Raw genomic sequence first — 935,624 nt, 5'->3', positions numbered from 1 at the left:
CTGCCTATGTCTTTTTAAAAATGCGCATGCGGATGAGGACTCGGCGCTGAGATGCATCCGCTAAATTTATATAATTAATGCTAGACGTAGCCAGCGTTGTTACGGATCCAGCAGCGGAGCACTCAAACCTTTGCTTGCGCGAGTGATGCGATAAAGCTTTCTTCTCCATTGACTGCTGTGGCGAAGTAACATTAGAATTTTTTATGTCTAGCCAGATAAATATGGAATGTCTTCAGGCCAACTAATACTTCCGAAACCATAGCGCAGCACGACCGGAGCCGTAACTGCTAGATTTGCGAGGCAGCTAGGCGCAACCGTTAAAGAAACACACTAGGGTGCCTCGATGTCCTCCTGGCCCGCCGCTCCTTTCAGGGTGGAGACATTCTTTGACGGCGCCGGTGCCGCCAGAACCGGTTCGTTCTAGCCGCCGCCGCCATGTTCATGCCCGCCGCGCGCGCTGCACTGTGCAGGTGGTAGAACGTTGCTGCGACGAGTTCGCTGGGTGTCGTCGGCACAAAATGCCCGGCTGCTGCGTGCCGTTGTGCAGTAATCACTCAAGGAATGGTTGGCGAATGTTTCAGTTCCCAAGAGATCCAAGAAGAATTTTGTGGACTGCAAGGATCAAGCGGGACAAATGGCAGCCCACGAACACCTCGTGCATATGCAGTGTGAGTACTGAAGCGCTTCGTGGGAATTATTTTTCCGACGTGGACTTTCTTAAGCGTTAGTGATGATCGAAGTAGATTGCGTATAATGTTTCCTGGTAGTTAACATTGGGCTGACAAGTAGATTACCAGTTAAGCAAACTAGTAGCAGTAACATTAAATTGTTTACAAAAAATAACATCTCGACTGTCTCCGTCATGTTCCGAAAACCTATGTGCGCGTCTGTGTTGTTTATGGCGTGGTGTGTTGCGCGTTCGTTGATGTTTTTCAGCTATACGGTGCTGCAGGCGAATCAATTTGAGTCGTTCATCTCACCCTTCCGGGCGGTGCAGGACAACCAGGAAAAAGCTGGTTGGAAAAAAATGGTGCGCCCAAAGTTCGACAATGTTCTGGCACCCTGTAGTATAACCATTGCTAATTAACGTTACTTGGACGTTACTCGCACGTGCAGAATTGTTTGCGTAACATAATAGTGCGGTTTTAAATGTAGCAGTTGCAGTAAAGTTCGGAAAATGTTTAGGAACGTACGAAACACAGCAATTGTAGGCGTGTGAACACTGGTCATATCTTGCGAAGGAAATAAATTTTACGACTTTCTATGAACGCGCAGGCTCATTTCGAAGAGGACAGCTTCGAGCAAAACAAAGCAGACGGATGGAAAAAACTAAAGCCAAATGCGGTGCCCACAGTGTTTTCCTTCAGACGTAAGTTGTTCAATTTTTCAGCGTGTTCCATATTCATCTCTCGGTAGGAGGTGGGGGGAGGGGTCGTTCTTAAGCTGTTGCTACGTAACTTATATATATATATATATATATATAAGAACAAGGGCGCCGGGCACGAAAAATTAGTGACCCTGACCGAAAATGACATTTTGTCGCTCTAAGCGTGTAACGAATGTAACAAGCGGTGCTTTCGACAGAAAAGTGAAAAGACATTAAGAAAGTCGTTCGTTGCATGTACCGCTGTTGAATAATGCTGTTTATGGGATGAATTTTGATGATATCCTTTGTTTTCGCAGCTTTGCCTCGTCACAGAAAGGCACCAAAGGATAAGACCGGACCCGCTGTCCTCTCGGCCCTACTTGAAGATCAACACGACATAGCCACTGATGATCATGAAGCTGCGATGGACCCAATGTCGTCACCAGGCAGGTTTGAGCTGACTCAAGGACAGAATTGCAGCCCACACGACGCCAGCTCAAGTGCACTGGTAACAGACGAAGCAGGTCTGCAAGTCTCAGCCAGTGGAATGAATGCCGGGGTCTCTGACCTGCAGTCTGCTTGTACCTCTTGCGCAGAATTAAGTAAGCAGCTCGCAGACCTGACACGGAAATACTGCGAACTTCAAGAATTGCGTACCCAGGCAAACTCAACAATCCAAGGTCTCCGAAAAAAAGTTAAGAAGCTCGAAGGTAACATCGAAACATTCGGAAAGAACATCAAGTTCCTTAACGAAGACCAAATACAGGCACTGTCGCGCAATAGCAACAAAGGGAGTACTTGATCCCCGCAAAGTGTTAAGCAAGCACTTCAAATTAAATTTTCATGCGGGACGTCCGGCTATGAAACCTTAAGGAAACTCGGGTACCCGCTGCCAACTAACAGAACTCTGGCGCGTCGCCTACAGGCACTCAGTTTTCTGCCCGGTGTTCTGACTGACGTGATCGACCTGCTAAAAACGAAAGCGGAGAGTATGCAAGACATTGAAAAAGACTGTGTTCTGCTACTAGACGAGATGGAGATTGCCAGGGGCTATGAGCTTGATCACGCTGAAGATGTTGTTCTTGGGGGAAAAACTTTACCTGCAAAGCCGGATGAACCTGCCCACCATGCCTTGGTGTTCATGATAGGGGGTCTTAACCGGCGGTGGAAACAAGTGATTGCCTATCACTTTACTGAAAGGAGCATAGACGGCCTTATTCTCAAAGACTACATATTGAAATCGTGAAAGTTTGCGCAGATATCTCCCTGAGGATCCTCGTCGTCACTTCGGATATGGGTTCTTCCAACAGGGCAATGTGGCGTGAACTGTGCTTCTCTAGCCACAGGAACTCCAACACCATATGCTCGATACCACATCCTTGTCTAGAAGACAAAGAACTCTTCTTCACTGCAGATGCTGCACACGTACTTAAGAATATCAGGGGCCAACTTCTGAGTTCTGTCGTTTTCACCATTAGTGATGGAACCAAGTGTCAACATGACCTACCCTCAAGAGAAGTAAAACTTAAGCACGTGCGCGCAGTGGTAGACTTTGACAAAAAACGGGAGCTGAAAGTCGCGCCAAAGCTCTCGGACATCCACGTGTCGAACGGCCATTTTACGAAGATTAAGGTGGGAGTGGCCGTTCAGTTTTTTCGAGAAGCTCCTGCCGGGATTCGGTACTTGATAAAGCAGAAGATCTTGGATCCGGAGGCGGAAACTACAGCGTGGTTTTTAGAGCTTGTCTTTAAGTGGTGTGCTCTTATGTCATCACGACACCCATCAACTGCCTTGAGTCTTGAACACATGGACAAATATCACGCAGCCATAGACGTATTGTGCTTGGCGTCTGAGACCATTCGGGGAACAAACATGGGGAGCACATCCCAATGGAAGCCCTCACAGGCGGGTTTCTTGATAGCCACAGCTGTGATCATTCGCCTGCAGGATGTCCTTCTAAGAAGTGAAGGCTACAAGTTCTTCCTCACGAGCCGATTGCTCCAGGACTGCTTGGAAAATCTATTTTCGGTTATACGTCTCAGGAAGCCTGTTCCAAGCGCCTACGATGTGAAGTGTGCGTTGAAGCTTGTTTGTGTCAGCCAATTCTTCTACACACCGTCAACGACTAGCTACGATGTCGATGACGCACAGTACCTGATCGACCTGCTGTCGGCAGGTATGCAAGAACAAACGGCAGCCGAGATTGAAGCTATCGACGACTCGGAGATCCCCTTTGTCGAAGAGGTAACATCAGCTGAGTGCGAGATTTTGTTTCATATCGGTGGGTTTCTTATAAAAGGGATCCTCAAATCTATTGGCCACTGCGAGCAGTGCAAGCCCGCACTGTTAGGCTCAAGCAGCAGTGAGCATGCGTACTTGACGTCCCTCAAGGAATACGTCTCTGAAGGCAGCAACCTTCGTTACCCAAGCGATGCAGTCATGCTGGTTCTCAAATCTTGCGAGGAACATTTTAATAGTATCACCACCTGGACGGAAAGCGTTTTCACCATGAAATCTCCTTTGAAGGCTGTAACCGCATACTTGACAAAGATGTTGCGGTGGGGCGTAACGGGCGCCTGTCAGGAACACAAAGAAACAGTGGAAAAGCTCCTTGTGTCAAACTACGCGAGACTGAGGCTGCGTGTGCACTTGCGTCAAGCCGCGGCAACGGGACTTGACGGGCATGCAAGCAAGACGTGTGCAGGAGTGAGCCTACAGTGAACACTGAAATTAAATTTTAATGCATATCGCCAGAATTCAAAAACTTTCGTTTCATTTGTGTTACTCTTTTAATATAGTTTACATTCATGTGTTTATTCTTACTTTGCTGTGCGTGCTGATTTTTCACCTTGTGTCTGTACAAGGTATCCGCTTTTTTTCCAACTGATCGAACTGAGCTGCAAGCTGACATTCTAATTTATTTTGTCCAAGTTAATTCAAGGCTTCATTGTAGTTTCTGGTCGTTGGTCTGAGATCTACGAAAGACCTGTGGCAATTGACACCTCCTGACAGCTGACATAATAAAAACCTGCATGGCGACCCAAACGTCGTGACCGAAATCACGTATCTACTCGTCACTTATTGACCTCGTTTCTTTACCACCGGCATCTTCTTATGCAATAGGAATTTCCAGGGCTGCATACCAACATGCTCACAAGCAACACAGGTTCACGGCGTAACTCTTCGCGAAGAACAGAAATGCAGGCAGGGTAGCAATTTTTGCATTCCTCTATGAACGCTTGTGTTTAACGCATCATTTCCCACTGTAAAACAAAGGGATTGCCGCGCAAATTAATTTCTGTATTTACAGTTCGTAAACAAAACACGCCAGGCCACTGATCAATGGTTGCAACGCGCTTTACGAGGGTACTTCCAGACGACAGCATTAAAACAACACTAAATAGAAACAGGGAGTTGAGCTGACATAAAAGAGGGGCCCTAGGGAAGGCGCACATATTTTTTCGGTGCAAAAATATTTCTTAATAGTAGAGAAATTCGTAATCGAAGTAATCAAAAAAGCGCATTGCTTCCGTCAAACCGCTCATCCACACGCGCGCCAACAACGCGCTCCTCGCAGCGGGCAAGAACATGGCGGACGCCGTAGCAGACGACGCACTTGTCTCCACCCTGAACGGAGCGGCGGGCGAGGAGGACATCGAGGCACCCTAAAACACGCGTGCTCGCCGCGACACACTGTGAAAAATGTATAAAGCTTAAAAAGCTTCTTTCGTTATTTCTTCACTTGATGGCGCTAGCTTCTTTACGAAAACTATTCACGTGAAGCGGCGCGAAAACGGAAACATACGAACTATAATACGGCCGCGCACGTGTGTCTCGTCTGGTCGGGAGGCTGGAATATGCCGCGTCTCGTCGCCAGGGCGGCGTGCAACGCACTCTTTGCGTAGTGTTCCTGTATATGCTCCCGCAGGGAGCATATACAGGAACACTAGTTTTTCCTAAAGCCCCTCAATTTTTCAAAAGCAGCGCCATTCTTAGATCTTTCCGCCAACCCGCTCACCCTGGCGCGACCTCCTCCACGCCTCCTGTCGCCCCATTCTCCGCCGCTCCCCCATTGGCCAATCTGTGTCACGTGGAAGCAGGCGCCGCGCTTTTGTGTATTTTTTTTCTTTCCAGCGCGGAGCAGGCGCCGCGCTTTTGTATATTTTTTTCTTTCCAGCGCGCGCCGACCTCCATTGTTGGGCCTGCGCGACGAAAGTACGGCTGGCGGACTAACGGAGTGCGTTAGCCTAATAGAATGTGTAGGGCCGAGAACTTAATTGCGACGCCATGCTGCTGCCCCTTCGGTTGCCGCAACAGACACAGCGAGGGCAAAAAGCTTTTTGCTTTGCATGCCGTCCGGCGGGCGCACCGCAAGAAGTGTGGATTCGCAGGATCGGGCGGGCTGACTTCGACGAAGTGGCAAAGAACGCACGGCTTAGTGAAGTAAGGGCCACGGCTACTCACAACCTCTTATTTCGAGCCTAGTTCAAGTCTTCCGCTTCGAGAAAGTGTGTGTTTAAGCTCTGCGTAGTCTTTAGCGCGTTGCTTGACTTTTTTTTTCGAATGTGCTCTCTTTCCCAATCGAAAAAAAGCAATTGAAACCATTTGGAAATATCAATGGGTCCAACTGGAAACGGCAATTTCCAATTGGACCAAGTGTTTTCTCCAACAGGACCATTTGGACCAGTTAGAACGGCCAATTGGTTCATATGGAAACCCTCCCTTCCAATTGGGCCAGATGGAGTCTCCAGCAGGACCATTTGGGTAAATCCGCATTGCCACATGGTCCAATTGGAGTTATCAAAACCATTTGGATAAAATTTAAATGAGAAAATGTTAATGTCTCTTGTGTACAAAATTTGCAGATTTCTCTTTTCCTTTTGAGATTTCTCTTTTGAGATTTGGACGCGAGATTCGAGATTGGATTCGTGAGATTGGAAGACACTATTTGGCATTTGAAGGGCAAGTAAATGGGGAACAACCGTAAAAAAAAGTGGTCGCGATGTATTGATCATGTTAAACAGTAAAAAAAAAAAAACTTGCACTTTTTTATGTGTTTCTTAAACACACGACTCAAACAACTTTTAGGCATAATGCAATTTGTAATTTAGCAATATTGTTTAAATTTTATATTTCACATCTCTGAAATAATTCTTCCTTGGAATTAAATTTTGTCTCAGCGTCATTTTTCCTTGGTGACCGAACGGGACAGCATAATCGACATCAACATTAGCAACATGTGCTCGTGTGTGCAGCAACCATGGCAGCAACAAAAACAGTCGTGCATGCGTGCTGCACTACATTCTGCCCTTTGTCCTGATCGCCTTGCGTGCTTCGTGCGGCACGAAATCGACAAACATTTGGCAATTGTGCCAGTGACAGACATAAAGAACTTCAAGCCTGACGACGACTTTTCGGCGGGTTTTTATATGGTGAAGTGGACAAACGCGGCCGGCACGTGTGTTTCATGTAGTTTCGTCTTGCGGTTAAATGCACGCATCTGCAGCTGGCCTGTGACATAAAAGAGACATTATTCAGGGTGCGTTTTGAGCTCCACCAGAAGTTAGCACATTCTCGACGCTTTTGCAAGGCTCAATATGACTTACGATGCAGTCTTTTAGCTTCGAATGTACGCCCGCATGTATTGATTTGGTTTGTGGTGATTAACGTTTTTAACGTTCCGAAGCGACTAAAGCTAGGATGCAGGTCGTAGTGGATGGCTCCGGATAACTTTATCTAGCTCGCCTCGGTATGTTTAACGTGCACTTTGATCGTAGAGTCGTACGTGGGCCGGTAAATTCCTGGTTGGCGTTTCGTAATACTCGCGCGGGCGCGCTAGCGCTGCTTTAGAAGTTGGCGCCTCGGCGCGATTGTATTTCTTCAGTAAATTTTATTTACTAGTTGTAACACCTTGTCATAATTTCGTATTATTGACGGCGCCTCCAGGGCACCAAAGTGGCAACGGGAACACCAAAGCTAGAACCAGGGCTGGATGGGGCTCGCCGAAGCCTGTGCATGCCAAGGGGTTATAAATAAGATCGCGGACAGCCAATTTTGTATGCGAACACTCCCTGCGACGCCTGCATTATTGTAATGTCACGTGCTCTTCAGAGGCCTCCGTTAGCCATTACATGTGCCCTCCTGGAGCAGTACTTAAAAAAACAATATCGTCACGGTTACCAAAGCACCCCGCAATGAAAAAAACGGCCCTTTTCCCCTGCGGGGTGCTTTGGTAAGATTGTGACCGCACACAGCCATTCCGGCTGTGTGCGGTCAGCGATCTTTCACATGCCGGCCGAACAAAAGTATCCTGCAGGTACGTAAATGAACCTACGAAACCACGTACACATACTTTCACGCTGTCAACAACTTTGGTAATTACGAGCGTGTTTGAGTACACCGCGTGCTTGCGTCGTGTTTCAGCAACACGAACTCTCAACGTCGCGCGCTTTACGCCTTAAAGGGGTTGAGACACCAAATTTTGAGGCTATAAAGAGCATGTTGTAGGCTGCTTCCGTATGCAAGGACACCCAGAACGAGGTATTGGACGCTGTAAACATTTCAAAATAATTTTAATTGAGCTCCAAAGAGTCATTAAAAACTCCTTCTCGTAGTCGAGACCCATCGCTAGCGCGGCAGTTACTACGTCACAGAGGAGGAACGAAAATATTGACGTCATAGCACACCAGCACAAAAACGTGACGTATGATGAGTAGCGATGAAATGCCGATTACGGAGCCTGCTGAGCCGAGCAACCGAGCATAGCCTCCACTACGACCGAGCTACAGGCATATAGAAATCCTTTCTTAATGCAAAGAAGGGGTAAGGCGTGCAGACACGGACACAAGAGGAGAGAAGTGGACAACACGAACGCCGCACGCCGGCCCGCGAACGGCAAACTGCGTGCGGCGAGTTGCCCTGCGGACGGGCCTTTACACGTTTGAGTGTAACACTAGCCGGCCGACTCCGAAAGGGACCAGGATATGCGGCGTTCGTGTTGTCTGCTTCTCTCCTCGCATAGTCGCGTAGTTCGGCAGCTCGGAGCGGACTCTCCTTCGCTTGGCCTTTCCACGTTACCGGCCCGTCCACGTTACCAGCACGGAAACTCGCCGCACGCCGTTTGCAGTTCGCGGGCTCCCGTGTGACGGCGGTTTTGCTCGCGAACGGCGAGATTTCCTTGCCGTAGAGAGGACGGGCCCAGGACCCATTTGTGCGGCAGCCGTACGGCGAAGCGGCCAATCAGCGACCGAGGAGTGGTCGCTCTGGCATCGACGGCAGCTTCACCGCCTCTGATCGTTCGGCGCCGCCGATATCGTCGCTAGGCCTTTTCCGGTTCACTTCAAAGCTAGAGCTTACGGCGCTTCGGAATGAATCACCGACTCTCACAAGCCGCAATATTTTCTTACCGTTGTTGTCGCTCTTCGCAATAATTATAATAATCACGACATGCACTTCGAATCGCCAGTGGTTGACCCCTGCTGGCAGAGCACGCGTATGCGCGAGCAGACGACGCAGCATAGTTTTACGTCACTATTTTTTGTGGGCCACGTGACCAAGCCATGTTGCGTTTCCTCCTCTGTGACGTCATAGCATCCCCCGGAGCCCAGAAACCGAAACCGAAATCGCTCGGTATAATAATGCTACTATTAAATTATTTATCGGATATATATGAATCCCGCTGTGTGTATCGTGCTCCCTGAAGCATGACGCAACGTTTGAATCAACAAACGCATGAACGAAAATTTTGATGTCTCCACCCCTTTAAATACACCTTGAATAATGGTCCTTTTCTCTATTTCTTCCGAAATTCCAGCACGAAATTCTAAAGGCCAGTTACCGACTGACGAAGAAAGATCTCGATTGAAAAACTGCTCCGCAGGGCTCGAACGAACTTTTCTGCGGATTTCCTCCCGTAGCGTGTTAGCCGTCGTCTGCTACGGCAGGCCCACCACCGGCGGCGTCACCGTCGAGGCCGCGCCGAGCGGAGGCCGCCTGGGCAGAGTCTGAGGTCTATATACCGGCATTCCCATGCATACCGCAGCGCAGCAGCGCCAGATTTCCCTCTAGGTAATGCAGTGAGAAACTCTATGTGTTAAAAGATTCGGTCCCTAGAGGTTCCCACTTTTCCGGCCCAGCTTTTCCTCTAGAGTTGTTCTACTAACTCTATGGACAATGCAGAAGATCTGCAGGAATTAATGGACATATGTGGTACAGAAGGAGACAGATTAGGCTTGAAGTTTAGCAAAGAAAAATCAGCAGTTTTAATAACATTTGCGGCGAGCATAAGATACAGGAGGCCACGCTGGAGATAGTCGATAAATACAAGTACCTTGGGGTGTGGATAAATAATGGCATTGAGTATCTGACAGAGTACGAAAAATATCTAACGACTAAAGGTAACAGAAGTGCAGCGATTATGAAGAGTAGGGCACTGTGGAACTACAATAGGTAAGAGGTAGTACGAGGGATATGGAAGGGGGTAATGGTACCAGGCCTGACTTTTGCCAATGCAGTTCTATGTATTCGAACAGAGACCCGGCAACAGTTGGAAATTAGGCAACGTGGTTTGGGTAGGCTCGCTCTGGGAGCACATGGCAAGACACCAAATCTTGGAGTGCAGGGGGATCTGGGATGGTCTTCTTTCGAGGGCAGAGAGGCTAGTAGCAAGATAGCATTTGAGGAGCGATTGAAAAAAAAAATGGGGGAAATTCGGTGGGCTAGGAAGGTTTTCAGTTACTTATACACGAGGAATGTTGACACGAGGTGGAGGAAGCGAACTTGAAAATTGACAAGCAAATACTTGGCAGTAGCGGGGGGGGACAATTCTGCCACACAAAAATAATCGTCATCTGCCTTGATGCGTTTCCTTTCTTTATCGCTGCGAGCCCAGAACTTTCCAGTAACGAATGGCACGCGCGTTATCAGCATAGAACAGTTTACACACTTTGGAGTGCCCCTTCTGATAACGCGCGTGCCGTTCGTCACTGGAAAGTTCCGGGCTTGCAGCGATAAAGAAAGGAAACGCATCAAGGCAGATGACGATTATCTTTGTGTGGCAGAAGGGGCAAGCCAAAGGGTGTAAACTGTTCTTAGAGTGTATCAGGCGTTCAGCCGTTTCCTCCTCCTCTCCACACGCCTCGCACACCAAATCTATCTCCTGGTATCTGGCTCGGTACGTTTTAGTGCGCAGTACACCTGTCCTGGCTTCAAACAACAATGAGCTTCCCTTAGAGTTATCGTAAATATTTTCTTTGGCTATTTCTTGCTTAAACGTCATGTATGTCTCTAATGCCGATTTGGTTTGCATCTCTGTACTCCACATACCCCTCTCTGTCTCCTTAACCTTTTTCTTGACAGATGATTCCTTACTTAAGGGGCAAGCCAAAGGGTGTAAACTGTTCTTAGAGTGTACTTGCTTGTAAACAACTTCACCCTGCAGTTGAATCTAACGGGGAACTATTCAAAGCTTTGGGTTTTAAAGACAGTGAAAGTAGAATAGACTTTGAACAGGTAGAAATAACTAAACGGAGACTATCTGATTGGTTGATAATATCAACGCAAAAGTAAAGGAGTAAATAAATAGGTATGCATGCATATAGAACCATTAAAGGTTAGGTGGCGCGCGCCGCCGCCGCCCGATTCAAAGGGTTGAGCCTCAATCATCCATCCATCCGAGCGGCTTTGGCCGCGCTGTTCTAGGCGCGCCGTTCGCCCAGCCAGTTGTCAAGTGCGCGCGGGCAGGGATTTGTGCGTGATTTGTTTGTGCCTCTTGATGCACGTGTGATAATGCCGACAAAAAAAGGTCGCACGTGTTTCGTGCCGCTCTGCAAAGGTGGCTAAAAGTCGTTGAAAGAAAAAGTGTCGTTCCGCGCCCCGTCCGACCCTCATCGGTTGCAAGAATGGGCTCGAAACATAAAGCGAGATGACAAAGCTCTCGACGAAACCTGTGTCGTGTGCTCAAGGCATTTCGACGAACGCTACGTTCAAAGGACGAGATAAATTGCTACTTTGTCCCGGCTGTTAGATTGAGCCTCTCTCACCTGGCTACACAGTATGGAAAAGCGTATACTTCTCGAAACCCTGCACTGTGACGACGTCCAATATGAAATACTTGCCTACAATGCAAATAGTCAAGAAAGCTTATTTTGAACCAGTTCAGCAGGCAGCATAAGAAACGACTAGCGACTTTGAGACAAATAAATGCAAGGAAGCGAAAATCCCTCGACTTATTCCGCCCCCCCCCCCCCACACACACACACAAAAAAAGAACTTTCAACAAGACCGTCAACCTCCGGGCACTCACGCAGTCCCTCCCAACTATAGTGCTGGAGGAGAAAATCGGAGGCCTTCCTCCAAAGCAGCGCCTTGGTGTGAAGGCATGTTTAGGCAGCTTCCAGAAAGTCAACCAGGGGCATGCGGTTCGATCAGCTGTGGGTGTTGGAATGTATCCTCATGCGGATGAGGAGGATCTTCCGCATTTGCAAAGGGACAACGTCAGAAACATGGAAACGACAGAACGGTTTTTAAAACTAATGGAAAGACTAATTTTTATAATGTCGTCTAGAATCCCATCAAAAGGCCTTCGTGCTGATTCAAGAAGTGCACAGTTTTTGAATGAGTTTATTGTTTTTCTCAACGAATGGGAGGGATATGCTGCACAGCATGGTGGCGGCTTTTTAAGTGCAGGAACTGCCCTTGGGCTGCGTGTAACGCTGCAAAGCACACTGCCGCTTGTAAAATACCTGACCACGTCCCTGCAATACAAGTACTTAAATTGTTGACCAAACCTAAGCCAAGACAGGATGGAGAATGTATTTGGTATTGCGTGCCAGCTGCTTCGGTTGCAATGATCATCCAATAGTGGGGCAGTTTTTGATAATTCAACAACCTGGCTTTCTGCAGCCTCGCAAAGCCACCAAAAGGAGCAAAAGTACCTGCAGAAGTAGTGACTGCCCTCTTGCAACCATCTTATGTCCCCAAAGAAAAAAATGCGCGAATAACTGAACTTGTCGATAATTTACGTACTGGATGGCGGAAACTTGGCTTCTGCTGCATGCAGAGCTGCTCGAGGAGCACAGCAGCCTGAGCGATCCTCAGGGCTGTGTAGACAAAAAAAAAAAAAAAAAGGGACAGCAGACTAATTTTTTTTATGTATACTATAGCTGGGTATGTTGTCAGAAAAATCCTTAAAAGATTTCCTTGCCCTGAATGTGCAACTTGTTTCAGCACTTTGTCTTTGCAAGCCGAGTCAAACAACAATGCCTCGCTTACTCGAAATTTTGACCATGGAGGCTTAGTTTATCCATCAAGGCCAATTGAACAGCTCGTAGCAAAGCTTGAGGACGCATTTACGGTGTTTTTCAGTCGCAATAAGCACGCAGATAGCATGGTCAGCTTTCTGCATTTTCTTCAGCTGCGAGGGGCATGGACGTTGAATTACGGCAGAAGTGATGAAGTTTTACGCCTTGACTAGGATGCATTTTCTTGTAAAGTCAGTAAACAAAGAGCGCAGCGATAAATAAAACAAAAAATTACCGACGATTACGTTACTTCCTAATGCGAAATTTGAGCGCAGCAAATAAGCTGTTTCACCTTTTCGATAGATTGAGGCAAAGAAATCGAGCAACACATGTATGCGCTATCACAGAATTTTTTTTTTATATTTCCCGTACTCCTGGATCATCTCGACGGCGGCGACGGTAAGCTTCTGCTTCGGCGGCACGCACCTCTGGATTCTGACGGCGACGGCGCTGGGCCTCTGCTCTGGCAGCTCGTTTAGCAGCAGCAGCAGCAGCAGACGGAGGACTTCCATCGGTCGTCTCGCTCATGGCTCAGAAAGAACTGGCAGATAATTTCGCAGTGGCGAACGGCAGCGGCAATTTCGGCTCGGGCGGTGCACATATACAGATCCGCCGCCACCGATCTGGCTCTCTGATTGCCACCGCACAGGGCGAACGGCAGCGGCAATTTCGGCTCGGGCGGTGCACATATACAGATCCGCCGCCACCGATCTGGCTCTCTGATTGCCACCGCACAGGGGTTGCATTGGAGGAGGAGCGAAGAAAGGAATTAAGTTCGAGCCGGCGCTTTGACAACCGGAGACTCGCAGGAAGAGGGGGGAGGGGGGCGGCGTGTACACCCAGCGGCAAACGATGGGGGCAGAAGCGCGCGCAGCAAGCGGACAACACGATAAAGGGAGGAGGGAAGAGATAGCAGCGACTGACTGATGCCGCTGACGTCGATAGTGAGTCAACCCCAGCTGCGGAGTTGGTTTCAGGGACAACGCCGCCGATGCCGACACAAACAATATGATACCCTCGCTTCCGCAGCGCTAAGAACCAGGTCAAGCCGTGGGAAGGTGGTCACGTATTCGTCGACGTGCCGGGGCCTACGTGAAATAACCGGCGCGTCGGCAACTGAAGAGCACCCTATCCGCCACACAAGAACAGGGGGGGGGGGACCCTTTCCTCCTCTTTCTGCATGGCGGCGACGGTGTTCTATGCAGTCACGTTATCTTGACTCTCTAGCGGCGTCAGCGGCATCCAGCGGTATCAGTCGGTCGCTGCTAGCGCTGGGGGGATGAAAGGGGGGCGGAGCTGGTTACGAGGCCGACGACAACGCCGACGACGACGCGAAACCCAGGAACGGACGCCAAAGAGCTGCGCTCTAAAACAAAAAAAGCTGCTGAAGATTAGGCGCTGTCGGTAGCCTCGCACAGGGCACTTCGCACAAGGAAAGGCATTAGTATATTGTTGCCATGGAACCTTGTGTAATAAAGACATTCCACCCTGCAATTTGTCCCGCTTCATTTTCGTTTCGGTATCATGTACAAGATGTGTTCTGATGTGTTTTTACGCTTCTTTACGGCGCAGTAGGTCGGGCCCGACGTGACGTACGCTTGCATTTGCTCCTGCCGCGGCGGCACGCTGTCGGTGTCACAGCTAGTCCGTGTCGAATCTAAATGACAAGAGAACCTGTGCCAGAATTTGCACTGTCTTTAGCACCTTAACGCCTTGTCAAGACAGTGACAGCAGCACACACACGATCAACCGACTGAACCAGAGAGCACTACCCCCATAAGGGCTTCAAATTGCGCCCGCCCGCGCGCCAGCGGGCGGTAGCGCCATCTGCCTTGCGCATAGCAAGTTATTACAGCTGCGCCAGCTCGGTCTTGACACTAGGAAAACCTTCTAGCCTCTATATTTGTACACTTTTCCTGCCCACCTTTTCTCCTCCAGTGCTGGGAGTCTCTGTACTCCCTCATTAGGGGTGTTCCCGTGCGCTCCTAAGGTCAACCTGCCTACACTTCTCCGTCTCGTTTCCATGCATGCCTGAACTTCCGATTTCATGCACAGTACTGAATTTCCGAATGTGAGGCCAGGTACCATAACCCCTTTCCATACGCCCCTAACCACCTCGTACCTATTATAGTTCCATAGTGCCTTGTTTTTCATTACAGCTGCGTTCCTTTTCACTTTTTCAATCATAATTTTTTCCTGTTCTTCCAAGTACTTTTTGCCCTCGTTTAGCCATATGCCCAAATACTTGTATTTTTTCAACATGATCAATCTTAGTGCTTTGTATTTCCAATGGTTCCCCCCTTTCTTCATTGTATACTATTATCCCAGACTTCTCTCTACTGAATTGCAGTCCCAATTTTTCTCCCTCCTCTCCACATATGCTCATTAGTTCCTGTAGCCCTACTCGGGTGTCAGCAAGCAGTACAATATCATCTGCATACATCAGTCCAGGACATGTAATGAGGAGGGAAGATAACCGATGGTCATTAAGGGTTACGGACTGGATCCCAAGGGAAGGGAAGCGTAGCAGGGGGCGGCAGAAAGTTAGGTGGGCGGATGAGATTAAGAAGTTTGCAGGGATGGCATGGCCACAATTAGTACATGACCGGGGTTGTTGGAGAAGCATGGGAGAGGCCTTTGCCCTGCAGTGGGCGCAACCAGGCTGATGATGATGATGACATCAGTCCGGCTAGACTTGAGCTACTTTCTGCCCTTCCAGCATATAGCTTATGTCTGTTCCTATTGTGCTCTGTTCTAGTCTCTTTTCCATTTGGCTAATGTAAATCATAAAAAGCAGGGGCGACAATGGACAGCCCTGCCTGAGACCTCTTCTTACTTTAGCTGGCTTTGTAGTTTCCCCTCCCATGTTATCTCTACCTCATTATCTGTATAAACTTGTTGTAGGAACCCAATCACCTTTCTATCTAGACCATATTCCCTCAACTGGCTCCATAACTTTTCTCGCTACCAAGCGGTAGCGGGGGGGGGGATCAAAGCTGCAAGCAGGGCGGCCCGTGGGTTGGGGCCGCAGAGACCTGCGCGTGCCAGGGGGTGTTCGCATAAAAAATTGGCTGTCCGCGATAGCGGACAGCCGATCTTGTACTGATCTTATAGCTGATATTATACAGCCCCAACCCACGGACCAGTCCAGCTTCTAGCTTTGATGTCCCCGTTGCCGCTTTGGTGTCCTGGAGGTGATGACAATAATGCGAAATAATGACACGTTGTTTTCATTAGTAGAAACATGATCGAATAAATATAATTGCGTCGCCCCGCCAACTTGCGATGCTAAGTTCAGAACTACCGCACCCCGTGACTTCTGCCGGCGCGCCTAGGGACAAGCGCATACAACGCGCGCCAAGAAACTCCTCTGCAGAACCTAGGCAGTCGTATTTTCAAGGAGCAAAACTCCCCACATTTCCTCTCTCGCACCCGCTCTTACTCGCGCATGCGCGCAAACGTCCATCATCTCCGCAAGTGCCACGCCCCGCTGCACTTGCTAGCAATCGGAAATACGCAGCCCGGCTAACTACTCTTTTGAAATTCCTTTTGCAATTTCATCGATGCGGACGGCTCCACGTTTTCAAAGATAATAAATGCACCAAATGAATTCTTAATAGGACCATGTTGTGTTGCTGCACGGCACAAGTAATCTGGTGCGCAGTTGCAAGTTTATAGGTGCAACTGTTAGTGAAAAACAAATGAATATAAACAGGTTAATTTTCCACTATGTCTAAACTGGCGTATAACCACATGAATACATGACTGCCGCATGTGCATCTGAAACCATGAGCACATCAGAATTGGATTTATTCACTCTTTCTCTGATGCATGAGGAGCAGTGGTTGCAAAAGAGAAATTTGGGGACTTTCGGTGTCATTCAGAAACCTGCCACGATCGAGCTGATAAATTGGCTGCTAAAGTTTCACTACTAAACAAGTGCGATTCTCAGCCCCTGCAGCCGTAGCATTACAATGCGGGCTGACCTTATGGGATAGCACCCATGCGCTGCACAGTATATCACAGCATATCTGAGACCACTTTATAATGCATCAATACCCTGCAGACACAAGATTTCGCGTCAGGGTAAGGAGATAGCATGCACTTACCTACGTTGGTGCATCATACACACTTTAGTAATGATTATTTACATTTAGACGATTCACACAAGCAGCTGTAAACTTGGACAACATTGTTTTACAGCAAAGATATATATGACTATAATCTTTAAATTTCTTCATCTCCATAGCCAAAAACTCAATCACAGCAGAAGGTGCACGCCACGTGCGCCAATGGGTTCCTTGCAGCACCACCAAATGGCGCTCACCTCGATCCAAGCATCTGCGGAGGCAAGCGGACGCGCTGAAGTCAGAGAAGCGCAGAGCAATATATTAGTTTTTAAGAAAAAATCAGAAACACGGATCAATATAAATGGGCGGCTAAAGTGCACAGTTATCTGTACTTGAGAAGCATGCACACAGAATGGAGGAAGACGTCAAGAAGGTTGGCCACCAAGTACAGGGTAATTGAAAGTGTACATAGACAACCAGGAGTCATCAGAAAGAAAGTCGGAGAAACAGAGACAGGGAATTGGATGCAAAGAATGGAAACAAAAAAGACCATGGAGTTCCTAGGTATACTTGGTAGGTAGACCACGGAGATTTACAGGAATATGAAAAAAGAAATTAGAAGGGAAAATCTGTACAATAACATGAAGGGAAGTGCCTTGCTATTTGACTCTAGCTGGTTGCCTAAGGACAAAAACCACGGGGGAAGGAAAAAGATAGGAGAGAGCGTCACGTCACGCAGCCAGCCTTGGCAAGTGTACGCTCCGTGACTCCAATCCCTTTGCTCAGTGCATTGCTCAGTGTCTGCCCAACACGTGACCTCTTGTGTTGAGATCACAGAGCAAGAATCGAGGTTTGCCGAGACATTTGGTGCCCGATAGTTGGTTCTATACTCTTTGGGTAGTTTTTAATCGATACACGCTTGGCCAGCAGCTGCTCGGCTGCTCTGCTGGTATCTCTGGTCACATGTTGGGACGACATCTTTGGCTTCAATCGCATTGTGCAATGCTCCCTCCCATGGAGGAAGGGAAAAAAAATATAGGAGTGAGCATTATGTCATGCAGCCAGCCTTGGCAAGCGAGTGCTCCGTGAAGCCACAGTGGTGGCCCAACACGTGACCTCTTGCATGGAGATTATGGAGCAAGAATCGAGATTTGCTGAGACGTTTGGTTCCCTGTAGCTATGCCAGAGTTTTTATTCGGTGCATGTTTGTTCGGCTGCCCTGCCGCGGCTTTGCCTGCAGAGCGGGAACACTGAAACCAACCGCACACTTTGATGTGCGATCACATGTTGGGCCGACATGTTTGGCTTCAATCGCATTGCGGTATGCTCCCCCCTATGTTTTTCAGTGCAGCTATGTTGGTGTGCCATCTCCTTTTGAGTCTCCAGTCAGCTCGCCGGAGGAGATAGCATGACCTTTGAACTTGCATTGCAACGAGCTGCTGAAAGTGTGTGCTGCTGATGTGCGTCAGAACAATACCTATGAAAATTCTGTAATTTTAGTGAAGCAGATGCACCCCTGTGTTTTATGGTGGCACATTGAAGAAGACAAAGGCCCACGTCATGATTGCATGAGTGTCTCTGTTGTTGGCTGACACTCGCTCACAAAGGGATGAAATTAAGAAGTTGGTCGTGGTGTGTGAGGCGCTTCGATCTACAAATGCTGGGATAATCTTGGCGCATGGAATGTTTTTCGCACCAGCCATATCATCACTGTGATCAAGCTTCATTCCCTTCTTTACATCGCTATCTCTCTTCCAGCTGAAACATATCACAAGAAGCCAACAAACACTGACACCAGTGTTTGTTGGTGTCAGTGTTTGTTGGCTTCTTGTGATATGACTAATAAAAATCGGGACCCTCGGTTAACCCCCTCTCTCCTCGTTTATTCCAGCTGAAACAGTAGCAAGGCACAGGTGCCACACACAATGCATATCAAACCAACTATCGTGTGACGTCCAGGAACAAAAAATTAGAACTTACCTAGACCGTCTAAATTCTGCGAATGCAGGCAACGGCGGGCTGGGCTGAGCAGACTGCATGCCCAAGTACAGTACATCTCCCTAGTCCCTACAGACGCAAAACCAAATACAGTACTTAGAAGGATCTAGGGCATGGTGCCACGGCGCTTCGGTGAAACAGTACCTAGAAACGTGGTATGTACGTGTGAGTGGCACATGGTGGCGCAGCAGTCGAGCACGGGACTTGGGGGTAAATAGAAACACGCGGCCAGCGTAGTCTGTCTTTGGTTGTTGCCACTACTATGGACGTTGTGACACTGTTGTGGCCTTTGAAGCGAGTGGTGCCCTCAAGGTGAGTTGGTAACACCCCAACACACTGAGCAATGAGGTGCATCGTTCATTCTTGAGTCTCCCCAGATGCTCAGCAGATGGCACTTTGCACTGTTGGGGATAAGAAGCTTGTATTAACTCATGTGGAGGGATGCGGCGAAAGGGATGGTGTGATGAAGAGGTACGAAAGCATTGAACGTGTGCAAAACAGCTAACCGACTGCACCGAAAAGCAATGAAACCAAACCCTCTCTCAAAACCTGGCAGGAATACCTGAATTGCAAGCAGGCTGCGCAGGCAATCGTTCAATGCAAGGTTGTCGAGCACAACAGCAGGCAACTCCAGTTGTTCATCGCGGAAGGGCACAACGGGGCCAGGAAGTTCTGGACATACGTGGCATCGCTGGACAGGAAGGTTGCTACCCCACAAGACAGCCGGTCTCTGACATTGGGAAGCACCTTACAGACCACATGCACGAGCTGTGCAAAGTCGACAATGCTGAACCAGAGATTGACTCAACCAAAGAGCAGCGTATATATGGATACCAACTTAGCAATGATGTCAAGTGGCAAGTGACACGTCCAGCCCTTGACAGCGCGATGACACATATTGGAACACACATGGCCAAGGGGCTGGACGGCATACCGGCAGGTCAGCTCAGGTGCCTCAAAGACAAGGCAAGGCAACATCTGGTGGATATCTTCTCGGACATCATGTCAGGTGAACCAATTCCTGAGGATTGGCTATGTGGACGAGTCATCCTGGTACCGAAGAGGGGAGGAGATGCAGGACTACTAGGAGACTACAGACCACTTACTGTGACAAGTGTGCTGTATCGAATCTTCGCACAAATATTGAAGGCATGAATGAGTGCCTGGGTTGGACACGGCGACAAGCTGACAGAACTACAGAACGGTTTCCGCAGTAATCGGCACTTTGAGGACAATATATTTATGCTGACACAGGCAATTGAAATAGCACGCAAAGAGGCTAGAGGTCTGTACACCTACTTTCTCGATGTCGTCAGGGCCTATGATAGCATACCAAATGGGCCTATGTTTCACCAAATGACACAAATTGTAATTCAGCAGTGTAGCTTTTAGGGTTTGTTGGTGCATGATTTGAATAGTAATGAATAGTGTGCAGAGGATGAGACAGTAAAATTTAGACATACACGAACAGTATGAAGGTTGGAAGTTAGCGCTCATACTGTTTGTGTGTGTGTCTGAATTTTACTGTCTCGTCCTCTGTGCACTATTCATTACTATTCAAAGACACAAATTGGAATGTCAAGAATCTGCTGTGCTGGCTCTACATGGGTAAAACTGCGCTGGCTTGCTTTGCTTAAGCCCAAGCCGAACCAGTGGCGCTGAGACGAGGTCTCCAGCAGGGATGCCCACTGTCGCTGCTGCTGTATGTGCTGCATACAGATGGCCTGGAGAGTATGTTGAAGGAAGTTGGGTGGGGATTCTCGCTCCTTCACACGTATGGTGGAACACCAGTGACATGGAGGCTTCTGGGCTTGGTCTATGCAGATGTTGTTCTGATGGCTAACAGTCTGGACGACCTCCAACATCTCGATTCGCTGTCAGCAAATCATCTCTCCAAACTTGGACCCAGCTTCAATGCCAAGAAGTCAGCGGTGCTGGTACTCTCGGGCCCAGACAAATCTGCGGCTGCGTCACTGCCTGATGGCAGACAGATACCAGGGAAGATAGAGTATAGATACCTCGGTGTGTTGCTGAGCACTTCCAGCAGTGTGTGCCACCCACAAGGAAAATGTTCAGCAAGCATCGCGCAGAGCTGTGAACATGTTGCATAAATGGAGTCTCTGGAGATGCAACCGCTTCCTGTTGGTTCAAGAAATGTGCAAGTGTGTGCATGTCCCAGGCCTCTCGTTTGCCAATGCAGTGCTCACTTTCCAGTCAGGCACCAGACAGTGGCTGGGACGAAGACAACAAGAGGTTGGTCGACCGCCATTGGGCTGCCATGGCCACGTGGCCATAGAGGCCGTTCAGGGTGATGTTGGCTAGTCCTTGTACAAGGCCAGAGAAGCCAGAACCAAGCCGGCCTACAAGGGCCCGTTACATCTCCTAAGTGACAGAAAGTGGGCTCGGCGCATGTTCAGATACACTAGCTTGACTGCAATGGGCACTTGGTAAACTGCGCGGGTGCACACCCTGCACTGGAAGTGTTTTCAGAAAACCCGTGAAGCAAGCAAGGAGCGCAAATGGGCCCATTTCAGGAACAGGTGTGTGAACAGAATGAACAATGGCAGAGAGTGATGTGCCCCAAGTCAACCTTGATGGTTTACCACAATCACAAGAGTGATATAAGAAAGGAGCGGCTGTACGACAACGGCAGCAGTGGTTTGCTGTTCGAAGCATGGGCAGGGGCACTGCGGACAATTGGTTACCGTCGCCATTTCGATGGCTCCACCTAAGTCATGAGTGCTTTGTGCCTAGTTTGCGAAGGGGAGGAAGAGACCACCGACCACCTTGTGCTTCGCTCTGCCTGTGTGTTCACACCAACGAGAGGACACCACACTGTCGCAGGCACTGGGGTTTGCAGATCCAAGTGGCTCAGTGCAGTGAACTATGTGGCTTGGACAGTGGTGGTGCAACTGAGGGGATGCATACAATAACGGCGGACTAGCACTGTAGTGCGTGTGTGAGCGTATGTGGAATTTTTTCTTTTTTTTTTCTTTTTTTCCTGTTTAATTCTTTGGCTAGGGCATATTCGATTTGCGGTTGATGCAAAGGGCCCAGCCACATTTCATAGTCATCACCATCATGTGTTGAAGCAATGCCGGTACAGGAGGGTTCGGAGTGCTCCCACGCACATTTCAAAGAGTAGTGCACTCCCTGTGTCATTGTCGGAGAAGTTCGCCATAGCTGGGCTGGACTTATGTGAGCAGTAGAGCTCCAGGGTCGGATGTGCAGAGGCGAGTTCCATCTGGTGATGCTGCAAGGAGCCAAGCGGTGCATGCTTTCTGCTGTTATCGGTTGAGTTTTTTGGCTATGGAGACGAAGAAAACCCGGGATCCTAGTCATATACAGCTTCACTGTGAAAAGCTCACTGAGCCACAGCCCAACTGTGCAAATCTCTGCCTATGCATATTGTAACGCACAGTTGAGTGACGGTACTTTAATCAATCTACCTTGGGCGAACTTGTGCCCGACAAAGAGCTAAACGAGAGCCTCGCTAGAATGTCCACAGTCTTTCCGCAAGAGACCCACACCTCTTCTTCTTCCCTCGTGTCCCGCGCTGATGGCACGTTGCTCCGATTGCGCGTGCCTTGTGGGCCCGTGTTGCCCGCTTCACTGCCGCTATCTTTCGCAGGTAGCAGTAAGCAGCTGGACGGACGCAGGAGGCGGCTGGCGCGTAATTTGAAATCATCTTGCGTCATTGTCCTCCTTCCAAGAGTGCATCGTCCCGATGCGCATACAGAAGGCGGTGGTTTCCAGACCTTCAGGAATTCGCAATGTTTGTAGGCGGAAGCAACTCTTGCCTGTCGTAGTACGGTTTCATTCGGACGACATGGATGATTTCTGTTCGATGCCGCCGTCGTGATGAGGTTACTTGACCTTCTGGAGCAACTTCGTAGTTCAATGGACTGATTCGGCGCATTATCCTATACGGGCCAAAATAACGACGAAGAAGCTTCTCTGACAGGCCGCGCTGCCAGGTCTCTGACAGGTCTCATCTACTGGTAGCATTGCATCTAGGGTTGTGGTGACGGTCCGGCCAAAAACGAGTTGGAAAGGTGTCATTTGAGTCGTCTCTTGCACAGCGGTATTGTACGCAAACGTGGCGTACGGTAGTATCCTGTCCCATGTTCGGTGCTCCATGTCCACGTATATTGATAACATATCAGTCAGTGTTCTGTTCAGTCGTTCAGTCAGTCCATTTGTCTGCGGATGATATGGGGTGGTTTTTCGGTGACTCGTGTGCGTCAATTTCATGATGGACTGTGTCAAATGGGCAGTAAAAATGGTTCCTCGGTCCGTGATGAGAACTTTAGGAGCGCCATGCCGTAGTACTATGTTAGTGACGAAAAAATCAGCGACTTCACTGGCCGTTCCCTTGACAAGAGACCCTGTCTCGGCATATCGAGTTAGGTAGTCAGTTGCAACTACGATCCAACGCTTTCCCGATGACGATGTGGGAAAGGGGCCAAGTAAGTCCATTCCCACTTGTGCGAATGGAGTTTCCGGTGGCTGTATCGGTTCTAGGAAGCCTGCTGGCTTGAATGGTGGTATTTTACGTCTTTGGCAGTCCCGGCAGGTTCTTACGTAGTGTTGCACAGAGTTCAATAACTTTGGCCAGTAATACTTCATGCGGATGCGTGTGAATGTTCTGCTCACTCCTAAATGTCCTGCTGATGGGTCGTCGTGGCATACTTCCAATATTTCGAGTCGTAACTTTGAAGGTACGACGAGCAGAAAAGTCTCTGCACTATGTTCAAAATTTCTTTTGTACAGGACATTGTTTCTCAGGACGAACGACGACAAGCTGCGGACAAAAGGTCGTGGAATGTCAACAGGGTGTCCTTCTAGGTAATCAATGAGCAGGCGTAAATCCGCGTCGGATCGCTGATGCTGAGCCATTTGCGATGTTGTCACAGCTCCTAGGAACGGGCAATCGTGTTCATTTTCCCTAAGCATAGATTCCGTGTATTCAATCGGTGCACGTGACAAGCAATCAGCATCACTGTGCTTGTGACCGGACTTGTATACGACCGTTATATCGTATTCCTGCAGCCGTAGACTCCATCTAGCTAGCCGTCCAGATGGGTCTTTGAGATTCGCCAGCCAGCACAATGAATGATGGTCGCTGACAGCTCGGAAGGGTCGGCCATATAAGTATGGTCTAAACTTGCTGATGGCCCATATCACCGCGAGGCATTCTTTTTCTGTGGCTGAGTAGTTCACTTCAGCCTTCGAAAGTGTTCGACTAGCATACGCAATGACTCGTTCCTCTCCGTTTTGCCACTGAATGAGAACGGCACCGAGTCCTAAATTGCTTGCGTCTGTGTGAATATCAGTTTCGGCTTCCTCGTCGAAATGAGCAAGAACTGGATGGTTCTGAAGACGCTTTCGGAGCTCATTGAAAGCGTTCTCCTGCTCATTCAACCAGACGAAAGGCGCGTCTTCCTTTGTTAGCCGCGTTAGTGGTTCGGCGATCCTTGAAAAATTTTTGACGAAGCGTCTGTAGTAGGCGCAAAGTCCTAAGAATCGCCTAACAGCCTTTTTGTCGGTTGGTTTTGGAAATTTCTCCACGGCCGCAGTCTTCTCAGGGTCCGGGCGAATGCCTTCTGAACTGACGACATGGCCGAGGAAAAGAAGCTCGCGAAAGCCGAAATGACATTTCTGCGGTTTTATCGTCAGACCTGCTGATCTAATAGCTTTCATCACAGCCCGCAGTCGTTCCACATGCTGCTTGAAGGTGGTAGAAAAAATTACGACATCATCAAGATAAACGAGACAGGTTTGCCATTTCAGACCGGTGAGCACAGTGTCCATCATCCGCTGAAACGTGGCAGGTGCGGAACAAAGGCCGAATGGAAGCACTTTGAACTCATATAGTCCGTCTGGCGTCACAAATGCCGTCTTTTCACGAACTCGTTCGTCCACTTCTATCTGCCAGTAGCCGCTTTTGAGGTCCAGGGAGGAAAAGAATTTGGCATCTCGTAGTCTATCTAGAGTGTCATCGATTCTTGGAAGTGGGTACACATCCCGCTTTGTGACGGCGTTCAGCTTACGATAATCAATGCAGAAGCGCAAGGTCTGGTCCTTTTTCTTTACAAGTACCACAGGCGACGCCCACGGACTTGCCGACGGCTGAATTACATCATCTTTCAGCATTTCCTTAACTTGACTTCCTATAGCTTCTCTCTCTTTTGGTGACACTCGGTAGGGATGCTGGCAAATAGGCCTCACTGATTCGTCGACAATTATCCGATGTTTGGCAATAGATGTCCGCCGGACTTTGGATGACATTGAAAAACATTCGGCGAACTCTCTTACGAGGGCTTCTATTTGCTCCTTCTGTCTGGGCGATAGACCTGGTTCGATGTCAATGGCTGCAAGGACAGAATCCGCATCTTGGAATTTTGATGTTGAAATCTCTGGGATGCTCAGGTCTGTAACTTGGACGAAGTTATTAAGGCTGGCAATAACGGTTCCTTTCGCAACATGTTGCACCTCATTTCCAAAATTAGTGAGGAAAACGTTGGCACATCCACCACGCAGCTGAACAAGCCCTCTTGCCACGCAGATCCCTTTTTCGAGTAGGAGACTGGTGTTGCTGTCTGCAATTCCTTCGCAGTCACTGAACGCGTCGCTTCTTACTGCGACGGCTACGCTGGATCTAGGAGGAAGCATCACGTCGTCATCGGCAATATAAAGGGCGTCGAATTTTTCTTCAGTGTTGAATGCTGCGATAGCGTGCTTTGTTGAAAAGGAAACACATGATTCCCGCAAGTTGATTACAGCGCCATTATCCTGCAAGAAGTCCATGCCAATAATCAAGTCTCTTGAGCACTCGGGAAGGACGATAAAGCTAGCGACGTACGTGAAGCCTCGTATTCCTATTCTAGCCGTGCACTTGCCAGCGGGGTCGATGAGGTGTCCTCCTGCGGTGCGAACTTGTGGCCCTTTCCATGGTGTCAGCACTTTCTTCAATTTCCTGGCAAGCTCACTACTTATTATCGAGTAATCTGCACCTGTATCCACTAACGCGTTCACTTCGTAACCGTCAACAAACACACGTAAATCGGAACCAACGTCCCTCTTGTGGCACTGGTTTCTGAGTCCCTCGTCGTCGCTCGGAGTCATCGATGGAGGTTCTTGTCTTTTCGCGTCGGCAGCGACCTTACCTCCTGAGGTCGCTGACTCTAGTTTTCCCGAAGCGGGCTCTGTGAACGGCGTCTTGGGGAGCTTGAAGACGGGCGGGGGCTCGGTGACCGATGCCTAAACGGCGCTGCTGATCGAGGTTGGTGTTGCTGGTAGGCGTATGGGGAGCTCTGACGAGTGGACAGGTATTCTTCAATTTCCGAAGGACGCTCACCATTTCGGGGGCAAGGTGCGTTCACCGGAAAACCACGAAGCCCTGCCTGGCGATAGTGACACATTCTGTACAGGTGGCCAGCCTCCCCACAGTGGTAGCAGAGGGGTATTCGGTCAGGAGTGCGCCATACATCAGCCTTCCTGAATCTTCTCTCGGGTAGCGGCAGTGTATTTCGAGGCATCGAGCTATTCATAGAGGAAGTGGCGGCGACGTCAGCACGTGCGGGAGTTTGCCGCAGCACATCGGCATATGAGACGCTCGGTTGGCGCAGTCGTAGCACTTGGGGCTGCGCACTGAGCTGTGGTTCTCGGACGACCTGCCTGACCTCTTCACGAACCAGGTCTGCCAGGGAAGAGGGCGTTGGAGCGTTCTGGTCAAGCCGTAGCCGCTGGAGCTCTTCTCGCACTACAGATCGCACGAGCTCTCGTATGATGTCCACGCTATTTCCAAAGACGGCTGGAACTGTGTCTACAGAGGTGATGTTCATCTCCCGGTTGTACATTCTTGATCGCTGTTGCAACGTGCTTTCCATTGTTGTCGCCTCTGCACGAAACTCAGCGACGGTGCGCGGCGGGCTCCGAACCAACCCTGCAAACAGTTCCTGTTTTACGCCGCACATTAGGTGACGTAGTTTCTTGTCCTCGCTCATGTTCGGATCGGCTCGGCGGAATAGGCGGGACATGTCTTCTACATACATGGCCACGCTTTCGTTATTACGCTGGTTTCTTGCTTGCAGGGCAGCTTCGGCCCTCTCCCTGCGGTCGGTACTCGGGTAAGTTGCCAGCAACTCCCGTCGGAAAGCATCCCACGACACAAACGTCGCTTCGTGGTTTTCAAACCACGTTCGAGCGCTGTCCTCTAATGCGAAGTAAACATTTCGTATCTTGCGCTCTCCGTTCCATCCATTGAACTCAGCGACGCGCTCAAAGCGTTCCAGCCAGTCCTCTGCGTCTTCAAATGTGTCGCCGTGGAAAGGCTCTGGCGTCATTGGCGAGTTGACCACGATGTGAGTTGGCGTGGTTTGAGTCGTCATCTCGGTAGCGTTTCCGCTAGCAGATGCTGACGCTCCGATAGAAACCGGCAAAGGGGAAAACTCGGGGGGCTCACCACGTAGGCGACGACTGCTGCGTTGGTGAACAGGAGTCAACTCGATGGGTCCAAGTCGCCGTGAGTCCGGGCTCCTTTCTCTGGCTTGAGAAGGGCTTGAAATCATACCCTGCAGCTCCACCAAATTTGTAACGCACAGTTGAGTGACGGTACTTTAATCAATCTACCTTGGGCGAACTTGTGCCCGACAAAGAGCTAAACGAGAGCCTCGCTAGAACGTCCACAGTCTTTTCGCAAGAGACCCGCACCTCTTCTTCTTCCCTCGTGTCCCGCGCTGATGGCACGTTGCTCCGATTGCGCGTGCCTTGCGGGCCCGTGTTGCCCGCTTCACTGCCGCTATCTTTTGCAGGTAGCAGTAAGCAGCTGGACGGACGCAGGAGGCGGCTGGCGCGTAATTTGAAATCATCTTGCGTCAATATCATATTTATATCTCCTTGAAACATAGGTTCCTAGCATGTAAACTTGGGGTTGTCTACATTCTATAGTAGCTCCTTGTGCTATGCTCACTGGGAAGTGGGTAGCATGTGAAAGTGGCAAACAGAGGCCTCAGGAGAGCACCTCAGATTATAATAAGGTAGGTGGTACAACATCTCCATGGCACCCAAGAGGCAGTAAGGGAATCAAAGCTAGAACCAGAATGCGAGTAAACACAGTATGTGCATCCATTTTGCAGCGTTGCTGTGTTAACTTCTACAGTGTACCAGGATCACTGAAACAGACTGCTGGTTGCACCTCCGCAGTCCATGTGCATAGAGAACAGCTCATACAAAGAAGTGCATCTTGCTGCTAGGCGTTCGCCACAGGCACTAACCATTTCGGCTAGTGCCACAGTGGTGAGGCAACAATCAAATCAGGCAATCACCTTTTCTGGGCATTTCGTATTTTACATGATAAAACATGTCTTCAATTTTCATGAGTGAGTGATGCAGGACTGGTCACAGTTCAAATAATATGAATGACACATTGATTGAAGCAGAGGTGCTGATATTTCGGTATCTTCATGCATGCACAATTTACTTAGCCAGTGCAGTGTGTTAACTGATTGCATACTTACTTTCTGTGGCATCATTTCTAGTGTTTTGTGTGTGCAACCTTTCTGAAAAGCTTACACAATGCCCTGTTACTTTAAACATACCTTTCTGACAAGAAATTGGTAACTCACATAAATGATAAGCAAATGCGACTTGCTAGTACTCAACTGTCAGGGCACCTGGTGTTTCACAATGGTCGTGCATCAGTAACCAAGAGAGGTCACTTCTCAATTTCAGAAGGACACACACTTTTGGCTACAATTATTCAAGCTTTAATGGCCCAAGCTTGCAGCTCTATGCTGACTCGTACTACAGCCCCCAAGACCAGTGCCAATAAATAATAATGTTCTACCACTTTCCCCTACAGAGACCAACAGCTTGAGTTGTCAGTGCAAACACAGTGGCGGTGTGACTAGCACGGCAACTCCAAGGAATGCGTCAAAAAAAAAATTTCATGTGTACTCCATAATACTTGGGCAACCAATAGCCTGTGCAATAGTGTCAGAACTCCTTTTTCAAACATCATGGAAAGGCTCTGTTGCTTGAAGTAGGACGTTAGGATGTACAAAGCATTGCTAAGTGCACAAGACACTTTGTACAATTTGTCCTGCCTTGTACACTCAACGTGAACATGCCATTTTATGCTATTAAACAGCAAAATGCCCATTGTTTTCAATGAGTGCATTTAGAATACAGTCCACTAACATTGAGCTTTTGCAGATGGTGGTGCTTGAAGTTCTGATTGAAGTCGAACTGCTGTGACTCAGTGCACTAGAGTTGCCGTTGACAATTAAGAGCAAGGTAACGGCTGGATGATGTGTGTGAGGGCTAATCTATTGCAGCTACGTGATCAAATGCAGCTGGCTATCCAGTGCTGGACAAAGTGTGAGATGCTCCAAGACAAAACATGGTAATGTGGGTCCTGTCAGAGCAGTGCATTCTTCTACAGTGTAAACATGAGCCCAGTCACAGCAGTGAACATGGAAACTGTGCACGCTACACTCCATAGTGCCTGGATAAACCCAAAATGCTGAGGCAACATGAGATGTCATGTAAATTATGCCAAACTCTCGTTACACGACCCAGACAACCTTTCAAATACATCATTCAGGAGGCAGCATATATGCCACAAACATTTCTGATGTATGTGCACAAAGATTTGTGCAACAAACATGTGTAACTGAAACTCTAAAATGACCATCAATATACTGCATAGATCTGTGTAATAGCCACAAACAGAAACAATGAAAATACACACACTGTGTTTTTCTTTAGACTACAGAATTTTCAAACATAGTCCATGGAAGAAAGCACAATTTTAGTCCTTGTGCTGAATTACTTCGAAAGGCTAACATTACTTGCATGAGAAATTGAAATACATAATCCCTTTTATTTTTACTTAATATGCCATAAATTACTTTATGGCAAGCTATGAACAAGAAGGAAACCAAGGGCCCGATTTTTATCAGTCATATGATAAGAAGCCAACAAACAAAGACACCAAGGACAGCAGAGGAGAAATTACATGTACTTATTAATTGAATTAAAGAAATGATAAATTAATGAAACTGAAAGTGGATGAAAAAACAACTTGCCGCAGGTGGGGAACTCCCACAGCCTTCGCATTTCGTGTGCGATGCTCTACCAATTGAGCTACCGCAGCGCCATTTCCCCATCCACTTTCTTGGGTATTTTGTTTCCTAGTAGAACCCTGGGAGTGTTAGCCAGTGCCACACTTCACAGCCGTAACGGCGGATGTGGAACATCCTTTTTTGTTCCAGATGCTACGTGTGCATGATCTTTTTGGCTGAAGGCAACTGGTTAATAAACCCACACATGCCACCTGAAGGCATCAATACTGCCAGATTCGAGGCCTCGCTATGTAATGAACAAGAAGAAAGGAAACCGAGGGCCAGATTTTTATTAGTCATATCATAAGAAGCCAACAAACAAAGACACCAAGGACACGTTATGGCATGTTATGGAATTGGCATGTTAAAATTCAGGAATTGTAAGTGGAACAACAGCGTACTTTTACAACAAGTTTGATGGCATACATCTCAAAATTGGTGTCATCCTCATAACTGGTTCCAAGTGGATGTGCCTTGAAATCTGACCGGCTACAATGCTTAAATTGCAAAATGTGCCATAAGGTAATTAGTTGATTATGCATTTCGATTTATTGTGCAAATAATGTCTGCCTCTTTGAGCAATCCAGTTCAAGGATTAGAATTGTGCTATTCCCACAGGCAGCTTGAAAATTTTTGTGTCAGTCTAAAAAAAAAAAAATTGTGCAAAAGTTTATGTTGGTCAGAGCAGACGCTGTATAAATTATTGGGTCAGGGAACACAAGAACAACATTCTGATTAAAACGCAATCTCATTTAGCAGCTCACTGTAATGTGTATGGTTGTAAGGTCCTTTTTTTTTTTTAAATTGATGTTAGCACAAGTAGGCAGGAAGCCACAAGGCCTGTCACATTGCAGACATTAATGTGTGCATTAGTCAGCCATCAGTGACACTCATGGACAAAGAGGTATAATATCTGTCAGGGAATTGACTGTAATTCTGCGTTCACGTATGCTCTGGCGAATCTAGTACTATGTGACTGCTAGATTAATATTGTTGTAGCCTTTGTTATCTTCTGGGTGTTATTCTGACAAGTATGACATCACATGATTTCCATAATGAACTTCAGCTGTGAGCGAGTCCTCGTCCTGGCTTCTAACTTGTCCCTTCTTGCTCTCTCTACTTTCATTATGAAACTGAATATTTAATACTGTGGTTTTACATGCCAAAACCACAATCTAATTATAAGGCCAATAAAACCTTAGTTGAAAGTCAGCGCTTGTCCAGTCTCGACCTGTTCTTACTGCGCTGTGTATTCTGCATGATGATTATAAGGTCGCAAGGGACTCTGGATTCATTTTGAGCACCTGAGGTTGTTTAGTGTAAATACTGGGGGGTTTTCGCCCTCGTCGAAATGTGGCCCAGATGGAAAGCTCAGCAGCACAATGCCATTGCCGATAAGCTACCACATTCATTATGAATGGAAACCAAATCACCACACTTGCTGTATTATACCACAGTCAGGAAGGCAAATTTAGTGACACCTTGAGTGAGTGTCAGTTCACTGCAGTGAGTGTCACTTTGATGGTGCACTGCTAGATGTGGAATGAAAGTGCCATTTGGAATTGATGCCAGTGTCAATATGTAAATGAGCCAGCACATTATATATTGTTATTTTAGTAAATATTTGAAAACTGGCAAACAACTATCCATTATCACGAGCAAATACCAAAAGCGACTGCATTCAACACCCAAGCGATGCGCTTCGCATTTTGTAAGTCCCGACAGTGGCGCCGATGCCTGAAAATGATTCAGATTTTGTTGACAGATGAAGAATGGCTGTTTCCATAAGCAGGGGGTTCTTAGAACATTTTGAAACGCAAAGGAAACTGGTATTAGAAATAGTAGTGACTGTCAGCTGAGTATTATTTTACTCATATTTGATACAGTGCCATCAAGGCTACTTGGATTAATGCACTCATAGACAAGTGTCACTAAATGTTTGACAGCCACTGAATAGCAAAGTGCACTCACTCAAAGTAGCACTACATGTGACAGGACTCTTGCTTTGTCATGTGATCTCCAACATTGGCTCGGCTCACCCACAGCATAAAGGCAGAGTCTTATCGCACTTGGGCTGTGTACAGAACATTGTGGCTATGAAGAAAACTTGCCTGGAGTGCCCATAATTGTGATAAAAACACTGTATATAAAAAGTCGAGGTGTGGCTATTACACAGATAAAATTGTCATCCTTTTTTTGGTAACAATTTTATCACAAAATTTAACCAGTTTGTTTTCACAAAATGAAACAATGTAGATGTGTATAGGGTCAGATAAGTAACAAGAGCAACTTCAAGGACGACTTTCCAGCCTCTTGACATGGATAAGCAGGGTCTGTTGCTTGCATCACATGGTGCTTTTCATGTCCTCACATTAGTCGTGGCATGTTAAAATTCGGGAATTGTAAGTGGAACAACAGCATTCTTGGCAAGTTTTATGCACATAGTCTAGTGTGCAGCCATTAGAAGAGTCTATATAGAACTGTTATCTGGAAATCACGGTGCCATCACATGATGGAGGGTACAGATGCAGGCTGGCCCCAGTCTCTCATGCAGTAACAAAAGAGCAGTAAAACATAATAAATAAGTAAAATCGTGTTACATCAATGGGTGCCATTGGGTAGCAGCTGTGGCTGGTCCCAGAGCCCTTTGTTCACTTGGAATGTCTCATGAGCATTGGAAAATAAAGCAAAGTCAACTGGACCACACTGTACACAGGATGTCTACCAGACGGTGGTCTCGGTACGACCCGTCTCGCTGTTCACACGTGACGTCTGGCTGGCCGAGCTGTACGTGTCACTGATGGTTGGCAATGGGTTCTGCGCAGACAGGCACAGGCAAGCAATTACAGGAGAGGACAACCACCTTCATTCGCCAGTAAGAAAACAAGTGCTGACAAGAAAGCACTTGCAGGTATACTTCACTCGAGCCCAAAGGTATCTCAAGATACAACATGGGCGTTTGCCAGCATGAACAGAATTATGGGCTTATTACTGGGTGCAAGAGCGCAGACACAAAAAGCCACAATGGAAGAATGCACAAAAAGCCTGAGAATGAGCATGTTTATAAAGCAATATAACCATTATTTCCTTATTTCACAAGGCGCCTTGCATCTACTTTATGACATTGCACAGAGGACAACTTTGATGAGGCTCATAAAGATCTCCCAATAGTATTTATGGTACTTAATAGAAAAAACGATTCCACAACATGAGAATGCACGGTTGAGCAGTAGAAGCAAAAACAAATGCTGCGCCAATCAGCACAGCTGGCATAACATGTACTAGCTAACGTTCAAGCTATGAGTGCCTAAAACTGAAACCGGAAGTTTTATTCAGTTGTCCACATTAGCCACTTATTGTGCTACAGTCAATTCGGCCACTGGGCTCTATGGGAGTGCCTGCTCTTTTTGAATTTGTTTCTCTATGCATTAAGTTTATGCTTTCCACTATAGTGAAGGCAATGGTTTTCTGAGCAAGTTACTCCACTTTGCGGTATCAGGTATGTGTGTTTCTAGCCTCTTTCGTGGGCCAATCCCAAAGCAGTGCAGTCTAAAAATGTGATCCGTTCCCAAGGCTGTGTGCAGTCTATATGTAGGCCAATCCTGAAGGTAGTGCAGCCTAAAAATTAGGCCCGTTCCCCTGGGTGTGTGCAGTCTAAACATGTGCGCCGATTTCGAAGGTAGTGCAGTATGCAGTATTAAAAAAATTCAGCAGAACTCGGTTGACGGTGACTGTCGATGGTAATGAATTTAGCATTGGAATCATATAGCAACACAACGTATTGCCACCATCGAAACAAGTTATGTATGAGAAATCTACTGCAGCAGGACTTCTCTTTCGCACTTCGATGATGATTTATTGGCATCCCCTTTGAAATGGGGCAGTGACAAATAGTCACCTAGCCTGCTTGAGTTAATAAGGTACCATATTTACTCGATTCTAATGCACCCTCGATTGTAACGCATACTCGTTTTCTGTGACCAACAAAAAGGAAAAAAAAAACATCCTCGATTTTAATGCGCACCCGTTTGGTGTGACCTAAAAAGGATAAGTCCTTCGCAGTACCGTGTACCTCATTCTTTCATACAGAAATACAACTTTCGCTCATTTAGAAAAACAAAGATTTACTCCCAATACACTAAAATTGCGATAAATAACAAAGTTGCAGTTTCGCACAAAAGGTGAAGCATCGACTGTGATGGCAAATTAGTAGACAGCTACACGAAAAGTAAGGATAGTAGTTTTATTGGCCGTATAAACATTTAAACATTCACTTACTAACTTAAGTAACAAGCGTGGTGTCATGCATAAACAAGCAAAAATGAACACGTTTCACTCAATGACTGCGGAAACTCTTTATCAAAACACTTGAGTGAGGAAGTGCGGTAGCAGGTGCGAGCGAATTGACTTTCGTGCAGCCTCTCACTTCAATGCGAACTAAGCAATGAGAACACAACACAGTGCATAGAACACAGCTTGATGTGTATGTACACACTGTCTCCATCGCAGATCCCTTTGAAGATAGGGGGTGCGCGGGCGCGATGTATGCAGTGGCCGCCTGAGTAGAACACTTCTTTTGTTTGCACCAGTCCTGCACACAAGTTTTGGGAACTACGAACACCCACGATATGGTCCGATTTCCATCCATCTCCGCATACGTGATTACTTTCCTTCTAATTGTGGCATCGTGATGAACTCCACGTGTCTTCGCAGTCGGCACTTCCACGCTGATAGAGCAAACAGAGAAAACAGGAACACGGACAGTGAACTAGCCTAAGCACACGTACTACAGCACATGGAGGAAGCTACGGCAGCTAGGCTCAAAGCGCATACAAGGCAGCCATATTGAAATGCCGATGGCGCTATGGTAATGCAGATTCAGGGTTGTACTAGATTCTAATGTGCACTCAAGTTTTGAACCCATATTATCGGAAAAAGAAAGTGCGCGTTAGATTTGAGTAAATACGGTATGTTCTACATCCATGATAGAGTGTACAACCGCGACTGAACAAGGACGTAGAAAGAAACAGATACACATGAGACACTGCTTCACTTTCAACTATAGATTTTATTTTTGCACGCATTGGTAAATATATACCGTACCAGTGGAAACAAACGTGACAGCAAAAAAGAACATTCAGTGGTGCATGTTGATGAACTGTACAAGTGTGCAAGGTATGGTGGAAACATATACTGTAATGGTTACAAAGATGAACTGAGGAATTGTCAGATAGCGACGCTGATAGCTTGCTCATGCACCTTTCTTCTAATTTTGCAATTGCCTCCACAACCTCCCTTGTCATCCAGCTATGAGCCCTACACAGAATGGAAGTACTTTCAAACATGGGTTTGCAGGAACAATCTCGGCAATGAATACCCAAATGACCCGAGATTACCCTAGTGACATTATATAAATGCTCTTTTAATCTCTCGTTGATGCATCTGCCAGTTTTACCAACATGCGTTCTTCCGCACGAAAGTGGTATGGCATAGACAACATTATGAGTGCAGGTTACAAATTGTTTGCGATCTTGAGTAGAACATGCGTGCCTTTTGTTATTCTCTGTATTAACCTGTAAGCATAGCTTCTGAAGACGCTCAGGGGCAGACAAAATCACGTCCACCCCCAATTTTGCCCCTATTCTTCTGAGATTATGTGAAATGCAATGAATGTGTGGTACCACAGCAACTTTCTTTGCTTTAGCAGTGGCACTGCTTCCATTCGATGCGTTTTTACACTTCCTGCTTAAGCCCTCCGCGACAGAGGTGAGCATACGCACTGGGTAACCAGAATCTGTCAGGCGCTTGGCCTGATCTCTGAAACTGGCTTCCACTTTGTGATCACATGACTTCGTCAGAGAATTATTGGAACACGGTATTACTACTGCACGTTTTACACGAGTTTTAAATGAGCGGAATGAAATGGTATGACTAGCTTAATGCCTCTCAGCTGATAAGTCCAGCAGGCCTATTGTGGGGAAAAGTACAATTCCAAGTCTAAAAACCTTATGAGATTGCCTATGGGGACTTCATGTGTCAACAACAAAGGGTACAACACTTCAGTGAACGAGGTTACAGTTTTTGAAACCAGCGAGTCAAAATTGTATGATTCATTAATCAAAATTACGTATCAAAAAATTGTCAACAAATCTGAACACTTTCATGACATCGGTGCTATTTTTCAGGCATTTATCAAGAACCTGGTCATGGTTAGCTAGATATAAGTCACATAAGCACGGAGCAATACATGAGCCATTGCATATGCCATCTTTCTGTTTGACAACATTTCCCTCCCAAGTCGCGCAAGTCCAGTTAACATAAAAATGAAGAAGTTCTAAAAATCTGTCGCAAGTCATATCAGAAGCGTTTTGAAATCGAAGCGCTCCAAACTTGTCAATGCAGTTAGTTACACTTTTCATCACGTCATTTTGGGGGAGAGAATAGTACGAGACCTTTAAGTAAATAGAAAAAGGGACAAGGTTCCTGTCGTGACAGTCTAAAGAATTCCATCACTTGTTCAGACTTAGTTACCAAAAATGGGTCGTTGATTGGCAAGAGCTTTAAGCACTTTTGTAAAAACATCGCCACAAATTTCTGCCAGGTTGCTTTGTCTGAAACTATCACTCAGAGGGGACATTCCAGCTTGTGCGTTTTTGCTGAGAAAAACAATTCAAGATCCCCCTTTGTGCTTTTTTCGATAGACCGGGCTCATAGCAGGATGACAAGGGAGATTGTGGAGGCCTACGAAATTGCAAAATTAGAGGAAAGGTGCATGAGCAAGCCATCAGTGTCACTCTCCGAAATAGAGATATGATTCCTCGGTTTATCTTCATAATCATTGCAGTATACCGTATCTACTTGCATAATGATCGCACTTTTTTGTAAAAAAAATTGCCGCAAATTCAGGTGCGATCATTACGCGGGTTAAATTTCTCGCGAAAAGAAAAAGATTTTTTTCATCCCGCATTTGCTGCGGGATGGCAACAGGTCAACAAACAGGCAGCTGCCACTGTAACAGTGCAGGACACCAAAACAAGAAATGGCGGCCGGCGGAGCAAGCCGAATGCGCCGAACGTGATTTTTTTCTTCTTGTAAGTACATTTCATTTCATTTCATTTTATTACCTTAAAGACCCCTTGCGGGGTATTACATAAGGGGTGGGTGGTACAAAAATACAGGAGGTTGCCCACTATCTTATTTTGAAGACAGAATACTCGTTACTTCATCCACGAAGGCAGACGAGGTGGTGATGGTAGCGACGTGGTGGGGAAGGCCGTTCCAGTCTTCAGCTGTACGATGAAACAATGATGACGAGCAGGTGACAGTGCGTGCGCTAGGGCGAGCAACATTTAGTGGGTGGCCTGTGCGCAGCGATATGCGTGAAGGTGGTACAATGTAAGGTGCGTGGCGAAGCGAGCTGGTGAAGAATTTATGGAATAATGATAAGCTCGCGATACGGCGACGGTGCGCTAAAGTGTCCAAACCAGACTCTACTTTTAATGGTGATACGTTGATATCATATGAGTATGCCGAGTGAATGCATCTTACGGCGCGGTTCTGCATGGATTCTAATGCGTTGCTGAGGTAAATCTGGTGAGGATGCCATATGGGTGATGCGTATTTGAGTTTTGGCCTAACCAGTGTTTTATATGCTAGTAGTTTTACTTGTGGAGGAGTGTTGCGGAGATTGCGTTTCAGAAATCCCAAGGTTTTGTTAGCAGATGATATGATGTTAGGTATATGCGAGCACCAGTTTAAATCATGCGTGATCGTAATGCCTAGGTACTTAATAGAGTTTACAGTGTCGATTGGGGTGTTATTAATTGTGTAGACAAAGTCATGCCGATTACGGCTGCGGGAAATTGACATAGATTTACATTTATTATTGTTTAGTACCATTAACCATTGATCACACCAGGCTGTAATGTTGTTCAGGTCATATTGAAGATAAATGCAGTCATTACTATTAGTAATAGTTCGATAGACAACGCAATCATCAGCAAACATACGAATCTGAGAGGAAACATGCAATGGAAGATCGTTAATGTATATTAGGAACAGGAGGGGACCTAAGACTGAACCTTGGGGTACGCCTGATGTTACGGGAAGAAATTCTGAGGTAGTATCATTAACACTGACGAACTGTGATCGGTTACTAAGAAATTCTTTTATCCATGCTAGGACATTGGGGCGGAAGTTCAAGCGAGAAAGTTTTAATAATAAGCGTTGATGAGCTACTTTATCAAACGCCTTTGCAAAGTCAAGAAAAATTATATCGGTCACAGTGTTAGTATCGAGATTTGAGTGTAGGTCATGAAGAAATGTAGCTAATTGAGTGTCACATGACAGCCCTTTACGGAAGCCATGTTGCGACGGATGAAAAAAGTTATTACTGTCTAGGAAATTCATTATGTGTGAGTATATGACGTGTTCCATTATTTTTCAAGGGATACTAGTTATGGATATTGGACGATAATTTAAGGGTGAATTACGGTTACCTGATTTATAGACTGGAACGACTTTGCTCTTTTTCCACTCGTTAGGAAGCGTGCCTGATGATAGTGATTGGGAATACAGCAGGGTTAAATACATGGCAGAGATGCGCTTCGTGTTTTTTAAAAGCTTTGACGTGATATCGTCAACACCAGCTGATGAAGATAATTTAAGATTATCAATTAGTGAGGATATTCCATCTGGCGAAAAAATAATATCCGGCATTGGAGTCATGGCAGCAACAGTGAAAACAGGAAGAGGCACGTGTGGTTCGGTAGTGAACACAGATGAAAATGCATTGTTAAACAGTTTCGCACAGTCAATATCAGGTAAGATTTCACCATCTTTTGCAATTCTGACACCAGGGGATGACTGGGGATTGATAACCTGCCAAAATTTTTTTGGGTTACTGCTGAGCATGCGGGGTAGGTCTGAATGAAAAAATGAGTGCTTCTGTTGCCGGATAGCTGTCAGGTAGGCGCGTTCAGATACATAGTATTTTTCCCAGGAGCTAGGGCTTGGCCTCAGTTTAGCGAAGCGAAACTGACGTTTCTTTTTGTTTTCCAGTTTTTTTAGTGCGTTAGTGAACCATGGTTTATTGCGATTAGAGCGAAGTAAGGTGGTTGGTATAAACTGCGCAACGAGGTTAGTCATCTTATTTTGGAAGAGTAACCAGTTTTCTTGTATTGAGCGATTTTCAAAACCTAATTCAAATGATTGATAGAATGCAATTAGTTCGCTGTTTATGGTGGTATAATTCCCTTTTTCATACAGGCGGATTGTTTTCTGATCTGAACGACGTACTGTAGGTGAAAATGAGAAACCAGTGTGGATTACTTTGTGATCACTTATTTCGCGTAGGTAGCTAATGGAGGACATGCTTTCAGGGTGAGTGGTTAGCATGAGGTCTAGTATGTTAGCCGAGACATGAGTTGCACGTGTTGGCTCTGTTATCATCTGGGAGAGGTTAAAATTAAGGCAGATATCTAAGAATTCTCTAGCTCCTGTCGTGCTAGTAACTGGGCTAGAATAATTTGACCAATCGATATGTGGGTAATTGAAATCCCCAAAGAGCAAGATGCAAGCGTTCGGGAATTTTTTTGTTAATTGGTTCAAGGTGTTATTCAGATGGCGGGGAAAGTCAGGATTAGCGTTGGGGGGACGATAACAGACGCCAAGAAGTAGTAGCTGCGGATTAGCGCGAATGATAAGCCACACAACTTCTAGGTCAGTGGCCCCATTAACTGTGGAGCACATTAGATGTTTTTTTACTGCGATAAGAACGCCACCGCCCCGAGTACCCTGCCTATCTTTACGAAAAACATCGAAGTTCGGTAGTTCACTCAGAACTTCACCGTCAGTTATATCATTGGCAGTTATATCAAGCCAAGTTTCAGTTAGTATGAGTAAGTCACTGCCAGACGAAGATACTAGATCTGATACTTGTTGCCTTTTCGGAAGAAAGCTTCTTATGTTAGTAAAAATAACAGAGATTGAAAAAGGATCTCGGGGGACAGGCAGAGCACGTCGGGACGAATGCTGGTGACAACGCGATAGCTTGTCATCGCGCATTGAAACAGTTTCTTCCATATCAGTAATGAATTTTATCGTTAATATATTGGCAGGTCTGTGGCAATAACGTAGCCATGTCCACTTTGAGGGGACAGAAACAGAGATGGGCGTGCTTAGCTACCAGTGACATAGAAACACATGGTGGTCATGCTGCGGAAATTGTGGCATTTGTCTTCACTACTAGCTTAATATGGCATGTTTCCGCTAAGGGTGATGATGATCATATGTGGTGTTTCATGATGCAAGGGCCAGGTATGGCCAAAGAGCGCCATGGCAAATGGTAATTTTAACAATGTATTGTGAAAGGCGTGGACAGTGAATTCATCATGGTAGATGTGACATGGCTGCAGAAGGGCCCAAAAACTGTCGCTGTAAATAGCGTAAAATATATAGGTCCTAAAACGATGACACTGATTAGTTAGGGACATGGGCGATGGCACTTGGGTTTCGTTAAAAACATGATGCAATAAAAGAAAACATAACAGCGACAGTAGAGCTTCAATCCACTAAGGGTGGACGAATATCTTAGCTATGTTACAAGCGTCGGCGTATGGATAGGGTACACTTCCAACGTATCAGTGTAAACGTGGCTACTATCGTTGCTGCTCGCGATTCGTTGCGTGCCCACAAGTGCAGGCGAGAAGAATCGAAAGGTGCCTTTTTTGTTGTTGTTGGTTGTTGACCACAATCATTATAAAGCCTACAAATAATAAAAACAAGGCAACTTTGGTTGTAGCTTTTTTTTTTTTCATGGAAGTGTGGAAAGTGATGAAAGGAATAAAATGGGGCATCTGCTTAAAAATCTTTGGTGCGTGCAGACCGCTTGGTATGTCTTGAAGACATACCATGCATAGCATTCGACAGCATTCGACAGATGGTAAGCGTGATCATCATTAGCTAGACTTGGCACACGACATATTGCTGTGGCAAGTTCGGGGTGCGATCATTACATGGGAAAGAAAAAGGAATAGAATTTTGACGAAAAAATTCAGGGGTGCAATCATTATGCGAGTGTGATCAATATGCAAGTAAACACAGTATGTTTTCACGATGCCTTGTACACGTGTACAGTTCATCGACATGCACCACTAAATGTTTTTTGCTGTCACATTTGTTTCTGCTCGTACGGTAGATATTTATCGATACGTGCAAAAATAAAATTTATAGTTGGAAGTGAAGCGCTCTCTCTGTGTATCTGTTTCTTTCTACGTCCTCGTTCAGTCACACTTATACACTCTATCATGGATTCTAACCAACTAGCCCACCGACGTGTTTTAACCAAGTTCATTTGTAGTACATAAAGCATTCCACCATGGTATCTCGTTTAACCTTGCCACATTGTCCCACTGATTGTTTCGGCAGCTTGGAGAGCTCGCATGCTCGGTTTCTGCATCTGACACAAGATTCTGCCACCTGAAATTCTCGCATTATTCGGGTGCTGCCAACCTTCAACTAACCACGGTATTCGAGTCTGCAAACTGATGTGCTCGGAATGGCAGCGACAAGTGGGAATGTACAGAGAAAACTTGCGGCTACTTCTGGAAACTGCAACAAGTGGGAACACATGGCGAGAGTTCTTCTCCCAGACCATCGACTGCACGACGGAATTCCTATGGCAGCATGCTCTACCAAGCCCGAGACAGGGATTACAGAAGAAGCCTTCAGCATCAACGAGCCAGGTACACATCGTCGGTGACGTGGCGCGACCAGACGAGGTACAGCAAGTACTCAAATGTGGGCCAAAGTTTGCGACTCAGCCAAACAAGTCTGCTCCCGATCTGTTGGCAATGGTACGACAAGTCTCAAAGTGAGTACCTGAAGCCGAGTCGGAAAGGTGTGTATCAGAGGGAGTGGATGTGCTAATGCGGTCCCGTCCCCTTAGGGAAAGATTCTCCTTCAATAAGACTATTAAGTTCATGAAAGACAATGCGCTCACATTTATCCCTGTGGATAAGGAGGGTGGTTTCATGGTGATGAACAGGACGATGTATAATTCAAAGGCTCATCAAGCCATTTCGTCAACTTTCAGGGTCCACAATGACATAACACTTAAGAAAGTACAAAATGAAGTAAAGAAGCTATGCAAAAGCTTCAAACTAGATGGCTTATCCCAGTCTATCGAAAAAAGCACAAAGGGGGACCTTGAATTGTTTTTCTCAGCAAAAACGCACAAACTGGTATGTCCCCTCCGGGTGATAGTGTCAGGGAATGCAACCTGGCAGACACTTGTAGCGACGTTTTTACAAAAGTACTTAAAGCTCTTGCCAATCGACGACCCATTTTTGGTAACTAAGTCTGAACAAGTGATGGAATTCTTTAAAGACTCAAGACAGGAACTGTGTCGCTTTTTCTATTGACTTAAAGGACCTGTACTATTCTTTCCTGCGGAATGACGTGATGAAGTAAGTAACTGACTGCATTGACAAGTTTGGAGCAGTTCGATTTAAAAACGCTTCTGGTCTGACTTGCGACAGATTTTTAGAACTTCTTCGTTTTTATGTTAACTCGACTTACACAACTTGGGAGGGAAATGTCAAACAAAAAGATGGCACATGCAATGGCTCATGTATTGCTCCGTGCTTACGTGACTTATATTTAGCTAACCATGACTAGGTTCTTGATAAACGCCTGAAAAATAACACCGATGTCGTGAAAGTGTTCAGATTTGTTGACAATTTTCTAATCATTTTGATTAACGAATCATACAATTTAGACTCGCTGGTTTCAAAAACCGTAACCTCGTTCACTGAAGTGTTGTCCCCTTTGTCGTTGACACATGAAGTCCCCATAGGCAATTTCATGAGGTTTATCTTTGTAACCATTACAGCAGTATATGTTTTCACCATGCCTTGGGATTGTACTTTTTCTCGGTTTATCTTTGTAACCATTGCAGTATATGATTTCACCATGACTTGGGATTGTACTTTTTCCCACAAAAGGCCTGCTGTAGTTATCAGCCGAGAGGCAATAAGGCAGTCCTACCATTTCATTCCGCTCATTCAAAACTCGTAAAACGTGCAGTAGTAATATCGTGTTCCAATAATTCTCTGACGAAGTCATGTGATCACAAAGTGGAAGCCGGTTTCAGAGATCAGGCCAAGCGCCTGGCAGATTCTGGTTACCCAGTGCGTATGCTCACCTCTGTCGCGGAGGGCTTAAGCAGTAAGTGTAAAAACGCATCGAATGGAAGCAGTGCCACTGCTGGACCAAAGAAAGTTGCTGTGGTACCACACATCCATTGCATTTCACATAATCTCGGAAGAATAGCGGCAAAATCGGGGGTGGACGTGGTTTTGTCTGCCCCTGAGCATCTACAGAAGCTATGCAAACAGGTTAATACAGAGAATAACATAAGGCACGCATGGGCTACTCAACATTGCAAACAATTTGTAAGCTGCACTCATACCACTTTCGTGTGGAAGACCGTACGTTGGTCAAACCGGCAGATGCATCAATGAGAGATTAAAAGAGCGTCGATATAACGTCACTAGGGTAATCTCGGGTCATTTGGGTATTCAATGCCGAGATTGTTCCAGCAACCCATGTTTGAAAGTACTTCCATTCTGTATAGGGCTCATAGCAGGATGACAAGGGAGATTGTGGAGGCCGACGAAATTGCAAAATTAGAGGAAAGGTGCATGAGTAAGCCATCAGTGTCGCTATCTGAAAAGGAGATATGATTCCTGGGTTTATCTTTGTAACCATTGCAGTATTTGTTTTCACCATACCTTGCACACGTGTACGGTTCATCAACATGCACCATTGAATGGTTCTTTTTTGCTGTCACGTTTGTTTCCACTCGTACGGCATATATTTATCGATGCATGTAAAAATAAAACCCATAGTTGAAAGTGAAGCGCTGTCTCTGTGTATCTGTTTCTTTCTATGTCCTTTTTCAGTCGTGCTTATACACTCTATCATGGATTCTAACCAATTTGCCCGCCAATGTGTTTTAACCATGTTCTACATGCTTTTCATTCTAGCATTTCTGTATACATCTTCTTGATATATTTTCTATTCCTCAAAAACTTCAGCCTCTACTTTGTACTGCTACCTGTCCTGTAACGGATTTGGTTGTATCAATCTCTTGGCTGCTTTTTTCCCACCAACACCCTTAACATCTCTTGCTTATCTCGACTGCTGACCGGTTGATGCTTCCCTCCTTGTTTAAATCCAAGTGCTTCTGGTAGGTGTGCGTTAGCTATGGGTCTCACTGGGTGAATCTCTTTGCATTCCATTAGAATGTGCTGAGTGGAGCAAATATTGCGAATATTTGCACCAGTATGCTTTCTGGGGAGTCTCACCCGTGCTATTCGGACAAAGGAACGACAACACAGTAGTGCAAACAATCACAATGGCATTTATTGCACCTTTCAAACACTAATATCTACTAGCTGAATTGCTATCCACGAACATGCCAATGGATGTTCGAGAAATCGAGGAAGTCCAACTCACCGCGACCGGATAGCGAGCGAATACGTTCGCCCAATGCTGGACGCCAACGCCTGGTCGTTCATGTGTATGGTCACGAGAACGGTGGCACATTCGAACAATCACGTTCGTCCATTCCAGCGTAGGCCTCGCAAGATGGTGTCGCAGAAGCATGGATTGGCACACGCGCAGGACGTCCGCGCCGCTTTCCGACCCCAAGCCAAAGAGTAAGATCCTACTCCCTGTCGTGCCTGACTAACCTAGCCGTTATGTGGCGCTAACAGCGCAACACTCATGCCATCTCTCGTAATGCGCTGTAACCAGACTGTGCTGACACTAAGCTACATGGAGAAGCTGGATCATAGGAGACACGAGACATGTGGGGAAAACGGCACATTAGGGGGCACATGACAGTAGCGCATCCCCACAGTTTTTGCCCTCAGGCAACCAGCTCGAGCCTCAAATAGCAATGCACTGCTCTTAGTGTTATCGTACAGATTTTGCCTTCCAATTTCGTTCTTCTCATTCTTAAAAATCTACAAGTCCCTTTTTTGTTTCAATTTTTTGCATACAATTCAATGCCTCTGTTTCTTTTCGATGACTCCTGGTTGCCTATGTGCACTTTCAATTACCCTGTACTTGGTTGGCAACTTTCTTGACCTCTTCCTCCCTTCTGCGTCCACACTTTTCATGTACAGATAGATACTTGTGCATTTTAGCCGCCCGTTTATTTTGCTCCAAGTTCCTGAGTCTTTCTTCAAAACTAATCTTGCTCTGCGCTTCTCCGACTTCAATACAGGCCCAACCTATGTCACCCTGCACTGCCTCATTTGTGGTTTTACCATAGGCTCCCAAAGCCAACCGGCCAACTGATCTATGGTTAACTTCCAACCCTGACAAGATATCCAATTTTAAGCACAGAATGACATTTGTGAATGTCAGCGCTGGCCCCATTACTCCTTGCCAGATTCCATGCACCCCATGCACCACTTCATATTTATTGTGGCCCCACAGTGCTGTGTTTCATTATTGCTGCATTCTGCTCATCCTTTAATTTCAGATTATCTTGGTGAGTGCTTGAGTAAGTATTTCTTTCATTTATGTATACACTAAGGTACTTATACTGCTCGATTATGGGTATGACTTGCTGTTCAATTGACACCACGTAATTACTCGTCCCTTCATTAAAAATCATATTTTGTGATTTCTCTGTGCTAAACTTAAGCTCATCTTAAAACTTCTTGTGCGCAAACAAACAGGAATGAAGAATAGAAGAAACACAAGGACGAGCGCTTTCTAACAACTGGTTTTATTTTTGAAGAACCACCTACCTAAATACCCACAGATCTGCGCGATCTAGTCAACAGAGCACGCCTATAGCGCATATAATACATACAGATCTGCGCTGTCAAGTCAAGAGAGCACGTCTATAGTAAATATAACACTTGTGATAAAAAGACGTGGACCAAAGCCACCTGGTCAACATAAAAACAGCAAGGTGCATGAAACAACCACTTACGATAAAATGCGTTAAAAGATGTGATGATAGGAGTGAATTTTCTTTATCCAACAATGAAACAGAAGGATGGCTGATGCATTTTTCTTTTTGTTTTTCAATCCAGTGTGCTTCCACAATTTCCCTCGAGGTTTGATTCCTATGCCTATACAAAATGACGGTGCTACTAAGACAAGGTGAGCAATCATGTTTTTGGCAATGCATTGCCAAATGCGTACTAGCACGACCTTTCAGACTGGACAAGTGTTCCCTTAACCTCGTATTAATGCATCTCACAGTCTGACCCACGTACACATGGCCGCATGTCATAGGGATCTGATAAACAACGTTCTTTGCGCAATCAACAAATTGGTTCTTGCGCGGATGCTTAACACTACATTCTTTCTTTCGAACTTATTTTTAACCTTAGAGCACACACTACCTATTTTGTTTTTTGCCGTAAATACCACTTTTACTGCGTAACTACGAGCCACCTTTTTAAGTCTGTGTGAAAGGCCGTGCACATAGGGAATCACTGAAATCTTGGAAGCTACATCCTTCTGCCTTTGATTCTTTTTGCATTGCCCTTTATCCTGTTTAAGTTTTTTCATTCGTCTAGCGCACGACGCCAGCATTACAGTGAGCGGGTGCCCAGCCTTTCTCAACCTATAAACTTGCTCAAAACATGCAATTTTTACAGTTTGGTGACATGAATTCAAAAACGCTGACTGGAAACATGAAATGACTATGCCGTTCTTCACAAACCTGGAATGGTTTGAGGCATAGTTCATTAGCGGTTTTCCACCTTGGAGTGAGAATGACCAACACACATGTTCTGGTAGGAATTCTAACTTGATATCAAGAAACTGTAGCTTATTATCTACCGGTACTTCAGAAGTAAATGTTAAGCCCTTGCCCGGAGAATTAAAGGCTTCTACAACCCTATTCCTGAAAGCACCCTTGTTTACATGACAGCCTAAAATCAAGTAATCATCGACATATCTGTATACCTTATTCACTACACCTTCTAAATCTTTGGTCAACTCTCTGTCTATGCTTCCCAAAAAAAATGCTACTTAGGATGGGAGCTACCTTTGACCCGATGCACACACCCCTTGCCTGTATATACGTTTCCCCACAGAATCCTACATGTGTATTCGCTAAATAAAAATGAAGGAGTTCAAGAAAGGATTCAACGCCCATGCCGCACATGTTGCGGAATGACACCTCGTCATTCTCATTTGTTATGCAATCTTTAACACTGCACATTAGGGGCCCATGCGGTAAGGAATAGTAGAGATCTCGAACATCTATGCTGAATCCCCAGCTGCAGCTTGTACTATTTGATGCCAGAAAATTCACAAGGCCTTCCGAGTTTCTCAATAAGTACGGATCCTGTACTTCTGAGGAATTCAACATTTTTTGCAGGAACTCCGCGACCATAACCTGCCAACACCCTCGCTCGGACACAATTGGCCTAAACGGAATTCCTTGCTTGTGGGTTTTTGCTGTAAAAAATATCTCCAATTTCATTCCTTTTGAGTTCTTTACATGTGACGCAAGCTTTTCTTGGTCACATTTTTTCAATAGCTCCACCACCTTCTTTTTTACATTGTCTAGATTCACGTCACATTTCTTAAAGCACTTGTTCACCGCTAGGAAAGCCTTTTCTAAGTAACAATCATTTGGTAAAACAACCAGAAATCCTTCCTTGTCTGCTTGAACAACACGCAGATTATTCTCAACCAAATACTTAGCAGCCCTATCAACATTGGGTCTGGATCTATCGCTTACCGAAGCTTTGGCCACCACGTCCACACATTCCACCACACATCGTTCTTTTTCTTTCTCTGGTACACTCCTGGCAATGTCCCTTGTAAGTGCTAACCTGTCGACGATGTCGATGCTTGGTTCCATGCAGAACTTCGGCCCCAACTTGAGTGCCTGTTGATGGTTGTTCTTCCACCGTTGCACCCCCTAGTAATAGAAGGCGTCCCTCTGGCACTTCCCTTTTCTTCTTCTTCGGCAATTTTCGACGAACATCGTTCCATATAGCCTCAGTCACAATATTTGCCTGTCTGCACCAGTCCCGAAAAGCCTTCACGTTGAAAAGACCATCGGAAACAGACGAACAGACCACCTTTAGACATTCTTTGAAATGTCTAACCTGTCTCCGACTCTCTGATCGCAAGATCTTGATCATTCTTCTCCCGTGTCCAGCAGACGGGGGCAACCATCCGGTCACTAACAACACCTCATCAGGGCATTTCCCAAGTTTCAGGAACCAGCTTAACACCCATGCTCTGCACTCACAGACCGCCATAATAGGCACCAGAACTGCTGGGTTGTTTAAGCTGTAGTTCGGACAAGTAGAAAGAGGGCCGGAAGAACTAGAAATGAACTGAAGCATAACTGCGCCATTAGTTTTTTTTGACAGGGCGAGTCGGCCTAGTTGGAACAGATTCATCTTAAGACTTCTTGTGTGCAAACAAACAGGGACGAAGAATAGAAGAAACACAAGGACGAGCGCTTTCTAACAACTGGTTTTATTTTTGAAGAACCACCTACCTAAATGCCTACAGATCTGCACGATCTATTCAACAGAGCACGCCTATAGCGCATATAATACACACAGATCTGCGCTGTCAAGTCAAGAGAGCACGTCTATAGTAAATATAACACTTGTGATATTTACCGCTAAAAGACAAAGAAGTCGACCGTCGAGCTTACTAAAGGTCAGTCCGAGTTGAAATCAGATATGAAGGATGTGAAAACCAGCCAAAACGCAATTGAAGGCAAGCTAACCAATATTTTCTGCCATCTTGAATCACTTGAAAATAAATCTGAAGCACTAGACACGTTTTGCAATGATTTCGCCATAGTTCAAGGAAGTGCTGAACGGTTGAAAAAGCAGCAGGGCACCATAGTCTCGTGCTTAGATGACTTGGAAGACAGATCAAGGTGGAATAACTTGGTTTTTACGGCACACCCGATTCCCATGTGTCATGGCTGCAAACTGAACAGAAAACTCTGGATGCCCTGTCGTCAGTGATGGGAAATGCCTTGCCACCAAACTCAGTTGAACGGGCGCATTGAATCGGGACTTTTTCAAATACGAAATGTCGTCCGGTTACAATGAAACTATCAAACTTCAAAATTAAGGAGAGCATACTTTTGTTGCGCAGCCAGCTTAAAGGTAGTAACATTTCAGTATCTGAGGACTTCTCGCCTGCGACAAGGCTCGCTTGAAAAAAGCTTCTCAAATTTGGTAAAAATTACCAGCCTAATTCCCCCTAACTTAAAGTATGTTTTAACAAGCTTTTAATTGATAAACAATGTTTCATGTATGATCCAACAATTGACAGCGTTAAGCGAGTGAAAAGTGTTGTTCATGCAAGCGCACCTGACAATCTGCGTCGTCATCCTACTACATAGCAATGCGCAAAGGGCAATGGCATATCTTTAACACCACAAGCCTCCGTGCTTGTTGCAAATGCTAGAAGTGTGTTTCGCAAACGCGAGGAACTTGAATCGCTCATCGATAGCTGTAATGCTGGTATTATTGCATTGACGTAAACGTGGCTACAGCCCCATGTGCAAGGCTGTGAAATCTTTAACTTGTCTCGATTTCGTATCTTCCGTTGCGATCGCACTGATCGCAAAGGTGCAGGCGTATTACTCGCTATTTCAAAATCCCTGCAACATCATCAAGTCCACATTCACTGTAACCTACGAAAGGTAGAAAGGTAACTACGAAAGGTAACTACGAAAGGTAAATTCGGCTAGAGATGAGTTCTACAGCTTGAATCTTGAAGAATTTATTTCTAGCGATCCTAAAAAGTTCTGGCTGCATCTAAGCCAGAGAAAACAACAGATACAAAGCATTAACGTCAACGGAATTGAAATAGAGGATGCGCACTGCATTGCTGAATACTTCAATGTATATTTTCAAAGTGTGTTTACAGAACGTGATCAGTGTGAACTTTCCAGTGCAAGTAGCCCATCGGTAGATAATATTTTAATCAGTCGCGAAGGTGTCCTGGCATTGCTTCTAAATATAAATATTAAGAAGTCAGCTGGGCCCGATAACATTCCTAATGCTTTCTTGAGGCGATATTCTGAGCAATTATCTGAATTCATTTCTAATCTTTTCCAGTTATCCTTAAAATTAGGTGCAATACCATCAGTCTGGAGTAAAGCACGTGTTGTGCCGGTACACAAGAAAGGAGACCGCCAATCTGTTTCAAATTACCGTCCAATATCTATTACTAGCTCGTGTTGTAAGCTATTGGAACATATTGTCGCTGGTTTTATACAAGAGTTTTTGAAAGATCATAGCATACTATCACCTTTTCAGCATGGTTTCAGGAAAGGACTCTCCACTGTAACTCAACTCGTAACAACCGTACATGAGCTATCCCGCATACTTGATTTATCTGGACAAATAGATGTGCTCTTTCTGGACTTCAGCAAAGCTTTTGATAAAGTTCCCCATGCAAAGCTATTACATAAATTAGTTAAAATTGGACTCCCATTTGGTATCATACAGTGGATATGTGCTTATCTCAAAAACAAAGAACAGTTTGTTGATATTAGGAATTGTACTTCCAGTGCACGTCAGGTCACCTCAGGAGTCCCTCAGGGCAGTGTACTAGGACCATTGTTATTTTTAATCTATATTAATGACTTGATTGATGTTATTCCAGGTAATGTGTCCATACGGTTATACGCGGATGATTGTGTTATCTCCAAGGAAATTGTATCCTATGATGATCATTTTGTGCTGCAAAGATGCCTTGCAGAAATCACTGACTGGCGTTCTAATTGGGGAATGGAGCTCAATGCGGAAAAAACTGTACTTTTACGCGTAACAAGAAAAAAATCAGCTAGCATTTTTCCGTACCAACTTGGAAATAGAACTGTCCTCGAAGTCGACAAATACAAATACCTTGGCGTTACCCTCAACAATAAGCTTACATGGTCAACTCATATCTCGGATGTTTGCTCAGCTGCGCTAAAAAAATTGTGGTTCATAAAAAGAAAGCTTAAAAACGTGCCTGTAAGGACTAAAATGTTAGCCTACAGTGCAATAGTGAGATCAAAGTTAGAATATGCTTCTGAACTCTGGGACCCGCATACCATGAAAGACACAAAAGAACTTGAGCGAGTACAGAGAAAAGCAGTGAGATTTATTTACGGGAAATATGCCAGGAAGGATTCGCCGTCCTCAATAATGTTACAAAATAGAATACAGAGACTCGAAATACGCAGAAAAATTAATCGTCTTGTACTACTACATAACACTCTTTCTGGAAAAAATAATATGACGCTACCAGCTTCCATATGTCGGCCTTCTACGAGGAGAACACGACACAGTCATGAGTATTTGCTTGCACCGATCTTCGCGAAAACAAATGCTTACAAGTACAGTTTTTTCCCTCGAACGGTGAACGATTGGAATTTACTTCCCATTAGTGTATTTCAGTCTAAAGATTTCATGGCTGCATTGCAAAATCATTTTTGTGCAAGTTAGCGATGTTGACGTTATCATTTGTGCTTCTTTAGTGCATTATGTTCATTTCATGTTGCATTGTATACGCTTTTCTGTCTTTTCTTGTTTGTGATATGCCCCTCCTGCTTGGGCCAAAGTATTGGCCTGCAGTATTATTAAATAAATAATAAAAATAAAATAAAACCTGGAAGTTGAGTGTGCGTGCATTGATATCCGTTACTGTAAAATTACGATTGTTGTTTACTACCGCACTCCATTTTACCCATCCACTTTCACTGCTGCGCTTCACGATGTGCTTAACATCCTTACTTTGCGGCATCCTTTGAACCCCATCATATTATTGGGGGATTTCAACTTCCCCAACATATGCTGGACTACTGAACCTCCGCACTGTTATCCATTTTCCTCACAAAGTAACGACTTTCTTGATCTCTGCTCTTTGTTTTCATTAACACAATTAGTATTAGAACCAACTAGGATCTTGGAAAGCACTACTAACCTCCTTGACTTAATCTTATGCTCTCATCCTGACATAGTTGCCAATGTTTCAGGCTTACCGGGCTTAAGTGATCACCTGGGTCTTTCTTTCAACATATTATCTCCTTTGATAAAACCAATTGTTGAAAAAAATAATTTACCACCACAATAGGGCAAACTTTGACGCTATTAATATTATACTAGCTAATTTTCTTAATCCTCTCCTAAGCCAATTTGATGATCGCACGGTTGATGAGAACTGGACCGTTTTCAAAAATAAAATACATGAGCTCACCGACAAGTTTATTCCATCAAGTGTAATATCGTGTAATGTTAGGAAACCCTGGTTCAATTCCAAGTTAAAAAGGCTTTCCAACAGAAAAAAAATGACTGTATCGAATAGTGAATAAAAGTTCACTGGAATCGAAATAGGACGCTTATAAGGAGGTGAACAGTACTTACACAGAAGCTATAAAGCTTGCCAAAAAGGCATTCCAAGTACACACTTTGCCTACAATGCTTGCGAATGACCCTAAAAAGTTTTGGCGTGTTATTAAACCTTCCAAAGATAATTCAGTCACATTGACTGATTCCAGTGCTTCACCGGTGCCCAAAGATGTATCCTTAATCCTTAATCCTTAATTCTCTGTTCTGTAACAACTTTGTCATATGTGGTAACCCTGTGCTTCAAACTCTCGAGTATTGCAATTACCCACCTATGGACTTTATTATCATTGAACCTCTTGGGGTAAAAAATGTAATTAAAGATCTAAAGTTATCGTCAAGTCCTGGTGCTGATTTGGTTAATGTGAAATTTTGAAAAATACTGTTGTTTATTCATCTCTTCTACTTTCAAAAATTTTTCAGCAATCCTTCGATACCCATCAGCTACCTGCAGATCGGAAGGTGGTCCCACTTCGCAAGTCCGGTAGCAAACATTCGCCCCTCAACTACCGCCCCATTTCCCTCACCAGCATTCCTTGCAAAGTTCTTGAACATATTTTGTAGTCACATTTAGCAAAGCACTTAGACAATAATTCATTTTTTACAAAAGCACAACATGGTTTCCAAAAAAACTTGTCTCGTGAAACTCAACTTCTTTCTTTTACTCATAGCCTTTATCTTATTCTCGACAAAGGTTCATTCGCTGACTGTGTTTTCTTTGATTTTTGCCAAGGCCTTCGACAAAGTGTGTCATAAATTGCTTCTATTCAAACTTAGTAAACTTCATCTTGATCCTAACCTGTATGCATGGCTTGAGCATTTTCTCCTTAAACGGTCACAGTATGTTGTGTCAAGCAATCATATGTCCCCATCTAATCCTGTAAATTCTGGCGTGCCCCAAGGATCAGTTATAGGCCCTCTTCTTTTCTTAATTTACATTACCGATTAATCCAATGACGTTTGTTCTAATATTTACCTTTTCGCAGATGACTGTGTTATCCTCCGTGAAATCTCGAACAAATCTGATAACAAATTCTTACAAGATGATATAAACGCTATCTCTAACTGGTATGACGTATGGTTAATGCAACTTAACTTAACTAAATGTAAATGTATGCGTGTAACTCGCAGCAATATTCTGCCACCAAACTATTACCTTAGTCATACTCTCCTAGAGGTCGTAACTATAAATACCTAGGCGTCCACATAACCTCGTCACTTTCCTGGTCATTGCACATCGACAATGTAATTAACAATACTAATCGCATGCTAGGTTATCTTTGCCGAAATTTTTCTTCTGCTCCTACATCATTAAAATGGATCCTATACAAAACGCTTATTAGGAGTAAAATGGAGTAAGCCTCACCCATCTGGGACCCGCACCTTGAAACGCTTATTCAATCACTTGAACTAATCCAAAGCAATGCAGCACGTTTCATTTGTAGCAATTACAGCTGCACATCAAGCTTAACTGCCATGAAAAACTCTTTACTGCTTGCTCCTCTCTCAGCCCGGCGTAAGTGCTTTCGCCTTGCTTTATTTCATAAACTATATTTCCACAATTCCTACCTGTGCAATAATCTTATATCATCTCCTACCTACATTTCCTCTCGCATTGATCATAGCCATTAGGTTGGTATCATGAAATGCCGCACCAGAACCTGTAAATCATTTATTCCTAGGACCTCTCAGGAATGGAACCACCTTCCCGGTACAGTTGTTGCAATCAAGGACAACTCAAAGTTGTGTTCTGCCTTATCAGACATCATCACTCCTGGATACAATTAACTAATCAATTTTGCTGTAATAACTAACCATTTCTTGCTGCTTTGTTTATTTACTTGCATATTTTTTTACCCACTCCCCTCTGTAATACTTCGGTCTTGAGGGTACAATAATATAAAATAAAAATAAAATGCTACTGGCCAAGAACCTGAGCACTGCTGATGATGTTATTATCCCCTCAGAGCTACGACGAGCTACACAAGCAGCGAGTTTTGATGAGGCCTCCTCCTACAACACATGCGTCGCTCTCCAGCCTGGCCATTGGTTCCAGCCAAGTGTCGCTGATCATGCAGATCAAGGCCTTTGTCTGCTAAGAAGCCGCACGGCAGCTCCCCTAGTACCCTTCACCCAGGCACCTGCTAGTCCTTTGCCGTTCACTCTGCATAACGTCATTCAAGGGGAAGTCCCTCACGCACTGCCGGTTGCTCCCCAATAGCCACTTGTTGCCGCTCCGCTCCCTTATGCTCCGGTAACTTTGGAGCCATGCCAAGACCTGATACCACTTTATCAGCAGCTCGTGCACACACTGCCCTTCTCATCCCGTCTCCTGGATCGGCCCTCCCATTGCCAACCCGTGGTTACAACATGACAATCAGCCTATATGCTTCACATGCAGGTATTCCATACACGTCGCAAGGTTCTGCCGTTGTGTGCAAACAATCAACAGTGATCTATGGGTGCCTCGATACCCACTAGAGTCCAATGCACACTACACTCTATCCGACCCACCGCCAACTCGTACCCAGACTGATTGTCCTCGCTTCGACCATCGCTTCTTGCCATCCTCACGTCACCAGTCGCTTCCACCGATGCATCGGCGGCCCGTATCTAACGACGAGGAAAACTAAGAGAACTGCGCAAAGTTCGAAATGACCAAGTCCTCGTTCCTTGCCTGTTAATGTTATGACATGTTTGTCAAAGGTGTTGCTACAGTCACTCTTGTTGACAGCAGCACAGCTGTTCCTGTTATGGATGCCAGATTTTGCTGCTGACTTTGTAAGGTCATGATGCCCCTTTCTGGATTGTCAGTTTGGACTGCAAGTGCTGAACCCATCGAACCAACTGTGGCATCTACAGCCCGGGTGATGATTCAAGACGCTATGTACCCTATAGAGTTTGTATTTCTCTCATTGTGCTCCCACACAATTATTATAGGATGGGATTTTCTGTCTTGCCACAATGCTATAATCGAGTGCACATGCGCTGAGGATCAATTCACCCAACTCGGTGACCTCGCCTTCATTGATCCTCATTCTTCCACTAAACTTGTCATCAAGGAAGACACCAATATACCACCGTGCTCGTTGGCACTCATACCAGTCTCACATAGTGCTATTTCCGATAGAATGGTCTCCTTTCTCGCTGTCAGACCTCTTCATCGCCTGCAAAGCCTTTCGTCTGCTTTTGCTGCTTTTGACCTTGCTGCCGGTTTCAGCACAATGCCCGTTTACAACCTGCTTTCATCGCTGTTCTCATTTCTGTGTCACGAAGGCCTTCGCCACATCGACATCGTCGATTCTATGGGTATGGTCTACGTCCCCGATGAGTCATCCTCTATGCCGTCCTTGACCTGAGCACACTCTCCACTCCTGACCCAACTCTACGGATGTCTTCAGCCCCTTAAAGGGCCCCTTACCAGGCACCATAGCAAATTTTGGTTATACACTGGAAGTTGTTACGTGTCCTCTAGGGAGCGTTCTGCTGCAAAAATGTTTCAAATCGGCTCATTAATAGCAGAGATGTAAATATTTCAGCGCCACGAACCCATAATTTCAGCAGACGGGCTCCACTGCCAAGCAAGTCCCCACTCGCCCAGCCTAGCCTTCGCAAGCGAAATTCCTTCCCTGCGTTTCCCCATACCAGACCTCGAGGATCGCGTGATGCATACGTCACCGGCCCCGCCTTCATTTTTCTTTCTCTTTTTTTTTTTCCTGTGCTACGCATTTCCGCAGACCGCACCGTGCTTGAGCTGTTGTCTCATTCGCGCAGCGCATGGTTTTGTGCGCTGTCACAAGAAAACATGACTAGCAGTATAATTCAGTGCTACACGAACACTGAGACAGAACAAGTGGATCGCAGAGTGTGATCACGTGCTGGAACACGGTAGAAAATGGCATAGTTTCGGTACTTGCGCACGTGACCGCATGACCGTGGGAACATGCAGACAGAGCAGAAGTATATCTCTCTTGCTTCGGTGCGAAGTAAAACGAAAAACATGCAGACATTTCATTTGTGTGTTTTATTATTTCTCAAAACTTCAATTCATCAATTCAAGCAACAGATCACACAGATAACAGATGTTGTCTTGAATAATTCTCGAAGTCACGTGTCACTACGAGCGAAGTCACAATGCGGACACGATTATGTAGGTGCAGGGGCACAATTACGTCACCGTTCGGCTTGGAGCGTGGCGGCCGCGAAGAGAAGAAAAAACGGCGTTCGGTTTGAAATTTCAGATCTTTCGGCAGCGCATAGCGATATAATACTTTGCAGACATGATCTTTATCGTGCCATGTATGCTCTGCGCTTGTCAGCTCAAAATGGCCAGACCTAGGAGGGGCCCTTTAAGTGCTGAAGATCTGATACCTCCACAGCGATCCCAGCTTCTTACCATTCTGCAGCACTTCCACACTTACAACTTTGTGCAAGCATCCTTAGGCACACATCAACAGTCGAGCACCATATCGACACTGGCTCTCACTCACCACTGCGCCAACATTCGTATTGCATATCCGCTACGGAACGCTGCGTAATTGCAGACTACGTCGATGACATGCTCCGTCGAGGCGTAATTAAATCTTCACAAAGCACATGGGCTTCTCCCGTGGTACTTAATTGTCACAAAGAAAGACGGTTCTATATGCTTCTGTGTAAATATTCAGTGCCTAAACAAGATCATGCTGAAATATGTCTACCCACTGCCGCACATTGATGATGCTCTGGACTGCTTACAAGTCACCAAGTTCTTCTCATCATTGGGCTTGTGTGTCAGGCTACTTGTAATATCCTGTTCGGTATCCAGTTTCGGTTTCGAATGGTTATGATCGTTGGCGCCACTCCATGCCTAATGCTGTAAGTGTGCCCTGATGTATTTCCTCTCCCCTCTCCGGAATAAACCGATCCTTTGTCTGGTCCCTGACTCAAGCAGTCCGGCTCTTCTTTTGCGGCGCTGCGTGCCATGGGCATTAGCCTCATGCCGTAGGTCCCGCGTCCGGCCGCCCCATCGAAGCTACTACAAACTGGCGATGAGGTAAACCGCTTGCTCTACAAGCTACTTGCCTTTGCCGTTATACTGCTGCTCCTATCCTGCTTCCGGCATACAAGACGCTGCAACTATGTCAACCTCAACTGACCTGCCTTTGTTCTCGGTGCCTGGCATGGCGTGCGCACCCCCCATGCCACCTTTCCTTGCGTTAGCCGGTACTCCTTTGGTACCATGGTTCATGTTGAAACATTCTTTTTGCATGTTTCTCCAGGAGACCGGCTGCGAAGCACTACAAGACGAGAGGAATAAAGCCATTTTACTCAGTAACTTAGGCTTTGAGGGGCAGCATCTCTACTGCGACCTGGTGTAGCTAACGGACCTGACAACTGTAACTTTCAAAGACATTCTTCGCCTCTTCGACCGACATTATGAAGAAAGCACCAATCCCTTGGTGCATAGTATTATCTTCAGGGACAGAAAGCAACAAGCCGGGGAAACCTTTCAAGACTTCGTCACCGCATTACGAAGGCTAGCGCTTGCTTGTGCGTTCAATGCTTGGCACGACGAGCCTCTTCGCGACCAAATCTTGCCAGGCGTCGCATCAGCAAGAATACGGGAAATATTACTCTATGAAGGATCATCCCTCATGCTCAAGAAAGCCGAGGAAATTGGATAAAGCATGGAGCAAGTTGACAAGGAACTTCAAGTTTTAAACAGCTCGTCTGTCCAGTGCATCTCGGCGCAATGCCAAGATGGTGTCGACAGCCATCACCTTCCTTGCCCGGGAGCACAAGATGGCGGTTCCCACCACCCTTCTTCCTCGACCCGGCGGGTTCAAGATTGCGCTCAACGGCATGGCGGAAAGTCACAACCTGGGGAGGCCTGTCCCGAACTCTGCGAAGCCAGTCGAGACATTGCAGTCCATTGCTACCAATGTGGTTCACCTCACCACATCGCATTCGATCCAGGCTGTCCGGCCAAGCACGTTACCTGCCATGCGTGCGGAAAGTGGGACATTATGCTTCAATTTGCTGTTCGAGCAACCGAACGCATCGACAGTCCCCTGCTCGAACTCAGCTTGTTTCTGCTACCGCCGATACAGAATACAGAATACAGTCCCGTCTGTGGGCCCGGCAGCAAGCTAGCGGTGGCCCGTGCTAACGTTCCATGCTTCTTGCTGGTGCAGTTCCTCGGACTTTGGAGCTTGCAGCTTCTGGAGCCTTCCAGCTTTCGCACCCTGTGCCCAGCATCTGTTCGCCAGGTTAAGTCCAGGCGCAACACTTCCGCTGTATGGGTGTATTGCGGTGGAGCCAGTGGAGCCATCCTGGGCTTCAAATCACCGGCTCACTGACAGCACATCGCGGTCTGCACACTTTGTACATGGCCACCGACTATATCTGCAAGCATTGTGGCTTTCACTCAGCCATCTCAACACCGGAACCACCCCTGTGCATTCCGTGCATGCGTAGAATTCTGTTAAAAAGCTACGCCTGAGCAACGCGCCCTTTAGTGGGCCCGGCAGTAAGCTAGCGATGGCCCATGCTAACGTTCCATGCTTCTTCCTGGTGCAGGTAACAAACTCTTATTGTCTTTACGCAAAGCCTAGTAGCCATTGTGGACTCTTTGTGCTGCTGGGCCCACGGCACTTTTGTTCCATTGTGTTTGATTGTGCGCATGTGCTGTTACAGCTTCTCATGCTAGCTGGTGATATCGAATCTAACCCCGGCCCTGACAAAAAGATTCTTAATGTTTTGAAAGAGCTGCAATCTGGGCAGACGGTAATGCTAGCGCAACTAAAGTCTATTGAAAAAAAAACTAGTTGATCATGATAAAACGTTCAGAGAATTTAAAGCATGGCTAGACAAAATTGAGACAGCCTGTGCTGGTATTGACAACATGCAGATTGAATTGGGCAAACTTCATGATATAAGCACCAAAAATACAGCACAGATAGGTGTACTGTGTGCCTGGATAAACGATGCCGAAAATAGATCCAGAAGAAATAATCTTGTTTTCTACAGCATCGAAGATAAACCAAAAGAATCATGGTCTGATTCTGAGAAAATCATTATTGCACATTGTAAACAATATTTAGATGTACAAATAGAACTGAGTGATATTGAGTGTGCACGTTGCATTGGGTCTTTCTAAACTGGAAAGTGCAGGCCTATAATTGTGAGGTTCACTCACTTTAAAAACAAAGATCATGTCCTTTCTTGGGCTCGGAAGTTCAAAGATTTGAGCTATGCCGTTGCACAAGATCTTGCCCCAAGCACGCGCCTTGCCCAGAAACGCCTCATTGAGTTTGGAAGGGCCCGTAAACTGCGGTACAAGTTGCGACATGAAAAGCTCATCGCAGGTGAAAAAACCTTCTACTTCGACCACACTTGTAACCAGGTCATTGAGGAATGCCTTTAGCCATCATTGAGACCAAATTGTACACCGCATCCACGGAACTGTCAGCCTTTATCATACCTGCTCGTTAACATTCGAAGTGTTGTTCCCAAGCGTGATGCACTGTGCAGTCTAATAGGCTCATCTTCTTGCGATGTGTTACTACTAACAGAAACATGGCTTAACACATCAATCGATGATACCGAAATTTTCCCTTACCTCTCGCCTTTTGACACTTTTTGGAAAGATAGACCCGATAACTAACGCAGTGGGGGTGTATTAATCACCACTAAGCGAAACCTACATTGTTCACTTGTAAACCTCTCTTCACAACTGGAAATGATTTGGATTTGATGCATTGCTACACACCCGCACATTCTGATTGGTATTTGCTATCAGTCTCCTAGTATCGACAGTTCCTTCACGCCTTCAAGAAGCCTTAAATACGTTAACAAAAACATATCCTAACAGTCCTGTCCTTCTGTTTGGTGATTTTATTTTTCCAACTATTGATTGGTCTGATACTGCCTCTACATTATCTAAAAGCAGCTCCGCTAGCGATTTCTTAAACACGTGTATAAAATTCGGCTTAACGCAGCTCGTCACTGACTCAACACGCGTTACTGCTCACTCGTCCAACATCCAACATTTTAGATGTTGTATTAACAACTCACCCTGATAACTTTACCCCTGTCACCTTATTGCACGGTTTGAGCGACCACCTTACAGTACATATTTTGTTTCATCGCAACATACTAAAGAAAAAAAATAATAAAAAAACACTTACAGTCTATGATAAAGGGGAAGCATGAACTGTCAGCATGAACTGAGAATCATCTGAGTACTTCGATACGTTCGTCGCTAACTTTCAACTAAATTCTCTCAAGTCGAACTGGCTGCTTTTCAAAGTAGAGATGCATCACCCTTATACATCTTTACATCCCCACCATTAAAATAACAGAAAGAACAACATCACCATGGTTTAATGTATCCCTCAAACGGCTAAACAATAAGAAAAACCGGCTGTTTCGATCAGCCAAACGATCTAATTCTTCTTCTACATGGCAGAAATATTATGCAGTCGAGAAAGAATATGACAAGTTACCCTTCAAACTAAACACAAGTTTCTTTCTAGCACTTTACCAGCAGTGCTACAAACTAATCCAAAGCGATTTTGGAAAACTATTAATCCTCATCAATGGAGTGAGATTTCACTTAACAATAGTTCTAGACTTCCGATCCCTGAGAATGAGGTTGCAGATCTTCTTAACACAATATTTAGTTCGGTTTTTACTAATGAATTACCTGATGGCTTGCCCGATTCACCATACTTCGTGTATCCGCTCATGCAAAATATCGCATTCGATCCCACTGGCATTGTCAAAGTAATTGAATGATTGAAGAACTCGTCATCCCTGGCAGTAGACCGTATCAATGCCAAAGGGCTAAAAAATGCTAAACATGTGTGTAGCCTGTTTTTATCGCTCATATTCCAGGAATCGCTTAACAGTGCTTCAATTCCACATGACTGGCAGGTGGGCAACGCCATCCCAGTCTTCAAGAAAGGAAGCCGATCATCACCGAGTAACTACCGCCCTATTTCCACAACAAGCGTGTCTTGTAAAATAATGGAACATATTTTATACTCGCATATTGCAAACTTCCTAACAGCTGTCAATTTTTTTCACCCAAGTCAACATGGTTTCCGAAAAAATTATTCCTGTGACACCCAAGTTGCTCTTTTCTTGCACAACTTACATATAAACCTAGATCGTAACAACATCCCGATTGACACAATATTTTTAGATTTTGAAAAAGCGTTTGATAAGGTCCCCCATGGTCGTCTCTTAATAAAGTTATCCCATCTTAACAGTCATCCTTGTGTTCTAAGCTGGATTTGAGGGTTTTTAACTAACCGTCAGCAGTTCGTATACGCTAACTCACACTCTTCATCCTTAACATCCGTGCTTTCAGGCGCACCTCACGGTATCGTACTTGGTCCCCTCCTTTTCCTTGTAATATTTTTTCTCATATCCGACTCTTCACAGATGATTGTGTGGTTTACCGAGCAGTTACTAACCCCACCGACCATTTGGCGTTACAAAATGACCTATTGCGCATATAAAACTGGTGCAACACTTGGCTCGTGTCATTAAATGTAGCTAAAACCGTGTTAATGCTGTAAAGGGGGGTTTATTCGGCTCGTAGAGCAGCAGCGACAAACTCAGCAAGCACTAGCAGGTAGGGCACAGCCAGTGAACGAACTGGGTACGCGCCATGCGATGGCAACGGGGCTTTTCAGCCTGCTGATCTTCTTTGTCACAATCACCCCTGGAAGTGAAGAGTAGCCATCCTGGCGACCTAGGAAGAGGTGGGCGGAGCGTAATACTGCTTCAGCCTGTCAATGTGCACAGTCTCTCGCCCCCGACAATGCAGATCGGGAGATGGCGATACGGGTTCGACAATGTAGTTCACTGGTGATGTTTGTGCAAACACGCGGTAGGGCCCGTGGTACTTCGGAAGGAGCTTGGATGAAAGGCCAGGAGCAGCAACAGGTGGGACCCAAAGCCACACGAGTGAGTCGACGGGGAAGGGGTGAGAGGGAGGATTGAGGTCGTGGCACTCTTTTTGGCGGCACTGTTGAGCAGACGTCAAAGAATGGGCCGGTTGTCGGCATTTCTTGGCGTGCTGAGCAACCGCAGAAACAGGTGAGCATTCAGCAGGGTCCGGTCGGTACGGGAGAACCGTATCAATGGTGCTGGAGGGATGACGGCCGTAAAGCAGAAAGAATGGTGAGAATCTGGTAGTGGCTTGAGAGGCAGTGTTATATGCGTAAGTAACGAACGGAAGTACAAGATCCCAGTTGGAGTGGTCAGAGGCAACATACATTGATATCATGTCACCAAGAGTTCTGTTGAATCGTTCTATTAAGCCATTGGTCTGTGGATGATAAGCCGTAGTAGTGCGGCGAATAATTTGGCATTCAGATAGGAGTGACTGCAGGACGTCCAAGAGGAATACACGGCCCCAATCGCTCAACAGTTCACGAGGTGCACCATGGCAGAGAACGAAGTTGTTTAGAATGAACGAGGCGATGTCTTTTGCTGATGCGGCAGGCAAGGTGACGGTTTCAACATACTGTGTCAAATGATCTACGGTGACAACAATCCATCGATTGCCAGCGCCAGTAGATGGAAGAGGCCTGTATATATCAATGCCGACATGGTCAAATGGCTGAGCTCGGCAGGGAAGTGGTTGGAGAGGTGCGGTGGAGAGATGCGGGACACATCCACGTCACTAGCAGGCAATGCAGGGGCATACGTATTTGTGGATGAGGGTGTACATCCCTCGCCAATAATATCGTAGACAAAGCTGTGTGTAGGTTTTTTGACACTTCGCAGTGACCACACTGCGGGTCAGAATGAAAAAAATCAAATTAAATCATATTTTATTCTCCAGCAAGTTCTCCATCAAAAGCAAGTTCTCCAGCAAAAGCGCAGCATAAATCTTGTCGTAGGTGGCGAGGCACTACTAAGAGCCATGTGCGGCCGTCATTGTGGTAGTTGCGGCAGTATAAAAGTCCGTCGCGGATTGTGAAATGCTGCGCCTGTCGGCGTAACGCTCGAGGTGCCGAAGTTACCGGAGGATTTGACAAAAAGTCGAATATCATGACGATCCATGGGTCTTTTCGTTGCTCCGATGCCATGTCCAGGATGTCAAGTGGTGAGATGTCATGTCTGTCGGTAGAAGTGCTGCTGTCTGAAGTAACTGGGGAGCGCGAGAGGGCATCGGCGTCAGTGTGTTTGCGTCCAGAGTGATAGACGACGCGGATATCATATTCCTGGATTCGGAGGGCCCACCGAGCGAGGCGGCCCAACGGGTCTTTTAGGGTGGACAACCAGCAAAGAGCGTGACGATCCATCACCACGTCAAAGCGTTGACCGTACAGATATGGACGAAATTTTTGAAGAGCCCGTACAATAGGCAGGCACTCTTTTTCTGTTACTGAGTAATTGGCCTCAGGTTTGGTGAGGGCACGACTGGCATAAGCGACTATGTATTTGGCATTAATGTTCTTGTGTTGTGCAAGCACGGCACCAAGGCCGACACCACTGGCGTTGATGATGATGATATGTAGTGTTTATTGGCGCAAGGGCCAAGTACCACTGGCGTCAGTGTGAAGTTCTGTAGGTGCGCTTGGATCAAAATGGTGCAAGACTGGCAGAGACGTGAGTAGGTGACAAAGAGTCGTAAAGGCATCATCAGAGGCTTCCGACCAAGCAGAAAGTTCATTGTCGCCTTGGAGAAGTTGGTTTAGTGGTGCAATCACAGTTGCAAAATTGCAAAGTAGGAGCATAGGCCAATGAAGCTGCGTAGTGCTTTCAAGTTAGTGGGCTTCGAAAATTCGGATACGGCGCGAAGTTTAGCAGGATCAGGAAGAATTCCTTCTTTGGAGACAACGTGGCCTCGCAACCGGGTTGACGTGGCCTCGCAACAGATGTGACGATGCAGAAAACAGATTAAGACGATCAAACTTATTATTTTTCGGGATCGAGGATGACGAAAAAGAAGATTGGGCCACGTCTGAAGAAAAGATTAAGAAGTTTTGCGAAGAAAAACTCGAACTTCCCACAACCAGTATGCAGTACGAACGGGTTCATCGCCTAGGAAAATATTCTACTGAAAAAAAACGGCCCATAATCGCAAAACTGTGTTCATTTAAGGACAAGCAAAGTATCCTGTCCGCAGCACGTAAACTTAGGGGGACAACATTTTCAATTGGTGAAGACTTCGCGCCATCAACACGTGTTGCTAGAAGAAAGCTGGTAGCTTTTGCCAGGCCACTTGAAAAGCCATTTAAGTTGGTGCTCGACAAGCTATATATAGACAAACAAGTATATGTCTATGACACCGCTAGCGACTCAGTAATACAATCTACCAGATAGCTAGACACAAGCCCAAGCTCGCAAAATGATCAGCTGCCTTTCTTGCCGCAAGCCGCTCTCTCGCTCTCAGTGGCCTACACTAACATCCGAAGTTTGCTACCTAAACGCGATACACTTTGTGGTTTTTTAGACGATAGTGACTCTGACATAATAGTACTAACTGAGACATGGTTGAATCCAGATATCAACGACAATGAGATCCTGCCAAGAAATAATATTTACAAAATTTATAGAAACGACCGCATCGATAGGCGCGGTGGGGGTGTACTTATCGCCATTAAGAAAACCCTTCATTCATATTTTATCGATTCAGGGTCATCTCTCGAGATTGTGTGGGCTGCTTTTTATGTGTCCTCCAGTGCTGTACTTATTGGCGCCTGTTACCGGGCCCCAGATTGCAACCATTCCTTTTTGAATGACTTGCGGGACAGTGTCACTAAAGCGCTCCAGCTGTGTCCATCCAACCACGTTTATCTTCTTGGTGATTTCAATTTTCCGCTTATCGACTGGGAACATATGTCATCTTCATGTCACGCGTCTCTGGAACTAATCAATCTAACGTTAGATTTCAACCTGTTCCAAATAGTGAAGGCCCCTACACGGACTTCCAATATCTTGGACTTGGTTTTCACAAACGCTCCTGACACTATTACTTCCATTTCAAATATGAGTGGCTTTAGTGATCATAACCTCATCCAAATAGCTGTTAGCATCCTGAAGCCCGTGTCTGGCACAACAACTAAACAAATTCGCGATTATAACAGAGCAAATTACGATGAGATTAACTCCCAACTAGAAGAATTTTTTTGCCAAGTGCTACTACCTTCATTTCATTGTCGATCCGTAAACGACAACTGGGTGCTCTTTAGAGACAAATTAACAGCATTAGTAGACCGTTACGTCCCGATAATCTCCATAACTAACGACAAATCCAGCCCTTGGTTCAACAAGACTCTTCGCAAACTAAAGAATAGAAAGAAGCGTTCTTATAACAGGGCTAAACGCGTACGCACTGCTGAGGCTTGGCAGACATACAAAGATAGTTTAAACAATTACTGCTCAGCGATATCTTCCGCCAAAGATAAATATTACTCTCAAGACCTACCATCGCTGCTAACTTCCAATCCTAAAAAATTTTGGCAAACCATATCTCCGACAAGAGATACTAACACCATAACTCTGCACGGAACAGAAAACATACCTATTTCTAGCTCCGATTGCCCCACCGTATTCAACACGTTTTTTTTCATCTGTTTTCACTCAGGAGGACGTTTCCAATGTTCCAACTTTTCCTGAACTTGATGCCGCATACATGGAACCAATCGATATCACTGTTGAAGGCGTTAAATTACTCATTAGTAACCTCAAAATATCTACTTCCGCCGGTATTGACAACATTAATTCTAAGATTTTAAAGAACACCATTACTGCCTCAAGCAAGATCTTATGCCATATTTTTCAACAATCCCTAGCATCTGGAAAGTTACCCACCGATTGGTTGATAGGAAAAATAATACCAATTCACAAATCTGGAGATGTTCATACACCTGACAACTATCGGCCCATATCTTTAACCTGCATATGTTGCAAAATGCTCGAGCACATAATCACTTCCCACGTGTACAGCCACCTAGAAGCTCACAATTTCTTTTTTTCTAATCAGCATGGTTTTAGGAAGGGATTTTCTTGTGACACGCAATTGTTCGAACTAACGACTGACTTGCACTTTAACATGGACTGCTACCTTCAAACTGACTGTATCTTTCTTGACTTTTCTAAAGCTTTTGACCGAGTGCCCCACTGTCGCCTAATATCTAAATTATCTGCCTTACGACTTGACTCTTTAACATTATCCTGGATTCGTAATTTTCTTTCTTTTCGAGAACAGTTTACTGTTGTTAACAATTTCTCTTCCCCGCCTTCTTCTGTTAGCTCTGGTGTGCCACAAGGCAGCGTCCTCGGCCCCTTGCTCTTCTTAATCTACATTAACGACTTACCCACCCAGATTACTTCCTGCATGCGCCTTTTTGCCGATGACTGTATAATCTACCGTCCTATTCACACAACTGACGATCACTTGAAACTTCAAGCAGATCTTAACCTTATCGCTAACTGGTGTAACAAATGGCTCATGACACTAAACTTTACAAAGTGCGAGGTGATGTGCTTCAGCCGAAAATGTGTAAATTCTAAATATTCGTATCATCTTAATAACACTATGCTTTCCCACACTTCATCATATAAGTACCTTGGTGTTGTTCTTACAGAGAATCTTTCATGGGCCCCACACATCACTTCTACATGCGCCAAAGCATCACGTTCTCTAGGCTATCTACGACGCAATTTGCGAAATGCCCCGCCAAACATTCGAAAACTCGCTTTCCAAACATTCATTTTGCCACAGTTAGAATTCGCCTCCCCAATTTGGTCCCCTCATCAAAATTACCTAATAAATATGACGGAAATGATACAAAACAGAGCAGCCCGGTTCATATCGCGTAACTACAGTATAAACTCGAGCATTACACAAATTAAACTAGACCTACTGTTGCCGCCATTAGATATCCGCCGTAACATCGCGCTTCTGTGCTTATTCCACAAATATATTTACACTAATAAACGAACCCGGTTGCAACTACAAATACCCCACTCTTTTTCACGCAGATTACATAATCAGTTCAGTTTCAAGCGCATATACGGTAAAACAAATGCATTTAATTCATCGGCACTACCATGTGCCATCAGTCTCTGGAATGACCTCCCTGATAACATAGCCTCCATATCTAATCCCGACACGTTCCGCTCTCAGTTACTCACGCTTTTCCCATTTAATACCGTTCACGAGTGACCAATCTAGTGTATGTTATCGTGCATTTTTGCCATGTTGTATATCATTTTCATAAACGGTATTCCTTTGCTCTGTTAACAGTAACAAGTGTTCGTGTGCCTTCAGATATTGCTTTGTATTCCTAGTGCCTTCAATATTGTGTAACATGGTAATCTTTTTATAGCACTGTTCCTATTAGAAATTTGTACTTTTTATACCTCTTACTGTTCAATGTGCCCCCCTTACTTTATGCCCTTCCATAGGGCCTGTAAGGTTCTTTTGAATAAATAAATAAATAAATAATATAGTCAGTTTTCAAGCTGCAAATCGGCACTTCTTTAAGTTAAGCTGGAGACCAACCAGCATTCCGGAGACAGGTCAAAACTTGATGTAAACGCCGAAGATGGGTCAGAAAATCAGGGGAAAAGACTACAATGTCGTCGAGGTAGCAGAGGCAAGTATGACACTTCAGGCCGCGTAGGATGCCGTCCATCATGCGTTCGAAGGTGGCAGGCGCATTGCACAGACCGAACGGCATTACAGTGAATTCATACAAGCCGTCTGGTGTTACAAATGCGGTTTTAGAACAGTCAGCGTCAGCCATGGGCACCTGCCAGTAGCCAGAGCGGAGATCTAAGGAGGGAAAAAACTCTGCTCCTTGCAAACAGTCAAGTGCATCGTCAATACGTGGCAACGGGTATGCATCCTTTCGGGCAATCTTGTTAAGCCTTCAACAATCGACGCAAAATCGTATGGTGCCGTCTTTTTTTTTTTAACTAGGACGACTGGTAATGCCCAAGGACTACTAGAAGGCTGGATGACACCGCGATTGAGCATATCGTTCACCTGGTCATTGATAACGCGTCTTTCAGTTGCCAATACTCGGTAGGGACGCTGTCGAATTGGTGCATGGCTCCCAGTGTCGACAGTGTGCGAAACAGTCGTTGTGCGGCCGAGTGATGTAGCTTGGCAGTCAAAAGAGGAAGAGAAGCCTTGGAGCAAGCAAAGAAGTTCGTCGCGCTGCGTCGTCGTAAGGTCACTGGCAATAGCTGGCATAAAAGAACGCGGCAGTGACTGAGGAGGCGATGCCTCGAAAGCAGCAAGATAAGTGGAGTCGTCCATCGTGTCAAATATTGAAGATGAGGTCAGTGGCTCTGTTCTGCCAAGGCTTTCACGGCGGTGTAAAGTAATTGGTTCAGCCGATGGGTTTGAGATGCACATGAGAGGGGTGCCAGCTTTGAACTCGAGGACGGCGAACGGTGGCGAACTAAGAGTTCGGACGGAGCGAAGAGTACTGTGCCGTCATCTACAGATTCGCAAGAGATACTGACAAGAGTGGAAGACCAGGCAGGTATAATGGCACCTTTTGAAACAGCGATTTTGCGACAATGGTCCTTATGGTCAGTGATAATATCGGTCGAAAACTGAAACAGCTCGATTTCAGCGCGGGCGCAGTCAATGATCGCATGAGGTGTGGAGAGAAAGTCCCAACCTAATATGATGTCGTGTGAACATGATGGCAACACGATGAAGTCTATGATATAGAGGACCTCCTGAATTACGACACGAGCAGTGCAGGCGCCGGATGGCTCGACGTGCTGCGCGTTGGCAGTTCGAAGAGACAGTCCAGAAAGCGGCGTCGTCACTTTTCCTATCTTGCGACAAATACGGGCAACTATCGCTGAAAGTACAGCGCCGGTGTTGACAAGTGATAGCGTCAATGTTTCTTCTATTGCGACTTCAATAATGTTCTTCAGGGAAGTGTGAGGCCTTATACATTTCGTTGGCACCGCAGTTCTCGCCTCCTGAACTGCGATATTTAGTTTTCCTGGCACAAAGGGCTCCGCCGCCGGTGCATGGGGGAAAGCGAGCGGCGGCGAGGAGAAGGTGAACGGTGAGCGGCAGAGAATGCGATGCCGAAGGCAGGAGATTCAAAGGTGTCCGAATAGTTGCGGCGCTGTTGGAAACGTGGCACATATGGACGCACATTGTTGGGGACGTTCGGTGTAAGCAGGCGACAGTGACGTGCCACGTGTCCAGCACGGCCACAATAAAAACATATCGGACGGTTGTCTTCCGTGCGCCAATGGTCTTGAGGTCGTGCATAGTGCACCAGTGGACGGACTGGAGGGGGTACAGGTGGGCGCAAAGGTGGGCGAAGGGGGCCGTAGATCTGTGGCACAGGCCTCATCGCGACTTCGGCGGCCGTCGGAGCCTGCTGAAGAGAAGGCAAAATGTGGTCGGCTACCTGCTCCTTGATGACAGATTGGAGAGCGGGCGCCAACGAAGTACTCAGCTGGCTGTGAGCAAGTGGAATCAAGGAAAGCTGACGAGCCACCTCTTCACGGACGAACTCCTTGATCTGTAGCAGCAGCGAAGTGTTATCCGGGGCAGCCAAGCTCGACATAGAAGTGGCCTGAGGTGTAGATTGGCGGGTGGCTACGCTTTGTTTGTACAGTTCGTCGAAGCTTTGACAGAGACTGATGAGTTCAGAGACTGTCGAGGGATTTTTCGCCAACAGCATCTGGAAGGCGTCGTTTTCAACGCTTTTTCAGATATGGCGGATCTTCTTGGCATCAGCCATTGCGATGTCAACGCGGTTGCAGAGGTCGACAACATCTTCTATATAGCTTGTAAATGTCTCCCCACACTGTTGCGCACGCCCACGCAAATGTTGCTCGGCGCGAAGTTTGCGAACCGCGGGGCGCCCAAACACCTCTGTCACATTAGTCTTGAAGGCCGTCCACGTCGTCAGATCACGTTCGTGGTTGCGGTGCCACACGCTGGCGACACCGCTCAAATAAAATGACACGTAATTCAGTTTTTTGGTGTCGTCCCAGTGGTTGTGGATGCTCACTCGGTCATAGTCAGCAAGCCAGTCTTCTACGTCATGGCCTTCAGTACCAGTGAAGATGGGTTGGTCGCGTTGACGCAACGGGCTGGGGCAGACCACGGTAGTGACCGGGGCAGCGGGTTGTGGTTGTGGTGGTCCTTCTTCCGGCATTATGAAGACGGGGTGCAGTGTCCAATTACGAAGTTCCAGAATTCCGGTTGTACCCAGCAGCTCCACCAATTGTAAAGGGGGGTTTATTCGGCTCGTAGGGCGCAGCCAGCGAACGAACTGGGTATGAGCCACGCGATGGCAATGGGGCTTTTCAGCCTGCCGATCTTCTTTGTCACAATGTCTATTCATCGTCGTCGTAATTACGATATGCTTAATCATAGCATCAATAACATGCAGATTTCAACAACTGATTCATTCAAATATCTTGGTGTGTATATCTCGCATGACTTAACTTGGACCTGAACGAGAAGAAAGGGGGTTAACCGAGGGGCCCGATTTTTATTAGTCCTATCATACGAAGCCAACAAACACTGACACCAAGGACAACATAGAGGAAATTACTTGTGCTTAATAAATGAAAATAAAGAAACGATAAATTAATGGAAATTAAAGTGGATGAATAAACAACTTGCCACAGGTGGGAACCAAACCCACAACCTTCGCATTTCGCATGCGATGCTCTACCAATTGAGCTACTACGGCGCTGTTTCCCCATCCACTTTCTTGGGTATTTATGTGTCCTAGTCGAACCCTGGGAGTAGAACCATGGGATGCGAAGGTTGTGGGTTCGGTTCCCACCTGCGGCAAGTTGTTTTTTAATCCACTTTAATTTCCATTAATTTATCGTTTCTTTATTTTCATTTATTAAGCACAAGTAATTTCCCCTACGTTGACCTTGGTGTCAGTGTTTGTTGGCTTCGTATATTAACTTGGACCTATCATGTTAACCACATAATAAATTCTGCTAATCGTACTCTAGGTTATCTATGCCGTAACCTTTTCCTCGCTCCTCCCTCTATTAAACAACTTGCTTTTCTAACCTTTGTGCGGACCAAGCTGGAGTATGCCGATGCTATTTTTGACCCCCACCACAGTAACCTTATTAACGCCCTCGAGTCAGTTCAGAACCGCGCGACACAATTTATTCTGTCAACTTATTCCTATAATTCAAGCATCTCAGCACTAAAAGCCCAAATAAACTTACCCTCTCTAGCCTCACGCCATAGAATAGCACGTCTTAACCTTTTTCATAAATTTTTCTATTCTTTGCCTTTTGACAACCCGTACATAAAAAGAGCACATCGCATTACCCGCACCTATCGCTCTAACACAGTATATCCCCCACAAGCCCATACTGTGACTTTTCAGCAATCATTTTTTCTGCGCACAACACGAGACTGGGATGGCCTGCCCACCAAAGTTGCCACTATCATTGACCCACTTGCATTCAAGAGGCTGATCGAAAATATGCCTTTGTAATAATTTGTAGTATCTTTGTCACAACCCCACCCCCCTCCTTCATGTAATGTCTCAACAAGAGACCTTTGAGGAAATAAATAAATAAATAAATAAATAAATAAATAAATAAATAAATAAATGCAGTCTTGTCTGTGCTTACAATTCAAGCACCGAATTCCTGTCCAGCAATAATTTACACCGAAGTCCTCATTGCGAATACTACACTAAAGCTGCTCGTGGATCTAGGAGCTATGGCGTTGCTGAATAAATAAATAAATGCAGTCTTGTCTGTGCTTACAATTCAAGCACCGAATTCCTGTCCAGCAATAATTTACACCAAAGTACTCATTGCGAATACTACACTCAAGCTGCTCGTGGATCTAGGAGCTATGGCGTTGCTGATGAACAGCTCCCTATACGAATAATATTTCAAGGTTTTTTTTATCTCCTTCGAGTCTTCGACTCAAGAATTATTTGCGGCAAGAAATTTTGCATTCAGGGCATTTCTCCGTGCTCATCAAGCACCGCAACAAGGCTGCAGTAGTGACATTTCACATCACGAACCAAGGCACTTCTCTTCTAGGCTTAGACATCATTCAAGCTTTGGGCATTGACATTCAAGGGTCTTCGCTCACATGTCAACAAGTATCGGGAGTTCCAGCTGACCCAAGTGTTCAGCTTTCATCTCTTCCGCACAACGCTCCAACAGTTCGCTCATTTGTTCTCAGGACAATTGGGACTTGTAAAGGGCTTCGTTCACGATGCTCGTCTTCGAGCATCAGTGCAACCAGTCTCAGCGAAACTGCGTCCTCTACCCTTGGTTCTCCATGAGCAAGTCTCCACCAAACTGCAATGGCTGGAATCAGCTGATATCATCGAACAAGCCTCAGCGCCCGAGTGGATTTCTCTGCTTGTCGTGGTTCGGAAGAAAGACAATTCCATTTGACTTTGCGTCTATCTAAGAGAACTCAAAAAGGCTATTGTCATCGACGCCTTTCCACTGCAGAGGGCTGACGAACTGTTGCATCAACTCGCTGATGCTACTGTCTTCAGTAAGTTGGACTCACAGTCCTCTTATCATCAGTTCTTATTGTCCGAGAAAAGCCGTGAGCTTACTACATTCATCACTCACGATGGTCTCTTTCGCTTTAAGCGTGTGTGTTTCGGATTGGCATCTGCGCCTTCCGCTTTTCAGCAAATAATGTCTTCTGTTTTAAAAGATTGTCCAGGCACCTCGTGCTACCTTGATGATGTTCTTGTGTGGGGTCACACTCAACGTGACCCCGACAGAAACTTGCAAACTGTCCTATCCAAAATGAGTAATGCAGGCATGCAGCTTAACCACAAGTGCGTATTCAGTGTCCCTGAATTAACTTTCCTAGGACATAAAATTTCCTCAAACGGCATTTTGCCGATAGATAGGAAAATCCAGGCAATCATGGAGGCACCACAGCCTAAGGATAAAAAGGCTCTACATTCATTTCTGGGCCTCATGGGATATTACACTAAATTTAGCCCGCAGTATGCTGGCTTAGTGGAACTGCTAAGGAAACTCCCAAGGCAAGGACAAGCCTTTGTTTGGGATAGGGATACTGAATACAGCTTTCAGGCGATTAAAGACGTACTTGCATCAAGCCCAGTGGTACGCATGTTTCAATCGAATCCTCCATTCTGAGTAACAGTTGATGCTTCTGACAGCCTCGGAGCCGTCCTCCAGCAAAAATGCGGAAATGAGCTCTTTACAGTAGCTTTTGCATCTCGTACGTTATCTTTCGCAAAACAACAGTACTCCATGGGTGAACAGGAAGCATTAGCATGTCTGTTTGCATGTGCACACTGGCATGTTTACTTGTGGGGTAGACAGTTCACACTACGAAGTTATCACCAAGCTCTAGTCACATTACTGTCTTCAAAGGGTTCTGGACAGCGTCAATTAAGAATTTCAAGGTGGAGTGCAAGATTACTATATTACAATTTCACCATTGAGTACTGTAGAAGTGACCAAATGTCGTTGTGGATGCATTATGGCACTTACCTGTTCCTCCCAAATCTGAACCAGCACTAGATGAGGAAATAATGTCTTTGGTTTCGGCATGTATTACAAAGGAAGAGTTCCAAGCAGCTACACAGGCCGATCTAATTTGCCAAGCATTAAAAGAAAAAATAGTAAAAGGATGGAGGAATGCAGCAGATCTTCTGCCAGAATTACAGTGTATGCGTATGCTGCTGGGGGTACAATCTGAATTGTCCTATGTGGATAATCTGCATCTGAGAGGTGAACGTATCGTTCCTCCTGCTTCCTTGCCTCAGAAACTCCTGTCTATAGCTCATCAGGGTCATTTAGGCATCACTAAAACGAAGCTCAGACTGAGAGGCATCTACTGGTGGCCTCACTTCACTTCACTTCACTTCACTTCACTTTATTACCTTAAAGGCCCCCGGGGTTGGGGGTGTTACATAAGGGGTGGGTTACATGTATAAATGATAATAAACAAAGAAAACACGTAATGAACATAAATTATTCGCTGTTAAATATAGTAATTATACAATTTAGAAATTTGGATGTACAGATGATTGCGGCGATGTCGTGCGGAAGGCCGTTCCAGTCCGGGGCTGAGCGTGGAAAGAATGAAGATGCGAAAGTAGCAGTGCGCGTACGAAGCCGTGCAACTTGAAGGGGATGACCAATGCGGGGGGAGATACGTGCCGGCAGATTGATGTAGGGCGGATGACGAAGTGAGCTGTAATAAAGTTTATGAAACAAGCACATACTAGTAATACAACGTCTACAAGCTAGAGATGTTAAACCTGCCTCTGCTTTTAATGATGATATACTAACGTTATATGAATAGCATGAATATATGAATCTTGTGGCTCGACTTTGTACTGATTCTAGGGAAATTGTTAGATAATTTTGGTTAGGGCTCCAAATAGCAGAGGCGTATTCTAATTTAGGATGGACAAGTGATTTGTAGGCAAGTAGTTTTACGTTTTGTGGGGCATGTCGTAGATGACGTTTTAAGAATCCAAGGGTTCTGTTAGCGGATGATATGATTTTTGTGACATGTGCGTTCCAGGTTAGATCATTGGACAAAGTTACGCCGAGGTATTTATAAGTGTGAGTTAATTCTACCGTGGCGTGCGAGATTTTGTATGAGAAGAGGAGAGGATTACGTTTTCGGTTAAAAGACACGAGTTTACATTTATTGGGGTTTAGTTCCATGAGCCATTGGTTACACCAGTCCTGTACGCTGTTTAAGTCATTCTGGAGGGCGAGCTGATCAGAGGTGTTATTGATTGTGCGATAGATGACACAGTCGTCGGCGAAAATACGGATGTTACAAGAGACATGCGTTGGTAGGTCATTAATGTATATTAAAAATAATAGCGGGCCAAGGACTGATCCTTGCGGGACACCTGATGTTACGGGAAGAGGACTAGAGGCTTGATTACTAACGTAAACATACTGGGTGCGGTTAGCAAGGAATTCACTTATCCACTGTAAAATGTTAGGATGAAGGTTTAACCATGAAAGTTTTAGTAGCAAGCGTTGGTGGGGTACTTTGTCAAACGCTTTTGCGAAGTCCAGGAATATTGCATCAGTTTGAAGGTTACAGTCAAGGTTCATATGCAAGTCATGGATGAAAATAGCCAATTGTGTATCACAGGATAGGTTTTTACGGAAGCCATGTTGAGCAGGATGAAAAAAATTAGTAGAGTCAAGAAAATTCATTATGTGGGAATAAATGACATGTTCCATGATTTTGCACGGCACGCTTGTTAAAGAGATGGGGCGGTAGTTAAGGGGTGATTCTTTGTTACCTGATTTGAAGACCGGAACAACCTTCCCCACCTTCCAATCGCTGGGAATGCTACCTGTGGAAAGTGATTGTGCAAAAAGTTTTGATAGATACGGTGCGGAAGCATGGCCAGTATTTTTGAGGAACTTGGGGGTGATTTCATCAGCACCCGCTGAAGATGACATCTTGATATTTTCTATAATACATATAATGCCGTGCACAGAAAACGTGATTGAAGGCATAGGCAAACTTAGGTTGGTAGTTGCGGTAGAAAGTGGCATATCGGTTTCGTGTGTGAAGACGGATGAGAAAGCGGTGTTAAAAATATTTGCACAGTCAATGTCACTTGTCATCTCGCCAAGTGGGTTAGCTAGTGTGATGATCGGAGCCTGTTGAGGATTTAGTACTTTCCAGAACTTCCTCGGGTTATTTGTTAGGATCTTGGGGAGGTCAGTTTGGAAAAAATCGCGTTTGGCATTACGGATAGATTGCAGGTATGTTGATTCGGCTGTGTAATATTTCTTCCAGGCGCATGCGCTTGGGTTGCGTTTTGCTGCACGGAAAAGTCTCTTTTTTTTGTTCTCGAGTGTCTTCAAGAGCTTTGAAAACCATGGTTTGTTGTGACTTGCACAAGATGTGATGGTGGGAATAAACTTCGCGGTGAGTTCGGCAATCTTAGTTTTGAAAGTGAGCCAATTATCCTCCAGGGATCGATCATCGAAACCCGTCTCAAAGTTTGAAAATGACGCCGTCAGGTGATTATTAATTTCTTCGTAATTCCCTCTGTCATAGAGGCGAATTGTTTTGTGGAAAGTTTGACGCGATTCAGGGGTGACGGTGAAAGTAGCGTGTAAAACTTTGTGGTCACTGATTTCGCGGAGGTAAGTAAGCGATGATAAACTTTCTGGGTGATTAGTAAGAATAAGGTCCAAGATGTTGGAGGATTCATGTGTGACTCGTGTGGGTTCAGTTACTAACTGGGTGAGATTGAAATTCAAACAAATGTCAACGAAGTTAGTTATTTCGGTGTTGCCTGTTGGTGTTAGGTTCAGCCAGTCAATGGAGGGGTAATTAAAATCACCAAAAAGAATAATGCGCGCGTTGGGATATTTGCCAGTTATTTGATTCAGACTATCGTTTAACTGCGAAGAAAAGATTGGATTACTGGAGGGGGGTCTGTAGCAGACGCCTAGTATGACGATTTGTGGTATAGAACGACAGATTACCCATAGTATTTCAAGCTCCGATTGGATGTTAATAACAGAACAAGGCAACAGCTGGTTAGTGGCAATAAGAACACCTCCTCCTCGTGAGCTCTTGCGGTCCTTGTGAAAAACGTTAAATTGCGGCAAATCAGCCAAAACTTCCGGATCGGTGACGTCGTCTGTTAGCCACGTTTCTGTTAGTACGAGTATATTGCTGGCAGATGAAGAAACAAGATTACAGATGTGTTCACGCTTTGGGAGGAAGCTACGTATGTTGGTAAAGATAATAGAAAAAGAAAGATTTGGCAGTTTACCGCGAAGGCTTTTACAAGGAAGATTAGTAGTGCGGCGATAAGTTGTATGCTATGAGATTTCATGTACAGATTGTGATGACTCGTCGAATGCATAACGTTTAGTACCGACACACAAGGTTTTGTAGCGCAAGGAAAATTTAGTGGTAGTAGCTTTGGCAAACTTTACAAGGTGCTTTCGCGCTTCTCGGACAGGGCGTGAAAAGTCCTCTCCTATGCTGTAATCGGTGCCCTTTAACTTACGGCCGTTTGAAAGAATCAGCTCCTTGGTTTTATAAAATGTAAATTTGACTATTATGGGTCGTATGCGATTAGCAGAATGGCGCCCGAGACGGTGAGCCCTTTCAATTTCTTTGGGGTCAATGGATAAGTTTAAGTGATCACGGCACAGGCGGAGGACTGTTTCTTCAGATTCGGGGTATGTTTCGGATGCATTCTCATCTTTAATGTTGTAAAAAATTAAATTGTTACGTCGTGAGCAATTTTCGGCATCATCCAAACAGGCTTCTATACCTCGGATTTCTTTGGTTGTTTGGGTGGTGTTAGCGCAAATGGTGTTTATGTCGGTGCGTAGGGTTACAACATCTTGATAATTAGTTTCCAGGGCGGATAACCTGTTACTCAGATCAGAAATAGCTTGTACCGTAGTAGTAAGTTGATTTCTAAGTCCTTGGACCTCGGCGATTAAATGTGACTGTCCATCAGACAGTTTCTTCAGTTGTTCTAGCACCTTTTCGGGGCCTGGGTTTGATTCAACGTCGCCAGCCAAGAGCAACAGGGTAAGCATGACATCAGCACATTCGAGAGCAATAGAAAGGCAGCACTGTGGGCTCGGCAGCTGCAGGAGACAGTAGTTGTTCGATTTTTTTGCGAAAAGAGAGTATTGCTTACTAAACTGCGTAGCGAAAACGAGTGGGTTGGATGACTGCATCGTGGCACAGCCACCGAGCCCACAGAGCACCGAGCGCGGATGAAGCGCCTTTATAGTCGTTGTGTCTGTCGCTGTTGATGACCATGGGAGAGTCCGGGGGCAGTCGAGGAATAGCAGAGGTAGCGCCGCCGGGCAGGCTGAAACTGCAGGCAGCTGTGCAGCAAGGCTGGCGGGAGATTTGAAATGAAGGGATTTGATGGCACAGGTGGCATGCGAAGGGGCAGGAACCAGGGACAGGAATAGCATCTGGGTGATGAGCGGTGCAAAAACCTGCGTAGCGAAAATGAGCGGGTTGGATGACTGCATCGTGGCACAGCCACCGAGCCCACAGAGCGCCGAGCGCGGATGATGCGCCTTTATAGTCGTCGTGTCTGTCGCTGTTGATGACCATGGGAGAGTCCGGGGGCAGTCGAGGAATAGCAGAGGTAGCGCCGCCGGGCAGGCTGAAACTGCAGGCAGCTGTGCAGCAAGGCCGGATGACTGCATGTGGATGACTGCATTGTGGCACAGCCACCGAGCCCACCCACCCACATGAATAGACAAGTCGAGGAACTTGTGGGAAACTGCTGTGTGTGTCAACAAGCAGATAAATTTGCCAAACCGTCTTTTGCTCTATCGCAACCTGTTGAATGCCCATTAAGACCATGGGAAAATTCAGCCACAGACATATTAGGCCCTCTTGATGATGCTCCACAGTATGCACGTTTTGCTTTAGTCATTGTTGATTATCATTCCAAGTGGGCTGAAGCTGCTTTTATGCCTTCAGTCACATTCGAAGTCATCATATGCAGTCTTATGTTCATATTCAGTAGAGAAGGATTTCCTGATGCTATAGTGTCCGACGATGGACCACAATTTGTTTCTGCAGATTTCCAGAACTTCCTAAAGGAGAGAGGCATTAGGCATTTCTTGTCTTCTCTTTACTACGCACAGGCCAATGGCCAGGCAGAAAGATTTAAACGTGTCCTGAAAGAGTTCATACAGATTGCTATTTTGGAACAGCGGGACTTCAGGTTGGTGGTCTCGGAATACTTGGCAATTTACAGGTTTACTTCACACATGACTACCGGTGTGTCTCCAGCTATGCTGCTCCATAGTCGTCAACCACGAACTCGTCTGGAGATCGCAAACATGCCTCCAATTCATCCTGAATTTGCTTCTCCAAAGTTGCGCCAGGAAGTGCAGAGTAGAGTATGTAAAAAACAGGAAAATGCCAAAAAGTATGTAGATCGTCGTCACACAATCAAATTTCCTCAGTTTCAGCCAGGCGATCTTGTTAGAGCACGTACCTCACGGAAATCTGGTCCTAAATACTTCAGTTTGTTCAAGATTTATCGTAAAGTAGGTCGAAGTACTTTCCAGCTTCAAAATGGCGAGCGTTGGAATGCTTCTAAACTGGTGAAGTACACAGTACGTCAGGATGAAATGACAAATGAATGGAGTCATTTCAATGACGACACATCCTTTGAGGATAGTTTTCTACCTTTTCTTCCAGTTCCTACTGGTACCCGTTTTCCTGCTGCATCCACTTCATTACAACCACCTGTTTCACCACCGTGACTGGGTTCACCCCATGCAGAAAGGTCTTCTGAACGTCCGTATGACACTCTTTCCCAAGACACAGCTCCTGAAGGCACTCAGGACACCTACAAACATTCCAGTTCCTGTACAAGTAACAATTCCTCTGATCCTACTCTACAACCTGAACCACTCCTCCATAGGTCTACACGTCATAGACAACCTCCGGTACGGTTTAAGGATTATGTTTCCAAGTAGCTTTCTGCCTCGGTTTATTGTCTACAGAGGTTTCAACCCTCCCATGCGAATTCGGCTCTTACGCCAGAATTCTTTCCTTACATGCTTGTTAGATAAATATTACACAAGTAGTATCCTCACAGGGGGAATCACCAACATTGTTGCAGTGCAAAGTGCCTTATACACACAGTCTTCAACCATAACAGCCTCAGAGCGAATGAGCCACCCATCAGTGTTGTCCAAGGGGGCACACGAATGTTTGCATTGCTTCTTGTACTCAATGAATTCTTATCATGTATAATGTGCACGTGCAAGTATGCACGTCTTGTCCTCCCAAGACTGGTATTATCCGAACTTCAACGCAATTGTGTTCATGAACTTGTGTTCATTTTCAGTGTCTTCATGTTGTATGCTTCTTTCTTTAAAAATGGGGGAAGCCAAAGATGTCTGCTTAGAAAAAAAATAAAGTCTGTGATAGGTACAATTACCTGAATTTTCTGTTGTATAGAGATGTCATCACCAAACACCTGTGTTACAGTGCATACCATGTGGTCTCTAGTCCCAACTCATTTCAAGTTATTAACACGTAGCATGTAGTGTGGCGCACTTCCATTGCATTTTTTTTTTCCATTAGGCCAACACTAAGAAAAAGGTTACCTTTTTCAGGTAGCGTAGCAACCGAAAGTGGACCTGGAAAAGCCCTAATGGTGAAACAAGAAATGAAATTGATTTCATAGTTTCTGCCGATCCCAACATAGTACAGGATGTAGAAGTGATAGGTAAGGTAAAGTGCAGTCAAGTGATGGCTAGGATTCACTTCAATTTAAGGAGAGAAAGAGTAAAATAGGTAAAGAAGAAACAGGTCAACCTAGAGGCAGTAAGGGTAAAAGCCGACAAATTCAGGCTGGCACTTACCAACAAATATTCAGCCTTAGAACAGAGAGATGAAGATGACACAGAGGTAATTAATGAAACCACAAGTAGGTTTCAGAGGCAGCAATTGAAGTGGGAGGCAAGGCACCAAGACAACCAGTAGGCAAGCTCTCCCAAGTAACAAAGGACCTAATAAAGAAACGACAAAGAATGAAAGTGCCCAACTCAAGAGATAAGATAGAATACACAGAACTGTCAAAACTGATAAACAAGGTGAAAATCAGTGATATTCGAAACTATAACGCGAGAAAGACTGAAGAAGCCATAAAAAATGGACGCAGCGTGAAATCAGTGAAAAAGAAACTTGGCATAGGATAAACCAAGATGTATGCAGGGAAAGATAAGCAGGGTAATATTATCAGCAATCTCAAAGGTATAGTAAAAGCAGCGGAAGAATTCTATACTGACCTGTACAGTACCCAGAGGAGCCAGGATACCTCCATTCGAATCAGTAATGAACAGGTTGCAGAGACTCCTCCTATAACTAGCGATGAGGACAGAAGGGCCTTGCAAGACATGAAACGGGGAAAATCGGCAGGAGAAGATGAAATAACAGTAGACTTAATCACAGATGGAGGAGACATTGCTTGGAAAACTGACAGCTCTCTGTACGAAGTGTCTATCCATTGCAAGGGTCCCAGAAAACTGGAATAATGCAAAAATTATACTAATCCACAAAAAGGGAGATGCTAAAGAATTGAAAACTATAGGCCCATTAGCTTACTCCCAGTATTATATAAAATATTCACCAAAATAATCTCGAATAGAATAAGGGCAATACTGGACTTACAGGCTTGCTTCAGGAAGGAATACTCTACAATGGATCACATCCATGCCATTAATCAGGTAATCGAGGAATCCGCAGAGTACAATAAACCTCTCTATATGGCTTTAATAGATTACGAAAAGGCATTTGATTCAGTAGCGATACCAGCAGTCGTAAAGGCATTATGTAATCAAGGAGTACAGACCGATTATATAATACCTTGGAAAATATCTACACAGATTCCACAGCCACTCTAATTCTACACAAGAAAAGTAGGAAGATACCCAAAAAGAAAGGGGTCAGACAAGGAGACACAATCTCTCCAATGATATTCACTGCGTGCTTGGAAGTATTCAAGCTATTAAACTGGAAAGGCCTATAGGAGTAAGGATCGATAGCAAATATCTCAGCAACCTTCGATTTGCCGATGACACTGTTCTATTCAGCAACACTGCAGACAAGTTGCAACGAATGATAGAGGATTTTAACTGAGAGAGCGTAAGAGTGGGGTTTAAGATTAATATGCAGAAAACAAAGATAACGATGAATAGCTGGGCAAGAGAACAAGAATTGAGGATCGGCAGTCAGCCCCTAGAGTGTGTGAAGGAGTACATTTACCTATGTCAATTAGTCAGAGGAAACCCTGATCAAGAGAAGCAAACTCATAGAAGAATAAAAATGGGTTGGATCACATACGGCAGACATTGTCAGCACCTGACTGGAAGCTTGCCATTAGCATTGAAAAGGAAGGCGTACAATCAGTGCATTTTATTGGTGCTGACATATGGGGCAGAGACTTGGAGACTGACAAAGAAGCTTGAGAACAAGTTAAGGCCGGCGCAAAGAGCGATGGAACGAAGAATGCTAGGCAAAGCGTTACAAGACAGAAAGAGAGCAGTTTGGATCAGCGAGCAAATGGGTATAGCCGATATTCTAATTGATATTAAGAGAAAAAAATGGTGCTGGACAGGTCATGTAATGCACAGGTTAGATAACCGTTGGACCAGTGGGGTTACAGAATGAGTACCAAAAGAAGGGAAGCGCAGTCGAGGACGGCAGAAGACTAGGTGGAGCGATGAAATTAGAAAAATTTTCCGGCCGCTTGTTGGAATCGGTTGGTGCAAGACAGGGCTAATTGCAGATCGCAGGGAGAGGCCTTCGCCCTGCAGTGGACATAAAATAGGCTGATGATGATGATGACGAACAAAAAGGTATAAATGATGCATGGTCATAAGTCAAACCTTAGTCATTGTATAAGTGCTTACACTTCTGTATTCTTCTGTAAGTCATGACTCTTGCTTCTTACGTGAGGAGAGAGAGTGGCACATTTTTCTTTCAAGGGAAAGGTGATGTAATATCCTGTTTGCTATCCAGTTTTGGTTTCGAATGGTTATGACCGCTGGCGCCACTCCGCACCTAACTCTGTAAGTGTGCCCTGATGTATTTCCTCTCCCCTCTCCGGAATAAACTGATTCTTTGTCTGGTCCCCGATTCGAGCAGTCCGGCTCTTCTTTTGCGACGCTTCGTGCCAGGCCGTTAGGCCTCATGCTGTAGGTCCCATGTCCGGCCACCCCATCGAAGCTACTACACTATTGGCAGATCCCGATAGCAGAGACAGATCACCCAAAAAACTGCCTTTGTTACTCAAGATAGCCTATACGAGTTCACCGTCATGCCTTTTGGACTTTGCACGCACCTGTTACATTTGAAAGGATGATGTATAATGTTCTGCACATCCTTAAATGGAAGTTCTGTCTGTGTTACCTTGACAACATCGTGGTGCTTGCCCCTGAATTCGTAACACGCCTGCACCACCTTCGGCACATATCGAGTTCTTTGATCAATGCTGGTCAGCAGCTTAACCTCAAGAAATACCGCTTTGCCACACACAAGTTGACAATCCTCGGCCACAAGGTGTCAAAGGATGACATTCTTCCAGATACCGACAAATTACAGGCCGTTTCTGAGTTTTATAAGCCCACTATACTCTAATTTCCGGCACCTCATTTGTAATTTTGCATGGACCCTATCACCCCTCACGTAACTGCTTTGTGGAGCCAAAGACCTCTCATCGTGGTCCCCTGCCTGCGACCATGCATCTACCACCTTGCACTGTCTTCTCAAGACACCACCTATACTTTGCCATTTTGACCCTCAAGCTCCTAACTGAAGTACATACCGACACAAGTGGTGTAGGCCTTGGTGCTGTGCTTGCACAGCATCATCCTGGCAACACAGAATATGTTGTGGGTTATGTGAGCCGCACCCTGACTAAGGCGGAGGGCAATAATAGCGTCAGGAAAAAGGAGTGCTTGGCAATCATCTGGGCGCTTGGCAAGTTTCCTCGGTATTTATATGGCCGCTCCTTTGATGTAGTAACCGACCACCACACATTGTGTTGGCTTTCGAATTCAAAGGGTCGCTGAAACGGTTTGGACAAATTTTGCAGATGCGTAGAGTGCAGCTACGGTAAAACAGTAACGGCACAATGAAGTGCCTCATATTAAGAGAGGTACTGACGATTACAAGTTACCCTCTTCCCTTGCCATGCTTTTTTTCACTGACTCATTTACCGAGTGATTGGGGCTAAGCTCCATCTTCCCTGGCTCTGTGTCATGGTGTGGTGCCATGTTGTCTACTTCCGTTTGTCTTGGAGCCAGCACGCGAAGCCTCTCCAACCTCTCTGCCAGCCGCCTAGCCATCTATCTCCCATAAGAGCTATCCAAGCAGCATGCATTGCGGCGTTCAGTCACAGTGCCAAGTGTGTCTGGTTTTTCCAGTAACCACAGGCAAGCTAGGCATTTGGACAGGTGGGCGGAGGTGTAAACTAAAGCCCCTCCAAACTATGCAACTGCGATGAAGGGGCTTTAGCGTAAATGTGTGTGGCCTGAGCACAGTGTACTAGAAGGCTTTGTAGTGGGCTTAGAGGAGGGCGTTGTTTGATGTGTTGAATGTTGTCACCGAGAAGTTGTAAAGAGGTTCCTCCTGAAGCTTTGCTCCTGTAGCTCCGGGACACGGTGGGTGCCTAGCGGGCGGCGTTACTTTTACCATTTCACTTCGAAGTAGGCTGCCAGTTTCTGCGCTGTTTACCGGGCAATTATTTTTAGGATACCCCGACACTTTCGCAGGAATAAAAAAGAGCAATTCTCCAGACCACTGCAGACGGCTTGAGGAAGATCGCACGTCATTCCCACGATAATGTTAAATGTCTGCCCAAGTTTGTTCTTACATTCATTACACTTCTGCAGGAAGTTTAATTTGCCTATGTCACTGCCACAGCCTAACCATACACAAAGGGTTGACCCGCTACCTTCATCATGTCGTGTGCTCTAACTGCATCGAGTTTGATTGTTAAACTACCATGATACATCATGCGGCTGCAGGAAAGTGAACTTGCCATGCGCTCACACAGACTCCGAGACCAATTTGTTCAGTGATTATGAATATGCAATTTCAAATGCTTTGTCTGCAGCACTCGTGCATGCTCGCCTTTACAAGACCATTTTCTTACAATACAAAGCATGAGTAAATTCGCCGAAACAAAGAAGCATTTTTCAGAGCATGTATAAACATTTTATTTACAGTAATATATACAACACATTGGTCAGGCACATCTTGCAAAAACATAGCAGAACAGCATTGCCATTTGTTGGGCGTGTTGGTAAACTGACTTGGAAAGCATATTTAGCGCCAGGAAACAGTGGCCCCCCTCAGTGGCCTTCAGTGCCCCTCTTCTCATCTATGCCAATTGCCAAGCTCGGTCACTTTCCTTCTACATTTGCTGCAAGCATTTGCCCAACGAAGTCCTGGGGTTGTTTGGTAGCCTTGCTCCTTCCATTGGCCATGGCATCAGAGTCCTAAAGATAATGAGAAGTGAGTGGCAAAGGCAAGCGCGGGTGGTGAAAGGTTTGCTGAGAGCGACGCTGGACACTCCAGGGAGACAACAAGGTGCCTGCAAGTGCGGAAGTGGAGCGACTTATTAGCGATCATCAGCAGCGGCCCGGAATTTCTGTGGCGGAGGACCTTACCCGGCCTACGCACCAGCATCCCTAAAAAGAAACCTACCAGACCTTGTGGCATCAGAACCTTCGGCGAGGTTAGTCTTCCAGACTAGGTTGAAGATGTTCTTGAACTTGGCCCCAAGTTCGCCGTAGAACCAAAGGTGAGCGCGCTGGAACTTCTAAACATTGTGCGAAGGATTTCAAAGTGCTCCCCACAAGGTGAAGTGAACCAATGTATCTCTGAAGGGGTCGATGTGGTCTCGCGTGTGGAGTTCTCTCACCCGTACTCTTGGGACAAAGGAACGACAACACAGTAGTGCAAACAATCACAAGGACATTTATTGCACCTTTCATAGATCAATGCCTGCTAGCTGAGTTGCTATCCACAAAACATGCCGATGGGCACGCGACAAATCTAGAAGTCCGACTCACCGCGACCGGATAGCGAGCGAATATGTTCGCCCCATGTTGGATCCCAACACCTGGTCGTTCGCGTGTACGGTCACGTGAATGGTGGCGCGTTCGAAGGCGGCCACGCGAGACGGTCTCGCAGAAGCATGGGTCAGTGCACGCACGGCACGTCCGCACTGCTTGCTGTCCCGAACCAAAGAGGAAGCGCCTTGTCTTTCGGCGCCCAAGTAACCCTGCCTGTCGGCGGCGTTAGCAGCGCAACACTCGCGCCCTCTCTCCTACTGCGCCTCAACCACTCCGACCGCCGCGGGCACCAGGCCACGCGGCGAAGCCGGATTACAGGATACGCGCCGTGCGGGAAAACAACATATCAGGGGATGCGTGAAAGTCGCGCATCCCAACACGCGCAACAAACCGATGGTCTCATGTGTACCGGTTACGCGCGCAACTTCATTTTTGAGGCAGAACAGACTGTGTGTTTTGCCAGCGGACAAGGAAGGTGGCTTTGTTGTCCTCAAGGAAGGTGATTTTAATACCTGCCCTGCGATTGCCTCTGTGTTCGACCAGTGTAGTAATGTATCTCTTAGAAAGATCAAGCTAGAAGCAAAGCGTCTTTGCAAGAAGGCAGACCTTAGTCAGTTGGTCCGTGAAATTGACAACGCGAAGTCTGGTTGCCTTCGAATTATGTTTAGTGCGAAGACGCACAAACCAGATTGCCCATTAAGGGTAATATTTTCAGAAACAGGGCCATGGCAAAAAAAGTTCGCTCTTTTCTTGCAAGAGAAGCTCAGAATTCTTAATATTGACAACCCATTTTTGGTTAGAAGCTCTGCAGAAATTGTAGATTTCCTGAAAGAAAATTTTGACAACAGCTTGCTCCTTTGACATAAAGGACTTGTACTACTCCTTACCTCAAAAGAAACTAATAACTTGCACAGAAGAATGCATAGACGAGTATGGCGTGGTTTCATTTCAAAATGCAGCCGGTTTATCAATTCAGGGCTTTTTAGATATGCTTAGTTGCTACCTTCACTCGACATATTCAGCATGGAATGACGACATATTCATTCAAAAGCAGGGGGATTTGCATCAGTTCATGTTTGGCGCCTATACTAAGCAAAAAAGGAAGGAGGTAGGGGTAATCCTACACAGCCTAAAATCCTCCTGCAAGCCTAAAACAGTCATGACATACCAACTTGCTCAAACTGCCACACTTTTGGCCTATACTAAGTGACATTTTTCTAGCTCACCATAACAAAAACCTGTCCCGTACCTTGTCGGAGCACAGGGTGGTTAAAGTTGTCAGGTACGTTGATGACTATCTTGTCCTTTTTGAACCAGACGCATGTTTTGCAGTAGGCAAGCTTTACGAAGTTTTTCTGCAGGCCTTAGCCCACTTACTCTCACGATTGAAGAGCCCACCAATAACGTGCTGCGTTCCTTAGATATTCAGGTTGAGTTCATGGAACGGCACACGTGCTGGGAGTATAAACCTAGAGCTAATAAGCCCCTATTGCCTTATCGGTAAGCCCACTCAAACCTCGTCAAGAGATGCATTGCCAACTTATGCTTTAGAAATAAAGAAATCTTGCCACCGTAAGATCTATACGAGTCTTATGGATCAGTCGGGAAGGTTATAAGCAGCAGGGTTTCCGGAATCGGTGCAAGTTTCGGTCGTAGAAGGGCTGCTAAAAAGGTGAGGGTCAGATAGCACAATTTGGGATGCGGCAAATCAACGGATGGAATGCAGAGGGAAGGTAGTGGCAGTGCCCTACCTGCATAGAACGGCACATAGTCTGCAAGCCAGGTGGACATAAAAGTGGTCTTTTCAGCACCAGAAAAGCTGGCAAAAATATGTTGATTAACGGACCCATACCGTAAGCCAGCTGTCGGATGCTCTACGAATCATCGTAAAGCACCAGTGGGTTGCGTAGAAGCTGTTGTTTATGAGCTCCCGCTGTTCTGTGGGAAGAAATACATCGGACAGACAGGAAGGTGTCTTAATGACCGATTGGGAAGAAATACATCGGACAGACAGGAAGGTGTCTTAATGACCGATTACGGGAACGTAGCCTTAATGTGAAAAATAAGCAATACGGTCATCTGTCAACTCACTGTCAGGAATGCAGCTGTGCGCCGGTGTATGGATCCTGCCGGGTTCTTGCGAAGCAAAGATAAAGATGTGTGAGAGATTATTGAGGATCAGGCTATCTGTCGGAATAGCGATACGTGTGTTAGTGCCCCTTCGGTCAACTTGTTAGATAAGGAGATGGCTTTTTTGGATGGTTAAGATTTGGATGAGGTGGTGCCACTGTGCATGGGTTAAATAGGGGTGTTTCCTGAAAATCAAGTTGTTCAAGTTAGCGCATTGTGGTGTTGTCTCCCTTCTGTCCTTGTTTGCTGGCGCTAAACATGCTTTCTATAGCAGAACAGCTTGCAGAAGCCAAGCAGCATCCCAAACAAACGTTCACAGAATGCTAAAGTATTCAGTGAACAATTTCTCAAGTGTTTCAACAAAGCAGAACAGTGCCCCACGTGGATACAATAACCCTCCCTTATCCCTGAGCCATGTGAAGAGTGCGACTTCTGAGCACTCCTCACAGGCTGGCATTGTCAAAGTTTGCTTGCAAACTTCACACTTAGTCTTTAAAACACATTTTCGTGTGACATAACCAGCGGCAAAATATGTTTACCACGAGTCGCTCTTATCTATGTGCTGGTTGTAGTCATCGGAAGAGGTTGGGCAGGTTCGGGAGAATCGTGGGGATGGCGTCTTACAATAGCAGGGGCTTTCTGCGAGGAATATGTGTTTCCTTGCCATCAATTACATGCACATAGTCTCTGATTATGTACATAGTCTCTGATTATGTATCGTGGCTCGAAATGTAGCTGATAGACTGCACGTCTCATCCAATACTTTATCTGCATGGTGCAAATTCTGTTTCCATTGCTTTCTTTGTTCTTCGTCTTGCAGAACATTGAACAAGGATGGCTACAGTGTGCCTTTCACGTGGCTGTATTTACCCCGTATGACACCTGGGCGCGAAACAATAGTTGCAGTGCCGGTTAGGCATTTTCGCCTACCTTAGACACACGTCCGTGATGTTGGTGACACGCAGAGACAGGCACTACACAGAAAATAAGCACGCGGCAAGCGACAAAGTCGCAGACATCTGACCCCCACTGCAGCATAGCACAAAGAAACACCGCATGCAAGACGGAGCAGGCGACTAGTGAGTTCAGGAGGAAGCTGCTGCAGTGCCTCTAGTGGGCGCACTGGCAGGCAACAGCAGCCGCTTCAGTGGAGAGCATTGGAAGGATAGGCCAGTGAGCCCACTACAAAGCCTTCTAGTACACTGTAGCTTGAGTGACCTGCACAGTGCAGCCACCTCATGGCACAGAGCTTAACCAGCCAAACACAGAGCTACTATTGCTGTAGTCAAGTGTAAAACATCTTAAAACATTTAAAAACTTGTGCTCATGATTAAGCTCCTGTCAAAAATTTACACCAGCAGCAAAGCAGAATACACTTGGTTACCGCCATATTAGCTGTGTGTTTGTCTGATTGAGCTCTGTGCCAGCAGGTGGCTGCACCATGTAGGTCATTCACGTTTACGCCTCCACTTATCCGGTAAAACACCCAGTCTGCTTGTGCTTACGCTGGTTTACCTGAATACCGGACATGCTAAAACTCTCTATTGTGGTAGTAATCATTCTGCGTGGAGTGACAGCTGCAAATGCATAGATTCTGGCACCGATCAGATACTGACAGCCTGATGCACTGCAGCCACTTTGCTCGTATGCCGCTTTGCAGAGGGACACGATGTTGCAGCTTGACGTCGTCGATCGCTAGATTTGCAGCCCGCAATGTAACAAAAGCGATCCATGGTGCTTGTGAAAATATCGCTCAAGACCAACACTGACCAAACAGCTCACGTCAACATGGAGAACACTGTAACACAAGCACATGACACTTGCTGTGTGCCGGAAGTGCTTGAGTGTGGTGATAAGTCGTTGTGTATTCCCTTTCGGTTACATTTTTTTTATAGAAACAAATTAACCAACATTCCAACTATTACGAACAACAATTGTTCTCCATAAAGGTGGAAAAATTACGGATGATGCCACCTGGGTGGCCAATCGGATAGCTCGCCCAACTGATGTCAATTCGGCTAACTACATCAATAGGGAGGGTGTAGCTGAAAACTCAGGGGAGTGGCGCCGCTGTGATCGGTAGCGATGCACATATTTAAAACCTTGTAATAAATTAGTACACGCTTTATGCAGAGTGCTTAAATGCACTTAATGATCAGAAGGACCTACCCTAAAAATTCAGTTGTTTGTACAAAATCGTCAAAATCGTTCCAGGGTCCCTTTAGAAAACCCACCTGGCAGCCTCGCTCTTAGGGCCCTGTGAATCTCGGAGTATGACACACGCGTGGTGTATCATTCTGGGCGGAAGCATTTCAACGCTGACACTCTTTCCCGCTCTCGCCAGAGGTCACCCATCAGTGAAACAGCACGTTGAAAGGTTGCTTGCAGCAGGTTTCCCTCGCTCAGTCATTAAGGCTGTTCCTGAAGCCAGTTTGCAGAAAGTAAAGGGTCTAGCAGGCCAGAAGTCACCGACATCATAGCGAAGAAAGCAAGTAGAAGTAATACGATACATTCATAATATCCCCCACAGCATTAAGAAGATGGTGGGAAGGCAAGGTGTAAGCGTTGTGTTTTCTGCACCTTGCAAATTGGCTAGCTTGTGTGGGAGGATTGGAAACGAGAGGAAGAAGAGAGGGGCCTGTAAAGTTAAACACGTGACACCCTTCATCAAGTGCAACACTGGGGTTGTTTACCGCATTCCGTTGGCTTGTGGTAAAGTCTATATAGGCCAGGCAGGTAGGTGTGTTAATAAGCGCTTACAAGAACATAACCTATCCTTAAGCGGGTACCAGGGATGCAATTCGGCAGTTCATTACCGTGGCTGCATTAAGTGCAAAAAAAGTGCGCCACTGTTCGGTCGTGTGACCATTGTAGGGAAGGGCAAGACCAGATACGAACGCGAAATCTTAGAAGCTTTTCACATTGGATATGAGAAAGAAATTTGTGTCAGTGATACGTCTTTGTGTTTAACAAACAAGGAACGTGCTTACCTATCGAGTAGGTAAAATATGATTAATCAAAAACTGACATTCATGCACAGGTCTTGGGAGGAGTAGAAGTTGCGCATGGGTCGGCTGTTTTCACACGGTAATGTATCTTCAAAATGTTATCTTTGCACATGTCTTGGGAGGAGTTGAAGATGCACATGCGTTGGAGGTTATGTGCAGCAATGTAGATTTCAATAAAGTACAGTTGAAAGTCCAGCATCCGTCCATGTCTAATGCCTTTTCCTTGTGTGCACGTCCTTTGTGTTTCGCTGGTAACCTTTTTTCAAGTTCATCATGCAGCAACTGGTCCAAGAGCTTGCGCTAATGTCACTCATGAGTCTCCCTGTGAGTGCACATTGTCGTTCCTTAAACTTTGAGGCTACTGCTGCTGAAGAACACAATTACCCCTCGACTGCATCTCTTTTCAACTTCCTCTGGGATGGGCCTCAACAGCTCTGGCTTCTCGAATGCTTTGGGGCCAAGTTCTGCATTTTGCGATCCGTGATCAGCTCCTTTACTGACACAAGAGGGATGGCCCCAGAGGGATGTACGTGGTGGCTTGTCATCCCAAGAACCTTAAGATCAGAGATCTGCTCCTCTTTGCACTACAAGGCCCAGTGTGGCCACGCTAGCATTTTCAAGTGGTACGAACGACTTTGGGCACCTGTACTATTGGTGTGGAATGTACACTTTCATTTGGAACTTCATTCGCCCTTGTTGTAAATGTCAGCGCCGCAAATCTTCATCGTACCTCTCAGCCGGTAAACTCCAACCCCTGCTATGCCTGTCTCAACCCTTTGATTGTGTCAATCTATATGGGCTTTTTTCCCTTGACTACATTCGCCGACTGGTGGATTATAGTTGTCTACCATTTGACAAGCTATGCAGAGACTGCTGCCCTACCAGCTACTAGAGCCTAAAATTGCCACTTTTGTACTGTGCCATTTTGTGCTTTGTCATGGAGGCCCTTGTGAACTCCTAAGCGACTGAGGCTGCGCACATGTACTGCCTACCGCCAGCAGACCACTGGTACCAGGGAACACTTGAATTGCACCCTTGCACTACGACACCGAGCAGTAGCCTACTATGCTGTACGCCTCCAAAGGCAGCCACTACCAATTAGAGTGCTTCCAAATGTTGTCAAGCAGACACGCAAGGCGGGAAAACCTTCCCACTGAATCAGAACCGCATCGGAGGTGGGAATTTAAACTGTTGTTTTCAGCTCGCTTCGGCACTTCCGAATACTTCCGGAGCAGCCAACACGGCCACTGTGTCCACGTGATCCCTCATGCCACGTCACGCCGACGGTGGCGCCAGCTTTTCCAGTGGTGAAGCTCCCCCAATAGTGTATAGTAACACGGCAAGAAAGAGAGTTCATTGAAGCTTATCACAACTATAAACTTGACTGCGAGAAGTGTGCAAGCATGCCATCGGTGTTCCCAAGTAAGAAAGAGCTTGAATTTTTTTATCAATGTCGCAGTGCATAGTTAAAGTGATTATCGTGTATATATGTTGTGCCGCAATTGTGCATGTTCAGTACGGACTTGGGGGACATATGCTTCAGTAGTTAGTCCAGCCACCTTCCTGTCGCTTTGTCTATGTCTGCCTCTTGATTTTTTCCCTTTTTCAAGTTTGTTCGCATTCTCCTAGCAGTATTACATTAATTAAAGAAAACCTTGGCTGGTAAACACTAGCACAATGCCACTTAGCAATGAAATTAGAACTTTTTTCTGAATTTACTCTGGTCTCACAGGAATAAACAAGAACTTGTACATTTTTCCACCTCATTTCATTCCTTTACGATGTGATCATGAGTTTAAACATGCTGTCGCACTGATGTTTTCCAAAAATTATTCTTCCCGCTTACTTCAATGCACTGGATAAGCCTCCCAAGAATATTGTTCAATGTAAAATGTGCTCCGACTTTCAGTTGCTTTTATCGTCTAACCTGTCGTAAACGTATATCATTGTGCTTCGTGCACCAAACAATTATTTTATTTTCTATGATGTGAACACGCCTGTCAACCTCTTGTTACGCTTTTTCTTCTTTTTTCTTTCTTTTTTATGTTGCATTTGTACCTTCCTGTCTGCTTTTTTGAATCAGCTCAATTTTTGCTCATGTCTTTTCCTTTTCACTACAAATGTCCCCCTCTGCAATAATGCCTTGTGGCGCTGCAGGTGCCTGTATAAAAAATAAGAATAAAAAGGATTGAAAGGGGGGATTTACTACACCGTGATGACTGACATTCTTCTGAAAGTGCAGCTGCCAGACATCATTGTCACCTACTAGTACAAAGAAATCACACACTTTTGAAGTGCATGATGCCCAGCAGGGGAACCTCCACTTCTTCACCTTGTGGGTTTCCGCAGAACTATTACGTAAACTCTTGCCTTTGCTTCGAGTTGTTGACAAATTCGACTTTGCCCTGCTATTTGCTAGCTGCTTGGTTAGCTCAGATTGTAGAGCGGTTGCCTTGGAAAGGCAGTGGTCCTGGGTTCGAGCCTCGGACCAGGACGAATTTTCCTTCAACTGCGAGGCTTTTTCTTTCGAGGAACTCATATGAGTTTCCTTTATAGCAATTGCTACGAATGGGTGGATGTCTGATTTTCCCTTTATTAATTACTGAGTAAAAAGAGTTGCGTCATTCTCGTCAACACCTTTCCGGCTGAAAAGACAGCCTTTGCTTTCTTTGGGGGTGGTGAATTCTAATGTTTCCACTAGTGGCATCATGATTTGTTCCCGGTCACAACTGCAGACAAGAAGTCGTCACCCTCGTTGTGATACCGGATCAGATGAGTCAAGGCAGCACCAAACTTCTCCGTCTTCTGGCAGTGGTTCAAAATCTTGGGCATCCATTGCGCACACAAGAGCCGGTAACCGAGATGTTAATGAATTATGGTGGGAACCGAACCGTGACTGATGTTCACAAGATCTGCCAGTTCATTGATGCTTATCCTCCGTTTCTGTCTAATCAGCTCATCAACATTTGCAGTTGTGTTGGGGATGATTGCACGGTGGCTTTGGCCCAGTCTTGGATCGCCTTTGCAACTTTCACGTCCTTCTTTGAATCGTTTGCTCCAACGCTTCATAGTGACCAATAAAATGCAATGTTCAATGTACATGGCAGCCATACCGCGACTAATTTCTTTTAGGAAACACCTTCAGCTCTCAAAAACCTTACAACACCACGCTGTTCAACTTTTGGAGTGTCCATTATGTCACGCAACCATGTTCAACCCAGTGTATGAGAGCACTAAAGGACTTTTATCCTCACACCTGTGTGTCGCTTTTGTAAATGAGAAATGCCTGTGTGCTACGTGCATGCTTTGCAGATAATGAACAGAACCATTATGGCACGGGGTTGGTTGGCTCACTTTCGTTTCACTCGCCCTCGTACATTAGAAATGCGAAGATACAATGGAATGTACAAATGCGAAGATACAGCTTGATAAAGGGCAAAAAAGTCTCACTGGAAACAAAGTTCACTGTTTTTTCAAAACTTTTTGTGCGCAAACAAACATGGACAAAGAAGAGGAGCAACAAAAAGTTTTTACAAAATGAGTCTGTTCCAACTAGGCCGACTAGCAGTTATGCTAAAGTTCACTGCACGTATGCACAAAACCTCGCAATAAGATATTTAGGCAAATATACATGTAAGTCTCTAATAAATCTACATATCTAAGAAAAAGTCAATATATATGATGTATCAAACAAGGCAAATAAACATGTTGTGCAACCACAGATTCACAGAACACAGCCCCCCCCACTCCCCCGATGTATCGTGCGCAACGGAAGGCGGCGCGCTTCCTTCCCGCTTCTCACCCTTGCACACACAAGACTGAGCCACCATCATCGGCTCACCCATGCTGCCCCCCTCCCCCCTTACCCTTTCACTCGCACATACAGCATGCGGCGCACAGTCACGATGTTATCGGTCTTGGACTTCATTTATATGGAACATGAGGGTGGGGGGGACGGCGACAGCAGGAATGCGCCTCGAGCTACTTTCGCAATAATATAATAAGAGTCTCCGCCAACTGAAGTGTCCCGTGACCCATTACTTTCCACAAAAGAAGAAGTAACAAAATCAAACTTTCACCACGTGACAATTCACTGCGCCGCAACAATGCCTTTTTTTTTTTCTTTTGTGGGGCAGGGGGTGTTGAAATGAAATAACGCAAAGGAAAGCATGTTGGCTACAACCGAATGCCTACTTTGGGCACCTAGTGTGGCTACCGAAGGAATATAGAAGAAAACGTGAGATGCCTTGTCCACAGAGAACCATATGCATACTGCTTGGTACCCTAAACCTGCGAGAAAATTTTCCGGAGAGGTTGCGCTCAAGCGAACTTGTTGCAATCCGTCGAGTCCCCGCAGTGATGGTGGCGAGCGACCATGCATTGTTTCTTCTTCTCGTCTGCTAGCCAGAAAATGCCCAAAACTCTGCCTGGCGAAAATACACTCGGCCAGAGAAAAACGAACGCACATCAAAGTGCACCATGCGGTGGTCGATGCAGCACGAGAAAAACGCATGCCCTCTGGCTGGTTCGGCAGCTTGCGGGTAGTGAGAACCAGAAAAAAAAAAGAAGATGAAGAGGCTCAATGTGTCCTCGCGAATAAAAGTCCAAGTAGAAAAATAAATACGAATGTAGTTACCTCTGCTGGCTTTAGTGTCTTGACATGGATGCTTTGGTGCAGGTGAAAAAAAAATGATGATATTCTTTTCTGTGACATGACGGCACAAATGAACTACCATAACGCTTTGTCTCATTGGACCTCGCTGCATGTTTTATCAACTTGTATGATGGTGTCTTGATTTGGCTTGTCTCGTTGTATGATCCTATGTACGACTTTCGAAAAGTCAATGCACTTTTAGCATCAAATATGTTTATAACAGCCTTAAACCCACAAAGTTCCAGAATTGAAAACCTAAAGCACGGTGTTGGAAATGTTAATGCACCTTTCGCATCAAAAGGGTATGAGAACTTTATACCCATAAAGTTTCAGAATTGAAATCCAAGCGCTCCCTAGATTCCGCAGCTTCCGCGAGATGCCACGACGAGCCCGCTTGTCATCCAAACGCATTTGAAATTTTGTGCTCGGATGGAGCTCCTTGTGTTACGATATGCGACTCCCGGTGCATGGGCGTTGCCATGAAATCCAGTCAAATTTCACAATGTTTGCACTAAAATGTCTTTTTGAGCATGAAAAGGTCATTCTAGACAAAATTGAGCATGATTTCCAGCACTGCGTGGTTGTTTTGGTCGACGGCGCATGACATCCCGAAAAAATTTCAGGGGAGGGGGGGGGCTGAAGCTCCATAAGCCCCCCCCCCCCCCCCGGCTATGCCCCTGCCTACAAACTAGATCCACTTTTGGCATTGTTCCTCGTTGAAGTTGAAAGTAGAGAAAGATTGCTGAGAGTAAGGAAGACAGGGGCCCTAAGAGGAAAAGAAAACAGGCACCCTCATCGCCAACTTTCTTCCTACTGCATGTAACTTCTGAAGTGAAGAAACATTGTGTGTTCTGCAGTTCAGCCAGTTACAGTACAGAAATCTGCAACAGTGAAATCAGCCTTGAGGAAAGGATGAAAAAATTTCAAAGAGACAATTACTATTTTTGCTACGCCTTCTGCGGACATCGATCTAAAGGCTGTCATTGTTGAGTGGTGTGTGGAAAGTGGAAAGAAACATACATTACATCTATATGCGATCCAAGATGGCAACCAAAGAAGGCACAGGTCACAGTTTGCACACAACTAACCTGAACTCCATGCACAATCAAGTCTTGCTTAAAACTTACAGGCTATGGGCTATACGAATACAATGTTAGGACTACATTCGAGGCATAGTGGATGGAGATAGCCATCGCACCTTAATTCAGGAGGACATGTCTAGAAACCTGTGTCTAAAGGAAGTTGGGAATACTCATATTCATCTCCGTACATTTCGAAAGGCCACCTCAGTCCCACAGGAGCACTGTGTAGCACAGATATGCCTTGAAAGCTAGTACGATTACAAGGTTTACTTTGTACGGACCAGCCAACGTTAGATTATAAAAAATACTACAGCTGAAGCAGAAAAATACTAAAATTTTATAAAATACACCAAACACTGACTTATAAAATATACCAAACATTGACTATGCAGCATGGTGTTTAATTGTTTTATGTTCACAGACTTAATTCTGTAGGCATGCTGTGAAAACGATCTGTTCTTTATACAGTCACAGCAAGAATTATCTGTGCCACAGACAGAAATGTTTATGAAGTTTATTTATACAATCATCACGTAATGACAGCCGAAATCTATGGTGGCTTTATATATTGGTTCTATAAGTTGGCGTCGCTGATGACGGTAGGTGGGAATAATCGACGGGTCTGAAAACTCATGCTCTGGAATTCAGTCTACGACTGCATATATATTGTTTTGAAAGCAGTTCTGCTTTAAACTAGAAGCAATGAAATATTGTAAAATTACTGGTGTCAATAGGACAATCTTAAACAAGCTCTAAACATTAGGCATTTTATGATAAAATTGTAGAAGTTGGCAGGTATGTTTACAGAAGCCATTGATATGGCTTAAATTTTTAAAGACATAATCCAGGCACTAGTTGAAAATGGATTTGTGAAATCTAATACAGTGGACAACTAATCACAGACAAAGTCTTTTTACAAGGAACGCCTTCCGTACCTGGAATCTGACTCCTCACAGGGGCGTATCACCTGTGGAAATTCTTAACTGGAGAGATGCGACGCCAAACCAAAAACACCGACTTGGTTGCTCTGGGTTTGGTTTTCAGTTAGATGTTCCAGGGCACAATTAACATCCATAATTCACTACATGTCTCTGTGAAAGAGAGAGAGAGAGAGAAAGGAGAGGAAAGGCAGGGAGGTCAACCAGTCGAGCACTCGATTTGCTACCCTACACTGGCAGTGAGGGAAAGGGGAATAGTAAAGAGGGAGAGGGAGCACTGAGTGCGTGTGGGAAGATGCACAGGGACACTATAAGTGGTCGCTTAAGACGGTGCACTTGAAGTAGTATACTACTGCACGGATCGCTTTTCGTACCAGTGACGGGTGTGGCCACAGTCCGAGTATCTTTGACTCGTAGAACAGTCTCGAGTCCAGTCAGTTTAAAGTTGTCCGCAGAGGGAGGCACTACACATCGTGGTGAGGGCAGGTACACAATAGGTTCTTGATGGATTCCTCGCACCAATAGGAGTTGCACATCAGGCTCTCAGCCATTCCCATATGATAGGAGTAAGCGTTCATGAATGCCACTCCCAGCCACAAGCGGCATAACAAAGTTGTTTCGCCGCAGGAAAGGCTAGATGGCAATTGTAGCCGTAGCATGGGGTCAAGCTTATGCAATCGGCAATTGAAGGCACTTGAACTCCAGAAATCATGTGACTTTTCGCGTGCGAGCAGGCGAAGTTCCCTGGCAGCATCCGACCTCACCAAAGGTATTGGATGCGTCAGGGTGTCTTCGTGGGCAGACGAGGTAGCCCTGTCAGCAAGGTCGTTGCCAACGATGCCACAGTGAGCAGGAATCCACAGAAAGATTATGTTGTGCCCTGTTTCCAGAGCACAGTGGTGTACTTCCCTGATGTCGGATATCATCTGCTTATAAGTTCTGTGATGTAATGCAGACTTGATACTGTGAAGAGCTGCCTTAGAGTCACAAAATACGACCAATTTCTCTGTCGGCTCTTCAGTGACATACGTCATAGCGGCATGGAGAGCTGCAAGTCCTGCCGATGTACATGTAGTCATGTGTGACAATTTAAATTTAACGCGAGTAGCTGACGGCCCTCAACCAGTCATACAGAAGACGTACCTGCTGCCAAATTTCACAACAGAGAATCTGACACATTCGCCGCACGTGACCAATGGACTCTTGACACTCCCGAAGAGATCCGCCACATATAGAGGAACGTGTCCATCCTTCAAGCAGAACAAAAGCATCCTTGCACGGCACACAGCAAACGCCATGAGACTGACCAGAACAGCAGGTTCAGGAGATGACACGGAGCACAAAAATCAGGGCCCACAATAGAAGAAAGATAATTCAGCCCAATGTGCTGGCGGGCTAGTTGCTGTGAATCCTTAATTACTTCGTTTAGCACAAAACAACGGACACAAGAAAGACGACAGGACAAGGCGCTGCTCTCAGCTGACATCATTTTATTGCGTCACTATTGCTGTTCTAGTCAGTCACATAGCATTTGCTGTGTGCCATGCAAGGATACTTTCCTTCTGCTTGAAGAATGGACACATTCCTCAAGATGTGGTGGGTCTCTTTGGGAGCATCAAGCCTTCCATTGGTTACGTGTGGCGAATGTGTCGGATTCTCCGTTCTGAAATTTGGCGGGAGGCACGTCTTCTGTACGACTGGTTGAGAGCCGTCTGCTGCTCGCAGGATGCTTCTATTGTGGCCGAGAGAACGTTTCGTTTCTACAGACGTCTATCAACTCAGACTACAGAATTCTGGTGAACACAGCTGTTGCTATTGCTCCAGTCCACACTCCGCACTAAAAGGAAAAAACACAACCTGTCATCGCTGGTTTTCAGGTTCTCGGTGACGTCGGGCTTCCTGACGAAGTTGCAGAATTGTTAAAGAATGGGCCGAAGTTTAGCACAGAACGAAGAATTCCTGCACATTAGCTAATGGCCTTGAACAGGTGCATCGCAAGGAAAGCAGAACTAGAAGACCAAGAATGGTGCCTCCTGGATGGAGTGGATTGCCTTCATATAACTGTCACCAAGAACGCGCCACCTTCGACAGCTGTGATCAAGAGAGTAGTATCTTTCTTTAGAGACAATGAACTTCGGCTGTTACTGAGTGACAAGGAGGGCGGTTTCGTGATGGCTCCAGCTGCTGTCTTCAACAAAAAAGACATTCAGGCTGTCGACACGAATTTCATTCTGGCAAACGAGAAATCTCAGAAGGTAAAATGCTAAGCTGTTTCTTTGTTGGAAAATATAGGCTTCACCAAGATTGTGAAAGATGTCAAACAATGCAAGGTGCTTGCTCTAGAGGTTTTTTCACTGCAAAAACGCACAAAACGGTAGTGCCGTTCCGTACAATAGTCAGTGAAAATAACTGTTGGAAGATTTTGCTTAGCCGCTTTTTGCAAAAACAGTTGAAGCATTTAACTGTTGATGGTCCTTATGGCATAAAGAATTCTTTCAGTGTTGTTTCCTTTCTGGAAGACAACCATTCAGTAGTCGAAATTTTTTCTGTGGACGTTGAAGATTTTTATTACTCAATACCACACAATGAGCTATTTCATTGTGTGATAATGTGCATCGAAGAAAGTGGCGGGGTGGATTTTCACAATGCAACCTGGTTGTCCTTGGAAAATTTCTTGTCCCTTCTCGAATTTTATCAAAGTGCAACTTTTACCTGGTTCGAAAATAAGCTATTTATTTTTAAAAAATGATGTGTGTGTTGGTTCTCGTGTGGCACCTGCTCTTTGTAATATTTTCTTATTGTTTGTCGACTGCGCTCTTAAGAGTGCGTTAGTCAATGACTTCATTCAAATTTTTAGATATTTTGGCGATTTTCTTATTGTGATGAAACAGACTAACAACGAATGCTACATTACGGTGGCTGATATTTTAACTCTGTTCACTGACAATGGCAAAGGTTTAACTTTCACACATGAGCTATCTAGGGATGGTAAACTCCAGTTTTGAGATTCGCAGCTATCCTTACAAACACGCCACGCCTGTTGGATGCACTCACCACATGCGCGTAAAGAACTTTTAGTAAAGCAATGAAGGGGGCTAGTTGGTGAACGTTCATGGTTATATTGCGCTCAGTTTTACACAGACAATATTAAGTGAAGGACGGGACGTGGACGGACGTAGCGCAAACTACCAACTGTTTATTACTGTTAAAGAACGCACTTATATACAAGGAGATATGGTGCGGGGGGGGGGGGGAGGATATAAAAAGATAAAAAGTTTGAAGAAACTAACATAACTACCTGTTTCAGATATGTTGACGATTATTTGGTATGCATGAAAGAAAACCAAACCGATCCATTTAGCGTAGAAACTGTCATCAGCATGTTCAAAAAAGCGCATGAAGGTTTAGAGTTCACGTACGAGACTCCTACCGAAGGTCGATTGCAGTACCTTGACATAAACATTAGACTCAGAGGCTCCCACATCTGCTGGTGCTACAAAACTAGAGGAGAAAAAGAAATCCTGAGGTATGACTCTTGCCATTCTAAAATCATAAAAAGAGGCATCGCCAAGGCTTGCATCAGTCAAGCAATTGAAAAATCATGCCGCCATGCTGTGAGAGAGAGTATCGATTTGCAAGTAAGCCGCTTAAGAAACAGTGGTTACCCGAACAGCATGGTGGTGCAAATCTGTGAAAACTTGTTGCCCGAAATCAGAACCAACAGGAAAAGGCAGAAAACACAGGAAAAAGAAAAATTGAAAAAACATGTAGTGTTGCCTTACATCCATGGCTTGTCACATAGGATAAAAAAGACAGCCCAATGCCATGATGTTCAAGTTCTGTTCTCCGCCCCGCAAAAACTTAAAGGCATGTGCAAGAGGGTGAACGCAGGATCCAAAGAGGCCAATCCTAGTGCTACAGCGTGTCAGACTAAGCACGTGAAAAAGTACATGGAATATGCTACTTCAGTTGTTTACCAAATCCCACTAGATTGCGGGAAAGTATACATCGGGCAAACTGGACGTTGTCTAAATGATAGGTTACGGGAGCGCAAATACATGTGCCAGCTTCTGACAACACCTAGCAACTTGGCTGCACACTGCAAACAATGCAAATGCTCTCCGCTACTAGAAAGCACCACAGTCATTGGCACATCAAAAACAAAAATGGAGAAATATGGGAGGCACTTGCGATAGCTAAAGAAAAAGAGATGTGCGTAAGCACTCCATCCATCGCGCTTATCGAAGCTGAGGTCGAGTTTGCCAGGGCGAACGGGTGCAAGTGAACGATGTATGCCTGACCCGAACTGTGATCACATGTCATCGCCTTGTCATATATTTTTATATCCCCCCCCCCCCCCATGCCATATCTCCTTGTATATAAGCGCATTCTTTAACAGTATTAAACAGTTGGTAGTTTGTGCTATGTCCGTCCGCGTCCCATCCTTCACTTAATATCTTCTGTGTAAAACTGAACGCAATATAACCATGAAGGAACTTTTACTTTATGTGTCTGTGCACTCAAAGATTGTGAAACGGGCCATTGCTTTGATGTGTCTAGAATCTTCGTTAATGAAATCCTGTCATCACACTGCGAACCAGAGTTTCATTGCTCAGTTAAATAGGCTACAGGCTGCAGGTTACCCAAGTGTGGTGGTGACGTCAGTCTCTGAGGTATTGCTTCAGAAACTGAAAGGGAAGCGTCACAAAAGTAACTGTGTTACACAAAAGAAGAAACCTGAAGTTGTGCCTTATTGCCATAGAGTGGCTCACAATCTAAAGAATGTCGCCACTAGATACCAAATCCCAGTAGTGTTTTCTGCTCCTCAGAATCTGTCTATGTTGTGCAGCCGTATTTCAAAAACAAGTAAAACGCCAGATTGTGAAAAGAACCACGCGAAGGTTGTAGATTGTAGTGTCGGTGTGGTATATAAGATTCCATTGTCGCGTGGCAAAGTGTATGTAGAACAGTCAGGCCGCTGTGTTAACAAGTGCCTTAAAGAACATGAGCGATCCATACCAACAGGCACAGGTTCCCATTTAGCTTAACATTGTAAAATATGCAAGTGCAAAGCTATGTTTCATGATACTACGATTTTGAAGAAGAGCCGTGACACCACAGCCCGAGAATTATCAGTAGCTTTTTTCACACAGTCAATGGGTTTGCAGTGCATTGGTGTGCCTTGTTTAACCTTGTACAGCGCTGAATATGGTTTTTTTGGCTTCTGTCACATGAGTGTGCTCTGGTGATCAGATGTCATGGTGGTTCCTGCACATGGTGCTCACTGCACATGTTCTTCTGGATTCTGCTCTCTATAAAGGAGTGCGCAATAAAATGATGTAAGTTGAGAGTAGCGCCTTGTCCTGGTCGTCTTTCTTGTGTCCGTTGTTTTGCGCTAAACAAAGTAATTCTGGCTGTAGCAGTCACCACAGGGCAGATGAAGGCTTCGCCACCAGTGTATAAGATGACTGTATGCACTCTTGACTGTATGGTGAAAGCTTTCGTATACATATATACGTGTGTGCATACGACTGAGCAGCTTATCCATTCTCCTTGGCTCAGCCTTCAAGGGAGTGCAAGATGGAGGTGCCCCGTGTCTAGTTGCCTTTCCAGTGAGAGAAGCGACCAGTTTTTCATCATTATCTTACCCCTCCACGTTCTAAGCGCTGTCAAAGGCAGCCGAGATGGCTTATGCCTTGCCGGTTTCACGGCTGACTGCGCATGTGCGATTCCGGAACTACAAGGTCAGAACCGTTTAGAAATCGTTCTATATTGAGTTACCTATTGCGATCAGCTCACGGACAAATCGCAGACAAATCAAGGACATTTTTAGCCACGTAGGGCCCTCGGGGCTGTACTTGTCGGCGATAAAGTAGCCTCGCTGTCTGTTGGATTATCTGACAGAGCTATGTCGAATGCTCTGTTGCCATAGTTGGAAGTTCGAATCCCGCTATAAGAGGTTTCTTTTTTTAATTTTCTTTTTCATTCTTTCTTTTTATACAATGGCGAGCTTGAAATTCACCTCCTCCAGTGCACAACATTTGCAGGCTTGGAGTGACGCCTGTCACCGGCAAAAGATGCCGAGAGCGAGTGGGGCTTTACTAATCCAGGTACAACCAAATTAGGAAGACCCACTAAGCTTCAACAAGACACTCCCTCACCAGAACAGGAATTCGCCTCCCTGGTGCAGTATTCGGCCACCCCCTCCCATGTGGCTCACTCAATTACCCAATGACCCTCAGTCCCCAGCAGCTGCGGACAAAGACAAAGATAATGATATGATAAATAGCTGGACAAAGGAACAAGAGTTCAGGATTGCCAGTAGGCCTCTAGAGTCTGTGAAGCAGTATATTTACCTATAGTTGGATACAACTTTAGAAAAAAGGGGCGTTTACTCCTCCGAGGCAGATGCACACTAACATCCACCAATGGGCATGCACTCTGGACCGACGTCATGCGCCGGACGGCCGGTGACCCCGCCATCGGAGAAGATGGCCACCCGCGCTTCGAACTGGGCCAAGTCGCGTCAGCTGTGCGCGTCAACGCCTCGTCACAGTGAATTCTCAAACTGTTTGTGATTGTCTATCATGCCGGAAATATTACTGTGAGCTTACGATACGGCATTTGTGCCGCGTGCATTTATTTTATTTATTTATTTATTTATTTATCATACCCTCATGGCCATTACGGCATTATAGAGGGGAGTGGTTACAAGCAAAACGGGTAAATTCAACAAACAGGAGTTACTAGTGCAGAAAATTATGTATATAAATATGTATAAACAAAACTATTTAACAAATGGCACCTAGATATACAATGTTAGCTAAGTCGTTTGTGAGTACAGGTTGAACAATATGAAAAAAAGGTTCCTAGTTATACAGTGCTAGCTATGGCATTCTTGAATAATAGGTGATCTGCGATAGTGGCTATCGAGGCGTGATTTAAGCCGTGATCCGGCAAAAAAACATTGCAGCGAGCATCGCTGACGCTGCACTACGCTTTGCCCGAAAACAGGATCCCCACGGCGACCGCTGCAAACACACATCCTGCCTGTTTGTTTCATGTCTTTTTTATTTTGCTCCTGAGTGAAGTTACGACGAGAAAAGTTTGCCAAAGTCTGGTGCCTACTGTCAGCGGCGGGTGTGTTCGTGTACTGTGTCGCTGAGTTTCTCGTCGGACGAGGTGAAGTGATGGAGCAAAACCATTCTCAGGAGAAATGAGAAAAGCGTGCGCACATGAAACAAACCTACGAGCGTCTCAACAGAAAATATTTGCAAAAGAAGCCTCCAACGCAAAGATTTGTCACCGTCAAATTAGCGTGAACGATCGTTGCCAGCAGTGAGATGGCCGAGCGTCTAACGGTGGTGTTCGAGCGTGGTGTAGCACCGTCGATTGATTGCTTTCCACCAGTGCTCACCGCATGCGCAAGCTGTAGAATGCGTGCTGTGGCACAGTCACGCATGAGTTGTGTTGCCAGCGCTCGATAGGGTTTCCCACAACATAGCTTCGCGCTGCTTTTCGATTCTCGTGATATGTTGCAATTAAAAATTCCCAAGACAGTGTTAAGAGAACGGTTAAAAAACAACGTATGAGAAGGTAGGCACAGCAGCTTGTGAACCCGCTCCTATAATACCTCTACCCAGGTCTGTTTGTAAATGTGTGTATGTTTTCTTGCGTTTGTCAATTTTTTTTTATTTCCCACATTTCTTTATATTTGAGTTTTTCTTAGTTTTCGCGTTTGTGTGCCTGCTTCCATGCGTGTTTGCACTTACTCTCATTTCTGTCCTTTTATTTTATATTTGTTTTTGCTAGTTTTTTTTCAGCAAAGTCTTTACACATTTTCATTAACAAATCTCATTCAAAGCACTAACTCCTGTACACTGCAGGGCTGGCCTCTTCCATCTCATTAAAACCTTTCTCACTGGTCTACCTTGTCTTCTTAATCTGCCTACTCGCTGTGTTTTCTGTTCTTGCTTCTTGTGTTGTTGCTGCAATGTGATTAACCAACTTGCTCAAGACAAATTTTGATCGCCTATGAAAACAGATAGGTTTAGAGATACATTTTCTTCAAAGCGTCATGTGGGTTGCACAGCAACTTTGCCTCTTACCTCTGTTCATGCTTATGCATCAGTACATGTGGCAGCTCGCCAGAAGTGCACATGAAAGGCTGCATATTGCAACTTTGCCTCTTACCTCTGTTCATGCTTATGCATCAGTACATGTGGCAGCTCGCCAGAAGTGCACATGAAAGGCTGCATATTGCGAAACAACACCTTGATGTGCTGTTGCATTTTTCATGCATTCAGTCTTAGTAAACAGACAGTTTCGCTGCCCATCACATATGATGGTAAAAATGTTCAACACGAATAACATTGTGCAGTGGGGTGTCATTTCCTGTCTGACGCTTTCGTCGTTGCAAAGACTTCTTTCAGTGAATGGAGCCCAGCAAAGCAGTGCACTGAGAGCTTTTGCAACTTTCACCATTTATTACTTCACAAATGTCATTGTCTGAACCTGGCTGTCCATCGCTATGCCGATGGCTTGTGAATTAAATAATTGCCTCAGTAAAACACGTTCAACTTCACTCAGCATTTTTTAGTACAAACAATGCTAGCAGAGCTATTCAGGGCGAATAATTGTGCTTACATTGGTGCTACTTGCCTGATCAGATAAACAAATACAACAATGGCTGCAGCATGACTGTGATTTGATGTGCAGACTGCAAACGGTGCCTTTCAAGCGTGCCCTCGACTACTGCTATTAATAGTTATCCGAATGAGTATTTTGGGCCTCGCTAAGCTAATGATGTTTGATAATTGTTCTCTTATTCGCATTACTTGCCTGGGCCAGGTAACAAAAATAAACAATGCCACTACATGAATGTGTGTTTGCATGCGAACTGCTAAATGTGGTGGTCAATTTCGCACTCACTACTGCTGTTTCACCTACAATGGCTACGACATGGCTGCGCTTTGAAGTGCAGATGCTAAAGGTGCCTTTGAAGCATGCCTCGACGACTGTTATTTCATCACAGGGCCCGTCATGCTCGTAGGTGGCTGCCCAATAGAATATTTTGGGCCTTCTGACATTGGCATTATTCATCTCAACGGGCTGGAAAAAACAATAGGGGCAGCACAACTCGACGCAAAGCACAATGTGCTTTGGCGTGCAGGCTGCTAAGAGTGGCTGTCACTTTCATGTTGACTACTGCTTTTTCGGGTGAAGCTGGACAGTGGCTGCCCAAATGAGCATTTTGGGCCCCACATAGTTATTCAGGGTTAATAACTGTATTTGCATTCAGATTTTCCAGCATTTCAACACGTTTCCATGCCAATTCTTATATTGAGCACGATCTGTGCAGGTCGTTGCTTTTTCAGAATTGGGCTTCCATTAAAGGAAATATGTCACCAAATGAACTGCTTATTTATTTGAGAGGTCACAGGAGAATGCTTGGCTGCTGCGAACCCACCGGCAAAATTTTGGTAGCCCTAATAAGGGCTGTTCTTTTGTTAATAAGAAGCTGTTATGCGTCATCGAGTGGCTCAATGCCGGACAGCTCGCAGTCGGAGTCGCTTTCTTCACTGTCATCTTCACCCACTTGTATGATGATGGGTTGGATGCGGTCACTTCCAGACGTATCAAGCCTGAACTTTGCCTCCAGGTCCCATCACATGGTGAAGGTTCTTCCTTCAGTCTTCTGCCGTTACGTGTTTGATTTTTTCCCTCAAGACGTTGTCGACCATGGACAGCTTGAAGTCTCTGTTGTCCACAGCGATTCTATTTTTCACCTTTGCCCCCACGAGCTCGATAGGATTAAATTCGCAGTGGTACAGTGGGAGCCTGAGTACAATGCAACCACCCCTTTCAGCTGCATTGTCTATGATGTAGCTCAGAAAGCATGGCTTCACAGATGCTACCAACTCAAGCAGCTGCTTTCTAACCATCCTTTCGCTGTAGGTGATGTTTTTGCTTTTGAGCCACTCCTGTATTTTTTCCTTCTTCCAAGCTGTCATTGGCAATTTCTCTTCTCTCCGGGAATGGTAAGGTGCATTGTCATATGCTTCTTAAACCTTGACCAATCAACTGTACGCAGGACAGTAGAGGAGCATTGCTAAACTCCACTAATCTTTATGTATGTTGGAATATGGTCACTTCCATGTGTCTCTACATGCGTAAACCATTGAACGCTCGAGGCAAAGCGCTGTGACACCAAAGTTAAGTTCAACCAGCTACTATAGATTGTGCCGCGTAGAAATGTAGGGCTGCCGTCATTCACACAGCACATATCACGGTCGGCAGCAAAGGAGGCAAGACTCCTGGCTCTGGAGTCTAAGTACTTCCCCATAGCTGGTGATGCATGTTAAAGTCACCAGTGGTAACCTAGCGGCCATTGGTCCTTAGTAATATTTTCTTAAGTCTTTTGCCATCAAAGTGACCCGCTGGGGATATGTAGGCTCCATTAGTGTAAATGACACAGCCTTCTTTTTGACATGCAGGCAGATATATTGATTGTCGTCATGAGGCTCTACCATGCTAGCGACATATGTAAAGTCTGTACGGATGTACATGATTATTTTGGTGCACGCACCGCCTGTGGAAGAGACGAAAGATTCGTAACCAGACAGTCTAAATGGAGTTGATGTATTTGGTTTGCAAATTACCAGTATAGGGAAGCGATTTGTAAAAAAAGAATTGGCAAAAGTCAGCTATACAGGTCCCGAGACCTCTGGCATTTCATTGAAAGATCGGCACACCTTTAACTTCAGTGCGGAAGGGGACTACTGGTCGAGCCATAGTGCTTAAACAATGTTAGCAAGCACTGGATTTAGTGCATCCAGTATTTGCAGAGCATTTTTAGCAGCTGGTGTTTGCAGCTTGTTTAGTATCATGTGGATTGTATTAATTAGCGATTGCAGCATTACAGCCATCTGCCTGTCCTGGTCGCACAAATCACCGACGGTAGATGCTGGGAGTTGTCCATCAAAAGTTTGCTGTGATTCTGTTGGTGATTGCTGTCATTTTTGTAGGGTCGGCCAAGATTCGGCAGATGTTTTCTTCTCAGTGGCCTTGTTCTTCGTGGGCCTTTCCACAGTGCCTGGCCTGGGCGGCTGAGGAGGAGGTGGTGTTGTAGGAAGTGGCATGCGCGTCGCAGACGCAACAGCCTTCCTTGAGCAACGTCTGCGATGGGAACGTCGCCTCATGATTTTATCGGTGGCTTCACGATGAGATGAATGATCTCTCACTATTTCTTTCAAGATGACGATTTCCTTCTTAACTTCTTTTTGCTCGCTGGCTCTGCACAAGCTGGAAGTCGTTGTCGGAAGAGTCCTCATTGCTGAGAGAGAGAGTAAACATATGTGTCCTCGCTGTCGCTCTATTGACCGATCCGCTTCCTGGTGGTGGCCGCCACCGTTGCCAGCAGATGTGTGGGGTGGTGCACTGCGTTCACGACCGAGCAGGGAGCGAGGACCAGTGGATGCACTTAGATTTTCACAGAAATAAACCGGAGCTAGAAAGAACAGCACTGTGTCAAAAAAACACTTCGTCTTTCCTTCAATGCGTCCTGAGGGTAAGCACCTCTTGTGAAGCGGCAGAAAAACTTGCCCGAAGGTTTTGGGATTTGGAAAGTGTAGGAATTTTAAATCAACCCAAGGTGCCCTGTGAGGAGACAGAAGTGGTTTTCAGAGAATTTGAACGTCAAATCAAGGCAAAGTATGACTGTTACAAGGTAGCACTTCCTTGGAAAGAGAACTGCTACCAACTTTCTGGTAACTACGGTCAAGCAGACTAATCAGCCTTGGCCTAAAGACGCTGCACACTCCAGAATTTAGAATAGAATATCACACTCCTATGTGAAGCTACATGGAGATAGATGCTGCTGAAAAATACAAAATGAAGGAGACTGCAATCAGCAAGTTTATTTTATGCTGAACCACGCCGCCCTGCGTTGTGACTAAGAAACAATGAAGCTGCGAGTTGTCTAAATAACAAGGTTCTACATTGTTAAATGGCCACCTTGAAAAGGGTCCATGCCTCCTCTCAAATCTTATAAGGTCACTGATCTAGTTCAGGGCCTACTGGATGGCTCTGACAGCGGATATTAGAAAAGTATTTCTGGAGATGATTATCAGAGAAAAACAGACGTGTTGCTGTTTACATGGTTCCAACTTCAAAAGTTTACCCTTGAAAGACGAACCAATTTCAGAAAATTATTCATCAAGGGAGGTGGTGACGCGATGCTAGAGACAGAAAGCAAATGCTGGAGAACTTTTGGAAGCGCTGGAGGAAAGATTGCCTTCTCTCGCTCAAGTCTGCTCATACTTTTGATAATCAGACTCGGAGTGTCACGTTGGGGCCTTACTATGAAGAAAGGGCTCCAAGAGAAATGGGGCAGAGTTGCTAAGCTGTAAAATGGAAGAGGGCCACATCAGAGCCTGCATGGTATGGTGACTGATACAGCTCCTTTGTTCTCTGGAGTTCTCTTCCTAAGTTTCTCACTTCTAGGGCCAGGAGGTTGTCTCATTTCTATCTGTCTCGATACATCTTGCACTTTGAGCAAGTGTGGCTATAAGCTAATATAAAATACAGCAAAATCTTAACTGCAAGAGTTTATATATAATAGCAGTTTCCAGGTAATGTGCAATCAAACTGCAGCAATGTTTTTAAAAAAGTGTATAGCCAGAAATACATGACATTTTTCAATGAAATGCAGCAAATAAGTGCAGATTGGAGCACTAAAATGACGAGACTTCTTGTTTCGAAGCCTCTCCGTATGACACTTGTGATTGTAATTACACTGCGAAATTGACTATATGCACAGAGAGAGAAATGAGCCGATGCAAGGGGCTTGCTTTTATTTTGACGTGGAGGCATTAAATGGCCCATTGAGCAGAAATTCTAGCCGCCATCATCAGTAGCAGCGAAACAGAACGTAAATTTCCACTGGCTGCGATGCCACGTCACAAGCGTGCCTCGACGGAGCAGAGTGGGCGAATAGAAACACCTGCTGGGCAGTAGTGCGCCAGGCGTCGTGAGGGGAGAGGGCATCACTGTGACAGAGCAGATACGGCAACACAACGCAAAACATCTTCGATATGCAGCGAAGTGTGGCCGAGAACAAGGATGTCTGTTGGCTTGAAAAACGCGAAGCGGAGTGGCATCGGACAGCGGTGATGAGCCCACAAGGAATGTACTGAACATTTAGCACAGAAATGCCAAGTGTAGATTCGTCCATCCGATGCAGTGACCTGCAAAACTCGAAGGACCACTCAGCGGCATCCAATTGGACGTTAATGCTTTTGCATTCACAATAAAAAATGCTTAGATGTCCTCGGATATTTATTACAATTGCTTTTGGGAGCAACGGTTCACATTCAACAACTTTTTAAGTAGGCCAACATTTTCCAAATACACTGCATGTGACGTAGTCGGCTTCATTCCTGTACTTCAGTTTTGTTATTTTATGCATAGAGTCCAGAGCTGATGGACCCAACAAAACTCCCATAAAGATTCAGAATTCTGAAGCTATATTTCTATTCTAAATGATGCAAGAAATGTGTTAAAACTATGGGTGTTAGAATAGTGAAATTTTCGAAGTGAATTGAATAGAAATATTAAATAAAAACGACTTGAAATATTGAATCGAATACCAAATATTTTCCCATTTCCAAACAAGGTGAAATATAAAGCTTGCATGGAGCACATTTGCAATAAGAAAAGAAAGGACAGCATGAGAGAAAGAAAAGGCTTATTTACTTTATTTGACACATGCATGCAAAGCCGCTCCTACCTGGACAGCTGAGGAGCTTGTATTAATGACAAAACTGCTTTCAGTTACCTGGTGCACCATATGACAGTGAATTCATGAAACAAAAGAACAGCACGTGCACACTGAGAGCAATACTGCAGACCTTTTTTAAAAGGATATGGTGATTTAGGCAAATAATAATTTGCCTAAACCATGAGCACAAATTTGTAGGCTGCCTAAAAGCGAGGCATTATTATACGATACCATCTGCTTCATGCGTTTGCTTACAGGGTGCCTAGCAAATTCCATTATTCAAGATTCCCCCACTTTTTTAGGTTTTCTATGACTGTCACCAGGAAAATTCCATGACTAAAGAATAAACAACATTGGAAGACTGTCACTGTTTTTCAAACAATTTTTCTTACAATGTCCAAGGAACTAGGCAATCCAGATGACACAAAACTTTGGGGAAAATATGCAGCTTACACCAGGAGCAGAAAAAGTTCCTAGCTCTGTGTGTTAAAGGATACCTGCTCAAGAAGTGACTTATCTCAGAAGTATTTGGGTGAGAGCTTGTTGGCACAGATCATTCATTTTAATCCCTCAATCAACCAATGGCCCTCAGTCCCTAGCAGCTGCGGAGCACCTGACCAAGACAGCCGGTCAGATCTGTAACACAGCAGAGGGCGTTAAGAATCTCTGGACCTGGACAGGCCACCACTGGAAACCCGACTCTGGCAACATATAATACACAAACGCTCTCGAGTGAAGCTAGCTTAGCAGGACTCTTTGAGGAACTGTCAGAGGCATCGTTTGGGATATCATTGGCCTTTGTGAGGTTAGAAGAACTGGTGAGGCTTATATAGTGCTGACTAAAAGCCACGTCCTGTGCTATAGAGGACGCCCAGATAAGAAGCAATACGGGGTAGGATTCCTAATCCATATGGACATAGTGGGCAACATTGACAAATTCTACAGCATTAATGAGAGGGTAGCAGTAGTCGCAATGAAACTAAATAGGAGGTACAGAATAAAAGCAGTACAAGCCCACACTCCAACCTCCAGTCATGATGATGATGAAATAGAACAGTTTTATGAAGATGATGAATCAGCGATGAGAAAAGTGCTAACTCAATATTACCACCTGCAGCAGTGGAGACAGTGCAAAAGAAGAAACAGGAAGGACAAGAAGGAAGAAGTGCGCATGCTACCCTTGGCCGCTCGATAGCCTGGTCCCAACCGCTGTTGCTTTTCAGGAGCCAGCTGTCCTCATTAAATGTCGCCAGTCCTCTTTGAAGACACGTGACAAACTGGTGGAGGTGCTGGGAATTCTCAATCATGCCGCAGACCCCTCCTAGGAGTGGAACCACCAGCCCAGTGTCAATAGAGACTCCCGTTCATCGGGCCAGCCGCACGATCAGGGGACTGCCTCCAGAAGACAACACAGCGATTCCAACAACCTCAACTGGTATGGATAGTGCGAAGATGAGCCTGTACACACTTCAAAACCCATGGTTTCCAAAGCCGTTCCATGGCGACTTGTCAGAAGACATCGAAGACTGCATGGCCGACTTTGAGCGCATGGCTGAGTACAACGAATGGGATGACGCCACTAAACTTAGAAATGTCTATTTTTACCTGGAGGATGGTGCACATACGTGGTTTTAAAATCATGAGGAGCAATTGACGTCGTGGCCCGAGTTCCGCCATCAGCTACTAGATACCTACGCTAGTGCTGATTGCTGCGAACGAGCAGAACGAGCGATCCAGGCCTGCGTCCAGCTTCCCAACGAAAGTGCCCCCGCATTCGTCGAAGACATGATGCACCTGTCCAGACCAGCAGACACTGCTATGACCGTGGACAAGAAGTTGCGTCACCTGATGAGAGAATTGAAGGAGCAGCTCTTTGCTGGTCTTGTGCAGAGCCCTCCATCATCGAATTTTTATCTGAGACTAAGTATGGAGAGGATGCTTCAGCAGCGATCGAGCTTCTACCAGCAAGTGAATTTAACATCTACTTCCGATATTTTCACGGTGACCGGAAGCAACAATGACAACCTCCGAGAACTCATCCGCACCGTTGTGCACGAAGAAATACAGAAGATTTACGGCGCGTCACAAGCTGCGGTGAGCTCCATTGCAAATGTTGTAAATTCAGTCCACCTTTCCTCTTGCTAACACTGTGCCTGCACCGACAACACTGCCGTGCGACCTACGCAGACCTGTGGCTCCCTGCTTCGTCACCCGTGCTGTTTGTTCATGCCGCTCATCCGGTTGCACTTTCACCAGCTCAACCGCTACAATACATTGCAGAACACGCATTCAGCGTTTCCACCTGCCGCTCCTCCTCATGTGCTTCAGCCAGAGCAGCCAGTGCATTACGCCGACGACCAATGCATGACCCCTCCGAAGTCGGATGTTTGGCGCCCACCGGACCACCGTCCTCAGTGCTTCCACTGCGGTGAGGCAGATTATTTGTACCGCCAGTGCCCATACCGACGTCTCGGGTTGCAGGGCTGTTGCGGGGATTTTCTGCCTACTCGCCACCAGCCTGAGCTGGCCAATGACCCCTGCATATTGAACATTACCTGGCTCAACAGCGCACGCTACCGTCTACTGGACGACAGTCACGCTCGCCATCACCAAGGCGATTTTCACCACCACCCCAGTGATATTTGAGCACACGATCGCTAAGTCTCCACCAGGAAAACTAACAACAGTGACCTTTGGGGGCGAGGCTGCTGGCAGTCGACACACTGAAGACCTCTGATCGACGTGAACAAAGACGGGCACTAATCCAACATCAACAGCAGCTGAACGGAATGACCAGCTTTCGCTCGAAATACCGGTGGTGATCGACGGTTACGTGGTTAGTGCTTTAGTGGATACCGGTGCGGACTTCCCTACTTTAAGTGGGAAGATGGCAATGTTTCTAAAGAAAGTAATGACTCCTTGGCATGGCTCACAGATTCGGATGGCTGGTGGTCACGTCATTACTCTGCTGGAAACCTGCACGACTAGAGTGCGGATCCGAGGATAGACATTCGTGGCCAGCAGCCAGGGCCGGATTAAGAAAAATGGGGGCCCTGGGCTAATGCGCAAGCAGGCCCCCTTTCCCTATACTGACCCGCCCCCCCCCCTGTCGCCTGCTATGCTACTGGAAATATGCCATGTTTCATTTTAATTGCACCAAATTAAGAATGAAGTGCGATGACGTGCGAATGAGTGAGATAATATTATTATTGTTATTATTATAAGGAAAACAACAAAACTTGCTTGAAACGCGTGCTGTTGTAAACACCAACACATATGTTCACTTTGTGATTAATCTGCATTCTGTTTTCATCAAAGCTAGGCTTTAAGGAAAAGTTTAGTGCACTCAAGACGAACAAGAACATAGAAAAGACAACACAGCTCAGATGTCGATCCTTCTGAAGCTAGGCTTTGTATGCATCACTAAGTTTAATCCCGTGAGGAGACGCATGCTTGTATGGAAAACATTCTTTATTAAAATTCAAGCATCAGACTGCAGTAAACGTTATACACGTTATTCTATAATTATGCATAAGACATATACAATACTTAAGGCAATACAAACACCATAAAAATGCACTAGAATACAGATGAAAATTACAAACTGTAATTAAAAAACATTATTTGAAAATATTTTCGTTAAAGGTAAGACAAGCAAGGACGACACCAAATTGATGTGGCACTATCAAAAACAACAAAAATACAGTTCTTTATGAGCACACTAAATATCACAAGAAGAACACACAAGAGACGAACAACGAAGATTTGCATATCTTGAATTACACTGCTCAGCGTTTCATTGGCAACATGGAGGCTGGGAGGCGACACAACGAACTTATTGGAACTATTCATGTATAGCGCAAACAGTCCTTTTTTAAACTGGCATCTTTCGCCCCTTCGCTTTGGGCGAAATCAGATATAGTCTGTTCGAAGGATAGATCGCGGAGGAGGTCACTTTCAATGGACATGATAGCAAGCGAGTTCACCTTGTCGTCAAGGAGGCTCGAACGAAGGTGATTTTTTATTAGCGAAAACTTGGAAAACGATCGTTCGGTCTCACAGTTTGCCACGGGTATGCTTAAGTACATTTGCAAAGCAATAGAAAGGTTCGGAAACACACCAATAAGCTTTCTTTCGTGCAGCAACTTCATTATTCCTAGGGGACTCGTGTCCTGGCACACAGAGTTGTGCAGAAAGTTCGCAAACTGAACGATTTCAACGGAAAAAGCTGGCTCCAAATCATTTTTGTATGTTTTCACCAACTTCTCAGCCTGCTGTGCCAGAGAGGCCTCGCTCCCAACTTCTGTCAGCAATTTCAAGAATCCGAACCTTTTGCAGAGTTCAGTGTAGGCAGCCTTTCACACTCGCAAAGCAGAGCCTAGACTGTGAAGTACAACATTGTAGGTCTCTATGATAAATTTTTTTCTACCTTGTAGCGCACTATCGCTTTTTCCGTCCGGGTGCTTACTCAAAATGATGCGTTTACCCTCATCCTGATAACATTGATTGGTACTTAGCATGCGTGCTCTCTCATCGAAGGTGTCAAAGAGAGGTTGCAAAGAATTAACAAAGCCTTCTAGAGCTCAGCAGGTCTACAGCAGTTGAGAAATGTCTAGGCCTGGTTTCTGAAGTGCTATGCTCGTTTTGTCAAAGCACTCCAAGATTTCACTCCAAAAAATCGCCATGAATGCAATTTCTAGTTTTGTCATTTTCTTGAAGAGAGAGTGCACTTCGTTCCTAGTGTCACCGTTTTCTTTCTCGTTCTTTGATATAGCTTCTTCATCATCATCATCATCAGCCTGGTTACGCCCACTGCAGGGCAAAGGCCTCTCCAATACTTCTCCAACAACCCCGGTCATGTACTAATTGTGGCCATGTTGTCCCTGCAAACTTCTTAATCTCATCCGCCCACCTAACTTTCTGCCGCCCTCTGCTACGCTTTCCTTCCCTTGGAATCCATTCCGTAACTCTTAATGACCATCGGTTATCTTCCCGCCTCATTACGTGTCCTGCCCATGCCCATTTCTTTTTCTTGATTTCCACTAAGATATCATTAACTCGCGTTTGTTCCCTCACCCAATCTGCTCTTTTCTTATCCCTTAACGTTACGCCTATCATTCTTCTTTCCATAGCTCGTTGTGTCGTCCTCAATTTAAGTAGAACCCTTTTCGTAAGCCTCCAGGTTTCTGCCCCGTACGTGAGTACTGGTAAGACGCCGCTGTTATAAACTTTCCTCTTGAGGGATAATGGCAACCTGCTGTTCATGATCTGAGAATGCCTGCCAAACGCACCCCAGCCCATTCTTATTCTTCTGATTATTTCAGTCTCATGATCCGGATCCGCAGTCACTACCTGTCCTAAGTAGATGTATTCCCTTACCACTTCCAGTGCCTCACTACCTATTGTAAACTGCTGTTCCCTTCCGAGACTGTTAAACATTACTTTAGTTTTCTGCAGATTAATTTTTAGACCTACCCTTCGGCTTTGCTTCTCCAGGTCAGTGAGCATGCATTGCAGTTGGTCCCCTGAGTTACTAAGCAAGGCAATATCATCAGCGAATCGCAAGTTACTAAGGTATTCTCCATTAACTCTTATCCCCAATTCTTCCCAATCCAGGTCTCTGAATACCTCCTGTAAACACGCTGTGAATAGCATCGGAGAGATCGTATCTCCCTGCCTGACGCCTTTCTTTATAGGGATTTTGTTGCTTTCTTTATGGAGGACTACGGTGGCTGTGGAGCTGCTATAGATATCTTTCAGTATTTTTACATACGGCTCGTCTACACCCTGATTCCGCAATGCCTCCATGACTGCTGAGGTTTCGACTGAATCAAACGCTTTCTCGTAATCAATGAAAGCTATATATAAAGGTTGGTTATATTCCCGACATTTTTCTATCACCTGATTGGTGATAGAAATCAAGGCAATACAAGACTGTATTGAAATTTTTCAGAATGGCCTTACATGATTCAGTGTGTCTTGACCACCTGGTCTCAGAGAGACTTTTCAAAACAAGCTGCTGGCCAGTTCCGCCCATGCTGTCCAAACCTCCATTGCTTAGGTGAGGCAGCAAAGAACACATACAGTCTCTGAATTACAGTGAAAAATTTGACTGCCTCAAGGCAACTGTCAACGCTACATGCGCCAACTAAGTTCAGTGAATGACCAGCACACGGGACGTAGACTGCCAATTCGTTCAGGTGTTTTGATTTGAACTTGCAGTCCTTTGTATTTTCCTGACATATTACTCGCATTATCATAAGCTTGGCCCCTACAATCATCAATTGAGATGCCATTGGTCGCCAAGAGGTACATCACGGTATCGAAAAGATACAAGCCGGTATGCGGTTTAATTGGAAAAAATTCAAGAAAGCGTTCATACACTTTCCCATTTAAATAGTATCGTAAAACAACTGACAGCTGATCAACGTGAGTAAGGTCTGGAGTCGAATCAACAATTAAAGAGAAGTATTTTGCGCATTTCACTTCATCAACGAGACGTTCCTTGACAGCCTTTGCCATATGCTCGATAAATTCATCACAAATGGTTTTTGACAGATACGATGGGTGACCTTTTTCCTTTGTTCCCGTAGCGTCTGATGTGCTCCTCTAGAAAGGGATCAAAACTGGCAATGGCCTCAAGCACTCCCATATAATTGCCATTTCTCGGTGAACCAAAAATCTCCTCACTGCCCCTAAACGCTGGGTTGTGCTCAGCGAGAAGCTTAACTACAACGACTACGCGCTTCAACACCTCTGTCCAGTAAGTGGTCTCAGTGACAAGATGCTTAACCAGCTCCTTGTCAATTGTGCTGCTCGAGTTAGAGCGGGCGAGCCATGCTGACACGTAGTTCCGGTGCTCTAGGCTATTTTCATGTGTGCAAACCTTTTCTTCTGCTCTTTTCCGATCAGAAAAGGCGTGCGTGGTGAAAGCACCGGGGTTGCTTGAAATCGAAAATAGTTTTCACATGAAACAGTAAACGGAACCTTTGGACTCCGAGTACATTAACCAGTGTCGCTCGTACGCCTCCACATTTACAGCCTTTCACACGAAAGGATGAGGTGACATATAGGGTTTCTGAATTTTGTATTGCCTTTCGGAAGATGGAAAATTTTCTGCCCGATTTTGAAAAGACAATGGTCCTTTCTCAAAGCATACACTCCAAAAGCTGCCAGTAATAACATCCGGGCACTTATCAGGGTCACTTTGGAGAATCTCGCAACGTACCTCTTGCTGCGGGGTTGTCTGTACTTCTCTGTTGCCACAACGAGAAGCAGTCTCATTCGTCCTCTCGAGGCACACTTTGTGGGTGGGAACATGATTATTTGAAGCTAAACTAACAGGAAACAAGTGAGTCAGTTCTTGGAGTGTTATTTCCTGGCGCTCGTCAGTAGAAGGAGGCTCATCGGGGAGGTTTGGCACCTGTTGATCAGCAGTAGTAGAAATCGGGTGTGGCGGACCGGACACCTAGAGCCTGTGGCAGGGACCCGGCTGAGTAGCATAGACGTTGCTGACTCAGGAACAGGACAGGGCTCAGTTAGCATCGGTTGCTCAGAAATATGGACGACCGAGGTTGCCACCGTTTTCACAGGATCCAGACAACCAAGATGAGTCAAACCTTGCTTCTTGCCAGGAAACAATGGTGATGGAGTTGGGAAGTCCTCCACAGAAGCACAGTCGGTACTATTGGGAGTTCGACACGGACTCTGGGTAGAGCGATCTTACTGCTCCGTGGAAGCTGCATTCAGTAGGTATTCTCTTTCTAACTTCGCCTTTCGTTAAAACGCACCACTTTGATGCTTCCAACTGAGCATTTTCGCATGAATGGATGTTAATTGTTCACCAGGCACTTCGTCAGTCTGACGCGACCGCAGGTGTCCAACGGTGGCCGCCCCGATGACTGGCGCATGCTGCCTGGATGGTCCGTGGCTGGCCGAGAGTGGTGCGTCCCCCGGGAGCTCCTCAGCAGGTGGGCTCATGCAAGCTTAACCGGCTGCTTGGGGATGAATCGCAGCCCGCTATCAACTTCCTTCTATAGACGCGCGCCACGTCTGCTGTTACTAGCGCCAAAGCAGGTGTTTACATACGCATAGAGTTGCTTGTACAAATGCCCTCCTTCTCTGTACAAACTCACTCCTTCTCCCGTTCCCGTCTCGTCTTCCTATTGGCTAGGAGCAATCATCTGTTCTGGGAGGTTCTCGATTTTTCTTTCACCCCGTTGATGCCAAGTGCGAGAACGAAGGGGAGAGGGTGACTCATAGCACAGGCGAAGTTAAGCGCCCTCCATTACCTCTGAGTCGTCTTTTTCTACTTCTTCCTGGAGAGTTCGGTGGCCAGTCTGACCTACTTTTTCCGTCGAGCGTGTGCGAGGGTGGTGCAGCCACTAGGCAGGAATGGGCCCTGGAGACAGGCCTTTGTGTCCAGCTCTCCAACTTCCCCCTTCACTCTTCCACAACCCTAGCCCGAACAGTGAACATTCCATGCCCCACGGCACGTGGACAAAAAGCATGTGTGACGTCTTCTTTCCTTCCCTGCCTAGACTCTGCCATCAGACTCATCATCATCTACTATCGGACTCATCCTCTCCCGCCCAAATTACCATCACGGTAAAGAAAAGTTGAATGGGAGGCACTGTTGGGTACTGCAGCACATTCTTTCTATGAGAAGGACAGCGGCGGAACTATTTGAGAGGTGGAGGGTGGCGTGGTGGTGACGAGGGGCAAGGGAGATTTAAGTTCTCATCCCACATTACATGTTTTAAGTGTTTCCCCCTTGCCCCTCAAGTGAGATTTAAGTTCTCATCCCACATTACATGTTTTAAGTGTTTCCCCCTTGCCCCTCCTCTCCAGACAGCACTGGACAGACGGACTGACAGGAAACCACAAAAACTCTTCCAAGCAAACGCACCTCGCTTCGTAAGAAAGAGGGTCCCGCCGGGGTGGCGGGGATTCCTGTTTTTGCAGCTCGACAAGCTCTCCCCAAATGATCAGGCTAAACGCATGCTGTTACATTAGGCGGGGGGCTCCAACTACTTGTTATGGTTTTCTCGCTTCATACATGTTGCTCGAAGTTCCATTGCCCATGGTTCCATATACTAAGAAGGTTAGAATAAATAGGCCCCCTTCTCCTACTGTCTGAGGTGAGGCCCTGGGCTGCAGCCCCCAACAACCTGCGGCAAGTTGTTGTTTTTCATCCACTTCAATTTCCTTTAATTTATCGTTTCTTCATTCCACTTATTAAGCACAAGTAATTTCACCTATGTTGTCCTTGGTGTCAGTGTTTGTTGGCTTCTCATGATATGGCTAATAAAAATCGGGCCCCTAGGTTAACCCCCTTTCTTCTCGTTTATTACATAACGAGGGTCTCGAATCCGGCAAAATTGATGCCTTCAGGTAGCATATGTGGGTTTATTGACCAGTTGCCTTCACCCAAAAAGATCACGTTCTCGTGACGTCTGCGGCAACAAGGACGTTCCACGTTCGTCACCAAGGTCTGTGAGTGGTGGCGCTGGCTAACACTCCCAGGGTTCTACTAGTACACATATATACCCAAGAAAGTGGATGGGGAAACAGCGCCGCGGTAGCTCAATTGGCAGAGCATCACATGCGAAATGTGAAGGTTGTGGGTTCAGTTCGCACCTGCGGCAAGTTGTTTTTTCGTCCACTTCAATTTCCTTGAATTTATCGTTTCTTCATTCCACTTATTAAGCACAAGTAATTTCCCCTATGTTGTCCTTGGTGTCAGTGTTTGTCGGCTTCTCATGATATTGATGATGTAGTAGTCTTTTCTGAAACATCTTTATCGCCTGCGGAATGTGCTAGAAGTGATCTGATTGGCTGGTCTTGCGCTTAAACCAGAAAAGTGCCACTTTGGCTATGAAGAGATCAAGTTTCTCGGACACGTCGTAAATGCCAGAGGAGTCCGACCCGATCTCGACAAGCTTGCCGTGGTAACAGCTTTACCTCCTCCGGCCGACAAGAAGGCTGTGCAGTGTTTCCTAGGCTTGTGTGCATATTATCGCCATTTCATTGAAAACTTCTTGCAGATAGCTGAACCCCTGACTCGCCTTACAAGGGACGACACGCCATTTGCCTGGACGAATGAGCCTGGATGGATTTTGATGACGACGCTGACACCGAGGTACATAGTGATGCCAGTAGCAACGGTCTTGGTGCAGTACCCGTCCAACATCATGATGGCAATGAAAAAGTAATAGCTTATGCTAGCTGCTCCCTACTCTGCTACAGAACGCTTGCCAGAGTGCGCGAGATGTATTACTGGCCCGGGGCTTTAGGCAAGCATCAAACAGTACGTTAAAGGTTGCCGCGAATGTCAGCGGCAAAAGTCACTGCCTATGAAGCCCGCCAGGTTATTGCAACCCATCGAACCACCTCATAAGCAATTCGACTAAGTCGGCTTGGACGTTCTTGGGGTTTTTCCTCTGTCAACCGATGGCAAGTGGGCGATTGTCGCAACTGACTTTTTAACCCACTATGCCGAGACAGAGGCGCTCCCACGAGCCACGACTTCTGAGGTAGCGCAGTTCTTCATGTGCCACATTGTATTGCGTCATGGTGCCCCATCCACTGTAATCACACACAGAGGGACGGCGTTTACAGCACAGTTCATGGATGAAATTTTTCATTTGCACAAAGGCATTGAAAGACTACTGCTTATCACCCGCAGTCCAACAGTTAAACAAGACCATCACAGACATGATCTCTGTTACATCGACGTCCACCACAAAACATGGGATCATATGTTGCCTTACATGACCTTCGCGTATAATACCGCCGTACAAGAAACAACGCACTTTACACTATTTTGTCTCCTTTACGCCCGCGAAGTTCAGACGATGCTGGACGCTATGCTGCCATGTCAAGACGACGAGCGTCTAAGTACTAATGCTGAATAATTTGCTCAGCGCGCTCAGGAAGCTCACCAGCTTGCACAGCTGCACATCGGTCAGCAGCAGCACGCAGATGCAAGGCGTTATGACATCCGCCACAGACAAGTATGCTACAACCCCGACGACCAAGTGTGGGTGTGGACTCCTGTTCGCCGCCGTAACCTTAGAGAAAAGTTGCTCAGCCAGTATTTTGACCCATACAAAGTGCTGCGCAGCATTAGTGATGTGAACTACGAAGTCGTTCCAGACAGTGCAGCTCAAACAAGGCGTAGACAACAACCTAGCCCTGACAACGTTCACGTTGTACGCATGAAACCATATGCCGCATGTTCATTTTTCTTTTTTAATTTATTCATTTTTTAAAAATATTTCGGCTCATATGTGCAGCTAATGCAGTTACCCCTTTGTTTCTTTACACTCTGCATGTCATGCTCCACCTCTGCTGTACTTGTGTCTTTCCTGTGGCTGTCACTGTGTTCCTTGCGCCAGCATCTGCAGTACATAGTGGATGTTATTGCTGTTATTATTTTTAAATGAGAGTAGTGCGTTATGAGCTCCATGCCATAGAAAAATCCGGGTTTGCAGTCTTCCGATTCGCCCGTGAGCGAAAGTTTTCGTGTATACAAGTGTACAGCTAAACCTTGTTGAACCGTAGTTGGCCGGAGCTCGGAAGAAGTACGGACTAAACGGTAGTACTGCTTGACCGAAATAGCATGAGATCGCCCACTTACCTGTCAAAAACGGAACTCGGAGAGAGTGTGATGAAAAGGAAAAAAAAAACATGCATTATTTATTCAATTTGCGCGACAAAAGTGTTATTCTCTATTGATGCCGCGGAGGCCTAGCAGCGACGACAGCGGCCTCAAACTAACTGAAGCTGCGAGCCAGCTTTTCAGCCAGCCCCCTCTTCTCGGCAAACACTCACATGGCAGATTGCTTGTTGGCGTTTCATGTTCTCCGTGCACGCGGGCGGTAGCGCTGCAGAAATCGCAGGGCGATTTTTCATTGCGGGATGCTGTCCTCGTCATGACGATCGCATTCATGAGGCTGACGTAACGTGCAGCCTCTGCCACAGTCGGGCCTGAATTGCCCGTGCTGTCGCTTTCAGTATCGTCCTCATCCCTGTCGCTAGGCGTCGCTTCGGCAACAACAGAGACAACGATGGCGAAAAGTCGAACCTCATAGCTGACATCTCTTCGCGGTCGCAGCAGCGCTGCCGAGCAACAACTTCGCATTCCAAATGCCCCACACCGTAGCCAACAGTAGATCCCTGTCACATGCCAGCGCTGACTTCTTCGCGTCACGTTTGATAGCACAAATGATGCCTAATTTTTCTTCTATGCTGAGCACCCGGCGTCTTTTTTATCCGAGCTTCAGCATGATGCGAGTCCTTCTTTGCACGACACCACAATGCTCTCTGGCACGGTACCAAAATGATGTTGACGTAGCTTCACGCGCAAATGCACAGGGTGCTTGGAGGCCATTCTGATCTCTGAGGCTTGTTCTGCCGGGCCATGTTTGCGCAACGAAAAGTGGAAACACTACATGTTAACCGATACGTACGCAATAGCCTGGTACGGTTTATGCAGATAGAAAACACATTATGTTCAATGGCCACTGAGTTGGGGATTTGACTTTACTACTTTTAAAACGAAACTACTGTTTAAGGGGTACTCTGAAACAGCAGAAGCTTGGTGTGGGCGAGTTGGTTTTGCATACTTGATGAAAAGAGCGCTACGAAGACGCGGACTAAAAGAACAACATGTACGACGGACAAGGCGCTACTTCCAACTAAATGTTTTTTTTGAAGAAACAGGACTTTAAATAGATACAACCAAGAATGGCCCATCGTGACATCACGACCTCCCTATCTCATTAGAAAAGCTATCTCTTTTTCGGTAAGCGTCACTGAAGGGCAACTAATGCACGTGCCCTCGGCCTTTGCAATGTAAAAAGCTTCTAATATCTCCCGTTCCAGTCTAGACCGTGCCAGAAACCTGGTGTCGCGAAGATACGATGGCAATTGTGACGTTTACAGTGTTCTGCCAGATGGCCTCTCACATTGTTATTTACGGCCCAATTGTGCTCACGCGCCCTTTCATTAAAACACCGTCCGGTTTGACCGATATAAACCTGTTGGCAACTTATGGGTATCTCATACACGACATTACTTTTGCAAGCAGTGTACTGCGCTGCATGTTTCTTAGAGCATGATTCGGGTTTTGCTTTTGTCATCATAGGGCATATCTTGGCCAGCTTACAAGTTGCACTGAAGAGAAGATTGATACTGTGCCTTTGTGCCACCTTCTTGAGGTTGTGGCACACCCTGTGCCAATAAGGAATCACATGTAATCTCTTCCTATCAAATGGCTTTTTTGTGTTAGTGCCCTCTCTTGCCTGTTTGATCTTTTGAAGAAGCTTATCGCAAACGCTAGAGATCAAGAGTGAAGGGAAACCGGCTAGGCGTAGCCTTGAAACTTGGTTATTGAAACTGATTTCTATTTTGTGCTTGCAAGATTTGTTTAGCGCTTCTTTACAAGTCATTGCCACTCCTCGTTTTACTAGCTTGGAGTGCGCAGTGTCGTATGAAATTAGCTGCTTGTTCAACCTCGGCTGGTATTCGAAACAGACATGCGTGTTCATCAGAGTGAAATTGAGATTGAATGAACACGCATGTTATCAAGTTCAGATAATCACAGACAACACGCAGATAATCAAGTTCTTTTTTCCCGAGTACAACAGAAGGAGCACTGACACAGTAATCGTTTTCATTGGAGATACAAAATGCTTCAAAAATTTCCCGGTTTTTCTGATTGCTATAATTGCGCAACACACATGTTCGTTTGAAAAATGCCTTGCATGCTGGCTTGTGCGAGCAACGGCAAATGTGGTCGGCTAAATGTCCAGCGCCACTTAGTGAAGTAGCATTCCTGCGATGCTCTAGCAGGCGTTGATTCAGACCGCACCCGGTTTGGCCAATATAGCATTTAACACGGGCGAGGGGAATACTGTACACAGCACCAACGTCACATTCAACAAGGGCTTTGGTGTGCTTTATTTTACAGGCTGGCTTCTTCTTGGATTCATTCCCTAGGCGACACATCCGTCCCAGCTTTTCCAGTGCTGAAAACACAACACGCACCCCGCACCTGTCGCCAACCTTCTTGAGGTGGTGAGAAACCTGGTGCCAACCTGGCCCTATGACAGGGCGCTGTAGCGGCCGTGCGTCTTTTTTCAGCCTGCGCCTCCCAGCAACTTTTACCTCGTGAATCTGGCTCTCTACCACCGAGGCCACGATTTCTCCGAGGAACACAGCCTTCTCCAGACTCCAGAAAGAAAAAAAACAAAAAAATTTTTTTTCACCTTTTTCATTTTTAACTTTTTTACGTTTTTATTAATTTTTTTTCTTTTGGTTTCAACACCTCTGATGAATGTTGCCGGTGCACTAGCAGCGCCCACCCCTCTCCCCCCTCCCCCTCTCCCAGCGTACATAAAGCCCCGTTTTCCGTGAATAAAATTCAGTTGAAGTCTGCCGTTCGTGTTGTCCTTCTTTTCTCGTCCGTGTTCAATTGTGTGCTGGAACGATGTTTCATAATTCTTTGACAAAACATGCTTCATGTAGAGCAAGCCCTGCGTACAAACAACTGTACTGCGGTAGAAGGTTGCACTGTCTTGCAAGCGCATGCAAGGGCTAAGTGTGCACTTGCATTGAGCCTGTAGCTAATAATGCACAAAATTAATTGACTTATTCCTTTATTAAGGTGATTTAAAACAAAATTACTGCGTAAGAAGGTTGACTTGCGGTGCGGCAAAGAGCCTGATAGCTTTGCAGGGAGCCAACCTGCATGAATATGAAACAGTCATTTTCCGTGGCTTTACTCCTTAAAATAAGACATTCCCTGGCTATGCCAGGATGCTAAACACTTAGTAGCTGCTGCACAGCAACTGCAGTTCTCCTCTAGAAGATCTGTAAGAAACAGCGCTCACTGTGCATCTCAACACCAGTAAGTGCTCCTATATTTGAAGGCAATTTTGACAATTTCAAATCTCGAATGACATATATGAGTCAAATAACCAAGAATATTTGATTCATATTAAACATTTCTGACAGTCGCACACCCCTAATCAAAACCAAATTTTCAACAGACCAAATTATTTGATGACAGATGCTTTTAAACTAGGGAGGAAAATACTAAAGCATATTTTATCAAGCTGGCAGAGGACAGGCGTGTAAATGTAGCATCTGTAGCCCTCCTGAATAAATTTTCTGTGAACGCATAAATGCATCCCATTCATATGCATAAAGCTGCAGTTGCTATTTTAACAAAACCACTAGTAGTGCACCTGTTCTATGTGTATGATTTTTTTTCCTTTTGTGTGTGCGTGTGTGTGTGTGTGTGTGTTAATTATGTTAGGGCTAAAAACAGTCTCAGAGTTTGAGAACTAAGAAGGTGATGAAATCAATATGCACTGAGGAGTCCCCATGTGACACAGCTGTAATATTTGCTTATATGGAGTCGTAGTATGAATAATGCAGACTTGAAACAATGTATATAGTGAGCATGGTCTTTCTCTGTAAAATGGAGCAAACAGCATTCTTGAAACATTACAATTTTGGAACAGCCTAAATGCTAGGCCAGCATGAGTGGCCCTTGGCACCTAGCTGCAATCATGCAACAGTTGAACATGAGATCAGCATACCCGCTTGAGGCGAAGTGGAACCCCTGGTGGTGGACGGCGTGGCCCACAGTCACGCACATCCGGGTTGGAGAGGCTGGAGAGAAGTTCAGCAGGCTGGCAGCTGGAGCACTCGCTTGTGTTGCCTTCCTCTTCAGACAGGTTACCCTCCGAGCTGAGTGTGGAGATAGACTGGCCACTCACTGCCTGTCGCATCTGCCTGTAATCAGGTGAAAGAACATTCTTGCACAACTTTTATAATTCAAACAATTGGTCACGTGCAAACCCATACTGCCAACAGGTGCTGCATGGCCTACTTGTGCACCACAAGAGAGATGCTTTATTACATTGGAGATTGCAGGGCCACAAATGAAGCCCAAGAGCCATAATTATCTTGATTTTGTCTTGCAACAATGTTATGAGCAGTTAGAGGGACAAAATGGACGTGGAACAATAACAACATGGATGTTATAAAAGGAGAACATGGACAACTTGTAGTAATGGTTAATCACATCGCCCTTTCACTAGTGCTCGTGCTAGAATGTTGCTTTGTTCAACATACTATTTAGATGTGTACTTGTTTGTCTTTGTCGGGTGACCGCATTTCACCGTCTAACAAACGTTATCGTTCAATGACGGATGTGCCTGCATGTATCAGAAGTTTCTTGAATGTTACTGATGGTTCTATCTATTGTCTGTTGTCACCGAAGCTTGTGTAATCTGACTGTATGTGCAATGAGAATTTTGTAGTACTTTCTGGAAGACACATGGGCACCAGTGATTACTTTAGAACCTTCGATGACTAATGTATAAAAGCTGATGCATTTGACCCACAGATCAGACTTTCGCCGGTCGCCAACTGTGTTCGCTACTATCATGCTTTGGGTGTAGCCTGTTTTTCTGAGCACAGATTTGCCCAATAAAGAGTTAGTTTCACCATTCACAGTTTTGCTAGTGTGTTCTTGACCGTCACTACCACGTGACATCTGGTGGAGGTGCTTTGCGTTCAAGTACCAGACCTACCCTGCCGCCTTCATTATTCTCCAACAGTGTTCACGAGATGTCATCCTCAGCATGGACTTCCTGAACCAACACGGTGCAATCACTGGCTTGAAGTCGAAATTGATAACGCTACCTGAAGGTCAAGCGATACCGCCGGAGAGTGCGCTTAGTAACCATGCCTTGAGTGTGCTCGAAGATCAAGTCAGCATCCGGCCTTGCTCCAGCATTGTTATTTCCGTCGGCACAGAAACACCTGCAGATGTAGATGGCATCATCAAGGACGACCAATGTCTACTGCTTGCTCGACCGTGAAATATGCGTCGCAAGGGGGATAGCTCGACTGCACGGAGGACAAACGGAAGTGATGCTGACAAAATTCAGAAGTACATGTTGCTGGGCTAGTCGGTTCATATTGCTGAGTAGACGAACTTCAGCCAGAAGTTCAAACACATAAACAAGCGCACAACGATTGCATACATGGAAGAAATTGTGGAAATCAGCAATGTGTTTGTCCTCTCCAATTCTACCGCATTTATCTCGAGACCATAGTTCCCGAACAAGACTTCGACATACGAATACGATTTATTTCATGTTTGTTTGAAACATGGGGAGATGGAAGAAAAAGCTGCTGAACAGCAGCTTGACAAGCTCTCACCCCCAATAAATCCAAGTATCCCCATGAGTGAGCAGCAACAGCTCAAAAGTCATCTCTGACAATATAGACTTTTGACATCATCGAGGATTCAACAAACACCAGTTGCGAGACATTGCATAATAACCGAAGAATCCACTCTACCACTACGCCAGAAGCCTTACAGAGTTTTGACGTGAAAACTTGAAGCTATACGGCAACAAGTCGATGAAATGCTGCGCAACAACATCATCTAGCCATCAAAAAGCCTGTGGGCATCTCCTGTATCCTTGGTGAAGAAAAAGAACGGAACCCTACATTTCTGCATCAATTATCGTCGGCTGAACAAGATCACAAAGAAGGATGTATACCCACTCACATGCATAGACGATGCATTAGGAATGCATCGTCAATAAATCTCAAGACTCGCTACTGGCAAATAGAAGGTGACGAGAGGGATCGCGAGAAGACCGCCTTCATTACTCCGGACGGCCCCTATGAGCTCAAGGTCTTGCCATTCGGACTGTGCTCAGCGCTTGCAACGTTCCAGCGTGTAATGGACGTGGTGTTAGCAGGATTGAAGTGGCAGACCTGTCTTGTCTACTTAGATTACATCGTTGTCTTCACCAGGAATTTTGACAATCACGTTAGGCGACTTGGGAGAGTACTAGAGGTCATCAAGACATCAGGGCTAACTCTGAAGCCAGAAAAGTGCTACTTCCCTTACAATGAGCTTCTGTTTTGGGGCCACGTCATCAGCAAATCTGGAGTTCACCCTGATCTGCAGAAGACATCTGCCATTGCTAACTTTCCACAGCCCACCGACAAGAAGGGAGTGTGCAGATTCCTTGGCTTGTGTGCCTATTACAGATGCTTTGTCAATAACTATTTTGTGAATCGCTGAACCATTAACTTCTTTAATGAAATCAGACATCAATTTCAAGTGGGAAGCACCGCAAGTTGAAGCCTTCCAAGAGCTTAAACAGCGCCTGCAGTTACCACCAGTGTTTGCCCACTTCGACAAAGGTGCCAACACCGAAATCCACACCAACGCAAGTAACCTAGGCCTTCGCGCCATCTTAGTCCAAAATGGACTTGACAGGGTCATTGCTTACACTAGTTGGTAGCTGTCGAAAGCAGAAGCCAATCACTATTATTGCCATAATTTGGGCTACCACGAAATTCCACCCTTACCTTTATGGCAGGCCTTTTAAAGTCGTCAGCGACCACCAAGCCTAGTGTTGGCTGGCAAATTTAAAGGACCCTTCACGACGCCTCGCACGATGGAGTCTGAGACACCAGGAATTCGACATAGCCGTCGTCAACAAATCTGGACGGATGCACTCTGATGCCGACTGCCTATCACAAGTCCCCACTGACCTGCCACTGCAAGACCCTGAGGATGATGATGCCTTTCTAGGAACAATAAAGCTGAAGACTTCAATGAACAGCAACAAGCGGGCCTGGAGCTAAAAAACCTCATCGAGTATTTGGAAGGCAACACCGACGTTGTCTCTAAGGCATTTAGGCGAGGATTCTCTTCATTTTCCCTGCAAAACAACGTCCTCGTAAAGAACTTCTCACCAGTCCACGCCAACTACCTTCTTGTTGTTCCCTCATCACTGCATCTAGAAGTATTGCACACTCTACATGATGACCTGATGGGCACCTCGGATTCTCCCGGACATTATTGAGGATACAGGAAAGGTATTACTGGCCGCGCCTGACTTTCGACGTTGCCCATTATGTCAAGACATGCTGAGACTGTCAGTGACGCAAGACACCGCCGACAAGACCAGTGAAATTAGTACAGCCGATTGAGCCTCCTTATCAACTATTTCAGCAGATAGAGATGGATTTGTTGGGACCCTTTCTAATGTGAACATCTGGAAATAGGTGGATCATTGTGGCTACAGACTACCTTATCCGCTACGCCGAATCGAAAGCTCTGCCTATAGGTAGTGCGTGTGAAGTTGCTGAATTCTTTGCCAAGAACATCCTGCTGCGACATGGTGCCGCAGAAGTCCTCATCACCAACAGAAAAATGGCTTTCACTGCAGAGCTCACCCAAGGCATTTTGCAATACAGCCAGACAAGCCACACGAGCACAATTGCCTATCACCCGCAGACGAATGGTCGTACGGAGTGACTGAACAAGACCTTCAACGACGTGCTTGCAATGTACATCGACGTCAAGCGCAAGATGTGGCATGCCGTCCTGCTGCACATAACCTTCACTTACAACACGACAGTGCAAGAAACAATGCAGATCATGCCGTTCAAGATGGTTTACGGAAGAAACCCCGCGACAACTCTTTGACGGCATGCTGCCGACAAAGAGAATCTTGATGTTGCAGCCTATCTCCAGCACGGCGAAGAAGCCTGACAGCTCACTCGCCTGTGCATCAAGAATCAGCAGAGGACCGACAGCCAACACTACAATCTTCGACAACGCCCTACCGAGTACCAGCGTGGCGACTGTGTTTGGGTATGGGCTTCGATATGCTGACGAAGACTTAGCAAGAAACTACTGCGACACTATTTCGAACCCTACAAGGTCAGTCGACGTATTGGGGCACTGCGCTGTGAGGTCGTGCCAGACGGCATTTTGTAATCACAGCAGTGCCGCGCACAACCTCAAGTCATCCATGTGGTGCACCTTAAGCCTTTCTATGCCTGCTGACGAACTTAAGGACTTAGTTTCTTTATTGCTTTGTTATTTTTTCTTTATTATGCATAGTTTTGTTTTCACTTTCATGTTTCTTTGTAGCATTGGGACAATGCCGTTTAAGGTGGGGCATTGACACGTGTACGTGGTTATCTTTCTTGGGTGATGCGCTCCACCGTCTAACAAATGTTATCACTCAGTGCAAGACGCGTCTGCATGTATCGGAAGTTTCTCGAATGTTATCGATGGTTCTCCATTGTCTTTTGTCACCGAAGCTTGTGTAATCTGATTGTATGCACGACGAGAATTCTGTAGTACTTTCTGGAAGATACGCGGGCACGGCGATTACACTAGAACCTTTGATGACTCATGGATAAAAATTGACGTGCTTGACCCGCAGCTCAGACTTTTGACAATCGCCGACTGTTAACGTTGTGCTTTGAGTGTAGCCTGTTTTTATGGGCACAGGTTCGCCCACTGAAGGGTTAGTTTCACCATACACAGTTTTGCTACTGTGTTCTTAACAGTCACTACCATGTGACATTATGCTATGAGCTGAGTATGGGCCCCACCTGCTGAGAAGCCATGCGCCGACAGTGAGTGGGAGTGTATTATTGCACAGCTTATTTATACAGTGCTAGTATAATTCCCATCCATGTTGTTAGGTATTACTGAGCTTACATTATTAACTATAAATGGGTGTTTCGTGCTTACAACTTGTCCCTGTCTGTTTCCCATCAGCCAGAATCCAGTAGAGTGGCAAGTTGGGCGAGTTGGTGGAAGTTCATCTTGTAATTAGGAGGGTAATGTGCTATAAGTACATGGACAACATAAGTATAAGTGGACAGGGCGCCCGCAGACTCTGCGATGCCTGCCCAGGCAGCTGGTTAGTAAGCTGGAAGGGGTCTTTGTTGGCTGTAAATATAGCAGAATTGCCTCTCATAGTGCCTGGTAGGCAATAAGCTTTGGTATCTAACAAGGCAGGCTCCCTGTTTACCATCCAGAGAGGAAGCAAAAGGGAAGGAGGTCGTTAAAAAGTGGCCGTGAAACGACGACAGCCGTGATAGTTTGTCGATGGCTAGCGTTGGACAGTATATCAGCAGATGTTGGTTTTGAGTGAAAGAACTCACCAGGCTGCAATAATGTAAAACTATTCCATGCTCTTTTTATTCCAAACCTACCATTAGCCCTTCATGATTGGCACCCAAAGAGGACTTGTTGGACAATACAAGGGGAAGCAACCTGTTGGCAGAAGCACACTCTGCAGCACTGCATACTAGAGAATGAATAGTACACTATATTGATGGGCTGCAAACACAGGGCATCCTCTGCAGTACGTCAGCCAAAGCCATTGAGCAGATTCCGATCCAGCCACCAGGACAAGCTCACTACAGACCCCTTTTGTTGACAGCAGCAACTATGAGGGAGTCCACTTGAATAACGGTATCATTGCGGCACAAAGCAGTAATCTTCCGACTTTTAGTTCTTTTTTCTTTCTCACAGGTTTTTATTTTTCACTTGATCTTTTTTTCTTCCTTTGTGTGTGTGCATGTGTTTGTATATCTGTGCTCTGTGCATGGCGACTCGATCTAAAGGGGAAAACCAACTTAATACTGGGTGATTCCACGAGAGATCGAGCATGCATGTCTGTTTGATATTTTTGTTTTGTGTGCTTTTCTTTTTATGTCAAGTAGGAATGTTCAAACTGCATGGAACCGAAAATTTTATTCCCGAAAAGCGCTCCCAGCAAGCCAAAAAGATATATGAAGGTCGCGGCACAAGCGTCCTTTTATTACCTACCACAATATCTTTTTTATTTCATGGCCGAATTAAATGCAAACAAAAAATGTGTCAAAAAACCTTTCTGTTCATTTTAACACGCTTCACAGTAAATTAGTTCCATGCATTTTTTTCAAGCTGTCTACGAATGAAAAAAAATGTACAAAGATTGCAAGCATGGCCCAAATCAGAAAAATTTTGTAACTTTGATGCGTCATGGCGCGTTTTCTATTTTACATAGAAACTTGAAAAAAGTGTCAAACATCGAACATTCTTTTTGCAACATTTACACAAAATATTATTTTCCCACGTGAAATATAAGAAAAGAAAAAAGTTAATTAGACAAGTTAAAAAAAACAAAAAACTCATTTTCAAAAAATAAAAGATAAATAAACTCCAGTTTTAATTTTCGAAAAAATGTTGGATACAATTCTGCTCATGTCGGGCAAAATGTGGGTGCAACATGTTTCCTCCTTTGCTTTATTTGCAAAATATAATGGACCAAAGTGGCTCATGTTGAGCCTGCTGGCTTAAGTGCCATGATGACTCATTCCAGTTTGTTAACATTTACTCAATGTTAAAAAAAGAAAAGGCAATGGTTGTCACAGATGAGGAAGGTTTACCTGCGTTTTTTATTATGGCAAGAACAGAATACGTGCTTTCTGCTTTGTTTTTGGGGACACAAGAGAGAACAAACTCGACAATACATGTGATGCTCAAACAAATTTATTGCTTGTCCTTTGCAGTTAGTATTTAAAAGGGTTTAATCACTGTCAGCTGGCTAGCGGCAGTTGTTACAACGGACAACGCATGTCCGCTTGACTGATCGCGGGCACACATTAAAAGTTGCCATTCCTGGCACATGCGGCATTGACTTCTGCTGATGATGCTTCTCGATGGCTGCAGCAGGCACATGAAGCAGGGCCACATTCTTGATCTTGCTGCTAAGTTGGGAGACCATCTGGTGTGCAGACTGAATGGAGGCAGCGCTTCCAGACCTCAGGATCTGCAGGGAAGCTTGGTGTTTAAGTAGTCCACCATCACAGGCATTTTTCCTATGAGGATAGCAATAGGGGCTTGTTGGTACGGCACATCTTATTTTGTTATAGCGCAAGCTTGACACGGACAAAAGAAGGCACATCTGACACACACACAGCGCTACTTTCAACAACAGATTTATTTCTCGTTCTCGTCACTATATATACACCCTCGACCCGTCATACATCACGTGTAACATTTTTGGAAAAATAAACAAAAGATATAAACTGGGAACCAAACGTAGGCAGTTTCTTGACTCACATATTCACAGACATGTACACGTTCAACGCGAACAAAAATAATTCAGCTCTTTTGAAGATAATGAAATGGAAGGTTTACTGACGCATGTGTCGCCGAATGTTGATATGTGTCTGGCTTCTATTATCAAGCGTGTCATTTCACATCTGCTTCTACTCATAATGACTGTTTCTTTAAATCTTGGTTTGCACTTGCATCTCTGGCAATGGATGGCAAGAAAGCCATCAGCGGCCACGTAGTTAACTTTGTTACTGTGTTCTCGTAGCCTGTCATTTATGCATCTGCCTGTTTGACCGATGTAGGATTGTCCACAGCCGAGAGGAATACGGTATACCACACCGGCGATGCAATCAACAAATTTGTTTTTATGTTCTTTTTCGCATGCGCTACGTGGGATTCTTTCTGGCCTTGTGTTTTTACAGAGGCTGGCCAATTTATTAGGTGCCGAAAACACAACGTTGATGCCGCTCCTTCCAGCAATCTTCTTTATTCTATGGGAGAACCCGTGTATGTAGGGGATGACAGCAACCTTTCTGACATGAACAAAAGAAAGGTTGCCATCATCCCCTATATACACGAGTTCTCCCACAGAATAAAGAAGATTGCTGGAAGGAGCGGCATCAACATTGTGTTTTCGGCACCTAATAAATTGGTCGGCCTCTGTAAAAACACAAGGCCAGAAAGAATCCCACGTTGCTCATGTGAAAAAGAACATAAAAACAAATTCGTTGATTGCATCGCCGGTGTGGTATACCGTATTCCTCTCGGCTGTGGGCAATCCTACATCGGTTAAACAGGCAGATGCATAAATGACAGGCTACGAGAACACAGTAACAAAATTAACAATGTGGCTGCTGACGGCTTTCTTGCCATCCATTGCCAGAGATGCAAGTGCAAACCAAGATTTAAAGAAACAGTCATCATGAGTAGAAGCAGGTGTGAAATGACGCGCTTGATAATAGAAGCCAGACACATATCAACATTCGGCGACACATGCGTCAGTAAACCTTCCATTTCATTATCTTCAAAAGAGCTGAATTATTTTTGTTCGCGTTGAACGTGTACATGTCTGTGAATATGTGAGTAAAGAAACTGCCTACATGTGGTTCCCAGTTTATAGCTTTTGTTTATTTTTCCAAAAATGTTACACGAGGTGTATGACGGGTCGAGGGTGTGTATATAGCGACGAGAACGAGAAATAAATCTGTTGTTGAAAGTAGCGCTGTGTGCGTGTCAGATGTGCCTTCTGTTGTCTGTGTCAAGCTTGCGCTATAACAAAATACGATTTTTCCTATGCCCAGTAGCAGAAAATACCCACCTTGCAGACGTATCCTTGGAATGGAACAACTCATACAACTGGTACCTATTTTTAAAATGGCTCACTGCACCATCGCTGACATATGTTACGTGACAGTAAACAGGTGCTTTTTCATCTAATGCTTTGTACACTCTGTTTAGGGCGTAGCAGGTGTGCACTGCGTCGTGATGCATGTCGTCGCTTATGAGAGCAAAGCTGTGTGTTGCTTTCCTTGTTGTGGTGACACAGGTGAAAGTGGAGATTTGTTTCTTGTGCCAATGCTCCAATGATGTTTCATTTGAGAGAAGGACTGTCCAGTTTTCCGCAAAATCAAAATGCAGAACAATGCTTCCATGCTGCTCGCGCTTCTGTGCCTCAGGAATAGCCATAGCTTGAGTGTGGCGTATGTATTTGTGAAGAATCCATTTGGTCATCCATTTGCCAAGCTCTTTCACAAAAAGGGTTGGAGACGATGTCTTCTTGATCAAGTCAGCGCTTTCCCAAACAACAAATGTGACCTTGTCCTCGTCGATCATTTCCAGACTGGCCAAAGTGGGGCTTTCACTCCATGGGCAGTGCTCGAATTCACCTAACAAACAATCTGCGGTTGGGGAGCCGCAAAGACACAATGCTTTCATGCCTTCCAATGAGATTTCCATGCCGGTTACATTCTCAAGTGCGGAGACACAAAGGTTGACATTAGCGCAATAAATTCAAATGCAAACCTCTTGCTATGGTCCGAGCAGCACCCATTTTTGACGCATGCTGTAAAACTTTGACAGGGTGATAGCAGTTTCAGGGTGAGCTGCTTTGAACATCTGGAATGTCTTGCGGATAGAGTGTTTCATAAAGCGCTTTGAGACGTACTCTCTCTGGCCATTCCTCATGGCTGATATAATGTCCTGCTTGTTTGGGCTCTGCCGAGAGCACACAAGTTTATCCTTGGTGAAGTAGTCGAGCACGGCTTGTACATCCAATGGGCTTAACCTCGACCTTGTCTATGGATCAAAATCTGACCACATTCTATGCTTCCCATGCCAATTTCAGGCCTTTCTGAGCATGTACGTTGCGCGACAGCTGGAATTGCCTCTTGAATGTGTTTGCTTTCAACTTCTGGTGGCACAATGGTTCAGAGACGGAGACGCTCTCGATAGGACCTTGAAGCCTCATATACTTGCTTCAAGCTATTTAACCAGCCAGCGCATCCACGACATTCTGTCACAGACAGTTCAGGTATACTGATGCTTCCGTATGCAGCACTTAAAGTTGAGCGTATCTTCATCACCCTGACACTTTTAATCTCGGCCCGTTTTCTCTTTCTGTAAGGTTGTCATCTGTGCTTGTAAATTGAAGATGGTGGCTTCAATGGTGAAACATCAGAAGAAAGGTGCACGTACTTGTTCAAGTCGTCAATCGCTTCTTCTTCCTGAAGGAATGCCTCGTCTGCTTCATTGCGGGTGTCACTAGAGGAAGACAGGATTTCCTCGAGGCGCATAAAGCAGTGCTGGCAGACATCGTCGGTGTCACGAATATCCTCAGCCTCTTGCAGTAGCTTGCGCAGGGAGGCAACATCCAAAATGTTTCAGCAACGAAATATTTTTTTCGTAGCAATCTTCTTGTGAACAGATAAATAATCAGCACAGAATACTCAGACCGAGCTATGAGCTGCATGCATCACATGTGTATTGAACAGCTAGACCAAGTTGAAATGTTTAGAACGACAGAAAGCTGAGCTAGTTGGTAAGGATTCATTATGCAAAAAAGAAGTGAGGCGTGCAGACACGACACAAGAGTAGAGAAGTGGACAACACGAACGCCGACTATCAACTGAAGGGAGCACTGAGGCGAAAAAAGAAAGAAGACACAAAACTCATCTGCGCATGCTCAGGAATGGTAACACCACGTGTCAGTCGGGTACACGTGCCGGTCTACGTGAGAGATAACTGTTAAGGTACTTAATCTCTTCCTTATGTAAAGTAATTGAAGGCTGACTCATGCACACACTTCCACCATTATAGATATGCCATGCCTCTACCATAAGACGCGTGTCTTCATTCTTATGCCTGTACAATATTGCGCATTCATCTAACTCTGGCGTGCAGTAACAATCTCGGCAATGTAGCGAAAGATTAGAAGGCGATCCACCAGTTAATGACCTTTTATGTTCCATTAGCCTCTGATTGATACACCGTCCCGTTTGCCCTACGTAGAACTGGCCACAGCTAAGGGGAATTTTATAAACCACACCCATACGACAGTCAGTAAAACAGTTGTTCTTATTGTGCTTCACAGGACAAATATCTGTTCGTTTTTTGCCTTTTACCCCCTCCTTTCTTCTCTGTACGGCAGCGCATATCTTACCTAGCTTATTGGGAGCAGTGAAAGCAACATTAACATCATATCTATTTGCAACTTTTTTAAGCCTGTGCGACACTGAATGAATATACGGAATAGCCAATACTCTTTTTTTGCTATTACTGCTTTCTGTAATCACATCCGTCCCTCTCGAAACAGACTTCTTTAGGCGCTCAACCACAGTGGCCACTGCTACGCTAGGATAACCTGCTTCTAATAGGCGCCGGACCTGCGCATTAAAACTGGCGCTCATTTGTGCATGCAGGATCTGGTGAGGGAAGGCTTAAGGCACGACATGGCAATTCCGTTTTTTACTACTTTGGAATGCTTGGATTGAAAGTTTAGCAACGGCTTCGAAGATCTTGGGGAGTACCGCCAACAAACATGATTTTGTTCGAAGATCAAGGAAATACCAAGAAACTGAATTACGCGTCGCTGAGGAAATTCCTTGGTAAACTTTAATCCTCCTCCATAAAGTTTAAATTGCTCACTTACTGAGGTAGCAGCGGAATCGAATTCTTCCCTATTGCAGAAAATCAGGTAATCGTCAACGTAACGAAATATCTTGATAACGCTATCACCTAAAGCTTTCTCTAAGCAGTTGTCAACCTTACTCAGGTAAATGTTGCTAAGAATAGGGGCAACCTTTGAGCCAATACAAATGCCTGATTTCTGCAGAAAAACGCCACCTCTCCACCCTATCAGCGTCGACTTCAAGTACATTGAAAGATAGTTCAGCACAATGTGTTGGCAGGCTAGTTGGTGCGGATCCATAAATACTTCGTTTAGCGCAAAACAACGGACACAAGAAAAGGCGACAGGACAAGGCGCTTGTCCTGTCGCCTTTTCTTGTGTCCGTTGTTTTGCGCTAAACGAAGTATTTATGGATACATTGAAAGAATTTCTAGAAAAGCTCCCGTGGAAACACCGCATCTGTCAATAAAAGCCGACTCTTGCACTTGTTCTTTAATGCACTCATTTAGGGAATTTAGCAACCCGCCATGCGGCAAGGAATAATACAGGTCATCGATATCCATAATAAAAGCTGTACAATCACCAGGATTTTCCTCTCTCAAATACTGAACTAGGGCCTGAGAATTACGTAAGCAAAAGGAGTCTGAAAAAACTAATGAAGCTAAGCAGTTCTGTGGGTAACTAGCGACACAGACCTGCCACGTCCCTTTCTCTGACACTATAGCACAAAAAGGAATTTCTTGTTTATGGGTCTTGGCCAAGAAAAACAGTTCTAAGGTGAGGGATTTAGCTTTCTTGACATTACAGACAACCCTGTCAAGATTATGTCTTGACAAGAGGTCAACCGCACGTTGCTTAACTACCGAAGGCTTGAGTTTTACTGGCTGTAAATTCTTTTCTATGGCTGAAATCGCTTTTTCTGAAAACATGTCATCTGGCATAATTACGAAATAACCTTCCTTGTCAGATATTACTGGTCGAAGTTTATGCTCCACAAGGTAATCAACTAACAGTCGGACAGGGTCAGACGTCTTAAAATGAGACTTTGATTGTTTAATGCTAGCAATGCAATCCGAAATACAGCGTGAGCGTTCTGCTTCCGGGACGAACCTGGTTATGCAGCGCGGTATGCTTAAAAAGTCAACAGGTTTTATGTTAGGCTTAAAACAGTGCTTAGGACCTAAAGTAAGGGTTCTTCTATGGTTATCACTTACGATGGCGTCTCCAAGAACCAGTACGTTATTTGACGGTGAATTATTAGAAAGGTGTTTCCTCTTACTTTGTTGAAGCTCTGGAAGTTTCATCCGCCATAGGAAGTCCACATGTTGCACGGCTAACTTATTCCAACTGGCGTAGGGGCGGTTCCAATGGCGACCGCCTCCCAGGGCCGCGCAACGGACCCTTAGACACTCCTGGTAGAGCCTAACTTGGCGCCGTGATTCAGTGGAAAGAATAGCTCCAATCCTCCTGGCATGCCCAGTTGATGGTTGAAGGAAGCCGCACATCATTTGAACTTCCAATGGGACGACACGATTACGACTAAACCATGACATGGTTCTAGCGCGGAACATACATATCGCAATTAAGGAAGCTAACGAAGCAGGATTGTGCAGATAAGTAGGGGAACATGGAAAAGGGCTCAGAGTACTAGAAATGAAGCTTAGAATGACAGAAAGCTGAGCTAGTTGGTAAAGATTCATAATGCAAAAAAGAAGTGAGGCGTGCAGACAGGACACAAGAGTAGAGAAGTGGACAACATGAACGCCGACTATCAACTGAAGGGAGCATGCCAGCATATGCCAGAATGTATATTAATTCCACTTCCAACACAACAGATCTTTGGCCTCATTTTATTGACTTCCGTTTCCAAAAACAAATATTTTCTCATAACTTGGTATGATAAACGCTCAAAAAATAAACAAAAGTGAGAAATGCATGACATGTACATAATTACTAAAAAACACAAAAGTTCACAGACAGTGACATAAAAAAAGTACTCAAGAAAATGTGAACGCCAATTCTGTACACACATATAAAAGATTCTTATATACTGCCCTCAAGACCAAAAGTGCAGAAGAGCTTCTGATATGCGCACTGAGAGTTTCTGACATACTCAGTGAGATATTGCACAAAACTGGACGACGGGTATGACATAGTCATGAAAACTAAAGAAAGAGAAAATTCACTGGTAATGGAAAAAACAATGACATGCATAATACCTAAAAAATAGAATAAAATGCTAAGATTGTTTGACTGACAGTCATACAAAAAAAAAAAAAAAACAAGAGCTTACTTATAAACCTGCACAAAAGTATATGAAATGCGTAACACGTTCATTACTACTGAACAAAATGAAAAAGACATGGCAGAACAAAAATAACATTGTACTACAAACGGAAATACACATTATCACATTATTTTGCACTTGGCCACAACTTGAGTAACGGTGGCAAGGGGGAACAGAAGGTAGTCAGCTTTTGCAGCAGTACATAGAAGACTTTCGCAGAAAGGCCTATTCCTCAATCAAAGACCAGGTAAAATATTCCAACAACACGACTTTTCTTTCACCCCGAATGCAATGCTTAGCGGTAAAATTACGTCACTTAATACACTAAGTCGTACCTACTGGGCAATCCTTTGTGTAATAAACAAGAACTGCAAAAATATGCATTTAGGACACTTGCAATGCTCATGCTTTCCAGAAGAAAAAAAAGCGTATGAAGCCTACACATGAAGGTCGTTTGCGTGGTTTTCCCAATGGCGATTACTGAGATAATACACAAACACAAACAGTAATTTTTCATTTGTTAGTATGTTTGCAGAATGTGACACACAGAAAAAGCACAGAGCAGGAATGGAAAGCTGGGCAAGTTACTGAAGTTGCAGAATGAGACTTGGCACAGAAAAACACAAGTCATAGACCAGGTGACAATGAGGAGGAACAACTATTTGTCAGCTTTCGCTACCGGTAAGAGGTAAGGGTAGCACAGTCAAGGTGCAACAATGTCCGGAGACTCATGGAGCACACAAATGGACAGGGCCATGTTTGTGTACATGTGCCTTCTGATGTCTTTGGGTCTGCATGCTCACCTGTTATCTTCAGGCAACCGGAACAACCTTGCAGTGCTTGTTTTTGAGGTATTCGTGCACCACTGCACGATGCGCGGCGGTGCGAGCTGTGAAACATAGCGGAGCACAAGCACACAGCTATGGAGGACCATGAAACTGGCGAAACAGCCCACACCGGTCAATGCACAGCAGCGCACGATTCCCGATAACAGCACATAACGAAACATGAAATGTCATGCAGCGGGCTAAGCTGGTGTCTGGCCGGCGCACGCACGCAGAGACAGTCGAAGGTGAGGGAGTTGCGAGAGAAGGCAAGGGGAGAGGAGTTGAGAGGAGGGGCGAAAGGGCACGGCTTCCTGGATCGGCATGCGCAGGAGGTTGTACAAGAGAGGAGGATTTGCTTTCCCGCTTTCCTGATGGACGGCGCCAATTACCTCTGCCATCGGAGCGGCCGAGTTTCCGAGGCTGGATGCCACTGCCAGTCACCGCAGTCTTGTGCGACTTGCACACAGCGCTCAGCCGCATCCTGGTGAAGGGCTTCCTTCTAATAAGCAAGTTGTGCCAAGCGACCACGGCGTGCCCAGCAAGCACCCACGTTCCCCCGAGACATCATCATCACCAACAGCCTATTTTTATGTCCACTGCAGCACGAAGGCCCCTCCCTGCAATCTCTAATTACCCCTGTCCTGCGCCAATTGATTGCGCCTATAAATTTACTAATTTCATCACGCCACCTAGCTTTCTGCCATCCTCGACTATGCTTCCCTTCTCTTGGCACCCATTCTGTAACCCTAATGGTCCACCGGTTGGCTATCCTATGCATTACATGGCCTGCCCAGCTCCATTCTTTTTTTCTTAGTGTCAATTAGAATATCAGCTATCCCTGTTTGCTCTCTGATCCACACCCACCTCTCTCTTCCTGTCGCTTAATGCTACACCTAACATTCTTCATTCCATTGCTCTTTGCCCAGTCCTTAACTTGTTCTTGAGCTTCTTTGTTCAACCTCCAAGTTTCTGCCCCATATGTTAGCATAGACAGGATGCAGTGATTGTACACCTTATTTTTTTAATGATAGTGGTAAGCTTGCAGTCAGGATCTGGCAATGTCTGCCGTATGCACTTCAACCCATTTTTATTCTTCCGTAAATTTCCTTCTTATTATCAGGATCCGCTGTGAGTAATTGACCTAGGTAAACTTGCTCCTTCACAGATTCTAGACGCTGACTGGCGATCTTGTTCACGTGCCAGGCTACTGAGCATTATCTTTGTCTTCTGCATATTAATCTTCAACCCCACTCTTACACTTTCTCTTTTTAAGTCCTCAATTTCCCCTGAGACATGCACCTTACTATTTGACGCCAACTTCAACGGCACCCAGGCGCACATACTGTGCATGGAGAGAAGCTGCCTGTGATCCTTATGTGTGATATTCAGCGGCAGCAATAGGCGGGGTCACTATGGCCACGAATTGAGAACATGTGAATGCAAGAGTGCAGGCTACACCTCTGTCTTGTGTCTACGGACAACTGCAAAAACAGTGATCAAGTCGAGACCCTCGAACACTTGCTTTTGCAGTGCAGTGCTTTCGAGGCAGCATGAGAGGAAGTCGGGCTGCTACCAGACGCACGGGCTGCTACCAGACGCACGGGCTGCTGCCCATGCATGTGCGACTCGACTCGCACGATTTCGGTCCAATGCGAACAGAGCAACAACAGTTCTCAATAGCTGCATGCATGGAGCTCTATTATTTGCTTCAGCAAACATCACTACTACCGTAGCTTCTATTTTGCACATCGAGCACGTTTCCATGCAGACCAACAAATCTGAGGCATTGTGTTACAATGTAAGGCAGCTTTAGAAGCTTGATGCGAAAATTTAAGAACAAATGAGCAATTTTTCAGGTCACTTAGCTCAGGTTTGAAGTGTACGTCACTGCAAAAAGAAGCTCAGCATAGGTTTTGTGAATGCCGTCAGGACGAATATCCAAGGGTGCAAAAACTCTCTGACTTGGCTTTGTTCATTCGTGGCAGCACAGTGTAGTTCACTGTTCGCTGGATGATGAAGGTGATTGTTGAATTTTAGAGTCCTGAATGTCATGATCGCTGAGCCTCACAACATATACAGCCGGCCTGCAACAGTGCCTTAGACGAGATGGAGAACGAGATCAGTGTTGCCAAATGAATATGCACTCTGAATACCCTCTATTGTAATGCTTAATCTGTTGCAAGTATTGCCTTGAGCATGTGCTAATTGTGTGACCTTTCAGTTGGCGTGTTTCTTTTGATTGCACCTTCTGTCCATGTTTGCACGCCTGCACACCTGAGAAACGTGAAGAAAGGGGATTAACCGAGGGCCCAATCTTTATTAGTCCTATCATAAGAAGACTACAAAAAAACACCAAGGACAACATAGGGGAAATTACTTTGTGCTTAATAAATGAAATAAAGAAAGGATAAATTAATGGAAATGAAAGTGAATGAAAAAACAACTTCCTGCAGGTGGGGAACGACCCCACAACCTTGGCATAACGAGTGCAATGCTCTACCAATTGAGCTACCATGGCACCGTTTCCCCATCCACTTTCTTGGGTATTTGTGTCTCCTAGTAGAATCCTGGGAGTGTTAGCCAGCGCCACCACTCACAAACCTTGGCGGCAGATGTGGAACATCCTTTCTGCTGCAGGCGTCACGAAAATGTGATCTTTTTGGGTGAAGGCAACCAGTCAATAAACCTACACATCTACCCGAAGGCATCAAATTTCCATTAATTTATCGTTTCTTTATTTCAATTATTAAGCCCAAACTAATTTCCCCTATGTTGTCCTTGGTGTTAGTGTTTGTTGGCTTCTTATGACCTGAGAAACGTATCTTTTGAGTCATTGTTCTCGCAGACGGGGGAAAAAAAACTAGTTTACACAAAAAAATTGTTACTGAAAATCATTGTTGCTGCCGAGGCGTTTGCACTAGCAGATGGGTAGAACAAGGGTACAAACATGGCCGCTGCCATAGTAGGTATCCCAATAATGCCCCAGCGACCTCCGAGTAACAGAAGCCAATCTCTATAGTTATGCTATAACTGGCTGCATGCACCAGAAACATGCCGTTCAGTAGACATTGTATGGCCTCCAAGATTGCACCGGAGAGATCCACAGGTGTGGCTACCTCTCTACAGCTGGCGCCAGCAGCACGAAGGCCCACATTGCACAGATCAAGTTGGAAAATATTCACATATTCAAGAGCATCCACTGTCTCCGACCGACCTTTTTTAAGAATTACTTCTAAATGCTCTCCATGGTTGTATACAGGTCACCATTGGGGCAAATATGTTACTGGAAGGCATTGCCTTCCAGTAACATATTTCATACTTGCTTTTTTGCAATCATGGGTGGTATAAACATTGATTTAAATTCAAGTAACTCTTATATGCTAGAGAATTTGCAACTGTTCTCTCAACACATAGTTGCATGAAAACTATTCTGCAGAAGGAGCCGGCACACATTTTTGTGTTGTCACTGGCTATGCGGATTAGTTTACTGGAGTGAACTAGAAATGCAAACAAATACAGATAAGGCCTATGATGTCTTCTTAAGTTTACTTTGTACCTGCTATGATGCAGCATTCCCTCTTTAAAAAATTAGCTGCTCTGGAAATGTTGAAAACCTCTTGTATAAATGCAAACAGCATTTAATTTAAAGGCATCTCTACCGACTGTCAGCCTCTTGATGCTGTCATGAAATTCACCAATTTTGTCGGTGAGCCTGTCACAGAAGGCAACATTGACATCTGTCATAGAGTGTCAACTGCAAAACAAAATGTTGTTCGGTTCGAACAGTGAGAGAGAAGTGAAACTCACTTCTTGTAAAAGCTATGAAAATATGGATTACAAAGGCTGCAATGGAGTACAAAACAATCAGCACTGTGTACATAAACGAACATCTAAGTCACAAGAACAAGCAGATACTTGATGCTGCCATAGCAAAAAAAGAGACAAGTTGGCTGGAAGCATGTGTGGACAAAAGAACGGAAAAGTTTTCGTATGTCATGAAGATAGCTCCCCTGTGCTCTGACTCACCTTCCCTGAAGTTGTGCACTGATTACTGACAATGCTCAAGAGCCATGATAAGCCTTGAGAGCATTCTTCTAGTTCCTTGTTTTTTTATAGTTATTATTTATTCGCACCACGATGGGCTGCAGCACCGAAAAACCTCAAAACGGTGTGAAACAAAAACTGCTTAAGCCTTGCTCACCATTAATGCGTGATCACTGGAAAATAAGCACGATGATCTCAATACACTCATCGATTCTACCACATTCATTTTGACACAATAATGGTCTCGGAACCTTGGTACATGCGACACTGTTCTGTTTCCACGTCCTGATTATCCAACTTCTCTACTTAACCATGTGCAACGAAGGGGCCGTGGTGTGTTCTGTTGGTCAGTTCTGCCCGCAAGATGTAAATCCTTGAAGAATTTTGTGTCTCAAATGATTATGATGAAATATTAACTTTGCAAAATGGCTCAAAGATAATATCTGTAGTTTACCAGTCTGCTAACACTTGGCGTCACTGCTCATTTGATTTCTTTCAAAATCTATTAGAATTTTTTAATTAAAATTTTGTTCATATTACAGTTTTTAGTATACAGATATACAGAAGGAGGTCCCATAGTCACTGCACCGGGACCTTCTACGAAGAAACAATATGACAGTCAACAACTCGAAGTAATAGTAGCGCACCAATAAGGTAGTACACAAGAAAAAAAAAAAAGGAATGTTAACAGAACAAAACACTGAATTAATTGCAAAGAATAACAAGGTTTTAGCATATCTCCTGATAGCAAGGCAAATTAGTGTAACAGAAAAACTGTATGCGTATGAAAAAAGAGAAGTCATTGGTATTGTTACAAGAGCACTATATAATGGATACAATAAACCTTCTCACAAGTATGTTGATAATAAGTGCATTTTTAGTTCTCTTTTAATTCGTTATAAAGTTGTTGCATTTTTTATTATTAGTGGTAGAGTACTCCATATTGATATGGGAGTGAATTTTACAGTCTGCTTACCATAGTTAGTGTGGACCCTTGGTAGAAGAAAATTGTTATTCAATGTGAATCTAGTGGTGCTATAAATCATCAGGTTGGATGGTGAAAATGTGATTGGTGGTAGCGCATTATTCACAATTCTGTAGAAGAAAATACCGAAGTTGAATTTGGTGAGTCCAGAAATGGTAAGGATCTTGCTTTCGTGTAGTAGGGATTTGGCATTAGCAAAGCGTGAACAGCAAGTAATAATTCTTAAGGCTTGGCTCTAAACTGCCTGGAAAGAGGATATTTAAGCGTTTTCTGACTGTATATTACCATAAGTGATATGAGAGTGAACAACAGAGTGGTAAAGTGAATGTAATGGTGGCACATGCAAAGCAAGGGAATGTTTTAATTAATATGCATATACCATAAGCTATTATCTTTTTAAATGCATAAGTATTTTTATGCTTACCTAAACGAGAAAACCGCCCGTGCTGTAAGACAATCACTTTTGAGATTGAGCCCATAGCAGCGAGCGACTTTACCTTTCTGCTGCCTGCCTTCGCTTCAACGCAAATGAAGTGTCGAGAACAAAGCGCTTACAGAGGTCTTAGCACATGCCGCACTCCACCCATTTCGGTGATTGCTTTCAAGATGCAGGCCCGCGCATCTCTCTTCCACGCTAAGTAAGCGGCAAGAACACAGCGCGCCAAGCTATCAGCAGTTGGCACTCTCTGTTGGCATTGTGGTTCACTTTCAAGATATGGCCCGCGCGGCCGTGCCATATGCAGTTGCCGGCGGAGCACGTTTGGTCACGGTTCATAATGGTTTGACACGGAGGATAAGGTGCTAAAGAGCGATAATGGCTTATAATGATCGGAACAAGAGCGCACCTGGCGCTGCCACCTGCAGTACTTTGCTTGCGTTTTCAATGCACCTTGCGCCGCTGTCCGCACCAGTTGATGTCGCTACAGCGCTGTTGTTTGTACTGGCCAGATCAAGTTTCATAACACTGATAATGGCACCGGGCTGCGTGGAGATGAGCAAGTGGCACAATGCTTACGCATACTTAGCCAACTCCCAGAGAAGGTTCTGCATGAATTCTTTATGTGAGCAATATGATTCTGATTATTTCAAGTTACAGTCAAGTAGAATGCCCAGGAAAGATGAGCATGAACTTGGAGGAAGACAGTGGGGACGAAAAATGATGGGTGGAATGGATTTTAAGTTTCGCTGATGGGAAGTAAAACAACAAATTTAGTCTTGGTTGCATTAAGAGATAACATGTTATCATTAAACCTCCTTAGCTCATTTTCTAAATCAGCATTTAGTTTATTAACAAGAGATGAAATTATAGTGGTATCATCAATGTACAGAATGCATTTTGTGGAAGAAAGAAAGTCAGGTAAATCATTAATATAAACCAAAAACAGAAATGGCCCCAGCATGGAGCCTTCAGGCACACCGACAGTGACTCACTGTTGAGAGTAAACATTAGAAATAGAAACATCTTGCACTCTGTTATACAAGTAGCTTTTCAGTAGCGAAAGGGCAGGACTGCAAATGCCAACGGCCTCGAGCTTAGCGAATAGGATATTTTGATTTATGCTATCAAATGCCTGCATTAGATCAATCAAAACCGAGCCTGCGAGAAATCCTTTGTCCAATAATTTTTTAAGTTGGTCAGTAATTTAGATGAGTGCCAGCTTAAGCAGGGTGACCCCATTGATTCCAGTGCTCGTCACTTTTAGGTTATTTATAACATTAACAATTTCTTCTGGCATTGTGGGAAATAAGGAGAATGTTAAAATTTGTGCCACAAAATAAGTATGTACTATTCATTCTCACAGAGACCTAAAAATAGATAATTTATCAGTTTTCAAGGTCTTTTATCAATCCTCACATGTTTAATAACGTTATAATACCTGCATCACTGAAAAAACTGGGAGCTTTCTTAATCTCTTTATTACCAATGCAGACAGTGCAATCGTGTCAAGTGGAACACTGGTTTATGATATCAATGGCCATTTCCCTATCTATGCTTTTATTTCTGATGGAAAAAAAGGGGGGAGCACCACATTCCTCTTGTACCCAAGATTTTACTGATTGTTCCCTACAAAGGTTTCGAACAAAAGTTCAGAATTATGCTGGGAGCCATGTTTTATTGAATACTGTTATAGATAGCATGTACAAAGTGCTTATTGTGAACTATAAGCTATCTACAAAAAGAACTTCTCGGATACTATGTGCAGCAAACCCAAAAACCCAAAAACCCGGCGACGAGTACGACCAAGATGGCGTGCGAAATGGAAGTGGCCACGTCACTGGGAGACAACATGGCGTCAGCACCGAGCATCGGCAGTCTCGGCGGGCGCACGTGCATTGAAGTTCACGGAGAGGACATTACACTGGAAGAAGCCGAAGGCTGGTCGGCCTCCGGCAAGCGCATCAGGCAGATCATGGTCGGCAAGGAAAATGGTGAGTCCACCGCCATTACTCACCAGTCTAGACCCAAGACTAGGGCCAGCTTTGATAAGAGAGTTGCAGCCTCGATAACGAAAGCGGCGAGGATGCCGACAGACATGCCGAAAGACGACACCAAGATAGTCATGAGGCCACGTGGAGGTCTCAACGTAGCGAGAACTGAGGTTTCAATAATTATGTCGGCAGTCATGACGGCGGCTCGAGTAACGAAGGAAGAAAGCAAAGCAGACACCATCTGCACGAACGCGCAGCAAAACATCATCGTGGTCAGCACCCCGGACGAGAGGCGTGCCACGCTATACTCTAAGGTCAAAGCCCTTAACATTGGAGGCAGGACATACGAAGTCAGCGCTTACCGAACGGCGCCGGACGGCACGGTCAAGGGAGTCATCCGAGGCATAGCCGTAGACGACTCCCCGGAGGAGATAGCCGAAAACATCGTGAACCCGCGCAACCCCCTAGCGGTGGAGGCGCACAGAATCGGCAATACAACCACGGTGATAGTACTCTTCGCAGGACAGAAAGTACCAAACTACGTCAAGTATGGCTCGATATTAGTCAGGTGCAGGCTTTACCGCAAGCACTTTGACGTGTGCAGGCAATGCGGCAAGGTCGGCCATAGAAGAGACGTATGCCCGAATCCCAACACCAGAGTGTGCTTCGGGTGCGGAATCGTGAACCCCAGCGAGGATCACAAACACGAATGCAAGCCCAAGTGCAAGCTCTGTGGGGGACAGCATCCAACGGGCGAGAGGGAATGCAAAAACAGGTACAAGATGCCGTACGTGGTCAAAAAACGGCAATGGGAACGCAAGATGAAAGCCATGCAGCAACAACCGGATCCGGAAAGCTTTCCGCCGCTGCGAGCGCCATCTGCCGAGAGACCCCGCGGGGAATCGAGGCAGCGCGACAGCAGCCGCACGAGGGACAACAGCAAGGGAGGCAGGAGCGCCAGCTGCCACAGACCGTCGCAGTCGAGGGAGAGAGTCGCCTGGGCCGACGCAGTCAAGGCAAACATAGCAGATAAGAGACAACCACCAGCGCAAAACGCCGCGAAGAAGATCCAAGAAGAGAACGGGGTGGTAAAAGCCCTGAGAGACGAGAACGAGATGCTAAAGCGGAGAATCGCCGAACAGGACGCAACCATCAAGGAAATCAACGAGAAGCTAACGACATTAATTGGGTTGCAGCAACAGCCGCAGCTGCTGCCGAAGCCCGCGCACGAGAGGAAACAAGAAGAGATAACCGAGGACGAACCAGAGGTCGCGGTGGACCCGAGAGCCACGAAAGAGGCGGGACCGGCTCCCAAGAGGAGAGCCATAGAGGGCGCCAAAGAACGAAAGATAATGGAGAGAATCGAAAAACAGGACGACAGACTCGACCGTCTTGAGGCGACCAGCAAGGTAACCAACGAACGCCTCACTACGCTCGCGCAAAGAGTTCAGCAGATGACAACGAACATACAGAGCACGATCCAGAACATGATGGCGCAGATGCAAGCACAGCTGCAGGCGCAGATACAGGCACAAATACAAGGCATGGAAGCACAGATCATCGCCAAACTGCAGCAATCATGGACGGGACAGCACGTACAGCAGCATCCACAGCACCAGTGAGAGACCTCTTGGTCTGGCACTGGAACTGCAACGGCTTTACCGGCAAGAGAGCGGTGCTGCAGCAACACTTGCAGCAACTAACGAGGAAACCAGACGTCATAATGATTCAAGAAACACACAGCGAAAAGACGCCGAGATTACCTGGCTACCGGTCGCACGACAGCCCGCCGAGCAAAAGGGACACGTCCAAGGGCAAGGGCAGAGGGGTCTGCACCTTCGTTAGGAAAGGGATCACCTTCATGGAACACGAACTGATCGGCAAAAGCGCCATCGAACACTGCACGGTGGAAGTAATCACGGGCAAGAGGAGGAAGGAGAGCACTTTCCTGGTGAACGTCTACAGCAATCCGTCCCACGGACAACAGAAATTCAGGGCACTCTTCCACAAAGCGAGTTCAGTCGCGGGGAGCAATACGCTCGTAGTGTGCGGAGACTTTAACGCTCCGAGCCAAGACTGGGGCTACCACAGAACGACGGTCAAGGGGAGAGAGCTCATGCAAGACGCCACTGACGTGGGACTGAACCTAATCACGGATCCGGCCTTTCCCACCAGGATCGGCACATCGGTTACGAGAGACACCACTCCGGACCTTACCTTCGTCAAAACCGACGGAGGATCGAGAGAAGCAAAATGGAGAAACACGGGCCAAGAGCTGGGCAGCGATCACTACATCGTGGAGGTCGTCGTACCGCTAGAACGCCAAGGCAACAGCGGCATAAGGAAGCATCGCATTACGGACTGGGACGCCTTTCGAAAGGCGCTACCCGCGGTGCAACTGGACATTACGGACATCGAGCAATGGGCGGCCAACGTCGTTGAGACGATGGAAGGAGCCACCAAAGAGCTGGAGACGGACGAACGGATAGACAAGATGGACAGTCGGCTGGCCCACCTGATAGAAGCCAAGCAGTCCATAAAGGCGAGGTGGCAGAAGCGGCGAACCAACCGAAGTCTAAGGAAGAAGATCGCCGAGCTCAACAGGCAGATCGAGGTCCACTGCAGGGTGCTATGCACCCAACAGCGGAACGAGGCCTGCAACGAAGCCGACGGACAGATGCACAAGGGCAAGACGTGGAACATGCTGCGGCACCTCCTCGACGAAACCAAGACCAAGGGCCACCAACACAACAACCTGGCCAGAATCCTACACAAGGCAATCTGTGAACACGGGGAGGACGAGGTCAAGGGGCGCTTGGACGCCAAGTACCTACCGACCACCCCCACGGAAAGACACCCGGATTACCAAGGCAACGAGAACGAGACGCTAGATCGAAACATCCAGACATGGGAAGTCAGAGTTGCCCTGCAGGATCTCAATGGCAGGTCCGCCGCGGGTCCCGATCGAGTGACCAACAGAGCGCTCAAGAACCTCAACGAAGCGGCCATCGAAACGCTCACGAACTTCTTCAACAAGTGCTGGCAAGAAGGACGGCTGCCCAGGCAATGGAAAGCAGCCAAGACGATCCTCATCCCCAAGCCTGGCAAGCCGCCCAACATAGAGAACCTCAGGCCGATCTCGCTCACTTCGTGCGTGGGAAAGGTCCTCGAGCACGTTCTCATGAACAGGTGGCAGCGTTACCTGGAAGAATCGGAGCTTTACCCAAATTCCATCATCGGGTTTCGAAAGAAGCTCGGGACGCAAGACGCCATGATCTTACTGAAGAACGAGATCATCGACGATACGATGGGCACCAAGGACAACAGAGCCATACTCGGGCTGGACTTGCAGAGCGCCTTCGATAAAGTGAGGCACTCGGCTATCCTGGCCCAAGTATCCAGACTAAACATGGGCAGAAGGACATACCAGTACATCAAAGACTTCCTGACGGAACGGACCACCGAAATCTGCGCGGGAGACCTGCAGCTCGAAGAGAAGAAGTTGGGCAGCGTCGGAACTCCGCAGGGCTCGGTGATCTCCCCGCTTCTCTTCAACCTCGTGATGATCGGGGTGGCCAACCGGCTAGAAAGAGTAGCGGGAGTCCGGCACACCATCTACGCCGACGACGTTACGCTATGGGTACCGGGAGGAAGCGACGGACACATCGAGACAACGCTGCAAGAAGCGGTCAACGCCATCGAGGAGCAGCTGGGCGGGTCTGGACTTGTTTGCTCTCCGGCCAAGTCAGAACTGCTGGTGATTCCACCGACAGGAGCGGGCAGGAAAAGAAAGAACATGGAAGTCAAGTACGAGCGACCACAGATCACGGTCAAGACAGCGGGAGGACAAGTGATACCGGAGGTCGAGAAGATTAGAGTGCTCGGGCTGCTCATCCAGCGAAATCGAGTCAACGGTGAAACGGTCAACAAGCTCGCGGGCAAAGCGGCCGCGGCAATGAGACTCATCAAGAGGGTGTCCAACAGAAGAGCGGGGATGAAGGAGGAGAGCCTGACTAGGCTCGTTCAATCCTTCGCAGTTAGCCATATAACGTACGTGGCCGCCTTCCACAACTGGAGGCCGAGCGAACGTAACAAGATAGACGCCACCATACGCAAGGCGTATAAGGCGGCACTCGGCCTCCTCGGAAGCACGAGCATCGAAAAATTCATGGCGCTGGGAGTCCACAACACGCTGGACGAAATAGCCGAAGCACAGAGAACGGCGCAACTCGAGCGTCTCTCTGAAACAAGAACCGGAAGAAAGATACTGCGGGACCTTGGCCTCGAGCCGAGGGAAGGATAGCAGCAGAAAGACGTGCTTATACCGGATAGCCTCAACAGAAAGCTCAGGGTCTGCCCGATCCCGAGGAACGTGAACCCCGAGCACAACAAGGAGCGGAGGTTGGCGAGGGCCAGGGCTCTTGTGGACCTCCACGCCAGAGAAGAAGGCGCCATCTACGTGGACGCGGCAGAGTATCGAGGGAGCAGCGACGCATACGCGGTGGTGGCTGTCGGGGCATCGACGGGTGCAACGAAGACCGCGGCGAGCGTCCGGACTCGAGAGGCACACCGGGCGGAGGAGGTGGCCATCGCCTTGGCCGTCTCCGACCCCGGATGCACTACAGTGTTGTGTGACTCTAGAACGGCAGTGAAGAACTACGCCAAGGGTAGGGTATGTAGTGAGGCTGCGCGCATACTGCGCAAGGCCGAAGACATCGGACGCAAAAGCGCTGTGGTGATCAAGTGGTTTCCGGCCCACATGGGCAGTGACGTGTCGGAACGCGGGAACGTGAACCACAACGAGACGGCCAACTCGGCCGCGCGAGGACTAACCAACCGCGCGGCTGCAAGCACGGCCGACTCGGAGTGTTGGTCACGGTGCAGTGCCAAGGACAAGATGACCACCTTCAACGAAATAGTGAAGTGGTACAGACTTAACAGACAGACTATGCCGCCACCTCACCCGGGGCTTACCCGGGAGGAGGCAGTGTTATACAGGCAATTACAGACGGGGTCCCTGCTCACCCCGGTGCTAGCTAAGCACGTGTGTCCGAGCGTGTACGCGAGTGACGTGTGTAGACTGTGCGCTAAGGAGAGAGCCACCGCGGCTCACATCCTTTGGGACTGTAGTAGAAATGCACGAGAAGCCAGTGAGAAGACAACGATCCCGCCGCGGCTAGAGGCTGCAACGAGGACCTATGACCAAGATACACAACTAAAGGCCGTCCAGCAGGTCTCGGCAGCTCTAGAGAGGCAGCGACCTCGCGAAACTGAGGAGAAGGGGGGAGCACCCCTAGGAAGGGGATGGCGGCCCTCTCGGATCCGCGGAAGTAGCGAGGAACCAAGACCTCGAGGAGCACAATGCACGAGACTGACGTAGTGGCCGCGTCGCGGTAAAAGCTTGTCCTCCCTGCGTGGAGGGAGCCTAACCGACTCTGCAGGCATATTTACTAAAGTTGTTCTCTCTCTCTCTCTCTCTCAAAAATATAAATAAAAAGTTATCTTCACAGGCAGATAAATTTAAAAAACTGCATAAACTGGGAATTTGTGAAAACTAAAGATATTGTTACGTGTAGAAAGACACAGACAGAAGAGACTATTTAAAGGCTATTTACACTGGAGCCAGAGCGCCAGGCCAACATTCGCTTGTGTCAAGGGCACAGACCCACTTCGTCATTCTCGTGGCGGCTCGTCCCTTCAGCATCGCTCGATGATATCGTAATACTACCCCCCGGCGGCAAAAGCACCATCACGGTGCTGTTAAATACCCAAGGCGCGTGGAGAGGTGTTGGGCTTGAGTCGGGCGATGTGGACAATGTGACTGGTTGTCACAGTGGAGGACGTAGTGGGCGTGGCTAGAACGATTTCATAGGTGGCATTGGTCACTTGGCGGAGCACGCGATATGGGCCTGTGTAAGTGGAAAGCAGTTTCTCACAAAGGCCAACTTTACACGATGGTGACCAAAGCAACATGAAGGTGCCGGGCGCAAAATGGACATCACGGTGACGGAGGTCGTAGCGTTGCTTCTGTTTGCCTTGAGATACTTGTAGATGAGCGCGTGCAAGTTGGTGAGCATGGTCAGCATGGGCGATTGCAACCCGGGCATAATCACTAGTTGAAGATGTGGTGGATGGAAGCACAGTGCCCAGTGGTAGCGTCGGTTCTCGGCCATACAAGAGGTAAAACGGGGAAAAGCCAGCAGTTTCGAGACGGGAAGAGTTGTATGCAAAGGTAATGTAAGGTAGAGCCAGGTCCCAGTCACGGTGGTCCTCTGAAATGTATTTGGACAGCATGTCTGTAAGGGTGCGGTTCAAACGCTCAGTGAGGCCGTTCATTTGAGGGTGGTAGGAGGTGGTAAATTTATGCTGCATTGAGCAGGCAAGCATGATGTCGTCAATGACTTTGGCCAAAACATACGGCCACAGTCTGTTAGCAATTGACGCAGAGCACCGTGCATCAAAATGATATCATGTAGGAGGAAGTCCGCAACATCAGTTGCGCAGCTGGTCGGAAGAGCGCGGGTTACAGCGTAGCGAGTCGTGTAGTTCACCGCGACTGCAACCCACTTGTTTCCTGATGTAGATTCCGGAAATGGGCCAATAAGGTCTAAGCCGACACGATGGAAGGGCTCGGCAGGGATGTCAAGCGGCTGTAGGTAACCAGCGGGGAGCTGGGAAGGCTTCTTGCGTCGTTCACAAAGTTCACAAGTGGTGACGTAACGTCATACAGAACGGGCAAGGCCCGGCCAGAAAAAACGGCGACTTACACGGTCATAGGTTCAAGATATGCCGAGGTGGCCTGCCGTTGGTGCGTCGTGAAGCATTTCTAGAATGGCGGAGCGGAGGTGTTTAGGTATTACAAGTAGGAACTCAGAGCCGCCGGATGAAGGTTACGATGGTAGAGAGTACCGTCGTGAAGGACAAAGAGGTGTAGAGTAGCATCGGCCGGAGAGTGTTCAAAACAGTCGATGAGTGCTCTGATGTAGGCATCACGACGTTGCTCATCGGCGAAATGAAGCAGCTGTGATACAGAGAATACGCAAGCAGCACTAGTAATATTGGAGGAGTCAGAGTCGTCAACAGGGTAACGCGACAAGCTGTCAGCGTCTTGGTGCAGGCGGCCAGACTTGTACACCACGGAATATGAAAATTCTTGTAGCCTCAAAGCCCATCGACCAAGCCGGCCTGTAGGATCTTTTAGCAATGAGAGCCAGCAAAGAGCGTGATGGTCAGTGACTACAGAAAGAGGGCAACCGTAAAGCTAAGGACGGAACTTCACAACCGCCCAGACAACAGCAAGGCATTCTTGTTCCGTAATGGAATAGTTGCGCTCCGATGGTGCTAGGAGGTGGCTCGCATAAGCCGTAACGCTATCTTGGCCACGCTGACGCTGGGCTAACACGGCACCTATGCCATGATTGCTGGAATTTGTACGCAATTCTGCAGGGGCATGAGGGTCAAAGTGGGTGAGAATGGGTGGTGAGGTTAGAAGAGTGACGAGACGAGAGAAGGCGGCGGCTTCCGAAGTACCTCACGAGAATTGTACGCCTTTCTTCAAAAGATTAGTGAGGGGTCTAGCAATTATCGCAAAACCTGGAACAAAACGACGAAAGTACGAGCACAGCCCTACAAAACATCGAACGTCTGTGGCTGTCTTCGGAACATTAAACTCTCGGACAGCATGAGTTTTGCCGGGATCAGGCTGTACTCTGGAAGCGTCAACGAGATGGCCCAGAAGAGTAATTTGTCGGTGGCCAAAACGACATTTGGACGAGTTAAGTTGCAGCTTTGCCTTTCGAAATACGTCAAGCATAGTTGTTAGACACTCAAGGTGAATGTGGAACGTTGGCAAGAACACGATGACGTCGTCGAGGAAGTAGATGCATCTGGACCATTTGAAACTTTGGAACAAGGAGTCCATCATACGCTCAAAGGTGGCAGGGCCGTTGCATAATCCAAACGGCATTACCTTAAATTGGTATAGGCCATCAGGTGTGATGAACGCGGTTTTTTCTCTGTCCATATCGTCAACAGCAATCTGCCAGTATCCAGAATGAAGATCAATAGAAGAGAAATAGCTGGAACTGCAGGCAGTCAAGGGTGTCGTCTATACGTTGGAGCGGGTAGACGTCTTTCTTAGTAATGTTGTTCAGATCACGGTAGTCTACACAGAAGCACCACGTGCCATCCTTCTTCTTAACCAACACCACAGGTGACGCCCAGGGACTCAAAGAAGGCTCAATGATGTTTTTATCTAGCATTTTGTTCACTTCACTTTGTATTACTCGGCGTTCCGACGCAGAAACTCGATACGGTCGTCGGTGAATAGGTGTAGCATCGCCACTAAGAATCTGATGCTTGATCGCGAGCGTCCGGCCGAAAGGGCGATCGCCGAAGTTGGAAATATCTTGGTAGGACGATAATACTTGGCAAAGGTCTTCAGCCTGCGCAGAGGACAGGTCCGTTGAGACCATTATCTTTATGTTGAGATCGGCGCCAGAGGCTGGCGCAGGGGGCCTGCTGAGCTCGCAAGAACCATCGGTCGATAATGCTGCCACGTGATGGTCGCCGAGACAATCAACGTTGGCAAGGCAAATACCTTGCGGTAGAATTTGCTTTGCCAATCCAAAGTTTGTGGGGACCCCTTTTGGGACCCCTGTCTCCTGTGCACGCGCGACTTGGGCCATTTGGCCCCGCGATCGCTGGGGACACGCAGTTCCAAGCCTCATTTTGGATAGCGTACATTCCCCGCGGCCGCGGGCGCCGGCGCGACGCGGAGCCTGCTGCTTGCGCGCGTGGCTCACGTTACGCCGTGCGCCGCGCGTAAGAACAGTGCCTGAGGAGCGGGCCCCTCTCGCCCTCTCTTCGGTTTGTCTCTCCTTCAGCATCGGAGGTGCGCGGGCGCTTTCGCCCAGACAGATTGACTTTCGGTGCTCATGGCTGTCGGACGTGCGGACCCCCTTGGTCGCGCGCCCCTCTGAGCAAGGCGGCCCCCTTTTGTGTGGCGAACCTGCTCGGAAGAGCCAGCGTGGCGGAGCAGACTTCCCGGGAGCTTTCACCCGTAGTCTGCGACTGCCACTCCAGTGCCGTATTCCTGTATTGTACTCGCATTTTGTACGTAGCAGGGAATAAACCCCCATTCGTTGGTGCCACGGCTAGAGTCGTCTCTACGCCTTGCCGGTGAGTCAGCGAACCCGCCGCGGCGCCCCTTTTGCGTGCGCTGCGGAGTGGGGACGAGCTACGTGTCTCCTTAGACCTTAGCTAGCCGGGTCCGGGCACGTTAGCCCGAAGCCCCACATATCTGGCGCCCAACTAGGTTTCGGCATGGCGTCGGAGCAGGCCCCCTTGCGGCCCCCGTCGCAGCCTGAGTCCTTGGTTGCGGACCTTCTGTCGTTTGAGGCAGCGGACAATGCTGTAAGCTTCAGGGATGCTCTTCGTGGCAACCCCATGCTATCAGATGCCAAGTGCGACCCCCTAGCGACGCCCATTGGTCAGTCCGTTCGCCCAGCGGCACCCTACGGTCCAAGCAGCGTGAGCCCTTTAACTGCTCAGCTGCTTCGGCGTTCTGCCGAGCAGGAGCCATCCCGCTCCGCCGGCGACTGCGATCCGCTATCCGGCCTCAGTTGGCCTGGAGGGCCACCTTTTCGCAGCACCGTCGGCCGACCTCCCATAGGCCCGCACAACATTTTTCCGCCGTTCGCCGGTCCCTTAGGGCCATGAGCGGGCACATCCCGGCAGGCACCCTGTGAGCCTCGCCCGGACCAATCGCCGCTGCACAACGCAGCCGCCCAGTTGCTGTCATCGCTTATGGAAATGGCGCAATCTCAGGCTAGCGTAAGGCCTCCCGTGGTGGACCCTAGTCCCCCTAGGCCTGCCCTGCCGAGCAACTTCAAGGTACATATTCCGACGTACAGCGGTTACTCAGACCGCATGAGCGCTACGGAATACCTGGAGTCTCTATGCCAATACCAGAAAGCGATGAGGCTGGAAGACAGCGTGATTATATATAGGCACCATACTGCCTGTCTCGCTTACCGCCCAAGCTGCGTGGTGGTACCGCTTAGTCGGACAGCGCGCTCGTAGCATGAAGGAGTTTAGGACGCTGTTCAGCCATGAGTTCCTCCCTCCTGACTATGAGCGACGCATGCGGCGCGAGTTGGAGCTTCGAACCCAACACAGGGACGAATCTCTGCTCGAGTACGTGAGAGCCATGCAGGAGCTTTATCTCCTAGCAGAGCACTCGGCGTCGAACTCTGAGAAGGTGGAGCGGGTGATTCGGCAAGCCCATCCAACCTTCGCCGCTTACCTTCCAAACGGCCGGTTCCACGACCTGGACGATTTGGCCGCTGAAGCGAAGCGTATTCAGGGTGACATTCTGGCCGCGCGGGCCTACCGCCCGCCGCCGCCAGCGTCGTTGTCCCTTGAACCCCGGTGCGCTTGGAACGGCGGCAACGTGCTTACGCCCGCCCCTTTCCGGCTAACCGACGCAACGGCAGCCCTCGTTGGAGAAACGGAGCGAGGCGCGTGGGAGCTCTCTGACCGCGCTCTTGACCCTTACTCGTATGCCAGGCGGGCGCACACAGTCGCCCAGCCCGGCCGAGCACGAAACTGGGACCGCCGAAGCGGCCCGGCGGTGGAAACTGATACCAATGCCCACGCGGCGCAACAGAAACCACCGCCGGCGAGCAGCTCCGCCTGCACGCAGCGTCGTCTGCTACAAGTGCAATGAGACGGGCCACATTGCCCGGGAGTGCACAAACCGCCGCGCTACCGAAGGGCACAATCGCCCGACGGGAAACGGCGTGCGCCGCCGGTGACTCTGCCTTCGCCGGCGGTGCCTGAAACAAGGGGTTCCTTAACCCCGATGGCGTGTAGGGTCGGAATTGATGACCCGTCGCCAGCCCCCTTCCTTGCGCTCACGATCGCTGGTCGAACGTTTGCAGCGCTACTGGACAGTGGCGCCACAGCCTCGCTGTTCGGGGAGGAAGTTTTGGCTCACTTACGCCGGCACTCAGTCCGGCTGCGAGCCTGCAACACCGCCTTCCATCTCGCGAGCGGTGCGGCTACCTCGTGTGGCTCGGCGAGATTGGTTGTGCGCTGGGAGGAGCGTGTACGCCGTCACAGGTTCGTGATGTACCTCCCTGGTCTGTGCGTACCCGTGATAGTAGGCCGAGACTTTCTGGCCCGCACTGGGATCGTGATAGACATTGCGAACAAAGGATACAGGGAGGCCCCTGGTGCGCCCCTGAAACCTTTTGCGCATTTCCCTGTCGCTTCGGTGGCACCTAGAGCCCCAGGCGCGACACCACGGCAGGAGGAGGGGCGAGTCCCGTTGACCCCCCAGACTCCGGTTGTCACAAAACCCGCTGTACGCGGCCCCTCGTCGGCCAGCGAAGCGGGCAGAGCTCGTTGCGAGACTCATTCTCCCGAGCCGAGCGCAGCGCTAGCGGATCGGATTTCATGTAATCCTACGATCGCAAGCGCGCGCGGCGAAACGAACCGCTCGCTGCCGCCTTTGCCTGGCAGTTTGTCGGAACGTGAGAAGGCGCGCCTGTCACCGCTGCTGAACCAATTTCACGCGATGTTTACAGATCGGCCGGGACGCACCACTCTTGTGCGACACCGGATCGACACAGGCGACGCGCTACCGTGGAAATGCAATCCTAGGCCCGTGAGTGTGGCCAAGAGGAAAGCTATCGACCTCGCAATGGACGAAATGATCGAGACTGGCGTAATCCGCCGATCTAATAGTCCGTGGGGTTCTCCGGTAATGCTGGTCCCGAAAAAAGACGGCTCCCCTCGTCTTAGCGTGGACTACCGCCGACTCAATGAAGTCATACGGAAGGATGCTTACCCTATGCCGAGCATTGACTCAATCGTGGCGATCCTAGGTGGTGCACATTATTTTACCACTCTAGATGCTGGCCGCGGTTACTTGCAAGTGCAGATGGAGCCAAGGGACGCGGAGAAAACCGCTTTCACCTCACATAGAGGCTTGTACGAGTTCACTCGCATGCCCTTTGGCTGCTCGGGCGCTGCAGCGACTTTCCAGAGGTTGATGGACAGAGTTCTGGGAAGGGCAAAATGGCAATACGCCCTAGCCTACCTAGACGATATTGTCCTCTTCTCTCACACCTTTGAGGAACACCTCCGCCACTTGGAGGACATCCTCAGAAGGCTGCACGCTGCCGGGATCACTCTGAACCCAAAGAAAGCTCACATCGCAGAGACCCGTGTCTCACTGCTGGGCTTTACAATAGAGCGAGGCCGTGTTTTGCCAAGCGAGGACAAGGTCTGAGCTATCCTCGAGTACCCAACGCCGGCGAACATACAGGCCCTCAGTTGCTTTTTGGGCATGGTGAATTACTACCGCCAATTCGTGCCCAACTGCGCCGCTCTACAGGCTCCCTTGACCTCGTTGTTGAGGAAGTCTACAAGCTGGAGCTGGGGTCCGGAGCAAGATGGTGCCTTCAGGGCTCTCTCTAAAGCTCTTGTGGACACAGCCGAGCTGAAGATGCCCGACCTGAACAGGGAGTTCGTAGTCCAAGCTGACGCGAGCGACCTGGGTATAGGTGCGGTGCTGCTCCAAGAACATGAGGACGTTCTTCGGCCAGTGGCCTTTGCCAGCCGGTCGTTGACGCCCGCAGAGCGTAACTATTCCGTGACCGAACGTGAGTGTCTAGCGATAGTGTTCGCTCTGCGTAAGTTCGATCACTACGTCGACGGAGTGCCTTTTGTTGTTGAAACGGATCACATGGCGCTCACCTGGCTGAAGCGCTTGGGCGAGCCCTCAGGCCGCCTCGCGCGCTGGGCATTGACGTTACAGCGCTACAACTTTGTTGTTCGCTATCGGAAGGGGAGCACAAACGTGGTGGCCGACGCCTTGTCGCGCGCCCCCATTTCAGACCCGGACATCTTTGACTGGCACCCCTCCGCGACAACGCTTCCGAACGAAGCCGGAGCCCTTGTCTCCAAAGGCACGGAAGGAGCGAGTTCAGGCGGCTGTGCGGCCTATAACCCGCCGTCGCCGGGCGAAAGTGTGTACCTGCTGGACCCTGTAACGTCCATGGGTATCACGTACAGCAGACGGGAGCTGCTGGAAGCTCAGCGGAAAGACCCATTTTGTCAGCAAATCGCTGACGAGCTCGAAAAAGAGCACAGCTCCGAGAGGGAGCGAGGCGGCAACGCCGATGGGCGCAAATTGACAGCTGGTATTGCTGCTGGTGCTGGGTGCGACGCAGCTGGTATTGCTGCAGGCACGTTGGATTCGTATCTGCTGGATGCTGATGGAGTGCTCCTGCGCTATCTCCCATCTGAAGAGGCTCCTAATGAGTCCTTTAAGGTGGTGATCCCCCGCAGTCTACGGAGGGCCACGTTGAGCTATTTGCATGACTCGCGGTTGGAAGGACACGCGAGTGGCCGTAAGACTTATCTTAAGTTGTGCCGCTCCGCAACCTGGCCAGGCATGAAGCGTGATGTACTTCATTACTCTCGCTCGTGCCGCGTGTGTCAGAGTGTGAAGCCCCGTGGTGGCAAACCCCCCGGCCTCATGCAGCCGATCGACAGCCAGCTACCCTGGCAAATCGCGGCCTGTGATGTTATGGGACCTTATGGAACTGACGATTGACAAGAAAGAGTCGAGGAAGAGAATTTGTCAGCAGCTGCTCATGCGATATGAACAGGAAGGTGACAACTTTCTTCACAGAATTGTTACTGGCGTCAAGTCATGGACACAGCATTACGATCTGGAAACGAAGTGTCAGTCGGTGGAGCACCACTGCATGTCCTCTCCTCTGCCAAAAAAATTCAGTTGTTCCATCTGCTGGCAAAGTGTTGTTGATCCTCTTCTGGGATTAGGCTGTCGTGCATACTGAATTTCTGCGGAACGGTCAGACAATAAACTCAGAGTGCTACATTGACAACCTAAAGTGACTGCGGGCCAGATTGCAATGCACTCTCAAAGGTACTGTAAACAGGAAATTCTGCACCACAACAATGCTCGTCCGCACACAAGCCACGAAACTTGGGGAGCACTGCAGTACCTGAGGTTCATGGACATTTTTTTTTTATCCTGCCTATAGTCCGGATCTTGCGCCCTGCGACTTTTGGCTCTTCGCCAAACTTAAGGATCACCTTAAGGGCCAACACTACAGTTGTGACGTGGAGGTGGAAGCAGCAGTTCGGCAATGGTGTCACCGCAGCCACCACAATTCTTCCCCGACGGCATGAAAAACCTTTTGTGTTAGCGCAAGTGTGTTGCCCATAATGGGGACTATGTTGAAAAATGATGCCACCATTTGTAGCTGACATTGCAAGCTTTCCACTGATACCTGTATCAGTGCTATCTGTCAAACACAAATAAGGGTATCACCTTGGAGGCATTACTTTCTGTATCGCCCTCGTACAAATGGATACACTGCACTTGCCCTAAAGGCAACATCATGCACAGCCTGCACTAGCTTCAAAATCGGCATCTTACACCACTGGCCTCTTTGCCAAGATGAAAACTGGTGAGTAGTACAAACTCCAACAGCCTAAGCCCTGTCCCAAACCCATCAAAAGCTTGACTCAGAAGCAGTATAGTAGGCTTTGAGCCTATTGAGGTTTACAACATCACTGGACGCCAGAATAGAAAGCAAGGTAGAACTGACGAGCGCAATCTCGAAGATCAGCTGGTGTCACAGGGCGGCCGAATAGGCGCACTCATACCCAATTTACTAAGGTAATTGCAAATAGAATCAGGAAAACCTTAGACTTCCGTCAACCAAAGGACCAGGCAGGATTCCGTAAAGGCTACTCAACAATAGACCATATTCACACTATCAATTAGGTGATAGAAAAATGTGCAGAATATAACCAACCTTTATATATAGCTGTCATTGATTACGAGAAAGCGTTTGATTCAGTCGAAACCTCAGCAGTCGTGGAGGCATTATGGAATCAGGGTGTAGACGAGCCGTATGTAAAAATACTGAAAGATATCTATAGCGGCTCCACAGCCACCATAGTCCTCCATAAAGAAAGCAACAAAATCCTAATAAAGAAAGGCGTCGGGCAGGGAGATACGATCTCTCCAATGCTATTCACAGCGTGTTTACAGGAGGTATTCAGAGACCTGGATTGGGAAAAAGTGGGGATAAGAGTTAATGGAGAATACCTTAGTAACTTGCGATTTGCTGATGATATTGCCTTGCTTAGTAATTCAGGGGACCAACTGCAATGCATGCTCACTGATCTCGAGAGGCAAAGCCGAAGGGTGGGTCTAAAAATTAATCTGCAGAAAACTAAAGTAATGTTTAACAGTCTCGGAAGAGAACAGCAAAATACAATAGGCAACGAGGCACTGGAAGTCGTAAGGGAATACATATACTTAGGGCAGGTAGTGACTGCGGATCCGGATCATGAGAATGAAATAATCAGAAGAATAAGAATGGGCTGGGGTGCATTTGGCAGGCCTTCTCAGATCATGAACAGCAGGTTGCCATTATCCCTCAAGAGAAAAGTGTATAATAGCTGTGTCTTACCAGTAATCACCTACGGGGCAGAAACCTGGAGGCTTACGAAAAGGGTTCTACTCAAATTGAGGACGACGCAACGAGCTATGGAAAGAAGAATGATAGGTGTAACGTTAAGGGATAAGAAAAGAGCAGATTGGGTGAGGGAACAAATGCGAGTTAATGACATCCTGTTGAAATCAAGAAAAAGAAATGGCCATGGACAGGACACGCAATGAGGAGGGAAGATAATCGATGGTCATTAAGAGTTACGGAATGGATTCCAAGGGACGGGAAGCGTAGCAGAGGGCGGCAGAAAGTTAGGTGGGTGGATGAGATTAAGAAGTTTGCAGGGACAACATGGCCACAATTAGTTCATGACCGGGGTAGTTGGAGAAGTATGGGAGAGGCCTTTGCCCTGCAGTGGGCGTAACCAGGCTGATGATGATGATACCCAATATTTTTGCAGGCTCTTTCCTTGCTCACGTGTACTCACACTACACACTCACATTCCTACTCATGTCCGCCTATATTTACCAACACTCACTCATAATCTCTTCCATTACCTGCACCCACTCACTCACATACATACTCACAGTCATCAGCACTAGTGTTCATATGCTCATGCCAACATGTGATTTTTATTCTCTTATAATGATATAACTGGCATTCACTTCAGCTCATACTCACTCTCACCTTTCTTCACCTACTCTACCTGTGAGATGAGTCAGGGGTTGCTCATAAGCATCTGACCCATGCCTGGCAATGGGCATTGGGAAAGGAGCTTCTCTGAAACATAATGCGAAGGTGACCACAGAAGCACCAGCTGAAAACTACGTGTCACGGCAGTGGACATTGTATAGAAGCTGCTGAGCAGTTTGCAAGACCATCAGTCAAGTACGGGCAAGCTGGCGCTCATGGTTAGCCAGGGAAATGGCGCAGCGCACGGAGTCGCTTGTCGAGATAACAGCAGAAGGGAGTGCAATGTCAAGGGGAAAGGTTGGTTCGCGACCATATAAAACATAAAATGGAAAAAATCTGCCAGAGTCAGGATGAGAAGAATTATCTGACATAAGGAAAGGTAACGTCCCAGTCGGCTCTTGGAAACATACATGGACAGCATATCACTGAGAGTACGGTTCAACTGCTCTGTCAGACCATTGGTTTGAAAGCATATTTAGCGCCAGCAAACAAGGACGGAAGGGAGACGACACCACGATGCGCTAACTTCAACAACTTGATTTTCAGGAAATACACCTATATAACCCATGCACAGTGGCGCCACCTTATCCAAATCTTACCCATCCAAAAAAGCCGTCTCCTTATCTAACAAGTCGACTGAAGGGGCACTAACACGTGCCACTATTCCGCCAGATAGCCTGAGCCTCAATAATCTCTCGCACGTCTTTATCTTAGTGCTTCGCAAGAACCCGGCAGGATCCATACACCGGCACACAGCCGCATTCCTGACAGTGGGTTCACAGATGACCGTATTGCTTATTTTTCACATTTTGGCAATGTTCCCGTACGTAATTGGTCATTAAGACATCTCCCTGTCTGTCCGATGTACTTTTTCCCACAGGACAGCGGAAGCTCATATACAACAGCTTCTACGCATCCCACTGGCGCTTTTCGATGATTCATAGAGCATCTGGCAGCTGGCTTACGGTACGGGTCCGTTAATCGACATATTTTTGCCAGCTTTTCTGGTGCGGAAAAGATCACTTTTGTGTCCACCCGGCTAGCCATTTTTATCAGTTTATGTGCCATTCTATGCAGGTAGGGCACTACCGCTACCTTCCTTCTACGTTCCGTCCCTTGATTTGCCATGTCCCGAGTCGTGCTATCTGACCTGCACCTTTTTAGCAGCCCCTCGACGACCAAAACTTGCACTGATTCCAGAAACCCTGCTGCTGATAACCTTCCCGATTGATCCATAAGACTCGTATAGATCTTATGGTGGCAAGACTTCTTTAGAGCATTTCCAAAGCATAAGTTGGCAATGCTCCTCTTGACGAGCTTCGAGTGGGCTGACCGATACGATAACAGGGGCTTATTAGCTCTACGTTTATACTCCCAACACGTGTGCCGTTCCATAAACTCGAGCTGAATATCTAGGAAACGTAGCATGTTATTGGTGGGCTCTTCAATCGTGAGAGTAAGTAGGCTAAGGCCTGCAGAAAAAACTTCGTAAAGCTTGCCTGCTGTAAAATGTGCATCTGGTTCAAAAAGAATGAGATAGTCGTCAACGTATCTGACAACTTTAACCACCCTGTGCTCCGACAAGGTGCGGGACAGGTTTCTGTTATGCTGAGCTAGAAAAATGTGACTTAGTATGGGCACCAAACATGAACCAATGCAAACCCCTTGCTCTTGAATGAATATGTCGTCATTCCAAGCTGCATATGTAAAGTGAAGGTAGCAACTAAGCATATCTAAAAAGTACTGAACGGACAAGCCGGCTGAATTTTGGAACGGAACCACGCCATACTCGCCTGTGCACTCTTCTACACAAGTTATTAGTTTCTTAATTATAAGTTTCTTAATGACTGATTATGGGAACATTGCCAAAATGTGAAAAATAAGCAATACGGTCATCTGTCAACCCACTGTCAGGAATGCGGCTGTGCGCCGGTGTATGGATCCTGCCGGGTTCTTGCGAAGCACAAAGATAAAGACGTGCGAGAGATTATTGAGGCTCAGGCTATCTGGCGGAATAGTGACACGTGTGTTAGTGCCCCTTCAGTCGACTTGTTAGATAAGGAGACGGCTTTTTTGGATGGGTAAGATTTGGATAAGGTGGCGCCACTGTGCATAGGTTATATAGGTGTATTTCCTGAAAATCAAGTTGTTGAAGTTAGTGCATTGTGGTGTCGTCTCCCTTCCGTCCTTGTTTGCTGGCACTAAATATGCTTTCAGTTTACCAACACGCCCAACACCCAACAAATGGCAACATTGGTTTGAGCATGGTACGAGACGGTCAGCTTGCGTTCAGTGGATAAGGAAGGCAGAATGTTGGTGATAGCTTGGAACAAAAATTTACGACTATGGTCAGTAAGCATTTATCGTAAAGTTCCATGAAGCAAGATAATGTCATGCAAGAGAAAGTCTGTGACGTCAGTGGCATAACTGGCAGGGAGAGCCCCCATGTGATGGCACAGCAAGTGGCGTAATCAGCTGCCCAGCTGCCCACTACCCATATGTTCCCAGAAGATGACGTGGGAAAGGGGACTGAGGAGATCTAACCCAACACGGAAGAACGGTTCCACAGGGATAGTGATTGGCTAGAGATGACGGGCAGGTAGCACCTAAGGCGTACTTCTGACACTGGCAGAAATCACAGGCAGCAACATGGCGTCAGATGGAGCGAGCGAGACTGGGCCACTAGAAGAAACGGCAGATGCAGTCGTATGTGTGTGATACCCCAAGGTGTCCTGCAGTGGATGCGTCATGGAGCTCAAAGAACACAGTCCGACGTAGGTGTCTAGGCACAACAAAAAGAAAAGCATGCTCGTCGGTGTGGTAGTTCTGGTGGTATAGAATGCCGTCCTGAAGGACATATCCGCGAACAGAGACAGAGGTAGGTGAAGAGTGAAGACGCTCAAGGAGTGCTCACAATGACAGAAAGCTGGGCTAGTTGGTAAGGATTCATTATGCAAAAAAAGTGAAGAGTGCAGACAGGACACAAGAGAAGAAAAGTGGACAACACGAACGCCGTTCGTGTTGTCCACGCCTCACTTTTTTTGCATAGGGAGTGCTCACAGCAATGTTAGCGAAGGCAGACAGAAAATGACAGTGCTGCAGTCAGGTGTTGGCAGGCTCATTGACCGGGTAACGAGATAGGCAATCAGTGTCTCTGTGGAGATGGCCAGACTTGTACATGACTGAATAGGAATATTTTTGTAAGCGTAACGACCAGCGACCAAGTTGTCCTGGGGCGCTATAACGTAAAGCTATTCCAAACTTTTCTATTTCAATTCTGCAATCAGATCTCCGTGATTGGTCACAAACTTTTTTGGACCACCCCCACTTCGCCTGTCGGTCACGCGACGTCACGAAAACCATGATAGCTCCCCATCTGATATGACGTGTGCACACGGATTATGCGTGATTGTACTGAACAAAAGAAAAACAGTTCTTTCCGATTCGACGCCTTTTCTCCATTAGGCCTCGGCTATTGGTCAAAAGCTTTAGGGGTGCACCCACTTCACCTCTCTGTCACGCTACGTCACAAAACCACGAAGACTCGCCGCGTCAAAGTGACGTGTACGCGTTAAAGATGCATTAATATGCCAAACAAAACTGAATTTTCTTCTGAATAGCTGCAGGCTGCCCCATTCCGAAAAGAATAAAAGATGGCTGCTGCCGATCGCTCAAACACTGGCTACTCAGAGCTGTGGGTGAGCATGGGTTTATTTCCGTACAGTAAAACTTTTTGCGTGGCCGTGTAACGTTTTTGAGCACTTTTTCCATGTTTACGACTTCCTTCTGCCAACTCTTTTTTGCTGAGGATCCGGTTTAGCAGCATTCTTAATCTTCCATTGAATGCCGCCTTGATTTTCGACCAGCCACCGCAAAGGAAAGCGGACCAATTGCAGACGCCGCCACTACCCTCTTCATCCGGTTATCAATTTTCAGTGCACTGGCTCGGCCCCATTGAATCCCTCCCCACTTGAGCGTGCTCCTCGCCTTTTTTTCAGCCAATTAGATAAGACACGCCGCTCAGTGCAGGCAATGTTATTCGTTCCTGCAGTCAACAAAAGTGACCTCCTATAGATAAGGAGAGCGTTTGATTGGTTTTTTCAGACAACCCTGCGGGTCACCGCCCGATGCTTGCATCGGCGTTTACGTAAATTTGATGTCAGGAGATTGGAATAAAAACATATTGGAATAGTTTTACGTTATAGGGTTCCTGTAGGATATTTCAGCGGGGATAACCAGCAGAGCGTGTGATAGTTTGAGATGGTAGAAAGGGGTTACACATATAAGTATGGGTGGAACTTCACAACCGCCCAAATTAGGGCCATACATTCATGCTCAGTTATGGTATACAGTTGAAACCCGCAATAACAAAACCCCGCGGCAACGACATTCTCGAAACAACGATATATTTTCATATCCCCGGCGAACACCCATAGGATTCAATGCATTTCATAGCTCTCAACAACGAAATGTCGCTGTACTACAATCTCACATCAACAAAATTTGACGGAACGTAACCCCACGTATTAACTACTCGCACAAGGCTTGCAGGCTCTAAAATGTGCTCAAATGCAATTGCTTTGCACTAAAATGGCATAAAATACCATATCTTTTATCTGGGCAGGTTGCACCGGTTTCTTTTAATGGTTCTAGTTACACTAATATGTTTGCTTTGTATTATCCACTTTGTGTGCTTGTGTGCCCCGCGGCTTCATTCATGCCAAAAAACTGTGCAATTGTATAAAAAACAATTTCCCCACCTGCATGGTCCTTCGTGACCGCAATATACTGTAAATAAATAAAAATAAATAAATAAACAGGGTGCCTACCAAGTTGGCATTTCCAAATTCCCTGAGTTTTCCAGGTTTTCCCCGAGTGCCTTTGCAAAATTTCCTGAATGACATAGAACTCTGTTCTATGTCAAGACGGGCTTGACACCATGTCACTCGATGCTGTCACTCTCTAGTAAGCATGCTAAAAATTTTAAAAACGACTTAATCCAGTTTGAATACTAAGCAGTAGCGCTTATTTTATTAAAAAAAAAAGAACAGAAGAGAGGGGTTAGTAGAATACACAGCGAATAATATATCTTCGAAAAAAATTGTAAAACCCGTTACAAATCGAGTTGAACATGTTCAAATACAAATAAAAAAGGAGATGCATACAGAAACAAATATTTTCAAATATGAGCTATTTCTATCAACTGATAGCGAGCTCAATGGTACGAGGCCCGAACTTTCCCACAAGTGAGATTCTCTCTCAGCAGCTGGAAAGTCAACCTCAACTGTCCCGACATATTCTCAGCCTGCGCAACACCCTCAGTGTTGCGTTTCACTGTTTTAAAGAGTTTATTTTGGTTTGGATGAGGGACACCTATTTCGGTGTCGGCCAACACTTCGTTTTTTGAGCTCAATCTTCTTTGAAGAAGAGGCAGCACACTTTCTTTCCTGTTCATTCCTCAATGTGTCGGTCCTTTCTGTTCTCATCCTTCTTCTGCCATGTGTTCACCCCATGGAACATTTGAAGCATCTTCTTTGTCAGTTGTCGTACACTGGCAATTCCTCCAGCCGATGACACAGCGTCAAAGATGATTCGTTATGATTCATCTCTGTTAATCGGGCCAGCATCAGCACGACTTTTGTCCCCTTTCAATAATATGACAGCAAATTTTCCTTGATAGAAGCACAAATTCCCTGAGTTGTCTGTGAGTATTTCCAGACTAGTCTAATCCCCAATTCCCGGTTTTCCCGGTTGATGGACACCCTAAATAAATAACATTACACCTGCGTGGGCGCCACCATTTTTGTTTACAAAGACAACCAAGTGCCGGGAGCGATTGCGCGCACAGGAAACCCGTCATGGCCACCATCTTGTTTGATCACTCATTCGAAGCAACGTTTTTAGAATCTAAAAACATTGGTTCTAAGTGGCACACATGTTGCATAGCAATGAATAGTATGCAGAGGACAGGACAGTAAAATTCAAACACACGAACAGTACGAGCGCTAACTTCCAACAAATTTTATTTTTCACATACATCACTTTTATATGTCCGAAGAAGGACTTATCATTTATAAACCGGTATCAAAGTCTCAGAAAATCTAGCTCTTTATTGCAGAGTAAAATAAAAGGTGTGCTCACACATGTTCGACCTGCTCTGTTTATGGCAAGATAAATAGAGCAGGACGCACATGTGTGAGCACACCTTCTATTTTACTTTGCGATGAAGAGCTAGATTTTCTGACACTTCCGATACTGGTTGTACAGTGGAATCTCAATGATACAATCACAGCTAATACGAATTTCCGGATGATACGAATTTTTCTGTGGTTCCGGCCGAGCCCCATTACTTTGCAACGTGCTAGAGAATGGTTGTTACAAATCAATTTTCGACCCGCGTCGGCTGATACGAAAATTACCGAAGACACTGGAAATTCTAAAGTGTGCTTGGCGAAAGCCAGATGCTGCTGCTGTCTGCGCTCTGCTTCCCTGGCTTTGCTGTTCGGTGACATAGCCAGTTGCTGCTGCCGTCTGCGCTCCAGTTCATTCACTTTGGTGTTCGGCGATATCGCCTGTCGCTGCTGCCGCTTTCGTTCTGCTTCCCTGCCTTTGGTACCCAACGATCTAATCGGTCGCTGTTAGCGTTTCCGTTCTGCCTCTCTTGCTTTCGCATCTGGTGACATGTTCAGTCGCCGCATGCGCATTCACTCCTTGTTCTTCTGGCGTTCGGTGTTGGGGGAATCCGGCATCCGCTGCCGCTTCCCCGAACCGCTTGGCGCAGAATCACTGGGCCGCTTCGGAGCCATGCGTCTCACTCACTCGACTGCAATGGGACATCTGTCGAAGGAGCGGCGGTGCAGCTGCCACTGCCGACGCATGGCCAACGTGCGCGCGCACTCATTCTACCACTATGTGACGTCACGGTTGCTATGCACAGCGGCGCCTCCCACCGGCGCGCCGGTTGCTAAGGAGAGGAGGAGGTTGTGCCGCTGCGCGGAGGAGAGGCCACAGTTGGCACGATTCCAGCGCACGGATGGACGCGACCGCGAGCATGAGCCGAAGCTTTCGCCTTAATAAACGCCGCCCCACCGGCTGCCGCGAAAGAGAACAGCGCGAAGTCACGCGATTTCTCCCCTTCTGTTTTGGTGCGGAGACGCGGACGCGGCGCCGAATGGCGCGGAGGCCGCGACTGGGCGCGAAGAGTTTGAAGCGGTGGCACTTTTGTTGCTTTTGTGCTTTTCCACGTGCCATTGGACGGAGTAGCTGGTGTGCTTTGGACTGCATTCTTTGTGTTAGACGTGGACGACAGTGAAGGTCCACCACTGGCGGCTGAAACGCTGCACGTGCTCGAAGTTCTGAGGCGTGCTATGGCCACGGATGAAATCAGTGACGACACGTGCACGCGTTCTTATGGATTTAAACACTCTGCTAAGTGACCTGACAAAGAAAAACAGGCAGAATGACATTAAAGACTTGTTCTTCAAGAAATAAATGCTTTTTACGTACGTGTGCCTGAGTGAGTTCACCTCTGACTCTGTAATTTAGCTAGTTTTAATAGTTTCGATGATATGAATTTCGGCTAATACGAATATTTTTCGTGACCCCGTGAGATTTGTATCATCGAAATTCCACTGTATAAGCGATAGGTCCTTCGGGCGTATAAAAGTGATGTATGTGAAAAATAAAATTTGTTGGAAGTTAGCACTTGTACTGTTTGTGTGTGTCTGAATTTTACTCTCCTGTCCTCTGCGCGCTATTCATTGCTATTCAAATCATGCACCAACAAGCCCAAAAATGAAGCTACGCTGCTGAAACACATGTTGCTACTGGCATGTGACGACGGTTTTTGCACATATAGTGGAGTGCTTAATGTGTGCCTCGGTGAGCAAAATGCAGCAAGAACAAGGAAATCCACGTCCCACCGACATGGAATTGTTTATGGCACTTTAGATGGCGGTCAGAGCATGGAGTGCCAAGCATCGGGCCTTGATTGAGTGATCGTCCGGGAATACACATTCCTTGCTTCAAGAATGCTGGCTTCGGTGCCACCCTACAGGCATCGCACCAGACGTAGATTTGCGTGAAGGGGCCGTAATCTCGATCAATTGCCTTCAGGTATATGAGATATAATCACTTTTGCGCATGGCCCTAGCAGCGTCGGCGCCTACAGGCACCAGCATGTGCTGGAGAAATGCTGCTGTTTGCTTGGAGTGCTGTTGCTCTCCATCCGGTGCCGAGTTACGCAAAATCTCGCAAAAGTGATTGTATCTCCGAAAGCAATTGACCGAGAATATTGCTCCACGACAGTGCTGGCACTGCTGACAGACGCATGCAGCGCACTTTGTACTGTTGGCAACGCAGTTCTATATCCTCGAGCAAAGCTTGCCAAAGTAGGCTAATGGAATTTTGACAGTAAAGTTTCGTTCTGTGATGCATTACCTATCTGTGCTGTCTCATTTTGCAACAACGAAATTCTCACGAATGCGAATTTTTTCGTGTTATCCCCCTGCTTTTGCTATTGCTAGGTTTAACTGTAGTTGCACTTGGAAGTTTACGCCGAAAATTTCAAAAAATTTATTTTGGAACGAACAAATTCATTTCTTTTGCAGTAAGCTAAACAGAATCATGAGAATATTACACAGACACCAACATGTTTTACTCACTATTGTGAAACTAAATGTGTATAATTCACTGTTTCTATTTACATTAAATTATTGTCATTCAATATGGGTAACCACTTCAAAAGAAAATGTCAATAAATTGAAGATATGTCAAAGACATGCAATTTGTGCTTTAGCAATTATTTCCTTAGAGACCACACTTCAATATATTTTTTCAAATACAGAATAATCTCAGTTGAATTTATTTACTGATTTCAACTAGCACATTACTAAAAGGAAATAACTACATGAGCTTGTTTAACCAAAACCAATCGCGCACTCGCATATAATACGAGAGCTACAGACCTTTGGTTAGAACGCTTTTGTCATACAAATTATGGGCAACAATCGGTATCATATCAAATTGCTGCTCAGTTAAAAATCCTGATTTCTATTGGACTGAACCTGGAAAATACATCCACATGTTCCTTTTTCCTTCATTTTTTATCAGAAGAAACACTTGAATGATTCTTTCTTCTTTATCTTTTATTTCCAAATAAACCGACGATGAAGTGCTTAGTTTTTGTCAGTTGCAATTTTTACTGTAAACTTTTCTTTTTCTTTTGTTTTTGGTCTGCATTCCAGTTTTATGCAGTTGTATTTTTTGTATTTATTTTTGTTACTTGTGGGGATCAAGGTGCCTTCCCATGCCTCGTACCCCAGCTCGCATGTTGTGCTTAGGTCGATCTCAGGAAACCACCACTGTAACGGCAATATGGCAAACAAGGCTAACATGCCAGAGCTCATTTTCCACCATGCTTCTCCCTCTGGAGTCGAGTCACCACGCAAGCGTCACCGGGACGCGCCCTGATTGTGCTCCCCCCCAGGCACTCTCTCCAACTGAGGTCTCTTCTGCTGAGCATCACCACGGCAGATGATCACATCAACGAGGTGGTTACATAGGACCTTTGCTCCCGCAACTTCTCGTTCTCGCTCTTGGTGGACCACTTCCCGGTTAGCCCTAGTGCAGCGGGTGCGCGTACTCTATCAGTCTTGTAATGAGCCTTTGCCCATAAAAGCCGTGACTGTCACACTGTGCTGTATTTTGGGTGAATAAACCCATGCTTGTTGGTGACTTGACTCTGGAGCCTCCTCTGCGCCATGTCAGAGAGTCGATGAATCCTGCTGTAGTGCCTTTGTGCATTGCGGAGTGGAGGAGTGTCATGCCCTTTCCTGACCGTCGCTCGTAGGGTGAGCCTTGTGCAAATCCATCTCCCCATACTAAGGCTTTGTACCTTCTTTTAGCAAAAGCTTTTTCACACTTGTACGTTTTCTTAGCGATTTTATTACATGGCGTCATGTGTTTTCTTCTCACTTTTTGTGTTCTTTATGCAATGCTTATACTTATTGCAAGTCACTTTGTACGTGGGTCAGTGCTGCTCACTGCCGAATTGTACCTTAGGGGGCTGGGATTAGTCAAGCTGCCGTTTATGCAGCTTTTTCCCATTACCTCCTTTCTCTTCTTGAGATCCATAAATTTGATTGACAGAGTCATGGATTGATTATTTGTTTTATAAAAAAAGTCAATTACGGCAATTGTCAACATACCTTTTACTTCCGAGTACTGCACTATACAGTAGCGCCTCATTCACATGTTAAAAAAAAAGAAGACGAGAAGAAAATGCCCTAACCAGAAAAACGTATGATTTGAAGTCACTAAAAAAATTCAGTAGACTCAACTGTGCTTGACGTCCACGTAGTGCGAAGCACGTGAATTGTTACACCATGAGACCCCAATGCACACCAAGCTGGTGGGGTTGAAGCGACCCGAGATGCGCACTGTCATTTTTGAGGCTTCGGCAAGCCTTACATTTACGCTCCTCGAATTCAGCGGCTTCTTTGGACAGGTCATTTTGGCAGAAAGTTCTGACATGCCCACTTGGTGAGGATCACTGCGGCATGAAAGGCCAAAGTACGCCGGGCTGGTTGGGCTGAAGTGGAGATTTGGTGGTACCAAAAAAAGAAGTTGAGTGCATGCCAGCATTTTTACGTAGGAGCCGTTTCACATGGGCAGGTGACTACTCAGGGGAAACTGCTATGGTAGGAGCCTACTGCTCTTAATTACATGTGTCTCGTGCCTTTGCTTGTTCACATGGGATCTAGCAGCCGAATAATTTATCATACTGACACGTGAACTCGTTTATCTTTTACGGGTGAGGGCTTTTAACATCTAAAACATGTTATCACTCAGTGCAGGACGCGTCCACATGTATCGCAAGTTTCTAGAATGTTATCGATGCTTCTATCCACTGTCTGCTGCAAATGGTGTAGAACTTTGTGGAAGGCACGCGGGTCCCAGCAGTTACTCTGGAACATTCAACGACTGATCTATAAAAGCCGACGCGCTTGACTCGCTGATCAGATTTTCACGATCGCCGACTGTGTTTGCCGTTGTCGCGGTTCTTTAAGTGTAGCCTGTTTTTGTGGGCACAGGTTTGCCCAATAAAAGTTAGTTTCGTCTTTCACAGTATTGCTACTGTGTTCTTCATACGTCACACCACGTGACATCTGGTGGAGGTGCTGGGTTTTAGCGGGATTGAAGTGGCAGACCTGCCTTGTTTACTTGGATGACGTCGTCGTCTTTGCCGAAAATTTTGACGATCACCTTAGGCGGCTTGCGACAGTACTAGAGGCCATCAAGTCATCAGGGCTTACTCTGAAGCTGGAAAAGTGCCGCTTTGCTTACGATGAGCTTCTGTTTCTAGGCCACGTCATCAGCAAATATGGAGTCCGCCCCGACCCGCAGAAGACAGCTGCCATCGCAAAGTTCCCGCAGCCCATCGACAAGAAGGCAGTGTGTAGATTCCCTGGCAAGTGTGCCTACTATAGGTGCTTTGTCAAGGACTTTTCACGCATCACAGAGCCGCTAACACATCTAACCAAATGTGATGTCGAGTTCAAGTGGGAAACGCCGCAGGCCGACGCACTTGAAGAACTCAAATGACGCATGCAGTCGCTGGTACTTGCACACTTCGACAAGGACGCCGATACCGAAATCCACACTGACGCCAGTAGCCTAGCTAGGCCTCGGTGCCGTCCTAGTCCAGAGGAAAGACGGACTTGAACGGGTGATATCTTGTGCTAGCCGGTCGCTGTCAAAAGCGGAAGGCAATTATTCCATGATTGAAAAGGAATGCCTCGCCATCATTTGGGCTACAGCAAAATTCCGCCCTTACCTATATGGCAGGCCATTCAAAGTGGTCAGCGACCATCATGCGTTGTATTGGCTAGCTAACTTAAAGGACCCTTCAGGACGGCTGGCGCCGTTGAGCCTCAGACTGCAAGAATATGATGTCCTAGTAATCTACAAGTCCGGACGAAAACACTCTGATGCTGACTGCCTATCACGCACCCCCATCAATCCCCCGCCGCAAGATGACAAGGACGACGACGCCTTCCTTGGAATAATAAGCGCGGAAGATTTCACTAAACAGCAACAAGCAGACCTGGAGCTAAAAGGCCTCGTCGAGTATTTAGAAGGGAACACCGACGTTGTCCCTAAGGCATTTAAGTGCGGATTGTCTTCGTTCACGCTACAAAACAACCTACTCATGAAGAAGAACTTCTCACCAGTCCGCGCCAGCTACCTTCTTGTTGTTCCGTTAGCGTTGCGTCCAGAAATACTGCACGCCCTACATGACGATCCGACCGCTGGACACCTACGATTTTCCCGGACACTATCGAAGATACAGGAAAGGTATTGGCCGCGCCTGACCGCCGACGTCGTCCGTTATGTCAGAACATGCCGAGACTGTCCGCGACACAAGACACCACCGACAAGGCCAGCCAGATTACTACAGCCAATCGAGCCTCCTTGCCGACCATTCCAGCAGATCGGAATGGACTTGTTGGGACCCTTTCCGACGTCAACAACCGGAAATAAGTGGATCGTCATGGTGACGGACTACCTCACCCGCTTCACTGAAACTAAAGCACTGCCGAAAGGTAGCGCAGCCGAAGTGGCAAAATTCTTTGTCGAAAACATCCTGCTGCGACATGGCGCCCCAGAAGTCCTCATCACCGACAGAGGAACAGCCTTTACAGCAGAGCTCACCCAAGCCATTCTGCAATACAGCCAGACAAGCCATAGGAGGACAACTGCCTACCACCCGCAGACGAATGGTCTCACGGAGCGCCTGAACAAAACCCTCGTCGACATGCTAGCAATGTACGTAGATGTCGAGCACATGACGTGGCACGCGGTCCTGCTGTACGTAACCTTTGCTTACAATACGGTGGTGCAAGAAACAACCCAGATCACGCCATTCAAGCTGGTTTATGGCAGGAATCTGATGACTACTCCAGATGCCATGCTGCCACACGTCTAAGACAAAGAGAATCTTGACGTCGCCACCTATCTCCAGCGCGCTGAAGAAGCCCGACAGCTCGCCCGCCTGCGGATCAAGAACCAACAGAGGACCGACAGCCGACACTACAACCTTCGACGACGCTACGTCGACTACCAGCCTGGAGACCATGTTTGGGTTTGGACCCCTATACGCTGACGAGGACTGAGCGAGAAGCTTTTACGCCGCTATTTCGGACCATACAAGATAATCTGACGCATTGGCGCACTCGACTATGAGATGGTGCAGACGGCATTTCGCCATAGAGATTCATATTAGTAGACCTAGAGGGAAATCTGGCGCAGCGATCGTTCAACCACCATGGGAATGATGGGAAGTACAGGCTTCGGATTGGCATTCTATTGACTGGCAAACTAGTCTACGAGTATTTTTTGGCAGTTTTGGTTTCGCTTCAAGCACAATTGCTATAACCTGCAGTGGGACAGTGCAACGCAAAGCTTTCTGCCTTTGTTATGTTGCTCAAAGTGGCGATAGCGCGATGGGCCAGCTTCTGGGACGATGTTTGTGTCGCGGTGCAGTGTCGAAGCTCTGACGAGGAAGCAACGGCATCGTAAACGTTGAAAGAACATGTTTTGAGCATCTGGACCTTTGTTTGTTAAGTGTGTTAGGTTGGCGCTGTAGCGTTACGTGCTTTATGAAACTTCAGAATAGGAAAAAGAAGGCACTACTGACACAAGACAGTTGCACTTCTAGTGGCTTGACAATCAAATTTTATTGAGGGCTTCATTATGCATTGCTCATTTACGTGCTCACTGAAATGCGTGTTTTAGGACTTTGAGAACACAAACTTACTTGTGGTAGGAAAAATTGCTGCTTCCTGGCTGTAGTCTAGTGTCGCAAAATGGGTAAGTGCAAAGCCACGCCATAACGCTTTGGAACCAGTACGTCAATATGAAATATGATGAAGCATACTCGTAGGAGGCAACTAGTGTCCTAGCTAGCACTGCAGCAGACGTGCTTAAAAGTACTTGGAGACGTTCAGCAATCGTGACAGCCGATGCAGCCTTTCGAAAGAGCGAGAGAGTTCGCAAGTGCCTGTCGTCTGCGAGAAAAGTCTCGCATTTGCAGCGAGCAGGCGTCGTAGCAGACGACACTTGTAGCATTCCGCTCAAGGGCGCAACACTTTCTCACACTACATTTTTATTTCCAGAAATACTTGATGAGAATTTTTGTATAAGTACATGCACGGTTGTTATTGCTGTTGCAAAAATAAATAAATAATTATTCTTTGGCATTAAATCGGGAACAGAATCACACAAGTATGCATACCCTAGTGTGTCCTGGTGACAAACCATAGTAAACCATGCTTCCATCTCAAAGTGATACAAAGTTTATGTAGCGTGTTGTACATTATATAACATATTGCAGAAATCAAATTAGATTCTATGCGATAATATTCGAGTATAACTTTGTTTACTGCGCCGCAAGCAAACGCCACTAGTCTAAAGATCGAAGTCAATCCGAAGCCTGTACTTCCCATCATTCCCATGTAGGTTGAGGCAACGCTCATGAGAACCCCCGTAGACACTAGCGCCACATTTCCCTCTAGGGTATGTATTTAGAAACTCTATGCATTTCGCTATTACAGCGGTGCTGCTCACGACCTGAAGTAGTTCATGTTGTGCGACTTAAGCTGTTCCACCAGCGCTAATGAACTTTGGGGACGTCGCATAGCTGAACTTTGGACTTTTTTTGGATTGTGTCACCTTGGGCTTCGTTTTTTGTTGTTTTGTTACTTTGTTTAACAAGTAACCTTTTTTGTTTCACAGTCCTGTTATGTTTGTAGCATCGGGACGATGCCTTTTGAGAGGGGGGAATTGACACGTGAACTCATTTATCTTTTACGGGTGAGCGCTTTTAAGGTCTAAGAAATGTTATCGCTCAACGCAGGACGCGTCTACATGTATCGGAAGTTTCTATCCGCTGTCTGCTGTCGCCGAACCTTGTGTAATCTGATTGCATGTATGCACAACACGAATGGTGTAGAACTTTGTGGAAGGCACGCGGGTCCCAGCGGTTGCTCTGGAACATTCGACGACTGATGAAGATGAATAAAATTTTTATTTGATTTGATCTATAAAAGCCGAAGCGCTTGACCCGCTGATCAGATTTTGATGATCGCCGACTGTGTTCGCCGTTGTTGCCGTTCTTAAAGTGTAGCCTGTTTTTGTGGGCACAGGTTCGCCCAATAAAAGTTAGTTTCATCTTTCACAGTATTGCTACTGTGTTCTTCGTACGTCACTCCACGTGACAATACGATCACAGTTTGGCGGTGTAGTGAACATTGGTGCCTAAAAATCTTACTTTCAGGGAACGTATGAACCAATAAAAAAAAATAAAGAAGAGCAGCTGTATTTGGTCATTTTTTGTGTTCTCAATCTCAAGTTTCTTAACACTGGTGCTGGGTAACTGTACGAAATGGGATTGTATCAACAACGTTCTACTATATTGGCAACAATTATGGATTCTGAATATATATATATATAGATAGATAACTCTTTGACAGGCAGCAGAGGCTCACTGTTTGATACACAACAAACCTAACCTTAGTGTTTTTGCTGAATATGATCTCTGATGTGTATTTCATAAGGCACCTAGGATAAGAAATAACTATGGACCTCTGATTTTCAAACATACTATAATATTGTTGCATCCAAGTAAACAAGTGAAAAAAAAAAACAGCGGCACATCCAGACAATCTGGCTGCAATCGCCATTAAATCTGAAGTAAACTGAACTACAACACTGAGCAAAAGTGTGTAAACAAATTTTCTGTACTACTGGTGTTACAAAAAAAAATGTTTAACAACTACTCTTTCTTCACGAAAATATCTTGTAAACTTTGAAAAGTTTCCTAAGATCAAATTATTTTATCTTTGCATGAAAAAGAACCTCACAACACTTTTTTTTAGGTATCTGGCTGTTAAGATTTTATGCAAATCCCTCAACCATTCAGATTCTTCGCTCCAAAATTACTTGACACTATGACAATTCACTTCAAACCAAAAAAGATGGCACCACCAAATACTGAGCGCAGACCCAGAGGTTTACAGTGGTGTCTTACCCTTGTCGTGCAGTGTATTCATCATCCACTTCACCCTCCTCTTCAGAGGTAGTCAGATCCTGCGCCAGGGTATAACAACACCTTCAGAAAAGAGCTCATTTCTGTTTTGGTGAAATGAGGTAAACAAAACAGAGTGCACCATTTGTGTCAAGTCTAATTTTGTATTACACAGGTATCCAAAGAATGTTTATGCCACAGTTATACCAATGCTTGTAAACGCTTTTGCATGATGATGCAGTGTGCTGATACATGGACACCTTATGAACTGCTAATGACAAGTAATTGGACAGCAAGCCACTTAAACAGTTCTAAAACTCACAAATGTCTCAAGAATAAAGCCAAAACAGAATTTCTTTTTATGTTGCATACCACACAAAATCTGTTTCCGAAATCTCGTTTCGGCAGTGCAAACATCTAAATAACCACTTGAACATCACACATCGATGCTTTTTAAGCTTTAAAGCCTGAATAAATATGTACTGAACATTTCAAACCCAGAAACAAAGTACATTTCAAACCCAGAAACAAAGTTTGCAGGTTAATTATGGAACATTCTTCATGAACTTTCCTTCAATGAAATGTGTATGCTCGGTAGCACAAACCTTTAGATATTTTTAATTTTGCAACTGCCAATGGAATACTCAATGAGATGAGCAATTTCGGCAGCCAGAACCTCAAGAAGCTGTGAAATGTTCAGAACCACCACCCAGACCAGTTCATAACAGTCACTTTGTTTTGCTCCAATCGATGCTTAACCCTTTGTGGTACAGTGGTACAAATATGTACCACTTTTTGGGCACGTTTCAAATGCCCATAATGAAACAACTGTTCAAATTGGAACCAATTTTACTAGTGCTGCCATCTACCAAGGCATTTAGAAAGCTTTATGGGCGTTTTTATTTTATTCCGCCATGTGGCGCGAAGAGTAACTTAGTTTTTGCAAATGTCTTCATTGCGGTTCAGTACGTGCTGCTGTGGCGTGGGAAAAACTCACTCAAAACGCTGCTTCAACATGGCTACTAAGTGCCTCCTTTTACCCGTTTACTAAATGGAACCTAGTGATTCATCTGCAACCATATACATACATTGAGGGTGCCCTAATTGTTCACCGTTTTGAATTCTATGTTCTGGACTCGCTTTTGGCTGGGGTTGTTAGGCCTAAGTGGACGGCTATCGCACCGGTCAAATCGCACAGGCCGTGCATTTGCATTCTTTCTGAAAGCGGAGGTAATAGCAAAGGATTGTCGCCCGTAAAAGCAAGAAGGCGACGGCAAGCATATGGTAGGAGTTCCTGACGACATCAGACTTCTCAGCCAAAATCGTCACCCGTAGCGGTCGGCCTGTCGACAGAGGTGCAGGTGGGGCTCCATGACACAGCAGCAAGTTCGAACGAGCTTTCTGTGCAGCAAATGCCAAGTTCCGCTATGTGTCGAATGTTTTTAGCCATTCCAGAAGTGATCAGCAGCATTGACTTTGTAAATATCGTTCCTGTTACACATTGTCTCTTCATTTTAAACCGCCTGCGGACAGCGGTACAAATGTGTACCACATTTCATTTCTTCTAGTAAAGTCAGTGGTACATATATGTACCACTTTTCTTTCGAGAACTGCTGCACCATGTTTCTTGAAAAACGTGTCAAACATTTTCTTTTGCCCTGCTGAATGTTATTCTTCAGATTTTATGAACGAAATTTCAAGGAAAAAGTAGCACCTCACAAAGGGTTAACTAGTCACCAGACTGGTTCACAACAATGCCTTTGTTTTGTTTCTCTAGCTTCATATGGTTTCTCCTTCCCTTATATTGCATACCGGCTGATGTCGATCCAGTGAGCCAGTTGCAGTGCAGTCAGCAGAACAATTTCTTTTCTATTGTCATTACACAGATGCTCAAGGCGCGAAGCTGTCTCGCTGAGGACACAGGCACTGTCAACAAACAGTCAACATTCTGTTCAATAGGCTCCGTGGTGCACCAGGCCTGCCTTGCACTGCTGGCATGAACGCTCACTAACATTGATTTATTTATTTATTCTGAATACCATAAAACGCAAATGCTTTGTAGAGGGGAGTGGGTTACAAGGGAACAATAAGTTATACAAGTTAAAAAAAAAAGAAACGGTAATGCAGAAACCACTGAGACAGATCACAAAAAAAAAGTAATGATAAAACAAAAAACCATGTGATACAAACAAAATGACTCGCTATATAGCTCATTTAGTTGCAATGAAAAAATACAAATAAGGATTGTCTGAACAAATAATGATCCAAGTTGGAAACAAGATTGGTGGGAAGGTGGTTCCGGTCATGCGAGGTGTTCAGTACGAGTGTAGAAATGTGTTTGTTTGAGAGGATGTACACCCAACTTTACTAATGTGGTCAACCCACGATGAAAGGTATGTAGGTGCAGGGATGAGCTCAGTGTGTAGATGATGATGGTAAACTATGAAATAAGCATAAGCGAAAAACTTTTCTGCGTAATGATAAATAAGACAATGATAAACTGGCTTTCATTGTTGTTACGCTGGATGCACAAAAATAATTCGCTAGTATGAAACGAGTGGCATTGTTCTAAATCAGTTCCAAGTGCATTAATAATCACCGTGAGGATCCCAAACAGCAGCAGCATATTGTAATTTGGAGCACACAAGGGTTTTATAAAGAAGCAATTTTAATACTGTTAGAGACTTAATATAATTTTGATGTAATTTGATTTCTGTTATTAATTATTAGCATGAGTTTTCGATGTTTGATCAGACGCTATATTGATTCTGAGATATCAATAGCACGAAACTTGAACGTTCAAGTATAGTACTGTTAAGTTTATAAATTGGATGGTGTTTGTTTGTGTGAGAAACACAAATGAATTTGCACTTATTATTGTTTAATTCCATAAGCTACTTGTCATATCAATCCATTATAGAATATAAGTCTGATTGTAACATATGGTCATCGTGCTCACAGCAACTTTTTTATATATAACACAATCATCGGCGTAAAGATGAATATTAGAAGAAACAATTTGGTAAATCATTAATGTAGATTAAAAAAAGCAATGGGCCTAAAACAGAACCCTGAGGCATGCCAGATTTGACACATGTTGGTGAAGAATCGTGATTGTTAATCGTGACATACTGAAGTCGATTGGCAAGAAAATATTCTAGCCATGCTAGTAGTTTACAATCTAGATTCAATGCTGAAAGTTTGACCATAGGAAGTGCATGGCATACTTTATTAAATGCTTTGGTGAGGTCTAAATATATGCAGTCAGCTTGGGAACTTCTGTCCAGTATGGCGTGCAAGCGATCTGTGAATAGTAGTAGTTGTGCGTCACATGAGCAGGATCGGCAGAAACCATGTTGAGCACCTGTGAAGACGTTATTTGAGTCTAAGAAGTTAAAAATGTTGAGTACAGTATAAGCTCCATAATTTTACAAGAAATACTCGTTGATGAACTTGCCCGGTAGTTAACCCTTTAAGTGTCAATGATGTAAATATACGGTGCTGCGAACAAGTCCAATATGGTCAATGCCGTACATTTACGGTGCCGTGTGTACGTTTAAAAGGCACGCCAATTTCCCCATTTTTCCTTTCTTGGCATGTGCTGCCACAGAAGAACTTCACTTTGGCCTAGTTGGTATTTACTGCATATCATACTGACCGCAAATAAAGACGGGGACAGAGGGCCTTCGTGCATACGCCTTCGTGCATAGTGTTCGCAGACAGCGTTTCCCAGTAAACATTACGGTTACATACGCTCCAGTTGCCAGGAAGCATGAGAAGAAGTCAGGGACCTTTGAATGTTATCGCGTTCCACTCTTAAAGGTGAAGCTTAAACGTCCTCTAAATTTTTTTTATCGATAAAAGTCGATTTAATCAAAGATGGAGGAGACATAATGCTTGGAAAACTGGCGGCTTTTTATATGAAGTGTCTATCGACTGCAAGGGTCCCAGAAAACTGGAAGAATGCAAACATTATACTAAGCCACAAAAAGGGAGACGTTAAAGACTTGAAAAAATATAGGCCCATTAGCTACTCCCAGTATTACCGCCCGTGCTGTTTATGTGTTCTCTCCCTCTGTCCCCGTCTTTATTTGCGGTCAATATGATATGTGCTGCCACTATGTGGGAATACAGGAAATTTTTTTCTCGCACCTCCCTCTCTCAGTTTTCGTTTCATGGTTTGTTTTAGGGCTAGATTGCTCCAGCGCATCTATATACTATATACTATTTTGCCCCATTTATTGGCTATCACACGCTTGCGCAATGTTGCACATCTTAATAATATATGGTGGCCATGAACTGGTTTTATGCGATATTAAAGCGAACCTTTCTCCCACTGGTTTTGATGCTGCATTGGTTGGACTGTGTAGAGAGTGGTCTGCTGTCAACAGAGTCGTCGCACTGTCGGCAAGACTATCAGTTGCAGCAGCAAAGTAGACTTCACATAGATAATTTAGAAAACATAATTCAGTTACGCGAAAATTCAAAGAAACCCTTCTTTTCAGCATTTCTGCCATTCTCAGACTAGCCGCCATGTCCGCCATTTCTGCGCGCCGGCACGCAGGTGTCTTGGAGGCCACGGAGTGGCGTGCCCAGTTCCTTGCAATATTTCCAACTGGTGCTTGCCTCCGTCGCATCGCAGCCCACGCAAGAGGCCGCATTCCTACCGCAAAGCCCGCCTTCGTGCATAGCGTTCGCAGACAGCGTCCCGGTAAACATTACGGTTACATACGCTCCAGTTGCCAGGAAGCATGAGAAGCAGTCAGGCACCTTTGAATGCTATCACGTTCCACTCTTAAAGGTGAAGCTTAAACGTCCTCTAAATTTTTTTCATCGATAACAGTCGATTTAGTCAAAGATGGAGGAGACATAATGCTTGGAAAACTGGCGGCTCTTTATATTAGGTGTCTATCGACTGCAAGGGTCCCAGAAAACTGGAAGAATGCAAACATTATACTAAGCCACAAAAAGGGAGACGTTAAAGAATTGAAAAAATATAGGCCCATTAGCTACTCCCAGTATTATATAAAATATTTACTAAAATAATCTCAAATACAATAAGGGCAACACTGGATTTTAGTCAACCAAGGGAACAGGCTGGCTTCAAGAAGGGATACACTACAATGGATCATATTGACACGTGTACTTATCTTTATCGATTATCGACCTGATTATGTCATTAATCAGGTTATCAAGAAATCCACGGAGCACAATAAGCCTCTCTATATGGCTTTCATAGATTACGAAAAGGCATTTGATTCAGTAGAGATACCAGCAGTCATAGTGGCATTATGTAATCAAGGAGTACTGAATGCTTATGTAGATACCTTGGAAAATATTTACAGAGGTTCTACAGCTACTTTAATTCTACACCAGAAAAGCAGGAAGACATCTATAAAGACAGGAGTCAGACAGGGAGACACAATCTCTCCAATGCTATTCACTGCGTGCTTAGAAGAAGTATTTAAGCTATCGAACTGGGAAGGCTTAGGAGTAAGGATTGACGGCGAATATCTCAGCAACCTTCGGTGTGCCGATGACATTGTTCTATTCAGCAACAATGCAGACGAGTTACAACAAATTATTGAGGTCCTTAACAGAGAGAGTGTAAGATTGGGGTTGAAAATGGATATGCTGAAGACAACGATAATGATAAATAGTCAGGCAAAGGAACAAGTTCAGGATCGCCAGTCAGCCTCTAGAGTCTGTGAAGGAGTACGTTTACCTAGGTCAATTAATCACAGGGAACCGTGATCACGAGAAGGAAATTCATAGAAGAATAAAAGTGGGTTGGATCGCATACGGCAGACATTGTCAGCTCTGACTGGAAGCTTACCATTATCATTAAAAAGGTAGGTGTACAATCAGTGCATTTGATAACAAGTCAAGAACCGCGCAAAGAGCGATGGAATGAATACTGCTAGGCATAACGTTGAGAGACAGAAAGAGGGTGGTTTGGATCAGAGAGCAAACAGGTATAGACAATATTCTAATCGACATCAAGAGAAAAAAATGGAGCTAGGCAGGTCATGTAATGAGCCGGTTAGATAACCGTTGGACCATCAGAGTTACAGAATGGGTACCAAGAGAAGGGAAACGCAGTCAAGGATGGCAGAAGACTAGGTTGAGCAATGAAATCAGGAAATTCGCAGGCGCTAGTTGGAACCAGTTGGCGCAGGACGGGTAATTGGAGATCGCAGGGAGAGGCCTTCGTCCTGCAGTGGACATAAATCAGGCCGATGATGATGATGCTTGGAAAAATATTTTTGAACTGCCAATGTGAAGATATTATCGACATGGCATGAAATCATATTTTTGGTTGCCAACTCACGAATTCATGATAATGAAATGAAATTTTGCTCTCACTGAAATTTACTTTTTCCAACTGCCCGATAATTCGGAAAATTTTTCAGCCCCTTCTGCATAAGAAAAGCATGTTGGCAAGTGTAATTCTTTGCATGAAAGGTTAAATTTCAATACAATAAAATTTTGATATAATGAAGCACTACTTTGATATAATGAAGCAAAGTGCTGATTTTATAACTTCGTTATATCAAAGTATCATCATCATCATCATCGTCCTAGCTACGCCCTCTGCAGGGCAAAGGCCTCTCCCATATGTTTCCAAATACCCCGGTCATGTGCTAATTGTGGCCATGTCCCTGCAAACTTCTTAATATCATCCGCCCACCTAACTTTCTGCCACCCCTTGCTACGTTTCCCTTCTTTTGGAATCCAGTCCGTAACCCTTAATGACCATCGGTTATATTCCCTCCTCATTAATGTCCTGCTCATGCCCCCCCCCCCCATTTCTTTTTCTTGATTTCAACTAAGATGTCATTAACCTGCATTTGTTCCCTCACCCAATCAGCTCTCTTATCCCTTAACGTTACACCATCATTCTTCTATCCATAGCTCGTTGCGTCGTCCTCAATTTAAGTAGAACTCTTTTCATAAGCATCGAGGTTTCTGTCCCATAGGCGAGTACTGGTAAGACAGTTATTTTCCTGTCAAATACTTTGTTATGTATTTTTACAGGTATGTACGTGACTCCAGGTCAGTTTATCGGTGCTGTAAACACTACTCTGTTATACACTTTTCTCTTGAGGGATAATGGCAACCTGCTGTCTCACATGTCTGACACATAATGCTTTTCAGTGTTGGCCTTACAGTATGTCGCTACATTGGTTCAATGCAAATAGCATTAATGTCAACATTAATCGTGAGATGGGTGCAGTGTTAATTTTTTTTCCTCGCTTGGGAAAACCTACTCCGATTTATTTCTTAACTATGTTAACCTTGCATTTAAAACTATCATAACCTTGCAGTTAGGAAATCGCAATCATAAATGCTCCATCTGGAGGCTTATACAAAAGTGGCAAAGCGCGTTTTCCATTAATGCAATTAGCATTCTTACGATACTTCACACGCTTTCTGGTAGCTGCGTCTCTAACAGTTTTTCTAAAAGCTTAGGTCGCTGGGACTCAATGGATAGACCATAGGGCTGCTGTGCTGAGGGAACAAAACCAACCCTCGGACCAACTTGGGTCACTGGATATGTGCCACTGAGTATTTGTTGCTCTTCAATGACAAAAAAAAACACCCTTTAAGATTTATATTTTTATTCACCATATAGTCATACCCTACCAAGTCATCGTCCGTATGCAATGCGAGTATCCTGACATATGTTCTTTTTCTGTTGAATACTTTGTTACATATTTTTACAGGTATGTATGTGACTCCGGATCAGCTTCTCAGTGCTGTAAATGCTTCACTTCGAAGTAATTTCTTATAATCTCTAAACACGTGCCGCCGCAGACCAGGTGTTTGAAGGTCACAGTATTTTGGAATATTATTTTTATTCACTGTATAGTCATAGCCTACCAAGCCATCGTTCCTATGCAGTGCGAGTACCGTGACATATGTTATTTTCCTGTCAAATACTTTGTTATGTATTTTTACAGGTATGTACGTGACTCCAGGTCAGTTTATCGGTGCTGTAAACACTACGTACACTTCTAAGCAATTTCTCGCGATCTCTAAACACGTGGCACTGCAGGCCAGGTGTTTGAAGGTCACAGTATTTTGGAATGTTATCAATTTTTAGCCACTATAGAGCCATAGGCTGCTCGTACGTGATTTGTGTATTCACCAAATAATTTTCTTTTCGTTAAGTGGATTTCGTAACATTCCCAGAATGCTGCGTGGTCACTTCATATATTGTGCTGCTAGTTATTTATTAATGCTAAGCTGAACACAAAACTTTGTTGTTTCCAACCAACGTGCAGGCTCACCTTGAGGCAGGCAGCTTTGAGCAGCACCGAGCTGACAAGCGGAAAAAGCTGAAGCCGAATGCCATTCTTTTTCAGCGGCAAGCTGCTGTTTCATTGTGCATCAATGATTCTGTGCAAACCTATATGCTTCATTACTGCTGTATATTGCAATCCGATTCTGCTCGTTCGCATTGTGTAACGTGTGCTGCTGGATTTGCTGCATCCCTGTGTCTGAGGTATTTTGTAAACATCAGTCATGCGAACCCAACAGATAGCAGCAGTACAAGGCTAGACTAAACGGTTTCGAAAATTAAGATGATAGATGGAGTTCCTCGTGTCGTGAGATTAGGCAAAGATCAGTATACTTCCAACCTGTGATGCTCCTTGCAGCTTGTGCAAGCTTGTGATGCTCCTTTTTTTGTACTGCAGATTTACCTCGCCAAAGAAAAGCAGCAAATGATAGGGCAAGACCTGCTGTGCTACTGGAAGCATGCCAAAAACAGGCAACATCGTTTCTACGGCCATGAATTCTACACCGCTCGCAAGCAAACAGGTGGATCCAGCTTCATTCGTAGATGCCGCTGAGGTGTGGCGAGCACGGAGCTATCCTCTGCCGATGCACTTGCAGGGATATCTGAAAATGCACAGCTGAACAAAAAGCTCTCAGATATGGGCAAAAAATGCAGACAACTCAATGAGGTTCCTAAGAAGGCCACCTTCACAATTCAAGGTCTAAAAGAAATAAGGTAAAGAACTTGGAAAACAACATGGAATTATTCGGACAGCATTTGAAATTCCTCAATGATGACCAACTGCAGGCACTTGGGCGCCAGAGCAAAAAAGGGAAGCACTCTGCCCGCAGAAATGATCAAGCAGGCACTTCAAATAAAGTTTTCGTGCGGGAAAACAGGTTACGAAACCCTGAGAAAGCTGGGCTACCCTCTGCTGGCCAGCAAAACTCTTGTGTGTTGCCTTCAGGGCCTCAAGTTTCTTCCTGGAATTTTGACAGAAGTGATCGACGTTTTCAAAATGAAAGCAGAGAACATGCAAGATATTGAAAAAGACTGTGCCTTGTTCTTGGATGACATGGAAATCGCTCACGGCTATGAGCTTGATATTGCTGAGGATGTGGTATTGGGGGGGAAAACTCTGCCAGAGGAGGCAGATGAACCTGCTCACCAGGTGTTGGTGTTCATGGTGGGAGGTCTGAATACAAGGTAGAAACAAGTCATCGTCTACCACTTCACCGGAAGTCGTGCAGAGGATCGTATTCCCAAGGACTACGTCATGGAGATAGTGCAGCTCTGCGCTGACATTTCTCTCAGAATCCACATTGTAACTTCCAACTTGGGGGGCCTCGAACTGGGCTATGTGGCGCGAGCTTGGATTCTACAGCCACAGGAATTCTAGTACCGTATGCTCAGTACTTCACCCCTGCCTGGAAGGCAAAGAGTTGTTTTTCACCACAGATGCTGCACACGTGCTAAAGAATATAAAGTCACAGTTGCTTACATAGGAAGCGTTCATTCTCAGTGATGTCTGTCTGCACAACCTGCCATTAAAAGAAGTGAAAGTGGACCACGTGCGCAGTGTGATACAATATGATGCTGGTCAAGAGCCAAAAGTCGCCCCGAGGCTCTCAGAGTTGAACACTACGAGGGGCCACTTCACCAAAGTGAAAGTGGGAGTTGCTGTCTGCTTCTTTAGGGAAGTTCCTACCGCAATTCGGTACCTCATCAAAGAAAAAGCTATAGAGCCGGAAGCAGAGACAACAGCACGGTTTTTGGAGTTGGTATTGTCACATTGTATTGACCACCAAGAACACACCAGGAAAACTGTGAATAGCGAAACTAACTTTTATAAGGTGAACTTCTGCCCACAAAAGCAAGTGACAATGAAACTACAACGAAAGCAGTGAACACAGTAGGTGATTGTCAGAAATCCGATCAACGGGTCAAGCGCGTCAGCTTTTATACACGAATGATCGAAGGTTCCAGAGAAATCACTGGTGCCCACGTGTCTTTCAGAAAGTACTACACAATTCGCATCGCGCATACATGCAATCAGATTACACAAGGTTCAGTGACAACAAACAGCAGATGGATTAGCGCATCCTGCACTGAGCGATAACATTTGTTAGATGGTGAAACACGGTCACCCGATAAACATAAACAAGTACACTTGTCAGTAATCAGCTGGTACACCCTGATGTCTTCCCGCCACCTGTGAGTTGCTCTCAGCTTTCAAGACATCCAGAAGTATCACGAAGCAATTGAGTTGCTGAACTCAGCACTTGAGACTTTTTAAGGAATGAAAATGGGAAGCACAGCACAGTGGAAGCAGTGGAAGCCTTCATGGCAGGTTTTTTGATAACAACAACAGTTGTTCTTCGTCTGCAGGATATTCTCTTGCAGAGTAAAGAATGTGACTTTTTCCTCACAAGCAGAATTTTACAAGACTGTCTCGAAAATTTGTTTCCAGTGGTGTGCATCAGGAAGGCTGTTCCGAACGCTTATGATTTGAAATACGCCTTGAAGCTTGTGTGAGTCAGCCAATTTCTTCACACACCAGGAACAACAAACTACCAAGTCGGTAACATGCAGTACCTCACTGACGTGCTGTCAAAAGGTAAACAAGAGCGTGGAGAAGTGGAGGCCGAAGACATTGACGACTCTGAAATTTCATTCATTGAAGAACTTGAGACAAATGAATGCAACATCCTATTCTACATCGGTGGTTTTCTTATAAAAGGGATATGCTGCCAGCTGTTGCAGGATGCACTCAGTGCAACACTGCCTTGTTAAGGTTTAGGTGACAGCGAGGACACGCACCTCACCCTTAAAAAATACAGACGTAAAGGTGGCAAACTTACATATCCAAGTGAGAATGTTTTGCTGATGCTGAAATCATGCGAAGAGCATTTCAGGGGCATCATAAGCTGGACTGAAAGCTTGCTTCACTTAAGGTCCCTTTTGCTGGCTGTGACTGAGTATTTGAGAAAGATGATGCACGCTTGCATGAAGACCTGCTACAAGCACAGCAAGTGTCCCGAGAAGCTCCTGATGTCGAGTTATGCGAGCCTGAGGTTTCGCATACATCTGTGCCACATTGGTGCGAACGGCATCAACGAACATGGAAGCAAAACATGTGCCAGGGTGAGTCTGCAGTGACTGATAAACTGGACTGGTTTTTTACTGTGTGTATTGGCAGTTCTTTTCTACTTTCAGAACATTTTATTGTTTTATTATATTATTTTGTAATCATAGATGTGCCCTTGTTCATGAGAAAATACCACATGCGCAAATAAAAGAATCATTGTGATCTTTGAGCTGATTAAGGCTCTTATTTTTGCAAGGAGGTTATTTGCAGTGAAAATAATGATTGTCAGATCGATACAAGACACAGCCTCACTGAGTCGGAATGCATCAGTAATACTTCCCTGCTGATTGGATTGGGTGCTTTTATATATAAGGCAGATCTGAAAGATCTGATCAAGGCAGAAAGATCTGATCAAGAAATGCCAATGTATGAAACCCTCTAACCCTACAGCTAGAATAGAACTGGCAGAACTTTCCAAGTTAATCATAAGCGTAAGACAGCTGACATAAGGAAGTATAATATGGATAGAATTGAACATGCTCTCAGGAATGGAGGAAGCCTAAAAGCAGTGAAAAAGAAACTAGGGATCGGCAAGAATCAGATGTATGTGTTAAGAGACAAAGCCGGCAATATCATTACTAATATGGATGAGATAGTTCAAGTGGCTGAGGAGTTCTATAAAGATTTATACAGTACCAGTGGCACCCACGATGATAATGAAAGAGAGAATAGTCTAGAGGAATTTAAAATCCCACAAGTAACGCCGGAAGAAGTAAAGAAAGCCTTGGGAGCAATGCAAAGGGGGAAGGCAGCTGGGGAGGATCAGGTAACAGCAGATTTGTTGAAGGATGGTGGGCAGATTGTTCTAGAAAAACTGGACACCCTGTATACGCAATGCCTCATGACCTCGAGCGTACCGGAATCTTGGAAGAACGCTAACATAATCCTAATCCATAAAGAAAGGGGACGCCAAAGACCTGAAAAATTATAGACCGATCAGCTTACTGTCCATTACCTACAAAGTATTTACTAAGGTAATCGCAAATAGAATCAGGAACACCTTAGACTTCTGTCAACCAAAGGACCAGGCAGGATTCCGTAAAGGCTACTCAACAATAGACTATATTCACACTATCAATCAGGTGATAGAGAAATGTGCGGAATATAACCAACCCTTATATATAGCTTTCGTTGATTACGAGAAAGCGTCTGATTCTGTTGAAACCTCGGCAGTCATGGATCAGGCATTATGGAATCGGGGTGTAGACTAGCCGTATGTAAAAATACTGAAAGATATCTATAGCGGTTCCACAGCCACCGTAGTCCTTCAAAAAGAAAGCAACAAAATCTCAATAAAGAAGGCCATCAGGCAGGAAGATACGATCTCTCCAATGCTATTCACAGTGTGTTTACAGGAAGTATTCAGAGACCTGGATTGGGAAGAATTGGGAATAAGAGTTAATGGAGAATACCTTAGTAACTTGCGATTCGCTGATGATATTGCCTTGCTTAGTAACTCAGGGGACCAATTGCAATGCATGCTCACTGACCTGGAGAGGCAAAGCAGAAGAGTGGGTCTAAAAATTGATCTGCAGAAAACTAAAGTAATGTTTAACAGCCTCGGAAGAGAACAGCAGCTTACGATAGGTAGCAAGGCACTGGAAGTGGTACGGGAATACATATACTTAGGGCAGGTAGTGATCGCGGATCCGGATCATGAGACTGAAATAATCAGAAGAATAAGAATGGGCTGGGGTGCGTTTGGCAGGCACTCTCAGATCATGAACAGCAGGTTGCCATTATCCCTCAAGAGAAAAGTGTATAACCAGCTGTGTCTTACCAGTACTCACGTACGGGGCAGAAACCTGGAGGCTTACAAAAAGGGTTCTACTTAAATTGAGGATGATGCAACGAGCTATGGAAAGATGAATGATAGGTGTAACGTTAAGGGATAAGAAAAGAGCAGATTGGGTTAGGGAACAAACGCGATTTAATGACATCTTAGTTGAAATCAAGAAAAAGAAATGGGCATGGGCAGGACATGTAATGAGGAGGGAAGATAAACGATGGTCATTAAGGGTTACGGAATGGATTCCAAGGAAAGGGAAGCATAGCAGGGGGCGGCAGAAACTTAGGTGGGCAGATGAGATTAAGAAGTTTGCAGGGACAACATGGCCACAATTAGTACATGACCGGGGTAGTTGGAGAAGTATGGGAGAGGCCTTTGCAATGCAGTGGGCGTAACCAGGCTGATGATGATATATAAGGGAAGTTTAAGAATGCAGGAGGTCTGTGACAGTAGCCACATTGTTTATTACTCTATTTCACTCTCTACCCTCCTAGAGATCTCTAAGAAATTCTTTCCCTCTCAATGGTCCTGCAAAAAAGAAATGCAAGATTCATTTATGTGGACGAAGTTTCACACTCTCCATCAGCTTGAAGAGAAAAAGAGCAATCTGACAAACCTTGACACTCCCTCCGTCAAGGTTTGCTCTTTGCCAAGACCTTGACATGCGGAATGTTGCCTACAGACTGGAAAATTGCCAATGTTGTTCCTATTCCGAAGTCAGGACCTCGAAAATCTGTGTTTATTTATCGACCGGTGTCCTTGACTAGCGTACCTTGCAAGATCTTTGAGCATGTACTTTTTAGCAATATCATGACTCACTTAAAATTGTTTTCCTTGTTGATCCCTCAGCAACACACAAACACACATTTTGAAGTGGTTTTTCTTGTATTACTCAGCTTACAGAATTAACGCACGACCTAGCATCCACTCTTGACAAAGGGGGATGCGTAAATTGCATCTTTTTAGATTTCAGGAAGGCTTTTGACCTAGTGCCCCATTCTTTGCTGCTTGAAAAATTGTCGTGGTACAACATAAATAAAACGGTTGTTGAATGGATAAAAGAATACTTAAATTGTAGGACACAACGCGTAGTCGTTGGAGGTAGGCTGTCGCACGGTGTTGATGTGTCATCGGGGGTGCCTCAAAATTCAGGTTTCGGTCCGCTATTGTTTTTGTAATACATGAATGACATTACCGTTGGCATATCATCTTTCATCCGATTGTTCGCAGACGACTGCGTTTTGTATCGCGTTATGAAAGGTCCCGATGATTATAATGAACTACAGAAGGATTTAGACAAGGTTGCAGAGTGGTGTGATAAATGGGGCATGAGTATAAATCTTGGTAAAACTGCGCAGATGTGCTTTACGAGACAAAGGTCAGCAAATGTATATACGTATAGCATTAACAGGACAAATCTTACATCCATGTATGAATAGAAATACCTTGGGGTGCACTTGACCCCTCAAATATGCTGGCACCGTCGTGTTAACTATATAATTGCTAAGGCATGTAGAGTTCTTGCTATGCTATGTAGAAATGCGAAATGCTTTCCTTTAGAAACAAGGAACCTGCTTCACAAGACTACCATAAGACCAATACTGGAATATGCTTGTACTATCTGGGACCCATGGACTGCGACAGACATAAAGAAACTAGAAAGAGTACAAAGCTTAGCAGCCCGTTTCGTGGTTCAAAATTATACTTGGTATTTTAGCGCATCCCAAACAAAGGAAACATTAGGCTGGAATACACTTCAAAATCGTAGAAAAACATTCAGGTTAAAATTTTTGCACAATATATATAATTCTAAAACCGACCTCAATCGTGATAGCTACATAAGGCCACCGGAGTACACTTCTGGCAGGCGCGATCACCCACTTAAGATTAAAGAGTATAGATGTAGAACGGAGCTTTCTAAGATGTCATTTTTTCCTAAGACGGTCAGTGAGTGGAACAGGTTGCCCCACGATGTTGTATCGCTATCTTCAAGTGATGCCTTTGCTTCAGCCGTATGACTTGCAATTTCTTTTTCTCTGTACTTTGTGCTTGCGTCAACAGAACTGCTTTGTTTCACTTCGCGCATATACGGTTATGCTCTGCTTCTTTTTTTCTTCTTTTTGTTGTGTCGGCGATTTGCCCTGATCTGTAAATTATTTTTTTTTCATGTATTCTATATTAACTGCTTTTTGTCAATTATATATGTGCTTCTCTCTCCCACTGTAATGCCAAACTGGCGCTGTGGGTACTGTGATAAATAAATAAATAAATAAATAAATAAATTTGTCAGAGCTATGAGGGTATGCACCATAGCTGGTGAAAGAAAGCAGGTTCAAAGCGTGTAAGATGGGTCCCAAGTGCATAATGAGAAAAAGTAAATCGAGTGGCTAACAGGTCGCACGGGCACCGAGCTGTGTGATAAGTTGCGTTGACAGGAGACAGCGTGCAATGAATAAATTAATGTGGCTTGAGCCTGCAAACAGTCTATGAGCACAGACGTGCGTATTCTCACCAGTCTCTTTCGTGTGAAATGCCTCTAGTTGTAAAAAACTGATGCTATATGCCCGTGCCAGCACTGCGCTCTGTAGGAAGTGAGATCCGTAATGGCGGATGAAGAAGCAGCCGACACGGTTGTTCCCACCTTGTACGGAGCGAGAGAGAAACCATTCAGACACCCCAAGTGAGAAGTACGGGAGAGGAGCCTGGCTCCATAAACGGCTTATGCATGAAGCGTTTGGGCTATATGGTGTGTCACTACATTGCATTGTGTCACTGCTGAGGAAAAAATCTTTTCCTTGCCTGAATCAAGTTAGCAGATATACAGGCTGCCCCAAAACGGGGCGTTTATGTTGAATGACAGCTGCGAGATCGTTCAGCTGAACCGATTAGCACCCATGCGTTAATTCTCTCAGGAACTGGTACGCCTTTTCGCAACAGCCACGACTTTCCAGCAGCACAATCATTCGGAATAAGAGTCCTCACTTGCATCGGCGCCTCACCTTCAAGGCTTCAAAAGCGCTGTTATGCGTTACGTTCGAATGGGAACGGCCATTCGATATTTTTTAAAAGTTAATTCTCAAGTCGAATACAATCTGATTAGCAAATACCATTTGATTAGACTATATGTTTCTAGTTCATTTCACCTGCTGGCACGTTGAAGATCGCCAGACAAGCAACGGAGATAACATTGGTAAAGACTTCCCGGTCTCCCCAATTCAGTCCGAGTGCATATGCAGCATATTTTCCCTAACACTGTTGTTTATATTAACATCCAATAATTGCTTTGATCACTTTTTCCGAAAAGTCAATTGGTTCACCAGGGGTTGGTGCAGCTTTTAAAAGAAACATGCTTATTCCAGTCCGGAGTTTTCACTTTTTCAATCAGTGCATTTAGAATATTTGATAATTTTTCATATATGTCCTTGATTATATATATATATATAATATGTATCCTTAGATTTACCTAGAAGTGCATTGGCCATCTGCATCTCTTCGCACCACACAGTCAGTCAACCTCGTTTATTTCACTGTAATATTATTTCCTTTGATCATTGCCCCTGATCGATATTTTGCCAACAAGAAGAGTGCATAAAATGGCACAATATTAATAAAATTTTCTTTCATAGCTTCATGTTGTAGATAGGTGGCTTCTGTGGAAAAAATTATGCGTTATTAGAAAACCGTGTTAAAAATAGCAGTTCACCCGGCTAAATCTAAAAGAAGGTATTGGATGACGAGAGTCGCAGGTGCACCAAAGCAAGCAAAACCACAAAAAATTTTACTGCCCAGACTTTCGGCGAGAAAAACTGCTTGTCTGCGCTGGCGTCCACGGAACGAACATGCGCTCGCTAGCAGACAACGCACTGGACGACAGCAAAATTGAAGGCGTCATGTTGTATAACCCATGCGTCAAACATGTATACGTAGCAGAACGGTGTCAATATAAATTTGCAGTTGAAATAAAGCACCGTTATAAGAGTGAGTGCATGCAATTGGTCTCAGTGCCCGCAGCAAAATTACAATGAATATACTGCGAAGCAAGTCTCCGGCCCAGTCCAGTTCGCTCGCAGCGGCCTCAAAAAGTTTTTTTACATGCGGTTTTCATTGCATGGTTTGTTTTAGAGCTAGTTTGCTCCCGTGCGTCTATATACTACCGCTTGCGCATGGGCGCACAGGCGTGCGGGGGGGGGGGGGGGGGCGGCGGTTTCGGTTTTGTTCCGCGGGTGGTTTCGGCTTCTTGCGCTTGCAAAACTGATGGCTATCTCGTTACTAATCGCTCAAAGGGCGACCGCCTGTCTCTCGCTCATTTAGTGCTCACAAGGGTGCGCATCGGAAGGATGCCACCGTGCATGCATTTCCGCGGCTTTTTTTTTTTTTTTACACTCGTGAAAACTAATTGTCTCTGGTTGGTGATAAGATGAAGATTAGCGGAAGTTTGTCACACGTTTTGCTTTTTTGACGGACACGCAACCACACAGTTTTCTTGAGTGCACGCCTACGCAGTTCTATTATGCTATGGATGTACATATTAGTGTAAGAGCAGGAACATTTGAGTCTTGGAAATATTCTCGTGTGCGCATTTTCAAAGCTTGAACTATGTGTATAACAATGCATCAAATTTTTAATTCTTATAACTATTTCCTTTTTTTGTTGTTGTAGTTCATTACTGAAGAGTACATATATACCAACTCAAAATATTTTTTCTCACTTTATGGTCACCCTAAAAAAATTACGGTAAATGTTTTTCGAAATAAGTCCCTCAGAAGAATTGGAATCTGCAATAAAAAAAATCGACCCTGGGCAGTCGCATATGGCAAAAAAAATCGACCCTCAAAGGGTTAATCTGCATTTAATTCAGCTGCGAAATCGGTAAATACTGTGGTAAGCAATAGGATGACGCTCGCACTGCCACTTTCAAATATTTTTTTCGCTCGCTGGAAATGCCTTTTGGGAATAAAATTTTCGGTTCCATGCCGTTTCAATATTCCTACAAATAAAAAAACCCGGCAAAAGAAAACTATCAAGCAGAAACGCATGTTTGATCTCTCGTGGAATCACCCTGTAGTGTACTGAACCTGGCTGCTATGTCCAGCAGATTAGTTGAGCAGTGCGGCGAACCCTGAGCATGAGGAACACCATCTACCGAAGTACAGAGGTGCATATAATTATCAGTAACAGTACATTTTCTAGTGCACAAAAAAAGACACATGACTGTAAGAAATGATGCGGACACAAGCACTGTGTCCATGTCGTTCCTTTCAGTCCTGTCTCCCTTTCTGTGCACTAAAAAGTTTACTATAGATTATCAACATGCCCAAGTATATGCTCTTTCTATATACGAGTGTTAGCTAGTTTTGGGCATTCAGTTGTTTGGGTTTTGTGAGATGGCAATAAACTGATATTGCCGATGCCCGCCTCGTTATGCCACTCACGCAACATAACACTGGCAATCAAGATGGGATTCATCCAGCGCCAAGCCTAAGCGAGTCACTCAACTGAAATTGCCGCCATGGAAAGCTAGCTCCGATGCCTACCTGTTCACAATGACAACCACCACAACAAAGTGGCTCGACTCTTTTGTTCTCGCTCACCTTGAAGACTGGGAGGACTATGCGTAATGTTACTAGTTTTTTCCGGAGGCACAGCGCATTATATACGCTGGCAAGAAGAGGTTGATGTTTCTCAGCAGCTGTGGTCCCACGACGTTACAGTTGGCCAAAGCATTTTTGGCACCTGCCCAGCTGAAAAATACCCAGTTTGAAACAATTCTTATTGTGCTGCATGGTCACCTAGTGTACAAGCCACCGGAGCTTCGCAGGCTATATGAATTCCACTGCTGCGACCAAGCATCGAGCGAGTCTGCCACCGCGAACCTGGCTGCCCTTTGAACCACGGCGCAGCACTGCAACTACTAGCAGCGACTGCTAGCAAAAAAGGTGTCCCTCACCAGTGTTGTCAAAGCAGCAGTCGCCACCAAGGCCATTGCCCAGGAAGCCAGCTTACCCTTGCTCCAAAGCCCAAACACCCCACAACAATTTGAGCCAGTGCACCAATGGATGACGACAGTCAATGACGGCGAGCAAGACGCTGTCGAATAGGATGTTGTTCAGTTGCATGCTTGCTAGCCTCGGTCAGCGACGGGACACTGAGAGACTGGTCAACAGCTCCTGTGCCAGCTATGGGGGCCCACACGAATGCTGCCTGTGTCAGTTTTGTGACACCCAATGCCAGGGATGTAGAAAAATATGGGCAAAGGAATGTAGAAAAACCGGGCACATTGCTATAGTCTGTCAGTTCTGGGTGCAGCTTGACCTACATTGAAATCCCGATGCCGAAGGCCGGATGCACCGTTTCAAGACCACTCCCCAAACAGACATCTCATACTGCGATGGCCTGGTGGTGACTGTTATCCATGGTATGTTTCAGCCCGCCAAGAAGAAGATACATGTGAGAGTCAGAATCGAAGGCGCACAGTGTAAGACGGCAGTGCACTCAGGATCAACTTTTTCTATCATCTCAGACACCACAGCTAGACTTATTTTTCCTGAGGACTGTGTCCCAAAGCTGCAGCCCTTGACATCATGATGAGAGACTATCAAGCCAACCATATTGCTGTGCATTGAATGGGTACCATCCAAATGCAGTTCAACAATTTCGACGGCCCACTACGCCTGGTCAAGGGCGAACACCCTAGCCTTCTCGGGCTAGACCGGTTTCTGGCATTCAGTATCGACATCACGAGAGTACAACATATCGACCAGCTACCAACATCATTTGATAACACATTCTGAGATTTTGCCTCTGTGTTCGACGGCACACTGGGTTATTACAAAGGACCACCTGTGCAGTTTGCACTTAACCCTGAGGTTGTGCCTATCCACTTGAAAGAAAGAATGATTCCTTTAGTGCTTCGACCGAAAATTGACAGCAAGCTGGACAAACTGTTACAACAAGGAGTCCTGGAGCCAGTATAACACAGAAAACCCCTATTGTTAGGCCACTGAAGGCAAATGGGGACATCCGCATTTGTGCAGACTAAAAGTGCATAATCAATAAAACATTGCAGCAGCAGCACTCGTATCTAGTGCCAGTGGTCAGCCACCTGCTGGCATCACTCTCTGGCAGAACTGTTTTTGTGAAGCTAGACTTTGCATGGGCATACCAGCAGCTTCCAGTGCCTGATGAATTTGCAGAGTCACAGACCATTGTGACTGACTTATCAGGGTGCTTTCTGCATCCGCCGATTAAAATTTGGGGTCAGTGTCCCCCTTAGCCTTTTTCAGAGTTTAATGGAAAACCTAATGCACGGACAACCAGGTGTCATTCCATATTTTGATGATGTCCTCATTTCGGGAGCATCACACCAGGAATCACTCAGTCAGCACCAACAGGTCCTCCAGCGGTTCCAACATGTGGGGCTCAAGGTAAAAAAAGAAAATGTAAGTTAGGAGTGACTCAAGTAGAGTTTTTGGGTTTTTGAGTTGATGCCAAAAGAATCCACTCCATTTGGCCAAGACTCAAGCCATCCTTAATGCAGCACAGCCCTCGAGCCAAGCCGAGCTGCAGGCCTTCCTGGGCCTTCTCAATATTTATCATAGATTCTTGTCACACAAGGCCACTATGGCAGAACCCCTGCACCGTTTGTTGGGTATGGAAGTGCCGTGGCTGTGAGAAAACCTACAACAGATAGCGTGTCGCAGGGTGAAACAACTACTGGCATCCAACCAGGTTCTGACACGTTATGAGCAGGAGAAGCCAATCATCCTCGCCTGCGATGCGTCTCCATATGGAATAGGAGCAGTGTTGAGTCATAGAATGCCGGATGGTACAGAAGCACCAAAGACATTGTCCTCTTCAAGGACACTGTCCTCTATAGAGCAGAACTATGCCCAGGTTGATAAGGAGGCACTCACTGTGGTTGCGGGAGTAAAGAAGTTCCATGACTATGGAGGTCCAGCCCGTGTCAAGCTCTACACTTGGCGGAGCAACCAGCAGCAAGGCATCAAAGTACAGTGAACCTGAGGGGCAGCCAACAGTTGTGCTACATACAGACGACATTGGAACACCTCGGCCAGCAACGACTGAGCAAACTGTAGAACCGCCAGGTCCATGCCATTTGCAGCATTGTGGGAAAACATGCCAACACCTTAGGGACTTTGTACTGGCATTGGCCGATTGTTTTGTCCGGACTAAGGAGGAAGGAGTGTTATGTACTGAACCAGGCCGATAAGTCAAGTGGAATAGTTTAGCAGTGCACTGAAGCCTAGGCATGGGGAGCACCATCTACCAGCGTACAGAGGTGTATATAGTTACCAGTGTTACCAGTTTTGGGCATTCCGCTGTTTAGGTTTGGTGCAATAGCAATAAACTGATGTTGTCGATGCCCGCCTCGTGATGCAACCCGTGCAACATTACAGCTTCCACCATTTTCTGTCACGACATCGTAGTGCACAAGCCTAGCTCTACACAACCGAATTATTTTAACATTCTTATTCTTCTGTGCCTGTGGACTGCTTTTCTTTCTGTATTTACTTTTTTAAGGGAGGGTGAAGGGGATTTTTTTCCCCTAGTTTTCAACCTGGTTGTTTATCTTATTGAAATTTTCCAAAGTGAATATTTCTGAACAGGAAATTTGTACCTGTTCTATTCTACTAATGTCTCATCACACCATACCTGCTGGCAAGGGCCAAGACGAGTGGGCGACTCATCACTGTCAGTTATGGCCCGCTTGTTACGCACAGGTAATGCAGGGCAGCAATCCTCCTCTGGAACGCTGGTTGTGTGCTGCTGCAGCACCACGCGTGGTGCCTGGTTGCTGTTCAGGTCCTTCTCCTCGCTCTGGGGCGAGGCCACTGACGGTGGGGAGCTGCTGCTGCTGAGGAGCTCCAGGACATCGGTCTGTGTCTCACTGTCAACCATGCGGCAGCCACTGCTGCCCGAGCCGCTGCGGCGGTGTGTGGCCCTCCGGGAACGTGCCTTGGTGGATGGCGATCCTGCCTGCTCCATGGGTTCTGGACTGCACAGCATAGTTCACTGCTTGCTGTCAACATTAATTTTTATAGCCACCATGCATTCTAACTACAGAGATGGCCTCAGTGATTCTAGCACAAATAAAACTGATTTACTGTACACAACATTCCCAACAATTCCAACTCACATATCCCAAAATGTACACTAGCCCAATGAAAAATTATTACACTGCAATGTCAACTCTCGTGAGTGTAGAGGGCGCTAGGAGCACTCCAAGAATAGGGTGCCTGAGTGGCCTTTCCCTCACTGCCGCTCCGTGCAGGGTGGGGACATTCTTTGAAGGGGTAGTTGCCACCTCGACCAATTTTTATCAATGGCTGCTGCCATTGCGGATCTCACTTCGCAAAGCGACAGGTCGAGGAAGGAGCTGCGGCCGCTTGGTTGCTCCCTTCTTCAGTGGAACGACTGGCTGCTGCATGCCCAGGTTCACCAACAATCCCAGAAATGGTTGGAAACTTTACTTTTTTCCAACAGAGCCCAAGAGAAAGCTGCAGTGGATTGTGAAGATTAGGCAGGACCTCGCCGACATGCTGTCAAAAGCTAAACAAGAGCGTGGAGAAGTGAAGGCCCATGTTATCGATGACTCTACAATTTTATTAATTGAAGACCTTGAAAAAAATTAATGCAACATCCTATTCTACACCGGTGGTTTTCTTTTAAAAGGGATATAGAAAAAAGACACTTTGTTGTTAGTCAGCACTGTCGTCTGCATCCCTCTCTTCATCCTGTTGTTTAGCGCTGTTTACTGTTCATGATATGTTGCCATCTGTTGCAGGATGTGCGCAGTGCAACACCGCCTTGTTCGGTTAAGGTGACAGCAAGCACGTACATCTGACTCTTCTTAAAGAATACAGATGTGAAGGTGGCAACCTTACATATCCAAGTGAGAATGTTCTGCTGACGCTGAAACCATCTGAAGAGCATTCCAGGGGCATAAGTTGGACTGACAGGTTGCTTCTCTTGAGGTCCCCTTTGAAGGCTGTGAGGCTGTGACAGTACGAGTATTTGAGGAAAATAGTGCGCCCTTGCGTGAAGATCTGCCACGAGCAAAGCAAGTCTGCAAAGAATCTCCTGATCTCGAGTTATGCAAGGCTGAGGCTTCACATACATTTGGCCACAGTGGTGCGAACGGCGTCTATGAACGCAGAAGCAAAACATGTGTCGGGGGCATCCAGTGACCAAAAAAACTGGACAGTTTTTTTTTTTTATTGAGTGCATTGGTAGTTTCTTTTTCTTTCAGAATATTTTATTGGTTTATTATATAATTTTGTGCTCATATAATTTTGTGCCCTTATTCATGATAAATTACCCACATGCACAAATAAAAGAAGTGTGATCTCTGAGCTGATTAAGGCTCTGATTTTTGTAAGGAGGTTATTCTCAGTAAAAATTATGATTGTCGGAGTGATACAAGACACAGCATCAATGACGCGAAATGCATCAGTGATACTTCACTGCTGATTGGATTGGCTGCTTTTATATATAAAGGAAGTTCAAAAATGCAGGAGGTCTATGACAGTACCGACATGTTTATTGCTGTGGTATTTCCCTTTCTACCTTCCTAGAGATCTGTAAGAAGCGCGAATTGCTGTGCCAGTTTGTTCAACTTTAAAGTAAAAGAAACCACCGAAAACCAAGATGCAGGACCAGAAGGTGACACACACACAGTCCCCGGACTGATTTATTGAAACATCCACATACTTTTAAACACTGCTTTTCCTGTGCAAGTGCACATGCAAAAGAAAGAGACCAATCAGACACACTGAAGATGTCAAACAAACACCGATAAAAAGTGCCACACTTTCTCTGTGATAAGCACAGATCGGTCGCTTATGCAAACCCACTCATTCTTTTTGATATGAAATGCTTCAAGCAGTTTGTGCTCGTGCTTTAATTTCCCCCTGCTGATGATGCTAGTGCAGTGAAACAAAGGACTGCAGTAGTTACAATCTTTCACATGCAAAGCTAGGTTGCTCCCTGTGCCTGATTGCAGCATTTAGTTGTGTTCTCTGAGGAGTTCATTTAAACACTGCCCCGTCTGGCTGATATATACTTTGCCACAAGACGTCGGAATTGAATAAACCACCTCCGCAGCGCACTTAGTGAACTTTGTTTGGTGCTTGGTTTTGCAAGCTGAATCTCGTTCACAGGCAGAGATGCGGGTGCAGAGGCCGGAAAGCTTGCAGGGAGCTGAAAACACCAAGTTAACACCAAATTTTTGGGACACTCTTTTCAGCATGTGGGAAACCGTATGAAAGTAGGGGATAACCTCAATGTTTCTTGTCTCTTCTAATTGGCGATCGGCGTCCACACGTGGTTTCTTCATTTTTCTTGCCAGTGTTTCACCAACATTAGTACAGACGATTTAAAACCAGAAGTTTTTAACCGATCCCTCTGCTCCGCAAGGCTTTGCTACATAACGTGCGGACAACTTTTTTTCAATGCGTTCATGAAACACAGATTCGCAATGCTGCGTTTAACCTATTTCGAGTGGACTGATTCTAAAGGCAAAAGTGCTTTTTTAGACCAGGGAGCCTACTTCCAACACACGTGTCCATCAGGTGAAAACACAAGTTCTAAATCTAGGAACCTAATGGTCTTGTCAAAAAGGTTTTTTTTTTTCCTCTCAATGGTCAAGCAAGAAAAAATGCAAAATTCATTTATGTGAAAGCAGTTTCACACTCTCCATCAGCTTGAAAACAAAAAGAGCAATCTGATAAACCTTGACGTTCCCTCCGTCAAGATTTGTCAGAGCTACGAGGGTATGCATCACAGGTGGTGAAAGAAAGCATACTTAAACCTTAAACCGTGTAAAACCATGTAACCGTGTACTTGTAACCATGTAACCGTGTACTTAAACCATGTAAGATAGGTCCCAAGTGCACAATGGGAAGAACTATGCTGAGCAGCTGACAAGCTGCACAGCCACCGAGGACTCCACTGAGGAGAAGTTGCAGCGACAGGAGATAGCGTGCAACAGCTAAATTAACGTAGCTGAGCCTGCAAACAGTCTATGAGCACAGACATGCATATTCCAACCAGTCTATTTTGTGCAAAATGCCTTTGGTTGCAAAAAACTCATGCTATACGCACGCACCGGCAGTGCACTCCATTGGGAGTGAGACATGCAATGGCAGATGTAGTATTAGCAAACGACGCGGTTGTCCCCACCCTGTATGGAGCGATGGCGAGACCATTCAGGCACCCTATCCTAGGAGCCTACAAATGAGGCAGTGTAGGATGACATTGGTTGGGCCTGTATTGAAGTCAGAGAAGCGCATAGCAAAATTAGTTTTGAAGTAAGACTTAGGAACATGGATGAAAATAAATGGGTAGCTAAAGTGCACAAGCATTCGTGCCTGAAAAGTGTGGACACAGAATGGAGGAAGAGACCAAGAAAGTTGGCAACCAAGTACAAGGTAATTGAAAGTGTAAATAGACAACCAGGAGCCATCAAGAAGACAGAGAAACGGAGACAGTGCTTGGATGCAAAGAAAGAAAACAAAAAAGACCATGGACATTTACAAGAATGGGAAGAAAGGAATTGGAAGGGAAAATTTGTATGATAACACAAAGGGCAATGCCTTGCTACTTGAGGCTCGAGCTGGTTGCCTAAGGACAAAAACATAACGAAGCAAATATTTACGACGAGATGAGGCACCTGTGTGCTGCAGCAAAAATCCAGAGACCAATCAACACATCCTGAAGAAATGGATGTGTGTTACCCATAGGTAACATACATCTTCCAGAAGCGCTTGGACTTAAATTGGACTGAAACATCAACCGGTCAACAGGTGAGATAAGCAAGAGGCATTTATAGAGTGCTGTTGGAACAAATGCAGGAAAGATATTGATACACCTGGATCCGTTACAAGCATAGGTAACGGTACAAGGTAGATGGAGAAGCTTTGAGGAAAAGAAAATAGGTTAAGGAGATATATACAAAGAAGCTAGAATGAAAAGCATGTACTATAGCATACTTGATCAACTAAGGCAGGCTATGTCACTGCCCCATTTCAAAGGGGATGCCAATAGATCATCATCAATCACCATCATGCATATAAACAATGAAGTAAATAAAGGCAGCGTCAGTAGCCATCCAGTGTGGTTCGTGCTCACTTCTCTATTGAGATAATCGACCAAGCAACCAGTCACTACCCTCCTCCTCTCCACAGGAAGCTGCACTGAGCGCAAGGAAGCAATGCAGTGCTGGAGCACAAGAGAATTTGAACAGAAGCACAGGATTTCGTCAGGGTACCTGGTTTGCAGGCACTGCCCAATTTCGACTTTGACAAGTCAGGCAGTTGGACAACATGGCTGGAGAAGTATGAGGATTATGCTTACACCAATGACATCAACAGAGGCACAGAAGAGTGTATGTCTCTGCCTGGTATGTTTGCTTGAATCGACAGGAATGAATGCTCAATGACGCCTTGCAGTGCAAATACAAAGTACATTAAAAAAGTGCATCAAGTTGAACTATAGAAACACTTGTTTGGCAAATAACCAGTGTTGCAACTGTTGCAACAGGTGTGTTGTTATTAGACACAATAGGCCGACCTGGGATTTCTGCTGTAAATATTTCTTCGACAGGAACTTTATGTATTTTAGGAAGAAGATGTTTTAGGAAGACACGTTAGTGCACGCAAAAGTCAGCCAACAGCATTCCCCGTAATAAAAGCATGTTGTTGCCCCAGGTGCAAAACCTGCAGGCACCTCCAAAGTGACATTAAAATTAAAAGCACCGCAAATAGCTATACACACGAAGTCAAATCTAGCTTCACTTGTACCAGTTCGGATGTGATTTATATGCTTGAATGTTCCTTTTGTAAGAAACAATATATCGGTGAAACAGGACAATCAATGAATATCAGAATAAACGGACATCGCGCGGACACAGCTAAAAAGCTTCCCAAAGCCATCGCCGAGCATTTCAACCAACCAGGTCATAACTTTGATGAACTTAAACTCTACATCTTACAGTCAAGTGTCCGTTCTGAACAAGAAAGAAAATACAGAGAATCATACCTTATCCATAAGCTCAAGACATTGCAACCAATAGGCATAAATGTTTCAAAGGGAGCTTTAGAATCTATTCACTATGCTGAATTTCAGGCTATACACAACAACACTTAGCTTGGTTTCTTAGCGTCCCCCCCCCCCTATTTTCTTTTTTTTTTCCCTTTTTCTTCTTTCCATATTTTCTCCCTTTATTTATTTATTTATTTATTTATACCATTTTAGTATTTCTTTTTTTTTTGTGAGCGCCAGTTTATGCTGCTCCTATTATCTCTTTCACAGATACGATAGCCTATGACCACCAGTGAAACAGGTAATAGAGGGCTGCTGTGCACGCCGTTGACACGGCGGCTGACACACGGGCGTTGACACGTGATTGACAGACGGCCGATCGCTGGCCTTGTGCACAGCATTTCTTTATTCTCAATTCAACATGCTAACACACCTTCGCTTGTTGCCGCACCCACCAACCTTACCCTCTCCCCTTTAGAAGAACCCCACCTATATATACTGTGGCGAGGAAAGCATATGTCGCCTTGAAGAAGACAAATCCAGTTGTCGAAACGGTGGCTCCTGCTTTCACCTTGTTCTCATTTCGCTCATCCTAATAATTGGTAGGTGTGAGTATGGCAAATTCACATGCCTAAGCTCACCAAAATCAGAAAGGCACAAAGTGTACCAAGACATGCACTGCACAGGATTGACACAAAGAAAAGTGGACATTTATTCTGCACACTTCCCATATACTCACGCCTGGTCACCAACCGGCGTGACATGGTTGCCAGGCACAATAAAAGTTCTGCCAACACGATACACCTTGCTCCTTCTGAAGGCGAAAAAAAGTTGAGTTTTGGCAGAGGAGGCTTGTTTCCTCGGTGCATGCTTGGTAGGGGCAACCTTGCTTTCAACCTGGCCTCTTGAGCTCCAGCCAGGAGCTTGCACATCTTTTCTCACATCAGTTCTCTGCTCAGAAAATTCAGGCAGCCTTCCTCTTATCTTCCTTTCCATGAGAATGAATGTGTGTGGTTTAGTGGTGCAAGGGCCAGATATGGTCAAAGAGCGCCAAGACAGTGTTAGTGATTTCGCGGTGGAATGATGGCTGCCCATGAGGACCTGGCATGATGCTTCACTGCTTTCAAGGAGTGCCGTTTGGCAGTTTATCAGGCCAACAGAGAAATCTTCCTTTTCCAAGCAGGGCTTTTTCACTCAGCACCTTCTTAATTGTGCCCCTTTCTCAGTCAGCCTGTTGGAGCAGGGAAACCTGGAGCTGGAAATCACATGAGAAAAGTTGCATTTTGACGCAATAGTGTTAAGGGCCCCGTGTCGCAGAAAATACGGTGTTGGATGTCATTTCAGCAAAAAGATTTTCGAACCACCCATACCCAGGCCCTCCATGTGGGAGGAGGAAGCTATTGAACTAATTGAATTCGTCAAGGTAAAATACGTAAAAAAATTGTAAGCCTCGACTTACAACCTACAGACATGATAGCGTCGGATTGTAGTTTGACTATACAGTCGAACCCGGCTATATCAAACTCACAAAAAAACGCCTATTAGTTCGATATAGAGCATAATTCGATATAAGCCTGCTAAAGGTTTCGATGTCATAAAAGCACATACCATTTCTAAAATCACTTTATTGATGAAACTAGCTTAGTTTCACACGAAATAGTCCTGCATTTTCTTCTGCTTGGGCAATTTCGCTGCCTGCGATGCACGCACTTCTCCACATTGTCTAAGGAGTCGGAGCAGGTGAGGCCGCAACCTTCCGCATTCGTGCAGAAGCACCAGACTAGTGCAACAGCACCAATCACTTCGGAGGATGTGGGCGAAGGGCCGTCATTGCTTTCCTCATTGTGCCCACTTTCCCTTGTGCTCGGTACGATGTCGGCAGTTTAGTCTTCGTTTTCGGGCTCTCCCGTGGTCGCGACACCATCATTTGCGCTCACAAACTCGTCCACCGTTGACTCTTCAAGGGCTTCCGGAAATTCTGACAGCTCGCTCCAAACTTCGGCAATACCGGCAACGGTTTCGTTGCATTCATCAGAATTTACAGTCATCACCAAGCACGCGGAAGTCGGCACGGCTGAAGCAATTTTGGACAAACCACTTGTACACGGCCGTGCGTACGCGTCGGGCGCCACGGGTACCGGGTCGTGAGTTTGGCCACTTTAGCCCTAATCTCCCCATTATTCTTCAAAATCGTACCGAGAGTGCTCCTCAGAATCTTGTACGCTGCGGGGACATCCAACTTCTCACCGCGTTTGATCTGATTTATGATTTCGAGCTTCACAACGAAAGGTGAATTCTGCTGCTTCATTGCGGCAACATTGCCGGAGAAGGCCAACAAGGCGCACACACAATGAACAAAAAAAAGCAGCGAGACAACTTGCACTTTCGTCATCTTGCACGACGAGGGCACAAGAGCCCCTGATTGGCTGTTTGAGCAAGCATTGCGGGTGGGCCAAAATAATTTTTTGCAGGGGGGGGGGGGGGGGGGAGGGTGTCGATGGCTCGTCCAAGGGAGTGCGGTCACAGTAAAGAGAGCGGTTGGATGGAGCTGCGCCGCTGGGTTTTCCCACTACCGCGAGGGAAAGCCAACTTCCGGGGGCACTTTCCCCCGTGTGATGTTTTCGATATATCGGGAGTCGCTGCTATTTTTGTTCAATGTAAGCGTAACTTTTGCTATATATACTCATTGTAACTATACCGTGACCAGAAATTGTTCGATATATAGAGCAACTAGATGTAAACGGGTTCTATTAGTCGGGTTTGACTGCATGAGAAAACATAATTGTGTTATGTGAAAACGACCTACACTTTCAGTGGGCACGTCGGGCCATTGACGAGCATGTGGCTTAAACCATTCTGCTACCCTGTACAGGTGCTTGCTGATGGCCTGGCCGGATCAAAGATAGCACAACTGCCACAGCCTGACCAGTCTTCAAGAAATGCAATTGACCATCCCTATCGGCCAAACATCGCCACGTGCACTTGGACCACAACTACGACCCTGATGCCACGTCACTGCTTTCACGACGCCGATCCTTCGCTGTTTTGGGACGCGTCACTTGAGTGTCCACCTATTCTTCACGGGACGTCGACGCATCGATTTATAAGGGAACAGCTTCAGAGCTACGCTTTCAGCTGGCATGGCGGACCATCGTCGAGCATGTGGCTTAAACCGTTCTGCTACCTCGTGCAGGTTAGTAACTGCTATAGCCCGGTTAGAAGTGATTGTCGCGGTCTTTTGGTCTTGCCGTGCCCCCTACGGTATGCTTCTATTGTCCATGATGTGTACTACGTATGCTTGCTGCTGATGTGCGGTGACATCGAGTTAAATCGTGGCCCCACTGATGGCAGCAAGACCTCTATTGAAGCCATGCTGAAAGAGTTGCTGTCTGGTCAGAACAACTTGGCAGCGGACGTGAATGCGCTCAGGCAGCAACAGAATAAGGTGGAAAACATTATAGCTGATTGGGGAGCCAGATTCACTGAATTAGAAAAACGAGCCTCGCATGTAGATGACCTTGAGCATACAGTGGGATCACTGGAGGCGAAGTTGACTGATCTGGAGGATAGGAGCAGGCGATCCAATCTGGTAGTGTTTGGCATTCCGAAGGATGCCGGCGAAACTGAACCTATTCTTAAAAATAAAGTTCTTGACGAGGTGTTTTCTGCAAAGCTTGCTGTTCCTTGCAAATATGTCGGCAGAATTTATCGTCTTGGTAACAAAGGTAACAAGAGACCAGTCATCATTTACTTCCAGGATTTTACCGAAAAACACCTTGGTCTTAAAAAGTGCGTACATATTAAAGGGTACTTGAATATTGTGTACTATAAAATAAGGAGCAGTGGGGCTGTGGCTATGAGAGAGACAACTACGACAAGAGAGAAAAACCTTGTTTCGGTGCTCGATCGACTATACTACCTCTCGCTGCTTTATCGTTCTAGTCGCAAAAGCTTACTGCCCAAAGAGCTTCGCGACATTTGGTGGAAGGTGCTGGATCTTTTGCAAAACTGGAACTTCGAAGCTGGACAATCCCTGCCACATCTCCCATGCCTGAGGAGACTAGTCTTACCGAGCCACCCATGGCACCGCCTCCGGTCGTCTGTCCTGGTGCGCCACGCCAACGGGATCCTCCCATATGCAATGGCACTGACAATCATGACGTAGAGGACTGGCTGTCATTGTACAACCGAGTGAGTGCTCACAACAAATGGTCTGAAGCTGACAAGCTTGGCTACAAACAATTCTACCTTTCCGTGGTCGCCCATCCTTGGTTCCGCAACCATGAGGCTGGCTTTTCCAACTGGACAGCATTCTGAATGACACTTCAAGAAGTCTTCGGACGCCCTGCTGTGCGCAAACTTCGGGCTGAACAAAAGCTTCGCTGTCGTGCCCAACAAAAGGGCGCAACTTTTGCGAGCTACATTGATGATGTAGTTGACATTTGCCAGGGTATCAACCCAGATATGACCGAAGATGACAAGTGACACGGTCAAGAACATCTTTAAAGGCATAGAAGATGATGCCTTCCAAATGCTCTTGGCAAAGAATCCTCAGACGGTCAACGACCTCATAATGCTTTGCCAAAGCTATGAGCAGCTGCGCAAACAGCGGCTTTCTACACGCCGAGCTCTCGCTCCGGACGTCGCGCTTTCAGCTCTGAGTGATGGTGTCTGTTCTACTCCTTGCAGTTCAGCAATTTTCGACCAAATCAAGGAATTTGTACGAGAAGTGGCACGCCAACTTTCTCTTCTGCCAGTTAGTCCAGCCTCAGAGTCGCCCTTGTCTCCCGATCTCCGTCAGATGATACAAGAACAAGTCGCTCACGCAGTACCATTTGCTCATCAACCGCCTCCTATGCCTGTTCCACTTATGTACGCTGCCGTTGTCGCGAATCCAAGGCCTCCGTCTGCAGGTATTCAATCCAGACTTACCAGTGCCTTTCCCTCACCTCCGCAAGCAGCTGCAACATATGCACCTACCCCCCCAAGCAGCCACTGGCCGCCACAGCAGCCCGTGCGCCCACCTCGCCAATATTTCCATCAGTCTCCGCCCACTGTTCTCAATCCATGGCGCACCCATGACAACCGGCCTATCTGTTATTCGTGCGGCCTACCTGGGCATGTAGCACGGCTTTGCCGCCGGCGCGGATGGTATCCTTCAGATTCTCCGAGAGCACAAAGCAACGGTTTCGACTCTCCGTCCCGTTCTGCTACTGCCGCTCAGCCCTTCGAAGCCTCGCCTCCTGCATCCCGAACCTTCAATACCCATCGGTCTCTGTCTCCCCATCAGCGCTCTATGTCGCCGCTTATCCGTTGACCTGAAGCTTTCAGAGAGGAAAACTAAGGACCGCATTCCGGAGACAAGAACTGTGATCTCAACGAACTCCTTAAGACCTCATTTATTTCCTGCGAATGTCCTTGAAGTTTATGCAGAAGACATTGCCGTTCATGCGCTTGTAGACACGGGAGCAGCAATATCTGATTTCGGACCAGCTTCATGTTACTCTTCAAAAAGTAGCAACGCCATATTGAGCCATTTCATTATGTACAGGAAGCGATGCACCGATTGAACCCTTAGGGAAATGTACCGTGCGTGTTGTTATAAGCGGCGCTTTATACCATGTTGAGTTCGTTGTCCTGCCTCGCTGCTCTCATGCCATGATTTTAGGATGGGACTTTCTGTCCTCTCATCATGCCATTATAGATTGCGCCCGTGCTGAACTCGCGCTGTCGCCATTCGGTACCAACGTTTTTGAAGATACTGATGATGCTTCCGGTCGTGTGTTCATCACCACCGACACTGAGATTCCTCCATACTCTGCCGCAGTTGTACCTGTTTCCTGCGTTGGGTTTTCCGACTCCACAGTTCTTTTCACGCCGTCTAAGCTTGTTGCTCGCCGCCATCCTATCTTGCTTCCTTTTGCCCTTCTTGCCATTCGACAAGGTTCCAGTGCACTTTATGTATCGAACCTGTTTCCTTGCCCTGCTAGCCTGCTCCACAATGAGTGTCTTGGTTATGCCGACGAAATCAAACCAAGCTTCCTTTATGATGTGCCTGACGACCTGGCTTCTCCTCCGGTTGATGTTCTCGCCCTTCAAGTTTCTCCTCCCACCCTGCTGTGTGACCCAACATTTTCCCAGTGTATTGATCTCAACCTCACTCCAGTGCAACACGCCCAGATCGTCGATCCCCTAGACCGCTTTCGCATGTCATTCGACCTACAAAAATCTCGCTTAGGCCGTACTTCCACTGTTGTCCATCACATTGACACCGACAACCATGCACCTTTACGCCACAGGCCGTATCGTGTATCCGCCACGGAGCGTAGCATCATTGCTGAGCAAGTTGGAGACATGCTCCAACGCGGCGTCATACAACCTTTGCACAGTCCCTGGGCTTCTCCTGTAGTGCTGGTAAAAAAGAAAGATGGCACAATTCGCTTTTGCGTGGACTACCGGCGACTCAATAAGATCACCCCCAAGGACGTTTATCCAGTACCCCGTATTGATGACGCGCTAGACTGCCTCCAAGGCGCCGAATTCTAATCATCTTCAGACGTACAATCCGGGTACTGGCAAGTGCCAGTGGCGGAGTCAGACCGTCCAAAAATGGCCTTCATCACACCTATTTCAATTCACTGTGATGCCATTTGGCCTGTGTAACGTGCCTGCCACATTTGAAAGAATGATGGACAACATCTTGCGCGGCCTCAAATGGCAGGTATGCCTGTGTTATCTGGACGATATCGTTATCTTTTCACCGGACTTTCCTTCCCACTTGCTTTGACTTGAACGCGTCCTCAAGTGCATCACCAATGCTGGCCTCCAGCTTAACTTGAAGAAGTGTAGCTTCGCTGACTGGCAGCTGGTCCTCCTTGGCTATGTCGTGTCGAAAGAAGGTGTACTCCCTGATCTGGCGAAACTACAAGCTGTTGCCCAGTTTCAGCAGCCAATGACCTTGAAAGAACTGCGCAGCTTCATTGGATTAGCGTCATACTTCCGCTGTTTCATCTTCAATTTTGCCATCATAATAGCACCTTTAACGCAGCTTCTTCGTGGTGGCCACAACCTTTCGACCTGGTCACCGGATTACGATGCCGTATTCACAAAGTTGTGTCGTCTGTTGACGTCACCACCAATCCTGTGCCATTTCGACCCAAGTGCTTCAACTGAAATACACATGGATGCCAGTGGCATTGGCCTTGGTGCCGTTCTCGCTCAGAGAAAGGCTGGCTTCGATGAATACGTCATTGCCTTCGCCAGTCCTGCACTCACTAAACCTGAATCAAACTATTCTGTAACAGAAAAAGAATGCCTCGCTATAACTTGGGCCATAACCAAATTCCGTCCGTACCTCTATGGCTGCCCATTTGACGTGCTAACCGATCACCATTCGCTGTGCTGGCTGTCGTCCTTAAAAGAACCATCCGGTCGTCTTGCTCGATGGGCCCTTCGACTGCAGGAGTACGACATTCGAGCGCTGTACCGTTCTGGCCGAAAACTCTCGGATGCGGATACCTTGTCTCGTTCGCCACTAACAGACGAGGTTAGCTCCCCGAAAGCCTCATTGTCAGAGTCTTCCCTTGCTGCCACGGACATTCTTCTGGAGCAGAAGAAAGACCCATGGATTGTGTCCATGCTGCGTTTCTTGTCCACCCCATCGACACCCGCAACCAATCGCGCATTACGTCGCCAAGCACATCACTTTTCCATTTGCAACGGGCTCTTGTACCGTCGTAACTACGTCCCGGACGGCCGCAAATGGTTGCTTGTCATCCCTCGGCATCTGCGTTCGGATATTTGTGCCGCATTCCACGACGATCCCCAGTGCACGCATGCAGGTGTATGGAAGACATACGCGCGTCTATGCCTTCATTACTACTGGTGGGGGATGTATAGATTCCTCCATCATTATGTCCGCTCCTGTCTTGTTTGCCAACGTCGTAAAGATCCCCCTCGTCGTTCAACTGCCCCATTGCAGCCTTTGCCTTGCCCAGCACGTGCTTTTGATCGGGTAGGCACCTACATTTATGGACCTCTGCCAACCACATCAGACAGCAATCGCTGGGTAATCGTGGCCATCGAGCATCTTACGCGCTATGCAGAAACTTCCCCTTTGTCTAGTGCTTCTGCACGTGACGTCGCCTGGTTTCTCCTGCGCCACATCATCCTTCGCCACGGAACTCCCAGGGAATCGCTCAGTGGCAGAGGCCGCGTCTTCCTCTCCGATGTCATCGAGGCTCTCCTCAAAGAATGTCGCATCATTCATCGCACCACTACTGCGTATCATCCGCAGACTAATGGCATGACCAAGCGCTTTAATCACACTCTTGGTGACATGCTGGCTATGTATGTTGCATCCGACCAAACCAAATGGGACGATGTTCTACCTTTTCTGACCTACGCTTACAACATCGCCACGCAGGCTACCACAGAATTTTTTCCGTTCTTTCTCCTGTACGAACGCAAACCTTTTTCCACAATGGATACTACCCTTCCGTACCACCCTGACACCACGGAAACCACTACCTTATCTGAAGCTGCTGCACACGCAGAAGAGTGCCGCGAACATTCTCGTATATTTACGTCAAAAGACCAGCAATGCCAGAAGCACCATCGAGAAACTTCCCATGCTCCTGTATCCCATGCTCCTCGCTCGCTGTTGTGGCTTTGGGTTCAAGCCCCTACCCCTGGACTGTCACCGAAACTCGCGTCGAAGTACCAGGGCCCGTACCGCGTGGTCAACCAAACGTCTCCAGTCAACTATATTGTGGAACCCCTCGAGCTACCTTTGGATCATCGCCGTCGAGGATGCGAAATTGTGCATGTCCAGCATCTCAAGCCCTATTATGATCGCCTGTGTTGTCCTACCCGTAGGTCGTCGGCACGGCTTCCTTTTCCGCAGGGGAGATAACTGTACTATAAAATAAGGAGCAGTGGGGCTATGGCTATGAGAGAGACAACGACGACAAGAGAGGAAAACCTTGTTTCGGTGCTCGATCGGCTATACTACCTCTCACTGCTCTATTGTTCTAGTCACGAACACTTACTGCCCAAAGAGCTTCGCGACGATTGATTCAAAACGATTACTCGCGCAGCACACTAAGTAAATGTAAACTCTTGTGGGATAGTGCTAAAAGTGAAAGAGAACCAGGCAAGAAAGTTCGCTTAATTAATGATAAGATGCGTGTTAACAATGAACTATTCATATTCACATGAGATGACAGTAAGAACTTGAGGATAAAAATTGACGGTCATGAAAGTACTTCAAAAAATTCATGACTTGCCTACGCTGGCACTTCCCCTGGTGCTAAAGAACTGAGAATTTTAGACATCAACGCCCACAGTGTCATTAATGCCCATGTACTTGTGATAACAGAAACATGGTTGCATGACAATATTGAAGATGCTGTTGTCTTTCCTCCATCTTATCGAGTGTATCGCCATGACAGGAGGTGTACTAGAGGGGGCGGGGTAGCAGTTTTGGTAAAAGAAACTATATCTGCTACTCTGTTATGTCAGGCCGATAACTTGGAATCTATTACAATAAAGCTTACTTGTTGGGATAAATCATTTTTGCTATTTGCATTTTATCGAGCACCTGACTCGCCCCCAGAATTCTTTCGTGAGCTTTTTGAACACATGGTTTCACTCACAAGTGATAAAGTACTTGTAGGCAACTTTAACCTACCAGATATTGGGAGAATGGGTTTTTCTGCACCAGGATTAATTCACACTTAGGTTACTTACATAACATAATTCGGTCTCACAATCTACAACAAGTTGTAAAACAGCCGATGCGCACCTATGGTACGTCAGCAACCATACTTGACCTCGTTTTTGTAATTCCTTCATTAGAAAACTTTTTTGTTTCAGTTGAACCTGGAATTTCTGATCCTAGTCTGGTATATTTTTCTTGTTCTTTGGAAGTGGCTTAACACCAAGAAATGTAAAACAACCACTGTTAAAGATTTTTCTCGTGCCAGAGACGAGAGTGTCTTGGAAAGCAGCAGCGGCGACATCATAATGTGCAGCATCTGAATCGCTTCTTATTCTTGTACAGGCAAATTTCCCAGTTTCATCAGTCCAGCCCACCCCGCTTGTTACCCTCACCTACCAGCTGCATCATTCCTGAGACCGACGACATGTGGGTTCCTCTGCACCTGCACATGCCCACCTTCTGGGGACAGTCTACCTGCTTCCGGTGGCCCCTGCCTATATATACAATCCGATATCACTGGACCGTCAAAGCAGCAGCAGCGACAGCCATAACGTGCAGCATCTGAGTCGCCTCTTATTCTTGTACAGGTTATTCCTGAAACTACAGTACTTTTGCATTGACATATTATTTTTCTGCTGTCGCTGCTGCTGCTGCTCTGGTCTTTCATCCAACATTGTACTTTGTTCGTGTGCACCTTTGCCGAATTGATTGTGTTTGTGCCCGCTTTTGCCTGATAGTGCTGAGAATGGGTGGGAAAGATGACGCCAAAGAGATAAAGGATCTGTCTAGACAGCTTGAAGCCTTCAAGCGTGACATGCGAACGGAGATGAGAGAACTGAAAGACAGTGTAAAATACTGTGCTGATACATGCGATGAAGTGAGCGAATTCAAAAAGGAATTCATAGCCTTAAGGGATGAGATTAAGCAGCTACTCAAAGAAAATAGCACCCTAAGGGAGGAAAATGAAAAACTGACACAAAGAATCGAAGACCTTGAACAGTATCAAAGACTGAATAATCTCGAAATCAGGGGGATTCCAAAAACCGAGAAAACAATTGACGCCATGGAAATGGTTGAAAAAGTAGGCGCGGCCCTTGAAGAAATCCTCCGGGAAAGTGACATTGACACATGCCACTGGGTCCCGACACCGAAACAGGATGTGAACAACATTGTTGTCCGCTTCGTCCAATGAAGGAAGCACGATGAATTGCTCGCCAGGGCCAGAAAGAAGTGGCTGACATGTAAAGAACTAGACCTAGATTCGGAAAACGCGGTGTATGTAAATGAACACCTGACACAAACAAGAAACTGCTTGCAGCCACGTGCAAGAAGAAGTCCGAGGTAAAGTGGCAGATCGTTTGGACATGAAAAGGACGAGTGTGGGCACGGAAAACTGAAACTTCAAGGGTGATCTGCATAACTTCCCTAAATGACCTAGAAAAAATGGCTTAGAGAGCGAATAGGCCCCACCCTCCCTACCAGGAACGCATACACTACATCTAAAATTATCTTAAGATGGGATTTGAATTAGTCAACGACACTTATTATGATATCCTTCGTCTCAACAGAGAAACCACAGGTTTAAAAAGTTTTTCGACTATGCATATAAATGCCAGAAGTATAAGGAACAAAGTAGACGAAATTCAGTATATGATGTCGACAATAGAAAATAAATTTGATGTTATATGTTTCACCGAAACGTGGTTATCACAAAACGACCACATACCTATTTTTGATGAATATCACTCGCAGCACATAACTAGAATCAATCAAAGGGGAGGTGGTGTAGCTATGTACATAAAAGAGAGATTACATTTTACAGTAGTGGAGGAATTCTTTAATTACTGAACACGTAGAATGCCTTACTATATATATAGGAAAGACCATGACATCAGTAATATATAGACCTCCTTCTGGCGAGAAAGAAATATTTAGCAATTTTTTAGACGCGTTGCTATTGCACGCCTGTTTTAGCAATGAACCTGTGATAATCATGGGAGATATAAACATAGACATGAGCTCACATGACACGTGGGCAAGGCATCTGAAATCAATTGCCATGCCTGCACAAATCACATTAAGTTACCAACCAGAGTTACAGAGAATAGTGATTGACATCTATGTTACAAACTTAAATGAAGATGAAGTACTTGCCGGTGTTCTTACAAGTGATATAAGTGACCATTTACCCCTATTTTCTTTTACCAATTCCACTAACATTCGTGTTACCTGGACACCTTGTCATCGTCGAATAATAAATAATTTTTCGTTACAACACTTTCGGGAATTAATTGTAGCTATAGACTGGCAGGCGGTCTACAATAAAAGTGATGTTAACGCAGCTTTCAACATTTTTCTTTCCAGCATACAAACTTCGTCTGAATCGGCTTTCCTGCTACGATATGAACGTAGCAGAAATAAGAAAGTACGAAAACCTTGGATAAACCGTCATTTGTATAATGACATAAAAAAAGAAAAATGCGATGTACCACCTTTTCATAAAAACACGTGATCAAGAACAGTTGGTGACATTCAAAAAGTTCAGAAATCACCTACAAAGCAAACTGAAGAAAGCTAAACAAGATTACTATCTACAACTGTTTTCTAGCATACGTAACGAACCGAAACTGATATGGAATGCAGTGAATAATATAACAAGTAGAAAGTCGAGTATCGCGTCCCAGATACCATTACTGCACAAAAGTCAAATGACGAGCATGAATGAACATTTCGTTCAGGCTGGTTCATGCACATCGAAGGGAGGCGAAAGAAGAGTGGTTCATGCAATCGACATCTCACTGGTGACCAGCTCCATTTTTCTACAACCCACAGATAGCGTTGAGATGCAAAATCTGATACACAATATGAAGAGCACAGCCTCGGCCGGACCCGACCGAATCAAACCGGAGCCGATCAAATATGTCTCAAGCTTATATTGTTAATTTGTCAATATCTTCAGGAATCTTTCCAGATGCGCTAACAACCGCTCGCATAACACCAGTCCATAAAGGTGGTGCGAAAGATAAAGTCTTAAGTTACAAACCAATTTTGGTCTTAAATATATTTTCAAAGCTTTTCGAAAGCGTCGTGGTTGACAGGCTGTGGTCTTGACTAAACACAGTGTAATCTCAAAGTACCAATATGGTTTCCAAAAGAATAAGTCAGCAGAGCAAGCCCTTCTAGATATCAAGGATAAAATAATTGAGAACATCGAAAAACAGAAGGTTACACTTGGCCTTTTTCTAGATTTGCGGAAGGCTTTCGACTCGATCGATCATAAAATATTGCTACGGAACAGCCGCCACAGTGAGGCTGAACTGAGGAGGAAGAAGACGACGTGGGCCCCGCATGATATAGCGTCGTCATTTTGGCCTTCTGTTAGCTTCCCTGTAAATAAATTTTATATAGTATTGGGCTCCAGCTACACGTAACAATATTATTCCATAAACTAGAAATCTACGGAATATGCGGCGTCACTAATGATTTAATAGGAAGTTACCTAATGAATCGAAGCCAATTTGTTCAGGTAAGTTCTATTACCTCTGACATTTTGCCTATAAAACAGGGTGTACCTCAGGGCTCAAAACTTGGCCCACTATTGTTCTTAAATTATGTAAATGATATTGTACGAATACCCGACTCACCTGACTTGGCAATGTATGCCGATGATACCAACGTGTTTTTTACATCCAGTGACACTTCTGAACTTTCTGTCAGTGTTAATGCGTATCTAAATCGCTTATCAGTTTGGTTGAGCGCAAATAGTTTTGAATTAAATACTGCAAAAACAACATACATTTTATTCAGGGCTCATAACAAGAACATACCTAATGACATTAACATTAATTACAATGATACAGCAATTAACCATGTCCAAGAACAAAAATTCTAAGGCGTTTGGTTTGACGAACATTTATCATCGAGTTCGCATATAAGGATGCTATGCAATGACCTTTCTAAATCTGTCGGTATCATTAACAGGAGAGCCCAGCTGATTCCGCTTTGGCTCAAACAACAGTTATACAATACTCTCCTTTACTCTAAACTCTGCTATGGGGTCCTGGTTTGGGGTACAACTTCAAAAACAAACTACAACAAATTAATTATTTTACAGAAACAAATCCTTCGTATATACTGCAATTACCATGGCCATTTTGCAGACCTTGAAACAGCTCCATTATTTCAACGCTACTCCCTCCTTCGAGCAGACAGAATATATTATAAGAAACTTGTGATGACCATACACAAACAAAAATTATTCACCAAAATAGACAACGATGAAATACCTCATTATTCACTGCACCGGAATACCAGACACCGAAAACAAGAACAAATTATGGTAAACAAACATTCATATATCATTTGACAGAAATTGTAAACAAGGTAGGAGAACTGTTAAACTTTAGTGCTTCAGAAAGCTCCTACAAAAGACAGCTTAATGCATTATTACTCGCCGATGACATTTGCTAGCTTTCACTAATTATTAACATTTTCATTTTATTGCATCTGTGTGTAGGCATGTATGACCTAACAAAGAGTACATAATGATAGAATTTGTGCTAATGTTTATGTGGCTTACTGGTTCTAATGAACAAATATTGCAATCATTTTTGTTACTGAAATTATGATCTCTTATGCGAAATGTATGTACGTTATATGTGTATTCATTTGTACTGATTTTATCCGCTGTTGTAACCGTTGGGTCTGGGACCTCTGTCAGGCCTTCGTGCCTTTAGTCCCAGTCTCCCCTCGCTCGGACGAGAAATAAAGTAGATATGATGATGATGATTATCTTGAACAATGCCTTGATAACTTTCACGGTAACAATGCTACTGTGCTTTGGGATAAGTTTAAAGAAATTATCACTAACTGCCTTAGCAACTTTATACACAATAAAACAAAAAAAAACTTCTAAGAATACTCCCTGGATAACGAGAGAGATCTTGCACCTTAAAAGAAAAGTTAAGCGCTTAAGACGCCCATGTACCTCACGTGTTTCAATTCACGAAATCCAAAATAAACTAAACCAAGAAGTACAGCAAGCTAAGCGCTGGTATTTTCACCATACCATTGCCAAATTTTATTCAAACAACACCCAAAAAATTTTGGGCTTTTCTAAGCACAAAAACCAAGTCAACTGACCAAATTGTTCACGAGGGCCATGTCATTGTCGAAAAACAACGTATCGCGGAACACTTCAATAATTATTGTCAGTGTGTTTTTCAAATTTCTATGATGGTATAAACCTGAACTGCATGTCATGTAACTCGACCTCTGATATTGTTTTGCAACCGGGTGTAGTGTCAAGGTTGCTGAACCTCAAAGCTAAATCATCTTCAGGACCAGACAACATACCGAACGCTTTTCTGCGCAGGTATGCTGAAGCGTTAGCCCCCTTTTCTTGATGCTATCTTTCATTCCTTGTTATCTTCAGCTAATCTTGCTACAGACTGGCTAACTGCACATGTTGTTCCCATACCGAAAAAAGGTGACAAAACTCTAGTAACCAGTTATCGTGCGATATCATTAACTTCATCTCCTTGCAAGTTAATCGAACATATTATAGGTAATGAAATAACCAAATTTCTAAGTGACAACAACGTATTGTCTCCTCATCAACATTGTTTCCGGAAGGGTTTCTCTACTGTGACACAATTAACCACAATTATTCACAACTTTGCAAGTGCTCTTGACAAGTCAAGCCAAACTGACGTAATATTTTTAGACTTTAAAAAAGCGTTTGAACTTGTTCCTCACAATAAACTTATAGAAAAATTACAGTTGATAGACCTTCCAGCCTATATTATTAACTGGGTGGCGGCTTATATGTCTAATTGCAAGCAGTTTGTTTCAATTGATAATTACTCTTCTAACAAACTTTCAGTAACCTCTGGAGTACTTCAAGGTAGTGTGCTAGGGCCTTTACTATTTCTAATATACATAAACGACATCACCAACTAAATTTCTTATCCTGTTCAAGTTAGACTATTTGCTGACGATTGTGTGTTGTTTGTTGTTTAACGAGGTTACTTGCCACGAAGGTCAATTAATGCTTAACTCTGACCTTCAAAACATTCTTTCCTGGTGCAGTCAGTGGGGCATGAAATTGAACAGAGAAAAAACTGTTTACATGTCCATAGCAAAAAAAAAAAAATGGTGTTTGTCTATAACCTCGGCTCTGAACCGCTGACCAAAGTCAGCCAATATAAATATCTTGGAATCACAGTAACCAGTGACCTCAGCTGAAATAGCCACATTTCTAACTTATCTAACTCGTCTTTCAGGAAGCTTTGTCTCCTCAGGCACTAACTAAAGCACGCTCTCTCTGGTACTAGGTTACTGGCTTACACTTCACTCATCTGACCAAAACTAGAATATGCATGCATTGTGTGGGATCCCTACAAGAAAATTAACATTAAGGCTTTAGAGATGGTCCAACATAAAGCTGTCAGGATTATCTTTTCTAAATATAGACTAAGTGACTCTTCTACTAGCCTAATGAATCAACATAATATTCAAACACTACAGCTACATAGGAAAATACGACTGAAATTTCTTTTCTTGCTTAAAAACAACTGCTTGTCCCTCCACCTACAGGCTTATGTTAAACCACTTACAGCGCGTCGAACACTGATTCTTAAACACCTTATAACACTCGAACTAACCTCTTTAAGTTTTCCTTCTTCCCGCGCACTGCAACAGATTGGAACAGCCTGCCATTATCACAATTGATAAGCACTGATTCTACTGAACGCATGTGTCTTTAATGTTAATGGTATTTCTATGTCAGCAAGCCTTGTTAATGTTACTCCATGTGATACTGTTCTAATGTTTGTCAAGTTGCATCCCTTCAGAGTTACTTCTATTAATCTTACTTAGTCGTCGCTTTCATTTTTTCTGATCATTACATATGTTGCATTGCTTTTGTATTTCTTTCTCATGTGTGTATGCACATATATATGTGTATATGTAAATATTTATGCATTCTGACCCTCCTGCTTGGGTCCCGATTTGGGCCTGCAGTATTGTATAAATAAATAAATAAAACTAAATGAAACCCCGTTTCCAGCATTTGTACCGTTGATAGACCGGCCACAGCGTCTGCCATTTGCACGCGCTGGCACGTATCTCGGGGGCCACGGAGCGGTGCGCCCGGTTCCTTGCTATACCTCCACATCGCACCCCACGCAGGAGCCCGTGTTTCTACCAGAAAGCCAGCCTTCATGCATAGCGTTTGCGACCTGCGTCTCCTGGTAAGCATTATGGTTACACACGCTCCAGTTGCCGGGAAGCACGAGAAGGAGTCAGGGAACTTTGAATGCTATCGCGTTCCACTCCCAAAGGCAAAGCTTAAGCGACCTCTATATTTTTTAGCAAAACTGCAAAATATGCTGGATGAGAACTGTGGTCCTCCATCAGTACACACTTTAAGGGCAATGCCATGACATGCAAAGATCATAGCCAGTTTTTCAATTACATTGCAACTTCCCATGGGGGAGAGGATCACAACTTCAGGATAGTTTGAGTAGGCACTGTATACAGCTAGGCACGTTTTTCCTGAGCATATGAACAGATACACTCCAACTCGAGCCCATGGCAGTAGGGGAGGCCCTCGTTTAAGCAGCGGTTCACTGGGTTGCCTGTATGCGAACCGACGACATGTGGCGCCCTTTCGCTCGAAAATTTCTGCTGCAATGCCTAGCCACAACATTACTGTCCTTGCCATCCGTTTACATTTGCCAATGCCCACATGGCCTTAGCGTAGCCGGTGCAGCATCTCATTCCTGAGTGATTTTGCTATGACCACTCTTGAGCCACGTAGAAGTATGCCTCCTATGCATGAAAGTTCTGCCTCGAACAAACCTAGTGTGCCCATGCTATCTGTGCCATTTTGCAGTGCTTCAATAACTTGTACAAGCTCAGGACATTCATTCGTTGCCTTTGTCAGGTGGTGGGCAGTGGACTTGCTTACAAGCGTGGGCAGCACAGCCACTGCATGATTGGCTACGTCTTCTAGTTAAATTCTAGGGGTGTCCCCATCATCATAGCAGGTGATTCGGGATGGCATGTCAGACAGGGCAAGGTCCTTTCGGGGAACATACTGCACTGAAATGTCGAAAGGCACTAGTTGCAGAAAGAAGTGCTACAGGTGGGGGGGGGGGGGGGGGTGTAGCATATCCCAGGGGGTTTTTTAGGCTATAGTAATGACAGGCTGGTGATCAGTATAAACACTGACCAGAAAGCCAATGATGAAGTCCGGAAATTGTTCACATGCAAATGTATTCCCAGGGCTTCTTTCTTGATTTGAACATACCTGGACTCTGCGCCTGACAGTACGCACGAGGCATATGCAGTTGGTCGCCAGTCCGCATTGTGGGGATCGAGGTGCCTTCCCGCGCCTCGTCCCCCTAGCTTGTGCACGGTGCTTAGCTCGATCTCCGGGAACCGCTGCCGAAACGGCAACATGGCAGCAACGGCTAGCGCGCCGGAGCTGATTTCCTGCGCAAATCATGCTTCTCTCTCCCCGGCTCGAATCACTGTGCAAGCAAGCGTCACCGAGACGCGCCGATTGGCCTCCCAAGTGGCTGCCCCTGGGCGCCCTCTCCACTCGAGCTCTCTTCCGCTGACCGCTTTATCGCCGCAGCAGATTCTCACAGGCCTACAATGAGTTCGCTACATAGGGACATTTGCTCCTACAACTTCCCATTCTCCTGCTTGGTGGACCGCTTTCTGGTTAGCCCTAGCGGAGCAGGCGCGCATACTTGATCGGTCTTGCGGTGAGCCTTCGCTCGTAAGTGCCGTGACTGTCGCACCGCGCTGTATCTTGGGTGAATAAACCCGCATCTGTTGGCAATCTGACTCTGGAGCTTTCTCTGCGTCATGTCGTAGAGGCGACGAACCCAGCCGTAGTGCCTTTGTGCGTTGTGGAGTGGAGGAGCGTCGTGCCCTTTCCTGACCGTCGCTCATAGGGTGAGCATTGTGCAAACCCACCTCCACATAACTGGTGCTGAACTCGGTTTCGGCGTGGCATCAGAGCAGGCACCTGCACAGCCTTCGTTCCCGCTTGATCCCCTGGCTACAAACTTAACTTTCTTTGACGTGGACGACACCAACAGCATGAGGTGTCGTCTGCGCTTTTGGCCATCAGGAGCGATCCCTTCTTTGGACAGCCCTTTGGTGATGTCGACCGCTCGGATGTGTACCCTAGTCCAAGCCAGGCAAGTTTTGGGTTTCCTCAACTGAGATGCGCGCGAAGCAGGTGCATACTAGCCCCTCCGACATGCTGTTCCCGCTCACTGGCCCCTTTTCATCCTGAGCGGAGTTGAGTACCCCATGTTCCGTATCGGAGCCACGCCCCCGTTTAGATGCTGGCACAAACCAGTTCGCCGGCCTCTCTTTGTCCCGAGCGCAGTTCAGTGCCCAAGGTGCCGCATCGGAGTCACCCTGCTTAGATGCTTTAATGCATACACAGCTGGCCTACCTCTATCCCGAGCAGCTTTCTCTGATGAATGTGCCATGGTCCACCCTCCCCACTCTGCCACAGGTGCTATCTTGCTGGATTGTGTTTGTCCCGAGCACAGTTTGATGTCCAGTGTGCCACAGCTTCCTCGCTGTTGGTGCAAAATCACTCACTGGCTTCTACTTGTCCCAAGCGTAGCTGGTAGGCAAGCTCGAGCGCGAGCCACCCCGCTCAGCTGACAACTTCGCCACGCTTTCCGACTACTGCTTGCCTCATGCGCAGCTGAGTGACATTTTTGACATGCGTGAGCCACCCTACTCTGCCGTCGATCCGTTTGCCAGTCGTGTGAGGCCTCATGCACCTGTCGGAGCAGCAACCCAGCTCTCCTCTATGCCGTTTACTGGCCCCTCAGGGTTGGGCGTGCATTTGGGAGAACAGGTGCCAGCTTGACCCCTCTCAGGCCACCGCGCCTGGCCTGGAGCAAACCCTGCTGCACACCACAGCCACACAGCATCTCCAAGTCCTGCTGAAAGTGGCGCGCTTGCAGCCTAGTGCTCTAAAAGGAGACCTCCAGTCCCCTCAGCCAGGCATGCCAAGCGGCCTACAGGTACCTGTCCTGAAGTACAGCGGTTATTTGGACCGCATGAGAGCTACGGAGTACCTCGAGGCACTGCACCACTATCAACAGGCAATGCAGCTGGACGACAGCGTCATGCTAGGCACTGTATTGCCCATATTGCTAACAGTCCATGCGTCACGGTGGTACCGACTTGTCGGCCACCAAGCTCATTCGATGGAGGAGTTTAGGACGCTTTTCCACAGTGAATTTCTCCCTTCTGATTATGAGTGCCACATGCGTCACGAGCTAAAGCTTCGCACCCACCACCTCGATGAATCTCTGCTAGAGTATGTCAGGGCTATGTAGGAACTCTATCTTCTTGCTGACCCTTTGGCATCTGAAGCCGAGAAGGGGTGATAGGCCATTCAACAAGCCCATCCAACCTTCGCCGCTTACCTTCTGAGTGCCCGTTATCATGACCCAAATGAATTGGCCTCTGATGCGAAGTAGATTCAGGGCGACATACTGGCAGCGAGAGCCTACTGCCCACCGTCACCGCCCTCCGCCTCTCTTGAACCTCGTTGTGCATGGGCTGGTGGTGACATGTCACCTGTAATTCTCTGAAATACAAGAGGTGGCCTCGACCACGAGAGAACACCAAGATGCGCGGGACCTTTCTGACCGCACTCTCGACCCGTACTCACACGCCCGGGTGCACTGTTCTACCCCGCACGACCAGTGAGAATGCGAACCCCGTGCCCTGGTGCACGAAGGGAAATCCAATCGCGGTGCCTATTTGGCTAGCAAATGGAAGCTACCTAGCGCTCGAGACGTTCCCAGGGCCCCTCAATCAGACCAAGCCATTGTTTGCTACCATTTTCATGAACGTGGCCATATTGCCCGAACATGCAAAGCGTACCGCCTGATGCAACAGCCTCCTCACCCGTCGGGAAACGGTGTGAGCCACCGGTGAGTTCCCCCTCACTGGCGGCGATAGCAGGAGAGCATGGTGGTGAAACGCAACCTCTGGCTCTGATGGTGTGTTGCGCTGGAACTGACTCTTCCCCCATGCCAGCATCTTTTATCGCCCTTACAATCACTGGTTGGCAGTTTGTGGCCCTGCTGGATAGTCGGGCTTCCGTCTCACTGTTCGGCGAAGAGGCTGTGGCTCATTTGCATCGGCGTTTTGTCCACATTAGAGCCTGCGACACTGCCTTCCACCTCGCGAGCGGCACGGCTACCTTGTGCGGCTCTGTGCAGTTGGTTGTGGCTGGGAGAATCGTGTGTGCCGTCAGCACTTGGTACATCTCCCGGGTCTTTCTGTGCCGATGATTCTCGGACGCGACTTCCTTGCAAGCACAGGTATCATGATTAATGTCACAAGCAGAGCCTACAGGGCAGGCCCTTCTTGCACCCTTGCTCTACTCCCGCTAGCCGCAGCGGCCCCTCAGAGGCCGGATGCTACGCGAGAGCAGGAGGAGACCTAGTGCTGCCCCCTTGGCTCGTGTCCCTCACTACGCCGCCAATACTGGCCCATTGGCCAGTATGGCGGAAAATGGTCGGTGCGAACTGCTTTCGCACGAGCATTGTGCTGCTATGGTGGTCAAGGTGCCAGCTACACCGGCAACCACCCTGTTAAGCCGCAGCTCGGACTGCTCGCTGCTGCCTTTGTCTGACAGCTTGTCGCTTGTCGGTGCATGGGAAGGCACACCTGTCATCACTGCAGCCTTGTTTCTGCGCAATGTTTACTGAACAACCAGGTTGCACCTCTCTTGTGCAACATCGGATTGACATAGGCGATATACTGCCATGGAAATGCAATCATCGCTCCGTTAGTGTGGCCAAGAGGAATGCAATCGACCCAGGCATTGGATGAGCTTATCGAGACCGGTATTGTCCAACGCTCAAACAGTCCCTGGGGTTCACAGGTGGTAATGGTCCCCAAAAGAGAGCTCTTATTGACTCTGTGGAAACTACCGCCAGCTGAACAAGGTCACGAGGAACAATGCTTATCCTATGCCTAATGTGAACTCAATCGTGGCTAATCTAGGCGATGCATGCTATTTCACCACCCTGGATGATAGCTGCGGCTACCTGCAGGTTCAAATGGAGCCGACTGATGCGGAGAAAACTGTGTTCACCTCTCACCGAGGCCTTTACCAGTTTACCCGTATGCCATCTGGCTGCTCTGGAGCTGCAGCTACGTTCCAGAGATTGACTCACCGCATTCTGGGGGATGCTAAGTGGCGCTTTGTGCTGGCGTACTTCGATGATGACGTCGTCATCTCTCGAACGTTCGAGGAGCATCTCCGACACCTGGAGGACGTCTTCGAAAGGTTGTGTGCCAACGGGTTGACTTTAAACCTGAAGAAAACCCAAATAGCTGAGACTCGCATTTCCCTATTGGGCTTTACCATTGACAGGGGTCATGTTCTGCCGTGCGAAGAGAAGGTGTGAGCTATCCTTGAATACTCAACGCCAGCGAACAATAAGGGCCTTAGGTGCTTTTTAGGAATGGTGAACTACTACAGACAGTTCATCCTGAATTGTGCCGCTCTCCAAGTTCCCTTGACCATACTGTTGAAAAAGTCGGCACAATGGAGCTGGGGTCCTGAGCAGGAGGGTGCCTTTCATAAGCTATCCCGAGCTCTAGTGGATGCAGCCGAACTGAAGCTGCCCGACCTCAACAGGGAGTTCGTTGTCCAAGCTGACGCGAGCAGCCTGGGCCTTGGGGCTGTGCTGCTTCAGGAGTACAACATTTATTTATTTCAAAATACTGCAGGCAGCAATGCTGCCCTAGCAGGAGAGGTTTACATCAAGTGCAATGACAAAGATTTCACAAAGGAATCTACATTTTCACAATCAACAACAGACGCTGGCAGACAATTACACTCTTCAATTGTGCGCGGAAAAAAAAGACTTCTGAAACATCTTCGTCCTCGCAAACTACGGGCGGATAACATTCGAGTGGTTAATTCTAGAAGACCTGTGTTGTGCGCGGGAAAGATAAGTTTCGCGCGGCAGACCGATCTTGTTCTGATAGATCAAATAAAGCATTTTTAGTCTTGCAATCTTTTGGCGGACACAGAGGGTTTCCAGATTCAGTCGCTGCAACATACCAGTAACAGATGAAGAAGACCGATAGTAAGATACAATAAATTGAGCCGCAAGGCACTGAATTCGTTCTACTTGTGCAATATCTTTAACGTAGTATGGGTCCCATACTGTGGAAGTGTACTCAAGGACTGGTTGTACTAAAGTGCAGTATGCCTTGAGTTTAACACTTGACGGTTAGTCTTTTAATTTCCTGCGCAAAAAGCAAAGTTTATTCAACGCTGTTGTACAAACGTTCTTCAAATTTCTGTTCCATTTTAAGTTGCTTGTGATAGTTAGTCCTAGATATTTGACAGACGTTACTGATTGAATAGTTTTATTAGCAATGTGGTACGTATGAGACAGTGGCTTTTTCTTTGGGGTTATTGTCATAGCAACTGTTTTATCAAAATTGATTTGCATACCGTTTCATTCGCACCAGTCCACAAGTTTGTAGAGGCTATTGTTCAGTAGTGTTTGGCAAGAGGAGCTATTGACAACACTATACATCACGCAGTCATCAGCGAACAATTTTACTGTAACAGAATGATCGATGTTAGAAGCAATGCCGTTTATATAAATTAAAAACAACAGAGGACCAAGCACGGAACCTTGTGGAACCCCAGACAATACCAGCAGATCAGCAGACCTAACACCCGCACACTCCACAAACTGTGAGCGATTATTCAGATAAGCCTGCAACCACAATATCAATCTCTCAGAAAGCCCGCCATCCCTTAATCTGTAAATGAGTCAAGTGTGTGGCACACGATCAAAAGCTTTTGACATGTCAAGAAAAACCGCATCTACCTGCCTACAATTATCTAGAGCCGAAGCAAAATCATGTATAACCGAAATTAATTGCGTAGTTGTTGAGACAGTCTTCCGGAAACCATGCTGATACTCAACGAAAAATTTTTTTTATTCAAGGTGCTGAGATATAAGGTGAGCTATTACATGTTCAAGCAATCTACAGCATGTGCTTATTAGAGAAATTGGTCTGTAGTTACAAGCTTTGAGCCTGTTTCCTGATTTAAGTAAGGAAACTACTCCTGCCGTGAGCCAATCTGTGGGTAAGGAGCTTTGGTTGAGTGACGCGTTGAACAGAACATAAAGTACAGAACAGAACATAAACAGAACAATCTCTGAGTACCGTACAAGGAAGGCATTCGGTATGCCGTCAGCGCCGCGTGACTTTTTCATTTTTACATTTAAAAGAAGAGAAAGTATTCCTTCACTACCAAGAACTAGGTCAGGCATTGAGTTTGCAACGTGCGGTAGGTCAGAGTATTGCGTTCGTAAATATTGAACATTTGGTCTTGTAAACGCTTGGTGAAAAGTAGTGTTGAATTCATTTACAATTAAAGTAAGGTTTATACACATGTTACCATTAGTCTTCAGATAATTCACACATGGTTGGGAACCTGACAAGTAGCGCCAGAATTTCTCGGGAGATTCCTTCAACAAACTGTAAGAGTTTGGCCATAAAATTTACTATGTGCAAGCTTCAATTTAGTAACCAGCTGTTCTTGAAGGGCGGTTAATGCTGACGTAGTTTGACCCTTCCTTTTTCGTTTAATACGCCGCTTTAGATGGATTATGTCCCGACTAATCCATGGGTTCCAACGTTTTGTAATCTTTCTATGCAAAGGAACAAACCTGTCAATGCATGATGACACTAATTTCTTGAACTCGTTCCAAAGATGAGAAACATCGCCACCATGTTCAAAATCAGAAAGCGAGAGATGCATTGCATCTAGGACTGATTCATCATCTGCAGCAGAAAAGTCACGAAAAGTTGCCCCCGAGGAAGGCATTTTTGTGCTGTTAATTTTTAGAGTAACTTGAACAATCTTGTGGTCTGAGATACCATAGGCAGTAATAACTGAGTAATCTTCAGGAAAATTTTTCAGAAATACAAGGTTGAGAATCGATTGCACAGTTGCAGTGGTGCGAGTCAGAATAGTGACTAATTGTTTCAAGTCATGAAAAAATGAAGAATCAAGAAGTAGGCGTGCATTGTCAGCATCATCGGGCCCCGAGATAGCGAGTGCATTCCAGTCTATGCTTGGCAAGTTGAAATCACCAGTGAGCACCAGCTTGTGATTTGGTTTGAGCGTGTACTCTAGGTAAGCGGCCAGTGCTTCCAGGTTTGACACATTGCTTTTTGGTGGCCAGTAAACAACGCCAAACAAAGTAGAAATATTTTTGTAATTGATTTTACACCAGGCACTTTCATGGTTTCGAATGCCCTCAAGCTCGACACATTGTACTTAATTTTTTGCTATTATAGCCACACACCCTCCTCGTCCTTTGCGATTGCGTCTTATTTTGTGGGAAGGTGGAATGATTTTGTGATCATTAATATTAGGTGTAAGCCATGTTTCAGTTACGGCAAGTATATGAGGGTTGTGAAGGAAAAAAATGTCTTCACGCTGATAGGACTTATGGCAAGACTTCTTGCATTAAGCAAGACAATTCGGAGTTCTTTCATTTTGGGTCAGTTGGATGTCCGTGTAGATCTGGATTTATCAAGCGCGACAACCTGCGAGCTTACTTCGTCCCATTCGTATATTTTGTTGTCTACACGTAGCCAGTCATAGCAGAGTGAAATTTTTCGCACCTCATCTTTAAATTGCTTACCATACCGCCAAAGATGAGAACGCTTAGTCAGCGTAGCCTTACAGTAATCGTAACAGATCGATATACCTGTTTTCTTGAGCTTAAAGCAATTCTTCAATACATCTTAAAACTTCTTGTGCGCAAACAAACAGGGACGAACAATAGGGGCAACACAAGGACGAGCGCGAACAATAGGGGCAACACAAGGACGAGCGCTTTCCGCGCTCGTCCTTGTGTTGCCCCTATTCTTCGTCCCTGTTTGTTTGCGCACAAAAAGTTTTAAGATGAATCTGTTCCAACTAGGCCGACTCGCAGTTATTCTTCAATACACACACTTTTTCACTGTAGTCAAAGAAACTAAGCAAGACAGGCCTAGGTTTATAGCTGATTCTACCTATTCTGTGTATCTGTTCGACTGTGTTGGTTGCGACACCTAGTTTTGCACAAAATATGTCATCAAGAACCCGCTTTCTCAAGTCACCAGGGCTCTCATTTGTTGGTTCATCAAGGCCAAAAATTATAAGGTTCCTTCGTCGGCTTCGGTCTTCCAAGTCATTTAACTTCTTCTGTTGATTGCTTATAGTTTCTTTCAAAGAGCTGACCTCTGACCGTAACTGAGCCAGTTGCTCTGTGTGTTTTACAATGACAGTGAGTACATCGTTTAGTTTATTGAACCTATTGTTCATTGTTTTTTTAAGAGACGATTGTGAAATAGAAACGCTGTTTATCGAGGCCTGCAAGGTTTCTTGCATGTTTTTTAACATTAGCTCAATATCAGAAGGCCCGGGATTCACTTCTACATCCCCAGCCAGCAGTAGCAAAAGTACATTCCACGCTTCATCAATCAGTGACAAACATACAGCCGGGCATGGCAGGACAATAATGAACCTATTATCGTTACGAAAACAGACAGATGAGCGTTACGCACCAACCTGTACAAAAAGGAGCAACGGATTCATTGTTGTGTTCAAGAAAGTGCCGCCGTGCCCTCTGATGTGGTATCCGTCCGCATAGCTTATATATCCCAGTGGCGGCACTGATATCACGTCTGGCTGGTCTGACCTCGTCATGAAAGCCCGTCTTCTGTAGGTGAACACGTGGTCTTGAGCGTCGGCTATTGTTGTCGTGATATCCAATGTAGCACGCACTGGTATGGACGCAGTCCACAGCGTGACCTGTACCACAAGGAGCAATGGATTCATCATTGTGTTCACGAAGGTCCTGCCGTGTCCTCTGATGTGGTACCTGTCGGCATGGCTTATATATCCTAGTGGCGGTGCTGATGTCACGTCTGGCTGGTCTGACCTCGCCATGAAAGCCCGTCTTCTGTAGGTGAACACGTGGTCTTGAGCGTCAGCTTTTGTTGTCGTGATATCCAATGTATCGTGCACTGGTATGGACGTAGTCCACAGAGTGACCTGTACAAAAAGGAGCAACGGACTCATCGTTGTGTTCACGAAAGTCCCGCCGTGCCCTCTGAACATTCTCCTATCAGTCGCCTTCGCCAGCCGGTTACTTAACGCCGCCGAGCGCAACTACAGCATGACTGAAAGAGAGTGTCTCACTATAGTTTTTGCTCTTTGGAAACTCGACTGCTACGTTGACGGAGTGCCGATGGTGGTGGAGACGGATCACACGGCACTCACCTGGCTTAAGAGCTTATGCGAGCCCTCTGGCCTCTGCAGCGTCAATGCCTCGCGAGCTTGGCATTGACACTGCAGCGGCACAACTTATTGTGCACTACTGGAAAGGGAGTTTCAACGTGGTGGCTGAAGCCCTGTCGTGTACCCCCGTTTTGGCATTTGACCCTTTGGTCCGTCACTCCCATGAGCATTTGCACCAAGCAGAGACCGGAGCCTCAGTCTCCGATGAATCGAACAGTGCCAATTCACATTCAGTAGAGACCGGAGCCTGTGTCTCCTGTGTCTCATGGCTAGAACGGCACGACCCCTGATGGAAAAGGGATCTCCAGATTGCCAGCCTCAGGAGAGGACCCCACTGGTTCCTCTGGTACCGTCTTCAGCAGGCAAGAACTACTAAAGGCACAGCAGAGCGATCCATTTTATCAATAAATTGTTGACGGGCTCAACGAGCCGAGCTCCCAAGAGGAGCGGGGCAGCAAAACCGTCAGGCACACACGGACAGCTGGCATTGTTGTTGGTGCCGAGTGCGACGCAGCTGGTACTGTTGCGGGCAAGTTGGATACGTATCTGCTTGACACTGACGGAGTTCTCCTGCGCTATATCCCATTTGAGGTGGCTCCCCAGGAGTCCTTTAGGGTGGTGATACCCTGCAGTCTAAGGAAAGCCACCTTGAGCTATTTCCACTACTTGTGGTTGGCCGTACGTGCGAGTGGCCTTAAGACTTTAAAAAAGTTGTCCCACTCCGCTACCTGGCCAGGCATGAAGCGTGACGCTCTTCACTATGCCCGCTTGTGCCGCGTGTGCCAATGCGTGAAGCCTTGCGCAGGCAAACCCCCTGCGCTTATGCAGCCAATTGACAGCTAGCTACCCTGGCATGTTGCGGCCTGTGACATTATGGGACCCTTTCCCAGAAGCCGGAAAGGCTACGTTTTTCACCTGGCTTTCACAGATCCCTTCACGAAATCGTTTGAACTTTGTCCCCTTCGGAAGTTAACGGCACGGGCAATCTGGGACAAGTTGATCGAAGTCTTTAACCGCTTCGGCTTTCTGGCGGAGCTGATATCGGACAACGCATCCTACTTCACGGCTAAGTTGTTCGTGGGTGCGTGCGCTGCCTTTGGCATTAAGCACTACAAGACAACCACATATCACCTACAGGCCAGCCGGACAGAGCGGATTAAGTGAAGCCTCAAACTCTTCCTCGCGGCCTTTGCCTAGTAACACAGGGATTGGGATGTCTGTCTTAACAAGACAGGCTTCTCCTTGCGATCCACGGTGAACTGTTGGATTGGGTAAAAGCCCGCTTTCCTCAACTTCGCGAGAGAGGTGCCAAACCCCATGGACTGCATTCTGCAGACTGGCAGCAGAGCATGCACCACAAAAGCCGGCCTTTCCAGCAATGCGGCAGAACTGTGCTCACGGTTGGAAGCGGCCCTTGACCTGGCCCGTTCCAACCTGGCAAAAGTGTGAGCTGGACAGCAGGCCCAATAAGACCGGTCACATGGGGATGTGCACTATGGCGTCGGCGATCTTGTCCTCAGAAGCAACCATGTCTTGAGCGATGCTGCGAAAAGCATCTCTGCATTCCTGTCGGCTAAATGGTCGGGCCCGTACTGAGTGGAGACCAAAATGTCCTCTCTGGTATACAAGCTGGCTGAAACCCAAGGGAGACCAGTGGGTGGTCCACTTGAAATCTTGGACCTCAAACCTTTCGTTGCCTAAAGCAGCGACTGGGGAAACGGGGAGGCGGTCAAAGAACCACAGGTAAACCGTGACACGGCTGGGCCTAGGCCACGCCACCAGTACAGCCAGCGGAAGCACACCTAGACAGCTTTCCTCTCACCAGCCAGTAGCCAGACTTCATTACCTACCGAGCAGCTGAATGGAGAAATGCAGAAACAGTGCATGGGCACACATCGAAGCAGTGACATACACTTGTGGCCTAGCGTTCCCTCTTATGTGTTGCCCAAGGCTCAGCCTGGCAAAAGCCTCTTCTTGGGCAATCAGCCAGGCAGGCACCTTTCTGGCAAGCTGGCTATGCTGGAGGGCTTTTCCTGTCCTTTCCCCAGCGTCGTCCAGTCTTCTTCCTGCACCTGGTCCCACTGTGCTGCCAGCCTTGCGAACCATGAGGTCAGCTGTCTTTGGTCCTGCCGCCGTGATCGACTCCTACCTTGAGGGGGGCCACGAACTTGTGCCAGCCTTGCCTCCTGCTGCCTAGGCCGCCGCTCACTGTGGCTGGTGCGCCCAGTCAAGTGCTAGCCCCTGGCCGAGAGTGGTTACTCTGGTTGCTGCTGCTAGCCTGGCTGCCAGTCATCCTGGTCTACCGTTCCTGTCAGCATGCAATCCGAGAAGCCCAGTGACTTTCATGGTGGCCGCTGCGCCAAAATGGCAGCCATGCCTCGTTCATCCCTGGCAGCTCCTGTCCGGTGGACCTTAAGCATTGCTGACTGGCCCACGGTGCTGCTCCACCCCGTCCTTCCTGGGCTGACAACCCTTCCTCCTGGCAGTGGGCCTTTTCTGGTGTGTGGAACTTTTGTGACCAAGGCTGGCACCCCTGGCTTCACATCAAGAGAAGCGACACCTTCGCCTCTTTGAAGTGGTGTGGCACCTTCTCCCTGACCTGGTTCTTATGATGATTGTGACACCCTCTTGCACTTTGCCCTGTTGGCTTAGCCCACTTTGGCTGAGCGAACCTTGCCACTTGGCCTAGGTCAGCTTCCTGTACAGGCTGGTCTCGGTCTTTAGGAGGGGAGAATGTGGGGACCAAGGTGCCTTTCTGCGCCTTGTCCCCCAGCTCATGTGTTGTGCTTAGCTCGATCTTCGGGAACTGTCGCTGTAGCGGAACATGGCGGACACGGCTAGCGCACCAGAGCTAATTTATCATGCAAACCGTCCTTCTCTCTCCCTGGTTCGAATCACCACGCGAGCAAGTGTCTTGATTTGAAAATTATAACAGTGCTAACACATGCAACCACAAAAGAAAAAGGACGAGACACACTCTTGTGGTTGCATGTGGTAGGTTAGGTTATAATTTTCAAATCAAGTATGCACCAACTCGCCCAGAAGGAAGTTTTGATGAGCAAGTGTCATTGGGATGCACCCTGATTGGCCTCCCATGTGGCAGCCCTCGAACGCTCTCTCCACCTGTGATCTCCTCTGCTGAGCGCTTTATCGCCACGGCAGATGCTCACAGGCCCGCAACGAGTTCACTACATGAGACCTTTGCTCCCGCGACTTCTCGTTCTCACGCTTGGTGGATCGCTTCTCGGTTAGCCCTAGCGCAGCAGGCACACATACTCGATCGGTCTTGCGGTGAGCCTTTGCTCGTAAGCGCCGTGATTGTTGCACTGTGCTGTATCTTGGGCGAATAAACCCGCATTTGTTGGCGATTTGACTCTGGAGCTTTCTCTGCACCGTGTCGGAGAGTCGACGAACTCTGCCGTAGCGCCTTTGTGCGTTGCAAAGTGGAGGAGTGCCGTGCCCTTTCCTGACCGTTGCTCGTAGGGTGAGCCTTGTGCAAACCCATCTCCATGGCTTAATGCGGTTGGAGAAGAGTCACACCAACTGCAAAGCTCAGTGCACCTGCTGTGACTTTTGACTTCCTTGCAGGATCAAAAGTGCTAGCACTTGAGCTGATGACAAGGTGTTCCAAAGCCCTTTTTATTTTTTGTCGTGCACAGCTGGCCATTTGGAAACGCAGACACATTTCAGTAGAGCACGCAAGTTCTGTCTCCTCTAACAAGTTGAATATGAATCTAACAAAGTAATTCACTGTGCCCAGCATATTTTGTATACCTTATTTTGATGTTGGCAGAATAAGGTTTACCAGACACCTGACTAGTTCTTTTGGTCTGGCTTGATCCCATTCTCAAAGATGATGTCACCAAGAAATTTTACTTCATTAGTACTAAAGACACATTTTTCCAGGTCGAGCTTCAACCCAGCTGCTCACGCTTGCTGCCAGAGCTACGCACAGGTATTTGTTGTGTTCCTCCTGAGTCACGCCCCACACTAGCACATCATCGTAGTACGCATGCGTTCCTTTAAGGCCATCAAACACCCTATTCATGACTTTCTGGAATACTTCACTGGCCGAAGAGATTCCGAAGGGCAATCTAAAGAACCTGGACCTCCCAAAGGGCATGCTGAAGGTACAAATCTTGGATGACTTGTCATCCTTTGGCAGAAGCCACAGTTTGCATCTAGCTTACTGAATACTTCGACCCCTGCCAGCTCAGCATCAATTGCATCTTGCAATGGCAGCTGGTAATGTTCAAGTTTGATGTTGTGATTGATGTGTCTAGGGTCTATGCAAATGTGGAGGCAGCCACCTTTTTTTTTGCACAATCACAACAGGATTCACCCAGTCCGAGGCCTCCTGTACTTAGTGATTATGCCTTGGTGCTTCACCCACTGCAGTTCATTGCAAAGCGGTTCATGACGAGCATGGGGGATATGGTATGCTGGCAGTGCGATGGGCTTTGATCCTTCCTGTAGGCATATGGTGTATGTGTTGTCCTTGATGCAATCCAGGCTCTTAAAAACTTCCAGAAATTCAGTCAGGACTTGAGCTTTCAGGCCACCAGGCTTGTGAACCTCTTGAACTCTCGCCACAAGCCCGAAACGTTCACTGGACTGGAGATCTAGCAACACTTGTTTTCCTTTTTTGACTACAACAAATTCCGTGAGCTCCTCTATGTTCCCTATGCAGAATGGAATGATTACAGTACCAGAAATTTGGAGGGTGCTTAAGCTTCGCCTTTAAGCGTGAAATGCGACAGCATAAAAAAACTCTTGACTGCTTCTCACGCTTCCCAGCAACTGTAGCTTATATAACCATAATGTTCACCGGAAAACGCTGGTGGCGAACACTATGCATGGAGACAAGCTCTCTGGTAGAAATGTGGCCTCCGAGGTTTGCACGTGTGCTAAGACGCTGTGGCCAGTCTATGAATGGTAGAAACGCTGAAAAAATGGTTTGCGTTTGAGTTTCCGCATAACAGAATTATGTTTTCTCGTATATTCAAATTACAATCCATTGCTATCATGTCTATAGGTTGTCTGTAAGTCTTGCCTTGCACTATTCTATAGCCATGTCTAGGGTGAGGTTGTGGTGGCCCGACTATCACCTCCAAAGCTGGCGAAGAAGAAGATGGGCTCATGTGCAGGTAGTGCGAGGATAGAACATGCTGGCGCGCTCGACCTGAGCGGCTGCGGTGTCGGCGACTCCCGAGATCCCGCTGCATCATGGCTGGCCAGCCAAAATAAACCGTGGCTACGACAGCTACCTCTTCGCGCCGCCTCCCCCAAATTGGTGACCCGGATGTGATGCCTAGCCATGCCAGTATCAGCACACCAACTCTACCAAGGTGAGTGACGTGGCGTCATGCAGTCTGACAGACGTCTCATAGTTGTAGGGTGTCCAGGAATTCTACATCGACATGTTCGACATCTGTAACAAGCATGTGACGCCCCCTCAGGCATAATTTTCATTAGCCCGCCAGGCTCAGTGGCCTGCCCGGCTCGGTAGGCAACATTGGTCATCACACCGTAATAAACACCGACGAGCACCGCTGCTCGCGGTCAGTCATCGTTCGTCACCACCACGCTGCGAAGCGTATGTTTAACGGAGGGTGCCTCGAGCCCTCCCTTGTTCACGAAGCCGGGCGGATCGTGACACTGGCGACGAGTACCCATGGAGTGTCCCCTGCCGCCGCGAGCGGCGAAACACTGCCCCCCGTTGCTGTCGCCATGCCACGGTACGGCAGGCTCGAGCCGTTCGAGGGAGATGGGTCCACCTGGTCAATTTACGAGGAACAAGTCCACGAGTTCTTCCGGACAAACGACACACTTGAGGCCAAACAGCGAGACATTTTCCTGGCCAGCTGCGGGACCCGCATCTTCAGTCTCCTGCTCAACCTTCTCAAGCCAAGATGCTGGGTGAGCTGCTCACCATACCGCGTTCGCATTTCAACTCGGCACTGTCCACACTAATGGAGTATTTCCGCTTTAACAACTGGAGCCACTGGGAAGGAGAGACCCTCGGGCAGTTCGTTGCTGCGCTACGAGGGTTAGCGAGTGCCCGAGTTTTCGGGGACCAACTGGACTCTTGGCTCCAGGACCATTTCGTCTGCAGCATCAACAAGCCCGCCATGCAGACACGACTGCGGGAGCTTCCCGGCCCCTCGCTGGATGATGCCGTGAAGGCAGCACTGGCAATAGAAGCTGCCACCAAGGACGCCGGCAAGATTTCCTGTGAGACTGGCTCACCATCAGCGGAAGTGACGGTCAACAATTTGGTGACTAAGGGCAGTACCTGCAGTCACTGTGGTGGTGCCCATTCCCCCTCACAGGGCCAGTTCTCTCAAGCACAATGCTTCATGTGCGGGAAAACTGGGCACCTAGCACGGGTATGCCGAAAAGGGAGGACGAACAGCAAACAGCAGCAGCAGTCTCGTTTAAGCCCAGGTACCACACAAGCCCGCGGCCAGGGTAGCCGTCACAAGGGTACGCGGCGGGGGCGTGCGGCAGCAGGCTCAAGTTCTTCCGTGGCCAGGACCCGTAGATTTTCGACATGTGGCACACAGGCCTTGTACCATCGTCTGTGCTGCCGTACATGCTGAGTGTCGAAATCTGCAGGCACCCCATTTCCATGTAGCTGGACACAGGGGCCAGCATGTCTGTCACGGCTGGGAAACGGTTCAAGTGTACTTTCTCCAGCGTGTGCATCGAGGCTTCGGGCGTGATGCTGCACAGCTACTCCGGGCAGCTCTCCCAGGTCCAGGGTCAGGCACAGGTCAGCATTCGCTTTGGCGACAGGAAGGCAACCCTTCCCCTTTACTTAACCAAGGGGTCGTCGTAGACGCTACTGGGCTGAAACTGGATTCATGTACTGGGCGTTCGTCTGCCAGAGTACCAGGAAGCCAGCCTGAATGTGTTGAAAGATGTCCCCAGCCTCCTAACCAAGTTCAAGTCCCTGTTCCAGCCAGGGGTGGGCACATTCGCCGGCATGACGGCTGGCATCTATGTACCTGATGGGGCCCGGCCACGTTTTTTCAAGCCTCGCCCACTACAGTTCGCCCTGACGGACAGGGTCACCCAGTAGCTGCAACTGTTACAGGGAGAGGGCATCCTGGTGCCCGTCAAGATGTCTGAATGGGCCGCTCCTATCATACCAGTCCTCAAGCGAGACGGCAGTGTCAGGATCTTCGGGGATTTCAAGGTTACTATCAACCCTGTCGAGAAGTACCCATTGCCCCGGATTGAAGATCTCTGGTCAGCGTTGTCCGGTGGACAGAAGTTCACCAAGCTCGACATCAGAGATGCTTACCAGAAGCTGGTGCTCCACGATGCCTCCCGGAAGTATGTCACAATATCGACAACTTTGGGGCTCTTCCAGTACACGCGCTTACCATTTGGGGTGGCGTCAGCCCCGGCCATATTTCAGAGGGAGATGGACAACCTCTACAGGGGCATGAGGCATGTGGTGGTGTACTTGGATGACATCCTAGTTACTGGCTGCGATGACGGGGACCACCTGCAGAACCTGCACAACGTCCTGGCACGACTGCAGGACGCTGGCCTCAAGCTCCAGCTGGAAAAGTGCATTTTCCTGGCCCCAGTGTTGAGCACTTAGAACATGTCATTTCCCAGGCTGGCCTAGCCCCGACTCCCCAAAAAGTTGATGCTGAGCTCAAGGCGCCTAAGCCCTAGAACAAGAAGGAGCTTAAGAGCTACCTCGGCCTGATCAACTTCTACAGGAGTTTTCTGCCGAACCTGTCGGAGCATCTACAGCTGCTCCATCTTCTGCTTCGAGATGGTCAGCAATGGGTCTGGAGGAAGGAGCAGGACCGGGCCTTCTATTGCAGTGAGGAGCTAATCACCAAGGCTCCAGTGCTGGTACACTTCGATCCTGCCAAGCCTGTCGTCGTGACCGTAGATGCTTCGCCGTACAGCATGGGAGCCGTCCTGGCGCACCGGGACAAGGATGGCCAGGAACACCCTGTGCCGCTTGATTCTCGTCGGCTTCATGCTGCAGAGCAATGCTACAGCCAGCTGTACAAGGAAGGTTTGACCCTCATGTTTGGTGTCGAACGATTCCACCAGTATCTGTGGGGCCAAAAGTTTGAGGCGGTCACGGACCACAAGCCGCTATTGGGGCTGCTGGGACCTGACAAGGCAGTACATGTGCAGCATCTCCTTGAGTGGTACGTTGGGCTTTGAGGCTGGCAGCTTACAGTTACCAGCTGGTTTACCGTCCGGGAAAGGACCTGGGACCTACTGATGCCCTGAGCCGCCTGACCCTGCCAGAGGTGCCTGATGCTGTTCCGGAGCCTGCTGAAGTGTTCATGCTGGAGCACACATACCCGGAGGTGCTCTCCAGATCTGTGGTATCGCAAGCGACCACCCAGGACCCAGTCTTGTTTCAGATGGTCAAGGCAGTGTCCTGTGGGGAGGAATTGGTTCAGCAGGCCTATAGCCACAAGGCCGCTGAGCTGAGCTTGCAGCAAGGCTGCCTACTGTGCGGTTTTAGGGTGGTGATCCCACAAAGTCTCCCGTCGAGGGTCCTGCAGTTACTGCACGCGGGTCATCCTGGCGTAGAAAACACCAACATGGTAGCCTGGTCCAATGTTCGGTGGCCCGGCCTGGACCAGGACATCGCTCACATGGTGCAGAGCTGCCAAATCTGCCAGGAGCATGAACAGGCCTCACATCATGTGGAAATCACCCCCTGGCCATTCCCACAGAGACCCTGGTCCCGCCTACATGTGGATTTTGGGGGACCCTTCAAAGGCCATTACTTCCTGGTAGTGGTGGACGCCTTTTCGAAGTGGGTGGAGGTTCTACCTGTCACCACTCTATCAGCAGGCCTGACCATTGCAGCGCTGCGACAGGTCTTCATCGCCCAGGGGTTGCCACACGTCATCGTGTCCGCCAATGGTCTTGCTTTCGCCGGCACAGAGTACCTGGCCTGGTCGACGAAGAAAGGAATCTGCCGGATGATGGTTCCGCCATACCACCCTGCTTTGAATGGTGCAGCCGAGCGGGTGGTGCAACCCATCAAGGAGAAGCTCAAGAAGAGCAAGACTGGGGATTTCCGGACGCAGATTGCCCGGATACTGTTTCAGTACCGGAGCACACCCCACGATGTCACTGGCCGGGCCACCTGTGAGCTCCAGCTGGGTCGGACGGTCAAGACACCCTTGGATATCTTGCATCCGGACTTCCGATCCACAGTGCTCCTGAAGCAGCTGAAGCAGAAGCTGGCTGCTGACCGAGGGTGCCGTCCTGGGCCTTTGCCGGAGTCGGGAGCTCCAGCTTTCGCCAGGCACTTCCGTCCTGGCTCACCTTAGTCGCCGGACAGGTGGTGGCCCCTGCCAGCGCCTCATCTCTGCTCATCCGCATGCCAGACGGGGCCACGTGGCACACACACGCCGACCATGTTAGGCCTCACCTCGGGACCTGGCCAGCACCCTCGACTGCCACTTCCGACTTCCAGCCCACAGGAGGACTAGCGGCAGCACCAGTAGCTTCCAGGGGAGCACCACCCACCTCGGAGACGGCAAGCGTTGCCAGTGGTGAGCTGAGGCGCCCATTGGACCGGTGTCGAGCCCACCACCACTCGCAAGGCCGACGACTGCTGACCCTCCGGAGGGAGCGAGGCTGTCTCAGGAAGCACCTGGTGTTGCCACACATGGCCCATCAACACCGGTGCCCAGGCAGAGTACTCGACGGCGGAGGCCACCGGACTGTCATTCGCCTGGGTAGCAGGCGCCGTCGACCCAGCTAAGGCAGCCTCGCATTTTGAAGTTGGACGTTTGTTGCCGACAAACAAACTGGGGGTAAGGGGGTGTAACAGCATGTTATGCCTCCTCGGGCATAATCTTCGTTGGCCCGCCAGGCTCGGTAGGCAACATTGGTCACCAAACCGCAATAAACACCGATGAGCACAGCTGCTCGCGGTTGGTCCTCGTTCGTCACCACCACGCTGCGGAGCATCTGTCTAACGGAGGGTGCGTCGAGCCCTCTATTGTTCACGAACCCGGGCGGATCGTGTCTGGTTCATCTGGTTCATCCAGGTGGACAGGCACGTCCTTCTCAACAAGGTTCCATCCTCCGGATGTGTTCCAGGCTCCGGTTGCCATCCCCTGGTGCTAACTTCTACAATGACTTGTGGGCAGCCGTTCTTGCTCACTACGTCACCTCAAGCGCTCAGTCTCCACCAGCTGGCGCTCCGTCACAATAGCTCTTGCCATCTGAACCATCGCGTCATTACGCGTCTTGCGTCCCGCAGCGCCTGCGTCCACCCCTGTCGATCATCAACACGTGCCGGTACCAGCATCACACCTCTACTCGGTTCGCGAGTTTCCTCCCTACCTCAAGGGCAGCTGCACAATGACTCTTTCCAAGGAATTCACTGGGCTAAACGCAAGTGCTTTCGGGTATTCTATGGCCCACCACTCTCCTTCCTTGGATGTTCCTGCAACTTTCCGTTCGGAGGCCCCTCACTCATCACCGATTCAAAGGCTCTCCCACCGGCTCCACTAGGTGAAAATTTTACTTTTGCAGGCACAGCGACGCCCCACAACATGACCTTCGCGATACTTTCAGCGACTACTGCAACCCTGATGCTATCGGCATTTGACATTTAACTGCAAGCAGCAGCAGGCACACCTTCCTATGTTCTGTGCTCCCACCTTCCATGGATGCATGGTCTACCGTTTTACAGGAGCAGCTGTGCCATCTGGTTTCTTCAGCTCGAGCATCACTTCTATGTCTAAATCGTGAGTGACTGACACTTGCGCTATTTCCACGCAAGTCCCGAGCTGCCAGATGGTCTACTTTTAGGGCTCCTACTTCTACAGGTCCAGGCATCAGCATGAACTTGTGACAGGTCGCTATTTCGCACTATGGTATCACCGTGGCTGTGCCTCGCTCACAACCTACGCTGCCAGTGCTGCCTGGTACATCTTTCCAGCATTGCATGAACCTGACACTATCAACGACGAACACCATCTGCACAATTTACCTGGACTCCTTCACCCACTGGACTTTACCATTGGACTTTATTTCAATCGCGCTACGTACTAGGGAGGGGGGGGGCTGTAGCGGTGCGACTATCGCCTCCAAAGCCAGCACAAAAAGAAGATGGGCTCACGTGCAGATAGTGCGAGGATAGAAGACACTAGCGCACTCGACCTGAGTGGCCGTGGTTCTGGCCACTCCCAAGATCCCACAGCATCACGGCTGGCCGGCCTAAATAAACTTGGGCTATGGCGGATGCCTCTTCACACCGCCTCCCACAAGGTCCTTCTCTCACAGGAGCTGGCTCCGGAGTCATTTGTCTGCTTTACCCAGCTGGTCACGAACCATTCAGTCTTTGAGGACTCTGAAGTTGCAGTTCTGGGCTTTCAGCTGAGCTTCTGGACTACGACATCATAATCAGGGTGTCTACCAAGTTGACATTTCCAAATTCCCTGAGTTTTCCAGGTTTTCCCCCCGAGTGCATTTGGAAAATTCCGAGTGATGCAGAACTATGTTTTATGTCAAGACGGGCTGAAACTATATTGCCCAATGCTATCACTCTCTAGTAAGCATAATAAAAAATTATAAGAAAATGACTTCATCCAATTTGAATACTAAGGAGTAGTGTTTATGTTATTCAAAAAGAGAATAGAAAGAGGGGTTAGTAAAATGCACAGCAAATAAAATGTCCTTGAAAAAAATTGCGAATCAAGTTGGACATTCTCAAATACGAATAAAAAGGAGATGCATACAGAAGCAAATATTTTAGAATATGAGCTACTTCTATCAACTATCAACTTCTATCAGTGGTATGCGGGCCAAACTTTGTCACAATTGAGATTCTCTCTCAACAGCTCGTAACTCAACCTCAACTATCCTGACATACTCTCAGCCCATGCACAATGCCTCAGTGTTGTGTTTCACTGCTTTAAAGAGTTTATTTTGGTTTGGATGAGGGACACCTGCATCTCAGCATTAGCAAACACTTTGTTTTTTGAGTTCAAGCTCCTTCAAAATGGTGGCAGCACGCTTCCTTTCCCGTTCATTCCTTAATGTGTAGGTCCTTTCTGTTCTTGTCCTCCTTCCGCCACTCGTTCGCCCAATGGACCATTTGAAGCATCTTCTTGGTCAGTTGCACAGTCCACGTCTGATTTTTCGAACTCCCTAGGGGCTGCGAAAACGTCCAAAAAATCGACCACTTGGAAAAAATAAATGCATGTCATGTACTGCCCTTAATGGCTCAAACCGCCACAGGTACTTTCGAAAACGCTCTGAAGGCCTTTTGGTGCTCGTACTGTGACGGGAAATACCGGGTGCACGCGTGTGTAATTAAAGGAATACATACTGTGTCCCGTGGCAATAGCCCCTTCCCACGCTTGTTATGCATCCCTGCAATACTTTTGCGTATGCTTCACCAAGTAACATTTCTGTACATAGGTAAAGCTGACTTTCGGGAACCGTCACTATGCAACGCACCATGCTTTCCAAGCTTCTAAGCCAATAGCGAGGACCACAAAGGCGGAGCCTGTGCCATTGCTGACAGCAGCGAATTCTTTCAATAAAAAACACAGCACCCAATGGCAAGAATCTTCACAGCAAACTTAGAAGCCGCTATAGACCGTTTCATCAGCGAGGAGGATAGGGCGCGCGGAGAGCCTTTCCTCCTCTCTGGCTTGGGCGATCCGGCGCGGCGCTGCTTGAAAGTATTGCTGTCGCGTGCTGCGGAACGATTTCGAGATGTTTTAGATCGTACTTTGTGAAATTTACGCCATGTCCGTTCATATAAGGTCGTCAAGGAAGTCTGTCGATGGATCGGTAACTACAGTAGGCGGGAATATCTCTTGGGGGCGCAAAAATGTGACACGCTTTATCAGCCGCGGTGTATGCACATTATCAGTCGCGGTGTGTATGTGTTGTGAACTATTTTGCTTATATCGGTTTTAATTCAACAAAGAAAACCGGTGTCTCTGTATTAGCAGCATGAAATGGTAAATCTGCTCACTATCTGCTCGCTTGGCGTATAGGGAGTAAAACATAAAGCATAAGAGCGCATGCTCGTGAACGGCCCCCCCCCCCCCAACCTAAGGCAACTAAGAAACATCTAAGCGGCAGGCGCTATCAAATATTTCTGATGCACCGGCATCATTCTCGCACATTTCAAGGCTAGTAGGCTTCAAATTACCATATGTCTACGCTAGCCTTTCTGCCTGAGGCCGATGCATGGCGCTGCTCAACACAGCGATTACTGCGTTCGGTGAACCAGCACGATACATATGTAACCTGTGCGCTTCGGCATTGCCTTTTTGGCCTGCATACAGCCATAATACATGAGAGGGATCGCATAAAAAGAATGCGATGCCTATTTTTGAGGACAAAATTTCCGTAATACATGTGAGTGCTTCGTAGAGAACGGAACGAACGCAACCGAAAAAAAAAATTCGGTTGTCATCCTCTTTCTCGAAAAAGCAAGATAAAACAGGCTAATGTCGCAGTAGTACCTCGCATACTCACGCCGCACAACGTTTATAAATATATAACCGCTGATGCCGTATGCTTGGACCATGCGGTATATAGAACAAAGATAGTGTAAGCATTTATGCGGACTTCATCTTCATCTGTACAAAGTCATCATCAATCATCGGCTCGTGTTCGTTTTTGCGTCGGCGCCATTTTTCCTTCTTGGAATAAAGCGTCGTCTCAACCGTGGTATTTCAAGTGGTGGAGGCGCTTTAAGATCCCTTCGACCTCAATCCACTTCAAGATCTCTCCTGGAGCTACGTTCGGGACGCCGCTTACGCCAAGAGGCCGCCATGTCGCAAGACCAGACCGCAGCATCCACCATCTCGGTTCAAGTGCCAGCCACCCCCAATCCCAGCCCTGCCAACAACCGGTATCGCGACCCTGAAATCTTCTCTGGCTTGCCTGGTGAGGACGTTGAAGACTGGCTCGACAACTACGATCGTGTCAGTGAATACAACAACTGGAACGAGACGTCGAGGTTAAACAACGTGCCCTTTTACGTCTCTCAAGTAGCCAAGACATGGTTCCTGAATCATGAGAGAGACTTCCGTGATTGGTCATCTTTCAGGGAGCAGCTACGGCGTATTTTCGGCACACCCACGGTTCGTTCGGAAGTTGCGAAAAAGAGGCTGTCTGAGCGCGTCCAGCATTATGGCGAATCGTATACCTGGTACATTGAGGACATCCTCGCGCTTTGCCGCCGTGTCGACAGTGCCATGCCAGAACCTGATCGCGTGCGACACCTTCTTAAGGGTATCGGATCTACTGCCTTCAATGCACTCGCCGCTCAAAACCCTTCGACGGTGTCGGACGTCGTCTCCGTCTGTCAGCGCCTCGACGCCCTGCAGTCAATCCGCTTGCAACCGGACTTTTCCGACAACCCCCTGGCAAACAGCATTGAGCTCCGGTCTATCATTCGAGCCATAATTCGTGAGGAATTGCAAGCGCATGGCTCACCCCCTTGCAGCAGCGCTCACATCCAACCTGCTTCTACCGACCTGCGCGGTATTATTAAGGAAGAATTGGCCTCCCTGCAGAACGCCCAGCATACCAACGCTTCTCCTTGCCCACAACCGGCTTCTTACGCCCAGATTGCTGCAATGCCAGCTGCGCCGTCTCCAATAACACCACCTGCGCCTGTTCACGATCACCTGGCACCTTTAGTGACCCGAGCTCCGAACCCACCTTACTACTCTGCCTGGCGTTCGTCGAGACCTATCTGCTACTACTGCGGCTTTCGAGGACATATCTCCCGGTTTTGCCGACGCCGCCAGCAAGACGAACGTCGGGGTTACGCGGCCTTTGAACGCGATGAATGAGCCACCTCCTCGCGTTTACCGCACTTATGACGATAATCCTCCCGTTCGCCGATCTCCATCTCCGGCCGACTTCTCCAACACCGCACTCAACACACGTGCCTCGAGACGCTGCTCCCCATCGCCGCTCCGACGTTCTGTTTCGCCACTTCGACCTGTCTCCCAACTCCATGTCCAGCGACCGGAAAACTACCCGGGCAGTTTTTGGAGGGAAAACTGCATCGCCGCGAAGTGCTCCAAGTCCTCCTGAACGTCCTTCGAACATGTTATTGGTGTCTGTGGAGGGTGTGCCTTTGTTAGCTCTGATTGACACGGGAGCTACTATATCTGTTATGCGCGCGGACCTGTGCTCTCGTCTGCAGAAAGTGAGGACGCCTTATATTGGATCATCCTTGATTGGGGCTAATGGAGCAATCATTCGACCATCAGCCCAATGTACAGCACGCGTCTTCATTGATGGTATCTGTCATCACATTAAGTTCGCGGTTTTATTCCCGTGCGCTCATGAACTAATTTTAGGTTGGGACTTTCTCTCGTCAGCGTCCGCTTTAATCTCTTGCCGTCAACGTGTAGTCCATATGAGCGAGACAGTTCATTGCAGCGGGAGTACCGATGAGCCACGACTGCGTTTTCTCACTGCTGCCGATTCTGTACTGCCTCCCGGCCACGAGCAAGTCATAAGTCTCTCTTCTACGGACATCACCAATGGCGACGTGTTCATCACTCCTTACGGTCGCTGTCTTGCCCGTGGGATTGTCTTCGCTTCCTGCCTGGTGCGGTTCAAAGAAAGCTCTGCGTTAATCATCGCTTTAAATGCGACCACTGAGACAATCCTCCTACCTCAAGGCTCCGCAGTGACCTGTTATGTGGATACCCAACCAGTCTCCCTGCTTCCTCTTGCCGCCTCGCAAGCTCTTCCTCAACAGGACAAATCTGCTTCATCTGCCCTTACTTCCATGATAAGCCCTGACCTTACTGCTGCTCAACATGAAGCGTTGCTAAAATTGCTCACAAAGCACCAGGCCTCCTTCGATATGGATACTTCGTCACTCGGACAGACTTCCGTTGCCTTCCATCGTATCGACACCGATGGCCAGACTATTGTACGCCGTCGTCCCTACCGAATCTCTTTGGCCGAACGCAAAATCATCGAGGAGAACGTCGCCGATATGCTGAAAAGAAACGTCATACGTCCCTCCGCCAGTGCTTGGTCATCACCCGTCGTTTTGGTGCAGAAGAAGGATGGATCGGTACGATTTTGTGTTGACTACCGTGCGCTAAACAAGATCACCCGTAAGGATGTATATCCGATGCCCCGTATCGATGACGTCCTTGATTCGTTGCAAGGCGCGCAATATTTCTCCAGCCTTGATCTTCGCTCCGGATATTGGCAAATCCCAATGCACGAAGCGGACAAAGAAAAGACCGCCTTTTCTACTCCGGATGGTCTTTATGAGTTTAATGTAATGCCTTTCGGTCTATGCAATGCTCCCGCCACATTTGAAAGAATGATCGACACGGTTCTTCGCGGCCTCAAGTGGAAAACTTGTCTATGTTACCTCGACGACATCGTCGTGTTTTCCTCGACTTTCACTGACCATCTCCAACGCTTAGATGAAGTGCTCACATGCCTTTCTAATGCCGGACTTCAACTAAACACGAGGAAGTGCCGTTTCGCTAGCACAACGATTAAAGTCCTGGGTCATCTCGTTAGCAAAGACGGCATCCAGCTTGATCCGGATAAAATTTCCGCGGTGCTCAACTTTCCACGTCCACTTCGTGCAAAAGAACTGCGCAGCTTCATTGGGCTCGCCTCATACTTTCGACGTTTTATCCGGAACTTTGCCAGCATTGCCTCGCCCCTCCACAAGCTCCTTGTTAGTTCCAGTTCCTTCGATTGGAACGATCAGTGTGAAGCCGTGTTCCAAGAACTCAAGCGCGCACTAACATCCCCACCTGTTCTTTGTCATTTTGATGACAAGGCGCCCACATTAGTGCATACTGATGCCAGCGGTCACGGAATTGGTGCCGTACTGCTGCAGCGCGACCACGAATTTTGCGAAAAGGTTGTTGCATATGCAAGCCGCACTCTCACTTCTGCGGAAAAGAAGTACTCGATAACCGAACAAGAGTGTTTGGCTGTTGTCTGGTCTATTCAGAAATTTCGTCCATACCTCCACGGTCGACATTTCACGGTTGTGACCGACCACCATGCCCTATGTTGGTTGTCGACGATCAAAAACTTGTCCGGGCGCCTTGGCCGCTGGATACTCCGATTACAAGCATATGATTTCAATGTCATATATAAGTCCGGACGGAAGCACCAAGATGCCGATGCTCTTTCACGATGCCCATTACCACCATCATCGGAGCACATCACATCACCTTGTCAAATTGGCCGCACGGAGGACGCTTCGTCTATTACACCGATTTCTTCCTTGACTTCATCAAACCGCCTTTCAGTGCTTTCCACTCACCAGCGCGCCGATTCCTATTGCCATAGTATCATCAATCGCCTTAGCGGTGTTTCATCTCCACCCAATGCCAGGTTACGGAAGCAACTCAAACTGTTTAAGTTTGAAGACGACCTGCTCTACCGGTACATTTTTCACCCGGAAGGCCATCGATGGGTTCCCGTTCTACCGCGCTCTTTTCGAACTGCAGTTCTGCAGGCCTCACACGATGACCCTACGTCAGGCCACTTGGGTTACGACAAAACACACGAGCGCATACGCAGCCGATTCTATTGGCCAGGCCTTTCCACGAGCATAGCTAGATATGTTGCCTCGTGCACGTTTTGCCAACACCGTAAGCGACCTACTACTGCTCCGGTCGGGACCCTACAACCACTTCCCTGTCCAGCACAACCCTTCTCTGTCGTCGGCATTGACCTTTTCGGGCCACTCCCACCTACTCCAGACGGCAACCGATGGATCGTCACTGCTGTTGACCATTTGACCCGGTACGCTGAAACAGCCTCAATACGCTCAGGAGCTGCCGCAGAAGTAGCGGCCTTCTTCTTGCAGGCTGTCTACTTACGTCATGGGGCGCCTCACGTTCTTTTGAGCGACCGAGGCAAGACATTTCTTTCAAGCACTCTTAATCAAGTTCTGCAAGCGTCCAACACCGTGCACAAGACAACGTCTAGCTACCACCCTCAAACCAACGGCCTAACAGAGAGATTTCATCGCACGCTGTGTGACATGCTATCCATGTATATTCAACCTGATCATCGTAACTGGGATGCGATTCTCCCATTTGTAACATTTGCATATAACACGTCTGTTCAACGGACCACCGGATACTCTCCGTTTTTCTTAGTATACGGCCGCCACCCAACCTCATCACTCGACGTTTCTTTCTTCTCTGGCCCCGTCAACGCTTCACCATTCATTTGCGACCAGTTTGTGTCTCGTCTTGCCCAATGTCGTCGTCGCGCCCATATGAACACTGAAGCCAGCCAAGACGATCGCAAACATCGGTACGATGCCTCTCATCGTGTCGTTTCCTACCGCCCTGGTGACGATGTGCTCCTATGGACCCCTGCGCGAACACCCGGTTTATGTGAGAAGCTTGAGTCTCGATATCTTGGCCCCTACAAAGTCATCGAGCAGACCTCGCCGGTGAACTATCGAGTTACACCTGTTGAGACCCCAACCGACCGACGCTGCCGCGGAACAGAGATCGTGCACGTTTCTCGCCTGAAACCCTTTCATCTCCGTTCCACTGTCTAATGTGCGGCCAGGCTGGCCGCTTCCGTCCACGGGGGAAATTAGTGTAAGCATTTATGCGGACTTCATCTTCATCTGTACAAAGTCATCATCAATCATCGGCTCGTGTTCGTTTTTGCGTCGGCGCCATTTTTCCTTCTTGGAATAAAGCGTCGTCTCAACCGTGGTATTTCAATATATGTAATCCAGCACATACCACTGCTTAGGAAGCCCGCGCAGTTCGTAAACAGTCCCTTTGCTGGACAATCTTAATTCAGACTGTAAGGTATGCTGCTATTACTTGCCAAAACTATTTTATTCAGGGGCGGAAACCTCATCCATCGAACCAAGTATGGTTGTGCAATGTAACCTGCAGCGAACAGTTTGAACGCTTGTCAAAGTATAACAGCAGAACTCCTATCGTAGCAGAACGGTACCCACGCTGTTACGATCGTCGCTTACGTTTCATGGCTCCTAAACCGCAGCTTTGAAATAGAGGATAATGCTGCAATAAGGTCACATTAGTGATAGGAACATTCAGAAATACACAACTGAGCTCCGAGGCCAATTGTAGGCTCAACTATGCACGCACACGTCGTGCTGCGTGTTCCGCCCACCTCAACGCCAGCAGAAATTTCGGCCATGACGCCTTAAACCACTTCAGCACGTCTCACAGAACCGTTTACCACGTAGAAAACGCGCGTTATACAAAATAGGCCGCACGACCGCGAAAACAAACGCCAGAACCTACCGCCAAGCGTATACCTGCCATGCAAAACATCGCTTTCACCCAAGCCAGTATGGCGTTGCTCATAGGCGGCGCCACTGCGTTCACAAAATGGCGGCGCCTAAGAAAAAACGGTCTATAGGCCTAGCGTTGCCGCAGTGGTGACTACGGCTGCTAGCGGATCTGTGTGCAAGAGCTCCGGTTCGAGGCGGCAAGGTAATCAGGGGTCGAATCTTAGAACGGTTCGGTTGGGGAACCGTTCTTTTGGCCTCACCTGATTGGCCTAAATTTTGATTACGTCACAGGTCGTCAGAGGCAGCGGGCGGTATCGCAATTTTCGAATACGTCACGCATCTGTCAATCATCTTCAAAGCGAACCGGTCGTAGGAACCGGAGAAGGGGTAGTCCGCTTTGGGTTCCGTTGCTGTGGCTTGGCTGTTGGCTTGTGACCCTGGCCGCACGTGCCGGTCGCGCACGCATGCGTTGGTTGCTTCGGAGGCTATTACTTGCCTTCGTCGTCTGCTTGGCGTTGCTCTTTCGGTGTCGACCACGGCTGGAAATGCGATACGCTTTCGAAGAAGTGACGGATAATGAGTTGCACCGCCCTTGCTGGCTTTCTAAGTAGACCTTTTGCAAGCTACGCTATCAAATGGAGGAGACTCGGGTGCAAGCGTAGGAGTGGCCATGCCACGCAGAGGAAGGGATATTGCGCGCTGCGGTTCATCGCCGCCGGCCTGTAGCTCACAGAGCTCAGTCGGACGCGAAGCAGTAATCGGAATTGCCTAGATCTCTGCTGCCGGCATTGTCCACAAAGTTGCTCTCGCAATTACTGTGTTGGCTGGTTGAAGGGCTGGGTCAGCTTTGCCGTGACTTCAGCTTCAAAGTCAATGCCAAGGAGATATTTGCATGGTGAGATCGAATTCCCAGTGCTATCACCAGTGTGAATAGCTCGCAGATCGCCGTTCTGCAGTCAGAAGGGTTCAACCTAGGCTGGTTTAGCGCTTCCTGCGTTCGGCTGATAAAACTACCCAGGTAGCACACAAAGTCTTGAAAACGTCGTATTAAGGGATTCAACGTCTGAAACGGATTTTTGACCAAAATCGACGCATCAAAGACGTTCCAAACAAGATAGCTTAAAAACGAGGGGTGAATACGTTTTGATAACGTTGGAAGCCAGACAGCTTAAAAACGAGGGGTGAATACGTTTTGCAAACGACTCAAAACGCCACCGCCACGCCAGGGCGCGTCAGCCTCTTTAGCAGCTTCTACAATATTCAACAACCCATCAACGCGATACAACCTTGCGCAAGGTGGCGATACCGTCGTCAAATCATGTGACCAAGGTGGCCGCGTGATTCGTGATGCCGGGCAGCCGGGCGAGCCGGGCATAGTCGCGTTGTCATGGCGTCGTCGTGTCACCGCACTCGCATTGCGCTGTGGTGTGTTTGCGGCTGTTCTGAATGTGCTGCCGCTGCCCTTTGCTATGTAAGTGTTGCAGTGTTTTGCTGTCAAGAAAACGATATTTTGTGATCAGTTTGGGTTGCGCGATATGTTTGTGTGGTTTTAATTAGGAAATCAGTAGTGTTTTCAATTGTTATGTGACCAAGGCGGCCACGTTATTCGTGAAGCCGTGCATAGTTGCGTTATCGCACTCGCATGGCACTATGGTCTGTTTGCGACTGTTCTGAATGTGCTGCCACTGCCCTTTGTCATGTAAGTGTTGCAGTGCTTTGCTGTCAAGAAAACGACATTCTGTGATTAGTTTGGGTTGTGCGATCTGTTTGAGCCGGGCATAATAGCGTTATCGCACTTGCATTGCGCTGTGGTATGATAGCGGCTGTTCTGAATGTGCTGCCGCTGCCCTTTGTCATGTAAGTGTTGCAGGGTTTTGCCGTCAAGAAAACGACGTTCTGTGATTAGTTTGGGTTGTGCGATCTGTTTGTGTAGTTTAATTTGGAAATCAGTAGTGTTTTCAATTGGAGGGCGCGGAGTGGAGGGCACTAATCAGCTCTTGAAGTTCATTGTCATGTTATGTGAGGTGCCTTTTCACTGACGCTGTAATTAAGGCGTTAAGGGCAGTATAAGGACGAAAGTTAGAGGGACGAAATCGTGCCTGTGTGTCCCTAGCGTCGGGGTCGGCCGCTATGCGTGATCCTAACAAGAAAGCATTTTGCACAATGCGAAGAAAGGCGGCAAAATTTCTGTCTGTGCGCACCTTGCCGATCTCTGCAATAGAGCCGTCATCGTGGTATTTTAGTCTCCCGTTTAGCAAGAGTGTTGCAGACAAGGGAACTGGTTCAAACAGGCTTTTTTTTTTAATGATTCAGTACTAGTGCAGTATCCCAAAAGGTGAGGTCAAGTGCTTGCCCTATTTTCTTCCCTCGCGCTACAGCGCACTGACAGAATTTTGCGTGCACCATACCGTTCTTTTATCGTTTGCGCTTCAGGTTCTTGATTGTGTTTTCGCCCCCTTTACCCACGTGATGGGTATTTCATGGTATTACCGGGTACCACATGTGTCCATATATTGTGTCCAATATATGAAACGGCCAAATTCAATTTTATTTGACGCCTCAAATGGTAGTAATGTATTGAGTCCCTTGTAGCTTTGTGCTTGTTATCAATTTTACTATTTGGCGAATCGATACAGCATGCACGCTGCATAACTCGCTTGTGGGTACTGCATACGTGAGTCGAGTATGCCCTTGGTATAAAATAACTTGTATGCTTTAGGTAGTACGATTGTTTGCAGTTTGGGACATGTGTCGGATTGTACGCTGTGCGCCCTTTGCGCTTTACGGCGGCCTGCCGAGTTCGTGCAGGTGCCATGTGTGCGCATGGAGTTCGCGAAGCGCTCTCGCAGTTTTTTTTTTTATATATATATACATGTGTTCTGTTCGCGCGCTTCGCACAACAGGGCATGTCGCAGTTCTTTGTCCTTGTGCAACACATTTTCCTAGCGTACGTCTGTGCATTATTTGATGCAGGTTTCACACGGGGCTCTTTTAGCCGCTATCCAGTCCGTTACAAATCGAATTTCTTGGTCGTGATTGGCTCCTCTGCGCAAGCTACGAGAGTGAGCCAGTTGCATCGATAATTTCGATCCGGATCTGGCTTGATCGCGTTCGAGAGTGGTCGTGTGACACTGGTTTTACACATGGCTCCCACATAGGGAACACTTTAAGTTCAATGCTACTGAATGAAGAGCAAGTGCATATATATGCCAGTGGTGGTATGTGGGCAAGTCTTTCTGGTGAAGCCAATACTTGTGCATTCAAAACATTTCAATTACCAGCGTAGTGCATCAATGTGTCTACTTCGACAAAATGGAGCACCACTGCAGATATCTGAGCATACCTGTCCAGGGCAGCAAGTGTGTCTACATTGAAACCACTACCAGCATGTGCGGCAGTTCTATTTCCAGCAGCGGGACTGCACAATAATCAGTAGGGTGCTCTCAAGCTGTTCATCTATGAAGCTCTGCCTGGACTGTGTGCCAAATATTTTTGGACGTAAAAGTGGGGGTGAATTGGTAAACATCAGTGGAACTGTGCCTGGACTTTGTGGCAAATGTTTTTGGATGTGAAAGTGTGAGTGAACTGGCAAAGAATTTGCTCTGGGCTACATGTGTTAAATATTTTTCTCATTCAGAGTGCTTCTTTTTACTTTAGGAGACTGGAGATGTGCGCAAAGTGTGACATGTCAGTGTGTAAATAATGCACTTACTGGTTTGCAAATTATTTGTTGCAACTTTATTTTTGCCAGAGAGGTACAACTTTGCCTCTTGTAAAGGGCTTTTTAGATAAAACACTTACTATTTATTATGACCATTGCTTCCTTTGTTACACAAATGCAGCTTCCAGTGCATTCCAGTTTATTTCCATGTTTATGTAAGTTTCTAATATGAGGCTTGCATATTCATTTCTCACGTTCTGGAGTGGCAAGATGCAGCATTACTGTCTCATCGTTCGCTCTACTACAGTAGTGTTCACTTGTTACACTGAATCCCCCGTTTAAGTATACTGTACTAATTTCACTTTATTGCGTTTTTGTTGTATGGTTATTTTTTCTCGCCATTACCTTCTTTGATATATCCTAAAGGAAATATTTCCAATTTTGCATTGTTCCCTTTTTTTTTATTTCTGTCACAGGATTGTTTTATGATGGTATGCGGTGGTATTTCTTTTTGTGCACTTTTCAAGCTTCTAGATGATTGGTAACATTGCTTGGAGGCAGTTACCATCCAATTCATACTCTTCCATTTTTCAGTCTACTTCTTCCATTCGCTCCAATGTCACTTCTGCATAACTCTAGTCCATCTAATAGCACGTGCTCTTTACTATGATAAATTAGACACTTTAGTACACTCCAGGTTTTTCTGTTCATTTTTGTATGTGTACTTGGAATTTTGTTTATGTGCTAGTGAATGTTCACTTTCGAGTTCATTACGAATCCTTTCTGCGACTTTTGTCATTGTTGATGTACTTTTACTTGTATTTGCATTTCTCACACAGTTTGTTCGAACCTTGCATAAGCATTACATTTTAATAAAGTGTTTTTGCTTTGTCACAATTTTCTCATTTCATGCACTCTTGGCATGAAGGGCTTGGTCTGGCCACCTGCCAAGACGTGGCCATTTTTTCTTTGCAGGATATCATTCCCATTGTGGTTGTAAGCATCGTAGCTTACTAAAGGTGGTATTAAGGATTTATAATTCCTAACAGGCTCATTTTCGTGCGACTTGGTATAGGATGCGCCGGCCATGCGGGGAACAGTGCTTGGCACTGCGCCATGGCTCTTACAGTCAACACCGACGCTTCTACTCATCTGGGGCGCGATTGGAGATCGTTGTTCGAAAAGCCCAATCAGTTTCACCTCACGCGATTGGCCTAGGCCGTGCCGACGGGTGCGGCTGACGACGTCTGCGCGGCATAGGCCAGTCGCGTGAGGCGAAACTAAATGCGTGTTTTGAACAACGATGTCTGATCGCGCCCGTCACCCGCGAAAATCAGCTTCAGATGATCGTAAACCTTTCAAGACCGCTTCTAGAGCAGCTTTTTGATAACGTCCTAAAAACGTTTAGAAATTGGTTACGAATAGTTTTGGCAAAGGGATTACTTGTGTCATTCCCAATCCTATTTCTAGACCAGCTTTTCGAATATGTCTTGCAGACCTGTTCTAGATCGTCTCAAGAAAGTAATTAAGCCGGACATTAGCAGAGATATACGACGTTTTCCCGCCGAAGTTCTCTCATTCGTGTCTTCTTTAACCCGTTTTTATCGTCTTGGATAAACGCTACGAAAACGTTACATATCTCTTTTGTGCTACGTGGGTATACAGTCAGGACGGGAAGGTATTGTGGAGCTCTCTTATTTGGCTGCCCTTTTTTCTCTAGTTCGGGAGTGCCATACTTTGTTTCTCAATTTCACGGCACAGCGCGCACCGTCAGCACCACACTCTTCGATTTGACTTCGCGCAGGCAATGCAGGGCCCGTATACCGTAATGTTCGATTTAAGTTCCACTGCTTCTATCACGCGACGCGCCGTGGGGCAGATTGCAGGGATAGCGGCAGCGCAGCGGCGAGCGAGTCATGTCCGAGCCGATGACGAAGGGCGAAAAAAGAAGGAAAATTTGTATAGTTGGCTAGTAAAGGTGTCCCTAAGAACCAGTTCACGGTTTTGTCGTGCTAGCTACTTGAGAAGTGCTGGTAGTGCGTTCCTGTTGCATGCATTGTGCGAGCTCCTGGTAGCAGACGACATAGCCCTGCGCTCTGCCAACTCCGTGGCCAACTCATTTACGCTTACGATACCGCCTGTGGGCTGAGAATGAAAAAGAATGACATTAATAAATTACTTCTGCATTGCGTAAACGCCCGACACCACAAGTTTATATTTCAAAACTTGGCGTATAATATTGAATTTATATTTTACATTCATTTAGCAAGCAGAAACATTCTGTAATTCCTTGATTAGCACATCATATAATGACGTACACTTCAGAGGTGGCACCCTCTCATCTATTGGTCGCGTGCTCCCCTTCTTCCACCGCCGGCTTGGAGTGGCACATCTAATGACGTAAGCGGCGAAGCGGACGGTTCGTATTCCGAACCGTTATAAGGTTCGGCCCCTGAATGGCAGCGGTGGTGGCTTTGTTTAATGCCGTTTCGGACCTGCGGTAACGGCAAAACGTCCGGAAAATCGGACGGCTAAGTTCTTGCATCCGAAATTTCAGACGTTCTGATAAATTGAATCTGTGAGGTACGCGGTGGTGCCGCGAAGCCGTCCAAATGATCGGGAACCCGGAAAGTCGATAGTTGACTGTACACTGGCAACTCCATCAGCCGACGACAGGACGTCCGACGATTCATTACGATTCCTGTATGTTACTCGAGCCAGCATAACCGCGGCTTTCGACCTTTTCAATAAAATTACAGCTAATTTTCCCTGATAGAGGCACAAATTCCTTGAGTTTTCCAGACTACTCAATATCCCTGAGAATTCCCGGTTTTCCCGGTTGGTAGACACCCTGAATTTAATTCACTTTGTCCTCCAGCGATAGTTGAAAGGCACTGTAGATGTCAATTGCCTCCTGGCCTGTGACGTGCAGGAAGAGCTTTGTCTCCTACATGCTCGCATGCTTGGGCGTCGTTGACATGGCCGTGAAATGGAGCTGGCGAAACTTGACCCAGTTTTCCACGAGTGAGGTGGACCACAGCAGGTGCTGTGGAATGGAAGGGCTTCCATTGCACTGGCTCTCACGAAAAAAGTACTGGCTTAACTTTTGACACCATGTATCGAGACATGCACTGCACAGAATTGACATGAAAGAAAAGATGGGGGTTCATTCCGCGCACCTCTTGCCAATGCCTCCTTTACTAGAAGCCCGCCGTGTTGCTCGCTTTCCCATTGTAGCGGCCACGTGGTAGCAGCGGTTCCCTTAGTTCAGCGTAAATTCCGTGAGCCGGCGCTCATTGCCTTTTCAACTTCCGGCGGATGGGGCAGCAACGGCTGAGTGCGCGGATATCTGTTAGCGAGCGTTATCGCGGGCCTCCGAGACGGTGACAGATGCCATTGTAATCTCAGAGGCCGCAGCACATGACCTAAGTTGCAGGCGTTCGCCATGAGAGGCGCTCGTTGCATTTTTGCGGAGAAGAGAAAAGGGAGAGGGCCCGGAACCGAGATTACCGGACAATGCGGCAGGCATCTAGTAAAGGAGGCATTGCTCTTGCGTACTAGCACCTGGGGCCGAATCTTATAACGGTTCGGAATACGAACCGTTCGCTTCGCCGCTTACGTCACTAAATGTGCCACTCCAAGCCGGTGGTGGAAGAAGGGGAGGACGCGACCAATAGATGAGAGGGTGCCACCTCTGAAGTGTACGTCATTATATGACGCTCTAATCGAGGAATTGCAGAATGTTTCTGCTTGCTAAATAAATGTAAAATATAAATTAAGTATTATATGCCAAGTTCTGAAGTAAAAACGTGTGGTGCCTGGCGTTTACGCAATGCAGAAGTAATTTATTAATGTCATTCTTTTTCACTCTCAGCCGACAGGCGGTATAGCAAGCGTAAATACATTACGCTTGCAACGCTATGTCATTTGCTACCAGGAACTCGCACGATGCACGCAACAGGAACGCACTGCCAGTACTTTTAAGTAGCGAGCGCGACAAAACCGTGAACTGGTTCTTAGGGACACCTTTACTTGCCAACTATATGAATTTTCCTTCTTTTTTTGCCCTTCGTCATCGGCTTGGACATGACTTGCTCGCCGCCGCACTGCCCCTGCGGTCTGTGCCACACAGGGCGTCGCATGATAAAAGCAATGGAACTTGTAATGGAACATTACGATACACGGGCCCTGCATTGCCTGCGCGAAGCAAAATCGAAGAGTGTGGTCCTGACGGTGCGCGCTGTGCCGTGAAATTGAGGAACAAAGTGTTGCACTCCCGAACTAGAAAAAGAAGGGCAGCCAAATAAGATATCTCCACAATATATCTTCCCATCCTGACTGTATGGTTTGATCAGCCGAACGAAGGAAGCGTTTAACCAGCCTAGTTTGAACCCTTCTGATTGCTGAACGGCGATCTGCGAGCTATTCACGCTGGCGATAGCACGGGGAATCCGATCTCACCTTGTAAATATCCCCTTGGCACTGGCTTTGAAGTCGAGGTCATGGGAAAGCTGACTCAGCTCTTCTACCGGCCAACACAGTAAGTGCGAGAGCAACTTTGTGGACAGCGTTGACAGCTGAGATCTAGGTCATTCCGATAAATGCTTCACGTCCGACCAACCTCTAGGAGTCAGGCCAGTGGCGATGAACCACCGCGCGCAATATTCTTTCCTCTGCGTGGAATGACCACTGGTACGCTTGCACCAGAGTCTCCTCCATTTGATAGCGTAGCCTGCAAAAGGTCTACTTAGAAAGCCGGCAGGGGCGGTGGAACTCATTATCCTTCATTTCTTCGAACGCGTATCGCACTTCCAGCCGTGGTTGATACTGAAAGAGCAACGCCAAGCAGACGACGAAGGCAAGTAATAGCCTCCGAAGCAACCAACGCACGCGCGCGCGGCCAGGGTCGCAAGCCCACAGCCAAGCCACAGCAACGGAACCCAAAGCGGACTACCCCTTCGCCGGTTCCTACGACCGGTTCGCTTTGAAGATGATTGACAGATGCGTGACGTATTCAAAAATTGCGATACCGCCCCGCTGCCTCTGACGACCTGTGACGTAATCAAAATTTTGGCCAATCAGGCGAGGCCAAAGGAACGGTTCCCCAACCGAACCGTTATAAGATTCGGCCCCTGGTTGCCAAACCACACAACATGGTTGCCAGGCACAATACCGGCTCAAAGCAGTCTTCATTTATCAATGCAGTGCCTTGAAGAAAGACAGAAGAAATAACAAAACACAGCGGAAAAAGAAGTAAAAAATTGCTACAGCCACTCCACGTTGTTGATAAATATAGAATTAAATGCAAAAACTGTGCGCAGCTTGCACCAGTGGTGCAAGGCTGGAGTCAACAGTGGAGCTTGTGATCACTTAGCCTTTACGCAGCTTGCCTAAGTTGTTTGTAGGTTTTGTGAGGTTTTGCTAAGTTGTTGGTAGGCTTGGCTAAGTCATTTCTAGGTTTTCCGAGGTTATGGTAGGCTTGGCTGTGTTGTTTCTAGGTTTCGCAAGGTTATGCTAGGTTTTGCTAAGTTGTTGTCTTGGCGGGCTTGACACTGGAAGTTTTCAAGCAGTCGCAGGCCAGCATCGCTTTCTCAGCAAAGTCGAGCTTTCAGGCGTTGACTCTCGCATTCCCAGGACTGAAACTCCGGATCCTCGACTCGGCGCCGCCTCTTCTCAGCTGCAGCTTCGGCGTGATGTTCCGGTTAAGCTCAGTGGTGACGCATCGCTTCTCGCTTGGCAGTACAGTGCTCTTCCTAGTAAGCCGCTTCTTCTTCGGGCGTCTGGACTTGGCAGCAGCACAAATGCATGAAGTAGAGGAGGCCAGAGGTGTGTGGCCACACCAGCTGTTCAGAGCTTTAACTCGCCTGTGACGTCCCGACTCCGCCCTACGCGCACTGGGTGCGAGGAGGTTACATGGCTCGGTGCTTTGGCAGGTGGTTCCTAGGCAACGCGAGGTAGTGCACAGCTGGGCTGAGTTTTCTGGTAATGCTCCACGGCGGAACTAAAAGCTTAAACAGCTCTTAACAGACTTAGATGAGCCAGGTGGTTGCTGGCTTGATGGAACATGCTTATAACGGCACGTTTTGAGGAAAGGACACAGAAAGGATGCACGTAGGAGAGTCACCGAACTTCAACTGAGCTTTACTGCGGAAAAATTACACGCGCAGCAGTTGCTGCATAGAAACATTAGAAACAACATTGCCACAGCACATTTTGTCAGCTTAAAAGTAGATCATCATGTCTCACTTCACTATGAAAGTCTTGATCTGCGTTAGATCAAAGACATATTTCTAACCATGCTATAACACATTCTACGCTCTTCATATCCGTGGACTTTGATACTTATTGTGAAAATATATCTTTTCTGTTCTGTTTTCTTGATAAATTAAGTGATGCGGTGCTAATGCAACCTTCTCCTTTTTTTTTTATACAAGATGCCTTTAACAATTCCCTCTCTTTTTGAGCCTTTAAACTCCAGAGTATACAAGTGTCTCTGTACACTCGAGTACAAAGGTACCTTTTGCAATGGTCAGCCAAGTGACCCCCCGCTACAAAAGGCTGCACATTTGCTCGATGCTCCCTCAAACGGTCATTAAGACATCGGCCAGTTTGGCCGACGTAACATTTGCCACAGAAGAGCGGAATGTGGTACACCCCCTCCTTTTGGCATCTTGCAAAGGGCACAACAGGCTTTTTTCCGTGCTTTTGCGAAGTGCGTGCACAGTTCACTGCATGGCACGTACACGCCAGTTTCTCAGGGGCAGAGAAGACTATGGGAACGTCGCACTTTCCAGCCACTTTCTTCAAGCCGTGGGAGAGGTTGTGCAAATAAGGCACCACTAGGGGCTTACTTGGCCGTTCTTTCTCAGCTCAGATATCCTCAGATATCCACTCTTTTTAGCCCAGGTTTCTCAGATATCCGCACAAAGATATCAAGCGAATATGTTTGCCCCTGCCAGTACACCAACTCCTAACTCATTCACGAGTGCAGTCTCACAAACAGAGGCACACACGAGCGAACAGGAAGGCATTCACAGGACAGTCCTGCGGAGCACCCCGTCGAGCACATGCAAGGTTCATTCGCAGACACAGAGCTCCCGCAGCCAAAGAGGAGGAGGCAATTTCCTTGCGTGCCCGAGTATCGCCACCTTCAGGTGGCGTTAGCAGTGAATCACGCACCATCTCTTGTAAGACGCAAGTGCAACCAATAACGCCATACGCGTTACGTGGGGAAGGCACAAGCGTAACCCCGACACCGCACGAGCTATGCAGGGAAGCCGGGTACTGGAAGACATGAGTGCTATGCAGAGAAAACATGAGAGGACGCGATAGAGTCAAACGTACCCACACGTGAACAAGGGCGCGCTTAGCAAGGAGGGGGTGCATCTCCTCCCCTCTAGCCTCGCCGTCAGTGCACACATAGCAGCTGGGCACATACACTCTCGGAGGTAATGTGCTGTCTTCCCATAGATTAAGTGCTGAAGGTCTCATAACCAGGTCCCGAACAATCTTAATGTTTAATGCTAGAACGTTATCTAGTGAGGCGAGTCTAGCAGTGCTATTGGAGGAATTAGAGGGCAGTAAATGGGATATAATAGGGCTCAGTGAAGTTAGGAGGAAAAATGAAGCATATACAGTGCTAAAAAGTGGGCACATCCTGTGCTACCGGGGCTTAGCGAAGAGACGAGAACTAGGAGTCGGATTCCTGATTAATAAGAATATACCTGGTAACATACAGGAATCCTATAGCATTAACGAGAGGGTGGCAGGTCTTGTGAAACTTAATAAGAGGTACAAATTAAAGGTCGTACAGGTCTACGCCCCTACGTCCAGTCATGATGACCAGGAAGTCGAAAGCTTCTATGAAGACGTGGAATCGGCGATGTGTAAAGTCAAAACAAAATACACTATACTGATGGGAGACTTCAAGACCAGGGTAGGCAAGAAGCAGGCTGGAGACAAGTCAGTGGGGGAATATGGCATAGGCTCTAGGAATAGCAGGGGAGAGTTATTAGTAGAGTTTGCAGAACATAATAATGTGTGGATAATGAATACTTTGCTAATGCTAACCCTGGTATCATACAAGATGTGGACATGCTCGGCAAGGTGCGCTGCAGTGACCATAGGATGGTAAGAACTCGAATTAGCCTAGACTTGAGGAGGGAATGGAAGAAACTGGTACATAAGAAGCCGATCAATGAGTTAGCGGTAAGAGGGAAAATAGAGGAATTTCGGATCAAGCTACAGAACAGGTATTCGGCCTTAGCTCAGGAAGAGGACCTTAGTGTTGAAGATATGAACGACAATCTTATGGGCATCATTAAGGAATGTGCAATAGAAGTCGTTGGTAACTCCATTAGACAGGATGCCAGTAAGCTATCGCAGGAGACGAAAGACCTGATGAACAAATGCCAATGTATGAAAGCCTCTAACCCTACAGCTAGAATAGAACTGGCAGAACTTTCCAAGTTAATCAAGAAGTGTAAGACAGCTGACATAAGGAAGTATAATATGGATAGAATTGAACATGCTCTCAGGAACGGAGGAAGCCTAAAAGCAGTGAAGAAGAAACTAGGAATAGGCAAGAACCAGATGTATGCGTTTAGAGACAAAACCAGCAATATCATTACTAATATGGATAAGATCGTTCAAGTGGCTGAAGAGTTTTATAGAGATTTATACAGTACCAGTGGCATGCATGACGATAATAGAAGAGAGACTAGTCTAGAAGAATTTGAAATCCCACAAGTAACGCCGGAAGAAGTAAAGAAAGCCTTGGGAGCTATGCAAAGGGGGAAGGTATTCAGGAGGTATTCAGAGACCTGGATTGGGAAGAATTGGGGATAAGAGTTAATGGAGAATACCTTAGTAACTTGCGATTCGCTAATGATATTGCCTTGCTTAGTAACTCAGGGGACCAATTGCAATGCATGCTCACTGACTTGGAGAGGCAAAGCAGAAGAGTAGGTCTAAAAATTAATATGCAGAAAACTAAAGTAATGCTTAACAGTCTCGGGAGAGAACAGCAATTTACAATAGGCAGCGAGGCACTGGAAGTCGTAAAGGAATACATCTACTTAGGGCAGGTAGTGACGGCGGATCCGGATCATGAGACTGAAATAATCAGAAGAATAAGAATGGCCTGGGGTGCGTTTGGCAGGCATTCTCAGATCATGAACAGCAGGTTGCCATTATCCCTCAAGAGAAAAGTGTATAACAGCTGTGTCTTACCAGTACTCACGTACGAGGCAGAAACCTGGAGGCTTACGAAAAGGGTTCTTCTCAAATTGAGGACGATGCAACAAGCTACAGAAAGAAGAATGATATGTGTAACGTTAAGGGATAAGAAAAGAGCAGATTAGGTTAGGGAACAAACGCGAGTTAATGACATCTTAGTTGAAATCAAGAAAAAGAAATGGGCATGGGCAGGACATGTAATGAGGAGGGAAGATAAACAATGGTCATTAAGGGTTACGGAATGCCAAGGGAAAGGGAGCATAGCAGGGGGTGGCAGAAAGCTAGGTGGACGGATGAGATTAAGAATTTTGCAGGGACGACATAGCCACAATTAGTACATGACCGGGGTAGTTGGAGAAGTATGGGAGAGGCCTTTGCCCTGCAGTGGGCGTAACCAGGCTGATGATGATGATGATGAACACTCTAAAGTTCCAGCAATCACCACAGAGCACAAGAAATCAAACATGCCATGTTCCAGCATGATGTGCATAAGTGGAGCTACTGTTATTTGATTGCATACTTTGAGTTGTGTTTTTTCTTCAAAGGACGCTCAATGTGGTTAAATATTTGACCTATAAATGTAGCTGGAGTAGGCGATAAGCATAGTTTGTGGGTAATTTTTGCAAAATGAGTAGACAATTGTTTTTATTGTACTTTTGTTATCAAAGTATGTGCTTTATTGCTTGAATCAATGTTTTGAGACCTCACTGATGTGCGATAAGCAGCAGCCCATTGGCAATAATTGCATTCCATGTCGTTCATCGATTCAAATTATATGGCAGTAATATTTGCGAAAGGCGTGGTTGTTTCCTTTAAGCAGCATCACGCAGGTTTGTTTTAAAGATGTCATCTTTTGATAACAATAATATCTCAGCCAGTTTATGCGTCCCGCTTTCAATTGCCGCTGCCGTGTTTAATGACAGTAAATTTTAATCAGCTGTGTCGTTTCACTGGCATAACGGCTCCACAGCTTTCATTGTTAGTGATTTGCTGCATCTGGCTATGTAATGATGTGTTGCTTGAAAAAAAGGTGCTAGCTAACACAAAAATTCATCGCTGGAACCGAATACAGTCTACTTGGAGACCACTCACGAAAGCGGATTAACCTTGCAGCCTGTGGGCGCATGCATTGGTGAGTAAAAACACACTGCTTCCCAATTTCAACTGTCAATTTCTTTTCATGCGAGGCGGATAAAGCAGATTACTGTAGTAATTTCTTAAAGCTGCAAGACTTGCAGCTATTCAGAAGTGCAGGTTGTACATTCCAATGACATTTTCTAAAACTCCTTATTTCCCTCACATTTATAGAAACTAATAAGTTTTGCTATCAAAGGCAATTCAAACAAGGCTCTTGTTAAGTAGAACCTTGTTGATACGTTCCCGTTAAGTGTGTTTTCCCAGCACCAATGTTCGCAATCGAGACCATAAAAAGTCACCCAATAGTGGTACGCTCATTTTCTACCAGTTTATACATTGCTGGAAAACATTATTTTTCAACACTAACGTTCAGTACATCACCAAACTGCGATTGCATGGTACGTTTTCTGGCTACTACCATATGTACTCGCATAAAGATCGCACTTCTTTGTCAGAAAAATTGCCGCAAATTCAGGGGTGCGATCATTACGCGGGCTAAATTTCCAGCGAAAAGATTAAACTTGTTTTCATCCCGCATTTGCTGCAGCATGACAACAGGTAAACAAACAGGTGGCTGCCACTGTAACAGTGTGGGCCACCAAAACAAAAATGGTAGCCGGCGGAACAAGGCGAACTCGCCAAACACGATTTTTTTTTCTTTTCGTGAGTACATTACGTGCATTGAAACAGCTTCTTCCGTATCAGTAATGAATAATATCATTAATATCGGCAAGTCTGCGGCAATAATGTAGCCATGCCCACTTTGAGGGGGCAGAGACAGAGATGGGCGTGCTTAGTTGTCAGTGACATAGAAACATACAGCGGGTATGCTACGAAAATGCGGCTTTTGCCTTCACTACTATCCTAATTCGGCACATTTCCACTAAGGGTGGGCGAATATCTTAGCTGTGTTACAAGCGTCGGCATATGAATAGGGTACACTTCTAATAATAATATTTGGGGTTTTACGTGCCAAAACCACTTTCTGATTATGAGGCACGCCGTAGTGGAGGACTCCGGAAATTTTGAGCACCTGAGGTTCTTTAACGTGCACCTAAATCTAAGCACACGGGTGTTTTCGCATTTCGCCCCCGTCGAAATGCGGCCACCGTGGCCAGGAGGGTACACTTCTAACGCATCAGTGTAAACGTGGCTACTATCGTTGCCGCTCGTGATTTGTTAAGTGCCCACGAGTGCAGATGAAAAGAATCAAAAGGTGCCTTTTTTGTTGTTGTTGACCACAACCAAATAATAAAGCCAAGGCAAGTTTGGTCGTAGCTTTTTTTTTTTAATAGAAGTGTGGAAAGTGATGAAAGAAATAAAATGGGGCCTCTGCTTAGGAATGTTCGGTGCATGCAGACCACTGGGTAAGTCTTGAAGAGTCATTCACGTAGCATTTGACAGCATTCGACAGATGGTAAGCGCGGTCATCATTAGCTAGACTTGGCACATGACATATCACTGCGGCAAGTTTGGCATGCGATGGGAATGAAAAGAAATCAAATTTCGACGACAAAATTCAGGGGTACGATCATTACGTGAGTGCGATCATTATGCAAGTAAATACGGTAGATCCGATGTAAACAAGAAAATGTGCGAGGCATGCACGATTGAAAACAGTATATAGCTGCTTGCCATGGCAGCTTAACCACAATACTTGCTTGTGCCCGTCTCACATGAAAAATGCCGGCGCACATTCAGTTTCTCATTTCGGTACCAGCAAATCTTTGGAGTCGTCGCATGTGGCATCCACAACTATCACCGCCAATCCTATTGCCATAGGCGCCGACTAAGGAGGGGGCTCCGGGGCCCAAGCCCCTCTGGAGTTTTCCAAGAAGGGGGGGGGGGGGGCTGACCGCTGCGGGCGGTGCCGAAGCCCTCTCCCCCGATACGCGCACACACCTAAGGTGTCGTTACCAGAGCTTTCTCACCCACATCACTTGAGGTTTCTTTTTACTTTCCTTGACCTTTTCACTTAAAATTTTAATGGAACTAATAGCTTACTGCATCATTGTTGGCGCAAAAGTACATGGCTTTTAATTCATACTTTCACTTAATTTCTGCAAATCCAGACAATAGGAGGACATGCACATTAGAAGCACTAGCGGCGGCTGCCTCATCTGTACTTTGTCACTTCGACGTTGCTATAAGTTTCCACTGTAAATACCATGCATATACACAATATATATATATATATATATATATATATATATATATATATATATATATATATATATATATATATATATATATATATATACACACAGGACAAAGTTTATTATATTTTTGAAAAAGATAGAGGTAGCCAATTAAGAATTATTCCTAAAAATATGGCTAGCCTATGCCTAGAGAATGAATATGTTGCTGTATATTCACCAGGCTTCAAATTGCTTTGCGTGCTTTTTTGACCATGAAAAATATCTATGGACTTCAGTGACCTCTTGGGCAGAATCTTTTATAAATGGCGTGTGAAATGCATGTGAATGTTGTGTGTCTCAGTATTGCGTCTCTTTCCAGTAAGCAATGCTAACGACTCATGAAAAAAACATTTATAATAATTTACAACATTTATTAGGGATGGAAACATTGTCAGTTGCATGCAAAGGTCATAAATATATGCAGGGTGTACCAATTAACTACCATTTGCCAAGAATTTAAAGAAAGACCAATGCATTACTCGAAGTAAACCTAGTGCACATTGTTTACAGTACAGTGAAGTAGCTGCCAGTAAATTTTTCGTTACTGAGATTTAATTAGGTAATTGTAATTAATTATTTATCTCAAGACTTCCTATCCTAATTATCAAAGTATGAATTAGGCATTTTCAGGCACAGGCAAGGGACATCTAACTGTGGTATATTTAGCAACATACTAATTGCGTACAAATTTTTTCCGCCTGATAAATAAACCCTGTGAAATATGAAAAATACCACGTGACTGCGCTCCCATCTGGATCATAAAGCTGTGCCTTCGAACAGGCTCCCTCTGAGTTATGCAGAACGAAATAAAGGAAATAAAAAAAAAATCGTGATCGAGCTGGTTGGTGCCTTATCTGCCACACCCGGGCCGAAGTAACATGTCGCATTTGGCGTTAGTTGGAAACAAGCTGTGGTAGCTGTCGTCTTAGCATAAATAAAGTGCATGGATGTTACTTTTTTTTTTGCCATGAAACCTATCACCACAAAAGCGAACTGATAACGTCAGTGCAAAGGTTTAAAGGTGCATTTTGTTTCGTCCCAGTCGTCATGTCTTTCTCTAATGAGCAGAAGGTAAACATGATCCTTGCCTTGGGATCTGCAAATGGCAACAAGAGGAAGGTCACAACTATATATATCATTCATGGAAGTGTGACGGTAGACCAAACGCATAGACTATCATCAGAAATTATGAAAACCCGAGACAAACTGGCAGCTTCAAGAAACAGCAGCGAAAAACTCCATCTTTGAGTCCTAGCCTACGTATAGATGTTCTAGCATTTATGGCCTCAAGCCCTCACTCTAGCGTGTGGGACGTGGCCGCCCAGGTACCAATTTCCAAGTCATCAGTTTGGAGGATTCTAAATGATAGTCTTTCGCCTGTACCACCTAACCAGCACCAGTGCTTAGAAGATAGGGATCTGTAGAATCGTCTAGGTTTCTCAAATTGGGCTCTCACAAAAGCCGACAAGTCGCCAGACTCTTTGAGCAACATATTGTGCACAGATGAAGCCAATTTTTGCAGCGGATAGCGTTATGTGAACAAAATCCTTGAAGTGAGTGGATAAGTTTGAAGGTGGAAAGTTGAAGGTTTGTTGGTGGTATCAGCAAGATGGGGCACCTGCACACAGCAGCAGCCGAACATGAAACTGGCTGGATGCGACTTTTCATGCGCAATGGATTGGAAGGCACGGGCCTGTAAATTGGCCGGCTAGGTCACCTGACCTCTCTCCGCTCGATTTCTTTCTTTGGGGTTATATGAAAGATCGTGCTTAAATTATTGAGATGGACGTCAGATTAGTTCAAGGCAAGGATAACGGATGTCTGCCATAGAATTCCAGGGTCGGTCATCAAGAAAGCCACTGCAGATGTGATAAAACGGACATAGTACTGCATAGCTGAAAAAGGAGACCTATTCGAACACGTCCTCTAGGCTAGTGTTCAACGGAGCTTACGAATTCATAGATAATAAAGCACACCGAAATCTGATGTGTGTGCGTGTGTGTGTGCGCATGCATGTGCACGTGTATGTGTTGTCGAGACATCCTGATTGCCAATTCGGCTCATTTAGAAGTGCTATATATACTTTCTTTAATGCATCGGTTTTGCCTTTTCTCTACACGTTAGTCGCTTCCCAGTCTGTTTATTTCGCTTTTACTTTTTTGACACGAACCTGTTTTTGCAGCGTGTATACACTTTCATGAAAAAGAAAATGGTCCACTTTAATTTGGCTTTGGTTCGAAGCAACTTTCTGGTGCGAAATAAAGCTTCGCGCGCACTCTTTCGATCCGGTGCAAGCAAAGACGAGATTTTGAAACATTTCATGCCTATTACATTGCTTTTCCCATTTTGTGCGTGGTCAGTGCAGTGCTTTGGCCACGTTATCAAGTGGCTTTTGTTATCAATGTGATCAGTTGGCCTTGAGAAATTGATAATAAGTGTGGGGTAGAAATAGCTGCGAAGTCGCGAAACCTGCTGTTGGTGCTCCTTCCTTACCATTATCAAGGTGATGCGCTGTCTCTTCAGGTTTGCGACAGGCAGCACAGTTAACTGCTTTCAATCAGCTTATTTAAGGGTGCTGCTTTATGATGCGAGTGGGAGTGCACTCACATGGTATTTTTCATACTTGGTGAGATTTTTTTGCCAGTCGGCAAAAATTGTACGCAATAAGTACGTTGCTGAAAACACCACAGTTAGATGTCATTTTGAGGTGCCTCCCAATGCCTCATCGACACTTTGAAAATTAGGGCAGTACTTCTCGAGTTAGATAATTAATTGCAATTGCCAAAATTATTATTGGTGCCATATGACTCCTTCTAGTCAAAGATTGTTAAATAAGGAGTAGCGATGCTCTGCTTAGAATCGGCTCTCCACAAGTCATGTGTGCACAAGATGCAGCTTGCCTTTGGCAATCAGATTTCCCGTCTTAAGACGGCAGGGTTCCCTGACTCGATGGTAATGCCAGTGGTGGAAACCCTCCAGCAGAAGATAAAAGGATCTAGGAGCAAAGCAAGGGTGAGGACGACTACTATGGCCGTAAGACCTGAAGTGGTACCGTATATTTACAGGGTCACTCACAACCTAAGGAAAGTGGCAAGCAGGTTCCTCCCATGATCCTAAAGGAAGGCAGGGCTGTGGCAAGAATCATACCAACCCGTATGCAAAATGCAATGTAGGAGTTGTGTACAAAATCTCCCTAGCGTGTGGCAAGTCCTACATAGTCATATCATGAGAAGCCAACAAACACTGACACCAAGGACAACATAGGGGAAATTGTGTTTAATAAATGGAATGAAAAAACGATAAATTAATGGAAATGAAAGTGGATGAAAGAACAAATTGCCGCAGGTGGGAACCGAACCCACAACCTTCGCATTTCGCGTGCGATGCTCTACCAATTAAGCTACCGCGGCGCTGTTTCCCCATCCACTTTCTTGGGTATTTATGTGTACTAGTAAACCCTGGGAGTGTTAGCCAGCACCACCACTTACAGACCTTGGCGGCGGACGTGGAACGTCCTTGTTGCCGCAGGCGTCACGAGAATGTGATCTTTTTGGTAGAGCATCGCACGCAAAATGCGAAGGTTGTGGGTTCGGTTCCCACCTGCGGCAAGTTGTTCTTTCATCCACTTTAATTTCCATTAATTTATCGTTTCTTCATTCCATTTATTAAGCACAAGTAACTTCCCCTATGTTGTCCTTGGTGTCAGTGTTTGTTGGCTTCTCATGATAAGACTAATAAAAATCGGGCCCCTCGGTTAACCCCCTTAAGTCCTACATAGGGCGGACAGGACAGTGCCTGAATGATCGAGCCAGAGAACATGAATATAAGTTTACAAAAGATGAACTGGCGCACTTGCCTGCGCACTTGCCTGCGCACTTGCCTGCGCACTGCAATGCCTGTCACTGTGCACCTCTTTTTAAGGAGATAAAGATTCTGGGGAGAAGCCAGGACCACACTGCCTGCGAACTGATGGAGGCTTATCACATAAAAAAGAAAGGCCAAGACTGTGTTAGTAACACTTCCATTAGGTTGTTTCAATCGGAAATAGATTTTTTTTATAATTAGTTGCCCTGCTAGGCTGATGGGTGTGTTTGCTGCATTCTGTGCATGTTCTATTTGTCTATATATGCCCACGGGCTGCCGTGAATAAACAGTTGAAAGTTACCGCCTGTACTGTTTTTGTGTTCTTTTCCTCTGTCCCCGTCTTTATTTGCGGCTAATACGAGATGCCAAATTAAATCTCAGTAATGAAAGAATTACTGGCGGCTATTCCACTGTACTGGAAACAATATGCACTAGGTTTTTTCTTTAGTAACGGAACTGCTTTTTCTTTAAGTCTTGGTGCATGGTAGTTGGGGAACACTGTATAATTCACTCATTAACTGAAATGAGACCAAGCCGGATTCACTCGAAATAAGGATCAACAGCAGTCATGTGCAGCAGCACCTCTACTCGGACTCGCAGAAGAGAGAGAGAGAGAGGCTGCAGTTTCGCCGGAAAGGCGAAGCAGTTTTAGTGGTAGCCAAGTATGCCACAATAACATGAAGGAAGATTACACCACCAATTGGACTCGGGCTGTGAAATTGAACTGTCTCCTTTTATGAGGTCTTGTATATACTCATACACGCCGTCACTTCAGTGCTCAATTCTTTGAGGTCACACGAAGTTTGTTCAAGAGCATAATATATATATATATATATATATATATATATATATATATATATATGGGTATGTGTGTGTGGAGTTTGGAAAGCTGGTCAGGCCCCAGCCCCCCCTGGAAAAATGAAAACTTTCCTCCTATGCCTATTGCAATAAGCATCTTCACTGATCCGTTTCACAGCGTGTGGTGTGGTCAGAAGCGTAGCGCATGCTTTTAAAAAGTGATAACCAAAACGCGCTGCCCTTCCCTGGTGCAGACTGCGATCGTACACGGTTTTCAGTTGCTAGATTCCATGTGAACAAGAAAAGGCATGAGGCATGCACGATCGAGAACAGTATTGGGGGCGAGCTCCACCGATGGAGAAGCTGGCGCCACTGTCGGTGTGACATGGCATGAGGGATTATGTAGACACAGCGGCAGTGTCGGCTGCTTCAGAGGCGCCGAAGCAAGCTGAAAATGAAAGTTTAAAGTCCCAGTTGCACTGCGGTTCTGATTAAGTGGTGAGGCTTTACTGCCTTGGGTATCTGCTTGACAACATTTGAAAGCACTATAATAGGTAGTGGCTGTCTTTGGAGGCGTGCAGCATGGTAGGCTACTGCTCGGTGCTGCAGTGCCGGACGTACGCAACGGAGCCTGGTGTCAGCCTTATTCATATGTGGCCACAGGACAAGGAGCTGCGTGAAGCTTGGCTCGCGAAACTTAGAACTGGCAGATAGCCATCGGCTGCAACTCGGGTATGCAGCAAGCACAGACGCAAGGAATATTTCTGCTACGGCGCCGGGACTGCGATGTTCAGTGAGTAGCAGAAAATGTGTACTGAGACGCTTGCCCATGCCCGCTGCCCGGCTAATGTCGTGACGGTTTGGTCTACAAACTTGTTGATGATAGATACTGGCAACTTCACTGGAATGGAAAGGGAGCACTAAGACGTACATCAAAGAAAGGCATGGCATATGGTCATGTTTGTGTTATATTGAATTAATGCACTGGATTACGAAAAAGAAGCAGAGGGAAACTGCATGCTGAGAAGACCGATAAACATAGAGTGCGACACAACTTGAGAAATAATATTGAATTGTCCAAGAATTTAGAAGACAAAAAAAGAGTGAATCGTCACGACGGCACATCACAGTTGCCTTAGGCATCGAAGTCTTTATAATGAAATTATTTTTTAACATTTCTGATAGCGTCCATGCAACAATGGTTGCTAGTGTACTGTTATATGCTGCGGCCTAAAGCTCACAGCACGGTGCGAAAACGCGCTCACAGCGAAAGCAGAACATTGTGCACAGACATGCCTGCAGATGTGCAGTCGGCCGCTGCAACCCCGTGCGATCACTGCATTGAGGTTTCATTCTTTTATGCTCCACTTGGTTATACAGACAACCCACTATAAGACCATATTTAACATAGTTTACTCTCAGCAGTCGCCTACCTTTCACGCTAGAAGCCGGTTCGAGAGACTCTATCGCAGCGACCACGTGGAGTGGCGTTCACTGTACATATTCGGTAAAGAGATAGCGTCTGTAAACGATTCTGTGCTTTCAGTTTGCCCAAGATTATTATATCAACAGTCAAAATCTTTCCTCGTTTGGAGAGTACTTACATAAATGTTCAGGACAGCTGCCGCGTGGTATTTTTATTGAGCACCGTAAGCAAAACCCATGAGGAGCGCACTGCATGATCCCTCATACTACGCAAGGGAGGCGCTTCCAATAGATGGTGACTCCGTACGTCCTCACCCCCAATATAGATGCCCATCTCACGTGAAAATGACGGCGCGCACAGTTTCTTATTCCACTACCAACAAACCTCCACTCGGGTTGTTGCACACCACATTCACAGATACCGCCACCAAACCTATTGCAATAAGCATCTTCACCTATCTGTTTTACAGCGCGTGGTGCATAGTGCCATTGGTAGCGTACTGCATGCTTTCAGTAGGAGATAATCCAATCATGTCACCGTTCCCTGCTGCAGGTGGCGTGATGTGGGTATAAGATTTCCCTTTGGAGGCATTTGGCATCGCCCACCAGCTCGATTTCGTTTTGGTTTCCTGTTGCCCCCTTAAAACACCATGCAATAGGAAAACAACAGAATGCGTCTCAGGCCGCCAGTGCACCACCAGCTTGACGCATGTTGGCGTCTCGTGCCGCAACGATCTGCCCCATGCTTCGCATTACGTAGAGGTCAACAATAGTTGAGTCTGTCAAATTGTTTAGTTACTTCGGATCATGCAAACGTTTTCCCGGTTAGTATGTCTTTTCCCGAGGTTCTACTGTATTTTGTCACGTTACTAAAATTCTTCACATAATGTCGCAATGTCAAAAACAGGGGTCGTAGAGCGCTATTTAGGAGGCACAGTGGCAGGTCGCCTCTTTAACACTGAGCGCAGCTGTGACTTCTTCTTCACTGCGCCTTGACCAAACGGTCATGCCTATTCGCCTTGTCCTCTTCTTCATGGAGTACTGGTGCGGCATTTGCGTCCCTCCGAAGGAAGCATCGTCCTGATACGCAATTCAATCGGGACACTGGGACAATGGGACATAGTAGAACAGGACAGAGCGACACACACACACACACACACAAAAAAAAAAAAAAATTGGGAACAACAACAACAAAAAAAGCAAAAGTTATGTCGACAGGCATGGCTTCATCCGTACCACATGCACTACTTCGGGTAAGTGCTTGCGGCAACTGGAGCCATTGTCACTGTCGGGAACGACCTCGTAATTCACTTTGCTCAGGCGGCGGATAACTCTATATGGCCCAAAGTACTGTCTTAGGAGCTTTTCAGAGAGTCCATAACGGCGTATGGGTATGCCGACCCATACTTTGTCACCAGGAGTGTGAAAAATGGACCTCTGTCGAAGATTGTACTGTTTCCTATCTTGGTCCTGCTGAATGCAGATACGTACGCGGGCAAGCTGTCTGGCTTCTTCGGCGTGCAGAGTAAATTTGTCAACGCCGGTAGGTAGGTCGTCAAACTCGTGCGGCAGCATGGCATCCAGCATTGTCGTGGCTCTGCGACTGAGGACCAAGCTGAACGATGTCATTCCAGTAGTTTCCTGTCGAGCGGTACTGTAGGTGAATGTTACGTATGGCAAAATCTGATCCCAGTTCTTATGTTCTACGTCGACATACATGCAAAGCATGCCTGCGAGGGTCTTATTAAGACTGTTCCGTGCCGTTCGCGCAAAGAATATGATCGAGCCAAGTGTCAGTCAACACAGAACCCCGTTGCTTTATTTGCTGAACTATTTATGCGTTGTGGGTAGGGGAGGGAACACGTTTAAGATAGCTTTTGAGGGCATGTCCGTTGATTCCATCGTTAGTGGGCATGCGCAGTAATGCCGAGTTGAACATGATGCGCATGTCTTTATAAAACACGATACATCCTCTTTTCTGTACGAACACGAAAGTGAAAATATTATCGAACGGCATTGCGAGAGGTTACGAACATTGCTAAAAATTGCTGCCATATTGGAGGCGCTGTGGCAGTCTTCTTTGCCATGTCGATCTCCTCAAAAGCGGACTTGTCTCATTTGATATCGCCGGTGCACCTTCGTTTGATGACGTATGTTGGTTTACAATGCCGTCGTTGTCGCTTTCGTCGTCCGTGGAATCTCCGGTGGATGACTCCATGCTGAATGGTTCGGCTGTCGCAAGAAGGTGCTGCCGGTTCCGACGCAGCATCTTGCTGTCTTCTGTCTCTACTCGGTAGGACCTTGGTTGCTCCGCTCGCATCACTCTGGCTTTGGTATCCCATCGGTCTCCGTGCACTCGCGTGACTTGTCCTTTCCGCAAAGGATCCAGGGAGCGTCTCGGTTGTTCCGTCTGTCGATGCTTTCGCACAGACGTGCTGGGTACTTCCGCAAAATCAGGCAATGGCGTTCGAAGCCGTCGACCAAATAGCAGTTCACCTGGCGATCTGCCGTCTTCCAGAGGACATGACCTGTAACTGAGCAATCCCAGCCAGAAGTTCTCTCTTTCTTCGGTTGTTTTTTTAAGGATTCTTTTAACCACCTGAACCCCTTTCTCGGCCAAGCCATTTGAGCGTGGAAACCGCGGGCTTGAAGTGACATGCTGGAAATCGTATCTTTTTGAGAAGAGCAGAAACTCGCGGCAGGAGAATTGCGGTCCGTTGTCAGTGCACACTTCTTTTGGTATGCCGTGTCTTGCAAATATTGCGCTTAGTTTATCAATCACACCGGCTGCTGACGTGTTCTGCAACTGCTCAACCTCGGGAAAATTAGACAATGCATCATACGCACAAAGATACAATTTCCCAACGTACTGGTAGATGTCAACACCAATCCTACACCAAGCATGTGCAGGCACAGGGCGGATAAGAAGGGGTTCGCTGTGTTGCTTGTAAGCGTGCTTCTGGCATACTGAGCCTTTTTTAATCAAATTTTCGACATCAGTGTTCATACTAGGCCAGAAAACTGCACGTTCTTTGCACTTATTTAGTCCCATGTGGCCTTCATGGATTCTTCTCAACATTTCTTGGCACATGCTGGTTGGCACCACGACCTTGCACCCTTTTAGTAGCACCCCGCTTACTGTTGACAGTTCACTTTCGAAATGCTTAAGCCATCCCTGCACAGGTTGGTTCTTCTGAAGGCACGTGACGACACTATGCAAGTAGCTGTCATTTCGTGTTTCTCTTGATAGGCGCTCTAACGTGGCATCACTTACAAGTGACGATACAACACCTACGGCGTGAATCTCGATGTCTTCTTCTGCTTCATCCTTTTGCGGTTTCCCTACAGACACACGTGACAGCAGGTCTGGCAACATGAACTGCTTTCCTGGAACAAAGTGCAGAGTGAAATTGTATTTTAGTAAATGTAGGAAGAAGCGCTGCAGTCTCGGTGGCATGTCAGCAACTGCCTTTTGCGAAATATTGATCAGGGGGCGGTGGTCTGTTTCGAGGATGACCGTGCGTCCATACACAAAATGGTGAAATTTCTCGCACCTGTATACCACAGCTAACGCCTCCTTCTCAATCTGCGAATATCGTTTTTGGGTGTCGGTGAGTACTCACGAAGCATATGCAACAGGTTTCCAAGCGTCGCCGTAACGCTGTAGCAATGCTCAGCCGATGCCATTTTGCGATGCATCCGAAGCTATTTTAGTGTCACGCATCGGGTCGAAGATAGCCAGAACTGGCTGGCTGCTTAAAGTTGCACAGATATGGTTCCATTCTGTGGCATGGTTATCCGTCCAATCGAAAACACTGTCTTTTCTTATCAGGTCTCGGAGTAGCTTAGCTTTTCTGCGAGTGCCAGTACAAACTTAGTGAAATAGTTGACGACACCTAGCATTCTATGAACTCCTTTCTTGTCCCTCGGTGGCGGTAGATGTAGAACTGATTCGACGGAATCAGGGCTTGGCTGTATGCAATTTTTGGAAATGACATCGCCAAGAAAAGAAATTTCTGGCATGCTAATTTCACATTTCGAAGCATTGAATTTTAATCCCGCCTTACGCGCGGACTGAAGGACTGCTCGTAGCCTTTCGTCGTGCTCTTTTCTTGAAGAGCCCCACACTAGGATGTCGTCGACGTACACACATACACCAGGAATCCCGTCAAAGATCTCGTTCATGTACCTTTAAAATAATTCGGATGCTGACGCTATGCTGAAAGGAAGCCTGAGGAAACGATAACGCCCAAACGGGGTCGAAAACGTGCAGATCCTGGATGTTTCTTCATGTAACGGTATTTGATGAAATCCAGATTTGGCGTCTAGTCGTGAAAAATATCGCGCTCCCGCAAGCTCGGCTTCTATGTCATCGCGACGAGGCATCTGTAAGTGCTCCCGCTTGAGACCTTCCTTAATTTTCCTAGGATCCATGCATATACGTAGCTGACCGTCCTTCTTGACGATAACTAACGAATTTACCCAGTCTGTTGGCTCTTCAACCTTGGCAATGATGCCTGCCTTGAGCATCCGGTCGAGTTCAGCCCGCAGTGGTTTCAGCAGCGCCAGGGGTACTCGTCTAGCCATCTGGACCGCCGGTACGGCGTCTTCTCGCAACACCATTTTGTGCAGCCGCTGAAGGCATCTGGTGCCGGTGAAGACGTTGTTGTATTCCTGCATGAACTCTGTAGTTCCCTTTGTCGTCATTGCATCAACCGACCTGACGAAGAGCCCCAGGCGCTCGCTTGCTTCGAGACCAATAATCGCGCGTCCCTTCTTTACAAGGAAGAAGTCGACTTCAGTCGCCGTCTTGCCGACTGTGACCTTCAATCTGGCTACCCCGAAGTGCTTGATGATTCCTCCCCCATAGGAGCGTAGCACTGAATTACTTTCTCTTATTTGTGCCGCGGGCTGTAGTGCGCGGTACATACCATAGGGCAGAAGGTTGGCTTGTGCACCGGTGTCCACTTTCAAGTTGATGTGCTTGCTGCCGACTAGTGCTTCTGCTACCCAGTCACGATGGCTTTTGACAGTATCTACCGATACGTTGAGAATCGTGAAGTCTTCGTCAGCATTGACTTCTGCCACTTGCCTGTTGCTCTTGCATTGCACAGCAAAATGGTTCTTGCCTCCGCATCGTCTACAGGTGGGTCCAAACACCGGACAATTCCTCGAGCCGTGCTCCCGACCACACCTACTGCATTTAAATACTGCGGATGCAACGGTTTCCTGTGGCCTTGCTTGGATACGGTCAACTTGGCGCTGTTCACGTGCCCAAAGTTGATTTTGTGCATCTGACAACTCGGCGGATTTGCAAACCTGCTCAGCTTTCGCCAGTGTCAATTCCTTGTCCTTTAGCAGCTTCTGGCGCACTTTGACGTCGCTCGTTCCAAATACAATTTGGTCAAGGATCATTGAATCTTCCATTACACCAAAGTTGCATGATTTCGCCAGGTGCCTCAGGTCCCCTGCGAATGGTTCAAAGGGCTCACCTTCTGCTTGGACTCGTCATCGAAATAGGTGCCGCTCATGTATTTCATTCACCTGCGCCTCGCAGTACTCATCGAATTTCTTGATAATGGTCGCATAGTCCATTCTTTCGGCATCTTCAGTGAAAGTGAAGTTGTAGATTTCCAACACATCTTCGCCACCCAAACTGAGCAGTAAGGCAGTCTTCGTGCTGTCATCCCGAGGCTTGTCTCTTGGCACTGAGGCTGCTAGGAAAAGCTCGAATTTTTGCTTAAAAAGCTTCCATTGTTTGGCAATGTCGCCACTCAGGCGTAACCGTTCAGGAGGCTTTAAGAATTCTATCACGGGTGGCCACGCACTTCTGACACCATGTTTCGTGCCGTTCGCGCAAAGAATACGATTGAGCCAAGTGTCAGTCAACACAGAACCGCATTGCTTTATTTGCTGAACTATTTATGCGTTGTGGGTAGGAGAGGGAACACGTTTAAGATAGCTTTCGAGGGCATGTCCGTTGATTCCATCGTTAGTGGGCATGCGCAGTAATGCCGAGTTGAACATGATGCGCATGTCTTTATAAAACACGACATAAAGACGCTCGGTTAGTCCGTTTGTCTGGGGATGATAAGCGGTTGTTTTCCAGTGGCTGGTACCACTGAGTCTGAGAAGCGAGTCAAGAAGTTCGGCAGTGAAGGCAGTTCCCCTGTCTGTGATGACTACTTTTGGGGCACCGTGCCTAAGGACGACGTTCTCAAAGAAAAAATGAGCTGCGATGTGTAGCTTTCGTCTCTGCGTAGTGCGTCAGGTAATCGGTGACAACAATGATCGATCTGTTGCCAGCTGTAGAAGTTGGAAATTGGCCCAGGGAATCCATTCCAACTTTAGCAAATGGCTGGCCTGGTACCATGACCGGATGTAAGAGACCTGCGAGCTTGCCGAGAGGCGCTTTGCGTCTTTGGCAGTCCGCACATGTTTGCACGTGATGCTTTACAGCAGCGGGTAGCCTTGGCCAGTAATACTTCCGACGGAGTCGGGACAATGTTCTCGTGTAGCCTAAAGGACCTGTGGTGGTCTCATCGTGGCATGCTTTTAGTATTTCTTTTCGAAGTGATGCCGGTACGACAAGCAAGTATGTGCTGCCACTGTCAGAAAAGTTCTTACAGAGAACATCATTCCGCAGACAAAACGACAGCAGTCCTCTGGCATCAAGTCGCAGAACGTCTTTACTTCGGCCTTCCAAGAAATTAATGAGTGGGAGCAGCTCTGGGTCATGGCACTGCTCCTGTGAAATGGTGACAGCATCGATGCCGCCCAAAAATGCAGCGTCTGCGTCCACGTCATCAGTACCTGCGGACTTGACGGGTAACCGCGAGAGGCAGTCGGTGTCGGTGTGCCTCTTGCCTGATTTGTAAATTGTGGTCATGTCAAACTCCTGGAGCCTAAGACTCCAGCGCGCCAAACAGCCAGATGGATCTTTCAGGTTAGTCAGCCAACAAAGAGAACGATGATCGCTGACAACCTTGAATGAACGGCCGTACAAATATGGGCAAAATTTGATAACCACCCACACCACAGCGAGGCATTCCTTTTCGGTAGTCGAGTAGTTTTCCTCCGTACGAGAGAGAGATCGGCTAGCATAGGCAATTACTTTTTCGGAGCCATCTTGCCATTGAACCAGTACGGCACCCAGACCAACATTGTTCGCATCCGTGTGAAGTGTTGTAGGAGCATGCTGGTCAAAGTGTACAAGAACAGGAGGCGTTTGCAGGCATTGGCGTAGTTCGCTATAAGGTACTTGCTAATTTTCCCCCCACAGAAAGGGAACATTGTCACGTGTCAGGCGTGTTAACGGTGCAGCAAGACATGAAAAGTTGGCAATACAGCGCCGGTAATAGGCGCACAACCCCAAGAAGTGCCTCACTGCCTTCTTGTCGGACGGTGTGGGGAACTTGGCCACAGCGTCTATTTTGGCTGGATCAGGTCGTATACCCTCGTGACTGACGATGTGGCCGAGGAAGCACAGTTCACTGAAACCAAAATGACATCTCTCGGGCTTTAAAGTCAGACCAGCCAAGCGTATGGCTTGGAGAACAGTGAGTAACTGGCTTAGGTGCTCCTCAATGTAGCTGAGAACACTATGACGTCGTCTAGATAGACCAAGCATGTTTGCCACTGCAGACCTGATAGTACGGTGTCCATTAAATGCTGAAAAGAGGCAGGCGCTGAGCACAAACCGAAAGGAAGGACCTTAAATTCGTAAAGACCGTCGGGGGCAGTTTTCTCGCGATCTCTCTCACCGACCTCAATCTGCCAATACCCGCTTCGTAGGTCCAATGATGAAAAATAATGTGCATGCCGCAGCCTGTCCGGCGAATTGTCGATGCATGGCAGCAGGTAGACGTCTTTCTTCGTGACCTGGTTTAATTTACGGTAATCGATGCAGAACCGCAAACTGCCGTCTTTGTTTTGGACTAATACCATGGGTGACGCCCAGGGACTTTTTGAAGGCTGTATCAAACCATCCTCAAGCATCTTCTTCACTTGTTTTTTATCTCTTCACATTCCTTTGGAGCTACACGGTAGGGATTTTGTTGAATCGGCCGCGTAGTATCATCTGTGATGATACAGTGCTTGGTCAGTGGTGTTTGTTTGGCCTTTGATGTAGTCGAAAAGCAATCTTCAAACTGGTGTATCAGCTCCAATAGGCGTTGCCGCTCCGAAAGCGACAGGGTGGAGCTAACGTCGACAGACAAAGGTGGCGAGGGCGGCAAGATAGTTTCTTGTAGAGCGAAACAATCTTTCGCTTTGGTGATGTCGTCGCAGTACGCAATTGCGGTACCCTTCTGGATGTGGCAGCATTCGTTGCTGAAGTTTGTGAAAAGGACTTCCACATGCCCATGAGTCATGTTGAGTACGCCTCTAGCAATGAAAACATCTTGCGTGAGCAATAGTGCAACAATTTGCTCCGCAATCAAATCCCCATGGTAGGGCTTTTTGCATGATACAGAGACAAGGCGGCTGGATCGCGGCTGAAGGGTCACATCGTCGGCGATTCACAAATGCTTGTGTTTCCCGTCATTCATCATGTCGCCATATGGGCTGGCAGAAAACATCACTATACATTGCGGAATGTTTATGACTGCGCCATGATCTCGCAGGAAATCCATCCCCAAGATGAGGTCTTTGCAGCAGTTAGGGAGAATGACGAAAGTGGCGACTAAGCTGGAATCACCGATGTGAATTCGGGCGGTGCATGTTCCCTTTGGTGTCATTAGCTGGCCCCCGGCACTTCTTATGTGGGGCCCTGTCCCCGGTGTTTCACTTTCCTAATGTGGTCGGCCAGCTCTTGCCGCATAATCGAGAAGTCTGCGCCAGGTTCAACAACTGCGGTAAAGTGATGTCCATCCACCAGAATTTTGAGATCAGCACGCGCAACGTAATCGGCGTGAGTATTCGTCATCGTCATGTCGTCTTTGTCGGCGTTGGCATTCGTCATCGTCATACCGTCTTCATAGGAAGCGTGGGGAGTATTTTTAGGTCTGTTTGATTCAGCCAAGTTTCTCTGCACTTTTTGCACCTATTCATGGTCTACTGCACCCAGACCTTCGATACACTGAGGTGTAGCGGTGCACCCTGCACTCCAGTGCTCAATTGAATGGGGTGCAAGGCAAGGTGCCGCCCCGGTGCAGTGAACCCTTGAACCTTGCAGCGAGTGGGTGCAGCCCGGCACACCCTAACTGGCACCCCCTGCACCCTTTCGTTTGTGGTACCGTGCACCCTTTTCTGAATCGAACAAACATTTTGGCGTCTCGATACAATTCCCCCCTGGAGGTCGCTGCTGTTAGTTTCCCTGGCACAGACTAGGGGAGCGACCACCCCTGCCGACGTCAGTGGTGAAAGTCTGGAGGTTTGGGGAAGTGTAATGCACAGGTGATGGGGACTGCCAGCAACAACGTGGTGAAGCTGCTTGGAGGGGTGACACCTGAACACTGTTTGGGGCACGATGGTCGTTAAAGTGCAGAGAAGCGGCAGGCGAAAAGGAGCCGGCTCCAGCATCTGGATGGGCTCAGTAACGAGCAATGTGGCCTGGTTCGCTGCAATGGAAGCAGAGTGGTCGACAATTGGCCACATGCCACAAGTCGGTACGGCGAACTGGAGGTCGTCTCACCGACTCCCATTGCCACCACGGCATGGGAACTGGCCGTGGCTGAAATGGCGTGACCGGCGGCGAAGGGGCAGGACGTCGGACCATGTCAGCATAGGTCGGCGGACATGTTGCTGGACATGGGGCTGGTGAAGAGAAGGCTTGCTGCAACTCCTGGTGCATGACTTCGGCGACAGAAGTGACCGGCGACTCTGTAGGAGGAATGCCGAGGGCTCACAGTTTTTCACACAGGATGTCTTGAATCATGTCCCGTAAAGAAGTGTGGTCAATAATCTGAGCTGCAGAGCTGATTGGCGTGTTGGTAAGTATGGACAGCTGGGCTAGTTGGCTGTGATTAGCATTATGAAACATCGTTTCAGCGCACAATTGAACACGGACGAGAAGAGAAAGACAACACGAACGCCGGACTTCACCTGAATTTTATTCAGGGAAAACAGGGCTTTATGTACACAGGGGCAGAGGGGGGGCTGCTAGTGCATAGGACCACCAAAAAATATTTCCTTGGTCTAGGCAACAGTCATCAGAAGTGTCAAAACAAAAGAAGAAAGGAATAAAGCAAAAAGTGAAAAAAAGGTGAAAAAACCTTTCCCTCTTTTTTACATCACTTAGTACAATCTTGCTCATCTCCCGCCCTACCTAGCTGATTCGACACACCCGTTTGCCCTGAGATAATCAAGTTCTTTTTTCCCGAGTACAACAGAAGGAGCACTGACACAGTAATCGTTTTCATTGGAGATACAAAATGCTTCAAAAATTTCCCGGTTTTTCTGACTGCTATTTTTGCGCAACACACGTGTTCGTTCGAAGAACGCCTTGCATGCTGGCTTGTGCGAGCAAAGGCGAATGTGGTCGGCTAAATGACCAGCGCCACTTAGTGAAGTAGCATTCCTGCGATGCTCTAGCAGGCGTTGATTCAGACCGCACCCGGTTTGGCCAATATAGCATTTCCCACGGGCGAGGGGAATACTGTACACAGCACCAATGTCACATTCAACGAGGGCTTAGGTGTGCTTTATTTTGCAGGCTGGCTTCTTCTGGGATTCGTTTAGTAGGCGACACATTCGTCCCAGCTTTTCCAGGACTGAAAACACAACATGCACCCCGCACCTGTCACCAACCTTCTTGAGGCGGTGAGAAACCTGGCGCCAAAAGGGCACTACGACAGGGCGCTTTAGCGGGCGTGCATCTTTTTTCAGCCTGCGCCTTCCACCAACCTTTACCTCGCGAATCTGGCTCTAGACCACCAAGGCCACAATTTCTCCATGAACCCAGCCTTCTCCAGACGCCTTAGCTGGGCGTCGACGCTGTCACGAACTTGATGTTCACATGACTTCTCTAGAGCAGAGCGGATGCAGTTTTTTGCTATAGCTCTTTTTATGAGCTTCGAGTGGGCCGATTGATAATTAAGAATTTTTTTTTTTTCGACCATGGCTTGTACTGCCAGCACACGTGCGCTCCATGAAAAATAAGACACACGTCGAGGTACTGGATGCGACCATCTTGTGGCAGTTCGTGCGTGAACTTCATTCCAAAGGTGTTACTAGCAAAAATATCGAGAATATTGCTTATACTATTGCCTCTATCCTGAGCATCAGTCGTATTCACTACCACGAGGTAATCGTCGACATATCTAATAACTTCCTACACGCCTGCGTTGTAAAGGGACGCTTGAATGCGCTTGTCAATACTTGCTAAGAAAATATCACTTAAAAGTGGTGCTAGGAAAGAGCCAATGCACACTCCTTCTTTATGGATAAAACAACTGTCATTAAAAATGATAATGGTGGATGAGAGATAAAAGGATATTAGCTCTAAAAAATTGTCGGTTGATAACCCAGTCATGTTTTGGAAGGCCACTGGTGCCATGTCTTCAATGTGGCTTCTAACCGCGCGGAAACAGCGTGTGTTGGGCTGGCGGTCGAAGTGGCAGCAACGCTGCTGAAGCACCTGCTCAATGACAGTTGCTTCCTTGATGAATTCGTCGACTGATATTGGCGGGTTTTGTACAAGACCTGCAAAGAGTGGTTCCTTAATTCCCCTCATCAGATGACGCATTTTCTTTGCCTTGGTCATATCGGGGTCAGTTGGACGAAATAGACCGGCCATATCTTCCACATGCATGGCGACAGTTTCGTTGGGTTTCTGTACCCAAGCCTCAATAAGTTGTTGCACGTAATTGCGCCGGTCTGAGCTCGAGAACATATTGAGGAGCTGGCGACGAAAATAGCTCAATGTTTGGAAGCTCGCTTCCCTGTTCGTGTACCATGTACAAGCCCTGTTTTCTAGTGCAAAATAAGCATGGGAGAGTTTTTGTTGGTCGTTCCAGTGATTTAGCAGAGTGACGCGTTCGTACTGGTCAAGCCAGTTCTCAACATGTTCAAAAGCATCGACGTGGAATATTTCAGGGATGTGAGGGTGGTCAAGAGTCACCTGGGAAAGGATAACCACGGTTTGCGAAGGAGGAAGAAGCACCGATGATGTAGCCAGGTGGGAGTCGCAACAGGAGGAAAGTCCGAGCTCAGGCCGAGCAGGCGCCGCCTGAAACGGTGCACTGGAGTCGTGACGAGAGGTGGAGCTTCGCAACTGGGCGGAAAGTTCCGAACAGGGGTTGCCCACATGAGGTTGCAGGTTCCAGCACCTCCACCAGTATGCCAACGTCAAAAACAGGGGTCGTAGAGCGCTATTCAGGAGGCACAGCAACGGGTCGCCTCTTTAATACCGAGCGCAGCTGCGACTTCTTCTTCACTGTGCCTTGACCAAACGCTCCATGCCTACTCACGTTGTCCTCTTCTTCATGGAGTACTGGCGTGGCAATATAGTACCGCATAAATAATAAATAGGTTTGCCTGTTTGTGCATAAATGATCCACTGCAATAAATTCACAGCACATCAGTGCCAAAGTACTTCCAGTGATACATTTATTTTATTTGCACTTGAGACATAAAAATGACGTGTTTATTACTAGTATAACACAGAAACGATTGTCACCTAATCAAGGCTCGACTAAGCCCTGTCCACACAAAATCATGATTCAAAGAAATTCATATGCAAAACAGTGTTTTATAGGCGCTATCCTGTCATGCAGCGTTATCATGGGATCTGTTCTCAATTGGACATGAATCACAAGCTCACCCATGCTTCCACCATAGTAATAGAGGCTGTTTTTTGTTCTTCTGACCACAGCCTCCCAGATGCTGCTCATATTTGTTCATGCCTTTGCACACCATTGTTTCTGGATATACCTCAAGTCAACAGTGAATGTGTCACCGCTAGAAGTATGCTCAAAGGCCAGCATCCTCACAAGGTATGTTTATGAACACTTAATCTGGAACCGTGATCTGTTCATTTATAGTAATTTTTTTTGTTTCATGATTTTTTACTTACATGTTTGTTATGGCACTATCACTTCTCTTTTCAGGAAAACAGACAAAAGAAAGATTATTGGTCTGCAACCTGCCCACACCGAGCCATAAGCAGCTCGACGGTCACCGTCATGACAACAGGTTCTTTTTAACACGCTGCTTCACCATGAACTGTTTGCAAGTTTCCCAGATGGAAGGGTGTGGACCCTATACAAGACAGCAGCGGTCTACAGTTTTGCACTATACAGAAGATAAATGTTATAATCTGGCATACAATCTCACTTGTTTTTAATGCCATTTAATGACAAACAGAGAAGTAACATGCAACTTGTTTCTTTTCTAGTCATTACAACTGTGGTGACCTGAACAGAAACAATGTAGCACATTCCTACTAGTTAATGCACAAACTCTGTCATCTGGTCATTGTAAATCAGCATACTTGGTGGGCAAAGCCACCAAGTATCCCATGCTACCTCACAGCATAAATTTGTTACTTGAAAATGCAAAGCATTTTAAAACGATCAAAAGTGCTCAATGCAACTTTGAGGAAATGACACCTCATGGTGACTGAATCTCTGGCAGTCCCTCTTACATGGTTCGTGAACAGTTAGCATGAAGTCAATAACTAGGCTAGCCCTGCTGGTAAAATAGAGCTGCTAGAAAAGGCAAGTTCACACAATCGGCCTACTCCACATCTCACAAACAAGACACATAACTAAAACAATTTTTGTTTGTCTTCAAACAGCAGATGATAAACCTGAGCGCATTGTGTTCCCAAAAACCTTTTGAAAAATACTCGGAGAATAGTAAGTTCGAGTTAACATTCAGCCAATCAACAGTGGACGAGCAAGGGAAGCCTCAGTGTGGGAACTTGCCTTCGTCACGGCCCTCACAAATGTGTTTGCTTGTTGAAGCTCCAGGCCGAGCACCCACTTGTCAGGGGTGGAACAGCCACTTCACCTTTCGGTGCAGGTCCTGGCGCAGGCAAAAAGCCGATGCGGAGCAGCAACAAGCACATTTTGTGCAGGGTCCAACACAAGTATGCTTACCATATACCATGCAAATTTTAACTGATATAGTCAACATGTTGCGGAAACTGGTTTGTGGGAGGCTTACCCAGCAAGCGCAGTCAGGAAAGGATGCGACGCTCCTCCACACCGCGACACACAAAGGGTACTACAGCCAGGTTCGTTGATACGGCGCAGAGAAGGCACCATGGGCAGATCATCAACAAAAGTGGGTTTATTAACTCAGGGTACAACACAGTGCGAAAGTCACGGCTTGTGGGAAAAGGCCCAACGCAAGACACCGATCGAGTAAGCGTGCCTGCATTGAGCATGACATCATGCAATATAAGCATATTGTGCCATGCACATTAGAGAGTTTTTGAAAAGGGCCCCAAAGGTTTCACGGCCGAAAAAAAAGAAAAAGAAATTGCGTCAGCGCCATGCGCGAGATGCAAAATTCACGTTCGCGTCAGCAACGCTATTTCACCGAAAAAGCAAAGCAACAAAAACTCGACGCAAAATTTTTGCGTCAATGAACACGATGGCACTCATTGAAGTTATGGCTCTCGCTGTGGCCTGTGTACCCATCGCCTCTATTTTTTCAATGCCAGTGCAATCGCTCGTACCCCAATGGGAGCCGTTGGGCTGCCTTAGTTCAATGTGTTGCTGTGATAAGACACTACCCGGAGTGTACGACTGCTCGCATCATGTGCGAGTTGGGCCTATGGTTAGCAGGGGAAGAAGCATCACCTGATTTGTGTACAAGAATAACTTTGCAACTTTCCACTCAGCTGGAAGGCGACCCGACCCGTGTGAAGTGATTTTAAATATGGGGTGAATAAATTTACGTACGGGTTCAGCATACTGCTTTAACAATATGCTTGGGATATTATCTGGACTAGTATATTTTTAGAAAAACGAGAAACTATGAAAATGACAAAGATTTATGTACCGTAAGCTCGGCTACTAAATCTCGTTTGTCGATGCCACAAGTTGCATCCACGACGGAACTGCTAGAGAAGTCGTCCTCGTAGGATGCTTCGCAGGCAACCTCGGCACCACTGAAGACGTTGTCCTCAGGGGCGGTCAAGTGCCCTCGATATACAGCATTTCTTAATTTAAAGGGCCCCTCACCAGGCCCCAAAGCAAATTTTGGTTATATGCTGGAAGTTGTTACGTGTCCTCTAAGCCGCGTTCTGCTACCAAAATTTTTCAAATTGGCTCGTTAATAGCCAAGATAAAAATATTTCAGTGCCACAAACCCATGATTTCAGCAGGCAGGCTCCACTGCACAGTGAGACTCCCTCTCCACTCACCTCCGCCCCGTCTAGCCTTCACAAGAGAAATTCCTTCCCTGCGTTCTCCCATGCCAGACCTCATGCCAGATCTCGAGGACTGCATGACACATACGTCACGAGCCCCGCCTTCACTTTTCTTTTCTCCTCGCTCTTCATTTCTTTTTTTTTTCGACGATGCGCATTTCTGCTGGCGGCGTTGCGCGTGAGCTGTTATCGTTTCGCACAGCGCACGATTTTGCGCGCTGTGCACAAGACACATGACTAGCGGTATAATTCAGTGCTACATGAATACTGAGGCAGAACAAGCAGATCTCAGAGCATGATCATGTGCAGGAACAGGGTAGAAAATGGCACAGTTACAGTATCTGCGCATGTAATTGCACCACCGTGGGAACAAGCAGATGAAGCGGAAGTACATCTCTCTTGCTTCAGTGCGAAGTAAAACAAAAAAAAGATGCAGACATTCCATTTGTGTGTTTCATTATTTCTCTAAGCTTTAATTCGTCAATTCAAGGAATAGATAACACAAATAACAGATGGTACCTTGAATAATTCTCAAAGTCGTCGTCGTCGTCGTCGTCATCGTCATCGTCGTCGTCGTCATCATCATCATCATCATCATCAGCCTGGTTACGCCCACTGCAGGGCAAAGGCCTCTCCCATGCTTCTCCAACAACCCCAGTCATGTACTTATTGTGGCCATGTCGTCCCTGCAAACTTCTTAATCTCATCCGCCCACCTAACTTTCTGCCGCCCCCTGCTATGCTTCCCTTCCCTTGGAATCCAGTCCGTAACTTTTAATGACCATCGGTTATCTTCCCTGCTCATTACATGTCCTGCCCATGCCCATTTCTTTTTCTTGATTTCAACAGGATGTCATTAACTCGCATTTGTTCCCTCACCCAATCTGCTCTTTTCTTATCCCTTAACGTTACACCTATCATTCTTCTTTCCATAGCTCGTTGCGTCGTCCTCAATTTGAGTAGAACCCTTTTCGTAAGCCTCCAGGTTTGTGCCCCGTAGGTGAGTACTGGTAAGACACAGCTATTATACACTTTTCTCGTGAGGGATAATGGCAACCTGCTGTTCATGATCTGAGAATGCCTGGCAAAGTCATATGTCACCACAAGCGACATCACACTATGGACTCGAGTACGTAGGCGCAGGGATGTGACTATGTCAGCCTCCGGCTTGGAGTGCGGCGGCCACGAGGAGAAGGAAAAATGGCATTCGGTTTGAAATTTCAGATCTTTACACGGCGCATAGCGATGTAATACTTTTCAGACGCAATCGTTATGACACAATGTATGCTCTGCGCTTGTCAGCTCAAAATGGCCAAAACTGGTGAGGGGCCCTTTAAAGCGAGCCTGGATAATAACCAGACTGGCTTTATGATGGGCACGACCAGTCTCACAGCAATATCCTCGTCAGGTGTGTAAGCACCGCAGATGCTCTTTTGATGCCAAAAGGCATGAACTTAAACTGGTGGAGACCTGACTGTGTAGCGAAAGCAGTCTTCGCCTTGGAATCTGTAGATAAAAAGCCCTGCCACTACCCTTGTTGACAGATCCCACTAGACATGTGAGGGCTCAGAAAAAAAAAAAGTTAATTTTTCAAAAAAACTTTTTTTTCTAGTTTTTTTTTCCTATGGCATGAAGAGTGGAAAAAAACAAAGGGGTCCAATTTACCCAATAAAATGAAATGCATTGGTGTGAACTGTGTGAAAGTTAAGTTAGTGTCACTTTGTGATTAAAACATTCAGGTAGCATACTGTTTCATCAAATTCGCATGACATTTTTTATGATGGTAGTTTGGTGCATCTCCACCATTTGTAGCTCTGAGAGGCAACCTCTACATGCGTCACTTATCCGCCCTTTTACAATTAGAAGACTACAGAAAGGACTGTTGCAGTAATGAGCTCACTCACAATGATCCAGATGGCTTCAAAGGCTTCGTAAATGTATTGCCTGGTCTTTCCATGCACTCTGGGTTGGTGTGCATGCAGAGTTGATGATTGTTCTTGAAGGAGTAATGACAGGAAAGCTTTGTCTGATTTCTTCATTGGATAACAGTCAATGCAGTGATGGAGCCTAAACTGCTTGAGAACACAGCAAATTATTATGTAAGTTTATTCGAACAAGTTCAAAATGCACTCCAAGTGCAGCACAGCTTTGCATGTGAACAATCAGACTACAGTGAAATCTAGATATAACGAACTTCAGGGGAACAAACCAAATTGTTCATTATTCTGAAAGATCGTTATAGTGAAAGCCCTAAAATTAACCATTCCGCCCATCAACCCATATTGACATGTCTACTTGTTTATCTTTATCAGGCGACGCCGTTTCACCGCCTAACAAATGTTATCGCACAGTACAGGACACGCCTGCATCTATCGGAAGTTTCTGGAATGTTATCGATGGTTCCATCCACTGTCTGTGACCGAATCTTGTGTAATCTGACTGCATGTGTGCACGACACAAATAATGAAGAACTTTGTGGAAGACACGTGGGTCCCAGCGATTACTCTGGAACATTCGATGACTCATGTATAAAAGTCGATGCGCTTGACCCGCTGATCAGATTTTGACGATCGCCGACTGTGTTTGTCGCTCTCACCGTTCTTTAAGTGTAGCCTGTTTTTGTGGGCACAGGCTCGCCCAATAAAAGTTAGTTTCGTCTTTCACAGTATTGCTACTGTGTTCTTTATACGCCACTACCACGTGACATCTGGTGGAGGTGCTAGGTATAAAGAACACAGTAGCAAAAAGCCGGAAAAGCACCGCTTCGCCTACGATGAGCTTCTGTTTCTTGGCCACGTCATCAGCAAATCTGGAGTCTGCCTTACCGACAGAAGACAGCTGTCATCGCAAAGTTGTAGCAGCCCATAGACAAGAAGGCAGTGCATAGATTCCTTGGCATGTGTGCCTACTACAGGTGCTTTGTCAAGGACTTTTCCCGCATCACTGAGCCGTTGACAGATCTAACTATATGTGATGTCGAGTTCAAGTGGGAAACGCCGCAGGTCGACGCATTTGAAGAACTCAAACAATGCATGCAGTTGCCACTGGTACTTGCGCACTTCGATGAGTACGCCGATACAGAAATCCATACTGATGCCGGTAGCCTAGGCCTCGGTGCCATTCTAGTTCAAAGGAAAAAAGGGCTTGAACGGGTGATTGATTAAGCTAGGTGGTCGCTGTCAACAGCAGAAGGCAATTATTCTACGACTGAAAAGGAATGCCTCACCATCGTTTGGGCTACAGCAAAATTTTGCCCTTACCTATATGCCAGGCCATTCAAAGTCATCAGCGACCATCACGCATTGTGTTGGCTAGCGAATTTAAAGGATCCTTCAGGACGGCTGGCGCGATGGAGTCTCAGACTACAAGAATGCGACATCACTGTAACCTACAAGTCCGGACGAAAACTCTCTCTCTAATTTCGATTGCCTATCATGGGCCCTCATTGACCCGCCGCCGCAAGATGATGAGGATGACAATGCCTTCCTTGGAATATTAAGGGCGGAATATTAGGCGCACAACAGCAACGAGCAGATCTGGAGCTAAAAAGCCTCGTCGAGTATTTGGAAGGGCACACCGACATTGTCCCTAGGGCATTTAAGCGAGGATTCTCTTCGTTCTTGCTTCAAAACAACCTACTAGTAAAGAAGAACTTCTCATCAGTCCGCGCCAACTACCTTCTTGTTGTTCCCTCAGCGCTGTGTCCAGAAGTACTGCAGGCCTTGCATGACGATCCGACCGCTAAGCACCTCGGATTCCCCCAGACGCTATCGAGGATACAGGAAATGTATTTAAATTTGGAAGGAACAGCGCCAACTAAGACGCTTGTCCTGTGTCATTCTCCCTCTCGTGATCGTCTTAGTTGGCGCTGTTCCTTCCTAATTCAAGTATGCACCATCTAGCCTAAATGAATGTTGTCCTGAAGGAAATGTATTATTGGCTGCACCTGATCACCGACGTAGCCCATTACGTCAAAACATACCGAGACTGTCAGCGATGCAAGACACCACCAACTAGGCTAGCAGGATTACTATAGCCAATCGAGACTCTTTCCCGACCATTTCAGCAGATCAGGCTGGATTTGTTGGGACCCTTTCCGACAGCAACAACCGGAAATATGTGGATCGTCGCGGCAACGGACTACCTCACCGCTTCGCTGAAATGAAAGCTCTGCCGAAAGGTAGCGCAGCCGCAGTGGCGATATTCTTCGTCCAGAACATCTTGCTGCAACATGGTGCCCCAGAAGTCCTCATCACCAACAGAGGAACGGCCTTTACAGCGGAGCTCACCCAAGCCATTCTGTAGTACAGTCAGACAAGGCATAGTAGGACAACAGCCCACCCCCCTACGACGAATGGTGTTATGGAGCGCCTGAATAAGATCCTCGCCGAGATGCTAGCAATGTATGTTGACGTCGAACACAAGATACCGTCCTGCCGAACGTAACCTTCGCTTACAACGCGGCGGTGCAAGAAACAACACAGATCACGCCGTTCAAGCTGGTTTACGGCAGGAACCCGATGACGACTCTCAACGCCGTGCTGCCGCACGTCACCGACGAAGAGAATATTGACGTCACCACCTATCTCTAGCGTGCCGAAGCCCGACAGCTCGCCCGCCGGCGGATAAGAACCAGCAGCGCACCGACAGCCGACACTAGAACCTCCGACGACGCTATGTCGAGTACCAGCCCAGCGACAGTGTTTGGGTTTGGACCCCAATACGCCGATGAGGACTCAGTGAGAAACTATTGCGACGCTATTTCAGACCCTACAAGATCATCTGACGTATTAGCGAACTGGACTATGAGGTCATGCCAGACGGCATTTCACATTCACAGCGGCGTTGCCCATGATCTGAAGTGGTCCACGTGGTTCGTCTTAAGACCTTTTACGCACGCTGACGAACTTCCTTATTTTTTTGTTTCTTTATTACGGGTGTTCTTGTTTATTACTTTTGTTTGTTTGCAGCATAAGGTCGATGCTTTTTAAGAGGGGGGTATTGACACGTCTACTTGTTTATCTTTAGTGGGCGACCACGTTTCACTACCTAACAAATGTTATCGCACAGCGCAGGACGCACCTGCATGTTGCAGAAGTTTCTGGAATGTTATCGATGGTTGCATCCGCTGTCTGTGACTGAACCCTGTGTAATCTGACTGCATGTGCGCGCAACACGAATAATGTAGAACTTTGTGGAAGACACGCGGGTCCCAGCAATTACTCTGGAACATCCGACGACTGATGTATAAAAGCCGACGCGCTTGACCCGCTGATCAGGTTTTGACGATCGCCGACTGTATTCGCTGCTGTCGCCGTTCTTCAAGTGTAGAGTGTTGTTGTGGGCACAGATTCGCCCAATAAAAGTTAGTTTCATCTTTCACAGTATTGCTACTGTATTCTTTATACGCCACTACCATATGACAATATGAGCTATCCATGAAAACGTCGCTGTTGGCTCTCGCAATGAGATGTTGCCATTTTTCATAGATGCTGCTGCCACGCACCACTGAAGCACTGTATAATAAGAGTGACGCACGCAAAACAGATGCTGACGTCAAGAAAACTACCAACAAAAAGGTAGCTCCATGTTGCCTCCAAAGTGCAATGTTTCTTGCTTTTTGTTTGTTTTTCACATTTCTTGGCGTGGACACTGCAACTGTCTCGCTGAAGGCAGACACCTGAACTATGTAAAAGCGTAAGCCTGTGTAAACGACACCGTCTGGAAAGTACAAAGTGCGACCGTGTGGCACCCCTGCAAGCAGAGGTCACATTTTCTGCGTGCGTAGGTTGGATGGCTGCAGAAAGAAGGACAAAAGAAAGAGGCATGCATAGAAAGAATGGTGAAAGAAGGAAGAGACGCGCCTCCGATGCTAGGCAACACTTTTCTGGGCAGAGCATGTGCTCGCAAAACCTGATGCGTCGTCGCCTCCACTCGCCTGCATTCTTCTTTTTCTCAGGCGCCATCTCAGGTTTTCGAAACCCATGCACCGTGACATCTGCTCTCTACGCCTTGTCGTCTGCTAGTGTATTGTTTCGGCTGATGTGAAGAATACACTGAAATATAAGAATACCCAGATTTCGGAATATTAGTTCATTGTACTGAGGCATTGTTAACATCACAGGGAAACTGAATAGCGATTGTTATTCTGAAAAGTTCAGGATTCTGAAGTTCACTGTACTGAAATACTTTACATTGACACTATAAGAAGTCTGCAGAGGATTTCTGAACAGTTCATTAATATGAAAAGTTTGTTAATGTGGTGTTTGTAGTAATGAGGCTATAGTGTATTTACGTCACCAAAAACTGATGTGTTGGTCTCATGACACCAGACACTACTGACGCATACACATGCATGCTATGACCATGCCGCCGAATGCTGACTTTATTTAGCCCTCGACGGGTCAAGAGGGGTGAGCGGGTTCCCCTGCATTTCCAAGAGAAAGACACAACTGGAATGGGAAATACGGACATGCTCATTGTATGGCCTTCAGTCATCACACTGGGCAGACTGGAATGCCATTTAGTTGTTTGTAATACCACGTCACCGCCACCTGCACCTTCGATGGCTAGAATAGCCCCCTTTTCTCATCCAAAGCTGTGCTGCACTTGCTGCACATTTCGAGCTGCTTGCATAAAAGGTGCTATAATTAATTATTTGTGGCTTTCAATTTCGACTAAATGAAGCTTCGTATTATAATTATGGACTCGACAGTTACCTAAACAGCACGAAAATTGGGAGACAATATTTTCGTGTCATACTTCAGTACCCCTTTAGTCTAATGTAAACTTTTACACATGAGCCAAGAGGTTAGCAGTTCTACCCATCATTTTTGAGCCTGCGTCTCTTGGCGTCAAAGCAAGGGGAAAACCTATTTTCGTGTCATATTTCCGTACCCCTTTAGTCTAATGTAAATTTGTGCACATGAGCCAAGAGGTTAGCAGTTCTATGCATCATTTTTGGGCCTGCGTCTCTTGGCGTCAAAGCAAGGGGAAAATCTGACTTTCCTCATAGTGGTCCAGAAAAAACTAAAGTTCTGGAAGTATGCAAAGAGTACACCAGCCTCCCCTCACTAATAGAATAAAGGTGCACAGCTTTCATGGTCGGTAGGCAAGAATTCTGAAAGCTACCAAGAACCCCCAAATGAATAAAAGAAGCTGGTTATTCTGGGCTTGGCAGCACCATTAGGAACACGATGCTAAACTACGTGCTCTTCCTTCTACAGGTGTTCTTCGGACTTCACGGAACTGGCAATGCTTCCCTGTCGAGTAGTTGTGATCATCTTGCCACAGTGCTGATGAGATTGGCTGACCGACAACACGTGCATGCCGAGTCATTTCTGACAGCACCGCTGGACCCATCAATTCAAGGTGAAACACCACCTACGTCGTCTCCGGAGGATCCTTTTGGTGCACCAGTGACACCTGGCATGGCAGCGGAACAGCGTAAAAGGCCCAACAGGCATCGTGCGCACTTCACTGGGCTTGGCAGCACCATTAGGAGCACAATGCTAAACTACGTGCTCTTCCTTCTACAGGTTGGTGACAAATGGTCCATTGTTAAATGTACTAAGACTAGTCATGTTGGTCTAGTTGTGCTGCCAAGCCCCCAGTGCATATTGTCTTGCTACCTACAGTCTGTTCGTGTAATTGTCTTGTTACTGCAGTTCAGTGACGATGTCGAAGAAAATCCAGGTCCTGATAAAACAGATCAGATATTAATGGCCACCAACGAAATTAAGACATCGCACTCGGCTCTTGATACTGGTCTTAAAGATGTGCAGCTAAGACTTTCGCACATAGAATCTATGTTTACATCACTGAAGCTGTGTCAAGAAAAAGTAGAAAAATGCGAAGAAACTATTTCCACCATGTGGAAAGAGTTCATGCAGATGCGCAACAAAATTGATGACCTTGAAAATAGAAGTTGCCGAAACAATATAGTTACATATGGTTTTGAGGAAACTGAACAGAAACCAGAAGCACTGGCACAGCAAGCGCCCAGGGAAATACTTTCTGAAATGTTGGGCATCAAAGCCAAATCCATCGAGCATGCGCGTAGAATAGGTTTCAAGAAGCCTAACCACAATGGACCGGTGGTACTGCGCTTTCACGACTTCACTCAAAAAATGTTCGTATTGCGTAACTTATAAACTGACACATAAACCCATATCCATCTCTGAAGATTATTCAAAGTCTGTTCGAGAAACTCGGAAGAAGCTGTGGCAGGTGTCTGCGTTGAATCGCGGCAATGGAGCAAAAGTGGCTCTAGTCTACGACAAGCTTAACATCAACAATGAATGCTTTGACTGGCATGAAACGGCAAATAAATTATAGCTGTGAAACATGCTCCCACCCCAGGTGGTGGAAAGACAAGCTCTTCTAAAGCGTGACAGGGAACAAAAGAACCTTTTACATTATTGTGTTTTAATACAAGAAGTATCGTAAACAAAATACAGCCGTTTGAAGAACTGTTTCTCTTGTACAGTCCCAACGTGGTAGTGATTACAGAAACGTGGCTAAACCCCGATATCCATGACTCGGAGATAGTGCCGTCATCCACGCACTCCTTCGCACAGATCGAGAAGGTTGGGGTGGGGGTGTGGCCATCGCCCTTAAAAGAAACCTGTCTTTCCAAAAAGAAAATGGCATCGCTGGCCACGAAAGTGTGTGGTGTAGGGTTCTTATTAATAAGGCTTCCGTATTGATTGGTGGTGTCTACCAGCGACCGGGTGCCCCTGACGATTACCTTCTACAATTACAAAATTTTCTTCACAGTTGTGTGAATGAGTAAACTAAAGTCATACTAATTGGGAATTTTAATATGCCAAGAATAGACTGGGGTAGTTTTACAGTCAAAACAACTGAAGTTAAAGGTTCAGCCACCCTTTTTGATACAATGTTTGGTTGCTCATTGACACAGCTAGTGACAAAACCGACTCGCCTCCAAGGGTCATCACATTTGGTGCTTGACCTTGCTTTTGTGTCCAGCTTTTTAACACCAGAAATAAACACTGGAGAAGGGATATCTGACCACAACCTCATTCTACTAACACTTCATAGCCTGGGTAGCAGCGCGTTGCATGCTGGTCGAACAACATGTATCTCAGTTAAAAATTATGGCAAAGCGAACGCCGAAAGCGTTAAGACTTCCTTGAAGCATTGGAGGATGATTTCTTTAATAAACCGTCAGGTGTTGTTGATCTATGGGGGAAACTAAAAAAAATGGAATTGCGCATTGCGAATTAACCTTTATACCCACTAGGCTTAAAAAAACTAATAGAAAAATGCCGTGGACAACGAGAAGTATAATCTACCTCAAAAGTTCCCTGGGCGCGAGCAGTAAGGCAACGGCTAGGTCCACTTTCACAGCTCACACCGGCGGGCTCGCGGATCACTTTGATTTACCACAGCCCTCAGCAGAAGTTGCGCACTACGAAAAAGCGTCTTATTCAGCTAATGAGTGCCTTTTTTCCACTTTAACGCGTGCGTTCACGCTATAGTCGCACCTCTCCGCTTGCCAGCTCGGTGGGGAATAAGGTCCCTCTGCCTACCAGCGAGAAGCGGCGACTAAGAGCGCTTTTTCGCAAGTTATACCGGCGAATGCGCGGACTGAGATCCACTGTCTTGCTCGGTTGCGCTTGCTGTGTCTCTTCCTCTTCCCAGTTGCCGCTTCTGGCAACAAGACGTTTGAGGTCAGAAACGTTCACTGGACCGCCGGATGGTCTACCGTTTGAGTCCACTAGCTCATACACAGGAGGTGGCATTTTGGTCTCCACTTGGTATGGGCCCGACTACTTGGCCGACAGAGAGGCTGAGATACCCTTTGTTGCGTCACTCAGCACATGATTGTGCCTGAGGACGAGGTCACCTACTTGATAATATACCTTTCTGTGCGACAGGTCGCATTGTGCCTTCTGTCCAGCGCGTGCTTTCGCCAGGTTGGTGCAGGCATGAGAAAGGGCCTTGCTCATCCTAGCGCACTTGCACCGCGTAATCGGAGAGACCCGATGCAGCGACGCTCGCCACGCTGCCGGTTCGCAGAACGCGATTCATAGGGTTTGGCAGCTGTCTCCAGAAGTTGAGGAAAGCGGGCGTGTACCCAGTCGAACGGTCCACCGATGTGCGCAAAGAGAAACCTATCTCACGGAGACAGGCGTCCCAGTCCCTGTGTTGCTGGGCAAAGGCCGCGAGCAAGGGCTTCACATTTTGGTTCATCCGCTCGGTGGGATTGGCCTGAGGGTGATAAGTCGTTGTTTTGCGATGCTTTATGCCAAAGGCTGCACAGACATCGACGAACACCTTGGCCATGAAATAGGACGCATTATCAGTGATCAGCTCTGCCAGAAAGCCAAAGCGGGTGAATACCTCGAGCAACTTGTACCATATGACATGTGCCGTTAGCTTCCAAAGGGAAAAAAGTTCCACCTACTTCGTGAAATGATCTGTGATGGCCAGCAGGAATGTGTGACCTTGCCGGCTTCTTGGGAAAGGTCCCATGACGTCACAGGCCGCAATTTGCCAGCGTAGCTGGCTCTCGATCGGCTGCATGAGGACCGGGGGTTTGCCACTACGGGGCTTCACACTTTGACACACGTGACATGAGCGAGAATAATGAAGTACATCACGCTTCAAGCCTGGCCAGGTTGCGGAGCGGCACAACTTAAGATAAGTCTTACGGCCTCTTGCATGTCCGGCCAACCGCGAGTAATGGAAATAGCTCAAAGTGGCCCTCTGTAGACTGTGGGGAATCACCACCTTAAACGACTCATGAGGAGCCTCTTCAGATGGGATATAGCGCAGTAGCACTCCATCAACATCCAGCAGATACGAATCTAATGTGCCTGCCACAATACCAGCTGCGTCGCACCCGGCGCCAACAGCAATACCACCTGTCAATTTTCGCCCATCGACGTTGCCGCCTCGCTCCCTTTTGGATCTGTGCTCTTTTTTGAGCTCATCAGCGATTTGCTGACAAAATGGGTCGTTCCACTGAGCTTCCAGCAGCTCCTGTCTGCTGAATGCGATACCCATAGACGTTACAGGGTCCAGCAGGTATGCACTTTCGTCCAGTGACGGAGGCTTATTGGCCGCATCGCCGCCTGAACTCGCTCTGTTCGCGCCATTGGAGACACAGGCTCCGGCTTCGTTCGGCAGCGTTGTCGCGGTGGGGTGCCGGTCAAAAGTGTCTGGGTCTGAAACGGGGGCACGCGACAGGGCGTCGGCCACCACGTTGGTGCTCCCCTTCTGATAGCGAACAACAAAGTTGTGGTGGTGTAACATCAATGCCCAGTGCGCGAGGTGGCCAGAGGGCTCGCGCAAGCGCTTCAGCCAGGTGAGCGCCATGTGAACTGTTTCAACAACAAAAGGCACTCTGTCGACAAAAAGATCCAACTTGCGCAGAGCAAACACTATCGCTAGACATTCCCCGTTCGGTCACGGAATGGTTACGCTCTGCGGGCGTCAACTACCGGCTGGCAAAGGCCACTGGCCGAAGAACGTCCTCATGTTCTTGGAGCAGCACCGCACCTATTCCCAGGTCACTCGCGTCAGCTCGGACTACGAACTCCCTGTTCAGGTTGGGCAGCTTCAGCTCAGCTGTGTCCACAAGAGCTTTAGAGAGTGCCCTGAAGGCAGCATCTTGATCCAGACTACAGCTGCAGCTCGCATACTTCCTCAACAACGAGGTCAAGGGAGCCTGTAGAGCGGCACAGTTTGGCACAAATTGGTGGTAGTAATTCACCATGCCCAAAAAGCTTCTGAGGGCCTGTTTATTTGCTGGCGTTTGGTACTTGAGGATAGCTCGGACCTTGTCCTCGCTTGGAAAAACACGGCCTTGCTCTATTGTAAAACCCAGCAGTGAGACATGGGTCTCTGCAATCTGAGCTTTCTTCGGGTTCAGAGTGATCCCGGCAGCGTGCAGCCTTCCGAGGATGTCTTCCAAGTGGTGGAGGTGTTCCTCAAAGGTGCGAGAGAAGAGGACAATATCGTCTAGGTAGGCTAGGGCATATTGCCATTTTGCCCTTCCCAGAACTTTGTCCATCAATCACTGGAAAGTCGCTACAGCACCTGAAAAGCCAAACGGCATGCGAGTGAACTCGTACAATCCTCTATGTGAGTTGAAAGCGGTTTTTTCCGCATCCCTTGGCTCCATCTGCACTTGCAGGTAAGTGCGGCTAGCATCTAGAGTGGTAAAATAATGTGCATCACCTAGGCTCGCCACAATTGAGTCAATGCTCGGCATAGGGTAAGCATCCTTCCGAGTGACTTCATTGAGTGGGCGGTAGTCCACGCAAAGACGAGAGGAGCCGTCTTTTTTCGGGACCAGCATTACCGGAGAACCCCACGGACTATTAAATCGGCGGATTACGCCAGTCTCGATCATTTCGTCTATTGCGAAGTCGATAGCTTTCCTTTGGGCACACTTACGGGCCTAGGATTGCATTTCCACGGTAGCGCGTCGCCTGTGTCGATCCGGTGTCGCACAAGAGTGGTGCGTCCTGGCCGATCTGTAAACATCGTGTGAAATTGGTTCAGCAGCGATGACAGGCATGCCTTCTCATGTTCCGACAAACTGCCAGGCAAAGGCGGCAGCGAGCAGTTCGTATCGCCGCGCGTTGCAATAGTAGGATTACGTGAAATCCTATCCGCTAGCGTTGCGCTCGGCTCGGAAGAATGAGTCTCGCAACGAGCTCTGCCCGCTTCGCTGGCCGACGAGGGGCCGCGTACAGCGGGTTTTGTGACAGCCGGAGTCTGGGGGGTCAATGGGACCCACCCCTCCTCCTGCCGTAGTGCCGCGCCCGGGGCTCTAGGTGCCACCGAAGCGACAGGGAAATGCGCAAAAGGTTTCAGGGGCGCACAAGGGCCCTCCCTGTATCCTTCGTTAGCAATGTCTATCACGATCCCAGTGCGAGCCAGAAAGTCTCGGCCTACTATCACGGGAACGGACAGACCAGCGAAGTACATGAACCTGTGATGGCGTTCATGCTCCTCCCCAGCGCACAACCAATCTCGCCGAGCCAAACGAGGTAGCGGCACCGCTCACTAGATGGAAGGCGGTGTTGCAGGCTCGCAGCCGGACTGAGTGCTGGCATAAGTGAGCCAAAACTTCCTCCCCGAACAGCGAGGCTGTGGCACCGCTGTCCAGTAGCGCTGCAAATGTTTGACCAGCGATAGTGAGCGCAAGGAATGGGGCTGGCGACGGCTCATCGATTCCGACCCTACACGCCATCGGGGCTAAGGAACCCCTTGTTTCAGGCACCGCCGGTGAAGGCAGAGTCACTGGTGGCGCATGCCGTTTCCTGTTGGGCGATCGTGCCCTTCGGCAGCACGGTGGTTTGCGCACTCCCGGGCAATGTGGCCCGTCTCATTGCACTCGTAGCAGACGACGCTGCCTGCGGGCCGAGCTGCTTGCGGCGCACTGCGCGGCGGTGGTGGTTTCTGTTGCGCCGCGTGGGCATTGGTATCAGTTTCCACCACCGGGCTGGGCGACAGTGCGCGCCTGCCTGGCGTATGAGTACGGGTCAAGAGCATGGTCAGAAAGCTCCCACGCGCCTCGCTTCGTTTCTCCAACGAGGGATGCCGTTACATCGGTTTGACAAAAAGGTGCGGGCGGTACATTGCCGCCATTCCAAGCGCACCAGGGTTCAAGGGACAATGATGCTAGCGGCGGCGGGCGGTAGGCCTGCGCAGCCAGAATGTCACCCTGAATACGCTTCGCTTCAGTGGCCAAATCGTCCAGGTTGTGGAACCGGCCGTTTCGAAGGTAAGCGACGAAGATTGGATGGGCTTGCTGAATCACCCACTCCACCTTCTCAGAGTTCGACAGCAAGTGCTCTGCTAAGAGATAAAGCCGCTGCATGGCTCTCACGTACTCGAGCAGAGATTCATCCCTGTGTTGGGTTCAAAGCTCTGACTCGTGCCGCATGCGTTGCTCATAGTCAGGAGGGAGGAACTCATGGCTGAACAGCGTCCTAAACTCCTCCATGCTACGAGCCCGCTGTCTGACTAGGCGGTACCACTGCGCAGCTTGGGTGGTCAGCGATCCGGGCAGTACGGTGCCTATAATCATGCTGTCTTCCAGTTTCATCGCTTTCTGGTATTGGCATAGAGACTCCAGGTATTCCATAGCGCTCATGAGGTCTGAGTAACCGCTGTACGTCGGAATATGTACCTTTAAGTTGCTCGGCAGGGCAGGCCTAGGGGGACTAGGGTCGACCATGGGAGGACTGACACTAGCCTGAGATTGCGCCATTTCCATCAGCGACGACAGCAACTGCGTGGCTGCATTGTGCAGCGGCGATTGGGCCGGGCGAGGCTCACAGGGTGCCTGCCAGGATGTGCCTGCTCGTGGCCCTAAGGGACCGGCGAACGGTGGAGAAACGTTGTGCGGGCCTATGGGAGGCCGGCCGACAGTGCAGCAAAAAGGTTGCTCTCCAGGCCAACTGAGGCCGGATAGCGGATCGCAGTTGCCGGCAGAGCGGGATGGCTCCTGCTCGGCAGAATGCCGAAGCAGCTGAGCAGTTAAAGGGCTCACGCTACTTGGACCGTAGGGTGCCGCTGGGCGAACGAACTGACCAATGGGCGTCCCTAGGGGGTCGCACTTGGCATCTGATAGCATGGGGTTGCCACTAAGAGCATCCCTGGAAGCTTACACAATTGACTGCTGCCTCAAACGACAGAAGGTCCGCAACCAAGGACTCAAGGCTGCGACGGGAGCCGCAAAGGGGCCTGCTCCGACACCATGATGGCCCCATGTTGGGTGCCAGATATGTGGGGCTTCGGGCTAACGTGCCCGGACCCGGCTAGCTAAGGTCTAAGCAGACACATAGCTCGTCCCCACTCTGCAGCGCACTCAAAGGGGCGCCGCGGCAGATTCGCTGACTCAGCGGCAAAGCGTAGAGACGGCTCCAGCCGTGGCACCAACGAATGGGGATTTATTCCCTGTTATGTACAAAATGCGCGCACAGTACAGTTGCAGACTACGGGTGAAAGCTCCCGGGAAGTCTGCTCCGCCACGATGGCTCTTCCGAGCAGGTTTGCCACACAGAAGGGGGCCGCCTTGCTCAGAGGGTCACGGGACCAAGTGGGTCCACACATCTGACAGCCAAGAGCACCGAAAGTCAATCTGTCGGGCGAAAGCGCCAGCGCACCTCCGATGCTGAATGAGAGAGAAGCCTAAGAGAGGGCGAGAGGGGCCCGCTCCTCCGGTACTGTTCCTACGCGCGGCGCACGGCGTAACGTGAGCCGCGTGCGCATGCAGCAGGCTGTGCGTCGCGCCAGCGCCAGCGGCCGCGGGGAATGTACGCTATCCAAAATAAGGCTTGGAACTGAGTGTCCCCAGCGATCGCGCGGGCGAATGGTCTTGTCATGCGTGAACAGGAGACAGCGGTCCAAAAGGGGTCCCCACAACGTGCCAAAACCACTTTCTGATTATGAGGCACGCCGTAGTGGAGGTCTCCGGAAATTTAGACCACCTGGTGTTCTTTAACGTGCACCTAAATCTAACTACACGGGCGTTTTCGCATTTCGCCCCCATCGAAATGAGGCCGCCGGGGCTCGGCCGCTGGGATCGAATCTCATGGCTGGGATTCAATCCTGCGACCTCTTGCTCAGCAGCCTAACACCATAGCCACTGAGCAACCACAGTGAATGAATAGCAAGTATTTCATGTGCTCTGTATGTACGTGGCTATCATTATCAGCATTGCAAATCACATTCCAGGTTTTATTGCTGATCATTCACATATTGCGCATGGTAAAACCCTATGTATTTATTCTTTCACTGCTTCATGAATAAACTGTTGTAAGTCAGCGCTGTGTGCGTGTCGCTCTCTCGTGTCGTCTTTTTTGTGCTGTGTCCTTTTCCAATTATACGGCGCAGTGGACTTTGACAGTGCACCCCACGCCAACGGCAGTACGACTTCACCATCAGCGAGAGTGAACCAGTGTAGAGTGCTGGAACAGTCCATCCCAGTTAAAGCGTCACGACGGCAAGCTCCATGGAAAACTAAGGTTAACTGTACATCACGGGTCAGTTTGCATGTTGAGTGCATTCCTACCAGGTTTTTCTATAATCACACGCATGCTATGGCATTAATAAAGGGAAAATCAGACATCCACCCGTTCGTTATATGCTATGGCATATAACCGTCTCATCAATTCTGTTGCAAAACAGTCAGATGCAGTTACTTCAGATATGCCTTCAGTGAATTCCTCATTTCAGTGCAGTTCTTCTCATTCGTGAGTGCATTCTTATAAAGCTTGTAAAGTTGCTCGAATGAGTATTACATGTTCGGCCGAAAGGCAAAAGAGTCAGGCACCATTACTTATGCTGACTGACGTGCCCAGTTATACTGCATCGCTTGCAGCATCGACTGCTGAGCGTTTCACAGGATCTGAGGATTCTGTTCAGGTACAGTTCAACGTCCAGCTGTGGTACCCAGCCAAAATGAACTCCTTGCTTTGCCTGACAGGCGTGTGTAACTGAACCCAGTGGTTCAATGCAGGCACCTTCAAAACGAATGACTGATGTGCCCAGTCCCCATGCTTTCTCTGAAACACCTAACGCTCATGTCTCCGAGCCTTTGTGCTCACATGCAGTCCTTCATAAGTCTTCGCTCCCAGCTGTGCCTGAGGAGCACGTCAGTGAATCTTCGGATTCTTTTGGACCTTGTTCTTCGCCTTCAGAGTCGTCTGACGGGTGCTTCAGTGGGCCAGGTTCGCCTGGTGAGTGCTTAGCGGAGCAGCAAAGCTCAAAAGCAACTTCAGAGCTATTACTGGCACCTATGGATGAAATGCAGCTTCATGCACCGCAATTGCCTTGGAAAAGGCGGCACCAAAAACCAAGCTACCTTCAAGATTGTATTTCATGATCATTTCATGTGTTCATAATAAAGGGAAAATCAGACATCCACCAGTTCATAGCAATTGCTAGACATCCACCTTGCGGGCTTCTGCAGAACTGTTATTTCATGTGTTCATATTTTATTACTTGCATTTCTGTAACATACCTGGTGTTTTGTTGGCTCATTAAAACGGACGTTTGGGCAAGTTGGTAAGCTATATTTGAAACAGAACAGCACAGTTTTGACGGGGACAAGGGGGGAGAAATGACACGGACGAGCGCTGTTCGACACGACACGGCAGCGCTCGTCCGTGTCGTTCCTCCCTGCTTGTCCCCATCAAAACCGCGCTGTTCTGTTTCAAATTTTGTTGGCTGCTGCGTGGTACATTGTGTTCCATGTTCATTTTTTGTTATGTGTTTTTAATTGTAAAAAAAATTAAGTGCTCTATTTTGCTACTTTTTGTTCTTCAGGAAGGAGAGAGAGTTGGGAAAGGATGCCAAAGTAATGTATACCATTAACAGATGTATAATGATGCTTTCCCTGCCTTCTGTTCAATATGCCTTCTTACAATTACTATTGTATAATGTATGACATTGCTTCTCCCAAAAATTGTTTTCAAAGAGAGGGGGATGATGTTATATCAGGGTTTCGGTTTCGAGACCGAAACTTACTCGCCCTCGGGGGGCGCTGTGATAGCGACGCTGCGCCTATTTAAGGTGCCACGCTTCAATAAACTCAGCCTTGGTCCCTGTGTGTGTCTGCATCTCTCATCAGGCTGCTGTCCCGGCGTGCCCAACATGCTCGGCATGGCATTCTTGGTGGTCACACCGACATAACAATACCATGCTTCAAATGCAGCTTTTTTTTTTACCGTATTTACTCGCATAATGATCGCACTCGCATAATGATCACACCCCTGAATTTTGTCGTCAAAATTTGATTTTTTTTCTTTCCCATGTAATGCTCACACCCCAAACTTGTCGCAGCGATATGTCGTGCTAGCTAGTCTAGCTAATGATGATCGTGCTTACCATTTGTCAAATGCTGTCAAATGCTAGGCGAATGACTCTGGAAGACATACCAAGTGGTCTGCACGCACCAAACATTCTTAAGCAGATGCCCCATTTCATTCCTTCCATCACTTTCTGCGCTTCCATGAAAAAAAAAAGCTATAACCAAACTTGCTTATTACCAAACTTGCTTTATTACTTGTAGGCATAATGGTTTTGGCCAACAACAACGACAAAAAAGACGCCTTTCAATTCTTCTCGTGTGCATTCGTGGGCGCGCAACAAATCACAAGTGGCCACATTTACACTGATACGTTAGAAGTGTACCCTATTCATACGCCGATGCTTGTGACACAGCTAAGATATTCGCCCACCGTTAGCGGAAACGTGACATATTAGGATGGTAGTGAAGACAAATTCCGCAGTTTCCGCAGCATGCCCGCCATGTGTTTCTATGTCACTGGCAGCTAAACGCGCCCATCTCTGTTTCTGTCCCCTCAAAGTGAACATAGCTATGTTATGGTCGCAAACTTGCCAATATTAACGATATTACTCATTACTGATACGGAAGGAACTGTTTCAATTCGCGTAATGCGCTCAAAGAAGAAAAAATATCGTGTTCAGCACGTTCGGCTTGCTCCGCCGGCAGCCATTTTTGTTTTAGTGTCCCTCACTATTATAGTGCAATTGTGCAGCGGCAGCCGCCTCTTGACCGGTTGTCATCCCGCAGCAAACGTGGGATGAAAAAAAAAAAAAATTCCTTTCGCGAGAAATTTAACCAGCGTAATGATCGCACCCCTGAATTTGCTTCAATTTTTTTGACAAGAAAGTCCTATCATTATGCGAGTAAATACGGTATATCACAAGCACCATAGAACACAACAAACGAGAAAATCGCGACATCCGAATGCCATTCTTTTAGTGAGGGACACTTCGTAGTACAGTTAAACCTCGGTATAATGAAGTAGGTAAAATCGGCAATTTGCTTCGTTATATATAAATTTTGTTGTATTGAAATTCAACCTTTCATGCAAATAAGTACAGTCACCGATTGATTTTTCTTACATAGAAAGGGGCCGCAGAATTTTTCGAATTACCGGGCAGTAGAAAAAAAGCAAATTTGAATTAGAAAACAATTTATTTTGATGAATTTAGGAGCCGGCAAATAATGATACAGTTTCATGCCACGTCGACGATATCTTCACATCAGCGGTATGAATTAAGTGAAGCCAGCCACGCTTTCGCATGCACTTTGCCCCCACAGCTGATAGCGCCGCCCGCACTGAGACGACGCTATCATGAAAAGCGCCGGCAGTGGGGAGCAAATGCTTCGTCTGCCTCTTGCGCCAACGAGTTGCCGGAACTCAAGATTACGCGACCTCCAATACTAAACACGCGGTAAGGCAGCTTACATAATGCCATGTCGTCTGAACACGCCTATTCTTTGAACATGAGTTAGATTACTTCTAAAGCAGGGTGCATAGACGCGTATGTGCTCAGCCGTGCTTATAGCCATGCGTAGCCACGGCCGAGACACATGCCAACTTATCCCCCCTGCCCCTTGCACGCAATTGCTTGCATTAATGCGAGCTCGCTCCCCTCCCCCTCTTTCCCTTTGCTCGTGTGAGAAGGTGGCACTCAAGAAGCCACCATCTTCCTTGTCTCACCCTCGCACACTTTCACTTGCACCTAAAACACAAAGTGCACGAGGTGCGATAGGATCTTATAGCACTTGGACTTTATAAAGAACATGATGCAGCTCCACTTCGGTGGTCACTCTTGTCATGCTGCATGCAATTTCAGAGGTGCGTTTGCAAACAGATGTTTATAACTCAACCATTTGACCATCTGTGTCCATGGAAGTTCTCATTTACTGTCTCGCATGCCTTTGTGGCGGAAGCGAAATTTCGTTATATTCAAATTGCATACAGATACACTTTGCTAAATTGTGGTCCTAAATACATGGTGTTCTATGTACAAGAGGTTATAAGAAGTTAAATACTTTGTTATATCGAGAATTTCGTTATATCGAGGTTTAACTCGCAGCTCGTATGAATAACAGAAAGGCTTGCAAATGTATGAACTATCAGCACCAGAAGCCAAGGTGAAAAAAACTGTTACTTCATTTGCAGCGTAGCAAGTCAACAAATGCATAGAAATCATAGAACTGAATCTGAACTGTGAGTTTTTATCTTATCTTATGTTAACATATCGGTGCTGATGATACGTACCGGATTGTGCCATTCATGGCTAAGTTGCAGTTTTCTGTATTTGTTGAACGACAGTCATTTCCCAACCACCATAATCAAAACAAACTGCGAAACTGCTCTTGGCACAATTCCAATGGATTTTCTCCTCTCCGCTTTCATTTTTTGGCGCTCGCATCCAACCAAATGCTGCAATCAGCATAACATGCAACGAAATTGTTGGTTGCATGTTGAGGGGGGGGGGGGATGAGTACAATTGCAATTTTCAGTGCACTTGACTGAAACTGCACTTTGGGAGAGACGAAATCACACCGTGTGAAACAGGCTCGAACGCCCTGACCTTCCAAACAATCTGCTTAGATGTTCCTATTGCTTCCTCTGTACTTTTAATAAAGCATGCTTCCTAATGTGCAGGTAATGACAGAAACTTTCTATAGTTGTGAATGCCAGGATGTGAAAACTGTTGGCAAGAAGGCTGTACGTTATTCACATAACTAATAGAAAAATATTCTATAGTCAATTCTATTCGCATCTAGCACTATTTGACTCATAGTCGATTCAGTCTGAAAAACTGCTATATGCGCACCCCTAAGTGAAGCAAATTAAGATTTTTGACTTCAGCAAAAACCTCAGTGGAGGGCTCCAGAACCAGCTGTGGTCCTCGGTTACTTCTCCTATGAAATGCAACCATCAGGTGAAACACGCATCTTGGGCGGGGTAAGTAACTCCAGCTATTTTCCAGCAAATGGTACTCATAAAAGCAGACTGTGTGAACGACCTCAAGGCATGCCTGCTGCCGTGCTTCTCACTCTAAGGCCATCCCCACTCGGTGGGGGAAGTCATTTTCAGTGTACATGGCAGGCCGCACCATGTGCCTTTCAATCCATTGGCCATGGTTCAGCATGCTAGTAAGTATATTCTAAGCACTACAGTATCAAGATGGTGGCATTGTGTCAACAAGCCGAACGATTCGAAGTGTGACGGCACCTCCCAAAGCCCGATATTCTACTCAATTTTTGCTGAGAGCATACTAGAAAAGTGTGGTTTTCCAAACTTGTACTTCCCATTTCTTTCTAATAAATATTACCTCCTGTGATTAAAAAATCACCAACGATTATGATACTTTCTAACCGGAAATTTGAAGGCAGCTTTATACGTGTTTTCATTTCATGATATATTGAGTCAAAGAATTTGAGAGACATGTAGCAGAGTTGGCAATCATTGAAAATTTGATCTGCGGGTCAAGTGCGTCAGCTTTTATACATGACTTGGTGAATATTCTAGAGTAATTGATGGTGCCGTGTGGCTTCCAGAACGTACTACACAATTCACGTCGCACATACAATCAGATTATAAAACAATCGCAAACCATGACAATCGAAACAAGCGTGAACGAGACCAAACCAAGCAAACCAAACAAGTGTGAGCGAGAGCTGACGCGAGCAGGCGATAGTACGAAATGAGCGGTCCGGCTGAGACCAGTTACGAGTGCGCATCGAGTGGTTGGGTGGGTCCGCATGACACTAGTTTCCCGCGCGCATGTCACTGAAGGGGCCGCTCTAGTTGGTCTCCACCATTGACGGCTTGTGTCTTTTCTATCCCGCTCCGTGTTTGCTCTTTCATCTTTCACTCTGCTTGTTCGCTTGGTTATGCCGCCACAGAATCTGATGCTCGTGGCAGGAACAGGCGCCTAAGAGCTACACTCTAAAAGGAACAAGAAATACCAACTTGCCAACTTTCAATACTACTGCAAAATGTGAGAAGTGGAGGGTGTGGTGCGCCGAGTAACCGCATATATATGCAACAAAGGCATACAATTGAATCTATATTAACTATTACAACCTGTAATACAAGGGCCACATATCTTTTCCAAAGTTCCAACTCAAACTTTTTGGATGCGTCCAAGTAAATAAAGTTGCGCACACTAGAAAAAACTGACATGGCTTCCAGTGTGTGTGACACGATCTCACGAAACCTTTATTTTACTAGTTTTATTCTTGCCCCTGCTGACACATAACCAGGGAGTTGAAAAAGCTGTAATCTGGTTTAACACAAGTGCGCTGACCTCATCGACAGACGTTTTCCCACTTGAAGGTTGCAAGATTAAAAAACACTACCAAGGTTTTCCCACAAACATGAACAGAATGTTTCAGTCCATGGTGCCTGTGTATGTTTCGAGTAGAAAAAGCGTGACGAAAGCTCCCTGCACAATAAGCACAGTGCATACAAACTGAACTAAGACAATGTTCTTGAATATCATTACAACAGGCAGAACAAAATGAAGGGATGGAGCCATGATACCTGGGAGGGTCCGAGGGAAGCCGGTAGGAGCGTTTCTTGCCAAACCGCTCTTGGGCCTTAATGAGGGGCCGCACAATGCGCTTCTTGTAGGGCCGGTAGCCAGAACCAATCTCCAAGCTCTGTTCTCGCCTGCAACACATGGAGTCCTTCAAGGAAATTGTAAGTACTAAAACACAACGCTATGGTATCCAGTGAGATAATCTGATGGATGCTATGACACTTGATCTTGTTTATCTGATGCTTAGAGGTGCCCTACAAACACTAGAGAGCATGAAAACATTTTACATGGATGGTGGCAGGACATCCTTTAGCGAACATTAACCAGCCCCTAAAAAAAGTTTGCAATAGATTGCAATAGTGGAATTTCACTGCAAAAGGGTAGAAAGTTGGGCGAGTTGGTATGGTAACATGATCTTGGATTGTAGCGCGAGGTTGAACACAGACACAGAAAGGAGCAGACAGGACGAGCGCTAACTCTCAACTAAATTTTCATTAAAACGAACATATATATATATATATATGGTTGCTGCGGTTTATATGTATATATGTTCTTCGTTTTAATAAAAATTTAGTTGAGAGTTAGCGCTCGTCCTGTCTGCTCCTTTCTGTGTGTCCGTGTTCCCTTTGCGCTACAATCCAAGATCATGAATTTCACTGCTTTGAAGTGCCGAATTTTCTTCCTTTATATGTACCCAGCACAGCTACCAATGAAGTAAACAGAAGAAACCTTTCGGTCAGCTCACGACTGAGTCTTTTTCGATGCCTGTGCACATGTGTTTGCAATGGGTTCCTCCGAATACCTTCACATTTCAAACAACTTTCATGATGGACACATACAGCCCAGAAGTGATCAAAATATTGTGCAAATACCTAATAGTATATATCGAATTGCATAAAAGAAAAATTAGAATATCGAATAGAATATAACAAAATTTTATGCAAGGAAACCAGGTACTGCACATGCTCAGGAGTCTACTTTTTAACAAGATTGTTGCTAGCTCCCAGTGTGTTTGGTACCCAGAAATTGTACAGCATTGTCTAATCCAAAAAAAGGGAACACCAAATTAGTATGCTGATTACAGGTCAGTTCATATACAAACGTGTGAAAAACATGTTTTCATAAATAGAATGCCGCAAACATCACCTGCTTTTTCCTTTGTCTAAACGAAATAGTGATGTTATGTTGACCAATGAGGTTTTTCATTTCAATAACAGGTCATACTGTGCAGCATGGCAATTGTATACTGCTTAGAAAGGGTTTGTTTTCCAGCTTTCCTCAAGAAAACAGAAGAGTTTTCCGATATTTATAGCAGGTGGGATCTGTGGGTTAACATCAACACGTCAAGGCCAAACTGTACAACACACACCATGTGACTTTGCATCACTACTCTGTGCTAAGGTATTGTTGGCGCAGCACAGGTCAACAGCATTCGCTCCAATGGAAAAAATAGCTGGTGCCTGTCATGTTCAACCTAGTTTTGTACCAGTCGACAATAACCAAATAAGGAGGTTCACGCAACAGGCCTCACTACATCTGTGTCGGATAGTCAGTGCACAAGTCAAGTGGCCTGTTTGCGCCTGCTTTGTAAACCCAAAGCTAGTTTTGTAACGGATTGCTTGAACCTACGAGGAGACCGATGCATGCCTATGAATGGTGTCCAGAACAAGAGGCTGCACCATATGGTGTGTCGATAAGATGGCAGCTGTGAATAATGTCAGTGCCATCCCATACACTTTATTTTGTTAGCAAGATGGTTTGTCGGCTTTCCGAGTGTCATGTGGCCTCAGCAAATAGATCTGTATCGATTCAGCACCAAACCGTAACACAGAGGGACTCTCAAAAACTTTTCAAGGCAGCATATTTCGGTCACAAGTTGCGTAGACTGACGGTCAGAGAGATAGTAAATGCAACAAGACTTGCAGCGATAGGTGTACACCAGTCCAAAGTTATTCAGTCGAGAAATGTCAAAATAGAAGAAAAAACATTATTATATTGCAGAAGCAATGACATATTGACATGCAGTTCGACTCAACAGCAGAAGGCCCAGCCACTTGCTATGGCTGCTCTTTATTAACTTTTGTGACATCATAGTCAGAACCAAGCAAATTTGCCGACATCATAAAACTACAGTTATGGCACGCAAGCGGCTGTAGTATGCAAACATAACACCCCTCCCCCCTTAGACAGACCATTACTAACAATCCGCTAATGCTAAAACATAGTGCCTCAAATTCCGCTGAACATTACAAACTCGCTGTGAAAGACGCAAGCACGGCCCTCGATTCAGTGACTGGTTCTGCGACGTCTTCGGTCAACATTGGTTGATGTGCAGAGGCGCCGTCTGAAAGTTGAACTTCTGTAGGTTGCTGCTCTACAACTTCACCATCTTCGGAAGTTCCACTGCTGTGCCCATTGGTTGTGGGGAACTTGACAGGCTTGCTCTCTAGTTGCCCTTCTGCGGCTGCCGGTTCTGGTGTCATGGTAGCCACGCCAATCCGATGTGAAAGCTGGTACATATGGTGGCAAAGTACTGAGCCATCCAGTAACACGACCGCTAGGACACCGGCCCCATGGATCTCGAGATAAGTGCCGCAATCAATGACAGGCCTTCGCTATAGTTGCGTGTGAAGACAAGATCTTCTGGCTGGAACATCGGTGAAGTAGGCATAGGTGCTGACAGCCAGGATTACCTATCGCAGCCCTGTCCAGATGCAGCCACTCCAGTATAGTTGACAACTGACGGGCCATTAAAAGTTCAGTCGGTGACCAACCTGTGGCCGTGTGCGGGTTTATGTGCTGCTGTAGCATGAAATCAGCCAGTCACTTTTCCCAGTTCTCGTATATAATTCGAGATAGGCCTTCTTTTGGTCATTTGCCTGTCCGTGTCTTTTATTCTGTTGTCCGTGTACTTTTTGCGCCTAAAACCATTTCTAAAAATCATTCTATCAGCCTCTCCATTCGTGATGAGGTGGAAGGGTGCCGATGTAACCTCACAGATTAGATTTACACTCAGAAAACTCTTGAATTCGAGGGACGCGAACTGCGCTCTGTTATCTGAGACGATTGCGTCCGGCAGTCTATGTGTCACAAATAGCCTCCACAGGACACCAATCATGGTAACGTTACTGATGATACACGAATGACCTCTAGCCATTTTGAATACGAGTCAACCACTACCAGGAAGGTCTGCCCCTGAAACGGCCCGGCAAAATCAACACCCAGTCGGGACCATGGTGTCCGGGTGGGCTACCAATGGTGGGCTGGTCCCTGTGACATCTCTGGCCGCACCTCCTGACATGCCTGGCAGCGGTGAACCCATTCTTCAATAGCAGCGTCCATTCCAAGCCACCACAAGTAGCCGCAAGTGAGTGCTTTCATCTTGACGATGCCTGGGTGTCCTGTGTGCAGGGTTTCAAGTATATGGAAACGTAACTTTTCCGTAACTACCAGTTTATCACCCGAAAGAAAGCAACCCTTGTGAGTGGACAGTTCATGTTGCCGTGAAATGAATGGCGCAAATTCGGCGCACACACAGTCCCTTAGCCAGCCCTTCCATGTCCAGTTCAGCACACAGGAAAGGGTGCGATCTTTTGCAGCACAGGTGGCTATGTCCGCAGCATGGAGCTGGCGCTCCGGAATCATAGTTCGGCAGAAGCGCACCGTCCGTACAGCGCTAATAGCCATCGTCTGCTTTTGCAGGAAACATGCTGCATATGATCCGACATATCAGCAAGAAGTGAAGGAGCAACACAAGGGCTAATCGGTGCATCACGTGACAATCGAGGCTACCACTACCACCTTCCAGAAAAGGGCGTCACCATGCCCCTAGAAAAGGTGAAGGAAAGGCTGGCACGGGCTACAGTTCGGCAGCAGCGCACCGTCCGTACAGCGCTAATAGCCATCGTCTGCTTTCACAGGTGAGCTAACTGTTTAGGAGTCGAGCGCTTTATTGGATTGTCGTGTGCGCTGCTGCCGAACAAAGGGTGTGTTGATACTGATGTATACTTGCTTTGTTGTCTGATCTAGTCAGGCAAAATGGATGTGAAACAGTTGTGCCGACAACTAGAGAATTTCAAGCGGGCCATGAGAACAGAACTCAGAGAAGTGAAAGACAGTGTAAATTTTTGTTTAACTGCATGCAATGGAATGCAGGGCCTCACGAAAGATATAGCTGATTTGAGGGCTGAGATCAAGAAGCTAGTGAAACTTAATGTTCATTACAAGGCGGAGAATGAAAGGTTGTCACAGAGAGTAAACGAACTAGAACAGTATCAAAGAGCCAATAATTTAGAAATTAAAGGCATGCCTGGTAGAAATGACGTCATGACAGTGATAGAAAGAATTAGAGTAGCGCTTGGCGAGAGCATTTCAGAAAGTGATTTTGACACGTGTCACTGGGTGTCAACTACAAAGACTGGCGTCAAAAACATTGTTGTGCGCTTCGTGCAAAGAATGAAAAGAAACCGTGTGCGCATGAAGGCAAGAAAAAAGCAGCTAACTTGTAAAGATCTTGGTTTCACCTCAGACAACTCAGTGTACGTCAACGAGCATTTGACGCAACAAAACAAAAAACTTCTCGCGTCTGCGTGACAGAAAAGGAAGGAAACAAACTGGCAATAAATACGTCTGGACTGCTAATGGCGTGGTGCTTGCTCGGAAAGATGAAGGCTTGCCCATTCTGCGCATCACCACTATTGAGGACTTATCTAAAATGACCTACATAATGATAAATTATGACACAAATCTGGCGTCTACTCATTCATCTGATCACCAAGTGACAGATACTTATTATGACATGCAAAAGTTGAACAAGGAATATTCTGGATGCAAGACGTTATCCTGTATACATATTGTCACGCACTAACGCAAGAGTAAGTAACTGTACAAGCAGCCAGAGGCGAAAAATGCCAGGCACTGAGTGACGGTTCTCCAGCTGGCGCGGGATCTTTGACTTCGTCGTCTTCTTCACCGTTTTGCTGGGCACGCAATGCTGACTGTTCGCTGGCTCAAAACACCAGGTGGCAATATTAATACAAGAAGCATTAGAAATAAGTTGGATGAAATTAATGAGTTAATACAATCAAAAACCGAAAAATTTGATGTTGTGCTCTTCACGGAAACATGGTTAACTGCAAATGATCCTGTTTCACAGTTTTCAGGGTATAGCTCGCATCATGTAAGAAGATGAAATAAAGCCGGTGGAGGGGTAGCAGTTCATGTTAAAGAGCCGTTGAAGTTAGTTGTTATTGATGAGTTTTCTGTTATTACTAAAACTATTGTAAGTGTCGTATATAGGCCCCCAACTGGAGACAAGGCCACATTTTGTAGTTTTATGGAAAGGCTACTGCTTCTGACCTGATCGACTAGAGAGACTTGTGTAATTATGGGGGATGTGAATGTCAAGATGATCACTGATAACGCATGGTTGCTAGAACTCAAAACATTGTTTTCTTGTTATGGCTGCAGTAATTACATAACTTCACCAACAAGGGTAACAATCAATAGTGCTACATTGTTAGACATATGCATTTCGAATTTAAATGAATGTGATGTCAAGTCGGGAGTACTAATAGCAGATGGTAAGTGACCATTTACCTGTGTTTTGTCTTATACCTAAAGACCCTGACAAACAAAACAATGACTGCAAACAGCGATTTTGCTGAATAATCAGATCAAATACTCTAGAGCAATTCCGATGTCTCCTCCAGTGTATAGACTGGCAAGAAATCTATAATGAAACAGATGTAAACAGAGCGTTTGCTCTGTTTCAACGAAATGTGCTCGCGTGCTATGATTTGGCTTTTCCACTTCATCCAGCAGCTTCTGGAAAGAAACATAAAGAGGCACGCAAACCTTGGGTCGACAAAGACTTGTACGAACGCATCAAAAAGAAAGATGCTATGTATCACACCTTCATCCGCACACGGCAGCCTGACCTATTCGTGACGTACAAGAAATTTAGGAATGAAATACAAGGTGATTTAAAGAAAGCAAAGTGTGATTACTATGAGCGCCTTTTCTTGAATATACGAAGCAATCTGAGAAAAATATGGGATGCCGTTAATGATATAACAGGAAAAAATCTAAACACGCATCTGCAAATGACAGGCTTAAACGGACTGGAAATAGAATGTGCGGAAATGGTTAGCTGCATGAATACGCATTTTATTAACGCTCGTATGAACCCTGCACACGTTGCAATTGGAAACGATCACAGGTTTTCCACAGCACGTGTATCAAATTCCCTTTTTTTGAAACCGACATGTGTGGATGAAGTGAGTGATCTTACCAAGACATTAAAGCATGATGTTTAAGCGGGCGTAGCCGGTCTCAGTCCTATTCCGGTTAAATATGTGTCACACGAAATAGGGCCAGTGCTCATGCATGTTATAAACTTGTCTCTTAGCACAGGCATTTTTCCAGACGAGCTTAAGATAGCGCGTGTCACATCAACTTATAAAGGGGGAAGTGCAGACCAATTATCGAACTACAGGCCAATTTCAGTTCTCACGGTATTTTCAAAATTTTTTGAAGGTGTTACCTATGCAAGATTTTCACATTTTTTTTTACGAAACACAACATTATTGCGCAATGCCAATATGGTTTTTAAAAAAATAAGTCAACTGAGCAAGCTTTGCTGGATATTAAAGATCGAATAATTGCTAACATCGAACAGAAGAATTTAACGCTTGGCCTGCTTTTGGACCTGAGAAAGGCGTCTCATTAGATTGACCACTATATCTTAACTGAAAAATTGGAAAGATATGAAGTATGAGGTGTTGTAAATGACTTGATAAAACTTTATATATGTAATAGAAAACAGTTCGTACAGCTGGGAACTACTGCATCTGACATGCTTACCCTAAATCAAGGTGTCCCACAAGGTTCAAAGTTAGGACCGTTACTATTTCTAATTTATGTTGATGATATTACAGATTTACCAGGTTCACAAACGTTGGCAATGGATGCAGATGATACAAATGTGTTCTTTACAGCTGATAACACAACAGAATTACAGCAGTGTGTAAATTAATATACAACTTTGTTCTCTGACTGGTTGGCAACCAACAAACTCCAGCTGAACGCAACTAAAACAACCTAAATTATATTCTGGGCGCCTAATAAAAGAATTGAGGGTAGAATACAAGTAAAATTTAAAACTATCTTATTAAACAGGTTAAACAGCAAAAGTTTCTGGGAATACATTTCAGTGAAGAATTGTCATGGAATACACATGTAAATTCCCTTTGCGGTGAATTGTCAAAAAACATCGGTGTAATCTATAAAATTGCACACCTGATCTCTCTATGGCTGAAAAAACAACTGTATAATGCACTTATTTATTCAAAGCTTTGCTACGAGATATTGGTTTGGGGTACAACCACCAGAACAAATTACACGAAATTGATTACCTTACAAAAAAGAGTTATCCACTTATATGCAAATTACTATGGCCGTTTTTCAGATCTAAGAACCAGTCCACTATTCCAAAAATATGACATGCTGCCTGCGGACCGGATATATCATATACAAATTCTTCTAGAAATCCGAAAGAGAAATCCAGGCGCTTAATGTAGTGAATGTAACCTCTCCAGATATTCCTTGCAACACAGCTCACGACACACACCAAATGCAAGGACTAATTACGGGAAACAAACATTTCTCTATCAGTCCACAAAAATAATGAACAGTTACAGTGCATCTGTATCCTTAAACACTTCTTTACAGACATTTAAAGAAGAAATAAGAGATTGGTTAGATAGCGAAGATATATACTTTAAAATTGAATAAATGCGTGTAATTAAATGAAAAATGTTTCTGCCATGAATTACATATTTTTTCTTTTCAGGATTAACATATGATTTCATTTAATATATATTGTTGGGTTTTGTATTAACACAAATATGTTTGCATCCACGTGCTGTTCCCAGTTTTTTATTACTTTTGGCACACAACTAGGATGTTTTCTTTTTGTTTTTTTTGCACATGTTGTTGCTCTATATTGCTCCATAAATTCGCTGACGTTTATTTCGTGTATATATTCTACAATTTTAGCATACAATTAGAATCTGAAATGCTTACTTGTACTTAGCCGTTGCTGTACATTGCACTTTTGAAGAAATGAATGACCATGGACATTGCTACCATGAATTTTCACAGTAACCAACGCTGTTGTAATGCGCAAAATTGTGCATATGTATGTGATCTGCTGTCAAACCTGTCGGTCGTGGGGGCTGAGACCTTTCTCAGGCTTTATGCCTTTAGTCTCAGTCTACCCTCGTTTGAATTAACGAGAAATAAAATTCAATTCAATATTTAACAACATAGCGACCTCCGCCAGCTCAGGGTCATCCTGGTGCGGTTGCGGCAAAGGCAGCCTGCCTAGGCTATCCGCGTGGACCAACTGTACTGTCATCCACATCGATCGAGTACAGAGTACTGGTAGCCATTTAAGAAAATGGACTAATGCAGCATGCATCGCAACAACATTTGTGATGTCTGACAGTTGGGGACGAACAACCCAATCAGTGGCTTATGATCCATGTGAACCTGAAACGGGCAGGCGTACATGTAATCGTGGCACTTTTTCACACCTGCCACAATAGCGACTGCCTCCTTGTCGATATGCACATAGTTTCTCTTGGCAGCGGACAAGGTTCGCGAATAAAAGGCAATTTGAGCTCCAGTGCCATCTGGCTCCATACCGACATTAAAGCATGGCTCCAATACTGTACGGAGATGCATCACAACCAAGGATCACTGGTTTCCTTTCGTCAAAGTGTAGACTTGGTTGGATGCCAAGAGCCATTTCACACTGACAAAGACACTCTGTTGCACTTGACCTCAAACAAGTTGCATGCTTGTCCAGCAGGCGATGTAACTGTAACAAGCATGTGACGCCCCCTCTGGCATAATCTTTGTTGGCCCGCCAGGCTCGGTAGGCAACATATAAACCCCCCCACCGCAATAAGGCACCGCAAAAAACACCGACGAGCACAGCTGCTTGGCGGTCAGTCATCGTTCATCACCACCACGCTGTGGAGTGTCCATGTAACGGAGGGTGCCTCGAGCCCTCCCTCGTTCACGATCCCGGGTGGATCGTGACATTGCCGACGAGTACTCACGGATTGTCCCATGCCGCCACGGTGAAACACCGCCCCCCGTTGCTGCCGCCATGCTGCCTTACAGAAGGCTAGAGCCATTCGAGGGAGATGGGTCCGCCTGGCCAATTTACAAGGAACAAGTCCACGTATTCTTCCGGGCTAACGACACACCCAAGGTGAAACAGCGGGACATTTGCCTGGCCAGCTGCAGGACCTGCGTCTTCAGTCTCCTGCTCGACCTTCTCAAGCCAGCCATGCCATATGTTAAGACGCTGGGTGAGCTGCTCGCCATACTGCACTTGCATTTCAATTCAGCACCGTTCACGCTAATGGAACATTTCCGCTTCAACAAACGGAGCCGTCGGGAAGGAGAGACCCTCGGGCAGTTTGTTGCTGCGCTACAAGGGTTAGCAAGTGACTGTGTTTTTGGGGACCAGCTGGACTCGCTGCTCCGGGACCGTTTCGTCTGTGGACTCAACAACACCGCCATGCAGACGCGACTCCTGGAGCTTCCTGACCCATCGCTGCAATATGCCGTGAAGGCAGCGCTGGCAATAGAAGCTGCCGCCAAGACACCGGCGAGATTGCCTGTGCGACTGGCTCACCATCGGCGAAAGCTGCGCTCAACAAGTTGGCGACAAAGGGCAGTACCTGCGGTCGCTGTGTTGGTGCCCACTCCCCCTCACAGTGCCAGTTCTCTCAAGCACAATGCTTCACGTGCGGGAAAACTGGGCACCTAGCATGGGTATGCCGAAGGGGGAGGACGAACAGCAAACAGCAGCAGCAGCCTCGTTCAAGCCCAGGTACCACATAAGCCCGTGGCCAGGGTAGCCATCGCAAGGGTATGCGGCAGGGGCATGTGGCAGCAGGCTCAAGTTCTTCCGCAGCCAGGCTCCACGTCGTGGCCTAGGAACCGCCGATTTTCGACATGTGGCACACAGGCCTTGTCCCATTGTCACGGCCGCCGTACATGCTGACCACTGAAATCTGTGGGCACCCGATTTCCATGGAGCTGGACACAGGGGCCAGCTTGTCGGTCATGGCCGGGAAACTCTTCAGGCGTACTTTTCCCGGCATGTCCGTCAAGGCTTTGGGCGTGATACTGCACAGCTACTCCGGGCAGCTCTCCTAGGTCCAGCGTCAGGCACAGGTCAGCATTCCTTTTGGCGACAGGGAGGCCACCCTTCCCCTTTACTTAACCAAGGGGTCGTCGCCGACGCTGCTGGGCCGAAACTGGATTCATGCACTGGGCGTTCGTCTGCCAGAGTACCAGGAAGCCAGCGTGCATGCAGTGAAAGACGTCCCCAGCCTCCTAAATGAGTTCAAGTCCCTGTTAGAGCCAGGTGTGGGCATCTTCGCGAGCACGACGGCTGGCATCTATGTACCTGAGGGAGCCTGGCCAAGTTTTTTCAAGCCTCGCCCTTTGCCGTTCACCCTGAATGCCGAGGTCACCCAGGAGCAGCAACGGTTACAGCGAGAGGGAATCCTGGTGCTCGTCAAGACGTCTGAATGGGCCGCTCCCATCGTACCAGTCCTCAAGCGAGATGGCAGTGTCAGGATCTTCGGGGATTTCAAGGTTACCATCAACCCCGTCGCTACTGTCGAGAAGTACCCGTTGTCCCGGATTGAAGATCTCTGGTCAGCGTTGTCCGGTGGACAGAAGTTCACCAAACTTGACCTCAGAAATGCTTACCAGCAGCTGGTGCTCCAGGATGCCTCCAAAAGTATGTCACAATATCGACAACTTTAGGGCTCTTCCAGTACACGTGTTTACCATTTGACATGGACTCAACCCCAGCCATATTTCAGAGGGAGATGGACAACCTCTTCAGGGGCACGAGGCACGTGGCGGTGTACTTGGATGACATCCTAGTTACTGGAAGAGACGACAGGGACCACCTGAAAAACCTGCACAACGTCCTGGCACGGCTGCAGGATGTCGGCCTTAAGCTCAAGCTGGAAAAGTGCACTTCCTGGCCCCCAGTCTTGAGTACTTGGAACATGTCATTTCCCAGGTTGGCCTATCCCCAGCTCCCCACAAAGTTGATGATGTGCTCAAGGTGCCTAAGCCCCAGAACAAGGAGGAGCTTCAGAGCTACCTCAGCCTCATCAACTTCTACAGGAGTTTGCTGCCGCACCTGTCGGAGCATCTACAGCCGCTCCATCTTCTGCTTTGAAATGGTCAGCAATGGGTCTGGAAGAAGGAACAGGACCGGGCCTTCCAGTGCAGCAAGGAGCTAATCATCAAAGCTCCAGTGCTGGTACACTTCGATCCTGCCAAGCCTGTCTTCCTTACCGTAGATGCATCGCCGTATGGCGTGGGAGCCGTTCTGGCGCACCGGGACAAGGATGGCCAGGAACGCCCTGTGTCGCTTGCTTCTCGTCGGTTTCATGCTGCACAGCAACGCTACAGCCAGCTGGACAAGGAAGGCCTGGCCCTCATGTTCGGTGTCCAACGCTTCCATCAGTATCTGTGGGGCCGGAAGTTCGAGGCGGTCACGGACCACAAGCCGCTATTGGGGCAGCTGGAGACAGACAAGGCAGTTCCTGTGCAGGCATCACCTCGAGTGGAACGCTTGGCCTTGAGGCTGGCAGCTTACAGTTACCAGCTGGTTTACCATCCGAGAAAGGACCTGGGACCTGCTGATGCCCTGAGCAGCCTGCCCCTGCCAGATGTGCCTGATACTGTTCCAGAAACTGCTGAAGTGTTCATGCTGGAGCACGCGTACACAGAGGTGCTCTCCAGATCTGCGGTATTGCAAGCGACCAGCCAGGACCCAGTCCTGTCCCAGGTGGTCAAGGCGGTGTCCCGTGGGGAGGCATTGGTTCAGCAGGCCTATAGCCACAAGGCCGCTGAGCTGAGCTTGCAGCAGGGCTGCCTACTGTGGGGTTCCAGGGTTCCACAAAGTCTCCCACAACGTCTCCGGTCCAGGGTTCTGCAGTTGCTGCACGCGGGTCATCCGGGTGCGGAAAAGACTAAGGTGGTGGCCCGGTCCCATGTTTGGTAGCCTGGTCTGGACCAGGACATCACTCACATGGTGCAGAGCTGCCAAATCTGCCAGTAGCATCAGCGGGCCTCACGTCATGTGGAAATTACTCCCTGGCCGTTCCCGCAGAGACCCTGGTCCCGCCTACATGTGGATTTTGGGGTTACCTTTCATGGGCCATTACTTCCTGGTGGTGGTGGATGCCTTTTCGAAGTGGGTCGAGGTTCTACCTGTCATCACTCAATCAGCAGGCGCAACCATTGCAGTGCTATGACAGGTATTCGCCACCCAGGGCTTGCCAGATGTCATCGCGTCCGACAACGGTCCTGCTTTCGCCATCACTGAGTACCTGGCCTGGATGACGAAGAATGGAATCCGCCGGATGATGGTTCCGTCATACCACCCTGCTTCAAACGGTGCAGCCGAGCGGGTGGTGCAACCCATCAAGTAGAAGCTCAAGAAGAGCAAGACTGGGGATTTCCTGATGCAGATTGCCCGGATACTGTTTTGGTACCGGACCACGCCCTACAATGTTACTGGCAGTGCCCACAGTGAGCTCCTGCTGGGTCGAATGGTCAAGGCACCCTTGGACGTCTCGCATTCGGACCTCCGATCCACAATGCTCCTGAAGCAGCTGAAGCAGAAGCTGGCTGCTGATCAAGGGTGCTGTCCCGGGCCTTTGCCGGAGTCAGGAGCTCCAGTTTTCGCCAGGAACTTCCGTCCTGGCCCACCCTGGTCTGCCGGACAGGTGGTGTCTCCTGCCAGTGCCTCATCGCTGCTCGTCCGCATGCCAGACAGGGCCACCTGGCAGAGACACGCCGTCCATGTTAGGCCTCGCCTCGGGACCTGGCTAGCACCCTCGACTGCCACTTCCGAGTTCCAGCCCGCAGGAGGACTAGCGGCAGCACCAGTCGCTTCCAGTAGAGCACCGCCCACCTCGAAGATGGGAAGCATTGCCAGTGGTGCGGCGCCCGTTGGGCCGGTGTTGAGCCCGTCACCACTCACAAGGCCGACCACTGCGGATCCTCCGGAGGGAGCGAGGCTGGCTCAGGCAGCACCTGGCGTTGCCACACCCGGCCCGTCAACACTGATGCCCAGGCAGAGTTCTCGGCGGCGGAGGCCACAGCACCGTTACTCGCCTGGGTAGCAGGCACTGTCGACCCGGCTAGGGCGGAGGCAGAGCCTCGCACTTTGAACTTGGATGTTTGTTGTCGACAAACAAACTGGGGGTAAGAGGGTGTAACAAACATGTGACGCCCCCTCAGGCATAATCTTCGTTGGCCCGTCAGGCTCGGTAAGCAACATTGGTCACCGCACCACAATAGCATAGCTGCTCGGCGGTCAGTCATCGTTCATCCCCACCACGCTGTGTGGCGTCTGTGTAGCGGACGGTGTCTCGAGCCCTCCCTCGTTCACGAACCCTGGCGGATCGTGGCAGTAACAGTTCGGCAAATGTTGCCTTGTGGAATACAAACACTATGTGACAAAAAAAAGGAAAGGCAGAAGGAGGAGGAGAGGGCAAATCAAGCCTGCCTTATGTCAACATAAGCCGTGCAGGAAATTGTATTCAACATGAGATAAGGCAACAAAAGTGTCACTTACACAGTCATGGCCCTTTTCCTTGATCTGAAAGGCTTCTAAAAGCTCACGGCCCATTTTATTCTTGCTTCTGCCTGGAATCTTATTAATTTTGTTGAACAGTGGTCTATGTTCTTCACATGCAATGCAATGAGCGGGCAAGTGCACTTCTTCTCTTTTCCTAATTGATAATGCATGCTCCCCTGTGCGTTCATTCTCTTCTTTCCCCACTTCGTTTTTTTTGTCCCATGTGAACACTACCTATATATGTAGATTCGACACAAATAAACCCAGCTGATAGCATAATATTATTTTCACCTACATGCAATAATCCATTTATTATGCATCATCTCTAGTTCTCTTGATGCTATTCGTCACCAGCGTTTTAGTATTTGATAGGATGAAACTCAGTGAAATGGTTGTGCCACCATGTAAGCATGGTACTCATTAATCAAACTTAGTACAACAAATCATTCATGGGTTTAGGTGCTCGTGATTGGTAGGCAATTAGCAAAAACTTTTTGCTCTCTGTAATTAAGCTGGTCACTGCATTTCCTTTAACCAAAAAGCTCCTTCTTCTTGCGAAACCGAGGCGCATCATTTAATACGATGAATACATGCTTCCAAAGACATGTCAGTGTGATTGTAATCATACTCGTTATAACGAAACAGGATATAATAAACTAATGGATATAACGCAGCAATTGTGATTCCCCTTGAAATTTCAATAGATGCCCATGTATTGAAAACCTTGTTTTAACAAAGCCAAAATTTCCTCGCAATGGGTATAATGAACCTTCTTTAAGAGCGCAGCTTTTTGGCACCCGTTCTTGCATTTCCATCACCGCCGTGCCTCGCCATAACCAGCTTTGTAGCTGGGGCCAGCGTGCTGCTGGCACCATCTCTTGTGCACGGGGCAAGTCTTGCTCTCTTCGCTCCTCCTCCAATGCCACCCATGTGCGCCAGCAATCAGAGCGCCGGCTCGGTGGCGGCTGATCTCGAAGATGTGCTGCTGCCCAAGCCAAAACAAATAGCCACCACTGTTCGCCACCACGTGTACCCCTTCCCCCCTCCTTTCCTCTGTGGTGGCAACCACGCAAGAGCGTGCGGTGTTCTCCATTTGCCAAAGCACCGGCTCGGTATCAGCAGATCATGGTGCGTGCTTCCCAAGCTGAAATGCAAAGCCACCTTCAGTTCACTCGTTAGCAGCATCAGCGGCGTCAACCAGTCGCTGCCATCTCTTCACCGCGCAACGTTCCTATGCGCCTATGCGCTGCCTCCCGCAACCTCCCGATAAGCGAGGTAGCTGCGCCAAGCTACGCTCCGTTTGCAGCGGCTGGTGCGAAATGTCCCGCACCAGACGGATTGTCCAAGGCTCACAGACTGTTTATATTATAATATAATCCGTCGTCTATATAAGTAGTTTATTCTCAGCCAGTTTTTTCTTAGCCATGAGTGAGGCAACCAGTGTAAGTTCTTCGTCTGCTGCTGCTGCTAAACGAGCTGCCCGAGCGGAGGCCCAGCGCCGCCGCCGCCAGAATCCAGAGTTGCACTACACCGAACCAGGCATTGGTGCAGCAAGTCTAGCATATATCCATCTATTTCTCTGAGCACAAAGCTACCTTCATGACCATCAACTGGGAGTGGAGTGTTTCTTGAAAAAGTGAAGAATAAGAAGTTGTAACTGTACATACATGTCTTGCTTGAATTATTTGCCTCAGTATATAAAAAAGCCGAAAAAGCTAAAGAGCTACACTCAAATTTCGCACTAGGAAGTAACGTAATCATCGGCAATTTTTTTTTTCCGCGGTGAGCATTTACTGACCATTTTGGTATCCGTCAGGTCAATGTCTTACAGCGCGGGACATTCGCGTTTCCTGTGCATGTCTCCCGGCCTCCCCTTTCCCGTGGAACTGGTGCATCCGCCTCTTCTACTGCATGCATGGGGCAGCACCGACTGCGGTTTTGTTGTTGCTTGTCGTTGCCTCCGTGCCACGGTGTAAGAATAGGTTAGGTGAGAGAACGGTGCGGGGGCGACGCTTCTTGCGAAGAGGCGAATTAAGTTCTGGTTAGGAGACCCCTCCCCCCCGAGAGGTGGCGCGCGAAACTAGTGCCCGCCTAAAGCCCATCCACCCGCGCCGGGCTCGCTTGCTGCGCCTGCTCTTGTGTCCACGCACACCTGTGTTAGCGCTATGTGTTAGCGCTCCGATCTGCTTCATTGTTTAACGTACTGGTATGCCATCAATGAATCAATCAATGAATGAATCAATCAATAAATAAAGTTTATTTACCAGAAAACATGCGATGGGAAAGTGCTTTTTACCATACTGCAACACGGGTTATAAGTCCTGTAAAGAATAGCTATCGCTTTTTACGCCGCTGCACGACCAAGCCAGGCTTGACACCATCGAGACGTGGGATACCTTGCAAAGACCAGGTACTGCAATGCACAGACTGTGTTTGTGAAAAACATTTCATGGTCCACAGCTATTAATGGCCGCATTCTGATGTTGGGCAACAGGAGGGCGGGACTTACCAAGGATGCCCTGCACACTATCTTTGAAGGAGTGCTGAGTTACCTGACAAAGAAGATTAAGAGTCCTTGCAAGCAGTCAAGGCGGCAGATTTTCCATACAGCTTCCTCTACGTCTACACGTGGACCCAGCAACGTGGACCCAGTTGGCGAAGTCAACGAGAGCAGCGATGTCGTCAGGGCAAGTGACCTCTGCATTTCGTCACCATTCGAAGAAATGTTCTGCACAGCATCAACTCTGCGCCTTCCGACACCTTCCTGGGCGATGCATCACATTGACGTGGAAAGGTTCCGTGACCTCGTGTTCCACGACCCCTCTCTGCTACTCACAAGTGACGGTGCATAGTGTGCTTTTTAACTGAAAGTCTGTGCATGTGAAAAGTGACATGGCTGTGCAAGTGTACATATTCGGCAAACCGGTTGAATGCAGTACGCTAGGTATAAATAATTTTGCTGTGTCAACTTCCCAAATGGAGGATGTTCTAAAAACTGTTGACAACTTACACATTTGCCACGGGGGACTTAATATGAAGGACTTTCCTTCTGTGGCTCCTGAATGTGCTTTCATTGACTGCCAGAGTAAATGGAGGCATAAAAAGATGCCCACTGCTGTTACCTGCGGCAGATATATGTCGTGCATGCAGTAGCCTGTCTGATACTCTCAGAATCCATGCCGACCGGCAAGCTGCCCGAGCGAAACAGCGACAACCACTGAGATGCATCAGGCTGTCTGTGTCACTTGCCAAAAAACAGAAGGTTGACGCCTTGCATTGCGCAAGGGCTCTCTTGCTAAAGTCATGGGCACGGCTACTGAATCGCAACCGACTGATAACTAATCAACTTGAAGAGAGCAAAGATGAAATAATGAAATTGCAGGAGGAGAATGTCAAAAGAAACTGCAAACTCTTGACATTCCACCGATTCAGCTCCTTCTTGTGCAGGAATGTACATCTGCAGCTAAGTGCACAACAAAGAATAACAGGCGCTATACAGATGACTAGCAGCTCCTATGCCTCTTGCTAAACATCAGGGGCCTCACTACTTACTCATTCTTGTTAAGTAATAACATATTGCCCATGTCATGCACTTCCACCATAAGAAAGTACATAAACATGGTTGGGCTGAAATGCAGTTTTGATGATAATTTTTTTAAAGCTCTCAAGATTAAACTAGCAAGAAAGACACCCTTTCGTCGCAGAGAGATGCTGATTTTATATGAAATACAGGTCAGGAAATTGATGACTGTAAACTCGAAGACCATGATGTATGCTGGTCTTGTTGACTATGGAGACCAAGGTGGACAAAGTAATGAGCTGGCAGACCATGGTTTAATGTTCGCCTTCACACCTTTTGCTGACAGTTATTTACAACCTGTAGCAGTGTTTGCTTCAAAAGGAGCAACAAAGGGGACTGTCTTTTCACAGCTGTTGCTGCAGTGCATTGTGCACTTAAAACAGGCAGGAATTTTTGTTGATGGTGTAGTCTGCGATGGTGCATCTACAAATAAGGCCATGTGGAAGCAGCCCGGAGTAGGCGGTGCTCTAGGACATGTGGTTAATAGTTTTGAACATCCCCTAGATGCCTCAAGAAAAGTGTACGTTGTGGCAGACACACCTCATTCATTAAAGTTCCTTCGGAATCGTCTCTATGACAAGAAGATTTTGAAAGTAAATGGGCGGCTAATGAAATGGTCGTTTTATGATGCACTTCTTGTGGCAGATACCAAAAATGCAGCTGAACTTGGGGTGTGCCCAAAGCTTACATATTGTCATGTAGATCCTTCACATATGCTCAATATGCAGGTGAAGCTGGACACACAAGTTTTCAGCAACTTAGTTGCCAAGGGAATATCTTTCTATGCACGAAAAGGTGCACCTTAGCTTGACAATGTCGAGCCTATTGTGGACTTTAGCCTCTTGGGAATAACCTTTTTGACGCTCTCAATCTTCGCTTTCCCGCAGAAGGCCTTACACTTGGATGTAAAGATTTCCATGTTCTCGAGTCTGCGTGTAAGTGGCTAGATAGCTGGTAGCAGGAAGTTGTGAGGGGCAACATTCACAAAAATCTTTTTTTTTTAACACAATCTACAGCCGAAGGCTTGCATGTTACCCTTAAATCTGTTCAGGAACTGTCAGTATTCCTTCTGAAGGAGTGCGGTTTCAAGTACGTGCTGTCAGCCAAAATGAACCAGGATCCCTTGGAGTGTTTTTTTAGTATTATAAGACAAGCGGGTGGCCAAGATGAGCATCCCACATTCCCAACATTCCTGCAGCTTTACTGCATGCTTTCTCTTTATTCTTTATTAAGGCCACCATAGTTTGGCAACTGTGTAGTGTCCGAGAAAGAGCAGTCTGCTTTTCTCACCCTCAGCGACTTTAGAGAGGTGTTTAAATCTGCGGGTGTTCAGCACACCGATAAAATTCATGTCCTCAAGCAGAAGCTGTATGGCCTTATCAGTGAGGAAACCTGGGAGTGTGATGATGTGTTTGAGCTTGATTATTCGAATGCTGCAGTTATCGATTGCATTGTGTATTATGTCACTGGATTTGTGTCACAAAAGCTTGGTTCTCAAACATCCTGTACAGTTTGTAAGGAGGCTCTGGTTGGACAGAAAAGCATTTCAAGGCTACCTGAAGCCGACTTGGTAAACTGTAAAACGAGAGGAAGGCTCACGCATCTGAATATGCATCTGTTTTTTCTTTTAAACAACTGAGGAGCACTTCGCAAAACATGCTAGCGAAAGAGATGCATATGATTGCACGACTGATGCTGTGCTAAAAAACTTCAACTTCACATTTCCATGTGCTGCTCATAAAGAAAAAATGCTTGCTAAGCTCTTACACTATTATGTGTGCCTGCATATGCGGCAGTACTGCCGACAGTTGAGAAACAAGGATGTAAAAAAAAAGCCAGGACTTGCATAAATTGTCAAAACTTGTATGATTTCTTTTATCCGGGATGATCGCAATGTGTAATATAGTGCTTATGTGTAGTATACATGTGACTAACTTTTCTTTTGTGTGTGTGTGTAGTGTGATGTACACTGCCACTCTTACCAATGCAATTTTTCTGTATTGCAAATAAATTACATTTATGAGGTCAATGCCTAATTGCCATCCTCACAAATGTATACATTCTTCTCATGCACAAGACTATACACTGTACGTATAAAACTTAGATACAAAGTATGCGTGACAGACAGCATCGAATTTGTAGTTGCCAAAGACACGCAGACACTTTGTTTGGCACAACAGAATAAGGTTGCAAGGGTTATAACAGTTTATTAGCTGTTTTCTGAGCCAAGATGTTGCAACTGCTTCCTGTGAATTCTCTTAAAACCCGCGGCATTATTGCCATGATAGGTCGCTCATGAGCGGCAGAAAATAAAGTCGGTGTTATAACAGTAGCTACGCTTGACCGCCTACGACAGGTGACCAGGGCCAGTGAAAGCATTGCAGATGCTTATTCATGCGATAGCCGGACACAACTCACTGTTTCACCTTCGCAGCATATAAAACCAAACGCTAGCTGCTTGATAAAAAATGTGCTTTTACAATGCAGAACACGAAGGTGGCAAGGTCAAAGTATTGATTTTACTGGACAATTTGCTTTCGCCTCACAATGATGCCATCGCGAGATTAATCGGGCTTCTTGTTCACTTGGCCCCACTGGCCTCCCACCACAACCGGCCCTTACCGGGCCTCAGAGCGGAACAGCTCAGCCGGGCCCAAGTTGGTAGCGCCATCTGTTGGGGCACTTGAGAAGCAGAGCTTTGCCGCGAAGCGTAAAATGGTGGCGTCCTCTCACCTAAACTATTCTTACACCGTGCTCCGTGTGCATCGGCAATATCAGTGTTTCTATTAGTTTGTTTGTGCGAGTTCCCGCCACCAGAAAGGAGACAGACGTCAACAAACAGAAGCACAAAACAATATCAATTGAGCAGAAGGTGGCTATGCTGAATGCCGTCGAGTCCAGCGTGAAGAAGAAAAAAGTGGCCAAAGATTTCGGCATAGCGTTGAGCATGCTGTCGACAATTTTGAGCAGCAAAGAAGCTGTCACCAGTGCAGTCGCACGTGGCATAAAAGGTGACATAGAGAATCTGCGAGCCCCCACTTTCGAAGCTGTAGAGAAGGCAGTCTTCAAGTGGTTTTTGTAACAAGAGCGAGTGGCACTTCTGTGAGTGGGGCACTGTTGCGACGCAAAGCGAGGGACTTCGCATGCATCATGGGGCATGACGATTTTGTGGCGAGTGGCAGCTGGATGCAGCATTTCAAGGAGCGCCACGACATCGTCGGCAGGGATGTCAGCGGGGAAGCGCAGTCTGTCGACTGCGAAGCTGCAGTGGCGTGGGTGGAGACAAACGTTGGACAGCTGCTAGAAAAATACAGTGTCAAGGATTTGTTCAACATGGATGAGACAGCCCTGTTCTACCAGATGCTGCCGCAAAAAACCTTAGCCCTCGAAGGCAAACGCTGCCAGGGCGGTAAGCAGAGCAAGGTCCGCGTAACCATGTTGCTTTGTGCCAACACAGATGGGTCGGAAAATGTGGCGGCCCTCATGGTCAGCAAAGTGCGTCACCACGATGCTTCAAAGGCAAATGAAAGCTCCAAGTGAGTTATGTGTCCAACCGTAAGGCTTGGATGATGAGAGAAATTTTCGCACAATGGCCGCAGGAGTGGGACGAGCGGCTCGGCAAGCTCATGTCAGTTGTCAGTGATGGCAAGCTGCTCTGACTGCAGTTGGGCAGCAGTGCTCGCAGGATTCACGCCACTAATGAGTATTCTCTGTATGCAGCTGATCACATTCCTGGAATCTTTATCGCCGCGTGTCGCAAGGGGTACTGCCTACTGGAGCACTGATCAGACAGTCTAACCGATACAACTCGTGTCAACACGCGGCGCAGTCCTACCCCATCGACAAGTGGCTTGGTGCACGCCTGCACAGATGACGGGACTCTAGGCCATGGACAATATATGAGCCGGGACAATTCTGCTCTGACCGTAGTTTAGCAGCAGTGCCTTGCAGGATTCCCGTCACTAACAAGTATTCTTTGTACGCAGGTGAGGATTCATTAATTCATGTTAGTTATACTGTAGCTAGCCCTGCTGCCAAACACCAATGACCCTTTTGTATCTCTTTATTGCTGTTTTGTTGAAAGATGAGTAAGGAGCTAGACGTCTTTCAGCGAGAAATACAAAAGGAACTTCGCGACTTCAAGAAAAGTGTGGACTATTCTAGTTCAGTCTGTGATGACATTAAGCCACTCACGGAAGAGATAAAGTCGTTGCGAAAAGAACTCGCAGAAGCACCGAAAGCTAACAATATTCTTGTGATGGAAACAAAGAAATTACGCATGAAAGTTGAAAACTTGGAGGCATATACTAGAGCAAACAACCTTGAAATGAAGGGTGTGCCCAATCAAGGTGATCCTTCCAAAGTAGTCCAGAAAATTTGTGCAGCAGTTGGGGAACCCATCCCTTCCACAGATATTGATGTTTGTCACAGAATAGGAACTAAGCATCCCGATGTGATGAATATCATTGTACGCTTTATTCGCCAAGAAAAGCGAAATGCTATTTTTACTAAAGCCAAGAGAGCATGTCTTTCTGCTAACCAAATTGGCTTCCAGTCCACTGATCCTATATTTGTCAATGAAAACCTAACTCAGCTTGGGAAACAACTTCTGGGTGCTGCTATAGCTAAGAAGCGTGATGTTGAATGGAAGTACGTATGGACAAACAATGGCAAAGTTCTTGACAGGAAAACAGAATCATCGGAGGTGATGAGAATAGCTGAACACAATGATTCCAACAAAATATGTCATTAAGTATCAAACTGACACTTTTAGATGGCTCAATCTGCTACGAAATGGCTTTATTTGACAGTTGTCATTACTATGATGCGAACAGTTTTAACAAAGCGGCCAAACATATTGGAAAGCATTTCAGTGCTTTTCATCTAAATGTGTGCAGTATTAAAAACAAAATTTCTGATCTCAGCACGTTCCTTGATTCCTTAACGATAAAATTTGATGTGATATTGCTTTTAGAAACATGGCTCACTCCGAATGACGCTCCTTCACAATTAGACTATTACACATACAATGGTGTTACCAAGACTACCAATCGTGGTGGAAGATTAACCTTGTATGTGAAAGATTTTCTTATTCATGATGCCATCGATGAGCTAACTTTCGTGACCACTAGCCTCGAATGTATTACAATCCGATTAAAAACTATTGCAGTTACTGTAGTGTATCGGCCACCCGTGAGCAGAAAGTCTGAATTTCTTGATACCTTTGAAAGCCTTATATGTAAGTTAAACTTTTGCACATGCCTTTTTTTTTGACGGGTGACATAAATATCAACATGATAAGCGATGACGCAGTCACTGTGCAGTTTGAAACTATTCTGTCCCCCTATTATTGTTCGAACACTATTAGGCTGCCCAGCCGAATCATTGATCATAGCGCCACATTGCTGGACGTTTGCATCACAAACACACCAGCAAGTAAGATTGCTACAGGCCTTTTTTCACTTGACCTTAGTGACCCCTTACCAGTTTTCGTCCTTTTCTCTACTACACCTAAAGACCTAATTACACCAACAAAACAATGTATCAGGCCATAAACCAGCTCACACTTGAGAAATTTCACTCGGGAATGGTGCTTATGAACTGGTCTTTCGTTTATGCAGAACAAGATTCTGATCGCACGTATAGCGTTTTCTTTCACTATCTCAAAACCTGTTATGACAGCAATTTTCTTATGGTATCGCACGCATTAAACAAAAATAAAATTCGAAAGCCATGGATCAGCACGAGCTGTCACAAAAGAATCAAAATAAAAAACAAAATGTATTACAAGTTTGTTCAAACAGGTGACCTAGCGGCTCTAAAAAAATTCAGAACGTATCGCAATAAACTAAATGCCGACACACGAAAAGCTAAGATTTATTATGAATGCCTATTTGCAAAGATTTATAATGATCCTCGCAAACTATGGAATGCAGTGAATAATCTGGGACAATTTGTGGAAAACAAAACGCGTTTTAACATCAAAGCCCTCTCTCAAGACATGAGCGATGATGATGCTATAACGGCTTCGAATGACTATATTGCCCATTCCGGTGACTATTTGCCGCCTTCAAAACAGAGTATGTGGGAAAGAATCTCCAGTAGAGTGAGACAGCCTAACACAATTAGTTTAAAAATAATCAAAAATAACGTACAGCGCAAAGGACAAGGACAGCGATAGACGACATACACAGCGCTGACTTCCAACAAGATTTTATTGCGTTGCCACATCGTGTGTATATATACAAGAAGAGGCATGCGCAGAAAATGTACGACAGTCACAGGGGGTGTCCTAACAGCAAGTCATTGAACTAAGAACATGGTCACCTGAAAAAATAAAAACTACGATTACTATCTGTTTAGAAACGCAACTTCACCAGGGGTCAGCGCGATTGAGGGCGCACTAACGCAAATACTGCCAAGTTTTCTGATGAAATCAGCTTCCACAATTTCCCGGGTGAGCTGTGAGCAGTGTCTCGCTAAAACTTGCGTATCTTCAAAGAATGGCACGCAGCCGCAGTCCCGGCAATGGATGCCCAAGTGGCCTTGTACAGTGCTGCGGACGTTGTTACAATGCTCTCTTAGTCGATCGTTTAAGCACCTGCCCGTCTGTCCTACATATTTACTGCCGCAAGACAGGGGAATTTGGTAGACTACATTAGTTGTGCACGTCACAAACCGTTTTCTGTGCCCGACAGAACAACAACTCTGATGCGATTTAGGCGCGTTTACACGCTTACAGAGACTTGCCAATTTTTCCGGGGCTGAGAAAACGACTGTGATCCCTGCACGTGCAGGGATCACAGTCGTAGGACAGATAGTCGTAGGACATATGTCAACCATCAAAAGGTAATTTTAGGCGTTTGCTATCGTCCACCTTCCTCGTCACCCGCATTTACCAATGAATTGCATGATATAATTAGTACCATTACGACAAAGTTTCCTTCTACACCTCTTTTCTTATTTGGTGACTTTAATTTTCCTAATATAGTTTGGAACAGTGATATACCTAACTTATTATCTTCTTCTTCTGATTCAAAAGATTTCTTGGGTATTTGTACTACATTTTCATTAACTCAATTAGTCGCACAAGCCACGAGATCAACATCCACTTCCGCAAACATTCTCGATTTGATCCTAACCAATCGTCCCGATTATGCCTCTACCATCCATTACTTACCGGGTATCAGTGACCACTTATTACTAAATATTCACTTTAATACTGCATTTGTGAAACTTCCGAAGACTAAAAAAATAATTAGAGACTATAAGAGAGCTAACTTCGAAGCAATAAATAATGAACTCAGTCTATTTCTTAACATATTCATGAGTGATTTTGAAAATCGTAGTGTGCAGTCAAACTGGAACATGTTTTCGGCAGAGGTAAATCGCTTAATCAATAAACACATCCCAACCCGTACTATAACATGCAACCCGCGCGCGCCTTGGTACAATAATCATTTAAAACGACTATCCAACAAAAAAAGACGACTGTATCGTTCTGCGAAGCAATCACCCACTGACTCACGTTGGAAAGCCTACACATTAGCATCTAACACCTATGTAGCTGCACTCAAATGCGCTAAAGAAACATTCTTATCAACCACATTACCATCTATGCTGATAACTAACGTAAAAAAATTTTGGCGCGTCATACATCCACCTTCCGATGATTCTATCACTCTTAACACTTGCTCTGGTAACCCTGTTCCGAAAAACCTATGCGCAACTCTCCTGAATAATAACTTTGTTAAAAATTTCTCGTGCACAGTTGATATTGAACTACCTATCTTGAATGACTATAACTTCTTAACTATGCCTCCAGTGACTGTTGAAGTTCCCGGAGTTATTCGACTAATAGATTCCTTGAAGATGGATTCGTCACCCGGCTTTGATAACATCAGTGCTAAATTTCTGAAAAACACCTGCACTTATAGTTCCATTATACTAACCAAAATATTTCAACAATCACTCAACACATCTACTGTTCCATCAGAATGTAAAATAGGAAAAATAATTCCTTTGCACAAATCTGGCAGCAAAACATCACCTACAAATTATCGCCCGATATCATTAACCAGTACCTGCTGCAAACTGCTAGAACACATTATTTTTACTAAAATTGCGGATTTTCTTGAATCTAATTCATTTTTTTCGTCATCACAACATGGTTTCCGAAAATCATTCTCATGTGAATCACAATTATTAACATTTACTCACAAACTACACCAAATACTTGACTGTTCTTCTCTTGCCGATTGCATCTTTTTAGATTTTTCGAAAGCCTTTGACAAAGTATGTCATAAACTTTTACTTTATAAACTAAGCAAATTAAACCTCGATCATAACGTTCTCAAATGGATTGAGTCATTTCTCGCTAACCGTTCTCAATTCGTAACAGCTAATGGCCATGACTCACCTCATAGTGACGTTCAGTCAGGTGTGCCCCAAGGTTCCGTCCTGGGACCTCTATTATTCCTTATCTACATTAATGACTTACCTTCAGCAATAACCTCTGACGTACATTTATTTGCAGACGACTGTTTAATCCTCAGAAAAATAACTAACGAACACGACATCTCCCTGCTTCAGGCCGATCTCAATAACGTCAGCAAATGGTGCCGATTGTGGCGAATGGAACTCAACATTAACAAATGCAAATTTCTGAGAGTATCCCGATCTAACGATAATCTGCCTGTGTACTACTTGAATAACGTTGCTTTAGAATCTACTACCTCATATAAGTACTTAGGCCTACATATAACATCTAAATTAACATGGAATCATCACGTCGAATACATAATTAATCAAGCTAACCGCTTGATGGGATACTTACGCCGTAACTTTTCTCATGCTCCCTCTCCTTTAAAATTACTACTTTATAAAACCCTGTTACGGCCAAAATTAGAATACGCTGCAGCTATATGGGACCCTTACCACAAAAACCTAATACATTCCCTTGAACTCATCCAAAACAACGCCACTCGTTTTATTCTTTGGAATTACTACCGTGGTGCAAGCGTTTCTTCAATGAAATCGAATCTGGGTCTTCAACCGCTAGCAACACGTCGAAAAATTTCCCGCCTTTCATTTTTTCATAAGCTGTATCACCACCCTACACTTCATCCAAAATTCATGTCGCTACCATGTTACTTATCTCACCGTACTGATCATCATCATAAAGTTAGAATTGGTACATGTAACACGACGCACTTTTTACATTTATTTTTGCCACGTACGTCGAAAGATTGGAATGATCTTCCTACTGACATTGTTTCCATTCATAACAATGATCATTTTCGAAAAGCACTAGCTAACAATGTACAATAGCAAACATTTGTACGAACTGCTCCTGGTGTTTTCCTTTTTCATGTTTAATGTTACTTTTATACGTCATGTTCTATTACTGCATTTATCATACTTTCAGCTAACATTGTATAATTAGCAAATATTATGTATAAGCTCATGATTTATTTTCTTCTTATTTGTTGTATAACCCACTCCCCTCTCTAATGCCGAAAGGCCCTGAGGGTAAATAAATAAATAAATAAAATACGCAAGTTTTAGCGAGACACTGCTCACAGCTCACCCGAGAAATTGTGGAAGCTGATTTCATCAGAAAACTTGGCAGTATTTGCGTTAGTGCGCCCTCAATCGCGCTGACCCCTGGTGAAGTCGCGTTTCTAAACAGACAGTAATCGTAGTTTTTATTTTTTCAGGTGACCATGTTCTTAGTTCAATGACTTGCTGTTAGGACACCCCCTGTGACTGTCGTACATTTTCTGCGCATGCCTCTTCTTGTATATATACACACGATGTGGCAACGCAATAAAATCTTGTTGGAAGTCAGCGCTGTGTATGTCGTCTATCGCTGTCCTTGTCCTTTGCGCTGTACGTTATTTTTGATCATGAATTACCAACTAGCCCAAGCAACCACCCTAGTACAATTAGTTTAGCCCCAGTGACACCTTTGGCGGTATTAAGCTTGATAAATAGACTACGTAACAATGTCGCAACACGTTCTGATGAATTAAGCGCAGCGCCTCTGAAGTATGTTGCGGATTTCATCTCAAGAGCCCCTGGCTCATATCATTAATTGTATGTTCGTTTCTGGTCTTTCCCATCCGATGTGAAGCTTGTGCGTGTCAATGTATTGACACGTCAATGTAGCCACGTCAATGTATTGCTCTCGGCGCGATCAGCACTGAACGTGCTGTTGCTCATAACCATGCTATATTTATTGCACAAAATTCTTCCAATTTGTTTATCACTACTTACTAACAAGATACTATCCACCAAGAATGCTCTGAGAAGTTGTGAAGCTGTTTTTACCGTTGAAACTTTCAAACCTATAATTAACAAAATTCGCGATTTAACGAAATTTTTCACCGCAAGTACAACTTCATTATATCAAAGTTGCAGTACACATATATATGACGTACCACCAAGAGTTCAAACTATTATTTTGCATGCGACAAGCTGCTACTCTCAATACAGATCATACAGTTAATGATAGATCATCGAACAAGGTAAGAAATAGTTTTTTTTTTTCAGAAAATACAAGTTTATTTCTATTGGCAAAAAAGGTTGTTGATTTATATTGCAAATATGTGTCAGGCAAACATGGCATATCTCTTGTGTGTCTGCACCCGAGACAAAATGAAAGTAAGCGACGCAAACAAAGTGAATGGCAACAAAAGCAGCTCATATTTCGGAAAGTGCAAGAACGTGTGTGAAGATCGAGCCAATTGGATGCCATAGGGCAGGCAGAGCGTGCTGGAAATGCAGCGACGAAATTATTGCCACTTTAACAGCCTTCAATCTAATCCTCCAGTGAAAACACTTCATCTGTAGGACATCAGAATCAGGTCCCGATGTATGCACACTGTTTTGGAGACAAATAGGACATCTGGGGCACGATCGGAGATATTTTGTTCGATATGCATTTTGTTCGGTTGCTGCAACGTCACAATGTGGCAGTATGCAAAATTTGTGACAACGGGGCGGAGAGAGCAGCCAATCAGAAAGCAGTGACCTCCCCGGAAGTTTACTTCCGTCGTTTGTCGTCTGCTTGCAGACAGTATACTACAAAACGGAATGTTTCTCATCTTCCAAATGAATGAAATCTTTATCTAAAAAAATGTATTTTTTCTTCTCAAGCCCAAACACGTTTTCAAATAGTAGTACGTGTGACTACTGCAATTTATAACCATTAGTTTCTCTGAGTTGTCCCTAGGTGGTGTCGCGCACAGCGAGAAGAAAAAAGAAAAAGAAACGACGGGAAGAGTGGCGCACTTTTCAAGAGGCAGCGACAACATTCCAGTGGCTCGCTGGCACCGATGATGGGGGCGATTTCGCTGTACAACCAACGAATTATTTGTTTCGAGAAACGAAAACGATGCCGGAATTCACTTTCTGCCATTTCTTCAAACGCGTTTCACACCGCCACTCGCTCTCCTCCTTCCTCTAGAAATGCCAGAACAACAACCTAAGTTCCCAACGGAAGCGCTATTTTCTCGAATTAAATTATGGATTAGATCCAAACGTGCCATGCCGCAGCCGCCGGTTGGATCCAATCCAATCCACCAGACGCGCCATGCGAAGCCGTATGATCGCTCCAAACTTGCCAGCTCCCGTTGGGTTTGGCGCCTAGCAGAAGAAATGCTCAATGGGAGGATGATTGACAGGAGCGTGTCGTCATTTTGACGTCACCAAAAACGTGGCCGCGCCCCGCGACGTCGGCACGGAGTAGGCCAATCACGTGCGCTGGTAACCGAACGAACGCGCCGAACAACCATCTCCGATCGCACCCCTGCTGGACGTCCACTTTGGGGTATCCCACCACAGACATCCCAAGGATATCGCACACGGACCTGTTCCTACCAAGGATGTCCCAAGGATACTGCACATGAAGATTTTTTGGCACACACATGAATATTTGTCCTCCAAGAGGCTTTGCCGTTGAGTTTCCTTGTAATAGAATTATGTTTTGTTGCATATTCGAATTACAGTTCAAAGCTATCATGTCCGCAGCTTGTGTGTACGTCATACCTTGCAAATTTTCAGACATAACTTACTTTGGAAACTTCATTTAGTTCAATAAGCCACTTGTGCTTGGTGGAAGACCTGGCAGAATGAGAAGTATACTGCACATCCTCAACGCGCACAATGTATCTGTTCTTGATGAGTGAGCGCTCTTCCCATTGCATCTTTCACACAGCATGTGCTGCGAATGTAATAGGCACTACAGACAACACTGTGCGAAAGGATCTGGCATATGTCTGCAAAATGTCCGCAGCATGTCCCCATGATGTCTCTTGCAGACATGCAAGGTATGTCCGCAGGACATGTCAAGTGCAGCCAAACGATTGTGTGATGGACGTCTGCAGGATGTATTCGACACATCCCTAGAATATTGTCACGTGGTAGTGATGGTTAAGAAGGCAACAAAAGTGTGATTAACGAAATGAGCGTTTTATTGGGCGAACTTGTGCCCTCAAAAACAGGCTACAATCGAAGAACAATGGTAGCGGCGAACACACTCGGCGACCGTCAAAAATCTGATCAGCGGGTCAAGCGCGTCAGCTTTTATACAGCAGTCGTCGAATGTTCCAGACTAATCGTTGGGACCTGCGTGCCTTCCACAAAGTTCTACACCATTCGCGTCAGACAATGAAATCAGATAACACAAGGTCCGGTGACAACAGACAGTGGATAGAAGCATCGATAACTTTCCAGAAACTTCGGATACATGTAGGCGCGTCCCAAGCTGAGCGATAACATTTGTTAAGCGGCGAAACGTGGTCACCCGATAAAGATAAGTACACGTGTCATTACCCACCTCTTAAAAAGCATCGACCCGATGCTACAAACAAACGAAAGTAATAAAGAAAAGCACTTGTAGCAAAGAAAACAACAAAATAAGGAAGTTCGTCAGCATCCGTAAAAGGGTTTAAGGCGCACCATGTGGACTACTTCAGATCGTGCGCGACGCCGCTGTAAATGCGAAATGCCGTCTGGCCCGACCTCATAGTCCAGTGCGCCAATACGTCGGATGACCTTGTAGGGTCCGAAATAGCGTCGCCCGATAAAGATAAGTACACATGTCAATCAATAAGGGTCAAGTACACATGTCAATCAATCAGCGGGTCAAGCGCGTCGGCTTTTATAAAGCAGTCGTCGAATGTTCCAGATTAATCGTTGGGACCCGCGTGCCTTCCACAAAGTTCTACACCATTTGCATCAGGTGATGAAATCAGATAACACAAGGTTCGGCGACAAAAGACAGTGGATAGAAGCATCGATAACTTTCCAGAAACTTCAGATACATGCAGGCGCGTCCCACGCTGTGCGATAACATTTGTTAAGTAGCGAAACGTGGTCGCCCGATAAAGATAAGTACACGTGTCAATATCCATGTGGATGTCCACAGGAGAGCCACTGGACATCACTGTTGTCACTGGATATTCACTGTTTCAGAAACAAAAAGGACATCTGTCAGATGTCCAAATTTAGATACATTCTACCACAGACGTCTTGAGATTATTGTACATGGGTCTATTTCGGATATCCTACCACTGATGTCCCAAGGATATCGCACATGGACTTTCCTCGGCATACACATGAATATTCATCCTCCAAGAGGCTTTGCCTTTGAGTTTCCTAACATAATTATGTTTTCTCGCCTGTTTGAATTACAATCCAAGGCTATCTTGCCTGCAGGTCGTGTGTACATTGTACCTTGCGAATTTTCTGACGCAACTTACTTTGAAAACTTCAGTTTACAAATTTCTCACTTGCAAAGCTACTTCTTTCCCGCAGAACATGAGCATCACTATGGCTAGCAGTGACGCGAACAAATAATCATCATGATATTTTTTCTCTCTGTGTAATCTGACTTCCAAAAAAGTTGGGAGCTAGGAGCCAGATGCATATTTTGTATATTTCAGATTTCTTTTAGTCTCAGTACTTATACTAAAAAAGTAAATTATTTTTTTATTCATATTTCTTGAGATTTCACATAAGAATTCTCAAAAACTGTCTTTGCAGTAGTTACTGCTATGCATCCATTCAAAACACCAGTGATCAGGCTATAATTTTAAATATCACGGCATACGTTGAGACTACTACAGTCAAACTTCAATATATCAAACAGCATGGTGATCAAGAAAAAGTTCGATATAGTCGGAATTCAATATAGAAAATTATGTAAGAAACACAGGAAAAGCTTTTGCAAATCAATCGATGAACTAAGGGCGCAAACGGAGATCATTGTTCAGAGCGTGCGTCCAGTTGCCTAGGCCACACCCCGACTTCGCCAGCTGGGAGCGTGCGGTCGATTGCACCGCACGCAATTAGCCTAAGCAACGCCTCCTCTAACTATAAGAGGCGTTGGCCTAAGCCGCACTGACTTCGTTGGCCGCGCGAAGTCGGCACGGCCTAGGCCAATCGCGCAGCGCAACCAAACACGTGCTTCGAACAACGTTCCCCGATCAAACCCCAATCGTGGTACAGTAAATACTCACTCGAAGCGTCACACGAAGTATTTATTTATTTGGCTGAAAGTACTGCAGCAGTGTAGCCTGCTTCTCATTGAAAGCCGCGTGCTTAAACACGGAGTCCTCAACATAGTATAAGCAATACACAAGCGATAGGCCGGTCCCTTCTACTGCACCGCAGCAGCGGCGTAGAAGGGCCAAAGCAGCTACAGCCTCAGTCGAAATCGGGAGCGAGGCAACATCAGCGCTTTCGGAATGAACCTCGGCAGCGTCTTTATTTGGCCACTACTTCTGTTGCGATCTCCACGTCCGTCAATCGAAGCATTTTGAAACACTGTCAATAACAAAGTATTAAATGGCGTCTGACAAGGCATCTATGAGTGATCCCAGTGAGCGCGTGCTGTCGCGCATCCTTGTGGGTGCAAACCGCCAGTCCTCGCGAGGCGCGGCAGATGCAGAGCACGGCACTGAGGTGGAGTCAGTACGGCAAATGCAATGCATTGTTGACATTGTCGAACTAGCCAAGTCCGCGTGCATAAGTCGATACGCTCAAATGGAGCCCTTGGCAAGATCGATGTGTGCAGCTATAGTGCGCCGCAGTCAGGAATGCCCATCGCGCCACCGCTATCTTCAAGGGTGTTCCGGGAAAGCTCACCGCCGGTCAACAGAACGCACCTGGTCTGGGGTGGCGGAGTTCAATATATCTATTTTACGTCCAACCCCGTGCCAAAAAAAAATCTAAAATGCATGCAATGTTGCAATGCATGCAATGCATACATAGAAAGTGTTCGATATATGCAGTAATTCAGTATATCCATGTTTGATATATCGAGGTTAAACTGTATGTCTTGAAATAAAATGTTAAAACATAGAATCACCAAAAACAAGCACTTTTCTAACGGCAACAGAACAGCGAACATTGTTTAACTGCACTAACAAACGGACCACAGAGACAGCATGGGACAAGGACTCTGTGGTCTGTGTGGTCTGTTTGTTAGCGCAGTTAAACATTGTTCGCAAATATGTACCAACTCGCCAAACAACAAGTTCTTCTAAACTACATAGGCAACAAAATAGTTGACTGCATATGGGCACCAGCTGACACTTCTGGTCGGGATTGAATTAACCGAAAAGAAAATAGAAATAACCGAAGTCGAATTAACAGAAGTCAACTGTACCTAGGATTATTTCCCGATAGAAGAGTGTCCATGGCACAGTGCCTATTCGGAGTTTGTTACTTTTAATGTTCAAAATTGCAAGAAATTCAAGGAGCGAATTCATTTTCAAGGAGTACTAAGGGCCCTTGAGTCTCTTAATCCAAATTCAAGGATTTTAAAGGATTTCAAGGAGGTGTACAGACTGTGTGTCCTATGTGTACAACTATGTGGGTTAGGTGGACAGTTCACTAGTCAGCAGCCAAACCAACACTACTATAGAACGCCTTACTGAGTTTGTAGTGAAAGCTGTCTAACTGTTGCCACACTACTTTTACAAAATCGTGACATCTGTTTGTAATGAACAGTGAATCTGCATGAGAATTTGATTCCTCCTTAGAAAGAAAGACTACAGAAAAACATGCACTGCTTATGTATTGTTGTTATTCGAGCCCAGCATTGCATGACATGCATTTTTAAACTGCTCCTCTGAACTTCTTGTTTTGTTTCTTCCCACCCTGTAACAGCACGGAAGGGCTTAGAGTATTGTAAATAAAAAACAAATAAAAAGACCTTATGGAAGCAGCACACAACCGTAGAGTTTTTTTCGGCAGTTTGAGTTTAGCAGATAGATGAAGATGCTTATAGCAATAGGTTGGTGGCAAAAGCTGTAAATGGCGATGTGTGACAAGCCATGAGGAGATTTGCTGGTACTGGAATAGGAAACTGAGTGTGTGACGGCATTTTCATGCGACATGGGCAGGCGAATTCTGCAAGGATTCTCCCATTGCAGGCAATTACTGCTCTCGATCGCACATGCCTCACATCTTTTCTTGTTTACATAGGATCTAGCAGCTGGAAAACATATCATACGATTGCAGTTTGGCGATATTGCTACGGAACAATATTTCCAATGACGATGAGGTGAGCAGTGAGAAGACGATGACGATTGGAAGCTAGCGCGGGCTGTTGCCTCCTGGCCAGGTGCGGCGTATTCCCCTGTAAATATACTTGTGTATAGCTTTTCATCTGCGTCTTCCTACGTAACATATCTGGTGGAGGTGGATGTTCCCTGTACCTCGTCACGGAGCTTCGCAGTGGACGGTACGTCGAGCCTTCCTTCATGGCTCCCGGTGATGACAACTCGACCCAGCCACCTCCGACACATGCTGCCACTTCGACGACCTACATCACTCTCCCCGCTCCTCGTGATCCTGGTGTATTCTCAGGCAAAGATGGGGAAGACGTCGAGGACTGGATCAGCCTGTACAAACACGTCAGCCGCAATAACCGGTGGGACCCTACTATCATGCTCGCCAACGTCTTTTACCTCAGTGGCACACATCGAGTTTGTTTTCGGACGCACGAAGATGAGCTCACCAGTTGGGATTCGCTTAAGCAAAAGCTCCGAGACTTGTTCAGCAACCCTTACGGTCACCAACTTGCCACGCAGAAGGTGCTTTCCGGCCGTGTGCAGACTTTCCGGCAGTGTGCAGTTCCAGGCCGTGTGCCTGGAACTGCACACGGCCGATATTACCAGGATCGTGCGGCGTGAGATTGAGGCTGCCTATCCGGGTGCCTTCGACTCCAGACTCACAAACGCACCTGCAGTCACGGTTTCCCTGATACAGGCAGTTGTCCGCCAGGAGTTCCAAAACATGGGTCTTCACACCATCTGCTCGGCCCATCGCCCTGATACCCACCCGGCTTCTTCGATTCCACCCCGTCCTGCATCTTCTTACCCACCACGTTTCCGCAACCCATCTGAATGGCGCACGGCTGACGACAAGCCCATTTGTTTTCACTGCCATCGAATCGGGCACATTTCTCGGCACTTTCGCAGTCGCTGGACTTCCTCGACCCGGTCTCCTTATACTGCCTACTCTCGCCCCTCAGGTGGCCTTTCTCGTCCCTATGCCGCATGCTCCGATAATGCTGTCACTGATTCTCCTGCGCCCAACCGCCCCTATTCTCGTTCACCTTCGGCCCAACAATGACAATCTCGCTCTCCCAGCCCTGTCGCTCCTTTTCATCGACTCCCTTCGGACGCCGCTACCAGCCGGAAAACTAGACGATGCAGCACCTCGAGGTGACGCTGCATTGCTCCCTATGCCACCGAATCCTCTACTGACGTCGCCCACTCATCTGAACCTTCTTGACGTGCAAGTCGACAGTGTTTCTGTATCTGCTCTTATAGACACTGGGGCGAATTTGTCGGTAATGAGCGCTGACCTTCGTAACCGCCTGAAGAAAATAATCACGCCCGCCACAACGCCTGTTGTCCGTGTCGTCAATGGCGGAACAGCCCCCGTAATTGATATGTGTGCCGCCCGCATCTCCTTCGCCGATCACTCCACAATCGTGCTATTCACAGTCATCGCCCACTGTCCCCCCGACATCATCCTTGGTTTAGACTTCCTCTCCGCACATTTTGATCTCATTGATTGTTCCGCCAGTACTCTCCACCTTGACCTGCCTGTTCTGAATCCCGCTGAACCACACCCCAGTCGCCTCAGTTCCGTCGACTTCCTTCGCTTGCCACCTTCGGCACTGACTTACGTTGACTTAGTGTCATCCCAACCAGTGCCCGATGGTCACTACATTGCGGCTCCTATGCAAGACGTCCTACTTACACATGGGATCACAGTACCTCATACCGTTTTATCTATTACAGCGAATTGCGTCTGCCTGCCAGTGGTCAATTTTGGCTTGACGACACAAGTGCTGCCACGCAGGATGTCTCTGGGCCAGCTTTGCTCCGTCGAGGATCAATCAGTAGCATCTATTGTGGTAGACGACAATTCAGCCGCTCCTCCTCTACCCTCGCAGTTGGCAACTTGTACCATCGCCGACTTACAGAAAATGATTGCGCCCGACATGCCGTCCAAGCACACTCGTGAGCTCTACCGCAATCTGTTTTCCTACCACAATATTTTTTATTTTAACGATCGTCCTTTGGCCCAAACTACAGCTGTTAAACATCGCATTAATCCCGGCGATGCCCCTCCTATTCATCGCTGTCCGTATCGAGTGTCACCGGCTGAGCATCAAGTTATTCACGCAGAAGTTCGCAAAATGCTTGCCAAGAACCTTATTGAACCGTCATGTAGTCCATGGGCGTCACCTGTTGTACTGGTAAAAAAGAAGGATGGCTCATGGTGCTTTTGCGTAGATTATCGGCACCTTAACAGGGTTACCAAAAAGGATGTGTATCCCCTACCTCGGACTGATGACGCCCTTGACTGCCTCCACGGTGCTCGCTACTTCGCCTCCATTGACCTTCGCTCCGGCTACTGGCAGATTGCCGTGGACGATCTTGACCGCGTGAAGACTGCTTTTGTAACACCCGATGGTCTTTATGAATTCAAAGTGATGCTGTTCGGTCTATGCAACGCTCCTGCCACTTTTGAACGCATGATGGACTCCCTTCTTCACGGTTTCAAATGGTCCACGTGCCTGCGCTACTCGGACAACGTTACAGTTTCTCCCCAACGTTCGCTACGCACCTCGAGTGCCTCTCGGCAGTCCTGGACATGTTTCGTCGAGCCGGTCTGCAACTCAACGCATCTAAGTGCCAATTCGGCCGTCGCCAGATTACCGTCCTTGGGCATCTCGTTGACGCGAACGGAGTGCAACCAGACCCAGGCAAGATCCATGCTGTTGCGCACTTCCCTGTTCCGAAGTGTGTCAAGGATGTGCGCAGCTTCATTGGCCTTTGTTCGTACTTCCGCCGTTTCGTGAAAAATTTCGCGGCCATAGCACAACCACTAACCGAGCTTTTGAAAAAAGACTCCCCTTTCCAGTGGGGCGATAACGAGGCCTCTGCATTCTCGCATCTCATCGACCTTCTCACAGCGCCTCCTGTTATGGCCCATTTCGATCCTTCTGCACCTACCGAAGTCCGTACTGATGCCAGCGGTCACGGAATTGGCGCAGTACTAGCACAACGCCAGCGCGGCAACGACCGTGTTATCGCTTACGCCAGCAGGCTCGTCTCACCCTCGGAGCGCAACTATTCCATCACTGAGCGTGAGTGTCTGGCCCTAGTTTGGGCCGTTGCGATGTTCCGCCCATACTTATATGGCCGACCCTTTTCCTTGTCACACCTCCAAGAACATTCGTATACTGTCACCTACAAATCTGGCCGACTACACAAGCATGCTGACTGCCTGCCTCGCTACCATGCAGACAAGCCTGACGACACCAACAGTAGTACCGCCAACGGGATTTTCTCTGTGTCTGCGTTCGCTAACATCGCCAATGAGCAGTACCGAGAGCTATCGCTGCGAGCACTCATCGAGCGTCTGCGCTCTACACCTACCGACGCATCCGTTCGGCGATATGTCCTCCAGGGCGGCATTCTGTACCGAAGGAACTTCCTCCCTGACAGATCTGATCTTCTTGTCGTGCCAAAACCTCTACAACAGACTGTGCTCTTTGAGATGCATGACGCACCCACTGCAGGACATCTTGGGGTAACCCGCAGGTACAACCGTGTCCGCTGCCACTTCTATTGGCCTGGTCTGGCTCGCTCCGTCCGACGATTTGTTGCTGCCTGTGATCCCTGCCAGCGTTGGAAAACACCTCAGGTGCTACCTGCTGGCCATCTCCAGCCGATCACCGTCCCTGTGGAACCGTTCTTTCGTGTTGGATTAGACCTCCTCAGTCCCTTTCCCACGCCATCCTCTGGGAACAAATGGGTAGCCATCACAACTGATTACGCCACCCGATACATTATCACGCGAGCTCTCCCTACCAGTTGTGCCACTGACGTCGCGGACTTTCTCTTGCGTGACATTATCTTACTTCATGGCACCCCGCGACAGCTGCTTACTGACCGTGGTCGTTACTTCCTCTCAAAAGTTATCGCCGACATTGTGCGTTCCTGCTCCATTCAACACAAGCTAACTACCTCATACTATCCTCAAACCAATGGCCTGACAGAGAGGTTAAACCATACTCTTACTGATATGCTCTCCAAGTACGTTTCCAAGGACCACCACGACTGGGACATTGCCCTTCCTTACGTCACATTTGCGTATAATTCTTCCTGGCACGACACTACCGGATTTTCTCCATTTTATCTACTCTACGGTTGCAAACCGACCTTGCCCTTCGACACGGCACTTCCTCCTGCGGCGATCTAAACAAGCGAGTATGCGCGCGACGCCATCACCCTCGCCGACCATGCACGCCAGCTTGCCGGTGCTCGACTGACAGACTCGCAAACCACTCAGCAGTGTCAGTACAACGCCCACCACTGTGACATACACTTTTTGCCTGGTGCGCTCGTGCTCCTGTGGTCGCCCTCTTGTCCCGTTGGACTTTCAGAAAAGCTCCTTTCGCGATATACAGGGCCCTACCCCGTGCTGCGCCAGGTGATGCCTGTAATGTACAAAATTGCTCCTGTGAGCTCAACCTCGTCCTCTACTGTGCCATCTAGTGATGTCGTTCACGTCAGGAGGCTCAAGGCCTACTACACTGCTTCCGAGTCCAGCCTTTAGTCGCTCCGGACGGCGCTTTTGCTGCCAGGGGCAGTGCTACGGAACAGTATTTTGAATGACGAAGAGGCGAGCAGTGAGAAGACGACGACGACGATTGGAGGCTAGCGCGGGCTGTTGCCTCTTGGCCAAGTGCGGCGTATTCATTTGTAAATATACTTGTATATAGCTTTTCATCTGCATCTTCCTATGTGACAATATTATTACAGTAAATGTAGCCACATGAGTGGAAGAACACATGTGAGCAGAGGAAATGAGGAAGAGAAGAAGGAAGTTTTTCACCTTCTGAGGCTTGCCTTAAAGCCTGTTAAATAAATAAACCCCTTTTCTTTCGCAATGTACCAATATTGTTCCATGAACGAAGGATTAAGAACTGGAGACTATCTACAAAGTATATTTACAAAAGATAACTGCAGCGCTGGCCAGTTCAGCCGACAGCTCGAGAGCCACAGAGCATTCATTGTCTTCTTCGGGGCGCCCACGTGCATCATCCACAAGAAACACGCAACATGCATGTATCATTATCCCCGGCGGCAGAAGAACCGTCCCGGTGCGTCTAAGTATCGGTAATAACAGGAGAATAATATGGTTTCAGGCGTGCGACATGCACAATGTCAGTGGAATGTAGGGCAGATGAGGCACTAGTACTGACTGGGGCGATTTCATACGTAACTGGAGTCACGGCATGCAGCACTTAATATGGGTCATCATACCTTGCTGGTGAAGCAGCGCACTGACACGGACACAGTGAAGACACACAAGAAAAGACGACACTCGCTGCACTCACAAATATTTTATTTCAGAACACATACTTCATATTTATATACCTGCGCACCCTCAGGCGTCAAAAAAAATCAAGGCAAAATTAAAGGCATTTTCTAAAAAAATCATTTGCCCGCGCATACTTGGGCGTCATGAGGGAGCGCATACTCGGGCGTCATACTCGGGCGACACACTCGGGCGTGTCGCCCGAGTATGCGCGGGCAAATGTTTAAAAAAAAATTGCCATTGCAGCGAGTGTCATCTTTTCTTGTGTGTCTTCACTGTGTCCGTGTCAGTGTGCTGCTTCACCAGCAAGGTATGATGATCACTCACCAACTAGCCCAACTTTCCACTTTACTGAACTTGATATGGGCCTGTGTCCCAAGACATTTTCTGACAGGCCAACGGGCAAGTCGGGGACCACAGGAGTACCAGAGATCCAGGCGAAAAGTGAACGCCTCTGTGTTGGCAATCATACAAGCGCCGTGGCTTCTCTTGGAAGGTAAGGAGGCGAGCATGGGCAATTTCGCGTGCTTGGGCTGCCCTGGTGATGCGTCAAGTGCATACTCGCTGGTCTCTGATGCAGTGGATGGAAGGGATGCGTCCAGTGGCAATGTGGGTTCTCGGCCGAACAACAGAAACAACGGGGAATAACCGGCAGGGTCGTGACGTGAAGAATTATATGCAAAAGTGACATAGGGTAGGGCAAGGTCCCAATCGGTCGGACGAGACACACTTTGCAAGCATGTCTGTTCAGGTGCAATTCAGACGTTCTGTGAGACCATTAGCCTGTGGATGGTAAGACGTAGTCAGCTTGTGCTTGGTTGAGCAGGACTGCAGGATGTCAGTGATGACTTTAGAAAGAGATGTCCGACTACAGTCAGTGAGCAGTTGGTATGGAGCACCATGCTGCAGAATCCCGTCGCATAATAGAAAATCAGCTACATATGTGGCACAGCTTGTTGGAAGCGCTCTGGTGATGGCGTAGCGCGTGGCGTAATCTGTCGCCAATGCGGCCCACTTGTTGCCAGATGTGGATAGATGGAAAAGGCCAAGTAAGTCCAAGCGAACACGAAAAATGGCTCCGAAGGAATGTCGAGCGGTTGAAGGCGCCCGGCAGGGAGCATCGATAGTGTTTTTCGGCGCTGGCATTTTTCACATGCCGCAACATATTTCCGGACAGAGCGGGCAAGGCATGGCCAAAAGAAGCGTCGACGAATCCGGTCGTAGGTGCGGGAGACACCAAGGTAACCTGCCGTTAGTAAATCATGAAGTTCTTGTAGAACAGCTGACCGGAGGTGCTTAGGAATGACGAGGAGTAGGGCAGGACTATCAGGGCGTACATTGTGGTGGTATAATACACCCTCTCGGAGAACAAACAGGTGAAGGGACGAATCAGAAGGCGAAGATTCCAAGCCATCAATGATGGCGCGCAAGGTGGCATCACGGTGTTGCTCGTCAGCAACGTGTAGCAGCTAAGGAACGGAAAAAGCGGAAGCGTCGGCATCGGGGTCAGGGTCGGCGGGTGGTTCGTCCACTGGATAGCGTGATAAACAGTCTGCATCTTGATGTAATCGGCCCGACTTGTACACTACTGCATAGGAATATTCTTGCAGCCGCAGAGCTCAGTGACCAAGCTGGCCGGTAGAATCTTTGAGTGAGGAAAGCCAGCAGAGTGCGTGGTGGTCCATGATTACAGAGAAGTGCGTGCCATACAAGTACGAGCGGAATTCGGAAACCGCCCAGACAAGAGTCAGGCATTCACAATCTGTAATCAAATAGTTGCGCTCCGCTCCTATGAGGAGGCAGCTAGTGTAGGCGATAACAAGATCTTGACCATGTTGGCGCTGGGCTAAGATGGCTCCGTATACCGTGACCACTGGCAACAATACGCAGCTCTGTAGGAGAGGACGGGTCAAAGTGGGCCAGTATAGGTGGCGTGGTGAGAGTGTTGGTGAAGTAGGCAAAGGCAGCAATTTGAGCGGGGCCCCAAGTAAACGGTACCTCCTTCTTCAGAAGATCAGTAAGTGGTCAGGCAATGGCTGCAAAGTCTTTAACGAAGCGTCAGAAGTAGGAGCAGCGTCCTACAAAACTTCAGACGTCTTTGACAGACTGAGGTACAGGAAATGACATGACAGCATGAATTTTCCCCGGGTCCGGTTGAATACCGGAATTGTCTACGAGGTGGCCCAGCACTGTAATCTACTGACGACCGAAGTGACACTTCGATTAATTTAGTTGGAGCCCGGCCAGGCAGAAGACTTGAAGAACAGCTGATAAGCGCTCAACCTGTGTGTCAAATGTTGGCGAAAATACGAGAACGTCGTCTAGGTAGCAGAGGCATGTTGACCATTTGAACCCTTCAAGCAAGGAGTCCATCATACATTCGAACGTTGCTGGGGCGTTGCATAGACCGAATGGCATAACTTTGAATTGGTATAGACCATCGGGAGTGATGAATGCGATCTTCTCTTGGGCCTTTTCATCCACAGAAATTTGACAATAACCAGACCGAAGGTCTATTGATGAAAAGTAGTTGGCACCGTGGAAAAAATCGAGGGCGTCGTCAATGCAAGGCATGGGGTAGACGTCTTTCTTGGTAATGCGGTTTAGATGACGATAATCTACAGAGAAACGCCATGTGCCATCTTTCTTTTTAACAACCACTGCGGGCGACGCCCAAAGGCTCGATGAAGGTTCAAAGGTGCCTTTGGCAAGCATCTTGTTCACTCCATCTTGAATAACCTTGCGCTCTGAAGCAGAAACTTGATATGGCCAGCGATGAATAGGACTGGCATCAGCAGTATTTATGTGATGCTTGACAATTGAAGTCTGGCCCAAGTGAAGATTATTGAGGTCGAAGATGTCGTGGTAGGAAACCAAAAGGTGACACAGAGATGCTGCTTGTTCAGGCAATAGGTCCGCAACAATCATGGAACGAAATGTGGCATCACTGCAAATGGCATCCTGTGGACATGCTGAAGAATCTGAGCAGACGTCTACTGAAAACGTCATGACATGGTCAAACGTCGTGACATGAATGTTGATCTTGTTAATGTAGACATTGATGCCATTCATCGTGTGCGTACAAAGAGTGATCGACCAGCTAATGTCCATTGTCAGGTTTAATTCACGCCGAAAGCGCGACATGATCCTACAAGCCGCAAGAAAAAAATACTAACAACAACAATGCTTGGCGCGGAAAAACCTCAACCACTGTACATAAACAAACATCTATGCCCTGAATGTAAGGCACTACTCGCCAAGGCCCTCCGAATAAAGCAAGAGCAAAAGTGAAAATTCGCCTGGGTGTCGGATGGCAAAGTACTTATGCAGAAAACGGATAAGTCTAGGGTCATCAGCCTCACAAATGATGAAGATTTAGCCCGAATAGTGTGATTGCATATATTTGGGCTGCCTAACAGATGCAATTTTTAAATCAAAATGGCTTACACATCAAAGCAAATTGATGACCTCTGTTTGAACAAAAATGCGCCATTTTTCATTGCAACATACGCAGTTTAAGAAAAAACGTAAACCTGTTGACCTCATTTTTGTTGGTGCATAATTTCTTGTATGACATCATTGGAACAAGTGAAACTTCGCTTTTGAATGACTAAATCGTAGATATGCCAGGGTACAGATCAATATCCCGCCAGCATGTGTCATGTTATCGAGGGGGCGATGTTGCCCTTTTTGTGAGAAATAATCTAGTTTTTACAATACTGCCTTTGATTACATTCTCTTCCTGCGATATTGAAGTACTGCTTGAGAAAATAGAAACCGGTTATACTGTAGGCGTGGTCTATTGACCTCCTAACGTGAGCCTTGGCAGTTTTCTCGATAAAATGGAATCAATTTTATCTTGCTTATGAAAGTGCCAAGCTACGCAGGTTGTAATCGTTGGTGACGTTAACATTGACGTACTTAATCCAATACACAACGATTATTCTTACCTTCTTAAATAGTTGAATTTCCAAAATTTAATAAGTCAACCGAAGCATGTAACAAGCACTATGGCTACTCTAATATATTATGCAATGAAGAACATCGAGTCTGGAATTGATAGTGGAGTGTACAGTCTACCTCTTCCAGATCATTTGCCTATCTTCACGACATTTAACAGCCAAAGCCTAAAGAACAAAGATGACGGGAGGCTTATAACTAGATTAAATTATAGGAAGTTTAGAGATAAAATCCTTGAGGCTGACCTTGAACAAATGTACTATGATTATGTACACATAGAGTTTTCCAACTTAATTAACTTAATTAGCTATTTGATAAATGAGTAGCAGTACATATACTCGAAGTTCTTATAATCAGCCTATCTGTCCATGGATGACGACACAAATTTTGCAAATACTTAAAATAAAAGAATACTGGTATAACAAATGGAAGCATAATAGGAGTAATGCTTACTACTTAGGTCAGCACAGGACATTTCGCAACAAGCCGTGTCCATGATGAGGGTCCGAAAGAGATATTTTAATTCACAACGTATCAGACAACCTGCCAGCGATTCCAAACAACTGTGGTGAATAGTAAATGAGGTTACGGGTAAAAAGACAAAAAAGTGTGTTAATTCTCCCACTGTCGATGCAGACACTGTTGAAGACTTCAACAAGTATTTTACTACTGTAGGTCAAGCACGAGCCGCTCAACTACCACAGTTAAATAGTGAAGCTCCTCCCGCTCCTAATCCAGTAGTAAATTCGTTTATTCTAGGAGAGATAAAGCTCAGTGACATCGTTTCAAACATATTAAATACACCTAACAATAAAGCGTCAGGACCCGACAGCATTTCTGTAAGGGTGTTAAAGGAAAACATTGACATATTAGGCCCAGTTTTGTGTCGAATGTTCAATCACTCTATTACTTAAGCAATATATCCAAATTCTCTAAAAATTGCCAAGGTCATTCTAATCTACAAAGAAGGTGATCCATCTGACCCTTCAAATTATAGGCCAATCTCTGTTTTAAGCATAATCAATACTGCTTTTGAAAAAATTTTATCGAATTGGATGAAAATATTCCTTGATAAGTACAATGTGCTCTGCCATCAGCAACATGGCTTCAGACCTCGTTTCTCAACAGCTATTGCAGTCATCACCTTAACGCAAAAAATAAATATGGCTTTACAACTAAATAAACTAGTAGCTGTCGTCTTTTTAGATTTAAAGAAAGCATTCGACACAGTGGATCATCGCATCTTATTGGACAAACTTAAACATTGTGGCTTTCGAGGCAAAGTATTTGACTTTTTATCAAGTTATACGCACAATCAATCTCAGGTCGAGAAAGTCAATAACAAAACTTCTTCAAAACAAAATATTGTTACTGGAGTCCCTCAGAGCTCCGTATTAGGTCCGTTTCTTTTTTCTTTGTATATACATGACCTGCAACAAATTATAGACTCTGCAGAAATATTGATGTACGCAGATGACACATGTATTACAGTAACTGCGGATAATATTGTAGAACTTCGTCATAAGGTAAATCTAGAGTTAAACAGAATTTCTGACTGGTCTTGGCTAACAAATGAACAATTAACACAAAGAAAACAAAATATATTGTTTTTCAGTCACGCTTCAAAATAGTAGATACTACGCCTTTAAACATACATATAAATAACATCCCATTGGATCATACAAGTTCTTACAAATACCTTGGGGTAATTTTTGATAAGCACCTGCTATGGGAAGATCACATAAATAGCATCTGCTCCAGATTAGCATCTGATTGCTACGGCTTAACTCTAGCCCGCGAGTACTTTGACACATCAGTTTTACAACTTATTTTCCTTTTATTGAAAGTCACTTAAGGTATTGCATCGACTCGTGGGGATGGGCGTATAAAACCATATTAAATCCGATTATTAAGCACCAAAAATGTGCAATTAGAATTCTGTCTCATTCTAAGAATTATGATCACACATCCCCATTATTCCACCAATATCACATATTACCATTAGTCTATTACGTCAGCAGAGAGCGAGAGAGAGAAAAGGATGCACAGAAAAGCAGGGAGGTTAACCAGAGGCAGTTCCGGTTGGCTACCCTGCACGGGGAGAAGGGTTGAGGGGGATAAAAAGAGAAATAGAGTGGAAGGGGGAGATAGAAATAAATAGAAACCAGCACGAACAAAGCGTGCACAATACAGAGCTGTAGGCGGCGGCATTCTCAGAGTCTGTCGCAAAGCCCCGCAGACCGCAGGAACCTTAATAACGCGAGTAAGGCCTTTAGCGTGGATGTTCTGTGGGAGTACGGACCTAAAGTTTTCAGTTCTGATAGTGGACTGTCGTCCAACCGGTCCAGTACTCTGCACAGCACTTGTCTCTGAGCACTACATCGCGGGCAGACACAGATATGTGCGAGCGTCTCATCGATGTTGCATGTGGCGCACGTGGGGCAGTTGGCCATTCCAATAAGGAAAGGATACGAGTTCGTAAATGCAACGCCTAACCACAGACGATACAGCATGGTCTGTTCACGCCGTGGTAACCCAGGCGGTAGGTGCATCCGTATGTCCGAAGACAGTGAACGCATATGACACATGGTGAAAGCGTTCCTAGTCCCACAGAGGCAAAGTACATTCACAGGACGTCAGTCACAGCCCAGCCGCAGCATCTGTTTGCGAAAGCGGAATCAAGATACGTTGACTACTTTCATGTGCAGATCGGGCGGCTTCGTCGGCGTGGTCATTCCTGCCGATGCTGCAATGTCCTGGAAGCCATTAAAAGATTATGTTATGTCCCTTGTCAAGGCTGCGATGATACATGTGTCGAATTTCTGAGGCCAGTTGTTCATTGGGTCCGTGGCACATTGGGCTTTGTATGCACTGAAGGGCTGCCTTGGAGTCACTAGACTGTCCATTGTTGCGGTGGTTCATGATTAATGAAATCGAGTGCAGCACAGAGTGCCACAAGTTCAGCACCTGTTGACGTGGTCAAACATGAAGTTTTTAATTTGATTTCTTCAGATTTTGCCGGGATGATGACTGCAGCAGCTGAGCTGTTGAATTTTACCGAACCATCTGTGTAGACATGTTGCCGGTATCTGTGTACGTGGTGAATGTGTTCCAAAGTTGCTTGTTTTGAAGCTTGCAACGGCACTCTAGCTTCCTTTCTGATTCCCGGAATTGTCAATTGCACTTGTGGCCAGTGCAGACACCACAATAGATCTGATAATTCTGTAGCGGGCATAAATTCTGATGGCAAGTGAGACTGATGTCTGACAACACTTTTGGTAAAAGTAGAATGTGGCCTCTTTGCTGGCAAGCAAGCAAGATGGTGTGAGGTAATCCGAGTCAGGTGTCGGATGTGTGCTCTCAGGACATCTGTATCTATATAGACTGTCAAAGGAGTGTCTCCGGCAATGGCCCCTGTCGCAATCGATGACGTAGTTTTGGGGAGACCGAGACAAGTTCTGAGTGCTTGTGCTTGCACACTCTGAAGTTTGCAGATATTTGTAGTGCAAGTATTTCCTAGTACAGGTAAGCTGCACCGCAGGAAGCCCAAAACCAGTGCTTTATATAGTTGCAACATTGATGGTACTGTTGCGCCCCAGGACTTCCCGCCGAGAAATGCAAGAAGGTCCACAATGGCCACCAAACACTTTGTTATGTACGAGACGTGAGGGCTCCAAGACAAGTCCCTATCAATGATGATGCCAAGAAAGCGGTGCATTCGTCTGTGTCGTACAGTTTGGTCATTAATCTGCAAAGCATACCGGGCCATGGCTTTGCGAGTAAAGGCAACGAGTGCACATGGGGAAAGCTCAAGGCCTTGCCTTCTTAGGTATGTTGACACGGCCGCTGAAACCTTCTGAAGTCGTGCGCGGACTTGTAGACGTGTCACCCCTGAATCCCATATGCAAATGTCGTCTGCATATACGGAGAGCTGAACGGTTTGCGGTAACGAATCAGCGAGACCAACGAGCACCAGGTTAAGCAGGGTCGGGCTGAGTACCCCGCCTTGCGGTACACCACAACTGGTATAGCTAGACGGCGTTGGTCCACCTTCAGTCAAAATAAAGAAAGATCTTCCATTCAAATAGCTGCGTATCCAGCGAAAGGTGTGTCCACCAATCCCTACAGGTTCTAAGGCATCCAGAATCGCATGATGATGGGCATTGTCGTACGCACCTTTAACATCAAGGAATAAGGCCGCAGTGATTTGTTTCAGATGTTTCTGGTGCTGTACATATGTTACGAGGTCAATAACGCTATTTATTGACGAGCGTCTATGTCGAAAGCCAGCCATTACCCCTGGATAGATGTCAAATTCTAAGTACCATTCTAACCGTGTAATGATCATTCTCTCCATTACCTTGTAGACACAGCTGGCCATTGCTATCGGATGGTAAGATGACAATTCCAATGGAGACTTGCCAGGCTTGAGGAGTGGAACAAGGCGACTGGATTTCCATGTGGTAGGAACCAGGCCATCACGCCATGATGCATTGTAGGTCAAGAAGTGCATCTCTGGCCTCTTGACCAAGATTTGCAAGTGCAGAGTATGTGATGTCATCGGGTCCTGCTGACGAAGATCGTCTGCACCCAGCAAGTGCGGCCTCCAGTTCTTCGATGAAGAAAGGAGCGTCCATACGAGGATCTCGGGAGCAAGGGGGAACAATAATAGGAATATGTGCGCGAGGTGAATAGGTGAACGCCAGAGCCGCGATCCTTGCGTAGTAATCTTCGGCTACGTCAACTTCTCGGCATCCTTGATGGAGGGCTAGAGATTTAAATGGACGGCGCTGTTGAGGAGCTGTTCGAAGTCTGCGGACTGTTCTCCAGACAACTGCCAGAGGTTTACGCGGATCGAGAGACTCACAAAAGGATTTACAACGTTGATTTTGCTGCACAACAAGACAACGTTGAATTTTCTTTTGAATACGTCTGGCCTCTCTAAGGTTGTAAACTGATTTAGTCCGTCTGTACCGGCACTCCGCTCGCCGGTGGATTGCATGAAGGCTGTGTATTTCCGCATCAAAATCTGTGTATTTCTCCAATGGCCGAAATGGACGTATAGCATCCTCCATAGCCTTGGCAATCCGAGTTTCTAGTGTGGACGAAAAGCCTTCGTGGCATACATCTTCCATAAGTGATTTAAACACGGGCCAGTCTATTGTTTGTTTAAAATTGGATGAGACGGATTTGGTTAGGCCTTTATTTTTCAGGTAGGTAGGAATGTGGTCGCTTCCATGAGTTTCTATATCTGCGAACCAAAGTATGCGGCGAGTGAGGCATCGCGAGACAAAAACTAAGTCTAAACAGCTACTGTACGTGCGGCCGCGCAGAAACGTGGGACTGCCATCGTTTAGACAGCAAAGTTAATGGTCACAGGCAGAGGAAACGAGGTTTCTTCCTTTGGAATTTAGCTTGACACTTCCCCAAAGTGAATGATGTGTGTTTAAGTCCCCAACAACAATCCATGGACCAGGAGTCGCATCTATTATGCCACTCAGTCTCTGTCTGTCGAAATGACTTGATGGAGAAAGGTAAGCGCCCACTAGAGTAAATGAAAGTTCGCACTTTTTCACGGTCAAACAGATATACTGATTACTGTCATGTGGCAGCACTGGATGAACAATGTAAGTCAGTTCACACCGTATGTAGATGATCAACTTGCTAATTTCATTACAAGATGATAACACATAAGGTTCATAGCCTGAGATCCGGACGGGTTTCTGTACGTTCGGTTCACATATGACGATAATGGGGAATCGATTGGGGAAAATGTATTCACAAAAATCAGCAACACAGGATTTCAGTCCACGGGCATTCCATTGGATAATAACACTTCCTTGACTTGTCTGAAGGACAGCTGACGCGGTAGTGCCATTGTGTTCGCTATTCGAGGCTCGTAAGAACAGGATCCAGACCATCCAGCACTTGCAGTGCACCTAGAGCAGGTGGCGTCTGCATGTCATTTATCAACATGCGAATGACTTTCATTAGAGACTTGATTATAGCAATTACTTGCTTGTCTTGTCCTCGCAAGCGATTTGTGCCATCATTGGTGCGTTGGTAGTCCACTGTTGATCTTTGTTCTGCTGGAGGATGTAATGTCGGAAGTGCAGGCCAGGCGTTTGCAGAAGACGTGTTCAATGCATCACCAGACGCCATGTTGCTAGTGTGGGTGAGCGTCTTGGGAGCACCAGCTTTTGGCAGTAGCGTCTTTTTTACGATGGTCTCAGTATTTCTAGCAGACGACGATTGTCTGTGGAGGGAACGACGCCGTCGCACTTTGGCGGTGGCTACTCTGTGCGTCGAGTTGTCTCTCACCATTTGTTTTAGGACATTCAGCTCTGTCTTGTGTCTCGGGCAGTCTTTCGACGATGCTTCATGAGGACAAGAGCAATTGGCACTCTTGAAATCAGTCACACGGCAAGCATCAGCGTTGTGCTGCTCAGAGCATTTTGAGCACACGGTCGAATTTTTGCATATGCCACTGACATGCCCAATCTTCAAACAATTACGGCACTGAAGTGGTTGTGGAACGAACGGTCGCACTGGATGACAAAAAAATCCGACTTTCATGTGTGACGGCAAGCTTCCTCCCTTGAAGGTTATCCTTACACAACATGATTCTCCTAGGCGACGGATTTCAGTAATAGCAACATCTGCTGTGGCGGGTTTAACCAATATAGGCAGATTGTTGTTGTTGATTGACTCATCGACATTATAAATCACATCTGATGAAGTATCGCTGTCCTGTGGTATTATGGTGCGAACATTAATCTATCCCAGCACTCTGACTGTTCTCAAGACATCCAGCGCTGCTCTGTCCCTGACACTGATAGCGAGAATGTTGTTATGGGTGCGGATTCTCATATCTGTAATCTCATTCGGAAAATGAGCCTCCAGTGTAACAGATCTGGCTTGCCTGTTTAGCCGATTCAGGTCATCGGTCGGCGTCTCGGGCAAGAAGAGGATGGTATGAGCCATGTCACTGTTCTTTGCCATCGCCGTCGTCCTTGTTGAAGACGAGGAAGCAGTGACGATTCTCCTCTTTCCTTTTTGCCTCACAACTGTCAAGTAGTCACAGTCATCCGATAGACCCTCGTCCGAAGCAGAGTAGTACAGCATGGTGTCCTCGCTGTCTGTGTCGCTCATGAGGTGGTTGCGCTTCCTAGGAGTGCTTGACGCTGTGACGTCTGTCTCCTCCGGACGTCTAGCGAACTCCGTTTCCATTGCCGAAGGTCTCGGTAGCGGCGTCTCCAGAAAGCACGCAAAAACACTAGTAAAATGAGAGCAGTAGAAAATGGAGTTCCGCTCAAGAGCCACTTGTTCGTCTTCCGTCACGTCAGCAGAGCATTTCATTGGGTGTTTATAGGGTTGTTAGATTCAACCACCCATTCAGCTCATCCATATTTTACTCGTCTTTGCATTGTACAATAAATGTAACTGCAGGTCATTTTAATCTCGCACCGTGTAGCAATATACAGTCGCCGACCGATTTTCCGGACTCCAAAAATTCGGACATGCCCGATTATTCGGTCAGCTTCGCGGCACCGCCATTCTCCCCATAGGCCATAATGTATTACAACTGCCGAAAGTTCGGACACCTTGCAACCTCTTGTCTGATTTTTCGGACACTCCTTGAGCCAACTTGGTCGAGAGCACCACGCACCGACTCTGACCGGTGCATGGTTCGACTCATAGAGTTTCCAGGAAACTCTATGGTTCAACTTGCTGAACACCATTTTTGTTTTGAACGGAGCTTCCTTGCTGCCCCACGAAGTGGCGCTACAGGAAATCCCCGCTCATCATCATCGTTTCTGCCTGGTTCGATAGAGTGGCTCTGCAACAGTTCCAGTTTCAGCTTAGTAAGCCATGTCAAGACAATCCAGCAGCTAATTTGTTTCTTCGCGCACGACGCTGCGAGCAGGCCATGTTTTTTTTCGTTTGTGTGACTGGGGGTGTCGGCATGGTGGTGTTTGCTTTGTGTGCTGTGTCGAGGTTTCGGTGATCCAACGCGGCATACGGAAACATTGCGTCAATTCTCTAATGGCGCCGACAGTGCCCGCACAGACTTCGCTGGGGAATGCCGGCAAGCCGGTGCCGGGAGGCCTAAGATTTATCGCCTTCCGATGTGCTCCCTACTGACGCGGAAAATATTCTGCCGAGATATGCGCAGTGGTTGCGTTGCGACTCCGGACACACTCTACAGCAGTTTCACAGGTGCTGACACTGCTGTACTGATGTGCGCAGAACTCGACGACGGCGAGATCATTCGTCGGGTTTCTGCTGCACCGCCGGACGATGACTCTGAGTTGCAAGATGACGCATCATGTGCTACGCTGCCGTCGCATGCGGAGCGTGTAGAAGCAGTGACTGCTTTCAGCCGCCTATAGTGACCGTACGACCCTCTCCGAGATTCAGGCTTATCTGATTGCACGTAAACAGAACAGCGTGCAACGGCGCATTCACGATTTCTTCCAAGCCTACTGCCGAGCCCAATAAGTGCGTGGAAATAAAGGATTTCATTTTTTTTTCTTAATCTGCTTTTTCGGACACCTGTTTATTCGGACATTTCCGCAGTCCCCGTGAGGTCCGAATAAACGGTCGGCGACTGTATACGGAGAGCGTATGCTACAGTTCACAGGCATTAAAACCTGGAATGAACTCCCAACGGGAATCATTAATTCCTCGAACTTCCCTAGTGCCCTGAAACAATATTTGCTTTCTTTGTTAAAGACAGAGTAAATCATGAATTTTTTGGTAGATCTGTACAAAGCAAGAAGAATATTTTTTAGACTATTTTCTGCTTATTCTATGTAATTAGTATGACGCGATTGTGTTGTTTTGTTATGCATTGAAATGTCATATTCCTCTAGTTTTTGCTCATTATGTACATATTGAATTTCAAAAATTATATGCTTTATCAAACAGTTCAATACTAAGCGATATTGTTTGCAATTTCTTATGGGATACGTAAAATAAATTGACATCATAGTACACATCCTTACATTCAGATATGTATTCTCCTGTATTTGAACTGTGCCCCCTTACACTGTTCTTTGGTACTCTGATGTATTCACTTACTTTTAGTTTACTTGTGAATTGACAATCAACAACTTTGTATCTACAATTACTTTTGCTCTTATTTTATTCCTGCTGTGCTAAGATTTCCTTTATATATATATTTTTTTATCGGACCTTCAATTAGCCTTCGGCTACAGGTCTGACAAGTGGTTGTTACTTGTGTATAATAATCTGGAAAAAAAAATAAAGATCTTTCTATCTCCTATAGCACGCAGCATTGCAACCGATATGCCTTGGGGTGGAACTTCCTTTGTCACGCCAAAATTGATGATGGGGAGGCAAGTCTGGTTATCGGCGACGGTGAAGACAGAGTGGTGCACAGCGATATTGCGCATCAAAAGGACATCAGCAACAGGTGTGGCGATGTAAACACCATTGGACCCAGGAAAAGATGATAGCAAATCGACGAATGTCAAGGCTTTAGGTGGCAGGCGGACGAAGGCAGTCGTACTAAAGTTGTTCGGCAGTCCGGCACGAATATGCGCGAGTAGAGGAAGTTTGAGGCAAAGGGTACCGGCAGAACAGTCTATCAAAGCTAAATGCGCCGTAAGAAAGTCGAGTCCGAGGATTAGGTCATGGGGACAATTGGTCAGCACTGGAAAAACAACAGGAACATGGCAGCCGGCGATACTTATACGGGAAGTACACATTCCAGTGACGTCAACAGTGCTGCCATCGGCCACATGTACGGCCCGAGAGCAGGAGGCGTGAGAACTTTCCTCTGTCGACAATAGAGGTTACAACTCGTTATGGACACCTGGGCTCCAGTATCTATTAACTTTGTCAAAGGGACACCGTCGACGTGAACATCAAGTAAGTTCTGGTTCGTTGGGAGCATCAATGAAGAATTTTGACACGACGAAAATAATGCAGCACTACCTCCAGGAGCTGCACGGTCTAGTTTTCCGCCCGGGAGGGTCCATAATTGGTCGGTGACGAATAACGGCGTGGCTGGGGCGACGGGGACCGACAGTGCTGAGGTGACGGCGAGCGAGCAGGGCGACTGACATCGACGGATACGTCAAGAGGTAGGAGGCATACGGCGAGGTGAGTAATGATGCGAGTCGGCCTATGGGCGAGGAGACAGGTAAAAGGAGCTCAAATACGGTGAAGTCGAGGAGGTGCGGCAGTGGCAAGCGACGTGGCCAATGCAGAGGAAATGGAAGCAAATGGGCTTGTCATCCGGAGTTCTCAATTCGGTAGGGTTGCGGTATCTGGGAGGGGAATACAGATCGCAATGAGGCGTAGCTGTCGGCACCGGTCAGGTGTCAGGTCGGGAGACAGAGCAGACAGCAGGAAAACCTAGGTTTGCAAATTCTTGCCACACAGCTGCCTGAATGAGAGAGATCGCTGGGGCTGGTTTGTCAATGGTGGGGTCAAGTGGGTGTGGATGGAACGGCGCAGGACTTGTAGCCTTGAGCTCGCGGCGAACAATATGTGTGACGTGCTCATTTAAGGGTGGTAAAGCGATAAGGTCGACACAAGACGACGTTGCACGTGTTAGGGAGCCGGGAGAACTGTGGAATGATGTGCCGGCTTTTGGTAAAGCTCAAAGCGGCGGCATTCCTTGACAATGACATCAATGGTGGACACATTGTTGAAGACCAACAAGTTGAATGCGTCGTCCGCGATCCCTTTAAGTATGTGGCCGACTTTGTCAACCTCGGCCATTTCCTCGTCGACTTTCCGGCAAAGAGCAAGCATATCTTGTATGTACGAGACATACGATTCAGTAGAAGACTGAATTTGGTTAGCAAGCTCTTTTCTAGCAGCCAGTTGCCGACCAGTTGGATTTCCAAAGAAGTCGCTGAGCTTCTCCTTCAAAGCATCCCAGCTAGAGATCTCGTCTTCTTGTGTTCGGAACCAGACATGAGGAGTTCCGCCCAAGTAGAATAGGACAGTCGCTAGCATGATGGTAGGGTCCCAGCGGTTGTTTCAGGTAACACGCTCATACAGGCTGAGCCAATCTTCAACGTCGACATTATCTTGGCCAGAGAATTTGCCAGGATCGCGGAGATTACAAACCGTAACGTACGTTGTTGTCGGGGTCACAGGAGTAGAAGTAGATGAGGTGTCGTCACCGGGAACCATGGCAGAAAACAGGAAGGTGCGGCCGCTGCGGAGCTCAGTGGCGAGTACGGGGCACAGCACCTTCCACCAAAATGTTACGCGAATGAAGGATTAAGAACTGGAGACTATTTACAAAGTATATTTACAAAGGATAATTGCAGTGCTGTCCAGTTCAGCCAACAGCTCGAGAGCCAGAGAGCGTTCGTCGTCTTCGTCAGGGAGCCCGCATGCATCGTCCATAAGAAACACGCAACATGCATGTATCAATATATTGAATGTTGGTGCCGAAATACAGTGAAAGGTCGTTAATTCGAACTTCAATAATTCGAATTTATGTATAATTCAAAGCGTACGATTTGGTCTGGCCAAGCTCCACAAACGTCTATGCATAAAAAAGCCCGTTAATTCGAACGGGAGAAGGTTCCGCCACGGATAATTCGAACTACGCACCACCGTGCCGGCAGCTTGACGCCTGGCACACAAGAGAAACGCGCCTACTGCCTACACACAAGACTGCGTCGCCCTGCCTCCTCTCTGTTCTACGTTGACCTCCGAGACTTCTTGCCCGTCACAAATCTCGGGGCCTTTGCAAATCTCCTTTGCTGACTATGTCAACGTGGACGAGAGTGCAGTGGTGTGTGGTGCGCTGACATATGAGGACATAATTTGTCAGGTCAGAAGCGCTGAACCTGTCGCTGCCAGTGACGAGGAGGAGGAGGAAGACGAAGCACCAGTGCGGCCCTCCGCTGCGGAGGTCATGGCTGGATTGAATGCTGCCCGTTTCTTCTTCAGTTTTGAAGAAGGCGAAGAGGAGGCCTTCCACCACATTTGCTCGTTAGAGCAAGAAGTGCTAGCTGTCGCCTTCAAGGTAGAAAGGCAGACTATGATCATGAACTTTTTCAAGCATTCGATTTCTGACATGCACTACTGCTTCCAAATCACAGTGTACTGTTGTTCTCCCTCACTTTCTTTAGTTTGAACTTTTGTTAATACGAACTGAAGTGGCTTCCCCTTGCGGGTCGAATTAACGAACTTTTACTGTATAGTGTTTACCGGGAACTTCTAAACTGGTAAAAAAATTGCAGCAGAACCCATCTCACGATGACTGTCAACAGTAATGCATTAGCGTTGAACCAATACAGTGCCACAATTATTGTCATCATCGAAACGAAGTGGGTATGAGGTGTGTACTGCAGCGGGACTCCTCTTTTGCACTTTCCTAAGAACACTAGGCACCATCTAGTGCCACCACAGTGAAGGCTGCCCATGGCCTCCGATAAGCCTGATGCGCCAGTGCGTGCTACCGTTGAGAAACATGGCATGTGCGAATCTAGCTCCTCTCCCACGATTCTTTCTGGACACGGTGTGCCATCTAGTGGCACTACCGCAATGTCTGCATGCGCCCGCCGAGAAGAGAAACATGGCATGCCGTTGCCTGCAAATACTGAGAACTGTTCCCTCGCTTGCCGCAGAATCAGTGGCACACGCTCAGCAGCCCAAGTTGACGAGAGGTTCATTGAAGAGGGGTACATACCTAGTGCATTCATGGTGCAGCTCACTAAGGCGTAGGCGTGAAAGGCATTAGTTGAAAAGCAGCACATACTGTGTGTATCCCTTTGGACCCCCATCTGCAATTTATGTGCAACTTGAGCCATTTGCTTGAGCATTCAGTGGGCACATGCCATTCCAGCCTTGTTTTATATAGCGTCTGCCACCTTAGTGCTGTAACCTCCCGTACTGCACGCTCATTTTCTAAGTAACAGGGAATAAACCCCATTTCATTCGTACCATGGCTGGAGCAATCTCTACCTTTTGCCGGTGAGTAAGCAAACCCGCCGCAGTGTTCCTTTGCATGCACTGCGAAGTGGGGACAAGGTATGTGTCTCCTCAGACCTTAGCAAGTCAGTGCCGGGCTCGTTAGCCCAAACGCCCACAATACCCAGTCAGAGTGTCTACCAAGTTGACATTTCCAAATTCCCTGAGTTTTCCAGGTTTTCCCTGAGTGCCATTGCAAATTTCCTGGAGTGATGCAGAACTATGTTTTATGTCAAGACGGACTGAAACCATATCGCCTGATGCTGTCACTCTCTAGTAAGCATATGAAAACAATAAAAACGTGACTTAACCCAATTTGAATACTAAGGAGCAGTGTTTATGTTATTCAAAAGTAGAATAGAAGACATGGGTTAGTAAATGCACAGCAAATAAAGTGTCTTCGAAAAAAATTGCAAATGTGGTCGGACATTATCCAATACGAATAAAAAGGAGATGCATATAGAAGCAAATATTTTCGAATATGAGCTATTTCTATCAACTGATAGCAACCTCAGTGGGATGAGGCCCGAACTCTGTCACAATTGAGATTCTCTCTCAACAGCTCGTAAACCTCAACTGTCTTGACATACTCTCAACCCGCGCACGACGCCCGAGTGTTGTGTTTCACTGCTTTAAAGAGTTTATTTTGGTTTTGATGAGGGACACCTGCATCTCGGCATCAGCCAAAACTTTATTTTTTGAGCTCAAGCTCCTTCAAAACGGCGGCAGCAAGCTTCCATTCCCGTTTGTTCCTCAATGCGTAGGTCATTTCTCTTGTCCACCTTCCGCCACTCGTTCGCCCCAATGACCATTTGAAGCATCTTGGTCAGCTGCACAGTCCACGACCGATTTTTCGAACTCCCTAGGGGCCGCGGAAACGTCCGGAAAATCGGCCAGTTGGAAAAAAATAAATCCGTGTCATTTACTGCCCTTAGGGGCTCAAACCGCCACAGGCACGTTCGAAAACGCTCTGAAGGCCTGTCGGTACACGTATTAGGCATATCGGCGCTCATACTGTGACAGGAAATACCGGGTGCCTGCGTGTATAATTAAGGAATCCATACTGTGTTCCGTGGCCCCTTCCCATGCTTGTTATGCTTCACTGCAATACTTTTACGGAAGCTTCACCAAATAACATTTCTGTAGGGAGGCAAAGCTGACTTTCAGGAACCAGCATTATGCAACGCACCGTGTTTTCCAAGTTTCTAAGCCAATCGCGAGGACCACAAAGGCGGAGTCCGTGCCACTGCTGACAGCAGCTAATTCTTTCAATAAAAAACTCGGCACCCAACGGCAAGAAGCTTCATAGCGAACGTCGAAGCAGCTAGGCCTAGCGTTGCCGCAGTGGTGGCAACGGCTGCCAGCGGATCTGCGTGCGAGAGTGCCGGTTCGAGGTGGCGAATTAATCAAAATGGCAGTGGTGGTGCCTTTGATTATTGGCGCTTCGGACCTGCGGTCATGGCAAAACGTCCGGAAATTCGGACGGCGAAGCGTTCTTGCGTCGGAAATTTCACACGTTTTTATACGTTGACTCTATGGGGTACGTGCCTGGGTCGCGAAGCCGTCCAAATTATCGGGAATGCGGAAAGTCGCTCGTTGACTGTACACAGGCAACTCCTCCTGCCGACGAAAGGGCATCAAAGACGATTCATTACGATTCCTGTCTGTTACTCGATCCAGCATTACCGCAACTTTCGACCCTTTCAATAACATTGCCGCTAATTTTCCCTGATAGAGGCCCAAATTCCCTGAGTTTTCCCTGACTTTTTCTAGACTACTCAAAATCCCTGAGAATTCCCGGTTTTCCCGGTTGGTAGACACCCTGCCAGTGCATTCGTAGTGAAGCCTGCTAATGCATCGAGTTGCTGTCTTTGAGGAACCCTTGCGAAATTGGTTTGGTTCAGCTCAGCATTGGGGAAATTTATTAGATGTTTTTTGTCATTGTAGAGTGGCACATTTCCATTGGCTCATACCTAGTTACTCAAGTGGGCGACAAAGATATTCATTGAAGAGCGGCATACACCTACTGGCACATACCCAGTGCTACAAGTTGGCATCAAGGAGCTCGAACAGCGGTGTCTACCCAGTCCCGCATCTATAGTTACCCAAGTCGGCATGAAAGAGCGTTGTTGAAGAGCAGCATGTATGTACACATTAGCATATACTGTATTTATCCTAACATGCCCTTGATTATAACGCGCACCCGGTTTCCGTGACCAAAAAATAATAATAAAAAAAATAATAAAAAACTCGATTGTAACGCGCACTCGTTTTCCACGAGCAAAAAAAAAAAAGTACAATACTATGCACCTCGTGTTTTCATACAGAAATACTATTTTCTCTCATTTGGAAAAAAACAGATTTATTCCCAATACAGTAAAGCCTCGTTAAACCATACCCACTTAAACAGTACTTTAGTTTTAAAAGTAGTAAAGTCAAATCCCCGTCAAATGTGTTCTGTATCTGCATAAACCATATATCAGCTTATTGCGTATGTATCGATTAACACGTAGTGTTTCCACTTTTCGTCGAGCAAACATGGCGGCGCGTCATCTCTATCGCGTCGCCCCGCAGAACAACAAGCCTCAGAGATCGGAACCATGGATCAGAACAACAGCCTCCAAGCGCTCTGCGCATTTGCGCATGAAGCCACATGAACATCAACATCATTTCGGCACCATGCCAGGGAGTGTTGTGGCGTCGTGCAAACAAGGACTCGCGTCATGCTGAAGCTCGGATAAAAGAGATGCCAGGTGCTCAGCATAGAAGAAAAATTAGACATTGTTCGTGCTATCAAACGTGACATGAAGAAGTTGGCACTGGCACACGACAGGGATCTGCTGTTGACTATGGTTTGTGGCATTTGGAAAGCGAAGCAGTTCCTCTGCAGCACTGTTGCGGCTGCGAAGAGATGTCAGCTATGAGCTTCGACTTTTCACCATCGTTGCCTGTGTTGTTGCCAAAGTGTCGCCTAGCAACAGTGATGAGGACGACACGGAAAGCGACAGCATGGGCAATTCAGGCCCGACAGCGGCAGAAGCTGCGCTTTACATCAGCCTCGTGAATGCAATCGTTGCGATGATAACAGCACCCCGCAATGAAAAAGGCACCCCGCGACACCAACAGAGATACCACGCCTGTGCAAGGAGAATCTGCAATGCCAACGAGGAATCTGCCATGTGAGTGTTTGCCAAGAAGAGGGAGCTGGCTGAAAAGCTGGCTTGCAGCTTCAGTTAGTTTGAGGCCGCGGTCGTCGCTGTTAGGCCGCTGCGGCATCAAACGAAAAAATAACACTTTTGTTGCGCGAAGTGAATAAATACTGCATGTTTTTTCTTTCCCTTTTCATCGCACTCTCTCTGAGTTCCGTTTTTGACAGGTATAAGTGGGCTATCTCATGCTGTTTCGGTTAAGCAGTACTACCGTTTAATACATTCTTTTTCCGAGCTCCGGCGAACTACAGTTTAACGAGGTTTCACTGTACAATAAAGTTGCGATGAATAAAAACACAAATGGAAACGGCATACCTTCCCGCCAAGATTTTCACTGCGCTGGTACGAGTCGCGTGGGCTAATAGATATCACTTGTTGTCCCTATCAGACAACTCCTTATCGCTATCAACGGACCAAAGCATTTCATCCTCAGTGCCGTCCATGGCATTCAAAATCCCGCACTTTTCAAAGGCCTTGTTGACCATGGCGGATGGGATCGCGCACCATGCATCTTTCACCCATCCAGCAAAGTCCTGCAGCGAGGCAGGCTTCATTTTATTGGCGGGCGTGAATTTGTGGCAGCCACTGACAAGCCATTAGGTGTAGAGTGCCCGAATTCTATCTTTCACTGGCTTGTTCAAACACACATCGAGCAGCTGGAGCAGCAATGTCATGCCCCCGGGTATCACAAGATTGGTGTTGCATGCAGCCAGCTTGTCCTTGATGCATTGGTCAAGGTGGCACCTGAACGCATCGAGCACAAGCATCCCACGCAGATCCAAAATGCCGCCGGGTCTCTTTCGCCAAATGTTATCTATCTAGTCTGCAACCAAGACCGTGGCCATCCAACTTTTTTCATTTGCGCACAATCACGCACTCGGAAACACAATTACTTTTGGGAGCGTCTTCCATCTGAAGATAAGATACGGGGGCAGCTTGTGCCCATCCGCAGTGCAACAAAGCATTGCGGTGATTAGTTTTTTGGTGGCTGAAAGACAAAATGTGCACTTGCTTCGCCCCCTTCTTTTCAACGGTTGTGGAGGCAGGCATGTTAAAGTAAAGCGGCATCTGATCGGCATTTCCAATCTGTCCGAAGTGGTAGCCGTTTCTATGGCGCAGCTTCAAAACGTATCGCTGAAAACTGTGCAATTTTTCATCATATTCTTCGGGCAATTTTTGGCATATCCCTGTCCGCTTTCGAAGAAAAAAGCCTTTTCTTTCCATAAAATTTGATAGCCAGCACCTTCTCGCTTTGAAGTCACTCTGCATTAGCCCTTTCTGTGGGGCTAACTGCATCGCCCTTACTATGAGCAGATCGGTCGTCACAGGCCTCTGTGCCACTTGCTGCTCTTGCACGTATTCTGCGAGCAGCTCTTCTATTTTGGCAAAGTGGCCCTGCTTCGGTCCACTGAAACCTTTCCTTGTTGCTTCGCTGGCGAAAATATTCTCCTTCTGTTTGCGCCAGTCCCGCACACAAGTTTTACGAACTCTGAATGCCCGTGATGCGGCCCGATTTCCGTCTGTCTCTGCGCACATGATAACTTCCCTTTTAAATGCGGCATCATGATGGACTCGGCCTACCTTCGCAGTCGGCGCTTCCATGCTGATTGAATTAACACAGAAAACGGGAAGACAGGCGGTAGACTAGGTTACACCAGTGCCTGGTTACACATATAACATGGAGGTATGCACATGGAGGAAGCTACGGGAGCTAGGCTAGAAACACGTACAAGGCGGCCATTTTTATCATTCCGATGGCGATATGGTAACGCAGATTTAGGGTCGTACTCGATTCTAACACGCAGGCAATTTTTGGACCTGTTCTATCGGAAAAAAGGTAGCGTTAGATTCGAGTAAATACGGTACTCAGTGACCCAAGTTGGTCCCACAGTTGGCTTCAAACCATGTTACCTCAGCACAGCGGCCTGATGCGCTAACCACTTGACCACAGACTACCCATTGACCCAGATAGCCAGAAAAATGGTTAGATACAAACATACATAGATACAAACATACACAGATAGATAAATAGCCCTCAGGAAGTGTGAGACGTACCCAAACAATGCTAACACATTAAAAGCTTAAGTGAAATGGGCCATTTTCTGTGTTCTTGATAGCGAACATTGGTGCCGGAAAATCATACGAAATGGGATCGTATCAATGAGGTTCGCCTCTCAGGAATGGGCCAGCGTTCCCCACCCACCCTTCATCATACCGAGCTCTGTGAAAATCAATAAACTAAGGAGATTCACCCCTGTGCATGAGGTGAGGATCCCTTGGCAGAGACCACTCAACAGCATTAAGCTTGAGGAGTTGCTTCAAACAGTGGGAGAAAAGGTTGGACAAGTGTACTGACTCTGAGAGAGATTGTCCCCCTGGTGTTTGTGTGTGTGTGGTGGCACCACTGGTTTGGCTGAAGGCTTTGGCATGGGCCCTCAGTTCAAGTGTGACTATGGAGTGCTTGGCCATGGAATCCCACCGTATGATCTCACGCTCGCGCTGCTCCAGCTGCAGCAGGCAGGCTGTAAATTCCATGTAGAGGTTGTTGGTGCGCTCCAGCTTGCGCTCGTAGTGCAGCCGAATGTCCTGGGCATGGCGCAGCTCCTCCCGCCGCCGCCGGATCAGTTCCTGCTCACCCTGGGGTTGGCCCTCCTGGCGAATACTCTGCATGTAGCGCCGTATCTCCTCCTTCCAGCCAGCCTGGGCCGCAAAGTAGCTTTCTTTTGGCGTGCTCAGGATCTCCACAGCTGCTATGTCTAGGTGCATTAAGATGTGCCGGAATGAGGGCCGGTTTCGTGGCTTGGGGCTCCTGCACAAGACGACAGTATTACCGCAAGCAAATAAGCAACTCCATTCCATTGACCTGCACTTTCTCAACTGATGCAATTGCAATGCCACGTCCAAACTTCAGAAGAAACTGAATATATAGTTAAGCCTTGACATGATGCAGTCAGTAAAATCGGCACTTTACTTGGTTATATCTAAATTTCGTTATATAGTAGACTTCAAGTAATTTGAACATGATGGGAGTGGCAAATCTGACCGACTTATCTGGCCAGTCGAATTAAACAAGATGCAGACGAAATGTCAAAACACACTGCTGACTCATTTGGCAGTACTTGCCTGATTCTAACACGCCTCATGCACATGCTTTCTATGTGTCCAAAGTAGAAAACTAATGTAGAGATATCATTAAAGCTCCTAAACTAAGTAGAAATCTGGTGTGCACTCCATTTATTAGCATTAATAAAAATGGGCAAGGGCCTAATGTTGCACAGCAGCAGCCAGTCTCCTAACGTCAGCTTCGCCGCATGGTTTTTGATGTATGCTTTGCCGCAATAATTTGTGTTATGCGGTAAAGCATATGAACGCATGAATGCCAGATGAAGCTATGGCCATCTTGGTTAGCCCAGACTTTGCCCCCACAGCAACACACACTCGACGATGTGCAGCACTTGCTCACGAGGGAAGACCATGTCGCCATCCCTCTCGGCTCACTCTCATAAGCTTTCCCTCGCAGCCACAGCTAATGGTGAGCAGGGGGTGATATGATCTTGACTTAATATGGAACATGACAGTGAGAGGGTCCTGCAGCAACACTGCTCAGTTTCGGCAGTGGCTCTCTCGATTTGAGAGGTGTGTTCAAAAGCAGCCATATAGAATTGAACCACTTGGCCATCTGCATCCCCTATTTATTGCCTCAGTATTCTTTTGTAGTGGCAGTGAAATTTTGTTACATTGAAGTTTGTTATATAGATGTTTAATTGTATATTGCTGCACAAGGTAGTAAAGCACGCACACAAACAGCGTTGCTACAAGGCACATAAAAGATTCCCAAAGAGACCCATTTCTCAACAAGCAAACAAAGTTTGTCATTTTTTGTTTGTGTAATAAATTGAATTTATTTTAATTTACAATGTTGTCTAAGCAAGGTGTAAAAGGGTGAAAGTGTAGAGAATGTTATTTTTTTTTTATACTTTTGCGAAGACAGAATGACCTGCAAAAGCTGCAGTACCTTTTTTTTTTCTTTTTTCATGACAAAATACAGCAGGCACTGAAAAGTTTGGAGTGCTATAAAAATTTTCTTCAAATCAAAAATAGACATTTCAAGCAAATAAGGCAGACTAAAGTAGACGAGGGCCAGAGAAGTGTCTGAATGCTTCCTTTGAAATTCATAATGATTGTGCAAATTAAGTGCATGACCACAAGTTGCACTTGATCTTTTCAGTGATCCCACCAGACAAGCCAGGATGCGAGTACTATGACACAGTGAAATGAGTTGCTACAAGAGGTCATATATGATAAGGTGAATTGTGTCATGCTCACCAGCACTGGCGCATTAGCAGCCGGAACCCATCTGGGCAGGTGGCAGGCACAGGTAGGTGCAGGCTATTGTTGCCCACGCCCCAGATGATCGCATTGGAATCAACATCCTTGTACGGCGTCTCACAGTTGAGTAGCTCCCACATGACCACACCATATGACCTGCAAAACCCGCATGCCATTGAATGTCCCAAAGTGTGCAAAACAAAAAGACGGCGCTTGTCCGCTGTATAACACGCATGCAGAAAGGTAAGGCTGTACATAATAACTTTGCACATCCAATCTAGAAGTGACAACAGTATTGGTGCACAGTGCCGAACCCGTCCTGTGGCTTACAGACATGCAAAAATTGTGTCAAAAAGAAAGCAGACGCACCAGATATCCACCTTCTCAGAGCAGGGCTCATTGCGGATCACCTCGGGTGCCATCCACGCCACTGTACCAGCAAAGGACATCTTGGTGCTGCGCTCACTCCATTGTCGGCTAGTGCCAAAGTCCGAGATCTTGAGCACATCATTGTAGCTGATCAGGATGCTGTCACAATCAATAATGAAACACACATTTCAATATCTTCCAGCTGATATAGCATTAATGTACTACAGTCAAACCCACTTATAAGGTCCTTTGTGCCAAAACCATGATCTAATTATGAGGCACGTTATTGTGGGGGACTCCAGAATAATTTTGATCACCTGAGCATCTTTAACATTCATCCAATGTACGGCACACGAGTGTTTTTGCATTTCATCCTCATCGAAATATGACTGCCACAGCCGGATTCCGAGCACACGACCTCATGCTTATCAGCACAGCACCGTAGCCACTCAGCCACCACGACAGGTACTGATTTGAACAATATGTCAGATATAACAATGAGCAGCGATGCACCGTTATGTGTTCTATGGCGAAATAAATCGCTTACTACAATGCTCCCATGCTGCATTATCAGTTATAACAATTAAATGTGGCTACTAGGTGTGTGTGCCGAAAAAAATGCAATATCTTTGGAAAAAGATGTGAGCCGCCGCACCCGCCTGCATGCCCTTTGCCACACTCGCCTTTTTGCCACGCACATCAAATCGCCGGCCTCTCTCTCTCTCTTGAATGAATGAATGAATGTGTGTTGTTTAGTGGCGCAAGGAACGGGTATGGCCAAAGAGTGCCAAGACAGTGTTATTGATTTCGCGGTGGAATGATGAGTTCTGTGAAGTTGATATGACGTGGCTGTAGAGGGGCCTAAAAATAGTCGCTGTAAAGTGCGTAAAATCTACGTGCAATAAGATTATGCCGATTACTAATGATGAGTACTATGAGCCTTACACTACACTGCGGAAGAATGATATGATATGCAGAACATGTAAGATGCAAAGGTTAGCTACAGCACAACTATCCCAGCAGCATCCTCTAAAGAGAGGAAGTGCTATGAATGTATGGAACTAATAACATGTAAGACCACGTCTCTGAGGAAACCTAGGACTGTGTCTGTATTAAAAAGCGGTTCTGGACCGAGAAACATTGCAGGATGAAGAGGAATGTGCTGCCAATATGCTAAGGAAAAATGTATCTTTCTCTCAAATTCGGCTTCCCTACACTCCAATAGGACGTGGAGTATGGTCAGCCTCTCCCCGCATCTACCACAGGTTGGAGGCTCACTTCAGGTGAGTAGAAAATTATGGGTGCTAAATGTGTGTCTTATTCTGAGACGACAGAACAGGACATCAGTTCGGCGCGATTTTGTAGTAGAGGGCCAGAATCCTAACTGTGGCTTTATCAGGTGGAGCTTATTATCCGTTTGCACGTCCCACATGTGTTGCCAGTGACCTCGCAGCCTCCTTCGCAAGAAAGGCCTCAGATCTGTGACAGGCACCTCAGCGGTAGGGTTAACAGCTTGCGATGCGATTGACGTGGCCATCTCGTCCGCCAGAATGTTACCCTCGATGCTCCTATGGCCAGGCAGCCAGCCAGGCCCGTACCCAGGATTTCTTTTCGGGGGAGGGGGGGGGGGGCCCAACAACTCCATCATCATCATCATCATCATCATCATCATCATCATCAGCCTGTTTTATGTCCACTGCAGGACGAAGGCCTCTCTCTGCGATCTCCAATTACCCCTGTCCTGCGCCAACCCATTCCAACAAGCACCCGCGAATTTCCTAATTTATCGCTCCACCTAGTGTTTTGTCGTCCTTGATTGCGTTTTCCTTCTCTTGGTACCCATTCTGTAACCCTAATGGTCCAACGGTTATCTAACCGGCACATTACATGACCTGCCCAGGTACATTTTTTTCCTCTTGATGGCAATTAGAATATCGTCTATACCCGTTCGCTTTCTGATCCCCCCCCCCCCCAAACCACTCTCTTTCTCTCTCTTAACGTTATGCCTAGGAATCTTCGTTCAATCGCTCTTTGCGCAGTCCTTAACTGGCTCTCAAGACTCTGCCCCATATGTCAGCACTGGCAAAATGCACTGATTGCACACCTTACTTTTCAATAATAATGGTAAGCTTCCAGTCAGGAGCTGGCAATTTCTGCCGTATGCGATCCAACCTATTTTTATTCTTCTGTGAATTTCCTTCTCATGATCAGGGATCCCTGTGATTAATTGACCTAGGTACACGTACACATTGCAGTAGTACTCTGCAGATTTCGTGATAACCTGATTGATGACATAGATGTGATCCATTGTAAAGTATCTCTTCCTGAAGCCAGCCTGTTCCCTTGGTTGACAAAATCCAGTGTTGCCCTTCACAGTCTTTAGTGGCCGACTGGCGATCCTGATCTCTTGTTCCTTTGCCCGGCTATTTATCATTATCTTCATCTTCTGCGTGTTAATATTCTACCCCACTCTTAGACTCTCTCTGTTAAGGTCTCCAATCATTTGTTGTAACTCGTCTGCATTGTTGTTGAATAGAACAATATCATCGGCAAACTGAAGGTTGCTGTGATATTTGCCGTCGACCTTTACTCCTAGGCCTTCCCAGTTTAATAGCTTGAATTCTTCTAAGCACGCAGTGAATAGCTTTGGAGAAATTGTGTCTCCCTGTCTGACCCCTTTCTCTATAGGTATCTGCCTGCTTTTCTTGTGTAGAATTAAGGTAGCTGTAGAACCTCTGTAGATATTCTCACGTGAAGGACGAGTCAGTAAGACGAGAAGCTATTTACAGATTATATTTACAACAACGGTTGCAGCGCTGACCGGTTAGATTCACAGCACGAGCCCAGTTCATTCTTCCTCCTCTTTTCTGGAGTGATGGCGCCCATGCGCCTCGTTCAAACAAACAAATACCACACGCATGTAGCAATATTTTCTAAGCTTTTTAAGTAAGCGTTCTGTACTCCTTGATTACATAGTGCCTCTATGACTGCTGGTATCTCTACTGAACCAAATGCATTTGCGTGATCTATATAAGCCACATAGAGAGGCTTATTTACTCTGCAGATTTCGCGTTAACCTGATTGATGACATGGATGTGATCCATTGTAATTTATCTCTTCCTGAAGCCAGCCTGTTCCCTTGGTTGACAAAATCCAGTGTTGCCCTTATTCTATTGGAGATTATTTTGGTAAATATTTTATATAATACTGGGAGCAAGCTAATAGACCTATAATTTTTCAATTCTTTAACGTCTCCTTTTTTGTGTATTAGTATAATGTCTGCATTCTTCCAGTTTTCTGGGACCCTTGCAGTCGATAGACACTTCGTATAAAGAGGCGCCAGTTTTCCAAGCATTATGTCTCCTCCATCTTTGATTAAGTCGACTGTTATTCCACGTTCTCCTCCCGATCTTCATCGTTTCATGTCTTGCAGGGCCCTTCTGACCTCATCGCTAGTTATAGAAGAGTTTCTGTATCCTGTTCATTACTGTTTCTAAGTGAGGTATCGTGACTCCTCTGGGTACTGTATACAGGTCAGCTTAAAATTTTTCCGCTGCTTTTACTATATCTTCGAGATTGCTGATGATATTAACCTTCTTATCTTTTAGTGCATACATCATGGTTTGTCCTATGCCAGGTTTCTTTTTTACTGATTTCAGGCTGCGTTCATTTTTAACGGCTTCTTCAGTCTTTCTCATGTTATAGTTTCGAATATCAGTTATTTTCGCCTTGTTGATCAGTTTTGACAGTTCCGCGAATTGCGTAACGCTGTGCGGCCGCCAGTACCATACAACCGCGTAGAGCGCAGGACTCCGCGATTCTAGACGTACTGCGCTCACCGCGAAAGGTTAGAAAAACACCCACATAAGCACAGCAGAGAAGTGGCTAGGTGAGGCGGTTCGACCGATAACTGTAGAAGCATCATTCAAAACAAGTAATTGTTCTCCACTTTCGGCGGCGTTTTCTCTACTTCCTTTTTAAATAAAAAGATGTTGATCCATAAATATTCTCATAAACAACGGTTAACTTTTTTATTATTTGCTTTTGCTTGCGGTTTGGTTGTTGCCTTGGCTCTCTCCCTTAGTAGATCACTTAATTTCTCAACTCCTTGCGATGTTTGTTTCCAGTTGCCAATTTTGCACGAAAAGTGCTACACAATTAGGGAAAAACAGACGAGGTAACGGGCGACAGTCATCTTGCTTATGGGTTAAGGGTTATTGCAGGGTTTCATGATGGACTCTCATTCACATTATTTTATTTCCCACCTTATCTAACCCATATCACGTGTAGATGGTTCCGGGTATCTGCCAGCGTCGCGGCGAGTCGTAACTCAAGAAACTAATGAAGCAAAGGGAAAAGTTAAACGCAATTGTCGTTTTCTCTGGCCGCAACTCGTTCCATGAGAGTACAGACCAGCTGAGTAACAGCCGCATCCCCCTCCTGGTCCCAGGATCAGCCTAAACAAAGAAGGTTGAACTAACAAAAGCAACAGCTATGGGCGTGACTGTTGAATAGATGGTGACAACTGAACGCATCTCGAGTTAATTGCGCGGGTGCGGAATCTATGAGAAAACTGTCCTTCACATTACAAGAGAGGCCGATAACTACCGCCATCTAAAAGGAGTGAACAAGGCAGCATAATGCTGACCGATGAACAGCTGCCAAGTCTCAACATTGATTGGCGGCGCTTTAGGAATGTGTGAGGAGTGGTGGCGTGGGTGGGGGGCCCGGGCCCCCCCGGGCCCCCCTATATATATATATATATATATATATATATATATATATATATTATATGCCTGCACCCAGCATATAATGATATGCTGGTTGGATATGTATGCTTTACACAAGACGGAATAGAGTTCACTAAGTACAGGATTTTTGTGTGTATAGCGTGACATTGTGGCAACACACTCCACGCATACTTCTGCGCACCCTCCGTCTTCTTATCATCTGGCCCGGCATAACACAGCTGCACGCTGGACTGCATGGTCGATAAAACATAGTGTCACCGCCACGTCACCCGAGGTATGCGTCACCGACGGTGGCTTTAAAAACAGGCTGCCTGGCAGAGAAAGACCGCCCTCTACCTTCCGCTACTATGACGAACGTAGTGTTGGTATGCCCGTCCGCTGCAATCGTTAGTCGAATAAAGAAGCGTTACGTTTTTATGTTGGGATTCGTCCTTCGGCAGACACGACTTCCCACATCTGGTGACCCGGACAACGAACAACAACGCATCGCCATGGACGAACAAGACGCCCTTCAACAACAGCTGGAACTTCTCAACAGACAGCTTCGCACGCAGCAAAAGGTGATCCAGAAGCAAGAGCAACAGCTTCAGGAACGGCACGACCAGCTCGATGGTTCCGTGCAGCAGCATCCTGCCGGCTCCGCCGAGGACGTTACAACCCCGGCAGATGGCATCCCGCACGCTGCCCTGCACGGCATGTGGCGTGTCGCTGTCAAGCTTCCGCCGTTTTGGGCCGACTCGCCTGAGGTATGGTTCGCCCAAGTCGAGGCCCAGTTCTCCCCCGCGCACATCACACAAGACCGGACCTGCTACGATTATGTTGTCGCCCACCTCGATGCCCGCTACGCCAGCGAGGTCCGGGATATCCTTGCCAACCCACCAACAGCCAACCTTTACGAACACCTCAAGATGCAACTCATTCGCCGCCTGTCACTCTCAGAAGACCAGAAGGCGCAACAACTTCAGTCCGCAGAGCTTGCCGAGTGCAAGCCTTCGCAGCTCCTCCGCCACATGCGTGCTCTCGCGGGCAACATGGAAGTCCAGGATTCCTTACTACGAGCACTTTGGCTTCAACGACTTCCACCGCACGTCCAGGCAATTCTGCAGGCTCAGGTTACGCTACCTCTCGACCAACTCGCCGGGATCGCTGATCGCATCATCAAGGTCTCTTTGCCGCCGTTGTCGCCCACCGTCCAGGCTGTCGCCGCTCCGCTGAACACCATAGAGCTTGCGCGGTGTATCGACGATATCAACCGACAGCTCAGCTCCATTCAACGACGCCTGGATCAACACTTGCCGACGCGCCACTCGCAAAGCCGTGGCCAGGACACTACCCCATCGCAGCAGCCTGGTGACGACGACCGGTGTTACTACCATAGACGCTTCGGGGACAGAGCACGGCAATGTCGACCACCCTGCTCGCTAGAAACCAGGGAAACGCCAACAGCAGCTTGTAGCCACGGCTGTGAGCTGCCAACCTGGAGGCCGTCGCACCTTCGTCACCGACCAAATTACAAAGCAGCGGTTCCTTGTCGACAGCGGTTCCGACATTTGCTGGTACCCGCGAGCCCACCTTCAAGGTCCCCGTCCTTCTACGTCTTTCGAGCTCAGCGTGACAAACCGGTCCACTATCAAAACTTACGGCTCGCTCCGCCTGCACGTCCAACTTAAAAACCTACGCCGTGACCTTCATTGGAATTTTGTCATCGCCGATGTCACAGAGCCAATCATCGATCGGCTCGGACTTTTTGGCGCACTACAACCTCCTTCCGGACTGCCGCCACGACCGTCTCATCAACGCGACAACGGGACATTCTGCCCCAGGACAGCGAACGACTACCCACCAGCCAAGCATCAAAGTACTCAGCATCGAACATAATTCACCGTACCAAGCCATCCTCACCGAATTTCCCGGTTTGACGCGCCCCAGCGGGTTGCCACGCGACGTGCAGCACACCACCTTGCACTACATCCGGACCACCCCAGGCCCCCCGGTTTTCTGTCGCGCCCGTCGCCTTGCCCCGGACCGCATGCGCATAGCCAAAGCAGAGTTCGAAGCCATGCTCCAGGAGGGAATCGCCCGCCCCTCCGACGGCCCATGGGCCTCACCACTTCACCTCGTCCCTAAGAAGACCGAAGGCTGGCGGCCCTGTGGGGACTACCGTGCCCTCAACGCCCGCACAATTCCGGACAGGTACCCCGTTCACCACATACAGGACTTCGCCCATCGCATTTCCGGCTGCCACGTTTTTTCCGTGCTAGACTTGGTCAAGGCCTACACGCAGATACCCGTCAATCCGGACGACGTCCCGAAAACTGCAATTATTACTCCTTTCGGCTTGTTCGAGTTTCCCTTCATGAGCTTTGGCCTGAGGAACGCTGGACAAACCTTTCAACACTTCATCGACGAAGTCGTCCACGGCCTCGACTTCTGCTTCGTCTATCTTGACGACATATTGGTCTTTTCCCACAACGCCGAAGAACATCACAGGCACCTTCGTCTGCTTTTCCAACGCCTTGATGACCACGGCCTTCTCGTCAATGTCCCAAAGAACACGCTCGGCGCTTCAGTCATCAAACTCCTCGGCCATGAAGTTTCATCAGAGGGAACTCGACCCTTACCTGAACGCATCTCAGACATGCAAAATTACCCTCAACCAACCACCACTAAAGACCTTCGCCGTTTCCTCGGCATGCTGAACTTTTACAGGCGTTTCTTGCCACACGCAGCCGAGTACCAGGCTCCCCTCCATGATGCCTTGGCTGGTCTACGAGAAAATCAACCCGTCACGTGGACACCGGCTTTAACGGAACTTTTCGAAAAATGCAAAGCTGCTCTTTGCACCGCCACACTTTTCTCCCACCCTGTGCCAGACACTCCCTTGGGGCTCTTCACGGACACCTCTAGCATCGTCGTAGGCGCCGCCCTTATGCAGCACGTAGACAACACCTGGCATCCCTTGGCGTTCTTCTCCAAGAAACTCTCAGCTCGCAAAAGGACCCCTTCTGCGGCCAGTCCCACCGACGAAACCACGACCCCCGCGCTGTCGAGTTCGCCAGCTTACTACAGAGAACTTCTGGCGATATACGAAGCAGTTCAGCACTTTCGCCACATTCTCGAAGCACAACACTGCACTATCTTCACAGACCATAAACCTCTGACCTACGCCTTCTCTCAGCGCCGCGACAAACTCCCGCCGGTCCAGCAGAACCAGCTCTCGTTCATCGCCCAGTTTACCACCGACATCCAACATGTCAGCGGGAAGGACAATGTGGTCGCCGACACGCTTTCACGTGTGGCAGCTATTAGCCCTTCGCAGATAACAGCTGATGTCCTCACCGAGGCTCAGACTACGGACACTGAACTGCAGGAGCTTCTTAAGGGCGGGTCCTCGCTACAGCTGCAGCAAGTCCCTATACCTGAATCGACAAAGACTATCTACTGCGACATATCAACAGCACGAAGCAGGCCTTACGTGCCCCTTTCCCATCGCCGTGGCCTCTTTAACCAGCTACATAATCTCAGCCATCCTGGCATACGCGCCTCTGCACGCCTCGTGGCTGACCACTATGTCTGGCACTCCATGCAGCGGAATTGCCGCACCTGGGCGCGCTCCTGCATTCAATGCCAGCGCGCTAAAGTCACCAGGCATGTCACTTCACCACTCGGTGCATTCCCCCAGACCTCTGGTCGGTTTCAACACGTCCACCTTGATATCATAGGGCCCTTGCCTCCAGCTGGACGCTATCGCTACTGCCTCACCGCCATCGATCGGTACACTCGATGGCCTGAGGCATGGCCCCTCGAGGGAATCACTGCGGAAGACGTCGCCTCGGCCTTCTTCGCCGGCTGGATTGCCCGCTTCGGGCCCCCTCGCCGCGTCACCACCGACCAAGGACGGCAGTTCGAATCGCACCTTTTCCGGCTGCTCGGGCAGATCATCGGGTTTGAACGCTCGCGGACCACCAGCTACCACCCATGCGCCAACGGGATGATCGAATGTTTCCACTGACAGTTCAAAGCAGCCATCATGTGCCACCCGGACTCAACCTGGCCGGAAGCCATCCCCGCCATCACTATAGGTCTTCGCGCCACCTTCAAGCCCGACATTCAGGCTACACCCGCAGAGCTTGTCTACGGGGAACCCCTCCGCCTCCCAGGCGAATTTCTCGCTGCACCGCCATCCACCACCGCGACGTCAGATCCCACCGATTTCATCGCCCGGCTCCAACGCACTATCGCTACCCTCCGCCCGTCACCTGCAGCTCACCACTGTAAGACCGCCCCCTTCGTCTTCAAGGATCTGGCAACGTGCTCGCACACTTTTGTCCGCAACGACACCGTCCGCCGGCCTTTACAGCCACCTTACAGCGGACCCTACCCAGTTCTCCGTCGCGACGACAAAACATTTACCCTGTGCATTAAAGGGAACGCCGTCCGCGTCTGTCGACCGGCTGGAGCCGGCCTACACCGATTCCGCCGAACCAGGGAATACCAGTGCACCCACAGACGTTCATCCACGACCGCCGAAATCGCAGCCTGCTTCTGTCACTACACGCAGTGGACGTTGCGTACGCTGCCCAGATTTTTTCAAGCCCTGAGGGGTCTCCACTCTGCGGGGGGGTGATGTGGTCTCACACTTCGCGCATACTTCTGCGCACCCTCCGTCTTCTTATCATCTGGCCCGGCATAACACAGCTGCACGCTGGACTGCATGGTCAATAAAACATAGCGCCACCACCACGTCACCCGAGGTATGCATCACCGACGGTGGCTTTAAATACAGGCTGCCTGGCTGATAAAGACCGCCCTCTACCTTCCGCTACTGTGACGAACGTAGCGTTGGTATGCCCGTCCGCTGCCATCGTTAGTCGAATAAAGAAGCGTTACTTTCGAATAAAGAATAGTCTATTTAAGAAGTGCTTAGTTGAGAAGGCACTACCTTGTGATTCGAAGTTAGCACGTGTTACACCTATTCATAAGAATGGGCCAAGAAATGACGTTGAGAACTACAGGCTGGTGTCGTTAACTAGTATACCATGTAAAATATTTGAACATGTCCTTTATAGTTGTATAATGACACATTTGGTTAAACATAATCTTCTGCATTCTAGTCAACACGGTTTTCGGCAAGGTTTTTCTTGCTCAACACAGCTTGTTGAGTTCACGCATGAATTGGCTCTAGCAATAGATAAGCGTAAAGTAGTTGACTGTATTTTCTTGGACTTCAAAAAAGCATTCGATGTTGTTCCCCATGACCTTCTTATTAGTAAATTACAGGGCTATAAACTGAATGAATCAGTTATTGCATGGATAGCCGAGTATCTCTCTCTAAGACAGCAGTCGGTAGTTCTCAACGGTTGTTCCTCCGGATATGTTCCCGTGACCTCAGGAGTTCCTCAGGGCTCAGTTCTGGGCCCTCTTTTGTTTCTGATGTATATAAATGATATTACTATTGGCCTCAAATCTTCGTTCAGAATGTTCGCGGATGACTGTGTAGTTTACAGGATTATAGAGAATGAACGTGATTCAGAATACCTCCAGCATGATTTGAATGCAATATCATCCTGGTGTGCCCATTCAGAAATGTCGTTGAATGTTAAAAAGTGTGTTCACGTCATTTTTACGAGGAAACGTTCATACCAGTTGAATACGTATACCATAAATAGCGCTACTTTAAGCACGGCCAGGGAATATAAATATCTAGGAGTTTATTTAACGAGTGATTTGAGGTGGACTAAGCACGTTCACCACATCAAAGTAAAGGCTGCACATGTTTTGGGTTTCTTAAGGCGAAATTTCAGCGAACTTCCATTTAATTTAAAAGAGCAACTGTATTTCACTCATGTGCGCTCATTGCTGGAGTACGCATGCGTTTGCTGGGATCCGTATACCAAAGAGCTGGCCGATACACTTGAAAAAATACAGAACAGGGCAGTGCGATTCGTTCTAGGTAATTGGGATCGTGAATTTAGCATGAGAGAAAGCAAACGTAAACTTAAATGGGAAGAATTGAAAGATCGTAGACGAAACCTCAGGTTGAAATTTTTCCATAATATCTACCATTCTAAAACTGGAATCAATAAGGAGAAGTACATTCAAGAGCCGCCCTATATATCCCAAAGAAGGGACCACAGTCTCAAAATAAACGAATTTTCCTTTAAAGGTGACGTCTTCCGCTATTCATTTTTTGTTAGATGTATAAGAGAGTGGAATAATCTACCGCCTATGATTGTATCCAATGTGTCAAATGATGCTTTTTACCGCGCTTTGTGTAAATAGTTTCTTTATTGGTGTCAAATATGATGCTTATTTTTATGTATCCCCCTGCTGTAATGCCTCCAAAGGCGAAGCAGGTATCAAATAAATAAAAATAAAGGTAAATAAAAATACGTTTTTATGTTGGGATTCGTCCTTCGGCAGACACGACTTCCCACAACATCAAGGCCTTAACAACGCTTAGGGAGTCTGTATATATCGTTGATATTTGAAGTTTTTATTTTCTTATATGCTCGACAGCAGACAGTAATGCGTAGGCCTCGGCCGTAAAGATACTTGTTTCCGGATGCAGTACATCGGATTCTGAGAAGGATGGGCCGACGGCAGCATAGGACACCCCGACATTTGACTTCGAAGCGTCTGTGTAGAACTCTGCGCAGGAGTGCTTGTGCTGGAGTTCTAGGAAATGAGTTCGGATTTCGATCTCTGTTGCATGTTTTGTAACTTCTAAAAAGGATATGTCACATTCTACGACCTGCCACTCTCAAGGTGGTAACAACTTGGTTGTATGCATTATGCGAAGCTTGAGGAGTGGGACATGCATTTCATGACTAAGCTCCCTCACACGAAGCGAGAAAGGCTGTCTTACGGAGGGTCGATTATGGAAAAGTGTAGTACATGTCATATTGTTAACAGTGTTAAAACATGGATGTTGATGATTGGGATGTATTTTCATGAAATATGTAAGGCTGATGTAAGTTCTCTGTAGATGGAACGACCATTCATTTGATTTCGCATATAAGCTTTCAATCGGGCTTGTTCTGAAAGCGCCAGTGGTTAAGCGGATACCTAGATGGTGAACAGGATCTAGCATCTTTAGCGCGCTTGGGGCAGCAGAGTTATATACTACAGCACCATGATCCAATCGATACCGAATTAGGCTCTTGTATAGATTCATTCAACACTTCCTGTCACTACCCCATGTAGTCTGGGATGGAAGTTTCATTAAGTTCATTGTTTGTAGACATTTTTCTTTCAGATATTTAATGTGTGGAATGAAAGTGAGTCTATAGCCAAGTATAATAGCAAGGAATTTGTGCTCTTGGTTGATAGGTATTTGTTGTCCACACAGTTCTAAGCAAGGATCCGGAACCAGGCTTCTCTTTCTTGCAAAGAGAACACAAGAGCTTTTTTGAGGGTTGATTTTAAATCCATTTTGGTCTGCCCACTTGGACACCTTGTTCAAGCCATGCTGTACCTGTCTCTCGCACACTACGAGGTTACAAGATTTGAAAGCTATTTGAATGTCGTCCACATATACAGAATAAAAAATGGCCGGTGGTAACGAAGCACGAAGCGTGTTCATCTTCACGATAAAGAGCGTGCAGCTGAGTACGCCTCCTTGGGGTACTCCAGTTTCTTGTGTAAAAGGATGTGACAGTACATTGCCGACTTTCACCTGGACGGTACGATTGGAGAGGTAGGTAGCTTTCTATTAGGTTTAGCATATTACCATGAATGCCCATTTCTGACAAGTCTCTCAAGATTCCGTAGTGCCACGTTGTGTTGTAGGCCTTCTCCATATCAAGGAATATGGATAGGAAAAAGTGTTTGTGTACAAATGCGTCATGGATGTTTACTTCAATACGTACAAGATGATCAGTTGTGGAGCGCCCTTCCCTGAAGCCACACTGATAGGGATCAAGCATTTTGCTCAGTTCAAGGAAATGAATGAGTCGCCGATTAATCATTTTTTTCAAATACCTTACAAAGGCAACTTGGCAGGGCTATCGGGCGGTATCTTGCCACTGAGGAAGGGTCTTTGCCTTGTTTCAAAACAGGGACCACAATGGCTTCTTTCCATGCGGTTGGGAGGTATCCTACAGCCCAAATGGTGTTGAAAAGTGCGAGTAGTGTAACTTGGATGTCATTGTGTAAGTTTTTGATCATTTCATACATGATTCTGTCAGATCCCGGTGGAGAGCTCTAGCATGCGCTCAAGGCAGCTTTCAACTCAGCAATACTAAAAGGACGGTTGTATGGCTCATTCTGTCGACATTTTCTGATGAATGATGAATTCATTCTTCTATTTGTTTGTATTTGAGAAAGGATTGTGAATAATTTGTTAAACTTGACACGCTCTCAAAATGCTCCCCAAGTGAGTCTGCCTGGTCTTGCAGGGTATCGCCTTGTGTGTTTACTAAAGGGAGTGAATATGTTTGTCGCCCTCTTATCCTATTAACCCTGTTCCAGACTTTGGCCTAATCTGTATACGAGTTGATACTCGATAAGACCCTCTGCCAACTCTCTCTTCTGGCCTGTCGGCGGGTTCTCCTCCCTTGGGACTTTACTTTCTTAAAGTTGATAAGATTCTCTGCGGTGGGAGACGTGTGTAGCAACCCCTACGCTTTGTTCTGTTTTTTACGAGCGATCCTACATTCATCGTTACACTACGGGACACGCCGTTTGCATGCCAAGCCATTTACTTCTGATATGCATTTAGATGCGGCATCTATAATGAAGGCTGTAAAATACTGCACAGCAGCATCAATTCCTAAAGAAGACATGTCATTCCATGAAATACTAGTGAGAGTTGGGAATTTCTGCCAGTTGGCTGTATCAATCTTCCACTTAGAAGCCTGTGGTGGATATTCGTTTCTTTTATAAGTTCTTAACAGAATGGGGAAGTGGTCGCTCCCGTAACGATTGCTGGTAACATCCCATTCAAGTTCAGGCAGTATAGAGGGGGAAACTATGCTGAGGTCAACAGAAGAAAATGTTCTGTTTGCAATACAGTAATATGTGGGCTCCTTCTTATTCAGAAGGCACGCACCAGAAGAGAAAAGGAACTGTTCAACAAGACGACCTCACGCATCTATACGAGAGTCGCCCCACAGGCAGCTGTGCGCATTGAAATCGCCAAGAACAACATAAGGTTCTGGCAATTCATCTATAAAGGACTGAAATTCATGTTTATTTAATTTGTAATGGGGGGGTATGTAAAGCGAGCAAACAGTGATAAGTTTGTTTAGGAGAACAACTCGAACCGCCACTGCTTCAAGGGCCGTTCGTAGCTGTAAACGTTGACACGCTATGCTTTTTTGAATTACAACGGCAACACCGCCCGATCATGCGATAGCATCATCGCGATTTTTGCGAAAAGTAACATACTGTTGAAGTTTGTGTGTTTTGCTTTTAAGTGTGTTTCCTGTAAACACAGCACTTTTGGATTGTGTTTGTGGATAAGTTCTTGCACATCATCAAGGTTTCTAAGAAGACCTCTGACATTCCATTGAATGATTTGTGTATCCATATTTAAAGTAAATTGGTGCTGTGTGTACAGAAACGGAAGTGATGCCTTAGATTACAGAGCTCTTTCCAGGCCCTGTAACGGGGATTTTGCCCTTTTTAAAGCATTCAAGGGAGCCTCGCCACCCCTTAGGCGCTTGGTGTGCCGTGAGGATAGGTGTAGTGTCCATATCCTCTTGCGAGGTGCCAGACACGCGCTCTTGCAAGCGACAAGTTTCCTGAGAGGGTCCTGCCTCGGAAGGCAAGGCCCCTGCGCCCACCAGCCTGGAGGTCGATGGGGCTCCCTGAGGGATTTGGCTGCGCCGGCTGTTGCCAGCGCTGGAAGGGGCCGGGGAGATTGGGGCAACCTTGGCTGCGCCCACCTTCAGGGTCGAAGGTTCCTTCTGCTGGGTTGATGGAGCAGCGCTAGCTGCAACCGCCGCGGGGGCAGGTGGCGTAACTGCCGACTCACTGCTTGTGGGTCGGACAGCCGCCGGAGGCCGTTGTGACGCTGCCCCCTGACGCGCCACATCGGCAAAGCTGCTCTTAGACAGGTATGACGCCCGCCTACGTGCCTCCTTGAGAGATATGTTTTCTTTGACTTTCATTGTCACAATTTCTTTTTCTCTTTTCCAAGACGGGCAGGACCGCGAGTATGCGGCATGCTCGCCATCACAGTTAACACAATGTGGAGTGTTCTGGCACGTTTCAGAGGAATCTTCATTGTTACTGCACTTGGCCCATGTCAGCTGGCCTCGACAGTTCTGTGAACTGTGACTGAACCTTTGGCACTTAAAGCATCTACGAGGATTGGGCATGTATGGCCTAACACGAAGTTTGATACAACCGGCCTCGATGGACTCGGGAAGGACACTCGAGCCGAAGGTGAGTATCAGGTGCTTCATCTTGATCTCTTTACTATCTCGCCTCATCTTAATTCGTTTAACATTTATGGCATTATGTTCACTGAAGCCCTCCAAGAGTTCAGCTTCAGTGAGCTCTAGCAAGTCATCGTCCTAAACAACGCCGCGGGTGGTGTTCATGGTACGGTGCGGGGTTACTGTTACTTGGGTCTCCCCAAATGACAGAAGTTTTGGCAGTTTCTCATATTGCTTCTGATCTTGGAGCTGAAAAAGAAGATCACCGCTTGACATTCTCGACACCTTATATCCCGTACCAAAAACTTCCGTCAAAGACTTGGAAAGAAGGAACGGTGAAATAGTTCGCACTAGTTCATCTGGTTTTTTTGAGTGAATTACGTGGAATCGAGGGAAGTTGTGGACTTGTCGTTCGAAAAACTGAAAGACATCTTCGGTGGGCCCTCGTTTCTGAGGGCGATCAGGTAGTTTAGGAAAAGCATTTTCCATAAGTATAGTTGGGTTTTCGGCCGCGATGCCAACCACCCACCATAGAGCCCAACAGGAGGACGTGACAGAAGTTCCTGCAAGAGAAGCCCTGCCAACGCCAGCCGTACATCGCTGCTATAACCAAATACAGCATAACCAAGGCTGGCCAGCCACACACGGTTAACCCTTGCCGCTGGGAAACTAGGAAGTGAGGAGAAGACAGGAAAGATGGAAAAGTGGGAGAGAAAGACGAAGATTGGAGAGGAGGACAGGAAAAGGCGACTGCCGATTTCCTCCAGGTGGGTCAGTCTGGAGGTGCCGTCTATGTGAAGCCAAGGCCAAAGAGGTGTGTAACGACGAGAACCTGCCTTCAATTTTGAGCAAGCTAGGCGACGTCATAAGTGAACCCATTTCTGATTCCGATGTAGACATATGGCATCGTGTGCCAAGGAAAGACAAAGGATGTCCTAACATTGTCGTGCAGTTCCGCTCTCGAGCGAAACGGGAAGCGGTGATTGAAAAGGCCAGGAAGAGTCGAATTTTAAACTCTGATTTTGGTTACCAGAGTGCTGATGGTTCCAGTTCTCCCCCGGTATTTATTAATGAACACCTATGCCCCGCCTTGAAGAAACTTCTTGGACAAGTTGTTGGGCGAAAGAAGAAAAAAGCATGGAAGCACGCGTGGACAAAGGGCGGCAAAATTTTCGCGCGCAAAACAGACACTTCGAATGTACTGCACATATCTTGCGTTGCGGACATTGATAAGATGAAATGAGGATCCAGGAATACAAACATTTCTTTCAACCGCCATTCACATCGATGGCTAGTAAATCGCTGAACCCTGCAGATGTGACTAAAATTTATCGTAAGAAAACATGCACATCTTTCTTCCTGTTGAATACTCGGTCAGCGCGCAATAAGTCTGATGAGCTGTGTGCCCTGCTTTCATGTTTTGGCTTTCCATTTGATGTCATTATGCTCTGTGAAACATGGTACCGACACGAACACGAAGTAATACAGATACCGGGTTACATAAGACACTACTTAAATCGCTCAGTCAAGAACGGTGGAGGAGTACTCTTCATGGCCAGAGAAAGCTTCCAGTGTGATAAAATCGACGACTTTACGGCGGTCACACCGGACTTTGAAATTTTGACCGTCATTTATAACAAAAGCATATTTTCTGTTTTATATCGCCCTCCAGGCGGGAACGTGGCAAAGTTTTTTACATATATGGAAAACTTCTTATCCTGGATAAATGAAAACAGTTATGAACTCGTCCTGGGTGGTGACATAAATATTAACATGTTGAACAAAACACAGCTACGTACCGATTTCACTCGACTATTAGAAGTTAATGCATGTTTTAACACAATTACTGCTCCAACTCGCATTAGCAACGACTGTGAAAGTTTGCTTGATGTTTTTATTACAAACATTGAATCTCGAACTATTAACTCTGGAGTAATCAGCGCTCATATTAGCGATCATTTGCCAGTATTTCTTCTCTTGGAATCGTATGTCTCGGCTAAACAACCAAAGCAGTGTCCCCCATTTACTATTCAAGATATTAATCCGTCTACACTTGATGAATTCCGAACAAAAATATCAAAAATGAATTGGGTCGAGGTGTACAATCAGTCTGACGTAGATGCCGCGTACGAGTCATTTTTGCGTCTTTTCAAAAAGGCTTACTCGGAATCTTTTCATCCTAAAACACTGAAGCCTAGAAAAGCTAGAAAACCTTGGATAACCAATGCACTTCTGAATCTAATCAAGCAAAAAGATGCTCTATTCAAACGTTTTTTGGACACAAGAGACACATGCCATCTATTCGAATTTAAGAAATTTCGAAATGAGTTAACTGCTACTCTTAGACAAGCCAAGAAAGAATACCTTCACAGGTTGTTTAATCCTGAAGCTATAAAGCGAACGGATATCACGTGGAGAAACCTTAGCACAGTGCTTAACATTGGACGTCAGCATTCAGAGGGCGTACGAGAATTGATAGTTAACGGGGAACGTTCATCAGGCACGCATTTAGCAAACGCTTTTAATAATTATCTTGTGTCCCTCGTAAATAGTTTCCACGATCCATGCTCCGCAGAGTACCTCAATTCCAGAAATTGTGATAGTGCTTTTTTACTTCCAACTAGCGCCGAAGAAATTTATCTCACGTTCTCCGCTCTGCGAAATAGTAAAAGCTGCGATATTGATTACCTGTAAATACGCCCCGTAAAACATGTTTTAGATCTGATATGCTCAGCTCTTGAGCATGTGTATAATCTGTGCTTTGTCAACGGTATATTTCCCAAGTGCATGCAGCTCGCAAAGGTTACAGTGCTCTTCAAAGCCGGTGATAAAAACAACCTGTCCTACTACAGACGAATATCCATTTTGCCTGTATTTTCAAAATGCCTAGAAAAATTAATAACACTGAGAATGACCGCTTTCTGCAAAAAACACAATATTATTACTGACTGTCAGTTCGGTTTCCGGAAGGGTCGCTCGACAGAGTTAGCTCTACTAACACAAAAGGAACTAATACTACAAGCATTTGAGCACAATTTAGTGACACTAGGCATTTTCATCGATTTTTCAAAGGCCTTTGACACAATTAACCACACCACTCTGCTAACAAAACTTGAAATTTACGGTTTCAGGGGCCCCTTCCTTGGCTTAATCAAAAGCTATCTGCAGTTCAGGTGTCAAAGGATTTCAATAAATAACTGTATTTCCGATAACTTACCCATTCATTCTGGTGTACCTCAAGGAAGCATTCTTGGACCTTTGTTATTTAACATTTACATAAACGACATAATTAATATTGACACCACTGCCCGATTCATCATATACGCTGATGACACTAGTCTGTTCTTTACATCTAGTTGTGCAAGGAACCTGTTGGCTCTTGCGAACGCTGCTTTATGTGAACTTAATCGATGGAGTTCACTGAATTCCCTGTCTATAAATAAAAACAAGACAAAGGCTGTACTTTTTCAACCTAAAAACAAAAATGTCCACATTGACGGTCATTTGCTAATGGGTTCCTCGATTATCAACATTGTGCCATCTATTAAATGCCTCAGGGTCGTATTTCAAGAACACTTACTTTGGAATCTTTATACAGACTCAGTTGCTAACAAAATCGCTCGTGTTGTGGGAATACTAACGAAACTTCGATTTTTTCTTCCCTTGAGCGTCAAAAAATTGCTTTATAACTCTCTCTTCCTGTCCCATCTGAATTACTGTCATTTAGTCTGGGGAAACACCACGATGTCCAACATCACAAAACTTATTCTCTTGCAGAAGAAAGCAGTGCGCGCTATCGCCAATTCTTCATATGACGCTCATACGCAGCCCCTTTTTAGCGCCCTTAATTTACAACCGGTCACCTCCATATATCGTAGTATTTTACTCAAGCGTTTCACTACTTCGAAAAAACAGAACACGAAATTTTTCGAGCATTTATCTCTACTGACAATGAATTCTAACATTTACAACACACGTCACAGAGAAACATGGTACGTTCCTAAACCGCGCACTAACTACGGTCAACAAATGTTACGCCACACACTGCCATCTTTGTTAAACTCATTGGAAACTCAATAGACACCTATCTCTCCTTTTAATAGGCTCATTGTGTATTCCTTTTTTTTTCCTTTTTGCTCTGGTATACACTGACACCATGAACGCTTAACCAATTTTCTCTGCTTGTCAATAACTTATCATTTATAGATGTGAATTTGAAGGCTGTATTATTTGTGTCATTTCATACTATTCGCTTCCTGTAATACAATTTCTTGCAGCATTCTATCGTTGATTTTTTTTACCCGTATGCATTTCTGTTATACAATGTTCACTAATGTTCACTTTTTTTTTTCTCATTTATCCATTATTGTATGTTTTTGTTCTCTCTATTGTGCACAGTGCCATTTCTGTAGGGGGTACAGACCCCGTCAAGCCGAATTCATTTGGCTTTTTGTCTGTACTCCTGACATCTGTACATGTATAGATGCAAATAAACTTGAATTGAATTGCCTCCGCCGGGGGGCCTTAAAGGTCCACACTCAGCATCGGCTCAACCCCCAGGATCCCCCCTTTCCCCAGACATGGCTAAGCCGTGCACGGTTACACGCGGGAAGGTCCAACCCTAGTGTGCTCGTGTCCGTGGTGTCGCAACAGACCAAACGCCTGCTGACGCAGACGCCCCTGCGGGGGGCCGCTCTCTCTACCATGCCTACAATACACAAGTCAACTGTGCCGAAGGCACGAAGGCAGGTGCAGAGGCTTTCTGTCTTTCTTTTCTTTTTTTCTGGATTTTGCGCTCCTTTTCTTTTCAGCACAGGCCAGTAGCCAGACTTACCTTATTGTTATAGCCAATAATGCAGCATGGGAACATTGTAGTAAGTGGTTTACGTTACTTACTTACTTTACCAGTTAAAATGTTTGAATGTTCGTCCCCTCTGCTTATTCAGGCAACCTGTTTATTAGCAATTATCAGTTATAACAATGGTATTTTCTTCACACTTGACCACGGTCATAAGTGGGTTTGACTGTATATATTTACATACCTATAAAGATTATTCACACAACACACTGCTGCTTCATAGCTTTCACACCTAAGGGATTGTAGAAGGCTATTAAAGTTACAATTAGGTTCAAACATGTTGGCGTGCTAGTTGGTTAAAAACCATAATAGAGTGTATAAGCATGACTAAACGAGAACGTAGAAACAAAGACACACAGAGACAGCGCTTCACTTTCAACTATATATTTTTGCAAACATAGATATATATATATATATATATATATATATATATATATATATATATATATATATATATATATATATATTATATATATATATATATATACGTACACACACACACGCACACACACACACACCGTACAAGCGGAAACAAACGTGACATGAAAAAAAAACATACAGTGGAGCATATCGATGAACTGTACACTGCTAGAGCAAAGAAAGTTGCAGTGGTACCATACATTTATTCCATTTCGCATAATCTCAGAAGAATAGCGGCAAAATCGGGGGTGGACGTGGTTTTCTCCACCCCTGAGCGTCTACAGGAGCTATGCAAACAGGTTAATACACCGAATAACAAGAGGTACGCATGCTCTACTTAACATTGCAAACAATTTGTAACCTGCACTCATAACATTGTCTATGCCATTCCACTTTCATGTGGAAGAACATATATTGGTCAAACCGGCAGATGCATCAATGAGAGATTAAAAGAGCATCGATATAACGTCACTAGGGTAATCTCGGGTCGTTTGGGTATTCATTGCCAAGGTTGTTCCTGCAAACCCATGTTTGAAAGTACTTCCATTCAGTATAGGGCTCAAAGCAGGATGACAAGGGAGATTGTGGAAGCACGTGAAATGGCAAAATTACAACAAAGCGCGTGAGCAAGTTATCAGTGTCGCTATCTATATAGAGTGGGCTCGGCAGCAGCAAACCAGGCGGAATGCTGAGCAACCCTTTCTGCTTTGTGCTGCAGGTTGCAGCAGTCTTTCTCGGATGGCAGCTTACACTGATCGGCTATGTTTTAACGACTGAGCCAAGCAACCAGTGGACATGCACCCTAGAATCCAAAAGCCCTACATGTGCGAACGTGTACATCGATGATGTGGTATCCACGCAGGCCACCCTCCTCTGAACCTAACAATCTTGTTGAACTGAAAAAATATATGAGCATTCATGTTAAACAACGGGATCGGATTATTTTATCCGGCGATTTCAACGTACCGAACATTGACTGGAACTCGTTGACAGTTCAGAAGCAATGCGACAAAGCAGGCGAAGCAATTATTGACCTCGTATTTGCCTTCGACCTATTACAGATTGTTGATGACTTTACTAGGATATAAGGTCATACTAGATCCATACTTCACTTGTTTTTATACGTGGCATTCCTGCTTCTAATGCTAAATGCGAAATTTATGCCGGCATCTTGGATCACCAGATGGTACTACAAACGCTTTCTGGTGTATCTGTGAATGCAAATAAAACAAATTGTCATTTTCCAAACTTTTCGTGAGCAAATGATGTTTCAATAACAGACATGTTATCCTTTCATTTTGATACGTTTTCACGGAGTGACGCTAATGTAAACAATCTCTGGGACTATTTAAAGGATATTATCAAAGAATGTATTGATCGTTTTGTGCCGAGTATTGTAAAAAAACCAAAAAATAAAAAACCTTGGATAACTCGATTTATACTACAGCTTAGAAGAAAACTGAAAAGACTAAAAAAGAAAAAAGGCTGTATAACAAATTTCCGTGTACAAGGAATATCCACCTTAACCATTCAACTCTGAGATCAGGTTGCGAAAGATAAACATAATTATTATGGGGTACTATTGCCACATTTTATTTCGTCATCGCCAGAAAAATTTTGGCGCATGGTTTCTCCTTCATCCCGCAACTGCAACACTTTTGACAAGACCGCTCAAAAATAGCAAACGCATGTAACGATCATTTTTAATCTGTTTACACTAGAGACAACGATCTCATGCCCAATTTCAGCTCCGTCCTTCCGCCCATACCCAATATCGTCATTACCGAACAGGGCATACTTAATATGCTACTAAATATTGACATAAAAAGATTGTGTGGTCCCGATGTCATCCCAAATGAATTTTTAAAGCGGTATGCTGAGTGGGTGGCAAAGTGCCTTCACATATTGTTTTCGAAATCGTTACAGGAGGGAGAGGTTCCAAGAGACTGGACAATGGCTAAGGTGATACCACTACCAAAAATGGCAGCAAATGCTGTGTGAAAAATTACCGTCCCATATTCCCACATCCTATATGGTCGCCACGGGTATGTGCCAGGCGATGAGAACGACGCTGAAGTAGCGCGTAAGTAGAAAAACAGAGACGACAACGACGTCGCGTTGACTGCTCTCCTAAAGTGCTTTTACACGTCCTTGACACCGGCTTTCCCGTCTCCTACTAGGCTGTGACACTGGTGGAGGTGCGGGGTAGGATTGCCTCATGATCGGCACCCCTTCGCGGAGCCATACATCTAACGCGGAGTCACCCGCATTCGTCGAAACTCATGTTCACCGATACAGTCGCCGCCTGCTAGGCCTGACGCCCGAGTTCAACCCTTTGCAGGACCCTGCAAAAACGTGTTTACCAATTTCCGCCGTGGCCACTGCAAACCCATCGCAGGTGACGCTGCAGAATCCCAAGGTCCCAGAAACTTTCCATGGTGACGCTTTTGAAGATGTCCAAGATTGGCTGGACCAATCTGAGCGTGTCACCAGTTATAATGACTGGGGCTCCCAGCAAAAGTTGTCTAATGTCTATTTTGCGCTTCAAGACAGTGCGCGTACATGGTTTGTTAACTGGGAGAGAAATGTGACCACGTGGGATGCCTTCCGCACCCAGCTGCTAGACACATTCATTAGTAGCGACAGAAGAGGCAATGCGCAGCGCCTTCTCGGGTCCCGTATTCAAAAAACAAACGAGAACGGTGCCATGTTTGCAGAAAATATGGCCCGCCTTTTCCGCAGAGCAGACCCTGAGATGGCCAAAGAAAAACAGTTGCGCTAGCTCTTGCACGGAGTGAAGGAGGAACTGTTTGCCGGGCTCGTGAGGAACCTACAGCCTGGGATACATAGCGCAAAAAATGACACAGGGACAAGAAGGAACACAGGACGAGAGCTAACTTTCAACAATTGATTTATTGCAGCTGGTGAGTATATATATACTCACTGGGACGCCACTGCAATAGAACACACTGAAGGGAAGGAGGAAAAACCAGTCATGTGACTACTATGCCCAAAAATTCAAGTTCTTTTCCTTGATAAAAGTAAAGACGGCGTGCTAACGCACTCGTCACCTGCTCTGGCTATCTCAGCTGCTTCCACAATTTCCCTCGTAATCTTATTCCAGTGGCGATAGACAACAACAGTTTCAATAGCGGGAAGCATTGTGCCTTCGCGTCACATTTTCTACAATGGGCAGCCAGATGCCCATCTATTGCGATGCTCTCCACTTTGTTACTATGCTCCGCCAGACGTACGTTTAAACATCTGCCTGTCTGGCCCACGTAGTACTTCCCACACGAAAGTGGGATCTTATACACAACATTGCGAGTGCATGTAGCAAAAGGATCTTTGTGTGCGGTAGCGCAACCAGGCTTTCGTTTTCTCATGGCACAGCTCAACACACTCAACCTCAAGAGTTTGTCAGGTGCTGAAAACATAACGTTTACACCAGAACGTTTCCCAACCTTTTTTAGGTTGTGGGAAACCTTATGAAAGTAGGGAATTACCACCACTTTTCGTTTGTCCCTTTCTTCTTTCCTTTCTCTTTCGTCATCCGCTCTCTGCTTATCGCTCATGCGTGAAGTTAGTTTCCTTTGACGATGCAGGCCTTGAGCAACCGAGATAATGATATGTCTCGGATAGTTCGCTGCTTCCAGACGAGCCACCTGCTTACTAAGGCCTTCATCTAGCAAGTGAGCACATGACTTAGAGCGCATGACAGGAAAGAACGTACAATCCTTCTTTTTATGAGTTTAGAGTGTGCAGAACTGTACCTCAAGGGCGGCTTATTAGCTCTGGGCTCATATACCCAACACACCTGTTCAGCTTCGAAATGCAAACACAAGTCTAAAGACCTGATATTGCCCTGTGCTGGAAATTCAGTGGTGAACGTAAGTGGCCTATAATACTCATTGAATGAGGCAAGAATACAGCTAACAGCAGGGTTTGAACAGTCTAAACGGTAATCTACATGAGAACTGACAGCCGGATCAAGTAGTGATCTATCTAAAAATACCAAAAGAATAATCTACATATCTAAAAACCTTCACAACGCCCAAATCACCCAACCGCACAGCAAAAGCTTTGTCACAACGAGCTAAAGACAGGTCACTTAATATGGGCGCTATGCAAGAGCCTATGCAAACACCCTGCTTTTGCATGTAAATGTTATTGTCAAATTGAACAAAAGTGGACCTCAAATAAAATGATAAAAGCTCTAAAAACCTTGCCACACTAACACCACAAGCGTTAGAAAAAAGGACAGCGCCGTGCTCATCTATTGCTGCCTCAACACTGGACAGCAAACCCTCATGTGGCAATGAATAAAACAAATCTTTTATGTCAACAGAAAATGCAGTTAAACATTCGTTTAAAAAGTTTAAAAAGTTGATCACAGCTGAAGAATCTTTGGTAAGGAACGGATCCATGTTGAGGAGTCTCAGGCTATTTTGCAGGAATTCTGCGACGCGCTTCTGCCACGTCCCGGATTCAGAAACAATGACACGAAAAGGACAATCACCCTTATGGGTCTTGGCGGTGAAAAACATGTCTAGGCAGTCACTGTCCGTGCCACTGATTTTCTTTACAACGTTTGCCAAATAGTGGGCACGGAGTGGGCACGGCGAAAGCGCTGCGGGCAAGGTGCTCAAAATGCTACGTCTTTTCCTGGTACAGGTACTGCTGCTGTCAAGTACGCACGCATCTTTGCAGACTATCGCCGAGCTTCATCAAGTTTCAACAGAAGAATTCGTCACCAAAGATAACACATCTGGCAGCGCCGTCACCGTGTGGACGCCACAGGTACATGGATATCGGACGTCATCGACCGTGACGTTATCAACCCTTGACCCTATAAATTCGGCACCACATCCATCCGTCTTCAGTTGGCACGGTGCAAAATGCTACGTCTTTTCCTGGTACAGGTTAGTTATGTGTGCACCATACGATCTGACGATAGGTTTCTTGTTCTCCTGCCGTGCCCACGCACATGTCTAGGCTGTGCCTATAGCTGCTATTGCTCATGTATGCTGCTTGTTTGTGGAGATATAGAAATGAATCCAGGCCCAACAGTTGATGAAATGTTTCAGAGACTCATTGAGGGGCAGAAAGACATTAGGTCTCGTTTAGAGGCAACAGAAAGGGCTCTGGGGAACTTTGGTGATCGCTTGAATAAGATAGAGGCAAACATAAAAGATCTGCAGATGAAAACAGATGGGATTGACAACATAAGCATAGCTTTGAATGGTGTGCAGGATGCACTTACACGGCATCAGGCCAGACTCGAAGATTTAGAAGATAGAAGTCGGAGGTCAAATTTAATTGTTTTTGGCGTAAAGGAAGATCCTATTGAATCAGAGTCGGATTTGCGCAGAAAAGTTATCGATGATCTCTTTTCTGCTAAATTGGGTGGGAGTGCAGTGTCCCATCTGTCGCTCGAATCCGTAGACTGGGGAAAAGTTCTTCTAATCGCCCTGTCATAATGTACTTTCAGGACTATAGGGAAAAGCAAGCAGTCTAGAGCAATGTATCTAAACTAAAGGGAAAAAACATTAGAATAGATAATGACTACTGCGTGGAAACGTTGTGCAAACGAAAGCATCTTTGGCACAGTGCAAAACTTGAAAAAAAAAAGGCTGGAAGTAAGGTTTCCTTGGTTTATGACAAGTTGAAGATCGATGGGCTGTACTATAAATGGGATGCTGCTCTAAACTCTAGAACATTGATAGAGCGCAACACCACATCCTTATCTGAAAGGTGATCGATTGTCAGTTTCAAATTATCGGCCTGCTTCCATAACATGCAGTTGCTGTAAGATGTTGGAGCATATTGTAGCCGGTTACCTGCGAAAGTTCCTGAGCGATCATAATCTTTTGTCTGATAATCAGGACGGGTTTAGGCAGGGGTTATCCACAGTTACTCAGACTGTTTTGTCTGTACCTGAATTTGCAAGGGTGCTTGATATGTCCGGGCAAACGGATGTGGTTTTCTTTGATTTTAGCAAGGCCTTCGATAAGGTGCCACATGACAAACTTCTCTATACGATGGAATGAATGGATATACCATTTTTTATCATTTGATGGATTCAAGACTACCTTAGAGACAGATGGCAATATGTGGAAATTAATAAGACCGCTTCTAGCTTTGTTAATGTTCATTCAGGAGTTCCTCAGGGAAGTGTGCTGGGACCATTGTTGTTTTTAATATATGTAAATGATTTAGTTACGGTTGTTCCTGAAGATGTCTCTGTTAAGTTATTCGCAGATGACTGTGTTGTGTTTACACAAATTTCATCTGAACATGACCACAGTTCTGTACAAAAAGCAGTTTTTGCTATTGAAGAATGGTGTCTGAAATGGGCTATGGTACTTAATAGTGAAAAAACTGTCCTCTTACGTATAACTAGAAAAAAAGTCTCCCAGTTTGCTTCCTTACTTTCTTCGCGGCAACATGATTTTGGAAGTTGAGAAATATAAATATTTAGGTATAACACTACACAATAAGTTAAAATGGTCAGCTCACATTACTAATATTTCTACAGTGGCATTTCGAAAGCTATGGGTTTTACGAAGAAAGCTAAAAACTGCCCCTACACACATAGGAAAATTGGCTTACGAAACTTGTGTGCGGTCTTTACTTGAATATGCTTCAGTAGTGTGGGACCCATACACAAAAAAAGATATAATGATCCTTGAAAAAGTCAATAGGAAAGCGGTTAGGTTTATATACGGAAAATACAAAAGGGAAGACTCTCCCTCGCAGTTAATGATCTCAAATAACATTCACACACTAGAAACCTGCAGAAAGATTAATATATTAATATTCTTGTTCAATAGTTTAACAGGAAAAAATAAGCTCCAGCTTCCAGAGTGCATTAAGCATCCTCTAGTGAGAAGGACTCGGAGTGTTCATGAGCGTTCACTTGCTCCCCTCTTCGCCAAAACTAACAGCTTTAAGTACAGTTTTATCCCTAGAACAGTGCAAGATTGGAATTCGTTACTGGCATCTGTTTTTTCCTCACAAAATTTTTCTGATGCGTTACATCGTCTACTTACCTGATACGTAATATGTATGTTTTGTATCCTTCTGCTGCTAATATTGTATAATTTTATTCTTTTGGTTTATTCTTTTGGTATCCGTGTGCTGCTAATATTGTACAATGTTATTCTTTTGGTTTATTCTTTTGATAAATGTGGCTGCTAATATTGTATAAATTTTATTCTCTTGGTTATGTAACTATGTAAATTCATTCCTGCTTGGGCGAAGCAATGGCCTGCAGTATTCTGAAATAAATAAATGAAATAAATAAATTAAGATCTTCACACATCTGCTTAGCTCGCAACTTTACTTTCTTCAACGAAACACGTCGAATAGGATTAAAGGCAGCACATACCGCAGCACAGGCTTTATCACGGTAAACACCCTGGGAAAGCACAACGAAACCCCCTTTCTTGTCCGCAGGCAGGACTCATAGCCTGCGTTCCCAAAGTGTAGCCGCCACTCGACCGATCCGGTCACCCGTGCGCTCATGTCCCCCACAAGAGAGCACATTGACTCCCTGAGAAACACAGGCCTCACGTTCCTCCACTGGTGCCATCTTAGCCATATCACGGACGCAAGTCAGAAGCTCAGCGGGATCCTTCCGAGGCTTAACGGCGAATTTTGGACTGAAGCACAGAAACTGGCGAACTTCCTCAGGAACGTCGGCGTCACCTATAGTGTGGAGCCTGTCCTCACTAGGCGCGACCTTGTGGGAAGCCAAGGGACGAAGGGCGTCCAGAACGCCGTGCCAGAAGGTTTCAGTGGAATATGTCAACAGCCTTGAGTGTTCCCACCATCTTTGGTGTGCTCGCTTCACGTCGTCGTCACAAAAGATGCTTGCGTATAACCAGTCATGGTAGAAACCAGCCTGTCGACGCCACTCAGCACAGAAAATCTTGCACAACCTTCTGCCATGGTTAAAAGACGGAGGGAACCCCCAAGCATAGCCAGAATTGCAGGAGGTAAAATCCTGGACCGTACGCAGAACGAGAGGGCCCGAGCTTGAACCTCGGCATAGGCCGCACGAGTAACCAAAGAACAAAGATCAGGAGGAACAGCATAGGGAAGGCGCAAGGTACTAGAAATGCACTTTAGCAGGGAAGAAGTTTGGGCGTGTTGGTGGGATACATACAGACTGGGATACATAGCGCAAAAAATGACACAGGGACAAACAAGAACACAGGACGAGTGCTAACTTTCAACAATTGATTTATTGCAGCTGGTGAGTATATATATACTCACTGGGACGCCACTGCAAAAGAACACACTGAAGGGAAGGAGGAAAAACCAGTCATGTGACTACTATGCCCAAAAATTCAAGCTCTTTCCTTGATAAAAGTATAGAAGAAAGGGACAAACGAAAAGTGGCGGTAATTCCCTACTTTCCTAAGGTTTCCCACAACTTAAAAAAGGTTGGGCAACGTTCTGGTGTATACGTTGTGTTTACAGCACCTAACAAACTCTTGAGGTTGAGTGTGTTGAGGTGTCCCATGAGGAAACGAAAGCCTGGTTGCACTACCGCACACAAAGATCCTTTTGCTACATGCACTCGCAATGTTGTGTATAAGAACCCACTTTCGTGTGGGAAGTACTACGTGGGCCAGACGGGCAGATGTTTAAACGTACGTCTGGCGGAGTATAGTAACAAAGTGGAGAGCATCGCAATAGATGGGCATCTGGCTGCCCATTGTAGAAAATGTGACGTGAAGGCACCATGCTTCCCGCTATTGAAACTGTTGTTGTCTATCGCCACAGGAATAAGATTACGAGGGAAATTGTGGAAGCAGCTGAGATAGCCAGAGCAGGTGACGAGAGCGTTAGCACGCCGTCTTTACTTTTATCAAGGAAAGAGCTTGAATTTTGGGCATAGTAGTCACATGACTGGTTTTTACTCCTTCCCTTCAGTGTGTTCTATTGCAGTGGCATCCCAGTGAGTATATATATACTCACCAGCTGCAATAAATCAATTGTTGAAAGTTAGCTCTCGTCCTGTGTTCCTTCTTGTCCCTGTGTCAGTTTTTGCGCTATGTATCCCAGTCTGTATGTATCCCACCAACATGCCCGAACTTCTTTCCTGCTAATCGTGAGGAACCCACCGACGACAGTGGCCGAATTTATCAAGGAAGCTACCACTATAGAACGGGCATTACAGCAACAGTACTGCCAATGTGATCACAAGAGCTCGCCGGTGAATGCTTCAATTCTACCTGAGAGCTGCAGCACGCATCTGCGTGAAGTCATCTGAGAGATTGTGCGAGAGCAGATCCGGCAGCTCAGGATCTCTTCCATGGCACCAGCGGTGGCTTCTGTCGCTGATATCGTTCGGGAGGAAGTTCGAGAGCCCTTTTCGTCGCCCGACTGGCAGGTGGTGCCGTGACGAATAACCTACATGGAAGCTGTCTGTTGTCCACCTCCCGCCACTTCGATGCTGTTGACACCGTCGACCACTACGACGCAGCCATCACCACCACCCCCGGCACCCTATTTTCGACAGTCACAGCTGCCGCCAACTATGCCGCATCGCCGCCAGTCGATCACTGCGCCTCGTTTCTACAGTGAATCCCCTGCCGGCTACCAGCTTCGAAAGACCGATTTGTGCCGCACCGCTGACCGCCGGCCGCTATGCTTTCATTGCGGCGAAACAGGACATGTTTACCGCGCGTGCCACTACCGCGCGGCTGGGTATCCAAGATTTCCCAACGGCAATTGCCCTGTGCCTGATGCCGCACGTGGCTGCAATGGAAATTCTACAAACTTTCGGCCAGAAGGTTCAGCGACGCCTCGATCGCGTTCCCCTTCTCCGGCTCGTTACACCCCACCGACCCATCGCGATTTTTCCGACACCTCTAGGGGCAGGTCCCCTAGCCCGCGCCGGGGAAACTAGACGCAGCGACCTCCGGGGGTGAGGTTGCAAACCGGCTAGCTACCCAAGAGCATATTTACCGCCAGCAAACAAGGACGGAAGGGAGACGACAACACAATGCACTAACCTCAACAACTTGATTTTCAGGAAATACACTTAAATAACCCATGCACAGTGGCGCCACCTTATCCAAAAAAAACGTCTCCTTATCTAACAAGTCGATTGAAGGGGCACTAACAAACGTGTCTCTATTTCGCCAGATAGCCTGAACCTCAATAATCTCTCGCACGTCTTTATCTTTGTGCTTCGCAAGAACACAGCAGGATCCATACACCGGCGCACAGCCGCATTCTTGACAGTGGGTTGACAGATAGATGACCGTATTGCTTATTTTTCACAGTTTGTCAATGTTCCCGTAATCGTCATTAAGACATCTCCCTGTCTGTCCGATGTATTTTTTTCCACGGGACAGCGGAAGCTCATATACAACAGCTTCTACGCATCCCACTGGCGCTTTTCGAGGATTCGTAGAGCATCCGGCAGCTGGCTTACGGTACGGGTCCGTTAATCGACATATTTTTGCCAGCTTTTCTGGTGCGGAAAAGATCACTTTTGTGTCCACCCGGCTAGCCATTTTCTTAAGTTTATGTGCCGTTCTATGCAGGTAGGGCACTACTGCTACCTTCCTTCTACGTTCTGTCCCTTGATTTGCCATGTCCCGAATTGTGCTATCTGACCTGCATCTTTTTAGCAGCCCCTCGACGACCGAAACTTGCACTGATTCCGGAAACCTTGCTGCTGATAACCTTCCCGATTGATCCATAAGACTCGTATAGATCTTATGGTGGCAAGACTTCTTTAGAGCATTTCCAAAGCACAAGTTGGCAATGCTCCTCTTGACGAGCTTCGAGTGGGCTGACCTATACGATAACAGGGGCTTATTAGCTCTAGGTTTATACTCCCAACACGTGTGCCGTTCCATGAACTCGAGCTGAATATCTAGGAAACGCAGCACGTTATTGGTGGGCTCTTCAATCGTGAGAGCAAGTGGGCTAAGGCCTGCAGAAAAAAACTTCGTGAAGCTTGCCTACTGTAAAACGTGCGTCTGGTTCAAAAAGAATGAGATAGTCATCAACGTATCTGACAACTTTAACCACCCTGTGCTCCGACAAGGTACGGGACAGGTTTCTGTTATGGCGAGCTAGAAAAATGTCACTTAGTATGGGCGCCAAACATGAACCGATGCAAACCCCTTGCTTTTGAATGAATATGTCGTCATTCCATGCTGCATATGTAGAGTGAAGGTAGCAACTAAGCATATCTAAAAAGCCCTGAACGGGCAAACCGGCTGAATTTTAGAACGAAACCACGCCATACTTGGTGGCGCCACTGTGCATGGGTTATATAGGTGTATTTCCTGAAAATCAAGTTGTTGAAGTTAGCGCATTGTGTTGTCGTCTCCCTTCCGTCCTTGTTTGCTGGCGCTAAATATGCTTTCAGTTTACCAACATGCCCAACAAATGGCAATGCTGCAATTTATTTCTAGTACATCGGGCTCTTTTCTGTGTTCATCGTTAAATCCGTGTTCAGTGGCCCCTCTCCTCATCTACGCCAATTGCCAAGCTCGGTCACTTTCCTTCTACATTCGCTGCAAGCATTTGCCCAACGAAGTCCTGCGGTTGTTTGGTGGCCTTGCTCCTTCCGTTGGCCATGGCATCAGAGTCCTAAAGATAATGAGAAGTGAATGGCAAAGGCAAGCGAGGGTGGTGAAAGGTTTGCTGAGAGCGACGCTGGACGCTCCAGGGAGACAACAGGGTGCCTGCAGGAAGTGGACCGACTTCCTGGCGATCATCAGTAGCGGCACGGAATTTCTGTGGCAGAGGACCTTACCCGGCCTGCGTGACAGCATCCCTAAGAAGAAACCTACCGGACCTTGTGGCGTCAGAACCTTCGGCGACGTTAGTCTTCCAGACTACGTTGAAGGTATTCTTGAACTTGGCCCCAAGTTCACCGTATAACCAAGGTCGAGCACGCCGGAACTTCTAAGCATTGTGCGAAGGATTTCAAAGTGTGCCCCACAAGGTGAAGAGAACCGATGTATCTCTGAAGGGGTCGATGTGGTTTCGCGCAACAAACTGATGGTCTCACGTATACCGGTTAAGCGCGCAACTTCGTTTTTGAGGCAGAACGGTCTGTGTGTTTTGCCAGCGGACAAGGAAGGTGGCTTTGTTGTCTTCAAGTAAGGTGATTTTAATACGAAAGCCTACTCTGCGATTGCCTCTGTGTTCGACCAGTGTAGTAACGTATCTCTCAGAAAAATCAAGCTAGAAGCAAAGCGTCTTTGTAAGAAGGCAGACCTTAGTCGGTTGGTTCGTGAAATTGACAACGCAAAGTCTGGTTGCCTTCAAATTATGTTTAGTGCGAAGACGCACAAACGCGATCAACCATTAAGAGTAATAGTTTCAGAAACAGGGTCATGGCAGAAAAAGTTCGCTCTTTTCTTGCAAGATAAGCTCCGAATTCTTAATATTGATGACCCATTTTTGGTTAGGAGCTCTGCAGAAATCGTAGATTTCCTGAAAAAAAATTATGACAACAGCTTATCAGCTTGCTCCTTTGACATAAAGGACTTGTACTACTCCTTGCCTCAAAAGAAACTAATAACTTGTGTAGAAGAGTGCATAGACGAGTATGGCGTGGTTTCGTTCCAAAATTCAGCCGGTTTGTCCATTCAGGGCTTTTTAGATATGCTTAGTTGCTACCTTCACTTTACATATGCAGCATGGAATGAGGACATATTCATTCAAAAGCAAGGGGTTTGCATCGGTTCATGTTTGGCGCCCATACTAAGTGACATTTTTCTAGCTCACTATAACAGAAACCTGTCCCGTACCTCGTCGGAGCACAGGGTGGTTAAAGTTGTCAGATACGTTGATGACTATCTCGTTCTTTTTGAACCAGACGCACGTTTTACAGTAGGCAAGCTTCACGAAGTTTTTTTCTGCAGGCCTTAGCCCACTTACTCTCACGATTGAAGAGCCCACCAATAACGTGCTGCATTTCCTAGATATTCAGCTCGAGTTCATGGAACGGCACACGTGTTGGGAGTATAAACCTAGAGCTAATTAGCCCCTGTTATCATATAGGTCAGCCCACTCGAAGCTTGTCAAGAGGAGCATTGCCAACTTGTGCTTTGGAAATGCTCTAAAGAAGTCTTGCCACCAGAAGATCTATACGAGTCTTATGGATCAATCGGGAAGGTTATCAGCAGCAAGGTTTCCGGAATCGGTCGTCGAGGGGCTGCTAAAAAGATGCAGGTCAGATAGCACAATTCGGGACACGGCAAATCAAGGGACGGAACGTAGAAGGAAGGTAGCAGTAGTGCCCTACCTGCATAGAACGGCACATAAACTTAAGAAAATGGCTAGCCGGGTGGACACAAAAGTGATCTTTTCCGCACCAGAAAAGCTGGCAAAAATATGTCGATTAACAGACCCGTACCGTAAGCCAGCTGCCGGATGCTCTACGAATCATCGAAAAGCGCGAGTGGGATGCGTAGAAGCTGTTGTATATGAGCTTCTGCTGTCCTGTGGGAAAAAATACATCGGACAGACAGGGAGATGTCTTAATGACGATTATGGGAACATTGCCAAACGGTGAGAAGTAAGCAATACGGTCATCTGTCAACCCACTGTCAAGAATGCGGCTATGCGCCGGCTATTGAGGCTCAGGCTATCTGGCGAAATAGAGACACGTGTGTTAGTGCCCCTTCAATGGACTTGTTAGATAAGGAGACGGTTTTTTTGGATGGGTAAGATTTGGATAAGGTGGCGCCAATGTGCATGGGTTATATAAGTGTATTTCCTGAAAATCAATTTGTTGGAGTTAGCGCATTGTGTTGTCATCTCCCTTGCGTCCTTGTTTGCTGGCGCTAAATATGCTTTCAGTTTACCAACACGCCCAACAAATGGCAATGCTACCCAAGAGCCCCCATCTCCAACAATCGACGACTCTACAACTCCGACGACTCCAACCACGCCCCCTGTAACCGACGCCGTCAGCGCCGATCTTGTCGTTTGTATTGACGGCCACCAAGTGGCCGCTCTCGTCGATACTGGATCGCATTTTTCGATAATAAGTCAAAAGCTGGCCGATAGGCTGAGAAAAGTGAAGACGCCGTAGACCGGGCCCAACATCAGAACTGCCGGCGGCCAGTTGTTGACGCCGATTGGAAAATGCACAGCCAGAATAGTAATCGCCGGTGCAACCTTTGTCGCCACCCTCGTCATTCTCTTTGAGTGTTGTAAGGAACTTATATTGGGGATGGATTTCTTGAGAGAGTATGGTGCAGTGATTAATGTCCGTGACCTCTTCGTCACATTTTCTATGAGCTCAGACGACGTCGACCCTGCGGAACATCGACCCCGCTTACGTATCGCTGCCGCCGACGTCACGCTTCCGCAGCGAAGCTGTTCCCTCATACATGTAATCTGCGACAACTTGAACACCGGGACTGGCGTCGCTGAACACATCGACGCACTGGTACTGAGTCAAGGGGTTTCCATCGCCAGGGCCGTAATTAACGCACACGACGGACATGCTGAACTCCTGCTGGCAAATTTTACCAGGGAACGTCGACACATTGTTACAAGTCATGGCTGTTGCTTACTTCGACTAATTTACCTCAATACAGGACTGCCTCTCAGTGGAGCACGCGACGTCCGCAGTGGTTATGCCTGCCCTGTGGTTGACATCAGTCCCACCTTATTGCCCGTGGAACGCAACAGCCTTCTTGAGCTCATCGATGAGTTTAAGAGCTGCTTCTCATCCACGTCACGAGTTAGCCAGACGCCGCTCACTAAGCACCGTATCGTCACCGAAGCCGACGCCAGACCAATTCGGCAGAATCCTTATCGTGTAGCACCTGAAGAGAGCGCGGCAACACAAACACAAGTGAAGACCATGCTTGAGGACGGAGTTATTCGGCCCTCTAAGAGTCCTTGGGCATCGCCTGTCGTATTGGTGAAAAAGAAAGATGGCAGCCTACGCTTCTGCGTCGACTATCGAAAACTCAACAAGATCACAAAGAAAGACGTTTATCCGCTACCGCGTATCGACGATTCACTGGACAGGCTACGAAACGCACATTACTTTTCGTCGATGGACTTGAAAAGCGGCTACTGGAAAATAGAAGTTGATGAGAGAGACTGTGAAAAGACCGCTTTTGTGACGCCCGACGGACTTTATGAATTTCAGGTGCTCCCCTTCGGTTTGTGTTCTGCACCGGCAACGTTTCAATGACTAATGGACACGGTACTCTCAGGCCTCAAATGGCAAACCTGTCGGGTGTACCTCAACGACGTGATTGTTTTCTCCGTCACGTTCGAGGAACACTTACAGAGACTAAAGACGGTCTTTGAAGCAATACACTCAGCTGGTTTAACTTTGAAACCTGAAAAGTGCCATTTTAGTTTTGAAGAACTTCAATTTCTCGGTCACGTTGTTAGTCATGAAGGTGTCCGACCTGACCCTGATGAAATCTCTGCCGTCGCTAATTTCCCAACGCCATCAGATAAAAAGGCAGTGCGACATTTTCTGGGCCTTTGAGCCTACTACCGACGGTTTATCGCGGAATTTTCGCATATCGCATGGCCATTAACACATCTTACCAGAGAAGATGTCCCCTTCGTGTAGGGTGAAGACCAGCAATGGGATTTTGATGACCTATGGCAATGGCTGCAGACGCCTCCCGTGCTCGCACACTTTGATGAAGATGCCCCTACGATTCTCCATACCGACGCTAGTAATGTCGGCCTTGGCGCAGTGCTTGTACAGCGGCAGGACGGCACCGAAAGAGTGATTACTTACGCCAGCAGGACGCTATCAAGTATGGAGGCTAACTACTCTACTACAGAAAAAGAATGTCTCGCACTGGTGTGGGCCGTCCTGAAATTTCGGCCATATTTGTATGGTCGGTGTTTCACCGTTGTCAGTGATCATCATGCATTTTGCTGGCTGACTAATTTAAAAGATCCAGCTGGTCGGCTTGCGCGCTGGAGTCTCCGGCTCCAAGAGTTCGACTTCACTCTTGTATACAAATCGGGGGAATGACACACCGACGCCGACTGCCTTCCTCAGTCTCCTGTTGAGACTGCAGTGCATGACGACGCTGAGGCAGCTTTTCTAGGCGTGCTAGATACTGTGGCTGTTTCAGGCCAGCAACGCGAGGACGCAGAACTTGTTCCTCTTTTCGAATACTTAGAGGAAGAACAAGCAGCGTGCCTAGGTTATTCGCCAGAGGGCTGCCTTCATTCTGTTTACGCCACGACATTCTCTATAAAAAGAACTTTTCACGTAGCGGCAGCAGCTACCTACTCGTCATTCCCGCATCTCCTCGCAACGAAGTCCTACATGCCTGTCACAACAAGCCGACCGCTGGTCACTTAGGCTACACTCGGACATTGGCAAGAATTAGGCTAAAGTACAATTGGCCGAGACTTGCGTTGATTGTGAAACGTTACATACAGACATGCCTGGATTGCCAGCCCCGCAAAGCCCTACCCGGCAAGCCAGCTGGACAGCTGCATCCTGTTCAGATATCGCAAGCACCGTTCGAGCAAAATGGCATGGGCCTTTTAGGTCCGTTTCCACTGTCTACCGCCAGAAATAGATGGATAATCGTCGTCACAGATTACCTTACTCGATACGCCGAAACAGGTGCTATCCAACGTGGAACAGCAGCCGAAGCAGCGCGATTTTTCGTCGAAGCCGTCGTCCTAAGGCATGGCGCTCCTGCAGTGGTCATAACAGACAGAGGAGCAGCGTTCACGGCTGCGCTTCTGGATACCGTGTTGCGACTAAGTGGTACCACTCACCGAAAGACCACGGCTTATCATCCCCAAACCAATGGGCTGACGGAACGTATGAATAAGACTCTGGCAGACATGATGAGTATGTACATCGACGTCGACCACAAGAACTGGGACGAGATTTTACCATATGTTACATTTGCGTATAACACGGCTCGCCAAGAGACAACACGCGTGACGCCTTTCAACCTCGTTTACGGACGTGAAGTGACAACAATGTTGGACGCAATGCTGCCACACGAGTGCGGTGACGACGAGACTGGTGCCGAGGAGTTTACGCAATGCGCAGAGGAAGCCAGGCAGCTTGCGCGTTTGCGAATCCAAGAAGAACAGGAATACGATGCCCGATACTACAATCTTCGACACAGACCCGTCACATACAACGTCGGTGACCAGGTGTGGGTCTGGACTCCGATTCGTCGGTGGGGGCTGTCTGAGAAGCTCCTGCGAAGATACTTCGGCCCGTACACAGTTCTGCGCCGCATCAGCGATGTGAATTATGAAGTTGTCCCCGACAGCCATAACTGCTCCAAACGCCGGCGGCATCTGCCTGAGGTTGTGCAGTGCTTCGTATGAAGCCATTCATTTCCTCATGACCTCAACTTTGCACCGTCTGTGCACAGCCTCCGGCGGTTGGTGGATCGGGACGATGCCTTTTTTTTTTTCAAAGGGGGGGGGGGGGGGGGCAAATGCCACATGTGCCAGGTATGTGCCAGGCGATGGTATGTGCCAGGCGATGAGAATGACACTGAAGTAGCGCGCGAGTAGAAAAACAGAGATGACAACGACGTCGCGTTGACTGCTCTCATAAAGTGCCTTTACACGTCCTCGACACCGGCTTTCCCGTCTCCTACTAGGCTGTGACAATATCATTAATCTCAACCGCTTGCAAATTGATGGAGCACAAATACATAAGCACATTTCAGTATTTCTAGAGGAACAAAACTTCTTCACCAAAGAACAACATGGGTTTCGCAGGGGCTTTTCTACACAAACACAATTAATAGAAACTATACATGATTTCGTGGTTTCTATAAATAATGGAAATCAAACTGAAGCAATTTTTTTAGACTTTCGTAAAGCCTTTGATATGGTTGCTCACAATAAACTGCTTTATAAATTAAACTGGGTACTAGAAAACTCTAAGCTAATATCCTGGATTTCATCGTAAATTACTGACCGCCAGCAATTGGTATGTTTTGACCAGCATTGCTCAGGTAAAGTTTCAGTGTCGTCCAGTGTCCCTCAGGGCTCGGTGCTGGGACCCCTCTTTTTTCTCACCTTTATAAACAACATTGTTGACGACATCTCAGTTAAAATTAAACTATACGCAGATGACTGTGTCTTATACTCTGAGATTAAAAGCACACCTGACCAGCTAGTCTTAAATCAAGCGTTTCAAAGGGTTACATCATGGTGTGAAAATTGGCAAATGTCCCTCAATCTTGAAAAACAGTAGCAATGACAATTACAAAAAACTACCCCTCACTTATCAAAATCGCATCAATAACAATTTTCTTACCAAAGTTACAGAGTATAAATACTTAGGTCTCCTCATAACAAGTGATCTTAGATGGAAGAAACACACCGATCAAGTCACAGCAAACACATAACGCAAACTATTTTTCCTTCGCAGGGCTCTGAAACTGTCCGCTCCTACAGTCCGTCTTCTTGCATATACATCTGTCATTCTGCCTAGGTTAGATTACGCCATTGTTATCTGGGATCCATTCACAAAAATAAATATTGAGAAGCTGGAAATGATTCAGAAAAGTGCAGTTCACTTTATATACAATCGTTATGACTGCTGTAATAGACTTCTTAACCAGAGCTAACCTAAACCTCTAGCCCCGGGAAACCATCACTCACGTTTAGACTTTCTATATCAAATACTAGCGGGACATATTAAGGTTGACGCATCTACAGTTATTTGATTTTCCTCAGGCTATAAAACCAGACAACGGCATTATCAAACATTAACACCGTACCAAACACATAACAATTGTTTTAAATATTCATTTTTCCCAAGAATTATTCATGATTTGAATTTGTTAAGAAACGACCAAGTGTTACAGCCCTCCCTGGCTGAGTTTCTCTCAAGCTTGTGCATATAAATTTCATTCTTTATATATATTTTGCTCTTGTGCTTCGCTAACCTGCTTTGTAAATTTATTGCTTTATATGAACTGAGGGCGTGTATACTGTATGTATGTATGTATGTGCGTATGCGTTTATGGATATGTCATATCGGTATATATCTGCGTATATGTATATATAAGTATGAGTATTACATTGCATTGTATATATTTCTCTTATTTTTTCCTTTTTTTCTCTCTCTCTGGTCCACCAATATTATTGTATCAGATCATGTATCACTAATTTCCCACCCGACTAAAATCCCAACCAGGGATTGTAGTATTTATAAATATATAAAAAAATCTGAAAAGGAGATACGATTCCTCGGTTTATCTTTGTAACTATTGCAGTATGTTTTCATCATGCCTAACACACATGTATGGTTCATTGATATCCACCACTGAATGCATTCTTTTTTCCTGTCACGTTTGTTTCCGCTTGTACAGTATATATATATATATATATATATATATATATATATATATATATGCAATGGCGGCCGGACAGGCCGCCATTGGAATCTGAACCTGGCAACGTTTAACGTTAGAACGCTATCTAGTGAGGCGAGTCTAGCAGTGTTATTGGAGGAATTAGAGGGTAGTAAATGGGATATAATAGGGCTCAGTGAGGTTAGGAGGACAAAAGAAGCATATACAGTGCTAAAAAGCGGGCATGTACTGTGTTACCGGGGCTTAGCAGAGAGACGAGAACTAGGAGTCGGATTCCTGATTAATAAGGAAATAGCTGGTAACATACAGGAATTCTATAGCATAACGAGAGGGTGGCAGGTCTTGTTGTGAAGCTTAATAAGAGGTACAAATTGAAGGTGGTACAAGTCTATGCCCCTACATGCAGTCATGATGACCAGGAAGTCGAAAGCTTTTATGAAGACGTGGAATCGGCGATGGGTAAAGTCAAAACAAAATACACTATACTGATGGGCGACTTCAATGCCAGGGTAGGCAAGAAGCAGGCTGGAGACAAGTCAGTGGGGGAATATGGCATAGGCTCTAGGAATAGCAGAGGAGAATTATTAGTAGAGTTTGCAGAACAGAATAATATGCGGATAATGAATACCTTTTTCCGCAAGCGGGTTAGTCGAAAGTGGACGTGGAGGAGCCCGAATGGTGAGACTAGAAATGAAATAGACTTCATACTCTGCGCGAACCCTGGCATCATACAAGATGTAGACGTGCTCGGCAAGGTACGCTGCAGTGACCATAGAATGGTAAGAACTCGAATTAGCCTAGACTTGAGGAGGGAACGGAAGAAACTGGTACACAAGAAGCCAATCAATGAGTTAGCGGTAAGAGGGAAACTAGAGGAATTCCGGATCAAGCTACAGAACAGGTACTCGGCTTTAACTCAGGAAGAGGACCTTAGTGTTGCAGCAATGAACGACAATCTCATGGGCATCATTAAGGAGTGCGCAATAGAAGTCGGTGGTAACGCCGTTATACAGGAAACCAGTAAGCTATCGCAGGAGACGAAAGATCTGATCAAGAAACGCCAATGTATGAAAGCCTCTAACCCTACAGCTAGAATAGAACTGGCAGAACTTTCTAAGTTAATCAACAAGCGTAAGACAGCGGACATAAGGAACTATAATATGGATAGAATTGAACAGGCTCTCAGGAACGAAGGAAGCCTAAAAACAGTGAAGAAACTAGGAATAGGCAAGAACCAGATGTATGCGTTAAGAGACAAAGCCGGCAATATCATTACTAATATGGATGAGATAGTTCAAGTGGCTGAGGAGTTCTATAGAGATTTATACAGTACCAGTGGTACCCACGACGATAGTGGAAGAGAGAATAGCCTAGAGGAATTCGAAATCCCACAGGTAACGCCAGAAGAAGTAAAGAAAGCCTTAGGAGCTATGCAAAGGGGGAAGGCAGCTGGGGAGGATCAGGTAACAGCAGATTTGTTGAAGGATGGTGGTCAGACTGTTCTAGAGAAACTGGCCACCCTGTATACGCAATGCCTCATAACCTCGAGCGTACCGGAATCTTGGAAGAACGCTAACATAATCCTAATCCATAAGAAAGGGGACGCCAAAGACTTGAAAAATTATAGACCGATCAGCTTACTGTCCGTTGCCTACAAAGTATTTACTAAGGTAATCGCAAATAGAATCAGGAACACCTTAGACTTCTGTCAACCAAAGGACCAGGCAGGATTCCGTAAAGGCTACTCAACAATAGACCATATTCACACTGTCAATCAAGTGATAGAGAAATTTGCAGAATATAACCAACCCTTATATATAGCTTTCATTGATTACGAGAAAGCGTTTGATTCAGTCGAAACCTCAGCCGTCATGGAGGCATTACGGAATCAGGGTGTAGATGAGCCATATTTAAAAATACTGGAAGATATCTATAGCGGTTCCACAGCCACCATAGTCCTCCACAAAGAAAGCAACAAAATCCCTATAAAGAAAGGCGTCAGACAGGGAGATACGATATCTCCAATGCTATTCACAGCATGTTTACAGGAGGTATTCAGAGGCCTGGAGTGGGAAGAATTGGGGATAAAAGTTGATGGAGAATACCTTAGCAACTTGTGATTCGCTGATGATATTGCCTTGCTTAGTAACTCAGGAGACCAATTGCAATGCATGCTCACTGACCTGGAGAGGCAAAGCAGAAGGGTGGGTCTGAAAATTAATCTGCAGAAAACTAAAGTATTGTTTAACAGTCTCGGAAGAGAACAGCAGTTTACGATAGGTAGCGAAGCACTGGAAGTGGTAAGGGAATACATCTACTTAGGGCAGGTAGTGACCACGGATCCGGATCATGAGACTGAAATAACCAGAAGAATAAGAATGGGCTGGGGTGCGTTTGGCAGGCATTCTCAAATCATGAACAGCAGGTTGCCACTATCCCTCAAAAGGAAAGTGTATAACAGCTGTGTGTTACCAGTACTTACATATGGGGCAGAAACCTGGAGGCTTACGAAAAGGGTTCTGCTGAAATTGAGGACGACGCAACGAGCTATGGAAAGAAGAATGATGTGTGTAACGTTAAGGGATAAGAAAAGAGAAGATTGGGTGAGGCAACAAACGCGGGTAAACGACATCTTAGTTGAAATCAAGAAAAAGAAATGGGCATGGGCAGGACATGTAATGAGGAGGGAAGATAACCGATGGTCATTAAGGGTTACGGACTGGATTCCAAGGGAAGGGAAGCGTAGCAGGGGGCGGCAGAAAGTTAGGTGGGCGGATGAAATTAAGACGTTTGCAGGGACAACATGGCCACAATTAGTACATGACCGGGGTAGTTGGAGAAGTATGGGAGAGGCCTTTGCCCTGCAGTGGGCGTAACTAGGCTGATGATGATGATGATATATTAGAGGGAATGGCACTTGGCTGACAAGCATGATGCCTAAAACGCCGTTACTGCTATTGCAGATACTGCCGTGGTTTCTCGTCGGAATGTCGGAGAGGGACGACGGATGCCTTTTTTTCGTCGTCGATGCACAACTTTGCAGATATCCAAGCTTGGAGTGCGCATTTTCCGGACTTGGTGCCATGGGTGTGACGTCACCAGTGACCAGTCTACAAAAGGAACAACGCGAGAACATCGGCTTCAGAGGGCATGGCACTTGGCTGAAGAGCATGATGCCTAAAACGCCATTACTGCTACTGCAAGTTAGTTACTGCTTTAGTATCGTAGTGATAATATATGCTTGTTAGTCCTGCCATGCCCTCGTAGATGTTGTGCTATTTTGGTGGATTGCTGGTCAATACTGCTGTTGCTGCTGATGGCCGGGGATGTTGAGGAAAATCCAGGCCCAAGAAATGCTAAAATCTTGCAGGAAATTCTTGGACATGAAAATGCATTGGATCGCATGATAGATTATATCAGGAAAGAAAATGCAGAAGTGAATGCTAAAACTCATAAGATGCAAAGTGTGCTAGCCATGTTCGACAAAATGAAAAATAGATTAAATTGGAGACCACCGTACGAAAACAATCTGAAAAATTAATCGATTATGAAAATAGAAGCAGACAAAATAATCTTATGGTGTTTGATCTCACTGAAAGCACGAACGAGTCTTCACAAGTGTTAAATAAACGCATTGTAAATGATATTTTTCTAAAGTTCAGGGCACAGAAGTCACTACAGTGGAAAGAATTCACCGGATTGGCAAAGTAAACCCTGATAGACCAGGGCCTGTGATCGTGAAATTTTATGACCACAAGGAAATGAATACCGTGCTCAAAAGCTGCGCAAAGCTAAAGGGAACTTCAATCAGGATAAGCAATAACTATGCGAAGGAAACAGTGCAGATACAAAAGAAGTTATGGCAAAGTGCTGCCTTGGACAGGGACGCAGGCGCAAAAGTAGTTCTTGTGCCCGATGAACTTTGGATAAACGATCAGTTATACACATGAGATGACGTCAGAGACAAGCGCTACTTGCAGTCGGGCAAATGTGATACTGATCAAATGAAGCGAAGTGAGTGCATTGTATCAACTAAGTCAAATGGATCTGATAGCTCATGCAGCTCATTTAAGACACAATAAAAAAAGCTAAGATTACTCTCTTTTAATGCGTGCAATATAGTAAATAAGACTACGCATCTTGAGTATTTATTGCTTTTGCATGATCCTCACATAACCACTATAACTGAAACATGGTTGCATGAAAATGTACCGAATGATTGCACTGTTCCTCCCAGTTACAACATATTTAGAAAAGACAGAGACTCATGTGGAAGTGGGGTGTGTATAATAGTTATGAGTTCTCTGAATGCTTCGTTGATTGATTGTGAAGTACCAGAAACTCTCTGGTGTAAAATAACTCATGAAAGTACTGTTTTCCTCATCAGAGTTGTATATCGGCCACCTTCAAGCTCCCCTGAGTTTCTCGAAAACCTGAACAAGTTTTTATATTCTCATGTAAATGGGAACACTAGGTTGGTAATGACTGGAGATTTTAACCTACCACCTTTAAACTGGAAAAATTTTTCGTATAGTGGTGTGGAATCAGTAAGTGCTGAAAAAATACTAGACATTATGTTTACATACAATTTGAAACAAATAGTGCTTGAAGATAACAGAATTACACCAACATCAAGGTCAATACTAGACTTGGTGTTCCTATCGAATAAATTAAATGATTACAATGTAACGGTAAAAGATGGTATATCGGATGACAGGATGATCTGTCTCGATGTGCCTATCCGAGCAAGTAGGCAAATAAAGAGCTATGAGCCAGTAAAAATTAAGGACTATGCTAGGGCTGATGACACTTCGATTCTTGATTTTTTGGAGATCCAATTTGATACTTTCAAGAGTACCGCTGGTCTAAAAGCAGTATAAAAATTATGGCAAGAATTCAAATGTATTATAGGTCATTGCATAGACAAATATGTTCCATCACGGGTTAAAAAACAAAGCAGACAAGTCCTTGGATCACCCGAGATCTAATTCATATGAAAAGAAAAATTAAGAGATGGTGTAAAAGGAGCACATCGCCAGTGGTCTTGGCCAATCTAAAAACTGAACTCAAGCGTACTTTGGCTAAATCTAAAAACATTCTTTGAAAAAAACCTCAGTGATTTCCTCAGGTCCTAACCTCAAAACTTTTGGCGATATTTTAGCGACAGGAAAGAAATGCTTGGCGAAATTCATGTTGGAAGTGACATTATAAGAGAAAAGGATGAAATAGCAAACACTCTTAACAATTTTTTCCAATCTGTATTTGAGATCCCAGAAACTACTGTGAGTTTAGAAGAAGCCTTGCATATTCCCCCTACTGTTCCAATGGAAACGCTTGAAATCACCCTGCAAGGAATATTTAAGCAACTACTCAAGTTGGATATGAAAAAATCGAGTGGACCCAATAATGTACCTACAGTATTCCTCAAACGATATGCAGAATGGATGTCACATTATCTAACTGTAATCTTTTGAAAATCTTACACAACTCGCTCACTGCCGCAAGACCGGTGCACCGCATTCGTGATATCTGCATTTAAAGGAGGTAATCGAAGACAGGCAACAAATTACCATCCAGTGTCACTTACTTCAATTAGTTGCAAAGTCTTCGAACATATAATAGCAAAACACATACTTGGGTTTCTAGACCAGAACAATTGACTATATCTTTATCAACATGGCTTTAGGACCGGGTTATCAACTGTTACACAGTTAATAAACAATTCATGACTTTGCAGGTGCAGTAGATATAAGAGAACAGGTTGATGTGGTTTGCGTGGAGCTCACGAGTTCAAACCAGGTCGTGGAATTCGATGGGAACAAAAGTGAAAAACACTCGTATGCTTCTGTTTAGGTGCACATTAAAGAACCCCAGGTGGTTAGAACTGAACAGGGTGCCACATAATCATATTGCCAGAAGTAAAATGCCAGAATTTGTTTAATTAGAACAAATGAAAAATAAAGGAGGTAGCTGCATCCTTCTGCTTTTTTCTAGCGGTGTAAAGTGAAGAAATTATTATTCTCGATTCTGATTTTTGAGAAAAACATATTACATTTATCTTATATTTCATACCTAAATGAAATGCCGTTCCCAACTGTACGTCGGCACAACTAAGCAGCTTCTGTATAAAAGCGGCTACTTTCTACTTTCTGTTATCCGGTGTATTATCATAAGGACAATAATGAAGCAATTAAAGGAACGGTATGCCTCACATACACATAAAGATATTTGTAGATCTGCTCTGTTCATTGATGAACACAAGTGTGTTACCATATTGGGCACCCAGTTCTATTGTGTTGCAGACATGATGAGACTGTCAAAAAAATGTTTCCCTTGCCTGAATCAATGAATAAAGGGAAAATCAGACATCCACCTGTTTTTAGCAATTGCTACAAAGGAAACCCATATGGGTTCCTCGAAAGGAAAGCCTCAAAGTTGAAGAAAAATTCGTACTGGTCCGGGACTCGAACCCGGGACCACCACCTTTCCGGGACAGCCGCTCTACCATCTGAGCTAACCAGGCAGCTAGCAGATGGCAGAGTGAAGTCGAATTTGTCGACAACACGAAGCAAAGGCAAGTGTTTGACGTAGTAGTTCTGCGGAAACCCGCAAGGTGGAGAGAAGTAATGAATAAAGGGAAAATCAGACATCCACCCGTTTGTAGCAATTGCTAAAAAGGAAATCCATACGGGTTCCTCGAAAGGAAAGCCTCAAAGTTGAAGAAAAATTCATCCTGGTCCGGGACTCGAACCCGGGACCACCGCCTTTCCGGGGCAGCCGCTCTACCATCTGAGCTAACCAGGCGGCTAGCAGATGGCAGAGCGAAGTCGAATTTGTCGACATCACGAAGCAAAGGCAAGTGTTTGGCATTTGAGGAACCCGTATGGGTTTCCTTTGTAGCAATTGCTACAAATGGGTGGATGTCTGATTTTCCCTTTATTCATTACTTCTCTCCACCTTGCGGGTTTCCGCTGAACTACTACGTCAAACACTTGCCTTTGCTTCGTGTTGTCGACACATTCGACTTCGCTCTGCCATCTGCTAGCCGCCCGGTTAGCTCAGATGGTAGAGCGGCTGCCCCGGAAAAGCGGTGGTCCCGGGTTCGAGTCCCGGACCAGGACGAATTTTTCTTCAACTTTGAGGCTTTCCTTTCGAGGAACTCGTATGGAGGAACTCGTCCATGTCCTTACTTGTCCGTGTCTTTTTTTAGCGCAATTCCCTTCTTTAAGTATGTACGACCGACTCGCCCAACAACGTGCTCTCCTGAATTGTGCTTTCTTTTGTAGCAATTGCTACAAACGGGTGGATGTCTGATTTTCCCTTTATTCATTACTTCTCTCCACCTTGCGGGTTTTCGCAGAACTACTACGTCAAACACTTGCCTGAATCAAGCTAGCAGATTTACAGGCTGCCCCAGAACGGGGCGTTTATATTGAATGGAAGTTAGGAACATGTTCAGCAGAACTGATTAGCACTCACGTGTTAATTCTCTCAGGAACTGGTGCGCCTCTGCGCAGCAGCCACGACTCTCTAGCAGCACAATCATTCGGAATAAGAGTCCTCGCTTGCATCGGCCCCTCATCTTCGAAACTTCAAAACTGCTGTTATGCATTATATTCGAACGGAAATGGCTATTCGATAATTTTTAATTGTCTCAAATATGATCTGAACAGCAAATAACATTCAATTAGACTACATGTTTCTACTTCATTTCACCTGCTGGTACGTTGAAGGAGACGGCCAGACAAGCAACGGAGATTACATTGGTAAAGACTTCTTGGTCCCCCCGATTCAGTCCGAGTACATAGGCAAAATTTCCCAAACACTGTTGATCATATTAACGTCCAATAATTGCCTTGATTCCTTTTCTCGGAAAGTCGTTTGGTTCACCTGGGGCAGGCGCAGGTTTTAAAAGAAACACACTTATTCCAGTCGGGAGTTCTCATTTTTTTCAATCAGTGCATTTCGAATATTTGATAATTTTTCTCTTTTATATATGTCGTGAATATGTATGTCTATGTACCCTTAGATTTACCTAGAAGTGCACTGGTCATCTGCTTCTCTTCACGCCACGCAGTTAATAAACCTGGTTTATTTCACTATATTATTTTCTTTGATCACTGTCCCTGATCAATATTCCACGAACAAGAAGCACACGTATAATGACGCGATATCAATAAAATTTTCATATGTAACTTCAGGTTGCAAATAAGTGGCATCCATGGCAAAAAATTAGGTGTTACCTTTAGAAAACAATGGCAAAAATAGCAGTTCACCTGGATAAAACTACCATTAGTGCCAGCCTACAAGAGTTGCTGGTGCACAAAGCAATTAAAACCATAAAAAAAGTTTACTGCACAGACTTTCTGCGAGAAAAACTAGGCGTCCACCAGCACCCGCGCAAAAAACATGCGGACAACTTTCTGTGCTTATGAAGGGAAAGCTAGGGATGCGTGGCTGCTGCACATGTGTTACCACACCAAGTAATCCAGCAGCGTTTGACAGTGCTTTTGGTTGCTCGGAACGGACGCTGAATGGACACTGAATCGATGCAACTTCCACGCAGGACAGTTTCACGTTTCCCCAGATGCAGAAGGGAAAAGCCGCAAGATAAGTAAACCTACACACTGAGTGTTTTATTAACTTATTTAACTGTTGCTAATAAGATGTTTATGTTTTGTCTTCCCCAGCCTAAACTAACGTAGATCAAAACGCAGGACTCTTTTCAGATGCGCTCTCACTTGTGCGCTTTGCCTCCGTAACTTTCCCTTCATAGCCACAGAAAGTTGTCTGCAAGTATAGCAGACGACGCACTTGACAACGAGAGCAAAATTTAAGATGTCATGTTGTATACCCATGCCTCAAATATGTATATGTAGCAAAATGGTGTCAATATTGGTATATGCATATTGCGTGCTTCTTGTGGACGATGGACGTGGGTGCCCCGACGAAGACGACGAATGCTCTCTGCCTCTCGAGCTGCCGGCTGAACTGGCCAGCACTGCAGTTACCCTTTGTAAATATACTTTGTAAATAGTCTCCAGTTCTTACTTCGTTCGCGTAACAATATAAATTTGCAGTTGAAATAAAGCACCATTATAAGAGCGTATGCGTGCAATCGGGCTCAGTGCTCGCAGCGAAATTACGTTGAATCTGCCGCAAAGCACATCTCTGGCCCAATCCAGTTCGCTTGCAGCGTCCTTGCAAAATTTTTCCACATGCAGAGCCCCAGTGGGACAGCGCCATTCGACCCATTCGACCATTGTCTAGTACACTCTATGCTGAGTTTGCCTTGCGCACAGTGTTCTGTCATGCTATGCTTGTTTGTTTAGTTTGCATTACAGACAGTTCTCTGTTGGCTCCAGCAAGTCATTCTCATGAAGTTATAGATAGGCCGCGTCAAATGGAACCAAAGGTGCCCTCGCAGTGCAACTCCAAATGAGTCTCAAATCGCAGTCTGAATGAGCCCGACTCCGCAACTGAAGAGCCTGAACAGCCGCCTACCACAATGAGGCAGACATCATTGATGACCTGCTGGGCTGCGGTGTGCCGATTTCTGCCGCTGTTAGATTTGAAGACCTTGCAGACATCGACAGCACGGTTTCATCATGTGCCAAACTGAACAATGACAAAATAATTGAGGAAGTTCTCCCAACATCAAACAGCGACTCTGACTCAGATGACGATGTGTTGTGTGCTCCGAAGCCCTCCACATGCGGATCTGACTCAAGCCTTTGCGGTCCTTGCATCAACTGGCAGAAATACAGGCGCACTTGGTTGCACATAAGCGGAAGTGTGTGCACCAATGCATCAATCCCTTGTTCTATTAACGGTTGCCTCAAAATGTAAATAAAGTGATCTTTTTTGGATACATTCGTCCTTTAGGACATTCAATAGTTCGGACTTACTTATGGTCCCTGTGGAGTCCGAATTATCGGTCGCTGACTGTACAGTAAAAGCTCGTTAATTCAAATTCTGCTGGGATCCTATGAAAATTCAAATTATGCAAAATTCAAACTATCAAATGCCAGAGAAAAAAAAAATGCTCGGTTAAGGCGCGTATATAGTCCAACGTACCATGTGTGTGCGCACGCACATGCTACATCACGTTGGCGAGAAGAACAATGTCTACAGTACGAAGGACTGGCGCATCCAGCGTAACTGGACACTGCCAACGCAGTCCAATATGCCCGACGTCGAGATGGCTCTTGCTCCATCTGCGCATTCGTCGCACCAACTGCGCTGACCCACAATGCATGGCACGGAGAAGAAAAAAAGGTGCCCACGTCGCTTTGCTGACAGTCACAGGCAGCCGTTCAAAGCTGCGCGCAGGTTGGGAATAGTTCTGCACATGCTCTGAAGAGTGCAACCAGTGGCGTGCGCATCGAAGGCTGACGGAATTTCGGATGGCGCAGCGGAGGTGGCATACCATAACTGGCCAAAAGCGATGCACGCCAAAAACATCGGACTATAAACGTGCCTTTGCGCTGCCAACGCTCGCCACAAAAACAAGAGCTGCGCTCTAAAATGCACTCTTGAAACGCACCACAACCTGCTGAAACGTTGATCTCCGTTGTACATTTCGCAGCTGCAACGGCTGCACACTGCTGAGTTCCACTACACACATCATCATCAGCAGCAGCAGCAGCAGCCTATTTTATGTCCACTTCAGGACGAAGGCCTCTCCCTGCGATCTCCAATTACCTCTGTCCTGTGCCAACCGATTCCAACTAGCAACTGCAAATTTCCTCATTTCGTCGCACCACCTAGTCTTCTGCCATCCTCTCCTGCACTTCCCTTATCTTAGTATCCATTCTGTCCCCCTAATGGTCCAACGGTTATTTAATCTGCACATTACATGACCTGCCCAGTGCCATTTTTCCCTCTTGATGTCTATTAAAATATTGTCTATACCCGTTTGCTCTCTGATCCAAACCGCTCTCTTTCTGTCTCTTAAAGTTATGCCTAGCATTCTTCGTTCCATCACTCTTTGCGCAGTCCTGAACTTGTTCTCAAGCTTCTTCGTCAGTATTCAAATGTCTGCCAAATATCTCAGCACAGGTAAAATGCACTGATTGTATACCTTCCTTTTCAATGATAACGGTAAGCTCCCAGTCAGGAGCTCAAGATGTATGCCGTATGCAATCCAACCCATTTTTATTCTTCTCTGAATTTCCTTGTCATGGTCAGGGTTCCCTGTGATTAGTTGACCAAGATAAACGTACTCCTTCACAGACTCTAGAGGCTGACTTGCGATCTTGAACTCTGGTTCCCTTGCCCGGTTATTTATCATTATCTTTGTCTTCTGCATATTATTCTTCAACCCTACTCTTACACTCTCCCTGTTAAGGTCCTCAATCATTTGTTGTAACTCGTCTGCAGTGTTGCTGAAACTATACGCATACATGGCGCCAAACACGTATCCCAATGAAGATAACTTATTTGTTCTTACTAAGTGAATTTAAATATCAAGAGTAGAAAGCAGACTGTTACATGTGGCCTTTTTAGACATTACAGGTGCGTAGGACAACGTAGACCAAAACATTTTATGGGATATTCTGGAAGGGGAAGGCTTAGGTGACGATTGTCTACAGCTTTTGAGAGATTTAACTAGAAAATACTGTTTGCATTGAATGGGGAGGGATGAGGACTGAGGAGAAAGTTGATATCAACAAGAGATTGAGCCAGGGGTGCCCTTTATCCCCACTGCTGTTTATGATGTACATGGTGAGGATGGAGAGGGCGCTAGAAGGAAGTAATATCGGGTTTAATCTCTCATACAAAAAAGCAGGTATAGTAGTAGAGCAGCAGCTTCCAGGCTCATTTTATGCAGACGACATTGTGTTGCTAGCTATCAAGCAAAGTGATTTGCAACGTTTGACTAATATCTGTGGACAGGAAGGCAATAATTTAGGTTTGAAAATCAGGTTTTATGGCATTCAATGAAACCATGAACAGACAGTGACAATACAGGGCCAGGAAATACCTCGGGTAAAGGAATATAAATACCTTGGTATATGAATAAACGAAGGCAATAGATATATGTAAACACAGGAAAGAACAATAACAGAGAAGGGGAAGAGAAATGCAGCCATAACGAAACACAGAGCACTATGGGGACACAATACGTACGAGGTGCTCTGGGGTATTCGGAAAGGTGTAATGGTTCCAGGACTTACTTTTGGAGATGCGGTTGTTTGCTTGAAATCAGGGGTACAATCAGGACTCGATGGCAACCAAAGGTCAATGGGACGCCTTGCATTGGGCGCTGATGGGAAGACTACAAATGCAACCAAAGGTCAGTGGGATGCCTTGCATTGGGCACTGATGGGAAGACTACAAATGAAGCTGTGCAGGGGGATATGGGCTGGACAAGTTTTGTTTTTGAAGTGAGGGGAGCTTGCAGTAAAATTGATTATGAATAAGGACTGCGGAATATAGAAGAAAGTAAATGGGCTGGGAGAGATTTCAGGTATTTGTACAGGAAAAACATTGATTCATAGTATAGGAAAAGAACTAGGAACCTTGCCAGCAAGTATGCAGCTTGTAGGGTGGGCAACACAACAACAAAGAACATCAAGCAGAAAGTCAGAGAGGCTGAAATAATCGCATGGGTGGCAGCAATGGAAAAGAAACCTGCCATGAATAACTACTTAAGAAGAAAAAATGAAATCGGGAAACAAACAATTTATGTTAACTCGAGGGAAGCTCACTACTTTTTGAAGCAAGATCAGGATGCCTTAGAACACGCACCTATAAAGCAAGATATATGAAGGAAGAAGAAGCATGTGCTTGCTGCGGTAAACCTAGGGAAACGATGGAGCATATTTAATTAGAATGTGAAGATATCTGCCCAGCGGTCGATTTAGCCACCACTGGCCTGTTTGAAGCCCTTGGGTTTAGCGAGAGCAGGGGGAAAGTAAACATGTCCGCAATACAGATTAGTAAGAGGCGACTGGAAGATTGGTGGAAGAAGAATAGGGACACGACAAAAAACAGAGCTGTACCAAAACAATGTTCACTATTCCGTCCATCCGTCCAACAATGCTTTCCTTTGAGTAATAGCCTTGAATCTCAAAGGCTATGCTTTTTGGTACTGCGAGCGCCGATAAAAGTCACAGTTGCCTTGTTATAGACATTACCTGTTGGAGCTTCTCAGCAGAACACCTCGTAGAGGAAAAGCATAGCTTCCAAGATGTAACATGAACTCGTTCTTCATACTCCTCATACAGTGGCCATGCCAATCAATGGAAAAAGAGTTAGGGACCATTTTCCACCGTAAACTGTTTCAGAAAGGCAGACTTTGTGTGCCAGGCCAGGACTCCTGTGACAGTAAAACCAACACTGTGGAAGCCACTGACATTACCGAGGTCTGGGAGCACATCACTACTGATCATGACACAGCTGGTGCGTCGAAGGAGGAATTTCTAAGTGCAGGTAGTGCTGCCTCATTCTGTGGAGAGATTTTCGATGAGGCTATCATTGTTGCGACAGATTTGCGTGACAGAGATGACAGTGATGACAAGATTGATAATGGCCTGTCCTTGACTCCTACTATTGCCAATGTTCACGTAAAGTGCGCTGTTGTCCATTGAGCATCATGGTCTGTCCGCGGCACTGCGTGTTTACGCAGTGCCATGTCCGCATTTTTATCTTGAAGGTCCAGAGGCGTTGGCCATGCCTGGCCAGGCACAAACATGCCTCTCTCCAGTCAAGCCTAAACAAAGGGCCGCAGATGGAAAGAGCAAAGCTGCGTGGAGACACTAGTGTTGCCAACGTGCTTTCAAGCACTAGCATTACTTTGATTTGGGCAAGTTGGGTCACCTTGACAACTTTTCATAAAAAAGCGCTAAAGACGAAGACGAAGGAACACAAGCGTCAGTCCTGTCATATGTGTTCCTTCACCTTCGTCTTCAGCGCTTTTTTACGAAAAACTGTCCCTAGCACTCTCTACAACCATGATGGTGTGGAGTTTGAATTATCGATGGCGCTGCGAATTTTAGTGTGAATTAGCGGGAAGCGTTACACATTGCATTTAACACATTGACGGGCGGAATGTGGTGGCTACTTCGAATTGTCCAAAATTTTTTATTAACGAGTTGTGAATTAACGAGCTTTTACTTTATTTATATGTTATGATTGTATGTTGGACACAACAATCGCAAGTGGAACTCGCGTTTTCCATGCAGACTGAGCTTCACATTTGCATTGCGAAGTTCCCCTAAATGAATGATGTTGAGATGGGGTGAAAAGTTGGCCTACGCGATGTGCATATGCCACCATACCATGCAGCGTGTGCTGCCCACGTACCGATTGTAAAAGCCAAGGAGAGCATCGTGAGTTGGTGCAGCAAGCCACAAGATGGCACCAGCTGCTTTGCATATGCGTTGCACACCACCCACGATCGTGCTTCAGAGAAGCGAGAGGGGAAAAAAAGCAAAAAGTGAAAAGCAAAGTGGCACGGTGACGACTGTCCTTTCTACAATCTCTCTCTCTCTCAGCGGGCGCAGAAATGTGTGGTGGAAGCAGCGGACAGACCATGATGCTCAATGGACAACAGCGCACCTTACGTGAACATTGGCAATGGTAGGGGTCAAAGACAGGCCATTATCAATCTCATCATCACCGTCAGCTCTGTCACACAAATCTGTCGCAACAATGATAGCCTCATCGAAAATCTCTCCGCAGAATGAGGCAGCACTACCTGCACTTAGAAATTCCTCCTTCGATGCACCACCTGTGTCATGATCAGTAGTGACATGCTCCCAGAGCTCGGTAATGTCAGTGGCTTCCACAGTGTTGGTTTTACTGTCACAGGAGTCTTGGCCTGGCACACAAAGTCTGCCTTTCTGAAACAGTTTACGGTGGAAAATGGTCCCTAACTCTTTTTCCATTGATTGGTGTAGGGGCTGTATGAAGAGTATGAAGAATGAGTATGAGTCTGAGTATGAAGAACGACTGAGGAATATGGAAGAAAGTAAATGGGCTGGGAGAGTGTTGAGGTATCTGTACAGGAAAAACATTGATTCACAATGGAGGAAAAGAACTAGGAAGCTTACCAGCCAGTATGTGGCCTGTAGGGTGGGCAACACAGCAACAAAGAACGTCAAGCGGAAAGTCAGAGAGACTGAAATAACTTCCTGGGTGGCGGCAATGGAAAGGAAACCTGCCATGAATAACTACTTAAGAGGAAAAAACGAAATCAGGAAAGAAACGATTTATGATAACTCAAAGGGAAGCTCATTACTTTTCGTAGCGAGATGGGGATGCCTTAGAACACGCACCTATAAAGCGAGATATAAGAAGGAAAGAGAAGCATGTGCTTGCTGCGGTAAAGCTAGGGAAACTATGGAGCATATGGGCGTTCGTGTTCTCTTTCTCTTCTCGTCCTTGTTCAATTGTGCGCTGGAACGATGTTTCATAATGCTATGAAGCATGTTTTATTACAATGTGTAGATGTCTACCCAGCGGTCAATTTAGGCACCACTGGCCTCCTTGAAGCCCTTGAGTTCAGCAAGAGCAGTGGAAAAACAAACATGTCCACAATAGGGATTGGTGAGAGGCGACTGGGGGATGGGCGGAAAAGTAGGGAAACGACAAAAAACGAAGATGTACAAAAGCAAAGTTTGCAAAAGGGGATCAGAAAATTTGGTTGTGGGAGTTCATAGTGCTTTTTTTTGCTTTTTTGCTTTAACCTAAGTAGGACATTAGGAAGTATAATAGCAAGAGCTTGGTGGCGCAACCCACCACCCTGTTCCAAAGGGGACGCTCATAAAATTCATCCATCCATCCCATGTATTGTACATTCTGCTCCGCGTATAGTTCTTTATTCAGAGCATGTGTTGCGTCAGCACCCAATTTGGTGTTATGGCCAATTATTCTTGCCTCCTGTGGCAATAAGTCGTAAACATGACCACCATTACCAACACAAAGCGCAAGACCCTCTCACCTGAGGACCAGGCGGTGACCTTGGAAGTGATCTCGAGCGGAGAGAAGAAAAAGGATGTCGCCATTTATTTCGGAATATTGCAGAGCTTGCTCTCCACAATTTTAAAATCGAAAGATGCGATCTTCGATTCATTGAAGAGAGGTACTAATTCTCAGCGAAAGCGATTAAAAGTGCCAACATATGAAGATGTAGACAAAGTGGTCTTCGCGTGGTTCATGTCCACGTGGTCGCAGAAAGTTTCTTTAAGTGGGACTGTCCTACAGCAAAAAACGAAAGATTTTGCACGTATGCTTGGTTGCGACGATTTCATAGCGAGGGAAAATCAGACATACACCTGTTCGTAGCAATTGCTACAAAAGAAATACATACGAATTCCTCGAAAGCAAAGCCTTTGTAGCCCTTGCTACGAACAGGTAGATGTTCGATTTTCCCCCTATTAATTACTTCTCTCCACCTTGCGGGTTTCCGCAGAACTATTATGTCAAACTCTTGCCTTTGCTTTGAGTTGTTGAAAATTTGACTTCGCCCTACAATCTGCTAGCCGCCTGGTTAGCTCAGATAGTAGAGTGGTTGCCCCGGAAAGGCGGTGGTCCCAGGTTTGAGTCCCGGACCACGACGAATTTTTCTTCAACTGCGACGCTTTTCTTTCTAGGAACCCATATAAGTTTTCTTTGTAGCCATTGCTACGAGCGGGTGGATGTCTGATTTTCCCTCTATTAAGAATTGTTTTAGAAAAGCCAGATTTCACAAAGCGGTCACCGCCACATCTCTTGCAGAAGATAACAGCAGTGAAAAAGGCAGAAGTGCATTGCCCGCGCTTGAGGGCTTGCAAGAAGACCAGAAAGCCCTCCAGAAATAGTGGCAGCATCTTCATAGCAATGGCGTCATTACAGAGGATGTTGACCTGGATGAATACTTGCACCCTGACTCTTGCATCCTCGCAACAGAAGAGGTTACTGATGCGTCCATCGTGCGGAAATGTGCTAGGCATAAGGGATTTGCAAGACGATGATGATGACAGCGAAACCGACACTCAAGACCTTGGCGAACTCCCCATCCCCAACACCTGTGAAGTGCTTCACGTGATCGGCGTCCTAAGGCAGTACACGACCTTCCTACCCAAGCAGGATGTCATGCAAGATACAGCCAAACCTCGATATATCGAACACGGATATATACAATTATTACGTATATCAAACACTTTCTATATCACCTGAAAAATCGCATGCATTTTTAATTTTTAAAAATTTCGAACGGGGTCAAATGGGTCAAATGTAAAATGGATATATCGAACTCCATCACCCCAGACCATGTGCACTCTGTTGACTGGCAGTGAGCTTTCCCGCAACACCCTCGAAGACCGCGGTGGCGCGATGGGCATTCCTGACTGCTGCACACTATAGCTGCACACATTGATCATGCTGAGGGCGCCATTTGAACGTAGCGGCGTACGCACGCGTTGGCTTGGCTAGTTCGACGTCAACGATGCATCGCATTTGCCGCACTGACTCCTCTTTGGTGCCGCACTCTGAGCCTGACGCACCTCATGAGGCCTTGCGGTTTGCATCCACAAAGACACATGACAGGCTGTGTTGGCAGGTTTGGCTGTATATAGCTAACTTGGGCTACAGAAAAAAACTTTTGGCGTCGACTTGGGCGAGTTGGCCATGTGGCTATATTTGGGTTACTGAAGATCTGCGACTTGGCTTTGTTTGGGCTATACAAAGCACCCTAACCCACAGCATGGCAGTTTGGGCGAGTTGGTATGTCATGACTGTTTTAGGCTTATAGCGCAGCTCAGAAAGAGCAAAAAAGGATGGAAGTAGGGGTAATCAAAGGGAACAGAAAACAGAGTGAGTGCTAACTTCCAACTGATGGTTTATTTCGTGACACGAGACTACTAATACACTCGGCAAACCATATGACATCAAGAGATTACAAAGAAACCAAGCAACAAAACCGATAGTAACCAAGTGGCAACATATTCAGACAGTCTGTGGCTGCAGTCGGAGATACGCCAATTCATTGCTTGATAATGATAACGAAGGTGAGCTTACACATGCATGGCCCAGACCAATGATAGCCTTTGCTTCGATGATTTCTCTTGTGAGCTGATTACGACTGCGACCTAGAATGATGCATTCCTCTAAGATAGGTTCGCAACCACACGTTTTGCAGTGCTGCGTAAGAAACCCCCCAGCTGTAATACAATTCTTGGCATTGTAACCATGTTCGCGCAGCCTGTCATTCAGACATCGGCCAGTTTGACCAACGTAACGCTTTCCACACATGAGTGGAAAACAATAAACAGCACAATGTGCGCAATTAACGAACTTATTTTTGTGGTTCTTATCACAGGAAAGAGGAGCTACCTTATTTGGATTAGTGAGCGCGCAAATCCTCATGAGCTTGTTAGGGGCAGAAAACACTACCCAAACATTCGCTCGCTGGGTGATGTTCTTAAGATTATGTGAGATGGTGTGAATACAAGGGATGATGCTTGTCCTACCCCGAGTAGTTACAGGATTATCTGTGGGCTGGTTGTCTTTTCTACACTCTCTTAGAATTCGTTCTGCTATTGACACTTGTAGGGACACGGGATAACCAGCCTGCGAAAGCCGTTCACACTGAGAGGCAAAACTAGACGAAACACTATGGTGGCACGACTTTTTCAAAGCATTATTAAGGCAAAGGTTAGCAATGCCTCTTTTGACCAACTTAGAATGGGCAGAATGAAACAGAAGAAGTGGTTTGTTAGCACAAGGTTCATAATACCAACACATATGAATATCCGAACAAGCTAAGCGCAAATCCAAAAAGTTCAGTGTTCTCCGGCTGACCTTGAGACTGAGTTTGCCTCGGTAGTGCCAATAGTCCAAGAATGCCTTGCATCCCTTGACATTACCTACGCGCTCCCACAGGATCATAAGATCCGGTTTTTGGATTAGCGCTTAGCTTGTGCCCCGGTTTTGCAAGGACCCGGGTCTTACGATGGATTAGCGCAGTCCCGGCGAAGTCCCCATAGAAGCAATGCAATAAAAACCCCGGTTATCCGATGCAATTTTACGCCTGACCTGCGTTATATGATGACCCTCGCGAAGTGCGGGACGGAACGACAGATGAAAGAAAAGTGCCGGGAGTCTCCTTCTCCCTCATTATGCAAAATATAAGTGAGGCGTGCAGACAGGACACAAGAGTAGAGAAGTGGACAACACGAACGCCGACTATCAACTGAAGGGGGCACTGAGGCGAAAAAAAGAAAGAAGGCACAAAACTCATCTGCGCATGCTCAGGAATGGTAACACCACGTGTCAATCGGGTAAACGTGCCGGCCTACGTGAGAGATAACTGTGGATCGCCTTCTAACCTTTCGCTTCCTTGCCGAGACTGTAACTGCACGCCAGAGTTAGATGAATGCGCAATATTGTACAGGCATAAGAATGAAGATACGCGTCTTATGGTAGAGGCATGGCATGTCTATAATGGTGGAAGTGCGTGCGTGAGTCAGCCTTCGATTACTTTACATAAGGAAGAGATTAAGTACCTTAACAGTTATCTCTCACGTAGGCCGGCACGTTTACCCGATTGACATGTGGTGTTACCATTCCTGAGCATGCGCAGATGAGTTTTGTGCCTTCTTTCTTTTTTTCGCCTCGGTGCCCCCTTCAGTTGATAGTCGGCGTTCGTGTTGTCCACTTCTCTACTCTTGTGTCCTGTCTGCACGCCTCACTTCTATTTTGCATAATGAATCCTTACCAACTAGCTCAGCTTTTTGTCGTTCTATCCTTCTCCCTCTCTTCTTGGTGGCATCACCCGCGACGCCCGCTGTGCTGAAATAGCGCCTTTTCTTCTACACAATCACTTTCTCCCTCTCTTTTAGGTGGCATCATCCCTCGCGTTGGGAAAGAGCTTCTCTCCTTCCAGTTTTCCAGCAGCAGATTGCGGACAAGGTAGTACGGAGAGGCTTAGGTTTATTGCACGTGTTCTTCGTCGTAATCCTAGCGACCAGCGTTCAGCGGAGGTTTTGAATTGTGTGGAGTAACGCGAAGCACAATACCCCGAAAGCGGACCGTTCTGTCGCTCGGCAATAAGCTGAATATTATCGAGGAAGCGGGAAAGTGGCATAGAGCCACGAAAGTCGGCATTGCCCGGGACCTTAAGATACCCGAATCTTCGCTTGCCGACACCGCTGAGACATCGAACGAGGACAACGGCGACACCACAGATGCCGTGCTTGTGCCTACCACGTTCGCTCAGGTGCTATGGCACGTAGACCGCATCCACAACTTCATCTGTTCACGTGACCCCATAGAGGACCTCTTTTTGGACGCTGCCCAACTCGAGCGAAAGCTCTTGGTTCACGGATCAAACAAGGTCCAAAAGAAACTTACCGACTTTTTCTTAATTCGCGTCGGCTAGCGGGAATCGCGGCAGTGGGCAGTGGAGTGCCGTAAAGGTTCATTTGAATAAAGCATGATTGGTACCTATGCTGCAGCAGTAGTTGTTATTGCATTTACTCTTTTGGTAATTTCGGTCTCCAAGCCCTGCAGAGTATGTTAGTAATTTGCATTGAAGTTTCTCGTAAATCCGTTGCGCGAAATAAGTAGTATTTTTATAGGCATAATTTAGGTTCGAATTTTACAACGCCCACATTTTACGACGCTTTTTCGCAGTCGCGAGAAAGTTGTATAATCAGGGTTCCACTGTATATTTTAATATATTGTATCTGTGCATAGTGGTCACAGTGCAAATTTTTTAAAAATGAAGAGCAGTTATCCGTACTGGACGAATGCGAAAGCATTGCAATCACTGCATGATGCCACAACGCAAGGTCGTGGGTTAGACTCCCACCAAAGGCCGTGGGTTCAACTCCCAATAAAGGTTGTGGGTTCAACTCCCAACAAAGGTTGTGGGTTTGAGTGCCTTAATTAACTTTGCCTTATTTAACACCAAAGATTGTGGGTTTAAGTGACTTAATGAACTCTAAATTAGCTTTGCCTTAATTAACTTCACCTTTAACACCAAAGGTCATGGGTTCGAGGGCCTTACTTAACTCTATTTTCATTAACTGTGCCTTAGTTAGCTTTGCCTTAATTAATTGCAAAGGTCGTAGGTTCAACTCCCTTCAAAGGTCGAAGGTTCATAGTCCTAATATCAAAGGTCGTGGGTTTGACTCCCACCAAAGGTTGAGGATCCGTAGCCTTTTTGGACCATCGTTTGGGCCCACCAACAACGCCGGATTTTCCACCGCATGAGGCATTTGTTCAATGCTTTCGAATTAAAAAACGTTGAAGTGAAAAAATACGGAAGAAGTAGCCCCCAGTAGTGCTTCTAATGCACTTGTCCTCCTATTGGATTTGCCGAAATAAAGCGAAAGTAACAATTAAAAGCCATGCATGTCTGCGCCAACAATGATGCAGTAAGCTTTTAGCCACAATATTTTAAGTGAATAGGTAAGGCAACCGAAAAGAAACCTCAAATGATGTGGGTGACAAAGCTCTGGTAGTGACAGTTTTGGCAGGGCTTTGGCATCGCCGGGAGAGGGGACTGCCTTCCCTGGAAAACTCCGGAGGGAGCTTGGGCACCGGAGGGAGCTTGGGCACCGGAGCCTCCCCCCCCCCCCCACTCCATGTCAGCGCCTATGGCAAGGCTTCTTGTCAGAATAACACTGCGGTCACTAATGAATGCAGTCACCTTCTCAGTGTGTGGTAACAAGAGCTGCAAATGGTACGGGAAACACGATTTTGTTGCATGCCACGGAAATCGGAGGAGGAGGGTATGGCAAAAGCGTGAAAAAGCGTAGCGTCACACAAGAGGGACTCCGTGGCGAAGACCGCTATTAGATGGCGCCAGAGTAGTGCACCGTCATCTGTTCACAAATGGCATGCAGCGAGTGCGTCGACCAATACCATATATGGAAACAAAGCTCTGCATGAGCGGAGGTCTGTCTGAGCAGCTGCTGTGAATCGTGCCCATGCGTCACCTACACACTGTCTCTCACTATTTCCTGATTAGTGAGGCAGTTGCACAACACTACGCCCTGTTTGAAATGCGCTGCACGAGACCGATTGACGGCACCAAATAATATATAAACATGTATAGAGCTGCACTCAAATTTCACTTTAGAGTGTACGTAATCACTGGTGAATTTTTTTTGCATGAAAACCTACAAAGGTTTCAAAACCTGCACAATGGTTCAGTGTGTTGCCCGCCACAGCGGTGACAGGTGCCAACAGCATCTTCACCTCGAGACAGCCAGTGCATGTCCGCCGCCGATGCATGGCTAGTCAGTTGTTGCGCTGTGCGCCCGTGGCAGAGGCCTCCATAGCAGTGATTATTTCAATGGCCCACTCCAGAGTGAGAGCTTGCTCTTCCAGCAAACACCTTCTTTTACAGAATTACTAAGTCAGAAAAATGAAAAACAAGAAAAGGGAATTTATACCACAACGACTAGCACATTATGCACTTACACAACGACCTGTAAATAAAGTACCAACTGGCCCAGCTTTTGACTCTCCCGAAATATCTTTTTATTTAATGGTCTAGAATACGTGTACAAGCCGGTCTCTTACATTATTATCCAGTTCCTAACCAAACTCGCATGGGTCCACCTGTTTCTCAGTTCGGCAATGAAGTCCTTCGCTATTTTTCCCTCTCTTTGCGAGTGCTTGGCAGTAGAACTCGTAACGCAGAACAATTACAGAAGCCTTCGGCACATAGTACTTGTCAGCAGCGGCAGGCTTTCTGTAAGGGTGACGTTGTCAGGTCTCTTAATTGCCAGTAGTCTCCACAGTAATGAGTATGTTGGCCATCCACAGAAGCTTAGGAAGAGTGCTCATTTCTTGTCATCGGCAGTACCATTGGCGATGAAGTGTTGCTCCAGGACTTCAACATATTCCTCTCACTTTCCGGCTTCACCAGGGAATGCTTCCAATTTTGCCAAGACAGCTATCGGCGCGGGTGGCTGACAAATATTTAGAACAAAATAACAAAATATATGAGAAGGAAGGAAACCAAGGGCCCGATTTTAATTAGTCATATCAGAAAGAAGCCAACAAAGATGACAGCATGCAGGAAATTGCATGCAATTATTGATTGAATTAAAGAAATGATAAATAATGCAAATGAAAGTGGATTAAAAATCAACTGGCTGCCAGTGGGGCACAAACCCACATCTTCGCATTACGCATGTGATGCTCTTACCAATTGAGCTCTCGCAGTGCTGTTTTCCCACCCACTTTCTGGGGTATTACTAGTTAATAAATAATCATATCATAAGAAGCCAACAAACAATGACACCTAGGAAAGCGTAGGGGAGATTACTTGTACTCACTAATTGAATTAAAGAAATGATAAATTAATGGAAATGAAAGTGGATGAAAAAACAACTTGCTGCAGGTGCGGAACGACCCCACGTCTTCGCATTACATGTGGAATTCTCTACCAATTGAGCTACTGTGGCACCGTTTCCCCATCCACTTTCCTGGGTATTTATGTTTTACTACTAGAACTAATCTTGGCAAGTTGTTTTTTCATCCACTTTCATTTCCATTAATTTATCATTTCTTTAATTCAATTAGTGAGTACAAGTAATTTCCCCTAAGTTTTTCTTGGTGTAATTGTTTGTTGGCATCTTATGATATGATTATTAAATATCAGGCCCCTTGGTTGACCTCCTTTCGTCTCGTTAGTTAATAAATACATCCATTAGAAAGCGGCCAGCCTCAATGGCTGGCCAAAGATAAACTGTCGGCCCCTCACCCTGAGCTGACTGATATAGGCAGTAGAGTTACTGTATAAGCTCCCTTTAGGGAGCAGAGTTGTGCCTAAGTACGCCATCTTGGGTTCTAGTGCTATGCGGGAAAGCCAGTTGCCATACACGTACGAGACACACTCGCTGGGCAATGCTGAAAGCATTTTTTCCCCGCTTTTTTTTTCATAGTTTATTGTTTTGCGAGTACAAGTCAATCGCTCACCTCATGGTTACAAGAGTAGATGTTACGCTTGCAAGCCTTATTATCTAATGATTACTGAAAATACAGCATTGACGAACACAAGCTTACACTGGCACATGGTGCCAACATCTGTGAACCTTTCTGATTTCTATGTAAAGCATCAAATATAATGCTAAAGGCTTCCATAGATTACCAATAATTTTTATTAGGCATGCATAAGATCATGGCTCGTGCAGCTGAAGGACGTGAATGTGCGTAATTCAAGAAAGAACGCTGTCACGTCCAACATTCTTTGTGTATAAAGTTTGAAAGCGAAATACGATCCAGGTGAATGACAGGAGGAATTGCCTGTAAATACATTGCCATACATTGCCATAATTGCCAATACATTGTATGCATTGACCTCACCCCCCCCCCCCCCCCCACCACCACCACCACCACTATGTTGATTCTAACAATGCCAGTGCATCCTTGTCGCATTTTACATGTCACGGACAAATTTAGCCATGTTATAGGTCTCGTATGTAGCAGACACACATGCTGACTAAGGCTGCATGCATTACATGGTTATTGTACAAGTAAACTTCTCGCGGATACATTCAATTGTGGTACTTCTCCAGTACCATTTACCAGTACCAGTACCAATTTTGACCTTCTGGGGTTCTTTAACATGCGGCCAATGCATAGTACACTAGCGTTTTTGCATTCTCTCCACCCCCCCCCCCCTGAAATGCACTCACTACAGCCGGGATTTGATCCCGCATTCTCAGGCTTAGCAACGCAACGCCATAGCCAATACACTACCACGGCGGGTACAATGAAATCAGACTTGATGGTGTTTAATATTATGAGTGGTCAGCAAGTCACAAAACAGGAAAATGAGTTACCAAGTGTATGCAAGTACAAACACTTAGAAGTATGGATCAAAGGTGGAGAACAGAGGTGCTGGGTTTCACAGCAGGAAAAACATAAATAAATCTGCAATGTAAGATTGGCAAATAATGTGGCTCAATGTATGAAGCATGCCCCAGTTAAAAGAACAGGGTGCAGTGCATGAATAGAACTTACTTGGGTGACTTGAGGTCCCTGTGAATGATGCTCCGAGAGTGGAGATAGTTCATGCCGGATGCTATGTGCTTGCTCCACTCGACCACAGTGGCAGGCGGGATGACGCGGCCATTCTTGAGTGCGTCGTACAGTTGCCCATAGGGACAGTATTCCATCACTATACAGAAGCATGGCTCTTGAGTGCACACGCCCCTGCATCAAGCAAAAGAAGGACTGAAAATTCATACACAGATGCCAATTATAACATCTACAAAAATGGTATTAATGGCCAACTTTGGATGGTGCAACTGCACTGTGACAGGGACGTATAATTAGCAAAACAATCGAGGCTGCAACAGGCAGTGCAAATCAATGTTTACTCAGTGCAGCAGATGATGCTGCTGAGGCTTGAGCTACTATTTGCACGGCCAGTTATAGCAAACAAAAATACTGTGCCACAAAGCAAAGAATATGAAAACATGGCGTGATCCGACCTATCATTATGTTGTAATACAGTCGAATCTCAATAATTCAAATTTGAAGGGGCCCAAAGATTTATTCCGAATAAACAAAGTTTGATTAAAGGAAGCTCATTAATGGAGGACTTACGTGCAGTGTAGCGTTAGGTGGCAGATGTGCACTCAGCTAACACATCAGTGGCGCGTTTTGAAACTGTGGCTATGGTCCCACTTCTAAACAAAATTTTCACCACCGCGAAGCCACATGTCAAGGCAAATTTCACATATAACCCACACCCCGACCATGGCCTCCGATATTTGCACACACCAGCTGGTTTTCCTCTGGTTGTCCCAATCGCATGGAGAGAGTGCAATTTTCAGAGGTGGGCGTGGCTGGCTCCTCCTCCGCGCCGCTCGTAACCAATGGGTATTCATGCGTCGGCAAGGCTTTTGAGCCTAGCGTTCTGGTACAGCTGTAGCGGCTTGGATAAGGCAAGAAAAGAATGTTCTTGTGCTGCTATATTTTTCCCGTAGTAGTGCTCTTTTACTGATTTGGAAATGATAGCTCAAGGTGTACGAGGGGCAAAGTGCCTGCTGGAGTCTATTTTCTCAAATGTGTTTAACTCTTTCCATACCACGCCCACTGGGCATCATTGGACCACTAACAATGGTTTGAAACGCCGCTTTCGAGACCTTCCGAACCACTCACAGACACACTGCGCTATCAGACGTAATGGAGGAGAACTACATGTTTGTTTTCTAAGCAGTTGTCTTTTTGCCCGCCAGGCATTAATTTTTGAACGCACTCCGAAGTTTCATGATCATAAAAGCAGAAAACAAAAATTGCCGCCTGCGGGAGCAGTGCGCGCTTCGAAAGATCGCAGATCTTGTGTTTTCACTGCATCTGCAGCTGATTTTATCGATGGATCAGGCAGCAGTGAGCTTGAAGATGCTGCCTTTTCGTCGGACTTTGACTTTGAGAGCGATGACGACACAAGCCAGCCCGGAACATTGGTGGCTGCAGCCTGGTGTGCCATACTGCAGTACTTGCACTTAAATATTTGTAGTGGAATACCTGTTCAATGAAAAATTTTGATTGTTTTCGGATAGTGACTATTAGATGGCAATACATATTCTATGTCTCATCATTTTTGTCACATTTCTTTCTTAGTAGATTTAAGCATGTCTTTACAAACTTTGTTCAATTTTATCCCACAATCTTGATTCTCTAAATTTATATCTTTTTTATGACATACACCTTGTTAATAAAACTTTTATGCATGAAAAGTGCATTCAGTCTGCTTTTTGGTTATGTATTACATAAAATATAGAGTGCAGTATTTCCTTCAGAAAAAAAAGTCTGGTGTAACCTACAAAAAACACCTATTTGTCCCATGGCAGGAAATGAGTTAGCTACAGGTGCATACATAAAGCTCGTATAGGAATGGAAAATTTCAATGTATATGTGCGAGCGTTGTGCTGCCGATGAGGCGGCAGTCGGGCAATTTTGTGATGGGTCCTTCTTTTCCCTCGATACAGTCGTCCGGAGTATGGTGCACACCGCTTCGATAAACTTTTGACATTTCTGCAGTCGCAATGATTTTAGCAATTGCTTTATTCAAAATTAACCATGTAGTAAAAAAATAATCAGAACTCTCTCACAACATTTACTTTTTGCTTAAGGCTCACTCGGACTCGGACTCACTGAAATTCTACTCAGCAAGTATCACACTCCCGGGTCAGTATAAGTTTATTTATTTATCTACCCACAGCGCCACAGTGGCATTACAGTCTGAGTGACTGTAAGTGAGTCTGAGTGAGTTCACTCTCAAGTTAGTTTGCCAACCTATGCCATATCCACTCTCCATTCTCCTTTGAGCTCAGAGCTTTCGTTCACAAGGTCGTGATGACAATAAATCCAAATGAGGATAGGGCAGCCTCTCCAGAATTCCTATCTCGAGATGGCATCGAACCAGCTGGCTGATGTGACGAATTTCCCCATGACAAATTTTCTGATATGGCAATCGAGATTGTAACGAGTTGGCTCGTTCCTGCACCAACTAGCATGACAGCAGATACTATTCGGTTTTTCTAAGCTTCCGGAAACATGTGCAGGATTCAAAGGACACAAATGATTTGTGTAGACATCGTAGACATATGGGGCAGAGACTTGGAAATTGACAATGAAGCTTGAGACCAAGTTAAGGACCGCGCAAAGAGTGAAGGAATGAAAAATGCTAGGCATAATATTAAGAGATGGAAAGAGAGCGGTTTGGATCAGAGAACAAATGGGTATAGCCGATATTCTAATTGACATTAAGAGAAAAAAATGGAGCTGGGCAGGTCATGTAATGCATCGGTCAAATAACTGTTGGACCACTAGGGTTACAGAATGGGTACCAAGAGAAGTTGGAGTTGGAATCGGTTGGCGCAGGACAGGGGTAAGCGGAGATAACAGGGAGAGGCCTTCGTCCTGCAGTGGATATAAAATAGCCTGATGATGATGATGAAGCCATGAGCAGGTGTCAGGAGTCGGAATGCTTTAAAATGTTTCAGAGCTGCAAGCCTGAAACATTTTCAGCGACCTACGGGAGCAACAGCTGACAACCCCTAATGGCTTTAACATTCAAATGGGCTTCTTATAACACAGAAAGTAGCCCTGCTTGGGTTTGTCTGTACCTCATCAATATCTGTGCATGATTAAATAAAAAGGCTATGTTTCACGGGATGAGGATCATGTGTTTAATTTTTTTTTCTGCAGACATACACTCACTACATTCAAGTGAGTATGTAGAAGTGGAATGTCTTTGTGCAGGCTATATAGATAGGTTTATCATTTTATGAGTGAGGTTTCAAAGCTGGCTCACCAAAGAAGCCAGTTTCAAAGCAGTTTTGCCAGCTGGTATCGGCACTTGCTTTCATCCGTAAATTGCACCATCGTGATCTGGCGTGAAGCAATATGTAGCATGACCTGCCCACAGCAACGTGCTGCAATCACCTGTGTACTTAGACTGAGGTGCACGATAGAGAACCCCAAGTGGCCAAAATTATTTCGGAGCTCCATGCAACGGCATGCCTCATAATCATATCTTTTTTGCCTGTACACTCGGAATTTTGTACTGCAAAAGCAGGTATATGGACACTCCAGGCAATGTCATCGACATTTCCTCTCAGTTCCACTGAACGCCAGTTCTGCATCCAAACAAGGCAACAGCGCAAACACCAAGTTTAAGCAGCATGCACGTGTTACAAAGCAGTCTCACCAAAGCAGTCGGGGACTGCATCAGCGACCTCAATTAGCCCCATTTCCATACAGGTATCTCATGAAGAAACAAGGATGCCAGAACACCCTTATTACAGATGAACTTCACTTTGGCCTAATTGGGGTTCACTGCATATCATACTGACTGCAAATAAAGATGAGAACAACAGAAGAGAACACAAAAACGACCCTTATTACTTCCCATTTCAGGATATTTTACGCTCTGAGTAGTGTCAGTCATTATTGACGTTAGTAGGGTTAGAAGTGCCCTCTACACTACATCCCCCCTTGTCACAAAGGTGGACTAATTACAGGCTAATTACAGGCTAATTACAGGTCCAGTCTTCTTGGTGTAAAAATGCATTGACCCGATTGAGTGTGCCGAGAACAGCGACTTGGAGTCCCAGGGTTGTCTCCTCTGTCTCTGGCACTGGTGACAGGAGTCCTCCCACACTGTCAGTTGTCTCTGCTTTCTCTGGCACTGGTGACGGTGCCCTCCAACCAGGTGACCCGCTATGACCAGCAAAGGAGACAAGCAGACAACCGTTCCATTGAATCAGATCGGTTGGCGTTTCCACCACGTACCATCATGGATGCTGACCACAACTAAGCACTCAAGCAGCACACTTGGCATCTGTCACCCAGATGCTCTGGCCAGGTTGTAGACCCAGTAGTAGTTGAGCACAATGGTGGCGGTTGTAGTTCGTGGTCTGCCTGCACCTAGCAACCTTGTCACGCTCTTTGAAGGTCCTGTAGCCAGGCTGTTTCGGAGTAAGATGGTCAGGAAGTTATGGCAAACGGGTGCGCAGGCACTGAACTATCAGAAGGTGAGCAGGACTGAAGCCTGTTGAGCCAGGAGTGTCCCTGTACACCCGCAGAGCCATGTGACGGTCAACCTTCTTTTTCCACAGTTCCTTCACAGTTCACACTGCACATTCCACTTCCCCATTTGACTGTGGAAAAGCAGGGCTACTCGTGCAATGAGTAAAGCCATCTATTCACGCGAAGTCCGTAAATTCTTTCAACATAAACTATCGTCCGTTGTCGCACCGAAGAATTTCAGGCACACCAAATCGAGCCATCATGCTCTTTAACGTAGTAATGACTGATTTGCTTGGCGTTACACACAGAGTTAGTACTTCCGGAAACCTTGAATACTACTAATAGAACTACTAACACCAACTACTAATAGGAAGTCCTGACCTTCAAAATGGAAGATCTCTGCCCCTGCTTGTTGCCACAGGAGCCCTCTAGGGTATCCATCGGTATCATGGGTTCTGCCCTCTGCTGTCTCACAGTTGCGCATTGCTTGCAGTTTTCGACCACTTCCTTGATTCTATGGCTTATTCCAGGCTACCATACTGACTCGCAGGCTCTCGCCTTAGACCGAGCCACTCCGAGATGACCTTCATGTAACAATCGTAAGACCTCCGCTTGAAGAGCTGCAGGAACAACCAGTCAACCCCCTTTCAGCAGAAGTGAGTAGGCAACCGAAAGTTCACCATGGCATTTCCAGTACGCTGCCAAGTTTACTGGTAGTCTTGTCTTAGACAGCCAACTGTAGTTGCAGAACTTGACCAAGGTAGGGCAGATGCCATAAGACGCTTGATGCCTTTGCATTGTTTCCAAGTCAACGTGTGCACTTTCGTCAACGGTTTTCATGACCACTTACATGTAGCTTTGAAGAGAAGCAATTGCATCAATTGCAGCATTCGAAGAGGGAAGCGGAGCCCTTGACAATGTGTCGGCAGTAGCTACCAGCTTGCCTGGAATGTACAGTACCTTGAACTGATAGCGCATCAACTTGAATCGCAGGCGTTGTATTCAGAGTGGTAGCAAATCCACCTCCATGTCACCCAGAAGTGTTGTTAGCGGCTGGTGGTCTGTTTCAACAATGAATAGGAGGCCTCAAAGAAATTTGTCAAAGCACTGTATGGCCCAACTGAAGGCCTCCTTTTCCTTCTGGCTGTATATCTGCTCCGTCTTCGTGAGCGAGTGTGAAATCTTTCATCATCCACTCTCTGCTCATCGCTCATGCGTGAAGTTAGCTTCCTACGACGGTGCAGGCTTTCAGCAACTGAGATATCTCGGTTGCTGAAAGCCTGCATTGTCGAAGGAAGCTAACTTCATGCATGAGCGATGAGCAGAGAGCGGATGATGAAAGAGAGAGGAAAGAACAAAGGGACAAACGAAAGGTGGCTGTAATTCCCTACTTTCATAAGGTTTCCCACAACCTAAAAAAGGTTGGACAACGGTCTGGTGTAAACATTGTTTTTACAGCACCTAACAAACTATTAAGGTTGAGTGTGTTGAGCTGTCCCATAAGGAAACGAAAGCCAGGTTGTGCTACTGTGCACAAGGATCCTTTTGTTACACGCACTCGCAACGTGGTGTATAAGATTCCACTTTCGTGTGGGAAGTACTACGTGAGCCAGACGGGCAGATGTTTAAATGTGCGTCTGGCGGAGCATAGTAATAAAGTGGAGAGCATTGTAATAGATAGGCGTCTGGCTGCCCATTGTAGAAAATGTGACGCGAAGGCACCATGCTTCCCTCTCTTAAAACAAACTGTTGTTGTCTATCGCCACAGGAATAAGATAACGAGGGAAATTGTCGAAGCAGCTGAGATAGCTAGAGCAGGTGACAATTGTGTTAGCACGCCATCTATTCTTTTATCAAAGAAAGAGCATGAATTTTTGGGTGTAGTAGCCACATGACTGCTTTTCCTCCTTCCCTTCAGTGTGTCTGTTGCAGTGGCATCCCAGTAAGTGTATATATGCTCATCAGCTGCAATAAATCAATTGTTGAAAGTTAGCGCTCGTCCCGTGTTCCTGCTTCGTTCTTGTGTCATTCTTGCACTATGTATCCCAGTTTGTATGAATCCCACCAACATGGCCAAACTTCTTCCTCACCAAGAAACATCACAGCTTACATGCAAATTCTCTAGTCAGGAGTACATGCAGCCAACTAGAGCAGAGCATCTGCAACGGTGATGGGGGATCAGGGACACAATGTGGTTAAACTTGGGAAGGAGTTTGCACAAGGAAGTATGCTAGCCATGCTGGTTTTACGAGAGGGAGCTTGGCCATCAACATGTGTCAGCTGGGGATGTGGCACCTTGATCCTCATGTTGCTAAAGACCAGTCTGCAAAGGAGGTCAGTTGGCAAAGCAGCCAAAGAAAACCAAGCCACCTTAGCGAGATGGCCAGGAGCTTGCCTTGGACGTCTCAGTAAGACAGGTGATGCCAGATGGCTGGAATGAAAGGTCAGCAGTAGCAGTGAATGTGACAGTTCTTTTGCATGACACGAGTGCGCATGCACCATACCCTAGTGGAGAGTACTGGAAACGTTTTGAACAGCTTCGGTGGTTCGTGGAGCTGAGGACGCGCACATAGGTGTTCTCAGACACATGCGTATAGAATAGCTTAGGCAGCCTGCAGCATAGCCTATGTGGACATGAACTCATATTGACGATGCAGTGCCAATAACACATATTTGCCCTAGTGTTTCAGTAGATTATCCAGCTGCTCACAACAATAGTCAGTTAACGTGCAGTACCAGGTCAACTAGGTTCTAGGTACTAGGTACTAGGTACTAGGTACTAGGTACTACGACTAGGTGCTAGGTTCTTAGTTGAAATCAAGAAAAAAATGGGCATGGACAGGACATGTAATGAGCAGGGAAGATAACCGATGGTCATTAAGGGTTACGGAATGGATTCCAAGGGAAGGGAAGCGAAGCAGGGGGCGGTAGAAAGTTAGGTGGACGGATGAGATTAAGAAGTTTGCAGGGACGACATGGCCACAATTAGTACATGACCGGGGTAGTTGGAGAAGTATGGGAGAGGCCTTTGCCCTGCAGTGGGCGTGACCAGGCTGATGATGATGATGATGACGATGATGATGACTAGGTCGACATGACACTGATTTCGTCAAGAAGTCGACACGACACTGGCCCCAAATTTCAGCCATCAAGTGAGAAGACCATGTCACTGAGAGAGACACAGTCTTCTCGGATTGTCATAATAAGACCACGATGATGCCAATGCAACTGACAACAGCGAGCCTTTGTAGTGTGACAAACATTCATGCCAACGATGCCGACAAAACCAGTCTGCTGTACTGCCATGCGATTGGCTGCTGTGCAAAAACATTGAACCAACAATGCGATCACCACAGCAAGTACACTTGTATATGTATTTATCCATGCTCAAAGTGAGCCACAACATACTACTGAATTTGAAGTGTACAGTTGCTAGCCCTTGCCAGATGTTCACATTGAGTTTGAGCCGGTCCCGTCTCATTCAGCGCCGTTTAGGCCTAGCCCAGCCGCCAGGTTTGTGCATTACCGGCAGACCTGAACTAAAGGATAAGCAATTATGATGAAGGAAACTGCTTTTATAGCTCACTCCTAGCCTTAATAGCTTGAAATGAACCACTCCTGACTTCATACAATGCACACACGGCGCAGTTCACACCAACACAGGTACACGATTATTCTTTTTCCATGGCTGCCATGCACACTCGTTGGCGCTTTCATGAATGAAATGCAACTACACAGAGTGGTAGGTTTGTGTGCATTATGCTGACAAATTCCTTAGCTGTTGAGAGTTGCCAAACAACCAACAAGTGATGGATCCTTTGATACTGCAGCCTAAAAAAACGCCTTGCCCATTTGTCATGCGAGTACCGCAGGCATTGGCATTTTCGCTTGAAAGCTGTGAGCTGTAAATGAGCGCTAAATGTAAATGAGCTGTAAATGAGTAGAGGTTCAACAACATGCTGTCATGAAAATGAAGAATTAGACAGAAAACTAACTCTGTACTGGGTAAACATGCGCCCAGAAAAACAAGTAACATACAGGAAGAACGATAGTGACAAGCGCATGTATCAGTCATCAAAATCTGATCTATGGGTGAGCTATTTATACATGACTTGTCTAATGTTCCAGTGTAATGGCTGGTGCTCACATACTATTTTTTTTTATTCAGTTTACCCTACAGGCTCGGAGGAGCATTGAGTAGGGTGGGGGGGGGGGGGGTACAGAAAAATGACAAATATTTAACGCAAAAAAGGGAACTACATAGTAAGAGAAACAAATAAGTTTGTACATTGGAAAAAAGTAACGCTGTTAAACATTGTAAAAAATACATACAAATTCAAAGGAACACAATGGAAAACAAGTCCAAAGACAATACAAAGGTGAATACAATACGAAGTCGTACAACAAAGTCAAGCGAACATGTGAAGTTCCAAATGTTCACGAAATTTGGCAGGATCTTTTATTGAGACAATATTATTTGGAAGGCAATTCCACAGTGCGATGGTGCGCGGTAATGCAGAGTTATTGAATGACTGTGTGCGGCCAAAAATGCGCCTGAAACTGAGATGATCATGAAGTCGAGTAGATGTGCGAGAAGGAGTTTCAAGCGACAAGCGGCTGGACCATGAGTTATAGTAGTATTTATGAAAGAGGCATAGGAGAGCAACAGAGCGGCGGGAATCCAAGTCCGACAGGGGAACATCGCGTTTAATTTGGGTAATGTTAGATTGACGACTACAGCTAGAAGTTATAAAGCGGGCAGCACGATTTTGGATGGATTCCAATTTATCTATTAGGTATTGTTGATGAGGAAACCAGATCGATGAAGCATATTCAAGTTGAGGGCATACAAAAGTTTGGTAGGCCTGTTGACGGATGGTAGCTGGCGAGAGGTGCAGATGACGACGTAAAAACCCTGAAGTTCTGTTAGCTTTAGCGCATATCTTCTCGATGTGAAAGCTCCAGGCTAGGTTAGTACAAAAATAAATGCCAAGATATTTGTAAGTAGAGTCACGGGGAACTTCGGACGAGCAGATTTTGTAAGGAAACTTAGGATATGATTTCGTACGAGTGAAGGAAAGAATGCAGCACTTAGATGTGTTAAGTGTCAAAATTTGCCAACGGTCGCACCACTGATTAGCTAGGTGAAGGTCGTTTTGCAAAGTTAGGTGATCATCATGACAGTTAATCATTCTGTAAATGACGCAATCATGTGTAAAAAGTCATATGCAGGAGGAAATGTTGCTCGGTAAATCATTTATAAAAATTAGGAAAAGAAGAGGGCCTAGCACACTACCCTGGGGTACACCTGATGTTACAACAGACGTGGAGGAGCTAAAGTTATTCACAAATACGAGCTGGTGCCGATTAGATAAGAAATTGCGAAGCCAAGATAATGTTAATGAGTCAATCTTAAGAGCCATTAATTTAGCTATTAGATGACAGTGAGCAACTCCGTCAAAGGCTTTTGCATAGTCGAGAAAGATGCAATCAATAATTTTGCTGTTATTCATACCATAATGTAAATCTTACGTAAATTCCAATAGTTGGGTGTCACAAGACAACGCTTTACGGAAACCATGTTGATTTTGAAAGAAAAAGTTATTAGATTCAAGATGGTGGGATAAATGGGAGGCAATGATGTGCTCAAGAAACTTACAACAAATGCATGTTAGTGAAATGGGGCAGTAGTTACCAGGTGAGTGTCTGTTTCCATCTTTGAATATAGGAATAACTTTGGCTATCTTCCAGTCAGCAGGAAGAAGACCTGTTGATAAAGACTGCTGAAAGATGTAGTACAAAATCTGACTGGATATAGTTGACGTGTTCTTTAGAATTTTAGAATTAATACTGTCAATGCCACATGATGTAGAATCCTTTAGATCGTGTATTAGTTTTGAAATGCCTTCAACGCTAATATTTATAGGTGACATGAAGCGATAATGAAGGGCGGAGACACAGGGAATGGAGAAGCAGTCTTCATTGGTGAACACAGAACTAAAGAACGAATTGAAAGTTGAAGCATACTCCGATGCAGGGACAGGAACATTGTCAGCGTCATGTAATGTTACTGTATTACTGTCACGATCAGGAGAGACAGCTTGACAAAACTTTCTAGGCTTAGTGTGTAGAAGTGAGGACAAATCTTTGGAAAAATACTTCTTTTTGGCTTCACATATTGCTAGGCAGTAAGATTTTAAACAGTCCTTATATTTAGACCATGCCGAGGGACATGATAGCCACTTAGCAGAAGCGTATAACCTTTTCCTTTTATTTCGGAGTGATCTAAGTGATTTATTAAACCATGGGTTACGTTTGTCACTAGATATAGTGACTAGTGGCACATATTTGTCTACTAGGAGTGACATAATATTTCTAAATGAATTCCAATTCGCTTCAACAGAATTATTTGTAAATGATGGAAGAAACGTTTTCTGAAAGAAAACCTCAAGCTCATTGTTCACTTGTTCGTAATTTGCTTTGCTATAATCCCTGATAATCTTACGTTCAGCACCAGCGAATTTCAGTGGAACATAAATTGAGAACTGCAGTAGGTTATGGTCACTAAAGCCATCAAGTTGCATGACAGGGCTTATGCTATGTGGCTCTGTTGCGAGAATAAGATCTAATATGTTAGTACCGCGGGTAGGCTCAGAAACAATTTGCGTAAGATTGAACTCTAAACACAGCTCAATAAAATCACCTGAATCAATGCTCGACAAAGACAAGCGAGACCAATTAATATCAGGGAAATTAAAATCCCCAAATAGGTAGATTTTATTAGTAGGAAACTGTTCAAGGGACCTGGTAATACTTTTATGAAGATCGGACACGAACAAGCGGTCAGCGGCAGGTGGGCGATAACAAACGCCCATCAGTAACTTCCCGTATAATGTAGGACAAGCCACCCAAACTACCTCAAGAGCAGCGTCAGTGTCAATGAGAAAAGAAGGAATAGTTTTATTGATGGCCACCAACATGCCGCCCCCCCTTCTTATGTGGACGATCATGACGATAAATGGCGTACTGATTAGAAGTATGAAATAACTCGGAGTCACCTACATCTGCATTAAGCCAGGTCTCGGTTAGCAATACAACATTAGACATGCTATCTTCAAGATATGATTCAAGCAGGACACGTTTTGGCAACAGACTGCGGATGTTAGTAAATGATACTGAAAGTGAAGGTGCACATGTAGTTGATAGCTGCTGGGACTTTAGCACTGCGCACATCGGCAACTAGCTATCGAGCAGGTACTACAGAATCAGAACAACTGTCGTAAATATATGTGGCATTATCGATACGAAGTTTGTCGACATTCAGTTTATAAGAACAATTACGTTCTCTGCCAAATTGAAGCAATTTCCTACGTGCCTGTCGAATAGCTAGTGAAAAATCTTCTCTAATAGAGAGAGAGAGTAAACTTTAATGACGACCAGCAGTTCAGTCGGCTGGGCCTAGGCCTCCCACGATGGGACGTCGAGGTCTTGCCTCTTCGCCGCTTCGTAGGCCTGCTGGGTCGCCCAGAGTTGGTCGTCGAGATGGGAGCTGCGCAGGGCGGCGTGCCATCTCGACGAGAGGGTCACGGGATTAAGGTCTTGGTATTGATCTTTGCACTCCCATAGCATGTGGGGGAGTGTTGCCGATTCAGTTTTACAGACCTTGCACGTCTGGCTCGGGTAGATGTCGGGGTATATAGTGTGAGAGCGTGTGAGGGAGGGGTATGTATTCGTCTGTAACAGGCGAAGGGTGGTTGCCTGTGCCCTGTTTAACTTGCGGTGAGGGGTGGGGAAGGTTCTTCTTGCGAGGTAAAACGACTTTACAAGGTCGTTGTATCTTGTAAGGCGGTCGCGTCCTGCGGGTGCACCTGCACCATCTCCGGCACGGTTGACTAGTCCTCGTACCACGGAGTGTGTAACCTCGTTGAGGTTGGTGAGGTGCGGGTGGACAACGCCGGCGTGTGCTGGGATCCAGAAGAGGGTGATTTGATTTTCAGGCGAATGCGGGGCTTGTCGTAAGATACGGAGTGATTGATGAGAAATCCCAGTATTTTTCAGCTTATGTGCACTAGTGAGAATTTCCTGCTTATGCTTAAAGAACGTAAACTTGGCAATTACTGGTCGAGATTTATTTGAAGCAAATTTTGCCAGTCGGTGCACACGTTCAAACTGAGAACCGGCAGTTGTGATTTACAACTTATCTGAGCATAGGGCAATAATTTTTCTTTCTGTAGTCGACCAACTCTCTTTATCCTCGTCGGGGATTCCAAAGAACAACAGATTGCACCGTCGCATTCTGTTCTCAGCTTCGTCACAGCTTGACATTACTGCCAGAAGTTGATTGGCAAATGAGCCAGTTCCAGAAAGTACAACAATCTTCTCATCATGCATACAATCTGATTACACAAGCTGTGGCAACAACTTAGACAATAGATAGAATCAACAACATTCGAGAAAGTACATGCAGGCATGTCTTGAGCTGACTGATACATTTCAGTTAACAAGTGAAATCCAGCCCCAGGAAGAAGGACAAACAAGTATGCATGTCAAAACCGAGCATTAACCTTTTGAGGGTAGATTTTTTTCGCCACATGCAACTGCCCAGGGTCGATTTTTCTTATTGCAGATTCCAATTCTTCTTAGGGACTTATTTCGAAAAAAATTACCGTAATTTTTCTAAGGTGACCGTAAAGTGAGAAAAAGATCTTTTGCGTTGGCATATATGCACTCTTCATTCATGAATAACAACAATAAAAAAAGAAAAAAACTTATCAGAATTAAAAATTTGATGCACTTTTATGCACATAGTTCAAGGCTTTGAAAATCCGCACACGAGAATATTTCGCAAGTCTCAAATGTTCCTGCTCTTACGCTAATATTTACGTCCATAGCGTAATCGAACTGCATAGGTGCGCGCACTCAAGAAAACTAATAAAGGGAAAATCGGACATCCACCCGTTCATAGCAATTGCTACAAAGGAAACCGATACAGGTTCCTCGAAAGAAAGCCTCAGAGTTGAAGAAAAATTCAACCTGGTCCGGGACTCAAACCCAGGACCACTGCCTTTCCGGGGCAGCCGCTCTACCATCTGAGCTAACCAGGCGGCTAGCAGATGGCAGGGCGAAGTCGAATTTGTTGACAACACAGGAAGCAAAGGCAAGTGCTTGACGTAGTGGTTCTGCGGAAACCCGAAAGGTGGAGAGAAGTAATTAATAAAGGGAAAATCAGAAATCCACCCGTTCGTAGCGATTGCTACAAAGGAAGGTTTTTCTTCAACTCTGAGGCTTTTCTTTCGAGGAACCCGTTTGGGTTTCCTTTGCAGCAATTGCTACGAACGGGTGGATGACTGATTTTCCCTTTATTAATTACTTCTCTCTACCTTGCGGGTTTCCGCAGAACTAATACGTCAAACACTTGCCTTTGCTTGGTGTGTTGTCGACAAATTCGACTCCGTCCTGCCATCTGCTAGCCGCCTAGTTAGCTCAGATGGTAGAGCGGCTGCCCCGGAAAGGCGGTGGTCCCGGGTTCGAGTCCCGGACCAGGACGAATTTTTCTTCAACTCTGAGGATTTTCTTTCGAGGAAGCTGCTTGGGTTTCCTTTGTAGCAATTGCTACGAACGGGTGGATGTCTCATTTTCCCTTTATTAATTACTTCTCTCCACCTTGTGGGTTTCCGCAGAACTACTACGCCAAACTCAAGAAAACTGTTTGCTTGTGCGCCCATCAAAAAAAGCAACACGTGTGACAAACTTGCGCTAATCTTGATCTTATCACCAACCAGCTAGGGCAATTAGTTTTTGCGAGTCTTAAAAAAAAAAAAAAAGAAAGAAACGGAGACGCATGCACGGTGGCATCCTTGTATGCGCACCTCTGTGAGCACTAAACGAGCGAGAAACACGCGGTCGCCCTTTGAGCGATTAGTAACAAGATAGCCATAATTTTTGCAAGTGCAAAAAGCCAAAACCGCCCACGAAACAAAATCCAAACGGCCGCCCGCACGGGTGCACGCGGGAGCAAACTAGCGCTAAAACAAACCATGCAACGAAAACCGAGATAGGGAGGCACACGAAAAAAATTCCCTGTATCCCCAAATAGTGGCAGCACATGACAGAAAAGAAAACGTTAGGATATTGGTGCACTTTTTAAACGTACAGACGGCGCGTTAAATATATGGCACTGACCATTTGCGGACTTGTCTGTGGCGCCGTATATTTACGTCATTGACCGTCAAAGGGTTAAAAAAGCATCATCCTGATACTGCAAAACAACACAAACGCAAACAAACAAAAGCCCACATAATGAAGAAAAATTACAAAGCAACAAAAAAAGTCCAATTGTTCGTTAGCACACATACAATGGCTTAATTGAGAGTTCGATGGAAGCCCATCTGGGGTGCTATAATGTAAACCTATTGCAAACTATTCTATTCCAATTCTGCAATCAGTCTTCTACTATTGGTCAAAAACTTTTTTGAACTACCCCAACTTTGCCTGTCTGTCAAGCGACGTCACGAAAACCGCGATAGTTCCCCATCTGATATGACGCGTACACACTGATTATACATGGCTGGACCAAACAAAAGAAAAATAGTTATTTCTTATTCGATGCCTTTTCACCATTAGCCTTGAGCTATTGGTCAAAAGTTTTCAGGCTACACTCATTTCACCTGCCTGTCACGCGACGTCACAAAGCCGCGAAAACTTACCTTGTCAAAGCGACGTGTACGCTTTAAAGATGCATTAATATGCCGAACCAAAACTGGATTTTTTCTGAATAGCCGCAGGCTGCCCCGTTCTAAAAGGAATAAAAGATGGCTGCCGCCGATCCCTTGGGCAATGGCTACTCGCACCTGCCAGAGAGCATGGGTTTATTTGTGTACAACTCTTATGAGTTATTAGAGACCTTTAGCGTGTCCGCTATTCCGGCAAACCGGGACGGTTTGGGCGGATTACCAGATGGTCGGGGGTGTAAACGTGAGCGGCCGGAGCAGTGCAGCCGCCTGGTGTTGTAGGGCTCAATCAGACAAACACAGAACTAAAATTGTAGTAACCTACTTTATTATGCTTCCCTGCTGGTGCAAATTTTGGCAGCAGCGTAATTGTGTTCACAATTACGCCACTGTCGAAAACTTACACCCCAGCTAAGAAGAATATAGTAATTGGCTCTGTGTTTAGGTGGTTGAGCTTTGCACCGCCAGCTGGCGCCACCAATCTAGCCGCTCACGTTTACGCCCCCGACCATCTGGTAATCCGCCCAAACCACCCCGGTTTTCCTGGAATAGCGGACACGCTAAAAGTCTCTATTGCGGGGCCGTGTAACATTATCGAGCACTTTCGGCATGTTTATGACCTTGCTCTGCCAACTCTTCTTTGCTGAGGATCCATTTTAGCGGCATTCTTAACCTTCCGTTGCATGCCGCCGTGATTTTTGACCAGCCACATCAAGCCAAGTAAGAGAAAGCGAGCCAATCGCAGACGCTAGCACCACCCTCTTCATGTGGTCATCGATTTTCAGTGCACTAGCTCAGCCCCATCGAATCCCTCTCCACTTGAACGTGCTCCTCATCTCTTGTCAGCCAATTAGATAAGACAAGCGGCTCACCGTAGGCAATTTTATTCCTTTTTAAAGCAAACAAAAGTGACCTCCTATAAATGAGGAGAGCGCTTGATTGGTCTGTTCAGAAAACCCTGCGGGTCACCGCCCGATGCTTGCATTAGCGGTTACGCAAATTTGACGTCAGGAGATAGCAATAAAAACATATTGGAATAGTTTTACGTTATAGGCCCCCAGGTCGGGATGAAACATAACAAAGAAAGACGTGCACTGGCCAAATAAAACTTTTTAAAAACGAGACATTTCAGAACATCTTGTTTTTAAAAAGTTTTATTTGGTCGATGTATGTCTTTCTCTGTCATAGAATGACTTAAGACGCACCACATGGATAACTTCAGGTTGTGTGGCACTGCTGTGATTGCATAATGCCGTCCAGCACGACCCCATAGATATGTGCTCCAATACGTTCCACGATCTTGTATGGTCCGAAATAACGTCAAAGTAGATTTTCACTCAGACTACATCGCTGTATCAGGGTCCAAACATGGTCACCGGGCTGGTATTCCACATAGCAGTATTCCACCACCGGCATAGCAGATAAGGTCATCGGTGACCACGATGATGATGATAGATCGGGTTTTATGGCACAAGGGCCAAGTATGGCCAATGAGCGCCAGGCTAGTGTGAATGAGTTAGCAGTGCAATAGAGAATTGTGAGAGGTAGATATGACGTGGCTATAAAAGGGCCTTAAAGGGATACGGACACAAAAATTGGTGGGTGGTTTTCTGCGTCAGAACAAAAGTTGAACTGTTAAAAATGACGAATACAACAAGCTGCTTAGAAAAAAAGAACGAGAAACACCTTTCTTTTGCGATTTTCTGTTGCGCCTTGCCTCCAAGCGGCCGCCGGGAGAAGCTGAAACTTGACGTCATGACACCCCCGCGTGCCCGCGCGCGCGCGGCCAAGGTCAGCCACAGCCGGCGCAGTCTTTCCGGAGTGTCGATCCCTTGCAGCGTTTGTTTATCGCCGTCGGCTATGTTCGCACGTGGTCTGTCTGAAACATTATCCCCGTCAGCGCTCCATGCAGGTGGTGCATCTTACACGCGTGTTCGCACGGTCGTCGATCGGTATTGAAGCATTTCTTCGTAGCGGAAGAAAATGCCCAGACAATACTGCGTCCACGGCTGTTATAACAGCATTATCGGTCGTGACACGCCGTCGCGCACGTCTCCCAGAGACAAGGTGCGTGAACTTTGCATACGTGCCTGTCAGCCACCACACACAGCATGGCGACTTCTAAAAAATGGCTTCACTTGCGCGGACCACTTCGTCAACGATGCTTATGCGACCGGGCTAACCCGGCTGTGCTCAAAAGCCTTGGCATGCCGCTCAAAAGGCTCCTGTTGAGGCAATGCAATTCAAAGAGCGGGTGCTTAGTGACGGATTCGTAACTGTTAGCTGTGTTCGCCAACTTTTGTTGTTCTTGCAACAGACCCTCTCTCTTTCTGTATGCATGTAGCCGCAGCGGTGACCGCAGGAGTGCCTGTTGTAAGAAGGGAAATTACCCTTTCATTGGCTGTGCAAGAACAGATATTCTCGGCTTGTGACAGAAATTGTTTACCCTGCGGATGCATGTGTTTATCACAAAACAAAATAGTCATGTTGTGTGCACTCTCGCTGCGTCTAATATTGAACGACAGCATACGAGCGCTCTTTTAATTGATCAAATATACAAAACACAGCCAGTGAATGAACGCCAGACAACAGCGTACATGTGTAGTAATCTAAAATGCGCAGCACATTTATCTACATTGCCGTTTCACACGTTGCTTTTCAACCTCAAGCAAAAAATTACGGATTTTCATAGGTCTCTGCATAATCATGCGTCGGGTTTCATGACTTGGTTGTTCGCGCAGCATTTCCCTATTAAATGTCACAGCTAAAGGCTTTCCTTTGTCTATGGCCACAGAATCTATGTAGCTAAGTGATCTGGTCGACGGGTCCCTAGCGCAGCCGCCCATCTAAACGAGTTCAACCAGTAAATGGCTTCTAATGGCGTGAATGTGAAAGTAGCCGTAAACACAGGGCTAGGAAACGGCTGGAAAATTCTACACATGCCGTGCCTCGTCGCGTAAAAACGAAGTGTGCAGCGATCGAAAGCCGACAGCGTAGGTAAGCACAAAGCGACGAGCTACGCTACCTACGATTCAGCCGTAATAGCTCCCTTTCTGCCTCAACGCGGGTCACGAAACTGGGCACTTTGCATCCTACGTAACATAATTTTAGGAACTGCTGCTGCTGCACTTCAAGTTTACTAGAAAAAGAAATTAACATTTTGCTGGCCCGGACCGCCTGACCGGCACGTTCAAGGCCGCCTGCTCTTCTTTGCCGCTTGACGCGGAGGGCTCGTAACCGTAAGCGATTATATTTCTTGCTAAGTTGGAACGGTCCTCATCTACAGACGTGTACTCATCGCTGGTAGAGGCACCAGAACCCGAATCCATGCTCGCGATTGCGGCGGCGGCGCACCTCGAATGACCGTGGCCGGCCGGCTGGCTATCCGACGGGGGTGTCGTGACGTCACGCCTTCCAACTCGCTTGGGCCGGGCGGCGTTGCGCGCGCTCACAAAAACGCCAAAAATAAAGCCATCCGCTGAAAAATGAGCGAAGTGACTACTTGTTTTCGGTGTACTCGCACACTGAGGACTCATTTTCTGTATTATCGTAAAATGTTCAGATTTTGTGTCCGTATCCCTTTAAAAACAGTCGCTGTAAAGTGCGTAAAATATATGTGTAATAAGACCATGGCAATGACTAATGATGTATGGTACGAACACAAAAATACACTCTAGAAGGATAATACATATACTAAATATATCAGCAGTAAGAATTTATCAGAAGCACTACTGCCTTGATAGAGCCCTTGCAGCACAAGAGCCTGGGGGTACGTACTACACAGGATGAATGGATGGATGGATGTTATGAGCGTCCTCTTTGGAACGGGGCGGTGGGTTGTGCCACCAAGCGCTTGCTACTATATTACCTAATAGCCTACCTAGGTTAAACAATGAAAAAAGAAAAAGAAAACCCTATGAACTACCACGCCCAAATTTTCTGATCCCCTATTGCGAGCTGTGCTTTTGTACGTCTCCGTCTTTTGTCGTTTCCCTACTTTTCTTCCACCAATCCTCCAATCGCCTCTTACTAATGTCTATTGTGGACATGTTTGCTTTACCACTGCTCCCGCTGAACACAAGGGCTTCAAGGAGGCCAAGTGGTGCCTAAAATTGACCACTGGGTAGACGTCTTCACATTCTAATAAAACATGCTCCGTCGTTTCCCTAGCTTTACTGCAGCAAGCACATGCTTCTTCTTCCTTCTTATATCTCGCTTTATAGGTGCGTGTTCTAAGGCATCCCGATCTCGCTTCAAAAAGTAATGAGCTTCCCTTTGAGTTATCATAAATTGTTTCTTTCCTGATTTCGTTTTTTCCTCTTAAGTAGTTACTCATGGCAGGTTTCTTTTCCATTGCCGCCACCCATGAGATTAATTCAGCCTCTCTGACTTTCCGCTTGACCTTCTTTGTTGCTGTGTTGCCCACCCTACAGGCCGCATACTTGCTGGTAAGCTTCCTAGTTCTTTTCCTTCACTGTGAATCAATGTTTTTCCTTTACAGATACCTGAACACTCTCCAAGCCCGTTTACTTTCTTCGATATTCCTCAGCCGTTCTTCATACTCAATTTTACTGTGAGCTTCCCTCACTTCAAAACTAGTCCAGCGGCTCACAGAACACTACTATCGCAGCACCATCTTCTGGCGAGAGGATGCGCTACGAATTCCTTGGGCTGAAAACATGTAATACAGTGCCACTCAAAAAACCTAGAACTGCTTTGGTGCTAAAAAGCAGTTCTTCCTCAAGAAACATAATGGGATGAAGAGGGACATGATAGCGGTATGCTAGAGGAAAATGTTTCTTTCTTGGCTTCCCGACACTCCCGGAGGATGGGCCGCACAACACATCTACCACAGGTTGGTGGTTCATTAGCAATCAGCAAAAACTATGGGTGCCCTATGTGTGTCCCATTCTGAGATGACAGAATGGGACATGAGTATGCAGTGTTTTCATTGCAGAGGGTCAGAAACCTAACTGTGGCTTAATTTAGTGAAGCTTATTATTTGTTTCAGCATCCTACAAGTGTTGCCAGTGGCTTTGCAGTTTCTTTTGCAAGAATGGCTTCAAATCTGTTGCAGGGACAGCAGCTGTAGGATTAACCCTTTGAGGGTAGATTTTTTTCACCATATGCGAGCGCCCAGGGTCAATTTTTTTTTTTATTGCAGATTCCAATTTTTCTTCAGGACTCATCTCGAAAAAAATTTACCGCAATTTTTCTAGGCTGACCGTAAAATGAGAAAAACATATTTTGAGTTGGTATATATGTACTCTTCAATCATGAGTAACAATAATAAAGAAGGAAATAAACTTATAAGAATAAAAAATTTGATGCATTGTTATACATACAAGGCTTAGAAAATGCGCACACGAGAATATTTCGTAAGTGTCAAATGTTCCTACTCTTGCACTAATATTTACGTCCATAGCGTAATCGAACTGCGTAGGTGGGCGCACTCAAGAAAACTGTGGTTGTGTGCCCATCAAAAAAGCAAAACGTGTGACAAACTTCCGCTAATCTTCATCTTATCGCCAACCAGAGGCAATTAGTTCTCGCGAGTGTCCAAAAAAAGGCAACGAAAACGCATGCATGGCGGCATCCTTCCTATGCACACCCATGTGAGCACTAAACGAGCGACAGACAGGCGGTTGCCCTTTGAGCGATTAGTAACGAGATAGTCATCAGTTTTGGAAGCGCAAGAAGCCGAAAACGCCCGTGGAACAAAACCCAAACCGCCGCCCGCCTGCCCGGGCGCCAATGCGCGAGCAGTAGTATATAGACACGCGGGAGCAAACTAGCTCTAAAGCAAACCATGCAACAAAAACCGAGAGAGGGAGTCGCGCAAAAAAAAAAAGATTCCCTGCATTCCCACATAGTGGCAGCCCATGACAGAAAAGAATAAGTTACGAAATTGGCGCGCTTTTTAAACAAACAGACGGCGCCATAAATATATGGCATCGACCATTTTTCTACTTGTTCGCGGCGCCGTATATTTACGTCATTGACCCTTAAAGGGTTAACAGCGTGCTATATAATTGACGTGGTCATTTAGCCTGCTAGCACATTACCTTCGATATCTCTATGGCCAGGCACCCAGCATATAATGACATGCTGGTTAAATGTATACGCTCTACACGGAGCAGAATAGAGCGAGACAATTGCAGGATTTTTGTGTTTACAGAGTGACTTCAAGGCTTTTACGATGCTTAGAGAGTCTGTATATATTGCTACGGGGTAGTATTCCCAATGACGAAGAGCCGAGTAGGAAGAAGACGAAGACGACGATTGGAAGCTAGCGCGGGCTGTTGCCTCTTGGTCAACTGCGGCGTCTTGCCTTGTAAATATACTTGTAAATAGCTTTTCGTCGGTGTCTTCCTACGTAACATATTTGGTGGAGGTGGACGTTCCCTGTTCCTCGTCACGGAGCTTCGCAGTGGACGGTACGTCGAGCCTACCTTCATGGCTCCCGGCGACGACAACCCGACTCCGCCGGCTCCGACACCTGCTGCCACTTCGACGACCTACATCACCCTCTCCGCTCCCCGTGATCCTGGCGTATTCTCAGCAAAAGATGGCGAAGACGTCGAGGACTGGATCAGCCTGTACGAACACGTCAGCCGCACTAACCGGTGGGACCCTACTATCATGCTTGCCAACGTCGTCTTTTACCTCGGTGGCACACCCCGAGTTTGGTATCGGACGCACGAAGATGAGCTGACCAGTTGGGATTCGCTTAAGCAAAAGCTTCGAGACTTGTTCGGCAACCCCTACGGTCACCAACTTGCCGCGCAGAAGGCGCTTTCCGGTCGTGTGCAGACGTCAACGGAGCCCTACGTCACGTACATTCAGGACGTCTTGGCTCTATGCCGCAACATTGACGCACACATGACTGAGTCCGCCAAGGTCTCCCACATCCTCAAAGGCATTGCCGATGACGCCTTCAACTTGCTCGTATTTAACAACGTCGCGACGGTGGATGCCGTTATCAAAGAGTGCCGCCGCCTGGAATTCGCTAAAAGCCGACGTATCGACCAACAGTTTGCCCATCTGCCCAACACCCCAGTGACATCTTCCTGTGCCGACGCTCCTCGTCCCAACAACACTGGCGATGTTACCAGGATTGTCCGGCGTGAGATCGAGGCCGCCTATCCGGCTGCGTTCGACTCCAGCCCCTCCCATGCACCTGCAGTCACTGTTTCCCTGATCCAGGCAGTTGTCCGCCAGGAGTTCGCCAACATGGGTATTCACACCATCTGCTCGGCCCATCGCCCTGATCCCCACCCGGCTTCTTCGATTCCACCCCGTCCCGCACCTTCTTACCCACCACGTTTCCGCAACCCCTCTGAATGGCGCACTGCAGACGACAAGCCAATTTGTTTTCACTGCCATCGAATTGGGCACATTTCTCGGCACTGTCGCAGTCGCTGGAGTTCCCTGAACCAGTCTACATATACTGCCTACTCTCGCCCCCCAGGTGGCCTTTCTCGTCCCTATGCTGCCCGCTCAGATGATGCCGCCACCGATTCTCCTGCGCCGAACCGCCCTTATTCTCGTTCGCCTTCGCCCCAACGACGACAATCTCGCTCTCCCCAGCCCCGTCGTTCCTATTCGCCGACTCCCTTCGGACGCCGCTCCCAGCCGGAAAACTAGACGATGCAGCGCCTCGAGGTGACGCTGCATTGCTCCCTACGCCGCCAAATCCTCTCCTGACGTTGCCCACTCATCTGAACCTTCTTGACGTGCAAGTCGACGGTGTTCCTGTACCAGCTCTCATAGACACTGGGGCACATTTGTCGGTAATGAGCGCGGATCTTCGTAACCGGCTGAGGAAAATAATCACGCCCGCCACGACGCCTGTTGTCCGTGTCGCCGATGGCGGAACAGCCCCTGTAATTGGTATGTGTGCCGCCCGCGTCTCCTTCGCCGATCGCTCCACTACCGTGCTATTCACAGTCATCGCTCACTGTCCCCACGACATCATCCTCGGCCTCGACTTCCTTTCCGCCCATTCTGCTCTCATCGATTGCTCCGCCAGTACTCTCCGTCTTGACCTGCCTGTTCTGGATCCCGCTGAACAACACCTTACTCGCCTCAGTTCCGTTGACTTCGTTCGCTTGCCACCTTCGGCACTGACTTACGTTGACTTCGTATCATCCCCACCAGTGCCCGACGGTCACTACATCGCGGCTCCTATGCAAGACGTCCTCCTTACACACGGGATCACACTACCTCATACTGTTTTATCTATTACGGCGAATTGCGTCTGCCTGCCAGTGGTCAATTTTGGCTTGACGACACAAGTGCTGCCACGCTGGATGTCTCTGGCCCAACTTTGCTCATTCGAGGATCACTCTGTAGCATCGATTTCAGTAGACGACAATGCAGCCGATCCTCCTCTAACATCGCAGTCGGCAACTTGTCCCATCGCCGACTTGCAGAAAATGATTGCACCCGACATGCCGTCCGAGCAAGCTCGTGCGCTCTACCGCATTCTGATTTCCTACCAAGATATTTTTTACTTTAACGGTCATCCTTTGGCCCAAACAACAGCTGTTAAACATCGCATTAATACCGGAGATGCCCCTCCTATTCATCGCCGCCCGTATCGAGTATCACCGGCTGAGCGTCAAGTTATTCACACCGAAGTTCGCAAAATGCTTGCCAAGAACATTATTGAACCGTCATGTAGTCCATGGGCGTCACCGGTTGTGCTGGTAAAAAAGAAGGATGGCTCATGGCGTTTTTGCGTGGATTATCGGCACCTTAACAGGGTTACCAAAAAGGACGTGTATCCCCTACCTCGGATTGATGACGCCCTTGACTGCCTCCACGGTGCTCGCTATTTCTCCTCTATTGACCTTCGCTCCGGCTATTGGCAGATTGCCGTGGACGATCTCGACCGCGAGAAGACTGCCTTTGTAACACCCGATGGTCTTTATCAATTCAAGGTGATGCCGTTCGGCCTATGTAACGCTCCTGCCACTTTTGAACGCATGATGGACTCCCTTCTTCACGGTTTCAAATGGTCCACGTGCCTGTGCTACTTGGACGACGTTGTAGTATTCTCCCCAACATTCGCTACGCACCTCGAGCGCCTCTCAGCAGTCCTGGACGTTTTTCGGCGAGCCGGTCTGCAACTCAACGCATCGAAATGCCAATTCGGCCGTCGTCAGATTACCGTCCTTGGACATCTCGTTGACGCGAACGGAGTGCAACCGGACCCAGGCAAGATTCATGCTGTTACGCACTTCCCTGTTCCGAAGTGTGTCAAGGATGTGCGCAGCTTCATCGGCCTTTGCTCGTACTTCCGCCGTTTCGTCAAAAATTTCGCGGCCATAGCACGACCACTAACCGAGCTTTTGAAAAAAGACGCCCCTTTCCAGTGGGGCGATCACGAGGCCTCTGCATTCTCGCTTCTCATCGATCTTCTCACAACGCCTCCCGTTCTGGCCCATTTCGATCCTTCTGCGCCTACCGAAGTCCGTACTGATGCCAGCGGTCACGGAATTGGCGCAGTACTGGCACAACGCCAGCGTGGCCACGACCGTGTTATCGCTTACGCCAGCAGGCTCCTCTCGCCCGCGGAGCGCAACTATTCCATCACTGAGCGTGAGTGTCTGGCCCTAGTTTGGGCAGTTGCGAAGTTCCGCCCATACTTATATGGCCGACCCTTTTCCGTTATCACAGACCATCACGCGCTTTGTTGGTTATGCTCATTGAAAGACCCTTCAGGAAGACTTGGTCGCTGGGCCTTACGCCTCCAAGAATATTCGTTCTCTGTCACCTACAAATCTGGCCGACTACACAAGGACGCTGACTGCCTGTCTCGCTACCCGGTAGACGCGCCTGACGACGCCGACAGTAGCACCGCCGACGGCATTTTCTCTGTGTCTGCCTTCGCTAACATCGCCGATGAGCAGTACCGAGACCTATCGCTGCGAGTACTCATCGAGCGTCTGCGCTCTACACCTACCGACGCATCCGTTCGCCGATATGTCCTCCAGGGCGGCATTCTGTACTGAAGGAGCTTCCTCCCTGATGGCCCTGATCTTCTTCTTGTCGTGCCAAAACATCTACGACAGACTGTGCTCTTTGAGATGCATGACACACCCACTGCAGGACATCTTGGGGTAACCCGCACGTACGACCGCGTCCGCCGCCGCTTCTATTGGCCTGGTCTCGCTCGCTCCGTCCGTCGCTATGTTGCTGCCTGTGATCCCTGCCAGCGTCGGAAAACGCCTCAGATGCTACCTTCCGGTCATCTCCAGCCGATCACCGTCCCTGTGGAACCGTTTTTTCATGTTGGATTAGACCTCCTCGGTCCCTTTCCCACGTCATCCTCTGGGAACAAATGGGTAGCCGTCGCAACTGATTACGCCACCCGATACGCTATCACGCGGGCTCTACCTACCAGTTGCGCCACTGACGTCGCGGACTTTCTCTTGCGTGACATTATCTTAGTGCATGGCACCCCGCGACAGCTGCTTACTGACCGTGGTCGTAACTTCCTCTCGAAAGTTATTGCCGACATTGTGCGTTCCTGCTCTATTCAACACAAGCTGACTACCTCATACCATCCTCAAACCAATGGCCTGACAGAGCGGTTAAACCGTACTCTTACAGACATGCTGTCCAAGTACGTTTCGAAGGACCACCACGACTGGGACGTTGCCCTTCCTTACGTCACCTTTGCTTACAATTCTTTCCGGCACGACACCGCCGGATTTTCTCCATTTTATCTACTCTACGGTCGCGAACCGACCTTGCCCCTTGACACGGTACTTCCTCCTGCTGCGACCTCAACAACCGAGTATGCGCGCGACGCCATCGCCCTCGCCGATCATGCACGCCAGCTTGCCCGTGCTCGATTGACGGACTCGCAAACCACGCAGCAGCGTCAGTACAACGCCCGCCACCGTGACGCACAGTTTTCGCCTGGTGCACTCGTGCTCCTGTGGTCGCCCTGTCATCACGTCGGACTTTCCGAAAAGCTCCTTTCGCGATACACAGGGCCCTACCGCGTGCTGCGCCAGGTGACGCCTGTGACTTATGAAATTGCTCCTGTGAGCTCAACCTCGTCATCTACTCTGGTGTCTAGTGATGTCGTGCACGTCAGTAGGCTCAAGAGCTACTACACTGCTTCAGAGTCCGGCCTTTAGTCGCTCCGGGACGGCGCTTTTGCCGCCGGGGGTAGTGCTACGGGGTAGTATTCCCAATGACGAAGAAGATGAAGAGGACGATTGGAAGCTAGCGCGGGCTGTTGCCTCTTGGTCAACTGCGGCGTCTTGCCTTGTAAATATACTTGTAAATAGCTTTTCGTCGGCGTCTTCCTACGTAACAATATAATTGCTTTTTGAAGTTTTGATTTTCTTATATGCTTCACAGTTGACAATAGTGCATAGGCCTCAGCCGTAAAGACACTTGTTTCTGGGTACAGTACACCAGATTCTGAGAAGGAGAGACCGACAGCTGCATAAAATACCCTGGCATGTGACTTAGAAGCGTCCGTGTAAAACTCTGCGCACAAGTGCTTGTACTGGGGTTCTAGGAAATGCATTCAGATTTCCAGCTCTGGAGCGTGCTTTGTAACTTGAAGAAAAGGTAGGTATATCACATTCTACCACCTGCCACTCCCAAGGAGGTAATAGTTTGGTTGGAGGCATTAAGTGATTTTCGAGGAGCGGGACATCCATTTCATCGCTAAGCTACCTCACAGGCAGTGAGAAAGGCTGTCTTATAGAGGGACAAATTACGAAAAAGTATAGCACACATCATATCATTAACGGTACTAGAACACGGATTTTCATGATTAGAGCGAATTTTGAGAAAATATGTGAGGCTGATTTATGTTCTCTGCAGATGGAGTGACCACTAATTTGATTCTACGTATAAGGTTTCCATAGGGCTTGTTCTGAAAGCGCCAATGGCCAGGTGGATACCTAGATGGTGGACGGGATTTACCATCTTTAGCGCGCTCGGGGCAGCAGAGTGATATACCATGGCATCATAGTCCAGTCGTGATCGAATGAGGCTCTTGTAAATATTCATTAAACACTTTCTGTCACTACCCTATGTTGCGTGGGATATAATTTTCAGTAAGTTCATTGCTTTTAGACATTTTGCTTTGAGATATTTCATGTGTGGAATGAAAGTAAGCCTAGAGTCAAGGATAATACCTAGAAATTTGTGCTCTGTTGAAAGGTATTTGTTTTCCAGACAGTTCTACACAAGAATCTGGAACCAGGCCTCTCTTTTTTGTAAAAAGAGCACAAGAACTTTTATGGGGGTTGACTTCAAATCCATTTTTGTCTGCCCACTTAAACACCTTGTTCTGTCTGTACCACCTGTACACCTGTACCTGTCTCTCACATACTGCAAGGTGACAGGATTTGAAGCCTATATGTATATTGCCCGCATAGACAGAATAAAAAACTGCCGGTGGTAACGAATCCTGGAGTATGGTCATCTTAACAATAAAGAGTGGGCAACTGAGCACGCTTTGCTGGGATACACCAGTTTCCTGTATAAATGAATGCGACATTACATTGCTGATTTTGACGCAGAAGGTACGATTAGATAAATAGTTTTCTATCAGCTTTAGCATATTTCCACGGATGCCCATTTCCGACAAGTCTCGCAAGATTTCATAATGCCACGTCATGTGTTACGCCTTCTCCATATCGAGGAATATCGGTAAGAAAAACTGTTTATGTAAATATGCGTCATGGATATTTCCTTCAATGTACACAAGAAGATCAGTTATGGACCGCCCTTCTCTGAAGCCACACAGATAGGGATCAAGATTTTGTTGAGTTCAAGAAAATGTATGAGTTGTCGATTAATCATTTTTTACAAAGATCTTACAAAGGCAACTTGCGAGAGCTATCGGGCGGTAAGTTGCAACCGAGAAAGGGTCTTTGGCCTGCTTCAAAACAGGGACCACAATCACTTCTTTCCATGCAGATGGGAGGTATCCGGCAGCCCAAATAGCATTGAAAAGTGCAATTAGTGTCAGATGTGTATCAGTGTGTGCGTTCTTAATCATGTCATACATGGCTCTGTCAGGTCCCAGTGCAGGGGAGGTATTCTGTAAGAGTCCACCTAGTGGACTGTCCATTTCGGCCATTCCTGATTGGCTAGGGCCACTCGTCTCCTCCTCGCTCGTACAGCCGCATCCAATCAGCCGCGGCCGAAATGGGCAGTCCACTAGGTGGACTCTTACAGAATACCCCTCCAGAGCTCCTGCATGCGATCAAGGAAGCTCTCAACACAGCAATACTGAAAGGACGGTTATATGGTTCGTTCTGCCAGCATTTACGTACGAATGGCTTACATTCTTCTATTTGTTTATATTTCAGGAAGGATTCTTAATAATAAATTAAGATCGACACATGCTCGAAGTGTTCCCCAAGAGAGTCTGCCTGATTTTGCAAGGTATTTCGTTGGTCATTCACCACAGGAAACGGATGGATTTGTTGCGCCTTTAGCTTTTTTAAACCATTCCACACTTTTGCCTCCTGTGTGTACGAACTTATACTGGAGAGGAATCTCACCCAGCTTTCTCTCTTTGCCTGACATCGTGTCTGCCATCCCTGCGATTTAGTGTGCTTAAATGCAATGATATTTTCCGCATTTGGTGATCTAGGCAATCTGCCCCATGCTTTATTCTGCCTCTTTCGCACATCTCTGTAGTCTTCGTTCCACCAAGAAATGCATCTTTTAAGTAAAATGTCCTTTGTTTGTGGGATAAACTTTTCAGCTGCATCAATAATAAAAGTGGTGAAATATGCTACAGTGTCATCTATACTAAAATCGTTTATAAAATTTCGTGGTAGATAAGTTGGTTCTGTAAACTGCTCCCAGTCAGCCCCCCCCCCCCCCCCAATGCTAATTTCCACCGAGAAATATGGTGAAAGTTGTCATGCTGCATTACAGTAAACCTTGTTAATTTGAATTCCATGAGAATGCTAAAAAAATTCAAATTATACAAAATTTGAACTAACGAAAGTTGGAGAACAATTCGTTCGGTTAAGGGTTAAATATAGTGTGACGTAGCATGAGCGCGCGCACATGTTACCTCATGTTAGTGAGAACAACAGTGTCTATGGTTCAACGGATGGTGCGATGCACTGGCACAGCCAACGTAAGCGGACGTGGCCAACGCACTCCAACATGCCCGACGCCGAGATGGCTCTTGCTCCATCTGGGCATTCGTCGCGCCGACTGCACAGACCCATAATGCACAGCGTGAAGAAAAAATGTGCCCACACCACTTTACCAACGGTCGCAGACAGTTTAGCAGACAGCTGTTCAAAGCGCGAGTTGGCGATCGTTCTGCCCATGCTCCGAAGAGAGCAGTAGGCGGCACGTGAGTCGTACTATAGATGGGACGGCATTTCGGCTGGTGCAGCACAAGCATCATAGTGTGACTGGCTGCAGGCGACGCGCTCCAAGAACGTTGGACTATAAATGCACCTTTGCACCGCCGACGCTCGCCGCAGAAACAAGAGCTACGCTGCAAAATTCACTCGCAAAACGCACCACAGCCTGCTGCGACATTGGTCTCTGTTCTCAAGGCTGCCTGCTGCCGAGTTCCACTATACGTATAGGTGGCGTCCAAAAATGTATCCCAGCGATGCTTTCCTTTGAGTAAATGCCACGGATCTCAAAGGCTGTGTTTTGTGGTACTGCGAGCACCGATAAAAATCACGGCTGCCATCTTTTAGACATTAACTGGTGCCGCTCCTCAGCAGAACACCTCGTAGGGAAAGAGCATAGCCTCCAAGATGTAAAATGAAAAAAAAAAAAAGAACATTCAGTGCTGCTTTCACATTTTTACCTTGAAGGTCTTGAGAGAAAGAGAGAGAACCGACCTGCAACAGAGGCGTTGGCATGCCTGGCCATGCGCAAACGCGTTGCCCTACAGTTAGGCCTAAAGAAAGGGCCGCAGATAGAAAGAGGAAAGCCATGCGACCCGCACGTACCCGCACACTAGCACTCTCGCCGTCCACGATGGCGCGGGGTTCAAATTATCAGGGGCGATGTAGATTTCAATGTGAATTAGCGGGATGCGTTGCATATTGCTTTCAACATATTGCTGGCCGGACTGTGGCGGCTACTTCGAATTATCCGAAATTTCGAATAAACGAGTTGTGAATTAACGAGCTTTTACTGTATTAAGTTTAATGTGACAGGCAAGTGGTCACTTCCAAAAGGATTGTTGATGACAGTCCATTTCAGGTCAGGCAGAAGAGGCCCGGCCGGCAAAGAGTGTGGCTGCAGCTGTGCCCCCTTGGCGACAGCAGCAAGTTCTGCTTTGCCATCCATGAAGGAAGGCCTGCTGACATCCAGGTTGGTGGGCTCTAGGGCCTCATCTCTCAAAGCGAGGCTCACAAAGCGAAGACATCACTCACAAGAGCACATGTCCATCACCCCACAAGAGGCGATGGACATAACTCCCACCCAGACAGCGCTGACAGCACCTAAGGAAAGCGGGCTTTTCTTGATTACTCCAAGAAAGACAAACCTCACGTCACGGCACCGGGAAAGGACCCCGTGAGCTAATCTTCATCTCTTAAACACACAGCACAAACACTTTTCTCATTATGGAGACCCAAATACTACATTGAAATGTTAGAGGACTTCTTCATAACCTTGACGATATTAAACAGCTCCAACATAAACATAATCTAAAGCTGCTGCGTGTGCAAGAAATATTGTTTGTGTACAAATGCGACTCTAATGTTAGACTCAATGCAGACGAGGTAGTCTGTTGTGGACCTACCTTTGCTGTTACCACATTATTATGGAACTAATAAGTTATTCCTTTCTAAGAAATTAATCGGGCTTCTGTTTATAATTTTTTTTCAAACGTCTTACACTGCAGAGACAGCTAGTTAATGCAATTGGTCTGTAGATGCTCGACAAGGACGAGTGCTTTCCCTCCTTAAGGTTGGGAATTTTAATAGCCTCCTTCCAAGAGGCGGGAAGGTACCCAAATTCCCAATTAATAAGTATTAGACAGTAAAAGGAGCATCAGTAGAGTTTCAGAATGTAGGTGTTTTATTTATTTATTTATTTATTTATTTATTTATTTATTTATTTATTATACCCTCAAGGTACAGTTGTACAATGCAGAGGGGAGGGGCAAGGTAAATACCGAGGCAAAACACACAATAGTTTATTATAGAAAAACGACCTGACTGCATATACTACTATGCAGTCAGGCCCTGGAGCAGACCTACTACAGGAGTTAAAGGGGGATGTGAACAATTGCACAGATATTTAGAAAAACTTATAGGTTTATGTATCTTCTTGTTTTATGTGCATATTCTAAATTTGATTATTACAGATGAAATAGAAACCAAATTATGGCTGTCATAAGGACCAATTAGGCATGTCACCTTAGGAAAACTGTCACTTCAGAAATAATGAAGACTGATCATTTTTGTTAGATACCTCCTTCTAGTGCGTGATAAGGCCAGTTGCGTGTTTTTCATTACATTTCTGTAACAATGTCATCACTTTGAGGCTAAGTTCAATTTTTTTTGTTGTCCTTATGTTTCAGACATGTAACAATTTTCTGTGTTAATAAAAATTTAGAAATATAAAAAGTACCTTATCTTGTTCCTCACAAAATTTCAGCCCAGAAACTACTTTGAAAGCATATCTTGGTGAAGCACCTTGGAAATTATAGTTTTCCTAACGGTTTTGTTTTGCCCAAAAGTGCAAACTGAGAAAAATGAGCTCAAAGACTTCAGAACACACTCCTTTATTTTAGGACCAAAAATAATTAATCAAAGTACCATGCTCCATAGGTTGGACCCTCTTCTTCAATTCGAACCTGCTCTGTGGAAATTTCCTCAAGTTGTCTTCACTTTTTTTTCAGCTTTAGAGCAGTCCAGCACCCTTGTCTGTGTGCTCCCAGACAGGGGTGTCAACGTGCCTTTCCTTATTAGTTTTACTTTGCAGTCTGCTGTACTCTCCATGGAAGGTCTTCCATGATTAAAACACTAGAAAAACAAACTTTCTAACACAAAGATTCACTCCGTGTTGGTTTTCTTGCCTGCTCTGCGGCTACACCTAAAATACAGCGTTCATGGGCACTCTCCACGGCGAGCGTACGCCACTATAACAAGACAATTCATTTTCTTCTCTTCTACAGCGCACATTACAACCAAACTTGGCGATGTGCTTCTTTATACAACCAGGAACCCAAAATAACCAAAATTGGAAAATGCATTTTTCTGGTGGAAATTGCGATTTGAGCCCCGCATCCCCCCTTAAGCGCTATATGGAGTTCAGCTAAATTAAATGGCCTGTTACACTCCTGAGGTGACCTGCATTTGTGCTAAAGTAGCTTCCTCTCCATCAGCTCCTTCCACTTTAAAAATTCACTTGAATAATTCGCAGAACTAGGTACCCGGTCAAATTGAGCCTCTCGCCTGGCCTTCCAGGCAATTTCCGCTATCATTTACTAATGGAATCGGGCATGACTGTTGACTTTTTATTTTCCTAACCCTGTTCCAAGTTTTTCTTTTTTCTCGTCTGTATATGAGTTTATGTCTTCTAAGTACTTTTGCCAGCTTTTCAGCTTGGCTTGTCCGAGCATTCCCCTTCATTGTGACTTAACACATTTAAAATTGATCAGGTTTTCTGCAGTTGGAGATTTTTCTCAAAAGCCCCAAGCATTGTTTTGGTTCTTACAGGTGTCCTTGCACTCTTCATTCCCCCATGGGACGCGCTGTTTGCGAGAAGATCTAGTATTTGTTTGCGGGACGAATTTTTCCACTGCTTCTATAACGAAAGTGGTGAAATAAGCTACTGCATCGTCAATACTAAAATCACTTATAAGATCTCCTTATATACTGAAAAGATTTTGCGCCAAAAAACAACACACACAAGAAAGACGACACCACGGGCACTACTTCAACTGTTTAGTGAGGGTGAAACCACTCGACATTTATAGCCCTTCAAAACACCATGCATGCGTACAAGGCAACATGGAGTACAAGGTTTTATCAGAGTAGGCGCGATAGAAACTTCAGCTCAGCCTCGTAAAGAAAAACCGATGTATCACTAACACAGTTCGGACCTGCTTTCTTGATGTAGAAGGCTTCCAATGTTTCACACGATGTCTGATGCCTGCCTCTACCCAAAATCCTAGCATCGCGGAACCGTGGAAAACAATCGGTGCAAGCCCTGCAGTGATCCACAAGTCGCTCACCTTCATTATTTTTTATATGTTTTGCACGTTCCCTAAGTCAGTCATTGACAACGCCCCGCCCCGTCTGCCCAATGTAGGATTTCCCGCAGGACAGAGGAATTTCATATACGACGTTTGTGGCACACTTTTGCTGAGCTGAAGTTTCTATCACGCCTACTCTGATAAAACCTTGTACTCCATGTTGCCTTGTACGCATGCGCGGTGTTTTGGAGGGCTATATATGTCGAGTGCTTAAACAGTTGAAGTAGCGCCCATGGTGTCGTCATCTTTCTTGTGTGTGTTGTTTTTTGGCGCAAAATCTTTTAAGTATGCAAGACCACCAATTAGCCCAGCAGTTAACTCTTCTAAAGTAGATCTCCTTATAATATGTAGATTCTTTAAAATGATTCCAACCAACGGCGTCTGGTCTCCATTGAGGGACATGCGGAGGAAAGTTTTGTTGCTGTTTTAGGTTCAGTGTAATCAGTAAGTGGTCACTCCCAAGCTCCGCTCTAGTTTAGAAAAAAAGCATGGAAGATCCAAGAGCTAAATCTACAGAAGAATAGGAATTATGTGCAAGATTGTAGTAAGTGGGCTTTTTCTTATTGAGTAGGCACACACCGGAGCTCCTGTGAAAGTTCTCAATCAGTCAACCTCTCGAGTTAGATTGGGAATCTCCCCATAGGTTGCTGTGAGTAGTAAAGTATTAAAGCATAATATAGGGTTCAGGGAGCTGGTCAATGGGTCCATAGAGTTCTGTTTCGCTCAGGTGGTAGTTTGGAGTTATGTAAATTGAGCAGATGGCAACCAATTTATAGAACAGAATTTCTCGCATTGCAACTGCCTCGAAGGGTGTCTGAAAAGGGCAGGTGTTCGCAAGCAACAGTTTTGCTGACAACTCTGGCCACACTGCCGGACGAGGCATTAGCATCATCACGGTCTTTGTGAAAAATGGCGTATTGCCACAGACAGTTTGTCTGCGTATGCTTTAAATGAGTCTCTTGAGCACTTAGCACTCTAGGATTATATTTATGTAAGAGTTCCTTGACATTGTCAAGGTTATGGAGAAGTCCCCTGGCATTCTATTGCAATGTTTGCATATCCATATTACGAAATGTGTACATGCTGTGTGTTTAAGAGAGAAAAAGTGATTTAGCTTACAGGACAGCAGACGTTACTTAGCTTAGAGGGCCCTTTTTGGGCCCTGTAATGAGGAGTTTGTCTGCTTTGACACGGTCCCGAGACTCATGCCATTCCTTTGATGCTGGATGCGCTGTCTGGCTAGGAATTATGTCCATTGCCTCTTGCGAGGCACTGGACACCCACTCTTGGGAGCGGTGCATTCGCCATGAAGGCCTCACCTCAAGAGTTGAAGCCTTGGAGCCTACCAACCCGGAGGTCCCTCCCTCAGGGATGGTGAAGCAGTGCTAGCTGCTATCAGTGGCACAGCCACGGCCACACTTTTTATGGGCCAGGTAGATGCCGCTGCGGCATTGCCCCCTTACATGCCGCGCGTCAGCATACCCAGCAGTATGAAGACATGAAAAAATTTTTAGGCAAGAAAAAATCCTTTTTAGTGCGCAAAATGGAGGAACGAATAATGAAGGTGACAGGACAGAACACACCTTTTTCATCTTGTTCTTCACAGAGTCGCCTTCCTTCTTCCTTTTTTTCTGTGTTTTGCCCACTAAAAAGGATTTTTCCTCGTCTGAAGAATGTTCAAACAATCAGCCCAATGGCCACCGTTTTGCAGAAAATGTTCTCGCACTTCTTGAGAAGAGAAGTTCTCTTTCACCTTTAGTGTAATGATATATTTTTTCCCCGTAGGACATGATCGGGAATAAGCTGCATGACCACAGCCCTAGTTCACATAGCGGAACATACCAGTGCAGCTGTTGGAAGAGTGTTCTTGCTCACCACATTTTGCTCAAGTCAGCCAGCCTTGGCAGCTCTGCCAGCCATGGCCAAATCTTTGCCACTTGAAACTTCTACATGGACTGGGATGTACGGTCTTGCTCGTGTATTTGTGTACCTTGTTTCTAGAAATTCTGGTAGCACACTCGTTGCAAAAGTGAGGGTGTGAAGTTTTATAGGAATTTCTTTGTTGTCACGTTTGACTGTTATTATTTGCACTCTGACAACATATTGCTTCTTCCATTCCTCAAGTAGTTCCTCTTCGCTCATGTTCAAGGGATTATCATCTGATATCACATCTCTGGATAAGCGATGTGGGCTTACCATGATATGAACATTACCAAAAGACACGAAATTTGCCATGTTTTCATGTTGGAGCTTGTCACGTACCTCAAGCAGCAGGTCGCTGCTACCCATTTTAGTTACCTTGTATCTGGGACCCAGCATGTTGGTGAGAACTTTTGCAACAATGAAAGGAGAAAAGGTTCTGACTGTCTTTTTTGGGCTTCGACTATGTGTAATGTGGTAGCGTGGGAAGGGTTTCTTGCAAAGGACAAAAAATTGTAGAGTTTCCTTGGTGCACCCTCTTTTCAAAAGAGGGCAATCAGGCAGTTGGGGAAAGGAGCTAAAAGCCATAAAGAATCTATTTGATTTAAGAAACTATGCTAGCCACCCACCAATGAGCCCAACAAGGAGTTGCTACGAGACCCAAAGGAATTCAAGATGCCAGCTCTACATACTACTATAACCTAATATACCATACTCAAGGTTGGATAAATTACACAATGTTAACCCTTGCTGTTTGGAAAAATTGGAATTTAAAGGGAGCGAAAACAGTGAAGATGGAAAGTGAGAGAGAAAGTCCAAGATTGAAGAGAAGGACAGGAAAAAGCAACTACCAATTGCTGGCTGCGTGAAGCAGGCCAAAAAGGTGCGTTGCCAAGGCCAAAAAGGTGTGTTGCCAACACCAAGGGGCCTTAAAGGGAAACTGAAAGCTTTTCCAGAAAAAATAGTGAAGAGCAGTATGTCGTGGTTTTCAACCCTCTGAATTCGAATATTGCATCGAAATTGAGCGAAAGAAAGCGCAAACATATTTTATTTCGACGAAAAGTGCAGCAGCAGACACGCCCAGCTCGCGCGCCTCGTTTTTGCCTGTGATTGGTCGGGCGCCTCGTGACGTCAACAATGGTGTTCGTCCGGACCAACTGCTGCCGCTACACACGAAGCACGGTGCAAGGTAGTTTGGTGCCGTTTTGCTGAGACGATCATGCAAAAATTTTGAGAGCTTGCGTTTCTCTGAGGAGTTCGGCGTTAAGTCCAAACTCCACGAGAGTGATTTCGCGCGCGATGGTGACGGGCAACGGCTTCGAGCGACAAAACAGGCCGTCGCTTGAACAGATTGCTCAGTGTTGTCGCTCAATCACTCGTTTCTAGAAATCTAAAACTCGTCACTTGTCGCCCGGAAGTACTATGAGCGACTAGCCAATAGTGCAAAGCCGGAACTCGATGTACATAACTCAAATACTACTGTTTGTCGCACGGAATGAGCAAACTATTGAATTTTACACGTGCAAGAATAAGAACCTAGTGCAAGACCTTCAGAAATATTTTATGCTCCTTTTTCAGTAAAATACATCAACTTAAATTGATAAAGCATGCGTCACGCTAGTTTCGGCATGTATATTGCTACCCCCATACCAGGAAATCGTCACTCAAAGTTGTCGCTCGCGTGGAGTTCGGCTTGCTGGCGACAAGTGAACGCGACAGCCATCGCCTCGCTTGTCGCGCTGTCGCTGTCACGTTGCAAGATCACTTGTGAGGGGTTTATACTGCTTTACTCATGTACGAGCCGATTCCAAAGAGCCGGCCTCTCCAAGAAGCAAGAAATGCTAGTGCAAGCACTGCTTTCCACGGGAACGAAGGCGAAGTGTTAGCATTTCCTTGTGTTGGAAATGTTCTTTGGCGAGTATGTTTTTTGCTAAGCTGCATTCAGCGTTCCAGTGAGTACGTTTCCGGGCAAACAACTGTAGTGTTATGTTCCTGCATACCTCCTCGTAGAATGTAGACGGTGATGCAATCTTCGGCATTTGTGCGCTGCCCCAAAGCTCTCGGCAATCTACACAGACGGTTTAAATGCGGGAAAAGTTTACCGGCTGTTGTAGCACGTGTAGTGTAGAACCTTCATCAGCGTGCCACCTGCATGCTACTCGTAACCGGCGAATTCCGTCGGCTACGTGAGATGGTCGGTTTCTCTATCTGTGCGAGAGAAGGGGGAACGCAGCGTCCTGGCGTGAGCAGGCTTTCCAACACATGCAAACTTTAAGCTTGCACTGTGTTATGGTAGCTGCATGCAGGCTGTTTCACAACACATGTGCGAATAGAAAATTTGCGGCGCTTGGCGATGAAACCTGTGTCAAGGGTGGGAGATAAACATGCACCTTCCATTCAGCGTGCTAACACGAAGGAGAACCCAAAGCATGCATTATTGATAAACTCCAGTAGTAATCGTCACGGAAGTGGTTAGAGCACAACACTGTTGTTCCTGAGAGCTTGAAGTAGTTTCGCTTCAGAGCAGCCTCCCACTTAGCTGAAAGCTTCTTGTCTTGCAGGAACTAATCGAACATCGGAACATCGTCGCGGCCTCTGGTGTTCGTGCAACCGTAGGCTGCACAGAACGGCAGCATGATCGGCCTACAAGTTCAATTGATGCTGCGCACGTCAACTACCACTCCTATATACACACAAATAAAGGAATGTAGGGTCGAGCGCAGCAGATTAGGCTGGCATGCACGCAGAAATAAGCCCGGTCAGGCACGGTCATGGAGACTGCGAAGGAACGGAACACCAGTGCTAACGTCACTACGCCGCGGTTTCCGGTCTCCGCTCGCATCGTCAGCGTCAGCAGCAGCACGCGGCGTTCGACGGAGGGCGGTGCTACAGCGCAATGTTAACTGACGATTTTGTCGCTCCTTAGTGAAAAATCACCCCCAAAATTTTACCTGCATGGTTTATAAGGTTCCCGCATCCGTATGTGAGCGTCTTATTGAATTCGACAGACTCTTCAGCTTCTCTTTAGAGGTCCAAACAATCAGCATTGGCACAACCCCAGGATCAGCTTTTCCTCGGACACGGCTCAACCATGCATGCACAGTTAAGTGCGGGAGGGTCCAACACTCATGTGCACGGGTTTGTCGTGTCACAACACACCAAATTAACTCAAAAATCTAAAGAGTACAGTCACGCTACCTAGCAAATTTTTATGCATTATTTTCCGCCAGTCGTTATCATCAGGCCAGCTCCCTTAGACTGGAAGATTGCAGAAGTGATACCAGTACACAAAAGTGGTAGCAAAAACTCCACAGAAAACTATTGTCCAATATCATTGACAAGTATTCGCTGCAAAATGCTTGAACATGTCATTGCATCTCACATATATCATCATCTAGAATCAAATAATTTTTTCTTCATTAACCAACATAGGTTCAGGAAAGGCTTGTCATGTGAGACGCAGTCACTAGAATTCACTACAGACTTGCATTTTAACATGGACTGTAATCTTCAAACAGATTGCTTTTTTCTCAACTTCTCCAAAGTCTTCAACCGTGTGGCTCACTGCCATTTAATTTCCAAGTTACCGTTCTCAAATCAGACTGCTTAACGCTCTCCTGGATTTGTAACTTCCTAACAAATCGTCAGCAATTTACAGTCGTTAATAATTTTACGTCACCCCTTGCATATGCAAGTTCCGGTGTACCGCAGGGATGCATGTTTTCGCCGATTATTGTATATTATATCGACCAATTCGCAGCCATGATGACCATTGCATTCTTCAAGAGGACTTTCATCTCGTTACCAAATGGTGTGAAGACTGGCAAATGAAACTTAACTCATCTAAATGCCAACTAATGACATTCACGCGAAAAACATGAATTCATAGCTTTTCCTATTATATAAACACAAATATAGTATCTCAGGCATCAGCACATAAATATTTAGGCATAAATATTACACCGAGCCTTTCCTGGGCCTTTCACATTGCAACCATATGCGCAAACGCTCCCAAATCTCTTGGGTATATTCGTTGAAACTTGCGAAATTGCCCGTCTAACATCCGTAAATTAGCATTCATATCATTTGTACGCCCTCAGCTTGAGTTCGCGTCCCTTGTATGGTCTCCCTACCATGAATACTTAATTCGCATGTTAGAAGCCATCCAAAACCGAGCTAGTCGATTTATTTCCCGAAATTACAGCTACCAGTCAAGAGCATTACTCAAATAAAACTTGACATTTCCCTTCAATAACTGAGTAGCCGACGTGACGTAGCACTCCTGTCCTTGCTCCATAGATATGTTCACCAAATGAATCCATCAAACTTGCCACTGGAACGCGCGTCTTGCACATCCCAACGACTTTATAATGATTTAAGCCTCACTTGCATTTATGGCAACATAAACGCATTTAACTTCTCGGCTCTACCATGGGCGATTCAATTATGGAATTCGCTTCCTAACAGCACTGTCGCTCAAATGAGCAATGACAAATTCAGACTACTGAATTTACAGTCTTCATCATAACAAATATATTCATCTGTACATATGTGATGTCATTCATACGTGTCACATATGGGTCATGACTTTCTTTTGTTGTTGTTTCAATTTTGTTTCCTTTATGTGCTCGCGCTATGTACATTACTTTGCGGGAGTCTTACATCGCTTTTTATGTTACTGTGAATTGTACTTTTCATTCCTTTCCCAACAACTCTTTGTATTGATTTAGCGGTTTTATGTGTTACACTGTTTTGCAAGCACATGATCATTATAAACATTTTTAGCTCTCACATTTTTGCGTTCATGTATCTGTTTTCTTTTGTTATTTGTTCAATGATGCCCCCCTTACTCAATGCTCCCCTTGGGGCCTGTAAGGTACTTTGAAATAAATAAATAAATAAACAAATAAATGCCTGCTGACACAGACGCCCTTTGCAGGTACTGTGGTGTGTGCCAGTGGAATTGTGGTGCTACGGGGCTCTGGCACGAATGTGGCGGGGGGACCTGACAGTATGTGATGGCGGCTTAGGTCATCGCTCTCTGCTGGGGCTTCAGCGGTTCAGGGAATCACAATGAGTGTTGTATTTCTGGCCAAATGATGTCAGCAATAGATGCAACCTGGGGCTGCGACACTGAGAACATTCTTCGTAGTTATATGTGCACAACTACTCTTATCGTCTCCTGCAGGTCGTTGGAGCATACTGCTTGCACTTCTGCACAGTCTGGCATCGAGCGGCGATTGTATTGTTTAGTATGCATTTCCAGTGCTCTCTCAATCGTCGTAACCTCTGTTAGAAACTCTACTACAGTCTTGAGCAAGTTGTACACGAGCCCAGCAAAGAGTTTTTGCTTTACGCCTCGCATGAGGAATCGATGGGTCATTGCGGCGGAAAAAATGGGTCATATCTTCCGTAAAGATGGCAATGTTCTCCTTCAGTAACTGTATTTGGCTTTCCAGCATAACATCAGCCCTTTCTCTTTACTATACGACATTTGTGAAGGTCTGAGGAAAGGTGCTGCGAAACAGGTTCCATGTCATTAGGCTTAACACTCAATTCTCAAATCATGTCCGAGCAGCATCATCCTAAGAGAAATAGAGATGGTGCAACTTGTTCATTGCAGCTCCAGTTACTGACTGTCGCAAACCTTCTATAGGTCTCCAGCCAGCTTTCCAGGTCCTCAATCGATGGTTCGTAGAAGGTCAGTGGCTCTCTAGGTCGATGCATTAGGATCGACAACACTGGAGCTGTCATTGTGCTGTCATCAAAAAGAGAGCACAGTTGCCAGTGCAGTATATGTAAATCCTGAGCTCTCAGCCACACAGAAAGAGCATTCATGCAGTTTTTTATGCATGCTCAGTGATTGCTTTGCATTGCATCTACACCAAAAGTAAAATAGACCCACATCGCAAAGCGCTCTAATCTCCATGCGTCAGCACGTCTAGCAAGTGTCAGAAAAGGAGCAAAAGGCGATTCATTATCAAGTGAAGCAAATGCTCAATGACAACGTAATTCAACCCTCAACCAGCCCATGGGCGTTCCTTGTTGCGCTTGTGAAAAAGAAGGACGGCACTCTTTGGTTTTGTATGGATTACTGCCAACTGAACAAGGTGACAAAAAAAGATGCCTACATTCTTCCCCGCATTTCCAGGGTGTCATGCGAGATGCCCACTGCCATCTCCAGAACGCAGCCGGAGACAGATCTGCACTAGCCCTGCCACCTCATTCACGCCTTCCTCTTCCTTCACATTGCGGTCTCTCCGTTTCCAGCTCCACTTTTGCATGTCTCGAGGTCCACTTCCCTTCTTCTTTGTCTCGCTTTTCATTATCTCACATCCACAGACAAACTCATGAAAGTGGCCCATTTAACAAAGGAGCATATCCTGTTTGCTTGGAGTCCAGAGCCAAGAGACTCTAGACTGCCTTCAACATGCCTGATACTTCTCACTGAATTTATGAAATGAACGTGATTGCGAAAAAACTGCGTTCATAACCCCCAACGGCCTGTACAAAATTGAAGTGCTACCTTTCAGATTATGTTCAGCTCCCGCGATAATTCAAAGGAGGATGGACACCTTGTTGTCAGGTCTTAAGTGGGAATCATGTTTCGTCTATTTAGATGACGTCATTGTTTTTTCTCAGATATTTGAGCAACACTTGCGACTTCAGTCCATGTTTCTTGCAATACGCTCTGCAGGACTACCATTAAAACCTGAAAAATGTCATTTCAGTTATCGGGAACTGAAGTTGCTTGGCCCATTGTTAGTCGTGATGGCATTCAGCCAGACCCAGAAAAGAGTATAGCTGTTGCTGCATTTCTACCAGCAACCAACAAACATGATCTGCGCCGCTTCTTGGACCTTTGCGCATACTACAGACGCTTTGTGAATAATTTTTGCAAGATCGCAGAACCTTGACTGTCACGAATTCCAGCAAACTAGAGACAGACGTAGACAAGCCACACGTGCAAGATGAACATTTATAACTGAAAAAACAAACATCAAACAAAACAACTCAAAACAAACAATGCACACACTTCGGAACCCTCAAGCTACACTCGAACCTCGATATATCGAGCAGCGCGGTGATCACGAAATAGTTTGATATAGCCAAAATTCTACATATAAAATCCCGTAAAAATGCATCAAAAACTTCTACAAATCAATCGATGAACCAAGGGCGCAATTGGAGATTGTTGTTTGGAGTGCGCATTCAGTTGCACTGCAAATTAGCCTAGGCGACGCTGATTTCGCACGGCCGACGAAGTCGACGCGGCCATGAGACGTTCATTAGAGGGATCGCCAGCCGTTTGTGCACAGGCACGAGTAAGAGCGGGCGCGAGAGAAAAAATCTGGGGGCTTTTGCTTCTTGGATATATGACTCTGCCTAGGCACTACCGAGGAGTTTTCCTAGAGCATGTTGTAGGCGTTCGTCCTAGTTTGTCCCCAGGCATGCCGGCATTATGTAGTGGGGTCGAGTTTGCGCTCGGATGCTGGCTGCTGGCGCTGTAAAATAGGTGAAGCAGCGGGCAGTGCCGCCCGATTTGGTGACCGCTGTGTCGGACAGACTGTTTCACACCTGCAGCACTCATGCTAAGTCAGTCGTGGCGGATCATAGCTTTCTGACGCCTTACGGCGTTGTACCTTGTAAATAACATCACAGATGTTTCTGTGATGGCGGTGGCGACCATAGTAGAGACCGGGCCGCATATATTGAAAAACGTCGTGAATAAAGGGAAAATGAGACATCCACCCGTTCGTAGCAATTGCTACAAAGGAAACCCATACGGGTTCCTCGAAAGAAAGGCCTCATAGTTGAAGAAAAATTCGTCCTGGTCCAGGACTCGAACCCGGGACCACCGCCTTTCCGGGGCAGCCGCTCTACCGTCTGAGCTAACCAGGCGGCTAGCAGATGGCAGGGCGAAGTCGAATTTGTCGACAACACGAAGCAAAGGCAAGAGTTTGACGTAGTAGCTTTGTGTTGTCGACAAATTCGACTTCGCCCTGCCATCTGCTAGCCGCCTGGTTAGCTCAGATGGTAGAGCGGCTGCCCCGGAAAGGCGGTGGTCCCGGGTTCGAGTCCCGGACCAGGACGAATTTTTCTTCAACTATGAGGCCTTTAAACGGGTGGATGTCTCATTTTCCCTTTATTCATTACTTCTCTCTACCTTGCGGGTTTCCGCTGAACTACTACGTCAAATTGAAAAACGTCGCAGGGCGCAGTAGCGCTGAACTTAGCATCACAAGTTGGTGGCTGGACATAATTATATTTATTAAATCGTGTTTTTTACCAATTGTAACGGGTCATTATTTCGCATTATTGGCGGCACCTCCAGAATGCCAAAGCAGCAAAGGGGACACCAAAGCTAGAACCCGAACTGGTCCATGGGTTGGAGCTTGCCGAGGCCTGTGTGTGCCAGGGGTGTATAACATCGGCTGTCCAGTATCACAAAATTTTTTTATGCGAACACCCCCTGGGGCGCTTCGGCCTCCACGGCCCCAGCCCACAGGCCGCTCTGCTTCCAGCTTTGATCCCCCCACTACCCCTTGGGTGCCCTGGAGATCTTGTGCCGCCTGCTTTATTATAACCACAGGTGCTCTCCTGAGGCCTCTGTTTGCCGGTTACATGTGCCCTCCTGGAGCAGTGCTTGTAAAAAATCCGATCTATCGTCACAACGAAAAAAGTGACCTGCGACATATACGCCAGTCAGAACATTGCCCCTTCAGACACAGCGATCACCAAGGGTCGTCCGCACCCACTGCCTCACTGCACGGGCAGCCAGCGTCCGAGCGTAACTAAACAAATTCGACCACACTACACAATGCCGGCATGTCTGGGGACAAACAAATGAAAGAAACCTCCTCCGTACTGCCTAGGCAGAGTCATATATTCAAGAAGCAAAAGCCCCCAGATTTTCTCACTCGCGCCTGCACACAAACGGCTGGCGATCCCTCAAATGAACATCTCAAGGCGTGGCCTAGGCCAATTGCATGCCACATAACCGAACGCACGCTCCGAACAACAATTTCCGATCACGCTCCAATCATGGCAAAGTAAATACTGACTTGAAGCTTCACACAAAGTATTTATTTATTTGGCTGAAAGTACTGCAGCAGTGTAGCCTGCTTCTTACTGGAAGCTGTGTGCTTAACCACGGCATCGTCAACATAGTCTAAACAATCCACAAGCAATAGGCCAGTGCCTTCTATTACGCCACAGCAGCAGCGAAGAAGGGCCAAAGCAGCTACAGCCTCAGTTGAAGTCGGGAGCGGAGCAACATCAGTGATTGCGGGTCAACCTCGGCAGTGTCTTCATTCAGCCGCTACTTCCGCTGTGATCTCCACGACCATCAATCGAAGCATTTTGAAACACTGGCAATAACAAAGTATGAGGTGGTGTCTGCCAAGGCGTCTATGAGTGAGCCCAGTAAGCGCACGCTTTCACATGTCTTTGTGGATGCAAACCGTCATTCCTCACAAGGCGTGGCAGGTGCAGAGCGTGGCACCGAGGAGGAGTCAATGCAACAAATGCAATGCATCGCTGACATTGTCGAACCAGCCCCCGCACACTCTCAAGTTCCAGCGATCACCACAGAGGATGAAAAATCAACCACGGTGCATTCTAGCATGAAGCGCCCAAGTGGAGCTACTGTAATTTGGTTGCATACTTTAATTTGCATTTTTTCTGCTGGGGCCGCTCAAAGCAGCTAAATATTTGATCTATAGATGTACATATAATAACCGACAAACATGGTTAACATGTCATTTTGTTATAAAATAAGTAGACAATTGTTTTTATTGGGCTTCTCTTATTAAAGTCGGTACGTTATTACTTGAATAAAAGTTTTGAGGCCTCACTGACGTGTGATAAGCAGCAGCCCACTGCTATCGATTGCAGTACGTGCTGTTTATCGATTCAAATTGTACAGTGGTAACGTTTGCAAATGAGGTGGTTGTTTTCTTTAAAAAGAATCACGCAGGTTCATTTTAATTAGATAACAATATTATCTCAGTCAGTTTATGCGTCCAACATTCAATAGCCGCCACCAAGCGAACATATTAAAGACGGTGAATTTTATCAGCTGTGGCGTTTCACTGCCATAACGGGTGCATGCACGGCTTCTGTCGCGAGTGGTCTGCTGCATATGGCCGCGTAACGATGTGTTGCTTTTAAAAATTGTGCTAGCTAGCGTGAAAATTCGCTGCTGGAACCGAGCCCAGTTCGTTTGGAAGCTACCCACGAAAATGGATTAACCTTGCAGCCTCGTGGTGTGTGGACCAGTGAGTAAAAAAACACTGTTGCGCATTTTCTACTTTGAATTTCTTCGCATGCGAGGCGGATAAAGCAGATTCCAGTAGCCATTTCCTAAGGTGGAAAATAATAATTATAAAGTTATTGCTCTTCAAAGTGAATTCAAACAAAGCTTTTGTTATTTTGCCATGTTGCTAAAATTTCCAACACTGAGTACAGCATAAACAATAAATAGTTTTGGCTGTTTCTACATGAATGATGTGCTGCGATAAATTGACTGCACATTAGTGCAAATATACTTCCAGTGATAGTTGGATTAATTGCATTTGGTCCATAACAAGATTACTGTGTTTATTACGTAGTAGCTGGCAAACAATTTCACCTAATCCAGGCTTCACTAAGCAAAGCTTGCACAAGGACATCATTGAAAGAAATGTACACTCGAAATAGTGTTGTGTGTATGTGCTTTTCTGTCATGGAGCATTTTATGCACTGGTCTTAGTCTTACATGAATCACAAACTCACCCACACTTCCGCCATAGTAATTGAGGCTCTTCTTTCTTTCTACTAGAGCTTGCAAGACCCTGCTCATATTTGTTCGCCACTTTGGACTCTCATGTCTCTGGACGCACAAGTCAACAGTGAATGTGTCACCACTAGCCCAGAATCCTAGCAAGGTATGTTTCTGAACACTTCACCTATGTTTCACCATTTTTTTACTTGCATGCTTGTCATAGCTTCATCATTCCTCTTTCCAGGAAATAAACGAGAAGAAAGGGGGTTAACCGAGGGGCCCGATTTTTATTGTCATATCATAAGAAGCCAACAAACACTGACACAAAGGACAACATAGGGGAAATTACTTGTGCTTAATAAATGAAATAAAGAAATGATAAATTAATGGAAAGTAAAGTGGACGAAAAACAACTTGCCGCCGGTGGGAACCGAACACACAACCTTCGCATTTCGTGTGTGATGCTCTACCAACAAATCTACCGCGGCGCCGTTTTCCCATCCACTTTCTTGGGTATTTATGTGTCCTAGTAGAACCCTGGGAGTGTTAGCCAGTGCCACCACTCACAGACCTTGGTGGCGGACGTGGAACGTCCTTTTCGTCCTTTTTGCCGCAGGCGCCACGAGAGCGTGATCGTTTTGGGTGAAGGCAACTGGATAATAAACGTAATTTAATATAAATAAATAATATTATATATAAATAAACAAGTAATTTCCCCTATGCTGTCCTTGGTGTCAGTGTTTGTTGGCTTCTTATGATATGACTAATCAAAATCCGGCCCCTCAGTTAACCCCCTTTATTTTTGTTTATTTCATAACGAGGGTCTCGAATCCGGCAACATTGATGCCTTCAGGTAGCATGTGTGGGTTTATTGACCAGTTGCCTTCAACCAAAACGATCCCGCTCTCATGACGTCTGCACCAAAAAGAATGTTCCACATCCGCCGCCAAGGTCTGTGAGTGGTGGCGCTGGCTAAAGCCCCTCCATACACGTTTCCGCCGACCAGGTTAAGTACCGCCAACCTGCCCTCCTCCTCCACGCCCCTCTCCCCCTCACCCCCTTAGCTTCCGGCGTCAAGCGGAACTTACGTAGCTGCAGCTTCCTGTTCCGAGTGGAAGTGACACCAGGCCCCGCACACTCTCAAGTTCAACAAATGGCCACAGAGGGCGAAAAATCAATCGAGGCGCGTTTCAGCGTAAGCGCGCAAGTGTAGCTACTGTAATTTGGTCGAATACTTTAATTTGTGCTTTCTCTGCTAGGGGCGCTGAACATGCTGAATTTTTTAATTTACACAAACCATTGACATGAACAATCCAGGTGTCTAAGGATGTTTTTTTACCTCAGGCAAATAGGCAGTCGATTTTTTTTAATTTGGTTGTTGAAGCTGCTTTTTAGTCATAGCGTCAAGGTTTTTGTACTTGATTAACCACCGACAGCCGACAGCCTATTGGTATCGATGTGTTTCCTGGCCGTTGGCGTTCGAATACTACGGCGGTAAAACATTTTCGAAAGCATGCTGGTTTCGTCTGCGAGTCATTACGCAGACTTGCTGTAAAGAGGTCTACTCTTGGCAAAAAATAGTGCCTCATTTTGTTTAGGCGTTGATTATCATAATGAATGCGGCGGAGGTTGACGGAATACGCTTGAAGGTACGTTTTTATGCCGTTGATCTCCATAACACCGTAAGTACGCAAACCGATGTCACAGAACACCCGATGCATCATTGTGTGTTCTCCGTCATCGCTTGTTTGCTGTACGCCTACGAATTCTTCAAGTGTTTCATCCTCCTTTTGTCCTTGTTCTCTTGTGCTTCACTTACAGTATGTCGTTCCGTCAGCTGTAATGCGCATTTGCAAAACCAATACATTTGATAAGATGCAGTGGTTATCATAATTTCACTACACATGTATTAAGTTGGCACATATGGTTCAGATACAGATACCTGTATGCGGACTTGCACGACGTTGATGCGGAGATTAGGATAATTATGACACCCGTAAGGAAGAGGCAGCTGACGGCCGTAAGCTGTTGCGTTCTTTCCGCCAAATTACCCGGCCTGGTAGTGCTCTAAAGATGCTGTATAAAAGTGACACGCGGTGACAGGGAAATTATTATGTTTAGCAGCCGACTGTACGTTTTGTAGCTGCTTAGGTCTTCTTTCTTGTGCGTTTGTGCTACCCTTATTAATGAGCCATTTCTTGACTATGTTTTTGACTATGTAACCGCGTTTGTGTGGATACGTAGACGTGTGCTTTTTGTTGTACTTGTAGAATGCAAATAAAATATTTTCAAGCTTACTCAATCTTTGGTGTGTGCGTTTATTCCAGTCGAGGCCATCGTGCCACCTGGAAACCGCACTCTGTCAGTAGCCCTACACAAAATGCAACAGCTGGAGCGCGGCGGCACAACTCGGGGTACGGCGGCGTAATAAACGAAAAACCGCTCGGGATGCCCTTAAAAGTCAGTTCAGAGTGTGCCTTAACTCGATATGACTCAGCGCTACATATATTCTGCTGCGCCTTGATCGTGCTCCTGCCAGTTTGGTTGCTGTGTGGCAAACGTAGTGCCTACATACATATGTAGGCGCTACGTTTGCCACACAGCAACCTAACTGGCGAGAGCACGATCGATGCGCAGCAACCAGAACCCAGTAGGTAAAGCGACCATACTGTGCAAAACCCCGTTTCCGTTTCCTGTTGTACAGCGCCACCTGTGGTCACATACTTTAGTTCACGACGCCACCGCTACGCTTATTTCCGTAGCACTGTGGAAGGTACAGTTTCCCTTCTCTAAGTTTGTATAGGTGTTCTGTGGTGACACTTTGTTTTTTAGCGTTGTTTACTTTCGCGCCGCTGGAGAGGCTTTAATTGCACGAGCTGCGGTTGAAACTGTGAATGCGATTACATCCAAGAACTACCGCCTACTGTAACCAGCGATCTGCTCGTGTTCGCTGCTCCGCGTCAACCTGCGACGGGTTGTGGCACGCGCGACAAAGTACAGTGGAATGTAGTGCCTGGGCGCTTGGAGACCACTGCCATTTTTCGTGCATTTGGACAACAGCGACAGCGAACTACTACTTCAGCGGAATACACCAGCTTGTCCCCTTTGCATTCTTCTTATGGTGACTGCCGCAGCTCTGCTAAGCACGCGCGGGCGTCTCACCATCGTCTAACAGCAGTCAAAGCAGAAATTCCCGCAGCGCAACTACAGGAAGTGGAAACGCCGGAACCGGAAATTTTTAAACCGGAAATGCCGGAACCGGAAATACCGGAACCGGATTTGGTGTGAGGGGAAAAGGCGTCGCACAACAAAGGTTGTCGCTACTTAAGAAAGCGGGGGTGGCGCGTAGATGCAGGGGCTTTAGCACTGGCTAACACTCCCAGGGTTCTACTAGGACACAAAAATACCCAAGAAAGTGGATGGGAAAACGGCACTGCGGTAGCTCAATTGGTAGAGCATCACACGCAGAATGCGAAGGTTATGGGTTCGGTTCCCACCAACAGCAAGTTGTTTTTTCATCCACATTAATTTCCATTAATTTATCGTTTCTTTATTTTATTTATTAAGCACAAGTAATTCCCCCTGTTGTCCTTTGTGTCAGTGTTTGTTGGCTTCTTATGATATGACTCTTTTCAGGAAGACAGACAAAAGAGAGATTACTGGTCTGTAATCTGCCCATGCCAAGCCTTAAGGGGCTCAACGGTCGCCATAATGGCAACAGGTCCTCTTGTGGCTCACCATGAAATGTTTGCAAGTTCACCAAATAGAGGGGTGTGAGCCCTATTAGGAAAGCAGTGGCCTACAGTTTTGTATTGCATCGACCGGGAATGCTTAAATTTTACATACAAGCTTACTTGCATCTAAGGGCGTTTTATAACAACCGGAGAAGTAACACATTGAGCGCCAACTTGTCTCTTTTCGAGTCGTTATAGCCATGACGACCACAAAAGAAACAATTTAGCAAGCCCCTACTTGCTAATGCACAAACTCTGTCATCTGCTCTTTGCAAATCTGCTTGACGGGCATTACCACCAAGTATCACATGCTCCCTCACAACATTAATTTGTTTCATGAAAATGCAAATAATTTTAAAACCTTCAGAAACGCTCAATGCAGTTTTGAGGAAATTATACTTCATGTTGACTGAAACCCTGGCAGTCACTCTTCAGTCTATAATTCTCTCTTTTATTTAAACTACCCTCAGGGCCATATGGCATTCAAGAGGGAAGTGGTTACAAAGTAGTAGAGTAAAGCAAACACAGAAACAAGTGCAGTGGGTTCTGGTAACATAATGATTCTCCTGAGTATACAATGTTAGCTAATGTTTTGCAAAAAATTTGGTATTGGTGATGGCTACCATACTTGAGGGAAGGTGGCTCCAATCCCAAGATTTACGGGGGATGAAAGATTGAAAGAAAGACTTCGTGTAACATGAGTGAATTCCTACCTTACTGCGATAATCCACGTGGTTTGAAACATACTGAGGCCACAGTACGAAGTCGTCATGAAGTGTGATGTGATGGAAACTTTTATGAACTGTCAAAAGACGGGCAACTTTGTGGCGATTAGCTAGTGGAATAAGTCTAGGCTAGTTTTCAATGGAGGTTAAACTCACAGTACGGTTATAATGAGAAAGAATGAAATGAGTAGATTTATTTTGTACAAGTCCAAGTGGAGTAATAAGATTAACGCTACTGGGATCCAACATTGCAGATGCATACCATATTTACTCAATTCTAACGTGCCCTCTATTGTAACATGCACCCGTTTTTCACAACCAAAAAAAGGAAAGGAAAAACTCTCTCTATTGTAATGCGCACCCATTTGCCATGACCTAAAATAAGAAAAGTCCTTTAGAGTACTGCACACCTCATTCTTTCATACAGAAATACAACTTTCTCTCCTTTGGGAAAAACAAAGATTTACTCCCAATGCATAAAGTTGCGATAAATAAAAAAAGTCGCAGTATTGCCCGAAAGGCAAAGCATCGACTATGATAGCAAATTAGTAGACAGCTATACGAAAAGTAAAGATAGTAGTTCTATAGGCCATATAAACATTTTAACATTTGCTTACTAGCTAAATTAACAAGCATGGTGTAACGTCCACACAAGCAAACATGAACACGTCTCACTCAATGACTGTGGAAACTCTTTATCAAAATGCTGGAGCGAGGAAGTGCGGTAGCAGGAGCAACGGAATTGATCTTTGTGCGGCCTCTCGATTCAACGCGAACTAAGCGATGAGAACACAGCACGGTGCGCCTACATGCGTACACTCTTGTCTCCATCGTAGAACACGTTCAAGATAGGGCCCGCGCGGTCCCGTCATGCGTAGCAGCCGCCAGTGTAGAACGCCTCTTCTGTTTGCGGCAGTCCCGCACACAAGTTTTTGGAACTTCGAACGCCCGTGATGCGGCCCGATTTCCATCCGTCTCAGCACAGGTGATCGCTTTCCTTTTAATTGCAGCACTGTGATGAAGTCGACATGTCTTTGTAGACAGTACTTCCATGCTGATAGAGCAAACACAGAAAACGGGAAGACGGACAGCGCCCTAACCTAAGCCAAAGGAAGTATTGCCTAAGCACCTCTACTGCAGCACATGGAGAAAGCTACGGCAGCTAGGCTCGAAGCGCATATGAGGTGGCACTTTTGAAATGCCGATGGTGATATGGCAACGCAGATTTAGGGACATACTCGATTTTAACGTGCATGCAATTTTTGGGAAAAGTGCGCGTTAGATTCAAGTAAATACAGTATTCAAGTTTCGAGCATATTAGAGTCTTGTAAAGCTGTAGTTTTAAAGTAGACGGTGCTTTGGAAAAGTTGCGCCATAAGTACTCGAGCTTGTGATCAGCACTGTTAATGACATACTTTATATTAATGGTCCAATTTAAGTTATTTGTAATGTGCACACCAAGATATTTATATAACATGATGAAATCAAAGGGAATGTTGTTAAGATGGTAAGTGCTAGGATTAGAATTAGATCTGGATACGCGCATTATTTTACATTTGTTAACTACAAAAGGCTCATGTGCAGTTTGCATGAAATCAATAACTAGGCTAGCCCTGCACCTTAAGAGAGAGCTAGAAAAAGCAAATGCACACAACCGGCCTACTACACACTTCTAAAACATGACAAATCACTAAAAACAATTTTTCTTTCTCTTAAAACAACAGATGACAAACCTGAGCAGTGTGTTCCCAAAAACTTTTTGAAATATACTCTGAGTAAGTTTGGCTTAACATTCAGCCAATCAACAGTGGACGAGCAAGGGAACCCTCAGCATGGGAACTCGTCTTCCTCACAGCCCTCACAAATATGTTTGCTTGTTGAAACGATTTCTCAATTGAAATGTTCATCTCCTTGCTACCTCTTTGACTTGTTTGAATACACAAACAGAGATCTTTTTTTCAACATGATACCATAAACTGTTTGTAAAGATCTTTGCAAGCACTGTTGTCTCCACAATGTTCCTCGCTTTCCTACAAGTACTCCACTTGTGTTGAAGCCTTTACTGCTGCATCTGAGCACTAAATGTGCAGCAGAAATATCAAGAGCAGACAATGTATGATGTGAAATTTAGCATAACGTTTTTTTACCCCTAGACTTCTTGCCTCTCGCCAATGTGTTATGAAAACAATGGGACATTGCAGCTTGAGCTTATCTTGCTAGCAGTACATCTTTGCCGAGCCCTTTTTATGTTTCATTTTTTTAATATAGGTGAAATAGTTGAACGCAGACAATATACTATGAAACACGTTAAGCAGCACTGTACGCAATATAAGTATGAGGGTAGCCCAGCACAAATATCACTGTCTGAAGCTTCGTTCTCCCTGCTTTAGCCGAACACGATGAGAAAACTCAATTTCAGCTTTCAATTTCATTAAATAGATGACTATCTATGTTTCTGTGTGTTGTAAACTCAGTGACTGACAGCATTACCTCCACCTGACCTGTACAAAAATTGTGGGCATGTACTGCCTCATTCACCATCGACAATAAACAATGTAAGCTTATTTGTTTGAAGTGTTTTTTGCCAGTTAAGGCCTTTCAGTCATCTGGCGACATAATAAAGATATCTGTAGTCATGTTAGATTACCGTGCACACGAAAATTGCCCTGAAAGCAGTAACAAAATGCCCAAAACCAGCAAGCGTGTAGCGCAACGAGCACCACGAGCCGCTACCATAGCTGCCATATTGCTCACTACGTAATAATTATGATATTAGTTTTGTTTTGCTAGTGCCATCTCTCGGTCACATACTTTAGTTCACAATGCCACTGCTACTCTTATTTCCGTTGCACTATGGAAGGTACAGCTTCCCTTGTCTAAGCTTATATGGTATTCTGTGGTCGAACTAGCCAAGCAGCCGTGTGCGTGCGCTGCTACATTCAAATGGCCCCCTCGGTGCGATCGATGTATGCAGCCATAGTGCGCAGCAGTCGGGAATGCCCCTCCACTAACTTCGAGGGTGTTGCGGGAAAGCTCGCTGCCTGTCAACAACAGAGCACATGTGGTCTGGGGTGGCGGAGTTCAATACATCAATTTTACGCCCGACCCCATTCGAAATAAAAAATTAAAAATGCATTTGATTTCCCAGGTGATATAGAAAGTGTTCAATATACACAATAAGTCAATATATCCGTGCTCAATATATTGAGGTTCGACGGGATACAATATATACAGTCCTACTTGGAAATTAAGTCCTAACCAGTTATGTTGTAGCTCAGTTGTAGCAGTGTCAAGGCAGCCGCCGTGGCACAAGACAGGTCAGGTTGTCAGGTGGCTACTGTTGCATAGGACAGGTCCCGACGAATGGATAGCCGCCGTAGCACAGGACGGGCCTTGGTGCATTAGTGGCCGCTGTCGCACAGAAGTTGCAACCTGGTTAAGCCTGGGCTGTCTTCTGTGGCACAGGACAGGCCAGAACTGTAGCAGGAACTTGCCCAGGTACTGTGATGCACTGTTGAAGCACTCTAGGGGGACAGTGGGCAGGTGCGTTACCATTGGGTCCCCTTTCCAGGGTGCCTTGTGAGCCGCCCACTGCCATCTCCAGAGCACAGCCGGAGACACATCTGCACTAGCCCTGCCACCTCATTCACGCCTTCCACTTCCTTCACATTGCAGTCTCTCCGTTTCCAGTTCCACTTTTGCATGTCTCGAGGTCCACTTCATTTCTTCTTTGTCTCGCTCTTCATTATCTCACATCCACACACAAACTCATGAAACTAGCCTGTTTAAAAAAGGAGCATATCCTGTTTGTTTGGAGTCCAGAGCTAACAAATACCATCTCTGAGCTTTAGCAGCGCCTCCAGACACCGCCCTTACTTGGACACTTTGATGAAGATGCAGACACTGAACTGCTACTTATGCCAGACACATCGGGCTTGGTACAGTCCTCGTGCAGTGACAAGATGGCATTGAGCATGCTATTGCTTACGCTAGCCGCACATTAAAGGGGGACAAGGGTCCCCCAAATTTTTTTTATTCATGAACTTGATAAAATTTGGCATGCAGGTACAGTCGAACCCACTTATAACGATACCGGTTTTAACAATATATAGGTTATAACAATGAAAAGCTGCTGCACCAGCAACCTTTGTATGTTTTCTATGGGGAAATAACCCGCTTACTACAATGTTACTATAATGGTGTGCATCTCTCATGAGAGGTGCACGCCAGCTGCGTCGCCCTCCCACCCCTCTGAACACGAATGGGCTGTGCCCATAGCTCTGCGCTGCACCACCCTCTGAAACATGAATGGACCGACCCAACTGAGCTGACAACGCTGCCGGCACTGCTCTAAGATTACTCGCTGGGCCCTCATTCTGCGCAATTTGCAAACGGATTCAGTCACTCATGCTTGTCTTTGCACGCTGCGTCAAAGTCGTTCTTGGCCACGTAGTTTATCAGCCTCGTTCGACTCGCCGCTGAAACAGAACCTGGCTGATCTGTCGAAACGCACTGCTATAAATTTGGAAAAGAAGTGCTTCTAACCGATGAGGCGACCATCATGAACGTGCTTGCATCAGATAGCGACAGTGACGGCCACGATGGCAGTGCTGATGCGGTAGGGCAGGCTGCCTCAACACTGTCCCCGTGGGAAGTCCTGTAGCTGATTCGGTCCCCCATGAGCTTGTTTTCGCGAGGGACCTTCTGCTTCACTACGTGGAGCCCCTGGATGCCTTGGAGAAGGATGTTGGCAAGCTTCGCGTAAAACAAGCAAGGCTGACGGACATGCAGTTTTCTCGTGCAAGCCAGTGGGAAGTACGTGGCAAGACACTTGTGGCGATTTCGTCCCAGCGTTTCTTCTGGATATCTTACGTTGACATGCTGCAGTGCCAACCTTCCCGCATTTTTTAAAAGGTGCCTTTTGGGGCCACCAAATCCATGCCTCGGTGGAGCTCATATTTCACTTGCCACCCGTGACTCGTTTGTTATAGCAGTGCCATTCTTGAACGCCGACCGCTGCGGCTTGTCAACAAAACGCGATCAAAGTGCGCAGGAAGCAGAGTTAAACGAGTCAACGCAATCAGAAGACAGATGGAGGAAGGTAGTGGGGAGGAGAACTGGCCACCCCACCATTATAGTTTTCTCAAAATAGCTATGCCATCCCCCATTTTGAATTTTCTTTTTCATTTTGGTTATAACAATAGAATTTTTGTGGCACTTGAATATTGTTATAAGTGGTTTCGACTGTACATCACTGAATGGAGATTTCAAATATCTCATCTAGAAATGAAGATTTGACAAAATGTCATATTGCAATTAAAACAATGAGCAAAACAAGAACAAGGTAAAAGTGGGAGCCAAGGTTTCAACAAGCGGACTTGTCATTTTCAAGGCGACATATGCTTTTCTTGACACAGTACATATAGGTAGGGTTCTTCTAAAGGGGAGACGGGGCAAGGCGGGCGGGAGAGGCAACGAGCGGGGTGTGTTAGCGGCAAGCGTGTAGAATTGGATAGAAAGGTGTGCTATCCAACGTCGTTGGAGGAATGTGAGGCAGCACCGTGTGGCAGCCGGTTGACATGTCACTGTAGGTTCCTTTTTTCGTGGAAGGGGCCTGGGCAACGAGGAAGGGGGGATGAAATTAGGTTATTTCTTCTGGGTGGTTATAGTAATTTATAACTGGAAAAGTTATTTTTAAGTAATATTGTTACGTGTAGCTGGAGCCCAATACTATATACAATTTAGTTACAAGGAAGCTAACGGAAGGTCAAAATGGTGAGGCTATATCAAGCGGGCCCACGTCGTCTTCTTCCTCCTCAGTGCAGCCTCACTGTGGCGGCTGTTCCGTAGCATCACCCCCGGCAGTAGAAGCACCGTCCCGGTGCTTAATCTACACATCCGCGGTGCAAGGTGTCTGGTATGGCTGTAGTCTCGCCACCTGAACGATGTCACTTGCAGCCGACGATGACGCTGACGGGTCAGCGGGGTTGACTTCATACGTGACATCGGTCACTTGTCAAACCACACGGTATGCGCCAGTGTAGCGCGACAGCAGCTTTTCGGAAAGGCCCACACGTCGAATGGGTGACCAGAGAAGCACCAGAGAACCCGGAGTAAAGTGCACGTCGCGATAGTGGCAATCATAGAGGCGTCTCTGATGCTCCTGTGAGGCCTCGAGACGGGTGCGGGCGAGCTGGCGCGCGTGGTCGGCGTGTGCGATCGCGTCGCGGGCGTATTCAGCGGTTCAACGTGTGGCCGAGGGCAACAAAGTGTCCAAGGGCAACGCGGGTTCTCGGCTGTATAGGAGATAGAATGGTGAATAGCCGGCGGTGTCGTGACGCGATGAATTATACGCGAACGTCACATATGGTAAGTGAAGATCCCAGTCGTGCTGGTCGGTCGCAACGTACTTTGAAAGTATGTTAGTGATGGTCCGGTTGAGGCGCTCCGTCAGGCCGTTGGTCCATGGGTGGTAGGACGTGCTGAACTTGTGCTTTGTCGAGCAGGAGTGGAGGATGTCCTCGACGACTGCCGACAGAAAGCTGTGGCCACGGTCAGTGAGTAATTGGCGGGGAGCACCGTGCACTAAAATGATGTCATAGAGCAGAAAGTCAGCAACGTCAGTAGCACAACTTGTCGGAAGGGCTCTGGTGATTGCGTACCGCGTAGCACAATCAGTAGCTACGGCGACCCATTTATTTCTGGAGCCCGAGAGAGGAAATGGTCCAAGAAGGTCTAGACCAACACGGAAAAAGGGTTCCGGTGGGATGTCGATAGGCTGGAGACATCCAGCTGGAGGTGTGGAGGGCTTCTTCTGGCGCTGACAGGGCTCACAAGCGGCAATGTAGCACCGCACGGAGCGGGCGAGACCCGGCCAAAAGAATCGACGGCATACACAGTCATATGTGCACGAGACGCCCAAGTGTCCAGCCAAGGGAGCGTCGTGAAGTTGTTGGAGAACAGTCGAACGCAGGTGTGACGGAATTACAAGCAGAGGGTCAAGGCCGTGTGGATCGAGATTGCGGCAGTGTAATGTCCCCTCCTTAAAAAGAAACATCCGGAGAGAGGCGTCACCAGGCGTTGACTCCAGATGGTCGATGAGGGCTCGTAATGAAGGATCGCGGCGTTGCTCGTTGCAGATTTCAAGCAAATGGGACACAGAGAAAACGCAAGCGATGGCGTCCGCATCAGCCGGTTCGTCGACGGGGTAGCGGGACAAACAATCGGCATCCTGGTGCAAGCGTCCCGTCTTATATACCATGCAGAAGGTATATTCTTACAGGCATAACGCCCAGCGAGCGAGTCGTCCCATGGGGTCCTTGAGCGAGGATAGCCAGCAGGCGCGTGGTGATCAGTGATGACACAGAAGGGGCATCTGTACAAGTATGGACGAAACTTCGCAACAGCCCACACAAGAGCGAAGCACTCGCGCTCTGTGATTGAATAATTGCGCTCAGCGGGTGATATAAGTTGGTAGGCATAGGCTATAACGTGATCATGTCCACGCTGGCGTTGTGCTAACACTGCTCCTATGCCGTGACCACTGGCATCAGTTCGAATTTCCGTTGAGGCAGACGGGTCAAAGTGGGCCAGAATTGGAGGCGTGGTAAGGAGAGTAGTGAGCTGCGAAAAAGATGCGGCATGGTGAGGTCCCCAAGAAAATGGGGCGTCTTTCTTCAAGAGGTCGGTAAGAGGACGTGCGATGGTCGCAAAATTCTTCACAAAGCGTCGTAAATAAGAGCACAGCCCTACGAAACTATGAATGTCCTTGGTAGACTTCGGAACAGGAAAGTTCGTAACGGCGCGAATTTTTTCCGGATCAGGTTGCACGCCTCTGGCATCCACGAGGTGTCCAAGGACGGTGATTTGGCGGCGAGCGAAGTGACATTATGACGAATTCAACTGGAGACCGGCGGGACGGAACACGTCAAGTATCGCTGAAAGACGGTCTAGATGCGTGTCAAACGTGGGCGAATAAACGATGACGTCGTCCAGATAGCACGAACAGGTGGACCACTTGAACCCCTGAAGCAAAGAGTCCACCATTTGTTCGAAGGTTGCGGGCACGTTACAAGGACCAAAAGGCATCACCTTGAACTGATAAAGGCCGTCAGGGGTAACAAATGCAGTCTTCTCTCGGTCCATGTCGTCGACGGATATCTGCAAGTAGCCAGACCATAAGTCGATAGAAGAAATATAGGTGGCACCGTACAAGCAGTCTAGAGCGTCATCAATACGTGGCAAAGGGTAGACGTCCTTTTTCGTAATTTTCTTCAGGTGGCGATAATCTACACAAAAACGCCATGTTCCATCCTTCTTTTTGACAAGTACGACGGGAGAAGCCCAGGGACTACAGGAAGGCTCGATAATGTCCTTTGCAAGCATCTTTTTGACTTCCTCTTGGATAACAGCTCATTCGGACGCAGAAACACGATATGGACGTTGGTGAAGAGGGTTTGCATCGCCAGTGTTTATGCGATGGGTCACGACGGACGTTTGACCTAAGGGTCGATTGTCAAAGTAAAAAATGTCGTGATAGCCATCAAGAACGCGGCAAAGGGCTTCAGGTTGAACAGGTGTAAGGTCAAAAGAAACCATCTTCTCAATGTCGACGTCAGTACCGTGCGATGACGTCACGGTATGGGCTGAGCTGTGACGATCTTCCACTGTGAATGGCTCGATCTCATCATCATGCAAAGCGCTAATTATAGTCAATGAAATCCCCTGAGGCAGAACTTGCGCGGTTAGCGCGAAATTGACAAGGGGAAGGCAGGTGCGGTCACCAGTAATTGTCAGCACAGTGTGCGGCCCGGTAACACCATGTGTAAGTATAACTGCCGGAATTGGTGCGACTACGTAATTACCGTCAGGTACAGCTGGTGAGGACAAGTCGACGTGCGTCACAGATTGAGGCAGCAGGCGAATAAAATCCATGCAGCTCAAACGGCTTGGAGGCGGGTCCACAGGGTTGGCAAGAGGCAAGTCAAGGCGAAGTGAGCCGGCCGAACAGTCAATGAGGGCCGAATGATTGGCAAGGAAATCCAGACCGAGAATGAGTTTGTGAGGGCAATGCTCAATGACGGTGAAGAGAACGATGGTGTGTCTCTCAGCAATGGTGAGTCGGGCAGAGCACATGCCAACAATAGCCACAGTCCCTCCGTTGGCGACTTGTACAAATCGGTTCGGGGCGGGCGTCAGAACTTTCTTGAGCCGATGGCGAAGAGCAGCATTCATAATGAACACATGTGCCCCGGTGTCAATCAACGCGCACACAGGAACATTGTCGACGAGAACGTCCAACAGATTCTTGTTCATGGGTAAGGTGAAGCGAGGATTTTGAGCCAATGTCGTCTTTGCAGCTTCACCTCCAGAGGCTGCACTGTCTGGTTTTCCGGTCGGCGGTGCGGCGAGTAGGTCGGAGAAGGAGCACGGCGTGACGGGGGCAAACGAGATTGACGACGGGAGGGAGAAGGCGAGCGGGAGTAGCGGGGTCGTGTCAAAGCTGTCGCAGGGTCAGATGATGAAGCGGGCATAGAAGGGGCGAAGGAAAAGGACGTGCTAGAGGGGCGAGGGTGGTAATCAGGAGAATAGCGTATCAGAGAAGTCCAGCGGCTGTGGCAGTGGCGAGCGACATGTCCAATGCGTCGGCAGTTAAACAGATCGGCTTGTCATCCACAGTTCGCCATTCGGAGAGGTTGCGCTGTCCATAAGAGGAGTAAGAAGAACGCGGTGGGGACGTGTGTGGAGAAAGAGGTTCCGAGCGTATGGAACGAATGGATTGCAGGCCGACGTTGGACAACTCTTGACGGACGACGGCCTGGATCAAGGAGATTGTCACCGGAGAATGATCAGGTGACGTGAATGAAGGGGCTACCGGTTGTGCCGCTTCGACCTCACGACGAATGATGCAGGTCAAGTTGTCACATCCTGACGGCTGGTGGAAGAGGTCGTCACAGGATGACGTAGCAGCTGTGTTGGGAAGTCGCGTGATGTGCCGGGATACCCGGAAGCTTTTAGCATGCTCGAGATGGTGGCACTCCTTGAGGATCGCATCGATGCTGGTGACGTTTGTAAACACCTGTAAATTGAAGGCGTCGTCAGCAATGCCTTTGAGGACGTGATTAACCTTATCGTCCTCAGACATGGTCGGGTCAGCGTTGGCACAAAGGGCCAAGACGTCGAGAATGTACGACACGTAGGACTCGGTCGACGTCTGTACACGTGTGGCAAGGGCTTTCGTGGCATTGACTTGGCGACCGAACGGATTGCCAAAGAGGTCGCGGAGCTTTTCTTTGAAGAGATCCCAGCTCGAGAGCTCCTCTTCGTGAGTCTGGAACCATGAAAGTGGAGCTCCGTCGAGGTAGAAAAGAACGTTCGCAAGCATAATAGTCGGATCCCACCTGTGACTGGTGCTAACACGTTCGTATAAGCGGAGCCAGTCGTCAACGTCAGGACTGCCGACTCCGTTGAAAACGCCAGAATCCCGAGGGGGGGGAGACGGCAACAAAGGTCGGGGCTGCAGGCTGAGACGGTTGCGTAGATGAAGTGCCGCCAGCAGGAGCCGAAGTTGCACTGTCGCCGTTGCGACCGCTGCGAAGCTCCATGACGGGTACGGGGAACGTCCACCTCCACCAAATTAATGTTATGTGTAGCTGGAACCCAATACTATATACAATTTATTTAATGTTGTGTGTAGCTGGAGCCCAATACTATATACAATTTATTTACAAGGACGCTAGCGGAAGGCCAAAATGGCGACGCTATATCAAGCGGGCCCACATCGTCGTCTTCCTCCTCAGTGCAGCCTTACTGTGGCGGCTGTTCCGTAGCAATATGATGTACTTATTCTCAAAGGTCCAATCCCACACAGGCTAAAGGTCACAAAATTTTGATACGGTTATTTTACTGATCAAAAATAATTTTTGAAGTTGAAGACAAAAAGTTACCTAGCAGTAATTTGCTTACATACCACCTAATTGGAAATGTATTAAGAAAAGGTTTAGCCTGTACTTGAGTTGTTACTGAAACAAACTACTCAACCACTGAAAAGGAATGCTTAGCTGTCACCTGGGCGATAGGTAAGTTCCAGCCATACTTATACAGCTGTCTATTCAGAGTGGTTACTGACCATCATGCCCTTTGTTGGCTAGCCAATTTCAAAGATTCTTCAGGACATCTTGCTAGGCTGAGCCTTATGCTTCAAGAATTTTACGTAACAATCGTCTACAAGTCTGGCCGGAGGCACACTGACGCTGACTGTCTTTCACACGCTCCACTTGCAACGGCATCAAGTGATACCAATGACGACAGCCATTTCTTCTGCACTGTCAATATATCTGACTTCAATATATTTTACGTCAATATATCTGGCTCAGCAACAACAGGACGATTAAGAACTCAGACAACTTATTGACTATAAAAGCTGTGTGTGGACAAGCTAAAACTCTCCGTAATCTATCATCCGGAAAGCAGCATTCTGACCATATGAACGTTTTTTTTTTTTTGTTCTTTGTTCTGATGCATGCAGGCAAGTTCAGGGCATGGCCAGACACAGGGTGACAAGTTATTACGTTGCTTAACATACCGGCACCTACTAAGCTCACGAACTGCACGCAATGTGTCTCAAAATGAACAATTAATTTCCCAGCATATATTCGCTACATGTTCTGCAGAAAACTGTCTTTTGCACTCTCTAGGCAGTGCACTGCTTTTGGCACCTGTACTTTAGGTGCTGGCTGCCCACAAAAATGCAAGGTGGCTCACATTCCAAGTAAAATGACGTACGAATGTCAAGACATTTGCCCATAATCAACTTATGACTTCAAAAGCATCTGCCACAGTTGACCAAGAGGGGCAACTATACATAAGGCCACAATCCACATCCTCGCGTGTTAACCATCTTTGTTCTGTCTCCGCCAGCAATGCCTGTCGCCAGCAGCGTCAGCAAATGGACCTTGTCATTCTGTCCACATGTATGCCGATATTCTGCCCGCCTGCCCCGATCTTCAGGCAATTTGGGATTCGCACATACCTTGGCCCGAATCCATCAATGCTACTACTAATCTAAGGTGGGCCAGGAAGTCAAGCAATACGTGAAAACTTGCCATGACTGCCAGCACCGAAAGACTCTGCATCAACACCCAGCCGGTTTCCTCAAGCGTGTTGCCCGGCAACACAACCATTTCAACAAATGGGCATGAATTTGCTCGGCCCTTCCCCAAGTTTTTTGCTGGCAACCACTGGATCATGATAGTGATTGATTATCAGATTCAATATTCCAAAACCAGAGCCCTTCAGCAAGCTACTGCCAGTGATGTTGCATACTTTTTCATCCAAAACATCATCCTCCAGCATGGTGCAACAGCAGTAGTTGTAACCGACCGTCGTAAAGCTTTTACAGCACATATGATGCAAGACGTCACGACGCTTAATGGAACGATTCATTGCCAAGCCACTGCATACCATCCAAAGACCAATGGCCCTATAGAGCAGTTAAACAAGACAATAGCTGACATGCTTTTCATTTGTCGACAGTGACTACAAGAAATGGGACGATGTTTTGTCTTACGTTACATTCGCCTACAACAATGCCGTTCAAGAAACTACTGGGTTCACTCCTTTCTGGTTGCTCCACAACCATGAGGCAACCACCATGCTGGACACCATGCTCCTACCCGACCAATGCAACATTACCATTGATGCAGATCAATTTACTCGGCTCGCAGATGCAGCTATCAAGCTTGCATGCGAGCGAATTCAGAACCAGCAATACATGGACTCCCAGAGGTATAACACTCATCATCATGACGTTATCTACCAACCCTGTGATCAAGTTTTGGTACGGACCCCATTCGCCATCCCAGCTGGTTGGAAAAGTTACTGTACCACTACTTCTGTCCCTATAGAGTCCTGTGCCACCTCAGCGACATCAACTACGAAGTTCTCCATCAAGACACGACTCAGCGATACCTTTGTGTGTAGCAGATAGACATTGTCCATGTTTCCAGGATGAAACCGTACCACTCACGTTGACGAGGTCATTCTCATTTCTACTCTCCTTCATCCCTCTTGTGTGCCCTTCATCCCTCTTTCACTTTTGTGCCTTTTCTGGCTTACCTAGCGTCTTTTCACAGCAAGAAGAGTTATTTTGTTATTTTGATGGCTAATTTACTCTTGCAGCTGCAATTATTCTTCTGTGAAGGAAGGCTTGCTTTGTAGGCTTGATAATCTGCACATTCCAAATTTGTTTTATGAACCATTATCAGTGATGCGAGCACATAATGTTCTTTATTCTGCCACTGATATGCCCTCACAAGATAAGGCGCATAGGGCTAGGCCATTGGCTCGTTTGTGCTAAACTTCTTTACCACGAGGTTTATCAAAGACAAATGTATTATAACATACAGAAGAACCTCATTCATATGTTTTAGAAAGAACACTCAAGAAAAAAACATACAAACCCAGAAAACGTACGACCCCAAGTCACTAACAATTCAGCAGACTTGACTGTAGTTGAGATTCACATAATCTGAAGCATTGTGTGAGTCACTGCAGTACAAGACGCTGACGCACGCTGATCTAATGGGGCCCAAGTGGCCTGTGACACGCATTGTCATTTTTGGGGCTTCGGTAAGCTTATGCTCACACTATTCGAATTCGGCCTGGGTCAGCAGCTTTTACAGGTGGAGAATTTTGGTGGGAAGTTTGATGTGCCCATTCAGCAAGAATCACTGTGTCTAAAGACAACGAGGCTCATCGAGCTTGTGGGGCCCAAGCAACCCAATACACACATTGTCGTTTTAAGACAGCAATCTAAAACCGAAACGAAATCGAGCTGGCGGGCAATGTCAGAATATGATGCCATGACGCCACCAGATCAAAACATGATGCTCACTTCGCACGGCCTGCAGCAGAGAATGGCAGCACATTTGGGTTATCGCCTATTAAAAGCGTGTAGTACGCTTCCTGCGCCACAGGCTTTGTGAAATGGATAGGTGGAGATGTTTATCGCCATGGGTTAGCGGCGGTAGCTGTGAATGCAACGTGCAACAACCGGCAAGGAGATTTGCGGGTGCAAGAATAGGCAACCGAGTGTGTGGTGGCATTTTCACGTGACATGGGCAGGCGAATACTGTGGGAAAGTTGCCGTCGCAGTTGTCTACTGCTCTTGACCATGCATACCTCGCACCTTTTCTTGTTTACACGGCATCCAGCGGCTGGAAAACGTACAGTACAATTGCAATTTGGCAATATACTGAACATTGACGCCGAAAGAGGGTATTGTGCAGGACCATATTAACCAGTTAAAAAGAAGCTAATTGTATAAGTCATTTTTTGCATTCTCGAGCGCAAACATTGGCCCCGAGAAATCAAACGAAATGGGACCGTATCAACAAGATTCTACTGTACATAGTTGACAAAGAGCATGAGCCGCAGTCTAGTACCCAACCACAGTGCGTGTGGCTATAATGCCCGATGCTGAATTCAATGACCTCAAATTCTCTTTTAAAAAAAAGTAATACATTGCAACAAATAAAGTTACAAGCAAGCAACAAGAACAAGAATGGTGGGCACTGATTACTTTTTTGCCTATGGAGCGGCATCATGCATCAGCCCTCACTGCGTAAAACTACTGTGTAACCATGCAATCGCAAAGCCAGCATTCTAGCCTCACACACACCTCACAGTTGGCACGTAAAAATAAGAATCAATTTGCTTCTGTTGGCTGTCACAATGGCAGCCTCACTAGCTGTCACACCATGATAAACGAATGCAGCTAATGAATGGCAGCAGTACCATGTTTTGCAGTGTATTGCATGAAAGCTTCCCAATTTTTGCACAGTTGAAACTACATCGTGGCATAGCAGTGGCGCAATTTGGTTAGAACAAGACCCTTTTGGAGCAGCATAGAGCAGATTGGGGCAGTGTTTCCCCCCACTGCATCAGAAATTAACGTTGCAAAGTCCTGGACCCAGTTGCAGAACCATAGCAGAAACTGAAGGAGCTTGCGACCGCTGGCCGTGCTTCCTCTTCATTTGCAACAGTCAAGAAAAGAGAAATTGTCCAAAAGGGGCGCAGTGTTGAACTTTTTTGTTCAAATACAATTCAGTTCTGGAGGAAACAAAAAATGGTCTAAATTGGTTTCAACCAGCAAAATAAGAATTATTCCAGCAATACAGCTGAAATGTATTTGTAAAAAAACTCAATGGTGCACCTGAGCTGCAGAGAAAGACTTCAAAAAAGGTACGCATGCTGTTCTTCAGGCTGGAAGCATTTACAAATTGTGGAAGCACACCTCAGTAGCAACATGTCATTTATACCGCATCTACTTCAGTTTACATAGCAGTGTTATTAAAAGCAACCACCCAACTAGGAAGAGCTTTTTCATTTCCAGTGGTTAGCCTCTCACCATTTAAAGTATTTGACAGTCACTGATATCAAAAGCTCATGAGTCTACAGTGAACTCCCATTAAGACGAACTCGGTTAAGCTTAATTTTCGCACATAACAAACAACATAGGAACGTTCGTTTGGTTTTCATTGACTATATGCAAAAAAAATCCGCTTAAGACGACCTGCCTCAGACATGCTCTTCGGATAAGACGAACATTTAGAGTGACTGTCATCGCTACCAACGTGGAGGCTAGGTACATCGATGTGCCACATCCGGGGGCACGCGCATCACGGAACCCTACTGGAAGCCTGGGGTGCACATCACCCGTGGAAAGAGGCGAAAACAAGAGGAGGAAACAAAAAGAGACAGTGACAGTTCACTTGCTGAATGCAGGTGATACACAAGCATATGGGTGCTACAGAACACAAGAAGCTATTGGCCCTCGGTACGCCTACACTCTTAAAACTGTTGCACCCTTTGGGGTGTATATTTGCCTCACAACAATATTCGTCATCCATCTTGTTTGCATTTCCTTTCTTGAAAACGGTGCGCTCACCACTTTCCTGTCGAGAATGCTCTGTCATGCTGATAATGCGCATGCCATTTGCTACTTGGAAGTACTGGGCTCGCAGCATTAAAGAAAGGAAATGCGGGCAAGAAAGATGACAATTATTGCTGTGAGGCAAATATACACTCCAAAGAGTGCAACTGTTTTAAGAGTGTAGACTGTCTGCATCACAGATCGTATTCAAGACGGGCCTCACGCGGCTGCACCACATGCAGCAGCCGCCGGAGTAGAACGCCCCCTAGTACCATTCGCTTACTAACTAAATTAACAAGCATGGTGTCAGCACACACACAGGCAAACGTGAACACATCCCACTCTATGACCGCAGACACTCGCTGTCAAAACGCTGGTGTGAGGAATCACGGCAGCAGCAGTAGCAATCAAAGTGACCTTCGCCTGTCTATCGCTTCAATGCAAACTGAGCAACGAGAACACAGTGCACGCAAAGCTAAGAGCCATCGGCCCACCTAGACGGTGCCGTCCAAAGCAGATCGCATTAAAGATGAAGCCCGCGCAACCGTGCGCGGCCAAAGTACAACACTTCCCTACCTCCCCGGTGCCACATGCACAACGGAAGATGGTGCGCCCCCCCCCTCACTCCTTTCATCATTTGCACACGCGAGATGGAGCCGCCATCGTCGGCTCACCGTCGCACGCTTTCACTTACACACACCGCGTACGGCACGTGAGGACGATGTTATCATGAAATGAACTTGCTACATCCGCATTGCAAACGAAACCTAAAGCAACTGCCAGAGGAGCTGGAAAACATCATCCTTGTTTAGCTTGCACAACAAAATAAGATATGCCGTACCAACAAGCCCATATAGCTATCCTCATGGCCAGAGGCGGTCAACCCAGCACGCCTCTGCCTACCTTTCTCCACCACGACCCTTCGCCTCGTTTCTCTTTCCCCACTTTGCTGAACGTCACCTATACTTTTCTCTAGGCTGTGTTGCTTTGCCGCGTGCTCAGTGCACTCCTTCGTACTTTCGCTATCTCGGAGCCTGCACCAATGACCTGTGAGGCAGCAGATGACTGCTTTAACTCGCTAGTGAACTTTGTCCAGTAGCACGAAGGCACAGAAGGATTTTTAAGGTCATTAGGTCAAACGACATCATTTGTGGCTGTTCGCCAATTTGCACAGAAGTGCCAAAGATCCATCACGGACTGCATGAAACCAAACCAAACCAAGCAAGAGTACCACTTGAAAACAGCTTTCTATTAAGTTCAGCTAAATAAATGCTTTTTATGTCATTTTTCCCCCGTTTCATTTACCGTACTGAAGCAAGATATTTGGTTGCACCTGGTCCATGTTGCCAATTATTCTTCTGCTAAGACGAACTTCTGATAAGACGAACAAACTTTCATGGTCCCTTCGAGTCTGTCTTAAAGGGAGTCTACTGCATTACTAACATGCCTTCCTCCCGACACATTGAAAATCGCACGAATGGTGTCGCCCCTCCCAAAATGAACGCAAGCTTGTGTGCATATACAAATGAGGTAACATGGTTCAGCCACTAGCAATGCATGAATGAAAAAGAGAAGAGAAGGTGGCTGCCCTGAACCAAAAACCATTATTTATTTATTTTGGGTTTCGTTACAGAGTAAAAAAATATTGCTGTGTTCTGGTTCAGTTGCAGTGTTCCCTGAAGTGGGATACCTGCCAGGCTATGGCAACATGTAACAGGGCCTGTCACTGATTCGATGTCAGCCCTCACACCTTAGCGACATGTTTACCAGGATCGAGTCCTAGCAGTAGGATAAATTTGTCTAGGTGCATTTCCTCTAAAGGTGACCGTGGCCCATTGTCTTTTCTGGTGACTCAGAAGGGTTTGGGTGCGAGCTAGTTGGTGCGGATTATTCATATTTAAAACAGCGCCAAAAAACACGGACAAGGGAGGACACAGGACGAGCGCTGACTGCCAACAACACCTTTATTGGAGCCTGCGCAAATATATACAATTTGCAACGGGCACAAAGAGAGTGAAAGAAGAAGGGGAAGGTGAGTCATCGTCGGTCAACTCCTGCTGCGCATGCGTCAATAACATTAAACAATATAAAAGTAACCATAACATGGTGGACACAGGCCAAACTGATTAACTTCTAAGGAACTTAATTTCTTTATCACAAAATGCTATGGAGGGGGAACTAACACAGGTTGCTCCTAACTGACACATTGAAAACGCCTCAAAGATTTCCCTGGCCATCTGATTGGTGTACCTTTTCAACACACGTGTGTCGTCAAGGAGTGGTGAACAGCCACACTTTGCACAATGAACAGCCGGATTACTGCCAGTCTTAATCTTGACACAGTGCGCATGCTCACGCAAACGTTCATTGATACAACGTCCTGTTTGCCCTATGTAAGTGCTGCCACAAGACGTGGGAATGGAATACACTACATTGGTACTGCAATCTACAGGCTTGGCGACATGTTGCTTATTGCACAGTCCAGGTGTTCTCCGGCTTTCGTTGACCTTTTTGCAAATCCTTCCCAACTTGTTAGGCGCAGTAAACACGACCTTTACACCGGCCCGGCCTGCGGCTTTCTTGATGCGATGGGACACACCATGTATATACGGGATTGCAACAGCCTTGGTTAAGTCATCACCGGCTTCGCACTGTTTCTTGGGGGAACGAGCCTCTTGCAGTAAAACTTCTGCCAAGGATGACAGCATTTGTGCAGGATAGCCACTTCCTTTAAGCCGCTGGACTTGATTGGAGAGGCTGCTGGACATTTGTTTAATGTTACTGACGCATGCACAGCAGGAGTTGACCGACGATGACTCACCTTCCCCTTCTTTCACTCTCTTTATGCCCGTTGCGAATTGTATATATTTGCGCAGGCTCTAATAAAGGTGCTGGCAGTCAGAGCTCGTCCTGTGTCCTCCCTTGTCCGTGTTTTTTGGCACTGTTTTATATATGAATGGTCTTTTTTGGTCTTCTAGTAACACACGTTTTGAGGGCTGCAATGTTAACTAGATGGCTGACTGGCCTCCCTTTGAACTCAGCCAGCTCCACTCAACGTGGACCCATCCATTTGGCCAACAGAGAGATGCTAGCATCACTCATGATAAGGTTGTGCCTGAAGATGCCAACCTCGTCATGTAACCAGATGTAGGGCCTAGTGTCCAGCCCATGCCAGGTTGGAATGAGCCAGATCCAGCGTTGCCAGTCGACAGTCTGTGGGGTTTCGTAGCTCTCTGCCAAAAACCAGGAATATGGCTGTGTACCTTGTTCACTCAGGACCACAAAGTGTCCTTTGAAGATACAATTTATCTACACTGTTGAGTTGGGGCTTGGTGGCCTAACACACATGCCACTGAACCTCTTTGAAGTTATCTGGTAGTTGCTAGGTGGCAGTCTTTTGGGCATGATACCACTGCTGCAGCATTGTGCAAATTGCCTTGGAAATATATCTTTTGCATATAGTTTCTCCCCATAACAACATTAATTAGAATAAAAATGCATTCCAACCGCAGACTTTAAGTAGTCAAAGCACAATTTTTCAGACTCCCAAGGGGCCGCAAGAACATCCGAAAAAACAAATTAATGCCTTTTACTGACCCCAAGGGCTCAAATTGCCACAAGCACGTCCAAAATAGTGCTGAAGGCCTGCCAGTACACTTATTTGGCGCATCGGTGCTCATACCATGACAGAAGATGGCAGACGCATACGTGTATAAATAAGGAATACATGCTGTGTCCCATGACAATTTGAAAAAGGGGGTACCAGCGAAACAGAAAGGACGCGCACACAAGGAAAACGCATTAGACACGGACAGATGCTGGACTTTCAACTATACTTTATTGGAATTGACATTGCCGTACATCTTAAACTCCTCCCAAGACATGCGCATTGATACTAGAGAGTTTTAGTTTAGGGGACGCAAGCGGCTTGCGTACGCAAGAACTAGGGGCCAAGGTACTGCGCATGCGCAGATCGCTATGTCTGGGTCTGCGCATGCGCAGTACCGTCGCCCCTAGTTCTTGCGTACGCAAGCCGCTTGCATCCCCTAAACAAAAACTCTCTAATACCTTGAAAAGTACATTGCCGCACGAAAACAGCCGATGCATGCGCAACTTCTACTCCTCCCAAGACTTGTGCATCAACATCAGTTCTTTAATCACCTTTTACTTACCTGATAGGTAAGCATGTCCCTTGTTGGTTAAACATAAAGACTTATCACTGACACAATTTTCTTTCTTATTTCCAATGTGAAAGGCTTTTAAGATTTCCTGCTCATATCTAGTCTTACCTTGCCCTAAAATGGTCACACAACCAAACAGTGGCGCACTTTTTTTACACTTCTTGCAGCCGTGGCAATGAACTGCCACATTGCTTCCCTGGTTCCTGCTCAAGGATGTGTTATGTTCTTGCAGGCGCTTGTTAACACACCTACCTGTCTGGCCTATATAGACTTTACCACAAGCCAATGGAATGCGGTAAACAATACCAGTCTCACACTCGATAAAGGATGTCACGTGTTTAATTTTACAGGCCCCTCTCTCTGTCCCCTCGTTTCCAATTCTCGTGAACAGGCTAGCCAGTTTGCAAGGTGCGGAAAATACAATGCTTACACTTTGCCTTTCAGCCACCTTCTTAATGCTGTGGGAGATTTTATGAATGCATGGCATTACTTCTCGTTGCTTTCTTCGCTCTGATGTCAGCAACTTCTGATTTGCAAGACCCTTCACTTTCCGCAATACAGCTTCAGCAACAGCCCTAATGACCGAGAGAGGGAAACCTGCTGTAAGCAACCTCTCAATTTGCTGTTTTAATCTACACGCCATGCGGCCGATGCAGCTCTTCTGCACTCCGTCCAGAAGGCGTCCAACCGCTACACCCCTCTCGACCAGTTTAGACTGATTAGAATCATACTCCGTGTCGTGCTTTTCAGGCTTTGAAGCTATTGGTGAGGATTACAAAGGTAGAGTCGGCATCATTGCTAACAGTGGCAAATTGTTTTAATGAAAAACGCGGTATCCAACAGTAAAAAGCTTGGTTGCAAACGTCGAAGCAGCTAGGCCTAGCGTTGCTGCGGTGGTGGCTATGGCTGCCAGCGGATCTGTGTGCGAGAGCGCCTGTTTGAAGTGGCGAGATCATAAACATGGTGGCAGTGATGGCGTTGATCAATGTTGTTTCAGACCGGTGGTAAGGACAAAAAGTCTGGAAAATTGGACGGCGAACGGTTTTTGCAGCCGAAATTTCAGACGTTTTTACACATTGGCTCTAGGGGCACCATGGCGGTGCTGCAAAGGCATCCGAGTGATCGGTCGTTTACTGTACTTATTTTTCTAAACTGATGCAACCCACGAAACACAGGACCTCTTAAAAATGTTTTGAAATGACTACAAGCGGCTATAGATGTCTGGGTCTATGATAAGACTGAAAATAGAATTTCTAAACATAACCTAAGCACCTGGAATATGCTAGTACATATTCTACCTGTGGTAAAACCCACTACTGGTGTCACCAGAGTCAATTTTGATAAACCAGGTTGTCTACCAAGTTGACATTTCCAAATTCCTGAGTTTTCCAGGTTTTCCCTGAGTGCCTTTGCAAAATTCCCTGAGTGACACAGAATTATGTTTTATGTCAACACGGGCTGAAACAATGTCGCCCGATGCTGTGACTCTCTATAAGCATGTGAAAAACAAAGGAAAAAGACTACTTCATTGAGTTTGAATACTAAGGAGTAGCGTTTATATTATTCAAAAAGAGGATAGAAGGGAGAGGTTAGCAAAATGCACAGCAAATAAAATGTCTTCGAAAAAATCGCAAATGGAGTCGGACATTCTCAAATACAAATGCAAATATTTTCGAATACGACCTATTTTTATCAACTGATAGCAAGCTCATGGGTATGAGGCCCGAACTTTGTCACAATTCAGATTCTCCCTCAACAACTCGTAAGTCAACCTCAACTGTCCTGACATACTCTCAGCCCGCGCACGACGACTCAGTCTTGTGTGTCACTGCTTTAAAGAGTCTATTTTGGTTTGTATGAGGGACACCCGCATCTCGGCATCAGCCAACATTTTGTTTTTGAGCTCAAAATGGCAGCAGCACCCTTCCTTTCCTGTTCATTCCCCAATGCGTAGGTCCATTCTGTTCTTGTCCTCCTTCCGCCACTCGTTCGCCCCACGGACCATTTGAACCATCTTCTTGGTCATTTGCACAGCCCACGTCCGAAAAATCGGCCAGTTGGAAAAAATAAATGCATGTCATTTACTGCCCTTAAGGGCTCAATCCGCCACGGGCACATTCGAAAGCGCTCTGCAGGCCTGTCGGTACACGTATTAGGCATATTGGTGCTCATACTGTGACTGGAAATACCGGGTGCAAGCGTGTATAATTAAGGAATACATACTGTGTCTCGTGGAAATAGCCCCTTCCCACACATGTTATGCTTCACTGCAATACTTTTGCATATGCTTCACCAAGTAACACTTCTGTACAGAGGCGAAGCTGACTTTCGGAAACCGGCATTCTGCAACGCATTGTGCTTTCCAAGCTTCTAAGCCAATCTAGAGGACCACAAAGGCGGAGTCCGTGCCATTGTTACAGCAGCGAATTCTTTCAATAAAAAACGTGGCACCCAACGGCAAGAAGCTTCATAGGGAACATCGAAGCAGCTAGGCCTAGCGTTGCAGCAGTGGTGGCTACGATTGCCAGTAGATCTGCGTGCGAGAGCGCCGGTTCGAGGCGGCGAGGTAATCAAAATGGCAGCGGTGGTGGCTTTGATTAATGCCGTTTCGGACCTGCAGTCAGGGCAAAATGTCCGGAAAATCGGACGGCGAAGAGTTATTGCGTCTGAAACTACAGGCGTTCTGATACATTGACTCTATGGTGTATGTGGTGGTGCTATGAAGCCGTCCAAATTATCGGGAATCTGGAAAGTCGGTCGTTGAATGTACATTGGCAACTCCTCCAGCCAACGACAGGGCGTCAAAGACGATTCATTAGGATTCCTGTCGGTTAGTCGAGCCAGCATTACCGCGACTTTCGACCCTTTCAATAAAATTACAGCTAATTTTCCCTGATAGAGGCACAAATTGCCTGAGTTTTTCCAGACTACTCAAGATCCCTGAGAATTCCCGGTTTTCCCGGTTTGTAGACACCCTGGGTAAACGCATTCACAACGTCTAACTCAAGAACTATGGGAGATCTTTTTGTTTAAAAGTGCATAAAATTCCAAACAGCATGTTAAAAGTGCGGTGACCATTGGCTGCCACAGACAAATTGAACTCATAGGAAGCAACCTAATAAGTTGGCTTTAATGTTGAATAATTTCACGCTGGAACTTCCAACGATCAAGGGCGTGTTATCTTTTTCCACACAAGGCACGCACACGACGCCTGGAAACCATTCCTCTATGCTTGCACAGAAGGCGCTGACAGAAGCAGGAGCGAAACGCCAGTGTCCCAGTGATCATCAGTGATAATCGTGACAAGAGACCGTGAAATGAGAGGAGGAAGAATTGCCCTGCTAATTAAAGACTGCATATTGTTCAGTATTCTCCCGCATGTCACTGATGTCGAAACTATTTGGATTAAAACCAAACTTAATAATCGTACAGTATTCGTAGGTGCTATGTACAGATCACCAAACTCCCCAGTGAATGTCCTTAATAAACTAAGAAACCCTATGGACGCACACCTAAAGCACGAAGACATTATTTTATTAGGAGACTTCCAACCTTCCTGGAATTAATTGGTCGACACTTTGTGTAGAGGGGCATGACGTCCCTAATTGTGAACTACTTGAGATCGCTTTCTTTTTACGATTTGACATAGGTCGTCTCAGCTTGTGCGCGTGTGGGTCCAACTACTTCTTCAATCCTTGATTTAATATTCTGATCTGGTTGGTTGTTCCCATTTGTTAACATGTGTGAAATTGTTGAAGGTCTTTCTGATCATAAAGTGGTTACGATGACACTAGATGTGTATGTTAATATCATGCGCGAGAACGAGAAACTTCTGATTCCAAACTTTAAAGCTACCAATGACCTGGCAATACTGGAACATCTGAAGCAGCCATATTATTCTTTTTTGGAGTTGTGCAGATCATCTGGTACTACTGAAGAACTATGGAACTTTTTCCATGATATGACAACATTTTGCATACAACATTTCATTCCTGAGCGTTCTAACCATGCAGGAAAAAGAAACCCCTGGGTAACTCAGGAAATAATACACGCTAAAAGAAAGCTTAAACGTATGCGAAAGGCTTGCACCCTCCGTCCTAGTATCGAACAGAAACATGACATTCATCTTTTAGGTAAAAAGCTCCAGCATAACCTGAAGACGTCTAAAGTTAACTTTTATAACTCAACACTGAAATGATTTCTCAAAGAAGCCCCAGATAAGTTTTGGAGGTACTTGGATCTAATGGCTAAGTCGTGTAGCATGCACACAGACAAAAGTAGCCAGGATCAAGCAGAAGCATTTAACTCTTTTTTTTTCCTCAGTTTTTACCATCGATGACAGTATCTTGCCTACCATCAATGATTATGCAGACAGACTTCCTATTCAGAATATCAAGATTACAGAAGAAGGCGTTTTCAATCTGTTGCTTCTCGTTAATATAAAAAAAGTCCCGGTCCTGACGAAATCCCCAATGAATTCTTTTATAGATATGCCGAATGGACATCCAAGTTTTTAACACTAATTTTTCAATCATCCATTTCTAGTGGCTCGTTTCCCACTGCCTGGAAGCGCGAAAAAATTGTGCCCATACATAAAGGTGGTCCAACCTCTGGCACTAGCAACTACGGACCGATATTGCTCACGAGCACCTGTTCTAAAATGCTACAGTCGAACCCAGCTATATCGAACTTGCAAAAGAACGCCTATAAGTTCGATATAAAGCATAATTCGATATATGCCTGCTGAATAATTAGATGTCATAAAAGCACATACCAGTTATAAAATCACTTTATTGATGAAACTAGCTTAGCTTCGCATGAAATAGTGCTGCATTTCTTTCTGCTTGGGCAATTTCGCTGCCTGCGATGCAAGCACTTCTCCACATTGTCTAAGGAGTCGAAAGCAGCTGAGGCCGCAACCTTCCGCATTCACGCAGAAGCACCAGACTAGTGCAAGCGCACCAATGACTTCGGAAGATCTAGGCGAAGGACCGTTGTTTCTTTCCTCATTGTGCCCCCTTTCACTTGTGCTCGGTACGATGTCCGCAATGCAGTCTTCGTTTTCGGGCTCTCCCGTGGTTGCGACACCATTATTTGCACTCACAAACTCATCCACTGTTGATTTGTCAACAGCTTCCGGAAATTCTGACAGCTCGCTCCAAGTTTTGGCAACACCGGCGACGGCTGTGTCGCATTCGTCAGAATTTAGTCATCACCAAGCACGCGGAAGCTGGCACGGCTGAAGCAATTTCGGATGAACCACTCGTACACGGCCACGCGTACGCATCGGGCGCCTCGGGCACCGGGGCGAGAGTTTGGCCGCTTTAGCCCTAATTTCCCCTTTATTCTTCAAGATCGTCCTGAGAGTGTTCCTCGGAATCATTCATACTGCGGGGATACATCCGACTTCTCACCGCGTTCGACCCGATTTACGATTTCGAGCTTCACGACAAAAGGCAAATTCTGCCGCTTCCATCACGGCGACACTGCAGGAGAAGGCCCATAAGGCACACACATAATGGACCAGAACACACCGAGACAACTCGCACTTTCGCCATTTTGCACGACAAGGGCACAGCAAGCGCTGCGGGCAGGCCAGGATCCTTTTTTGCAGGGGGGTGTCGACGGCTCGTCCGAAGCAGTGCGGTCACGGTAGGGAGAGCGGTTGGATGGAGCCGCGCCGTTGGGTTTTCCTGCAACCGCGAGGGAAAGCCAACTTCTGGGGGCACTTTTCCGCTGCTCGACGTTCGATATATCGGGAGTCGCTGCTATTTTTGTTCAATGTAAATGTAATTTTTGCTATATATACTCATTGTAACTATACCGTGCCCAGAAATTGTTCAATATATAGAATGATTCGATGTATACGGGTTCGATATAGTCGGGTTCGACTGTAGAACACATTGTGTCAAAGTATCTGCTCAATAAAACACGTTGTGGGGCTAGTTGGTGCATAGCTTTCAATAGAATAAGCGCCAAAATTGACGGCACACAAGAAGAAATACAGCGCCTTGTCCTGTCTGTATTTCTTCTTGTGTGCCGTCAATTTTGGCGCTTATTCTATTGAAAAATATCTGCTCAACTATTTAGATGAATATAAATTAATTTTTCCAGGTCAACATGGCTTTCGCAGTGGATTGTCCACCATCACTCAGCTTATTGAACTTGTACATGACCTTTCTAGCACAATTAATGCCCGCGGCCAAACTGATATAATATTCTTATACTTTGCAAAGGCCTTTGACAAGGTGTCCCACAAAAAGCTTTTGCTTAAAATCAGTGTTACCTTGAAAAATTCTTCCCTTACGCAGTGGTTTACTTCCTACCTTGCACATAGAGAACAATATGTTCCACTGGGACATCAGCAATCTAGTTTATCTCCCTTGGTATCTGGAGTACTCCAGGGTGGTGTCGTAGGGCCCCTTTTATTCCTAGTTTTTATAAATGATCTGCCAAATGACATCACTACCCAAATAAGAATGTTTGCCAACGACTGCATATTGTACAAGAGAATAGAGTCACCAGGTGATCAGGCCGACATTAATCTAAACTTACAGAAAATTAAGAACTGGTGAGATCGCTGGCAAATGCAGCTTAACCCAACTAAGTCGGTTTTTATGTCCATCTCTAGAAAAAGGAATATTTTAAATTTCTCATACAGTATCAACGGTCATGAACTTGCTCGAGTTAAACAACATAAATACCTAGGTCTTATATTTACACCCGACTTGCGTCAGAATCTTCACGTAAATGAACTTTGTGCAAAAGCTAACAAAGTATTGTGGGGGCTGAGATGTAACCTGCACTGTGCCTCCCCTGAAATTAATATTTTAGCTTACAAAACCTTGCTAAGACCCATAATTGAGTACGCAAAAATAGTATGGGATCCCTACACCCAAAGTATCTGTCTAAAACTAGAGAAAGTCCAGTGCCTTACTTCTAGGTTTACATTTAACAAATACCGCCATTTTCGCTCTCCAACTGAATTATGTAAATTAGCAGAGCTCCCACCTCTGCAAAAACGTACGGAGTATGAAAGGCTTAAATTCCTGTTCTTAGTAATTCATAACCATGTGAAAATAAGATACGACAAGTACTTCCAAATCAAGACGCAGAAAACATCACGGCACAGACACATATGTATATACCTCTTTCCATAGTGCACAATGACTGCTTCAGGTATAGTCTTTTTTCCCAGGGCAATTCAGCAGTGGAACTCTTTGCCTGATTCAATTGTCCAAATAAAATAGGTTAATGCATTCTTGGAAGTAATACATTGCCTTATGTACCCTGATGCACCGTGATGTTCTGTACTAATATCATCATCATCATTTATTTTCCCTTAAGGACCCCTGTCGGGGTATTACATAAGGGGGGGGGGGTTACAAAAGATAAGGATAGAAACGCAGATATGGTTACAATTTCTTACAAAACTCAGCCTATGGATTCGTATTAGAACAAAAAAAAAGAGAGAAAAGACAAGCGGCACACTGAATAGAATGCAAAAGCAAATCAGCAGAACAGTCACAATGTGAGACAGCAATCGCAAAACAATGAAGGCACAGTACGGTCATTATAAGGTTAGGGTTTAAGGTGATCAGTAAGCAGCTGCTTGAAGATAATGGGGTTGCGCTTATTGACATCTCTATCTAGTAAATTGTTCCACTCTGCAATGGCACTAGGCAAAAATGATTGATTAAAGGAAAATGTTGAACCATGCAAGCGCTGCATGCTGCAAGAGTTAAAAAGGCGACGAGATGTACGGGTTGGTGGGATTAGAAGACTTCTATGCAGTTCAGGGAAGTTATAATTAAGTCGCTGGAAAAGGAACAGTTTTGCTATTTTCTGACGCAACATCAATGATTCGAGTCCTAGAGATGATTTATTTGCACTGATACTTTCTTCACGGCTGTACCTGGAAGTGATGAATCTAGCAGCACGATTTTGTATTGATTCTAATGTATTAATTAAGTAAGCTTGGTGTGAGCTCCAAATAGCTGAGGCGTATTCAAGTTTACTTCGAATGAAAGTTTCATAAGCTAGTTCTCTTGTGGATGAGGGGCACAGCGCAAGGGTATGTCTAACGTAACCAAGTGATTTATTGGTGTCGGTAGCCAATTTTGTTACATGGTCGGACCAGGTCAACTTGCTATTAATAGTGATACCGAGATAATGATACGATTCAACGGTGAATAGGGCTGTCTAGTATAAAAAGTACGGGTGATCCTTGTTGGAGTGTTTACAGGACACCTGCATAACTTTACATTAGGAGATGTTAAGTTTCATTAGAGAGTTGGAACACCAGGTTTCTAATAAATGTAAGTCTTTTTGGAGCATTGCATGGTCGGTTGGGCCTGTAATGCAACGACAGATTATGCAGTCATCTGCAAAAAGTCAGATATTGGATGATATGCCCTTAGGAAGGTCGTTTATAAAGATAAGAAAGAGAAGGGGACCGAGGACGGACCCCTGTGGTACTCCGGAGATGACGCTAGCAGTGGTTGAGCAATGACTTCCGACAGCTGTGTACTGGAATCGATTAATAAGAAAGCAATGGATCCATGACAGTACGAGAGGGTCGAGACCGAGGCATGAAAATTTGGCCAAAAGCCACTGATGGGAAACACAGTCAAATGCTTTGGCAAAGTCTAGGTATATGACGTCAGTTTGAAGTGATGAGTTTAAGTTGAGGTGAAGTTCAGTAATAAATTCAAAAAGCTGTGTATCACATGATAAACCAGGCCGGAAACCGTGCTGATTGTGAAAAAAGAAGGAATGATCACCGAGATGACATGCTATTTGCGAATATATTATATGTTCTAGGAGTTTACAGGGAATACTCGTTAGGGAAATGGGGCGATAATTGGAAGGATCAGAGTGGCTGCCTGACTTATATACTGGTACCACTTTACTAATCTTCCAGTCATTTGGAACTGAACTACGTATCAGTAATGGACTGGGTAAAAAATGGTGATATAATATATGGTCATATATAATAAGTAATATATATATAATATTATACTCAGCACTGAGTGACCCCTGAGCACTGAGTGGTTGTCTCGTGTCGTCTTCCTTCATCCGTCATTTTATTTAGCGCCTTCGTCGTACTTAAGGTGATGCATCATTGTTGTGATGTATTGCCCAAAAGCCAATCAGGGTCACATGAAGATATATCAAAAGTGATTGATCCAGCCCTAGAAGTGTTGCTTTGGGATACTTCTTTATCACCACTTCTTCTTTGCATGCTACCTGCTTACCCTGTACTATGTCATGTTTAAGTCTGAAAAAAAGGCAACAGCTAGACAGTGCAAAATGCAAAACTTGCTTTTGGTTTAACAATATAAAATGATATTTAACTTTTTACCTTATCATCATTTACCTGCAGAATGGAGAACTGTTTTAAACTAATTATATTGTTATACAAAAGCTACAGGAAGAACAGAGGAGAAGGAGAACGAAGTGCGCTTGTCATTGCAGTGGCTCGGTGTCGGCGCGGCTCGTTTTCATCAATTCATATTTAAATAAACACACCCCATCGTAACAGTTTTGGTGGACGGTGCGGGGTAAAACAATGGCGCCCCTGAAGAATGACGATGAACCGCTCGCAGAAGCGCAATCCGTGGAGCTTCGCCGAAGTCGCCGAATTGCCAGTCTGCCACCACCGATTGCTTCCGACAGTGACAACCCACCACCTTCTTCCAGCTACCCAGGGCAGCCCTACATCGAACCACGAACCTTCGCCGGAAAAGCCGGGGAAGACGTGGACAGACGGCTCAGCTTTTACCAATGTGCAAGCTGGTTCAATGGCTGGAATGCCACCGCCCAGCTTAACAACGTTGCCTTATTCCTCAAGGGAACCACGTCTGTGTGGCTTGAAAACCACGAAGAAAGCATGATGACGTCAGGAAAAGTTCGTAGATGAAATCAGGAAGTGCTTCGGAGATCCGGCAGCTAAAAAGAAGCGTGCAGAGCAAACCCTAATGCACCAAGCCCAAGTTCCCGGCAAAACCTGCACGACGTACATCGAGGAAGTGCTGAAGTTGTACAAGGCCCTGGACCCTCAGATGACAGAAGAGGACAAAGTTGGTCATCTTTTAAAAGGGATCGCTGAGGACGTGTACCAGTTCCTCATTGGAAAAGACAGTCTGGACTCCATAAGTGACATCATTCGGCACTGCTGTACATATGAAGCCTTGAAAGCTCGGCGTATCACACTGAAGTTCAGCTGCCTGGCCAACGTAACTGACGTCGCCAATGCTGATGTGATCCCAGCTCCATCCGACCTTGCGTCAGTTATTCGCTAAGTGGCGCATGAAGAGCTTGACCGAGGTGAGGTGGCTTCCCTCTTGACTCCGCGGGCTCGAGAGCCCTTTTCTCACTGCGACTTCCGCGAGATATCCATCAACGCAGTCTCCACAGACGCCTACAACTTCGCTCCTCGTTCAAGAGCACCAAATCCTACTATGAATGCGCATCCCAGTTATCAGTTCCACGATGGTTACTCACCCAGACCACCTGCAGTTTCTCAAGAGTGGGACGGCTGTGCCAGTTATCCTGCTACTGACAATTTCGGTGTGTCCCGCGAGCACCCCATCTGCTTCCAATGCGGTATTTGCAGTCATGTCGGCAGATTTTGTCCTCATCGTCGTCGCACGTCACCAACGTCCCATGAGCGACCGCGCACTTTTTATTGGCGTAGCAATCGGGACGGCGACGGGACATGCTGGCCTTCCAACTCTGATAGCAGGACAAACCACCAGGTGAATTCCTATAGTGAATCACCAGCTTCTGTGCAGAGCTTGATGCCACCGCCTTCACGCCAGCGCAAGTCTCCATCTCCGTGACGATGTCTCACGTCACCGCCTCCAGGAAACTAGGCGCGCGCACGCGCGACCAGTGGAGGTGAGGTCGCCAGTCATCAGCTACACGCCCGTATGCCTCTGCCAGTCACCATGTGTCATAACAAGATTCGTGTTTTAGTGAACAATGTTGCTACGTTGGCCTTAGTGGACACAGGAGCGAGTGTCTCCGATATCAGCCTGGATTTCAAAACCCGACTAGGCCGTAAAGTAATGTTTCTCTGCGATAACGCTAATGCATTTCGTGCTGTGAGTGGAGAGTTTCTCCGACTTATTCGAGTGTGCACAGCAAAAGTTTATTTCTTCGATAATGTGTATCAAGCCGAATTTGCAGTGCTTGCTCAATCCACTCACAACGTAATTCTTGGCCTCGATTTCCTACAACAGTGCAGTGCCACTGTTGACTGTAGGCCTGGCGTTGTGCCGCAGTTAGTGAAAACCAACTCAACCGTGGTGACGGTTTCGTGTGTAGCGAGCTCTTCCTGTCTCCTCTTGTCGACCAGCCTGCTACCTGTTACCTGCAACCTGCAACCTGCTACCATGTGCTCTCGCCGTCATTGAAGATGCTGTCTTACCGGCACATTCCTTATCCAGAGTTCGAGTTGCTGCTTGCAGTGTCAACGCCGATGCATTTGATGCAAGTGTTGAACCTGTGCCTTCGATGGTTGTGAGGAAAAGTGTGCTCGTACCTCGATGCGTCCTCTCTGTGGCCTGTGGAACAAATACACTGTGGGTGTCAAATTTAGCCTCCCAATCTGTTGTGCTACCCAACGGTATGCGACTTGCCTTTTTTGAAGTGGATACTAGTCTCAGCATAGGCGCTTTGACTGATGATACATCACATGAATCCCAAGAGCATGGGGCTGACCATGGTGTCACTGAAGACTCGTCGCCCTTATAATATAATCAACAAGTTTTCAGAGACGCGTCAAGCCCTGGTCAGCGTCCTTAGCAAGCATGCGTCATTATTTGATTTCGTGCAGAATGCTATAAAAGTTCGCGTTTCAACTACGCGGGCTCGCCAGAAGATCGACATGGGTCCGCGCATCCCATGAGGCAGAAGCTTTACCTCGTGTCCGCATCAGAGGGCAAGATCATCGTTTAACAGATCGACGACATGCTAGCAAAGGGAGTCACCCAAGATTCCTCTAACCCTTGGGCTGCGCCGGTCATCCTCGTGAAAAAGAAAGATGGCTCCTGGAGGTTTTGTGTCGACTAACGGCGTCTCAATTCTGTGCCGAAAAAGGATGTGTAGCCACTTCCCCAGATCGATGACGTTATCGACTGCCTTCATTCTGCATCCTACTTTTCATCTGTAGACCTCCGATCAGGCTAGTGGCAGATACCCGTGCATTCAGCTGACAAAGAGAAAACTGCTTTTGTGACCCCAGATGGCTTGTTTGAATTCAATGTCATGCCGTTTGGCTTGTGCAATGCACCTGCAACATTTGAAAGGTTTATGGACACGGCACTGCGCGGCCTGAAATAAGAGGTTTGTTTGTGTTATCTAGACGTTGTCGTCATTTTTGGCCGCACTTTTGCAGAGCACAACCATCGTCTGGACGTTGTTCTGACATGCCTTGAACAAGCTGCCATTACCCTCAACTCCAAGAAATGTCACTTTGGCCAACCAGAGGCGCTGGTACTTGGACATCTAGTCGACCAGCAGGGGGTGCGACCAGACCCACAGAAGGTCGCTGCAGTTAGCGGCTTTAAACAACTGCAATCACAACGCGTGCTGAGGAGCTCCTTGAGTCTTTGCTTGTACTTCCGACGTTTTGTGCCCAACTTTGCCGATACTGCCTACCTTCTGACTTCATTGTTGCGCAAGGATAACCCTTTCACCTGGAAGCAGATTGCGATACCTAGTTTTGTAAACTGAAGTTCCTGCTCTCTTCCTCTGTTCTTCTTGTAGCTTTTGGGTAACAATATTTTGCAGGAAGGTTCTCAGACTTGTATAACAAGTTGATAAGTGCCTTTTTAACTGCAAAACACCATATTTAATTTGAAGGCTGACTTTGTTGGAATCTGATCTGCGATTTAATAACTATATGCCACGAAATATACTACTAATCTTAAAAATCATCACATACATACCTTAAGAGCCCCATAATTTAAGAGAAAGGTGTGCTTAAATTTATTTTTAATGTGAGCCGAACTTCTTGCTTGACACATATTGCTGACTGAAGTTCCAATTTGCACATTCTCATTTCCTCCCTCACCTTTTTTTCCTCTTCTGTACAAATATTGCTTGCGTGTGTCTGCAAGAACTGCTGTGTTGAGACACAAGAGCCTTCACGTGTGGCCTCTGACAGCATGCTTTTGCGGGCAGTCAGTGCTCTCCTACGAAGGCTGGCCTGCTCTGGCAGTAGCGACAATCATCTTCAAGATTCATGCATGATCACTTTTGCTGCTATTTGTAACTCTTGCTAATTACACTTTCTACATCTCTTGTAATTTATTAGGTAATAAAGTTTGACTTTATTATTTATTTATGAAGGATGTAGCGGTGGCGTAGAGGTAGAACATCCGCCTCGCGTGCAAGAGGACCGTTGTTCGAATCCCAGTGCCGCACAATTTTCCACCGGATTAAAAAAAAAATCAGCGTGTTGATGAAATTGCATAAACAGGCCTGGAGTGTGGCCTGATCCTGGTGACCAGAACCAGTAATGCACTCCCTCATTAGAGCAGGATTGGCCACCCTGGTGCATTACTTGGCCACAACTTCCTATATGAACACAACAATCAAACCCCGGCCCTCAGTCTCCAGCAGCTGCAAAGCAACTGACCACGGTGGCGGTCAGAGCTGCGACGCAGCAGAGGGTGCAAAGAATCCTGGGTTCCGGATAGGCTGCCATTGGAATCTGAACCTGGCAACGTTTAACGCTAGAACGTTATCTAGTGAAGCGAGTCTAGCAGTGCTATTGGAGGAATTAGAGGGCAGTAAATGGGATATAATAGGGCTCAGTGAAGTTAGGAGGACGAAAGAAGCATATACAGTGCTGAAAGGCGGGCACGTCCTGTGCTACCGGGGCTTAGCGGAGAGACGAGAACTAGGAGTCGGATTCCTGATTAATAAGGATATAGCTGGTAACATACAGGAACTCTACAGTATTAATGAGAGGGTGGCAGGTCTAGTTGTGAAACTTAATAAGAAGTACAAATTGAAGGTCGTACAGGTCTACACTAAGGTCCCTCAATGATTCCAAAGTAGAGAAAGGTGTTGATCCAGCCGACGACGCCAGCGATAGGCTGATCAGTGACATGTGACCTTGCTCCGCCCCTTTGCCACCATGAAAGTTCCTGCATGCCAGGCAAAGTGCATGCGTTTCGCCTGTTGTGTTATGCACATTGCTGCGATAATTTCGTTCCGGGAGGGCCGAAATGCCTTGTTGTCATGCGGTTGGGTGCCGAAACCGCATGAAGGATGGCAAGAAGTTATTTTGCATCCCGCGCAGCAACCAGAACCTAACCAGAAAAAAAGTTTAGTTGCACAGAATTGGACGGAAGGGCTTTGAACCGTCGGTAACTGCACGACTGTGCGAGGAAAGTAACGTAGAGTGATACGAAGGTGCGAGAGAAAGTATACACGTGTGCGTGCAGAGCTGCAATAGTATTTCATTCGCACGCATGAATGTTGACTGCCGAAGTTTGTGGATATTATTGATTTTAATGCATTATGAGCCCGCCGACTTAGCAAGTGCAGTATGACCTGGCATGCAAGTAAATAGTGGGGCAGAAGCGCATTAACTCGCTCACAAATGTCCGCATTGCGTTACGCGCGATAAATAATCACAAATTTCATCAGCGAATTCTACTTTTACACTTTCCTGTGTTTGTGCGTGTGCTGTTAACCACACTTTACAATATGACCAATAAGTCATTTCCAACTCTGCATATCCTAATCGTATTTTGTGTATTGCATATGTGAATAAATATATTCCTAAGTGCCTGCATCACTCTGCTTTTAAAACAAATACTGCATAGCCACTGCTACTGGCCATCCAATAATAAAGTATAATACAGTATATCAAAGTACATTACATACACATGCGAGCTCGTTACTGCCAAGTTTCCCTTACACTCGAAGATGTTTCAGTAATTGGCGATGCCATTTTACTGATGAAAAACACACAACTGCAAATTAACATAAGAAAAATGCCAGAAGCGATACACGGATCACCAGCAAAACACAGTGCAGTAATAGCTAGGCTAATCCGCGTGCGTTTCCTATAAGGACCCTCTAATTCTTACAGGGCTTTAGCGGTGCACGGGGGCGAAAAGGCATAAACACAACAATGCAGGTCATGATTCAAGTTTACGTGGCGACATCTCACAGTTCACGGGAACAGTCAACCGCATTCACACACGCACACTCACTACGCTCTATGTAGGCGTGCCGTGAGATTAGATCGCGCTGGCAGCCCGAACACGATCGAGGAGACTCGCTGACACGATCCATACCGCCGCTTCAGAATGTTATGACAGTTGCACTGGCTCGTAGCACTAAGCCACAAAACACAACAGTCGTTGTGTAATCACTACACGACAGACACACTCAGCGGCAAGAAGACTGTTGGTGCACTCGTTTCCACACACACACAGGATGTTGTTTAGTCGCCGTGAAGGTCGGACGTTTCCGCGACGTTATGTTGAATGGTCCAAGTGACTGTCAGCCTTTTTTACACGAATTATTCGTTCAAAGTAACCTTTATGTGTACGCAGCACACTTACAAGCAAAGGAATTCGCAGAGCAAATGGGATTCAGCGCAAGCAATCATCAAGGCTCGCGCGGTGATTGAGTGCAAATGAACGAAAAGTAAACATGCGGAATCGAGGCAATCAAGCACTCATTCCACTCTCTTGAGCGTTTTTTTTTTTTCAGCACTCATTTGAAATGAAAGGACTAGATTTAAACGTTCGGGTCCTTCTTTCGTTTTTCACCACACTCAGGCAACAGCAGGTTTTATTTCTGCGCGTGTGCACATATATTCTCAGCTCGTGAATGCCGCGGCACCGCAGTTTAGCTTGGGCACCGTCTGCTACATGAACTTCCTAGGTGGCGCGCGCGGCAGATGTCGCTACCTTATTATAGAGGGACTTTAGTCTACGCCCCTAGATCCAGTCATAATGACCAGGAAGTCGAAAGCTTCTATGAAGCCGTGGAATCGGCGATGGGTAAAGTCAACACAAAATACACTATACTGATGGGCGACTTCAATGCCAGGGTAGGCAAGAAGCAGGCTGGAAACAAGTCAGTGGGGGAATATGGCATAGGCTCTAGGAATAGCAGGGGAGAGTTATTAATAGAGTTTGCAGAACAGAATTATATGCGGATAACGAATACCTTCTTCCGCAAGCCGGATAGCCAAAAGTGGACATGGAGGAGCCCGAATGGTGAGACTAGAAATGAAATAGACTTCATACTCTGCGCTAACCCTGGCATCATACAAGATGTGGACGTGCTCGGCAAGGTGCGCTGCAGTGACCATAGGATGGTAAGAACTCGAATTAGCCTAGACTTGAGGAGAGAAAGGAAGAAACTGGCACATAAGAAGCCAATCAATGAGTTAGCGGTAACAGAGAAAATAGACGAATTCTGGATCAAGCTACAGAACAGGTATTCGGCCTTAACTCAGGAAGAGGACCTAAGTGTTGAAGATATGAACGACAATCTTATGGGCATCATTAAGGAATGTGCAACAGAAGTCGGTGGTAACTCCATTAGACAGGATGCCAGTAAGCTATTGCAGGAGACGAAAGATCTGATCAAGAAATGCCAATGTATGAAAGCTTCTAACCCTGCAGCTAGAATAGAACTAGCAGAACTTTCCAAATTAATCAACAAGCGTAAGACAGCTGACATAAGGAAGTACAATATGTATAGAATTGAACATGGTCTCAGGAACGGAGGAAGCCTAAAAGCAGTTAAGAAGAAACTAGGAATTGGCAAGAATCAGATGCATGCGTTAAGAGACGAAGCCGGCAATATCATTACTAATATGGATGAGATCGTTCAAGTGGCTGAGGAGTTCTATAGAGATTTATACGGTACCAGTGGCACCCATGACGATAATGGAAGAGAAAGTAGTCTAGAGGAATTTGAAATCCCACAAGTAACTCCGGAAGAAGTAAAGAAAGCCTTGGGAGCTATGCAAAGGGGGAGGGCAGCCGGGGAGGATCAGGTAACAGCAGATTTGTTGAAGGACGGTGGGCAGGTTGTTCTAGAAAAACTGGCCACCATGTATACGCAATGCCTCGAGCGTACTGGAATCTTGGAAGAATGCTAACATAATCCTAATCCATAAGAAAGGGGACGCCAAAGGCTTGAAAAATCATAGACCGATCAGCTTACTGTCCGTTACATACAAAGTATTTACAAAGGTAATTGCAAATAGGATCAGGAACACCTTAGACTTCTGTCAACCAAAGGACCAGGCAGGATTCCATAAACGCTACTCAACACTAGACCATATTCACACTATCAATCAGGTGATAGAGAAATGTGTGGAATATAACCAACCCTTATATATAGTTTTCATTGATTACGAGAAAGCATTTGATTCAGTCCAAACCTCAGCAGTCATGGAGGCATTACGAAATCAGAGTGTACACAAACCGTATGTCAAAATACTGGAAGATACCTATAGCGGCTCCACAGCCACCGTAGTGCTCCATAAAGAAAGCAACAAAATCCCAATAAAAAAAGGCGTCAAGCAGGGAGATACGATCTCTCTAATGCTATTCACAGCATGCTTACAGGAGGTATTCAGAGACCTGGATTGGGAAGAATTGTGGATAAGAGTTAATGAGAATACCTTAGTAACTTGCGAATCACTGATGATGTTGCCTTGCTTAGTAACTCTGGGGACCAACTGCAATGCATGCTCACTGACCTGGAGAGGCAAAGCAGAAGGGTCGGTCTAAAAATTAATCTGCAGAAAACTAAAGTAATGTTTAACAGTCTCGGAAGAGAACAGCAGTTTACGATAAATAGTGAAGCACTGGAAGTGGTAAGGGAATACATCTACTTAGGACAGGTAGTGACTGCACATCCGGATCATGAGATTGAAATAATCAGAAGAATAAGAATGGGCTGGCGTGCGTTTGGCAGGCATTCTCAGATCATGAACGGCAGGTTGCCATTATCCCTCAAGAGAAAAGTGTATAATAGCTGCATCTTACCGGTACTCATATACAAGGCAGAAACCTGGAGCCTTACGAAAAGGGTTCTACTTAAATTGAGGACGACGCAACAAGCTAAGGAAAGAAGAATGATAGGTGTAACATTAAGGGATATAAAAAGAGCAGACTGGGTAAGGAAACAAACGCGAGTTAATGACATCTTAGTTGAAATCAAGGAAAAGAAATGGGCATGGGCAGGACATGTAATGAGGAGGGAAGATAACCGATGGTCATTGTGGGTTACGGACTGGATTCCAAGGGAAGAGAAGCATAGCAGGGGGCAGCAGAAAGTTAGGTGGGCAGGTGAGATTAAGAAGTTTGCAGGGACAACATAGCCACAATTAGTACATGACCGGGGTAGTTGGTGGAGTATGGGAGAGGCCTTGACCAGGCTGATGATGATGATGATGAAAGTTTGTTTATGTCACATGATGTGAAGTAGATGCCTTGCTACATTTTCGCTTGCAATCATGTTTTATGCACTGCAGGAAAAACTCGACATACAGTTCCGGTAACATGCAACATGCAAGGAATTCACTAAAGGGTGGTATGCCGAAGAACTGGCCCTCATTTCTGCGGTATGCTATACAAGCATATGGTGATACCATACAAGGAGCACCCACAAAGTAAGTTACAATTTACTTTTAAATGAGGCATGAACATCAGGGAAAAAATTATATTACCAGATAGAGTGATGCACAGAGCGTTTTTCCAGCTATGAACTACCCTTTATTTACTATGAATTCATTGTAGCACAGCGTTGCTTCGTATACTGGTGTCATGCTATCCTGCCGCCTGTAGCTGAAACCAGATGATGTAATTTTTGCCTGAACCACAGCATCAATGACAAAATGTTTCCCTGTTAGAAACTATTTCAGTTCAGTGGAGACCCAGCAGGGCAAAGTTTTGTGAACAATGACATTTTTCGTGCAGAGGTGGCATTCTTGTTTCAGTCAATGGGCGCACATTGGCATGATATCAGCAAACAATACAGAGCCTGTTTTATTTTCAAAATAATTCTGACAGGTGGCATTAAATTGATTGGTCGAAGTAAAATGCACTAATTGACCAATCAGGCTGTACTACACTATTCCTATAGTTCACATCTGGAAAAACTACCTATGCATCACCCTATTCGACAATATAAACTGATGTCCATGCCTCGTTTAATATAAAATGTAACTGTCTGCAAACTTCGTGTTACTGTAACAGCTGCCACAAAAATTTGAGCGAATGTCTAATAAAGGTCTTCAGTTCTTCTTGTCAAGCTGTCCATTAGCGCAACGTTAGCAAGGCTTACTGAAGTACTTTTAGACATCCACAGCTACAAAATGTCTTATCAAGACAGCTACTAGACTTCTGAATTAGCCATTCAAGACATCTTTTAGACATCAAATAGCTGCTTCTATGTTTCGTGCGAAGCAATTCAGAGAGTTTATAGCAAAAGCTCATGCTGCGGGTACAGGACAATTAGAATTCTACAGTTGCATGTCCCTAGAATTAAAATTTAGTGATAATTTAATACCAATTATTACAAAAATGTCCACCGCTTCCAAGCTGTCTCCTATTTTAGTTATTCTGATTCAGCTGGCCCTACACAAGGCAATGGAGTGGCAACAGTGTGAACCAAGCGCAGGAGGTGGCACATTACGCCGCACTCACTTGAAAGCCACAATGTTGGGGTGATTGAGTTTCCGCAGGTGGCGGATGTCAGTCTCGGCCAAGCTGGTGACCTTCTTGACAGCCACTGTTTCATCATGCAGCTGGCCGACAAAGACAGCACCTTGGGCTCCACTGCCCACAAACTGGAGATGACCGATGGCCTCAAAGGGGATCTCCCAACTGTCCCCCCCTGCACACAACACAATAATTCTATAGGCTCGGTTCTAGTAGTCGCTTCAGCAAAAATCTTTGCCCCAATATCTTTTAATTTTATCAAGAGAGAAGGTGCAAGCTGTCAAAAATCAATGCCGGTCAGAAATAGACTTTTCATTTATTTATTATTTTTCTTATTGCCAAGCTACGCTTCAACCTTTCATTTTCACGTATAACAAAATCAAGGCATTTCTCCAACCAGAAGAAAACTGTGAAAACTTGAGGTATGGTAGCTGTAGAGGTTTCATTTTCCCAAGTTTTGCCCTGGTGAAACAACAATCAAACCCTGGCCGAGTCAGCACCAGCTCATTCTCCACCTGCTGAGGTGAAGGCTACACTTCCTACTTATGAGAGGCTGACGAGAAAAAGAATGCTGTTTCACTGGCAAAAAAAAAAAAAACAAAAAAAAATGTGGCCAAGTCTCTCAACAGCAGTTACTGTGCCCCGACACTGATGCGGCCATGGACATGTGCTTCAACAAAAGCTTTGAAGAGGTTTTACAGGAGCTGGCCGTCCTTCGAATTCACTTTGAGACCACAGAAGAATCAAAAGAATTTCTGGAACACAGACAACTGAAGCCATATCTTGTCATCATACATTCATTTCTGTATAATGAATTTTCAAAAATAAAGCATTATTATAATTATTATTGTCGTTGCAGTGCAGAAAAGAAAGCCCAGTTGGAGGAGGAAGCTCGAAACACTGGTCTCTGCATTCTGGCCAAGTTTAACGCAAATTCATAGGTCACTCTTTTGGATCTGTCTGTCTGAACTTTATGGCAAAAAGTTACACCACTACAAAAAAATACTTTTTTACTGTGCTTTCAGAAATGAGCTCAACATACAATAGTGACACGTGTAGAAAATGCCTGGTTTTAAGGTTAAAAAATTGGTCCAAAATTTACAAATAAATACTGGTGCATAGGTCAGTATCCTGCCTAAAGGTAAGCTAAGCTGCGAAAAACTATTAACATAAAAACCTGAATATACTGATAGTGGGATGTTTCTATGCTTGCTGCCAGGTCTCACTGACCTTATGGTCTCACTGGCATAGCATGCAGGCCTAAGCAAATGTGTTGCCACATCCACTTTTGTGATGGTGCTGCCTTGACTCCAAGCCATGAAGTAAGGCACACAGAATAATGTTTTGGGACGTCAATATATTATGTAAGAGATATTAGGCTGGTCAAATATGGGATATTATAGGTGGGTTTCTACACTATCTTCTAAATGCAACTAATTTTCCATGTGTGCAATGCATTAGCGGTGCAGAAAGATAAGTAATTAAATTGAATTCTGGAGTCATACGTGCCAAAACCACAATTTTATTATGAGACACACCGTAGTGTGGGATTCTGGATTAATTTTGACCACCAGGGGATCATTAGTGTGCTCCCGATGCACAGGACATGGGCATTTTTGCATTTCACCCCATCGAAATGCGGCTGCCGTGGCCAGGCTTTGAGCCCACGACCTCGTGCTTAGCAGCGCAACACTATAGCCACTAAGTCACCGTGGCAAGTGCAAAAAGACAAAGCACATTAGCTTTTGCAGAGGTCACATCTTCCAGCCATGACCTTTGAGCAAAGGATTGCGCTACATCCTCCCTCAGTTGCCAATCTCATTCATCAGGTCTTCCCATATGCAGTTATACAGACAATTCAGGATATGTCCAGCTCGAAGGAAAGTGTAAAATAGTTAGATATGTATCAATCATTTGAAATATAAGATATGCCTATCTGAAGCTCATCCAACACCACTACACATCTCCAACAGTTTTCCAAGATTGTGAAATGCGGAAATTTACGAATTTGCTTCTCCAAGGCCGTGTCGAACGCATAAAAGTTTACTTAATTTTTGCACACGAATATCACAAGTCACTCGCACTGTGGAATGGTCTTTGATATACTGATCACATTATCATCATCATCAGCCTGTTTTTATGTCCACTGCAGGACAAAGGCCTCTCCCTGCGATCTCCAATTACCCCTGTCCTGCGCTAACTGATTCTAACTAGTGCCCACGAGTAGCGGTTTGAGCAACGAGAGTAGCGGTATGAGCTCTGTGTCGCAGAGAACCAAGTGACGGAGCCTTCCGATTCATTCGGGAGCGAAAGTTTCCACGTATACATACGTGTGTGTGTGTGTGTGTGTGTGTGTGTGTGTGTGTGTGTGTGTGTGTGTGTGTGTGTGTGTGTGTGTGTTTGTGTGTGTGTGTGTGCGCATGCATGTGTGCGTGTGTGTGTGTGTTCGTTTTCGCTGGTTTCTGTTTGTACGATTGTAGATCACATGTATTTGCAACTGATAAATTGCATGTATTGCAAGTACAAAGGCAAAAGGGACGTCAATGTATAAGCAATGCCTAACTGATCACAGACACTTATGCTGTAGCTTAAAGGAGGCATCGTATAAGTGCTTTCTAACCACAGAGCAAGGCCGCTTCAAAGGTCGCCTATTTTACGTGCGGCTCAGAACTATTGTTTGGCAGCCCGTCTCACCACTGAAAATTTGCCTTTGAGCGAAAGTCTCTGTCAATGCACCCTCCTCACATGCAATGTCTCGGCCTTGTGCAGCGCATCAGTACCAGTTCTGTCTTGTTCAGAAAGACTTCTCCGATGCATAAGACTGGCAGCTGAGACCATGAACTGTTAGGTGTACCTCCCTCCATATGCGGCTTGTAAATTCATGGAAAGTACTGAAACTTGTTTTTTTTTTTCATTTTCTTATTTTCTTTTTTTTTTTCCACACTACATTTAAGTGCTGTTCCAATTCACCGAAAATATATCGTGTAGCCGTGTTAATGGGCACTTGCAACGAGAGACTCCGAAACCACGATGTTAGAACCACTAAGAAATACTATGCCATGCCACCTGCCACCATCAGCGAAACCAGTACACTGCAGATAATTTAGGCATGTTTTCAGGCATTTGAGATATACTAAACTGACTTTAACTGACTCTACCGACATGCCTCACGCTGACTTTCTAGTGAGAGCCCCCCTCCTCCCACTTGCAAAAACAAGAAAACAAATTTGTAGCGCTAAAGGAAGAGAAAAAAGTGATGTGAAGGGTTGCAGCGTCACATAAACAAAAAGAAAAAATAACGTAACAACAACAGTTGCAAAGTTCAAATAGAGATTTTCATCAGGTAAAAAAAAAAAGGTTGTAATTTGCGTCCATTTATTTCTTCTACATTAACACTTATATTAGTTTTCCAGAGTTACCGTTTGTACTACTGTAGATCACGAGCATGCAGTTGCAATGGTGAAAGGTCATCGGTACGCCTGTCTAGCCTAGCCTAGCCGAGTTCACGGCAGCCTGCACACGTCAGATTCCAGAACATTAAGCCAGAACCGTTTAGAAATCATTCTATCCCTTTCAGCGGCGGTGTGTACAATTGTACACATTAAATTTGGCACCACGTCGCGCACGCTCCTTTGCTTCAAATTGGATAACACCACGTGAGCATTGCGACATGCTTCCTTAGTGGACAGCTAGCGCCATCTAGGTTTTTTACAGCAAAGCACAAGTCAAAACAATCACTCAAGATGGACGCCTCCACCTTTTATGGATCGGCATGTGAGTGCACTCCGATTATTTTTGTTTTTGCTCGCGTAAAATTTATTTACGAAAGTGATATTCATATCAGCTTAACACATACGGTTATGGCTTGCTGCAAACAAGAATTTTTTTCGGTTTTTGTTAAGGATGGCTCGGTGCCGTGCAGTGAAATATGAGTGTGTACAATTGTACACATGACGCCTTAAAGCTGTCTCTGTGCCGCTCTTGCGAGAGCAGAAATTGCTGGGTATTTTGGCCTGTGGTACGATTAGGGCCAACAGAATTCTAGGTTGTGAGCTCAAAATCGAAAAAGAATTGAAAAAGGAAGGGCGTGGAGCTATGACTTCAAGATTTCCGAAGAGGAAGACGTCGTCATTGTTCGCTGGCACGACACTGGCCCAGTCAACATGGTCTCTACAGTTCTAGGACTAGGCAACATCACTAAGGTGAAGAGATGGAGCGAAGCTGCCAAGGCACATGTCGACATCGATTGTCCGTAGGTAATCGCCGAGTACAATCAATTCGTGGGTGGCATCGACAAGTCCGACTTTTTGATGTCGCTCTATCCCCTGAAAGCAAAGACGAAGAAATGGCCAGTAAGAGTTGTCGCCCACTTCATTTGCTTCGCAGTGTGCAACAGCTGGCTTGAGTACATTTGTGACACAAATACAGAAGGACTGCCCCAAAAGGACATAAAAGATGTTATGGAATTTCAATCAGACATTGCACGCAGTTTGAGTTCAAGCAACAGGACTGCGCCAAACAGGAGGGGAAGACCAAGCATCAGCTCTCCAAATCCTGTCCGAAAATCACATGTCGGTATGCCCCTGCCAACAAATTCCACAAGGTTTGATGGCAATAACCACTGGCCCATTCACATCAGTGCCAACTTCCTGCAAAGGTGCTGAAACACAGGTTGTGCTTCAAAGTCTCGAGTTTGCTGTCGCAAATGCGGAATTTTCCTCTGCCTAAGTGCCACAAAGGATTGCTACTATGAATTTCACATCAAAAAGTAGGATCCGTCAATGCAGACAAGCTTTGATGCATTGTAAATACACTCTTAAGTGCTTTTGACAAGTTAACAGCACCTGACAACAGTTGTTCCCTGTGTAAGAGGCCATCGAGATAATTTATGTCCTGGAGGCGCCATGTGTACAAATGTACACATCACAAAAATGTTTGGTAGTCTCAATAGACATGTTTTCATTCATATCACTGAGTTTGGGTCGCTATTTAGAGAATATATTTGAAGGAACCACAATTTTTCTTTGTGTTTCTCTTAATTCGCACCTGAAGGGGCTATATCGAGCAATCAGGAAAACACATTTATTGCAGATAAATCAAAGAAGTTTTTAGGCACGTAGGGCCCTCTAGGTTGTACTTGTTGGAGATAAGGTAGCCTCGATGTTTACGGGATTATCTGACATAGCTATGTCGAATTCTCGGCTGCCATGGTCGGAAGTTCGAATCCTTCTATAAGCTTTTTTTTTTCTTTTTATTTCGCGATGGTGAGGTGAGGAAAGCGCGCATGTAGGCATATGTTTTGGCACCGCAGCCGATATCTTCAGGTTACGCGTCAGACACCCTGGCGAACCTCCTACTGCAATGCAAGAACACCTGAGCAAGCATCACAGCGACAAAACTACTAGCAGCAGACGCAGACTTAAACCTCCTCACTGAAACTTGAGAGGCTGCGATCTCCAAGCCGGACCTGGTCGACCAGCGTGAACTCGTCGCCCGGGCCAGCAGGGTGATCCAAGCCAGAGGATTCTTGGAATAAGGGCTACGAAGACATGGACTAAAAGAGGAACATGTACGACGGACATGTTCCTCTTTTAGTCTGTGTCTTCGTAGCGCTCTTTTCTTCAAGTATGCAAAACCAACTCCCCCACATGAAGCTTCTGCTCGAATAAGGGACCCTCCCACCTCGACTGACAAGTCACTGCTTCAAATAAAGGTTCATTCATTTCATATCATTTCACGATGGTGAGCTTGAAATTCACCTCCTCCAGTCCACAACAACTGCAGGCTTGGAGTGACGCCTGACATTGGCAAAAGATGCCGAGAGCAAGTGGGGCTATACTAATCCACGTACAACCAAATTAGGTAGGCCCACTAAGCCACTAAGCCACAAGACACTCCCTCACCAGAACAGGAATTGGCCTCCCTAGTGCAGTATTCGGCCACCCCCTCCCAAATGACTCACTCAATTACCCGATGGCCCTCAGTCCCCAGCAGCTGCGGAGCACCTGACCAAGGCGGCGGTCAGACCTGTAACGCAGCAGAGGGTGCTAAGAGTGTCTGGGTCCGGACAGGCCGCCAATGGAAACTGACCCTTGCAACTTTTAACACCCGAAACCTCTCGAGTGAGGCTAGCTTAGTAGGCCTTTTTAAGGAACTATCAGACATTGTTTGGGATATCATCATCCTTAGTGAGATTAGAAGAACTGGTGAGGCTTATACATTTCTGAATAACGGACATGTCCTCTGCTATAGAGGACCCCCAGATAAGAAGCAATACGGGGTAGGATTCCTTATCTATAAGGACACAGCGGCCAACATTGACGAATACTACAACATTAATGAGAAGGTAGCTGTAGTCGTAATCAAACTTAATAAGAGGTATAGATTAAAGGTAGTACAAGCCTTCGCTCCAACATCCAGTCACAGTGATGATGAAGTAGATCAGTTTTCTGAAGATGTTGAATTAGTGATGAGAAAAGTGCAAACTCAGTATGCTGTAGTAATGCACAACTTCAATGCAAAAGTGGGGAAAACGCAGGCTGGTGAACAAGCAATTGGCAACTACGGTGCTGATTCTAGGAATGCTAGAGGAGAGATGCTGGTAGAATTCGCAGAAAGGAATAAGCTTCGATTAATGAACACCTTTTTCAGGAAGCGTAGAAACAGAAAGTAAACCTGGAAAAGCCCTAATGGTGAAACTAGAAATGAAATTGATTTCATACTTTCTGCTGATCCCAGCATAGTGCAGGATGTAGAAGTGATAGGTAGGGTAAAGTGCAGTAATCATAGGTTAGTGAGGGCTAGGATTCACCTCAATTTGAAAAGAGAAAGAGTAAAAAATGGTCAAGAAGAAACAGGTCTACCTAGAGGCCGTAAGGGTAAAAGCAGACAAATTCAGGCTGGTAATTGCAAACAAATATGCAGCCTCAGAACAGAGATGAAGATTACATAGAGGTAATAAATGAAACCATAACTAGGCTGGCTTCAGAGGCAGCAATTGAAGTGAGAGGCAAGGCACCAAGGCAACCAGTAGGCAAATTCTCCCAAGTAACTAAGGACCTGATAAAGAAACGACAAAGAATGAAAGTGTCCAACTCAAGAGATAAGACAGAATTCGTGGAACTGTCAAAACTGATCGACAAGGTGAAAATAAGTGATATTCGAAACTATAACATTAGAAAGACTGAAGAAGCTGTAAAAAATGAATGCAGCCTGAAATCGGTGAGAAGGAAACTTGGCATAGGACAAACCAAGATGTGTGCACTGAAAGATAAGCAGGGTAATATCAGCAATCTCGAAGATATAGTAAAAGCAGCAGAAGAATTCTATACTGACCTGTACGGTACCCAGAGCAGTTAGGATACCTCAATTTGAAACAGTAATAAACAAGATAAAGAATGATTAAAAGAAGGCGCCAAATAAAACAACAGACGAAGGAAGGAGACACGAGACAACCACATAATAAATGAGGAGAGGGGGTTAACCGAGGGTCCCGATTTTTATTAGTCATATTATAAGAAGCCAACAAACAATGACACCATGGACAACATAGGGGAAATTACTTGTGCTTATTAAATGAAAATAAAGAAATGACGAGTTAATGGAAATTGAAGTGGATGAATAAACATCTTGCTGCAGGTGGGAACCGAACCCACAACCTTCGCATTTCATGTGCGATGCTCTACCAATTCAGCTACCGCCACGCTGTTTCCCCATCCACTTTCTTGGGTATTTATGTGTCCTAGTAGAACCCTGGGAGCGTTAGCCAGCGCCACCACACAAATACCTTGGTGGCGGACGTGGAACGTCCTTTTTGCCGCAGGCGTCATGAGAACGTCATCTTTTTGGGTGAAGGCAACTGGTCAATAAACCCACACATGCTACCTGAAGGCATCAATGTTGCCGGATTCGAGACCCTCGTTATGTAATAAACAAGGAGAAAAGGTTAACCGAGGGTCCTGATGTTTATTAGTTATATTATAAGAAGCCAACAAACACTGACACCAAGGACAACATAGGGGAAATTACTTGTGCTTATTAAATGAAAATAAAGAAATGATAAATTAATGGAAATTGAAGTGGATGAAAAACCAACTTGCCGCCGGGGGGAACCGAACCCACAACCTTCGCATTTCGCGAGGGTTGTGGATTCCGGCAACATTCCGGCAACATTGATGCCTTCAGGTAGCATGCGTGGGTTTATTGACCAGTTGCCTTCACCAAAAAAGATCACGTTCTCGTGACGCCTGCGGCAAAAAGGACGTTCCACGTCCGCCGCCAAGGTATGTGTGTGGTGGCGCTGGCTAACACTCCCAGGATTCTACTAGGACACATAAATACCCAAGAAAGTGGATGGGGGAAACAGCGCCGCGGTAGCTCAATTGGTAGAGCATCGCACGCGAAATGCGAAGGTTGTGGGTTCGGTCCCCACCTGCGACAAGTTGTTTTTTCATCCACTTCAATTTCCATTAATTTATCATTTCTTTATTTTCCTTTATAAGCACAAGTAATTTCCGCTATGTTGTCCTTGGTGTCAGTGTTTGTTGGCTTCTTATAATGAGACAACCACGTAGGCACACTAACAACTGAGCGTCTTATTTCTTGACATAGAAATATATAGCTGCTGTCAAGGATCAAAACAACAAGAAGAAACAGGGCCGTCATCTGCATCGCACACGGAAGCCACGATACGGAATAACTTCTAAGTGTCGCTCCCAAGATACGCCAGTTCCTTTGTCGAAAAAAAAAAACTGAGGCTTCACTGATACAATCATTACCACGCTTCTTGATCTCAAGCGCTTTCAATATCTCCCTTGTCAGTTGATCATCAGCTCTGCTCAAAATACAGGTTCTATCAAAATCTGGAATGCACTTGTGAGCCTTACAATGTGCACTTATATGACCGGAGAGCTGGTTTTCCATCTTATATCGATGCTCACGCAATCTGGCATTCAGACATCTGCCCGTTTGGCCTACATATGATGAACCACACGACAAGGGAACTGAATAAACTACTTTCTTTACATATCCGGAAACGTCTTCGTTTGATGTGTGCCAAGGTGAATGCAGGACATCAGGAAAATAAACAGGTGTGCGCTAAAAAACATGGGCAGAAACATGTCGGATGTGCAAAGAAAGTAGTTTATTCGGTTCCCTTGTCGTGTGGTTCATCATATGTAGGCCAAACGGGCAGATGTCTGAATGCCAGATTGCGTGAGCATCGATATAAGATGGAAAACCAGCTCTCCGGTCATATAAGTGCACATTGTAAGGCTCACAAGTGCATTCCAGATTTTGATAGAACCTGTGTTTTGAGCAGAGCTGATGATCAACTGACAAGGGAGATATTGGAAGCGCTTGAGATCAAGAAGCGTGGTAATGATTGTATCAGTGAAGCCTCAGTTTTTTTTTTTTTTTTTTTTGTGACAAAGGAACTGGCGTATCTTGGGAGCGACACTTAGAAGTTATTCCGTATCGTGGCTTCCGTGTGCGATGCAGATGACGGCCCTGTTTCTTCTTGTTGTTTTGATCCTTGACAGCAGCTATATATTTCTATGTCAAGAAATAAAACGCTCAGTTGTTAGTGCGCCTACGTGGTTGTCTCGTGTCTCCTTCCTTCGTCTGTTGTTTTATTTGGCGCCTTCTTTGTAATCATGTATCACCAATTCGCCCACCAGCATGTGCTCATGATAAAGAAACTCCTCCTATAACTAGCGATGATGTCAGAAGGGCCTTGCAAGACATGAAACAAGGGAGAGCAGCAGGAGATGGAATACCAGTCAATTTAATCAAAGATGGAGGAGACATAATGCTTGGAAAACTGGCGGCTCTTTGTACAAAGTGTCTATCGATTGCAAGGGTCCCAGAAAACTGGAAGAATGCAAATATTATACTAGTCCACAAAAAGGGTGACAGTAAAGACTTGAAAAATTGTAGACGCATTAGCTTACTCCCAGTATTATATAATATATTTACCAAAATAATCTTCAATAGAATAAGGGCAACACCGGACTTGCGTCAACCAAGGGAACAGGCTGGCTTCAGGAAGGGATACTCTACAATGGATCCCATATATGTCATTAATCAGGTTATCGAGAAATCCGCAGAGTACAATAAGCCTCTCTATACGGCTTTCATAGATTACGAAAAGGCATTTGATTCAGTAGAGGTACCAGCAATCATAGAGGCATTACGTAATCAAGGAGTACAGACTGCTTACGTAAATACCTTGAAAAATATCTACAGAGGTTCCACAGCTACCCTAATTCTACACAAGAAAAGCAGGAAGATACCTACAAAGAAAGGGGTCAGACAGGAAGATACAACCTGTGCAATGCGATTCTCTGCATGCTTGAAAGAAGTATTCAAGCTATTAAACTGGGAAGGCTTAGGAGTAAGGATCGACATCGAATATCTCAGCAACCTTCGGTTTTCCGATGACACTGTTCTATTCAGCAACAATGCAGACGAATTACGACGAATGATTGAGGACCTTAACAGAGAGAGTGTGAGAGTGGGGTTGAAGATTAATCTGCAGAATACAAATGATGACTAGCCGGGCAAGGGAACAAAAGTTCAAGATCGCCAGTCAGCCTCTAGTCTGTGAAGGAGTACATTTACCTAGGTCAATTAATCACAGGGAACCCTGATCATGAGAAGGAAATTATAAAAGAATAAAAATGGGTTGGATCACATACAGCAGGCATTGGAAGCTCCTGACTGGAAACTTACCATTATCATTGAAAAGGAAGGTGTACAATTAGCGCATTTTACCAATGCTGACATATGAGAAAGAAACTTGGAGACTGACAAAGATGCTGGAAAACAAGTTAAAGACCGCACAAGGAGTGATGGAACGAAGAACGATAGGCATAATGTTAAGAGACAGGAAGAAAGTGGTGTGGATCAGTGAGGAAACGGGTATAGCTGATATTCTAATTGACATTAAGAGAAAAAAATGGAGCTGGGTAGGTCATGTAATGTGCTGGCTAGTTAACCGTTGGACCATTACCATTAGGGTTACAGAATGGGTACCAAGAGAAGGGAAATGCAGTCAAGGACAGCAGAAGACAAGGTGGAGCAATCAAATTAGGAAATTCGTGGATGCCAGTTGGAATCGGTTAGCAGAGCACAGGGGTAATTGGAGATCGGAGGGAGAGGCCTTTGTCCTGCAGTGAACTTAGGTTGGTGATGATGACTGACGTAATGGTTCTGCAGAAACCCGCAAGTTGAAGAGAAGTAATTAATAAAGGAAAAATGAGACATGCATCCAGACGCAGCAAACTGCTACAAAGGAAATCTACACCGGTTCCTCGAAACAAAAAGCCTCACAGTTGGACCATTAGAGTTACAGAATGGGTACCAAGAGAAAAGAAACGCAGTCGAGGACAGCAGAAGACAAGGTGGAGCAATGAAACTGATCACAACAATAACTCTAAAAGCCCACATCGGCCGGACGTGAGACCACAGTACACCTCGCACGCATCCAAGTGTTTGTTGCGAGTTAATCAACACAAGGTAGAAATTAACACACCGCAGAAGCAAACCAGCCTGTACGGATATGTGCCATGCCGCCATCAGTGCACTTGCTCTGCGAGTCCCACATTAATATGCCCAGCCACGTGTCAGCTGCAACTCCAACAGCCTATCGTTATATACGGTCAATGAACCAGGCAGGCTGTTGTCATGTTTTGGAACCGACTTCCTGCTTGAACCAGTCATCCTTGCTTCTCGACCACCTTAATATGTCTGTGCATCAGACACTCCATGGTCCCTTGTCCCTTCATTTTTGGACCTTCTCCTTCGGCCACTGTCTTGGTGACTACTGATATATGCTGTTAGCTTCAAAAGTAGTTCCTAGCTCGCAAAACATCACAGTCTATTCCCACTAACATGTAACCATGTGAGCACGAATGGAACCCCCGCGTTCAGCACAGACCCAAAAACCGCACAGAGGTGAGCCTTGTACGCCACTGCCGCAATTTGGTATTTCTGCAAAGTGCAGATATGGCATGGTTAACCCTTTCTTGCATGAAGAAACATGACATGTGCGAATTACGGTCACTTTTAGTTTTCTATCAATGTGCGTTCAGAAAAAGCTAAAAAAAAGTGGGGGGAGGGGGGGGGGCAGACTTTCAAATGTTCATTTTACCAGATACAGAATGCCTACAGTGGACAACATGCACAGCAGCTCCAGTGAGTTGAGATGCGAAAAGTTTTCTTTTGCTCCAACAGGCGAAGTTACTGCCCCCACATTAACAAATGTAAGCTTGAATGCAAAACTTTGGATGGGGCACAAGTTACTCTGCATTATAGAACACGATAAAAAGAGTTTCTTTCACGGTAATGCGCAAGTACACCTTGCAGTGACAGTGGGGCCGGGAATTCATTTCAGAAGAGAGGGGGCACGTATTAGACTGGGAAGGAGGGGGATACGTGGCATAAACGACTTTTTGGCACAAGTTCTGATACACAGATATGCGGGGGGGTGAGGAGGAGAGGAGGGCACATGCCTGGTGTGCATGTGCCAGCATGTGCTTGCATTTTGCGCAATTATATGTCATTTTCCACTTGCCAATTTGTGCATTATTTCAGTTCTGACAAGAAAAATGATGATGATGATGTGTGTGTTTTATGGCGCAAGGGCCAGGTTTGGCCAAAGAGCGCCATGACAAGTGGTAATGTTGATGATGTATTATGGATGGCGTGCACAATGAATTCCTCATGGTAGATGTCACATGGCTGTAAAAGGGCCTAAAACCTGTAGCTGTAAGTGGCATAGAATACATAGTTCAGGGTGTCTACCAAGTTGACATTTACAAATTCCCTGAGTTTTCCAGGTTTTCCCTGAGTGCCTTTGAAAAATTTCCTGAGTGATGCAGAACTATGTTTTATGTCAAACGGGCTGAAACCATATCACCCGATGCTGTCACTCTCTAGTCAGAATACGACAAATTTAAAGAAAAAAGACTTAGTCCAATTTGAATACTAAGTAGTATTGTTTAGGTTATTCAAAAAGAGAATAGAAGGGAGGGGCTAGTAAAACGCACATCATATAAAATGTATTAAAAAAAAATTGCAAATTGAGTCGGACATTCTCAAATATGAATAAAAAGGAAAAAAATTAAATTATGGGTTTTTACGTGCCAAAACCACTTTCTGATTATGAGGCACGCCGTAGTGGAGGACTCCGGAAATTTCGACCACCTGGGGTTCTTTAACGTGCACCTAAATCTAAGCACACGGTGTTTTCACATTTTGCCCCCATTGAAATGCGGCCGCCGTGGCCGGGATTCGATCCCGCGAACTCGTGCTCAGCAGCCCAACACCATAGCCACTGAGCAACCATGGCAGCTGAATAAAAAGGAGATGCATACAGAAGCAAATATTTTCGAATATGAGCTATTTCTATCAACTGATAGCAAGCTCATTCGTACGAGGCCCAAACTTTGTCACAATTGAGATTCTCTCTCAACAGCTCGTAAGTAAACCTCAACTGTCCTGACATCCTCTCAACCCCCGCACTACGCCTCAGTGTTGTGTTTCACTGCTTTGAAGATATTATTTTGGTTTGTATGAGGGACACCTGCACCTCAGCATCAGCCAACACTGTTTTTTGAGCTCAAGCTCCTTCAAATCGGCAGCAGTATGCTTCCTTTCCCGTTCATTCCTCAATGCGTAGGTCCTTTCTGTTCTTGTCCTCCTTCCGCCACTCGTTTGCCGCACAAACCACTTGAAGCATCTTCTTGGTCACAGTCCACGTCCGATTTTTCGAACTCTCTAGGGGCCGCGAAAGTGTCAGAAAAATCGGCCAGTTGGAAAAAATGTCATGTCATTTACTGCCCGTAAGGGCTCAAACCGCCACAGACACATTCGGAAACGCTCTGAAGGCCTGCTGGTACACATATTAGGCATATCGGTGCTCATACTGCAACAGGAAATACCGGGTGCACGCGTGTATAATTAAGGAATACATACTGTGTCCCATGGCAATAGCCCCTTCCCACGCTTGTTATGCTTCACTGCAATACTTTTGCATATGCTTCACCAAGTAACATTTGTGTACGGATGTGAAGCTGACCATCGGGAACCGGCATTATGCAACGCACCGTGCTTTCCAAGCTTCTAAGCCAATCGCAAGGACCACAAAGGCGGAGTCCATGCCATTGCTGACAGCACCGAACCCTTTCAATAAAAAACATGGCATCCAACGGCAAGAAGCTTCATAGCGAACGTCGAAGCAGCTAGGCCTAGCGTTGCTGCCGTGGTTGCTACGGCTGCCAGCGGATCTGCGTGCGAGAGTGCCGGTTCGTGGCGGAAAGGTAATCAAAATTGCAGCGGTGGTGGCTTTGATTAATGCCGTTTCGGACCTGCAGTCACGGAAAAACCTCCAGAAAATCGGATGACGAAGAGTTCTTACGCCCGACATTTCAGACGTTCTGATACATTGACTCTATGGCACGTGGTGGTGCCGCGAAGCCGTCTAAATTATCAGGAATCCGGAAAGTCGGTCGTTGACTGTACACTGGCAATTCCTCCAGCCGACGACAGGGCGTCAAAGACGATTCGTTACAATTCCTGTCTGTTACTCGAGCCAGCATTACCTCAACTTTCGACCCTTTCAATAAAAATTACAGATAATTTTCCCTGATGGAAGGACAAATTCCCCGAGTTTTCCCTGAGTTTTTCCAGACTACTCAAAATCCCTGAGAATTCCCGGTTTTCCCAGTTGGTAGACACCCTGATAGTTGCTAAAAATAATGACGGTGACTAGGCAGTGATGTGGGCTATGGCAATGGGCTTTCGTTAAACATTATGCAATAAAACAAAACACTGACACCAGAGTTTCAAGAGAGCCCTTGAATGCAGGGCTGTTAGTCATGTGTTAAAATTTGCCTGGCCAAATAATTTTCAGGGTGTCGGTTTCGGCTAAAAAATCTAAGACTATTTGCAGTTTAAAAAATAGTTGGTCACTAAGAAAAAATGCAGGATGGAGAGGTATATTTTCCCGATATGCAGAAGGGAAATACTTTTTCTCTCTGTTTGTATTGCAGGGCACTGGATAAGAACATGGAGGACTGTCAGGCTATCGCTGCACCTACTACAAGTAGGAGGATCCCCGCCAGTCAAGAGGTAGGAGTGAGTACTGTAAGTGTGTCCTATTCTTAATCGGCAAAGAAGTACTTCCTTGTACCATGCCGTCTTGTCACTTATCCAATTCCGCAATTTTGGTTTTATAATGTGTAACTTATTCAATGTTTGTGTATCCCACTCTGCTTGCCAATGATTCCTTAATTTACGGCGCAGAAAGGGCTTTAGGTCTGTGGCAAGAATGGGGATATTATCTGTGGCACTAAAACTCACTGTTGTAGCGTTTTCGTCAGCAGCTACGTTGCCTTTTATACCTTCATGGCCAGGTACCTAGCATAGGAGAATCGCTTGGTTGCACATATATGCAGAGCATAACAAGCTATACAGCTCATTAAAAACCGAATTCTTATGCTTTCGTAAGCTAATTAGGGCTCTCACTACACTTAATGAGTCTGTGAAGACAATAGCTTTAGCAATATTTGTGAGCAGTATGGTTGAATAGCCTTAAGAATGGCATATGCTTCCGCTGTAAAGATACTGGTGTGTGGGTTTAGTGGTCCAGATGTTGAAAGTGAGGATCCCAGAGCTGCGTAAGCAACACCAGCTGGAGACTTCGAAGCATCTGTGTAAAATTCATCACGTGAGTACTTCTCCTTGAGTTCCAGAAAATGCGAATATGTGTGCCTCTGGGGCTCGTTTCGATATTTCTAAGAAAGAGATTTCACATTGGATAGTCTGCCACTCCCAAGGCGGTGGAAGCCGTGTAGGAGCCATTAGGACATTGTGTAAAAGAGGGACCCCTGTTTTTTCTGAGAGTGCTTCCAACCGGAGGGACAGAGGAGGCCTAGTGGCTGGGTGGTTACAAAACAGCCTAGCAGTGGACAAGTCGCACATAGTAGAATGACAAGGATGTTTAACATCTGAGTTAACTTTTAGGGCATAGGAAAAAGTTAAATATGTCCTTTGGTAGTGCAATGACCATTCGTTTGATTCGACGTAGAGGCTTTGCACAGGGCTAGTCCTAAAGGTGCCTGTAGCAAGGCAGATACTTAAGTGGTGAATAGGATCTAGCATTTTCAGAGCACTAGGTCCGGCAGAATTACTGACTATTGCTCCGTAGTGAAGGCGTGTTAATATTAGACCTTTGTACAGCTTTAGAAGGCACCACCTGTCGCTTCCCCAAGATGTACGTGACAAGAGCTCCAGCAGGTTCATAGACTTGAGGCACTTTGATTTCAGATACTTCAGGTGTGGTACAGAAGTCAGCTTACTGTCTAAAAGGATTCCTAGAAATTTGTGTTCATGGCTCACAGATAGGCGTTCTCCATTTAGATCTATTGCGGGGTCCGCCAGTATGCCTCTCTTGTTAGAAAACAGGATGCATGTACTTTTTTGTGGGTTTAGCTTGAAACCGTTTTGGTCCGCCCACTTAGATAATTTATTTATGCAAAGCTGTACTTGTTGCTCGCAGCTACTTAGGTTACATGATTTGAAACTTATCTGGATGTCATCCACATACACAGAATAAAACATAGTATGTGGTATGGCAGTCTGGATCGAGTTCACTTTGACTATAAAAAGAATGCAGCTCAGCACACCACCTTGTGGGACCTTGCGTAAATGGACGAGACAGAACGTTACCAACTCTAACTCGGAACGTCTGATTGGAGAGGTAACTTTGAATCACGTTCAGCAAGTTGCCTCGAACTCCCATTTCAGACAGGTCACGGAGGATTCCAAAGCACCAGGTTGTGTCATATGCCTTTTCCATATCTAAAAATACTGACAGGAAGAACTGTTTGTGGACAAAGGCATCACGGATATTTGTCTCGATGCAGACAAGGTGATCTGTTGTGGATCTACCCGCCCTAAAACCGCACTGAAAGGGATCGAGTATCTTGTTGCTTTCACGAAAATGGATGAGGCAACGGTTAATCATCTTCTCAAATAATTTGCATAGACAACAAGTCAGAGCTATAGGCCTATAACTGTTGGGTGAAGAAGGGTCCTTGCCCTCTTTGAGAATAGGGATTACAATTGCTTCTTTCCAGACAGAAGGAATGTAGCCGGCAGAGAACATGGAATTGAAGAGTGACAGCAGTGTTTTTTGGGTTTCAGGGTGTGTCTGATCATCTCATACATTACTCTGTCACTTCCTGGAGCGGACTTGTTGCAACAGTTCAGTGAGGCTTGGAACTCAGCCATTCCAAATGGACGATTGTATACTTCATTGGATGTGCCTTTCCCACCCACAGTCATCTGTTCTGCTTGTCGCCGGAATTTTAGGAATGTATCTGTGTAATGAGATGTACTGGAAATGTGCTCATAGACAGTCAGCCTGGTCCTCAAGAGTATCTGTTTGCGTGTTTACTAATGGTAGAGGATGAGTTTCGCGGCCTTTTATTTTGTTTACTCTGTTCCAGGCTTTTCTTTCGTCTGTATATGAATTAATACTAGAGGTGTATTTTTGCCAGCTTTCCCTTTTGGCAAGGCGGCGCATTCTTCTACCTTCTGATTTTATTTTCTTGAAGCTGATCAAGTTCTCGGTAGTTGGGCAGTCGTGAAGGCGACTCCAAGCCTTATTTTGATTTTTGCGGACTTCCTTACACTGCTCATTCCACCAAGGAATACGTCGTTTAGAGGGTGATCCATTCGTTTGAGGGATACATATTGATGCAGCATCAGTTCTAAATGCCATCAAATATGACATTCTGTCATCGATTGAGAGAGTACAGATGTCATCCCAGGTCAAATGTGTCAGCTCTCTGTATCGTTTCCAGTCAGCACAGTCAACCTTCCGACGGGGCAGATGTGGAGAAAAATTATCGCTTTTTGTTAATTTTAAGACAATTGGGAAATGGTCACTCCCATATGGATTTTTGATCACATTCCACTCCAGGTATGGCACTAGTGTACTTGATGTTATGCTTAAGTCAATAGATGATAATGTTTTGTTTGCCACGCTGTAGAATGTCGGTTCTTTCTTGTTTAGTATGCATGCATTGGAAGATAAAAGGAAGTTTTCTAATAAGCGCCCTCTCTTATCACAATGAGAACCTCCCCAGAGGGTGTTGCGTGCATTTAAATCACCTCCTACAATGTAAGGTTCGGGGAGTTCTGCGATAAAGCTCTCGAATTCTGTTCTGGAAAGTTGATGGCTCGGAGGAATGTAGAGAGAGCTAACTGTAACTAGCTTATCAAATAGCACGGCTCTGATTGCCACTGCCTCAAGGGGCGTTTGCAGATGTAAATGCTTACAGGCGATACCCTTATCAACTATAATAACAACACCGCCTGACGAGGCGTAAGCGTCACTGCAGTCTTTGCGGTAAATGGCATATTGTTTGAGAAAGTTAATATGTGAAGGATTGAGGTGTGTCTCTTGCACACACAGCTCCCTTGGATTAAAGTTGCGAAGGAGTTCCTTAATGTCATCAAGATTGTGTATTAGACCTCTCACATTCCAATGCATTACCTGTGTGGCCATATTGGAAGTGTTTTATGGTGTGTGTCAAGAGATATCAATTAGGCTGGCTCAAGGGACCTTTCCAGGCCCCTTGATGCGGGGTATTTAATTTTTGTTGGCGCGCTCCAGGGAGCAACGCCGTTTCTTCGGCGTCTGAGACACCGGAGAAGTTTTTGTTACATCCATTGCCTCGTCAGAGGCGCTGGATGACGCCCGCTCAGCAGGCACGCGCGGGGGTTTTTCAGGCCTGTATGCACAAGCAGTGGCCTTGGGACCGGCAGGCTCGGAGGTCTGCTGGCCCTTCATGGTAGGGGGTGGAAGAGCAGTGGCTGCTCCCACCAGGGGGGCTGATGGTGTAACTGCTGTCGCACTCCGTGTGACTTGCGTGGCCGCCAGAAGATGTGGCGCTGCCCCCCAGCGCGTCACATCACTGCAGGACGGATTCGACTGGTTGTGGACACTAAAACGCTTGCGCGCTTCTGGAAAAGAGATGTTTAGTTTTACCTTCAGTTCGATTATTTGTTTTTCTTTCTTCCATGATGAGCACGATCGTGAATAGGCGGGGTGGCCTCCGTCACAGTTAGCGCAGTGGGTTGTGGAAGAACAGTTGTCAGAAGTGTGGTCTTTAGATGCACATTTTGCACAAGTAGCACGCCCTCGGCAGCTCTGAGACCCATGCCCAAAACGCTGACTCTTGATGCACCGGCGCGGATTGGGAATGTACGGTCGTACACGTAGTTTACATTATCCCGTCTCTAATGAATCAGGTAGTTCACTTGTTCCAAATGTTATTATTAGATGCTTTGTTGAAATTTCTTTGTCGTCGCGCCTTAACTTAATTCGTTGCACCTTTACCACATTTTGGTCTTGCCATCCTTCCAACAGGTCGCTCTCACTAAGTTCAAGGAGGTCGTCATCAGAAATGACACCACGTATAGTGTTCATAGACCGGTGGGGGCCCACAGATACAGGAATGTCACCAAACGCAACAAGTTTGGTCAGTTTGCTGTACTGGAGCTTGTCACACACTTCCAGAAGAAGGTCGCCGCTTCCCATCTTAGTTACTTTGTAACCAGAACCGATTGCTTCTGTCAAACATTTTGCGACCAAAAATGGAGATATTGTATGGACTGTCTTGGTTTCGTGTAGACTATGTATTACATGGTACTTGAGAAATATTTCTTTTGGTTTTAAGAGAAAGTTTAAGGTTTCATCGGTGCGCCCACTCTTCAGGGAGCGATCAGGGAGCATGGGGAAATTTGAAGCCATATATAGGATTACTGTATTCAGCAGGAATGCCCGCCGCCCACCTCGGAGCCCAACCTTGGGACGTCACAGGATTAGAAAAATTCTATTCTGTGTACGCCAGCGGTACGTTCCCACTATAACCTAATATATATATACCCAAGACTGGATATATTACACAAGGTTAACCCTTGCCGCCAGGAAATAGGAAGTTAAAAGAAATGAACAGAAGACAGGAAAGATGGAATAGTGGGAGAGAAAGATGAAGAATGGAGAGGAGGACAGGAAAAGGTGACTGCCGATTTCCTCCAGGTGGGTCAGCCTGGAGGTGCCGTCTATGTGAAGCAGAGACTGAAGAGGTGTGTTGCCTCCGCCGGGGGGCCTTAAGGTCCAAACACCCAGCATCAGCTCAACCCCCAGGATCCCCCTTTCCCCAGACACGGCCAAGCCGCGCACGGCTACACGCGAGAGGGGCCAACCCTCGTGTGCTCGGGTATGTGGTGTCGCAACGCACTGAACGCCTGCTCACGCAGACGCCCCTGCGGGGGACAAGAAAAATGACTGACATCCTAACATACGTAGGCGGTAACTAAATTTGCTTTGACAGATAGCCTTTGTTTCGCATTGGCAGAAGCTGCTAGTGACTCATTCGATTGTTTTTCCTGTTAGCTCACTGGATAATATAATGAGCAAAGGCACGTCTAAAACAATCTGTTTGAAATTAGAAAGAGCAAAAACTGCATTGCGCAGAAAATGCTCACACACGTGTTGTTCTTATCCATGGTGTCCAACAGAGTGGACATTTTAGATAATCTGTTGTGAAGAAAAAGACCTTGGCTTTTCTTTGCCAAAATATTTACATCACTTGCCTGCGAAGGCTTCTTCTATCCAATTTAGACAATTATATGTACCAAAATTCAATGTCACAAGAGTTATAAGTAAAAGTGTTGGGACGAACATGGCATATCCCCTACGCCATCTCTGAAGCCAAGGTGGGGTGAAAGACTGCTTGGTGGCACCTTCTAGGGCTACTATAGAAAACTTCTGTTGTCCACTGAAGTTGGTATGCACAAGAGCTTCTCGGAAGCAATAAACTTGCTGCAAAAATTTTTGAAATTTGTCCACTGTAGTGGACAGCATGCAACAAACTGCAATATAAAGATCCATCCAAGTAGGGGGTTGGGCGTGGATGCGTTCTGGCCACTTGCAGAAGCCTAAAATGCTGTTTGCAGACAATACTTGCCTACAAGAAGAACAACCTGATCGTTTACGGGATACAGGAACATGACACTGAAACAACGGATAGCCTAACAAAAATACTACAAAACAATCTTTTCAAGGATAAGCTGGGACTCAGTGTTAGTGGCATGGAGAGGTGTCACAGACTAGGCAAAAAGAGTGAAAAAGGCCGCCCAGTGATAATTAAATTCTTGGGTTATCATGAGAAACTAACCATTCCCAGATCTTGTTCAAAGTTAAAAGGAACAAACCTTTCTGTAACAGAAGACTTTTCATTCAGAGTGGGTCAAATAAGAAAAAAATTATGGCTAAGTGTGAAACAGAAAAAAGGAAATAATGCTAAAGTGAAGTTGTCCTTTGATAAGTTAAGCGTGGACGGCGTAATGTTTGGCTGGGACGAAGCTAAAGATCAGCACTTTAAACTTACTAAAAAGAAATGAATTCACAAGATAAGCAGTAGGCCCTTCACAATTCTTAACATGAATTGCCGCAGTGTCATGAATAAGACTGTCCAGCTTGAGAGCACGTTTTTTTCACTAGACCCTGCCGTGGCTATACTAACCGAAGGTATTGCTGTATTGTATAAATCTTCCATTATGCTGCAGACAATGCCTGATGTTCTGGATGTAGAAAGCATATTTTGTAAATTATATGTGAATAATTTTAGATATATCCTTGCAGCTTTGTACAGACCTCCTAACTCGACTGTTGATAACTTGGAGCGCTTGTCAACTTATATGCATTCATGTGTAACATGAGAAGATAAATTAATACTAACCGGAGATTTCAACCTGCCAAATATCAATTGGGAAACTTTTTCTTCGTATTCAATTCAGAGTGCGGAAAGTGTTACGACTGATATAGCTTTTACCTTTGATCTACTACAAATTGTGAAGGATTTCACAAGAATTCAAAATGATTCAAGGTCCATTCTAGATTTGTTTTTGTAAGTGGCACATAAAAGACTTAAAAAATTAAATGAAATTATGGGGTTTTACGTGCCAAAACCACTTTCTGATTATGAGGCACGCCGTAGTGGGGGAACCCGGAAATTTCGACCACCTGGGGTTCTTTAACGTGCACCTAAATCTAAGTACACGGGTGTTTTCACATTTCGCCCCCATTGAAATGTGGACGTCGTGGCCGGGATTCAATCCCGCGACCTTGTTCTTAGCAGCCCAACACCATAGCCACTAAGCAACCACGGCGGGTACATAAAAGACTGCATCTCATGTACAGTAACATCCGGTATTTCTGATCACAAAGCAGTTGTCCCGACGTTGAAAAGTGCTTTAATCAATCGAACCAATAAGGTTTAATATTTTCCTAATTTTTCAAGAGCACAGGATGACTGTATAATAGATGTGCTAGCTTTTAACAACGATCACTTTCAAGGCCTTGATTGTAGTGTGAACGACCTCTGGCTTCTTTTTTTCAAAGGCCTCATTTTTTATTGTGTGGAATGCTTTGTTCCTGAAATAGTGAAGACGTCCGAGCCCCACAATCCATGGATTACACGGGAGACGTTACAGATGAGGCGGAAACTTAAGTGATTAAAAAAGGAACGCGCCAAAATAAAGGACGGCGAAGAACTGAAAGCCAATATTGATAACTTGTCCAAAAAAACTTCACGAAAAGATTGTCAACGATAAGGAGTATTATCACAGCACATTACTACTAGACTTTATCAGATCATGTCCCGAGAAATTCTGGAGGGTTGTGATGCTGGCCTCTTCGTCTTCCGACACCTTTATTATAAACGGTGAAAGTGTGCGGGATGGGAAAACTGTATGTTCTGCTTTTGATAACCATTTTAAGAGTGCATTCACAAATGATGATGGCTGCTTACCATGCTTTTCTGCTGAACTGCCTTCTCTTCCCGACATTGTTATTTCGGAAGAGGGTATTCTAAATTTATTGTTAAAGCTTGACATTAAAAAATCTCCAGGCCCAAATGATATTCCGAACTGTTTTCTAAAGCGTTATGCTGAATGGTGTGCAGAATACTTGTACATTCTATTTGTGAGGTCAATCAACGAAGGATCATTACCAGAAGACTGGAAAATTGCTAAAATAAAACCTTTACATAAATCGGGGGATAAATCTCGTATCAAGAATTAGACTGATTTCATTAACATCAACACCTTGTAAGCTCTTAGAACATATAATTCATAAACATATAACTGGTTTTCTAGACGAAATAACATTTTTACAAACATGCAGCATAGTTTTAGAAGTGGCCTTTCAACGACTACTCAACTAGCTGAAATCATACATGACTTTGCTAGCACTGTAAACAAAGGGAAACAAGCAGACGCGATATTCATGGATTTCAGCAAGGCATTTGATAGGGTGTCTCATGTTAAATTGCTTCATAAGCTAGGAGCTGTGCTTAAAAATGATAAAATATTAGCATGGATTAAAGCCTACCTTACAAGCCGCCATCAGTTTGTTACTGTAAATAAAATAACCTCTGATATGGCTGCTGTCAATTCTGGCGTCCCACAGGGATCCGTTCTTGGCCCCCTTTTCTTTTTGTTATATTTAAATGATATTGTCACTAACCTCTGTTAAAATCAAGCTTTACGTTGATGACTGCGTTCAGGACAATGAAATAACAATGGAAGATGACCAACTCAGGTTGAACAGGGACTTTAATAAGGTAGCTGAGCGTTGTAAATAATGGCAAATGTGCATTAACTTCGAAAGGCAGTGTATATGCGGATAGGTTTAAAAAAGAAGCCACTGCTATATCGCTATGGCACAGAAAATGCTTTTTTGTCAGAGGTAACGCAATATAAGTACCTTGGCTTGTACACAACAAAGGATCTTTCCTGGTCAAAGCACCTTGACACAGTAATAGCAAACTGTCGCGGCAAGTTGTTTTTTCTAACACGCATATTAAAGTCCTCCACACCAACAGTACATCTATTGGTATACAAAATTCTTGTTCACCCCGTTTTAGAATATGCTGTAGCTATATGGGACCCGTTCAATAAAAGCGATATTGGAAAGCTAGAAAGCTTACAGAAAAAAAGCAGTTCGATTCATCTACAATACATATGGGCGTAGTTCTATTACTAACTCTTTATCTCGGAGTGGCTTGCCTTCCATAAGTGATAGAAATCGTGTACGTCGTCTGAAATTCTTTTTCCAACTAATAAATGGTCACTACAACATCTACATGTCTCACATTATCACCTATACAACAGGTTACACTACCAGACAGCGACACTCACTAGCTGTAACTCCATTTACAACATGTGTCAACTGCTTCAAGTATTCCTTTTTTTCCTAGAACTATAGCAGATTGGAATAAGCTGGCTGATAAACTGTAAACTGGGCACGGTGAATCTATTAGGATGAAGCCAACTGAACTGCGTGTCCTGTATTTTCAGATTTTGCTGTGCTATGCCACAGACTTCACGGATGCTTCATGAACGGGCCTGGCCATCATAACTACTGACCATCGTTGCTTGCAGCATGCCACGCAGCTATCCTCGGATGTTATCATGTATGGACTGGCGCATGCATATAGAACAATGACGGCCCTCGCCCCCGCTGTGAAAACGGAGTGTGCTGGCTACTTAAGGGCAGTCGGCACCGAGGTTTTTCGTAGGCACGGCGAATATATTAGGATGAAGCCAACTGAACTGCGTGTCCTCTATTTGCAGGTTAGTAAGTTTGGAAAGTGCTTCAGAAGTGACAATAGGTTTATTGTTGTTGTGCCGTGCCCCAAAGCTTGTGTTGATATTGCCATGGCATGCATGTCAATGTTGCTGATGCTTAGTGGCGATATAGAGCAAAACCCCGGACCTAAGGTAGAGGATATGCTGCAGAAACTTTTGGACGGGCAAAAAGAAATGAGAGAAGACATAAAAGGAATTAAGGCGGACCAATCTTCCTTTTCTACTCAACCAGACAAGCTGAACCAAAGAATGCTTGAAGTAGAGAAGTATGATGAAATATTTACCCACCTTGAAACAATCTTGAAGGATATGGCAATCGCCATGGAAGCGCAACAAGAGAAAATAGCTGACCTGGAAAACCGCAGCCGTAGAAATAATCTTAGTGTTTGGAATTCTGAAAAGTGAAAATGAGACTGCTGAACAGATTGAAAAGAAAGTGCTAACTGATCTTTTCCGAAAGCGACTTAATGTTAACATAACCACAATGGAAAGAATACATAGGTTGGGTAGAAAGCAGGAAGGAAAAGTACGCCCAGTTATCATGAGGGTTTTCGACTACAAAGAAAAGGCTGCGGTGTTCAAGAACTGCAGAAAGTTAAAAGGGACCGGTATTTCTGTCTCGGATGATTATTCTATAAACAGGCTACGAAAGCGGAAAAATCTATGGGAAAATGCGAAAGCAGAAAGGGAACGGGGCCTAAGGTTCGCCTGGTGTATGACAAGATTGTTATTGACAACGAGTTGTATGCATGAAACGATGCGCAGTCTTGTAGAATAAAAACAAGCAAGAAAAACAAAACTGCACGTGAGTCTGAATGACACAGCAGAAACCAAACTCGAGATTTCACGCTAATAAATATTAATACTCGCAGCCTAGTGAACAAAACCACTGAATTTGAACACCTTCTTTTTCTGTATAACCCCGATATTGTCATTGTGACTGAAACCTGGTTGCACTTGGACATAGGCAAAAGCGAAATAATACCCCCCTCTTATCAAATTATCCGCAAGGATAATGAAACTCGTGGTGGTGGCGTAGCGATTGTTCATAAAAAATATATTGAGCTTGTGATGATATGCGAATGTCCCGATAACGAAAGTATTTGGTGTAGATCAATGCTGTGTGGCTCTCCCTACGTAACTGGTGCTGTTTATAGACCTCCTAATGCCCCACTTGCCTTTCTCAAATCAATTCACGACTTTTTGACTGACAATCTATCTGAAAACACTCATTATAGTCTCATTATAGCAGGTGATTTTAACCTCATTTGGGCCTAGTTGGTACATAATCCTGAACTTAACGTTACAGTGCAAACACCTAAGACGAACCACAAAAGGAACAGACGACACACACTGGCGCTGATGTGTGTCGTCTCTTCCTTTTGTGGTTCGTCTTAGGTGTTTGCGCTGTAACATTAAGTTCAGGATTTTAACCTGCCAGATATTCGTTGGGATGTGCGGCAGACGGGCTCAGCAGACTTGAAACACTGTGATGCTTTATTGGACATGGTATTTAGCAGAGATCTTACGCAGGTTGTTAATGAAGCAACTAGAATTGGACCAACCACACAGTCAGTGCTTGACCTTGTATTTATAGATAGCAGGATTACTAATTATGCCGTTTCTGTTCACAACGGACTTTCAGACCACAAACTTGTCCTACTGTGCATAAAGAAAGTGTTACCAGTCAAGCCTCACAGAGAAGCAATACACGTAAGAAATTTTGCTGCAGCAGATGATGTCAGCATCCTAGATTATCTGGAGATGGCATTGGAGACGTTTGATGAAGCAGCTGAGGTCAATACGTTGTGGCATAAGTTTAAAGGTATTGTCAATTACTGTTTGCATAACTATGTTCCAATGAAGATAAAAAAAGTGAAAAAGCGAAATCCTTAGGTGAACCGAGAAATCATTCAGTTAAAGCGGAAATTAAAATGTAGAAGGTAAATTAAAAATAAAGATCATAATGAGATTCGAGATCTTTCGATAATACTAAAGGAAAAGTTATCTACTGTGAAAGAACATTACTATTCCCACACTTTATCACGGTTTATGAAAGATTTGCCACAGCGTTTACGGCGGCACTTTGCTCCATCACGTGAGGATGTGAGGTATGTTACCAGCAATTAGTCTACAATTACAAACTTTGCACAAATTGCTGATATATGCAACGAATTTTTCCCTTCCGTGTTTGACCCTCCCCTACCATTGCCTGCAGAAATAAGAGAGAAAATGACTAATGCTCGTTCAGACATGCCAGACATTACCTTAACTGTAGAAGGTATACTTTCACTTCTTTTAGGTCTAGACACACAGAAGTCTCCTGGCCCAGATGGCATCCCTAATGAATTCTTGAGACGATATGCTGAATGGATCGTGAAGTATTTGCTGGTAATTTGCCGCGCGTCTCTTGAACAGCACAATTTGCTAAATGATTGGTTAATGGCACGAGTTGTGCCAGTTCATAAAACTGCGGACAAACATAGAGTTCAAGATTACAGACCCATTTCAGTTACATGAGCTTGCTGCGAGATGTTCGAGCATATCCTATCAAAAAGCTTTTTAACTATATCGAAAGCTCGAACATATTTATTTCTAACCAGCGTGGATTTAGGAGCCAACTGTCCACTATCACCCAGCTTGCAGAAACAGTACACGATTTTGCTCAGGTAATTAATGAAACAGGTCAGGTGGACAGAATCTGCCTAGATTTATTAAAAGCATTCGACCACGTTTCACACTCAGAATTGATTGGTAAACTACTTGATATTGGAGTTAATTTAAATAAAGTGGATTCTTTCATACCTTACTAACAGATCGCAGTACGTGGAAGTGAAAGAAAACAAATCGAAAATTCCAAAAGTAACATCAGGTGTCCCTCAAGGGTCTGTGTTAGGACCTGTATTATTTCTATGTTATATTAATGACATGACAGATGGCCTTAATGATAAGCTAATGGTTCGTTTATTTGCAGATGATTGCTTAATATACTCTAAAATCTCGTGTCTTGAGGACCAATTAAAATTAGATTCAGCACTAGAATCAATCACCAATTGGTGCAAGCGATGGAAAATCAAAATAAATTACGAAAAAACTGTTTATGCGCGAATAACTAGAAAAACAAGAAGTGTGTTACATTGCAATTACAAGTTAGATGGTAGACCAATAAAACAAGTGAGCCACTTCAAGTGTTTAGGCATTATGATATCAGATGATTTATCTTGGAAAAAACACATCACTAATTTATGTAATGCCACAGAGGTTAAACTTTGGTCACTAAGACAGAGGCTTAACTTGCTCCCCAAGAAGAATGAAGTAAATAAAATTGAAAAAATACAGAGGCATGCAGCAAGGTTTATTATGTCGAAATATGGGTGCACGGATTTTGTGACTGAGATGCTCAATCAACTATACCTGCCCGAGCTTTCATTGCGACAAAAAGCGGCTAGACTAAAATTCATTTATTTAATGACACAAAACCAATTCAATTTCGACACTCAAAGGTACTTACAAAAGAGAATGTCATGGATATCACGGTCCGTTAGGTCTAGCCACGAGGGCCAATATATGCCCATACCAGCAAAGGTTGACTCATTTAAGTACTCCCTCTTTCCTAAAGCAATTGAAGATTGGAATGCGCTACCACAAAGCATAACCGAAATTGATTCTCTTGAACAGTTTGAAAAATTTGTACTGGCCTATTATTCTTCTATGTAACCATCCTCTCACATTATTAGCTTTTTTTGTGCAATGATAAGCAGCATGTGCAACATGACATGATTGAAATGATCCTACGGGATATTGAAGTTTCTGTTTGTGATGTTGAAAATACTATTTTGTATGGTACATTTGTTGCTTGTAGTGTTCAGTGCCTGTTATATGATGCTTATATTCTTGTGTAAAATTGGCACATCTAAGCAGTTGTATTTTCTGTATTGATCTGTGTAGCGCTCGTGTTTGTAGCAATCTTTGAAGCTTATTTTATGATTACACCACCTTGTATCGGCCTTTGGGCAAACAGTATCAATAGATAAATAAATAAATAAATAACACAGGACTCATTATCCCTTTTTTAGACATATATTTATTTAAAAAAATTTTTTGCACTTGCTGAGATTGTTAGTGATAGCACTGTTTGAGTGTATGATTGGGAAAGATTGCTGAAATAACGTTGAAGCACTTGTTCTTGCACCTGTTTTTTGCTCTTGTGTGAAGCACTTGTGTGAAGGATTTTTTAGTGCAGTTCCCCCGCTTTTGTATTTATATTGTTTTGTAAACTTACTCATCTACCACGCTGCTAAGATCTTTAAGATCGTAGTATCTATAAATACAGAAATCTCCACTTCGGTATCTGATGCCCAAAGATTGTCATTCACATTTTCTTGTGGAATGTGCATCAAATTGGGAGGCCTTTCTTATTCTTGAAGGAGAATGGCAATGTACTCCTGCCATTAACGAATGGCCACAGTTTGCATGAGCCATCCATATGCGCAGGCGAGCTAAACTGTAAATTCATCATCATCATGATCATCACCATCATCAGCCTGGTTACGCCCACTGCAGGGCAAACGCCTCTCCCATACTTCTCCAACTACCCCGGTCATGTACTAATTGTGGCCATGTTGTCCCTACAAACTTCTTAATCTCATCCGCCCACCTAACTTTCTGCCGCCCTCTGCTACGCTTCCCTTCCCTTGGAATCCCTTCTGTAATTCTTAATGACCATCGGTTATCTTCCCTCCTCATTACGTGTCCTGCCCATGCCCCCCCCCCCCCCCATTTCTTTTTCTTGATTTCAACTAAGATATCATTAACTCGCGTTTGTTCCCCCACCCAATCTGCTCTTTTCTTATCCCTTAACGTTACACCTATCATTCTTCTTTCCATAGTTCGTTGCGTCGTTCTCAATTTAAGTAGAACCCTTTTCGTAAGCCTCCAGGTTTCTGCCCCGTACGTGAGTACTGGTAAGACACAGCTGCTTATAAACTTTTCTCTTGAGGAATAATGGCAACCTGCTGTTCATGATCTGAGAATGCCTGCCAAACGCACCCCAGCCCATTCTTATTCTTCTGATTATTTCAGTCTCATGATACGGATCCGCAGTCACTACCTGTCCTAAGTAGATGTATTCCCTTACCACTTCCAGTGCCTCACTACCTATCATAAACTGCTGTTCTCTTCCGAGACTGTTAAACATTACTTTAGTTTCCTGCAGATTGATTTTTAGACCCACTCTTCTCCTTTGCCTCTCCAGGTCAGTGAGCATACATTGCAGCTGGTCCCCTGAGTTACTAAGCAAGGCAATATCATCAGCGAATCGCAAGTTACTAAGGTATTCTCCGTTAACTCTTATCCCCAATTCTTCCCAATCCAGGTCTCTGAATACCTCCTGTAAGCACGCTGTGAATAGCATTGGAGAGATCGTATCTCCCTGCCTGACGCCTTTCTTTATTGGGATTTTGTTGCTTTCTTTATGGAGTACTACGGTGGCTATGGAGCCGCTAAAGATATCTTTCAGTATTTTTACATACGGCTCGTCAACACCCTGATTCCGCAACGCCTCCATGACTGCTGAGGTTTCGACTGAATCAAACGTTTTCTCATAATCAATGACAGCTATATATAAAGTTTGGTTATATTCTGCACATTTTTTTATCACCTGACTGATAGTGTGAATATGGTCTATTGTTGAGTAGCCTTTACGGAATCCTGCCTGGTCCTTTGGTTGACGGAAGTCTAAGGTGTTCCTGATTCTATTTGCAATTACCTTAGTAAATACTTTGTAGGCAACGGACAGTAAGCTGATCGGTCTATAATTTTTCAAGTCTTTGGCGTCCCCTTTCTTATGGATTAGGATTATGTTAGCGTTTTTCCAAGATTCCAATACGCTCGAAGTCATGAGGCATTGCGTATACAGGGTGGCCAGTTTCTCGAGAACAACCTGCCCACCGTCCTTCAACAAATCTGCTGTTACCTGATCCTCCCCGGCTGCCCTCCCCCTTTGCATAGCTCCCAAGGCTTTCTTTACTTCTTCCGGAGTTACTTGTGGGATTTCAAATTCCTCTAGACTACTTTCTCTTCCATTATCGTCATGGGTGCCACTGGTACCGTATAAATCTCTATAGAACTCCTCAGCCACTTGAACGATCTCATCCATATTAGTAATGATATTGCCGGCTTCGTCTCTTAACGCATGCATCTGATTCTTGCCAATTCCTAGTTTCTTCTTAACTGCTTTTAGGCTTCCTCCGTTCCTGAGACCATGTTCAATTCTATACATATTATACTTCCTTATGTCAGCTGTCTTACGCTTGTTGATTAATTTGGAAAGTTCTGCTAGTTCTATTCTAGCTGCAGGGTTAGAGGCTTTCATACATTGGCATTTCTTGATCAGATCTTTCGCCTCCTGCAATAGCTTACTGGCATCCTGTCTAATGGAGTTACCACCGACTTCTGTTGCACATTCCTTAATGATGCCCATAAGATTGTCGTTCATATCTTCAACACTTAGGTCCTCTTCCTGAGTTAAGGCCGAATACCTGTTCTGTAGCTTGATCTGGAATTCCTCTATTTTCCCTCTTACCGCTAACTCATTGATTGGCTTCTTATGTACCAGTTTCTTCCGTTCCCTCCTCAGGTCTAGTCTAATTCGAGTTCTTACCATCCTATGGTCACTGCAGCGCACCTTGCTGAGCACGTCCAAGTCTTGTATGATGCTAGGGTTAGCACAGATAGTCTCGCCGTTCGGGCTCCTCCATGTCCACTTTCGGCTATCCCGCTTGCGGAAGAAGGTATCCATTATCTGCATATATTTCTGTTCCGCAAACTCTACTAATAACTCCCCCCTATTCCTAGTGCCTATGCCATATTCTCCCAATGCCTTGTCTCCAGCATGTTTTTTGTCTACCTTTGCATTGAAGTTGCCCATCAACTGTAAATTACTCCCTGTTAATTTTTCCTCCATGGCATGTACTGCCCTTCAAATTTCATCTCTTGTTCGACATCTGCCAAAACAATGCTGTTTCAAATTTTTCAGCATTAAATGTTTCTAATGACGCAAGTGATCGCATCTCCATTAAAAGAAGCATACTTGCAGGGCTGCAGCACAGCATTGAATATTGAATGTGGCGGTGAACGGGAGTTCAATATACGTGTAGCACATTGCTATACTTTTGCATGAGATTTCTAAGGGGATTTTACACCAGTTAGATAAAGGCGACAATTGGATATACCTGATACAGTTGAACTTCGATATAATGAACTTCAATATAACAAAATTCTTGATTCAATAATGTATTTACCATATTATAACTTCTTGTCCATAGAACACCATGTATTTAGAACCTCAATATAACTGTGTTTGTACACGATTTCAATATAACGGAATTTCACTGCAGCCGCAAAGCAATACCAAGACAATAAATGAAACTTATGTGGACACAGATTGTCAGATGATTGAATTACAAGCGACTGCTTGCAAACGCACCTTTCTAATCATGTGCTGCATGACCAAGAGCAACCACCGAAGCGAAGCAGCGTCATGTTCTTTATAAAATCCAAGTGCGATAAGATCCAATCGTGCCTCGCGCGCTGTCTGCTTTGGTGCGAGTGAAAGCATGGGGCATGAGTGGACAAGGATGGTAGCTTGATGAGCACCGCGTTCCAGAGCAGGGGGAAATGGGGGAGAGGAATAATCTCATGGTAACGTGATTAAGCGTGCATGAGGGGAAGGGAGAGGAAGTGGGGGGCAAGTTAGCATGTGTTTTCCTTTCTAGTGCAGCCATGGCTGCCCATGACTGCCAGTTCAGCTGAGCACATACGCAGCCTGCGTGTCCCGTTTTAAAGGTAAATCTTCCATGTGTGCAAAGAGTAGGCGTGCCGAGATGGCATGGCACAATATGAACTGTCTTCCCATGTGTATGGTACTGGAGGTCGCATAATCTCAAGTTTCAGAAACGTATTGAAGCGAGAAGCAGACAAAGCAATTGCTTCACGATGCCAGGGCTTTTCATGATAGTTTCATCCCACTTTCGGCGACACTATAAGCCGCGGGAGTGGAGTGGGCACGAAAGCATGGCTGGCTTCACATTGTACTGTCGATGTGGAGATATCGTCGACACTCATATTTAAAACAGCGCCAGAAAACATGGACAAGGGAGGACTCAGGACGAGCGCTGACTGCCAACAACACCTTTATTGGAACCTGCGCAAATATATACAATTTGCAACAGGCATAAAGAGTGAAAGAAGAAGGGGAGGGGAAGGCGAGTCATCGTCGGTCAACTACTGCTGCGCATGCAGTAGCGCATCTACTGCTGCGCATGCAGTAGTGCAAATTCAAGTGCATCTGTCGAGGTTTGACGTTCACAAGAGAATTGCCGGAAAAAGGCCAAATCCGCTTCCTAGACCTCGCACTACACCTCCAGGAAGGGCACATGTGTTGGATGTATGCCCCGCGTTCCAAAAAAACACCTTCTCCCCTACACATCCAACCATTCTAAAGTGGTGAAGCGCTCCATCGCCCTAGGGGCCCTTAGAAATGCGGTCGTTCGCTCTTGCGACCACTCGATGTCCCGCAGCCTCTCCAATCAAGTCCAGTGGCTTAAATCAAGTGGCTGTCCTGAACAACTGCTGTCATCCTTGGCGGAAGTTTTATTGCAAGAGGCTCGTTCCCCCAAGAAACAGCGCGAAGCGGGTGATGTCTTAACCAAGAGTGTTGCGTTCCCGTATATACATGGTGTGTCCCATCACATCAAGACAGCCGCAAGCCGGGCTGGTATAAAGGTCGTGTTCACTGCGCCTAATAAGTTGGGAAGGATGTGCAAAAAAATAAACGAAAGCCGGAGAACACCTGGACCGTACAATAAGCAACAAGTCGCCAAGCCTGTAGATTGCAGTAGCAATGTGGTGTATTCCATTCCCACCTCTTGCGGCTGCAATTACATAGGGCAAACAGGACGCTGTATCAATGAACATTTGCGTGAGCATGCGCACTGTGTCAAGATTAAGACTGGCAGTGATCTGGCTGTTCATTGCGCCAAGTGTGGCTTTTCTCCACTCCTTGACGACGCGCGTGTGTTGAAAAGGTACAGCAATCAGATGGCCAGAGAAATCTTTGAGGCATTTTCAACGTGTCAGTTAGGAGCCACCTGTGTTAGTTCCCCTCCCATAGCACTTTGTGATAAAGAACTTAAGTTCCTTAGAAGTTAAGAAGTTTGGCCATGTCCACCATGTTATGGTTTCTTTTATATTGTTTAATGGTTTTGACGCATGCGCAGCAGTAGTTGACCGACGATGACTTGCCTTCCCATCCCCTTCTTCTTTCACTCTTTATGCCTGTTGCAAATTGTATATATTTGCGCAGGTTCTAATAAAGGTGTTGTTGGCAGTCAGCGCTCGTCCTGTGTCCTCCTTTGTCCGTGTTTTTGGTGCTGTTTTAAATATGAATGATCCGTACCAACTAGCTCGCACCCAAACCCTTCTGAATTGTCGACACGGCATGAAACCGTTATCTTTCGCAGTCAATTCTTAAATTCAACAAAATGAACTTTTTCTCATTGAAATTTACTTTGATTGCCTGATAATTCCAGATTATTTTGTGGCCCCTTCCATGTAAAAGAAATTCATTGGCAACTACTTATTTGCATAAAAGGTCAAATTTCAACATAAAAATCTTTCGATGGAACAAAGCAAATTGCCAATTTTGCCGACGTGGTTATATTGTCATGCAGTAGTGCTGGTAAACAACACAGTAAGAATACTGTGAATGACAAACTAACTTTTACTGGGCAAATCTGTGCCCACAAAAACAGCTTACACTCAAAGCACAACAATAGCGGCAAACACCGTCAATGATAATCGAAATTTGATCTGCGAGACAAGCGCGTCGGCTTTTATACATGAGTCATTGAAGGTTCCAGAATAATTGCTGGTGCCCACGTGGCTTCCAGAAAGTTCAACACAATTTGCGTCACTCGTACAGGCAATCAGATTACACAAGGTTCCGTGACAACAGACAGCGAATAGAACCACCGATAACATTTGAGAAACTTCCGATACATGCAGGTGCGTCCTGTGCTGAGTGATAACATTTTTTAGATGGTGAAACGCAGTCACCCGATAAAGATAAACATGTGTCAACATCAAGGTTTAAATGTATAACTGGGATTGACTGTACTATGAACCTCCCATGTCAGACAGGTGATCACATAGCTATCATCCTGCTTACCGTTCTCGGTAACAAGTTTAGCCCAGTCCTGTTGGTGAAGTTGGCTCAATATGTAGTCAAATCTCAATGCAAGAGATTATTGGGCATAATCAAGTCAACTGGCGTAATAGTTCTGCGGTACCCGTCAGATGAAGATGGTGTGCACATGTCACTCGCATTATCTCCGCAGCTAACAAAACCTTAGGTTTTCTAAAACGGAATCTATGGCACGTCCCACCAGATGTAAAATTACTAGCATATAAGTCACTTGTCAGGCCTAAACTGGAATAAACGTCAGCCATCTGGAACCCGCATCAAGCTATCCCACCAACGCATTAGAATCAGTTCAAAATCGTGCTGTTAGATTCATTCATACCTCATACTCATACGACTTCAGCATTTCATCTCTGAAATCAGAATCCGGCTTGTCAATGCTTTCATGTTGACGTCACATTTCCAGTCTTTCCCTGTACCACAAGTTTATCTTTTGTTCCCTTAATCAAGAGCCTTACATCACAGCAGCAGCACGCATATCTCCTTGCACCAGCCATCCACATCAAGAAGCGCGCCCACGTGTACAGACAACAACCTTCACAGCCTCCTTTTTCTTCCATACTGCCACAGACTGGAATGGCCTTCCCACCAACATCGCTACTACCACTTGTCCACCTTCGTTCACAGAACTTGTAACCGACTATTTTGTTAAATAATTATTTCTCACGATGTTTTCGCTATTTTATAAAAACCCACCCCTCATGAAATGCCCCTAAGGGGGTCTTTTATGGTAATCAACCGAACTGAACTGCGAAGTAATTAATAAAGGGAAAATGAGACATCCACCCAATTGTAGCAATTACTACGAAGAAAACCCATACAGATTCCTCGAAATAAAAGCCTCACAGTTGAAGAAAAATTCCTCCTGGTCCGAAACTTGAACCCGGGACCACTGCCTTTCCGGGGCAGCTGCTCTACCATCTGACCTAATCAGGCGGCTAGCAGATGGCAGGGCGAAGTCAAACTTAACAACTCGAAGCAAAGGCAAGAGTTTGACGTAATAGTTCTGCGAAAACCCGCAAGGTGGAGAGAAGTAATTAATAAAGAAAAAATGAGACATCCATCCAATCATAGCATTTATTACGAAGTAAACCCATATGGGGTCCTCGAAAGAGAAGCCTCGCAGTTGAAAAATTTGTCTTGGTCCAGGACTCGCACTCAGGACTACCACCTATCTGGGACAGCCACTCTACAATCTGAGCTAACCAGATGGCTAGCAGATGGCAAAGCAAAGTCAAACTTATCAACAACTCTTGCCTTTATTTGGAGTTGTTGATAACTTCGACTCAGTTTGTGTTGAAACAATAGACAGCATGAAGGTCACTGCTCCTGCCGCTCTTCCTTACGTCAGCATTTTGACAGCGAGTGTCCGTGGTCATTGAGTGTGATGTGTGCATTTTTGCCTGTGCGCGCTGATACCATGCTTGTTAGTTTAGTTAGCAAGCGTGTGCTTACAAGTTTACATGGCCGATAAAACTACAATCCTTACTTATTATGGCTGTTTACTAATTTGCTATCGGAATCGATGCTTCGCCTTTCTGCTGAAACAGCTACTTTTTTTCAACTGACCACCTTCTTTTTCACTAACTTTTCCAAAACACAGATAGTTTTCCTCTGCTTCTCATGGGCACGTGTGTGCGCATATAAGTAAGGAATGCGTACTAGGCCCCGTTAAGGGTCTACTATGAGACATGCATGGCAGGCAAAATGAGCACTCAAATCACCACAGCAACATCAGAAACAGCTCTGAATAGCTGCCATTATGCTTATTAGGTGTCTAGATGCTTGTACTGTGATTGGAGACAGTGCACGCGTGCCTGTATAATTAAGGAACACGCACTATGACCCATGACAGTGACACCTTTCTATTCTCAGTATGCTTAACCGCAATGAATCTGTATGCTTCACCGCATAACACAACTGTATTGCGGCGAAGCTGATTAGCTGAGTTTGAATTATTCGGCAAGGGTCAATTTTGAGATTGAGATAACGGAAGTTTGGGCCTGTAGAAATATATATGGATGCCAGACGGAAATTTCCGTCAAAAACGAATCAACCAAAAAATTGAATTAACCGGAATCGAATTAACAAAATTCTACCGTAAATGTTTTGCATTAAAGATTTCAGCACGTAGGAAGCTTTTATATCCTTTAACTTAACGCGAAATATGCACCAGTTGTGATTAGTCGAACGGTTTTCCAAATCTTCTTGGAATTCATTTGAAAAGTTCTGCAGCATTAGGTTCATGTTTTGCATAACGAATAATGAATCAGCATAATGAATTGAGAAGGAACACTGCACTACTTTACATCAGAAGCCAGCAAACACTGACACCAAGGACAACATATGGAAAATTACTTGTGCTTAATAAATGAAATAAAAAAACAATAAATTAATGGAAATTAAAGTGGATGAAAAACAACTTGCTGCAGGTGGGAACCGAACCCACAACCTTCGCATTTCGCGTGCGATGCTCTACCAATTGAGCTAAGGCGGCACTGTTTTGCCATCCACTTTCTTGGGTATTTATGTGTCCTAGTAGAACCCTGGGAGTGTTAGCCAGTGCCACCACTCACAGACCTTGGCGGCGGACGTGGAACGTCCTTTTTGCCGCAGGCGTCACGAGAATGTTATTTTTTTTTTATTTGGGTGAAGGCAACTGGTCAATAAACCCACGCATGCTACCTGAAGGCATCAATGTTGTCGGATTCGAGACCCTCATTATGTAATCAACGAGAAGAAAGGGGGTTAACTGAGGGGCCCGATTTTTATAGTCATATCATAAGAAGCCAACAAACACTGACACAAAGAACAACATAGGGGATATTACTTGTGCTTAATAAATGAAATAAAGAAAGGATAAATTAATGGAAATTAAAGTTAATAAATGGAAATTGCCGCAGGTGGGAACCGAACCCACAACCTCCGCATTTCGCGATGCCTTCAGGTAGCATATGTGGGTTTATTGACCAGTTGCCTTCATCCAAAAAAAATATCACGTTCTCGTGACGCTTGCGGCAAAAAGGACGTTCCACGTCCGCCGCCAAGGTCTGCGAGTGGTGGAGCTGGCTAACACTCCCAGGGTTCTACTAGGACACATAAATACCCAAGAAAGTGGATGGGAAAACGGTGCCGCGGTAGCTCAATTGGTAGAGCATCGCACGCGATATGCGAAGGTTGTGGGTTCGGTTCCCACCTGCGGCAAGTTGTTTTTTCATACACTTTATTATTAATTTATCATTTCTTTTTCATTTATTAAGCACAAGTAATTTCCCCTATGTTGTCCTTGGTGCCAGTGTTTGCTGGCTTCTTATGATGTGACTAATAAAAATCGGGCCCCTCGGTTAACCCCCTTTCTTCTCGTTGTACTACCTTATAGTCATTGATGGCTTCTAGGACATGTGCTTTTGCAATATCAGGGTTGTTTGTGAATAAAAGATCTAAAATGTGATAACAGTAGGTGGGATCATGAACTAGTTGCACGAGGTCATGGTATGAAGAGAATCAACACTGAAGGTGGTCGGCCCGGTAAATATGCGTACTAACGGGTGATGTTGACCAGTCTATGGCAGGGTAGTTGAAATCACCACCTATTATTAGGATGCAATTAGGGAACTTGTAACTAGCTCGACTGCTTCGTTAAAAAGGTTGGTACACTCAGGACGGCTGTCTCGTGGCCGGTAGCAGACACTTAAAACACACCATGGATTTGCGGCCACTGGTGGCAGATGTTCAACCTCTGCTCTTCGCTTTCTTTTTTTAGATTGGCGTGCCACCGTTCATGCTGCTCAAGTGTCTGGCTATTGCTCACCGCCAGACGTTCTGCGCAGTCGTCATCCTATCTGGCATCACCGGTGTGACTGTCTGGGCCGGTGATTCCACGTTCTGCGTTGTCAGTAGTGACAGCGCCACCAACAGCGCCACCAACAGCGCAAGATACTGCACCAAGAACCTACAACACCACTGGCTTGAAAACACTGCCCTGGAATTTGCTGCCACTGGTGGTAGATTCTAAACCTCTGCTTTTCACTATTTTAGGTAGGCTTCACATTTGTAGAGGTGGAACAGACATTTCATCTTTCGGTGCAGGTCCTGACACAGGAAAAAGCCAACTGGGGCAGCAGCAAGCATTTTTGGCACAGGTTCCAATGCATGCTTGCTTACCATACCATGAAAATTTTAACTGATACAGTCAATATGTTATGGACGCGGGTTCGTGCGAGGCTTACCTTGCAAGCGCGGTCAGGAAAGGACGTGACGCTTCTTCACACCACAGTGCACAAAGGGCACTACAACCAGGTTCGTCGATATGACCCACAGAAAGCACCACCAACAAATTGTGATGGAAATTGATTGTTGATGGAAATATATTGAAGGAGCTCAGGCGATTGCTGATGTGGCAAAGACAACAAAATTGGTCTTATTATGGTTAATCTGCAGCTTGTTAAGTTCACAGCATGTGAAAATTTTCACGACATCTTCGTTTAACTTACATGTTAGCATTGATATACAATTGTTAGAACTAAATATAGTAGTATCATCAGCATAAATAATACACTTCGATGAGGAGAGGCAACTAGGCAGGTCATTAATATAAATTAGGAAAAGTTGAGGACCTAATAAGGACCTCTGTGGTACCCCAATGTTAGTAGTAGCTTCTTTAGAGTAGTACCCAGAAATGTTAACTTGTTTTCTATCTTGTAAGTAACTGTGGATTAGAAGTAGAGGTGGACCAGTTATTCTGATGGCTTCAAGTTTAGCACAAAGAATTGTGTGATTGTGTCAAAGGCCTTGGATAGATCAATGAACATTGAGGCTGCAAATTTACCTTCATCAATCACTTTTATTGCAATGATCAGTAAGAGAAATAAGTGCTAGATTAGTTGAAAAACCAGAACGAAAGCCAAACTGATAAGGGGAAAGAATACTAAATTTATCTAAATATTTTGTTAGATGCTTTTCGATAAGTTTTTCAATAACTTTATTAAAAAATGGAAGAATGCAAATGGGTATATAATTCTGTGTAAGCCTGCGATCACCTTTTTTGAAAACGGGAATGACTCAACCATGTTAAAGTTCACGTGGAAAAACATAGGTTTTAAAAATGCGGTTAATGATAGCTGAGAGGACGTTAGCGATATTTAAGCGGTCATTTTAATGTGATAGCCGTTAATATTATTTAGGCCAGCACTAGTGGCTTTAAGGGTTTCAATTACTAAAATTACTCCATAAAGTGTTCAAAAACAAGAAAAGGGCTGACAGATGGAATAGCACACTGTGGTATAAACCGTCAACGATACCCCTGAATGCTTCCTAACCTCTCGCATACCCAACACGCTCCCCCGTCTTTCTTAAAATTTTGTTTTTCTCTTTCTTGTTCTTTCTCTCACTCCCCCTTTTTTTCTGTCTTGGTGTCGCCCTGGCTTCCCCCGCCTTTCTTTTCGTTTTTCCTTTTTTTCTCTCTTCTTTTCTTTCTTTTCTCCCCGCGTTCCCACTCTCCCGCTCTTGTCCCCTCGTCTTGGGAACGAAGCTCACAGATGTCGGACGACAGCGCTCGTTTCCTCAGAAGTCTCTCTTTTTAAACCAGCCACCAGTGACAACACCCGCACGTGACGTCACTGCACTAACGCTTTAAAACTAACACGCCGAGGATGACGAGGCCGCCTTTGACGAAGATAGGTCCTCCTATCGAAACGCTGGCCAGCCTTTCTGAGGCACCTTATCCCTGTTTACAAACTTTATCCATCAGGTGTTGTTGGAAAAAGGAAAAATGAATGAGGTAATCGTTTAAAGGATATGTTACAGCATGAAGCGGAATCAGAAGTGTTATTGAAGAAAGCATCACAAAAGGCATTTGCAATATCAAGCGGATTAATGTATACCATGTCATTGTCAATGATTCTCGAAATGACGCTCTGAGAGTTACAGTTTAAAAAGGTGTTAACTATTTACCACTTTTTTTCTAGTGTTATTACCACATTCTATAATTTCTTGTTCGTTATAATTTCTCTTTCCACTTCTCAGCTGTGCAGAAAGCGAGTTAGAAAATTTTTTATAATGGGCAAGCAGTTTAGTATTGAAAGGTTGCTGCTTTGTTATTTTATACAAATTTTCACGTGACCGCATTGCTTTCGGAAGGCTATCTGTAAGCCGTGGATTTTGTGGCGATACCTTTTTCTGCATTTTATTTTATGAGAGTGGCAATTGAAATGTTGAGATGTGATGAAAGTGTCGTTAAAATTACTTTCTCGAATGTAAAGGCAGTTTATAATAGTTTTACTTTCTGTATTCGCTACTTCATGAGGTGCCTGTTGTCATATTTATTAGAAACTAAACAAAGCATAAAGCATATCCACATGATGCTCCCATTGTTTTGTGAAGTGTTGCCTAGATTGCACTTAGAAAAAAGAATTTTGTATTGAACTGTCCATGTTAGTACTTTACCTTTTTCTTTTTAGTTTGGTCCTCCATGCTATACTTGGTGTTGCATTTCCGTGTTTCCTGAATCGCCGTACTTGCCTGCATTGCGACTATTTTTGTTATGTTCTATTCAACCCCCCCCCCCATGTAATGCCCTTTCAGGCCTTTAGGATACCCAAACAAACAAATAAATAAATAAGATCTTGCTTCTGGTGTGGACCTTTTCAGAAACCTCCTTAAACAGCCCAATTGAAGTAACACTTTCTTTTCAATGTAAACGACATGCTTCTTCATTAAAGGGGGGACGTGGCAATTGAAGTGGTCAAATTGTCAAAATTTTTCTATTTTCCAGTTTATTTATTATTATTTTTTCTCGATCCACGGATCTTCATTTACCTCGTGGTGAAATACTGTAACGAAATATGCGGTAGAAATCGAGTAAACAGCGCTTTCCTAGAGTGTTGTCATCAAAAGTTGCGAAAAAATCGGGCTTCGGAAGGGGCCGTCGCACCCCGGATAACTTGGCTATCCGTTGATACAGCACTGCCATCTTGGTATTGTCATAAAGAGGAGACATCGGAGCTCAAGATAGCCACAGCGACATATTTCTGCACCAAAAAATAAACCAGCAAACGCCAACAAAAAAAGGCAAAAGCGGCACTGTGATTGGCCGCAATAGTCACGTGGGCCACAGGGCACGCTCCTATTCGCTGTCGCAGATTTTAATTGCTGGCAAACCTCTCGTGCACATTTGCGCAGCAGCGAGCTATGCGTTCCAATCAATGTGACCGACGATTGTGGCAGCATAACACACATGTTCTGTGATGAGCCCCAAAGAAAGCAGGTTCCGAATGGCCCATGTGTAAGAAAGACCACAAAAGGCGTGGAACAGAGAGAGAAAACTACCAGTAGAAGCAGATGCCACTGGCCTTGTCGACAAGGCCCGACTGGCACATATGGGTGACTGGGAAAGCGTGTTCGAATGCGGTGCTGATGATGGGACCGTGGGCTGTGTTGATGGCGCATCCGCGTGCAATTGTGACGGTGCGTGCGCGTGTGGTTGTGACGGCAATGTGACATCGGCGAGAGCAAAAGTTCTTGCATGAAATATTCAGGTGCCGATTTCAACTCCAACTCTGACTAATGAAGAGGTTGCACAAAGAGAGGAGACAAGAGCGGACATTTCAAATACGCTGTCATCTACCTCTGCATGACGCATGGGCGCACAACACATCAAAAAGGCAACTAAACTGCAAGAAACTGCTGCAAGGAAGTGAAAAACTACATCAAAATGTAAAGAAAATGTGTCCTCAAAGGCAAAGGACTACATCCCAGGCAGGCTTTAGGTGCTAAAAGTAAATATTTAAATGTTTAGAACAAATTAAACTTTGAGCTCCGTTTTCTCAGCTTTCATTTTTTGTGCAGTTGCTTTCAATCATCCCAGTGATATTTCACAACGAATGAAGACAAAATCATTCTCTCTTTAACACTTAGATCCTAAAGGATTGATGAGTGCAATAAAGCTGTCCATTTTTATCTGCACCTTATAAAAAAAATTTATAATGGATATTTTTCAAAAGTCATTAGTAAGACAATATGCATAGGAAAGTTAAAAAAATATATTTTATGCTCATTTCAGCATTTATAAAATGAACGAATAGCTTTATTGCACAGAATTGGCCTTTGTGAAATGTTGATGTGGAAATCTTGGCGAACTTATGTTTAATTATTTCATTAATTTGTGGATGACTATTAGAGGTAGTCAAGTGTGTCAAGTGTTGTAACTAAAAAACTATAATAGATCGCACAAAACTACTTTCAGTTATATCAGCATGACAAATCACACCTGCATGCCAAATTTCATAAATTTATTTCCATAAATAAAAAAAAAAGTTTTCGTTGCCACGTCCTCCCTTAAAATCTGAGCTGAATATGACACCTAAATACTTAAAACGTTTAAAATGGGAATTTATGATCATTGACAATGTAGGCAGATTAGAGACGAAGCTTTGTACGAGTTACAGCCATAGCCACTGTTTTTTCATTATTTACTTTCATTTGCCAGGTTTTGCATCAAGCATGTACTTTTAATAGTGCCGAATTTAAGAGGTCCTCGTCACGGTGACTACGAATTATATGATATAGAATGTAGTCATCTGCTAATAGCCTTACGTTTACTAGAATGTCTCGTGTGATCTCAGTAATGAAAATCAGGAAAAAAGTGACCCTAGCACTGATCCCTGCAGGTTGCCCGTTTTCACTAATGGTGGTGAATCAGAGCCACCTATTTTCGACAGGAAAAACAAGCATCCATCCACTCAAGTGTTGTTTTTTTTTTTAGTGTAAGCTTAAGTTAAATGAAAAGCACTAAATGGGAAACATGGTCGAAAGCTTTTTCGAAGTCTAAAGAAATCATGCCGATTTTGTCTTGCTTGTCTAAAATGGCTACAATGTCGTGAATGATTTCCAGCAGTGGAGTTGTTGTTGATATCTCTTTTTGGAACCTGTGTTGCCAAGTGTTGAGCAGGCAGTTTTGTTCAAGAAGAAGGGATATGTGCTTGAATATACTGTGTTCCATAGTTGTTCCAATACAAAGACACAATGAAATGGCCTGTGCGAGGAAACATTAATGTGTTGCTTGTTTTTGGTATTGGAATAACAAACTTTCAGTCACATGGAAGTTCGCCTAGTGACAGAGACTTGAAAGAGATGATGCTCAAGAACTTGAAGCACCATATCTGCTGAAAATAAAAGCGTTTGGTATGTTGTCTATGTGTGGTGATGTCTTTGAGTCGAGGTTGAAAAGATGCCTTCCTGAGATCATCCATGGGAGGAATCTGCTCAGGTGCAGAGCTGAAGCAGGCTAATCCATTACAGAATATGTGCCTGGTTCGACTGCAGGTTGAGCTTGTGATTGCAGAGTGTATTGCATATAGGAACTTCAAGTGTATTGATGGCTGCATAAATACATTCGCCAAACCTGACAAATACTCTAGCCCACATTACTATTATTTCCATAGTAAGAGTTTCTTTGATAGATGGAAAACAGCCTTTTCAAAGTCAAAACATTATTGCTCTATCATTATATGCAGTTCACGCAAATGCTGATGATGCCAATGTAGTTCATCACATACACTACATTCCTGCACTTGCAAGGCCCCAATGACCATCGATTCACAGGGAGTGATTATTAATATGGCAAAATGTAACCAGGTTGCACCAAAAGCCGCAGGGTTATTCTACAAGAGATCAAACATGCGTGTCCGCTTAATATTTTTGTTTTGGCTGGTTTTTTTATATGTAAGAATATTCAAACTGCACGAAAACGAAAATTTTATTCCTCAAAAGCATTCCCAGCAAGCAAAAAAAACATATAAAGGTGGCAGCGCGAGCGTCCTCCTATCACTTACCACAATATTTTCTGCTTTCACGGCCGAAGTAATTGCAAACTAAAAATGTCAAAAAACTTTTATACTCATTTTAATACACTTCACAGTAAATTAGTTTCATGCGTTTTCTTATGCTGTTCACAAAAGAAAAGAATGTAAGAAAACTCCAAACATGGCCCAAATCAGAAAGATGTAATTTTAATGTGTCTTGGCACATTTTCTATTTTACACGGAAACTTGAAAAATGTGTCAAACATAGAACATTCTCTTTGCAACATTTATGCAAAAGATTATCTTCCTACATGAAACACAAGAAAAGAAAAATATAGATAAAGAAATAAGTTTTTTCAAAAAAGCTCATGTTCAAGAAAAAATTTTAAAAACTCTGGTTCCAATTTTCGAAAAAATTTTGGATGGAAGTCCGCTTATGTTGTGCAAAACATGGGTGTGATAATGTTTCCTCATTTGCTTTATTCACAAAATATAACGGGCCAAAGTGACCCATTTCAAACGTGCTGGCTTTAGTGCCGCAATGACTCGTTCCGGTTTGTTAACATTTACTCTCTCTTAAAAAAGGAAAAGGCATTGGTTGCCGCAAATGAAGGAAGGTTTACCTCTGTTTTTTATTATGGCAAGAACAGAGAATGTGTTTTTTACTTTGTTTTCTGGGACACAAGAGAGCAGAAACTCAATAGTACTTGTGGCGCTCGAACAAATTTATTGCGTGTCCTTTGCAGTTAGCATTTAAAAGGGTTTAATCACCGTCAGCTGGCTAGCGGCAGTTCTCGCAACGGACAGCACATGTCTGCTCGACTGATCGCAGGCACACATTCACACATGCCGTGACTGAATTGCCGGCACATGCGGCACTGACTTCCACTCCACTGACTTCTGTGACGATGTGCGTTAATGGCTGCAGCAGGCGCATAGGCAGGGCCACACTCTTGATCTTGCCGCTAAGTTGGGAGACCATCTCGTGTGCAGACTGAATGAAGGCGGTGCTTCCAAACCAGGGATCTGCAGGGAAGCTTGGTGTTTAAAGAGTCCACCCACACCGTCACAGGCATTCTTCCCATGCCCGGTAGCGGCAAATATCCACCTCGCAGACGTACACTTGGAGTGGCACAACTCATGCAGTTGGCAGCCTATTTTTAAAATTGCGCGCTGCACCATCGCTGGTGTAGATTACGTGACAGTAGACGGGTGCTTTTTCATCTAACACTTCGTGCACTCTACCTAGGGCGTAGCAGGCATGTGCTGTGTCGTGATGCATGTCATCGCTTATGAGAGCAAACCTGTGTGTTGCTTTCCTTGTCGTGGTGACACAGGTGAAAATAGAGATCTGTTTCTTATTCCAGTGGTACAATGGTGTTTCATTTGAGAGAAGGACTGTCCAGTTTTCTCCAAAATCAAAATACAGAACAATGCTTCTGCGCTGATCCCACTTCTATGCCTCATCCATAGCCATAGCTTGAGTGTGGCATACGTATTCGTGAGGAATTCATTTGGTCACTCATTTGCCGAGCTTTCACAAAAAAGAGTTGGAGACGCCTTCTTGGTCAAGTCACCGCTTTACCAAACAACAAATGTGATCTCGTCCTTGTTGAATATTCCGAGACTAGCCAAAGTGAGTCTTTCACTCCATGGGCAGCGCTCGCATTCACCTAACATACAATCTGTGGTTGGAGAGCCACAAAAGCACACTGCTTTCATGCCTTCCAATGACATTTCCATGCTAGTTACGTTCGCAAGTGGGCAGGCACAAAGGCTGACATTAGCGCAATAAATGCAAATGCAAACCTCTTGCTGTCGTGCAAATAGCAGCCATTTTAGACATTGGCTGCAAAACTTTGACAGGGCTAAGGTACTTTCGGGAAGTGCTGCTTTGAACATCTGGAACATCTCGCGGATAAAACGTGTCATAAACCGATTTGAGACGCACTCTCTCTGGCCATTTGTGATGACTGACACAACGTCCTTCTCGTTCGGGCTCTGCCGAGAGCACCCAAGTTCGTCCTTCGTGAAGTAGTCGAGCGCAGCTTGTACATTCAATGGGTTTAACCTTGACTTCATCTATGGATCAAAATCTGACCGCATTCTATGCTTCTTGCACCAACTTCGGGCCTTTCTGATCATGTAGGTTGCAACAGATGGGATTGCCTCTCAAATGTATTTGCTTTCAAGTTCTGGTGGCACAATGGTTAGAGACGCAGATGCTCTCGATAGGACCTTGAAGCCTCGTACACTTGCCTCAAGCTATTTAACCAGCCAGCGCATCCAGGACATTCTGTCACAGACAGTTCAGGTGTACTGATGCTTTCGTATGCAGCGCTTAAAGTTGAGCATATCTTCGTCACCGCGACGTTTTCAATCTCGACCCGTTTTCTCTTTCCGTAAGACCGTCTGCTGCGTTTGTGAATGGAAGATGGTGGCTTCAATGGTGAAACATCAAAAGAAAGGTGGACGTACCTGTTCTAGTCATCAATCACTTCTTCCTGAAGAAATTCCTCGTCTGCTTCATTGCGGGTGTCACTAGATGAAGACGGGATTTCCTTGAGGCGCGTAAAGCAGTGCTGGCAGACCTCATCGGTGTATCAAATATCCCCAGCCTCTTGCAGTAGCTTCCGCAGGGAGGAAACATCCAAAACGTTTAAGCAACAAAATTTGTTTTTCTTAGCAATCTTCTCGTGAACGCGTAAATAATCGGTACAGAATACTCGGACCAAGCTATGAGCTGCAGGCGTCGCATGTATACTGCACAGCTAGACCAAGTCAAATGTTTGTAGTGAACAGCACCAGACTCTTTCTGTAACTTTTTTTGTGCCGCTGTCGTGACTGAGCCTCCAGAATGTCTCACGCTTGCATGTTTTATGAACAAGGCCGTCTAAAGTTTTTCACGGTGAAAACGTGGGAGCCCCACTAGTTATCGAAGGTCAATGGCTGTCTGGTGCCACCAGCAGGGTGTCTACCAAGTTCGATATTTTCAAATTCCCTGAGTTTTCCAGGTTTTTCCTGGGTGCCTTTGCAAAATTCCCTGAGTGATGCAGAACTATGTTCTATGTCAAAAGGGCTGAAACCATATCGCCAAATGCTGTCACTCGCTAGTAAGCGTATGAAAAAAAATTTTAAAAGAAATGACTTAATCCAATTTGAATACTAAGGAGTAGTGTTTGTTTATGTTATTCAAAAAGAGAATAGAAGGGAGGGCTTAGTAAAATGCACAGCAAATAAAATGTCTTCGAAAAAACTTGCAAATCGAGTCGGACATTCTCAAATATGAATAAAAAGGAGGTGCATACAGAAGCAAATATTTTCGAATATGAGCTATTTCTATCAACTGATAGCAAGCTCAGTGGTACGAGGCCCGAACTTTGTCACAATTGAGATTCTCTCTCAACAGCTCGTAAATCAACCTCAACTGTCCTGACAAACTCTCAGCCAAAGCACAACGCCTCAGTGTTGTGTTTCACTGCTTTAAAGAGTTTATTTTGGTTTGGATGAGGGACACCAGCATCTCGGCATCAGCCAACACTTTGTTTTTTGAGCTCAAGCTCCTTCAAAACGGCGGCAGCATGTTTCATTTCCCATTCATTCCTCAATGCGTAGGTCCCTTCTGTTCTTGTCCTCCTTGTGCCACTCATTCATCCCACGGACCATTTGAAGTATGTTCTTGGTCAGTTGCACAGTCCGTGTCTGATTTTTCGAACTCCTTAGGAGCCACAAAAACGTCCGAAAAATCAGCCAGTTGGAAAAAATAAATGCATGTCATTTACTGTCCTTAAGGGCTCAAATCACCACAAACACATTCAAAAACGCTCTGAAGGCTTGTCAGTACACCTATTAGGCATATTGGTGCTCATACTGTGACAGGAAATGCCAGCTGAAAGCGTGTATAATTAAGGAATACATACTGTGTCCCGTGGCAATAGTCCCTTCCCACGCTTGTTATGCTTCACTGCAGTACTTTTGCAACAGAACTGCTTGTTGGCCTAGTTGGTGCTTGCTAAAAGAGATGTTTTTTGCCGCAATTGAACCCACACAAAAGGAAGACACAGAAAGACAACACAGGCTGCCCGTGTTGTCTTTATGTTTCTTCCTTTTGTATGTGTTCAATTGCAGCAAAAAACATGTCTTAATACTTTTGCATATGCTTCACCAAGTAACAGTTCTGTACGGAGGCGAAGCTGGCTTTCGGGAACAGGCATTATGCAATGCATCGTGCTTTTCAAGTTTCTAAGCCAATTGCGAGGACCACAATGGCGGAGTTCATGCCATTGCTGACAGCAGTGAATTCTTTCAATAAAAAACATGGCACCCAACGGCAAGAAGCTTCACAGCAAACTTAGAAGCCGCTATAGGTCTAGCGTTGCCGAAGTGGTGACTACAGCTGCCAGAGGATCTGCGTGCGAGAGTGAGGGTTCGAGGCGGCAAGGTAATCAAAATGGCAGCGGTGGTGGCTTTGATTAATGCCGTTTCGGACCTGCAGTAACAGCAAAACGTCTAAAAAATCGGATGGATAAGAGTTCTTGCGTCCGAAATTTCAGACGTTCTGATACATTAACTTTATGGGGTACACGGTGGTGTCGCGAAGCCGTCCAAATTATCGGGAATCCGGAAAGTCAATAGTCGACTGTACACTGGCAACTCCTTCAGCCGCAACAGGACGTCAAAGACGATTCATTACGATTCTTGTCTGTTACTCGAACCAGCATTACCGCGACTTTCGACCCTTTCAATAAAATTGCAGTTATTTTCCTTGATAAAGGCACAAATTCCCTGAGTTTTTCCAGACTACTCAAGATCCCTGAGAATTCCCGGTTTTCCTGTTTTTACCGGCTGGCAGACACCCTGCACCAGTGACCCCTACTGTTCTTGGTGTGGGAAAGCACATCAGCAAGGTGCTGGCAAAACATCATAAATTAGAAAACTTTGGCAGCCTTTGGCTCAGTCATAGCACACTGCTCTTTTTCGGGCAACTGAAATGCAGAGGTGAAAGTCAAGGTACGACAGGAAGACGTTATCTGTGAGCGATGCGGAAAACATGCTAACGGGAAACGAAATAAATGGCTCTGGAAATGACTCACACACACACACACACACACACACACACACACACACATATATACATATATATATATATAGAGAGAGAGAGAGAAACTTTATTTGTCAGTAAGAGATTTTAAGAAGGGGTGGTCGGAGCCCCCCAGTCCAGGGCCCCACTGGCCTCTGCCACCTGCCTGACCTGGCTAATAGACAGTTATAGTTTAGTGTATGCTATACCATTGCGTACACTACAACATAGTGGGTCATTACTGTGCATATGCAGAATGCTAAACGACCCACAGCGTATAATGTACGCACGCTATTTCTCAAATTTAGCGTTAGTGTCATTGTGTGGTTTGCGTAGTTTGCAGAAAATATGGTGGCTGTCCCGGCTACCCGCTTCAAATTGAATTTGGCGTTGCTTTTGTAAAATTCACTTCGTTCGTAGCAAATGACTGTGTAAACGGCTTTCGCTTAGTCTCAGACTGCTTGGAAGACAGAGCATTATGGATAACCTTGTGGAGTTTTTGACATCGCTTCTCGTTTCGAGCGAGACGAAGCCTAACGAAACATTCAAGATGTCGGTGCCACCTAATGAAACAGTCAGAAAATAGCCCCGACGACGGCATATGGCCTCTGAGATCTGAAGATATCACAGGGCAACTAAAACTGTAAAAAACGTGCGCTGCTTAGCATACGCTATACTATAGCGTATAGCGTACGTTGTAGTTGCGTTCACTATTCTATAACTGTCTAATTAAGGAGTTTTGTCCTGCCAAGTCGTAATGGGCGAGTTGTGCCTCCCACTCATCCATTGTTTCATTGCTATTTGGCCTATGAGGGCGCTTAGTGCACTCCTAGGTTACATGTATTAGGGTGCCTTTCTAAAAACTTATCTGAGTCATACTGGGGAAATAAGACTCAGATAAATAAGAGAGATTACTTCTAGAACAAACATCTTCCGGCACTCGATTTTTACCCCACACAATATCCCAGTGGAATCAGCTAAAGTAGGAAATTGCTGATAGTCGCACAGAAATATTGTTCTGAGCACTGCTGTTGAATTTATAGTGGCATGAATCTTTCTATTGTGGTGCTTTCTTTGTCTGATCACTTATGTATTTCATCCGTGCATATGTAACCCTGTGTATTCCCCCCTGCAATAATGCCTTCAGGTGCTGCAGGTAGCTGAAATAAATAAATAAATAAGTATTTAGCAAGGCACAGCATGTCGCATGTGGTGGTGATGAAGAAGGTTCCAGTAACCATTGCATGTGGGGGATGGTGAGCAGGACGTGAAGTTGCACCTCCATAATGGTACACCTGCTGATTATGGAAGTGCTCCCTTGCTAATAGATTAGCCTGCCTTGGCGCCGCAAGCAGGTAATTTACAGTGTGCACCATGCGGGTTTTGGCAAGGTCAGCCACAGCATGCACTCGCAGCGTCTCACATGCTGTTGAAAAGCGAATAATGGAGGCGTAAGTACGATGCCCACAGAGGTTGTAAGCTGCAAACTCAGTACACATTCGCACTTTCGAGTGCGGCAGCTCCCCCTGATAGCTTGGCATGCTATGTTCTCATCGCTTACTTAGCACTGAAGACAGACGCGCGGGCCCATATCTTGAAAACGATCTGCGAAACGGGCAGAGTGCAGTATGTGCTGAGAGCGCCGTGAGCGCTGAGTTCTCACCATTTCGTTGGCATTGAAGCGGCAGGCAGCACAAAGGCAAAGTCACTCGTTGCCGCGGGTTCTATCTTGAAAGCAATAGTCTTACATGACGAAGGGACGGACAGTTTTCTCATTCGGGAAGCATATAAATGCCTACACATTTAAATAATTAGGGTGCTTTGTATTGATTCCATTGTTCACTTCAAAATTTGGCTTGGCGGGTATACTGCCATGAGAAATACCACTTACTGTATCATTCACAACACCAACATTTTACAGATGCAGACAGATGTGGATTTTGTTAAAAAATTCTAACAAACCTTTGTAGGGCGTTCAAATTTTTAGTTGTCATTATGCACTGGCCCTAGGGAACCTGTGGCAGTGATGCATCAAAAGCGAAATACAGCTGCGTTTCGTCAATTGGACCTTGGTGGAAGCGTCAAAAGTGATGGAATTATCCAGCGGGTTGAATTAAAAGAAGGTGCAGAGAAAATATTGAAGCACATCACTGCTTTCTGTGGCAGCATTTACCCGATTCTAATGCCTCCCCCTAATCTAATCCACACCCTGTTCAATATAGAAAACCTCGTGCATCCCCAAATCTAACATGCACTCGATTTTATGACAAGAATAATGTAACATGGCATTGATTCTGGCAATCACAAAAACATGAAACCTTTAGAGCTAAAATTACTTCCATTAGTGCCCTTTACTCCAATATATGCCCAGTGGGGTGCACAACTTCAAACATGAAAAGAAGATGGCTTTGCGGCCTGTCAAAGCACCACACAGCCATGTATGTGATTAAATTTTAATAAAACAGCAACAAAAGAATCTGCGAGTGGCCTGACAGCCTTTATGGCCTTCTGTTCCAATGCAATGGTCTTTTGCTTCAGCTTTCCACTTGGATTGTCCATAGTGTCGTGAAACTGGCAAGACAGTGACGTAATCAAAGAGAACAGCTTGCACGCTGCAACAAGATCGAAGGTCTGTCATGGTTGAGCAGCACGTGGCACACCACCTGACACACCAGCCCCATCCACCATGCAGTCCAGCCATGGCCTAGAAGTGTATGGGGCACTAGCTGGGACACCTACAATGGATGTCATATACAATAGGACATTTGGTAAGCTCAATCCAGCTGCTATTCACTCTGTCAGCTCATTTCATTTTGACCGACTTTATTTTTATCCTTATATTGGACTTTACCAAGTGGGCTTAGTGGGCTCGGTGGCATTGCCACGATGCGTACCACTAACCACTGCTGTTCTTCATGCAGGTTTGGACATCAGTTATCATGCGAATGCTTCTGCCTCTTCTTGCGAAATCAATGAGCGTCGGTTTGGGATGATCGCACCAGTGCTTCGATGACGTGATAACATGGGATATCGGAACCAACAGGGATTCAACCCATCTGACGACGACGCCAGTGAAGGAATGGATCCTCGATGAAACACCACTGGCCCTGCTGCCATCGTCAACAACCATCCAGCTGCCTATAAAAGAAGAGCGACTACCCCTGGCACACTGTGGGCTCCGTGGCATTGCCACGATGCGGTCCACTAACCCGCTGCTGTTCTTCATGCAGGTCTGTGAACCAAGCTCTCTTTACGCTAAGAAAACCAATAATTATTTTCTTGTGCAGCTACCGAGCCCGGAGTGCTGCTTGTGTGTTGTTCCTGAGTGCCTTTGGGTTATCAGATGCCTTTTGTTACTCTCTAGGGATATTGAAAGTAATCCCGGTCCGGATTACGCCGCATTACTTGCCGAAATGAAGAAGGTATCCGCTGACCAAGATACAATTATCACTGAGATGCAAGATCTCAAAAACAAATACATGGCTACAACTGCATCTCTAGAGACTCTAAGTGAGAGACTGACGCACCTGAAGGGCAATTACGAAAGTTTTTTATCCATGCAAGCCGATATGCAATCCATACGGGCAGACAGTGAACGAATGATGCAGCTGGTTCATAAACTGGATGCCCGTGTAGGTGATGCTGAGAACTGGTCAAGGCGAAATAATTTGATTTTTTATGGCCTCCTCGATCCATCAGCATCAGAGCCATCAAACGAATCGGAAAAAATTATCTTACGCCACCGTTCGGATCATCTGAAAGTGCCGCTTGACCCTAAGGAAATAGAGCAAGTGCATCGAATTGCTCGGTATTCCCCTGATCGCAAGCGCCCAATTATAGTTAAATTTGTATTCTTTAAAACAAAGAAACCTGTCCATTCTAATGGCCGTAATTGTAAAGGCACTGACTTCGGCGTTGCCGAAGATTTTTTGCCGGCTGTTAGGAATGCCTGTAAACACCTTGTCGCCTTCGCAAAAGCTAAGTCTGTGCCATTTTCCCTACATTTTAAAATGCTATTCATAGGTTCCAAGCGCTACCTATATGATGAAGCTTTGCAGACGTTTAAAGAAGTATAGCAACCACTTCGTAATCAAAAAATAAATCGACGCCCCCGAATAGCAGTTGTATCACGCACTTCTATCTCCGTAATCTTTATTCACTTACGAAGCTTCATTGCAAAACGCGAACATGTGTCTAATCTTGTACTAACATCTAAAAGCAATGTGCTGGTACTCACGGAAACCTGGCTTAGTGACCATATTCCAGACTTGGAAGTGCTGGCTGATTTACCGAATTTTACTCAGAAGGGTTTGGGTGCGAGCTAGTTCGTACGGATCATTCATATTTATAACAGCGCCAAAAAACACAGACAAGGGAGGACACAGGACGAGCGCTGACTGCCAACAACACCCTTATTGGAACCTGTGCAAATATATACAATTTGCAACAGGCATAAACAGTGAAAGAAGAAGGGGAGGGGAAGGCAAGTCATCGTCGGTTAACTACTGCTGCGCATGCGTCAAAAACATTAAACAATATAAAAGAAACCATCACATGGTGGACACGGCCAAACTGCTTAACTTCTAAGGAACTTAGGTTCTTTATCACAAAGTGCTATGGAAGGGGAACTAACACAGGTGGCTCCTAACTGACACGTTGAAAATGCCTCAAAGATTTCTCTGGCCATCTGATTGCTGTACCTTTTCAACACACGTGTGTCGTCAAGGAGTGGAGAAAAGCCACACTTGGCACAATGAACAGCCAGATTACTGCCAGTCTTAATCTTGACACAGTGCGCATGCTCACGCGCACTGTGTTGTATGCCACTCCCTGCACTTTCACCTTTCCGCAGAATGCGCACTCAAAGAAAATTTCAAAGTTGCCGATGGGTTCAACCCTTCCAAGACCAAGAAGTTCGCCGTAGGCAGATGTGAGGAAGCTGGTCTCGAAAAATTGTCTAAGGCGATGAAGCGCTCCAAAGGAATGTGCCTTTTCGCCTTTTTTGCTGTTAAAACTCACAAGATGGGCCACCCCTTCAGAGTCATTGTTTCGGAAGTGGGCACTTGGCAAAAGTGCCTAGGGTCCTACCTTCTGGAAAGCCTCAGGCAGCTTCCAATAAATGACCCGTTTTTAGTGCGCAACTCGACAGAGGTAGACCAGTTCCTGAAGGAGTCAAGCATCAAAAGAGCACAGGCATTCTTGGTAGACATCAAGGACCTATATTATTCCCTACCTCAAGATGACCTCTTCGCCGTCCTGCAGGAAGGCATAGAAACGATCGGTGAAGTCCGGTTCCAGAATGGGGTTGGCACCAGCGTCGCCAATTTCCTGGACCTACTGCAGGTTTACCTAAGATCTACTGTCAGCCAGCATAATGAAGAGTTCTATGTGCAAAAGAACGGGATATGCATAGGCTCTCGTATTGCACCCATAATGAGTGATCTGTTGTTGGCACACTATGATAGTCTCCTCCAGGAGCAACTCAGCACAATTCCTGTTAAGAAGGTGTTTTGCTACGTCGACGATTTTCTGGTGATCCTTTCTGCACACCCTAATGAAGCCACAACCCTGGTCAACCAAGTGTTTGAAAAATTCAAGTGCATCTATCGAGGTTTGACGTCCACAAGAGAATTGCCAGAAAAAGGCCAACTCCGCTTTTTAGACCTTGCACTACACCTCCAGGAAGGGCACACGTGTTGGATGTATGCCCCGCGTTCCAAAAAACACCTCCCCCCCTACACATCCAACCCTTCTAAAGTGGTGAAGCGCTCCATCGCCCTAGGGGCCCTTAGAAATGCGGTCGTTCGCTCTATGCCACCACTCGATGTCCCGCAGCCTCTCCAATCAAGTCCAGCAGCCTTAAATCAAGTGGCTATCCTGAACAACTGCTGTCATCCTTGGCGGAAGTTTTATTGCAAGAGGCTCGTTCCCCCAAGAAACAGCGCAAAGCGGGTGATGTCTTAACCAAGACTGTTGCGATCCCGTATATACATGGTGTGTCCCATCGCATCAAGAAAGCCGCAGGGCGGGCTGGTATAAAGGTCGTGTTCACTGCACCTAAAAAGTTGGAAAGGATGTGCGAAAAAATAAACGAAAGCCGGAGAACACCTGGACCGTGCAATAAGCAACATGTTGCCAAGACTGTAGATTGCAGTACCAATGTGGTGTATTCCATTCCCACCTCTTGCGGCTGCAATTACATAGGGCAAACAGGACGCTGTATCAATTAACATTTGCGTGAGCATGCGCACTGTGTCAAGATTAAGACTGGCAGTGATCTGGCTGTTCATTGCGCCAAGTGTGGCTTTTCTCCACTTCTTGACGACGCGCGTGTGTTGAAAAGGTACAGCAATCAGATGGCCAGAGAAATCTTTGAGGCATTTTCAACGTGTCAGTTAGGAGCCACCTGTGTTAGTTCCCCTTCCATAGCACTTTGTGATAAAGAACCTAAGTTCCTTAGAAGTTAAGCAGTTTGGCCGTGTCCACTATGTTATGGTTTCTTTTATATTGTTTAATGGTTTTGACGCATGCGCAGCAGTCGTTGACTGACGATGACTCGCCTTCCCCTCCCCTTCTTCTTCCACTCTTTATGCCTGTTGCAAATTGTATATATTTGCGCAGGTTCCAATAAAGGTGTTGTTGGCAGTCAGCGCTCGTCCTGTGTCCTCCCTTGTCCATGCTTTTGGCGCTGTTTTAAATATGACCGAATTTTAATGTGTTTCGGAAGGATAGCACAACAACACGAGGAGGAGGCATTCTTATAGCTGTCAGTCAACAATTATCGTTTTCTGGTGTTAGCGTCATATCCTACTAGGAAATCCTTTTCATTTATTGCCACACCGCTCCACAAACAGTTCTTTTGGGCGTATGCTATAGATCCCCTCGCAGTAGCCCAGATTTTGCCTGTCAACTTAACAATGTACTCTGCAAACTAACTTTTCAATACCCCAAAGCTGACCTCCTCCTCTTTGGAGACTTTAACTTTCCAGATATCGATTGGCACAATATAGCTCTATCTTTAGTAAATCAGACAGAAGCAAGAAATTTCATTGATGTTTGTATTAATTTTAACCTCGCTCAACTTGTATCTGAACCGAAGCGCGTCACACAAGACACAGCCAACGTATTAGACCTAATACTAACAAGTCGACCAGACAGTTTATCATCAATTACCTATCTGAAGGAAATTAGCGACCATAAGCTTATTCACGCTTCCTTTCACTTTGCACCAATTCCACGCCAGAAACTTCAAAAGACAATACATCTTTTTAACAAAGGCAACTACGAGGCTATACGCAATAATCTGTACGACTTCTTTATTTCATTCGAGGCAACCTTTAACAAACAGGATATCCATACTAACTGGCAAAGGTTCAAAGAAAAAAATAATTGATATAGCTGACAGGTTCATTCCAAAGATAAGGGTTTCGAACGCAACTTCAGAAGCCGTGGTTCACCAATTCTTTGAAGAGACTTGATAATAAAAAAAAAAAACGTTTGCACTATGCAGCAAATGGCAGGACAAACACAGTCGCCTGGGATAAGTACTATGCAGCAGAATGCGCATATTTATCAGCTATTCTGGAGGTAAAACAGTCTTTCTCTCACGAAGATCTACCAAAAATGCTAGTCACTAATCCAAGAAAGTTCTGGCAGGTGATCAATTCTCGGGAAATAAGCAGTATTGCATTAGTCAACGAAAAACGGTGAAACGGTCGACGATGATGAATGTGCTAATCTTTTTAATACAGCTTTTGTGTCAATATTCTCCTATGAACCTAGCTTGTCATTTCCCTCTACAATTAACAACTCAACTAGTGTCATGCCATCAGTAACCTTCTTTGCCGATGGTATTTTGTCTCTAATTGACAATCTTAAACTAACATCCTCAGCCAGAATAGATAACATAAACTCAACAGTGTTAAAAAATACTAAAGACATCAGTGCTGCTTATTTGTGCTTGCTGTTCTCGCCATCACTCTCAACTGGCATCATACCACATGCATCTCGCTAACAAGCATACTTTGCAAAATCATGGAACATGTCATTTATACAGAAATTATGAAATTTTTAGATGCAGGAAACTTTTTTCATTTTTCACAGCATGGATTTCGCAAGGGATTGTCCTGCGAAACACAAGTGGCAGTTTTCCTTCATGATCTTCACACTAATCTAGATACTAAACAGCAGACAGACGCAGTATTCCTAGACTTCACGAAAGCATTCGATAAGGTACCACATCAACTACTATTACTAAAACTATCTCTGGCGAATGTGCACCCCGATATATTGCAATGGATTGAAGCTTTCCTAAGTAACCGCTCGGAGTTTGTCCTTATTAACAACAGCCCATCTGTTTCCCTACCAGTAACTTCTGGGATTCCACAAGGATCTGTCCTCGGGCCTCTGCTCTTCTTAATATATATTAGCGACTTACCTCTGCATGCATCCTGCAATATTTGCATGTTTGCAGATGACTGCGTCATTTACCAAACAATTACTAACATGTCTGACCAAATCTCCCTTCAGGAGGATATTAACCGCTTGCAACAATGGTGTGATTGCTGGTTAATGACAATTAGCCCAAATAAATGTAAAGTAGTGGTATTCTCCCGCCAACGTAACCCACTAGCTTACCCATACACAATAAATAATGTAGACGTAGAAACTGCACAGTCTTACAAATACCTTGGTGTTACCCTTACTAATGACTTGGAGTGCACATATTACTAACGTCATCTCATCTTCTAATAAATCCCTTGATTTTTCAAAATAAACGTAAAGCAGGCGCCCAAGCATGTGAAATTGCTAGCCTACAAAAGCATAATCAGACCTAAACTCGAATATGCAGGTGCCGCATAGAGCCCTCATCAAGCATATCTAAGCAATGCACTTGAATCAGTGTAAAACTGTGCCATAAGGTTCGTCCATTGAACATATTCCTATAACGTCAGCGTTTCATCATTGAAAAAAGAATCCAGATTGGTTACACTCGCTAATCGTCGTTGCATTTCAACTCTCTCTCTTTTTCATAAGTTTTATCATACTTCACTTAATCAACCACTACTGTGTACATTATTTCCGCTGCACGTATATCCCATCGCACTCGGCACGCATACCAAGTTGGCCGCCCTCGCACTCATACTACCACGTTTTCAGGCTCATTCTTCTTTCGTGCAGCAACAGATTGGAACAACCTGCCCCACCAAATTGCCGCCATAACCTGTGCACCTACATTCATGCAAAAATTAACAGACCATTTTTCAGAATAAAAAAAACATGTATGGGATATGCTATCTATGTGTGTACCAGATGGAATTATGCACCTAATTTTCACGTGTGCTGTATTTAAAACTTGTGCTCTGTTATCCTTAAACTGATGTATAATAAATATATGTATGCCCACCCCTTATGTAATGCCCCTATGGGGCTTTTAAGGTAATAATAAAATTAAATGAAATGAAATAACTCAAACTTGACTGGTTGGCACAATGTCAAATGGTGACCCCAGTCTTGACGGTGCTAGGTGACTGGGTCAAAGACGTATCATCTACTGCTGAAAATGCTTATTTTTGGTCTGCCCTAGGAAGACTTTTTCAAGCAAAAATGGCAGCTGAACTGAATAAATACCATATTTCCCCCATTCTAATGTGTGCTTTTCCAAGGAAATTCATTTGAAAATTGCCTGCGCATTACAATTGACTACAAACCGCACTTGCAGTATTTGCAAAAGCCTACCATCGAGCCAGCATCATCATCACCACTGTCATCACAGGATGGCAGCATGCCACTTTGAGGCTTTAATTGCAAAAGCTAAGCTAACAGCAATGGAGTTGCATCATGTGTTTGAGCCCTGTAGGACGAACTGATTAAGTGAGCCACCATTCCAATTGAGGTTCCAGTGGAGTGGTTCAAGGAATGTAGAATATCAAGTGGATTGCAAGGCACGCGACAATGCTGGGGTCCAGAGGCAGTGATAAGAAGCTGTCCAATATTGACGACCATAATGGACATTAGGTGTGTGTAAATTTGCATCCTACTTTGCTGGTTTCATCTTTTTCTGACTGTCAGAGAATCGGAAGCATGCTACATTTTCCTCATTCAAAATTGTGTGTGTGTCAGATTTCTATTTTGTTTAAGAGTGCTACTTTTATTTGCAATCATTTTGTTGGCCCTATCGAGGTCAAATAACCACTCACCGGGCCCCTGCCGGTCGTCAGCCTTGTGCAAGATGCTCCAGACAGGGCGGAGGCAGCCCAGCAGGCCGTCCAGCCAGCCAGCCCCCACTGCAGCTCCACCACCAGCCTCGCGGTAGGCCACCTCCAGCTGCGTGGCTGAGAGGGCCTCGGCGGCAGCGCGGGCCCCTTCTTCCTGGATGCAGAGCACCCTGCCCCCGCCCAAGAACAATTCGTGCAAGGTGCCCCTGCTTTCTTGTTGTACTTTGAGCAGCCTCAAATGCTTGTACTGTACACCCGTTTCTTACACCACGAATCCAATCCAACACTCACCCTAGGCCAAAGGTGTCTTCCTTGTCTGTGCTGCAAGAAAAAAAGAAGGCTCCCTCAAAACACATACATTGGCTTTTCCTGGTTACCACTGCAATAGATTCAATGCAAGCGTGTCAAGGGAAGACTGAGGGGCAGAGAGAAGCCTGACACATATCTAAATACATTTAAGGCTTGAGTCACACTGCCCAGTGGAACAAGTTGACAAGGCAAAAGAAAAATTCACTGTAAAATCAGTTCCCCCGATTGTTGCCACTCGTTGCAAAGAAAAAGCCTAGACTCAACAATTTCAGAATCGCAGATGGGAGAACTAGGGTGTCTACCAAGTTGACATTTCCAACTTCGCTGAGTTTTCCAGGTTTTCCCTGAGTGCCTTTGCAAAATTCCCTGAGTGACACAGAACTTTGTTTTACGTCAAGACAGGCTGACACTATGTCGCTCGATGCTGTCACTCTTCAGTAAGCATGCTAAAAAACAACTTAATCTAGTTTGAATAGTAAGGAGTACCATTTATTTTATTCAAAAGAAGTCAGAAGGGAGGGGTTAGTAAAAATGCACAGCGATAAAATATCTGAAAAATATGGCAAAACTCATTGCAAATCGAGTGGAAAAGTCTCAAATACGAATAAAAAGGAGATGCATACAGAAGCAAATATTTTCGAATATGAGCTATTTCTATCAACTAAAAGCGAGCTCAGTGGTATGAGGCCTGAACTTTGTCACAGTTGAGATTCTCTCTGAACAGCTCGTAAATCAACCTCAACTGTCCTGACATACTCTCAGCCCAAGCACGACGCCTCAGTGATGTGTTTCACTGCTTTAAAGAGTTTATTTTGGTTTGGATGAGGGACACCAGCATCTCGGCGTCAGCCAACACTTTGTTTTTTGAGCTCAAGCTCCTTCAAAACGGCAACAGCACCTTTCCTTTCCCGTTCATTCCTCAATGCGTAGGTCCTTTCTGTTCTCGTCCACCTTCAACAGCGCGTTCGCCTCACGGACCATTTGAAGCATTCTCTTCGTCAGCTGTACAGACAACGTCCAATTTTTTTGGACTCCCTAGGGGTTACGAAAACGTTCGTAATATTGGGCAGTACGAAAAAATGAATGCATGTCTTTTACTGCCATTAAAGGTTCAAATTTCCACAGGCACACCCGAAAAGGCCTACCAGCACACTTATTAGGCATATCGGTGATCGTACTGTGACAGGAGATGGCGGATGTATGCGTGTATAATTAAGGAATAGATATTGTTTCCCGTGACAATTGCCCCTTCGCACGCTTGTTGTGCTTCACCGTAATACTTTCACGTATGCTTCACCGCGTAACATTTCTGTATTGAGGCAAAGCGACTTTTGGGAGACGGCATTATGCAACGCGCCCTGCTTTCCTTGCTTCGAAGTCAATCGCGAGGACCACAAAGACGCAGTCGGTACTATTGCTTACAGCGGCGAAGTCTTTCAATGAAAAACACGGCGCCAAACGGTTGAAGCAGCTAGGCCTAGCGTTTACCACGACGGCGAGGTAATCAAGACGGCGGCAGTGGTGGCTTTGATTAATTCAGTTTCGGACCTGTGGTCACGGCAAAAAGTCCGGAAAATCGGACGGCGAAGGGCTCTTGCGTCCGAAATTTCAGATGTTCTTATACACTGACTCTATAAGGTACGTGGTGGTGCAGCGGAGCCGTCGGGCCTCCAGAAAGTTGGCCATTGACTGTACACTAGCTGGCAACTGTTCCAGCCGACGACATGGCGTCAAAAGACGATTCGTTACGATGTCTCTCTGTTACACAAGCCAGCATTACCGCGACTTCCGTTCCCTTTCAATAAAATTACACCTAATTTTCCCTGATAGAAGCACGAATTCCCTGAGTTTTCGCTGAGTATTTCCAGACTATTCAAAATCCCCGAGAATTCTCGGTTTTCCCGCTTTTCCCAGTTGGTAGACACCCTGGTTCAGAACCCATGTGATCGTCCTGCCTGTGCACCAAGTCTGCATGCAAGGATTTATTGGCCTGCTTCTGACATCACACACTACACAATGCCTGCCGGTGAAAACATCCACCACTGTGAGTGGCTAACAATCACGGGGTAGGACACACCTCCAAGTCGCAAACATTGGCACTCTGCCCTGGCCCTAAAAGAATGTATGAGCCACATCCCTCTTCCCCAAGCCTCAGCTGCGCAGCAGGGGTCATGGTATCAACCCAACAGATACAGGCATTACCTCTTGTTTCCACAGTTGATAACCTATGAGCAGGAAGCTAGCCGACCTAAACGCTAGTGTCTTCCCAAAATTAGTTTCCTGGTCAGCAGTGCACCTTGCTCTGTAGACACCATGGGTACAGCACACACTTTGCATGCTCATTTCTGCACATATGACTCATTCTATGCCAACTGGTGCACTTGACTATATCCAATTTTATTTTAACATCATTGGTATGAATACCTTTTCCCTCAAATATTCCAGGGGAAAAATATTTTTATATTGTCGCAATACAACGCGGACAGTAGACAGGGAGACGTTCAAGAGCCGCAGGACAACTTGTCCAAATACAAAACAGGCCAGAGACACGTCTTCTTCGTCCTTGCCGAAATCCCACTGACCCACTAGACGAAGTCCGTTAATGTCCCTATCTTCGTTGTCGTCTGCATAGAAGAATAGACGCGCCAATATGTTCGAGTGTCATTTCAATTTTCTCAAACCGCACAAAATCAGGTGGGAGAATAAAAACTTACACTATAATAGTTGGTAGACATGGTATTATTATTAAACAACTTAGGCACTATTCTTTTTTTTTCTGTACTTTGCTCATAAAAATGTTAAAAATATTGCATTTTCAAAGCTATTTGCACACAATGGTCAGATATGAAAGCCCAAAAATACTTTCATACAATTGTCAACATGTTATTTTCCACAATTTTATTTGTGCCTCAATGTCATGCAAAAGCCACAACACCTCGTTAAACTTGGAAAACACAGCATTTAGGCCTACATTTATGCATCCATAGGCAGTGTCATGCATCCACACGCAGGCCCATCCAACTGCAGATGGGAGATGCTATGCAGCTGTCCCACCTCTGCACCAAGGACATACGTGGTTGCAATATTTCACTTGTCCGTTTGGAATAAAATTATTTCTGTGGTGGCAGTGCTTACATAGAAATGTGCACTCTACAAGAGTGGACTGTGATTAGCGGTGGTCCAGCCCGCATATATACAAGTGCTGCATTCCGCAGACAAGCATGACCGGCAATGAATACAATGCACAGCTTCATACATCTTGCAGTTGCCCAGCGCTGACTTGCTCGCGTTATTAACGCAATTATACCCAATGACAACTTTCTGTGGCAGCATAGCCAAAGCTCGAAGTGCACTCTTTCTTACAACGCAGCTGCATGTAGTCCACAAATTTAAGAAGCTTCAGGCTAAGTAGCACAACACAAAGCATACCAATTGCTTTTTCTTTTTTAGATATTCGGTTGTAATAAATAAATTTTCTGAGTGAAAGAATTCTCGTTTCTTGCTGTTTCTGGCTTTCTGGTGTCCAAGATTGGTTTTCTTGATTTGATGTGTGTAGTGTGCGAGACAGTGCTGTGGTAAGAGAAAAAAACAAGAGGATGACAAAGAGTGCGCATGCCGAGGCAAATCCCGTGCTAGGTGAAAGACAATGAGATCGAAGAGCATCAGGCACGAGAACGTACAGCACAAGAAGATAACATAAAAAGAAAGGAATCCAATCAAAAGGTCTCATGGGGGCCAACTGCCTGTGAACACGAAACTTCGAAGGTTACCAATCAGGCAAAGAAAAATCGGCCAGAGCGGTAAGAAAGTGAAGAGTACTAGCGGAAGAGGGGGAAAGTTCCAGGACGCAAGGCAAGGGCGAAGGCCGGCCACTGGACCAGAAGCTGAAGACGGGCCGTAGGGTTCTGGACCCGAGCCTTCGGGACTTTATTCGACCGGGGCCCCCTGCCAACCTGTTCCCACGTGTTGCAGCTCTACCCGATTATGGACTGCTGCCCAAGGCCGGCGAACTCCGATGACCGCAGGCAGAGCATGAGCAGTCGGGCTATGGGCCTGAGTTTGCACCCAGCTGCCTGGCCAGAACGCCACCTCCATGTGCACGTCCCTGCGTCTCATCCCCAAGCCGGAGCTGCAACGCACTGGTTCGCCGGTCAACCACACAGACCTTTTGGCGAGACCAACGCCGCTTCTTCTTTCGTAGCCTCGCCTCCACTCCTTCACATCAACTGTTGCATGCAATTACACTCAAGGTCTGCCATAACTCGCATGGTGTAGATACTGTTCTAGCTTTGAGTGTAGTGGTTTATTGCTGTAAATTTCCATTGAGTGTTTACTTTATATTTCTTTTTTCACACGAGTTGCGTTAAAAGTATCGTGTACATTTTCCAAGAAACGGCTTTGTGCTTAATTGGGTTCTCGGAGGCTTTGCCTCAGGGAACCATCTGAAACAATAAAGAAAGAACCTGCATCACACTTGCCCCAGTAAACCAAGATTGCATTGCAGGGTTGCAGCAAGTGTGAGCAACTGTTTGTAAGCCGATCTGAATTCATCTATCAAGATTAAACTGTGTTGCACAATGTTTGTTTGACAGCATACGATTATGAAAAAAGGAGCAGTGTAGTGTGTAACTGATACAGCAACCAGCATAAGTGCGGTCCTATATGCAGGCAATGGCCACCTTAAGGGGGGCAACATCGCCGTGCAAAGCAAGTTCACCTGCTGTGCAAGCACAAGTGCACAACTAGAAGCAGTATGTAAAAGAAAGGGCCCATTTCAATAATTCCATGGCGTGGTAGGGTAGGTATTCTCGGTTGTTCACTGCTGCAGATATTTCATTTTATTTTCTTAACCCTTTGAGGGTCAATGACATAAATATACGACGTCGTGAACAAGTCCGAAAATGGTCGATGCCGTATATTTACCACACCGTCTGTACATTTAGAATGCATGCCAATTTCCTAACTTTTTCTTTTCTGTCATGTGCTGCCACTATGTGGGAATACAGGGAATTTTTTTCGCACACCTCCCTCTCTCGGTTTTCGTTGCATGGTTTGTTTTAGCGCTAGTTTGCTCCCACGCGTCTATATAGTACCACCCACGCATTAGCGCGCGCGTGCGCGAGTGCGGTTCTGGTTTTGTTTTCGCGGGCGGTTTCGGCTTCTTGCACTTGCAAACTGATGGCTATCTCATTCCTAATCATTCAAAGGGCGACCGCATCTTTCTCGCTCGTTCAGTGCTCACAGGGTTGCACATAGTAAGGATGCTACCGTGCTTGCGTTTCCGTAGCTTTTTTTTTTATTTTGACACTCGCGAAAACTAATTGCCTCTGGTTGGCGATAAGATGAAGATTAGCGGAAGTTTGTCACACATTGTGCTTTTTTGACGGGCACACAACCACGCAGTTTTCTTGAGTGCGTGCACCTACGCAGTTCGATTACGCTATGGATGTCCATATTAGATATTAGTGTAAGAGCAGGAACATTTGAGTCTTGCGAAATACTCTCATGTGCGCATTTTCAAGGCCCTGAACTATGTGTATAAAAATGCATCAAATTATTAATTCCTATAAGTTTATTTCCTTTTTTATTCTTGTTATTCATGAATGAAGAGTACATATATACCAATGCAAAATATTTTTTTCTCACTTTAGGGTCACCCTAGAAATATTGCGGTACATTTTTTTCAAAATAAGTCTCTAAGAAGAATTGAAATCTGCAATAAAAAAAATCGACCCTGGGCGGTCGCATATGGCGAAAAAAATCTACCCTCAAAGGGTTAAAGACCCCGTAGTAGGTGTATTACGTAAGGGGTGGGTATATAACATATTGTCACGTGGTGGTGACATTCAAGAACACAGTAGCAATACTGTGAAAGACAAAACTAACTTTTATTGGGCGAACCTGTGCCCACAAAAACAGGCTACACTTATAGCACAACGATAGCGGCTAACACGGTCGGCAATCGTCGAAAATCTGATCAGCGGGTCAAGCGCGTCGGCTTTTATACAGCAGTCGTCGAATGTTCCAGACTAATCGTTCGGACCCGCGTGCTTTCCACAAAGTTCTACACCATTCGCGTCACGCGATGAAATCAGATAACACAAGGTTCGGCGACAACCGACAGCTGGGTAGAAGCATCGATAACTTTCCAGAAACTTCGGATACATGCAGGAGCGTCCCGCGCTGTGCGATTACATTTGTTAGGCGGCGAAACGTGGTCGCCCGATAAAGATAAGTACACCCGTGAGCAAAAGTATACGGACCACGGGAGCGCGTGCCAAATTGCATCGACGCGCCGTCTACCGACGCGGCGCCTGCTGTCGAGAGGGCGGCTAGAGCAGCGGTGCACCTGCGCGTCCCATCATATTGCTGGCCTGACATGTAGCTTTGCCCACGGCCGCTCAATGGAACAGTGTGTTTCCATTGAGCGGCCGTGCTTTGCCTGACGTCGCTGTGGTGCTCGTAGACTAAACGTCCACTTGGCGTCGTTTGCGCTGCTCCGTCGCATCTGGGCCATAGTTTAGCGCAGTGGCTGCGGCGGGCACGCGCGTCTGCTGCGCTTCGCTTTCATTCTTTCTTCGGGGGAATTATCGCACGCCGCACTGCCTTCTCTGACGCCTTTAGATGACTCGCACAAAGTGGCCTTCTGCGGCTTTGTGTTATCTCGAACTGTTCCAATGCTTGCTGCCGCAGGTAGAAGCAAGGTTTTGCAATCGGTGTCCGCCGTCGCGTTAAGAATTAGAACTGAGCTGCAGGGGCTACTATGCTCCGCAAGCAGCAGGATGCTAAAAGGAGAAATTAGCGGCACCGTACTGCCTTTATTTCTTCAAACCCTTCAATAAGGCTTGAATAAGAAATGCACGCGATGGTGCCACTACAGACAGCAGCGACGACGCTGACACATGCGCGAGAATATAAAATCAGGTGCAGCTGTGCGGTGCACGCTGCCGTGAAGTTCCAATTACGGTTGCCTCCTTGCGAATCGGGCTGGGGTGACCGACCTGAATCACTGGTCGGGGTGACCATCGACAGACTGCGGTCTTGAGGGCACTTAGGACGAGCCAACGTGTTGCTGTTATTTTCGTAGATTATAATTTTCACAACTGTAGGCATGATTTCACTACGCTGTCAATTTTCCATAGGCGGCGATGACGCCTCGAAGGTGCCGTGGTTCCCGCTCGAAACACGATGCCATGAGGAGATCCCGACCAGTGATTCAGGTCGGTCACCCCGACCCGATTCGCAAGGAGGCAACCGTAATTGGAACTTCACGGCAGCGTGCACCGCACAGCTGCACCTGATTTTATATTCTCGCGAATGTGTCAGCGTTGCCGCTGCTGTCTGTAGTGGCACCCTCGCGTGCATTTCTTGTTCAAGCCTTATTGAAGGGTTTGAAGAAATAAAGGCAGTACGATGCCGCTAATTTCTCCTTTTAGCATCATGCTGCTTGGGGAGCATGGTAGCCCCTGCAGCTAAGTTCTAATTCTTAACGCGACGGCGGACACCGATTGCAAAACCTTGCTTCTACCTGCGGCAGCAAGCATTGGAACAGTTCGAGATAACACAAAGCCGCAGAAGGCCACTTTGTGCGAGTCATCTAAAGGCGTCAGAGAAGGCAGTGCAGCGTGCGATAATTCCCCCGAAGAAAGAATGAAAGCGAAGCGCAGCAGACGCGCGTGCCCGCCGCAGCCGCTGCGTGAAACAATGGCCCAGATGCGACGGAGCAGCGAAAACGACGCCCAGTGGACGTTTAGTCTACGAGCACCGCAGCGACGTCAGGCAAAGCTACATGTCAGGCCGGCAGATATGATGGGACGCGCATGCGCACCGCTGCTCTAGCGGCCCTCTCGACAGCAGGCGCTGCGTTGGTAGACGGCGCGTCGATGCAGTTTGGCATAGAGTTACTGTATATGCTACCGGAGGTAGCAGAGTTGCGCGTAGGTCCGCCATCTTGCCAGAGAAGCAACCAAGTCTATGCGGCGAAGCCGCACCGTTTTTGCAGGCGACATGCCTAGCGTATCGTCGATCGACCGTGGGCGCTTTTGCATCGCTTGTGCATCGCTATTCCGCCAAATCGCAAACAAAGCGCATCGAAACAGCTGACTTGATTAGATTGTGAAGAAAAAGGCGCTGCCCTTTTTTAGCGCGTGGCGTAAGATGCAGCGCGTATATTAATTTATTATTTTTTTTTAGTTGCATTCACCTGTGCACTTTCTCCGCCCTAATAACGTATGGGCACTCGCGTATCTAGAATAGACTGTGTATTCTATATACGCCGATCAGATGCAGCATTCGTGAACCGCGACGGTAACGATTAGATCGCACCGAATAAACTTAAGGAATATGGTGATGTTATTTTATAGATTCCGGAAATCCTACAAAATTTTCGTGCGAAAAAGCTACTTCACAAGGTAGTATAAGGTTCGAAATAAGATAGCGTATTAAAAACTGGACAAACTTTAGTAATTGAGGTAAACAATCAGACACTTTAATAACTTTCCTTCGCTTGAATACTGCTTGGCACTCAGGTTTTGTTTCAACAGAGATAAATACGCTACTAAGAGCAGAACCGTGCTCGTTAACATGTAAACAGTAACAAAAGGCACCGAGCCGCAACTATTTATTTATTTATTTATTTATACACATACCTCACAGGCTCCAACTGGAGTATTGCGTGAGGGGGGTAAGAGAAACAACATGTCGAAAACAGGAGCAAAAAACACAGCTAACAACAAATCAAACAATTTAAAAAAAGTTGAATCGAAATACGCCGAACAACATCAAGCAAACGAAGAACAAAAACACTCTGGACGATCAGAAACGCGCATGGCTCATCAAATTCCTGCAACAGCCTCTTGCAACTACTCTTTGCAACTACCTCTTTTTTTGGCAATAAAATCACAATGCGAATTTCAGAGAAAAAAACAAACACTAGTATATGCGCGTGCAAATATTTTGATATAGTGAGCTTTATCAAGTGGTGCTCTTTTACAAAAGGAACTGTACTAAATATAATGAGGCTCATACTTGCTTATGTGCCATAGCTCTCAACATGTAGCCAGTCTAAAATATTGCTGGTGAATCAATGACCAACCATTGCTATTTCGACTCTGGTACCCCATTAAATCTTGTGTAGGAACATATCCATCTACCAGCAAGCAATGGATATCAGCTACACCTGCAAGTGTGATTTCATTATGTGCCTTTTCACTGCAGGGATTCCAAAAGTAGCCTTCTGTGGGAGTGTAGCGAAAGTTTTTCTCACAGGATTGACATAGCTACATTATAGGGAATAATTCAAAACACAGTTAGGCCCTTACCGTATGTTAAATGACGACATTCATTCCTCTTGCATCCTGGTTCACATAAGCTGTAGTAGATTAAATATCTTTGCTTAGTAGTAACCTCTTTCATATTCAGAAACAACCCAAGCAGTGCATAATCATGAAAATGTGAGCTGGCTTTTTTACGGCACTTCTGTGAAAGCAGTGTGGTGCATCACACGCAGAAAACTGGTAATTCCAGCTAAATCTTCTGTATAACTCTACGTGCTTCCATTATTTAAAAAAATCCAGACTTGCAGTAGCTTTTAACATTCCAGCTGTGAATTTTTTTAGCACAGCCCAAAAAGCACGTAGCTGTTAGTCAAGCAATTTCATCTCATACACACGTGACGCAATAGGCAGTTGGCTGAAAATTTGTTTGTTCAGGTGTCTTTACCTGAGCACCCTTCACTAGCTTTACAAAAGAAGAAAAACAATTACTGCGGTAAGGTGTCACGAGGCAGGCCGACGAAACAAACGTGAGATGCGCTGCGCACGTTGCGTTGTTGCTACGCAGCTAGCACGCACGTGGACAGCGAACGGCAAGATCGGCCGGATTGAATTTGAATTTGACAGGCGATAACTTGTGTCAATCCAGTTCGCTGCAGCGGCGGCGTCGGGAAATACAAAAATTGGCCCGAACATCTGCTTCTCCGCAATGCACGGTTGCTTGGCTACCACGTGATGACGCTCTGCCAATAGAGGCGCTAGCGGCGTGATAAAACAGACGCGCAACTCTGCTACCTGCGGTAGCACATACAGTAACTCTAGTTTGGCACTAGTTTGGCATGCGCTCCCGTGTTCCGTATACTTTTGCTCACGGGTGTACACGTGTCAATACCCCCCTCTTAAAAAGCATCGACCCGATGCTGCATACAAACGAAAGAAGAACACCCGTAGCAAAGAAAACAACAAAATAAGGAAGTTCGTCAGCGTCCGTAAAAGGCATAGAGTTTCATATTAGTACACCTAGAGGGAAATCTGGCGCTGCGATCGTTCAACCATCATGGGAATGATGGGAAGTGCAGGCTTCGGATTGGCGTTCTGTTGACTGGCGAACCAGTCTACAAGTATTTTTTTTTTCAGTTTTGGTTTTGCTTCAAGCTCAATTGCTATAACCTGCAGTGGGACAGTGCAACGCAAAGCTCTCTGCCTTTGTTATGTTGCTCGAAGTGGCAATAGCGCGCTGGGCCAGCGACTGAGACGATGTTTGTGTCGCGGTGTGGTGTCGAAGTCCTGACGAGAAAGCGATGGCATCGTAAACATTGAAAGAACATGTTTTGAGCGTTTGGACTTTGGTTTGTTAAGTGTGTTAGGTTGACGCTGTAGCGTTACGTGCTTTATGAAACTTCAGAATAGGGAAAAGAAGGCACTACTGATACAAGACATATACAGTTGTACTTCTAGTGGCTTGACAATCAAATTTTATTGACGGCTTCATCATGCATTGCTGGTTTATGTGCTCATTGAAATGCGTGTTTTAGGTCTCTGAGAACACAAACTTACATGTGGTAGGACAGGTTGCTGCTTCCTGGCTGTAGTCTAGGCTCGCAAAATGGGTAATTTCAAAGCCACGCCATAACGCTTCGGAAGTGGTACCTCAATATAAAGCATGATGAAGCATACTCGTATGAGGCCACTAGCGTCCTAGCTAGCACTGCAGCAGATGTGCTTAAAAGTATTTGAAGACGTTCAGCAATCGTGACAGCTGACGCAGCCTTTCGAAAGAGCAAGAGAGTTCGCAAGTGCCTGTCGTCTGCGAGAAATGTCTCGCGTTTACAGCGAGCAGGTGTCGTAGCAGACGACACTTGCAGCATTCCGCTCAAGGGCGCAAAACTTTCTCACAATACAACATTTTTACTTCCAATAATACTTGACGAGTATTTTTATATAAGTAAATGCATGGTTGTTATATCTGTTGCAAAAATAAATAAATAATTATTCTCTGGCGTTGAATAGGGAACATAATCGCACAAGAATGCATACCCTGGTGTGTCCTGGTGATAAACCATAGTAAACCATGCTTCCATCTCACAGTCATACAAAGTTTATGTAGCGTGTTGTACATTACGTGACATACTGCAGAAATAAAATTAGTTTTTATGCGATAATATTTGAGTATAGCTTCGTTTAATGCGCCGCAAGCAAACGCCACTAGTCTAAAGATCGAAGTCAATCCGAAGCCTGTACTTCCCATCATTCCCATGTAGGTTGAGGCAACGCTCATGAGAACCCCCGTAGACACTAGCGCCACATTTCCCTCTAGGGTATTATTAGAAACTCTATGGTAAAAGGGTTTCAGACGCACCACGTAGACCACTTCAGATCGTGCGCGGCGCCACTGTGAATTCGAAATTCCGTCTGGCACGATCTCATAGTCCAGTGCGCCAATACGTCGAATAACCTTGTAGGGTCCAAAATAGCGGCGCAATAGTTTCTCACTCAGTCCTCGTCGGCGTATCGGTGTCCAAACCCAAACACGGTCGCCGGGCTGGTACGTTGACGAAGAGTCGTCGGAGGTTGTAGTGTCGGCTGTCGGTCCTCTGTTGGTTCTTGATCCGTAGGCGGGCGAGCTGTCGGGCTTCTTCGGCGCGCAGGAGATGGGTAGCGACGTCAAGATTTTCCCCGTCAGTGACGTGCAGCAGCATGGCGTCGAGCGTCGTCGTCGGGTTCCTGCCGTAAACCAGCTTAAATGGCGTGATCTGTCTTGTCTCTTGCACCGCCGTGTTCTAAGCGAATGTTACGTACGGCAGGACCGCATCCCACGTCTTGTGCTCGACGTCGACGTACTAAATTGCTAGCATGTCGGCGAGGGTCTTGTTCAGGCGCTCCGTGAGACCATTCGTCTGCGGATGGTATGCAGTTGTACTCCTGTGACTTGTCTGGCTGTATTGCAGAATGGCTTGCGTGAGCTCTGCTGTAAAAGCCGTTCCTCTGTCGGTGATGAGGACTTCTGGAGCACCATGTCGCAGCAGGATGTTCTCTACGAAAAATTTCGCCACTTCGGCTGCGCTGCCTTTCGGTAGAGCTTTAATTTCAGTGAAGTGGGTGAGATAGTCCGTCGCCACGGCGATCCACTTATTTCCAGAAGTTGATGTCGGAAACGGTCCTAACAAGTCCATCCCGATCTGCTGAAAACGTCGGAAAGGAGGCTTGATCGGCTGTAGTAATCCCACTGGCCTTGTCGGTGGTGTCTTGCGTCGCTGACACTCTCGGCATGTCTTGACGTAATGGGCGACATCGGCGGTTAGGTGCGGCCAGTAATACCTTTCTTGTATCCTCAATAGCGTCCGGGAGAAACTGAGGTGCCCTGCGGTCGGATCGTCATGTAGGGCGTGCAGTACTTCTGGACGCAGCGCCGACGGAACAACAAGAAGGTAGTTGGCGTGGACTGGTGAGAAGTTCTTCTTCACGAGTAGGTTGTTTTGTAGCGTGAACGAAGACAACCCGCGCTTAAATGCCCTGGGGACAACGTCGGTGTTCCCTTCCAAACACTCGACGAGGCCTTTTAGCTCCGGGTCTGGTCGTTGCTGTTTAGTGAAGTTTTCCGCGCTTATTATCCCAAGGAAGGCATTGTCGTCCTCGTCGTCTTGCAGCGGGGGATCGATGGGGGCACGTGATAAGCAGTCGGCGTCGGAGTGTTTTCTTCCGGACTTGTATATTACCGTGACGTCATATTCTTGCAGTCCGAGGCTCCACCGCGCCAGCCGTCCTGAAGGGTCCTTTAAGTTAGCTAACCAACACAACGCGTGATGGTCGCTGACGACTTTGAATGGCCTGCCATAGAGGTAAGGACGGAATTTAGCTGTAGCCCAAATGATGGCGAGGCATTTCTTTTCAGTCGTAGAATAATTGCTTTCCGCTTTTGACAGCGACCGGCTAGCATACGATATCACCCGTTCAAGTCCTTCTTTCCTCTGGACTAGGACGGCACCGAGGCCTAGGCTACTGGCGTCAGTGTGGATTTCGGTATCGGCGTCCTCGTCGAAGTGTGCAAGTACCGGTGGTGACTGCATGCATCGTTTGAGTTCTTAAAATGCCTTGGCCTGCGGTGTTTCCCACTTGAACTCGACATCACATTTGGTTAGTTGTGTTAGCGGCTCCGCGATGCGTGAAAAGTCCTTGACAAAGCGCCTATAGCAGGCACACATGCCAAGGAATCTGCGCACTGCCTTCTTGTCGGTTGGCTGCGGGAAGTTTGCCATGGCAGCTGTCTTCTGTGGGTCGGGGCGTACTCCTGATCTACTGATGACATGGCCTAGGAAAAAAAGCTCATCGTAAGCGAAGCGGCACTTTTCCGGCTTCAGAGTGAGCCCTGATGACTTGATCGCCTCTAACACTGTCACAAGCCGCCTAAGGTGATTGTCAAAATTTCCGGCGAAGACAACGACGTCAACCAAGTAAACAAGACATGTCTGCCACTTCAATCCTGCTAACACCGTGTCCATGACGCGCTGAAACGTTGCAGGCGCCGAGCACAGTCCGAATGACATGACCTTGAACTCGTAGAGGCCGTCTGGCGTGATGAAGGCGGTCTTTTCGCGATCTCTTTCGTCGACTTCTATTTGCCAATAGCCAGACTTGAGGTCCATCGACGAGAAGTATTTAGCATTGCAGAGCCGATCCAAAGCACCCCAGCTCTGCATCTGGACAACTCCACTGCCTCCGACCGTGTTAACCAACTCCATCTCATGCACCTTCCCCCATGCTACACTGCAGCACCTACCAGCCAGTGAGAGCGACGCAGCTGCAGCAGCAATCTCCTTCCCTTCCCTACGCTGCCAGTCCTCTCCTTCAGTCGACTTGCCGTCCAGCTCCTCTAGCGACAGCTCTGACAAGTCAGGCATGGGAGGCTGTGCACGCGGATAGGGAAGATGCACTGCTACCACCATCCCGTGGCACAATTCGTGATGGTGTCTCGCCTCCAGCTCCTCGTCCTGTCCTTCCAGTCATGCGCGTATCGGAGCTTGCCACTGTAATGTCACTCTCAACCTTTCTGCTACAAGTCTATTTTCACACTGTTTTTAATGACAAGAGCATTGTTGAAAACACTCAAGAAATACAACATTTGGGCAGTGTGGCAGGCTGCAAATATTGATAACAAAGAAGGCGCCAAATAAAACAACAGATGAAGGAAGGAGACATGAGACACATAGCCGCCTATGTGTCTCGTGTCTCCTTCCTTCGTCTGTTGTTTTATTTGGCGCCTTCTTTGTAATCATGCATAACCAACTCGCCCACCAGCACGTGCTCAGTGCAAATATTGCACTATGTCGTCATCAAAGTTGCATGCAGTTGTGTGTAGCTGTACTTAATTTTTTTCCTAAATCATGTCACGGTTAAGAAAATGTAAAGTATTGTGGGAGGCGACGCGAAGAGGTAGCAGTCGTAGTCACAGTTTATTTAGGCCGGTCAGCCATAGTGCAGCGGGATACCTGGAGAGGCCGACAACGCAGCCACTCAGCTCGGGCACGCTAGCGTGTTCTATTCTCGTGCTACCTGCACGTCAGCTTATCTTCTTCACCTGCTTTGAAGGTGGTAGTCGTGCAGCTACAGGAGCAAAGAAGAAGATCGGTTCTCGTGCAGATAGCGCAAGAATAGAACACGCTAGCACAGTCGACCCATGGCTGCTCCAGAGATCCCGCTGCACCCTGGCTGGCGGGCCTAAACACTGTAGCTACAGCGGCTACCTCTTTGCGCCGCCTCCCACAAACTGGTGACACCGGACGACCAAGCCCGGCCATGCTAGCGTCAACCCACAAATTGGCAATGCCGGACGATCGAGCCCAGCCATGTCAGCATCAACGCACAAATTGATGACATCGGACGACCGAGCCTAGCCATGCCATCGTCAGCACGCCTGACTCTACCAAGGTGAGTCACGTGGCGTCACGCAGTCCGGCAGACGTCCCACAGTTGATAGGTGTCCGCGAATTCTACATCAACATGCAGGTCATCTGGTTCATCCAGCTGGACAGCAATTTCCTTCTTAACAAGGTTCCAGGCTCCGGCTGTCATCCCCCGGCCATGACTTCTACGTGGACTTGTGGGCAGCCGACCTTGCTCACTATGTCACTTTGAGTGCTCAGTCTCCTACAGCTGGCGCTGCTTGGCAGCACTGGGCATGGCAGCAGCTTCAGCGGCAACATGCTAAGGAATCCCTTCTGTTTCGTACTGCAGGTTGTGGCAGTTCTGCTGCAAACCGAGCCATCATCATGCGGTTGTTTTCCCGCTGCACCACGCAGCAATGAAATCCTGGGGGCGTATTCGATGTCATCGACACGTGCCGGTGACATTTGCCTCATGGAAGATTCGTCGCCACCAACTATCATCACCGCATCTATGCAAACTGCATTTACGTCGGACCACATGACCCACTTCCCTGCTATAAAAGGCCAGACCACACCGAGCTTCACCGGTGGGCATGGCAGCAGCCTCAGCGGCAACATGCTAAGGAATCCCTTCTGTTTCGTACTGCAGGTTAGTCAGTACTTACCTACTAAATGCTATCGAAGCGATGATCGCTTCTTAGTGCTGCTGCCTTGCCCACTATCTTTTTTAAATGTTTTCAGTTATGTCATTTCTATGCCAAGTGACTTGCTGGTATGTGGCGATATAGAGGCAAATCCGGGTCCTAAAGAAAAAGAAATGCTTTCCGAATTACTGATTGGCCAGGCAAAGTTGACCACATTTGTGGAAGCCTTGCAGAGTTCTCAAAACAATATTGAGAAAAACATTTCAGCACTGACCAAACACATAGAAGGTTTTGAAAAACAGCTGGCTGGTTTGAACGCACTGAACAAACGCGTGAAAACAATGGAGGACACTGTTGCGAAGGTTGATAAACAGTTATCTGCTCGCATTTCTAAAGTCGATGACTTAGAAAATAGGAGCCGCAGAAACAATTTGGTTATATACGGGCTAACTGACGATGATGAAGAGACAGCAGCTGGGCTTGAAAGTAAGGTAGTGACTGAGGTCTTTCAGGCCAAATTAGGATTAACTGTCTCTGGCATTGAGAGGTGTCATAGAATCGGTCGCAAATTTAAAGATAAGAAACGCCCCGTAATACTCAAATTTTTAGACTACCGAGAAAAGGCATCAGCATTGAAATCCGCGCACAAACTAAAGGGTTCCGAAATATCAATCTCTGAAAACTTTTTCACCAGAACGCGAGAAATACGAAAGCACCTGTGGAAGAGTGCCGCGCAAGAAAAGGCTAATCGAGCCACGGTGAATACATTGTCCGCTGACAATGTAATGTACGGCTGGGATGAAGTTAAAGGTGCCCGTTATAAGCTGAGCAATAAAAATAACTGACCAGCACAAGCCCATTTCTAAATCACTAAAAATACTAAATGTAAATTGCAGAAGCATATTAAACAAAATTAGTAATTTGGAAGGAATTTTACTTTGCGAAGATCCTGACATCGTGGTCTTAACAGAGAGATGGTTAAATGATACCATTTACGATAGTGAATTTGTGCCGGCTTCCTACAGTGTACTTCGGAAAGACCGTGGTGGTAAAGGTCGAGGAGTTGCCATACTCTTTAAAGAATATTTAAATATATTGAGCATGCCTGAAGTGCCTAATATTGAATGCATTTTCTGTAAGGCATACCACAACAATGTCCGGTATATTGTAGGAGCACTGTATAGGCCGCCTGGATCGCCTGTCATAGTATTGGATAACCTTAAAGATTATATGACAAGCTTTATTAAGCTAAATGATCGCATTATTTTAACAGGCGACTTCAATTTGCCAGATATTGACTGGTCAACGTTCGCACTCAAAACACATAGTGATGAATCAAGTGAGGCAATGCTTGATATAGCTTTCTCGTTTGACTTGACGCAAACTGTAGAGCACCCCACCCGAATACAAGGGAATTCAAAATCTATTTTAGACCCCTTCTTCATTTCTTGAACAATCTTCGATGCAACTAAGTGTGTAGTGATACCTGGTATCTCCTATCACCAGGCTGTTCTCCTGGCTCTTTACGGCATGACTCTTGATAAAGTTTGCCCTCAAATGCATTTTAGAAACTTCTCCCGTGCTGACGATGTTTCCATTATTGATGCTCTTTCCTTTAATTTTGATGCATTTTGTAATAACACTGCAAGTGTTCAAGAACTTTGGGACCAGTTCAAGGCCATGGTACATGAATGTCAAATGCCGGTTATTGTTAAAAAGAAGACAAAAAACCCATGGATTTCTCAGGCTGAAGCGCATGAAACAGAAAAGAAAAGAAAACAGTCTTTCTCCGGGGTTGGAACAAAAAATAACTTTTCTTAGTTCCCAGCTGAAAAAGCAAACGGTCATTAACAAACAGCATCATTTTAAAAATCTTTGCCCAAGTTTATATCAGTCTCCTGAGAAATTCTGGCATTCGGTTTCCCCAACCTCAAAGACCCATGATCAGTTTGAAATCAAAGGTGTTCTGGTCAGTGATGCACAAGAACTATCTAATGTCTTCAATGAACATTTTAAGTCCAAATTTACTAACAATAATAACATCTTTCCAAATTTTGAAGCCTCACTGCCACCTTTGGAGGATCTTGTCATTAGTGAGCATGGTATCTTAAGTATGCTGCTTAACCTCAAGGTAAAGAAATCCCCTGGACCGGACAACATACCTAATGCCTTTTTGAAAAGATATTCACAATGGACATCTAAATATTTGTTTGCTTTATTTACAAGGTCCTTGTGTGAAAGTCGAATCCCGAGACGGGGGACTGCCAGAGTGAAACCGCTTCACAAAAGTGGAGACAAGCGATTGATCAAGAACTACTGTGCAATTTCGCTAACATAGACTGCTTGTAAACCACTTGAGCACATAATTCACAATCACATATCAAACTTCCTCGAAGCAAACAATTTCTTTACTAAATATCAGCATGGATTCAGGAGGGGTTACTCAACTTGTACACAGCTAGTAGAAACTATACATGATTTTTCCTCTTCAATTAACAATGGAACACAGATTGACGCCGTATTTATAGATTTCTCGAAAGCTTTCGACAGGGTCACTCACGAAAAGTTAATTTATAAGTTAGACACAACACTTCATAACAAACAATTAGTAAAGTGGATTTCAGCCTACCTTTTAAACAGAGAACAATTCGTTGTTTTTAACAATCATTGTTCTGACAAGCTTACAGTTCACTCTGGCGTGCCTCAGGACTCTGTTCTTGGGCCTGTCTTGTTTTTAATATATATTAATGATATTGCGTCTAACATTCCTGTGAAAATTAGGCTTTACGCTGATGATTGTGTCATTTATACAGAAGTAAGAAGTGTCTCAGATCAAATACTACTAAATAGCGCGTTGCAAAAAGTTTCTGCATGGTGTGAATCATGGCAAATGTCCATTAATTTTGAAAAAACTGTATTTATGAGGATTACTTACAGAAAGAATGCCTTACCGTTTGATTACAGCATTAATGATGTGACCCCACTTGCAGAAGTAGCAGAATATAAATATCTAGGGCTCTGGGTCACTAACAATCTCGGCTGGAACAAACATATTGATTTCATAACGTGTAACGCTTTTCGTAAATCGTTTTTCTTAAGACGTGCATTGCGGTTATCCACTCAATCTGTCCGCCTCCTTGCTTACAAATGTATTGTATTGCCTACCTTAGATTATGCTGCTATCATTTGGGACCCATTCACTAAGACTAACATAAACAAAGTAGAAAGGGTTCAAACGAGGCCTGCTCGATACATAATAATTACTGACGTACATTGATAACACATCTTTTAATCAAAGCTGGTCTGCCGACAATAAATGAGCGAAATCGTTCTGCAAGACTTAAATTCATGTGCCAATTAATTAAAGGACACTACAGAACTGAACTCACCCATTTAGTTCATTTTTCGTCTGGGTATGCGACCCGACAACGACATCAGCTAACTGTAACTCCTTTTCACATCCGTAATAACTGTTTTAAATACTAATTTCTTCCACGAACTATAACCGATTGGGATAACCTCACTAACAATGAAGTGTTGCAACCGTCACTGACGTTATTCGCTCAACATATTACCTAGTCTGTGTTACTGCATTTCATCACTTTACTGTTCCATTGTGTATGTTATTTTTTTACTGTTTGATATCTTGTTCAAATGTATTCCTGATGCTGGCTGCAGAGCTTCAACCTGCACCCTTATTTCTTTTGTTTACATTTTGCCATTTTTGTTAAACTGCTTAATTCTTTTTCCCACCCTGCTATAATCCCGACACCGGGATTGCAGTATCAATAAATAAATAAAATAAACAAATTAATAAACAGCTCTCGCCATATGAACCATTGTGTCATTCTGCGTCTTGCCGTCCCACATAACCTGCGTCTACCAGTGCCGATTGTCAGCATGCACCGGCTCCAGCAGCAGACTCGGTTTGCAAGCCTTCTCGCTAGCTCAAAGGCTGCTGCAAGACGACTCTTTCCAAGGAATTCACCGGGCCAAACGTAAGCACTTTCAGCTATTCTACAACCTGCCTGCCGCTCTCCTTCCTTGGACGTTACCGCAAGTTGTCCGCTTTTGGTTCGGGGGCACCTCACTCATCACCGATACAGAGGCTCTTCCACAGGCTCCACTAGGCGCAAATTTCACTGCCGTAGGCACGGCGACGCCACATGCACAACCTTCGCGATGCATTCAGTGACCACCGCAACCATGATGCTATCAGCATTCAAGATTTCACCACAAGCAGCAGCAGGCAAGCCTTCCAATGTTCTGTGCTCGCACCTTCCGTGGATGCATGGCCTACCGAAGTTTTGCCGGAGCAGTTCTGCCATCTTCGTTTCTTCAGCTTGAGAGTCACTTCTAGGTCAACAAAATGAGTGACCAACACTTGCGCTATCTTTATGCAAGTCCCGAGCTGCCAGACGGTCTACTTTTGGAGCTCCGACTTCTACAGGCCTGGACATGTACGAGAACCTGTAGCAGGTCGCTTCCGGTGCTGCCTGGTACATCTCTCTCGGATTGCATGAACTCGACACTACCAACGACAACACTATCTTCACATTTTACCTGGACTTTACCACTGAACTTTATTTCAATAACGCTTTGCACTAGCAGGGGGACCCTGTAGCAGCGTGACTATTGCATCCACAGCCAGTGAAGAAGATGGGCTCACATACAGGCAGCACGCAGGTAGCACTCAGCTCGGGCATGCTAGCGTGCCCAAGCTGAACGGCCGCGGTGTCAGCTGCTTGCGAGATCCCACTGCACTATGGCTGGCCAGCCTAAAGCTACCTCTTCGCCCCGCCTCCCCCAGTGTTATTCGTCCTGAAAGAAATATATTTTGAGGGGATTGATTTTGCCATAAAGATTCAATCATTCAATCCATGCCATTCAATCACCAGAAGTTGCTTTGGTGCTTTATGCAATAACTTAGTGCTGCAGTGCTTCCAAGTAGGTGGCATAAACTCTGTCATTACTCTGTGCTTGAATTAAAGTGGTTTAGACTATGTGCTGTTAATTATTTTTTTTTTTTTTCAGAGACTCTTATGGGCTCAAGCTCTTCAGTGTTTTCTGATGGAGACATTTCAAGCAGTTAAGTCTCCTCGCTTTATCACACTTCTTTCAACCTTTCTTCGTCAGTGCAGCATACACTGTTCAGTAAAATTGATAAAATGGTTTTGGGTGAATCACTATCGTCTAAGTTTTCATTTGGTATTGCCATATACTGAGCCCTCTGCAAAAGGGCTCAAAACTATGCTCTGTCAAGCAATAAGTGCATGCTGTGGTTTTAAGCCTGAATTTCTCTGTTTGTAGATTTATTTATTTATTTATTTATTTATTTATTTATTTATTTAAGGTACATCACAGGCTCTGGTCGGAGCATTGAGTGATCGGGGATTATACAATATGTGATGAGCATGAACAAGAACAAAGAAAAGTAACAGTAACAGTAAGCAGAACAAAAAAATGCATCATTATACAGTCTTAGTTTGTAAAATGAGTATATAAGCGCTCAGGGAAATTTTCACGGTTAGTGATTGAAACAATGGCATCGGGAAGATCGTTCCAAAGTGCGATGGCTTGTGGCAAAGCCGAGGAATTGAAAGCTTTAGTTTTACCAAATATGCATTTGATTAAAACACGTTGGCGGGCTAGTTGGTTAGAATCCATGGTAGAGTGTATAAGCGCGACTGGACAAGGACGTAGAAAGAAACAGATATACAGACACGGCACTTCACTTTCAACTATAAATTTTATTTTTGCACGCATCGATAAATATATACCGTGCGAGCGGAAACAAACGTGACAGAAAAAAAAAAAGAACATTGAGTGGTGCATTTTGTTGAACTGAATACATGTGCAAGGCAAGGGAAAAACATGTACTACAATGGTCACAAAGATAAACCGAGGAATCCTATCTCCTTTTCCGATAGTGACATCGAAGACTTGCTTACGTACTTTTGCTCAAATTTTGCAATCTCGTAGGCCTCTACAATCTCCCTCGTCATCCTGCTATGAGCCTTGTACAGAATGGAAGTGCTTTCAAACATGGGTTTGCAGGAACAATCTCTGCAGTGAATACCCAAATGACCTGAGATTACCTTAGTGACGTTATATTGATGCTCTTTTAATCTCTCGTTGATGCATCTGCCGGTTTGACCAATGTACGTTCTTCCGCATGAAAGTGGGATGGCATAGACAACGTTATGAGTACAGGTTACAAATTGTTTGCGATGTTGGGTAGAACATGCCTGCCTTTTGTTATTCTCTGTGTTAATCTGTTTGCATAGCTTCTGTAGACGCTCAGGGGCAGAGAAAACCACGTCTACCCCCGATTTCGCCGCTATTCTTCTGAGATTATGTGAAATGCAATGAATGTACGGTACCACAGCAACTTTCTTTGTTCTAGCATTCGCACTGCTTGCATTCGACGCATTTTTGAACTTCTTGCTTAAGCCCTCCGCGACAGAAGTTAGCATACGCATCGGGTAACCAGAATCTGCCAGGCACTTGGCCTGCTCTTTGAAACTGGCTTCCATTTTGTGGTCACACGACTTCGTCAGAGAATTGTTGAAACACGATGTTACTACTGCGCGTTTTACAAGTTTTGAATGAGCGGAATGAAATGGTAGGACTGGCTATTGCCTCTTGGCTGATAACTTCAGCATGTCATTTGTGGATAAAAGTACAATCCCAAGTCTAAAAACCTTATGGAATTGCCTATGGGGACTTCATGTGTCAAAGACAATGGGAACAACACTATAGTGAATGAGGTTACGGTTTTTTAAACCAGCGAGTCAAAATTGTCTGATTTGTTATTTAAAATGATTAGAAGATCGTCAACGAATCTGAAGACTTTCGCGACATTGGTGTCATTTTTCAGGCGTTCATCAAGAACCTGGTTGTAGTTAGCTAGATACAAGTCACTTAAGCAGGGAGCAATACATGACCCAATGCATATGCCATCTTTTTGTTTGACAACATTTCCTTCCCAAGTCGCGTAAGTCGAATTAACATAAAAACGAAGTAGTTTTAAAAATCTGTCGCTAGTCAGACAACAAGCATTTTGAAAACGAACCGCTCCAAACTTGTCAATGCAGTCAGATACACATTTCATCACGTCATTCTGTGGGAGAGAATAGTACAGGTCCTTTAAGTCAATGGAAAGTGTTGGAAAGTGCCACTAAAGTGTTGTCCCCTTTGTCTTTGACACATGAAGTCCCCATAGGCAATTTCATAAGGTTTTTAGACTTGGGATTGTACTTTTATCCACAAATGACATACTGGAGTTATCAGCCAAGAGGCAATAAGCCAGTCCTACCATTTCATCCCACTCATTCAAAACTTGTAAAATGCGCAGTAGTAACATCGTGTTTCAACAGTTCTCTGACGAAGTCGTGTGACCACAAAATGGAAGCCAGTTTCAAAGAGCAGGCCAAGCGCCTGGCAGATTCTGGTTACTCGATGCGTATGCTAACTTTTGTCGTGGAGGGCTTAAGCAAGAAGTGCAAAAATGCGTCGAATGCAAGCAGTGCGAATGCTAGAACAAAGAAAGTTGCTGTGGTACCATACATTCATTGCATTTCACATAATCTCAGAAGAATAGCGGCGAAATCGGGGGTAGACGTGGTTTTCTCTGCCCCTGAGCGTCTACAGAAGCTATGCAAACAGATTAACACAGAGAATAACAAAAGGCAGGCATGTTCTACCCAACATCGCAAACAATTTGTAACCTGTACTCATAACGTTGTCTATGCCATCCCACTTTCATGCGGAAGAACGTACATTGGTCAAACCGGCAGATGCATCAACGAGAGATTAAAAGAGCATCAATATAACGTCACTAAGGTAATCTCAGGTCATTTGGGTATTCACTGCAGAGATTGTTCCTGCAAACCCATGTTTGAAAGCACTTCCATTCTGTACAAGGCTCATAGCAGGATGACGAGGGAGATTGTAGAGGCCTACGAGATTGCAAAATTTGAGCAAAAGTACGTAAGCAAGTCTTCGATGTCACTATCGGAAAAGGAGATAGGATTCCTCGGTTTATCTTTGTGACCATTGTAGTACATGTTTTTCCCTTGCCTTGCACACATGTTCGGTTCAACGAAATGCACCACTCAATGTTCTTTCTCTCTCTCTCTTTTTTTTTTTTTTTTTTTTTTTTTTTTTTTGCTGTCACGTTTGTTTCCGCTCGCACGGTATATATTTATCAATGCGTGTGAAAATAAAATTTATGGTTGAAAGTGAAGCGCTGTGTCTGTGTATCTGTTTCTTCCTACGTCCTCGTCCAGTCGCGCTTATACACTCTACCATGCATGCGTTTGATGCTGAGGTGATTATGAAGGCGCATGGATGTACGTAATGGTTTTTCAAGTGGCAATGGGGATAGCATTACGCTGTGAATATATTTGTGTATTAAGCATGAAAGAGCAACAGAACGACGAAGACTTGATGTCTGGAGTGAAATGCCTAGCTTAATTTTTGTTATACTGGAATGGCGGTTATAGTTACATGAAATGAATCGAGCGGCTCTATTTTGTACGGCTTCCAGCGTTGAGATTATATACTTTTGATGAGGCGACCAGATGGATGAAGCAAATTCAAGCTGTGGGCGGACAAAGGTTAAATATGCCAATTCGCGTGTATGAGCTGAGCAATGACGCAAATTTTGACGTAAGTAACCCAGCGTTTGTGACGCTTTAGCACATATGTTGGTGATATGTAACTTCCATGAAAGGTCGGATATAAGATGCAAGCCTAAGTACTTATATGACACCGCACGGGGCAGTGAACCATTGTCTATTGAATACGTGAAGTTAGAAAGTGACTGTTTACGAGTAAAGGAAATTGTTTTGCACTTATTCGAGTTCATCATAAGCCAGTTATCACACCAAGTATAAATGAGGTTAAGGTCCTTTTGGAGGATCAAATGGTCATCATGACTTTCAATAGTGCAGTATACGATGCAGTCGTCAGCAAACAGTCGCATGCAAGAGGAAATGTTAGAAGGTAGGTCATTAATATAAATTTTAAAAAGCAAAGGGCCTAGCACGCTGCGCTGCGGAACACCGGATGTCACATCAGAAAAAGAAGAAGCAAGATTATTGATGACTGTGAACTGCTTGCAAAAAGATAGAAAGTTATGAAGCCAAGATAGCGTTAGGGAGTCAAGTCTAAGAGCAGATAGCTTAGCGATGAGGCGGCAGTGAGCAACTCGATCAAATGCTTTTGAGTAGTCAAGAAAGATACAATCAGTTTGAAGGTTATTATCCATGTTAAAGTGCAAGTCAGTGGTGAACTCTAGTAACTGCGTATCACATGAAAAAGATTTTTGGAACCCATGCTGGTTATTAAAAAAGAAGTTATTAAACTCGAGGTGGTTATAAATATTCCACGCCATAATATGCTCAAGCATTTTGCAACATATGCAAGTGAGCGAGATAGGGCGGTAGTTCTCCGCCATATTTCTGTTACCACTTTTAAACACTGGAATTACTTTTCCAACTTTCCAGTCAAGTGGAAGATGGCCTGTTGATAAAGATTGTGAAAAAATGTGATATAATATTTTGCTAGATATAGACAATGTATTCTTCAAGATTTTAGAACATATGTTATCGGGACCAGCAGAGGAAGATACCTTAAGGTTAGTAATTAGGCATGTGATTCCTTGAACTGTGATGGCAATGGGCTCAGTGTATCTAAATTCATGATCAGGAATAATGGGCATTTTGGAATGATCTTCAACAGTAAACACAGATGAAAAGAACCTATTGAATTCATATGTGCTCTCTTGATCTGACAGCTCGATTTGGTCATCTTTTTGTAGTGATATGTGATGGATAGTGCTGTCTGGAGCAATGGTTCGCCAAAACTTTCAAGGATTAGAAGCTAGTAATGAAGGTAGGTCGTGGAAGTAGTACTTGTCTTTAGCCGAGGTTACTTCAGCGCAGTATTTTTTAAACACTTTCTATATTCAGCCCATAAATTAGAATCGCGCGATTTCTTAGCACGTTTGTATAAGTGTTTTTTTCTGTTACGTAGAGTACGAATATATTTATTAAACCAAGGCTTAGATTTATCATTCGTTATTGTGACTAGAGGAACATACTTGACAATTAAAGCGGAAATGGCGTTTTTAAAAAGTACCCAGTTATCATCAATGTTACGATTTTGGAAGGACTGCAAGAAGGTTTCATTAAAGAACGCATCCAGGTCAGTATTCATTTTAGCATAGTTAGCTTTATTATAATCGCGAATCTGTTTAACCGTGACTCCCGTAAATTTTAAAGGCACGGTAATTTGTAACTGAAGCAGTTTATGGTCACTAAAACCATCTAGACAAGAAATTGTACCGACTGTTTCAGGAGCGTTAGTGAAAATCAGGTCTAGAATACAGTGGCGTAGCTAGGTCGTCTGGCACCCGGGGCCCATAGGTCTTCTGTCACCCCCCCGGTTGTAGTCGAGGAAGGCGAGGATATCGACAATTTCCGGGTTTCTTAAGACGTATATGACCCCCCCCCCACTGGCCCCTTGCACCCGGGGCCCACGGCCCCCCGGCCCCCCCTGTTGCTACGCCACTGCTAGAACATTAGTTCCTCGAGTGGCCTCTCTGACAACTTGAAATAAGTTGAAATCTAAGGTTAAGTTAATGAATTCAACCGACTTGTGACAAGGGGATGATAGCTGCGGCCCATCAATGTTCAGAAAGTTAAAGTCGCCGAATATGTAGATATTCTCAGCAGAATATTGTTTTGTTGCATTGTCAATCCCGTAACGTAATTCTTCTACAAATGATTGGTCATAATCAGGAGGAGGATAGCAAGAACAAATTAATAATTTGACAGATAAGGATGAGCATGCAACCCAGATAATTTCAAGGGCTGAGTTAGTGTCTATGATATGCGATGAAATATTTCGATTAACAGCTACTAAGATGCCACCTCCTCTTTTTTCGGTGCGGTCACGCCTATATACGTTGTACACAGGGCAATCATGAAAAACTTCGTTGTTGGTTATTTCGGGTCGTAGCCAAGTCTCTGTCAAAACGGTAATGTCGGAATGACTGTCTTCGATAAAAGAACACACCAGATCGCGCTTTGGGAGTAGGCTTCGAATGTTAGTGAAAGATAAGGATATGGACTGTACTGATGAAATTGATTGGGTTATTTACGGCACGTCTCTACAAGTACCGTTTTCTAGCTATCTTTGAGATGAAATGACCTTGTCAGTTGCATGATCATACATGTAAGTATTATTGTCAATACGTAGCTTGTCTATTGACAGCTTGAATGCTTTGTTTTGCATTTTGGCAAATTCAACCAACTTCCTCCTAGCAAGCTGCGTCGATGGAGAAAAGTCTTCTCGAATCGACAATGCAGATCCCTTAAGTTTGTGCGCAGATGCTAGGATGACCTGTTTATCTTTAAAGAAGCTTAGCTTTGCTATTATTGGTCTGCGTTTGTCCTCGGCGAACTTACCCAACCTGTGTACATGTTCAAATTGTGTGCTGGTTGTTTGTACGCCAAGTTTATCCGAACAAAACTTAATTATTTTCGATTCAGAAGCTGCCCAGTCTTCCTTATACTCGTCATCGTCCAAAAAATAGAAGGTTGCACCGACGCATTCTATTTTCTGTGTCGCCCGACTTGTGACAATGGTTTGCAGTTGCTCGCTGATGCTGCGCAGTGGACTGCCAACCTTGCTTATCTCGGCCATATTAAGTGAAGAAAGAGCGCTTTCAAGGGTTGCAACTTTGCTGGCCATGACAGCGACTTTAGCAGATACTGCTGTTTATTCGTCTTTGAGGCTTTTGACCTCCCCAGCGGTTGATTTTTGTTCTTCTTTAATAAGCTTAATTTGTCTATCAGTGGCATTCTGTTTGTCCTTTAAGCCACGTATTTCTCTTAATATTGCCTCCTGCCCACTGTCTAGTTTTCTAACTGTTTCCAACACAGATGCAAGCGTTTTTTTCAGAGTATCAAAGTCGGGTCCCGGGTTTGATTCAATGTCACCGGCGAGTAACAAAAGCATATTCACCAAGGCAGAACACAATCGTGAAATGACAGACAAGGCACGCCTAATACCCTCGAGCGGCTCCATTGGGCACGACACCGCTACAAGGCATTTATCGTCACTTCTAAGACAAGAAGCATACTTAAGGTAACTAACCTGCAAAAGTAGCGTGGGTGAGTTATGCATGCTGGTATCGGTGCCGTGCCCAAGGGATACAGTCTCCGGCGGGCGTTCATAAACGGCGCTGGTTTAGCGGGTGATGGCCATTGTTGAGCGTTGTTGCCAGATGAAGCTCCCAGAGGCATCCAGATTTGGCCAAATGAGCACCGGGGTAGGTGGAAGCTGTAATTCTTCTGCCGGGCCTCGCCACCAGGAATCCCGGGCCCAAGAGCAGATGCCGAATACGACAGTGGTCTGCAAAAGTAGCGTGCGTGAGTTATGCATGCTGGTATCGGTGCCGTGGCCAAGGGATACAGTCTCCGGCGGGCATTTATATGCAGCGCTGGTTGAGCGGGTGATGGCAATTGCTGAGCGTTGTTGCCAGATGAAGCTCCAGAGGCATCCAGATTCAGCCAAACGAGCACCGGGGTGGGTGGAAGCTGTAATTCTTCTGCCGGGCCTCGCCACCAGGAATCCAGGGCCCAAGAGCAGATGCTGAATACGACAGTGGTCTGCAAAAGTAGCTATGTGAGTTATGCATGCTGGTATCGGTGCCATGCCCGTGATGGAAAACAGGTCACTGCAGTTAATGAAATAAAGGAATTTCACTGGCTGAAGCGAATACCTAGGTCTTGAAAATGTCTTCAACACATATTGAAAATATCCTCGAATGCTCCTCTGAGGACATGCTGAGGCCGGACAAATATAATTCATAGGGATGTTTTGATGGTCACGTGGGGACCTCCTGAGGACTTCTACACATACGCGATTGAACGACCTGAGGTCATCGTGTTGTCTGGGAGTATACCTCAGACAGCAGATGGAAGATGCAACAGTTGCAGCGCAAAAACATCAAGAAGCATAATCCTGGATAGGTTAGGCACTTGGTCAGCCCGACAACTGGTTTTCTTCCAGAGTGGAAGACTGGCCCTCAGGGTTGTCCCAGTATAACAGATGTCCCAGTACACACTGAGTAATTGTACATGCACACACACACATACCCAGCTGCAGATGCACAAAAATGTGCGTGCACAGATGCAAATGAACCCGCACACACACAAATACACAGATTGACAAACACACGAGCAAACCTGCACACAGGCACAGACCTAAGCACATGCCCACAAACATGTATACACGCATGCACGTCCACACACTCACACTGCATATTTGTACACCCACAAACAGGCACACAAAAATTGCCAACCCATGCGCACAAACCCATACATACACACGACCCATGCACAAGCACACATACGCAGAAACGCGCATGTGCTCACACAAACAACACACACACATGCAGAAACATAAGCATACGTTGTGGAGATGGGTTTGCACAAGACTCGCCCTATGAGCGACGGTCAGGAAAGGGCACAACACTCCTCCACTCTGCAACGCACAAAGGCGCTACAGCAGAGTTCATGGACTCTCCGACACAGCGCAGAGAAGGCTCCGGACTCAGATCACCCACAAACATGGGTTTTTGACCCAAGATACAACACAGTGGGACAGTCACAGCGCACACAGGCAAAGGCTCACTGCAAGACCGATCGAGCATGTGTGCCCGCTGCACTAGGGCTATCAGGTAGCGGTCCAACAAGCGTGAGAACGAGGAGCCGTGAGAGCGAAGTCCCATGTAACTAACTCATTGCAGGCCTGTGAGCATGTGCCACAGCGATGAGGCACTTAGTGGAAGAGAGCTCAGGTGGAGAGGGCAGGGCACCCGAGGGCCGCCACTCGGGAGGCCAGTCAGGGGGCATCCCGGTGACGTATGTATCAAGCAGCTACACGCACACAGCTTTGCAACTGTGAGAAAAGCATTCCCTATTAAGTGTTCACCATTGTATAATGTTCTCATGTGGCAGTGTTGCCAGACGTCCTTGGCGCGCGGCCCCCTACCAATACATCTTCCCTTCTCTGGAGAAGCTGCTCAAAGCATGGAGGTCACATAGTCCCTCAGGTAGCCTGGAGGCCTTTGCACTCGCGTAGAGCGTCGTAGGGGCGGAGTCGTAGGGCTCACGTTTGGAGACAATGCAGAGGGTGGGTTGTGCTTTCCTGTAGTTGGCTCCTGGAATGGCCCTGCAGGTTCAAAGCCCTATGGAGTTTGTGTTCTTACTGGGCATGATGGCACGGCCCTGCACTTAACACAAGGTCCTGCAATTAGCACAAGGTCATCTCCCGGGAATGCCTCTAGTTCAAAGGGCTCATTCGTCCTTAGAAGGTGTTGTTGGTTTCTCTGTACTGTTAACCTCCTTCTGTGCGAACCCTGTAGGACCTTGGCGTCACAGACTGCTCCCCTTAAGCCTTAAGATCCCACCACCTGTCCAGGTGTATCCTCACAACATCTCCTTGATGTAGCATTGGGAGAGGTTGACCATGTGTTTAGTTCTGAGGTTGCTTGTGCACAGGATTTTCACTGGGGAATGAAAAGTCTGGCAGCCTTGTTCATCCATTCGCTGGTGGGGTTGTTCGGTAATTTAACAGTCCCACCCAGAAATCTTCGTTTGTGTTCTCACTTTTTTTTCAATAATCATTTCACTACTTGAACTCTTTTTCAGCTAAGCCATTGGACCTAGGGAACCATGGGCTGGATGTTGTGTGTACTATAAGGTCGTACTTGTCTCTGAACGCCTTGAAGTCACGAGAAACAAAGTGGGGACCTCCATCTGTGCAAACTTCCAACGAAATTCCATGACGGGCAAACATCATAGAAAGTTTGGCGACTACTGCCTTACTTCTTGTCTGGGACAAGCATGCAACTTCGGGCAAGTTCAAGTAAGCACAGTAGGCTACTAGCTCGTTCCGGCCACCATACCCACAAAGGTCAACGTTAATGCGTGCGCTGCCATGGTAGCTTCGGAGCTTCTCTTAGTCACTGAGGTCTAGTCACCACTCGCGCTGTGACTAGACCTCAGAAGGGAGAAGCACGGTTCGCGCAGAAGTTAGCTTCGGTGCACTAGCCATGTCCATCATGGTGCCATTGCAGTGGAAGTTCCCGGAGATCGAGCTCATCAGAATGTGCGAGCTAGGGGATGAGGTGTGGGAATGCACCTCGATCTCCACAATCCCCCCTACTAAAGACCAAGGCCAGCTTGAAAACGAGCCTGACTGAGGTCAAGTGACAAGGTTGACTCAAAGAGGGCTAAGCCAGCAGGGCAAAGTCCAAGATGGGGTTGTCGTCTTGATCAGGACCAGGTCAGGAAGAAGGTGCCACAGCTGTTTGAAGAGGCGAAGATGTCTCACCTCTTGATGCGAAGCCAGGGACCTGCCTTGGTCACAAAAGTCCCACACACCAGGAAGGGCCCACTGCCAGGAGGAAGGACTGGCAGCCAAGGAAGGTCAGGGCAGGGCAACACCATGGGTCAGCCAGCAATGCTTGAGGTCCACCGGACAAGGACTGCTTGAAACACACGAGGCATGGCTGTCATTTTGGCACAGCAGCCACCACGAAAGTCACTGGGTGGTGACAGGAATGGCAGACCAGGATGACTGGCATCTAGGTCAGCAGTTGCCGGAGTGACCACCCTCGACCAGGGGCCAGAGCTTCTTTGGGCAAAGTGGCCGCTGTGAGTGTAAGCCTAGGCAGCGGGGAGGCAAGGCTGGCATGAGTTCGTGGCCCCCAAGGAAGGAGTCAGTCACGGCAGCAAGGTCCGGGACAGCAGGCCTCATGCTCAGAAATAGACTGGAGGCATAGTGAAACCAGGCGCAGGGAGAAAACCAGGCAATGCAAGGGAAAGGACAAGGAAGCCCCCCCAGCATAGCCGGCTTGCCAAGAAAGGTACCTGCCCGGCTGATTGCCCAAGAAGAAATGCTGATTGCGCAAGAAGGAAGACTTAGGGAACACATAAAAGGGTATGCTAGGCCACATGGGCCTGTCATCGCTTCGATGTGTGCCCTTATCCCATAGCTGCATTTCTCCGTTCACCGGCATGGTAGAGAATGAAGTCCGGCTACCAGCTAGTGGGAGAAAGGCTGGCAAGCTGCGTTTCTACAGGTTCTACTAGTGGCGTCGTCGGGGGTCAGCTGTGTCGCGCTTTGCCTGCAGTTCGTCGGCCACCTCCCCCTCTCCTCAGTCACTGCTCCTGGGAACGAAAGGTTTGAGGTTTGAGACCTGAACTCGAACACCGACTGGTCTCCCTTGGGGGTCAGCCAGCTTGTATACCAAAGGGAGCATTATGGTCTCCCCTCGGCATAGGCCCAACCACTTGGCCGACAGGAAGGCAGAGATGTCTTTGGCAGCGTCACTCAAGACATGGTTGCATCTGAGGACGAGATTGCCGACACCATAGTGCACATTCCAATGCGACCAGTCCTATTGGGTCTTCTGTCCAGCTTGCACTTTTGCCAGGTTGTAACAGGCCAGGTCAAGGGCCACATCGATCTATGAGCACAGTTCCGCCACAAAACCAGAAAGGCCAGCTTTCATGGCACACACCCTGCTGTCAGTCCGCAGAATGCAGTCCATGGGGTTTGGCAGCTCTCTCGCGAAAGAGTGTATGCTTGGGCACATTCGTAATCTATAGTAACAACTTTTTTTGTGCAATAAACAAAAATTCTCTCTCCCAAAGTTCAGGAAAGATGTACCCAATCGAATGGTTCCCTGTAGACTGCAAGAAGAAGCCTATCTCGTTAATACACTGAGCACAGGCTGGTGGGCGAGTTGGTTATGCATGATTACAAAGAAGGCGCCTAATAAAACAACAGACGAAGGAAGGAGACACGAGACACGTAGGCGCACTAACAACTGAGTGTTTTATTTCTTGACATGGGAATATATAGCTGCTGTCAAGGATCAAAACAACAAGAAAAAACAGGGCCGTCATCTGCATCGCACAAGGAAGCCACGATACAGAATAACTTCTAAGTGTCGCTCCCAAGATACGCCAGTTCCTTTGTCGAAAGAAAAACTGAGGCTTCACTGATACAATCATCACCACGCTTCTTGATTTCAAGCGCTTCCAATATCTCCCTTGTCAGTTGATCATCAGCTCTGTTCAAAACACACATTCTATCGAAATCTGGAATGCTGGACAATGATCAACTGACAAGGGAGATATTGGAAGGGCTTGAGATCAAGAAGCGTGGTGATTCACGCATTCACAAGCACCTTGGCCGTGAAGTAGGACGCGCTGTCTGTTATCGGCTCCACCAGAAAGCTGAAGCAGTTAAAGGCCTCGGTCAACTTGTCCCAGATTGCGTGTGCCATTAACTTCCAATGGGGAAAAAGTTCAACCCGTTTCGTGAAGTGATCTGCAACAGCCAGGAGAAAAACAGCCTGACCGGCTTCTTGGAAAAGGTCCCACAATGTCACAGACTGCGACTTGCCAGGGTAGCTGGCTGTCAATTGGGTGCATAAGCCCGCGGGGTTTGCCCGTGCGAGGCTTCACGCATTGGCACACGCGACATGAGCGGGCATAGTGAAGAGCGTCATGCTTCATGCCTGGCTGGTAGCGGAGCAGGACAAATTTTTGAAAGTCTTAAGGCCACTCGCATGTACGGCCAACTGCAAGATGTGAAAATAGCTCAGGGTGGCTTTCTTTAGACTGTGGGGTATCACCACCTTGAAAGGCTCCTGGGGAGCCTCCTTAGATGGAATATAGTGCAGAACTCCATCAGTGTCCAGTAGATACATATCCAATGTGTCCCCAACAATACCAGCTGCTTCGTACTCGGCACCAACAGCAATACCAGCTGTTCATGTGTGCCTGATGGCTTTGCCACACTACTCCTCTTGGGAGCTTTGAACCCTTCAATGAGTTGTCGACAAAATCGACCGCTCTGCTGAGCCTTTAGTATCTCTTGCCTGCTGAAGATGATGCTAGTGGAGGTAATGGGGTCCACCAGGTACACTCCTCTCCCGAGGCTGGCAATCTGGGGATCTCTCCGCCATCGGGGGTCATGTCGTTCAAGCCATTGGAGACACAGGCTTCGGCCTCTACTGAGTGCGAATTGGTGCCGTTCGAGTCATGGGAGAGTGAGGTTTTGGTCTCTACTCCTTCCCCTCCTTCACCTCTCTCTCTCTCACTCTACATATGCTGAGGGGCGGTAATGGCTAGAGAAAGCGCCGCAACGTCGGCATACGTTAGTACCGAATGAGTGCAGGGACCGTCAGAGCACGGTGCACACAATGTGGATGTGATCTCTTGCTGAATGATGTCGCACAAACCAGTCAGTGGAGAAGGAACGGTACTTTACGGAGCACAGGACGAACATCACCCATGAGGCTCTTCACGGACAATGTCGCAGATCAGCGTGCGCAAGTCCATGGTCGAAGGGAGACGAATGACGGAAGTATCGGTCATAGCCAAAGGGAGTGGAGCTCCTCAAGTCGCTGGCACATAGTTATCACATCCTGGACGGTAGCAGGATTTTGCTTAGCAAGGGCATTGAAGGCGACAATGTTTATGCCTTTTATTATGTGGCATATTTGGTTGCTCTGGGACATGGTGGCATTCACACACTTGCACAATGCAAGTACATCCTCAATGTATGAGGTGCATGATTTTCCAGCGAAATGGATACGCTCCCCAAGCTTCTTTTTCGTGGCCTCAACTCAAACAACTGGGGCACCGAAAATCTGCCGAAGCTGTTGCGTGAAAGTCGCCAAGTCAGGAAGATCTGGCTCATGGTTCCAAAACCAGGTTTCCGCGACATTGGACAGGTAGAGCAGTACATTCCGTATTTCTGAGAACTGTCACACTTGTTGAAGTCGCTTACGAGGTTGTAGTTTTGGACCTAGTCCTCTACATCCTCCCCGCTGTTGGGTCTGGAGGACAATCCCAATTGCTGTCCCCCAGATTTTGGACCTTGCCGTTGGGTGTGGGAGATGGCCGAGGTTGAGGAGGACTTTGAGATGAAAACTGGAGGTTTATTTACATTATTTACAGTGAGAGTACAGAGAAATTAACAGTCATAAAGTCATTACAGGCCGGCAGCAACTCGGACGCTGCGGCCCGTGGTAAGAAGCTCGAAAGAGATGAATGAATGAATGCTCTTTTGCTGCTCCCAGTCTCTGGCTTTTAACCCCTTTGGTGTCTTGAAATCACGTCACGTTCAGCCAATCGGCAAACCCGCTCAGGTGGCATCATTTTTGGCCAATTGGCGAGCCCGCTCAGCTGGCTTCATTTTCGGCCAATGGTAGGTGCCCGTGCGAATGTAAGTCACACCCGGCACAGAGGGTCGCTCCTTGGGCTCCAATTGTCCGAGCGATTACTTGTCTGCGGTATTGCCTTCCTGGTCTGCAACTGCCGTCACAAAGGCGGACGGGGGGGGATTGCTCCCAGGGCTTCACGGTGCATTACGGGCGTTGTTGCCTTGCAGCTTGCAAGCGCCGTCACAATAGGCGGATGGGGGAGACGGGTTGTCTTCGAGCGACCATTCAGAGCTGCAAAGCAGCTTGGCTCGGGACCCACGTTACCTGGTGCCGTGCCAGGCTCCTGCTACACTTTCGGGAAGAGTCAAGCAGCGGGACAATAGCTCCACCTGCGGCGCACGAGGTGGGGGACGCCAACTTGATTGGACGTGCCGCGCCTCGGGAACGTGGTAGATGTGCTGCTGCGCTCCTTAATTAGGTGTGACGCGATTCGATGTGGTCTGGTGAACTCGAAGGAGGCTCAGGAAGAGGTCCTGTATCTAACACCGCGTAGACCAGCAATGACTTGAGGGTCGTGCCGGTAGCTGTCGATGGTCACAACGGAAGGCAAAGGCTGCAGTGGAGTAGTGGCATACGGATTTGCCTGGATTCGCTGAAGCGAGCATGGCTGGTGGTGTTATGCGGCGACCCAAGCGGAGCTCCAGTGAGAACATGAGAGATGTCTTGGGGAACGAAAAGCACCTCCACCACTCGTAAGGAACCGCTTTATTCCAGCCGAGTTTATGCTGCTACCACAAGGATCAAGCTGTGCAGCTGTTGATGATATGTACAGATCAAGATGTAGAATGGATGATGATATGTGGAGATGATGAAGTTCACAGTCAGGCAAGTGTTGTGCTCACAATATATATATTGTAAGCACTATTAACGTACTTTGTCGTTTTCATTTGTACATAGCCATCATCACCTTCCCTGCTCTTCTACTTCTTTGCGCGTGGGTTGGGAGCGTTGCCTTCTTTGGAATAAACAGCGCTTGACAACTTGATCGGTCTCGGTATTATACAGTGGTGGAGGTACGTCAGGACCCCGACGTCCTCTCGCGTTCCCGTCCTCCCTGGAGCTCCGTTCCGGTCGCCGCCTGCACCCAGCTACCCCTACAACAATGGACACTTCCAACCCCGGCCCTTCCGGCAACTCTAACCCTACCACACAGACGACCCCGCCTGCGGTGCCCTCTTGGACTGTGACGAGCCCTCAGCGCGATCCCCCTGTCTTTGCGAGACTCCGTAGTGATGACGTTGACGATTGGATCGACCACTACGACCGCGTGAGTTCTTGCAACAAGTGGAACGACACCCAGAAATTGAGGCACGTGGCCTTCTACTTGACCGGTATTGCAAAGACGTGGTATTTCAACCACGAATCCGACATCGCGGATTGGTCCACGTTTACCTCCAAGCTGCGGCAAATCTTCGCTTCCTCGTCTGGCCGTGCAGAAGTCGCCAAACAGAAGCTGGGAACGCGCCGCCAACTTCCCCAAGAGTCTTACACCTCATACATAGAGGATGTCTTGGCTCTGTGCCGCCGTGCGAATCCTAGCATGACGGAAGCCGAACGCGTTCGCCACATCTTAAAAGGCATTGGGCCTGTCGCATTCAACGCCTTAATCGTGCAAAATCCGGCTTCTGTCCAAGACATCACTTCAACGTGTCAACGCCTCAACGAGCTGCAGTCTATTCGTCTTCCACATGACAGCAGCGATCCTCAGGATCCCCATTCTCCAGATCTACGTGCTCTTATCCGCACCATCATCCGCGAAGAGCTTCAACTACAAGACCTAAAGCGTCCACCTGCTGCCTGCGCCCGAACCCCCACCTTCGACTTGCGCGAGGTCGTAAAGCAGGAGTTGACAGCGATGACTACACCCACGACGCATCTTGCTCCGGTAGCGCGCTCCACACCGACCTACGTGGATGTTGTTTCGCTACCCACCCCTACCGTGACTTCCATGCCTACTGGCGTTTCCTATGACCATTTGGCTTCGGTGGGAACCAGAGCACTTGCTGCGCCATCGTACCCTCAGTGGCGTCCACCTCGTCCGGTGTGTTTTTACTGTGGTATATGCGGCCATATATCTCGCTTCTGCCGCCGTCGCCTGCAGGATGAAAGACGACGCTATGCTGAGCACGAAAGAGACTGCACTCGCCGATCAGATGACTACTATCCCGGATTGTACTCGTTCCCTCAACAGCGTTCTCCGTCTCCTCCAGCTGCTCCCAATCTGCCTCATAGTTCCCGTTCGGCCAGACGTCGTTCTCCATCGCCTTACCGGCGCTCTACATCATCGCTTCGCCCCACTTCCCATTTTGTCGACCAGCACTCGGAAAACTAACTGTTGCAGTTTTTGGAGGGGAAACTGCTTCTTATCGGTCTTCAAAAATTCCTCCTGTTCGCCCGGCCAACATGCTTTCTGTGACTGTCGAAGGTGTTCCCGCGTCAGCTCTCATCGATACCGGTGCCGCCGTTTCTGTTCTTCGGAGTGATCTGTGTTCCCGGCTCCGTAAAGTAAAAACGCCCTATCTTGGACCTATTTTGCGTGGTGCTAACAGTGCATTCATTCACCCCGACGGTGAGTGTACTGTCCTTTGTACTGTCCTTTGTAGCAATTGCTACGAACGGGTGGATGTCTCATTTTCCCTTTATTCCTTACTTCGATCCACCTTGCAGGTTTCCGCAGAACTACTACGTCAAACTCTTGCCTTTGCTTCGTGTTGTCGACAAATTCGACTTCGCTCTGCCATCTGCTAGCCGCCTGGTTAGCTCAGATGGTAGAGCGGCTGCCCCGGAAAGGCGGTGGTCCCGGGTTCGAGTCCCGGACCAGGACGAATTTTTCTTCAACTATGAGGCTTTTCTTTCGAGGAACCCGTATGGGTTTCCTTTGTAGCAATTGCTACGAACGGGTGGATGTCTCATTTTCCCTTTATTCATTACTTCTCTCCACCTTGCGGGTTTCCGCAGAACTACTACGTCAAACTCTTGCCTTTGCTTCGTGTTGTCGACAAATTCGACTTCGCTGTGCCATCTGCTAGCCGCCTGGTTAGCTCAGATGGTAGAGCGGCTGCCCCGGAAAGGCGGTGGTCCCGGGTTCGAGTCCCGGACCAGGACGAATTTTTCTTCAACTATGAGGCTTTTCTTTTGAGGAACCCGTATGGGTTTCCTTTGTAGCAATTGCTACGAACAGGTGGATGTCTCATTTTCCCTTTATTCATTACTTCTCTCCACCTTGCGGGTTTCCGCAGAACTACTACGTCAAACTCTTGCCTTTGCTTCGTGTTGTCGACAAATTCGACTTCGCTCTGCCATCTGCTAGCCGCCTGGTTAGCTCAGATGGTAGAGCGGCTGCCCCGGAAAGGCGGTGGTCCCGGGTTCGAGTCCCGGACCAGGACGAATTTTTCTTCAACTATGAGGCTTTTCTTTCGAGGAACCCGTATGGGTTTCCTTTGTAGCAATTGCTACGAACGGGTGGATGTCTCATTTTCCCTTTATTCATTACTTCTCTCCACCTTGCGGGTTTCCGCAGAACTACTACGTCTCACTGCTCGTGTTCTCATCGACGGCATACGCCACCACATCGAGTTTATCATCCTTCCAACGTGTATCCATGAACTTATACTGGGTTGGGACTTCCTACATTCTGCTTCAGCCGTCATTTCATGTAGAGAGGAAGTTGTCCACATCACGGATACAGAGCTTGAACCTGTTGCGGACTCTTCACTTTCATGCGTGAACTTGGCCATCGCTGCAGACTACGTCCTGCGTCCTGGTCACAAAGACGTTGTAGCAGTAACATCCAGTCAGATCGCCGACGGAGACGCCCTAGTCGCCCCTTCTTCCCGCTGCACTTCTCGCGGAATTCTCATTGCCACCTGTCTCGTCCGGTTTTCACGTGGCCGCGCCCTTCTGTCTGCTTGCAACACGACCCCAGATCCTGTGATGCTGCCCAAAGGGATGACTATGGCAACCCTCGCCGACACTCAACCTATCTCTATAGTTACGCTTTGCCCTTCTTCATCGCCAGCACCAACCTCAGGTTTGGATGATTCTTTCCCTCCTCCAGCCATTCTTGGTTCTGACCTAACAGCCGCGCAGTTCGAAGCCTTAATGGTGGTCTTGGCAAAACACAGAGCCTGTTTCGATAGCTGTTCCCCTGTGTTGAGCCAAACTCCTGCAGCTACACACCACATCGAAACCGATGGTTCCACTATAATACGACGACGCCCCTATAGTGTATCGCCGTCTGAACGAAAGGTCATTGAACAACAGGTTGCTGACATGCTTGCGCGGAAGATAATACGACCTTCATCTAGCCCATGGGCTTCTCCCGTGGTCCTGGTAAAGAAAAAAGATGGCTCCATTCGCTTTTGCGTGGATTACTGAGCGCTCATTAAGATCACACGCAAGGACGTATATCCAATACCTTGAATTGACGATGCTTTGGACACACTACAAGGGGCGGAGTATTCCTCCAGCCTTGATCTTCGATCAGAATATTGGCAAATTCCGATGAACGAGACTGATAAAGAAAAGACCGCATTCGCTACACCGGATGGCCTTTATGTATTTAACGTGATGCCTTTTGGGGCCTCTGTAATGCTCCTGCCACATATGAGCGCATGATAGACAACGTACTTCGTGGTCTAAAATGGAAGACATGCCTCTGTTATCTGGACGATATTGTCATCTTTTCGCCTGACTTCAGCCAACATCTTCATCGATTAGATGAAGTTCTCAAGTGCCTTGCGAATGCCGGTCTCCAGATCAATACAAAAAAATGCAAATTTGCAAGCAAGACGATCAAAGTATTGGGTCACGTCGTCTCAAAAGATGGCATCCAGCCTGACCCCGAAAAGATAAGTGCCGTTCTCCAGTTTCCTCGCCCCCAGCAACAGAAAGATCTACGTAGTTTCCTCGGCTTGGCGTCATATTTTCGTAGATTTATACGCAACTTCGCAGCAATAGCAGCTCCTCTACACAAGCTACTGGTTACCGGTGCCTCTTTCACATGGACTAGCGACTGCAAGTCGGCTTTTCAAGCTCTTAAGCGGCATCTTACTTCCGGACCAGTGCTTTGCCACTTCGATAATCGAGCCCCCACCATACTCCATACTGACCCAAGCGCACAAGGTATTGGCGCAGTACTTCTGCAACGTAATACAGCATCTAAAGAGCAAGTCATAGCAAATGCCAGCCGAACACTTTCTCCAGCTGAACAGAACTACACCATTACTGAGCAAGAGTGCCTGGCTATAGTTTGGTCGATTCAGAAATTTCGCCCATACCTTTACGGCCGCCACTTCACCATCGTCACCGACCATCATTCTCTGTGTTGGCTGTCATCAATGAAAAACATGTCAGGACGCTTAGGACATTGGATACTCCGCTTGCAGGAATATGACTTCACTATAACGTACAAGTCTGGAAAACGCCATCATGATGCAGATGCATTGACTCGCTGCCCACTCTCACTCTCTCCCGGTGACGCACCGTTGTCTTCCCCACCACGTCGTTCCGATGCTACGCCTGCCTCACACCAACTCTCGATAACGCCCATGGACCAAGTTACGCTTTCATCACGCTCTGATTTCGTCTCGCTTCAGCGGGCCGACTCCTACTGTCGAGCTCTCATGGATCGCCTTAGTGGGTTCGCCGAACCACCGAACAACCGCTTGCGACGCCAACTTCGACAATTCCGCCTTCAAGGTGGCGTGCTACACCGCTACGTTTACCACTCAACAGGCCACCGGTGGGTCCCAGTTCTACCTCGCTGCCTTCGCTTGCGGGTATTAGAGGCACTTCACGACGACGTGTCGGCTGGCCACTTAGGCTTCCACAAGACTTACGACCGCATAAAGACCCGCTGCTTCTGGCCTGGCCTATCCACAATGGTGGCCAAATACATTGCCTCTTGTGCGTCATGTCAGCACCGCAAGCGCTCGACATCCCCTCCTGCCGGTTTACTACAACCTCTCCCTTGCCCGAACGCACCTTTTGAATTTGTTGGCATTGATTTATATGGTCCCTTGCCGTTGACACCCTCCGGTCACCGTTGGATTGTCACTTCAGTAGACCATTTAACAAGATATGCCGAGACTGCCCCTCTGCGATCCGGCGCCGCTTCTGAGGTCGCCGACTTTTTCTTGCGTGCCATCGTCTTGCGCCACGGGGCTCCTCGCGTTCTTCTCAGTGACCCTGGCAAGGCGTTCATTTCACAAGTTCTTGAGGAAGTTCTTCAGGCCACTAATACCGTCCACAAATCTACTTCTACTTATCATCCGCAAACCAATGGCCTTACTGAGCGCTTCCACCGTACGCTGTCTGACACGATTTCCATGTATATCCGTCCTGACCACACTGACTGGTACAAAATTCTTCCTTTTGTGACATTCGCATATAATACTGCTATTCAACGGACTACCGGCTACAGCCCTTTCTTCCTTGTGTATAGACGATCTCCTTCCACCATATTCGACAGAGAACTCTTTTCGCACCTTCTTCGCCTAACGCGTCGCTTCCAGAAGATTTTGCTGCCCGAGTTGCACATTGCCGTCAAATCGCCCGGCAAAGCACAGAAGCTACCCAAGCTGAGCGTAAGCGTTACTGCGACAACAAACGCCGTGACCTACGTTTTCACCCTGGAGACCAAGTCCTGCTTTGGACTCCACTCCGCACCCCAGGCCTCTGTGAGAAGTTCCTTCCACGCTACATTGGCCCATGCACCGTTGTGCAGCAAACATCTGCAGTGAACTATCTCGTCCGCCCAGTACACTCCGTCACCGACTGGCGCCGCCGGAATGCCGAAATTGTTCACGTCTCGCGGATGAAGCCCCTCACTCCCCATTTAGATAATCTCTAATCTGCGGCCAGGCTGGCCGCTTCCATGACGGGGGGAAGTTAGTGTAAGCACTAACGTACTTTGCCGTTTTCATTTGTACATAGCCATCATCACCTTCCCTGCTCTTCTACTTCTTCGCGCGTGGGTTGGGAGCGTTGCCTTCTTTGGAACTATATATATATATATATATATATATATATATATATATATATATATATATATATATATATATATATATATATATATATATATATATATATATATATATCAGGGTGTCTACTAAGTTGACATTTCCATATTCCCCTAGTTTTCCAGGTTTTCCCCGAGTGCCAGTGCATAGTTCCCTGAGTGATACAGAACTTTGTTTTACATCAAGACAGGCTGACACCATGTCGCCCGATGCTGTCACTCTCTAGTAAGCATGCTAAAAATTTTAAAAAAAACTTATTCCAGTTTGAATAGTAAGGAGTAGCATTTAATTCAAAAATAAATCAGAAGGGAGGCATTAGTAAAATGCACAGCGAATAAAATATATTTTTTTTAAATGATAAAACTCATTGCAAATCGAGTCGAACATTCTCAAATACGAATAAAAAGGAGACGCATACAAAAACAAATATTTTCCAATATGAGATATTTTTATCAATTGATAGCAAGCGCATTGGTATCAGGCCCAAACTTTGTCACAAGTGAAATGCTCTCTAAACAGCTGGTGCGTCAACCTCAACTGTCCTGACATACTCTCAGCCCACGCACAGTGTCTCAATGTTGCTTTTCACTGCTTTAAGGAGTTTATTTTGGTTTTGATGAGGGGCACCTGCATCTTGGCATCAGCCAACACTTCGTTTTTTGAGCTCAAGCTCCTTGAAAAAAGCGGCGTCACGCTTCCTTTCCCGTTCATTCTTCAATGCGTAGGTTTTTTCTGTTCTTGTCCTCCTTCCACTGCGCGTTCGCCCCACGGACCATTTGAAGCATCCTCTTCGTCAGTTGTATAGTCAACGTCCACATTCTTGGACTCCCTAGGGTCCGCGAAGGCGTTCGCGAAATCGGGCAGTTCGAAGAAATGAATGCATGTCTTTTACTGCCGTTAAGGGCTCAAATCGCCACACGCACATCCGAAAAGGCCTACCTGTGCACTTATTAGGCATATCAGTGCTCGTACTGTGACAGGAGATGGCGGGTGGACGCGTGTATAGTGAAGGAATAGATATTGTGTCGCGTGACAGTTGGCCCTACCCACGCTTGTTATGCTTCACTGCAAGACTAACGTATGTTTCCCCGCATAACATTTCCGTATTGAGGCGAAGCTGACTTTCAGGAGCAAGCATTATGTAACGCGCCGTGCTTTTCGAGCTTCGAAGCCAATCGTGAGGACCACAAAGACAGAGTCGGTGCCATTGCTTAAAGCGGCGAATTCTTTCAACGAAAAACACGGCGCCGAACGGCAAGAAGCTTAACAGCGAACGTTGAAGCAGCTAGGCCTAGCGTTACCGCGGCGGCGAGGTAATCAAAACGGCAGCAGTGGTGGCTTTGATACCTGCGGTCACAGCAAGAAGTCTGGAAAATCGGACGGTGAAGGGTTCTTGCGTCCAAAATTTCAGACATTCTTATACAATGACTCTATCGGGTACGCGGTGGTGCATCTTTTTCGTTCCAAGCTTAACTCAGACGCCTATTTTCTTGTCCTACGTGCATAGTAGGCCTGAAATCATATAATTTTACAAGATGACAATGGCCAGAAACTCAGTCCCCACGAACCCCAAATTAACCTGAAGTCACCAAAGAAGACCTTCTCTTCAAAAAGAAAAAGAAGAAACACGTAAAATGAGGCAGGCTGAAACGCCGACCGACGTGATGTGCAGTGAAGGCGAAACAAACACATGCTCCACACAACCTTGTGATTGTGCGGTTCAAAAATTTTTTTCTCGCTTAAAACAAAATTTACACCTTTAAATCTCTCTACATAGATAGGCAGAAAAGCATACTATGCAATGCTGACTAAGCCATATTTTTACTTGGAACGCTACATTGCGAAAATGAAGCCACAAATTGAGTCAGAATGTAACTTTTTTTCATTTTTGCCATGACATTAAAGAGAAGCTGAAAGCTTTTCCAGAAAAAATGAGTGAAGAGCAGTACGTCGTGGTTTTCAACCCTCTGAAATCGAATATCGCATCGAAATTTAGCGAAAGAAAGCGCAAACATATTTTATTTCGACGAAAAGTGCAGCCGCAGACACGCCCAGCTCGCGCGCCTCGTGACGTCAACAATGGTGTTCGTCCGGATCGACTGCCGCCGCTACACAGAAGCACGGTTCAAGGTAGTTTGGTGGTGTTTTGCCGAGACGGTCATGGAAAATTTCGAGAGCTTGCGTTTCTCTGAGGAGTTCGGCTTTAAGTCCAAACTCCACGAGAGCGATTTTGCGCGCGACGGTGACGGCTTCGAGCGACAAAACGGGCCGTCGCTTGAACAGATCGCTCGGTGTTGTCGCTCGATCGCTCGTTTCTAGAAATCTAGAACTCTTCGCTCGTCGCCCAGAAATGCTATGAGCGACTAGCCAATAGTGCAAAGCCGGAACTCGATGTACATAACTCAAATACTACTGTTTGTCGCACGGAATGAGCAAACTATTGAATTTTACACGTGCAAGAATAAGAACCTAGTGCAAGACCTTCAGAAATATTTTATGCTCCTTCAGTAAAATACATCAACTTAAATTGATAAAGCATGCAACACGCTAGTTTCGGCGCGTATATTGCTGCCCTCATACCGGGAAGTCGTCGCTCAAAGCCGTCGCTTGCGTGGAGTTCGGCTTGCAGGCGACGAGTGAACGCGACAGACATCGCCTCGCTTGTCGCGCTGTCGCTGTCGTGTGTAAGATCACTTGTAAGGGGTTTATACTTTACTCCCTACATGCACGAGCCGAGTGCGAAGAGCCGGCCTCTCCAAGAAGCAAAAAATGCTGGTGCAAGCAGTGCTTTCCACGCGAACGAAGGCGAAGTGTTAGCATCTCCTTGTGTTGGAAATGTTCTTTGGCGAGTATGTTTTTTGCTAAGCTGCATTCAGCGTTCCAGTGAGTACGTTTCCGGGCAAACAACTGTAGTGTTATGTTCCTGCATGCCTCCTTGTAGAACGTACGCGGTGATGCGATCTTCGGCATTTGTGCGTTTCCCCAAAGCTGTCGGCAATCTACACAGACGGTTTGAACGCGGGAAAAGTTTACCGGCTGTTCTAGCACGTGTAGTATAGAACCTTCATCAGCACGCCATCCGCAAGCTACTTGTAACCGGCGAATTCCGTCAGCTACACGAGATGGTCGGTTTCTCTATGTGTGCGACAGAAGGGGGAGCGCAGCGTCCTGGCGTGACCAGGATTTCCAACACATGCAAACTTTACTCTTGCACTGCGTTATGGTAGCTGCATGCAGGCTGTTTCACAACACACGTGCGAATAGAAAATTCGCGGCGCTTGGCGATGAAACCTGCATCAAGGGTGGGAAATAAACATGCACCTTCCGTTCAGCGTGCTAACACGAAGGAGGACCCAAAGCATGCATTATTGATAAACTCCAGTAGTAATTGTCACGGAAGTGGTTAGAGCACAACACTGTTGTTCCTGAGCGCTTGAAGTAGTTTCGCTTCACAGCAGCCTCCCACTTAGCTGAAAGCTTCTTGTCTTGCAGGAACTAATGGAACATCGGAACATCGTCGCGGCCGCTGGTGTTCGTGCAACCGTAGGCTGCACAGAACGGCAGCATGATCGGCCTACAAGTTCAATTGATGCTGCGCACGTCAACTACCACTCCTATATACACAGAAACAAAGGAATGTAGGGTCGAGTGAAGCAGATTAGGATGGCACGCATGCAGAAATAAGCCCGGTCAGACACGGTCGCGGAGACTGCGAAGGAGCGGAACACCAGTGTTGACGTCACTACGCCGCGGTTTCCGGTCTCCGCTCGCATCGTCAGCGTCAGCAGCAGCACGCGGCGCTCGACGGGGGGCGGCGCTACAGCGCAATTTTAACCTACGATTGCGTTGCTCCTAAGTGAAAAATCCCCCCAAAATTTTAGCTTCATGGTTTATAAGGTTCCCGCATCCGTATATGAGCGTCTTAATGAATTTGACAGACTCTTCAGCCTCCCTTTAAGCGAAAGTTTAGGTTTTATTTCTTATCAGAGTATTTTTATCACCTAGTATACACAGATAGCAAGTGCATATTGTGAAATATTCCTCATGAGAATGTTAGTTTTTAATAAAGAATATGAAACAAGGGGCAATTGTCGGCTTTTCCTTACGGCTATAAATTATATAAGTTAAAACAAAAAGTAATAAACAATAGTCATGAAAGAGTACCGTCGGGCGACTATATAAAAAAGACATTCGCAGCAACAGGTCAAAGCAATAACTTTGTAGAAATATTTCTGCCTAGCACAGTTTCACTTGTGTGCGCAACCTTCGAAGCGTCCTCACGGCATTAGAAATTTTTTTTCAAAAGAAGATCGCTTGAATAATTACTTCCCACACTGCGGTAACTGCGGTAGAACAGTATGATTTTTTTCAGTAGAATCGGAGATTGCTGAAAAAACACCGAGTACACTGATGGAAGGAATCATATATATATATATATATATATATATGTGGAGGTTGTACATCAAACAATGACAAACTCCCCAGATAAGAATGCTTTAACAACAAGGAGGATGCACGTTTTGCTGCCACTTCGCATTAAATTATGCTGTCGTCCTTGTGCTATATTTAAAAATGATGATATTAAAAGAAATTAGGATTTTGTTCATGAATTGATGCATTTATAGTATGTATGTCGATGACTAAGCTGGAACATCACTTGGGAAAATGAAAAGCGCTAAAAACAGTGCCATACAAAAACAAGACAGTGCACTATCATGTCTAGAAGCGTACGGTGAGGGGCTAGTTGGTATGACATTATGAGAACAAAGAAAAACTGCGCAAAAAAGAACAAGACATCTATGAGATTCCGCTGAGTTGTGGCAACGTGTATGTTGGACAAACAGGCCGCTGCATTAATATTAGATTATTAGAACATGCCAATTCACTAGATGATTCTAGAGAGGACAGCATCTTCCTAAGCATTGCAAGACCTGCAGGCATGACGGCAATGTTTGTACTTCACTTTTCGGCAGGACTAAGCTTGTCGGACGCGCAAGTGATAAGAAAGAGCGTGAAGTAATCGAAGCTTTAGAAATCGCGAGATTAGGGCTGGATAAATGTCTTAGTGAGGCTTCCATACATTTGTACCGCAAGGAGTTGGCGTTTCTAGGCTTGATTACATGATAGCGCCATTGGTCTTCGCGGTTGGTCCACATGCGTTCTGTTGTTGGTAGGACAGTGGCGTTGGAGCATTAAACCAGTTGTTAGTCTGCGCCTGTGTTGTGTGGTTCTTTCTCTGTCTTGTTCTTTTTTGCGCAGTTTTTCTTTGTTCTCATACTATCATGTGTCTTCTCGTTTGCAGGTCAGACTTGTCGCAGTCAAGGTAACAGTGGAGATCACAGTTTTTTCCAGCCAGACCTTCTTTTGAGTGGTATGGCCACGGCTGCGTGCAGGGAGAGGGTGGGCACTATTTTTCAAGTTTCCTCTCACTCAATTGAACTTTTGGCATTGTGCGCATGCTATATTATTCAAGATTTAAAAGTAAAGGAACAAAGCTTTGTGCCAGAATTTCGATAGTATCATATGATACAAGTTTCACTCACTTTTCGTGACTTGCTGTCCGACTTGTTTGAAGAGAGGTTTGGAAGCAACTTGTGATCATGGTATTCTTGTCATCACATGACGCATACTGTTATTTGATCACACTCGGGCACTGACGAGGAAGACAGTCCGATGCAGCGGCTGCTTCCAGTTTAGAGGCCTTTGTGAAAATTACGGCATCCACTGTTGGCAATAAAATAAAGGCCTATAGGTCCAAGAGATGTGAAAGCGTCATGTCTCCTGACACCCATCTATTCTGAAGATTGCTGAAACGTTTAGTTATAATGGGCTCTCCGTAGGAAGCAGCACGTGTTACCACCACATGGTAGGCGAGCCTCAGCTAGGCATCATCATCATCATCATCATCATCATCAGGCTGGTTACGCCCACTGCAGGGCAAAGGCCTCTCCCATACTTCTCCAACTACCCCGGTCATGTACTAATTATGGCCATGTCGTCCCTGCAAACTTTTTAATCTCATCCGCCCACCTAACTTTGTGCCGCCCCCTGCTACGCTTCCCTTACCTTGGAATCCAGTCCATAACCCTTAATGACCATCGGTTATCTTCCCTCCTCATTACATGTCCTGCCCATGCCTCCCCCCCCCCCCATTTCTTTTTCTTGATTTCAACTAAGATGTCATTAACCTGCGTTTGTTCCCTCACCCAATCTGCTCTTTTCTTATCCCTTAACGTTACACTCATCATTCTTCTTTCCATAGCTCGTTGCATCGTCTTCAATTTAAGTAAAACCCTTTCCGTATGCCTCCAGGTTTCTGCCCCGTACGTGAGCACTGGTAAGACACAGCTATTATACACTTTTCTCTTGAGGGATAATGGCAACCTGCTGTTCATGATATGAGAATGCCTGCCAAACACACCCCAGCCCATTCTTATTCTTCTGATTATTGCCGTGTCATGATCCGGATCTGCCCTCACTACCTGCCCTAAGTAGATGTATTCCCTTACCACTTCCAGTGCCTCGCTACCTATCGTAAACTATTCTCTACCGAGACTGTTAAACATTACTTTAGTTTTCTGCAGATTAATTTTTAGACCCACTCTTCTGCTTTACCTCTCCAGGTCAGTGAGCATGCATTGCAGTTGGTCCCCTGAGTTACTGAGCAAGGCAATATCATCAGCGAATCGCAAGTTAGTAAGGTATTCTCCGTTTACTCTAATCCCCAATTCTTCCCAATCAAGGTCTCTGAATACCTCCTCTAGCACGCTGTGAATAGCATTGGAGAGATCGTATCTCCCTGCCTGACGCCTTTCTTTATTGGGATTTTGTTGCTTTCTTTATGGAGGACTACGGTGGCTGTGGAGTCGCTATAGATATCTTTCAGTATTTTTACATACGGCTCATCTACACCCCGATTCCGTAATGCCTCCATGACTGCTGAGGTTTCGACAGAATCAAACGCTTTCTCGTAGTCAATGAAAGCTATATATAAGGGTTGGTTATATTCCGCACATTTCTCTATCACCTGATTGACAGTGTGAATATGGTCTATTGTTGAGTAGCCTTTACGGAATCCTGCCTGGTCCTTTGCTTGACAGAAGTCTAAGGTGTTCCTGATTCTATTTGCGAATACCTTAGTAAATAGTTTGTAGGCAACTAACCGTAAGCTGATCAGTTTATAATTTTTGAAGTCTTTGGCGTCCCCTTTCTTATGGATTAGGATTATGTTAGCGTCCCTTCCAAGATTCCGGTACGCTCGAGGTCCAGGCATACAGGTATATGACAGTTCAGCTAGGCAACTGGCCACAACTGTCTGGTGTTGAGTGATCCGGCAGTGACGAGACGCTTTCCTTATGTCCATAATTATCCACCAACTTCGTTCTTGGCGCCTTTTGCATGCGTCCCCCTCTCCTCATATCCATCACTCCACTCCCCTTTTTAACATTCTTTTCCGTTAGTCACTGTCACAATCTTCAACATTTACCATTTGTTGAACAGCGCGGTGGCTGCTAACATTCCTATATTTCTCTTTCTGCGTGAACTACAAGGCCACGCTGTTTGTTGTAGAAAGATCGACATTTGGGCGAGTTGGTACTGTTTGAACATCTTGAAGGGGCAGCGCAATGTGACGAAGACAGAAGGCAGGAACACACCGGACAGCGCAGCGTTGTTGTAGCAGTTTCTTAGCTTCCCTGGCCAAGCACTCCCGTCCTGATATATTTTGCGATGCGTAAATCAGCACCCTTTTAAAGCGAAACTGTTTTTTTTTTTTCTCGAAAGTTTGCCTGCATCGGGGGTGGTTCAGAGCGGGTATATACATGGAAAGAGCATGGCAGAGAGGAAAGAAGATGCGAGAAACTCGTTTGGACCTTTGCATAGTGTGAAATATGCACAATGCCCTCTGGAGTTCCCTGGGCGTCAATTGCCACATTAGCCTCTTGACAGCTGTAATTAGCCGTGAACACCCCCCACAAAACCCTGCATAAATTGCCATGCTTACCTTTCTAGTATACCCAAGTCCAGAGGGAACCTAGATAGATAGAATGGTAGAGAGGAGGGGGTAGAGGAGACAGAGAATGGGCAGAACTGGCGCAGTCGCAAAACGAGTGATTAACAGCCTTGCCACTCTTCGCTTGGAGTTCCCATACAAGGGGAGGGCAATAGGGAAAAGGTGACGCGAGAAGGCAAGGAAACGCTACTGCTATACACCTTTTTTCATGGGCGCCACCACATTGCTACGCAGTGGCGCCATCTATGGGCAGTCGGCATGCTGGCTTGGGCGAGCGCTCCATTTTTCATGACAGGCACACATTTGGCGATAGATTCTGGTGTTTGTTTTCGCGCTCACGCGGTCTATTTAGCATGATGTGCGCCTTCTACGCGCTAAATGGTTCTGTGAGACGTACTGAAGTGGTTTAAGTCGGTATGGCCAGACTTTCTGCTGGCATTGAGGCAGATGGGAGTACGCAGCTCAATGTGTGCGCGCATATATTTAAGCCTACAATCATGCTCGGAGATAAACTGTGTATTTCTTAATGTTCCATTCACTATTCTGACCTTATTGCAGTATTCTCCTCTAGTTCTAAGCTGCGGTTTAGGAGAAATGAAACATACGCGACAATCGTAACAGCGTGGGTACTGTTCTGCTACGATAGCAGCTGTGTGGTTATACTTTGACAAGCGTTCAAACTGTTTGCTGCAGGTTACACTGCATGACTGCTTGGTTCGATGGATGAGGTTTTCACCCAGGAATAAAATAGTTTTGGCTGGTAATAGCAGCATACCTGACTGTTTATGAACTGCGCAAGCGTCCTGAGCAATGGTAGCTAGGTGCTGGATTACAGACATAGCGCATGGTCCAAGCCTACAGCATCAACGGTTATGTATCTATAAACATTGTGCGGCATGACTATACGAGGTCGTATTGTGGCATTAGCCTGTTTTCTCTTGCTTTTCGAGAAAGAGGATGATAAACCAATTTTTTTTTTCGGTTGCGTTCATTCCATTCTTTACGACGCACTCACATGTATTACGGAAATTTCGTCCTCAAAAATAGCCATCGCATTCTTTTTATGTGATCCCTCTCATATATTATGGCTGTATACAGGCCAAAAAGGCAATGCCGAAGCACACAGCCTATATGTATCATGCTGGTTCACCAACCGCAGTGATCGCTGTGTTGAGCAGTGCCATCGGCCTCGTGCAGGAAGGCTAGCGTAGACATATAGTATTTTCAAGCCTACTAGACTTGAAATGCGTGAGAACAATGCCGGAGTATCACAAATATTTGATAGCGCCTGCCGCTTAGATGTTTCGTGGTTGCCTTAGGTTGGCTGTGCACAAGCATGTGCTCTAATGTTTTATGTTCTACTCCCTATGCCAAGTGATCAGACAGTGAGCTGATTTACCATTTAATCCTGATAATATAGAGACATCGGTTTTCTTTGTTGAATTAAAACCGATATAAGCAAAATAGTTCACAACACATACCCACACCCCGACTGATAATGCGCGTACACCGTGGTTGATTATTCGTGTCACATTTTTGCGCTGCCAAAACATATTTCTGCCTACTGTAGTTACTGATGCGCCGAAAGGCTTCCCTCACGACCTTATATGAAGCATAACTGCGAGTCGGCCTAGTTGGAACAGATTCATCTTAAAACTTTTTTGTGTGCAAACAAACAGGGACGAAGAATAAAGGTCACTTGAAAGGTCGTCCTGAAAGGTCGACCTGAAAAGTCTGAAATGTCACAGTCTGAAAGGTCGCCCTAGTATGCATTTGGCCAAGAACACTTGGGCACCAAAATAGGGCACCACTGTAGGTGAAATGAGGCGCACAACTCCTGCGGGACCCGCCGTGGTTGCTCAGTGGCTATGGTGTTAGACTGCTGAGCACGAGGTCGCGGGATCGTATCCCGGCCACGGCGGCCGCATTTCGATGGGGGCGAAATGCGAAAACACCCGTGTACTTAGAATTAGGTGCACGTTAAAGAACCCCAGGTGGTCGAAATTTCCGGAGTCCTCCACTACGGCGTGCCTCACAATCAGAAAGTGGTTTTGTCACGTAAAACCTCATAATTTAATTTTTAATTTGACTCCTGCGGGGACGGTAGAGTACCCGCCTCCCGTGCAAGAGGACCGAGGTACAAATTCCGGTGCCGCGCAATTCTCCACCGGAAAATTTAAAAAAAAAAAAACCGTGTGTTGAGAAAATTGCACAAACAGGCCTGGAGTGTGGCCTGATCCCGGTGACCAGAACCGGTAACGCACTCTCTCACCAGAGCAGGATTGGCCACCCTGGTGCAGTACTTAGCCACAACCTCCTATATGAATACAACAATCAAACCCCGGCCCTCAGTCCCCAGCAGCCCCGAAGCAACTGACCACGGCGGCGGTCAGATCTGTGACGCTGCAGAGGGTGCTAAGAATACCTGGCTCCGGACAGGCCTCCATTGGAATCTGAACCTGGCAACGTTTAACGTTAGAACGTTATCTAGTGAGGCAAGTCTAGCAGTGCTATTGGAGGAATTAGAGGGTAGTAAATGGGATATAATAGGGCTCAGTGAGGTTAGGAGGACAAAAGAAGCATATACAGTGCTAAAAAGTGGGCACATACTGTGCTACCGGGGCTTAGCGGAGAGACGAGAACTAGGAGTCGGATTCCTGATTAATAAGGAAATAGCTGGTAACATACAGGAATTCTATAGCATTAACGAGAGGGTGGCAGGTCTTGTGAAACTTAATAAGAGGTACAAATTGAAGGTGGTACAAGTCTATGCCCCTACATGCAGTCATGATGACCAGGAAGTCGAAAGCTTTTATGAAGACGTGGAATCGGCGATGGGTAAAGTCAAAACAAAATACACTATACTGATGGGCGACTTCAATGCAAGGGTAGGCAAGAAGCAGGCTGGAGACAAGTCAGTGGGGGAATATGGCATAGGCTCTAGGAATAGCAGAGGAGAGTTATTAGTAGAGTTTGCAGAACAGAATAATATGCGGATAATGAATACCTTTTTCCGCAAGCGGGTTAGCCGAAAGTGGACGTGGAGGAGCCCGAATGGTGAGACTAGAAATGAAATCGACTTCATACTCTGCGCGAACCCTGGCATCATACACGATGTAGACATGCTCGGCAAGGTACGCTGCAGTGACCATAGGATGGTAAGAACTCGAATTAGCCTAGACTTGAGGAGGGAACGGAAGAAACTGGTACACAAGAAGCCAATCAATGAGTTAGCGGTAAGAGGGAAACTAGAGGAATTCCGGATCATGCTACAGAACAGGTATTCGGCTTTAACTCAGGAAGAGGACCTTAGTGTTGAAGCAATAAACGACAATCTCATGGGCATCATTAAGGAGTGCGCAATAGAAGTCGGTGGCAACGCCGTTAGACAGGAAACCAGTAAGCTATCGCAGGAGACGAAAGATCTGATCAAGAAATGCCAATGTATGAAAGCCTCTAACCCTACAGCTAGAATAGAACTGGCAGAACTTTCTAAGCTAATCAGCAAGCGTAAGACTGCGAACATCAGGAACTATAATATGGATAGAATTGAACAGGCTCTCAGGAACGGAGGAAGCCTAAAAACAGTGAAGAAGAAACTAGGAATAGGCAAGAATCAGATGTATGCGTTAAGAGACAAAGCCGGCAATATCGTTACTAATATGGATGAGATAGTTCAAGTGGCTGAGGAGTTCTATAGAGATTTATACAGTAACAGTGGCACCCACGACGATAGTGGAAGAGAGAATAGCCTAGAGGAATTCGAAATCCCACAGGTAACGCCAGAAGAAGTAAAGAAAGCCTTAGGAGCTATGCAAAGGGGGAAGGCAGCTGGGGAGGATCAGGTAACAGCAGATTTGTTGAAGGATGGTGGTCAGATTGTTCTAGAGAAACTGTCCACCCTGTATACGCAATGCCTCATAACCTCGAGCGTACCGGAATCTTGGAAGAATGCTAACATAATCCTAATCCATAAGAAAGGGGACGCCAAAGACTTCAAAAATTATAGACCGATCAGCTTACTGTCCGTTGCCTACAAAGTATTTACTAAGGTAATCGCAAATAGAATCAGGAACGCCTTAGACTTCTGTCAACCAAAGGACCAGGCAGGATTCCGTAAAGGCTACTCAACAATAGACCGCATTCACACTATCAATCAAGTGGTAGAGAAATGTGCAGAATATAACCAACCCTTATATATAGCTTTCATTGATTACGAGAAAGCGTTTGATTCAGTCGAAACCTCAGCAGTCATGGAGGCATTACGGAATCAGGGTGTAGATGAGCCATATGTAATAATACTGGAAGATATATATAGCGGCTCCACAGCCACCGTAGTCCTCCACAAAGAAAGCAACAAAATCCCAATAAAGAAAGGCGTCAGACAGGGAGACACGATCTCTCCAATGCTATTCACAGCATGTTTACAGGAGGTATTCAGAGACCTGGAGTGGGAAGAATTGGGGATAAAAGTTGATGGAGAATACCTTAGCAACTTGCGATTCGCTGATGATATTGCCTTGCTTAGTAACTCAGGAGACCAATTGCAATGCATGCTCACTGACCTGGAGAGGCAAAGCAGAAGGGTGGGTCTGAAAATTAATCTGCAGAAAACTAAAGTAATGTTTAACAGCCTCGGAAGAGAACAGCAGTTAACGATAGGTAGCGAGGCACTGGAAGTGGTAAGGGAATACATCTACTTAGGGCAGGTAGTGACCACGGATCCAGATCATGAGACTGAAATAACCAGAAGAATAAGAATGGGCTGGGGTGCGTTTGGCAGGCATTCTCAAATCATGAACAGCAGGTTGCCACTATCCCTCAAAAGGAAAGTGTATAACAGCTGTGTGTTACCAGTACTCACATATGGGGCAGAAACCTGGAGGCTTACGAAAAGGGTTCTGCTGAAATTGAGGACGACGCAACGAGCTATGGAAAGAAGAATGATGGGTGTAACGTTAAGGGATAGGAAAAGAGCAGATTGGGTGAGGCAACAAACGTGGGTAAATGACATCTTAGTTGAAATCAAGAAAAAGAAATGGGCATGGGCCGGACATGTAATGAGGAGGGAAGATAACCGATGGTCATTAAGGGTTACGGACTGGATTCCAAGGGAAGGGAAGCGTAGCAGGGGGCGGCAGAAAGTTAGGTGGGCGGATGACATTAGGACGTTTGCAGGGACAACATGGCCACAATTAGTACATAACCGGGGTGGTTGGAGAAGTATGGGAGAGGCCTTTGCCCTGCAGTGGGCGTAACTAGGCTGATGATGATGATGATGATGACTTGGCCCTCTGGCAAATGCATTTGGTATGCATTTGCCAAGAACATGATTGCTCACCTTGTCTTAGTAGCAACGTCATTTTGTATAGGCATAGAAATCAAACCGCGAGGGAAATTGTGGAAGCACACTGGATTGAAAAACAAAAAGAAAGATGCATCAGCCATCCTTCTGTTTCATTGTTGGATAAAGAAAATTCACTTCTATCATTTGCTTCATGCACCTTGGTGTTTATGTTGACCGGGTGGCTTTGGTCCACGTCTTTTTATCACAAGTGTTATATGTATTATAGACGTGCTCTCTTGACTTGACAGCACAGATCTGTGTGTATTATATGCACTATAGACGTGCTCTGTTGACTAGATCGCGCAGATCTATAGGTATTTAAGCAGGTGGTTCTTCAAAAATAAAACCAGTTGTTAGAAAGCGCTCGTCCTTGTGTTTCTTCTATTCTTCGTCCATTTGTTTGCGCACAAAAAAGTTTTAAGATGGACCTTATATGAATGGACATGGCGTAAATTTCACAAAGTACAATCTAAAACATTCCGAAAATGTTCCGCAGCATGCAACAGCAACACTTTCAAGCAGCACCGCGCCAGGTCGCCCAAGCCAGAGAGGAGGAAAGGCTCGCCACGCGCCCTATCCTCCTCGCCCGATGAGAAGGTCTATAGACACAACAGCGGTTGTGCAGAAACTGGATAAACATAAGTTCTATGTACGGTAACATGACAACTACCTCCTCCCCCTTGGAACTTTCCTTCATCCATGTCACTCTTTCGGAGCCCACCTCCTGAAACTTGCTGTTCCGTGGGAAAGGGGGGGTCGTCAAAAAATTTGGGGGGGGAGGGGAGGATTCAAACCTCGGACCTCCTCCACACCGCAAAGTACGACCCTTATCGATGGTAAAGCCCAGTAGGGAAATGAGAGTCTCAGCAATTTTACATGAGTCATTGATTTGCTATTTTTATATAAATTTTAGTAATACTATATTTGTTATTGAGTGATGTTTTACTAATCAAAAGTACTGTATTTCAGATTGACACTGATGATGTTTTGCAAAAATGTCTAAACAATGTCCACCTGCTTTGGTCTCACTAAGACTGGCAGTATCGCAAATAAAAATAAAATAAATTTGTGCTTTCTTCGGTTAACCCGGTGGCATGCAACACCTCTAGGATGTCCTCGAGGTGTCGGAGGTGCTCCTCGAATGTTCAAGAGAACATGACAATGTCACTGAGGTACGCCAGCATATAGCAGCACTTAGCATCCCCGAGAATGCGGGCAATCTCTGGAACCTAGCTGCAGCTTCAGAGCAGCCAAAGGGCATATGGATAAACTGGTACAGGCCTCGGTGAGAAGTGAACAATGTTTTCTCCACATCAACCAGCTCCATCTGAACCTGCAGGTAGCCCGCGGCTAGCATCCAGGGTGGTGAAGTAGCGCACATCGCCTATATTAGCCACGATTTTAGTCCAGTTAGGCAAGGGGTAAGCATCCTTATTCGTGACCTCGTTCAGCCAGCAGTAGCCTACACAAAATCGAAAAGAGCAGTCTCTTTTGGGGACCATTAGCACCGGCGAAACCCAGGGACTGTTTGAGTGCTTGACAATACTGGCCTCAATAAGCTCATCCACTGCCTGGTCAATTGTCTTCCTCTTAGCCACACTAACAAGGCGCACATTGCATTTCCATGGCAGTGCGTTGCCTGTGTCGATCCGATATCGCACAAGAGAGATGCAACCTGGTCGTTCAGTGAACATAGTGCTGAAACGAGTAAGCAGTGATGACAGGTATGCCCTCTCGTGGACTGACAAGTTGTCAGACAAAAGTGGCAGTGAGCAGTCAGAGTTGCTGCTTAACAGGGTGGTCGCCGGAGTAGCCAGAACTTTGACTGCCGCCGTAGCAACACAATGCACGTGAGAAAACGGTTCGCACCAACCATTTTCCGCCGTGCCGGCCAAGGGGCCTGTCTTGGCGGCATGAGGGACACAAGCCAAGGGGGCTGCGCTAGGTCTCCTCTCCTCCTGCTCTCACGCGGCATCAGGCATGAGGGGCCACCGTGGCCAGCGGGAGTGTAGCAAAGGATTGCAGGAGGCCAGAAGGGTCTGCCCTGTAGCCTCCGCTTGCGAAGTCAATCACGATCCCCATGAGTGTGTGGAAGTAGCATCCGAGAATCACGGGTACAGAAAGACCAGAGAGATGCACAAAGCACTGACGGCACACGCAATCCTCCCAGCGCACAACCAACCATGTAGAGCTGCATGATGTAGCCATACCATTCGCGAGCTGCAAGGCGCTGTCGCAGGCTCTAATGCGGACAGAAGGCCGACGAAAATGAGCCATAACCTATTTGCTGAACAGCGAGACCAAAGTCCCACTATCCACCAATGTCACCAACAGTCGACCAGCGATCGTAAGTGTTCTGCACAGGAGCTGAGGGACGAGGCGGACTACCGGCAAGGCGGAAACCAAAACAATGTTCATTCCCACTCCCCAAAGCCCCTTATATACAAGGTCCTTTCAGATTGTAGTGCCACCTTATATACACAGGTAGCGACCTCTACAGTAAGGGCAATGACAGGCACCGGTGTGGGGGAAGCCAGTTCCAGCATGACACACCACTGGAAGGCATTGCCTGTTGATAGCGGTGCAGTGCCTCAAGGCTGAAGGTACTCTGTAGCACTCATGCGGTCTGAATAACCGCCGTAATCCGGGAGAGGTACCCATAGGCTACTCATCATGCCTGGCTAAGGGGACTGAAGGTTTCCCTGGAGTACTAGGCTGTGAATGCGCCGCTTACATCAGTTAGAAAAGCTGTATTGCTGCAGTGTGCTGCGGCATTTGCTCCAGGCCCGGCGTGGCTGTCTGAGAAGGGCCAACCTCAGCCTGTCCTCCCAAATGCACGCTCACCCGACCTTAAGGGGCCAGTAAATGGCATGGAGGAGAACTGAACTGCCGGTCCGACAGGTGCATGAGGCCTCACATGGCCGGATTGAAGGCGGAGCAGGGTGGCTCACACATGTCGAAAATGTCACTCAGCTATGCACGAGACAAGCGTCATGGCTCGCACTCGGCACTGCCTACCAGCTGCGCTTGGGATAAGGAGGCCAGCAAGCGGTTTTGCACCAACAGCGAGGAGGCTCAGATGTGGCACACTGGACATCGAACTGCGCTCGGGACAAACACAGGACAGCGAGCAAGCGGTGCGGTGCATTCGTCCAAGAAAGCCACTCGGGATAAAGGTAGGCCAGCTGTGTATGCGTTAAAGCATCTAAGCAGGGTGGCTCCAATGCGGCACCTTGGGCATTGAACTGTGCTCGGGATAAAGAGAGGCCTATGAATGAGTTTCAAAGCAACTTTCAAAGCAACTTTATTTCACAACTTTACAAGGTGAAAAAAGGTGGCCAAAGAAAAAGCTGCTACACTGCAGCTTGACTGCGCTGCAGCCACCCATCAGCAATGGAGACGAAACACATTTAGCATTACTAAACCTTCATAAAAAGCACTGTACCAGACATACAATGAATCCAAGATTTCATTACAATCAAACACGCCTCTCCAAGGACATGTAGGAAGTAAGAATGAAATAGAAAGGCTAAGTACTCACTCAAGAAAGACTAAGTACTCAAGAAAGACTAAGTACGGTGGCACCGAAAGAATGCGGTTAAACCACCTGCTGTTCTTTGTGCAGTTCTGCCTCCTGCGCACTGCATACTGCCTGGAGCACAACATGGTCACGGCGGCTACGTACGAGCACGGCGATCTCATCTGCCATCAACCTACTGATCAGCTTCTGTTGCCACCCATCAGACCACCTCATCATACGACAGCAAGCACAGAGGGCGCCACGCAGCTTCTGCATGTGGCGACATCGTGCGGAACCAGTATAAAGGGCCACTCATTGGAATACGCAACCACTGGGCACAGTGGCACCGAAAGAATGCGGTTAAACCATCTGCTGTTCTTTGTGCAGTTCTGCCTTCTGCGCACTGCGTACTGCCTGGAGCACAACGTGGTCACGGCGGCTACGTACGAGCACGGCGATCTCATCTGCCATCAACCTACTGATCAGCTTCTGTTGCCACCCATCAGACCACCTCATCATACAACGACAGCAAGCAGAGAGGGCGCCGCGCAGCTTCTGCATGTGGCGACATCGTGCAGAACCAGTATAAAGGGCCACCCATTGGAATACGCAACCACTGGGCACGGTGGCACCGAAAGAATGCGGTTAAACCATCTGCTGTTCTTTGTGCAGGTGAGAAAGGATTACGGCAAGTGTTACCGTTCAAGCGATCCGTTTCTGCTAGTGCTGCCGTGCCCATGGCTGTGTTGCTTGCTTGATGTTTTTTGCCTCCGGAAGTTACTGCTTTTAGGAGGGGACATTGAAACTAACCCCGGGCCCGAAGTTTCTCAAATCTTGAAACAACTTAAGGAAATCGCAGCTGATATTAAGGATATCAAAGAAAACCGCTTGGTAGAAATTGAAAAAAAGGTAGACGCTTTATCGAAACTTGAAGACAAGGTCACTTTATGCCAAAATCGGCTTTCACATATTAACGAAGTTGTCCTGACCCTTGAAAAGAAAATAGACGAATTGGAGAACCACAGTAGAAGACCTAATTTGATTATTTTTTGCCTAACCGAACTAGAGAGTGAAAACGGCGAATCATTGGAAACAGCCGTAAATAAAGGTATCTTTCAATAACTTCTCAAACTGAACCCGATAGCTATTGAACGAATACATAGATTGGGTCATCCGTCCACAAATAAGAAACGACCTGTCATCCTGAGATTGTTCGATACAAGAGACAAAGCGTTAATTTTTAAACAATGCCACAAACTGAAGAACACTGCTATATCAATAAGTGAAGACTATTCGCGAAAAGTTCGAGAAGTTAGAAGGAAGCTGTGGGCAAGTGCGAAAGAAAACCGCGAGAAGGGTGATAAAGTTTCCTTAGCTTTTGACAAATTATACATCAAAAGGACAGCTTATATTTGGAGCGAGGAAACAAATGAAAGAATTCCTGTTCTAAAAAACGATGCAGAAAAACCCTACCGCCCCACGACCCGTCGTCACGCGCTAGCGCAGAAATAGGCACGAGAGTTGCCGATGATCCAGACAATATATCAGAACTTTCGTGTTTAGAAATCTACGAACCCGTCATCCACAGAAATTCAGTTTCAGCCAAGGGGAAACATCTGCGTATCGTTAATTTTAATGCTCGTAGCGTGGTGAACAAGATAGATTCCCTAGAAATTCACTTGCTACAACACGATCCTCACATCGCAGTCATAACGGAAACCTGGTTGCGCAGCGATATAACAAATGAACTCGTTTTTCCACCCCATTACAAAGTATTTCGTAAGGATAGACTGCGCAGAGGCGGAGGTATAGCGGTTCTAGTTAAAGATCAAATCGGAGCCACGCTTATCGGTGATACTCCCGAACTAGAGTACCTATGCGTCAGACTATCGTGCTGGGGTCAATGCTTTGTGCTGTTCGCATTTTATAGACCACCTGATGCTACACCAGATTACTTGAATAAACTTAAAGACCACATGTCTCTCTACCAAAATAAGAAAATTTTCCTGATCGGCGATCTTAACTTGCCTGGTATCAATTGGGAGCTCCTCCAAGCAAACAATAAGGCCGATGCAAATGCTAACATTATTTTTGACATTATGCTAACACATGATCTTATTCAAGTGGTCAATGAACCTACGCGTGTGCAAGGGTCATCATGTTCTATATTAGATGTTATTTTTTTAAACCGAACCTTTTCTGAGCATACCGTGTCAATCGAAGATGGCTTATCTGACCATTACTTTATTGCACTTTCCTTGCCCATTGTCAAAACTACTGTTCCTAAAACTTCCAATACCAAATCTTTTAAAGACTACACCAGAGCGGATGACGCCAGCATAGTCGACTACATGGAAACTTGTCTTACGCACTTTGCAGATAGTGGTAGTAATGTGTCAGCACTTTGGACCGCGTTTACTACAATGTGCAGGCATTGCATAGATACATTCATACCCACTAAAGCTAAGAAAGTCAATAAGAGTATGCCTTGGATGACGCGTGGAATAATACAACTAAAGCGCAAAATCAAACGAATAAAAAAGAAGCATCCACGCACAGTCGTTATCACGGAACTCCAAAAACAGCTCTCATGTGCCGTGCGCGATTCAAAAAATTTTTATTTTTCCACAACATTGCCCAACTTTATAAAAAAACGCACCGGATAAGTTTTGGGGATACCTTGGCAATAGCAAGAAGACTATTACGGAACTTGCAGTTAATGGAACCATTCTTAACGACTTGAATGCCATCGCACAAAATTTTAACACTTATTTTCATAGCGTATTCTCCCGTGCACGATCAGGCCCACCTTTGAGTTCTGCAGTGTTTGAAGAACTTTATATCTTTCCCGGAGATCAAGCTAAGCACAACTTGCGAGCTGGGGAATCCCTAGAGCGTTCACACAAAGACACACACACCCGCAAACACTTCTACATATGCATGCACATACACACACTCATGTACATTATACATTGTACATGCACATACACAGATGCACAAACACATGCAAACCACACAAACACGCATGCAAAGCTAGCCGAAAAGCTGAAAAAAGGCATCTAGCAAGCAGGAACAGCAGTACACGACCGTGCCAGAGAGAACCAATCCGAAAGGCGGAGCCGACTGCGTCAAAGGCTGTTCCACCCAGAATGACAACGCTGCTATCGAGGCACCCTAGGTTCAGTCGTCACGCAGCAAAAGTAGACACTCCTATTTCTTGTCCCTTTTGCAGACGTCAAGTGTGATAAGTAACCACATGGCTGTACGCATGAGGGCACAACTGTCGCTTCCGTAATAAATAGGCGCACATAACTCCAGCCAGTCAGTGCAGTTCTCGCGCCCCACTCATCATATGTACTTGTTCCTCGTCTGGCCCAGCTATGCACACAAGCGCAGGGCCGATTGTCACAAGTGGTGACGAGGGTGAATCATGTCAACACCAGCAGCTATGCCAGCCATCAATAAATCAGAAGCTCTTGAAGTAGCAACCACAGATTAGACTGAGTACCACAAGCCAGTGTAGCTTTACTTTGCGGTCAACAATGTGCCTGAGACTTAGAAGACAGCCTTGTTCCTGACCTGCTGGGGTATAGAAACATACCTCCTTCTGTGGAGCCCATTCACACCAAACAAGTAAGCTGAAGAGATTTTGGACTTGATTTTCAAGGTACTCAGTAAACACTATATGCACCAAAAGTGTCTGAAGTTGTGGCAAGTTTCTAATTTTCTTTAAAGACACCGACATGCCGGCAAGCCCGTAAGCGATTTCAGCGCAGCCTTGAAAAACCTTAAGCCGAGACCCCACGTATGCGTGCGGACACGCGCAAGCTCACGTCCGCATGCCTAGTGCCTGCCGCGCCTCGCGAGTATTGGCAATTTGCATCCACAAAGACACGCGACAGTGCGAGCTCACTGGGCTCACTCACAGATGCCTTGGCAAGCGCCGCTTCGTACATTGTTATCGAGCGTATTGTCACGTGGTGGTGACGTTGAAGAACACAGTAGCAATACTGTGAAAGACAAACCTGTGCCCGCAAAAACAGGCTACACTTATAGCACAACGATAGCGGCGAACACGGTCGACGATCGACAAAAATCTGATCAGCGGGTCAAGCGCGTCAGCTTTTACAGATCAGTCGTCGAATGTTCCAGATTAACCACTGGGACCCGCGTGTCTCCCACAAAGTTATACACTATTCGCGTCTCGCATATGTGCAATCAGATTACACAAGTTGCAGTGAAAGACAGTGGACGGAACCATCGATAACATTCCAGAAACTTCTTTTACATACAGGCGCATCCTGCGCTGTGCAATAACATTTGTTAGGCGGCGAAACGTGGTCGCCCGATAAAAGCTAAGTACACGTATCATTACCCCTCTCTTAAAAAGCATCGACCCGATGCTGCAAACAAATGAAAGTAATAAACAAAAGCACTCGTAGCAAAGAAAACAACAAAAATAAGGAAGTTCGTCAGCGTCCGTGAAAGGGTTTAAGGCGCACCACGTGGACCACTTTAGATCGTGCGCGGCGCCGCTGTGAATGCGAAATGCCATCTGGCACGACCTCATAGTCCAGAGCGCCAATACGTCGGATGACCTTGTAGGGTCCGAAATACCGTCGGAGTAGTTTCTCACTGAGTCCTCGTTGGTGTATCGGGGTCCATACCCAAACACGGTCGCCGGGCTGGTACTCGACGAAGCGTCGTCGGAGGTTGTAGTGTCGGCTGTCGATCCTATGCTGGTTCTTGATCCGCAGGTGGGCAAGCTGTCGGGCTTCTTCGGTGCGCTGGAGATAGGCAGCGACGTAAAGATTTTCCTCGTCAGTGACGTGCAGCAGCATGGCGTCGAGCGTCGTCATTGGGTTGCTGCCGTAAACCAGCTTTAATGGCGTGACCTGTGTTGTTTCTTGCACCGCCGTGTTGTAAGCGAATGTTACGTACGGCAGGACCGCAGCCCACGTCTTGTGCTTGACGTCGACGTACATTGCTAGCATGTCGGCGAGGGTCTTGTTCAGGCGCTCCGTGAGACCATTCGTCTGCGGATGGTAGGCAGTTGTCCTCCTGTGACTTGTCTGGCTGTATTGCAGAATGGCTTGCGTGAGCTCTGCTGTAAAAGCCGTTCCTCTGTCGGTGATGAGGACTTCTGGAGCACCATGTCGCAGCAGGATGTTCTCTACGAAAAATTTCGCCACTTCGGCTGCGCTGCCTTTCGGTAGAGCTTTAGTTTCAGTGAAGTGGGTGAGATAGTCCGTCGCCACGGCGATCCACTTATTTCCAGAAGTTGATGTCGGAAACGGTCCTAACAAGTCCATCCCGATCTGCTGAAAACGTCGGAAAGGAGGCTTGATCGGCTGTAGTAATCCCGCTGGCCTTGTCGGTGGTGTCTTGCGTCGCTGACACTCTCGGCATGTCTTGACGTAATGGGTGACATCGGCGGTTAGGTGCGGCCAGTAATACCTTTCTTGTATCCTCAATAGCGTCCGGGAGAAACCGAGGTGCCCTGCGGTCGGATCGTCATGTAGGGCGTGCAGTACTTCTGGACGCAGCGCCGACGGAACAACAAGAAGGTAGTTGGCGCGGACTGGTGTGAAGTTCTTCTTCACGAGTAGGTTGTTTTGAAGCGTGAACGAAGATAATCCATGCCTAAATGCCCTAGGGACAACGTCGGTGTGCCCTTCCTAATACTCCGCCGCATCACGCATATCTCACCGCACCAGTCATTCCCTTCAAGTTGCCCGCCCACTATCACGTACTACTACGTTTTCAGCTTCATTATTTCTTCGAGCAGCCACGGACTGGAACGGCCTACCCCATGACATCGTCGCCATCGCTTCAACACCTGCTTTTCAAGAACGCGTAACAGATCACCTTCAATGTTAAATCACCATGGCTGTTTTGTTTTCCTTACTACAAATGTAATCCCACCCCTTATGTAACACCCCCTGAAATGGGGGCCTTTAAGGAATAAAACTGAACTGAACTGAACTCGACTAGGGCTTTTAGCCCCGGGTCCCCTCGTTGTTGTTCGGCGAAGTCTTCCGCACTTATTATGCCAAGGAAGGCGTCGTCATCCTCGTCATTTTGTGGTGGCGGGTCAATGGGGGCGCGTGATAGGCAATCGGCATCTGAGTGTTTTCGTCCGGACTTGTATGTTACAGTGATGTCGTATTCTTGTAGTCTGAGGCTCCACCGTGCCAGCCGTCCTGAAGGGTCCTTTAAGTTAGCTAGCCAACACAACGCGTGATGGTCGCTGACCACTTTGAATGGCCTGCCATAGAGGTAAGGGCGAAATTTCGCTGTAGCCCAAACGATGGCGAGGCATTTCTTTTCGGTTGTAGAATAATTGCCTTCCGCTTTTGACAACAACCGGCTAGCGTAAGCTATCACGTGTTCATGTCCATCTTTTCTCTGGACTAGGACGGCACCGAGGCCTAGGCTACTGGTGTCAGTATGGATTTCGGTATTGGCATGCTCGTCAAAGGGTGCAACTACGGGCGGCGACTGCATGCGTCGTTTGAGTTCTTGAAATGCGTCGGCCTGCGCCGTTTCCCACTTGAACTCGACATCACATTTAGTTAGCTTTGTCAGCGGCTCAGCGATGCGTGAAAAGTCCTTGACAAATCGCCTGTACTAGTAGGCACACATGCCAAGAAATCTACGCACTGCCTTCTTGTCGATGGGCTGCGGAAACTTTGCAATGGCAGCTGTCTTCTGCGGGTCAGGGAGGACTCCAGACTTGCTGATGACGTGGCCTAGGAACAGAAGCTCATCGTAAGCGAAGCGGCACTTCTCTGGCTTCAGAGTTAGCCCTGATGACTTGATGGCCTCTAGTACTGCTGCAAGCCGCCTAAGGTGATCGCCAAAATTTCCGGCGAAGACAACTACGTCTTCCAAGTAAACGAGACAGGTCTGCCACTTCAATCCTGCTAAAACCGTGTCCATCACGCGTTGGAATGTTGCAGGCGCCGAGTACGGTCCAAATGGCATAACCTTGAACTCGTAGAGGCCGTTTGGGGTGATGAAGGCGGTCTTTTTGCTATCTCTTTTGTCGACTTCTATTTGCCAATAGCTACCCTTGAGGTCCATCGACGAGATGTATTTAGCGTTGCAGAGCCGATCCAATGCGTCGTCTATCTGTGGGAGGGGGTACACGTCCTTCTTCGTGATCTTGTTCAGACGACAATAATCGATGCAGAAACGTAGGGTTCCATCCTTTCTCTTCACCAGGACAACAGGGGATGCCCACGGGCTTTTCAACGGCTGGATGATGTCGTCGCGCAGCATTTCGTCGACTTGTTCTCTTATAGCTTCACGTTCTCACGGCGAAACTCAGTAAAAACTCTGGCGGAGTGGTCGAGCGCACTCCTCGGTGATTATGCGATGCTTGGCGACTGGTGTTTGTCGAATCCTCGATGACGTCGAAAAGCAGCCTTTGTATCGTCGGAGCACACTTCTGAGCTGCTGTTGCTTAATCAAGGGGAGACTTGGATTATTGTCGTAGTCTGGTTCGGGAACCATGGTCGTCGGGGTAGATGCAGCGGAATCCGAGAGGACAAACGCATTACTGCTTTCCAGAATTTCCTCGATGTACGCAATCGCCGTGCCCTTGTTTATGTGCTTGAACTCCCGGCTGAAGTTTGTCAGCAACACTTCAGTTTTCCCTCCATGCAGTCGAGCAATCCCTCTTGCGACGCAAATTTCACGGTCTAGCAGTAGACGTTGGTCGCCTTCGATGACGCCTTCTACGTCAGCGGGTGTTTCGGTGCCGACCAAAATAACAATGCTGGAACGAGGCGGGATGCTCACTTGATCTTCGAGCACACTCAAGGCGTGGTGACTACGAGGGCTCTCCGGCGGCATCGCTTTATCTTCCGACAGCGTTATTGACTTCGACTTCAGGTCGATGATTGCGCCGTGTTGGTCCAGGAAGTCCATACCGAGAATGACGTCTCGTGAACACTGTTGGAGGATAACAAAGGTGGCAGGGTAAGTCCGGTCATGAATGGTTATTCTTGCCGTGCAGATTCCAGTCGGCGTGATGAGGTGTCCTCCAACGGTCCGAATTTGAGGGCCCTCCCATGCAGTCTTAACCTTCTTCAACTGGGCGGCGATGTTTCCACTCATTACGGAGTAATCAGCCCCTGTGTCCACTAAGGCAGTAACTGCGTGGCCGTCTAGAAGCACCTCGAGGTAGGTGGTTCTTTTTCTGGCGTTGCAGTTAGGTCTTGGCATCGAATCACGGCTGCGTCGTGTTGTACTGAAGTTGGAACGTCGCGTCATCCAAGTCGTCTTTCGTCGGTGTAGTCTTGGCTTCCTGATTTTGTCGGGACGGAGGCGTGTCATTATTATGTCGTCTAGATGGTCTCTTCGTCGTCTTCGGCGGAGGCGGAGGATCTTCATCAGTTCAACGAACAGCAACCGCACCTCCCTCGGTTGCTGCTTTTAGTTTCCCGGATATGGGCTCGCAAAGCGGCCCCGTGCTGGACCAGTGTATGGTCGGCGCTGCGGCGACAGGTAGCGGCCTGGTGACGGCGAACGGGACGGTCGTGGAGGGCTCCACTGAATGGCGGCGAGGTAGTCGGCGATATCGCGAGGTCGTTCGCCAATCTGTTGTCGCGGCGCATTAACAGCGAACCCTCGGAGCCCCATCTCTTGGTATGGGCATCGGCGGTAGAGGTGCCCGGCTTCTCCACAGTGATAGCAAAGCGGACGGTGGTCGGGGGCGCGCCAAACGTCGGTCTTGCTTGGAATGCCGCGTGGGGTGACGGGTTGGCGTGCTGGCGGCGGGGGTGGTGGTGGACGACGAAACTGTGTCGTCACTGGGCCCTGCCGTGGGCGCGGAGGGGGAACGTGACGGCGGGCTACAGCGGCACATGTCATCGCTTGCGACTGAGGCTGCGGTGATTCAGGGGCTAGACCGAGTTGTTGTTGTTGGGACTCCTCACATACGACGTCGGCAATGGAGGCAACTTGAGGCTGTTATGACGGGAACAGCTTCTGTAGCTCCTCCAGCACGACCGCTCGGCGGCGCTGCGGCGACAGGTAGCGGCCTGGTGACGGCGAACGGGACGGTCGTGGAGGGCTCCACTGACTGGCGGCGAGGTAGTCGGCGATATCGCGAGGTCGTTCGCCAATCTGTGGTCGCAGCGCGTTAACAGCGAACCCTCGGAGTCCCATCTCTTGGTATGGGCATCGGCGGTAGAGGTGCCCGGCTTCTCCACAGTGATAGCAAAGCGGACGGTGGTTGGGGGCGCGCCAAATGTCGGTCTTGCTTGGAATGCCGCGTGGGGTGACGGGTTGGCGTGCTGGCGGCGGGGGTGCTGGTGGACAACGAAACTGTGTCGTCACTGGGCCCTGCCGTGGGCGCGGATGGGGAACGTGACGGCGGGCTACAGCAGCATATGTCATCGCTTGCGACTGAGGCTGCGGTGATTCAGGGGCTACACCGAGTTGTTGTTGGAACTCCTCACGTACGACGTCGGCAATGGAGGCCACTTGAGGCTGTGATGACGGGAACAGCTTCTGTAGCTCCTCCAGCACGACCGCTCAGATAGTCTCACGCAGGTCGACGGTGGCCAGTGATTGAACTCCGGCGTAGCTTGTCGAATTCGTGCGGCGGTTGAATTGCCAGTTCCGCATTTCCAGTGTCTTCTCGATGGTAGTGGCCTCGCGAAGAAACTCGTCGACAGTCTTCGGTGGGCTTCGTACCATACCGGCAAAAAGATTCTCCTTTACACCACGCATCAATAGCCGGACTTTCTTTTCCTCGGACATTTCCGGGTCGGTGTGGCAGAATAGGCAGCTCATTTCTTCTGTAAAAATCGCGGTGGTCTCACTAGGCAGCTGCACTTGGGTTTCTAGTAGTGCTTGGGCTCGTTCTCGGCGTACGACGCTAGTGAATGTCTGCATGAAACCGCTTCGGAAAAGTACCCAGGTCGTTAAGGTGGCTTCTCTCTTCTGAAACCACGTCCTGGCAGCATCTTCCAATACGAAGAAGACATGTCGCAGTTTGTCATCGCTGTTCCAGCTGTTAAATGCAGCGACCCTCTCATACGTCTCAAGCCAGGTTTCCGGGTCCTCGAATGTTGAACCGCGGAACGTCGGGGGCTCCCTGGGCTGCTGCAGCACGACGGGGGACGATCGGGCTGCCATTGGGGTGGACTTGGTGGCAATCTTCCTGCTCGTCTCAGGTAGTAGTCCGTGCACAGGGGGCAGTCCTTGCAGTCGGCGGCTAGCACGCTGGTCTTGGGCGATGTTGGTTTTGTCCTTGGTCTTCAGGCTTGGATTGCGGCTTTGCGGGGGCGTTCGGTACATGAACGCACAAGCACCTCCACCAGATGTCACGTAGTGGTGACGTTGAAGAACACAGTAGCAAACACTGTGAAAGACAAAACTAACTTTTATTGGGCAAACCTGTGCCCACAAAAACAGGCTACACTTATAGCACAACAATAGCGGCGAACACGGTCGGCGATCGGCGAAAATCTGATCAGCGGGTCAAGCGCCTCGGCTTTTATAGATCAGTCGTTGAATGTTCCAGATTAACCACTGGGACCCGCATGTCTTCCACAAAGTTCTATATATGCAATCAGATTACACAAGTTGCGGTGAAAGACAGTGGACGGGACCATCAATAACATTCCAGAAACTTCTTTTACATGCAGGCGCGTCCTGCGCTGTGCGACAACATTTCTTAGGCGGCGAAACGTGGTCGCCCGATAAAAGCTAAGTACACGTGTCAGTATATCAAAATGCTTCAATATCTAAAACGTAATTCTTATATTTTTATAGCTGTTAGATCAACGCAAGAAGGAAAGAAGAAGCACTTTCTTGCACGATATAAATCTACTTCACTGAGAGTTGAACGTTCCGTGCCATAGCTGCACAGCCAGGCGCGCCGACACAAGGCAACCCAAGCGCGCGGTACGAGAAAGGAGCTGTTCCCCGAGATCACGCCGTGTTTCGACGCGTAAGAGTCATGCCGCACCGTCTGCGCATGCATGGGCGCATGAACACGAGCTTGCACGCGTCCGCAAGCGTACGTGTGGTCTGGGCTTTACAAACAACTGCAACTTTTCTACCTCTCGTGACCAAATTGTCTCTGGTATCAACAATGTAACTATGCCAGACCCAGTTGCTGGAAATTGCCGACCTAAACTTTGAGACAGCGAATAATACAGTCATCACTATGGAGGCAGCCAGAAACGACACCCATGCATTATGAAAACAAGAAACAAGCACAATGTCCGCACCTACCAAACTGACCCAAGCAACTGCAAATGCTGTGATGTCCTGACAGCACAATAGCCATTTCCACTATAGAAAGAATCACCCAACTATCCACTGAAGATTCAGCAGCAGTGTGCGCTACAAATACAGACAAAAGGGACAACTGGCCAGAGTACGCAAAACAAGAAATGTACAGGAAGAAAGTATTACGTGTCAGTGCTACGTCAGTATTAGTATGTCAGTATTACGTGTCAGATTATTCAAGAAATTTCTCATCATCAGGCCATTTTCCTTAGTCTCAATAATGTCAATGTTACCAAAAATAAGCAAAATTCACATTTTCTAAACTTTTCATGTGCCAATGACGAAGCTATTATTGATATGCTTTCATTTCATCTGCACAATTTCTCTAGCAGTACAGCTAATTTTAGCGATCATTGGGCTTCATTCAGGAAACTTGTCATCATCATCGTCAGCCAGTTTTATGTCTACTGCAGGATGAAGGCCTCTCCCTGCGATCTCCAATTACCCCTGTCCTGCGCCAACCGATTCCTGCTGGCATCCACGAATTTCCTAATTTCATCCCTCCCCCTTGTCTTCTGCTGTCCTCGACTGCATTTCCCTTCTCTTGGTACCCATTCTGTAACCCTAATGGTAATGGCCTAACGGTTAACTAACCAGCACATTGCATGACCTACCCAGCTCCATTTTTTTCTCTTAATGTCAATCAGAATATCGGCTATGCCCGTTTCCTCTCTGATCCAAACCGCTCTCTTTCTGTCTCTTAACGTTATGCCTAGCAATCTTCGTTCCATCGCTCTTTGCACGGTCCTTAACTCGTTCTCCAGCTTCTTGTCATCAGTCTCCAAGTCTCTGCCCCATATGTCAGCACTGGTAAAATGCACTGATTGTACACATTCCTTTTTAATGATAATGGTAAGCTTCCAGTCAGGAGCTGACAATGTCTACCATATGCGATCCAACCCATTTTTATGCTTCTATGAATTTCCTTCTCATGATCAGGGTTCCCTGTGATTAATTGACCTAGGTAAATGTACTCGTTTGCAGACTCTAGAGGCTGACTTGTGATCTTGAACTCTTCCTCCCTTGCCCGGCTATTCATCATTTGTATTCTGCATATTAATTTTCAACCCCACTCTCACACTCTCTCTGTTAAGGTCCTCAATCATTCGCTGTAATTCGTCTGCATTGTTGCTGAATAGAACAATGTCATCGGTAAACCGAAGGTTGCTGAGATATTCGCCGTCGATCCTTACTTCTAAGCCTTCCCTGTTTAATAACTTGAATACTTCTTCCAAGTATGCAGAGAATAGCATTGGAGAGGTTGTGTCTCCCTGTCTGACCCCTTTCTTTGTAGGTATCTTCCTGCTTTTCTTGTGTAGAATTAAGGTAGCTGTGGAACCTCTGTAGATATTTTCCAAGGTATTTACGTAAGCAGTCTGTACTCCTTGATTACGAAATTCCTCTATGACTGCTGGTACCTCTACTGGATCAGATGCCTTATCGTAATCTATGAAAGCCGTATAGAGAGGCTTATTGTACTCTGTGGATTTCTCGATAACCTGAATAATGACAAGGGTGTGATCCATTGTAGAGTAGCCCTTCCTGAAACCAGCCTGTTCCCGTGGTTGACTAAAGTCCAGTGTTACCCTTATTCTATTGGAGATTATTTTGGTAAATATTTTATATAATACTGGGAGTAAGCTAATGCGTCTACAATTTTTCAATTCTTTACCGACTCCCTTTTTGTGGATTAGTATAATGTTTGCATTCTTCCAGCTTTCTGAGACCCTTGCAGTCGATAGACACTTCGTATGAAGAGCCGCCAGTTTTCCAAGCATTATGTCTCCTCTATCTTTGATTAAATTGGCTGTTATTCCATCTTCTCCTACCGCACTTCCTCATTTCATGTTTTGCAAGGCCCTTCTGACCTCATCGCTAGTTATAGGAGGAGTTTCTGTATCCTGTTCATTACTGTTTCAAATTGAGGTATCCTGACTGCTCCGGGTACCGTACAGGTCAGTATAGAATTCTTCCGCTGTGTTTACTGGCTTCGAGATTGCTGATGATATTACCCTGCTTATCTTTCAGTGCATACATCTTGGTTTGTCCTATGCGAAGTTTACTTCTCACTGATTTCAGGCTGCGTCCATTTTTTACAATTTCTTCAGTCTTTCTCATGTTGCAGTTTCGAATATCACTTATTTTCGCCTTGTTGATCAGTTTTGACAGTTCCGTGAATTCTATTTTCTCTTGAGTTGGACACTTTCATTCTTTGTCGTTTCTTTATCAGGCCCTTAGTTACTTGGGAGAGTTTGCCTACTGGTTGCCTTGGTGCCTTGCCTCCCACTTCAATTGCTGCCTCTGAAGCCGGCCTAGTTATTGTTTCCTTCATTACCTCTATGTGATCTTCATCTGTGTTCTAAGGCTGCATATTTGTTTGCAAGTACCAGCCTGAATTCCTCTGCTTTTACCCATACTGCCTCTTGTACAACTTGCACATGAATGCATTGATCGATATGCGCCACTGATACATAAAAAGAATCATGTGAATGTTTGGGTAAGCCGATCTACTATACAAATGCAGAGAAAGTTCAAAATATTAAAGAAAAAACGACGTTTGGTGGTCAACCTCACGGGCATAGAGAAAAAAATTTCAGATTTGTCTTTTCAACTTGGAATGCAAGTAGTACATGACAAGGATAAATATTTTGGAATTTTGTTGCCTAATTTTGTTGCCAATACAGAAATTTTGGCGAACAATTTCCCCAACTTCAGCCAATGTAGACGCTTTTATGATAGATGGTGTTCAGCTTTCTGATGGCACAAGGATCCCGAATGCATTTAGTAGACAATTTCAGTCCTTTTTTATTAACGACGATAAGTTTTCCGTCAAATTTTGTGTGAACATTACCACCAATATCTGACATTGTCATAAATGAGCAGGGAGTCTTCAATATGCTCTTGAAACTTTATGCAAGAAAATCTCGTGGGGCTGATGAAATACTCAATACCTTTCTGAAAAGATATGTTGAATGGGTTTTTAAATACTTGCACATTGTGTTTTCCAAATTGTTGAATGAAGGACCAAATGACTGGACGACAGCTAGAGTAAATCCGTTACACAAAAAATGGAAGATGCAATCAATAATTATCGGCCAATATCACTAATTTCAACGGCTTGTAAATTACTTGAGCATGTAATTCATAATCATAATGACATGTGTACTTATCTTTATCGAGCGACCACGTTTCACCACCTAACAAATGTTATCGCACAGCACGGGACGCGCCTGCATGTATCCGAAGTTTCTGGAAAGTTATCAATGCTTCTATTCGCTGTCTGTTGTCGCCAAACCTTATGTTATCTGGTTTCATCGCCTGACGCGAATGATGTAGAACTTTGTGGAAGGCACGCAGGTCCCAACGATTAGTCTGGAACATTCGACGATTGATGCATAAAAGCCGACGCGCTTGACCCATTGATCAGATTTCCGACGATCGCCGACCGTGTTCGCCGCTATCGTTGTGCTGTAAGTGTAGCCTGTTTTGTGGGCACAGGTTCACCCAGTAAAGGTTAGTCTTGTCGTTCACAGTATTGCTACTGTGTTCTTCAACGTCACCACCACGTGACATCTGGTGGAGGTGCTGGGTAAGTCCTGTCATGAATGGTTATTCTTGCCGTGCAGATTCCAGTCGGCGTGATGAGGTGTCCTCCAGCGGTCCGAATTTGAGGGCCCTCCCATGCAGTCTTAACCTTCTTCAACTGGGCAGCGATGTGTCCACTCATGACGGAGTAATCGGCCTCCGTGTCCACTAAGGCGGTAACTGCGTGGCCGTCGAGGAGCACGTCGAGGTCGGTGGTTCTTTGTCTGGCGTTGCAGTTAGGCCTTGGTGCCAGATCATCGCTGCGTCGTGTTGAACTGAAGCTGCAACGTCGCGTCGTCAAGTCGTCTTTCGTCGGTGTAGTCTTGGCTTCCTGACTTTGTCAGGATGGCGGCGTGTCATTATGTCGTCGAGATGGTCTCTTCGTCGTCTTCGGCGGCGGCGGAGGATCTTCGTCAGTTCGACAAAAAGCAACCGCACCTCCATCGGTTGCTGCTTTTGGTTTTCCGGATATGGGCTCGCAGAGTGGCCCTGGGCTGGGCCGGTGTATGGTCGGCGCTGCAGCGACAGGTAGCGGCCTGGTGACGGCGAACGGGACGGTCGTCGAGAGTTCCACTGCGTGGCGGCTAGGTAATCGGCGATGTCACGTGGGCGCTCCCCAAGCTGTGAATGCGGTGCGTTGACAGCGAACCCTCTGAGTCCAATGTCGCGGTATGGGCATTGGCGGTACACATGGCCGGCTTCTCCGCAGTGATAGCAGAGCGGGCGGTGGTCGGGGGCTCGCCAAATGTCAGTATTCCTCGCGTAGGTGCTCTGGGCGACGGGTGGGCGCACTGGCGGCGGCGGAGGACGACGGAATTGCGGCGTTACAGGGCCCTGGCGCAGTCGCAAAGGGGGGCCTTGACGGCGTGCGACGCCGGCGTAGGTCATCATTCTCGCTGGGGCTGCGATATTTCTGAACTTTTAATTTCCCATAATGCACTATCTGAGTGTCAACACAGATTCAGAAAAGGTTATTCGACTTGTACACAATTAGTAGAGACTGTTCATGACAGATGCAATATGTATGGATTTTTCGAAAGTATTCGTTAAGGTGTCACACAAAAAATTAATTTTCAAACTATAGAACATGCTTAAAAACTCACAGTTAATTAATTGGATCTCAGCTTACCTCAATAACTGGCAGCAATTTGTTATATTTAAAAATAAATGCTTTGAAAAAGTTTGCAATTCGTGATTTATTTATTTATTTATTTATTTATACATACTGCAGCCTCAATGAGGCTATTGCAGGAGTGGGATGAACAACATAGAAACACTTATAACAAGCTTGCATGAATTGTTTCAGTGGTAGTGAATGGATATTGCCCGGTAATGAATTTCAGACTTGAATTGTTCATGGAAAAAAACTGTGTTTAAAGGAATCAGTGTTGGCAAAAAAGGTTGAGGTATTTAGAGCATGATGACTCCTCGTACATGAGGGTTTGGAAAAAGTCAAATAGTTATCTAGAGAGGAGAGGCGAGGAGAATTGATTAACGTGTGAAAGAATTTTAGGCATTCAAGTTTGCGATTCTCTGCAAGAGGAGTGAGACCAAGTAGGGGAAGAGAGTTAGACAGCGAAAATTCCTTGTCATACCTCCTACAAACAAAACGCACTGCCTTTTTTTGCACTTATTGTTTTTTTGACATCACAGTGTTTGTATGGATTCCATACAACGCAGATATATTCTAGGATAGGGCGAATGAGGGTTTTATATGTAAGAAGTTTAGTTTCTTGAGGAGCAAGACGCAGCGTATGATGTAAGTAACCTAGTCTTTTAAGGGCCTTGTTACAGGTGACATCAATGTGTTTCAACCATGACAAATCATGTGTTAGTAGGATAGCCAAATATTTGAATTTGAAGACCCTATTTAATGTAATATTGTTAAAGGCATAAGCAAGGAAGGAAGGGGATGAGCGTCATGTAAAGGACATGACAGCTTTGTAAAAGTTGTTATTCATTTGTCATGCTTTGGACCAGTTACAGAAGTCAGCAAAATAATTGTTATGGACAACATGATCAGTAGGAGATTTAATTGTATGTTATAAAACAATTATCTGCAAGAAGGCGTATTTTAACTGAGGTGTGTAGGGGGAGATCGTTAATATACAGCAGGGATAAAAGAGGGCCCAATATTGAGCCTTGGGCAAACCCTGATGCACCGCTTCTTTTATATATATATATATATATATATATATATATGACATTGTCAGTGACATACCTGTTAACATAAAACTGCACGCAGATGACTGTGTTAATTATTCCGAGGTAAAAAGCTCTAATGAGCAAATAACGTTAAATGCCACATTTCAAAACGTAATCGCTTGGTGTGACCCTTGGCAGATGCTTATAAACTATGAGAAAACCGTATTTATGCAAATGTCACATAAAAAGGAGCCCCTTATGTTCCAATATCATTTAAACGAAACATCTATCAGTGAGATGCAGCACTACAAGTATCTGGGGGTCTGGATTACTAATAATCTCTCCTGGAATAAACACATAGATTATGTTGTAGCCTGTGCTAACACTAGACTTTCCTTTCTAAGGCGAGCTCTCAAGTGCTCCACTCCTAGTGTTTGCTTGCTGGCATACAAATCCACAGTACTACCAATACTTGATTACGCAGTCATCATTTGGGATTCATTCACGTTGACTAATATAAACAAGATTGAAAACATACAAAAAAGGCTGCCAGTTTCGTTTATAATTGTTACGGTCGAACATCTGTAAGTACACTGCTAGCGAGAGCAAATCTACCGCCCATAAGTGAAAGAAATAGAGTTTCTCGTCTAAAACTTTTATATCCATTAACTAACCAACACTACAGTATAGACTAACAAATTATTATTTCTCTTCAGTTTATGCCACAAGGCAACGTCCCTATCTCCCTATTGCACCCTTTCAATCGCGCAATAATTGTTCTGAAAATTCGTTTTTTTCCTAGGGCTATCAGAGACTGAAACAGTCTGACTAATGATATTGTTCTACAACCATCTCAAGGGAGATTGAGGGACTCGATATTTGTTAATCAAGACCATATAAAGCCTACAGGCAATGAAGCCAATGAAAACAATGGTTGATTAGTTGTGGCTGAAATTGAAATGTAGAAAATAATGAGGAAAATAAAGTGCACAAAAAGATTACTTGTCACCAGTGGGAACCAAACACACAACCTTCGCATTACGCTTGCGTAGCACTACCAATTGTGCTACGGCAATGTCCATCGATCCAGCCACCATCTTGGGTATTTATGTGTACTAGATCTAGACCTGGGAGTGTTAGAGCCATGGTGGGCAAATGAAATACTTTTTTTTGCCCAATGACATCACATCACACAGGACCTTAGGAACAGACACGTGGCTAATAAATCCTCGTATGCTACCTATAGCATCGAGTTACCAGATTCAAGACCCTTGCTATGAATGCACAAGGGAAATTGAGGGAAGGAGTTCTGGCTTGCCCCTCCACTCGTAAACTAGTTGGTATGCCACTAAATTAGAACCGTGATTTGCTTCAAACTGGTCTGTAGCAACATGTCTTATCCAATTCATAGAGTTTCTAAATAAATACCCTAGAGGGAAATGTGGCGCTAGTGTCCACGGGGGTTCTCATGAGCGTTGCCTCAACCTACATGGGAATGATGGGAAGTACAGGGTTCGGATTGACTTCAATTTTTAGACTAGTGGCATTTGCTTGCGGCGCAGTAAACAAAGCTATACTCAAATATCGCGTAAAATCTAATTTTATTTCTGCAATATGTTACATAATGTACAACACATTACATAAACTTTGAATGACTTTGAGATGGAAGCATGGTTTACTCTGGTTTGTCACCAGGAGACACAAGGGTATGCCTACTTGTGCGATTCTGTTCCCGATTTAACGCCAGCGAATAATTATTTATTTATTTTTACAACAACTATAGCAACCGTGCATTTACTTATATAAAAATACTCATCAAGTATTTATGGAAATAAAAATGTTGTATTGTGAGAAAGTTTTGCGCCCTTGAGCCGAATGCTGCAAGTGTCGTCTGCTACGACACCTGCTCGTTGCAAACGCGATACATTTCTCGCAGACGACAGGCACATGCGAACTCTCTCGCTCTTTCGAAAGGCTGCGTCAGCTGTCACGATTGCTGAACGGCTTCAAGTACTTTTAAGCACATCTGCTGCAGTGCTAGCTAGGATGCTAGTGGCCTTGTACGAGTAAACGCTCAAAACATGTTCTTTCATAATTTACGATGGCGTCACTTTCTCGTCAGGGCTTCGACGCCACACCGCGACACAAACATTGTCCCAGTGGCTGGCCCTGCGCACTATTGCCACTTCGTGCAACAGAACAAAGGCAGAGAGCTTTGCGTTGCACTGTCCCACTGCAGGTTATAGCAATTGCGCTTGGAGCGAAACCAAAACTGCCAAAAAAATACTTGTAGACTAGTTCGCCAGTCAATAGAATGCCAGTCTGAAGCCTGTACTTCCCATCATTCCCATGATGGTTGAACGATTGCAGCGCCAGATTTCCCTCTAGGTATACTAATATGAAACTATGATCCAATTGGTAATGATTTTGCATATAACAACAGTGCTGTTACCCCATGGATGTGACTAATGCGGAACACTTCAGCATTCATGTCGTGAATGATGGATATTGTGCTGAATACTCCTATTGGCATTGCTGATGCACACGTTAGTAACTGCAGCCCACAGTATGTGGTATGTTATCAAACCAATCGGGCTTCTAGTCCAACTCCTTTCAAGCACGTCAGTCTGGATCAGCACAATCATGTTCATATACGCTCCTTTCCATTTGTGTTTCCGCGTTGAACATGTTATATTTATGGCTTTGTGATGTAAAGTCACTGCCGCCCTGCGGCCTCAACATTTGTGGCGAGACCTCTGCTAGCACGATTCAAGTGCATTTGCAATGCAGTAACTCACAGTTTGCACTGCAGCTTTCTATTAAAGGGACTTCATTTATTTCAACTACTTTATGCTCCCTTTTCAGTATTCGACAAAAGTGGTAACAAATTTGCAACCTGGCCCATGGCGCCTCAAACATCTTTGAACCGAATGTCCTTGGACTGAAATACAATGTGTGTGCTGCTAGTGTGTTCCTTGCAAGCGAAGCACACCTCGTTTGAAGCTCTCGCATTTACATTTGGGCCTCTTCCCAGTGATTAGGACAACGACGTTAGTTGCTTCATAATCAGATCGTGCTTTTGGCATGGAAAACCTCATAATTTAACTTTTAGTTAACGGCGTTAGCACCGAAAAATGTTCTCGCAGCCATATAGCTGACGACTGTATGGAACACCTTCAGGCAGTCTCACATCTGATGGTTGCAGAGCACGCCAGCTGCAGTGCGCCAGCCAGGTGACTGCGATGCCAGGTCGGTGCTTCAGGCTGCTATAGGTTCACGAGCTAGCTCAAGCAGGTTGGCACCGCTAACGTTGTTTGTGTTCTGATTTGTGTCCATCATCAGGTCTTCTTGAGGTTCAGCCGGAGTTTGTTCTGTGATTGGCGGTCGCCTAAACGAGCAAGTCCATTGTTGTGTGTGGTGAGGAGCACATCAATTGGTCAATTGCATAGAGCAGAGTGTAGGACGTTGTAGGTGGTGCATGATGGCATGAACAGAAACAGCCGCACTGACAGGGCGGAACTTTGGTACAACCTGGCCAAGGTGTGTAGTGGCCTCCAGTGGTGCTTCCCACTTGACTCTTCGTGTGCTCCAGCAGCATATAGACATTTAACACAATGTCTGGACAGCATGACGCAGGTGATTCCTCACTGTCAACCTAGATGCTACAGGGAAGCCCTTCTGGGTAACAAAGCTACACACTGTACTCCTTCGGAGAACTAAAAGGAATGCAACACAAGCATTCTGCTCAGCAACCGCTTCTGGCCAGCAATGTTTGCACGTCTGTTTCCCATAATTATTTCTTTACTCATAAAAAGGAATGTGCAAATGATGCAGTAGAACTTCTTTTAATTTACTTCACTAACTTACAGTAAACAATACATACTGTGCAATGGAGCTGAAATCACTAAATCAAAAAAATTTGTACAATTTTCATTACGTTGTTACATCAGGGTTTCTATGCAAACTTTTTTTCCATAATGCCACCAATGTTTCCTCAATTTTTTTATGACTGCTTCATCGCCAACAGCTTTTGTTATTGGAATTCTCACTGCTCATTTATTATTTTCTGCTTTCTGCTAATGTCGCACAGTTCACATTTTTCAGTTCCAGATAGGCATGGCCACAGAAAGAGCCTACACGAGGCTTGAAGCATGCCTTTGTCCTCCATGCAATGCATCATTCATAGCGCTGTGAGGAAAAGAAATGACAGAGGCAGCAAAACATTTGTATCCACATGCAAGAGAGGGTGCCTGAAGCCCTTACACGTGCCAAGCTCCAAACAAGACTCACTAGAGCTGTCCCCATCTAATCATTTACTGGGATGACAACAACAGCCAAAAACAGCGCAATTCCAGCATTGAAAAAGGCAGTAGTCATTACTGCAGCTGCCTAACACTGTGCCAACATTTGAAAAACCCAGGAGAGCCAGACTTCCAGTGCGTTTCCACTGACTGCGCTCACAAAATATTGTTTTGTGAAATTGGCACTATCTATTAGTGCATCATCCCCACCAAAATGATTAGGCTACTTTCACTTGTCTGTGGTGGCCAGCAGACAAAAGGAAATGCCTGAACAAGAGACCGGTCACTGGCATTTAGTGAAAAAAGACCTGGACTAGTGAGGCTTGTCATTGGCGTGGAAAAAATGCCTGGTCAAGCATTTGAAGCCTCGTCCCGTCCGTGTTTGATCTGTTTTCACTGTAAGTAATACTCAAGCAATATTTGTTACTGGCCCCGAAAGCAAAGCTGCTTCCTAAATGTCCAAAAAGGTACACCTAATTTTGGCGTTGGTCTCGCTGTTACATGCACATTTTCTTTCAAGTTTCTGCAAATAAAGTTTGAAGTCTATTTTTACAATGAGCTTGAAATGTGGAGGTTGTCATATGGTCAGACAAAGTAGTGACAGACGTCTTAATATGGTTGTGTTGCCCCCAAGGTAACAATGAATAATAACTATGCTCGACTACATTCTTGTGCTTCACAAAGAGCAACTCATTTAGCATGACATACCTGGCCCCGAGATCCTCTCGGTCGATGCTGGTGGCAAGGACCGGTGGCAGGTTATGCAGCTCTGTGCTGGGCTCAGTGTCAGCAGCCACACCACCAGACATGCTGTCAGCCCCGGCTAGTTGCTCCAGGCATTGTCTGCAGTGGGTGCCCAATAGAGCTTTCACTGCTGCTGGCTGTTGTTGCGCCTTTCTCATTGACTGTTCTGTCACAACTGTAAGTAATCACTTTCAAGGATTGACATTCGGGCCAGTTAGTGCATAGTTAAAGGGGAAAAAAAACAGGCACAAAAGACAAGATGTTCACATCACAATGACTGGACTATCAACTGAGCTTTATTAGAAACGGCATTCGTTACATTGTTGAACAATGGGTAACAGCCACATTCATTGCAATGGTGAGGCAAGTTGCACCGTCATCGGACCCCAGGGAGGAGTGGTGCTCATGCAGCCAGTTATTAATACATCGACCGGTTTGGCCTATGTAAACTCTCTCGCATGTGAGAGGGAACTTATACACCACCCATACGACACATGCCGTGAAACGGTTTTCGTGCTGCGTTGTGCAAACTTGGTTCTTTGCCTTGCCTCGAGAAATGTGCGAGCGCTGACCTGAAAGCTTGCAAGGAGCAGAAAGCACTAAACTTACTCTGTGCTTGGCCGCAACCTTTTTGATGTTGTGGCTCACTTGATGCACATACGGCATGACTTCGAGTTTCCTATGTTCAGTTGCCCCAACATCTGCCAGATTCGTACATTATTTCTTAAGTGTCTGAAACAGCGATTCAGCCACTGTTTTCAAAAGGGGCTGAGGGAACCCTGTGTCTTCCAAACGTTGGCATTGTATGTTAAAGCTAGTTCTTATGGCGTGGTAAAAGCTTTTTTTTAGTGCATTATGGAAACAATTTATTGCAGTTCCTCTTTTAACAATCTTTGAGTGTGCAGAACTGAATGGTAACAGAGCTTTCTTGCTTCTAGGTGAAAACATCCAGCATAAATGGCCGTCGTCAAAGAATGTCAGTTGCAGTTCTAGGAACCTAATAATACTTTTAGTACCTTTAGAGCTTTTACCTAACCACACTCTGCCCGAAGCAGCAGACAATGTTTTGACTGCTATTAAAGCTTCTGCACGCACCCTTAATTTCACTTATGAACTTCCTAGCAATCAGTCTATTATGTTCCTAGAACTGCAACTAACATTCTTTGACGACAGCCATTTATGTTAGATGTTTTCACCTAGAAGCAAGAAAGCCTGTTACCATTCAGTTCTGCACTCTCAAAGATTGTTAAAAGAGGGATTGCAATGAATTGTTTCCGCAATGCACTCAAAAAAAGCTGTCACCACGCCATAAAAAGTAGCTTTGACGTACAATTCCAATGTTTGGAAGTCACAGAGTTCCCTCAGCCCCTTTTGATAGCGGCTGAATCGCTGTTTCAGACGCTTAAGAAATAATGTACGAATCTGGCAGATGCTGGGGCAACTGAACATAGGAAACTCGAAGTCATGTTGTTGTGCATAAAGTGAGCCACAACATCAAAAAGGCTGCGGCCAAGCACAGAGTAAGTTTAGTGCTTTCTGCTCCTTGCAAGCTTTCGGGTCTGTGCTCGCGCATTTCTCGAGGCAGGGCAAGGAACCAAGTTTGCACAATGCAGCACGAAAACTGCTTCACGGCATGTGTCGCACGGGTGGTGTATAAGTTCCCTCTCACATGCGAGAGAGTTTACATAGGCCAAACCGGTCGATGTATTAATGACCGGCTGCGTGAGCCCCACTCTTCCCTGGGGTCCAATGATGGTGCAAACTTGCCTCGCCATTGCAATGAATATGGCTGTTACCCATTGTTCAGCAATGTAACGATTCTTGGTAGAGGCCAGGGAAAAGAAGAGCGAGAAAATCCTGGAAGCATACTATATCAGGTTATTAAGTGATGACTGCATTAGTACATCAGTGCGCTTACTTGAAAAAGAATTTGCTTTTTTAGGTCGGTCACGATAGATGTGATATCTTGTCTTTTCAATGCTGTGATTAGTGATGCTGTTGTTGCGCATGCTCTGCTGGCCTTGCTGGGACTATGCCGTTTCTAATAAAGCTCAGTTGATAGTCCAGTCATTCTGGTCTGAACATCCCTTCTTGTTTCATTTCATTTATTTTCATTTATTCAACCTTAAGGGCCCGAAGGCATTACATAAGGGGGGGCGTGCATCAAAGTCGAACAGCTTCATAAGAAAGTTACATAATAAAGTGCACATTGGTTGTAATAGGTACAAAAAAGAAAATATCAAAAAAGAAGAAAACGGAACATATACACAGTACCAACAAGGCAATAAATAAATAGATGTGGTGTTCATGTGGTTATGTTGGCATTATCAAAATCGTTTAGTTTTTCGCGAAATGTTTTGCGGTCGCTGCACGAGACAATGTCATCCGGGAGTGCGTTCCAAAGTGTTATGGCATGGTGGAAAAATGAGCTGCTCATCGCCGTCGTCCGGCACTTTATCGCCGCCAGGGGGTGAGTGTGAGATAAGCGGGATGATGTTCTGAACGGGCGTTTTAAGAGGGCGTGTCCTGAATGGGTGAAGTAAAAGAAAGTGTGAAGAAGGCAAAGACGAGAAGTTACGCGCCGTGAAGCAAGCAGTGGAAGAGACAAAGTTTGTTTTAAGGTGGTTACGCTGATACGTCTTGAATATTGTGACGTAATGAAGCGAGCAGCGCGGTTTTGTATGGCTTCTAAGTCATCGGCGAGATAAGCTTGTGAGGGATGCCAGATGGATGATGCGTACTCAAGTTTGGGTCGCACATACGTTAAATATGCTAGTTTTTTTATTTCAGACGATGCGGATTTTAAGTTACGTCGTAAATACCCTAGTGTGCGTGAAGCTTCGCAGCGAATTGTTTGAATATGTTTCACCCATGAAAGTGATGGCGTCATATGAACTCCTAGATATTTGTAAGTACACGTGTGGTCAATAGGAACAGAGTTAATGCGATAAGTGTGGTGTACGGTGGTGTGTTTGCGCGTGAAGGATATTACCTTGCATTTAGTGAGGTTAAGAGGCATGTGCCATTTTTCGCACCAAGAAGCGATAGTGTCAAGGTCGTGTTGTAGGGCGATTGTGTCGTTAGATGTATGAAGGGGGTTATAAAGAACGCAATCGTCTGCAAAAAGCCGCAGCTTCGTTGATATGTTAGTGGGAAGGTCATTTATGTAAATCAAAAACAATAGAGGAGATAAACCTGCGCCTTGGGGAACCCCGGAAGTTACACTGGTAAGGGTTGACTGAAAATTGTTAGCATACGTAAACTGAACGCGTCTCGTTAAAAATTTTCAATCCATTTGATAATCTCGGGGCGGATACCGAGGGAGGATAATTTTGCAAGGAGATGGTTATGAGACATGCGGTCAAAGGCCTTAGAAAAATCTAGAAAAATTGCATCTATTTGGAGGTGATCGTCCATGTGTAGTAGTAGGTCGTGGGTAAATTCGGCAAGTTGAGTTTTGCAAGACAAACATTTACGAAAACCGTGTTGTAAGGGGTAAAAAAAAATTGATTGATTCTAGGTAATCCATTAAGTTAGATGCTATAATGTGCTCAAGGAGCTTAGATGGGACACTGGTTAGAGAGATCGGACGATAATTAGTAGGGTTATCGCGCCTTCCTGCTTTAAAAATGGGGATTACCTTCGCTTTTTTCCAATCGTCGGGAACGTTTCCTGTGTTTAAAGATTGATTAAATATAAGGTACAAAAATTTTGTAGAAAGAGTTATAGTACCTTTAAGTAATTTGGTGTTTATCTCGTCGCAGCCAGCCGAGGATGATATTTTAAGAGAGCGAATTAGATTAGATATGCCATCCGGGTTTATTTGCACTTTAGGCATTGTTTTTGCCGAGAAGCTTGGTAAAGGTTCCATAGTGCAGGGATTAGGGACGTGAAATACTGACGTGAAGAATTGATTTAGGGCTGCTGCAGAATTATTAGGGCTTATTAATTCATCATCTGAGTCAACGAGATTTATTTCGTTAGTTTGTTGTTTCGTGGAGATGACACGCCAGAATTTGTTTGGGTTTGAGCGAAGCATTGTAATCAGGTCAACAGAGAAGAATTTGTCATTGGCCTCATTTATTGCTTTAATATATTCAGTCTCACTGAGGCGATGTCGCTCCCATGCTTCAGGACTATTTTTACTTTTGGCGGTTCTGTAGAGGCGTTTTTTTTGGTTAAGTAGTGATTTTAAGTGTTTGTTAAACCATGGGTTATTTGAGTCAGACTTAATAATGATTGTAGGGATATATTTGTTTTTTAAGCTCAGCAACGTGTTTTTATAGAGTTCCCAATTCGCATTCATAGAACGGGTAGCGTAGGACTTTTCGAAGTGATCATAAACGCGAGTGAGTTCATGATTGATTAGTTGAAAGTTTCCTCTATTATAGTCGGTGATTAATTTCTTCGTAGGTGATCTTCTTTTTAGTGGTATAGAAAGGGATACACGAAGAAGGTTGTGGTCGCTAATTCCGGGCAGTATTGTCACACTTGATAGGGGTTGGTTATTGTTTGATGGAGGTTGAAGTGTAGTGCCAAGTCTAGGAATTGTTTGGATTCATTCAATGGCGACTGATTAGTTACTGAAAGGAGGGCCCAATTGATGTGAGGGTAGTTAAAATCACCGAAAAGAAAAATAGGCGCATCGGGGAATTTATCTTTTATGTTTGTAAGGGAACTGCGAAGGTGATCACAAAAAAGCGGATGACTGTCTGGTGGTCTATAGCAAATGCCGTATACTGATTTAATCGAGGAATTATGTACACATACCCATGTTAGTTCTAAATTGGAATCATGGCAGATGAGTGAGGACGATAGGTTGTTGTTCACTGCTATAAGGACGCCGCCTCCTCTCCTTTCCTTGCGGTCATGACGGTATAGCGTGAAATTCTGATTTAAGGGGAAAATTTCACAATCTTTGATGTTGTCAGTCAGCCATGTCTCGGTGAGAAGAATTAGGTCTGCGTCGATGTCTGTGATAAAACCATGTAGCTGCTCACGTTTCGGAATTACACTTCTGATGTTCGTGAAACCAATGTTTACATTTACTGACAAAGATGAACGGTTGCTTGAACGACCTTTGTTGTTTAGTCTGTGTCATTCGCTGTACGTATCAGCCTTATCACGCGACTGATGTGCGTAAGGTAGTAATGCAGGGGGTTTTGCGCATTCTAGGACAGCATCGGTTGCAGTATCATAAAAATATGACTTATTGCCTACGTGAAGTTTGTCAACGGAAAGTTTAAAGGCACATTTTTGAGGGCGTATGAACTGGATTAATTTGGAGCGCGCGTGGCGAGTAGAGGGGGCGAAATCTTCTCTGATAGCATAGTCAGTTCCTTTCAGTTGGCGGCCGCAAGCAAGAATGTTTTCTTTAGTCTTGTAGTGATTTAGCTTTACAATAATTGGTCTCTTCTTTTCGTTACCATATTTGCCTAAGCGGTGCGCACATTCAATGGCGTTTCCGTCCAATTGCAGTTTAAAAGTGTCAGCGCAAAGTTTTAGGATCTTTTTTTCAGACTCTTGCCAAGTTTCTTTTTCTGTGTCATCGAAACCAAGAAACAGAAGATTGTTCCTGCGCATTCGATTGTTAGTGTCATTGCTAGCCGCTTTAAGAACCGCGATGTCACGCCTGATTTGAATTGCCTCGTGGGCAGCTGGGTCGGGATTGGTTTTCAGGTGTGCGATTTCCAGTGCGGCTAGCCGGTTGCTAATTTCTGTGAGCGTTTTGTCCTGTGTTAACTGAGCGGTCTTTAGTTCATTAAGTTCGGTCCGCATATTATCTTGGCATTCTTTGAGTTTAGTTATGACAGCCAGAATTTCTTTGGTAGGACCGGGGTTCAGCTCAACGTCACCGGAAATAATCAATAGCAGGTGGTATAGCAAATTGAAGGCAACACCATCCGTACACATGCGAATAGCACGGTCCCAATCGGGGTCGTAGGGGCACGACACCGCAACAAGATAACGGTTGTCACTCTGGTACTCGGCTGAGTAGCGGAGGTAACTAACCTGCAGAAATAGACGTGGGGTAAGCATGGTGTTGCATGCGGTGTCGTGCCCCAAGTGGTCGATTCGTTGCTGCGCCTTAAGTAGCCTGTGCTCGGAATGCGTGATCGGTGACATAATCGATGATAGGGGTTGCCAGGCCAGGAGAAGAATCCGGGCTGGGTCTGGGATTTCCGGGGGTGTCGGCGGGTCCGTAGGCCATCCAACGATGCAGTCACCTGCCTCGTGAAGGCATAGGGTGCTGGGCTGTGGCAGAAGCTCAAGGGAAGAGCACGAACCAGGCGATAGGCAGCACATGAGCACCTGCAGAAATAGACGTGGAGTAAGCATGGTGTTGCATGCGGTGTCGTGCCACAAGTGGTCGATTCGTTGCTGCGCCTTAAGTAGCCTGTGCTCGGAATGCGTGATCAGTGACGTAATCGATGATAGGGGTTGCCAGGCCAGGAGAAGAATCCGGGCTGGGTCTGGGATTTCCGGGGGTGTCGGCGGGTCCGTAGGCCATCCAACGATGCAGTCGCCTGCCTCGTGAAGGCATAGGGTGCTGGGCTGTGGCAGAAGCTCAAGGGAAGAGCACGAACCAGGCGATAGGCAGCACATGAGCACCTGCAGAAATAGACGTGGGGTAAGCATGGTGTTGCATGCGGTGTCGTGCCCTTTGTCTTTTGTGACTGTTTTTTCTTCCTTCACTTTCAAGGGCAAGCTGCTGTTTTGCATTTGGGAGGAAATCTTATTCATCGGTACATTCTTTTTGCTCCTACTTAGCATGGGCATATGCAATCCTGCACTATTTCAAGAGGTCAACTACCAATCACAATGTCTTATTCCCTATTGCACATTACGCCAACCCTCAGGCTTTGCCAGTTTAATTCATGAATAGTTTGTAGCCAATGTCACCAATGTTGTATCCGATATCTTTCTGTTCCACTTGTCACTGTAGCTGTAGAGATGACCTACATGTTGCTAGCACTTCACTATGCAATGCCTCCATTACCACAAACATCCTTGACTAGTGAAGCACAGTCAACCAAACAAGTCCGCAAAAGGGTCTCCCTGGTTTAATGTTGTGCCAATACATTCTGGCTGGAGTGAGAAGGGTTCAGTAAAAAGAAATGGTCTCCTCTTATCAGGCAAGTGGAGGAGTGTGTAGAGTAAAATAATTGCACAGAAAAGCAGAAACAGTGAAACCCTAAGAGCAAGGTGACATTGACAAATCACACAGCGGTGTTCAACGTGGCATATGAACCTTAACATAAAGAAAATGGTGCACATGTGTTTAACTAAAGAGAAAAGGAAACAATTATAGTTTAATTATAACATTAATAGTACACAACTGTTGACTGTGTCAGAATTTAAATATTTGGGAATGTATTTCACGACTGATTTATCTTGGACACGTCACATTGATTACATCACTGCCAAAGCATCTTGGGCTGTAGGCTTTATGAAAAGAAACTCAAAACAATTTCCATTCAAAGCGAAGGCTCAACTCTATCTTTCCAGTGTCCGGTCAATACTTGAATATGCCAGCACGGTTTGGGATCCTTGGACATGAGTGAACATAGACAAACTGGAAAGAGTACAGAGTAAGGCTGTACGATTTGTATTAAAAAATCACACGAAATTTTAGTGTGACAGATGCCAAAAAAGAAAATTGTTTTTGCTACAAAAACAATATTTAATTCATAGATTAAAACTGTTCCATAATATCTTTCCTTCAAAAAGAGGTATCAACAACACGAACTACTTACATATATGCCTGACTACGTGTCTATGAGAGTTGATCACAAACTCAAAGCGAAAGAAACTTTATGTAAAACTAACGTGTTTAGTAAGTCTTTTTCCCCAATGCAACTCGAGACTGGAATCGTTTACTAAGTGATATTGTGAAAACAACTTCAAATGAAATGTTAGTACAGTCGCTTCATGATGTAATATTGTTGCGTGTGGAAAGACAGAGACGAACGAGGCTATTTACAGGCTATTTACACTGGAGCCAGACAGCCAGGCCAACACTCGCTTGCGCCAAGGCACAGACCAATTTCATCGTCATTCTTGCGGCAGCTTGTCTCTTGAGCATCTCTCGATATATCGTAATACTACCCCCCCCCCCCCCCCCCCCCCCGGGTGGCAAAAGCGCCGTCACAGTGATGTTAAATATTCAAGGCGCGTGGTGGAGAGTTGTAGGGCTTGAGTCGGGCGACGTGGACAATGTCACTGGTTGTCACAGCGGAGGACGTAGTGGGCATGGCTAGAACGATTTCATAGGTGACATCGGTCACTTGGCGGAGCACACAATATGGGCCTGTGTAACAGGAAAGCAGTTTCTCACAAAAGCCAACTTTACATGATGGTGACCAAAGCAACACAAGGGTGCTGGGCACAAAATGGCCATCACAGTGACGGAGGTCGTAGCGTTGCTTCTGTTTGTCTTGAGACACTTGTAGACGAGCGCGCGCAAGTTGGCGAGCATGGTCAGCACAGGCGATTGAATCATGGGCATAATCGCTAGTTGAAGCTGTGGCTAACCGAAGCCCAGTGTCTAGTGGTAGCGTCGGTTCTCGGCCACTAAGAGGTAAAACGGGGAAAAGCCAGCAGTTTCGAGAGAGGAAGAGCTGTACGCAAAGGTAATGTAAGGTAGAGCCAGGTCCCAGTCACGGTGGTCGTCTGAAACGTATTTCAATAGCATGTCTGTAAGGGCGCGGTTCAAACGCTCAGTGAGGCTGTTTGTTTGAGGGTGGTAGGAGGTGGTAAATTTATGCTGTATTGAGCAGGCACGCATGATGTCGTCAATGACTTTGGCCAAAAACATACGGCCACAGTCTGTTAGCAATTGACGCGGAGCACCGTGCATCAACATGACATCGTGTAGGAGGAAATCCGCAACATCAGTTGCGCAACTGGTCGGAAGAGCACGGGTTACGGCGTAGCGGGTCGTGTAGTCCACCACGACTGCAATCCACTTGTTCCCTGATGTAGACTCCGGAAATGGGCCGAGAAGGTCTAAGCCGACACGATGAAAGGGCTCAGCAGGGATGTCGAGCGGCTGCAGGTAACCAGCGGGGAGCTGGGAAGGCTTCTTGCGTCGTTGGCAAACTTCACAAGCAGCGACGTAACGTCGTACGAAACGGGCAAGGCCCAGCCAGAAAAAACGGTGACATACACAGTTGTAGGTTCGAGATACGCCGAGATGTCCTGCCGTTGGTGCGTCGTGGAGCTCTTCTATAACGGTGGAGCGTAGGTGTTTAGGTATTACAAGTAGGAACTCAGAACCGTCCGGATGAAGGTTACGACGGTACAGAGTACCGTCGCGGAGGACGAAGAGGCGTAGAGTAGCATCGGCCGGAGAGTGCTCAAAACGGTCGATGGATGCTCTGATGTAGGCGTCACGGCGTTGCTCGTCGGCGAAATGAAGCAGCTGTGATACAGAGAATACGCAAGAAGCACTGGCAATATTAGAGGAGTCAGAGTCGTCAACAGGGTAACGCGACAAGCTTTCAGCGTCTTGGTACAGGCGGCCAGACTTGTATACCACTGAATATGAAAATTCTTGTAGTCTCAAAGCCCATCGACCAAGCCGGCCTGCAGTATCCTTAGTCGCGCCGACTACCATAGTCAATGTTTGCAGCTTTGCCTTTCGAAATACATCAAGTATGGTTGTTAGACCCTCAAGGGGAGTGTGGAACGTTGGTGAGAAGACGATGACGTCGTCGAGGTAGCAGAGGCATATGGACTTTTTGAAGCTTTGGAGCAAGGAGTCCATCATACGCTCAAAGGTGGCAGGGGCACTGCATAATCCAAATGTCATTACTTTAAATTGGTATAGGCCATCAGGTGTGATGAAGGCGGTTTTTTCTCTGTCCATATCGTCAACAGCAATCTGCCAGTATTCAGAATGAAGATCAATAGAAGAGAAATAGCTGGAACCATGCAGGCAGTCAAGGGCGGCGTCTATACGTGGGAGCAGCTAGTCGTCTTTCTTAGTAATGTTGTTCAGATGACAGTAGTCTACACAGAAGTGCCCATGCCATCCTTCTTCTTAACCAACACCACAGGTGACGCCCATGGACTCGAAGAAGGCTCAATGATGTTGTTATTTAGTATTTTGTTCACTTCACTTTGAATTACTCGGCGTTCCGACGCAGAAACTCGATACGGTCGTCGGTGAATAGGCGTAGCATCGCCACTAAGAATCCAATGCTTGACCGCGAGCGTCTGGCCTAAAGGGTGTTCGTCGAAGTCGAAAATACCTCGGTAGGACGATAATACTTGGCAAAGGTCTTCAGCCTGTGCAAAGGACAGGTTCGTCGCAACCATTTTCTTTATGTTGGTATCGGCGCCCGAGGCTGGCGCGAGGGGTCGGCTAAGCTCACAAGAACTATCTGTTGATAACGCTGCCACGTGATGGTCACTGAGACAATCAATGTTGGCAAGGCAAATACCTTGCGGTAGGATTTGCTTTGCCAATCTAAAGTTAAAGATAGGCATGCGGTTTGCAGTAATAGTAAGTATACTGTGAGGCACGGTAACGTCATACTGTAGTGGAATGTCGGGCAAAGGAGTGACGAGGTACTCGCCATCAGGAACTGGTGGGGAAGACAACAGTTCAATATAAGCTATTGACTTTGGTGGTAAGTGAAGAAAGCCGGTGGGGCATAAGCAGCACAGGGGTGCGTCAGAAGGTTGCGAGAATCAGCAACTCAAGGCAAAGGGTACTGGCAGAGCAATCAATAAGAGCAGAATGCGCAGAGAGAAAGCCAAGGCCAAGAATTAGGCCGTGGGGCCGATGAACAATCACGGTGAAGAGGACAGGAGTGTGGCAGCCGGCGACGCTGACACGTGCCAGACACATGCCAACGATAGGCACAGTACCGCCATCCGCAACGCATATGACGCATGCCTACGCTGGGGTGAGGAGCTTGTTGAGTTGTCGTTGGAAGGCAGCACTCATAATAGAAAGATGGCACCTGTATCGATGAGTGCAGCGACAGGATAGCCGTCAATGTCAAGAAGGTTTTGGTTCGTAGGTAACGTGAGCAGAGGATTTAAGGGCAGGGTCGACAACACAGCTTCACCTCCAGAAGCTGCAGTGCCTAGTTTTCCGGCTGGATCCTGGAGGCAATAGGCGGCGAAGAGAAGCGACAAGGTTGGGGCGATCGAGACTGATGGCGTTGAGGTGAGGGCGAGCAGCGTAGCAAAGGTTAGGAGCACGGGCATCAGCAGCAGTGGGTTCATGGTGGGGGGTATTGGGAACAGAAGGTCCCAAGGTGCAGGAATAAGTGCCAGCATATGTCCGAGGAGGTGGTGGCCATTGGTTGCGGCAGTGACGAGCAACTTGGCCGAAGCGCCAGCAGTGGAAGCAGATCGGCCTGTCATCAGGGATACGTCATTCGGACGGGTTGCGCCAAGATGTGGCAGAAAAGGACTGCCGGGGAAGAGGAGGGCCGCTAGAGAACTGGAGAACGCTGGGTTGAGAAGTTGAACACACGGAGTTCAGACCCATGTTCTCAAATTCCTGTCTGACGATGACCTGAATCATCGCAATCGTGGTTGCTGGCAGATCGGGAGGCATTGCGGAGAAAGGTGGCGAAATGGCGGCCTCAAGCTCGCGGCGAACAATACGGGTTACCTCGTCACAGGTGGTGGTCTGACGCGGTCGAACCTCACATGTCGACGTAGCAGAAGTGTTGGGTAGCCGCGTGATGTGGTGTGTGATACAGCAGCTCTTAGCTTGTTCAAGGCGATGGCATTCTTTTATGATGGCGTCGATAGTCGAGACATTGCTGAAAACAAGCAAATTGAAAGCATTGTCGGCGATGCCTTTTAGCACATGTACCACTTTATCTGCTTCACACATAGTATCGTCAGCTATGCGTCATAGAGCCAAGACGTTGAGGATGTATGAAATGTACGGCTCTGTAGATGTCTGAACAAGAGACGCAAGAGCCTTTCTCGCGGCAACCTTGTGGCCAATGGGGTCGCCGAACGGTTCCCGTAGCTTTTCTGTGAAACTGTCCCCACTGGTTATCTCGTCGTCATGCGTTTGGTGTCACATGCGTGGGGTGCCGCCAAAATAAAAGATGACATTGGCGAGCATGATCGTTGGGTCCCACCTGTTATTAGCACTGGCGTGTTCATACAGCTTGATCCATTCATCAACGTTCTGTCCCTCCAGGCCAAAGAACACACCAGGGTCACAATGTTGGGTAACCGTGACGATTGGAGCAGTCGGACGAGCCGAAGCCGTTGCAGAGGTGGTCTTCGTCACCGGGAGGCATGGTGACAAGTTCTATGTACCGACCACTTCGGAGTTCCGTGGCGAGGACAGGGATTGCTAACCTCCACCAGAATGTTACCTGTGGAAAGACACAGATGAAAGAGGCTATTTACAGGCTATTTACACTGGAGCCAGACAGCCAGGCCGACACTGGCCCGTGCCAAGGCACAGACCAACTTCATCGTCGTTCGCCCGGCGGCTCGTCTTTTGAGCATCTCTCGATAATATTGTAATAATATTATAGACATGAACATGTTGTGGCGTTTTATCCTATGCTGCTTGTATTATGTATCTTTCTTCTTTTATGTAATACCTCCACCCCCCCCCCCCCCGCCATTGTAATGCCTATCGAAGGCACTGTGGGTACTTTGGTAAATAAATAAAGTGCAATGGGGGAGGCAAAGGCATCATGACTATCACACCAGGTAACAAGTGCAATACTTCAGGTGTGCATGAAAAAAACTACAATCCTCCAAAGTAGCTCAAAGCCACATTTAAAAAAAAAATAAGAAGGGCTACATTATTATAGGATGACTTACAGTGGGTCACGTAAAATAATGTAAAAACGGGATAGGCCAGTGATGAAACTGAATCATAGAATAAAGAAGGAAATAGAAGAAGGCCTTTATGATAATGCAAAGGAATGTGCATTCCAAGTGTCTGAGAACACGGAGACATTTCACATATTCAATAAGTCTTCAAGCGCAACCTTCCGCAGTGGACTTACCAAAGCATTACATTTGTTTACACTGACATCTACAGCTATAAATCACTGTTAGCTTAAAATATTGTGGAAATGGCGCATCACTTATATGAAATATCGTCAAAATGTAGAAAAGCATACATATCTGCACATATGAGCTGCGTTGTTCCACCCTGAGATGAGTCAATATAAGCGGCCGAGCCACTTAAACAATGGCAACTGTGATCCAGATGCATATATTATGGGCTGTTATTACGGAGTCCCACTTTTCCTTAACTTCATCATACTCACATTTTGCATGTGCTATAAAGTATGTTTAGAGAAAACTGTGCTCGCACACAGTTAAATGTGCGCAGAGCATAAGCACACATTTATAGCGCATGTAAGTCTCTCGTAAAAATGCGGATGCCATCACTGACACCATTGGTAACTGAGCAAGGCAGTGGCTTATGCTGCTGTACCGAATGCACCATCTTCTGTTTCCTATTTGACGCAGAGTTAACAAACAGTGCATCTCTCGAATTAAGAAATGTGTCTGCATAACAACATGTACAGACCCACCAATCTACGTAGCGAATGCGACTGGCAGTCTTCGGGAACGGTGACATACAGATGTTGACAGCACTGCGTCACCGCTTGCCTCTTGTGTACGTGCCGTGCGAAGTAAAGAGTAGTTGACTTCAAATCGCTCAGGCCAGAACTGAGCTATAAAAGCTGTTTCCTTCGCCCTAACTGCTTTCTTCAGGTTCACAGTAGCGGGTGCATGAATGCGAAGGCACCATTAGGCCTAACCATCACTGAACAGGATCAACATTGGCTAAAATTTCATGTTACGGCTCGTGAGGGCTGAAGTTTGTGCATTTCAACTTCGAAGGCATGTTTTGACTCATTCTGAGTGCAATTAATTAAATATACAAGCGAAGACGCTGCAGCTATTTATTGTGTTGTCGGTTTGATGGCCAATCGCACGGGGTTCAGTTGAACAATGGTCATCGCGCTGATTTTGTCGGATGCCAAGACAAGAAAACCCATCACACTAAGACAACTCGCGCGCGAAATTAACGATGGTCGATGCCAGATAAAAATGAAGAATTTCTAAAAAGTCGTCCACACTTACACCAAATGCGTTCTGAAAGGCCACAGGGCCGTAGTCATCAATGGAATCTCTAATGGCGCATAGCAATATATCTTGTGGAATGGAATAGAACAGGTCAATCACATCAATGGAAAACGAAAACAACGGTTCCCTCGAGCCTTCATGATCACGAAGAAATGCGATAAGCTCCTCAGAATTCCTTACCATGAACGGGTCCTCAAATCTGAGCAAGCGCAAGTGTTTCTGCAGAAACTTAGAGACCGTCCCCTGCCACGTGTCACGTTCCGATACGATGGCTCGGAAAGGAATGCCTTCTTTATGCGTTTTCGCGGAGAAGAAAATGCTAAGCGCTCCGCTCTTCGCACCCTTGATACCCAAACCAAGATTTTTCAGAGAAAGACGCATAAAGAAGGCATTCCTTTCTTCGAAGGAAAGAACGTTAATTTCGAAGGAAAGAACTTCGTCCAAAAGCGCGGAGTGTGCATTGGTTCATGTATTGCCCCATTATTAAGTGACATATTTTTATCGTATTGTGACAAGCGAATTGCTGAACGCATTGACACAGCCTACTCGGCTAAGATTTTTAGATATGTTGACGATTATGCCATTTTTTTGAAAGGGGTTGGGGAGGGAGGCGGCTCATCTGCAGTAGAGCGTGTTCTTGAAATTTTCCGAGAAAGCGCGTTTGGGTTGAATTTCACCTTTGAGTTGCCTACACATGGAAGCCTGCAGTTCCTGGACATTTTCATTATTATTGCTGGAACCCATGCGTGCTGGAGGTATCAGCCTCAATCAAAAAAAGGTATTTTAAAAACTACCAGTCAGCTCATTCGAAGCTCGTAAAAAGGGGAATTGCAAAAAACTGCCTGCGTGCTGCTCTTGATAAGTCCTGCCAGCATGAAATGCGACATAGCGTGTTCTTACAGTTCCAAAGACTGCACAGCGCAGGATTTCAGCATGATATGGTCACCTCGGTGCTAGAAACCCTTGCCAAGGAAGCGCGGGGCCCATCAGAGCTCCGCCCAAGCGTAGAGCCGCAACGTTGTAGACCTGTTGCCATCCCGTACTACCACCAAAATCTCCCACCGCCTCAAAAAGGTGGCCGAAAAATGTGAAGTACCGGTGGTTTTCACGGCGCCCAAAAAACTGGCCAGCATGTGCAGCATGGTGCAGGGTAAGAACAAAAGAAATGAATGTCATATCAAGCACGTCGACAGGTTCGTCCCGTGCAGAATAGGGGTAGCGTACCAGATACCCCTCTCTTGTGGCAATAGCTACATAGGGCAGACGGGACGGTGCCTAAACGTCAGACTGCAGGAGCAGCACGCAGGAGTAGAAGGATTGGCGGGGGGTGGCAAACTGGCTGACCATTGTCGCCACTGTCGTAATTGCACGCCCAGGTTCCGCGACACCAAAATCTTGAAGATGTTTATGTCACAAATTAGCCGAGAAATCTTTGAAGCTTACTGTATAAAAATGCAATCTGGCAGCTGCGTAAGCAGCTCTTCAGTGTCTTTGAGCGATAAAGAGTTCGAATATTTACGAGCAAATTTGCGGCACTCACGCCCGCATGCCAACGTCACGTGATGGCTGTTTGATGATTAGCAAGTGTGATTACAATACTTGTATAAATGCGAGAGTTCCCGGAGTAAACCTTAGTTGAAGTTCCGCGCCTGTCCTGTGTGTTCCTTCTTTGTCCCTTGTTTTTGTGCAATTACATGATGCATTCCAATAACGACCACCAACTAGCCCGCTTATCCCTGTTAAATATGCCATAAGGACACAGCAGCCAACATTGACGAATTCTACAGCATTAATGAGAGCGTAGCTGTATTCGTAATAAAACTTAATAAGAGGTATAGATTAAAGGTAGTACAAGCCTACGCTCCAACATCCAGTCACGATGATGATAAAGTAGATCAGTTTTATGAAGATGTTGAATTAGCGATGAGAAAAGTGCAAACTCAGTATACTGTAGTAATGCATGACTTCAATGCAAAAGTGGGGAAAACACAGGCTGGTGAACAAGCAATTGGCAACTACGGCACTGATTCTAGGAATGCTAGAGAAGAGATGCCGGTAGAATTCGCAGAAAGGAATAAGCTTCGATTAATGAACACCTTTTTCAGGAAGCGTAGAAACAGAAAGTAAACCTGGAAAAGCCCTAATGGTGAAACTAGAAATGAAATTGATTTCATACTTTCTGCTGATCCCAGCATAGTGCAGGATGCAGAAGTGATAGGTAGGGTAAAGTGCAGTGATTATAGGTTAGTGAGGGCTAGGATTCACCTCAATTTGAAGAGAGAAAGAGTAAAAAATGGTCAAGAAGAAATAGGTCAACCTAGAGGCATTAAGAGTAAAAGCAGACAAATTCAGGCTGGTACTTGCAGACAAATATGCAGCCTTAGAACAGAGATGAAGATGACCTAGAGGTAATAAATGAAACCATAACTAGACTGGCTTCAGAGGCAGCAATTGAAGCGGGAGGCAAGGCACCAAGGCAACCAGCAGGCAAACTCTCCCAAGTAACTAAGGACCTAATAAAGAAACGACAAATAATCGAAGTGTCCAACTCAAGAGATAAGACAGAATTCACGGAACTGTCAAAACTGATCAACAAGGCGAAAATAAGTGATATTCGAAACTACAACATGAGAAAGACTCAAGAAGCTGTAAAAAATGGACGCAGCCTGAAATCAGTGAGAAGGAAACTTCGCATAGGACAAACCAAGATGTATGCACTGAAAGATAAGCAGGGTAATATCATCAGCAATCTCGAAGCCAGTAAACACAGCGGAAGAATTCTATACTGACCTGTACGGTACCCGGAGCAGTCAGGATACCTCAATTTGAAACAGTAATGAACAGGATACAGAAACTCCTCCTATAACTAGCGATGAGGTCAGAAGGGCCTTGCAAAACATGAAACGAGGAAGTGCGGTAGGAGAAGATGGAATAACAGTCGATTTAATCGAAAGTGGAGAAGACAATGCTTGGAAAACTTGCGGCTTTTTATACGTACTGTCTATCGATTGCAAGGGTCCCAGAAAATTAGAAGAATGCAAACATTATACTAATTCACAAAAAGGGAGACGTTAAAGAATTGAAAAATTATAGGTCTATTAGGTTACTCCTAATATAATACAAAATATTTAGCAAAATAATCTCCAATAAAATAAAGGCAACACCGGACTTTAGTCAACCAAGGGAATAGGCTGGCTTCAGGAAGGGATACACCACAGCGGATCACATCCATGTCATTAATCAGGTTATCGAGAAATCCACAGAGTACAATAAGCCTCTCTATACGGCTTTCATAGATTACGATAAGGCATCTGATCCAGTAGAGGTACCAGCAGTCATAGAGGAATTTCGTAATCAAGGAGTACAGACTGCTTACGTAAATACCTTGGAAAATATCTACAGAGGTTCCACAGCTACCTTAATTCTACACAAGAAAAGCAGGAAGATACCTACAAAGAAAGGGGTCAGACAGGGAGACACAACCTCTCCAATGCTATTCTCTGCATACTTGGAAGAAGTATTCAAGTTATTAAACAGGGAAGGCTTAGAAGTAAGGATCGACGGCGAATATCTCAGCAACCTTCGGTTTACCGATGACATTGTTCTATTCAGCAACAATGCAGACGAATTACAACGAATGATTGAGGACCTTAACAGAGAGAGTGTGAGAGTGGGGTTGAAAATTAATATGTAGAATACAAATGATGAATAGCCGGGCAAGGGAGGAAGAGTTCAAGATCACAAGTCAGCCTCTAGAGTCTGCAAACAAGTACATTTACCTAGGTCAATTAATCACAGGGGACCCTGATCATGAGAAGGAAATTCATAGAAGCATAAAAATGGGTTGGATCGCATATGGTAGACATTGTCAGCTCCTGACTGGAAGCTTACCATTATCATTGAAAAGGAATGTGTACAATCAGTGCATTTTACCAGTGCTGACATATGGGGCAGAGACTTGGAGACTGATGACAAGAAGCTGGAGAACAAGTTAAGGACCGTGCAAAGAGCGATGGAACGAAGATTGCTAGGCATAACGTTAAGAGACGGAAAGAGAGCGGTTTGGATCAGAGAGCAAACGGGTATAGAAGATATTCTAATTGAGAATAAGAGAAAAAAATGGAGCTGGGTAGGTTAGGTTTGTAATGCTCCGGTTAGATAACCGTTGAACCATTAGGGTTACAGAATGGGTACCAAGAGAAGGGAAACGCAGTTGAGGACGGCAGAAGACAAGGTGGAGCGATGAAATTAGGAAATTCATGGGTGATAGTTGGAATCGGTTGGCACAGAACAGGAGTAATTGGAGATTGCGGAGAGAGGCCTTCGTCTTGCAGCGGACATAAAACAGGCTGATGATGATGATGATATGCTCTACACAGTACAGACAAAGTGGAGCCAGACTTTTTCTGGGAATCACATCGACCTGACTGGCCATGCCCTGCGAATGCAGCACTTGACTGCTTTCCATTCTCATCTAGCGACAACTTTGAGCACGGCATTTCCCAAATCAATATGATAAACAGAAAGGTGCACTGCCAGCTCTCTGACAAGAATCTCTGCATGTATATGTGCATGTATTTTAACCAATTTCTTTTGTAAATAATATGCCTCACTGCCTTTATGGCAAGAAAGCGTTCTCGTTTTGCTGTTTCCTTCCCAATATAGTACCTGTGGGCAGTTTTTCAAAGGGCCGAAAACGCCAAAGAAGGTACTGTAAAAAAATAGGTGCCATAAGTGACAAATTTTCAGGGGAAAGTAAATGTTTATAAATGCCTGCCGAACTTCAAAAAATATGTGCCAAAAAATCCAATCCCTAAATACAACAATATTTACTTCTACTAGAGGCACTAATGACTGCCATGTTCTACAATGCCTGATTGGCGCTATTGCACTTCTATATGCAGAAAAAGTGTTGTCTTTTATTAAGAAGCCCTTTTGCATGCTTTCTGGATGGCACTCTGTTGAACAAAGTGATCTGGCAGTAACCTCGCAGTTCCTGACAAAAACCCTGCAGTAATATTATTTATTACCACTCTTAAATTCATTGCAGGGACTTAGATGGATCATTTATGAAGCAATATGTTTTCACTTGCTAGTAGCTCAAACACAAATTAATGTGCACCCATGTGGACACTGGGGCTTTAAAGTAGAGGTGAGATAAAATTAAAAAATTGATTGCACACGAATTACCTTCTTTCCTGTAGTTTTATACAAATATTTTCTCTTTTGCTACTTCAGATAAAACAGTTTTCAAAGTGAAGCATGATTGAGCTTTGTTCATTATCATCATCATATCACTTGGAGCGAAATTGTAGGAAATGACTGCAATTAACGTCACTACAAAGATTCCCAACAAGAATTGTGTAATGCGACATTGCCGAGTCTTTTCGGAGCAGCCAGGGCTACGGCATCCTGCAGTGTTCTCGATATCATCTTTTATAGGCAAGTGTAGTCCTTAATACCCCTGACACACGTGCTCTCTAAAGACCTTTATGTAAGGAGACATCTACCGGAAAGGCGTTCGAGCGCAGTGACACACACGATAAAGGCATATCTCCTTTATGAGGCAAAGTTCCTTTGCTGGAAAGCAGATCACGCATCTACTTTTCGAGCAGAAAGGGCGTACTCTCGCACACAGCGTGCACAACTCGTCAATAGAAGGGAACCTGTCACATAACCACGGTGCCCCATAAGTACTTTTTTTAATTTGAAAAATGTTTTTATTTTTAGCGGTAATGCAATTTGTCGAAAACTGAAGATTTACTCTAGCTATACTCTCAAACGCTCGCATCAAGTTGCTCGTATAACAACACAAACGTGAAAAAGGATGGCAGAAACATGGGCGGTACCATGGCAGCACCATAATAAACAACATGCACAGAAAAACACTGACTGTCCATTGCTGCTGGGCCAATTTAAATTGCTGCTAAGAATGAAAAAACATGAAGAAAATAAATGAATATGTGTATTATGAGCCATCAATGATGAAAAAAATGTGTTTAGGTTCTACAATCACTAAATGTAATCTACATACGCAGATTTTTGTCAAATGTTTTCTCTCTTGCTGTTTCAACAAGCAGCACTTTTTTTTTTTTTCAGCGTTCATCTGAGGAACCACTTATAGACGTTAGTGCGGTGCCATATGTAATCGGCACAACTCCTTTCTGCGAAGGGTCCTTCAGAGTAATAAAAGGGGTTTACTGCAAAGGACTTTACTTTTGCCCGTGTGTCAGGGGTATTAGACATTCACATTATTGTACTCGGTATCGGCTTTATCTTTTTTTTTTTGGGGGGGGGGGGGTACCACTGGAACGTCATTGTCATCACACTCTATATGTCCCCCTTTAGCAGCAAAGCGAGTCAGCTATGCACACAAAAATTAAATTACCTATGCAAACTCAAGGATGCATGCAAATATCAAATTCAATGTCCTAATGTCCACCATTGTGGACGCACATAGTATTTACTCAGTAGTAAAAAAAGACACAGTTGCTTCATCCACCAAACAGACCATTCATGTTTGCTTCTGTTCTTTCAAGAACACAGTGCGATGTCTTTAAGTGGCCTGCAGCTTGTGTGAAGAATGTAATGAATATTAAAGCGTGGGTGTTGAACATAAAATGTATTCACGCTCCAAATCGCCATGTTTAAAATCGCATGCAGAGCGAAGAAGAGGGAGAACTGGATAGTAGGGTGTGGCCTGTTAAGGAGGACTGATTTTATGTACGCCATGTTTGGACGGTACCACGCTAAGTGCCAATAAAGGATGGAGAAGGAATTTTCCCACGTCGTATTTTGGCGCCAAAACCCAGGAAGCCAGCCTTCATACCCACGAGCTGTTGCTTCTGATTTGGGGCATCTTTCTTCACCCAGACTGTCATGGAGTGTGTCAAGAACAAGCGGACGTCTCAGCGATTCCAAATCACAAGGATTGTGAATGAGGTGAACGAATTCATCCAATCTGAAGTCTGCGATCTCAACACTTCATGTCCCCGATAGCCGATTACAGGCAGTGAAAACGAAATTATCTGCGCTAAACATCAAGCTGGAAATCTTCATGAAGGACGAGCAGAAGACTACAATTCCGTCATGGAATATGAAGTGTCGAGAGCACAAGCTGTTCAAATTGGATGAGTTCATTCACAATCCTTGTGATTTTTGACTGTCAAGACGTCCACTTGTCACGCCATTTGCAACAATTTCATGCCATTTTGCAATGACGTCAGTTACGCCCCATTTGGCCCAAATGGTAGTACAGACTTGTAAGCAGCAACAGATGAATGTTCAGGTTGCTTGGAAGTGTGTTTTGTTTTCTAACAAAATTTAACAAATGGATGTTAAAGTTACATGAGAGTCCTGAAAAGGTATAAGAAAACATTTAATCTGAAATATAAAATTTTGAGCTTATTTTTGCGTAAGTGTCTTCATGATTATTTTCAATGTTGGATTTTGCTACTCTATTTGTTATTTTCTGGAAAACGAATTTTTAGTAAAATCCTGTGTTTTGAGTTGACAATTCTTTAAAATTCAGTCCCATAATTTGATTGAATGTTTATTAAGGTCCTGAGTGATGTCGACATTGAGGTATCTAATACAGGTGTGCCTCATTAATATGGACATATTGGTTCCTGTCCCCTTTAGGTGATCCATAATCTTGATAGAAAACACAGAGGATTGAAAAAGTTAATATTTGTTTCTGCACATTGCATCATAAATGATAAAGATGTGAGCAATTTGTGCATCAAAATACAGTCATGCATAAAACCACACACGACCATCAAATCAGACTTGCATAAAACCATACGCTTCAGTTGTAAGGGATAGACACCGGTAAAGTGGCCATATTTACAGAACAAAGGAAGGCTCTAGCAGCCAGTTATGTGCTGTTTCTCCACTGACTCTAGAGTGAAATTTGACATGTTGGCCTAGAGCTGCATGCCACTAAGCAAGCATTGTCTATGTGTACAGTTCTGGCCAAAAGGTACCAGTAAGTGTGCAAAAATTCAATAAAGTGCTGTCTTCACTTTCGATTGCTTCATGGCCGTGCCAACCATTTGTCCATATTGCACACTAATTGTAACAGTTAGGTGCAGCAGCTTTATCAGCCACAAAGTATACTTAAAGGAATGAGCAGAGCGCACTTATCCATTTTTCACATCCATGAGCACTGTGTCTGGCCACAAGCTGTGTAGGCAACAGCAGTCTCATTTCTTGTGCCAAGAGGATCACACACCACGCCAAGGTGGGTGCAACAAGCAACCCCATTGGGTGGCACAGTAGCATGGGAGCCATCCATGCTAAATGACCATGCAGACACAAGATTGTGCAGCATGCAGCACTTGTTGGTTTTCTCCCCTCGTTTTCGTGTAGTTTAATTTGGTAGAATACAGAATGACCTGTGTCTTGACAAAAGTAGTAGCTCCTGCACTCAGGGCCTTTTTGCAGTAGTCAATGATGCTTTTGTGGTGCAAGCGCAAAGCATGCCAAAATATTCCACCTATCTCATTGCGGGGAACGAAGCACGCATTTGCAAGGCCATGTTGTATGGCAAACAAGCTATGTATATTTCAGAACACAACAGCAAACGGGACCTGTAGCACAGTGCACGCTGCGCTCAAGCTTTCTGTGCATGTTGTGTGCTGGAATTCCTATCCTTCACTATGGTAGCGGGAACCCAATGTGTGCATCAGGCTGCTGGCATAATGCAAAAGATCTATGAGAGCCATGACAGCAGGCTTTACATCGATGTCATTCCCAACAAGAGAGCTTTCCCTCAAGAAAGAAGAGGAGTGTGGGACTGACATCTGCAGCTTACTGAACAAGGAGGTAAAAAAGTTGCAAAAAGTTTCACAACTTGTGCACACAAGATATAAAAGGTGAGAGAGCATTTACGCTTCCAAAAACACATTAGTGCTCGGGCAGTTTTTCCACTCACAGCATACCAGACCATATTAACATCTACAGGTTTTTTGTGTTTCCAGTCCAGACACAGCGTCCATATGGCGGAAATGAAGAGGAAAATTTGGGTGCCTGAAAAAATCGTCCATAATATGGGTGATCTATATTAACAAGGGTCGTAATTGGGGGCTTATTGACCATGTTTGCTCAGGTTAGTTACTATGAAACTCGTTGCTACCGTGACAATGATGTTTTCTTCTTAGCAGTGCCGTGGCCACCCGATTTCTTTAAGCGTGTACATTTGACTGCCTTGTACCTTTGGTGTCTTCTCATGTGTAGTGGCGATATTAAACCAAATCCCGGCCCTATGACTAAGGCACAGGAAGAAAAGTTGGAGTTGGTTTATGGCGCCGTTTCACGGCTTGAAGCCAATAATGCTAACATGCTTGAATCAATGAATAAAATCTTGCATATCCACCTAGCTCTAAAAAATTAGCTAGATTCATTGACGAAAAGAGTACATGAGCTTGAATGTAAAGTCCAGTCGGTTGCGTCAACGGGAGCCCCCGCAAGTAAACGGCCTCTCAGACCTTCAAGCCAAAATTGACGACTTGGAAAATCGTTCCCGAAGGTCAAACGTAATATTCTATGGAATGGACGACGGAGAACAATTTGAAACATGGAAATCATCTGAACGCCTTGTACGTGACTTCTGCATGAACCGACTTGACTTTTCGATCTCATCACTAGCCAGGGCTCATCGCATAAATCGCTTCACCTCAGATAAAAGGCGCCCCATCCTCGCTAAACTATTTAGTGACAAAGAAGTCGAAACCATTCTGAGCAAAGGCTTCAAACTGAAAAATACGCCCTTCAGTGTCGCACGGGACTATTCTGAGGCTGTGCGGGACAAATGCAGAAAGTAATTGCAGTTTTCAAAAACACTAAGGAAGGAAAGTGATCGTGCGTGTCTTATTTTTGACAAGCTATGCCTAACTAACAACACTTACATTTGGGACAAAAGTTCTAATTGCGCGGTGTGTGTACTACGCACCGACGCACGCTCGGCAATCGCCCCACCCATGTGACGTGCCCCTTCTAAGCGTCAAGCACATGTAACCACCCCATCTCGTTCAGACGGAAAGGCCTCTTTCTTCTACGCTCAGAAGAATATCAGAATATCACAGAATATCAGAAGTGTTCTTTCTAAAAGTGTTGAACTATCTTCAATTATCGACTCAAGTTCGGATTCCATCATCGCACTAACAGAAACGTGGCTGAACGATACTGTTTCCGATAGTAATATTCTTGTCAGTCAAGTAGATTTTAACTTTTTTTGCTGCGATAGAAAGGATCGAAGAGGCAGTGGTGTGCTTATTGGAATTTGTAAAGATTTCATTGCTATACCTATCCTTGTTAACTCATTTCTTGAAAGCGTATTTGTGTCCCTGAGGCTTGGTTCCACTGATCTCATTGTTGGCATTTTTTATCGCCCCCTGGACATGAATGCGACCTTCGAAAGTGAATTTCATCGAGTTGTTGTTGAAATATGCGGGCGGTTTCCAAATGCGGTTCTTATCTTCGGAGACTTCAACTATCCCAATATTCAATGGTCTACACAGTCTGTTTCAGCCAACGGTACTCAGGCATAGAAATTTCTTTATTCTTGCCTTGATTTTTCGTTGTGCCAGCTTATCGAAAAACCTACATGTTGCTCGAGCACATGCGCAAACATTCTTGACCTAATTTTAACTTCTCGTCCTGACCTGCTTACTGACGTAGCCCATCTCGATGGTCTTTCTGATCATGACATAATTACTGGAAGCTTAACTTGTTCACTTAAAAAAACGAGAGTTGCAGGAAAGTGTATAAGGTGTTATAAGCAAGCCAATTTTGATGCAATATGTATTGAATTATCCCATTTCACGGAACATTTTTTAGATGCCCACTTGTCACGTTCCATAGAAGATAACTGGAACCTTTTTAAAAATACTCTTTCAAACTTAATTGACAAATACATTCCAGTTATGACCATCAAAACAAGCAACATTTCTCCATGGTTCAATCAGCAATCACGTCGACTTAATAATAAAAAGAAACAACTTTTCAGAATGGCAGACAAAAACAGATTATCGGCTTCGTGGTGTCGTTATAAAAAGTGTGACAACGAATATCAACAGCTTTTAAAAACTACTTGCGTCGCTTTTTCAGTCGTGATTTGTCATCTTTGCTAATAAATAACCCTCGGCGCTTTTGGCGCACAATAAATCCCAGCACCCACCCCAATGTAACTCTTGCTAATACCAATGGTTCTCCTGTTACTGAATCCGAATGTGCTAAGTTATTAAATGATTCATTCTCAACAGTTTTTACTCTTGAGGATATTACTACATGCCCTAACATTGATCTTGTTTCCGGTATTAATATGACTGAAATAATAATTGAAGAAGCTGGTATTTTATCTCTACATGGAAAATTAAAAACTTCATCTGCATCTGATCATAATGGCATCAACAACAAAGTACTTAAACATGTTTCTTCTGGTATTTATCGTTGCTTGGCAGCCATCTTTTCTCTGTCATTATCGTCAGGCACCATTTCTCAGGGCTGGCTAATAGCAAAAGTAGTGCCCATACTTAAATCAGGGAATCGCTCGTGCCCACTTAACTACAAGACCTATATCTTTAACTAGTACCATCTGTAAACTCTTGGAACACATTCTACACTCACCAAGTAATTACATATTTAGAGGAACACAATATCATCTTCAAATACCAGCACGGTTTCGCAAGGGCTTTGCATGCAAAACACAACTTGCAGGATTTACTCAGGATTTACACTCATCATTGGACGCCGGCGTCCAAATTGACGCTATATTCCTTGACTTCTCAAAAGCATTCGATCGAGTTCCTCACCACCGGCTCTTACTAAAACTTAGACAACTTAATATTCACGCACTTGTTCTGGTGTGGGTGCAAGCCTTCCTCTCTAGTAGACAACAGTCCACGTCAGTCAATAACTTTGACTCTCCTTTCGTCCCAGTCTCATCTGGTGTTCCTCAAGAAAGTGTGCTCGGTCCATTGCTTTTCCTAATTTATATAAACGACTTTCCCTCCTCCATCAAATCTAGAGTCAGGCTATTTGGTGATGATTGTGTTATTTACCGCAACATCTCTTCTGAACCTGACCGCCAATCTCTGCAATCTGACCTTGACTCCTTGACTTCGTGGTGCACAACGTGGCTGACACTAAATCCTTCAAAAACTAAGTTGATGCCTTTCACTAAAAAAGCTTCTCGCATTCAAACATCTTACTTGCTAAATAATACTTCAGTGAAACTTACGACCACGTACAAATATCTTGAAGTTACCTTTCAGTCTGACCTGTCCTGGCATTACCATATTAACGTCACCCTTGCTTCAGCAAACCACTCACTTGGGTTTCTTAAACATAACTTGAAACACACCCCATCGCACTTACGTAAACTGGCTTATATCACTTCAATCCATCCTAAAATAGGATATGCCTCAGCCATTTCGGATCCCGATCAAGACTACATTATTAAAAACATCGAAGCCCTGCAGAACCGCGCGGTGCGTTTTATTTTTTCAGATTTCAGAGTGGGCACAGCAGAAGCACAGAGACGATGCGTCTCGCGAATCCCTTGTTTATTGTGCAGGCCGTCCTTTTCACTTCTTCACCTGTACCGGCCGAGGAACTGAACACCGACAATCTACCTAATGGTACTACGACTGCGCATCAAGTTGCCAGGTTTGACACATCGTTACACGGTGCCGACGATTGTCTATGGAGTCTGCGCGGTTGGAGAGCTACGCCAGACGTTCACGTGATACCAATGTCATCTACGTCTCCAACATGTGTGTACTTAAGGGACTGCACTGCACGAATCACGACCAGTGGGCACGGCATAAGCACCGAGACGATGCGTCTCACGAATCCCTTCTTGTTTATTGTGCAGGCCGTCCTTTTCACTTCTTCACCTGTACCGGCCGAGGAACTGAACACCGACAATCTACCTAATGCCACTACGACTGCGCATCAAGTTGTCGGGTTTGACACATCGTTTCACGGTGCCGACAATTGCCTATGGAGCCTGCGCAGTTGGAGAGCTACGCCAGACGTTCACGTGATAGGGTGTCTACCAAGTTGGCATTTCCAAATTACCTGAGTTTTCCAGGTTTTCCTTCAGTGCCTTTGCAAAATTCCCTGAGTGATGTAGAATTATGTTTTTTGTCAAGACAGGCTGAAATCACATCGCCCGATGCTGTCACTCTCTATTCATCATCATCATCATCAGCCTGGCTACGCCCACTGCAGGGCAAAGGCCTCTCCCATACTTCTCCAACTACCGCGGTCATGTACTAACTGTGGCCATGTTGTCCCTGCAAACTTCTTAATCTGATCCGCCCACCTAACTTTCTGCCCCCCCTGCTACGCTTCTGTTCTCTTGGAATCCTTGAACTCTAGTAAGCTTGTGAAAAAAAATCAAAGAAAAACAACTTATTCAGATTTGAATACTAAGGAGTAGTGTTTGTGTTATGCAAAAAAGAGAGTAGAAGGGAGGGGTTAGTAAAATGCAGAGCAAATAAAATTTCTTCGAAAAAAATTGCAAATGTTGTCAGACATTCTCAAATACGAATAAAAAGGAAATGCACGTAGAAGCAAATATTTTCGAATATGAACTATTTCTATCAACTGATAGCTCAGTGGTATGAGGCCCGAAATTTGTCACAATTGAGATTCTCTCTGAACAGCTCGTAAGTCAACCTCAACTGTCCTGACATACTCTCAGCCCGCGCACGCCGCCTCAGTGTTGTGTTTCAATGCTTTAAAGAGTTGATTTTGGTTTGGATGAGGCACACCTGCATCTTGGCATCAGCCGACACTATTTTTTAAACTCAAGCTCCTTCAAAACCGCGGCAGCACATTTCCTTTCCCGTTGTTTCCTCAGTGTGTAGGTCCTTTCTGTTCTTGACTTCCGTCCGCCACTCGTTCGCGCCACGGACCATTTGAAGCATCTTCTTGGTCAGTCGCAAAGTCCACGTCCAATTTTTCTAACCCCACTAGGGGCCACGAAAACGTCCGAAAAATCGGCCAGTTAGAAAAAAATGCACGTCATTTGCAGCCCTTAGGGGCTCAAACAGACACAGGCACATTCGCAAACGCTCTGAACGCCTGTCAGTACACGTATTAGACATATTGGTGCTTGTACTGCGACAGGAAATACCGTGTGCACGCGTGTATAATTAAGAAATACATACTGCGTCCCGTGACATTAACCGCTTCCCACGCTGATTATGCTTCACTGTAATACTTTTGCGCATGCTTCACCAAATAACATTTCTCTACAGAGGCAAAGCTGACTTTCGGGAACTGGCATTATGCAACGCACCGTGCTCTCCAAGCTGGTAAGGGCCGCATTTTTTTTTTTTTTTTTACAACTTTGGTGAGCTGCAGCTTTATATAGAACCGAGCCTTAACTTGTGCACACCCCAGATGTACCATAGCATCAGAGGTCAACACGCAGCTCTCGCCATCTAGTAGAGGCATGCAAAAGTCCACGAGTGAAAATTTGCCGATGCGGACACGTGGCATCAGGGTACCGAACACGAATGCTCCTCCATTGAATTTTTTTTCCCAAAGTTTATGCAGCCAAGTTGGGGGCGCAGCCCTTACACGGGCCCTTGTAGGAGTTTATACGGTATGCAATAAAGAGGGCATGTGGTTGTGAGGCTCGAGGATAACTATTTATAGCCACAACTCTTGAAAACTTGAACTGAAAGCATGTTTTATCAAGGGAGCTGTCCATTGCACCTCAGAATATGAATTCTCGTCACATGCGCAATCCTGCATTATACTTTCTGTGCGCATGCATGGCAAGATATACAAGATCCTGCATATTTCGATGTACCTGTTTGAAAAAAGGTTTTGCACTCACCGCGGCCCTGTTCTTGCTCAAATTTTGCTGGAAGTTTGCATTTTGTAGTCTATGTCATTTAGTATAACACTTACCACAGTTAAATGCCTGATTTTTAAGAAAAAAAGTTCAAATTTGCCTTCACTTATGGGGATGCGAGCTGCTGGAGCAACAGCACTAGCATAAACTTGTGTCACTGCCTGCTGGATTTGCCACGTGCTGCCCACTCCTGACCGGCTGCTTCCTGCAGCTGCCGGCAGGCAGCAACACAAGTTTATGCTAGCACTACCGCTCCAGCAGCTCGCATCCCCATAATTGAAGGCAAATTCAAACTTTTTTTTAAAAACCAGGCAATTAACTGTGGTGTGTGCCAGTAAACAATGTAAACTCCAAAATTCGAGCTTTCAGCAGAAATTTAAGCAAGAACAGCGCAGCAGTGAGTGCAAAATCTTTCTTTTTTTGAACAGGGACAGCAAAATATGCTGGACCCTGTATGTGAAACCCTTCCTGCTAATTCCCCTCATGGGCTTGTAACCCCACAGAACCAGTGTAGACTTTGGCAACACATTTCTTGCATGCATGCATGTGCTGAAGGCACACATTGTAAACACTGAGCTGCGTACAGTATCAGGGTGGCTGGCCCAATGAGTAGAACTAGTTTTTAAACATCACTCATGGTGCTGAGCACAGTCCAGTGGGAGCCAGTACTGAACATAATGTAGTCAAATCTTCCCTGCAGCATTTGTCATACTCACTTGCACTTCATCAATTACAGCCATGACACTGCAATCAGTGCAGAAAATGTTGATTCAACACCAACACAGTGCAGCCGGAGTGAGGCTACAGTGCCCATACCATAACATGCAGCTTCCTCCTAAAATTATCAAGAAAAACCACTATTAATTTGTTGTTTTTTTTTCACAGAGCAGAAGCAGCAGCCTGTGTGCATTCATGACAGCAGCTTCTATACTGTTATATACAAGTTACCTTCTCTGAAATGTCAACATGACCAGTCCACTCGACAACGAGAATAATTACCGTGAGCAGCCTTTTGAGTAGCACTGGGTGCCAGGCAGCTAAACATGCTAAAGTTTTTTTTCTGTTTGTCTACAAGCCATAATACACTAATCAATTGACTAGATGTGCTTCTTCACATTCGCAAAAAAGGATATTCATTTTGCATTAGTTGTTCTCTACTACAGACACTGAGAAGGTGGCATTAACAAAAGCGCATTCTATTTGTATTTTGTTGCTGACACTCAAGACTTGCTGGTTTATTAAGTTCACCAAGATATACAACAGAAAAACAATTGTATTCGATATTCTGCTGTCATTGAGGTTGGGATGCTTCAGCAAGATTACAAGCAGACAAATACATGATTTGAAACATTAACCATTATTGAAGCTTTGAATGATTACTCACAATCACCCCGCCTGGCAGATAAACATTTACGCTTTGGATTTAGACTGCAGCAGACGAGAGAGAGTTCATTCAAGACATGAGGGCTAGAGTGCCAAAGTTAATTTCATGGAAAATAACACTATGGGGCTCATAAAAAGGTAAGCTGATTTTGTGAACAACGCTGCGATTCTATATCTCAAAAACTACATTTGTTTCTTCTTTTTTTTTTTTTTCATGCCGCAATGGTCTTTCAAGCGCATTGCACAGTAAGTGCATCAGCTGCGCTAAAGCAAACTGCTGTCTTGGTGTCATTTGCAAACATCAGGTTTGTTTGGTTTTTTTTCTTTTTTTTTTTCAACACAACGCTTACAAAATGAATACTTGAAAGTGAGGCTAATGCAACTTGCGCTCAGCGGTCTTAGAGCACATATTAACTTCTGCCAACTCAATGTCGCATCATTCGTTCCATTCGCGGTGAACCTGACCCGTTTGCGTTTTTGGCACTTTGACAATGCACGGAAAAAAGAACACGACTCATGCCAGCCACAAATGCTTTTACATGCATACGAGACAAGCAGGGTGAGATCCACATGGAAACCAATAATAACCGAGGTGATCGACCGATGCTACAAAACGTTCAAAGTATGTTATTAAACTGCCGACAGCAGATTTACTTAAGAAACACGAGTGTGTGCTCTGCCAAGCGAAATCGCCAATGCTGAAACGACAGGCAGCGGTCGATATATAGAGTCGGATGGTTCCTCAGGTTAGAACGAATCAGCATCTTTAAGGCCAGCTAGGTAACCGTCGATCGGAGGTCAAAGCGAACGCCACCCCTTGACACTCATCAGACCGCTGGGTACTAGCCACCTTTCCGAGCCGATTGAAAGGAAGCGAACACGGCACCATTGTAAACAGAAGCTTACCTCAAGCAGCGTCCGCCACGAACTTGACGGCAGGGTTTTTTCCGTTAGAGGGGGCTGCGCATGGCTGCCCCCTACTGCACTCTGCGAGAGGCGATTTACGTTCGAGAGAGTAGATGAAGCGAGTGAGAAAAAAAGTAATAACAAATGAAAAAAAAAAAAAGAACAACGAGTTGTGCCGGCGATTTTACGTCAAAATATCATGGCAACTCGGTCGACGCGTATTCGGTTCGTCGGTATCGCATGGCTAGGGTCATAGAGTTTCTCACTATAACATATATATGAGAAACTCTAGGCCGTGTCTGCTGTGCCCGGGGCACAGCAGACGAAAGGTGCCCGAAATGTCTACGTTCACCTATGACGTCACGTCCGCTATAACCCATGATGTCACATCCGCTCATTTCCATGGCGTCTGTCTTACGGAGCCGGCTGCGCTGCGAAGCGGTTCGTATTCCGTGCCCACTTAGAGCGTGAGTAATTCATCTTTCCACGCTATATGCGTGTAATAAAGGATTGGGGCTGTGAGCTGTTTGATGCGTTACCATTGGGTACCTTGTGCGCATATTTTGCCTCGTGGCCGCGTCAAATTGCAGCCGGCATGTGGAATGGGCCGTGGCATGTTATATGGAACTGCTCATGTGAGTGGTATTGCCTCCGTCAGGATCGTCAGTTCGTGCACAGAACCATTCAGTAGTCTGATTCAGGGGAGGGTGCGCGTAAGAACGAGGACGTAAGAAAACACTGGCATGACGAGCTGTTCCGTCAGATCGCGTTACATCGCGCTTTTTTTCTAAGACCATCTCACGTATATGAAAACTGCCAAGGAAAGCAGTTGCCCTGATGAAGGCACGCTCCCCTGTCGAAACATTTGCACCAGCCTGTTCGACCACCGTTATCACCGCAACATATTTGTGTGTTGCGGTGAAGCATGCCGATATTGGGAAAGATTTACGTGAATCTCGAATGTATGGTTTCTGTCAGCGACGAACCTAATGTTCTACTCTCAACAAAGCAGATTTTCGCAGCAGGATGCATGATGTCATGAGAACTTTTGTTGGCTAAAGCCATACATGCCAGGTTAGCTCTTGCCACAATAATACGCTTTACCGCAATACACAAGAGGCCTCGCTGCAGGACACGCCCGCCGTAGTTAGCCAAAACCTTACGTGACCGTTCACTGCAAAACACCTCCTGTATTGCGGTGGATCGTAATAAAGCACATTTGTCAGTTTAGAATGTAAAGACCCTTGCCCTTCGCTTTTGTAATATTATGACTCAGTTTAATGAGAACATGTATTCACTGCTAAAAACATCCACATTAAAGTAGAGATATGAACACTGATGGCAGCCTGTGTGATGTTTTATCCCTTTACTTTTTTGTATACCTGTCACGCTGCCATTATTAAATTTTCCTGTACTTTGTAAGGTGCTGACGTACATAACATTACATCACAAGGAGCCACTGTGTAATTACTGTTCAAGGACCAGTGTGATGGCTTTTCTCAAGAAAGGTTTGGGTTATGTTGTTGGGAAGGTTTTTTTTTTAGAGAGGTAGCTTTCTGAGAAGAAATCAGATTTCAGGAAATAGACCTCAATGGCACAGTAATCTTGGCTGCCTTTTGCTCAAACGTGCCCTAGACATAATTGAGTAATTTGCACTTTCAACTGGACAGCAGCCTTAGCTTGAGAGACCAGTGATATGGCATATTTTATCAAACTAGGTGACACATAGCATTACCAGTCCAAATAGAGACCTGTTTAAATGTTTGTCACCTTTAACACCTAGATTTTCGACCATGAATTCAGAAAAATGTGCAGCACATTTAGAACCTAGATTTTAAATGCTGTATAAGTTGGCTTCTTGTTCACTGCAGCTGTGCTTGGCGTCTGTCCAAACGGGAGAGCACTTCTGCACAGCTTATTAGGGAACATTCTTATTTACATACCTTCTTTTTATTTATCTCGCCTACAATAACAATCAAATGTTTATAGCACATGAATGTGCTGTGCATGAATCTTAACTTACAATGCCATGTTCAACAGCACAGTGCATGTAGCTTGTGTTGGTTCATTCAAGCTAAGCATTGCTACAGCCTTTAACTGTAGGTATCATGGTATGAGAGCAGAGAAATGGATATGCAAAGACAGTTGGGCACATTGAGACAACATCTTTGTTGTGTGTGAAAAGGTGACAGATACACAATATGGGGAGAACGAATGCACTTTCATATTTTCTCACGCACAAAAAAAGCCGGAGGAATAAGGTTTTTTCACTGTAGCATAGAAACTATATGTTTGCTCTCAAAGGTAATTCTGATTCATTGGATATGTTCCTGTGCTGTGTTTATTTTCTTGAGTGTGCTTTAGTTTTTGCACGTTAATGTTTCAAACTCGTTTTTATTTTCACAGACTGAACATCCCACGTCTTGGTTTGACTTCCTGGTACAGGATACTTGCACTTAGCATGGAGTGATGAAGCAGAGCAGTGTACTTTTATTAAATGTGCAGATTTTAGCAGTATAACAGCCGTTCATTAAAAAAACATGTGTGCTGAAAATAAAGTGTTCTTACCCACATTCCTCGTTGTCTATTTATTTATTTATTCATACTGTCAACCCTCATAGAGGGTCAGAACAGAGAGGACAATACAATTACATAAATCAAATATGGACAATGTCAATGTACGTAAAGTTACTTAACACTTGTCAATTCACACTGAATAAGATGTTCACTTGAATGCTGTTCAGCACAATTCTGACATTTGTCAAAATACGTACAATGAATATCAAGTCGCACATATCACTTGGCACTTCAAAACTAATTCGAAAACTCCCATAAATATGCTTCAGCAGCATCTTCAAAGTCGGTGACATCTTTTAGGCTAACAATAGCGTTTGGCAATTGGTTCCACATTTCTATCGCATCCAGGAAAAATGAGTATCGATATGTATCACTGTTGGTACAGTCCGGCTTTATGACGTAGTCGTGGTTAGTTCGCGGGTATCTTTTGCCTGGAGCATGTAGATATTTGAGCTTATCAATCTAAAGTTGATCCTGCATTATTTGATAAAGCACCTTCAGCCTATATTTTTTCCTACGTACCTCAAGAAGATAGAAGTTGCAGCGCTGTAACATAAGCGTGACCGATTCCTTCCTTCGGTATGTCGAACAAATAAAACGTGCCGCCAGACTCTGTATCCTTTCTAACTTCCTCTTGAGCGTCACTTGATGGGGACTCCAAACAACGGCTGAATATTCTAGTATCTTAATGAAGGCGGTGTATGCAATAAGTTTTACATTACACGATGCATGTTCCAGTTTATTTTCTCAGAAAATATAACTTTTGATAGGCAGTCATGCAGACATTATATATATGTTGGTTCCATGTCAATTTTGCTTGTATTCCTGTATTCTCGTCAGCAAAACCACTTATATGGGGAACTGATCATGATAAGTGCTCATGAGCATTTTAGAGAACAGCCTTGAACCCTACTCGTGCACTGGTAAAATGTATAGATGCAGTGAAATTGAAACAGAAGGCAAAATAGCAAACATGATGCAGTATTTGTCAGACAATTATGTCAGCAATTCTTGCATAAAACAATTTACTTAGAGCATACTAGCACTACAAAGTGCCCATCTTTCTTGTTAGGCATACATTACCACAAGCTCTTTAAATGTGGTCACAAGAGAGATGCTGGCTTTAATAAGGAACTATAGAGGTTAAAGGCAGCCATGAAAATGTATTAAGAAATAATGCAATGCATAGCATTTACTCAGTTCAGAGAGCTTCCAAAGTTGCCATAAGGCCTTGATAGCTGTGGATGAGGGAACAGTTGTAGTCCAATTGGAGTATGAGAAATGAACATTAGGATTGAAACAAGTAACAACTCGTAATGCAATTAAAAAATCTTTCTATATAACTTTCAAAAGACAGTGAAATGAAATTAGTGTGACAATATTCTTTTCCTTTTACTTCATTTAGGTTCAACATACTTATTTTAGTAAGACAAAAAAGCAGAGGCGTGAAGCACATAAGAAAGATGCTAGTCTGTTTTTATATTCTGCCTTCTCTAAATTCAAAGTTCAGTAAAGTTAACTTAAAAAGCTACGGTGAAGCCATTGCTTCAGCCTGTATGGTGCATAACAGCAGCAATCGCCAGCCTAACTGCTTGGGTTTACAGTGCCTTATTTGTATTGTATACCTTTTAAGTGCTGAGCTATTGGAAGATTGATTAAGGTGACCAACATGCTGAACCAGTAGTTTACTGAGTAAGATACATGGAGATAGGACAGATAAGATAGGACAGAGCACAGGGGATGTATTCTGTGTCCACCTAGTGGAAATGTCCATTTCATCCGCTGCTGAAGTTCTGATTGGCTGGGCTGGGGTATGCATGAGAAGGAGACATGCTCCCCCAGCTAATTCAGAAGAAGAGGATAAGGAAATGTCCACAAGATGAATACTTACAAAGCTATTTAATAAAGTACTTCTGTAACCAACATGCCTGCTATGCCATCCTTGCTTTCAATGTCTGTCTTAGTAAAAGTGTGAAAGAACCAGGTTTGTGCATGAAAAGTCTTCCTGAGGGTGTCGGCCTTGAAGCCCGTAGTGGTAATCACGGGAAACGGGGGTGGATCCAGAGTAGCACCAAAGGGCAAGCCTTCATCGAAACAAATATGGAGGGAAGTGACTGCATGCTCAAACTTGTCAGCTCACAAGTTTGCCAAGACCAAGTGATGTCAGAAGTTGATGAAGCCTACATGGTTAATGTATAACCGCTTAGGCCAAAATTATTTAGATACTTTTTATGAGGACTACGTATTTACTGGAAATCTCAAAATAATTATGTTAGTGCAGAATACCTTCCACGAGTTGTGACGTCCTTGAAAGAATGAAAATGTTTGAGTTGTACTTGTGTGGTGCATGAAGTTATTTAAAAAAAAGAACTCAGCAATGGAAACAAAATGCAAAGAGTAGTATTCGAAATAAATTGCCACCTCTTTAGGGCTAGATGAATTCAAATAATAATAATAATAAGCAAATGAAGATCGGGCATACAAGATAGATGCTTCGGCTCCCACTTGAAAGCCTTGTTCGCAAAGATTGTGAACAAAGCTCCAGTTGAACCAGTTCTTATTTTTCATTTTTATGGTTAGCATCTAATTTTAAACTACTTACCGTGCCTCTTTTGACCGAACCAGACAGGCAGCCGTCAAACTCTTCACTACTTCAATGCAAATAATTGGAGGTTAGCAAATACATTTTTCTAATAGGAATAGTAGGTAACGAATAGTCAAACACTGATGCATACAGTTACAGCAGGCATATTTATCTTGGAATTACGCACCATGTTTATATTGTCTAGTAAAAAAAGGACAGCTATCAAGGAAGATTAGGATTATTTTTAAGCAAAAGCAATTATACCTCATATACTTGAAGCAGATGTAGTGCTTCTCACGAATCACGTCCAGACTGCACACACTAAAACATTAAGCTGGGATATTCAAAAAGACAAGTACATGTTTTGCTCGCCAAGTGACTTTTAATGTGCTCAATTATGTAAAGTGTGCTATTATATGATTAATGTAATTTGCTAATGTAAAGAAAGAACAAGCCAAGATCTCTTGCTTCATATATATGCGCTGAATCAAGAAAGTAATTAAGGAAGAAGAACACCAGAAATAAACACAAATATTTGTGTGCTTTCTGGCATAAAATAATTCTCATGTAAGCCACATAACATGCTTTCCAAAGCATCCCCTACCTTAACTTACAGCTGCATCACATGAAGGCACTTTCTAAGAACACACATGCTTCATGATCATTCACTGTGTTAGTGACTCCCACTGAAGTAGACTGAGAACATATTTGGGCATTACATTCAATAGCTGATGTAAAGTGAAAAGACTGCTGCTTGTAGGTATGAATGAACCAAGTGAATAAGAAATATAAGTTCTCAAACTTCTAGTAGTAAGTGTGGCAGCACTTAAGAAGAACATATTGCAACTAAAAATTGCAACACATGATGAAATAACTTAAATAGCTAGGGAGAGTTTAATAGACCAATAAACAGGAAACTGCAAATTCCCAACATTTCTGAATACTTTTCTTCACATGTACTCACCTCATAAGTGTGACTTCCCTTAATGCTCGAACCTCTGCCTTAATTTCATAATTCCCCATTCTCGCTGCTTCGCTCATGCTGATTGACATCTAGCACAAAGGTTGGAAAAAGTAGCTGAGCATGTGCATGTGTTGTGAGGCAAGCTGCCCACATCTGGTAGCCGCATGCCAATTTCTCAGAGTAGATGAAAGGGAAGCCTTGAGGGTAAACCATAAAGAAGATGGATACCTTGGTTCAATGATAACTGAAAACACCAACATGGAAAATTTGGACAGCCCACAGAATCAGCAGAATTGACATAGTTTGGAAAAACTGAAAAAATGCATTATGATATTTATGTTACACAAGTTCCAGTCAAGTTGAAGATTTTCACTGTCTAATAAACTTATAAGACAATACATGACCAGCAATACTGTATGGAACCTAAACAATTTTAATAAAGTCACCTAGCAGTCAGGATGGAGAAGTGACTGAATTGAGGATGCTAAAATGGATGAGTTGGAGACAGATTGTGAAGACAGGTCTTAAAAAATTAACATTCAACACACACTTAAGTTGGCAAAGATTGGACTCAATGTTCAAGAAGTAATTGACTAAGATAATTGATTGGTATACATACATGAGAGAGCAGCAACAATACAGCAGAGATAACTGTCATGCAAGAGGAAAGGACGTCAGTCTAAAAATTAACATTTGATCAGAAGAATAGTTATGCATGGGCTCAGGCTCATGTACAATTCTGTATGGTACACATGATGTCAGAGCTGCATCGCATAAGGAACTGTGGCCTTACATGCCTCGATTATGAAATGATGTGGGCCAAGAGTGGAAAGAGGATAGCATCAAGAGGGGGCCTCCTCCAAAAGGAGAACGGTAGGGAAACGGGGCGAGAGAGATTTTCTACGCAACAGATACAGAGTTATATGAGTCATAGTCATAGAAGCCATGACCCAAGGAGCTGAACAACAAGGTATATAAATTCAAATCTCTATACAGTTAAGCCTCAGTATAACGAAATTCTCGATATAACGAAATTTAACTTTTCATAACCTCTTCTCCATAGAACACCATGCATTTAGAGCCTCAATATAAAGAAGTGTGTTTGTGTGCAATTTCAGTATAACGAAATTTCGCTTCTGCCGCAGAGGAGTGCCAAGACAATCAATGGTAACTTCCGCTGACGCCGATAGTCAAATGATTGAATTACAAGCGCTGCTTGCAAACGCACCTCTCAAACTGCGTGCAGCGCGACAAGAACAACAGCTTGGAGCCGCATCATGTTCCGTATAAATTAAGTCCAAGTGCGATCAGATCCTATCGCGCCCCACGCACTTGTGTTTTAGGTGCGAGTGAAAGAGTGCGAGGGTGAGACAAGAAAGATGGTGGCTTCGTAAGTGCGGCCTTCCCACGCGAGCAATGGCAAAGTGGGGAAGGAAAACGAGCTCGTGGTAACGCGATCAAGCGCGCGCAAGGGGGCGGAGTGGGGGAAGGGGGTAAGTTGGCGCGCGTCTCGGCCATGACTGCGCGTGGCTGTAAGCGCGGCTGAGCGCATATGCAGCCGCGCACCCTGCTCTAGAGGTAATCTGCTGCATGTGGAAAGAGCGGGCATGCCAAGACGGCGTGGCATCATGTAAGCTGTTTTCCAGCACGTTTAGTATTGAAGGTTGCGCAATTTCGAGTTTTGATGACCCGTTGGAACGAGAAGCAGACGAAGCATTCGCTCCCAGCTGCTGGCGCTTTTCATGATAGCGTCGTCGCAGTGCGACCGGGCGACGCTTTGGGGGCGGAGTGCACGCGAAAGCATATGGCGTCACTTAACTCGTACGTACCGCTGATGTGAAGATATCAACGTGGCATGAAACCGTATCATTCATCGCTGACTCCTATATTCGTCAAAATAAAATGTTTTCTCATTCAAACTTGCTTTTTTTTATTGCCCAATAATTCGGAAAATTGCATGGCCCCTTTCCGTGCAACAAAAATTGATCGGCGACTGTACTCATTTGTATAACAGATCGAATTTCAATACAAGGAAATTTTTATATAACGAAGCGAATTGCCGATTTTACCTACTTTGTTATATCAAAGTTTAAGTGTATAACGAAATTTCCTGTTCTCTACACGGGGGCGGCAATGTGGGCTTGTTGGTTGATCATCATGGAACAGCATGTAGTGTAGCGCAGCAAAAACAAGAACACAAGAAGAAATGAAACACAGACACAAGCGCCTAATTATGTCTGTGTTTTGCTTTTTCTTGTGTCCTTATTGTTTTCGTTGCATTACACTACATGACATTCAATACTTTCACTGTCACATATTCATGAGCACTGAAAACCTAGAATCAACTAATATCTTGCCTGATTTGCCATAATTAAAAAAAAATGTGGGTATAGTAGGTCTAATTGAGTTCTGGTGATTTTAGTATCACTGACATATAGCTTTTAAGAATGTTTAATCGTTTCTTCTGTTAAGGCAGATTACATGCTCAACTGCTACAATAAGTGTGAATGTAGGCAAAAACGACATTTTTGGCTCTTGCATCAATTTTATGGCATGTTGCGTGATCTAATCAAGTGGTTTCAATTTGATGAAGTTCTCGATTTAACAAAATAAAACCTCACATCCCAATGAAATTTATTAACTAGACTTACTGTACTTTATAACCAAAGTACTGTATAACTATAAGCAGCTACAGCCGAGCAGAATTGAAATGAAATTGCTTTAGTCGAAACACGCCGAGCGCTGCTGGTAAAGTACGCGCCACATGCATTGGGCAACTGCGGGAACCGCGGTACCGCACGCAGCTAGTTATTCAAAGCAGCACATAAAAGTGCCGGGCACTCAAATTGGTTAGTAGATGCATTCGGAACCAGTCTTTCGATTACTCAATTGATATATCAGCCACACACTCGCATAGCACGGCCACATATGGAAAACGCGGCCATGCGGACGCTTCACTATGCACGGATCGGCTGGTTGCAATATTGGGGCACTCTATAGGTGCATGTTTAAAGCACAGTGTTTTTTGCCTATCGCGTGATCGTTGCGGGTGCTCCATGGCTGAGTGTATTGCATGGTACAGAATTGGCCCCGGCCCAGTACCAAAAGTACACAGGTAGGGTGGTCCGTGTAGACGAAGCGTGAACGCGAGCTCAACATAACCACGTAGTCATTATTCTGTAGCGATTATTTATGCGAAAGCGTCAAATGGCCCATTGAACAAAAAAGCCGGCGTCTGTCGTCTCAGCGAAACAGCACCTCAAATCCCATTGGCTGCGACCACGTCACGAGCGCACCTCGACGAAACAGAGCGGGTGAAAGGGTACACCTGCTGTCGCTATAGTGCACCAGGTGTTGCGTGAGGGGAGAGGGTGTCGCCGCGACGCCACGTCATCCTTGCTCTTGCAAGCCGCCGCCCGGTCCGTATCTCCCCCCTCCACTGGGCTTAACTGCAGCGCGTGCCTGCCGGCCTTGGTGGCCACTGCTGTTTCCTGGTCTCTGGTCATGCAGCACGTCGATGGCATGCGGTGTTGGCACCGCAGGCTGCTGCTGCTTGCTAGCTCGGGCCCAATGTAGCTGCAGGGTGCAACACTTGCAGCGTAAAACTCGAAGGACTGCTCAGCGGCGTTCAATTGGGCATTAATGCTTTCGCAATCACCACTCAGATAAGACATGCTTAGCTGTCCTCATATGTTTTTCTTTAGTTGCCAAGTGGACGCATCATTGTTCACCATCCACAGTCACAGTCATTCACATTCACAGTCATCATTGCATTGTCATTTCAAATTAGTTGTAATATCACGCCGTCAGATGCTGCCGCCTTCACGCTGTGTAGTAAATACGCAGTCATTGCCATGCATGCACTCATCATCCCAAAGTCGTTATGCCTCAATCGTGATGACTCTAGAATTGTCATCCCATCATCGATCATGCCATCGTTGTCACCGCATCAGCGTCATACTGTTGTCGGCATTCGACAGATGCATTACACAGATTAGCATTACCTTTTAAGCTTCTAGAACAGAATGCACGTGGTGATCAAAAATAACGTACAGCGCAAAGGACAAGGACAGCGATAGACGACATACGTGGTGATCTACCGCAGGAATATCATGAGAGACACTTCGACGGAACAATTGCTGGCCTCAATTGCCAAGCCTCCCTGTACCATCATTTATTTCAATCTCCATAATAATCCTAAATTGTGTCACAAAACTTCTACAACAAATGTCAACATGGTTTCCATAAGACCTTGTCGCTCATGAAAAACACAACTATATTGTCATGTTCACTAACTTGATCTCCTCCATTGAACTTAGTTCTTGCGTTGAATGGATGCTTTTAGCGTTTTAAATTCTGCTACTTTGTGCCACTGCCTCCTTCTCCTGAATAAGCTAACTTAATATTGATCCACATGCAATTACTAAAATTCACTGAATGCTTTCTTCATGACTAAACACAATTTGTATGTTAACAACTCCAATTCACAAATCTGTCTTTTGTCACTTCTGGCATGCCACAATGCTGAGTGTTTAGGCCCTTGATTTTTCTCATTTTAGATCTCGCACTGAACTTAACGTAGAAAACTAAACTTTCTGTTGATGACTGTGTGTTTTGTCGTGAAACAACCAAACTCTGGCAGCTCCGTTTCTGTTCAAACAGACTAAACAAATGGCCCACTGAGTAAAAAAGGCAGCGTCTGTCGTCTCAGCGAAATGGAACCTCAAATCCCATTGGTTGTGACCACATTGCAAGCGTGCCTCTACGGAGCAGAGCGGGTGAAAGGGTACATCTGCCGTCGCTCTAACGCGCCAGGTGTTGCATGAGGGGAGAGGGCACCGCCGCAATGCCACGTCATCCTTGCTCTCGCAAGCCGGCGCCCAGTCCATATCAACCCCCCCCCCCCCCCCCCCGACTGGGCTTAGCTGCTGCACGTGCCCAGTGGGGCAATGTCTCCACTAATGTCTCTCCGGAGTGCCATCACTAGTTAAAAACCTAACATCAGTACCCTAGCAAAAAAAAACTGATAGAAATTTCTATAGTCTCTTAGGAATATGTATAGGTTGTACGGGTCCTTCTAAGAGTGATATATATTCCCACCTGACCCATAGAACTCCTTACCAGACTGGCAGGCAGCAGATAGATCTCACTGTGCTGCCTACAAGACCAAATAGCATGATGTACGTATCAGTCTTTTAAACCCAGATAGAGATCATCATACGACATACAGAAATCTGATTGAGGCACTGATAAAGCATGTTAGAAATAGCACACATGCCAGTGCCCACACGCCTGAAGAGACGTTTTTAAAATGAACTGAATATACAACCCTGAATGCATTGCCTGCCACGTGAACAAATTAACAAACACAGTTGCGATATTGGAGTATCAAATAAAAATGAAGTGTGTAAACTGTGCAATTATCAAAACTTTTTACAGCTTGTATGCAGATATATTATCCTAAACAAGTTTCAACATAAATTAAAGCACACGTTTTCAAAGCACAGCAGCGTTACTTAGCCTGTGAAACTACATTGGGGAAGTTGCATGAGAAAAGTATCGGTCCATCTTTGTAGCAGGTGTGCTCCAGTTCCTTTAATACAAAATTACATTTACAAATTTTGCGAGATGGATGTGCAACATTTAATGCATATCCAAAACAGTATTACTGTCATCATCATCATCATCATATTTATGTCCACTGCAGGACGAAAGCCTCTCCCTGCAATCTCTAATTACCCCTGTCCTGCGCCAACCGATTCCAACTAGCACCCGCAGATTTCCTAATTTTGGCGCACCACCTAGTCTTCTGCCATCCTCTACTCTCCCTTCTCTTCCTCTCCCTTCCCTTCTCTTGGTACCCATTCTGTCACCCTAATGGTCCAACGGTTATCTAATCTGCGCATTACGTGACCTGCCCAGCACCATTTTTTTCTCTTAATGTCTATTAGAATATCATCTATACCCATTTGCTCTCTTGTCCAAACTGCTCTCTTTCTGTCTCTTAAAGTTATACTTAGCATTCTTCGTTCCATCCCTCTTTGCACGGCCCTTAACTTGTTCTCAAGCTTCTTTGTCAGTCTCCAAGTCTCAGCGCCATATGTCAGCACCCATAACATGCACTGATTGTATACTTTCCTTTTCAATGATAATGGTAAGCTCCCAGTCAGGAGCTCACAATGTCTGCCGTATGCGATCCAGCCCATTTTTATTCTTCTGTGAATTTCCTTCTCATGGTCAGGTTTTCCTGTGATTAGTTGACCTAGGTAAACATATTCCTTCACGGACTCTAGAGGCTCACTTGCGATCTTGAACTCTAGTTCCATTGCCCTGTTATTTATCATTGTCTTCTGCATATTAATCTTCAGCCCCACTCTTACACTCTCCCTGTTAAGGTCCTCAATCATTTGTTGCAACTCATCCGCAGTGTTGCTGAATAGAACAATGTCATCGGCAAACCGAATTTTACTGAGGTGTTCGCCGTCGATCCCTACTCCTAAACCTTCCCAGTTTAATAGCTTGAATACTTCTTCCAAGCATGCAGTGAATAGCACTGCAGAGATTGTGTCTACTTGTCTGACTCCTTTCTTCATAGGTATCTTCCTACTCTTGTAATAAAGTTTATTTACAAAAGCAAAACAAAGCACTTTCAAGACTGTGGATACTAACTGTAGCTCTAACATGTCCGGCTGAGTTTGTGAATGCCATAAGTTAGACACTACCAACGTGATTTCATTAAAGCTACTTTCTGGGCTAGTTTGTGCATACTTGATTTGAAAATTATAACAACGCTAATGCATCCATCCACAAAGGAACAAGGACAAGACACAAACAACATGACTACAAACATGACTAGGGTTTATTTTACACTCCACTATCTAAAGAATAAGCAAGCAACTTTAGCCACATTTAAACAAACACATAAGAGGAAGAACACAGACTGAAGTACCAACTTCACCATGCCCATTTGTGCTCACAGATGCTGTATAGAACACCAGGTCTAATTGGCATATGCTTTTATAATATTACAACTTCATATGAAGCTATTTTCTCTAGACTATGCATTTTTGCATTCACCCCAAAAGTGTTGTGATATGTGACAGAACACAAGTGAGCTTGTGCAAAAAGAACAAACTGGCATGGCACACTGACAGGAAGCAAGGAAACAGGACAAGCATCGCTATTGGTACAAGATCTACAGCAATACATCATAACATCACAATACAGCTATATTATTTAAGCATTAGTGATTGCAGATCTGAGAACTTATTCAAGTAAAAACATGGATTTACCATTTTTAAAACCACATAATCATGAACAAAAACAGCTAAACATCAGTGCACATATTGCAAAATCAGAAGACACAATTCTTCACTGGGTGCTAGTTCAACCACCGCGCGTCGAAATGTGTAAAAGTAGTTTAACCTGTGTAGCCTTCAGCATGCGAAAGCAAAGAAGACTATCAGAACAGGCTTCATATATAGTGTTTGGAGTCTTTGATTCAAACTGTAATACACTGTTAAAATAAAATTTCAGAGTTTGCTTGTTTCATTCAGAAAAAAGATAGTGTCTTAGTCATGCTGCCACAGTTAACGGATAAACTTGCACCAGCTACATTGAGTCAAAGGAGTAAATAAAGTGAGGCAGACAGATGCATGGTGTGAAAATGATGCTGTTGTATCAAGTAGCATAACTGCTCACTTAACATTCAGCTGCTTTCCATGCCTCTGCATACAGACTGAGAAGCTTTACCTCTTCACCATCTGCTAGTGAACCACTGTTTGTTCACTGTGATCACCCACTCAAGGCAGTCACGTGGTTAAGTAGGGCCCTTCGCTACATGCAAGGACACCGACCCGAAACTGTGCATAAGTCCTGTAAAATATTGTCATTTTTTGGCTACTGCAGCTGTTCATCAGCAGCTGCATCACTACTGCCAACATGCAGACCATGCAATTCCCCAAGCACTTAATCAACAAGAGTACAATAATGAAGAGTGGCAAATTGGGCTAGCTGGTTCATTAGGAAAACAAGAAGCTAACACAAGAAAAAATAAACACTCTAAAATTTTGATGGCTCTGGCTTGGTTAATATATTCAAACATCAAAAAGCTGATTATTACAGAATGCCATAAAGTGTGGTGCACTGTTACCAACTGTTTTTTTTTAAAGCTATAACCTGTTATTACCAGACATTCATGTACCATGGCTGAAGACATACTGTTCATCGTTGCCCAGTCTTGAGCATGGGAATTAGTCTCTTTCATAAAGGTTTCATATTGTCCATTCAAAAATATTGTTGTCTATTTCTATAAACACATAAAGGCGCATAACTTCACTGGGTGTTAAGTAAACTAGTGGCTCCTCTCTTCTGACGCAGACTGAAAGGTGCTTTGCATGGAAAATTTCAACAGGAAATAGTTTCTTGCATTTCAGAATTATACAAGAATTCGCCCCAGTAAGAATTCTACAAATGAGAGAAAACGCACCTGAGAAGCTGACAAATGCACTGTTTTTAGTCTTTATAGTTCAAGTGTACTGGAGAGAGTGGAATGTTTGTTGGTTGATGACCATTCGCTAATATTCAGTGACACTTGTTGAGTCACAGCCACGGTTGTGGACTACAGCCTGTTTTTCACTTTCATCCAAGTTCAGGCATAGCTTTCCAGTGCCTAACAAAACTGTCTGCTGACCAGCTCTCCTCTCCTGTACACCAAAAAAACTCACTGCTTCTGGTGAAAGATTTAAACTAGCTTTAGCTGCCTGTAACTTTCGAGCAAGTACATAACATTCCAATATTTATAAAGGAACATCATTAGCTCCGCTGACCAATTTCACAAGAAGTTCATTTCCACCTTCAAATACAAATGAAGAATACGAAGAATACGACCAATGAGGTCCTAGTTTAGCCGCACTTTTAGGAAGATGCAGGATTTGGTGTACATTGTATGTCATTGCACCCAATCCAAACAAAGACTGTGCTCTCACAACAAACTCCGAGAGAAGATCAGATGATCTCATTATGGTCATCTGAAGTGACGGTGTCTAGTAGAAGTATATAGACACCCTCCACAAGCAAACTGGAATGTCTGACATACTTATCTGGCAAAAAGCCATGAAGACATGGTAATGAATAATGAAGAACCCACCACTTCCATTCACTAGCTTTCCAGATTGTGAAGTCTAATAATCTTTGTGGTGTACGTGTGAACCAATTCGGTGGCTTGATTGCCAATAACCTCCTGTTTAAAGAGGCAAACTTTGTTGTGAACCAATCTAAACATCTTTTCTCTTTTAAATGTGATCACATTTTTATTCTTTTTAAGCTGTTTGTATGGTGTATATTTGTTCCAACAATCTTTCCTTTCTGAATCCTGGGCTTCATATTTGATTTATATGTATTGTCTTTTCTGATAATATAAATGAATTATTTCTTACCCATTTTTTGGGCAAATGAGGAAGCTTGCTTCTCCTTGAAGCACATTACACCTATACAACACACATAGATACTGATAGACTATAGATCTGGCAAACTAATATGAATACACTATTACACTAATAAAAAGAATACACTAGTAGACTTGTACAAGCAGAATAGCACAGATACGTCCAGAATAGAACTAAAAGTAATTTTATCAGTGTATCAGTTGTATCGTTTCATAATGCAATAGAAAAAAACTGATATAATTTTTATTAGGTTGCCCTATCAGATTTTTTGCTAGTGATCTTTCAGTGTAAATGCATATCAACTTTTTGACTAATGCTAATAACTGAACACATGGCTTTTTTTGCTGCAAGTTTTCTTGGACTCCTGCTTCCCTTAAACTTATACCGTATGATATGCTTGCAAGATCAAAACTGGAGTATGCTTCATCAATCCGGGATACACCGACAAAAAACACAACTCTCATATTTAGTTGAAGTCATACAAAACCAACCTGTACATTTTATTGTAGCTGCTTATTCCCATACCGCAAGCATATCAACAATTAAAGCTTGCCTTGATTGGCCAGGCTTGTCAACAAAAAAACTTACCCATTTATTTCACAAATTCTCAATTGAAACATATGTTATTACCTCCTTGTATCTCATTGAGAATGAACTACAACCTCAAGGTATAGGTGCCAACTTGCCAAACCAATCTTTACTATTCCTGTAAAAGGCAGCCTCAGAACACACAGACGCATACACATATATATCAATGAGCTACAAGGAGGTAATAAAAACATGTTTCAATTGAGAATTTGTGAAATAAACAGGTAAGTTTTCTTGTTGCCTAGCCAATCAAGGCAACTTTTAATTGTTGATATGCTTGCGGTGTGGGAATAAGCAGCTACAATAAAATGTACAGGTTGGTTTTGTATGGCTTCAACTAAATATGAGAGTTGTGTTTTTTGTAGGTATATCCCGGATTGATGAAGCATACTCCAGTTTTGATCTTACAAGCATATTATACAGTATAAGTTTAAGGGAAGCAGGAGTCCCAAGAAAACTTGCAGCACAAAAAGCCATGTGTTCAGTTATTAGCATTACTCAAAAAGTTGATATGCATTTGCATTGAAAGATTATTAGTAATATCAATACCTATGTACAAGGTGCTTAATTAACACAGAGTGTTTAATTTTGTAGGTAAATTTGTTAAAAGGACTAGTCATGATGTGAAAATCTCTTCATTTTACTTTTACCACCCCACCTTACCACCATTTTACCTTTACACACACACACACACACACACACACACACACACACACACACACACACACACACACACACACACACACACACACACACACACACACACACACACACATATATATATATATATATATATATATATATATATATATATATATATATATATATATATATATATATATATATATATATATATATATATACCATGGCACCCATTCCGTAACTTTAATGCTCCATACGATAGAAAATTGGGCAAGTTGTTGAAGCTTCATGGCAGCTACTGCATGACAGATGCCGACAAAAGTAATAGAATGGGACAGGATACAGCACTATCAAATGAAGCTTATCGAAAGAAAACAACCAATATATAACACACATCACGTGACCAACACCCGGCCCCCTAGCATATGCAGATACATACCAAAACAACCTTCACATCACTGAATGCACATGTTTTGACGGCAACACACATGTCACGGCTGATTAATAAATGTAAAAAAACAATTACTAAGGCACAATGCAACTTAGTGGCTTTACTTAAGATCTAACACGGCAACCTCGCTATCTTGCAGCGAGATGGATGGCTGGATAACACATAGTGAGCCTTTCTTTCTAATGTGATAAGCCTCCATTAATTCATGTGAGAGCTTTTCACAGTGTGTGAACTGCTGAATAGTACTTTCAAAAACTGGATGACGCCCAATGCTGCAACAATGCACAGAAAGGTGTGGATGCGCAAAAACCCTTAAAAAAACTATGGTACTTCCTTAGTCGAATGTTTAAGCACCTTCCAGTCTGACTGATATATATTTTGTAGGCTTCAAGAAAAAGGAATCGAATAAACAACATTTCGTGTGCAAGAGACAAACTGTGTGCTATATTTCACTTTGCAGTCCTCCCTGCTCAGACACCCGTTGTGAAGAATGTTCTTGTTTATTGCTTCACATATTCCCTTCAGCTTATCTTTCAATGAAAACCCAACCCTCTCCTGGAACTTAGAAGCCACCTTTTTCTGCCTGTGCGACAATTAATAGAGGGGATAATGGCAACTTTGTTCCGCTCTTGCTCCTTAAGCTTCTTCCACCCTGGTCGCACCTTAAGTTTCTTAATTAACGTGCTTCAAGATAAAAAAACCACTGAAACTGAATAACCTGCCTCATTAAGCATTGTCACCAGATTCCTTACACTTTCAAGGATAAGGTGAGGATAGCTCTTGGTTGGGGCATCTCTAATTGCGTGAGTACTTAATAAGTTTATAATAGTGAGTACTTAATAAGTAATAATGTACTTAATAAGTTTTCAATGGCTAGACCTATAATCAAGAAGGAGCTTAGAAGTTCTCGACTGATATCCCCAGCATACGTGATCCCACATAAAAGTAAGCCTGACATAAGAAGTTGCAGCACATTTTTTTCTGGAACTTCTAAAGTGAAATTGAAACCTTGCTATTGTTCTCTAAATAGCTTCAGTACTTCGATGACAGCTCTGCGAAAGTTATCGTTTGCTCATGAAAAACAAATAATCATCCACGTATCTGAAATTTTAAGAGCAAGCCCACTCAGGTTTGGATTATTTTCTGGTCAACATAAATTAAAATATTACTGATTAAATAAACTGATTCAACTTCGTGACAGCTCAACATTTTATGTCAGCTATATTGGTATAAATTTCATTAAAATTTATGTCAGTGGCTGACACACCCTCCTCCGGCAAAGTGCTTTCCAACATGACAACACAATGCCCTTTTTTGTCTCCAAAAAACCTCCAAGTTTCTGCCCCCTACGTTAGCTCAGGTAGAAGGCAATGATTCTATGCTTGATTGTACAAAATTATATATATATATATATATATATATATATATATATATATATATATATATATATATATATATATATATATATATATATATAACTTTGTATTCACCATCCAGGGCCAGGGATCAAGAGAAGCCAGACACCACTGACCAATTTCTGACTAAAAGAATTAATTTTTGACCTTATACATCTTGTTTTTACTGTACATGTCCCTCACCTCCATCCAGGTTCCCAACATTTATATCTAAAAAGCTTGTCTATCACCACATACAGGGTCTGTCCTGAAAGTAATGTCAGTAAATTTATTGTGATGTGACTGTATGTCAGAGCGGTCTAACTGGTTGAAACTAGTAGTGACGGAATCCAGCTAAGCAGCGGTCCGTCAGTCAGTGTGCTCCGAACATCGGAGAGTGTCGGACGGGCCTGTCCGTGAAAGCTGTTTTTTATTCTTGTGCAAGTGAAAATGCAGTGCTCATTAGAACAAAGATTTGCGATCAAGTTTTGTGTGAAACTTGGCAATACCGCTGCGGAAACTGTTACTATCCACAAGACTGCTTATAAAGAACATGCCCTGTCAGATCGGCAAGTGTTTCGGTGGCACAAGGCCTTTTGGAAGGCTGGGAAGAGGGCAACGACAAGGACTGCGCTGGATGGCCATCCACGACCACTACGACTGACAATGTGACACGAGCGAGGGAACTGTTGAACTCAGACCAACGATTAAGTGTTCGTTTAATGGCCAACATGTTAAACGTTTAGAAAACTCAAGTTCATGAAATTGTTTTAAACGATATCGGCATGCGGAAGGCATGCACAAAAATGGTTCCAAAAGTGCTCACTGACAACTAAAAGTCACGTCGCGTTGAAACATGTCAAGAAAATCTCAACATGTGCAAATGTGAGCGAAAATTTTTGGACAACGTCTTTACAGAAGACGAGACTCGGGTATTTGAATATGACCTGGAGACCAAAAGGCAATCATCTGAGTGGCACACACACTCGTCCCCTCCCCAGTAGAAAGCCAGGATGAGCAAATCAAAGATCAAGATCATGCTCATTGTTTTTTTTTTTTTTGACATCCACGGACTGGTTCATCATGAGTTTGAAGAACCTGGAACCACTGTGAACTCCAAATATTATGTGGATGTCCTCGAAAGACTGAAACGCAGGGTTCAACATATCCGGCCGGACATTGTACACAACTGGAAGTTGCACCACAATAATGTGCTGGCACACAGTGCCTTCATCGTCACCAACTACCTGGTTAATGCAGTGGGGCCAACGATCCCCCAGCCCTCGTACAGCCCGGGCTTGGCTCCCACCCAACTTTTTTCTGTTTCCATGCCTCAAAACACCCCTGAAAGGCAATCATTTTGGGACAGCGGACGTGATTAAAGCAGCTAGCACCACAGCATTAAAGGCCAATCCGGAGGAGGACTACCACAACGCATTCAAGAGGTGGAAGTCTCGCTGGAGCCGATGTATTGACGCAAAAGGAGAGTATTTTGAAGATTTTAAAACTTTTTGTAACAACAAATTCAATAAATGATTTTTAATCGCCTTACTGACATTACTCTCAGGACAGACCCTGTACATGCACCTTGAAGGTATGTATGTGGAAAGCATTTCAACCCCTGCTTGCTTTTCTGGCATGGAATAAAACGGCCTTTTGTCTCTAAACCACGTACTTTTAAACTATTCCGTTTGGTTCATTTTTCTAACTTCTGCAGAGTTGCATTCACAACTTTCATAGTTAACCGGCTCCGTTTTCATTCTTGCTTCCTAAAATATGCCCTCCTGTCATGCATAATTTGGAAGGCCTTCTGTTAGCAATGGGTATTGTATTTCAAGACTATCAGTGCAATGTTCCACGAAGGAAACTATTGTTGGAGTAAATTATTGTTCAACTTGATATCATGATACTGCTGCATGGTTGTTATTTAGCTCTGCAAGAGAATGGTCCTGCCATCCTACCAATAGTGCATTTCATGGGTATTATTCTCTATCTTTTGACATTAGTTTATGAGGCTTACAGATATGTATCTGTGTCAACAATAACACCTGACATCTAATTTTGTGCAACATACACTCCATTTAATCAGATAAAAGTTGCATGGTTGGTCTCTTGGACCAGTCTGCTCAGTGGTAGGAGGTCGAGATCGCAAATGAGAATGGCTGGCCAAGATCTGTGGTGTATGTCCCGTGTTATGCATCTGACAAGATTTCATGGTGGCAAGAAGACATGTCAGACATGATGTGATCTTTCTAATTATTGTGCACAGAGTTATCAGCATGATAATATCCTTAATGCTATAAAGAGTACCTCCAGCAAGCAGTCTATATGCTTATGCCTTTTTGTTGCTTATGGCAACAAAATCCAACATCCTTTGAAACATGCTCACTTACTGTCTGATGCACAAAATGAACAACGCTGCCTTCTCTAAATTTATGAGCAACAAGAAAGCCGCTCTGGAAGCAATTATATACATACACAGCAACACACACTAAAACCTACAAATGGGAGAAAAAACACAAACTAAGCTAACAATAAAAGAAACCAGACACCCAACAAGTGTTACATGTTACTCATGTAGGCACATTCAACCTGAGTTAGAGAGATAGATGGTCGACACCCACACTCCTGTGCATGCATCTGGATATATTAAACCTCAGCTACTCTTTCTGTATCATAACTATCCCCATGTTTGTGAAATCTGGTGTACAACAAGAACAATGATGGCTTGACAGGTGGTTCACCTTTCAATGAGTTCTATAAGGAGGATGCATCAAGTCTTCCAGCCAATGTACACATTACCACATGAAAGCAGCAGCTTACAAAGAGCACAATACCATACAGCACAAATTATATATTTGCCACGTGTTATTAAACTTACATCATTAAAGTACATTAGAATTGGTGCTAAGGCTGGTGCACAATATATGAATATACTTTAAACAATCATAAATAATGCAGGAGCTTGGAATATGATTGACCATTCTCGGAACTGCTTTGATAATACAAAAGTCAAGGCTTTGCTTTTGGCATCACCCACTCCAAGCATCACCCACTCCAATTCGTTTTCTTTCTTTTTCCAATTGAAGCATTGGCAAGGTTCGTGCCATGCGCTTCGACCGTGATTTTTCCTTGTTCGCGCACGGCCATGACCATAATACAAGAAAATCGCCCCAGTAACGCAGTGGTCCCTGCCTACGTTTTCATATACTTTACCGCAATACATTACGTATGCTTCACCGCATAACATGACTGTATTGCGGCAAAGCTGATTTTATGGAACTGGCATTATGTAACGGTCCTTTTGTCCTTCTGCTGCTCGCATGAGCATAAGCTCGAAAAACTACAAAATAAAGACTTGGCTTGCTGCTGGTTGATTTCTAGCTAACATTTCGAGACGTCTACGTTGTTTACAAAAAATCGGTGAAGTTTCTCGCGCTCGGACGCGCTTCAAAAGGCAGCGTCACCACCTATAATTAAGGCAGTCATAAGCGGCAACGAAATCCACACAAGGTACATCAACTTCCGCAAAGTTACTGGGCAACGCCATCAATAACTGGCACACGGGCCACCCAGGAGCTGGCAAACGCTGCGATGACATCCACACAAACCACGTCGCTTTCCACAACGCTATTGGGCAGCACGATCAGTCACAGGTGAAGTGCGCAAAACACTACATGGGCAGAACTACTACGGCCATACTCAATCACTTCGCCACAAGCTCTCACATTTAACGACATCAAACAGCTACAATCACTTCTCCACAGCCACGGACACAGGCGAAGACCGCACGGGCAGAACGGAAGCACCGATTCAGGGCTCGATCGTCGCGTTCATCGCTTTAGCGCCACCTATTTAAAAATAATATACGGAGCCAAGCCAAACCATTATTCAGCGTCTATTTGGGTGAACCTAACGCTTTCGGGCCCTAAGCGTTCGAACGACCAGGGCACTATAACGCTTACCCCCCCCTTTCCACTCCTGCGACCGGGTCGCAGGAACGGCGGCCGAAACTCTATGGCTAGGGTCACAGAGTTTCTCACTACATTACCTAGAGGGAAATCTGGCGCTGCTGCGCTGTGGTATGCATGGGCACGACCTACTGGAACTCCAGACCTGCACAGATATCCGCCTTCTATGGGAGCAGCTTGCGCCCACTTTCGTTCAACCGATGGCCGTAGGTGGCGCTTTTATAACCTGTTCGTCTGCTACGCGGTGGGCGGCTGTGCGGCGTTGAAATTAGTACGGCAGCTGTTGTGTTGTGACGACCTGCTTCTCTAGTTGATGATTTTTGCTAACGCAGTGACAGTGATGTCACAAGGCTTTGATCGGTTACTTGGCTCCAAAAGTTGACTGCCCGAACCTAGAAAATGTCGGAGCGTGTAGTCCGCTGCTCTCTAAAATAGCGTTAAATAGCCGCTCCTATTGCCTTTTTCATGCAGATTATTATAAATCACATTGTGTATAGAGTTCGCAACGTACACAACAGTTTCATTGTACACCTTGTAAAATTCGCTTCTGCGCTCTTTAGAAACTTGAAGCCACCGTAATGTTCGACGGCAGAACGATTACCACTCATTTTACCTCTTAAAAGTTGTCCGTGAATGCGTCGCGAGTTGAAAATGTGAATTATGCACACAGCTTCACTGCGTACGTATCTTGAGCACCACCGTTATGCTGCCGCCGTACCACGCAGAAAAGCTAGCTTTACAGTTTGAAAAGAGTTCCGTGACACGATTTTTAAGGCCTGCAGTGCAGCACGTTTTAAAGCACTGGGATCGCTTAATTTCTTGCAAGCTTTCTACTGAGCTAGACGTCCAACGACATTAAAAACAAGATGTGCTCACCTTCCCTTGAAACAGAATCGATCAGCCTATTGCACATATCGGGCGGAGGACTTATTCGTGAATACATTTACTATACTTTTACCAGATCATCTGCCTTTCACTACTGCACACAGCAGCAAATCCTAATGTCATCTACGACATTAGGCTGTCTGTAATCAACTAAAGAAGGCTAGATTATCCTATGAATTTTTTAAAACAATTTTTCCAGTCTCTTAAGGAGGCTAGGAAAGGGAAATTTATGCTGTCGATCTAGCATTGCAGCGGCCACCTATGCTCGTTGTTTACATTTCTTGCACCGCTCCTCCTCTTCCAGTTTCACTATTAAAACGCAAAGCATTCGTAAATATGTCTTCTTTTGTATATTTGTGAATTTATTCATTTACCGCCAATAGAAGCGCTTTGTGCCTGCCGAAATGGCAAGACAAGCGCTGAACAGAACGCAGAAGCAGACGACAGCGAACAGGTTATAACTAGCGCCACTTTGCTCGTACGTTCTTTCCCTAGCGGCAAAAGGGGCGAACTAGACTAGGCGTGCTGGAGGAGGGAGATCTGTGCAGGTCTGGAGTTCAGTAGGTCGTGTGCATGGGAATGCCAGTATGTTGTGGATTCGGATTGGCGTCGTTCTCGTGGAGACAGGACACCTTGAAGACGCGCTTGGCAAATACCGTTCCGTCTGTCATAATTATTTATTTTCTACTAGAACAGCACGCGAAAAGCTGTTTTAGCTTTATTATTACACGAAAACATGTTTTGTTTAACTATGAGAACTTGTTATTGTGTGTACGACTACATGTTACGTAAAAAGTATCAGCAGGGCGCTGAAGTTGGAAGACAGACGACAAGGCTCGCGCTCGCTTTGAAACAGTTGGTCGTCGGTTCTTGCTTTTCTTCGCTTGGTCATGCATGGTGGGTGAGTAAAGATGTAATATGCGTGAATGGAAACATTTTATGAAGATTTCACTTTGAGAACGCGTTATTTGCGTAGCCATATCCACGTTTTAGACGAAGCCTCTTGCAACACCAGCCAACACGAGCCTCGCAGACACATATACCGGCATTCCCATGGCGGCACGGTGCCCCCTTAAGAAACTCCCATAGACGGTGGCGCCAGATTACCCTCTAGGTAATCTATGTCTGTAATCTATGGTGTAATCTACCTCTCCCATACTATGGTGTTCTAGAAGGGGGTAGTGGGCTCAGGAGCCGGAGCGCCCTATGCATTGCAGCGAGGCGGCGAGTGTGGACGGGAAGCGGATTTCAGTGGCGGCGCTGTAGTCGCGTGGGCTGGCTCCCTCCGCTGCTTCGCCTAAAGTGGTTCGCGCGCTTGTTCATGCGGGCTTGATTCGCGACGTTGACTGTTTTGGGGTGTTTTAACCTACCGTTCGAGTCTGTTTCGCGCGCAGTCGGCCGAACACGTGAGCAGTAGGAAGGTCGAAACGTCAACGGCAGCGACCCTGCTTCGCTCCCGGCTGTGAAACAGGATATAAGTGGAAAAAAGGAAAGCAGCCGTCGTTCACCGCGCCGAAAGATGAATAAACACGGCGAATTTGGGAACGCAACTTGCACCGCCAAGACAAAAAACTCGATGAAACATGTGCGGTTTGTGTGCGAAACACGCTAAAACAGTAGGTGGATTTTTAAGCGATTCAACTGCAGATGGCCTAAGGGTGACGATATCTAGCACATTATCACTGCTGGATTATCTTGTCAGCCAGGGATTTAGGTATGTTATGACACACAGGTTAAGCCAGGATTCGCTGGAAAACGTTTTCGGTATAGTCAGGCAATCATGTGGGTCTAATGTCCACCCAACACCAACGCAGTTTCTAATTGTCGTTAATTGCCTATCCTTTTATAACCTTGCGAAAATAGTACGCTCAGGCAATGCTGACCTTAATGGAGCTAGTGGAGAAATGAGTTCTCTCCTGAGTGCGCAAGATGCTCCAGCTCAATAAGCCAGGGCTGCTGCAATCGACCATCTCATTGAGGAAGGAAACCTAGCTTCAGCCGAGCGCATGCTTCGTAGTATTCCCACGTATTCCTGCTGAGCACAGAGAGTTGGTGGAGCAGAAGAGCGACGACCGTCTAATACATTACATGGCAGGATATGTTGCTCAAAACTTTCTGAAGTGTTATGACTGCATGTCTTGCAAGGCCTTTCTTATGGAAACCCCCAATACGGAAAGCAGAAACTCTGAGTTCACTGTGACATGCGACAAGGGAGGGTTGTTATATCCTTCGCTGGAGCTTTTCAGGGCAGTGAAGAAGTTGGAGGACATCTTCACTGTGTTCTTCAGCCAAGAGAAACTCTGCAGTTACAGCATATATATATATAGTGGATGTAATGTTGCTAGTGAAGGAGAACTTCGGCTATGCCTTAGGCTGCAGCCAGCACTAAGATGCGCTCACAACAGAGTTGACGAAGTTCTATGTGCTGACCAGGCTGCACTTCTATGTAAAACGGATCAACCAATCGCGACAGGAACGGCGTAAAAAGAAATTGCACGCGAAGATAAGCCGTTCCTCATAGTGCCTCTCTCGTAGCAGCCATGCACTTTGAGAAAGGAGTAGCTGCCCATCTTTTGTACCAATAAAGAGTTGTTTGTGGCTACCACGAGTTCCCTTTATTTTGCTGTGTTACGAAATTTCGCTATCCCTGGTAACCACTACGACCGCATAATAGTGGCATCACCATAGGATTTACTCCCTAGCTTTCAGTGGATATATGCTTTCGTAAACAAAATCGCAGTTAAAGGAATAAAACCTCATCATATCTGGCCTCTGTTCCGAATGTGTTAGTACACGCGCCGCACTTGTTTGGCTCACTTGAACTTGTGAATGCAATTGGGTCCTGACCTGTATAAAAAGTGTTAATGGCAAATGAATTAAGCAATTTACCTATTCACATATTTATCTCCTTTACGGTGTTCGCGAGCTTTTAGTTTAGAAATCAGTCGCATCGTTGTGCGGCCGTTAGTCTGCACTCGTTGGGTCGGCTTTATTTTCACGCAAGCTTGAAGAATGTCTGTCTTTCCACCTTTCTCTGCGCCTTGTCTTAATTTCAGATGAAGTTTTCAGAAAACATGCCACGGAGCTGCGCGCTTTCTTTTTTCGGCGTGACACGAGGCGCACACGGCTTTCTCTACGTTGAAAATGTTCAGTTTCGCGTTCCGTACAGCCCATGCTCTAGTGGCGCCATCTGGCGGCGTCGACGTGAGATGCCACACCCGCGGGCTCTCCCTGACCCCACTACCCACTTCTAGTTCACTATACCTTAAGAAACTCCCATAGACGGTGGCGCCAGATTACCCTTTAGGTGTTATAGTGAGAAACTCCATAGAGTTACTATACTGACTCTAAAGCCCCTGCATCTACGCGCCAGCGCCGCTTTCTTAAGTTATGGTGGCTAGAGGGGGAGGTGTCGGCATCGGAGCGCCGGAGAGGCAGCATTTTTTCAGGACGATGCGGCGGCGCTGCTGTCGGCTCCGAGATGCCTTCCGTACGCTGGCTAAGGTCCGCTGCGGTTATTTGGTTCCGCTGTGAAGTGCTTTCTCGCTCCGCGGCTTCTTGGGGCGCAATACGCACATCGGAAAATCATTTTAAAGGCTAGGCGACTTTATCACTGCAGCTGGCCTAACGTACTATGTACTAAATTTTGGTCATTTTATCGCCGCGCTTTAGCTTCGCGCTCAGTGCAACACTTGTGAAACTCATATTTGCACCAAACAAAAAGCTTCCGCAGTAGGCGGTTGTTTGCAGTTTGCCAATGCCGCTTTAACATTTTAAGGGACTATTATGGGGTGCCGTATGCAGTTATGTCTGACGTGACTTTATTAGTGCCTTGAGCTACAGGCGCTTCGCCTAATCGTCTACTGGTTGGTGCGCGCCTCATTGAAGTGCGCGCCTCAGTTGATACGGGCCGCTCGAGTGAACCATGATTATTTCAAGTTTATTTAATTTTGCAATGAAAGGTAGAACTGTAGGCACCAATGGTCAAAACTCAGCATAATATGAGAGCGTTAAGGGAAATTTGGTTTCCAATATTAGAAACCTGCAAAGAACTACGTTCGCGTATTTAGTACCGCTCAAATAATGCCAAAAATGCCTTAAAAAGAATATTTATTGTTAATAAAATAATGCACACGACTCTATATACATGGTTGTTAGCTCTCAAACAAACAATATGACACGAAATGGAGCGCAGATGCAATATATAATGGACGAATATACCCAGAAACGGTGAACAAGGTGCAGTGCAAACAATAATTTGTCGGGTAGGAAATTCTGTTCAAATATGCAGATATTTCTGGGCATACAATGTGATGTGAACAATTCCTGTTTTACATATACAAGCGCCTTATGTTAGTCTTGCTGATATAAACTTTGCAGTTATGCAGTTATGTTGTGCGCCTCAACTTAGGTACTTAATTTTTTCTCGCTTCCCTTGCTTCGATGCGTTCTCTCCTGCGACAAGGACGTGCAACGTCGTGATGACAAAAAGCCGTATCACTTGGTTGGTGATTTCTACGCTATGCTGCGCACAGCCAACCATATCCAGCTTATTTATTGACAGGCAGGAAATAAGGCCCATGATGCTGTCAGCCTTCAACTTGTTAAATCTGAAACAATGCGTGAAGGCATCTTCCATCGCAGCAACCAAGTCCTTTAGTGCCTGAGATGGGTAAAGTAGGCCGCCTCTATCCATGTGGTTGGTAAGGCACGACTCTTCCGGAAGCAAGCGCGAGTCTTTTGCTTGAAGCAACAGCTAGAGAACACTATTCGCACTTTGTTCTCATTAGCATTTTCCTGGTAACATACCCGCTAACGTAGTAGGGTATGCGAGAGTCGCTATTTGATCCCACCATTTCACGATGATCTGGCATCGCATCACAATGCTTTACCATCTCGTGAACTTCATTTAGGTGGCCCACATCCAGGAGATCATCCAGCTTACTCTGCATACCGACCAAATGTTTCCAGTGGCGTGGGTCAAGATGGTTACTCAGAACTTCTTATGACAAGCAAACAAAAGCGGGGAAGTCGAAGCTAACTTCACCACAGACTTCACGACGCGCACTTGGAGCCGGAGAGTTTGCTCAAACACATCACGCTAGGCATCTCGGAGACGACGAGCGCGCCACCTGTCGCTGTCATGAAAAAATGCCGCACCGCCATACGCGGCGCAGCCCAGCCGATGCTGACACCTCCCCCTCTAGCCACCATACTTAAGTAGCGACAACCTTTGTAGTGCGACGCCTTTTCCCCTTACACCAAATCCGGTTCCGGTATTTCCGGTTCCGGCATTTCCGGTTTAAAAATTTTCGGTTCCGGCGTTTCCGCTTCCTGTAGTTGCGCTGCGGGAATATCCGCTCTGACTGCTGTTAGACGATGGTGAGACGCCCGCGCGTGCTTAGCAGAGCTATAGAGGCTAGAAGGTTATCCTAGTGTCGGGAGCGGGCGCCCTTTCCCGAAGCGCCGGAGAAACAAGTTTGGATGCTTGGCGGGGTAGTTCGAAGAGGGCGCTGCGCTCCTGTGGCGGGTTACCGACGCCAGCCGAAGGAATGCAGACACAAATCGTCGTCAGTTTTGGGTAGCACGTGTAACGACGTAGTTCACTTTGTTGCAGCCTTTATTTTCGTTGAGGCCGTAGTGCCACAGCTTGGTGCGATGCGACGTTGAACTTCTGTGATAATGCCTTCAAAAAAAAAAGAGAGGACATGTTTTGTTCCCCTTTGTAAGGGCGGTTACAAGTAGTCTATAGAAAAGGTGTCGTTGTTCCGCGCTCCATCCGACCCTGTTCGCTTGAAGGCCTGGGCAAGGAACATCAAGAGAGACGTTGGAAAAGGAAAGGCTGACCACCTAACAGAAATTATTGATGAGCTATTGGATGATGGCAATTTGGAGTGTGCGGAATCTGTGTTGAAAACACAAGGCAAGCAGTTTGATCATGACAACTGTGTCGAAAAGCACAGTGACAGTAGATTAGTATATTATATAGCCGGCTATGTTGTCAGAAAGTCTTTAAAAAAATTTCCATGCCCAGAGTGTACCTCTTGCCTTTGTATTTTGCCCCTACAAGCAGATTCTGATGTAAATTCTATACTAACCAGGCAGTTTGATCATGGGGGCTTGATCTACCCTTCCAAAGCTGTTGAGGAGCTTGTTTGTAAAGTTGAGGACACATTTACTGTGTATTTCAGCAGGAATCAGCTTCATGCTGAAAGCATGGTCTGCTTTTTGCATTTCCTTCAGGGAGCGAAGCTTAAAGAAGTGGGTTGCAGTGAGCATGGGCGGTGTTTGACAACAAACATAATAAAGTTATATGCACTGACGAGGCTGCACTTCTTTGCAAAAGCAAAGAACACGGAACGGAGCACTCAAAGAGAAAAACAGAAGCTCCTGAAAATGAGGCGATGCCAGTAGAATGACAGTCACGAGAATGCTCCCTGCTTTTGTACATACCTACCTTCGTTGTGCAATAAAAAAAAAAAACTTGTAACAGGTTTTGAAAGCGCTCCCCATACAGCGTTTTTGCGGACCATAGTGTGCAATTTTGTAAAGCTGCAATAAACTATATGCAAAAGAAAAACGGAATGCACTCCATTTTCTCTCCACGCTTGTGGGCTGATTAGTGTCGCTTATCCCGTAGAAAAAAAAATATACCAACCCCATTTTATTACGGCCGCTTGCGTAGCTTCCGTCACTCTGGTTAAAATGGCAGCACAACAGGGACGAAGACAAGGCACATAGAAACACATGACAAGTGCACCGTCTAGTTTCTGTGTGTCTTCATCTCTTACGCTGCCATCATAACCAGCTATGGGCGAACTAGCCCAAAACGGTTTTATTTCACCGCTCGTCACGATAAGCGTACTGGCCAATATTGTAAGGTTGACTAGCCCTCATAGATTATTGCGTGCCTGTTTTCTGAACTTGCAAATCGGCGGAAAGCGCCGGTCACTTGCGAGCGCCCGCTGCAAAGCGCGCCGGAGCCCGCAAGAGCAACCCGCCAGCGAGCGCTGGCGCCATCTGCCGGAGCATAGCAAAGTATTTCACGTCGGCACGCGCCTTCACGACACTAGGATAACCTTCTAGCCTCTATAGCAGAGCTGTGGCAGTCACCATAAGAAGAATGCAAAGGGGACAAGCTGTTGTATTCCGCTGAAGTAGTAGTTCGCGGTCGCTTTTGTCCAAATGCACGAAAAACGGCAGTGGTCTCCAAGCGCCCAGGCACTACATTCCACTGTACGTTGTCGCTTGTGCCACAACCCGTCGCAGGTTGACGCGAAGCAGCGAACACGAGCAGATCGCTGGTTACAGTAGGCGGTGGTTCTTGGATGGAATCGCATTCGCAGTTTCAACCGCAGCTCGTGCAATTAAAGCCTCTCCAGCGGCGCGAAAGTAAACAACGCTAAAAAACAAAGTGTCACTTCCACTCGGAACAGGAAGCTGCAGCTACGTAAGTTCCGCTTGACGCCGGAAGCTAAGGGGGTGAGTGGGAGAGCGGCGTGGAGGAGGAGGGCAGGTTGGCGGTACTTAACCTGGTCCGCGGAAACGTGTATGGAGGGGCTTTAACTGACTCTAGAGGACAAGCTACCCATAGGGCCCATGCCACGACCTACTGTATAAAGCATAGAGTTACTATACTGACTCTAGAGGACAAGCTACCCATAGGGCCCATGCATTGAAATCGGGAACCGCAAGAGCGCCGCCATGTTGCTACGCGCAGAGGTTGCCAGCTCCTGAGACGCTTGCTAGACTTGGTGACAGTAGTCAGTTTTAATTCGGCAACAGTAGCAGCGTAGCAGCATGGCGTCTCGCTTGTACTGTCGTGGTGTGTGCGTGCAGCCGTGTGTTTGGGCTTTATAAGTTGGTTCTTTATTCTATGTTGCGGGACGGTGCGGGTGTGGTCCATGTTGGCCGTACAGGTGGCAGTTATGCAACCGAGGGATGATCCTGTTGAAGTTTCCGGTGGTATGCGGTTTTCAGCTGTCACGCCTGTTGCAGGAGTGTCACTCGACGAGGTTACGAGCTCGAAGCTGTGGTCAGATTCCTCGTTGGCGTTCCGTAATTCTCTTCGCACGGGCGCGGTATGTTGCAAAAGCCGCTTTCGCGATCTATCGTCGCGACGATAGATCGGGCTTTTTTATTATTATAAGCACTGATCCAGTTGGGGTAGGGCACATGTAACCTACAAACGGAAGTCTCAGGAGAGCACCTGAGATTATAATAAAGCAGGCGGCGCAGGAACTCCAGGGCACCCAAGGGACAGTGGGGAGATCAAAGCTCGAAGCAGAACGGTACGTAGGTTGGGGCCGCCGAGGCAGGTGTGTGCCAGGGAGTGTTCGCACGGACAGCTCCCCTGGCACGCGCAGCAGAGCCTCGCAAGGTTGAGATACCTTAAAGGCACCTGCGCCCATCATCTTTCTTTTGCCTCGGTGCAGTGTGCACGATTAAAGAGAATAATATGGAGGGCATCCGGTACAGTCGCGAATGCGTCATGACAAATGTAGCTCGCGTCGCCTGGCGTGTGCAGTAATATCAGAGTTGGTTGTGTGAACTTTATGCATAATACGCTTTGTTACGGTACCTTAACGCAATGGGTCTAGAGGACGGTGTTGGTACATTTTTTCGTACCGCCCTAATCCTATACCCCCTACTACAAACACACACACACATACCCCCCTTTTTATGTATACATACAATTCCTCGCCGTGACGGATCCATAGCCTCCTTTATTTTTGAAAAATAGAGGAGGCTATGGACCAATTGACCAGTTCAAGTTGTCAACTTGTCAGTAACTGTCATAGGAATCACTGTATTAAACACAATTCCACGATTGGATTGTTTACTTTCATTTTTTGTTGTAACACTGAGGACTACATAGAACTTTATTTTGTATATGTGAGAGAAGTATGTGGATATCACGAGCTTAAGCCAATGTGCGATACACAAAGCAGCTGCTACAACATGAACTGCATTGAGGGCCACACAACACATATGTAATTAAAGGTGCAAAATATAGGGGGAAGCTTCAAAATACGCTCTGTAGCACTGCAAAGTGTAACATATATTGTATGTGTACAATAAATGTTCAAAAATACAATGCATCAATGTCCCATTTGCCTTCAAGTTTATTATCAAGTTCAAGTTTACTGAAGTTTATTATGAGCATATGTACAACAGGAATCTACTGACACACCCGCAGTCAAGGTGGCTGTTCGAGGTGTGCTGGCTGTCTCAGTGTAAGAAAAAGAAATTGGGTGAATGTCGACACCGGTGCCACTGCTTCTTGCCTCTGACCTGCACGTGCCTCCACGGCATCTTTGTGCACAAGTGTGCTGGCGTGGCGAAGGAGTCATCCAAGAGAAAGGGTATCGTTTACATGGAGAAGTGGCTGTCCACGTTGCCTGCCGCTTTCCCTGAAATGTTTCCTTGGCGACTAGGGTGACACACCCGCAGTCAAGGTGGCTGTTCGAGGTGTGCTGGCTGCCTAAACGAAAGAAAAAGAAAGAAATTAGATGAATGTCGATACCAGTGCTATTGCTTCTTGCCTCTTACCTGCATTTGCCTCCACAGCCTCTTGGCTTGCAGAGTCTGTATGAGGGAGCTGCTGTGACTAGGCGTAGGCATTGTCTAAGCAAAAAGAAAAGGCCATTCAAATGGGAAATTATTGAAATCAATACAGTTATGTCTGCTTCTTGCACTCTTCTTGACCAAAAATTTTCAAACATAGTGTCCAGTACACACCAGGACTTTGACTGCTTCTGCTTTTTACCTGCAGGTGTTGCTGCGAGATCCTTAGTATGGCTGCGTGCAGCATTGTAACACTTGGTGGAGGCATTTGAAGTGGTAGCCAAAAATATAAAGAATCATCCTTGTCTGCACGAATGCTTTCAATTTCTAAATGCAGTGGTAACTATCACTATTAGTGCAAGGCCCCCCACAACTATGCGGCAAGTTCCATAGCTCGAAACTGAATTTTTCCTTTAGTGTTTCACAAGACGTCTGATATGTCCACATTAGATGTGATGTGTTTGTTTTTATTTATCCCACCGTGGAGAGAGCATCATTAAATAGTTTTTTTTATTTTTGCTTGTCTTGTTTTTTGGTTTATTTCTGAATTTATCAAGCACCAGTCTCATGATGCTAAAATGACTTATGTAATGGCAATCAGCTTTTGTTTTGCAGAAAAACAACGCATTTCCTGACCCATTGTTTGACATCCCCTCACTCGCATAATTTTGCAGAGTATTCTACCTATATTGACTTACTTGACCTCCACTAAAGAGTCTTGCATTTTCAAATATGACTCTTTCCTTAAAATCATTCGACAACTTCTCATAATTTCTGTACCTTGGGCTTCGATACTCTGCATTCACCATTTTTGCTTGTTTCTGACTAAAAATGTCATCTTTAATTTAGAGCTTAAATTTTACCTTTGGAACACACGGAAGGGCTTGCCATTGCATATCTGCATAAAAGGGAAACATGTTTCATTAAACATTTGCAAAATCCAATTGAAGATTGATGAATGCAGCTTGCAGTGTGATATGACTGAATGAGCCATAAAAGTAACTCATCTCACTTGGTGAATTAAATTAGTGTGATAAATTAAATTAGTGTGATGTGCAAGATACCTTACACTAACGTGGTGGGTTCTCTTGCTTATACAGCAAAATAATCGGTGCGCGAGAAAAAAATTATTTTTGCATACCCCTTGTACACACTGATTTAAGGAGAATGAGCTGGAGCTGTCCACATGATCTACTTATTTTACCTGCGAGTATGGTCAACAAAAATGTGTCCCAGCTGCTTAGTGGTACTCGGGATTATGTCAGTATTGCATTCTAAAATAATTGAATTTTGAAAATGCTCGCAGGGATCTGATGTGCATATCTTCAGTTTATGGATACATGTAAAAGACTCAACATCAAGTGCAAGTGAACGTTCCCGCAGGCCCGGAGTCAATCATGCAAATAGATTCGCTGCACAAATTTGTGACCAGAAAAGATATTCCACATGAAATGGCATGCAAGGAAGTGTTGAAAATATTGCACAGTTAATAAAACGCCTGCGCTATTAATATGTGGGTTGATGCACTCGTTATGCAAAACGGAGGTGAGGCGTGCAGACAGGACACAAGAGTAGAGTATTTACAAGCAAACAACACGAGCGCCGCCCACTTCTCTACTCTTGTGTCCTGTCTGCACGCCTCACCTCTGTTTTGCATAATGAATCCTTACCAAGTAGCTGAGCTTTCTGCCGTTCTAAGTCTCGATGCACTCGATTTCGTCCGCATTAGGCACTCGCCGCTTGATTACTTCGTGGCACAGAAATACTCGGCATCAGGCTGTTTGTCTGCTGTGGCCTTTGTAGAAGCATGATTGTTCAAAGTGCAACAATTAAACAGATTCTTTGAGTTGCTTGCGGCTTCGCCAGTACAATTCCGGTGCGCTGGTCCGCCTGTCCAGCAATTTCCTACTGAAGGGAAACCTGCAAATAAAAACACCGCTCCGCATGCAGAAAAATGCTCTACTGTGACGCTTCTCAAACGATTGTGATGCACCACAAGAGCTGCCTACTCGCGTGATATTCTCAACAAGGAGATACATTTGTTTACTTACATGTGAAGGTATATGCCAGAGCACTTCGGGGCTTCGGTGGCACACAAGGCACGAGTGTGTGTGCCATAGCGTCCGATGTCGACGCGCGATCGCATGTCAAACCTAAACTGTACGACACTACTACGCATCCAAAAAACAGATTCGAAACCGAAATTCGCGTCATCCTTTATTGCAAGAACGCGTACATCGTGATTTACATAAGTCGCGGACTTAGCGATCGCTTTCTGTAAACTTAATATTAACGTACCACCTTCATAAAGCCATCAGGTATGCGTTTTTAGATGAGAAAGCATAAGGTGACCTGTACTTGCTTTCAGCTCTTTCAGTAGTAATTGCGCTGGCCACATTGACCAGTAGCAACAGGGCGGCGCCCTAGAGGTTCCCACTTTTCCGGCCCAGCTTTTCCTCTAGAGTTGTTCTACTAACTCTATGGTATAAAGGGCGACCTGCGCATCCCGTGGTCGCCTACGGCAGCGCGCGGCCGAAGAAATACCACGTGGTCATTGAGTAGGGACCAAGCGTGCCGGTAGAGGCCGCCAGTGCTCACCCTCAAGCAACGCCCGAAACGCTCCGGCCCTGCCTTTGGGAGTACGGCGATGACGGTAAAAATTCGCAGAGGAGCTGCAGTAAACTCGGCATTTCACATTATTGACAGGGTGCGGCTAGAAAAATCCGCGTCGATACATGCGATACATGCCCCAAATATAGTATCTTCGCTGTGCAGTGCAATTAAATTTTTAACTACTTTCGCGGCCGCTAGGATTGAAATAGTGTAATCCCTTAGAGCTTTTTTTTCCCTCATTGTCTGCTAAAATGTTGGTTAGTGCCGTGGTGCCAATAAGGTCTGGTGCGCACTTTCCGCGCTAGCCGAGGTCTGAGCGCGCCCGCACTTCATTCTCCCGTAGGTTTCGCTAGTCCCGAGCCGGACGCAATGAACGCACTACGTACCGCTTTGCAGGGCCCACGCGTTCCTTTGCTGCATTCGGCACGTTCACTAAAGTGACGTGCCGTTTAGAGCGCGGCAGAACGTGAGTGGTTTTAATTGCAGTGCATGCCACAATCGTAAAAATGTGCTGTTATTGACGTATTTATTTACGCCACTTTAACAAATGATAACGAAAGTCTAGCTTGAAAAATTCCAAGGGCGCTTTATTGTGCCGTCACAAAGGTAGTCACTACACTTTAAGCGCTTTTCTGTAGTTGGGCTTTTTAAACGAAAAGCTTCGCTGCGTTAGTCGACACCACGCTTCGCGCCAGTCGGCGTATGTCGGAATTGGCTCCGTAAGCGTGTTCGGAGTCGGCGCAGGTGGCCACTGCCGCGCGCTATGCGTCGTCGTTTGACGTTCGCCGCAAGCGCGTGTTTATCGCGGAGGCCGACTATATAACCGCTTGCCAGAGAACAGGCGTGCGCATTCAACATGGAAGGAGAAGAGAGTGACATTACCGATACAGAGAGCTGTGTTTATGGCTGTACAGAAATCGCAAGACAATGTGCCCAACAACGATGAATAAAGAAGGTTAATAATCCTGCATAACTTATAATAATAATAATATTTGGTGTTTTACGTACCAAAACCACTTTCTGATTATGAGGCACGCCGTAGTGGAGGACTCCGGAAATTTTGACCACCTGGGGTTCTTTAACGCGCACCTAAATCTAAGCACACGGGTGTTTTCGCATTTCGCCCCCATCGAAATAATGCGGCCGCCGTGGCCGGGATTCGATCCCGCGACCTCGTTCTCAGCATGCATAACTTATGGTATATGTCATTCATAAGCAATTTGCATCACTACACAAGGCACACGTATAGCATAACCATAAGCTTACCAAAGCATATCCATAAGTGAAACCATAATCATATATAACCATAGGCTAAATCATAAAGCATAAGCTAAACCGTAAGCCATATCCATAACTTAAACCATAAGCATATCCATAAGTTAAACCGTAAGCAAATCCATAGGCTAAATCATAAAGCATAACCATAAGCTAAACCGTAAGAATAATCATAGGCTAAATCATAAAGCATAACTATACGCTAAACCGGCCATAAGCATCACCGAACCTTTTCGCTTCGAGATATCCAGGCTTAACCTTAGCTAAGCCTCAGCCATTTTTTTTTGTTCAGGTTTCAACCATTGGTTCCTAATATCGGTCACTGGGAACTCATGAAATGAAATTCCTCTTGATGCTCGGCCGCTTGACTTTCACAACGGTATCCAGAAGTAAACCATCGTGCATGAAGAAGCCGCAAACGCGAAAGCCAGCGCCCACGGGGCTGAGAATCACAGTGTCACTGAAATAGAATCTGGTAATCAAGATCTAGCGACATCAACAGATCACCAAGCACTCAGCTAATCGATTGTTTCGCGCGCGTGCGTTTGCGTCCTTGCGTGCTCTCGCTGAAAATGCTTGCTGCCCGTGCGTGCGGCCGGCCACGCGGTTGGGGTAGGTGGGGGTGAGCACTAGCGCCACTGTTCGCGGCGGCGGTTTGGAAAACTAAAAAAAGCCACACAAGCAAAAGCAAATGAGCGGCGCTGGCGCAGCGCCGCACGCGCAGGTCGCCCCTTATACAGTAGGTCGTGGCCCATGCCATAGAGTTTCTCACGTGAGAAACTCTATGGCCCATACATTGAAATCGGGAACCGCGAGAGCGGCGCCATGTTGCTACGCGCCGAGGTTGCCAGCTCCTGAGATGCTTGCTAGACTTGGTGACAGTAGTCAGTTTTAATCCGGCAACCGTAGCAGCGTAGCAGCATGGCGTCTCGCTTGTAGTGCCGTGATGTGTGGGTGCAGCCATAGAGTTTCCTACAAAATTACTAGAGGGAACTGTGGCGCTGCAGTCGTTGTCCTACCATGGGAACGATGGGAAGTACATGGATTTGTCTGATCTTCGTGCTTGTGGATTCAGACGTTCTTGTGGCTTTGTATATTACGCTATATAAATCTTATTGTCGTATATTTCAGCGCAATCTATATTCTTCGAAGTGTAGAAGACGCCGGGAAACGCGTACAATTGCTATTAATTGCAATGATTGAGCTTCTTTACGTGCCCAAATCGAAACGCACCAAGCGTCTCAAAGCACTGGCATGCCCGCGATAAATTCATAAGTGCGTTTCATTCGCTTGTCGATACATGCATCCGTGGCTTAATGGTTTCAATATCAGGCTTCTGTACTAGAGTCCCTGTGTTCGAATCCTGCAGTCGGGCAATTTTAATGATGTTTATTTAATTATTTATTACGCAATAAACTGTTGAAAATGACGAGTTTACTAAGTCACAAAGCCGTTTGAAGCCAAAAAGGACGAAGTTTAGGCAAATCCATGTAGTTCCCATAATTCCCATGCTGGGACAACCGCTCCCATTGTAGCTGACGTAGACACTAGCGCCAGAGTTCCCTCTAGTAATTTTGTAGGAAACTCTATGGGTGCAGCCGTGTGTTTGGGCTTTATAAGTTGGTTCTTTATTCTATGTTGCGGGACGGTGTGGGTGTGGTCCATGTTGACCACACCCACACCAGGTGGCAGTTATGCAACCGAGGGATGATCCTGTTGAAGTTTCCGGCGGTATGCGGTTTTCAGCGGTCACGCCTGTTGCAGGAGTGTCACTCGACGAGGTTACGAGCTCGAAGCTGTGGTCAGATTCCTCGTTGGCGTTCCGTAATTCTCTTCGCACGGGCGCGGTATGTTGCAAAAGCCGCTTTCGCGATCTATCGTCGCGACGATAGATCGGGTTTCTTTATTATTATAAGTACTGATCCAGCTGTAGGGCACATGTAACCGACAAACGGAAGTCTCAGGAGAGCACCTGAGATTATAATAAAGCAGGCGGCGCAGGAACTCCAGGGCACCCAAGGGACAGTGGGGGCATCAAAGCTCGAAGCAGAACGGTACGTAGGTTGAGGCCGCCGAGGCAGGTGTGTGCCAGGGAGTGTTCGCACGGACAGCTCCCCTGGCACGCGCAGCAGTGCCTCGCGAGGTCGAGATACTTTAAAGGCGCCTGCGCCCATGATCTTTCTTTTGCTTCGGTGCAGTGAGCACGATTAACGAGAATAATATGGAGGGCGTCCGGTGCAGTCGCGAATGCGTCATGGCAAATGTAGCTCGCGTCGCCTGGCGTGTGTAGTAACATCAGAGTTGGTTGTATGAACTCTATGCATGATACGCTTTGTTACGGTACCTTAACGGAATGGGACTAGAGGACGGTGTTGGTACATTTTTTCGTACCGCCCTAATCCTATATCCCCCACTACAAACACACACACACACCCGCTTTTTTTTTATGTATACATACAATTCCTTGCCATGACGGATCACAGCCTCCTTTATTTTTGAAAAATAGAGGAGGCTGTGGACGGATTGACCAGTTCAAGTTGTCAACTTGTCAGTAACTGTCATGGGAATCACTGTAATAAATACAATTCCATGATCGGATTGTTTACTTTCATTTTTTGTTGTAACACTGAAGACTACATGGAACTTTATTTTGTATATGTGAGAGAAGTATGGATATCACGAGCTTAAGCCAATGTGCGATACACAGACAAAGCAGCTGCTACAACATTAACTGCATTGAGGGCCACACAACACATACGTAAATTAAGGTGCAAAATATAGGGGGAAGCTTCAAAATACGCTCTGTAGCACTGCAAAGTATAACATATATTCTATGTATGTGTACAATAAATGTTCAAAAGAACAATGCATCAACATCCCATTTGCCTTCAAGTTTGTTATCAAGTTCAAGTTTACTGAAGTTTATTATGAGCATATGTACAACAGGAATCTACTGACACACCCGCAGTCAAGGTGGCTGTTCGAGGTGTGCTGGCTGCCTCAGTGTAAGAAAAAGAAATTGGGTGAATGTCGACACCAGTGCCCCTGCTTCTTGCCTCTGACCTGCATGTGCCTCCGCGGCATTTTTGTGCACAAGTGTGCTGGCGTGGCGAGGCATAGGAGTCATCCGAGAGAAAGAGTATCGTTTACATGGAGAAGTGGCTGATCACATTGCTTGTCGCTTTCCCTCAAATGTTTCCTTGGCGACTAAGGTGACACATCCGCAGTCAAGCTGGCTGTTCGAGGTGTGCTGGCTGCCTAAACGAAAGAAAAAGAAATGAATTAGATGAATGTCGATACCAGTGCTATTGCTTCTTGCCTCTTACCTGCATTTGCCTCCATGGCCTCTTGGCTTGCGGAGTCTGTATGGGGGAGCTGCTGTGGCTAGGCGTAGGCATTATCTAAGCGAAAAGGCCATTCAAATGGGGAATTATGGAAATAAATGCAGTTGTTATGTCTGCTTCTTGCACTCTTCTTGCCTAAAAGTTTTCAAACATAGTGTCCAGAACACACCAGCACTTTGACTGCTGCTGCTTTTTACCAGCAGGTGTTGTTGCGAGATCCTTAGTATGGCTGCGTGCAGCATTGTAACACTTGGTGGAGGCATTTGAAGTGGTAGCCAAAAATATAAAGAATCATCCTTGTCTGCATGAATGCTTTGAATTTCTAAATGCAGTGGTAACCATCACTATTAGTGCAAGGCCCCCCACATCTATGCAGCAAGTGCCATAGCTTGAAACTGAATTTTTCCTTTAGTGTTTCACAAGCGTATAATATGCCCACATTAGATTTGATGTGTTTGTTTTTATTTATCCCAGTGTGGATAGAGCATCATTAAATTGTTTTTTATTTTTGAGTGTCTTGTTTTTTGGTTTATTTCTGAATTTATCAAGCAGCAGTGTCATGATGCGAAAGTGGCTCATGTAATGGCAATCAGCTTTTGTTTTGCAGAAAAACAATGCATTTCCTGACCCATTGTTTGACATCCCCTCACTCGCATAATTTTGCAGAGTATTCTACCTATATAGTGACTTGCTTGACCTCCACTAAAGAGTTTTGCATTTTGAAATAGCATTCTTTCCTTAAAATCATTCAACGCTTCTCATAATTTCTGTACCTTGGGCTTCTGATACTCTGCATTCACCATTTTTGCTTGTTTATGACTAGAAATGTATTCTTTAATTTAGAGCTTAAATTTTACCTTTGGAACACACGGAAGGGCTTGCCATTGCATATCTGCATAAAAGGGAAACATGTTTCATTAAACATTTGCAAAATCCAATTGAAGATTGATGAATGCAGCTTGCAGCGTGATTTGACTGAATGAGCCATAAAAGTAACTCATCTCACTTGGTAAATTAAAGCACATATTAGTGTGATGTACAAGATATGTTACACTAACGTGGTGGGTTCTCTTGCTTATACAGCAAAATAATCGGTGCGCGAGAAAAAAAAATATTTTTGCATACCCCTTGTACACACTGATTTAAGGAAAATGAGCTGGAGCTGTCCACATGATCTATACTTATTTTACCTGCGAGTATGGTCAACAAAAATGTGTCCCAGCTGCTTAGTGGTATTTGAGATTATGTCAGTATTGCATATGTGCCTGTTGTCTAAAATAATTGAATTTTGAAAATGCTCGCAGGGATCTGATGTGAATATTTGCAGTTTATGGATACATGTAAAGGAGTCAGCATCAAGTGCAAGTGAACGGTCCCACAGGCGCGGAGTAGATCATGCAAATAGATTCGCTGCACAAATTTGCGACCAGAAAAGATATGCCACACGAAATGGCATGCAAGGAGGTGTTGAAAATATTGCACAGTTAATAAAACGCCTACGCTATTAATATGTGGGTTGCTGCACTCGTTATGCATAACGGAGGTGAGGCGTGCAGACAGGACACAAAGAGTAGAGTATTTACAAGCAAACAACACGAGCGCCGTCCACTTCTCTACTCTTGTGTCCTGTCTGACGCCTCACCTCTGTTTTGCATAATGAATCCTTACCAACTAGCTCAGCTTTCTGTCGTTCTAAGTCTCGATGCACTCGATTTCGTCCGCATTAGGCACTCGCCTCTTGATTATTTCGTGGCACAGAAATACTCGGCATCACACTGTTTTTCTGCTGTGGCCTTTGTAGATGCATGATTGTTCAAAGTGCAACAATTAAACAGATTCTATGAGTTGCTTGTGGCTTCGCCAGCACAATTCCGGTGCACTGGTCCGCCTGTCCAGCAATTTCCTACTGAAGGGAAACCTGCGAATAAAAACACCGCTCCGCATGTAGAAAAATGCTCTACTGTGACGCTTCTCAAACGATTGTGATGCACCACAAAAGCTGCATACTCGCGTGATAGTCTCAACAAGGAGATACATTCGTTTACTTACATGTGACGGTATATGCCAGAGCATCTCGGGGCTTCGGTGGCACATAAAGCACGAGTGTGCCTTAGCGTCCGCTGTCGACGCTGCGATCGCATGTCAAACCTAAACTGTGCGAAACTACTACGCATCCAAAAAACAGATTCGAAACCGAAATTCGCGTCATCTTTTATTGCATGAATGCGTACATCGTGATTTACATAAGTCACGGACTTAGCGATCGCTTTCTGTAAACTTAATATTGACGTACCACCTTCATAAAGCCATCAGGTATGCGTTTTTAGATGACAAACCATAAGGTGACCTGTACTTGTTTTCAGCTCTTTCAATAGTAATTGCGCTGGCCACATTGACCAGTAGCAACAGGGCGGCGCCCTAGAGGTTCCCACTTTTCCGGCCCAGCTTTTCCTCTAGAGTTGTTTTACTAACTCTACGCCACACAGCAACCAAACTGGCGGGAGCACGATCGGGGCGCAGCAGCCAGAAACCCAGTAAAGCCACAGAACACCTGGTAAAGCGTGTGCAAAACCCCGTTTCCGATGGATGGATGGATGGATGGATGATTGTGGCTCAACTCTTTGAATCGAGCGGTGGCGGCGCGCGCCACCTAGCCTTTAATGGTTCTATATGCATGCATACCTATGTATTTACACCTTTACTTTTGCGTTGATATTGTCCACCAATCAGATAGCCTCCGTTTAGTTATTTCTACCTGTTCAAAGTCTATTCTACTTTCACTGTCTTTAAAACCCAAGGCTTTGAATAGTTCCCCGTTAGATTCAACTGCAGGGTGAAGTTGTTTACAAGCAAGTATCAGGTGTTCCGCCGTTTCCTCCTCCTCTCTACACGCCTCGCACACCAAATCTATCTCCTGGTATCTGGCTCGGTACGTTTTAGTCCTCAGTACACCTGTCCTGGCTTCAAACAACAATGAGCTTCCCTTAGACTTATCGTAAATATTTTCTTTGGCTATTTCTTGCTTAAACGTCCTGTATGTCTCCAATGCCGATTTGGTTTGCATCTCTGTACTCCACATACCCCTCTCTGTCTCCTTAACCTTTTTCTTGACAGATGATTCCTTACTTGTTCCCCCGCTACTGCCCAAGTATTTGCTTGTCAATTTTCTAGTTCGCTTCCTCCACCTCGTGTCAACATTCCTCGTGTATAAGTAACTGAAAACCTTCCTAGCCCACCGAATTTCCCCCATTTTTCTCAATCGCTCCTCAAATGCTATCTTGCTACTAGCCTCTCTGTCCTCGAAAGAAGACCATCCCAGATCCCCCTGCACTCCAAGATTTGGTGTCTTGCCATGTGCTCCCAGAGCGAGCCTACCCACACCACGTTGCCTAATTTCCAACTGTTGCCGGGTCTCTGTTCTAATACATAGAACTGCATTGGCAAAAGTCAGGCCTGGTACCGTTACCCTCTTCCATATCCCTCGTACTAACTCGTACCTATTGTAGTTCCACAGTGCCCTACTCTTCATAATCGCTGCACTCCTGTTACCTTTAGTCGTTAGATATTTTTCGTACTCTGTCAGATACTCAATGCCATTATTTATCCACACCCCAAGGTACTTGTATTTATCGACTATCTCCAGCGTGGCCTCCTGTATCTTATGCTCGCCGCAAATGTTATCATTAAAAATCATGACTGCTGATTTTTCTTTGCTAAACTTCAAGCCTAACCTGTCTCCTTCTGTACCACATATGTCCATTAATTCCTGCAGATCTTCTGCATTGTCAGCCATTAATACAATATCATCCGCGTACATCAGTCCTGGTAATGACTGTTCAATCAATTTTCCTTGTTTGATAAATGATAGGTTGAAACCGAGTCCGCTTTGCTGTACTTTGGCCTCTAGACCTTGTACGTACAGCATAAACATCAGAGGTGACAATGGGCACCCCTGCCTAAGCCTCCGCCGAATCACCACAGGCTCCGAAACCTGCTTTTCCCATTGTATAATCACCCGGTTACCTTTATAGATATCTTTTAAGAAATTGGTTACTCCATCTTGCACTCCTAAAGTTTCCAGAATGCCCCACAAGCCCTCTAGAAGTACACTGTCATAGGCTCCCTTGATGTCCAAAAAAGCCAGCCATAGGCGTCTGTGTTCCTTTTCAGCTATTTCAATGCACTGTGTTAGCGAGAACAGATTGTCTTCTAGCCTCCTATGCTTCCGGAACCCATTTTGTAGCTCTCCAAGTACCCCCTCGTTCTCTACCCATGCCTGCAGTCTGTCCTTTATAATCTGCATAACCACCCTGTAAACCACTGACGTCACTGTTATAGGCCGGTAGTTATTTATGTCAGCTTTGTCCCCCTTTCCCTTATATATCATTCTCATCCTACTTAGCCTCCATTCGTCAGGTACTTTACCATCCACTAGCATTTTGCTCACCACCTCCCTCAATGCTTTCTTAGATTTCGGGCCCAATTTCTTTATTAACATAATTGGAATACCATCGGGGCCTGCTGATGTGCTACTTGGTACCCTCTTCTCCACCCTTTCCCACTCTTTTTGTCCAAGCGAAAGCAGTGGGTTGACCGGGCTATCCCTCTCCGACGTACTGCATGTACCATTTGTCTGTTTTGTAAATTTTTCCCTCATCATGGTTCCTATATGCTCCATTGCCGCCTCTCCTTCTAACCGAGTACCTTGAGCTGTTACTATATACCTCTGCTCTAGGCTTGTCCTATTACCCAAGGAGTTCAGATGTTGCCAGAATTTTCTAGCTGCCTGTTTATCTTTTCTATTGCTTATTTTTGACAGCCATTGGGACACTTTTGTCTTGATTTTCTCGTTGATCAAATAAGATGCTTCCCTTTCGCATTTTATGTAGTTTACCCATTTCCTCTCTACTTCTGCTTCAGGTTCTCCCTTACTTTTGGAATACCTGTGTTCCCTGGAGGCTTCCTGACGTTTCTTTATGGCCTTCTTAACCTCTTCATCCCACCAGCTCTTGAGTTTTCGTATCCCTTGCCTTGTTTTCCTGACTCGCGCCTTACCTAGCTCACGCTCAAATAGTCTCATTAACTTTGGGTAAGTCCAATCAGTTTCAGTACTCTCTGATATTTCCTCTTCAATTTGTTTGGCCGCTATTTCCACTTCGTCTTTTGAGTAAAAAATCACATCTGGCGTTTCCTCGCGCGTCGTTCGTGCTTTAGTTTCCCTCTTAAAACTCAACTTGATACGTTTGTGGTCGCTACCTATACTTCTGGAGCCCTGTTCATCTATAATCATGGCTCCTAATCTATCGTACATCCTATGTGACATCAACGCATAATCTATTGTCGAGTGTCGACCCCCTACCTCCCATGTTATGATCCGGTCACACTTTTCAGTAGAGTTACAGACAACTAAGTTAAGCCTCTCACACATATCCAGCAGCATGTTACCTGTGGAGTCTGTGTACCCATCCATATCTTCAACATGCGCATTCATGTCTCCTAATACAATTACTTCACATCCTTTTCCTAGCTCATTGATGTCCGCTGCTATACAGTCCAACATTTTTTTGTTTTCCTCTTTAGCATTTGATCCTGTCCAAAGGTATACAAAGCCTAGAAGGGTTTTCGCCCCTGCTACTTTTCCTTTTAGCCATAAATGCTCCTTGCATTCCTGTTTGACCCTTTGCCAATTTGTATTTTTATGAATGAGTGCTCCAATTCCCCCACCCTTTCTGCTACCCTGCACTCTGTTGCAGTATTCCCATGCATAATCAGGGTTACAGGGCGGTTGTTCCATGTCCCTAAGGTGTGTCTCTACGAACCCATAAACAATTAAGTTCTCCTGCCTTAGTTGTTCTTCGATTTCCTCCCATTTTAGCCTATTTCTGCCACCTTGCATGTTAATGAACCCTATGTCTGACTTAATTTGGCTCTTGCGCGTATTCCTGTCACCTCTCCTACAGTACCAATGTTTGCGTGTTTGTGGCTCCTGCCTCGAATCGTCCACGCCTACACTGCTTCTTTCAGGGCTCTGGGTCCCCCTAAAAAAGCGGTTGCCTGGCGACCCATCCTGCCCCCTATCCTTTTGCCAGTGGCACCACTGTAGTGAATGCCATCCTGCACAAAAGGCCGGAAGCCGGTTCCGTACACGTCCGTGTTGACCTCCATCACGCTGTACCCGAGTCGTCCGCTCAGACTCCTAATGACCCGATTGGCCTCAACCACCCTCCTTTCTACCTGGTAAGCCTGGCCCAGGACCTCTGGGATAGTGCATATGGTCACATGCACCCTCCAGGAGGCCTCTCTAAGCTTACTCAGCCCAGTCTCAATGTGCCTCTCAAGGTCCTGGCTTCTCCCCTTAATTAAGCACGTCATTGAGCCCAGAATGCATAATGACCAAGCTGTCGCTCTCCGTGCTGACCCCAATTACTACCCGCGCCTTGGTCATTGCTTCCGCCATACCCTTGCCCGCTTGCACCTCCACCTGTACTCGCCCGTCCGCCTTCACTCTCGCCATCACGCCCTGTTCGGCCCTCCCCACATTGGAGTCCCCTATCACCAGGACCCTTCTACGTGCAAACCGTTCGACTGCAGCCTGTGCCTGCTGCCCCTACCTTTGCGCCCGCTGGCGCCCCTGTGGCTGCAGCGTCGCCTCACTCGGGGCGCGTTGTGCAGCTTCACTATAACTACGCCGTTTCACCGGCGGCGAGCTGACGACGGCTTGCTTTGGCTCCCTGCCTCCCACTTCGCCTGTAGGGTCTACCCTACTTTCCGAGTTTTTGCCAACACTTTGTTGTCCTGACCCGACCTTCTCCGCTGCCCGCGTCTCCAGCGCGTCGAGCCGCCTTTCCAGTTCGGCGCTCCTTTCTTTTTCTGCCTCAAGCTCGGCCACGGTCCTTACTAACTGCGCGGCCTGGGCCGCCTCCACCTTGACAAAATTGTCAACTTTCGCCTGCAGTGCTACCCGCTTCTCCTGTTCCTCCCTCAGTTCTGCCTTAAGCTCGTCGAACTTAGCCGCCCAATTCCCGTCCAGTTTTTGGACGGCTTCCCTGACGCCCTCGCACGACCTGCACGTGAAGCTAGACCCCTCTGCGTCTGCTAAATTCTGGAACTTAGTTTCGTCGAGGAAGCACCATCGCAGGCACTCGTCGCACTGCACTTGCTCCCCGTCCCCCGCGGCCTTCGCGTTCTTCGATTTCATCGCTAGGCCTACGTCCCGAGGCCCAACGAGGAACTTCGCCAAATCACTCAAGCAAAGCCGACCTCGACCGCTATCCCAAACTAAAATAAAGAATTGTCACTCCCTACCCCATGCAAGAATCTGAGGAGCTAGCTGAAATAATTAACGAAGCCTATCAATAGGTCCCTCCTACCAACTAGGCCTAACGGGGGAGCCGCCAGACCTAGACAAAGCCGGTGCGTTTGCTACTCTTACCAAGAATTCAAAATTTGCGCCCCTACTCCATGCAACAGAAAATACTTCAAAACACTAGCTAATAAAGATAAAAAAGGTACTTAGCTACGAACGAAGTCGCTGAAGCCTCGACCACAGGAGCGTCCGTACCGCTGTCCGCACCATAGAGTTTCTCACTATAACACCTAGAGGGAAATCTGGCGCCACCGTCTATGGGGGTTTCTTAAGGGGGCACCGTGCCGTCATGGGAATGACGGTATGTGTATAGTATGTGTGTCTGCGAGGCTCGTGTTGGCTAGTGTTGTAAGAGGCTTCGTCTAAAACGTGGATATGGCTACACAAAGAACGCGTTCTCAAAGTAAAATCTTCATAAAATGTTTCCATTCACGCATATTACATCTCTACTCACCTACAATGCATGACGACGGGAAGAAAAGCAAGAACAGACGACAAACTGTTTCAAAGTGAGCGCGAACCTTGTCGTCTGTCCTCCAACTTTAGCGGCCCGCTGATACTTTTTACGTATCATATAATCGTACGAGCAATAACAAGTTCTTATAGTTAAACAAAACATGTTTTTGCGTAATAATAAAATCAAAACAGCTTTTCACGTGCTGTTTTAGTAGAAAATGAATCGTTGTGACAGACGGAACGGTGCTAGCCAAGCGCGTCTTCAAGGTGTCCTGTTTCTCCAAGAACGATGCCAATCCGAAGTCACAATATACCGGCATTCCCATGCATACCACAGCGCAGCAGCGCCAGATTTCCCTCTAGGTAATGTAGTGAGAAACTCTATGGTCCGCACCATAGAGTTTCTCACTATAACACCTAGAGGGTAATCTGGCGCCACCGTCTATGGGAGTTTCTTAAGGGGGCACCGTGCCGCCATGGGAATGACGGTATATGTGTCTGCGAGGCTCGTGTTGGCTGGTGTTGTAAGAGGCTTCGTCTAAAACGTGGATATGGCTGTGCAAATAACGCGTTCTCAAAGTAAAATCTTCATAAAATGTTTCCATTCACGCATATTACATCTTTACTCACTTACAATGCATGACCAAGCGAAGAAAAGCAAGAACAGACGACAAACTGTTTCAAAGCGAGCGGAAACCTTGTCGTCTGCCCTCCAACTTTAGCGGCCCGCTGATACTTTTTACGTAACATATAAGCGTACACGCAATAACAAGTTCTCATAGTTAAATAAAACATGTTTTTGCGTAATAATAAAGCTAAAACAGCTTTCCACGTGCTGTTTTTGTAGAAAATGAATCATTGTGACAGACGGAACGGTACTTGCCAAGCGCGTCTTCAAGGTTTGCTGTCTCTCCGAGAACGATGCCAATCCGAAGTCACAATATACCGGCATTCCCATGCATACCACAGCGCAGCAGCGCCAGATTTCCCTCTAGGTAATGTAGTGAGAAACTCTATGGTCCGCACCATAGAGTTTCTCACTATAACACCTAGAGGGTAATCTGGCGCCACCGTCTATGGGAGTTTCTTAAGGGGGCACCGTGCCGTCATGGGAATGCCGGTATATGTGTCTGCGAGGCTCGTGTTGGCTGGTGTTGTAAGAGGCTTCGTCTAAAACGTGGATATCGCTACGCAAATAACGCGTTCTCAAAGTAAAATCTTCATAAAATGTTTCCGTTCACGCATATTACATCTTTACTCACCCACGATGCAAGACCAAGCGAAGAAAAGCAAGAACAGACGACAAACTGTTTCAAAGCGAGCGCGAACCTTGTCGTCTGTCCTCCAACTTTAGCGGCCCGCTGATACTTTTTACGTAACATGTAGTCGTACATACAATAACAAGTTCTCATAGTTAAACAAAACATGTTTTCGCGTAATAATAAAGCTAAAACAGCTTTTCACGTGCTTTTTTAGTAGAAAGTGAATCATTGTGACAGACGGAACGGTACTTGCCAAGCGCGTCTTCATGGTGTCCTGTCTCTACGAGAACGATGCCAATCCGAATCCACAATATACCGGCATTCCCATGCATACCACAGCGCAGCAGCGCCAGATTTCCCTCTAGGTAATGTAGTGAGAAACTCTATGGTCCGCACCATAGAGTTTCTCACTATAACACCTAGAGGGTAATCTGGCGCCACCGTCTATGGGAGTTTCTTAAGGGGGCACCGTGCCGCCATGGGAATGACGGTATATGTGTCTGCGAGGCTCGTGTTGGCTGGTGTTGTAAGAGGCTTCGTCTAAAACGTGGATATGGCTGTGCAAATAACGCGTTCTCAAAGTAAAATCTTCATAAAATGTTTCCATTCACGCATATTACATCTTTACTCACTTACAATGCATGACCAAGCGAAGAAAAGCAAGAACAGACGACAAACTGTTTCAAAGCGAGCGGAAACCTTGTCGTCTGCCCTCCAACTTTAGCGGCCCGCTGATACTTTTTACGTAACATATAAGCGTACACGCAATAACAAGTTCTCATAGTTAAATAAAACATGTTTTTGCGTAATAATAAAGCTAAAACAGCTTTCCACGTGCTGTTTTTGTAGAAAATGAATCATTGTGACAGACGGAACGGTACTTGCCAAGCGCGTCTTCAAGGTTTGCTGTCTCTCCGAGAACGATGCCAATCCGAAGTCACAATATACCGGCATTCCCATGCATACCACAGCGCAGCAGCGCCAGATTTCCCTCTAGGTAATGTAGTGAGAAACTCTATGGTCCGCACCATAGAGTTTCTCACTATAACACCTAGAGGGTAATCTGGCGCCACCGTCTATGGGAGTTTCTTAAGGGGGCACCGTGCCGTCATGGGAATGCCGGTATATGTGTCTGCGAGGCTCGTGTTGGCTGGTGTTGTAAGAGGCTTCGTCTAAAACGTGGATATCGCTACGCAAATAACGCGTTCTCAAAGTAAAATCTTCATAAAATGTTTCCGTTCACGCATATTACATCTTTACTCACCCACGATGCAAGACCAAGCGAAGAAAAGCAAGAACAGACGACAAACTGTTTCAAAGCGAGCGCGAACCTTGTCGTCTGTCCTCCAACTTTAGCGGCCCGCTGATACTTTTTACGTAACATGTAGTCGTACATACAATAACAAGTTCTCATAGTTAAACAAAACATGTTTTCGCGTAATAATAAAGCTAAAACAGCTTTTCACGTGCTTTTTTAGTAGAAAGTGAATCATTGTGACAGACGGAACGGTACTTGCCAAGCGCGTCTTCATGGTGTCCTGTCTCTACGAGAACGATGCCAATCCGAATCCACAATATACCGGCATTCCCATGCATACCACAGCGCAGCAGCGCCAGATTTCCCTCTAGGTAATGTAGTGAGAAACTCTATGGTCCGCACCATAGAGTTTCCTACAAAATTACTAGAGGGAACTCTGGCGCTGCAGTCGTTGTACTACCATGGGAATGATGGGAAGTACATGGATTTGTCTGATCTTCGTGCTTGTGGATTCAGACGTTCTTGTGGCTTTGTATATTACGCTATATAAATCTTATTGTCGTATATTTCAGCGCAATCTATATTCTTCGAAGTGTAGAAGACGCCGGGGAACGCGTACAATTGCTATTAATTGCAATGATTGAGCTTGTTTATGTGCCCAAATCGAAACGCACCAAGCGTCTCAAAGCACTGGCATGCCCGCGATAAATTCATAAGTGCGTTTCATTCGCTTGTCGATACATGCATCCGTGGCTTAATGGTTTCAATATCAGGCTTCTGTACTAGAGTCCCTGTGTTCGAATCCTGCAGTCGGGCAATTTTAATGATGTTTATTTAATTATTTATTACGCAATAAGCTGTTGAAAATGACGAGTTTACTAAGTCACAAAGCCGTTTGAAGCCAAAAAGGACGAAGTTTAGGCAAATCCATGTACTTCCCATAATTCCCATGCTGGGACAACCGCTCCCATTGTAGCTCACGTAGACACTAGCGCCAGAGTTCCCCCTAGTAATTTTGTAGGAAACTCTATGGTCCGCACCGTCCGTTTCCTCCGCACCGATGGAGGTTTCCGGCCGTTCCGCACCAATGGAGGTTTCCTGTTGTACAGCGCCACCTGTGGTCCCATACTTTAGTTCACGACGCCACCGCTACGCTTATTTCCGTAGCACTGTGGAAGGTACAGTTTCCCTTCTCTAAGTTTGTATAGACCATTTTTTCGTAGGCGCCGCCATATTGTGAACGCAGTGGCGCCGCCCATAGAGTTTCTCACTATAATACCTAGAGGGAAATCTGGCGCCACCGTCTATGGGAGTTTCTTAAGGGGGCACCGTGCCGTCATGGGAATGACGGTATATGTGTCTGCGAGGCTCGTGTTGGCTGGTGTTGTAAGAGGCTTCGTCTAAAACGTGGATATGGCTACATAAATAACGCGCTCTCAAAGTAAAATCCTAATGAAATGTTTCCATTCACGCATATTACATCTTTACTCACCCACAATGCATGATCAAGCGAAGAAAAGCAAGAACAGACGACCAACTATTTCAGAGCGAGCGCGAACCTTGTCGTCTGTCCTCCAACTTTAGCGGCCCGCTGATATTTTTTACGTAACATATAGTCGTACACGCAATAGCAAGTTTTCATAGTTAAACAAAACATGTTTTCGCGTAATAATAAAGCTAAAATAGCTTTTTACGCGCTGCTTTAGTAGAAAATGAATCATTCTGACAGACTGAACGGTGCTTGCCAGGCTCGTCTTCAAGGTGTCCTGTCTCTCCGAGAACGATGTCAATCCGAAGTCACAATATACCGGCATTCCCATGCATACCACAGCGCAGCAGCGCCAGATTTCCCTCTAGGTAATAGTGAGAAACTCTATGGCGCCGCCTATGAGCAGCGCCATACTGGCTTGGGTGAAAGCGGTCTTTTGCATGGCAGGTATACGCTTGGCGGTAGGTTCTAGCGTTTGTTTTCGCGGTCGTGCGTTCTGTTTAGTATGACGTGCGTCTTCTACGTGGTAAACGGTTCTGTGAGACGTGCTGAAGTGGTTTAAGGCGTCATGGCCGGAATTTCTGCTGGCGTTGAGCTGGACGGAACACGCAGCGCGATGTGTGCGCGGATGAATTGTGTATTTCTGAATGTGCCAATCACTAATGTGACCTTATTGCAGTATTATCCTCTATTTTGAAGCTGCGGTTTAGGAGCCATGAAAAATACGCGACGATCGTAACAGCGTGGGCACCGTTCTGCTAGAATAGGAGCTGTGCTGTTATACTTTGACAAGCGTTCAAACTGTTCGATGCAGGTTACATTGCGTGACTACTTGGTTGGATGGATGAGGTTTCCACCCATGAATAAAATAGTTTTGGCTAGTAATAGCAGCATACCTTAGAGTCTGAATTAAGCTTGCCCAGCAAAGCGACCGTTGACGAACTGCGCGAGCGTCCTAAGCAATAGTAGGTGCTGGGTTACAGATATATTTGTTCTATACAGCGCATGGTCCAAGCATGCGGCATCAGCGGTTATATATTTATAAACGTTGTGCGGCGTTAGCCCGTTTAGCTTGCTTTTTGGAGAAAGAAGATAACCGAATTTTTTTTCGGTTGCGTTCGTTCAGTTCTCTACGACGTACTGACACGTATTACGGAAATTTTGTGCTAAAAAATAGCCATCGCATTCTTTTTATGCGAACCCTCTCATTTACTATGCCTGTATACAGGCCAAAAACGCAATGCCGAAGCACGCAGATTATCTATGTATCGTGCTGGCTCACCAACCGCTGTGATATCGCTGTGTTGAGCAGCGCCATGGGCCTCATGCAGCAAGGCTAGCGTAGACATATGGTAATTTCAAGCACACTAGACTTGAAATGCGTGGGAACGATGCCAGTGTATCACATATATTTGATAGTGCCTGCCGCTCAGATGTTTCGTGGTTGCCTTAGGTTGGCCGTGCACGAGCATGCGCTCGTATGTTTTATGTTTTACTCCCTACGCTAATCGATCAGACAGTGAGCTGATTTACCATTTAATGCTCGTAATACAGAGACGCCGGTTTTCTTTGTTGAATTAAAATCAATATAAGCAAAATAGTAAACAACTCATACACGCACCGCGACTGATAATGCGCGTACACCGTGGCTGATTATGCGAGTCACATTTTTGCGCCCCCAAGACATATTTCCGCCTACAGTAGTTGCCGATGCACCGAAAGGCTTCCCTGACGACCTTATATGAACGGACATGGCGTAAATTTCCCAAAGTAAAATCTAAAACATCTCGAAATCGTTCCGCAGCACGCGACAGCAATACTTTCATGCAGCGCCGCGCCGGATCGCCCAAGCCAGAGAGGAGGAAAGGCTCTCCGTGCGCCCTATCCTCCTCGCCCGATGAAATAGTGGGCCTCTTCGATTTTCGGAGTTCTGGCAGCCCGCTGGCAGCTAGATGGCAGCCAGTTAGTTCCGGTTCTGACAGGAAGTCACATGGGCTGGGACCCCAAGACAACCCGAACCTGCCCGAAGTTTGCAAAATCGAACGCCGGTACAGCTGGCCAAATGTAAACATGCTACCAGCATGGCAGCGCCCGTCGAGGCCGGCGCGCGCTCGGCGTAGTCGGCCCATTTATGCGTTGCCAGCTTGAAAATATATTGTTGCATTCAGGGATACGATCACTTTCGCGCGATTTCGCGCGACTCGGCGCAGGACGCGTACTCGGCCAATCTCGCTTGCGTAGCGCAACAGATGGCCTCCGACGCGGCGGATGAGAAGACGCGAAATCGTGATTGTATACTCGAAAGCGATAGCTGGAGGATCCCTGCTCGCAGCGATCACGTCGACCACCGGCGACATTTGATGAGTTGGCGTTGTGTCATCACAAGACATGAAAAAGCAGGTTATCGGGTACGTCTAGCTCATACGCATAAAATTTCGCGTCGACCTGCTTGGGCTTCGATTTCGTAAAGTTTGTTGTGGCTGATGGTACTTCTCATTTAAGGAGCTGGGGACGCGGCTGGCGCATGAAAATGCACGTCGCCTGTGACGAGCGAAACGTTTCACACGAAAAACAACATTGGTCGCAATCATGAGAGCAATAAGCCAATGTACGTGTGTCTAAATGTACCGAGTGCAATCAGTGTATTCTTAGATCAACGGCCTGCAGTTCGAACACATATCGGTTTCGAGCTGCCACAGCATACGACGGAGAGACGGAGCAAGCACGGGCTAGCTGCAAGGCCTTCGCTAACTGCAGAGAAAGGAGATATACATACGCGAGATATGTGAAAAGGAACGCCACCAGAGAAATACGAACCCAAAATGTACCGCAATGTGTGAGTGAGCGTTTACAACTTGCGTGGAACGCGATGCAGATAACATGCACGCATGAGAGCGCGGCGCGCTGTTCACCGCCGCGAAGAAGCAATCAGCTGGGGACACGCACACAAAAGCTTCAAACGGTTCATCACGGCTCGTATCACACCGCTTCGCGATGCGGAACGGTGCGTTAGTACGTAAAAAACGCTAGAAGTAAGGAAATCCGAAGATGACCGTAGACGGTTGGCTGAGCGAGGTAAATTTAAGTCCTCAAGCACCCGCGTTGCAATCCGTGAAGTCCCCGTAAAGATGGCGGCGAGCGCCCATCGCCTCTTTTCACGGAGGAAGGAAACTAAGGAGAGGCCCTACCCCCTCCGCGCGCTAGGAGAAAAGTGTGGCGGAAATGACGTATAGGTTCTCTTTTTTTTTTTGCTGCTTTTTTATTTTTTTTGCTGCATGGCCACGCCTTTTGGGCCACAATGGCGGCGTTGTTCTGATTTTTTGAGCGCTCACACGTGTTGCTCTGGTAGGTTTCGTGCCGTGGCAAAGACGCTGTGTGGGCGGGTTTGCGTTAGTCACCGTGTCTTGTTGCACTGTGTTACCTGCACCGAGCTCTGCCGGATGTTGCGCGAGCGCACGCGCTCCGCGCGCGGAACCACGCGCAGCGCGGCGTGGTTTCGCGAAAGATGTAAACAAGAGAGGAGGGTGGCACAAAAGGCGGAGCATCGCCATGAGCAACGCCAATTTCCGGCTTCACTTTTGCTTCACAAAGAGTGACGTCAGGGCCTCTCCTTAGTTTCCTTCCTCCGTGCCTCTTTTAGTCGTCTGCTAGCCAGAGAACTTCCAGAGAGCAGCCAGACCAAAATCGTCCTGGCAGGTTCTGGCAGCCCGCGGGTAGCCAGAACCGTCCAGCGCGAGCAAAACGAACGCCCGGCGGAAGTGCGTAGCGCGGTGGGCGGAGCAACCCGAGAAAAACGAAGACGCTCTGGCTGGCTCTGGCAGCCCGCGGGTAGCCAGAAGTGGAAAATCGAAGAAGCCCAGTGGAAACTCTATGGGCGACGAGGATCGAAATTTAGGCCTCAATTAGGCGCGGGGCTAGCCGAAGCGGTTGGCGGTAGGGAAAATAGCAGCTGCACTGGGCACGATTGGGGAATTCGTTCCGACGGAGACGCCGTCTTGGCCCTTGTATTTGGAGCGCCTAGAATTTTTCTTTCAAGCAAACGACATCGACGGTAACTAGAAGAAGCGAGCAACGCTCTGCAGCGTTTGCGGCCCAGCAACGTATGCCATCGTTCACTCCCTTTGTTCTCCGGATCCGCCGTCGGCGGTGGCCTACGATGAGATCGTCAGGCGTCTCTCAAACCACTTCTCGCCGCGACCGTCGGTGACAGTACAGCGTTTCAAGTTTGGCACGCGTCAGCAGCAGCCCGGTGAGTCAGTTGCCGACTACATCGCAGAACTGCGACGTCTCTCGGAACATTGTGATTTCGCTGCGTCGCTCGACGACATGTTGCGCGACCGACTGGTGTGCGGGGTGCGAAGCGAGACTCTTCAGCGTCGGTTGCTGGCGGAGCCGGAGCTTACGTTTGCGACAGCTCGGGAGAAAGCCATTGCCATGGAATCTGCACAGCGACAGACTGAGCAAATTCGCGGCGGTGTCACATCGTCTGAAGTTTGCAGCGTGAGCGGGAAGCGTTTCGACCCATGTGTTACGAAGGTCTCTGCGCCAGTGACAGCCAAGGAGGGTATCCAGAAGCAGGCTGGTTCGCCTGGGAGCACAAGTGGATGTTTCCGCTGCAAGGGTGCGCATTCGCCGAGCAGTTGCCCATTCATTAATGTGCATTGCCACTTCTGCAAGCAACGAGGGCACATAGTAAGAGCATGCAGGAGGAAAGCTACAGCTCGCGCTTCGGCTGCACCGAACTCTCCGAACGGAAAACGGGCCAATGGAGGCCGTCACAAGAATGCTGCGTCGGACGTATACGACGTGTTCGTACTGTCTGGTGAGGAGCCAGCCGTGAGAGTGGAAGTGCGCGTCAACGGAAGTCCCCTAGAGATGGAGGTGGGCTCGGGTGCAGTGTGTTCAGTCATCAACGACCGGACTATGCGGAAGCTGCGAATATCGAAAAGGGTGTTGCGCCCAAGTGGCCTTCACCTCCGAGCTTACAATAACAAGGAACTACGAGTGTTGGGTGAACTGACCGTGACGGTGGAATTTAAGGGGCAGGAACATCGCCTGCGATTGGTGGTGGTTAAGGGTGCTAGTATCGGACTTATCGGTCAGGACTGGTTCAAGTCCTTGGGAATAAGTCTGAGTGGCGTTCACAGTGTGTGCGAGCCGAGTAGAACTGGCAGTAAAGGAACAACGGCCTTGCTCAAGAAGTATTCTTCAGTCTTTGAGCCTGGACTTGGGACAAGTAAAGGGCCTCCTGTACGCATAGAGGTGAACCCGGCAGCTCCGCCACGATTTCTGAAGCCACGGCAAGTACCGTTTGCATTGAGACCGAAGGTCGATGAAGCACTGGACAGGTTGGTGAGCCAAGGCATTTTCCAGCCTGTACGGCACAAGAAGTGGGCAACACCTGTCGTTCCAGTTGTCAAAAAAGATGGATTAATAAGGATCTGCGGGGACTACAAGAGCACAGTCAATCGTGTGGTGCAGTGGGAAACGTATCCTCTGCCAACACCAGAGCAGCTGTTTGCCAGGCTGGCTGGTTGCTCGAAGTTTTCAAGGCTAGACCTCGGACACGCGTATCAACAGAAGACTGTCGATGAAGAAACAGCTGACTTGTTGACGGTTACAACACATCGGGGACTGTTCCGCGTAACCCGTCTTCAATTTGGCGTGGCAGTGGCAGTGGCTATTTTTCAGAGGTACATGGAAGAGCTGTTGCATGGAATTGATGGTGTGCTGGTGTTCTTGGATGACATCTTGATCGGTGGAAGGGATGAGGCACAGCACCATGCTCGTTTGCAAGAGGTGCTCAAAAGAATCCACGAAGACGGTCTGCGACTGAAATTTGACATGTCAATTTTGTGTTGAGGAAGTGCGTTACTTGGGGTTCAGCGTGAACTCTGCAGGTGTGCAGCCGACAGTAGAGAAGGTGCGTGCTATTCACGAGGCCCCGGAGCCAACATGCAAAAAGGAGCTTCATGCCTTTTTGGGAGCTCTGAACTTTTACGACAAGTTTCTTAAGGGAGCAGCACATGCCTTGGAGCCACTGTACCGGCTGTTGGACAAGGGTCGCGAGTGGCGTTGGACGGGAGCCGAGGCAGACGCATTTCGCCAGGCGAAAGATCTGCTGCAATCATCGCATGTTCTTGTGCACTATGATGTCAACAGGCCCCTAGTGCTGGCCTGTGACGCTTCCCCGTATGGACTGGCTGCTGTGTTGAGTCATGTGGGGGAAGATGGCAGCGAGAGACTGGTTGCGTATGCATCTAGGACTATGAGCACGGCAGAAGGGAATTATGCCCAAACAGACCGAGAAGCGCTCGCCATTGGCTTTGGCATTAAGAAGTACCATCAGTTTCTGTATGGGAGGCATTTCAAAATTGTGACGGACCACAAACCTCTCTTAGGACTGTTGCACCATGCCAAGCCCATTCCCCAGGTGCTATCACCACGGATGCTACGTTGGACTCTCATGTTATCAGCTTGGACTCTCATGTTATCAGCATGTGATTATGAAATTGAGTATCGACCAGCAGAGAAGCTTTCCAATGCTGATGCATTCAGTCGTTTACCACTGAGGGCCAGTAAGGCGGAGCAAGAGGAGCAGCGTCTTTGGGAAGTAGGAATGCTAGAAATGGCGCCAGAAGTAACATGGAACTCTAGGAAGGTGGCAAGTCTTACGTCAAGGGACAAGCTGTTGGCTAGAGTCTGCAATTGGGTGCAGCATGGGTGGCCAGAGGGCAAGCTACCGGAAAAGTTTGCAGCATGTGTGAGCCGCAAGCATGAACTGTCGGTGTACCAAGGTTGTTTGCTGTGGGGCAGTCGTACGTGTGGTCATTCTGGAGCCAGCTCGACCATATGTCATGGACATTCTTCACACAGCTCATCCAGGAATTGTCAAGATGAAGGGGCTCGCCAGAGGAGCCGTGTGGCGGCCAGGAATTGACAGAGATGTTGAGCAGAAAGTGAGGGACTGTGCACGTTGTCAAGAATCCAGGTCTGCGCCAGCAGCTGCAAAAATTCACCCTTGGGAATTCACCTAGCGTCCTTGGACAAGACTACATATCGATTTTGCTGGGCCGTTCCAAGGCAACGTCTTCCTCATTGTGGTGGACTCTCACTCAAAGTGTTTGGAAGTGTGCCGAATGACTTCCATGTCGGCAGCTGCAGTTTGTGCGAAGCTTCGTTTTCTTTTTGCTACCCATGGCATTCCAGAAACTGTTGTTTCGGATAATGGAACTGCATTTTGTTCGGAGGAGTTCAGAGACTTCATGTGCCGAAATCAAATCTGACATGTGACCGTTGCCCCATATCACCCTTCTTCAAATGGTCAAGCAGAGCGAATGGTGCGCGAAACCAAGGAAGTACTCAAGCGCATGGTTGGAGGCAATATCGACACACGTCTGGCTAGGTTTTTAATGACCCAGCATATCCTGCCTCATGCTACAACAGGCAAAAGCCCAGCCGAATTGCTAATGGGAAGGAAACTTTCAACTGTGTTAGAGCGTCTGCATCCTGACCTGCAGTCCAGTGTGCAGCAAAAACAAGAGCAGGTGATGCAGCGCCGTAACCAGGCAGTGCGACTGTTTGAAGTGGGGGATCGAGTGTTTGTGCGCAACTATCTCTATGGGCCCAAGTGGTTGCCAGGCATTGTGGATTCTGTCACTGGACCAGTGTTGTACTTGGTCGTCACCAAGGATGGACGTCGGTGGAGACGCCATGTTGACCAACTCAGAAGTTGTTCTGCCAACTACGCATTGGATAGTTCCACTTCTGGAATGTGTGAAGACGAGGAACCGTTCGTTGCTTCCCCGGCAGAGTATTCCGAAATTGGCATTCCTTCAAGCCCAGAGGACCCTGGAAGACAGGACCAAAGAAAATACGAGAGGAGGCTGCAACACCCAGTACCGAACCTGGCTCCTGTGGTGAGGACAATAAAGTGAGCGCATCCCTTCAAGTCCAGCGACCACAGCGCCAACGCAGCCGTCCTGCGTATCTGAAGGACTTCGTGACGTAGGGGGGAGGAGTGTTATAGTGGGACAATCTTAGGGCTAAGCAACCCTGTGTTACCATGTGTCACGTGACGGCGGTTTCCCGCCAGTCTGTACCCTGCCTCCGGCAATAAAGGATGTAACACAACTGCTATTCTTTAAAGCTATAACCTGTTATTACCAGACATTCATGTACCATGGCTGAAGACATACTGTTCATCGTTACCATGTCTTGAGCACGGGAATTAGTCTCTTTCATAAAGGCTTGGTATTGTCGATACAAAAATATTGTGGTCTATTTCCATAAATACACAAAGGCGCATAACTTCACTGAGTGTTACATAAACTAGTGGCTCTTCTGACGCAGACTGAAAGGTGCTTTTGATGGAGAATTTCAACAGGAAATAGTCTCTGGCATTGCAGAATTATGCAAGAATTCGCTCCAGTAAGAATTCTACAATGAGAAAAAAACGCACCTGAAAAGCTCACAAATGCACTGTTTTTAGTCTTTATAATCCAAGTGTACTGGAGAGTGGAATGTTCGTTGGTTGATGACCATTCGGTAATATTCAGTGACACTTGTTGAGTCACAGCCATGATTGTGGACTACAGCCTGTTTTTCACTTTCATCCAAGTTCAGGCACAGCTTTCCAATATCATCATCATCCTGGTTACACCCACTGCAGGGCAGAGGCCTCTCCCATACTTCTCCAACAACCCCAGTCATGTACTAATTGTGGCCACGTCGTCCCTGCAAACTTCTTAATCTCATCCGCCCACCTAACTTTCTGCCGCCCTCTGCTACGCTTCGCTTCCCTTGGAATCCATTCCGTAACCCTTAATGACCATCGATTATCCTCCCTCCTCATTACATGTCCTGCCCATGCCCCCCCCCCCATTTCTTTTTCTTGATTTTAACTAAGATGTCCTTAACTCGCGTTTGTTCCCTCATCCAATCTGCTCTTTTCTTATCCCTTAACGTTACACCCATCATTCTTCTTTCCATAGCTCATTGCGTCGTCCTCAATTTAAGTAGAACCCTTTTCGTAAGCCTCCAGGTTTCTGCCCCGTAGGTGCATACTGGTAAGACACAGCTATTATAGACTTTTCTCTTGAGGGATAATGGCAACCTGCTGTTCATGATCTGAGAATGCCTGCCAAATGAACCCCAGCCCATTCTTATTCTTATTTCCGTCTCATGATCCGGATCCGCCGTCACTACCTGCCCTAAGTAGATGTATTCCCTTACCACTTCCAGTGCCTTGCTACCTATTGTAAATTGCTGTTCTCTTCCGAGACTGTTAAACATTACTTTAGTTTTCTGCAGATTAATTTTTAGACCCACTCTTCTGCTTTGCCTCTCCAGGTCAGTGAGCATGCATTGCAATTGGTCCCCTGAGTTACTATAAGCAAGGCAATATCATCAGCGAATCGTAAATTACTAAGGTATTCTCCATTAACTTTTATCCCCAATTCTTCCCACTCCAGGTCTCTGAATACCTCCTGTAAACACGCTGTGAATAGCATTGGAGAGATCGTATCTCCCTGCTTGACGCCTTTCTTTATTGGGATTTTGTTGCTTTCTTTATGGAGGACTATGGTGGCTGTGGAGCCGCTATAGATATCTTTCAGTATTTTTACATACCGCTCGTCTACACCCTGATTCCGTAATGCCTCCATGGCTGCCGAGGTTTCGACAGAATCAAACGCTTTCTCGTAATCAATGAAAGTTATATATAAGGATTGGTTATATTCTGCACATTTCTCTATCACCTGAATAATAGTGTGAATATGGTCTATTGTTGAGTAGCCTTTACGGAATCCTGCCTGGTCCTTTGCTTGACAGAAGTCTAAGGTGTTCCTGATTCTATTTGCGATTACCTTAGTAAATAGCTTGTAGGCAACTGACACTAAGCTGATCGGTCTCTAATTTTTCAAGTCTTTGGTGTCCCCTGTCTTATGGATTAGGATTATGTTAGCGTTCTTCCAAGATTCCGGTACGCTCGAGGTCATGAGGCATTGCGTATACAGGGTGGCCAGTTTCTCTAGAACAATCTGCCCACCATCCTTCAACAAATCTGCTGTTACCTGATCCTCCCCAGCTGCCTTCCCCCTTTGCATAGCTCCCAAGGCTTTCTGTACGTACTTCTTCCGGCGTTACCTGTGGGATTTCGAATTCCCCTAGACTATTCTCTCTTCCATTATCGTCGTGGGTGCCACTGGTATTGTATAAATCTCTATAGAACTCCTCAGCCACTTGAACTATCTCATCCATATTAGTAATGATATTGCCGGCTTTGTCTCTTAACGCATACATCTGATTCTTGCCAATTCCTAGTTCTTTCTTCACTGCTTTTAGGCTTCCTCCGTTCCTGAGAGCATGTTCAATTCTATCTATATTATACTTCCTTATGTCAGCTGTCTTACGCTTGTTGACTAACTTCGAAAGTTCTGCCATTTCTATTCGAGCTGAAGGGTTAGAGGCTTTCACACATTGGCGTTTCTTGATCAGATCTTTCGTCTCCTGCGATAGCTTACTGGTATCCTGTCTAACGGAGTTACCACCGACTTCTATTGCACACTCCTTAATCATGCCCACAAGATTGTCGTTCATTGCTTCAACACTAAGGTCCTCTTCCGGAGTTAAAGCCGAATACCTGTTCTGTAGCTTGATCCGGAATTCCTCTAGTTTCCCTCTTACCGCTAACTCATTGATTGGCTTCTTGTGTACCAGTTTCTTCCGTTCCCTACTCAAGTCTAGGCTAATTCGAGTTCTTACCATCCTATGGTCACTGCAGCGTACCTTGCCGAGCACGTCTACATCTTGTATGATGCCAGGGTTCGCGCAGAGTATGAATTCGATTTCATTTCTAGTCTCGCCGTTCAGGCTCCTCCACGTCCACTTTCGGCTATTCCGCTTGCGGAAGAAGGTATTCATTATCCACATATTATTCTGTTTCGCAAACTCTACTAATAACTCTCCCCTGCTATTCCTAGTGCCTATGCCATATTCCCCCACTGCCTTGTCTGCAGCCTGCTTCTTGCCTACCTTGGCATTGAAGTCGCCCATCAGTATAGTGTATTTTGTTTTCAGTCTGCCCATCGCCGATTCCACGTCTTCATAGAAGCTTTGCACTTCCTGGTCATCATGACTGGATGTAGGGGCGTAGACCTGTACAACCTTCATTTTGTATCTCTTATCAAGCTTCACAACAAGACCTGTCACCCTCTCGTTAATGCTATAGAACTCCTGTATGTTACCAGCTATATTCTTATTAATCAGCTAGGAAATCCGACTCGTCGTAGTTCGTAGTTCTCGTTTCTCCGCTAAGCCCCGGTAGAACAGGACATGCCCGCTTTTTAGCACTGTATGTGCTTCTTTTGGTCTCTTAACTTCACTGAGCCCTATTTATATCCCATTTACTGCCCTCTATTTCCTCCAATAGCACTGCTAGACTCGCCTCACTAGATAACGTTGTAGCGTTAAACATTGCCAGGTTCATATTCCAATGGCAGCCTGTCCGGAGCCAGGGATTCTTAGCACCCTCTGCTGCGTCGCAGGTATGACCGCCGCCGTGGTCAGTTGCTTCGCAGCTGCTGGGGACTGAAGGGCCGGGGTTTGATTGTTGTGTTCATGTAGGAGGTTATGGCCAAGTACTGCACCAGGGTGGCCAATCCTGCTCTGGTGAGGGAGTGCGTTACCGGTTCTTGTCACCGGGATCAGGCCACACTCCAGGCCTGTTTATGCAATTTTATCAACACGCGGATTTTTTTTAATCCGGTGGAAATTTGCGCGGCACCGGGATTTAAACCACGGACCTCTTGCACGCGAGGCGGGTGTTCTACCTCTATGCCACCACTGCGCAGCTTTCCAGTGCCTAACAAAACTGTCTTCTGACCAGCTCTCCTCTCCTGTACACCAAGAAAACTGACTGCTTCTGGTGAAAGATTTAAAGTAGCTTTAGCTGCCTGTAACTTTTGAGCAAGTACATGACATTCCAATATTTGTAAAGGAACACCATTGGCTCTGCTGACCAATTTCACAAGAAGTCCATTTTTGCCTTCAAATACAAATGAAGAATGCGACCAGAAGGTCCTAGTTTAACCACACTTTTAGGAAGATGCAGAATCTAGTGTACATTGTGTGTCATTGGACCCAATCTGTACAAAGACTGTGTTCTCACAACAAACTCGGAGAGAAGATCGGATGATCTCATTATGGTCATCTGAAGCGACGGTGTCCAGTAGAAGTATATAGGCACCTTCCACAAGCAAACTGGAATGTCTGACATACTTATACGGCAAAAGGCCATGAAGGCATGGTAATGAATAATGGAGAATCTACCATTTCCATTCACTAGCTTTCCAGATTGTGAAGTCTGATAATCTTCATAGTGTACGTGTGAACTAATTCGGTGGCTTGATTGTCAATAACCTTCTGTTTAAAGAGGTTAAACTTTTTCGTGAACCAATGTAAACATCTTTTCTCTTTTAAATGTGATAACATTTCTATTCTTTTTAAGCTGTTGTATGGTGTATATTTGTTCCAATAATCTTTCCTTTGCAAATCCTGGGCTTCATATTTGATTTATATGTATTGTCGTTTGTGATAATATAAGTACATTATTTCTGACTCATTTTTTGGGCAAACGAGGAAGCTTGCTCCTCCTTGAAGCACATTACACCTATACAACACACATACTGATAGACAACAGTTCTGGCAAACTAATACGAACACACTATTACACTAATAAAAAGAATACACTAGTAGACTTGCACAAGCAGAATAGCACAGATACATCCAGAATAGAATTTTATCAGTGAATCAGTTGTATCGTTTCATAATGCAATAGAAAAAACTGAGAATTTTCATTAGTTTATCCGATCAGATTTTTTGCTAGGGATCTTTCAATGCAAGTGCATATCAACTTTTTGACTAATGCTAATAACTGAACACATGGCTTTTTGTGCTGCAAGTTTTCTTGGACTCCTGCTCCCCTTAAACTTGTACTGTATAATATTTTTGCAAGATCAAAACTGGGCTATACTTCATCAATCAGGGATATACCTATAAAAACATAACTCTCATATTTAGTTGAAGCCATACAAAACCAACTTGTACATTTTATTGTAGCTGCTTATTCCCGTATCGGCCAGGCTTGTCAATAAAAAAAACTTACCAGTTTATTTCACAAATTCTCAATTGAAACATGTTTTTATTAACACACACACACACACACACACACACACACCAATGAGCTACAAGGAGGTAATAAAAACATGTTTCAATTAAGAATCTGAAAAAAATGGTTAAGTTGTTTTGTTGACAAGAATAAAGGCAAGGTTTAATTGTTGATATGCTTGCGGTATGGGAATAAGCAGCTACAATAAAATGTACAGGTTGGCTTTGTATGGCTTCAACTGAATATGAGAGTTGTGTTTTTGTAGGTACATCCCAGATTGATGAAGCATACTCCAGTTTTGATATTGCAAACATACCATACAGTATAAGTTTAAGGGAAGCAAGAGTCCTAGAAAACTTGCAGCACAAAAAGTCATGTGTTCAGTTATTAGCATTAGTCAAGAAGTTGATATGCATTTGCATTGAAAGATTATTAGTAATATGAATACTAAGGTGTTTAATAAGAACAGAGTGTTTAATTTTATAGGTAAATGTGTTAAAAGGGCTAGTTATGATGTGAAAATCTTCATTTTACTTTTACCACCTTACCACCCCATTTTACCTTTATATATATATATATATATATATATATATATATATATATATATATATATATGTATATATATATATATATATATATATATATATATATATGTATATGTATATATATATATATATATATATATATATATATGTATATGTATATATATATATATATATATATATATGTATATATATATATATATATATATATATATATATAATTGAGCATTAGAGTTACGGAATGGGTGCCATATATACATATAGATATATACATATGGCACCCATTCCATAACTCTAATGCTCCATTGGTTAGCTGCCCTAAGCTCAATAAGATGGAAAATTGGGCAAGTTGGTGAAGCTTCATGGTAGCTACTGCATGACAGATGCCGACAAAAGTAACAGAACGGGACAGGATACAGCACTATCAAATGAAGTTTATTGGAAGAAAACAACCAATATATAACACACATCACGTGACCAACACCCGGCCCCACAGCATATGCAGATACATGTCAAAACAACCTTCACATATCACAGAATGCGCATGTTTTGACGGCAACACACGTCACGGCTGGTTAATCAACGTAAAAAAACAATAAACACGGCAACTTCACTATCTTGCAGCAAGATGGATGGCTGGCTAACACATAGTGAGCATTTCTTTCTAATGTGATAAGCCTCCGTTAATTCATGTGAGAGCTTTTCAGTGTGTGAACAGCAGAATAGTACTTTCAAAAACTGGATGGCACCCACTGTTGCAACAATGCACAGAAAGGTGTGAATGCACAAAAACCCTTCAAAGAACTATGGCATTTCCTTAGTCGAATGTTTAAGCCCCTTCTAGTCTGACTGATATATATTTTGTAGGCTGCAAGAAAAAGGAATCGAATAAACAACATTTAGTGTGCAAGAGACAAACTGTATGCTATATTTCACTTTGCAGCCCTGCCTGTTCAGACACCCCTAGTGAAGATTGTGCTTGTTTACTGCTTCACACATTCCCTTCAGCTTATTTTTGCATGAAAACCCAATCCTGACCTGGAACTTAAAAGCCACCTTTTTCAGCCTGTGTGACAATGAATAGACGGGATAATGGCAACTTCGTTCCGCTCTTGCTCCTTAAGCTTCTTTCACCCTGGTTGCACTGTAAGTTCCTTAATTAACGTGTTGCAAGATAAAGAAACCACTGAAACTGGATAACCTGCCTCATTAAGCCTTGTCACCATATTCCTTACACTTTCAAGGATAAGGTGAGGATAGCTCTTGGTTGGGGCATCTTTAATTGCGTGAGTGGCAATACTGTACTTAATAAGTTTTGAATGGCTAGACCTATAATCAAGAAGGGACTTAGAAGTTCCCGACTGATATCCCCAGCATACGTGATAATACATAAAAGTAAGCCTGATATAAGAAGTTGCAGCAAATTTTTTTCTGGAACTTCTAAAGTGAAGTTGAAACCTTGCTCTTGTTCTCTAAATAGCTTCAGTACTTCGACGACAGCTCTGCGAAAGTTATAGTTTGCTCATGAAAAACAAATAATCATCCACGTATCTGAAAATTTTAAGAGCAAGCCCACTCAGGTTTTGATTATTTGCTGGTCAACGTAACTTAAAATAATACTGAGCACTGATGCAACACCGGAACCTATGCAGATGCCAGCATTCTGTACGCATATTTTACCTTCCCACCAGACCGAAATTGACTTTAAATAGGAAACAAGAAGCACCAGAAAGCTTGCAACCAGAATTTTACACCTTTCAGCAAATTCCGGCTAATCTGTTTGATTGTGTAAGCAATCCTTAACAAACTGCAGGAGACGCACCTGTGGCAAAGAATTGTATAGATCTTTTGCATCTATACTAAAGCCTGTCCATTTCCCCAGATTATGCTCCTGCAGGAAGTGTACAACACTCTGAGAGCTGGGTGCAAGGAATTGGTTGTTGATTCTCAGCCTGTCAAGGTGTGTCTGCAGAAATTCTGAAACAACATGCAGCCATGATTTATATTCTGAAACAATGGTTCTGAAATGGATTCCCTAAGCTTGTGTGTTTTGCACTGAAGAAGGCGCATAAAAGAAGACCTTTTTCCACCTTAACATCATCTGAGACCGTTGTCAAACCAAACTGATTCAACTTCATGCCAGCTCAACATTTTATGTTAGCTAGATTGGCATAAATTTCATTAAAATTTCTGTCACTGGCTGACGCACCCTCCTCCAGAAAAGTGCCTTCCAACATGACAACATAATGCCCTTCTTTGTGTCCAAGAAACCTCCAAGTTTCTGCTCCATACATTAGCACAGGTAGAATGCAATGATTGTAGGCTTGATTGCACACAATGATATATATATATATATATATACACTTTGTATTCACCATCTAGGGCCAGGGAACAAGAGAAGCCAGACACCACTGACCAATTTCTGACTAAAAGGATTAATTTTTGACCTTATACATCTTGTTTTTACTGTACATGTCCCTCACCTCCATCCAGGTTCCCAACATTTATATCTAAAGTTTGTCTATTACCACATACAGGGTCTGTCCTGAAAGTAATGTCAGTAAATTTATTGTGACATGACTGTATGTCAGAGCGCAGTCTAACCAGCTGAAACTGGTAGTGGCAGAATCCAGCTAAACAGTGCTCCGTTGCCCAGTGTGCTCCGAATATTGGAGTGTTGGACGGGCCTGTCCATGAGAGTTGTTTTTAATTCTTGTGCAAGTGAAAATGTAGCACTCATTAGAACAAAGATTTACGATCAAGTTTTGCGTGAAACTTGGCAAGACTGCTGCGGAAACTGTTACTATGCTCAAGACTGCTTATAAAGAACATGCCCTGTCAGATCGGCAAGTGTTTCGGTGGCACAAGGCTTTTTTGGAAGGCCGAGAAGAGGTCGACGATGAAGACCGCACTGGACGGCCATCCACGACCACTACAGCTGACAATGTGAGGCGAGTGAGGGAACTGTTCACCTCAGACCGACGATTAAGTGTTCGTTTAATGGCCGACATGTTAAACATTCCGAAAACTCAAGTTCATGAAGTTGTTACAAAACAATATCGGCATGTGGAAGCTGTGCGAAAACATGGTTCCAAATGTGCTCACTGACAACCAAAAGTCACGCCGCATTGAAACATGCCAAGAAAATCTCATCGTGTGCAAACATGATCGAAAATTTTTGGATAATGTCATTACAGGTGATGAGACTTAGGTATTTGAATATGACCCCGAGACCAAAAGGCAATCATCGGAGTGGCACATGCACTCATCCCATCACCAGAAGAAAGCCAGGATGAGCAAATCAAAGATCAAGATCGATCATGCCCATCGTTTCTTTTTTTTTTTTTGACATCCACGGACTGGTTCATCATGAGTTTGAAGAACCTGGAACCACTGTGAACTCCAAATTTTATGCGGATGTCCTTGAAAGACTGAAATGCAGGGTTCAATGCATCCGGCCGGACAATGCAGACAACTGGAAGTTGCACCACGATGTTGTGCTGACCCACAGTGCCTTCATCGTCAACGACTACCTGGTTAAAGCAGGGGTGCCAACGATCCCCCAGCCCCCGTTCAGCCTGGACTTGGCTACCCCCCACTTTTTTCTGTTTCAAAGCCTCAAAACACCCCTGAAAGGCAATCATTCTGGGATAGTGGACGTGATCAAAGCAGCTAGCACCACAGCATCAAAGGCCATTCCGGAAGAGTAGTACCGCAACGCATTCGAGAGCTGTAAGTCTCGCTGGAGCCGATGTATTGACACAAAAGGAGAGCATTTTGAAGATTTTTAAACACTTTTTATAACAATAAATTCAATAAACGATATTTAATGGCCTTACTGACATTACTTTCAGGACAGACCCTGTACATGTACAGGACCCCCGCAGGGGCGTCTGCGTCAGCAGGCGTTTGGTGTGTTGCGACACCACGTACCCGAGCACATGAGGGTCGGACCCTCCCGCGTGTAGCCGTGCGCGGCTTAGCCGTGTCTGGGGAAAAGGGGATCCTGGCGGTTGAGCCGATGCTGGGTGTTTGGACCTTTAAGGCCCCCCGGCAGAGGCAACACACCTCTTTGGCCTCAGCTTCACATAGACGGCACCTCCAGGCTGACCCACCTGGAGGAAATCGGCAGTCACCTTTTCCTGTCCTTCTCTTCAATCTTCGTCTTTCTCTCTCACTTTCAATCTTTCCTGTCTTCTCTTCGCTTCTTCTTACTTCCAGACTTCCAGGTGGCGAGGGTTAACCTGGTGTAGTTTATCCAACCTTGGGTCTATTATATTAGGTTATAGCGGCTGTGTACAGCTGGCGTCTGCGTTTCCTTCGGGTCTTGTAGCGTCCCCTTGTTGGGCTCGATGGTGGGTGGCTGGCATGGCTGCCGAAATAAAATAAATATGTATGGATTTATCATCCTTCCCCCGTCTGTCTGATCGGCCTCTTAACAAAAGAGGACGCACCGAAGAAAAGTTGCTGTTTTCTTGTCAACCTAAGCAAACGTTCGCACGGTTTCACGTTATTCACAGTGAAAATCCTGAAAAGACAGAATGATTTCGCCGTTCACGGTTGCGAAATGTCTCACTGACTCAGTTGGCCCAGGCTACAAAGTCACAAAAATGGCTAGCGGTGACCTCCTGCTTGAGGTCCGTGATAAACAACAGCATGACAAGCTCCCAAATCTGGTCTCCTTCGGTAATGTAAAGGTAACAGTGACTCCACATCGATCCATGAATACAAGCAAAGGAGTAATTTCCGACGACGACCTGCTGTATCTGAGCGAGGAAGAACTTCTAGAAGGTTGGAAGGAACAGAACGTCACCATGCATGGTAAAGAGAATCATAATCAAACGGGAAAACAAAGAAATTCCAACTAAACATCTGATCGTTACCTTTGCTTCCAGTGTGCTACCAGAAACATTAGAAACAGGCTATACTAAAGTTCGAGTCCGACCATACATCCCGAACCCTCGGAGATGTTTCAAGTGTCAGAGATATGGCCACGGCTCACAAAGTTGCCGGGGCCGACAAACCTGCGCAAAGTGCGGTGTCCAGGACCACCTTTCAGATAATTGTAATGACGCACTCCACTGTCCCAACTGTGGCGGTGGACATGCAGCTTTCTCTAGAGCGTGCCCTACATGGCAGAAAGAAAAAGAAATAATTACCCTAAAAGTAAAAGAGAACATTTCCTTCCAGGAAGCGCGAAAGCGCATTTCCTTTCTTCATACCGCAGGGTATGCTGCTGCGGCGCGTAAGGGGGCAACGCCGCAACTGACTCCGGCTTCGGCCCGGACCACAAAGAATGTGGCCGCGGCAGAACCACCAGCCCCCCAGGCGACAGCAGCCGGCTCTGCTGCGCCATCTCTGAAGGAGGGTCCATCGACCTCTGGGTTGGTGGCCTCCAAGGCCATGCTTTTCGAGGCAAGGCCTAACGTGAAAACACCCCGCTTGTGTGAGCGGAAGTCTAGCGGCTCCCAAGAGTCGATGGACACTACCCCGAGCCAGAAGGCGCATCCAGCGCCTCGGGAGCGGCGCGAGTCTCGCGACCGATCCAAAAAAGACAAAACCCGTACCATAATTACGGGGCCTGAAAAGGCTCCGTAAGTCATTTCTCTAACTTGACTCCTCTTGACACACAGCATAAAAACACGAACAATATGGCTACACAAATAATACACTGGAACGTTAGAGGTCTTATCCACAACCTCGATGACATTAAAGAACTCTTACACGAACATAACCCAAAGGTGCTGTGTGTTCAGGAGACGCATCTTAAATGCACACAAACAAACTTTCTTTGTCAATACGCCATCTACCGTAAAGACCGCAACGAGGCGAATACCTCGTCCGGCGGTGTAGCAATAGTTGTAGACAAGTCCGTAGCTTGTCACCAGGTCGCCCTTCAGACGCCCCTTGAGGCAGTGTCAATTCGGGCAATTCTTTTTAATAAATTGATCACTGTATGTTGCATATACATACCCCCTAACTTTCATCTGGAAAAAAGTGATTTTTATAAACTAATTGACCAGCTTCCGCACCCTTACATACTCGCAGGTGATTTTAATGCACACCACACCATGTGGGGGGACTCGCGATGTGACGCGAGAGGTCGTTTCATTGAAAACCTTCTGGTGAACTCCGGTTCATGCCTCTTCAACAAGAAGGAGCCAACTTATTATAATATCTACAATAATTCATATTCATCAATAGACCTGTCTATTGGCTCGGCTTCAATTTACCCGGACTTGCAATGGCATGTAATAAAAAATCCATATGGAAGTGACCACTTCCCTGTAATGTTAAAATCAATGCCTCAATATGAATGTCCCCTACATACACCCCGATGGAAACTAGCCTCCGCTGAATGGAATGATTTTAAGGAAGCAACTTACCTATCACGAGATTTTATCACTGATTTTAACATAGACAATGCAGTAGCATATTTTACTGGTTTTATATTCGACGCAGCTGAAAAGTTCATTCCCCAAACACAAGGTCTCTCTTGTAAAAGACGGGTACCCTGGTGGAATGAACAGTGCAGACTGGCACGAAAGAAACAAAACAAAGCGTGGGGTTTGCTGCGTCGCTCCCCGACAGCAGAAAACCTCAGAATTTAAGCTCGCAAAGTCACAAGGAAGGCGCATACGGAGACAGGCAAGGAGGGCTAGCTGGGAGAGGTTTCTCTCGGGCATCACTTCCTACACCCAAGAGTCCAAAGTATGGAATGGCGTACGGAAGATAAAGGGGCAACAAATCCACCCTCTGCCCTTAGTGGACGACCAAGGGACTACCTTGGAGGACCAGGCGAACGCTCTGGGCGAACACTTCGAACAAGTATCAAGCTCCACACATTACACAAAATCATTCCTCAAATATAAACAATTAGCTGAACTTAAGACACTTGATCGCAAATGCCGTCCAGATGAACCATATAACCGTCCTTTTAATATTGCCGAGCTTAAAGCTGCATTGAGCACATGTAGAAGCTCTGCACCGGGAGCTGACAGAATCATCTATGACATGATTAAGAACTTGCACGAAGACACACAAATGACACTTCTGGCACTTTTCAACTCTATCTGGGCTGCCGGATACCTCCCATCCTCATGGAAGGAAGCTATTGTTATTCCCGTCTTGAAGCTGGGTAAAGACCCTTCCTTGGCAGCAAGTTATCGCCCGATAGCTCTAACAAGTTGTCTTTGTAAGCTATTCGAAAAAATGATTAATCGTAGACTAATACACTTCCTTGAACTGAACAATATGCTTGATCCCTATCAGTGTGGCTTTAGAGAAGGGCGGTCCACAACAGATCATCTTGTACGCATTGAAGGAAATATCCGCGATGCATTTGTACATAAACAGTTCTTATCGATATTCCTCGATATGGAGAAGGCGTACGACACGACGTGGCGATACGGGATCTTGCGAGACTTGTCGGGGATGGGCATCCGTGGAAATATGCTAAATATAATAGAAAGCTATCTGTCCAAACGTATCTTCCACGTGAAACTCGGCAATGTACTGTCGCGACCTTTCATACAAGAAAATGGTGTACTTCAAGGAGGTGTGCTTAGCTGCACACTCTTTATCGTGAAAATGAACAGCCTTCGTGCTTCTTTACCGCCAGCCATTTTTTATTCTGTTTACGTAGATGATATACAAATAGGCTTCAAATCCTGCAACCTTGCAGTGTGTGAGAGGCAAGTACAACAGGGCTTGAACAAAGTATCTAAATGGGCAGACGAAAACGGATTTAAAGTGAACCCGAACAAAAGTTCCTGTGTGCTTTTCACAAGAAAGAGAGGCCTCTTTGCAGATCCCAATATCCAAATGTATGGCCAGCAAATCCCTGTGAACAAAGAGCACAAGTTCTTAGGTATTTTTCTTGACTCTAAACTAACATTTATTCCACACATAAAATATCTCAAGGTGAAATGCTTAAAAACAATGAACTTACTGAAAATTTTATCCCATACAGCATGGGGCAGCGACAGAAAATGTTTGATGAATCTTCACAAAAGCCTCATTCGATCACGATTGGACTACGGTGCCGTGATTTATCATTCTGCATCCCCGAGCGCGCTAAAGATGCTGGATCCGGTTCACCATTTAGGAATTAGACTGGCCATTGGCGCTTTCAGAACGAGTCCCATACAAAGTTTATATGTAGAATCAAATGAGTGGTCACTTCATCTTCAAAGAACATACATCAGCCAAACATATTTTCTGAAAGTCCACTCAAATCCACAACATCCCTGTTTTAATATCATTAATGACATGACATATGCTACACTCTTTCGCAATCGACCCTCTGTAAAACAGCCTTTCTCGCTGCGTGTGAGGGAGCTTAGTGATGAAATGCATGTTCCACTCCTCGAGTTTCGCCTAATGCATATCCAGCCAAGCTGCTACCTCCTTGGGAGTGGCAGCTGGTACAGTGTGATATATCTTTCCTGCAAGTTACAAAGGAAGCCCCAGATATCGAAATTCGAATGCATTTCCTGGAACTCCAGTACAAGTACTCCTGCACGGAGTTCTACACAGACGCATCGAAGTCACGCGAGGGGGTGTCCTATGCAGCCGTCGGCCCATCCTTCTCGGAATCCGATGCACTGCATCCGGAAACAAGCATATTCACGGCTGAGGGAGGCCTACGCACTACTGTCGGCTGTAAAGCATATAAGGAAAACAAAAATAAAAAAATCTGTTATATATACGGACTCCCTAAGCGCTGTGAAGGCTTTGATGTCATTTTGTAAGCACAAAAATCCAGTAATCAATGAACTATATTCCGTCTTATGTAAAGCGTATATATGTAACCAGCATATCATCATATGCTGGGTGCCAGGTCATAGGGGCATCGAAGGCAATGTTCTGGCGGACCAGATGGCCGCATCAATTGCAGCGTATTCTGTAAATCCTACCGCTGCAGTCCCTGTCACAGATCTGAGGCCCTTCTTGCGCAGGAAACTGCGAAACTACTGGCAAAGCTTGTGGGACATGGAAACAAATAATAAGCTCCACATAATAAAGCCACAATTAGGTTTCTGGCCTTCTGCAATAAAATCACGTCGGACAGATGTCCTATTCTGTCGTCTTAGAATAGGACACACATTTGGCACCCATAACTTTTTACTCACCGGAAATGACCCTCCAACCTGTGGCAGATGCGGAGAGAGGCTGACCGTGCTCCACGTCCTCCTGGAGTGTCGGAAAGCCGAATTTGAGAGACGGAGACATTTTTCTTTAGCATACCGTCAACACATTCCTCTTCATCCTGTAATGTTTCTCGGTCCAGAACCGCTTTTTAACACAGAAACAGTCCTAGGTTTCCTCAGAGATGTTGTCCTACACGTTATTAGTCCCATACATTCGTAGCGCTTCCTCTCTAGAGAGGATGCCGCTGTGATAGTCATACTGTATAGCACAGGCCTCCAGGCTTTTGTGTTTCAAGGGCTCTGGCGAGGCAGTAGTGCTCCAGGTAATTTTAACATCTCACATATCTTTTATAATGCATCATTCTCTCACGATGGATTTTATTGCACATAGAACATGTCATTATCATCGACATAATTTTATAACAGATAGATTTTACGCACTCTAGAGCGACTTTTTTTTTTTAAGGCCCCTTTACAGCCACGCCTCATGAACCTCACTGAACTTATAACTACATTGCGAATTCATCAACACTGGCTTGGCGCTCTTTGGCCATACCTGGCCCTTGCGCCAATAACAACCAAACATTCATTCATTACATGTACAGTACCTTAAATGTATGTATGCGGAAAGCATTTCAACCTCTTTTTGCTTTTCTGGCATGGAATAAAACGGCATTTTGTCTCTAAACCACTTACTTTTAAACTATTCCGTTTGGTTCATTTTTCTAACTTCTGCAGAATTGCATTCACATCTTCCATAGTTAACCGGCTACGTTTTCATTCTTGCTTCCTGAAATATGCCCTCCCGTCATGCTAATTGGGAAGGCCTTCTGTTAGCAATGGGTATTGTATTTCAAGACTATCAGTGCAATGTTGCACGAAGAAAACTATTCTTGGAGTAAATTATTGCTCAGGTTGATATCATGATACTGCCGCATGGTTGTTATTTAACTCTGCAAGAGACTGGTCCTGCCATCCTACCAAGAGTGCATTTCATGGGTATTATTGTCTTTCTAGTGACATTAGTTTATGAGGCTCACAGATATGTATCTGTGTCAACAATAACACCTGACATGGTCTCCTAATTTTGTGCAACATACACTACATTTAATCAGATAAAAGTTGCATGTTTCGTCTCTTGGACCAGTCTGCTCAGTGGTAAGAGGTCAAGACCACAATTGGGAATGGCTAACGAAGATTTGTGGTGTCTGTCCTGAGTTATGCATCTGACAAGATTTCGTGGTGGCAAGAAGACATGTCAGACATCATGTGATCTGTCTAATTATTGTGCACAGAGTTATCAGCATAATATATATCCTTAATGCTATAAAGAGTACCTCCAGGAAGCAGTCTATATGTCTTTTTGTTGCTTATGGCAACAAAATCTAACATCCTTTGAAGCATGCTCACTTGCTGTCTGATACACAAAATGAAGAATGTTGCCTTCTCTAAATTTATTAGCAACAAGAAAGCCACTCTGTAAGCAATTATATACATACACAGCAACACACACGAAAACCTACAAATGGGGAAAAAATACATACTAAGCTAACAATTAAAGAAACCAGACACTCAACAAGTGTTACATCTTACCCAAGTATGCACATTCAACCTGAGTTAGAGAGATAGATGCATGGACGACTCCCACACTCCTGTGCATGCATCTGGATATGTTAAGCCTCAGCTACTCTTTCATAACTATCCCAATGTTTGTGAAATCTGGTGTACAGCCGCAAGAACAATTGCTTGACAGGTGGTTCACCTTTCAATGAGTTCTATAAGGAGGATGCATCAACTCTTCCAGCCAATGTACACATTACTACATGAAAGCAACAGCACACCACCATACAACACAAATTATATATTTTCCACGTGTTATTAAACTTACATCATTAAAGTACATTAGAATTGGTGCTAAGGCTGGTGCACAATATATGCATATACTTTAAAAAATCATAAATAAGGCAGGATCTTGGAATATGATTGAATATTCTTGGAACTGCTTTGATGATACAAAAGTCAAGGCTTTCATTTTGGCATCACCCACTCCAAATCGTTTCCTTTTTTTTTTTCAATTGAAGCATTGACAAGGTTTGTGCCACGCGCTTCGACCGTGATTCTTCCTTGTTCGCGCCTTTTAAAAGCGCACGGGCGTGGCCTTAAAATAAGAAAATCGCCACAGTAACGCAGTGGTCCCTGCCTACTTTGTCATATACTTTACCGCATTACATTACATGTGCTTCACCGCATAACATGACTGTATTGCGGCAAAGCTGATTTTAAGGAACTGACATTATGTAACGGACCTTTCGTTATTCTGCTGCTCGCACGAGCATAAGCTCGCAAAACCACAAAACAGACTTGGCTTGCTGCTGGTTGATTTTCTAGCTAACATTTCAAGACGTCCACGTTGTTTACACGAAAATCGGTCAAGTTTCTCGCGATCGTACGCGCTTCAAAAGGCAGCGTGACCACCTATTATTAAGGCAGTCATAAGCGGCGACGAAATCTACACAAGGTACAGGCTCGTCCACTCTTGGGTGAACACGGCTCACCGTGGCCGCGCTCCGCGGGGCGCCAGTGCGTCCGGCGCGGCGGCGCATCGAAGCGAAGCGGCGCAGGCGCACACGGACCCAGGGGAGGTGCTTCGCGTCGTCTGCTACAGAGCTGGAGCGCGCCGCTCTGGCTTTGCTGTAAAGTACACTTCGCTAGACCCAGGTGACTGAGCGACCGAGGCGGCGTTGCGGGAAGGTGCACTTCACTTACTCTAGCATTTTCCAGCTGGTTCGGTCTACAGCTTGTGAAAATCCTGCTTAATCAATATACATTAACAGAAACACGCTTATCACCACATAAATCACTTAGCATGTTTTTATAAGTGATGAGGGTAAAAATACAGTCATTTTTTCGCGCTCTTTATTAGGCTGGGGCGTAGAGGCGACACTTGATAGTTGTGTCAGAGACGTCACCCAGCCAGAGGCTGTTCTTAATTTCCCGAGCGATAAAGGTCGGGTTTGCAGCAGCCGCCGCAACAATGGTCATGTATTCAGCTTCAGTGGTCACTGTTTGCCGGGCTTTACGGGGAGCATACGCAATTCTTCCATCCTTCTTGTAAGCCTGGACTATTCGATTCACTGTTTTCAGTGGCCTTTTTGCCATCTACGATATAACGCGTTGAGGATAGTTTTGTAGGCACAGATCAACAATGCGTCGTCTTTCTTTTTCCGGTACCCGCGACATGGCCAGTTTCCGAAAGTGCACCGGGGAAATAAAATCCTGCACTGTTACAGCGTTTTTATCGCCGAAGTCGATAAATGTCGAGCCCGTTGGCCGACCACCGGCATGCTATCGGCAGACGATACCGGGCCGGCCTCATGACCGCCGGTTTAATTATCGTGGCCACGTTCGTCTAACACACGGACCGGCCACTTCCCCACGACGGCAATAGCATCGCTTGTTCAAGGCAAGCGTTCCTGGGCCGTATTCATATTTTGGTTTTACCCACTCAGCCTCGCCACCCCCCTAACCCCTAAAAGAAAAGAGAAATCAATTCCTCCTTTTCTCCAAATTTATCCGATGCCCACCTATACGGCGTAACGCAGAGGCCATGTGCCGCTTCGGGACGCATACCGCACAATTATATGCTAGTGAGAATATGCATATGACCTATTCAGAGGAAGTACTGAAATGAAATACAAGCGAGTAACGACTTAATTGCCCGGCAAGACGTAATTTAAGCTAGAAAACAGACATGTAGATTATAGATTTTCCACTTGAATTACCTATTCAAAACGGACAGAAAGGGCATTCGCATGCAGAATGCATCGACTCCAAGGAGAAAAAAACAAACAACCAAATAAACGACGGCGCCACATGTTTCACTCCACCTAATCAATGTAATCAAATAACTGACCGACGATTCCTCTAAATAAGAATGCGACTTCTCACGTCAGGTAGCCGTCAAAGGACCGGCACCGCTTCGGCGATTTTAACCAATCTGTGACAACAAAAATGAATTTTTTTTATATGATGCAGAAAGATGAAAAGGGGAGTAAACCTGCCGCCAAATCAGTTGCTTTGCAGGGGAGAGCCCTTTCCTACATCGCGTAAAGCGCTCCATGCACCCCTACCAGCGACATTAACGCGTCAATAAGAAAGCTGCGAAGTAGCGGATGTCACTTCTTAGTTGCTGTCGAAGTAATATTATTGCCCTCCTTAATGGTAAAATCGATGGCAACCATGATGATGCATGATTGAACAATCGCTCTCTCACTTTCTGTGGAATTTATTGCGGGTTTAGGTCGCTTCTTTAGGTCAATTAAGCAAATTCGTTCTAGCATCAAGACATGCGCGAAATGGCGCGCTAGGCTCCATCACATGATGACTCCAACGAAGAAGAGCGCGCCTAATAGGTTTCTCGGTATGCACTACACCAAGTGCTGCGAGAGTAAAATAAAATGGCACCAGCCTAATAAAAAGCGCGAAGAAATGACTGTATTTTGCCCTCATCACTTATTAAAAACATGCTAAGTGATTTATGTGGTGATAAGCTTGTTTCTGTTAATGTATATTGATTAAGCAGGCTGTTCACAAGCTGTAGACCGAACCAGCTAGAAGATGCTCCATTTAGTGAAGTGCGCCTTCCCGCAACGCCGCCTCGGTCGCTCAGTCACCTGGGTCTAGCGAAGTGTACTTTGCAGCGAAGCCGGAGCGGCGCGCTCCAGCTCTGTAGCAGACGACGCGAAGCACCTCCCCTGGGTCCGTGTGCGCCTGCGCCGCTTCGCTTCGATGCGCCGCCGCGCCGGACGCACTGGCGCCCCGCGGAGCGCGGCCACGGTGAGCCGTGTTCACCCTAAGGGTGGACGAGGCTGTACATAAACTTCCACAAAGCTATTGGGCAACGCCATCATTAACTGGCACAGGCGCCCCCCAGGAGCTGGCAAACACTGCGATGACATTCACACAAACCACGTCACCTTCCACAAACCTATTGAGCAACACGATCAGTCACAGGCACAGGTGAAGCCCGCAAAAGACAACATGAGCAGAACTAGTACGGCCACACTCAATCACTTCGCCACAAGCTCTCACATTTAACGACATCAAACAGCCACAATCACGTCTCCGCAGTCACGGGCACAGGCGAAGCCCGCAAGGGCAGAACGGAAGCACTGAGCTCTCGTCGCGTGTACTACCTGTGGTAGCATATACTGTAACTCTAGTCGCGTTCATCGCTTTAGCGCCACCTATTTAAAAATAATATACGGAGCCAAGCCAAATCATTATTTGGCGTCTATTTGGGTGAACCTAACGCTTTCGGGCCCAAAGCGTTCGAACGACCAGGGCAATATAACGCTTAGCCCCCCCCCCTTTCCACTCCGTTGACCGGGTCCACGACCTACTGTATAAGGTATAAGGTTATACAGTAGGTCGTGACCGGGTCGAAGCAACCATAGAGTTTCCTACAAGAATTACTAGAGGGAACTCTGGCGCTGCAGTCGTTGCAGTCGCTGCAGTCGTGGCCAGAGTAGCGCACGCCGGGTTTTTCCGCCGTGTCGTAAGCTGTTCGTACGGACGCTCCTGTGGTCGAGGCTTCAGCGACTTCGTTCGTAGCTAAGTACTTTTTTTTATCTTTATTAGCTAGTGATTTGAAGTGTTTTCTGTTGCATGGAGTAGAGGCGCAAATTTTGAATTCTTGGTAAGAGTAGCAAACGTACCGGCTTTGTCTAGGTCTGGCGGCTCCCCTGTTAGGCCTAGTTGGTAGGAGGGACCTATTGATAGGCTTAGTTAATTCTTTCAGCTAGCTCCTCGGATTCTTACATGGGGTAAGGAGTGATAATTTTTTATTTTAGTTTGGGATAGCGGTCGATGTCGGCTTTGCTTAAGTGATTTGGCGAATTTCCTCGTTGGGCCTAGGGACGTAGGCCTAGCGATGAAATCGAAGAACGTGAAGGCCGCGGGGGACGGGGAGCAAGTGCAGTGCGACGAGTGCCTGCGATGGTGCTTCCTCGACGAAACTAAGTTCCAGAATTTAGCAGACGCCGAGGGGTCTAGCTTCACGTGCAGGTCGTGCGAGGGCGTCAGGGAAGCCGTCCAAAAACTGGAAGGGAATTGGGCGGCTAAGTTCGACGAGCTTAAGGCAGACCTGAGGGAGGAACAGGAGAAGCGGGTAGCACTGCAGGCGAAAGTTGACAATTTCGTCAAGGTGGAGGCGGCCCAGGCCGCGCAGTTAGTAGGGACCGTGGCCGAGCTTGAGGCAGAAAAAGAAAGGAGCGCCGAACTGGAAAGGCGCTCGACGCGCTGGAGACGCGGGCAGCGGAGAAGGTCGGGTCAGGACAACAAAGTGTTGGCAAAAACTCGGAAAGTAGGGTAGACCCTACAGGCGAAGTGGGAGGCAGGGAGCCAAAGCAAGCCGTCGTCAGCTCGCCGCCGGTGAAACGGCGTAGTTATAGTGAAGCTGCACAACGCGCCCCGAGTGAGGCGACGCTGCAGCCACAGGGGCGCCAGCGGGCGCAAAGGGAGGGGCAGCAGGCACAGGCTGCAGTCGAACGGTTTGCACGTAGAAGGGTCCTGGTGATAGGGGACTCCAATGTGGGGAGGGCCGAACAGGGCGTGATGGCGAGAGTGAAGGCGGACGGGCGAGTACAGGTGGAGGTGCAAGCGGGCAAGGGTATGGCGGAAGCAATGACCAAGGCGCGGGTAGTAATTGGGGTCAGCACGGAGAGCGACAGCTTGGTCATTATGCATTCTGGGCTCAATGACGTGCTTAATTAAGGGGAGAAGCCAGGACCTTGAGAGGCACATTGAGACTGGGCTGAGTAAGCTTAGAGAGGCCTCCTGGAGGGTGCATGTGACCATATGCACTATCCCAGAGGTCCTGGGCCAGGCTTACCAGGTAGAAAGGAGGGTGGTTGAGGCCAATCGGGTCATTAGGAGTCTGAGCGGACGACTCGGGTACAGCGTGATGGAGGTCAACACGGACGTGTACGGAACCGGCTTCCGGCCTTTTGTGCAGGATGGCATTCACTACAGTGGTGCCACTGGCAAAAGGATAGGGGGCAGGATGGGTCGCCAGGCAACCGCTTTTTTAGGGGGACCCAGAGCCCTGAAAGAAGCAGTGTAGGCGTGGACGATTCGAGGCAGGAGCCACAAACACGCAAACATTGGTACTGTAGGAGAGGTGACAGGAATACGCGCAAGAGCCAAATTAAGTCAGACATAGGGTTCATTAACATGCAAGGTGGCAGAAATAGGCTAAAATGGGAGGAAATCGAAGAACAACTAAGGCAGGAGAACTTAATTGTTTATGGGTTCGTAGAGACACACCTTAGGGACATGGAACAACCGCCCTGTAACCCTGATTATGCATGGGAATACTGCAACAGAGTGCAGGGTAGCAGAAAGGGTGGGGGAATTGGAGCACTCATTCATAAAAATACAAATTGGCAAAGGGTCAAACAGGAATGCAAGGAGCATTTATGGCTAAAAGGAAAAGTAGCAGGGGCGAAAACCCTTCTAGGCTTTGTATACCTTTGGACAGGATCAAATGCTAAAGAGGAAAACAAAAAAATTACCGACGATTACGTTACTTCCTAATGCGAAATTTGAGCGCAGCAAATAAGCTGTTTCACCTTTTGGATAGATTGAGGCAAAGAAATCGAGCAACACATGTATGCGCTATCACATAATTTTTTTTTATTTTTCACACGTATTCCTTTAACAAAGACTCCACTAACAGTTCTTGACAGTCATGAAGGAAGCTTTGTGGTCGGAGAAATAGACTGATATATGTTCGACTTGGTACACCAATGCTTGATTCTCAAAGACGAGATCTATACAAGTGCCTCGCGAGGTTGTCACAGCCGTGGGGGAAGCAGAGGCTAAGCGCCGCCGCCGAGAAGACCCTGCCGTTCGCGCCGCCGAAGCGGAGGCTCATCGCCGCCGTCGAGAGCAACCAGCAGTAAGCGAGGCTGAAGCAGAAGCTCATCGCCGCCGCCGAGAAGACCCTGCAGTTCGCGCCGCCGAAGCGGAGGCTCATCGCCGCCGTCGAGAGCAACCAGCAGTAAGCGGAAGCGGAGGGGGGCGGCGTGTACACCCAGCGGCAAACGATGGGGGCAGAAGCGCGCGCAGCAAGCGGACAACACGATAAAGGGAGGAGGGAAGAGATAGCAGCGACTGACTGATGCCGCTGACGGCGATAGTGAGTCAACCCCAGCTATCCGCCACACAAGAACAGGGGGGGGGGGACCCTTTCCTCCTCTTTCTGCATGGCGGCGACGGTGTTCTATGCAGTCACGTTATCTTGACTCTCTAGCGGCGTCAGCGGCATCCAGCGGTATCAGTCGGTCGCTGCTAGCGCTGGGGGGATGAAAGGGGGGCGGAGCTGGTTACGAGGCCGACGACGACGCCGACGACGACGCGAAACCCAGGAACGGACGCCAAAGAGCTGCGCTCTAAAAAATGTTGGACTGTATAGCAGCGGACATCAATGAGCTAGGAAAAGGATGTGAAGTAATTGTATTAGGAGACATGAATGCGCATGTTGAATATATGGATGGGTACACAGACTCCACAGGTAACATGCTGCTGGATATGTGTGAGAGGCTTAACTTAGTTGTCTGTAACTCTACTGAAAAGTGTGACGGGATCATAACATGGGAGGTCGACACTCGACAATAGATTATGCGTTAATGTCACATAGGATGTACCACGATAAAGCCGGTCGTGGGATGTACGATAGATTAGGAGCCATGATTATAGATGAACAGGGCTCCAGAAGTATAGGTAGCGACCACAAACGTATCAAGTTGAGTTTTAAGAGGGAAACTAAAGCACGAAAGACGCGCGAGGAAACGCCAGATGTGATTTTTTACTCAGAAGACCAAGTGTAAATAGCGGCCAAACAAATTGAAGAGGAAATATCAGAGGGTACTGAAACTGATTGGACTTACCCAAAGTTAATGAGACTATTTGAGCGTGAGCTAGGTAAGGCGCGAGTCAGGAAAACAAGGCAAGGGATACGAAAACTCAAGAGCTGGTGGGATGAAGAGGTTAAGAAGGCCGTAAAGAAACGTCAGGAAGCCTCCAGGGAACACAGGTATTCCAAAAGTAAGGGAGAACCTGAAGCAGAAGTAGAGAGGAAATGGGTAAACTACATAAAATGCAAAAGGGAAGCATCCTATTTGATCAACGAGAAAATCAAGACAAAAGGGTCCCAATGGCTGTCAAAAATAAGCAATAAAAAAGATAAACAGGCAGCTAGAAAATTCTGGCAACATCTGAACTCCTTGGGTAATAGGACAAGCCTAGAGCAGAGGTATATAGTAACAGCTCAAGGTACTCGGTTAGAAGGAGAGGAGGCAATGGAGCATATAGGAACCATGATGAGGGGAAAATTTACAAAACAGACAAATGGTACATGCAGTACGTCGGAGAGGGATAGCCCGGTCAACCCACTGCTTTCGCTTGGACAAAGAGAGTGGGAAAGGGCCGAGAAGAGGGTACCAAGTAGCACATCGGCAGGCCCCGATGGTATTCCAATAATGTTAATAAAGAAATTGGGCCCGAAATCTAAGAAAGCATTGAGGGAGGTGGTGTTCAAAATGCTAGTGGATGGTAAAGTACCTGACGAATGGAGGCTAAGTAGGATGAGAATGATATATAAGGGAAAGGGGGACAAAGCTGACATAAATAACTACCGGCCTATAACAGTGACGTCAGTGGTTTACAGGGTGGTTATGCAGATTATAAAGGACAGACTGCAGGCATGGGTAGAGAACGAGGGGGTACTTGGAGAGCTACAAAATGGGTTCCGGAAGCATAGGAGGCTAGAAGACAATCTGTTCTCGCTAACACAGTGCATTGAAATAGCTGAAAAGGAACACAGACCCCTATGGCTGGCTTTTTTGGACATCAAGGGAGCCTATGACAGTGTACTTCAAGAGGGCTTGTGGGGCATTCTGGAAACTTTAGGAGTGCAAGATGGAGTAACCAATTTCTTAAAAGATATCTATGAAGGTAACCGGGTGATTATACAATGGGAAAAGCAGGTTTCGGAGCCTGTAATGATTCGGCGAGGGCTTAGGCAGGGGTGCCCATTGTCACCTCTGATGTTTATGCTGTACCTACAAGGTTTAGAGGCCAAAGTACAGCAAAGCGGACTCGGTTTCAACCTATCATTTATCAAACAAGGAAAATTGATTGAACAGTCATTACCAGGACTGATGTACGCGGATGATATTGTATTAATGGCTGACAATGCAGAAGATCTGCAGGAATTAATGGACATATGTGGTACAGAAGGAGACAGGTTAGGCTTGAAGTTTAGCAAAGAAAAATCAGCAGTCATGATTTTTAATGATAACATTTGCGGCGAGCATAAGATACAGGAGGCCACGCTGGAGATAGTCGATAAATACAAGTACCTTGGGGTGTGGATAAATAATGGCATTGAGTATCTGACAGAGTACGAAAAATATCTAACGACTAAAGGTAACAGAAGTGCAGCGATTATGAAGAGTAGGGCACTGTGGAACTACAATAGGTACGAGGTAGTACGAGGGATATGGAAGGGGGTAATGGTACCAGGCCTGACTTTTGCCAATGCAGTTCTATGTATTAGAACAGAGACCCGGCAACAGTTGGAAATTAGGCAACGTGGTGTGGGCAGGCTCGCTCTGGGAGCACATGGCAAGACACCAAATCTAGGAGTGCAGGGGGATCTGGGATGGTCTTCTTTCGAGGGCAGAGAGGCTAGTAGCAAGATAGCATTTGAGGAGCGATTGAGAAAAATGGGGGAAATTCGGTGGGCTAGGAAGGTTTTCAGTTACTTATACACGAGTAATGTTGACACGAGGTGGAGGAAGCGAACTAGAAAATGACAAGCAAATACTTGGGCAGTAGCGGGGGGGACAAGTAAGGAATCATCTGTCAAGAAAAAGGTTAAGGAGACAGAGAGGGGTATGTGGAGTACAGAGATGCAAACCAAATCGGCATTGGAGACCTACAGGACGTTTAAGCAAGAAATAGCCAAAGAAAATATTTACGATAACTCTAAGGGAAGCTCATTGTTGTTTGAAGCCAGGACAGGTGTACTGCGGACTAAAACGTACCGAGCCAGATACCAGGAGATAGATTTGGTGTGCGAGGCGTGTGGAGAGGAGGAGGAAACGGCTGAACACCTGATACTTGCTTGTAAACAACTTCACCCTGCAGTTGAATCTAACGGGGAACTATTCAAAGCTTTGGGTTTTAAAGACAGTGAAAGTAGAATAGACTTTGAACAGGTAGAAATAACTAAACGGAGACTATCTGATTGGTGGATAATATCAACGCAAAAGTAAAGGAGTAAATACATAGGTATGCATGCATATAGAACCATTAAAGGCTAGGTGGCGCGCGCCGCCACCGCTCGATTCAAAGAGTTGAGCCTCAATCATCCATCCATCCATCCACTTTATCTTACAAACTTTCTCTTACAATTACCGAAGCATTTTCGTTACATAAAAAACAGGGCAAAATTATCATTGCTGATTAGATATTGTACTCTTTGTTAGAAAGTTTATTGGTTCTTCGTCATTATAAACGCAAATAGTGTTCAGCATCATCGATCTTTCACGTGACCTCTGGCCTGGATTCCCTGGATTTAAAATTGTTACCGGTATTTTCGAGTGCACGGCGGCACAGATTCATTCGTTCGTTCACTCAAGACTGGTTGCTTCTTTGCTTCTAAAGCTAGTTTCTTGCGCTTCGATGTCTCACGTTATATAACTTGGGATGAAGTTACGTGTTTGCGAGCGGACATGTAAGCTCGGAAGTTGTGTTTCGGTCGTGAGCCATTCGGAACAAGTCTGCATCGAAACGGGAGCTGGATTTTGCTGCGGCTGACAACGGCAATAACGGTGAGTCGTTTAACACCGCTGCTTGAATCGTTATATAATATCCGTCTCATTACCTTCCAGGCGAGCACAAGTTAACGAACACCCGCCGTGGTTGCTCAGTGGCTATGGTGTTGGGCTGCTGTACCGTTGTCAGATGGGAAGAGGACTTGGCAACCAGAGGCGCCGCGTCCCAGAGCTTTCATGTACTCATCAACCCAGCATCATTCGATACATTGACCCCGGTACTCCCCCACAACCCGGGCTGACTGGGTGGGGGGACTTGGTTCGGGCCAACGGTCCTTCCCGGACAAGGGGGCTGTTGTGGTGCAGCCCAACTGAGGGACTGCACTCAACACACAAACAGCCATGTCGGTCTTGCAGGGCACAAGCCTGACTGACCCTCGGACTGCCCTGACGCAAAAGAGGTCAAGGCATACAACCATGGAGACCACCAAAGCCGTCCGCGGAGCAGCGCGACCACTTGAGGGTGCACCACCACCGGTTCCAGCTCTGGGTTCCACTGAGCCAAACAAAACCCCGTAGATCGACTGGCGCACACGGCCGAGTCGTGCGACCTTTGGAGCATGCATCATAACTTAATGGATAGCTTTCCACCTGACTCGTCAAAAATCACGGCAGGACGAGCCCACACTTCGAGAAACTTCTTCTCGCCCAAGCGGTGCCGTTCCCGGGTGAGGTGGAACCAGACCTCCTTCCGTGCTTTCGCAAGCACTTCGTGAAGGCCCGGTGCCCGACCCCCGAAAATGGCATCGCAGCGTGCCAGCCAAACTTGGTATGAGCACTCGGCGAGGAGAAGCACGAACTGGTTGATCGCCTGATTGGGCAAAGGGTGCAAAAATCGGACTGTCTCATAAGGAACGCCTGGGAGCCTAAATAGACTAGCAACTCTTTGGAGAAGAGCTGCAGGAAGCAAACACTGCGTAAAGGTATGAACTGAGTCCTCACGAGCGCCACAGAAAGGACACACTCCACGAGCCGGGATGGCTGTGAAGGGCCTGTAGCTCAACGGCAGGCACCCTCGCGCCAGGCGGTACATAAAGGTGGCTCGCCTGGCGTCGAGGAAACCGGCCGTAATGAGCTTCCAGTTTGGCCTGTGAATCGACAGGTCGTACCTTTGGCAATGTGGGGGGAGTCCTGGGGTGAGGATATCCACTAGCTCTTGGAGTGGAGCTGAAACTACGTCGATGCCTGGGTGAACCTTGCGGAGGCTTACCAAAGAGTTGGCAGCCGCCGCATAAATGGTGGACGGTGTTTGGATCGCACCGCTGGTGCGATCGGTTGTTGGGAACTCGGCGCTGACGCCCGTGGTTGCACCTGGGTCGCAAGCCCCAAGGGTAGCGTTGGCCTGGCGGCCTAGGGTACAACTGGAAGCATCCGAAGGTCCCGGCAAAGCATGAGTCGACTGGTAACAACAAAACAACTTGTTTATTTTAACATCGCAAAGAGTTGGCGGTCAGGTTGACCGAAGTAGAGAGACGGGAGAGCACTTTACTCAACAGAAGAAATCGGAGCCCTCCTTTTGGCGTCCGGGGGCAGCTGTTTTTATACTCTCGCAGTTGAGGGCAAGAAGGAACCCCTCAATAGACGAGCACGTGAACGTACAATGGGCTAATGGTGACGCACACTGTCGTAGCGCTGCCGGTCGGGCACAATGACTGGAATGAGAGGGTGATCCCTGCTTTCGCATCGCCTGGTTCAGGCACAATGACTGGAATGAGAGGGTGATCCCTGCTTTCGCATCGCCTGGTTCAGGCACAATGACTGGAATGAGAGGGTGATCCCTGCTGTCGCATCGCCTGGTTCGGGCACAATGGCACATACACTCACACACGCACATGAAGACACGTGGCATCGGAACATGCCTGGAAACGCCTGGAAACACCTGGCGGGGAGCGTTGCGGCGACGCCGAACGGGCCAAAATGTCTGCCGCCCCGCCGCAGTCGCGCCGGCAAAACCGCGTGTCGCAGGCGAAACGCAACAACGGGGTACCTGAACGAGGAACACAGTGGGAAAATGTGCTCTGCGAGAACAAGCGGAGTCGGGTGCTAAGAAAGAAGGAAGTTAAGCTTCGAGTTAGGAGCATATCCGAGTTAAGAGCGACCTGGGTCCACCTGACGTGTAGTGCAGTAGCCACGATGCCCAGGTCGGGAATTCCGAGTCCTCCCTTGTCCCTGGGCAACTTGAGCACCTGCCTAGCTACACAACCAGTTGTACCTTTCCAGAGGAAGCGAAACAAGACCCTCTCCAAGATAAGCTTGGTTCGGGTTGGAATAGGAGACACACACGCCACATACGTCAGAAAGGAAAACAGAAGTGAGCGAAGGATTGTCGCTCGAGCAGTCAAAGGGCATGACAACGCGCTGAATTCCTGAACCCTGGCTTCAAGCTTCTCCTTAGCCTGTTGCCAGTTTTCGGGAGAGACCATCTGGTTCGAACTGGAAGCCTAGAATCCGCAGCCGCGTTTTCACGGGGAGACCATGAACGGGCTGCGGACTGGAAGGAGTGGAGTTCAAGTACATTGCTGCACTTTTCGACCTATTCAACCTTGCACCGCTCGCCCCGCAGTAACTGTCCATGACCTCCAGGACGCCGCAAGCTGATGCTTCGTCAGGGACGACAATGGACAAGTCGTCTGCATAGGCAAAGAGTGCAACCGGGGGGGAACCTGGTGGAAGTAGGAACCTGCCAATTCTGCTGTCACAAGACAACCTCTGCAGAAGCGGCTCAAAAGCGAGTACGTAGAGGGCAGGTGAGAGCGGGTCCCCCTGTCGTACACCACGTCCCACAATGAACGACTCCGAGAGGCGGTCTCGTATGAGAACAGCAGAAGTCGGTCGAGAATACAAAGCTTGGACCATATGTCTAAAACCCACACTAAAACCAGCCTCTTCCAAAACACGGAAAAGGTACCTCTATGGCTAATGATATCGAAAGCCTTCTCCTGATCGAAGGAGCAAAGAATACCTGGAAGTTTCCTGGTATTTGCCCACAGGAGCTGGCCCTCCGGAAGCTGGCCCCAAAACGCGTTCCTGCCACGTGACGGCGCTGCCGGCCGGAGCGCCGTTTAGGGCGCCGTAGTTTCTCGGGGCGTCTGCATACCTCCGAGCGGGAAAATGATTTGGTAGCGCTTAGTTTTTGCGTTTGAATGCGTTAAAATCTGACCAGACTTTTTTCTCTACATTGTAGATGCTGAGAGAATTTAATGATGTTTCGCTGCTCTCATTTCACATGGAAACAGCGAGCATCGACTACGCAGCCGACACAGCGACGGTTTTTGCGACCTCCTCTTGCCGAGATTAGCGCGCTTATGCTTTACCGAAAATATAGTTCATAGGAATTGCCGCGCAAGGCCAGCGCATTGGAATAACCTTGAATGTGTCGCCCGCACATAAGTCACATATAGGGATTGTAACATTACTTTAAATGGACGAAGTTCATGCAATATATCAGCATTGTGGTGAAGAAATTCTAGAAAGTACAAAGCGCTTGCGACTTAATACATGTTTATTGGAAATAACACAGTTATTGCATAACATCACATTTTTACAAAACGCAGGGCTTAACCTTCTTGGCTTTGTTGGGGATGACACACTGATTTAAGCTTTTGAGGAAAAAGTGAATACGTGTTATACAATAAAACCTAGACACCGATCGTGCTAGATCAGCGGAATGCCTCCTACAGCCAATCTGTGGCACATTGGCTGCTAGAAACAAGAAATACTTCACAACTTTTGCGTGCAGTCGCGTAGTGCTAAATGCACGAGTGAACCTGTCCTCGAGTGTCTGAATGAGGTTGTATAGACATGCTGAGGGATACAGAAGCCCCGCCCCCCGCCCCCCGAGACGCGGTCCCGTATGCAGAAGTCGGTCGAGAATACAAAGCTTGGACCATCTGCCGAAAACCCACACTAAAACCAGCCTCTTCCAGAACACGGAAAAGGTACCTATGGCTAATGATGTCGAAAGCCTTCTCCTGATCGAAAGAGCGAAGAATACCGGGAAGTTTCCTGGTATTTCCCTCCAGGAGATCTAAGGTCCCTCACTGCTAAACCGTGAAGCTGAGTAGAGCGCCTCTGGACAATACATGCCCGGTATGGACCCAAAACAGTGCTGAGCATTGGTGTGAGTCGCGTACACAGGCACTTTGCTATAAGCTTATAATCACAGTTCAGAAGCGTGATTGGACGCCATGCTCTCAGATCGGAGCTCCTCGACTCGTCCTTACAAAGGAGAGTGATTAGCCCCTCTCGTTGAGACGCTAAGTCCCTTCACCGAGTAGCTTGTTCACCAGTGATATGAACGGCTTCACTAACATGTAGTGTCCAAAATTTAACATAAAATTCGACTGTCAGACCATCGGATCCTGGACTGCGATTACGCTTCATATACTTCAAGGCCGAAAATAGCTCGTCCTCATCTATGGCTGAGTCGCACGCTTGTGGCGGCTCAGCTGGTGAAGCAAACTGAAAGACAGCTGGAGAGGCAACTGGAGAGGCACACAAGGTCATGTAAAACTGCCTCGCCAGTGCAAGAACTCCATCTGGTGAGTCGACTATGCTACCATCACTTGGATCTATTACGGAAAAGAGAGTTGTGTTCTTCCTTGAAAGATGCTTACGTAGGACGTTTCTGCTGCACCACGCTTCCATTTCCCACAGCTCTGCTCAGGCCCTCAAGCCGTCCCAGCGTCGCTGCAGGAGAATCCGAAGTTTCTTTCGGAGTGAGGCCAGAGCCGAAGCAACACCAGGCCCGCCAGACAGTGGCCTCGAGAGCAGGAGGATCGCGTCGGAGACGATTTTAATCTCCCCACGCTCCTCGTGCGCTCGAAGCTTGCCCCAAGACCTGAAACACTCACGCACTCTGACCTTCACGTCATCCCATTCTGTGCCACTTAGATTCGCTGTGTTGTGAAGCGATCGAAATTTAGGAAACGCGAGAAAAATACAGCTGCACTATACCGACCATGAGAGTTACTTTGCACTGCACCGTGGCCTACGAGACTGACAAGCTCACGGCGCCTCCACGCTAGCCACCCTACCCGCGCCCCCGACGGAAGCGCCAAATTTTACCCCAGTGGGAAGAACGCGTAGCGGGGCCTCCCTAGACAATGGCGGCGGCGCCGCGGTCTTCACACCTCCCAATTCTAGCCACCCTAACACGAGGTCGCGGGATCGAATCCCGGCCACGGCGGCCGCATTTCGATGGGGGCGAAATGCGAAAACACCCGTGTGCTTAGATTTAGGTGCACGTTAAAGAACCCCAGGTGGTCAAAATTTCCGGAGTCCTCCACTACGGCGTGCCTCATAATCAGAAAGTGGTTTTGGCACGTAAAACCCCAAATATAAGTTAACGAACCAGATCCTGCATTACATATGGGCAGTCAGGATCTCAGTGGCTGTTTCCTAAATAAACCGTTACTTGCGAGGCTGTCGTTTACACACAACCAGGAAAGAAAGAGCGATATCGGAACGCGCGTCTCATTTTTCATCTTATTGTAGCCGTGGTCGTAGGTGACTGAGTAGCCTTACCAATATACATATGGAACTTTTTTTTTCGAGTCCGCCGGCAACGTCTTTCTTCCACAAAACCGAATAATCCTTTGGTAAAATGAAGTGAAAGTACAGAATTTAATGTATTAAACAGTTGCAAGCATGATAATTCACCCATATTTCGTACTTGTTGGTTCCAAATGTTCTTGCTGTTCAGCTTGGTTTACCGTAGGGCATTTATTTTTGCAGTAGCGAAGTGGTGCATCATGTTCGTGCAGAAAAATAATGCATCAGTTCTAATAGCTTCATGACTTTCATGCATTTGCTTGTGGAACCAGCAGTGTGATCTCTTCTAGTGTATAAATGAACGCACAAATGTTCTCATTTGTGATCTTAATAATACTTAAGCTGTTGACATGCATTGTAGTTAGGAAGACATCAATTTTATGAACAATAGCAATATTTATTTAACATGCTGCTTAAGCACCCTAGAACAGACAGTGCACATTTGTATGTGTTCTGTAGTCGCAAATCATAACATATATGTCACACCTTTATGCATTTCATATTGCTAAACTTTGCTTTTTCAATTTCTGATTCAGTCAAAATTTCTGTTCCAGACATGCAGTAATGAGGACGGCACCAGTATAAAGCAACACACTCCACGCACTAAACAGAAGCTGCTGCCTGCTACAACAAGGTCATTGTGTGGACGTTGGCTACTACTACAAGGTAAACAACACATGGTTCAGAAGTAAATATGTTTGATATATGCTGTATTGGCTTGCTGTTTGCAGCAGATATGAATGTTTGTTCATATTTATGGTTCAGTATAATTGGTTCGAACATAAAAGAAAACACACATAAGTTTGGCTAATCTGTGCTGTATCTCATGTGTCACCGTTTTGCCCCAACAGAGTCACGCCAAGCACATCTTGGTCATCACAGGAGCTCCTATCTGCGCCAACAGCAAGGGGCTGGAGCCGAATTTGCAAGGCTTTTACACCAAGAACAAAGAAGCGCATGCAGAAGAATATGGATGAGATATCAAGTCTGCAGAGGACTGTGTCAAGACTGAAAAGAGCTTCAGGCACCATTCCACCAGCACGGACATTTGGCTGAGTCATCCAGGTAACTCAAGAAGGACTTTCTAGAAATTCTTCGTCTTCAGATGCACCTGCAACATCTGACCAAGCACGGACGACGCTGGCCAAAAGATCGAGTTCCGTCAGTTTGCCCTTAATCAGCTTCCTAGCCATGTCAATTCCGTTTGTGCCAAGTGTAATTTTTCTTCTGTAAATGCAAGCTTTCTCATTGCCCATTTTTGTTAGAGATCATTCATCCTCATCCAAACATAAAGGTCAACCGATTCTTCGCTGATACTACTTAATACCAGTCACTGTCTAGTAGCCTAACATATCTGTAGCAGTATCTTCTAGTGTATGTTGTCATGCGCAATTCCTCTCCTGAAATAGCTGATGCAGCATTGGCATGTGTCTTGCATTAACCTATGCACATGTGCTGTGCACCATTTTACTTTTCTTGATGTTTTTAGCCTTCAATGCTTGCAGAGCAGAGTGGCTTCTCTCTTGAATGCAAGCTTTCTCATTTTCCATATTCCTAGTCTCGTTGATGATTGCTCCTCTTCCTTGATAGCCTGGGCCTTTGTGCAAGCTACACTGAAGTGATTGATTGCAGAATCTGGTTTCGCTGCCCCACTAGGTTGTGGTAACTGTCTTACGTTCCTCGGATGTGGGGGCCTGGTCAGTTGCATTGGTAAGCAGTCCCTCGAGGTAAGCATTTGCTCCTGCAGTCCGCTAAGCGACATAGACTCCCAGTATACACACACCGTAACTGGTGTGCCCCGTTCGTTCTGGCCTGCTGCAGCCATGGGCAAATTGTGCTTGTGGCCTACCTCGGCCATGATTTGCTCAAAACGGAGACCAGCATATGTGCTTACATGGTTCGAACTGTATGACGTTGATAGCCGTATGGGTGGAAAGGCCCGCAAGAATGGCTGCCGAAGGTGATGCCCACAAGAGCGACTTGTCCACATTGCGACAAAGTGGGACACAAAGTGTGAGCCACACATAGTGGCCCTCAAAAGAAAATAAATGTGCAGGTTGGAAAGGAGTTAACGCTAAAATGCCGGGTAGTCCATGTCGCTGTGTTGGTTGCGGCAGCAGATGCCTGCGTCACCTGATTGCTTTGCAATGGAAGTTGCTAATCTTCAACGGCAACTGTTGGTTCAAACAGGTGCGAGGCTCTGTCCAATCTGTTTGTACCGCTGGTTGTCGCTCATTACCAGACCACCACATGCGACAAAGGCAAGCATTATACCTGTAAGATGGTTCGTAGCGGATGTATAATGTATTGTCTGAACCTCATGCGGTGACTGATTGCTGTTTAATTTTGCTGTTATGTCACTTGGTTGCGGTTGCAGTGTTATGTTTTTTTCAAATATTGCGGCCTGGTCGGTTGCACTGGGAAGCAGCCTCTCGAAGTAAGCATTTGCTTCTGCAGTCTGCACAGCGACAGAGACTCCCAATTTACACATACCGTGATTCGTGCTCCCTGTTCGCCCTTTCCTGCTGCAGCAATGGGCAAATTATGCCTCTGGCCTTTCTCGGCCGCGATTAGGCATGAACGAAGACCAGCATACGTGCTTACATGGTCGGACGTGTATGAAGTTGGGTGGAAAGGCCTGCAAAAGTGGCTGATGAAGGTGGTGCCCATGAAAGCGACTTGTCCACATTGAGACAATGTGGGACACCAAGTGTGAGCCACGCATTAGCGGCCTCCAACAGAAAAGAAACATGCAGGTTGGAAGGGAGTCAATGCTAAAATGATGGGTAGTCCATGTTGCTGTGTAGGCTGCGGCAGCAGATGCCTGCGTCACCCGATTGCTTCGCACTGCAAGTTGCTCATCTTTAACAGCGACTGTCGCTGCAAACAGGTGGGACACTCTGTCCAATCTGTTTCTGCTGCTGGTTGTCGCTCGTTACTAGACCACCACGTGCGACGAAGGCAAGCATTACGCCTGTAGGTAGGCGGCTGAATGTACCGTAAGAGACCCGTGTATGTGAATGCTCACTGTTGCCATATGGTTCGTAGCCAATGTGTAATGTGTTGTCTGAACCTTATGTGGTGATTGATTGCTGTTTAATTTTGCTGTTATGTCACTTGGGTACGGTCGCAGTGTTATGTTTTTAGAATATTGCGGCCGATTGGTTGCACTGGGAAGCAGTCTCTCGAAGTAAGCATGCGCTCCTGCAGCCTGCACAGCGACATAGACTCCCAATTTTCCTGCACCGTGATTCGTGCTCCCCTTTTGCCCTTTCCTGCTGCAGCAATGGGCAAATTGTGCCTCCGGCCTTTCTCGGCCGCGATTAGGCATGAACGGACACCAGCATACGTGCTTACATAGTTCGGTGCGTATGAAGTTGATAGCCAGATGGTTGGAAAGGCCCGCAAAAGTAGCTGATGAAGGCGATGCCCACGAAAGCGACTTGTCCATATTGAGACAATGTGAGACACCAAATGTGAGCCACACATTAGCGGCCCCCGAAAGAAAAGAAACGTGTTGGAAAGGAGTGAACGGCTAAAATCCGGGGTAGCCCATGTCGCTGTGTAGGCTGCGGCAGCAGATGCCTGCGTCACCCGATTGCTTCGCAATGAAATTTGGGAATTTTTCACGGTGACTGTCGCTGCAAACAGGTGGCACACTCTGTCCAATATGTTTCCGCTGCTAGTTGTTGCTCGTTAACCTGGCCACCACGTGCGACGACGACGGTGAGCCGTTTACGAGCTCCCGTCAATGATTCCAGCGTATCTCGACATGCAAATTTTATTTCTGCTATTGCACGAGAATTTACACTGCTTGCCTTTTCCCATTGAAGTCGCGCGTTCTGTTCACTCACTTGTGGCTTCTTTGTACGGGCGTCAGTGGAGGCTCTTGGCAATTAGAACGCACCAGCTACGCGGCAGCGAAGGCATTGAGGCCTGCCGCATAGCCTGCAAGGCAAGCACGGCGCGTACCAGCGTATGCGCCTGGCAAAAACCGGCCATATTGGATTTTGCTCTAAAAGAAAAAAAAAAGTGTACTTCCGCTTCCGGATTGAGCAACGTCATCTGGCGTCCACCTAAGTAAGTTCCATGCGCTGCCGCTGCTTATTTTCGAACCACTGCGGAAGGTACAGTTTCCCTTCTCTAACTTGGTTCTTTATTCTTTGAGTTGGTGTTGCAGCCCGGCACACCATGCACCTTTTCGTTTGTGGTGACGTGCACCTTTTTCTGAATCGAACAAACCTTAAATAAACATATAACTACGCCGAATTAATGCTCGCGGATCCTTGTAAAATGCAATTTACGGTTTCATGTTGAAAAAACATGACCTAGCTGAAATCATCGAAGGCAGATCAACACGTAACACGTCCAACAGCACTGTATGCAACACAAGCACGAGTGCAGGCGAGCGCAATATCGTTGTCCTTGCTTTAGCTGCAGGACACCAAACGCGATGAGAAAACTTCGCTCGATTTCATCTTTCAATTCCGTTAAATAGATTACTATCGGTGTTTCTGTATGTTGTAAACTCGAAAATGACAGCATTAGCTTCACCTGACCTGTACGAAAATTGTGGGCATGTACTGCTTCATTCACGATTGACAATAAACAACGTAAGCTTACTTGTATGACGTGTTTCTTTTTTTTGCCAGTTGAGGCCTCTCGGTCACCTGGCGATATGATAAAGGTATCGATAGTCGTTTTAGAGTATCGTACACGAACACCGCTCCGAAAGCGGTAGCAGAACACCCAAAACTAGGGAGCGAGCAGCACAACGAACCCCACCAGCCGCTACCGCAGCGGCCATATTGCTCACTACGTAATGATAATTTTGCCAGCGCCATCTCTCAGTCGCATACTTTAGTTCACAAAGCCACCGCTACTCTTATTTGCGTTGCACTGTGGAATGTGGAAGGTACAGTTCCCTTTCTCTAATTTTGTATAGGTGTTCTGTGGGTATTCTAGCCACCCTAGCGAGCTTCGGCGCGCGTCAGAGCTTGTGTCCCGTGGTTGTGAGCCTCTTCCTCCGACCAACGCGAAGCGAAGTGTTCGCTTGTCGGCGCGTGCAAGTGGTTGGGGCTTTAAGAAACTCCTCCGTAGTGCCTAGGCAGAGTAATATATTCAAAGAGCAAAAGTTCCCACATTTCCTCTCCGCACCCGCTCTTATATACGCGCGCATGCGCAAGTGCCACGCCCCGCTGTACCTACTAGCAATTGTAAATACGCGACCGGGATCGGCCCACGTATGGGGAGTGCTTAACGCGCCTGCTGCAACGCCATGGGTCGGGCCGGTATTGCGCTATCTTCGGGGTCGGCCCACGTATGGAGTTTTTTTGCTTACCACAACGACACGAAAATTTCCTTGGACGGTAGAGGTATACAGCTTCGCTGCAGAAGGCGATAGCAGTTGTAATGGGAACCAACCTTTGCGTTGCCCTAACCACAATGATTTTGTAGTTGATATTGTCACGAAGTATTGACAGTAAATAACACAGCTTTAAAACTGTGAATGGCAAAACTATTTATTAGGCGAACTAGTGCCCACAAAAGCAAGTTACACTCAAAGCACAGCTACAGCGGCGAACACGGTCGGCGATCGTCGAAATCTGATCTGCCGGCCAAGCGCGTCGGCTTTTATACACGAGTCATCGATGGTGCCCGCGTGTCTTCCAGAAAATTCTACAGAATTCGCGTTGCACATGCAATCAGATTACACAAGCTTCGGTGACAACAGAACCACCGATAACATTCGAGAAACTTACGATACATGCGGGCGCGTCCCGCGCTGCGCGATAACATTTGTTAGACGGTGAAAAGTGCTCATCCAAAAAGATAAACAAGTCCACGTGTCAATAGCGCTGCATTTTATGAAGTAGCTCTCCGATTTTTCGAGCTAAAAACACGGTATGCATAAAAGCCAAACCCAAGACGTGGGCTGGGCGAGGCGACACAATTGGCGCGAAAAAGATTTGTATCGCTTCGTCGGGCACAAACGTACCGAGTGAACGCTCCTGGCGAAGCGCCACCAGGATCACCGCTCTTTTAACGCGCGGAGCGCTTTCAGTGAGGGCAAGATTTGCAAAGGGCGCAAAGGGGGATGCGGAATACTCACAGTTACTATTCTTGCCGCACCACAGCATGGCAGCGAGAACGATATTCCTTCTCGCTCTCTTTTGTTCCCGCAACCAGCGAGCGTATGCGAGCGCCGTTGATGGCAGCACCGCGATAGATGGCGATAGCGGAGCGTGGCTGCTCCGGGCGCAGTCGCTGCGGCTTCGCAACTTTTGACCGAGGCTGTACATGTGATACAAGGCAGCGCTTGCCTATTTGGCTATCGTAGCTCGTGTAGCTTGGGCACCGTTAAGTCAACGTATATTAAAGGAGGCGTTGGTTCAGTGAACTGGCGGCCATGGTGCCGGCGTGCCGGCGCATGCGTACTGCATTCGCGCGCTTCTTTGAGGGAGGACCAAGGGAAAACTGCACAGGGGCGACTGCTCAGCTCACACCGGCCGAGGCTTGGACGACGCGACGCGCTGGCGGGTCGGGAATGTGCGTCAGGTGCCCGTGCTGTGAAGCATCGTTGCTTCGTCAGGTCGACACCTTCGCTCCTTTGCCACAGATCACGTGCCTGGGCGAGGCTACAGCAATGCGCAGCGGACACGAGGAATTGCGCCACTGACACGGTGAGTTATACTGACGGCTATATTGTTTACTGAAAACACGGACTCATGCTCTTTGTGGCGGGACTGCGCATATGTGCGTGATCTCGGTTGATTTTCCTCAAATTACTACGAGAAACTTCAATGCCTCCCTGCTGTGTAAATAGACGCCCGAACGATTGATTGGTATGTAGCTACATTTGTATGATGCGAATTATAGTTCTGGATGAAGCGGTTATAACCAGGTATCGAAACTGCGTTTACGCGCTTGCATTTTGATCCCTGGTCATATGTTTGCCGTGTGTACTAAATGTGTACTGTACTGTTGAACGCCGCACTTGAGTACTGTGCATTGACCGGTACTATCATTCGGCCCGAACTGTAATTCCACATGTTGGAAAAAGAACTGTATTGTTTATTTCATATGCCTATGGTGTCTTTAATCGCCCAGAAAATGGTTCTGTCTACTTTTCCGTGGCTGTGGTAGCGCAGTGCGATCCCAGTGCGCATTGCGAAAGGCCCGGATGAGGCAGACGCAACCGTTCAACGGCGCTTCTCCTGCATCAGCTATATCTTGCTTTGAAAAGTTTGTGGCGCTAAGCAGTTTGCGCTTTGCGTGACGACGGTGCCGTTCATGCAGCTTGTTAATAAATTTGAGCTTCACAAGTGTTTTCTGTTTCCGACTCTCTCCTTCGATGGCTAGGCTGTGTGACTACATTCTTAAATGGACACTAGAGTGACAAATTATTTCTTCTGCATCAGTTAATTACCGTTCTACAACACCAAAAACACCACTCTTTCAACGATAAGACGTTTGGTAAGCCGGAAAAAGCGCAAGAACGAAATACGGGTGGCGACGCCTACTTAAGTTCCCGCACCTGGGAGCTGTGACGTCTTGGATTTTGATGGCATCTTCTAGGGCCTACTAATTATATATAGCGGTACAGATTGACTAGATTGTGTTCTAAAGCAACCAAATATTAAACATGGCAAGTTTCGGGAACCTTTATTCAGCCAACGCGGCCCAAATGCGAAAACATACTTTGGTATCCCCGACGTCACGCTGACGTACCGGTGCTGTGGTTTCGGCGCGAAATTCAAATACTGATACTTGGACTTTCATTTTCTCATCTAATAATCAAACTATTTTTTTGAAATGACTGCCTGCAGGGTTCTCAAGCAATGCTTCATTAGTCGAAACAGATTTATTGTTTCGCTTTAGCGTCCCTTTAAAAAAGCTTGCACCCTTTGGGGCTTAGCTTGACCAACAACAATAATCATCTACCTTGCTTGCGTTTCCTTTCTCGAAAACTCGGCGCTTGATACTTTGCTATCGAGAATGCCGTGTCACGCTGATAACGTGCAAGCTGTTCGTGACTTTGAGTGTACTAGAATGGGGGAGTGGGTCCAGCTGACACCTTGGCAAGTGCCGAGGGTGATGCAAAAAAATTCAGTGCCATTCCACTCTGTGAAGGTGCACACAATACAATACAATCTTTATTGTGCATAAAGAAAAACAAAATACAGATAGCAGACCTGCCAAAGCCTCATTACAACGCTTTTGACAGTCAGGGAAGTGGAATTCAGCAAATTCAACAACCTGAAGCCATCTGTATCTTTTGTTGGACACAAGTGGTATGCCATTATTGACAACAGTCAACGTAAAATTGATTTAATCCTTGAGCTCCATCTAAGAGTGCAGGGACCATAAACAGTCACGCCATAACGTAGCACACTGTAGACTAAAGTATTCACAATAATTTTTTGCACAGAGATTGGCATAATACATCGCATATTGAATAATACACAGGAGACCGCACACAACCTGTTACAGAGCTGCAACAAATGCGAGTTCCATAAAAGATCACAGTCAAAAATCAACCCAAGATACTTAATAGAAGAAGCGTATTTAACAGGTTCACATGCGCATGTATAACAGTCAGATGTGTGTAAGAATAACGGTTTCAAAGGCAGGATTTTTTTCATGGGGTTATGGAAACATAAGTCTCTTTTTAAAAGGGTTGACACTTATTAAATTAGCCGCGAACCAGTCCATAGTTGTAGTTACCTTATTCTGTGAGGAGCTAATTGCATCAGAGCGATTGGTTGCACAGGTACAAGAACTGTATCATCGGCGTATTGATACATATGATCACCTACTACATTGGACAGATCATTCACATAAATGTTAAAGAGCAGGGGCTTAATATTGAGCCCTGAGGGACTCCAGAATAAATACGTGTAAAAGCACTTAAATTATTTTCCCACTTTTACACACTGTCATCTACCATGCAGAAAATTAGTTAAGATTGAAGAATGACTCATGAAGGTCGAGAAGAGACAGTTTCTGTAACAAAATGTCGTGACAAACGCTGTCAAATTCCTTACAGGCATTCGTAAAGAGACCACAGGCTACCCGGTTGCGATGTAGGGTGGAATTTAATAGATCAGAGAAATCTAACAGTGCTTGGGTGCCCTTCCCCTGCACAAATCCATACTGGTTTGATGATAATACATTATGCTTATCCGTCCCGGCCACGGCGGCCGCATTTCGATGGGGGCGAAATGCGAAAACACCCGTGTGCTTAGATTTAGGTGCACGTTAAAGAACCCCAGGTGGTCAAAATTTCCGGAGTCCTCCACTACGGCGTGCCTCATAATCAGAAAGTGGTTTTGGCACGTAAAACCCCAAATATTATTATTATTATTATGCTTATCCAGAAAATGTTATAGTAAAATCCACACGTTTCTCTAATATTGGAGCTATACAGGCGATTATCTAAATAGGTCTGTAATTTTCAATATTGTGTGCACCTTGCTTGTACAGTGAAATTACTATTGTGGTTTTCATTTCAACTGGAAATCTTCAGCATCCAAAATAAAGTTTAAAAAAGATAGCAATGCAAGTTTAATTGCATCAAGATTCTTCTGGAGTTCACTGACCGATATTTTGTTAAACCCTGGTGACTTATTCGTCAGGTTAAAAACAATGGACCTCAATTCATCAAGCGAGAGTAAGGAAAGATAGCTGAATCTGCCAAGCTATCTGTTAAAGTGCACACAGATGGCCACCGTTTTCTCAATCCCGAGATCCTTGAACAGGACTGATTAAATAAGTTTGCCACAGTTTCATCATCTGCAGAAAAATGGGATAAAAGGTGCTGTTTAGGCATTGAAATGTTGCCTCCTTTAAGATTGTTGATAAGGGACCATGTTTTCTTTTTGTCAGATCGAGTTTATTGAGATTGCTTTCTAAAATATGTGTGTTTCGCAAATCTAATCATTGCATTTACCTTGTTTCTGCCACATTTATATTTTAAATACGTGTCATCGCAGTATGACGAGCACTTAGCCTTAGTTCACAGCAAGTCTTTTTCCTTTATATCGGTTAAGATTTTGCTGGTCATCCATTTCTGGCTAAATTACGTTGCCTAATTTTGACAACACTTGTTGCCGCCTGCCTAAAAGAATCAAACACAACTATAGATTTGTGATACATATTTTCCGGTGACAGTCTTGGGTCAGTTATGCAGATTTGTTTGATGGAGTTAATAGCCTCTGGTAATAAGGGACTCTCTGTCTGTTTCATTGAACAGCTGGCGAAGTAATGGTCAGAAAGCTTGACCTGTGCAATGGCAGATTTAACTACTAAATTATGGGCATGAACACTTACATGATCAATGCGGGATGAAACAAGGCATTGAGATAGAAATTCCTTGCGAATTGCTGCATAGATTGTACTTTTGATTTCCCATTTACACACTGTATCTACATAGTCAGCAACTATCCCTACTGTTGGACGTAGCGTATATAAATGTCACCTGTGAGGCAGATGACATTTATCAGTTCCTAGATGCGATAACACAGAGTTGAGCTCAGCCAAAAAAATACCCCTGTTGCCACATGGGGGGTGGTATACGGAAAGCAAGGCCAGCGAAAATCGAGAATTAGATAAGCAGAGAGTAACAGCTTTGGCATGGTTGAAAGGCAAATTAAGTTTGGAGACCGACCAAGTGTTTTTTTTTATAAAGGCAGCTACTCCCCCACCTTTACTGTTTGGATGCCCGATAGCCTGGCAACGCAAAACGAGAAAGTAAATCTGGAGAAATATTGTAACGGATACGGAAGGCGCGGACAAGAAGAGAGAAGACGAAGAGAACGAAAAGTTTGAGAGGCCGGGCTGCACTACGATGACGCTACGATCATCATCCATCGCCTGTAAATAAAACCATTTCTTCGCAACTCTTCGTAACAGTTGTGGTGGAAGGTGCTCGGTAATCGACACCCGAAGACGGAGGCTGAAGCAGATGTTCTTCGACGGAGCCGTCGCCTTGCTGGACTCCCAACGAATCTACCAGAGTTGAATATGTCCCACGACGCAGACGAACAACGGCCCATTCCAACAGCTGCGCCGACAAGTTCCGTTCTACAACTGAGAGATGCGCGTCCCTTCGCCGGAGGATCGGATGAAGACGTCGAGGAATGGCTCATCCATTATCATCGGGTGAGTGCCGCCAACAAGTGGAACAGCGCTTCTAAGCTTTCGAACGTCGTGTTCTTTCTAACGGATACTGCATTGTTGTGGTTCGACAATCACGAGGAAACGTTTACAGCATGGGGAAGATTTGTTTCCGAAATCAAAGAGCGATTCGGCGACTCCGCGACGAAAAAGAAAAGGGCAGAACAGACGCTACTGCAACGTGCGCAAGTGCCAGGCGAAACCTGCACGACCTGCATTGAGGCAGTAATAAAACTGTGTAGGATGGTAGACTCTGGAATGTCTGAGGAAGACAAAGTCGGGCACATCCTGAAAGGAATTGCCGAAGACGTTTATAATTTTTTCATCGCAAAGGACAACCTGGCTTCCGTCGCTGACATCATTCGGCACTGTCATACTTTTGAGCAACTGAAAACGAGGCGCATCACGCCGAAGTTTGGCAGGCTAGCCAATGTAACCACAGTTGCAAGCGTGGACAGCAACCAGCCCCTCGATCTGGCATCAACGATATGACAAATAGTTCGCAAAGAGCTCAGCCTGCATGCGCAAGTGACACATCCAGGCACTCATAGCTTCCACCTACCACCAGATTTCGAGCCAAACGTGGCATCCCTCTCCCCTTATCCTGCGGCGAGGGGCACTGAGGATTATCAACTTGCACCCTGACAGCAGCCACGTCTCTACGACAGAGGCCCTACTTACGGCGCTCGGCCACAACGAGAGCAGCCGCGTTTTTACTTCTGTCAGGCCGCGACAAGAACAGCACCGACCCTACTACAACGACGCGACTTATGAACGATATAACAGATTTCAGCGAGCCACAGAGACACGTTATCCACATGACAACGAACTTTCTTGCCGCCCGCAGCAGCCTAGCATCCGTTTCGAGGAAGATGCTGTGAGCCGCGACCCTCCCGTGTGCTACAACTGCGGTTCCACAGGCCATATAGCTCGGTATTGTCGCCAAGGCCGTCAATCGCGAAGGACACCACCGATGTTCTCGCCACCCAGAACTCGTACTTCATATGACTTGCGGACGACCGATTTGCTTCCAATGGACCACTTCTCACACGCGACCAGACGCAGCGATTTGCCAGCTTCTGAGCGGATTTTGACGCCACCAAGTAACCGTCCCCGTCGCTCTCCGTCCCCTTGGCGCCGTTCTTCGTCACCGCCACCGGGAAACTAGCATTCGCGGCCAATGGAGGTGTGGTCGCCGGACGGTCTTTGCAAGAAATACCTCTGCCTGTAGTGATGTTCAAAAACAAAGTGAATGTCTCGATTGACGGAATACCGACCATGGCGTTAGTTGATACTGGGGCGACTGTGTCTGTGATGAGCCTCGCTTTCAAAAACCGTCTAGGCCACAAAGTTATGTTTTCTTGGAACAACGGTATTACCTTTCGTGGAGTAGGTGGCAAGTGGCTTCAACCCCTTGGTGTTTGTGCTGTGAGTGTTTTGCCGGCTGGGAAAGTGTGTGTGTCAGAATTCCTTGTTCTTTCTTGTTGTTCGCACAATGTTATTCTTGGTATAGATTTTCTTGAACAGTGTGGCGCTTCCGTGGACTGTGGTTGTGGCCAAATATCATTGAACAAGTTTTTTATATCAGCACAGTCCGAACAAAGCTCGGGTGGTGAGGACAGGGACACAGACACTTTCAGTGTTCTTGATGAAGTGATAGCACCATCGTGGTGCCTGACGCCCGTTTGTGTTTCTGCAACTACTGTGGATGCTGATTGTGTTGACCTTGTAGTTAGGCCTCTCCGCATAAACTGTGCTAAAGAAGATATACTTGTGCCCTGCTCTGTGGTGTGCATGACGAAAGGAGTCGCCACATTGTGGGCGCTGAACTGTTCCGCCACGCCGGTTGTCCTTCCTCGTGGTATGAAAATCGCTCTCTTCGATAAAGCCGCATGTAGCTCAATAGCGGCAATAACTACGTACGTTTCTACAGCTTGCTCTCCTTGCGATAATTGCCATTCTGAAGAGCTAATGCTCGCCGCGATCAGCAAGGCTCTCGGCACATCGGAACGGCAAGCACTGGTACAGGTCCTTGCCAGACATGAGGCTGCATTCGACTTCACGCCGTCGTGCCGCGCTCGTCACAGAATAGATACCGGCTTAGCACACCCCATCCGCCGGAAGCCCTACCGAGTGTCATCGTCCGAGCGCAAAGTTAATGCAGAGCAAGTCAAGGAGATGATAAACAAAGATGTCGTTCAAGAGTCGTGTAGTCCATGGGCAGCCCCAGTAATCCTGGTGCGAAAAAAAGGTGGCTCCTGGAGATTCTGCGTGGACTACAGACATCTAAACGCAGTGACCAAGAAGGATGCATATCCACTACCGCGAATCGATGACGTCATTGATTGCTTACACGCTGCTTCCTACTTCTGAACACTTGATTTGCGATCGGGGTATTGGCAAATACCTATGGACCCTGCCGACAAAAAAGACCACTTTCGTGACTCCAGATGGCCTATTCGAATTTAATGTTATGCCTTTTGGCCTTTGCAATGCTCCTGCCACCTTTGAAAGATTCATGGACACAGTACTACGTGGTCTAAAGTGGGAGATATGCATGTGTTACCTCGATGATGTTGTAATCTTTGGCCGCACATTTGAAGAACATAACGAATGCCTCAGCCTCGTTCTCGACTGCATTGAGAAAGCTGGACTGGTTCTAAACTCAAAAAAGTGTCGGTTCGGCGAGCGTCAAACACTGGTCCTGGGACACTTAGTCGACAAGGATGGCGTCAGACCCGATCCTCGTAAGATTGAAGCGGTGAGCTCCTTCAAGCCACCACAGTCAGCACGAGAACTCCGCTTATTCATTGGCCTATGTTCGTATTTTCGTCGTTTTGTTCCCCGGTTTGCCGACATCGTTTACCCGTTGACAAGTATTTTGCTACAAAATGCATCCTTCAATTGTACACCAGAGTGTGACGCATCATTCTCTCAACTGAAGTTTATACTAATGTCAGCACCCCTCTTGCGTCACTTCGATCCATCTTGCCCGACTGAAGTTCACACTGATGCTAGTGGAATCGGGATAGGAGCGGTGCTTGAACAACGTCACAGTGGCGCAGAACATGTCGCATATGCCAGCCGTTGCCTGAGCAAATCTGAACGCAATTATGCGGTTACGGAACAGGAATGCCTGGCAGCCGTTTTCGCCATACAAAAGTTTCGGTGTTATCTTTACGGTAGACCATCCAAGATTATCACCGACCACCACTCTTTATGCTGGCTGGTCGGTTTGCGTGATCCCTCTGGTTGCCTCGCACGTTGGGCGCTGCGCCTCCAGGAATACGACTTTGTGGTATCGTACAAGAGTGGCCGTCGTCACGCTGACGCAGACTGCCTCTCTCGGATTCCTCTTGCGACTACCGACTGCGATGCTGAGAATTTTGATGACTGTCTTGCTGCTGTTACTTCTACGTTCCCTGACGCGGCATACTTTCAGCGAGAACAACGGAATGATGTTACCCTCGATCCACTTTTTGTCGCCACCCGTACTTCTAAAGGTAGCGGTCGCTTTACTGTCCGTGATAAATTGTTCTACAAAACTAATTGCTCCGGGCGTGGAGCGCGTTTTCTGCTTGTTGTCCCCGAGAGTCTCCGCTCTGTGTACACGCCATGCATGACGATGTGACATCCGGCCATTTCGGCTTCGTACGAACGCTGCACCGCACCCAGGAGCGCTTTTACTGGCCCAAGATGTACGAAACAACCAAGCGTTATGTCGCCAGTTGCGAAACATGCCAACGTCACAAGCAATTGACCACCGCAGCCCCGGGTCCCCTTCGGCCATTTACACCGCCCAGTACGCCGTTAGAGCAAGTAGGCATTGACCTTTTGGGTCCATTCCCGTTATCTAACAACAAGAACCGTTGGATAATTGTCTGCGTAGACCATCTTGCATAGTATGCAGAAACTGCAGCCATACCGTCTTCTACCGCTGCTTGCGTGGCAGTCTTCCTGCTGCGTTCTGTGGTCCTTCGTCATGGCCCACCACGTGTCATCATCAGCTCGCCAGTTCACTGCTGATACCATTGCTGATACCATTGAAGAGTTACTTCGTTTGTGCACTTCACAGTTCCGTCATTCCACGCCGTATCATCCACAGACCAATGGCCTCATTGAAAGGACGAACAGAACGCTGACCAACATGCTTGCCATGTACGTCTCCTCCAATCGTAACAACTGGGACGATGTGCTTCCATTCATCACTTATGCATACAACATGGCGAAACACGAAACCACGAACTATAGCCCATTTCATCTCCTGTATGCAAGGTTGCCGCGAAGCCCTCTGGACACTTTCTTACCCTTCGTACTGTACAGTGACGATTCTGTATCGAAGACTTTGTGTCTCGTCGAAGAAGCCCGTCGAATAGCTCGTCTTCGTACTCTGGCCTCGCAAAGTCGTTCGAAAGGGCGATGTGACGACCATCACGTACAAGTATCGTTGGAAAAAGGTGACTTGGTTCTTCTTTGGACACCGCAACGCAAGCGTGGATTGTGCCAAAAGTTCTTGTCACAATATTCAGGCCCATTTGTAGTCGTGGACCGCCTGAGCGAACTCACTTACGTCATAGCTCGCCTCCTGTGCAATGGTCGGCGATCAAGCAGAACTCAGCTGACTCATATTGCTCGCCTGAAGCCTTTCTACCCTGCTTGTCCATCCTGACTCGCCCCACGGGCTTCGTCTGCTTGCGGGGAAATGTAACGGATACGAAAGGCACGGACAAGAAGAGAGAAGAGAAGACAAAGAGAACGAAGAGTTTGAGAGGCCGGGCTGCGCTACGATCACGCTACGATCATCATCCATCGCCTGTAAATAAAACCATTTCTTCGCAACTCTTCGTAACAATATTTATCTTTGTGAGTAACACGACGTCAAAAAGCAACTGAACAGAAGATAGAATGGCTACTAAATGGTCCCAGTGCTTACGAATGCTTCTGATTTTTACGTAACATAGAATGTGTCGGTACCCGGACAAAATTTCGAGAAATTTCTGAAAAGTCAGTGCAAACCTTAAAGGAGCTACTACCCATAATTAGACAAACCTTTCAATGTCCGATTTTCTATTAATTCAAACGATTGGAGCACCGTCTGTTTTCCTTGCAAAAACCTTGCCATTTCTTGTCCAGGCATACTTGGACTTTTCCTTTCCTTTAGTGCGAGCTAGCCAGAACAGTTCACAATTAACCTGTGTGAGGTTGTCATTGAAAAACAACAATGGAAAATCTTCTGAACAAATCCAGGCAGGTCTTTATGTGATCGAAACCATTGTTCCTTGGCTTCAATGGAGCACATCTGGATAAGAATAGCTGGTGCAGTATTGTCCCTACTGGGAAGACGATGAATAACAGCGACTTGACTTGCTGCAAAGTTAGTTATCTCAAGTTTTGTGCAAGATCACTGAGGAAGGATTGCAGATTCTCTTCATCATCATTTATTGGACCCTTTAGGACCCTTTACAGGGTATTGCATTCTCCTTTGGCTTGCTGGCAAGCCCGTGGATCTCGGAAATCTTTCTCCTGCTATACTGTTCCATTTCATTCATTTGCTTGCTTACTTTGTCAATCAGGTCTGACTGGAACTGGGCGGTAGAAGACAGCGAGTCAACCTTGGAATGTCATTCTGGCACCTTAGTCTGATTGTTGCTCACTGTCTCGAGTACAGAGTCATACTTTGACGAAAGAAATTTGATGGAAATCTGGACTTCCTGTAGTGCATTCTCAATTTTTCCAACCGAGTCCTTAAATGTGAGAAGTTCTACTTTCGTGGTGAGCATTTCTACATTGGATGCAAGTCGGTCTAGTTTTTCAATTACAGCAACAAATTGCTGTGTAGACAATTCTTCTTGTAGTGTTTGTGTCAAGTCTCCCTGTGGGCTTTTCTCCGGTTGACATGTTTTGGCACAACCAGGTTCCACGTTTAATGGTACTCATTTTTGTGTAGCTGTTTTCAGTTACTGTAGAGCATCATTTTCAGAGATGGTAACCTTCCTGGAAAACCGAACACGCTAAAAATTTTGTATCCGAAGGTAACGGCTTAGAACAAGCAGCACAATCGGTAGGCATTTCTATGCAGGCAGTGGCAAAGAACTACAAAGAGAAAATAAGTAACAGCAGGAGACTCATCTGCCGAAAGGCATGAAATGATTAGCCCCGCAAACATATTTGCCACTGACTGCAAAGAAGCCGAGCGATGCTGTTCCTTAAAGGGACACTAAAGTGAAACAATAAATCAGCTTAGACTAATGAAGCATTGTTTGAGAACCCTGCAGGCAATCATTTCAAAAAAATTGTTTGATTATTAGATGAGAAAATGAAGGTCCAAGTGTCAGTATTTGAATTTTGCGCCGAAACCCCAGCACTGGTACGTCAGTGTGACGTCAGGGATTCCAAAGTATGTTTTCGCATTTCGGCCGCGTTGGCTGAATGAAGGTTCCTGAATCCTGCCATGTTTAATATTTGGTTCCTTTAGAACACAATGTAGTCAATCTGTACTGCTATATATAATTAGTAGGCCCTAGAAGATGCCATCAAAATCCAAGACGTCACAGCCCCCACCAGGTGCGGGAACTTAAGTAGGCATCGCCACCCGTGTTTCGTTCTTGCGCTTTTTCTGGCTTACCAAACGTCTTATCGTTGTAAGAGCGGTGTTTTTGGTGTTGTAGAACGATAATTTACTGATGCAGAAGAAATCATTTTTCACTTTAGTGTCCCTTTAAGTAGGCATTCCCAAGCGTCTGGTGTGCAGGCTAGGTGATGTGCTGACGTGAGTGTGCCAGTTTTGTAGACAAAACTTGCAGACGGAAACCTGCTGTCTGCGCAGGGTCTGCGCAGATCCAGGCCCTCCGATGCTTGCGACTGCATGGCTTGTGTCGCAATGAAGTGTCCGATGACCGCATGCGGTACCTGCCGAAAGGCATGAAATGATTAGCTTTGGAAACATATTTTTTGCTCACTGCCAGCGAATGACCAGCGAAGCTGTGTACGTGAGCCCCATAATGGCGGACTGCCCATTGCCGAGTGTCAGACGCTGTATGCACTTAAATAGAAGGCGAGGCGCGACTAGCCCCTCCTCCGTGATGTTGTGCCTCTGAAGATGATGAGGCACTGGTGGGTATACATACCCATGTGTTGTTGCAAAACGTGGCACACCTTTTACTAACGAATCCCAGCACGTAGAACAGACAGGCGCACCTAACTGCACTCCGAGGGCACACACTGCTTCACCGTAGCCAAGGCGACCATGCGTTGGCCGACATCCTGCAGTGAAATAATGGTTGTGAGGTCACTTGAAAGTCACAACCGGTCACACACAAAATTGGAACCACGAACTCCTGTGGTTTGTGGGGAACCAGAAACCACGGGAGAGTGGAAGGAAACGAAAGGAGATATGCAAGTGCTTGGAACGCTGGCAAAGAGACGGCCGACGTGGGTCAAAGTGTAGTATTTGTTCTTATCAGCTTCATAGCTGATACGGGTTGTACTTGGACCTAAGGTATTACTTATTTTTTGCGAGTTGGCGGAGTGCTTAAAGCCTGCTTCACCTTCGCCGCGGGTCAGCCCGGTATTGCACTATCTTCGGTATCGGCCCATGTGTGGGGAGAAATTCTCGATCTAACGGGTCGATAGAGGCACCTAATTTTTTCCAGAAGCTAGCCCTATACAGCTTCGCTGTAAAAATGCTGAAATTGCGGTGGCGCTGCCGTTGGTCCTATCCTGAAGCTCCAGTACAATGTACTAGAATAGGGGCAGTGGACCCACTGCCTTATCCCTGTACTGTGCTGCGACAGTGCACTCAGCGCCGACTGCTTTGGCGCATGCCAGGGGTGCTGCCGCCTGTTTCTCCTGAAAACTTCCCTTACTTGGTGTGGATTGTGCTCTGTGGATTGACGTTGTCGGCTCTCAGCTGCAAGTCCCGCCTGGGGATATCCAAAATAATGTCTGATAATTCCTCAAAGAGTTCTGTTAAGCTAGCCTTACTCGAGAGCGTTTGAGTGTTAAACATTGCAAGCGTCAGTTTCCATTGGCGGCCTGTCCAGACCCAGCGATTCTTAGCACCCTCTGCTGCATTACAGGTCTTACGACCGCCTTGTTCAGGTGCTCCGCAGCTGCTGGGGACTGAGGGACATTGGGTAATTGAGTGAGCCATTTGGGAGGTGGTGGCCGAATACTGCACCAGGGAGGCCAATTCCTGAATTTGATTGTACCTGGATTAGTATAGCCCCACTCGCTCTCGGCATCTTTTGCTGGTGACAGGCGTCGCTTCAATCCTTCAGAGCTGCACATATCATGATACATATCCAGTTATAGAAATGACCACGATGCCATCACCTCATGTGTTTTACATCATTCATTGCAGTCATGTCATGGCAGGTAATGTCATTACATTCATGTCATGGATACCCTGATATATAACTGGTTAGAAAATGGAACTGACATGAATGACAATCATGTTAATAAATGGATGTTATAAATGAGACGACTATAATGAATTGATTGACATGACATGCATTTCTGTAACTGGATAATATTCTGGATATGCATGTGTGGCATTAATGACATATCATGCCATGTATGTCATAAAATAATTGGAATAAATGCCATGGTCTGTATGTCAAGTGATGACATGATTCCCATGAATGTCATGACATGTGTGAGAAGGAGATGAACACATGCGTGCATGTAAGGCATGACATTACCATCACAAGAACTTACGGTGACCCAGTGGACCATGTCGTCTACTAACTTAGGCCGCCGCCGCAGTATCACCAGCAGGGTGGTGCTATGAAGGGTTGGAAGGTCACTCTCTTGCTGGTTGGTTTGAAAAGTATGAAAAAAGGACAGCGACTTTACTCATGTGCAAACATATTGCATATTACTAGGCCCCATGTTCAGAAATGCACCATAACTTGAAGCCCATGCTCGATTTCGTCAGTATAACGTCTGGCCTAAACATGCACAAGGTGCGCTCATTGCCTTTCTGTGGGCGCTTTCACGATGAATGTTGTCTTGACCAAGTCAAGCATTTATTTATTTTATTTATTTATTTATTTATTTATTCATTCAAAATACCTTACAGGCCAGAAGAATGGGCATTGAGTAAGGGGAGCTTGAAAATTTTACCTGCTATAGAGAGCATACAATGAAGAATCAAGTGTACACAAAGTCGAAAATCCTTTGAGCAAAAAAGACTAGAAATGCAGACAACAAGCAAAGATGACAAAAAGGGAACTAAAATGAGAAATGTGTGTTTATGTGGTGATGGAATTTTTATTTGTTAGCTACCAGGATATCGGGAAGGTTGTTCTACAAGTGGACGACATGTGAAAGGGAAGATGACTTAAAAGCGTCTGTTTTCCTATAGATGCGCATGAAAGAAAGACGATTATGTAATCTTCGTGACAGGAATGGAGAGACTTGCAGAGTTATCAGTGATGACCTTGGTCCGTGAATGTACTTGTGGAACAGTGGAATGCAGGGCTAAGTAACACATACAAATTGACGTAAGACACCAAAGGTAACTAATTTTCAGCTTTTCTAAAGTCAGTGTTAAATATGGAAAATTCCAGATGATAAATCCACAGCTATAGCATCTCCTCTACCATAGAAGCACATCTAAGGCATCTACTTATATTTTGGCACTGGCAGCAAAACTTGTTGTTACAAGCAGTAGGGTACAGTGAAACTTTATAATGTGCAAAAGGATTGACTGTTCAAAAACATGTGAAAGTACTATTGGGCACAGAAGGGCCCAGGATGCATATGCATTGACTGAATTGTGTTGCTACACTATCTACTGGAGCCAGCCATGCTGTCATCTGCGTTGGTGGTTTTCCGCTGTTGGTGGAGACCGCTGGTGGTTTTCCAGCAGTTTTGATGATCTCAATCATGAAAAGACAGCCTTTATAACACTGGATCGACTTTATAAAATTAAGTTGATGCCCATTGGCTTATGTAATGCTCTGGCCACCTTTGAGCACATGATGGACTCTTTACTTCAAGGGTTTAAATGGACTTGTCTTTGCTACCTAGATGACGTTATAATGTTCTCACCTATGTTCCGCGCACACCTTGAGCGACTCGCAGCCTAATTTTCGCAACGCTGGCCTGCAGCTTAACTTGCAAAAATGCCATTTTGGCCATCATCAGATAACTGTACTTAGACATGCGGTTGACGCTTTTGGAATCTGACCTGACCCGCGAAAAATGTGCGCTGTCAAAGACATTCCTGTGCCGCACTCAGCAAAAGATGTCCGCAGCTTCGTAACTTTGGTGTTACTTCTGCAGCTTTAGTAAAGATTTTGCCACCATAGCATGGCCTCTCACACCTCCTATAGAAAGGTATGCCTTTTTCATGGGGCTCCTCCCAAGCTGCTGTTTCTCTCATCTCGCGACCTTACTCACCACCCCCACCTATTCTCGGCCACTTCGGTGTTTCAGCCCCTACTCACGTGCACACCGATGCAAGTGTCCACGGAATCGGTGCTGTCTTGGCTTAAGTTCAGCGTGGTCATAACCGGCTTATTGCTTACGCCAGCTGCCTTTTGTCTCCTTTGGAGCGAAACTACTCCATTACTTAGATAGAGCATCGGACTCTTGTCTGGGCGGTTGTGAAATTCCGTCCTTAACTATATGGCTGGTCCTTCTGTATTGTCACCGACAATCGTGCTTTCTGTTTGCTTTCGTTGTTAAAAGACCCCACAGGGAAGCTTGGACAATTGGCTTTGCGAATGCAGGAGTATTGCCATTTGATGGTCAACAAGTCGGGGAACCAGCACACCAACGCCAACTGCTTGTCCCATTACCCCATACACATGCCCAACGTCGATGACATAGACGTTCTGCTTGCGTTCTCTCCATCTCCCAACTTCTGGAAATGGCCAACGAGCAATGCCTCAACACCACTTTGCAGATCCTCATTGAGCAAGTTGAATCTGCACCTACTGACTGATCCTTACAATGGCTTGTCCTCCAGAACGGCATTTTGTACCGCCATAATTTTCACGTTCCAAGGGAAGGGAAGTGTAGCAGGGGGCAGCAGAAAGTTAGGTGGACGGATGAGATTAAGAGGTTTGCGGGGACGACATGGCCACAATTAGTACATGACCGGGGTAGTTGGAGAAGTATGGGAGAGGCCTTTGCCCTGCAGTGGGCGTAACCATGATGATTATGATGATGATGATGAATTTTCACGTTGACGGTTCTTCCCTTCTCTGTGTCATCCCTCGACACGTTCGCTCAACCGTTCTCCATGTGCTTCATGACACATCAATTGCAGGCCATCTTGGTGTCTTGACATAAAAATTGTAACAGCGCAAACACATGCAACCACAAAGTATCAAGGACGAGACACAAGCGCTGGCTGTAAACTAAATTTTATTGACGGAAGACGGATACCTTATATAAAGGGAAAGGCAGAAGTGAAGGGGGAAGGGAGTGATACAATCGGGGGAAAAGACATTGCACATCGATGAACGAATGTGCCAGCAGTCAACGGAATCAGGCGCAGAAAAACAAGAAAACGAGAAAAAAAACTAGAAAAAGGCGAGGGATACTAACATACAATCAAACCAGCAGTCGCTTCCAAAAATTGAAGCTCTGCAGCAAAAAGCGATACAGAAGGCGTCCTTACGCACTTGCTGCCATATTTCTGTATGTGCAACGCTTCAAAACTGATGCGCGCCGTCGCGTCGGCACTCTTTCCGAGAATCTTTGTCTCTCCCAATAGAGCCTCGCATCCTGTGCATTCAATTACGTGCGCGTCCAAATGTGTGTACTTGTCCTTGAAGTTACTTAAATTTCGCACATGTTCCCCCAAGCATTCATTAATGCAGCAGCCGGTTTGGCCGACATAAGCCTTTCCACACTTCAAGGGAATGGCGTAGACCACTCCTGTGGAACACTTGATGAATGGCTTCGCATGTTTTAGCTGACAACCTCTTTTTTTAGAGTTGCAGATGTGTGGGCATAACTGTGCCAGCTTGTTGGGTGCTGAAAAAACAACGGACATCCCATGCCTGTTGGCTACCTTCTTGAGACTGTGTGAAGTCTTGTGCAGGTACGGCACAACCAAAGGCTTGTCGGTCTTCGACGTTCATCTTTTCTTCGTGTTCCCAGTTTTAGCTTCTGGAGGGGGCTCTCAGACACGGCAATCAAGACCAAATGGGTGTTGTCCTTGATACTTTGTGGTTGCATGTGTTTGCGCTGTTACAATTTTTATGTCAAGTATGCACCAACTCGCCCAGAAGTTTTAATGAAGCATCTTGGTATCACTCGCACCTACTACCGTGTCCGCCGTTGCTTCTACTGGCCTGGCCTTGCTCGCTCTATACGCCGATATGTTGTGGCGTGCGAGCCCTGTCAGCATCGAAAAAAGCAGCGACGCTTCCTGCCGGGTATCTTCAACTCCTCGACATCCCAACTTAGCCATTCTTTGGAGTGGGCTTGGACCATCTTGGCCCTTTTTCTGAGTCTAAGCCCGGCAACGGGTGGATCGCTGTGGCTACAAATTACGCGGTGCGCTATGCCATAACCCGAACGCTTCCAACCAACTGTGAAAGTGACGTCGTGGATTTCCTTTTTCGCAACATCATTTTAGTGCATGGTGCCCCACGACAGCTACTCATTGACTGTGGTTGTACTTTTCTTTCCCAAGTCATTGCTGACATTTTGCAGTCTTGCTCTACCAAGCACAAGCTCGCTACTTCGTACCATCCTCAGACCAATGGCCTGACTGACCAATTGAACTGGATAATTACCAACATGCTGACTAAGTACGTTTCGCCCGACCACCGCGACTGGGATGTTGTAATACCCTACGACACGCTCGCTTACAATTCTTCACGCCACGAAACTGCTGGTTATTTGCTGCTTTACCGGTTCTTTAGTCGCGACCCTGCATTGCCCTTGGATGCTTCACTTCCCTCTGCTAATGCCTTGATCAGCGAGTATGCCCACGATGCCATTGCCCATGCTGACCACGCGAGGCAGCTTGCCCGTACTCGTCTGTTGGCATCGCAAGAAAATCAAAAGTGCATTTACAATCGGGGGCACCATGACGTACATTTTTCACCAGGTTCCCTTGTGCTCCTTTGGTCCCCTTCCCGTTGAGTGGGGCTCTCGGAAAAACTCCTTCCTTGCAACAAGGGTCCTTACCGCGTCTTACGTCAAGTTCATCTTCATATAGGTATTTCTGCAAGTGCAAGTGCGCATCAGCGACGGCCTTCTAGTGATGACTGAACATCTTCCTTCGACAACGTCATTAGCATCATCCCTACACGTGCCCTACACTGCGCTGATTCCACACATTGGGCACGTTCGATTCGCCTGCACCACTTGAACCAGTTTGCGAGGTGCTGCACCCTGCCATTCATTTCAGCGGTGCTGCAATGGCACCCGCAGAACCACGACGTTCATTTCAAAAGGTGCAGGAAAGGTGCAAGGCTGGTTCATGATTTTGCTGAACCCGCTCCACTGTCGGTGCCAACTTGGTGCAGGCATACAGGTGCAAAGCAGCGGCGCAGCACACGGGCGCGAGCACCGTTAAAACCCCGCTTACGCACGTCTGATGTGTCTACGCAACTGTGGTGTGTATTTACACCCCAGAAACCGATCATGCCTGCAGTTCAGGACCTCTCAAACTTACGCACTCTGTGCACATTAGTCTGACATAGCATAACGCCTAAACTACGTCTGCACCTGTGCATTCGTTTCGAGTGTTTCGCTGGGCCTGCACCTCCGGAATTGAGCTGCGCAGTTTCTGAACTTCTCGTGAACCGCCGTGAACTGGTTCGCAGTGGTGCAGGCGAATCGAACAGACCCATTGTGAAAGCGACTGATTCATCACCCATGGCATAATGGGAGGTGGACCATCCCTTCGGTGCACCGGCGACGACAGCGACGAAGTCATAAAGGCCGTATAAAACGGAGAGCCAACCCCACGACCATTTCACTGGGCTTGGTGGCACCATCGGAGACTCAATGCTCAACCCTCTGTTCATCTTTGTACAGGTTGGTGATAAATGGTCCTTTTCTAAATGCTTCAGAACCAGCTGTGTTGGGTTAGTGGTGCTGCCGAACCCCGGGTGTTTTTTTCTGCTGTTGCTGTGAATCATTGAATCTTGTGTGTTTGCCATTACAACTGTGGAAGAAAATCTAAGGCCCAATATTGACAAAATTCTGAAAGTGGTTACGAAAATTCAGGCCTCTCAAACTCTTCTACAGACCGGATTACAGGATGTGCAAGCGAGGCTGACAGATATCGAAGGAGCACTCGCATCACTTAAACTTTACCAGGAGAAGGTAAGTGCGAAGTTGGAATTACTGCCGTACAGAAAGAAGTGTTGCACATCATCAAAAAAACTAGATGACCTAGAAAATCGGAGCTGCCGCAATAACATTGCCATCTTTGGCAGAACGTGTCATGGAGAACATATTTAAGGGCTAGCTCGGGGTAGTGGTATGATCACTCGACCGCATTCATCATATTGGTTGAAAGACCACGAACAAAGTCTGTCCCGTAATGCTACACTCGTATGATTTCTGTGAAAAAGTTGCCGTCCTTCGCAACTGTTTCAAACTGGAACACGACACTATCTATTTCTGAAGATTTTTCGCCAGCTGTTAGGAAAGTGTGGAAAAAATTGTGGTAGTCGTCAAAGTTTGATTGTGTGAATGTTGAAAAGGTGAGTCTTCAGTTTGATAAACTGAAAATTTGCAATAGCTGGTAAGTGTGGGATGGCAAGAAAAATATAAGAGCTCCGATTAAGCTTACACACGATGGTGATGATGCTGTCCCACGTGGCACTGATAAATGACCCCAAAGCAAAAGCTCCCCGACGTTATTATGCCTTCATGCACATAGCATTGTCAACGAAATACAAAAATTCGAAGAACTTTTATTGCTGTATTCTCCTGACATCATGGTAATTGCAGAAACCTGGCTGCACCCCGACATCCCCCGCAGGGGCGTCTGCGCCAGCAGGCGTTTGGTGTGTTGCGACACCACGTACCCGAGCACACGAGGGTTGGGCCCTCCCGTGTCTAACCGTGCGCGGCTTAGCCGTGTCCAGGGAACAGGGGATCCTGGAGGTTGAGCCAATGCCAGGTGTTTGGACCTTTACGGCCCCTTGGCGGCGGCAACACACCCCTTTGGCCTTGGCTTCACGAAGACGGCACCCCCGGACTGACCCACCCGGGAGAAATCGGTAGTTGCCTTTTCCTGTCTCTCTCTCTCTCCCTCCAACCTTCATCTTTCTCTCACTTTCCATCTTTCCTGTCTTCTCCTGGCTTCCCCTTGCATCCAATTTTTCCAGGCAGCAAGGGTTAACCTTGTGTGAGTAGCCAACTTAGGCTATTTCATATTCGGTTATAGTGGTAATGTACAGCTGGCATTTGCAGGCCGTGTTTCACAAGTCCTGCAGCGTCCTCGTGGCTGGTGTTACTGCCAAAATTACTCTCTTATGGCTACTTCCTTCCCCTCGCTACCTGATTGCTCCCTAAAGAAGGGGCGCACCAATGATGTCTTCAAGTTTTTTGGCCATCAAAAAGAATCTTTCCCTAGTTTACATGTAATCCACTCTGAACAACCAGACAAACACAAACACGTGCGAACACTCTTGCCATTCCTTGCATCTAAGTCTCACGTCCAAGTTTTTGGTGCAGGTTATAAAGCATCCAGGATGGCAAGCGGTTATCTCCTCTTGGAGCTCTGCAACCAAAAACAATATGAAGAGCTACCCAGTCTAGTGTTATTTGGGGACGCCCAAGTAACAGTAACTCCGGATCGTACTATGAATACCACCCATGGCGTAGTCTCCGATGATGATCTCTTAGAGCTGACTGAAGCTGAACTCCTGGAGGGCTTCAGTGAGCAGAACATCATCAACGTTAAACGAATTAAGATGAGGCGTGACAATAAGGAAATCGCGACCAAACACCTGACGCTTACTTTTGGCACAAGTGTTCTGCCCGAGTCCATCGAGGCCATGTATATCAAGGTTCATGTTCGACGATATGTTCCAAATCCCCTGCAATTTTTCAAATGCCAGCGTTTCGGTTACAGTTCACAGAGCTGCCGAGGACGCTAAACCTGCGCGAAATGCAGTGCTCATGAGCACACCTCTGAATGTTGTGAAAACTCTCTCCACTGTGTAAATTGTGACGGGGAGCACGCTGCATACTTTCGGTCGTGCCCATCTTAGAAAAAAGAAAAGGAAATTGTTACAATTCAAGTAAAAGAAAACATAAGTTTCAAGGAGGCATGCAAGCGGGTACCCTTCCTGTCAAAGAACACCTTTGCCGATGTGATGCGTCAGGGGGCAGCGACACAACGGCTTCCGGCGGCTGTCCGGCCCACATGCAGTGAGTCGGCAGTTATGACATCTGCCTCCCCCCCCCCCCCCCCCCCGGTAGCTACAGCTAGTGCTGTTCCGCCACCCCAGGAGAAGGGACCATCGACCTCCAGGCCGGTGGCCTCAAACGTTTCGTCGAACGTGCTGAGGCCTTCACGTCAAACACAGCACTCGGAAGAGTGCGTGTCCAGTGCCTCACAAGAGGCAATGTCCTCGTCTTTTAACACACAGCACGCAACAAATTTATCACAATGGAGACACTGATGCTACAGTGTAATGCCAGAGGACTCGTTCGTAACCTCGACGGCATTACAGAACTGCTACACAAACACGATCCAAGGTTGCTGTGGGTTCAAGTGACACATCTAAAACCTATGAACACTAATTTTCTTCGTAAATACACCATCTTGCTGAATAACCGCGACGAGGCTAACACCTCTGGCGGTGTAGCAATAGTAGCCGACAAGTCTGTCGCTTGCCGACCCATTGCCCTTCACATACCCCTTGAGGCAGTGTCAGTTTGGGCCATTCTTTTTGAGAAATTAGTAACTGTGTGTTCCATTTATATACCCCTGAACCATCACCTAACCTTTTAGATGCTAGGTTAGATGCTTCGTATGCAGAGCTCACTGACTTCTGTGCACTTTCCACTTCAGCTCTGCCATCACCTGACTTACTCACACCTTTCATTGCCGATGACATTACTTCAGAGCAGCGCTCTCAGCTTCTTCACCTGCTTGCCCAGTTCCGCTCTTCTTTTGATGTCGCTCAGCCTACTCTGGGTCGCACGTCAACCGTCAGCCACCACATCGACACTGGCTCCAATGCGCCATTGCGGCAGCGCCCGTACTGCGTTTCCACCAAGGAGCGTCACTGTGATCAGTAAGCACGTAGATGACATGCTTCAGCGCGGCGTCATTCGACCTTCCAATAGCCCGTGGGCATCACCAGTAGTTCTTGTCACAAAAAAAGATGGTTCCATTCGGTTCTGCGTCGATTATTGCCATCTTAATAAGATAACGCGAAAAGACGTCTACCCTCTACCGCACATTGATGACATTCTGGACAGCTTGCAAGGCGCTGAATTCTTCTCTTCGTTGGATTTACGCTCGGGCTACTGGCAGGTCCCGATGTCAGCAGTTGATCGCCCTAAAACTGCATTCATTACTCCAGATGGTTTATACGAATTTAATGTGATGCCATTTGGGGCCTACGCAATGCGCCTGCTACGTTTGAACGAATGATGGACAATATCTTGTGCAGCCTAAAATGGAGCACATGTTTGTGCTACCTCGACGACATCGTTCTGTTCGCCCCTGATTTCAGCACGCATCTTCTTTGCCTTGGGCAAGTGTTGACGTTCTTGACCAACGCAGGCCTGCAACTGAACCTGAAAAAGTGCCAGTTCGCCACGCGCAAGCTCATGATTCTAGGTCACGTCGTATCACAAGACGGCATTTGCCCCGACCCATCAAAACTTCGCGCTGTGGCAAAGTTTCCGAAACCTAAGACACTCAAAGCACTCCGCGCCTTCATCGGCCTCTGTTCTTACTTCAGAAGCTTTGTTCACAAGTTTGCCTCAATTATATCACCTCTGACACAACTCTTAAGTGGTGCCAACGACCTATCCTCCTAGTCTCCTGCATGCGACACCGCGTTCGTGACCTTACGCTGTCTCCTGACGTCTCCGCCTATACTGCGACACTACGACCCCACCACCCCAACTGAAGGGCATACCGATGCCAGTGGTATTGGCCTTGATACTGTCCTTGCGCAGCGCAAGCCTGGCTACTCTGAGTACCTCGTTGCTTACGCCAGTCATGCGCTGACCAAAGCGGAACACAATTACAGCGTCACAGAAAAAGAATCCCTGGCCATCGTTTGGGCACTCGGGAAGTTTCGCCCTTATTTATACGGCAGGCCTTTCAATGACCATCACACCCTTTGTTGGTTATCCTCTTTAAAAGACCCGTCTGGACACCTAGCCTGCTGGGCTCTGCGCATTCAAGAATACGACATACACGTCATATACCGCTCAGGTCGCAAGCACACTGATGCTGACGCTCTGTCCCACTCTCCGCTGCCAGCCGACACGGCCTCCCTCTCCACCATTAAGGTGGTATCCTCGGTCGACATCGACACCTTCGCATCAGAACAGTGCAAGGATCCTTGGGTGGCCTCCCTTTTGGATCTCCTTTCTGGCTCGCCTGCATCTCCCATCTCCCACTCCCTGCGTCACCAGGCTGTCCATTTTGCTGTCCGGGATAACCTCTTATATCAACGCAACTACCAGCCGATGGTTGCAAGTGGCTCCTGGTTATCCCTAGGACTTTGCGTTCCGACATGTGCGCGTCTTTCCATACTGACCCAGAATGTGCACACGCAGGCGTCTTGAAGACGTATGAACGCCTGTGGCAACGTTACTACTGGAGAGGAATGTTTACTTTTGTCCAAAAGTTTGTCCGCCCGTGCCCGCAATGCGATCGCCGCATATCTCTGCCTCATCCGGTCCACAGTTTATTACAGCCGTTTCTGTGCCCTGCTCGTGCCTTCGACCATGTGGGAATTGACCTGTACGGGCTGCTACTGCTAACACCCGCTGGAAAGTAATGGATTATTGTCACAGTTGATCACCTTACACGCTATGCTGAAACCACTGCTCTACATACAGTGACCGCCAGTGATGTTGCATCCTTTCTGCTCCATCGTTTCATTCTTTGTCATGGCCCACCTCGGGAGCTGCTGAGTCATAGAGGCCGTGTATTTCTGTCGCAGGTGGTTGAAGCTCTGCTTGCTGAATGCCACATAGTTCACCGGACCACCACGGCGTACCATCCTCAAACTAACGGGCTTACGGAGCATTTCAATCGCAGCCTTAGTGATATGCTCGCCATGTACGTTTCATCGGAACATACAAACTGGGACATCATCCTCCCATTTGTCACGTACACATATAATACGGCTACACAAAGTACTACAGGATTTTCTTCATACTTTCTTCTCTACGGTCGCAATCCTTCCCATACCATCGATACGGTTTTGCCTTACACACCAGACACGTCAGAGTGTGCTCCCGTTTCAGCCGTCGCCCGATACGCCGAGGAATGCTGGTAATTAGCCCGAAAGTCCGCCTCCGCCGACCAACAACGACAAAAAGCCAATCGTGATGGCGACACTACGAATCCGAACTTCGCTCCCGGCACACTTGTCTTGTTGTCCGTACCTCCTATCACGCCTGGACTTTCGACAAAACTTCTCTCGCAGTATGATGGACCATACCGCATCGTCGATCACACCTCTCCGGTCAACTATGTCATAGAGCCGCTTACACCGACATCCGACAAGCGCCGCCGTGGATGGGATGTTGTTCACGTTCACCGCCTGAAACAATTCTATGACCCGCTCGTCTCCACGTCGTAAGTCGCCAAGATGGCTCTGCTTTTGCACCGGGGGTAATTGTAATGAAGAAGAAGAGCACAAGACCAAGGCCAGCCAGATCGGCAGTTCCATGCCTGCAGTGCAACCAGTGGGCCAGCCGGATCGCCAGTGCTTAGCACGAGTGTGAGCCGTTCGGGCAACCAGCGGTTCCTGCTCTGCGTCACCTGCCTTCTCGGTTACGAACAGACGCTACCACCTGAACTGTTCAGTACACCCCATTACACAAATTAAAATCGTGGGATCTCTCGCACATTGTGCACAAGCTATTGCTAATGCTTTCAATGCCAATTTTTATTCTGTGTTCACATGCTCTTCCCGTCCAAGTGATGTTTCATTTTCATCTGGTTCAGTGATGCCCACTGTCGTTATAACTGAGCCGGTATACGGAATCTGCTCTCGAACATTGACACAGAGAAAACGCCCGGTTCCAATAACATTTCCAGTTCGTTTCTAAGACGACATGCTGCCCAACTAGCTCTATTCTTGCACAGGATTTTTACGGTGTCACTTCAAGCAGCTGCATTACCTTCAGACTGCTTCATTGCAAACGTAATCCCGATTCGCAGGTGGCAATAGGTTGCACATAGACGCATACCGACCGATTTCTCTAACAAGCTGCTGCTGCAAATTAATCCTGGTGTTAACAGCACACCACAAGTGCTGTTAACACCAGGATGGAAAGCTAACAAGCCCAAGCTGCTATTCTAGCGAAATACATTTCTAGTACCTCGGGCCCTTTTTCAATGTTTCACTCTCGACAGCGCTTGTGGTGTCTTCTCGTCTCGTGTCTCGTCTATGTTTTGTGCTGTTAACACCAGGATGGAAAACCAACAAGCCCAAGCTGCTATTCATGCAAATTAATGGAGCGCATTATTAACAAATCCATTATTAGTTACGTAGAAAGCAATAATCTGATATACCCTAAACAGCATGGTTTCAGGAAGGGCCTTTCCATGATAACGCAGCTATTGGAAATATCTCATGACTTCGCAGAGATAATCAATTCCAGACTTCAAGGATATGCCATATTCATAGATTTCTCCAAAGCCTTTGATCGTGTACGTCACTGTGAGCTGATTGAAAAACTTGAACTAATTGGCGTTTAATCTAACACCGTTGCACAGATAACGTCTTCTCTCACTCAGATCACAATGTGTATCGGTAAACAATACTGAGTCTGAGAGCCTTGAGGTTTTTTCTGGTGTGCCACAGGGTTCTGTGCTGGTGCCATTGCTCTTTCTTGTGTACATCGACATCTCATCATGTGTTGAGCCTAGTGTAACAGTATGTCTTTGCGCAGATGATTGTGTTGTCTACACAACTGTTCGGTCCATGAATGATCAAATTAAACTAAACACCTCCTAAACAACATTGCAGATTGGTGTGAAAGGTTTGGAATTAAGTTTAACATTAGTAAAACAGCATACATCACTTTTACACATAAAAAGGTACCTGACATAATCACTTACAATATAAGGGGCACAGCAATAATGAGATCTGATATTGTAAAATATTTGGGTGTGACATTCTCGAGCTCGCTCGCATTGGACACTCAACTCACATTGATAACACATGTGCAAAGGCATTCAGACAACTCAATTTGTCACTCACTCAAATGTCACTCAAATGTCACTTATCATCAATTCAACATATCCAAAATCAGTCAATACGCATTATCACTTCTAGCTCCATGCAATCCAATGCCTCTTTGTTACCTCGCGCGTATAATATCTTGTCTATTAATAATTTGTTCCAGTTTAACATACTCGTCTTACTCCACAAGTTGCTTCATAATAACCTTATGTATTCGTTCATTGCAACTGACCTTTTGCAGAATAAAAATATGACCAGATTTGCGGCTAACAACAATTTCTTGTTACCCATGGTTCATACCAATTACGGCAAAAAAACATCTTCCTTCGCTGCAATTTCTCTTTGGAATGAATTACCATCAACCATAAAATCCTGTACTTCTCTTGCAATTTTTAAAAATCACCTTAAGCATCATTTACTGCGATAAGTTAACTACGATCTAGCGGTGTACCTCTGACATTTATCTCGCATGTCATTTGTTGTATGTCATCCATGCTTTTTTCCGACTTTCTGTTATAACGTGCTTTTTCGTGTTTGATTGTAAATGTTGGTCTAATGATGTATTTGATCTGTAGATGTTGTTTATAATACGCTAATTTGCTGACTATTGATATCACCATCAATGTTGTTATTATTAACCGAGGGTCCCAGTACAGTTCTTTCACTTTGGGACCCTCGTCTGTATATTTCTCATGTAATTACTTCTTTTTTTTTGGAACGAATAAATCTGAATCTGAATCTGAAATTTCATGTGTTTGAAATTGGCTGCAGCACCATCCCATGTCAAATTAACTGTGTATAAAACCCTCATGCAGCGGATACTTCAGAATGCCAGTATTGTATGGTCCCTGCACCAGTCTTACCTCATTGATAAATTAGAATACAGTGCATGGCGCTCCATTTTATTTATTGCAGATACTCACCATGTGACAGCGTCCCTGCTTTATGTGAACAAGCAAACATCCCGACTCTAATATCAGGACAGCGTATCGCTGCCATGAAGTTTCAGGGTATCTACCAACTGGGAAAACAGGGAAAACCGGGAATTCTCAGGGATTTTGAGTAGTCTGGAAAAACTTAGGGAAAACTCTGGGAATTTGTACTTATATCAGGGAAAATTAGCTGTAGTTTTATTGAAAGGGAACTTAAAGTCACGGTAATGCTGTCCCGAGTACCATAGAAGAATCGTGACGAATTGTCTTTGGCGCCACGTAGTCGGCTGGAGGAGTTGCCAGAGTACAGTCAACGAGCGAATTTCCGGTCAGCATTGTTGAAGTCATGTCACCACACTGTAAAGATCGCATTTTTTTGAGCAAGTTGATAGGCTGAGAAAGGCTGGGTACTCGCTCGCTGTGATGCTGGCGTCGTGCGCTAGACTAATGAAAAAACTTAAACAGGATAAAGGACAATGCACAAAGAATCAAAGGCAGAAGGATGTAGCTTCCAAGGTTTCAGTGATTCCGTATGTGCACGGCCTTTCACACAGACTTAAAAACGTGGCTGGTAGTTACGCAGTAAAAGTGGTATTTTCGGCACAAAACAAAATAGGTAGCGTGTGTTCTAAGGTTAAAAATACGTTCGAAAGTAAGGATGATGTAAAGAAAGAACGTAGTGTTAAACATCCGCGCAAGAACCAATTTGGTGATTGCGCGAAGAACGTTGTTTATCAGATTCCTATGACGTGTGGTCATGTGTATGTAGGGCAGACTGCGAGATGCATTAGCACGAAGTTAAGGGAACACTTGTCCAGTCTGAAAGGTCGCCCTAGTACGCATTTGGCAATGCATTGCCAAGAACATGATTGCTCACCTTGTCTTAGTAGCACCGACATTTTGTGTAGGCATAGGAATCAAACCACGAGGGAAATTGTGGAGGCACACTGGATTGAAAAACAAAGAAAAATGAATCAGCCATCCTTCGGTTTCATTGTTGGTTAAAGAAAATTCGCTTCTATCATTTTATTTATTTACTTCTATTTATTTACAGATACTGCCAGCCCTTACACAGGGCTATAGCAGGAGTGGAGTACGAACAATTATAAATCACATATTTTGTACATGGAAAATTGTACATTGAAACACAAAAGGGACAATAAATTAAAATTAGTAACACGAAGAGGTAACAGCATAAACCGCTGAATATACAAAGACACAAAGTATATTACTGACAAACTAGGATATTTCCAATGTTTTTTGTGAAGAAATCAATTGATGAGGATGAAACAGCTTCTTCCGACAGGGAGTTCCATTCTTTGATAGCTCTTGGAAAAAAAGCTATACTTGAAACAATCGGTATGAATAACAGGGGCACGAATAAACATGGAATGACGATGTCTAGTGGTTTCGCCAGAAAGAATTTCAAAAAAGTCTGTATACCTAATATGAACATGATAATGAATTATTAGGTAAATATATTTAAGTCTTTCATATTTAGATCTAGCCTGTAATGTCGGTAGGTCTGCCTATATCAAAGTTGAGAAGGGAAGTCCGTCCACCAATATTTATTGAATATGAATCTGACTGCCAGACGCTGTATTTGTTCGATTTTTGATATATTTATAGCAGTGTAAGGGTCCCAGACAACGTTAGCATATTCAATTATAGGTCTAATTAATGTTTTATAAGCTAGAAGTTTTGTTTCTTGAGTTGCAAAAGGTAAATTACGCCTCAGACACCAGAGTGACTTGTTGGCCTTGGCACACACATAATCTATATGTTGGTTCCAGCGAAGATCACTTGTGAAAATCATGCCAAGATACTTATGCTGATCAACTCTTATAAGTTCATGATTATTAATAAGATAAGAGTAGCTAAAAAATTTAACTTTCTAGAGACTGTCATAACTACAGTTTTTAACGGATTTAGCACCATTTGCCATTCATCACACCATTTCTTTATCTTCTGTAAATTTGCTTGTAATTTAGCCTGGTCTCCTACTGTAATAATTTTATTGTATATAATGCAGTCATCTGCAAAGAGCCTGATGGAAACGTCTATTTCATTCAGGAGGTCATTTATAAATAAGAGGAATAAAAGGGGGCCCAGAACACTGCCTTGTGGAACTCCTGACTTAACGCATGAAACCTGAGACCTTGTACCACTAGTTTCGACATATTGCTCGCGAGAAAGAAAATAGGATGAGAACCATTGTGTAATAACAGCATTTTTGAACATAACATCAATTTTTCTTAGTAGTTTATGGTGAGACACTTTATCAGATGCCTTCGCAAAGTCCATGAAGATCATATACATTTGTCCCTGAGAGTTAATAGTTTCTGAAAGATCATGGGCTAATTCGATGAGCTGAGATGTTGTGGATAGGCCTTGACGAAAGCCATGTTGGTGGATAGATAACAAGTTATATTCATTAATATAATTTAACAGATGTCTCGAGATATGTTCAAGCATCTTTGAACAGGTAATAGTAATTGATATAGGGCGATAATTTGCTAAATTGTCAGCACCGCCACTTTTGAGGACAGGAATCACTTTAGCTTGCTTCCACTCCTTTGGTAAAAAACCGCTATGAAGTGAAGCCTGAAAAATTAATGCAAGATATTTAGAATTCCATTCGGCGTATCGATAAAGAAACTCGTTAGGGATGCCATCAAGTCCAGGGTTTTACTTTATGTTCAAACGAAGCGAAAGGTTGAGCACACCTTGTTCAGAAATTTCAACGTCAGCAATAGGCGGCCTGTCAGATGGAGTTTCAATACTCTGCATAATCCCGTTATCTTCTGTGAACACAGATGCAAAATAATCATTGAAACTCTCGGAAGAAGGATGCTCATTAGATTGTGTTGTTGAGTGAGCATTCGATGATGGATTAATATATCTCCAAAATTTACCCGGTGCTTCTTTTAGAAATTTTGGAATTGTGATGCCAAAGAACCTTTGTTTGGATTCTTTCACAAGTATCTTAAGATTCCTTCCAAGACATTGAATGGTGGAACGAGTCTGAGTGCTAGGATTCTTTTTATAATTCTTATGTTTTCGTTTTATTAGCCTCTTTAAGTGTATTATTTCTCTAGTTATCCAAGGGCTTCTATTGCTAGTTTTCTTCATTCGCTTAGGTATATACAGTTTTATAGAAGACATGACCAAATTAGAAAAGTACTCCCAGAGACAATCAGGACCCTGATTATGCATATAAAGTTCAGAGAATCTCTCATAAGAGTCCTCTAGCAAAGTTTAACACGACATTTTTGCGGGGATGGTTTACACTATTGGCGGAAAGGCTCAAAGACAGTACTACAAGTATATGGTCAGAGATGCCATCACTAGTCTCACAGTCTATTAGTAAAGGCAACGGGCGATTAGACACGAAAACAAGATCAAGGATAGACGAAGAACGAGCACTGATTCTAAGTATAGTCGGTCACCACTTCGTTTAAACCAAAACAAAAAACAAGATCAAGAAGCTCATTGCAATTCAAAATTTCTGTATCTCCAGGAGAGTAAGCATTCCAGTTTATTCCAGGTAGGTTGAAATCACCCAAAAGTATAATATTGTCTCCTTGTTGCATATTGCACTCCATAAAGTGCCGGAGAGAAGAAAGAACCTGGACTGGTGAATTTGGTGGCCTATATATACTGCCTATGCGGGCTGAACGATTCTTACAAATTATCTTAATCCAAACTGCCTTAATATCAGTGGGGACAGGAGTCAATAAAGTCAATGTTATCGTGAATAATTAACGCAACTCCACCACCTCTACCATCCTGGTCCTTCCTTACCATTACATAAGACTTTGGAGTTACCTTGCTATCTAATATATCTTTGTGAAGCCATGTCTCAATAATCATTAATATCTGGATCATGCTCTAAAATCATAGCTTCGATATCCTCGACCTTATTTAGTATGCTTTTTGCATTCACATTCAATATCCTGAAGGAATCGCTTTCCATAATTCAAGCAGGGTCACCCTGAGGGCGTGCTTGACACTCATAGCGCTCTTTAGTGATTTCATACCACGCATAAAGGACATTATTGACTTTGATTTTGTCATATAGTAGTTTAACTTTTGCTCCCTTTCACCTTTCCTCCTGTGTAGAAACCCATAGACTTCAACAATCCTTTTCGAATAATCCTCACTGATGCTTATATTCGTACCCTTAAGCATAGAGCATTGACACAAAATTTTAGGTTTGTCTCTGAAATCAGCAACCTTCATGATTATGGGACGGTCTCTACCTTCAATCTTTTTACCTAGGCGGTGGATTCTTTCAACTGAATTGATTTTCAGCTTCAAAATGCCACTAAACACATCACCGTTTACCTTTTTCAACAAAACATCATCAGTTTCCCGTGCGTCTTCACCAATTCCTCTTATTATCAAGTTATTTCGCCTGGACCTGTTTTCAAGTTGATCAACTTTTCGGTTGAGAGCATCTAAATTCTAGTCATGTGCATGCAGACAGTCCTCAACTTTAGATAGTCTCTTATTAACATCGAATTCCTTCAAACTTGCTTCTATGGAAGAAACCTGGTATTCATTTGAACCAACCTTGATTCAGAAGAGGCTTGTTTTTCCTGGATTTCAGAAAGTTTACCCAAAATCACTTTCTGCGTGTCGAGAAGTTCCTCGATCATTTCCGTGTTAGTAGGCCCAGAATTTTTTTCAACATCCCCTGATAACGACAACATCCCTGCCAAAGAGAAACGTTCGCTGATACAACTCACAATAGTATATGGACACGGTAGCATGACCAGACAAAGGTAATCACTACGAAATACATATTTCTTATCACTAACCTGCATGTACAAAGGTACGTGAGCCAACATTGTCACGGCCGTGCCGCCGAGTCCACTGAAGGCAGGCACTGCTGCAGCTTCTTTTATGCCCAAGAATCTGTCATGCTGATGTCTTCTTAGTGACGTCAGGGTGCTCGAGGTGGGTGCGCGGTAGACAGTGCCCACGTGTAGATGGAACGATGGCTTGCCAGAAACGGCACTTGCATTGCGGAGACAGCCTTGATCGACGATAGACGAAGGCGAGATCAGCGGCGCTTTCGCAGAAAGGTGCACTCCATCCGCCCGTCCCACAGATCCGTTACCGATGAAGCAGCTCTCGAACACAATCTGCATGCACAAAGGCACGTGAGCCAACATTGTCACGGCCATGCCGCCGAGTCCACATCACATCTTTAACGCATTTTATCAAAAGTGGTTGTTTCATGCACCTTGCTGTTCTTACGTTGACCGGGTGGCTTTGGTCCACGTCTTTCTATCACAAGTGTTATATGTACTATAGACGTGCTCTCTTGACTTGATCGCGCAGATCTGTGGGTATTATATGCGCTATAGGCATGCTCTGTTGACTAGATCGCGCAGATCTGTGGGTATTTAAGCAGGTGGTTCTTCAAAAATAAAACCAGTTGTTGGAAAGCGCTCGTCCTTGTGTTGCTCCTATTCTTCGTCCCTGTTTGTTTGCGCACAAAAAGTTTTAAGATGAATCTGTTCCAACTAGGCCGACTCGCAGTTAGTCTTCCCCCTTGCCTGTATTATCTGCCTTGCACTGTTTTCTTTGATCTGTTCATTCTGGTTGCGTCTTATTTGTTTGCATTGTAATAATTACTGCATTTCATTACTTCCTCTTGTTTTGGCCCACAATGTTTTGTCTTGTTTTGCTTGTGACCCACTCCTGTATGAGCCTGTAAAGGCTTACAGTATTGCTAAATAAATAAAAATAAAAGTGATTGATGTCACCTATGAGATCGTCCCCGTCTGCTCTACCATGTCATCTGGTATCACCTCACCTGATGTCATTAATGTCGCACGCCTAAAACCTTGCCACACTCTTCCTGACAGTCCCGTTTGACGCATCGGGTCGGTGCTTTTTCTGCCGGGGGTCGTGTTACGATGAGGTGAAGAAGAGATTGACTGTGGTCCTAAAAAGGATAAAAACTTCACAGGCTTGGCTCTCTCCATGATGCACACAAATAGGTCATTGTCAAGGGGAATTAAAAAAAGAAAGCTTAAACTTTCAGGATCATGGCATCCGAGATGTGGCGCTGCCATCGCTGGCCAGCATGGCCTACCAGATTGGCTCTAATGGAGCCGTCGCTTTGGGGAATAGTTGCTTGCAATGGCATTGGATATACAAAGGACAGGCCGCCGTTGGAATATGAACCTGGCAACGTTTAACGCTAGAACGTTATCTAGTGAGGCGAGTCTAGCAGTGCTATTGGAGGAATTAGAGGGCAGTAAATAGGATATAATAGGGCTCAGTGAAGTTAGGAGGCCAAAAGAAGCATATACAGTGCTAAAAAGCGCACACGTCCTATGCTACCGAGGCTTAGCAGAGAGACGAGAACTAGGAGTCGGATTCCTGATTAATAAGAATATAGCTGGTAACATACAGGAATTCTATAGCATTAACGAGAGGGTGGCAGGTCTTGTTGTGAAACTTAATAAGAGGTACAAAATGAAGGTTGTACAGGTCTACGCCCCTACATCCAGTCATGATGACCAGGAAGTCGAAAGCTTCTATGAAGATGTGGAATCGGCGTTGGGTAGAGTGAAAACAAAATACACTATACTAATGGGCGACTTTAATGCCAAGGTAGGCAAGAAGCAGGCTGGGGACAAGGCAGTGGGGGAATATGGCTTAGGCACTAGGAATAGCAGGGGCGAGTTATTAGTAGAGTTTGCGGAACAGAATAATATGCGGATAATGAATACCTTCTTCCGCAAGCGGGATAGTCGAAAGTGGACGTGGAGGAGCCAGAACAGCGAGACTAGAAATGAAATAGACTTCACACTCTGCGCTAACCCTGGCATCATACAAGATGTGGACGTGCTCGGCAAGGTGCGCTGCAGTGACCACAGGATGGTAAGAACTCGAATTAGCCTAGACCTGAGGAGGGAACAGAAGAAACTGGTACATAAGAAGCCCTTCAATGAGTTAGTGGTAAGAGGGAAAATAGAGGGATTCCAGATCAAGCTACAGAACAGGTATTCGGCTTTAACTCAGGAAGAGGACCTTAGTGTTGAAGTAATGAACGATAATCTTGTGGGCATCATTAAGGAGTGTGCAGTGGAAGTCGGTGGTAACTCCGTTAGGCAGGATACCGGTAAACTATCGCAGGAGACGAAAGATCTGATCAAGAAACGCCAATGTATGAAAGCCTCTAACCCTACAGCTAGAATAGAACTGGCAGAACTTTCGAAGTTAATCAACAAGCATAAGACAGCTGACATAAGGAAGTATAATATGGATAGAATTGAACAAGCTCTCAGGAACGGAGGAAGCCTAAAAGCAGTGAAGAAGAAACTAGGAATTGGCAAGAATCAGATGTATGCGTTAAGAGACAAAGCCGGCAATATCATTACTAATATGGATGAGATAGTTCAAGTGGCTGAGGAGTTCTATAGAGATTTATACAGTACCAGTAGCACCCACGACGATAGTGGAAGAGAGAATAGCCTAGAGGAATTAGAAATCCCACAGGTAACGCCAGAAGAAGTAAAGAAAGCCTTGGGAGATATGCAAAGGGGGAAGGCAGCTGGGGAGGATCAGGTAACAGCAGATTTGTTGAACGATGGTGGACAGATTGTTCTAGAGAAACTGGCCACCCTATATACGCAATGCCTCATGACCTCGAGCGTACCGGAGTCTTGGAAGAACGCTAACGTAATCCTAATCCATAAGAAAGGGACGCCGAAGACTTGAAAAATTACAGGCCGATCAGCTTACTGTCAGTTGCCTACAAACTATTTACTAAGGTAATCGCAAATAGAATCAGGAACACCTTAGACTTCTGTCAAGCAAAGGACCAGGCAGGATTCCGTAAAGGCTACTCAACAATAGACCATATTCACACTATCAATCAGGTGATAGAGAAATGTGCAGAATATAACCAACCCTTATATATAGCTTTCATTGATTACGAGAAAGCGTTTGATTCTGTCGAAACCTCAGCAGTCATGGAGGCATTACGGAACCAGGGTGTGGACGAGCCGTATGTAAAAATACTGAAAGATATCTATAGCGGCTCCACAGCCACCGTAGTCCTCCATAAAGAAAGCAACAAAATCCCAATAAAGAAAGGCGTCAGGCAGGGATATACAATCTCTCCAATGCTATTCACAGCATGTTTACAGGAGGTATTCAGAGACCTGGAGTGGGAAGAATTGGGGATAAAAGTTAATGGAGAATACCTTAGTAATTTACAATTCGCTGATGATATTGCCTTGCTTATAGTAACTCAGGGGACCAATTGCAATGCATGCTCACGGACCTCGAGAGGCAAAGCAGAAGAGTGGGTCTAAAAATTAATCTGCAGAAAACTGAAGTAATGTTTAACAGTCTTGGAAGAGAACAGCAATTTACAATAGGTAGCGAGGCACTGGAAGTGGTAAGGGAATACATCTACTTAGGGCAGGTAGTGAATGCGGATCCGGATCATGAGACGGAAATAATCGGAAGAATAAGAATGGGCTGGGGTGTGTTTGGCAGGCATTGTCAGATCATGAACAGCAGGTTGCCATTATCCCTCAAGGAAAAGTGTACAATAGCTATGTCTTACCAGTACTCGCCTACGGGGCAAAAACCTGGAGGCTTACGAAAAGGGTTTACTCAAATTGAGAACGACGCAACGAGCTATGCAAAGAAGAATGATAGGTGTAACGTTAAGGGATAAGAAAAGAGCAGATTGGGTGAGGGAGCAAACGCGAGTTAATGACATCTTAGTTGAAATCAAGAAAAAGAAATGGGGGGGGGGGCATGGGCAGGACATGTAATGAGGAGGGAAGATAACCGATGGTCATTAAGGGTTACGGGCTGGATTCCAAGGGAAGGGAAGCGTAGCAGGGGACGGCAGAAAGTTAGGTGGGCGGATGAGATTAAGAAGTTTGCAGGGACGACATGGCCACAATTAGTACATGACCGGGGTCGTTGGAGAAGTATGGGAGAGGCCTTTGCCCTGCAATAGGCGTAACCAGGCTGACGATGATGATGATGATAATATATTAGCTGCTTGGTTTTTTGAGGCAGTGTGTTTTGAAAGCTTCTTAAAATACCTGAGGTTCGGGATAGTTTGTCAAGTTTTTAATGTGCACATCCCACAACATCAATTCGTGTAAAATGACCCCAAGAGTTTTAACTTCACCAGCTATATCGATTACATTGCTGCCCAAAGTAAGAGTCTGGTTGACCGTGCGTGACATGTTTTTTGCTCTGTATAAAACTGCTTTTGTTTAGCATGTGTTTATCAAGTGTTCTTCACAGACCACGCTTCTAATTTCTGTAATGTTAGGTTGGCTTTGCCTGTGAGGCTGTTCGCGTCAGTTCCTGAAATAAAGTTGTATTGTCTGCATAAATGACGTATTAAACTTCAGTCTATGTGCACTAAATCATTAACATAAATATTAAATAACAAAGGTCCTAAAATACTACGCTGGAGTTCGCCATGTCTATTGTGCTTATAACTCGATTTCGGGTTACCAGTTGTGACGTATTGAATGCGGTTGCTGATAAAGCTAGTGATCAGCTCAAGTGTGGCCCCTCTTACTCCATATGTTGAAAACCTTTGAATTAGTTGTGATTTATTCTGTCGAAGGCCTTGGAGAAGTCTACATAAATTCCTAGTGTAACCCTTTAATTTTTTATGTTGTTTATAATTATTTCTTTCTGTAGTAATAGTGCCAACTGTAGATGAGTGTGCCCTAAAGCCAAATTGCATTTTGGTGATAAGATGGAATGGTTCCATAAAACTAGAAATGCGCATAAATATTATTTGCTCGAGGCCCTTAGCGAAAATAGGTAAAAGTGACACAAGTCTGTATTTGCCTAGGTCGTTTTTGGAGCCTCCTTTATGTATAACAATAACTTTTGCCTTCTTCATTTACTATGGAAACACACCCATGTTTAAAGACAGATTATATGTGAGTTAATGCAGGGCTGATTTCATCTATAACATAGGTAATAGGTTTCATTTTAAGACTGAAGGGATTTTCACTATTGCTCATTTTCATTTGTTTAAAAATTGACAGCACTTAGGCATTACTAGTCGAAACCCCTGATAATGAAATCCTGCAACTACGAAATTCTTGCGACAACGAAATGTTACCGTATCCCCAGCAAATGCTCATAGGATTCAATGCATTTGGTTCCTCTCGACAACGAAATGTCGCTGTACTACAGTCCCGCATCAGTGAAATTTGACGGAACGTAACACAGCATATTACCTACTCGTGCAAGGCTAGCAGGCTCCAAAATGTGCTGAAATGTGATGTAAAATAGCACGACATTACACTTGTGGGGGCACCGCCATCTTTTTTTTTACAAAAATAACCAAGCGCTGGAAGCGATCACGCCAGAAACACGTCATGGCTGCCATAGTTTGTTGATCACCCGTTTGAAGTGGCAGCATGTTGCTACCGACATGCGACGACGGTTTTTGCTCACCAAGTGCAGTGCGTAATGTGCGTCTCAGCGATAAAAATGCAGCAAAAACAAGGAAATCCACATCCCACTGGCGTGGAATTGTTTATGGCGCTTGAGATAGCGGTCACAGCATGGAATGCCACGTATCAGGCCGCAATTGAGCGATCGTCCGGAAATACGCATTCCTTGCTTCAAGTTCGCCGATTTTGGTACCACCTGACGGACATCTCGTGCGGATTTGTCACCTGATGTAAATTTGCAAGAAGGGGCCGTTATCTCATTGACTACCTTCGGGTATACAAGATACGATCACTTTCGCGCTTGGCACCGGACGCGTCGGCACCTACATGCGACGGCATGCACTGGAGAAATGCTGCTGCATGTGTGGAGTGCTGTTGCTCTGCGTCCGGCGCCAAGTTAAGGAAAATCTCGCAAAAGTGATTGTATTTCCGAGAGCAATTGATCGAGAATACTTCTCCATGGCAGTGCTGCCACTGCTGATCGACACAAGCGGCGCGCTTTGTACTGTCAGCAATGCGGTTCTATATCCTCACAAGTGTGCCAAAGTAGGCTAACGGAATTTTGACAAAGTTGTGTCCTGCGATGCATTACCTATCTGTGCTGTCTCATTTCGCAACAATGATATTCTCGTGTAAGCGAATTTTTTTTCGTGTTCCCCGCTGATTTTGTTATTGTGAGGTTCAACTGTACAGGAAGGAAAACATATGCTATTAAGGTGGTTACTCATACCATCAAGTGCGCCCGACTCATATGTGCTAGTCACCAACGATACGAAATAGTAATTGAATTTGTGTGCTGGTTCCAATGCCACTACAAATACTGCCTTTGAGATATACATTGTCTGGGGTACCAGAGTAAGCGCACCCTAATAGTGAGTTTAATTTATTCTAGGGTATCTTTTGGCTGGTGACACCACTAAACATGTTTGTGTGATAATTCTCCCTAGCTCTTAGCAATGTAACATTTAGACTATTACAAAAAGACGAATTTTACGAAATCATCTGAATATCGACCTTGTAAGAATGTTTGGTACATCTTATTTTTCTTGGTAATCATTCTAATCAGCTGTTTAGTAATTTGTTTGGCGATCGTTTGGTTTGGTTTATAAGGCTGGAGACAGGCTAGACATTAGGAACTACCGTCCGATTTCCATAACCTGTGTGGCTTGCAAAATCTTAGAACATATAATTAGTAAACAGTTAGTAGATTATGTTGAAAACAATATTTTTTACAACAAACAACATGGTTTTCGAAGGCGTCTGTCAACTGTCACGCAATTATTTGAAACAATGCACAGTTTTGCAGAAGCCCTTAATTGTCGCGAACAAGTTGATGTCATCGCTCTGGATTTATCGAAGGCATTTGATAGGGTTAGCCATAGCAAGCTAATTGAAAAGCTTTATGGGTATAATGTAAATTCAAAAATTATTAAGTGAATTCAGGCCTACTTACACAACAAACAACAGTTTGTTGAAATAGATGGCGAGTGCTCCTCTTTCCTTCCTGTATCATCAGGTGTACCTCAGGGCTCGGTCTTGGGTACAGTTTTGTTCCTACTGTATATTAATGATATAGCAACTGATGTACATCCTATGATTGAAGTGCGGTTGTTTGCCGATGACTGCCTCTTGTTTTGTCGTGTTAAAAGTGTTTCTGATCAAGAACGACTAAATGATGCTTTATGTTGAATTTATAACCGGTGTGAAAAATGGCATATGCAAATCAATTTTGATAAACCTGTTTGCATGACAGTTACAAATAAGAAAACTCCGTTGATGTTTTCGTACGCTGTAAATAATAATGTCATTAAGCGTTCCACAAAGCTGAAATATCTTGGCGTAACTATCACTAGTAACCTCAACTGGAATGAACACGTCGAAAGCATATGTGGATCAGCCCAGCGCAAGCTTGGTTTGTTACGGCGTAAATTGAGAGATGCTGCACCAGATATTAAACTTAAGGCATACACTACCTTTGTTAGACCAAATTTAGAGTATGCTTGCATAATTTGGGACCCTCATCAACAATACATAACAGATAAATTAGAGCGCATTCAGCGAATGGCGGTTAGGTTTATTTTTTCTGATTACGACAAAACGCACTCAGTAACCTCCATGCTCGCCAGGGCTGGTCTCACTACGTTGGCTGTGCGCAGGAAAATCGCGCGCCTTAAGTTTTTATATCAACTTTATCACAATAAGCTGAACCTGAATTCCAGTTTGTATTTCAAGCCTCCTGGAAGGGTTTCACCACGAACTAACCACAATCACGCTATAATGCCTTATGTACCAAGAGTTGATGTCTTTAAGCACTCTTTCATTGTCAAGATAATTGTTGAGTGGAATAACTTGAATTCTTGTGTGTTTCCGAGCAATAACAGGGTTGACTGTTTTGAAGAAAACTTGACTGCGTTCTTTGCGTGAACTTTGTGCTCTGTATTCCCACCCTGTGACAGCCCGGCAGGGCTCACAGTATTGTAAATAAATAAATGATGAGCTGTTTAATTTAATTTTATCATGACCTTGTATCTCATTGATATCTCATAAATTGATTGCCTTTTCCCGGACTTTGAAAAGGCATTTGATACTGTTTCACACCCTTGCTTTAGGAAAACTAGCATCACTAAATATTGACCATTCAGTTCTAGCTTGGATCAAAAACTACCTATCGTTCCGCCGACAGTGCATAATATTAAATGGCAAGAAATCCAGTTTCGTAGATATCACATCGGGTGTCCTACAGGGTTCAGTTTTGGGGCCACTTTTGTCTTTAATATACAGTAAAACCTCGTTAAACCGTACCCACTTAAACAGTAGTTTCGTTTTAAAAGTAGTAAAGTCGTATCCCCGACTCAACGGCAATTGAACATAATGCGTTTTGTATCTGCATAAACCATACCAGCTTATTGCGTACGTATCGGTTAACACATAGTGTTTCCACTTTTCGTCACGCGAACACGACGGTGCGTCGTCCCCGTTGGGCATAGGGTGCCTCGATGTCCTCCTCGAACAGAGCGGCAGGTGAGGAGGACATCGAGGCACCCTAGTTGGGCGCATAGAGTTTCATATTAGTATACCTAGAGGCAAATCTGGCGCTGCGATCGTTCAACCATCATGGGAATGATGGGAAGTACAGGCTTCGGATTGGCATTCTATTGACTGGCGAACTAGTCTACAAGAATTTTTTTGGGGGGCAGTTTTGGTTTCGCTCCAAGCGCAATTGCTATAACCTGCAGTGGGACAGTGCAAAGCAAAGCTCTCTGCCTTTGTTATGTTGCTCGGAGTGGCAATAGCGCTCTGGGCCAGCGACTGGGACGATGCTTGTGTCGCGGCGTGGCGTCGAAGCCCTGACGAGAAAGCGGCGGCATTGTAAACATTGAAAGAACATGTTTTGAGCGTTTGGACCTTGGTTTGTTAAGTGTATTAGGTTGGCACTGTAGCGTTACGTGCTTTATGAAACTTCAGAATAGCACGAGGCACTACTGATACAAGACATATACAGTTGTACTTCTAGTGGCTTGACAATCAAATTTTATTGAAAGCTTCATTATGCATTTCTCGTTTATGTGCTCATTGAAATGCATGTTTTAGGACTTTGAGAACACAAACTTACTTGTGGTAGGAAAGGTTGCTGCTTCCTGGCTGTAGTCTAGTGTCGCAAAATGGGTACGTGCAAAGCCACGCCGTAACGCTTCGGAAGCGGTACGTCAATATTGTGAGCATTATATTACCCCTTCATCTTCTTCATCTGTATATATTCATAATCATGGCCAGCGTCATCGTCTTCACCGCGCGACCTGCGCAATAAACCGTTGCGGCTTAACAGCTGTCTCGCAAGTGGTGGAGGCTGCTTTCGATCCCTTGGTCGTCTACGCCTTCGAGTTTCCCTGGAGCTTCGTTCAGGCCGCCGCTTGCTCCACCAGGAGGATCTTCTTGGGCCAGGATGCCCCAAGAAGATCCTCCAGGAGCCTCCGGCGTCACCGTCTCTGCCCCACCGGTCGTTCCTTCATGGACCGTCAGCACGCGGCAGCGCGATCCCATCATGTTCGCTGGCCTTCTAGTGACGACGTTGATGACTGGCTGGACAATTATGACCGCGTGAGTGAGTCTAACCGGGGGGATGACATGCACAAGCTTCGCAACGTCGCATTCTACCTCACTGACGTTGCCAGGACTTGGTTTCTCAACCGCGAGAGCACCTTGCCTGACTGGGCGGCATTCAAACACCAGCTTCGGCAGATTTTTGGCGCTCCCAACGTCCGCTCTGAGGTCGCCAACAAAAAGCTTGATGGACGCATGCAAAATATGATGACGAAATACTCGTAGGAGGTGACTAGCGTCCTAGCTAGCACTGCATCAGATGTGCTTAAAAGTACTTGAAGGCGTTCAGCAATCGTGACAGCCGACGCAGCCTTTCGGAAGAGTGAGAGAGTTCGCAAGTGCCTGTCGTCTGCGAGAAAAGTCTCGCGTTTGCAGCGAGCAGGGGTCGTAGCAGACGACACTTGTAGCATTCCGCTCAAGAGCGCAACGCTTTCTCACAATACATTTTTATTTACAGAAATAATTGGTGAGCATTTCTATATAAGTACATGCACGGTTGTCATTGCTGTTGCAAAAATGAATTATTTTTTGGCGTTAAATCTGGTACAGAATTGCACAAGTATGCATACCCTGGTGTGTCCTGGTGACAAACCATAGTAAACCATGCTTCCATCTCAAAGTCATACAAAATTTATGTAGGGTGTTGTACATTATATAACATACTGCAGAAATAAAATTAGATTTTACGCGACAATATTTGAGTATAGCTTTGTTTACTGCGCCACAAGCAAACGCCACTAGTCTAAAGACCGAAGTAAATCCGAAGCCTGTACTTCCCATCATTCCCATGTAGGTTGAGGCAACGCTTATGAGAACCCCCGTAGACACTAGCGCCACATTTCCCTCTAGGGTATTTATTTAGAAACTATATGGTTGGGATGGTTGGGCGGCCCAGCAGAACAAGCCTCAGAGATCAGAACAACAGCCTCCAAGCGTGCTGTGCGTTTGCGCATGAAGCCACATCATCATTTCGGCGCCGTGCATCATGCAAACAAGGGACTCGCGTCATGCCGAAGCTCGGATAAAAAAGACGTCGGGTGCTCAGCGTCGAAGAAAAATTACATCGTTCGTCCTATCGAACGTGACACAAAGAAGTCGGAGCTGGCATGCGACAGGGATCTACTGTTGACTACGGTGTGTGGCATTTCGAATGCGAACAAGTTGCTTGGCAGCGCTGTTGCAACCGCGAAGAGATGTCAGCTATGGGCACGTTGCAAGTGCTAGGCGGCGCCCTGTCTTTCCGATCCCTAGCGCCATCTGACGAATAGTTGCGCGAATGTGGTAGGATTACTCACGGCGTCAGCAGCCCGCGCTGCGTGTTTGGCGCCCTGTCAAACGGTAGCCATGGCGCGAAACAGCGTGCCGATATTAATTTTAACCGGGTTTCGGGAATTACAAGATCTTCATAGTTTTTTTCGTGAAAAGAATTTAGAGAAAGGAAGTCATCTATTTGAAGTGGGGCACGTCTACGACGTGAGGGAAGTGTTGAACTCGCACTGATCCGAAGTGACTGCTAGGTTTATTCCGCGAACGAAAAATAATGCACCAGCAAGATTCGTGAAGCTCAGCGTAAGTTACTTCGTTATCTACGGTGTGGACGCATGAAATTGTAAGCGAAATTGATTCTTGAAGATCGGCGACAGCAGACAAATCCTAGCGGGGAGCTGCGATTGCCGTGCTGGCATCGCAGGGAAGTGCAAGGACGCCGCGGTAGTTTCCCTGTAATTACAGGACGGCAAATACGAATCCAAAACATCTCATCCAAGAACGTGGGGCGTACGAACGACTCGTAAGACCTACCAGAGGTATTCTAACGTTGCTCTCCCCAAACACAAAAAAAGGGGATGAACTTACCAGTTGTGTTAGACTACGCTGGGAAAATATTTTCGCCCAAGTTACTGGAAGTGCGATACTTTTATGTTGCGATTTTTCAGTGCGTGCAAAGGAGGTTCCAATAAACCACGTTGTCAAAAATTTTGGTGATCTCATCTGCCCCTTCGTTGATAGGCTGGGCGCAGAAGGGTGTATGCCAGCTCAGCCGGCTGCAACCCCTCCTCAAATCTGTCAGCAAGCCCTAGCGCTGTTTGAATGGGAGAGGATTAGGAAAGAGTTCCAAAGCTTTACTGCGGTACAAAGTGGGAACAAACTACTTTGTTTGATGCATATCCTGGTACGCACTGCAGGCAGTGGCGTAGAAAGGGGGGGGTGGCGTGGGCTCCGGGTGCAAGGGGCCAGTGGGGTGGGGGGGTGTGTCATATACGTCTGGAGACACGGAAATTGTTGATATCCTCGCCTTCCTCCAATAAACCCGGGGGAGGGGAGGGGACAGAAGACCTATGGGCCCCGGGTGCCAGACGACCTAGCTACGCCACTGAGTGTAGGTGTCCCATTGCGGCCATCATTGCTGTAAAAGCAAAGAATTCAGCGTTATAACGCACTTGGCATAACGCCGAAACATAAAACAGCTTATGCCATTGGACGAGCGCTATCCAGTGTTGACGCCGTTCTGCTTCATACGGTCGGCTTGGAAACCTGTAAAACTTTGTTCCTCGTGAGTTGGTGTACGTGCTGTTGCAGCCCACTACTCAACAGCTCGGGTTGCACTTCGGCATTGCTCAGAAAAGGCAACAGCTACGCGCGAAACAGTGCACATAAAGGCTTTCCGAATGCAAGCGGGCCGGTCTTATCCTGCCGGTTTCGCGCTCTCTGCCGCGAGGGGCGCCCTAGTAGGCGCGGGAACTACGTTCGCAACCTGCCTATGAGGTTCGACTTTTCGCCATCATTGCCTCTGCTGTTGCCGAAGTGTCGACTAGCGACAGTAATGAGGACGACACGGAAAGCAACTGCACGGGCGATTCAGGCCCGACAGTGGCAGAAGCTGCGCGTTACGTCAGCCTCATGAATGAAATCGTCACGACGAGAACAGCACCCCGCAATGAAAAAGGCGCCCCGCGACTTCTGCAGCACTACCGCGCACGTGCACGGAGAATATGCAATGCCAATGCGAAATCTGCCATGCGAGTGTTTGCCGAGAAGAGGGGACTGGCTGAAAAACTGGCTCGCAGCTTCAGTAAGTATTAGGCCCTTGTCGCTGTTAGGCCACTGCGGCATCAAACGAAGATAACACTTTTGTCGGGCAAAGTGAATAAATACTGCATGTTTTTTCCCGTTTCATCGCACTCTCGTCAAGTTCCGTTTTTGACAGGTGAGCGGGCGATCACATGCAATTTCGTTATAAGCAGTACTACCGTTTAGTACCAACTTTATCCGAGCTCCGGCCAACTAGGGTTTAACAAGGTTTCACTGTATATAAATGACATTTGCTCAGGGATTAGTTCTAGTATACGGTTGTTTGCCGATGAATGCATATTATATAGGAAAATTAGAAAAGATGACGTTGCCCTGTTACAAGGTCAGTTGTCATGTGTTCTTGAATGGTGTTCAATATGGGGAATGAACTCGAATACTAAAAAATGCATTCATGTTACTTTTACACGTAAAAAACACAGGCTAACCTCTGAGTATGTCATCAGCAATAACACAGTGAAGCAAAAATTACACTATAAATACTTAGGTGTGACATTCTCAGCCGGTTGTCTGTGGAATGCTCACGTTGATACAGTGGTTGCTAAGGCTGCCAGGACCTGAGACATGCGCCGCCTTGTTTGAAATCAACTGCTTGCCTAACATACGTTCAGCCAATGCTCAAATATGCTTCTGCCGTGGAGGACTTTTGGCAAAAAACACTAAGTGATAAACTTGAAAAAATCCAGAACAGAGCAACAAGGCTTGTCTTATGCCGGTACTCAAGAACCAATAACTGTACCAATATGGAAAATTAAATAGGATGGAACATTTTTTCCTCTCGTCGAAAGAAAATTGCGACTGAAACTCCTTTATCAAATATTTCATGGTAAAACCGGCATTCGAAAGGAAATATGCACATAACACAGGCTTCGTTATGTACCTGCATGTACTGATCATCATTTCAAGATTTTAGAATACTGCACTAGAACTAATAGGTATGCTAATTCATTTTTTGTTCGATCCATTAGCGAATGGAATCGCCTATCAATTCAGCTGTGTCAATGAAGATGTGTTTTTTTTTACATTGTAAGCCCCCTGCTATAGCACCTTCGGGCTAAGCGGGGTAATCATTGGAAAAAAAAAAAATCAGTCCACGGTTTTCCAATGCCACTCCTTGCGTTTCGGTAAGAGCTGTGCTCTGCCTGCATTATCAATGGTATCAGTTGCCCGTTTACTGTGGCTGATATGGGTGGCATATAGAATCAAGCGGAATGCATCGCCACAAAATCGCGGCCCAGAAGTTGACTGTGCTATCACAGTCAACTTTATGGTGGCTTTTAGCAAGTCATTGTCCTTGTCAGCACAGACATTGAGGGTGGAGTCAGTGCTGCTTAAACAACTTGAAGTTGCCGGAACTCTGTTGCTATTTAACATCTGAATGAACAAATGCTGGATGCACGGAATCAGCACCACGGGACTCACAAATAGCTTTCCAGTGTTCTCTAGTTTCAGTTTCAAGGTGTCTGCAACATGGCTGAGGACCATGCTGTTGCGATGCCAGCGACATATCAGTGCCAAAATATAGCTATTTCTGCTCAGCGTTGCGGTGAAATTAGCACGCAGTCGTGCAGGCGGACTCTGAATTATTGAACAGCGCCCCTTAAGGTGTCCAAAATTTTGGTCGTTCTTATACATTAAATTTGTGTGCCAGTGAAGGTGCTTTGAAGTAGTTGCTTTGAACTATCAGCCATATTCATCTAGGCAGCTCAGAGGAGCGTTGCCAAGTGACGGCACTTAAATTCATATGAGGGAGGAAGGCATAAACACTTGTTACTGTGCTTTAGGAGCGTGGTAAAAAGTCGTCAAGATTAGTCAGGAGCCTTTCCTTTCCATTTCTCCCATAAGCCACTGTGCAGCTTAGGTATGTTAACACCATAATTTAATTTTCATTATTAGTCCTGGTCATGTGAATGTACAAAGAAAAATGTACATAAGTACATCATCCGTTGTGCGGTAACTTCGCTGTGTCTGCTGCCTGCCTTTGCTGCTCTTAACCTTACAAGACCCAACTTTTGCATGTTTATGTGTATCATCACAGCATGAAGTCCTTGCCATAAAGGTGCATATAACAATAAAGAAAACAAACAAAAAAAGTTCAGTTTTACTTAAGACATGTGAGATCTGCGTTAAAATGTGATAATTTCAGCGATGATTTCTGTGGTTTGCCATTTGGGCATTCCCCGTGGTGAAATGTATGCACGTAGGTTCCGAAGTGTTCAAAACATCCTAGGAGCTCATTTATAGTCGTACCTTTCAGTCGATAGATTATGCTCAAATGAAGGTTATTTTCTTTCTTTTTTTTTTCCATACACAGTGCTGATGGCAGCGATTTACATGCGCTCACTAATCATCGAATCTCATTCATTCTCACCTGTTCAGTAATTACGGGTCCTGAAGTACAATTGATGCCTGATTACTATGACTGGCCTTATTACATGCAACACGCATCCAGTCTCACAAGCCAGATGCATTGTGAATCGCGTAGTACACATACGTGCACACACATAATGTGGTCCGTTTCTCTACACAAACTTGAGCTGATATTGTTGCTCATCCTCGCCGTACACTTTACCACAACGAATGTAACACACTTCCATAGAAAAGCCGATATTCTTCATCACAGACCACCATATGGTTCACGTTCACAAGGAGAGAAGGTCAGTGTTGCCCGATTTTCATCAGGCAGTTTACAACATGCCAATGTTCTCCGACAGACAAATATTGCTAATTTGACTGGCAAGAGAGTTGTGAAAATTCACCTGAAAAAAAAAAAAAGAACATGCATCTACGTGGCGCCCACATACACAAAGCACTGCACAACTGCACCCCGTAGAAAACTGGCAGGGGCTGTGTTTTGCCAACCAGGGTCACTGCACATGTACTAGTGACGTTGTGCTGTGAAGGCATTGGGGCCAATGTTACTAGACTAGGTTCAATTGTTTAACTCTCCATAGGCGCTGTATATAGCGAACGCCCCCGTGCCTTGGTTTGCCGCCAGAGGGCGGGAGCGCCGCAGGTAGCTCTACGTGGGTGCTGCTCTGTGTTGGCATAGGTGCTCGGGTCCTCCAACTTTGCAACTTATGAATGCAGCAAGTATTTTCACCGATGCGTTTTTTCATGTTTCTATAGTCTCGCGTTTGGCAGATTAATTAAAACACTTTACATAGCTGTGAAAATGCTGCTGCGCTCCCCCTGAGTGCGTTGTAAAGTCTTTAGTCCAGGGGTGCAGCAGCTCCAGCCGTCCACTGCGCTTTACTAATCAACTATTGCTGATGAGTTGCTGTAATCAGCTGTTGCTGATTAGTACTAATTATTAATGCGAACGCCTTGTATGGCTCATTAGGCAGCATAAACGCGACCACACGATGGTCCAAAAGTCAAGGGAGCCCATGTGAGCCAATCGAGGCAGTTGATGATGCCAGTTAAGGCAGAGTGAATTAGGTGAAGTTTATTAAGACACTCGAACTCGCGAGCGACCGTTGGTGTTCCTTAAGGTGAAGTTAATCAAGGTAGAGAGAATTAAGACACAGGTTTAATTACGATAGTTCATTGCGACACTCAAAACCACGACCATTGGTAGGAGTCGAACCCACATACTTTTGTGGTAAGACAGCTAATTAATATATAGTTAATTTAGGCACTCAAACCCACGATCATCGGTGAGAGTTGAACCCTCAACGAAGTCTTTCTTACTTTATTAGAACATAGATACAATAATCAAATATTTCGTCAGTGCTCTGCCCCTCGAATTTTAATTATTTAGTCATGTAATTAAACCATCTTGGGTACTAGGCGCGGAAACACACACGACACAAGGAAGGAGACGGGACAGAGCGCCCTTGTCTCCTTCCTTGTGTCGTGTGTGTTTTCGCGCCTAGTACCCAAGATGAATTGTGACCAACTCGCCCAACATGACGTCCTTTTAAGATATGTAATTAAACAATTAGTTTATTAGTACGAAAGTTGCTATAATCAGCTGTTGTAGCTGTCTGCAGGTCAATTGGGTAATTACTTCCTTAGTACTGATAGGTGCTACTCATCAGCAGTTGCAGAGGTCGGTAAGCCGATTGGTGCACTTTTAAAATAGTAGGAATAAATCCAAGGCACCTTCTCTCGATATACAGGGTGTCCCAGCTAACTTCAACCAGAGTTTAAAAATAAGCGAATGTCGCTCTGCTAAACAGACCCAAGGTAATTTTATTTGCCGTCGCTTAGAGATACTCAAATTATTTTTTTCATTACGCCGAGTTAGATAATTAGTCTTAATTCTGAACTTCTCAAATATTATAATTAGGTGATAAGTGTCAATGAAAAATTGTAGAGGGACATGAAAAACTCCCGATACAGCTTTCTGTTTCTCAATACGTGCTACATAAGTGTTTTTCTGAGCATGAAAGAAGCCCAGGAATTCTGCAAAGTGCCTCGAGCGGCCAGTCGCGCGGCAATTTTACGTGCATTTGTGGGCTGCTTTCACACTTGGAAAAACACTTTCATGTAGCAGATATTGAGGAACAGAAAGCTGTATTGAGAGTTTTTCCTGTCTCTCTACAATTTTCTCATTGACACTTTTCATCTAATTATAATATCTGAGAAATTAATTAATACTAGTTACCTAACTAGGCGGAATGAAAAAAATAATTTATCTCCAAGCGACGGCAAACAACATTACCTTGGTTCTGTCCAGCTACGTGGCATTTGCATATTTTCAAACTCTGGCTAAGGTTAGCTGGGCACCCTGTATAAACACAATCTCAGCACACAATTTCGAGATTTAAAAAAAGATGAAGCTAGCACTATTTCTTTCATCAGAACACCACATTCACAAGTGCAATGTTAAAATCTACATGAGCTTTGCTCGCTTGCAAGCAGATTTGTACATTCAAGGCAGGTTCTCACTGCAGGAACGGAGCATAAGTATGCGTTCACGTCACCAAATAAAATTGGATGATATGGGCCGTAAACTCGTCAAAATGCACACAGCATTGAAAACGCACAAGAGTGTCACAAAAAGCACCGACAGTGCAGCAAAACAGGCATGTATACACACTGCCAAGATGCATGAACAGCCGTGGACAGTGGTTTGCTGCTCCATCCATGCCGTGCTGACTAAGTGAAGTGCGACAGCAGCGTCACGAGATGCAAGGATCGGGGGTGGGTTCATGCAGTTACAGGGGTTTGAAAACTGAACCTTGTCTGGTAATGTTGATCGGCACGGTGTGACTCACCCCAGAAGAGGTCTATTTTAAGTGTTCGAAATAGCCCAGGACGTGTCCAACAGTTGGCATTGTAATGAGATTTAATTACAAAAGGGATAATTATTCTAGCAGCAGCCTAGCAGCAGCAAACAGCACGAGCTCTCTTGCATTCACTGCACGGGTCATTGTCTTCGAGCTGCCACTGAAAACACGAGGTGCGTCTGCTTCAGTAGATTGCCCTGGGTGTGAAACGGAGCCATCCTGGTGACTCGGGGAGCCGACAAAATGAGGGTATCGTAATATGGCTTCAGGTGGCTAACGTGCACTGTCTCGCGAACCCAACAACAAAGGTCCGGTGATGGTGTGATGGGCTCAACGACATAGTTCACAGGTGACGTGGCATTGATGATACGGTACGGACTGTGGTACCGGGCAAGTAGTTCATGCAGTAACTGAAATCCGAACTTCGCACTCGACCTTAGAAACTGATCTAGCAAATGTGCAGCAGAGGCTTTCACAAATTGAAGCGACCCTCTCGTCACTCAGGCAATATCACGAGAAAGTTGATAAGTGTGAAGCAACTGTGCACGCTATGCGCAGTGAAGTTGCCCAAATGACTAGAAAAATTGATGAGCTGGAAAATAGGAGCTGCCGCAATAACCTCGTCATATATGGCGTGAAAGAGCACGATAAGGAAAATCCTGCAGCCTTGGAATCATTTGTAACAAGATATACTGCATAATATTCTGGACGTTCAGGTCAGAACTGTGGAACGCGTACACCGCATTGGCTTAAAAAAGCCTGGTCGAGATCGACCAATCATACTACGCTTTTATGACTTCACCGAAAAAATGATAGCACTTCGCAACTGTTTCAAATTGAAAGGAAAGAAAATTTCAATTTCTGAAGACTTTTCCGCTGACATTCGTGAAATACGCAAAAAGCTATGGCAAGCCGCGGCAGGTAGTTGGGATAACGGCGATAAAGTCAGCCTACATTTTGACAAATTAAGGATTAATGAAGACCTGTATGTCTGGAATAATGATCAGAAAAAAATGGAGCCATTGCACCGTTCGAAGCCCCACGTGACAGCGAACGCTAGCACTTCCAATGAATGACAAACAGAAAGTACTGGATGGCTGACGTTACTGTGTTTCAATGCGAGAAGCATTGTCAATAAACTTGAAAAATTTGAGGAACTGCTGCTGTTGTATGGCCCAGATGTAATCGTAATTACAGAGATGTGGTTGAACTCGGATATCCATGATTCTGAGGTGGTTCCTCCCTCCTATGTATTTCTGCGCACAGATCGGGACGGTCGTGGTGGAGGCGTTGCTATTGCTGTTAAGCGGCATTTGTTTGTCCACCGAGAAACCGGCATTACTGATCATGAGAGCGTCTGGTGTTCAATAAAGGTCAATGATGTCAATTTACTAATAGGTGGTGTTTACAGGCGACCAGGCATTCCGGACAGTTACCTTGTAGAATTGTACGACTTCTTATATAACCACACCAACCAAAGAACGAAATTAATTCTAGCTGGAGACATTAACTTAGGGGGCATTGATTGGGACACCTTGTTAATCGGCAATAAAGAAGTCAAAAGTTGTGATCTTCTTTTTGATATCATGCAGACTTTCTCGCTAGCTCAACTTGTGCATGAACCAACTCGCGTCCAAGGGCAAGTGTGCTCAGTGCTAGACCTTGTCTTTGTGTCCACATCTTTAACCCCTGAAGTTAGCATAGAACCGGGTATATCAGACCATAAAATGATTTTACTGATGGTTGACGATCTTGGCACGGGTGCAAGGCCCTCTAGTACTGACACCAGAATTTTGGTTAAGGATTACACAATGGCTAATGATGAAAGTATCATTGATTTTTTAGGAATTATGGAAGATGATTTTGACGATGGTACGTTGGACCAGCGTTTTTAGATCTCTTTCAGTTTGAAAGCTCCGGCGCGCGGAGTGTCGCCTTTCTCTTTTCTGCCGTGCGGTGGCGCTCTCCACAGTGTTTGCCCGACCGGCCCGGTCCATCCCTGTTGTCGCCGCCGCTGCAGCCGCCTTGTCAAAGTAGCAAGCAGTGGTTTTTTTCATGTGTGCGTGTTTACGCTGTGTGGTACAGTCGTGGATTTCACACAAATATTCCGACTGCTTAGTCTGTACACACCTATAAAGACCGGTCTTCGTGGAAGTGTGAAGGGCGCACCGAGTGCTGTGCTTGTAGGTGTTCAAGACACACTGAAGAAATCGAGAGAAGCACACCGCTGTAAGCAAGCACACCTGCGTGACCTGATTGAATCCAGAATTCTTGAGTTAACCTCTGAACCTAATGACTTGCCCCAGCACAGTAGCAGTGACCACATTTACTCCAAGGGAGAAGTAGATGAAAGCACCTCCTACTACTTTTCGGGCTATGTGGTGCATAAACTCAGCAAGAGTACATGCCCTTCCTGCATAGAGGATATCAGCTCTCCAGTGCCAGTTGTTGGCAGTCACTCACACCTCACGGTGTACAGGAGCTTCAAGCAAGGCTGCCTAAAGCACCTTACCAAAATAATAATAATAATATTTGGGGTTTTACGTGCCAAAACCACTTTCTGATTATGAGGCACGCCGTAGTGGAGGACTCCGGAAATTTCGACCACCTGGGGTTCTTTAACGTGTACCTAAATCTAAGCGCACGGGTGTTTTCGCATTTCGCCCCCATCGAAATGCGGCCGCCGTGGCCGGGATTCGATCCCGCGACTTCGTGCTCAGCAGCCCAACACCATAGCCACTGAGCAACCACGGCGGGTCCTTACCAAAAAGATGTTAGAGTTTACAAATATTGTAAACAGAGCAGTTTTAATTTCATTGAAAGAATGCCCACTTTCCGCGGAGATGTTTTGGGAGGTGTTCGATGAGTTGGAATTGAAAAACCTTGCGCGGCTTGGATGTGCAGAGCATATGGCCTCTTTTACGTGCCAGGTGTTGAATTTTGTCATAGTTACACGCAAGCACTTCTACACGAGAGATGTGAATCGCCGGCTGGAAAGCAGAGAAAAAGTCACCATTGCAAATAAAAAAGCTCGTCTTCTGTAGGCATTCCTTCAGTGTTCCGCACCAGGTGTGTCTGCATTCAGTGTTTGTTTGTGTGCACTTAAATGCTCAAACTGAATGTGAAAAACCCTGCTCTCTGTGCTGTGCTCCGTACGTCGGCAACAGAGCGCGGAATTTCGTGACTGTTCTAGAAACAGAACGGAACATGACTATTTTAAATCGTATTTTATGGTTCGTGAACTATTCACAAGAACTATTGATAGTGTTACGCCAACAGGCACTAAACTATCCAGGATAAACATCGCAAATACGATGCGATAGATAAAGCGCGAAGCAAGTAAACGATCGCAGTTTTTCGCGATCTTGCTTCAGCCTGCTCTTTATCTCACCCTTACTGCTCAGGCCAAACAGTTATTTAACCATGAGACTGAATTCAGTTTCTACGCGACAACTAAAAATATAGCCAACAAATTTGAATTCTGCGCATCCGGCGCCACAGAGATGGCTGCCGCAGCCGCTGCCGAGCGCGAGCTCTCCGGGCCGACAGTGACCGCAGCGCCGCATGGTGAGTGGAAACGGAAGGGGGCCGCTTTCTCGTGCGCAGCTCGTTGGGAGCTTGCAAACTGAAAGAGATCTAAAAACGTTGCGTTGGACGCCAACGATCTATGGTTAAAACTAAAAAATGGGATTTCGCACTATGAAAGTAATTTTATTCCTACCAAGCTTAAAAAGATAAAGCGGAGGTCGCCGTGGATTATAAGAACTATCATACACCTCAAAAGAAGAGTTCAAAGGATGCGCAAGAAAAAACATAATCCCACTATGGTTAGTCAGCTTTCACGAGAACTGAAAGAAAGGTTAAGAAGCGCGAGAGATAACTTTTTTTTCTAATACTTTACTTGAGTTCATGACAAATCAGCCTCGGAAATTCTGGCGGTATCTGTCAAAACCGGAAAGTCCTCCAATCAAATTGGAAATTGCCGGTATAGTGGTTGAGGATGCGCGTACCATCGCTAACTCATTCAATACATATTTTCAGTTGGTATTCTCCCGTGCCCACGCCCCTAATATGCCCTTATCAGAGTATGACTCTGCAATGCCTGAAATCCTGATAACAGAGTCCGGCATTTTGAATTTGCTGCTACAGATAGACGTTAAAAAATCGCCTGGCCCTGATAATTTATCAAGCACTTTCCTCAAGCGATACGCGGGTCAGTTGTCCCCCTTCCTGCATAAAATTTTCAGTGCATCACTTGAAACGGCAGTGCTTCCCGCGGACTGGCTGTGCGCAAAGGTCGTGCCAATTCATAAAGGTGGGAACAAGCAGCTTCTTGACACATACAGGCCAATATCCCTAACCAGCACATGTTGCAAACTAATGGAACATATAATAAATAATGCTATCGTAACTTATGTGGAAGAAAATAACCTATTATACTTCAGACAACACGGCTTCAGGCAAGGGCTTTCAACTGTAACACAACTTTTAGAAATTATACACGACTTTGCTGTAACAATCGATTCAAGACTGCAAGCTGACGCAATTTTTGTCGATTTTTCGAAGGCATTCGACCGCGTTCCACGCAGTTTACTAATCTTCAAACTCAAATCAATTGGTATTAATCCCAAGACTGTTTCATGGATCGAAGCCTACCTATCGAATCGGTCCCAGTTTGTTTGCGTAAAAAATACTGAATCGGACTATCTTGATGTTCTTTCTGGTGTGCCACAGGGATCGGTTCTGGGGCCAACTCTTTTTCTTTTATATATTAACGACTTGTATACATGTATGGAACCAGGGGTTACAATAAGGCTTTTTGCGGACGACTGCGTCATATACACAACTGTTAGAACAGCCGATGAACAGACAAAACTTAATAAGTCTCTGCGAAACATTGTTGCCTGGTGCGAAAAATGGGGCATTCAAATTAACACACAGAAAACCAGGTGTATGACTGTAACAAGTAAGAAAGAGCCCTTAAATTTCACATATAAACTAAGTAATACTTCCTTGGAACGAGTAGACTCATTCAAATATCTAGGTGTCACAATAAGATCACTGAAATGGGACGTACATATCAATAATGTTTGCGCACGCACGTTCAAACAACTCGGATTTTTACGAAGAAAGCTAGCAACAGCCCCCACCTCGGTGAAGTTAACTGCTTATAAAACTCTGGTTAGGCCGATATTAGAATACGGCAGCATAGTACGGAACCCGCATCTAAAGTATTTAAACTTGGCATTAGAAAAGACCCAAAGCAGGGCGCTCCGATTCATATACACAAAGTATTCAAGGTACGACAGCGTAACTGCGCTTCGCACACAAGCAGGCATACCGACACTCGCTGGTCGGAGGAGGTTGGCCTGTTTGAAGTTCTTTTACCTTCTTTACCATGACCTGATAAATTTAACAAAATCCGACTACTTGGTGCCCCCCGGACGTCACTCCAGTCGAACTAACCATGATAAATGTATCAGACCATTCTTTTCGCGTTGCGACACACTAAAATACTCATTTTTCCCTTCAACAATACATCTGTGGAATTCCCTGCCAAGTGACATCGTTTGCTCACAATCTGTGCATTCATTCGTGTCGGCACTCGAATTGCACTTCGAGTCATTATCGGAATGATGACCGCATTGTGGTCGTCTTGGCTGAGCGTTCCTCAAAAGTTATCAATGACGTATTGCCATGCCCAAACTTCTTTCGCACGTCGGTGTCCATATGTTCTTTCGTACTTCTCTGCGCTTGGTTCTTGCGCACGTCTGATAATATACATTACACTTGACACTGTTTGTACATTACACGGCACACCCAAATGCATTTTTTCCTGTATTAACTGCTTCTTACACTTTACATGGCGTACGCACTGTATAGGTTGTTTTTGTTTCGTTGTATTTACTTATTGCTGACATGGCGTGTCGATTGTAACCATTGCTTTTTTGTTTGAGTTTGCTGCAAACCCCCTGTATAACAAAGTGCCTGTACTGTTTGTATGTCCACTCCTGTATGAGCCTCTCAAGGCTTACAGTATTGATAAATAAATAAAAAATAAAACAAATAAGAAAGGCCAGGGCTGTGAGGCGGTATCCATAGCCAAACAAGAGTACCAGCAGGGAATGTGAGCGTGGCCTGATGACTCTCATGTCATGTTTTCTGGCACCCTGATCCTCGCTGGTAAGCAAACAAGCCAGCTGGCAGCAATCTTCAGTGTATTAGGAGACTTCTGTATTTGTACTGCATTCAGAGATGTCAGGACGGTAAGGCAGGATAGTGTCCAATGGACACGAAGGCTATTTTGTACTGCATTGATAGGTGTCAGGACAGTAGTTCATGATAGTATCCAGTGGACACGAAGGCTTAGTCCATACAAGAGAAAAAAAGGTGACAAACCAGTAATCGCTTGCATCGCGGTGTTATATGCGAACGTAACAAACGGGAGTACAGCATCCCAATTAGTGTTGTCGGACGAGACGTACATCCTCAACATGTTGCCGAGTGTTCTGTTGAAATGCTCCGTGAGGCCGTTCGTTTGCTGGTGATACGTGGTTGATTTCCGGTGAATGGTCTTGCACTCGCGAAGGACAAGTTGCATTGCTTCTGACAAGAAGACATGACCCCTATCGCTGAATAGTTCTGGAGCAGCGCCGTGGCGAAGGACGAAGTTATGAAGAATGAACATCACAACGTTGTGGCGGGAAGGGCCGCGGTCTCGGGGTAGTGCATCAGGTGATCTATGCCAGCAATAATCCAGCGGTTTCCACATCCGATGCATGGACGGTAGCAAGACACGGTAGCGGCTGTAGTGTGTCAGGTGGGCACTGTCTAGGGGTCTTGCTTTGTTGACAAGTGGTGCATGATCGAACGTACTGCTTGACAAACCAGCACATTCCATGCCAGTAGGATCGTTTATGCAGCCTTGTGAAGGTTTTTAGGATGCCGGCATGGGTGCTTTGAGGGTCGGCCTGGAAGTACGCACGGATATCGGAGTGCATGTGACAAGGGATAGCCAGAAACCATTTTCGATTGTTGGGCATATAGTTGCAGCTGGAGAAGGTGTTGTCTTGCACGGCACAGTGGGCTGCTTGACAGTGTAGCATCTGCGTTGAAGGTACGACCAATGGAGTGGCAAGGTAATCGAGCAGCAGGGCAAGCGATGGGTCATTGGATTGCTCAGAGGGCATATCAATGGTGACTAGTTGTGACGGGTCTGAGGACGTAGAGGGAACAGAAAGAGAAGCCACATCAGGTGTCATCGGTGAGTGGGAGAGTGTGTCGGCGTCGGAATGGTTTCGACCGGAGCGGTATACGACACGAATGTCATATTCCTGCAGGCGAAGCGCCCAACGGCCGAGGAGGAGAGCCAACAGAGATGGCGTGGTGGTTGGTGATTATGCTGAAAGGACGACCGTAGAGGTAAGGTCAAAACTTTCCCAATGCCCAAATGATGGCTAAGCATTTCTTTTCTGTGACAGCATAATTCAACTCGGCTTTCTTAAAGGTAAGGCTCGCGTAAGACGCAGCATATTCTTCATTTGTGGCTTTCTGTTGGGCAAAGATCGCACCAAAGCCAACACCACTGGTGTCGGTGTGAACCTCTGTCAGTGCAGTTGGGTCGTAATGGCGAAGAATCAGCGGTGAAGTCGGCAACCCATTCAACTTTTCAAAGGCTTCATTGCATGCTGATGACCACGCGAAAATGCCTTTGCTTGCGGTAAGGAGCTTTGTCAAGGGTGCAATTATAAAGGCAAAGTTCTGGATGAAACAATGACAGTAAGAGCACAGGCCTATGAAATTTTGCAGGGCCTTAATAGATGTGGGCTTTGGAAAATCGGCGACTGCATGAAGATTGTCGGGATTGGGAAAGATGCCATCTTTCGATAAGATAGTTAATTTTCTAGCAGCGAAACGGCACTTCAGGTTGAGCAGTAGGCCAGCTGAAGCGAGACAGGCTAGGATGTCATGCTGACAGATGAGATGTGTCGGAAAATTATCCAGGTAACATAAACAAGTCTTCAACTTGTGGTGGCAAAGGATGGTATCAATCATGCGCCCGAAGGTAGTGGGTGCATTGCAGAGCCCAAACAGCATGACGTTAAACTGGTACAGGCCATCGGTATTGACAAAACCTATCTTTGGGTGGTCAGCCTCAGCCATGGGAATAGCCAGAGCAGAGATCTAAAGATGAGAAGTATTTGCGCCTTGCAGGCAATGAAGAGCATCGTCAATCTGAGGCAGTGGGTAAATGTCTTTTCTCTTAATTCTGTTTTGTTACCTATTTTTCCTGTTCTTTACGGGTTCTCTGTCCGGTGGCCGAGGTGCTGGGAGCAGCGGAGGACTCTCGGGACCCAACTTGGGGTGGGGTCACTTCCTGTTTCTGCCATGCTGGTGCTTCCTGCAGCCAAGGAGGAGTGGTGTGTTGCTTGTACACAACACTTTAGGCTATAATAATTGATACAAAATCGAATGGAGTCATCTTTTTCGCTCACTAGAATCACAGGTGACAACCAAGGGCTTTGAGAAGGCTGAATGACGCCGCCCTGCAGCATGTCACCCACTTGTTCCATGATAGCTCGACGCTCTTCTATGGAAACGCAATACGCATGCTGTTGCAAGGGGGCATGTGAACCGGTGTCAGTGCTATGACAGATACTTGTTGTGGGACCCAAGGATGGTCGATTGTAGTCAAATGAAGAAACAAACTCATTAAGGAGAGTAAGAAGTGTAGTGTGATGAGGTGGCAAAAGATCTGCTGTGATGGCGCAGTTCAAAACGGCTGAAGGCGGTGTTGATGAGACAGAAGTTACGGTGTCAAGGTGTAAATGGGTGGTGCCATTATGAACGTCTTCAATGCACGTGACAGCTTGCACAAATCCTAAGGTCTCGCTGTGCAGTAAGGTCACTGGGTACCAGTGCAGATTATATATGGATATCAAAGTGGATTCAGAGCTATCAGTGAGGATGGCAAATGGGAGAAACATGCCCTTGTGGTGAACAAGCATGTCAGGTTGCGTAAACACCATGCTGGAGTCTGGCATGGGAGCACACGACAGGGTCACAAGCACAGACATCTCCAGAGGTAGATCAATGTCGGCATCAACCAAGACTTTGCGGTTGGTGCCAACTGATGGTGAGTCGCATAGAGGCCAAAGGGCCACTATGGCACTATGACGTGACAGGAAGTCCCACCCGAGGATGAGATCACGAGAACAGGATGGCAACACAAAAAAACTCATTGATGTACAAAAAGTCTTGGATGACTACACGGGCGGTGTATGCAGCTGTATGATGAATGCACTGTGTGCTAGCACTGCAGACTCCCATGCTAGAGAGAGAGGTATTGATTTTTTCAGCTTACGACAAATATTTTCATGGATGATAGAAACGGCAGCCCCAGTATTGACAAGCATTTGTGTGGCTGCTCTCTCTACATGGACGTCAATGACATTCTGTGGTGAAAGTTGAATTCTTCAGAAAGTTTTATGGAGCTTGCAGTTCTTGCCTCCAGAACTGTGCTAATCAGTTTCCCTCGGCAATAGGTTGTCGACGTAGAAAGGGAGAACGGCGACTGTCTGAACGGTGGTTGAACCTGGTTGAAAGCGCTATGGTTAGCAGACATGTTATGATGACAGAAGCATGCAATGTGACCAGCAATTCCACAGGCGAAGCAAGTAGACCTGTTGTCTGGCATGTGCCATGTGTTGCCTCGAAGAAGCTGGGGTGACTGCCATGGAATCCGAAGCAAGGGGAACTCGGTGCGTTGGTGGTGGGGCAGAATATGACGGTGGGGGGGCATTGCAATTGCGGCGGAAGGGTGACCTGGGATGGGTAGTCTGCATAGGAGAGCGGTGCCATTACAGATGCTAGTGGGTGAATGGGAGGAAGTGTGTCAGATATCTGGGCACGGATGGCCTGTTGCATGGCCGGAGTCAGTGTTTGGGCAGGCTTCTGGCTATGAGGGAGCAGCAATAACTGGCGAGCCACTTCCTATTGAATAAAATCCTTCAGCTGAAGTAAAAGAGCAGAAGGATTAGCATGGCCAGTGGCAACTGCAATGGCCGAGACGGAGTCAGCCTGTGGGACGTTTTGGCGGGCGATGTTACATTGGTGGTGCAATTCTTCAAAACTCTGACACTGGTTGGGCTCTTGGCAAGAAGCGTTTGAAACGCATTGTCCTCAATACCCTTCACAACATGTTTGATCTACTCTTCCTCCGTCATGGTTGGACTAATACCCCTGTCACACGGGAAGATTTGATGCCATTCGAATCGAATGGCATTTGCATGTAATCCCACTAATCGGGATCTACACGGGAAAATTTAATGTCATTCGAATGGAATGACATTTGCCATCGAATGAGTTAGGGGAACTCATTCGCATTCGATTTCGAACCGAATGTGTACTCTTGACACCAGATAGACAGCAGCGACATGCAACGCGAAAAAATAATACGTGCATCAGCAAAGTCAGAAAATATTTTTTAGGCTTATAAAAAGTAATAATTATTTTTGCAGTGATGATATTTTCACCACGGGTTGTGCTCAAGCGCTATTACTCTTTGCATCAGGAGTCTGTTGCGGCGGTCGGCCATTTTGGATGTGTTGATCGAAGTGCTTTTAGTTGTGAATAATTGGCGAAAAAAACGTTTTCGTTCATTTTAAAAGTACTCGCAAAAGTTCTTAAACGCGTTTAATAGGCACAAAATTTCTTTGAATTTCAAAAATTTTGTTCCAAATCGTCATTGGTATCATTTGCTAATGCCGTTATATTTTACTGTGTAGCACCACAAGAGACCGTATGGCATTCGATGCATCGAATGCCATTCGATTCGAATGCCATTAGATCTTCCCGTGTGGCAGGGGTATAACACGACTGCAGAGGTCCAATACAGTCTAGACCACATATAACGGCCCCACTTAAGACGAACTTTGACTTAAAATGAATGAGACCCATGCGACCGTAAAAATATATATAATTTCAATGGCATAACATTGCCCGTATAACGAACGTATTTTGAGCTCTGCTGATTGGTTACAGTGAACGCATGGCATATACCCAGCGCCGCGATGCGGAATAACGACGACCTCCGACGCCTTTGCGCACATGGTCTGTTTTCCCAAGTCTCCTCGCATGCGAACTATCCATATCGTGCCCCGCTACCCTCTCCCCACTGTCACATAATGCCCCTGGGTGTCGGCGCGTGGCTCCCAAGGTAGCCCTCCCACCCTTCCTTGCAACTCCGCTCCCATCCCCTCACTCTTTCTTTCAACTCCCTTTCTGTCTCGGCGGGCATGCTACGGTGCCAGCTGAAGTTCAGAAGTTTCGTTTTCTGGTCATTACCGCGAAGCATTACCTCGCTTCTGAGCTTCATTCTAGTAAGGTCTGAGTTGTTTTCAGGATGGCGGACGGGAATGCCATGCCTGCAGCGGTCGCGAAACGAAAAGCACTGGGCATGGAAACAAAGCGAAGTGAAGAAGTACAACGTGTCGAAATCGACCATCTCAACGATTCTAAAGAGCAAGGGAAAGATCGCCAGCTCTGACACCGGCTCAATAAACAGAAAGCGCCTGCGGAAGGCCACCTGTGCGGTCGTAGAGGACGCTTTGCTTAAGTGGTTCGTCGATGCACGGGCTCACAACATTCCGATAAGTAGACCAGTGATGCTGGGCAAAGCCAAAAACTTTGCGTTTCTGCCAGATTTTCTTGACTTCTGCCCAGGCAATGGCTGGCTCATCATCATCATCAGCCTGGTTACGCCCACTGCAGGGCAAAGGCCTCTCCCATACTTCTCCAACTACCCCGGTCATGTACTAATTGTGGCCATGGTGTCCCTGCAAACTTCTTAAGGTCATCCGCCCACCTAACTTTCTGCCGCCCCCTGCTACGCTTCCCTTCCCTTGGAATCCAGTCCGTAACACTTAATGACCATCGGTTATCTTCCCTCCTCATTACATGTCCTGCCCATGCCCCCCCCCCCCCCCATTTCTTTTTCTTGATTTCAACTAAGTTGTCATTAACCCGCATTTGTTCCCTCATCTAATACTCTTATCCCTTAACGTTACATCCATCATTCTTTCCATAGCTCGTTGCGTCGTCCTCAGTTTAAGCACAACCCTTTTCGTAAGCCTCCAGGTTTCTGTCCCATACGTGAGTACTGGTAAGACACAGCTGTTATACACTTTTCTCTTGAGGGATAATGGCAACCTACTGTTCATGATCTGAGAATGCCTGCCAAGTGCACCCCAGCCCATTCTTATTCTGATTATTTCAGTCTCATGATCCGGATCTGCGGTCACTACCTGTCCTAAGTAGATGTATTCCCTTACCACTTCCAGTGCCTTGCTACCTGTAGTAAACTGCTGTTTTCTTCCGAGACTGCTAAACATTACTTTAGTTTTCTGCAGATTAATTTTCAGACCCACCCTTCTGCATTGCCTCTCCAGGTCAGTGAGCATGCGTTGCAATTGGTCCCCTGAGTTACTAAGCAAGGCAATATCATGGCTATATGGCTGGCTACATCTATTCAAATTGCGGCATGGGATTGTTTTTAAATTGATTGTCGGCGAGGTGGCTACGGTAAGTGACCAAGATGTTGCCACTTGGCTTGTAAGAAACCGAGCCATTATTGCAAGCTATGTAGAGCAGGACATGTATAACACAGAGGAAAGTGGAAGAAAGAAAGTTAACCTAGGGGCCCGGTTTTTATTAGTCATATCATAAGAAGCCAACAAACACTGACACCAAGGACAACATAGGAGAAATTACTTGTGCTTAATAAATGAAGAGACAATAAATTAATGGAAATGAAAGTGGATGAAAAAACAACTTGCCGCAGGTGGGAAGCGATCCCACAACATTTGCATCCTTTGCATCGCAACCTTCGCAGACGAAACTGGGTTATTTTATCAGATGCTGCCCGACAAGACGCATGCCATGAAAGGCGACTCATTCACTGGCGGCAAGCACAGTGCATGGATGCGCACGAATATCTATGGCAACAACTGGCGCGTGCCCTTTGTAATCGGAAAATCAAAAAAGCCATGTTGCTTTTGGAGCTATGTACCCGTGCGCTATAGGCACAATACTAAGGCGTGGATGACGTGCAGTTTATTCGCAGAGTGGCTGAACGAGTTTGACCACGACATGCAGAGGCAAGGCAGAGGCGTGTTGCTCGTGCTCGACAACTGCTCAGCTCACCACATGCGAACTTCTCTGACGGCAGTTACTGTACTTTTCCTGCCGCCCAATACCACTTCAGAAGTGCAGCCGCTTGATTTGGGCATAATAAGCGCATTTAAGGCATCGTATAGGTGCCGCATTGTGGAGCGCTTGCTCATTACTGTTGACTGCCCGGCCGCCAACTTGCTGCTTCGAGTTTCACTGTATTCAGCCATTGAGATGGTCAAGGCGGCCTGGGTGGAGGTGACCGCCGCTTGCGTGCAGAACTGTTTCTGCAAGGCTGCCTTCATCAATGCAGTGCCTGATTCTGAGCTTCATGCTTCTAGATGATCAGTCCGGTGACGATTTGTGGCAGCACATTGTCGACTCTGACATGGGGGCCACGACATTGGTTGGGATGACTATTTCTGCTGATGAAGACGCTGATATAGCGGAACCATGCACGGACGAGGGCATTGTTTGTGAAGTGCGAGTGGAGAGCGACGTGGAGGAATCGGATGACGATGAAACTTAAGAGCCACCACCCATAAGCGCACCTGTAGCAATGGGCTACATAGAGGGCCTCGGGCAACTTGTCAATGCCAAGGGTCTCGGTGAAGAGCACACTTCTGCTTTAAATAAACTGAAGACCACCTTCACCGGATCTGCACTGCGGAAACAGATGATCATCACAAACTTCTTTGCAAAGAAATAAATTTTGTGTTTTGACTAGGCACTTCTTTTAATCTGTGGTCCACTTACAACGAACTTCAGTATATACCAAACAGACGTCACGTGACGCTCAGGTTTGTTATAAGCGGGCTTAACTGTACATCTTCAATATAGCTAAGTAAAGTCTCATCTGGCTGCTGTGCTAGCTGGCGTAGACGCTGTTCGGCGTGTAGCTTGCGAACACCGGGCAAGCCAAACACTTAGGTGAAATGTGTGTTGAACATGGACCAACTCGAGATGTCGGATTCATGATTCTTAAACCACAGGTTTGCGATGTCAGCAAGGTAAAATGTGACGTTCAGCTTTGGCTGGTTGTCCCACTTATTGTCAGCACTTACACGTTCATAGGAGGACAGCCAGTCTTCGAGGTTTTGTTTTCTGATCCCGCTGAAGATAGCTGGGTTTCGCTGATGGAGAAGGCGAAAGTGACTGGAGCAGCCATGGGTTCAGTCGGTGCGTTGGCCACGTCAGTCATGGTGGTGGGCAACGTATGAGTGCGGAGTTCCAAGGTGACTTGAGGGCTTCCAGAACCCCCACCAAATAAAATGAGATATAATTGCAAAAGGGATAATCAGCAGCCTAGCAGCAGCGAACAGCATGAGCTTTCTTGTCGTAGTCTTCGAGCTGTCACTGAAAACATGAGGCGTGTCTGCTTGTTACAAAGTGCTCCGAAATCTGTGTTTGGGTGCTTCAAACTGCACCAGAGTTAACATTTTGCTGCTCCAAAATTTGCTCCAAATCTCAGTTTGTCAGTGGCACCACTGGTGAAGGCATTTCTTGGAGGGCAGCATGTGAAGCAGGCAGTCTTGTTAAAGCTGCTGCTATGCTACTGATGCCCGTGCACTAGATAAACATAATAAACCCTAGTGCTAACAATTTCTTTGAAGTTCTAATTTAAATGAGCAGCCATATGGCAATACGGTTCTGTTTCAGGTGTCTTCAGTTTCGTGACAAAAACTGTTGCGCTGCTTGGCTTTGTTTCTGAAGTAAGGCTGCAGAAATTGATATCGGCACTAAACTGTTGCCCACCACATGCAACCTACTTAACTGCGCAACTGTAAAGGGGGTTTATTCGAGTGTTACATATGTTCTGCTGTTATAATCCTCAAAGAATGAACCAACTAGCTCAGTTAAACACCCTTTTGACTTGAGAAGTTATCAAGACTAGACATTTTTGTTATAATTGTGATACACATTTATTATAAGTGCAATAAAGCTAGTCATTTTTCGAAATGTTAGAGTAAAAAAGTACTACTTTGGATGCCAATTTGAGTCCTTGAAAGACCTGTGACAGATCCTGGAAAGTCCTTGAATATCCTTGAATTTTGACTTGGAAACCTGTACGAACCCTGTTACCGGTTCATATGTTCCCGGAGAACAAGATTTTTCGGCACAAACGTTCAGTATGTTGCCAAACTGCGACCGTATGATACGTTTTCCGGCCGCTAGATCCCATGTAAACAACGAAATGCACGGGGCGCGCACAGTCGAGAACAGTGTACAGTGCAGTCCACTTATTATAACGATATATCGGTTATAACGATGGGTCGACATGAGAGCGTCTTTTTATGCATTAGGTCTATGGGGAAAAAACCCATTTGTAATGATAGGTTATTCACCGCATATCGGATATAACGATCAAAATTTTGCCGTCTGGACGGCGTTCTCCATGCCAAATAATCGTAACATTTGCGTTGCTTAGTTCCCTGAAACGAATGATGTCGAGACGAGGCTATGTTTACCTCCGTAAGTTCGTATCTGCCGCCATTACCGCGCAGCACGTCCCGCCCTGCCCTCGCACCGGAGAGTACCAGAGTAGGCGCAGTGCGCCACAAGATGGCGCTAGCTGCTTCATGCGCGTCGGACACAGTCGCTCCGAAAGAGAGAGAAAAAAAAAAGCGACCAGCAAAGCGGCGAGGTGGTGCCCGTCCCTCTCTCTCTCTAGTGATAGCAGGCTGACGCCACCGAAGCAGTGTGCAACCAACGGTACAACCCAGTGGTCCAGTCCGAAGATGGTGCCGACAAATTGCAAAGCTGTGTCGCTTGACATGAAGATGGATATTTTGCAGGACTCTAGACGCGGCTTCAAGGTGAGTGTCCTCGTCAAGAAGTATGAGCTCGCCCAGTCGACGATGTCAACCATCTTGAAAACCGGGAGCACCGCGATTGTGAAGGCAGGAACTATCAGCGGCCATGCCGATCAGCGCAAAAGGGTTAGAGACCCTTTGTACGCCGATGTTGAAGAGGCACTTTACCAGTGGTTCATCACAACCCGCGCGCATAATGTGCCTATTAGTGGGCCAATACTTCCCACCAAAGTGAAAAACTTTTCTTCTGGGACGCCCAAATTTTGAGCCTGGGGGAGGCTGGATTCAGCACTTTAAAGGGCAGCACGGAATCGTTTACAAAAACATAGTAGGGGAAGCGGTGTCTTTGGACACACAGGCAAAGCAGCAGTGGCTGCAGACAAAGCTGCCCGGTGCACTGGAGCGCTACGCGGAGAAGGACATATATAATTGCGACGAAACTGCTCTGTTTTTTCAAATGTTGCCATCGAAGACTCATGCCCTTATTTATTTATTTATTTATTTATTTATTTATACATACTGCCGCGCAATTTGTGCTATAGCAGGAGTGGGTTAAGAAAAGGTACAGAAAATGCATTGGAGTATACAGCGGTAAACACAAGTGAACACTTTTGAAGAGCACTGATGGAAGGAAAATACACAAATAAACACAAGTGAATACTTTTACAAAAGAGCACTGATGAAAGAAAAATACACAAGAATTTATACAAATGCTGCCAGGCATGGGTGAGCACGATTATGCATCTGGGATGGCGGTAGCAAAAATTTGGGATGAGCATGAGCGAATGGACCCAGGTAATGAATTCCAGTCTTCGATTGAGCACGTGCGTAGTAGTGTATCAAGTTTAGGTCATGATGTCTTGATGATCCAGGCGCGAAGTTAATGTAATTATCATTTGAGAGCCTAACTAAAGAATTGACAATGTAATGCAAGAATTTTAATGATTCGACACGGCGACGAGAAGAGAGCGTGTTTAGGTTCAAGTAAGAAAGTGTTGAAGAGGGCGAAAAGTCGCGATCGTAACGATGACATATAAATCGCACAGCTTTTTTCTGTATAGCCTCTAGTTTATTAATCTCTAACTGCTTATGCGGGCTCCAAACTACAGATGCATAATCAAGAATAGGGCGGATTAGAGATTTATACATTAGTAACTTTGTGTCTTTAGGAGATCGGGTTAGCGTTCGCCTCAAGTAACCTAACTTTTTGAGTGCTTTACTGCATATGTAATCAATGTGTTTGGACCATGACATGTTATGCGTAAAAATTACACCAAGATACTTATACTCGGAAACCTTATCTACAGTACGGCCATTGAACGAGTAACTGAAAAGGGAGGGGGAAGATTTGTTGCAGAAAGACATCAGAACAGTTTTATTGAAATTAATGTTCATTTGCCAAGTGTTACACCAATCGCAAAACCTAGAAAACGACTCTTGAAGGCGATAATGATCATTAGAAGATTTAATCACTTCATATAGAACGCAGTCATCAGCATAGAGACGGATGTTAGAAGAGCAGTGAAGTGGCAAATCGTTTATGTATAATAAAAAAAGAAGCGGCCCAACCTGATGTCACATCAACAGTAGCGGAGTCAGTCGAACTGTAAGAGACAAACTGGGAGCGAAATGAGAGAAAGCTTAAAATCCAGTTAACCAAATGAGGATTATTCAGTACAGCATTAAGTTTAGCAATAAGTTTAGAATGTAAAATGGTGTCAAATGCCTTCGAGAAATCTATAAAAATGGCATCAACCTGGTTGCCTACGTCAAGGTTAAATGAAATGTCATGCGTGAACTCAACTAGCTGCGTTAACGTGCTAAAACCGCGCCTAAACCCATGTTGCATGTTAGACAGTAAATTATTTGATCCCAGAAAGAGCGTGATGTGCTTATGAATGATGTGTTCCAACATTTTGCATGACTGTGACGTCAGTGAAATTGATCTGTAGTTCGACAAACACTGCTCATCTCCAGGAGATCGAAGCCCTGGCAGGAAGCGCTCGAAACTTAGGGTGACCGCGTTGCTGTGCATTAGCATGGACGGGAGCCATCGTCTCAAGCCTTTCATGATCGAGCGATCAAAGAAGCCAATGTGCTTTAAAAATCAGCACATCCCGGTCCGCTATCGCAGCAATAAGAAGGTGTGGATGACCCGCAACCTGTTCGAAGAATGGCTGCTTGAGTTCGACTGTATAATTGAAGGCCAAGGAAGAAAAGTAGTGTTGCTACTTGACAACTGTAGCACACACAGCGTTAACCCGAAGCTAACATCTGTCGAATTGATGTTTCTGCCTCCGAATACTACGGCAGGCCTGCAGCCGTTGGACGCCGGCATGATCGCCAAACTTAAAGTCCTGTATCAGCGGCGCATGCTGGAGTGGTTAATTTTAGCCATTGACCGTGCAGCTAGCTCCTGGCACGTTGGGTCATGCAGATGGGCCCCCTGACCTGAAGATCAGCCTTTTGAATGAAAACTGTGCGCTTTGTTTTATGGTGCATGGTATGGTAAAGCAGTCAACCATATACAACTGCTTCAAAAAGGTGGGTTTTGTGTGTCAGGACGAACTTCCCCAACCCACTGAGACCAACACAGTGGAAGCCGCTGACATAACCGAGCTCTGGGAGCTCGTTCCTACTGGTGACACAGGTGGTGCATTGATGGAGGAGTTTTTGACTGCGGACAGTGCTGCCTCGTTCTGCGATGAGGTCACCGACGAGGCGATCGGCGAAGATGTGCTGTCTCGACAGACGGCAAAGTTGTGCGACGGTGGCGACGGCAGCAGCGACAGTCACGAGATTGACAGTGGCTTCTTCACCCTGACCTTGGTGTCCATGCAAAGTGCACTGTCGTCGATCGACTCCTTAATTGATTTTATGCATGCTAAAGGATTGCTGCCAGTGTTCTCGCAGCAGCTAGAATCCATGCACACCGCGGTTGTGAAGCTGAAGCTGCTGCAAAAGCAAGTGCAGATTTCGGACTACTTCGGCGCGCCTAACCCTTGACACGGTCATTGGTGCTAGAAATAAAGTTTGTTTTTCATAGCCTACTTTCTACATCATCTATTCTTTAGAGCAACTTATGCATTCGAGTTCGGAGCTGCAAAGGTATGTTCCGTGGTTTTTATTAAAAAAAAATTTTTTTTAATAACTGCAGTCCAGATATAGGGATCATCGGTTATAGCGATCATATTTTTCGACTTTCTCGATATCGTTATAAGTGGACTTCACTGTACAGCTGCCCGCCGTGGTTGCTCAGTGGCTATGGTGTTCGGCTGCTGAGCACGAGGTCGCGGGATCGAATTCCGGCCACGGCGGCCGCATTTCGATGGGGGCGAAATGCGAAAACACCCGTGTGCTTAGATTTAGGTGCACGTTAAAGAACCCCAGGTGGTCAAAATTTCCGGAGTCCTCCACTACGGCGTGCCTCATAATCAGAAAGTGGTTTTGGCACGTAAAACCCCAAATATTATATTATTATTATATTACTGCCCGCTGCGGCAGCTTCGCCGCAATACTCGCCCACCTGTCTCCCGTGAAAGTGCTAGCGCGCACTCAGTTTCTAACTGCGGTACCAGCAAATCTTCTCCGTGGGCGTCGCATGTGGCATTCACAGCTATCACCGCCAATCCTATTGCGATAAGCATTTTCGCTTATGTTTCACAGCGCGTGGTGCCGTCGGAAGCGTAGCGCACGCTTTTAATAAGCGATAACCGAAATGCGTCGCCATTCCCTGCTGCTGCAGACTGTGATCTTATACAGGGTCCTGAATATTCCTGCGCATGTTAAAAAAGATTTTGTGCTCGTCGCTGCACTGCTCTTGCTCTAATTTTGCAGAACGATTGCATTTTGGTGTCGACTTCGTTTAGTATACACTTGGCACAATTAATTGCCTGGTTTATAAGAAAAAAGTGCAAATTTACCTGTGCTTATGGGGCTGTGAGCTGCTGCTGCAATGACGCAAGTATAAACTTGTGTTGCCACCTGTCGTCATCTGCAGAAAGCAGCGTTTCAGGAAGGGCAGTCACCTGTTCCAGGAGCGGGCAACACACAGCAACTCTCCCTGAAACGCTGCCCTATGTGGGCGTCACGTTTCGCTTTGACGGCATCCAGAGTTGCCCACCAGCTCAATTTCATTTAGGTTTCCCTTTGCGCTCTTAAAAACACCATGTAATAGGAAAACAACAAAACAAAGCCAGAGCACCATCAGCTCTATGCGCCGCATCGGCATCTCATGCCCCCACGATCCGCGCGGCGCTTCACATTGTGTAAATGTCAACAATAGTTGAGGCTGTCAATTTTTTTAGTTATTCGAATCATAAGTTTTCTTGGTTAGTACGTTTTTCTCTCGTTTTTCTTTTTTCGAAGACGTAGGAACAAGGTTCTGTATTTGTAGCTGATTGACTCTTGGAAGAGAGCACATACTCTTTCTGAGGATAACTTGCTCTTTAAAGCACCCCCTAAACACCTCTGACATCTTGAACACAATTTAAATAAACATGTGCATTGTGTGCAGAATGCTGTGACGATCATCTACAAATTAAAAAACTCTCCTCTCCAGGTTTTTCCGATCCCTGTTGTGGCGTCACCACCCAGGGACGGCTGTGTATCTGAGTAGTGCTTGCTGACATTTTGCATCATTTCCTTCCTAATTCAGCAATCAGCAAGAGGCAGATCAGTGAAGGTTCTCTTCTGCTTGGCTCACATCGGTCGCAAAGGCGACCAAGAAACCACGCTTGCTGTTATGGCATCATTTCGAAAAATTCTTGTGGATGTGTATTTACTGGTACACAGCTGCCACAATATATAAAAATTTTCCCTCGCAGAGCAGTATAAGGGCTCTGTAAGCACTGCCATAGTGTTCGTGAGAAAGTGTAAGTTTATATTCTTCAGGTGGGGGCACTTGGCTTGCTTGCGAGGCCCGATCGACCAGATAAAGTAACAATGTTGCGCGCCCGTTGGTCCACTGATGGCAGTGACTGCCTATCGGCGGTACGACGCAACTTCAAGACAGAAAAGGTTTTCTCTGCCATTGCTATGGCAACCAGTGCTTCGCGGGAAAGCCGAAATGATTGAGTGATGTGCAAATGATGATGATGATGAGGGGGGGAGGGGGCGGAGTGACGCACGAGAGTAGGTCACCGTGGTGAGAGGAGAGTGCATTGCCTCGCGATGCCATGTGCAGATGCTCTTCTCTGGTTGCTTGTGTTATCCGTGCGTTCCTTGTCCATGCAACCTCTCGCCTGCATTCTAACTGAAGTTACGTCGTCCCATTGATAAATATCCATTGCCATCATCAAACCGATAAACACGCACCATCGTTACTTGATGTGGTCGATCACACCTCACGAGTGCTCTCACCTAAAGAGTATATACGTCGCACCGTGGTTGAAGTTTAATATGTACAATACAAAGGTGATGTTCAATAGCCTGGCAAGGAAATATCAATTCATGATCTCCAGTCAGACTCTAGAGTCTGTGCAGGACTACGCTTATCTAGGTCAAATACTCACAGGGGGCCCTGATGATAAGGAAATTTACAGAAGAATAAAAATGGGTTGGAGTGCTTATGACTGTCATTAAAAAGTATACAATCATTGCTTTCTATCGGCACTAACATATGGGGTGTAACATTGGAGCGAAACGTTAATGGGCAGGAAGAGAGAGCAGTGTGGATGGGAGAGCGAACGGGAATAGCCGATATTCTAGTAGACATTAAGAGAAAAAGATGGAGCTGGGCAGGCCATGTAATGTGTAGGGCAGATAACCGGTGGCCCATGAGAGTTAACAGAATGGCTTCCAAGGGAAGTGCAGTCAAGGGTGGCAGATAATTAGGCGAGGTGATGAAATGAGGAAATTCGTAGGCGCAAGTTGGAATCGGCTAGTGCAAGACAGGGGTAATTGGAGATTGCCGGGAGAGGCTTTCATCCTGCAGTGGACACAGAAATAGGCTGCTGCTGCTGATGATGATGAAGCACTACCCTACATCCATGTGCAAAGTTAACAAGTTGCTAGCACCACACATGCTGAGAATACCATCTCATCAGCAACAGGTGTGTTATGGTAATTTGAGGCTGGTTTGTGGGAGTAACACAAGTATTTGCACAGTACCAACTATTAGCATATAATGCTACCCCAAGCTGCCTCGTAGTTGGAATTTGCAATTAAAGAAAATCGAAAGCAGGAAGATATTGTCAAGAGTTGAACTGCATAAGCCTTGAACCATCAATTAATCTGTTTGCAGATAACTGTGTAATACACCGATGATTCTTGTAAGCTGCAAGGGGATCTCTAAAATATCACTCTGGGGTAACAAGTGGCTAATGGAATTTAGTGCTGACAAATTAAATTGATGCACATATCACGTACGTTCAACAATGGCAATCAGTGTAATCTATTATTTATTTTTTTATTTATTTTTTTATTTATTTATTTATTTATTTTTTTATTTTGCAGTACTGCAGACTCTTTTGAGTCCAGGCAGGAGTGAGCAGATACAATGCAAAAAAAAGAAAAAAAAAAGAACATTGAATAGACATTCACTACAAAGATATGGAAAGAGCAACAAACGATGCATCATTCAGACATAGCTCTCAATTTTGCAAGGAACACCTCAACATTGGGGTTGTTAACGACGTCCCTCGGTAACAAATTTCAGGCTGTTATGGTGCTGGGAAAAAATGAAGACTTGACTGTATCAATATTTGTACGATACTGTTCGAGCTGTTTGCCATTATTGCAACGAGTGTTGGCGCGAGACACAGGGGTTATGTAGGGATACAAATCAATTGGTAAAAAATCATGATACATGAGATACATGATCTTCAACTTTCATTTGGCCCGCCTAGACTGCATGGACTCAAGGCCAAGAAAACTAATCATTTCTGTAACACTGTCAGTTCTCCTGTATCTATTACAAATGAATCTTGCAGCCATCCTCTGTATTTTCTCTGGCTTGGTAATATTCTGTTTTGTGTGCGGGTCCCACAAGGTTGTGTCATACTCTAAACTGGGCCTAACAAGTTTTATAAGCCGTCAGCTTAACTTGGACTGGCGCGTTGCAAAGCTTGCATCGTATGGCTCTTAGGGCTCGGAGTACGGTACTATATATGTTATCTATGTGGTTGTTCCAACTTAGTGTTCGCGTGATTGTTACTCCCATTTACTTGATTGCTGGTACTTCCCTTATTGATGTGTTTTCTATATAATAAGGGTGCGTCATGGAAGCAGTGTTGTCACAAATGTGCAGTAAACCGCATTTAGTATTAATATTTAGAGCCATCCCCCAGTGCTTACACCAATTAGCAGCACTAGTTAAATTGTCATTGAGTCGAGTTTGGTCGGCGGGTGATAGAACCAATGTGTACAAGACACAGTCATCTGCGAAGAGTTTGATTTTTATATGCTGGTTGACAACGTTTTCAATATAATTAACATAAATAAGAAATAAGATAGGTCCCAGAACGGAGCCCTGAGGCACGCCTGATGTGACTGGGAGAAGTCCTGAAATGCCGTTACCAACTTTGACATACTGAAAACTATTGTCAAGATAAGCCTTAATAAATTTAACAAGTTGGCTATTGATTCCAATGTTGTTAAGTTTTTGAAGAAGTTTACTGTGGGGTACTTTATTGAACGCCTTGGTGAAATCCAGGAAGATTGCATCAACCTGGTCCCTATTGCTGATTGCAAGAAAAGAAATTGTGGCAAGTCGTTATTAGCTGTGCGACTGTAGATAGTCTGCGCCAAAATCCATGCTGCGCATCTGATAAAAACTTGTTACCTTCTAAAAACTGGCTAATATGTTTATAGACCAGATGCTCTAAAAGTTTACATGTTGAAATGAGGGATATTGGACGGTAGTTTGACGGATTTGAACAATCATTTGACTTAAAAACAGGTTTAACGTGAGCGATTTTCCAGTCGGAAGGAAGTACTCCCTGGGATAGTGAGGCTTTAAAAATCGCACACAAGTACTGGTATACCATTCCGCATAATGGAGAAGAAATGCTGCGGCTATGTTATCAGGGCCACTTGCTTTTTCGGGATCAAGGTTCAGTTCAGTTCCTGAGAGACATGAATATTATTCATGACGTCAGCCCTCTCTGGTTCAGGGGCTGAATCGTAACCATTCTGCGCAAAAACTGATTCAAAATACCTATTAAATTCATCGGCCACCTTTTTTTCATCCATAACATAGGAGCCGTTAACAACCAGTGATATGCAGTTAGACTGGCCACCACTTAGAAATCTCCAGAATTTACTAGGCGCTTCCATTGAATAATTCGTTATTGTAACAAAGAACAGAGTCCTTCACTTGCTTCATTTTGTTTTTCAATTCGGCGCGTAGGACAGATATGGCTGAAACCGGCCGCTGGGGCATCCGCCTTAAGGTGGCGGTCCCACTCCGGCGGCACGAGCTCGCTGTTTTCGTTACTTTTGGAGCAACCGTGACAGCTCTTCGACTTGGGATATAAAGTTGTCGTACATACCATAAAAAGCTTAATTCTTGTATATTCCAACTATATATATGAACTACTCGCAATATGAAACTACTCGGAATATGAACTACTCGCAAGATGACTGCCGTAGTACCCCCACCTTAATTGCTTTAGTTTTCTTAACATGAATGATATCTTCAGTGATCTAAGGGTTATTCTTTTTCCTCTTAACCTTGTGCAGCACAAAACAATCTAAACAGTGCAAACATATAGACTTGAACCTGGACCACAATACTTCTACATTATCATCAGCACCGAAATTGTTGAAATTAATTTCTAAATAGTTGAAGATACTCGTATCATCTGCTCGGTTGAAGTATTTCACAAAAATAGGGTCCTTCGTTGCTTCCGCTATTTTTTTTTATCATTGAATGGTCACAAACACAAGTTTATGGTCAGAGATTTTGTCCATAACAGTGACCTCGGAACACTCTATTTTAGAGTTTAAAAATAATAAGTCGAGAGTGTGGCTTGATGTGGCAGTAACTCTAGTAGGTGTATTAACAATCTGGTTCACATCACATAAGAAGGCAGTATTAATAATTCAGAGTGTTTGTTATGACCGCCAGTAGCTGTCATATTGGCCCAGTCAGTGTTAGGCAGGTTGAAGTCTCCACCCAAAATAAATTTGGCTTGATCACTCATGAAGCGCTGTACATAGTTGCAAACTTCCTCAAGGAAAACAAGATCAGCATTCGGAGGCCGATGCACCACACCAATAACAACCTTATTACCAAGAAATTCGGCCTTGCAGAACAAACTTTCATTGCCTGCTATGCCTGGCAGTTGGTTTGCTTTTATTTGTTCTTTAACCACTATCGCGACTCCACCGCGACGAGTCTGTGTATCACATCTAAAAATTTTGTACGACAGGGGCACAATTTCGCTGTCCATGACGTCAGCATGTAACCAAGTCTTGGTAAGCAATGCTATGTGAGGATCGAGGACAAAAAGGAGAGTTTCAAAATCAGTCGCCTTGTTGACAATAATTTGGGCATTAAAGGATACAAGCCGTAATGGAACAGCTGTTGGGCTTGTCACTTAGGTGCGTTGGCACCTTTGCGCCTGGTGGCTGCTCGACTTTCCTTCTAGACGGATGAACCAACCAGGATACTCGAAAGTGACAGCAATATCTGTTTCTTTACGAAAACTAGCCACCTTACACCTCTGATTTTTTTACCTCGTCCCACACGTGCACTTCCTTGTTGCATATCAACTTACCATGACGGAGGTATAATTATTTTTATTATTTACTGCAACCCCCCACTGGTATTTTAGCAGGGTGGGATACAATACACGAAAGAAAACACAACATAATGGCAAACAAAATATATGTACATGCCTAAGTCACAGTCAAGAAAGAACACCAAAAAATTTAAGCAAAGCATTTATCAAATGTGCAAAATGAAACACAGGAACGATCAACACAGATATCATATAGACAGTCACTATAAAAAGAACCAATTACGTTTCAGCCATCAAGAAGGGATGCGAAAGTTGACAAAGAGTCTGCCTGAACGATGCAGCTGCTGAGGTTATTCCAGTCTCTGACTGTTTGTGGGAAAAATGAATACAGTGAAACCTCGTTAAACCGTAGTTGGCTGGAGCTCGGAAAAAGTACGTACTAAACGGTATTACTGCTTAATCGAAATAGCATGAGGTCGCCCACTTACCTGTCAAAAACGGAAGAGAGAGTGTGATGAAAGGGGAAAAACGTGCAGTGTTTATTTACTTCGGGCGACAAAAGTGCTATTTTCGTGGATATTTATGCGGATACAAAACACATTACGTATGTTCAATGGCCGCTGAGTCTGGGATTTGACTTTACTGCTTATAAAACGAAACTTCTATTTAGGCGGGTACGGTTTAATGAGGTTTTACTGTACTTGAAAGAGTCATTATGAGAATGAAAAGGTGTTATTGTTAGTTCATGTCTTTGGTGTGTTGAATAACCGGAAGAAAATGGTAATCCATTCGCTAACGTCGACATTATAGTGCCCCTTAACTATTTGATATAAAAATTTTAGACGTGATGAGCGGTTTCTATCAGATAACGGGTTTAGGTAGTGCGAGCTTGTAGTTCAGTAACTGAACTGTGTCGAAAATTGTTATAAATGAACTTTACGGCTTTTTTTTTTGGACATTCTCTAGTTTCAGAATATTACCTATTGCATAGGGGTCCCATGTAGCAGCACAGTCTAAGACTGGGCGGACAATGGATGTGTATGCTAATGTTCTTACAGCAGGAGTAGCCAGAGTTAACGTTCTTCTTAAAAGGAATACCTTCCTATAAGCATTAGCTGTAACGTAATGAATATGTTTATTCCATCTAGGATTGTTTGAAATTCATAGCCCAAGGCATTTGTATTCGCACTCCACAGAACCACATTGTTAAAATTGTAAGGAAACGTTAAGGGCCTCTTCTTTCAAGTGATCCGCATAAAAACAGTCTTGTCGAAGTTTATACACATCTGCCACCGCTTACATCATGAAGCAACATGTTGAAAATCATTGTTTAACAATGCATGATCCGATTGGTCATTCACCTTCGTATATAGACAACAGTTGTCCGCGTACAATTTTATTTTGACAGATGTCTTGTACTATGTCGTTCATATACGTAAGAAAAAGAAGTGGCCCTAGGACCGAGCCCTGTGGGACACCTGATTTCACTGGTAATTGGTTAAATTGATGGCCTTTAAATGCAACAAACTGGTGGCGATTGTTCAAGTATGCTGAAATCCAATTAACAAGTTGAGAGTTTCTAAGCAGACTATGTAATTTAAATAACAATTTACTGTGTGATACCTTGTCGAAAGCTTTAGAAAAGTCCATAAAAATTGGATCAATTTGTTTTACGTTATTTAGAGATACAGCAAAATCATGGATGGTAGCAACTAGCTGTGTACAAGTTGAGTACCCTTTCCGAAATCCATGCTAGCATTCTGTTTACATGTTATGTGTATCTAAGAAATCCACAATATGTTTATGTATTATGTGCTCTTATAATTTGCAAGTGTTAGAGGTTAAAGAGACAGGACGGTAATTCTTTATACACTGTTTGGCACTATGTTTATGAAGTGGTATTACTCGGGCTGTTTTACAATCATTTGGGAGTTGACCTTCTTCTAAGGAACGTAAAAACACTGTGTACAAGTATTTCGAAACCCATTCAGCATACCTTTTTAGGAAAGTGTTGGGTATATCGTCTGGGCCTGAACTTTTCTTTTCATCAAGTTTTCAAAGCATGTGGAATATACCCTGTTCGCTTATTGACACATCAGAAATAGGGGGCAAAATATTCTCAGACACAGGTAAGACACCATTATCAGAAGTAAAAACGGAGTGGAAGTGCCCATTAAATAAGTTAGCAATTCTTTCTTCATCATTCAAGTGAATACCATCAACTTCAAATACATCGCATTGGTAATGTTTCGGTGACACCTCCCGCCAAAATCTGTCTGGAGACGTTGTCATGAATTTAGGCAATGATTCTGCATAGTAACATTGTTTCTCAGTAGATAGTTGGATCCGAAGTTTAGATGAAATGGTGAGAAATTTCTCTTGTTGATCTGGTGAAGCACTGCTTGATTTTTTCATTTTATTTTTTAACCACTTGAGCTGCCTTTTCAATCTCAGCATCTCCCTAGAAATCCAAGGATTCTTTTTTCTTTTCTTAACAATAGTTGGTACATATCTTTCAGTGCAGTCATTAACAATACTCTTAAAGCATTCCCATAGTTCCTGCATGTCTACAATATTTTCTGAAAATGAATGAAAGCAAAACAAAAGCGTATCTATAATCGAGACATCATCAGCTTGGGAGAAATTGCGGAATTGGTCAGCGTTACAGCTGTCTTTCCAATTCATATTATTTATTGTCAGTAACACAACCTCGAGATCTGATATACCGGGAAATACATCGCACTTAGTTTGACTACTTATGGTCCCACTTACAAAGAAGAGGTCCAGGATTGTTTCAGAATTACCCTGTATTCTAGTACAGGTATCCACTAACTGTAATAAAAGAAAATGCAATGTCTAGCATGGCCTCCCCTAAGCTGTCGTTATCACTTTTGACCGACATCGTTCCCCAATCAATGCTTGGCAAGTTAAAATCTCCCGAGAGAATAACACGGTGAACATGAGTTTCAGTGAACATGAAGCATCATTTCCTCAAAATTGCACTGAGCGGTTTTGAAGGCTTTAAAATTCTTTGCAGTTTCATGTAACAAATTAATGCTATGAAGGAGCATGTGATACTTGTTGGTAATGCCCGTTAATCTGATTTTCAAATAGCAAATGAAAGAATTTGTGCATTGCCAAGTAGGAGCTTGCTACATGACGAGAAAAGAAACAAGTTGTGACTGAACTTGTTACTTCTCTGATTGTCATAAAATGCCCTTAAAATCAAGCAAGCGTGTATGTCAAATTTTAGCATTCCCGCTCAGTACAATACAAAACTGTAGACTGTTGCTTTCCTGATAGGGCTCACAGCCCTCTATCTGGTGAACTCGCAAACATTTCATGGTGAGGCACGTAGTGCAAGAGGACCTGTTGTCATTATGGTGTCCGTTGAGCTTCTTATGGCTTGGCGTGGGCAGCTTGCAAACTAATAATCTCTCTTTTGTCCTTCTTCCTGAAAAGAGAAATCATGAAGTCACGACAAACATGGAAGCAAATAATGGTGAAGCAAACGTTTGTCCAATAAATGAACAAATTACAGTTCTAGTTGAAGTATTCAGAAACATACCTGCGAGGATTCTGCCTCTGTGGTGACACATGCACCGGTGACTTGTACATTCAGAGACAATAGAGTCCAAAGTGGTGATCAAATATGAGCAGCATGTTGGAGGCTGGAGGCAAAAGATGAAAGCCTCAGTTACTATGATGGAAGCATGGGTGAGTTTGTGATTCATGTATGACTAAGAACAGTGCACAAAACGCTCCATGACACGCAACACTGTTTTGAGTGTGCATTTCTTTCAATGGTGTCCTTGTGCGGGCTGTGCTTTGTGAAGCCTCGATTAAATTTGTTGCCAGCTACTAGGTAATGAACACAGTAATTTTATTATGTATCAAATGATAATCCAACTGTATCAGCGGAAGTACACTTGCACTAATTTGCTGCGAATTTATTGCAATGTATCATTCATGCAGTCACAGCCAAAACTATTTATTTTATACTGTACTCCATGGTAGGAATTTTAGCAACGTGGCAAAATAACAAGCATAACTGCGAGTCGGCCTAGTTGGAACATATTCATATTTATACTTTTTGTGCGCAAACAAACAGGGACGAAGAATAGGGGCAACACAAGGACGAGCGCTCGTCCTTGTGTTGCCCCTATTCTTCGTCCCTGTTTGTTTGCGCACAAAAAGTATAAATATGAAAATAACAAGCGCCTTGTTTGAATTGCCTTTGAAGAGCATTAACTTTATTATGATTTTCCACTTTGAAAAAAAAAATTACTACAGCAATCTGTTTTACCTGCCTTGCACCCGAAGAAATTGTAAGTTGAAAATGCGAAGCAGTGTTTTTTGACTCACCGGTGCACGCACCCAGAAGCTGCAAGGTTAATCCACTTTCTTGGGTAGTTTCCAGACAGACTGTGCTCAGTTCCAGCGACGAATTTTTACGCTAGCTAGCTCATTTTTTTCAAGCAACTCGTCATTACGCGGCTAGACGCAGCAGACCACTGACAACGGAAGCCGTGTATGTACCCATTACGCCAGTGAAACACCGCAGCTGATAAAATTCACCGTCTTTAAACACGATCGTCGGATGCATAAACTGGCGGAGATATTATTGTTGGCTAATTAAGATGAACTTGCGTGATGCTGCACAAAGGCAGCGACCACCCCGTCCACAAATATAACCGCCGTACAATTTCAATCGATAAACGGCACAGACTGCAATCGATACCAGTGGGGTGCTGCTTATCACACGTCAGTGAGGTCTCAAAACCATTATTCAAGTAATAATGCACAGGCTTTAACAACGTAAGGTTAATAAAAACAGTTGTCTGTTTATTTTGCAGAAAGTTACACGTTAACTATGTTTGACGGTTATGTGTACATTTATAGATCAAATATTGAGCCGCGTTGAGCTCCCGTAGCAGAAGAAATACAAATTAAAGTATGTGACCAAATTACAGTAGCTGCACTTACACGCTTATGCTGGAACGCGCCGCGGTTGATTTTTCGCCCTCTGTGGGCGAAAATCGGGGCCGGAAAATCATGTGTTCATGTTTCCGCAAGGTGAATGACAGAATATTGGGTGCCAATGCCGAGGCAAAGAAAAAAACTGGAACTCTGCGGAATAAGGCAGCTGTTTCTTTGTAGATAGTTGCGCGAATATGTTTTGTATCTCCATTGCTAAACTCATTTGAGGTGTTGTAAATATGTGGACTGCGGTACTGTATGTAATAATGTCTCGAAATTGAAATTATTCGTTTAAAGCCTAATCTAGACTGGAATAAATACCTGTGTCCCGAACATGAAGAAGGACACACAAGTGAAGTTGTCATGAGATGTGTTATGGTGCAGTGCTAACATTTTGTTGAACTTTTGCGGTCGCATGAACAGCAAACTCTTTGATGCCAAAGGTACATCAAGGCAAAGAATCAACTCTGAAAAAGAGGGCAGCACTGTGACTTTTCAATATAAGCCATGCTCCCTGTCATCATGTACCCGGAATGCGTTCTCATTCCTGGGGTTGAGCCTTTTTTTTTTTTTGTGGGCGGGCTTTTGAATAAAGCAGCACGAAAATAGTATTGCATAAATAAAATAATCTTGGAAACCCTTTATGCTCTGCGGGCCATCTGTTCAACTATGCCTTAAAAAAATAACTGCGCTCCGGTTAACATTGCACGTAGGTGCACGATCCTGTCACATTACAGCGGAAGATTACTAACGCAATAGCGTTTCGCTAGTCTGGTATTAGGGTAAGCGCAAGCGCAAGGAGACAGGTCCTGGTCATTTGACCGTGTTTCACGGGATGAGCAGAAGCGCAAATATGAACAGTCTGCACGGTGCAGCCCGATCAGGCTGCTCACATACGTCTACACTAAAGTTCCTTCATCAGCTTGAGTTTATGCCCCGAGCCATCCGCCAAAACGCCCAGCTCGCCTGTGGTTTCCGGAATGCCAGACACGTTTGGCACTGCGACAGAAGGCTCGCAACCCACGCTGCTTTGACAGCTCTCGCGTCGGGTCGACTGCCGAGCAGCTGGCGGTGAGTTTGGAGAGGCTTTGAGCGCTCGCTCCTAGCGAACCGGAAGTCGACGACACGACGTGCCATCATGACGCACAGCCAGTGAAGGCGGAGCGTAGCCCCGATCACTCGGTGAACTAGTTGAGGAGAACTAGTTGAGGAGAAAATGCATGACTATGGAGAAGGGTAACTTGTAATCGTCCGTAGCTCTCTTAATATGAGACGTTTCACACAAATTGTGGTGCGAATGATTAACTTTAGCTGTACCATACGCGTCTACAAAATTTGTTCGAACCGTTTCAGGGGCCCTTAGGACGTTGCTTAAGACAGTTGCAGCACAGCGCTCGTGTTGGGTCGTCGTGGTTTCCAAGTGCGCTGCCATATTCCATTATTCCTCCAAAATTCAGATTGGCCATAGTGGTCCAAAATGAAATGGTATTGCTCGAAAATGAAATTTTGTCTGCTCCAAGCTCCTCGAAAACGCAATTTTACTTGCTCCAAAGTGACTAGGCGGTCCCACCCCTTAGATAGGCTAGAGTGGTGTATATGATCACAGCAGGCACGTACCCAGGGGGCGCCCCCCCCCACCCCGCAATTAAGCGGACTACCCACCCCCCTCCCCACCCATGCCACCACTCCTCACACACGTTCCTAAAGCGCCGTAAAATCAATGTTGAGACTTGACAGCTATTCGGCGGTCAACAGTTTGCTGCCTTTTTCACTACTTTTATATGGCGGTAGCTATCGGCATGTCCTGGGGCGTGAAGGCCAGTTTTCTCATCGATTCGGTGCCCGCGCGATTAACTCGAGATGCGTTTAGTTGTCGCCACCTATTCAACGGTCAGGCGCATCGCTGTTGATTCATTAGTTCAGCCTTCTTTGTTTAGACTCATCCACAGACCAGGAAAGGGATTCGGTTCGTAGTCAGCTGGTCTATATGTTCGAGGAACGAGTTGCAGCCGGAGAAAACGCCGGTTGCGTTTAACTTTTCCTTTTGCTTCATTATTTCCTCGAGTGAAGGCTCGCCGCGACGCTGGCAGATCCTCGAGACCATATACCCACAATATAGGTTAGGTAAGATGGCCGCCACAGGCCGCCATTGGAATCTGAACCTGGCAACGTTTCACGTTAGAACGCTATCTAGTGAGGCGAGTCTAGCAGTGTTATTGGAGGAATTAGAGGGTAGTAAATGGGATATAATAGGGCTCAGTGAGGTTAGGAGGACAAAAGAAGCATATACAGTGCTAAAAAGCAGGCATGTACTGTGTTACCGGGGCTTAGCGGAGAGACGAGAACTAGGAGTCGGATTCCTGATTAATAAGGAAATAGCTGGTAACATACAGGAATTCTATAGCATTAACGAGAGGGTGGCAGGTCTTGTTGTGAAACTTAATAAGAGGTACAAATTGAAGGTGGTACAAGTCTATGCCCCTACATGCAGTCATGATGACCAGGAAGTCGAAAGCTTTTATGAAGACGTGGAATTGGCGATGGGTAAAGTCAAAACAAAATACACTATACTGATGGGCGACTTCAATGCCAGGGTAGGCAAGAAGCAGGCTGGAGACAAGTCAGTGGGGGAATATGGCATAGGCTCTAGGAATAGCAGAGGAGAATTATTAGTAGAGTTTGCAGAACAGAATAATATGCGGATAATGAACACCTTTTTCCGCAAGCGGGTTAGTCGAAAGTGGACGTGGAGGAGTCCGAATGGTGAGACTAGAAATGAAATCTACTTCATACTCTGCGCGAACCCTGGCATCATACAAGATGTAGACGTGCTCGGCAAGGTACGCTGCAGTGACCATAGGATGGTAAGAACTCGAATTAGCCTAGGCTAGAGGAGGGAACGGAAGAAACTGGTACACAAGAAGCCAATCAATGAGTTAGCGGTAAGAGGGAAACTAGAGGAATTCCGGATCAAGCTACAGAACAGGTATTCGGCTTTAACTCGGGAAGAGGACCTTAGTGTTGAAGCAATGAACGACTATCTCATGGGCATCATTAAGGAGTGCGCAATAGAAGTCGGTGGTAACGCCGTTAGACAGGAAACCAGTAAGCTATCGCAGGAGACGAAAGATCTGATCAAGAAATGCCAATGTATGAAAGCCTCTAACCCTACAGCTAGAATAGAACTGGCAGAACTTTCTAAGTTAATCAACAAGCATAAGACAGCGGACATCAGGAACTATAATATGGATAGAATTGAACAGGCTCTCAGGAACGGAGGAAGCCTAAAAACAGTGAAGAAGAAACTAGGAATAGGCAAGAATCAGATGTGTGCGTTAAGAGACAAAGCCGGCAATATCGTTACTAATACGGATGAGATAGTTCAAGTGGCTGAAAAGTTCTATAGAGATTTATACAGTACCAGTGGCACCCACGACGATAGTGGAATAGAGAATAGCCTAGAGGAATTCGAAATCCCACAGGTAACGCCAGAAGAAGTAAAGAAAGCCTTAGGAGCTATGCAAAGGGGGAAGGCAGCTGGGGAGGACCAGGTAACAGCAGATTTGTTGAAGGATGGTGGTCAGATTGTTCTAGAGAAACTGGCCACCCTGTATACGCAATGCCTCATAACCTCGAGCGTACCGGAATCTTGGAAGAACGCTAACATAATCCTAATCCATAAGAAAGGGGACGCCAAAGACTTGAAAAATTATAGACCGATCAGCTTACTGTCCGTTGCCTACAAAGTATTTACTAAGGTAATCGCAAATAGAATCAGGAACACCTTAGACTTCTGTCAACCAACGGACCAGGCAGGATTCCGTAAACGCTACTCAACAATAGACCATATTCACACTATCAATCAAGTGATAGAGAAATGTGCAGAATATAACCAACCCTTATATATAGCTTTCATTGATTACGAGAAAGTGTTTGATTCTGTCGAAACCTCAGCAGTCATGGAGGCATTACGGAACCAGGGTGTGGACGAGCCGTATGTAAAAATACTGAAAGATATCTATAGCGGCTCCACAGCCACCGTAGTCCTCCATAAAGAAAGCAACAAAATCCCAATAAAGAAAGGCGTCAGGCAGGGATATACAATCTCTCCAATGCTATTCACAGCATGTTTACAGGAGGTATTCGGAGACCTGGAGTGGGAAGAATTGGGGATAAAAGTTGATGGAGAATACTTTAGTACCTTCCTATTCGCTGATGATATTGCCTTGCTTAGTAACTCAGGGGACCAATTGCAATGCATGCTCACTGACCTGGAGAGGCAAAGCAGAAGAGTGGGTCTAAAAATTAATCTGCAGAAAACTAAAGTAATGTTTAACAGTCTTGGAAGAGAACAGCAATTTACAATAGGTAGCGAGGCACTGGAAGTGGTAAGGGAATACATCTACTTAGGGCAGGTAGTGACTGCGGATCCGGATCACGAGACGGAAATAATCAGAAGAATAAGAATGGGCTGGGGTGTGTTTGGCAGGCATTGTCAGATCATGAACAGCAGGTTGCCATTATCCCTCAAGAGAAAAGTGTACAATAGCTATGTCTTACCAGTACTCGCCTACAGGGCAAAAACCTGGAGGCTTACGAAAAGGGTTTACTCAAATTGAGAACGACGCAACGAGCTATGGAAAAAAGAATGATGGGTGTAACGTTAAGGGATAAGAAAAGAGCAGATTGGGTGAGGCAACAAACGCGGGTAAACGACATCTTAGTTGAAATCAAGAAAAAGAAATGGGCATGGGCCGGACATGTAATGAGGAGGGAAGATAACCGATGGTCACTAAGGGTTACGGACTGGATTCCAAGGGAAGGGATGCGTAGCAGGGGGCGGCAGAAAGTTAGGTGGGCGGATGACATTAAGACGTTTGCAGGGACAACATGGCCACAATTAGTACATGACCGGGGTAGTTGGAGAAGTATGGGAGAGGCCTTTGCCCTGCAGTGGGCGTAACTAGGCTGATGATGATGATGAAGATGGAAAATAAAATAATACAAAACAGCGTCCATCATCAAACACTGCTGAAACCCTTAAACCCATAAGCAATATGACTGTAACCCGTAACCTCGTCTGGGTTTTCCCTAACTCTACAGCACTTTTCGTGCAAAATTGGCAACTGAAAACAAGAGTCGCAAGCAGTTGAGAAATTAGACGATATATGTACTAAGGTAGAGAGGCAAGGAAACAGCCAGACAGGAAGGAAAAGCGAAAATTAACAAATTTAGCCATTGTTTATGAAAATATTTACGGATCAACATTTTTTTATTTAAAAAGGAAGTAGAGAAAACGCCACCGGAAGTGGAGAATGATTTTGTGTGTTTTGAATGACTCTTCTCCAGTTATCAGTCGAGCCGCCTGACGTAGCCAATTCTCTGGTGTGCTTTTGTGGGTGTTTCTCTAACATTCGGCGGTGGGCACAGTAAGTCTAGAACAGCAGCGTCCTGCGGTCTACGCGGCTGTATGGGACTGGCGGCCACGCATCGTTACGCAATTTCCCAAATGACAATACGAGTCGGTTTTGGCACTTGATAGAGCAGTAAACGAGGCATCCAAATCTCATCTGCCCACTTAACTTTCTGCCGCCTGCTGCTACGCTTCCCTTCCCTTGGAATTCAGTCTGTAACGCTTAATGACCATTGGTTATCTTCCCTCCTCATTACACGTCCTGCTCATGCCCATTTCTTTTCCTTGATTTCAACTAAGATGTCATTAACTCACGTTTGTTCCCTCACCCAATCTGCTCTTGTCTTATACCTTAACGTTACACCTATCATTCTTCTTTCCATAGCTCGTTGTGTCGTGCTCAATTTAAGTAGAACCCTTTTCGTAAGCCTCCAGGTTTCTGCCCCGTAGGCGAGTACTGGTAAGACATAGCTATTGTACACTTTTCTCTTGAGGGATAATGGCAACCTGCTGTTCATGATCTGACAATGCCTGCCAAACACACCGCAGCCCATTCTTATTCTTCTGATTATTTCCGTCTCATGATCCGGATCCGCCGTCACTACCTCCCCTAAGTAGATGTATTCCCTTACCACTTCCAGTGCCTCGTTACCTATCGTAAACTGCTGTTCTCTTCCGAGACTGTTAAACAATACTTTAGTTTTCTGCAGATTAATTTTCAGACCCACCCTTCTGCTTTGCCTCTCCAGGTCAGTGAGCATGCATTGCAATTGGTCCCCTGAGTTACTAAGCAAGGCAATATCATCAGGGAATTGCAAGTTACTAAGGTATTCTCCATTAACTTTTATCCCCTGTTCTTCCCACTCCAGGTCTCTGAATACCTCCTGTAAACACGCTGTGAATAGCATTGGAGAGATCGTATGTCCCTGCCTGATGCCTTTCTTTATAGGAATTTTATTGCTTTCTTTATGAAGGACTACGGTGGCTATGGAGCCGCTGTAGATATCTTTCAGTATTTTTACATACGGCTCGTCTACACCCTGATTCCATAATGCCTCCATGACTGCTGAGGTTCCGACAGAATCAAACGCTTTCTCGTAATCAATGAAAGCTATATATAAGGGTTGGTTATATTCTGCACATTTCTCTATCACTTGATTGATAGTGTGAATATGGTCTATTGTTGAGTAGCGTTTACGGAATCCTGCCTGGTCCGTTGGTTGACAGAAGTCTAAGGTGTTCCTGATTCTATTTGCGATTACCTTAGCAAATAGTTTGTAGGCAACGGACAGTAAGCTGATCGGTCTATAATTTTTCAAGTCTTTGGCGTCCCCTTTCTTATGGATTAGGAATATGTTAGCGTTCTTCCAAGATTCTGGTACATTCAAGGTCATGAGGCATTGCGTATACAGGGTGGCCAGTTTTTCTAGAATAATCTGCCCACCATCCTTCAACAAATCTGCTGTTACCTGATCCTCCCCAGCTGCCTTCCCCCTTTGCGTAGCTCCCAAGGCTTTCTCTGCTTCTTCCGGCGTTACTTGTAGGATTTCAAATTCCTCTAGACTATTCTCTCTGTCATTATGGTCGTGGGTGCCACTGGTATTGTATAAATCTCTATAGAACTCCTCAGCCACTTGAACGATCCCATCCATATTAGTAATGATATTGCCGGCTTTGTCTCTTAACACATACATCTGATTCTTACGTGTTCCTAGTTTCTTCTTCACTGCTTTTAGGCTTCCTCCGTTCCTGAGAGCTTGTTCAATTCTATCCATATTATATTTCCTTATGTCAGCTGTCTTAAGCTTGTTGATTAACTTCGAAAGTTCTGCCAGTTCTATTCTAGCTGTAGGGTTAGAGGCTTTCATACATTGGCCTTTCTTGATCAGATCTTTCGTCTCCTGCGATAGCTTACTGGTATCCTGTCCAACGGAGTTACCACCAACTTCTATTGCACACTCCTTAATCATGCCCACAAGATTGTCGTTCATCGCTTCAACACTAAGGTCCTCTTCCCGAGTTAAAGCCGAATACCTGTTCTGTAGCTTGATCTGGAATTGCTCAATTTTCCCTCTTACCGCAAACTCATTGATGGGCTTCTTATGTACCAGTTTCTTCCGTTCCCTCCTCAGGTTTACGTTAATTCGAGTTCTTACCATCCTATGGTCACTGCAGCGCACCTTGCCGAGCACGTCCACATCTTGTATGATGCCAGGGTTAGCGCAGAGTATAAAGTCTGTTTAATTTCTAGTCTCGCCGTTCGGGCTCCTCCACGTCCACTTTCGGCTATCCCGCTTGCGAAAGAAGGTATTCATTGTCCGCATATTATTCTGTTCTGCAAAGTCTACTAATAGCTCTCCCCTGCTATTCCTAGTGCCTATGCCATATTCCCCCATTGACTTGTCTCCAGCCTGCTTTTTGCCTACCTTGGCATTGGAGTTGCCCATCAGTATAGTGTATTGTGTTTTCACTTTACCCATCGCCAATTCCACATCTTCATTGAAGCTTTCGACTTCCTGGTCATCATGACAGGTTGTAGGGGCGTAGACCTGTACGACCTTCAATTTGTACCTCTTATTAAGTCTCATAACAAGACCTGCCACCCTCTCGTTGATGCTATAGAATTCCTGTATGTTACCAGCTATATCCTTATTAATCAGGAATCCGACTCCTAGTTCTCGTCTCTCCGCTAAGCCCCGGTAGCACAGGACGTGCCCGCTTTTTAGAACTGCATATGCTTCTTTTGGCCTCCTAACTTCACTGAGCCGTACTATATCCCATTTACTGCCCTCTAATTCCTCCAATAGCACTGCTAGACTCGCCTCACTAGATAATGTTCTAGCGTTAAACGTTGCCAGGTTCAGATTCCAATGGCGGCCTGTCCGGAGCCAGGGATTCTTAGCACCCTCTGCTGCATCGCAGGTCTGACCGCCGCCGTGGTGAGGTGCTTCACAGCTGCTGGGGACTGAGGGCCGTGGTTTGATTGTTGTGTTCATATCGGAGGTTGTGGCCAAGTACTGCACCAGGGTGGCCAATCCTGCTCTGGTGAGGGAGTGCGTTAACGTTTCTGGTAACCGGGATCAGGCCACACTCCAGGCCTGTTTATGCAATTTTATCAACACGTGGATATTTTTTTTTTAATCCGGTGGAAAATTGCGCTGCAGCAGAATTCGAACTACGGTCCTCTTGCATGCGAGGCGGATGTTCTATCTCTACGCCATGCTGCACCTCCTGAAGATATATGTAATCCCTTGCAAATATATAAATCTCTATAGTTCTTCCAGAGCTGATTCAAAAAATGCTACTATAGTCGGATACAACTAGTGTAATGAGTCTAAGTCTAGGCTAATATAGTCGGATACAACTTAAGTCTGCAGTGAAGCCCCGCCTGCGCCCTCATAACTGCCAGCCACTGTTACTAAGCGACGCGGCAAATAATTCGTACTTCAAACTTTTCCCGTTACACAAATAAGGCGGCAACCACAAAAATAAAATTATTAGCGCGTAATTTTGTACGTTTTCCCTCGCCCATTGTAGTGGAATGACGAAAACCTAATTTATTGTCAAGTTTCACTTGAGTTGGCAATGAAATTTATGAGTAAAACGGGTTCAGCAGTGAAATTAACTGTACCACAGACTTTAGAAGATTTAATTAATTATGGAGTTTTACATACCAACACCACAATCAGATTATGAGGCACGCCGTGGTGGGGTACTCCGGCAATTTGGATCAACTGGGGTTCTTTAACGTGCGCCTAAATCTACGTAGACGGGTGTTTTCGCATTTCGCCCCCATCAAAAATGCGGCTGCCGTGGCCGGGATTCGATCCTGCTACCTCTTGCTTAGCAGCCCAACACCATAGCTACTAAGCAACCACGGCAGGTAGACTTTCGAAGAATGAAATGCTCAGACTCCATACACTTTGTATACACTCTGTTGTACACCTCATTGCTTCCGTTGAAGAAAACACGTCTTCAAGAACAGCACACGCTCCGGAGCTATAAAGTATGACGCCATTTTGAAAAAGCAACAAGACGACGATTTTGGGTCTGTTCGATTCACCTGCACCACTGTGAACCAGTTCACGGCGGTTCACGAGAAGTGCAGAAACTGTGCAGCTCGATTCTGGAGGGGCAGGCCCAGCCAAACACTCGAAACGAATGCAAAGGTGCAGACGCAGTGTAGGCGTTATGCTATCTCAGACTAATGTGCATGGAGTGCGTAAGTTTGAGAGGTCCTGAACTGCAGATATGATCGGTTTCTGGGGCGTAAATACACACCTCAGTTGCGTAGACACATCAGACGTGCGTAAGCGGGGTTTTAACGGTCCTCGCGCCCGTGTGCTGCGTCGTCTGCTGCGCTGCGGCTTCGCACCTGTATGCCTGCACCAAGTCGGCACCGACAGTGGAGTGGGTGTAGCAAAATCATGAGCCAGCGTTGCAGCTTTCCTGCACCTTTTGAAACGAACGGCGTGGTTATGCGGGCGCCATTGCTGCACCGCTGAAACTAATGGCAGGGTGCAGCACCTCGCGAACTGGTTCAACTGGTGCAGGCAAATCGAACCTACCCTTTGTTCGCTTCTGTGATTGGCTGGAGGAGTAACATAACCCCGCACAGTTGTGTGCCTTGGTTGCGAACTGTTCTTTTTTTCAAAGTTGTATGCTACTATAGAAATCTTAATTTTACACTTTCGCTTGTTTACTTGTTCTTGGCAGTGTTCTTCCTGCGCTTCTTTCCAGCGCGAGTCCATTTGATGTGGTTCCTTGTTTGCCAAGTAAAGGAGAAGTATCTCACAGGCGTACCTGTGAGATTCACCTTATTTCAGTTATTTTTTGCGGGTTTATGCGTCTTTGTGGCGAATGACGGGCGTTATTCATATTTGTACTAGTAAAGGTACCCGTCCCAGGAAAGAAATCCTCGTGACGTGCCTGGATCAGAGGCTAGCTGCCCTGTTGCGAATGGAAATCGGGAGCCTGCGCACTCGGCCAAGACACGCATGATGGTGTTTTGTTTCAGGAGGAGCATGCTTGCTCCGCGCGTAGTACGGGAGCGGCGCTCAGGCCTGCTGCTGCTGCTGCTGGCATCGGTGGCCGTGTGGTCTCGCTGGTCGTCGCCCCCGCCGCCGCCGCAGGAGCCCGGTCCGCGCGGTGTGGCAGGCAACGTGTCGGACGAGCCCGGCCGGCTTGTGGACCGGCGCGACTTTGCGTTTGTGCTGGACAGCAGCCGCTGCCGCAGCCATCGCGACCTGTTTTTGGCCGTGTTCGTGCACTCTGCGCCGGCGCACTTCGGCCGGCGGCGCGCCATTCGCGAGACGTGGGGCAACGCGAGCGCCCTGGCCGCGGCCACGGCGCGCGCCATGGCGCTCGTCTTCCTCGTGGGCCAGGCGGCCGGCCTGGAGGGCGCCCTGCGCGCCGAGAGCGCCGCGCACGGCGACTTGGTCATGGGCAACTTCGTGGACAGCTACCACAACCTGACGTACAAGCACGTGATGGGGCTCAAGTGGGTCGCGAGCCGCTGTGGCCAGGCGCGTTATGTGCTCAAGACGGACGACGACGTGTTCATGGACCTGTTTCAGGTGAGCGCACAGCTGGAGCCCCGTGCCCCGGCTCGGTTGCTCATGTGCGGCCTCATCCGGCGGCCGTACGTGAAGCGCAGCCAGCGCAGCAAGTGGCGCGTCAGCTTCCGCGAGTACCGGCCGCACCGCTACCCGCCCTACTGCTCCGGTTGGGCCATCTTCATGTCGCCCGACGTGGTGCGTGAGCTATACCGGGCCTCGGCCGACGTTCCCTACTTCTGGGTCGACGACGTGCTTGTCACGGGCATCCTGGCACAGCGCCTGGGCATCGAGCACATTGACCTTGGGCCGCGCTTGGCGCGTGATGCCCGCGATGCCCGTGCCTGGCTGCGTGACGGCGGCCCGCCGCTGCTGGGCCACCCCGACCTGGACACCGAGCTCGTGTACCGCCTCTGGCAGCGCACCAGGCAGAATGTTGACGCTAAGCAGAATAAAGCCTGACTTGGAATTAGTGTTTCTTTGCCAGCTCTAGAAAACCAACACAGGATGTAATTTTAGGACTGCGAAGAGGAAAAAAGTGTGCATCATGTCATCATACAATGCACTTTCGTAACAGTTCTTTATTAAAACCACGCAGGCTGCTCACTCATGGGCAGCTCGCATTGCCGCAGATGAGAGGTCATTGCCGTCACTGGTATTCCACGCTTTTTTTTTAAAGGGGTGCACAACAACCAACGTCAACTCGGGGGACAGAACAGGTAATCCAGTGCCTAATGACCTTAGGCCCGTCACTATGCTGTGATGCTCGAAATCAATGAGCGCAACACAATACATAAAAAAAATTATGTGTGGTTGCAAACACCAGAGACCAGCGGAGCTGGGGTGAAGGCCAGTAAAGTAGTGCCAAACCGCACGCTTAGTCTAACTTTTGCTGGGCTTCGCCCAGCTCTGCCGGTCTCTGGTGTTTGCGATAGCAGAGCCATGCATATTTTTTTTTTTCCGCTGCGAGAAAGAGGACTGCCGAAGCGAGCGCGCAGGTTTTTGTTGGAGAGCAATGACGTCGCACCACTTGTGCCCCCGCTGCGCCTCTCCTGGGTGCATTCGATGAGCTCCCCTTTGGTACGGGGCGGTGGGCTGCTCCACCCAGCTCTTATTATTTTATTGCCTAATGTCCTACCCATGTTTTAAAAAAAAAGGGAAAAGAACATGAATAATTCCTGTAGCCAAAGTTTCTGAACCCCTCTTGTGAACTTTGTTTTTGTACGCCTCGTTTGTCTTTTGCCTCCTCCTCATCATCATCAGCATGTTCTATGTACACCTGTGAGCAAAAGTATACGGACCATGGGAGCGCGTGCCAAACTGCATCGACGCGCCGTCTGCTGACGCAGTGTCTGCTGTCGAGAGGGCCACTAGAGCAGCGGTGCGCATGCGCGTCCCATCATGTCTGCTGGCCTGACATGTAGCTTTGCCTGACGTGGTTATGGTGCTCTTAGACTAAACGTCCACTGGGCGTCGTTTTCTCTGCTCAGTCGCATCTGGGCCGTTGTTTTACGCAGTGGCTGCGATGGCACGCGCGTCCGCCGGGCTTCGCTTTCATTCTTTCTTGGCGGGGGGGTATCGCGCGCCACACTGCCTTCTCTGACGCCTTTAGATGACTCGCGCGCAGTGGCGTAGCTAGGTCATCTGACACCCGGGGCCCATAGGTCTTCTGTCACCCCCCCCCCCCTGCCCCGTTTGTAGTCGAGGAAGGTGAGGATATCAACAAGTTCCGAGTGTCTTCAGACGTATATGACACCCCCCCCACTGGCCCCTTGCACCTGGGGACCACGGCCCCCCCTGTTGCTACACCACTGCTTGCGTGAAAAATCCAAAATGAGTAGTCATTAGAGACATGTACTGTACCGGCCATTTGGAAAATCGCCAACATAATTCCTGTGTTCAAATCGGGTAATAAGCAACTAATTTCCAACTACAGGCCTATCTCGTTAACAAGCACTTGTTGCAAACTCTTAGAGCACATAATTCACAAACATGTCCTTCAGTATTTAACTACTAATAATATATTGTCGCAGAATCAACACGGTTTCCGCTCTGGTTTTTCTACAACTACTCAACTCATTGAATTCACTCATGACATCGCTTCGGCTCTAAATAATCGAGGTCAGGTTGATGCCATATTCATAGATTATAGCAAAGCGTTTGATATGATGTGCCACAGACAACTTCTTCTTAGGCTCAGTAAAATTATTAACGATGATAAAGTACTTGGCTGGATAGCTGATTGGCTACATTTAAGATCTCAGTATGTTACTTTTAATCGCGCGCAGTCATCGTCGGCCACAGTCACTTCCGGGGTACCACAGGGCTCAGTCCTTGGGCCCCTGCTGTTCATTATTTATATTAATGATGTCACACAGGTCATTAGGGACACACCAGTGAAACTGCGATTGTACGCCAGCGACTGCGTGCTCTATACCACAGTAACTAACAGACAAGATCAAGAGGTTCTCAACAATGTATTTTCGTCCTTTTGTGGTTGGAGCAATGCGTGGCAAATGAGTATTAATTACCAAAAAACTGTACAAATGACTTTCACTAATAAAAAGCAGCCGTTCAGTTTCAGTTATAGCTGTAATGGGCACTACCTAAATTCTGTGAATACCTTCAAATATCTTGGAGTTACCTTCACTCAAAACTTAAAATGGCATCTTCATATTGAAACAATTTGCGCTAGGGCACTTAGGAAACTGGGATATTTAAAGCGAACCCTCAAATGCTCAACTAAGGACTGCAAATTAACAGCTTATAAATGCCTCGTCAGACCATTACTAGAGTACGCCTCAGTGGTTTGGGCACCATACACTGCACTTGACATTAGTAAGCTTGAAGCTATACAAAAGAAAGCAATACGGTTCATTTTTAGCCGATATGACCGCAACTTTTCTCCCTTATCTCACGCATGCGCATTATCAATAGAACCCTTGGCTCATCGAAGCACACTTGAACGTATCACTTTGCTACACAAGATTGTACACGGCCAAAGTTGCATTGATGCCCCGATTTCCTTCAGTCATCCCACTGGGCGTGCCACGCGCCGTTCACACCCGCTTAATATTGTTCCTTTCCAGTCTTTTGTAAATTGTTTTAAGTATTCGTTTTTTCCAAGCACTGTTGAAATTTGGAACAACCTAGCTGGTTCCTTGCGGGAAAAACCTAATGAAGAGTTTTTGAAAGAATTGTCTAACCACATTTTGTAATTACGTTTCAAATTCATTGTATGTTGTTTTGATCTAATCTCTGGTGTATCCACTCCTGCTATGTCTCATGTATTGAGACAGCAGTATCTGTAAATAAATAAATAAATAAATAAAATGGCTTTCTGCGGCGTTGTGTTCTCGAACTGTTCCAATGTTTGCTGCCGCAGGTAGAAGCAAGGTTTTGCAATTGGTGTCCGACGTCGCGTTAAGAAGTAGAACTGAGTTGCAGGCGCTACTATGCTCTGCCAGCAGCAGGATCGCAGCAGTATCGCGCGCCACACTGCCTTCTCTGATGCCTTTAGATGACTTGCGCGAAATGGCTTTCTGCGGCATTGTGTTATCTCGAACTGTTCCAATGTTTGCTGCCGCAGGTAGAAGCAAGGTTTTGCAATTGGTGTCCGACGTCGCATTAAGAAGTAGAACTGAGTGGCAGGTGCTACTATGCTTCGCCAGCAGCAGGATGCCAAAAGGAGGAATTAGTGGCACCCTACTGCCTTTATTTCTTCAAGCCCTTCAACAAGGCTTGAACAAGAAATGCACGCAAAGGTGTCACTACAGACAGCTGCGGCAACGCTGGTACATGCGCGGGAATATAAAATCAGGTGCAGCTGTGCGGTGCACGCTGCCATGAAGTTCCAATTACAGTTGCCCCCTTGCGAATCGGGTTGGGATGACCGACCTGAATCACTGGTCGGGGTATCCTCATGGCATCGTGTTACGAGTGCATACCACGGCACCTCCGAGGCGTCATCGCCGCCTATCAAAAATTGACAGCATAGTGAAATCATGCATACAGTTGGGAAAATTATAATCTCTGAAAATAACAGCAGCACGTTGGCTCGTCCTAAGTGCCCTCAAGACCGGAGTTTGTCAGTGGTCACCCCGGCCAGTGATTCAGGTCGGTCACCCCGACCAAATTCGCAAGGTGGCAACTGTAATTAGAATTTAACGGCAGCGTGCACCACACAGCTGCACCTAATTTTATATTCTCGCGCATGTGTTGCCGCAGCTCTCTGTAGTGACGACACCCTCGCGTGCATTTCTTCTTCAAGCCTTGTTGAAGGGCTTGAATAAAGGCAGTACGGTGCCGCTAATTCCTCTTTTTAGCACCCTGCAGCCGGCGGAGCATAGTAGCGCTTGCAACTCAGTTCCGATTCTTAATGCGATGGCGGACAACGATTGCAAAACCTTGCTTCTACCTGCGGCAGCAAACATTGGAACAGTTAGAGATAATACAACGCCGCAGAAAGCCATTTTGCGCGAGTCATCTAAAGGCGTCGGAGAAGGGAGTGCAGTGCACGATACGCCCCCCCCCCCCCCCCTTCCTGAGAAAGAATGAAAGCGAAGCGTGGCGGATGCATGTGCCATCCCAGCCGCAGCCGCTGCGTTATAGAATGGCCCACATGCGACGGAGCAGAGAAAATGATGCCCAGTGGACGTTCAGTCTACGAGCACCATAACCACGTCAGGCAAAGCTACATGTCAGGCCAGCAGATATGATGGGACGCGCATGCGCATCGCGGCTCTAGCGGCCCTCTCAACAGCAGGCACCGCGTCGATGCAGTTTGGCACGCGCTCCCGTGGTCCGTATACTTTTGCTCACGGGTACGTGTACACTGCAAGATGAAGGCCTCTCCCTGCTATCTCCAATTACCCCTGTCCTGCGCCAACCGATCCCAACTAGCGCCCGTGAATTTCCTAATTTCATCGCTCCACCTAGTCTTTTGTCGTCCTCGATTGCGTTTTCCTTCTTTTGGTATCCGTTCTGTAACCCTAATAGTCCAACGTTTATCTAACCGGCGCATTACATGACCTGCCCAGCTCCATTTCTTCCTCTTGATGTCAGTTAGAATATCGTCTATACCCGTTTGCTCTCTGATCCAAACTGCTCTCTTTCTGTCTCAACGTTACGCCTAGCAATCTTCATTCCATCACTCTTTGTGCGGTAATTAACTTGGTCTCAAGCTTCTTTGTCAGTCTGCAAGTCTCTGCCCCATATGTCAGTACTGGTAAAATGCACTGATTGTACACCTTCCTTTTCAATGATAATGGTAAGCTCCCAGTCAGGAGCTGGCAATGTCTGCCGTATGTGATCCAAGCCATTTTTATTCTGTGAATTTCCTTCTCATGATCAGGGTTCCCTGTGATTAGTTGACCTAGGCAAATGTAGTCCTTGACAGACTCTAGAGGCTGACTGGCTATCCTGAACTCTTGTTCCCTTACCCGGCTATTCATCATTATCTTTGTCTTTTGCATATTAATCTTTAACCCCACTCTTACACTCTCTCTGTTTAGGTCCTCAATCATTTGTTGTAACTCGTCTGCATTGTTGCTGAAAAGAACAATGTCATCGGCAAACCAAAGGTTGCTTAGATATTCGCCGTCTATCTTTACTCCTAAGCCTTCCCAGTTTAGTAGCTTACATACTTCTAAGCTCGCAGTGAATAGCATTGGAGAGATTGTCTCCTTGTCTGACCCCTTTCTTATCTTTTTTTATGACCACCTTTTCTTGTGTAGAATTAGGGTAGCTGTGGAACCTCTGTAGAACTTTCACACATGAGCTATCTAGGGACGGTAAACTCCAGTTTTTAGATTTGCAGCTATCCTTACAAGCAGGTCACGCCTGCTGGATGTACTCTCCATGTGCATGTAAGGAACCTTTACCTTCCGCGTCTGCGCACTCAAAGATTGTGAAACGCGCCATTGCTTTGATGTGTCTAGAATCTTTGTAATTGAAATCTTGTCATCACTCTGCGAACCAGAGTTTCATTGCACAGTTAAATAGGCTACAGGCTACGGGATACCCAAGTGTGGTGGTGATGTCAGTCTCGGAGGTATTGCTTCAGAAACTGAAAGGCAAGCAGCACAAAAGTAACTGTAGTACACAAAAGAAGAGGCCTGAAATTGTGCCGTATTGCCATAGAGTGGCTCACAATCTAAAGAATGTCGCCACTAGATACCAAATTCGGGTAGTGTTTTCTGCTCCTCAGAAACTGTCAATGTTGTGCAGCCGTATTTCAAAAACAAGTAAAAAAACCAGATTGTGAAAAGAACATTGCGAAGTTTGTAGATTGCAGCATCGGTGTGGTTTCTAAAATTCCGTTGTCATGTGGCAAAGTGTATGTAGGGCAGTCAGGCCACTGTGTTAACGAGTGCCTTAGAGAACATGAACGATCCATACCAACAGGCACAGGTTCCCATTTGGCTCAACATTATAAAATATGCAAGTGCAAACCCATGTTTCATGATACCACGATTTTGAAAAAGAGCCGTGACACCAACGCCCAAGAGTTATCGAAAGCATTCTTCATTCAGGCATTGGGGTCACAGTGCATTAGTGTGCCTTCTTTAAACTTGTACAGTGCTGAATATGGTTTTTTAGATTCTGTCGCATGAGTGCGCTCTTGTGATCGGATGTTGATGGTTCCTGCATATGGTGCTCACTGCGTATGTTCCTCTAGTTTCTGCTGTCTATAAAGGAGTGACGCAATAAAATGACGTCACTTGAGAGTAGCGCCTTGTCCTGTCACCTTTCTTGTGTCCGTTGTATTGTGGTAAACAAAGTATTTATGGTTATTTGTTACAGTAATTTGAAGCTTCTCTAAGCATAACTTTATTATTTTTTGTTCGGATGCAGCCTAATCTTCGTTAGGGGCGTCATCAATTCCAAAAAAAACAGAAGGTTAGAGTGTCGCATCCGGTTTTCAGCGCTATCACACCTAGATGAAATGCTAGACAACTGGTCAGTAACACTGTGCAAGTTAGTTGCAGTTGTGACAGCATCGCATGTTTGCTGTTCGGATATGTTGCATGTTTCCAAAGCTGCAATTCTGGCATTTAGGAGCTTAATTTCATTCTCGGCAGCTGCACACCTCTCCTTGCTTAGCGTCAATTCGGCAAGTAAATTAGCCTGCCTCTCCTCAAGCTTAGAAATTTTTTCCATGGCTGAGGCAAAGGCATCTGCTTCCGCCTTGCTCATAGGACCTGAATTACTTTCCACATCGTCAGAAAGCATAAGCAGCAGACTAGACAAGAAAGAGCATAAGCGATTTAAAATAGACAAACATCGGTTCAATGGATGAAATAATGGTGGTGGGTACGACACTGCAATAAAGCTAATTACTAGACCTAATACAAGGTGCTGCTTCCAGGTAACTAACCTGTAACAACAACGGTGATAAGTGCGGCATCCGTGCTGCGGTGTCGAGCCCCAAGTGGATTGTTGCCGACTGGCGCATTTGTACTTCTGTGGCGGTTCCAGGCGAGGCAAAGCCACGCTCAGGTTGCCAGCCCAAAAAGACAGTTCTAGAAATGGCTCCAGGCAATCTGTAGTCAACTTAGCCCAAAAGGCAGCGCTGGAAAACTGCCGGCATGAGCGAAACGGCTCCGCATAAGGCGGACCAAGCGAAGACTTAAAGTTGCCGCAGAAGTGGAGCTGGGAGGAGCTGCGCATCAATGGGCACACCGAGGAAGGCCATTCTGGAGAGCCGTCATCCGGAGACAGTTGGCTGGAGCTGAGCAGCCCATAACACATCGCCAAGGTAACCACTGCCTGTAACAACAACGGTGGTAAGTGCGGCATCCTTGCTGCGGTGTTGAGCCCCAAGTGGATTGTTGCCGACTGGCGCATTTGTACTGCTCTGGTGGTTCCAGGCGAGGCAAAGCCACGCTCAGGTTGCTATAGTTTTACGTTTGTGACGCATTTGCAGCAGGAGTTGATTGACAGTGACACCTTCCCCTTTTTCCTTTCTCTTTCAGCCCGTTGCGAATGGTATATATTTGTGTGGGCTTTACTAAAGATGTTGGCAGTCAGCACTGGTCCTGTGGTCTTCCTTGTCCGTGTAATTTTTGGCGCTGTTTAAAATGAATTAAAAACACCTTATAAATATGCTTGCTACCCTGCAGCATGCAGGAAGTCCATCAAGATTAACTGCACAGTGTATTTTGTATTATAGATTCCATGTCTACCAAGTTTTCCACAGTTTCTTCTCTGGTAAAGAATAAATCTGCGAACAACTGAAACATCACCAATGTTATGCAGGAAAGACTGGCATTGAAGTTGGGACACAGCACGCTGCTGTTTTGTGCATTTTATGCACTTTGGAATTCAAGCAACAAATTTGAGCGAAATGATAGTTATTCTAAGTCATTAGGTATAGCATTATAATCAGCATGCTGATTCAGTCTCTTGCCAGCAGCCTATGTTATGGTTTCAAATCGCATTCTAATATATTAATTTTGGGGGATTTTTATAATCTCTTACAAGTTTATTGCGTATGAGCTGTATATTATCTTGCTTCACTATATTGAAAATGTAATTACTGCTCCGACGAGAGGCTTCTCAAAGAACGACGCATGAGTAAAACATCCGACAATCTCTAAGTTACACTCGAGTGATTTACACCGGTGAAAAAGCGACGACGCGACAGACGCGTTACTGGGTCCTACAGTGCGTATCCGTTTGTGCGCTTGAAAGTTGGACGTCTATTTATTTTGTGCAATATCTTAAAGTGTAGTTGCTGGCGATAGAGAGGTGCTAATCAACCAAAATACAAGGAAGTCATGTGTTGTATTGGTTCGTAGTTTGGGTAAAGTAAGCGCAGCAAGGCCCACGCTCACAACACGTACGTAGGTACAGGGCGCAGCCAACGTTACTAGACTAGCTTCAGTTGTAAAACTCCGCCCGCGCGCTTACAGCTGCTGTCGCCACTTCTGTGACAGCCGCCAGATGGCAGCGCCATTCCATCGAGCTTAAATCGAGCTCCACTGCAGACTCCTTTCCGCAGCCTTGAGCTCGTGCGGACGGGCAGTTTGCGCGTTTCACGCTCGCTGGCGTTCTCCCTTGTCCGAATTGGTGATACCATGAGAAAGCGGCATCAACCTACAGCAATAAGATTTATCGGGCCCGTTGGTTCATACTGAACGAAAGGAAGAAATGCATACAGTGAAGCGCAGAAGCTGCGTTTCTAGAAGTGCGTTTCTTCCTGTCATCTTAACGTTTTGCGCAGTTTAGCTCAGGAGCCTGAAGATCTGGCGAAAGTGTGTGATTTTAGGATGATCTTCATCCCCACCGAAGCTTCACACCACGCCAAAGAAGTGCTAGAAAAAGAAAGATGAGGTCAGTCTTTGAACACACAATCCACACAAAAAAAAAAAAAAAAATCGTCGGCTGTTGCACACCGTGAAGATGGTTAACCAGAGAAGCTGAAACGTGCGGCCCCTGCGTTTATCACTTGGTTAATCCCGACGGTTCATTAAAGTATTTCTCAATTATGAGGTTACACACACACACAATCGGCTGAGACGGAAACAACGACATCACTGACGGTATGTCCGCAGCCCGCCGTTGTCGCTTGCGTTCGATGTCTCAAGTTTGCTCGGCGGCGTGGTTAGCAGCCTTCGCCTGCCATTTGCCGCTTGTGATTTTTCGAAATTAAATTTCTTCAAAATTAAATCTGTCCGTTACGTAAGACAATGAGTGGCTCATGGTCCTCCCACGGGACATCCGCGCTAAGATCACGGTCCGACCTATACCCAGAAACTTACACCCCCAAAACAACAGGGGCAGACGACAAGCAAGAGGACAATTCATCCTTAACCAAGCCTTGGCGAACCGCGAACGCTCAGCTTTTGTGGACGCGGCAGCATACGCGGGAAACAAAGCTTTCGCAGTGGCGGTTGTAGACGGCCGCAGATCCACAAGACATGCAGTCACGGTAATTGCAAGGAAGCCTGAACAGGCCGAACAGGTTGCGATCGCTGTTGCGCTCACCGACGACAATTTTCTCACATCTACAGCGACTCCATAACCGCTATCAGAGCTTTCCAAAAGGGCACGGTCTGCGCAAAGGCTCTCAGAATTGTCACAAAGAAAGACATTAAGAACCACGTCATATAGACCCTTTTCATGCTTACAAACAGAGCTCCCAGAAGACTTCCGGTTAAGCCCTCAGTAGCGGCATATGTTACAATAGCCTATAAACTTACAGGACCCTCCACCTGGCACCAGTTTTGCTGCAGAGTTGGAACGTTTGACAGATGAATTGTAGTGTTAAAGGGACACTAAAGGTTACTATTAAGTCAACGTAGACTGTTGAAATACCATCACAGAAACCTCGAAACGCTTGTTTCGTGCCAAGGAGAGACTTATTTTAAGAGAAAATGCGTTCTGAAGCGTCCGCGTACCTCTAGCGCAGTTCAAATCGCCCGCCCTCCGATCGAGGAGTACTGACATCATGGTCTCATAGTGACGTTGCGCCATCGGTGAGTAGAACGGCGTCCGCAGACGGCGCTACGGCTTTTCTGCGCAAAACGCGAACGCGCGGCCAGAAACAGAGCCAAGACAGCCGACAGCAGAGCGAAAGCGGGAGTATGGTGGCTAGCGGAAGGAGAAACGAATTACGTCCCATATTACGTCCCACGGCACACGGAGAGTGCGTTTTCGTTAAACTATAGGCTGCGGCGAGATCGCAGCGTGGTCGTTGTGGCCTATGAGAAGCGACGAGCCTTTTCGCACTCGCAACAGGGCATAAAAATGTGCGAATCTACGCAAAACTCGGCCTAGAAACGTGCTTCGCCACAGCCAGGGCTCAATACGACCCAAGCTGGCACGACCCAGATGTCGTTTCCCGCACCGCCACCAGGCGCCGCTACTATACCTCAAACTCCAGCGCAAGACGCCCATAAGCTGGTACTTCATTCTATGACGCTAACTTCGACGCTCGTCGCAATGGACCCTGACACCGACAGATTGGCTCGCGATGGTGGGCTCAATTTCAGCGATTTGAGCACCGACGAGCGCGACCTGCTGCTGAGGGCTGGCACTGCCGGCGTCGTTGCGTACTACGACGGCGGCCTCGACACCGGCTCTCCGGAGCGGGAAAGCAACGAGGGCTTCCCGCGACATCATATGGACGTGGCATTTTCGCTGCTTGTTCCAAATGAAAGTTTCGCGTCGCGAGCCAGCAGAACCCTCACAGCACGACGCGATAACGAAACTACTGAAACTCCAAAGCGTGCGCGGCGCAGAGTCGAGCGAAAACGAAACCTTTCGAACACCCATATTACTGAAGGGTAACGTCAAAATGTTATTTTTTCTTAGAATCGAATAGACGTAGACAAGTAGCATTTTTTTCCGTCTTACAATCGAATGAAATGATATTTTTAATACGAGTAGTTGAGTATTAGTAACACAAATTATGAGGAGTCCTTTCGTCATCGGGCTAGTACCGGAATGTCGCTGGGGGGTCTCAAATCGTGTCATGCATTTACCTCAATTTCTCGGTTACTAAAGCTCTGTTCGCGATTATATTGACGCCTTAGACGTTCTAGAACATTGCTCTACCACTTTAACTTGAGTTTCTGGTAACCTTTAGTGTCCCTTTAAGTGCAACAAAAAAAGCGCCTACATGAGCTTGATGTTCAGCGCACGTTCCTTATATCTGAAAACACCAAGAATATGTGCCTGGAGTATACTATGCGACAAAATACTTCTTTTTTCTTGGCTAACTGGACTGTCGAAGTTGGCTGACCGGAAGTTCCCTGGGGTCATGAACGCACTGCTGCCACATCGCGGATGCAAAAGGTCTATACTGGTTCCCGGCACACTTAGGACCAAAGATCGGCGACGTCCCCAACCTTAACGAGGCGGCACACGAGACTGCGCGCGCGCTTACAGATCGCGCGGCTTCACCCGACTACTACGAGAACAAGGACGCCCCCACTACATACAATGAAATCACTAAACCTTACTACCTACAATTTAGAGAGTATAGCACGCCACACCGCACGCTCACTCGAGCTCAAGGGGTTACACTCAGAATGCTACAGACACATACCCCACGCAAAACAGACTACGCCATTACATGCCTGAGCTCTACGACAAGTCTTATTGCACCAATTGCAATACATCCCTTAACGTCTACCATTTACTCTGGCCCGTGCTCTGGCCGTGCTCGCAAGCTCACATAAACTCTGAACCGGACAAGCGCAAGTTTGAATAAGCAATGCGGAACGATCGAAGAACTCGCTCCCCAACTCTGGGCCGTCCAGCAGGTCCACGACGCCGCCAGGAAAACTTTGTTTAGCGCAAAAAGACAGACACAAGAAAGACGACAGGACAAGGCGCTGCAATGCGCCTGTTCAAAGCCAGTAGCTCATGTGCAGGAATTCTTGGTTCCGTGCTATACTTCGGCCCATTCTTTAACAATGCAGCAACTTCGTCAGGAAGCCTGACGTCACCGACTACCTGGAAACCAGCGGTGACAAGTTGCGTTTTTTCCTTTCTGCGCGGGAGTCTGGACCGGAGGAGTAGCAGCAGCTGTGTCCACCAGAATTCTGTAGTCTGAGTTGATAGACGTCTGTAGAAACGAAACTTGTTCTCGAAACTTCTTCTAAACAAAGTATTCATGGATTCGCACCAACTAGCCCGCCAACGCATTGTGCCGCCAGGAAACTCAACCTCCCGGTTCCGTCGTGGGAGACGCCCGGAGAGCCCAAAGCTCTCGTGGCCTGCAGGACCTTGAATAAAGTTGATTTCCTACCTTCATACTCCCTTAAGCAATGGCCCATACCCTCGTAAACGCGACCTCCCCATTACGACGACAGAATTTAAATTCTACGCTGGAATGATGAACGGCAACGCAGTCGTCTGTGGAAGACGTCGACGAATGCGGGAGCAGCGGCACGAGCGGTGTGCCGTGGATTTCGCAGCCCGGTCGCTCTGTTCCACGCCGAGCGAATCGTCGCATTGCTGGGACAATACCTCCTTTACTGCCGCGTCTATGGGCCCTCTCTCTTTTCTCTCATAGAGTTTCCTACGCGAAATAAAGTCCCTTGATAATTTGAAAGTAGCTCTTTGAACTCTGCCGCCGCCGCGCCCCTTGCGCGTTCCCCCGCGGCAACCAGTTTTTCCCCCGTTTTTCTGCACGACGATTGGTCTCCCTGCCGTTGCCCTTGGTAACGCGCGGATCTTGAGTTTTGCTTGTGTTTTTCTTTTTCGGTCGCGCCATTTTCCTCCTGAGCCCGGCTGGCTCGGCCCTCTAGCTCGGCGTAGCGAACGTTGTACGCTGTGTTTCCTGCTGTACGTGCTAGCGTTATGCCGGGTTATTGCGCATATAACTGCAGCAAGAAGCCTGAAGATGGTTATGCCGGTTATATGATACCACAAGGAAAGCGTGACGGCTTGCGCCGGAAGCAGTGGCTGCATGACATTGGCCGAAAGAACTTTATTCCGACAAAGAACAGCGTTGTTTGCGATCTGAGGCGTCTTATAGCTGGTAGCAAAGCGTCTCGTAATGCTGCTTTTTTTTTCATTCTGCCGGCCTGCTCACCAGCGTTTTTCTTGCGGTTGTCCTCAGTATGCTTAATATTGTGGGGCTGCTCCATCAACTCGCACGTCGCTAACTGTTGTTATTCAGTCGGAAGTACAGCATTATAGATTCTGCTTTCCGCCCTGAAAAAATTAGTGGCAGGTATACCCGTGGTATTGCAGGTGATGAGCGTTAGCTAGTCAACATTGAGTTTTTTTTTAAGTTTCAAGGTGAAAGTCTTTAGATCTCTGTTTCAAGGTCGCGTTGTAAACTGGAAGTATCACGTGGCCCAAGGAAGGCCAGAGGTTACCCAAAGCATGTCCAGGCCTGTATAAGAGAATGATTACCCAAGTTAATGAATCATTAGTGATTGACATAAGGTGGATTAAGGAGGACTAAGGTTAATTAGAGTGCATTAAAGAAGATTAAGGTGGATTAGAGTGCATTAATAAGGATTAAGATGCATGAATAAAGATTAAGGTGGGTGGAGGAGGATTAAGGCGGATGATGGTGGATTAAGGTGAAGGGTTGATGAAAGGTATCAAGACCGATTAGGATGGATTAGTGTGCATGAACAAGGATTAGGGAGGATTAAGGTGTATAAAGGAAAATTAAGGTCAAATAATGTGGATTAAGGTGAATTAAGATTGATAAAGGGGGATTAAGACCGATTATGATGGATTAGGGTGCATGAGAAGGGATTAGGGAGGATTAATGTAGATAAAGGGAGATTAGTGTGGATTCAGGTGAATTAGGGATGATGAAGGATTAAACCCGATTAGGATTGATTAGGGTAGATTAAGGTGGATTAGGGACCATGTAGCTGGGTTGTTTGATAGAGGTGGATTAGGGTGTATTAAGGTAGATTGGGGCTAATAAGCAAGATTAAGTTGGATTAAGGTGGATGAAGGTAGATTACGGTGGTTTATGATGGATTAGGGTTGATAAAGGAGGATTAAGACCGTATAGGGTAGGATAAGGTGCATTAGGGGCGATGCAGGTTGATTAGGTTGTACTAAGGTGGATTAGGAGTATTAAGGAGGATGAAGGAGCAATAAGGTGGATTAGGGTGGACTAAGGTGTATTAGGGTTCATTGAGTATTAAGAACGATTAGTCTACCATAATCCTCCTAATGCACATTAATCTACCCAATCTACATTCATCTACCTTAATCCTCCTTTATTCACTTTAATCCACCATAATCCACGAAAGTCCTTAACCCTAGTCCACCTTCATCTACCTTAATCAACTCTAACCCTCCTTAATGCACTTTAATCATCTTTAATCAACCCTAATCATCCTTAATTCACTATAATTCACCCTAGCCCACCATAATCCTCCTTAACGCACCTTAATCCTTCTTAATCCACCATTATACATCTTCATGCATATTAATCCACCCTAATTCACTATAATCGTCCTTATTGCACCTCAACGCACCTTCATCCACCCTAACACCTTCATCGATCTTAATCCAACCTAGTCCTCCTTTATGCACCTTAATCCACTTCATTCACCCTAATGCACCTTCATAGACTTTAATCCACCTTAATCCACCTGAATTCATCTTAATCCAATCACTAATCAATCATTACTTTGCTAATCATTAATCATCTCTTATACGCGGCTGCACATGCTTTGGTTCGCTTCCCGCCTTCATTCGGTCATGTGATATTTTCTGTAGCTCACATCGGGACTTTGAAACAGAGGTCTAAGGCTTTCGCTTAATAAGCCACACACAAAGGGATGTGTCACAAGCAATACAAGATAAGACGCACGAAGTAAAGCATCTGATCATGTGGCAGAAAAATTGTCTGGAGTATAGAACTCGCCTCAAAGCTCCGGCTTTAAGAAAAAACCAACCTCCTCATAAACGTTGCCTCCAGCATTATCGATGCTGTTATTAGCATTTCTCAAAATTTTCAACGCCACTGGGGCGCGCAACTGGCCCAAAATAACACTGCTCCATAGAATCCTGCGGCTCGTCCGCGGGAGCACAGGAGGAAAAGCGCGCCGTGCACAGCCGGCGGGCGAGGAGAATTGAGGAGGAAAGCGCCGCGAGGAGGAGAGTCGCTACTTTCAAATTATCAAGGGGCTTTAACGCGAAAAGGCAACGAGCGCCTCTCATGGCGAACGCCTGCAACTTGCAATCACGTGCTGCGACCTCTGAGATTAACATGGCATCTGTCACCGTCTCGGAGGCCCGCGATAACGCTCGCTAACGGGTGGGGGGTGCGACTGTTTTCACAACAAATCCGTGCAGGGGCGGAGCCTCGCCTCGATGACGTATCACCATTTGCTTTTTTTTCCCTGTTTGGCGCCGCGGTCGGTGTGCGGCGCTTCAGTTCGGATCAGCTTAAAACCCCCTCCATGTTAAAACCATAGAATTTCTCACTATATTACCCATAGAGTTAGTAGAACAACTCTAGAGGAAAAGCTGGGCGGGAAAAGTGGGAACCTCTAGGGCGCCGCCCTGTTGCTACTGGTCAATGTGGCCAGCGCAATTACTATTGAAAGGGCTGAAAGCAAGCACAGGTCACCTTATGCTTTCTCATCTAAAAACGCATACCTGATGGCTTTATGAAGGTGGTACGTTAATAGTAAGTTTATAGAAAGCGATCGCTAAGTCCGCGACTTATGTAAATCACGATGTACGCATTCTTGCAATAAAGGATGACACGAATTTCGGTTTCGGATCTGTTTTTGGATGCGTAGTAGTTTCGTACAGTTTAGGTTTGACATGCGATCGCGCGTCGACATCGGACGCTATGGCACACACACTCGTGCCTTGTGTGCCACCGAAGTGCTCTGGCATATACCTTGACATGTAAGTAAACGAATGTATCTCCTTGTTGAGAATATCACGCGAGTAGGCAGCTCTTGTGGTGCATCACAATCGTTTGAGAAGCGTCACAGTAGAGCATTTTTCTGGATGCGGAGCGGTGTTTTTATTTGCAGGTTTCCCTTCAGTAGGAAATTGCTGGACAGGCGGACCAGCGCACCGGAATTGTACTGGCGAAGTCGCAAGCAACTCAAAGAATCTGTTTAATTGTTGCACTTTGAACAATCATGCTTCTACAAGGCCACAGCAGACAAACAGTCTGATGCCGAGTATTTCTCTGCCACGAAGTAATCAAGAGGCGAGTGCCTAATGCGGACGAAATCGAGTGCATCGGGACTTAGAACGGCAGGAGGCTCAGCTACTTGGTAAGGATTCATTATGCAAAACAGAGGTGAGGCGTGCAGACGGGACACAAGAGTAGAGAAGTGGGCGGCGCTCGTGTTGTTTGCTTGTAAATACTCTACTCTTTGTGTCCTGTCTGCACGCCTCACCTCCGTTTTGCATAACGAGTGCATCAACCCACATATTAATAGCGTAGGCGTTTTATTAACTGTGAAATATTTTCAACACTTCCTTGCATGCCATTTCATGTGGAATATCTTTTCTGGTCACAAATTTGTGCAGGGAATCTATTTGCATGATTGACTCCGGGCCTGGGGAACGTTCACTTGCGCTTGATGCTGAGTCTTTTCCATGTATCCATAAACTGAAGATATGCACATCAGATCCCTGCGAGCATTTTCAAAATTCAATTATTTTAGACAACAGGCACAGATGCAATACTGACATAATCCCGAGTACCACTAAGCAGCTGGGACACATTTTTGTTGACCATACTCGCAGGTAAAATAAGTAGATCATGTGGACAGCTCCAGCTCATTCTCCTTAAATTAGTGTGTACAAGGGGTATGCAAAGATAATTTTTTTTCTCGCGCACCAATTATTTTGCTGTATAAGCAAGAGAACCCACCACGTTAGTGTAACGTATCTTGCACATCACACTAATATGTGCTTTAATTTACCAAGTGAGATGAGTTACTTTTATGGCTCATTCAGTCATATCGCACTGCAAGCTGCATTCATCAATCTTCAATTGGATTTTACAAATGTTTAATGAAACATGTTTCCCTTTTATGCAGATATGCAATGGCAAGCCCTTCCGTGTGTTCCAAAGGTAAAATTTAAGCTCTAAATTAAAAAAGATATTTTTAGTCAGAAACAAGCAAAAATGGTGAATGCAGAGTATCAAAGCCCAAGGTACAGAAATTATGAGAAGTATCGAATGGTTTTAAGGAAAGAGTCGTATTTGCAAATGCAACTCTTTAGTGGAGGTCAAGCAAGTCAATATAGGTAGAATATTCTGCAAGATTATGCGAGTGAGGGGATGTCAAACAATGGTTCAGGAAATGCGTTGTTTTTCTGCAAAACAAAAGCTATGATTGTCATTACATAAGTAATTTTAGCATCATGAGACTGGTGCTTGATAAATTCAGAAATAAACCAAAAAACAAGACAAGCAAAAATAAAAAAACAGTTTAATGATGCTCTCTCCACACTGGGATAAATAAAAATAAACACATCACATCTAATGTGGACATATCAGACGCCTTGTGAAACACGAAAGGAAAAATTCAGTTTCGAGCTATGGAACTTGCCGCATAGATGTGGGGGGCCTTGCACTAATAGTGATAGTTACCACTGCATTTAGAAATTGAAAGCATTTGTGCAGACAAGGATGATTCTTTATATTTTTGGCTACCACTTCAAATGCCTCCACCAAGTGTTACAATGCTGCACGCAGCCATACTAAGGATCTCGCAGCAACACCTGCAGGTAAAAAGCAGAAGCAGTCAAAGTCCTGGTGTGTACTGGACACCATGCTTGAAAATTTTTTGGTAAGAAGAGTGCAAGAAGCAGACATAACTGCATTGATTTCATTAATTTCCCATTTGAATGGCCTTTTCTTTTTGCTTAGACAATGCCTACGCCTAGTCACAGCAGCTCCCTCATACAGACTCCGCAAGCCAAGAGGCCGTGGAGGCAAATGCAGGTAAGAGGCAAGAAGCAATAGCACTGGTGTCGACATTCATCTAATTTCTTTCGTTTAGGCAGCCAGCACACCTCGAACAGCCACCTTGACTGTGGGTGTGCCACCCTAGTCGTAAAGGAAACATTTGAGGGAAAGCAGCAGGCAATGTGAACAGCCACTTCTCCATGTAAACAATACTCTTTCTCTCGGATGACTCCTACGCCTCGCCACGCCAGCACACTTGTGCACAAAGATGCCGTGGAGGCACGTGCAGGTCAGAGGCAAGAAGCAGTGGCACCGGTGTCGACATTCACCCAATTTCTTTTTCTTACACTGAGACAGCCAGCACACCTCGAACAGCCACCTTGACTGCGGGTGTGTCAGTAGATTCCTGTTGTACATATGCTCATAATAAACTTCAGTAAACTTGAACTTGATAATAAACTTGAAGGCAAATGGGACATTGATGCATTGTATTTTTGAACATTTATTGTACACATACAATATATGTTACACTTTGCAGTGCTACAGAGCGTATTTTGAAGCTTCCCCCTATATTTTGCACCTTTAATTACGTATGTGTTGTGTGGCCCTCAATGCAGTTCATGTTGTAGCAGCTGCTTTGTCTGTGTATCGCACATTGGCTTAAGCTCGTGATATCCACATACTTCTCTCACATATACAAAATAAAGTTCTATGTAGTCCTCAGTGTTACGACAAAAAATGAAAGTAAACAATCCGATCGTGGAATTGTGTTTAATGCAGTGACTCCTATGACAGTTACTGACAAGCTGACAACTTGAACTGGTGAATTGGTCCATAGCCTCCTCTATTTTTCAAAAATAAAGGAGGCTATGGATCCGTCATGGCAAGGAATTTTATGTATACATAAAAAGAGGGGGGTATGTGTGTGTGTTTGTAGTAGGGGGTATAGGATTAGGGCGGTACGAAAAAATGTACCAACACCGTCCTCTAGACCCATTGCGTTAAGGTACCGTAATAAAGCGTATTATGCATAAAGTTCACACAACCAACTCAGATATTACTGCACACGCCAGGCGACGCGAGCTACATTTGTCATGACGCATTCGCGACTGCACCGGATGCCCTCCATATTATTCTCTTTAATCGTGCACACTGCACCGAGGCAAAAGAAAGATCATGGGCGCAGGTGCCTTTAAGGTATCTCGACCTTGCGAGGCTCTGCTGCGCGTGCCAGGGGAGCTGTCCGTGCGAGCACTCCCTGGCACACACCTGCCTCGGCGGCCCCAACCTAGGTACCGTTCTGCTTCGAGCTTTGATCCCCCCACTGTCGCTTGAGTGCCCTGGAGTTCCTGCGCCGCCTGCTTTATTATAATCTCAGGTGCTCTCCTGAGACTTCCGTTTGTAGGTTACATGTGCCCTACCCCAACTGGATCAGTGCTTATAATAATAAAAAAGCCCGATCTATCGTCGCGACGATAGATCGCGAAAGCGGCTTTTGCAACGTACCGCGCCCGTGCGAAGAGAATTACGGAACGCCAACGAGGAATCTGACCACAGCTCCGAGCTCGTAACCTCGTCGAGTGACACTCCTGCAACAGGCGTGACCGCTGAAAACCGCATACCGCCGGAAACTTCAACAAGATCATCCCTCGGTTGCATAACTGCCACCTGTACGGTCAACATGGACCACACCCACACCGCCCCGCAACATAGAATAAAGAACCAACTTATAAAGCCCAAACACACGGCTGCACCCACACGTCACGACACTACAAGCGAGACGCCATGCTGCTACGCTGCTACGGTTGCCGGATTAAAACTGACTACTGTCACCAAGTCTAGCAAGCGTCTCAGGAGCTGGTAACGTCGGCGCGTAGCAACATGGCGGCGCTCTTGCGGTTCCCGATTTCAATGCATGGGCCCACGGAGGAAGGTAACTAAGGAGAGGCCCTGACGTCACTCTTTGTGAAGCAATAGTGAAGCCGGAAGTTGGCGTTGCTCATCGCGATGCTCCGCCTTTTGTGCCACCCTCCTCTCTTGTTTACATCTTTCGCGAAACCACGCCGCGCTGCGCGTGGTTTCGCGCACGCTCGCGCAACATCCGGCAGAGCACAGTGCAGGTAACACAGCGCAACAAGACACGGTGACTAACACAAACCCGCCCACACAGCGCCTTTGCCACGGCACGAAACCTACCAGAGCAACACGTGTGAGCGCTCAAAATCAGAACAACGCCGCCATTGTGGCCCAAAAGGCGTGGCCATACAACAAAAAAAATATAAAAAAGCAGCAAAAAAATGAGAACCGACTACGTCATTTCCGCCACACTTTTCTCCTAGCGCGCGGAGGGGGTAGGGCCTCTCCTTAGTTTCCTTCCTCCGTGCATGGGCCCTATCATAGAGTTCACTTTGTAGGAAACTCTATGGGCCCTATGGGTAGCTTGTCCTCTAGAGTCAGTATAGTAACGCTATGATATTACCTAGAGGGAAATCTGGCGCTGCTGCGCTGTGGTATGCATGGGAATGCTGGTATATTCAACGTTTATAGATACTTTTTTAGTTCCGGAACTGCGCCTTCCCAGGCGGGCGTGATTTCTTCCTAGGCGCTGAGAGGGCGCTGCGGTCGCGGGTTGCGCGGTGCCGGCGGCAGCATTGACGGCGTGTGCCGGTCGGCTGAACTAAAAGTTGCGGCACAGTCGCGTGTTTTCTGTGCACGATTCTTTTAGCCTGCGTTTGTCTTCACCCCTGTGCGAGAACCTTGACCTTGCAGTGCGCACGGTTTGTGGGGCTATCGAACAGTGCGGCCGCGGACGGAAGCATTTCGTAACTCTGTCGATACGCTGTGTTTTCTCTGATGTGCTGGGCTTAGCGCAATGCCGACCTGCTACGCACCTGGCTGTACGAGCGGGTACAAAAGCAACACTCAGAAGCGTCACTTTTTTGCACCGCCATCGGATCCGGAACTTCTCAGCAAATGGAAAAGAGCTATTCCCCGCGCGGACAAAGAGCTGAGCAAAACGTGCAAGGTTTGTGACCTTCATTTTGACGAAGCGGACATTTCGAAGACGTTTAAGCATATTAGGGAGCTTTAGAATAGGGGCCCCAATAGTTTGGGGCCCCAAAGAGCTTTGCGGGTGTTAGCGTTGGGGCACGTAGGAGTGAAGAGTTTTAGAATAGGGTTTTACGTTTGCGGATAGCGTCTTGCGCTGACAGCGCCACTACGGCGTCAAAGAAAAGCTATTAGAAATAATTAAATAAAATATACCATTTTATGATAGGAATAATAATTTTGGCTTGCGTGTATTCGCGTTTAATTACAATTTAGAGGTTATTCTGCAAGCAGCAAACAATTAGTTGCGCTTAGTTTTGAGCAAACCAACTTTACTAGCCTTCACCAGCCAAGCTTAGCCGTGTTAGGCCTACGAGCCATAAAATCCACAATCGAATTCAAAATCAGCGGTGTCTAATGAGCCAATCTTTATAACACACGCTAGTTGAGAGAAAGCGATAACCGCAGTCACTTCTCCTAGCTTGCGAACTTCACGCGTTACCGCGAATCGAACCCAGTGTTGTGCTAGGTTTGAGCCGTCGCTTCGATGGGTGCCGCCATGTTTGCCGACGCAAAGCTTTTGGGGCCGCTATTCGGGCTCCCGCTAAATCGGTGAAATAGCGTTCCCAACCCAAAACCCAAACGCAGTTTGCGTTTTGCGCATGCGCAGTGGCTTCGACGCTATTTCTTTGGGGCCCCAAAACGTTTGGGGCCCCTATTCTAAAACTCTCTATTATCAACGGTGAAGTCGTCGAGATCGACCGGGCGTACTGGGCATTGAAGGCAGGTGCAGTCCCCGTTAACTTTCCCAACCTTCCCAGTTACTTGTCGAGAAAGCAGACTCGGCGGCGGTCTCCGAAAAAGAGAGCTGCAGCATCTACGCACGATGTGACCACAAACGAAGCACACTTGCCCACGGAGCGACGAGAGGAGCTGACTAACCAAGAGGCGCCTGTTCCCCTGCAGTGCACCGATTTTGCTCAGATTGTCGAGAATAGTGCGACAGTTCGGCTCCCAGCCAACTGGACAACAGCAGTACTCGAAGAAGAACCAGGGCAGCGTCGGCAGATTGTTTTTTACGTGGCCGGAATGAAAGCGGGGGCGTACACAATCCTGAAGAGCGTCGTTGTGCGGGACGATATCACCTATGTTGTCCACGCAAACGGGAGGCTGCTCCGACAGTCGTCTTTTGATGTAGAGATTCGTTCTCTGCAAGATCTAGAAGCCCTGCTGCAGATTGTACACAACAAACAATTTTGCCTAGGCTGCTCTTGCAGTGATGTTGCCACCAGCAGAGCAGGGGTGAAAGTTGGAAGCACATTGTTCCACAAGGACTGCTCAGTTTTGACGGACGCAGACAAAGGTGTCTGCAATATGTGCGTCACTTTGATTAAGAGCCTGAAGAAGAAGATATCTACGCCAGCAAGGAGGAAGGTCCCTGTCGCAGCTTGTGTGCTGAGGAAGCAATTGATTCGCGCCACTGCAGCACGTGAGCGCAAAAAGCGGGACGTGAAGCGGCTCAGCGAGAAGCTGAGGGACACGTTCACAACATCCCTTGACGAGCTTGTGCAAGACCTACCTGAAGTACAGAAGGTCGCCATTCGCACAACAGTCATGCAACAGGCAGCAAAATCAGCCCGCGACCATAGATACACGCCTGATTGGATCATGGTGTGCTTGCTTTTGCGGCTGACAAGTCCAAAGTGCTACATACAGAACACTATCAGACATGAAGGTCCTTCCCCTCCCTAGTGCAAGTCGCCTTGTGCAGCTACTGGAGGGGCTACCGTGTGAGTATGGCTTAAACAAATTTGCCCTTGAAAGCATCAAGTTACATATGACTGGGAAGCCAGATCATCATACGTACGGAACCATAATAATTGACGAGGTCAAGCTCAGGGAAACAATGGAATTCAACAGAGTCTCCTGCAAGTTTGATGGTTTCGTCAACTATGGTGACATCGCCACAGCAGACACCAACAAATTAGCAGACCATGCTCTGGTCATCATGTTTAACCCCATGTTTGAGTCATGGGTTCAGCCTATTGCAAGTTATGCAACAAAAGGCGCTGCACCAGGATGGGTGTTGGCAAAAATGGTTTTGAACACGGTGCTGGAGTTAAATGAGCATGGTGCTAAAGTGGTAGCAGTGATCAATGATGGTGCAAGAAACAATGTCAATGTGGACACATCTTGGCATCAGTGGCAAACTCGCTGGTGCCCAGTGCAAAATTGCACACCCATGCATTGATGGTGCATTTCTTCATTTTATGTGTGATGTACCGCACATTATCAAGTGTGTCAGAAATCACATGATGAAACACAAGTACGGGCAGGTAAGTGTACCCATGCTCTAATCAAACCATTTTGTTAATGCTTGGAATACCTGAACTTGCTTACAAGCCTTCCAGTTATCGCATTAATGTGGGCCGTCTGCATTGCAGATTGGGGAGCACCAAGCAAACTACCAGCATTATGAGCGGCTGTTTGAAGCAGAGAAGAAGGCACACATTAAAGTCGTGCCGAAACTGATGGAGTACCATGTGAAGCCACAGAGGCTTCAAACCATGAATGTGCGCCTGGCCACTCAGGTAGGATATTTGTGACGCCATTTTGCCACTATAACCTCTTCTAGAGGCCTTCACCTCTCTTAGGGACTGGTGTCGGCATTTTGATGTTACGAATTGCATGTGCACTGCTGTACAAAATAAATACTGCACATCAGCACATTGCATGTGCATTCATTCGCATGGGACAGGCTACGACTCATTGTGCGGGACTGTGTGTATTTGCAGTTGTTTGAAGTGCTAAAAAATGCTAAAATTCTATTTCAGCTTTTCAGCCGGAGCGTTGCTATAGGACTTAGGGTTTACCGGCAGCTAAATGTACCTGGCTTCGCAGACAGCACTGGAACGGAGGAGTTTACATTGCTCATAAATGACCTTTTTGACATACTAAATGCGAAGGTTCCTCCGGCTGGGATAAGGAAAGGATCCCCCAAGATTCAGGTAAGCATACTAAAGTATATATACAAAACGCAGGAAATAAATATGCGAGCCTTGCAGCTGTAAAGCGGAGACCGGTGTTTTGAAGTGCGACTTAGGCTTTGCAGTCTCATTAATTGTTTGTTATTGCCATTTCTTGTATTGCAGTTTTTGGAGGATTTTCTGGAGATGATGAATCGGACAGAATCAAAGAAGAATGTAAAGATCTTTGCATCTGCTCAAACTGTCGAGTCCATCCGTGTCACACTGATGTCCGTCCTGTCGCTAATTGAATTTCTGCACAGCAAGGGCGTCAACTATATTCTTACGGCGAGCTTGAATCAGGACCCACTTGAGGTAACTAAGTTGAAGTGCTGCTGCATTTAATATTGTTAAGATATGTCTCTTTATTTCTTTTTAGAGATTCTTTGGTCTTTTGAGATCCTTTGGAGGCGATGAAGACCATCCGACGGTGACGAAGTTCAGCCAAATATTTTGGATACTTTCACTATACACACCTGTGAAAATGGCTGTCAAAGGGAATTGTGAGAGAAATAGTAACGGTAGTGACTGCGTCCTCTTAAGTGCAATTGAGAGCCTTGGTGCAAAACGTCAAGACGCACTCCGCCAGAAAAGTGTGCACAAAGAGCATGTGTGGAAGAAACTCATGTCCATTCCATTCACGCAACTGTGCTGTGCTGCTGATGACCATGGCTACAATGCTCCTGCACCAGAAACGACAGCACTATATTACTTGGCTGGCTATGTTGCTTCTAAATTAAGAAAAGCCACACGTTGTGAAAACTGTGCGAAAGAAGCCCTGGAGTCACAGGATTCCCTTCCTCCTGAAGCCGTGCTCGTAATTGAGCGTGCTTTCGCCACGGGAAGCCTTGTATTCCCCTCAAACAAGCTGTTCACCTGTATAAGCTCTGTGGAGCACACGTTCAGGCAAGTGTGCAAGGGGGAAACATTTGGGGACCTTTTCTGGGACGTTTTGGATGCCCTCATTAAGAAAGGTACAAGTATTGTTGGCTGCCCAGAGCATGCTGAGAAGTTCACAGCTGAGCTAATACATTGCCAAGAAAATAATGCCAAGAAAATATAATGCCAAGAAAATGACAGTGCGGTTCGTACACAAAGGGAACGAAAGAAAGCAAAACTTGTCTAGATAGAACCGTGACCGCAAAAGTTTCACCAAGGCAATGTAGCTTGTGAACGCCATTGTTAATAAAGTTCCTCTTTTTCCCATTTTGAAAACAGTAACTGCATGTATCATGCTCATACAATCGCTCGCTGTGCACTGCGTGTGCATCGCGATACACATCTATTGAGCAAGCCAATGTCGAATATTTCTTTAAAGTAGAATGAGCGTGGAGAATTTCGGATTGAAGAATACAAGTTAGCACTCGATGGTTGCGAGTTGCGCAGTCGCTGAACTTGAAACGGGCAGCCAGCTCTTGAGGCGCATAAATTCAGCTACGTGGATCTCTGCGCGTATCATAAAGAAAAGAGTTGTTCCGCACGGCTGTGAGGAAATATCATACGTGCTGCAATAGATTCGCGCGATTGGCATGGGTAGCGAATTCATGTGCACGCTTGACAGCCACTGATGCGCGAACGTTCATTTAAAACGCTGTTATTCTTGATATTTCCGCCACCGCTCAAAATACCTGGGCGTACATATTACTCCTTGCACAATACGGCCCGTTTCAAATAAATCGCGAACTGGAATAGCCGCAAAAAAATGTCGAGCAACTTCCCGAGAACAGTTATTTCTTCTGCAGTAGACGGCCAGAATTGGTGAGAACCTGAGATGCCGCAGCGGAACGCTGCCTGCTAGCAGACGACGCTCACTCTCCTAGCGCAACCCGTAACCGCAGCGCCACGGTGGCGAGAATCGCGACAGGCCGCTTTTTCTCTATGGGCTTGGCGGAGAGATACGGAACTAAAAAAGTATCTATAAACGTTGGGTATATTGTGACCGGGTTGGCATCGTTCTCGTAGAGAGAGGACTTGAAAACGAGCTTGGCAAGTACCGTTCCGTCTGTCACAATGATTCACTTTCTACTAAAACAGCACGTGAAAATCTGTTTTAGCTTTATTATTGCGCGAAAACATGTTTTATTTAACTATGAGAACTTGTTATTGTGTGTACGACTACATGTTACGTAAAAAGTATCAGCGGGCCACTAAAGTTGGAGGACAGACGACAAGGTTCGCGCTCGCTTTGAAACAGTTGGTCGTCTGTTCTTGCTTTTCTTCGCTTGGTCATGCATTGTGGGTGAGTAAAGATGTAATATGCGTGAATGGAAACATTTTATGAAGATTTTACTTTGAGAACGCGTTATTTGCGTAGCCATATCCAGGTTTTAGACGAAGCCTCTTACAACACCAGCCAACACGAGCCTCGCAGACACATATACCGTCATTCCCATGACGGCACGGTGCCCCCTTAAGAAACTCCCATAGACGGTGGCGCCAGATTACCCTCTAGGTGTTATAGTGAGAAACTCTATGGTTAAAACCCCTTGATAATTTGAAAGTAGCGACACTCTTTGGAACTCTGCCGCCGCCGCGCGACCTCCTCGCCTCCTCCTCTCCCCCTTGTGCGTTCCCCCGCGGCAACCAGCTTTGCCCCCGTTTTTCTGCACGACGATTGGTCTCCCTGCCGTTGCCCTTGGAAACGCGCGGATCTTGAGTTTCGTTTGTGTTTTTCTTTTTCGTTCGCGCCATTTTCCTCCTGAGCACGACTGGCTCGGCGTAGCAAACGTTGTACGTTGTGTTTCCTGCTCTATGTGCTAGCGCTATGCCGGGCTGTTGCGCACATAACTGCAGCAAGAAGCCTGAAGATGGTTATGCCGTTTTTATGATACCACAAGGAAAGCGTGACGACTTGCGCAGGAAGCAGTGGCTGCATGACATTGGCCGAAAGAACTTTCTTCCGACAAATAACAGCGTTGTTTGCGATCTGAGGCGTCTTTCTTATAGCTCGTAGCAAAGCATCCCGTAATGCTGCATTTTTTTTTTCATTCTTCCGTCCTGCTCAGCAGCGTTTTTGTTGCGGTTGTTCTCAGTATGCTTAGTATTCTGGGGCGGCTCCATCACCTCGCACGTCGCTGACTGTTGTTATTCAGTCGGAAGTGCAGCATTATAGATTGTTATGGTTGGGGGCTCAATCCCATCGTTCGTGATCCGTTAAGATTGGAGTCGGGCATGAATTAGAAGGTAGCTGGCCCATGCCGTCGTCCAACTTATCCACGCTGAGGACGTTGATGAAGGGAAGGACTGCTTCTCATCGAGAACGAGGAATATGGGTTTGTTTACAGTATTTATATCAGTCGAACATGACTGTTTGAGAAAGTACATCAGTCTAACATGACTGCTTGAGAGAGAGTTTCCCGATCAGCCGCACAACAGCGGTTTTTAATTACTCGGTCCTCTCCCGATACAAGGTGATGCGAACGTTCGTTTAGTCATCGCAAACTAGCCGCCTCTCCGCGGCACGGTTTACACGCACACGCGCATGCACACACGTGTTTACGGTCCGAAACCAACACCACACGAATTTCATAGAACTCGGAGCCGTTCCGGGTAGCGCGTTGTCTTGCGTCTCGGTCGGTGCGTGAGAAGGAGTGTCCGTCGGCGTTCCCGCGGCAGCTCCCCCGCGCGTAGGAGATCAGGTCCGCTTTGTCGTGTTGCGCACAAAGCCTGCTTCGTCGAACTCCTTCAGTCACAACGCATCCTAGCTGAACCGACGGAGAGTGGAGGATGCGCGTATTGATATCGACACAAAGTCGACTTCGCCACGCCGTGGCTAGAGGTTGGCGGCGATGCTCCCGAGATGTTGCTTCCACAGTCGCAACTGGTTGGCAAAACTTGCACTGCAGCTGGCCGTGCTTAACAGCGCCTCCATGGCCCGGAAAATCTCGAGTGTCTAGCGCTGACAACCGCTGGGCAGGAAGAGAACGGCTGGTGGCTAGGGGGTGATTGATGCCTTGGCTCGCAGCGACCACTTGTGTATTGATGTCACTGCCCCAAAACATCCAACAAGGACAGGCAACTGCAAGATGAACTCCACAACACGGCTCTGCGCCGAGATGACGTACCTTGGCTTTCACTTTAGACCCGCTAGGCTTCCAAAAAAGATATATAAGTGCAGAAACAAAAAAGAAAATGCTGCATTTCGCTACGCCAATTTCTGAAGCAATTTCATGCTGACAAATTCAGCAATCATGGAGGGAATCCTGCTAAATGAGAGGGGATCTTTAACAAAATTAACACTAGTAACCCTAAAATTTTGGCTGGACCCTCAAACGCAGAATTCAAATTAGCCTGCTCAAACCATCCGCATTGCTATGCAACTTTCCCTTCTTATATCTAACGGAGAAATTGTACTCTTGGAGAGTGAGGCTCCATCGGAGCAAGCGGCCATTTTTGTGTGACATTTGATTGAGCCACGTCAGAGGACAGTGGTCGGTCTCGAAGATGAACTTCGCTCCGTATAAGTAACACGACAACTTCTGGGCGGCCCAAACTAAACAAGCGCATTCCTTCTCTGAAGCGCTGTAGGCTTCCTCTCTTACATTTAATTTACGGCTGGCATAGAGGATAGGATGCACCTCGTTATCGTCGCCGACCTGACTAAGTACCACGCCCATACCACTGTCGCTTGCGTCGCATTGAACTATGAATTCCTTTGTCTAGTCTGGCGCGCGAAGCACAGGACGAGCAACCAATAGCGTTTTCGAACTGTGGAAAGCGTTCTCTTTGTCCGTATCCCAGTGTACGTTACTCGGTGCTCCCTTTCGGAGGGCGTCCGTTAATGGACTTTCCATTTGCGAGTAATTCGGAATGTACCGTTGATAGTACCCCACAAGTCGCAAAAATGAACGAAGGTCTGTTTTCGTACGCGGCTGAGAAAATTCTCCAATCGTAGCTATTTTCAGCTCGGCCGGCCCTCTCATGCCCTGACCGACAACATGGCCCAGATAAGTAACTTGCGAACAACCAAACCTACACTTTTCCGCTTTCATCGTTAAGCCGGCTTCCCTCAACCGTGAGAACACCTGTTTGAGGTGCGATACGTGTTGTTCCCAGCTGTCCGAAAAAATTGCTACATCATCAAGATAGGGCAAGGCGAACTCCTGCAAGTCTTTTAGGGCAATATCCATTAACTTAGGGAAGCTAAACGGCGCTGTCTTCAGCCCGAAGCTGAGTGCGAGAGGGCGAAAAGTGCCTACAGGTGAGATGAATGCGGCATAGCGGCTGGCACTTTCTGAAAGGGGAACTTGCCAGTACCCCCGCACGAGATCTATAGTTGAAATGTATTTAGCAGCGCTAACTCTTTCAATTCGTTCCTCAATGTTGTGTATCGGGTACAGCTGATCCCTACTGATGGCATTTAACTTCCTGTAGTCAACACACGGACGAGGGTCCTTGTTAAGGGTTTCTGCCAGTATTAGCGGTGACGTGTAGTCACTCTCGGCGGGCTCAATAACTCCCAACTCTAGCATGCGCTGTATATCTGTCTCCATAATCTCTCTCTGTCTTGGAGACATCCTGTAAGGCTTTGATCTCACTGGTTCGGTTGATGTCAGCTGAATTTCATGCGTTATTAGTTCGGTTCTACCCGGCCGATCACTGAATCTGTCGAGATATTCCCCTAACACCTCTTTTAGCTCATCTAGCTGCTCGGGTCTTAGAGCGTGCGAGCTTACCGAGTGTTCTACTACTTCTAGGCCGATTTCAGAGTTGGAGGTCGCCCTATACTCCTTAAACTTGGTACTAGTGCCATCCTGCTCTTTGATGGTATAGTTAACGACTCCGCTCCGCTCTGCATACGGCTTCATCAAATTACAGTGATATATCTTCACTTCCTTCCTGCGACCGGGCATTTTCAGAGCATAGTTAGTATCTGAAAGTTTGTGCAACACTTTAACGGGCCCGTCCCAGTGAACTTCAAGCTCGTTCTTTCTTGAAGGTTTGAGGATCATTACCTTGTTTCCGGCGTTAAACGTTCGAAGCCTCGCATTCTTGTCGTAATAGAATTTGGCGTTCTCTTGAGTTAATCCCATGTTCTTTCCGACTAGTTCTTGGGTTGCGCTTAGCCGTTCCAGCAAATTTAGCACGTATTCAACCACTGTTGGACTCTCCCCTCTTTCCTCCCACATCTCTCTTAACATTCTCAGTGGAGAACGGAGTGTCCTCCCATACACTAGTTCTGCTGGCGAGAACCCTGTCGCTTCATGTGGAACCGTTCGCAAAGCAAACAAAGTTGCCGGCAGACAGTTCTCCCAGTCCTCCTTGTGCTCGTAACAGAGCGCACGCAAAACTCGCTTAAGCACTGAATGCCACCTCTCTACACTGTTCGACAGAGGGTGATCGACAGAACTGTGTATTAACTTTACCCCGCACTTTTGCAAGAATGTGGAAGTCAGTGCGCTCGTGAATACTGACCCTTGATCTGCCTGAATTTCGGCTGGAAACCCAACTCGTGCGAACACTGTCAAAAGCGCGTCTACTACTTCGGTGGAGCTGAGCTCTTTCAGAGGGATTGCTTCTGGAAACTTTGTAGCCGGACACAGCATGGTAAACAAGTACCTGTAACCTGATTTTGTTTTTTGGTAGAGGTCCTACCGTGTCTATTACAAGTCGTCTGAAAGGCTCTGTTATTAAGGGCACTACCTTCAGTGGAGCTTTCCATGACTCTCCTGGTTTACCAGAACGCTGGCAGGCGTCGCATGATTTTACAAAGTTTTCTACGTCTTTGAAACAGCCAGGCCAGTAGTATTCCATAAGCAATCTTTCCTTTGATTTGTTTATGCCTAGGTGGCCGGACCACCCATTTCCATGACAGACTCAAAAGGTCCTCCCTATACTTAGTAGGTACGACTAACTCATCTAAAATCCTACCCTTTCGATCTCTGTAGTGCCGATACAACAATCCTCCTCTCTCATGTATCGTCACGTTGCGCCTAGCAATGCCTTCTTTGGCTGTGTCATGTAATTTAGCTAAGCTCTCATCATTCTTTTGCTCAGCTGTCAAGGACTATCCACACGTAAGAGCTAATCAAAGTTCTTTGAGGCCGGTGATAATAACGACCCTGTCTCACTTGTGAGTGTGTCAGCTTGCTCTTCCTGCAGGCTTGAACTTTGACACTCTAGTGCTACGCTCTCATTGAACTGGTCAGCTGGCAGGCCTTCTTCAACTGTTTTTTCATCACTCGAGCCTAGCTCGGATTCGCGGTTATTGCAGTTATCTCCTTTGCTACTTCCGCTGGAGCAGCTTGTGCATTTTCGGCCGAAAGCGACGCGATTTTACGAGCTTGGCCTCGCGTCAATGCCTGTACTACGCCCTCTCCCAGTTTAAGCCCTTTTTCACGCAGTAACTGATTTGAACGATTCGAAAAGATGTAAGGGTACTGCAGTGACAAAAATTTGGAAACTGCAGCTTCAGTCTAGCTCCCCGAATGGTCCACTGATTTTGACTTTGGCCATGGGCAGACACGCGCTGTGTTCTTCTACAACCTGTTTGATCCATGCTACTTCTCCGGTGAAGTCATCTACTGTCACGTAAGACGGATGGACAATGTCCATCGTGGCGGCACTGTCTCTTAGCACTCGGCATGGTTTGCCATTAACTTGCAGGTCGTGAAGATATGGACTTAAAAGTTCCATGTTCTCGTCTTGTTCCTCTACGTAGGAGAAAACTACGCTAGGCTTCCCGCAGTTTACTCCTATATGTCCCAGTTTGTGGCATTTGTAACAGCGAATTGGTCTAAAAGATTCGAATTTTCTTTTCTGTTCTTTTTGTGCGGTTTCTCCGTTAAGTTTCTCCTCGCTCATTTCTGCGGGCTTTTCTTCCACGCCTACAGGCTCCGATCGTCTAGTCTGCGAACCCTTTTTAAACGGAAAGGGTTTCCGCGGTCCATTTCGACCGTCCCAGTTTCCGTCCTCGGCGTTCAACTTTCTACGGGTTGCGTACTCTTCGGCTAATTCAGCCGCCCTTTCCACAGTGTTTACATTCCCTCTGTCTTGCACCCACAGTTTCACAGTTTGGGGGATGGTTTTGTAAAACTGCTCTAGACACATGCATTCGATGATCATGTCTTTGCTGTCGTACGCTTCCGCGCTTTTAAGCCGCTCGACTAGGTTGGCCTTTAAGCTATATGCAAACTCCGGATATCCCTCGTTATCTTTCTTGCATGTGCTCCTAAACCTTTGCCGAAAAGCTTCGGCTGAAAGGCGGTATTTCTTCAGGAGACTAGCCTTAACTTTTGGATAATCATATGCATCCTGTGCACTCAGTCTGGCGATTACTTCCGCCGCCTCACACGGCAACATAGACAGCAACCGCTGTGGCCATGTACTCGGGCCGAAGTTCATCTTTTCGCAAGTCCTTTCAAAATTGCTTAGGAACAAGACTATGTCGGTCCCCACCTCAAATGGCTTTAATAGCCTATCCATGCGGTACGATTCTGCCCCACTCGATCGTCCCAGAGCGCCTTCACTTCCTTGAGACAACTCCAAACGTTTGCTTTCAAGTTCAAGTTGCATTTTTCTTAACTCGCGATCTTTATCTCGTTCCTTTCTCTCTCTTTCCCGTTCTTCTCTGTCCCGTTCTTCTCTTTCTCTTTCCCGTTTCTCTCTCTTTTTGAGAAGTTCTAATCCCATTTCAATTTCTTCCTCACTGGCCTGATTGGAAATTAGCTCCAATAATTCCGATTTTAGCATTTCCTTGCGTACATCTAGGCCCAGTTCCTCACCAACAATCAACTCGTCTCTCAGCAGTGTCCTTAACTCCATGATTGCTGCTTTACTGCCTTGATCCTGCTCTCTAAATCTAGCTAGGAAAACACAACCTAGTACTCAACAATCTATCTTCCCTACTGTTCTAAACAGAACAACCACCTTGAGAGTCAGCCTTGAGAGTCAAAGCAAGAACCAAGCACTCACCGCAGTCACAGCACCACGTCGCAAAGTCCATCTCACCGCTGTCAGCCAGTTGTTATGATTGGGGGCTCAATCCCATCGCTCGTGATCCGTTATCAAGATTGGAGTCGGGCATGAATTAGAAGGTAGCTGGCCCATGCCGTCGTCCAACTTATCCACGCTGAGGACGTCGATGAAGGGAAGGACTGCTTCTCATCGAGAACGAGGAATATGGGTTTATTTACAGTATTTATATCAGTCTAACATGACTGTTTGAGAAAGTACATCAGTCTAACATGACTGCTTGAGAGAGAGTTTCCCGAGCAGCCGCACAACAGCGGTTTTTAAACACTCGGTCCTCTCCCGATACAAGGTGATGCGAACCTTCGTTTAGTCATCGCAAACTAGCCACCTCTCCGCGGCACGGTTTACACACACGCACACACGCATGCACTCACGTGTTTACGGTCCGAAACCGACACCACAGGAATTTCATAGAACTCGGAGCCGTTCCGGGTAGCGCGTCGTCTTGCGTCTCGGTCGGTGCGTGAGAAGGAGTGTCCACCGGCGTTCCCGCGGCAGCTCCCCCGCGCGTAGGAGATCAGGTCCGCTTGGTCGTGTTGCGCACAAGGCCTGCTTCGTCGAACTCCTTCAGTCACAACGTATCCTAGCTGAACCGACGGAGAGTGGAGGATGCGCGTATTGATATCGACACAAAGTCGACTTCGCCACGCCGTGGCTAGAGGTTGGCGGCGATGCTCCCGAGATGTTGCTTCCACAGTCGCAACTGGTTGGCAAAATTTGCACTGCAGCTGGCCGTTCTTAACAAGATTCAGCTTTGCGCCCTGAAAAAATTAGTGGCAAGTATACCCGTGGTATTGCAGGTGATGAGCGTTAGCTAGTCAACATTGAGTGTTTTTTTTTTAAGTTTTAAGGTGAAAGCCTTTAGATCTCTGTTTCAAGGTCGCGTTGTAAACTGGAAGTATCACGTGGCCCAAGGAAGGCCAGAGGTTACCCAAAGCATGTCCAGGCCTGTATAAGAGAATGATTACCCAAGTTAATTAATGAATCATTAGTGATTGACATAAGGTGGATTAGGGAGAATTAAGGTTGATTAGAGCGTATTAAAGAAGATTAAGGTGGATTAGAGTGCATTAAGAAGGATTAAGACGCATGAATAATGATTAAGGTGGGTGGAGGAGGATTAAGACTGAATAAGGTGAAGGGTTGATGAAAGGGTATTAAGACCGATTGGGTGCATGAACGAGGATTAGGAAGGATTAAGGTTGATAAAGGAAGATTAAGGTAGATTAATGTGGATTAAGGTGAATTAGGTTGATAAAGGAGGATTAAGACCGATTAGGATGGATTCGGGTAGACTAAGGTGGATTAGGAACCATGGTGCTGGATTAGGTGTGATAGTGGTGGATTGGGGTGTATTAAGGTAGATTGGGACTATTAAGCAGGATTAAGTTGGCTTAAGGTGCATGAATAAGGGTTAAGGTGGATGAGTGAGGATTAAGGCGAATTATGATGGATTAGGGTTGATAAAGGAGGATTAAGACCGTATAGGGTAAGCTAAGGTGCATTAGGGGCGATGTGGGTTGATTAGGTTGTATTAAGGTAGATTGGGAGTATTAAGATGGATTAAGGTGGATGAAGGAGCACTAAGGTGGATTAGGGTGGACTAAGGTGAATTAGGGTTCATTGACTATGAACCCTAGAAATTGTCTGGAGTATAGAACTCGCCTCAAAGCTCCCTTTACATCGGTATACCCAGTTCATACAGCTTTAACAAAAAACCAACCTCCTCATAAATGTTGCCTCCACAATTATCGATGCTGTTATTAGCATTTCTCAAAATTTTAACCCCACTGGGGCGCGCAACTGGCTCAAAATAACACGCACCCATAGATTCCTGCGGCCCGTCCGCGGGAGCCCAGTAGGAAAAGCGCACCGTGCACAGCCGGTGGGCGAGGAGAATGGAGGAGGAAAGCGCCGTGAGGAGGAGACTGTCGCTACTTTCAAATTATCAAGGGGCTTTAGATCAGCTTAAAGTCCCTCAGATCAGCTTAGATCAGCTCACTCCACGTGAGCGAGAAGTGTTCGCGTGCATCCTATTTGCGGCGTGCATTGTTTTGTTTCACACGGAATGCAACGATGAGCGAGCCTCCTGACCGACAGAAGGTGATCGAAAAGTACCTCCAAGGGTTACATCACCATGAAGACGGCTACTCCCATGGCTACCTGAAGTCAGACGATGAGCTTAAGCTTTTTGAGAGGTCCTTGGTTGCCGTCAACGAGAGGTATGCTGTGCAGACATCAAGAGACCTGAACAAGCCGTCTAAATGTAAGTAGTATCGACTGCTTCTTAATGTTTCGCTCTGCGCGTAGATTTATCATTGCAAAACGCAGTAGTAATTTTAACCAGGGACTCGACCTGGCAGAACGACTTGTTTTCAGTTGCGGTTAGTGCGCAATTACACTAGACAATTGATTCATCTTGATTCGCCTTTTTGAAGATGGGGTTATATCCCAGTGACACATGACATCCACAAGATGTCCTTGGGAAATCTTGAAAGGATATGCGGATATCCCTAGGATGTGCTAATAAACCCCCGCGGACATCCCTCGCATATCTTTTTGGCTGCAGTTTCTGTATCCCAAGGAGGTCCGCAGGAAATCCTTGTGGATTTTCATTGGCCTTGATGAGGACATTGGTCAAATATGAAATGTCCCAGAGGATATTTACAGGACTTGAAGTAAACATATTGATCCTTTTTGTCGAGTGGTATGGGATGTCCATGGTAATTTTTACAGTACTCGACAACGACATAGTTGTAAATGATTCTTGTGGATAAACAGGTATTCTTGCAGGCAGCTCGGAGGTATTAAAAGCGCCCAAAGCTACCCAGGAAGACAAAGCAGTGTGAGCAGTTAAAGGAAATAGAAATAATGTTGCCTTTCCTGCACCACTCTAACAATGGGTACAAATATGCCTTGTCGGAAGGTTGCTTCAGTCACTAGAAATGCAAGAAAGTTGCATGCAAAATGTGGCAAACATGAGTGCATAATTTTTGTAGCAGTCATAATTCTATTCATACAAGTGTAGTGTTTATAGCAGAGTTCCAGTAAATTTCGAGGTATATATACCTCGCTGAACAGAGAGCTTCAACATCAAATATAATTTTATTTTCGGAATTACAAAATTCTCAGTCAATATGACAGACATGTATACTAATCAAAAGCTCTGCACATAACTTGTGCATACCTTGTGCACTTTCATTACGAGTAACCAGTCATTTTGTAAACTGCACAATGATATTTCCACAGAAACAGATTTCAAAACGGCATATTTATTACAATAATGTGAACAAAACTACCATCTTGGTGGCACCGTCTCGGGACACAGGTTCATGCACGTCTTTTTTGTTGCGCAGATTGCGTGATGGCAAGTCGGTATGGGCACCCTGCAATGCAGTTTGCCTGTACATGTCGCGCCACCTGGCAGCGGCGGTGAGCACCCGCGGGTAGGCCCTCACCGTCATTTCACCATTGTCCGTGGTGCGCTCAGGCCCGCCTGCAAGTTTGCTTTTCCAATTTTCCAATGGATTCCCCGCGGCCTCTTGGCAGCTTCTTCGTGAGAAGTGTGAACAAAAAGAACAAGCGCAGATACTGCTGCGTTAAGAAATGTCACAACCGCGAAGGGGATGTCGGCATCAAATTGTACCGCTTCCCTTTAAAACCGCGGGAAGCAACCCGGCGGCTGAAGTGGATCGTCGCGGTTCGTGTCGGTCTTGCGAATTTCTGTTAAACGAACTAAGACGGAAGTGCAAAAACAAGAAAAAGAAATGAAAATGAGCCAGCAGCGGCATCTGCAAAAATACACAATAAAGCGTCAACTGCATAAAAATGCGTGAACTGATTCCGGCTGTTGTAAATCAGTTTTGATAGTTGTTTAGCTTGTCTTGCTTCAAAACAAACTTGCAGTAGTTGTTAGGTGTCAAATCTAGCTTCGTAAGCGCTTGTGTGCGCTGTGCTTCTTCCTGCGCCAAGATCAAGACGCGAATGCTGGAACCGAGCTCATTCGTGCCGATGTTTTCTCGCGCTTACGACAACACAATTAACTAAGGTTGGAGTACACTGCAGAACACGTCGAGTATTCGAAAATTAGCATTTCCCTCGCGCACACAAGCGCATGTTTGTTCAGTCTTCACATTGTTTAGTCTCAGCTGATTGCTCTCTATGATGCTTCAGCGGTAATGCCCTCTCACAGTCGAGCCCGAACGACAATACCAGAATGTGCTCGAGGCACTTCGTCAACGGAGAACAAAGCACTTACCTGCCAATTAGCCAAAACCTATACAATGTGAGGGGCAAGGCACGCTCCAAGTAAGAAGCGACAAATGACAGTTCAAAGACGTCCACGGCCGTATTTGCTCACTTTAGTGGCATAAAATAATGATTTCTTAACGCACTTCGAGATCGACGTCGTAAGCATACTTACTTTGTTGTGACAAATACTTCGCGACCTGCGGTGGTTGCTTAGTGGCTGCGGTGTTGGGCTGCTGAGCGCGAGGTCGCGGGAATAAATCCCGGCCACGGCGGCGGAATTTCGATGGGGTCGAAATACCAAAACACCCGTGTAATTAGATTTAGGTCCACT

General features: G+C 46.0%; 4 protein-coding genes, 5 long non-coding RNA genes, 5 other non-coding genes and 1 pseudogene across 21 annotated transcripts; 10 read left to right on the top strand and 5 right to left on the bottom strand.

The window, feature by feature from the left end:
* Positions 1–13,912: 13,912 nt before the first annotated feature.
* Positions 13,913–29,989, bottom strand: LOC142566017 (uncharacterized). The gene is made up of 2 exons (XM_075676707.1): positions 18,717–29,989; positions 13,913–17,007 (listed from the first exon to the last, which is right to left on the bottom strand). The coding sequence occupies exon 1, from the start codon at positions 27,305–27,307 to the stop codon at positions 25,922–25,924; it is 1,386 nt and encodes a 461-aa protein (XP_075532822.1). The 5' UTR covers positions 27,308–29,989; the 3' UTR covers positions 13,913–17,007; positions 18,717–25,921.
* A 2,452-nt stretch (positions 29,990–32,441) lies between these two features.
* On the bottom strand, positions 32,442–705,683 carry LOC142566014 (mitogen-activated protein kinase kinase kinase 13-like). 2 transcript variants are annotated; one of them, XM_075676704.1, is made up of 16 exons: positions 705,572–705,683; positions 675,839–675,973; positions 622,731–622,988; positions 594,747–594,776; positions 594,438–594,625; positions 534,354–534,543; positions 443,894–444,085; positions 379,153–379,311; positions 378,781–378,939; positions 376,934–377,263; positions 315,119–315,247; positions 230,667–230,807; positions 203,316–203,658; positions 181,425–181,483; positions 127,088–127,283; positions 32,442–32,680 (listed from the first exon to the last, which is right to left on the bottom strand). In XM_075676704.1, exons 1-16 carry the CDS (start codon positions 705,580–705,582, stop codon positions 32,585–32,587), a joined length of 2,616 nt encoding a protein of 871 aa, XP_075532819.1. In that variant the 5' UTR covers positions 705,583–705,683; the 3' UTR covers positions 32,442–32,584. The 2 variants fall into 2 exon arrangements, with proteins under 2 accessions (XP_075532819.1, XP_075532820.1); XM_075676705.1 differs by lacking the exons at positions 622,731–622,988; positions 675,839–675,973; positions 705,572–705,683 and adding exons at positions 604,085–604,134; positions 610,584–610,677.
* On the top strand, positions 148,877–151,095 carry LOC142566016 (uncharacterized). The gene has a single exon (XM_075676706.1). The coding sequence runs from the start codon at positions 148,955–148,957 to the stop codon at positions 150,758–150,760; it is 1,806 nt and encodes a 601-aa protein (XP_075532821.1). The 5' UTR covers positions 148,877–148,954; the 3' UTR covers positions 150,761–151,095.
* Positions 151,113–158,858, top strand: LOC142565942 (uncharacterized; annotated as a pseudogene).
* TRNAS-GGA (transfer RNA serine (anticodon GGA)) lies at positions 487,328–487,402 on the top strand. The gene has a single exon. It is a non-coding gene; the product is annotated as a tRNA-Ser (tRNA).
* Positions 632,637–632,711, top strand: TRNAS-GGA (transfer RNA serine (anticodon GGA)). The gene has a single exon. It is a non-coding gene; the product is annotated as a tRNA-Ser (tRNA).
* Positions 632,918–632,992, top strand: TRNAS-GGA (transfer RNA serine (anticodon GGA)). The gene has a single exon. It is a non-coding gene; the product is annotated as a tRNA-Ser (tRNA).
* On the top strand, positions 633,199–633,273 carry TRNAS-GGA (transfer RNA serine (anticodon GGA)). The gene has a single exon. It is a non-coding gene; the product is annotated as a tRNA-Ser (tRNA).
* A 1,823-nt stretch (positions 705,684–707,506) lies between the features above and the next one.
* On the top strand, positions 707,507–709,717 carry LOC142565887 (uncharacterized). Its single transcript, XR_012824901.1, has 2 exons — positions 707,507–707,611; positions 709,551–709,717. It is a non-coding gene; the product is annotated as an uncharacterized LOC142565887 (long non-coding RNA).
* A 37,266-nt stretch (positions 709,718–746,983) lies between these two features.
* Positions 746,984–748,914, bottom strand: LOC142565852 (uncharacterized). The gene is made up of 3 exons (XR_012824889.1): positions 748,303–748,914; positions 747,428–747,502; positions 746,984–747,359 (listed from the first exon to the last, which is right to left on the bottom strand). It is a non-coding gene; the product is annotated as an uncharacterized LOC142565852 (long non-coding RNA).
* A 31,694-nt stretch (positions 748,915–780,608) lies between these two features.
* LOC142566091 (uncharacterized) lies at positions 780,609–805,802 on the bottom strand. 2 transcript variants are annotated; one of them, XR_012824965.1, is made up of 3 exons: positions 805,707–805,802; positions 782,121–782,181; positions 780,609–780,829 (listed from the first exon to the last, which is right to left on the bottom strand). It is a non-coding gene; the product is annotated as an uncharacterized LOC142566091 (long non-coding RNA). The 2 variants fall into 2 exon arrangements; XR_012824966.1 differs by lacking the exon at positions 805,707–805,802 and adding an exon at positions 803,449–803,587.
* An 80-nt stretch (positions 805,803–805,882) lies between these two features.
* On the top strand, positions 805,883–898,246 carry LOC142566090 (beta-1,3-galactosyltransferase 5-like). 4 transcript variants are annotated; one of them, XM_075676854.1, is made up of 4 exons: positions 805,883–806,277; positions 863,334–863,415; positions 883,348–883,388; positions 897,073–898,246. In XM_075676854.1, the coding sequence occupies exon 4, from the start codon at positions 897,080–897,082 to the stop codon at positions 898,070–898,072; it is 993 nt and encodes a 330-aa protein (XP_075532969.1). In that variant the 5' UTR covers positions 805,883–806,277; positions 863,334–863,415; positions 883,348–883,388; positions 897,073–897,079; the 3' UTR covers positions 898,073–898,246. The 4 variants fall into 4 exon arrangements, with proteins under 4 accessions (XP_075532969.1, XP_075532971.1, XP_075532968.1 ...); XM_075676856.1 differs by lacking the exon at positions 863,334–863,415; XM_075676853.1 differs by lacking the exon at positions 883,348–883,388.
* Positions 818,180–818,373, top strand: LOC142566433 (U2 spliceosomal RNA). The gene has a single exon (XR_012825064.1). It is a non-coding gene; the product is annotated as a U2 spliceosomal RNA (small nuclear RNA).
* Positions 898,247–913,783: 15,537 nt separating the features above from the next.
* On the top strand, positions 913,784–916,471 carry LOC142566303 (uncharacterized). Of its 3 annotated transcripts, none has more exons than XR_012825012.1 (3): positions 913,784–913,966; positions 914,098–916,031; positions 916,090–916,471. It is a non-coding gene; the product is annotated as an uncharacterized LOC142566303 (long non-coding RNA). The 3 variants fall into 3 exon arrangements; XR_012825014.1 differs by having other exon boundaries at positions 913,787–913,966; positions 915,121–916,031; XR_012825013.1 differs by having other exon boundaries at positions 913,787–914,346; positions 915,121–916,031.
* LOC142566304 (uncharacterized) lies at positions 914,597–917,877 on the bottom strand. The gene is made up of 2 exons (XR_012825015.1): positions 917,502–917,877; positions 914,597–914,710 (listed from the first exon to the last, which is right to left on the bottom strand). It is a non-coding gene; the product is annotated as an uncharacterized LOC142566304 (long non-coding RNA).
* Between the last annotated feature and the right edge of the window lie 17,747 nt (positions 917,878–935,624).

The sequence above is a fragment of the Dermacentor variabilis genome, unplaced genomic scaffold, assembly GCF_050947875.1.
Source record: "Dermacentor variabilis isolate Ectoservices unplaced genomic scaffold, ASM5094787v1 scaffold_12, whole genome shotgun sequence".
Taxonomy (NCBI): domain Eukaryota; kingdom Metazoa; phylum Arthropoda; class Arachnida; order Ixodida; family Ixodidae; genus Dermacentor; species Dermacentor variabilis.
The sequence above is the reverse complement of the archived record's forward strand: the minus strand, read 5'-3'. Positions and strand labels throughout refer to the sequence as shown.

Bases quoted from the DNA above. Each gene is read 5' to 3' on its own strand.
- LOC142566017 (XM_075676707.1), bottom strand. From the start codon at position 27,307: ATGATTTCAAGCCCTTCTCAAGCCAGAGAAAGGAGCCCGGACTCACGG.
- LOC142566016 (XM_075676706.1), top strand. From the start codon at position 148,955: ATGGCGTGCGAAATGGAAGTGGCCACGTCACTGGGAGACAACATGGCG.
- LOC142566014 (XM_075676704.1), bottom strand. The intron at 379,312-443,893 runs GTAAGTTCTATT...TGATTGTGACAG, and splicing joins AGGGACCTCAAGTCACCCAA to CATCCTGATCAGCTACAATG. The intron at 203,659-230,666 runs GTGAGTCAATCT...TATGCTGTGCAG, and splicing joins TTAGCATCCCCCAGAATGCG to TCCAGAACCCATGGAGCAGG.
- LOC142566090 (XM_075676855.1), top strand. From the start codon at position 897,080: ATGCTTGCTCCGCGCGTAGTACGGGAGCGGCGCTCAGGCCTGCTGCTG.